The sequence below is a fragment of the Prenolepis imparis genome, unplaced genomic scaffold, assembly GCF_030444845.1.
Source record: "Prenolepis imparis isolate NDT839.2.m4 unplaced genomic scaffold, iyPreImpa1.0 SCAF_7, whole genome shotgun sequence".
Lineage (NCBI taxonomy): Eukaryota > Metazoa > Arthropoda > Insecta > Hymenoptera > Formicidae > Prenolepis > Prenolepis imparis.
Genome location: NW_028141165.1, coordinates 6,953,439 through 7,972,248, shown reverse-complemented (window position 1 = coordinate 7,972,248; position 1,018,810 = coordinate 6,953,439). Strand labels below are relative to the sequence as shown.

The 1,018,810-nt window shown below is 34.3% G+C and overlaps 28 protein-coding genes, 1 long non-coding RNA gene and 4 other non-coding genes across 82 annotated transcripts; 18 read left to right on the top strand and 15 right to left on the bottom strand.

The window, feature by feature from the left end:
- Nucleotides 1-45,837: 45,837 nt before the first annotated feature.
- Wb (wing blister) lies at nt 45,838-243,533 on the top strand. Of its 3 annotated transcripts, none has more exons than XM_083041632.1 (43): nt 45,838-46,849; nt 75,501-75,820; nt 97,012-97,248; nt 141,574-141,804; nt 147,585-147,821; nt 148,276-148,437; nt 148,831-149,127; nt 150,163-150,423; nt 150,517-150,770; nt 150,864-151,098; nt 152,126-152,352; nt 152,721-152,908; nt 153,107-153,391; nt 228,192-228,298; nt 228,865-229,048; nt 229,489-229,844; nt 230,259-230,456; nt 230,570-230,740; nt 230,902-231,065; nt 231,292-231,426; nt 231,582-231,837; nt 232,327-232,498; nt 232,666-232,887; nt 232,997-233,250; nt 233,335-233,446; nt 233,533-233,677; nt 233,804-234,116; nt 234,249-234,409; nt 234,531-234,669; nt 235,281-235,497; nt 235,613-235,786; nt 235,903-236,069; nt 236,312-236,470; nt 236,561-236,709; nt 236,785-237,072; nt 237,210-237,378; nt 237,476-237,895; nt 238,072-238,254; nt 238,358-238,692; nt 239,112-239,418; nt 239,589-240,027; nt 240,142-240,510; nt 240,610-243,533. In XM_083041632.1, exons 1-43 carry the CDS (start codon nt 46,723-46,725, stop codon nt 240,750-240,752), a joined length of 9,669 nt encoding a protein of 3,222 aa, XP_082897758.1. In that variant the 5' UTR covers nt 45,838-46,722; the 3' UTR covers nt 240,753-243,533. The 3 variants fall into 3 exon arrangements, with proteins under 3 accessions (XP_082897758.1, XP_082897757.1, XP_082897759.1); XM_083041631.1 differs by having other exon boundaries at nt 235,260-235,497; XM_083041633.1 differs by lacking the exons at nt 45,838-46,849; nt 75,501-75,820; nt 97,012-97,248; ... (8 more) ...; nt 152,721-152,908; nt 153,107-153,391 and adding an exon at nt 185,937-188,280 and having other exon boundaries at nt 235,260-235,497.
- Nucleotides 242,068-315,715, bottom strand: Patronin (calmodulin-regulated spectrin-associated protein patronin). 12 transcript variants are annotated; one of them, XM_083041636.1, is made up of 27 exons: nt 315,575-315,715; nt 311,807-312,504; nt 272,281-272,376; nt 263,714-263,929; nt 262,972-263,426; nt 262,771-262,886; nt 261,881-261,991; nt 260,159-260,240; nt 259,546-259,759; nt 258,886-259,417; nt 258,546-258,712; nt 256,708-256,884; nt 254,563-254,696; nt 254,261-254,417; nt 253,981-254,179; nt 253,481-253,713; nt 251,905-252,079; nt 251,469-251,743; nt 250,838-251,131; nt 250,421-250,657; nt 250,068-250,245; nt 249,347-249,466; nt 248,698-248,793; nt 248,042-248,140; nt 246,374-246,568; nt 245,908-246,190; nt 242,068-245,753 (listed from the first exon to the last, which is right to left on the bottom strand). In XM_083041636.1, exons 2-27 carry the CDS (start codon nt 312,176-312,178, stop codon nt 245,609-245,611), a joined length of 5,358 nt encoding a protein of 1,785 aa, XP_082897762.1. In that variant the 5' UTR covers nt 312,179-312,504; nt 315,575-315,715; the 3' UTR covers nt 242,068-245,608. The 12 variants fall into 12 exon arrangements, with proteins under 12 accessions (XP_082897762.1, XP_082897760.1, XP_082897763.1 ...); XM_083041634.1 differs by lacking the exon at nt 315,575-315,715 and adding an exon at nt 314,251-314,790; XM_083041637.1 differs by lacking the exon at nt 315,575-315,715 and adding an exon at nt 313,468-313,650.
- Nucleotides 315,716-315,753: 38 nt separating this feature from the next.
- Pka-r1 (protein kinase, cAMP-dependent, regulatory subunit type 1) lies at nt 315,754-330,592 on the top strand. Of its 2 annotated transcripts, none has more exons than XM_083041647.1 (5): nt 315,754-315,932; nt 327,915-328,224; nt 328,335-328,601; nt 328,876-329,079; nt 329,349-330,592. In XM_083041647.1, exons 1-5 carry the CDS (start codon nt 315,768-315,770, stop codon nt 329,519-329,521), a joined length of 1,119 nt encoding a protein of 372 aa, XP_082897773.1. In that variant the 5' UTR covers nt 315,754-315,767; the 3' UTR covers nt 329,522-330,592. The 2 variants fall into 2 exon arrangements, with proteins under 2 accessions (XP_082897773.1, XP_082897774.1); XM_083041648.1 differs by lacking the exon at nt 315,754-315,932 and adding an exon at nt 321,912-322,155.
- A 461-nt stretch (nt 330,593-331,053) lies between these two features.
- On the bottom strand, nt 331,054-338,182 carry LOC145938186 (leukocyte receptor cluster member 8 homolog). 2 transcript variants are annotated; one of them, XM_083041623.1, is made up of 7 exons: nt 338,026-338,182; nt 337,733-337,874; nt 336,629-337,089; nt 334,838-336,063; nt 333,938-334,271; nt 333,611-333,818; nt 331,054-332,820 (listed from the first exon to the last, which is right to left on the bottom strand). In XM_083041623.1, the coding sequence occupies exons 2-7, from the start codon at nt 337,792-337,794 to the stop codon at nt 332,658-332,660; spliced, it is 2,454 nt and encodes an 817-aa protein (XP_082897749.1). In that variant the 5' UTR covers nt 337,795-337,874; nt 338,026-338,182; the 3' UTR covers nt 331,054-332,657. The 2 variants fall into 2 exon arrangements, with proteins under 2 accessions (XP_082897749.1, XP_082897748.1); XM_083041622.1 differs by having other exon boundaries at nt 337,733-338,168.
- Nucleotides 338,183-338,568: 386 nt separating this feature from the next.
- On the bottom strand, nt 338,569-352,303 carry Syn2 (Syntrophin-like 2). Of its 5 annotated transcripts, none has more exons than XM_083041626.1 (12): nt 352,154-352,303; nt 351,754-352,060; nt 351,073-351,367; nt 346,315-346,419; nt 345,269-345,467; nt 344,337-344,462; nt 344,001-344,162; nt 343,526-343,710; nt 343,245-343,403; nt 342,665-342,889; nt 342,389-342,592; nt 338,569-342,302 (listed from the first exon to the last, which is right to left on the bottom strand). In XM_083041626.1, exons 3-12 carry the CDS (start codon nt 351,133-351,135, stop codon nt 342,195-342,197), a joined length of 1,536 nt encoding a protein of 511 aa, XP_082897752.1. In that variant the 5' UTR covers nt 351,136-351,367; nt 351,754-352,060; nt 352,154-352,303; the 3' UTR covers nt 338,569-342,194. The 5 variants fall into 5 exon arrangements, with proteins under 5 accessions (XP_082897752.1, XP_082897753.1, XP_082897754.1 ...); XM_083041627.1 differs by having other exon boundaries at nt 345,269-345,464; XM_083041628.1 differs by lacking the exons at nt 351,073-351,367; nt 351,754-352,060; nt 352,154-352,303 and adding an exon at nt 349,547-349,782 and having other exon boundaries at nt 338,569-342,088.
- A 134-nt stretch (nt 352,304-352,437) lies between these two features.
- Nucleotides 352,438-356,405, bottom strand: LOC145938188 (mitochondrial nicotinamide adenine dinucleotide transporter SLC25A51). 2 transcript variants are annotated; one of them, XM_083041629.1, is made up of 4 exons: nt 356,232-356,405; nt 355,708-355,978; nt 355,066-355,356; nt 352,438-354,391 (listed from the first exon to the last, which is right to left on the bottom strand). In XM_083041629.1, the coding sequence occupies exons 3-4, from the start codon at nt 355,210-355,212 to the stop codon at nt 353,672-353,674; spliced, it is 867 nt and encodes a 288-aa protein (XP_082897755.1). In that variant the 5' UTR covers nt 355,213-355,356; nt 355,708-355,978; nt 356,232-356,405; the 3' UTR covers nt 352,438-353,671. The 2 variants fall into 2 exon arrangements, with proteins under 2 accessions (XP_082897755.1, XP_082897756.1); XM_083041630.1 differs by lacking the exon at nt 355,708-355,978.
- A 214-nt stretch (nt 356,406-356,619) lies between these two features.
- Nucleotides 356,620-361,438, top strand: Acadvl (Acyl-CoA dehydrogenase very long chain). Its single transcript, XM_083041466.1, has 8 exons — nt 356,620-356,968; nt 357,787-357,994; nt 358,090-358,308; nt 358,491-358,919; nt 359,117-359,380; nt 359,812-360,168; nt 360,242-360,454; nt 360,761-361,438. The coding sequence occupies exons 1-8, from the start codon at nt 356,880-356,882 to the stop codon at nt 360,896-360,898; spliced, it is 1,917 nt and encodes a 638-aa protein (XP_082897592.1). The 5' UTR covers nt 356,620-356,879; the 3' UTR covers nt 360,899-361,438.
- LOC145938089 (leucine carboxyl methyltransferase 1) lies at nt 358,328-369,655 on the bottom strand. Its single transcript, XM_083041467.1, has 5 exons — nt 369,040-369,655; nt 367,125-367,308; nt 366,672-367,023; nt 366,323-366,578; nt 358,328-358,812 (listed from the first exon to the last, which is right to left on the bottom strand). The coding sequence occupies exons 1-4, from the start codon at nt 369,247-369,249 to the stop codon at nt 366,374-366,376; spliced, it is 951 nt and encodes a 316-aa protein (XP_082897593.1). The 5' UTR covers nt 369,250-369,655; the 3' UTR covers nt 358,328-358,812; nt 366,323-366,373.
- Nucleotides 369,656-370,737: 1,082 nt separating this feature from the next.
- On the bottom strand, nt 370,738-387,630 carry Gyg (glycogenin 1). Of its 4 annotated transcripts, XR_014425675.1 has the most exons (10): nt 387,432-387,630; nt 380,387-380,522; nt 379,965-380,139; nt 379,416-379,705; nt 379,141-379,321; nt 376,657-377,664; nt 375,720-375,926; nt 375,431-375,551; nt 374,846-374,921; nt 373,703-373,842 (listed from the first exon to the last, which is right to left on the bottom strand). XR_014425675.1 is itself a non-coding variant. In XM_083041463.1 (9 exons), exons 1-9 carry the CDS (start codon nt 387,436-387,438, stop codon nt 372,176-372,178), a joined length of 3,792 nt encoding a protein of 1,263 aa, XP_082897589.1. In that variant the 5' UTR covers nt 387,439-387,614; the 3' UTR covers nt 370,738-372,175. The 4 variants fall into 4 exon arrangements, 3 of the variants coding, with proteins under 3 accessions (XP_082897589.1, XP_082897590.1, XP_082897591.1); XM_083041463.1 differs by lacking the exon at nt 374,846-374,921 and having other exon boundaries at nt 370,738-373,842; nt 387,432-387,614; XM_083041464.1 differs by lacking the exons at nt 374,846-374,921; nt 376,657-377,664 and adding an exon at nt 378,816-378,857 and having other exon boundaries at nt 370,738-373,842; nt 387,432-387,612.
- A 1,385-nt stretch (nt 387,631-389,015) lies between these two features.
- Nucleotides 389,016-417,159, top strand: LOC145938085 (guanine nucleotide exchange factor DBS). Of its 5 annotated transcripts, none has more exons than XM_083041457.1 (17): nt 393,228-393,850; nt 398,608-398,831; nt 406,986-407,081; nt 407,171-407,285; nt 407,389-407,479; nt 407,594-407,824; nt 407,919-408,178; nt 408,351-408,585; nt 409,751-409,945; nt 410,040-410,216; nt 410,292-410,477; nt 410,718-411,053; nt 411,130-411,447; nt 411,541-411,738; nt 411,958-412,166; nt 412,256-412,454; nt 412,625-417,159. In XM_083041457.1, exons 2-17 carry the CDS (start codon nt 398,759-398,761, stop codon nt 412,850-412,852), a joined length of 3,147 nt encoding a protein of 1,048 aa, XP_082897583.1. In that variant the 5' UTR covers nt 393,228-393,850; nt 398,608-398,758; the 3' UTR covers nt 412,853-417,159. The 5 variants fall into 5 exon arrangements, with proteins under 5 accessions (XP_082897581.1, XP_082897583.1, XP_082897582.1 ...); XM_083041456.1 differs by having other exon boundaries at nt 398,543-398,831; XM_083041458.1 differs by lacking the exon at nt 393,228-393,850 and adding an exon at nt 402,488-402,802 and having other exon boundaries at nt 398,442-398,831.
- A 686-nt stretch (nt 417,160-417,845) lies between these two features.
- Nucleotides 417,846-420,722, top strand: Ak2 (Adenylate kinase 2). The gene is made up of 4 exons (XM_083041753.1): nt 417,846-418,118; nt 418,500-418,736; nt 418,816-418,983; nt 419,310-420,722. Exons 1-4 carry the CDS (start codon nt 418,020-418,022, stop codon nt 419,541-419,543), a joined length of 738 nt encoding a protein of 245 aa, XP_082897879.1. The 5' UTR covers nt 417,846-418,019; the 3' UTR covers nt 419,544-420,722.
- On the top strand, nt 420,488-428,626 carry Nab2 (Nuclear polyadenosine RNA-binding 2). Of its 2 annotated transcripts, XM_083041752.1 has the most exons (8): nt 420,488-420,612; nt 421,239-421,615; nt 422,040-423,872; nt 424,904-425,063; nt 425,370-425,530; nt 425,630-425,819; nt 426,045-426,171; nt 426,577-428,626. In XM_083041752.1, exons 2-8 carry the CDS (start codon nt 421,577-421,579, stop codon nt 426,806-426,808), a joined length of 2,742 nt encoding a protein of 913 aa, XP_082897878.1. In that variant the 5' UTR covers nt 420,488-420,612; nt 421,239-421,576; the 3' UTR covers nt 426,809-428,626. The 2 variants fall into 2 exon arrangements, with proteins under 2 accessions (XP_082897878.1, XP_082897877.1); XM_083041751.1 differs by lacking the exon at nt 420,488-420,612 and having other exon boundaries at nt 425,630-425,963; nt 426,577-428,625.
- A 1,040-nt stretch (nt 428,627-429,666) lies between these two features.
- On the bottom strand, nt 429,667-586,579 carry Dlp (glypican dally-like). 9 transcript variants are annotated; one of them, XM_083041888.1, is made up of 11 exons: nt 585,019-586,579; nt 584,440-584,499; nt 545,550-545,591; nt 507,100-507,202; nt 448,131-448,301; nt 440,834-440,976; nt 434,818-435,066; nt 434,211-434,379; nt 433,429-433,834; nt 433,071-433,240; nt 429,667-432,912 (listed from the first exon to the last, which is right to left on the bottom strand). In XM_083041888.1, exons 2-11 carry the CDS (start codon nt 584,491-584,493, stop codon nt 432,518-432,520), a joined length of 1,902 nt encoding a protein of 633 aa, XP_082898014.1. In that variant the 5' UTR covers nt 584,494-584,499; nt 585,019-586,579; the 3' UTR covers nt 429,667-432,517. The 9 variants fall into 9 exon arrangements, with proteins under 9 accessions (XP_082898014.1, XP_082898016.1, XP_082898012.1 ...); XM_083041890.1 differs by lacking the exon at nt 545,550-545,591 and having other exon boundaries at nt 585,019-586,577; XM_083041886.1 differs by lacking the exons at nt 584,440-584,499; nt 585,019-586,579 and adding an exon at nt 582,955-583,453.
- A 2,529-nt stretch (nt 586,580-589,108) lies between these two features.
- Nucleotides 589,109-593,772, bottom strand: Oseg4 (intraflagellar transport protein Oseg4). The gene is made up of 3 exons (XM_083041744.1): nt 593,744-593,772; nt 593,276-593,606; nt 589,109-593,123 (listed from the first exon to the last, which is right to left on the bottom strand). The coding sequence occupies exon 3, from the start codon at nt 593,062-593,064 to the stop codon at nt 589,513-589,515; it is 3,552 nt and encodes a 1,183-aa protein (XP_082897870.1). The 5' UTR covers nt 593,065-593,123; nt 593,276-593,606; nt 593,744-593,772; the 3' UTR covers nt 589,109-589,512.
- Nucleotides 593,593-598,398, top strand: Cos (kinesin-like protein costa). Its single transcript, XM_083041745.1, has 2 exons — nt 593,593-593,952; nt 594,132-598,398. Exon 2 carries the CDS (start codon nt 594,172-594,174, stop codon nt 596,716-596,718), a length of 2,547 nt encoding a protein of 848 aa, XP_082897871.1. The 5' UTR covers nt 593,593-593,952; nt 594,132-594,171; the 3' UTR covers nt 596,719-598,398.
- A 2,004-nt stretch (nt 598,399-600,402) lies between these two features.
- On the top strand, nt 600,403-600,475 carry Trnav-cac (transfer RNA valine (anticodon CAC)). The gene has a single exon. It is a non-coding gene; the product is annotated as a tRNA-Val (tRNA).
- A 196-nt stretch (nt 600,476-600,671) lies between these two features.
- On the top strand, nt 600,672-600,793 carry Trnal-caa (transfer RNA leucine (anticodon CAA)). The gene is made up of 2 exons: nt 600,672-600,709; nt 600,749-600,793. It is a non-coding gene; the product is annotated as a tRNA-Leu (tRNA).
- A 289-nt stretch (nt 600,794-601,082) lies between these two features.
- Trnal-caa (transfer RNA leucine (anticodon CAA)) lies at nt 601,083-601,198 on the top strand. The gene is made up of 2 exons: nt 601,083-601,120; nt 601,154-601,198. It is a non-coding gene; the product is annotated as a tRNA-Leu (tRNA).
- A 476-nt stretch (nt 601,199-601,674) lies between these two features.
- Trnae-cuc (transfer RNA glutamic acid (anticodon CUC)) lies at nt 601,675-601,746 on the top strand. Its single transcript has one exon. It is a non-coding gene; the product is annotated as a tRNA-Glu (tRNA).
- A 1,297-nt stretch (nt 601,747-603,043) lies between these two features.
- On the top strand, nt 603,044-656,340 carry LOC145938094 (4-vinylanisole receptor-like). The gene is made up of 5 exons (XM_083041476.1): nt 603,044-603,144; nt 653,377-653,996; nt 654,061-654,165; nt 654,616-654,774; nt 656,258-656,340. Exons 1-5 carry the CDS (start codon nt 603,060-603,062, stop codon nt 656,321-656,323), a joined length of 1,035 nt encoding a protein of 344 aa, XP_082897602.1. The 5' UTR covers nt 603,044-603,059; the 3' UTR covers nt 656,324-656,340.
- A 17,730-nt stretch (nt 656,341-674,070) lies between these two features.
- Sha (shavenoid) lies at nt 674,071-756,869 on the top strand. 2 transcript variants are annotated; one of them, XM_083041469.1, is made up of 10 exons: nt 674,071-675,265; nt 729,613-729,742; nt 730,690-730,860; nt 748,053-748,166; nt 748,545-748,678; nt 749,287-749,437; nt 750,242-750,570; nt 751,320-751,538; nt 751,715-751,817; nt 752,511-756,869. In XM_083041469.1, the coding sequence occupies exons 2-10, from the start codon at nt 729,628-729,630 to the stop codon at nt 755,456-755,458; spliced, it is 4,284 nt and encodes a 1,427-aa protein (XP_082897595.1). In that variant the 5' UTR covers nt 674,071-675,265; nt 729,613-729,627; the 3' UTR covers nt 755,459-756,869. The 2 variants fall into 2 exon arrangements, with proteins under 2 accessions (XP_082897595.1, XP_082897594.1); XM_083041468.1 differs by having other exon boundaries at nt 751,317-751,538.
- Nucleotides 756,870-758,968: 2,099 nt separating this feature from the next.
- Nucleotides 758,969-764,610, bottom strand: LOC145938092 (ATP-dependent RNA helicase DHX30). Of its 4 annotated transcripts, none has more exons than XM_083041474.1 (14): nt 764,461-764,561; nt 764,003-764,065; nt 763,732-763,843; nt 763,530-763,610; nt 763,374-763,449; nt 762,673-763,061; nt 762,394-762,581; nt 761,289-762,308; nt 760,646-760,987; nt 760,309-760,553; nt 759,965-760,190; nt 759,691-759,880; nt 759,469-759,542; nt 758,969-759,352 (listed from the first exon to the last, which is right to left on the bottom strand). In XM_083041474.1, exons 2-14 carry the CDS (start codon nt 764,050-764,052, stop codon nt 759,142-759,144), a joined length of 3,204 nt encoding a protein of 1,067 aa, XP_082897600.1. In that variant the 5' UTR covers nt 764,053-764,065; nt 764,461-764,561; the 3' UTR covers nt 758,969-759,141. The 4 variants fall into 4 exon arrangements, with proteins under 4 accessions (XP_082897600.1, XP_082897596.1, XP_082897597.1 ...); XM_083041470.1 differs by having other exon boundaries at nt 758,970-759,352; nt 764,441-764,603; XM_083041471.1 differs by lacking the exon at nt 764,461-764,561 and adding an exon at nt 764,130-764,391 and having other exon boundaries at nt 758,970-759,352.
- A 39-nt stretch (nt 764,611-764,649) lies between these two features.
- Nucleotides 764,650-765,907, top strand: Alr (Evr1_Alr domain-containing protein Alr). Of its 2 annotated transcripts, XM_083041478.1 has the most exons (3): nt 764,650-764,796; nt 764,896-765,108; nt 765,334-765,907. In XM_083041478.1, exons 2-3 carry the CDS (start codon nt 765,025-765,027, stop codon nt 765,727-765,729), a joined length of 480 nt encoding a protein of 159 aa, XP_082897604.1. In that variant the 5' UTR covers nt 764,650-764,796; nt 764,896-765,024; the 3' UTR covers nt 765,730-765,907. The 2 variants fall into 2 exon arrangements, with proteins under 2 accessions (XP_082897604.1, XP_082897603.1); XM_083041477.1 differs by having other exon boundaries at nt 764,734-765,108.
- A 167-nt stretch (nt 765,908-766,074) lies between these two features.
- Nucleotides 766,075-768,429, bottom strand: LOC145938093 (transmembrane protein 145). Its single transcript, XM_083041475.1, has 4 exons — nt 768,272-768,429; nt 767,416-767,839; nt 766,744-767,333; nt 766,075-766,586 (listed from the first exon to the last, which is right to left on the bottom strand). The coding sequence occupies exons 1-4, from the start codon at nt 768,419-768,421 to the stop codon at nt 766,314-766,316; spliced, it is 1,437 nt and encodes a 478-aa protein (XP_082897601.1). The 5' UTR covers nt 768,422-768,429; the 3' UTR covers nt 766,075-766,313.
- A 1,442-nt stretch (nt 768,430-769,871) lies between these two features.
- On the top strand, nt 769,872-771,425 carry LOC145938623 (ribosomal RNA-processing protein 7 homolog A). The gene is made up of 5 exons (XM_083042381.1): nt 769,872-770,040; nt 770,165-770,497; nt 770,583-770,879; nt 770,963-771,048; nt 771,410-771,425. Exons 1-4 carry the CDS (start codon nt 770,004-770,006, stop codon nt 771,046-771,048), a joined length of 753 nt encoding a protein of 250 aa, XP_082898507.1. The 5' UTR covers nt 769,872-770,003; the 3' UTR covers nt 771,410-771,425.
- On the bottom strand, nt 771,081-772,963 carry LOC145938622 (integrator complex subunit 15). The gene is made up of 4 exons (XM_083042380.1): nt 772,769-772,963; nt 771,768-772,389; nt 771,390-771,688; nt 771,081-771,303 (listed from the first exon to the last, which is right to left on the bottom strand). The coding sequence occupies exons 1-4, from the start codon at nt 772,845-772,847 to the stop codon at nt 771,215-771,217; spliced, it is 1,089 nt and encodes a 362-aa protein (XP_082898506.1). The 5' UTR covers nt 772,848-772,963; the 3' UTR covers nt 771,081-771,214.
- Nucleotides 772,964-775,053: 2,090 nt separating this feature from the next.
- Nucleotides 775,054-851,835, top strand: Usp (retinoid X receptor ultraspiracle). 5 transcript variants are annotated; one of them, XM_083042841.1, is made up of 7 exons: nt 801,521-801,681; nt 810,729-811,160; nt 835,386-835,512; nt 835,894-836,055; nt 846,489-846,795; nt 847,824-848,101; nt 848,947-851,835. In XM_083042841.1, exons 2-7 carry the CDS (start codon nt 811,073-811,075, stop codon nt 849,221-849,223), a joined length of 1,239 nt encoding a protein of 412 aa, XP_082898967.1. In that variant the 5' UTR covers nt 801,521-801,681; nt 810,729-811,072; the 3' UTR covers nt 849,224-851,835. The 5 variants fall into 5 exon arrangements, with proteins under 5 accessions (XP_082898968.1, XP_082898967.1, XP_082898963.1 ...); XM_083042837.1 differs by having other exon boundaries at nt 847,776-848,101; XM_083042838.1 differs by having other exon boundaries at nt 801,547-801,681; nt 810,734-811,160; nt 847,776-848,101.
- Nucleotides 792,072-797,330, bottom strand: LOC145938458 (uncharacterized). Its single transcript, XR_014425712.1, has 3 exons — nt 797,012-797,330; nt 793,292-794,616; nt 792,072-792,452 (listed from the first exon to the last, which is right to left on the bottom strand). It is a non-coding gene; the product is annotated as an uncharacterized LOC145938458 (long non-coding RNA).
- A 3,511-nt stretch (nt 851,836-855,346) lies between the features above and the next one.
- On the bottom strand, nt 855,347-857,962 carry Tctp (translationally controlled tumor protein). The gene is made up of 5 exons (XM_083042843.1): nt 857,808-857,962; nt 857,319-857,389; nt 857,048-857,235; nt 856,335-856,604; nt 855,347-855,815 (listed from the first exon to the last, which is right to left on the bottom strand). Exons 1-4 carry the CDS (start codon nt 857,833-857,835, stop codon nt 856,373-856,375), a joined length of 519 nt encoding a protein of 172 aa, XP_082898969.1. The 5' UTR covers nt 857,836-857,962; the 3' UTR covers nt 855,347-855,815; nt 856,335-856,372.
- A 734-nt stretch (nt 857,963-858,696) lies between these two features.
- On the bottom strand, nt 858,697-864,145 carry LOC145938507 (uncharacterized). 3 transcript variants are annotated; one of them, XM_083042198.1, is made up of 12 exons: nt 863,851-864,145; nt 863,005-863,627; nt 862,817-862,929; nt 860,729-862,706; nt 860,513-860,643; nt 860,341-860,430; nt 860,147-860,257; nt 859,955-860,028; nt 859,734-859,841; nt 859,468-859,653; nt 859,231-859,358; nt 858,697-859,140 (listed from the first exon to the last, which is right to left on the bottom strand). In XM_083042198.1, the coding sequence occupies exons 1-12, from the start codon at nt 863,869-863,871 to the stop codon at nt 859,041-859,043; spliced, it is 3,663 nt and encodes a 1,220-aa protein (XP_082898324.1). In that variant the 5' UTR covers nt 863,872-864,145; the 3' UTR covers nt 858,697-859,040. The 3 variants fall into 3 exon arrangements, with proteins under 3 accessions (XP_082898324.1, XP_082898326.1, XP_082898325.1); XM_083042200.1 differs by having other exon boundaries at nt 858,698-859,140; nt 863,759-864,145; XM_083042199.1 differs by having other exon boundaries at nt 859,111-859,358; nt 863,851-864,144.
- Nucleotides 864,146-864,427: 282 nt separating this feature from the next.
- Nucleotides 864,428-873,206, top strand: La (La autoantigen-like). Of its 2 annotated transcripts, XM_083041492.1 has the most exons (9): nt 864,428-864,716; nt 864,815-864,910; nt 865,027-865,380; nt 865,516-865,661; nt 865,757-865,841; nt 865,937-866,209; nt 866,289-866,421; nt 866,638-866,736; nt 873,188-873,206. In XM_083041492.1, exons 1-8 carry the CDS (start codon nt 864,573-864,575, stop codon nt 866,733-866,735), a joined length of 1,329 nt encoding a protein of 442 aa, XP_082897618.1. In that variant the 5' UTR covers nt 864,428-864,572; the 3' UTR covers nt 866,736; nt 873,188-873,206. The 2 variants fall into 2 exon arrangements, with proteins under 2 accessions (XP_082897618.1, XP_082897619.1); XM_083041493.1 differs by lacking the exon at nt 873,188-873,206 and having other exon boundaries at nt 866,638-868,314.
- Nucleotides 870,082-974,791, bottom strand: Nlg-5 (neuroligin 5). 2 transcript variants are annotated; one of them, XM_083041489.1, is made up of 12 exons: nt 974,646-974,791; nt 974,469-974,512; nt 960,314-960,363; nt 908,850-909,487; nt 893,596-893,893; nt 890,143-890,295; nt 888,351-888,551; nt 877,120-877,312; nt 875,852-876,296; nt 873,144-873,417; nt 871,558-871,704; nt 870,082-871,458 (listed from the first exon to the last, which is right to left on the bottom strand). In XM_083041489.1, exons 4-12 carry the CDS (start codon nt 909,069-909,071, stop codon nt 870,809-870,811), a joined length of 2,583 nt encoding a protein of 860 aa, XP_082897615.1. In that variant the 5' UTR covers nt 909,072-909,487; nt 960,314-960,363; nt 974,469-974,512; nt 974,646-974,791; the 3' UTR covers nt 870,082-870,808. The 2 variants fall into 2 exon arrangements, with proteins under 2 accessions (XP_082897615.1, XP_082897616.1); XM_083041490.1 differs by lacking the exon at nt 960,314-960,363.
- Ap-1mu (adaptor protein complex 1, mu subunit) lies at nt 920,581-923,093 on the top strand. The gene is made up of 2 exons (XM_083042353.1): nt 920,581-920,738; nt 921,101-923,093. The coding sequence occupies exon 2, from the start codon at nt 921,112-921,114 to the stop codon at nt 922,378-922,380; it is 1,269 nt and encodes a 422-aa protein (XP_082898479.1). The 5' UTR covers nt 920,581-920,738; nt 921,101-921,111; the 3' UTR covers nt 922,381-923,093.
- Nucleotides 974,792-1,018,810: the final 44,019 nt, after the last annotated feature.

Genomic DNA, 1,018,810 nt, shown 5'->3' with positions numbered 1-1,018,810 from the left:
AGTTATTGATAAAACAAGTAAAAACGTGGAAACCGCATGTCTCTATTTATTATAGTTTAAAAGATATCGATTTATTTCACTTTTAGCAAATTTTACGTCGGGCCAGAAATTTTTAGACCTGTCATACGAAAAGTGGCGATAACTTTTTATATAACAATCTCAGCGCTTCGAGCAATAATAGTTGTTAATAAAACTCGTCAGGTGCTACCCAAAATTGTTAAAAAAAATATAGAAACATTAAAAAAAATTTTATTTATTGAAATATTTCTATGTCCCGGTGAATAAATAATTTTTAACAGTTCTGCTAATGAGGCTTCGAGCATTAATAATTATTGATAAAACAAGTAAAAACGTGGAAACCGCCTGTCTCTATTTATTATTGTTTAAAAGATATCGATTTATTTCACTTTTACCACTTTTCCGTCGGGCCAGAAATTTTTAGACCTGTCATACGAAAAGTGGCGATAACATTTTATATAACAATCTAAGCGCTTCGAGCAATAATAGTTGTTAATAAAACTCGTCAGGTGCTACCCAAAATTGTTAAAAAAAATATAGAAACATTAAAAAAAATTTTATTTATTGAAATATTTCTGTCCCGGTGAATAAATAATTTTTAACAGTTCTGATAATGAGGCTTCGAGCATTAATAATTATTGATAAAACAAGTAAAAACGTGGAAACCGCATGTCTCTATTTATTATTGTTTAAAAGATATCGATTTATTTCACTTTTACCACTTTTCCGTCGGGCCAGAAATTTTTAGATCTGTCATACGAAAGTTTGCAATAACTTTTTATATAACAATCTCAGCGCTTCGAGCAATAATAGTTATTAATAAAACTCGTCAGGTGCTACCCAAAATTGTTAAAAAAAATATAGAAACATTAAAAAATTTTTATTTATTGAAATATTTCTATGTCCCGGTGAATAAATAATTTTTAACAGTTCTGATAATGAGGCTTGGAGAATTAATAGTTATTGATAAAACAAGTAAAAACGTGGAAACCGCATGTCTCTATTTATTATAGTTTAAAAGATATCGATTTATTTCACTTTTAGCAAATTTTACGTCGGGCCAGAAATTTTTAGACCTGTCATACGAAAAGTGGCGATAACTTTTTATATAACAATCTCAGCGCTTCGAGCAATAATAGTTGTTAATAAAACTCGTCAGGTGCTACCCAAAATTGTTAATAAAAATATAGAAACATTAAAAAAAATTTTATTTATTGAAATATTTCTATGTCCCGGTGAATAAATAATTTTTAACAGTTCTGATAATGAGGCTTCGAGCATTAATAATTATTGATAAAACAAGTAAAAACGTGGAAACCGCCTGTCTCTATTTATTATTGTTTAAAAGATATCGATTTATTTCACTTTTACCACTTTTCCGTCGGGCCAGAAATTTTTAGATCTGTCATACGAAAGTTTGCAATAACTTTTTATATAACAATCTCAGCGCTTCGAGCAATAATAGTTATTAATAAAACTCGTCAGGTGCTACCCAAAATTGTTAAAAAAAATATAGAAACATTAAAAAATTTTTATTTATTGAAATATTTCTGTCCCGGTGAATAAATAATTTTTAACAGTTCTGATAATGAGGCTTGGAGAATTAATAGTTATTGATAAAACAAGTAAAAACGTGGAAACCGCATGTCTCTATTTATTATAGTTTAAAAGATATCGATTTATTTCACTTTTAGCAAATTTTACGTCGGGCCAGAAATTTTTAGACCTGTCATACGAAAAGTGGCGATAACTTTTTATATAACAATCTCAGCGCTTCGAGCAATAATAGTTGTTAATAAAACTCGTCAGGTGCTACCCAAAATTGTTAATAAAAATATAGAAACATTAAAAAAAATTTTATTTATTGAAATATTTCTATGTCCCGGTGAATAAATAATTTTTAACAGTTCTGATAATGAGGCTTCGAGCATTAATAATTATTGATAAAACAAGTAAAAACGTGGAAACCGCCTGTCTCTATTTATTATTGTTTAAAAGATATCGATTTATTTCACTTTTACCACTTTTCCGTCGGGCCAGAAATTTTTAGATCTGTCATACGAAAGTTTGCAATAACTTTTTATATAACAATCTCAGCGCTTCGAGCAATAATAGTTATTAATAAAACTCGTCAGGTGCTACCCAAAATTGTTAAAAAAAATATAGAAACATTAAAAAATTTTTATTTATTGAAATATTTCTGTCCCGGTGAATAAATAATTTTTAACAGTTCTGATAATGAGGCTTGGAGAATTAATAGTTATTGATAAAACAAGTAAAAACGTGGAAACCGCATGTCTCTATTTATTATAGTTTAAAAGATATCGATTTATTTCACTTTTAGCAAATTTTACGTCGGGCCAGAAATTTTTAGACCTGTCATACGAAAAGTGGCGATAACTTTTTATATAACAATCTCAGCGCTTCGAGCAATAATAGTTGTTAATAAAACTCGTCAGGTGCTACCCAAAATTGTTAATAAAAATATAGAAACATTAAAAAAAATTTTATTTATTGAAATATTTCTATGTCCCGGTGAATAAATAATTTTTAACAGTTCTGATAATGAGGCTTCGAGCATTAATAATTATTGATAAAACAAGTAAAAACGTGGAAACCGCCTGTCTCTATTTATTATTGTTTAAAAGATATCGATTTATTTCACTTTTACCACTTTTCCGTCGGGCCAGAAATTTTTAGATCTGTCATACGAAAGTTTGCAATAACTTTTTATATAACAATCTCAGCGCTTCGAGCAATAATAGTTATTAATAAAACTCGTCAGGTGCTACCCAAAATTGTTAAAAAAAATATAGAAACATTAAAAAATTTTTATTTATTGAAATATTTCTGTCCCGGTGAATAAATAATTTTTAACAGTTCTGATAATGAGGCTTGGAGAATTAATAGTTATTGATAAAACAAGTAAAAACGTGGAAACCGCATGTCTCTATTTATTATAGTTTAAAAGATATCGATTTATTTCACTTTTAGCAAATTTTACGTCGGGCCAGAAATTTTTAGACCTGTCATACGAAAAGTGGCGATAACATTTTATATAACAATCTAAGCGCTTCGAGCAATAATAGTTGTTAATAAAACTCGTCAGGTGCTACCCAAAATTGTTAAAAAAAATATAGAAACATTAAAAAAAATTTTATTTATTGAAATATTTCTGTCCCGGTGAATAAATAATTTTTAACAGTTCTGATAATGAGGCTTCGAGCATTAATAATTATTGATAAAACAAGTAAAAACGTGGAAACCGCATGTCTCTATTTATTATTGTTTAAAAGATATCGATTTATTTCACTTTTACCACTTTTCCGTCGGGCCAGAAATTTTTAGATCTGTCATACGAAAGTTTGCAATAACTTTTTATATAACAATCTCAGCGCTTCGAGCAATAATAGTTATTAATAAAACTCGTCAGGTGCTACCCAAAATTGTTAAAAAAAATATAGAAACATTAAAAAATTTTTATTTATTGAAATATTTCTATGTCCCGGTGAATAAATAATTTTTAACAGTTCTGATAATGAGGCTTGGAGAATTAATAGTTATTGATAAAACAAGTAAAAACGTGGAAACCGCATGTCTCTATTTATTATAGTTTAAAAGATATCGATTTATTTCACTTTTAGCAAATTTTACGTCGGGCCAGAAATTTTTAGACCTGTCATACGAAAAGTGGCGATAACTTTTTATATAACAATCTCAGCGCTTCGAGCAATAATAGTTGTTAATAAAACTCGTCAGGTGCTACCCAAAATTGTTAATAAAAATATAGAAACATTAAAAAAAATTTTATTTATTGAAATATTTCTATGTCCCGGTGAATAAATAATTTTTAACAGTTCTGATAATGAGGCTTCGAGCATTAATAATTATTGATAAAACAAGTAAAAACGTGGAAACCGCCTGTCTCTATTTATTATTGTTTAAAAGATATCGATTTATTTCACTTTTACCACTTTTCCGTCGGGCCAGAAATTTTTAGATCTGTCATACGAAAGTTTGCAATAACTTTTTATATAACAATCTCAGCGCTTCGAGCAATAATAGTTATTAATAAAACTCGTCAGGTGCTACCCAAAATTGTTAAAAAAAATATAGAAACATTAAAAAATTTTTATTTATTGAAATATTTCTGTCCCGGTGAATAAATAATTTTTAACAGTTCTGATAATGAGGCTTGGAGAATTAATAGTTATTGATAAAACAAGTAAAAACGTGGAAACCGCATGTCTCTATTTATTATAGTTTAAAAGATATCGATTTATTTCACTTTTAGCAAATTTTACGTCGGGCCAGAAATTTTTAGACCTGTCATACGAAAAGTGGCGATAACTTTTTATATAACAATCTCAGCGCTTCGAGCAATAATAGTTGTTAATAAAACTCGTCAGGTGCTACCCAAAATTGTTAATAAAAATATAGAAACATTAAAAAAAATTTTATTTATTGAAATATTTCTATGTCCCGGTGAATAAATAATTTTTAACAGTTCTGATAATGAGGCTTCGAGCATTAATAATTATTGATAAAACAAGTAAAAACGTGGAAACCGCCTGTCTCTATTTATTATTGTTTAAAAGATATCGATTTATTTCACTTTTACCACTTTTCCGTCGGGCCAGAAATTTTTAGATCTGTCATACGAAAGTTTGCAATAACTTTTTATATAACAATCTCAGCGCTTCGAGCAATAATAGTTATTAATAAAACTCGTCAGGTGCTACCCAAAATTGTTAAAAAAAATATAGAAACATTAAAAAATTTTTATTTATTGAAATATTTCTGTCCCGGTGAATAAATAATTTTTAACAGTTCTGATAATGAGGCTTGGAGAATTAATAGTTATTGATAAAACAAGTAAAAACGTGGAAACCGCATGTCTCTATTTATTATAGTTTAAAAGATATCGATTTATTTCACTTTTAGCAAATTTTACGTCGGGCCAGAAATTTTTAGACCTGTCATACGAAAAGTGGCGATAACTTTTTATATAACAATCTCAGCGCTTCGAGCAATAATAGTTGTTAATAAAACTCGTCAGGTGCTACCCAAAATTGTTAATAAAAATATAGAAACATTAAAAAAAATTTTATTTATTGAAATATTTCTATGTCCCGGTGAATAAATAATTTTTAACAGTTCTGATAATGAGGCTTCGAGCATTAATAATTATTGATAAAACAAGTAAAAACGTGGAAACCGCCTGTCTCTATTTATTATTGTTTAAAAGATATCGATTTATTTCACTTTTACCACTTTTCCGTCGGGCCAGAAATTTTTAGATCTGTCATACGAAAGTTTGCAATAACTTTTTATATAACAATCTCAGCGCTTCGAGCAATAATAGTTATTAATAAAACTCGTCAGGTGCTACCCAAAATTGTTAAAAAAAATATAGAAACATTAAAAAATTTTTATTTATTGAAATATTTCTATGTCCCGGTGAATAAATAATTTTTAACAGTTCTGATAATGAGGCTTGGAGAATAAATAATTATTGATAAAACAAGTAAAAACGTGGAAACCGCATGTCTCTATTTATTATAGTTTAAAAGATATCGATTTATTTCACTTTTAGCAAATTTTACGTCGGGCCAGAAATTTTTAGACCTGTCATACGAAAAGTGGCGATAACTTTTTATATAACAATCTCAGCGCTTCGAGCAATAATAGTTGTTAATAAAACTCGTCAGGTGCTACCCAAAATTGTTAATAAAAATATAGAAACATTAAAAAAAATTTTATTTATTGAAATATTTCTATGTCCCGGTGAATAAATAATTTTTAACAGTTCTGATAATGAGGCTTCGAGCATTAATAATTATTGATAAAACAAGTAAAAACGTGGAAACCGCCTGTCTCTATTTATTATTGTTTAAAAGATATCGATTTATTTCACTTTTACCACTTTTCCGTCGGGCCAGAAATTTTTAGATCTGTCATACGAAAGTTTGCAATAACTTTTTATATAACAATCTCAGCGCTTCGAGCAATAATAGTTATTAATAAAACTCGTCAGGTGCTACCCAAAATTGTTAAAAAAAATATAGAAACATTAAAAAATTTTTATTTATTGAAATATTTCTGTCCCGGTGAATAAATAATTTTTAACAGTTCTGATAATGAGGCTTGGAGAATTAATAGTTATTGATAAAACAAGTAAAAACGTGGAAACCGCATGTCTCTATTTATTATAGTTTAAAAGATATCGATTTATTTCACTTTTAGCAAATTTTACGTCGGGCCAGAAATTTTTAGACCTGTCATACGAAAAGTGGCGATAACTTTTTATATAACAATCTCAGCGCTTCGAGCAATAATAGTTGTTAATAAAACTCGTCAGGTGCTACCCAAAATTGTTAATAAAAATATAGAAACATTAAAAAAAATTTTATTTATTGAAATATTTCTATGTCCCGGTGAATAAATAATTTTTAACAGTTCTGATAATGAGGCTTCGAGCATTAATAATTATTGATAAAACAAGTAAAAACGTGGAAACCGCCTGTCTCTATTTATTATTGTTTAAAAGATATCGATTTATTTCACTTTTACCACTTTTCCGTCGGGCCAGAAATTTTTAGATCTGTCATACGAAAGTTTGCAATAACTTTTTATATAACAATCTCAGCGCTTCGAGCAATAATAGTTATTAATAAAACTCGTCAGGTGCTACCCAAAATTGTTAAAAAAAATATAGAAACATTAAAAAATTTTTATTTATTGAAATATTTCTATGTCCCGGTGAATAAATAATTTTTAACAGTTCTGATAATGAGGCTTGGAGAATAAATAATTATTGATAAAACAAGTAAAAACGTGGAAACCGCATGTCTCTATTTATTATAGTTTAAAAGATATCGATTTATTTCACTTTTAGCAAATTTTACGTCGGGCCAGAAATTTTTAGACCTGTCATACGAAAAGTGGCGATAACTTTTTATATAACAATCTCAGCGCTTCGAGCAATAATAGTTGTTAATAAAACTCGTCAGGTGCTACCCAAAATTGTTAAAAAAAATATAGAAACATTAAAAAAAATTTTATTTATTGAAATATTTCTGTCTCGGTGAATAAATAATTTTTAACAGTTCTGATAATGAGGCTTCGAGCATTAATAATTATTGATAAAACAAGTAAAAACGTGGAAACCGCATGTCTCTATTTATTATAGTTGAAAAGATATAGATTTATTTCACTTTTAGCAAATTTTACGTCGGGCCAGAAATTTTTAGACCTGTCATACGAAAAGTGGCGATAACTTTTTATATAACAATCTGAGCGCTTCGAGCAATAATAGTTGTTAATAAAACTCGTCAGGTGCTACACAAAATTGTTAAAAAAAATATAGAAACATTAAAAAAAATTTTATTTATTGAAATATTTCTATGTCCCGGTGAATAAATAATTTTTAACAGTTCTGATAATGAGGCTTCGAGCATTAATAATTATTGATAAAACAAGTAAAAACGTGGAAACCGCCTGTCTCTATTTATTATTGTTTAAAAGATATCGATTTATTTCACTTTTACCACTTTTCCGTCGGGCCAGAAATTTTTAGATCTGTCATACGAAAGTTTGCAATAACTTTTTATATAACAATCTCAGCGCTTCGAGCAATAATAGTTATTAATAAAACTCGTCAGGTGCTACCCAAAATTGTTAAAAAAAATATAGAAACATTAAAAAATTTTTATTTATTGAAATATTTCTGTCCCGGTGAATAAATAATTTTTAACAGTTCTGATAATGAGGCTTGGAGAATTAATAGTTATTGATAAAACAAGTAAAAACGTGGAAACCGCATGTCTCTATTTATTATAGTTTAAAAGATATCGATTTATTTCACTTTTAGCAAATTTTACGTCGGGCCAGAAATTTTTAGACCTGTCATACGAAAAGTGGCGATAACTTTTTATATAACAATCTCAGCGCTTCGAGCAATAATAGTTGTTAATAAAACTCGTCAGGTGCTACCCAAAATTGTTAATAAAAATATAGAAACATTAAAAAAAATTTTATTTATTGAAATATTTCTATGTCCCGGTGAATAAATAATTTTTAACAGTTCTGATAATGAGGCTTCGAGCATTAATAATTATTGATAAAACAAGTAAAAACGTGGAAACCGCCTGTCTCTATTTATTATTGTTTAAAAGATATCGATTTATTTCACTTTTACCACTTTTCCGTCGGGCCAGAAATTTTTAGATCTGTCATACGAAAGTTTGCAATAACTTTTTATATAACAATCTCAGCGCTTCGAGCAATAATAGTTATTAATAAAACTCGTCAGGTGCTACCCAAAATTGTTAAAAAAAATATAGAAACATTAAAAAATTTTTATTTATTGAAATATTTCTATGTCCCGGTGAATAAATAATTTTTAACAGTTCTGATAATGAGGCTTGGAGAATAAATAATTATTGATAAAACAAGTAAAAACGTGGAAACCGCATGTCTCTATTTATTATAGTTTAAAAGATATCGATTTATTTCACTTTTAGCAAATTTTACGTCGGGCCAGAAATTTTTAGACCTGTCATACGAAAAGTGGCGATAACTTTTTATATAACAATCTCAGCGCTTCGAGCAATAATAGTTGTTAATAAAACTCGTCAGGTGCTACCCAAAATTGTTAATAAAAATATAGAAACATTAAAAAAAATTTTATTTATTGAAATATTTCTATGTCCCGGTGAATAAATAATTTTTAACAGTTCTGATAATGAGGCTTCGAGCATTAATAATTATTGATAAAACAAGTAAAAACGTGGAAACCGCCTGTCTCTATTTATTATTGTTTAAAAGATATCGATTTATTTCACTTTTACCACTTTTCCGTCGGGCCAGAAATTTTTAGATCTGTCATACGAAAGTTTGCAATAACTTTTTATATAACAATCTCAGCGCTTCGAGCAATAATAGTTATTAATAAAACTCGTCAGGTGCTACCCAAAATTGTTAAAAAAAATATAGAAACATTAAAAAATTTTTATTTATTGAAATATTTCTATGTCCCGGTGAATAAATAATTTTTAACAGTTCTGATAATGAGGCTTGGAGAATAAATAATTATTGATAAAACAAGTAAAAACGTGGAAACCGCATGTCTCTATTTATTATAGTTTAAAAGATATCGATTTATTTCACTTTTAGCAAATTTTACGTCGGGCCAGAAATTTTTAGACCTGTCATACGAAAAGTGGCGATAACTTTTTATATAACAATCTCAGCGCTTCGAGCAATAATAGTTGTTAATAAAACTCGTCAGGTGCTACCCAAAATTGTTAAAAAAAATATAGAAACATTAAAAAAAATTTTATTTATTGAAATATTTCTGTCTCGGTGAATAAATAATTTTTAACAGTTCTGATAATGAGGCTTCGAGCATTAATAATTATTGATAAAACAAGTAAAAACGTGGAAACCGCATGTCTCTATTTATTATAGTTGAAAAGATATAGATTTATTTCACTTTTAGCAAATTTTACGTCGGGCCAGAAATTTTTAGACCTGTCATACGAAAAGTGGCGATAACTTTTTATATAACAATCTGAGCGCTTCGAGCAATAATAGTTGTTAATAAAACTCGTCAGGTGCTACACAAAATTGTTAAAAAAAATATAGAAACATTAAAAAAAATTTTATTTATTGAAATATTTCTATGTCCCGGTGAATAAATAATTTTTAACAGTTCTGATAATGAGGCTTCGAGCATTAATAATTATTGATAAAACAAGTAAAAACGTGGAAACCGCCTGTCTCTATTTATTATTGTTTAAAAGATATCGATTTATTTCACTTTTACCACTTTTCCGTCGGGCCAGAAATTTTTAGATCTGTCATACGAAAGTTTGCAATAACTTTTTATATAACAATCTCAGCGCTTCGAGCAATAATAGTTATTAATAAAACTCGTCAGGTGCTACCCAAAATTGTTAAAAAAAATATAGAAACATTAAAAAATTTTTATTTATTGAAATATTTCTATGTCCCGGTGAATAAATAATTTTTAACAGTTCTGATAATGAGGCTTGGAGAATTAATAGTTATTGATAAAACAAGTAAAAACGTGGAAACCGCATGTCTCTATTTATTATAGTTTAAAAGATATCGATTTATTTCACTTTTAGCAAATTTTACGTCGGGCCAGAAATTTTTAGACCTGTCATACGAAAAGTGGCGATAACTTTTTATATAACAATCTCAGCGCTTCGAGCAATAATAGTTGTTAATAAAACTCGTCAGGTGCTACCCAAAATTGTTAAAAAAAATATAGAAACATTAAAAAAAATTTTATTTATTGAAATATTTCTGTCTCGGTGAATAAATAATTTTTAACAGTTCTGATAATGAGGCTTCGAGCATTAATAATTATTGATAAAACAAGTAAAAACGTGGAAACCGCATGTCTCTATTTATTATAGTTGAAAAGATATAGATTTATTTCACTTTTAGCAAATTTTACGTCGGGCCAGAAATTTTTAGACCTGTCATACGAAAAGTGGCGATAACTTTTTATATAACAATCTGAGCGCTTCGAGCAATAATAGTTGTTAATAAAACTCGTCAGGTGCTACACAAAATTGTTAAAAAAAATATAGAAACATTAAAAAAAATTTTATTTATTGAAATATTTCTATGTCCCGGTGAATAAATAATTTTTAACAGTTCTGATAATGAGGCTTCGAGCATTAATAATTATTGATAAAACAAGTAAAAACGTGGAAACCGCCTGTCTCTATTTATTATTGTTTAAAAGATATCGATTTATTTCACTTTTACCACTTTTCCGTCGGGCCAGAAATTTTTAGATCTGTCATACGAAAGTTTGCAATAACTTTTTATATAACAATCTCAGCGCTTCGAGCAATAATAGTTATTAATAAAACTCGTCAGGTGCTACCCAAAATTGTTAAAAAAAATATAGAAACATTAAAAAATTTTTATTTATTGAAATATTTCTATGTCCCGGTGAATAAATAATTTTTAACAGTTCTGATAATGAGGCTTGGAGAATTAATAGTTATTGATAAAACAAGTAAAAACGTGGAAACCGCATGTCTCTATTTATTATAGTTTAAAAGATATCGATTTATTTCACTTTTAGCAAATTTTACGTCGGGCCAGAAATTTTTAGACCTGTCATACGAAAAGTGGCGATAACTTTTTATATAACAATCTCAGCGCTTCGAGCAATAATAGTTGTTAATAAAACTCGTCAGGTGCTACCCAAAATTGTTAAAAAAAATATAGAAACATTAAAAAAAATTTTATTTATTGAAATATTTCTATGTCCCGGTGAATAAATAATTTTTAACAGTTCTGCTAATGAGGCTTCGAGCATTAATAATTATTGATAAAACAAGTAAAAACGTGGAAACCGCCTGTCTCTATTTATTATTGTTTAAAAGATATCGATTTATTTCACTTTTACCACTTTTCCGTCGGGCCAGAAATTTTTAGACCTGTCATACGAAAAGTGGCGATAACTTTTTATATAACAATCTCAGCGCTTCGAGCAATAATAGTTATTAATAAAACTCGTCAGGTGCTACCCAAAATTGTTAAAAAAAATATAGAAACATTAAAAAATTTTTATTTATTGAAATATTTCTATGTCCCGGTGAATAAATAATTTTTAACAGTTCTGATAATGAGGCTTGGAGAATAAATAATTATTGATAAAACAAGTAAAAACGTGGAAACCGCATGTCTCTATTTATTATAGTTTAAAAGATATCGATTTATTTCACTTTTAGCAAATTTTACGTCGGGCCAGAAATTTTTAGACCTGTCATACGAAAAGTGGCGATAACTTTTTATATAACAATCTCAGCGCTTCGAGCAATAATAGTTGTTAATAAAACTCGTCAGGTGCTACCCAAAATTGTTAAAAAAAATATAGAAACATTAAAAAAAATTTTATTTATTGAAATATTTCTGTCTCGGTGAATAAATAATTTTTAACAGTTCTGATAATGAGGCTTCGAGCATTAATAATTATTGATAAAACAAGTAAAAACGTGGAAACCGCATGTCTCTATTTATTATAGTTGAAAAGATATAGATTTATTTCACTTTTAGCAAATTTTACGTCGGGCCAGAAATTTTTAGACCTGTCATACGAAAAGTGGCGATAACTTTTTATATAACAATCTGAGCGCTTCGAGCAATAATAGTTGTTAATAAAACTCGTCAGGTGCTACACAAAATTGTTAAAAAAAATATAGAAACATTAAAAAAAATTTTATTTATTGAAATATTTCTATGTCCCGGTGAATAAATAATTTTTAACAGTTCTGATAATGAGGCTTCGAGCATTAATAATTATTGATAAAACAAGTAAAAACGTGGAAACCGCCTGTCTCTATTTATTATTGTTTAAAAGATATCGATTTATTTCACTTTTACCACTTTTCCGTCGGGCCAGAAATTTTTAGATCTGTCATACGAAAGTTTGCAATAACTTTTTATATAACAATCTCAGCGCTTCGAGCAATAATAGTTATTAATAAAACTCGTCAGGTGCTACCCAAAATTGTTAAAAAAAATATAGAAACATTAAAAAATTTTTATTTATTGAAATATTTCTATGTCCCGGTGAATAAATAATTTTTAACAGTTCTGATAATGAGGCTTGGAGAATTAATAGTTATTGATAAAACAAGTAAAAACGTGGAAACCGCATGTCTCTATTTATTATAGTTTAAAAGATATCGATTTATTTCACTTTTAGCAAATTTTACGTCGGGCCAGAAATTTTTAGACCTGTCATACGAAAAGTGGCGATAACTTTTTATATAACAATCTCAGCGCTTCGAGCAATAATAGTTGTTAATAAAACTCGTCAGGTGCTACCCAAAATTGTTAAAAAAAATATAGAAACATTAAAAAAAATTTTATTTATTGAAATATTTCTGTCCCGGTGAATAAATAATTTTTAACAGTTCTGATAATGAGGCTTCGAGCATTAATAATTATTGATAAAACAAGTAAAAACGTGGAAACCGCATGTCTCTATTTATTATTGTTTAAAAGATATCGATTTATTTCACTTTTACCACTTTTCCGTCGGGCCAGAAATTTTTAGATCTGTCATACGAAAGTTTGCAATAACTTTTTATATAACAATCTCAGCGCTTCGAGCAATAATAGTTATTAATAAAACTCGTCAGGTGCTACCCAAAATTGTTAAAAAAAATATAGAAACATTAAAAAATTTTTATTTATTGAAATATTTCTATGTCCCGGTGAATAAATAATTTTTAACAGTTCTGATAATGAGGCTTGGAGAATTAATAGTTATTGATAAAACAAGTAAAAACGTGGAAACCGCATGTCTCTATTTATTATAGTTTAAAAGATATCGATTTATTTCACTTTTAGCAAATTTTACGTCGGGCCAGAAATTTTTAGACCTGTCATACGAAAAGTGGCGATAACTTTTTATATAACAATCTCAGCGCTTCGAGCAATAATAGTTGTTAATAAAACTCGTCAGGTGCTACCCAAAATTGTTAAAAAAAATATAGAAACATTAAAAAAAATTTTATTTATTGAAATATTTCTGTCCCGGTGAATAAATAATTTTTAACAGTTCTGATAATGAGGCTTCGAGCATTAATAATTATTGATAAAACAAGTAAAAACGTGGAAACCGCATGTCTCTATTTATTATTGTTTAAAAGATATCGATTTATTTCACTTTTACCACTTTTCCGTCGGGCCAGAAATTTTTAGGTCTGTCATACGAAAGTTTGCAATAACTTTTTATATAACAATCTCAGCGCTTCGAGCAATAATAGTTATTAATAAAACTCGTCAGGTGCTACCCAAAATTGTTAAAAAAAATATAGAAACATTAAAAAATTTTTATTTATTGAAATATTTCTATGTCCCGGTGAATAAATAATTTTTAACAGTTCTGATAATGAGGCTTGGAGAATAAATAATTATTGATAAAACAAGTAAAAACGTGGAAACCGCATGTCTCTATTTATTATAGTTTAAAAGATATCGATTTATTTCACTTTTAGCAAATTTTACGTCGGGCCAGAAATTTTTAGACCTGTCATACGAAAAGTGGCGATAACTTTTTATATAACAATCTCAGCGCTTCGAGCAATAATAGTTGTTAATAAAACTCGTCAGGTGCTACCCAAAATTGTTAAAAAAAATATAGAAACATTAAAAAAAATTTTATTTATTGAAATATTTCTGTCTCGGTGAATAAATAATTTTTAACAGTTCTGATAATGAGGCTTCGAGCATTAATAATTATTGATAAAACAAGTAAAAACGTGGAAACCGCATGTCTCTATTTATTATAGTTGAAAAGATATAGATTTATTTCACTTTTAGCAAATTTTACGTCGGGCCAGAAATTTTTAGACCTGTCATACGAAAAGTGGCGATAACTTTTTATATAACAATCTGAGCGCTTCGAGCAATAATAGTTGTTAATAAAACTCGTCAGGTGCTACACAAAATTGTTAAAAAAAATATAGAAACATTAAAAAAAATTTTATTTATTGAAATATTTCTATGTCCCGGTGAATAAATAATTTTTAACAGTTCTGATAATGAGGCTTCGAGCATTAATAATTATTGATAAAACAAGTAAAAACGTGGAAACCGCCTGTCTCTATTTATTATTGTTTAAAAGATATCGATTTATTTCACTTTTACCACTTTTCCGTCGGGCCAGAAATTTTTAGATCTGTCATACGAAAGTTTGCAATAACTTTTTATATAACAATCTCAGCGCTTCGAGCAATAATAGTTATTAATAAAACTCGTCAGGTGCTACCCAAAATTGTTAAAAAAAATATAGAAACATTAAAAAATTTTTATTTATTGAAATATTTCTATGTCCCGGTGAATAAATAATTTTTAACAGTTCTGATAATGAGGCTTGGAGAATTAATAGTTATTGATAAAACAAGTAAAAACGTGGAAACCGCATGTCTCTATTTATTATAGTTTAAAAGATATCGATTTATTTCACTTTTAGCAAATTTTACGTCGGGCCAGAAATTTTTAGACCTGTCATACGAAAAGTGGCGATAACTTTTTATATAACAATCTCAGCGCTTCGAGCAATAATAGTTGTTAATAAAACTCGTCAGGTGCTACCCAAAATTGTTAAAAAAAATATAGAAACATTAAAAAAAATTTTATTTATTGAAATATTTCTATGTCCCGGTGAATAAATAATTTTTAACAGTTCTGCTAATGAGGCTTCGAGCATTAATAATTATTGATAAAACAAGTAAAAACGTGGAAACCGCCTGTCTCTATTTATTATTGTTTAAAAGATATCGATTTATTTCACTTTTACCACTTTTCCGTCGGGCCAGAAATTTTTAGACCTGTCATACGAAAAGTGGCGATAACTTTTTATATAACAATCTAAGCGCTTCGAGCAATAATAGTTGTTAATAAAACTCGTCAGGTGCTACCCAAAATTGTTAAAAAAAATATAGAAACATTAAAAAAAATTTTATTTATTGAAATATTTCTGTCCCGGTGAATAAATAATTTTTAACAGTTCTGATAATGAGGCTTCGAGCATTAATAATTATTGATAAAACAAGTAAAAACGTGGAAACCGCATGTCTCTATTTATTATTGTTTAAAAGATATCGATTTATTTCACTTTTACCACTTTTCCGTCGGGCCAGAAATTTTTAGATCTGTCATACGAAAGTTTGCAATAACTTTTTATATAACAATCTCAGCGCTTCGAGCAATAATAGTTATTAATAAAACTCGTCAGGTGCTACCCAAAATTGTTAAAAAAAATATAGAAACATTAAAAAATTTTTATTTATTGAAATATTTCTATGTCCCGGTGAATAAATAATTTTTAACAGTTCTGATAATGAGGCTTGGAGAATAAATAATTATTGATAAAACAAGTAAAAACGTGGAAACCGCATGTCTCTATTTATTATAGTTTAAAAGATATCGATTTATTTCACTTTTAGCAAATTTTACGTCGGGCCAGAAATTTTTAGACCTGTCATACGAAAAGTGGCGATAACTTTTTATATAACAATCTCAGCGCTTCGAGCAATAATAGTTGTTAATAAAACTCGTCAGGTGCTACCCAAAATTGTTAAAAAAAATATAGAAACATTAAAAAAAATTTTATTTATTGAAATATTTCTGTCTCGGTGAATAAATAATTTTTAACAGTTCTGATAATGAGGCTTCGAGCATTAATAATTATTGATAAAACAAGTAAAAACGTGGAAACCGCATGTCTCTATTTATTATAGTTGAAAAGATATAGATTTATTTCACTTTTAGCAAATTTTACGTCGGGCCAGAAATTTTTAGACCTGTCATACGAAAAGTGGCGATAACTTTTTATATAACAATCTGAGCGCTTCGAGCAATAATAGTTGTTAATAAAACTCGTCAGGTGCTACACAAAATTGTTAAAAAAAATATAGAAACATTAAAAAAAATTTTATTTATTGAAATATTTCTATGTCCCGGTGAATAAATAATTTTTAACAGTTCTGATAATGAGGCTTCGAGCATTAATAATTATTGATAAAACAAGTAAAAACGTGGAAACCGCCTGTCTCTATTTATTATTGTTTAAAAGATATCGATTTATTTCACTTTTACCACTTTTCCGTCGGGCCAGAAATTTTTAGATCTGTCATACGAAAGTTTGCAATAACTTTTTATATAACAATCTCAGCGCTTCGAGCAATAATAGTTATTAATAAAACTCGTCAGGTGCTACCCAAAATTGTTAAAAAAAATATAGAAACATTAAAAAATTTTTATTTATTGAAATATTTCTATGTCCCGGTGAATAAATAATTTTTAACAGTTCTGATAATGAGGCTTGGAGAATTAATAGTTATTGATAAAACAAGTAAAAACGTGGAAACCGCATGTCTCTATTTATTATAGTTTAAAAGATATCGATTTATTTCACTTTTAGCAAATTTTACGTCGGGCCAGAAATTTTTAGACCTGTCATACGAAAAGTGGCGATAACTTTTTATATAACAATCTCAGCGCTTCGAGCAATAATAGTTGTTAATAAAACTCGTCAGGTGCTACCCAAAATTGTTAAAAAAAATATAGAAACATTAAAAAAAATTTTATTTATTGAAATATTTCTGTCCCGGTGAATAAATAATTTTTAACAGTTCTGATAATGAGGCTTCGAGCATTAATAATTATTGATAAAACAAGTAAAAACGTGGAAACCGCATGTCTCTATTTATTATTGTTTAAAAGATATCGATTTATTTCACTTTTACCACTTTTCCGTCGGGCCAGAAATTTTTAGATCTGTCATACGAAAGTTTGCAATAACTTTTTATATAACAATCTCAGCGCTTCGAGCAATAATAGTTATTAATAAAACTCGTCAGGTGCTACCCAAAATTGTTAAAAAAAATATAGAAACATTAAAAAATTTTTATTTATTGAAATATTTCTATGTCCCGGTGAATAAATAATTTTTAACAGTTCTGATAATGAGGCTTGGAGAATTAATAGTTATTGATAAAACAAGTAAAAACGTGGAAAGCGCATGTCTCTATTTATTATAGTTTAAAAGATATCGATTTATTTCACTTTTAGCAAATTTTACGTCGGGCCAGAAATTTTTAGACCTGTCATACGAAAAGTGGCGATAACTTTTTATATAACAATCTCAGCGCTTCGAGCAATAATAGTTGTTAATAAAACTCGTCAGGTGCTACCCAAAATTGTTAATAAAAATATAGAAACATTAAAAAAAATTTTATTTATTGAAATATTTCTATGTCCCGGTGAATAAATAATTTTTAACAGTTCTGATAATGAGGCTTCGAGCATTAATAATTATTGATAAAACAAGTAAAAACGTGGAAACCGCCTGTCTCTATTTATTATTGTTTAAAAGATATCGATTTATTTCACTTTTACCACTTTTCCGTCGGGCCAGAAATTTTTAGATCTGTCATACGAAAGTTTGCAATAACTTTTTATATAACAATCTCAGCGCTTCGAGCAATAATAGTTATTAATAAAACTCGTCAGGTGCTACCCAAAATTGTTAAAAAAAATATAGAAACATTAAAAAATTTTTATTTATTGAAATATTTCTATGTCCCGGTGAATAAATAATTTTTAACAGTTCTGATAATGAGGCTTGGAGAATAAATAATTATTGATAAAACAAGTAAAAACGTGGAAACCGCATGTCTCTATTTATTATAGTTTAAAAGATATCGATTTATTTCACTTTTAGCAAATTTTACGTCGGGCCAGAAATTTTTAGACCTGTCATACGAAAAGTGGCGATAACTTTTTATATAACAATCTCAGCGCTTCGAGCAATAATAGTTATTAATAAAACTCGTCAGGTGCTACCCAAAATTGTTAAAAAAATATAGAAACATTAAAAAAATTTTTATTTATTGAAATATTTCTGTCCCGGTGAATAAATAATTTTTAACAGTTCTGATAATGAGGCTTCGAGCATTAATAATTATTGATAAAACAAGTAAAAACGTGGAAACCGCCTGTCTCTATTTATTATTGTTTAAAAGATATCGATTTATTTCACTTTTACCACTTTTCCGTCGGGCCAGAAATTTTTAGATCTGTCATACGAAAGTTTGCAATAACTTTTTATATAACAATCTCAGCGCTTCGAGCAATAATAGTTATTAATAAAACTCGTCAGGTGCTACCCAAAATTGTTAAAAAAAATATAGAAACATTAAAAAATTTTTATTTATTGAAATATTTCTATGTCCCGGTGAATAAATAATTTTTAACAGTTCTGATAATGAGGCTTGGAGAATTAATAGTTATTGATAAAACAAGTAAAAACGTGGAAACCGCATGTCTCTATTTATTATAGTTTAAAAGATATCGATTTATTTCACTTTTAGCAAATTTTACGTCGGGCCAGAAATTTTTAGACCTGTCATACGAAAAGTGGCGATAACTTTTTATATAACAATCTCAGCGCTTCGAGCAATAATAGTTGTTAATAAAACTCGTCAGGTGCTACCCAAAATTGTTAAAAAAAATATAGAAACATTAAAAAAAATTTTATTTATTGAAATATTTCTGTCCCGGTGAATAAATAATTTTTAACAGTTCTGATAATGAGGCTTCGAGCATTAATAATTATTGATAAAACAAGTAAAAACGTGGAAACCGCATGTCTCTATTTATTATTGTTTAAAAGATATCGATTTATTTCACTTTTACCACTTTTCCGTCGGGCCAGAAATTTTTAGATCTGTCATACGAAAGTTTGCAATAACTTTTTATATAACAATCTCAGCGCTTCGAGCAATAATAGTTATTAATAAAACTCGTCAGGTGCTACCCAAAATTGTTAAAAAAAATATAGAAACATTAAAAAATTTTTATTTATTGAAATATTTCTATGTCCCGGTGAATAAATAATTTTTAACAGTTCTGATAATGAGGCTTGGAGAATTAATAGTTATTGATAAAACAAGTAAAAACGTGGAAACCGCATGTCTCTATTTATTATAGTTTAAAAGATATCGATTTATTTCACTTTTAGCAAATTTTACGTCGGGCCAGAAATTTTTAGACCTGTCATACGAAAAGTGGCGATAACTTTTTATATAACAATCTCAGCGCTTCGAGCAATAATAGTTGTTAATAAAACTCGTCAGGTGCTACCCAAAATTGTTAATAAAAATATAGAAACATTAAAAAAAATTTTATTTATTGAAATATTTCTATGTCCCGGTGAATAAATAATTTTTAACAGTTCTGATAATGAGGCTTCGAGCATTAATAATTATTGATAAAACAAGTAAAAACGTGGAAACCGCCTGTCTCTATTTATTATTGTTTAAAAGATATCGATTTATTTCACTTTTACCACTTTTCCGTCGGGCCAGAAATTTTTAGATCTGTCATACGAAAGTTTGCAATAACTTTTTATATAACAATCTCAGCGCTTCGAGCAATAATAGTTATTAATAAAACTCGTCAGGTGCTACCCAAAATTGTTAAAAAAAATATAGAAACATTAAAAAATTTTTATTTATTGAAATATTTCTGTCCCGGTGAATAAATAATTTTTAACAGTTCTGATAATGAGGCTTGGAGAATTAATAGTTATTGATAAAACAAGTAAAAACGTGGAAACCGCATGTCTCTATTTATTATAGTTTAAAAGATATCGATTTATTTCACTTTTAGCAAATTTTACGTCGGGCCAGAAATTTTTAGACCTGTCATACGAAAAGTGGCGATAACTTTTTATATAACAATCTCAGCGCTTCGAGCAATAATAGTTGTTAATAAAACTCGTCAGGTGCTACCCAAAATTGTTAATAAAAATATAGAAACATTAAAAAAAATTTTATTTATTGAAATATTTCTATGTCCCGGTGAATAAATAATTTTTAACAGTTCTGATAATGAGGCTTCGAGCATTAATAATTATTGATAAAACAAGTAAAAACGTGGAAACCGCCTGTCTCTATTTATTATTGTTTAAAAGATATCGATTTATTTCACTTTTACCACTTTTCCGTCGGGCCAGAAATTTTTAGATCTGTCATACGAAAGTTTGCAATAACTTTTTATATAACAATCTCAGCGCTTCGAGCAATAATAGTTATTAATAAAACTCGTCAGGTGCTACCCAAAATTGTTAAAAAAAATATAGAAACATTAAAAAATTTTTATTTATTGAAATATTTCTGTCCCGGTGAATAAATAATTTTTAACAGTTCTGATAATGAGGCTTGGAGAATTAATAGTTATTGATAAAACAAGTAAAAACGTGGAAACCGCATGTCTCTATTTATTATAGTTTAAAAGATATCGATTTATTTCACTTTTAGCAAATTTTACGTCGGGCCAGAAATTTTTAGACCTGTCATACGAAAAGTGGCGATAACTTTTTATATAACAATCTCAGCGCTTCGAGCAATAATAGTTGTTAATAAAACTCGTCAGGTGCTACCCAAAATTGTTAATAAAAATATAGAAACATTAAAAAAAATTTTATTTATTGAAATATTTCTATGTCCCGGTGAATAAATAATTTTTAACAGTTCTGATAATGAGGCTTCGAGCATTAATAATTATTGATAAAACAAGTAAAAACGTGGAAACCGCCTGTCTCTATTTATTATTGTTTAAAAGATATCGATTTATTTCACTTTTACCACTTTTCCGTCGGGCCAGAAATTTTTAGATCTGTCATACGAAAGTTTGCAATAACTTTTTATATAACAATCTCAGCGCTTCGAGCAATAATAGTTATTAATAAAACTCGTCAGGTGCTACCCAAAATTGTTAAAAAAAATATAGAAACATTAAAAAATTTTTATTTATTGAAATATTTCTATGTCCCGGTGAATAAATAATTTTTAACAGTTCTGATAATGAGGCTTGGAGAATAAATAATTATTGATAAAACAAGTAAAAACGTGGAAACCGCATGTCTCTATTTATTATAGTTTAAAAGATATCGATTTATTTCACTTTTAGCAAATTTTACGTCGGGCCAGAAATTTTTAGACCTGTCATACGAAAAGTGGCGATAACTTTTTATATAACAATCTCAGCGCTTCGAGCAATAATAGTTGTTAATAAAACTCGTCAGGTGCTACCCAAAATTGTTAAAAAAAATATAGAAACATTAAAAAAAATTTTATTTATTGAAATATTTCTGTCTCGGTGAATAAATAATTTTTAACAGTTCTGATAATGAGGCTTCGAGCATTAATAATTATTGATAAAACAAGTAAAAACGTGGAAACCGCATGTCTCTATTTATTATAGTTGAAAAGATATAGATTTATTTCACTTTTAGCAAATTTTACGTCGGGCCAGAAATTTTTAGACCTGTCATACGAAAAGTGGCGATAACTTTTTATATAACAATCTGAGCGCTTCGAGCAATAATAGTTGTTAATAAAACTCGTCAGGTGCTACACAAAATTGTTAAAAAAAATATAGAAACATTAAAAAAAATTTTATTTATTGAAATATTTCTATGTCCCGGTGAATAAATAATTTTTAACAGTTCTGATAATGAGGCTTCGAGCATTAATAATTATTGATAAAACAAGTAAAAACGTGGAAACCGCCTGTCTCTATTTATTATTGTTTAAAAGATATCGATTTATTTCACTTTTACCACTTTTCCGTCGGGCCAGAAATTTTTAGATCTGTCATACGAAAGTTTGCAATAACTTTTTATATAACAATCTCAGCGCTTCGAGCAATAATAGTTATTAATAAAACTCGTCAGGTGCTACCCAAAATTGTTAAAAAAAATATAGAAACATTAAAAAATTTTTATTTATTGAAATATTTCTATGTCCCGGTGAATAAATAATTTTTAACAGTTCTGATAATGAGGCTTGGAGAATAAATAATTATTGATAAAACAAGTAAAAACGTGGAAACCGCATGTCTCTATTTATTATAGTTTAAAAGATATCGATTTATTTCACTTTTAGCAAATTTTACGTCGGGCCAGAAATTTTTAGACCTGTCATACGAAAAGTGGCGATAACTTTTTATATAACAATCTCAGCGCTTCGAGCAATAATAGTTGTTAATAAAACTCGTCAGGTGCTACCCAAAATTGTTAAAAAAAATATAGAAACATTAAAAAAAATTTTATTTATTGAAATATTTCTGTCTCGGTGAATAAATAATTTTTAACAGTTCTGATAATGAGGCTTCGAGCATTAATAATTATTGATAAAACAAGTAAAAACGTGGAAACCGCATGTCTCTATTTATTATAGTTGAAAAGATATAGATTTATTTCACTTTTAGCAAATTTTACGTCGGGCCAGAAATTTTTAGACCTGTCATACGAAAAGTGGCGATAACTTTTTATATAACAATCTGAGCGCTTCGAGCAATAATAGTTGTTAATAAAACTCGTCAGGTGCTACACAAAATTGTTAAAAAAAATATAGAAACATTAAAAAAAATTTTATTTATTGAAATATTTCTATGTCCCGGTGAATAAATAATTTTTAACAGTTCTGATAATGAGGCTTCGAGCATTAATAATTATTGATAAAACAAGTAAAAACGTGGAAACCGCCTGTCTCTATTTATTATTGTTTAAAAGATATCGATTTATTTCACTTTTACCACTTTTCCGTCGGGCCAGAAATTTTTAGATCTGTCATACGAAAGTTTGCAATAACTTTTTATATAACAATCTCAGCGCTTCGAGCAATAATAGTTATTAATAAAACTCGTCAGGTGCTACCCAAAATTGTTAAAAAAAATATAGAAACATTAAAAAATTTTTATTTATTGAAATATTTCTATGTCCCGGTGAATAAATAATTTTTAACAGTTCTGATAATGAGGCTTGGAGAATTAATAGTTATTGATAAAACAAGTAAAAACGTGGAAACCGCATGTCTCTATTTATTATAGTTTAAAAGATATCGATTTATTTCACTTTTAGCAAATTTTACGTCGGGCCAGAAATTTTTAGACCTGTCATACGAAAAGTGGCGATAACTTTTTATATAACAATCTCAGCGCTTCGAGCAATAATAGTTGTTAATAAAACTCGTCAGGTGCTACCCAAAATTGTTAAAAAAAATATAGAAACATTAAAAAAAATTTTATTTATTGAAATATTTCTGTCTCGGTGAATAAATAATTTTTAACAGTTCTGATAATGAGGCTTCGAGCATTAATAATTATTGATAAAACAAGTAAAAACGTGGAAACCGCATGTCTCTATTTATTATAGTTGAAAAGATATAGATTTATTTCACTTTTAGCAAATTTTACGTCGGGCCAGAAATTTTTAGACCTGTCATACGAAAAGTGGCGATAACTTTTTATATAACAATCTGAGCGCTTCGAGCAATAATAGTTGTTAATAAAACTCGTCAGGTGCTACACAAAATTGTTAAAAAAAATATAGAAACATTAAAAAAAATTTTATTTATTGAAATATTTCTATGTCCCGGTGAATAAATAATTTTTAACAGTTCTGATAATGAGGCTTCGAGCATTAATAATTATTGATAAAACAAGTAAAAACGTGGAAACCGCCTGTCTCTATTTATTATTGTTTAAAAGATATCGATTTATTTCACTTTTACCACTTTTCCGTCGGGCCAGAAATTTTTAGATCTGTCATACGAAAGTTTGCAATAACTTTTTATATAACAATCTCAGCGCTTCGAGCAATAATAGTTATTAATAAAACTCGTCAGGTGCTACCCAAAATTGTTAAAAAAAATATAGAAACATTAAAAAATTTTTATTTATTGAAATATTTCTATGTCCCGGTGAATAAATAATTTTTAACAGTTCTGATAATGAGGCTTGGAGAATTAATAGTTATTGATAAAACAAGTAAAAACGTGGAAACCGCATGTCTCTATTTATTATAGTTTAAAAGATATCGATTTATTTCACTTTTAGCAAATTTTACGTCGGGCCAGAAATTTTTAGACCTGTCATACGAAAAGTGGCGATAACTTTTTATATAACAATCTCAGCGCTTCGAGCAATAATAGTTGTTAATAAAACTCGTCAGGTGCTACCCAAAATTGTTAAAAAAAATATAGAAACATTAAAAAAAATTTTATTTATTGAAATATTTCTATGTCCCGGTGAATAAATAATTTTTAACAGTTCTGCTAATGAGGCTTCGAGCATTAATAATTATTGATAAAACAAGTAAAAACGTGGAAACCGCCTGTCTCTATTTATTATTGTTTAAAAGATATCGATTTATTTCACTTTTACCACTTTTCCGTCGGGCCAGAAATTTTTAGACCTGTCATACGAAAAGTGGCGATAACTTTTTATATAACAATCTCAGCGCTTCGAGCAATAATAGTTATTAATAAAACTCGTCAGGTGCTACCCAAAATTGTTAAAAAAAATATAGAAACATTAAAAAATTTTTATTTATTGAAATATTTCTATGTCCCGGTGAATAAATAATTTTTAACAGTTCTGATAATGAGGCTTGGAGAATAAATAATTATTGATAAAACAAGTAAAAACGTGGAAACCGCATGTCTCTATTTATTATAGTTTAAAAGATATCGATTTATTTCACTTTTAGCAAATTTTACGTCGGGCCAGAAATTTTTAGACCTGTCATACGAAAAGTGGCGATAACTTTTTATATAACAATCTCAGCGCTTCGAGCAATAATAGTTGTTAATAAAACTCGTCAGGTGCTACCCAAAATTGTTAAAAAAAATATAGAAACATTAAAAAAAATTTTATTTATTGAAATATTTCTATGTCCCGGTGAATAAATAATTTTTAACAGTTCTGCTAATGAGGCTTCGAGCATTAATAATTATTGATAAAACAAGTAAAAACGTGGAAACCGCCTGTCTCTATTTATTATTGTTTAAAAGATATCGATTTATTTCACTTTTACCACTTTTCCGTCGGGCCAGAAATTTTTAGACCTGTCATACGAAAAGTGGCGATAACTTTTTATATAACAATCTAAGCGCTTCGAGCAATAATAGTTGTTAATAAAACTCGTCAGGTGCTACCCAAAATTGTTAAAAAAAATATAGAAACATTAAAAAAAATTTTATTTATTGAAATATTTCTGTCCCGGTGAATAAATAATTTTTAACAGTTCTGATAATGAGGCTTCGAGCATTAATAATTATTGATAAAACAAGTAAAAACGTGGAAACCGCATGTCTCTATTTATTATTGTTTAAAAGATATCGATTTATTTCACTTTTACCACTTTTCCGTCGGGCCAGAAATTTTTAGATCTGTCATACGAAAGTTTGCAATAACTTTTTATATAACAATCTCAGCGCTTCGAGCAATAATAGTTATTAATAAAACTCGTCAGGTGCTACCCAAAATTGTTAAAAAAAATATAGAAACATTAAAAAATTTTTATTTATTGAAATATTTCTATGTCCCGGTGAATAAATAATTTTTAACAGTTCTGATAATGAGGCTTGGAGAATTAATAGTTATTGATAAAACAAGTAAAAACGTGGAAACCGCATGTCTCTATTTATTATAGTTTAAAAGATATCGATTTATTTCACTTTTAGCAAATTTTACGTCGGGCCAGAAATTTTTAGACCTGTCATACGAAAAGTGGCGATAACTTTTTATATAACAATCTCAGCGCTTCGAGCAATAATAGTTGTTAATAAAACTCGTCAGGTGCTACCCAAAATTGTTAATAAAAATATAGAAACATTAAAAAAAATTTTATTTATTGAAATATTTCTATGTCCCGGTGAATAAATAATTTTTAACAGTTCTGATAATGAGGCTTCGAGCATTAATAATTATTGATAAAACAAGTAAAAACGTGGAAACCGCCTGTCTCTATTTATTATTGTTTAAAAGATATCGATTTATTTCACTTTTACCACTTTTCCGTCGGGCCAGAAATTTTTAGATCTGTCATACGAAAGTTTGCAATAACTTTTTATATAACAATCTCAGCGCTTCGAGCAATAATAGTTATTAATAAAACTCGTCAGGTGCTACCCAAAATTGTTAAAAAAAATATAGAAACATTAAAAAATTTTTATTTATTGAAATATTTCTATGTCCCGGTGAATAAATAATTTTTAACAGTTCTGATAATGAGGCTTGGAGAATTAATAGTTATTGATAAAACAAGTAAAAACGTGGAAACCGCATGTCTCTATTTATTATAGTTTAAAAGATATCGATTTATTTCACTTTTAGCAAATTTTACGTCGGGCCAGAAATTTTTAGACCTGTCATACGAAAAGTGGCGATAACTTTTTATATAACAATCTCAGCGCTTCGAGCAATAATAGTTGTTAATAAAACTCGTCAGGTGCTACCCAAAATTGTTAAAAAAAATATAGAAACATTAAAAAAAATTTTATTTATTGAAATATTTCTGTCCCGGTGAATAAATAATTTTTAACAGTTCTGATAATGAGGCTTCGAGCATTAATAATTATTGATAAAACAAGTAAAAACGTGGAAACCGCATGTCTCTATTTATTATTGTTTAAAAGATATCGATTTATTTCACTTTTACCACTTTTCCGTCGGGCCAGAAATTTTTAGATCTGTCATACGAAAGTTTGCAATAACTTTTTATATAACAATCTCAGCGCTTCGAGCAATAATAGTTATTAATAAAACTCGTCAGGTGCTACCCAAAATTGTTAAAAAAAATATAGAAACATTAAAAAATTTTTATTTATTGAAATATTTCTATGTCCCGGTGAATAAATAATTTTTAACAGTTCTGATAATGAGGCTTGGAGAATAAATAATTATTGATAAAACAAGTAAAAACGTGGAAACCGCATGTCTCTATTTATTATAGTTTAAAAGATATCGATTTATTTCACTTTTAGCAAATTTTACGTCGGGCCAGAAATTTTTAGACCTGTCATACGAAAAGTGGCGATAACTTTTTATATAACAATCTCAGCGCTTCGAGCAATAATAGTTGTTAATAAAACTCGTCAGGTGCTACCCAAAATTGTTAAAAAAAATATAGAAACATTAAAAAAAATTTTATTTATTGAAATATTTCTGTCTCGGTGAATAAATAATTTTTAACAGTTCTGATAATGAGGCTTCGAGCATTAATAATTATTGATAAAACAAGTAAAAACGTGGAAACCGCATGTCTCTATTTATTATAGTTGAAAAGATATAGATTTATTTCACTTTTAGCAAATTTTACGTCGGGCCAGAAATTTTTAGACCTGTCATACGAAAAGTGGCGATAACTTTTTATATAACAATCTGAGCGCTTCGAGCAATAATAGTTGTTAATAAAACTCGTCAGGTGCTACACAAAATTGTTAAAAAAAATATAGAAACATTAAAAAAAATTTTATTTATTGAAATATTTCTATGTCCCGGTGAATAAATAATTTTTAACAGTTCTGATAATGAGGCTTCGAGCATTAATAATTATTGATAAAACAAGTAAAAACGTGGAAACCGCCTGTCTCTATTTATTATTGTTTAAAAGATATCGATTTATTTCACTTTTACCACTTTTCCGTCGGGCCAGAAATTTTTAGATCTGTCATACGAAAGTTTGCAATAACTTTTTATATAACAATCTCAGCGCTTCGAGCAATAATAGTTATTAATAAAACTCGTCAGGTGCTACCCAAAATTGTTAAAAAAAATATAGAAACATTAAAAAATTTTTATTTATTGAAATATTTCTATGTCCCGGTGAATAAATAATTTTTAACAGTTCTGATAATGAGGCTTGGAGAATTAATAGTTATTGATAAAACAAGTAAAAACGTGGAAACCGCATGTCTCTATTTATTATAGTTTAAAAGATATCGATTTATTTCACTTTTAGCAAATTTTACGTCGGGCCAGAAATTTTTAGACCTGTCATACGAAAAGTGGCGATAACTTTTTATATAACAATCTCAGCGCTTCGAGCAATAATAGTTGTTAATAAAACTCGTCAGGTGCTACCCAAAATTGTTAAAAAAAATATAGAAACATTAAAAAAAATTTTATTTATTGAAATATTTCTATGTCCCGGTGAATAAATAATTTTTAACAGTTCTGCTAATGAGGCTTCGAGCATTAATAATTATTGATAAAACAAGTAAAAACGTGGAAACCGCCTGTCTCTATTTATTATTGTTTAAAAGATATCGATTTATTTCACTTTTACCACTTTTCCGTCGGGCCAGAAATTTTTAGACCTGTCATACGAAAAGTGGCGATAACTTTTTATATAACAATCTAAGCGCTTCGAGCAATAATAGTTGTTAATAAAACTCGTCAGGTGCTACCCAAAATTGTTAAAAAAAATATAGAAACATTAAAAAAAATTTTATTTATTGAAATATTTCTGTCCCGGTGAATAAATAATTTTTAACAGTTCTGATAATGAGGCTTCGAGCATTAATAATTATTGATAAAACAAGTAAAAACGTGGAAACCGCATGTCTCTATTTATTATTGTTTAAAAGATATCGATTTATTTCACTTTTACCACTTTTCCGTCGGGCCAGAAATTTTTAGATCTGTCATACGAAAGTTTGCAATAACTTTTTATATAACAATCTCAGCGCTTCGAGCAATAATAGTTATTAATAAAACTCGTCAGGTGCTACCCAAAATTGTTAAAAAAAATATAGAAACATTAAAAAATTTTTATTTATTGAAATATTTCTATGTCCCGGTGAATAAATAATTTTTAACAGTTCTGATAATGAGGCTTGGAGAATAAATAATTATTGATAAAACAAGTAAAAACGTGGAAACCGCATGTCTCTATTTATTATAGTTTAAAAGATATCGATTTATTTCACTTTTAGCAAATTTTACGTCGGGCCAGAAATTTTTAGACCTGTCATACGAAAAGTGGCGATAACTTTTTATATAACAATCTCAGCGCTTCGAGCAATAATAGTTGTTAATAAAACTCGTCAGGTGCTACCCAAAATTGTTAAAAAAAATATAGAAACATTAAAAAAAATTTTATTTATTGAAATATTTCTGTCTCGGTGAATAAATAATTTTTAACAGTTCTGATAATGAGGCTTCGAGCATTAATAATTATTGATAAAACAAGTAAAAACGTGGAAACCGCATGTCTCTATTTATTATAGTTGAAAAGATATAGATTTATTTCACTTTTAGCAAATTTTACGTCGGGCCAGAAATTTTTAGACCTGTCATACGAAAAGTGGCGATAACTTTTTATATAACAATCTGAGCGCTTCGAGCAATAATAGTTGTTAATAAAACTCGTCAGGTGCTACACAAAATTGTTAAAAAAAATATAGAAACATTAAAAAAAATTTTATTTATTGAAATATTTCTATGTCCCGGTGAATAAATAATTTTTAACAGTTCTGATAATGAGGCTTCGAGCATTAATAATTATTGATAAAACAAGTAAAAACGTGGAAACCGCCTGTCTCTATTTATTATTGTTTAAAAGATATCGATTTATTTCACTTTTACCACTTTTCCGTCGGGCCAGAAATTTTTAGATCTGTCATACGAAAGTTTGCAATAACTTTTTATATAACAATCTCAGCGCTTCGAGCAATAATAGTTATTAATAAAACTCGTCAGGTGCTACCCAAAATTGTTAAAAAAAATATAGAAACATTAAAAAATTTTTATTTATTGAAATATTTCTATGTCCCGGTGAATAAATAATTTTTAACAGTTCTGATAATGAGGCTTGGAGAATTAATAGTTATTGATAAAACAAGTAAAAACGTGGAAACCGCATGTCTCTATTTATTATAGTTTAAAAGATATCGATTTATTTCACTTTTAGCAAATTTTACGTCGGGCCAGAAATTTTTAGACCTGTCATACGAAAAGTGGCGATAACTTTTTATATAACAATCTCAGCGCTTCGAGCAATAATAGTTGTTAATAAAACTCGTCAGGTGCTACCCAAAATTGTTAAAAAAAATATAGAAACATTAAAAAAAATTTTATTTATTGAAATATTTCTGTCCCGGTGAATAAATAATTTTTAACAGTTCTGATAATGAGGCTTCGAGCATTAATAATTATTGATAAAACAAGTAAAAACGTGGAAACCGCATGTCTCTATTTATTATTGTTTAAAAGATATCGATTTATTTCACTTTTACCACTTTTCCGTCGGGCCAGAAATTTTTAGATCTGTCATACGAAAGTTTGCAATAACTTTTTATATAACAATCTCAGCGCTTCGAGCAATAATAGTTATTAATAAAACTCGTCAGGTGCTACCCAAAATTGTTAAAAAAAATATAGAAACATTAAAAAATTTTTATTTATTGAAATATTTCTATGTCCCGGTGAATAAATAATTTTTAACAGTTCTGATAATGAGGCTTGGAGAATTAATAGTTATTGATAAAACAAGTAAAAACGTGGAAACCGCATGTCTCTATTTATTATAGTTTAAAAGATATCGATTTATTTCACTTTTAGCAAATTTTACGTCGGGCCAGAAATTTTTAGACCTGTCATACGAAAAGTGGCGATAACTTTTTATATAACAATCTCAGCGCTTCGAGCAATAATAGTTGTTAATAAAACTCGTCAGGTGCTACCCAAAATTGTTAATAAAAATATAGAAACATTAAAAAAAATTTTATTTATTGAAATATTTCTATGTCCCGGTGAATAAATAATTTTTAACAGTTCTGATAATGAGGCTTCGAGCATTAATAATTATTGATAAAACAAGTAAAAACGTGGAAACCGCCTGTCTCTATTTATTATTGTTTAAAAGATATCGATTTATTTCACTTTTACCACTTTTCCGTCGGGCCAGAAATTTTTAGATCTGTCATACGAAAGTTTGCAATAACTTTTTATATAACAATCTCAACGCTTCGAGCAATAATAGTTATTAATAAAACTCGTCAGGTGCTACCCAAAATTGTTAAAAAAAATATAGAAACATTAAAAAATTTTTATTTATTGAAATATTTCTATGTCCCGGTGAATAAATAATTTTTAACAGTTCTGATAATGAGGCTTGGAGAATTAATAGTTATTGATAAAACAAGTAAAAACGTGGAAACCGCATGTCTCTATTTATTATAGTTTAAAAGATATCGATTTATTTCACTTTTAGCAAATTTTACGTCGGGCCAGAAATTTTTAGACCTGTCATACGAAAAGTGGCGATAACTTTTTATATAACAATCTCAGCGCTTCGAGCAATAATAGTTGTTAATAAAACTCGTCAGGTGCTACCCAAAATTGTTAAAAAAAATATAGAAACATTAAAAAAAATTTTATTTATTGAAATATTTCTGTCCCGGTGAATAAATAATTTTTAACAGTTCTGATAATGAGGCTTCGAGCATTAATAATTATTGATAAAACAAGTAAAAACGTGGAAACCGCATGTCTCTATTTATTATTGTTTAAAAGATATCGATTTATTTCACTTTTACCACTTTTCCGTCGGGCCAGAAATTTTTAGATCTGTCATACGAAAGTTTGCAATAACTTTTTATATAACAATCTCAGCGCTTCGAGCAATAATAGTTATTAATAAAACTCGTCAGGTGCTACCCAAAATTGTTAAAAAAAATATAGAAACATTAAAAAATTTTTATTTATTGAAATATTTCTATGTCCCGGTGAATAAATAATTTTTAACAGTTCTGATAATGAGGCTTGGAGAATAAATAATTATTGATAAAACAAGTAAAAACGTGGAAACCGCATGTCTCTATTTATTATAGTTTAAAAGATATCGATTTATTTCACTTTTAGCAAATTTTACGTCGGGCCAGAAATTTTTAGACCTGTCATACGAAAAGTGGCGATAACTTTTTATATAACAATCTCAGCGCTTCGAGCAATAATAGTTGTTAATAAAACTCGTCAGGTGCTACCCAAAATTGTTAAAAAAAATATAGAAACATTAAAAAAAATTTTATTTATTGAAATATTTCTGTCCCGGTGAATAAATAATTTTTAACAGTTCTGCTAATGAGGCTTCGAGCATTAATAATTATTGATAAAACAAGTAAAAACGTGGAAACCGCCTGTCTCTATTTATTATTGTTTAAAAGATATCGATTTATTTCACTTTTACCACTTTTCCGTCGGGCCAGAAATTTTTAGACCTGTCATACGAAAAGTGGCGATAACTTTTTATATAACAATCTAAGCGCTTCGAGCAATAATAGTTGTTAATAAAACTCGTCAGGTGCTACCCAAAATTGTTAAAAAAAATATAGAAACATTAAAAAAAATTTTATTTATTGAAATATTTCTGTCCCGGTGAATAAATAATTTTTAACAGTTCTGATAATGAGGCTTCGAGCATTAATAATTATTGATAAAACAAGTAAAAACGTGGAAACCGCATGTCTCTATTTATTATTGTTTAAAAGATATCGATTTATTTCACTTTTACCACTTTTCCGTCGGGCCAGAAATTTTTAGATCTGTCATACGAAAGTTTGCAATAACTTTTTATATAACAATCTCAGCGCTTCGAGCAATAATAGTTATTAATAAAACTCGTCAGGTGCTACCCAAAATTGTTAAAAAAAATATAGAAACATTAAAAAATTTTTATTTATTGAAATATTTCTATGTCCCGGTGAATAAATAATTTTTAACAGTTCTGATAATGAGGCTTGGAGAATTAATAGTTATTGATAAAACAAGTAAAAACGTGGAAACCGCATGTCTCTATTTATTATAGTTTAAAAGATATCGATTTATTTCACTTTTAGCAAATTTTACGTCGGGCCAGAAATTTTTAGACCTGTCATACGAAAAGTGGCGATAACTTTTTATATAACAATCTCAGCGCTTCGAGCAATAATAGTTGTTAATAAAACTCGTCAGGTGCTACCCAAAATTGTTAAAAAAAATATAGAAACATTAAAAAAAATTTTATTTATTGAAATATTTCTGTCCCGGTGAATAAATAATTTTTAACAGTTCTGATAATGAGGCTTCGAGCATTAATAATTATTGATAAAACAAGTAAAAACGTGGAAACCGCATGTCTCTATTTATTATAGTTTAAAAGATATCGATTTATTTCACTTTTAGCAAATTTTACGTCGGGCCAGAAATTTTTAGACCTGTCATACGAAAAGTGGCGATAACTTTTTATATAACAATCTGAGCGCTTCGAGCAATAATAGTTGTTAATAAAACTCGTCAGGTGCTACACAAAATTGTTAAAAAAAATATAGAAACATTAAAAAAAATTTTATTTATTGAAATATTTCTATGTCCCGGTGAATAAATAATTTTTAACAGTTCTGATAATGAGGCTTCGAGCATTAATAATTATTGATAAAACAAGTAAAAACGTGGAAACCGCCTGTCTCTATTTATTATTGTTTAAAAGATATCGATTTATTTCACTTTTACCACTTTTCCGTCGGGCCAGAAATTTTTAGATCTGTCATACGAAAGTTTGCAATAACTTTTTATATAACAATCTCAGCGCTTCGAGCAATAATAGTTATTAATAAAACTCGTCAGGTGCTACCCAAAATTGTTAAAAAAAATATAGAAACATTAAAAAATTTTTATTTATTGAAATATTTCTATGTCCCGGTGAATAAATAATTTTTAACAGTTCTGATAATGAGGCTTGGAGAATTAATAGTTATTGATAAAACAAGTAAAAACGTGGAAACCGCATGTCTCTATTTATTATAGTTTAAAAGATATCGATTTATTTCACTTTTAGCAAATTTTACGTCGGGCCAGAAATTTTTAGACCTGTCATACGAAAAGTGGCGATAACTTTTTATATAACAATCTCAGCGCTTCGAGCAATAATAGTTGTTAATAAAACTCGTCAGGTGCTACCCAAAATTGTTAAAAAAAATATAGAAACATTAAAAAAAATTTTATTTATTGAAATATTTCTATGTCCCGGTGAATAAATAATTTTTAACAGTTCTGCTAATGAGGCTTCGAGCATTAATAATTATTGATAAAACAAGTAAAAACGTGGAAACCGCCTGTCTCTATTTATTATTGTTTAAAAGATATCGATTTATTTCACTTTTACCACTTTTCCGTCGGGCCAGAAATTTTTAGACCTGTCATACGAAAAGTGGCGATAACTTTTTATATAACAATCTAAGCGCTTCGAGCAATAATAGTTGTTAATAAAACTCGTCAGGTGCTACCCAAAATTGTTAAAAAAAATATAGAAACATTAAAAAAAATTTTATTTATTGAAATATTTCTGTCCCGGTGAATAAATAATTTTTAACAGTTCTGATAATGAGGCTTCGAGCATTAATAATTATTGATAAAACAAGTAAAAACGTGGAAACCGCATGTCTCTATTTATTATTGTTTAAAAGATATCGATTTATTTCACTTTTACCACTTTTCCGTCGGGCCAGAAATTTTTAGATCTGTCATACGAAAGTTTGCAATAACTTTTTATATAACAATCTCAGCGCTTCGAGCAATAATAGTTATTAATAAAACTCGTCAGGTGCTACCCAAAATTGTTAAAAAAAATATAGAAACATTAAAAAATTTTTATTTATTGAAATATTTCTATGTCCCGGTGAATAAATAATTTTTAACAGTTCTGATAATGAGGCTTGGAGAATTAATAGTTATTGATAAAACAAGTAAAAACGTGGAAACCGCATGTCTCTATTTATTATAGTTTAAAAGATATCGATTTATTTCACTTTTAGCAAATTTTACGTCGGGCCAGAAATTTTTAGACCTGTCATACGAAAAGTGGCGATAACTTTTTATATAACAATCTCAGCGCTTCGAGCAATAATAGTTGTTAATAAAACTCGTCAGGTGCTACCCAAAATTGTTAAAAAAAATATAGAAACATTAAAAAAAATTTTATTTATTGAAATATTTCTGTCCCGGTGAATAAATAATTTTTAACAGTTCTGATAATGAGGCTTCGAGCATTAATAATTATTGATAAAACAAGTAAAAACGTGGAAACCGCATGTCTCTATTTATTATTGTTTAAAAGATATCGATTTATTTCACTTTTACCACTTTTCCGTCGGGCCAGAAATTTTTAGATCTGTCATACGAAAGTTTGCAATAACTTTTTATATAACAATCTCAGCGCTTCGAGCAATAATAGTTATTAATAAAACTCGTCAGGTGCTACCCAAAATTGTTAAAAAAAATATAGAAACATTAAAAAATTTTTATTTATTGAAATATTTCTATGTCCCGGTGAATAAATAATTTTTAACAGTTCTGATAATGAGGCTTGGAGAATTAATAGTTATTGATAAAACAAGTAAAAACGTGGAAACCGCATGTCTCTATTTATTATAGTTTAAAAGATATCGATTTATTTCACTTTTAGCAAATTTTACGTCGGGCCAGAAATTTTTAGACCTGTCATACGAAAAGTGGCGATAACTTTTTATATAACAATCTCAGCGCTTCGAGCAATAATAGTTGTTAATAAAACTCGTCAGGTGCTACCCAAAATTGTTAAAAAAAATATAGAAACATTAAAAAAAATTTTATTTATTGAAATATTTCTGTCCCGGTGAATAAATAATTTTTAACAGTTCTGATAATGAGGCTTCGAGCATTAATAATTATTGATAAAACAAGTAAAAACGTGGAAACCGCATGTCTCTATTTATTATTGTTTAAAAGATATCGATTTATTTCACTTTTACCACTTTTCCGTCGGGCCAGAAATTTTTAGATCTGTCATACGAAAGTTTGCAATAACTTTTTATATAACAATCTCAGCGCTTCGAGCAATAATAGTTATTAATAAAACTCGTCAGGTGCTACCCAAAATTGTTAAAAAAAATATAGAAACATTAAAAAATTTTTATTTATTGAAATATTTCTATGTCCCGGTGAATAAATAATTTTTAACAGTTCTGATAATGAGGCTTCGAGCATTAATAATTATTGATAAAACAAGTAAAAACGTGGAAACCGCATGTCTCTATTTATTATAGTTTAAAAGATATCGATTTATTTCACTTTTAGCAAATTTTACGTCGGGCCAGAAATTTTTAGACCTGTCATACGAAAAGTGGCGATAACTTTTTATATAACAATCTCAGCGCTTCGAGCAATAATAGTTGTTAATAAAACTCGTCAGGTGCTACCCAAAATTGTTAAAAAAAATATAGAAACATTAAAAAAAATTTTATTTATTGAAATATTTCTGTCTCGGTGAATAAATAATTTTTAACAGTTCTGATAATGAGGCTTCGAGCATTAATAATTATTGATAAAACAAGTAAAAACGTGGAAACCGCATGTCTCTATTTATTATAGTTTAAAAGATATAGATTTATTTCACTTTTAGCAAATTTTACGTCGGGCCAGAAATTTTTAGACCTGTCATACGAAAAGTGGCGATAACTTTTTATATAACAATCTGAGCGCTTCGAGCAATAATAGTTGTTAATAAAACTCGTCAGGTGCTACACAAAATTGTTAAAAAAAATATAGAAACATTAAAAAAAATTTTATTTATTGAAATATTTCTATGTCCCGGTGAATAAATAATTTTTAACAGTTCTGATAATGAGGCTTCGAGCATTAATAATTATTGATAAAACAAGTAAAAACGTGGAAACCGCCTGTCTCTATTTATTATTGTTTAAAAGATATCGATTTATTTCACTTTTACCACTTTTCCGTCGGGCCAGAAATTTTTAGACCTGTCATACGAAAAGTGGCGATAACTTTTTATATAACAATCTAAGCGCTTCGAGCAATAATAGTTGTTAATAAAACTCGTCAGGTGCTACCCAAAATTGTTAAAAAAAATATAGAAACATTAAAAAAAATTTTATTTATTGAAATATTTCTGTCCCGGTGAATAAATAATTTTTAACAGTTCTGATAATGAGGCTTCGAGCATTAATAATTATTGATAAAACAAGTAAAAACGTGGAAACCGCATGTCTCTATTTATTATTGTTTAAAAGATATCGATTTATTTCACTTTTACCACTTTTCCGTCGGGCCAGAAATTTTTAGATCTGTCATACGAAAGTTTGCAATAACTTTTTATATAACAATCTCAGCGCTTCGAGCAATAATAGTTATTAATAAAACTCGTCAGGTGCTACCCAAAATTGTTAAAAAAAATATAGAAACATTAAAAAATTTTTATTTATTGAAATATTTCTATGTCCCGGTGAATAAATAATTTTTAACAGTTCTGATAATGAGGCTTGGAGAATTAATAGTTATTGATAAAACAAGTAAAAACGTGGAAACCGCATGTCTCTATTTATTATAGTTTAAAAGATATCGATTTATTTCACTTTTAGCAAATTTTACGTCGGGCCAGAAATTTTTAGACCTGTCATACGAAAAGTGGCGATAACTTTTTATATAACAATCTAAGCGCTTCGAGCAATAATAGTTGTTAATAAAACTCGTCAGGTGCTACCCAAAATTGTTAAAAAAAATATAGAAACATTAAAAAAAATTTTATTTATTGAAATATTTCTGTCCCGGTGAATAAATAATTTTTAACAGTTCTGATAATGAGGCTTCGAGCATTAATAATTATTGATAAAACAAGTAAAAACGTGGAAACCGCATGTCTCTATTTATTATTGTTTAAAAGATATCGATTTATTTCACTTTTACCACTTTTCCGTCGGGCCAGAAATTTTTAGATCTGTCATACGAAAGTTTGCAATAACTTTTTATATAACAATCTCAGCGCTTCGAGCAATAATAGTTATTAATAAAACTCGTCAGGTGCTATCCAAAATTGTTAAAAAAAATATAGAAACATTAAAAAATTTTTATTTATTGAAATATTTCTATGTCCCGGTGAATAAATAATTTTTAACAGTTCTGATAATGAGGCTTGGAGAATTAATAGTTATTGATAAAACAAGTAAAAACGTGGAAACCGCATGTCTCTATTTATTATAGTTTAAAAGATATCGATTTATTTCACTTTTAGCAAATTTTACGTCGGGCCAGAAATTTTTAGACCTGTCATACGAAAAGTGGCGATAACTTTTTATATAACAATCTCAGCGCTTCGAGCAATAATAGTTGTTAATAAAACTCGTCAGGTGCTACCCAAAATTGTTAATAAAAATATAGAAACATTAAAAAAAATTTTATTTATTGAAATATTTCTATGTCCCGGTGAATAAATAATTTTTAACAGTTCTGATAATGAGGCTTCGAGCATTAATAATTATTGATAAAACAAGTAAAAACGTGGAAACCGCCTGTCTCTATTTATTATTGTTTAAAAGATATCGATTTATTTCACTTTTACCACTTTTCCGTCGGGCCAGAAATTTTTAGATCTGTCATACGAAAGTTTGCAATAACTTTTTATATAACAATCTCAGCGCTTCGAGCAATAATAGTTATTAATAAAACTCGTCAGGTGCTACCCAAAATTGTTAAAAAAAATATAGAAACATTAAAAAATTTTTATTTATTGAAATATTTCTATGTCCCGGTGAATAAATAATTTTTAACAGTTCTGATAATGAGGCTTGGAGAATTAATAGTTATTGATAAAACAAGTAAAAACGTGGAAACCGCATGTCTCTATTTATTATAGTTTAAAAGATATCGATTTATTTCACTTTTAGCAAATTTTACGTCGGGCCAGAAATTTTTAGACCTGTCATACGAAAAGTGGCGATAACTTTTTATATAACAATCTCAGCGCTTCGAGCAATAATAGTTGTTAATAAAACTCGTCAGGTGCTACCCAAAATTGTTAAAAAAAATATAGAAACATTAAAAAAAATTTTATTTATTGAAATATTTCTGTCCCGGTGAATAAATAATTTTTAACAGTTCTGATAATGAGGCTTCGAGCATTAATAATTATTGATAAAACAAGTAAAAACGTGGAAACCGCATGTCTCTATTTATTATTGTTTAAAAGATATCGATTTATTTCACTTTTACCACTTTTCCGTCGGGCCAGAAATTTTTAGATCTGTCATACGAAAGTTTGCAATAACTTTTTATATAACAATCTCAGCGTTTCGAGCAATAATAGTTATTAATAAAACTCGTCAGGTGCTACCCAAAATTGTTAAAAAAAATATAGAAACATTAAAAAATTTTTATTTATTGAAATATTTCTATGTCCCGGTGAATAAATAATTTTTAACAGTTCTGATAATGAGGCTTGGAGAATTAATAGTTATTGATAAAACAAGTAAAAACGTGGAAACCGCATGTCTCTATTTATTATAGTTTAAAAGATATCGATTTATTTCACTTTTAGCAAATTTTACGTCGGGCCAGAAATTTTTAGACCTGTCATACGAAAAGTGGCGATAACTTTTTATATAACAATCTCAGCGCTTCGAGCAATAATAGTTGTTAATAAAACTCGTCAGGTGCTACCCAAAATTGTTAAAAAAAATATAGAAACATTAAAAAAAATTTTATTTATTGTAATATTTCTATGTCCCGGTGAATAAATAATTTTTAACAGTTCTGCTAATGAGGCTTCGAGCATTAATAATTATTGATAAAACAAGTAAAAACGTGGAAACCGCCTGTCTCTATTTATTATTGTTTAAAAGATATCGATTTATTTCACTTTTAGCAAATTTTACGTCGGGCCAGAAATTTTTAGACCTGTCATACGAAAAGTGGCGATAACTTTTTATATAACAATCTAAGCGCTTCGAGCAATAATAGTTGTTAATAAAACTCGTCAGGTGCTACCCAAAATTGTTAAAAAAAATATAGAAACATTAAAAAAAATTTTATTTATTGAAATATTTCTATGTCCCGGTGAATAAATAATTTTTAACAGTTCTGATAATGAGGCTTCGAGCATTAATAATTATTGATAAAACAAGTAAAAACGTGGAAACCGCCTGTCTCTATTTATTATTGTTTAAAAGATATCGATTTATTTCACTTTTAGCAAATTTTACGTCGGGCCAGAAATTTTTAGACCTGTCATACGAAAAGTGGCGATAACTTTTTATATAACAATCTAAGCGCTTCGAGCAATAATAGTTGTTAATAAAACTCGTCAGGTGCTACCCAAAATTGTTAAAAAAAATATAGAAACATTAAAAAAAATTTTATTTATTGTAATATTTCTATGTCCCGGTGAATAAATAATTTTTAACAGTTCTGATAATGAGGCTTCGAGCATTAATAATTATTGATAAAACAAGTAAAAACGTGGAAACCGCATGTCTCTATTTATTATTGTTTAAAAGATATCGATTTATTTCACTTTTACCACTTTTCCGTCGGGCCAGAAATTTTTAGATCTGTCATACGAAAGTTTGCAATAACTTTTTATATAACAATCTCAGCGCTTCGAGCAATAATAGTTATTAATAAAACTCGTCAGGTGCTACCCAAAATTGTTAAAAAAAATATAGAAACATTAAAAAATTTTTATTTATTGAAATATTTCTATGTCCCGGTGAATAAATAATTTTTAACAGTTCTGATAATGAGGCTTGGAGAATTAATAGTTATTGATAAAACAAGTAAAAACGTGGAAACCGCATGTCTCTATTTATTATAGTTTAAAAGATATCGATTTATTTCACTTTTAGCAAATTTTACGTCGGGCCAGAAATTTTTAGACCTGTCATACGAAAAGTGGTGATAACTTTTTATATAACAATCTCAGCGCTTCGAGCAATAATAGTTGTTAATAAAACTCGTCAGGTGCTACCCAAAATTGTTAAAAAAAATATAGAAACATTAAAAAAAATTTTATTTATTGAAATATTTCTATGTCCCGGTGAATAAATAATTTTTAACAGTTCTGATAATGAGGCTTGGAGAATTAATAGTTATTGATAAAACAAGTAAAAACGTGGAAACCGCATGTCTCTATTTATTATAGTTTAAAAGATATCGATTTATTTCACTTTTAGCAAATTTTACGTCGGGCCAGAAATTTTTAGACCTGTCATACGAAAAGTGGCGATAACATTTTATATTACAATCTCAGCGCTTCGAGCAATAATAGTTGTTAATAAAACTCGTCAGGTGCTACCCAAAATTGTTAAAAAAAATATAGAAACATTAAAAAAAATTTTATTTATTGAAATATTTCTATGTCCCGGTGAATAAATAATTTTTAACAGTTCTGATAATGAGGCTTGGAGAATTAATAGTTATTGATAGAACAAGTAAAAACGTGGAAACCGCATATCTCTAATTATTATAGTTTAAAAGATATCGATTTATTTCACTTTTACCACTTTTACTTCGGACCATACGAAAAATTTCTATGTCCCGACGCGACGTAAAAGTAGTAAAAGTGAAATAAATCGATATCTTTTAAACTATAATAATTAGAGACATGCGGTTTCCACGTTTTTACTTGTTCTATCATTAACTTTTAATTCTCCAAGCCTCATTATCAGAACTGTTAAAAAAATTTTATTCAGCGGGACAGAAATTTTTCGACGTAAGTCAACTTTAAAAAATTTTTTTTAAAGTTTTGATAATTTTCTTGACAATTTTGGGTAGCACCTCACGAGTTTTACCAAAAACTATTAATCCTCGAAGCGCTAAGATTGATAAAAAGTTATCGCAAATTTTCGTATGACAGGTCGACTTAAAATTTCTGGCCCGACGTAAAAGTGGGAAAAAGTGAAAAAAATCGATATTTCGGAAACTATAATAGATAGAGCCATGCGGATTTGACGTTTTTTCTAGTTCTATTAATAACTATTAATGCTCCAAGCCTGATTATCAGAACTTTTAAAAAATTTTTATTTATCGGAAAATTACTTTTTAAAAATAAAATTTTATTATATTTTGTATAAATTTATATCTAAAACATAATTAAAAATTTAATAATTTTTATACGTTATTTTCTTAAATATATTTTACGGTAAGAATAAAAGTTTCATTCCGCATTATGGACTATTTTAAATATGAATTATTTTGAAAACTATTTTATATATAATTTATATATTTTTTGTTTGTCATAGATCAACGCTTTGTACTATAGAGCTCCGCTGCTACACATCGTATCGGTGAGTGTGTTGCATGTATACATATACATATAAATTATCTGTATGTACATTATATGTATTAGATTAATCCAAAACCAGAAATTAACTAGAGCGCAACTCCGAAAAAAGAGTTAAGAAGTTATACGTCAACTTTATATTAAAAAAGATTTAAGAAATTATATGATAAAATGATGTATATATATTCTTGTTCTGAGTAACACTTTATTGCTATTTTTATTTTTTTTATTTTGTTACTGATTTTATCTTGAATATATGTATATGAGTATTGCTTTATGGTTGATAAGCCAAATCTTTTACTAAATCGTCCAAAAGTGCTGCTCTTTTTTATAATATCAAATTTATAAAGATAATTGCTCAATCTCGGAGTAACGAAAAAAGAGTAATGTCGATCTTTTATCAGTAAACTATTAAAACTATTGAACACACAATTCATTATTTTAATTCATACTTAAACGATAAATTTATATTACGAATATTTTATAATTTATAATATTTATTCGATCAATTTCTATGTCAATATGAAACTGTTATTGACAGGTTGATCGCACACAATTAGTTAACAAAAGGTTGATGTTAGAAACAAGATAAATAAAAAATAAAATTGAAACATGATATTATTAATTGAAAATTTAACTTGTATACAAATCTGAACTATTTCGCATTATAGAGCTAGTTTGCATTATATTATACTTGCGCATTAATTTTATTAATTATGCGGACAGAAAAAGTATTTAAGCAATTAAGCAACTATAGAAATAGCTCAATTTGTACAATCTCAAAATCCATCTATTACGAAACACAAACATTTTGTCTCTTTATGACAAAACTCCTGCAGATATTCTTCTCTTGATATATATATTCCGAAATTATATATTCCCAGAAAAGAAAAATAAATAGAAGCGAAGGAATTTACTATAATGCAGTAGACTTACAGCGCCGTATACATTGATGTTTTGTGGGAAATTTTACTCTTTTTTTGCATAAAATTTTAAACATTCTTACATAGCGATAATAAAACACTAATTCTTATTCTGCAGATATTGATACTGTGAAATAAATGAATAAATTATACTTAATGTTAACAGTTTTTTTATGTTGTTGCAAATTACGAAAAACAAACGAAATATGAAAGCATTTGAGACCTCAGTATTGTTCTTAATATTCTTACGTTACTGCATTCCATGTAGTAAACATCCTAAAAATATCGCTTTTATCAAGCTCATCTTGAAAGTTTTGCATCATAGTCTCGAACGAAATATTATCCTAAGAAACAATTAGCAGAGGCGGGCTTTTATTCCATAGGAAATTTAGATCTTGCTTTTATTGCCACTTATGTTTGATAGATTTGAACGACAGCGATAATCCCTGGGAAAAGCATTATTTTTGGAATCGTAAATGCTTTTATATACTCGAAAGGTACATTTCTATACTAACATTCATCACCTCTAATTTGCTTCAAAATTTATAGAAAGCTTCTTTTTGGTCTACAAAGATACACCTATATGATGTTTTAAGCTGGGCAAACAATATGTTGTTTTTAGGAAAAAACGCCATTTGACACGATTTTTTTCAAAGATAATATATTGTTTGCCCGGCTTGAAAATATCATAAATCTTAATTGTAAACTAAAAAGAAGCTTCATATAAATTTTAAAGCAAATCGAAAGTGATGACGTTAATATAGAAATTTACCATATTAATATATACTTATATGTATATATATTATTATATAAATTCATTATCTTGAAATGAATGAACTAAGATAAATTATTGTATATATGTGTTTACTTTTTGAATGTGTATCATTAAAGAGATTTCTTTCAACGTGCAGATGTTATAAACATAAATCAAAAATAAGAAATGCTTAATAGTTATTTTATAACACATTCCAATTAATTTAATAAAACGCGCGTTAATGATTGAATTATATCTATTTTTATAATGCGCTAATTTTACCTTTTCTCCAAATTTATTTATGCAAGTTTATCGATAACTTGACTTTAATAAAATTTATTAAAAATAAAATTTAGTTTAAATTAAAACCAAGTAAAGATTATTTAATCTATGATATTCATAAATATTAAAATACTTGATATTTCTTTGGAGAGATTCTTTCTCCCTTTGAGAGGAAGAGAAGGAGAGTGTATTTTTATCATTATTTTTTACTAGTGTATACATAGTATTACATAGGCCTTTTTACATATTTCTGGCTGCGTTTCTGCAAACCTGTATTATTCAGTGTATTATTAAATTTTAAATTTTTGCAACGAGAATGTTGCGAATAATAAGCTATATCGGCTTATAATGCGGTTAATATGATTATTGCATTTATATGATTGTTGCACTGAGAGTCGGGGTTTAAAGAAAGTTGCCGCCACCTCTGCTAATTGAAAGATACTCTATTATAATAATAAATGGCAGTTCATGGCGGGGAGCGCGGTGGTTTTATGAGAATATGATAGATTCAGGACGCATAACCGAAAAAATATTTAATAAAAATATACGCCCAAGTAATGACCGGATATCGTGTCGAGACTCATTGTCAATGTAGCACGTTTATAACATTGTGTATTTTTGTGCGCAAAACACAAATCTGTAAATTAAAATCCGGCTTTTCTCTTCGGAATCTACTGTAACTTTTTTCCTACTTAGGAGCGACAATTTTAATTTACAGATTCGTGTTTTACGCACAAAATATACAATATTGTAAAGTTTCGGCAAAATCGAAGAAGACGGAGCTCTCCTTCAGTATTATCATTTATGAAAACTGACAATGTAAAAAATCTATATATCGTGCATCATAAACAAATTTCTAAAAGAAAGAATGTATATAGTGTACGAGATAAAATAAATTATATTAAATCTAATAAATAAAACATACTAGATTAAATAAAAATATAAGATTAAATAAAAATGTAGGATTAAATAAAAATATATCATTAAAGAAAGCTTTAGAATGCAAATTTTCTTCACGTTTAAAATTGTAGAAAGAATCGACAGTAATATAAAATGCGGAGACAACACGCTCGAAATCTTACAAACAGATAGAAACACGATTATTTTGCGATCTGAAGTTTCTCCGTGCGATAAAGTTTCTTCGAAAAAAAAAAGAAGCTAGCTCTCGCACATTATATTGGGCTTATTCTCAGAAAAGCACCACCGAGACAGTCGCGCAGTAGTAGTATTGTTTTTTCACCTATATATCTATATCTACACAACACGTTGCGCGCTAGTCGAGGGAAGAGGAAGGGGAATCTCGCTCGCTCGGTGGTGACTTCGGCGCTTCCTTCGTTCAGTTCGCTCGCGACGTTCGTTTCGGTTAGGTCGCAGCGTCGTTTGTCCGCGAATTTCTCCCTCTCTCTCCCGCAATATTTCTCGTTTCGGAAGAAATCTCATTATCAGTTTCGTGTGTTTTTACCTTCGTAGCTGTAAAATCCAAGTGCCCGTCGCGGATTATAGTGCTTTAGTTCGTCATAAATACGTAAAACGCACGTGCCAACTTATTTTCTCGTCGAAGAAGCAACAAGTAAACACGTGCAAAATTCGCACCATAAAACCCCGCTCGATCTCGCGGATTTGAGACACGAGCGACAAGTTGGTTCGTTTCGACGCCAAGTTCACGCGAGTGAGAAAAGTTCGCGATTGAGATTTCGTGAGATTTTCGCCGGGTATATTTCGCGAAAAAAAATAGCGTGCGTCACAATAATCGTTGCTTCTCGAACCTCCTCGGAATCGGTTAACGTGCACACAAAGGAATCGCGCGTTTTTCGATGGGGAAAGTGGTGCAGTGATATATATATATGTGACATCGAAGATTCTCCGAAGGTCTGTTAATGGCGGCGAATGCAACGTTCGTCGTTTCGAAAAGTTCACCCCACGGAAAGAGGAGAAGCGCGAGTCGATTCGCCACGTGATGGTATAATTTTTCCAGTAATTAAATAGTGATTGACACATCGCGTTGTTTGAGACTCTCTCTCGATCGAGACGATAGAACGACGATGCGATAAAGTGCGTATCCGGAATTTCGCGTGCGTTTTTTCGATGAATGACGGAGAGAGGAGGCGAGATAACGAGCGATTCGCGGAATTTTGCTCTCTTTCGCCCATTGAGGGATCCGCGGACTATGTGAGTGTCTTTGTCAATGGTCGCCTTTGTTCGATCGTATCGAGGAACTGCGGGAATTTTCGTGGACCATGACCACCGCCATGAAGAAGGGCAACGTGACGTTACGGCGCCTCCTCGTTGTCGCTTTTTTCTTGGTCCTCTGCGACCTGAACATCGTCCAAGCGGCACGTGGATTTCGGCACAGCTTCAAACAAGGTTAGTTTCTACCTGCTTTCCACCACTACATATCATTCCATGTTGTCTTTACGTCCTTTACGATACTATTGTTTAGAAATTCCATTGAACATGGATTGAAAAGTTTATACGTCAATTCGAGTTTGACAGATTTGTTCGACAAATTTTTATGCAGCCACATTTTCTTAATTATTCTTTGGAGACAATTTAAATTTCAGTTTAATAATTGTCTAGTTTATATAACTCTATTTTATATATTATATTGATTTATTTTTTACCACATTAAAAACATTTTTTTATTTGGAAATATAATGCTGTTCCAAAATGTCTAGGTCTTATAATTAGATTATATAATTAAAAATAAAATGTATTATAATTAAATTATTACTTATCACTTATTTAATAATGTTTAGTATAATTCAAAATTATTTTGAAGTTTTTGTAAATTAAATAATCAGCCTCGAATTATATAAAATTAGATTTATATTGTTATTGAAGTGAGGATATATTTTCTCGGCGATGTTTTGTGTTTTTCTGAGAATAAGCCCAAAACAATGTGCGCAGTTTCTGCGCGAGCTTGCTTCTTTTTTTCCGGTCAAACCTTATCGCATGAAGAAATTTCAGATCGCAAAATAATCGTGTTTCTATCTGTTTGTAAGATTTCGAGCGTGTTGTGCGTATTTTATATACTGTCGATGCTCTCTAGAATTTAAATGTGAACAAAACTTGCGATACTGATGTTAAACATGATAATATCCCTTAAAATTTAGTATTTCATATTTACATAATATTGATATTGATATGATATGTAGAAAAATTGAATGGAATACTATATATTACAAATCACAAGTCAGTATCAACGTATAATTATCTCAAGTGTGTAAATTTCGAATTTTATGACATACTTTGCGCGATATTTTAGTTTTCTTTTTATTTAGATTACGATATCTTCGCCGACATTAACACTTGGATTTGTATAACACAGAAACTTTACGCATTTAAATTACAACCGTTTATCCATACATTGAACATTATGTAAATCGATATAATAGTTTCCTAAACATTTCATCATTTGAATTTTGTTACTGGAAGCAAGTCATTTTTCAGAAAATTGATTATACTTTACATAGAAATATTTATGTAAAGATATAAATTATTAGAAATTTTAAGCCGTAAAGAAAGCATGAAAAAATCTCCAATACAATTTATGATAATTTAAATATATAAGTAATTATCTTTTTTTTTTGAATGTCGACAATGTGTTTATATTTTATATTTATATATTTATATATTTATATATTTTCACATTTACTTATACATGGAGAGAATTTTCTCTTAGAATTTACCCTGAAAATCATGGTAATCGTGGGACAATATGATATGGAAAGAATTTTATGAGAATTTCTCTGATTAATATTTATCACAATAAAAATAATAATATTTATCACAATAAAATATAAAACATGTTTGAATAATTTTACTAAACTGCATAGTAAAATTAATCAAACATATTTTATATTTTATTGTGATAGATATTATTTTTTTGTGATAAATATTAATCAGAGATAAAATTCTTTCCATATCATATTGTCTCACGATTACCATGATTTTCAGGGTAAATTCTAAGAGAAAATTCTCTCTGTATATTTATATTATTTGTATATAATTTATTTATATATTTAGATAATTAAATTTTATTAGTAGTATCTGCAAAATATTTCCTTGCATTGACACGCAAGTTAATTATCGATACAATATTAAATATTGCTTCACATTACACTCTCAAGAGTATTCACGCAATTTTCGCGAGTCTAACGACTCCTCTGCGATGCCGCACACACTTTGACGATATTTTCCCGACGAGATTAAATCTCGCGCAACGCGATACTTCTCACGTTTCTCCTCGCGATATAAGTCGCGTAAGTTTCGTTTCCGTAAATCTCGGCTGTGATTTCCGGCGCAACGACGTCGTCGTGTCTCACACAGAGATGCGGTGTGCTTCTCGTGTGTGGTCTTTTAAAATATTGTCGAAAATTCCGACAAATCCCGCGTGTGACCTCGTAAAACGTACGTCTGCCACGAGAATATTAAATGTCAGGACATTCCGCAGTCTTCTTCTCCTTTTCCCTCCACTTCCTCCCGAAGATGAGGTGACTCTTTGCTTTATATTTAGCGACACGACGACGGCCGTGTTGAATCCACCGCACATAGGACGCATCGCGAGTGTTAACGCAACCCTTTTACTCGTTACTCGAGGACGATCAAAGGCATTCTCCCGGGGATATCGATTCTTTCATACGGCGATATCGCGCGTGGAACGTGCGCGCTCCAACGATGAGCAACAAAAATATTGGAGGGATAAGAGAAATGTGTGGAGAAAGAGAAAGAGAGAACGCGAAGAGGATACATTTAAAACGTTTCCGGCTGGTGTAATTTAATGTAATTTATTAGCTGACTTTTCGCGCGGAGAATTTATTCGTAAACGCGTATAAATAAATATCTGACACAATATATAGCGCTACTGAAGAATTTTGTTAAGTCTTTGATAGTTGAAAATTTTTTTAAGCTGTAACAATTTTTTTTAAGTATCTTTTTTTATTTTTCGATAATTTTCCTAATTTTTATAAAAATAATTTTGTAATTGTTTTTATATTCTTGCGTTAATAAAAAAGATACTTTATGTATATGGATGAAAAAAAATAATAAAATGAAAACATTTTAAGAGATAAGTTAATTCTAATCATTTTATCATTTTTTTCATCCATATATATAAAGTATCTTTTTTATTAACGCGTAAATTTAAAAATAATTGTAAAATTATTTTTATAAAAATTAAAAGATGAAATACGAAAAGATTTTATGTGCTTCTAAGAGCATTAATTAAATTTAGCTTTTTGCTGTTATTTTGATCGTATCATTAACGCGAAGATTTAGAAGAGACATGTCTGAGATTCCTTGATACGACAATGTATCATGTTGTTCTAAATTGTCCATTGAGTTTCAATGACGTTCCCTGGAAATACGTCCATTGAGTCGTTTACAAGTTAATTAACAGTCATTAACAATAATTAACTTTAGCAGACGCTTTCATCCTTTGTTTCATTCACGCTGTTGCTCTTCATTTTTATCTCTCTCCTCGCTTGTTGATCTTTGAATTTTTTCCTTTTTTCTTCCTCTTGAATTTTAAGTAAGTCCCTTTTCGGTCCTTCCAAGAGAAAAAATCGCGCGAGAAACACATTTTTAATGACGCTTACGCGATAATAACTTTACGGCGATCTCGCATGGATAAATAAAAATAATGCGCGATAATTAACGTTTGCCATCGGCTGTCCCCCGATACAAGACGGATCGATCGATTGAACGTGTAGTCGGGTGGACGAACGAGCCGCCTCCGATCGGATCTTTGAGATATCGAGATGGAGCGGCTCGTTCGCGCCAACCCGCTCGTTGTGTGTCGCTTCCTGTTTCTGCAATCCGGTCGATCGGCTCTTGCACACCGGCAAAAGAACGGTGAAATTCCATTCCGGAATATTGCGAAATGGTATTCTTCTCTCTCCTATTACACACACGCGCATGTAGCATACAATATATTGCATAATGCTTAAGCTATCGCGTTGCATCTTACAACTTGTTGCATATTTATAGTCGTATCGGGTTTGCCGGATGGAAATAGTCATTTTTGTTTTATTCATACACTGCTGTAGGAAAAAATGAAATTTCAGGCATACGAAATATATCTAAAAAAAATGTATATAAAGATTTCTTTATTTACATTACAGAAAATTGTAGAAATTATGATTTTAACATTTTATTTTATATTTTATAGAAGTTATATAATAAAATCGTAAACTTAACAATTTATTTAATTATTTGACAATTTAGTCATTGATAAATGAATTTATGATTTTATTATAATTTCTATAAAATATAAAATAAAATAGAAATGAAAAGCAAAAAAGCTCGTGTAATGTAAAACAAAATTAAAAGAATTAATAAAATCTTTGTCTCGTTAGTTGACCCATTAATTCCTTTAATAAAATAAAACGTTAAAATCTTGTAATTTCTACAATTATACATACAAATATATAACTGACAATAGATAATATCTGTCATAAAGATATAATTTTTATCGCGAAAATTAATGCTCACTATATCATGTCTTTCCTCATCGAGTCTCGTTTCCTGTTTGTGCATAATGATTAAACCACCTAAAGCGATATTGCACACGCAATCCTTACGAAACGCACTTTATTCTATGCGTCGCATTGCTATGCAACTTTGTTCACGTGTTTGGGTCTTTCAGAAACTCTATAGAATGTTATAACTATATTTTACGCACATAAAATGTTTGTTCCGTAAACTTTTATGCAGTTTATTTTGTAACTTTCTTAATAAAATATTCGTATACCTCTAATGAGACAAAATTTTTGTACATTTTAGAAAAATATTAATGAATATTTTGTATGCTTAAGTATAGGAAAAAACGATATTTTGTGCAACTTATCTCATCAATTTCACATATACAGTATATCTTAAAATTAGTATCCGGTAATTTCGCGATGTTGCTTAACATTTGGCGCCGTCAATATTGATGATAACTCGAATACACAGACATTATGCAATTACTTCACGTGCGATTTTCGAATAATGTCACGCGAGAGGAACGATAATGAAGCGACTGGCTGAATCGGATGAAGATAAAGGGATAAAGATCGTTTTGCGGTACCCTCGAGTTGTCGAGGCGATGGATGGCGGTAACCGGACTCTATCTAAACGGCGAAGATTCGCCCGAGGGGAGATCATTAATTTAATTAGTTTCGGAGAAAGGGGCGGGTTTAATCGTTCGCTCCGATGGATCGACGTGAATGCTCGTTGTTCGCGAGATCCGAAGAGGCGGGTGTTTCGGCTTTAACAGCCGCTACGATGCGATCAACGTTTATCTTAAAGAACATTTAACGGGGAAATTTAAAGGGAACCGATAATATATCGATGCGACGACATTGGAAATCTGTCTCGATCCATCCGTGATCTTATCCGTGATTGTCATAACATATTTTTTGCGATGAAAAATAATCTTTATTCAGTTTAAATTAACTTTTCGCGAGAAATATATAATACTTATTTCATAGTGCCTTTCGATGCATTTTTATTAAACATTATTAATTTTAAAAAATATTTAGAATATATCGAGTCATTAATTGATATAATTTATTAATTATAATATTACAAGCTATGAATTATATACAATATGTATACTAATTTTCATTTAAAGTAAAATATCTGAGACGAAATATGGATATATCACACATCCATGATATCTATTAAATATTCAGAAAAAATTCGATACTTGTAACAGTGTGACATTATTTAAATCAAAATTAGTGCATTTAATTAATCGACGAATATCGACGAATTTCTATTAATATTAAAATTCAAAATATTTAATTCTTTAAAATTAAAAGTCATATCTTTTTATTTAATATTTTGGCCAAAAACATTGATTTAGCTTTTTATTTCGTTCAGATTCAGTATCGATCTCGAGAATTGGTTCGCAACAGCAGACGTCAATCACTTTGATGTTCCGAAATACGTCAGTAACGACATAAACGGTGGGCTTTACGTAGCGCACCTGGCGCTTTTCGTAGCCAACGCGACGCCCGAAATCACACACTGCGCCGTTCTCGAAATAATCTCATTCTCGTTCCGCGCGCGGTTCTCGTTTTGTTCCTGTTTAAATGCCAGATTGGACAGGACACATGCAAAGTAACATTGCCGACGTGTGCGTGCCCGGAGTACCGAGGGTTCTGTCAGACCACGTGGCCGCGAACAGATCGGGGGCCCTTAAAGGAATGCAAGACCGTAACAAAGGCGATTCCCTTGAACTACGATTCATGACCTTCGAGGCTATCAAGAGCCCATCACTATTAATTGCTCGATCTACATTTCTCGATGAGAAAGAATTTCTTTGCTCTAAAAATCGAAAGTCTTCGAGATCAAGCGCGATCTATTTTGAACTCATGTTCCGTATTTATTTTATATTTATTATAGATTTTATTATAGATTTATTATATATTTATATAGATTGAAGAATTAATTTTGAATTTTGATATTAATATAGAAATTCGTCGATATTCGATTAATTAAATGTATCAATTTTGATTTAAATAGTGTCACATCTTTTGTTACAAAAGCATCGAATCTTTTCTGAATATTAATGACATATCCATATTTCACCTCGGATATTTTAAGGCGCTTCTGCTTTTTCATTGAATATGTCTGTATAAAGCATTCGGGAGAGACGTATCAATTATCGACGACGAGTCGTTGATGTTCGCCGCGAGTCTTAATTGGTGTGGACGAAATTAGTACAAACGTGTCCGCCGACAATCCTCTTTCGGTCGCTACTCGATCGAACGGCGATTATTTCCGTTTCAAGACGACGAAGCTCGTTCATTATCGCATCTCTTGTATTGATGTTGATTGCTTTACGAGAGAAATCGGATAACAAAATTACGTCGCGAGTTAATAAGAGGATATTCGTATTAATGACGATTATGTTACGCGATTATCGATTCTCGGAATTGGATAAATCGAACTAAATTTATTGGAAATCTTAATATACTTAATAATTTCACAAAGAGATATTTATTTATGACATAGAGTTTGATATTGTGATTTGATGGCAGTGTCGTATCTACAATTTATAAAAGGTATAAGGAATCTAGGAAAGTTATAGAGAAAAATTTTAATTATCCATTTGATTAAGTAAAATTCGTAATTTAATCTTAAATCTCAGTTTGTAAAAATTTGTTTGCAGTGATGCATATTCGGATAATGCAGCAAATTTACTCCTGTGAACTTGGCATCCAATTTGATTTTTTTGTATTTAATCATCGGAACTATTTAAAATACTTACGTAGAACTCTAGAACTATTCAAAAGAATGCCAGAACTCTAAAAAAAACTTTAAAATTTTTAAGTATGGTGTGCCAAGTTCACAGGAGTAGCAAATTTGTAATTAAAAGCCCGATTATTAATGAAACATGATCAGCGAAATTTGAATTAATTAAGTGTCAGCTTAATAAATAAATCATGAATGACGGTAGATATTTTTGCGGCCAAAATTGTAGGGCGGATACGAAATCACGATCATTACCGGTACAACATGATCTGCCCACGTGGGCATGATAAAATGAATGGACGTTCGCGTTGATATAGTACGACTTCATACGCTATAATGTGCAGTAATATATCTAAGGAAGCCGCGAACTCGTGAAAGATACCGTTCTATTTCTAACTTTGCATTCAACGAATCGATGATTCATGATATTTAGAAAATATCTAAGCTTGCGTATGCAAAATCGACAAAAGAAACGCCGCTTTTATACTATGACATTAATTTATTTTAATAACAATTTCGTAAGGATAATATTGCTTGTAAAAAATTCTGAATATAATTTCAATTATTATATTAATAAAATATATGATAATATATTTTATTAATATAATATGATAATATAATACGTAATATTAATAAATTTAATGTAATATTATTGACGGTATCTTTTGTTCTTAATTTCGGAATATTTAATCGGAGGATGGATGATGATAGAGGCATCGCTGTTCGCAACAGGTCTTCGCTCTCGAGAATATCGACATTTCCACCTACGTCAATCGCGCGCATGTATCCCCCCCGTTGTATTTCAATCGAGTTTTACGACGTGCATTACGTCGCTTAATCAAATCGCGGAGGCGACGCAGTCATGAATAAGCGTGATTAATGAAAAACATTAAAAGTGCCGAACACATTGTGATAGTGCTGGATCTAGAGAAAAAAAGAGAAAGAATGAGAGAGAGAGGAGGGAGGGAGCAGAGACACTAGGGTAGTTTGTGCATGCGTCACTGAATGAATGATTAAGTAACACAATACGTCATAAGGCCAAGCGCTACGTATGAATGAACATTAATGTTTACGTGTCGGCATGAATGGATATAAAAGTTTTTTCGAGAAGAGTTTACGACGCATTCTTCGCTCCCTCTTTTTTTCTCGCAACAGAAGCATCTTCCGGAAACAAAGGGCAGACGAAACTATCTTTGTGATACTCTTTTTCATTCATAGACATATAATGTGAATTGGACAACTGTTTGTCTTTCAAGGGTTTTTATGGTGTTTAATTTCCTTGTTGAAAACGTTATTTTTATTTTATTATTTTTGTTTTAATATTTCATATCTAGATTATCAAATTGATCGAATTATTGAAATTAAGTTTGTTTCGCCAAAATTTCAAAAAACTTTCACGATTATATCTCAACTCTTACTAACATATATATAAAATATATACATCCATATATCGCAGATGAAAGATAAAAACAGTTAATTTAATCGGTGGACGCACTTATATATAAAGAAGATTTAAGTAAAAAGCCTTTTACTGATACAGAGCATGAAGCAAGGAGATGTAAAAATGCACATATCGAGTCCAGCCGATTATGGTATATCTAGTCTTCATATCCTCGCAGCTCGGATAATATATGACATTTGTCACCTCCTGGCGAGTTTATGAGTCGTGTAATTCCTCTTTATGGTGGTGAGAGCGTAACATCTTATTCTTTTTCCCCGGTCCCATAACCAGTATCGTCGCCTAATGGATTTCATCTCGAGAACGAATTGACTTGAAATCTCGAGGATAATTTCGAGGATTGGTCTCGATTTTGTTGACATTTGCACGGTGCCCTATATCGTTTAAAGAGAAGAACGTGATCTTTGTTTATGAGGCTAACCATGAGATCTTCAGCTTGATCGTTTCTACCGCACGAATCTTTAATCAGAATCTTTATATTCCGAATGTAACTTTGAGAGTACTTAATATTTAAGATTATCCCGCAATAAAAATATTGATTTAAGCAATTAATTTATACAGTGCGTTAAATATAATTTTTTTAAATCTGTCTATAATAGCAGATCAATTTTCTAATAAAAATGTTTAATTTTTGAATTTTGAATTTTAACAGTTTGGTCAATTTTATGATTCACAAAAGGATAAGATACAAAAGAATCTAAGAGAAAAATAATGACAAGATTAATATATGTATTTATTAAATAAATTTAGCGACAAAGTAATTATTAAAGTAAATATTTCAAAGAACCGATATTTGAGTGACGAATTGTGTTACGGTTTTACAGAGGCTCTCAGATTTGCAAACGTGATCCAGAAATTCATAACTAGAAGTATCTTAAAGCCGGAATAGTAATAGGCATGATTCATAGCGGTGGAACTTGACAGCTTCGTCCGGTGACTGCCTCCGATTGCAATGTCGCATTAAGCTGGCAAAATTCGGGTCTGTAAAGAGAGGCTATTTATATCGCGATTCGCGACACAGTTGCCGTATACTTATTTACTTCCGAACGTCAAATCTTATCTAGTAGCATCTTTGAAGAATATTCCTAAAAAGATCAAAGAGGCACACATACACACACACATGCTCTCTCTCTCTCTCTTTTGAAGAATATTCTGATACGATCAGTATATATTAATTATCTAAGATCTCATCTAATATATAATATATAAATTAATTTTTCAGATAATATCTGAAAAAATAATTTATATTTTTAATATTATATATTATTAGTTTTATATTTTTTAAATATTATATTAGTGCTTATGCTATATTATTACTTTCTTTCAAAGTGTATTAAAATATTTTGATCCGTATCATAATAATTTATATCGGTATGTTACACAAAAAAGATATCAAAGAAATATCGCGTAGTAAAAGTAAATGCACTTTCAGATTCTGTGTGCATCCATTTTTGAAGCTTTTCACGTGTCAATTATAGAAAAGTATGCTGCAATAATTATTCGTCAAGTGTCACGTGTTTTATTCACCCGAGTCGGAAGTGAAAGATAGCGGAATAAAGGGATGGCGTGTAAAACTTGCTAGCTCGTTTCGTAAATAGGCCCAGTCGCACGACAGGAAGTCTTGCCAGATGCTGCGGATGCTGCGAGCTTCCTCGCGCGTCCGGAACTCTAGATATCCAAGATTATTTCATAACACAATTGACGAATTCTCAAGTGCGTTAATCGAGGCGAGAAATGCGATGATTCGCGCGGATTTCATAATAATGCGTCGCTCGTTATTTTTAAACTGCGGAATTTCAGAGCGGAGACGCCTCACGCAATTTTGCTGTAAATATACGCGAATGATGATAGCCGAACGATGAGGTGAGATGGGTTATCTGCTCGTATTCCCCGTAAAAAACGGCAGCCGAAGTTTTAACAGACTACAAATCGTCCCGAGGACACGCGGCGAGCTCATCGACGAAGCGTCGATAGCGATCGACAAGATGCAGATAACTGGTCGAGTAATCGTTCAAGAATCGCCTTAAAAGGATGCCCGCGCGTGATTGATGCAAATCGCCCGGAATATAAATTTAGCATTAACGATAATAGTCGCGGTCTTTTTTACGATAAGAATGTTAATTTGGAAAAAAAAAGATTCCTTATTTCTTTTTTTTCTGACAAAGAAATGGGGTATCAATATTATCGCGCGATATGAATCTCCGCTTACTTTTGAAATTTAAAGACTAATTTATTTTTAAAAAATGTTACTAGAAAATTCTTTTGATTATTATAACTTTTTAATATTCACTATCGAAAATTTTTTTTATGAAGAATATATTATTAAAAAAGATTTTTTAATTTTTTCTGCTAAGGGAATGAGATATCAATTTTATTGCATGATATGAATCTCTTTAGAAGACAAATTTATTGTTAAAGAAATTTATTTTTAAACTTATTTTATTGTTTAAATTTATTTAAAAAAAGATTTTTTTAGAAAACTCTTTCGTTTATTATAACTTTTTAATATTTATTATTGAAATATTTTTTTCGATAAAGAATTATTCCGTCTCTTCACTCGACATTGGTTTTTATTCTTCTTCACGCGTCAATAAATTTCTCGATCCGTTTTCGATATCAAAACAAGTGTTGGCGAATCAGGATTAAACACGCAAACAACACCGTTGGGGTTCACGTGCGAGAATGCGTAAAATCGATAACCCGAGAGATGCCAAATTGGATGTTACGACGGTAATGACCGTCGAATTACACGAAAACGATCGGCAGCATCGGCGATCGACGCTAACGTTCCTCCCGTTCTTTCGCTATATACGAAATTTCTTGCATCTGCAAGATGCGCTTTCGAGCGTGTTAAGATACTCGGTATTTCACACGCCTTAAGCGTTCCGTGCGTATAAATGTTAACTTCCGCGTGTGGCAAACGCGCGCGTAATCATTTCTCCCGAATTCGACGCGTGATCACAAAGCGCGCCCGGCAAAGAACATAATTGCATCGTCCTTTACGCAGAGAGATGTGTACGACTTTTGCGCCGTGTATTCTTACTCGTATTGAATACTTAAGTAGGAGATGTTGAAACATTTATCATACTGAGTAATCACGTATACCTCTCTAAGCTTCACTGGAATTATGTTTCGAGCAATGTCGTGACATAATGCGCGAATAAATTATCTATAATTAACAGGGAATAAATAATTTATGATTATCAGGGAATATTTCAATTTTCTCAATTTTACTGAAGCCAAGAAATTGAAGAGAAAGACGAACTTGGGGGATTATGATTTCTGAAAAAAATGATGAAAAAAGCTAGGATAATTTTCTTTATATTTTTTAAATAAAATAGAGCCGAAAATTTCAAGGATATTAATACACAACATAATTCTTTATTGATATATTTCAGATACTCTCGACAAAAACTTTGAAAACTATAGTATTTTCAGGGTATTTGATTAAGATTCAGGGAATTGTCCCTTTGATAATTTTATTCTTCCAAATTAATTTTATAATTAATAAATCAATATTAAATGCTAGAAAAACTGCTGCACTCTTGATAACGTGCAATCGTATAAATAGAAAATATTAGAAAGCGCATACAATAAAAATACTTATTTTAAAAAGCTATATCTAAAAAAACAAATTTTATTATTTTATCTGAAATATTTTAAACGAAAATACTTGGAAGATCAGAGAATTCTCAAGGAATTTTTTTACAAGATTTGAATAAACATCCTGTATTTGTAGCTTTTTTTAATTTAAACAAAAATTAATTTAATTTTTATTTAATTTTTGTTTAATTTAAAGAGCAAATATTTACATTCTATATTTATATTTTTTAAATTTCTTGATATTTTATATAATAACTAAAATAAGCAACCTAAATATTAAATAACTGAAATAAGCATGATGTTTTCTGTACCTGAAAATTTACATCTTGCTATTATTTTCGCGACCGAGAGTTCTTACAAAGAAACACGGTCGATTGTAAAATCGAACGCAGTCAACAAAGCATCTCTCATCGCGAAGCACCTTTTCGCGTGACTCATTCGCGCGAGCCTCGAACCGGAGGAGCCGAATGGCAGCGGAATAAAAATGTCCATTCGTTGCGCGTTTCGATCTCTCGTCTCTCGGTCGTTCAACTTGTTCCTCGATTTCGTGGTCTCGCGACCGCCCACTCGTCCGAAAATTGCACCTTTCAAATCGGGGGGGCGCCTACTCGCTCGCGCTCGCTCGCCTTTATCGCCCTTGTTTTTTTTCCGCTGCCTCAGGGCGCCACCAAGAACCGGAAACAGGCCGCCGAAAGATAACTATAATAAGAGCTTGCTTGCACAATACCTGAGAGAACATTGCGGTGGTTACAAAGTATCATGCGTGATCCGATGCTTTGTCATTTTATTTTCTCATTGAAATCAGCTTTCTCATCAAATAGCTAATATATTTGAGAAGCAGAAAAATCCAGAAACATATTTTTATTTTTTTATTTTATTATTTTTATTTTATTTCTATTATTTATAATTTTTATTTTATTTTTATTTTTTTAAACTTGCAAAACATTTCAAAATCATATTATACTATAGATAGGCATTTTCAAAATAAATTTTTTCGGATAAATTTCTTTCAGATAAAATTTTATTAAAAAAAAAACTGATAATCAAGATCCGAATATTCTTGATTTATGAATCCATATGTATAATATGATGTAATTCACGAAATATATAAATTGATGTCGGCACCGTTCCTGTCTGGAGAGGAATCTCGGGAAGCTCTCGCATGGATGCATTCTTGTGTACTGCGATTAATGCGGTACTCCCTTATTAGCGCCTCCACGTGCATTTCATCCCGCTTCGCTGCTTGCGAGTCGTTTTTTGTTGCTTCGCCAGAAACGCCGACGTATACTTGCGTGAAAGTCGACGGTTTGCGTTAAGTGCGATAGTAGCTGGTTCTAAGGCTAAGGCCAAGGTTGTTTAAGGCAGCCTCTCTGGACAGAGATAGTATCTACTTTTTTCCTTCATTCGTCCCGCATGTCGACTATATGACTATATGATCAGAGAGACCACAATATCCTCTGTTTTAATTCCTTTTTTCTTTCGCTTCGTGAAAAAATACACTCTGCCTTTTGAAAAAAATTAATGATAAATCGAGGGATATTATTTCTCTAAAATTGTGAGGACAAGAATATATACAAAAATAAAAAAAAAGAATATATGTATGACATAAAGAAGAATATATAGAAAAAAAAACTTAACAAAATTGCGAACAAAAATCTAGAACGTTAAAAAAATTAAATAAATTTTTCCTTGTCTTTTTAATTCGCTTATTTTTATTTTTTTAAACAAGATTATCGATGGTCAATTATTAAATGCTGATTGTATAATAAGTACGTGGCAATTATATATCCCGGATGCAGGATGCATAATTGTTAGTATTACAGCGATTGTTATTTAATCGGAAATAATCCATACGAATGCAATTTACATACATTGTATGCGATAGTTTGCGTTTATACAATAAATATACTTCAAATCAGCTTAGTCTAACAATAAGTTACTGCTCACAAGCGGAACTTTCTGCGTCGTCTCTTCTGCCTAACATAAGTTAAACGGAAAAAAATCGAAAAGGGACAGACAGGCTAAAATTCTATTCAGAAATCATTATATAGACACGTGTTCTTTGCACTGTGGTCAGTTCGTATCTTAGAATTCGGAGAATAACAGCGATAAAAAAAGGAATCTGAAAAAAATAAGGGATGGTTCGAACCTGGCATAGATCTGTCTAAAATTAAGATTCTTCTGATTTTTAGCATATCGATATATAAAATAATCGATATATTAATATGTAAAACAATATGACATATTATTTTATAAAATAATTGTATAATTACATAATTTGATCAATTCTACGAATATATCCTATATTTATTAAGAAAATTTATCTTCTAATTATTTTTAAAAAAGTATCCGAACCATTTTGATGACTAATTATGCATTATAATCATCTCTTTAATCATAAAAATACAACAAACAATTTTTTTTATTTAATTCCGCGCGACTAAACATTTTGTTATAGCACTTTTTCCAAATAATTGATTTGCTTTAGAAAGTAAAATTTTCATTGTGGATCTTTGTGTTTATTAGAAATTGATAATGGAAGTTATTTTATGCATGATATATTATATTCACATCAACATTGTTATACAATTCGATTCCTCTACCAAGATATTCTTGGAAATTCTGTTTCCGCTTGAAAGACTCGTTGTTTAGTAATATCCATGTTAATTATATATAATACTATCAACCTTGTCGGCTAAACTAGATTGTAGCAATTACATAAAAATAAAATCGGTGTGCAATGCGCGATATCTAGCTGGCTCATAAATTGGACATTATTCACTGCATTAAAATCTATGTCAAGAAATAAGTAAATCGAATAGGTGGCAATTTGAAGCCTGAAAGCATTATCTGAAACTTTAATTCTTGAATAAATTTATTTTAAATTTCTTATTATATTATTGTACATATAGGTGATTAACATTCAAAAAAAATAAATTTTTAATAACTTTTTAAATTAACATTTAAAAATTATTAGACATAACTGTCTTATGCAATTAAAAAGAAATTTTGCTGCTTGCACGAATTTTGTAGAGTTTCACTTCACAAAAATAGAAATAATTTACATTAATTCTGCATCAAATTTAATTTTCTCTAGTTAAATTTATTTATTTATTCAATATATATTTTGTAAAGCTTGTTCAATGGCTCGTAACATATCTCGTTGATAAATGGTGTTTTAAGTCGTATTTTCTCCATAATAACTGATATTCCGGGTGAAATTTATCTGGTTCTTTGACTCATAAATCTGTTAGTTCTTCGCTAACCATTATATTGAACATAAATATATCGACTTCGCGCTATAAATAATATTTCAAAAATAAATCTCTTAACTATTCGAACATAACATTTTCTTCGGTTTCGATATAATCAATTTTTTGAGGCAATAAATATAAGAATACATTTAAAAAGATCATATAAAAATGTCAAATATTATCTGGCATTTTTCCATTGTGCTTTATCTTGGTTATAAGTGCTGATATATTTGATTTTTATAATTATGTAGATTCGCAAAAATCTTGTTACGAATAAAAATTATTTTATTATTAGAAAAGAAATTTCGAATAAACCAATCGATATTAATTGATATTAATGGGATAGAATGGAGAAGGTATTCATCCTTTTGACCCTTTAAATCACCTAATTTCAATAATTGCATTTTGTACGAAATCGTAATAAATTATCGCGCGATGGAGATTTATGTTACTTAGAAAGTCAGCGGCGCACTTTTCGCAGAGAATCGGCTTTTTCACCGCCATACAAATCACTCTTATGAATATCTCGCTTTAGAAAGTGATGGTAATCACTTGACTCTTGATAGCGGATTAAAAAAAACTTTGTTTTTACTCGAGAACAAATCAAATTCGTATTACATAATTTTTACGTGCGAAAAATCAGCATTTTGCTGATGTAATATATTAATCAATAACATTTAATTCATAATTGTCAAACAAACAATGATTACTTTCTTTCTTGTGTCCAAGATATTTTTTGTGTAATCAAGAACTATTAATTTTACATTAATTATAAAAACACGTGCTTACGAGTTTTACTAACGTTTCATCGTCGTATTTCGTAAGGATTAGAGTATTATCTCAATTAATGCTCGTCCCTTCCGTCTCGGACCACTCGGACACGGTGTGGTATTAATTTACAGACGGTTATTTATTGATACAGTTAGCTCTGAGAGATGGGGGCTGCGTCCGTGACAAAAGTCGTCGACGCGGAAGCGGCCGGACAGGAAAATACGCGGTCGACGGTGAGTTTAATTCAACGATTTGCAACGTGTCTTCCCCGGGCGCGCTTTATATACTTTGTTGTAAAGACGTCAGCGAGCTGACAGTACACCAGACACTTGAAAGGGACGAGCCAGTCACGCTCGCAGATCAGATCCTTTGTCGGCCGTGCAATTAAGATAAGGACTCGCGCAGGAGGAGAGAACGTTTCCTGTCACGGGGCGGCGATGTCGCCTCGCTCCGCGAGAGCCGCGAAACACTTCGACAGAGGACGACACGCTTCCAAGAAAGGGGTTGATTGGCCGAAGCGTGCTGCGTTCAATTTGCATAGCTATCAATTCTAAATTGCAGCCTGGGAGGTCCGAGCACGGTTTATTCGACGTTTAAATCCCCGAGCGTAGTGATTCAGCGCAATAATGTAGAATTCATCTGAAAGAAACTTTTTCGGAACTAACGAAATCTTACAGAAATATATCTTGCATAAAACATTATTTTTCGAATTGATCCATGGAGAAAAAATATTAGGAACCATAGTTAAATTTCAGGCGTAATATAGAGACAGCTAAAATTTAGCTGTGGTGGCTAATATTTTTTTTCCGTGTCAAATTAAAATTTTAAACTAATAAGTGTTTATTAAAAAATATTTTGCATTTAGGATAAAAGAATTATTTTAAAATCATATAAAAATTATTAAAAGAATTATTTTTAAAAATATATAAAAATAATCTACGCTTTTATTGGGTAATTATCGATTTTTCTAAAAGTTCTAGTGTCGAGCGCACATGAATGAAATGACAGTAAACGTTTAAATTCTAACGACTACCACAACACGACTGCCCACAAGTGTCGACGATGAATAGTAAAAGTTAACAAGCACTTAACTTCACGCGGATTGTCATAAATCGAGTTAATCCTACTTTGCACGCGATGTATCTCGTTTAGACTACGCGTTATTCAGGTACCTTGCGGTAGTTATCAATAACCCATTAGCGTGTCATGATTGAATTAAAAGGCTTCTTGAATTTGAATGACAGGATGATTAATAATCAAAATGTGTATGAATGTCGTGTAGGCGCAACTGTCATTCGATTCGATCTTTTAAAGGAGAAACGCGATTGTAGAAGTATAGAGAACTGTAAGTCGGCCACTGTAAACCAGCCACCGTAGGCAGTACGTCCATTAATCCGTTGCTACATACGTTTTACGAACGAGAGATTGAATCCCAGTGCTGAATCTAATGATCTAATAGAGATCGAATTTAATGCTCGTGCGTTGCTTGTTGCTCACGCTAGTTACCTCCGTGATTAACAGATCGCGATCGAGGATAATCACACGATCGTGACTGCGCGTCCTTATCATTTTCTTTCGAATCACTGTGTTGAATCGGTTATTAATATTTATCGAAGTCATAAATAAATTTCCAGCAGTTATATTCTACTTGAGAAAAAAGTTTGCGATTTATCGAGGGAAAGCAATATTTTTAACGTTGCGTTTAACATCCGGTTTAGCTCTGTATCTTTTTTTTCACTACTAGATATAAATTAATAAGTATAATAATGGAAAGATTTTCTCGGTTCTCATAAATCTTTTTTTTTTTTTTTTTCGAATTCTAAGAGATTACGGAATATTTATCTCACTTTGTATGACCATTGGATATCTCGTTATCTTGCGTTACACCGAAAAGACCACAACTTACGAGCTTTAGGAAAACTACTCCAATAATGCGTCAAAAATATGCCTCTTTCTCTCTCTAAATTACGTGTAGCGTTTCGATAGAGAGAGTCACAGATTATCGCCTTCTTATAACTCTCGCGTGGAGAAGTCCTGGGTTCTCGGGCTACCTTATCGGCCTGAGAAACCACTTGTTATATATGTACACTAGGAGAACGGAACCCATAAGTTCTTTTTTAAGACTACTGATTGTAAGCTCTCACCCTTGAACGTGCACGCGCGCACACATAAGTATATGCATCGTGATTGTCGTACAATGCACGTACTCGATTATCTCCGGAATGCAATTATCGTGGATTACCTATTCGTCGCGCTCCTTTTCTCGCATCGCATTCTGTCTGTTTCTCTATATTTTTTTTCGCCGCGCTGCGTTTAGCACCGCAGTTATTGCGCAATTCTCCAAAAGTACACACACATGTAATTTCGACGTGAAACGTGTTAGTAATTAGTCAAATAGACGCTTTTGATACAGATAGTAGATACATTATTTTACGTGAGACAATGCTTTATAATTTTATGTGATCATGGAGAACTGTCATTTAATATAATTACGTCTTGACTCTATTTCATAAACCACATGTCGCTCAATTTTTATTGGAAATTAACATTTAATATTTAATTTAAGATTTTTTATTTATATAATATTTAATATATTATACAATAATACATAATTTATTTTATTTATTATTTTGTATTTAATTCAAATCATTTATTAATCAATCAAATTAAAAAAAAATAATTTAATACAATTATCTGATATATTACCTATTTATTCATTATTTAAATTAATACTTTAAATTTATATTTAAATTCATAATTTTATAATTTGAATTGGAGGATATCGCGTTCATTTAAGAGCGTATCAGATGGAGAAGAATAGGCGACAGAGCAGGAAGCGCGATTATCGTATAGAACAACTCACAATCACTATTGTTGTCATCGACGGTTTATTGTGGGGATACTTAACGCGAGACAGTCGCACTGTTTCGAGTTTATTAGCGGGCGTGGTGCGACCACGTGGTTGCACATTGCTCACTCAGACATTTAAATTGCACGCGCCGCGCAGGAGAGTAGCTCGCGCTTTACTGCATCCGCGAATGCAGATCGCTTTGACGTTTACCGCGCCAGGTGCGCCGGACGTGTAAACAAAGAATGGTTATCGCATGTGTGTGTGTGTGTGTGTGCGCGCGCGCGCGTATTACAGTAGTCGCCATTCGCGCCCTTTCATTGTACTATTTGCATTCTCTGTTGCATTCATAATTGCTCCTTCCGATGGAGAACGCATCTCGCGTGGGAGAATGCGTTCGCGAACAAATATTTTTATACGAACTCAACATTTTTTCCCATCATGTGATCTCGCATTATTTTCTTTAATAATATATGAATATTTGTAATGCTTTTTAATTGAACAATACACAGTTGAAAAATTTGTGTTAAATTTAACAAATATTACATGTCCCAAACGGTCCACAGAAATTTTTGTGTTAATTTAACATAATACGGATATGTTAAATGGTGACATGAATATTGTGTTAATATTTTAACATAAAATAAATGTAAACTTCAAATAAACTTCAAATAAATTTTGTGTAAAATTAACATAGTTTTAATGTAAAAATTAACTAAAAAAATTGTTAATTTTACATTTTATCATCCCCACTTATATTATAAAGTAAAATTAACATTTTTTTCTGTAAATATTAACAGATAAATCTTGTCACTAATAATGCGGAACATATTTATTGTGTAAAATTAAAAATAGATATACATTGTGTTATTTTTACACTTTTTTTTAGTTGTTTTAATAATTTAACATTTGAATTCAATTAACATAACAGCAGTATGTTAAATATTTAACACAAAAATTTTTACGGGGACCGTTTTTAACAAGAAAACACAAATTTTCCAACTGTGTATATAAATATTTGTAGATTTGTATATTTTTATATTTATTATTATAATATATGTATATTATTTTTATATTTATAATTTTTATTATTTATATATTTTTATTTTATTATTTTTATCATTTGTATATGTATATACATATAAGAATATATACAAATATACAAATAATAAAAGTAATAAGTATAAAGAAATAATAAAATATTAAAATAATTAAAATAAAAATATACAAATGTATGTATATTTTTGAAAGTTGTAAGTTTCGAAAGTACGAACCTCAAATTTTTAAAAGCCGACCATAAAATAAGGATTAAAAAATTCGTGCAATCGTAACATGATGCAGCAATTATAACGAACTCGATACGCGTCGAGGCAGATTGGATCGCGCTTAATTGCGGCGATTTCGGCGCGAGCGAGTGCCAATCGGCATTTTTATTAATCCCGCTCTTTATCCCGACGACGTATTATCGCGTCGAATTCTTTGACTGGCGCGTGACCATTAATATTACGCCTCGTTAATCCTACAGTGATGCGAGTCTGATTAATCGATTGAGCCGCGCCGGCGATCGGCTGACATCAATTACGGTCGCGTTGGACAGGTTTTCGGTTTTCGGCCCCGATATTCGCTCCGGGACGCCACTTGTACGAATCGTTGGAATCGATAATCGATTTCTCGCGGTGTGCAAACGTACCTGTGTAATCCTGGGCATTGTAAATCAGGCGAATAAAACGCCGCGATATACATGTGTATGTATAATAACTGCGATTTACGCGCGAGATTTTCTTTCACAATTTTATTAACGACGACGTTAACATTTTCAAAAGTCATTAAAAAAATTAAGAAAGAAAAAACTGCAAAACCTGCTTTCTAAATTAATTTCGCTGTCTTGAGATTTTAAAAGCAAACGGACGAGTGATTTTTTTCTACCATATTTTTTTAGCTTCTGCGAAATTTAAAAGATTGATTGTGATATTCTTTAATTTTTTTTTACAAATATTTACGATCATACAAGATCACATAAATCTTTAAAGCTGAAAATTTTAGATTAAGAGAGATTAAATTTAAAATTAATTAGAGTTTATTAAATTCAATTAAATAAAACAATTTTTAATTAAACTTTTGTTTCAATTAAAGTTTATTAATTTCGCAAGTACAGAAATTTCTAATAGTTTTAAAGCTTATAAGGGAAATGAATTATCCAGTCTTGCGACAGCCTTGAATTTATCACTGCGAGCATAAGTAGCCGAATGTATGAAGTAATTTATAAACGCACAGGGGCTCGTCATAATCGACATGAAGAAGAAAGTGCTGCAGTGTCGGGACGTGTTAATGCACTTCAACCTAATGACGATATACAGTCTCGGGATTGTACTCGAAATGAAGAAAATTGACTTTGACAGTTTGAAGTGCCGCGGTCGAACATTTCTTTTCGCTGTCTCAATAGGGTACAAATACACCAGCAGCCGTCTGAAAAGGGGCCACACGGTGTTTCTCCTCTGTCGATAGTCAAAGGTCGAAGAGTTCGAGAATAAAGTAAAATTCGCCCACTATCGCACGTTCCATGACCGTTCTTGACCAAATAAAGAGTAGGAATCCATTGAAAAAAATCTCCATTGTACTCGAAGCTTTTGGGAATTGATTTAACACCGGTTTCTTCGGACGAAATCTTTTTTTTTTTTTCTCGACATGCCTGAATACAGATGTCACTTTTGATCTATAGAAAGAACAGTTAAACTAGCAACCCGAAACTTCGACTCTTCTCAACAGATGTTTTCTCACTCCTCGCTTCGTATCCGACTATTTTATTCGCCAATATGTTAATAGAGATGTAAAGCAATCCGCGATCTCGGACGATATATACGTCGCGCTGGATAATTTATTATAATTATTGTCGGGTATCGGGTCTCCGCTACGTCAAGTGCTAACTTATTGCGTGTGTCGCCAACGTGATCTCCGTATGATTTCTATTCACGTCTCACGCACACGCACACATTTGAATAAACTTGGCGCCGATTCTCAAAAGCGAGTAGGTTTCGCGATAAATGACGCAATATCACAATAAAATGTGAGCCCATTAAATCCGAACTAATATTTCATTACATACTTGTTTTGCGATATCAGTATTTCGTTTTTGATTTGCAACCTAATCGACGACATAAATGTGTTTACTTCCTCGCACTATTTCATCGCAGATGATCCCAAAAAGCAATTTATTTAACGGCTGTGAAAATATAATTTTTTAGAGAGTATCAATGCATAACAAAAATTAAAATAATTAATGCATAAAAAAATACAATAATTTTAAATACAATAATTGAAGAATATAAGGAAGACTTAATTTAAAACTATATAAGAGTAAAAATAAAAAATACGTAGTTATATTTATGGTTGATTAGTCATCTAATTAAAAAGGGATATATTATGAGTGTTGACAATTTTATTTTCACTTGAAATCTTACTTTCGAATGATTAATTGATTTTTGAATCCGGTTCCGAAAAATTACATGGAACGGCCCACAATTAATTATCATAATCGTCAAAGAAAATTCTTGAAAGCCACTACGGGAGCTCAGGTTACCTCATTTTACATCGTCAAGCGAGCGAGAGTGGGACTTGAATCTGGTCAGTGGCTCGCTTTGTAGGCACGTACATATTTTTTTTCCTGATGCTGCTCACCGGAGGATATGATCCTTGAAACACGGATGAAACAAGCCGTGGCTGGCTGAACTATTAGTCATAAGGACCACCAAGCGCGGTAGTTCAGTTGCATGTGGGCCAAACCGCATCGGAATATTTTGTAAACACGTTATCGTGAACACGAGAAGAAACGGGGCTCTTAAGTGTGGTTCGTCGAATCCTCCTCCGAGAGGACACGCTGCACCTATTAGCGGACCAGAAAATTCCTTCTGAGAGGGAGACTCAAGTGAGTCTCTCCGTTCGATTCTCGAGAGGAAGGAGTCACTCCTTGCTAGACAATGAGCTTGTTACGCGTGTAACGAACCGAAACGAAGGAATGATTGTGTATCGTCATTGTTTTTCAATCTAATAATATAAATTTTTACTACATCTACATAGTTATCTTTCGATAAGATGTACGCGTATATCGTTCGAAATATTGACAATTTTACTACAAGAAAAATATTAATCGCGTACCTAATCATCGAAAATCAATGTTGGGCATTAATAAATTAAGAATTGAAATTAATTAATCATCATATATGTAATCGAGAATAATTTAATCGATTAATAAATTTTTAATTGATTAATTTAATCGATTTTTAAAATTAGTATATCTGATGAGTGAATACATTATAATATGGACATATTATATAATTTGTAGAGTTCTTTATTACAGAAAAATTTCTGTAATAACACATTACATTAATTTACATTATATTATATTATATATTAACGATTAATATAATTAATCGATTAAATTAGTTCCGATTACATATATGATGCTTGATTAATTTAATTTCGATTATTGATTAATAGATTACTTTAGTCAATTAAAATTTTAATCAATTAATGCTCAAAACAGTACCGAAAATAAATTTAATTTTTTCATAATCGAGCGTGGTAATATTGAGACGCGTCGTAAAAATAAATTCGAGAATAACACAATCTTATATCTCTTTTCCTCAACTTTCCACGCTTGTAAATTTTATCATGCTTTCTAATATTTTCCTTATGCCTTATCTAACATCTGGAAAGAATCGATATACGTACGGCGACAAATTGCAAATAGCGTCGAGCGCTTAGGATTATACGACTATGTAATTCTAATAATAACGGCAAACCTCTTTGGTGATAATTACCAGAAGTCTTTACTACCGCGACGGCGTAAACCTCATCTCGAGCGTAAAGCGCGATGGCGAGGTCGCGTCGTTATCCGTGCTCGGTCTCCTGGTGCATTCTGCCGCATGCAAATCACGCGGTGCGTCGTGCCTTATACCTAGCGTAGGCTTGCACACGCACGTGGACGCACGTGCGTCGCGACCGGCGGAAAGATGGGACAGGAGTTATTTCTGTCGTCATCAGTCACTCGTAGCGGGCTTAAACCTCCTCACGCCAGAAGAGGAAGCGAGGTGCAGGAAAAGGAGACTCTCCGATTTCGTGCGCGCGGACATGATACAACAATACCGCGGTCTCTGCTCCTTTTCTGGAATCGCCGACTATTATGGGAAGAGAGTGTACGTATGTACATTTAGGAGAGAGGGTCGAAGTATATGTGTGAGAATGAGAGAGAGAGAGAGATACAAAGAAGGGAAAGCGATGCACCAAACGCAGAGTTGTTCGTCGAGCGGGTAGTAAAAGGAGGGCTCTTTTAAATTGAAATGTTTTCTCAGCAAACACTTAAATGGATGGCTAATTATAGAATTACTTAAATTATGTAATTGATTCGAAGTAAATTCTAAAAATATACAAGGAATAATAAAACGTATTTTTCTAAAGAGTATTACAATTTTTCTAAAGTATCTAAATAATATATTTAAAGAGGTAGATACGGTGGATATATTTATTGAAATATTTTTCTATAATACTTTTACATAATTATTGCAATCTTTTCTCGCTTTGTTTCTGATTTTTAAAATTTGTTTTAAATATATGCAATGATTTCGACGAGGAAAGTTCTAAAAATATAAATAAGGAATAATGAAATATATAAGTTTTCAGTAAATAAATATTTGAAGATGCAGATATGGTGGATATATTACATTTATTGAAATAATTTTCTATAATATTTTTATAAAATTATCGCGATCTTTTCTCGCTTTGTATTTTGATTTTTCAATTTACTTTGACACTTGCGATTATCCCTGTAAAAAAATAATTTTATTCATGATGGCGTTTCGCTTGAGTTGCACAATCCTACCGTGGGACGCGTCTTGGACAGGTCAATTCGAGAGCGGAAGAATACATCACGCGCGTGCATACGCAACAAATCGCTCCGTAGTTAAGGTTCTTTCGAACCAAGCCTCGGTCAATTTCCTGACCACTCGTGTCTCTCCTCTTTCATGTCAACAGAAGACCCAGCCACGCCTGTGTTCAGCACCTCGCATGGTTGTTGTGCATTCACCGCGGCATTATAGCACATCGAATGCGCCTCCTTGATATTCGCAAAGAGCGATCGTTACAGTAGTTGCAAGGTGCATCGGGAGAAATTCACGTCGTGATTCACGATAATCGACGGCTGCTTCGAAGACAGGAAAAATCGTACGCGTTACCACGAACTCGATCGTTAGGATTTAAATCGTTCGTTGAATTTCCAGGGGAATGAGAGGAGCGAAGGTAAAATGTGTGGGATGTGCCGCGATGAAAGCTATTCTTGGCATAAGGAATGCAGCGGTGATTGTAATGTTTTTCGAGAAGACAACAAGAGTTACGCTAAAATTGCCTGGTTACAGAACCGATAATGACAATATTTTTTTCATAAACATTTTTATTAGCACATAGAGCACTCGTAAAAGCGCACAATTTATTTTACATATATGTTTGAATAACATATATAAATAATATATGTTATACATACTGTATATTATTATATATTTATATATGTATATTTCTGTTATAAGTATTTTTTATATAGATTTATGTTATAATGTATATTTAATATATAAATATATAAATACAAATATATATGTAAATTAAATATATAAAATAAATATATATAAATTAATACATTTAAATATAAATATAAATAATATAAGTACATCGAAGAATGTTTGGAAATATTTATATTTTAGAACATTGATTTTTTTGGCGATAGAAATATTTGCATATTATTAGACGCTCTTTCGGAACAAGCTGTCATTGTGTTTTCGCTTGTCCATTCAAACATCACAACATCCTAGTCACGAGAGGAATAGGAGCGGTTTGGAGCAGATTGCGTGCCCGACACGCACACAATGCGTGTCTGCTCGTTTTCCGACGAACGCGCGCGCCCAGTTGCTTTCTTTCTACGCGCGCATAATGCACGCAGTTTGGCGCAAGCAGGCACGTCCGGTGCAGATTTCTGCCACGTTGTTCTTGAAATAGGGAGGCTATACGTGAGCGCGCATGGGGACTTGTACAGATTCGTCATCACGGACCCAGAACGAATGGGCGAAGCGATGCTTCGCCATTTACGTAACTGACATTTGTTTTGTCAAAGATTTTCTAATGTGCGAGAGGGACGAGATGTGTGGGATGCTCATTATTTCGCACATCATTTGTGTGTGTCGCTTTTTACGTGCGAAAAGAGTGACTGATTAATCTCGATAATAATTTGAAACACGACGTGTGAAATATATAAAAAATTGCTTTAAATCAATAAATTGATTTTATTATTAATAAATTAATTTTAATGAATTTCTTGATAGAAATTTTAATTTAATTTATTAATATTAATTTATTAATTTAAATTTTTATTTTTTTTACTTGATAAGTAATAAATAAACATGTTAACAATAAATCTTTCTTATATCAGTAAAACATTGATTAATCAAAATGACAGAATTAATTAAAAACCATTGAATAATTACGATCAAATGACACTTTGATGGTTTATGTTTGCGTTAGCATCACAATACGTCTATAGAATAATTTGGACTAATACAGATTTATTAAGATTGACAGTTGCGCGCATTGAAGAAAGTAAGGCAAACGAAAAAATGGCATGAAGGCTCGTTGACATGAAATATTGCAGCGCGATTAACGTAGTCTGATTAGCGCGAGAATTCTGAATAAGTAATAAGAGTTCTGCTCAGTACATCGTTAACGGTCTTTTTTTCGCGATATATATTATAGTGCCTGTACGCAAGCGTTAACAGGGCTGTTATTAAATATTATTTAAGTGGACGATACCAAAGGATCATTATTTCCCGCTCACGTATGACGGCGTATAATTCGCGCGAGGCGCGAGCATTAATCAAGGAAGTGATGGATCACGAGATCGTCCACCTGCAGATAATACTGACTAATCGCAGCGATTTTTGACAGGACATAACGCATATATCCCATAACGCATATCTGAAATCTGAGATCAAAACCAAGGTGTTATAATACGAAAGAAATGAGCCGTTTACTCGGAAAATGGTTTAAGTCTGCCTTTTTTTATTTCTCGAGATATTAAGAGGTTTGCGTTTCAACGTTTTCAAAAATATTGATAAGCGTTGATACTACGGTTTCGTACTTTTTGCGATAATAAATAATTTAATTTATCAGGTATATACACTTTCATACAACATTAACTGACAAAAATAAGATTGCTGATTTGATTTTAGATAGATTTACATTACTTTCTAAATAAACGGCTCAAATCTCGGTATTTGTGTTTTATTTAAAAATTAAAAAAAAAACATGATATACCTATAAATAAAATCACGAAAAGTTATATATTAACAATAATATTTTTCAGATAATAATAAGTTGAAAATTAAGAATGTGATTTATAAATGCGACTTTAGTTTTCATCATTAATCTTAATCATTTAGACTTTAGACAAATGAAAAAAAAGTATGACACGAATAAATGAAGAAAAGTTTCGATCATTTTTACTTATTTTCGCTACACTTATACACAAGAAGAAAAAAACAGCTGTAGAAACTGGAAGCCATCCAAAGCCGTAAGGCATGGATTAAGAAATAAATAAAAATAATAAATTATAGGTACTTCTTTCCGCTACAATTTCCGCGATGATCGATTCATTATCGCCGGCGCGGCAAAGTGTCCTTTATCTCTCGCGGATAATTCGTCACGTTTCTTATATCGCCGTGCATTCGTGTAAGTCGTCTCTCCGGAGGAGAAGCCGACGGAACCTGTTGGCTGCATCTCGTCGCTGCATCTCGCTGCACGACTGGTTTCGCGTCGCGCTCTGTCAAAACCTGTTGATGGATGCGTCGCCTAACAGAAAATGACGGGATCGGTCGCTTCGATTACATATAGTCTCTCTTTTTTTCTCTCTCCATGGTTCTCTCGAACGCGAGATATCACGCTTGATTCGACGCGAAAAATCGCAACTTTTTGATGTATCGTAATTATAACTGACGATTGGTCGATCAATCCAAGTTTATTTTCCGGTATCTCGACCTGCAGCAAAATATACGATATACATCTCTCGTAAAACTGTCAATTGTTCCGAAGTTTGACATATACGTAAAATATGAAAATTAATAATTGATTAAAAAGCAAGTACACACAAATCCATCACACGCTCTCTCTTTCTCCTTCGCGAATCGAAGAAAACACGGTTCGCATTCATTACTTATCACGAATTATTTAATTCTTTCTATTTGAAAATGGAATTATCAATTTATAAATCCGTCTAATATAAAAATGTCAGGAGGAGAAACGGTCGGAAGACTAATGTAAAATTAGCTTTTCCTGTGCATGAATTTTCCACATCAAATAAATTTATGAGACGCTAATACACACCTTCGACCTCACAGCAGATGTTTATCGAATAAACATAGAAAACGGGCTGGGGACTGACTCGCGATGATTTATCGGCGCCATGATACGATATATACAGATTCGTCAATAAAAGGCACCAGTAAAATCTCGTAAAACGAAACTAAAAAGAGAATTAGAACAAAGTTTTAATGACGCGCGGCTCTATTTCTGAAATCTGACGAAAGTCTCGATGGTAACAGAGCCTTTAAAAATGCACGTTGCCTCAATTTTATATCGACAAATCATATAGCACTAGTAAAAAGTCTCATCACTAATAATAATATAATTATTTGAAAATATAGAAATTTTAAAAACAAACTGTCTCATGCATTATTATTATGCGACTTATTTTCTTTAATTATTAATTTCGATTCGATAAAAATTTCTCTTTTTTTTTTGTTTTAGCTCCAAGAGGACCGTACAGTCTTCGTCCAGGCCTCAATAAGAGCTTGAAAAATGGAGGTCTCTTTCCGTCCACATTCAACGTAGCCGCGAAGGCGGACATTTTCGTAAACGCGACATGCGGCGAGGAGGGCCCGGAGACTTTTTGCAAGCCCTCAGAATTGTCGAGATGCGCCGTATGCGATTCTAGAAGTCCTGATCCTGGCAAGAGGCACAACATCAGCAACGTCCTCGACCCGAATCCTAGTAGATGGTGGCAGAGCCCTACGTTGGCCAGAGGCGATCACTACGAATACGTGACGATACTCCTGGACCTGAAACAGGTAAGTGTTGGGTTACAATTTTATTTTTTAACGAATGCTGGAATTTTTTTTTAATGTATTATGTTCTAACATTAACTTGCGAGTGAATATGACAAGAGACACGTGGTCACACTTCTTGTCTTTTTTTTCTCGTATATATTAAAATATTTAATAAAATTAGAATTTTTTAAAACGCGTATCACACATCCTGTCATTTAATTCCTTATGCTATATATTATTAAATAAATCTCAATTTAAAAGACTTTAATTTAAAAGACTTTTTTTATATAATTATTTGATATAAAATTTATATTAAATGAATAACATTACATCATGAATAAATTACTCATTGCAAAGCCATTAAACATTTGAGTTAACAAAATATGCAATTTTTGCAATAACGGCCATTCAACACGATGTAAATTTAAAAAGAGTGTAATTTAAAAAGAGTGTAAGAAGCTCTTTATACAAGATAATGCATAGTTCGTTCATATAATTTTTTAATATATTTTTTTTAATTTTATCGCCTTGTAAATTATAAATTGTAATCAACATAATGTTCTAGCCGATATTGCTATTCGTAAACATAAGAAAATACTACTAAGTTGATATATGTGACTGTTCGATAATGTCTTTGTTTGTGATTATTCGAGAAGTTCTCCAGAGAGAGAGAGAGAGAGAGAGAGAAATTATAACAATTCTCTAACATTATTCTCTTATACTTAAATAATTTACATTTCACTTTTGTTACTTATTCCATTTTCTGAATACCTATCTATTCTCGAAACTTCTACGGGTTTACATTACATCGCGTTAAAGCGCCTTTGTCCCTGAAAAATCATGAAACCTTTTTCCTCTCGTTTAGACTCGTTTCTTGCATTATGCCCTTTGGTTCCAATTTATGTCATTCGTTTGATGCCGACAAGGCCGAAACAAGCTGAGAAAGGGAAAGATGCGAGAAACGAGAGAGAATAGAATAAAAAAACCGACAGACTCGCGTAAAATGAAACAGAGAAAGAGACAAGACGGAGTGGATAGGGAAGCTGGATCCCTTTGGAGGATCCCTTTCCGGAAATTTACGTGGCGTAGGTATGCTCCATGTGGCCCTTCGTCCTTTAACAAATTGCGAACGGTCGTATAGAGAAACACATTTTAACGAGCATGGCGGCCCTTTTTTTTAAGGATCTTCAGTAATGAGGACGTAGCTCGAGAGTACCGCGAAATGGATCTAGAGAATGTGTGGAAGTGTCGATGAGACAGACAAGGGTGGGCTAAATTTTGAGAGAGTATTTAATTCTCGTAAAAATGTTTCTAAAGAAGTGTCGAAATCAAGGTCGAAATAAACAATCGTCGATTCTGTTCTGAAAATTTATACATTATTTTTTTTTAACCAGACATCCGCGAATATTACACGAAATTTTGGAAGAGAATAAGAATAAAAAAATTTTCGATACAAATAAAATTTTTTTTTGTTAAAAAACCCCATTTAATTAATGAAAAATTAATATTTACTAAAATTTCGCAACTTTTCATATTTTTGTGACGAAATTATATATGTATACAGTCTACAAAAATTAATAAAATATGTTTGCATATATTTATGTAAATTGTTAATTAAACGTCGATTGTTCCATGAGCGCGCACGCTCATAATTTGCTAATTGACCCTCCCATGCAATATGATAGGCGGGGGGATCCTAAGCATAATTGATACGTTAATACGCTCGTAAAATCGGCATCGTATCGCAATAATGAACACGTTAGGATAGGCGAAATATCTGTGTGTAATTAGGAGGACCGCAACCTCCTCGTGGCCCTTAATTGGACTCTGATTGCGAATCTAATTCTTCCTCAGGATATCTTACGCGTTCGATCGCGTCGTTGTGGGTGTGTCGTTTCACAAAAGTCGATTCTCCTCTTTAACGATCCGTAATTAAGAGACCCGATTGAACGAATTAATATCACGCGCGCAATAAAATTTTCTCGTCTTTTAAGAAAATAAACTTACTTCTGGCGTAACAGAAACGATGATGGTTTCTTTTTTTTTCGATCATTGACGATGGCTTCGTAATTATAATTTTTATATCGCGAGTGTATAATTATACTGTGTATAGGCTTATGCTACGAGAGAATTAATATCGTACGGTCGCAATAAACCGTGTTATTAAATACGTAGTTCAATGTTGATGATAATATGTTATCAGTAACTTTAATTAACTAGAGGAGTATCATCAGTGAGAAAATTGAAAATGTTAATGTTGAACATAATGAAATTGATTTTTTTATTTTATTATCTCGTAATCGGTTTTACAACTTTGTAATACATAACAATAAAATTAATTACGATATGTCATATGAAGGGAGTCATAATTACGAGCTATTTTGAATGAGGACAAGATATAATATACGGTGCTTCTTCTAAAACGTTAGAACATAAAATCCATATCTCTGAGATATTTCTCTTCGGATAATATAATCTTGCGAATTTCTCGTTGCGCTCTTCATAAAGAAAAAATTGTCGACAATTTATCGCGATATTTTTAAATTACGACCCGTTTGAATATCGGGAATGATTATGCTAATCGACGAATAAGCAATACGACATATTTATGATCCTCGTTAACGTTCATTGCATTTATTAATTTTACGGTCGTCCAGCGTTGCTCGTGATTGTTTCTTTAATCTTGCGAATCAGCATTAAATCGATATAATACATCAATATTGTTGTTGTTATTATCGTGTTAGTGTCTTCCTATATGTTGCGAACTACGACCACCTAGGTCGAAAAAAGAAAATAATAATCTCCAACATCTACTACTAAAATTGTGACAAATTAAGATTAACGTTAGTGTTACATTAATTTGTAACAGCATACTTTTAATAGTTTTTCTTAAAATTGAAAGAAATAGAAGTAATTTTATTTATTAAGAAAAGAATAATTTTACTAAAAATAATTTTGAAAAGATTTAATAAAAATTTGATAACATTATTTGACACTGTTATTTATTCTGCTATTATAAAATAACGAAACTATTATATAAAATCAGCAGTTACTAGTTTAATCTTTTTTTTTATAGAAACACACGAATGTGACGATAATAAGAATAATACTTGTTGCATGATATATATAGTTATAGAAAATATCATAGAGAATGAATAAAAAATATATTATAAAAAAAATTTATTATAAAAAATTAAAACTTATTTCCTGCGGTTGTCCAAGAAAAAGATTCCCACGCGTTGATCGGTGCCGTTAAATTTGTCTCGTGTATAACTTTTGTTTACGCTACTGATTGGCATGACTGGGTGGTAAGATCGATCCCGCCTCCCACGCGTTTGGTGAAATGAATTAATTTGTTGCTAAAAGGGATTGCTTGATGGACAACTTATCACACTCTATCTCGGTATATAACGAAGGGGCCGAGACCGCGTTGCGCAATAATTAGCAGACGACTACAAATGATTGGCAAACATTGAGAAAGGCGCTATCGCCACCGTAATCCTCGCGTGAGACTCTTGACTTACCGTCTTTTGATATAATGGAAGAACAAGAGGAGTGACTATCGTTGCAGGAAATTTATTAGTGCTCTTAAGTCTTGAAATTGCATTTCATATACATATTTTGCATATAAAAATAAAGAATTGATTATATATCGTTAATTAAGTATATCTTTTGAACACGAATATGAAATAATTTTTAACAGTTGAATAGAAAAGGAAAGCGGAGTTACATGATTAATCTTATATTCTAATATTCTCAGCAAATTGTCAAAAGACAAAGAAGAATATATGTATTTCATATATTTTGCAAAAAGCAATGGGGAGAAAGAGAGAAAAAGAGAGGAAGAATAAATTGCTATCTATGATCGTTAATTAAGTATCTTTTATTTCTAATTTAGATAATTACAAAAATTTATTATACATATATAATATCATGTATAATATTAAATATTTTTTTAAATTCTTCTCAAAATATAATATGACATTTACACAATATATTTAGAAAATTATATCAAGAATATCATCTCTATACATTTGTGATGTCGCGTATGGTATCATTCGCGAGGATCGCCAAAAAGAGAAGCGATCCTGTCGAAGGATCATGGAAGGTTCGCGTCAAGGATTCTCGAACAGCGTTGAAACGAAACGGGTGAGTTTATCAGCTGTTGCGAATCATTGCACCTCTAACCCCTCGGCGAGCGATCGAACGTGAAAAGGAGCAGCGAATAGGTACTCGAGACGAACGATTGAAGCCATCCGAATCCTTCATTGTTCACGGATTAGCGAGTCGAGTCGCCGTCGTCCCTCGAACCTGCTTCTTCGAGGTCCTCGAACCTGCCTGCGCGCGCGTGCGTTGTCTTCTTCGTCGGTCGGGTGAATGAATCATCTTCTCTGGGCGGGCTGGACTGTAGAACCCTGACGGGAAAGGGGGAAGGGACGAGGCAGACGAAGTCACGAAAATAATACCTCGTGGGGTAGAAGATCGTTTCACGTCCGAAGTGGGGATTTGTTCCTTTTTTCTTATTCATGAACCCCGGGCCACGCGGGAACGCGTGGATGATGTATACATATGTTACACGACGAGGCAACCGTGGCATTTTATCCGGATTTTATGGCAGCCTAATATTGTGCGTTATTGGATTGTTATGAATCGTAAGGCGCTTTCAGACACAACTCGATCCTCTGCGTGACGTATCCTGTCAAGTTCTTCCATGAAAATTTGGGGCAATATAGAGGCGTAAATTTGGTATTTTTTTGTATTTCGAGAAAAATTTTTTAAATATTTAATTGTATACATATTTAATTATACAAATTTGTGTAATTATCTAATTGTTATGAAAGATGCTTAATTAGTGACCACAAGGAATTTATTTTCAACTATATAAAATTTATTATAATTAATTCATAACATAAATTTCTCGCAGATATATAATTTCTGATCCAGATTCTGACAGCTCCCTTCCTCCCCCTTCTCTCTTTCTCATCTGCACTAACAATAAAATTCGTGAGGAAAAAGGAAGATAAATAATTAGGGTATTTTTTATACAATATATATTATATCTATGATAAAGAAATATAAAAATCATCGTGAATCATGATAGACTCGATCGAAATAGTTTCGATTGAATCTACTTTAGATGATTGTTGGGCGGCTTCATGGCTTTTGTCGGAACAGCCACCGTTGTGGCACGTCACGAATTTACCTCGTAATTCAATTCCCACGGCCAGTGGCGATAATTACAGACCGCGGCGCGAGGCCCTTAGATATAACCAAGCCGCGACCGGCCATCTTTTTGCCTTCTGCTCACCGTTGATCGTCGCTATGCAGGGCGCGAGGCGATTAAACAAGGTTCCCCCCGTCCTCCGATGTGATGGGACTCTAAGCGATAATCGAAGTATGAATTCACGGTCGTCGATTAAAAGAAATGAATCAAAGTTATAAATAGATCGTAATCGAAATTATTAATAATTGTTAACGTGATGTTACGCAATTTAGATTAAAATCACATTGAGAAAACTATTCGTACCATCTCAAGATAATTTTCCCAATATACAAATATGTCATTTTGCTTATTATATTATTCTAGTCGAAAAATTTTGCTCTTTCCTTCAATTTTAATTTCCTCATGTTTATAAATTCTAAAGGATTTTAATAGATTTATTTTATAAAAATTGAACTTCTCTCTACTTTGTATCTTTACGGGAAAAAATATTAGTTATCATAGCTAAATTTTAGGTATTCCTAAATTACATCTGAAATTCAGTTATCATGCTTAAATTTATTTACATATTTATTTAACTTAGTTATAGTAACTAAATTTTAGGTGTAATATAGGGAGACCTAAAATTTAGTTATGGTAGCTTATTTTTTTTCTGTTTTAAATATAGCCAGTAAATGAGTTTTTCACTTAAAGTTTCATAAGGATATTTTTCGACAAAATTATAAATTAAATAATTGTAAAAGAAGATGAACTATATTTAAATTGTGATATCAACGTGTGTCAAATTAAAAATTTTTTAAATAGGAAAAATTTGACTCAGGTGAAATTATTTATTTAAAACAATTTTTTTATAATTTAATTTTAATATATCGGCACACAGTTTGATCGCGATGAAGTGCCGTATGTGAGATCGTTCTTTTCTTGCACCCATACTTTTTTCTTGCTTTCCTCTCCATGCGGAAACCTGTCGAGTGAATGGCGTGAATTATTATCTGGGTCCTCGTACGAAGTCCGACAGGGACTTGATTATTAAGATATTTCGGGGCCCAACGATATTACCGCCGGCCTCATTGAAGCTTCCTTAGCAGCGGGAACCGCGTCTTGGCACACGACAGCAGCATTTGCGGCGCTTCACGCGCGTAAATTGGTTTTCTTTGATTCGCGGAACCGGCCGATAATTAAAACGTCGTTTTATTTATGACGGGGACGAAAGTTTTACAGGACGTTATCTTCCGCACGCAATAAGAGGCGAGAAGACGCATATGCGATTCGCGCTCGCGTATCGGAGATAGGTTTTCGTTAAGAAACGATTTACGAAATTTAAAGCTACATTTTATTTATCGCGCTGAGAATCTCTTACTTTACTGCGACGTTATCGCCAGGTGAAAAGACGTGCGAAAGCGAGCTAATTGAGAGAACATAATTTAATTAAATATTGATTTGTTTATTGTTGAAAGTATTACTTATAGCGCTAGAACGCGTTTGTATATAGTTTCTTTGAAATACTATCAGCAACGGAATGAATTTATTATATGTAGCGTAGTTTAAAACGTATGCGGAAAATTTACATCCCAGTTTATATTTATTCGAAGAAGATTAACGATTGCTCTGTCAAAAATGCTCGAGTCAAAGTGAGCGGAAAATTCACTTATTACATTCTTACAAATGTGTAAAATATTTTAAGACTCTCGGCTAGTCATCTCTGATGAAAATTTATGAGCCAATATTCAAACGCGATGATGGACCCGTCGTTGGCCGGTCATGCCGGAACGAAATGTGAGAAAATCGAGATGCAAAGAGGTGTCAATAAATCGAACCCTATCCCTCTTCTGTTGACTGAAAGTTGGCTGAATGCGAGAGGTTGCAAAATTTTTGCACAAAAAAGCACACGATTTTTCAAAATATTATTAAATATTTTTAAAAATTAATATTAAAAACAAATATTTTTAAAATAAAATAAAATAAAGATACATTGATACTTCAAAAAGAATATATATATATATTATATAATTTTTACTCATTCTGTGTTAATTATCATATCCAAAATTTTAATGCAGGATGAGTAAAAATTATATTAAATTATATATACAATATATATAATATATATAAAATTATACATATTATATATATAATCGTATTCTTTGGAAGCATCGATGTATCTTTAACAAATTGATTGTTGTTACTTTTAAATTATTTTGTGCAATACTGTGCTGGCGAAGTAGCACCATATTTGAAGAAATGAGTACATCGCGCCTATAAAGATTACCGCAATGATCGTAATTCGCCATCGCGAATACTCGATGACTTTGTAAATGGAGAGCGAGAATATATCGTCGATGATAAATCGGAATGCATTTCTTATCTTCTGCACATCGTATCGAAAGCGTGTCAATTATGCGGTGAAATTTAATTACGGTGAATTATATTGAAACGACAACGTATCACGTCCGAGCGAAATATATGCGAATCATTTGCATTCGCGCTTTACTCTCATCCATTCTGCTCGTGCGACACGTTCTCTTAATTAACGATTGCGGAATTTCATCTCGACAATCGATCGAGCGTATCGAGGAAGAAAGAGAGAAAGGAGGAGGAGAGGAATGTTAACGACTGTAAACAATTATTATCACGACACGCCGAGATGTATGACGCGTAACAAGATGACGATATCAATTTCGATCCGAGCAAAATAAACAATCAATTTCCCTCACGCATCGTCAATAATAATAATAATTCTACATTTAGAAATAACGATCCATCTTTAAAGCGATCCGCCACGTCATTACAGTCTGACAACTTTACGGCAATTAAGCTTGTACCACGCGATGCGCGCTTTCGGGTTATTTTTAAGCCCGGACAGAGAGAGAGAGAGAGATTCCGCGAGGGAGAGAAAGAGGGAAAACGGATATAGACGGATGCGCTTGAATCGCGGCGATGTGCACACGAGAGTAGTGAAGGGTTAACGATCGGAAGCTCGGAGGGATGGAGAGAGGAGAGGCGATTTTTCGTTCGTCTGTTCCTTCTGTTTCGTCGGAGGCTTCCCTTCGAAGGGAGGAGACTCTCGCTGCCGAGCGGAAATAAATAGTGACCGGACAGGTATTTACCCGTGCGTAGGTTATACACGGTGCCTGCATACTTTTGGCTTTACCAGCACGTATTCGGATGAGTATTCGCGATACGGTTCCTTAACCGAGGGAGGAACACGGTAAGAGAGAGAGGAGAAGAGAAAGAAAGAAGATCCCAATCGAGGAGGGCCTTCACTTCGTATCGCTGATCCGAAATCGAATTATTCGGTCCGATTAACCGACGGTGTTTGTGAAGCGAAGAGGGATATTGGCACGATATTTATTAATCCCGATCAATTATCTCTGTTGTTGCGCCTCAAAATTTCTTCCTTGTCCGTTTAAATATTTCTTAAGTATTCTTGCTAAAGTTTAAATATATGTATTTAATATAATATAATAATATATATATTTAAATATATTATTATTAATATATTAAATATATATAATTTAACATATATTTAAATAAATGTATATAAGTTACTTATAATACATGTAATATTTTAATATTGACAAAATATTTAAAAATATTAAAATTATCCTATTACATATCCGAGGCGAATTTCTTGTTTCTTAATAAATATTCTTGTCAAATTAATATATCACGATATTTGTATAACTTCACAATTTTTTGAATTATTTTAGATTTAAAATTATTTTTTTTATATTTCCATAAAAAAATATTAATAAATTTATAATATACATAGTGGAATATGATTTTACATAGTTTTCAGACAAAGGTTTGGAATTCAGGAACTATTTTTAGACAAAAAATAAATATAATAAATTGCGTTTGTCACGAATTTTTTTCGAAAATTGTGAATGAATTTAGATTTGTTAGGTCCAGAGAGAATAAAGATTATTCAGAGAAACAATTGTAGATCTCTTTAGCGATCTCTAACCTGCTCTCGCACACACTGATAATCGAGGGACATTCAAGTAGGTTTGTCGATAAAGAATTTATGTAACGCGTTACGAAGGGTCTTTCTCATCACTCTGACTCTGACCCTTTTTTAAAAGAGTCCGGGCAATTCCCTTTGAGAAACCGAATCGAGTCGTAAAATCGATGGCCTTGGACCACCCAGGGCCTGCGATAATACGTTTCCCCGAACTTTCTCGAGTAATGAAGGCGATTCTGCTCGTAACAAACCGCTTCGAAAGATGTTATGTCCGCACATCGCGGTGTAAGTTTAAAAACGGCGGTCCCTCTCTCTCACGTCACTCTCACACAATCACGCTTTTCCCTTTAACGACGACCCACTTTGCAATTCAACCGCTGCTGAAGTATGACGTATCTCATTTTTTGGCCGCATCTTTTATACCTGCATCCTCGTTAATTCTCGTGACGGACAGATTAAATTTGATATGCTTGCATATAAATATCGCGTAAAAATTATATTTCGGGAAAGAGAGAGAGAAAAAGAGGAAGAGAAGAATTTATACTAAATTCCAATTATATATTTAATATTTTATATTAAATATAATAATTATTGTAGAATGACATAATCTTTTTTTTATCAATTTTGCATTTATGTATGTAATTGGCGAAAAGATAATCGAAAGAAAACTGATTATGCAATTTTCCAACTTAAATTATCTTCACGTACATAAAAGTACTATCAAAGTCTCATATTAAATTCTGAGACAAAAACTCACATATTTTTAATTTTTTTGCATTTTATTTTATATCAAATATAATTAGAATGATACGATCTCTTTTTCATGAAGTTTGCATTTCATTAATTACGCAATATTTTTAAAAATAATTAAAAAAATTATTTAATGTAAAATATTATATATAAATATAAAATATTAATATAATATACATATATATTAATAGAAAATATTAACAACCGAGACTATAAAATTAATATTTTATATTTACGTATTATACGTAATATTGTATATTAAATATAATTTATATTAACTAATTTTTAAATTATTTTAAAAAAATATCGCGTAATTAATGAAATGTAAAATTGATGAAAGAAAGAGATAATGTCTTCCGAGAAATTTCGCTACATCAGATCGCATTCGCACTTCCTGGTTGCTTCGCTCTTTTCGGATTAATTTCATCGGCGCGCCGATCATGATTTCTAGTTAACGCGCGACGAAAACGGTCCCCGATGCAACACGCGGTTGCCCGCTCGAATGACTTTTGGCAACCGTCAGCGGGAACACGGGCCAAACCGGGAGATCGGATTGGCAAGAGACCAGGACGTGGGATCCTTCGTGGCAGACCGCGCGGAGACTCCGAAGATGCGCGAGAATTCTCACCTCGGAAATCGCGAGACGGAAGAGCAGTGAGTGGAGTCGTGATGGTCGTATAACCCGCTACGCAAATAATTCGCCGCATAAATAATACGGCGAGTGTGTGCTCTCCGTTTGCTTTGAGAAGTAAATATGCTGTTATGATATGTTATATCTCGGACCGAGTAAAATATCCAATTAAAATTAATGAGACAAAGATATAGCGGTCCATTAAAAATATATGTGAGTTTTCGTCTCAGAATTTAATATGAGACTTTGATAGTACTTTTATGTACGTGAAAATAATTTGTCAGGTTGGAAAATTGCATAATCAGTTTTCTTTCGATTAGGTACCTTTTCACCAATTACACACACAATCTAGATATTATAATTATATATTATCTTACTGTTAGATAACGAATGTGAAGTTGTGCAACTATATTTTTTTCTGATTGTTATCCAACGTCGAGGTAAATACACGATGAGGCAAAATAGTACATCGTCAAATTGCTGCTTCGGTAACGATATAAATTGCTCCGATGTAATGTCGCGCGGGGTCGTTGCACCAGCTTACACTTACATACGTATATGCCTAAATCCAATTTTGCCGAGCTTCTTCCCTCTTAACTAAACTCCGACATACGTGCAATCGAATTTCGCTCTTCATCAAATAATCATTTCCCTCGGCGACGTTCCCCATAATTCGATTCCGCTCGCGTCGACCGACGTAAGAATTCGATTTCCAGACATAGTCGTCCATGAAAATCGTATATTCCCTTACCACGCCAATCTTCATTTTCATGATTATTAGCGATAACGAATTAATGAAGGAATATGAGGAAAAGTAGAGGATTTTTCGTAATTTTTCATACTATACATTTCTTACAAAATAAATATTCTTTGTGTGTGTGGTTATATTTTATATTAATATATTTTATATTAATTTTATTTTACATTAATTTTATATTAATATTTTATATTTATAATATATATTTAATATAATTATAATATTAAATATAATTTACATTAAATAATTATTAAAATTATTTTTTTTAAATATAATGACAAAAGTAAAATTATGTTACTACTAAAGCATACAAACTATATAAGTCATTTTTAATTTTTTTATTTGTCTTCGTTAATAATTTTTTTTATTTGATCACACGGTTGCGCAAACGATAATCCATTATCCATGTTGGACCGCACTTATGATGAACCGTTTTCGGTCGAATAATAATATCAGTTTACGCGAGAGCGTCAAGAGAAAAGAGACTCGGAATCCCTCGCGGCCTAAAAGCTTTTAGTAATCTTATATATTCAGCAGAGGAATTTCGGATCGCCGACGAATCTCGCGCGTCTCGTTGACACGAGTCCCAGTAATCGGATTATGTCGTCTCGCGTTACCTTAAATCCATCCGCAATTAATACGTTCGCGTTCTATAATGATGGTAACGCGATACTTCTCCGATAAATCTCACCGTTTCATGCATATATTGTCGGTGCATTAGACCGAGACGTAGTAGCCAGCGACATGACGTGTCATCAAAATACGTCATGAATAAGCTGCTAGGTGGAGAGAAGAAAGAGAGAGAGCATTAATGCGAAAACACGTTCTTGTTTGATTAACTTTGACAATTTTGCGCATGTACTCGGTTTAAATAAATTGTCGCGGAATATTATCACTCGATATTAACAGGAAATTCTAAAACGAAATCGTTACAACTAACCAGATCGCTTTTTTATGTTGTTTGAATTAAATTTTCTTTCATCATATATCTTGTGACTTTTTTTTTTAAATACTTTGCATTATCATATAATTATATTTTTAGCCATGAAATTATAGGGTAAAGGTGCCTATTATGAGATACCATTTACATTTTCTTAATTATTTCCAAAATATATGCAATTAGGAAAGTATTTATATACTGTTTTTAATCGTCATTTCATGTAGTTTTAGGAATCCTACTTCAATAAGTTATATCTCGTTCGAATTTTAATATACATAGGTTTGTTTAAAGTAAGTCAGTTTTTGTATCAAAACCAAAATGTCTCCTAATAAGAGATACTAGCTGATCCTAAATCCTAATATGAGATACTGTCTCATATTAGGTAACTTAGTTTCATTTTTATTAACACCAAAAATAAAAGACATATAGATAAAAATAAATGTTTTTATTATTATCTTATTAAGAGCTTACCATTTGACCGAGATTCAACAAAAAACATTTTGTTTCACTTATAAAACACTATAATGTACACTAGTATCATAAAATAGACTACATTAGCGACGAATTTATTAATATTTTACAACATTCAAAACAAATTTTATAAAATTTAACGTACCTTGAATCTAGTGCGGAAAAATTTGTGATTTTGCTTCCGCGACAAATCAGCGTGTCCTCGCCTGTTCGCTGTCGCTGACCGGCGCACATTGATACACGATTGGACCTGTTTATCCGAGGAAGTAAGCGACGCAAGCACCACACATTTCAAATGCACGGTGTCGTTACTAAGATGCTATCTCATATTGGGAACCTATCTCATAATAGGCACCTTTACCCTACTATTATAAAATTATGAAATTTGCATGTTATCTTTCAAGGAGAAGTTTGACAGGTTACACTTTTCAAACGTTTCATTAGTCATCGTGTAAGACTATGTAGGAGATAATGTAATAATAACACTGTCTAGAGTCTAGAGCGTGAATGTCCCGAAGCTAGAATTCATTAGGCTCCATTCATGTCAGCGGTTCCCTGTTAAGTCAATCGCGCACGAGAACATACATATCTAATTAATATTTTTAGAAAAGTTTACATTCGCGACTTTCCATGTATTAGTGATTCGATTTAAGGAAAGCGTGTTTGACGTCATGATCGAGTATATTTAAATAGCAAAAGAATCTTACCTGTGTGTGTTGGACACTCCCCGAACATTTTTATGAACGCACCGTCCTAAGAAAGGTAGCAATAAGCGGTTAGGTTTAATAATATGTCTCGCGCGTGTAAACGCAACATTTTCCGGTGCAATCGATAATAACACGTTACGTCGACTTTTCGCAGTGACATTTAATTGATTCGTTTATCTAATTACTTTACCTTGAACGAATAATACCGGGCGCTAGTCGTTTAATTGCATATCGGTTTTCTAAGATCCCTTATCGTTGCGGTAGTTTGTAATAATTAATCATGCATGTTTATAAATGCGCAAAATAGAAAAGTATTATATATTCATTCATCAATATGTAAGCTTATTAAAAGCATTGAAGACATAGAAACACACTTACATATTTTATTTCAAGTCGTATAAAACAGTTTGCTATATTAATTTTTAATCAACAGATATATAACACTTTTATAAATTAACTAATATAAATATAAATATTATCTTCATGATTACGAAATAAAATGACAATATTTTATCTATTTATTATTTAAATTAATAATTTTAATTTGTTGCATTTTATATATCTTTTGTGTATAAACATATATGGTTCTTCGACTCACGGAAATTATATCGATTTAATTACACAGAGATTTAATGGTTCAATTAATCACGACAATTCGATACACGCGAATTTTCAAGACTACTTACGTGGGAGTGGAAAGGCGGCAGTCTTGCAAAGAATCGCTTTTGTTTCACATCTATATTTTACCCCGCTGGTTCACCCTTTGATCGATGGTGGGTTTTTCCGTGGGTCGACAATGAAGAGAAAACGTTAATGATACATGGCATGTCGACGTGAAAAAATCGCCTAATAATATAGCTCCCGCAGCCAATCTCTCTAGCCATTCTCTCTATCGAGAGGAAAGAAATTTTTATGAATACGTTCGATTTAAAAGAAATAAAATCGCAAGAATATAATTTTATCTCTATCTGTGTGCGATATATAAACATTTATGAAAGAGTAATTATGTATATTATATAAAATTATTATTATAAAATAATTTTATATAATTTTATATAATTATATATATATTTTATATAATTATAATATATTTTATATAATATTATATTATTATACATATATAAAATTCGTATTTTTATAAATTTCTTCTGTTTATGTTTCGCACGTTATTTGATTGTAAACGTCATGTTTAACACGCCCCATCCATTATACTTGTGCTAAACGCGCGACAAGCACTTTGGTTCCTTCATTATCTCATTTAACTCGCTGAACGAGGCGAGGTGCGGATGACAATCGCGTGCGTAAATCATTATTACTGTGGCGCGTGGTGCTTCCACGCACAGGAAAATATTATAAAGAGAGGAGAAATTACGAAGTCGGGATTATATTTCTCCAACGACAACGAGCACTTCTCCGGTCCTGAAGAACAACGAAGGTCCGGAGACGATGCGAGGTCGTACTTCGAGCCATAACGGCTTCGGGAACCGGCCCGACTCCGGTAAACTTTCTTGCCGATGCCACCCCATTTACGGAGCATCCAGCGAGATAGCATGCGATGCCAATTTATTAGCGGTGCCCCTTAGCCTCGGTCGAGAAAAGAATCCGGCGTTGGTCCCGTAAAGGGGTGGCCGAGGCTCTCCTTATTTCGTGAGAATCTTCGTGACGACGGCGATTTTTCTTCGCCACACTTTGTGGCAGCTCTTTGTTAAAGAAATATAGTCAGATAATATTATATAATATTAATACATAAAATATTAATATATACATATAAATCATAATAACATTATTATAGTACAATATATATAATATAAATATATGTATACCTATTATATTATATATTATATATTTATATTATTTATTTATATTATTAATATAAATTATATTAATATTAAATATAATTTAAAATATATTATAATATTATAATATTATTCTTTGCTCAATACATTATATTTTATTTTATACCTACATAATAACAAAATTTAAATCTGACTATTTTATCTCTATACTGTATCGAAGGCGATATCGAAGCGGGACATCGATTAGCCGATTTTAGATAAAACCATCGATAAATCGGGATCGCGGACTTTCACATCTCATTGTCCCGTTCCATTAGGTCGTTCGATCGATCGTGATATCTCGAGTCGTCTCTTACGGAGATCGCACGTTCATCGCTGTCATTATCGCGCGGATCGCGCACAAATGACGTTTGGCGTACGTCGTTCATTGTTGCCGGCGAGCGTGAAACTGTAAAACGCGGGCTATAAAACGCGCCGTTACACGCGAATATTACTGACAAAGGTGTCGCTCCTTCTTCGAGATCCCGTCGCGGATAAAAGCTACGAGAGACGCGACAGATCTGTTTACGATATACCGCGACTCTCCTTAATTTCTTCCCTGCCGCCGTTTCTTTCACATCTCAGCGAGTTACTCACAGCCTCTCGCCCGATGATATCTGCTCTGTCTCGTTCGGGTTAACTAGATCGGTTAGTAATTCTGGTTAAAGACTTTCCTTGGGAAATAGTTGAAATTAAGATGCTATTAAAATTGATGCTTTTTATTTTGTTTTTTTGACCATCAAGGCAAAACTTGTCTAACGGAAGATGCGAATAATCCGGAATAATCCAATGGAAAGTGTAAAAACATTTTCTTTTTCTTACAATTAGTATCGGATTTGAACTTTAAAAATAAAGTTCACAGCAAAGCGCGTTGCCATTTATTCGAGTGATTTTTTAAATTAAATTTTTAAAAATAAAATTCAATTAAAATAAATTAAAAAATTAAAAGTAAATTATATTCATTTATAGAATCATTTACAAATACTATTTCTGACCGCATATCATAAAACTAATATCCGATTTGATCATCGCATCGTCCGAAGGAAAAAAAAAGGAGGAAAAAAAGGACTATCGATCCTTTAGGTCATTATCGACTTTCTTCATCTACGCGTCAGCTATAAAGCCATTTCTGTCATCCGATGCTAATACCAGACGCATCCTTACAAGGCTGCGGATGCGTTTAACCTCGGAAGGAGACGGTCAGAACTCGTCTCGTCGTTCGTGATCGTGGGAGCCATCCCCGTCCTCGTGTCACGTGGTCGCTCGCTTCGAGAATTCCCGCGACGTTACGGAGACAAAACACACAATCGTGTTTCTCGGATATACCGAGATCGAGTATGACTACTTTTCATTTTCGCGGAAGAAATGACGCCGCTGCGCCTAAAATGGCAATCTAGACACTGTCAGTCTCTACGAAGGGAAAGGATACAGGAATATTATACCGCGATTCGACTTATATTGAATAAAATACACAATATGCAATGAGAAATTGTAATTAATGTTGAGGTAACACATTCTACTGTTAATTATACATATACAATATCAAGTGTGAGATGTGTATATAATTGAAAATATTTTTATAATATGGAATATTTCTGTTGCAATCACTGTATTGAATTATGCCACTTGTGGATCCTGGGATTGAGTAAATCTTCCCTTCCAAATAAAAAAATTAAAAAATTTTAATTAAAAATGGGATTAGAAATTTTCCAGGTTCTTATTATTGATTCTAAATTAAAAGCTAAGATACCAAGAAAAATACCAAATAATTTTGACGAAATCCCCTCTGTTATCGACGTCAGGATTCACTAGTGAATTACACGAATGTGAAACTTTGCGATTTCGCGTTGGTATGCAGACACTTTCAATTGCCAGCTGCTAACGAAATTCCAGCCAATTATGATCGCAATCTTTTTACGCCACTGATATATCGAAGGTCGCGTCAAGTACGGCCCTTAACGTGCCTCTCGTGCAAGGCTATCCCGCCTAGTATTTATACGCGCTAACTCTACCGAATGTGCCCCTTGAACCAAGTCTGCTCTGAAACACCTTCTTAAGTTCTTAATACCATCCATGAAGTATCGACACGCGATAACGTAAGCCATCTCACAGCATGCAATATTGTTCCAGAAATAGAATTATGAGAAAATATGGGAGTGATTAAAAAAAAAGATCTTTTTTGATAAAAAATAATTTTAATTTGCAGAAAGAACATTAAAATTAACTTTAAAAAAAATATAAATTGTCTGCTTTTTTCTATTATTCTTGAATTTGTAAAGAGAAGAAATAGAAATTTAATTTTCATTAAACATAAAAATGTTCAAAGAGATAAGGGAATTGAGCCCAATATCGTATATCTTCCAAATATCATATACTATATTTTTCCACCAAGTATAACATTAGTCTAGTTGTAGAAATATACGAAGTAGTCAGTTTGTCGTGTAAATTATTTCAGTTTTGGTCATCTAAAAAAATGTTTGCATACGTTTATTTAGACAAGTGTTTTGAATGAAAAGGTACATAAAGATATTTTTTTTCTTTACATACATATATGCAGTCTATAGATTATAGTCTTTTAATTTCATTAATGAAAGTTAAGTAGATTTCTTTCATGATTACTTCCCTAATATCGTATACCTATATACTGCTATTGATATTTTTTTAAAAATATGTAACTTTAGTTTAAAAAGTAATCTGATGTCATTATGATATTTATCATTTAAAATTATAATTAAATTTTGTATTATATTTTGTAATTTATTTGTAATTTGTGTTTGAATTATAATTTACCAAATTATATTTGTGTGCTATTATTAGACTGCTATTATGAGACGTTTTTCTAATGATGTTTTTCTAATGATGTTTTACTTGGACTTTTTTCAATATTTATTGATAATTAAATAATTTTTAATTTATTAAAATCTATTACAATTTTAATTAATTTTTTTCAATAATCTAGCTTTTAAGAATAAAATGTATGATATTAGGAACAGAATGTGCCCAATCGGAAATTACCATTTTTTACATTTAAAAAAATTAGATGATATTATCGAGAAAGTTCTGTCTATTTATCACAATTGAAAGTCTGTATAAACCACGTGATTTATTTAATTTTAATTTTCTAGACAAAATCTTGTTCAAATATGAGGTTTTAAACATGGATCCGATATATTAGGCATTTTTTGTTTTTTTATTAAATTACTTTTCAATAATTTTTCACCTGTATCGGTTGTCATATTTGATGAGAAATGTGAGAAGGGTCAAGAAAATATATGAAAGCGAAGATATGAATAAATACACACAGAGAATAATATGACTACACTCGTACGTGTTTCAAGATCTAACTTCTGGTTCCCATTTATTCTCCTTTAATGGCAGTCCGACGACGTTTCGTACAAGTCAGACAGACAGGCAGTCGTCCGTTTAAACACGTTTCATCCTTCGTCGATAATTCTGTCAGACGCGCACGTCGACGATAAACTCTGAATTTCTCTCTTGTATATATACATACACCGTTCCGCGATGGATATCCAACACTCTCAGGGGCAACCTTGAGCCAGTAATGTGTTCGCGGTTTGCTTACGACCTACCCCATATGACGAGGCACGCGATAGAGCAAACTCGAAGGAAGGAAGGTCGGAGTTGCATGTGCGGCCAACGTAAATATTTAACTGGTAAAAGGCGAGCAGCCTCGGGTGAGAAAAGAGACAGAACCTCCAGAGTATAACGCGCGCTTTTCCTTTTTCCTTTTGCTTTTTCTCCTGTCATAGCAACGTTGATGCGCAAATATATGTTCCTCGGCGGCAGCCTGTCGCGCATATATGGTTCGCTAAACCAGTCGATCGAAATCCTCTCGGGTATCCCCTCGTTAACGCCGTGTCGATGTGTCATATGATTTATAGAGAGGCCATTGGTCGCGCGCGAATTGAGGATTACTTATCGACACGTCATCGTCGATTGTCCGAGATGCCGAAAGGGCGGTCTGGGATTCTCGCATTCGCGCATTCGTCTCCTCTCGTCTACATAGTAAAAGAGCCGGATAATTGAAGTCTTCGGCTCGAATCCGGTCGTTCCGGACGAAATCCTTAGAAGGAAACGGAGCCGGTATCGCGGACACGCGATCTGTCTTTATGATCCGAAAGTGGGCGTCGGTCTTCTCGGTCTCACAATGCCGGCGTAACGACGACACAACGAGCACAACGACAGCGACAACGACAAAGACACGGTTCGCTCACGAGAAGCTCAGGATGAAGGACTCCCGTCTTGTTAAATCGCGACTGTATTCGGAGATGCATGATGCGACTGCACAATCCTCGTCTGCGTGACTTGAGAAAGTTTTCGAGAGCTTGATATCTTGATTAGTGTGAACGAAAGAATATATATTATATATATTGTATATAGAAGCAATATATATATATATATATATATATCTATTTAATGAAAAATGAGAGAAGAAAGATATTGATCAGATATTGTCTAATTTTAATCAACGATTGATTTAGAGACTCGATATATTGATTAAGATATACACCTAAAGATATATCTAAAGTTATGCAAGACATTTATCTGAAGAAGTGCTTATCTAAAATATCATGTAATATCGTGTTATTTAGAAAATAATAATATACGATATACACATGCCGTATCGCTCACTGTCTAGCATTTGACGGAGAGTTCTATAATGCCATGCTCACCTACAAGATGAAATATTATAACTCGCCAACGTGCGTGCCGCGTTTACGATTTGTTATGCCGGATTGCATTTTAAAATTCGTATGTACGCCGTTTGCGACAGGCTTGTCAAGAGACTTTCAACGTTGAGATATTTACGAGTGCACTTCCTATACGCTTAAAATATTTAGACTATCAATACATACGCGATTTTAGCGAGAGCGAACGATGAGAAAGTAATAACAATTCGAGTCGAAATTTTTGAATATTCAATCTAACATATACTTTGATATTTTAAGTAATCGGATCATCCTGTTTTAAAATTATAGGATATATTTTATTTATCAAATAAATAATTTAATATATAATAAAGATTATATATATTATATGTATATAATTATTATATAATAGAATTTTATAAGATAATAAAGTATATATATTTTTTAATTTTACTTTAACTATAAAATTATCTATATGTTATATTTAATCTATAATTTTGCCGAAACTATAGATTTTACTCCTCAATCTTTAAGTTGGAAACTATTTGTTTTCTGCCTATTGAGGGTACAAAGTAAAAGCTCCATACAATACATTTTATATACAAATAAAATCTGTCAACATCCTCCAGAATTCATAAACGTTAAAAAACAAAGCTTGAAAGTAGAAACAAAAATTCGACTGGAGAAGACAGGTAAAAGAAAGTAGGAAGTAGCAACTGATTTTCATCGCTTGTCTACTCAGAATCGCGTATATAGAATCGCAATTCACGCGTTTTACATATATCCTTTTAGTTGTCTCGTCGACGCGAGTGATACTGGCATCAGGTAATAGTTCTGTGCGCAATCTGCGGCTGCTCGAAATTAATTATCCGTCGCGAGATCGGACGGACCTCGGCGGGGTTCCCGACGAGAAGACCACGGGAGACTCGCAAATCCGGACCCCGTCATTGACCTCACGATTTTTATCTCGGCGCAGCAGCAAAAAGTCGCGGATGTTGAGAGGATACGCGGATTTCGCTCATTTTCTCTCTCTCTCTCTCTCTCTCTCTCTCTCTCTCTCTCTCTCTCTCTCTCTCTCTCTCTAAACTTTAAAAAATCTGAACCATGCACGAATCACCAATTGCAATCAAATGAGAAACATTAATGTATTATGTTAAAAAAAATTATAATGACATCTGTTTCAAAATATCTTATTAATGACATACGAAGTTGTACCATAAGTACTTTATCTTGACGATTTTACAAATTTGACAAATTTTTTTTTTATAGGTCTACCAAGTGGAGTACGTGATAGTGAAAGCCGCGAATTCGCCGAGACCCGCGGCCTGGATCCTGGAGAGGTCCTTGGATGGTGAAAACTTTCAACCATGGCAGTATTATGCTCCCAGCGACGAAGAATGCTGGACGAGATATTCGGCACCGCCTGTCGCAGGCAAGCCCGCTTACGACGACGAAGTTATATGCGCCAGCCAGTATTCCAGAGCAACCCCCATGGAGAACGGCGAGGTAAGCTAAAAAAATTTTGTAAAGCTCGAAAAAAATGATCGATCGATATACCAGCGTCTTCCTTTATACTGCGCGCAATTTTTTACATTTTTCACAGCTAAAAAATATTATCATTTAACAAAATTATATTATTTAATATTATATTTTATTTTTATTTTATATTTATTTTATTTTTATTATTTTATTTTATTTTATTGGTTAATATTATTTTCTTTTAGTTAATATCATTTCTATTTCAATTTCTTTCTTTAATTTTGGGGGAGGGGGATATTTTATGATGTATTCTAATAATAAGAGACATGTGCAATTAAATCAATCGAATAGGCTTTCGCGCGCAAAATCAAGCTGTCAGACCACGCTTGCATCACGCTCGCTGGCTTGTTATAATTTTTCGTACAATGTCCATTAACGTCACGAAACCAGGAAACGCGAGAAAGATATTGCGCAATCGGTGACTAACGTAAAAGATTGCCATTACGATCCAATTACTACCGCGTACTACAAATAGCGCAACGCACGCATCGCCAACGTCGGAGTGTTGCAAACACGCTGATAATTAACTCGTAATAAAAACACCTTTGAAGCACATTTTTCGCGCGAGTCCTTTAACTGCCGACCATAAACCCGGCATAACGATCTATCTCCAATAATCTCTTGCGTACAAATGTCAGGCTACCGATCGGCGCACCTTCGTGCTATTTAATTAGCCTCGAAAAATCTTCACCTTCTCTTATTCATTACAATAATTCGATATTTAAATGTTATTTAACATTTATATATATATTTATAATAATAAAATATATATAAATAAAATATATATATATAAAATAAATTACATATAATATACATAACATAAAATATATATAAATATACATATACATATGATATTCGTATATATATATATATATATATATATATATATATATATATATATATATTCGTATATATACATATTCGTATATACAATACATATTCGTATATATAATATACATAATATAAAATATATATAAAATAAATATAGGTACATATATAAAAGAATTTTTGCAACGCGTGCTTTCTCGGTAAAATTAAGTGAAACAATTATTTTGTGGAGGCAAAAATATTGAAACGCCTTTTTTCATTTTATTTTGCATTCTTCGAAAAATTCTATCCGCTTAAACTATCAATTAAACAGATATGCTAATACACGCGTGATGCAACGAGAAGCTTGCGTTTATACTTGCCGACGTGATTTTTCGCAGCTCTCGTTCCACTTAGGAGCGCATCGTAACCGTGTCATTATCAATAATCCTTGCGAAAATCCTTGGAGTCGTTAATTATCGTCGGTTTTATGCGCGTGTGTAATTACGCCGCAATCGGATGATTAGCGTTCGCGGATTTTACAGGCAACGGGGTTGCCTGGCCGACCCGTTTACTTCCGGTAGATCCCGTTTTTCCGCTCCTTCCCTCTTTTGCTCCCACGTTTTCGTCTTTCTTTTTTTTTTTCGCGAAATGGAGGCGCCTTAAGATCATTAAGAAACGGAGACCGGGCTTTCTCGATATAAAACTATGTAATAGATGTCTCGAAATTATCTCTATATTCCAACTTTCCACTTCATAAGAAATTTTTATTTTTTTTTATTAATGAACTAAAATTTCTTTAAAACTTATTTCGAAATGAAATTATCCTTTTGTTGTACACTTTAAATTTAATTTCTCAATCTTTATTCAGATATATATATATATATTTTTTTTTTATGCTTATATATGAAAAATTTATTTCAAATATGACCTAATGAAAGACATCCTGTTTAATTATAGTGAGTCATATGTATACGTATACCGACCGTTACTTCTCAATTAATTTCTTTTGGCGAACCGTTACAGTAAATCGCGACATGCAACGATATCGGAAGCAATGTATTAAGAGAGAAAGAGAGAGAGAGAGACAAAAGTTTTTTGCTATCATCGTTATGCTGTTACAGCAACGTATCTCGCAGCAATGCGCGATTGGCGCCTGTTTTGCGACGATAACTTGGGATTCGCGTCACACATAATTGCCGCGACTGTAATTTAACATTCACCTCGTTATCGTCGGGGATATAAGTTTGCCGCTAGTAATGTGTTTCTTCACTATAGAAAATTTGTAAGTCACTTCCTTCATTTTCTCTCGATTTGTTGTTTCGTTCGCCGAGCCGCATTTAATCTCGCATTTTTAATTCTCTGTCATAAAGTTATCGAGGAAACGGGATATAATTATATCTTGCGGTATAATAATATGTAATTGTGTTAATGTTATATTTTATACCTGGCGCTGTGTACATGAGTTATTAAATAGCTGAACATTCTTTGATAAATAATAATCCATTTATTGATAAAAGTCGATTGAAGTTAAATTTTTTTTAATTGTTGAACAAATTTATTGAAAATTGAAGATTCTTTTTTATAAAAATTTAATTATATATAATATATTATAATATAATAATTAATTATAATAAATATCATAAATATTTATTAATATATTTTGTACTTTCCCTTAATACATTTTCATATTAATTTTGTTCATTGTAAGAAAACTGAACATTTTCTCTTATTTAACGGAAACTCGTCTCATCTTTGGTACTTCCATCATATATACACATAAACATGCGCAACTTTACTGCCAACAATATAAACATTATTTTACGAAATAACATTCGTACTTTAGGAGGCACAGAAAATTTCTGATATGATCTCTTCGTTATTTCAAAACCATTCACGTATCCGCGTGAATCTTTAAGAGATACTTGTACGACCAAGCCAGGGTGATTATCGCGTGGCGAGGATCGATCCTTAGTAAGGGGAACCTCCTTTCTCTCGTAGCGGAGACATCTCCCTTCTTGCGAAACTTGGTGCAACTTGTAGCAAGTTTGCTGCATTTCGAGGGATACAGCTCGCGTGCAAAAGCGTAAACCTGCCAAGCCTCTTCTTTCCTCTCCTTTCCCTACCCCCTAGTCACTATGGTAGGTGCGTACGCGATACTCCCTTATACGGCCAGGTAGCGCCGTACATGGCCGGAATGTAGGGATCACCGTTTTTGTATCATCGATTCTCTCTTTCTCATCTCTTCGTTTTTCCTCTTTTGTTTCTTCTCTTGTCCCCCTTCTCTCTCCCCCTTTATCGCGATTTGCTGCTCGCACGAAACGCCGATCGCGCGTGCTCTCGTGATCTTGGGGCACGAGCTTTAATTATCGGGAGAGCTACGGAGAATTCGGAGCTAAGAGCTTGTATGAATTTTAGTTACCTCTCTCTGCCCCTTCGTTTAAGTCCTTCGACCTGACAATCTTTGTCTCAGCGAATAAGTATTATATTTCTTGAGCTCACGTGACATTTCTCGAGAAATTCTTTTGTGTAATTAATTATTATATTAATAATTATATAAAAATGAAAGAAGAAAACGAGGGCGAAAAGAAACGACAGATTATTTATATCGAGAAAAAAAGCTCGACATATAAAAACGTAAGTTTGTTGAGTCGTCGGAAGCGACGAATATAAATAATTAAAAGCGAAATTCGACAATCAGCGGGAGATCGCATGGTATCCTAAATACACACAAGCGATTGTTCCTTATTAGGTACCGCGTGCCCTCCATTTATGGAACCTGCCGTTCCCTTCTCATGGCGCGCGGCGCCATTCATGGATGATTTACTTCTTTGCCCACGTCTCCGGAATTTAATAGCTTCGCCCGCCGACGCTAATTGACCGTCGCTGATTGTTCAACAGCCACAAAGTTATGGATATCACATCTGATTTTATCCGATTACCTAATATCCTTTTAGTCTCCTTTTATTATGATCGAGTTGGCATTTATTTTTAGATAGCAAAAATTATCTCTCCCTTTTTTTATTTTCTTTTTTTGTATTTAATATTTTTCTACAATAAAGTTACAGTCCTTTTTTTATATAACTAGAACAACACAAGCGCGCGCTACGCGCGCGCCATTCTTTGATTTCATATTTTAAAAAATAATTATTAAAATAATAATATTTTTTTGACAGAATCAACTGATAACTGTCAAAAAATATTAATCGAGTTTAAAATACCATAACATATTATTTTAAACAAATTATTATTTTAATTTTTAAAATATATTATTTAAAAACTTAATTAACAAATTGGCGCTTAAATCAGCTGATTTCTGTCAAAAAATATTACTAAAGCATTCATTTGCTAATTAAATTTCAGAGTAATAATACGTTATAAAAATTAAAGTAGTAATGTTGATAATACTTTATCCTCGATTAATACTTTTTGACAGAAATCAGCTGATAACTGTCAAAAATAATAACCGAGTTTAAAGTAGCTAATTTCTATAAAAAAATATTAATAAATCTTCTCGTCCATAAAATCGTAATTAGTCTCGACGTTGTGATTATCTCGATTATCAAAACAGTCTTACAGAAAATTCTATTTTTTTTGTTCGCACTTATTTTAGATTTAAATACTGAATTTTTATGCATTGCATAATTAATTAATATATACTTCTTTATGTATTGATTGCAATGCATGCATAAAAATATGTGAATTAATTATGCAATGCATAAATATTCATTACTTAAATCTTTAACAGAAAACCAAAAAAATAGAATTATATACAAGAATCTTTCGAACAAAATATCTATGCTTCTATCAGATTCATGCGTCTGTACACACACATCCAACACACTGCAGTCTCGCGCGAGACTGACCGCAAGACTCTGAGCAGCGGTATCGCCAAGCGCACCCGACACCCTACACATCCTCCACGCTGCGCATCTCGCGCGAGACTGATTCTCGAGACATTGTGATTGCGAGACTGATCATCAGTCTCGCGCGAGGCGCGCAGCGTGGTAGACGTATAGGCTGTGTTTGGCGATACCGCTGCACAGACTTGCGGTCAGTTTCGCGCGAAACGTGCAGCGCGATGGATGTGTGTGTATGTACAGACGCACGAATCTAATAGAAATGATATTTTGATCGAAAGATTCTTGTAGAAAATTCTATTTTTTTTAATTCTCTGTTAAAGATATAAATAATAAATATTTATGCATTGCATAATTAATTGACATATTCTCAGGCATGTATTGCAATCAAGGCATAGAAAAATATATATTAATTAATTATGCAATACATAAAAATTCAGTATTTAAATCTAAAACAGAAGTGCGAACAAAATAGAATTATCTATAAGAATCTTTTATGAATAGAGATAATCATAACGTCGAGATATGATTTTATAGACGAAAGTATTTATTAATATTTTTTCATAGAAATTAGCTACTTTCGCATGGGGTCAGCGGTAAAAAAGTATCGTTTTCTAATATTTAAAGACGAGCCAAAAATTCATCGATTATACATTTTAATAGTACATTGATTACAGAATCATTTGGTACCAAACAGACACCAGCGTACAAATTTTTTAATACGATAAACATAAAATAAGTATGCGTCGCACAGGGTACGCGTCAAAAAAGTATCGATATCTAATATTTTAAGACGAGCCAAAAATTCATCGATTATACATTTTAATAGTACATTGATTACAGAATTATTTGGTACCAAACAGACACCAGCGTACAAATTTTTTAATTTGATAAACATAAAATAAGGATGCGTCGCACAGGGTCCGCGTCAAAAAAAATCAAGTTCTAATATTTCAAGACGAGTCAAAATTCATCGATTATACATTTTAATAGTACATTGATTACAGAATCTTTTGGTACAAAGCAGACAACAGCGTACAAATTTTTTTTCTTGATATACATAAAATAAGTTTGCGTCGCATAGGGTCAGCGGTAAAAAGTATCGATTTCCAATATTTTAAGACGAGCCAAAAATTCATCGATTATACATTTTAATAGTACATTGATTACAGAATCTTTTCGTACCATGCAGACACCAGCGTACAAATTTTTTAATATGATAAACATAAAATAAGAATGCGTCGCACAGGGTCCGCGTCTAAAAAGTATCGATTTCCAATATATTAAGACGAGCCAAAAATTCATCGATTATACATTTTATTAGTACATTGATTACAGAATCATTTGGTACCAAACAGACACCAGCGTACAAATTTTTTAATATGATAAACATAAAATAAGGATGCGTCGCACAGGGTCCGCGTCAAAAAAGTATCGATTTCCAATATTTTAAGACGAGCCAAAAATTAATCGATTATACATTTTATTAGTACATTGATTACAGAATCATTCGGTACCAAACAGACACCAGCGTACAAATTTTTTATCTTGATATACATAAAATAAGGTTGCGTCGCATGGGGTCAGCGGTAAAAAAGTTTCGATTTCTAATATTTAGAGACGAGCCAAAAATTCATCGATTATACATTTTAATAGTACATTGATTACAGAATCTTTTCGTACCATGCAGACACCAGCGTACAAATTTTTTAATATGATAAACATAAAATAAGGATGCGTCGCACAGGGTCCGCGTCAAAAAACTATCGATTTCCAATATTTTTAGACGAGCCAAAAATTCATCGATTATACATTTTATTAGTACATTGATTACAGAATCATTTGGTACCAAACAGACACCAGCGTACAAATTTTTTAAATTGATATACATAAAATAATGTTGCGTCGCATAGGGTCAGCGGTAAAAGGTATCGATTTCCAATATTTTAAGACGAGCCAAAAATTCATCGAATATACATTTTAATAGTACATTGATTACAGAATCTTTTCGTACCATGCAGACACCAGCGTACAAATTTTTTAATATGATAAACATAAAATAAGGATGCGTCGCACAGGGTCCGCGTCAAAAAACTATCGATTTCCAATATTTTTAGACGAGCCAAAAATTCATCGATTATACATTTTATTAGTACATTGATTACAGAATCATTTGGTACCAAACAGACACCAGCGTACAAATTTTTTAAATTGATATACATAAAATAATGTTGCGTCGCATAGGGTCAGCGGTAAAAGGTATCGATTTCCAATATTTTAAGACGAGCCAAAAATTCATCGAATATACATTTTAATAGTACATTGATTACAGAATCTTTTCGTACCATGCAGACACCAGCGTACAAATTTTTTAATATGATAAACATAAAATAAGGATGCGTCGCACAGGGTCCGCGTCAAAAAAGTATCGATTTCCAATATTTGAAGACGAGCCAAAAATTCATCGATTATACATTTTATTTGTACATTGATTACAGAATCATTTGGTACCAAACAGACACCAGCGTACAAATTATTTAATATGATAAACATAAAATAAGGATGCGTCGCACAGGGTCCGCGTCAAAAAAGTATCGATTTCCAATATTTTGAGACGAGCCAAAAATTCATCGATTATACATTTTATTAGTACATTGATTACAGAATCATTTGGTACCAAACAGACACCAGCGTACAAATTTTTTAACTTGATATACTTAAAATATTGTTGCGTCGCATAGGGTCAGCGGTAAAAAGTATCGATTTCCAATATTTTAAGACGAGCCAAAAATTCATCGATTATTCATTTTATTTGTACATTGATTACAGAATCATTTGGTACCAAACAGACACCAGCGTACAAATTATTTAATATGATAAACATAAAATAAGGATGCGTCGCACAGGGTCCGCGTCAAAAAAGTATCGATTTCCAATATTTTGAGACGAGCCAAAAATTCATCGATTATACATTTTATTAGTACATTGATTACAGAATCATTTGGTATCAAACAGACACCAGCGTACAAATTTTTTAATTTGATATACATAAAATAGTGTTGCGTCGCATAGGGTCAGCGGTAAAAAGTATCGATTTCCAATATTTTAAGACGAGCCAAAAATTCATCGATTATACATTTTATTAGTACATTGATTACAGAATCATTTGGTACCAAACAGACACCAGCGTACAAATTTTTTAAATTGATATACATAAAATAATGTTGCGTCGCATAGGGTCAGCGGTAAAAAGTATCGATTTCCAATATTTTAAGTCGAGCCAAAAATTCAACGATTATACATTTTAATAGTACATTGATTACAGAATTTTTTGGTACAAAGCAGACAACAGCGTACAAATTTTTTAACTTGATATACATAAAATAATAACAATAAATTCTTTAAATATCGCTAGAAAATTAATCAAAGGATCAATATAGAAATAATCGACCAAACTAGCACAAATTTTTTACTTTATTAAAAGTTACGACGTTTCGACCATATGGTTGTGGTCCTTTTCAAGTACAGTTATAAATGTGAATAATAGATAAGCATGTTCAAAAGATTCGCTCACAAATGTTGTCAATATTAAAGGCGAGAACGTTAAGTCAGTAAGAAACCTTGTCAATAACATTTTATTGACAAGGTTTCTTACTGACTTAACGTTCTCGCCTTTAATATTGACAACATTTGTGAGCGAATCTTTTGAACATGCTTATCTATTATTCACATTTATAACTGTACTTGAAAAGGACCACAACCATATGGTCGAAACGTCGTAACTTTTAATAAAGTAAAAAATTTGTGCTAGTTTGGTCGATTATTTCTATATTGATACATAAAATAATGTTGCGTCGCATAGGGTCAGCGGTAAAAAGTATCGATTTCCAATATTTTAAGACGAGCCAAAAATTCATCGATTATACATTTTAATAGTACATTGATTACAGAATCATTTGGTACCAAACAGACATCAGCGTACAAATTTTTTAATATGATAAACATAAAATAAGGATGCGTCGCACAGGGTCCGCGTCAAAAAAGTATCGATTTCCAATATTTTAAGACGAGCCAAAAATTCAACGATTATACATTTTATTAGTACATTGATTACAGAATCATTTGGTATCAAAAAGACACCAGCGTACAAATTTTTTAACTTGATATACATAAAATAAGGTTGCGTCGCATAGGGTCAGCGGTAAAAAGTATCGATTTCCAATATTTTAAGACGAGCCAAAAATTCATCGATTATTCATTTTAATAGTACATTGCTTACAGAATCTTTTCGTACCATGCAGACACCAGCGTACAAATTTTTTACCTTGATATACATAAAATAAGGATGCGTCGCACAGGGTCCGCGTCAAAAAAGTATCGATTTCCAATATTTAAGACGAGCCAAAAATTCATCGATTATACATTTTATTAGTACATTGATTACAGAATCATTAGGTACCAAGCAGACAACAGCGTACAAACTTTTTCATTTGCTATACATAAATTAAGGATGCGTCGCATGGGATCAGCGGTAAAAAAGTATCGATTTCTAATATTTAAAGACGAGCCAAAAATTCATCGATTATACATTTTAATAGTACATTGATTACAGAATCATTTGGTACCAAACAAACACCAGCGTACAAATTTTTTAATACGATAAACATAAAATAATGTTGCGTCGCATAGGGTCAGCGGTAAAAAAGTATGAATTTCTAATATTTCAAGACGAGCCAAAAATTCATCGATTATACATTTTAATAGTACATTGATTACAGAATCTTTTGGTACCAAACAGACACCAGCGTACAAATTTTTTAATACGATAAACATAAAATAATGTTGCGTCGCATAGGGTCAGCGGTAAAAAAGTATCAATTTCTAATATTTTAAGACGAGCCAAAAATTCATCGATTATACATTTTAATAGTACATTTATTACAGAATCATTTGGTACCAAGCAGACACCAGCGTACAAATTTTTTAATACGATAAACATAAAATAAGTATGCGTCGCACAGGGTCCGCGTCAAAAAAGTATCGATTTCCAATATTTTAAGACGAGAAAAAAATTAATCGATTATACATTTTATTATTACATTGATTACAGAATCATTCGGTACCAAACAGACACCAGCGTACAAATTTTTTAATTTGATATACATAAAATAGTGTTGCGTCGCATAGGGTCAGCGGTAAAAAGTATCGATTTCCAATATTTTAAGACGAGCCAAAAATTCATCGATTATTCATTTTTATAATACATTGATTACAGAATCATTTGGTACCAAACAGACAGCAGCGTACAAATTTTTTAATATGATAAACATAAAATAAGAATGCGTCGCACAGGGTCCGCGTCTAAAAAGTATCGATTTCCAATATTTTAAGACGAGCCAAAAATTAATCGATTATACATTTTATTAGTACATTGATTACAGAATCATTCGGTACCAAACAGACACCAGCGTACAAATTTTTTAATTTGATATACATAGAATAAGGTTGCGTCGCATAGGATCAGCGGTAAAAAGTATCGATTTCCAATATTTTAAGTCGAGCCAAAAATTCAACGATTATACATTTTAATAGTACATTGATTACAGAATCTTTTCGTACCATGCAGACACCAGCGTACAAATTTTTTAATATGATAAACATAAAATAAGGATGCGTCGCACAGGGTCCGCGTCAAAAAAGTATCGATTTCCAATATTTTAAGACGAGCCAAAAATTAATCGATTATACATTTTATTAGTACATTGATTACAGAATCATTCGGTACCAAACAGACACCAGCGTACAAATTTTTTAATTTGATTAACATAAAATAAGGATGCGTCGCACAGGGTCCGCGTCAAAAAAGTATCGATATCTAATATTTTAAGACGAGCCAAAAATTCATCGATTATACATTTTAATAGTACATTGATTACAGAATTATTTGGTACCAAACAGACACCAGCGTACAAATTTTTTAATTTGATAAACATAAAATAAGGATGCGTCGCACAGGGTCCGCGTCAAAAAAAATCAAGTTCTAATATTTCAAGACGAGCCAAAAATTCATCGATTATACATTTTAATAGTACATTGATTACAGAATCTTTTGGTACAAAGCAGACAACAGCGTACAATTTTTTTTTCTTGATATACATAAAATAAGTTTGCGTCGCATAGGGTCAGCGGTAAAAAGTATCGATTTCCAATATTTTAAGACGAGCCAAATATTCATCGATTATACATTTTAATAGTACATTGATTACAGAATCTTTTCGTACCATGCAGACACCAGCGTACAAATTTTTTAATATGATAAACATAAAATAAGAATGCGTCGCACAGAGTCCGCGTCAAAAAAATATCGATTTCCAATATTTTGAGACGAGCCAAAAATTCATCGATTATACATTTTAATAGTACATTGATTACAGAATCATTTGGTACCAAACAGACACCAGCGTACAAATTTTTTAATTTGATATACATAAAATAAGGTTGCGTCGCATAGGATCAGCGGTAAGAAGTATCGATTTTCAATATTTTAAGTCGAGCCAAAAATTCATCGATTATACATTTTAATAGTACATTGATTACAGAATTATTTGATACCAAACAGACACCAGCGTACAAATTTTTTAATTTGATAAACATAAAATAAGGATGCGTCGCACAGGGTCCGCGTCAAAAAAAATCAAGTTCTATTATTTCAAGACGAGCCAAAAATTCATCGATTATACATTTTAATAGTACATTGATTACAGAATTATTTGATACCAAACAGACACCAGCGTACAAATTTTTTAATTTGATAAACATAAAATAAGGATGCGTCGCACAGGGTCCGCGTCAAAAAAATCAAGTTCTAATATTTCAAGACGAGCCAAAAATTCATCGATTATACATTTTAATAGTACATTGATTACAGAATCATTTGGTACCAAACAGACACCAGCGTACAAATTATTTAATATGATAAACATAAAATAAGGATGCGTCGCACAGGGTCCGCGTCAAAAAAGTATCGATTTCCAATATTTTGAGACGAGCCAAAAATTCATCGATTATACATTTTATTAGTACATTGATTACAGAATCATTTGGTACCAAACAGACACCAGCGTACAAATTTTTTAACTTGATATACTTAAAATATTGTTGCGTCGCATAGGGTCAGCGGTAAAAAGTATCGATTTCCAATATTTTAAGACGAGCCAAAAATTCATCGATTATTCATTTTATTTGTACATTGATTACAGAATTATTTGGTACCAAACAGACACCAGCGTACAAATTATTTAATATGATAAACATAAAATAAGGATGCGTCGCACAGGGTCCGCGTCAAAAAAGTATCGATTTCCAATATTTTGAGACGAGCCAAAAATTCATCGATTTTACATTTTATTAGTACATTGATTACAGAATCATTTGGTACCAAACAGACACCAGCGTACAAATTTTTTAATTTGATATACATAAAATAGTGTTGCGTCGCATAGGGTCAGCGATAAAAAGTATCGATTTCCAATATTTTAAGACGAGCCAAAAATTCATCGATTATACATTTTATTAGTACATTGATTACAGAATCATTTGGTACCAAACAGACACCAGCGTACAAATTTTTTAATTTGATATACATAAAATAGTGTTGCGTCGCATAGGGTCAGCGGTAAAAAGTATCGATTTCCAATATTTTAAGACGAGCCAAAAATTCATCGATTATTCATTTTTATAATACATTGATTACAGAATCATTTGGTACCAAACAGACAGCAGCGTACAAATTTTTTAATATGATAAACATAAAATAAGAATGCGTCGCACAGGGTCCGCGTCTAAAAAATATCGATTTCCAATATTTTAAGACGAGCCAAAAATTCATCGATTATACATTTTATTAGTACATTGATTACAGAATCATTTGGTACCAAACAGACACCAGCGTACAAATTTTTTAATATGATAAACATAAAATAAGGATGCGTCGCACAGGGTCCGCGTCAAAAAAGTATCGATTTCCAATATTTTAAGACGAGCCAAAAATTAATCGATTATACATTTTATTAGTACATTGATTACAGAATCATTCGGTACCAAACAGACACCAGCGTACAAATTTTTTAATACGATAAACATAAAATAATGTTGCGTCGCATAGGGTCAGCGGTAAAAAAGTATCAATTTCTAATATTTTAAGACGAGCCAAAAATTCATCGATTATACATTTTAGTAGTACATTTATTACAGAATCATTTGGTACCAAGCAGACACCAGCGTACAAATTTTTTAATACGATAAACATAAAATAAGTATGCGTCGCACAGGGTCCGCGTCAAAAAAGTATCGATTTCCAATATTTTAAGACGAGCCAAAAATTAATCGATTATACATTTTATTAGTACATTGATTACAGAATCATTCGGTACCAAACAGACACCAGCGTACAAATTTTTTAATTTGATATACATAAAATAGTGTTGCGTCGCATAGGGTCAGCGGTAAAAAGTATCGATTTCCAATATTTTAAGACGAGCCAAAAATTCATCGATTATTCATTTTTATAATACATTGATTACAGAATCATTTGGTACCAAACAGACAGCAGCGTACAAATTTTTTAATATGATAAACATAAAATAAGAATGCGTCGCACAGGGTCCGCGTCTAAAAAGTATCGATTTCCAATATTTTAAGACGAGCCAAAAATTAATCGATTATACATTTTATTAGTACATTGATTACAGAATCATTCGGTACCAAACAGACACCAGCGTACAAATTTTTTAATTTGATATACATAGAATAAGGTTGCGTCGCATAGGATCAGCGGTAAAAAGTATCGATTTCCAATATTTTAAGTCGAGCCAAAAATTCAACGATTATACATTTTAATAGTACATTGATTACAGAATCTTTTCGTACCATGCAGACACCAGCGTACAAATTTTTTAATATGATAAACATAAAATAAGGATGCGTCGCACAGGGTCCGCGTCAAAAAAGTATCGATTTCCAATATTTTAAGACGAGCCAAAAATTAATCGATTATACATTTTATTAGTACATTGATTACAGAATCATTCGGTACCAAACAGACACCAGCGTACAAATTTTTTAACTTGATATACATAAAATAAGGTTGCGTCGCATGGGGTCAGCGGTAAAAAAGTTTCGATTTCTAATATTTAGAGACGAGCCAAAAATTCATCGATTATACATTTTAATAGTACATTGATTACAGAATCATTTGGTACCAAACAGACATCAGCGTACAAATTTTTTAATTTGATTAACATAAAATAAGGATGCGTCGCACAGGGTCCGCGTCAAAAAAGTATCGATATCTAATATTTTAAGACGAGCCAAAAATTCATCGATTATACATTTTAATAGTACATTGATTACAGAATTATTTGGTACCAAACAGACACCAGCGTACAAATTTTTTAATTTGATAAACATAAAATAAGGATGCGTCGCACAGGGTCCGCGTCAAAAAAAATCAAGTTCTAATATTTCAAGACGAGCCAAAAATTCATCGATTATACATTTTAATAGTACATTGATTACAGAATCTTTTGGTACGAAGCAGACAACAGCGTACAATTTTTTTTTCTTGATATACATAAAATAAGTTTGCGTCGCATAGGGTCAGCGGTAAAAAGTATCGATTTCCAATATTTTAAGACGAGCCAAATATTCATCGATTATACATTTTAATAGTACATTGATTACAGAATCTTTTCGTACCATGCAGACACCAGCGTACAAATTTTTTAATATGATAAACATAAAATAAGAATGCGTCGCACAGAGTCCGCGTCAAAAAAATATCGATTTCCAATATTTTGAGACGAGCCAAAAATTCATCGATTATACATTTTAATAGTACATTGCTTACAGAATCATTTGGTACCAAACAGACACCAGCGTACAAATTTTTTAACTTGATATACATAAAATAGTGTTGCGTCGCATAGGGTCAGCGGTAAAAAGTATCGATTTCCAATATTTTAAGACGAGCCAAAAATTCATCGATTATTCATTTTTATAATACATTGATTACAGAATCATTTGGTACCAAACAGACACCAGCGTACAAATTTTGTAATATGATAAACATAAAATAAGGATGCGTCGCTCAGGGTCCGCGTCAAAAAAGTATCGATTTCCAATATTTTAAGACGAGCCAAAAATTAATCGATTATACATTTTATTAGTACATTGACTACAGAATCATTCGGTACCAAACAGACACCAGCGTACAAATTTTTTAATTTGATATACATAAAATAAGGTTGCGTCGCATAGGATCAGCGGTAAAAAGTATCGATTTCCAATATTTTAAGTCGAGCCAAAAATTCAACGATTATACATTTTAATAGTACATTGATTACAGAATCTTTTCGTACCATGCAGACACCAGCGTACAAATTTTTTAATATGATAAACATAAAATAAGGATGCGTCGCACAGGGTCCGCGTCAAAAAAGTATCGATTTCCAATATTTTAAGATGAGCCAAAAATTAATCGATTATACATTTTATTAGTACATTGATTACAGAATCATTCGGTACCAAACAGACACCAGCGTACAAATTTTTTAACTTGATATACATAAAATAAGTTTGCGTCGCATGGGGTCAGCGGTAAAAAAGTTTCGATTTCTAATATTTAGAGACGAGCCAAAAATTCATCGATTATACATTTTAATAGTACATTGATTACAGAATCATTTGGTACCAAACAGACATCAGCGTACAAATTTTTTAATTTGATAAACATAAAATAAGGATGCGTCGCACAGGGTCCGCGTCAAAAAAAATCAAGTTCTAATATTTCAAGACGAGCCAAAAATTCATCGATTATACATTTTAATAGTACATTGATTACAGAATCTTTTGGTACAAAGCAGACAACAGCGTACAAATTTTTTTTCTTGATATACATAAAATAAGGATGCGTCGCACAGGGTCCGCGTCAAAAAAAATCAAGTTCTAATATTTCAAGACGAGCCAAAAATTCATCGATTATACATTTTAATAGTACATTGATTACAGAATCTTTTGGTACAAAGCAGACAACAGCGTACAAATTTTTTTTCTTGATATACATAAAATAAGTTTGCGTCGCATAGGGTCAGCGGTAAAAAGTATCGATTTCCAATATTTTAAGACGAGCCAAATATTCATCGATTATACATTTTAATAGTACATTGATTACAGAATCTTTTCGTACCATGCAGACACCAGCGTACAAATTTTTTAATATGATAAACATAAAATAAGAATGCGTCGCACAGAGTCCGCGTCAAAAAAATATCGATTTCCAATATTTTGAGACGAGCCAAAAATTCATCGATTATACATTTTAATAGTACATTGCTTACAGATTCTTTTCGTACCATGCAGACACCAGCGTACAAATTTTTTAATATGATAAACTTAAAATAAGGATGCGTCGCACAGGGTCCGCGTCTAAAAAGTATCGATTTCCAATATTTTAAGACGAGCCAAAAATTCATCGATTATACATTTTATTAGTACATTGATTACAGAATCATTTGGTACCAAACAGACACCAGCGTACAAATTTTTTAATATGATAAACATAAAATAAGAATGCGTCGCACAGGGTCCGCGTCTAAAAAGTATCGATTTCCAATATTTTAAGACGAGCCAAAAATTCATCGATTATTCATTTTTATAATACATTGATTACAGAATCATTTGGTACCAAACAGACAGCAGCGTACAAATTTTTTAATATGATAAACATAAAATAAGAATGCGTCGCACAGGGTCCGCGTCTAAAAAGTATCGATTTCCAATATTTTAAGACGAGCCAAAAATTCATCGATTATACATTTTATTAGTACATTGATTACAGAATCATTTGGTACCAAACAGACACCAGCGTACAAATTTTTTAATTTGATATACATAAAATAAGGTTGCGTCGCATAGGATCAGCGGTAAGAAGTATCGATTTCCAATATTTTAAGTCGAGCCAAAAATTCAACGATTATACATTTTAATAGTACATTGATTACAGAATCTTTTCGTACCATGCAGACACCAGCGTACAAATTTTTTAATATGATAAACATAAAATAAGGATGCGTCGCACAGGGTCCGCGTCAAAAAAGTATAGATTTCCAATATTTTAAGACGAGCCAAAAATTCATCGATTATACATTTTATTTGTACATTGATTACAGAATCATTTGGTACCAAACAGACACCAGCGTACAAATTTTTTAATATGATAAACATAAAATAAGGATGCGTCGCACAGGGTCCGCGTCAAAAAAGTATCGATTTCCAATATTTTGAGACGAGCCAAAAATTCATCGATTATACATTTTATTAGTACATTGATTACAGAATCATTTGGTACCAAACAGACACCAGCGTACAAATTTTTTAACTTGATATACTTAAAATATTGTTGCGTCGCATAGGTTCAGCGGTAAAAAGTATCGATTTCCAATATTTTAAGACGAGCCAAAAATTCATCGATTATTCATTTTTATAATACATTGATTACAGAATCATTTGGTACCAAACAGACAGCAGCGTACAAATTTTTTAATATGATAAACATAAAATAAGAATGCGGTGCACAGGGTCCGCGTCTAAAAAGTATCGATTTCCAATATTTTAAGACGAGCCAAAAATTCATCGATTATACATTTTATTAGTACATTGATTACAGAATCATTTGGTACCAAACAGACACCAGCGTACAAATTTTGTAATATGATAAACATAAAATAAGGATGCGTCGCTCAGGGTCCGCGTCAAAAAAGTATCGATTTCCAATATTTTAAGACGAGCCAAAAATTAATCGATTATACATTTTATTAGTACATTGATTACAGAATCATTCGGTACCAAACAGACACCAGCGTACAAATTTTTTAATTTGATATACATAAAATAAGGTTGCGTCGCATAGGATCAGCGGTAAAAAGTATCGATTTCCAATATTTTAAGTCGAGCCAAAAATTCAACGATTATACATTTTAATAGTACATTGATTACAGAATCTTTTCGTACCATGCAGACACCAGCGTACAAATTTTTTAATATGATAAACATAAAATAAGAATGCGTCGCACAGGGTCCGCGTCTAAAAAGTATCGATTTCCAATATTTTCAGACGAGCCAAAAATTCATCGATTATACATTTTATTAGTACATTGATTACAGAATCATTTGGTACCAAACAGACACCAGCGTACAAATTTTTTAATTTGATTTACATAAAATAAGGTTGCGTCGCATAGGATCAGCGGTAAAAAGTATTGATTTCCAATATTTTAAGTCGAGCCAAAAATTCAACGATTATACATTTTAATAGTACATTGATTACAGAATCTTTTCGTACCATGCAGACACCAGCGTACAAATTTTTTAATATGATAAACATAAAATAAGGATGCGTCGCACAGGGTCCGCGTCAAAAAAGTATCGATTTCCAATATTTTAAGACGAGCCAAAAATTCATCGATTATACATTTTATTAGTACATTGATTACAGAATCATTTGGTACCAAACAGACACCAGCGTACAAATTTTTTAATTTGATATACATAAAATAAGGTTGCGTCGCATAGGATCAGCGGTAAAAAGTATCGATTTCCAATATTTTAAGTCGAGCCAAAAATTCAACGATTATACATTTTAATAGTACATTGATTACAGAATCTTTTCGTACCATGCAGACACCAGCGTACAAATTTTTTAATATGATAAACATAAAATAAGGATGCGTCGCACAGGGTCCGCGTCAAAAAAGTATCGATTTCCAATATTTTAAGACGAGCCAAAAATTCATCGATTATACATTTTAATAGTACATTGATTACAGAATCTTTTGGTACCAAACAGACACCAGCGTACAAATTTTTTAAATTGATATACATAAAATAATGTTGCGTCGCATAGGGTCAGCGGTAAAAAGTATCGATTTCCAATATTTTAAGACGAGCCAAAAATTCATCGAATATACATTTTAATAGTACATTGATTACAGAATCTTTTCGTACCATGCAGACACCAGCGTACAAATTTTTTAATATGATAAACATAAAATAAGTATGCGTCGCACAGGGTCCGCGTCAAAAAAGTATAGATTTCCAATATTTTAAGACGAGCCAAAAATTCATCGATTATACATTTTATTTGTACATTGATTACAGAATCATTTGGTACCAAACAGACACCAGCGTACAAATTTTTTAATATGATAAACATAAAATAAGGATGCGTCGCACAGGGTCCGCGTCAAAAAAGTATCGATTTCCAATATTTTGAGACGAGCCAAAAATTCATCGATTATACATTTTATTAGTACATTGATTACAGAATCATTTGGTACCAAACAGACACCAGCGTACAAATTTTTTAACTTGATATACTTAAAATATTGTTGCGTCGCATAGGTTCAGCGGTAAAAAGTATCGATTTCCAATATTTTAAGACGAGCCAAAAATTCATCGATTATTCATTTTTATAATACATTGATTACAGAATCATTTGGTACCAAACAGACAGCAGCGTACAAATTTTTTAATATGATAAACATAAAATAAGAATGCGTCGCACAGGGTCCGCGTCTAAAAAGTATCGATTTCCAATATTTTAAGACGAGCCAAAAATTCATCGATTATACATTTTATTAGTACATTGATTACAGAATCATTTGGTACCAAACAGACACCAGCGTACAAATTTTTTAATTTGATATACATAAAATAAGGTTGCGTCGCATAGGATCAGCGGTAAGAAGTATCGATTTCCAATATTTTAAGTCGAGCCAAAAATTCAACGATTATACATTTTAATAGTACATTGATTACAGAATCTTTTCGTACCATGCAGACACCAGCGTACAAATTTTTTAATATGATAAACATAAAATAAGGATGCGTCGCACAGGGTCCGCGTCATAAAAGTATCGATTTCCAATATTTTAAGACGAGCCAAAAATTAATCGATTATACATTTTATTAGTACATTGATTACAGAATCATTCGGTACCAAACAGACACCAGCGTACAAATTTTTTAACTTGATATACATAAAATAAGGTTGCGTCGCATGGGGTCAGCGGTAAAAAAGTTTCGATTTCTAATATTTAGAGACGAGCCAAAAATTCATCGATTATACATTTTAATAGTACATTGATTACAGAATCTTTTCGTACCATGCAGACACCAGCGTACAAATTTTTTAATATGATAAACATAAAATAAGAATGCGTCGCACAGGGTCCGCGTCAAAAAACTATCGATTTCCAATATTTTTAGACGAGCCAAAAATTCATCGATTATACATTTTATTAGTACATTGATTACAGAATCATTTGGTACCAAACAGACACCAGCGTACAAATTTTTTAAATTGATATACATAAAATAATGTTGCGTCGCATAGGGTCAGCGGTAAAAAGTATCGATTTCCAATATTTTAAGACGAGCCAAAAATTCATCGAATATACATTTTATTTGTACATTGATTACAGAATCATTTGGTACCAAACAGATACCAGCGTACAAATTATTTAATATGATAAACATAAAATAAGGATGCGTCGCACAGGATCCGCGTCAAAAAAGTATCGATTTCCAATATTTTGAGACGAGCCAAAAATTCATTGATTATACATTTTATTAGTACATTGATTACAGAATCATTTGGTACCAAACAGACACCAGCGTACAAATTTTTTAATTTGATCTACATAAAATAGTGTTGCGTCGCATAGGGTCAGCGGTAAAAAGTATCGATTTCCAATATTTTAAGACGAGCCAAAAATTCATCGATTATTCATTTTTATAATACATTGATTACAGAATCATTTGGTACCAAACAGACAGCAGCGTACAAATTTTTTAATATGATAAACATAAAATAAGAATGCGTCGCACAGGGTCCGCGTCTAAAAAGTATCGATTTCCAATATTTTAAGACGAGCCAAAAATTCATCGATTATACATTTTATTAGTACATTGATTACAGAATCATTTGGTACCAAACAGACACCAGCGTACAAATTTTTTAATTTGATATACATAAAATAAGGTTGCGTCGCATAGGATCAGCGGTAAGAAGTATCGATTTCCAATATTTTAAGTCGAGCCAAAAATTCAACGATTATACATTTTAATAGTACATTGATTACAGAATCTTTTCGTACCATGCAGACACCAGCGTACAAATTTTTTAATATGATAAACATAAAATAAGGATGCGTCGCACAGGGTCCGCGTCAAAAAAGTATCGATTTCCAATATTTTAAGATGAGCCAAAAATTAATCGATTATACATTTTATTAGTACATTGATTACAGAATCATTCGGTACCAAACAGACACCAGCGTACAAATTTTTTAACTTGATATACATAAAATAAGGTTGCGTCGCATGGGGTCAGCGGTAAAAAAGTTTCGATTTCTAATATTTAGAGACGAGCCAAAAATTCATCGATTATACATTTTAATAGTACATTGATTACAGAATCATTTGGTACCAAACAGACATCAGCGTACAAATTTTTTAATTTGATAAACATAAAATAAGGATGCGTCGCACAGGGTCCGCGTCAAAAAAAATCAAGTTCTAATATTTCAAGACGAGCCAAAAATTCATCGATTATACATTTTAATAGTACATTGATTACAGAATCTTTTGGTACAAAGCAGACAACAGCGTACAAATTTTTTTTCTTGATATACATAAAATATGGATGCGTCGCACAGGGTCCGCGTCAAAAAAAATCAAGTTCTAATATTTCAAGACGAGCCAAAAATTCATCGATTATACATTTTAATAGTACATTGATTACAGAATCTTTTGGTACAAAGCAGACTACAGCGTACAAATTTTTTTTCTTGATATACATAAAATAAGTTTGCGTCGCATAGGGTCAGCGGTAAAAAGTATCGATTTCCAATATTTTAAGACGAGCCAAATATTCATCGATTATACATTTTAATAGTACATTGATTACAGAATCTTTTCGTACCATGCAGACACCAGCGTACAAATTTTTTAATATGATAAACATAAAATAAGAATGCGTCGCACAGAGTCCGCGTCAAAAAAATATCGATTTCCAATATTTTGAGACGAGCCAAAAATTCATCGATTATACATTTTAATAGTACATTGCTTACAGATTCTTTTCGTACCATGCAGACACCAGCGTACAAATTTTTTAATATGATAAACTTAAAATAAGGATGCGTCGCACAGGGTCCGCGTCAAAAAAGTATCGATTTCCAATATTTTAAGACGAGCCAAAAATTCATCGATTATACATTTTATTACTACATTGATTACAGAATCATTTGGTACCAAACAGACACCAGCGTACAAATTTTTTAACTTGATATACATAAAATAGTGTTGCGTCGCATAGGGTCAGCGGTAAAAAGTATCGATTTCCAATATTTTAAGACGAGCCAAAAATTCATCGATTATTCATTTTTATAATACATTGATTACAGAATCATTTGGTACCAAACAGACAGCAGCGTACAAATTTTTTAATATGATAAACATAAAATAAGAATGCGTCGCACAGGGTCCGCGTCTAAAAAGTATCGATTTCCAATATTTTAAGACGAGCCAAAAATTCATCGATTATACATTTTATTAGTACATTGATTACAGAATCATTTGGTACCAAACAGATACCAGCGTACAAATTTTTTAATTTGATATACATAAAATAAGGTTGCGTCGCATAGGATCAGCGGTAAGAAGTATCGATTTCCAATATTTTAAGTCGAGCCAAAAATTCAACGATTATACATTTTAATAGTACATTGATTACAGAATCTTTTCGTACCATGCAGACACCAGCGTACAAATTTTTTAATATGATAAACATAAAATAAGGATGCGTCGCACAGGGTCCGCGTCATAAAAGTATCGATTTCCAATATTTTAAGACGAGCCAAAAATTAATCGACTATACATTTTATTAGTACATTGATTACAGAATCATTCGGTACCAAACAGACACCAGCGTACAAATTATTTAAGATGATAAACATAAAATAAGGATGCGTCGCACAGGGTCCGCGTCAAAAAAGTATCGATTTCCAATATTTTCAGACGAGCCAAAAATTCATCGATTATACATTTTATTAGTACATTGATTACAGAATCATTTGGTACCAAACAGACACCAGCGTACAAATTTTTTAATTTGATTTACATAAAATAAGGTTGCGTCGCATAGGATCAGCGGTAAAAAGTATTGATTTCCAATATTTTAAGTCGAGCCAAAAATTCAACGATTATACATTTTAATAGTACATTGATTACAGAATCTTTTCGTACCATGCAGACACCAGCGTACAAATTTTTTAATATGATAAACATAAAATAAGGATGCGTCGCACAGGGTCCGCGTCAAAAAAGTATCGATTTCCAATATTTTAAGACGAGCCAAAAATTCATCGATTATACATTTTATTAGTACATTGATTACAGAATCATTTGGTACCAAACAGACACCAGCGTACAAATTTTTTAATACGATACACATAAAATAATGTTGCGTCGCATAGGGTCAGCGGTAAAAAAGTATCTATTTCTAATATTTTAAGACGAGCCAAAAATTCATCGATTATACATTTAAATAGTACATTTATTACAGAATCATTTGGTACCAAGCAGACACCAGCGTACAAATTTTTTAATACGATAAACATAAAATAAGTATGCGTCGCACTGGGTCCGCGGTAAAAAGTATCGATTTCCAATATTTTAAGACGAGCCAAAAATTCATCGATTATACATTTTAATAGTACATTGATTACAGAATCTTTTGGTACCAACCAGACAGAAGCGTACAAATTTTTTAACTTGGTATACATAAAATAAGATTGCGTCGCACAGGGTCCGCGTCAAAAAAGTATCGATTTCCAATATTTTAAGACGAGCCAAAAATTCATCGATTATACAGTTTATTAGTACATTGATTACAGAATCATTTGGTACCAAACAGACACCAGCGTACAAATTTTGTAATATGATAAACATAAAATAAGGATGCGTCGCTCAGGGTCCGCGTCAAAAAAGTATCGATTTCCAATATTTTAAGACGAGCCAAAAATTAATCGATTATACATTTTATTAGTACATTGATTACAGAATCATTCGGTACCAAACAGACACCAGCGTACAAATTTTTTAATTTGATATACATAAAATAAGGTTGCGTCGCATAGGATCAGCGGTAAAAAGTATCGATTTCCAATATTTTAAGTCGAGCCAAAAATTCAACGATTATACATTTTAATAGTACATTGATTACAGAATCTTTTCGTACCATGCAGACACCAGCGTACAAATTTTTTAATATGATAAACATAAAATAAGGATGCGTCGCACAGGGTCCGCGTCAAAAAAGTATCGATTTCCAATATTTTAAGATGAGCCAAAAATTAATCGATTATACATTTTATTAGTACATTGATTACAGAATCATTCGGTACCAAACAGACACCAGCGTACAAATTTTTTAACTTGATATACATAAAATAAGGTTGCGTCGCATGGGGTCAGCGGTAAAAAAGTTTCGATTTCTAATATTTAGAGACGAGCCAAAAATTCATCGATTATACATTTTAATATTACATTGATTACAGAATCATTTGGTACCAAACAGACATCAGCGTACAAATTTTTTAATTTGATAAACATAAAATAAGGATGCGTCGCACAGGGTCCGCGTCAAAAAAAATCAAGTTCTAATATTTCAAGACGAGCCAAAAATTCATCGATTATACATTTTAATAGTACATTGATTACAGAATCTTTTGGTACAAAGCAGACAACAGCGTACAAATTTTTTTTCTTGATATACATAAAATAAGGATGCGTCGCACAGGGTCCGCGTCAAAAAAAATCAAGTTCTAATATTTCAAGACGAGCCAAAAATTCATCGATTATACATTTTAATAGTACATTGATTACAGAATCTTTTGGTACAAAGCAGACAACAGCGTACAAATTTTTTTTCTTGATATACATAAAATAAGTTTGCGTCGCATAGGGTCAGCGGTAAAAAGTATCGATTTCCAATATTTTAAGACGAGCCAAATATTCATCGATTATACATTTTAATAGTACATTGATTACAGAATCTTTTCGTACCATGCAGACACCAGCGTACAAATTTTTTAATATGATAAACATAAAATAAGAATGCGTCGCACAGAGTCCGCGTCAAAAAAATATCGATTTCCAATATTTTGAGACGAGCCAAAAATTCATCGATTATACATTTTAATAGTACATTGCTTACAGATTCTTTTCGTACCATGCAGACACCAGCGTACAAATTTTTTAATATGATAAACTTAAAATAAGGATGCGTCGCACAGGGTCCGCGTCAAAAAAGTATCGATTTCCAATATTTTAAGACGAGCCAAAAATTCATCGATTATACATTTTATTAGTACATTGATTACAGAATCATTTGGTACCAAACAGACACCAGCGTACAAATTTTTTAACTTGATATACATAAAATAGTGTTGCGTCGCATAGGATCAGCGGTAAAAAGTATCGATTTCCAATATTTTAAGACGAGCCAAAAATTCATCGATTATTCATTTTTATAATACATTGATTACAGAATCATTTGGTACCAAACAGACAGCAGCGTACAAATTTTTTAATATGATAAACATAAAATAAGAATGCGTCCCACAGGGTCCGCGTCATAAAAGTATCGATTTCCAATATTTTAAGACGAGCCAAAAATTAATCGACTATACATTTTATTAGTACATTGATTACAGAATCATTCGGTACCAAACAGACACCAGCGTACAAATTTTTTAATATGATAAACATAAAATAAGGATGCGTCGCACAGGGTCCGCGTCATAAAAGTATCGATTTCCAATATTTTAAGACGAGCCAAAAATTAATCGACTATACATTTTATTAGTACATTGATTACAGAATCATTCGGTACCAAACAGACACCAGCGTACAAATTTTTTAATATGATAAACATAAAATAAGAATGCGTCCCACAGGGTCCGCGTCATAAAAGTATCGATTTCCAATATTTTAAGACGAGCCAAAAATTAATCGACTATACATTTTAATAGTACATTGATTACAGAATCTTTTCGTACCATGCAGACACCAGCGTACAAATTTTTTAATATGATAAACATAAAATAAGGATGCGTCGCACAGGGTCCGCGTCATAAAAGTATCGATTTCCAATATTTTAAGACGAGCCAAAAATTAATCGACTATACATTTTATTAGTACATTGATTACAGAATCATTCGGTACCAAACAGACACCAGCGTACAAATTTTTTAACTTGATATACATAAAATAAGGTTGCGTCGCATGGGGTCAGCGGTAAAAAAGTTTCGATTTCTAATATTTAGAGACGAGCCAAAAATTCATCGATTATACATTTTAATAGTACATTGATTACAGAATCTTTTCGTACCATGCAGACACCAGCGTACAAATTTTTTAATATGATAAACATAAAATAAGGATGCGTCGCACAGGGTCCGCGTCAAAAAACTATCGATTTCCAATATTTTTAGACGAGCCAAAAATTCATCGATTATACATTTTATTAGTACATTGATTACAGAATCATTTGGTACCAAACAGACACCAGCGTACAAATTTTTTAAATTGATATACATAAAATAATGTTGCGTCGCATAGGGTCAGCGGTAAAAAGTATCGATTTCCAATATTTTAAGACGAGCCAAAAATTCATCGAATATACATTTTAATAGTACATTGATTACAGAATCTTTTCGTACCATGCAGACACCAGCGTACAAATTTTTTAATATGATAAACATAAAATAAGGATGCGTCGCACAGGGTCCGCGTCAAAAAAGTATAGATTTCCAATATTTTAAGACGAGCCAAAAATTCATCGATTATACATTTTATTTGTACATTGATTACAGAATCATTTGGTACCAAACAGACACCAGCGTACAAATTATTTAATATGATAAACATAAAATAAGGATGCGTCGCACTGGGTCCGCGTCAAAAAAGTATCGATTTCCAATATTTTGAGACGAGCCAAAAATTCATCGATTATACATTTTATTAGTACATTGATTACAGAATCATTTGGTACCAAACAGACACCAGCGTACAAATTTTTTAATTTGATATACATAAAATAGTGTTGCGTCGCATAGGGTCAGCGGTAAAAAGTATCGATTTCCAATATTTTAAGACGAGCCAAAAATTCATCGATTATTCATTTTTATAATACATTGATTACAGAATCATTTGGTACCAAACAGACATCAGCGTACAAATTTTTTAATATGATAAACATAAAATAAGAATGCGTCGCACAGGGTCCGCGTCTAAAAAGTATCGATTTCCAATATTTTCAGACGAGCCAAAAATTCATCGATTATACATTTTATTAGTACATTGATTACAGAATCATTTGGTACCAAACAGACACCAGCGTACAAATTTTTTAATTTGATATACATAAAATAAGGTTGCGTCGCATAGGATCAGCGGTAAAAAGTATCGATTTCCAATATTTTAAGTCGAGCCAAAAATTCAACGATTATACATTTTAATAGTACATTGATTACAGAATCTTTTCGTACCATGCAGACACCAGCGTACAAATTTTTTAATATGATAAACATAAAATAAGGATGCGTCGCACAGGGTCCGCGTCAAAAAAGTATCGATTTCCAATATTTTAAGACGAGCCAAAAATTCATCGATTATACATTTTAATAGTACATTGATTACAGAATCTTTTGGTACCATGCAGACACCAGCGTACAAATTTTTTAATACGATAAACATAAAATAATGTTGCGTCGCATAGGGTCAGCGGTAAAAAAGTATGAATTTCTAATATTTTAAGACGAGCCAAAAATTCATCGATTATACATTTTAATAGTACATTGATTACAGAATCTTTTGGTACCAAACAGACACCAGCGTACAAAATTTTTAATACGATAAACATAAAATAATGTTGCGTCGCATAGGGTCAGCGGTAAAAAAGTATCTATTTCTAATATTTTAAGACGAGCCAAAAATTCATCGATTATACATTTAAATAGTACATTTATTACAGAATCGTTTGGTACCAAGCAGACACCACCGTACAAATTTTTTAATACGATAAACATAAAATAAGGATGCGTCGCACAGGGTCCGCGTCAAAAAAGTATCGATTTCCAATATTTTAAGACGTGCCAAAAATTAATCGATTATACATTTTATTAGTACATTGATTACAGAATCATTCGGTACCAAACAGACACCAGCGTACAAATTTTTTAACTTGATATACATAAAATAGTGTTGCGTCGCATAGGGTCAGCGGTAAAAAGTATCGATTTCCAATATTTTAAGACGAGCCAAAAATTCATCGATTATTCATTTTTATAATACATTGATTACAGAATCATTTGGTACCAAACAGACAGCAGCGTACAAATTTTTTAATATGATAAACATAAAATAAGAATGCGTCGCACAGGGTCCGCGTCTAAAAAGTATCGATTTCCAATATTTTAAGACGAGCCAAAAATTCATCGATTATACATTTTATTAGTACATTGATTACAGAATCATTTGGTACCAAACAGACACCAGCGTACAAATTTTTTAATTTGATATACATAAAATAAGGTTGCGTCGCATAGGATCAGCGGTAAGAAGTATCGATTTCCAATATTTTAAGTCGAGCCAAAAATTCAACGATTAATCATTTTAATAGTACATTGATTACAGAATCTTTTCGTACCATGCAGACACCAGCGTACAAATTTTTTAATATGATAAACATAAAATAAGGATGCGTCGCACAGGGTCCGCGTCATAAAAGTATCGATTTCCAATATTTTAAGACGAGCCAAAAATTAATCGACTATACATTTTATTAGTACATTGATTACAGAATCATTCGGTACCAAACAGACACCAGCGTACAAATTATTTAAGATGATAAACATAAAATAAGGATGCGTCGCACAGGGTCCGCGTCAAAAAAGTATCGATTTCCAATATTTTCAGACGAGCCAAAAATTCATCGATTATACATTTTATTAGTACATTGATTACAGAATCATTTGGTACCAAACAGACACCAGCGTACAAATTTTTTAATTTGATTTACATAAAATAAGGTTGCGTCGCATAGGATCAGCGGTAAAAAGTATTGATTTCCAATATTTTAAGTCGAGCCAAAAATTCAACGATTATACATTTTAATAGTACATTGATTACAGAATCTTTTCGTACCATGCAGACACCAGCGTACAAATTTTTTAATATGATAAACATAAAATAAGGATGCGTCGCACAGGGTCCGCGTCAAAAAAGTATCGATTTCCAATATTTTAAGACGAGCCAAAAATTCATCGATTATACATTTTATTAGTACATTGATTACAGAATCATTTGGTACCAAACAGACACCAGCGTACAAATTTTTTAATACGATACACATAAAATAATGTTGCGTCGCATAGGGTCAGCGGTAAAAAAGTATCTATTTCTAATATTTTAAGACGAGCCAAAAATTCATCGATTATACATTTAAATAGTACATTTATTACAGAATCATTTGGTACCAAGCAGACACCAGCGTACAAATTTTTTAATACGATAAACATAAAATAAGTATGCGTCGCACTGGGTCCGCGGTAAAAAGTATCGATTTCCAATATTTTAAGACGAGCCAAAAATTCATCGATTATACATTTTAATAGTACATTGATTACAGAATCTTTTGGTACCAACCAGACAGAAGCGTACAAATTTTTTAACTTGGTATACATAAAATAAGATTGCGTCGCACAGGGTCCGCGTCAAAAAAGTATCGATTTCCAATATTTTAAGACGAGCCAAAAATTCATCGATTATACAGTTTATTAGTACATTGATTACAGAATCATTTGGTACCAAACAGACACCAGCGTACAAATTTTGTAATATGATAAACATAAAATAAGGATGCGTCGCTCAGGGTCCGCGTCAAAAAAGTATCGATTTCCAATATTTTAAGACGAGCCAAAAATTAATCGATTATACATTTTATTAGTACATTGATTACAGAATCATTCGGTACCAAACAGACACCAGCGTACAAATTTTTTAATTTGATATACATAAAATAAGGTTGCGTCGCATAGGATCAGCGGTAAAAAGTATCGATTTCCAATATTTTAAGTCGAGCCAAAAATTCAACGATTATACATTTTAATAGTACATTGATTACAGAATCTTTTCGTACCATGCAGACACCAGCGTACAAATTTTTTAATATGATAAACATAAAATAAGGATGCGTCGCACAGGGTCCGCGTCAAAAAAGTATCGATTTCCAATATTTTAAGATGAGCCAAAAATTAATCGATTATACATTTTATTAGTACATTGATTACAGAATCATTCGGTACCAAACAGACACCAGCGTACAAATTTTTTAACTTGATATACATAAAATAAGGTTGCGTCGCATGGGGTCAGCGGTAAAAAAGTTTCGATTTCTAATATTTAGAGACGAGCCAAAAATTCATCGATTATACATTTTAATATTACATTGATTACAGAATCATTTGGTACCAAACAGACATCAGCGTACAAATTTTTTAATTTGATAAACATAAAATAAGGATGCGTCGCACAGGGTCCGCGTCAAAAAAAATCAAGTTCTAATATTTCAAGACGAGCCAAAAATTCATCGATTATACATTTTAATAGTACATTGATTACAGAATCTTTTGGTACAAAGCAGACAACAGCGTACAAATTTTTTTTCTTGATATACATAAAATAAGGATGCGTCGCACAGGGTCCGCGTCAAAAAAAATCAAGTTCTAATATTTCAAGACGAGCCAAAAATTCATCGATTATACATTTTAATAGTACATTGATTACAGAATCTTTTGGTACAAAGCAGACAACAGCGTACAAATTTTTTTTCTTGATATACATAAAATAAGTTTGCGTCGCATAGGGTCAGCGGTAAAAAGTATCGATTTCCAATATTTTAAGACGAGCCAAATATTCATCGATTATACATTTTAATAGTACATTGATTACAGAATCTTTTCGTACCATGCAGACACCAGCGTACAAATTTTTTAATATGATAAACATAAAATAAGAATGCGTCGCACAGAGTCCGCGTCAAAAAAATATCGATTTCCAATATTTTGAGACGAGCCAAAAATTCATCGATTATACATTTTAATAGTACATTGCTTACAGATTCTTTTCGTACCATGCAGACACCAGCGTACAAATTTTTTAATATGATAAACTTAAAATAAGGATGCGTCGCACAGGGTCCGCGTCAAAAAAGTATCGATTTCCAATATTTTAAGACGAGCCAAAAATTCATCGATTATACATTTTATTAGTACATTGATTACAGAATCATTTGGTACCAAACAGACACCAGCGTACAAATTTTTTAACTTGATATACATAAAATAGTGTTGCGTCGCATAGGATCAGCGGTAAAAAGTATCGATTTCCAATATTTTAAGACGAGCCAAAAATTCATCGATTATTCATTTTTATAATACATTGATTACAGAATCATTTGGTACCAAACAGACAGCAGCGTACAAATTTTTTAATATGATAAACATAAAATAAGAATGCGTCCCACAGGGTCCGCGTCTAAAAAGTATCGATTTCCAATATTTTAAGACGAGCCAAAAATTCATCGATTATACATTTTATTAGTACATTGATTACAGAATCATTTGGTACCAAACAGACATCAGCGTACAAATTTTTTAATTTGATATACATAAAATAAGGTTGCGTCGCATAGGATCAGCGGTAAGAAGTATCGATTTCCAATATTTTAAGTCGAGCCAAAAATTCAACGATTATACATTTTAATAGTACATTGATTACAGAATCTTTTCGTACCATGCAGACACCAGCGTACAAATTTTTTAATATGATAAACATAAAATAAGGATGCGTCGCACAGGGTCCGCGTCATAAAAGTATCGATTTCCAATATTTTAAGACGAGCCAAAAATTAATCGACTATACATTTTATTAGTACATTGATTACAGAATCATTCGGTACCAAACAGACACCAGCGTACAAATTTTTTAACTTGATATACATAAAATAAGGTTGCGTCGCATGGGGTCAGCGGTAAAAAAGTTTCGATTTCTAATATTTAGAGACGAGCCAAAAATTCATCGATTATACATTTTAATAGTACATTGATTACAGAATCTTTTCGTACCATGCAGACACCAGCGTACAAATTTTTTAATATGATAAACATAAAATAAGGATGCGTCGCACAGGGTCCGCGTCAAAAAACTATCGATTTCCAATATTTTTAGACGAGCCAAAAATTCATCGATTATACATTTTATTAGTACATTGATTACAGAATCATTTGGTACCAAACAGACACCAGCGTACAAATTTTTTAAATTGATATACATAAAATAATGTTGCGTCGCATAGGGTCAGCGGTAAAAAGTATCGATTTCCAATATTTTAAGACGAGCCAAAAATTCATCGAATATACATTTTAATAGTACATTGATTACAGAATCTTTTCGTACCATGCAGACACCAGCGTACAAATTTTTTAATATGATAAACATAAAATAAGGATGCGTCGCACAGGGTCCGCGTCAAAAAAGTATAGATTTCCAATATTTTAAGACGAGCCAAAAATTCATCGATTATACATTTTATTTGTACATTGATTACAGAATCATTTGGTACCAAACAGACACCAGCGTACAAATTATTTAATATGATAAACATAAAATAAGGATGCGTCGCACTGGGTCCGCGTCAAAAAAGTATCGATTTCCAATATTTTGAGACGAGCCAAAAATTCATCGATTATACATTTTATTAGTACATTGATTACAGAATCATTTGGTACCAAACAGACACCAGCGTACAAATTTTTTAATTTGATATACATAAAATAGTGTTGCGTCGCATAGGGTCAGCGGTAAAAAGTATCGATTTCCAATATTTTAAGACGAGCCAAAAATTCATCGATTATTCATTTTTATAATACATTGATTACAGAATCATTTGGTACCAAACAGACATCAGCGTACAAATTTTTTAATATGATAAACATAAAATAAGAATGCGTCGCACAGGGTCCGCGTCTAAAAAGTATCGATTTCCAATATTTTCAGACGAGCCAAAAATTCATCGATTATACATTTTATTAGTACATTGATTACAGAATCATTTGGTACCAAACAGACACCAGCGTACAAATTTTTTAATTTGATATACATAAAATAAGGTTGCGTCGCATAGGATCAGCGGTAAAAAGTATCGATTTCCAATATTTTAAGTCGAGCCAAAAATTCAACGATTATACATTTTAATAGTACATTGATTACAGAATCTTTTCGTACCATGCAGACACCAGCGTACAAATTTTTTAATATGATAAACATAAAATAAGGATGCGTCGCACAGGGTCCGCGTCAAAAAAGTATCGATTTCCAATATTTTAAGACGAGCCAAAAATTCATCGATTATACATTTTAATAGTACATTGATTACAGAATCTTTTGGTACCATGCAGACACCAGCGTACAAATTTTTTAATACGATAAACATAAAATAATGTTGCGTCGCATAGGGTCAGCGGTAAAAAAGTATGAATTTCTAATATTTTAAGACGAGCCAAAAATTCATCGATTATACATTTTAATAGTACATTGATTACAGAATCTTTTGGTACCAAACAGACACCAGCGTACAAAATTTTTAATACGATAAACATAAAATAATGTTGCGTCGCATAGGGTCAGCGGTAAAAAAGTATCTATTTCTAATATTTTAAGACGAGCCAAAAATTCATCGATTATACATTTAAATAGTACATTTATTACAGAATCGTTTGGTACCAAGCAGACACCACCGTACAAATTTTTTAATACGATAAACATAAAATAAGGATGCGTCGCACAGGGTCCGCGTCAAAAAAGTATCGATTTCCAATATTTTAAGACGTGCCAAAAATTAATCGATTATACATTTTATTAGTACATTGATTACAGAATCATTCGGTACCAAACAGACACCAGCGTACAAATTTTTTAACTTGATATACATAAAATAGTGTTGCGTCGCATAGGGTCAGCGGTAAAAAGTATCGATTTCCAATATTTTAAGACGAGCCAAAAATTCATCGATTATTCATTTTTATAATACATTGATTACAGAATCATTTGGTACCAAACAGACAGCAGCGTACAAATTTTTTAATATGATAAACATAAAATAAGAATGCGTCGCACAGGGTCCGCGTCTAAAAAGTATCGATTTCCAATATTTTAAGACGAGCCAAAAATTCATCGATTATACATTTTATTAGTACATTGATTACAGAATCATTTGGTACCAAACAGACACCAGCGTACAAATTTTTTAATTTGATATACATAAAATAAGGTTGCGTCGCATAGGATCAGCGGTAAGAAGTATCGATTTCCAATATTTTAAGTCGAGCCAAAAATTCAACGATTAATCATTTTAATAGTACATTGATTACAGAATCTTTTCGTACCATGCAGACACCAGCGTACAAATTTTTTAATATGATAAACATAAAATAAGGATGCGTCGCACAGGGTCCGCGTCATAAAAGTATCGATTTCCAATATTTTAAGACGAGCCAAAAATTAATCGACTATACATTTTATTAGTACATTGATTACAGAATCATTCGGTACCAAACAGACACCAGCGTACAAATTATTTAAGATGATAAACATAAAATAAGGATGCGTCGCACAGGGTCCGCGTCAAAAAAGTATCGATTTCCAATATTTTCAGACGAGCCAAAAATTCATCGATTATACATTTTATTAGTACATTGATTACAGAATCATTTGGTACCAAACAGACACCAGCGTACAAATTTTTTAATTTGATTTACATAAAATAAGGTTGCGTCGCATAGGATCAGCGGTAAAAAGTATTGATTTCCAATATTTTAAGTCGAGCCAAAAATTCAACGATTATACATTTTAATAGTACATTGATTACAGAATCTTTTCGTACCATGCAGACACCAGCGTACAAATTTTTTAATATGATAAACATAAAATAAGGATGCGTCGCACAGGGTCCGCGTCAAAAAAGTATCGATTTCCAATATTTTAAGACGAGCCAAAAATTCATCGATTATACATTTTATTAGTACATTGATTACAGAATCATTTGGTACCAAACAGACACCAGCGTACAAATTTTTTAATACGATACACATAAAATAATGTTGCGTCGCATAGGGTCAGCGGTAAAAAAGTATCTATTTCTAATATTTTAAGACGAGCCAAAAATTCATCGATTATACATTTAAATAGTACATTTATTACAGAATCATTTGGTACCAAGCAGACACCAGCGTACAAATTTTTTAATACGATAAACATAAAATAAGTATGCGTCGCACTGGGTCCGCGGTAAAAAGTATCGATTTCCAATATTTTAAGACGAGCCAAAAATTCATCGATTATACATTTTAATAGTACATTGATTACAGAATCTTTTGGTACCAACCAGACAGAAGCGTACAAATTTTTTAACTTGGTATACATAAAATAAGATTGCGTCGCACAGGGTCCGCGTCAAAAAAGTATCGATTTCCAATATTTTAAGACGAGCCAAAAATTCATCGATTATACAGTTTATTAGTACATTGATTACAGAATCATTTGGTACCAAACAGACACCAGCGTACAAATTTTGTAATATGATAAACATAAAATAAGGATGCGTCGCTCAGGGTCCGCGTCAAAAAAGTATCGATTTCCAATATTTTAAGACGAGCCAAAAATTAATCGATTATACATTTTATTAGTACATTGATTACAGAATCATTCGGTACCAAACAGACACCAGCGTACAAATTTTTTAATTTGATATACATAAAATAAGGTTGCGTCGCATAGGATCAGCGGTAAAAAGTATCGATTTCCAATATTTTAAGTCGAGCCAAAAATTCAACGATTATACATTTTAATAGTACATTGATTACAGAATCTTTTCGTACCATGCAGACACCAGCGTACAAATTTTTTAATATGATAAACATAAAATAAGGATGCGTCGCACAGGGTCCGCGTCAAAAAAGTATCGATTTCCAATATTTTAAGATGAGCCAAAAATTAATCGATTATACATTTTATTAGTACATTGATTACAGAATCATTCGGTACCAAACAGACACCAGCGTACAAATTTTTTAACTTGATATACATAAAATAAGGTTGCGTCGCATGGGGTCAGCGGTAAAAAAGTTTCGATTTCTAATATTTAGAGACGAGCCAAAAATTCATCGATTATACATTTTAATATTACATTGATTACAGAATCATTTGGTACCAAACAGACATCAGCGTACAAATTTTTTAATTTGATAAACATAAAATAAGGATGCGTCGCACAGGGTCCGCGTCAAAAAAAATCAAGTTCTAATATTTCAAGACGAGCCAAAAATTCATCGATTATACATTTTAATAGTACATTGATTACAGAATCTTTTGGTACAAAGCAGACAACAGCGTACAAATTTTTTTTCTTGATATACATAAAATAAGGATGCGTCGCACAGGGTCCGCGTCAAAAAAAATCAAGTTCTAATATTTCAAGACGAGCCAAAAATTCATCGATTATACATTTTAATAGTACATTGATTACAGAATCTTTTGGTACAAAGCAGACAACAGCGTACAAATTTTTTTTCTTGATATACATAAAATAAGTTTGCGTCGCATAGGGTCAGCGGTAAAAAGTATCGATTTCCAATATTTTAAGACGAGCCAAATATTCATCGATTATACATTTTAATAGTACATTGATTACAGAATCTTTTCGTACCATGCAGACACCAGCGTACAAATTTTTTAATATGATAAACATAAAATAAGAATGCGTCGCACAGAGTCCGCGTCAAAAAAATATCGATTTCCAATATTTTGAGACGAGCCAAAAATTCATCGATTATACATTTTAATAGTACATTGCTTACAGATTCTTTTCGTACCATGCAGACACCAGCGTACAAATTTTTTAATATGATAAACTTAAAATAAGGATGCGTCGCACAGGGTCCGCGTCAAAAAAGTATCGATTTCCAATATTTTAAGACGAGCCAAAAATTCATCGATTATACATTTTATTAGTACATTGATTACAGAATCATTTGGTACCAAACAGACACCAGCGTACAAATTTTTTAACTTGATATACATAAAATAGTGTTGCGTCGCATAGGATCAGCGGTAAAAAGTATCGATTTCCAATATTTTAAGACGAGCCAAAAATTCATCGATTATTCATTTTTATAATACATTGATTACAGAATCATTTGGTACCAAACAGACAGCAGCGTACAAATTTTTTAATATGATAAACATAAAATAAGAATGCGTCCCACAGGGTCCGCGTCTAAAAAGTATCGATTTCCAATATTTTAAGACGAGCCAAAAATTCATCGATTATACATTTTATTAGTACATTGATTACAGAATCATTTGGTACCAAACAGACACCAGCGTACAAATTTTTTAATTTGATATACATAAAATAAGGTTGCGTCGCATAGGATCAGCGGTAAGAAGTATCGATTTCCAATATTTTAAGTCGAGCCAAAAATTCAACGATTATACATTTTAATAGTGCATTGATTACAGAATCTTTTCGTACCATGCAGACACCAGCGTACAAATTTTTTAATATGATAAACATAAAATAAGGATGCGTCGCACAGGGTCCGCGTCATAAAAGTATCGATTTCCAATATTTTAAGACGAGCCAAAAATTAATCGACTATACATTTTATTAGTACATTGATTACAGAATCATTCGGTACCAAACAGACACCAGCGTACAAATTTTTTAACTTGATATACATAAAATAAGGTTGCGTCGCATGGGGTCAGCGGTAAAAAAGTTTCGATTTCTAATATTTAGAGACGAGCCAAAAATTCATCGATTATACATTTTAATAGTACATTGATTACAGAATCTTTTCGTACCATGCAGACACCAGCGTACAAATTTTTTAATATGATAAACATAAAATAAGGATGCGTCGCACAGGGTCCGCGTCAAAAAACTATCGATTTCCAATATTTTTAGACGAGCCAAAAATTCATCGATTATACATTTTATTAGTACATTGATTACAGAATCATTTGGTACCAAACAGACACCAGCGTACAAATTTTTTAAATTGATATACATAAAATAATGTTGCGTCGCATAGGGTCAGCGGTAAAAAGTATCGATTTCCAATATTTTAAGACGAGCCAAAAATTCATCGAATATACATTTTAATAGTACATTGATTACAGAATCTTTTCGTACCATGCAGACACCAGCGTACAAATTTTTTAATATGATAAACATAAAATAAGGATGCGTCGCACAGGGTCCGCGTCAAAAAAGTATAGATTTCCAATATTTTAAGACGAGCCAAAAATTCATCGATTATACATTTTATTTGTACATTGATTACAGAATCATTTGGTACCAAACAGACACCAGCGTACAAATTATTTAATATGATAAACATAAAATAAGGATGCGTCGCACTGGGTCCGCGTCAAAAAAGTATCGATTTCCAATATTTTGAGACGAGCCAAAAATTCATCGATTATACATTTTATTAGTACATTGATTACAGAATCATTTGGTACCAAACAGACACCAGCGTACAAATTTTTTAATTTGATACACATAAAATAGTGTTGCGTCGCATAGGGTCAGCGGTAAAAAGTATCGATTTCCAATATTTTAAGACGAGCCAAAAATTCATCGATTATTCATTTTTATAATACATTGATTACAGAATCATTTGGTACCAAACAGACATCAGCGTACAAATTTTTTAATATGATAAACATAAAATAAGAATGCGTCGCACAGGGTCCGCGTCTAAAAAGTATCGATTTCCAATATTTTCAGACGAGCCAAAAATTCATCGATTATACATTTTATTAGTACATTGATTACAGAATCATTTGGTACCAAACAGACACCAGCGTACAAATTTTTTAATTTGATTTACATAAAATAAGGTTGCGTCGCATAGGATCAGCGGTAAAAAGTATTGATTTCCAATATTTTAAGTCGAGCCAAAAATTCAACGATTATACATTTTAATAGTACATTGATTACAGAATCTTTTCGTACCATGCAGACACCAGCGTACAAATTTTTTAATATGATAAACATAAAATAAGGATGCGTCGCACAGGGTCCGCGTCAAAAAAGTATCGATTTCCAATATTTTAAGACGAGCCAAAAATTCATCGATTATACATTTTATTAGTACATTGATTACAGAATCATTTGGTACCAAACAGACACCAGCGTACAAATTTTTTAATTTGATATACATAAAATAAGGTTGCGTCGCATAGGATCAGCGGTAAAAAGTATCGATTTCCAATATTTTAAGTCGAGCCAAAAATTCAACGATTATACATTTTAATAGTACATTGATTACAGAATCTTTTCGTACCATGCAGACACCAGCGTACAAATTTTTTAATATGATAAACATAAAATAAGGATGCGTCGCACAGGGTCCGCGTCAAAAAAGTATCGATTTCCAATATTTTAAGACGAGCCAAAAATTCATCGATTATACATTTTAATAGTACATTGATTACAGAATCTTTTGGTACCATGCAGACACCAGCGTACAAATTTTTTAATACGATAAACATAAAATAATGTTGCGTCGCATAGGGTCAGCGGTAAAAAAGTATGAATTTCTAATATTTTAAGACGAGCCAAAAATTCATCGATTATACATTTTAATAGTACATTGATTACAGAATCTTTTGGTACCAAACAGACACCAGCGTACAAAATTTTTAATACGATAAACATAAAATAATGTTGCGTCGCATAGGGTCAGCGGTAAAAAAGTATCTATTTCTAATATTTTAAGACGAGCCAAAAATTCATCGATTATACATTTAAATAGTACATTTATTACAGAATCATTTGGTACCAAGCAGACACCACCGTACAAATTTTTTAATACGATAAACATAAAATAAGTATGCGTCGCACTGGGTCCGCGGTAAAAAGTATCGATTTCCAATATTTTAAGACGAGCCAAAAATTCATCGATTATACATTTTAATAGTACATTGATTACAGAATCTTTTGGTACCAACCAGACAGAAGCGTACAAATTTTTTAACTTGGTATACATAAAATAAGATTGCGTCGCACAGGGTCCGCGTCAAAAAAGTATCGATTTCCAATATTTTAAGACGAGCCAAAAATTCATCGATTATACATTTTATTAGTACATTGATTACAGAATCATTTGGTACCAAACAGACACCAGCGTACAAATTTTTTAATATGATAAACATAAAATAAGGATGCGTCGCACAGGGTCCGCGTCAAAAAAGTATCGATTTCCAATATTTTAAGACGTGCCAAAAATTAATCGATTATACATTTTATTAGTACATTGATTACAGAATCATTCGGTACCAAACAGACACCAGCGTACAAATTTTTTAACTTGATATACATAAAATAAGGTTGCGTCGCATGGGGTCAGCGGTAAAAAAGTTTCGATTTCTAATATTTAAAGACGAGCCAAAAATTCATCGATTATACATTTTAATAGTACATTGATTACAGAATCTTTTCGTACCATGCAGACACCAGCGTACAAATTTTTTAATATGATAAACATAAAATAAGGATGCGTCGCACAGGGTCCGCGTCAAAAAAGTATCGATTTCCAATATTTTGAGACGAGCCAAAAATTCATCGATTATACATTTTATTAGTACATTGATTACAGAATCATTTGGTACCAAACAGACACCAGCGTACAAATTTTTTAACTTGATATTCTTAAAATATTGTTGCGTCGCATAGGGTCAGCGGTAAAAAGTATCGATTTCCAATATTTTAAGACGAGCCAAAAATTCATCGATTATACATTTTAATAGTACATTGATTACAGAATCATTTGGTACCAAACAGTCACCAGCGTACAAATTTTTTAATTTGATAAACATAAAATAAGGATGCGTCGCACAGGGTCCGCGTCAAAAAAAATCAAGTTCTAATATTTCAAGACGAGCCAAAAATTCATCGATTATTCATTTTAATAGTACATTGATTACAGAATCTTTTGGTACCAAACAGACACCAGCGTACAAATTTTTTAACTTGATATACATAAAACAAGGTTGCGTCGCATAGGGTCCGCGTCAAAAAAGTATAGATTTCCAATATTTTAAGACGAGCCAAAAATTCATCGATTATACATTTTATTTGTACATTGATTACAGAATCATTTGGTACCAAACAGACACCAGCGTACAAATTATTTAATATGATAAACATAAAATAAGGATGCGTCGCACTGGGTCCGCGTCAAAAAAGTATCGATTTCCAATATTTTGAGACGAGCCAAAAATTCATCGATTATACATTTTATTAGTACATTGATTACAGAATCATTTGGTACCAAACAGACACCAGCGTACAAATTTTTTAATTTGATACACATAAAATAGTGTTGCGTCGCATAGGGTCAGCGGTAAAAAGTATCGATTTCCAATATTTTAAGACGAGCCAAAAATTCATCGATTATTCATTTTTATAATACATTGATTACAGAATCATTTGGTACCAAACAGACATCAGCGTACAAATTTTTTAATATGATAAACATAAAATAAGAATGCGTCGCACAGGGTCCGCGTCTAAAAAGTATCGATTTCCAATATTTTCAGACGAGCCAAAAATTCATCGATTATACATTTTATTAGTACATTGATTACAGAATCATTTGGTACCAAACAGACACCAGCGTACAAATTTTTTAATTTGATTTACATAAAATAAGGTTGCGTCGCATAGGATCAGCGGTAAAAAGTATTGATTTCCAATATTTTAAGTCGAGCCAAAAATTCAACGATTATACATTTTAATAGTACATTGATTACAGAATCTTTTCGTACCATGCAGACACCAGCGTACAAATTTTTTAATATGATAAACATAAAATAAGGATGCGTCGCACAGGGTCCGCGTCAAAAAAGTATCGATTTCCAATATTTTAAGACGAGCCAAAAATTCATCGATTATACATTTTATTAGTACATTGATTACAGAATCATTTGGTACCAAACAGACACCAGCGTACAAATTTTTTAATTTGATATACATAAAATAAGGTTGCGTCGCATAGGATCAGCGGTAAAAAGTATCGATTTCCAATATTTTAAGTCGAGCCAAAAATTCAACGATTATACATTTTAATAGTACATTGATTACAGAATCTTTTCGTACCATGCAGACACCAGCGTACAAATTTTTTAATATGATAAACATAAAATAAGGATGCGTCGCACAGGGTCCGCGTCAAAAAAGTATCGATTTCCAATATTTTAAGACGAGCCAAAAATTCATCGATTATACATTTTAATAGTACATTGATTACAGAATCTTTTGGTACCATGCAGACACCAGCGTACAAATTTTTTAATACGATAAACATAAAATAATGTTGCGTCGCATAGGGTCAGCGGTAAAAAAGTATGAATTTCTAATATTTTAAGACGAGCCAAAAATTCATCGATTATACATTTTAATAGTACATTGATTACAGAATCTTTTGGTACCAAACAGACACCAGCGTACAAAATTTTTAATACGATAAACATAAAATAATGTTGCGTCGCATAGGGTCAGCGGTAAAAAAGTATCTATTTCTAATATTTTAAGACGAGCCAAAAATTCATCGATTATACATTTAAATAGTACATTTATTACAGAATCATTTGGTACCAAGCAGACACCACCGTACAAATTTTTTAATACGATAAACATAAAATAAGTATGCGTCGCACTGGGTCCGCGGTAAAAAGTATCGATTTCCAATATTTTAAGACGAGCCAAAAATTCATCGATTATACATTTTAATAGTACATTGATTACAGAATCTTTTGGTACCAACCAGACAGAAGCGTACAAATTTTTTAACTTGGTATACATAAAATAAGATTGCGTCGCACAGGGTCCGCGTCAAAAAAGTATCGATTTCCAATATTTTAAGACGAGCCAAAAATTCATCGATTATACATTTTATTAGTACATTGATTACAGAATCATTTGGTACCAAACAGACACCAGCGTACAAATTTTTTAATATGATAAACATAAAATAAGGATGCGTCGCACAGGGTCCGCGTCAAAAAAGTATCGATTTCCAATATTTTAAGACGTGCCAAAAATTAATCGATTATACATTTTATTAGTACATTGATTACAGAATCATTCGGTACCAAACAGACACCAGCGTACAAATTTTTTAACTTGATATACATAAAATAAGGTTGCGTCGCATGGGGTCAGCGGTAAAAAAGTTTCGATTTCTAATATTTAAAGACGAGCCAAAAATTCATCGATTATACATTTTAATAGTACATTGATTACAGAATCTTTTCGTACCATGCAGACACCAGCGTACAAATTTTTTAATATGATAAACATAAAATAAGGATGCGTCGCACAGGGTCCGCGTCAAAAAAGTATCGATTTCCAATATTTTGAGACGAGCCAAAAATTCATCGATTATACATTTTATTAGTACATTGATTACAGAATCATTTGGTACCAAACAGACACCAGCGTACAAATTTTTTAACTTGATATTCTTAAAATATTGTTGCGTCGCATAGGGTCAGCGGTAAAAAGTATCGATTTCCAATATTTTAAGACGAGCCAAAAATTCATCGATTATACATTTTAATAGTACATTGATTACAGAATCATTTGGTACCAAACAGTCACCAGCGTACAAATTTTTTAATTTGATAAACATAAAATAAGGATGCGTCGCACAGGGTCCGCGTCAAAAAAAATCAAGTTCTAATATTTCAAGACGAGCCAAAAATTCATCGATTATTCATTTTAATAGTACATTGATTACAGAATCTTTTGGTACCAAACAGACACCAGCGTACAAATTTTTTAACTTGATATACATAAAACAAGGTTGCGTCGCATAGGGTCAGCGGTAAAAAAGTATCGATTTCTAATATTTTAAGACGAGCCAAAAATTCATCGATTATACATTTTAATAGTACATTGATTGCAAAATCTTTTGGTACCATGCAGACACCAGCGTACAAATTTTTTAATACGATAAACATAAAATAAGTATGCGTCGCACAGGGTCCGCGTCAAAAAAGTATGAATTTCTAGTATTTTAAGACGAGCCAAAAATGCATCGATTATACATCGAATATTTTCTATTTTTCTAGTATTTATAACATGTTTTACACAATATATACATAAAGTTACTGTTTTTTAAAAGGATATTTTTAAAAAGCAATCATATTTTTCGAGTACAGTGAGTAATTCACATTCTCTCGAATAATATTTCTTCATAAATGTATTTTGAAATGGATATATGTCTATATTACTCTATTATAATAAGCTATCTGGCGGGAGATTGTGTTGTGGCTCTAACAGGAATTTTAATTGTTTGTTTGAAAGATCCACACGTACCTGGTGAGCGGTCGGCCCGGAGCCGTGAACCACAGCGCGACTCTGCAGGAATTCACTCAGGCCAGATACGTGCGGCTGCGTTTTCAGGGTCTTCGACGTAGCGGCGAGGCTTTCGCCGACAAAAGACGTGCCTTCTACTCGATAAAGGAAATCAACATCGGAGGACAGTGTCTGTGCTCGGGACACGCGCCTCGTTGTCTATACAGCGTTCATCACGGGGTAAGTGCAAACGAATATTATTTCAAAGAATAGGATATATGTATAGTAGTACGCCAATAAATGCAAAACAATGCAAATTGACAACTGTATCAAATATGATTTGAACAAAAAAAAATTCTGCTCTTCTGGTAAAATTTATTATAATTCTTTTGGGTAGAGAGAACCGATTTGTTTCTCGCGAAAGATTCTCGAGAAAAAATTCAGAACTTAAGCTAGTCTTTCCGAGGTTGGTCTCGCGATCTCGGAAGCGAAATACGCGGCGAGATTCGGCTGCTCGGCAAATAAATCCGTCGAAAGTGCCATAAACTTGTCAGGCCTTTGTCCGCCGACACCGCTCTAATGGCGGGATCCCTTCTCTTCTCGAAGTCGTTACCCGTTGCAAAGCCGTATAGACATGCCGCCAGGAATTAAGGTCCCTTCGCGATCGCGCGGAATACGTGCTTTCAGAGATGCCATTAGTTTCTTTTTTTTTTGTCACTATCAATGTTGCGGTTTCTAGGATACGCGTTTGAAGTGCCTCGCGAGAATCTCGGGGTTTAAGGGGGCAGAGCGATGAATCACGATTAGAACCGTGAGAATTGCTCATTCACGTAACAAAGGCTGACCCGAATCGTATACGCTCGTCACCTGATTGTTACGGGCGCCGTTAAAGCTAGTATTCATGTGCCTCCTGTTGTTACGAAAAACAACTTTGTATTTGTAATAATAAACGTTATGTGTGTAAAGTGAGTGTGCAGCACATTTAATGCCAAACGCGCGATGCGAAATACGGGTCAATAGCGCGCAGACTAAATTTACGGCTACAACAAAAGGCGGAATGAAAATGCAGACGCGCTATGTTTTATCCCGAGCGATGATTCACGTTTAATTGCGGATACATACACGGGCTCTGCAATTTCTCAGACAGCGGCGTGCGGCGCAATACACGTGCGGGGGAAGACAATAGTCAACACGAGTGATTAATTACTCTCGTCAGCGGCATATTTCTTCAGCGAAGCTAGGAGGTACCTCTTCCTATCTCGCTTTTCTTCTCGCAGCTGCACAGGAACACGAACATCCTCGCTCGTTACAATCCGAGAATGGACATTCTCTCGCTGAGTCGCTCTATACATAGCTGGCTTTAACAGACAATAATAGTCCATCGTGTCCCCTAACAATTACACCGAGACGTTGACGCTTGGAATTGCGAAACCCCCTTCTCGAGCGGCATTCATCGCGATTATGATCGTCTTATTCTACAGACAAAATTAAAAAAATAATCTCCGCACAAAACTCTTAAAGCGGCGTCTCTTTTACAGTCGGTTAATTTTTGGCTCGTCTTAAAATATTAAAAGTCGACACTATGTCGCCGCGGACCCTTATACGGCGCATTTTTATATTATATATATTAAATAAAAGAATTTGTAGGCTGGTGTTTGCTTGGTACCAAAATTTTCTGCAAACAATGTACTATCGAAATATACAAGAGATGAATTCTTGGCTCGTCTTAAAATATTAAAAATCGACATTATGTTCCCGCGAACCCTATGGGGCGCATTTTTATATTACGTATATTACTATATTTAGAGAAGCCAAAAATTCATTGTTTGTATATTTGATAGTATATTGTAAATAGATTATTTTTATACCAAACAGATACGAGCCTACAAATTCTTTTATTTAGTATACATAATTTATGTATGCGCAGTATAGGGTCCGCGGCAACAAAGTATCGATTTTTAATATTTTAAGGCGAGCCAAACATTCATCGCTTATATATTTCGATAGTACATTCTTTGCAGAATATTTTGATACCAAGCAGACACCAGCGTACAAATTTTTTCATTTAATATACATAATATAAGAATGCGCCGCATAGTATTCGCGGCAACCCAGTGTCGATATTTAATATTTAAAAGCTAGCCAAAAATTCATCGCTCATATATTTTGATGGATTTTTGGCTCGTTTTAAAATATTAAATGTCGACACAATGGTCCATATTCTGGATCTTCTTTTATCGATAAAAGAAGATCCAGAATATGGACCTATGTCGCGGCGGACCTTATGCGGCGTATTCTTATATTATGTACATTAAATAAAAAAATTTGTAGGCTGGTGTCTACTTGGTACCAAAATATTCTGCACACAATGCACTATTGAAATATACAAGAGATGAATTTTTGGATATTTTAATATCGAGAAAAAGTTTATTTTATTAATAAAATTATGTATTGTAATATATAATTTAAAAGTGCACAGTAATATTGAATTCGAATAAATTAATATTACTTGAATAAATTAAAAATTTGAATAAATTAATTTTTTTCTAATTATAAAGAACTTATAATATATAATTTAATTGTATAATATATAATTTAAGAGAGTGCACAATAATATAAAATTTTTTTTATAATTACAAAACTTTATTCTTGTCAATTTTAAAAATAATATCTCGTGTAATAGAGAGACAAGATCTTTTCATTCGTAAGAAATTTTATTTATAGCTTTTGTAAAATGACAGGAAAATGTGTTGTCGAATTCTGCAGTTCTCATTTTTTGTTTCGTTGACAATGTGTTTTGACATTCTGTGAATCGGACAAGCTTTTTGCGAAATCGTGGACGTGATGCGATGGAATAGTTATCGTGTCAATCGTGATGCAACGCCACGGATTTCCGCTGCATCTCGTTATTACTGCATCGCATTAAAGGGGTTGGCTGTTGACCTCCGCGTAGTATTTTGCTGACAGAATTCACGACTCGTTCATCTGCGATACGAGTCACGAGTACAAGTTCATTCAGCTCGTTGTTATGAATCGAAGCGGGAATTATTGCGGGAAGTGCGATGGGAGACGCAGATACACCGAGACGCAAAAAAAAAAAAAGAAAAAGAAAAATGAAACGATCGAGAGAGTCTACGGGATGTTGATGAAGTTTTTTTTTTTCGTGTCTGCCTACAACTGCGGATGAGAACATTGCGGAGCATTGTATGCTGCTATCAATTCCGTATACAACTGTTACGGTCACTTTAGCATTGACGTCTCTTCGACTGTCTTATCATTCTCCGAGTGCGCGTTCCGGGTAATTAATTATTTAATTAATCAATCTTTTTGCGAATCTTTGTGAGAACGGAAAGTAAATCATGAAACTCCACATTAACATGGAAAAAAATATTAGTTACCATAGCTAAAATTTTAGCTGTCCCTACATTACACCTGAAAACAAATTTAGTTATCGTATCTAAATTTTAAATTTTATTTTTAAAAACTTTTTTAGGGACAGCTACAATTTAGCCATGGTGAATAATATTTTTTTTTCTGTGAACTTTATTTTAAAAAATTCTTTAAGTTAAATATTGAGAAACAAGACAAAGAAGAAACTGTGAGAGAGAAACAATTGACTCTAAATTTTATTTCTATGTTAAAGAAATATTAATTTCCTTCTCATTATATAAAAGATTATAATGGTTTTTCTTTGTAGAAGATTTAAACGCTTTACATTATCCCCTGCGGTTCATTTATGTGACATAAATTTCCTCTAGCTTCATTAAAGCTTTTGTCTGAAAACATTGGTCTCCCCACAAAAAACATATTATCCCAGACGTTTATACAGTCATTTATATTACTGCATCATCAATATCTCTCTTCGACTTATGATTTCTACTTTTAAATGTATTCCACTGCATGCAAAGTACAGGAGCAATTTCCATATGAGACTTAATCGGGCATGTTTGCGCAATTTTTTTTAAACAGCATTTTATAATTTAAGATTTATAATAAATTAAAGAATAATTTATTAAAAATAAAATTAATTTTTTGTAAAAAAAATAATTAAAAATATATATATATGTAATAAATAATATATATACATATATATATTATATATTTTATAATAATAATTTATTAAAGATATAAAAAATATGTTTTACAATTTATTAATGTTTAAACAGTCGATATTTCCTTTTTAATCATTTTACAATCCAAAAACTGTCGATCTTCTTTTAATAAAGAGAAAGAATTTTTCGGTCGAAGAATTTGTCATTGAAATTAAAAGACCGGATCACATTTGATCGGAGAACCGTATAAAATTCTTGGGGTTTTCATTTTTCGACCGCTGGTCCACATTTCGATTCGAGAAATAACGGTCCCGGAGCATTACAGAGAGAATTACATCCTGATGAAATGTAATTCGGGTTCGTTAAATGCCGCTGCGGCAAAGAGTAATCGCAGAAACCGGGACTTGGCGATCACCGATCGCGAACTGGGTGGCCATTATCGTTGACAGTAAATAATATCGAGCACGTGTTAACGGGGGTGATGGAAGGGGAGCAGAGGGGAGTGGAATATCGCGATTGACCGAAGTAATTTACTTGCTTCTCACATCAATGATAAGACCACACGCGTAGCGATTTAACGTTTTTTTTTTGTTTTTCCGCGCACGCGATAAATATACCGCATAAAATACAGTTAAATCGGGGGTTCATTAATCTCGCGATTTATTTTTGGCGTTAATTTTTCGCGCGATTTCTTCGACCCCGATTCAATGCATACGTCCCGATATAATTGCAGGGTCAATCGAGATAATTTTCCGGCAGAGAAAGCGAATCTATTTGATAATATTAATATAGCCGACATTTATCATTTTGCAATTATTAATTTTATGAATAATTATTAATTTGCTATAATTAGTAATTTTATCGAAAAGCTATTATGTCACAATTAATTAGAAAGTTCTTATTTATTTTATTATAGCATTCGGATATTCTGACAGATATGTGCCTGTATATTTTCAATTTATTATTACGAAAAAGGAATACACTTGTCCTCCTTTTGTCGAGGAGAGGCAAGATTTACGAACCAGTCAGATATTTGTAATTTTCGTACTTTATCTTTACCACTGTATGATTGTGAACGATTTGCTGGTCGCAAACGCTGTTTTCGCGATGTTATGACGATTGCTAGGATCCTTGAAACGACAAAGGGGGACATGCTCGTAAACCGAATGTATAACGTTCGGTGCAATGAAAACTTCGCTTTATGTCCGGCGATATAGTTATCCGCGATTATACGCATATCGTTTACATACACCCGAAGTGCAACCGCGGCCATGAAGTTTCCGTCTTTACGACTTCGTAATAATCGGTGGTAAGCATTCGGATAGCTTGTAATATTACCGAATGCATCGATTCATACGATTATATAATCAACAATTCAATCACTTTCAATCTTGCATTCTTGGTGCTTTATTATATTTTCTTCCACGTCGTATATCAAGCGGTAAAATACTGAAATTATTAATAAAATTAATTTAATTTTTCGTCATATTTTTTGACAACGATCTTTATTTACTCATTATGAATAAATTATTAGATTTTTATTATATGTGTAATTCGATTTTTATCATTAAAAAATATTAGCTATTATAGCTAAAATTTAGGCATCATGATAACTAAATTTCATGTGTAATATAGAGACAGCTAAAATTTAGCTATGGTAGCTAATTTTTTTTCCGTGCAGTAATTAAAGATCGTTGTCAAAATACGACAAATCGGATAAATAGAACGGATGAGATAAATTCTGAGAGTCGTTTCGTGATAAGCAAGGACGATTACAAAAGTTTCTTTGAGGCTGAAGGAAATTGCGGAAAAATTATGTAGCACGACCGATAAATGTCTTCTTACATTGTCTTATCAAGAGCAATAGATTGCATGCATTCGCGACTTGCTGGCGGAGATATGCACGGTAATCTAAGAACATGAACGTTTTGTGGCATCTGATAAACTGCATTTTGTGTTATCCCTCAGCATCAGGAATGCCAATGCGAGCGCCACACGTGCGGCGAAAGATGCGAAAAATGCTGCCCCATGTACAATCAGATTCCATGGAGGCCCGGCACAGCTGGCAAGGGCTTTCACTGCGAGATGTGCAACTGCAACGGCCACGCAACGTCCTGCATATACGACCAGGAAGTGGCCGACAGGAGAATGTCTATGGATATCCGTGGGAAATTTCGAGGCGGCGGCGTTTGTGTCAATTGCACGGTGAGTTGATAAAAAAAATAACACAGTACGCGATTTATCGCACGTACATTTCGCAAACGAATGATTTCTCATTCGCGAGAATAATTAATTTAATGTAGAAAGAGAAAGAGAGTTAATTTCTTCATTCCTTTAATTTGCTCGTTTTTGCTCATTTTTTAAATGGTTAAAGTATTTTTTCTTTGAAAGAGAAACTTTGGAAATTGCGTGCAAAGCGTGTCTTCAAAATTACTTAAAAGCAAAATATTTTATTAGGATAAAATATTTAATTATTTTTTTAAATTATATTTATAAATAATTTTTTTATAAATATGTACTGCAATATTTCTATAATATTATCAATGTTTAATATTATTTGTTAGATTTAAAAAATAGCGAGCTTTTTTAAGAATATTATATAAAAATATAATTTACAATTAATTATTTGCATGGAGATAATAATAATTATTTGTATTAGGATCATACAGCTGGTGTTAATTGCGAAAAGTGTGAAGTCGGCTACTACAGACCGAACGGCGTCGCACCTGATTTACTAGAACCATGTTTGCCCTGCGACTGCAACATTCACGGTAGTACAGGCTACTGCACTCCTGACGACTCCTACACGCGCATGGGAAAGGTAATTTCTATATCAATTCCCTATAAAGTCCCAGCAAAAAAAGTTTTTTTCAAATAAAGTAAAATAAAATGTAAATTTTCACGTTAAAAATTTCAAGCCTATTTAAATATAATCTATATAAAAAGAAAATATTATCTGAACATAACATAACCTTAACCTTTTTCTTTGCGTGTGAACTTTGATATCCATAATTTTAATAAATTTTTAAGTGAATTTTTTAATAAATCAAAAGCTTTTGCTAAATTATTATAATTTCTTCACTTTCGCTGAATCTCGGAAACATATGAGCCGCGCAACCAATCGCTTGCGATTAATCGATTTATGTCGATCATCTATTCCGAGATGTTCAGATCGATATAAGCAACGAACTATGGACTTTCTTGGTTTAAACAGGTAGCAGGTGCCTGTGAATGCAAGCCGGGATATTCGGGATACAAGTGCGATCAATGTGCGGCCGGTTATCGACAGTTTCCCGATTGCATGCCGTGTCCCTGCGATTCCCGCGGGATTCTGCCGTCTCACGATTGCGAGGGCGACTGCTTGTGCAAGGCGAACGTCGTCGGGGATTTCTGCGATCGCTGCAAATCCGGATACTTTGCGCTCACGAAGGATAACCTCGACGGTTGTTTACCCTGCTACTGTTTCGGCGCGACAGATCGTTGCACCACTGCCAGGTTATCATATAAAATGGTAAGTCTTTTTCCGGAGAAGAAACTTTGTTTGTATTGGAAAATTTTAATATTAAATGTTAAAAATTCTCTGACATTTTTTTATCATTTAAAATTTTCTAAATCTCTGTGTGGATTTCTTTCGCGTTGTTTAATAATATTACTGTTATTTATTTGCACTTTTTCTCATAAATTTAAATTTAAATTTAAATTATAAATAATTATTTAATTTCGAAAATAAAAAGTTAAAAAATGAATTAATTAAATATTTAAAATAATTGAATGACAATCATGAAGAAAGAGAAGGAAGATGCAATAAGATTACTTTATCAGTTGAAAGTTTAGACATATATAAATATATAATGAATCGTTGTTTATTGAGATCTTATGAAAGTAATAATTCTTGAATAATTTTATATATATCAAGCAGGATTTATTTATATTTATCGGGGAAACCTCGTTTGTCGAGTGTCGAGATTGACAGGTGTAAAATCCAGAACGATTAGTTGACATTCTCCTGCGGGCGCATGTCGTTCATTGTAAGACGTTTATCTTGGTCGACGTCCTCATCTCGCGCGATAAATTGGATAAAGGGACAGTTATAGTTTATCGGTCTCGCCAATAAATTGCAGACCCGCAATTACGTTGACGGTATAACGGAACTGGAAACGAGCAAAAACTCAAATTATACTGTAATAAGCAATACGCATAAAACTTCTCGACATACATAATTTGTCAAAGCAAGATTTATTATCAAAATATCTTTCATAGAATGAGAGAATCTGAATGATATTAATTATAATATATATAAAAAATTAATTAAAAATATATAATTAAAAATAACTATATATTTATTATTTTTATTTCTCTGATTAATTATATTTTTAAAAAACGAGATTGTAATCTTTATTTAATTCCGTATTAATATCTATTTGATTGATCTTTACTTATTATTTGTATTGCAAAAATCTATGACGCCCAGCAAAATAAAATAACAGTAACGTATGGATTATTGTGACATAATAAATTCTAACAGACGATTTCGTATTTTTTTTAGATTTCTACGTTAGAGAACTGGTTGGTGACGGACATGAACGCATCTCGGCCAGTCGTCCCAACCTTGGACACGGACAACGGATGGTTAACCGTGGCAGCGTTCGAGGTCGAATACGACAGTCCTTTCTGGCTGGCGCCACAGATCTACACGGGAAATCGTGTATCCTCGTACGGCAGCAATCTCACGTACTCGGTTACGTGGGTTGTCATGCGAGGCGACACCAGTGGTAAACCCACCACGGAGCCCAGCGTCATCCTAGTTGTAAATATCCAGCTCTTGCATATTCCCACGCCTTTTAATTCAAAGTTCTGGATGGAAAATAAATATATAATAACATGTAATCTTTTTCTTCAGGGTAACAACGGGATGCGCATTGCGTTCGGCGAGGAACAGTACAATGGTCAAGAGGCTGAAATCGTGGTGCCTCTGCGAGAACACGGCTGGTATCACGTGCGAAAGGAAGTTCAGGACATTTCGACGAAGCTGAGGTTGAGGAGAACCGAGTTTCGCGGCGATCCTGTGACGAGGACGCAAATGATGCGTGTCCTCGCTGATCTGAAGTATCTGATGATAAGAGCGCGGTATCATTCGGAGCAGATTGAGGGAAGGTGTGTGTGAAGCGACAAATTGTTAATTGTATTAACTTATACTTTGAATTTATTATTATTTGTATTATACTATTGTTATTACTTTTTTTCCAGTCTCCAATCTGCTATATTAGCAGTGGGCGAATTATCGCCGGATGGTGAAAGCGACAATTTAGTCGAAATGTGCGAATGTCCCGAGGGATACACGGGAATGTCCTGCGAAAGATGCGCTTGGGGATACGTGAACGTGCCGATCAACGGTTCCGATCATCAGGATCATCATATATGCATGAAATGCGACTGCAACGGCCACGCGGGCTTCTGCGATCTCGTAATGGGTGAATGTGGAGTAAGTTCTGAATGTACTTTAATATAAAATAATAAAATATAATAATATAAATAATAAAATAATATATAATGTTTATATAATATATATTATTTTATATATTTTATATATATATTTAATATATATAAAATAATAAAATATTTGGATATATAATATTGGAAATAATAAAATTAAAACAAAATATACGTAAGAAGAAATAAATATAAAAAGAGTATTTTTCATATTATTTTATTATCTTATATATGTTTTTAATTAAAATAAATGACGTAATTTCGTGAAGATGTGTGAACACCATGATGAAATTAATAATGCAATAAGTATAAACTATTTTCTAGCGTTAATTAATTAAAAAATATTAATTAATGTCAATTTATATTAAATTAAATCAAGCGTTAAATGAACTTTTTCTTAATGAAAATAAATGATTATATTATGTGATCGCATACATGATAGATAAGAGAAATTCTCCAGTGTGCAACTGACTTTAACGTAGACATGAACCCTGAAAGATCTGAACGTTTCACTATTATATTCTGATCTTTAATCGGCATAGCAGATCACTTTAGATACTTTGAACTTGCATTGATCTTGCGAACTGCAACTATAGATTACAAGATTCACTTCGATCCCGCCACCTAATTTATCGATTCAGCATTTAATCTTTAACTTACTAGTAAAATATTCGCATTATAGATAGCGATACTAATTGTTTTTCTCTTAGAAAGATTTTCTAATGAATTTAATAATATTTAATTTAGTTTTCTATATATATATATATATATATATATATCAGAGCGTTTTCGAATAAAGCGAGTTTAATCGATTCGAGATCGATTAATGACGTGATTGACCAATCACAGCCATTTATTTTCAGAGAATGGCTGTGATTGGTCAATGACGTCATTAATCGATCTCGAATCGATCAAACCTACTTTAGACGAAAACGGTAATAGAAAACTAAAGCTACGGAGCCTTCCTCATTTTCTTTCTTGCTTGTTTAAATATAATTATTTATATTATCTTTGCGAAGATGTGCGAACACCATACAGTGGGTCCAAAATGTGATCGTTGCGCTACAGGATATTACGGTATCGCAACGAGAGGCACCAACGAAGATTGTAAGAAATGCGCTTGTCCACTTGCCATCGAATCTAACAATTTCAGTCCGAGTTGTCAGCTCGATGATCCGACTGATATTAATAGTGGATACGTGTGCACGCAATGTCCCGAAGGCTACACCGGAGATCATTGCGAAAGGTAAAGAAAAGGAAATTCCCCGTTAAACTATAACTTATAAAGGTTAGGGTTAGGTTAGGTTAAATAACCATGCATTTAAACTTCAGGCATAATAAATTTTAGATTTTAGATGTAATATAACCTAAAATTTATGGTAGCTAATATTTTTTTTTCGTGTTATGAAAAGCTTTGAAGTATAAATCGAAGAATTAAGTTTCAATTAGATCATTCAAAGTAACTTAATTATTTACAATTTTTCATGAAATAAAATATTCGAATATATTTTTTTCAAAGCAAACAATTTATGATTAAAGTATTATTATTGAATTAAAAAAAAAAAAAAAAAAAAAAAAAAAAAAAACAACTTTAATTTCGATCTTGGTTAAAAGTTGTGATGTAGGATTCTACGGCAACCCTACGACACCCAGTGGCACTTGTCAGCAATGTCCTTGCAACGGTGGTGCCTGCGATCAGGAAACGGGTCGCTGCTTAGAGTGCCTCGGCAACACCGAAGGTTGGAAGTGCGACAAATGCAAGGAGGCGCATTTCGGAAATCCTTTGGACCAGAATTGCATGCGTGAGTATAAGCACATCTTTTATATCTTGCAGCAATGCAATTTAAATCATACGATGAAAATTTACACAATCGAGGGTTTCTGATAAATCCTTTGTTGAAAATGATAGTTAGATATTTGCCACTGCAAAGCAAATTTATATATTGATTAAAATACGTTAACGAGACATATGATAAACGTATAATCTGTTTGCATTTTAGCGTGCAACTGCTCTTCCTTCGGTAGCAATTCGGTCCAATGCGAACAGACGACCGGTCAGTGTCCCTGCGAGCTTTTGTTCACCGGTCGTGACTGTTCCTCCTGCATCGAGGGCTACGGGAACGTGACTGCAGGTTGCCGGGAATGCGACTGCGACGTGGGTGCCATGAGCGACGGGTTCTGCGATCCTGTAAGCGGCGTATGCAGGTGCGCTCCGAATGTTATCGGATTTCGGTGCGATCGTTGCGACGTGGACCACTACGACCTGTCAGCGGATGGCTGCAAGGGTGAGTCGCATGCTTTCTTTATATTGCATTATCGGACCTATTTGGCTTCTCTTTTTGGCTGCGATACAATGTAGGTCCGCCACACTTTGTCAAGTATTTCATATTTCATTTTGATTTCCAAATTTCATTTAATTTAATTTTACTGACTTAAATTATATTTATAATATTACCATATAAATATTTTATATATTTTATGTATATTTATAATACAAATATTTTATATTTTATTTTAATTTACATTCTCACGTGTATATACCATGAAAAAACCGAGAATAATTCCGAGAAGTTAATTTTTCCCGCGCTCGAAAAAAATTTAGAAATTAAAATGAAATATATTAAATACTTGCAAATATAATTTTAGTTGGTAAAATTGAAAAACAAATCACGCGCAAATATGTTTTGCAATATCTTGGAAAAATTTAGGAAGAAATAATTTTTTTTCTTCCTTACATATTAATTCGAACCATTATTGAAAAAAAAATTACGCGAAAACTTGATTGAGAGAACTAGCAATCTTCCGCATATTTTTCGATAAATAATAGCCGACAAGCCGATCCGCATATAACGATCATTAACAAGTCTAATTACTTTCGAGAGAAAATCGCATCGTTACGCGGCTTATGCGCTCGCTTGGTTTTGATAGCTGCAAAGTTTTTCGTAAATTACCAAGTACCTCGTTCTCAGGGCTGTATTTAGCGCAAAACTACAATATACGAGTTGTGCATAAATAAAATAATCCTACTTTCTCTTGTCTCGTAAAATAACGAAAGCGCCAATTTAAGAAAGTGCGCTTTAATATAATACATTGAAAAATAAAACAAAAGAAGAGATTCAACTATACTTTGTTACATCTCGCTTTAAGTCACTAAAATCGCTCTAGAATCTAGAATACTCTGGAGCGATTTAATCGATTTATAAATAATTTAAAATGGTTGACAACTTACACGTATACATTATGCGCGTCTAAAAAGATTGATTAGGATATTGATGATTTCACAAAGAAAAGGGCCCTATGAAGGCAGCCCTGTACCTGCCTGCGTTTAGCCGAGACGCGAACGTAAAGAGTAATGCGCGACCCTTCATCTTACTCTAACGCAAAACCCGAGATATTTTATCTTGGCTATATACTCTAAGTACGCTGCACTTATCTGACCTGGCAGTGGCCTGATTTCAGAATGCTGCCTAAGATTTACGAAGCTGAAATATTCTTTATACCGTTCGCGTAATCCGCTTAATTTTAATTTACGGTCATATTTACGAGCTCGCGTTATTTCGATCGTCAAACGCTGAGTCGATCTTCGCCCATCTTCTTTATCTTAAATAAATTAAGAATCAAGGAAAAAAATTAACATTTCGAAAAAATTAAAATTTTATTGCTTTTCTAAATATATTTATTTATAATATACACAAAGAGAATTTTCTCTTAGAATTTACCCTGAAAATCATGGTAATTGTGGGATAATATGATATAGAAAGAATTTTATGAGAATTCCTCTGATTAATATTTATCACAATAAAAATAATATCTATCACAATAAAATATAAAACATGTTTGATTAATTTTATTAAACTATATGGTAAAATTAATCAAACATATTTTATATTTTATCGTAACAGATATTATTATTTTTATTGTGATTAATATTTATCAGAGAAATTCTCATAAAATTCTTTCCATACCATATTGTCCCAGCATGATTACCATGATTTTCAGGATAAATTCTAACAGAAAATTCTTTCAGTGTGTATATTTGTTATAATTAAAAACATTTATAAAAGCAATAAAACTTTAATTTATATATATATATATATACAAAATTTTATTTACATTTATATTTGAAAAGGATATATACAAGAAAAAATGTAAATATCATAAAAAGCTTAAAAACTTAATAATTTTGATATTACTATCTATAAATTTATTTTTAACATTTCGAGCGAAATTGTATATAAACGATTTCGATTAAATCAACAATCAAATCGTAGCTTAAATAGATGGAGACGATTAAATGAAGTGTCAAACAACTTCAACTTCGTGTCGGTCGCAAAGGCGAGGCAAAAAATTAGACGCTACCGTGTAAATTAGAATCACCGAGATATACAGAGACAAGCATTAAAAACAAAGTTCACCGTGCAAGGGATAACTCGAGCGTGTCGCGGTGTAATAGTCCGGTCGCATTAAAACGTTATATGAAGACGTTTACAAGCAGTAGTACGAGGTGCCGAGAAAACTTCGATATACACGACGGTCGTCAGAATTTAACGTCTCTCGGACGAGCGAGACGAACGTGGAGAACGATCTTGTAAGGGCAGCGCGTAAAATCCTGATACGCCTCGTTGTGGCGGCACCTTTACGATCCGGTCAACAAGTTCCGCGAGATCGGACAGATTGTTACCAGGCTATAACAAAGAATCCCATAAATCGCAATCATTCAGCGCGTCGTCGACCAGATTTCCGGGGCTCGATTTTTTTCTCTCTCCTTTTCTCTTTCTCATGATAACCAAGGTTTCTATCATTCGTATTATAATCTTGTTGGGCCGCTCCTTATAGAAAAAATCCTTATAAGAACAATCTCAGTGGAATGTGATGTCGTTTCTGCTTAAAGTACGAGTTCACGTATCGTGATTTGTCTGCGATTTTTTTTAAATAAAACGATAAGTACAAATGCAGGTAGAAAACTGGCTCATAAGAATCAGGCACAGAAATGAGGCGCAACAAACTCGTTTTTAAATTTTTCTTCAATTAATTTGGTTTAATTAATTAATAAATTAATTAAAGAAAAATTTGAAAACAAGTTTGTCACGCCTAATTTCTGTGCTTGGTTTTTATTATCCCATTTCCTACCTGAATTAATTTTTTTATTTTCTAATTGCTTGATAGAAAAATGTATGGCATATTCGACAGAATTAAAATAATCGTTTCTTAATATTTACATATGTCTCTTTACACGCAAGCTAAAAAAACTACGACTTGAATAAATAATCGTAAATTCTGTTTAAAGTCATTAGTATATATTGGAGTAAATTCTAATTATTTTGGTTACATTCCAAATGGAATTTTGGAATTATTTGTGTAATGCCGCGAGTAAAATTAGAAGAGTCAAATTAAATTTATTTTCTCTTTCTCTGCAAGAGAAAGAACGCGGGAAGGAATGATGAATTTTGTCAGTAATGAGGATTGATTGAAGGATCGACTATTTGTAGGCAATGAACGTTCGTTTAAACATACGTCATAAGTGCCTCTTGAGATAAGTGCACAGGTAGATACTTTGCGCGATATGACGCGCCGTTTTACGTGAGATTTTCTGGTTTTATTTAGATCTGGCTTGTTTCTCGAATAAAGCTCGAGGCTCGACAGAGCTATCCGTGATGTTAATTAACTTCCTGTGGGATGCCACCTACTTCTTTCTCTCGTCCGCGAGTGATACGCTCCGTTTAACGTTGGACTGGCGGCGTAAACGACGGCTGATGCATCAGTCAGATTATTACTATCAATCGCGGAAACCCCAGCCATTTCGAACGCGCATGCCGCATTTACGCACGAGTTCGATCATGCGTGTCTTTTCTCAAATAAAACGCAAAAAATTTTAGTTTTGTATCGGAGACAGTTCCATTTACGTTCGCCTTTTGAGATTTAATTTATCTTAAAAGTACGAGAGTTTCTCGTATAATTTAGTAACACAAGGATTTATAATAAATTATTAATGATTAAATTAATGACATTGATTCTTTAATTTTCTTCTGTGCTTCTTTATTTTTTTATTAATCGCGAATCGCTTCCGAGATATTTGCATCGAAGAAAATTGCGTCAATCATGCGTGTCTTCTGAAATAAAATGCAAAGAATTTTACTTTTAAATTGGAGACAGTTCCATTGACATTTAATCACCTTTTGTGTGTGAGATTTAATTTATCTTAAAAGTACGAGATTTTCTCGTATAATTTAAATAAAACGCAATTATTTATAATAAATTATTAATGATTATGACATTTCGATTTTTTATGTTTCTTTTGCGTTTCTTCATTTTTTTTATTAATCGCAAATCGCTTCCGAGACATTTGCATCGAAGAAAATTGCATCGTACACATCTCAGAATCAGTGAGTAACATTAACGACGAGAGACAGCATTACGTATTCGCGATTTCGATATCGAGATATTGGCGAGGTAAACCGGGAGACCGGAGAGTGTGTTTTTCCTCGGAAAATTAATTCGATGCGCACGAGGGGCTATCGATAATGGACCGTAAAAGTCGCGGATGCTCGCTTGTGATTGACCGGCGAAAGTTTAGAGAGATGCAAATCGACGTCGAGCTGTCAGAGAGCGAGAGATTGTCAAGTCGACGAGATATATGTATATATGCGTCGCATTGAATGTGCTCGCGGGGATGACGGGGTTCGCGCACAAGTGAGCATTTCTCAATCATTGTTTTGCAAATCTACTTGCTTTAATTAAATATTGTTACGTTCTATGGAGAACACGTGTGTACGCAGTACGCATGTACATATACACTCTCCTTTTCCGATTTGTAGCGATATTAATTACAGTTACCAATCGAAACTTGGCTGTTAATAACCTCGGAATCTTGTTCTGCAAGCTAAATATATCTTCCATTGCCGCGATTTTTTTTTTTTTTGTTTGCTCTCTTATCCTTAGTTATGCGAAAGGGACTGCTCATGCGTGAATAACGTAGGCGGACCGCGATCGAGAATTGTAAATTTTAAATCGGTACCGTCGTTGCTTGTGCATCAAAGGTTCTCTGAGTAATATCTGTACAATTCTCTCTTTCCCTCTGCGATACTTGCAAAATCATCTCGATTGTATTGTTGAGCGAGAGAAGCGAGCGAATGTCAACTGACTGCGACTCGGAATAAATTACGATAGTGTCAAAGAATTTATTTGCGATTTTAATATGTGTGAAAATATATATATATATATATATATTATAAAATTTATTTTGTATATATTTATACAATTTATCTTAATTTATTTATAATTTAATTTATCTTAAAGACGCTTATACATATAATAATAAAAGTTGAAGTTTTACTATCGCGTAATTTATTTATATACATATATAGAAAATTGAGAGAAAGAGAGATATGTACATTACAATTGTTTACACACATCAATCTAAAAATTCTCTAAGTTTAGAGTCATGAAATTTTAATTTATAATAAAATTAGATTAAATTTAAAATTTAATTTTTATATTATCGGATAAAAAATATTTTCGTAAAGCTACTCGAAGAAGATAACAAATAATTGAATATAAAATTTAAGCTCACGAATTATCGCGAACGCGCGGAATATTTTGAGAAAATTTTATATAGAACATACATAAGAGAGAGAAATTAATTAAGCCATCACCATGGTTAATAATTAATGGCTGTATTATTTTTTTTATACAAGCGTGTTTTTCGATTTCTGGTTCTTCCAATATCGCAAATACACGCGATTCGCTGAGAATCCTTTCGGAATCGCTAGCTTGTTAGTAACTCCCGGCATCATTAATGTACATTAATACAGCTTACGCAATCAAACTCAACGCAAGCGTCCCGCGCGGAATTGAACGCGAATATTAAGCGGCGTAGTTAGGTAAATTTGCTTTTGCATATAACGAATCCGTTCGATCGGACGGCACACAGCTTTCCTGCTAACTATCCTAACTTAAGCGGCATAATTATTAACATGGTCGACGTGCTTAAAACGCAGCGCTCAATACTCTACGATGAAGCACCTTAATAAGATCGTATTTTCCGCGTCGCCGAAGACCGGAATTGCGGGTATACTAACATAAGTACGTGCCTTTCATCGGAATTCGCTCGGTCGTATCTCGCGATATGCAATGAAATCTCGCTCTTATCGGGATAAGCGCCAGAAGATAAGACTGTTTATAAACTAGAAGAATTTGTATTGAGAAGCGCCTTGATTACGAAAAAAACATTGTTTATCGTGTAACATTTTTTAATGAAAAATATATATACGCAAATAAAAAATAAATTAATAAAAAATAATCGCGATTGTATGGAGAAGCAATTAGAGAAAATAAATTGTTTTACGTAACATTTTTTAATAAAAATTATACACAAATAAAAAATAAATTAATAAAAATCCGCGAATCTTTGAAATATCATATCTTATACGCATACTACGGATGTATAGAATTGGAAATCTGCGGGATTCTATGGGGAATGGAAATGACGGGTCTGTGAAATGATTATAGATACACGGGACCGCAAATCTGTATAATTATAGATTCGAATGGAGAAAATTCTGTGGTTTCGGGCGAGAAACGATGAATCTGAAAGGTTAATCTAATCGGAGGTTCGTAGAATTAGGGAGATTGTATATATATTACACATAATTCGTAAAGGAATTCATATATAATACTAGAATTTTCATCTAAGTCGAGATCGAGGATTTATGAAAAATTTATGGGTATCTTAGAAGAAAAAAAATGATCGAGATTATAACTTGATCCAAAGTTTATTTCGTCGGTAGACTTTGCTTCGCGGAAGCATTATAAACACATGGTATTAGGTTCGGATAAATAGAGTTCTACCCAATACATTATCCGGATGTATAGACCAGAATAGTCGCTGCCACGCAGGCTGCTGATGCAGCCGGGACACAATTAGCGGCGCAATCTTAATCGGGACACACGCCAAAACGAGTTCCCGTCTTTATTCGAGCAAACGAGAGGATCGGGCAAAAAGGAAAGATCGGGGATACCGTTTGGACGAGTCATCGTTTGCGATAGAGAAGCCCGGGATGCGCTTTTTCAACGCCTGCGATGCTTTATCTTAGTCTCCAAAATGCATGCGTGTGAAAATATACTGCAGCATCTTTTTTTTCAAATTTTTCTCGATTTTAGAAAATTTAAGGTAATTGATAGAGATATAAAAAATGTAACGCGCGATCATCTCTTCGTGTTATGGACCATTTTGAGGGAGTTACACGCACCGCGGAACATCCGGCTGTTCGCAATAACAGATATTTTTCGTCGTTTTCATTGTTGCACGCATTTTACAATAGAATCCGTGCGTTTCGCCTCGTAAAACGCCCAAGAGTGCCCTTTTCGCTACCGGCGGTCCCTCTCGCGAGATGAGAGAAAGAGAGAGAGAAAGAGAGACTGCACCTCTCCACCTGCCCACAATGCGCAACAATGGCGATGTAACACACATACGCCGGCCAGATAATGTATACGCATTACGCGTGAATAATGATCGGTCGACGGAAGTCGACGGGCGTAATGCAACGTTAACTCGCGCCTGCACGACGCGTTTACGCCCGCGCAAATCGTAATTGTAATTGATATCTGGAGATCATCGCGTGCCCACATTTTTTCGACATCCGAGTTTGCAATTTTGCATTTTTTTTTCACCCCTCTTTTTTCCATTTTTGCCTCATCTCTCGAGGATAATTTGTTGGAATTTAGTCGATCAAACTTGATATTCTTAATGTGGAAATTTACACCGGTCTTTGCAATATGAAATCTGTGCAATTGTTAATTATTACGATTTAATTTATAGTTATATATTTATAGTAGATATAATTATTAATACATAAATAATTATTATTACGATGATTGAAATATATGCGCTCTTAATTATTTTTTTTAGATTTACTCAATTTTTATAGATTTTCCGCGAACTATTTATTTTTCTAGAAACCTGAAGCTAAATCGCGAGGCTTCAGTTACCACATACGTATAAAGCTGCGTAGTCTCGCGTTTCAGGTAAAACGTTTTGCCCGTTTAAGGCGGTTCTGATAAGTTTACAATGCTTCCTCGTGCGAATATTACGACGGCGTAACACAGCGTGACATTGTAAGGCACGTATAACTAAAAACGAATGAGAAAAAACTGCGTTCTTAACGCGCGCGCACATTAGTATTCGCGAATGACATGGAATTGGCATCAGTACTCCTGGCCTCGCTTACCGAAGGCTTACATTAGACGCAGATCGCATCGGGAAACGACGCCGCGTATACAAATGCGTACGTAGACACGCGGAGATATCGGACGAGCGTTTTCACAAAGCGCTATTACCTCGGGGGCATCTGGCATTTTTACAAACGGGAAACGAGTTTAGTGCAATCTCTTTCACACTTTGCATAGATGAATCACGTCCTCGGTCTCGCTATTGTCAACTCTTTCTTTTTTAGGTCGCGTAAATATTTTATCTCGCGATCGAATCGCGGTTCGAAGGAACGGCCTAGTTTAGGAGAAAGAGACATTGTTGAAACGAATGTCACATTTTCCTAGCTGATCGATCTTTCAAAAATGTATACGGTATAATTCTCTTCTTGATTGCTTCTTTGATTATCTCTTTAGAAATTTGCAATCAGATATCAATGAAGTTGATACGATGAAGAAAGAGTTAGTTACAAGAAAATACAGATATCCCTTGTATATATTTTTTTTTAAGAAATTGAATATCTTTTTCACTAAATTATTATTTTTTTTTTTAACACCAAGTCGCGAATGGCGAAGATTCTGTGGATTCCATCGTTCGAGGAGTAGAGTCATCAAACTTATCGCGATTAATGATAATTATTTTGCCGCCCTTTTTCAAGGGCTCCAATTCGGAATTCTTCTTCGACTGTCAGAAGCGATGTATTATATACGTCGCTCGCGGTTCTCGGGATTTCTGTCTGGATAAGTCGATCTCTCAGGACGAGAGAGAGAGAAAGAGACTCGCAAGTCCGCCCACGTGTCGAGCGATATCGCGGATCTGCATAAGCAGATGTAGATGCACGTTCGCGCGAACACAGGCGTTGGAAAGTAAAGAGCGCGCGATTTTGCAGTCAAAGCCGAAGAGCGAACTTGAGGAATCGAGAGCTCGTTAGAAACTTCTCCCGAAAGCTATCCCGCGTAAAACTTAATCGAGTAATATATTAAATAAAGTACTCTGGCTATTCGTCAGAGCTGTTCGAAAAGAAAACAAATTTTTTGACAAAATGATCAATTTTTTTATTGTATATTAATTATTTTTTGGTATTTTATTTCTGACAAAATAAAATACAAAAGAAAATTTACATACAATAGTAATTTATTAATACAATTATTTATATTTTAAAGAAATTGAATACCTCTTTCATTAAATTGCTGTGCTATAATAAGAGAAATATAATAATTAGAAAATTGAATATCTCTTTTATTAAATATTATTTTTTTATTGAAATTTTCTATAAAATATTTTTTTGGATACTTTATTTGGCAAAGAAATTTCTCTCTTAAACTCGACTTGTAAGATCAAGGAACTTTGGAGACCATATCGATTCGAGACAGACATGATTCAAGTCGATAAGAGACAAAAGCCCATCTCCACGTGAACGATCGCATCATAAAAATTTATATTTTACTTTGCGAGCTCTCATAAATTCAGACGTTATTCGCCGATTGAAGTTTTACGAACGTAGAATTTCGCGATACTTCGCTTGAGAAAATGCAAGTCTCATTTTATAACGCATTCCACAGCTTTGTTTTTTTTTTATCGAATACGTTTTGCGATTGTCCGTCTCAATGATCGATTTTTCGGCGAGTTTGATAAATCAAAGACGCATATAAATATTTTCAGAACGTAATTAAAAACCTCAGCTTCCTTTGCTTATCCGATTTTTCATCATGGATCAATGCTCAATTAAAATCACTCGAGCTCTTCGTATATGAAACGAGCGATATCTCGATCATGAGCCGAGCAAAGTGATTAAAACTCCGTCTTCTCTAAATCCGCTGGATGCAACTGCTTCGTTAATCAGGCGCCATCGCGACAGATCGCGATATAACGTATAGAGACGTTAAATCGTATACGACACGTATGTATGTATACTCGGATTACTTCTTGATAGCTGGACCATTCAGTATGAGTGACGCTTAATATCTCGTCGAGCTCCATTTCTCACGTGCCAAACCATGAAGAGCGGAGCCTCCGTTCCGGAATAATGTCTTATCGATCACGCGGCGCGATAAAGCATTATTTCCTTTTTAAATCGCCGCTTTGGATATATATATAAGGTCGATCCGTAGACCTGATAAGGTACGGGGACTAGCCATCGGGTGACGTGAACGGCATTTCACGGACTCTTTTCACGATATTCTTACAGCCTCCTCTCTCCTCCTTCTCCTCCTTCTTCTTGTGCAGTTTCTTTTCTCGCGGTTTCTCTCGTCGACGTAAGAACTCGACGAAACCGCGGAATGTCATTCCACGATGTCGTGGATTTTCGATAGAGAATTCAATTTTCTAATGAAATTAAATTATTTTCAATCGATGTTATAATTGTTTCACAAAACTGTAAAAAGCTTGCATAAAAAAATGTTTTATAAAAATAATAGTAAAAGATCTCGTATTTTGCATCCAATAAACATCCATTTTTAAGAAAGAGGAGAGAAGACAAAATTAGTATCACTGAAAAAATTGTATTCTCATTTTAAGAATTTTTCATTTATTTTTGGAATATCTTATTCTAAAATAAGCGCCAAAAGGATCTTCTTATCTCAAGAGGGAAATCCTCTAAAGATTAGTCACTTATTAACTTCATCTATTCTTCTAATAAATTAAAATTATTCAGTAACAAACGCTGCATTGCATTGTAAATTGCAACACTACGCATAAAAGAAAAACATTCGATTTATTATTAACAAAAATATATTCTTAATTTTAGAAGATATTCCAGAAACACTTAAGAATATCTAAGTCATAAGAGGGATTTTACAGTAAACAGTTCTTTTAAACCTTGCTTAAAGTGTAGCCAATAAATTTGCCACTTTTCCGTAAAAGCTACAAATTAATTGACTACACATTTCTCGGTGTGAGAACTTGGACCAAGTTCTTGTATCGTGGACACAAGGCTTTACTTGGAGAATACAATTTTTTCGAAGGCGGGAGAGGGGGATACAGAACTAATTTCTACTGTTCTTAGCATAAATAAATATTCGTCTTATGGAAACCTCCAACTGCTTGTCTTCAACAAGCAGTCTCCGCCTACGTGGCTCATTATCGAGACACCCCGTGGACTTCTGGGCACATTTTCTCCCCGTCAATTCCTCCCACGGAATCGAAGTTCTACATCATTTCCGTCGAAATGTCGAAAAGCCATCTCGCTATCAGATTTAATTGGTGCTCCGCCAGCTCTAGCTTCTCATCCCCGTCGGGTTCTCCCCAGCAAGCACGTACGCTCGCTAATGATGCAATCGGCCCATCAGATACTCCTGGCGGCCTGGCTTCTGTCTCTCCTCTTTCTCCTCTTTTTTTTTTTTTTTTTTATTTTTTTTATTTTATTTCCTTCGCGGCTCCTCATTCCGTCGTCTCCCTCGCGCGCGATTGGTCCTTAACTCCTTATATACCCACCTGACCGTACAACGAGTCTGCACGTCTCGTTCAGGAGCGCGTGGGTCGCTTCTCTAACGGGTGACCATTTGCTATATAGGTACTCCTGTGTACGCTTCTCGTTGATTTTAATTATCATGGGTTATCGCTGAATCAAAGTGCCTCTAATTAGCGAAACGATCGGCCGTTTGAAGCTCGGAATTCTCTCGTTTCTCACGCTAAATAGTGCGAATATCGTTAATACATTCATGATGCTATTCGTGATACTTTTAGATTGAGAAACAAAAGTCAAAAAGAGTTTGAAAAATATTAATAAATATTCTGAGTGTACGAATATGTAATTCACAAGTAAAAATATATTTTTTTTCGTATTGTAATTGAATAAAATTTCTTTTGTGCAACGCACATATCATGAAGAATTTATCAAATTTATGACATTTATTAAAGGGTACAATAATTAAATGACGACAACACAGGCACGCCTAATATGTAGAAGTAGAATAATGCGAACAGAATATTGAATTAAATTAAGAAATTATTAAATTATTAAAAAGTATTAAATTAAAAATTGTTAAATTATTACGACAATACGAAGTTGACGGATTTTACGTGAAAGAACGATGATGAACGGCGATCAGGTTCGATGTTGTATTTTGTTCACCCGTTAGAGGAGCAGTATCTCAACACCTGGCTGCAACATGTTCAGGATTCCTGGTAAAGAACTCTGGTCGGTATAACGTTAGTGTATCGCCTCACGTTGGACGATCTCGAGATTTCATTCATGAAACCTTCTCGAGGCTCCCGTTCGCATCACCGATGAAATATCCAGCGCGCGCTTTCTCGCGAATTTTCGTCCGCGAGTTCGGCGGGTGGTCTCTTAATTACTATTATGAGCTATAGGGAGCAATTAAGGATCCAGCTTGGACATCGAATAATTTATCTTATTTTGTACATTCGTAACGATGATTTTTATTTACGTGTAAATAACGCGTGTATAAATATTTAGCATTTAAATACATAATTTAAATTTGTGTCTTCATACATTATTTCTTATGTTTTTAATATAATTAGAATCAGAATTTTTTGTCACTCTCGGAATATCTTAAATAATTTTGTTATTATAGGTTTAGTTCGATAATTTTTTCTCTCATGGGATCAACTCAATTTTGCAACAAATTAAAATAATAAAATAAAAGAAATGCAAAATAAAATGAAATACAAAATTAAAAATGAAAAGAAATAAGCAGGATCTATAACTATGAAGGGAAACTAAAAATAAATAAATAAATATAGATAATTGAAAATAAAAATCAGAGATAATAAAAATTATCATAAAAATAAACTATAGAAAAGTGGATCCTGCTTATTGACTTAAGTCTAAGAAAATAAAATATTATGGAGAAAACAACAACTAAGTAAACACTTTTTACTATAATATTTACAGTGAATCTTGAAATTTGAAATAATATTTTCCATTTTTTAATACTACGATAAATTATATTAAATTATCTATATTACGAGAAATCCTTTATAAAGCGAGAAATTTTTAAAGTTGTATAGGAATAATGCTCGTGCAATGAATATTATTTATAACTATCAATTCATTAATTGATACGTTCATTAGTGTCGAATTTCGCAATTTTTTCATCGACGGGAAAAATTCATATATTCAATTTTTTCGAGCAAATTTTGAGGAGGATAAGGAAAGAATGCGTTGCGAGGAAGAATGCAAGAATCGAGGGTACCGGTCTCGATTGTATTCGATGATAGTCGGGCAATTGCGATTGCGCCAAGGGCTAAGATCACGAGAGAGAAAGAGAGCTTTTGCTGGGCAACTCCATATATCTCTTCTATCTCGATCGGGACAACGTGTACTCTGTAATCCCTCGTCTCTAGGGTTTCTATCCGCGCGAACCAGGCAACCGGTGCTTTTCATCCGTGAAACTTCGATTGAGGCCTTCGACGTGGAACGCTATGTTGTATCCCGACATCCGCAAACATACGTGCTTTTACTACGTGATTTTGTTTGCGCATCGCGATAAGTGGACCGTTTACCCAACAAATTCGCTCGACGGAGATGAATGACGATTCATCCTGTCAAAAATATGTATATCCTTCTGATAATCGTGCAAATATACATTTATTTCTCTCGGTTTAAATATGCGTTTAAATAATTAAAATATTAGTACATAAATTGATATATTTTGATTATTTGCTCAAGACTGGATTTACATATGACGCTACGTTAAATATAAATAAAAATAAAAATATTGAAAATATCGAGATATATTTCATAATTATATTTTACGATATCTTACAGAAAGAAACAATTAAATTTTTTTAATGATATTCTGAGAACGTAAGAATGACAGATTCTTAAACAATTTCAAAGACACGTTAAATCCTTCGAGATACCATACTAGAAACTGCAAGACTTAATGCGATCAAATAAACGTAATGTTATTACAGAGCATTCCGAGATGCATCGTGAGATGCAGGTGTACATTGAAAACGCCGCATGCGTCTCGTACATCCTGCAGTTAACCCTTCGAGACCTTGGGGAGGGAGTGGTTGAGATATCTCGACGAGCTCTTACAGAATATAATCAATTTCGTATCCCGGCGCGGGATGCGAAAATAAATCACGAAGAAATGCGATAATTAACTCCCTCGCTCGTTCATCTCCGACTTTCGCACACGCGGTTTGTTGATTTATTTCCCCCTCTCTTCTTTCTCTTGCTTGAGATTGATTTTATTCCCGCACGTAAAAAAATCACGAAAAATACGTCAAATCTCCTGCTTTTGAATATTAATTGGAGCGCAAAATTATAAAGAAAAGAATCTTTATAATTAACATAAAATATATAAAATAATATAACAAAATTATGTTCCAGATTCTTCTTAGAAATCTTATTTAATTTTATTAATTTACAATCTTATTAATTTTACATATTATTTTATTTTTATTACAATCAATTTTTATTACAATTATTATTACAATTAATTATTTATTATCTTATTATTTTACAATCTTATTAATTTTAAATTTCAAAAGCAACGAAATTTCAGAAAGTTGTATAATTCGAGAGAGATAAAGGGGTAGGGGAGAGAAATCGCGATAGAATCTTTAGATCTTCCTGTGCATTTATGCAACATTAGTCTCTCAATTACATTAGGACGTTCAAGGACGGACGCTTTTCTATCGGTCCTGTGGAAGATATTGCGGGGTCGACGATGCATCTCCGATATAATTTGTCTCTTTATGAAAATGCCGTCGCCCCATTAGCAATTACTTACCCACGGATTAAAACTCCATTAGCGTGTTATCTGTCAGGGATCATCCCGATGGCTCGCCACCCATGCATATGCGTGCATGCGTGCATACACGCATATCTATATACGTGCGGGTTCAATCGAGTTCGACCTCTCTTTAACCACATCTTCGCTTTTTCCGATTAAACCGCTATTATTGAGCATAAGCGCGTGCAGTCGACGGAATATTATTTAGTAATTATAAAAAAAAATAATCGTAATTATTACGATACGTAAATATTTTTATATATTAATATTAAACAAATTATGAAATTCTCGGATTTATCAGAGAAGAAGGAATATAACTTCTATATATATAATTTGAATATAACTTAACAGCGTAAAATTACGCAAAGCTCATGTATTGCGTTGCATACGATGATTATACTGATAACAGTGTAATATATCTATTTACTCTTACATTAGTCGTATCCCCATTTACGTTGTGGCTCGCGGGCAAGTTTACGCACACATGTTCGATTCCTTACACAAGCAGCCCTAAATCATTTGCATAATGTGAAGTCGGAAAATGCGTACTTTACGATATTCATCGACTCTATCTTTCTCTCTTTCTCTCTCATAACTAAGTAATTAAATTGTTAAAATTATATGAGAAATATCTCTCTTATAGCTCTAATATTAATCCTCTATTTTAATCTCGTTAAACGTTGATTTTTTAACCGGTTTATTCCTCGACGAAGAAACTTTACAGGTTCATTATTTCAGCTCTCCGAATTAAATTATGGATAAATTGTAGCTCGAGAAACGTGTGTCATCGCGAGAGAAACGCGCTGGACCACCATCGCACGCAATTTCTCTCCTCTCTCTCTTCCTCTCTGTATCGTCTCTGTGTAACTCGCTCTAATATCGCAATTTCTCGTGTCTCTCACGGGTAATTAAAATAGCCTCTCCCTCTCGGGGATAAATCATCCCCCCAATAAATAATTCGCGAACGCGTCGGTGCCCTTCGTTGTTTGCTTATATCAAGGCTAGGTTCTGACAGCCGCGGGAGGTCCTCTGCTTGTGTCGCGAACTTGTAGGCAATCAATTTCCACGTATCGGATTAATTTCCATATGATATCCGCGAGATTTAAACGGTCTCGTCAAGTCGCGCGCAATTCATATTAAACTACTTTTCCATTAAAAATGCGTGTAATGATTTAGAAAAGAATTAAATTTTGTGCTTCTTGATAATGAAGCTCCAACCAATTGTGTTGAGAATAATATTTCTGTTATTTATTCGAAGTAGAATACTGTGCTCTTAATAAATATGGACGCAATGATCAATGCGCAATTGAAATTGAAAACTGAAATTGAAATTGAAATTAAACTGAATTGAATTGAATTTGAATTTAAACTAGACTAATTAACAATAAGTAAATCGTTTTAACGTTAATAATTAGAGTCCATTGCGATATATAAATAAATAAAGATATAATTCTTAAATTAAATTTATTTAAATTTCTTATTAATTTTAATTAGTCCTATAAATTTCTTTATTATTAAAATTTTTATATTGAATTTTAGTTATTTCAGTTGAATATATTGGCGCAATTGTGACTAATATATGTACATGTATGCGCATATTTCCAATATTATTCTCGCAATTTTATTATATGCTAAATCGTAAATATACGCGGGCTTTTTCGCAAACGGAGTAAATCAATCGAGAATTTATACTCCACGCCTCGAGCAAATATCGCAAGGGTGCGGTAAATAAATACGAAATAAACCTTTTCCCGCGTCTTGTCTCCGATGCGAGAGAAGACGGGCGTAAAAGTCGACGAATCCCGAAGAAGTGAAACCTCCGCCGTGTATTTCGCGAAGTATATGTACGTACTACATCGAGTACTCGAGTAGTACGCGCCTTTAAGCCGCACCACGTCGCATTTATAATCGCGTAGAACGATTTAAGCCCCCGACGGCGATTTCTACCACACAGGCGGAGATTATAGAATAAAATACTATCTACCTGCCGCGCTTGAGAGAGTATCGATTTACCTGCCTATCTACCTACCTACGCTTAGCCCGATAATCTCCTTCGCATGCCGATTACCGACTTGACACCTGCATAAAACCGATCTTATGTTCCAGCAGATTTGTTTATACGCACCGTAGAATTGAACGATAATCGCGCGATAGAGACCTTTGAACGATGAAGCGAAATCTTACTCAATCTTACACACATACACTTGATGTGCAAAGAGAAGAAATGTGTGTTAGAAATTTAATCAATTTAATCAATAATTATTTTATCGACTCTTCTGTTAATGCATCATATTTCATCAATGTATGGGTAACCGGGTACCAACTGCATGTTTTCGACACATAATTTCTTTGTAGTATGGATGTCAAACATTTTTTTCCATTATAGTTTAGATTTCCGAATGCAAAAGCTTGTTAAAATATTTTGTTTCGGGCGGAGAAAAATTCCGACACACATTTTTAATCACATATAAAGTTTTTAACATATAATTTTAATAATTTTATTTCATAATTTTATAATAAAATTTATAATTTTAAGAAAATTATAAAGAAGAATAAAAAAACGAAGCATGATCGCGTAAATTCTATATCCGAGGATGCCTAGAATAGAAACCTCCCACTGTCAGCAAATCGACGATCAATTATAAATCGACACGGGATATCCGATTTATTGCGTATGTCAAGCATATCGTTCTCTCGTGTCTGTTAACGGGAAAACGGCCGATTCACTGATGAAATGAAACGACGACTCACTGTGCGTCGATACGAGGAGATATGGCGTATTGGCTTCTAAATCGATACCATCCTCCACGAAAGATACCAGTACGATCTGTTACTCTGATTGGCCAGTTTATCGTACAAGAGCCACACCGTGGTGTGGCTAATGAGAGATAAGTTTTTGATAGCGTGAGTAATAGGCGATCGGGTTAGTAGCGAGGTTAATAATTTAACCAGCAGCCACGTCGATCGCTTTTCGCTATATCGCTCGTATAATACTATACCGATCGACGACGAGATTATACGCGTTACGGTAATCCCGTCTTAGCAAGGTCGACCCGTTTCTTTTTAAGGACCAGCCTGTGCACCCACTACTAACTGACAGACGCGACAGTTTAACTTCGCGATAAACAGGATAATATGAATTATGAGTCAATACTGACTCGTCAATGAAATGATAAATAAGCATTGATTGAATTTTCTGATAATGTAACATTTATATTGGAAAAATGTAAATGTAATATATCAATCTATGATATCTCCTATAGTTCAAATCTTCTTGTTTTCAATTTTCTTTTGTAGGGCAGTTGATATTATATTAATTAATGTAATTAATATTAATTACTTAATATAAGTAATATTAATTATATTAATATTAATTATAAAAGCATTTTAATAATATTAATTGTATTAAGCATATTAATAAAATATTAATAATCACTTTATTTCGATTTTAAACATGTTTGTTTAACTGTCGAGATGGGCCATGAATTTTTTTTGTTTCGATATTATTACCTTATGAAAAATATTTAATTGTAAGACGAATTATCAAAATTGCGCGAGCTAAATTTAAATTTTTTTCAGTAGGTTTATGCGCAGGAAATAACTTTATCGAGCGACTATTGCTTTCGTGTTAAGATGATTTCAGTTCGCCTCATGATAGGCTCGACGGCATTAATGTAATTTCATCGGCACGCTCGTTATTCTTATTACGGTAATCTTCATGAATGCATTGCTTGCAATGATTTCTTAACAAGAAAATTACGCGAGTATAGTGATTGGGATTATTTCGGTTGAAATGATTCATTTCGATTATATGAAAGTTCAAAGGGAAAATTACTTCTCCGCGTTTCAGCGATCTTAGAGAGAGATTTAGAAAAGCGAATTTATTCATCTATCTATAAATAACTAACATTAAAAAATATATAAACGTAAGATAATCTATAGAAATTGTAAAAAATAAATTATGAATATTGAATTTTAAGAATTAGAAGAAACTTAATAAATCTTAAGAATTTTTTAAAATAAATTTTTAATAAATCTTGTTCGAACAATTTTTGCAATTGTTAAAAAATAGGCTATTAAATTAAATCTGGAAAAGCTCGCGAATATGAATAATAAATTAGTTCACAAAAACTTTAAGCGTTATATATTTATATGATTTAATTCGTCAGAACTTTTTTATACTCATGACCGATAAAAATTGTCAAGACTCTTAACTGTTTACATTTCTTGCATTATTATATAATTTTTTATGCATTTTATATCTACAGCAATTCTTGAATTATTCTAAGATTTTAAAGTGTTGACTTGATTTAATATTGAACATAATTTTTAAATTTAACGTAAATGTATGACAATATTCTTTGTAATTATATTCTCAAATAGTTTTAATTTACATTCACTTTGAATTTGTAGATGCGAAACGATTTTTATACATCGTTTCGAAACATATAATAATATCTTTTACATATTGCTTTGGCTACTTTACCGCTGCAAAGTATAATACTCTAACCAGATGTACAGTCTAAAAATGCAAATTATAAAATTTTGTGCTGCTCGTTCGATAATTAAATCGATCAATAATACGATAAAAGTGATAAATCAAATGGTACACGTATGTACGCCGGAGCGGAAAATAAGACCCACGGAAATATAGAACGCGTCGAGATCGAAACCAGTACCGCGAATCGAACAACGATGAATGTACCGGAACGCCAATCCGCCTGATTTAATGTCATTGGACTCATAAATTTCATATAGATCCGCATGTCATTATCCTATATATTGTATAATATTTCATTCCACGCCGGACATGATAAATGACTATTTTAACGCATGCTGTACGCAAAAGTTAGTCTTGTTAATAAAACAGATCATAATTAATATCTCGCATATATAAAAAATTAATTCGATTATGAAATATTAAATCATAGAGTCGTCGTCCGACGAGCGAGAAGCTCGATTTTCGGTTCAGTCATTCGGGTTATTTTTTTTTCAACAACGATAATTTAATGTTTTTAATTTAAATCGATTTTAAATTAATAATTTTTGTAATTTTTTAATTTAATTTATTTAAAATTAACTTTACGTGCTTTAGCGACGCGATTTTTTTTACTTTTTCCAAAAATGCGATTAGATAAAAAGCGTGACGCTTTTTGGCGAATCAAAAAAATTAGATCCATTAAATTGATCTGTATTTGAATTAAAAGCAATTTACTTAATTTTAGTCTCGACGCGGCTTCTACGAATTTTTTAAATGACCCTTACCTAATTAAATGTAATTGGTTTTATACGCCGCAAGTGTCGGCAATCTGTTGCAGCGCTCAATTAAGATAATAACAAGTATCATTATAAAACAGCGATCTGAAAGAGAATCTATAGGTATATAATATATATGACTTATAAAAAAATCTAGATATAATGAGTCCATTACTCGGTTTTTTATTTTATTAACAATACATGTTCTCATAGTCGCGTTGTGATAATTTCACACATCTATCTCAAAAAGATATACTATTATATCTATCTTTTACAGAAATTCACGAGTGAAGACTGTAAAATCGCATTATGAGTAATTAAAATTCCTTTGAAATTAAAATATCCATTGAATCATATAATAATGGTAACAATAATAATAATAAAAATTAATTATAACAATTGAAAAATTTATTAATTTATCTATTATTATTTATCAATAATCGCCAACTCTTCAACTATGATACATATTATTACCAACGAGGTCTCTCCCGGAATTCTTTCGGGATTGAACATGACGGGCGACGTGGAGAGCACCGGAAGTGACATCGCGAGGATCCGCACCGAGAGCAATGCGGATTCCAAGACAACGTTAACGGTACGCTGATTTACAGCCGCGGAATATAATAACGCGAGCGGTCAACGTTGCGCCCACACGGCTCGGGACACAGCAATAGCTAATTTACAGGGTGGTAACGTGCACTCTATCTCTCTCCCTTTTTCTCTCTAATGTTATGCTAGAAAATAATTTCGCCCACGCAAACCGCGGTATGACCGCGTAATGCGAAACTCCGGCTTCGGGCAAAGAAGGCGTATATCAAGTAGCCGCGGAACGTCGCCGATCTCTCTCTCTCCCTTTTTCTTTTATCCAGACCGGTAGCGTGAAAACGTGGATCGGGCAAATCGATATAATTTCAACTTGAAAAGTGAATTTTCGCGAGACAATCGGAAATTAATATTATCGACTTTGCTTCCGGAGCTTGTTCGATTCATCGAATTCACATTCTGATTTAATGCGATCGATAATTCAATATGCAAATTATATTCGTAAACCAAAAGAGTAGGAATCGATTACCTCCGCCATATTCGGCTTAATCAAACTGCACACAGAATCTAAAATTTATTATTGCTTACACGAAATATTTATTTATAAATTAAACGTAACAGAGATATATGAGTTGAGCAATTCGGTGAGATTGGATATATGTATATATATATATTAATTAAATTATATTTTAAATTATATTTCAAATTAAAAATGCGTTTTAAAATATAATTTAATTAAAAAATACAGCGAGGAGATTAAAAAAAAACAATATATATAATTGATAGCATAACTGTTTTCCAATCGAAAGTCCCAAGTTTGATTCCCTCGAGTCTGATAATCTTATAAATCCGATATAAACGCGGCTTAGGCATCCAAATTCGAAGCAGCGCGTTGCATGTACGATAGTGCAAAATCGAGGAATGCCGATTTTCTCGGCGAAGATTCTCATTAATCACACGCACGGGACCCTCACGTGGGAATGTTGATAAAACACTTGGTAGAAACCGGACTGATTTTTTTCATTTTTCTCTTCCGGTCGGTCGAACTCTTTGACTTCGATCGTCTCTTTTCTCTTTTTCTCCCTCCTTTTTCTTTGCTCTGTCGACACCTTAATGGGATGCGACACGAGATTTAGAGTAGCGCCAGAAATATGGCGATAATATGCAAATATCCACGTATCGTCTTTAATCATTGCCACCGTATGCGCAACCATCCGGCATCTTCGCCCTATTGTTGATGGGGCGTGCGTAATTTATTGACGATGATTTTCAGAAGCGAGGCGATTATAACACCATAGTGTTATCCAGCCATTATCCACCGGCTGAGATCGAAAAAATCTCAATGCAAAATAGGTAGTGAGATTATGACAGTTCAATAGAGTAGGAATTTTAATTGGTACCACAGTGCTTTGATTTTACAGTCATTCTTACTTTTTTGTAAAAGATGGATAATAACATGCACATCTTTTCGAGAGAACTCGAACAGAAATTATCAAATTTGCGAATAAATAACGTGGTTGTAAGAATATTAATATATATATATATAATTCTTAACATTTTATTTTATTAGTAATATATTAATATACATATATATTAATATATTATTAATAAAATAAGATATAAAAAAACGAAAGAGAAATACACTCATTTACACGCACTCAGTTTCCACGTTTTTGTTTAAAATATCGATAATAATAAATGCGAATAGCAAATAAATTATGAACTGATCCATAAGTTCCATTTTACTTAATAAACTGAATTTTTATATTTAAAATAAATTTTTATTTTATTATCAACCGAATACACGCTTTTATCAGATATTTTATATATTATAAATTATATTATTACTATTAAATATTAATTATTACAACTTGACAAAACAAAGCGCAGTCGCTTTATTGCGCATACAATACATTATTTAAAGACTCTCGATCGCGCTTATCTCGTGTATATCGGGAGTTCGATCGCGTTGGATCGATTCGCAAATCAATCGCCATTGTCCCTCGCGCCCTCGTCGGCGGTTTTACCGAGCTCGGCTTTCGATCTCGTGGTAGCATTCGGCAAGTGGGTGGTAACCGAAGTAATCTTGTTCTCATACATAAAACATGAAGAGCGGCATTATGTGTTGCCCTGCCCCTCTTTGACTTATCGGCGAGACGGCGAGTCGGCGATATTTCGCGACTGCGTCCGCAACACGACGATCGACGACGAAGGTGCTTGTCGTCGAGGGGGAGCTAATGAACGTACACCTCCTTCATAAATTTATGGAACGAAGTTTAATATATATGTATATGTATTACATACGGAGCATTTAAAACGTGCTATAGGCTTCGAAGTAGCGAATCAAGAACAAACGTATCGATATATTTCATGAGAAACGCAAGTGATAAATATTGCGATTGTCTGCAAAATTAGAATTTTTTAAAAGACTCTTTCGTGTACAATGATTAGTTTTCAGAATTGTGCTCGAATTCGCTGTGATTCTTTTTCAAAATTCAAAGACGTATTACAGAGTATCTTAAAAGAAGCATAATAGGAATTTATTTTTTAAAGTTGCATCTCTTCTCTAATATTGAAATTTTATTTATCTCATCTTCATATCACATTATTTTATTTGATACTTGAAATTTTATCAATTATCAACAACTTGAATATTTTTATAATTTTATAATTCTCAAACATATTCAAGATTAAAATTTTATTCATCTCATCTTTGTGTCACTTTATGGATATTATCAATCAATATTTAATTTTTTTATGATTTTGAACATTTTAAAACTTCTTGATTGAGGCGAGGTATTTAAACTTATCTCTACTTTTTTCAGTATCTAAACTTATATGATACTCTCTATTTTTTATCAATAAAAAATAATTCCATTAAATATTTAAAAAACTCTGTGAATAAGAATGATCGTTTATCGTTTATCGTCAGCGCGAAAACTTAGGGCGGGAACGAAACCTCAGTTAAGGAAAATCTTCATCATATTCCCATATCAATATCTGAAAGATCAGTGTTCTCAGTTTTTTGTAAGATTTGCTCAGAGATTCTGTCTTATATATTTTAATTAATATATTTATATTAATTAAATATGTTTATATTATTTAATTTTTTTATGATTTTAAATATTTTAAAACTTATAAAAAATTAAAATAATTTTATTGAAATAATTCAGAAACTCTCTGTAAATATTGTTTGTCGTTTATCGTCAGCGCGAAAACTTAGGGCGGGAACGAAACCTCCGTTAAAGGAAAAACCTTCATCACAAGCCCAGTTAACGATTCCGCGTTAGTCGCTAAATGAGAAATCCCGTTTATTTTCGACGTCGGTTTCCTCCTTCTCCTTCTCTCCTTTCCCGTCTCTGAAAGACAACTCCGTGACGCTCGGGGCGAGAGATCCAGCGAGAGTTTCCTGCCGGCGCAGGACGATCTAGGAATGCGAAGACGGCCGACACTATTAAAGCACGTACATAGCAAGGAAGAGAGCGCGCGGGCCTTTAGATAGAACCACTCCATGGCAATCACCTCCTGGGTGGTCCCGCGATCGCTACGGGCTATCGTTCGTATATAGCATCCTTGTAACTTCATATTAAGTCATTTCCCCGCGCGTTCCCCAACCCCTCGCGAGTAACCTTCCGCCGCGTCAATGAGTCCCCGAGGGTGGAGCCGGTCCTATAAACGGTATCCTGCCACCAGCGAGAGCACCAGGTTGTGTCGACACGCTCGCGCATTCTTTCAGCTCGTTCTTCCCTGAAGAAGGCGCGAACAAACACGAGCGACAGGTGACGAAGGGAGTCGAGTTAGCGGCACGAAGATAACTGCATGTCTTTCTGATAACTGGATAATAATGCGAGAGATAGGCATCGCAGGATCTCCGCGACTGTTGAGACGAAATAACGAGATATAGTTATTACGACGAACTAGAGGCAGCGAAACGGGCAATTTGATCGGCAGATTTCTAAATTCGTTCTTGTCTCATTAATAAGACCAGGATTGAAATTTTATTTACCTCATCTTTGTCTCACATTTATCTTATTTGATACTTGAAATTTTATTAATTATCAATAACTTTAATTTTTATGTAATTTTATGATTAATCCTCAAATATATTCAGAATTTATTAAAATTCTACTTATCTCATCGTTATCACTTTATCTTATTGATACTTAAAATTTTATTGATATCAATAATAATTTGATTTTTTAAATAATTTTATAATTAATCCCCAAATATATTCGATGCTCGCTCAGTATAATACATACGAGATTATTTTTAATAATCTTATTTTTTATAATTCTCTATATTAACATTTGTTACATGATAAAAAATGCCGATTCTCTGCAAGAAAATATTTGCATGTGAAGATTTCGCGCGAAAAAATATAGAAGCGTGAGCTCCCTAATAGAGTCATATGCACGCGCGTCAGCTTACGTATTCGCTAACAGGCTGTATTTTATCTCGAGCACGCTCGAGCGCAGATAAATCCGGGCGAGCGGCGTTTTTCGATATCGGATGGACAGTATTTACGAGATATTAGACTACGCCGAGTTATGATTTAGCCAACTACCGCGGGGCATATGTAGGGCTGTCAGGTTGGACTACGTAATGGAGTCAAATGCGTGCTTTCAGAGCCTACCTGATGAAAAAGCGGAACTGATTTAATATCAATGTCCGGTGTTCGGCGATCGTCGAATCGGCTTGTTAACGAGAGGGAAGCGTAACGTGGCGTGACGGACAGAAAAAGGAGGTAGCCCCGAAAAGTAGTAGTCTTAGAATCCACCATTATTTCACGATCATCTTCTCATATCGCGCCGCCGCGATGGCAGTGGTCAATTTTCGAGAAATAATCGCATCCCGCAAGCATTCGATCGCGCTTGATCTCTTGATAAATCCGGAGCGGTCCGGAGCAACCGGAATATATGTATCTTTCTTCTAAGTCAGACGCGTATCGAGAGATTGTCATAGCTTTTATATTGCAACGAAATATATCTAATAGATAAACATTTTAGCGAAGCATTCAACAACAAGTTATTGAAACTTAATAAAATTTCAAGTATCAAAAAGATGAAGCGACACAAGGATAAAATAAATAAAATTTTAATTAATCCTCAATATATTTGTGGATTAATTATAAAATAATTCCAGCTATTGATAATTAATAAAATTTCAAGTATATTCCGTAATCTTTGTCGAGGAGCATTTTTCTTATATCCGCCCACGCGAAAAATATAACAGCCGCGCGTAACATCTCAACGCCTCGAGATATACAAAAGACGCTGCCGAGACCGATCATCGATTTATGCAAACGTCGATCGTTAATAGCGGTGACATACGACCGGGCATAATTACTTGCGTTATCGCTCGGTTATACGCGGTGGGAATACAGATGCACGTGGGCGCGTGAATGAAGCGAGATGAACGAAGAGTATAAAGAGAGGATGAGGACGGGATACTGATAGTCCGTGACGTATTTATCAATAAGTTCTTATTAACGATAGCCGCGAGCGCGCGACGCGAATTTATCACTCGCACGAGCAAATTTCATGAAATCACCTGGGAATCCACATGCATCAAAATATTATTATTATTAGACTAAAATGTTTATTTTTAGCGCGACATAACGGTCCCTTTTGTTAAAAGAACGAGTTCGAAGGCGTGTAACGTTTCCTGTTTATTGTCAAACCGATACTCTTTTCTTCACGGTGAGTAATGTAAATGAATGGGAAATTATCATAACATAGAGAATGAATATTCTCGTTGTATTATAAATATGTAACGCGAAGATTTTATTACACTTCTAATAGTTTCGGTAAACAATAAATTTTTTTCCTAAGTTACATTGATTTTACGATCGTGTAATATCGCAGAAAAAAATTCTGGCATTCTGAAAAGAACTTACGACAATGATACAGCTTAATTTTGCACCTGATGATAGCATCTGATACGTGATAAAATCCGATGAAAAAATATGAGACATCGCAACATCCGCGCAAAGCACTATGCAACATCTTCGCATCTTATGCCCTCGGCTACCTGCGCTGATTAGGTCTTTCTCATCTGGCTAATCTCGCCTTGGTGTGTCTGTATCTTCGTTTGTCTGTCTCATACTCGTTCATGAATGGCTCTCTCAGAGTCCCGCGAGCCTTCAGCGTGTGAATCCCATGTATAGAAGGGGAAAGGAGGCACAATGAACAAATACTCGTATACGAGTCGCGGCCGACTTTCTACATTTGTAGCCTCGATCTTCGGATGCTCGTGGGTATCCGAGAGAAAGACGTCGCGGACGAAGAAGATCGATTGACGAGGATCGCGCACTCGGGAAAATCGTGGAAAAAGGCGGACGACGCGATCGCGGAAGTGAGGTATTGTACGACATCTCCGTATGCGGAACGAGTGGGCTTTATAAAAGCAGCCGTGCCCACGCAAACATGTGCTCGGTATCGTCGATCTTGCTTTTGCTTCGCTCCGGTATATCTATACCCATCGTCGTCACGTATACACATATTCCACCTGTGCCGTGAATACTCTATGGAATTGGTCGAGTCTCTCCTCTCTTGACAAACGCCGCTCTTTGACTTCGTCGGATGATCTTAATCCCATTGTCCCGATTTCTTAATTTACTTGTGAAATCTAGCAAAAATTTACCACAGATTGTTTTCTGAAATTGATATTTACGAGAAATTTTATTTTCCAATTTTAATATTTTAATAAATATTTTTTAAATAAAAAATTCGATGATACCGAAATAAATTCGCGGACGCGAAAGCGAGAGTTTCATCTTTCCGCTGTTTGTTTGCGTTCGCCATTTCGGCGATAATTTCGTCGCTAAATCTTCGACGGATGTCTGTCTTTCGATAATCGCGAGATAAAATTGATTGTTTCTTGTTTTGACGTTTTACAACGCGATTCTCGCATCCGCGAGATTGTCGCGGAATCGCGACATTAAATGCGGAAAGTGCAATCCGCGAATAATTGTGAACGAACCTTGATACTTCGACTTTAAAAATCATTTTTATTTTTACTTGGCGAGTTGACATATATGCATTTAGGAAAATTTAGAGTTATAAATTATACATTATTTAAAAGATTTTTGCATACGCACATAAAAAATTCTTATATAGAAAAAATTATATAATATAATATTAAATTATATATTATTTAAATTTATTATATATATTTAAAAATTATATAACATTAAATTAAATATTATATATTTTAAAAATTTTTACACGGCAAAAATATTCACGTAAACGAAAGATCACGGAGATAAAGATATATTATATTTGTCAAGATAAAATAAAAAAGTTTGCAAAGGTGAGGCAAAATTGTCAAGCGCGACTCGGAGATAGATAGATAAAAATATCTGAGAAACCAGATACGCGAGAAGACTAAGCAGAAATATTGCACAGCCTCGCATTACCATAACTTTGTTAGATCTGTCGCTCGAATTAGAAACCGCGCTCGAATAGTGCATTCGAATGCACTATGTCTCTCTTTTGCCGAAAGTGCATTCCGGAAGTCGCGTCGAGTGTCGACCCTCGTTGACGCGGCAGAACTCGTTGGAGGACCTTCGTTGATGCATTCGATCGTCAATCATCGAAGCCCCTCATTATATGTTTTGCGAGCCGGATTTATATTTATATCGTACTTTCGGTGGGCGCGTCCTATATGCCGCACCTGGCCATCGCCGATGAAGCGACACGATGCACGTGCATATATCACGAATGCCATTTATCGTGAATGATTCGCGGATCGTCGCCTGGTGAAGTCTGTATATCACGCGAGAACCTCGTAAAATCACGTCTACGAGACATTATGTCTTGTCTACGTGATCCTTACAAGATCCCTCCAACGCGTAAATCTAAAAAAAAATCTAAAAATGTAAACCATGTAGGAGATGAATTATTTCTCATAATTTATCATTTTATACGTGAGAAAACACATGCTAAATTAATAGGCTAGGTATCCTGAATAAAATGGAAGATAAAGGAAGATAAAATCGTCATCGACATCTAATTAATTTATAATACGCAATCTGAAAGAGTATTTAAAATAATTAATATATTATAAATCAATTAATATTATATATTAATTTTAATTAAATATATTTTAAAAATTAATAATTAAATACATATATTACAAATATAGTAGTTATTAATTAATTATTAATTATTTAAAATATGTATATTAATTATTAAGTTCTCTCTTTCTCTCTCTTATTACATAATTTTTAAAATAATATACAAATATCTATCGTTGCATAGTGAGAAACTCATAATATTGTTATTATTTGCTGCGAAATTAATAATTGGAAATTAAATTAAATTTTTTTATTTAAAAAAAAACAAGAAAAATATCTGCAGCAGTCCTTTCCTGAATATATATGCAGAAAGATTATACTTACACCCCTTGTGTGTCTCAACACATATATGAATATCCAAGACTAATTGCGAACATCGCTTCGCGGTAGTCGCTGCATCGCGTGAGTGCACGAAAAACACGATGTTTTACACGAGAATGAGCGCCACAAGTGGACGATTATTATTTTATTATTAATCGTTACACGTCGATTAAATGAAGTCACCGTATTCTGTGTTCTCTCTCTTTCTCTCGGATCTCGCTGATCTCTGGATCGCGTGAGATTAATCTTATCGCGAGTGAAAATGAAGAAGCGAAATATCAAGTGAGTTGTCTTTTTCGAATAGTCGACGCGCGATCGCTGAACTTGTCATTATGATTATGAAGAAGTGTACGCTCCCGTCTAGAGCTGATGGCGAAGATTATTAATCATGACGACGACGATGCGAGGTGAGTCGGGAACTTTTCCCGACGTCGGAAATTATTACGAAAGAATATGTGACACAGCGATATTTCATAGATAAATGCCGCTTTCAAAGTCGAATCTATAATGTATATATTACACAATCAATGCCGAACCATGTTTTCCTTTTCGTAAGAGAAGTGTATGCCTATAATATCGGACCTATTTTTAAAATCTCATATTTGGACAGAAGATATTCTTTAGAGAATAAAAATGGAATAAATTACGTGGATTTACACAGACTTCTGATTTCTAATAAATAAACAAAACTTTTTCGATAACATAATCTATTTTTGAGTGGAAATATAAAAAATGATAATATTTTCATCTTATTCTAAACTTCTTAAAAAAAAGATAAATAATTTTATTAACAAAATAAAAGACTATAACCGTCTCGATTATAAAAGCGTCTCGCTGCCGACTTATTTTATAGGATCGACGAATTCGCCTTTATACATCCGCATCCGAGGTTCGATCCCGATGATATAAATACGATTGACAGATCGCTCGCGCGATTTACACGTGTCGAAACACGGGGCTGGTTAACGCGTCGTGGTGCCCCGCGATGTCAGAGGAGAGCCGGAGTTTGTCGTGAGCAAACTGAGATCGATGACATCGTACTCTGAGGACCTCACGACACGCGGTAGAGAACTCACAAAAGAGTTCCGTCTCATAAAGACGGACGTGAATTCACGACTCACGATCTCGTGCGCAGGCTCCGTGTGCGATCGCATACCTTTCTCTCTTTAATCTATTATAAAAATCGCTTTCTCATAATAACGCGACACTATTGCTCAACGCTGAACATATGTATGATAGCGAGTATAAAACGAAGTTACGTTCGACATAGTAAGCCATAGGTGGTCTAAACGGTTTGTGTTTGTCCGAGTGGCAATGAGAAAAAAAAGAGAAAAAAACATATGAGGTGCGGTAGCACCTAGTGTTATTAATAGTTGTGCAAGAAACGATAGATATAATTTGGAAATGACGCGAGAAAGAGAAAGAAAGAAATGTTAGATACGTTGAAAAAATATCGAACCGGGAATTATTCGCGTTAACTTTTTCTTAATCTTAAATATAGACTATAAGATGTGAACGTATAACTTCCATTTACTTATTAGGGAACATTCCACACGTAGAAATGTACCAATTATTTTCACACCATTCCGATTTAGATTATATACACATTTTCTTGATTATCCAATCTTTCAAATTATCTAGTATCTAATTATATATTATAAATTCAGGAATTTGTTAATTTATATATTCGGGTCGCTCAATTTCCAGATTTTCAGATTTGTTTAAATTGTTACTTTATCCTATATTTAATGTGATTTTAATCAATCTTGGCAAGCTTGTTTTTCAAGGCATGCTTGGCTCGTATAAGTATTGATAAGTACACCTTAGTAAGTGCACTCACGGCGGACATGCGTGGCTGATGGGATCACGTGTGTGATATGTTCATAAAGTCCGCAATTAAACACCCACCGGAGATTTGTTGTATGCGACACACGCGGCTTTCCGTATTTAATTAACGAGAAGAGCGGTCGCTTTGTATCACCCACGGTGTGCGGGGAAATGACAGGTGTCTGACACGTGCGATCCCCGGAAAGACCTTATGCGTCGCGCGTACAGGGTGGTCTCTGTATAAACTGTTCTTCTACGTTACAATCAAGTTAAATATTATATCTTCGCTAGAATTAATCGCAGCCAACGCAAACGATCGTAAATCTTGCCTCTTTTATTATTAATGTTTTAAAATTTGCACAGAAATTTTATACAAAATGATTGACTCAAATCTCCCTAATTTGTATCAATTTACTTTTAATTAATTTGCTTTCCCATCATTTTAATTAATTTAATTTTTTTAATTTTTTATTTTATTCTATTTTATTTTATTTATTTTAATTATTTTATTTTTTTCACAATCTGAACTAATTTTTAATTAATTAATTTTTTTACTCTGCTTAAAAAAAAGGCATCCGCGAGTTATTCCAAGATTTGATTGCTTGATTTTTCGTAGAAGAGTTAAAGGATTCAGAGGACAACGCTCCTTAAGACGATGTCCTCGACTACTGTCTGCACGTATACTATCCGTTGCTGGTCGCTAAAAGGGTAACGCTAATAGACGTCACGTTTCTCAAGCCTACGAGCGTGGCTTGAAATTGCATAATGCGGAAAATGACGTGCGATTGAAACATATACCGCGATCTTTATGGGTCATCGAGCGCGAGTGTTTATTTCTCTCTCGCTCTCCCTCTCTCTCCCCGACACTTTGTTAACGTCTTTTTTCCTTATTAGCGTAAATAAGAGAACGCTTTGATCTTTAGAGTATCTTTTCTAAATCCCGCGAAAGAGAGTCAAATACGTGTCAAATGGATCGTAAATTTCCGGCATTCACATCATCCGGCGACAATGTCGGGAATTTGACATTTTATTTTTTTCTCTCGTCTCTAGGAGTCGTAAATCACGGCTGTCCTCAAAATCGCGTATTGTCACGTCAGGTGACAATGCGTACATTGTCGTCTCTCTCGTAACAATGAACGAGCTACGACTTCCGTCATTTAAATCATTCAACGCGATATGCCATATGGATATTTAAAAAAAATCGCTGACTTACAATTGTGTTCAATTTTTTAAAAAATAAAATTAATCTACGCGTTTTCTGTCATCGCGTTGCAGAATTATGCGAATAATAATCGAGCGGCAAAGAAAGCGAGAGATATACAGCGAGATACTCTTATCGATGTAGGTCTAGATAAGGTGTAACGACACTGACGTTAAAAAAGAAAAAAAAATCGTTATCGCTAGTCTGTGCAGTTTTGTGCAAAACTATCCGCGAGAACAATCACTCGGTATCGAATAATTTACATTAGAGATCCGTCGCAAAATTTCACTTACTTGACTAAAAAAAAAGATCGAGGAGGCCGCGAGAGATTTTCGCTATGCGTGTTCGTGATCGTGAAACTTTTACATCATCAAAGAGGCGAGATCGCAATTGACGTCACCGATATCTCTCAACCCGTTCGTATCTAAATAGTCGGGAATGCGATGAGAATTGCTCGTCCCGGTGTATCGATGCTCCGAACCGAATGTCCGCACACCCACGTGCGCGGCATAGTAAACAGAGAGAGAGATTCGGCTTCTTCCTCCCGAAGAGGAGGAGAAGATGGACATGAATGCCGGCATGGAAGAAGAAGAAGAAGAGGCAAAGCGGAGAGGTTCGCGGAGAGAGCGAAAGAGAGAGAGAACCACAGCCAGCTAATGGCAATGGTATCAAGTCAGTGTCTCGCGAGCCGCGCTCGAGGCCGGTACACGTCACCTCGTCGCGGTCCACGTGCTCCGCTCTTTTTTTTTTTAAGAATAAAACAAAACTAAAAGTACAAAGCAGCTTTAGATCTTTCACCTGAAAATCTAAAAAAATTCGCGAAAATTTCGCAAATGATTTCTTCGTGCTCCGAAATTTCGCCGTTTTCTCTCTCTATTGTATATTGTTGGGCAAATTGTTTAGTGGATTGTATAGCGTATAGGTTTTTCGTTAGATACGAAAAAATTATTTGCAAATTTTAGATAAAATTTTTGATTGAATGAAACGTTTGCTCTGCGAGTTCAAAGAGGAAGGAGTACGATGAAGGTGTATTGAGGGAGGAATCTGGGGAGATTTTTTTTTTTAAGGACACCAATGCGGAAGAATTATGTCGGCAAGAAACCTGAGTGCCTGTCGATAGTGTGAGTGATTCATCGAATGTTTCGCGAGGTTGTCGCCGACTTTCTCTAAAGTCGAACAGCAAACTCGGACGGTTTGCTGAAGAGTGTGATTGTTGCAATGTGAAAATAATTTATTATCTCCTATCGCAAAATCTCTAAGGTTGAAGTTGTGGATACAATTCTAAATCCTATCGTAAATTTATTTCCCGTCCAAGATACAATAATGCGCCTAAAACAACGAAAACTTTGAAAATTCTAATATTTTATGCGATTTAAAATTTAATTTAACATTTTTTAAAATAAAATCACAAGAATCTCCGTCATCACGTCAAAGTTACGTTCTTACTAGCCTGAAAGATATTCAAGAATCATCCTGGGCGGTTCCAACGTTTCGGTTCTTCTTTCCTGTATCTTTAGCTCTCAAAATTAAAGTTACGTAACGATCAACTTTGAAAACGTCATCAAAATTACACCGATAAATCTCGTAAATACTATATCAGCAATGTCGAAAATTGCCAATCTTTGATACTGTTCGAATCACAAATATTTCAAGAGAGTGATCCGTGATCAATCCTATAAAACAAAATCGATCGAAGAGCGAAGAAGATATTCTCTCAAGGGATCGCTCGAAAAGATATGCGATCGACCTGACAGGTGTCCTGTAGAGGACGAGACGATCTTCTTTCTGACTATGGGGTAGAGAAATGTACCCCGGAAGATCAATCTGGGCCGTGCTGGCCCTCGGAGCAGGGATCGTTTTGCTGTCGGGTCTGCAATGGTGGAGCGAGTCGATTCGAATCGACGGATCAGAAGGCGATGGTCCGCTCATTTTCGAGCGATCTTCGAGAAAAGTCTCGAAGGATATCGATGACATTTTCCTCGGGTTACGGCAGCTTGAACATGATAGGGGATCGAAGCGGAACGATCAAGATATTCCGCGAAACGCGGAAAACGAGGAGAAGGGAATTTTCACCGCGTTTTTCCGGCCGATTATCGAAGCTGATGCTTCCATTAAGAGACGACGCGATAAGATCGAGGAAGATTCGCGTTTCTCGCCCGGAGGACCAACGTCGATCCTAGAATCTTCAGAAGAAGATAAACGGCGATTTGCCGCAGGAATGCGGGAGGACCAGCTGCTTTTTTTTCGCGAGGATCGTCTGAAACGAGCTGAATCTGCTTCCGCGGAGGCGATTCAGGATCGTAAAGATTTGACGAGAGAACGGGATTCTGCGAGAAGAGGGCAAGATTTTCGCGAAGGGAATCTCAGAGAATCCGAGATCAAAAATAATAACAAGAAGGATGAACCTGATCTTTCGATTAATGAAGAAGGCAGATCTCCGGCAGATGCTCTCTCCGAGGATTTAAATAACAACATCGATAATGAATTTCGTGATGAAAGTGATGATGACAAGGAGGAATCTACAAGTGTCTTTCAAATTCTGGATTCCATCATTCCCCCGGATAACAAAAGGGGCAAAGTGACCCGCGGTGAGGACTCGAAGGACCTGATGGTCGCGAATAATTTCGCGTTGACGAATCAGGATCGAACGATCGACCCGAGTGCACTCATTTCGAAATTTCGGCCGATTTTTGTATCGCGAAAGAAACGCAAAACGAGGAAAACAATACAGCCGATGATCGTCCTTCGGAAGGACGTCGCTCCGGTGTACGGAGGTAGGAGCGATGACGCGATTCGGAAGACGGAAAATCGACGAAAGCGACACGCGAATTATTATTCCGCTCAATCGGCCACCCCAATGGCCTACGTGCACATTCAACCAGCATATCCGGCGGTGCCGCCCACGAGCCGGAAGTGCGTACGGTGTATGGTTGTCTACAAGCCGTGTCCTTCGAAACCGCGACTGCCGCCCAGGATCGTGCTTCCTAGTTATAGATATCACGAGCCGGCCAGCAAATGGCGAGGACTCAAGTACGGTGAGTAAATACCTCGCTAAGGATTCGCCGACTTCCCTGTTGAACGATCGTCGCGCTTGCTTCGTGTTTCAATTGTAATTAATTAATTTTTTCTTTATTGTAATTTGTCAGGTTGTTATTCTCATGCATCTTTTGCTGATATTAATAGTTATAATCATATGTATTTGTACTAAAGGGATCTCTTTTTTTATATATATAAATATATAAATAAATAAATTAATGTTTCTGCTGAAAGCAGAATCTCAACTCTTATTTACGAATCGTTTAAAATGCAGCATGTCTTGGTTGTCATAAAAAATTATTTTTCTGTTGCGCGATTTAATCGATATTTAAAAAGAAATGAATTAGCTGACTTTTTTGACACATGGAAGAAAAATCGCCTTCGTAATAATAATCGATCATAAATAATCGAATAGTATAAAATGCAATAGCATGAGCTGATTGCATATTAATTGTCATGAAAAAATTATCGATTTTTCGATTGCGCGATTTAATCGATATTTGAAAGAAAATGAATCAGCTGACTTTTTTTCGAAGACGTTTGGAAGAAAAATCGTTTTCGTAATAGTTGATCATAAATAACCGAGAACGCGGAGCATATGGAGATTCACCGACTAATTTCCCGGTAGAATGCATTAATCATTTACATCGTCGTAATGCAATATCGTTAAGCGTTTCCACGCCCCTGATTCGTCATCTAGCACTAGTATACTATCTCGCCGTCGAGATCGAAGTTAACAGGTTCGAGAGCTCGAGATCGATCGGATCGATCGGAGAGAAACGAGATGAGATGCGAAACGCAAGAAGAGGATACATAAAAGAAGACATTACAATTCTCTTTACAACATTACAATTCTCTTGAATTATTCAGCCGTACATGATTTACAGTGCGAGTGCCTGTTGGCAACCACATTAGTTAGCGGTTACAACTTCCGTCGCCGAGCGCGATTTCCTCCTTATAGCTGTTACCATCTCGCGTCGATCAGACGCTCGACCTTCGACCTTCGACGAGGGGAAAGGAACTCGAAGAGCACACGGATGTGGGCTCATTAACGGTGCATCGCTCCAAGTTTCGCGCGGTATAAACAGCGACGCGATAAATCGTAATCAATGTAGGTATTAGAGGAAGGATAGGCCGATGTGGAAGATAGGATAATACTTGTGCAAAGCACTCTGTTCCCCTATTTTGAGACGGATACAAAATTTGAATAAATTATCCTCGGAATCTGAAATCTGCTACTCTCATATGCATTTCGAGTGCGTTAAGACGATTTGTCTGGCTGTAGAAAAATGTGCGACGACGATACGAAGGTTCTCGAGCGCGAGAGAGCATCTCATATATTTGGGGACTTACCTAATCGAGGGTGGTATCTCATAAGAAAGGTATTTTAGAGACTACACTAACGTTTCGTGGTAATATTTACGCTGATAAATACCGCAAATATTTGATCACGTAGACAGACACTTTTATACTTCTATACTGTTGTTGAGATATATCTACTGACGTCTTGCGCGTCTTATATGTATATGCATATTTCTGTTCCACGTTTTAACATTCTTACAAGATAAAAAATTGCAATTATATTCAAATTAAAAAACTAATTTAAAAATAATTAATTTTTAATAATTCTCCCTATATATATAAGTTAATTATGTATATATATATATATATATATATATATATATATATATACATATAGTATATAAACTATAAAGGTTTCTCTCCCCAAATTAATTATTTTTTCTTTTTCTTTGATTGCAATTTTTAATTGTATCTTTCTTTAAACAAAATATTGAGGAAAATGATTAAAGCGAAACACGCTTTTTTTTCTATAAAATGTACAGACTTATTTACAATTAGTTGATTGTCAAATTGACACGATAAATTACTTCGTACGAAGTAATCACATATGAATAAACATTCGCGTGCGGTGACGTTCAATAATTCAGCACGATTATTATACGATCGCGATCGAGCTTAATCAATTTTAATATGGGGGGCGGAAGGAGGAGAGGGCACGAATCGTGCGTTTCACATCCGACGACACGGCATCCATCGTTTACAAAGTTACGAGCTACTCGGAGAGTTGGGAGTCGTCCCGACCCCGACGACGAGCGACGTCCGCAAAAACGATGGTGCTTAAACCGGCCCCGGTTTGCTCTCGCACCGCGAGATCCTGTAATCGCCCGTGGAAGTGCACGCTCGCTCGCTCGCAGGGTGGCCTGGGCGTAGATCTCCGCGTTGACGCGCGCCGGATCGCGCGGCGCGCGAGTTTTAATCACCGTCATCCTCTCGACGTCGTTCAATATCCATTAAATTTCCCGGCTCGGATTCCGCGGACGAACGCTCTCGCTCGCGCGAATAATTCACGGCGGCGCGCTGATTTTTTTTCTCGCGATCTTAGCGTGCGCAGAATCATTAAATCTATTTATTCACACATTTTTAATATAATTTTAATGAAATAATATTTAATATTTTTTCAATAAATTCCTGAGACGTTTAAAAAAATAGCATTTTATTCTTGTGAAAAAATTAGAGTTTTCTCTAACTTTAAAGATTAAAATTTAAAATAATAAATAATATGATCAATAGAAAAATAGGAGGGCGAGACATTTTATGCTTATTAAAAAAATTGATGTTAAAATTGTGCTTATTAAAAAATTGATTAATATTTATTTTGGATTAATAAATCGTAAGCCAACTCTGAGATAAAAGAAGACTGTCGTACTTTGTTATGCGTTCAAAGATAATTGCGAAATTTTCATCGCGGCATGAAATTTCAATTTTGTTCTGTCGTCCACCTTAGATTAGCGATTTTGCTCGCAGTCCGTCTGCGCAAATATGGGGTGTGTATGCGTGAAAATCGGTAATCGTGCGTGGAAAAGTGCGTCGGGGTGGGCGCAAAAGCGCAGTCGGCCATCGAGAGGCGTCATAAATGCACACTTCTATATCTTTATGTGCACTTTATCAACATTCTGAATCAGAAACTTTTTTCTGAGATAAATAAAAGAATTTAACTGTACTTTTTATATATATCTCTAGCATTTGTTTATTAAAATAATATTATACATAACAATATATTATCGATCAACGAGATGCAGATTTGCATCTTAATTCTTAAATAGTAATATATAATCTTATAATTATAATACTCGAAAATATTTCGTAATATGTCCCTTAATCCTTTTGATAGAAAAGAGAGAGAACTTTTTCTCGTACTATATATAAGAGTCCCGTAAGAATGATTGCGTAACATCGCAGGAATATTAAACTTGTGTAGTAACGTATCAGCGTAGCTCAAGCAGATTACTGTCACTCGCAATGTGCCAACGACTCTCGTTCGCCTTCGAACAAAAATAAGACTCTAATACGACAATCGCGAAGGCGTTTCCTCGGTTCTAATCTCCTTCGTCATGGGGATTATATTTAATTAACGGTAGTTACACTGCACCTTTCCAAATGTAAAACTAAGGCAATTATCATACATGCAAATTTAACGTAAAAAAATATTTTAACACACAAATAAATAAATATAAAAATAGATATATTTATTTTTAATCAAATTACTCAATTTTATTTTTAACATATATTTATTTATTTATATTTATATATTTCAAATATATATATATATATGTCAAAATATTTTTGCCTGACATGATATATTTTGAAAATGCGTCAAATTTATAAGGCAAAAGAATCGTAAAGATTTATATTTATTTGTAAAACCCCATCGCTCTCATCATTTCCTTTCTATCTAGAGATATAATCAGACATATCGACTGAAATTCACATATAGGCCGTCGTAAAGTCACGATAAAGAAAGCGCAAGAGACGTTTCAATCCACCTCCGGTTCTCCTACCTTCTCGTCTCGTTGGTCGGCCGACAGGACATCAACCGCGCGATAAGAGTAATTTACAACGGGGATATAAGCAACCCCTTTTGGCTCCTCTCGTCGGAAGAAGCTTGCCTGCCCTTCCTTCCGTTATATTTGCTCTTATTTTCGTTCCGCCGTAACTCACATCGCGCGGGTTTACTTAAACGCACGCGCGAGCTCGCAGGCAAGCACGCACGCGGATCAAAGGTCTGAAAAGACGCATCTTATTCCCGCGATGATCCCTCGCGATGCGATGTGATGCTTCGCCTAAGCGAGATTGCCTTTGTATCCTTTTAAACGAAACGACTCGCGCGCACGATATACCACCGAGGAAGCTTCCTTCCCGAGTCGAGATAAAATTTTTCGAGCGCGGGATAGAGAGTGTGTGCTCTTCTCGGGTTATATATACACGCGGAACGCACACTCTGGGGAAAAAAGCGTATAACAATGGCAACATTGTGTTCGTGAAGGGATTCGCATCGTCAAGTTAGCTTTACGAGTGAGATTTTACTTACCTGGGTCAAGATTTTCTTTCAGTCTCGCAACCTTAAATTTTTAATTCAATTTTTAATTTATATATTAATACTTGAAGCATTTAGCCTCTCTTGAAACTATTTATAGTTTTGCCGACACTACTTTTTTAATTTTTAAATGAGAAACTGTTTATAAATATATATGTATATTTAAGGTATAAAATAAGAGCTCTCTTAATTCCTACGAAGTTATTGAAATTTTTTTAAATTTTTGAAACATGAGAAAATTGAAGTTAAAAATAGAAATAAATTTTAGTGAAGAGAAAAAAATCATGCTCTAGAATTATAACACAGATTATTATAATTTTATTTGTGATAATTATTTAAATTATCGCTTGATAAATACTTTAATGTCTTTAACAAGGAGAGTTTCTTTTGCTCTGCGCCAAAAGGTGTAAATCATTTTCATTCTTTATCTTTGTGTGTCATTTATTCGAAACGTCATCGTCGCGCTTAAATTGTCTTCGTGCTGCAGTCGACGCTTTTTATCTTTGCGGTAATCTTGTTCAGTCACGTTGCTACATTGTATTGAATTTTAGCCATCGACTGCTCGTCGATCCTGTGAAATCTCGCGTGAAAAGGATTAACGAAGGAGTTTGCGATTAGTGTCAGATGCTCTTACATGAATGGTCCGATTCATTAATCGATAAAACGGAAGATTTACGATCTGAAATCTACAGCGAGTCGATAAAATTAAAGATGTATCGAGATTTAGCGACAGATCTGTAAAAGTAAAGTCTATAAATCAGATATTCGGAATAATTAAAATTTTGCAAATTGATAAATCGATAAAAATAGAACATTCATGAATATCGCGATTGCAATCGCATGATAAGTAAACAGTTCACGAAAAATTCACGCGAATTATCTAATATCTGTATGGCTTGTATAAAAAATCGGTAATGCGTTTTACGGCTAATTTATAAATTTGATTCAGCAAAATTAATTACGCCGAATTGACAGAATCCTGAAAGAAGTCAGAAACTGTATAGATCTCTTTAGCGAAAAGTCTCTCTATGAATTGTATCAAATTTTTAAAGAACGAGATGCAAAAACTCGATAAAGAGAGGTGGCATGATTTATATTTGGAAATTCTAAACACGATATTCCGGTAGTAGCGTGATAAATCGCATCTTCCTCGGGTTAATCGTTTATTAACGGTATCAAGATCTGCCCATCGCTGCTCGTAAATTCTCGATTCGTTTCTAACTCATTATAGCATCCTCTGGGCCCTTCGCGCCGAGCATGAGGTAGGCATAAACTGAATTAAGATCAGCGTCATTAAATTATTTTAAGTCGAGCACAGGCGCGACGTGTGTTGATAATCGCGATTACGATATGTCGATTAATATTTGATCGAATCTAATTAAACATTAACTACTTCAAGTACACTTCAAGTACTTTTATGATGCTGTGTGGAAAAAAATAATTCTTCTATCGAAATTAACATTAATGCGAGCAATGGAAATTTCGGAAAAAGGAGTAAAATTAGAAAAATGTTTACAGGGTGTATATACTCCCGAGAAAAATCTTGATATCTGGTATTGTGAAGGAATTGTTTTATCTTGAAAAATCAGGAGGGAATACTCATGGAATTTTCATATCTTTTAAAATGAGGACCCTAGGATATAATTAATAACATTAATTAGCCAATATTCGCGGATTAGACTCAGAATGCGCGGAAAGGAAGGACAATCGAATCGCATACATGCGATGAGATAATGAAGAGAGAAGACGAGATGCAGCCCTTCTCTCTCTCTCATTCTCGTTCTTTCTTTCTTTCTTTCTTTCTTTCTCTGCTCTTTCCTTGTCGGCACACGAGATACGGTGCATCGCGAGATGCAATATGCCCCGGGGATGCACAGCTCGCGCGCGAGCGGCGGCTTTGAGCTGCACCCCGTCGACTGAGGGGGTCAAGGAGGGAAGAGGGAGCGTGTAGGCATATATCTCGCGATATCTCGCCCCGGCAGTCGTGTCCGGCCGAGAAGGCGAACTTCCTTCCTGCCAGCCGGCCGGCGCATTTAATTCTGCAATCGCGCTCGTTTCGCGGCTGTTTACGCTACGTGATTTTTCGAACGATCTCGTAGATCGGCTTACGGGAGTCGCAGGTCTGCACAATTTGCATCGTATCTCCCTGGCGCTTTATCAGATCGCGGCGTCGCGACCGTAATCGTAAATAACGGTTTGCGTTAGTTATCGTTTGCTCGTACATACGCGGATTTTATATAATATAGGGTATAGAGATAAAGGAGCGATTTTTAATCGATATATCGTAGTGATATCTTCGACGATATTGCGATAAAATTTAGGCTACCATTACAGCTGCATAAATATTAACATCAAAAAGTAATATACGATATGCGCTATAAGAAAGGAAAATATTTTGCAATTATAGGTATATGTATATTATATATGAATAAAACTCTCTGTTTCTCATTTTACGCAGTAGAATTTATATCTTCATATAAATCTAATCTGCGTAGGAAATTACATCTCTCGCATGCAATAAATTAGATACTTTAAATATTCATATATTTTATAATTACGTACATTTCTGAAAAATTTCTAAAAATACTAAGAATCTAATATAACGGACATAACTATTATTGATAATTGCATATCTAGACCGAGTGTTTTTTGATCGTTTATATTAATTATATAGAATATTGAAGATCCTATAGTTAAAATGGATGCACGTAAAATTCTTTTTTTTACAAGGAAGATTATCGAACTCGAAAAATCGAAAAATTTTGAAACTTGCCTAAACTTACAATTAGAGCTATCCAAACTTAATACAAAACTATTTTTGTTGGTGATGAAAAGCGTTTTAAGAAGAGGATAAAACTACTCTTTGAAAAATTAAATTTTTTTTCCACAAAATAGTTTAAGAATCCTAAGAATAGCTCTAAGTTCAGGCAAAGTTTTCCGAGTTCGATAACCTTCCTTGTTAATTACTGACAAAGTAGAAACTTATTTATTTCTCGCGATAATAACAAAAAAATTAGCATTGTATACTCAGTGAATTATATCTAATCTATCTACATCTCTTCTGCTTGAAATTCCGCGATGAGAGTCTCTCGCGGATATCAGTAACGGTATTTATTCTCGTCATATCTTATTATGCTCGGTGATGCTGCAGTTGACAACTAAATTACTTGGTTCAACTTGGTGCTTGTAATAATTGATGAGGCAAGAACTGATAAATATGCTGTCACGCGTTTTTACTTTTTTTTCTTTCTTTTTTTCGATCATCGCGGAATGCAGCTGTATATAATGTGGGGTCGAGCGTGTAAAATTGCCGACAGTAGCGTGTCCCGGCGACGTTTCATGTCCGCGCCAAATTAAAAGATTCTATATATTTTTCGATTTATACTATATTTCCGGAATTCTCGATTTTGCAATTTTGCATTTTTTTCATTCATTTTTATTCCAATTTTTGCTCCAACTTTGACCAAAGTCGAGCCGAATTGCTCGCTGCAATTTTGTCTCGGCGGGAAAATTCTTTCGCTTCGCGCACTCCGCGATTTTCTGCGATGATGTATTGTACACATAACGAGCGATCGGTAGGTTCGATGCCTGGTCAGTCGGGTCTCTCGATCGAGGATCGTCCATATATATAGTGGTTATTATTCAATAACAGGTGTAGGAAGAGAAAGAGAGAGAAAGAGAGAAAGATGCGCGCGAGAACCCAGCATCACGGGATGTCTAATCCGTCTCTGCGTGCGAAGCAAACAAAACGGATAGATGCACCAGCGGGATACCGCGACCCAGGTATTACACCGGGTGAGGCATACATGAGTACATAACTACGTCTCGTTATGTATCGAGTAGTACTCGCTCCTTGGGAGAGGCACACAGCGTGGGCGAACGATCGCGATCGTATAGAGTGTGATAACAAAAGTACGGTCGAGGCGCGCGCGAACTCTTCCTACGTCATCGCGTATTCGCGATAAGACGAAATTGAGAATATGCTATCGTCGGGGAATAATTATTACGCTCATAAATTCGATAAATTGTTCTCTTATTTTCAATCTCAATTTTCTCACGTATGTGAGAAACAGAAATTTCTCACTGAGAGGCTTAAAAGAGGAGTTTTCGAAAAACTATAGTATCGAAATAGGCATTAGATGAAAAATTGAGATCGAAAATTCCGACTCGTTTTCGATAACTTATAAAAATTAGTAAAATGAATTAATTCGCGTATAAATAATATTTTATATCTTTAGTTAACTGATAAATTTGCGTTATTTTCCTAACTACTTCTTTCTAGTTACTTAAATTTGTCAAAATAATAAAGAATTATTACTTTTAATTTAAATAATATTTTAAAAATTATTTTTAATTAAAAATAATTATTATTTGTAATAAATTTAATATTTAATATATAAATAATAATTATTTTTTACTACAAATAATAAATATATATTTATTTTTTGACGAATTTCCGCATTCGTAATGAAATTTCTTTACTTTCGCCGAATAAATTGCAACTAAGCCGCGGACGGGCTAATTATATACTTAAAAAGCGCCGTTTCACGTACATTAATAATACCTGGGGAGTATCTTGTAGACGTAGAATCATTAATTCCTACGTGTTTCCTACCGCGTCGACGACCAAACCGCGGCGTTTATAGACGTAATTAAGCGTGAGCAATTAAATATACCATTGCGTAGCGCGAACGCGTTAAGGTAATTTCGAATTAACGCGGATGAGCAGCGAACCGTCGCTCGCCAATTAATTACCTTATCGGGATAGATTCGCGCATTGATGGAAAATCGAGTCAATATCTCGCGCGATATCTGATCGCGACAACTGTCGCTGCGCAAACGGCGTATCTCATTTATAAGAAAATCGCACCGGCTCCGTTTGCCATTTGAATTTTTTTTCTTGGCGCAATCGCGAGATGCACTCCGACGATATTTAATGAAGCGAAGTTAGCACGCTTAAATCGCAGGAAACTCTTTTTATATCGCCTGTCATCGAGTTTTTATATCGCCTGTCATCGAGTTTTTATATCGCCTGTCATCAAGTTTTTTTATATCGCCTGCTATGTAGTTGATTTCAAATCTGATATATTGCACTTTATTACAGGATTCAATAATTAACTTTTTTCCAAATAGAAATGAAAAAGAATAAATACTTTTTTTTTACGATTCTGATTTAGAAATTGCTTCATCACAATCATCAATTGTGAGATTAACGTTGCAAAAGATCTATTTTAATGTATTTTATCATATTATATGTGTAGATATGTGACATATTGTAGAAAAGTTTTATTGCAATCAAAGTTAAATATGTCGTTGGAATTTTAAGTCATCAAAAGAAAATTGTCGATTATAATTAATAAGATATTTAATATTTGGTTAAATATAATCTAAGCAAAAAAGATTTATCAAATACATTTTGATTGTTTATTATTTTTTAAGAATTTTTTAAGTCGCTTCAACATATTGCAGTAGCTGTTACGCAATAAAATTTATTAAAATAATCGTTTTTTATAATTTTAACATAAATTTCTTAAAATTGTGAAATGATTATTTCCTTTCTTTTTTTTCCCCCTATTATTGATGCAAGAAAGAGTCAGAAAGACGCCAACATTCAAAGACAAGTTAATTGCGATATTATCTTATCCAGTTACAATCAAAATAATAAAGTAATTATATAAAGATTCCGATAATGATAATAATTAATTATAGAGAGAAATTTCTCTCTAATTAATTATCTAGTTTCATTTTCACGGAATTGTAACACTAACTCAAGAGTAGTCTCTCGTTATTTTACAGACTCGTTTTATATATATTCTGATTTTATTTAAACCTTTCCCAGAAGGCTCTCGCCCTGTATCTACCTTCGTTCGTGCAATCGCGGCGCGGACAAACGAATCGCGCGATTGCCTTGCGGTATTTAATCGGCCGAGTCTTCTCGTGTGATTTAGCGAACCTTGACCCTTCACACAATGCCCAAGGGGAAGGGGAAGTGCCTCCGGAGAGAGAAAAGGCCACGCTTCTCTTCGTGATGGGAACGTGAGCGTTTCCGCGGGGTTCATTAGACTACCGAGAGACGATGTGTTGTTTTCCGGTAAATCGCAATTTAGGCAGCGCGGTGATGGTTTCTCTCTCGTGAAAACACCCAAGACTTTCCGGGGGGAGAGATAATGCGAACAGTGACTGTAATAATACTGCGCGGAGACAGGCGAGGCGCGTTTATGGGATTTACGAGAGATTACAAGATTACATCATATATATACAGGGTGTTACAAAAGCATCGAATTTGCTTAGCACCATGCGATAGAGAATGAAAATCTAAGAAGATTTTTCCTCAATGAAAATGTCGAGGCATCAATAATTTTCGAGTTATAAGTGATTGAAAATGAAGGGCTTTTCGCAACATAAACTTTGTGGAATTAAAAGATTAACAAAACTGCATTCTTCAGTTAATTTCAGGTCGAGTTTAATTTAATAGAATTTTAGTTTAAGGCTTAGTTACTAAGATATATGATGGCAAAAATTGGGAACTTGCAAAAAATGATGACCTCCCTCGACATTTTCGTTGAGGAAAAATCTTCTTAGATTTTCATTCTCTATCGCATGGTGCTAAGCAAATCCGATGCTTTTGTAACACCCTGTATATGAGGACGTAATATGCACTCTTGACCGTGTAATTATTCTAGGGAAAACACTATCGCGATAAATTCGCGCGGATACCTCTCCCTCTAATTGTATGTGACACTGTAATAAGCACATTCTCTATAATTGACATAATGATTTGCCTTAACTAAGTTCGTGTTTAATTTGAGCGGTGCAATTGTGTCTATGAAATTACCTTCGTGTATCCTTCGGTGGAATTCTGGACAAACTAACGTAGAAATGATTTTCGAGAAATGTATTAAGATCGTTTTCTTGTGTAATGTATTGTAATCAGTACTTTAATTCGATTCTTGATTTTAATTGATTTATTCGAAAGTATTCCAAGTTGCTTTTAAAGGTAATACTATTTATTTTGCATTTAACGATTAACGATTAGATCGCACGGAATATTCCCGTATTATTGCGAAGAAATATTAAATCCATACATTAAAGTCTCTTTAATTGTACTTAAAGTATATCCGCGTGCTGATCTTCTTAAACATACATCGATAAAAACGATAACCAGACATAATTTTCTCTGATTATGCATGAGAATGTGCGAGAATCCATTATCGATACTCGCGATTATTCCTCTTGATTATGCGAATTCTTATTCACGCTCTTAATTCTTTACACTTGCATTGCAACCGATGAATCGCGATATCCTGCAATTTTTTCTTTATAAATCATAATAATTTCCTTAGTTTATTTCTTTCCTGAACACATATTTCGAGAAGTATTTGCCGATATTTATACGATCTACAGGCGCGAGAGGAAGGGTGAAATCATCTTCCGTGAATACCTGAACGCAGTATAATACGTGAGAATGTCTTAACACACGGGAGGGTTATAGCAACGCGATTATCTCTCGTTTTCGCACATTACGAATATTTGTAACGTGTGTGCAACGTTTACGTACCGTCCGTTCTTTTTTTCCCCTTTTTTTTCAGACTCGCTTATCCGCGATCTTCGCGATGTATACACCTTACATCGATTGCCGTAATCCGAAATTACAGGCAACCTCGTTGCGGTTAAAATACCTACATGCGGCATGCGCATGCATAATCGCGGCCGACCGGTCGAGAGTCATCGGAAGAGAGAGAAAGAGCGGGCACCTTCTTCCTCCGCTGATGCGCACACATACCCCTTATTAAAGCTTTCTCGTTGCACGAATTTCGGAGATTTCCGTTTGCACGGGGCGGGCGGTTCCCTCGATTTACGGATTTTTGCGGTATACCGCGAATAATCATCGCCCGTCTTTCCGGAACGCGCGAGTCGAAATTATGTACGAATTATGCGGAGAAAATCGATCGAAAATTCGCTCTCTCGTTCTCCGAGAGATTTCGTCGATAATTTTGTCCGTCTGTCCGTTTGTTGTAAAATAATTAAATTTTTCAAATTTTTGCATCCCGAAATTAATATATGCACACTTTTACATAAAATATCTTATAAAATAGTCATTTTTCGATTATTTATTACCTCCGTATTTTTATGCACAAAATAATGAGTGGAATTAACTGATGTAAAACAAATATATAATTTGCAACTAACATAAGTTAACTAACATATTTTTTCTTAAAAACAACTATGTGTTTTGATTTTTCTCATTATTTTGTGCATAGGAGTATTAAGGTAAGATTATGAATATTTTCGGAAATTAACATTATAAGAAAATAAATATTTTACGAAATACATATATTTTATAGTTTATATAAAATTATGTCACATTAAAGTACAAAATATCCCTATAACTACACTAGCCTTTTAGCAATCCTTATAACTTATTAAGCTAAATATTAGAGGAATCGATTTAAATAAAAATATTAAGATGGTTCCATTTAAAAAAACCTTAGATTTACTTTCAAATGACCTTAGCTGAAATTCAAGATTATTAATCTTTTTCCTCTTCGAAGCCTATTTACTTTTGTACGAAATATTTTCTCGTTACAACAATATTCGACTATATTAATTAAAACGAAACACCCTGTATACACAGAGTTGTCGCGTGATTTCGATAGACTTTGCGCAATGTTAGGAGAATATATATCTCTCGATAAGAGGACAGAGGAGGGTAAAACGAAGAGGTAAACTGCTAATTCAAATTCCGAGAGAGCTGAGTCTCTTCGAGCTCCGATAGGAATATCCGGCGACATTCCTTCCCTCTTGCACGCGTATAAAATTTACGCTGACGCTGACCGGCAAGAGGCTTATCGGGTAGTTATACGTGACTTTTTCGCGAAACGTAGACGACACGCACGCATCGGGAGCCCGCAGCCACGAAGCCGATGACCGTCGTGCTTTAAATTAATTAAGAGGGGGAGGGTTAGACACGCGCCCGCACACGCGTGTGAGTCACGTCGTGGAGTTCAAACGACGCGAGGAGATATCCGATTCTCACTAATTAGGTCACCAGATGCAAATTGCGCGCGACAAAGAGCGGCGCATAAAGACAGGGGCTCATGCCAACGTCAGCTGTGAAAGATGTATCTCTCTTTTTCTCTCTCTCTATTTGAGATGTAATTATTCATGACGCGTCGTAATAAGCGCGAGCGCCGCGTTTTCTAACGAGTATATCGACGTCGACAGCTGACTACCATAAAACATCGTTGGTAGCAAATCCCGTCTCGACGTATAAACGTCGAGAGAGACTGGCAAACAGTAATATTTATTTGATATCTTTTTAATATTTAATTAAATATAATTATTATACAGTAAATAGATAAAATATTAATTTAATATTATAATTACTTTAATATAATATAAATTTTATAATAAATAAAATATTAATTTAATATTATAATATTAATTATAATATTTAATTAATAATTTATTTACATTTTCTTTTATTTTTTTTCTATCTATGTCCACGGATTAATCGTGGGTTTTTTAAATGTTTTTTCAAAACACTTTGGATTACGAAAATGTTTCCATCTGCAGTGAGACTATAGTAATTTATCGGTGCGCGAGGCGAAACAATTAATAAAATTCTGAATTCTCAGATAACATCTTCATCTGACAATGAGATGTACGAAATGTCTGAAATAAATCGTTGGGAGATTCGACTTTATTTTTACGTGTAACACAAGACAGATATTTATAAGAGGAGATGTTCTCTCTTCCAAGCTCAAAAATGTTTACTCGTAAAGAAGAAGATAATGGCAAATACTACGGTGAACTTTGCCTTCCACTACTGTTATTCTAATCTTTTTCGAGGATTACGTAATCGGGACGCTCAGTATTCAAACTTTCTTGCTTAATCGTCTCTTTCAAACTATCCGGATTATCCTTCGCATCGTCGGGTCATTGAATCAGGCTTTCTTCGAATTTATCGATGAACCGTAAAAAAGATTCGTAAAAAACTCCACGATTAATCTGTAGACCTTAATAGATGAAAGAAAAAAATAAATAAAAAAAATATTAATTAGATATTATAATTATAATTAATTATATATATACACTAAATATTATTTTATTAAATATTTAACATTATTATAATTATTATAATTATTTCGAAAGTAAATAAAAATTATGAATTAAATATTATAGGTAATTATATAATTAATTAAATATTAATAAAATATTATAAATAAAATAAATATTACTTTTGTATGCTTTTGTTATACTCTTTGCGTCAAGTGCAACGGAAGATACGCTACCGTTCAAGAAATCAGCGATGTTCGAAGTGCGCTTTAATTAGAACCATGCGCTGTCCTTGTGCGTGAACGCAGAATAGCGACCGCGATCTTTTTTTAATCGCACTCCGGCTGAATGGCTGATTCACGGCCGGCCATCCTTGGCGCTCGGTGATTATCCTGACGTAAGACGCTCCGGAGAGCGAGGTCGCGGCCTGCGGCTAATAAGCGGCTGAAATTAATTAAGATTATGGGAAGGGATATAAAAGTGCGCGACTCGCGCGCGCCAAGAGTTTCTATTGCGCACCAGAAACCGTATCTTACGTATCGCATGATGTAAGATGATGTAACGATACGAGGGATAGGATTCCCTCAGGACGAATACACGGGAATTGGCCAATTAAAAATGACGTATCGCGGCACGCTTCGTTAATTACAGCGCAACAACGATTATATGATTAATTCAAATGAATTTTATGATTAATTCAATCGTATCGAACGCGATTATGCTCAATATATTTAACGCGTCCACGAAACAACATCTATGGCTTCAAACTATTACTTCAAGGTCACAGAACATCCGAAGAATTGAGATATTCTGATTCGCATACATAGCTTTGGAATTACGTAATCGAAATTTTACTCCTATTTTCAATCTTAATTTTTTCAGATTTATGGATTTTGGTAGATTTAATTAAACCTTAAATAAGCAGTGAACAAACAATATCCTTACTTAGAGATTTAAAAAAAGAGCTTTTCGGCAAAAGTATGATAGAAGATCATAAAGTGATTTGATTACTTTAAGTATTAAAATAAATGTTACATTGAAAATTGGAGAAAAATTTTATCTCAGGTATATTCTTGGCAAATAATTGAAAAAATAGATAAATATTTAACTCTGAAATAACTCTTTGAAGTACAAAATATAATAATTATATATGAATGAAATTATAAAATAAACAATTATGATAAAAAAAAAATTGAAATTAATCGAAAGCTAATACACGAGACGCTAAGCTGAAGAGAAAGACATCCGAGTATTTTATAAAAGAGAGAGAAAGAGAGAGAGAAAAGAAAGAGATATGCATATAAAATATTATTTACATATTTAAAAATATATTTGAATAAATTATGGGAAAGATTAGCCTTGTTTCGTTCTCTCTTATTCCAAGATTGCTTCCGATTTATGTTTTCCGCGCGTATTTGCATTTTCCACTTTAATCCCATCTCTCGGAGAATTCAATCTGCATCCGGATATCGTCGACATACTTGCATCGAAATTACGTTACGTTCGGGAATCTTACTTCGAGGTACTCGAATCTCGATTCGGGCCGGAGAATATGTTATATACCTAAGATCAGACGGAAGCGATAGTGGCCAATCACACGTCTTTTGACGACAGTTGATGGGAATAATTGTCATCAATTCAAAGATTTCAGCTAAGTCGATCTGACATTTACGAGCACGAATGACATGGATTAAGTCGATCGTTCTTTCGGCTGATCGTTACAATTTATCGAACTCATGCCTTATCGAACTAGAGCCTAGAACTCCATGGATCTCACTCCATCGAGCTCTGCATCCTTATTCAATCTCTTTCAATCTCTTTTATATAGCGGTGCATCTAATTGTTCTAAGATCGATCGAGTCTTATTTTATTTTTTTTATTCAAATATGTCAAAAATTTTAGTTGTGTTGTATCATCATTGAGACCCAAGAAGACGCGTGAATTATTTCTTATTTGACAAATTTAATTATTTAGTTATTAATTAAATAATATATATTATTTAATTAATTATTTAATCTCTTTTATATAGCGGTGCATCTAATTGTTCTAAGATCGATCGAGTCTTATTTTATTTTTTTTATTCAAATATGTCAAAAATTTTAGTTGTGTTGTATCATCATTGAGACCCAAGAAGACGCGTGAATTATTTCTTATTTGACAAATTTAATTATTTAGTTATTAATTAAATAATATATATTATTTAATTAATTATTTAATCTCTTTTATATAGCGGTGCATCTAATTGTTCTAAGATCGATCGAGTCTTATTTTATTTTTTTTATTCAAATATGTCAAAAATTTAAATTGTGTTGTATTATCATTGAGATCCAGGAAGACGCGTGAATTATTTCTTATTTGACAAATTTAATTATTTAGTTATTAATTAAATAATATTTAATATATATTATTTAATTAATTAATTATTTATTATTTAATATTTACAAACATGAAGTAATCTTTTAATCAGCTGCAGTTACAGATTATAATTCTATTAAGAACTTCACGATACTTACAATCGATTCCTGTACAGCTTCCAGCTGACGAACGGAAATGGTCGATATCGCGTAACACGAGGGGTAAATATCGTTTCCAGGTATCGAATTATCAGGGATCTCGGGTAAAGGGTTCACTGCACTACGAAATGTCAGATGCTGGACCGCTGGATTGAACGCTGCGCGGCTCGCAATGTGCACGCGTAAATTGCACTACTCGTCGTGTAGGTATAGGATACGAAAGAGCTCGTCGGGAACGACCTATACATGTTTACGGCATTTTCCACGTTACGAGCTTGTAAAACGTGCACGCGGCATTATTGCGCCGACGACGGACGAATGACGCTTTTAAATCGCGCATAGAATAGTCGACTCGCATATAAGAGCGATTAGAAGTGATACATTGCATCGATATATTCGCCTCTGCACTTATACGGCTATATAATAACGCTGTAATTTGCTGAGATTCTTGGGTTCGATCGTAATTTATATCAGCAAATTTGTCTCGCAAAAACCATCTGCGATTATTATCCCAACACAACTCTTCCTTCTCGAAATAATTATTGTTAAACAGTTCATTTTTATTGATTAAAAATCGTAGAAGATTGGAAGTAAATTTATGCAATAAATGCCTATATAACAGGGAATTTTTTCAGCATTATATGATATTTATGTATGGCTTATACAATATATTATACAAATATCTCATGAAAATATCCCTTGACAGTTACCCTTTTTGGTTTATCGAGCAATCGAGGAACAGAATCAACAGTATTCGATCATTCGTCTTTCTCAATCGTCAGCTCTTTAGTTTGAAGGCGACTGCTTGTGTTCCCCGACCTGATTGTTAGCGAACCAAAATACACATAAACCGTGAGTGTCTGAAACAAAAGGTCGGGATTTAATGGCACGAGGCGTAAATACGAGCCAACGTGTTTGAAAGTGCGATATGCAATCCACCGGTGAAATCGCATCGGGTGTTAAGTTACCTGGGAATTGATGGGAAAAAAGGGTCGCGATTTACCGCAGTGCAAAAGTGTGTGTATTATAATATGTACATATACATACATACATACAGAGTATTATAATACAGATAAAATCTATTAAATACGAATTTTCGTTAATAAAATTATTTTTGTTCACATGGACATTTCTTAACATTTCTTAAAAATATTTCGATAATTCATATCCAACAAATACAATCACGATACCAACAATTTTATTTTAAATTTAAAATTTTATTTAAAATTTTATTTAAAATTTAAAAAAATTAAAAATACGATTTTGCCATCTATTTATAATTTATATCATTGATATTTAATTTGCTAATTTTCTTAAAATCGATTTTTCGTTGTCTATCAACTATCAGCTGGAATTTAATTGCGTGAAAAATATTTACATGCTTGTAATGATTTTCTAACATTAGTTTTTTATTATTATCGATTTGCACATTTTTGTCATTATTTTCATAATTGATAATTAAACATATTGTCGTCTATCTATCAATTTGTACTCGAGAGTAAGCATAATTTAAAAAATTCTTAAAGATTCTAATATCTAAAAATAGGATAGTTGAAAAGATTATAATTTCAAAGTATATGCATAATTTTATTTACGACAAGCACTCTCTCTTCTCAATTCTCTTAATCCTAGAGTGGATGAACATCTGTTATTCATTTTTAAAAGCCAAATTATAATGTAAAGACATATGATTATGAGCGCATATTATTTACTTAAACATGTGTATTAACCATGAAGCTTAAATTAATTTTAAAAGTAAAATTGTTGATACATAAGAAAAAAGAAAAAAAAATTGCAGATCTACGCACGTGAGTGACTAATGTCATCCATTCCAGGGTTAAAGGATCAGAAACTCTTGCTTCTCGTCGCGAGATAAACAAACTTGCTGCGCTCCTTGCAGCTTTATCTGCCGACGTAGTATTTCATAACAAAATTGCATTACTATCGCTTTACAATCATCATATGCAGTTATCGGAGCGCACACTCGCAATATAAGCGAGAGAAGCGGGTGAAGACCAAAAAAAAAAAGCAAATACTTGGCTTGCGTTCGTGATGCAGTAAACAGATCAGGCCGCGAAGATATCCGCGAGTGCATAGGAGATTGCACGCGCGCGCGGACTCATTAAGGTTGAGGGATCAACGCTCGCAGGAGAGAAAGAAAAAGAGAGACACAGTGATCCGTGATTAATCGCGCGCGTCAATTTACCGCCAACCGCAGACGGACGAGTTCTCTCAAACGAACGTGACTCCCGACGCGAGCGAACGCATATCTATATGAAATGCAGATTTTCAGATCGCATCCCCTCGCGCGAATCTACGGGGTGTCCCGTACCTCGTCGTAGGAAGAAATTCTTTCGCGAAAATTATTTATTTATCTCTTGTAGAAAAATTCGAGCGATGTTTTTCCCATTCTTAATTGTCGATGAATTTTTGGAGAATCTTTGGGAATATATTTCTTACTCTACGATTGACTATTTGTAAGAATTGATTTAGCAACGTCTTGGAATGCTAGTACACCTTGTATACTTTTCGGACTTCTTTTGGGCATCATAAATTTGCGATAATCTACGGGAACGCGTATTTAATTCAGCGTGATTTAGATAACGATGATACGGAGATGAGACGTGTACATGACGGTCGAACGGCATCTCGCATACCGGTATGATAATATTAGTAAGATCCCTTATCGCCGAGAGAAATTTTAATTGATATGTCAAAGTGACAAGTGGTTAATGTATATCAACGGATTGCGCTTGTTGCTGGCAGGAATAGCGATACTTTCTCAGGAATGGATTTTCTATTATCTGCGGCATTATCAAAGAATTGCGTCTAATCTCGAGATACATATCATGGAAAAAAAATCTGGAATTGATATATCGACTAATAAAACAAGAGAAATCTTTATTTTTGTTATATAAATTAATTAAAAGAATTTCTCAAATTTGATTTAGTTTAGTTTAGTCTAGATCAATTTAGTTTAATTTCAATCTCGCAGTATTCAATTTTCAGTTTTAATTTTAATTTCAATTTCTAACTTTTAATTTTAATATTAATGGCAACGTTAATTGCAATGTCACAATGATCAATTGTCAATTTTCAATTTCAAGTTAGTTTATATGATTTGTTTTATTTGATTTATTTAATATTTTATTTAATTATTTATATTTGATGTAATATTTATAACTCTAACTTTACATACAAAAAGAACAGTTATAAAAATTGGAAGCCATCCAAAATCATAAAGCATGGATTAAGAAATAAATTAAAAAAAATAACAAGGGAATTTCTCTTTTTTTCAAGAAGCTTCATTTTTCTTTTTTCTTCTTTTTTAAAAATAAAATCTCGGAAATGTACAGACAATAATAATATCGAGTAAATAAAAAAGGCAAAGCTTTGAGAGTCGGGGACTTTAAATTAAAATTCCTTTACGCTCGTAGAGAAAATATTCTATTACCTTCTACTCCTATATATCTTACTCTGAAACGTAAATCGTTCACGTTAATGCAATGTCCACCGTCCAATCTCATTCGCCCGCCGGTACTATACAATTATTACTGACTAATAAGATTGGAATAATAGCGACACAGAGCTGGTTCATTGGACTCGCGTCGTTGTGTTCCGCCAGGACATTCATTATCATCGGCGAAGTCGCGCGCGCGCCTAAGGCGAGTGCTCTCCAAGAGCTGCTCTCTCTCGCCGAACTCAAATTACGGGCGTATAATTCCTCGGCGTCGCCTCTTCCGTTCGCCGCGAGTTATTATTTTGCCCGCAATATACAGGAGACGCACAGTATGAGAGGGAAAAAAAAAGAATGCATGTATAGTCGCCGAAAACAAGGGGCTCGAAAAAATTGCGGTAGTCGTTGCAGCTTCAACGAGATGCTGAGATGAGGATCCGACGAAATTTTCGGCTCGATATTAAATATCGAAAGTTTCGAGCATTTATTTTTTCTTTTAAATGTATATTAGGTATGTCGAAATATATATATATATATATATATATATATATATATATATATATGTTGGACGATTTTGTGTGCGTGTGTGTATGAAAAATATAATAATGATTACGATCGAGCGGATAACATTCTTAATTATATCTACACGATACGGATATAAATCAGTTAATATTAATGACGTACTTTATATAATACGCGTAAATTAATCGTCGTGCATGTATAAACGAGAGTAATTATTGTGCTTAAACTATAAATCCTCGGACTTGAAAAATGATTGATTTTTATCCGCGGGTAGCAAATCGTTGTTAAATTTTCCGGGCTGGATGGAGGCTTTTTTTAGCGTATGACGATTACGTCATTAACATATCGGGAGGGAAAAATTAATTAAAATATAATTATGGAAGCGGTTTCGTAAGGTTCCGAGAGTGGACGGAAGATCGATGGATCGATCGTGACTTAATCGGAACATAGCCGGGCCACCTAGATGCGCTTCTCCTCAGATAAGAATCGATCATCAACGATGATATCATCTTAATCGATCTAGATCTTTACGCATCTCCTTCCCTCGCATAATTTTAATCCTCTCCTCTCGCGATTATATTTCTCTCTTACTCTTGCCACGCCTCTCGCCTTACTTCAGTTTTATAGTATTTTATGCATTCCTTGTTTCTAATTTATAATAACATTTTTTTATTTACGTAATTAAAGATTTTAAGCCTTTAATTATTAAATTGAGAATGAGCGTCTGCGCGTTTACTTTTCTGTATCAATTTAATAATTGAATAATTATATTTATTTTTGTATATATTATATTTTATATATATATATATATATATATATATATTAATATTTTATTTTTCTGTGATAATAATATGAAGGATTGAATTCATTTCGCGATACAAGCCTACAATTTAATTCGCTTTAAAAATAATATTTAGAATAGCGCTCGCTTCGAGAGGACGAGAAAAAAAATGAGAAAATGAGTTGTGACGGCGAGAGACGGATTGGTCTTTCGATAAGTCGATCGTATAACTGCTACACTGAGACATGCCTATCGTTATCGTATAATGAGCTGTCAGCAGAGATAAATTCGCAGAAGGCACAAGTGCTCACTTTGTTGCGTCGTGTAGGACACGCCTTAAGCACGCACGTCTCTATTTGTAATACACGAACGTGCCTGCAACCCGGTGCGAAAATGCAGCAGTGTATTTGCTAGAAATTCTGACAAATCGGTCCTGTAAACACGCGAAGAAGAGGTTGTTCTCGCGACAAGAAAGACCGTGTCAATTTCTCTTTATGATATTTTACATTTATTTTACATTATTTTATATTATAAAATATTTTATATTTTATATATTTATACTTTATATTGAAATATATTTTTACTCTGCCTCGCCGTTTTAAGAATCAGCGAATCGTCAGGTTTCATTGACAAAAGTCTTCTTCAACATAACATTCGATCTTCTTCCGAGTTTGTATACCTTCGACTGTCGATTAAAAAATTTCATCTCTCGCGGGGACTAATATAATTTGGCAGGCACGTTAATCACACGATGCAACAACAACGACAACCGATCCGATCGATAATGGTGATGAGGATAATCACGTACGAGCCGAGCGAGGCCAGCAATCCTGTCGATTATGACACGCCCTTATTAGCCGCGCTCTCTTCCTGGAAAAGATCGTGGTACTTCGTTTATTGCGTAATTGCCTTCCGCGATATATAGTGTTTCTTTGCTATTCGCATAAATGTTCCGAGAATAATCGTCTCTCGTAATTATTAACCGGGGCGATCTATAAAATCTTTATTTTAATTTTTATGTGACGTGCACTGGATATTAGAGAAAGATTTTGGAGTTAAAATCCCTCCCTTCCAAATAAAAAGAAATCAGTTATACTGATTTCATGATTTAATGCCGTCTAAAAGATGTTTATGTTAAACAAAATTCGAGGACAATTATAAATAATAAAACACAATTTTTTTTTAAGTATACAGGGTGTCCCAGAATGATGGGGACTAAATTCGTGCGCAGATTCCTGGGATAATTTGGAGATGATTTTTCCTCAGCGAAAATGTCGAGGGAGGTCATTATTTTTTGCATGTTTCCAATTTTTGCCATCATGTATCTTTGTAACTAAGCCTTAAATTAAAATTCTATTAAAGTAAACTCTATCTGAAATTAACTGAAGAATGTGAATGTATTATTATTTTATTTCCACAAGGGTTCGTTTGCGAAAAACCCTTTATTTTCAATCGCTTATAACTCGAAAATTATTGGTGTCTCGACATTTTTGCTGAGGAAAAATCGTCTCCAAATGATCCCAGGAATCTGCACACGAATTTAGTCCCCATCATTCTGGGACACCCTGTATAACAATTTTTTGTTATTAAAAACTTTTTTAAAATATACGAAAAAAGTAAAAGAAAATAAAAAATTTTTCTAAATGAGATCAGAAGTTTTATATTGAGCTTGGAGTAAAAGCTAAGCTTTGTGTGATACCAAAAGAAAAATATCAAACCAAATAATTTTGAAATCCTTTTCCCATTATCGACGTCTGGATCCGTTAGTGGTGATGTGTAGGATATGTATATGTGTATTCATTGAGTTAGTAACGTATGCTGAATTAATATTTAATATTCTATTACACACGCGCCTATTTTTATCTATCCCTCGAATTTATTCTCCTCTCGTCGCCCACGCATCTAATGAGAGAGAAACAGATTGGAAATTCCAGTATCCCGTATCGATTATTATTCAGCTCTCTTTCGCCATTGCCGGTCTCCCCAAATCGACCTCGGAATTTATTATCACGTCACGATGTAGTTCCCGACACTTCACAGACACACGCGATGACGCAATCGAAGCGTGCGATCGGACAAAGCGGTCTAATAAATTAGGAGCAGCCACGTGCGAAGGGATCTTGTATAACGACGTATTACAATTACGAAACATTCGGATCGAAGGACTAATGATCTTCCCCCGGGGAAAAGTTTCGACGACGCTTGTGCTCGAAGAAGGGACTCCCGGGGGTCTGTGCGAAAATGAAAGAAAAAAAAGAGCAGGAAAAAAGTCATATTAGTTAACGCCCGCTCGTAAATACGCTTGGATATGACTGCTAATTTTGCACGCGCGAATAAGATACAAAATAGAGAGAGAGAAAGAGAGACATTGCTAATTTAGTCGTAAACGCATGTTTGCAATTAACGCGTGTTTTGCCGGACGCAGTAAATCGCGCGAATAATCCATCGACATCCCTCTTATTTGCTATCTGAATATTAACGCGAATGAATCAGAAGGTGTTGAAACTGTTGCTTCTTTTTGTATTTATTTATTATCCCGTTTATTTTGCTTACAAATCTTCGATTTCTGACAGAGGAAGAGAAATTGTAAATTATAGTTTTTTGAAAATTGTTAGGAATTTTTTCTTTTTTTTTTTACCTTGAAAAATTGAGAAATTCTTATGAAATTTTATTGATTCAGAATTTTTTTTTCCAAAATTATGTCTGATCATTTCACTCTTATTTAGCACTTATTGTTAGAAAACATATGTCTAACATATCCTTGCAACATTTAAATTTTTATTAAAATCTCATGTGATTTTTTTATTGACAATCTCTTTTTAATATCAAAGTCTTATGTAAATAGATTCCTCTTTAATTATTTTAATTATTAGAAAAATTAAAAATAATTAAAGAGATAGTTTAAAAATAAATTTGTTGCGCCTGGCTCTTATTAATCTTTTTTGCATCTGATTTTGTATTTACATATCAGACCTTATTTCAATTTATTATAATAAAAAAGTATAATATATTTAATATATTTTATAGAATTATTATTTATTTACATAATTAAGCACGGGAGAAAAAGATCAATGTGATAAAAGATTATCAAAATTAATTATCAAAAAATCATGAACCAATGCATTCGCTGAAAGGATCAATATATCGATCCGCACTATTGCTATCACTTTCAATGTGTATGTGAGAATGAATCCGTATAAAGGAAGATTATATATTCTACTGAACCAAACACGTGTCTCTCTCTCAATCGTTGAAATGAATGAATCAACAGGCGCTTGAAATCGCCTTCGTCGTCGCGTCGACAGAACGGAGGGGGGCATTTACGTTCTCGTCGATGGTCGTATTTCCGCGGGGGGCACCTTGACGATCGAATGGAGAACGGCCGCGACGACGTGGTGGTTAAAACGGCAAGGTTCGACCACAGGCTTTAACGGCGCGGTTCTTCGCGGTATTCTCTGCTTCTCTGCGCGTAGGCGTACCGGAAGTCTTCCTCCGCGAGAACTCTCCTCGTGGTCGAAGATAAGAAGTACGTTCCTCGAGATACCTTGTCTCTGTATACCGGGGTTCTTAACTGAGAAATAATATAGTATTCTTCTTGTAAACTCTAGGTGTGTCTACATATAGATGTGCGTTATTAATAAAAATATATAATATATTTTATAGAATTAATATTTATTTTAAAGTATATTTTATATCATTGTAATATATTTAATAGAATATTTTATGTATAAAAATTATAGTATTATAATATCGAGTAACGAAAATTAATGAAATTGAATGATTAATAATGAATAACGAAAAATATTTTTCAACATGAAAACACCCTACTAAAATTGCAATTGCATGATTGTAATATTAGAAAAAGTTGTGCCTTTTTACTCGAGGATTTTATACTATCCAATATCCGACCTACTGCAATTTAATAGAGACGGTTCTAGACCGAAACCGCACGATAGAAGATAGAGTGGGGAAATTATTTTTTTCGGAGCCCACGGTGTGGATTGCTCAATTGAAAGTAACAAAACTTTTCCAAGCGATACCACGTGCGTGGGCGCACACATGGGCGTGCGAGGGGGAATCTGTCACCTCAGCTTGCTCCATTAAGATTCGCGCGCGATCAGAGAGATCACCTGAAAAAATATTGCCACATTTTTTGTCACCTTTTTTCACGCGCGACAATTAACATTTTGCTTATTTAATTATATAATATACTCGTAAAAATGGCCACGTTTCTCTTGCAATATGTGTTATTTACATTTCGCGTTTGGTGGAATTAAGTGTGTAAAATGTATTTTGCAGTAAATAGAATTATTATTTATTTATTAATATTAACTTGCAATAGAACAAAGAAAAGTAACAAAAATTGCACCTTTTTAAGTAACGGTAACAATAACTAACGCATAAGGAATAATGATATTATTATAAAGTAACTTTTGGATATTATGTATAGAGAATCGACTTTGATGTGAAATAATTGTCTGAGAATACATTCGCGCGCGCGTTATTTACCGCATTCTTCGTGTCAAGTTTTCAATTGAAAATGCGAGAAAGAGAGAGATGCGTATATATACATATATGTATATCTCTGCGCACAAATAGTTTCGCGCATTTTTACGCTATCCGACAGTTTATCATCATACCGAGAGAGAATTTGCCTCGTACGTGCCGGCAGGATCGATGGATCGAATTTACCACGCGATATCTCGCGTGTTGCACGCGTAGATCACGCGCAATAACTTATACAGCGTATGCCGTTGCTTCGGCTTCGGCTCGGAATCACCGAGGGATCCATATATCACCTTAATGCTGTCGCTACGATGGCTCGTAAATCACCTCGGTGATCCACCCACGCGGCGATCGGATCGATAAGACATCTCTTCGCGAGAGAAGAGTGGTAGACGATCCGAGACACGGCTTCCTAATCGTGTCGTGTCGAAAATAATAGCGGACCGCGATTTCTGACAATGGCTCCGATGCATTTGCCATGTCTCGTTTGAAATTTCAATGTCTGTCACCTTTAATCGACAAGGACATCGGAAAATAGCGATGTCTAGAAATGACATATTTTTTTCTACACATCTATATGATTTTTATTTTCGCGTGGGTTATAATGTTTTTTACTTTTATAATCATACAGTCTACAAAATCATGCATTTATCTATTTTATTAGCTATTAACTCCCGATTTATCGTCGCTATACCGGTCAAATGATACCGGGCGTTCCCGGTCTCCATCGCGTAACATTAAACACAAACATTTACGCAATCGCATTATGTAAACCGACTACTTGAAAGCTATTCGTGGTATATTTTTTCAAGAGAGACTCTCGGGCGAGCGCGAGTCTGGACCATCGAGAGATCACCGATGATCTGATGGTCCGTCGACCAGGCTGATTTTTTTTTCTCTTTCATTCGGGACGCGTGTTTGCGTCACGAACGTTTAGGATCTCTCTCGCATGTGTGTACGCGTCGAAAGACCGCCATTAAAAACAAATTTTCGGCACTTTTGCCCGCGCCGAGCTGAACCAAAATAGACGTATTCTCTGTTTGATCATCGAACACGCGCCAACATCTGCCAGTATAAATCGAAGTGAAGTCGATGCGATGGAACTCCCGCCAGACGATAGAAGGCGGGTATCATAAATTAATTCATCGACGCGATAAAAAGTCGCTCAACGTTTGCGGCGACTCGAGAACAGAGCTCTTGAATGACCAGTTAGTTAATTAAATACAATTCGAAAAAATGTGCATTTTATATAACAATAAAAAGTGAAGAAAAATTGTAATGCTTTCACTTAATTTTAATTTTTATGATTCATGATTGGAAATTATTTAAATTTTTCTCGAGAAGAGATTCTTCCAAATTAATCAAATATTTTATATACATTCCATACATTTATTATTATTATTAAAACAAATTGCACACTTTGTTCATCACCGGTTTTAATCCCTATATTCTTTATGTAAATGCATATCATTTCATTGGTCGTGCATTCTGTGAACATGTTTTTGCGAAGGAATCGTATTTGCTTACCCTATATAAATGAAGACCTGCGTGCGGCACGCATCTCATTGATTCTTATCTTAATATCTTCCGATCAATGAGTCGATTTGCGACAGATTGCGCTTGTCGATGATCAATAATTAATGCTTTTTAGCGATCGCGAGCATATATACCGGTAGCGCAAACGAGGAGAGAAGAGTCCTGCCGCGAGGAGATCGATTAGTGGGTGGCTGACTGGGCTAGGGAAGGCGGAGAATAAAGATAGGGGTGCATAAGCGTTGAAATTGCCATGAAATTATCTGTCAGTTAACCGCGGGCTCGTTTCATCGGATCGATATCTTCTCGATGAGAGGCTCGATACACGCTTTCCGAGGCTCTTTCAGGTTTCAGCACGTAATGCACGCGAGATCCATGTCGACGTTTCCTTTACGTAACTAGAAAATTGCGAGTCCATTCCAGGAATGCGATACATTTTTCTATTTATTCTTTTTTTTAAGGTCGACCGCGCGAGTCGACGACTCGAGAAAGCAAACACGAGGATAGAATCGCGATCGAAAGCTGTATATAAATCGATAATTATTTTCATTTGCTCTAAAAACACATGTATCTTTGATTAGGTCCCTTGCTTAGGTACAAAGAACGTCGAACAAGATATTCTGTGTATCTCGGAGAAAAAAATGTTTGACCATTTATACAAAATTTGAAAAAAATGTTCTTGGAACGTTTGTTAAGGGATGCGGCAGAAGTGTAAATAATTTGATTAAAGAGGTTCACGGGAAGAATCTTGAAAGGTAAATCACGAGAGACAGAGGGATCTCGCTTGGGTAAATAAATGGCACTCTAGAGCGGCACGAGGGATTTTATCGGCGGCGCCAAAAGGAGTTCAAGTGGATGGATTTGGGTCGAGAAGGTATCTTCTCCAACGTCGCGCCGAGGAATAAACATTGGTGCGGCACAAAGAATCACGCTTGTGATATCTCAAGATGAATATAATCTCGCGAATATATCCTGGCGCGTCATTTACATATCGAAATCTGCGTAATAGTATCACAAACTATTTTTATTTTATATATATGTGTATATATGTATTATTTTATATATAATATATTATAATAATATATATATAAAATATATATAATATATATAAAATTAGATTGATCTTTAAATGACCTTAAAAATGTTAATTAAAATTCAAGATTTTTTAACTTTTTTTCCCTTGAAATCTTTTAATTTTTATATGAAATATTTTATATTCATTTAGCCATAGTTTCATTATTCGACTATATTAATTAAAATGGGAGACACTCTGCATATATAATTATATTATATTTTGAAGATCAAATACGATGAAACTGGAATACTCGGTATACATCGTAGAGTATCTAATCGATGAATGAAGCGGGATGTTGAATGAAATAATTCCGATGATCAACTGATGTAATCGAGATACATCATTAATTATACGATACATAATTTTTTCGCGATGTATCGCGCTCATGCGTTAATAATCGATCAAATTGTAAAGCGCATAAATATACACAATCGTGTCAATGTGACACGAAAAACTGTGCCAATCATTGGCGTGCAACGCCTCATAAATCATTCAGCCACGTTGCTATGCTATCAGACTGATTATCCTGCTGTGTCTTCATCATGTCTCTCGACATGTCCTCTAAATAGCGTGCGATTAACACATTTATTACGAATGATTTCAAGACCGAGTCTTTCAATCATACGTTGCTTTCATAAGTGCATAAGTTTGATTTTGTTCTTTTATTTATTTTGATTACGTAATTGTCGATCTTGCATCAATCACATAAACCTTAGATCCTGATGATTCCTATCAGTTTCCGATTCCGTGTAACGTATGATTTCTATCCGTAATCTTAAAAGATTAATAATTAAATTTATTAAAATTTTAATAAATAAATAAATTAAATGTTATTGAATGATTGAAAGATTTATTAATCAATAAAATTATATTAAAATGATTAAACAAGTTTTAGTTTAAAGTTTTAATTCGATTAATTAAAAATGGTAAGGAGAATATTTAAAAAATTTTTAATTTTTAAAATAAATTAAAATTTAATAATTTATGATTTAGTAAATTTATTTACTCTGTATATTACTTTGTCCGTATGACTCTTCCGGCGGAGAATCTCGAGATCTCTTCGCATCTTCCAAGATCGCCATATACACGGCAGCCGGTTTTATATACGTCTATCTTAAATATGTCTCCCTACGGTGCGCGTTTACAGAGGTACATAATTTTTCTGCCAAATCGGGACGGTAATTTTGCACAGTGGGATATCTTTACGAGTCGACACGAGAGAGTCAACGTAACGACAGCCAGAAAAGAGGTCCTCGCGCGATTGAATGTCTCTTGGCGCGAGCGGACTCTCACGAGGATAGCAAGTGCCTGAAACGAGACGTTCGATGACTCTCTGACAGAAATATTCGCGACAAATATGACGTTCCTGTGTTTTTTTTATCTTTTTTTTCCCCTTTTAATACGCGCCCTCGACAATGGATGCGTTCATAAAGTGCGATGCGCTTAATAAAGGCTGGGTTCGCCTCCTTCGCGCGATGACGTTTCATTTGCTTTACGCACCGCGCCGGCCACATTTTGCAACATAATCAATTCGATTGTGTTACACGATTGTCCGAGAAATTATAAATGCCTGCCAAATGTATTCATGGGGGAAAAAATGCATATTATTTTCTTCTCAGAATGAAAATAAAATTTGCAAGAGATTTTTCTGAATTATTATGGAAGCAGAAATACTCCGATAAAATAGTATCTTAAGAATTTTGAATGAATTAATTATAAATAAAATGGAGGAAGCATTTTATAACGTATTGAGATTTTTCTTGATTTATCACAGCTCGAACAATATATAAAAGATTGCTATACATAAATCCATGAATAAAATTTGCATAGCATTGCATGAAATAGAATTCCGTATAAGTTTACCAGTGAGAGATAAAGTCGGCTGACTAACTTTAGAGAAAAAGTGTTTAAGCGTCGCTTTACGATGGATTAATATTTATCCAAGGAAAATTTCTTTTGCAACAGAATTTTTTTTGCACACTTGCTCATTATTGTCGCAGCTGAGATATAATGTCTGTAACTAGACTTACAACACGATGGATGGTGGTTTAATAATTAATATCACTGCGCCTGCGATGAAGACGCACGTCCGATGGAAGGAATTTAATGAATCGATCTCGGCAAAAAATGTCGCAGTCACGAGTAAAATCGTTTCAACAAAATAAAATTATCGTATAATACTAAATCATAAATTATTAAATTTTTTCAAAAATTTTTGTTTTTTAATATTCTTGTCATTTTTCATTTACTCCACAAACGAATTTTTTAAAACAGATTTATAGATTATTTCATAAATTTTTTAAGCGCGCAATTCGCGATATGCTGCAACGATAAACATCGTTTTTCAACAAATGCATAATTTTTCACCTTTCCATCAATGTATGGGTACCCAGGTACCAAACGCGTGTTTTCGACACATTACAATTTTTTTATAGCAGCTGCTGAATATTCTTTCCCGTTATATTTTAGGAGGTTTTCGAATATAAAATACATTTTTAACATTTAAAATTGCTCTGGGTATCCGTTCACCGACAGAAAGGTTGATTCACACAACGAAGCTGCTAAAGGAATATTTTTATCGCGCCGTATCCTTATTAAACACGACATTAAAATCGCGCAACGATTTATTTCAAAGAATGCTGATGAGACGCTGTGCGAAATATTTTGTATACGAAAATGTCAAATCGCGAAATACCTATTTTATACTTTGTCGCGCGAAGATCCTTCTGCACGATCCGAAGAGAAAATTGGTCAATTGGTCTCTTGTTTTTTCTTCGTTTGCTCGGCGTTTTCTCGCGTGTATCGGTTGGAAAAAAAGGCGGCTAAGCCTTCTTCTTCCGCAGTAAAAATCCCTTTTACAACGTCGTCGACGTCAGGACACTTTCAGCGAGCGCAGTAAAATCGCCTGTGAGCAACGCGCTGGAGTATGTACAAACAGCTACTTAAATTCTAAAGTAGATTTACCGTCGATCACCGTAAAGATTGCCCCGATTTGCATAAGAAGTAACGCGTTTAAAACGGACGCGTACTGTTGCCCGGCATTTCTGGCCGTACCATAATTGCGCCTGTCCACAATATACAAGTATAAAACATGATTCTTGATGCGCGTATGCTTTTAGACGCGCAATATCATTGCGATTCTTATCGTTCGCGGCTATAAAATCGCGTTTCACTTATATACGTAGCACACACTCTGATATGCGACTGTCTGGTAATTATATTAAATATATATTTCTAAAGATAAATGTAAATTTTAACTCTGTGACGTGTGAACCTATATTAATATGTGATAGTTTGAGTGTGAATAATATTTTACTTTGACGAACAGAAACTGTATAGAATAATTCGATATTTTTATTCTCTAAATTTAATCAATTCCTATATTCCCAATTCGTATTTTTGATCAATTAAAATTATTTTTATCATTATAGAAAAAAAAAACTGATGTGCTCGATAATTCTATTGTGTAATTTTCTCGGTTATCTACCACGTTTACAACGTGAGTAAAGATTACGCTCGTTCTTGAAAATTTTGCCATTTTAGACTTGCGAAAAAGAAAAACTCGCGCGAGATAAGTACAAACAGGTATACTAAAATGGCTCTTTACTATGGATCATCGCATAAGCTTCCTCGATTTGCATGACAAGTATCCCAATAAGGGCAACGCCGACACGCGAAGTTGACAAGCGAAGACTTGTCCGCTATGACATTATCGCATTTGTTCCCGGCAAAATTATAGCAGGCTGCGCCTTGCAAACGTCTTGCAAAGAGCATATAAAATAAGGATTGCTAAAGTTTTGTTTCGCGTCAAACGCGAGAACGTTTATATTCGTTGGATATCAAGAACAAGGTGCATTTAATTATTCAGATACGACGGCAATATTAAAGAAAGATGCTTATGTTAGTTGCGATCAAATAATTCTCCTTTATAAAAGGAGTGATGAAAGATATCATGTTTCGTTTTTCCCTGCGCGCTTTTAAAATTTATTCTATGTGACATATAGTCGATAATTTGTTTCAAAATTCTCTAATTTTAATTTGAATTAAAAAATATAAATTATTTTAATTTATATTAATTCTTTTTATATAAATATGAAATTTTTTATATAAACATAAAATATTATATAAATATTATATAATATATAAATATATAAAATATATTATATATGATATAAATATTATGTTATATAAAATGTTATAAATAATATAAAAAGATAAATATAAAATATTGATATACATAAATCCTTATTTTAATTAAATAAAAACTAAATTTTTATCGCTCAATTAAATTGAAGCGGACTCGACTCTTCCATAATCTCTTCTTGCTCGATGAGATATTGGCTTGAAATTTTGCGGAGTTTATCGTTAGAATTTACGATCAGCTACCCTGCCCACCAGTCTCGGGATTTCAATCAATTCGTCATTCGTATTCTATGCTGTGAGATTTTTCCGACGCGGTGGGATTCCACGATAATTGAAAAACACGTTTCTCTCGCATTCTCGAATCGGCAGGGCGATCTTTAACGAACGTCTTTCCCGAGACGGACGGTAATAGCGTGCAATTTATCGGCCAATAAATCGGCAACTTCGAGTCAAGTATCGCTTACTGGCTACCTTCGAAATGGCCTGACGAGACGCGATCGTAGCTCAGAGAAAGAGAACTCCGAACGATTTGTTTATAAATGACGAGATTACAGGCCCGATGCGTCGCTCATTATTAATTTCCGTGCGATCATACTCGTGTTTTCGACACTTGCTGCAAACATTTCGCGAAATACAAATCATAACGGGCGAATTGTCTTATTTTTTTCATTGTTTCCTTTCAAGAGCTGTAAACATTTTATAAAAATTGTGTTCTATAAAAAAAATTTAGCTTTCTTAGTATTAAAATTAATTAAGAAAAGTTTTATAAAGATTAGTGTTTTATATAAAAAGTTCTTTGCATTCTATCTTTAATTTATAAGAATTTATAAGAATTTAAAAAAGGATTAAACTATTTAAAAAATTTCATTAATAAAAATGTAAAATATTAAGTAAGATACAGGGGGGAAATATCACAGAAAATCTTATGGTCTCTTACATAAAGGGGAAGGAGGGATCGAAAATCATAAAAAAAGCCTCACGTAATTTAGGAATGGCCTCTTAATAAAAAAAAATTTATTCTATCGTTATATCGATAACGAATCATAAATCCGCATCAAGTTTGATTATACCGATGTCACATCGTTAATACGCTTAATTAACAACGTTATATATATCGCGAGACAGGCGCGTGTACTATATATAATTTTCTAATTGTGTGGACGTGTACCTTAATAATCGGATAAATCGCGGACACGGGATATCGAGCCGACATTAAGACTCGAGTCGGCTCGTTACAATTAATAAACCCTCTCTTCTTGTGTGACTCGACACGGTCGGCGTTTAAAGAACGACGCGTATTTGTCACGATTAGCGATCGCCCGCCGCTTTTGTGCGACGAGACGCGGACACTTATTCACTCGCGAATACGCGATTCTCTGAATGCCTGGCGGGATTAGAGACACGAGATCATTATTTATATGCGCGCGATAGCCGCCGCCTCGCGCTGCCTGAATTAATCATACGTCGCGCCGCTACTATATTTGCCCTAACGAGCCTTTAATCCGTCCCCTTCCTCCTCTCCCTGCTTTCTCCCCTTGTCCAGAGCGAATCTGTTTCCATTATAAGCGGAAACCTCACTTCCGGAGATCACATCTTTGAGAATGCCCTCTTACAAGGGTACACTTGGTTTGAACGGCGATTTGAATATTATTTAAGGTATTAAATTAAAGAGCATGATATTGATTTAATTTTGGGACCATCCTTAAATTACGTAAGGTTTTTTTTTTACGATTTTTTACCTCCCTCTCCTTTCCTTACGTAAGGGATCGTAAGATTTTCTGTAACCCTTCCATGTATCTTACATAATATTTTACAATTTTACTAATAAGGTTTTTTGTAAAAATTTTAATTATAAAAAAATTTCAATATATATTCAACACTAGTAATCGGTGTGAAAAAAAAAACAATTATAATTTAAGGACTTGACATCGATAATCCATCAAACCAAGTTTATAATGTGAGCAAGAGAACAAGATATAAAATTAATATATTAGCAAAAAAATGTATATGCCATACATTATTAAATATGACAGAATGTATAATTATCATAATACAAGAGGTATCTGCAAAAAAATATCACGCGTGAAATTTTTTATTTAATTCAAAAACATTGAACGACTTGTGCGGCGAAATGCGCGATCACGTCTGATTAAAGTGTCATATTATATCGATATTTTTCTAAACTCGCGGTCTTATGAAAGTTCCCGCGATGACACGTGCGTATATAATAATAATTCTGCGCGGAAAATTAATACGTGCCACGTTTATGTGACAGCTCCCGATTGCACGTTTCACGGAAAACACTTAACACATTATTAGATGACATAAATCTGCGCCGCACGATAATTAAATTCAAATTCCGCGTCTCGCGAATCTGCCATTCTCGAAATGAGAATCGCGGTATATATGTTGGCGGAGATAATTTTGCGGCGGATATAATAACGTCGCCGCTCGTTAAACTAACACGTTAAAAGCGAGAGATGAGACCGAGATGCATTATTTATAATTAGACGGCATATTAGTCGCGCTACGTTTTCGCATCCAGGAATGCTGAAAATCAGATAACCGAGGTATATATCGGATAATCAATATCATATAATATATATACAGGGTGTTCCAGATTTACTAGACGCGTTAATGAGAGATTCCTAAGATTTTTCCTCAACAAAAAAGTCGAGAGAGAGAAGTCATCATTTTTTGCAAGCTTTCAATTTTTGTTATTATGTATCTTTATAAGCCTTAAATTAAATTCGACTTAAAATTAACTGAAATGTAGTTTAATATTATATTTCGACTAAGCTTAGTTTGCGAAAAAAAATTCTTTATTTTTAATTGTTTATAACTCGAAAATTATTAGTGTCTCGACATTTTTATTCAGGAAAAATCATTTCCAAATGATTCCAATTTCCAAAAATCTTAAGAATCTGCCATTAATGGTAAGTTTGGGACACCTTATATAATATATCTAGCGAATTTAAATTTTTATATCGTACATTACGCGAAGAAATACGGAATGCTTCGACTCTTTCATCCTGTGTATATCACACGAGAATAATTATAGAAAGATTAAAAGAGTCAGCTATGTATATAATATATATATAAAATTTTAATCGGATATACATACATATATCGTTCGATTTTTTTAAGCTTTTACTGATGACATCGATGTTATCATATTATCGTATTATGAACATTCCTGTTTGCATCTCGACATCGTCAACAGAATCTTGGTGTCTCTTTTGTCGTAAAGATTAATTTATAAAATGGCTATATATAATTCGCAATTTATGATGTGTATAATATAGTATGCTGCGAAAGAATCGCCACGAATGTTTTCTGATTATATCGTTTCTTCGATCGAGTCGTTAATTGATTCTTAGAATCATTAAAATGCTAATTATTTATTTAACTCATTAGGAAATGCGAGTCAGTGAAGCATCGTACATTATTAATATTGTTACAACACATACATTACTATCTTGATTGATACATTTTCTCATAGATTTTGCATTTCTGTCATAAATCATTACGTCTGTCAAATGAAAAAAACTTATAAACTGAGCGTAAAAAGTTATAAGAATATAAGAATTTGTGTGAAATTTTAATGTTTTTTTTTTTTTTTTTTTCCCAAGCAAAAATTCTTCTTTTGTTTAATATTTAACGCCTACAAATGAATCTATCGATTTAATCGGATCTATGTAATAACGCAATATTAATTTGCGAAGCTACATCGTGGCTCTATACATTTTCCATATAATTCAATTATTATTCGATGACATAAGAGTTATTATGCGAATAATCTCTGGGAAATAATGATTGATCGGAATTGACAGAGAAACATCGTATGAGACAAAATTATTCATTTGTCTCGGATGTTTATGTCATACGTTGTGCAATTGGCTTACACAATATAAGATTGACATAATTCTTAGTTAAACCTATGAAGATTAATATAGCGTTTCTAATTTTTAAATGCAATTTTTTTTCAAGAAAGACGAGAGTGCACTCGAGAAGAGAAATATTTTTAAAAAATACACAAATAATTTCAATAATTTTTATACTTCATGTATACATGAATGAGACACGTTCGATCGATTATCTCCGATTTTATATTCTTCACGCATGAATGTCTCCGAGTTATCATTCAATCAAATCGCATAGCGGCGTGTAAACACGCGATTGCATCACCGAATCAATTCTCGCGCGTAATCCCCTTTGTAAGGGCCGTCATTAATCGGTAAATTGCAAAGTCAAAAGACGCGACGACGATCGTGATATTCCCTCTTTTTTCTCTCGACGTGCGACCATGCATAATTTATAATTTCCGCGGCATTACGCGGGATTGAACGACAGCCGACGTCGTCGTCGTCGTCTGCGGCATTTGAATACAATGCCCCGGCACTCGAGACGGCATCGCTAATTGCGAAATCCCGATGCTCGATGCCGCATAAATGTCGCGGCTGCTCGCACGTGACCGAGCTGAGACGAAACGTCAACGCGCGAGCGAAACGTCAAACGTCAAACGCGCGCACGTGGCCGCGAAAACATTTATCGCGCGAGAAAAAATTTCGCGCCGCGCAAAATCGATTAGATACGTTTGTTAGTGATGTGTAATTAGCGCGAGGGCGAGAATGATGCCCGTATGAATTATTAATGAAGACCGCTGTGTCGACGGCACTTGTCGACGCCGTTCGCTGCCCCGATGATCGTTTAATTATGGCTCTCGTCGCTTCGAAAATTGCATCTTCTTTAGCATCTTCCCATTCACGTTGAAAAATTCGCGACGTTAGAATGGAACAATGTAAATTATTTGTTACGCAGAAATTATTAGCATTGGGACAGTTGAATGGAAATAATATTTTGTAGATGATGTTAATCAGTTCCTATGGATGAAGATATCCCCGTGCGATGCTTTGATTTATTATGGCTAGATTTTTTAGTTATTAATAATAATATGTAGCCGTATTTATAAAATGAACGGATTACTCTCTAAAAATAGAAGAAAAAAAAGACAGAAGATGGATTATTATTTTTAATAGATATTTTTTTTTGTACGTACTTATTGTAGGATGTGGCTACAATAACTTGGAATATTGCAATCAATTGTTATAAAGAAAATTAATAAGAAATTATTAACATTAGAAAAGTTAAATGGAAATGATATTATTTTCTTGATAATTTTTAGAAATAGTTCCGGTCATTACGATAACGAAAATCTGTTTCAAAAAATAGGGGTGCCAACTTCACATTTTTTTACACATCGAGTTCCAATAGTTTTTTGAGCAGAGTTTTAAGGTTCTTTAAATATATAGTTCCTGATTATAGTTATATGTATAGTTCCTGATTAATTTTTTAAAGAGTTCTGCAATTTTTAGATAAAAAAACGTACCTTCAATATCGAAGATATTTCTAAAATATCTAAAAATCTTCGATATTTTAGAAATATCTTCGATATTGAAAGTATGTTTTTTTATCTCTATAAAAATTCAAGCAAAACTCTTTCAAAAAATAATCAGGAACTATGTAACTATTAAACAATTTAAATTTACTCACCTCACGGTTGCTCCTTTGTTGCCCGATGCCTCCACGGGCCTCCTCGTATAGAAGTTTCGAAACACTTGCACTCGCGTTACTTTTTTTCGTTCGCGACGCGCGCCACGTCCGGGTTTTAGCTATCACAATCTTCGACGCGTTTCGGTAAAACGCGAGACTCGCGAGAGCTTATTCGCGCGCGAATAAAACCGAAGCTCCATTTTCGCGTCGCCGCTTTTTCCAACACCCACTTTTCGCAGGGGCTTATCAAACGAAGATGATCAAGAGAGCGACTTCGCCGCGACGCACTCAAGTCGCCGAAGGATGCAGCGAGATTCACAATCGACGAGATCAATTTCACGTGTGCGATCGCGATTACGATGTCGGTACGTGCGACGCGATCGGATTTATACGATAATTAACCGCCAAAGACGCTAATTAATACACTCGTCCTTTCGCGGACCGGCAAAAAGCGCGCGACCATTGATCACGAAGAATCGAAGAAGAGCACTGGAGGTGGAGCTAGACTGGCACTGCCAGGTTCGGAACGCGCAGCGACACGCGCGCCACGTCGTAATGGTGGGGGTATATAGAGGTTGCGACGTGGGAGCTCGGCCAATCACGTCGCGACTACATACCCCCACCACTACGACCCTGGTAAGGGTATGTAGTCGCGACGTGATTGGCCGAGCTCCCACGTCGCGACCGCTACAATGCCCCACCACTACGACTCGGCGCGACGTATCGTTGCGCGTCCCGAACCTGGTAGTGCCAGTCTAGCTCCACCTCCAGTCTCCAGTCTCCAGTGCTCTTCTCCGATTGTTCGTGATCAATGGTCGCTCGCTTCTTGCCGGTCCGCGAAAGGACGAGTGTATTAATTAGCATCTTTGGCGGTTAATTGTCGTATAAATCCGATCGCGTCGCGCGTACCGACATCGTAATCGCGATCGCACACGTGAAATTGATCTCGTCGATCGTGAATCTCGCTCAATGTTCGTCTCGCTGCATCCTTCGGCGACTTCAGTGCGTCGCGGCGAAGTCGCTCTGTCGCTCTCTTGATCATCTTCGTTCGATAAGCCCCTGCGAAAAGTGGGCTATATAAGGTGACATTATATCAGTTTGCACAGAGGAATAATTTTTCACGGATGAGAAAATTCGTGATGCTTTGACTCATTATAAGATCAGATTTTTTTTATTAATTAATAATTATAATAATTAATTAATATATTATAATAATAACAAATTAATTAATAAAAAATAATATATTTTTTATTAATTAAGAATATGTAACTGTATTTTTATAAAATAAATGAATTACTCTTTAAGAAAAAACGAAAAGACAGAGAATCGATTATTATTTTTAACAGACAATATTTTTTTCGTATGATTGCAGGATGTGGCTGCAATAACTTGGGCTCCACGAGCTCAGCCTGTGACATCGTGACCGGGCAATGTCAGTGCAAATCGCAAATTATCGGCAGGCAGTGCAACGAATGCAAGGTAATTTTCAACTTCACATTGCATGTTTATAAATAAACTGTGTATGTATTATTATAAGATCCAGGTCAAAGAAAGAGAGAGAAAGAAAGAATCAAGTTAGTGATACAATATCGAACGTCGATTAAAATAAACTTGATGATCTGTAACGTAGTTGCATTATTTAGATAGGCATCTAGTAACGAGAAAATAAATGCATTGCTTTCCTAATGCAACTGTATCGAATATCGGAGAAAAATTCATTTGATCTATAATGTTGTATGGCCAGATATTAATCGGACATGATATGCAGATTGTATTGTTCTTTATCGGAATCGATAAACATGCAGGTCAAACGCGCGATCGATAGATCCTTCAATTGTGCGATAATATATAACATTGCCATTAAATTTTATAATTTAGTTCTAACTTCTAACGAAAGATAATTCTCTTTCCAAAATTATTACATTTTATAAAGAAAGAAAACGTAGTCTTTAAAATAATAATAAATTGACTATTTATATCGCGCCATCCTTGAACTCCGGGAGGATTATTTTTTTTAATCATCGAATTATAAATTTATTTATTAGATTGGTTATTGGGGGCTGGCAACGGGAGCGGGTTGCACGGCTTGCGGATGCGATTCTATGGGATCTTACAACACCTCCTGTCATAGCGATACAGGACAATGCTATTGTAAACCGGGTGTAACCGGCTTGCGATGTGACAGTTGTCTCTCCGGGTATTACGGATTTTCATCCAATGGTTGTCAATGTAAGTCTCAGATAATTTTCTCATAGTAACATTAGTAGTTTAATTAACGTGGTGTATTTTTATTCAAAATTTCTGATTATATGTACATATATCTTGCAATTTTTCTTCTAAATTATATAGATAAATGTTAATAACATTTTTTTAAATAAATTTTAATAATTTTTAGATTATAATTTAATAATATCTATATTTTTTTAAAGGAATTTTAATATTTTTTAATTGAATTTTTTAAAATGAATTTTAATAAATTTTTTTTCTTAAATTTGGTGAATAACTTGACTTATATATTATATTTAATAATAATCGCGCGCGTATTAGATAAACTACAAATTTGACAAACAATAACTCACACTTTCCGCCGATTGCAAGACACTCTGTATCCTATCTCCTATAAAATCTCGACGTACGAAAAGAGCGAACTTTGATTGCTTTATTTATAGTGTGTGACTCGTGTGTACGACCCGGTCACGTGTGTGACCCTGACACCGGTCGTTGCGTATGTCCTCGGTTGATCTACGGTGAGCACTGCGACCGATGCAGACCCGGTGCTTGGGATCTGGTGCCGCAAGTCGGCTGCAGACCCTGCGCGTGCACATTAGGCGCCACGCGATCCCAATGCGATCACCAGGGTCAGTGTCCTTGCAGGATCGGCTACGATGGGCTCAGGTGCGAGAGATGCGCCAGAGGTTACTACGGTTATCCGAGGTGTCGTCCTTGCGGATGTAACATCGCCGGCACGACGCAGTGTCAGGACGGTGTCTGCGAGTGCGACGACAAGGGACAGTGTCCCTGCAAGGTAAGACTGTGCAAAAAAGCAAAATTTATCAGTATATAAAACAAAGAATATAAAAGAAGTAGGATATAAAAAAAACTCGTGAAATTAAAGGCAAGTAAATAAAATAAAATAAAAGTGACAGAGAATTTCTGTTAAACTGCGAATCCTCGCGATCCAGCCGCTTTGGTTAATTGATAAAAATAGCTGAAATAATTTATATCTTTCATGAAATGTGATATATCAACTTTTTACATGAGTATATAAGCAGTGAAAAGATGCAAAATGAGAATCTTTATTTTTCCTTCGGCAAGATGTTGATTGCTGTACGATTTTTATTTTGAAATTAATATCGAATCTTGCGTACTTAAATATACATACTTGCTTTTCTCAAATAATACATTTGAAAAACGCATTAACCGAGATATAATTCTCAAGGAACTGGTCGTTGGGCGACAGTGCAATCAATGCAAAGAAGGCACATTCGGTCTCGCGGTGGATAACGTCAGAGGATGCACCGAGTGCTTCTGCTTCGGAAGAAGCACACTATGTCAACAGGCTGGACTCAGTTGGGGTCAACGAAGATTGACACGACCTCGCATCCTTCACATCAACGAATCGGCCAGCGATGTAACAGTAGGATTTATTTTAATTGTTAAAAATTTTGATTACAAAAATTGATAAATATTTTTAGATGATTAAGATTCGGTGTGCACACATTTATCTGATTATCGTGTGTGATCAAATAGATAATGAGCTTCGGCTTCACGACCGTACTGCCAACGGTGAACGGTGGCTTGAACGTGACGAATGGCCTCTCCGTAATCCCTGGATCCGATGGTGATGTTACGTTGTCCCCGAATCTTTACTACAATTATCCTTTATATTGGAAACTACCGGATTCCTTCCTAGGCGATAAGGTAATTTTTTTCACTTCTAAGTGTTGTATCTTCGTAAAAGCAATCGTGAAATGCGCTCCAAATTTATTCGCTACGTTTTAAATCAAATTATATATATATATATATATATATATATATATATATATTATATTATATTAGATGACGTATTCATGTGCTTTAAGGTCGTCTCTTACGGAGGATTCCTACGCTTTAAAACCTTAACGGAGGGTGGGATACCTTTGAGATCGAACCTTCGATATCCTATTGTGCAGTTGCAAGGCAATAACAAGATTGTCTTAGAATATTATCTACATCTACCAGTGAACGAAAATCATTATGAAGTCAGGTATTTAGCAGTTTTGGAATAATATATAGTACAATTAATTTTGAAGAGAAAAAGGAATACACTATTCAAAATTAATTTAATTAGATGAATATATCGCATATTATCATATTATAAAAAAAAAAAAAAGAAAAAATTCCTAACTAACTTCTATCTTCTGTCAAATTCTAAATTCCTAATCTCTTCCATTGCAAAACGTAATTTATATTTATATCTAATATTATTTCAGATTCCACGAGTCGCTGTGGCAATTACAAAACAGACCGGATTACAAAGTCTCCAGGGAGGTGCTAATGGTTGCGTTACAGAATCTTCAGTACATCCTTGTAAAAGCTTCGGACAACGCCGAATTTGCAAAGACCACGTACGTGTAATTAAATACATCATAGAGAATAAAATAAATAATTGCAATATGTTTATTTCGTCATTTAATAATTTTGCAAATAAATATTTTAGTATGCAATCAAGAGAAGATTTTTTGTAACAACATTTCGCTTACTTTACTCGTGTGTCCTTCAGACTCCTGGAGGCATCTCTCGACGCCGCCGTCCTGACGCCTACGCACTCGCCACCGTTGGCGATCGGAGTCGAGATCTGCCAGTGCCCGTCGGAGTACAACGGCACGTCCTGCCAGGATCCCAGCATCGGCTTCTACAGATGGTACAAGAACACCACTGCCACGTCCACCATCGTGATTGATCTTGTCGGACAAGCCAGGCGCTGCCAGTGCAACGGGAGATCCGACGTGTGCGACAGGGAGACGGGATATTGCTTGGTAAGCATTACGTTAACATTTTCCTATAAGTGTACGCTATTCAGGGAGATGATAGCGCGACACAGGAAGTGCGCCAAAAGACAAGTGTACAAGAAGATGAGCTGGAGTTGGTACAAGATAAATTTCTTATTTTGAATCTACAAACATCGTTTGCAGATTTATATTCTTTTTGGAGAAATTTTGCATACACGTTATTCACATAATTAATATAATTAAATTGTATTATAAATTATATTATTATAATTCATAATTATATAATTATATTATAATTATAAATCATATTTTTGTAAGCTCATATTACATTTTTTTGTAATGATAAATATCTTTTGATGCTCTTATAATAAAGTTTAAAAGAGATATTTTATTTAATGTTATAAATGATTATTTTTGCAGTTTTTGTAAAAATGCATAAGTAAATATTATTGATTTTACATACATAGATAAGTCAGTAATTTTTCATATAACATTGAAGACTCTGTTGCGTTGCAGAACTGCCAGGAAAACTCGATTGGCGCATATTGCAATGTTTGCGCTGACAGTTTCTACGGAATTCCGGAATTCGGAGGCTGCAAGCCGTGTCCGTGTCCGCAGGTCGACAAGAGATTCTCGAGTACTTGCGTCATTCGTGCGAACAATGAACCCATTTGTCACTGCAAGCCAGGTACATAAACAATAAAAAATTAATAACTTAATTTATCTGAATATTATCTTAAATCTCAAAAGAACGAATCTATCGAAAATGTTTGACGGATTCTTTTAAGATTTTAAATGTTAGTTTTCTGCGAGTCGATTGTTTTTCTATTTTCTTCATATTGTTCGTTGTTTCAGGATACATCGGTAGAAAATGCGAACGCTGCGCCTACGGCTACTACGGCTTTCCCGGTCTTCCGGACGGCAAGTGCGTTCCGTGCGATTGTCACTTAGCAGGAAGTTTGAGCGACGCCTGCGACGGCGAGACGGGACAGTGCAAGTGCAGACCTGGGTCTACGGGCAGGGATTGCTCCCAGTGCACAGCGTATCGTCACGTTTACATAAATGACGTTTGCACCTGTAAGTTTATTCGCTAATATATACATGAAATATACTTCATCACATTAAACCAGCCTTCATAAATCTGGAAAATGTATGCTTATCGTTTTATTACATTTTTTTTGTTTAGCGTGCGATGACAATTGCACGGGAATTTTGCTGGATACCATCGCAACTCTGTCCAACGAGTTGGCCGCGGGAACGAGTCATATAGCAGACGGATACATTCCACCCCCGTGGGAGGAATTGACGTATGTCGATTCCGTCGTCAGCGAGCATCTCAAAGAACTGGAGCTACGAACTCGTCTGCAGGAAAGAATGAAGACTGTACCCTGGCACGAGTACAAGAAACTTGCGGAAGACGTTGAAGTTATATTAAGAAACGTATGTAACATTGTAATGATATGATTCAAGAAAAACAAGTTATGCGATTTACCCTTACATATCTTTTTGCATTTCAATTTGCAGACGACCAAGTGTGCGAAATATGCCGATACCTTGAAGCTCAAAAGTGGTGATTTGAAAAATAATATTTTCACCGGAAAGATCATGCTTAATAATATAAAAAAAGACATAGAAGGTATTACAATTCGCTTTAATTACCATTGAAAAATTGCGTTACGATATAAATTACTCGTTTAACATAATTTCTTCCAATTTTTTCAGACACGACTTCGGAACTCAATCAATACAGCAACGACAATAGAAGAATAGAAATCAAGAAGGCCTTGAAAACGGGAAAGATGATCTTGAATCATCTGAAATCTGTCAATATAGCCCAGAGAACCATGGAGGTAGAAGCTTTCCTCGAGTGAGTGTATTATCTCGTTTAAATAAAAAATTTTTAAAAATATGGAGCGTAAATTTTATACTGATAGAAAGAAAGAAAAAATGTTTTTTTTTAATTGATAAGCAATGTTCTCTCTGTATTAATTAGCGACGTCACCAAGTACGTGGCGTGGTTGAATTCTCTTTACGACACGACCGAGCCCTTGTCGGCCGCTCAGGACGACGCTAAAGACTACGAGATAAAACTAGATGACATGAAAACAATCATAGAAAAGACTATGGAAACGCTATTCAGCTACGACGGTTTGTACAACCGTATCAACAAGACACATGTCGAGACTAGGAATCAGTGCGCTCGTATCGAGACGTTGCACGAGGGAACGAACGAATCACTATCTGATGGGAAGAAACTCATCGACGAGGCTCTCGGTTTGCTCGTCGACGCTGGAAACAACATTCAAGTACGCAGACATTTTCATGCTTGTAAAAATAATTCGTAACAATCTAACAATTATATAATTCGATGAAAAGAAGGATCTTCGGTAACAAGCACTTGCATCTTTTTTTAATCCATCGATATGTTTTGTTCCTAGGACCAGTCGGACTGGCGAGACAAATTGGCGAACTCGACGGAGGAACTCACTATGAAGGAGGAACATCAGTATCAATTGAATTATGAGTACTCCAAGAAATATGTAGCCCCGGCAGTGAAGCACGCGAAGAATCTGTCTAATTACGTCGATCAGTATGTCAGGTGAGATCAGATGATATATAGCATAATTAATTTGATCAGTAACTGTGTCGCATTTAATCTAAAATGTTCAATATCGTTATTGCGGCGACGTTTCGATAAAGTCTAACTCTCTGTCGAACAGCCTCTTCGCCGAGACGCGAGACATCGCGGCGAGTCCTCTGAAAGCCAGCCAGGCCTACAAGAACATCGTCGATGATCTGCGAACGGCAAAAGTTACAGCAATAGCAGCCAAGGAAATCCTCAACGAAGTGCATGAGAAGGTAAGAAAAGATAGTGTAATTTTTTTAATGAGTAATTTCTTGAAATCTAGAGTTTTATCAGCTATTTCATTTTTTTCCTCTATTAAATTAAATCTTCTCGATTGAAGCCAAAGTGCATTGAGAAAATATCTTTTTATTTTTTACAGAATTTGTTGTATAATAAAATAAAATGTGTTCTGATGATTTGAGAAATTAACGCTATTAATTATCGCACCATTCATTAATGAAATTCGAGGAAACACAATTGCTAGATTTGCATTTATTATTTATTTGCATATATTAAAATGTGTTCTGATGATTTGAGAAATTAACGCTATTAATTATCGCACCATTCATTAATGAAATTCGAGGAAACACAATTGCTAGATTTGCATTTATTATAAGTATATATTTCGACAAAAGATAAAAAACTAAAGTAAATTTTAGATATAATATTTTGAAATAGAGATTTACTGTTTAAATTATGTTTAGAAAATAATAATTATTCTCTATTTTTCTTTCTTCACACAAATTCTGGTCTCCTGTTTCTGATCATATAACAATGACATTTCGAGAGTTGGCTATAAATGTAATGTAGATGCTTTCTCAAGGCTTTTCCCCCTTCGGGACAGAAATCGCTACTGAACGATGCCAAGGAAGTATTAGCCAAGTCTTCGCAGCAATGGAAAATAGCGAAGGAGCATGGTAAACTCGTTAAGAACGCGAACACCGAATTGGAGGCTCAGAAACAAGCTGTGCTCGTGCTGAAGAATACATTGAACAGCACCGGCATAAACGACAATGAGATAAATGTGAAATTGCGAGAACTGCATGGCAATAGCAAGAAATGTAAGTGTATATGTATACAATCTGTTGAATAATGTTAAAAACTTCGAGAAAGCAAGGTTTATCTAATAAAGGAAATTTTAGATAACGTTGTTGTATTGATAAATACTATTTTCAGTGCATGAGGATCTACTGAATATCTTGGAGGAGAACGACGAAGTGACGGAGTCCGTAAGCGACACGCAACGACTGATCGACGATTACAAGCAAGGCATCGCCGACAGGCTGAAGCCGAAGTTGCAGGATTTAAAACGCGAAGGCGATACGAAGATCGGCTTGGCCAGCGAAAAATGTAATTCTTCCTTGGTCGACTTAATTCATACTTGGCTAATGAAATAATTCTAGATACATATATTTGTGTAAAATTTTTATAAAGATAGCATCACATGGAAATATATTCATTTTCAGTGTCAGAAGCGCTGAGCAATATTAAGATAGCCGATGCGAAGCTGATGAGCTTATCTAATGCTGCGATGAAGCGAAAAGCCGTCTTCGACAAGTGGAACGATACCTTAGCCACGAAACTGCAGAATCTTAAAGATAAAATCGTAGAGGCCCGAAACACCGCTGATGGGGTATAATTAATAAAATTCATTATTTCACTTAATAAATATTGAATAGCTTGATACACAAATTAAATTGATTATTCATTAATTATTCATATTGATTGCTGGATGATATGCTTGCGCTATACGCGAGTCTTGGATTTTTAATTGATTAATTTAATTAATAGTAATAATTATTATTAATTTATTAATTTAATTAATAGTAATAATTTTAATTTAATTAAGATATTAAGATGAGGTGTCGCTTTTAGATTCGCGTCTCTCTGAGATCCGTGGAGGGCAAGGAATGTATCCGTTCGTACAGACCGGCGATGTTGCAGTCTTCAGCAACGACATCGATCGTGATGACGTTCGCGCTTCCGACCGCGCGTAAGGAAGGTTCTCTGTTTTACTTGCCCAGCGGAATTAATGTACGTGCTCCTAATAAACATAAATATTGATCCATCAATTCAAATAGTAAGAGATACAAAAACTCCAAGACTTTTTTTTATTTTCCGCAGGACGATTTCGTTGCTCTGGAAATAGTTGACAGAAGAGTGCGATTCCTGTGGAACGTCGGCGGCGGTACAGGTGTCCTGACGCATCCTGAGATTCTCGAGAGCGGCGATTTGCAGAACGATAGATCTTGGTATAGGATCGAGGCCGAAAGGTGAGGATCGTCGAATGATACCATACCTCTTTCAACATTAATTTCTAATAATTAAATGTTTCTTGACAACCTCAGAACTCGACACACGGGCAAGCTGAGCGTGCTGAGGCAGACGTCGACGTCCGGAAAGTATCTCCCCGTCATTAATTCGACCAACTCCGAGTATGGACGTTTCGACGTTCTACCTACGGATCGAGTGTGGATAGGCGGTATTCCCAAGTCTCAGAGAAGGCCGACGGAACTGATGGCTGCCAACGGACTTCCGGCTTGTATTCATCAGGCGATCCTCGACGGGAGGCATATCGGTCTTTGGAATTTCATTACGACCGCGCCAGACAGGGCTTGCAAAGCTTGCGTGGAAGGGTAATTCGCTGCGAAAGCTATTAATTCAATTTCTCTATGATATTTACGTCTATCTCTGACTTGATAAATTTTATACTATCGACGCAAAGATGAATTATTTTCAGTAATTTAATCATATATCGTTCGTTTAATTTTAGAGTGGAAGACGGTAGGGATGATATAGCTTACAGTTTCAACGGCGAGGGATACGCCGTGAGAAACAGAGTCTCGTCTGGTCCCTACAACAAATATATGTTCGGGGTCTCCATCAGTTTTCGGACATACGATGAAAATGCATTGCTATTTCTGGCCATCAACAAAGATAATGTATGACTATATTTAAATTTAATCGTCAACTTATATGGCGCAATATATAATCCAATGTCTTAATTTTGACAACTTTTTATATTTGTTTTACAAGCAGAATCAGCACATCATGATCTTCCTGCGAGAAGGCAGGGTGATCCTCCACGTCGGCTACGGCGGGAACGTCAGTATGGAAATGTCCTCGACGCACAAGTACAACAACGGTAATTGGACGAAGGTGGACGCCTTCCGGCAATATCAGGTTCGCAAGAACATCGAAAAGTGCAGTCTGAGCATCGGCGGCGATAACGACAAGCGAATAGGTGCTCCCACGCCTCAACCCAAGAAGGAGGACATTCCGGACTTGGCCCAAGCCAAGTATTACATCGGCGGGCTACCGCCAAGCTTCCGCGCCGAGAAAATTATGCTACCTTCCCAGGTGTCGTTCCTTGGTTGCATGGCCAATATTATAGTGCAGGAGGGCTACGATCCGATGGCCGAACAATATTACGGGGTGGAACCCAGTTGTAGCAACAAGGTGAGCGTTGTCTTCTGTTCTGCAATCAAGCCAAAAGAAAGCAATAAATTGTGCACTATGATACATATAATAAAATTAATTCATTACTTTTTAGAAGATATTTTCTGAGTCATAATTAAATGCAAATTTTTATTTTGTTAATGTGACTTATGTTCATATATATTTCTTTAACACAGCCGTTGAGGATCGTTGGATTTTATGGAGACGGATACCTCGAGCATTCCGCATTCACTCTGCGAAAGATTCATTCTGTTCTGAGTTTCTCCTTCAGGACCATGCAAGAGGCAGCTATGCTGCTTCTCTCCACGTTCGAGGGTCGCGAAGGTAGATTGAGCGACAATACAAAAGAAGAAGCACAAGTAAGACCCCATTGTGTTGATACTATTTGACTTTTCTTGTCGAAAAAGAAATAAAATTGAAGAATAAAATTCTATCACAATTACGTTTCTTTGATTTTTTCAGAGAGACAGCTATTACTCCGTTTGCATACTCAATGGACAAGTGCAAGTTCGCTTGAACGCCGGCAAAGGCGAGCTGGTTCTCCAATCAAACAACACTTTCAACGACGGAAGGTATCACTCGATCACTGTCATCAAGAAGAGAAAAGAGGTGGAGTTGAGAATCGACGACGCGTATCAGACTACAGGAAGATTACCTACCAGCATCGCGATCAAGGCTCCCGATTCGGACGGAGGACTCTTCTTTGGTGGACTACCGGCTCTCATCAATAACACCAAGATGGTAGCTACGAATACACCGCTGTACGGTGCTATCAGGGATGCGATTTTCAACGACGAGTAAGTTAGAGAGTCAATTAAATTTTGTCTATAATTCTTTAGAAGATAATTATCATTGAGATTTCGATTCAGACAAAAATATTTTTATCAACTATTATTTGACTATGAAATTATCATTTTATTTCATCGCAGCATTTAAAAAATAATATATGTGTTATTATAAATTATATATATGTAATCGATTTGTTTTAAAATTCTATAATATATAGTATATATTATTTATAATATATATTATCTTATTATTTTTATTATAATATTTATATTATTAATACATATTACATTATAAATTAATATGTATTATTATTATAAATATTATTACTATAAATTATAATAATTATTATTAATATAACATAACTTATTATTATAAATAATGTGTATTATTATTAAATAATATATGTGATCGATTTAATTGTTTCCAGGATCATTCGATTCGATGATGCCGTGAATTTCGATCACGCTTTACTCGGTCGTCCTGGACCAAGTATGGGAAAAGAAACACCGAGCTACGTACCCTCGGCCTCGTTATCCCGAGGAATGTCCACGCAACCAGAAGGATGTCAAAAAGTGCCTTATTATTCGCTGGAACCGGGCGCTCTGAAATTTGGCGACAAGCCGCACAGTCACACGCAGCTCTATCTCAATTTCAAAAAATTTTGGGAGAAGAAGTACGCGATTGAATTCGACTTTAGGACGTACTATCCTAACGGACTGCTCTTTATCACTCCGGTAAGAAAGTTAGATCATCATTGATTAATAATTTTATTTAAAATTAAATTTATATATTTTTTAAATAAATAACTTTATCAAAATTATTTATAAAAGGTTCTCTGATTTTATTTTTGTTTAATCAAATCATTTCTTGTAGCCATCAGTTACTATTAATATATATCTTACAGGGTCTGAGATTGAAGCACTATCTGATGATGGTCATTCGAGACGGACAGCTTCTTCTGTTGGTGAAGAACAAGCAGAGAAAGGAGATGCTGCTCAAGACGCCATTCAATGATGGCAATTGGCATCACGTCGTCCTCAGTCACGACGAGAGAAAGCTCACTCTGCTGGTAGATACTCAGACACCGCGAATCCTCAAAATACCAAGGAGGATCGGTCTAGCATCCATGATGTATATCGGTGGCCTTCCGGAAAGCGGGACGCCGATCCCAGAGCAAGTAGTCGTCAAACTGGAGACTCTGAAGGGTTGTATCAGAGGTCTGAAAGTTAACGGAAACGTCTATGACATGGTAGGCTCCACCAGCAGAGCCTTCAATGTCGGCCAGTGCTTCCCGAGCGTCGAGAGCGGAGCCTATTTCCAGGACGAGGCCTACGCCGTTTATCGTGAGTGAAATTATTGATATAATAAACGTAGCAAGATATAACGAAGATGAAAATTATTAAAGAACAAATATATTATCTCTCTCTTGGATGCGAGCTGACTGTACGTTCTTTCAGAGAACAACTTCGAGCTGGGTGCCGTGCTGGAGCTCCAGCTAGAGTTCAGAACATCGGAACTGTCCGGGGTATTGCTGTCGATCAGCGCACCCGGTGGCTCGCCCTCCCTGTCACTGGAACTCAATAACGGCCGGGTGATCATGTCGGGCGATCTGGGCGACCACAATCCTTTGTACGTGGAGCAACGATTCGCCAGCCCGTACGCGATCTGCGATAATCGATGGCACCGAATCCAGGCCGTGTACAACGACGAGGAGCTAGCGCTCAAGGTCGATGAGCTGGATCAGAAATACGGTCTGCCTACGAATGTTAATTATCATTTCATGAGCTCCACCGCCTCCGGCCCGTTGTACATAGGTGGTATACCAGGTAAATAAATATTATTTCTGTGTGTTTATATAATCATACATTTAACATACCTATCCTGGTATGTATGATGATAAAATAATATGGATTCGTTGTTTCCAGCATCCGCTCAGAAAGGCTCGTTGATAACGAGAGACCACTTCAACGGGTGCATCAGGAATGTGATGATAGGAGGGGAGAGACGAGACTGGACGGACATGGCTGAGCTGCACAACATTCATCTGAGCTCCTGCCCGGTTCAGTGATAGCGGAAGAGAGACAATTGCCTCGATGATCAGCATTTTTTAAAAATAATAAATGGTTCCAAAGACTGCTCGAGGAGTTCGCGATCACACCGGGATTAACGTGCCATATATTCGCAGACGACGATTTCTTTAAGACGTAAGACTTTAACAAAGCCAAAAGATGCTAAATCGTTTTCGTTAGGCTAAAGATCATAACTTAAAGGGTAGAAAAAAGAAAGAGAAAGGGACGCGTCGGTTCTCGCGACAAATTGTAAATGATGGCACGAACGAGCAATTATATCGTCGAGCGAAAGACATTTTCGCGCAGATAGCGAGAAAAGAAGCCACTGCCATATATACATATATATATATATATATATATATATAGTTTAATTACTCTCGCCGCGAACAATATCTGTGTACATCAGTATTTAAAAGCCATTATTTATTATTGTTAACGTAGATCCAATCTAATCGTGATCTCGTGATCGTCGCGTCGACGATAGAGCGAATTAATACGCGAATTATACGATTTTGTACTTTTATAGCGAATAGTAAGACTATATGTACATTGTAGGAGATCGATCTTGAAAGATTTCGAAGAAAAAGAAAAAATCAAGTAACACAAATGCCCTGTAAAAAAGAGAAGTGTCCTTTAATCACGCACACGCAGAGGAGGAGATAATCTTCGAAGAATATGTTTAATATTTAATAATATTCTCTCTCGATATGCACACCCACACATTCTCTCGTTGAACTGTAATATATTATACAGACGCAAAAATGAAATTAACAAATGGCGCACATCTGCTGTTATGTATAAAATATATATATATATATATATATATATATATATACACAACAAGAGAATCACGGCCCTGTCATTTTTGACTTATCCCCTTACACTTTTGCTCTAAAATAGATTTCTTATAGACTTTCGGAAGTCATAAACGTAGTTTTATAGAAATTTTGGATTTAATTTCATCTCTTCAAAACAAAGATTAAATTAACCAGTCAAAAGAGAATAGAAGAATTAAAAGCTTCCGAAAGAGAAAGAAAGACGATAAAAAAACCTTATAATTTATGTTATAGTCGTTTTTACGAGTAATTTTCAGATATTTTATATGTATTAAAACTTGACAAGTTTTCGCCAAAACAAAAAAGTCGAAATATTTCAAAATATGTTATTTAAGTTTATATCAATGATCAAGATCTCCTTTGCGGAAGAGTAAAAAGTCTGTTACACATACATACACATGCATGCATACATACATACATACACACGAATGGGTTATTAAATTTTATTGATGACATTCGCTGCGAAGAGATGCTAACAGTAAATTATGACCCAAAAATCTTACATGATGTACTGAATAAATATACATATCGTCGAGTAGGTAGGTATACGTTTCGTTTTTTTTATATGCATATAAAAACATAATATATTTACAGACACGCGCGCAAAGCGCGGATATAGAGAACTGATTCGCCTTGACGTGTTGAAATTTTTGCGACAATAAAAATCGGCAATTATACATATCTATATATACATATAAAAATTTTTTTTATATTTTATACATATATGTAGATATATATTACGTAACGATAATTGTTTATTATTATTAGTAAGCGCGATTGAATTGCGGCGTATAAATTTCCGTCGTGCCGCAATTTTCGCAATTGTGTCCTTTGCCTTTCTTCCTGTCTTCCATGACCTGTCATCCCTTAATTTTTTTCGTCTTCGTTCAGTTATCACATCTGTCTCTAGCGCCACATTTTTTGTTTCCCATCAGCTCACTAATAATATCTATTTTTCGAAAAATATAAATATCAAGCATAAGTGATCATCATCGAGAAATCTCTCGTAACGTCGTAACTTTGTAATCAATCCCATCTCCGTAAGCCATTAATTCTCGTTGGCTCTTAAAGATTAGTGACTATATATATATATATATATATATATGTATATATATATATTTATCGGCAATCGTATATTTATCCCTTTCTCTCTCTATTTTCATTCCCTCATCATCATCATCATTATAGATTTACCACACAATTTACACTCCATCTTAAAAAGATATTCTTTTTTCTTCCTTTATGGCTTCCTTTATACTTTTATACCTCACATTCGATATTGTCAGGTCGGACTGTTTCTGAATCTAATACAAGATTCTCTATCTGATAACACTCTCTTTCTTTCTCTCTCGCTTCATAATATTCAGGTAGATTTACAATAGACAGGAATATATAAGAGCAAGTGAACTTCTCTCTCGGTTACTGTGTATAATCTCGACGGAGTTTTAATCTCACAAGTCCCTCTCTCGTTACGTGGTTAAAAGGCGGGACGACGAGTAGTAAAGCCAGAGATTGACCGGACATATCCCATATACGAATTGAAAATACATACTCTTCCGCGGTTGCTGGAGAACATTCGGAATTCGATATGTGTCGCGTATTTGTGTATCCTTAATAATCCTGTTACGTTTTTTTTTGTTACGCCGTCGCGGAATATGGAGGGTCTATCTGTACTCGGACATTACATTTCGGCCGAGTCGAAGACTCATCGTACAAAATGATCAGAGAGATATTTTTAGATATTCAGACTTCGTCCGTGATTAACGAAGAGATCCAGAGAGAAAATGATCGTACGAAAAAACGAGATAGACCCCCGATATTGTCGTATAAAATGTCTACTTTAAGTCTACCTATCTCTAGTCCCCTCTCTCATGTTTCTACAACGTCACGATGAAGGAAATATATATATATATATATATATATATATATATATATATATAGATATCCGTTCAACGAGAATAAGGAAGCCGATGCCAATTCCCACGCGAAAGGCGAACGTCGAAATTTATATGGCACAATAAATATATAGCATAGTTTTTCTGATAAATTAACATCATCATCATTAATCATCATTCACATACACACAGATCTGTTCGGGCTGACTGAATTAGTTTCGCTGAGAGATGGCAGGGGAGATACCCATGAGAAAATTCAATAGAGGGTTTGAGACTGTCAATTCGTTAAATCTGTCTTTACGCACTTATAGTCCAATGTTACAATGTTTCATAATATGAGGCTTCGCGAAGTGTTTCCTTCCCTTTTTATACTTCCGAGGAAAGCGGAACGTCTACTGACTCTCGAAATATAATCAACTTTCGTTAGCGATCGCTCGAAAAAAAATACAGTTTCATCGATAAAATACGTAAGTTTTTAGCGAGTCACTCTTTTCCGCCTTCCTCTTACAAAGACGATGAAGAACACGATCGCAAGCGCAAAAAAGTCCTTTCCCCCCTGTAGCAGCCCTTCCTCGCGAGGCAACAATATACTTATGCAAAAACATCCATCTTTTTTTTTGTACACAATGATATTAACTATCTAATCCCCTCCCGACGAAACGCATCGTTCGCTTTGGCGTAAAACTGTTATACGTACATATATGCCTTGCACAGCGTTTTGTCGCCCGCAAAAACGATAATGAGATGTCGCGAAGATATCGTAATATCCTTATACAAGGAAACGCGCGACAATACAATATACGTTCGCGTTGATCGATATAAGGCTGGTTTTTTACATCTTGCTCCCCGCTAATTAAGCAACAAACTTATTTACTTACAACGTGAACTATTATCCGCTCGTTCCATCCTCTTCCCCCCGGTCGCAAAAGTTTTTTCTCTCACAAAAAAAGGAGAGAGGAGGATGGAGGGACGTTTACAATCGTCAACAGTCGCGAGAAAATCGCATAGAAATACGCAGCATGAGAAATCATTAATTCAAAATCATCTCTTCCATTTGTTTCGAGAGCATCTCTGCCCTGAAAGACGCGTATCTCAACTAATAAAATATAACAAGTATAAAAAAAATGATACTTCCCGATTAAAAAAAGAAGACATTACATATATATATACATATAAAAAAAAGAAACGAATTGTTTTTCGATAGAATCGCGGCGGGCTGTTAAAAATAGAGAGAGAAAGAGAGAGAGGAAAAAGTAAAAACCACAAGTCAGCGATTTGCGTGTAAAATTAATGATCCCTCATATTTGCATTGTTTCTTTTTTTTATCTTATATTCTTTAAAAAGTTTCAAACGTTCTAAGAGAATAATCGTTCAATAATTTAGACCCCTTAACTTAGACAAAAAATTAAAAAAAAAAAAAAACTGCGAATCGCATTATGCACATGCACATTCACACATACACAGGCATGCATAAACACATACATACATGTACTCGCGCAAGAACAAATGCTAAATCTTTCTCTCGCTTTGCTTCGTACGATAAATTTAGGAAAAATTGCTTTAAAAAAGAAAAAAAAGACCTTTTGCGCAAATATTCAGTACAGTCGCATGCCCATGCAGTCGCAACACGGCGATTTACAAGATTACAAGACGGTTAAACATGTCGAAGTTAGTCCGCAAAATCGGAGGAAGGGTGTATTTAAAGGGGTATATTGTATACAACACAAAAATCATTCTTATATAAGTAGAGATACTGGTAAATCTTTATGACACAGTGATTGATGCTGACGCTCTCTCAACGAAGAATAAGAAAAAACACAAGAAAGAAAGTAAAAAACGAAACAGTTTTCCTAATATAATCAACGCTCTCCCCCCCCCCCCCCCATCTTGTCCTTCCTTCCCCTTTCTGGGAGAAGCGACGTGCAAATCGTTAATCGAGAGATTGTGTGATGATTTCTTTATTCAGGGGTCAGCATCGATCAATTGTCCTTATAAAATTGACTAAGAAACGCAATATATTCGCATTAATTTAATATGGGCCTGTATTAAAATAGTAACTATGAACAACAGAGGGCACGGTAGCGTTAATGTTAAGTTAAGTGTTGACCACTTGTGTACGTAAAACTATATGACGAGCGGTATGTCCTTCTTGTTCGGTAAGTTCACTTTTTTCCCTTGCCAGAGGCTGTTGTGTATCGTAAAGGCATCTATGGTCACCGTCAGATGCTTCGTGTGAACTTGCGAAAAACATTTTCCGCTGGAATTATATCTAAGAGGAAAGAGCAGAGAGGATCAACATTGAGATAACACACCAAGAAGAATTTATAGAATGTGTGGAACCAAAGAGTAGAATCGAGAAAAATTAGCCACTAGAGAGAGATTCGTAGGATCAATGGAAAAATTCTTGTATGTTAAAAGCTTACTTGAAAAACTTGTCGAACATATTATCGATGACTTGTTTGGGCCCAGTACCGTACAACTTGGTTATCTCCTCCCGTTCGGGACAGTACGAGTAGAGAGCGCGGAATTGACAGCCGGCGTCCCGAAACAGGATGAGAAAGTGTTTGCTCTCGGACCGGCTGATCTCCTCCAGGACCCTCGATTTGGCTTCCCTGTTCACCGTACCGGGAAAGACGCAGTACTCCACGGCGTTCAGCATTATGTTGCGATTTGACTTTGCTATCGGCAGCTTATACAGTCTCGGGCCTATAATGACACAGTCACATTCAGGAATCGAGTTATATAAAAAAATTAGGACGGTTCTTTTAAACAAAAAAAAAATTAGGTTGATCTTGAAATGACCTTGGTTAAAATTCAAGATTCAACTTCTTTCTCCCTCGAAACCAAACAACTTTTGTTCGTAACGTTGTTTTCTAAACGTTGATTTACCGTTGTAGTCCATCATAGAACTAGGCGTGCTGCTGATATCGCTACTGCCGTCGTCATAGATCCTCTTCTTCGAGGTCATTAGGGCAGGTGGCAGCGAACCAGGACCCGAGGGTGATGTCAGATGCCTCATGCTGCCTATACCTGGACTGGCAGCTCGTCTCGGCGGCGTCGATCTACCCAGGCCGCTGTCTGAATCTATATGCCGACACATCATACGATCTTGATCATTACTCGCACCTGCGAACGCAGCCTTCGTATTGTTAAGGATAGAGATCTCAACGAGGCGAGGCGAAACATGTAATACTTTTCACAGAGAGATGAATAGAGGATATTAATTTACAATCTTTTCGTGATTATAAATTTCTCTTTCTTTTGGCACAAGCAATCGGAAGAAAGGCTTTTTCGCTTTATTAATGATAATATGTATACAGTTAGCAACCGCGTCCCAAAGAATGTATTAGTCACTTGTTACGAGGCACCTCGCTTACCTTAAGAACGTCTATTTTTTCGCAACTATATCTCTTATGCAAAAAAATTATTTTTTTTCGAGCATTTAAATATATTGTTTAACAAGAGGATTGAAAACGTTATGTATCTATCAGCTGGTTAAACTGCTGACTGCACTAGAATGATTCTCTAATGTATAAAATTTTTAATATGTATTAATTATAGAGGAATTATATGAATTTTTCGGTAGATGCTAATAATGGTGATTTATCAGCCAAGAGTGCTAATGATTCGTCCTAATGATTTAATAATCCGTGAGCTATGCGAAAAAAACGTTCGATCGATTATTAATTGACTTTGATAAATAGACATATAGCAAATTCATCCATTTCTTTGCATACGAGAAATACGGAATGAATCTCAGATCAAACATCCCGGTGTTTGCGATGAATTTGCTATACCTCGTCACCACAATACCTGGAAATAAAAACAGCGAAGGGATACAAAGTGGAGTTGTCCAAGGTGAAGTGATGGGATAAACCAGGGACACCTAGATATATGATGAATCGGGAAAGTTATCGTATAAAGACGGATATACCACAGATCATGGATAGAATAAATCTGAAAGAAACATCGAGATCGAGACAAGATATACCCACAACCAGCTATACAACAAGCTCAAAACAAGCCTTCAATCGAACCTTCTCTACGCAGCAACAGCAGCGACAGCATCAGCGAAAATGAGTTCTTCCTAAGAAAATGACAAAGTTCCGCCTCGACGAAGCTGCCAGGAAGAAGCGTTTTGCGCAAATCAACAATAATAACAAGTCGCTCGCGAAAAGAAAAAAGGAAAGATTTCTCTCGTTGTGAAGCCAGGTGGGCGGAACTTTGCGTTAACTTTGTGCGCTAAAAAGGAAACGAAAAGAGACGAAAAATGTAACGTATGATCAACGTGCGTGTATGAGTCGGTTTTAGGTACCACTGTCACCTTGTGCTCTTCAAACCTGTCGCCATCATGCCACTACGTATAGGTGTGTGCGTGTGTGAGTGCGCGTGAATGCTACTCTGCCTACGAGAAACGGGGGGACGGTGATGATAATAACATATAGATATACATATTGTAATATATATATATATACATGGGACACATTGAGAGAGACTGTTGCACGATATAGAAGGGAGAGATCGAACGTATTTCCAAGTCACTGTGGTGCTTCTTACCGCACAAATTCATCAGGGAATTAGACTTTCTCCCCTTAAAGTTTTGGTAAGTCTGGTATTTAGGCCTGCCTCTAACCTGTTGTTGAGACTCCTGCGCATCTGCAATAACGCAATGTTTGCCTTGTTACACTCAAAACGCCATGTACGATCAGAAAGAAAGAGATTAAATAAGTTGGGAAAGAGAGAAATAAGGGAGAGGAAGGGAATCAACATTCAACTACGAGCCATGTATGTCATCCGCGAGGGGGTACATCAAGAGAACTGAGGTGGCCGGTGCAGTTTTTGGTGCAGAACAACAACTGCTTGCGTTCCAACTGAAAGAGATGTTCACTACTAAAGGCGCTACTTGTTAATTAACAAAAATAAAAATAAAAAAAGATGAAAAAAATTAAGAAAACACAGTCATGTGTTCGCGACCTCATTCGATCGCTCGTAGGGATTATTATGATTCAAACGCTAATCAAAATCTATTTCGAACACACATTCATCGTAAGATTCTCAGTTAGCTCTGCCCATACCTCAGTGTGTATGTGTGTGATACATCCTGCAATGAGTCTACTTTCATCAAGCAACGTATAATAAAAAACGAGAACAATCGTATACAGAGAGAGCCTGCGGCATTCCGCGCATTAAACTTCGTGTAACATCGAACCCACCTCTGGAAGTCTTGTAGGAGCCACGTCGACCGAGCTGATTCACGCTGCGACATGGCGAAGAGCCTCTACCATCATCAGGTGAATCTACGGAAGATACTAAAAAAACGGGGTATCTCTATTACAATTGGTTTTAACTCATTGTGGGTTTTTTATAACGCTACTTATATATATAAATATAGATATATATATCAAGTTTTTATATAAAGCCACTATCAATACATTATACATCGAGTTACAGATATCGAAATAAAAGATGTACGACCATGCCAAATAACAAAAACAAGTGCAGTAAAATAAATATCTTCTTTATTTAAAAAAAAAAAAAAAAAAAAAACTATGTAACTTTGTTTTTTAAAATTGACTACTTTTCTTCAGCAAAAAAATTATATATCGCCATTTTCATCATATTTCAATTTTTTTTGCACATAATTATATAATTAATGCGATATATTTTGTTCTATATATTTATATTAATTCATAGATGTAATATTATCCTTCTTTCTATCTGTTTTTATATAAAGCAGTTAATTTTAATTTTTCGCATCTAAAATTTTTGGAAAAAAAAAAGGAAAAAATTGCGAGTTGTGTATCTGTATCGGATATAAATGCTGTGAGAGAGACAGAGAGATAGAGTGTGTGTGGTGCATACCCCTGAGACTGCCGCCCCGATAAAGAGGGCCGGAACGTCGGTCATCGAGATGAGCAGCTGTGAGACTATCCTGCGAGCCCCGGTAGTAGTCTCGCCTCATCGTCGGGGAGGTCAGCGACGCTACAGTAAGTGTGTTAGTGCAAAACAAAAAATCGGCTCGGTATTTTCTGTCTACTATTCTAGTCTGGCGTTTTTATTGGATCGCGATCGGCGCTCGTTCTCGAATCTTAGCGAGCGATCGTTGAACTAGCAATAGACGAGAAAATTCGGAGCTCGTGAATATGTGATTGGGTGGCAAAAATTCGTAAAAGAAAAAAAAACAAATTGCAACAGGAAAAAAAAACAATTAATACAGCAAGAGTGACATATCGCTAAAGATTACGGAAGAAGAAAACGGCTCTGATCGATAAAAATCTTCGCCATGCAACGAATAAATGCAAAATTACGGTACAACATCGAGGAGACTGTTGCTATTAGAATATTATAACGAGGGAATGCATGTTTGTGACACAACCAACTTGTAAAGAGATGTCTTCTTGGCGATTAATTCGAAGAAGAAATACTTCTTTTCCTATTATTTTTTTTTTACATTTTAGTAGAATTCTATTAATACAACAAATCTGAATTTCTTGTTACTTTTGCTATCTAATCCCCAAGAAGCATCGATCGTTGCAACAGATTATTCATATTCTGCGAGTGTGATCTGTAACAGCAATCTCACCTGTACTCAAGTTAGAAGAGGAACCCTTCTTCCCGCGACTAGGTGTAAGAGCCCCGGAGTCCAACACCGTACCTGCGTCTCCGTGGATCGTTTTGGGCCGGGGTCGAGCAGTTGCAGTCTTGTTGCGTAATTTTGCTGGATTTATTGCGTTGAGGAGCTCCTTGTCGATTACTTTGCCCTAAGGGTCAACGATCAAAATAATTTACAACTGTATAAAACAATATATATATATTAAGTTTAACGTAATATTAATAATGTTAAGAGATAATATGTGATTTCTTGACGATAAAAACTTTCATTGTCAATTCTCTCTATGTTTGTCAAGTGTTCATACAATTTTCGCGCACACTCACTTCTCTCTCCGCTTCTTCTATCGCCTTCTTCACCTTATGATGCTCCAAGATAGCGGCTCGCCTCTGTCGTTCCTCCTCTTTTTTGCGAGCCCTTTCCTCTATCTTCATTTTCTCTTGTTCCCTACGCGCCTGGGTCTCGATTTCCTTTTTTTCCTTTATTTCCTCCTGCCTCTGCCTTCTTTGCAGCGACATTAGCATTATCTTCTCTTTCTTCTTCTCCATTTCGTCCATAGAGTTCTGTAGAGAGATTCGACTAAAGTATTTTATACACGAGAATTTTATCATTTTGTAAAAATTTGATAATTTTTTAAATTTATAAAAATGTTATAGTTGAGAAAACGAAGACTATATGTGCATCTACGTAGGGAATTTGTTACTATTGCTGGAATATAATCAATATCATTGTAATTCACATACTGGATCGGGATTTGTAAGTTGATTCCCAATCACCAGACCAACTCCGGAAACGTGTGGACCTTCCGCGCTGCCGTCGCGCTGTTTCTCCCTCTGTCGTTCTCTCTCTATTTCCCTTTTAAGCTCCCTGTCCCTCATTTCTTGCCTCTGCTGTTCCCTCTCTTCGACCTGTCGCAATCGCTCCCGTTCTAATTCTCGCTGAGCTTCCGCTTGCTTCTGCCTTTCGACTGCGTTAATAAGAGGCGATTCGGAACGCATAAAGTCCTCGTGCTCGATGTAAGACGATACACTTCGTTCCTGAAGAAACAATCAATTGTTTTTTAAAAATATTCATACATAACATGATAATTCACATTATCTTTGTCAAATTATTTTCTCCTAATATCGACAACTTAGTTTCAGAATTTGCAATTTATAGTTTTTGAAATACATATATCTTCTTGAAAAAAAACATGAAAATGAATCGGTATATATCTTTTTTCATCAAATACATTTTCAATCAAAATACATTTTCCTGTAGTTAATTTTGACGATGTTTCAAGGATGAATCACAAACAAACAATCATGTAATAAGAGAGCAACGTAAAAGAAGAGATAAATAAGAGAATAATAGCTAAGAATAAAGTGCGCTCACCTTTTTCGGAGACATTCTTTTCACCCTGAGAGTCGGTTTCGGCTTCTTGGGAGCATCATTGTCAAAAGAAATGTAGAATCCTTTCTCACCCGCGTCCGTGGAATCGAGAGGAGTAACGTCCGGAGTGACTGAACGCGACGTTTCCCTTAATGACGGATGAGGTTGGAAGGAATTCTGTGATATCGTGGGTCTGGTTGGCGATGGTATTCTATACGTACGACTGCCCGACGTGATGTTCAAGCCTCGAATACCTTGCGCGATGTCGTCATCGTTGCCTTCAAAAGAAAAAAGGAGATTTAAAAAGAGAGCTCTCTCTTTACAGAGTATTGTCTTATATCTTTTCCTAGATTAATATATGAAGGAAAAGATGATAAGGAAAATTAGATATTTAATTGCAAAATAATAAGATGCGCGTGAATGTGTAAAATTTAATTACCAATGAAAGATATATTCTGTGGCTTCATATCATCAGCAGGTGGAGCTGGTACTGGAGTATGCAAAGCGGTCACCTGCCTCTTCTCCGTCGGGCTTTCGCATGAGATCGGGATGTGATGTACAGTTGATCTCTTAGGCTCGGGACTTTCACTAATTAACTGACTTATTCGATGAACCTGAAGTAACAAAACCATATAGATATAAAAAAAGTAAAAGTAATATATATATAAAATCTTGTATATTACAGGATAAAATATATGGTTTATTAATTAATATGTCTCAATAAAAGTAATATTATTATATACTTTTCCGCGCATAAATTATATATAATCTTGAAAATGTATAGATAAATATAATATATAATATCCAGTTTGACATACAGAATGTCTTAAAATCATGTCCTTTCAATTCTTTGGAGATAATTTTTCCTTAGCAAAATGTCAAGATCTCAATATACATTATGATGTATCCCTTATGAGGAATTAAAACAAAAAGGCTTTTCGCAAATTAAATTTTGTTGAATTAAAAGATTAACAAAAAATTACATTCTTAATTTAGTGGGGTTTTATTTTATATGACAGAATTTTAATTTAAGCCTTTATTGTTAGTTACAGACATCTTATAATAAAAAAATGGAAATTAAAAAAAAATGTTAATCTCCTTCGATATGAAAAAGTCATTTCCAAATTGACCATAAAAGCTATTAAAAGAGTATATCCAGTGATTTTGAAACACTCTATATATTGATGTGTACACTATAGATTTTTAATTAAAATATACAAGACTTATACGTATAGTAAAAAGTTTTGTATTTAAGACACACAAAAGTGTAATAAAATGACATTGAGACGAAACACTGAAAACACTATCACAACACTATTTTCTCGTACATATAACTCAATAATTGCTTTTTTTTCGTCGACAAGTATCTATCAAGATGGAGACATAAACGAGTCGAGACAAACCTCGCGGAAGCATTCGCGTGAAGAAGTTGCAACGGCTGACGACGAGCGAAAGAAATACATGTCATTTAAATTTACAAATCACTTGGAGACAGAGAGAGAAGGTTGTAAAATCCTTGCCGCAGCGCGACCGCATATACCTGCCCGGTGTGGGTAGCATCTGCCATGTTGGGTGTCAAGAACAAGTGTCTATAAACGTGCATTACATCACCGACTGGTTCGCATGCGTGTAGAGTCTCGCACACGAGACTCGGGCCGAGCCTTCGTATTGAGGTGACCAAATCGAGTTGATGATCAGCATATACATACATACATCGCTCGGCAATAACTTTTCACTCACGCTGCGTAATCGCTGCTGGGTGCAGCGTTCAGAGTCTCTCGCCCCGTCGTCTTTCTATCTTTTGCAATAAAATGATGCGTGCATGCGTGCATTGCAGAAGTATGCAGAAAAGCTATTGGTACAAATATAAATAGAAGTGTACGTGTGTATATGTATGTGTGTGACGAGAGAGAGAGAGTGTGATAGCTTTAAAGATATAATAGAATTCTTACGTCTAAGCGCGCAAAAAGAACACGAAGAGAAGATAATTGCAAGAATTAAACGGGGATACTCACAGCGTTACGATGTTGCGGACTAGCAGTTGTGGCTTGCGTTTGATTGAAAAGCGACGAAGACCCCGGATACGTCGGGCCGGGATGGCTCATTTGATTATTACACAGACTATGATCCCCGCCGTTAAGATACCTCGCTTCCTGAGTATCGTGCAGAACGAATGCCTTTTGCGTCGGGTGCGGCGCGGCCCAGGTCCTCGTGGGATCCGCGTACATACGCATATCCTGCTGATAAGCTGAAGAAAAACGTTTAAAAATTATTTATTAGAACATATATATAGTACAAAAATAAATACACCATTTTTACAAGCTCTTTGGATGACAAGAAAATTAACATATATCCGAAAAATGTCATCTCAACAATATTATATATAAAATATTATTAATTTATGCATTAATTTATCTATTATAATTATATATTAATTAAATTTCTAAGCTATTTTATCAATTGATGAGTTTATTCGAGAGTTTCTTGGCTCTGTACAAAAATAAAGATGATGTACCGGCAGGTTGGGGGCTAAATCGAGAATCCATAGACTGCTGATAGCCCACTGCAGCCATTTCGTTGGCTAGACTTTGAGCGGGCGCCGGCTGACCCCACATTCTCCTCTGCGCTTGCGGTTGATCGTGCAAGTAGAACTGCGATTGCTGCGGATCCTGCAGTCTGGGCGTTAACGGATTCATCGGCGGCATCCCGTAAGTCTGCGAGAGAGACAAGAGCTTTTGAGAAAATCGCGGCCGACGGTGTAAACGAGATGTATCTTTGAACAAAAAACCACTCACTTGGTGTATATGCTGTTGACTGAGACTCTGCAGTTGCTGGAGCTGTTGCTGCATCTGCTTCTGATGCTGCGTCATCAGGTGTTGCTGCTGAATCTGATTCTGCTGGCTCGCCAAACGCTGTATGTCCGCTTGAATGTCGCTCAGGCTGCTATTCATACTACGACAAACATTTTTTTACATGTCTATTGTAATTTAGAAGACGCTGATGCATCTTGAAATGTGTAAAAACAATCACACTCATCGTACATCTTCTTCATTTTTATTCATGAAGTCTAAGTTCTAGAAAGAGCTAATATACTAACTGTGTTATAGATTGACGATATTGTTCGGGATCCATGTTCTCGATATCCGGAGTGCGTCTGGTTTCGATGAATGGCGCGTTCCCGTCGTGTTCCAACCACTTGTGCTCGACGTCTCGCACATCCTCACTAATTTCCTACATTCGTTATAAGAGAAATAAAATGTTTCAGAGGTGAATTACACAATATTACAAATGTACATACATATGAAGTGTTGCTGATATAAGAATGCTCGATTTAGTTTTACTGTTTTGTCTTTATAGAGAACCTAGGAATTTTCACATGACAAATAAAATAATTAAAAGTTTGGGATTCATATAATTTCATGTTTGTAAAATTAATATACACTTGTTGATTCATGGTATGTCTTGCACGAATTAGAAATAATTAAACATAATAGATAAAATCTATATATATGTGTGTATGTATGAATCATTTGTCATTGTCTGGTCTGCACTTGTGTGTCCTTTTACGTGACATCTCTCGTTAATCCTAAAGCTACGCGAATATTTACCCGAAGTAAGCACGAGTAAAACATGATTGAAGTTCGAGACTTAATTCCTCGCACGTTCAAAATAATTGACAATCCACACACAATACAACGGAATTGATCTAGTTACGGTCTGGTCCGGAAACTTGGTGACACGATCTATAGACGCGACATTTATCCGTTTGTTTGATCAATATCTTATGTAACTTGGAATAATGTCAAGGCTTGTTTCTCAAATTTCTCTATGCTTTCGGTGTAAATTTAATTTTCAGGGAGCCCGCATTAATTACTCCTGTTGAATTTAAATGACTCGCCACTGAAGTCGTAAATATAACAATGTAATTAGGAACGAAAACTTGAATGTTCGAAAAGAATAAAGCTAATTACAGAAATGCATTATAATATATACACATTAAAATTAAAATTTTGATTAGTAAAACAACTCTATTGATAGAAAAGAGAAATCATTATATATGATATTTGAAATCATGATACAAGCGAAATAAAGACGATTCCTCATATAAATGCAATCAAAAATGTGGAATAAAAAGTTTTCAACGTCATAACTCGGTATGAATAAAAAAATAACACAATGCATTAATTTCATGAAATTGCAAATTATTGAAATTTTACACTACATTTTCGATTTTTATTTCCATGAGGAATCACCTCTTTATTTTTCGTTGGTACCACAATTTCCAACATCCTGTATATATTAAGTCATTTGATTAACCCCATCACCCGACACAGATGTAAATGCAAGCAAGTACATCTACTCTTTTTCCAGGGAGTGTTTAGTATTTTATCATGCATGAGCATTATATTAGCAAATTAGAAAAATTAGCGAGTCATCTCGATAAGGTTTCATTCTCCTCTGTACAATACATAAAAAAAAAGAGAGAGAAAGCGTCGAGAAGTGTAATAATCGTCCATTATAAAAAGTATTTTACATTATGTCTATTAAAAGGATAAATATACAAAGCGGCAAAGTACACTTTATAACATTATTACGCTCGTTTTGGAAATCATCTAAACATCAAGAGGGAAAAATGATCGGTTCGACAAACAATTCTATACTGTATGTCCTTTCGCTACACCTGCGCATAGAGATGTAAAAAAAACAGATTTTTTTTCTGATAGAAAAACAATAGTTAAACAAATTTTTTTCATCAAAAAAAATATTTCATTATTTTTTAAAATATAATATTATTTTTCTTTATATTCTTTTTGTTAACATAAAAAACAAAAGTTCTTATATTTTTAATTTATTTTTTCGAAAGTAATTTTAATGGATTAATGAAACTTTTGCATCAAATTCAAGATAAGTCGGGTAATTTTCAAAAATTTTTATTATGCGTCTAATTGAAAATTATTCAAATTATCATCTATTATTTCATTTCATCTAAAAAGAAAAATGAAAAATCAATTTACAATAATCAAAATATAAAAATATTAAATATCTGAAAGAAAAAACAAGTTTGAAAACAAAATTTTTTTACATCTCTATCTGCGCATCAGAAATAAAAAAAAAAAGAATTTAATCGACGTTTGAAAGCCATTCGCATAATAAGCGCGTATAATAATGGTCTATTGGGAAATCAAAGGTAATTAACTTCTTCTGAATTAACTTCTTCCACTTGCACTTGCCGATATCGTACCTTGAGCGAGAAGGGTCTCTGTGGTTTTTCTTGAGGGAGTTGTTGGGGTACAGAGGCCTCGGAAACGCTCGTCGGAGTCGCCCCGGAAGACCCGGAGGTTACAGGAGTGGGGGGACCGACTGTCTCGGCCGGACTGTCCCCCCCGGACGTTGACGAAGAGGGAGATTTAACCTTACCCTGCAACCAGCCCAACCAGCGTGCCTTGTTAAGAGTACTCAGAGTCCGCCACCACCAAATCACCGCCACCCAAAACGCCATGGTGTCGAGCGCGTCTCACTCCCCCCATGGTCAAAGTTCAGATTCATTAACGCTCAAGCGCATCATCAGGTGTGCCAGAAAGCCCATCCAGAAAATGGCACGCAAATCATATCACTTAATTGAACAACGATTGACTTAGACTACAATAGCAATATATGTATTTGCGCTATCTATCTCTTAATTATAAATTATAAAGAAATTTCTCGTAGAAATAAAATTAAAATTAAATATCTGTATCTCGCGTTTCCAACTAATACTATAAAAAGACTATAAAATGTTATAATTATAATACGTTTGATTAGTTTTATATATATTATATTTAGAATCTTTCGACTTAAAACCTTTTTTTGTATTTCATAATGAGTAAACGTTTCGTAAGATATTAACTATATATATAAATTTTTTCTCTTTATACAACAGCATGCAGTGCTTTAAACAAGATGAACCCATCTACTTTTCTTCAATATTGTTTAACATTCAATGCATTCACGACTCTATCAACACTTTGGAACTAAAACGAACATTGAGGCGAGAAATGAAAAATAAAATTGCATACAATCCACTTATTGCAAGAATAAAGAAAAGACGAAAAAATATATATATAAAATGTATATCTCTTTTTTTTTGCAACTGAAATTGAACAACACTGATTACTCTCTAGTTCCAAGATGTTGATTGCTATATTTACAAAGAAAAAAGTCTGTCAAGTGCTAGAAAAACATTGAATTCGATAAACTGGCACACACAATTCCTGCCTGAACAGAAGTGTGATTTAAATAGAAATGTTCAATCTTGTTATAATACAGAGATTCAGTGCATTAGCATGCGCTTACCATCAAGTACAGCTGAAATGTCAGAAAGAGAATTGTGTTAGGACAACGTGGCTGGCAACCGAGATTATTTTATGGCGCAAACAAAGAAGAGATTATATATGTCCTACTATGTACAACGAAAGCGATATTACACGACGATGAACCAAAATCTACATGGAATCTCTACCCAGATAAAATCAGATAAACAGATAAGTTACGAATAAAATTCGATCCGTTATCTGAGATTGAGCAATATATGTTTACATCTACTACTTTACGAATTACATTACAATTTCAACTGATACATTTTATACATGTGTACAAGCAATACAGAACAATCGGGCTTATAATTTTGCAGTTAAAAAAAATATATATATGGGAAAAAAACAGCAAAAAAAAAAGAAAACTGTACTTTCTGAGTTCACATTGCTCTATACTAAACACCCGTGCCTAGATTCGAAAAGTAGCTGTTCCGCAGCATGGCAGACCTGGTGTTTTGATGAAACACTCAGAGCATTCAGAGTAATTTGTGTATCTCGATTCAATTTTAATTTTATTCATTATCAATCTGCACCTTTCTTTTCTTTCAAGAAAATAAAAAAAGAAAGGAAAAGAGAAACATCGAACCCCTAACTCTATATATAATACAGTGATATATGTAGAACTGATACGACAGAATTGATGGCGACGTTGAATGATGTTGTAGTAGATCAATGTGTAGCACAAGTCTTCCTAAATTACGTTTCAAGAGGTAATCGTATGTTTTACCTTGGTGACCGCCTGCAAGAACGCCGCCTTCCCTACTTTCTGCCGTTGCTTCGACATAACAACCTCCATCTTTCGCTTCTCATTCTCTATGTGTCGTCGCTTCTCTTCGAGCTTCAGCCGTATGTTGTTCAGCTGCGAGGCCATTATAGTATTACCGCCATTCTCATCTAGCATCACGGAATATTTTCAATTATTTCGAAGAGATGACATGAACACAATTAATAACATTTTCATGTAATTCCAAATTAGTTTGAGAAATCTGTATTTATTTTCCAAAGTATATCTCTCCAAGAGATATACATACGTCTAACTACTTTATACACGTATGTTTGAAGCTTACCGATAGAATGTTGCTCCAACTGTTGCGACTGCTGGTTGCTTTGTTGTTGCCACGTAGTCGTATTCGGCAGAGTAGCGAAGGTCGTTTTCTTCTCGCTGTTTCCGTTACTCTGTCTCTTGTTCGATTGCTTGACGTCGTCCTGCCGTTCCTGTTCCATGTACGTGAAATTGATCCCCTTTTCCGAGCTCTGCCTATTCAGGTTTGCGAAACTGGCGAACTTCGTGACGGCGTCCACGGCAGTATCGTTGTTATCTCCACCACCACCGCCGTCGTTCTCTGCGCCGGAATGTAAGATCTGCCGGAGAGCAACATTATCCAGACTGCTGTTGGACGCCTGTCGTCGCAGCCGCGGTGGCTCCTCGCCGCCGTTGCTGCTGTTGTAGCCGTTGTCCGCGATTATGTGCTGCACGTCGCTGCCGTAGACATCCTGGACGCTGGATCTCACAGGCAACGTCGGCTCGGTCGTGTTGCGCTTGCTGATGTGCGCGCCTACCTCTTTATCCGGATTTCTACCAAAATTGTGTAAATTATCCTGGATAAAAGAAATGACAGTGATCATACCGCTTGTCACAACCCTGAGGCAATCTTCTCTCTTTCTTTTTTTTTTTCGCCGCGACGAGATAAGACAACGAATGAGAGTCGCTGGCTCCTCCTACGTACCTGAGATCCGCCAAAGTTCTCGATGGTCAGCTGAGAATCGTCCGTGATGCTGTTCCGTCTGGACCGACGTCCGGCGTATGAGCTCCGTCGTTGATCCTCCCAGTTGCTCGGGCGTCCCGCGGCTTCGGTTCTGGACTTGTCATCCGACACGGAGCTCAAGGTGGGAATGCCCTTGCCACGGTGCACCACAAAGCTTTCTTCGCTGCCTGTGCGCCTATCAAGATAAAGAGACTGATAAGTCGAGATATATAATGATATTCCATGTAAGATACGAAAGAGAAGAGATTTTTAAATATTGCTTTAACCCTTCTGTCAATGGACGAGCACCTAGAGCAACTTTAAATATTAAAAATAAGTCGAAATTTTTCTGAAACAAATTACAAAAGGTCTTTGTATTCGAAAATCTTTTAAAATGTGACGAGAAAGAATATTTGATGTCCAGCAGCTGCTATAAAAAAATTGTAATGTGTCAAAAATATACTGTTAGTCACTGTTAGCTCATACATTGATGGAAAGATAAAAAATTATGCATTGACAGAAGGATTAAATTACATATTGGAATTAAATTAATTTCTACTAGTGATAAAATTTTTTATAGACATGATAAACATACCTATCGTCATATGGATGACTGTCGACAGTTTGTTGCAAAGATTGTGACTTCTTCACAGTAGTGTTCGAAGTTGATTTTGCAACTGGAAAAATCATTTAACGATGAATCAATCACATATATACATATATATATCTAATTAGATAAGAAGGTTCATTTGTCACTCAAACTATAGTCGAGAAAAAACGGTAAGATATTTAACAGATAATAAATGTATACCTCATGTTATACATTAAATAAAGCTTACAACAGATCACAACAGATCACTTGAGGGCGGTGTGAAATTCTCATAGATTTACTTTATACAGTAAAGCAAAGTTATTGATATAATATTCAATAATGAAAGCCGCAATAAAAAATCACACGAGAATTTCAACTCGCGCACATTTCAAGTATCGAAATATTAAAAGCCTAATGTAATAATAATATATTTTCAGAGAAAATATCGTATAAAAAAAGATACACATCGAGAGTCACATTACAAAAAATGTCTCTAGCATCTCTTGTCTCGGACTAAAATTTTGGAAAATAAAACGTAACACGAAACGAATAAAGCTCGAGATGTAACAATAAAACCATAAACCAAAAACGACCACCACATAAACGATAAGAATGAATACACGTCGCAACGTAATCGTACCAACTAAACATGGAGTGGAAACCTTAATGAACGACAAAGTTCTCATCTCTTTCTCTCCGTGACTGGTAGCAGCGCATGACTAAAATCGTTTCATGCAAAAAGAAAAAAAAGAAAGAAACGTGATGCGATAAAAGCCAATGTCCAATACATATTATATATGCAAGCGTTTCAGGCAGCCAATGACCAGATGTGTCGCAGATATACGCGACATTCGCATGCAGGCATCTCTGGTTCTCGGATGTGATTCTGTGCTCCCACGATAATAATCGGATGAAATGCAAGAACAATTATATGTGATTAGTAACAAGCAGTATTCCTCACACACGATTCACGAACTGTACTAAGAGATTAGTCCAACCGGATAGTCATTTCTATTTCTTTTTCGTGATCCAAAACGATAAATTATCGATAAAACACGTTGATCTTCTCTTTTGTTCCAGAAAAAAATTTTATAACATTAGAACACTTAAGTTACATATCTATTTGATATCTTAATTTTAAAGATAATTTTTGTTTTACAAAATAATAAGACAAAAGTACTTTTCTCTATGATATATATCTTTATATCTCACTGATAAAATAATATTGATCAATTTAAATTTAGAAACAATTAAGACGATTAATAAAATACTAAAAATACTAGACTTAAGCCTACAGCACACGGTACGATTTTTCGTACTGGATTTGATAAGATTTAGTAAGATATTAGAAATGCTGCATTCTGATTGGTGCATTTTTAGTATGTTACTAAATATTATCAGATCCAGTACGAAAAATCGTACCGTGTGCCGTAGGCTTTAGAATTTAATAAAGCTCTATAATAAGCGACGACGAAAAGCTGCGACATTGCATTTTATTCGATTACATCGACTATAATTGCGAGTATGCGTCGAATTTGAAATGTGGGTGACCTAGCGTATCTAGAGACGCAAGAGGATAAACGCGACAAGGCGACCGGAGACCTTCCTGATCCCTTCATCAAAACGTCAGTCTGCGAAAAACGCGCGACTCGCAAGGGAGGGCAGACGACCATCTAGTAGAGAGTTCATGAGACTTGATTTCTTTGTCTGGTAACGTATGGATACCTGTGAAACCTGGCGCGGATATGGAGAGGTTGCTTCTCAGATCGGGTATCGGAGCTATAGACTGTGGCAGGCATCTCTTATGAGCTACGCCATGACTATTGCGCGGGCAGGCTGCACCCGCCCCGTATCGCCGTATCATGTGGTTCGACCGTTCGGAAGTTGGCGAAAGAAGAAGGCGGAGGATAGCGTTGTCGTGTCAAGCATCAAGAAGAGGTTACGCCATAGAAATATATGGAAATATTACAGTTGTAATAGATTAAGTGCTGCGTGTGTTGGAAGTAGTGTTGGTTCGTAGTTTGGCTGGTAGTACAACGTATCTCTTAGCAGCAGCGTTTTCGTTTTCGATTCGCAGAAAGGCCAATTCGTATCAAATGGAAACAATGTAATTAATCGCTGCTCTTTCTCTTTTAGGAAAAGAGGACTGGATCCTGGATCGAAAGGCTGGGATATCTCGAGAGTATGTGTGTATTGACACTGATAAAAAGCGTGACACCATTACGATTGCAGGCAACTGTTATTAATTTAGTTATGTTATTAATTATTATACTATGTATTTATAATTAATTAAATTAATTAATTTAATTGACGCAATTAGTAAGATAAAGATGGCCCAATGTTCTCATTGCCTGCAATAATAGTGGAATTTTTCATGGAATATAATAAAATAATAGAACGGTTATATATAATATATATATATATATATATATAAATATGTAAGTCAAATACAGTGTAATACGGCAGCCTCCACCAATCACACATTTATCCACCACCAATTTTCACCACGAATCCTCTTTCTTTCTCTTCCTTCTTTTCGCAATATAACTCCGAGCCGACATCTCGTCGCATATAGATCTGCTTTTAATCGATAATCTCAAAAAATGTCTACGTACCATCTAAGTATTGCATCGCGCGCTCCTCTCCGGGATAACGAACGCATTTCGCCGGATGAATTTCCAGAACATTGTACATGTCCGCCAGAAAAACCACCAGGTTCTGCTTCATTGACCTGTGAAAAATATTAGAATAATAATTTTAAAAAATCAAGACGTTCTCAACGAAACTTTCGAACGATTTTAATAAGATCAACGCACCCTCTCATGTACGTAACGTCCTCGGGTTGCATGTGGAAAATTGAGTAGGGCAGGCATTTGACGCAGAACGCGTGCACCAGGGAAAGATTGTGCAACGCGTCCGCCACCGAGGGTCTCTTCGACACCCTGATCTCCATCCAGTTGAGTTCACCGGGACAGTAGAAGGCGACGACGGCTGCTAGGCCGACGCCGTCGCACAGAGACTGGAAGTCCTTGGCGGCGGGTAACTCGGGCAGCCGCGTCTTGTCGCCGGCGCCTTCCTCGCTCTGGATCTTGGCGATTAACGCGTGCGACGCGTGATTGATCCAGAGCAGGAGACCCTTCTCGTGATCCGACGGCACGTCCACCTCGGCCTGGGGGTCGAATCGTCGTATCGCCGAGACGACCCGGTCCCCCGTTACCACCTCCTTCGCGTACAAGACCATCAGGCCTTCTATCACAGCCATATGCGCAGACTGCAATGAAGCAAAGACATTTATTTTATCTTAATTTATCTCATTTTAATTTATCCTATTTTTGTTTATTTTTTTATTTCAATTTATTTTATTTTATTTTATTTTAATTGATTAAATTAATTTGAAGCTTGAAAACAGCTGTGTTTTAATGAAACTTTTAGAGCTTTCAAAGATATCTTATGATATAATCATTGTATTTGCAATAATGGTCATGTTGTCAGTTCTCGATATTGGAAGATAATCAGAAAACATGAGAGTGTTACATTGTCTGGCAAGCAAGGTCTTACCATCTTGAGTGGTGAATTTTGAATGAGAATCGTTTCGGTGAGCTGAGTATTGTTCTGTTCCGTGACGTAGACGCCTTTCCTGGCCAGGGCCTGCAAGATCCCGTAGTGATTCTGATTGTGATAGTTGGGATCCGAGTATATGTTGGCCAGAGCGAGACAGTACAGCTCCGCATTGGAAAGGGCGTGAACGATCTGCGGTTTCAGATGTTCCTGTTCCTGTAAACGAGAAAAAAATCTTCTAAAATCTTTAAAAAGCGAAGGCAGCGAGCCTTTATTACGATTCGAATCATTAGATTCATTATATTTTCGCACCTAAACAATTATACAAATTAATTAGGATAAATTGTTCCACTGAACGTCAACATAGATTTCGAAGTTTTTTTAAAATACTATTCAATAATAAATTATAAAGCTCTTACAATAATAATTAAATAGAGGGAAACATTTTTTCCCCCTCTATTTTTTAATATTACAATTTAATTACATTTTATTACATTTAATATTACATATTTACCCTGTATTTCTTTGGTGCAAATATTTCAGTATTTAGAAGTATTTGCATAATATGCAAAAGCGGAAAGAATTATTATACAAGTTTTTCATTTTTGCGCTCTAATAATTTTCTCTCTCAACGCTTCGAATGATTAATTATAAAAATGTTGGTCTCTAAAGAAAAAAACCGAGCAGTGAAAGTGCCACAGATGATCGAGTTTAGAGGAATGAACGATCTTGCCTTCACAATGATGTTTTGTTCGCTTTTTCACGACATTATGATTAATCGCGTGGAAAAAAAAAAAAAGACGAGAGTTTCATCTCAATATAATATCCGAAGTGTCGACAAAGTTGGACAGCTCAAATCACCGCAGAAACCATTCATGAATACCGTAATATCGCGGATATTATATGTAACACTTCCTGTAAGGGTTCTCGAGAAAAATGGATCGAAGAAAAGATAAGTTTCATTATCATCGATAGATTCGCAACTAATGAAATAAATCGATATTTGAGATGTGTTTTGTAAAAAATAATATTAAATATTCAAACATGGATTTATTTTCTATTTTACACATATCGAAGAAAAAAAGAATGATTCGAAAGATTCTATTATTTATTTTCTCTTCTGAAAATTATTTTATTAAAAAAATTGATTTTTTTAAACCAACCACATCAAAGTTAGAAATCTCCATTTAAATTGACTATATAGTTACGTAAACTGCTACTTCAGCAGTGATTCTACTGTTTGGATGCAGCATTCGGCATAATAGACGAACTATGCAGTAACTCTAAATTAAAGCAAGGAAGAAACATTCTCTTCTCAGTTTTACACTGCAATGTGGGCGAAGTAAGATCGCGCGTAGAATCTTTAAAAGTTTTTAAGTGGCGAGTTTCCCTGAGCAAATGATAGAGAATATGTGAAGCAGAGATAATTGAAAAATAACAAATGTCTGATACCAAACGATGATCTAATAAATATAATCACGTGAATATGTGCGATAAAAGAGAGAAATAATATGAATAATAACCTACTTATTGCAGAGTGCCTTCATCTCTCGTGAGATAATTTAAAAACTTCGTCATTTTAAGAATTTTAGTTTATATTTTCGCAAAAAGAAGTATATTTTCGGTTATGAAGAGAATTAGTTTATAATAGCCGTGAGACAGATTCCACATGAATTTCAAAGTGAAAATATTTTCATACCTTTGGTTTCTCATACAAGAAACAAAGGAAACTCTTCCTCAGACATTAAATCGTCGTGTTATAAGAATATCTTTTAAGTTTTCTCACGTGGCGAAAGTGCATCTTCCTTCTCTTGTTATCAGAATACAGAGAGGAGAAAGAAAGTATAAAATATGGCTCTAAATAAAAATATAACTCTTATATAATAACAGCGCAAACTAATGAAAAAACAGAATTTCCGGAGCATAATCCAAACTTTCGCATCTATCAAAAGAATATATTATCTATAGAAAGTATTCTGATGTAATTCTCATATATGTGTTTCGTGGAAAAGGAAAGTATTTTTTATACAAGTCGTCTCAACATTTAATCTAAGATCGAGCTCTTTCACTTCACGTCGATTCATATTTTCGAAGAACAGATTCTAATTCAGAATGATTGTCGAGATTTGTCGAGAAAACAATGATTCATTCGATGAGCGAATTTCGCAAATTTGTCCACTGATGAGAAAATCATATCAGGAGATAAGTAATATAATTATTTTAATTGGATCAATGGCGATGACGAAATGTAATCAATACGGGAATAAAATTGTTTACATCTAATATTTACATAAGCTATCTAAATGCATACAGTAAAGAATGTATGTCATGTTATCATTTGTGAGCCATATATTTAATGAAGCATAATTTAAAAAAGAATAAGTTTATAATAAATTATTAATATAAATATATATTGAATTTATATAATAAATTAAATTTATATAATAATAAATTCATAATATAAAAAATTTATAATATATTTTAAAAATTTATAATAAATTATACGATTACGAAACAAAGAAAAATTACATATTTCGTTATAAATGAAACTCTTTCGAATAAATTTCCGACATGTTTCTTATAAAGAGATTTTGCTAACAGACATTTTCCTCACAAGGGAAAAGTACAAAGTTCCAGTTCGCGTAAAGTTTCTTCTCGGTACTTCGTCAAAGTCTAGTCATTTTCTCATCGACTTTCGAAGTATCGTAAAGTCTATAAATAACATGATTTGTAACGCGTTCGTTCCCTTTCATCAGAGTTCGACTCAACGCATTGTGTTCGCAAAGCAATATTGGCATTTCTAGTTGCATAGATATTTCGGTGACTTTGCAGAGCGCGCCGTCTTTTACGACAAACCCATTTCCTTCGGAATAATAACGTGTGCCACAAAAGAAAGTTTTTCAAGACACTTACGAGGTCTGAGAAACCAACGACATTTCGCGAAAAAAAATTCATCAACATGAAAAAGAGTTATATGATCGCAATAATGTCAAAAATGTCAGTGAACATAAAAAAAGGATTGTAATAATAAATACTCTTTGAAAAAAGATTCTTTTCACACAGGCAATATTATTATAGAATAAAAAAATATTAAAGCAATTTCTAAAAAAAAGACTGTACATGAATGTACAAAACTGTAAAGTTTTTATATAATATATATTTTTATATAACTATATATTTTATATATATATATATACATGTAGAATCGGAGGATCTATATTTTAAGACCTTTTTTTTGACTTTTATTATTTCCAGATTTGTCGTTGTAGCTACATTTTGTTCTATTGTCTTTTAACATATGAACTCGTATCAAAAAAAAAGAAAAGAGAGAACGCCAACTACTAAGGGAAATTTACGACGTCCGCGTTTTTCATGCCTGGCCGTCATACAGAGGACTGACCGTCATATGGAGAACGCGAAGGGTTCGGTCTAGCCTGCGTAGACAATGACGGTCAGCAGTAAGGTCTTCCTCGTAAGGAAGAAATAGAGGCAGTCGAAAATTAGCTACGAGATGCGTAGGACGATCGACTCGAGTAGAGCTGTTCTCTCACATGTCATTTTTAAAGTCAATTTTTGTTATTTTACTTTCTAGTTGAATAAAGATTATCTTATACTATCATTCCACATCAATTTCATGTCCGCCGTAATTCCCATTCTACAAATTTTGGGGGCTCGTCCGGGATACGGTACAGAATACAGGAACAAACTGAAGTGAAGTGATAGTGAACGGGGTGCACCATGAGCAGCAACTCGCGAAGCAACTCGCCCTTGTCATCACCCCCGAGATCTCAAAAAAACGACGCAAAGTTGGCAGCAATGAAGACGGCTGAACTTAAAGAAGAATTGAGCTCGAGGAAATTAGAGACGACGGGCAAGAAAACCGAATTGCTGTTACGACTGAAAGAGGCGTTAGACTTAGAGCGCAAACGCGGTGCATCGACGAGCAATGATGGTGATCCTGCCAATGAAAATGAAAGCGACGAAGATAGCAACACTGCTGACGAGTATAGCGAGGACGACGAGACTGAGAATGAACACGAGGCAATCCGGAAAACTAAGAAGAAGAGCCGGAAAGAGTACAAGCGCATGTTTTCATTCAAGGATGTAGAAGAATCACTTGAAACGTTTAGCGGAGACGACAACGCGAGCGTAATAAAGTGGGTAGACGACTTTGAAGAATTCGCTGAGATGTGCAATTGGTCCGGCGTGTACAAAGTTGCATATGCAAGACGTCTACTTCGCGGTTCGGCAAAGATATTCGCCAATTTCGAGAAATGTACAAAGACGTGGGAAAAACTAAAGAGTGCATTGATAGAAGAATTCGGTGAAACAGTGGACAGCTATAAGATCCACCAGCAACTTTCACGACGAAAGAAGAAACCAGACGAATCGTTCCAGACATATGTATATAAAATGATGGAGTTAGCGACACAAGCTCAAGTTGAAACTCGTGCCACAATTAAATATATTATCACAGGGATTCAAGATGAACCAATCAATAAAACCGTGCTGTACGGAGCGAAAACTATTCGCGAGCTTAAGGAAAGATTCGTTCAATACGAATGCATGAAAGAGGAAACGAAAGGAAAGAACAAGCCGTCGAAGAATGAAGAGAAAAAAAAATATTTCAAACAAGAAGGAAACAAGACGACTGCCAAAGTCTGCTTCAACTGCGGAGAGAAGAACCACATCAGTAGAGATTGTCCAGATAAGGACAAAGGAGTAAAGTGTTTCAAATGCAATCAGCACGGCCATATCGCATCGAAATGTTTCGCCAAATCTACGGAGAAGCCTACTTCAGCATACGCAACATTTCAACAGCCGCGAGGGAAGCAGCTTAAAGAAGTAGAAATAGCGAACCAGAAGTATTCAGCGGTCATCGACACCGGTAGCGACTTAAGCTTAATGTGCAAAGGTATTTATACAAAGATAGGTGCGCCAAGGCTTTGCGGAAAGACGAAGTTCGATGGGTTAGGCGCGAGTAATAATTGTACCATGGGGTCCTTTGAGATAGATATGATTGTAGACGGCGGGATTTATAAAATAAAATTTCATGTAGTAGACGACTCGTTAATGAAACACTACGTATTAATTGGTGCAGATTTTCTAAATCAGGTAGAATTGCATTCTGTCGCGGGCCGAGTTACAATAGCCAAAATTGCGAGAACGATTCCGCGAGACGAGGTCGAAGTTCCTGAAATATTGAAAATTGATATTGACGATAGCGAGAGTTCGATAGATCTATCATACGTCACGGACGTTAGCGCGCGTGAAGAAATAAAAAAAATCGTGCATAACTATCGGCCAAGCAAAACGCGAGAAGTAGGGGTAAGCCTAAGACTCGTCTTATACGATGAAATTCCTATTTTTCAAAGACCTCGAAGATTATCCCAATCAGAAAGGCAGGAAGTTGAGCGACAGATAGAATCCTGGTTAACAGACGGAATAATTTGCCCGTCCAATTCCGAATACGCGAGTCCGATCGTGTTAGTACCGAAAAAAAACGGTGAAATTAGAATTTGTGTAGACTTTCGAAAATTAAATCAGAAAATTGTTAAAGATCGGTATCCGTTGCCATTAATTGAAGATCAATTGGATCGGTTGCAGGGAGCAAAAGTTTTTACAGCACTTGATTTAAAAAATGGGTTTTTCCATGTTAACGTCGCAGAAGAAAGCCGAAAGTATACCTCCTTTGTGACTCCTACGGGACAATACGAATTTAGGAAGATGCCGTTTGGATTGTGTAATTCGCCGTCTGTTTTTCAAAAATACATTAACGCTGTTTTTAAAGATCTAATTGCCAAGAACGTAGTGCTTACATATATGGACGATCTAATCGTTCCGTCACAGGATATTGAAGAAGGCTCAAAGAATCTAAAGCTCGTGCTCGAAGTCGCAGAGCAGGCCGGTCTTAACATTAATTGGGCCAAGTGTAAATTTTTACAGTCGCGAATAGGATACCTCGGGCATATTATTGAAAACGGTACTGTTAAGCCGTCGGAGAATAAAGTTAAAGCTGTCGTGAAGTTTGCGGAGCCGAAGTGCGTTCGGGACATTCAGAGTTTTCTCGGTTTAACGGGATATTTTAGAAAATTTATCCCGCAGTATGCCCAAATCGCGAAACCACTGTCAAATCTACTCAGGGCAAATGTACGATTCACATTTGATGACAGAGAGAAGAGCGCGTTTAATAAATTAAAAAACATTTTGAGTAGTGGCCCAGTCCTACGATTATACAAAATAGGAGCCGAGACGGAGTTACACACAGACGCGTCCAAGTATGGTTATGGAGCTATTATGTTGCAAAGAGATTCGGAAAGTAACGCGTTCCACCCGATTTATTATGCAAGCGGAAAGACGTCGCCCGCTGAAGAGAAATATTCTAGCTACGAGTTAGAAGTATTAGCGATAGTGAAAGCATTAAGAAGATTCCGCGTCTATCTGCTAGGTATCTCTTTTAAAATCGTAACCGATTGTCAAGCGTTTACGATGACTATGAACAAGAAAGATTTGTGCGTGCGTGTAGCTCGTTGGGCCTTGCAACTCGAGGAATACGATTATAAAATTCAGCATCGCCCAGGCAAGAGTATGTTGCATGTAGACGCATTAAGTAGAAACCCACTACCCGAAGCGTTATTGATTGAAGAAAATGATGACGGACTTCTCGCCAGACTTAAGAAGTGTCAAAACGACGATCAAGAAATTCGGAGTGTGATTGAGCGCGTGGAAAGGGGAGAGTGTACTGAGTATTTGATAAAAAATAAATTACTGTACAAGGATGTAAACGACGATATTTTGCTAGTAGTTCCAAAAGCGATGCAGACCCAAATTATTCGGCAGGCGCATGAGCGTGGTCATTTCGGTATCAATAAAACAGAGGCAATAATGCGTAGCGAATATTGGTTCTCTGGTATGCGTGAGAAAGTTGAAAGAATGGTAAGAAATTGTATAAACTGTATTGTAGCTGAGCGTAAGCAAGGGAAGCAGGAGGGATTTCTAAATGTAATAGACAAAGGGGATATCCCGCTAGATACCTACCATGTAGACCATCTAGGGCCGATGTCGCTCACTGGCAAAAAGTACAAATATATATTCATTGTAATAGACGCGTTTAGTAAGTTCGTATGGCTATATCCCACAAAATCGGTAGATGCGGCTGAAGTAGTTAATCGTTTGCGTAAGCAGTCCGCGACGTTCGGTAATCCGAAAAGAATTATTTCGGATCGCGGTACGGCGTTCACATCTAGCGCGTTTCAAGAGTATTGTAAAGAAGAAAGAATTCAACATTTGCTGATTTCTACGGGAGTACCAAGAGGAAATGGTCAGGTAGAGAGGGTAAATAGGACAGTTATACCTCTTCTAACAAAGCTGGCGGCGCCGAAGTCGCATGAATGGTATCGACACATGGATGTGGCTCAAAAATACCTCAATGCTACCCCGAGTCGGAGTACCGGAAGGACGCCATTCATTTTACTTTTCGGATCTAATATGCGAATTAAAGAGGATCTCAAGATTCGTGAATTGATTGAGAACGAATGGATCGAAATGTTTGAAGAAGAACGTGACGAAATCCGACAGCGCGCAAAAGAGAAAATACGTAAGGTACAGGCAGATAATTGTAGAAATTATAATAAGAGGCGTAAGAAGGCCACAGATTATCGTGTGGGAGACCTCGTGGCAATCAAAAGAACACAGCTAGGACCGGGACAAAAGCTTCTCCCAAAGTTTCTCGCTCCATATCGGGTCACCGTGGTCATGCGCCACGATCGATATATAGTAGAAAAGGTTGGTGATCACGAAGGTCCGCAAAAGACCTCAACGTCTGCGGATCATATGAAGTTGTGGTCGCCAAATGATCAAGAAGATTCTGAAGATGAATAAGAACATCTGAGGGCAGATGTTAGACCAGGATGGCCGAATGTAGAATCGGAGGATCTATATTTTAAGACCTTTTTTTTGACTTTTATTATTTCCAGATTTGTCGTTGTAGCTACATTTTGTTCTATTGTCTTTTAACATATGAACTCGTATCAAAAAAAAAGAAAAGAGAGAACGCCAACTACTAAGGGAAATTTACGACGTCCGCGTTTTTCATGCCTGGCCGTCATACAGAGGACTGACCGTCATATGGAGAACGCGAAGGGTTCGGTCTAGCCTGCGTAGACAATGACGGTCAGCAGTAAGGTCTTCCTCGTAAGGAAGAAATAGAGGCAGTCGAAAATTAGCTACGAGATGCGTAGGACGATCGACTCGAGTAGAGCTGTTCTCTCACATGTCATTTTTAAAGTCAATTTTTGTTATTTTACTTTCTAGTTGAATAAAGATTATCTTATACTATCATTCCACATCAATTTCATGTCCGCCGTAATTCCCATTCTACATACATATACGAGTATATATTATATAATATATTAGTTCGCGTAAGTTTATTAATTAAAAAGTTATTTTTAATTGATGGTAGCAGAAATTGTGCGAAAATTTGGCATTAGAATGGGGATATTTGTTTATAAAATTTTTGGAAGTTTTAAACGGAAAATTTAAAATCGTTAATAAAAGATCAACTTTACCTCATGATCACGATAATACGGCTCGCGGAGCTTTTCTGGTACTCGATTGTTGTATGCCTTCGATAGGAGCCATTTTACGGAGGCACGTTGTTTGGCCTGAAACACAAAAGGAGAGAAAACATTGTTAAAACATTTAATAATTATTTTTAAAAAATTATTAACATATTGATTTTGTTCCACCAAGCTTAAATGATTAAATTCTCAATTAATTTTTCTTAATTTATCTTTCTCAGAATTTGAAGATCAAAATATCATTCATGAATTATAAATTAAAATATATAAATGCAAGGTTAATCGTAAAACATAATTAAAAATTAACGAGTTTATTAATATTTCTCATCAAATATTTAGCGATAATTAAGGCTTAAATAAAGATTATAAAATTAGTCTTATTATATTATTATTGAAATTAGTTTTTAATCATCGGGAAAATTATATTTTACCTCTCCTATATATCATCATTTATTAAAACATATTAGAGAGAATGTATATATTTATTCCCAACACACAATTTTCAATCATAAATTTATTAAAGTATTAAATTGAAAGCGCGTATATATAAAATATATATATTTTAAAATTTCTTGTCGAATGTTATCTAATCGACGAATTCTATCTCTCGTCGTGCAATTTTCGATAAAAAGAGATACACATTCTACGTAAATCCGAGAGATCGCAAATATGGGGCAAAATCGTCACACTCGTGTTACGGGTCATAACTTTCGTTCCGCACGAGCTCCTAAGTTGCCGAAAATCTTCCGAGAAGATACGCGAAAAATTGCACTCCTAATCAATTTGTCGAACAGCTCCGAACGAGAACGAAGAGGAGGAAAGAAGAGAGGGCCCAGAGGGCCAGAGGGAAGATAGGAGTGGTCGTCGTATGAGATCACGTTCCGTGGTGTGGTGTATGAAGATTAAAGTGGCACGACGAAGTTTCCGACCAGCTCCTGTGTAAAAACGCTCCGGGTGCGATGCAGTTAAATGATTCACCAGATCGATAATATCGACGACGAGGATTATTTGAGTTTTATCGTTGAATAAAACGCTTTTTTTCCGAAACGGTTCTGTCCACCTTTCAATTAACTTATGAATGATAGTGTAATTTTTTTTCATATTGAAGAGAGAACGTATAAATGTGTTCCAATTAATTTTAGTGCTTAATAAAGTATAGTACAAATAAAAAAATTCTGGAATGTCGCTTTATAGCAAAGAAAGTATTCGTATAATTATTCATATAATAAAAAAATATTTGATATATTTATATTCTTATAACAATTATTATATGAATGCGATTTAACCTGCATGGATTAAAAATTCACGAAATGTATTTAAATTTCAAATAGATGGCTGTATGCACATTTGCACATGCAAATAAAAATGTAAGTTATTTGGAAATTAAGGAAAATCAATCGTACTAAAACATTTATATATTATATGTATATAAAAGATCAAATAAAATATTATTTGAAAATATTCTTTTTCAATTTTTTAGCCAACGCGTTAAAAAGGATATGACTTTGTATTTTTGACATTTCTAATTATACGTCATATTTTTGTTTTATATAAATTACTTTTCTTTCGTATACGATGTGAATTTAAAAATAAAATTATACATATATTATTTTACTCATCATAATAAAATAAAAATAACAGAATAAAAAAAATAAGCTTTGTTTATATTACCTTGTTACAAATAAAAAATGCACATATATATGAACTTTTATAATTAAAATTTCTTGTGAATAATTTCTTATTAATAATTTTGCCGAACTGTAATGTAAAATGTTACTTAACCCTTTAACAGTGTACAGAAAAAAATGTTTCTGTGCCGTAAGTGTGTTGACAAAAATTTTTTTCAATTTTTATAAAAAATATTCCTTGGGGGTTTTTGGGGTCGCTGAATCCAAATTTCATATCAAAATTATCGAATAATATATATATATATATATATATATATTATTATCTCAAATTTAATGATCATAAAAAAAATTAAGTTGAGCAAAACAGATGTAGCAGAAAATTTTCAATAAAATCGAAAATTTTCAAAATTCATGATAGCCATATTGGATCTGCCATTTTCAATTTGATGATTATAATATTGAATTTGAATTCAGTGGCCCCAAAAACCCAGAATGTGACGTAAAAACCAATTTTATTTTCAATCGGACGTTTTTTTATATTTCTGGCGGCCATATTGGATCAACTGTTCAAAATTTTGCAATTTTAACTTCAGATTTGGATTCAGCGACCCAAAAAATCCCTACACATCAAGTTTTATTGAAATCGCAATGTTTGAAATTGGTCTTTATCGAATTTTTTTATGATGACGCTTATAAGCGTCAGACACACTGGTGGTCACTAAAATTTTTGCGCATATAGGCGTCAGACACTGGTAAGGGGTTAATATGGTATCTTTCATTTTTTATTACATATTCTTTCTCGAATACTTCGGTCGATTGGAATAATGATTCACATAATTATTCCTTGTAGATCGACACCGCGAATAGATTATTCCGTTCTCCGTCTGTCTACGATTACTCGATCGATCAAAACACGAATCATAATTATACGTGCTATTAACACATGCCTTCCTCATAACATCATCAGCAAAAATTGTGAAGAACTAAAGAAATCGACTCGGAAATGGTGGCTTCTGATCCGACAAAACTCGTAACGCTTTGACATTTCTGTCACGTTTATTTGTGTTGTATTTTTTCAATAACAATAATACATGTGTGCAACTTGGTTGAATGTAAAATTGTAATGCAAATATACAGGGTACTCAAAAGCTACCATTGTTTGTTAGTTATGGGTTCTTCAATTTAAAAGAAATTTCGATACATGCCATATTTTCCTTCTTTATAATTTTCTAAATTAATTCTGTTCAAATATAATTAAATTTTTTTTTAAAGCAAAGATTAAAATTTTCTTATCTATGCACTTATATTTGAGAGAATTAATTTTCAAAAAAATTGATTTTAGAATTCTTTGTAATTCAAGAGCTATTGATATCTCGAAGTTCATTAAAAAAATCGACTTTGGATCATCGAAAAATTCCATAGCTGACGTACTGCCACTTCGGGCTACCTTATACGCTTCGCATATGTAAACTAACATGTGGGTCTAGCAGGAACCGACTCACCGAAGCAACACATACACGCATACACGCACGTGCACGTACATAACATTTACGTTCATCTATAAAAAGAAGCCATGTCATCGTTAACAACTGGCTGCGACAAGGAATGCTGCGCTACGAGTGATATACAGACAGACGGTTCAGATTCGATTTAATCGCGAGAGGACGGTTTCAGCTCGATGATCCACGACCATCAGTCGCGTCATCGAGCTTTATTAGCTCGAGATTCGTCGTTGAGAGCCTTTGTGTGATTCAGATTCATCTGTGTGTCTTGCTATGAAAATGGGAGAAGTATAATTTAGGCGAAAGAAAATTCAGCTTTTTCATTTATGCAACGAACATATTCCGAAATAATGTGTTGCATAGCTTCCCGTGACATTTAAGCTAATGTAAATCTCTGATGTTGAAGAGTATTATTTGGTGTGTCAAGTTTGGATTGCAAAATTAAATTTTTATTATACAATCTATTGTATGCGATCCAATATTTCAGCAAAAAACAAAAGTTATTATTTTTCGCGAAATTTTATTCCTGACGTAAATAAAGTTATATATTTATAGTAATTATTTTGTCAGAATATAATGCTTTACACTTTACATAGAAATTAAAAATAATATGCATCGCAAAATGAGTCTGATGAAAGATATATAAATAAAAAAATGCAGAGCAGAGAACTCCACTCTTCGAAAACGAACAAGAATTGTAAAAATAGAGACGCGCGCGATAACGTTAATCGAGAAAATAGAGATAATCCACAGTCTAATAATCAGGCCGCAGAAAGTTTAAGCTTTGTTGGTTAAGTATTTCAGTCATATGTATCCCCTCGTTAGCGACTCGGATTGCTCTTAATCATTTCACCGCGCTAGCCGCTATTCCTTTTTAGGATTAATTACTTGAACGTGGCACGCAAATTAAATGTTAATATAATATTTATAGACCACCCAGGTATATGTTTTGTAGAAAGAATTATTTCTACAATCTATGCAAATATCATGTTTTATCAACAATTGACAAACATTATATTAAATTTGGAACTAAAACAAATAATGTTGTTTCCTGTTTCATATCATGGAATGATGTGTTTTTTCTCATCAAGCATTGATTTCAATCCAGAAATCATATAATTATATAATTATTTTAAATAATTATATAAATTATATATAATTCTCATATCATTATCTCACTCCATCATATAATTATAAAATATCTTAAATATACAATATTAAACAATCTAGAATATTGAGAACAAATACGGTGAATAAATTAAATTGTATGCAGTATATGGACGAATACAAATTCTTTTTCAGATTCAGTAAATCCGCTACTTGAATTAATGCCAGAGAAATATAATCAAAAATTCCGTGTATGCTGGTAGCTCTTTAATATGGATTCCGGCCATGGGCATTGCCCACGCAATGCCGTACAATCGAGAAAGTGCGTATTTCGTTCAAGAAATGTAAAAAAGATGAATACAATCTGATAAATATCAGATAAAATAGAAAATAATAATATAGAATAAAATAAAAAATAATATACATCGCAAATCTGTATCACATAGATATATCACCTGGATTTACTTGCTCAGTAACATGTATAATATATGCTTCTTAATGATATCCCTGGTTTAATAAAAATATTTCGAAAAAATTGAAATTTATCAGATTATTAAGAAAATAAATAAAATGAATTGACCAATATAACGTGCTTTCTCTTTTATATATTTTTAAACTACTTTTTTTAAATATCAACAAATATTATACGGATTTTAATGATTTTTTTTACAACGAACATTCCAAGAGACCCATACAAAAATACAAAAATTGACAGAATTCAGAATCTCAAATGACGACATAAATTCTCTTTTTTCTCGTTATTTTTGGAGAGAAAAGGAGCTCGACAAACATTAAATTCCCGGTCGAATATGCTCAGTCATCGTGCAAGGCACCTGCATCAACGACCTTTCATTCAGTGTATTTTCTCGGCTATGTGTGCATCTCGTGGAATTTATCGGACTTACTTGCGTGGCACGTGAACGTGCGCTTATATAGGCGCGGTTTAAGTCGAGTAATGCGATATAAAGCCGCGGCATAATCCCATCCGCGATAAAAGACGACGGGGATTCCGGATTACCGGCTACGTCCTATTTCCCATTAAAACCAACTCGGCGTAACCCGACGTTTACGCTAAAGAAAATAAATAATATACTACAGATATATTACGAAACATCCGAGAAGAAAGATTGTATAATTTGCAGATTGCATTAAAGTGACAAATGCGCATTATTACACAGTTCAATGAAGAACTTTTTTTCAAACAAGAAAACACGCAAGCAAGAAAATGGTTGTTTAATTTTTTCAATGCAGAATATCATTCCAGCTTCCAAATTACTTCATCGCATCGCAATTTCAAGAGATTTGAAAAATTAGAGAGAGAGTTGCAAGAAACGGATTATTTTAATGTATTTTATTATGTTATAGCTATAAGGACATTGGAGAAGTTTTCTTGCGCGTGAAGTTATTATATTGTTAGAACTTTCTGTCTTTCCTCAAAAGAAATTTGTAACGTCGATTATGGTCAATGGAATATTCATTAATATTGATGATTAAGTCTATTATGAAAAATATTGCGAATTAAGACTTTTAATTACTTTTAATCAATTAAGAATCTATATTAAATAGGTTCCAATTATATTTATTTAAATTTCATTTCTTCATCGAATACGAATCTAATGTTAACAGCGATGAATTCAAAATGTACATAAACTTTTGAAAAAATTCGAATATTTCTTAACTTATTGTTAAATATCTGCATAATAATTCCATCAGCTTGAATTTAGGCATTAAATTCATATTCAACTACCTTTAAATTTGAATGAATATAATTATATTTATATTAAAAATTATATTTAATAGAGATCTTCAATGATATAATTCGCAACTTTTCCTCATGTTTAATCATGAATATTTTATTAATCATAATTAGTAACAAATTCCTTATTAAGCTTGAAAGTTATTAAGGTTAAAAGTTTTAATAATATATATTGAACTTTAATTGCAGCAAAACTTCTCCAACACACACCATAGCTATATGAAAATTTTGACAACTTTAATTTTTCTTATATTTTTAGCATCAAAAAAACTGAAAAATAATTATTTTCCTTTTAGTGTTTTTTTTTTTCTTAAATTGTGTTATTTTCACTTTTATATGATAAGTTTTGTAGATAAAGCGAAAAGTGTGTCGTCCAAAAAATATAACTGGCATATAATATCATCATCAAGTTTGTATTGACGTGTCATGACGTCAATGATTATTAATTATAGTAATTAGAGTATCAAAATTCAAACTCTCTCACCGAGATTAAATTAACATCAATCGTCAATCCGTTGGTTTATTTAATTAGAACGTGTGCTACCCAGCTTCACTGTGAAGAAAGTTCTCGCGGATATGTCACACTTTACAAAGGTGTGTAAATGAACACGCGCGTTAATAAATAAATATATGTACGTCATCGTAGTCCCATATAAACGAAATGCCGGTAGTCGCCGGTATTCATTAGGGTCATTTCGCGAAACGAGTTATTTCTTGACGATGAAATAACCTTCCTCTCCTCCATCTAAGACGGCATTCTCTGTTTATCAAATTCATAACCAGGCATTTCTCGTCAATTACCGTAAAATCGCTAAGAAACGGTACCTACTGATTTAACGCTCGTTATAAAGTCATTAGAAAAGTAACAAGATTTAATGTTATACAATTGCTTTAGCTGGCATAATCTTTCTTTTGAAAATATCTTTTCTATATTATATATTTCAAAAATTATAAATAATTATAAAAATAAAATTATAAATAATAATTATAAATAAAATAATAAATTATATTTTCTCGAATTTATCGAATTTATCGAAAATCCGGAAATTAAGAATTTAATTCAACGCATTCCGGGGAAAAAATTAATCGTATTGTAATATAAAATTATATCATAATTTATAATATGTAAGAATTTTTGTTTACACAAGCGAATATCGCACGCGCTTTCTCTAACCTAAGGGATTTTTTGTATTGTTAGTCTGCCTGCAGTTACGAGTAGGTAGGTTGATAGGTTCGCCAATAGAATAGTAGAATAAGGTAGTGCCTACGCAACCAGATGGTCACTCGTGAGAGCTATTATGAAAGCCTACGGATCTTTACTAGTCTCCATGTTTGGAGACTGCCTGTTCGAGACGAATATTTCTTCTATCATTTTATCAGATAATTCCCTGAAAATGCACTTCGAATTCCTCGCAAAATACAGAAGGAAGAAAATACTTCACCGCGAACAGTTTAATTAAATTACCTACTCCGTCTGTTAGAGACTTCTCGTCTATTTTTTTTCTTTTCTCGCGAATAAAAGATTGAGTTCGACGTTTACGGTTTTTTAAAAATAATTGCAAGTTCAAGAAGTTGAAATCTTTATCATAAAAATATATAGATCCAGACGTAGGTGGAAGTTGAAACATCGCAATTAAAAAGTACACTGAATGTTTCTCAATGATAATTTTTTTTTTAATGTTCAATTGCGAATAAGAAGGAAGAGAGTCAATTAGTAAAAAAAAGAAATCAATCCTATCTCGTTTGAGACCTCTCCTTTCTTTTTATTCAATTTGCGACTTATTTCCGGCTTACGTTGAAATCCTGTCGGAAATATATAGAGCGTTCGAGAGACAAAATATTTTTCGCTGACGCGTCAACTCTTTCAAGAAATGTCTGTCGAGCAAAACATTAAATAGATTGCGATTCGCATAAAATTGCATATTGTAAAAGGTGCTCTTATAAGATTCTGTAAAGTGAGATTTTATTGTGTTAGCCCTATGTCAATCGAAGAAAGAGAAGAGAAGACAAATTATTACAAAAGCAAAGAAATTGATTTTATTTTCACTTATGACGAATTTATGTACTTTAAAAATTTCCTTTGACATTAGAAAAATAAATCTCGTCAAATTAAATAGTTTTATTATATATAAGTTCATATATTTATAAATTAGATTATTTTGCGAAATTTCATAATACTTAAAATTGTGAAAAGATATTCTTTTAAGATTCCATAAAGTGAGATATTATTGTATTAGTCATCAATCAAAGAAAAGAACTAATTATTACAAAAACAATAAAATTAATTTTACTTTCATATAAGACAAATCTATGTTAAAAAATTTTCTTTCACATTAGAAAAATAAATATCGCCAAAATAAATAATCTTATCATAAGTTAATATTTATATCATAAATTAAATCATTTCGCGAAATTCTTTAATACTTAAAAAATCGTTAAAAATTTATCATTTAAAAAGTATGTGAAACAAGATTCGAAGAATATCAAAATGTAAATCGCTAAATCGTGCTTGAATTTGTAGTGATTTTAAATGCGTTTATCGGATCAAGTGAATGAACATCTTCTGTATGAAAACTGGCGTCGCCTGTCTGACATCAAGGATACAAAAAGGAATCTACGAATTGTTTGTAGACACGTTTTAGACTTTCAGAATTGCGAATTTACCGACAGAAGCGTCAGAAAGAAAGGCAAGGAAAGAGATAAGAGATTGAATCGCTGTCGGATATCGTACTCTAATGCGAAGTGCTCGCTGTGCAATCAAACAAACCGTTTCCGGCTTCCTGCCTTTGGCGACGTCTGCACTTTTTTCGCGCTAAACTTTGAACCAAAGCAAACGCGGCGAATCCTGCCTTTGGTCTTCACAAGAAACGTGCAAAAAATGAACAAACGTTTTATCTTCGTTGAACTTGAAGGAAGGTTTTTCTTTATAAAACAAAAATTGAAATTGCTACTTACAAAATATTATGCAATATCTAGAATTAAAAATTTATATCGGTGATTTTATCGAGTTTTAATAGATAATAATGTATTTTTTATATTATAATTTAAATTGGAATATTTTATATATATATATATATATATATTAAAAAATATATGTAAATATATATATTTATAAATTCGAATATTTTTATTTTTTTTATATACAATATATAAAACAGAAAATCTGTCTTAATTTTGTATTAAAATTGTCATATTGGTCTCCAAAAAACAAATACTTTTTTGCACTGTATTATAATATAATACAGTGTAGCAGTATTTTATTACATTATAGCACACAATTGTACCTCCTATAATTCCTTAATAAAACATGGTTTATTCGCATCGTTAACTTTTAAGATGAGCTTGTTTCTCACTTGTAATATCTCACACGAAATGGCTTGACGATAACAATAGTTCATCGCGTAAAATGATGCGTTTATTTTCTTGCTGAATGGTTTGAAATCATATTCTATGACAATACAATGACAGTTACTAAATTCATCCACATCTCGACACACATAAATATGAAATTGTGTCGATTTAGCCAAGTTTCTACGTGACATTGAATCGAAGAAGCGTTATCGATTTTTCAATAGTCGTCGAGGATTCGACGATATCGTTTGCTTCTCAACCGCGAATAATGGGGCAGATGCTCGAGATGAAACACGTCATTGTTGCTATAACGACTAGAAGGAAGAATAGCATGTTCTATATAATCATATGGAGAAATAAAATTATAGTTATATAATATTATTTTTGTGAAGAGTGCGCCACATCTTAAATATTATCTCGCATTATTTTCAATTAAATTTAATTTAGGGAGAGAATTATCTTTAATTATATAATTATATAATTATAGATTGTAAAAATTATTTTTTATTTTTAAAGAATTTGTGTTTAAAGAAGTAAACTTGTTTTTAATCTAATAAGATAAAAAAACCTATATACGTATCATAGAGATATTTCATAAAATTATGCTTTCTATTATATTATCTCGCATTATTTCCAATTAAAATAACTTTAATTGTAAAATTATATAATTATAAATTGTAAAAATTGTCTTTAAAGAATTAAAATTATCTTTAATCTAAAAAGATAAAAGCTATTATATCGTGGATGTTTAATAAAATTATGCTTAAAGGGAGATCTGCGTGAAGCTATCACTAGTATGTATCCGGATACTGGATACTCGCGCTGTTTCTGTCTATCGAAAGAGACAGCTGCTCTTTGTTTTCAGCGAGATTCGATTTCTCAGCTCTCCTCATCGCATGCTGGGATGAGTTATCGGCGGATCGAATGCCGTGAGGGTTCTCGGTGAGAAATCGAACGCGGCAAACAATCGTGCGAAAGCCGATAACGCTAACTCAACGGAACGGAATTTGATCGACACAGGGGGAAGAAATCTGAGAGTTTCTAAGATGAGAAAGATATAGCAATAGTAAGATATACAAAAATGATATAAACTCTTAAAAAAAAGTCACGATTGTATTTATTTTATAATTAGTGTATAATTTATTATTATTTTATTATAATTATTTTATATTATTTTATAATTTATAATAACAAACTTTCGGTTCGGTAAAACAAAAACAGCTGTTTTGCTTATTATTTGTTAAGGGCAGTCTACAATGGCAGTAAGCAGTATAGAGTAAGCAGTAAGCAGTAAGCAGTATGAAATGGGAATTGCCCATTTCGTTACTCCCGGTCTTTACATCCACTAAAAACAGTATACAATGGCAATAACAAGGCTGTAGGAATAGAGAGTATACTGTTTTTAGTGGATGTAAAGGATGTACTGGGAGTAACGAAATGGGCAATTCCCATTTCATACTGCTTACTGCTTACTGCCATTGTAGACTGCCCTTAACATGTCATTCTCTAAATCCGACGTCACATTTTTACGATAATTAAACGGCAAATTCGCCAAATTGGGAGAATGCGCTTTCACTTACTGCACCGTCATTAACAAGCCATCGACTAGTCAATGGCACGATAATGATTGTACCGTGCAGGTGCAATGATAAACTCACTCTTGTGGTGTGACCCATTTCCACCTGCATCTCTGTCTATTATGAAAACGTGATTTCATGCCAAGCCCTAGTAATCATGCCAATAAATTCCCCCCAGATATGCTGTCTAAACCATTCTGCGGTTTAATCAAGTCTAGTGAAATCACGTTCTATTTTTTGCGATCGAATAATTTTTAAAGAACATGTTCGAAATGTAAAATTATTTATATCTCGCAACTAAACGGAGATGCATCTTCTAAACGTGAAAATTTTATAAATAATGGAATAATTTAATCGTATAATTTTTAGTAATTTATAGAGAAAATTAAGATCACAAACATCGTATAATATGATATTCGCAATCTTAATGGCAGAATTATATTACAAAAAGAGGTGATTGCAATGCATTCTACGTACAAAAAAAATTAATAAAAGTACGAATATAAAATATTATGTCCTCGCTTTCACTTATCGTTTCGCGAAAAACTTCAGAAAGAAACTTGTATATATATGTATTTGGCGAGAAAATGCATTATAGATTTCCGACAAATAAGAAATAAACGATCGGAGCAGGAGATTCGAACTTAAAAGCAACAGCAGCAGCAAGTGTAGACGGATCGATGTCTAGAGAGCAAAGGCGAAGTATGTATATATATGCGAGGACAAATATAAAACAGTTGACGACAGAGGTCAACTGCAGCATCGATTTCTAAACTGCAGAAAATGTTCCACGATTCGGATAAGAGAAGAGAATTGTCGCCAAGCTGAAATTTCAATTTACTGCTAGATATATTAATTTTATCTGTTTATATATTATATATTCTGCTTAATTGAATTTTGACGAATAATATGGATTAAAGGGAGTTTAAAAATATTCAAGAATTAAAATACATTCTCGAATTTCTATTCTTCTGCTCCGATTTTTTAACTTGCATCGTAGAAATTCACCTTAAGCGCGGTACAAATCGCGCTGCAAAATTGTCTAGATGAGGTAGATTGATAGTCGGTGAAATTCTCTCTCAAAATCCTCTCGGGGCAATCTCTCAGGTGCCTAATTATTGTATCTATGTGATCTATTAATGTATCTGTGTATGTGTATAAATGTATATTAAAATATGCCTCTCTCGAATGTATATAATATATATCAAGTGTCTCGAATAATGTACAATATTAAGGAAAAAATCCATCTCGCAATAAATGATTGAATAAACAGTTTAAAAATCAATCATTTGTCAATCGTTCAAACGATGATGTTATTTGTGTCTACGTTGTTGCTGATCACGCCTAACTCCGCCGTTATAATATTAAGACAGGTCAGTAACGTATCTGTTCTCCGAATTGTCATGCGTCAGCTGATCAGCGACGCAGCATCGTGAACCGCGTATCGATCCATCCCGATATGACATGCATATTCCCTGCTCTCGTTGCATAATAAATGAGATCGAGATTAATTTCCATTCTCGATCTTATTACACGTTATTACGCGGAATAGCTTTCACATTCGCATTATGCGAAATGTGTAAAATACGCGATTAAATATATATTTTTTACGGCAATATTTTCCTATAAATAAATGTTCAAATAAATGATGGAAATAAATCACTCGCAGGGAAATATCTTCAATAATACCGTACATCGGTGATCAGTGATATTTCAATTCGAACGTTTATTACTCGTATGTGTTCGAAAATTAAAAGCGTAAGCTTGTAAACTCTGAATCACTCTGTATTTACACGAATGTAATTCTTCGATTTCGTTTTTACGACTGAGGAAATCGGTTTTATATAGCAACGCCGATAAGATTGTCCGTGACAAGGGCCGAATTTTAATCGCGAAACGCATAAAGACAGGTGGATTCGATAGAAATCGAGTGTTTCTTCGATTCAACGATACACGGATACATCGGTAAAATTGCCGTTCGCAATTTGCATAGTGGTCCGATATTGCTGCCAAAATCGATAGTTGGACGAGTTTGTTGAAAAATTGTTCTGCAAGTCACATTAGTGCTGCTTTTAGCGTAACATAGGCAAAAAAAGAGTAAGAGACAGAGAGAAAAAGAGAGAGAAAATAATGGTGAGCGAGGAAAAAAGTACAATTGTTGAATATTAATTATTCTTGAGGGAAACACTGCACCAAATACTTAATCGACGATAGTAGCGAGATAAACTGAAACATCGTCGACGTTATTGCGATCAATTGTACGGCGTACTCCGATTTAACGCTACATTGTCTCTTGAGGAACATGATTCACGAGTAATGTCGGAAATTGTTGGAAGTAGCTCTTTCATGCGAAGAAAAATCCTTATGAAGAAAGATTCAAACGACAAAAGTTTTAAAATAATAACTAAAAATTAATCTTCATAAAGTATGCTTTAGAGATGTAAATTTAGATTTAAAAAAGTCTCATTCTTATCTACAATAATCTTAAAATTAACAGAATTTTAATTCCTTAATTATAAATGCATTTAATATATTCAAAGAGAGAGAAAATAAAATTAAAATAATAAAGAAAATAATAAATAAAATATAATTAATAAATTAAAATAATAACGATTACCAGATAATATATCTGCTTGAGATTTTTCTTTCCATAATGATTTTTATGTTATTGTCCGATTTAAATAAATAAAAATAATAAAAATAAATAAGAAAAAACTGGGTCACATATGGCGAGAAAAAATAAGTTGCGAAAATATGCTGTTTTAATCTCTCCCAATTTGGAGTCACTAATCACCCAAAAAACTACACATATACACATACACAAAATGGACGCAACAACACGAGCTCTTACCAAAAACAGTCGCGGTACCCAGATCATTCAGACCGAGGGCTTTCTCGCGCACAAAAAATCCGTATCTCTCATCACTTCCGCGCTTTTTATGGCGATCAGTCTTTTTTTTTTCGTTTTCGTTATCGTTCGGAGCGAAACGCGCGACGGGAGACCGCCGGAAAGACTGTTCGTCGGCTTCGTCCAACGTTCTAGGGAAACCGAAGGAAAGAAATACACTTCGCACACTGTTTCGTATATAGATCGCCGCGGTCCACGCGTCGATGGCCACGTTAACCGTTTTGAGCTCGACCGACGCGGTCGTCGAGCGCCGACGATTGCACAAAAGCGTCAAAGGGAACGAAGGCCCGAAGAAGGCGAACGGCCGATCGCGATGTATGTACAAGATGCATCGATACTCCGATATGGAATGCGAGCCTTTTTGCGCTCTCGGTAACGATGCGAGCAGTCAATGACGGCACCGAGAGGATGGATCACGATATCATTAACTGGATGGAAGAGAAGTCGAGCAAAATTAAAAAAAAAAACCATTCAGTATACAGGATGTTTATAATGTAGCTGCTAGATGCAAATTATTATACATGTATTTTTTCTTAAAAACACAATCAATTAATCCTCTTCATAAGTAAGATCGTCAAAAAATGAATATTTTACGAGATATATTTTATAGTTTGTGTAAAATTGTCACATTAAGTAGAAAATATTTTATAAACTATATACATCTTTTAGCCATTTTATCCTTATAACTTTTTAATATTGCGAGAAATCGATTTATACAAAAAAATTAGGATAGTTCCATTAAAAGAACTAGTTTGACTTTTAAATGATTTTAAAAACAGACCCTAGTCAAAATTCTAGATTGTCAACTTTGTTCCCCTCGATCCTCTTAACTTGAAATATTTTCTTATTACGAATCAATTAATTAATAATTTTAGTAATATTCAACTATATTAATTAAAATGAAACATTCTGTATATGCAGAAGAAATTAGATAAAAATTATATATCCAAAAAATTTATGAAAATATAATTTTGCATGAATAATATAGAATATAGAATAAAGCAATTTACAAACTACTGAGAGAAAGAGGAAGAAATGCATTATTATTATTATTATTCAATAAACTTCTCAATATACATTGTGAATCAGAATGATGATATCATGATGATATCAATTTTAAAAAGTTAGACGAGATGTGGATGAATCATTTTTTCCTAATTCAACTATATATTACTGCATCGCGATATTCCGGCCGCGAGTAGAACCAGTTGCTATCCCGCTTAGGTTAACTGTACCGCGATGTACTTACATAATCATCATTTTCGTCCGTAATTAACGCAGCAAATTATGATGGACTTCGTTAAACGTGCGCACAAGCGCGTTTGTATTAAAAATTTCCAGCTGATGATTTCCGCGCATCGACAGTCCGTTTTTCTTTATTTTAGCCTCGCTCGCGGAAGAAGAAGAAGATCGAATGATCATCGACGAGTCGTCGTATACATCATAAATCAATCACTAATGATCGGTCTGAATTCTTGAATTCTTTTGGTCGATTTGACCGAACAAGATCGAGCAGTAGGGAAGTTTTACTTGCCATCATTCTTCGGCATAAAAAAAGAAGAGCGAATAAGTCGCCATGGTCATGATCATCCTATCAAGACTACGGTATTACAAGTTTTTACCTTGACTCGTACGCGGCCGTCGATTTCATGCGTGGAAATAATTAACGAGCAATATGTAATTAACGGTATTACATAACTATTCCGGGAAAACTTTTTTTATCATAAGCCTGATGATTTTCTTGTCAAAAAAAAGCGCGGTTTTGTATTTCTTTGTAAGTATATCGGAAATAAAATATGATGAGTGTCATTAATTTTAAAAATCCAATCGTTAAGAAAAACATTATTTGACACAATCTGAAGAAAATTATTTTGAAATTATCGCTGAAATTACTATTAATATAAAAGTAATTTAAGAACGCAATTAAAAGGTACAATTAATTTCAATAAAAATTAACAATTTTTAACTTAATACCTATTAATTTTATTTCTATTCATATTAATGTCTATTTAATTAAAAGAATTAATTTAAAAATATATGGAAATGTTGATTTATATCGTTTATAAATAGATTTTTATCCTTGTGTAGAAATTTCACTTTACGCATGATAACCACGAATCAATTAATCGAATAACAGCAGCAAAAAAGTAGCCGCAGTGTTTGATTCACGCGATTAATTATCCTCCTGAGAATGCCTAAGTATGCGTCGCAAAAGTCATTCCGTGCCGTCGTGAATATATCGTCTCGACAATAAATTCGTACAATAAAAATGCACCTGCGAGAGTCTTCTCATCTCATCCCACGGAACTCGTTATTAAGGTCTTCTCTCGCGAAAATGATCCTTCGCGCACGCATCGATATCGCTAAGTAAGTATGAAAGTGATTATTCACGCCCCTCGACGAGATGCACGAGAGAATTCTCACCTGACTTTTCTTTCGCATATATTCATTAGACGGATGAAGACGCGATCAATTATAATTGGACGTTCGTGCGAAAACGAATCCGTGACGGAATTTTAGAAAGACACGCCTTTACTTACGAAAGACACGCGAGTTCTAACATACTTGTATATATATATATATATATACTAACAACGAAATGAAAAAAGTTTTCATCTACTGAATGTAGCTCGTCAATCCATCATAACTTTTCACATAACGCTTAACAAGAAAGGTGGAGTTGGTCCTAAGGAGTGTTTTAATATCAGCAAGTCATAGTTTAATGGCAGATTCTTCGATTAACATGGAAATTGAAAAACATGTAGAAAAATTATATATTTTTCTAATTTCGTAAAAATTCATCGATATTCTGAATCCTGATTTTGTACAAAATTCTTCGAGCAGTCTATAATATATACATATAATCAATAATAATAAATTTATAATATATTAATAATTATAAAAAAAATATATGATATATTAATATAAATATATTAATAGTTATAAAAAATACATAATTTATTTTAAAAATTATGTTATATACATTTTATTTATTACCTATGTAATTAAATTTTATGCATTTAATCTAAATAACAGAATTTATTGACCCAAATATAAATCAAGAAAAGCGATTCTGTATAAAAGCGAATGAATTATATAATATGTAGAACGATGACGAGATATCGGGGACACGAAAATTACTCGAAAACTGTCATTCAGGATAGTAGATATGTGCTCTAACTTAGTAATGAAATCACTGAAATACAGCATCACCGTGAGACTGCGATATAATGAACAACAATCGAGCTACAAAGCGATGAGTGACAACTTAATCTAAGTTGCACATTGGTAGCAGAATGCAATATAAATGCATAGTATTTTCTTGCATATAAATTTTAATAGTTATTTTCCTATTTAAATATTTTCATAATTATCGTTAAATTAATAGTCGACATTTTTTTAATAATTATAAAATAAATAAATATAAATTAATAAAATAAAAATAAATATATATTAAAATAAATATAAATTGTAATTAATATATTAATAAATTGTTAATTTATATTCCAATTCTACATACAGATTAAATATACAGAATACACAGATATATTTTAAATGGATACTCTTTCGCGAACAATTTCAAAGACCGACTTGACCTAATCGCATGCACTTGCACGTCCATAAATTGTCGCGACCTGTAAGATCTCGGTCGTAAAGATATGTGTCAACAATCGCTGGAATAACTTTCTAAATCCCGGGACGAGATCGTGTAAAACACGCGCTATCTAATCACGACGATGCGTTTCCCGCGATCGATAAGACCCTTACAAAAGCGAATTCCATCTGACAAGCGACACTCGAAACCGGAAAGAAACGAGAGACACTGCATTGTGAATCGCGATAATTACAAAAAACTACCGTGAGTACATTCAGCGTATGTGCGGCGGAGGAATTATCTTACGAATAAATTGATAAGACCGCGGTTGCTACTCTGCAATCTCTCTCTCTCTCTCTCTCTCTAGGCGTATAATCTTCTTTGATAAGCGCGCAAAATGTGTTAATAGAAATTCCAATCGAAATTCGCGTTTCCGCGCGCACATCGGCTAAATTGAAGATGATGAAATTTCAACCAGGAAGCAATACTCTATAATTACTATGTATGTATTCTATTTAATTTGTTTACCTAAAAAAATCATCCATTTCAATCTCGAATTTCATATAATTTTTATGATATTTTTATAAAAAAAATTATTTCTTTATAGTTATAATCTTTCTAGCTCGTGAAAATTTAATTTTGTATTTCACATTAAGAGCCTCAAATTCTTAAAAGAAAATTATGTATGTTACCTATTCTTTATACGATGTGTATAAAAGAAAATTTTATTCGGAATTAAATAACTTTTAAAAATCCAAATGATATCTACAGATATGCTTTAATACTATCTACTAATACGCTTTAGTTACTTATTATTTTATTTGACTTTTTTAATTTAATCATGCGAATTCTATTATTTATAACTTTTTCTTTTTAACTTATTTTAAATTTACATTTAATTTTCATTTAATTTTATTTGTAACTTAAATTTTTACTCTATTTGCCTATTCCTCATATTTAATATTCTTTCGCAAGAATACCTTAAAAAAAGATTCAGGACAAAATTTCAGACTTCAATTACCAGATTTCGATTTCATACGAATCTATAGTGCTCTATAGTGCTTTTTGCATACCTGGAGTGAGGAATCATTAATAGGTGGCCCGCATTAACGAAAACCTTATTCGGGACGATCGACTTCTCGCGTGTGTGGTCATGCATGCGTTTCACATCCGATTAACGTGTAAAATCCGTAAACATGTGCGACTTTCTACTTTTCTCCGCCAGCAGGATTGTCGAACGAATCGACATACATCCCAGATTCCACGATGCATATACGTTGCAGCGAAACTTTCGATGCAACGATACGATACGATACGCCGATGAAGCGCACAAGAGTGATTAGTCGATATACTGTTGCGTCGATTAATCCTCTCAATCACGACGCCGATTATATGAAGACTTATACATACATCGGACTCGGTCGTATAATAAGAACAGTAAAATGAAAACGACTATTATGTAATAGCGATATGCAAAAATGCACTAAAAAACCGCTTGTCAAAAATTTCACGTCAAAATACGTTGTAAAGGGTAAAAATATAACAATAAAAATAATAAATATAATAATAAAAATGTAATTATATTTTTATTATATCATATAATTATATTTTTATTATTATTATAAAAATATAATAATTCATTGATTTAATAACTTTCAAGATTTCGCGAGAAATAAAAAAAAATCTTAATTACATCTTGATTACATTTTTCGTATCGTATCAAATGAAAAAATAAACACGAAAAAAATTAGGAGAAAAAATGTCGAAAAAAATTAGAAGATTGCTTTCAAGGAATATCCAATCGTCAAAGAAGAAGAGAATCGAAGATGTTATTCGCGAGAAACGGATGTGAGATTCCGGAAAGAATACCAGAAGAGGAAAGAAAGAACGGGGCAGGCGATCGCGAGGCCGGAAATTCCAGTCGATCTTATCTCTACGATATTCTCGTTTCTCTTCTTCTTCGTTGAACGCAATGATCGTTTAAAGACCAGGACCGTCTGAGCATGTCCACTTCTTGGTTAATTGCAGAGGGGGGTTAACGACCCGAAGACTATATGCACCCTCCCCATAAAAATCTCGAATGCAAAGTGTCGCCTTTTGTCATTTCTTTTCCTTTTTCCTACGCGAATTTTCGTGAATTATTGCCGCTTTATTCACTGTTTTTTACGCAAACGATGACTGATCGTCATCGATAAATGATCGATTAATTAATTGTAGAAATTTAAAGTTGTAACTTGAAAAAAATTGTAAACTATAGAACTATTTAATTATCCATTTATCTCCCTATAAAGCTTTATTCAATCCTCCTAATTCTCGGTACAACTTTTTAATTAACCCTCGACTTTAATTATCTATGTAATCTCTGGAATACTTGTGCTATCACATAACTTTCTGAAATACGGCCAAAATTGTTTCTCTCTCTATCTCAAGGGAATATCCCCTTATTATATAGATATTCCGACAAGTATACTACACTATATTATTTGTCGCACCCTCCCGAAATATACCCAATTTATTTCTCTGACTCAAAAGTAGCATAGGGATATTCTTGGACAACATTAATGTAAGTAGCACATCCTTGTGACCCATCTTTCCGAAATACAATGCAACATAAATCTATTTTTCTCCCTCTGTCTCTTCTTCGCACATCCATCCTCTCAACGACGTCCAACAAATATTCTCGTCGATGAGTCAATGACCTGATTTACCGCTCGGCGAAATGAAACTTGCAGTTCTTCTTCCCAGTGCATGCGTGCATATATATGCGTGCGTGCGTGCGCGCTTACGATAAACGGCATATACGCCTCGCGCATATCATTATGCACATACCGCACATTATATTTCTACTACATAGTGCACTTGTAAAGATTTTGTTACGCCCAGCGCACGACTTCCTTTCCTCGCAGGACCGTAATTACGGGCCGCTCGTTCGCTCGATGATGATAATACGCTGGACGCAAAAAGTTATTTGGACTCTCTCTGTCGCAGGGTATGCACACAACGGTATTATTCTCATGATAAATTCAAATGTCTTCTCGATTCAGTTTTTTTTTCAGTCACACGGTGTTTTTATTATAATTCTCTCTTTATTTTTTTAGTATATATTATACGTGAACATTATGTAAAATGTAGTCAAAGTTAATTTTCTGCTTTATTTCTCTTGGGAATATCTCCCTCGAGTATCTAGTGGTATATTATATATTAAGGATCCCAATTTGCTAACAAGCAATTCAACTTCCTCGACTATACATACTTGTATTTTCTTTAAAAAATTGCAGTTTATAAAGTCTTCATATAAACCATTTAAAATGGTGCCACTTAAAATAATAAAGAATTAATAATTTTTAAAATTAATTGAAAATAGAGAAAATTCAATTATGTTTCTGAATTCAATGTAAAAAAAAATATGTCGCGTGTGTTTAAAAAAATCCATACGATTGCAATCACGCGTCGATGACGATCGAGAAGCCGGAAAAGGAAAGAAAGAAGAAGAACCATTCACCATTCACTTCGCGGTGAAGTCGCGCTATATTTACGCTTCAAAGAGTAGTCGGTGGTCCTCGGAGGAGTTTACTCGCGTTTTCGCGCGAGTATATATTCGGGAAGGTTTGTTTAGACTACTTCCGCGATTTCTGCTCGTGCCGGGCATTCTGTCTATAAAGATACTGGGAAACACGACGATTACCTAGTTAACCTTCCGACTGCGAACACCATATTGCATATATACACAGTGTCTCGCAACGCGCGAATATTTTAACTGGTTTTGATATTTAATATATGATTAATGAATTTTTAAAGAGTTTTACGATTAAAATAGTAAAATATATATTTTAGCTTAAATTTCAAGCTATACGTCTCTAGATACTATGATATTTTAATATAATTAATATAAAACCTTTGATTTGGAATGTTAATTTCAAATTAACGAGATGTGTTATTAAATGATATTAAGGCTGGTCTTTTTTAATTGAAATAATTGTCACTCTCGATAAAGAAAAGTGTGAGAAATCGCGAGAAAAAATGAATCGATTGTTTTTCTTGTACCCTATGCACGCAACAAGTATATATCCCTATTATAATTGGCGAATTTCACAAACGAATTAGATACACACTTATGACTTCGTGAATTATTATTAAGGCCCAGGCTCTTCGTGATTTATGTGAGATCTCTACCACTTTCGCGCTCGCAACATTCATGGGTATTCTTCGCAAATTAATTACAGAGCGTATAGTGACCGAAATTTGCCAAGTCATTCAACGATCAATCTAAAATTCCGACTTTAATCAATCTGCGGCGGCGTACGGACTTTAATTAACTCTCATATATACAAAAATGTACAACAACGCCGCATTTGCAAATGTAAAATGCACACGCAATCATGACGGTATATACAAGATACAAGTGCGAGTCAACGGAGCAAATTAAATTAACATAATTATACGTCTCCTGTACATAGAATATACACATGTTTCTAAAAAAATTTTTTAAAAACCGAATAATAAATTTAATCGTTATAACACGCATACTTCTGAAATACATTTTGCGTGCGTATCTATACGATATTTAAATTAAAAACTAGCACATTTTATATATACTCGATCTTTTTCTCTTTAAATATCCCAATGTACATATTCTTAAACATTGTTTAAATATAGACACAACGCACAGGCGTGCCTGAAGACGTCTTGAAAATTTACTGAATGGTAGCGTTCAACGAACGACGTCACTCACGACACACCCTATATTTTCGTCGTCATAGCGGTGCACCTATTTACATTTGCATCACGTTTTCCGCAGAGTTTGAGTCTTCCCGTTGCAGCGCAGCTGCACTATTCTTTTGTTCGAGATTATCTTTAGCCAAAGTATAAGTAGGAAGTGTAAAAGAAAATTACAAAGTTATATAATTATATATATATACTATATACAATATATATATTAATATATATATAATTATATATATTGTATATAAAATATGATATTAATTTATATAATTATTAATTAAATTAAATTAATTATATTATTATTAATAATATATTGCACGGATAATATTTTGTGCTGTTTATATAAGATGAAATAAAATTATCTCGAAGGTTATTTATATTTGGGATGTCGTCACTTAAGTAAAGCGCGTGATAAAAAATATCGCGCAGATGCATTTGGCGCAATACAATGCTATTGTAATCGCGCCGCCCCTTGATTGGATATGCAAATACGGTGTGACGTGTGGTTCGCTTTGGACATTCGCTGCGGACGTTAGTGATAAATTCGTGCAAACGGTGGGGTAGATATAGGCGGTGGTTCTAAGGAGCAGATTACGCTCTTTCCAGATAAGACAAGGCTTTCCAGATAAGATTACCTCACAGACGTAACTTCCGAAACTACGCGCTTGATCATATATCAAAACATGTTCGCAGATAAAGCACATCCTTCCCTAAATCATGTGAATATTTCAGTTAAATATTAAAAATTTTTGTTATTATTTATTATATATATTACACATATTAATATATATATTATACAAAATCACGCGAGACGAAATAATTTCTCTGTATTTAAATTAAAAAATACGATGTTATGTGTGTGTTCAAAGTTAACGTTGCAATAATATTATTTAGACGCCCCCTCAGAAAACTTATCGTTCTCGCAAGCATACAAAAATGAAAAAAAATATGAGTCGATCACGAACCGGTGTTGCACCACCCACACGCACCCACGCAAATATGCACAAGCGTATGCAGGTAAAACTTGAAGTAAGAATTTAACATCCAGCTCCGTTTATCGTTGCGGATCAGACGATAAAACCATAGGGAAAACAGTCGTGCCGTTTTATAAGCTCATCGCAAAACTTACGTAACACACGCGCAACAGAATTGCGGAACAAAGTCCGCAAAATACAATTTGACATACATTTAAATTAATGCGTATAAATTCTAATACTTTTTGTATCTTTCTATATGTAGAGAGAAAAAGCGTGTATTCCTCTAGTGATCTAAAATAAGGCGAATTTATTTAAAATTGTGCGATTCATTGACGTACGAAGAATCAGCATATTTATTTTCCTGACACGGGGCGTTATTTTCTGATTCGATATCAGAGGAAAGTGCGCCCTATCGATCGATGGAACGATAAAAGCAGGGTGTAACCGACGACACGGATAATTCGAAAACGTTATCGATTGCAATTATTTCTCATTGCGTCGAATAAAATGTTGACGAGAGAAGAAATGTTAAATTAAAACAAAATTATATAGTGTCCCATTTTAAATAGTGCATTGCTATTTGTCAAAAACTAAGATTTTCATTAAAAAATTCATGCAAAAGTAGGATTTCGAGGGATATCTTATTGTAAACATAGTCTTATTCCAGGTGAAAGCATTATTGAGATTTCGAGGGCATTATTACTTTTTTAAACGGAATTTTATCCACTATCATTTTCTTAATTAAATCGATTCCTTCACAGTTTGAAAATTTGTGTTTTCTTGTTAAAAACGGTCTCCGTTAAAATTTTTATGTTAAATATTTAACACATTCATGTGTTAAATTAACATATTGCTGTTGTGTTAATTAAACTCAAATGTTAAATTATTAAAATAACTGAAAAAAAGTGTACAAATAACACAATGTGTATTTACTTTTAATTTTACACAATAAATATGTTTGGTATTATTAGTAACAAGATTTATCTGTTAAAATTTACAGAAAAAAAAAATGTTAATTTTACTTTATAATATAAGTGGGGATGATAAAATGTAAAATTAGCAATTTTTTTAGTTAATTTTTACATTCAAACTATGTTAATTTAACACAAAATTTATTTTAAGTTTACTTAAAGTTTGCATTTATTTTATGTTAAAATATTAACACAGTATTCGTGTCATCATTTAACATATCCGTATTATGTTAAATTAACACAAAAATTTCTGTGGACCGTTTGGGACATGTGATATTTGTTAAATTTAACACAAATTTTTCAACTGTGTTGTAATATTTGGCATAAAAAAATTGTTAGACTTGAATAGTCGAAAAATGAATGGTTTACGAAATATTTTATGCTTCATTCGAAGACATTTTGACTCGTAAATATCTCGTAATATATTCACTCTTTGATAATCTTACTTTAATAATTTTCTGTAATAATAAGATAAATCAATCGATGAGAAAAACATACTCTTGTGATTAAAAAATGTACAATTTGCAATGTGCAACTGCTATATAATATTTTTTTGATAACTATATGTTTTTTTACGCCAATTGATTTACCTCATTATGCTATGTAAAAAAATATTAATATGTAAGATTATTGAAAAATAAGTATATTACGAGATATTTCATATTTTTGTCAAAATGTGACAGAATGAAGCATAATAAATATCGCGTAAATCATTCATTTTTCGATTATTCCACTCTAACATTTTATTACGCTAAATATTATAAGGAATCGATTTATGTAAGAAAATTATAATAATTTCGTCTAAAAAAAATAATAATAATCTCGAAATCTCAAAAATGCTTCCACTTGGAATAAGACTATGCTTATACGTCAAAACGTCAAAACGTAAGTATAGTTTCCCTCGAAATCCTACAATTTTTGTATGACATTTTTCGATGGCAGCCTTGGTTTTCGAAAAATGGCAATGCATTATTTATAATAAAATGGGACACCATGTATAACTTGGCTTTCATCGATAATTTTAACATAACACAATTTTTGTAGCATAGATTTCGTAATATAAAGTTGCTGCAGTGGCAAGCCACACATGGTGCACTGCGTCAAATCATGACAGAAATTAAAGGACCCTCGATCTTATTCCAGCGTAAATAATAAAATACCAATAATATATCACTGCACCGACATATCTGTGGAGTATCTTAACGGTTTTCAGTACCTTAACGGTCTCTCTCTCAACTCTCTGTACTCGGGAAATGATTTAACGCGCTGCTGAATTACTAATTACTTTTCGAGTGCAAAGCGCCTACCTGCCTGCCTGCCTGCCTCTCGTTCGCCGTCGTGCAAAAGCGATTCCGTGATTCGAAGGGGAACGCGAGAATGTATGTGACTCGAGAGAACTTGAATGAGAGCTGTCGGAGGAAATAAAAAGAGACCGTCGTGTCGCAAAAATCGTACTTGATTCATCTTTTTTTTTCTACTTCGCCGCGATTTTCAACCGCGCAACTCTTTGATCTGTCAGACGTTCGAAACGCTACGAATTGTACACGTCGTTGTTTTTTGCTACTCTCTCGACAGCAGCACCAAATACGGAATCGTTTGCTTTTCACGTTTCAGTCCGCCCACGAACGTCATAAAAGCCGGCAGAGAGAATAAGAGGAGGGAAGAAAAACACTTCTCTTGTACGATACATTTTTTTTTTATGTGTGTGTCTTTAATCCCACATTTGATCCGATAATAAAGATTATTTTCTAATTCTTTTACTATTTTATTATATATTATTATTATTATTATATATTATTATATTAAAATAATATATAATTATTATTATTTTTAATGTATTGATTATTATCGTATAGAATGCATTGAAAGATATGAAATATGTATATGCAATTTGTCGAGAGAGCGAGTTTGAATGATTTTTCCCGTGATAATTTTTGCGCCAAATTCTTCTAACAATGAGTGAAAATCTTTTAAACTACGGTAAAACGTCGAAACTTGGAAATGGAATTAATAGCTGTTTTCTTAATACAGCGCGAAACGCGGGAAAGGCTGTGAAAACTAGCTAGGAACTTGGAAATATATTTTGAACTCGACGAGCTATATCTTATGATATTCATTTCAACGATCGTAATCTAATTTCGAGCGACATATGTATGTAATCGACAGATGCACTCGAAAGAATTGCCTCGCTTATATAGATTACATTGCGACCCGTATGTGACATCATCTCGGTTTATCATGTGTCCACATCGCATACAAATTTTATATATAAGTATGAAATTAAAAGTCCAGTGAAATATAAAATTGTTTCGAAATTTTTTAAAATTAATATAGAGAAACAAAGTGTTTCTTGGTTCCAGATTAATAGAAAAATTCACGAAGCGAATAAAATACTGGGACATATACGATGCGCGTTATAATTTACGTAAAGAATTTACTACGAGATAATTTCATGTTCCAGAGACCGATTTATCGCGATTGCAAAAGCGAATTATACATCGAGTGGGTCGTCGAGTGTCATTCCGTGGCAGCCTACACGACTTTGACAATCCACGCACGACACGCTAATCGAAAGTGTGAAACCGAAAGGAAGGACAAAAATATGTCCAACTTGCCTCAAAAATTCTTAATCAAGGATATAGCAAAATTCAAATTAAACTCAAAAAAGGAAACAAAAATTGTTCAATATTATATCCTATGGTACGAATTACTTAAATTTCCCCCAAATGTTATAAGAATATCATAAGGCAGATTATTAAGCATAAGCATGCCTATTATAATTATATTATTTTATATTATTATATATAATATTAAATATGTAAAAAATATATTTCTTCTCAAATTAATTATTTATATTTATATATTCTTTCTTTCCTTGATTACATTATATTATTACATGTATATAATAATGTTTTTAATAATTAATTTTATTAAATTAAATATTTTTATAATTATATAATATATAAAAAATATAATATATTATAAATTATAAAATATATAAAAAAATTTAAAGTTTCTTCTAAAATTAATTACTTATATTTATATATCCCTTTCCCTTGATTAAATTATTATTACACTGAGGGCCAGTTTCACAAACGTCGGTTAACTTTAACCTCCGGTTAAACTATATTTTTATCTCTTTTCAGATACGTTTTTAAAAGGAGACAAAGATATAATAATTAAACCGAAGATTAAAGTTAACCGACGTTTGTGAAACTGGCTTTAGGCCCGTTTCTATCAACGTCAGTTAACTTAAACCTCCGGTTAAACTATATTTTTATCTCTTTTCAGATACGTTCTTAAAAGGAGACAAAGATATAATTTAACCGGAGATTAAAGTTAACCGACGTTTGTGAAACTGGCTTGAGAGAATTTTCTTTTAAAATTTACCTTGAAAATTATGGTAATCGTGGGATAATATGGTATGGAAAGAATTTTATGAAAATTTCTCTGATTAATATTTATCATAATAAAAATAATAATATCTACCACAATAAAATATAAAATATGTTTGATTAATTTTACTATGCAGTTTAGTAAAATTAATCAAACATGTTTTATATTTTATTGTGATAGATATTATTATTTTTATTGTGATAAATATTAATCAGAGAAATTTTCATAAAATTCTTTCCATACCATATTGTCCCACGATTACTATGATTTTCAGAGGGTAAATTCTATATAAGAGAAAATTCTCTCTGTGTACATTTGTATAATATAATTTGAAATTTAATAAATATTTTTATAATTATATTAATAATATTAAATATATAAAAATCTCGATGTACCCCCCTAATTTTGAGATATTTGGCATATCGTAAATCATTGATTAATTCGCGACTGTGGACGCTAATAAAAAGCCACGCACGAGCGAATGGCTCCGCATACGCGATCGACCTATTAATTAGTTGTGCAACGAGTCGACAGCATTTCCAGCGTGGCGGGAAGTCAGCAGAGCGTGTCGCAAAATCCGCGGAAGCCGCATTATAAACCCGTTCTCGTTCTTCCGTGATTCAATCAAAAAGATATCGGTAGGCAATTAATAAAGGAGAAGCGCGCGGCGTTCTAGTCACGATACTCGCGATTCCGCGTGTTTTTTCTTTGTTTTTTTTATAATAAAAATTTAATTGACACGCAGAGGAAGAAAAAGAGAGATGAAAATGATGTGACGTCTCGCGTTCTTAGGACTGCAAAAACAAACGCTTCGCGGATTTCTTTCCGAGCGACACGCGATTTTTCCCTCCGTCGCTGTTCATCGACCGTGACGATCATTTGATGGTCCGAGAGTGAAATCTCGTGTCCTTGACATTATTGTGTCCTCTGTTATGCCGAGAGCTTGTGTAATAAATGCCGAATCGTGAATTATCACCGTTTCCTCCAAGACCGCAGGTCATCTTCGAGAAGATTTCGAACCGCAATTTAAACCACATACTCGGAAATGAAAAAACACGATATACTACTCTGATAATATTGCGAACAAAAATAAGAGAATTTTTCATTAAAAATGCAGATAATACGCATATATACACAGAGAGAATTGTCTCTTAGAATTTACTCTGAAAATCGTGATATTAATCGTAGGACAATATGGTATAGAAAGAATTTTATGAGAATTTCTCTGATTAATATATTTATCACAATAAAAATAATAATATCTATCACAATAAAATATGTTTGATTAATTTTACCATGCAGTTTAGTAAAATTAATCAAACATGTTTTATATTTTATTGTGATAGATATTATTATTTTTATTGTGATAAATATTAATCAGAAAAATTCTCATAAAATTCTTTCCATATCATATATTGTCCCACGATTACCATGATTTTCAGGGTAAATTCTAAGAGAAAATTCTCTCACAATCAGTGTATGTATATGTGTATACATATTCTATTAGTCGGATCTATTAGTCGGATTTTGCGTAATAAAAATTGAGACAAATCGAAGAACATTGTTCCAGATCTCGCGCGACGCAATATACAACAATGCGGTTGCAAATAGAGAAAAAAAAAGAGAGAAGAAAAGAGGGAGAACGACTTACGTAAATCGTGGTGACGGCCGCGCTTCTAACCATATCCCTGACATCGTCCATCTCCCATATGGACGTCGCGGATGCCGGCGTGGGTGCCAGCATCACTTCGCTCGCCATTCTCGCCTTATCGAATATAACGGCGTGTTTTCACCGTGAAACTCTTCGAGGACGCACGTATTTTTTTTTTTTTTTTATTTAAATTTAAATTAACGCCGAGAATTTTAATTAAAGATTTTTTTTTTTAAATTATTTATATTCATATATTTTTTCCCTCTTGATATTTTTCTAAATTTTTTAAATTATCATGACATTTATATAATAAGTTTTTAATTATGAATTTTATTAAATAAAATATTTGTATAATTATATAATATTAAATATAGAAAAATTATAAAAATTATAGAAAAAAATTTTTTTTTTTTTTTCAATTAATCGCGATATTCAAACGTCGCGTATAAACGACAGGACACTTTGCATCACCACTTAGTTTCTCGGCATCATCTCGCCCGCTTTAATTGTCGCAACTTCGTGATATACAGTTTCACGTATACTTGTCCCTTTTTGAAGTGAAACTTTGGTATGCGCGGCATCCGCTTCCGGGAGAGAGGCCGGCGAATGAGTTTAATTTCGGGCGACCGACTTCGCGGGGCGAGCAGTTATTATAGCATGATACTCTCTCGTTGTCGGGTCTCGTTATGCGTTTTACGCGCTCCGTTCCTCGATATTCTCCTTCGTGGATTATCTAGAACGCACGAGGAGAAGTAACGATCGACGACTGCACGGCAGCAGCTGCATCGGCGATGCATCGCGTTCCCTTCTTCCCGATAACCGGAGGAGCGATTCTCTCTCATGTGGCGCAGGGCCAACATCTGTCTTCGATCGGTACCGGCGATAGAATTCTGACGCTTTCGTGGGAAGCTGGAATGTCCTTTTGTTTTTGCGTGATCCAGCGAGATTTCTTTTTTCTACAACGTCATAGAGAGATAATGGCGGAATCATGAAACGTTCCGCGACTTATTGCATTATACCGCGCGACTATATAGATCCCTGAAATAGAGACAATCGCGATCGATACGCACTTCCGAGACGATGAATCACTTCCCGCAAAACGCGCACGATTTGCTATTTTCTCTTATCGGAAAAAATGTATATTTTATTAATTTATATTATAAATATATTATATTATACAGGGTGTTTCCTCAAAAAAATTCCCTGAGAATTCTCTTATCTTTCAGATATTTTTGTTTAAAATTCCAGGCAAAAGAAAATTTGTAGATGCAGCTTTTAAAATAAGTTTCTTTATTGCGCTTCTAATGTTTTCTATTCATACGATTGCAAAGTTATCAAGAGTGCAGTTTTTCTAAATATTAATTTATGAATTATAAAATTAATTTGAATAATAATAAAATATGATATATCATTATATCAAAACACTAAAAATATATGCAAAATATAATATAAAAAATAATTTATTATAAACGTCTTAAGGAATACTAGTTTATTTAAATTATTTATTAAATTATTATTTATTCGTTTATTAAATTATTATTTACTAAATAAATAATAAATATTAATTTATTTAAATATTATCTATTAAAAAATTGAACAATTTCCTATGAATCTTACATAAGATCTTGATATTAAAAATAGTCAATAAGAAAATCACATGAAAAAAAAATTTTAATAAAAACTTAAATATTACAAAGTATGTTTAACATGTTTTTTTTAAATGCTACATAAGAATAAAATTATCAAAAGGGCAATTTTTTAAAAAATTCCCTAAATCCCAATCAAATTCTACGAGAATTCCCTGATTTTTCAAGATAGAATTTCAAAATTCCCTGAAAATATTAGATTTTCAAGGTTTTTCCCGGGAATATACATCCTGTATTGTATAAAATATTTATATTATATTTCGATGCCACTCTCGATCGCGTTGTAAAATTATCATCCAACAAACCATTTTATCCGCACACAAAATGCTTCATTAATATATTATCGTATTCACATATATAATTCACTTTCCATAAGAAAATCTATCTTTTCTAGAAAAATAATTAACTTCCACTATACTCCACTATATACAATAATTCATAAATATCTCCATTCAATCCATTTTCCGTGTCATCCTTCACGGTTTATACTTGGATAAAGTCCGCTTTCGAACTTCCCTCGGATAAATCATGATCGCCGATTTTTCTCCCTTCACACAACGACGTCCCCCCGTCAATCACACCCGCCACGCGTCTCGGAAATTCGCTGGGGGATGGTACAGATCACGGGAACGTCAAGTGTAATAGCGGTAATCGATGGACGATTGTCCCATCGTCCTCGGGGAACACGCGGAAAACAACACTCGGTCAGTTCCGAGCGCGAAACCGCACTAGCGAGCGAATCGCGCGCGGACGGAGAGACGGCATTCTATACACAACTGACAGTGAGTCAGCTGCTGCGTTTCGTATCCATGAACGCCCACACAAACGCGCGCGCACGCACATACACGCAGTGGCGAATCGAGATATAGCGAGGCCCTAAGCGCAACGAACTTAATTAATTAATCCTCACCCTGCCGAATGCCACGTCACTCGTGACCCGCACGTGCGTGAGAATAATAATAAATAAATAGAAATTTATCTTTCAAATAAATAGAAATATATTCTTCCCCCTTTTTTAATAACTATATGTTAATATTTTTAAATAAACACGTAAGAAATATGATAAAATGATATGAATTATCCTTTTCTATTTTTGTATTTTAATTTAAAATTATTTAAAATTAATTATTTTTAATTTTTATCAATTATATCAATTATATTTAATTAATAGATCACGAAAAAAATATCTGTATCAACAAGAATATGAATAAAATTGACACAATGATATGAATTATCCTTTTCTAATTTTGTATTTTAATTTAAAATTATTTAAAATTAATTATTTTTAATTTTTATCAATTATATCAATTATATTTAATTAATAGATCACGAAAAAAATATCTGTATCAACAAGAATATGAACAAAATTGACACAAATAGGTATTATTTATAATTATAATATAAAATTGTAAAATTTATTAATTTTATAATATATTCGGCCTTTTGTATAATAAATCAAATGAATGTCGCGAAGGTAAAAATTGTTTGTCCCAATTTTATTCCACATTCCTCTGTTGATGCAAATATTTTTTTCGTGATCTCTATTAATTCTCGCTAAGTATAATGGTAATGAATTTTGACTTACCATTACTTTTATCATTAAATATTTTTAATAGAAGTGGGGCAACAGATGCGTGATGTTACAGTGAATAATTCTCTGTGCCCTGAGAATTGTGACCTCGACGAGACAATAATTACGGTAATTCGCAGCTTCAACGGCATGAATATAACGAAAGAATATAAATACCTCGCATATATATACAAAACACAAAATATACTTTTCTTTCCTTGAAAGAATAAACAAAGCAGTTTAATATAATAAGATAATTCTTCCGACGAGATACCCTAACAAGTACTACTTTTTAACGGAATCATGAGAATGTTCATAAATGGATAAACGTTTCAATGAATCGCGAAAGTTTCCAAGCTTTCCAGAAACTTTTCCCAAAAACTACAAGAACAACAAGAAAACGCTACAGAAGCTAAGAATGAGGAATTTGATCGTGGAAAGCGTTTCGAGAGCGCTTCCTTTCGTGGAAAGCATCTGACAATGAGCGCGAAACAATGCATGGCTGTCGCATAACGCGGATTCATTTTCTCACCAACTATACTATTGGATTACTCGCTCTCTAGTGAAGGACATGGTTATAAGTGTTGTATAAAGGCAGAGACGTGTATACGCAACCTATCTCATGCTCCCGAGACGCCTTCGTCTTTCACGGGCGACAAAGTTGACATTCTTTAAGCATTTTACGAAGGTATGCCTAGGATTCCTTTTCGGAGCAATATTTAGAAAATTGAAATATTTGAAAAAATAGAAAATATTTCGCGTAACAAAACTGATACATTAATAAATATTTAAATATATGTCCATGTGTTGTGTGTGTAATAATTAAATGATATAAATACGTCTAAAAACGACGTCGTTTACACAATATTTAGAGAATTGAAATATTTGAAAATATTGAAAAAATAGAGAATATTTCACGCAGTAAAACTTAAATTGATAAATTAATAAATATTTAAATAAGTGTAATAATTAAATGACACAACTAAGTCTAATTATAAATACGTTTAAAAACACCTGCTTACACAATATTTAGAAAATTGAAAAATTTGAAAATATTGAAAAAAAAAAAATAGGAAATATTCCGCGCAGCGAAACTGAAATTGATAAATTAATAAATATTTAAATATATATACTCATGTGTTATGTATGTATAATAATTAAATGACACAAATACGTCTAAAAATGGCCCTGTTCACACGAGGTCAGATGTCTCGCTTTCGACTCGCCGCCCACAGCGACACATTTCCCTATTTGCACGTGGTTTCGAAACTTAAACGGTTTCGATTATCTGTCTCGTCAAGTCGGATACACACACGCGTCACTTTCACCCCGATAATTTTTAAATATTTTTTAAAGATACGAGTCCGAGAGAGAGTACGAAATACATGGCACTTTTCCCTTCGAGAGAAACAACTATATTGAGAATTGAACTGAAAATGTGTACGGAGAGATATAAATAGTTTTCGAGTCAATATAAAATATCTAACACGCAAAACGACATATTATCTAATAACAACCGTAATATATGCGCATAGTAAATCATTCTGGTTATTTTTTTAAGCGCGATACAAGTGAGACTCTATAATACATACTTGGTTCGCGACATTAATCGTTTTCCGAGTATGTGTCATGGTCGCTGTTGTAATTACTCTAAAAGGAGCCCGTCGAGGCGCGCAGCCGAGAACCGAGTCCTCGTCTCACACAAGACGTCTCTTTCTCCGTCATTCATAATATTATTATGGTTAAATATCGCGGAAAATCCTCGAACCAAGTCATCGTGATCAAACACGATCTAAATCGATTGCACGATCGATCGACATTTCAAGATCACCGGATGTTTCACCACGTCAAGTGTACCGACATCGATAATAATCATTTTAAATTAAAATATAAAATGCAGGAATACTACACTATTTCAACATCGTTAAGTATTATTTCTAAATACTATTTCGCGTATTTTATACGTAATTATTTTCACTTTTACATTCTCTGAAGGTAAAAATTTGTTTTCTTCTTTCTTTCATTCTAATTAAAACCGTTTCGTGATCGTAAAATCCATATGCAAAAACCAATTATTATGTTTTCAATATAAGTTTCAAATATTCGTTCCACTTTCTAAAAATAATTAAATCCAATGAAATATATCGTATGCAGAAATGCTATATACAGGGTGTATCATTTTAATGCATTGTTATTTTTCGAAAATCAAGCACTAAAAAAAATGATTTTGCAACTATAGCAAAAATTTTGTAGGTGCGAAAAATTAACTGAGGTAGATAAATAATTAGCCAATATTGTAATATCGTATATATTTTGCACGTAATCAATCTAAATGACAGAGACAGAACTAAAAAATTCTATCTGTGACAAACGATAATTCTATCTGTGACAAACGATATTCTATCAGATACAAAAAATAGCGATAATTTTTGTTGCGACATCTAGAAATTTTTTTGCGTGAGGCTTTCATCGAAAAATATTTCATACAAAAGTTGTAAAATTTCGAGGGGGATGTCTTGTCGTAACTATAGTCTTATTTAAAAAAAAAGGCATTTTTGAGCTTTTAAGGTTATTATTGTTTTAAACGGAACCATAATGTTCTTAGAGATCTTCAACATCATAATGTTCTTAGAGAAATTGATTCATCGTAATATTTGGCGTAAAAAATTAGGATGGGAAACGAATGATTTACGAGATATCTTCTGATACATTTTGACAAAAAATATGAAATATCTCGTAATATATTCATTTTTCAATAATCTTACTTTAATAATTTTCTGCATAGAATGAGATAAATCAATTGGTGTAAGAAAAACATACTTTTGTGATTGAAAAAAAAAATTGCAATTTGCAATGTGCAACTGCATACTTTTTTAAAAATAATTGTATGTTTTTTACACTAATTGATTAATTTCATTATTCTATGCAGAAAATTAAGGCAAGATTATCGAAAAATGAGTACATTACGAGATATTTCATATTTTTTGTCAAAATGTGTCAACATGAAGCATAAATCATCTCGTAAATTCATTCATTTTTTCGACTATTCCATTCTAACAATGTTTTACGCCAAATTTTACGAGGAATCGATTATGTAAGAAAATTATAGTGATTTCGTTTAAAAAAATAATAATGACCTCGAAATCTCAAAAGTGTCTCCACTTGAAATAAGATTGTTTACAACAAAACGTCTTACAACTTTTATATGAAACATTTTTTGATGGAAGCCTTGGTTTTCGTAAAATAACAATGCATTATTTAAAATAAAAAGAGACACTCTGTATATACATGCGGAGTTACTTTACGAGAAAAAGAGAATCGTAAGAATTTTTAAACGAGAAATTTAACGTGCTCGGTCCATATTTTCGTGAACATTTCAGAGATGGTGCGGAGGAGAGACGGTAGTAGAAATCGGAACATGTAAAACGCCCGAGAAATTCACGGCGGCTAATTGCACAGCGTTGCACGCGCGCGTTGCATAGCTCGTCTTAATGCACGTTTGATAATTGCACAGCTTGTTACGTGAAGAGCACACGCTCCCGCTCTGCGTTGAGAAAAGGAGGAGAGTTCTCCAACGACACGCCTTAAATTAGGCGCTTAGTTTCCAGTACATTAATCGACGGAAACGATCGAGACGAGATCGAGCATGCGCGGACGCGAGATAAGATCGCTTTTCTTACCCCGGTGCAAGAACTGGGCTATAACATCGATGCATTTACTTTCGGAACGATCGTTAGCGGGATTCTTCGAGAGATTTTTTTTTACTGTGACTTTGTGAAAAGAAGTACGCGTAATGACGGCATAAATGAAGAAGCACAAACACGCAATAAGAGTGGCCTTGCTTACGAGAAACGAGAAATTGAAACTACGCATCAGCGACGATTATTAATGTCTCCACGAGTTAGTTTTATAGGCTAATATTTTTATTTAATTTTATTTTTACACAATATTTTTATTTAATTATTTTTATAAAAATCTTTATACGAAATAATATAAATATATCAATATTGTAGCTTTGCTTCGGCAATATCTCTTTTTGCGATATACTCTATCGCCGACACATTTTTCTCTAACAAGTCGAACTAACGAGACCTTTTTGGACATGGGCCAAAACGTGATCGTCCATAAGGAGGTTGCTGGCGTACTCACATATCAATTGTTCATTAGCACGGATTTGTGCAGGTTGCCAAGATTAACGGTATAAAAAAAAATTACCTTAAAATCGTATATATGGAAATCAAATATATGCAAATCAAGCAAGAATTTGCAAACCAAAAGAAAGCATAAATTTGTGAATACCTCTTATGTAATACTGATCGAGAAATTTTAAACGCACCATAGAATTAAATCCGTAAAGATATATATAAAAGAAAAAAATTTATTTAGAATATATGTATATATTCTATTCCATTCTATTCCATTATATTCTTATATATAATTCTATTATTTTTCTATTCTATATAATTATATATCTTTAATATTATATATAAATTCTTTTTATTATTTTATGCTTTAAAAATGCTAAATATATATATACAGAGTGTCCGGTAATAAGTAATAATCCCACCCATCGCGTGTAGATAAAGCAAGTTAAACCAAGTAGGGAAATCCTCTATCGTTTTGCGATAATCTTTACAATAATTAATGAGAAGATTTAATTTAAAAACATCGGCCACTTGTATTTGCACGGATTGGCTGAGAGATCTTCTTTTTAATTAACATTAATTATTTCAAAGATCGCAAAATGATAGAGGACTTCCTTACTCGGTTTAACCCGCTCTATCTTCATATACATATATATATATATATATATATATATATATATATATATATAAAGATAATTTCTTTGTGTTAAATAAAAATAAAGCATCTTCGTCGTTTATAAAAAATAATAAAATGATTAAAAGAAAATTCTTAAGAGAAAAGCACAATGGCATATAAATAATTCACATTCGATTAATCCAGACTTAAAAATCGAGTGATAAATAAAATTATAGATTGCGAGACACACACAAGGAAACATCTTTTGTACGAAACACGGGTCAATAAACGAAGCCATATTAATAGATGGATCGATAAAATTCCCTGAAAGTTGAAGCGATCGCGTAAAATCTCTGCGTAAACGAAAGTAAGGTAATAAGTACTTAAGCTCTCAAGACTTCGCACAAGATTAGCGATATGATTAAAGGGACGATTAAGGTGTGCGTTTTCGCGATTCTATCACGGGATAGTTCACCGAGAAGGGAACGAAGGGGGCAGAAGGGGAAAGGGGGAAGTCAACCGCGTTCGATGGTCCGCATCCGTAGCCGCGACGTTTTATCGTGCAATAAATAAGCTTCGTGGCACAGGAAACGAACGCCATATTCGTCGCAGCGTCACAGCTCGGGAATAGCTTTACTGCTGCCAAGCGGACAAGCCCTCTACAATAATACATCTCTCGCAAATACACGCAACGAATAATTCCTTTGACGTTCGCCCACAAACGACGAACGTTGAATAAAAATATCTCACTTTCTACAGAACCTTTTTTCTATTATAGATTTTAAATTCCCTCCTTGTATGACAATTAATTTTAAGATATATCAGAATATAGGATGTCTTTTATACATAAAATAACTAGATTGATATATTAGATCATATTTTTTATGTCAAACAATAAGCAGTCTTTATCTTTAATAAAAGTTTGTATTATTTTCGAGATATATCATCTTTTTTAATGTGTCAATACAGTGCTATTTGCTGCCTTTTGATTTTTCGTATATAAAAATTGTAGTAAAAAATAATAAATAAATAAATTCTCTTCTTATATGACAGTTAATTTAATAATAAGAGTATAGAGTGTTCTATATTATATAAATAGAGTATAAAATATATCGTATTCCTTGTATCAAAAAATAAGCATACATTTTCTTTGGCAAAAGTTTGTATTATTTGTGAGATACTATATCATTTTTTAAATATGCCAATACAGCGCATTTGCTGTGTCTTAATTTTTCGTAAAAATTTTTTATTCTGTTATAATTAAGTTTAATATTTACATTACATATAGAACATTAATATTAATCTTATTTAGAGCTGAAAAGCTCTACCATAAGGAAAACGAGATCATAAATAAAATATATGAGATTTTAATAAAAATTTAAAACGTATGTTTCTTAAATAAAATTATCAGACACAATTTTTTGGAAAAATTCCCTGAGTCTCAATAAAACTCCATGAGACTTCCCAGAAGGTAAAAAAATCTCTGGTTTTCCCAGGATTTTCCAGGGAGTAGGCACCCTGTTGAGTCAACGACAAATGAAGGGTGGACAAAAAGAGAAGGACTCACGAGAGTCTTAACGAGAGTCGTAGGAGTCGGAGAATCACATCATCTCATCACATGAGAGATTTCAATCAAAATAATATAAATATAATAATAGATAATAATTTAAATATTGCAAAGAGAAATATATTAAACATGTTTCTTAAATAAGTATAATTATCAAGGACACAATTTTTTTGGAAAAATTCCCTGAGTGTCTCAGTAAAATTCCCGGACTTTTAGTGTGAGTAAAAAAATTCCTAACACAATCTCCGGTTTTCTCAAGATTTTCCAGAAAGTAGACACTCTGGACAAAAAAAGGACTCACCTCACCTGACAGGAGTCGTACACAGAGAGAATATTCTCTTGTAGAATTTACCCTGAAAATCATAGAACATCGTGGGACAATAAGGTATGGAAAGATTTTTATGAGAATTTCTCTGATTAATATTTATTACAATAAAAATAATATCTATTACAATAAAATATAAAACATGATTGATTAATTTTACTATGCAGTTTAGTAAAATTAATCAAACATGTTTTATATTTTATTGTAATAGATATTATTTTTATTGTGATAAATATTAACCAGAGAAATTCTCATAAAATTCTTTCCATACCATATTGTCTCACAATTACCATGATTTTCAGGGTAAATTCTAAGAGAAAATTCTCTCAGTATAGGAGAAGTGCTCGGAGTCAATTGCCTGAGTGTCTCACTAAAATTCCCGGAGAGTTCCTAGATTTTTAATAGGTAAAAAAAATCCCTGACACAATTCACGATTTTCTCAAGCTTTTCCAGGGAGTAGACACTCTGGACAAATAAGAGGTGGACAAAAAGAGAAGGACTCACCTGGCGGGAGTCGTAGGAGTCGGAGAAGTGCTCGTGATCACCCCCGCTGGACTGCTGGTCGGCTGTTGCCGCCGCCGCCGTGGCACCGGTCGTTGTTCCAGCGGCGGAGGCTGCGGCAGGAGGCCTGCGTCGATCGTCTGCACTCGCGCCGCGATCCATCGTCGCGCCGTAGAACACATGGACGGCGTTCGTACCGTCGACGGACGCGTCGTCGTCGGCGACGCCGTTGCACGCGGGCTCGTGTTGTTGTTGTTGTCCCTCGTCGTCTTTTGCCGCCGTCGTCGGTGATAGTGACAGCGGCGACGCAGCTGTTTCCTGGACCACCGCGGTCTTGCTGCCCTTAGCGAAGAACCGTGAGATCGTGTTCCACATTCAACAGGATGATGGGGATGATGGGGCTGGCATCCGCGGCTTCAATCAACGACTGATCGAGACGACTCCCTGTCCTCGTCATAGCCGAGACGATCTCACGGAAGGATTTCTTCTCTACTTCGCTCTGTTGTTTTTTTTTTCTTCTTTTTCCTTTCTTTCTTTCTTCTTCTTCTGTCGGTCTCTTCCTCCGCACTTTTTTCCGTACCTTTCTCGTGTTTTTCACTCGTTATAATTCCTTAGAATGTTTCACTTCTCTCTCTTCGGTTTATCCTCGCGAGCACACACGCACGTACACATTGTATCAACTAAATTCTTGCCGTCGTCTTCTGTAATGATACAAACGAGACACGATATAGAAAGGATACACTGAGGAGCTCGTGTTCGCGAATTTTTCTTTATTCCCCACGTGGGCGGTATCTGTCACACGAATCTCTTAACCCTTTTAAAATCAGAAGTTATTAATTGTTCTCTTCTTCTTTTTAATCTCTTTACATTTTACATGATTAAAATTATTATTGAATTTGAGTTTAAGAGACGAAGACGCACAAGCAACTTTGTGTTGTCTTTTCGACGAGTAACTATGACGCACGGAATACAAATGGTAAAGTCAGATTTATTTTAATAGCAGGTTCTGGAGGAGAACCAGAGTTGGTATTCCTTTGAAGATATTCGTCTGATGTCGTCTGGCAAATGTAAATATTATGAATTTCAATAATGATGACTCATTAATAAATTTGCAATTATACTGATAGAATAGAAGACTAGACACGTCATATAATGTGTCATTTATTAACTATTATCTTTAAATAACAAAATTTTGCATGAGATGGTTTCTTCGTATAAATTCTTCGCTCGATTAATAATAAGCTCAATTATCACAGCTCGAGGAAAATTATGTAATATCATTGAATATATATTGATTATATTTAATATGATTGAATATTGACATGATCGAAATATCAAAGTGATCACTATCGGTAAATATACAAATCTATTTCCTAGAAAACTGATATGTATATATAATGTACATATATAAATCGATCGTAAATAAAATAAAATCTAACCAAATTTGCAATGTCCAGAATACGTAAAATTTTAAATAGATTCAAATGACATTTTACGACATTAATATTAAATTACATCGATTCTCCCCAGAGAACGTGTAGATAATTTTATCTCGCCACTTAAAATTTGTGACACTTTTACGTAGTTAAATGTACTAGATAACCTCAAAAAGTAACGCGTTTAAATTAGATAACCTCAAAAGAGAACCACGAAGGAAAACTCACAGGATATCGACGTCCAGGCCAATCAAAAACCCAATAGAATATGATGTCAAGAAAATTTTGCACTCCAAAATTACAGTCTCGCACACTCGATCCTAAACGCACTTGCTCGATCTCTCGTAAACGACGGGAATACGTTGGAGGAAAGCCCGCTGAAGCTGCCGGCGACGCGAAACGTTCTCGATCGAACGTGCCCTCTCCCCCCTCCCTCCCCCCTCTTCATCAACCCAGCCGTTCCGTCTCGCGACTTGTCAGCGCGAAATAATGCCGGACAAAACGCGGCCAAAGGACACCGCCGTGAAAGAGAGTGAGAGAGGGATAGAGAAAAAGAGACACAGCGAGAGAGAAAGAGAGAGAGAGGAGAGGACTCGCTATTTTGGTCGGTAAGCTTGTCCTCTCTCTCTCTCTCTCTCTCTCTTTCTCGCTCTCTCTCTCACGCATTCGCTCTCTCCCTTCCTCGAGAGAGCCACGACGAGTATCGATCTTCTCGCGAGGAACAACCGGAGGACGACGACGGGAGCGGCAGGAAACGAAGTTGACCGCCGATTGACCGTCGTCGTCCTTATATAGGTGATTCGCACGATTGGTCCTTGCGGGGAACAAGGATCTCTCGCTCGCTCTCTCCCTCTCTCTCTCTCTCTCTCTCTCTCTCTCCCTACATGTGCACGTAAACGAAAATTCTACATCATCTAAATACGTGTTCGCGAATAAGAGATCGAAGTAGGAATCCAAGGAACGCGTGTAGTAAGTTAATACCCCCAGAGTACCATCGTCGAAGAGCCATACCTATCTTTCTCTCTCTTTCTCTCGCGTCTTCTCTCGAGATTGACTCGGTCCTCTCTTTCTCTCTCTCGCGCTCGAGAGACCTTCCGAGGTCTCGCGACGACCAAGCTCCTCGAGTGTATCCTCGCTCGTCCGTTGACAAGCTCCAGGCCTTCAGGGTCCTGACGCGAACACTAGGACGAGATATCACACGCACGCGAGATATATCCGTTAAGGGTTTCACGTTTCGCCCGAAGCACACGCGATACCCGATTAACTCTCGGCACCTTTCTCCTTCTCTCTCACTCGTACGTATTCCGAAGCAATCGCGCCCGACTTCGCTCCGCTCTTCCGTCAACGGTCTGTCGCGAGGCGAGCCGAGGCCGAGGCTCGCCGACAGGATCTCCGCGAGTTCCGCCGAGTAAACACACCACGCAACAGACAACCTCTCTCCCTCTCAACGCGGAGATACGTCCATTCGCAGGCAGCAATACGCCGCACGCAGCACTTCGCCGTCCATCGCGATACGCGAGAACGAGAGGGTCGGTTGGTCGGTTGCCGCGAGACGACTAATCGAGAGTCGCGACGACTCGCGAGAGACCGTGCGAGAGCGAGATATCGAATCGAGGCGCGCGCATCGCCTTGACGACGCGCGAATTTTGAACACGATTACTACTTATATAGAGGGCCCTTTCATTTTGATTGAATATTTCGATTCGTTTGTTTCTTCGGACTTAATGATTTCTTTCATTCATATATTTTATTTCGCGTATTTATATATGTGCACACTTTTATTTATGTGTATATATATTTTTGTATTTATATATTTTTATATTTATATATATTAAATTCTTTTTAAAAAAGTTATATATTTATATAATAATTGTATAATATATTTAATATATATAATATATTATATTAAATATATATATATATATATATATATATAACTATAAAAATATTCCTTTGTATTTACAAATTAGGAGTTAAAATTGAATAAGTTTTGAAGTGAGGTTAAATGTCATTTAGAGAGCAAATAATTTTAATAAATCAAATAAAATATATCAATCTCTACGAGAACGATTTGCCATGTCATTTTTTAATTTTGACATGCGATAAAATTCGCGCTTTTACATGATACGTCGCGTATAGATGAGATAATAAGATTAGAATTGAAATTGTCAAAAAATTATATATCAGAAAAAGAAATCTCTCTCTCTCTCTCTCTCTCTCTCTCTCTCTCTCTCTCTCTCTCTAGTTCGTTTTCCTTCAAACATCAAGTGCAATTTCGCGATGGTTGCGACACGCGAGAAGAAACTCTAACGTCGCGAATAAATATAAAGAATACCTTTTCGTTGGATACATCATCTTCTCGGAGCTTCTGTCACCGGTCCTGCCTGTCGTCTCGTGTCCTCCGCTCTCTATACATCTGCCATCGTCATCGTCGAAGGGAAGACGACGACACACGCACGTACGTACTACGTACGTACCTACGTACGTGAAGGTGTCGCCGATAAAACGGCGCGGCGTGCATCATCAATATGGCGGCGAATCTCGAGGAGGAGCAGAGTTTACGTGAGTGCGAGGAATACGTTCAGCGACACAATATCCAACAAGTCCTGAAAGACTGTATAGTGCAACTGTGCGTGGGCCGGCCCGAGAACCCAATCTCCTTCCTGCGGGAATACTTCCAGAAGCTGGAAAGGGTACGTAATACGTCATTGTTCTCCTCGGCGAGAGCCCGCGCGACCACCCGACCTCGTCGACGTGCGTCCTCGCGAATTAACCTGACTTTGTCCAAAGAGAGAGCTTCTCGTCTCTCGATTCTCCTCGTCCGGGAGACGTCGCGATCCTGCGCCCTGCTTTCTGCGATCCTCGCGAGACGGATAAATTATTTGTCGACGACAGTGACAGTATGACGTGACAGTGACGTGATACGCGGACCAGGAGCAGAGCGATCCCGGGTGATCACCTGGTGCTTCGAGAACGCGTATCTCTTCTGCTAGGACATATCCTCGCGAATCTCTTTGAATTTCGATTAATTTTATTATGTTCTCTTATCAATTAATTGTGATTTCTGAGTAATATTTTCTGAGGATAAAATAACATTTGTGAGAAAATAGTGACAAGTTGTGTTTGTGTCATAAAGATACAAACGGCAAGTATTTTTAATTTGTTATAATTCTCTTGTCCATTATTCAATGAATTGGTTACGTCTCGTAAAAATTCATTTAACGTAGCATTCACGATAAATATGTGTCGCGGAGAAACATCATTTTTATTGCATCTCTCTTACATGTGTAAACATTGTGATGGAAGTCTACATAGAAAACAATGTCGTGTTATCTCAATGTTGTATAGATAACAATCATTAGTATAATCAGAGTTTGGAATTCTTGAACGCGAATCATTTATATATACGTTCTGTAAACAAATAATATAATAATATCTCTATAATATTATAGCTTACGACATGTATAATAACAAGTGCTGCCATCTCTTTAAATTGCTCGTGTAATTGTTATTGAAAAATGTAGGTTGCCTGTTATATCGACGTACGATCATTATGCAAAATAACAAGTGCCTAACATTTCAATATAATTATATAATCAGTATATACTAAACATATATATATATATATTGGATATTGTGTCATTGGACTTTCAATTTATAGTTTTTCTCTCTCTCTCTCTCTTTTCCAAAGTATATTTTAAGTACAATTTTTAATACAAAAACAACTCTAACTAAATGAAACATTAACATATAAATGTTGCTTCTGAAAACATTATTGTTAGACGAAAAATAGAATAAGATCATAACATACTTGTTTATTATCTCGGCACCCACGGCACTATCAAAAACAAGTGAACACAGTACTAGGAAATTCTGGACTTTGAAAAATTATACATATAAAATTGTATCTACTAGAACAACACAAATTAAATTTTAAAATAATAATTTGTTGTAAAAGTTAAGATATTAGTATGATTTAAAATTTAAATAACACGCTATAATACTTTAAACTCGATTAATATTTTTGACAGTTATCAGCTGATTTCTGTCAAAAAGTATTAATCGAGTATAAGGTATTTTATAATACCTAATATGTTATCATATTATTTACAACATATCATTATTTTAATTTTTTTAACATATTATTTTAAAATTTAATTATCGAATTAACGTTTTATTAATATTTTTTTATAGAAATCAGCTGATTAAAGCGTTAATTTGATAATTAAATTTTAAAATAATATTATATTATAAAAATTTAAATAATAGTATGTTTTAAATAAAATGTTACAATACTTTAAAACTCGATTAAGATTTCTGACAGTTATCAGCTGATTATGTGCCAATCTGCTAATTAAATTTTGAAATAATAATTTGTTGTAAAAGTTAAGATATTAGTATGATTTAAATAGCATGCTAGAATACTTTAAACTCGATTAATATTTTTGACAGTTATCAGCTGATTTCTGTCAAGAAATATTAATGGAGCATAAGGTATTATAACATTATTTACAACATATCGCTATTTTAATTTTTTTAACATTATTTTAAAATTTAAATATCAAATTAACATTTTATTAATTTTTTGACAGAAATCAGCTGATTAAAACTTTAATTTGTTAATTAAATTTTAAAGTAATAGTATGTAATAAAAATTATAAAATATTAATATGCTTTAAATAATATGTTATAGTACTCTAAACTCTCGATTAATTTTTTAACAGTTATCAACTGATTAATATTTGAAAGAAAGTTTTTATCCGTGACTAATTATTACACGTGTCTTTCGCGAAACATATCGACCTCATCCGTGATGAAATAGATGCAATTAAAAGTTTGCGGAAGTTGACGACGAACGGACGTTCCTATATCAATCAACGTCCCCGGCAAAACACATTTCTCAAATTATATCTGTGTGTTTTAGCATGCCGTGATTCTTGATTCGTATAGGTTTCCCCGAGACCTTTTGCTACCCCGTTACCTTTCCCATTTAACGTTACATGGCGACGGCAATTACCCTTGGCTGTTCGTGCCACTCACGCGACGTGTATATCCACAGAAATTCCAAGGCTCGCCCAAAATCGACTCTCGGAAGAAACGACGGCCAAAAATAAGCGATAGCCTCTGACGTAAAAACTATCGTCGACGCGACTCGAACATAAAGAAACGCGCGAATCCGACCTCACGAATTATATATATAAAATTATATATAAAGATATATATAAAGATTATCTATAATAAAAGATATATATTATATAAATAAAGATATATATACTATATATAAATTTTACATATATATTTGTAGATTGAAAATCCGTAATCGAATTCGCGCTTGAAGATAATCTAACAATAAGATCTCTTTATCCTCTCTTTGCGAGAAGGGAAAGTCTTCAAAAGAAAATTATATCCAAACTTATGAAAATTATAAGTCTCAGAATTTTGATATTATTCTCGCGTAAGTATTTAATTGTTACTTTATTTTTAAACATATATATGAACGGGTTCATCAAATATACAATGCAGTATTTCGCATTTGTTCTTTGCAAAGTTATGTTTACCAGGCCGCACATGACTGTGCGTAGGCAGTGAAGGCCATTTCGGAGGCAGGAAGAAAAATAGCACGTGAAATATCGTTATTGCGAAAAGAATCAATAAAAACGAACAGTTTCGTCACACGAGCTATCACATTTTTTTTTAAATCTCCTTTAAAATATTAGCTTTATCATTAAACATATCCGCGCTGCGAGAAGATTTATGTGTATTTTGCATATCAATATTTATTTTATTTTTTTTTTTTTCACCAAGGCGATATATATCTTCATTTATCTCTCCCTCGCGATTTATAAGAAATCAAAATATATTAGCGCGCGTTTAAATAAATGGTATGTGTAATTTTTTCCCATAAAAATAAAATATCTGGTCACTTTGTCTCTCTCTCGTTCAAATATTTGGCTAGAAATCCTAAGACAGGTCTCTGTTCGTATAATACCGGATTTAAGATCATATAAGGATATATCTTCGATCGAGTGTCTCCCTTATCGCACATGTCAATCAGTGTCAATGTAACAGCATCGCAACCACTGGTGGTGCAACGTCAATGCAGCTGTCAAACGGAAAGCGAAGCTGCGGATCTTCGTCGTCGCGTGTTTGCTTTCCGTGCTTATGCTATATATGCGACAAATATATTGCGCGTGGGAGAAAGGGGGAAAGGACGCATTAGACGGATAAAATGAAAAAAGCGAAATTTATTTCCGGAATAGATCCCTCCGGCATACAAACAGCGAAAAAGAGTACGATATCTATAGACGAAGAGAATAATAACCGCGAGAAATAAAAGGACACCGAGGAGCACATAAATTTGACGTATGGAAGCGAAATAGAAAAGATGAGAGACGTAAAAAGGATATAGCGAAAGGATATAAACAGAAGCGCACAAATGACTTCCGAAATGAGAGATAGATATTGTAAAAACCAATCTCCGTGAGATGCCTTTTAGTAAAGTAAAATTAAATAAAATTAATTGAAGAATCAGATTTTTTGCTGTCCGCGCGTAAAAGTCGTACTTTTTCAATTATTCGTAATTAGAAAATTGTTTCAGTAAAAAAAAAGATTTTAATTTCATACAAATTTCTTACATTTTTATCGTTAAATAAAATCTCTTCCTTCTTATATAAAAGGTTATTTACTTTAAATAATTTTACAACATTTTTTACCAAAGTTTGCATGCTCGTGAAGCATAAGAAATAAGGGCGGTTCGCTCTAACAAAAAATTCTATAATATGAATTATATTAATGAATAAATTAATAAAATTAATAAATAAATATTAACTATACAATAAAATTAATATTATTAAAATATTAATAAAATTAGAAAAAGATAAAAAAGAATATTAATAAAATTATTAATAAATATGAATAAGTAATAAAAATTCTTTATACATTCAACCCTAGGAAAGGCATCTTACTAAGAAAAAAAGAAGGAGCAAGATGTTGAGAAGGGATGAGAGGTATGTGTACAAAGGAAGACAGAGAGAGAGAGCGCAATATAAGGGCATCTGATCTAAACATAGAACACGCTCGAAATATAACGAGGAGCAACCTTATAGCCAAGAGAAAAAGAGAGAGAGAAAGAAATAGATCACACAAGAATGATGCGCGTTAAAAACGCAGCAGTCCACAAAAATGTATGGAAGACCAAGTGAATCTAATCGCCGTCATTCTTTTTCCATCCCTTTCGCGTCTCGACGCCAGTTTTCTTCTCGATGTCATCGCCAGGAACGGCGGGTGGCTCATCTGAAATTATGATAATATTATACTAGACGCGTGATATTATATGTCTGGTCGTTCTTGCGATGACTAGGGATAAGGAATATAAATTCATGTTCCGCTAGTTGATAAGAATAAAGTTATAGCAAATAAAAAATAAGGAGAAAAACAAAATTCTAATAAAATTCTATAGGATAAATTATATTAATGATTAAATTAAGAAATAAGTATTAACTATTAATAAAATTATTAATAACTACACTGAGAGAATTTTCTCTTAGAATTTACCCTAAAAATCATGGTAATCGTGGGACAATATGGTATGGAAAGAATTTTATGAGAATTCTGAATAATATCTATCACAATAAAATATAAAACATGTTTGATTAATTTTATTAAACTGCATAGTAAAATTAATCAAACATTTTATATTTTATTGTAATAGATATTTTTATTGTGATAAATATTAATTAAAGAAATTCTCATAAAATTTCTATGCCATATTTTCTCACGATTACCATAAATTTCAGGGTAATTCTAAGAGAAAATTCTCTCTGTGTATGAATAATAAAATTGATACAAAATATTAATTCATATAAGCAATCAAAAAGAAAAAATAAAAGAAATTATTCTGAAAAAAATTCATATATAATTATATGTATATCTGATTATACATATTTATATGCAATTTTTTTCCTGAGTAATTATACTTGATTCAGTTCTTAATTAAATAAAGAATCTACGTTCTAATAAAATTTTATAATATAAATTATATTAATGAATAAATGAATAAAATAAATAAATATTAACTTTGAATATTAATAAAATTAATAAGTCAATATGAAATTATAAGAAATAAATATTAATTCATATGAATTATATTAGCAATGCAAAATAATATAAAAGATAAAATATTAAAGAAGTACTCGGGGAAAAAAATTTATATATAATGATATATGTATATTTAAATCTGATTATATACGAAATTTTTTGCCTGGATAAATACATTTCTTAACTGAATCAAGAAAATCTTCTCGTTAACTGCAGTTGTGTAAACTCCGGAAGCTCCGATATAAAATTGCGTGTGAAACACAAGTCTTCGCAGTTTGTATTACATATAAAATCGCAACTTTACGAGCCCCAAGGTCTTGGAAAGATGCCGGGAAGTCGTCGCGTAGAGGATCGATTCGCTGTAAAATACGAAGAGAGGAGGACCTTACTTACCGACCATCAGACACGAGACATCACAGCACAGCACACAGCATCTCGGCGACACCATCCGTCTCATCCTCGCGGGCTGGCGCCGAGTACGACGAGTGAAACAGCTGGAGCAGCAGTAAGCGTACCAACGCTGTCGCGCCGGAGTCGCGCGCGCGTGCTAGATCGCCTCCGACCTCTAATTGGATTCCGTCCGAGGCCTTATAAGATCGCGGAGCTGGAGGACGTGGAGGACGCGAGATCGCGAGTGTGACGTGACGACGACGACGACGACGACGCGACTTTTGCGTTCGCGAGGAGCAGTTTCGCGCGAAAGACGTTTCCTAAGTGTTGTCATCACATTTTCGGCAAGTGGAGAACGAGGAAAAAAAGACCAGGAAGAATACAGAAGATAAAAGAGGAAGAGGAGGATCGAGAGGAATAATGAACGAGGTACGCGAGAGAAAGAACAAGCATCGGCCATAATCGTTCCAGTTACGAGCGCGTATGATTTTATTGATCTCGCGGACGATGGATCATGTTGATGTCGGAGAAGTCTTCCAAGTTCTCTTGATAGCTTTCTTAAAAATCTTTCTTCACATCAACAATGCGTTCTCATTCCGTCTCGTCTAAAAAAAAAAAAAAATTACATTATTATTACCATCTTTTCCACACAAAAAAATTCGTGATTTTGATATGTGAAATAAAAAAAATTCTAATAAGTGAAATTTTTATTAAAGTGAAATTTTCCAGGTTCTCTTGACAACTCTTTTAAAAATCTCTTTTAACATCGACAATGCAATCTCATTTCATTTTGTCTCAAAAATAATTATACTATTATCATCTTTTTTTAAAAAAAATCATGATTTTGATGTGTGAAATAAAATAAATTCTCACAAGTGAAATTTTTGCTGAAGTGAAGGTTTCTAAGTTTCTTCGACTATTCTCTTTAAAACTTTTCTTAACACCGACAATGGGATATCATTTCATTTTATCTCGAAAAAAATACACTATTATTATCTTGTCTACAAAATAAAAAGTGATTTTGATGTGTAAAATAAAACAAAATTCTCATAAGTGAAATTTTTGTTAAAGTAAAGATTTCCAGGTTCTCTTGAAAGCTCTTTTAAAAATCTCTCTTAACATCGACAATGCAATCTCATTTCATTTTGTCTCGAAAATAATTATATTATTATCTTTTCTACAAAAAAATCGTGATTTTTATGTGTGAAATAAAAAAAATTCTCACAAGTGAAATTTTTACTGAAGTTTTCCAAGTTTTCTCGACTGCACTCTTAAAAACCTTTCTTAACATTGACATGGGATATAATTTTATCTCGAAAAAATTACACTATTATCATCTTTTCCACAAAAGAATTGTTTTTGATGCATGAAATAAAAGAAGAAAAAATTTTCTCACAAGTGTTGAGTTTATGAAATTTTTGCGGAATGTACTATTTCGAAAAATCACTTTTTTCAATCTGAGAAGATCATATATTATTGTTGGTTTCTTACTTTTCATTTTTTCAATTCTTGACGTGCATTTTATATAGAGATGTCTTAACGTTTTTGTACCAAGAAGTTTCATGCAGGACTATATTCTTTTTTGCCAAACTCTTATAAAAATCGTTGAACTTCGTAAACGTCCTCTACAGTCTTTTACTGCGCTGTTTACAGCAGCTAGCCTTTTTTCGAAACGAGAAGAATAAAAATGCGATGCTTTTACGTAATCTTTTCACGTTCGTCTTGAAATGGAGAACTGGGAATAAAAAGAAAGAGGCAAAAATTGCAGAACACTTTTAAGAGAAAAGAAAATCGATACGAAAAACACGCTCGTCGACACTCTGGTCACGCGTATAATTTAAGAATTATATTTTCTCGATACAGTTATCTCGGAGAATAGTATATAAATCTTCATATTTATTTTATATTCCAAATTTTATAAATTTTCGAAAATTTTTTTTTTTTTATTTATATTCTTATTTAGTATTCAGAATGCATTTTAAGGGACGTATTTTGATGCACTTTCGACTCATGCATAACGTGTTCTGTGTACGAAAAAGATCCAAGACTGAAAAACACTTGTACCATGAAAAGAGAAGGATAATAAGATTCTCTCTTTGTGTCACGAGTGTGTTCAAGGATATATGTGTATGTGTATGTAGCACACTTGCGAGAGTGCAGCTATATATCATCATTGACTGGAGAGATTGTATAAGAGCATACGTCTTTGTTGATTCCGTCGAGTTTCAGTTGGAATTTAATGTACGACGCGTTATATATAATTGAGTCGCACATAGAGAGCTATAACATGGTTATTTACAGTTATATATATATATATATATATATCACATGCATATGTATATCTTACTATATTCGATTGCTTGGTATTCTAAAGTCCATTTTCGACATCCGATAATTTGCGATAGTTTTAGAAACAAGATTCCAGTGTATAATATCTCGTTTAACACACGAAATACATATATACGTTTGCAGAATTATGTCTGCAAAATTGGAATCCGTATTCTATTTTCGTGTATGAACCCAAAGCGCGCGCCAGGTATGCGTAGTAAACTGACAGATTTAATAAGATCGCGATCCACAATTCTAAACTTTAGTTATATATGTATGTACGCTATTTGTGATAGCAATGACATAATGCACATTTATTAAATTACTGCATACATTACATGTAATCTGTGATAATAATAAGTCACGATGTTGACATCTCGAAGATAACAAGAAGGGAAATCGATTTAATTTGTATATATATATATATATATATATATATATATATAATAATTTTAATAATTAATTATATATAGAGTTTTTTATGTTATATAATTGTAAGTTGAATTTATAATCGACGTAACGTAATATTTCTTCTCAATTTACAATTATATTAACAATTTGACATATAACATTGTAAAGAGTGAGAGAGAAATTCTGTATTGATTTATAGATTGTCTAAAATTTCATTAGATATAATACATATAAATGAGCGGTAACAATTCGAAAGGGAAGGATAATTTGTCAATTATGTTGGTAATTTTGATAAATTAAATTCCGGTCTTCTATTTTTAATATACGTAACAGACGCATGTCTTCGGAGGCGGAAAGGAGCGATGAAGATTTATCGGATCGTTAAGTTTTATGGACTCATTAGAAGCCGTGTTCGCATTACGTTGGACGATAATTAGCGAATTGCGATCGATTTCTTGTATCAATAATTCCTAATTCATAAATCGAGCGATAGTAGTAATAATTTACCTATGACGACTCTGAAGTTCGATCGGATTTTTTTTTCTTCTCAAGAAAAGAAATATAACTTAATTACTGACAAAAAGTATTATTACTGATTCAAGTAATAATACTTTAACGAAGCTCTTTTTGCAAAGAATAGATGGATTAAACGAAGAGAATTTAACGTGAAATCGATATCTTTTAATTCTTACAATCATTTTGTGTCTTCTTCTATTAACTTAAGATTCAACATTATTCTCTAATATCTTTTACAATCTGTATATGTTTCATATTTAATTTTTATATTTAATTTAATTTAATTTAATATTCAAATAATTTACATTTATATTTAATTTTCAAAAAAATTAAAAATTACACATATATATATAATTTAATAATCTCATTCGAAAGAAATTAAATAAATTATACCCTCAAAACTTAGTTTTGCAGGATAAAGTCTTGTCAATTTTTTTTCTATATAATCCATCTATATTATTATTATTATGTATACCATTCTATATTATTACTATTATTACTATTATTAAATGTCTTTATTACAAATGCAAAGTATATGACAGGGAATGCGTGTGAAAGTCGCGCTCAGGTCCCGAAAGTCATCCGTCGACCCCGAAGACGAGGTCGCAGGGTCGCGAGAGCTCCTTAACTCCTTGCGTTAGCAGTGCACCATTACGATAATTGAAAGGAGAAAATGCCCTGATTTGAATATTTCCGTTAACGTCGTCGCCAGGAAGAAAGAAAGAGAGAGAGATGACGCATTCGTGCGTGAAAACGACACAACTGACCTATGACATTATTCGCTCACATCCCTCTCACCCCCAGTAATGTGCATCGCTCGTATAAAACGCGGCGGTATATAATGTCTAAAGACCTATATAATTTATAATTTTACGGTAATTTTGTGCGGGATAAACATATACACACGCGAGAGTCTCGAATGTCGACCGCATGGAGCCGCACGTTCGTGGCTAATGAATTATTAATTTGCGCTTCGCTTTTCTTTTTTTAACTATTACACCCCAACATATCACGACGAAACTCGAGTGTGCATTTATCCGCGGTGACCTTAACACCTCGTTGCTCCGATTCTCACGACGGATTGACGACGACAATTTGCAATTGCAAATCTTTTGCAATTAATTTTTTTATCATTTTTCGTAATTTAATAATACTATATATACATATATATATTTTATATAATTGTATATATTTTTTTGTTTATATTCAATATATCTATAGAATTAATTAATTTTTGTAAATGTTTGTAATTTAATAATAATAATATATTTTATATAAAAATATTATATGTATATTTATGTATAAAATGCATATATTTTTATTAAATTACAAAGAATTACAAAAAATTAATTATGTATATGTTTGGTTGATTCATAAATAAGTTTCACTATAGATATAATTACTAAATCACTTTTTCTGAGAAACTATGAGTTTTTAAAGTGAAACGAAACAACCACAGCAGATGTATACGTGCAGCAACTACAGCGTACAAAACAAAATGCAAAAAAAGCATTCATCAATCGCAAAAATGTAATTTTGCTACAACGTTCGATCACATACGACTAAAATAACAGGAAAAAATGTTGGAGCTTTTGTGGTCAGTTCTATCTCATCCTCCCTATTTTATGAACCTTGTCTTATTAGATTTTCATCTGTTTAGATCACTCTAAAATTCATTAAATGGAAGAATATTTCATAATGATACTGAGATCGATGAATTTGTAAAGTTTTTTTTTGCATCAAAACTTTCAAAATTCTTCGAGGAAGAAAGTAACAAATTATCATCTATAAATGGCGGCAACAAGTTGTATTTAATAATGGAGAATATATGTATAACAGATTAAAATTTATTGTAAAACAATTTTAAATATAAAAATTCAGTTTGTTAAGTAAAACGGAACTTATTTATGAATCAACTCAATAAAATAAAAATAGAATTAAAAATAAAATAAAATATGGAAATACTTGAAATGCAGCGTAAACGATTTTACGAATGCATTAGTAGCGAAGCATGATTTATTGTATGCTCGACATTGCCAAGATGAATTTTTATATTATTTATCATGCCGATCGACCAATTCTCGTAAGAGTATACAACACGTACATCGCGGTTTGGTGAATTAATTAGTTCTATTTTAATTAAGACTCAGAAACTTTCGTACGTTTTCGTACGTAGTTAATGTTTCGGGACCAAGAAACCGCTTAAGCTAATTAGACTAGAGCGAATGGAATTCATTATATTAATATATGCCAAATGTAATGACCGCAATCTCTTATACTATATCTGTTATATGATAATATCTCGTGGTTTCCATAATATGGGCATGATACTGAATTTAAATTAGAAGTAATAATGGTGCGCACACACGCACACATTGACGTAAATTATAATGAATTTGAACATGCTAACGTTAAAAAAAACATTGCCCTAGTACACGTAAAAATTATCATATAAACATAAATATTGACATTTTATCACGAACAAACTACGCTTTATAATTTAATTATTTCAGCAATGATTTTCACTCTTAATCATTTATTGATGATGGACTGCAATCATCAACCCTACATCATAATTATATTTATAATTTTTTAAATTTAAATTTAATTAATTTAATTTTTTATAATTTATTTATAACTTTTTATAATTTTTTACACTGAGAGAATTTTCTCTTATAGAATTTACCCTGAAAATCATGATAATCGTAGGACAATATGGTACGAAAAGAAATTTATGAGAATTTCTCTGTGATTAATATTTGTCACAATAAAAATAATATCTACCATAATAAAATATAAAACATTTGATTAATTTTACTAAACTGCATAGTAGTACGATTACCATTTTTTTTATTAAAAAATCCCGCTAACAATTATAGTTAAGAGACTTACACTCTTGGCTGAAGCTTTATCTCTTTTTCTCTTCTGTACAGGAACAAGCTCACGATGCCAAGCAACAGATTGCAACGAGTCCGGAGGACACGGAGGACATGCCCGCGGGGCAACAGGGTCCGCAGGTGCCGCGACGACGGGGCGGAATCTCGGCGGAGCCGGTCTCCGAGGAAGACGCCACCAGTTACGTCAAGAAGGTCGTACCTAAGGATTACAAAACTATGGCTGCCCTGAGTAAGGCTATTGCAAAGAACGTCCTGTTCGCGCATCTGGACGAGAACGAGCGTTCCGATATCTTCGACGCGATGTTTCCCGTGACCTTTCTGCCCGGCGAGGCGATCATTCGTCAAGGTACATACATACATACATGTGGCTGGTGCTCGAGAACCTGCTTTTATTTCGCGTTGGCTTATCGTTGACGTGCTCAGAATGAATGAATGAGCGGTAATGTCCTTTTCAAGGCGACGAAGGCGATAACTTCTACGTGATCGATCAAGGGGAGGTCGAGATATTCGTCAACGGCGAGCTGGCAACGACGATCGGCGAGGGTGGTAGCTTCGGCGAGCTCGCGTTAATTTACGGAACTCCACGCGCCGCCACCGTCAGAGCGAAGACCGACGTGAAGCTCTGGGGCATCGACAGAGACTCTTACCGCAGAATTCTCATGGGTTCCACCATAAGGAAACGGAAAATGTACGAGGAGTTTCTCTCCAGGGTCTCGATTTTAGGTGAGTTCGCTACTCCGCAGCTTCGGCACCGACGTCCCCTAAATTATTATCTACTATTACAACGAAATATTGAAAGTGATTAGAATAGATTTCTATCAGAATTCTAAAGATAATTTAATTCTCTGATTTTCTATGCAAAATTCTTCATTTAAAATAACAAAGATAATTTTTTATGTCATTTGTAAGAGATAAAATTTATATAAAATGGAAATAAGATTTGCTTATGAAAGAAATAAAATTATTATTGATATTTCCGACGTGTTTCTCTCCATAGAGTCCTTGGATAAGTGGGAAAGGCTCACGGTAGCGGACGCTCTGGAGCCGGTAGCATTCGATGACGGCGAAACGATAGTCCGACAGGGTGAACCGGGAGAAGACTTTTATATAATCGTCGAGGGAACTGCGGTGGTTCTTCAGCAACGCTCGGAAGGGGACGAACCTGCGGAGGTCGGCCGTTTAGGACCTTCCGATTATTTCGGTAAGAATAAAGATCGGAGAGCAGACATCTCAGATAATAAACACGACCGAGAAAATCTAGCATACATTTACAGTCATTTCATTTAGTAATAACTTGATACGTAAATATCTCTGAGAGAAAAATATTAACTGTCAATATTAATTAATCTCATACGTGAAGCTGTACATCTGTGTAATCAATTTTATGCAAATTTATAAAAATTACAATTATACAAAAAAAAAAGCGAAATTCGACTCGTTCAATGACGGGGAACTTTTCTTCCTGTACAGGTGAAATAGCGCTGCTGCTGGACAGGCCACGAGCGGCGACCGTAGTGGCCAGGGGTCCGTTGAAATGCGTGAAACTGGATCGGGCACGGTTCGAGCGGGTCTTAGGCCCGTGCGCCGACATTCTAAAACGCAACATCACCCAGTATAACAGCTTCGTGTCCCTTTCCGTGTAAACGGAATCCTCCGTCTCTCCCCCTCGCATTCTTTTCCACCTCCTCTCCCCTTCACCGATCCCATCATCGCAGTCAACGCGCTATTCGCGATCATTGATCAATCTCTCATTTCTCTCCGAGAGCTGCGTTATTTCGCCGTACCGTTAATAGTTGACACTTTTTTTTATTTGATTAATATTTAAGTAAATTTAAAAAAATGTGTTATACGATCAGCTATCAATCAGATGTGTATACAAAGACGGTATCGTTATATATTATAGAAAAGAGACGCTATTAATATATTTACACCGTAAGGCTATTTACGCACTGTGTAGCTCGCGACTCGAAATTATTCATATTGACGTTGATCTCTTCCGCGCGATCTGTTCCTAATTGTTACGTGCACGAGGCAATTATTAATCCGTTAACGTCCGGAATTTTTTTATATTTTTTGTGACGTTGAATACATTTGATTTTTGAAAGAAAATTCACGATATGTATTTAATCTTGATCCGCGCGATAAAACAATGGAGCCTTACATTATCCAAAATCTTACCAGTGGTAATATAATTAATTAAATTGTTCGAATTGGAAAAAAGAAACAGACCCGAACTTATCAGAGCACTGAACGTTAACGGATTAATTCACGATTAATGACACGTTTTGAGTGTTTTGTAGAAGTCGTTGAGCAAAATTGAGATAAAATGTATCGAGACGTAGTTGATAAGATTATCTTCTTTCAATACGAGGCTACAATTTGCGTTAAAGATGCAAACGCGGTTTACGTTCGTATCAATATTATACGAATAGAAAAATATCATGTATCAAACTATGTTAAATTATTCGAAAGCTATTTACGATTTCTATTATGTCAGAAGCGAACAATTGTACAAATTGTCCCAGTTTACATGTAATCGATAGAATGGACTGGTAAAAATACATTGGAGTTTCTTCTTTCTTAAAAATTTACTCACGAGTAACATTTATGTTTCTCTCTGCGAATTCTGAATTTTGAGCGAAAGCGAGTTTTTTTTAAAAGTCCTCAATCAATTTTACAAGTCCACTCTATCGAATATAAATAATATCGAATAATATATTTAAAATAAGGTTGTGTCGCATATATTCCTTCGATATATCATATGTACGAGTCTCTCACGCATCAAGTTCGCTTCCAGTTGTAATGTAATGATATAGTGAGGAGCCTTAAATATTATCTAATGAAGATTAGAAGATAAGAAATTAAAAAAAAAGTTTTCTCGTTTACTGTTTTCTATACACTTTAAATGTTCCGTGTCGTCTCTCTCTCTCTTTCTGTTTTCATGTGTGAATTGTTAAATAATTTAATATTTAAATTATTTTATTGACCGATAGCGGTTATAATTAGCAACGACAGAGTGTGAATGTCGGTCGCGGCATGCAATTGCTTTGACGCAACACGGAGGAACAAGATTATTTATTATTGGCGAAGCGAAAAAAAAAACGAGTCGCAATTTATGTCTCCTCTAAAAGTGTGCTAAGTTCATATAGTACGACGCGACAAAAAAAATGAGGAATACGTCAGAAAATTAAATAATTTATTATGCACAACATAGTATAACCAGAGTAAATATTGTACAATGAAATCATCCCCCTTTCCGGATCTGTATAATTAATGCGATAATTGATGCAACTTCCATGCGCGCACGCAAAAACGACGAAACGTCTCGATCATGTAGTAGAGTCCAACAATGGGAAAGATGATTCTAACGTGGAAAGGAGTCCGTCGTCGTCTCGCGCGCGACACATGGACACTAGTTTAAAATGAATTACGCGAATGAGAAATTAATTACAAAATTACTACCCACACTCTCGATTGGAGAATCAACAATGCCGCTTATCACATGAGGCGTCTGTCATCAGGGACGATGCTCTTCCTCCAGGTTCTCTATCTTCTGCCTTCATCCCCCAACTCGGTCGTCGTCTTCTCTCGATTTACTGACATGCACAAGTAATTATGTTTCGAAGAATTGAGCCCGCGGAAACGATCCTGCCATTTCTTTTTTTATTTCCTTCTCTCCTCTGTCTTCAATGTCCTCTTCTTGTTAAAAAAAATCGGCACTTCAGGAATGCTTCATCATTGACCGAAAAGAACGTCTCTCGCGTAACACAAGTGGCACGAATAGAGGGTCTTCTTCTCGGATTCGCGAGTCGAGTCTCCGGACTTGTGTATGAAACAGAATCCATTCTCTTCGAAACCTCTTCTCTTCAAAGAAAAAGATGCTTGGTTTTGCGAGACTCGGCTTGCCATGCTCAGCTACGGCTTTTGTTTCGTGCGACAATACTTAAAGGAATACTTGAAAAATCGATCGCGAGTACTGTGTAACAGTTAACGAACGATTGGAAAGGAGAGAGCGATTCGTTTTTCCCATCAACGAATCGTTCCAAGCCGAGAACAAACGAGACGAAAATAGCCTTTTTTGTTTTCTTTCTGTCTTTTGCGAATCCTATTACGTTGCGAATATGATACTCCCGACGATGCGATTATAAAGAGGTGGTTTTTTTTCAGTGAGGTAGCGCCGGATTGAATGGAAACGTGCGATCCATCCGGATTTTGTACAATTTCCACGGGTCCCCGGCACAAAGCAATCCACATATATATATTTTATATGTCCTCTTGTGATTATGTACACGTACGCGTAGAGGGGAAAACCGCGAACGAAGGAGCGTATACATATGTACAAATGTTCACAGTCGGAGCTGTAGTCGAAGTTCCAAGCTTTCGCGATTTTGTGCCCGATAATGAAATTGCGATGTGGGACGATGATTTTTTTTGAAGATAGTTTGTGCGAAAGATAGAGCCAGCACACGTATAGGGCTTCCAGGAGGAATATTTACAAATTGAGACACGGATATATCACCGAAATGGAAGATATCTATGTAACTATATATAATGTATACCTATATACCTATATATATATGCATATGCGTCATATACAAATGCATGTCCGAACATATGCATTTACACATGATGCGACGCACACGTGAGATATTTATTTTACGCATGTACGCGCACGTGTGTTGTGTGTGTATGTGTGTATTATGTGTGTGGCTCTTTTCTTTCGCGCATTTTGCTAAGTTATCTTCCGCCATGAGAGATAAAGGTAGGAAAGTTTCGTCTCTACCAACCACCTAGACTACCACTGCTTGCCTTGCAGTCGATTTGCTGTCGAACGAGATCAGCGTAAACCAAGCCGAACTCGCTGACAAATTCATAAAACTTGTCCAAAGACTCAAAGGCCAATTCCGCTACGACGAAATGAACCGCCAAATTTTGCCGGTAGCTAAACAGCAGAAGAAATGCAAACGTTAGAGAATGGAGATGCAGATGTGGATGTGGCAGTGAATACATAGAACACAATTAAATATAATTATTAACTTTGGGCTACGGCGTCCTGTAACAGAAATCTACAATTATAATTCATGAATCATATTTCTCGATAGGTATCATCGGTCAAAGCGTGGCACTAGAATTGCATTTAATGAAACATTTCAAGAGAAATCAATATTAATTTAAAAACATTAATAGTATATCGATTGAGTTTCGATATACTTTTTCAATTATATCTTTCGATAAATTATAAAATTAAAAAAAGAATTTTTTTGGAAAGCAAATGCAAAAATACACCAAATAATCGTGTATTTGCATTCGCTGAAAAAAACAAACTATATTTTTCAAAAATGTGTGTAGAAAACCAAGTTTTCATCCTGAAAATTGTTTAAAAAATAGTAAACTTTTTACAAAATTATTTTATGTTATGATAAAATCATATATTATAATTCTATTCTTCTAATTTTTTGTTATATGAATAAGTGAAATACCATTGTTATTCTGCGAATTAAACTTAAAAAAAAAAATATTTAAAAAATCTCGAAGTTTGAAAAAAAAAATTAAATTAAATTAAAAATTGAATTAAATAAAATTTGATAGTAAAATTAAATTTAATAATTAAAATTTAAATTATTTTGATAAATTGAAAGAATACTCCCTTAAAAAAAGACAATTTTATAAAAATAATAATTGCATTTAAACACATATTCAGAGAATTGTAATAATAAATGTGTAATACGTACGACTTTATCATATATTTCAATGCTTTCTTTCGTTCTCTCGAGACAAACCAATCCATCAAAAAGGCAGACATTCGCGGTGCCGTCCTATATAGCTTGAAGAAAGCATGAAAATTACCCAACCACCATGCCGAGCGTATTTTCAAAGCATGCTTTATACACTCGTCGTTTTTATCTTCTGCCGAAAGAGATGCTAAAATTGTCGTTAAATCTAAAATCAAAAATATTACCACGTAATATTATTATAACGAAAAGTTTAATACGTATATCGTGCGATTTAACTTTAGAAAATACTGAGATTTTCCGTATTATTAACTTCGCGTTACTAACCTTGAGTATTCTTCGTAAAGATGTAATACAATATCCGATAAGCGATAAATTCGCATCGGTTTTCCCCATCGAGATCCTGATACAGCATTTTCAGTTGCGTCTGACACTGATTAAATTCTTCGTGGTCGCCACGTTCTAAAGCTACACGGGCGTGAGTTTCGTATACATGAACTGTAAACGAGTCCCTGATACCTTGCACGGTAAGATCTTGTCGGATGGATTTCAGTTGGTCGCAAGCGTATCTGTAGTCCTGCTCAGCTAGCCAACGTTTCTTGACATGAGCCAAAGAATTTTGAAGTACACTTACCGGTCGAACTGCAGACGGAGCAGGAGCCTGTAATGATATTATAATTTTGTCATATATGTAACTGTAAACATTAAAATTCACAATGTGTACATATAGAACACAATTAAAATGATAGATCGAAAAGGCTCCGATTGTATAAATACAAGATACAGTATAAAAAAGCTAGTAAGAACCAGGTACAGATATTAGATGCAATATAAAATTATTTTTAAATTTCCAATTAAATTAATATCAAAGGGGGGAGGAAAACTGGGGCAAATGTTCTGACCTCCGCAATAAACAAATAGTACTATTTGTTTGATATATTAAAGATGATTTAAAGAAAGAACCAAAACGTTCAAAATAAGTACAGAGGAATTTAAAAATAATTTTATTGCATCATTAGATATCTCTCATTAATTTTTATTATCTTTATAATGAACAGAACATAAAGCATCTTGTGTTTTGACAATTTAAATGTAATTAGTTATGTTATTAAAATTTATGTTATTAAATTTTAATAATTTAACTAATTACATTTAAATTGTCAAAACACAAGATGCTTTATGTTCTATTCATTATAAAGATAATAAAAATTAAAGAAATATCCATACCGATGTGAGACGCAAGTAAGGCTTTTCTAGATCCTTGCATGTGCCAACGATATGAAGTCCGGTAAAGTCAAAGTCCGCATTTGGATCGTCTCTAATAACACTGCTGTTGACCACCGTCCTGGAAATGCCATCACTGAATCTGGCAGCACGCTGCTGCAGCTTCTCCTTGGTACCCAACTCGTCCACATTGCCTGTAGCTAAACCAAATTCGGAATAGAAATGTGACTTAGCCTGCTTAGTCTTCTTGGCCTTCTTATTGCCGTGATTCGCCTTGTTGTTGCTGCGCGCGGACTTTTTCATTTTAAGCGCCTTGTAATCGTGCTCCCGATCGCTAATATTCGACGACGACGACGTGCTACGCCTGTTGTATCTGCGTGACGGAGGACTACGTGTGCGCGAACGCGTTGACCTTGACCTTGATTTCGAGCGCGACCGCGAACGCGAATGGGACCGCGACCTTGACTTTGATCTTGATCTTGACCTCGATCTAGATCTCGACTTCGATCTAGTCCTCGACCGCCTGCTGTGTGTCACAGAGAGACGCGCGCCAAGCCGAGCCCCGAGCGAGCTGGAAAGGCCGGGCTTGCGCAGGCCTCCCTGTTGACCATTGACCAGTGGGCTCGCCAGAGGATTCGCCAGCTTTAACGCCGGCTTCTGAGGTTTGATCGTCATAGTCATGCGTTCGCTGTGGATGCTGGGCAGAGGCTCCTTATCCCAGTCCTTTACCCAGAGCGAGCCGTCGTTCGCGGCGCGCGTGATTTTTCCCTTCAATATAATTTCAACCTGATCCTTGTCAACCGCCGTCTTACATTTTTCGTAGCATCGGTTCACGTAATTCTTCAGACTGTCGGGCCAATCTCCAACCGGACTGGAATTGACCGCGATAGAAGTGGCAGCGCCGGCGCTGGAAACCGCGTTAGTAGCCGTCGTCGTAACAGGTGCAACAGGACCAGGTGGTGGCTCTTCGCTAGGCGGCGGAGGAGCCGCCACTTCGCACTGCGCAGGAGGCAGTGGTGGCAGTTCCATCGGCTTTGCATTAGGTCCGTTCGATACGAAATTAGAATTGTTCGTCGATGCGTTTCCCTGAAAGCTATTGTTGAATTGAGCTGCTAAATTTTTGTTCCGCTTACGTTTTTTCTTCGCCGCGCCACTATTGCCGGATGGCGTGTATCCGAGACCCGTTTTCTTGTTTGGCAAATTAAAACGAATTTGCCCGCTTGTGTATTCTGCCAACACATTCATATATAACACACAGCTGTATATTTAGAGAGATCTGTTACAGAGATGGACAAATTTAGAGTTCGACAAAAAATTTCCGAAACTGTTTCCCGATAGCAACAGTAAACTTTGATGAGTCATGTTATATGAGTCGTACAAACAAATCTTGAAAGTCATTCTTCCATAGGTTTCCGCCGCATTATTTGTTTGTGCGCGCGCGCTTTGTCCACACACACACACACACACACACACACACACACACACACACACACACACACACACACACACACACAAACAAACATTTTTTGAAAGTTATTTTCTCTTGTGATCCTCTATAATCTAAATTATACATATATAAACTATTTAAATTATATATAAATATAAATATATGTATATATGTATATATTTTATATTATATTATCTATATAATTTAAATTATTTATATTATGTTAAACTAAAAGATAATTAATAATTTTGAATTATTTAATATAATCGATTTTTTGTCACATAAATAAGATGTTAACTCTTTTGCCCATCTCTGATTATTGTCAAAAAGATATGAATGGTACTAACGAGAAGTGTCATTGTGCATTCCATTCCAGTTACCATAGGGAAATGAATACATCAATCCTGATGGATAAGTCATTGATTGTTGTTGTATATGATTGTTATGCTGCTGAGTTGGCTGAACCGCTGGTGGTGGACCTGGCGGCAACGGAGGAAGATCAGAATCATCATCTAAAGCCATGGGAGTACCGGGTATAGGAGGTTGTTGATGTATCTGCTGCTTCGTCTGATTATTTCCCTGCTGCTGCTGATGTTGCTGCTGCTGCTGTTGTTGATGCTGCTGCTGCTGCTGTTGTTGTTGGTGTTGCTGCTGCTGTTGTTGGTGATGATGTTGCTGCTGCTGGTGCTGTTGCTGCTGTAGCTGCTGTGGATTAAAAGTCTGTCCATATCCTGGCATCATCGAATGATAATAATTGAACATCTGTCCTTGATGCTGTACGCCTTGATACCCTGGATTGTACATTTGCCTGCAAAGAGATTACATTTTGGAACATTAATTATTTGCAAATAGATATTTATATTCCATAGCATTTGCGGCTTAATAATATTAAATATCAAATACAAGATTTTCAAATTTGTCAAAAATAATACCGTCAATACAATAGTTAATGATTAAAACAAAAAACTTTGCTCGACAAGAATGAGGTCATTCATAATTGATGCATGTATAGAATGATTCATCTCAAGTTACGAGCACACGATTCTTTTGTGTCAATTTATATTATTGTATTATATTGTATTATATTGAAAGATTATATTATATATATATATATATATATATATATATATATATATATATATCATAAAGGGGCATATTTATTTTCTAAAATCTTATTTCGAAAACAACTTGGCATTATGACACATACGTGACCTTCATGCTCGACATAAATACAGGTCTAGATAGATCTCGTATATCATATTTTCGTCGTGAATATAAATAAATATTCTCAACAGAGAGAAGCATCTGGAATTTAATATAAAATGAAAAAAAAAGCTCGCGATACATCTTATGCGTGCAACTTCGAAATATGGCCGACTTCGATGACGAAATCCTCGACGTCTACGACGCTCTCTCTGGACGAATCGTTCTGGCACTAATTAATCACTCACCCTGGATACGGAAACATGTTGTGCATGTTATTCGCCGAATACTGCCATGCCATATTCGCCATCGGGCCTGCTCCGATGTGATGCTGCTGCTGGTGAAACGATTGATGCTGCGCTTGCTTCTTCTGCGACAACGCCTCGCCCTCTGACATATCGTGGAAGAAAAAATATCAGAATCGCTTAGAAATGGCCGTCTCTCCCTCTTTCATCCCCCTCCCGCCCCCCTATTCGCGATTTCGCGCCGTTTCCGATAAAAAAAAAAGGGGGGAAGAAAAGAAACGAGATGAATTATTCACTTAGGATAAAATTCGTCGATTTCTCTAGCCTTTCCCTCTAATTCGACGTAGCTTGATGATGTTCTCTCTTCGATCTACCACGTTCTACGACGCGCGACTTCCATGTCACGTAGACCAAAACGCGACAGTGAATGATTCAAGATTCAAGATGGCCTGGACCTGGATGGTCATCATAAAGTATACAGTATCTAGACTGGTAGATTATTATATGTTTATGGTCGAAAAATGGCGACTCGTATCAGCGCCACTTCGCGTGTTTCGTAAACTAAACTTAAATTCAAATTTAAAAAATTACAGTATTTTATTCTAATGATTCGCAAACAAGAAACGAAAAAGAGAGTAATTTTCTATACACATATATCGATATTTTCTACATCAGTTTCTAAATACAAAAACCAACGCAATAGCTTGTTCATAAAAAATAATTGAGAATTAATATAAATTGAATAAAATTCATGTTTTCATTTTTTAAATTATATAAGTATGTCTTAATAATATACGCGGAATACAATAAAGGGGAGAGAAATAGAAAGAAAACCGATAGGCAATTAAGAATGCATCTAATTTGTAACTTCTAACAATGATATATTTTGGAACATATTGTCAATGGGGGGGGGGGGTGGATAGACATAATAGATAAACTATATATTTCGAAATGTAAGATTAATATTAAGCCGGCGTCGCGAGTTTACTGTTCCATTCTGTTCCTATCCGGTATAAGTATATGCATGAAAAAAGGTAAAAGAAAAAGGAAGATGAATCTAATGAACGAAATATACAAAACAATAGGGTCTGAATTCACAAGTCCTCGCTAATCAGTTGAATATTCAGAGTCTGTAGCCAAAGTACGCTTTGTATACAGCTATGCTATTGTTATAACTTATGGAATGAGCTGAATTACAAAACTCATACATATAAATAAGTAAAAATTCGAGGAAAAATTATACTGTCCAACTTGTGGATATAAAAAAAAAACTCATAAATTAATTACATCATCAGGATTGTACTTTTACACTCTACAAATTCAAATTTAAAAAAATTCTTGATTTAATTTTAAATATAATTTTTGTCGTTTCTCTTTCTAACAAATATAAAAGGAATTTAATTAATTCATTAAAAGTATAATAGAGTATACAATATATTATGTTGGAGATTTTTCAACAATTCGCTATGTATAGAACAACCTGCAGTTTCTCGATAAATGACTATAAGTAATTTAGATCTAATTGCTTCAGATTTTTTTTTCCAGCTTCATTCCATTATTTCTTAATTAACTTACTTATATATAGTATAATTGTGCAGTTTTCGGTAATTCTCTTGACTTTAAGCGCAGAGAATACATGATGAGCATAATACATCAGTTAAAGAAAGGAAATAATTATCTAACGTATCACATTTTAAAATTTTAGCAAATTAAACATCAAGATATAAATATTATATAAATTAAATACTATTTTAATCAAATATTATCTTAATAAAATAAAAGATAAAAGATGTAAAAAGAACATTTTGATCAATTTTCTTAAAGAAATCTAACTGATGACGTTAAAGCCATTTGGCACAAATGTTTGCTACAATAGAATACAATAAAATATACTTTCCGCAATATTATCTAAGTCTAGATTGTTCTGGTATTAGTTTCAACTTTTACTTGTATCAATTTTTAATTTTTAAATTTTTACTCCAGTTCTATTCAACCAAAAATTGGTAAAGTAATATAATGAAATTTTAGATCTTATGTGGTGCGTAATATAATCTTCAATAATCATTATTTAAATATTAATCGAATTTTAAGTTTAACTTACATAAATGGATATAAAAATAGGTACTATCGAAAAATACAAATTTATAACAAACAAATATAAATTTTCAAGTTAAATTATCGTTATTATAATCATCGCCACATCGCTCTGCGCTTAAATTCAAGATATCATTTAATTCCTATAATACTATATGATATATACCCATTATATCGTGAATAATGTTCGAAAAAATGGGCAGGAGAATACTTTGTTTTTCTTACATGTGATAAACATCCGTGTAACGAATTTTATAAAAAAAATGGCCATTTTCTTTTTTCGAAAATCTTTCAGATCCTCGCGTCAACCGAGAGAAAGTGAAGAATGATATTAAATGTGTCTAGATAAAGGATTCCGATGCTTTGATAGACTAGAAAAGTACAATCGGCATTCGATATTTTATGACATAATAAACAGAAAGGAGCGGACTTTTTTTTACATTTTCTCTATGTTACTTTGTAGGCACTGTCTACGAGTAACCGGAAACTCCCGAAACACGCAATGGAAATAAAAAAACACGTGACGGTCCCCTCGACATTAAAATTAATTGATACAATAAATTTTACATCTTCTGTCTATACGACACAGCGTACATGATCATTCGTCTTACGTATAAGAAACTAAAGAACGATTAGGCGTACATTGGAAAAACGTGCAACATTCTCGCAAATTCTATCGATAATGATACTATTTCTTTTCTCGTCGTGTAACTATTGCTGTATACAGAGTTTTCTTATCGTACATATATGTTTATATCTTACTCGCTTATCATTTTTCTCTTGTTGTTCGTTCATTATAGATTTATTGCTTTAAATATAATTGCAAACTGATAAGATACTCACATAATATACAGTGTTAATTAACTCTATGTCGCGCTATAGCTAGTGATTGGAAAGAGATAATTGATATATTTAAAGATATTATAGATCTTTCGAGTTGCGTTAAAGCATGACATTCGTATATTCATTACGTATCAAATAAGCTTTCAGTATATTATATATATATATATATACGACGTTCTCTCGCTTATTAGAATTATTCATACAGATGAGTTTTCACAAATCGTGTAAGTTAAACCATCAATAGAACATAGCTATAGTAGCCTAATATAGAGAAGTCAACAATTACAAGTTTCAATGACTGTTATATTAACTCGATATTAATGATATTTACGCTTAATTTGCAGAACTTTGTTGCCCCCATCGATAATACTGCATCAAAAAAGAAACTATTTCAATATCCATTATGTTTGAGTGTGAGCCACATCTAATTGTAGATTGTAATTTATTGCTATATAGGGCTGTAATATTGTTATACTTTAACGTTTTATCATATGGACGAATCAATACTGTTTTATTTTCAATTCAATCACACTCTTTAATCAATACTGTTTTATTTTCAGTTCAATCACACTCAAAGTATATCTCTTTAAAATTGCAAATTACAATTTTTCTTTTCTTTTTTTTACTGAAATGCAACTTGTTCTTGCTTTATCATAAGTCTAAATACATGAATGTGTAATGATTCTCTTCATTGACGAGAAACAGAAATTTGATGCCTCCTTTAATTTAGCTACTTCTTGTTCATGGTTTTTTTAAGGCACCTGATATATGTATGGTACGCAATGCAATATAAGTATACAAATAAAATTTTGTATAACTAAAAACACTATTCGTCATTATTATATAACCTAAAAACCGTGAACCTTCTCGCGGTATATAGATTTCTATAAATTCAAATTCAATATTATTATTTTACTTAATACTGAACGATAATTTTTTTGAAAGCACAATCTTAAAATGTCCGAAACAGGGAAGAACGAGAATAAATTACTAAAATATAATAAAAATATATTCGTAAGCGTATACTATATACTAAATATATAGTTATATGTATACACACACATTATGTTCTCAAAAATTTCAAAAAAGAAAAAATACGTACAGCAAAAGCAGATAACGTAAGCGGGCAATCGTCCATAAATTGCCGCTCCTAGAAATTTGGGAATCCTTAAACTTAGATGCGTTTAATACTATAATAGCCGTTAGGTTCATATGTATACTATAGTGAAATTGGCTTGGTAGGATGAATATAGTAGTACCGCTTTGTGATCCGTATATGTAAACGATAAAAATATTTTTTGGATATATTGACTAGTTTCTGTCGCTTCCTTTTTTTCTACTGCTGCTCTTACTTCTCCTCTTCCTCTCCTTTCAGCAAATTTTCAGCGCACACACTTCAAGCTCTCGTATCTCTCAAGCTATCTATAGTCCGTATAACGACAACAGAACACAAAAGTGATCCACTTGGTGACTTCGTCGGCAATATAACGTTTATATCATATTACATATATATATATTACACAGCTCTTTACGGAGTGGTCGATGTTAAAAATGTAGGATCTACCGCGGCTACCTTCGCGGTAAGAAACGCATGCATACAGAATAACAAGTTTTGCAACTGGGAACACTCCAATTCCTGTTGAAATGTATGCAAAACGTAATAAATGCACATTCCACTATATTGAATTTTTTTAATTAACCACAGAGGACGTTCAATTTTACCTTCGTTTCGATAGCGATACTATCCGGTTCTTGGAAGTGTAATTTGAGCCTGCTTTTACCGTCGTCGCTGGACCCTCTCAATTGAGAGAACTTGTAACGCCACGCGATCTCGCCGATCCCTTCGTACGACAACGTGAATCCTTGCGTCCATTCGAGCGTTAGACCCGCGCTTCTGCTATTGAAGGTCACTGGGAAGGTTTTGCTCTGAAAGAGTAAAAAAAAAGAACGTAAGAAAAGAGATGTCGAATTCTTTTGCACGCGGATCACGACGCATACCTTTAAATACGTAACAGCCGAACATATGGCGGTGTGCCACGCCGCCTCGACCCGCAGGAGTTCTTGCCTGGTCTCGACGCTCAAGTAACGTGGCGGTTTTCCTGGACTTTGCGCCAGGAAGCAGTGCTGCCGCTCGTCCACGTTCTCGGATTCGCGCATCACGCGAAACATCGTCTGGTACACCTTGAAGGTCAACGCGCAGCGTGACCAATCGCCGATGTTGCACTGAAAACGACGAGTCTTCGATTAAATACATGTAATTTTTGCGATATATACAATATTTCTCATTATTTCGTATTTTAATTGTACATTAATACAGATTTAAAAAAAAAACAGTACTACTTTTGACGTGCGGTATTCTGTGTTTAGGCTTTCATTTTATTTGTCTATATTACAATTGTGCACTCCATAAAATTATTAATTTATTTATTAAATTATTACTAATTGTAAGTATTAATATATTAATATATAATTATAAATATTAAATATTATAATTATATAAAATTGATATAAAATTATTATTAAATTAATGAGTTTGAATGAACTCGAAATAAACGAAATAAAGTATTAATATACGTACAGGGGGTGTCTCAAATAGCAATAGATCCGGTCCCTTTAGAGCCAAAAATCGCGGTCTATAACTTTGCCACGGTTGATTACTATTGCTCACTGCCTCATTCACCCAACCCATGTATTCTATGCGTTCGCCGACTCCGAAATTGCGATTGTACAGTTTCATCTAAAATCAAAATTCAAGTTCAATTCACTTAATATGATACATATATGATTAATTATCGGTTATTGATTATTTATTTGGAAAATTTGGAATACGATATATGGAAGATACGATCAATTTGTCACCTGCAAATGCGTTAATCCTGTAATGTTATCAGTTATGTATTTTAACCATTGGCTGAGAATAGCACTATCGTCGCAGTGTATCACTCCTGTACGCGCGCCGTTAAGACCCCTCACTTCGAACGCGTTTCTTCTTAATTTGTCGGTGCCAAATATGTATCTCGTAACGTACGCCATCATCAACGGGACTGAAAATGTCATTATTAATTATTATGCATTTAAATTGCGGCTGCTCGATATTTTTACAGCCCGGAGAAATAAAGATACATGTCATATTTATATAAAACATTCTTAACAAGGCAATAACAATCGCTTTTTACCGAGATACTAATAATATAACGTGAGATAAATAAAGCTCAGATAATATTAGAATCGGCGCGTAAATATAGTGATAGCAAATATGACGAGGGAATAAAAAGGTGATCCGAGAGTGTCTTAAATTGATCTATTTATACTTGAATGAAAAAAATATAGTCACCCGTAATGACGTCCACCCATCTTTTATACTGCATCGAACTGGAAGATGCATTCGAACTTTGTCGACTGTGGCTGCATCTGGGACTTCCCCCTTGCCTGTTGGGCGATATCCATCCGTCCTCCGCCGTACCATTGGCAACGTTATCCAGTTTCTCTTCCTTCTCTGTTAATCAAACATTATTTAAGATATCAGCGTACAGATAGGTGAAACATAATTCATTAGCCAATTATTTTTACAATAGTTTAATTAATTATGTATTATTTTTGCAATATTTTTGCAATAATTAAATAATTAACAATTATTTTTGCAATAATTCACAACTAATTTATACGGTACCGTTCTTTTGTAGAAATGGCTTGGCCGCTCGATAATGTTTGACGGTCAGAACTACTATGTCACCGGCGTTCCTCAAAATATTAACAGCGTCGTCGTGATTGCACGCCGTAATGTATTCTCCGTTCACTGTAAAATCATAGAGCATGAATTATGCAATTTAATAAATTCTCGACATTGTCACACACAAAGAGTAGCATACATAGTAAATAGAGGCAGAAAGAGAAAGATCCTGATTGTCTCGAGTATAATACGAAATAGCGTAAATGTCAACTTTTCTTTCAATAGGCGCGAGTGTATACTGGCACAAGTAAGAAGATTGAAATCGATACTCATTAACTGTACAGGGTGCCCGTACACAACTATCGCTAAACTGTCAATGTCGCGTCACAGTACGTGTCGATGTGAATAATACGGAGCAAATATTAATAGAAGATATCATAGCTTTCATACAGACTAAAATAATCTAAGTAGAATTAAATTAGCGCGAATGAAGCAAGGATGAACGCATAATATACATAGAATTTTCGACTCATCTTATTATTAAACATTTATCAATCTAAAGTAGAGAAAGAGGACGGATATATATATAAAATATTAGTTACCATGGCTAAATTTTAGATGTTTCTATATTTATATACATCTTTAATTTAATTACCATGCTTAAATTTTAACTGCGGTAACTAACTTTTTTTGAAGCTATTTAGTGTAGAAAATTCCCCATTAAATTATAATTAAACATATTAAAACTAAATTTCAAGTGTAATATAAAGACACCTAAAATTTACCTAATGGTAGCTAATATTTTTCTTTCCTATACATATAAAATACGCGTTATATGAAATATCATGACGATAACAAGGGGGAAAACTTGTATTACATAATATAATTATGTAAGACAAACACGTGCGTGTAGTACGTAGTTTTATCGATACCTTTAATAATTGCGTCTCCTACAAAGAGTTGACCGCACTGATCGGCGGCCTGACCTTTATAGATCCTCGATATCAGCACTGGAAGTTTATGTTCCGCTCCACCCTTTATGCTCAACCCGAGACCACCGATCTTCTGCCTGGTAATTTGCACCATTCGCTCCTTGGCGTCCAGAGGTGGCTTATTGTGATTCGCTGCCTGCTAAAATGTATTCTCGTCTTTGACACATTTCATACAGCGCGGTCCGTAATCGATAAGGTATTCACGTTTATATCGACGCGATTATTAAACATTAATTCATTATGATAAATCGAAAAGGTTCTGATATGTGTATATAAATACAAATTCAGGTATAAAAAGGGCTATTATAAGGGCACAGATATTAGGTGTGACAAAATTATTTTTAAATTAAATAGAGAGAATTTCTCTGATTAATATTTATCACTGTAAAAATAATAATATCTATCACAATAAAATATAACGTATGTTTGATTAATTTTACTATACAGTTTAGTAAATTCTAAGAGAAAATTCTCTCTGTGAGAAGTAAAACAAGGCAGCACAGTAATTATCATGCAAATAAATTTATTAAAATACTGTAAATTAAAGTTAGAAATTAACAAGACATACGTTTCGGTCCCTTTGTTTGGACCTCGGTTTGGACCATCTTCTGCGCAAATAAAATTGATTTAAACATTGACACAATAGAAATTAACATTAAAATTATATAAAAATTAATTAATTTTATTAGTTTTATTTCTATTTAATAATCATTTTAAGAACCTTAGATAATTAATTTATTATTTTAATTTTATTTTTAAATTCCTCTATACTTATTTTGAACACATTATTTTTTTTTACTAATTGATATGCTGAGGATGATCCAAAGGAAAATCAAAACGTTCGAAATAAGTGTAGAGGAATTTAAATAATTTTGTTGCATCTAATATCCGTGCCTGGTTCTTACCAGCTCTTTTTATACCTAAATTAATTAAATATCTCGATAAATAATTAATAATGAGACACACACTATCGAAAGGCACTTTACCTCCAAATCCTCCCGTTGAAGCTTCAATACCTCCATCGACAGGTGCAAACGCATCGGGATAGGTTTGCTCTTCCCATCGCTAACCGTCACCATTCCCATCCGTACCTATCGATAATAAATTTAAATTGACAAAAAAACTCCATTTCCCCGCCGAAGTCTATCGAGAACTGTCATTTTATTCGCTCGAAAAATATGAGAAAACACGCGGCCGTATCCAAATGGAGAATTTCGAGCGAAGAGATACGGAGTGGCTTTTTTTGGTAAATCATATAAATTGATCGTCTTTAAACTGATGGTAACAAATCGAATTTATCTCTTCGCAATTGATTAAAAAATACTCCATATTTTTGTGAGTTACGGCTTTAGATTTAAAAATAAACGGCGTGCAATGTATGCATGTATGTGCAGTTCTCTCTATTATTTTCTCTGCTTTTATATTCGGCGTATAAAGTAGTTTGCATTCGCAACACTGAGCCGAGGCAGGAAAAGCAAGATAAAGACTCGCTGAATTAAAGAGAGGAAATAAAAGCTATTTTAGAGAGAGAATAAAAGAGAGAGAGAGAGAGAGAGAAGAGGGTGGAGAACATTCATGCGGAAGTAGATTCGAAGATTTAAAAAGTAGAGGCACCGAATATACCGATATTAATGAATTTCTCTGCATATTGATTGATCGAGGGAAGTCATTGCACGCGGCCAAACATACATTTATGCATGAGAAACTTGAGAGAAAGGTTTCGATAAATTCTTAATTGGACGTCAGTTCGTTTTATTAGGTTACAGCTCGGATCGTTTTCAATTATTCGAAACGGAATTAACGTTATTACGTTATTTCCTATTCGTTTGGAACGAACCGTGTGATCCGGCTGTTACATTTGACCCGCAAGCTGAGACCGCAATATCGGCTTAAATTAATTCAAATTTGTTAATTTGCCGCACGCGGGTTCGCCGAAAGAACCGCGTTACGGTTTCACAAATGTTTATTATTTTCTTTCCTATATAACGACGACTTTGTTCAATCAATCGATCCTTTTCGGAAATGAAGGCTCTTCTAAATTATGTATTAGCTCGCGATTCGATTTTGATTCTCTTTCCTTTTTTTCTCCTCGTCGATCAAAACCGTAAATAGAAGGTAGAGGGAAAAACAGTTAAATGATTGAGAGAACCAGTCAACATTTATATAGATAGTATAAGTGTGTAACATATATAGCGGATCCAGGATATAACTCGACGCGTTGCTATCTTTCATTAATGAGTTTCTTCGGCTAATGTTGATTTTCCATTTTTCTCAAGATGTCGATAGGGAATAAATCGTTCGCGATAAGAGAGCTGTCAATATTCTTCAATATTAAACTTCTGCATAAATTGTGCATTTTATTTAAAAAATTTAAAAAAATAAAAAAAACGCCGAATAGGGAAAACAAAATATATAAAGATTGAAAAATCGGAGTGGTTTATCGAATCGAACGTGAATTTATAAAAAATATATCCGCATCTGCTTTTTTACATAACGGCGAACGAATCGATCTCGTCGAAGAAAATTGCACTCGATTGGTCGCGAAAGTTCCGAAGAGCCGCTAAATTGATCGATTTTCGTACATATATATATTATGTATTGAGTGACAATTGAAAACTTGGCTGATAAATGAAATTTTTTGGGGTCGTTAAAATCAGATAAGCAGGGCGACATTTTATATTTTAACAGATTTTCCTGAATGTCCTCCTTACACATTTATACATTATATTTTTAGTAAACGCGAACACACACATACATCATACAGGCAGCATCTATTCGTTATTTGTCCTCGTTAACAATTCGTCCGTTCCAATTAATCCGACATCAATTAATTATTATCAGGACGCTAAACTATCTCCTCGAAATATGTTTCAGCGGAACGTGAAGAACCAATTGTCAAAGTATAACATTAGTTTGCGTGAGATTCAAGTACGTGAATTCTTTTTTTATAAAGTTTTCTAAAATTACGATTATGTGTCTCATATTTTTAAAGTATCAAAAATAAAATGAGGGAGAAAAAATTCGACTTTACAATTTCGGAATAGATTATGCCCTCCTTTCCCATTTTATGCATTATTATCATATATATAGTTCTCTATAAATTCAACGTGTGGAATATTTAACGGAGTTTTGAGAATTTTCTCGCTGTCGCGACCTTTTTCGTAATAATCTTCAATATCCGAAGAGCGAAAATGATGGATGTCGTTGATATAAGCTCTCTACTCTCTCTCTTTCCATTCCTTTTGACTCGGAAAAAAACCAACGCGAAACACTCGTTACGCGATTGCAGGATCGAGAACTTTATTACGACGCAACAAACTATCGTTAAAAAAAAATCGCAATTTCTCCGAAGGAAATAAAAATGAACTCTGCAACGCGCGATGTATCGTCATGTAATGAGATTATTGAATGTAGCAAATTCTTATATAATCCAGCAAAATGTGATATTATATATACACATTATTAACGTAGCAAAATATTATCGGCATAGTAAAACATTATTAACAACATAGTCAAAGTAATTAAATTAATTGGTATCCGCGGCACGAATATTGATCTTCTCCATAGAGTTGCTTAATGGCAGATACTAAACTGCCAATTTGGGGTACATATACGCAGGAGCATCTATCAAAGCGAATGATAAGGTTCGTTTATGCAAAGGCATCAATTAAGTGCTGTTTGAGATTTCTTGGACTATAAAGCCTAGAATTCTAGCGATACAAACCAGAGATAAAAACCAGCAATACAACCTAGCGATATAAATCAGCGATAAAAACCAGCGATAAAAACTAGCGATACAATCCAGCGATAAAAACCAGCGATACAATAAATTAGCAATTTAAAAAAATTGAAATAACCAATTTCAACGGTAGGTTATTTCTACAAGAGCGCATTCGTTAAAATTAAGTAAGATTCAACTGTCATCCTCTGGATCCTCCTTCTACATTTAAAAAGGAGGACATAGAATCGCGTTTAAACTAGCTTCTTCAGTCATCTTTAATTAACTAACGCTTATGGAAACGGTCGATTCTATGTCCAATATCGATCAGCGTTGAGATCCTATAGTCCATCGTTACATATGCATCTATAGCTAATATGTAGCTACTACGATTTGGAAGGAAGCGAAAAAAATCGCGATTAACCAACTCGAATCGATTCTAAACAAGATTTCCGCAAAAAAAAAATGACAAAACGCGCGGTCGATGAAATTTCTCTCACCATTTTCCGACAATTCGGGGGCCAAATTGCTGCTCGTTTACGGGAGATTAACGATGTTTCGATCGCGAGAAACATTTCATGCACCTGTCGCGGCGTGAATTTCACATCGGGGATGATAAAACGTGCCGACGAGAATCTGAGAGCGTAAAGAGAATAATTGACGCGAGGAGATGCGCTGAAGATGCGCGAGCGATGGTCCAGAAAATTCCAAGTCCAAAACCGTAACTCTCATCCGCATCACATCTTCGACTTCTAAAAACGTAAAAAAAAATTATTTAGACTTTGCACTAAGGAGAGACATTCTTTTTCTCGAAGCAAGATACAATGCAAGAAAATTATTTATATCTTTGATATAATTAAATTAAATATAAATTATTAATTATATTAAATATTAATAATAATAATATATATTTAATATTTTTATTTTAATATTAAATATATATAATATTAAATATGAAATAATTAAATTAAAATGACTATTGAGATTTTATTTAGGAAAGACATGTGTATCTTGAAGGGATTTTCGAAGTTTTTGCGCGAATGATAAATCCCGAGGAGGAGAGGACACACACTCCATGAATGCTTCTTCTAATTATGGCACATCCGGATGATATTGCTTCATCAGTATGTACGCGTGTATCTGCCTGAAGCGGACGAAGTGTAACGAGTAGAATTACGTGTGCAACGCGACCCGACTAAAATGCAGTTGCAGTCGCATACACACGGCTCTTTTGACCTTTCATTCGCTCTTATCGTATGCAAAAAAACAAGAGGCCGAGCTCGCATACCATATCCAGTGGTAAATGATGCCGTGACTGCAATCTGTGATTAACGTTTAACATCAAATATTCATTACTGGAGGAACCAACTCGAAATGAGAGAAAGAGAGAGAGAGAGAGAAAGAGACGGACTGTACTTAAGATTAATGAAATAAGATGGTATTATTTGCTCCCTTGTATCAGAGAAATGATAATATCTCGTGTTGTATCTTTTATCGAAGAAATATAAAACTCCCTTAAATATTAAATATAATTGGAAAATGTATAATTGTATAATTATATATTAAAATGTCAAATAAATATAACTGGATTTGCATGTTAAAATATCCGGGATCGTTACATAAGTGTCTATCTGTCAAATCACGTTAACGACACGCTTATCCTAACGAAATTACGGAGTAAAATCTCGCCGTCAATCGCATTAAACGTCAGATACAAGGAATATCTTTAATTAATCTTCGAATTAACTACAATTCCGTTCGGGCTCTCTAATCGTGACTTTAATACGCCGAAAACGCAACAATATATACAGATAAGATCCAGGATAACATTCGCCGCACATCTCAAGCGAGACCCTACGAGACGCGACCAGAGAGGATTACTTGACCGAGTAGGAGCCCGCGGATGCGCTTTATTGATCATTGAAGATCGACGGTCAGCGTGCGAGATCGCCTTGGCCCTTTTTTCCCCTCCGAAAGAGAGAGAGAGAAAGAGAGAGACAAGCTATGCACATACATACAGACGTACCTTGAGCTTCTGATCAATCTTCTCCTCGATCGGAGTGCTCATCTTCGTCGCGTTGATTCTCATTATTCTCGGGCGCGATCGGTGAGGTGACGGCACCCTGGGGCGACCGAGTACCGTCCGCGACTCGTCGCGCTGCCGCTGCTGCTGTCAGCCTCCTCGGCGACGAGGCCCGCCGTGCTGCTGGTTACCGCTGGCGACATCGGCGACTACCGCACTATCGCGACTCCCACCGTCCCGGCTGTTCCGGGCCGTTCCTCGCGACGCCAGCGACGGCCCTTCATCATAGCGGCTCTCCCTGCGCGAGAAACCAGCGTAAATCGGAGGGGTGGGCGAAGGGGGGCTAGGGGAGAGGAGAGGAACTGCCTTCACGCGCAAGGCTGGAGGGGATTCATGTACCGGTTTGCGTTTTCAATTTCCGAGGCGCGCGAAAATCACCCTCCTGCCTTGCGCGAAACGTCAAAAAAACTCAACTCCCCGAAATTAAAATAGGTTATGAAATTTAAATATATCAAATATAAACATAGTAGAAAAATATACAATAAATATGTAATATATAATAAATATAAATATATAATATATTATAAAAAAATAATATAATACAAATATATTATATAATATAATATATATTGATATATTGTATACTTACATATGTGGATTATGAAGTATAATAGTATAACGTACCTATATGTAACGTTTATGCTGGAACGTCGAGTAGGAAAATTTCGGTTAGGCGAGACCGGAAGAGACGCGACACGCTTCCAGACGACGAAGGTAAGGTAGCCTGATGGCAGGCGCCGATGTAGCGTGACACATGTATATATCGCCCGGGCTGAGAGAAAGAGAAAGAAAGCAACGGCGCATCGATTTATGCAGGGCGCCGCGCATAAGCGCCGGTTCGTTCAGGGGCGTATCGAGGCGACCTGGTGCCCCTGGTTCCTATATCCATCCTATTCTCGGATATCGACCTCCTTCCGTCTGCAACTCGCGTCTGCGAAAATTAAGGATATTTCAGAATTAATTTCACAGAAATTGAATTCATATCTTGATTAAATTTTAATTATAGAAATAAATTTATATATACCTTTCTTATGTATTCTCTATATATAATGCGACGCTCGAATTCGTACAATTATATCCGAAAATATTCCATTCTCTGTATAAAATGATGCTCCAAATTTTAATATAGAAATAGATTTGTAGAATAAGGAGAGAGATGACTATTTTCTTGTCAATTCGACACACACAATTGCCAAAACGAACTTCTTTTTAGGCGATCCTGTATTAGCTTCATTTTCATTCGGCGGGAATTTTGAGAGGATACGAAATATGAATATATCTATTATAGTTACAATAGAATAAAACCGCTTCCGAAATTATGTTATATTTTGCGTTACTTTTACATCTCCATGTGTCTCAGCGTCAGTACATAATATAAATATCCAGAGCGTAATATTTAATACTTATATCAAATTTTTGACATAATTTTTTCGACTATTTTATGTATATTAAATCATACAATTATAACATTGTATCAGATCACATCTCGTTGATCAAATTGTTGACTATGTTTCGTAAATTTATATCACACGTAAATTATATCACAAAATAAAAATACCATCATCATATATGCATGGTATAAAATTAATACCATATGAAAGAATATTGTTTCCCTTTTATTATTTTAAATAAGAAAATTCTTCGATATTTTTACATTATATAATATCACATATGTATTATTGCAATAATAAATATCGAATATTTCTCTTTTCCTTACTTTTTTGGATTATTCAAATATTTTGACACACAATGTCATATTACACATTACAAATCGTACCACTGAATTTTAGTGATATCTCAAATTTTAGACATCTCAAAATTCAGAGACTTTCCACAGAGTATTCCTGTATTCCTGTAACTATAATCAGAGAATTTTTATAAAGTATTTCAGTATAATTATGTACAATTTATGGAATAAACATAAAACATGGAATAATTATGTTTATATCATTTTATCAACCATGAAAAATATCATTTTTCTCAAGATTTAGAGCAATTGTTTAAATTTTATTAATTTAATTTTAATTTTTTCCACCTACTTATAAATTACGCACATTTAAAATATTTGAGTTAAAAAATTCACATCGTGAAAATTTATATTCAGTGTCATCAAAGATTAAATTATCAAAGATTTTTGTTTATCAAATTATTAGTTACACCTATCTATGATTTGTGTGTGTATATACAAATCATTCAATTTTTTTTGTAAATAAAAAAATGTTTTTTTAAATCCATCTAGCGTGAATTATTCTTATTCATTAAAAAGAAACTAGATCAGTCTGATTATCTCCAAACACCTATTAAAATTAGATAGATAAATTTTTTACATAAATATAATTAAATTTATAAATACATATTTATAAATTTCTTTCCTATGTGCAATCCTGTATATTTATAGCAGGAAGCGAATGTGCGACCGCGATATTTACATCTTTCTACAAAGAGTACAATTTCCTACTGTTGTCTAAAATATCAGTATATAGCGAGACGTGAAATAAATTTGCTAAATAAAAATAGGAAATAAAGATACTTTTCTTCTCCATTAAACGATTTCAAAGAAAATACTCTTCAAGAAATCGTACGATGCGTTTATCACACCCCAACTAATGAAAGACCTCATGTAGTTCAAGTGTACGCCCTTGTAAAAAGAAGCTAAACTTCGATCTCTGGCGATATATGTATCGCGGATCACAACCTGAAATTTCTCAAAGCTGCCACCAATTTTTGTCTGCATGTGTATCTTTATTACATTCATCGGATAGAACACTGTACTGGTGAAGCCACCGATGAGCGCACCGCTGACAAAGTTCGTCAGCAGTGAATCCTGTTCGCCCATCAACGCCTTCGACTGATCTCGCAGAGTGAAGAACATTAGATTGGACAAGCCGTTTCTGTATATGATAGGAACCATGCCGCGATAACACTCGGACACGCCGTAATTCGTCAATAGATACCTGAACGCGTGGGACGTGTTCTTAAATTTGTTGTGATATCGCCAATCCTGCAGCAGCGTTTGTACTCTCTCGAGCGGCATCAGCACAGCTTCCACCGTGCCGGCTATATTCGCCGCCAGTACCTTAGCCAGCACGTCGTTTTTCGTGAGTAAGCAGAATCTCTGTTTGCATCCTTCGTATGTGCTGAACATTAGACTAAGGGATAAGGTCTTTTGGCACAGAGGTGGTAAGATTCCACGATACAGCAATCGTATTCCCTCTTGCGATATCTGCCCAACCGCAGCACTCACTGGTACTCCTTCCAAAATCTGTGTCGTAACAGAAATAATTTTTATACCGATGATCAAATGTGTTTCAAGGTATCGACTTAAATTTTATACAATTTTACAATTATAGAAATCTTATATCTTGATTTTTTAGATATTTTTATTCAAAATTCTAGGTAAAATTAGAGAATTTTTACATGCAATTTTGTAAAATAAGGTTTTTATTGTGTACATTTTTTTAATGCACAAATCACTTTCACTCGTAAGAAAAATTAAGAGCCACTTCAGAATTTCAAATGTTAAATTTAAAAATATACTTAAAACCACTGAGTGGCTTTCATAAGATAAATACTTTTTATTTGCCAAACATTTGTATTTTTTATCGCTTAAAAATAACAATGAAAAATGTATACAGCATATTCAATATTTTGCTAAAATATTGAATATAATATAAACAAAAAGTATACATATATATATATTTATAATATATTTTAAACATATAATTTACAACTTGACCAATCTACAAATGTATATTGTTAAATGCATGTAAGAATAAAATTATCAGAGAGAATTTTCTTAAAAATTGAGTCTCAATAAAATTCTATAAGAATTTCCTAATAAAAATAAATTTCTAAGAAAGATTTTGCAGAGTATAAACACCTTGTGTTATCATAATGTGCAGAGAAATGTTTATTAGAGTTATTTGAGTTACATACCTGTCTGAATATGACTTTATTAAGTGGGAAAGTGACACTGACGTTGATGACAGCAGCTCCCCAGCCGCAAATAAATTCCTTGAGATCATCATTTTTGATTTTCAAAATTGAATACAACGAAAGCTTCTGCGACGTAACGTTACTCATATTAGTATAATTTTTAGAAACACCAGAAACATCCAGGAGAGAGAGAATATTCAATTGTCCTAATTTTAAATGTATTCTCCCTTTTTACATACTTGTCCAAAGATATTCGTGGCAAATTGCATACTGAATTAGGCATATTTTTATCTGAAAGAATAAAAAACAAAGATTAGCTAATTATCAGTATTCAAGTCTCTCGCTTTTTAGATTTCACACTTGTATCAGCGAATTATCATGAATTATCTGAGAATTAATCTGAAGTAATTATATTTTTATATTCAATTATTACATTATTGATATTTTCTTACAAAGAAATGTAGTAATTTCAATGTACATAAATCTACGATATATTAGACCATATGTATCTTCGCCATCATTTAATTAGCAATTAAAAAGTAATCATTTTGTATTCGAAGAGAGTGAAAAAAATCTTAGCGCGAATTAAATAACCTAATCGTACCGCGTGCCGGATTTCTGACACATCAATTTCCGACTTACGTATTTAAATTTTCGTTTCGCCCCATTCAACCCATAGCTTCAAGTATTTACATATTTACTTCAGGTATTAACGATGCTGAAACTACACTTTAGCACTCGTTATATCGCACACTCATCATCATTGTGGGGATATGTGTGTGTCGCCGCCATATTGTCTATCAGCTGATCAACCTTCGATCACAGCTGATAAGCGGCTACGTTTATATGAATTAGCAACCAATTCCACTATTTAAATGCATAATATTCATAACATTAAAATACTTCCTGATAGCTGGAAAAAAATACAAAGAGTCAGAAAACTCTTTACTCTTTGTCTCTTTTTTTTATATTTACTACCTGAAGTAAAAACATGCTCAACTTGCACTTGTACACACAGGAAATGTTTTTTAATAATTTATTTATAAATTTATAATAATTTTTAAAATAATTGTATTTATCAATTTAAACAGTGAAATTAATTGTGAATTATTATTTATTTTCATTACAATTCATAAAGTACGAAGTTATTTTATAATTGTACCAACCAATCGACGAATTCCTGACAAAGTAGCGATCCATCCAATATGTGTGTGTCCTTTTCTATATGAATTATGACTTCAGTATTACATCACTAGGTTTGTTACAAAGTTCAGGTTGAGCTAGTGTTGCCAATTTCAAATCGTGCAACACGGGACGGGAGACGGGAGACGGAAGAGAGAGAGAGCGCGTGTCGATGTGCGCGGTGCGTTCGACTTTTAACCTTCAAGTGGCGCAGCGTCACGCGGTCGGAATTTGGTGCGCGGAGTGGGGAGTAGGGAGTGGGGGGTGCATGGTGGGGGATGCGCCAGGGCGCCGCGCGCACCCCCCCACTACGCACCCCCCACTCCCTACTCCCACTCCGCGCACCAAATTCAGACCGCGTTACGCTGCGCCACTTGAAGGTTAACAGTCGAACGCACCGCGCACATCGACACGTGCTCTAATCATTTGTATTTTATATATTCTATGATTGCGCGACATGAAATTGGCAACACTGGGTTGAGCCAGTTCCACGTTCCACGCCAACTGAGCAGTCGTTCGTGTCATTTGCGCACAAATATCGCGATTGTTGCCTCCTGCGAGTGAAGTGAAAGCAATTATCATCGATAATAATCACACATTATTATCAGTGAATAAATACAAGTATCCAAATAATGTTTCGAGTTACCAAGACGCTCTCGTCAGCGCCTAGAAACCTTAATAAAGTTCTGGAAACGTCTTTAGGAACTTGGATTACACCAAGGTAAAGCATCAAATCGTTTCTTCAATTCGAACAACCTGTTGCTTAAACAAACTTCGAACTGTCAAATTACGTGAATTATTTTTCAACTCAATTAATACGACTTCATATTTCGTCCATATGGTCCTTTTAATCGAGTTTAAATTATAAAAATTACTCCAATATATGCGGGTTGACATTGACATTACACGTTTGTTTATTATTACGTAGGGTAAATATTTGTGTTTTTTTAAACGAATCGCGATAAGAGATTCGCACAGCTTGCAAAATTCAAAAATTTATATCCAACATATTTTTGTATCGATGGTATTTTTAGTTACAAGTTACATATGCGTTCAATATATATATGTGGACTTTGGACTTCGACCTCTCACTGTGCTTATATATACATGTGCGCGGATTGTCAAGCATGTTATGCATATGTCATGCGTACGTCATATATTGATATGTTAAAATATGTTTATCAATTGTTTATCTACAGCAATTGAGAATTACTTGATCTATGATCGTTACATTATAAATAAGATGAAAGATAAATAGAAAGCTCATTGCATATGTGTTCTAAGATAGAATAATCCTTGAACACATTTATTATCAAGTTGTTGTATATTTAAGAAAATTAATTTATTTATTAGCAAATTGGTTTATATTATATTTAAAAAATAGAAATATTAAATATATAAACATATATTAAATATAAAATATTAATTTATATTTAAGGAAATATAATGGCTAAAAAAATAATTCTCAATAAATGATAATTAGGAATAATAATTGCATATAATGATATTAACACTTACATGCAACACATATATGTTTAGATGTTTGGCTACGCAAGCTGCAGTGAAACCGCTCAAGCAGGAAAGACCGCAGGAAAGTGCCGCCACAAAGGAGTCTCAATCTTTCACCATGAATATGTTCCGTGGTCAATTGCAGTTGAGTCAGGTGTCTCCATTTCCGGAAGCCATGAACAAGGAGCAAACCGATATGCTAAGACAGCTCATTGATCCTGTGCAGAAGTTCTATGAGGTAAATATCTCTTTAAGCAGTATAATACAGCAGCAAAATATAAGAGTACGTAAAGATGTTTATTACTAAAGATGTTTATTTGCCTCTTCTATTAGAATGTAAATGATCCGGTTAAGAACGATCAGAACGCATGCGTGGACGAAAAAACAGCAGCTGCTCTTTGGAAAATGGGCGGATTCGCTTTGCAAGTGCCCGAGGAATTTGGCGGACTAGGACTGACAAATACTCAGTACAGTCGAATCGTTGAAATATGCGGCTATTACGATTTGGGTTTGGGTATCATGCTCGGCGCGCATCAGAGTATAGGATTCAAGGTAAAATTCTCTTCACATCTTCTTCTTTGGTTGTTTTACTTTATTTTCCTCTGACACATATTTCTATTATTTTTTTTTCTGATAAGCTGAATATAATATACGTTCTCTCATTTCTTCCTCTGTCTTTCTGACATCTTCTGTTCAATCAACTTTGTATGTACACACTTTGTCTATTATTTTAGGGTATACTCCTGTACGGCACTCCGGAACAAAAGGCCGAATATCTTCCCAGGGTCAGCAACGGCGAGTACGCCGCTTTTTGTCTGACAGAACCGAGTTCCGGTTCTGACGCCGGCTCGATACGTTCACGCGCGATCAAGTCCGCGGACGGGTCGCACTACGTTCTCAATGGCAGCAAGATCTGGATATCAAATGGCGGTATCGCCAACATCATGACCGTCTTCGCGCAAGTGCCCCTCAAGGATCCGAAAACGGGCGAAATGAAGGAGAAGGTGACGGCTTTCATCGTCGAAAGAGGATTCGGTGGTGTCACCAGCGGACCGCCTGAGAAAAAAATGGGCATTAAATGTAGCAACACGGCGGAGATTTACTTCGAGGACGTCAAAATTCCGGCCGAGAATCTCCTCGGCAAGGAGGGCGAAGGTTTTAAGGTAACAATAAAAATTGTCATTTCTGTAACATTATGAATTGTTAAGAAAAAAAAAGAGTTAAGCAGTATGTTTTTTAATATACTATCTACTTATATTATACTTTTATAACATGTATATAGAAAATAAGTATAATATAACATATATATATTTTTTTTTCTTATTTGTAAACTTAAATGTTGCATCAATCATAATTTCAGGTTGCGATGAATATTCTGAATAATGGTAGATTTGGTATGGCCGCGTGTCTCTCCGGTACCATGCGTTACTGTCTCAACAAGGCCCTGAATCACGCGACGCAACGCGTGCAATTTGGTCGTACATTAGACAATTACGGCACCATACAGGAAAAGTTGGCGCGTATGGCTATACTACATTACATCACCGAGTCTCTCGCATACGCAATTTCTGGTAACATGGACTTAGGAAGCCAAGATTATCACCTAGAAGCAGCAATTTCGAAGGTAATTCTCCTGTCACTTGGTTAATTTGATTTATCTAAACAAGATAATAATTATAAAGATTTACAAAATTACAATAAATCTCTTCAATAGAAAGATACAATACATAAACACTTTGCATTCGAAAATATATTATTAGAAAAATATTAAAAAACCATTAAGATTTCCAAGTTACCAGGATTCTGTAAAATAACTTTGGCATGATTCATTTGATAGAGGAAAAAAAACTCGCTAGAGAATAAAAAGATTGTCTCTTCATTATCTTATCTAGCCAGTTTTTCCCTCATACAATAAATATTTATTTTATAATACAAAAACTATGTAGAAACGATATACGCAGACGATAGAAACGAAATCTAATATAATTCTATTATTGACAAATAAATTTATTCGTCGCCTATATTATGCATTCATAAATCTTTCTTGTGTTGCAGTGTTTCGCATCCGAATCCGCGTGGACGGCCTGCGACGAAGCTATTCAGATCTTAGGCGGTATGGGTTTCATGGCTGAAGCCGGTTTGGAGCGTGTGTTGCGCGATCTGCGGATATTCAGAATCTTCGAAGGTACAAACGACATTTTGCGTCTGTTCGTGGCGCTCACCGGGATCCAGTACGCTGGCAGTCACTTGAAAGAACTGCAGAAAGCCTTTAAGAATCCCACGGCGAATCTAGGGCTGATCTTCGAGGAAGCTACCAAGCGAGCGACCAGAGCGATCGGTTTAAGATCGCCGCCTACCTTTGGAGATTCAGTTCATCCGAGATTGGCGGAGAGCGCCGCGCTTTGCTCGAAGGTAAAATAATAAACGATGAGCTAAAATCTTGTATAATGTAGGTTTGTATTTAAAAAAAAAAATGCAATTGCAGAGCGTGGAGACCTTTGGTCAAGTGATAGAGAGCGTTCTTATTAAGTACGGACGAGGTATTGTAGAGGAACAGTTTATCCTCAACAGGATCGCGCAGGCTGCTTTCGATACGTATACGATGGCGATTGTGCTGAGCAGGGCGACCAAATCGTTGAATAAGAATCTTCCTAGTGCGGAACATGAATTGTTAATGGCGGAAACTTGGTGCGCGGAGGTATGTGAATATATTTATATATCATTCTTTATTCTAACAGGATCAAAAACTGCCATCTGAATTTGTTTACAATCTTTCATTATAATCTTTTAATCTAGCGAATAAATTTTTAATGTACAAGAAGCATATTTAGAGAGTCCAATGTTAAACAATATTTCTTTGACAGGTGAATAGTAACCAAAAATTGATCATTTTTTTTATTCTGTCATGTTTTGAATGTTATTTGATTCTGCTAGAGAATGCGAGTAGTAATTTATTTTACAAGCATATTAAACGCTATATTTAATATTGCATTATTTTGTATAGGCGTCCAACCGGGTTGCACACAATCTGAATCAAGTTAATTCTGGCAAGCACTTGGACATCTTTAGTAAATTGAGTAAAATTTCGAGGAACGTATGCGACGTCGGCGGGTGCGTGCAATTGAATCCTCTGGGCTTTTAAGGATATTGTACATTTATCTTGTAAGAAACGACTTATTTATTTTTTAGTTATAATAATCTATGTTGAATATAAAGAATAGGAATTGCTCTTTGCAGGGATGAGAAAAAAGATGTTTTTATTTCATATTCTTTCTCATAATTCAATTATATATGTATAAGTTGATATGAATTTAGTTGATTAAGTAAAATAAGTAAATCTATAGATTTCAAAAACTTGTATTTTATAAATATGCATCATATATTGTAAGTGGAACGTGTGCGCAAAGTAAAAATAGCGAAACTTCAAAATTAATAAAATATAAATATAAAAGAGTCAAGAAATGTAAAACGGTTAAGAATATTGTATACAAAAACTTGTGATCAATTATATTTTCCATAAAAATTCTTTATGCACATATAATTTCAAGCAATGAACAATGCAACTAGTAAACTCGTTAAGGTGTAAAGCATAAAGTGTATCATGTAAATATAAAATTATGTATTTTTAATAGTCTCTTTATACGAAACGACGATTCCAAATAAATAATCATACAAACATCTACTTGAAGTTTCCTTTTTTTGGATGTTGTTTATTTATATATATATATATATATATATATATCCATCATTTTTGTTAAAATAATAAAAATAATTATTTAATATATAGATCACACGATGTATTAAGTCGTCTTTTACATAATAAATTAAATGAAAGACTTTAAATGGGAGAAGTGTATCGTGTTACAGCATATATATATATATCTTATATCTTATACATTTAAAAATATTTATATATAATTTAATATTATATCGTAGCTGCTCTCTTTTCCCACTTAAAGAAACTCTTTATAGCATGAGACATATGAAAGAAATGTATCAAACAGGAAGCTACAATCATTAATAATAATATAATCAATCGCTCGTTTTTCTCTCTAATCGTTAAATGCATAATTTAACAATATCACAATTATGCGAATATTAAGATGCACAATTTTTCCATCGTACTTATCCATAATAAGTGGAAGCACACTGTGTGTATATGTGTGTGTGTGTATCTATATACATGTATATATAGTTATAGATATTTATTTAGATTATAGATATCTATACATATATATAGATTTTTTGTATCTTATTCTTTTTCAAAGTGTGTAACATCCGTGTACATGAGATTAATACTTTATATAAAACGAAATTGAGGCGAAGAAACATGAAGCTGCACGCACAATCCGCACAACACGATTGCGTTACTTTAAGTTTGAGAATCAAATTATCTTGCCAATTTCCGATTTCTCGCACTTTATGAAAATATGTTAAGTAAAACAAATTTTTCGAATATGCGACCCTTTTTTTTAACAGTAAAGTTCTAGCAAAGTGAAATTCGTTGTTTATACAGACAAAATTAAATTAGAATTTCTAATTGAATAATATAATAAAAAATGTATAATTAATTGAACGAATGTTATTGCTAGACATTTAAAATAAACGTTATAGATTTCTTATGTAAAAAATGATATAAATGAGTTGTAATTTTTAAGAGTCAACAAGTGCACGTGAAAATTGCGAATTCGCCGAGTTTCAATGAGCTTTGAAATCTCGCTCAATTTTCATAGTGGCAGTGCTTTGCTCGAATTCTCGCGACGACATCCGCTAAATGCGAGATTCGAAGAGAGCTTTCGATTCTCAAACTTGAAGCCGACTTGAACACATGACGAGCGTTCGAATAAAATTAGTCAATTTTACCTCAAAAACTTACTGACTTATACATGACACTAATGAAACTAATGCGAAAGGTGGGGATTGTTTTTCTACGTGCAAAGAAGGCAACATGTTGGGCGAGGGAGGCGGGGATTTTATACCTACGAACGTTGATAGACATCGTAACAATGTGGCTGCAATTTTTTTTTGTTAACTTCTGAGAAAAATAGAACATCTGAGAGAGTATTCTCTTTATACGTGTTCGTTACTCCAGGTATGTTATTTTACTCGTTGATGGGATGAGAGATCGAAAAATCACCTATACAGTCTCTACGTAACTATTCGGCAAAATGCGTATTTTGCTTTTAAATCTAATAAATTACCGTTGTTCACATAATGCTAGAAATATAGGGATAAAAAGATCAAAATAGAATAAAAGATGTTGATTATAGAAATATGGGTCTGTTATAGTAATCTAGTGAATCGAAAAATAGGACACTTTTTAATGTAAAATTTTTATTTAAACAAATAATAGACAAATAGTAATCATTTTTTAAAAGAATATATTTTTAATGATATTTAATAATGATAATGATTTAATAAAGTAAAATTTTTAAAAATGCAAAAGATATTGAAAGATATTGAAATAGAATAATAGTATTCGAAATTAGATATATGCATCTGACTAAGATTAAGTCTCGATAAATTATATAAAATAAAAAGTAGTATTTTTTCATATTTATATAATTTGTACTTTTCAATTCACAGGGGAGTTTTGTAAAATTTATGCAAATTATTTTGCAAGATTAGATACCTCTAAACTCTAAACTTAAGAATTGAGTTTACACAAAATAAAATGTTCTTTATTCTTTTTTTTTCTTTTTATAAGAAAAAGATATAAATTTGAAAATTATGTTCTTCTCTGTTTCAATATCTTTTGCAATTTTTCTTCTTCATTTTATCATTTAAAAAATATATTTTTTTAACAAAAACGTTTGTATCTATTTATAAATAAAAATTTTAATGTTAAACAGTATCCTATTTTTCGATTCTATAGACTAGTATAATTCCTTAATACACAGGACTGGGAAGTCACCGTCGTTTATATCTGAGGCGTGATCGCCAAAATCACATGTACATACTATTACACACACAATACTGTACAATATCATTATAACGCAATCATTCCAATCCGGTAGGCCGTCAAACTTGAGGAAAACAATCGGTGTCCCTTTATTAATACTTGACAGACGATCTCAGCAATCACGCTTCACTTTACCTATCGTGTAAACGACGATAAAGTCCGAGTTTTGCTTGTTGGAGCACTTTGTATCTATATATTATATATATAAAAAAATGATTTCAATATGTTTATAATATCTCCTCCTTATTATCCTTAGATTGAATACACATGCGTAACCCTGATATTCCTCAATATATGAAAATAAATCTTTGTGACCTTTGATCCTTCACACTACCGTTCTATGACCTGCTTAAGTATAGTAACGTACATACACTCACTTTGTATTGGTGTTGAGAAAAGAAGCGGAGCAACTATTATATTATATGCAACAGCGTATGTCATTAAAAAAAGAAAAAACAATTCAACCGATCGTATTTTTATCGAAGAACATCGGCACGCAGTTCTTTTTTACATTCGCAATTAATGCAAGCGAAGATAATAAGTTCGACATCTACGAGCGAATAAGTGAAATTAATCGAGAAGATATATGTATATACATCGCCGATTTTTTCTTTCCAGGCTGATGTGCTGTCCACAAAGAGTATTTAAGTACTTGCTCGATTGCTTAAAGTCTTACTTTCGTTGTGCTTCATGCTTTTATGCTTTTATTATCTTAAATAATCGATCACACGCATCTGATACGAGACTGATAATCGCTTATAATCGCAATTTATATAATCGTAATACTAATCTCGTTTTTTCTCACGACTCAATATGTGATTTGTAATCTCTAATACTTAATATACATTCAAAGATCGGATCTCGCGGAATAATTTTACACCATCTCCGTCACAGATTTTCGTGTATTAATTCAAAGAAGTTGAAATTCTATGTGAATGTCAGAAAAATATAGTTTTATGTTCGTAATGAATGGTAAAATACAGAATCTAGATAAAAAATATAAAATCGTTTCTCTTTAGCTGTACTTTCTACATATTTTTCTTTACATTTTTGTTTCTTTTCGCACAGCAAAAACAGATTTAGCGTCTATAATTACAAAAATTATTTCCTGCAACTATAATACAAAATGTTAAACTTTATATATTAAAATGAGATTGCAGGTGGATAATAAACGAAATGGTGAAAAAAAATGCGTAACGAGCGTGTTGGACTGATCTTCGATGATATCTCGTAATATAATAAATTACTCTGCGCATTACTATCGCGCTATTTGGCCGCACATACACAATTATATAACTATAGCGATCTATAATAATTATAATATCGATCGTGAACTTTATACATGAAAAATCTGCAATAAGAAGCGAGACTTAATCGATCTTTTGCAGAGATAGAATTTGTTATACATTATACACAAAATTCAAAGATACGTAAATGTAAAATTAAGGTGACTGGAAACCTCTGCGAAAGGACATCAAGATTATCCGATCATTATTATTAACTAGCGCCACATCTTCAACATGGAGAATTTTACAATGTCTCGTTTTACAGCAGTCATTAAAAAATAGTATTCATGATGCGCTTAATGGAGGACGAAGAATATACTCGAAGCATATACAAAAATTATTACGGCAAACTGTTTGAAAGGTGAAAAAGTTAAAAGTATCCGAATCCTATCGATTAAGCGCAATTTAAAAATTATTAATTTTCTGCTGTCGATTGGTATATATTGCAAGTAGAGATGTAAAAAAACCTTTTCTTAAAAAAAAGAGTTGAAAAAAATCGTTTTTTCATTAAAAAATACAAATTGTTTTTTAAATTATTTTTTTTTAATATAATTTTTTTTTTCTTTGTTTTTTGTTAACATAATAAAAAAAGCTAAAGTTCTTATATAGGTTCTTATATTGAGAGGAAAAAAGAGAGAAAAAGTTTAAGCGAACCAGCAAGTGTGTTTGAGGAACAGTATCTATTTCAAGTAACAGTTTCAATCTGTTTAAATCCGAATCGAAGATAATTACCGAAAGAACGAAAAAATTAACTATACACAAAAAATAGAAGAATGCGGACTGCGGTATCAATCTCGATTTCGATGTCGCGTTAAAGGCCTAAAGGAGGCTGGATATAGCATCGATACACGCGCGAACATGTATAATATCTCCTTTTAGGCATAAATTTTAAACGCACTTTCTGTTTTATAAGTTTTATATGACATTTGGAAAAGAACAATCCTCTCATAGCCGGCAGGTTTTATCACTTGTCACATGTAAGATGTAAGAAACTTTTAACAGGAAGGATACATTTCTATTTAAGAAAACGCATCGTTATAAAAAAAAAATCATCTTTACTTAGAACATACTAAGTTAAACTTTATATATCAAACTCGAATTTTCATCTGTTATTCAAATCTATATCTAAAAAGTTAAAAATAATGAAAAATTAATTTGTACTAATAAAAATATAAAGATATCTGAAAAAGATGAAAAAAAACTTTGTCACGAAAACTGTTTCTTTATAAAAAAAACAATTTGTATTTTTCTATTTACATCTCTAATTGCAAGTAATTAACAAGACTTCGTCGAGTTAGGAATTATATGATGTCATTACCTGGAGTAACTCGCAAGAGAGGACACAGAGAGGAAGAGTTGTTAGGTTCATCTAACCCTGTGCTATAGACAGATTTTTGAATGTTTGTCCGTTCCAAGCGATGGCGATACAATAGTGCTGAAGTAGCTGGGTGAGGAGTTCTCGTTCGTCCAGCATCTCTATGTGCTCGATTCGACTATGATCCATTACAGGCAGTGAATCATAAACCTCCACCATCGTCCACGCGCTCGTGCCCTCCCAATTGTTTATGGTAAAGCTGCGAGTAAATTGAAATAAAAACAAATTATCGGTCTGGTCGATCATTGTTGTACCGAGATAAAGGAATGCGTAAAGGTATGTAAATATTTACCGCCTTTGTTGAGTTTCCAACGACTCGCAGTCCTCCACGCCTGCCAATAAGCACCCGCGGCTACGAAGATTCGACAGCATGACTTGGCCGAATTTATCCTTCATGTTCACCTGCTCGTAGCTCACGAAGAGGCTGTTTGGAAACTTGCCCGCTAGCCATTTCAACAGCGACGAGGTCGCGCTAGCATCTACATACACTAGAACACATTCTGCGAGGAACATGGTGGGTAGATTAAAATTGACTTCGGCCTGAGTCAGCTTGTTATTCAACTCCGCTATGTGCCGAAGATCTGTACCGACTAGATGGTAATTCGCGGCGTGCAGCTCCGTGGTCGAAAATCGGATCTCTCCGTCTGAAAAAAACAATTTACGTGGAGAAGATGTATATATAGAGAGCGTATAGATAACTTTTTTTAGATAACGAGATAATAATATCGTGTGCGTCCCGAGATACCTTCGGTGTTTAACATATCGATTAATTGTTTGTGCTTCTTGATGTGATAACATTTCTTCGCAGTTATGCTGGGAAAGTCGAGTTCTACGAAGTTCGCCGGACTGTTCCCCGCCTCCCTTAGCCTCCAGTAGAGTGTGTCAAAACCAGAACCCAAGTTTATGATCTGACCCTTACCGCCAGACAACTGCACAAATGTGAAAAAAATATTCTGTTAAAGACTAATAATATTAAAATAAGAACAATACATAAATATTAATTTTTTCAATTTTTTAATATATGTTGTAAACATATATTTTCTCTCTCTTTCAATCTTTCACGCTTTATAATAATTATGTAGACATAAACAAGATATATATATCTATATTTTAATATTAATCACTAATATTTATAGAATCGGTTTTATAAATTATAGTGCAATATTATAATATTTTCTGAAATTAATTTCTTATTCGTATTTTAATTATTTTATTGAATAATCATTATGTATCAATATATATTGAAATAAAAAAATCATACTACGTTAAAACTAATAATATTAGTAACAGCAAAATACATATTTTCTATTTTTTATAATATATGTCATAAATACATATTTTCTGTCTTACATTTTATAATTTTATGTACATGAGCATATTTATATTTTAAAAATATTAATCAATAATTATAATTTATAAAATCTGTTTTATAAATTATAATAGTACAACACACACATTATATATAATATTTCCTGAAATAATAAAATTGATTTATTATTCGTTTTTTAATTATTTTATTTATTATAATCAATATATTGAAATTCTTGCTTTCATCGGACTTGTGAAAATCAACTTTAAAAGAGAGTTCTAATTCGTGGCAACATTTTCATCAAAGAGAAATTAATATAAATTAAAAACTTCTCAAGAAAATTAAATTTACTTAATATTAAACTGCCATTATACTGTCTCAGAGAACAGATTAAAAGGCCATTTTATCGCATTATAGGAAATGATTGATTTTTCGTTTTTATGCTCACGATTAGCTATATAAATAAATGTATATATATATACATATATATATGTATACACGCGCGCACACATCTCTTCCCTCTTTTACTCTCTTCGTGTTTGGATCGCGGATTAACGGGCAAATTCGAGGCAAAATAACTTCAAAGCCGGGGACAAATATTTGTTTATGTACATATACATACTTTTATCCCGCTATATTTTTTTACGCCGTCAAATATTTCGCCGGCTCTCGCCGGTGCCAAATCTCTGGAAATCCGCGAGACACGAGGAGAAGCCGCACGCAGCGCGTTTTTCATTGACCTATATATTGGCGCACTGGCGGTCGCGATAAAAGCGGGGAACCTCACGGGAATTAGGACAGGGCCTCGGCCGTCGTCGGGTCGGGTCAAGGTTTCCCGCCGCTGCACGTCCCTGCTCTGCCCGGATCAGCTGTATCCCGCCCCCTTCCGAGTCCCGCGTCCCCCTCTCTCCCTCCGCAACGCGATTGTTTCCTATTCGCGTTCTAGGTTATACACGCGCTCCTTCTGCACCCTCTGTACGTTAGCGATAAAAAAATCCTCCCCGCTTATCAAATATACGTTTTTGATACGCACTTTTGCACGCGCGAGAGCGAGATGGATGTATATCGCGGAAAGCGCGGATGTAAAGTAAGCTCTAGAGGAGGGAAGGAAAACGCGAAAGGTGCAGAAGGTGCAGAAAGTTCAGAAAGTGCAGGAGGAAGAAACGAACGTTGCCCAGTGTTTGAGAGAGAAACCGTTCTCTTTTCAAATGCATTATGTACGTCTTCTCTCGATCGGATAAATAAACGAGTCTGATAAATGGATGCGAGAGAGAAAGAGAAAAAAGTGTAGGAGACACGAAGACGATGACGGACGCGCGATGTATATATTAACGCGTCGATGCTGTCTCACCTTGAGGAACTTGTCGACGAAGAGCTCGATGCCCTTGACTCTGGCGTAGTAACCGCGATTGATCTCGGGCGCCTTCCGGGCGGTCTGCTTGACGAAGAGGCTGATGAACGGGTCGCACCAGTAGCCGAGCTGCACCGCGTAACGCTTGCACTCGCTGGCGTCGTCGTTGGTGGCCTGTATGGCCTCATCGTCCGCCATATCCTTGATCATCACACCGGCGCCGGGAATAGAGTCTCTAGATAGAGACGGGACTCGCTCTCTCACTATTTCTGTCTTTCTCTCTTTTTTTCGCACACTCACTCTCTCTCTCTTATATTCTCTTTTTTTTCTTCCTTTCTTTCCCTCTTTCTCTCGCTCAGATGGAAACGATCATTCTATCACTCGGAGTTTCGCGCGCGGACATCCCGGAGAGATCGAGCGGACGATGATCATGTATCTGTCACTCGCGGCGCACTACTACGCCACCGCCGGCCATACTGCACCGTCTGTTCCCGCAGTGCTGCACCACGCGACTACACCTGCGCGCGCAGGAGCGGCGCTGCGACGTTGGGCGCCCTCTTCAATTTTTTTCTTTTTGAATTTTGAAACTCTTGAATTTTTCCGTCTGAAAGAAATTTGTATTTTAATTCGACATATCTTTTAGTTTTATAGTAGAAATATATATAGATCTTTATAATAGATATTATATAAGTATACAACATATATCATATAAATATATTATATAAATATAATAAATATTAAATGTTTACAATAGATTTTTTTAGATATTCATGTAGAAAAGTGATATTTTAATAAAATATTTGGCACAATTTTTTAGGTTTAGTCAAAATATATATAGATATTCACAATAAATATTATATGGATATAATATATATTATATAGATGCAATAAATATTTTTTGCATTCGTGTGGAAAAGCGATATTTTAATTAAATATTTGAGACTATCTTTTAGTTTTAGTAGAAATGTATATAGATCTTTACAATAAATGTCATGTAGATATTTATTATATAGATACAATAATATATATATTATATATAGATATAATCGATATATATTATATAGATGTTTTTAATAATAGATATTTTTTTTGTGTGGAAAAGCGCGACTATATCCAGACAGCCGAGTCTGTCGAAGAACAGATCTTGCGGAAAGTGTGAATTTTATCAACAAAATTGCCAGCGAAAATCTAAACAGGATCTGCTTTGCTGCTAATCTGTATCTCTATTAATAGATCTTAATAAATTTCTGTCTGACAAATTTGCAAAATTTCCTCTCATGCGCGAACTGATTCGACTGTCTGAGACAATATAATAAATTTCTCACATTTTATTAATGATATAAGTCTTGTTACAAATTTTGCACTGTAAGTGCATCTTTGGAGTATCTCCTATCACTTTTTCTTCTTTCAAACATTTAGATCGATAACAAAATTACATTATTATATATATGTAGAAGTCTTCTCTTTGTTTAATTATTATATTAAAAAGCCTTCAATTGTATTACATACTATATTGTAGTGAATTACGCGGTTTTCTTGAAAGAATAAAGAGCTGTGCACATTTAAAAAAAATGATTTGGTTTGCTTATAAATCTAAATCAGAGTAAGAAATTTGTACATACATTTCTATGTGTATATTTATATATATGAGAAAATATGAATATTTCCTGGAAATATCAACACAAAACAGAGTAAAAATACACACTGAAAAATATAATTTAATGTATATATAAGTATACAAAGAAAAAAATGAACGAGTTAAGATTCTTCGCGTAATATCTCAGTTGCTGTTTGCGCAACGCGTTTGCATTAATTTCGTATATATAATGTATAAATTAGCAAGCTTGATGGATTTTTTAAAAATTTTCCGTTTCGCTCGATCGATGTAAATAAGCGACGATAAAATTCTATGCGTGATATTACAATGCAGGAGCAAGTGTTCCGGAGCGAAAACCAAATTTCATTACCGTATTCGAGAAATTTATGGTGTATTATGGGAACTTTTTTGCTTATCATGATTATCATTTCTCGAGCACGTCGATAAAGTTTGTTCCGGTTTCGTTCCAGACATCTCGTATAAAACATTGCATAATATTATATATAATATATATAAAACATCAACTCTTCGTGATAATTTCACAAACATGATAATTGACAGCGAACAGCTGATTGTTAGGTTAAACAATGTTGGCTAGCATCGTTTGACTCGCGTAAATTTGAAACGTGATTCAACAGAACTGATCAATCACAGCTATAGTTTCCTTTTCTTCTTGCGATCTATCAAATATACTAAAGCAAATAGACGGATATATATATATATAAAAATGCTCGCTCATGATAAGACATTCAAGCTCGCGTTTCTCAGGCAAGGTATACAGCAGGTTGCATAAACCCGTACATATCTTATGCGGAGTATGCGAGACCCTGCCCGAGTAACATTTTGATTTGAGAAAATAGGTAGTTACACAAGTACGATATATAAAAAGATAAATAAAAACAAGCTACATAAAAGGGAAGCTATATAAAGTAGTATATCATCAATAAAAAAAAAGAAAAAAAATATATTGTATATAAAGATAAGTGTGTTGAGTAACGCAATTAATATAAATACGAATTATTTATTGCGGCATTAAACTCTTGGGTATTGTTCGATACTTCCGGCGAATATCTCGGCGGTATTAAGCTCAACGGCGATATAGAGACTCTCTCTTGCGAAATTGTATTAAAAGTATCAAAAAACTGTGTAACAGACTAGCAAGTATATAATCTTCTATTGCCAAGTGTCCTTTAACCCTTCCGAGACGGCCGTGTCACGACAGTTTTTATCACTGCCTTTCTTTCTTTCTTTTTTTTTAAATAAGCTATTGAATAGCTAATCAGGCGGTTCAAGCGAAATTTCTCATCTTTTGGTTCTCAATGAAATTTCACATCTTAAGAAAACTATAGAAAAACTGTAAAAAACAATAAAAAACAAAAAAATTTACGCACGAAAGTATTTAATCTTCAGGAACGCAAAGTCTCGAAAGGGTTAAAGAACTCTGGACTTCGATTTTGCATCCCCGTCCATCGGATACGTTTAAAAGACCTCTCTTCCAGTCTCTCGGACTTATTAGGTATCGTCATCGTCGATTCGGATTCACTCTTCTGCCTCGGGCTTCTTGTCCGAAGTCGTTCCCTTCGCGCTGGTGCTCTTCGTCTTCCGTTTAGGCGGAACAGGCACATCGGAGGAGGCTGCGCTGGCTGGCGACGACGGCGGCGGCGGTGTTTCCGGAACAGTGGTGTCGGTTTCTAGAGTCTGTCCGGTCTTTGCGATCTTCTTCGTGACCTTGACGGTCTTCTTCGTGACCTTGCTCTGCGAAGCATCCGCAGCCGTTGCGCTTTCCGTAGAGGCCGGAGAAGTCATCTCCTCGGATTTCGTTTTCGGCTTCTTCGGTACCTTCTTCACCGTCTTCTTTGCCTTTTTATCCGCACCCTCCCCCTCCGTACCGTCCGGTGGTGAATCGGACTTCTTCAGGCTCTTCTTCCTGGCTTCTTGCCTCTCCTCCACTTCCTGCGTGCTCTCTACAGACGGACTGGTCGGCGGTGTAGCTTCGATCACCGTCGGCGTCGACGGAATATCGAGCGCTTTTTTCGCTTCAGATTCTTCCGCCAAACTTGACTCGGCGACCTCCGACGTCTCTTCCGTTATCTCGGCTCGCTCAGTTTGCTCGGCAGGCTCTGACGTTTCCGTCTTCGCGATCTGCTCCGCAGATTTCGCTTCCGGTGCTTCTACTGGTCTCTCGATCTGTTCTTCAACGGGTTCCACCGATTTCTCCGCCTCTACGGATGACGTTTCCGGAAGCATCACGCTACTGACGGACTCTATCTTTTCTACAGTAGCCGAGGATGCTTCTGATGGTGCGTCTTTCGTTATAACTAAGTCGCTCACTGCTTCTTTCGCCTGCTGAAGAGCAGAAGTATCAGCTCTTTCCGATAGATCGGAAACTAGGTCGTCACGTTTCTCGCAAACCGATCCGTTCAATTGAATTGGTTCCACTGTGATCGTTGCCGGAGCGACATTCGTAGACTCGTGCACGGCCGTGACAGTCGTGGCGATTGCTTGATCGCTGATGGCCGTTCCTGATAAGGATTCTTTGGGTTCCGCCTGGAGAACCGATTCTGCTACCTGGATAGGCACGGGACTCACGGTGGAAACTTCGGAAGCCGCCAGCAACACCTCCGCATGCTGCTCACTCGGATCTATCGTGAGAGGTTGCATTACATCGGGTTCGGTAATACGTTTCATGGTTTCTATCAGCGAAGCAGCGATGCTCTGTGGACTGTCTACGCTAATTAAAGTGCTTGGAAGTGGCTGCGTTGCGTCTTGAGTAGCGGAAGCTGGAGTTTCTAATTCGGCAGGCGTTGACGCGTTGTCAATTTGCGTTACGGGCGTGATTACTTCTCTCTTGGAGGCGGCATCCGCCAAGAGACACGTGGATGTTTGCGAATCAGCTTGCTGCGTCTCGACGGGAAGACTTTCGCTCTTGCCTTCAGACGTCAATTCTTGAGTAGAAGACAAGTCAGTACTGGTTTCGCTTAATTTTACTTCTGTCGGTGTCGTGGCCGGTTGTATCAGCTCGCTGGATACCTTTGCTGCAGCAGCTTCCACTGTGATATCTTCTTCGGAAGATAATGCGGATGCTTTCTGCTCTGCGGATGATTGCGTGATGATGACGCTTTCACTGATCCCGTACGTAGTTTGCGCCGCCGAAAGCTTCTCCTCGGGAGCTTCTAAAGATTGCGTTGAATCCTTGGCCGCCTCAACTGGATGACGGGAGAAGAGAACATGAGATATATAAATATGACAAATATTTATGTACCGATGTATACAGAGATAAAACTATTCTAATAGAAAAGGAATCGTGCAAAAAATTTTATAATAAATACTGTTTTTTTTTTTTATTAAATTAATTCAAATGAGAAATATCGATTAATGCGAGAAACAACGACATATTTACGGATGTTACATCTTGTAATTTTTTAGACAGAATATGGACAATGACGATCGTGATTCTGTTTTCACATATTAAAATGCGTCACGAATTTTGGCAGTGCAATGTGCTCAAGTGAGAGCATGAATAAATGGATGAATGAATTAGCAATAATATAATATACATATTTGGCAATATATATGATTTTGACATACATAACGTGAAACATATAAATAATGCTGATGTGCTCGTTATTAATGCAAAGCGTATAAAGCGTAATCGATATAGCTTAATATCTTGCATACGTAATGCATAACACTTTTAAGGCGTGAATGAAAATTATATTTTGCAGCGAGTTAAAGATGCAATATATATTCCACAAAATATTTAATTAGTAAATAACTGAAATAGATAATATATTTAAAAAAGGCATGCTATTATGCTTTTCAATTGCGTGTTCGTATACAAAAGCATAAAGTATTTTCCAAGTATTCGTATTCAATTGTATCTCACACGTTTTGTTCATATATATACATTTAATTTTACGCATGTCTATAAAAAAAATTAAAATTTGCAGATGCAAACAGTTTGTTAAATAAAAAATATGACATTTATAAAGTATCGTAAAAGTTAATAGTAATAAAAATTGCATTTATGCGTTTTGTGAGCTAGTTTAGTAAAAATAGAACTAAATTAAGAAAAATATTCGACCTAAAATTTGTAATAAACAATAATATAATTTTGGAAAATATCACGATTTTACATAATTTTGTCATCTGAAGTAAGAATAAAAAAAAGAAGTAATGATGTTTTGTGTGAGCGCATAAAATATTTACCCCATTAAAGCAAAACGACAATACAAGACGCAGCAATGCTATGGCGCCAGGATCTGTTAGTTGCTGTCCTCTGTTCCTGTTTCAAACACTCAAACTAGATCAATTGTATTAACAAAAAGAGATGTTTTTTTTCTGTATCTTTGAAATATCGCAACAAATTCGCGTAATACCAATATAAGCATCTCGATTTTCAAATCGTTTCCTCGCTCTTGATACTTGATGTCTTCAATTCGAAACTAAATGAAAATGAATACCGCATGCTGTATTATGTATAAGTGAAACGAAAAAAACAAACAAAAACGCAAAGCATACTCGAGGAAACAGTTAATAGCTTTTTGCATTGTGAGAGAGAGATAGAGCACATCGAATTATCTTAAATACCTCGCAGGTTTCTTATTATTTCAACAACTCGTGAATATATAGTGCTCGAGCTAAGTATCATATCTTGTTATCTCGGTTTCTGGTGTTTGCATTTTTTAAAGTACATTGAGACTTTATCTGTAGTATAGATGCACTTGAAATATTTGTTACGATTTTATTTACGATTGTTTTCGTCGATTACTTATATATAAGAGGGAGACGTACCAACTGGTTCATTCACTTCGACGTCTACAGATGCAACAGTCTTTAGTTCAGCAAGCTCAGCAGACTCAGTAGATTCAGCAGATTCAGCAGTAGCGTCGCTCTTCTTTGGTTCAGCCGTTTCCTATAAGTATTCATTATGATATGAATTATTCATTATCAGAACTCGATCTTTACGCAACATTTACGGAATCCAACTACTATTTGCTTATTGGTTTTAACAATTAACGACTCTCAGTCATGATAAGTTCCAAGCAATTGAATTAAATACAATCGTTTGACACTAAGCTACCTCTTTAGGTGGGGTTGGTTGACGCTGCGACGAAAGGGAAAGTGTCTCGCAGATCTTCTTCCATATATTGTCGAAGCTGTCGCGACCCATGTAGTCGATCTGTCCCTGCTCCCAGCTCTGCTTCCTCATGTGCTCCTCCAAGACTATTTGCTCGACGCTCCTCGCTTCGCCCAACGTCAGCTGAGCCAAGGCACCGGCGATACCCGTCTGTGCAATTAACATAAATATTCCTTCGTCTTAACTATTTGCGACATCAAGGAGAGTCGGCTGATGTAAAAATGACAGCGTGCGAGCTACTATAAACACACGAGCATTGCAACACGATTTCTGTATCTTCCGTGTGTATATATTCCTCAGGACAAACCACGTTTATAATATAAAATTGGTCCTACTTACACTCTAAAGCACGATGACGAGTACAATGTGGAAGTAATACGGGTTAGTTTAAAAAAATATATATTATTTTTTTAAATGGAACATCCTAAATAAAGACAAATTGAAAGATCGTTTTTGTAGAGGATGAACGTAATCATCTATGATCTCTGATGAAAATTAATAGTAATAAATAAGTGACAAATAAAATGATATTTCAGGCACTTGATATAAACTCTATACTACTACATCTACATATATTTAAATTAAATTAATATTCCCAATAAAAGTGCAAGTAATGTCCCAAGCATTATCAAAAAGAATAAATGAATATATATATATGAATATAATATGAATGATACAATACACCATGTAATCGCAAAAAAATTTCTTATACAATAGTAAAATTACAATTGTATTAATGTATTTGTAAATTTCGCTTTTTAGTAAAGCGAATATATATATATATATGTATATTTTCGAAAATGTGTACATAAGCGTATAATAACAAAAATGTATTTAGACGCGAATTTAGAAAAAAAAAGATGCGGGAACAATTACTTACATTTGCATTGTCTAGATGTTCCGTTATATTCGGGTCAGTTCGCATGGCTACATTGTGGAGATCTGTACAGGGTGCAGGAGGGGAAGGATGGAGGTGGTCGATTCTCCGCGTGTCTGTCTGCTTATTCGTAGTTTCCGATTGTTCGCTACTTTTCTCGTTACTTTGACGACAGTGAGATGCAAAATTGTCTTGAGCACTATTTTGGATATGATGCTGCGGATGGAAATCGTTATGAGAAACAGTATGATTGCGATGGTCCGCACGAGCAGTTTGGTCACTGGCCTGTTGCGCGTGATTCTCATGCCACGTTTCGTTAGAATGCGGTTGTTGGTGAACCGGCTGATGCTGGATATGATGATCATCCGTTTTATAATAATCATGTTGTTGAGATTCTCCAGAATGCTGATGATGCTCGCTATGCTGCCTCTGTTCGCTATAATGGCGTGACTCATTATGGTGTCTTTGCTCATGATGATATTGCTGATGTTGCTCGTCGTGCCGATGCTGCTCCGGATGGTGTCTCTGTTCACTTGGCTGATGTCTTTGGTTACTGCTATATTGTTGCCAGTGATGTTCAGTAGGTTGTACGAATTGTTTTTGACTATAGTTCTCTCCAGAATGAGAAGTCGCATGTTCTAGGTGTTGATTATGTTCATTATTAGAATGCAAACTATGTTGCGTTTGTGCGGGCGTATAAGAAGAATGTTGCTCGTAATGAAATTGCTGATTGTGTTGAGATATATTGCCATCATTGTGACGATCAACATCCGCAACCTCTCTCTCATATCCTGCTCCATAATAATAATTTTCATTCTTGTCGCTATTATCGGTTGGAAACGAATCATTCTGCGGAGGGTACTCTTCCCAGGGATCTTTAAATTCCGAAAAATCCGGCGTTCGAGAATAAACGTCGTTTGTTGGATCAGAGTAAACGGGAATGTCGGGAACAGGACGTACGTAAAACGAGGATGCAAATGCGTGCCAAATTGGAGCCAATGTGCTGGTGGCCTATGCAAGCATCATGCCAAAACAGAAAAATGCACACTTGATGGGTTAGTAGTGGACTAAGTATTGGCAGTGTCCATTTTTCTTATATACAGCGCCATGTTTTTTCCATATACATGTTTGATATTACACGATTTTCGATTATGTAAAATATCGTTATTTTACGAGTAAAACGTTGCGTGGTATTGTATCAATAGCTTTTTTCAAAGTGCCATACGCATAAACATTCATGCTCGATCCATTTATTACAAACATTACGGATAATGCAGTTAAGCATTAATAATAATACATAGTGACCGACTTAAATTTTTATACAAATTACAAATTAATGAGCTAGAAAGAACAGGTAGATCAAAGAAAAAAATAGACACTGATAGAATCATAGAAAAATCCGTTATATTAATAGCCGCATCAATCATTTAAAAAATTTCTATTAAATGAAATAATATATCCATAAATTCACCAATTATTGTATGTTAAATGTAGCTTTTTAAATTACATTATTTTTATTAAAAGAATATATTTGATATAAAATTATATTTAAAAAATGTAGCTATTAATATACACTATTTACAAAATATATACAAAGAAAAGGCAAATATATTTTGAATCCCATTAGCTATAAAATACAATAATTAAGTAATTTTTTGAAAATGATTTTTTTTATTCTACAAGGAATATAGGATTCAAAATATATTCAAAGTCCAAAAAAAAAAGTTATGCACTTTTATATCATATAAAGACACAGCAAAAAAGACCTAACTATGACCATATTCTCAAATGCTACCACTCATTATGCAAGCTTTCATATCAGCATTAAAAACAATTATTAAGAAAACTAAACATTAAGAATTTATTATTATTAAGAAATGCAAGCATTTAAAAAATTTTAGATTTGCCTGGCTGTATTTATAAATAAAACCCGCGAATGCAACTCGATGCAACTCTGATACTCGCCAGCAAAAATTTTGAAAAACTCAAATAATAAAATCAATCAATCGATAAAAACAATTTCAGAATTACATCGTGATGCTATATTTTCATATAAAAAATGCGACACATTTAAATAAGTCATATTTGTTTAAAATGTAAAATAAAATTTAGAAAATAATGTATTACAAACTAACTACGAGGCGCGTATAGTAGAGTCTTACCCTCATCGTATTTATAATTGGACATAATTGCTCACTGTTTTGCTTGTAAAATAAATGCACAAATGTAAGAAAAAAATTGCAATATTTTTTACTTCTTATTGTCAAAAGAGAACGCACAAATATAATAAAATAATTAAAAACGCGTTATTCGTATCATTAACGTGTGCGAGAGAAATCTTTCTATTAGAAATATAAAATGTGTATTCAATATGTAAATTCAGTAAATATAAAAATAATTGTGCGTTTAAAGTCTCACTTAGAAATATCACTCGTCATTTTAGCGTCTTAAATGCATACTATTCTCAAATGAATTAATAGAGCTTACCATGGAAGGCGATAATTGTGGATGCACTTGCTCGCAGAATATGTTCCACCACAGTTGCAACAGCGGTTGCAAATGCGTAGATCCTGACGGTGGCTGAACGACACCGGATAGAGTATCGAAATATTGTAACCAGGGTTTTGTTATACCAATAAAGTGTATTATTCTCACATCCTCGCCGAATCTAAAAAAGAAATATACACAGATATATAGACAAAAAAATTAGTAAATAGAAAAAATTTAATTATAGCGAGTCGAAGAAACGCGATGTGACTTACTGCTTAAATGCAGGCAGATACGAGTACGTCGCGGTAGAACACATGTTGTAAATAAATGGTAAATGTTTAGAGATGTCCTTAGTGGCCCAGTCGCTGAAGTACATGTTTAATAGGCCTTGATCGCCACCATCGAACGAACCCTTGGCCGCGGCGAACGCGGTGATTGACGCGAACGTTTGTTGAGACGGTCTGAACACAAATACTCCAGAATTGAAACAATCAGGCCAGCCGACATCGGGTGCGGCCGATAATTCTTCGCGCTCGAACAGCTCATCGCAATTCTGTACGACCTAGAAATAATTTAATTTCTATTATCAGATGATTCCATGCTCAATAATTTATAAATATTAAAGATTTAATTTATTTTTTATTGTAAGATTAATTTTTATAAATTATTAATTAATGTAATGATGATGATAATATATATGTAATTCGCTTTTTACACATAGCTTTAATTTTAGAGAGAGATATGAGAGAATGATATATAAAATATATAATAAATAAAATATAATATATATAATGAATTAAAGAGAATTATGCGTTACTCACAAGCGCATCTGCGTCAATGAACACACATTTCTCATACTGAATTAGCCTCCAGCAATGTAATTTGGTAAAAGTGATGCCCAACTCTGGTCTAGCTAGTAAGGCCAGGTTTGCCTCGTCCTTCGAATCGAGAACATTGACTTCCTGTACCAAGGAGAATACTGCCGCCAATTTTTCTCTAAAATAAGAAGAATGCTGGTTGTATAACTCATGATAACATATCGTTCACGAAAGAAACATAAATTTTTAATAAATTTGATTAATTTTGATAAGAGAAGAATGTATGAATCTAGCATTTCAATCACAATGCAAATAAATACAAGAAATGAAATTTGTTATTTGTCTCGACACGACTTGACATGCCGTTAAAATTGCATCTTAATTTTTTTTTTTTTTTTAAATATTGACTTGGACAAGAACGATACCTCATCGGCGCCGTAACTCCGGGAGTGACCAGACAAGCCAGTTCATATTTGGTGCCGACCCGACGTAGGGAGTGCGCCAGGACCAATGCTCCCAAAGAATAGGCATCATTTGTAGCCAGTGTAACCCATGCATATCCTAAAAAAGACGAGGGAAGACGCGCAATAGAGCGCGCATTAGCTTCTAATAGACGCACCCGAGTCGAGTCTATTTTGGATCACTGGCGAAAGCCGTGCATATTATTACATCCAGTGGATGTAGTGTCCAGAACACGCGCATGAGATAGAATTGATGACAGTGTCATTTTCTCACAAGGCCATTTCAATTTATACGCCCAAGAGTATTCGTATAGACATTTAAATGTGATTTAAAAATCGGTATCCAATTTTTTTTCATATTCTAAAAATAATAAGAGAGTTATATACTAAAAAATATATAAATTATTTATTTATTTTGAAAATTGTATTGAAACAAAATTAAGTTTTGGAGCAATTACATTTTAATGAAACGTAAAGATGCTGATTTCATTGGAGTACAAAGATGCCCGAGACTTTACATAGACATTTAAATGTAATTTAAAAATCTGTCCCAAATTTTTTTCATATTCTAAGAAAAATATGAAAATTTTTATTTATCTTGAAAATTGTATTAAAACAAAATTAAGTTTTGGGGTAATTAAGTTAAAAAAAAATATTAAAATTTTGTTTCAATTTTTAAGACAAATAAATAACTTACACATTTAATTAAAATTAAAATTTATTGTATTTAATTTAAATTGAATTAACTGAATGTATTTAATTAATTAAAATTTACTGTATTAAATACATTAAATGCATTAAATAGTTTTTATGTATTAAAATTTAATGCTGTAAAGATGTTAACTTCAATGGAAAGCTAATAGCTCTCCATTTTCAAATAAGTTTCGCAAAAGTCGATTTAAAACGCTTTCGAAATGACATATAATAACATTAGTATGCAAATACTTTGTTCTTACTATGGACGTCCTTCGCAGCTTAACTCCATAATACGTAAAGACAATTGTAATTTCGCGCGCTGATAAGCGCGCAGTGTTAAACTGATTTTTGTTCACTGCAATTCTTGAATTAACCGAGATCTTACGTAAGCGTAATAAAGATAGGCTGTTGAATTATGCCAACGAACTCCATGAAGTTCAAATGTTATCGAGTATTTCGAACGCAAATGTGCACTTCTCTCTATACCAGCATCGCTATCTCAGACTTGTCGCAAAAAAAATTCCGTTTACCGCTGTGCAAGAATCCTAAGTATTTGAGAAATGTCCGAAATCGTTTTGTTTTACAAGCAACAAATAAAAAAAAATGGATCGTGTTCTCGCATACGAAGAGCAATAGATTTGTAAATTATAGTTACTGGACCGAATGTTCATAAAAATCGAATGCATCCGATTTGCATTCTATCGCAAGAACGCAAGGCAAATGCAAATAGAGTGGCGCTAAACGAAAAGAAAAGCTGCAAAGCGAAAGTGGCAATCTTCCAACTCCGGATGTATAATTAGATCTCGCTCGTATTGACCTCACTTCCTCTCGACTCGGTACTAGAAGGCTTCAATTGTACGTAATTATCTTTCGCGACGCGTTTATGTTCACTGTGTTATACAACACATTATAGATCAACCGAGCATATGTCTCTCTTTAAAGAGAGAAAATCTTCAATGATTGCTAGCAGATTATGTTTCTTTATAAAGAAATTTTATAAAATAAAAAAAATTATATATATAATCGTTATCATTTACGTCATCATTAGATTTGTGCCAGAAGAAAGAAACTTGAAAAGTTTAGAATTTATTTTAAGACATCTATGAAAATCTATATTATATATATAGTTAATGTAATATGTAGTAAATATAATATTATATGTATAATATTATTATATAAATAATAATATATGGTATAATATAATAATACAATAATAATATTATAATATAGAATTAGTATATAGTATAAAATGTACATATAGTTAACTATATATAATTTTTTATAGGCGTTTCAAAATAATTTATTACAAATCTGTGCCAAGAATCTAATGATGATTTAAATAATGATGATTTAAATAATGATGATTTAAATATATTTTCATGTATATATACGACGCATTATGCAAATTCTTGTTTGACGTGCGACAACCAGGTGTTAAGGTGTGGAAAATCTAACACGTGCAAAAATTTTTACCCACGCAAGAAAACTTGGCAGATAGAGATGCAAATTGCGAATATTGCGCGTTACTTTCTTACAAATGCAAAATTCACCGCATATTTATAACATATATATAGGTACCATTTCTATTTCACGTGATATCACACGTAGGTATCCCGAATTTTGGCTGCGTATCTATTTTTCCCCTGGACAAAACGCGTTATCTATTCTTAGCCTAATTCTACGACTCGAACGCACACGCTGCATAATCTCGTATTTTATAGAGATTGAGAGAGAAGAAGAGTTTTTCATAAAATTGCACAAGATGCAGCTTAGAATTTTTGCCGCGTAATCTTTAAATTCACTTATTATCGCGTTTCTGTACGATCGACGAAAATGAAATATTTTGCTGAATTATACATATTATACATATATAGTAATTACATTATGTAATACATGATTATGCTTTCTAAGCATAACATATTTGCATTCGATTTTGCTATGATACGATAAAGTATGTAATAAACAAAAAGACAGCAAGTAATGCATAACGCATGTTGTCGGTGCAAAGTTCAATTATCGGAAAAAGGATCACTGGATTTACACATACTATTTATCATTAAATGGGGACAATATTTACTAGTAAAGATATCAGAACTGATGATAGTTACAAGACATGATGGTTATGACACAAAATATATTGAGAAATAGCGGCATATATGTATATAAAATATTTCCAATTAATTTTTAGACAATATTTTCGGCAAAGATTTTGCAACAAACATAAGAGAGAAGACATGGATTATTTTTATCTTAATTAAAATGTCGTTGTTACGATGATATTTAACCGCGTAATTTCGTCCGAAGTAATTTTTTTACGCCAAAATCTACGCTTGTGCAAACTGTTACATGTATGATGCGAATTAGGGACTTGCCAAAATAACGTGAAGCGCACAAGATAACCTTGTGGACGAGGAAGAATGTCATCATGTGTACACGTGATTGAAAGCATCGATCGCACCATACATTGTACATGATATGACAAACTGCACGATTCTTTAATTCTCTCTCTTTAGTTCCCCAATATACCCTATCGTTCTCGATTCGTAATGAGATCGCTTGACGTCTGTCATCATGTCGTTATGCTAGCACGAAACAGGCGTGGTTGGGGAAAATATAGTTAGAACCTAGAACGGATAAATGTCGGAAATGAATAATAATGAGTCACGATAAAGAGAGAAAGAGCACCGGGAGAAAGAGCGAAGAGAAAGAGAGAGAAAGAGGATGAAAGGCAGGGCAGACTCAAGAATGAAGAGGATCGGATTTCTGGCCCTGCCGGTGTTCTCAATAACATTTCGTAGCACACGACGTTTATCTTCCATCATAACTTTTGTTGCTCAACCACTGTTGCACTGTTTCTACCGTTTATATTTAATTTTGCGCGTTTTGTGCAAGGTTTGTGTCATGTCTAATTGAATTTATCGAATAAGGTATACTTTGCTTGCCCACCCACCTCTCCCATTTGTCAGACATTTAATTTTCTTGCAGATCTCAAAATAATATAAAATAATACAAAACGTATAAAATTATAAAAACAATTAGTTTTTGTAACTTTATTGATCTAGAAAGAGAGAAACATTTTTAATTAAAGAATATATTAATTAATAAAATATTTAAAATTAAAAATAAATATTTTTGTAAAAATAATTTAAAATTTTAAAATCTTTTATAAGAATAATTTCGCACATAAAAAATCCTATACATATATATATATATGTATAGGATTCTTCGATCTAATTTTGAAGAAGAATAGTCTTCTATTCGAAAGTGGGAGGGATATCTTTCGTGCCTAAATTACGACGGGAGATGTGAGACGTTTTAGGACCCCCGCTATATTTAATGTCGCGCACTGGCGAGGGTTAATCTTCTCTTTGAGAGACGCGGAGGTGAGATCTTCTATATACGTATAAGATTATGGCGCGAGAGTATCCGAAACCCGAGGAGGCAGAATGCCGGCATAGGTTTATATTTATACAAACCGCTCACCAAGCTCTTATAATAGCGAGACGGCCTCGCATTCGCGGCGAAATGCATTCATATACCTTGTCTTAGGTCAAGCGCTTATGTCTTGGAACTGAACCGGCTACTTCCTTATAAGATTCGTGCGAGTAGACAGAAAATCGTTGCTCAAGAATAGCGGATATCCGATTTTCTCAACACGAAAACATCGATTGCAGTCAAAGTCAAACAATCGAACATTCTAAAAAAATTAATTAATTATATTTATACTTTTATTATTATTTCTATTTCTAAGTTAAAATTTCTCCATCCGAGAACTAAGAGAAGAGTTGCGAAAAATCTTAGCAATAATAAAATTCGTATAATATAATTGCATTTGACGCAATCTTTTTTTTTTCCTAATTTAGATACTGATCGTGTATTTTCATTTTTTTTTAAATTTAGAACGATTGTTCTTACAATGAGAATATATTATGACGCATTCAGACTTCTAATACAGAAAGTCAGAATTCCTGATCGAAAACAGGTCAAGATTGAGATCGTATAAAAATAGTATAGCTTTCGATAAAGGTCCAATGAACCTGACTAGGTTACTCGTGCCAAATTTTTCACACATTGATTTTTTAAATATATGATTATTGAGCAATTTATATTTATAGTACGCGATTCTATTCGTTTTCTTGAAGACAATCGTTCACACGCAATAATTTTCAAAGAAGAATATTCGTTTAAAATGGTCAGCTTTAATTATTTAAGATAACTATTTGATAAATGAATAGAATCCTTTTTACAAAATTTATTTTTAATTGAAATTTATTCATGTATATTTTGAAGAATATATTAATATAACTATGTAAATATTGTAATATATATTATAAGAAAAATATTTAAATTGTTTTAAAATCACGAGATATTGCTTATGTTGAATATATTTCTGTAAAGATGTTCTAATTAATTAAAATTTTTTTTTTTAAACTAGAAAAATTATAAATAATACATTTTCTTCATATTAATAGTTTCTTACTATTAATTTCATCACGTCAAAATAAATATTGGTTTTATCATCAAGGTAGTTCATAGCAATCGATAAGCATAGTACTCTTATCGCAAACTCTTAATTACATATGTCATAATCGGTATGCCATCTCGAGACACTTGAGACTAATAATGCCAACAATCATACAATAAGAATAACTTACATTTCTTATGTATAACAAAAAATATTTCAGATAATTTAATTTTCGATACATCCAGATATTTCATGACAAATACAAGAATGCAACAGTAAAGTTAAAAATTAATTGGATATTATTTTATTCGTGATAGAAATCCAAATTCTCAATTGCTCTCGTAATTAATATTTGCGAACAATTATATTTAAAATTTATTTTTAATACAATTAAATAGCTTATTTTTTTTCTCACGTGAATATATTAATAGATTTATAGTATGAATAAAGCTGTCAATAAAATGATAAAAAAAAACGTGTGTGTGTATATGTGAGTAGTTTGAGCGACATTCTAAATATATATCAACGATACGTCATATGTCGGTCTGATGAATTCTTTCTGGCGAGTATTCAAACTAATCGCCACCTGCGACGAATAATCGGAGAGATACTCGCGATATTTGTTACGTGCAACAGTAACAAAATCTTTTTTCCGCCGTCTCAGAGAGAATATACAGAGTGTACGATGCTGTCAAAGAATAAAAATAAGCGCCCGCGCTCTCTCCAAACGTTTGGCAAGGAGCCGCCAAATTTCTCTTCCCCTCAGCGACAGCCAGGAATAAACTTTAAGAGATACCGCCGACGACGGGTGACTTATCTTATTTTGTGGTGCGCGAGGAATTTAACTAGACAGTCTCTAGGAAAAAGAAAAAAAGAAAAGCGCGGAACGCAGTTAGATTTTCCTCGCATGCCGATCTTGACGATCTTTTACGTCTCGAGAGACCTTCTTTCTCTCTTTCTCTCTTTCTCTCTTTTTTGCCAATTATACGATTAATTAGCGTGATGGCTTACGAGAAGGTGACAATTCTACAAGGATTCGGTCTACGATTTCTCTTTAAATTGAATGATAATATTTATTTTAAAATATAATTTTAAAATGTTATTAAAATGATATATAATGAAATATTAATAAAATAGAAATATTATTAAAAAGATGATTGAAAGTAATATACAATACTGATTTAATATTTAAAATATTATTTCAGTAACATATTATTTTTTAGGATAACCATGGCATATTTTTACACAGCATAAATATATATATATATATATATATATATATATATATATATATATATGTATGTATGAACAATTCTGCAAATCTATTCCTTTCAAGTATGCTATCAAGTAATTTGTCGTAGTTGTTACTTTCCTTTCTCTCTCTCTCTCTTTTTCTCTAAATTTCGATATATTATTATTTTTTTCCAAATGCATCTAATGTCTTTATATCTTCTGTCTCTTTTTTCGGAACGATTAATATTTAAATTGCCGCCATCCGATTCTCCTTCGACGCAGGCGTGTCGACTCCGGGCGCGAATCTCGTGGACGAAAAAAAATAAAAACAGAGTAGCGTGTAAAAAAAGCGCAATATTCTCGTTTGCACGCAAATAAATAGAGAAAGTCCTCGCATTCGGTCCTCTCCGAAAAATTGATTCGCGCCCCCGGTACACCCAGAAAACCGGTCTCGCGCGAGAAGAAGAAGAAGAACAAGAGGTTAATGCACGTCGACACGATGCAAATCCGCACGGCACGAAGGTCATTGGGTCAAGACCGGCGAGCGACGTTATTGGCCGGCGAACCGGAGTTAACTGAACTGCGCGGGCCTTAGCAAAGATAAGCGAAACTTACCTCCCATGACTGGTGTTTACTAATGAGAGAGGTGCTCCTGCGTCTGTTTTGCGCCGAGAGATCGGGAGAGAACGCGATCCGTACACACCCACCACTTGCCGGCACTGATCGAAGGGAACCAGAAACGACCTGCACTCTGTCAGCGCCACAACACGAGTGACGACTCGGCCGCGAGCTGCAGCTGCTCCGCGCGCGAGATGTTCTTCCCCCTCCCTCCGCCTCTTTCCTCCTCCTCCCGCTCTCCCCCTCATCGCACCTGATCACCGCCCAATTCGCGACTATACTTCGATCAACCTCTAATTAACTTTAATCGACAATTAAACTATATCTTTGTCTCTTTTCAGATACGTTCTTAAAAAGAGACAAAGATATAGTTTAATCCTCGATTATTAAAGTTAATCAGAGTTAGTCAAAATGGCTCTTCATGGAAGGAACAAGACGATGCTCCACTTTATGGACGACAGCAGCAGCTCTTCCGACAATTGTCCCTGTACGCGATTAAATGCCGATCTTATGTCTACTTTAGATACTTGTCAACTATAACAATTAATTTCTTTTGTCGAAAAAAAATGAAATTGTACCTCCGCGGACCGACGATGAGCGCGCGAACGTTGATCACGAACAAGAAAGTGCACCAGAGGGGCAACAGTATTCTAGATTGTGTTCAGAAATATATTCACCTAGGACCTAGAGTGTAGCGCTCGATTGACCAATCAAGAAAAGGATTCTCGGTCTCTGATTGGTGGAGCGAAATTTGATCGACCAATCGGAGACCGAGAATCTCTTTGCCCTGATTGGTCAATCGGCGCTTCACCCTAGGTGAATATATTTCCGAACACACAATCTAGAGTGCTGCTGCCCTTCTAGTGCACTTTCTATTCTACTTGTTCACGATCAACGTTCACGCGCTCATCATCGCTGGTCCGCGAAAATACGTGAGTATATTAATTATAATGTATTTAAGCCATTAATTATCGAATAAATATTGTAAATAAGTGCTTGTCAATAAGCATACAGTATCGATATTGCCGAAAAAAGCAAGTGGCCATCATATTATGCACAAATATAGTTCATCACATATGCAGCGTCGATCCAGTCGGTTGGTCAAACATTTAAATAATTATTCTAAGAATAATATTTCTTCTTATATTTCTTCTTTAATTCTTTTTATACATCTGAAAGCGCGAAAATCTACTCAAAATACATAAAATATATAAGTATATAAATTCAGAAAAAAATTGAATCTCGCTTTTACGTTAAATTATTTTTCTATTAAATTTTATTTATCCTTTATCCGTTACATATATATTTTTGAAATTTTTTTCAATCTTCCTACATTCTTTTTTCAGCCCCGACACGCGATAACGATAAAGATTATTACCCGGACGATCAACGCCCTTGCCTGACCCTTTCCTCCCTTCCACCCTTTGCGATTTTCCTCACTCGTACCGAGAAACGTAGAGTATTTCGTTGGCGCGGGGGACGGGGGAGGGTGGGGGGGGGGGAGGAGAGGTTCAGGTAAAACGTGAAACCGCGCCGGTCGAGCGGCGCAGCTTATGCGACACCTGCCGCGAAAACGCTGCGGCAGCGCGCGCGCGGTATGTCATTTCAGTTTTGGCGTTTTCTCGAGACGTCGCGCGTCTCTCTCTATACCGCGGCGATAGCGGAACCGGAACCGGAACGTTGCGGCGGCAACGGGGAAAACAGCAGACATGCAGCATCGTACGGCGGGGCGAGGTGGTGCTGCGTCAAGGGCCGGGTCGCAGCCGCGGTCGCGTCGTTAACCCGCGTCTCCCCTCGATCCCGCCCCCTTCGTCCCCCCGGGGGGAAACATTGACGTGCGTCCGGGGACCGATCGCGGGCACAAGTGCAAGTGATTCTACGATGTAGTCTTTGTGATCGTAAACCGCGCGGTTCCATCCGTTCGTTCTATCTATTCATCTATCTCTATCCTTATCTCTCTCTCTCTCTCCCTGTTTCTCTCTTTCTCTCTTTCCGCCTCTCTCGTCGAGGACGTCGTCGTCCGGGCCGGTGTCGCATATACGGTATCGTAAAATCGATCTCGCACGTGTCGAACGTCGTACGCCGGATTGTTCCAACGATGGCCAGCTCGCCCACCAGCATCGAGAACCAGATCGACAGCTTCCTGGAGCAGTTCAAGCGTAGCGCCTCCCGGGCGATGGAGGAGACGGCCGCTCTTCGCTCCAGCGGCTACAACGCCTGCAGCAGCAGCATCAGCCGCAGTCGTAGCGGCAACCTGGACCTGGAGCTGCTCGAGGCGGGTAAGTTTGATCGCCCTTCTTTCCTTCTCTTTCTCTAGCTTTGAGAATTTTATCTATGATATTTATGAAATGGAGAAAGAATTTATTTTTCGACTTATTTTTTTAAAAATAAGTCGTCTTTAGAAGCGAAAAAGTTACTGCAACCCAAGTTTCTAGATGAGGTATATTTTTGATCGAATTTAGAGATAAAAGGGGTGTACTTTTGATTAGAAATGCATCGCCAGGTGCGAAAGAGATTCCAAATGTTTCCAGATCTGCACATCTAAATGCGCAGTTTGAATTTACGTAATTTCCTGCGCGGGGAGTGTAAGTCGTGCATTCTCTTCTGTCATTGACGTGTGTATGGGAGGGGGGAGGGGTTTCAATTTTAATTTCGTTTTAAACCCATCGGTACATTGCCCAGCTGACAATATGTGTAAGGTCCGTGCTTTATTATTTATTTACTGGAGCGGAGATGTTTTCGATTGATTGAAAGAGCTCGAGATGTATCTAGGGATGCGAGAGTATATATGATCGCTCGACCAAGTCTTCGTATTTTATTCTTCAAATCGTGTGTGACGTTTATCGATTTTTTCCTGTATTATTGCTCGAGAATTTTCACGGCCGAGAGAGAACGTAGAAGATGCTGTTGCTGTAGAAAGAACAGAATAATTTTGAAAGAATTGATACTTCTCGATGTAAAGTCATATGTTAGAAAAATTTTAATTTAATAAAAAAAAGAAAAACGCTATCTAAATATGTTTAATAATAATTATATATTATTAATTTTATTTATATATTATTATTTAATTATATATTTATTATTCATTTATATATTATTAATTATATATCTGAATCAATTTTTCTCTCTTCTCACATATATATATATCTATATACACATACATGTGCATACTATTTACTTTTTTATTTTATTTGCAAGTTTTTCTGGCATTTTATATAAATAATTATGACATACGCGAGAAAAATAACGCGCGTTATTCGCTTTTTATTAAGTTAATGAATTAATTTTCGTTTATTTGTCAATCTCTCCGCTGACTCGAGTTATTCCCACATTTTTTTTTCTCTTTTTTATCTTCAATCAAGATACGATTGACGTACAATGGATTGGCGGCTTTATTAGCGGAAGTCATATGCATATACTCATTATTGATTCGCAAAACAATCGAACTCACGGTTCTTTTATTCTTCGCATATCATCGGGATTAAATCGAGAGTATATTCTATTCATTAAATGATCCGTCTTAATGATTCGATCGACACCTCACTAACAAGTTTTCTTTCACGAATTGATGAAATTCTCGTGAGGCTAATTTTCGCGTTCGTTATCGCGAATGATAGCGATCAGTGGCAAGTCTTAATTAAGTTATAAAGTGTCGTTTGTAAATTTTTCCCCTCACGTGCGAATTACAGTAGCCGTTTGACGATGACGATAAATCAATTTCCCGCCTGATGGAGTGAATGATTGAGTTATCTCGTGAAATACTACCTTCTACCGTAAACGCTTCCACATATTCTGCATTTGCTTTGTAACTACTTACAGGATAGCGTCTTATTTGATGACATCAATCGACGCTTGTATTGTTTGATTTGCATTTGTCTATTTGTCTTTCGTGCAAATTTGTCTCTAGCTCCTTCTTTAGCTCTTTAATTATTTATTTAAATGTATCCAATGTAGTTTCACAAATTTTTAATTTCTAGAGCGCGCTTATTATTCTTTATTTTCCATTAAGGGCCAATTTCACCAACGTTGGTTAACTTTAATCTTCGGTTAAACTATATCTTTGTCTCTTTTCAGATACGTTCTTAAAAAGAGACAAAGATATAATTTAACTGGAGGTTAAAGTTAATCGACGTTGGTGAAATTGGCCCTTAGAGATATATTTTCTAAATAATTTTCTACATATACACAGAGAGAATTTTCTCTAAGAATTTACCCTGAAAATCATGATAATCGTGGGACAATATGGTATGGAAAGAATTTTATGAGAATTTCTCTGATTAATATTTATCATAATAAAAAATAATACCTTTCACAATAAAATATAAAATATGTTTGATTAATTTTATTATGCAGTTTAGTAAAATTAATCAAACATGTTTTATATTCTATTGTGATAGATATTATTTTTATAGTGATAAATATTAATCAGAGAAATTCTCATAAAATTCTTTCCATACCATACTGTCCCACGATTATAATGATTTTCAGGGTAAATTCTATAAGAGAAAGTTCTCTCTTGTCAGTGTATATTTTAATTCATAATCTGTAAAAAATAAATAAATTTTTAGGACATATAAATGCTAATATTAATTTGAGAGTACTAATAATAAAGTATTACATATATATGAAATTTTGAACAGTCAAACTAATTAGCTCCACTTTTTGTAAATTTCTTAATTTTAATCACGTGCTATTAAAATCGAGAAATGTACAAAAAATGGAAATGATCAGTTTGGCTTTCGAGAGGCTCGATACATAACTAAGTTTCCAGTTTAATATATGTTTCGTGACATAACTAGTTTATGCTTTTACCACGCAAAGTTTTATTCCCTTTTATACTCGCCGCCTGTTATTCATATTTCAATTATAATCCATAAAATAATTTTCAATATTTCCATATACGTAAAGAAATAATTTATTCATTTATATTCCAATACACTTTGATGGAAAGAAAAAAAAAAAAAGAATCTCGAGATTATCGGGAGAAAGAGATCTGAAATTCGTGCGGATAAGGCCCTGCGCATAATAGAAAAAATATTAGGAATAGGAATAAATATTAGGCTTACTGCACAATACAAAAGTACAAGCAATAAGAACAAGAAATAAAAAATATTCATCAATAGAAGCGAGGGAATATATATTGTTATCCCCTAATATCTATCTGCTTCTGCTGATGCATGGGTATTTTTATTTTCTATTTTTATTGCCTATACTTTTGTATTGTGCAATAGGCCTAATGCTTAATATTTATCCCTATTCCTAATATTTTCTCTATTGTGGGCAAGGTCTGAGATCGCGCCCTATTTTGACAGCGCGACACGCTGCGAGTCACGTGCGCTCGCCCCCCTATTCGTCGACCCGACTCGTTCGCCATTGGTAGATCTCCCTCATCCTGCCCCTCCGACGCCTCTCAGGACCGTATCAGGTATCAGGAATGGTTGTCGACTCTCGTCAGGTAGAATTACACCTGTCAATATCGAAAATTCAACGCAGCGTAAAGCACAATGATATAATATATCAACGATTAATTAATAAGGATCAATTTTTCTCGCTACCTTTTCTTTTACACTTTGCGAGCTTGATATTATTCCCCCGGGTTCCTAGGAAAATCCCATTCGTCCCTGCGGCGACGTCACCCGCGGCTCCGTCGCGACGACGACGTAGCGTCACGGAGTTCCTCTCATAGCGTCTCGCATTTCCTGGATTTCGCCTCGTGATCGGTCTCGAGGCTCGCGAAGCACGACTGCAACTCCGACTCCTCGCGTACGCAACTGCGCAAAGTACATGCACAAGTGCGTGACGACGTGACGCGGGTGTATCGCGGGTCTATGTAATAGTGGAGAAGGGGGAGAGGGGCGGAGTCGCCGGCGACGGCGTGCGATTCTATCGATCACACGCGGAGTGTCTGTCAACGGGTGTGTGCGTGCGCGAGAAGCCGCTCGCGTCTCCATTCTTTTCTCTCGGTCGCCGAAAAGTCGTCCGAGATGCGAAAAACGCCGGTTAAAAAACGCCGATACTTCCGCTCTTTTTTAATATATACATTATTCGCGAACGAACGGTGCATATAATCTTGCACGTACGCCGGCGCGTATATGTATGCATTTGTGTGTATATATATCGTGCGGGTGCATAATATTCGCGCGGTGATGGAGTTATTGGCTTAGGAGCTAGGGGTTATACTTGGACGAAAATAGACCTGCGAGTCAAGTGGACTGCATTGTTGCGATATCTTGCTATATATGTAGTATTTTCGCGGTCGGCGAGAATTTTTTACACGCGAAAAAAATACTCTAGCGGGAGGCTCACCGTGTGTGTTGGTGATTTAACGGGAGCATGATATGTGATCTGGCAGCACGCGGGATTTCGTGGGAAAAGTGTCGCGGAAGCAAGCTTATGAAGTGTATAATGGTACCCAGGTATATAAGAAAAGATTATAATCAATGGAAATCACGTACGAAAGAGAATGATTCCCACGTCATATGCGTTCGTCATATTATTTGCAAACTTTTATGTATCATATAGCGGGTATAGCATATATTGTAGAATCATAACAGTTTTTGTGGATGTTAACTCTGCGATGCTGGTTTTAGAAAGAATAGGTATCACGTTTCAAAGGTTTTTATTTTATATTATATTATATATAAAATATAATATATAAATATTTATTTTATATTATATATAAAATAAGCTATTAACAAATTTATTACAAAAATTATATGCATATAATTATATTCAAATTATATAAATATAATTTTATGTATAACGATATTGGATTTCGATTTTTATATTATATAGCATGTAGTCGGTATCAAAGAGGAATACATTTGTTTTTTTAGTTAATATAATATATGATTTAAAAGATATTTATTATAATTTAATAGATTAAGATTTATTAATTATATTTGGACTTATAAAAATTTTGACTATATAAAATCGTTGATAATATCTGATTTAAAAGTTATTAATCATAATTTAATAAATTAAGATTTAGTATTAATTATAATTTGAGAAAAAAAATATTTTAAATTAGACTTATAAAAATTTCCTTTGTATAAAATTTCAAGGTGATAATTTTTTATCCATGATATACATATATCTATTTCTTACAGAAATTTTTATATATATAACATAAATACTGATATGATCCATATTTACGTGGTAACTTTATATATCCATATCCATTATGAAACGAACTGTATAGTATTGTCGGCAAACTCGTTTTTAGGTATTGACCACCAAACATCGTTTTGTGGCTGATAACACGACGGCTTATCAAGTATATAGGACACGAGATTAGTTCCAGTATAAATATATATACTATATACAATAGGAGCGAAATGTCCGCGTGATGTGAGTGGTATATCGTGCAAATGAACGGACGGTTGAGCTAAATTTGCGTGATACATAATTGCAGGCCGTGGCGAATTATTCAGCAAAGTAATAATTCTCGCGAAGCAAATCGACCGTCAAATCTTCCAAGCGTGATAAAAGTTAAATCTCCCATAGTGTGATAAGAATTCTCCGGAAAATATCGCGGGCGCGATAAAGGGATGGCCGGAAATATCGCGGTAAATGCGATGTATGTTTTCAATATTCCTTTAAGAATTTCATCGATCGTCCTTCCCTTATAATAAACCCCTATAATAAACTATTTACAGAGAGAATTTTCTTTTAAAAATTACTCTGAAAATCATGGGACAATATAGTATGGAAAGAATTTTATTGTGATAAATATCTATCACAATAAAATATAAAATATGTTTGATTAATTTTACTAAAAGTATAGTAAAATTTACTAAAAGTATGGTAAAATTAATCAAACACATTTTAAAAATTCTTTCCATACCATATTGTCTCACGATTACCACATGATTTTCAGGGTAAATTCGAAAATTCTCTCTGTGATACCGATCAAAAAATTATACAATTAGAGATATTAAATAATAATTTTCAAATAGTAATATCTTGAGTCTAACTCAAGTTCATAAAATTGATGTGTCGTAAATTAATTTAACATTGATTGTTCCTTCTTTCTATTAAAAAATCATCGATCAAAAAAAAATAACGCAATTAAGAATATTAAATAATTTTCAAATAGTAATATCTTGATTCTTACTCAACTAACGTTCATACAATTAATTTAATATTGTATTTAATGTATTTAATATTGAGTATTTAATATTGATTGTTTCTTCTATAATAAAAACCGATCAAAAAATTATAACACAATTAGGGATATTGGATAGTAATTTTTAAATGATAATATCTTGATTCTTACTGAAGTGTAATGTTCATAAAATTAATTTGTCGTAAATTAATTTAATATTGATTGTTCCTTCTATAAATAAAAATCACCGATTAAAAAATTTTGGTACATTAGGGATATTAAATAATAACTTTGGAGTAATAATATCTTGATTATCACTTAAGTTCATTAATCACATATACAAAATTGATTTGTCATGAATTAATTTAACACCGATTGTTCCTGTTTTCTGTTAAAGAAACCATCGATCAAAAAATTATAACACAATTAGGAATATTAAATAATAATTTTCAAATAGAGTAATATCTTGATTCTTATTCAACTAACGTTCATACCATTAATTTAATATTGATTGTTTCTTTTATAATAAAAACCGATCAAAAAATTATAACACAATTAGGAATATTAGTAATTTTCAAATGGTAATACCTTGATACTTACTCAAGTAACATTCATAAAATTAATTTGTAAATTAATTTAATATTGATTGTGTTCTTTCTATAAATAAAAATCACCGATCAAAAAATTATGGCACAATTAGGGATATTAAATAATAACTTTGGAGTAGTAATATCTTGATTATCGCTTAAGTTCATACCAAATTGATTTGTCGTGAATTAAGTTAATATCGATTGTTAATTTAAAGCTATTTGTTGTGCGACTATTCTCTGAACAACAAAGGATTTATTAACGCGTAGGCGTCCCTTCGCGAAAGGGTTGCCGGACGCGAGTACATTGGTATCGATCAAAAAGAACCCTCATGCAACTTTGATGAAGCTCTCCTGCATAGCTCATATAGCATGCAATCGTGTGCAACGTGACTGATACATCCCCGTGAGCGTGAAACACGTGAGACAACGTTCGCCGTCTTGTGTGTATGCACCGGGACATATAGAGAGACGTAATTGACCGTAAATAGAGAACGGCGATAACGTGCCCTATTGTCTTATCGGAGAAGCCAGAAATTTCGAATATGTGCTACGAGACATTAATATCGCCGAATAATGACACATAATAAGATGTATAATTAGAAGAATTTGAAAATAGCGACTCCATGAATACAGTTGTAATATATTTTGCATCTATTGCGTTAACGTTTCAAAGAAGTTTTTTAACTGTATATTATTATTAAAATAGAACAGAATATAGTTAAATTTTCTCTGCATTTTTTAAATGAATTATTATATTCTATTAAGTAATCGCACACAAATATCTTTATTCTAATGGTATTTATTCTACAAATATTTATTTAAAAGAAAAGAGAAAAATATTATTTTATAATATAATAGTTTATAATATTTTATCGTTTTATATAAAATATTAAATATTAAACGCATTCTTTGTACGCTATTTTATACAAAATATTTTTTATAAAATATAATATTTTATATTAATCAATATATTAATGAAAATATTTTCTATATAATATTTTATATTATATAACAAATATTTTATATAAAATATAAAATATTGCATTTTTTGTACGTTCGAATAAAACATTTCAAGAACGTTGTTGACAATGAGTTGTCGTAATGGTACGTTTAAGTTGAAGATAAAAAAACGTGTGTCGCAATTGACAATATAGGAAACTAATCATCAGCTGTTGTTGACTCGCCAATATACAAGGTGGGTCGAGAAAATCGAGACTTTATGTCTAACAATAAGACAAAGAATGCGTTTAATCCGAGAATGCGTTTGCACTTCCAAGAAGAACTTTTGCCTCCCGTCAGAGAGTTGAAACTGCCTCTAGAGAAGTTCTCATTTCGCTTGCGATAGCATCGGTTCAAATAACCGATATTATCGCGCAACGTTTAATTACGACGTGGCAATAATTCTGCGAACGAACTTTTGCTACCAGCGAATTTTGTTCGTCGCATCGATCGAGTCAGAGTTACTTGCAGTATCGTGTACCAATTTTGCATTGCATAACGTTGATGCGATGATGTACAGAGTAGTTCCACTTTTCGAGAACTTAAAAATGCAAAGTTTTCACAATAAATTAAAATAAAGTGTAAATTCTGATTAAATAATTTTTTATATTAAAATTCTTTATATATATTATATTTTAATAACTTCTTTTTTTATATAATATAATAGTGTATTTCTCTCGAATCATAGTGAAATTTGAATTAAAATACGATTGTAAAGTTATTATTAATTCATGACTCTTGTCAAATTGCTTGAAAACAGTGGCAGAAAATATTTAATTAACTATTGAAACTTGTATTGAAAATACAAAGTTTTTACAATAAATTAAAATAAAGTGTAAATTTAATTAAATAATTTTTTATATTTCAATATTCTTTATATTATATTTCTATTACTTCTTTCTATATAATATAATAGTATTTCTATCGAATATATAATAGTGAAATTTAAATTTAAGTACACTGAAAGAATTTTCTCTTACAATTAGAATTTACTCTGAAAATCATGGTAATCGGAGACATGGAATACTAAACTGCATAGCAAAATTAATCAAACATATTTTATATTTTATTATACTAGATTTTTTTTATACTAGATATTATTATTTTTATTGTGATAAATATTAATCAAAGAAATTCTCATAAAATTCTTTCCATACCATATTGTCCCACGATTACCATGATTTTCAGGGTAAATTCTAAGAGAAAAAATCTCTCTGTGTATGATAAAGTTATTATTAATTTGTGGCCCTTCTTAAATTGTTTGAAATCCACGGCAAGAAATATTTAATTAACTATTCATTTACGTTAAAGAAAAATTGGATATTATATATCAGATAATTTCTTGAAAATAAAGCAAATATTGGGCAAGCGAAATGCTCTGTACATTGCAATTCAACTTTTCGTTACAATAGTGACGTGCGTTAAATACACAAGGAGGGGAAAAGTTGAAACCGAATGAAATGAACAATGATTTAAGTCAACTTGTGGAGTGAGCTGTAGCCTGATCGATGAGCCTCTCTTCGTCGTGGCGGTGTGTTGATTGTACAGCGTTCCATTGTTAACAAGTTTGCAACGTTCCGCAACAATACGATAAGTATCGGACCAACCGGAGCGACAGGCAAACCAAGATGATTCTCCGCCGAAAGTCGCTGCATAGCTGCAATTGTCCCTGCCATCAACACTGCTCCACCAAATGCAAAGGTTTGAATCGCATTGATCATACATACAATTTTCACATTGTTGTCAGTCTTTTAGCGTAGAAACTCTATGCGCGTTATCGCAACGGAATATTATTTGCATATTCTTAAACCTGTTATCGAGAGAGAGATATCGGCCTAATTTACATCGAGCACTTGATACGCGTATCAAATAGTGAATTTGAGTTGATCAGCCAATAACTGAATCAACTTACTAGTTATTTACTATTTAATTGATACGCGTATCAAACGATCGGTGTAAACTAGGCCACTGTCTTCAGTACATTTATCGCATCTATTTTACAGCTTATATTATTTTTCATAGTGTTAGTAGAATGTGTGATAATATACATATACAATATATATATTATAAAATTAAATATAATTATATATATAGTATACATATATATCTTATATATATAGTATACATATATATCTTATTAAAAAAATATATACCAAGTGTCCCATTTTAAAGGACCCACTCAAATATCTCATTGTCAGAAACACTGCGTTAAATCGAAGAATGTTTCCTACAAAAGTTGTAGGGTTTCGAGGGGGACATAACATAGTAATATTCATATGACCTTGGGCGGCGTCTCCAAGGTCAAATGAAGGTGAGAATGAATTTTGAAAAGAAGAAAAAATATTAGGAAAATAAAAAAATGCTTCAGATAAAAGTTGTTCAAATTAATTAGTAGAAAAAGATGTTATAATAAAAAATATGGGTTTCCATTTAAAAAATTCATTCTCACCTTCACTTGGAGGCGCCGCCCAAGGTCATATGAATATTACTATTTTATGTCCCCCTCGAAACCCTACAACTTTTGTAGGAAACATTTTTTGATTTAACGCAGTGTTTCTGAGATATTTAAGTGGGTCCTTTAAAATGGGACACCCGGTATATGTATATGTATATATCACTACACACACATTCTATTAACATTAATTATTATAAAATATCTAATACATAAAATATATAAGATAATATTATACACTGAGAGAATTTTCTCTTAGAATTTACCCTGAAAATCATGGTAATCGTGAGACAATATGATATGGAAAGAATTTTATGAGAATTTCTCTGATTAATATTTATCACAATAAAAATAATAATATCTATCACAATAGAATATAAAACATGTTTGATTAATTTTACTAAACTGCATGGTAAAATTAATCAAATATATTTTATATTATATTTTATATTTTATTGTAATTAGATATTATTATTTTTATTGTGATAAATATTAATCAAAGAAATTCTCATAAAATTCTTTCCTTACCATATATATTGTCTCACGATTACCATGATTTTCAGGGCAAATTTTAAGAGAAAATTCTCTCTGTATATATATATAAGATATAAAAAAAATATATATATTTTTTATATATTTTACTACTGTATATTTTCTACTGTTAAGTAAATGCAAATATTTTTTATGTTAAACGCAATGACTGCGTCGTTTAAAAAAATATCTATTCTCGTGCAAAAGTATACAAATATACGAAAGTAAAAAGCGTCTACATATTTGCCATTTTAATTTAAAGCGAACTATATATTTCGTGACGTGAAAAACAATCGTATAGGTGCGGAACAGCGAACATTACGCGTTTTATAGGACGTTTGCGATAAGTTACGGTATTACGGTAGCCGCGCCAATTCGTTCCCGCTACATTTTTACGACCTTAAAACTTATAAGGAGATTTATGTACGATAAAGTCGTTTGTATAGAACGGCCTTATAAGATTTGCTTTCCTTCGTCCTTAGTCTTAATTACGCTTTTATGTATTTCGAAGCTTTAAATAATTTACGCAAAAAAATTCTCCTAATTTAATATATTTATCGATGTTATTTGTGTATTTTTTATACATAACATTATATCTTCTATTTTCTATTTTATTATAAAAATTTTCACGTGTATTATCTTTCTAGAAAATTTAATTTTAATTATTAATGAGAGACTGCATATTTTCTTTCCTTCGTGTTTTTTGAGTAAATAAAATATACATAAATTTTTTATTCATATTTAATTTTCTTATTGTTAGATTATATACAGATGAACTCTATCAATAAGATAGACAAATTTAATCAATATATGAGTGAATCATTTATCATATTGATTATTTATATTTTCTGTGTTGAAAAATTAATTGTAAGATAATTTAATTATAATTAATGACTAAAAAATAGTTTTTCTTTCTCGTATTTCTCGAGTAAGTAAAATATTCCTGAATTTTTTATTTATTTATATTTATATTAAATTTTTTTATTGTTAGATTAGACACAGAACTCTCTATCAATAAGATAGAAAAATTTAATCAATATATAATCTATTTTGATAAATTAATTGTAAGAAAATTTAATTAACTGCGCATTAGTTAATTCAATCTAACACGCGCGAAACTTTATCGTAGATGGGAAATTCTGTAGGTCATCTCTAATTTGCACAAATTAAGGGATTCTAATCTCTCTTCGCTCGACTTAAACGCGTCCGCTATCGGCCCTTTTCACGTGCGCGACGTTATGCTATTTGGAGCGTGCTCCTGGTGTTGTGTATTGTGCTTGTTTGAGGTCTCGGGTGCTCTTCCCCTCGCTCGCTCCTTGCTCGTCGTCGGGGAGAGCACCCCAGGGCTGTATCCGCGCCCTTCCATCAATCAATAATCCGCATACCTACTTCCGTCTCCGCTCGGACACGAGCGCAGAGAGGGAGAATCCGGAAGTTCTTTTTTTTCCGCTATATCGAAGTTGTTGAATTTTTTTTCCGACCTAACATTCTCGCTAGTAAATCGTTGGTACATATTTTGTACATTTTACGCATAACGATTCTTATTGAACAAATACATTTATCGATGTTATATGTATTATTTTTTATACATAACATTATATCTTTTATTTTCTATTTTATTAATAATTTTCTCGTGTATTTTATCTCTCTAGAAAATTTAATTGTAATAATTATAAGGACTGCATATTTTTTTCCCTCGTGTTTTTTTGAGTAAATAAAATATACATACATTTTTTATTCATTTATATTAAATTTTCTTATTGTTAGATTATAAACACAGAACTATCAATAAGATAGAAAAATATTTAATCAATATGTGAATGAATTATTTATCATATTGATTATTTATATTTTCTGTGTTAAAAAATTAATTGTAAGATAATTTAATTATTATAATTAATGACTTAAACAGTTTTTCTCTCTCATGTTTCTTTAGAAAAGTAAAATATGCATGAATTTTTTATTCATTTATATTTATATTAAATTTTCTTAGATTAGACAGAACTATCAATAGAAAAATTTAATCAATATATGAATGAATCATTTTTATTATATTAATCTATTTTGAAAAATCAATTGTAAGAAAATTTAATTAACTGCGCATAATATTTCCTCTAGTGTTTATAAATAAATAAAATACGCGTGAATTTGATTCATTTATATTAAAATTTCTTAGATTAGATGAAGAACTATCAATAAGATAAACAAATTTAATTCATATACGATCGAATTATTAATTAAATTTTTTTATTTTTTTTTTTTATTTTGACGTAGAGCATGAATAAAATTCTTCGGCGCATTTTTTTTGCTACTATAAAAACGAAAGATTTTATTACAATTTATAAAATTTCTAAATGCAAGTACACATAATTAGACATTTTTCGAGACAAATCTGAAGAGAACAGCCCTTCCCCTGCCCCTCTCGAGTGCTTTTTTTGTGGCGCGACAAAAGCTGGGTGCCTTTTTGCGTTTTACGGTCCTGAGAGAGTCGCCGTCGCCTCTATACACAATAACACGAACTAGTCGTTCGCCATATCGTCGGGAGTGTTGGCTGGTGAATACAGCACGATTTATCGCGATCAGCTGCGAGATCGGGCTTGCGAGGGTGTCGTCCCGTCGACGTGACGTTCGTTGAACCGTGAGAGAACTCGCTCCAGCTGGGGGGCTCGTGACAGACGATCAAACTACGGTGAGTAGGAATGTTGACAAGGCTGGCCTTAGAGATGAGAGTTGGTGACCGAGGGGCGCGATCAGCGATTCTCGACCTTAGGTCCCCTACTTCTCTCTTCTCTCTTGTCAGCTGCACTTTCTGTGAACGATGTTTCTCCCTCTTCCTTCTCTTCTGCTTTGAATCCTGAGGATTGCGCTTATTTCTCGTCTTATATAAATGCGAAAAAAGCGTATATAAATAGAAAGGAATAAATATATTTTTTCTCAACGTCAACTGTGTATATTTATTGCTCTTTTCTTCATTCAAAATGAAACATGAAATATTCATGTATATTCTTGGCTTTTTGGGAAGAGAAAGAAAGCAAAGTGCAGAAAGTGCGATTAAAAACGCGGTGCGATTGAAAGAGAAGTCACCTTTAAACAAGCATGTAAAAAATGATCTCTTTAAAAAAATAAGTTTAAATCTTATAACACATTCACATATCTTTTGAATCCACTTAATCTCTAGAATTTATTGCTATTGAAAGTTGTAATTGTTTTGAATAATTATTGGAAAGTTATAATTATTTTGAGATATAAAATCTTGTTACAACAGGATGACAGAAAAGCTGTGTGTTGTACAAATTGAGACGCAACATGGAGCCAACGATAGAAGAAAAATGTGAAGTGAAAGTATTAGCAATATCTAATGCGCAAACTATTATTGCTGATAAAAATAAAGTAAAAAAGGAGTCGGAGGCAACAAATATAGAGAAGGTAATATTCTATATTTATCATATATTTAAAAAATTCTATATTATATATATTGCATTTACATTTTTATATATATTATTTTTATTTTTTTAAATAAAAATCTTATATATATATATATATATATATATATATGCATTGATATTTTGTTACAATTTATTAAATATACGGATGTATACTTTAGATTTAATTGCATTAAATAATTTTCTACCATTTTTTTTAATATGCACTGAACATTAATTCTTTTTTCTATTACAGAAACATGAAGATTGCAAGAACGTGTCTAATGTTAAGCCAAAAAGATCCATTGCAAGAGTCAAGTCGAAAAAAGCTCGAAGTGTTGGTCAGCCAAGTTATGTTCCCACAAAATTGGAGGATAGTCCAGCGCAGGTATTGGAACGTTTCAAAAGAGGCTGCGAGTGTGTCGACGATCAATGCTTCAAGAATCTAAATCCCGAGGTGGTTTATCGACACAGACTGAACATTGCAGAGTTGACCAAGGCCGAGCACGACATGTATTTAATGGGGGTGACAATGGCATGCCTGACGGATCCTTATCAAACCGCTCGGCACACAGAACGACGTAGATTACGCGCGCATTACGTCTATCAGGGTCGAAGAGTGTGCTTGGATGCGTTCCTGTACCTGGAGAATTGCACGCATTATCAGATCAAGCGAATCCGGAAGCATCTGATGACGCACGGCGTAACGCCACGTGTACACGGGAATCACGGGAAGATCCCGCACAACACGTTCTCCCTGGACATATATAAGATCGCGACGGAATTTCTGAAGAACTTTATCGAGGTGCAGGAGGCCAAGCAGAAGACCAAGCTCGCTAAGAACGCGCCGCTACATCTGTCGCCGGACATCACGCGGAAAACTGTGCACGATCTGTACACAAAGTATTGCAAGAAATTATCACCCGACGTCAAGAGCATGGGCTACTCGACGTTTCGGCGATTCATGAAGGTGCAGTTTCCGCAAGTGAAGTTCGCCAAGCTGGAATTCATCGTGAGAAATCAGACGACGCAGAGTCATTGTCAGACGGAACCCGATGCGAGGGATGACACGGGTCAACAGAAGTCATCAAAGTCGGAACTGCAGATGAAAGGTTGCACAATATTGCCATTGGTGATAACTCACGGTTTAGGACAGAACGAGACCTATGTGCTAACGCCTATCAGTAAATTACAGGACGGCGTGAGTTATCAAGTTACTACGCGCGGGCTGGTAGTTAACAGACCCGCTATCACATTATCGAGAACGAACATAAACTAGACGATTGCATGAGAGAGAAAAAAATAGCTACATATTATATCATAGCAAATTGTACGTATATTGTATGTATGTATATGTGAATGTGATATATGCGCCTATGTTGTAAGGCTCTAATTTCTCAGTAATTTTTTTCTCATATCTCGGTCCTAAATCGAGAGTACAGTAATATATTGCACGCGTTAGATATTTGTTATTGTTCGAAAAAGTCACAATAAGAATATTTTATAAATGTATATAAAAAATATATATACATGGTAATCTTCTAAAAGACACAGACAAAACGTAATTATTACATATATATATAATCGTATGTTATTTGATATAGTAAAAGTATATATCTTTTGTTATTCAGTTATATAGTAAATTGAGTAAGTTATAATGCCTTTAAAGTTTGGATATAATAACAAATCGCACAAAGTATTCCTATATTGATCAATAAAAAGCATTTAGTTGAATGGTCATAGATTCTTGTTAATAACGAGAGAATATTAATATTATATCTGTTAAACAAATATTTTTTTAATATAAATCTCTGAAAATTCCATTTCTTTTCTTTACATTTTTATTTTCTTACTCTGTTATTAAAAGTCGCAAAAGATTCAAAATAAAAATATATCGTTATAATCCATGAAAATACAGTAACATAAAAAAAATGTATTAAAATATATTTTAAAAGTATATAAATTTGCGAAATACTTATGAAAAGAAAAACTTACAACTTATATTATAAAATACTTTGTTATAATCTGCCAAATTAATTCTAAAAATTTAGGAAATATTGAAATTTCTTAGCTGTTTGGGCAGCTGTTTTTATAATCAAATATTATTTTTTATATAATAAGGTATATATTTAAAAAAACTATAGTTATAGAATCTGCGTTTTCATACAGACTTTTTATACAGAGTTCAATAACCTGATATCCAAAAGCAAAGAATCTCAATATTTCTTATCTTCCTTGAATTCCAGACATGGAAATCATAAGTAACTATGGTAGCAGCAACAGTGCTTCTCAATACAAACGCTTTCTATATGATTGCTTTTAACGCATAAATATTATGTATAATTTATATCTTTTATTTGTAGCATGTACATGTAAATAAGAGAGAGAGAATGTTTAATTTTTATTCTTAAAAAAAAAACACTTCAAGTCAGACAAATCAATTATTAGACAAATTGTAAGATCGAGTATTGAATAACTTGTACAAAAGTTTACTAATTATAAATATATATAAATCCAATATTTGCTTCAAAGTACGTAATGCTGAAAAATAATTTATGATAAATTTCTCTCTCTCTTCATATTTTCTTCTCTAATAACGTCTATATAAAAAAATTTTGTTTCTAATACGAATAAGCATGAGAGAGGTATATATTATATATTAAATTGTTGTAAGAGATTGGAAGCTTTTTAGGACATATCAACACAGAAATTAACAATCTTGTCTTTCAAGATTCTTTGTATTAATTAAGTTTATGTTCTCCCGTTTGAGAGCCTCTTGATTTACAGTTATATCAGCAATATTGTGGGTACTGTAGGGAACTGTTTCAGTTGGTGGCATCAGCAAGGTCATGTGAGTGCAACCTCTGATCAGGTACTTGCATTCAGTACACCAGTGAGATCTGACCGTGAACCGTACGTTCACAGTAAACATTGCGTAAGAGGTTGTCAAACAAAATCTTTAGATCACTAAAGTTTTCTAATTAAATAATACTGTGATATCTCCTAAAATGTATTATTTTTCTCAATAATGAGGCAGTGCGGCCTTTAGTATTTTAATTTTCAAAAATTAAATATATGGTAAATAAAATTGTACTTATTATATTATATAAAAGTATGCCAAAGAACTTTTTTAAACATATAATTGTATGTATATAATGTGCATATAATGTCTGTGTAATGTGTTGTGTGTTGTGTAAACATATTTAAATATATAATTATAACAGAATAAATAGAGATACTTATTTAATTTCTAATTGTGCAAGTGTCTATATATATATAAATAATTTTAATATTAAGATATATATATATTTATTTAATTTTAATATTAAATAAGATGTGTCGTAACTATTTTGGGCAATATGCTTCATAAATAATATATTGTAACAAAAAATATATTTAAAAAAATGGAAATATATATAATAATAAAAGACAATATTTTGAATTTTACAGAAGATGTAGAGAGTATGACAGGCGAGATAGAAAATGGAGACTTGGCAGTTCGAGACGTTGCAGACCTTCTCCAGGCACAATATGCTATTATTGCGGGTAAATATTTAGTCTTACAAGTTACATTTGGAAATCCATTTTTAAGATTTAAATTTTGTTAAATGGTCTCTTTTATACATCTTTTGCAGGAGGAAAAACGCGAGAGGGATGTCCTATAATTACATTTCCAGACAATGGCAATTTTCATAATTCGACTGACTTGGACTATCAACGTCTCATGTTATATCTTACTTCTGTGCCAACGTAAGCCTATAACATTTTAATTATTAATTAATATACGTATTTCTTTTATGCAATAAAAAAACAAATATTAATTTTCTTATTAAATTATATTATTAATGTTTAGGTTGCAAGAAGCTGATCTTGGATTTCATTTGATAATTGATCGAAGGAATGATAAGTGGAACTCTGTGAAAACGGTGCTTCTGAAAATTTCTGTAAGTGAATTCAACACATATAATTACAATCACTAATTATCACTTTATAAAACTGCGTTACTTAACAATAATATATAAATAATTGTTACTATAAATTCTGTATCTTTATTTCAGGCATTTTTCCCTGGTCTAGTGCACGTAGTATATGTGTTGCGACCTGCCGGATTTTTACAGAAAGCCATTTCGGAGGTGTCGAATAAACTGTTTCGAGAGGATTTCAAGTTTAGAGTTATATTCTTGGCTAACATCATCGAGCTTTACGAGTTTATAGAGAAAGATCAGCTCACTGAGCCGCTCGGCGGCAATTTACCATATTGTCATCACACTTGGATACAAAATAGAATTGTAAATACAAGTTTAGCGATATTAATATATATGAAATTAGCTTTTCCATTCTGTCTGTATTAATAAATATCTTTTTTTATCTTTCTTTATGCAGAGTCTGGAGAAGTTTTCATCAATGACGCAGGACGTATCCCTCGCGTTAGACTCTTTCACGCGACGTTTGGCTGAAGTGGAGTTTCCTAACAATACTATCGCTACGACCACGCTATTGTCTCAGCAACAGGCTGAGTATAATGAGTTAAAAGAAGAGATACTTAGCGCTGCCAGGCATGGAGAAGCTCTTCTGGATAGTGTGCGGCAGCTAACTGGAAAAGGAACGGCCGATAGATTGGGAAATGTTGCAGCAGTAGAAAGGTAGCGCGAGAAGAATTCTATAATTGATATAATATAAACGTAATAAAATGATTAATCTTGTTACGTTTGTTAGAAGTCATTTGTTTCGTTAATATAAAAATATTGAAATAAGAAATTTATCACGTGTCTGCCGCGTATATAATTTTCTAACGCTTTAATTCTTCAACTTTAGGCTACTTGTCCAGTTGGAGGAAACCGAGAGAACCTTCGACTTGTTTTGGTCACATCATAGCTCACGTTTGAGACATTGTTTGGCACTGAGACAATTTGAGCAAGATTTCCGGGAATTACAAGCGACGTTAGATCAGCATCTAAAGACAGTGGAAGAAATGACGGAGGTCGGCGAGACTCAAGTGCGAGTGGAGCAGTTACTGCACGACACATCGGCATTTCAACGAATATGCAGAGTATGTGGCACTTTTAATTAGTAAATTTGTGACAAAATACGACAATTTATCATCATATTTAACGTGCTGGATTATTTTTCTGATAAGATATCTAACAAAAGTCAATAGTATTTTAAAATAACATAAAAAAGTTACAAAGATAAAAATTACATGATAAATTCTATGCAGAGAATAGTCGCTTATATCACTGAAATGTAAAGTTTATAGACCCATTGTACGAAAATGATCAATTAGTGAAAGCAACTTGACAATATTGCATAATTTTATGTTTGAGAATGTATACAGATTGCACTCAAAGCACCAGAATATTCAAACCAGTATAATTTTATCAGGAGACTATTTTTCATCTTATTACATAAACTTTAACTAACAAAGTAAACATGCTATCATTGATCATGTCGGAAATATACCTATATATAATTGTCATTTAAATATCTTCCATCATATGTTTATACATATATAAATTCTGGTTTGAACGTGATCATAAGCAGTAACATATATAATGCACATTATGCACAAATGTTACTTTGCACCGCTTTCCTCATTTTGTCGATAGTCCTATTTGTTGCATACCATGTGGATTTGGGTCTTGGTAAGCAGTCCACTTAACAAAATACATATATATATTCTGTGATAGAGTTAACATTTTTTAAGACACAGTATAATTTTGAAATATTATATATCTTAGCATTTACACGTACATATCTCACAATCAGTCTTATATTTACCGTGTCTTGGAGACAAATAGAAAACGTTACTTTTCGACAAGTTTTTCGTAGGCACTATATACATTGAATTAAAATTCTCTATTATACGTTGTTTATACTATTCAAGCTAATACGCTATTTTCCTTTTTTTCTTATCTCTTTTAGTTGAAATGCACGCATATGTCATCGAAAGAACGATGGAGGTTTGATTCATGTCCGATAATGGCATGGTGAATTTTTACGAATTTTTGCGAATGATTATCATTATGATTTTTCGCTCTCTCTCTCTGCACTGCACGCAATAATAGTGTATTTTCTTTACGAGGTTTCCTTTCTAGACGATTTAATGAGACTATGAAAACACAAATGCCATGATTGTTCGTAGCATCTTCATTCATTTATATACCGATACGTCTAATCGCGTTATCGTGCATAAGTATAATTGCGTATGTTTATAGGGAGACATAGATCGCGCGGAAGAGGTGATATCCGCTGGTCAACAGCTATTGTCCGGCAGGCATCAGTGTCCGACTGACGTCGTGGAGCCCAAATGCGTGGAGCTGCAGAGAGTCTGCACCATCCTCAGTCAGAGACTGGAAAGACGATTGCACATGTTGACGAAATGCCGGGAGCTTATGGAACGTATAGATAAGGTACGTCCGAACTGGAGCTTTCAACTTTACCTTTGTTCGTCTTTCGCCAATTAGAAAATTAATTTTTTATTTTATTTTATTATTAATCAACCAGGCCAACACTTGGTGCACGCGAGGGATAGAATTGCTGGCGTCGCAGAACAGCACCACGCCGCCGGATCAAGCGCTTCAAGAGCTGCAGCAGTTGATCGAAGCCGCGGAGGAGTTTCATCATCCCCGATGTATCTTCCAAGATTCCGTGATGCCGGAGACTAAAGCGCTCATCACGCAAGTGCGTATTTATGAAACATATTTTGATCTCAATGTCAACGAAAACGTCTCGATTCGAAATTATGACTCATCGTAGGTTCTGCAAAGGATAGAAGATGTATCCTTGATGTGCGACAAGAGGATAATGGCACTAAAACAGCAATTGATCAAACCAGCCAAACCAGTACAAACCGTCACTCCAGAACCAGTCAAACCTTTGCAATCACTGCCCCAAACTGTAAAGCCAAGCAGAGTTCTCAAAAAGGCCAATACCATGCCAAAGGTAATCTTATATAATAAGTGAAATCTTATATAATATTTGAAAAAATTTCAAATTATATGATATTTTTATACTTGAATAAAATATAATTAATTTAATTAATTTTAATATAATATTAAAATATAAAATATTAAAATATTAAATATTAAAATATTAAAATATTAAATATTAAAATTATAAAATATTTAAAAAAGTATAAAGTATAAATGAATAAATTTTCTATGCAAAATGACTTTATTTAAGATGGAGATGAGCCCTATAGAGGGAGAGTCCTCGTCACCGGAAAGCGAGCCTCGAGACGTCGAGGCTTTGCGTTTAAAACGCGGTCACGTCTTGGCGGAACTTGTGGAAACCGAACGAATCTACGTCACCGAACTTGGTTCGATCATTAAAGGTTACAAGATGGAAATAACAAACGAAACAATGGCTCATTTGATACCAGCTGCACTAGTGGGCAAGGCGGACGTATTGTTTGGCAATTTAGAGGATATACATATTTTTCATGGTGAAACGTTTCTAAGAGACTTGGAGAACTGCATTTCGAATACTGAGCTCGTCGCTTTGTGCTTTGTTCAGAGAGTAAGCATTTATATTTTTAAATATACGTTATTATACATTTGCTCGAGAATGCTAATTGATATACATTTTTTTTTAGCGCGAGATATTCTTTAGATTGTACAGTTATTATTGTCAGAATATTCCGCGATCCGAGAGATTGCGCGAACAGATACAGAGCGAACCGCAGTTTCTCGCAGCTTGTCAGCAGAAACTTGGTCACAAACTGCCGCTTGCTGCCTACCTTCTCAAGCCCGTTCAACGGATCACCAAGTACCAGTTGTTGTTAAAGGATTTATTAAAGTACAATGACGAACCTTCATGCTGCACCGAATTGCAAGAGGCGCTTGATTGCATGCTAGTCGTGTTAAAATGCGTCAATGACAGCATGCATCAAACTGCAATAACAGGTTTCGGAGTAAGTACATGTTTCCATCATGATTTTCTTTCTACCGTAAATCATATCTTATCTCTTACTATATTACTTATGTCTTTCTCTTTCTACTTACAGGGCGATCTGAGCGTACAGGGTGAATTGTTGTTGCAAGGCTCGTTTAGCGTTTGGAGCAGCAGTAAGCGGGAGCGACTGTTGCGACTGAAACCATCTCAACGGCATATCTTTTTATACGAGAAGGCTTTGATATTTTGTAAGCATAGCAAGCCTCAAGCCCACAACAAAGCCACGTACCATTTTAAAAGATATTTGAAGGTATATTTCGATATTTTTGCAGATTCTCAAATTTACGCGATCTTACGTAATACATTATTAATATATTATTAATTAATTAATATATTATTATAATATAATATATATTAATATATATTAATATGTATTATAATATAAAATATATATTTATATATTATTAATTAATATGTATTATAATATAAAATATATATTTATATATTATTAATTAATATGTTATTGCAGATGTCGCAGATTGGTTTGACGGAGTCGGTGAAAGGCGACGCTAGACGGTTCGAGATATGGTTGCAGGGCAGAGCTGAGGTACATACGATACAAGCGCCCAGCATCGATGTTAAACAGTCCTGGGTGCGCCAGATCAAGGGCGTTCTGATGTCACAGTTAGCCGAACTCAAAGGAAAACAGAATTCGGCTCTTGGAAAATCCAATCATAAGTACGTAATCGCTATTAAAACTTAACGACAGTGCGCATTTCAATCTTTTCTCGATGTATATTTCATCTTCGCTTCTTCTCTCTCGAAAGGCCGTTGCGACAAACAATCTCGTGGGAAGCTCAAAGCAGTCTCTCGGGATCTTTGCGAACGCTATCCGTTGACGGTAACAGCGTTATCTCGCACATGACCGACGTCTCGCAATCCACGGAGGAGGACGTGGCATGGAGTTCGGAGAATAGCAATACGGATGAGGAAGACGCTTTTGGCGACAATCCAGGACCGGCACCAGTGAGTCTTCTTTCACGTTCTTTAATTCAAGCGCTTAGAACAACTTTTTAGACTTTCTAAAACAGCATTCATTTTTCCTTCCCTCTGACAATAACGCTATCTTTATTGAATGTCTTGCGTCTTTTTAGCCTCTGAATCAGTCTTGCAATAAAGATATATTTATTTTTTAGGGTGGAAGATACGTGGCGTTGGCGGATTATTGCGCGGTGGGACAGTCGGAGGTCACGATGCGCGAGGGTGATACTTTGGAGCTTCTCAAGGTCGGCTGTGCCGGCTGGTGGTTCATAAAACTGATCGGCACCGGCATGGAAGGCTGGGCGCCCGCGGCGTACCTGGAACCGATCAGTCGCAAAACCTCACGCAGTTCGCAGTCGGTCAATAGTCAAGAGGCTATATGAAACAGGCGACTAACACACTAGAGAATCTGCTAGTGTGTTAGATCCTTTGCTTATCTCAACTTTAAGATCGCCAGTTGTATTGAGAAACATTTACTGTTGACAACGGTAAGTATGTTCTAAATGTGGCGGGTGCAAAGTCGGTTTTTTGGAAATCTTTTACAGCATTCAAACACACGATGATGAGTTGCATCATTTTGCATCTTTCTTGTATAATACAAGTATGCAATACTTGAATGACGCTTTTGTAAACGTTAAGTTAAACGAGTGATAAGATTTTTACGTTTACGGGAATTTTATACTAAGAAGAAGATGGAATGAAATAGCAGATGAAAAGCTTTATCGTCCTACGACGATTGCGAACAGTCGAGAATTTTATTCGCGAGCGCAGAATAGCGTTTACTGAATTGTACAAAACGTAGCGTTGAATTAAGCCGGGATATATACGTGCACGGACGCACAAAATGGAGGCACAGACATGATCGTGTATCGACAATTTCTATAACAATAATTGCACATAATTGTAATCAAGAGAGAGAAAGAGATAGAGAGAACGCTGCTGATGTTAAACGTATCCTCGTTCGGTTACTTCGTTAAGGATCTCCATGAAGGAGTACCTAATGAATGAGATGTAGGTTTTACTTACGACCCGGGTAATCAAATATCGGCTATGTGTACGCGATTATTCCAAAGTTATTATGATAAGAGTCGTTGTAGGAGACACATTTTCGTCCATAATGTTCCACAGATGATCCGAAAGAAACAATCTTATCCTTGCTTGGTGTATATAATACCTTGCTTGGTGTCGCGAGTAAGTCAGACACACGTTGTCGATCGCGTCAGTTATGTATCATCATACGTTGGCTTAGAGTAGGGTAGAGTCCTAGATGCATCGTCATCACAATCGAAAATAGTACAATTTAGCGCAGTTTCGCGGGCTTTTAAGAGTATTTTAGATGTTTTGTTCACGACGGTTGAGGTGTGTTTTCGCTTCCCGGGGTTGAATTTGAAAATATTTGCAAAGATTATCGAAAAATATATAGATCCCCCTCGAGCCTTCAAAGACAAGAGAAATGTGTGATACAAAAACGTTAGAGATCGATGCTTCTGCGGATTGATAACTGTAAAAATTGCAGAAAAAAACAAATGTTTAATTAATATATCGCCATTCTTAGGACGTTAGATATATATTGTTAACGAGTCATTGCGACCAAATAGGCTTGAGATATTATTATGAATTTGATGACTATGATGTAAACTATTTGTTTCGAAAGAATAACACTGGAAGGAAGAGAAGGAAGAGGAGGAGAGAAGTTAAGAGAATCGTATACAACGTATATACAAATTTTCTAGGAGGCTAAACGGTTAACACCAACAATAACACGCAATATCCGATATACCGATATAAATCTTAACACACCTAAAATAAACTTTAGAACTAATAATAAGCTATCTCTCAGTTCTCTCTAGCGGATTTCGTAACCCACCAATTTCACATAAGTCTTTACTATAATATATAATAATATGTATGATAGCATCATTTGTACCGAACATTTGTATGGATAACATATTTTTAAGGGATTATCTCGATCGTTATGATTTTTTTTTTCGCCAACGTATACGCGTATTATAATTAATGTCCGCTCCTATACGATATACATATATAAGGACATGCATAATTTCGTCGCAACTTTTGATATAGCCTATGAGTCTTGCTTTTGGTATAGCCTAATGAGTCTTGCTTTTGGTATTTATAATTCGAGTATTATTATTTATTATATATTATTATAGAGAGAGCACAATTTTACATGATATTTATTAGATATTTATTAGATAGATATATTTATCAAAAATAGAGAATTATTTATTATTGCGAAATATATATATAAATTGCAACAATCGATATATTATATTAGGCTGGTCCAGGCTGATACAGACTAATAATTTACAGCGTATCGTAAATACAACACAATGCATTGCAAGCTGTTTAATCCCGGCAATTTTATAATTATAAACGAAAAAGAAGTGTATACGAGTTAATTTTTTAATGGGATGCTGCGTTTATACAATTATGTACAAGTCTTAATATTTCTATATTGCGTCGCAACTTTTATTTTCAACATCTTTGTAAGATTTATGCACATTATACGTAACGTCCAAGTTTTCGAAACATTGCAATTTTTATTCCTTTTATGACTTATTAATCAATCTTTTATGTTTCTTTTCGTCCAGGATCGCTGCAATTATTGCGAATTCATTTAAATTCTATCTCCGAAAATATTTTTATTATTTTAAACGTGCAATTACACACTAAGATTAGAACTAATTGAAAAAGCAAATATAATCTAATTTTAAGTTTATTCTTAATTATCAATTAATAATTATAGAGTAACAGTTGGACCTTAACATGACGTTTCGTACAATCAATGTGCATAGATCTTTTAGTCGCACTTGGAGTTACATTATAATATATCCTCGTGTATTAATCCATTTGTATGCCTTGTATTAATCGTAAGATTTCAATCAAACGCATGCAAATTAAATAAGCAATATTAAGTTTAAAGGATCGTTTTCTCGGTGCGTCTCTTTATGTTGCGATTATAATAATATTAAAGATGTGCAAACTCACATCCACAAATGTGAAATGCGAAAATGTTGACCTTTATTTTATTTTACAATAGAGAGAGAGAGAGAGAAAAAAAATATTTGTAACTCTCTCTCGAAACGCTGCTCATACACTCATACATTCATTCACTCTCTTTACGAACACTTTCGCAAATAATAGTTACATTTACATGATCACTTCGTCGTTCGTTTTCTCGATCGAGCGATCCCTCAATCCGTATGTAAAATCGCGATTAAGCGACCAAGCTAAGTGATACTTATAAACATGCAGGGCGCGTTTTTTGTAGAAACTATAAATATATATATATATACATATACATAGACAATAATTATACCCGCTGTTGAAGGATACATATGATAATGCGTTCATTCGGAGATAAAAAAAAATATATAATTTCCGAAGCGATACTTCCCTCCGCGATTAACGGAGCAAATAGAAGCAGGTTTCTGCGAGTGTGAATCTCTCACCCCGTAGATGTGGAATTATAATAATATTAATAGAGCTTTCGAGTATAAACGCACTCATTGCGTGTGTGCAATCTTAAAAAAAAACTCATGAGAGAGGAATCCGACGTTCAACCGCAATCTTCTTCATGGACGGTTCCTTTTGTCGTTCCTCGTCGGCAAGAGAGTGATAGTAAAGTCTATTTTTGCATATAACACGTGATAAAGAGGCTGCCGAAATCTCTTCTATTTGCATTACATATATATGTACATGTATTAGCGCGATCATTTCTCATCATAATAAGGATCGTTGGCTTTTTCTCTCTAATTAACACGTTAATGAGCTTCGTTACACCCGGAGAACGAAATTGTTCTTTGAGCTTCTCTTTCAGTACAATTTTTGTAATTATAAATTGTAAATTTTTTCAAGGCTTTATGTAAGAAAGAAATTCTACTCGAATCTCGAAAATAATATTTTTATATAGGATGCAAAAAAATTGCTCAAGCTTAAGTTAATCATGTTGTTGAACGATTTTGCTTTAAACAAAAAATATGTATGTTATAATAATTCTTTAATTACGTTAGATGAAGCGAACAAGTGCGAATATTTTTTAGAATATATGCATTTCGATTGTTAATTATTTTTTTGTGATTGTGTGTATGTATATACATTTGCACACGAAGAGACAGGCGTGAATAGCGAGAAATGATCATTTACAATTGTTACGTCATCTCATCGTCTTCATAAAGGGAATGGACTGCAATTTGTATATGCAATTGTATATTCGAGCGCGTGCAAGAATTTTGTTAACTCATCCGAAACATCTTGCGTACAATCATCAGTTGTCAAATCTTGTATGAGAGATCTGCAATATTAAACGGGAACATTAAACGCGAGAATTTCAACGGAGCAGGAAAAAAAGTTCTCGTTCTTGTCGCGATTAACAAACCCGCTTTTTTGTTTGAAAAAATTAATATTAATTTGAGAAATAATATTAATTAATATTAATTTATTAATATTAATTTGAGATATAAGCACATACAATTTTAGCGGTACTTTATATGTGATTGTATTTTAATAATTATTCACATATATAATTCACATATACATGTTCTTATTAAATTTCTCATTAAATTTTTCAGCTGATTTTATTATTAATCTTGTTATAGATTTCCTTCGCCAAATATTGGAATTGATTTTCCTCGCGGAAAATTTTGCGAAGGAATATTGAAAGTTTTTTGTATTTTTTTATAGAGTATGAGTATGTAAAGTAATATATATATATATATATATATATATATATATATATATATATAGAAAAGAAAGTGTTTAAGAACATGTATCGTTTAAATATGTATTTCATATTGCTGTTATCACAGTTGATTTGACATAATATTATTATTCATAATTCTATATTATATATTCTATATATTATTTTCATTTCTTTTAGTATGTATTTTAATTATAATTTGAAGTTTATGTATATATGTAAATTACAATAATATAATGATTATATCATTTAGGATAACAATATAAAAATTAAAATTAAATTAGTAAATAATAAGATAAATTTTATGTGATTTATATATATATATATATATATATATATATATTATATATCGTTTTATTGTAAAAGTTTTGGAAAAGATTAAGATACATTATTATTTTGCATTTTATATTTATCTTATTGCAAGATATAATAATTTATTAACTTTATGTTGAAATTTATTGTTTAATTTGTTATAAGCATTCTCATTAATGCAATTTTATTATATTTTGAATATATATGTGTGTGTATAAAATTATAGCACAATAATATGTGCATCTATAATACATATATAACATTTCCCGCCGCGAATTAAATTGCTTCTCGAGTCGGTCGACAGATGAGAGGCGAATCGCTCGGTCAAAGATCACAAACACACGCATATACACGCGGCACCCAACACACATTCACGTGCCTTCGCGAGGATGTGGATGTTCCAGTGGCACGTCGCGCGCGATTATTATTCGTGGTGACACGGTGTTCTGCGACCTTGGTAGCAGCCGAGGAACGGGTCATTTTCCACAAATTTACCTTTTTTGACTACTTAATAAAACATGCCGCCGCAAACGGAAGCTGTCCCGAAGCTGGAGACACCGTCCAGCGGAATTAATACCGTTCTACTGGGACCACCTGGTAGCGGCAAGGGCACTCAGGTATTTTTTTATTAGCCCTCCTCTTTGACCTATTATGTCTTTCTGAGGTAATTTAATTTTGATTAAATTAGGTAATTTATCTCTGATAAAGTCAAATTTAATTATTAAATTATTCTAGCACGGTTTAAATCTGTTCTAAATATATCACTATTATATAAATTCCCTTTTCTCGCATTTCTAATATGTAATTAAACTGTATAAATGATGGGCAAAAGATATAGATTAATCTTTTTTCACTTTATATGAAAGTGTTTTGACAATTATAAAATCGAAATATCTTAATTGCAGATTATATTTTTTATATTAATCACACACATGCTAGAATACTTAATTATATGCAAATAAGCTGTAAGAATTTTCAGTTGAACGCATCTGTTTCAGGCGGTGTTATTCAAAGAGAGATATTGCGTATGTCACCTGTCTACAGGTGATATGTTAAGGGCTGAAGTCAATTCCGGTTCGACTCTGGGAACTCAAATCAAAAAAGTAATGGACGAAGGTAAATTGGTTAGCGATGACTTGGTAGTTAGCATGATTGAGAACAATCTGGAGAAACCCGAGTGCAAGCATGGTTTCTTGTTGGATGGATTCCCCAGAAGTGTGCCTCAAGCAGAAAAGGTAAGTTAAAAAGAAAAAGTTTATACTTCTTAAAACAAAAGACTTGAATCTTCGTATCTCACGAATCTTTTTTATATAGCTCGATGAAATGCTGACTAAAAGGAAAACAAAGCTTGACTCTGTGATTGAGTTTGGAATCGATGACAAGTTACTGATCAGTAGAATTACAGGCAGATTGATACATCCAGCTAGTGGTAGATCTTATCACGAGACACTTGCTCCCCCCAAAGTTCCGATGAAAGATGATGTAAGTAATAAAAATAATTGTCATAAAAAATGTCAAACTTTCTATGTGTTATAATTTGAACAAAAAGAGAATTTTATACAATTGTCTACAATACAGTAGATTGTAAAGATTTGTGAAGTGCAGATAAAAGATAAACTTAGCAATATATTAACTTCTATATGACTTATGTAATATGTATGTCTTCACAGAAAATAACATAATATAGCATTTATCTTTACTGACAAATGTATACATAAAAATGTTACATAATGTTATATAGTTACATAAGTTCAATTGAAACCTGGGGCCAAAAGTACAAGATGTTTATTCTTTTTTGTTTTTAACAGATTACTGGAGAACCTTTGATCAAGAGATCTGACGATAATGAGGAGGCTTTGAAAAAACGATTGGCAACATATCACACGCAAACTTTACCACTTGTCGATTATTATGCTCTGCAAGGAGTTCATTATTACATTAATGCTGCCCAATCTGCCGAAAAAGTCTTCAAAGATATTGATCAAATCTTCCTGAGATCCTCTAACATTAAGAAGAAGGGATTCTTCAGTAAATTCTTTTAGAACACCGCCAAACGAAATAGTTTCTAGAACTGATAAATTTTTTTTCTTTTTTTATAGGATTCTATTTTTAGAATTTTATTCTTCTTGAAAGTAAGTTACAGAGATAATCGTAAATGCATTAATGCAAGATAGTGATGCTGCAAAGATGATGATTTATGTGTCTAACGCTTGTTTTCACTGAGAGAGCAATCTGTATCGCAAAATAATCTTAGTAACATGTAACAGTTTAGCATTTACAAGGATCACTGTGAACAATATATTTCGTAGCAATATCAGAGACATGTAATAGTGTTATAAGGCACTATAATTTTCTAGAAAGGTATAAGAAGTTATGACTGCAGATAAAATGCACACAGTTTATCAATGCTCTAAAAGATGTAAAATATACATGTAACGCCAATGACTTTGGTAGAGAAAAAGATATATTTCTATAGCTGCTAAAAAATACTTTTGCTTTATTGTTACAACATTATATTTTTGTGTGGTTTACATCATACTAAAGCACATTTATCGAGAAAATTTTTTACATACTACTATTTCGTTTTTTCTACCGTAGGATTTTATCAGTTTAAAACAAGCGAAATATCAGTAAAAAACAAGTACAGAGATTGTTTCTAATTCCATGTACGCACAGTTTTAATTCTGCAATTATCATTTTTAACTTTTAAATACGACCATCTGAGTTTGATTTATTTAAATTGAAATTGAATCATATAAATATTGAAAAATGTAAAGCATTTTTAAAATTTTATATATTCAATAATGAATGAATTATAATTATCTCGAGGTGAGAATTATTGCAATTTTAGATTAATTATATAAATTCTGAGAAGTTTGACATTTGACATTAAATACAGAATACTTACGATTATATAACGCTTTATTGATTGTAACAGGAACTATCGAGAGAAAACAATAATAATTGTATAAATGCACAAAACACACTGCATTGCTATACATTATTTTTGAAGACATAATTTTACGAAAGTACGAAAGATGCAAATCAGAAACTATTTTACATAAAAGAAGCAAAAAGATACATATATTCTGATATAATACTATATACCATGTATGTACGCAACTCTTGAAATCCTAATATTTTCCAAAGAAAAACGAATGTGAATTTAGATAAAAATAAACCATTTGTGAAATCCTTATTTTCACAATATATTCTAATAATTTCTTGCAAATGTTGGAATTCTTGCATGATTAACTTGTAAACATAAGCGAAACATTTTCTCGTCAAATATTCTCAACAAAATTTATTCTCTTCTCGAGAGTTTTCTTTTACATTTAAAATATGTATAAAAATTTCTCAAGAGTGAAAAAAAAGAAATGTTTAATTTTTAAAATTTTTAAGTAATTATTCAGTTTAGCTACCTCACGAGATATATCAATAAATTTGCACTCATTCGACGCGTTTTTGCTTAAAATGAAAGAATCTGGCAGAAAAAAGCGTCGCTCTGCCCCGCAAAGCGAAATATTCTATAAGCTAAACTGAATAATTACCTTTTTAAGTAAATTAAGTATATACCTAAAATATTCTATTTTACGCATATGTACAAATTAATTAATTTAATTTATATATAATTAACACATGAATTTATGCATATATGAATTAGATTAATTAATTATTGATATTAATTTTATTTAATTATATACATATATGAATTAGAAGTCTGGACAAATTTTTAGGCTTCATTCATCTTATCTAGGATATGATTAAACCCACGAATCATTTTTCGCGCGCTAAATTCATGGAGGGGGAACCATGAAGATCGAACTGACGAAACATCCCTTCCAATATACACCGATGTTCGCGCACCTAGGTTAGATCTATTTTATGCCGTGAAAGTGAGAATTCTGGCGAGGACGACGTTTCGTTCAGTTATGGCGGAAAATGTTTTCGTTCTGTAATGAATACTGAGTCAATGATTGCGTCGGTTTTATCGACTTGGCCGATCGCGCTGACCTAAGAACGCTGAGTCCCGATTTGGTTTGACAATTCAGCACTTTATAAATATCGTATAATCATGGATACGCGTGGCATCGAGGTCACAAATCAACTTCGAGTGAGTATTCGGGAACTGGCGTGTAAAAATTTGCATGATTTCACAAATCGACAAGAAATATCTTCTCTCTGTTGCACAGAGATTCAAGCATGATATTTGATTCGAAAATTCTCGTTATATAATTATCACTGAATGATACCGAATTCTTTAGGAGAGTTCAAAGTGATATAAACCGATTCTTGCATCTAGATCTACAATCCAACTTTGAAATTTATTTATTTATTAATGTAGCATCGATCTGTGAATGCAAAAATAATGAAGCAAAGAAAAATATTTTTCCAAGAATTGTGTTTTCTGACTGCATGTATCTAAGGAATTTTTCAGCGAAATATCAAATTATATTTCAATAATAAATAACTAGAAATGCACAAATGTATTTTATAAGTTTTATTTTTGTTAATTGAATTTATTTTAATTTTTTCAGAGCGCCATTCGCGCCAAACTCAATGAATTAGGTGTGCGCTACGATGAGGAGCTGCCAGATTACATATTGGTGATGGTGGTCAACAAGAAATCCCGTCAACAGATGCACGATGATCTGAATCTGTTCCTAGAAGACTGCACAACTGTATTTGTAGACTGGCTGCACGATCAGGTGCTGAAGAAGCTGCAAAAGGTCACTGTGGCGAAGAAGAAGTCATCCCGTGAGTTTGTACCTACAGTGGTGGTGAAGCAGGAGGAGGAGAGAAAGAAACGAAAGTTATCTGCGACCTCGTTTTTGGAGGATCAGACTGTGGAACAGTCAACTGCGGACAAGTCTTCGGATAAAAACGCAAAGAATGATAAACCATCACAATCTGTGCAAAAGCAACAAACTGTAAAACCTTCCGTATCTTCCAATCAAAACTCGGAACAGAGTTGCAACAAGGGGACGGAGAAAAACGCGAAGAACATTGTACAAAGCAACAAAAACAGAACGGACGAAGTGTCGACGCACAGCGGATCCCATCAAGAGTCTGCCTCTTCGAATAGACTGCAACAGGGTTTCGAGCGCGACGAAAACGCGATTTCTGAAGAAAATTCTGCCCTGAAGACCGCAGATCAGAGATCCAACGAGACATCGAATAGTAAAAGCTTGAAGAGATCTCTGGAGACCTCTAGTAGTCGTCAGGACAGCGTCGAGAAGAGGGACAACGAGGTGAAGCGATCAAAACCTTCCGAAGAAGAGGAAAAGGAGGAGACGTCGTCATCATCAGACACAGTTTCGAAGAAATTGAAGTCCTGCGTGAACAAACCAAAGATTACATCGGTCGTCTCGGTGAAGAACCGGCTCGGCATAGTTTCCCCACGGAAGAAGTTCGAGGTCTACAGGGAGAAAGAAGGCAACAGTCGCTCTCGTCCGCTGGAGAAGCGATTCGACAAGCATCGTTACGACAACGAGCGCAGCAAGAGCGGCAGAAACTTCGAAGCGGACGATCGAAACTCGCGACGAAATCGCGACGGCGAATCCTCGCGTCATCACGAACAGCTGACGACCAGATCGAATGACGTGAGGAGCCGAATAGAGAGCAACAAGAACGAGAGACTGAACAAAAACGCGGCAGAATCCAGGGAGAGAATCCCGAATATCGGTTCTTCCAAAACTGATGCGTCTGCCACGAGAAAGACTACGTGTACCGTGAAGGATCGTCTGGGTATCGCGGGTATCATTAATAGTAAAACGCAGAAGCAGTCCGTAAAGTCGCAAGAAACGACGGATTACCGGAACTCGAGGAATCCAGAGCAGATCGGCAACAACAATAAGAATATCAAGGACAGACTGGGTCCGGTGAGGACCAATTTTAGGTCGGTGCATAAGGCTATTAGACAGTCTCGCGACAGCGAGGACGACGCGTCCATGAATCTTGGCGCCGAAGTGGATGATGAAGAGGGAGAAGAGGATGACGACGAGCTAGACAATGACGACCAGTCGCTGATGGGTCCCGTGAAGTCGCACATAGTCGCCGTGAACAGGTCTGCATCATCAGCCAGGATCGAGAGAAAACGCTCGAAACCCACGAACGAGGTTCCAATTCAACATTTCGGTTACGGGGCTGCGAAATCGCAGCCGGATAAGATGGACAGAGGGGCGTCCAGCGATGCGGATGACGCAAACGTCGAGGATACGAGGTTGCCGAGCAAAGTGATCGTCACCCCTAGACCCTTGAAGCCGCTGCAACCAACGCAGAAACGCGCCACGCAGTCGCTTCTATTAAGAGCGGTCGCGGAGGCGAATCAATCCGTCGTCACGCAAAAAAATCCGGAACCGTCCCTGTTGGTGAGTTTTGTTAAGAAATTGTAAAATATATATGCCTGTGTGTAAATCATTTGAATCTCGAACAATAAATCTTTGCAACTGAATAAATATATTGTTCTCGTTACCATTGATACAAATATATTTTAAATAAAATAGTATATACAAATATGATATATACAAATACAATTAATATACAAATGATACATACAAATTATATAATGATATAAACAAATTGATAATAAAATAGTAAATAATAGTAGATAATAAAATAGTAAAAATATAAATTGAAAATAAAATAATTGATAAAATCATTTATTTTATAGAAATCATCTATTCATTCATTATTGAAATTAAGTTGAATAATCTAAAGGAATTAATAATTAGTCAAGCATTAATTGATATTAAATGAAAAGGATTTTTGGTGAATTTTAGTCATAAAGTTTAAGAAATTAAACTTTCTCTATACTATAAACTTCTATACTATAAACTCTACTATAAAGGGAAGATAAAATTGAATAATTAAAACTAAAATTTCTAAAATTAGTAAAAATAATTGTGAAATAATTATAATAATAATGTAAACTAAAAAATTATTAATTAATTGTCCTAAAGATTCTAAAAAAGATAAAAATAAATGGCTTGCAATTATATTAGTAGTTAAGCGGATAGAAAGGACGAATAATTAAACTAATTGATTTAATAAGTGCTATAAATGATTTAAGAATAAAAGAAAGTTAGGTAGGAGTAAGAAATTAATATTATATAATTAAAAATTCGAAATAAAATTGAAATTCGTATAGTTTATCTTAAGGATAAGCGAAATTTTAAATGTCCCCATGCTGTAAAGATATAAGGAAATAAACTTAAAAAATCATCGATAATAATAATTAATATAAATAGATGAATAAAAATAATTATATTTGAAAAAAAATAATTAGGTAGAAAATGTCTCTTAATATGCTTGCATTTTCATTATTAAAGTTCTTAATATCTACGATGCGTTTCTCGAAAAAAAGTTTTGTTCTTATCAGAGATTTCAATTATTTCTTCAGGACAAGAAGCCGGTCTTAAAGCGTCTTAAGCCTACTCCAGCTCGCGATGTAAGTCAAAACTTGTCGGTACATTTTAATTCTAATAAGAGACTGGTCATGGAAAAGATTCAAGTCGAATTAAACACGGTAGATAATCTGGAGACGGAAGACGTCGAACCTTGTAAGTTTTACTTCTGCGTAAATAATGTTTTTTTTGTATTAAAATTTGAAAGAGTTACAGAACCTTTCCGTGTCCAATTACCATCCAGTTTCATTGGAATCTTTATTTTTTATTAATTTTCCATTAATTTAAATATACGAGTCGTACTCCATAAATATTTCAGAGAGTAACAGGTAATCAAAACCGCTCAAAATAAAGATTCCAAAAAAATAAGACTCTTTTCGTGATACAAAGATTAACTCTTTCATCTGACTACTTCCTAACTACTACTTTTATTATTATATTATTATGATTTATATTTTTTAGACGTGCCTCAGGCGATGACGGACGAGCATATGGGAGTCGTGATGTCGTTGTTCCAAAGGAGCGACGACAATCAGAAGTTTCTGGTCACTCTGAATGGATACAACAACAATCTGAAGGAGAAGATCAACTCCGAGGATGACGAAGAGCGACTGGAGATGGAGGTAAATTTTCTTCCGCCTGTAAAATGTCCTTCCCTTCCCCCCGGAAGTTTAATCCTCGCGCGCATTCTAGACGCCCGATGTTCCTCCTCATGCTCGTAGGTGAACGAGGACGACGAGCTCGCGCTGTTGACGACGCATAGCGAGACATACGCGGCGACGACGACGACATCGGCATCGGCACCTGCACCGACGACGATCGACCTGGAAGCAGGCGCGTTCAGAATAACCGAGGACGATGCGGAAGACGTCAGTCCGAAGGAGGCGAGCGGAGAAGAGAACAATGAGAACTGTAATACGGAGAATATGGATAACACTGACGAAATGCCGCGAAGACGCAGAAAATTGAGTCCTATAATATATAACAGATCTCATTCACCGAGTCCCACGCGATTGAAATCTACCGCTTCGTTATTGCCAACGCTAGTCGCCAAACGTATAAATCGAAATCTCTTGTAAAACTTGTCTTAAGCGTAATATGTATCATTATGTTGATATATTTTATTTGTTTTTTCAGTTGCGGATAAGAGACCGGAAAGCATAGGCATGACTGTACCAGATAAATCTAGGGAGAACTGTAGATACTGGCCAAATTGTACACTAGGAAACAAATGCGCATACTTTCATCCTCCTCTTATATGCAGGTAACGTATTTTTTTCACATACAAACTTTCATTATTTATATATTTATTATATATTTATTTATTATTTAGTATATATGTATTAATATACAATATATTTATATATACTTATTAGCTCGTTAAAATTTGAATATGATTTTCACATTGAGAGCCCTAATAAAGTCTTTGTTATATATTTATTACATATTTGACACTAATGCCATTTTGATAGTGCAAGTTTAGATACATTCGTAGAGGTCTTTTTAATTTTAATTTTGATTTAGATATATTTAAATATATCCATATTTGTACTTGCTTTTTATTAAAATATTTGATCTAGTTTGTTTCAAATTATATATTTTATTTTTACAAATATAGCCTAGAAGCTATGCAATATTAAAATTTTGATGACTGATTTTTCTTCCGCAGTGCCTTCCCAGCATGCAAGTTCGGGGACAAGTGCGCCTACAAGCATCCCAAGTGCAAATTTGGTCTATCTTGCACGAAGTTGGGCTGCGTGTTTTCTCATCCCGCCCAGCAGTGCAAGTACCATCCGTTTTGCACGAAACCAGCGTGTCCATACTCTCATCCGGTTACTTCTACTCCGACAACGGAAGGGACGAATCAGCGGGCAAAGTTTACTTGGCGACGGCGAGATTGAGCGAATTTTGTCGCGAATGTACAAACTTGTTGTACATTGTTCTACTGGAAAACAATCGAGTTTTAAATCGTGAGATTACCGAGATTACAGAATTGACTTCGTTATTGAAGAATGTATTTGGAAAAAAAGTATGAAACTTTAGTCATGATTTATTACATCGGATCACAGTTTTCAGCTTTCCTCTGATGATTGTATTTAATGTGAAATAGAGAGATACAGAGAGAGAAGAATCATAAAACTTTTAAAACGTTTAATTTTAATTAAAGCGAATTAAAATTAATTGTTACAGCTTTAATTTGTAATTTAAGGTACATTAAATCGTTGATTTACTTTCCTCTTGTTTATCTATTTTCATAGATTCTAAGCTCGCACGTGTGCGTCGTCAGTCCGTATTGGATGATCTGCTGCCATTTATAGTTCTATGTATGAAAGAGGAAAGATGTAGCTTAGGTTTAAACAAGGCTAACCGACGTTGATTCTGTCAGCCTTAGGATGATTCTAAGATTCCTTCTTTCATAACGCAAGAAGCACCTTGCCGCAACAATCTGATTTATTACGTGTATTATATAGCGAACACCACGTGAATATGCTCGAGAATGTGTCGCCAATTATGCGCTTCTAACATATATTGTCAATATGTATACATACACACTACAATAAAATTTGAAGATAGGAGATGTGAGAAGGAAAGATACACACTGTTTCAAAAATAAAACTGTAATTTACAGAAATAATTGTGCATTTGCTTTTGATGATGGTACGTCTCAATAATATTATAAATCTGATGCGCAGCAGCTTCCTAGCATTATGTTATGAATAATGCAGAACCTCTCTTTTGCTTTCTGAATGATTTTATACAATTTATGTAAATTAAATAAACGTGGTCGAATATCAAAGCATTCGGCTTCTATGATATACATATGTCAGTTTTATTCTTGAAATTTTCTATCTTTTTCTCACACATCTCCTCTTCAAATTGTATTTTCTACACGTACATATGCATATTTATAGATATATATTTATAGATCAAGCCCTATCAATACTTATCAATTACTAAAATGATGCTAATTGCTCGATAGAAAAATTGTTATAGTTATTTCTGATTATTCTCTTCTTTTTTCTCTCTCTAAGACATCAATCATTAATTTAAAAGTATAATCAGCATTGACTGAAACAAGAGAATGATACATAGATACCTCTTGTCACGGTTTCTCAATATGTTAATTTCACAGTTCCTGTAAAGAAATTATATGAATGCTTGGTCTAGGTATATATATTATGTGATATACACACACAAATACCTTTACTTTATAGATAAGTAATATAATATATTAATATTACTTATGTCTATAATATTATTTCCTATCGAGAGTATCATAACGACACATTGTAAAACAAGAACACTTATATTAGTGTTACAACAATTTACTTTATCTCATTTTGGGCTATGGCAAATTTCTTTTTCTTCGAAAATATTTATAATTACAAGTATAAATCAGTCATCCTCACCAGCGACTTAATCGAGGATGAAAGGCATGTTATTATACTTTCTGCGTATTAATTTCTCAGTGAAAGAAAAATAAATGGTAAAAGCCGGATACTTTGATATTAGACCACGTTTATGTAATTGATACGAATTGTGTAGAATCGTAAGAGTGATTCTGTGTTATTATTTACTTAGTGCTAGTAAATTATTACGCATCAGGTGTATAATATTATTGAGACGTGTTATTATTAGAAGCAACAATACATAATGATTTCTGTAAATTGTAATTCTCTTTTTAAAATATTCTATCTTTCTGTCCCATACCTTCTATCTTGAGTTTTTAATAAAAAAAAACTTTGAAATATACTTTTATACAAGTATATTTATCAATGTATGCGAATTTCTATGGTCTTGTCTTTTAGTAATTCTATAATATGACAAGAAACTATGCATTCTATATTAAATTTCTTTTCATTGTTGCTTGCATTTTATATTCATATAATATATAATATATAGAATGATCTATTATGTATGTATATAATGCATAGAATGATCTGTTATATAATGCGATGCTTAGGAATGCTTTTGTAATTCTGCATTTAATGTTGTACAATACTGTTTATTTTATATATTGTTTATTGTATATATTTGATTAATACATACTGCATTTTTTGTCTTATTAATCTAATGATTTACGTTAATCATTTTGATAGAAGTAATCTTTGCTAAATTAAAAGATAAACACGACGTGCTTCGCGAATGAATATTTTTTATTAGGATTTTGGCGTACTGCATCGAGGCAAAACGTGTCTTTGTTTAGTATAAACTTTTTAAAAGAACACAAATCACGAAATATTAGAAATGAGAAACATCTTTTTACTTACCATTCTCCTATTTTCTATATTTCTTAATACCCTTATATCGGCATATTCGGCGATGCACTATTGTCTCGGAACAAGGACATAGGAAAGAAAATAAAAAAAAAGGGAAAAAGAATAATACGCTATATGTATACGGTTACGTACATACATGTACAACATATATATATGTGTATAAAAATGTGCGCAACATTCTTCGCGAAATGATTTGGCAAGAATTAAAAGTATCATAATTACGTATAAATGGTCCGTGTGTATATATGTGTATGTATCTGTGTATGCATTTGTGTACAAATTGTTGAGAAATCAACGAATTTGCGCGATTAAAAAATCGGCGTTTCGCACAAAGCGCGTCTTTAAAAAAAACACGCATACGCACAAAATATTTTTCGAAACGCAGAGTGTTATAATTTTATATTAATTTCATTTCATATATATATAATATATATAATAAAAATAATATAATAATATTACAATAATATAATTACAAATAATTAATTTTATCCATAATAATCTATTTTATTTCACTAGATTTTTTTTTAATAAATGTCCCTCGCGCGTTCTCCGCTCTTCAAATAGCGAGTAGCCGTAGAAGAACGTGCGGAGAGGCGGTCTTAATGCTCAATCTATTTGATTTTATCACAGGAGCCCGCCTCCGACCGCCGATCTCTCGCATCACTCTCCCTCTCTCTTTGACACTTTGTTGCGAATTATAATTATATATAATTGTGTGTGCTACGCGAACGATACAACAAAATGGCAAATAACGAACGAGGAAAGCACAATGATATAAGTCATATTTTTATAAAAGAATGATTTAAGAATATTTTTGACGTAAAGTTATGATATAAAATTATTACAAAATTTCTATATACGTAAAAAAAGAAAGAAATCACGCATTTTACATTTTATTTTATATAAAAGTAATTGTAAATTTTATTTAATTCGTCATAATATTTTATATTTATTTATTAAATTAGAAAATAATTCAACAAATAAATTAAAATTTTTATATGTCTAATGAAAATATTTATAAATAATGATCACATTCTGTGTTTTACTATCCTCTGTGTGTGTTTTTTGTGACTTGTATCATTATTTTTCTTTCGACGATCCATGCAATGTTCGACAAAATCGCAGAATCTCGATTGTCCACACATAATGTGATTGAAAAGTTTTTCTTTTTTCTTTACAACTACTTACACTTTCTACATCTCCTGTCTACATAATTTTCTTCCTTCCTCTCGTCCTATAAAGTTCGACGCATGTACATATGTTTTATTTTGAACGCAGAAAGTGTAAACGTCACATTCTTATCACACACACACACTCCTCTCTTATCACCGCTTTATTTATTTACATCTTACCGCAACGAACATCTCTTATTTTGTTTTTCTCCCACGCTATTAATTATAACGCAAATTAACGTCACAGTGTTACGGCTCGGTTTCGCGAAAATTTCGGACGTATTCCCTTCGGAATTCTCTTCTCAGGCCGTTATTATTCGTTATTTCCATATTTGATTGTGTGATCATGTTACTTCATAACAAAGGGATCGTATTCATCGTCGACGAAACCGAGTGCCGAGAACACTGTTAACAAATCTCCCATATAACGTGAGCCAAGTTATAGAATCCTCGTTTGGATTTAAATTTGAAATCGCCGCGATATCTAATTCACATTTTTACCTTTTAAAGTCAATAATATAATATATTGAATAATTGTAAGCCAATAATAAAATATATCGACATATTTCGTTTCGATGCTAACATAAAATTAAAGTTAAACGCAAAATATCGGTTCAAATTTTCTCGATCTCGAGATGACATCTGGAGAATCGCAGCTTTTCCTAAAAAATCCATTCGACAGCATCACAAGGATTCTATTTTTTTTCTTGCGCTTCCTGTCATATATTCAGGAATGGATCGATATAACGAACACTTAATAAATACTCAGTCCCGCTCGTATACATACTTCGTTAGGATCGTCTTACGTATATCTGGGTGTATGTAATCAAACACATCTCTGTCGCATACAGCGAAATGTCGTCGCGATTGTCGGTGCACGAGTTCATATACTTCTGACAGACGATCTCATCAATCTTTGACCTTATTTTGGTGGCTTATCAAAACGTCTCGCAAGTCCGAAACGGTTAAAACGGGAATAACATCACGGTATTTATGAGATATTCGGATAAAAGGTGATGAGAAAAGTGGAAAATTTTCTAAAATTGGCAGTAATATTTTTGTAAGATCAAGAGATTAATATAATATATCTAAGAACCTTTGAAAGATTTGATACAATCGAGAGATATGAGCTATCTCTGTTTATCGATAATTTTTTTTTGTATTTATACTTGCATTTTTCCAGTTGGCAGTAGAATATTCTGATAAGATCAATGGATATAAGATTTGGAAAGACTCGATCTCAGACTGGGATCGTTACTACCTATCCCATTATATATATATTATAATTATCTAATACCGATGATAATTTACTCAAGAAGCTCGAAATTTTGGGGCAATTGTGGCAGTAAAAGTAGGATGATACAATGTTAACGGTACATCTGTAAAATTCGGAAAAATATTTAAACGGCGCAACGTGATTGCTTTTAAAATAAGCATATTATACGATATATTGTATATCGTCACTTGTAATATATTCAACGCTCGCATAAATAAAATTCCTTTCCTGAAAGACATCCCGCACGGAAATAGAAATTCTCTCGCATAGAAATATTTTCATTCAAGTGCAAGTGTGTCAGAAGGTGTCATATATGTCTATATTTCGAGAGTTTCCCCGCAACAGAAGAGCATATGTTCAGTCAAAAAGCAGAGATTGGTGAAGGGAGACAAAATTGTTAGGTGTGCTGCTGCCTTGAATCGTTCAGCTCGCTGGTCGTAAAATCCATTATCGCAGCTCTAAATATCTCGCTAAATGCCTACACAATGTCTCTCATCCGAAAGGCAGATAGCTGATGGATCCTTTCTCATGTCTGCCCGTTTTGTTTAAAAAAACGACCGGGCGAAAAGCTATGGCCACGAAAATTCGTATACTCCGTGCGCTAGGTCGATTGACTAACGATTTCGATACTCGCTGAATCGACTTCGAATACGTATATATTCGGTTGAGCGAATATTGAAATTGAGGGTCCGGAAATGGACCGAATGAATGATGCTCTTGCTCGCGACGAATGTCCTCAACAACTTCTAGGAGCGAGGAGATATTCGCGGGATTCCAAGTCTTCTCTATATCGAGAGTTCCTTTATTCCTTTCGATCTCGCGAATCGAGATCGGGCAATATATTTACACCGGGCTAGGCTCAGAGTTGCAAGGTCCACACGATCACAGGTAATCGTTGAGGTTGAGGCAACCGCCGAACCACATCACTACTATGGGCACCAGATACGTCGTCAGTGCCCTGGACAGCGACATCTTCTGCCTGCTGGCACCGCTGCTGTCCACAGTGGTGGTCTGATTGTTACCCGAGCCCGTTGTGCTGCTCGTACCCGTACCCGTACCCTTGTGCGGCTCGATATCCACTCGCGGCGGCGTCTCAACCTCATGAACGACCGGCGGGGACGGCTGTTTCGGCGGCTGTTCTGGCTCCGACTCCACGTTCGGCTCGTAACCGGAGCCCTCCTTGAAGCCGTCCTCGTCGTCGGTGAACGCACCGTCGCCGGAACCGCTGCCGGAACCGTACCACGTTTCCTCTGTCAAGTTATAAAGGTCTATATTATCTAATAGATAATATAATGAAAAGAAAAAAAAAAATTATTAAAACGCATTAAAAAAATTATAATAGATATATTATTATTAAGATAATAATATTAAAATATAAGGATTAATTAAGATAAAAAGATTATAATAGATAATAGAATATAAAATAATCAATCACCTGTATCGATCCAATCAACGTCCTGTCCGTTGAACGCCGATCTCAACCTATTTGTGATGGTAGTAAGCGCGAAAACCTGATCCCTCACGATGGTCGGTCTTGGCCCCATGCTGCGCACTTCCGGGTTCATCATCTGTGTTTCACCGTCCGAGGATACTGGATATATGTATCTGGAAGAATATAATAGTCTTGTAAAAGTCTGGAAAATATATCTGTGCAATCATTTATCATATATGTGTAATTTTGATTCTTCATACATTTTAGGTTGAAACTCATGGTTTCTTATTGTTAGAAAAAATAATTATCTATAGCGAAAGTTATTTAATAAATCAATCCAATATATGCAATACAAGCATACTTGTCTACGTGTGTGCCGTTCCAACATTCTTTCGTGTTGCTGGGTGGGACAACCAGACCATCGTTGCACAACCTGTAGGGTAGATAGACCCAAAATTGTCTGAGATCGCGCACTCGCTGGCGTATCTCCTTCACCAATTTGTCTAGAATCGCGGCGGTGGAGCTGCGATCCTCCGTCAGTGTTTCCTGTTCGAAATTCAATGATTCCAGCTCCAGCTCGCGATTGTCCCTGCGTCTACGTCTACCTAGCATCGGCCGACCGCAACCGGTGAATACGCGTTGAGACACGTCGTGACTGCTCTCCTGGAAGTTCATGATCGCCTCGGAGATCTTCAGATTGATCGGACGCACCAGCACCTCGATGTTAAACGGACCGAGCAGCCGATCAGCGACCTTGTCTACAGCCTCTGCGTTTTGAAATGACAAATAGACAAATTAGAGGTTGCTTCATTTGATTAAGAAATATGAAGAAAAAGGATATTTCTTTCGAGAAAAGTTTTAATTTTCACAAAATATTTTAAAATGTAAATTGCTACTAATATTCACTAGCGGATCCTAGGAGGATTTTTAAATCCCTCCCTTTCTACAAAAATTTGTGCATCACATTTAAAAAAAAAAATACTTTTTTAATAAAAGACTCAACGAGGTACGCAATGCACTCGTCCTCCGCAGAAAAAGGCCACGAAGATACGCAAACACGTTGCGATAATTTGTGTCCTCTCGAGATATAATAGCCGATAGCAGCTTGAGGGAGGAAAGAGAGAAAGAGGTTGAATCGCTCACCGACGAAGTGATTCCATTCAGTGTCGAGTGCCGCGTGTTGCGCCAAGCAACCCTTCATCACGTTCGCGCACATGTCGCCGCACGCCAGCACGTTGTCCGATATACCGCTACAGGAAGGACAGGCTGTCATCCTGGTCAGGGCAGCTGCGCAATCAGCCGATGGTTTCAACTACAGACAACAAAGAATTCGTTTTAGAATCTGCGCACGGTTGCGGTTGCGGAGGTAATGGCGTAAGAGCCGCAAGAAGCATTCGAAGAAACTTAAAGTAGGACATAGCGAAAAAGGGGGAATAAAGCAGAGAGCCTTACACCTATATAGATTAATATTTATATTAATATTAAATATATAAATATTCTAACTTTTTTATATGGTTTTTAAACACATCAGATATATGTATGTAAAATCAATGAAACATTGTATCAAATAAATCTGTGTATCAATATTCTTTCAAGGTTTCTAAAAATTTGGGATCCAAGCTTTCTCCTACATCAGATTGTGGATCTAAATTTCGACTAGATAATAAACGTTTATTTGAAAATTACTTAGATACCGCGAATTCTAGTTAATGTTAAATCGAATTATCATTATGATATGTAGATTTCTCACCGTTTGCATATTTTTCAGCACATTCGCGGCGACCGTCAGAGCTTGGCTGAAGGCTCTCGTGGCAACGAAGGACCGTTTGATCTGGACACCCAATTTCTGTGGCACGTCACCGAACGGTCGCATCTCTTTCATGTGTTCGCCTACACACTCCAGATATTTATTATCAAAGTTGTACTGGCTGTTGAGCACGGTGAACATTTTCTGATAAAGAGTGTTGAAGAAATTGTCCATGGCTTCGTCGAGATCCACCTAAAAAGAGAAAAAATGCACAAATAATAATTTTAATTTTACATACATATATTATAGTACCATACATTTATCTTAAAGAGAGAAACATTTTTAAAAACTATATTAAATCGTAATCCGCGTTTAACATAAATCGCAATATATGTATATAGTTACGCATTATTTATAAAAATGTCGTTTTCTACACGCAATCGCGATCGATATAAAAAAAACTAATGAAATTATTAATAAGTTTTTACAATTAATTTGTGAGAGCGATTTGAAGGTCTTTTCAAAGCCTACAAAACTTAATTTTCGCGAAAAACGTTTAAACTTTGAATTCAAAAATTAAGGCCTGTGTAAGTCGTACAACATTCGTCTTGGGCGCGATAAAGTTTATTTAAACTCGATTAATATTTTTTTACAGAAATCAGTTGATTAAAGCGTTAATTTACTAATTAAATTTTTAAATATAAATGTTATAAAAAATTAAAATAGTAATATGTTGTAAATAATATGTTATAATACCTTATTTTCGATTAATATTTTTTGACAGAAATCAGCTGATAACTGTCAAAAATATTAATCGAAAATAAGGTATTATAACATATTATTTAAAATATATTATATTATTTTAATTTTTATAACGTATTATTATTTTAAAAATTAATTAGCAAATTAATGCTTTAATCAGCTGATTTCTGTAAAAAATATTAATAAAGCAAAAATTTGTTAATTAAATATAGCTTACATATTTATATTTATATTGTGTATGTTATAATTTGCTAATTAAATTTTTTAAAAATAATATAGTAAAAGTTATAAAATAGTAATATGTTGTAAATAATATATTATAATACCTTATTCTCGATTAATATTTTTCTAAAGCTACATCTTTTCGAACGAATCTCCTTCGAGTTTTAATTAATTATTAATATTAAGTTATGTATATCGTATCGCGCGCGCGCTATTAGAGTGAAGTTGCCGATGTTTGTAGAACAGCGGCCATTATCAAACCGCCGCGAGTATCAGGCAGTTGGAGCTGCGTCCCGCTGTGATTAATTAGTAAGCATAATCGTTAGAAACGATTTTTAATCTTTGTAATATTTATCAATCGCATATCATAATTTCAACGTTAATATGTAGTCGTAATTGTTCGAAACGCATATTTCATGAAAACTTCGATGCAAAATCTCTTGCCAACATAACCCAATTTAATCTGTTTTCGCGCGCGCGAATGTGTTGCGATCCGTGGATATATCTTTCGTTAATTCTAGCTTACGTATTTATATTGTGTATGTTATAATGCGAAATAATAAGATTATTCTAATATATATGTATTTTATTTGTTACAGGTAGCATTGCGATACACAGTGCGATTCACGCGTCGTGTCGGGAGTGCCGTATAAAGTTTCGCGTGTCGGGAGTGCCGTGTAAAGTGTCGGGCGATCGTAATTATTCGTATTTTCGCGAGTGTCGTGAGTGCTACCATGGACCAAGAGAGGAGGAGGAGGCCCGGGGAGGCATCGGGCGACGTCGGGGCAACTATGAGGTATGTAAAATAAAACATTTTTTCTAAACTGTTTATGAAATATTCGACACACACATATGTATATACAACATAATTTGAATATTTTGTTTTCAGATCAATGTGCTGTGTACTACAACTCCGCTATTGCACGTATCGGTGAGTGAGAAATTGTTTATTTTATAATATTTCTATAGCGGTAATGGGGATATATAATATATTGAAAATATTAAAATAATAACATATGTTTTAAATAATATGTTATAATATCTTATCTGCGATTAATATTTTTTGACAAAAATCAGCTCTGATAATTGTCAAAAATATTAATCAAATTGAAAATATTATAACATTTCTTTCTAAAAAGGCACGTTAAGTCGATTCTTGTAAGTATTGCTGCATCTTTTCCGATGCTGATTAACTGTTTCGATTCGCATTGTGCGTTATATTCGTAGCATCGAGAAACTGTCATCGCGAGGATTAGTAGTTGAACAGTTTGTTCAAAATAAAATTAAATAAAATAATGTTTTAAATAATATGTTATAATACTTTTAACTCGATTAATATTTTTGATAGTTATCAGCTGATTTCTGTCAAAAAATATTAATCGCGGATAAGTTATATTATAATATATTATTTAAAACTAATATTATTTTATTTAATTTTATTTTGAACAAACTGTTAAACTGTTAACCCTCGCGACGACAGCCTCTCGATGCTACGAATATAAAACACAACGCGAATCTTGACAGCCAATGAGTATCGAGGAAAAGCGACAACAATAAACTTCGATATATGCGAGTATCGACTTTACATATCTTTTTTAGGAAAGGATTATATAACATATATTTACAACAATATTAATTTTGATATGTTTATTTTAAAATTTATAGCAAATTAACACTTTAATAAACTGATTTTTTTAAATATATTATTCGAGTTTAAATAAACTTTATATTATCTTGTTGAAAATATTCTTTTTAATATAGAATTGAAGAATGTGTGTGTAGTTCTAGTTTAATTATAAAAATAACGTTGATAAATTTATTAAAACGTTGTAAAATAAAAGTATATAACTTTTTAATGAAGAACATATACACACACAGGCATGTGCACTCTGAGGCACTAAATACATAAAATAATTGTTGTGCAAATAGAATTGTAAATTATTTTCTCACAATTTACATACATAAATTTGATCCCGATACATATAACCGCTATCAAGCTGTATTAATCTCGCAAGTCAGATAATTCGATTGAATGATTATTCAGAGAGCGAGTCACGCCTTTTCCGTTTACTTTGGTATTCAGTCCTCGTAGCCTCAAACAAATTGGGCTGGACCCGATCATAACTCGGATTAATCGAAAGTCGACAACCGAGATGCCAAGCCCGACGACTCAATGGAATATTAATGACTTCCAGCAATTACTCGCGCAATTAGAATACAAGAGCACCTGTTAAAAACTCGATTTCGCTGCCTGTGATCCTGTATATATCACGAATAAGAGGAGAAAAAGAGAGGCACAGTAAAGGATAAATCGATTCAATATATATTTAATCCACGGGTGTTCTCGTCCCGAAACATGCTTTTAACATTAGTACGGCACTTGATCTGATTATACGTTTTTTAGTCTTGAAATGAATTATGAGTTACATTCGTTCGGAATATTTAATATCGGAAAAGTCTTAACAATTTCTTTTTCGTATAATATACTTTTCAACTATATGCAGTTCAACGAAAAAATTAATTCTTTTCAATAATTTTTTTTTTATGCTGAATGCGATTCCAGTCTTGCTTTGTTACAATAAGTTACAATTTTACGCGAAATTTGCGCTTAGAAAAGGCCATTTTAATTTATTTCATCGTATTATATTTACGATGATATCGATGATAAGATATTATTATGATGATATTTATATATAAAGTATATTTTATGAAGTTAAAAAACTCTGATTTTTAATTGAGTCATCATTTCGAATTTGTCAATTTTGACATCAGATTTTAGCGATTTGGAATATCTTTAAATTGGAATAATATCGAAAAATATCGAAAATAATAATATGATAAAATATTGAAAAATATTTGATGCATTCTCAATAATCTAATTTACAATTTTTTCTCGCAATAGACCCTATATTTAATTATAAATATTTTATTAATCATAATTTGATACACAATAAATATTCCTTTTGAAAATTGAAAATTCTGACAATATACTTAATTTTGATTACAACAAAACTTTTCTAATATATCATATATCATAGCAAAAATATGGTAAAAATATATTAAAACAATTCTTTTTTACAATTTTATTGCATCAAATTTCTGATAAATTATTATTTCAGAGTCGCGTTCGCAAAAAAAATATCTCTCGCTTACGAGCTTGACATTCGTGAATTGAGGATGACGCGATCCGCGACAGATTTAATATTCGCGATAAATTTATTAGCAATACGTGTCGTGCTGTGACAATAATGCAATCTATCCACACGATCGACACTTTGGCTCCATCGTGCAACAAGAAGGTACGAGCGGCGCCAGTAGATAATTTGAATAACAATCGATACAAGCCAATTCGTCTCGATCGTCATCTTCCTTCAGTCTCTCTTCTCCCTTTCAATATCGCGCATTGATGAATAATAAATACAAACGTGTATCACTTACAAATTAGAAAGAGAGTGCAATGTGTTTTAAGGATATATTCTCTTTAACCTTTTAACCTTTAACAGTGTCTCTCTTACCTCTACTTGTACATACATACGTTTGAAAAAGAAGAAGACACTCATCAAGGCTTTCTTTTATCTTTCAAAGTTCAGCGCAATTTACCCTAAATATAAATGTCCACGACCCTGTCACGTACAAACCATCAGGTAACAACAACTCGATCAGCGAGAAACTTGGTTTCTTTTGTATCCTTTATTTTTTCTTCATCTCTTAAACCAGTGATAATTCAAGAGAGAATAGCTCGTAAAAATCAATGGATTACAGTGTAATCCATTAAATTTTAAGAAAGACCTTCGACAGGTAGTAAATAGATATAAATATAACAAAATACCTATTGTATATCTATACCTATATGAAAAGGATGCGTAACGGGATTTTCTTCAAAGGTCCGACACAGTAGAATATTTTCATCCTGGGCCCTAAGAGACAATAGCCGAACGATGGTCAAAGGCTTTGATTAAACCCGCCTTCGTATACCCTCCACCTCAATTTTCGGCAACGCGAGCCAAACGTTGTAGACAAGGGGTTGCTTGCGTAGCAAATTCTAATAGAAACTTCCGAAAGGATGGAATAAAGGTCTGTGCATGTTCAACGCGAGAAATTGTCACGTTTGTTCCCGATTCGTTCGAAACGCGAAGAATTTAATTCTATAACATAAAAAAAAATTGTCAATTAAAAAAGTTGACCTTCAAATCTCCTTCATGCCTACATTCATAACGAAATTATTACTATCATGTGACGCGCATCTTAAAACTTTGTCATTTGCAACCAGCAGTTACATATAAAATAGATGAGCTACGTAACACGTAAAATATTTTGTTTTATATATAAATGCTACATAATTTTATAATACACATATACTTTTGAGAAATATATATCGAGTCCCTATACACTACTCATTTCCTAACATCTTGTGTTATCTAATATCCCGAGAAGGTGTCGTCGAGCGTAATTGCGCGGAACGGCTTGTAATAAACTTTAGATCCCGAGACGCGCCTTGGTAGCTCTAGAAATTTTCTTCATGGCCCGGCGTCTTATTTATTCGCGCTTAATACACCAGACGAAGGCGAGGAGTAAAGGAAGGGCGGAAGATGGCGGGGAAATTAACGCGCGATTGCAATTTTCACCGGTACTACAGCGCGACATCAAACGAGAAGTAAATGAATTCCTTAACGTTAGAAAGACGTGTAACTCCGCGAAACCAAATTTTCGGAAAATAGAAGAGAATTTCCGTTCCGTTCTCAGAAATGCGAAACTTGTTTTGAACGGCAGAGCAGATTAAATATACTGTGTGAATAATATATTGATTGTAAATGTATCGTTTTAATATAAATTGAGAAAAATCTTCAAAAAAATAAAATTTTAATTTAATTTAAATAAAATTTAAAATTATATATAATTTAAATAAAATTAAATCAAATTTTAATTAAATTTAAATAAAATTTTCAGCAAGAAGGAAAATAAAATTTTGTGCTTGTTTAACATTGTAAAATTCACATTCTTTTAAAAGACAGGAAAAAGAAAGAGAGATGCTCACCGTTCCCTTTGCGTAGTAATTCTCCAGCTCGTTGAAGAAGTCCGTGAAGACATACGCGTTCTGTTCGTAGAGAATGCCGTAGGTCTTCTTGAACATTTCATGAAAGCCTCGTTTGCTGGCTGCCAATAGATCCTTGAAAAAACCTGCAAAAAACGTGATAATGTAATTCTGCTTTTATATATATATATATATATATATATATATATATATATTTGTTGCTAATGTTCTTTTAACATCATTAACATCATTTATTTAATGATTAAATTTAATGACAAAATAATTATATGCATTTCTGAAATCCCAAATTAATAATCATTTTTTATATTTTTAATAAATCGTACTATGTAAGTTTTATCGGCAATAAAATTCATATTAAGTAAAAGTCTACGTGGAAATCTCGACATGGTTTATCAAGACAAGTTTTCGCGACGCTTTGACAGCTTTCTCGGCGGAAAATCACGACCGGAGGCAAAATGGGAAATTAGTCGAGATTTCAGGGTGCGAATCGTCGTGCAACGGGGGTAGGTAGGTGGTCGTATCGCGAATTAAAAGCTTGACGAACGGCAAGTACCCATTTCCCCTCTTCCCCCTTTCTCTCTCTCTCCCTCAACATTCTTTTCGCTGTCGATTGCGTCTGTGCTTTTTACAACACTCTTCCGACGCGTCGTCGGGCATCGCGGACTCGTGACAGAGAGAGAGCCGGAGGGGGTTCGTCGCTAAAAGGAATTTTAATCACATTCCCCCGCGGCTGAAGTGACGATAAGGAGATTTGACGGTGGGCGAAGGAGGAGACGGGTGGCGGTGGATCGAGGGGTGGAAAAACGCCGCTCGTTCTCCATGTATTACATGCACTTTGTTCCTGAAGAGTTTACGGTTTTTTACAGCCGCGAGATCAAGTCAATACCACCTCATTGACGTGACATTTCGACATCGGTATGTAAATGCGACATTTAGATATGTCGAAGGGATATTTTATTAGATCGTTAACACACGTTATAGTCCCTTCCGAAAATAATTTTTCGGCATGATAGTTTAGAGGCAGATGAGGCGTTAAATCAAATTAAATTAAATTAGTATGAAATTAAATTAAATCTCGATGAGTAAGTGTAAGCTTAAAAAAGGAACATTTTGGATTAAAATATAATTTAAACGAAAGCGTAAATATTCAACAATGAAAACAATTTAAGAAATTCTATATACGATTTCAAGAATAAATATACATATATATATGATAGTATATCTAATTCCAGGATCAAGATAAGTTATTTGTGGACAAGAGCTTATTCTGAAAAATTAATATTTTTTGGTGAAAAATCTTTACCATTTAAAAAATTTTTCTAAATAAATTTTTGTCACACGGAGACGATCTTTGATCGAAGAACCTACCCGCGAGACCATATTGCCAGCAATTATAACGTGAAAATTAGGATACGTCCTGGCTTTCAAGCATCTACGGCTGTTTAATGATCCCATTTAACGAAATTATTCGAAAGCTTCTCATCGGTCTTTCATCTTTTCCGTTTAACATCGCTTTCAAGGCCGAAGGGTCTTTGAGGTGCCATCACCTAAACCTAAGTACCTGAGTACATATTCACTTTAGAGTAAACCTTCACTTTACTACTATGTCATAATGCAACAAGATACTTCATACGTATATTTGCGAAATTTTTAGATCGAAATAATTCTTACTTCTTTTGAACTTAAATTGAGAAAAAACAGCGTGTCTACTTAAATCTTGTTAAATTCCCTGAGAATTTTCTGATATTCCAGATATTTTTGTTTGAAATTGCAGGTAAAATAAGAAAATATGTAAATGTAGCTTTTTAAAATAAATCTATTGTGCGCTTTCTAATGTTTTCTATTCATACGATTACAAAGAAAATTACCAAAAGAATGCAGTTTTTCTAACATTTAATATTGATTTATTAAGCGTAAAATTATTTAGACAATAACAAAGTGCAATATATCACTATAACAAATACGAAGGATACATACAAAAATATAAAGTACAAATATGAAACAAAAAGTAATTTATTATAAATTCCTTTTTAAAGATTACTAATTTATTTAAATATTATTAAAAAATTGAACATATTTCTTAAAATTTAAGACTTTGATACTAAAAAAATCACATAAGATTTTAATAAAAATTTAAATATTGCAAAGATATGTTAGGCATGTTGTTTTTCCAAGGAGTAGACATACAAAGAAACTATATTTTATACATATAATAATTCATTTTGTATATCAGAGAATATTGTATCATTTTTTATTTTTTCATTAATTTTATGTAGGTATCCGAGTTATCTCAGAATATTATATCATTTAGTATGTAAAGAAATTTTTAAAAAAGTTTTTAAAAATATTTTAACATTTTTCAAAAAGAACATTAACACTCTGAAGTATTAATGCTCTTTTATAGATTTACAATTTGTGAATCTGAGACACACATGCAATTTTCCACTTTCATATATTACTTTTAATATATGAATTTTTTCAATTTTACAAATCATCTCGTGACAAGTAATTTTTTGACGGGCATTTCTAGATATTCTATTGAGCGGGACATCTTGCATGTCTGTAGGGAAGAAAACGGTACGCTGGAGACAATGCGATTTTCTCCGTTCGTCGATATTCTATACTCTGAAATGATAATAGGGAGAACTTCGGGGAACTCTGTTAACTTATGCATCTAAGTTTCTACACACTGTCGCGATATGCCATTCGTGACCGAAGCTAACAGCTCCGCCAATTGTCTCCCTCGGTCTTCCTTACTTATTGTATAGTCGGCGCCAGATATTTCGTCGAGACACTTCTTTTTTTCGCGCAATAATCTTATTTTCGAATACTTTCATCCAAAGATTTCTCTAAGAATTTTATTATCCTTATGCAAAAGATACAGCATTATCAAAATTTACTCAAACAAAGATTTGCGCTTAATAAAATACAACGCACATAAAAAATATATCACAAGAAAGATTTTAATTATTTAAACACACGAAAGAATTACGCTATACACGCGTTAATATCTCCGAAGAAGTTCTCCCTGTATCTCGAAGTTGTTTCGTTCGCAGCTGCCGTTTATGGCAATGGATAGTGTTCGAAATGGCTTCAGAAACAAGGGAGGAAGGGTAAGAGGGGAAAGGGAGAAAAGGGAAGGTTCGAATAATTACCGTTCTCGACACACAGGCACTCGAGAGGGCATTCAACTATTGTGCGAATTGTTAAAGCTACCTGTCGCACCGATGCTAATTACGGCGCATTCGCGCGTTCAACAGCTGACTATTAATTGCAGCGAAGCAGACGGTGGATTAGATACAATATGTGTGTTTGTTCGCGGCGCACAAAGTTGCAGATGCATACGTACATAGTTGCAGAATATAATTACTGTTATCGTTATCGTGATGAGTTTGACAGTCACGTGTTGACACGACAGAAGAGAAACGCGCGCAAAAGTCTCTCGATATGAATAAAAACACACAGTCAATATGTAAAAAATGTTATCTTAAACAGGAAAAACTAAAAACGCGCTGCACACGGAATCAAACTGCGCAGATGAAATTAAAACAAAAAATAAATAATGATTATAGATATTAAATATAAATTAAAATTTGAAGGCTTTAGATTATATATATAGATACATAGATGACCCAAGAAAAAGTCAGGACGGTGAAATATCCCGAAAAATATAAATTAAGTGTGATAAATTGAGTATTTATCAGTAGTGAAATATAAATGTGTGATATGGGGCTCAGGTTTCCTTATTCGTTCTATTATCGAGTTATGTACACTCGTAAACGTCGTGCAAACTCGAGCGAAATGAAATTTGAGGCGTCTCGATTCCGAGATTCCGAGATGCAAATGCGAATATGCGGAAATACTTTGGAGATACTGTCAGATGCGTACAAACACAGAGAAAACGAGTGGAAATGGCGGATATCCTGATGATCCCTCGCGCTATTTTGCGTGACAGATTCTGCCTATAAATCGTCAAATAACAAATCAATAAGGACTTATCAAGAAGGCTTTTATTTGCACACGAGCTTTTATCCCCGGCGATAAAAGATATGCACTCGAGAGATATTTCTCGCTTTTTCTTTTCATCCGTGTGCTTCCATATTTTTTGACTTTGTAATCGATATATCTTTGCAGTAAGAGAGTTGTTTTCAATTTTCTATAATTGTTTCACAATTTTTCATTAAATTTCTTTTAAAGTAAGTAATTTTTCTTATATATAAAGAGAATTTTTCTCTTTAAAATAAATTTTGTACTAAATATTGGGTTGATTCATAAATAAATTTCGCTACAGATAATTACTGAATAACTTTTTTTGAGAAACTATGAGTTTTTAAATCGAAACAAAATAATCACGGCAGATGTATACGTGCAGCTATAAGTCTGAGTTTTAATGGGTCCGCGGCTATAAAGTATCGATTTTTAATATTTTAAACAAAGCCAAAAATTAATCGTTTGTTTTTTTTAATAGTACATTATATGCAGATTATTTCTATACCAAATAGATTCAAGCCTACAATTTTTTTCATTTAATATACACAATATAATTCTGAGTTTTAATGGGTCCGCGGCTATAAAGTATCGATTTTTAATATTTTAAACAGAGCCAAAAATTAATCGCTTGTTTTTTTTAATAGTATATTGTATGCAGATTTCATTTATACAAAATAGATTCAAGCCTACAAATTTTTTCATTTAATACACATAATAATATTAGTCTGAGTTTTAATGGGTTCGCGGCTATAAAGTATCGATTTTTAATATTCTAATAAGAGCCAAAAATGTATCGCACGTTTTTTTAAATAGTACATTATATGCAGATTTCATTTATACCAAATGGATTTAAGCTTACAAATTTTTTCATTTAATATACATAATATAATTCTGAGTTTTAATGGGTCCGCGGCTATAAAGTATCGATTTTTAATATTTTAAACAGAGCCAAAAATTAATCGCTTGTTTTTTCTAATAGTATATTGTATGCAAAATACTTTTATACCAAACAGATTCGAGCGTACAAATTATTTCATTTAATACACGTAGTATAAGACTGCGGTATATAGGACTCGCGGCTATGAAGTATCGATTTTTAATATTTTAAACAAAGCCAAAAATTAATCGCTTGTTTTTTTTTAATAGTATATTGTATGCAGATTTCATTTATACAAAATAGATTCAAGCCTACAAATTTTTTCATTTAATATACATAATAATATTAGTCTGAGTTTTAATGGGTTCGCGGCTATAAAGTATCGATTTTTAATATTCTAATAAGAGCCAAAAATGTATCGCACGTTTTTTTAAATAGTACATTATATGCAGATTTCATTTATACCAAATGGATTTAAGCTTACAAATTTTTTCATTTAATATACATAATATAATTCTGAGTTTTGATGAGTTCGCGGCTATCAAGTTTTTAATAATACATTGTATGCAGATTACTTTTATACCAAATAGATTCAAGCCTACAAATTTTTTCATTTAATACACATATTATAAATCTGAGTTTTAATAGGTCCGCGGCTATAAAGTATCGATTTTTAATATTCTTATAAGGGCCAAAAATTCATCGCTTATCTATTTCGATAAACTATTATTGTGTTTTATGTTATTAATTTATATCTTTATCGATTTATATTTTTATGTCTATCATTCTATAATTTTTTTCTTGAATCTCTCATTCGAAAAATGTTTTTCTTCGCATCATTTTGCATGGGCCATTATTTTCTCTCTTATTGTTAGTACGTTGACACAATCGAGCCGATAGGGCAACGTAGCCTGCATGCAGATGCCTTCTCGAGCGCGCGCAAGACAGCATCTGCATTAAGAGAGTTCGTAGTATGTCCTCGTGAGCCCCTCGTCGATGCGGCCTGCGGTTCCTCTTTAATTAGAAAAAAACCTCGCGAGCTCTCTTGGAGGAGCCGCACCGCACCGGCGAGAGGTCGTCAACATCCACTTCCGAGTTGCCGAGTCGTGCCGCCGTTAGTCCTGAAATCTTCTTCTATATCCCTCTGTTCCATTCCTCCCGTTCGACCCGACAAGTCCATTTCGAGAGACGCGAAAGACGGACGAGAGCTCGATCGAGCATTGTGTTTCGAGCACGTGGGTTAAAAAGTTGTACGAGGGTAAACCTTAACCGAGGGACGTCCTACTCGACGATTGACCCTTCTGTCAATTATCATAATTTTTTTACTTTTCCATCAATGTGTGGGTACCCGACTACCAACTGTTTTTAACACTTTCTTTTTTTATAGACACTGCTGATCGAACATTCTTTCTCGTTATATTTTAGGAGGTTTTCGAATCGAAAAGGTTCTTTGAGAAAAGTTTCGACACATTTTTATCACTTAAAGTAGCTTTGCGGGCACCTGGATACCCAAGAGTTCATTGACGAAGGGTTAAACCTCGCGAGGTTAAAGTAGAAAAAAAAAAGAAATCTTACTTATTAAAATACAAAAAATTAGAATCGTGTAGATCTATACATTTCTTTAAATTTACATGTTTTAAATACAACAACGTTTGTGCTCTTCTTCTACGAAAGTTTCTCTCGTGATTTTGAATTCATTCTTTTTCCTCTGTATTTGAATCCATTTTTGCGATCTTACATTGTTCTCGCGAGAGAAAGATTTCTCCGAATATACAAAACTAAGAGTTTCTCCTTCCTTCCCCCTGTTCTTCCGACTGGTGGAAAAGCGAATCTTTTACTACGAAATATTGACTTTACTTCTCGATGTACGAGCACAACGCGTTACCTTCGAATAAGTGGATTAAAGGGATTTGAATAAGGCGATTAAAAAGTTTCGTCCGTGTAACGCGAATAAAACGCTATGACGAGAGACGAGGAAAGCGGGGAAGAGCAGTTTATATACGTTGAAGTTTCCATCTCGGGGACACGAGGAACTTGTTAATCGCGAATATTAAATACAAAATTTAATTCAACATCTCTCCATTATCCTAAAGATTTCTCAAGTAAAGGCAGTGCATCTCTCACATATCTCTCGCTTCGAAAAAAAATATATATATTACTATTTCAACTATAATAAATATTTCCCCGAGATATTTCCCAGTAATAAATTTTAATGTCCAGCTCTCTGAATATTTTACGGTTCCTTGCATTCCTTTGACGATAACGCTTTGTTCTCCGTTTTTTCTTTGCTCATTCATCCGATTCTTTGGAACGAAAGAGGGAGAGAGAAAGAGAAAGAAGGGAAAAAGAGGGACACATAAAACTATGCATTTTCCTTTATCGGCGAAATCGGAAAAAGGCGGTGTTACTTACTGTGGAACCTGTTTCCCCGCACTGCCAGCACCTGATGCATTCTCTGGAGAGTCTCTTTGGTGGCCTGCTCGTGCTTGTCACGTGCTCGTGCCTGCAGTCTCAATTCCATGTCGGCTGAGCAGCACACTTCGCCACCACTTCTGGCGCTGCCGCATACCTTCAGCTCTTTCGCTGTAAGAAGAAGAAGAAGGAAACTTAGAGATTAGTTCAAAATATTTCTCCTGGCGAGACAGCATGTCGAGACGACTCGACATATTCGGCGCGATACTATGATGATATACAAGATGATACATTTTAATCTTAACAGACAAATATTTGAACATCACGAGATGATAGGAAAAAAGGTATCAGACAAAAGTTGCAAGGAGTTTCCTGACTTAGAATTTTCCTTGAGTGGCGTTTTTTTCAACGTCATTTAAAGGTCAACCTAGTTTTTTAAAATAAAACTTTTTTTTATAATATAAATCATGATTCCTTGTAATATTCGACATAACAAGTTATAAGAATAGGATGACCCAAAATTGAATAGCTTATGAGATATTTTATACTTTAATTTTACATAAATTATAAAATATTTCGTAAATTATTCATTATTCGATCTGAATATTTTTATGCATAAAATGAGAGAACTCAATTCGTGTAAAGAATTACGTATTTTCGTTCTTAAGAAAAAATATATAGTTGCTAATTATAAATTATACAGAAATATTTGCCTGTTAAGATTAAAATAAATATATGATAAAAAACGTTATAAATTATATTATTTCCTAAAGATATGTAAACTATCCATTTTCTTTATTAATACGGAATTAAAATGACATTGTTAATATTAAAAGAAGCATTTTGCGTGTGTGAAACTTGTTTTTGCATCCATCAATCATGGGTTTCTCTTAGTTTCACAATCATTAGTTGAAACGTTTTCAAATTAATATACATATACTTGAATGAGAGAGGTTGAAGAAAGAATGCTTGTATCTGTGCAAGCGCTGATCGACAAATTCAGCTAAAAGCGATTCAGTTCTGAGTATATAAGAAATAAGGTACAATATTCCAGTTTGGGGGGGAAAAAAAAACGGAAGATTCCGTTTCTCTTTTCGTATGAAGAAGAGAAACTCTTTTGAAGACTCGTTTTTTCTTTCCTACTTAATAGCCCTAATATCTACCTGCCATAAACACATGTGCGTAGTAGATGCCATAAAAAGCAACAAAATTAATAATTTCAGTTCTTACATTTTACAAATACCGAGAAAATAACTAAAACAATACTATGATCTTTAAATAATCTTTATATATAGAATGTATATAAAAAAAATTGTGATGTCATCTCGATTTAATTTATCGATATTTGAGATAAATTGCATGAATAAATCACCAGAGAGAGAGAGAGAGAGAAGGCAACGAGAAAAGGATTAATGGAGCGTACGGAAACATTTATAAAAATTGTGTCATTGTTCAAATTTGCGGATGGATGAGAATCGTCCCTTGAAATCTATATACTGTGAGAAAAAATTTCCACGAAATATAGAAAACATCTAACGAGTTTGGCCTTCTCTATCTCTTTTTTCTCTCCTTTTTTTCAATTGTGGTAATTACAGTTTTCGGAACAGTCGACACGGATAACGCGCGTTTTTGCAGCGAAATGATCCGCTCCGATGAAAGAGAGGGTATTACTCCTCGAGGGCACTCGAAAACGCCCTCGGGAAGGTAAATTCGGAGGCGTCGCTGTTTATTAAAGCGCGTGAATGCAGGTCTTCACGCGCCTCGCAGCTCCGGTAAAATCCCTCGTAATATCTCACAAGAATTCCGAATTCATCGTCGCTTTATAATCCTCTTAGATGAAGGATTGATGACTCGAAAAAATCTGGAATTATACGCGCGCGCGAGAATAATTGAATAATAATGAATATAATGATATTAAAAATCGCGTTATACTATTATAATCTCCATACAAAGTAATTATCAATGCATTATAAAAATATTACGGCAATAAAATATTAATAATTACAATGTATAAATAATTAAGATATAAATAATTAACGACGAGCACAATATCGACGTAATTTTATAGAACACCTTGGTTCGCAGCCCTTAATGAACGACAACAATCGGCGGTCTAGTCATCGTCGTTGCAACTGATCGGATCACTGGAAATCGTGTTTCGAGACGCGCGTAATTGACTTAAAGCTCCGTAGAGTGAAACTGAACTCTCAGATACGATGTTGCACACACGCCATACAGATTATTCGTCGTCGTCTGCGATTTTCCCATGAGTGTCGCGGATAAACCGGTAAGATGCAAGAGAACCGGGGGGATTCCTTATGGGAATTTGACTCGACTTTCCGCGAAAATGCTTTGCCTTGATAAAATTCACAATTCATTATAGAATAGCATATGATAAATGTTTGTGCACGACAGGAAAAAATATTATATTCACAAAGAGCGTGCTATGCATTTTACGCGAAAAATTTAATTATATAATTACATTTTTATAAATATATTTTTTAAATATATAATTATATTTTTATAAATATATTTTTTAAATATAATTATAACTTGAGAAATTAAAAATTAATTTTTTAAGAATTTATTTTTTAATAAATAGATGTAATATGGATGGATTATTTTTACACGATTTAAACTCTTATACATGTATTCTGAATGGAATAAATATTATTTAATTAATTAAATGTATAATTTAAAACATAATTGACTGTAATATTTTTCGTGCGAGATTTTATCTTCAACGACAGAAAAGCAATACGAGACACAACCGCGGGAATCCCGATCGAGTTACTCCGTTGCTGGATCAAAATTGGATTACTTTTCTCGTTAACTCTTCGCATAGATGGAAAGACGGCGAGTCGGGGAGAGGGAAAAGGGAAGAGAGAAAAGAACGACACGAGCAATCCCGCGGAAATGAATCGGGATTACTTTTACGTGTCTCAAAGTTCCCAATGAGCGTGGGTTTGTGTTGGGGACACGGAGAGAGACAGAGAGGAAGGAAGGGAGAGAGACCGCGGGTATAAAATTAGCTTAGACCGTGCGGTATTGGCGGATAAGCGATGTAGCTATAAAGACTGATAAAGGCGATCGAGGGTAACGGCCGACGTTGAATTCCGGCGAAATCGTCTAGCGGATCGGTAGGGTACGCGGTTTGTGTTCGGAACGATATACTGAAAAGACGATACTGAGAGGGGTAGATGGAGGAGAGAGCGATTTACGACGTTACTCAACTCTTCTCTTTTTTTTTTATTATTGCAGCGAGATGCTGCGTGCGTGATTTCATCAATATTCTCTGAATAAACATCAAATTTATTTAAAAAAATTGCAAGTGTAAATTTATTTAAAAAAATGGAAAGTGATCTAACAATATAAGATTGTCATATCTGGCTATCATTTGTAAAAAATAATAAATCATTTTTAAAAAAAGTAAAGTTTTTTAAAGGTAAAGAAATTGAGCTCAATTATATACCTTCCTACTAAACTTCAGTTTAAAATGTAATCTGTCATCATAATTTTAAATTTTGTATTATTGTGAAATTCATTGTATTTTGTGTTCGAATTGCAATTTATAAAATTTTTGTACTATTTTTATGGGACTGACATTTTTTTAAAAGAATTTTTATTTGGATTTTTTTTTATGTATTTGATAATAAAATTAACAATTTTAATGAAATAAAATTAATATTTTTTCCCAATAATCTAGCCTTTAAATACAAAGTGAAGAATGAGGTGTATATTAGGAACATATGCTTAATATCGGAAATTACCATTTTCTACAATTAAAAAAAATAATATAAGTAAAAAATGTGATAAGTATATTATCAAAGAAATATTGCATATATATTTATTACAGTTAGAAATCCGTGTAAATCTCATAATTTATTCAATTTTTCCCTTTCTAAAAAAGACATATTATTGACATTGTTGTCGCTTTTATATTTTTTGACAGAAATCAGCTGATAACTGTCAAAACTATTATTCGAGTTTAAAGCATTATAACATTATTTATAACATTATTATTTTGTGATTTTTACAACATATTTTTATTTTAAAATTTAATAAGCAAATTAACGCTTTAATCAGCTGATTTCTGTAAAAAAATATTAATCAAGTTTAAACAAACTTTATATAAAAATATCATTCTTTTTTATATAAAATCGAGGAATGACGCGTACTTGTGTTGTTCTAATATTTTCCAAAAAAATCTTATCCAAATATGAAGCTTTAAAAATGAGACTCGATATTAATTAGGCACACTTCCCTTATATGCAACGTCCTATACGTTTCATATAAGGGAAGTGTCCTTAACGTTTCTGCGAGTATTCCGAATCTTGGAAACGCGTCTTCTATTCCGGCCGCGAATATCCTGGCACTAGGAGGAATCCAATATCTTTAATATCCCTCAATATCCTTAATTTCGGGGATCATACCGGCGAATAAAGAAACTACAAGGGTCAAAGGGGGGTTTCGCGAGAGTTGACGCGCCGCGGCTTTTATACGTGTGCGATTAAGAGGCCTCGCAATATACAGACGCGATAAATCTCTCGACGCGTCGCTGCGTCGTCCGTCGTTGTTGTGTCGCGAAGGAGAGAAGAGAGGACGGGGACGTTAAAAGGGCTCTAAAGGACAGGGTAGCGGAAAGGGGGCGACGGCTGGAGTTCGAAGGCTGTTAAAAGCGACCCCCGAGAGAAGCTCGCGTAAAAGCTCCAAGGCAAAGCGTAACGGGGCGCCGTTTGTTAGCGGCGTCGAGACGCCGGGATTATCGTCGCGACGTCGCCTTCGAGACGAGCAATTCGCAAATCGGTGCGAATCGCGTTCTTTCGGTTAGAAATATTTCCAAATGTCATTTTATATTGGTGTCTCTATTATTCCCACATATCTGATTAGATAACTGTATTTTATTTATTATTTTAATTTTAAGAGATGATTCTTTGTCGAAAATTACGGGGAATCTTTCATATAAACATACTCATCCATATCTCTCCCTGAGGAATTAAATTTTTCCAAAGAGGGAGGTGAAAATTAGATTTTTATTTTTTTCTCAAATTTTATTTTTGTTCCAACATTTATTATAATTTTTGTTTTACTTGCTTTTTTTATTATTCTAAAATTCAACTTCTCGTAACTCGAAAGCTACGGCATTTAGCAGCGTATTGTGCATGATGTATTTTAATAATTTTAATGTATTTTAATTTTTTTCTTGCAACTATTGATTTTATAAAAAAAGTGAAAGAAATACAAAAGTTTCTAAAATTAAGCTTTCTAACGCACATTTTAACGCGTTAAAAAGTTCTAATAAAAAATTGAATAGGAATTGCTAGTTTTATATAATAATGCAAGAGAATTTAAAAAATATTAATAAGTATCCTTTTTACTAATAAAAAATGTTGACCTTTTGACCCTTTTTCAGCATTTGTTCTTTGAGAAAAAAATAAAAACCCAATTTTCACCTCCCTCTTTGAAGGAGTGTAACTCTTTAAGGAGAAATATAGAAGTGTATATATTTATATGAAAAACCTTCCTTAATTATTGACAAAGAATCATCTCCTAAAGTTTTTCGCACTTATAAATAGAATTATATTATATAAAAATTATATTATAATTAGATAAAGTAGAGCAATGTAGATTTAAAATACTCTTTTTGTCACTTCTCGTTTAAAAGCCAGTCGGTCAATAAACATTTAAGTTCATAGAGAAAAAAATCATCGAAATTTCGACGTCCTGGCCGAGATTTTCAGCCCAAATCCCGTTACTTTCACATCCCGGATCGACAGCTGTTCCGTCCCGCTCAACCGACGCGATCGACTATGGTCCCTTTTTACCTTCGACGAGCCAGAAGGATCGCTAAACTTAGGTCAGTTTCAGGATCGATTCGTGTTCCAACGTGTGCGCACACGTGCCGATGCATCGCCATCGTTCATCGGCTTAACGGCCGATTAACTAACTGGGGTTAATTCGAGCGAGCGACCTGGCCGTTTTTTCTCTCCTGCTTTATTTATTCAATTTTTATAAACGAAAGGTCAGCCTTTACGCTCATCTTCGTTCCCGTTATCGATTTGTGCTTGCAATCTACGCGATCATGTCTGATAGAGAAAGAATATAAACACGTGGCGATAGAAGGTCGAGAAAAGCAACAAATATTGGTTGAAGAAAAATTTTAAATTTCTATTAGGAAACAATCTGAGAATTCGTTGAATAAAGTCGATGAGAAATCTTGCTTGTTCATAAAGACTACGGGGAGAGAATTGAAATCAATAGAAGAAAAGAAAAAAGAGAGAGAAAGAACAGTTTTTAATTAATGTTACGGCGTATTAAAGATAAAAGATGAAAATAAATGCGATAAAAGTAATTAAAAGTAGAGCTTAATAATTAGTAATGTGTATATACCTATTCTATCTTTCGATCTTATAAACTCGACAGCTGCAATCGCGGGATGACTCAAACAAACCGGTATACTATCGTAATAAGCAACTTTTACCTTTGATAAAATTATCGGAAATGAATTTTTCGCGAGATATCTCATTTTTTAATATACTAATATAATAAATTTGTTTCTTAATACTTCATATAAAAAATTTTTTTTAAATATAAAATATTCCCCTGCCTGCATTCAACATACAGAAGATATTCTATATACGATCGATAATATATGCTGTAAAAATCCGTAAAAATCCCATGCAATTGGCTGCGTATCAAATTTAGCCCGTCTCGCAATTTCCTTCCGGAAAATTGGCGTATCTGCATGTCACATCTTTCTGTCGAAGGGTTGATTTCCCAATCGAATCGCAATCCTTTCAACTTCGGAATAGCGAATTACCTTTTTTTTTTTGCACAATACTTATCGAGAAATACGCGCTTTTTACACGTCACGCTCTCTATTAGGAGAAATATGAAAAGCAATCATATAATATTTTGAAGTCTACTACAACTTTTCACGTTTATTAAATTTTTTTTAAAACTTTTAATTAATATCTGATAAATTTCGTACGCAAAATTAATTGAAAAACTTTTTCTATTAAAAAAACTATTATAGATTATAATTTCGTTTCTAACGATACTAATTATTTCTCTAATTATTCGTTTTCTCTATATACGTGTGTGCAGTTTTTCCTCATTTTTAACTGATTTTTAAATATATTTTTTTAAGCTTTTAATTTTATTTTTGCAGCATTCGCAGTATGAATTATCGTTGGTGTAAAAATTTCGCATGGCAACGCGAAATCAATCCGCATATCTCTATATGTATATATATTCGAAATAATTACTCTCGTCCCGTTTGAAGAGCGCCGTCGACAAATCGTTTCGACAAATTCGTTCGCTTTTTCGTTAAATACCTCATTCGATGTTTTATGCTCGAGAGCCGATTGCGCTCGTAAAACGCCCTCGCGAAAGACCCGTTCTCGAGCCTGTTGTCATTTTCAATATCGCGATTGCCACCTCGTTAAAAATATTTACTCGTTGAAACAAAAAAAAATTTTCAGAAATTCCTGCGCACAGCGGAATCTCACGATTCGCGAGTACAAATTACTTTTATAAAGATATACATTCACGGGAATGTCGAAACGACAAACACAATGTATATATTTGTTTTACGATCGGCTGAATACGTGCTAACTCAAGGTAACTCCGCTAATGGAACCGGAATATTGACGTGCTAATAAATATTTATAGGAGAGAGAGAGAGGAGAGGAGAGAAGCGGCTGCGTGTTTGCCAGACGATAATTGTCAATATCGAAATATCGAAGGGGGAGAGAGGGGGCTCGCATCCTTTCCCGGGGCATACAAAACGTCACGTCGGGAAATGGAGAAATTTCCATTGTAAGTGGATTCGCCCAAATGCGCACCCGCGAAATCCGATCCTGCGATCTCTATCCATTGGTATATATACATATGTATAACTCGCACTATTATCGTATACACGGCATATTCGCACACGATCAGGAAAAGCGAAACAAACGATATCGTTGATAAGAGAAGGGTATATCCGATCCAAAATATAATATTAAGAGTAAAATTAATAAGAAGAAACACTCTGTGACATTTGATTAAAAAGCAGAGGCTTGAATAATCTCGCTTAATAATGGAAAATGAAAACGTAGATCTCTCTTGTATAAGAAGTAAAAATAAAAGGTAAAGCTCGGTTTTTCATGTTTTTATTTTATTTAAAAAATTTTTTAAATTTTTTATAGATTAATGTAAAATTTTTCATCTTTTTATCGATTTTGCTTCGTTAATAAATAGTTATATAATTTAATCCCCAAATATCTTTTATGTTTAAAAAAAAATGGATTTCGTGACGCACTTTAAATTGATTAAATTTTACAGCTGTTTATTAATTCGCGATATCTCTGAAAGAAATGAGAGTGTATTAAGAGTAAAATTGATAAAAAAAAAACTCTGTAAAATTTGATTAAAAAACAAAGGATCGAATCTCGCTAAATAATGGAAAATGAAAAACGTAGATCTCTCGTATGAGAGAAGTAAAAATTGTAAGGTTCGATTTCTCGCGTATATATACAAATTTTTTTTAGATTCCTAGAATTTTTCATGGGTTTTTTAAAGGTTTTCTCTTTGTTAATAAACAATTATATAATTTAATCCACAAACATTTCTTTTATTTCCGAGGAAAATGGATTTCGTGAGATTCATTTTAAATCAATTCAATTTTACAGCTGTTTATTAATTCGCGATCTCCGGAAAAAGTGAGAGTGAAGGGAAGGCATTAATTTATCTCTCATATATCACAAAGGAAGATTACGTGATTTCTCGCTTTTAACGTCATAATTTCAATCTATAACTACAGTAACTGGTTGTCTGTGTCATTTATTTCGAATATCTCCCCGAGATAAAGTGAACGAAAAAAATGTAGACGCTAAGTGCATCGATAAGGACGACGAACGATAAGGATGACTAATTACGAACAAATTCTGCGGTGCATAAGTAAATTATACCGCATGCACGAGAGTCTCGAGACATGTTTAATGTCCCGTCTAATAAAAAAAAAAACTTACGTATATACACAAAAAGAAAGAGAGAGAGAGAGAGAGAAAGGGAGAGAATCACGCAAATGCAAATTAATTGCGCCAACCGAAACAATATACGTATCCTGAGATTAATTTCGCGACGTCGGATATGTATGTGGAAGATTGAGGATTAATGTTGAATTCTCTCGCACACATACGTATGTCTGAGCAGAGGGACACAATATGCCTGTTGTGGAACGAAAAATGCGACGATAAGGATGACGAATCGGGAGGAAAGATGGTGTATCTCGTGAATTTACACCGCGCGTTCCCATGTATATCTAATGACGCGGATATGTAGTGAATTTTTTCCCCACTAATTTTCTTACTCATTTAATTAACTCTGCGCTAATGAATACCTATATTGAAATTATTATCGAGGCAACGATAAAGTTTGTTCGAAATTTAATAAGTAGAGAAAATAAATTTTTTAAACGTATTATTGTTTCTTCATTCAAAACGATCGTAAATGGTCATAAATGGTAAAAAGAGAGGTATGTTCTTTCTCGCGAGCCTGAAAAAAGTATTCGTGTGCGAATATTTCTGTTTCAATTATTTTCCCCACAAGTTTAATGGAATTTACAGTTTTAATTGAGAAAAGTAACGATCGCAAAAAAGTATTATATTACTTGCAATGTTTCTTTCATAAATATTTCTCTCGTTGATAGTTGTTGAGGGTCAACACATGCAGTCGCACATTCACAGTTACGAGTCTCTCGCAATATTTTAACTAAATAACGCCACGAAATTTTTTTTCGCATACTATGTAATGTATTCATATATCAGCGACAATTGCATTTTAAATTTAAATTATGCACGTGGTATTTTCACCGATACAATGTACAGTGGTATTTATAATAAATACATACATAATAAATAAATACCGTTAACTATAGTGTAACGTGACGACTTTTGTCGTCCATCGCAGAAGCCTGATCGGGGAAGTACCAGCTGTCAAGAGACGTTTCTTAACGGTTTAATTTTTTTTTGTAAAGAAACATGCAATGCTTAAGCCAAGAGAATGACAAAAATAATTGAGAGTAAAGAAATTTTTATAATAAATTTGTAATAATATACATTATTTATAATAATTATAAATAATTTATAATAATGTATATTATTTATAATAATAAATAAAGTCACTGATTTCACTGTCAATAATTAAATCGATCGCATCATTAACCATTTGCTCTTTTTCGCTCTTCCAGCACTCTTCCAATACTCTTTTTTTTTAATTTATCGAGACTCTTTTATAACCCCGAAACCATCGATGTCTCGACTTTTTTGTGAGAAACCCACTCGAAATCGTACAAAGAATCTCGTACTCGACAAAAAGATACCCCGTATACAAGCGTCGCCGCGGAATACAAATGGCAACAACATCGAGTGAGTGGCGTCGCGAGTGGCTGTCAACGTGGAAAACTCCCCCGAGAAGTTTGCAACCCCCTAAATATTTGCGGATCCCCAAAGAGCGAGGGAGACGCGAGGGGGGCGCGGGACCGACGAGATTGCCGACGACGGCTGTTTCACATGGCAAAGTAAAGCGTCTTGGTTGAAATTGAAAATAGGGCGGAAATTAATGGAGGTTTCTCTCTCTTCCTCTCTTTCTCGCGGATGCCAAATATTTGCGTGGCAACCGACACGACAGGAATTTCCATGGATCCCGCAAAAGTCCCTCCCTTGTAACCGTCACTCATCTATTCTCGATATCGAGAAGGGAATAAGAAGAAGAGGGGACAGGAACTCTCAAATCACTTCCTTCGGCAAAACTGGAATTTCCGACAGGAAGTCGGGGGATGCGATTGGGCAGCAATCGATGTCAAGCGATCACGTTTGAAAAGCCTGCGGGCTTTTTGTTCTTTCTTTGGGATTCGTATGAGGGCATTTGTTTGCTCGCTGATAAAAATGAGAGATATCGATTAAACAGTTACAAAGATACCGAAGGTAATCGAAAGGAATAGAAAAGAGGAAGCGCACTTCAATAAAAAATTTGTGCTCTATTTTACAAATCAAATATTTTTCTTGCACATAAAATAATAAAATAAATAAAATAATAAATAATTACACAATTATATATAATATTATCCATAATATTATATATTATAGTATTATTATATGATATAATATAATATAATAAATTATATAATACATAATACAATAAATAATAAATATGATGATTAAGAGATTATGTAATATATTTTCGTGTATTATGTCCTGCGAGATTGACTGTCAGCGACAAACGTGTATCGAGCTCATTCACCGAATAACAAAACGAAACAATGTATCCCCGGGGAATCTCTCCGCGTTTGCTATTATGAGAGGAACTATAATCGCATTCGGTGGGGCGTATGACGCTTCTGAGTGAGCATCCGCCTTTCTCCCCGTGTGCCCGCGAATTTCCGTTAAATATTTCCTTCAGCAGCCGTCAAATCCACCCCGACACCCCCGCGGTTCTTCCGCTCTCTACAATACATCTATACAAAGCGAAGAAAACATCCTTCCCCCATTGGTTAATATATGACCCAGCGTATTTGCATAAACGATGCGTTTTGCGATTCACAAACGGAAGCGTGGCCGACAAACGCGACTAACGATCTCTCTCTCCCTTTCTCGCAATAATTGCGAGAGTACGTGGATAAACGTAGGAAGAAAGAGAGAGAGAGCCTTCTGCCTAAGCTCCCTTAATAGCGACACTGTATGTACACTACATACACGGCCGTGCGAAAGAAAGAGGCGCGTCTGCAAAGTTTCACGTGGCGCACGAGGCACCCTACGCTGAAAATCGAAACTCGTTTGCGCTCGATAATCGAAGGCGAGCCGACGCCCGGCGCGTGCGAACCGAACAAACGCACGGACAACACAACGCGTACTATAACGCACACGCACGTACGCAAACACACGGCGCAACACGCACGCAGGCCCTTCAGGGTCGATGCCATCAACGGGGTGGTTCATGCGTGAGGGTCACTTCGATTCGGTCGACGGGAAAATGTTTCCGAGAGTCGACTCCACACTACTTCACGAAGAGAAGTTGCCGTTTTATAAATCTAATGCGATGGGAGAAGGATTTTTTTTTAACATTATTTAAGATGAGGCTTCAAAAATATATATGCTAAATAATAATCCGGAAGATGGTAGTTATTTTAGCGTAAAAATTATAACAAAATTTGTTTTATATCTAACAACTTACATTTTTTTCAATTTTCATTTTTTTCTAAATTTTTATCTTTTTCGTCCTTATTTTTCATTAGAGAGAAACTAATCAATTTATAATTTATAATTAGAAATAAAAGATAAATGCAATTTTTTAAATTACTTTATCAATTATTATCTTAAAAAGAGAGTGTGTCAATTTATTTTTGTACATCTCTGTGAATCAACTCAAATTAAAAATTAAATATTTAGAAAAATATTAAACATTTAAATATCTTTCTATATATATTTCTCATTATATATATATATATACATATATATTCTGACCTATAAAGTTTTATAAAATATCAATATATATATTTTACACAGTCTTATCTTTTCTTTATTCCTATTTTATCATATATGTTTATTTATGTATAAGATATTTCATATCTGTATATTTATGTGATATAAGATATTTTAATGTTTCAACAATCGTTTCTCATCGTAGATTATGAATTATCATTATCGATTTGGAATAATCTTTTTTTTACACAGAGCAACTATATATAATCCCATCTTGGAGACGCCAGAAAACTTCATCTTTATTGCATTCGTAAGTGCAACTGCACGCGAATTGAAATATTCAAACCGTCCGGATAGTCATCGATCCACAGTATACATATCCGGTTGGTAACTACCGGGTGTACTAATACAAATTGATGTCCAGGTTCTTACGCATCTATCTATATTCGTCTATACGAGTGATAAAAGTTACACATATGTGTGCATTAAAGAATCGGCTTACGTTGATAAATTATTGTTCATAATTTAATTTGCATCCTTTCATTCAAAGAAAAGGTGCATCGGCAAAAAAAATATACAGATAAGTATTGATCATAATAATCAATTACGAGATTTTCTTTCTGTAATTCGATTTAAATTACAGACTTTCGATTCAAGTCCTTCTACTTTAATATTCAATGTGATGAATTATGACTTAAAAATTAAAGTCGAATACACACGCGAATGTTCACTTAAGAGTGTTTTTATCGAGAATCAATCTTGAAAGATAAGAGCCACCTTGAATAAAGTTGCACGTCTACAGAAAAACATTATTTAAAATAGAATTGACAATAAATTTCTCGATTAATTTCCATTCAATTATTTCGCTTTCTATTAGATGATTTAAATAATATATAAATATAATAGTATCAATATTATATAATTTTATTTTTATTTTTATGTATATATTTATTGTATATAAAGATTTAAATTTTATAAAATCAATTATAATATCTCTGTAATCAAGATTTTGATAGGAGAGAAAGAAAGGTAAAGGGAAGTTTAGAAAATAAGTGATTCTTGTAACAATACTATCCTTTGTCAACGCATACTTTCCGATGCTTAAGTCCCGAAACTGCGAAAGTCTGATGAAATCGGATCGTAGATAAATACGCACCTGCGACAACACGACAAACGAAACTTTTCTGCGCGCGTCCTGTCGCGGCGTGCACAGGATTTAGGGTGTTTTAGGACGAACCTTAGAGAACGGGGGCGAGTAGCCTGTCTCGGATATATAGAGCAAGGGAGAGAGTGAGAGAAAGAGACACGCAGAAACGTGCGGGGGTGAGAAGACACAGGGTTGCTAGGAGACACCCTCTTCCACGTGTTATATTGCATTACCCTATGCGACTTGTAGGGGAACACGTCGAATTGGTTGCACGAGCAGGAGATCGTCGCCGGTTGTCGTCTAGACGGAGGAAAATGACGCGGTGGTCAGGACGCGTGTACAGAACGCCGCTTCCTGACCTTTTCCACCTGGAAAATAACCAGCGGGCCTGGCATGTATGAGTCGCTCGATGTCCACTCGTACGCGGACGTCGTTAATCTTCGCTGCCGGAAGACGTTCGTGACCTCTCCAAGAGAGAGAGAGAGAGAGAGAGAGAAAGAGACCTCGTGACGCGTAGACCGCGACGGTAAAGGATCTTAAAGGATCATCGTTTGTCTACCGGGTGTCTTGAAACTATTAGTCTGGCTCTTCTTGTTTTCTTAATTGTAAGATTGTTCGGGCAATTCGGAGAGATGTTTTCTTGCGAAAAATTTTGCATTTTATCTCTTTGTAACTAAAACTGTACGTTTTGTAGAAATCTCTAATAGTTAAATCCAATTAATTATAGAATGTAATTTATTTTCAATCGTCGATTAGCAAGTAGATACAATTATGTTGAGAATATAACTCTTTCTTGAAAAGCAGTTAATTCCAAATCGATTGAACAGTCTGTAGTGAAAAAACATCCGATGATCTTGAGATACTTTATATTTTCTTAAGTAAGGTTCTTCTTAAGAACAGGATACAATGTTACAGCAGATAACGCACGATCTGATATCTCTCTAAATTTCGTGTACAAGTGTCTCGAAAGTTTTTAAGCCTTCGACTGAACGATTCTCGAAGCAAGGATCGTCAAGAAACGGCGAATGGTAAAGAACGCTCGTTCTAACAGGTGGCCCATAAAATAACCAAACCGTCGAATAAGTTTCGCGTGAGCGCAACCCATTCGCGGCAGCAAGGTGGAAATTTTCGGGCTAATTAATCGATCGAATTCCTTTTTTCATTGAGTGAACTCGCTCTCTCGAGATACTCTTCTTCAGTTAAACACTTTGAGTATTTTCACTTTACGCTCACTGTTCAGTAGTCTTTTCCCGATAAAACTTTATATTTATGCGTGTAACTGACAATGAAATACTGCGAAGCAATTTGTACGAGATTATAATTACTTAAAAAACAACGTTAACAATAATTAAATATATTCGATATTTGATGTATTCTCTCTAGATATTTCATTATATGTCGATGCGTTATCATCTGCTTGTTAAGTGGACTAAAATACGACAAATTCATAAATTCAGCTAACCTTCTAAAAGGATGACAAAGAAATGTATATCGTTCATTCGTATTCGTCACGCGTAGATTTACTAGAAACTTGGCCATCTAGACTCTTCGTGTTCGAGATTTAAATCGGTTTAGTTAGACCGACAAACACTATAATTTAGTTAGATGCACACGAACATGTAGGTACATTTTCAGATCATATATTTCCTTGACGGACGTTAGGAGGTCTGTTCATGAATTTACCATAAACTCATGTGCTCGCAAGTCAGATATACAGACTTTATTTCATATAGATGATAATATCCAGGTTTATATATCTCGACTTCTTTCAAGGCTGGATAATCAAGAGTTAAATAAAAGATAAACACAATCTTGATCCGATGTTAAGTCATCAGTGGTAAATGTCATGTACAGATTTTTGTTTATAATGGTTTAAGTTTAATAGCTTTCGTGAAGCTACAAATCTTTATTGAAGCACAATTTTTTGTGCCAATCAAAAGCGTTTTTGTTTCTAATTAAAATTCTAAAAATTCTTGACAAATAAAACCTAATACACACACATATAAAAAATATAAATATATTTAAATATATAATAATTATAATAATAATAATAAATAATAAAATATAATTAATAATAAATTATAGTTAATAATATAATTAATAATAATTAACGATAAATATTTTATAATTATTTTGTATTGTAATTATATATAAATAAAGCAAATAAACTCGATAAATTCCATTTTGTGCAAAAATCATGATTAGATTTTATTCTGTTTGAATTCGAGTAACATAAGGGTTTGATCATCCTAAGAAGCTCCAATTTTAGAAAAAGAACTAAGAGTTATTATATAAGGATGAAATCGCAGTTAGAATAATGATTTATATAAATTGAGATTTATATGAATTCATCCCTATTTTCCGTCGGATCGGCAGATATGGAGGCAATTGATATCGAATGAAAAATTGTCAACCCCATTCTCGTCGTCGCCTCTATCGGGAATCCCATTTTACCGCCCTTAATTCCCTTACAACCGAACCTTGTATCTCCTCACCTGCCGCGTCGCATACGAATGCCCTTCGTCGACGGGTTTCGAAGACCGACGACGCTTAAGCGAAGAAGGGAAGCGGAAATAAAGAGGGAAACCGAGTCGGATTATGTCCTATCTATGTAAATTCACATGGTTACCTCGCAGTGACGTAGCTAAAAAATCATTACTTTTTGTAAAATATACAATATTTACAAATAAATATATATATATATGTTTATAAGTATATTTATACTGTAAAATATGTCCTAATTGTCTTAAATTTATATTTTCGATAAATTAAAAAAAATATTCAATTTTAACAATATATAAGAAATATTAACAATTTTGTGCACAATCGAGTTTGTACATTTATATGAAAAATATTTATTTATAAATTTATTGATAATCAATTATTTATTTATAAATATTTTTTGTATAGATGTACAAATTCTCGATTGTGCACAAAATTTTTAATATTTCTTACATATTAATAAATGGAATATCTTTTTCAATTTATCGAAAAAATAAATTTAAAAGAATTAGAACACTTTATAATTCGTATAGTAATACGTGTTTGCATATCGTAAAAATAAATATATTATTTCGTAACAAAATAAAGAAAAAAGAGAAACTATGTAAGAATATATTCTCACTTTATGTATTTCTCTAAAGATGAAAAACTTTTATAGAAAAATTTTCAGAAAAATTTAGGCATTTAATAGCAGCAATTCTTATCTCCTTCCTCCTTCGTGACACGTCACTGGAATCTTACAAGATGGGCGATGCACACAATCGTCAGGGAATCGGAATGCTAATACGAAACGAGAGAGGTTGCCGCGCGATTTTAAGAGCGATTTTCACGCGGTACATCACGAGATGCACCGATACGCTCATTCGCATTTTGTGCACGCACTCGATGCCGCCGAGCCGCATCGGCTTCTCTGTGTCTCTCTCTCTATTTCTCTCTCATTATCACAGATAAACGGTGCTCTTTTGGATAATTGATTGCACGCCGGTGTAACGAGATGGGCTGCAATACCCGAATTATTTTGCAGTGGTTTCGCATACGCGACGCGACCAATGTTTGTACATTATTCATACATCGCGCGCGGGATTTTATCATTTCACCGATTATTATTATTGTTCGGCATGATTACGCGCGAAATGAGATTTCGATCGTCATCATCACGGGGAAATGCTCGCGTGACGATGACAATGACACGTGTGGGATTTTACGTACAATTTTCATACGCGTATCTGCGCATCCGTATCGCGAAGATAAATTGAATTTAAATTATATATATACATATATATGTATGTATGTATGTATAAATATATAATACAGGGTGTCCTAGACTTTACCTGTATTTTACTTTAATGGCAGATTCTTGGGATTATTTGGAAACGATTTTCCTCAGTAAAAATGCCGAGACACCAATAATTTTCGAGTTATATATTATTGAAAATAAAGAGTTTTTCGTAAATTATACTTTATGGAAATAAAATACAACTATACTTTATGGAAATATAATACAACTACATTTTCCAGTTAATTTCAGGTCGAATTTAATTTAACAAAATTTTAATTTAAGGCTTAGTCACAAAGATATTTAATTACCAAAATTGGAAAAAATAATGATCTCCTTCGATATTTTCGTGGTTTTGAGGAAAAATCGTCTCCAAATAATTTTAGGACCCTTTCCTATCCTTAACGGGTAGTCTAGGACATCCTGTATATCACATTTATCTGTTTATAATTTTATTCTTGTGATTGATTTCTCATTGTACCAAATATTTTATATGTAATTCCGATTCAATTTATCTTCGCGATACAGATATATGTATATATACAAGCGACATTTTTCGATCATCTGGGCGCTAGTAATTTTTTTCATTCATAATCTTCAGATAAACGAGAATGTGAAGCGCGTTATTCCTTCAATTCATTCCATAAATTAATTTGACGAATAATTGATGTAATTTGAAGATGGGATGCACAAATATAAATCGCGCAAGATCTAACGATATTAGAGTATTTCGTACAATTATAGTAATAAATGAGATTTTATGATTAAATTAGGACAAATATATATGGAAATGAATAAAAGATCACTTCTGATCCAAAATACGAATCATTCGGTGTTACCAGTTCGCATTCTATTCCTGCGATTACATTACGCGAAGGCGATGCAATTAGGGAGAACAAATCCGGCATCACCGTTGAGACGGCTGGCGTGAACCTTCGCGACCTCTCGAAACAATGGTCCAGCCTCTAGGCTCGCGATCAGCATCTCCGCTCACGCTGAAATAAAGCCTTTCTTTCTTTCTCTTTCTCTCTCCCTCATGGCGTGGGCCGCGGCGAGTTTATAAAGCGGAAGGTACACGAGGTTCGCGTTGTTTATCGTTCCGAGTTTAGATCGGCGCCTGCCTGTTCGACGTGGGTGCACTGGCCAAGGGACAACAACGTCCGGCACGTTTTCTAAACATAGGCGAAACACGCACGTGGCCTGAAATCTCGCGCGAACGCGAAACTTCGACAAACTGTACATCTCTCGAGAGACGTGGAGATTTCGATATATAAACGGCATCCCTCCTGTTTCTTTGTCCTGTCAAGTACAGAGATAGCAGCCCTTCCTCGCCATCGCTCGATACAATCGAGCGATTATTTCAGTCCCGAGTTTTTCAACTAAACAAGTTTGCAAGACCTCTATAAGATGCTTCTATACAAATAACAATGTTGATGAGACATTTTGACAGCTCGTGAAAAACGACTAATTCAATGTATATTTTGTAAAATATACAAATATAAAATACTAATATAAAAATGTCTCTGCTAATTCATAATTGAACATGATGGATTATTTAGAAACTGTCGATTTTGAAACTGGATTTAGACAGTCCTTTATTGTGATTTGTGGATTTAATTGATCGTCGACCACAATAGGTGGAAACTACACCTCCATTATGTATTTTCGCGTTCGGTGCGTGTTCAAACAATCGTGTATCATGCCAGTCTAATGACAACTCTCGGCAAAGGGTTGATCCAGAGGTCGTAACCACGTGGCCCGTCAGTTCGTTTATGCGCAGAGCTCTGTCATTGATATAGTAGCCTCTAATTATAGTACGCGAGTCGATTCGCTTAATTTAACGCGTTTAATTGAACCCTTCTGTCGGTGTATAATTTTTCATTCTTCATCAATGGGTACCCGGGAATCTGATGTATTTTCGACACATAACAATTGCTTTATAGCAGCTGCTGGGCATCGAATATTCTTTCCTGTTTAAAAGATTTCCAAATACAAAAAGGCCTTTCCATTTTTGTTTCGAACGGAAAAAAGAACCTTCATATTTTTGACACATTTAAAGTTGCTCCATTTTATTTTTTATTCACAAGGAAACTTCGTAAACCCGAAAATTCTGATTTTTATAAAACTTTATAAAACACATATTAGGGAAGATAAATAGATTAATTTAGAAACTTGTATTTGCGATTCTAAGGGGTAAAATCACCCTCTCATATATATGGGCGACTTTTGCTTTTCTGAATATATTTTGAAAAGTATTCGAGATATCAAAAAATATTTTAAACAAATGTTTTATGGTATGAATACTCCTATTTAACCATATTAATAAAAAAATAATTTTTTCAAAAATAATATTTTTTTTTTCAAAAATTATGTCCTTACTTTTTCTATTGGATAAGGCAATGATTGACCCGTCAAGATCGTGATTTCCGATCAAACGATTTCGGACGGATAAAGACGGTTGTGACTTTTCGTTACGTCGATCACGTCCAGCCATGAAGAGAGAAAGATTCAGCGAGAGAGAGAGAGAGAGAGAGCCTCCGCGAACATTGTACGAGATTGTGGACAGAAATGCGGTTAAATCGCGTGTGAAATGGTCCTGGAAACGGCTTCTGCCACCCAGGAGATCGTATCTATTCCGCTCGTTGGGTTCGCGAGTCATAACACACACACATGCACATATGGGATTTGGCCGACAGCACTTGTGGAGCACGTAGGATGTCGCGAACACACGTATCAGATCGCATAATGCGACATTTTCTTTCGGGTTGCATGCCGATAATGATACACCGGATGTTTCAAAAGCCGGATATCCTTTTGCCACAAATACGAATAATTTTCAGTGTCTCGATTTTTGTCTCATATATTATTTCTTTTTCGGGAATCGCGCCATTTTTCAATTTTACAATATTTTGCTAAGTCCAGCCTCAGACTGTAAATAAAATATGTGTGTTTCTGGAATATAATTATAATACAGCGGGGAATCATATGAATACTCAATATTTAATATTCATGTACGTATTAATATTAATAATTGTTAATAAAACTACTCGCAGAGTATAATGTTACATATTTCAGCAACGTTAAATATAAGCGCAGAAAATGAGAGAGAAAATTATTAATAATTTTTAACAAAAGATACTTATATTGCCTCTCATATAAAAACAAAGTATTACATTTAAAGAGAGGTTGCTAAATTAGACTGTGAGTTTTGAAATTATCTCGCATTAGCGATTTTATCTCATTGTTATTACGTTTGCAATAAGCGAAATGTTCGATCACTGAAATTCGATCACTACAAAATCATGATTATTTTCATCGATATTGGAGTGCATTCGTCGAGTCCATTTCAAAAATGAGGGCTCATGAAATATATTTACGGTAAAAGGGTTTTCATTTTAAATCAGAAATCTATCCCGCGTATTTTCTCTCCTTGATATTTAACTTCTCGCGAAAAGGAATTTTCTGCCACGGTTACTTCGGCACTCTCGGAGTTTAATTAAAAGTTAATATCCTTGCCAACGGAACTAATTATTGTACTCAGATAAGATGAAGGTTAATTACATAAAAGTGTTCACGCTGCCGGAAATGTAACACGTCTCACAATCAGTCGTTTTCTCTAAATCAGATAATAATATATCTTTTTGTGAAAGAAAAGTAACATAAAAACAGAGAGCAAAACATGATGTAAAGAAACATATAATTATGTGATATATCAATTACATATATAATTTTATACGCTTCGCATAAAAAAATTATGAAAATTAATCTCTAGTAAAAATTTCTATTAAAAAAATTAATTTTAACTAAAAAAATTAAGTTTAATTTTAATAAATAATATTCAAAATTATTTAGAAGTTTTTTACTTGCACAGTTGGCTCTTATTAGTCCATTTTACAAAGTGTTCTTCAAGTGCTTCTATTCGTATCAGAAACTCGCGATTTATTAGGTTGAACGCATAAATCAGTGTCTCGTTTCACGTAACATGCGTGTGTCTGCGCGCAAAGTTCGGGAATGAGTTTTAGCAGACCAATAGGGTCGCTTGAAGCGTTAATATTTCATCCCCTACCTCGGACCCGGCAATTCGAGACTCTAGTTGAACACACATATATAGAGATCGTACTTATTTTATTCCATCAAACCACACGAATACATGAGCGAACAAATATATAGATACGAATTTCCGAAAGACATTTAGCGTCTCCCATGGTGTCGCGTTAAGGTCGTATTCTCCCAGATAAGGAAAACGCGGCCATCGATATTAAGATCGCGTTTTTCACGTTTCACACGCTATGCTTATCCTTATCGTTTCCGAAAAAGTGTACGAAGAGACGAGGAGAGAGAGAGATAGATGGAAATGTCGATTTTAAAGTGCCATTTAGAAATAATGGTCGTATAGAGTCGTATATTTTACAACGCTTTTTGAAATAGACTTTTAAAATGACATATACCTACATGTCTCATATTTTTTACCACGTAATAAAATATTTACAGCTATTCTATAACTTTCTATAAATTTAGCCTTCAATGCTATTTCAATGACCAACCAGCTTGGGAAAATAAAACGAGAAGTTCTTTTAAAGAAGAGATGTTGAAGATGTGAAGAGATGTTTTCGGTAAAAAAATAAAAATACATTTACTTATGTATATTATATATTATATATATATTATATATATATTAATATATATTTATATTTTAATTATATGTATAGGTATATGTATATTAATTATATATAATATTATATATATATAGAGAGAAAAAACATATACAATATATATTAATATATGTATATATGTATATAGACTATATAAAATATATATTAATGTATATAGTTATAATAATAATAATATAATTGATACGTTTCGCATAAATAGGCGCAGATGAAATAGGATGACGCCATCTCGTTATTATCTTGACTGACTGTGTCAATCAAGCAGAACGAGACGAGCCGTTCGATATATTTTTTTTCGCGTTATCAGCTTCGGAAACGATCATAAATTCGCCGGATAAACAGGAGGACGCACTTTATCATTTGGAACGCGAGCGGGCGAGTGCATATCGAGAGACGTCGAGATCTCGTTGGTATATGCGAGATGCTGCGGCGACGCGATGATCGATTAAGTGGAATAAACTGCGGAAGTGCGCTGCGCGACGAGATTAGATTCGTTCGAATTAAAGTACAGACGTTTCCGTCTGAGGTCCGAGGTCATTAATCAGACGATAACTCGCGTAACGGACCCCTATCGTCTTCCTCGGAGAGAAATAACACCCGGGCGTTTAATAAAAATGGCGATCGAGTTCGCCGGGCGCCGATAATCGCGGATCGCCGTTAATTAAGGAACGAATGGTTATCGAGTCGTAATAAATAAAAATGATACGTAATGGAAGTTGTTAATGAGAGCCAGCCACTCGCATCTGCGGGTATACTTTAGCGTTTTAACGCAATTGATTTCGTCAGTAATTGATGCGGGTATAGCTGATCTCCTCGTGTGTGTGAGTAGCTTTGATTAAAAAATCGCAGAATATAATTAACATTATCTACAGTAAAACATTATATATATCTTTCTCTAAAAAAATTTAATAGATTCTACAATAAAAATACTTTTATTAATTATTATATTTTTATTAATTATTAATTATTAATTTGATTAATAAAATTATATTTTCGATAAAATGAGAATGCTGCAAAATTGCGATTTTTTTCCGTCTCATTAAGAAGAACATTTGTATTTCAACTGCATGCATTATGCAAGAATTATAATTTTAATTTTCTCTCTCTCTCTCTCTCTCTCTCTCTCTCTCTCTCTCTCTCTCTCTCTCTCTCTCTTCTTTCTCGAATTAACTCGAAGTTTTTTTTTGTACCTCGCTATCGCGAATTAACGAGTCGTGTGGAATTTTCGTAGCGTTTTGTACCGCGGAATTTGATACACAATTATATGCGGTCGAGAGAGGATACATGGCCGAAATTGATGTTGACAGAAACGTTTACGGAGCGTCAGATGATATCGTACGCGCATATTATTCGGCGAATTCTCGGCCGAATAAGAAATTCCGAGTGTACTCGACGCGAGGTTGATTGCTCGACGACTCGTATTATGCAAATGACGCGTCGCTCGACCGCGCGTTAATTAGCTAAATGCAATTCCAGCTATTCCGCGAATGCGACGACTTCGCTTCGTCATATACGTGTCGCTCTTCGAACGTGAATATCTCCTATCGTGGGAGAGAAAGGCTCGTTTACGAGAGCCATATATTTTCCGAGTCTCTCTCTCTTTCTCACTTTGCTGTAAACGTGTGTCATATATCTTACCCTATCGCTTTTCGTCCTTCGATAAGAAAATTTCTTTTAGAATATCCGATATAAAAAGGTACCTTTTACGATTTGCCGTTCTCGTTTCATCTAATAGCTGAAGCGTCGCTTACTTAACATATGGCGAAATTTTCGACGTTATCACGGAAAGTTCGTCGACTGGACCAAGATAAAGCGATTTTGCGTTCCATATTATTGAGCAATTCGTTCATACAGTATTCCGCCGAAGAATTCATTCGCGTCCCCACCGCATGACGACCTTTATTTTCTTATAATAAGGTCCATAAATTTGTCGCGCGTCGCGTCGTTGAAAGTAAAAATGCGTGTACGTACAAATGTATAAATACGGGAGGCTTCTGACAAATAAATTCGGATATCTCGCCTATGATGAATTTCAATGGACCGAGAGAGAAATTCATGAGGATCGAGACCAAGGAATTTTTTTCCGTATTAAAGAGCATTTTGCGATAAGTGTCGATATGTGAGCCAGATTGCGCGGAATAAAATAAAAAATTATCAAATGTTGAAGAACATGGATTTACTTCGATTAAAATTAATTAAATTCAAAAATGATAAGTCGATAATGCTGCACCGAAGAAAATTGTATTCTCGAAGTAAGAGAACTGTATACCATAAAATGTCTTAATCCTGAAGTGATCGTATGACATTTAGTTATCCACGTGCACAAAGTAATTTTTTCATTTTTTTTATGTACCGACAATCTTTTTAAAATTTAAGTTTAATGATTATTACATGTAATAAATAATATGCTCATAATATGTGTCTTTATATTTAAATTCGTTCTTTTAATAATAGATGACAGATGTCATCCCCACGTGACTTCCAATCTTTGCTTGCGTGTAAAATAATGCACTTTTTTCTTAATGTAAAAATAAATTCCCCCCTTCGTTTACATTTTCATAAATTAGGAATATTTGATACAAATCTTTAAAGAATTTTTTCATAAGATATAAGAGGATTCTTTCGATGCCTAGAACAGGGTGTTCTATACAAATAAAAAATGGGCAATTCTTAAAATGAGAATTTTTTCAGCGCATTCTCATTTACGATGATCGATTTCTCATTGGAACGACACACTTAGGGGCAAAGATATACAAAGAAAGTTACACTTTTGCGTCTCGTTTCTCTTGAAAGAAAGAAATGACAAAAAGGACGGAATCGCTGGAAAGTTGAGCAAACTCTCGCTGGAGAAGCGAAATGTTTGAGCTCGCATTCGATCGAGGGAGGAGGAGGAGCAGGAGGATTCGTATCTCGCTCTCTTATTCTCCGATGATTCAGTCAAGCGACTCGAGATAAATACAGTTATACTTTCGGACAAAGAAGGGGGCTGCTAGGAGTTACTTTCGCCTCGTCGTTGTACGGGTAACCAGAGTTCAATTCCCGGGGGCGATGGTCTCTCGTATCGCCTCAATGTCTTTCTTCGCTCTTTCTTTCACTTCCACCCCGCGCAAGTCTTGTATTTGCGGTATTTTCAAGGATGTTACAAGAAAGCAGAGAAAGAAAGAGGAAGGAAAGAGGAAGAGATCCTCAAACGGATAAAATCGTAAAGAGAAGTTTTGCGTTAATGCTGTGCGATACAGTCGTTTTCTAGTAACAAATATTTGTCTTATCTCGAAGTTCCAACTTCTGTTGTTGCAAGAGAAAGAGAGAGAGAGTGAAATGAATGAATGAATGAATGAATGAATGAAAATGATAATAATCTATTATAAATGAGTACCTTATGAATAATTTCTTTATGTAGTCAACAATTTAAATATAATGATGTGCGAGGATATACCAATGTATGTTTTTAATGGACGATTTAGAATTTGCTTTTTTTGACTGTATTTTAAAAATTCAAAAAAATGAAAAAAGTTAATTATTATGTTGAACAGTTAACTCTCGATTTTTACGATTTGAGAATCTAAAGAACAGACCCAAGTCTATCTCAGAGTAGGTTAAAAAAAAATACATATTCATATTTGCATAAATTTTCTCGTATTCAGATGAATTAATCGAAATAGTCAGTAGCCAAACCCACTAGTAGATCCTGGGGGGGGGGGGGGTTAAAACACCCCCCCTTGCAAATTAAAAGAAACAGTTTTGCTGAATTTGTTTAAAAAATATATAATAAAAATATAAAATAAATAAGTAAAGAAAAACAAACGTTAAAGAGCTATCGATGTCGTTGATCCTGAAATAAAAGCTAATCATGAAACCAAAAATATTAAATAAAATAATTTTGCAAACCTCTCCCCCCCCCATTATCGACGTCAGGATCCGCTAGTGGCCAAACCTAATCTAACATCAACTTTTTGAATAGCAAAAAGCATGCAGAATCTATTTGCACAAAAAGGGAAACTTTCAAGGAATGCTTTTTCTCAAAAGTTATAGCAAAAGCGTGATATACAAAGTATAATATTTCTGAAGGATTTGCACAAAACTCTATCGCGTGACGTAAACCTTTTAAATTAAGGCACGCTATCAAAATAAAGATTCTCGTGTTTTTACGAATCTCCTTTTTCGATATATATATATATATATATATATATATATGTGTGTGTGTGTGTATATAGATAAGCTCTGGAAGTTTGTCCAAATATTTCATAGGGCATCCCTGGTGCAAAGTCCCTTCCTTCCTAGGGGAGCGAAAAAGAATTCGATCTACAGCTACTCCCTACCTACTCTCTTTTCCGTATCCTTCTTATCCCGGGGCCACAAAATGAAGGCCGAATCAAAGTCCAATTTATATTTATGAATACTTTGGAGAGCGTTCTCGCCGGCTCGCTCGCCCGGAAGTCGGAGTTTACTCTAGTATCCGGCACACATATCGCGCATTGTTGATCGCACCTTCGTCTCTCTCTCTCTTTTTCTCTCTCTGCGGTATGAAAACGGTGAGATCACTAGCGTTTACTTTCGTGAATCATCCTGATCCTCCTCTCGTGACCTTAGCTCTGCCGCGCCCGCCTGTCCGTCTGCGTGTTCGTTACAGTAATCACGGATGAAAGAAGGATTGAGACCCCAGGGATAGGAAATCAAGGGGTCCCGAAGTTCGAACGTGCACGTTGGAGATCGTTACGCTAAATTATTACATTTATTACATTTCGATTGTAATATTACACCTTCGAAGATATATTTAAAAAAAAGGATCCATTTTTTACTGTCATTTTTTTCCAGTACCATAAATTTACGCATGATTATATATAATAAGGGTATCTACTCTTGTAGGAAAGTTTCTTAAGCGCTATTAAAAATATTTAATATAAGGCCTTAAAAAAACTAGTCTTAAGTCCTTTATAAACAGCCTGGTCAATATAAGAGTAAAATTATCAAAAATACAAGTTTTGAAAAAAATTCCCTGAGAATTCCTGAATGTTTCAAGACATAAAAAAATCCCTGACAATCTTCGGTTTTCTCAATTGTTTCAATAAAAGTGAACACCCTGATTACGTTAAAATAATAAATAAAATAAACTAGCATAATCTGATGATTTTCCGATCAAATTTGTTCATTCATCCGAGAGTCGACATTATCAACATAAATGATAATCCACGTAAATGATAATTTTGTCATTGCTACAAGCAATTTTCCTTGATAAGCAAGGTGCTCGAAAAGTACCGTAGTAACCCTTAGCGAGAAATCTCTTGTGCTAAAGTGGATCGTAAATGCAAATACGAAAGCGCCGTTGGCGCAGCGATTCTTGCGCAATATGCGTCGTCAGAGGAAGTTCGCTTGGAGGGACGAACTGCATCGCCGAGATATCGGTTATTTTTCCACGGTACACTGATAATCGTTTGGCCGCTAACGCGCTTGCCTAGCAAACCAGTTTTGCGCTCGACTCGATTCTAATAGATTGCACTTGCAATCTCTGTGTGCGCCGCAAACGTTTCTATTTTTACGCATGATCAATTATATACATCATACAGAATATCTATTGAAATCTTCTCTGAAAAAATTCCTCCTAAAAATTTCTTGACCTTTCAAGTTTTTTTAAAATTTTAAATTGCAAGTAAAATTATAGAGATTTTTGTAGATGCAATTTTTTTAAAATAATTTTTTTTTTTTTCTATTAATACAATCAATTCTATTCTTATCGTTTTCTATTCATACAATCAATAAGAAGGAAAAATAAACAGCCATTTAAGTTTCAAATTTCAGACACTGAATATATGTATATAAAGTATGAAGATGTGACAATTTTAGAATATATTTTAAATATAAAATTCATGATCTTTATAAATATATTTTAAAATAAATATTTATTTATTGAATAAAATATAGAACACGTTTTTTCTAGCATTTATAATATATCTCGATTAATTTAACCGTAAAATGAATTTCCAGCATTTAATATCGATTTATTAATTTAATCGAATTTATTTATTAATTTAATTTAATAATTAAAATTTTATATCACAACCTAAACGTTATGAAAGAAAAATTATCTATCAATCACACACTCTGAATAGACACTGTATATTTCGTATATATTAAAATTTTGCTATCAATCGTAACTAACGGCACGAATGTAGAATAACACGAAATAGATAACTTTTCTAACGCACTGATGTGTAAAATCGATACATTGTCTACCAATTCTTCGTTTTCGGTACATGATTAATAGTTATCGTACTTTGTAGCGTCGTTTTCCTCCATAATTCTATGTTATTTCGACACTCGGAGAATGAGAGAGAATCCGCCTTGGGCCACGCGAGTCTCTGTCTCTCTCGCGTTTAATTTAAATGTAGCACCGTGGGCGTTCGCCACGCACGTTCGTAGTGCGTGCGTATGATTGGCCTCGTCTCTCGTCGGCGAGAGACCCGGACTCATTGGGAAATTCCGGATATACGATTTCGTGGATTGAGTATAATAAGGCGAGATAATGAGATGGCCGGAGCGCGCGGTGGGCAGGCGAGGCAATCTTTCAATTTTGCCGGGAAACGCAATTGACAATAAGATATCTCGTCTCGTTCCATTCGTTTCGTCTAATATCGCCGTTGATTACGAGCCCGCGAGGGCGGTCAATTATTTATTTATTAACGAGTCCTTAGCGCAAGATCCTTACTTATCTCGTGCGAGATTTCATGAGAATAAGTGTCGTGACATCAGCTGAGCTGCGTAGATCGAATTGACATTGAATCAAAGAGATAAATCGGGATAAATAGTTTAAAGATGAATTGCATTTTCGAATCATCGTTATTAGATAATGCTATTGTTAAAAAAGTAATATAAACCATTAGCGGATTCTGAAATTGATTTTTAATTTATCTGGGAGAAGAGAGAATTTAAAATAGAGAGAATTTAAAATTATCTGAGAGAACAATAAATTATATTTAGATAGAAAATCATAAATTAGGTTTTAATTAGCGATAGGATTAAGTGATTAAGGGATCTTAGGAGTGGATTCGAATTTATTTGCATGGTTGAGAAATTCTCTAAATTACTTCGAGAAAAAAAATCAATACTTTTAAATAGACACAACCTATATAGACAAGATAGGTTTGAATCTTTTATGAGTCTTATAAGAAATTTTACGTTGTGTATATATATTCAATTGCTTTGGCTGGGATAGCTGCCAGAATGTGCACAAAAAAGTTTATGATTTTCTCATTTTCCAAGATTCTATAGGAGAAATACTCCGCTTTTACTTTACTCAAGATTTATTTCTCTCTTTATTATATCCATATAAATTCCGTCTTTAGAAAAAAAATATGTAAGTAATTTTATTTTCTTCAGACATTTTTGAGATTTTAGACTTAAATCGTATTTAGACAAAATCATATACCTACGTCGTGATATTAAAATTATTCTAATCATTAAAGTCACACATTGGTAATCTATAGTTAAAACGCCATAAATAAGGGTAGAAAAATAATACAGAAAAATACGTAGAAAAATAATATAATGCGAGAGAGGCCCGACAATATCGCTCGGAAATAACTTGCAGCTTACATACGTACATACATACTGTATATACTCGGATACGCATTATGCGACTATATCGATTATTATACTGCCCTATCGGACAACGAGGGAGTAATGTCGGCCCTAAGCAGAAGGAGACGGAAGGGATGGGAGAGAACGAGTAGCATAATTCGAAGTCTCTCGGAATTCCATGCGGTTGGCACCGAGGGTTAAATGAAAAGGTCGACGAAGGGGAGGGGGAGAACAAAAAGGGACGGATAAGCTATCAGAGGGTTCGGCGGAGACATATACCGTGAGGGAGTGAGATGCACGAGTAGAGAAAACAACCGCCTCGTCGCGTTCCTATACTTTCTCGCGACCGCGATTATTGAACGCGGTATCTCGAAGTTGGAGAATAAAAATAAAAATAAAAATGCAATGCCGCGAGCGCGGCTAAAACGATAATGGCGGACGTTAATAAAGCCTGGAGGTTCCCGCGTAGCCGATGGAGCAAGGGAAGCAGGGGGAAGAAAGGGAGAAAGGGAGAGGCATGTATGCATTTATGCTGCGATAGAAAAAGAGAGAGAAGAGGGTGAAGGGGGAAAGAAACGAATTGTAAAACTTCTCTTCGCGGTACTTATCTCGCTAATGAGGCCTGACCATCTGACCGGTGACTTCTTTTTTTTTCTCTCTTTTTTCTTCCTCGAGCATATGCATTCACACGTATGCAATTGCGCGTATGCGCCTGCATCGAGTGTTTTCTCTTCTACTGTACCGATGTGATTATTATTCTTCTTCGAAAATACGTAAAAGATATAAACATTGGATACGAAGATTCATATCAATGGAATTTGTGCATTTAAGAAGAGCTCTACGTGCGTCATATTTGCTTTTTCGATATTATTCAATTTGAGACAATAAATTACCCCGTAATTGAATTATTTTTCAAGACTGTAGAAATTTTAATTGGAAATTAAAATTATAATTAGATTTAATTAAAATGAGTAACTCTTTATATTAATTCAATCCGATTTAAATTTAATTTCTATTTAATTTAAAAATTACAATTAGCAAAATTTGTGATAATAAAATTTAAGCTCGTTATATAAAGCCCATATTATTCAAATGAGTAACATCGGAATCGGAAGGAAATAGGAGAAAGAGAGAGAATAATCGCATACAAAATACATGCGCACAATAGACTATTTTATCAAGGCCCGATCAGCTAAAAGGGAAAGGGAGAACCTGTTGCAGGATATTCAGGATCGGAAGCAGCGGTTAACCTCTGAATCCCGATGCGTTACTTGTAATTTACACAGTGAATAAAAATTTTCGCGGAAACGCCAGATCTCATCTATTAACTATGTGAGTAAAAAAATTGATTTAAAGTAAATTACATCCACACATATTAGAGAATACACAAGGATGTATCCTATAATAAAATAATAATCTAGTATCGATTAGAGCTTCCTCTTCTCTAAGGAAAAACATTTAGAAGCTTTTTACCGCTGTACATAAACCTTGTTGCTAGGTGATCATTTTTTAAAGAACTTAGTAAAGTTTTCTTTTGCCGTAAAATGCACGGTTTCTCTATCATGTGCGCTAGATACCGGATAATTTCGTCTTAAACCTTTCTACGGCTTCCTTCACCGCTACTTATCCACCGCATAAGAACTCAGATTGATCCCCGCAGTTACTGTGTCCGTTGTGTGCACTACTCTACATGATAGCCAAGATTAATGGACGATCAAAAGGTACTTATCCCGTATCGCACCGTACCGCTATATGCGATAGTAACCAGAGATTATCGCGAGATTACGTGGCATTAAGGAAACGCATTCATTAAGAAATGACTCTATGTTAATTTCGCGTTTCCGTATCCAAGGAGAAATGGGTCACATCATTAAATATCTCCGGTTAGGATCACTTCTGAGGCATTTAATAGAAATTATTCGTTCTTTTTTCACACAATATTAAATTATTATAAACGGCATCATTAAAATTCTGTGCTAAAATTGTTTCTTGTTTATTTTGTTCCATTTTGAACACGTTGCAAATTTGGAGAAGCACTTCTCATTGACTACATTTTCAAAGAAGGGTTAAGTCTTTCAATATGTAAGAGGCGCACTATTGCTCGCGAGTTGTAAAGATTTGTGCTTGGTCAAGCGAGCGTCTTCATCGAGGTGAGCTTCGCTCGCCTCTGTCAAGTAAGAGGAATGCGCTGCCCAGCGTGGTCCATGCAGCATGTGTTTCTATCACCTGCCGGCTACGTTGCAGCTGCGCAAATGTACGAAGCACAAAGAAGCGAGAGAAATCGAGGAAGAATATTTTCGTCGGAATTTACGGGAGAGGAAGAGAGAGAGAGAGAGAGAAGAAAAGGTAGAGATCGAGAAAAGCATATACATATAAGTACATATAGAAGAGAAGATCAAGAAAGACGAAAAAGATTCTATATTTTATATTCTATATAAAATATATAATTTTAATTTTAATTTTAATTTTATATTTAATTTTTTTAAATTTTACTTTTTATATTCCATATTTTCTATACTTTTTTTATAGTTCTCGTCAATCTTTTTTTTTTTTTTAAGAGAGCGTAAGATATTTTATTTAAATTTTATATATAATGCAAATAAATGCAAAAAAACGCAGAATTAATTTATCGACAATTGGAATTGAAAAATCTGAAAAATGTGTTTGCGATTTTATTCTTGCTTTTCACTCTATATCTTCGATCTTACGATGTCGATTTAACGCGTCATTGTTTGAGCCTTTGAACAACAAACTTTGCTTCGGGATGACGGGTGAACAAATACGCTTCGATTTGCCTCGAATAAAAGCGAACTTCCCCGCGAATTCTCAACTTTCTCGACGCGAGATGTGAATCCGTCGATGAAAAAAAAAACCGAAGAAAAGTATGCGATATTATTCGTTCGCCGGACGAATGTCGGCGAACCAAATTGCACGAGATTGCCATCCCAGCCGATGGCACTTTGTTAGGGCCAAGAAGAACGTCACGAAGAGACGCTGCTCTCGACCAGTGGACGTTCGACGCAAGCGGAAGCCAATTTTCGTCCGCGTTTTACCGTCGCCGAGGATGGACGGCGCGAGATTTCCGGAGAGAAAGAGAGTGAGTGAGTGAGAGAGAGAGAGAGATGGCTTTCTGCCGACGACGACGTCGCGGCGCCTTGAAAGATGCCGGCCCCGGGAAGGCTACCTCCCGGTGAGGTGCATTCTTCGTCAATGTCACTTTTTCCATTGTCTGAAACCGGCGGTGCGCGCAATACGCGGTTCGGAACATTCGCAAATTGAATTACGCCGAAAAGCGGAAACGTGTTTTCGAATACAAAGAAAGCACGACGGCAGATTGTACGTTTCTTAAACGTTATAATAATAACACTAGTTTATTTAAAAAAAAAATTTTTTTATTAACTCCTAGAGAATTGATTTAGTGATAACGCACGTGGACAAATCGAGGTCTTAAAAACGCCTTAAAAATTTTCCTTCGAGAAATATGAACTCTATATAAATTTTAATTTTTTTATCAATGCTTTTAATCTTGCGTGCAGCAACAGCCCAAAGTCGGCGGGGCATCGAAGGAAAATTTAATCGTGAGATAGAAGGGGAGTTTCTCTTTGGAGAAAAGCAGAATGCACCCATGCGGAGGAACACATCCGGCAAAAATACAAAGGGTGAAATTAGTCCAAGAACTAGCAAGACAAAATATTCTCCATGCAGCTATTATACAGAGTTTATTTTATTATTACATATCGATTTTTTTAATATAAAAGGGAAAATTTTAATTTAATTAATATTTTCTCAAAAATTTCTACAAGCCCTCGCGAGAACGTATAAAAATAATTCGTATTAAATGTTTTAAATTAATAATCAAACAATTATATTCTTTTCTCTTTCTCTTCTGTGATTAAGCGATTATTCTTCCCGCGCGTTGAAGTTTCCTGCCGTTTTTAGAGAGGAAACTGCGGAATATCTCTATACAACAAGCAGGTAAAAGCATTTTCGTCCGCCTCTCGATCGGACGGATTTCACACTGCGGAACCTTCAAAAGGGCTCATCCGCAGGAAAGGAGGAAGAGGAGAGAAGAAGATTCTACCTACTATCACACGCACATACATACATGCATGCATGCATACATACACTACCGGAAAGGAGGGAAGAGAACGCAAGGTGCATTCTTCTCTCGGCAGCGCCACTTTTCTCTCTCTCTCTCTCTCTCTCCGCTGCCGGGCGACGCGCCGCGTGCAGCCGCATCAAAGGCGCCGACGGTACACAGAGAGACGAGGTATACCCACGTGAGGAGACGAGCCGCACCGTGTCGCATCTCCGACGAGCACCGACCGGCACACACAGGAACGCGTGTCGTTTCGGGTATCTATCTCGCCGGTGGCATCCATCTACGCGCGTGTCGTCTGGCCGCAGCCGCAACCGCAAGAGCCGTTGTTTGACTTTGAGAGAATCGCGAGATCATAGAGAATTTAGAATAGATACTGCGTGTTGACTGTTGACAATTCCTGGAATTGCTACAGGGCGAGACAATTAACAGAGCTTACATCCAGATGTTGATAGAACGGATGTACTTGACGGAATCCGTATGTTTTATGTAAAATGATAATTAGGGAAATTGACATTTCATGAATGTATTTAATAAATGTGCAGATTATTGTTGGGGATGAAATCGAGACAGGACAAAGGAGCCAATTAAAATATCATTTTTGGACGTATGTTTAAATTTTTTGCTCATTTCGATGAGAGTAGAAATTGTTCCTGAAGTAACAGCTTACATTTTTTGTTACCCTGAATATTGTACTTTCAAAGTAATCGAATCTAAAATAGTGTTACATTCAAATTTTAGTTGAGTACCTCTGCAAAGTTTGAAATAATACTTATGAGTACTCTTCTCATTGTAAAGAATCGAATATTTTACAAATAGTAATCGAATTCTCTAATAAAAAATCTTATGATACTTGTTACACTTCCACGTACTTGATTCAAGTTCGAATGTATTCGAAAATATTGTATCTGTTTTTTTTTGTTTTCTTTTCAAAGTAATCATTGAGAGTTCGAAACCATGCAAACAAATTCGAACCTATTTATAAGACACTCAATTCCATCGCTACCGTGATATCATTTTAGAACATTTCGGCGGAACTTTTTAATTTCGTATGGCAGATGGCCGAAATGCACCTAGTTCTAAAGAGTATAGAGGTGATCGTTTAAGTTTGGGCTTATAGAGGCTCGAGGCGAAGAAAACAGATGGGAAATGGAGGGAAGGATCGGTGGTGCATCGTAACAGCTGGTCCAACAATTCGAAGCGGTTCGCGCAAGAAACTGTGTCTTTTGTGACTTTTAAGGCTTTCAAAGTTTGTGGCCCAATGGCTTCTCTTCTCGTGCAGGATGATCGACCGTAGAACGGTCCCTTTAATGAAATCCACAGGTGTATATAGCCTTGCTATGCATGAACCGTCATGGAAACTCCGCTTGGAATCATTTCCAGCTCCAGAAATTATTTTTTACGCTAATAACACGTTAATGTTAATATTCCATATTTCATATATTATTGAACGATTTGTGTGCATGAAAAATTACATAAATTTCCAATTATAATTGCGACGAGGGATTGATAAGGGAGTTTCATGAAGACGAGATTACTACTGGCGTGTCAACTTCATAATTGAATAAATAAGCGAGCCGTCAAAAAAAAAAAAAAAAAGAAAAAAAGAAAAAAAAGAACCGTCGCGAGACTTGTAATGCTATTTAAATGCTGTTTAAATTCTGACAGCTCGATTAAGATTCAGATCGCTTAATCGGTATTTAATCTCTTTAGCAACGAGACGTTTTATTCCAGTCACTCGTTTGCATTAAATACATATACACTATTTACTGCATCACAATTCACCGACAGCTGGCCGAAATTATTGTATATTTGTACAGCTGCGAATAACATCAACCATTATGCTCGATAAAAATAAAATAAAAAAACATCGATTTTGGACAAATATAGTATGTGGCAGTTATTTCACAATCAGATAAAATTTTTTAAATCGCTATTTTCTCTCTTCAAAAAAATCACGAATATACTCTAGCATATTAAATTTGATTAAAATATAAACACATAACTATAATTAACAAATAAATAAATTTTTAATAAATATTTGCATGGGAGGATTATTTTTCTCCCTGTTTTAATCTCATAAATATATTTTCCTAAATAACAGATATCTCTTAAATCATTAAAAAAGAGCTCATTTTATGTTCTCTCAAATACTCTGAATTTATATACTCTCTTAAAGAGAAAAAAACGTCGGGTTAATTAATTTTGATGCATCAAAGTGACTGTGTCGTCATCTTTTTCTCCGATGTAAGGAATACGGGCGCAATGTAAATTAACTGACGCGTGTGTCATCAATCATTCTCCCAAGCGTGAATATTCACAAAACAGAGTCGTCCTTGCTCAATTATGAGTCAATCGCAGACGAAGGAACCCCGATAACTTTTGGATAATCGAGAATTATCTCTCTGCGAAGAACTCGGCTGTGTTCCCCCTTTCCCCTCCGCTCTCTCTCTCTGTTTCTTCCTCGCTCTCTCCTTAAGATGCAATTAGCTTTTAACCCGTCGTAATTACCCCGGTCGTTAGCGTGTCGGATATCGGACGTATGTGCGTGCACGCACCGCCATGGCTGGAAATTACCTTACATCGGTTTAACGCACGCCTCTCGATTATTATAAAGCGAGGACTTTCCAGTTCCTCGGAAAGAGGAAATACGAAGAATGTACACAGGGCGAGGACGGAAGGGTGATGTTCACTAATAATAATTATCTCGATACAATCGCATGTGCCTTTACCGTAGAATTAATTTATATGTCTACAAAATTGCTTGCATTCAGAGACAACTCGAGAAAAGAAATGTCAATTGTCCGATAGAAAAAAATAAAAGAAAAGATCTTTTTGTTCCTGCGATATAATTTTACAAAATTAATACGTAACTTAAAGAATCTTTTACATCATATTTCTTTTATCTTTTATTATAATTTTCAATCTTGAAATTATTTACATTCCTCTTAGATCATAGACTGTATATTAAATTATATTATATTATTATTTCTATTATTTATAATACTATTCTATATTATTATTATATTATTATGTTATTAATTTTATGAATTATATTATTATTTATGAATTGTTATACTAATATATTATATTATAATTATAATTATTATATTATTTTGTCACATTATATTCCAGTAATTTGTTTTATTTTGATTGAGAGATGTATCATTAATGTTTGTTCGCTTTAAACATTCCTATGTTATTCGAGAGTCATAATATTCACGATGTTGATGGAGCTGCGATATTACATTTATCATTCTAGTTTATTAAACGGTGCCATGGAATTTTCATAGTTATTGGAATAAACAAGATATTTGTACATGCACATACATGTCATCATACGATCATAACTTTTATGTCTTGCATGATGTTGCCTCATCTTGGAAAGGAGGTTAATTATTTATCATGACCGCAAATATTGCTTTACTCCGACCATCTTTCATCGTTTATGGCCTCTCAAAGCAATCTAACAAGTGAAACGAGAATTACACAAATCTTCAAAGAGATCTTGCATTATTTTTCGCGCTCGATTGTTTGGAAAAAATGAAACAACATTGTATTATGCTCCGAGCATTTTCAATAATAACGACGCAAATCAATTCTATGCGGAACTGCGTTGCAAATGCTTTTCATTTTTCATTTTTCACAATATCACGCGCGATTGTTCATTGCGGATGCGAAGACAAAAATAAACACGTGAACGTAAACGTGTGAATAAATATAAATAAATTACGATAAATTACCATTCATCGAGAACAATTTACGCATGATCGTTGTAATAATTCAACAGATCGTTATCGAAGGTATAATAAAAAAAATCACGGTTGTATTTCGCTTCGGAATCTGCAATCGAATCAATCAGTTTAAAACTATTTTCCCAAGATCGTAAAATATATAGTTTTGACATTCATGCATAATTTATATCTTTTACAGTAAGAAATATCTCAATATCGTTATACATAAATTTTACAGTAAATGTAAAAGGGAATGTGTTTTTCATGTAATTTGGACTGTAAAATTTTCTCCGTGCATGCAGAGACGATTAGTATGCATTACCCCCGATACTTTGTAGCGCGCGAATTATAATGCCACCCGGAATGCGATGATGATCGCGTTCCACCGTTTGGGTGAGGGGGGCTTCACGCGGGCTCATTAATATTGATTAGATCAATTTCCATCGATCAAAGTGCTACGGCGTATCGCGTCGCGCTACTACGTCTCCATCGTGTGATCAAAGAGTTCCGCGATCGAGCAACTATGTATATAATTTCTTCTTTCCCGCGAAAAAGAGGGGCTCCCTCCTCCACCTTTCTCATCTCTTGTCGCATACGTTGTGCATACATCGCATGTAGATCATCCGAGTTTTAACTCTTTCATTTTCGTTTTCTCGATTCGGTTCCCGAAATAACCCCGGCACCGTCAGGGTTGTGTGATTTATCCGAGAGATTTATGAAAATTCACCAGCAATTTCTCGGAAGAGACTAAATATTACACCGAATTTAGCCACAATTTATTAACTCAACGTATCGTATGTTTATTACATTGTATATATGTATATTCTATTTTTTTTTGTTGCGTTATACGAGTTTATAAGTGTATATAAGTGATTTGACACTTCTTTTTTTTTTGTGTATGTAATATTTTACGGGTGTGTGAAGTTGGCACCCCTATTATGTTATGCTATCATAGTTCTGTTAAGAGTTCTGAGTTATTTAGAACCATAGGAAGAGTTCTTGATAATTTTTAGAAATAGTTCCGGTCATTACGAAAATCAGTTTCAAAAAATAGGGGTGCCAACTTCACATTTTTTTACACATTGAGTTCTATTAGTTTTGAGCAGAGTCTTAAGGTTCTTTTAAATAGTTATATAGTTCCTGATTATTTTTTTAAAAAGTTCTCCAATTTTTAGATAAAAAAATGTACCTTCAATATCGAAGATATTTCTAAAATATCAAGTTCTCGTGAAAAACGTTAGATTTCGTGATTTTCTAAATGTTTCGTAAAAGTGTATTAATTTTAAAAAATCAATCTCTTCGAAACTATAATAGATAGAGCCATGCGGTTTTCACGTTTTTTCTTGTCTTATCGAGTACGATTCAGAACTCTAACATCTTTCCCCAGAACTTGATATTTTAAAAATATCTTCGATATTGAAAGTATATTTTTTTATCTCTATAAAAATTGCAAAACTCTTTCAAAAAATAATCAGGAACTATGTAACTATTAAACAATTTAAATTTACTCACCTCACGGTTGCTCCTTTGTTGCCCGATGCCTCCCCGGGCCTCCTTGTCGTACAAGTTTCGAAACACTTGCACTCGCGTTATTTTTTTTCGTTCGCAACGTGCGGCGACGTCCGGGTTTTAGCTATCACAATCTTCGACGCGTTTCGGTAAAACGCGAGACTCGCGAGAGCTTATTCGCGCGCGAATAAAACCGAAGCTCCATTTTCGCGTCGCCGCTTTTTCCAAGACCCACTTTTCGCAGGGGCTTATCGAACGAAGATGATCAAGAGAGCGACTTCGCCACGACGCACTGAAGTCGCCGAAGGATGCAGCAAGATTCACGATCGACGAGATCAATTTCACGTGTGCGATCGCGATTACGCGATGTCGGTACGCGCGACGCGATCGGATTTATACGACAATTAACCGCCAAAGACGCTAATTAATACACTCGTCCTTTCGCGGACCGGCAAGAAGCGCGCGACCGAAGAAGAGCACTGGAGGTGGAGCTAGACTGGCACTGCCAGGTTCGGGACGCGCAACGATACGTCGCACCGAGTCGTAGTGGTGGGGCATTGTAGGGGGTCGCGACGTGGGAGCTCGGCGAATCACGTCGCGACTACATATCGCCACCACTACGACCTGGTAGGGGCATGTAGTCACGACGTGATTCGCTGAACCTCGCACGTTGCGTCGCGATCCTGGCACACAATGCCCCACCACTACGACTTGTCGCGACGTGTCGTTGGTCGTTGCGCGTCCCGAACCTGGCAGTGCCAGTCTAGCTCCACCTCCAGTGCTCTTCTTCGTGATCAACGCTTCTTGCCGGTCCGCGAAAGAACGAGTGTATTAATTAGCGTCTTTGGCGGTTAATTGTCGTATAAATCCGATCGCGTCGCGCGTACCGACATCGTAATCGCGATCGCACACGTGAAATTGATCTCGTCGATCGTGAATCTCGCTGCATCCTTCGGCGACTTCAGTGCGTCGCAGCGAAGCGCTCTCTTGATCATCTTCGTTCGATAAGCCCCTGCGAAAAGTGGGTCTTGGAAAAAGCGGCGACGCGAAAATGGAGCTTCGGTTTTATTCGCGCGCGAATAAGCTCTCGCGAGTCTCGCGTTTTACCGAAACGCGTCGAAGATTGTGATAGCTAAACCCGGACGTCGCCGCACGTTGCGAACGAAAAAAAATAACGCGAGTGCAAGTGTTTCGAAACTTCTACGACAAGGAGGCCCGGGGAGGCATCGGGCAACAAAGGAGCAACCGTGAGGTGAGTAAATTTAAATTGTTTAATAGTTACATAGTTCCTGATTATTTTTTGAAAGAGTTTTGCAATTTTTATAGAGATAAAAAAACATACTTTCAATATCGAAGATACGTTTTTTTATCTAAAAATTGCAGAACTCTTTCAAAAAATAATCAGGAACTATATAACTATTTAAAAGAACCTTAAAACTCTGCTCAAAACTATTGGAACTCGATGTGTAAAAAAATGTAAAGTTGGCACCCTTATTTTTTGAAACTGATTTTCGTTATCGTAATGACCGGAACTATTTCTAAAAATTATCAAGAACTCTTCCTATGGTTCTAAATAACTCAGAACTCTTAACGGAGCTATGATAGCATAACATAATAGGGGTGCCAACTTCACACACTCATATTTTATATATTTTTATATTTTTTATATATTATATATTTTTGACAGAGAAAGATAGCAACAACTGGAGTAATCAAATACTCTCGACCGTATCACGTGTCAAGGAAACAGCTTTGCGAATCGATTTACCTTCCTCCTGTGTGAAGTATAGTCCGGAAACAGAGTAGAGAAGAAGGGAAAAAACGCACGCAAGCACGCGTTATCTATGTAGATTATGCACTCTGTCAACGTGAATTACGTGGAAAGAGAGAGAGAAAGAGTCTACGTAAATTACTCGTAGTAGACACAGACCGTTTGCTATTTGCAGTGGCACGTCTAGGACCGCATTGTACTCGCTCGACGACGAGTTTCGGATAGGAAAAGAGGAAGGAAGGGGAGAGAAAGGTGTAATCGCGTGTCAGCCGCAGGCGGCGGTTTGGATTTGGATGTCGCTTCTTTCTCTCTCACTCGATTTGATACTCGTCCGCAACAATGGCAGAAATAAATTATGTATCATTTCGCTGCACTTTCGCTCTCTTTCTCGCGGTAGATTTAATCGATTTTGCGGTCCACTGGTGAATTTTGCCGCAAGCGAATGAATTAAGAGAACGCGCAAATACAAATATAATGTTGTAACTCGATTATCGAGAATTTTTCTTTTTTTTTTAATTAATCGGGATTACAAAAATCGGCTTTGTGTCGGAAATCTCGTACGTAAAATTTTTCCGCGGAGAGAAAATAAAGGAGTAACACACGAATTTAAATTAATAAATATTTTGTGCAGAGAGAAAATGGCCTCTTTCGAAAAGTATATATGTTTGTAATAAAATAATGCATAATGCAACTGTATACCTGAAGAGGAAATTAAACTTTCGGCAATAAACAGACCGTCCCTTTTATTTCTTGCAATTTTTTTTTGCATGGAAAAACAACGACATTTTACGCGTAGCTATATAATATCGTTATCATGAAAGTTATATAAACCGCTGTGCGCATTGTTCCTTTATTCCATTATGCTAATCAAATAGCATGCCGGAGTTACGTAATTTACGCGAACGTAATTCCCTACAATTAATTGTTTATATCATATATATACATTACAAGCACGATACCTCCCCGCTTCTGCATCTGGATATACATTAACATATCGCATCACACACGTGTAGCATAATAATCGGCTGTTTGCTATTGATAATTGCCAATTAATTCATAATCCTGCCGTAAATTGACGAAAGTAAACGATACTTAATTGAAATACACGATTGAGCATCGCGACATTTGATTCGTAATCGAAGACTACTTTTGTTCTACTAGAAACACAAAATATAAAATTATAGCATAAAATTAAAAATATATTGCAATATTGTATCGATAAGTTTTATCTATTTTTCATGACTTTTTCGAAAATATATGTTATATCCGCACTTTTAATAAGGTTGTATATATATGTCGTGTTTTAATTCACAAAATATAAAATTATCGGGTAAAATTAAAAATGTATATTGTCGATAAAAGTCCTGTGAATTTTTCATGATTTTTTTGAAAGCTGTATGTTATGTCCGTCATTTTTAATAAGTATTATATATATGCCTTGTTTTAATTCACAAAATATAAAATTATCGCGTAAAATTAAAAATATACTGCAATATTGTCGATAAAAGTCCTATCAAAATGTTTCACAATTTTTTTTGAAAGATACATATGTTATATCCGCGAATCCTTGATGTAAAATCAATTAATCGGGAATTAAAGTCAGCCTCCTTCAGGGATCACTAAAATAAATTTTCCCCGCTCGTCTCTCTCAAATTACCCGTTCTAGGAGCGTTTTGATGAAATTACACATATGTCGTTGGATCATTCCTCAAATCCAGGCTAACGGCTTTAAAATTACCGGTTGTCGACGAAGAAACCACGGTTGAGAAACCCTGAAGCGCGCGCGACCGCCAAACCTGTTCCAACTTCTGGATCTCGAATCCGCCGTGTTAGTGTCTTACGTATTTCGTTCTAACGTCTTCACTAATGAGCAATTGAAACCCGAACCTGATCGGACCTTGTATGTGTGCGTGTATGTGTGTGTGATGCGTGGGACGATATCGATGCGAGTGAAACGACGATGACATAAATTAGTTGCATAAATTTATACGACTACCAGATTGAGTTAATCTCGTTGAGAAAGTAAGAGAAAATCATGAAAGAGAGAAAAAGAGCAAAATATATTTTCACATACATATAGAATAAATACACGATAAATTCTGACTATTCGTTCGAGACTTTATATTGCTCCATTAAAAGATTCAATAGGGTGTCTACTCAAATCTTGTATAAAGAAATTCCCTGAAAAATCCTTGATCTTCTAAGTATTTTCGTTTAAAATTCCAGATAAAATAAAAAAATTTGTATAGATGCAACTTTTTAAAATAAGTTTCTTTATTGTAAGCGCTTTCTAATGTTTTCTATTCATACGATTGCAAAGTTATTAAAAGTGCAATTTTTCTAATATTTAATATTTATTTATTAATTGTAAAATTAACTTAGACAAAAATATAGTACGATATATCACTATATATAAATGGTAAAAATATATGCAAAAATATAACATAAAAATATAAAAAAGAAAAAATAATTTATTATAAACATCTTAAGGAATACTAAATTTATTTTAATTAATTATTTATTAAATAAATAAGGAGACTAATTTATTTAAATATGGCCTATTAAAAAATTGAACAATTTTTTATAAAACTTATACATAAGAGATCTTGATATTAAAAATAGACCGTCAATAAAAAAATCACATCAAATTTTAATAAAAACTTAAATATTGCAAAGATAGATAGTAGACACATGTTTTTAAGTACTAAATAAGAGTAAAATTATCAAAGTAGCAAATTTAAAAAAAAATTCTCTGACTTTCAATCAAATTTCATGAGAATTCCCTGATTTTTCAAGGTAGAACAAAAAATTTAAATATACCAAGTTTTCAAGGTTTTTTCCGAGAGTATACACTCTATTCAAATGTACGTGGCTTGTTTTTAGCTGATTTAATTTTGGATGAGAATCTGTAAGAGCGAGAGAGAGAGAAGAAAAACTGATTAAATGTGTGCACGTATTAATATTATATAAATTTAAAAAGAAAATTTAAAATAAATAGTAAAAATGAAAAAAAAAATGTTTTGTGTATCTTCGAAGTAAAAAGACAAATGTTCTTAAAATGTCTGAAATTTATAAATTTTTTAAATATTTTTAGTATACAAGAGAGAGGATGCAATGATAAGAATCGAGAATAATGCGAAATAAGATTGTACGGAGAGAAGATTCTTTCGTAATTTTCGCACCTCGGCTTTACAATCTTTTCTATATCCGGTACATCGTAATCACTGGTTGCAAGAAAAACCTGACTCGCAATCGCGCGCTTTCGCTTCTCTATTTATTTTTGTTTATTAATAAAATCTCGCGTCTTTCTCGCGATCATTTTGCAAAGCAAATAAGTTAAATAACATGTTTGTCGACCGGTTGGGCGCTATCAACATTGATACATCGGACGAGTCGTTACAATTTTATTATTTTCCTTCAATCATTACAATTTTATTATATATATAGGTATTCTGGATTTATACGCATCTCTCTGATATGATATTTATATTTCATTATTGATTTTTATAACAAGTGAAAGTATAGACATTTTTTTTCTGGCTTTATATACAGAAAATCACTTAAATGTAAAAGTCCTCAGAAAATACTCGGAAGAAAATAACAAGAAATCGTGATGTTTTGTTTTTACAAATTGCAGATCTAAAATTGATAAATTAGAAAATAGTTGAGCATATTTTAAAATGATATGGAATATAAAATATAAATTTGAAGAAAGCTTCTATTATAATAAATATAAGATATAGATATCGTGTGTGCAACCTTTTCTCTCTCTTCCTTGAGAAATAATCTCTCATTTCTCGAATATTTCACAATCTGCGAAATTTCTCAAGGTTCGTGCTGGTATCAAAGAATAAAATTCAATGAGCCAAGGCGAGAAACATAGCCGAGAGAGAAGACGACACGCGAGTAAGTCGAGCATGATCCAAGGGAAGAAAAGAAATCCACAGAGAGGGGGCAAGAAAGGGAGAAGAAAGAGAAAGGGAGGAAGAAATCAGTGTTGCGAAACGTAAAAAAAAAGGTTGTGTTGGTTGGCGCCGTTTGGCCAGCGATTCACGCCACATATTCCTTTTTGCTCTTCTTCCTCCCCCTTCTCTCTTCATCATCCCTTTCATCCTTCTGCTTCTTCCTTGCTGGTCGGTGCCAGCACTCGGTCGACGTTTTCGCATCTAAAGTTCGCTCTTTTTTCGCTTTCCGACACACGCGATAAATTTCCTCACGATATTTTTTTATCTTCGTCTCTGTGACTACTACATCGGTGAAGATTCAGCGCGATTGTTATAGTCGGGCTTGTAAAATATATTTGATCGTAGAATATACAGAGAAGAAAAGATTCCGATGCGATCTTATAATGGCAAAAAAAAATTATTATAATCGATTATCAACAACTTCACAACTCTCGTATCAACGACTGAAGAATTAATCAAATTTAATTGAATAGAGCTTTAATTAATGGAATTGCTAGAGAGTTCAATTTAATAGAATTGTAATAGAATGAAGAATCATATTTTAATATTAAAGAAATAATAAAAGAGAGTAACAAAATTATTTTATAACCGATTATCAACAATTTTATAACTCTTCAATTGTCGTGTCAATGAAGAATTAATAGAATTCCAATTAATATAATTTAATTGAACTTTAATTAATCGACTTGCTAGAAAATTCAATTTAATAGAATTGTAATATTAGAGTAAAATAATAAGAAAGAGAGAAAGGGGAAAAAGGAGAGAGCAAGACAGAGTCCCTCAGCGAATTCATATATTAGCATTCATTTGCGTTACGCATAATTCTGTTTACGCTTTCAATCGGCATCCGGTGACTCGCTGGTTCGTTCTCGTTTTTTGACATTTCGAGAAGAATCTCGTGCGTTCTACTTATTGTTAGTTAGCTCAAACGCTAATCGCTGAAACGTGACCGCGTTCGACAGTTCATTGATTAAGCTGTCATCGGTATAATATCCTCTCGGGTTAACTCGTACTACTTTCGTAATTCTATGCCTCGTATCTCACCGACATATTTTCTCCTCTCGGATTATTATTTATGCAAGCTCTCTGGACAGCGCAAACAGAATGAACATATAACGCGTGCTGCTATGTAACCGCGGGCATTGCACATTTTGCGTTTCCATGATAACGAACGATTCAAATGGAAATTGATACAGGGAATAGTTGAAATCTCTCTCTCCGTTCAGAAAATCGAGGTTTTTAAAAGTGAAGACGAAATCATAATTTGCATCATAAGATAAAAATAACGTTAAACATAAAAATAAAAAATACAATTAATGTCGATCATAAAAATTATTGCTGTAAAGCAATGCACTCTTGTCATATAATATTTAAACATTATTAAGATAAATATATGGATAAGAAAACTCGAATGGTCGTGATCTTGACATATGACCCTGAATAATCTTTAAAAGATTTTAGTCGTCGTTAATTTATAAATATGGAAAATTACTCTTTACAATTCTTTTCATAAATTTATCTCTTAACTGCAATGTATTTGTATCTGTACTTGTATAATTTTATCATATCATATTTAATATATTGTGCTCATATCAAAATCCCGAAGAATTTAAAATAAAACATACAAATTTAATGAGAATTTCAAAATAAATAATATATATTAACATATATACTATTCATCTTAAAGTAGATTATTAGTATTATTAAGTATAATTAATTATTATATATTTTTTTATTAAGTATTAATTATTATACATTATTAAGTATTATTAATTATTAATATTATTATATATATGTATTATAACATATTATATATTATATAATAATTAATAATATATATAATAATATTCTTATATATCTTTGTGCAAACATTTTTTTTGTCCAATTAGCACAAGAGCATCGAAGGATGTCGTATTCATAGATAATTAACGCAGCGTGCAATAATTCGCGATAACCTTCGGGACGTCGGTCGCATCGGCGTGACGTCGTAAATTACACGACAAAAAGGAAGGCTGTCTCCTAATTGATTCAATTTCGACGGCGGACAGTCTCGAGACTCATGGCAGCCTTTTTAAATGGCGAAACGAGAGCTCGCGCAGTAATTTTTGCCCGGGGTCGAAAGTCGCCGCCCGCGTGTTTCGTCCGAAACGCACCGCGAAATTTCGGCGGAAATTAGAGAAAGGAAAGGAACGCGAGAGGGAATATAGAAGCTCAGTACTCCACACGAAAGTACTTTTGAAATAATAAAACCCTCAGAATTTCAAAACTTTGCTCTCCAAAGGTGCGCAAGCGTGGAATTATTTTTTTTACTACTTCTCTTGAATAAGATAAACTTTTGCAATCTTAATTTTAAACGCTAATTTTTTATAAGTATATATAAAATGTATATTTAAATATTACACATATTAAATATAAAATATTTAAAAATATTTGCAAAATAAAATTTTATAATTATATACGTCTCGATCTTCATAGAAGCTGATTTAAAATATTTCAAAGAATACGTTCCTGGTTTGTTTGCCGCAAAAATTTAATTTATGTGATTTAGAAATAAAATATTCAACAGATACGCGACGCGTTATTTAAAAATTCCATTTGACTATTCAGTCGATTTATTACGTGTCCATTTACGCGCCATTTATATTCTATACGGGCCGGATATTTTTTTCCACAGTCGTCGTCCACAAACACTACGCAGCCTCTCGCTACATTATACATTAATTATCATATTATCGTCGCGTATCGCATTAATAGATTGACGTGTACGATCGATTCGAGTGTCCACAATCTACCGAGTCATCCGACTGTCACATATGTATATATCTCACCGAACGAACTTTATATCCTACACATCGATCAAGCCGACGATCCTCCTTCATCAATGCGCGAGGCCACTCGAAATCGTTCTGTTCTTGATTCGACGTCGAGAAGAGCGCGCGTACTATATCATTAAAAGAGAAAAAAATCTAAGGAACCTCTATTGAGAGAGAAGCAGCGTTCCAGAATCAACATCGGCCACCGCATCGCAAGCATCGCTTGAAGGAGATCGAATTTCCCACGAGCTAATGGAGCTCTCTCGGAACTCGAGGATAGGTCTCCGAGAGGATAGAGAGCCTAGGCTCTCGACTTCCGTTCACCTGTGTGCGCCAGCCAGGTTGAGCACCACCCTGGACAGAACTGAACTCTCCCACGCGTCTGCTCTCTCCTTTTGTGACCTTCTTTCTCTCTCCTTCTCGTTTCCGACTTGCATCTCTGCCCTTTCTCTCTCGGGTCCGTTCTCTCTCTTTCTCCCGCCCTGCCCTCGCACGTTCTTTCTGTCGCTCTCTACGGTATGCTTTGAAATTCGCCGCCCGAGGTGGTGCGCCTTCTTCCCCGCCTACCCTCCCTTCGCTCTTTCCGCTCTCCCTGCCCGTCCCATCCTGCCCCTTCGCGTCGGCCCCGATATAAGGACGGCTCGAACAGCTGATTCGCGAAGGGGGTCAGCCACCCTTGACTCCGTTGCGTTCGGGAATCTTCGCTGCGACTCGCCGATAAGAGGGCAGTTTAGGGATAATTCGCGCTTGAATTCGAAGAGTATCGCTCGTCTATGACGTGTAAAGTCTACGCTGATTAACTCTCAATTGCTGATTAATTTCCGTTCGAGATGAGAAAAAGCAGGAGTCCGCCGTTTTTGAAGTAAGGAAAGCGTGCCTAATATCGGAGCCATACTTTTAAAATCATATTTGGAAAGATTTTTTTTAGAAAATAATTTTTTAAAAATAATTTTTTAATTAAAAAAATTAAATAATGCAAGTAGAAAAAAATGCAAGTGTATTTTGGGCTCGGTTTCCTTACACGAATAAAAATATATTAACTGTTATTAATCATAAAATATTCATACAAAACTTGCGTATTCATGTTATCGATGCGCTACCATCGTGTCCATGCATCACGCGTGATGCACAACGCGATCCCGCGTGACGTTTATGTACGAAGGGGACGTTTGTAAATGTTCTCTCTCGGTGCCGCGGCTGGGTCAACTGAGTATCTGACGCATTATGCTAATCGCACGCGCGCACACTTCACTTTCTCGCCCTCGCGCGTACGTACATATGGATCAGAGGACCGGCGACGATCTTATCTTCTCTCGGGAGCGCGCGGGGAGAGAACGAAGGACTTCCTGATTTCCAGCACTCTCTCTCTCTCTTTCTATGTATACGAGGGTTACGCTGCTGGAAACAAACTCGTGTCGTGTTCGCCGACAACGTCGGTCGGCGAACGAATCATGGCACGTAACGCCTCCAATTAAATGAGTTCAACGAGTCGCGGCGAAACGAAGTTGATACTTCGCCTCCGGGAGGATGTGTTTGCTTGAATGTCTGATGATGCATTAAGAAGATTAGTGTGTACTTTAAAGGTTTAAAGTGCCGCGACGACGTCCAATAACGTCGCTGAAACTTTCGAACCCCGAATTCTATACATACGGAAAAAACATTAATTTTAATTCATAAAAATTTATGAAATAAAATTAATGTTTTTTTTTTGTTCGTGTGTACAGAATTTATTCGACCAATAAAATGTAAAGGATTTAAGACACTCTTTTTGAAAAATTAATTCATTTTCAAAATTTTTATTTCGATATAACTACTTTTGCGACACATTTAATATTTCAAGTGTCATTAACTCTTAAATTGACGTGCTAGGTTTTGGTACACGTGAAACATCACTGTATCCTTGTTGAAAAAATTTGTAGCGTTTTTAAAAAAAATTAAATAAAAAACTCCGCTTTTATTAATTTAAAAAACTCATCCATATTTCAAATTAAATTTTTATTTTTTTAACTATTTTGAAAAATAGTAGAGAAGATAGAATTCATATAAGCTGTCGCTACATTTTATCAAAACTATTTATTAAATTGTTATTTTGATAAATACTCTTTTTTACTATGATTTTTTATTCCGTTTGTTCAGTAAAGAAATTATTGCAAGGTACATAACTCACAAAATTAATAATCATTCATAAAAATTTACTTTAATCACATGCCAATCTAAAGATTAATGTCAAACACTTAAAAAATAACCATTCATATATATATAATTAATCTCTAATAATAATATATATATATATACAACATATACAATTAAAATCTAGTTTAATTTAACGCGAAATTTGCTAAAGATCAATGAAAAAGATATTACTAAAGAGAGATTAGTTATTTTATTAAAATTTAAATATATCTTCAAGTATCCTCATTATATACTTCATTTACTCTATTCAATGTGGAATGAGTATATAATAAAATCACTATATTCAATCATCGTCAGATTATTTCGTGTAATTTCAGCAAACAAAATGATAATTTTCGTCGACACGTACACAAAGCCGAGAGATTCTTTTTTAATTCGTCTCTCCTTCCCTTCTCACGCGGACCATCTATCATAATCTACGCCATGAATCACGTCGCTTTAATAAAACATCCTTGTACGTCGCGAAGAGCGTCAACGACACGACGGGGACAAAACAAACCTTTCGTGATCGAGCCGCGATTTCCAATCGAGAGTAGTCGAGCCATCAGCCATCGGATATAGGGAGGCTTCCCACCCCCCCGTCTGTGTTTTAACCCCCTTCCTCCCTTTCCCTTCCCCCGCGAACTACTCACCCTACAACTCGCGAGTGCATCGATGCACCGGACACGATTTCACGAATCGACAGAACTATCGGCGGGGCTCGTCGAGCCGCGATAATCGGTCGCTTCGTCGGCGTTTTTTCCCCGCCTTATTTAAGGGACCTCCCGCATGTTTTGTTTGTCGACCAGTCTGACGAGCGATAATTTCCCGCGCGAAAAATAAAAGAGAACGCATTCCACGCAATAGACAGAAATTCGCAAATTAAAAGAAAAAACAAAACCGTGAGATTTAGCCTGTTTTAAATAGGGTAAATAAGAGAAACATTAAGAACTTAATGAAAGAAATATAATCTTTTTAGAAACAAGCTGGAAAATATTAACCTCATGCGAGAGTTATATTTTTAATATCAAAATTTATTACACGAATTTTATTTAAGATTTTTTTTTTAAAGGTTTTATAAGATTTATAATATAATTGCTTTCAAAAAATTATTGTTCTTAATATGTGAAGCAAAATCATTACATCTCTCTGTTACATTTTGGAAAATAAGCATTTATTTACGCTAAAAAATTCACTGAGTCGTTATACGAAAACAGCGTATACATGAAGTTCGTACATAATGCTCGTAAAATGAATTTTTCATAGAACGAAACCTAAAGAAAATAAAATGTCATCACGATGAAAAATTCATATTTTGGACATCGGAAACTTTATGTGCACAATTGCATGCAGAAATCCTTGCGTTTTTACAAGGCATCAGCGAATAGTGAAGAGCAAAGTGGCACAGAGAGAGATCTTCTCTATTTAATAGAAACTTCTACTCTTCAAAAACTTGTGTTACAAAGTTGCATAAAACTGGAATCGATATTACTGTATATTGTACATAATCCATATACTGTACCATATATATGTATGTGTATATATATGCACATATAAAGCCTCTACTTTTATCTAAAATTTTAAATAAAAAGATCTAAAAGATCAGAGAATTCTTATGGAATTTTTTTGCCAAGATTTGAGATAGACAACGAATATAATAATACCATTAATATGTAGACTATTAATATAATAATATATAATTAATTAAAAAGTAATAAATATTAGGCCTTTTCTCGAGCAGGAAATAAATAAATAAAGTGACGATGTTAATATCTAGTATTGAAACTTAATTTATTTAATGCGGAACGTTTCGTGCATCTACTTATGACTTCTTCAGCCGCAATTCAAAAAACGTTCCGCATTAAATAAATTAAGTTTCAATACTAGATATTAACATCGTCACTTTATTTATTTATTTCCTGCTCGAGAAAAGGCCTAATATTTATTACTTTTTAATTTCTAATTATCGAGCCAATACGTACTAATTAACCATAAGTAGATGCACGAAACGTTCCGCATTAAATAAATTAAGTTTCAATACTAGATATTAACATCGTCACTTTATTTATTTATTTCCTGCTCGAGAAAAAGCCTAATATTTATTACTTTTTAATTTCTAATTATCGAGCCAATTAATAATTGTATTAATATATAATTAATAAAAATATATATACGTTTTTATACATTAGTTATAAATACAAGTATAGAATAGTAACAAATTTAATTAATTTAATACGTACTAATTAACCATAATATTAGCTATATATGTATATATTATATTTTGAATATATTTAATTCACAATTTGGCCAATACTGTATATTTTTGATTCGGTATAATTTCGTGAATTGTTCGCTTAAAACTTTGATCGCAAAGTTACGAATTCACAGTTACGAATGTCAAGTTTCTCCAATGCTCCAGTTTCTTCGCGCGTGTGTAATCGCGGTGGAAAACATCGCACATCGCGGTGCATCATCGCGTGTATTCTACTAATTGTGAGCCTTCGGATGTGTAGCATTTGGATTTACAAGCTGCGTAAATATCGGCGGTGGTAGTTTAATTTGAGGCTAAACGCGGCGGGCGGCCGCACGGGACCGTGCTGCGGGTCCGAACTCGCTGGAAAACCACAGGTTTCGTCCTGTGAACAATCGGAATCCTGCGAATGCGAATGGTACCGTATAGCGAAAACGCGGCTTTTCCGAGCACATCGTGTGGATATTTACCGCACGTATACGCAAATAAATTATTGCGTGTCAATAAATTAATAGCTAATTAAATTTGTTACTATTTTGTTTGTATCTTTAAATAATATATAAAAATGTATAGATATATATACTTTCTTTTACTAATATATAAAAAAATATACTTTTTATTAATATATATCTTATTATATTCATAGTATCTACTCAAATCTTCTTAAAAAATTTCTTGAGAATTTCCTGATCTTCTGGAAAAATTTGTTTTTGTCTTATTTAATATAAATATTTTAATATTATTAAAATCTTATCATTTTTTTTTTACATTTTATAATCTTCTCGTAACGCATTCTGACTCTTTTAATTTTACGCATTTAAAACGATTGAATTTTTTTCTTTGAGAACGTTTTTCGAAAGCGTTTTCGCCTCGCAATATGAAATCACAGCGTTAAATGCAACGACGCTCTGGATATATGGCGGATATAATGAAAGCGCGAGAGAGTTCGGAGTAATATGATTACATAGGAGATTCAATTTTTACTTGCGATAAAGCCGTTCTGCAAAATGTTAAATGTATGTGGAAGCGTAGCTAAAAGGATTTTGCGATTAAAAGTGGGAAGTATAACGCGCTCGTAAAAGGGTCAGCTGAATAATCACTACTTTGAAATCAAATACAATACGATTTCATTATCCCAATGCAGTTGTACCTCTTCGTCGTTGCACATAATTTTAGGCAATTAAATAAAATTCTTATCTCGAATATACAATATTTGTATTACGCGAGAAATTTTCTCTCATTTCTATTAAATAAAATTTAAAATTAATAATTATTAATAAATAACTATTTTGCTTCTAACAGTCTCGTATAACTGAGGTATAACAATTTTTATGTTTTAACGATATCTCAACTTTATAATTGCTTGTATTGAGAAATGTTTTAAATTAATAATCGACTTCTCTCTGCGAGACAAATCGTGGCAAAATCCGTGGGAGAATATTAATTGAGCTCACAAGTTATATCATCGCTATTACGAGTGGGGTTTATTTATTCCGGAACGAGACACTTTACAACGGCTAATGCCTTTCACACCCGCGCGTGTACTAATATCATGTCGAGAGTTTGTCGATAATCCTACGGTTTTAATTGGGAAGCGATACACCGTTCTCCCTGGCACGTAATGCAAATTAAATTCAAGACTCAGGGGGGCTTAGTCCGCGAGTCTGTCTCCGCTCTCTCCTGACTATTTATTTAGCAATTAGAACATCTATATAAGATTCGTTTTCTAATAATGACAGAACAATATGTTGCAGTGAAAACTATCATCATAAATACAGACAGTCTTATCTTTATAGTATTCTCGATTTTATTTATTTCTTTATCATTTTTTTATATTTATTTAGCAAAGTGATTTTTTGATTACTTTTACAGATAACAGAGGAAAATATTCTTATATAAATTATAAGAAATATATGTTAGATTTATTTCCTAATAATGATAAAATAATATATTGCTGTGAAACCTATTATTATAAATATAGACAGTCTAATCTTCAATATTCGCGATTTTCTTAATTTATTATTTTTTTTTTAGTATTACGATCTGTTCAACAAAATATGGTTTTTTAATTATTCCCGTAGATAGGAAGGAAAAATTATTTTATTTTTTAAAATTATTATATAAAAGAAATATATGTGTAATAGGAGAAATAAATCTTTTTCTTACTCAAGTATTATATCATGTTACTTTGTTTTACAACAACGATCGGTAAAGTTTTCTCGAACTTTACAGAATTTAGCACTTTGCGGTGTCTGAAGGAAAGCGATATCGCGATAATCCGATAATCCGCTTGTACCGAACAAAGGTGGAAACGCTATATTAAAGATTAATCAAGCGTTGAATACACTTGGAATTTTACGCCTATCTCTCCCTTTCCCTTTATCAACCTTTATCACCACTCGATGTCTTTCCGGGGGAGTTTTTCACAGTTGGACGCCCTGGCGAATTAATCTCGTTAGTGGAATTCCATTTATTATAGCCGTGTGTATATATATATATTTTTTTTTTTTTTTTCATTGCGTTATCGCATCGCGTCATCCGTTTGGATTTTATGAAGGGAGCTCCTCTCAGTCAGCCTGCATCCGGATGTAAAAACGTGTTCACGGGAGCTGATGATATTTCGAAGACCGATCGGCTCGATTGTTTAGAGACCGGGTCGTTCAGGTCAGGCTACCCTCGTCCCCCGATTCTGTCCCTCTCGTTCTTGTGACTCGTTTTGTTTCTCTCCCTCTCTATCTCTCTTACTTTTTCTCTCTTTCTCTCTCTTCTTCTTCGACTGCAACTTGCATTCGTTGCATCTCTCGCTCCTTCTGCATTTTTCTTTCTTCTTCCTCCCAACCCCCTTCCCTCTCAATGTCCTCCCGTTCTTTTTGTCTTTCTATATTTCTTCTGCGTTTATTTTTTTCGTCTGCAAGCTTGGCATACCTGACCGCCGTGAGTGCAGCCGGTCCTCTGCAAGGGAGAACGAATGCTGAGGGAGAGAGAAAGAGAGAAAAGGGAGAATGCATCCGAACATCGAAGGCTTGTATGTATGAGAACTTGATGCAGTCGCGCGAATTTAAATGTTGCTGCTGATTACGCGTCGCTGGCGGACGAAAATCGTATCTTTCTAGGATTAAATAGAATTCGCACCACTCGTTCTAGGAGTTGTACTAGGAATTGATGGACGAGTGTTGTTATATGCAGGGTATCTCATTTTAAATAATGCATTGTTGTTTTTCAAAAACCAAGGTTTCCATCAAAAAATATTTTGTATGAAACATTTTCATTATATAAAATAGGACACCCTGTATCGATTAAAATAGTTTATTCTAAATGTATATTTAAAATGACCGACAATAGTGGCTTCTCTAATCATTCTTTCTGTTAATAGATTCAATAGATTTTAGATTTTTTTTCCTTATAATGACATACTTAAGAAGATGAGAAAAAGAAATATATAAAAATATTTAAAAATATATATAGGTATAAAATATATTATATTTAATATAAAATACGAGAATTTTGTAATTAATATTATTATTTTATAACGAAAATTTTATGTATAATCAATATAGAAACGTACAAACTGGCTTCGACATAAAATAATATCCTTTAAACATAATAACTTTATTTGCGCAAAGCAATTAATTCATTTCATATTCATTTATTTAAACATCCCCAAGCATTGAATAAACGTGCATTAATAAAATTATATTTCGCTACTGTATTTACTACTGTAATTAAAAGCGCAAGAGAGCTTTGAGAATTGGAATATTCATAATCCAGAACCTTTTCGCGAATATTATGTCGCGCGTTACTATTTTTTTTACTAACATTTCCTAAATGTAGAACTTTATTTTTTAGAATAAAAACCAAAAAAGTAAAGTTTAATCCGATTAATTTTCTTATTCCACATTTTTATCAAAGAAAAATAGAAATATCTCTTTTCTAATTATAACAACGACTTTAATTTTATCTTATTTAAAGAGCATCTCATAATTTTTAGCAACATTTCTCAAATGTAGAATTTTATTTTTAGAATAAAAGCCACCGTGTAAAGTTTAATCCGAGTTATTCTCTTATTCAACATTTTTTTATCAGAAAAAAATAGAAATATCTCTTCCCTAATTAATAATAACGATTTTATTATAATTTATTTTTCATAAAAAGCTAAATCTCATAATAACGAGAAAAGTATGGATAAAAATTGTACTATGTTGTAATATGATATCACAAGATATAGTTTAAGATAAAATTCAAGACACACCAAGAGAGCAAAGGCCGAATCTCTGACATTTAACACCTTCACTATTTCCTAATATGCAATAATAGATAAGGGCAAGCAATACCAGACAGTGCTATCGCAACAACTAATCACGATTTATAGGCTCTCTCGACTGGTCTATCGGGAAAAGAAATTTCCATTGTGATGGTGAATCAAACGGAGACGAGAGAAGAGATAAGGTGACATACATGTCGAGTATAGGAATAAGAAAGAAGTTTTAATAGAATTTTATGTGTTTTTGGGCTACGCGGCTTCCGGGCGCAAAGAGGTCTCAAGGGGTTATCGACAGGGGAGTTTCGAGAGTATGGATTAACAGTATAAAATACACGAAAAAGTTTGGACACACGTCGGGATACGTATGATCGACGGCCGGGAAAGACCCGGGACGATGAAAACTTGTAACTCGAGGAAAGCCGGCGATCGTTTCTCGGTTTGATTTACACGCCTGCGAGGGGACGATAAATCCCCGATAACTCTATACAGGATGTTAAAATTCAATCAGGCCGCGACGACAGCGACTCTTGGACAACGTCCTCGATCTCTCTTTTTCTTTTCTTTTTCCTCGATATGCGTCTGCGCTAAATCAAAACGCGACAAACCAATGAATCAAATTTCTGCAGGAAACGAGAGGTCTAGTAAATACATACATACATTACGTATATATATGTATCGAAAATTTTATTATTCGATATTTTGGATATATATAATTTATATATATTATATATTTCCTCTTCACTTGTCATGTAAATTCGAGTAAAATAAAATTTCGTGAAATTCTGAACATGAATAATTTCGATCTAAAATTGACATTAACCGATTTCTCGTTAAGATTTTTATTGACATGAATAAAATATATACTCTGAAAAAATTGTATTCTCGAAATAAGAGGATTATATATTATAAAATCCCTCTTAACCTTGAAATGGACATTAGTCATTCACGTGCACAAATCCGTAATTTTTTCATTTTTCTCGTGTATCAATAATCTTTAAAAATTTAAATATTATTTAAGTAATTAAAGTAAGAGGATTCTTTTTTGAGTACCTATTTTAGAACAGAATATTCTAAAAATAAGTGGGAAATTCTTAAAATGAGAATACAATTTTTTTCCAGTGATACATCATTACTCACACGAACAACTAGACTAAACTTAATTAACTCTGTTCGTTAAGTATTCTCGAATTTATCGCAAATTTATCAGCTTCGAGATTCGAATTTGCCGATCTCTTCAGAGAAAGAGAGAGAGAACCAAACTTCAAGTTCTAACTTCTACATAGAACGCGCTACACTAAATTATAATCTAAATCTGAGATACGATTTTTAACTATCCTCATATTTTCGTTATAAATTTGCATAAGCAAATGTAATTTTATAAAGCGCATATATTTAAATAGATTTCTCACAGAGATGTGTCATAAAAATTCGCGAGGCGCGAATTGGATTGGAAATGCAACGACGTTAGATAGCATCTCGTGGTCGACCACCCCAATCTGTGTATCAAAGGTAAAAATAATAACCGGCCGACGCGACAAAGGCGTACATACAACGATGTGGCACCGTTTCTCCCGTGAGACAATGGCGGCTGAAATAGCGGCGAGCCGCAAAAAGAATTGCCATCTCTCCTCTCCTCTCTTTTTCACCCTTTGTTTTTTTTCCTCCGTACGCCATAATGCGCCCGCCAAGCGAAGATATCCGTCAGACAAATCGCATTAAAGCGAAATTTCTAAATAAATAAAATGTTACTTTTAAAAAGGCAGATTTTTTCTTTTAATGTTATTTTTGTCATTTTTAATTTTTTTTTTTTAAAGTCGAGTCTAACAAGTCGAATTTGGATTTATTTTACTTATCCTATATTAAAAGTTTCCCGTAGCATCTGTTTCTAATTTTCGAGAAATTTAAATAGATAGCGTGAGAATTATATTTAAGGACAATAATTATGTAATAAATATTAATAAAAATAAATTATTAATATATTTATTATTAAATAATAATTAAATATATTAATAACTATTAATAATACTTAATTTTTATTAATTATTGTCCTTAAACATAATTTTTAATAAAGATAAAACGTTAAACATTAATAAGAAATAAAACGTGCATTCTCAGCAGCATCGCATTATTTTAGGCTTCTTCAAACGATTCGTCATTAATTATCGCGGTCGAGTCAATATTTTCTGGGCTGCATTCCCGATTCTCCCGATCTTATCAATAGCTGCGCGTCTCGATAAAATGCCTGAATTACTGATCCCTCCGTTGATTCCTATAGCGTCACAATTAAAAGCCGGATATAAAGTCATATCTCCTGTTTTATTTTTTACATTTTTTTCGACAAGGGGTACGCGGCCCGAGGCCCGAATTGCTCGAAAGAGAAAGGCCATTTTATCTCGAGCGCTGACATCGTGTTACGAGGCATCGGGGAGTCATCCCAATTTCGTGGCGCAATCTGTTCATTTGCATTTTTGCAGCGGAATGTCCGACATTCCGCTGTACATCTCGCTCGTTCTTGCTCGCAGCAAGTATGTATATATACGGTGGGTCACTCCTCAGCGTCACGTATATGTACGTACATAAATGCTCACATTGAAGAACGAAATCGAAACGAAGAAATTCAAATTCCCTACTCGCAACCCACTCACAACTAAATTACCTCTCCTCGAGTAAGAGTTCGAGCGAATATGCGATAAAACGCGTTTCAAAATTGCCCGGTGTGATTTGCAGTAACAATCTTATTTGAAATTTTTGTCTTCCTACCTTGTGGTTGTAACACGCGCACCGATATAGACTTCGAAAGCGCCTTATCGAGGTAAATAGAGAATGGAGATATGTTCGGGGTCAATGAACTCTTGGTACTCACCTGAAACAGAAATACATAAAACGAGTTAGAGTATGTCGTCCTCGGAGAAACTGCGTAACATTTTACATAAATAGTCATATAAAAATTATATAATACCTAATATAATAAAATATAATTTAGAAATAAATTATAAATAAATAAATATATTATTAAATAATTACACAAAAATTATATAATTATACATATAATAATATTCACATAAAAAATATTCGTAGAAATAAGTAAACGTATTGCAAATATTTTCTATAAAAAAATCAGAAATTTAATCTATGGCGCTATCTGCCATTATTAAATAATTACAAAAATTTCATAATTAAATTTTCAACAGAATTAACGCACTTTACACCTGTGTCAAAATATACGAGTTTATTTAAGCGTCATTTTTTTTATCGGTTATCCTCCTTTCGATCAGACTCTCCCAGAAACCATTATCAGTCAACAGACATTATCAGCAAGTTTCGGCATCGATGCTTCATATCATAATTTATCGAGGAGAATAAGAATCGATATTATATATATATATATACGGCGTTAAAATTTCGTCTTTGAATTGAATTGCAGGAACGTAAATAAATTTGTCAAATAAATGTCCACGTATATGTGTACGTCATTAGTCAAGAGACGTGGTTCATCCGAGCAAGCATCGGTCTCGGCCTTTGCACATCAGAAAGCCGGGAGGGAAAACGAGAATATTAAACGCGCGCATGCAGGGGCCGGATTATAATTCTGAACGCAATGTTTGCATATTTGACATTTACGACTTAAGTAATCCAACCTCGCAGTTCTCTCTCCGTTATGTTTCTTCGTTCATTTCTTTCATATAGTTCTCTATTTCTTTCTCTATCCCTCCCCTTTTCTTTTCTTCTTCGTCCATCGCGAATCGATTACTTTTTTTTTCATTTTTAAACGTTTTCAAATTACACAATCATGATTTTGCATATTTTCTTATTAATTGAGTAATTTTGTTGTAAAATATATTTTTGTTAGCATTTTCCATTAGACACATAATTAATAAGCACATTGTTTTAAAAATCGCCCTTTTTTTTCAAGTAACGCTTATGAGAATCTTATATTGCCTCAGACAACTCTGCATTACATTATTAAACAATTAAAAAAAATTATTTTTCTTTTCCCTTTTTTAGAATAAATCATTTTATATTTTTTATTCTTTTCAAATATATAATACATATATATGTATATATAATATTATGTAATATATTCGAAAAAAAAGTATAAAAATATAATTCTTTAAATAAAGTATTTATTCTAAAAAGTGTGGGAAGGGAAAATTATTTTTTTAAATTATATATTATTCAATGCGTTGCAATATATTTTCCAAAATTGTTTCCAATAATAAGTCTTCATTTTATGTTCCAAAAATATTTAAGAAATATTTCTTTTTTACCGAAAAATGAGCAATGTTCTTAAAAGTATACTTTATGAAATCATCTCACACACAAAAAAAGAGAGAAAGAGAGACACGCTGGAAAAAAATCGTAAAAGAAAAATAAGAGAGTGAGTCGTAAAATCGGCATGCAAATGATAGAACGAATTAAGATATCCCCTTTTGGACCGCGTTATGCGACTCCGCTCGGTGGTTTTTGCGATTAGCTACCGAAAAAAATTATACCCAAGTAGTTGAACGATAAACGGCAACGAAAAAAAGCACTCGAAAACCACAGACGTCGATCGCGGAATTTCGCCTCATCCAATCAATATCTTATCAATTGCGCAATGCAAATAATTTGCATACCGTTTCAATTTATATATAAAATTTTTTGGTAATATATACGACTTTTTCTGTAGATATAAAATATCTCGCGGTCTCAGTATTAAAACTGAGATTTCTGCGAATTTGCATACTGCATCAATTTATACGAAATTTGCTTATAATATATAATATTTGCATTGCAATTTCAATTTATATGAAATTTTCTTATATGATGCATAACTTTTTTGTAAATAAAATGACGGGTTTCAGGTTCTCAGAAGTCAATTTTAATTCCGAAACTATGTATGTGCAAATATGCAAATACGCAAGTGTGCGGATCATTTGCATTATACGACCGAGAGGATATTATAAATCAATAGGGAGCCATTGATATGAAAAACTACGAGGTGCAAAGTGTTTGTTAACGTGCAATCTCGCAATACCTGTCGTTAGACAACACATTCCTATATTGATTGCAATGAGAACGCACTTGCGAAGCGAGAGAAGTTTTCGAGCTTGAGAAAAAAAATAGCGACGGCTTTTGTTAATGACACTTGACTGGAAACGCGACGTCCAATTGGACGACGCCCGCCAATAAAGCGGAAAAGCAGGTTAATGGTAAGGAATCGTAAAGTCATGTCGGTTCCGGCGAACAATCCGTCTTCTCGTGCGAGAGCTTGTTTCCTTTTTTTTTTTTCTTTACGTCAGCTTCTCGCCTCGCGCGCACAACTAACGAATAGCCCTCGTCCCCTATATCCATCTTTTTCCGCCGTCTGCCGCCGGCTAAAGAGCGTCTCTCTCTTTGACAGAAGCGCCTTGGCCGCGAAATCAGTTAAGCACAGTTCGTGTATAAACGCTCTTTCGTGCACTCACGTGTTCCCCTCGAAAAAAAGGCGTGTTGTTCCCGGCCGCCGCCGCCGGCGCCGGGGAACACGTTGCCCGAAAGGGATTTCGGGGCGAAATTGAAAAGGAACGTGTATCGATGTGAGATTAAAACGAAAGGTTCGGGATATATTAATAAAAAAAATTTTTTTGCAATAAAAAAGAAAGGTTTTTTTCAAAACGAAATGAGACGACCGGATAAAAGGAAAGTATGTCTATATCTATAATATCGGATTTATTTTTAAAGCCTCATATTTGGAAACATTTTTTTTTAAATAAAAATTGAATAAATCACGCATGGTTTTACACGGACTTCTAAATGTAATAAATAAACAAAAACTTTTTCGATAATATAATCGATTTTTTAAATAAAAGTGTAAAAAATGGTAATTTTCGATATAGGCACACTATATTCCTAATATCGTAAATCTCATTCTTAACTTTTTAAAGACTAGATTATTGGGGAAAAAATGTATGCTATTATAAGACTGACATTTTTTCTAAATGATTTTTTATTTGAATTTTTCTATATATATTGACAATTAGATAAATGATTTTAATTCATTAAAAGATGTTTTACTTAGATTTCGTCTTAATTTTACTTGGATTCTACTTCTTGGATTTTATTTCTTAATTTTACTTGGATTTTTTAATAAATTAAAATTGTTTAATTATCAATAAAATAGAAAAAATCCAAGTAAATAACCTGTTAGAAAAACGTCAATCTCATAGTTACATATTTTTTTAAATATCGATATCAATGAGTGTATGATATTAAGCAAGTATTCATAAAAGAAATATGTTCGAACGAGAATATAAAAATCTACAACTTAACGTTTATTAATAAAATTAAAAGGCTATAATCTACAATTGTATATTTATATATGTTAAAAAGAAAAATATATCTTCACATATCTTTTCATTCAAAACCTGCATATATATCTTTTTATATCTTATAAAAAAAACCAGAATAAAGTTCTTGAAATCAATTGTGTCAAACGTAAAGATAAATATAAATTGATTCATTAAATTTGGAATAACCAATATCATTCCGTAGGTTCTCAAGTGAGAAAAACCGCAAAAGCTCTTTATGTAACTTCGTAACGTAACCGCACTAGTGCTCTTTTCTCCCACATGGAAATGCAACGCCGCAAATTTGCATTAGCGCATGTGACTTTCACATTTTCAGATATATGTATGCATTATGGGGAGAAAAGCATAAATCTCTTTACCCTTTATAAAGCCGCTTCCGACTGATGCATCTAAAATGTCGGATCGTCGCGGCTCTGGGCGGCGATCATCAGCGCTTTTCGGTCGAACGCTCGAACATACTCGACCCAGAAAGCTGGGTGGCGCAGATAGAATCGCATAAAGAAGAGAATATAAGCGAAGCCAGGATGAGGAGGAAGAGAGAGAAAGAGAGAGGGAATGCTGCAAGAGAAGAAGAAAGAGAAGAAAGAAAAGGAGGAGAGAGAGAGAGAGACGAAACTGAAAGGTCGTAAAAGGGGCTCTACATTGAATCGTTTGGCACTCGAGAGAAACCCGCCGGGGCACTCGTAACCACCCTCTTGACCTTATGTACTCTCTCTTCCTTTACTACATTTTTAAGGCCCGAGCCACCTGTACATCCTTGCGTATGCGATACTTCTGGAAAATATATATGTATATATACGCTCTCGCGTGTACCAACAGGGGACAGGAAGGTGACTTCGAGAGAACGGGCCCGAGGGACGGCTCCCGGGCAAAGAGCTCCCTATTCGAAAGGGGACCGTATTTGCAATCGTCCTGTATATATGTGCGCATGCGACCGCTTTCTCGTGTGTTCTCTGTTTTATTTATCTTTTGTGAGGACACGCCGTTGTACCGGTGTGTATCAGAGCTGACATTCTATTCGAAAACCATGTAAACGGAATAGCAAGAGAAAGAGACAGAAAGAGAGCACTTCCCGGGGAAAGAAAGAATTCCACTTCAGATCTATATATGCGAACTTATTCCCGAAACTTGGAGTCCCTTCTTTAATAGAAGTTTCGAAATATCGATTGATCGAGTCAGGAAAAATTGATATAACAAAATTATTCTTTAATTAATTTCAAATTCATAATTTAAATATAAAGAGAGAAATTTTTCCATTATTACAATTAAGGAGAAACACATGGCATCGAATAAAATCATCAATACAAAATGCTCGATATGCTCGAAATGCTCCCATAAAAAAATAGTTGTATATAGAGATTTAGAAAAAAAATTTAATTTGCAACGTAGAAAGTAAAATCTAATTAAAAAATGACGCAATAAAACGGAGCGATACAATTAAACAGTTAATTAACTTCGCGAATATATTATAAATGAATTAATTCACTTCATTCACTTATCGCTGAATAAATTACACAAATCCATAAAATGTCAATACCTCAATATTGCAGTTGTTTATTATTTAATTAGTTGATCGAGTAATAGCCCGAGTAAATCGCGTTAATTTCTCTCTCTCGTACCGTTCAATGAGATTCATATATGAAATTGTAAAATGTATTTGGCAACAGATTCGGGCGATCCACTCAATGATCGCATTGATAATAGGATTATCTTCGTAACCCATATTCTCTCGCAAATATTCTTTAATTAATAAATTATCAAACTTTAATTAATAAATTATCAAACAATTATCAACAAAAAATGCCAATTATATATTTAATACAAATTTATTCTATCAAAATAAATATTATAATAGAGAGAGATTTATATTTCCATGTCATTATTACAATCGTCCGTTTATCTTGTGTATTAACAAGAGAAAATAAATATAGCGCTTAATTTTCCAATCGCAAATAAAATTTACTCTTAAGTTGTCAACAAAATATGCGATTTAAAAAAAAATCCTTTTGTCCAATTGTTATTATTAATTGCCTAATTTCCTCCTTATAATATTCACTGATACCATCATCACACAATTAGCCTTCGCAATTAAGTAACCACGCCACGAAAAATTAATCAGTCACGGAAGAGAAACAGGAGAGAGAGTGTCAAACTCGCTCATTCATAAATTCACAACAGTTGACACTTTTAATAAAATATCTCCGAAAGCCGTTTTCATATTTCGCCGCGCGCTTTAACCGAAGCGGAACGCAATAAAATCCATTTCGCGTCCATCGTAACGGAACGATGCGCGATCCTTTCGTATAAGGTATACACGAAATGGCACACGCAGGGCGCGATAAGCGTGCAATTCAAAGACGGTAATCACAGAGAGTGGCGCAAAAATCAGCTACAAAGCTGAATCAGTAAATCTCGCGCGCGATTTGTATTTTTCGCAATAAAAGAGAACAGCGCGGAAGCAAGATGATTTAATGCAAATTTAATGTCCGCACTCCAAAAAGTCTGCACTCGATCCGAATGCGCGAATATAATAATTATAATTTGTAGCGCAGATACAATCGAAAAGAATTATACAGGATGGGCCATCCTATATCTTTTTTCCTACGCCTTTTATGAAAATAAGTTTCGCACAAAAATTGTTTGACTTTAAAGAGGACACAAGACAGTGATATCAAGTTGTTTAGCGCCACTTTTGGGAAAAATTCACTACTAGTCATTTCTCTTAAATAAAAACTGATTTTTTAAAACAAAAATTATAAATCTCGTTGAGACAAATCCAACTTAATCTAACCGAATGTTATTATATTAGTTAAGGGTTTTCTTCTTAATTTTTCCATGAGTTATACAATTTTTTTTTTGTATAACACTGTCACATTTTTGACAGATATCAGCTGATATCTCGTATATTAGAAAACTTTGACAGATAGCTGATGCGCGCGAACTAAGCTCGGCGAGAGAGAGAGAGAGAGGGGGATTAAATTGAATACGCTTTGAATAAATTCACGGATCTTTAGACTTATTCGAGAAATAACGAGTACCCACAAACACACAAACTGCATAAAAAAACAAAAAAAAAAATGCAAATCGCAACGGGTGGAATTACCGTCTTCCGTTCGATGATATTCAAAGAAACAAACGCGCGCGCGACGGGGGTTTTTCTCCACCGGTTTTATCCACATCATCGAACGTCCCATTCGAATCCCGCAATTCAGCACCGCGGTGAGAAAATCGTGCGAGCAATGAGATATTTCGCGTCGCGCAATCTGCGTCCGTGAGTCGCATTAACCCCGCGGGAGAGAAAGAGAGAGAGAGACAGAGCAGAAAGAGAAGAGGAAGAGAGGACCGCGCAGACAGCCTCGATGAAGGTCTTCCTTTCGACAATCGTTCGCGCCCGCGGCGAAACCGCTCTCGTATTTTGCAATTTGCGCTCGTATACATATACGTGCGATGCACAAAGGCAAATATCTCCGCGTCGCCCGGTATAAGAGCTGTTAACGCACTCTAATTATTCCTCCCTTTGACATTCGTGTCACTCACCAGTTCTTGACATCAATGTAATTAAAGGAGAGGACCGATACGTCGGAAAATACGCGCTCTAAACACCGCGATGTGATATCGCTTGCTCGCGAACATGACAATCTGTTATTTCGAATATATTAGTTAAATTACCTCATGCACACAAAGGTGTTACTTTGTATAGTATTATATGTAATTGTTAGAATTAAATTAATGAAAATTTTTGACACAGATTGTAAAAATGTTAAATCTTCGCAAAAATTGAAAGTTTATAATAAAAACTGATGATAAGAGAAATATATTTATTAATCAATAGATTAATTATCTTTAGACAGCAACTCAATTATTAAATTATAGATAACAAGGCACAAATACAATGTGATAAATTTGAAATCAAATTAAAAATACATAATAAATGACATAACTAGTGATAGGATTAAATATTTTACAAGATTTGAATTTGTTGCATGATTTCAAACTCTCTATATTTATTTCGAGAAAAAAAATATATAATCTTTTATAAATAATATTTATGAGAAACAAGTGACATGTATCATAAATATATTTTTTTTATTTTCTTTATATTTTGTTTTTATATTTCTTAGAGTTCGAGTACTACTATTTGTGCGTAAAAGATTTGATTCTCTATAACAGAAAGTATTTATAAGTACTTAATCTAAAATTCGAATATAATTGTTCTAGATTAAATTACTTTGAAAGTATACAATAATATATGAAATATTATTTATGAGTATTATTCGAATCCTAAAAAAATAAAACTTGACTATTGGATCCAACTCTTTTGTATACATATTGGACTTGGTCTCATCCGTAGACATAATGTATATTTTCATGAAATCTTTTAATTCCTTCTGTTCAAATATAACTATATATATAAAAATGTAAAATACGTCGAATTCTCCTATTTATCGGGATTAAATCGATTCCTCCGTTAGTAACCAGATTATTAAAAATATTGAAATGATGTAGTTCGAATTCAAATTAATTACGACAGGGGGATCGATAGAGTTTAAATCGAATATACTTCTGGTCTCTCTTCTCGCTTCTACAACTTTCAATATATATGTATATAGATATACAGTTCCTTCCGTTTACAAGCGACGACGTCGTGTTTCGCATCGCCGGGATATTTTCCTGTAGGCAGCCGCCAACGTTCGCCGATACACACAAAAGCCTACTCGGCATAGAGAGGAAACGCAAAACTCCTCTCGTGAAAAGTTCGCCGATAAGAGAGCGGCGGGGCAAGCAAAACCCGCGGTTTGCCTCCTCCTTCGTCGGTGGGCACCCGACATTGTTACATAAATAAACGCGGCTCGTCTAGACATCGCGGGTTTATCGGTTTTCAGTTTGCTCCAAACCGCACTATGCCGTTTCTCCTCCCTTCTCTCTCTTTTTCTTCAACCCGTTTCACATCCCCCTCCCATAGAGTTTTCGTTTCCTCCCAACCACCCTCGAACCCGTTATCCCGATTGCCAAATAGGCATCGTAACAAGTATTGAACTAAATCGATTTATATAAATAAATAAATTAAAAAAATAAACATTTAAAAAGTCGTAAACTATGCCTCTTTTATCATTAACCTCTGTTACTCATTTAATTTTATATTAAAAAGACCAATTGGAAAGTTGATTTTTATCAAATAAAAAAGATCATCGTTTTTCATCTGCGTTAAAATTTGGAAAATATTTTCAAGCTCTGACACGATCGTCCGCCAAACCCATTTATAATTTCAATTTCTGAGGAGCAAAGAATCTAAGAAGATCGGCAGAGATCGAGGAAGGATAACGGGGAGGTGTCGTAGGAAATAAATTCGGCGGAAGTGAACTCTTCGTTTCTATCTTCGGACGTTTAGGTGCTGGGGGAGATAATAGGATGCAAGAAAAAAAATTCTCTCTTCGTGAACGCATGTAAAATGCGAATTCAGGTGGGCGTGGAGATTGCGAAAGGATAGCGAGAGAAGATAAACGGAGGAGGGGATCCTTGGATGGAGAGATTTGACGCGATCGTTTCTTAATGATTAGGATCATAAGCGGCGCGATGATTTTAATTCGGGCTAGATCAAATGTTTCATTTTCGAGAGAGATGAGTCAATTATTATCCAATCATCGGAAAACATTTCGGCTTAATTAGAGAATGATTAGAAGAAGCGAATAATATTTATTTCTTGATGATGATACAAAATGACTAAATGAAATATGAATAAAATTAGAGAATTATATAATAAAATTTCGGATGAAATATGTTGTCGCATGGATTGATTGCAATATCGCAAATGATCGATTTCTCGGATTAAAATATTAGAGCGACAATTATATACATAGGTATATATAATCTTTCGTAAATAAATCAGAGTAATTTAGGGTGACATAATGTTGCATAACTTTCGTAGATATAAATTTGGATCTGGGATAAAATGATCATAAGTCATGACGCGAATAGAATGACATCTCGGCTAACCGAAAATTCTAATTTTCTTTATAATTCGTTCTCGACTATCGTTTAATGGATCCAAAATTATACACATGTAAGAGAAATCTACTTAAATAAATCTATATGCATATTACAATGTTTTTGAAATATAATGTTCTAAGTATAGAAAATATGTGTTAACAGTGCCAAATATATATCTGTCTGAGATAGCCATATACAATTTCAATATTTTTGAACAAGACCTTTCAATTACAGAAATAAAAGATTAGCGTTATTTTCGAGATAAAGACCTTTCAATTACAGAAATAAAAGATTAGCGTTATTTTCGAGATAAAATATTTTTAAAATACATTGAGAGACATTTTTCTTATTATTCTTCTAATTTCAAATACATCACTTTTAAATTATCTATCTTTTAAACTTAAAAGAAAAAAAAACATCTTAAGATTAATAATAATCCTGCATCATCATTTTAATCCTGCACTGTCATTCCAAAAAAAGTCTAATCTAACTCAAACTTAATTTTTATTTAAAAAAATTTATTAATATTTTTCTTGATATTCTTCTGACTTCTCAGATATATCACTTTACAATTTTCTATTTTTTAAACTTAAAAAAAAAACATGTTAAAGTAACTTGTTAAGTTTAAGTGAATAGTAATCCTGAAGAAATTTTATAAAACAATATTTTAGAAAAATCCGCAACGTGATTCAAAGTGTATATGAATTTAGGATTGCAAGTTTTACTATATTTTTAATCTTTGTGACATTCCGTTAAACGAATGACGTTATCAAAATGTTCGGCGCATGAATTATTATCTAAATTTGCGGCGTATAATAAATCAAACGTCGATAGTGCACTACTCGAACGTTCTCGAAATGGATCCGATGACATAATTAAATTAAAATACTGTTAATGCGCAGATAGTATTTCCGAGCTAGCGCGCGGTTTCAAATATAACCATATAAAATATTCCGACAGTCAAATGTGCACGCTACATGTATATTTAATATTGCAATAGCCTCTTTTTGTTATTACATCAAATTCTATTCATATCTACCATTTTCGATACTTTATAAAATGTTAATTTTATTTTAACATATTTACTTATACTATTGTATAATTATCTTATCTGCTTTAAAATGCAAATCTGTATTCAACATTTCCATAAAAAAGTTTTTTAAACTCTATCCATCGATGGGACAGCTAATGTTTGCATATTTTAAGAGCTAAAGAGGCCGCAAATCCTGATTTTTCAAATATCTTCCAATGCACATCCTTTAAAAAATATATATATTTAATATTATATTTTTACATACATTTTATATATTTATTTAATAGATCTTTCGTAATTTTTCAAATTGCATCTTCCTTTTTTATATCATTTTATATACATTATATATAATGTCCTTCTATCTTTGTTTTTTACCGTATCTATTATTCATTGTTATTCTAAATTTGTACTTAAAGTAAATAATCGCAATAGAAATTCTCTCATTGTACAAAGGGGTTAGAGACCTTCGGATATTCTCATGAAAAAATTAACTTTGAGAGCGGTGGTGTTTCGTATTCCCAGGAGAACGTGACCGATGCTATAAACATCATTTCAACGATTAATATGTAATCACGCTCTCGCTGGTGGTATCAAAGTGCAGTAAAAAGCAAACAATCAGCAAGAGCTCGCGGTGCAAATATCACGACGGGAACGAGAAATAAAATAAATAAAATAAAGATTCGCGTAGTGAAAGGCTGTTCGAGTCGCACACACACACATTGAACACATGTACCAGTCATTAATTCTCATCCTCGCGAGAAAAATGCGCCATTCGTGTCACCTCGGATCCACCCTCTCGTTTAACAGCCTCTCGCATCTCCGCGTTTTTTTTTCTCTTCCTATGCTCTTTCGTCCTCCTCATCCGCGGATAATCTTGTTAACTCCATTAATATCTCCGTCCTCGATTGAAAAATGTTACACGCCAGTCCATAGAAGTGAGCGGAATATGTAAGTTAATTTTTAAGAATCAATATCGATATTAAATATTCCGCTTTCATCTCAAATTTATTCTGATTTTATCATTTTGAAATTTCACCCTATCATATATTATCTAAAATACTATACATTATTAATCTCATTTATGCTTTATATAAAAAAAATTTGAGTCTAATTTATGAATTTTAGAATTATTTATCGCTTGACAACATCTCGTAAATCACCAATAAATTTATTTCAACGATGAGACTAAAACTAGTCACTCATAAAAAATGTATAGAAGAGATTCCAGAAATAACCCGCAAGTTGAAAAAAATCTCGATTTATCATCAACTCGTTCCATAAATGTCACTTGCACAAATTTCTACAAAAAAGATATTTCATAAAATTTTCTCTCGATTTACATTTCCAAAACACTCGACATTCTTGTCCCGCGGCAGCAAAAAGCTTCGCGTACAATTCGATAAAATTTGATGCGCGCGGAATTGATTTCGACGAGAGCGCAGAGAGTGAGAGAAAAAAAGAGAGAGAAAAGAGAGTTTTTCAATGCGATATTCGTTATTAGGTTATCGGCGGGGCAGAAAATGTTTTATCCAGATGCGTTAAGTGCCATTCACTTTCGCAGTCCGTTCTTTAAACGTTTTGATAGTTATGTAATGGTTATGAGTTGCCAGATGTGGCGTTCACATGGTTGCAAACGCACGATCACGTTATTCCATCGGAAATATAATAATCGAATATTGGAGAGGGATAACGCTTTTTTTTAAAATCCATTTCTACTTTATTCGCGCAATTTTTTTCTTCGATAATCAAATCCGTCGAGAAAATTTTCTATTACGTAATATAAACGGCAAAGTATAATCGCGCTCATCCGCAACGTGCAGTTATGAGAAAAAATCGCCCCGTCAACTCTATCGACATGATCGATCGAGGTCAACGGCGCTGACAAATAGACGTCTAGGGTGTCGTCGTCGGATTCCTGACGAAGGAGGAGACGGTAATAAAATGACGTGGATCGCGGCGGGGAAACCACGCAGAAAACCACGGGGAATCGCTTGACCAAGAGCCAAAGGGGCAGCAGCAGCGAGGGCCACCACGGTCTGCTGGCGATCAGTCAAAACAAAAGGACACATGGGTTCTCGGTTAGATGGTGGCGCGGTCAACCATCAGTCCGTGACTAAAGCCGGAATACGTGTGCAATCGCGTGTACACACGCGTGCACAGTGCGTCGCCCTTTAAGAACGCTAAAGTGAGGCGTCTCTTTCTATTAACGTAATAATTTTAAAATCCCAAGTCTAGCGCAAAAATATGATACTCGAGTTTCAACACTCTCGAAGTAGCAATCTTGAACTCTTCAACTGCCAAGCTCTAGATTGTCGACTCATAATTCCTAGAACTCTTGGCAATTAATTGTAATTACAAAGTAACAAATGGTTTCAGTCCTCAATAGCGATGGGATTAAAGAATTATAATTATTTCACAAGTAGATTGAATTTGACTACTTTGATTTTGAAATCTCTATGATTATTTCGGAAAAAACAGTACTTTAAAGTTGACTTGAATTTGGATAAAATAGATAACTTTATATAAGTATCTTGAAAAATAAAGAGCAGTACTTCCAAGTATAACGAACCTGGATTAAATATGTTCGAATCTTTTATAAATATTATTATATATATAATAAAATCCCGAATCGAATGCAATAATATCAAGTTTCATTTTCTCTAGGATTCAAATAATATTCATAAGAAATAATATTTCATTACATATACCCCACTTTTAAAAAATAAAAAAACAAATAGCGCATAATTATGAGCCATTGATGAGCTTTCATATCCCGCAAATTAAAAATTTTGACTCGTATTAAACAAGAATTTAATACTTTTTGTGGGGGATTGGTCGATGTCGACCACCACTTAAAAATAAAAATCAATATTGAATCTTTGCGGCAGAATTAGAATGCTATTTATAAGCTTTTAAGCTAATATAATTTGTTTTTTGAGTTTATTCCCTTAATCCTGAAAAAAAGTAAAAATATAATTCGTGAATTTAATAACTATTTTCAATTAGTAATTTATATTTGTATATCTATCACATGTGCCAAGGATTTTCTAAAAATTGAAATCAATCAAGAAGAATTTGTTACCGCCGTATGCGAACTTAATATGAACCTTTGAAACTACCAGAAATGTAACTGTATCGTGATTAAAATTATCTGAAAATTGCTGCGGCTAAAGATTAGCATATTTAATAGAATAACCGGTCCATGAATTTTGCCAGGCCACACAAGAGACGCGAATGTAATTTCCCCTTTGTCCCGCGTTCCTTTTGTTCCACGTTACATCTCCGTCTTTGTCTCAAGTTTGGTCAAGCGAGAGCCGGCCAAAGAGAGAAGAGTGTATGTATATAGGAGTCCAGCCCCGTTAATCTCGTTGAATCATATTTATTCTGCGCGCTTACGTTACCACGAAGCGCCACTTCAGCGTCTGTTAAAATCGACGCTTATGCACGCACGTATAATCATAACTGCCGCACATCATCCATGCATATATGAACATACACAAGATCTAATTACACACACAGAAACGAACCGCTGATCCGCGACCGACGGAGTTTGACAAAGAAGTTTACACATAGGAATCTCATAAATTTCATCCAAATGTAAATTTAACATATCGTTCATATTTAAGGCGAGCAAATAAAAAAGCAAAAATTAAAAATGCTATTAATGTCAAGAGTGAAAGAGCTTAATAATAAAAACAGATATTTTTATAGAAATTTTTGAATTTCTATGTATATTTAATTCTAATAGATATTTTTCTGCAATTAATATTATTATTCTCTTAATTTGATTTTGTGTAGCTTTCATTTTTCAATCGTCGACAACTAATCAACATCAGGAACGACACGACACGACGCGACGCGATGATCGATACAGATGTAATCATCCCCTCGTTGGTATACTCCGATGACTGTTAATTAGCGACCATGTACGACATGCCTCGAATCAATATGTGCCAAAGTGAAGGTGTGCATGCATAACGCATGGATGCATCACGACAGTTAACGAGTGTGATACTTGCAATTAATTTTCGTTAGAAGTCCCGTTACATAAAGGATCAATGCATCGGGATGCCCAATTAAATCAAATATTTCGATTGACATTCTTTCAAAAAGCAAAGAGAAATTTTTAACCATTCCCTCTTTTAAATTTTCAGTTTTATTTTATCTTACTCTCGCGTGTGTAAGAAATGCATTTTGTTCATTCATTTCGAATTGAGTTTCAAGATTATTTGAAGGTCAACCTATTTTTTTTTAATTATACCACCATAATTTTTTTATATAAATCAAATATATTCCTCGCAGTATATGTATACAATATAAGTTTATACACAAACGCCCCCCTCCTCAAAGAATAAAATGCATAAAAAATCTAACGTTGATGAAAGTCATGTATGTATAATAAAGTCAGTCGCCGATCTTAATTGAGGCGTGAAAATTTACGATTTTTTTTTACGCGACGCTCAAATTTTTATAACGCAATCGACGTGTGAAATTTCTCCGGGTGAGAATTTAATGTTAAGTGCGATTACGAAGTCGCGCGCGAATTACGAACCCGAGCGCGAGCTAACTTTTGCCAAGAGTTTTTCGAGAGTCGCGCAGCAGTCGGGGTTGTAAAAAAGAAATGCAAGCGACGTACAACACGACGACAACGACGACGACGACGAGATGAAGATAGTCGAGACCAGTTTACTGTTACCGCGAACACCATTTTCTCGTTTCACGACACTTGGGGAAACGATCCGGCGAGGATAAAAGATCTCAAAAAGTCTTCGAATTGTGGAAAAGATTACGCATTGAAAAATAGAATATTTCACTATTAATGCTATTAATGCTGTGGAAAATTTTTTATTATATCATACATAAAAGCTCAAAAATGAGAATACAATTATAGTTATTCAAGCATTAATTTTCGACTGAGCTCTGATGCGAATATAATTAGAGGTATGATTACTTTACATTTTCTTCTAATAAACAAATTATCTTCAAACATTTAATAAATATATATTGTCATTATTTTCACTAAACATCTTAATTTTATTTATTCTACTCTACAAATTTAATCTTTGTTCTATTTAGAAATCTATAATTTTGATGAAACTAAAATAATTACAAAATTAAAACCAATACTTTTTCAAACTATTTTAAATCTTTATAAATACTCTTAAACAATTTTACACAATTAGATCAATACTATATTTACTTGTTTCTTTATTTACTATTATTAAAATTTGTTCAATAAAATCTATATACGTTTACGAAAAATTAATTAATAATATATGTTTTTAAATTAATTATGAATAAAAATTTAATTTTAGTTAATTAATAATTCTCTTTTAAATTTATCTTCACAAAAAAATCAATATTTCTCACTGATATATATTGCAAGAAATATATAGGTATTCGATTTATATAAAAAAATTAGGTTGGTTCTATTTTTAAAAAAACTAGATTATCTTCCAATAATCTTGAAAAATAATAATTAAAATTTAATATTATCAACTTTCCTCTTCCCCCTCAAAATTATATAAATTTTGTTTGACCCATGTTTTTCTACAATGTCTGAAGTTTGATGTGTGCAATCAAAATGGAAAACCGTGTATATATATATATACATATTATATATTATATATATTATATCAGTATATATATACTGCTTATCATATCTCTGTTAGTTTAAGGCTACTATAATAGCTGATTAAAGAAAAATGGAATTTACATAAGAACAATATTTATGAACGACTAGGCATTAGGAACGAAAAGGTTAAAAAATTATCATTAAAATTCTGAACATACAGGTAAAAAATTATGACACTTGCACGGTCTCTCTCTTTTTCTCTCTCTTGTAGCTTCTCTTAAATTCGATACTCGTGAGATGCCCTGCGAAAAACTTGAACGACTGTCCGTGTACGAAATGATAGAGAACCGATGCTTGGGAATTACTTCGAAAGGGAGTCTTCGGAAAGGACGATTCGCCAGTGCGAGCGAGATAGCCCGCGGCTACCCTCTTTCCCTCCCCTTTTCCCTCTCATCCCATATAGTTCGCAGTTACAATCGGAAGGCCGCCGTTAATCTTGAGAGTCGCGAGAGAGGAAGAAGATTCGAGGAGAGAGAGTAATTAAAGCGCGCAGACGAGTCTAATACCGGGTTCGTGTGCGAAAGGACGACGACGTGCGGGGGAGGAACGAGCGCGAGAGCAAGAGAGAGAAAAAAGATGAAAGATCCTCTCGTCTTCGTCTCCGGTGGAGGCTGGGGCCTTCTTGAACGAGGATCTCTCTCCTCGAATCTCGTGCAGTCGTTAATCGTTCGAGGGGGGTTAAAAGTACGAGAATATCTCGAATATCGTGGAACCACGTGATGGAGTAGCCCTCCCACCCCTCTTCTTGTCCGTTTTAGAAAAAAAAGGGCGACGATCATCTCTCGAAACTTTGTCCGTCGACGTCGAGTTACTTTCGCGAGCTATCGAAGTTTTTCATACGAGAAACTTTCGCGCACTCGATACGTCGGTTAATTAGGATCTCGCAGTAGGGTTTAGGATCGATTAGGTCTCTCGACAGGACTTTGTGGAGGATAGTTGCAATGTGTTATATGAATCGGCCTTAATTTGAGATTTAAGATTTTTTTAAATTCCTTAATTAAAGATTACGGATTGAATCGAATGAAATATGTATGTTATTAGATATATGTATATTTATTGTATACATATATTCGCTCTATATTTGAAAAATTATATCAATAGCAGTATTTTTATTTTGAGAAAAATGTGTGATAGATTTTTCTTCTTTTTAAATCTATTCTTAATAAATTAATGACGCATTTAATGCACAAATATGTTGCAGAATAGTTATATTTATGCCAATTATTTTAAATGCAAATGATATTTCTGACATGCAGATGCTAATTTTGTTAAATTCTTATAATATCGTTCTACTAGAATAAATCGCTATAAACAGAGCCTAGAAATAACAATTTTATATATAAGACAATTTTATATATAAATATATGTATATATATTTAATATACCTATGTATCAAATTAAATCTTCCAATCAAATTGCAATTCTGCGATACCTAAAGTATCATATATATGACCCATTTTATTTTTAATGTTCAATAATTTAATAGATCAAAAACCTAGATTTTTCGACCAGAGGCCCTAAAAACGTTCTCATTAACGCTACATCCCGGATGTCGGTCGGTCCATCGTGTTTGCTCAGTGTCGGGCCAATAAACGCGAGCGTGTTACGGAGAGAACCGCAAGTCACACAAAAGGCGATCGCCATTAAAAAGCCCACGTCGCGTCGGGACGCACATGCGTGTGCGAGAAAATTGCCGAGTAATTCGAGCCGTTCGAGCGTCGATCCCGCCAATATAAAACAGCACACACCGTCGAAGTTTCGTATATATATTTTCGTATATATTCAATTATCCGTCCCCCCTTCCCTCCTCTCTCTTTCACTCTCACTCACTCGCTCGCTCTCATCCTGCATTATTTATTATCGACAATGGCGAGTCGCGAAAACGCACCGTGTGTAAACGATTCACGCGCGACGATGTGCGCGTATACAACATCGACGTTTAATTGCACCGATGATGAATGAAAAGAATGTCGATTGTGATCGAATCTTTAACGCCATTCTGGAACCTCGCTCCCTCAGGAATTGCTTTTGTCTCGGCTTTTGTATATAGGAAAAATTCGAATATAATAAAGATGAGAATTATATACCATCTTTACGCTCGAGGTATTTAATCTTCTCTCGCTTTAATTTTCTTTGAAAAAAAATTACCTCAAAGAATATTGCCTCATTTGCAAAAAAGAAAAATCTTCTAAATAGGAGAAGTATTTTGAAGCATGATATAAAAATTTTTCATCTCTTGGAAAATTAGAATTTAATCCTATAGAGTGATCACGCTGTTAAGTGGACATTAAAGGTCGCATCTGTCATTTATTTTTAAAAGACGAATTCAAATATAAAGACATATGTTATGAGCATATTATTTACTTAAACACGTAACTATTGCTATAAACTTAAATTTATATTAATTAAAATTGCAGAAAATAAAAATTGTGCACGTGGGTGACTAATGTCATCCACTCCAGGCTAATTTTATAAGAGTGAAATCTTGCGTAATTTATGAAAATATATAAGGTACGACAAAATTCGTACATTACATCGTGTCGTTTTAAAAATCGAAGATCGATATTTTCTTTATCGTATCGCTTTTCTTAAGTATGCCAGCGTACGCGGATATCCCATGCACGAGAGATGCTAGGGAAAGATTTTTTGCGAGCGAGCGAGCCAGAGCCTGCGAGAGCAAAGCGAGGCTAATTGATTCCTCGCATTAATGGTCGGCGAAACGCACGTGAGAATACGCGCGTCTGTGCAAACGCACGTATACACACACACATACACACTCGTGCAATGGCGTATGACGAATGCGGTCGCCGTTATTGCATGTGCAGTTATAAACGCGTATTTTGCAAATATCGCTTGTTTGCTATTTTTGAAATAGCGACTCAAGCGATATATGCTCTGAAAAAAAAATATAGAAAATTATTTAAAAAAGGAATCTTCTCCCCGAAAATATTTCTATCTTATAATCGACATTTTGACTAATTATTTTATTTAAAAAAAAACTAAAATGTATATTTTTTTATTCGTTGTATAAGAAAAAGACCTTGGCAGTTAGCTGGCCGTTAGAAATTTTATTCTTAGCGCAAAATTTATGGCGACGTGCAAATGTCTCGCTATTCGTCTTTTGTCAAAACAGGAAAACTTCTCTCTCATATTTTCCACAAGTATTACAATGATGATTCGTTTCACCGTAGGTACCTATATTTTCAATGACAGCGATAAGCAACGATGACGGACCGTCGAAAAATCGCGTCACGGTCCTGCGCTCACGTACAGCCGATGCCGCGAACAGGTATTCCGAGGTTGCCTCGGGTATGTATGTACAATACAACGCATGTGCACGCACGCACGCACGCATCTTACCGTACGTACACGTTACACGAGTTTAGTGCACACACGACGAGGCGATTCGCGAACTATAGGCACCCTTGGGACCGAAGGAATGCCCAGCCGCCAACCGGTGGTATAGTTTATGCATTGACCACATTCCTCTCTCCCGTGTGCTCTCCTCTCTCGAACGCTCCTCTTCCTTCATCCCTTTCATTTAACGCACACCTACGTCCGGTCCCCGCTGACCCGTGTACACACGCGGGGGCCCGCCTGTTCCTATAGTTTCGATTTAGACACGGCTCTCTTTCTCTCTCTATCTTCTTATTACACGGACAAAGATGTATATATACGTCTCCTTGCACCACCACGTTGAACTTAATTGCTCTTTCTCTTGCTCTATCATTCTATCTCTCTTTCTCTTTGGGAGAACTCGAACCCGAGATGGTTAGCAAACCTGAGCTCAGTTCGCTGCTAATCGCACCGCATGGTCACGCTGCGCGTGCAGATTATGCAATTAGCAGCTATTCAGGATAACGATTACGCGCCTAAGCAACGTTACACGTGCATAGCGTGGACCCTGTCGACGATACGATTAGATTAAGCTCCATGACACTCTCTGTCTAATAATTAATCGATTGATTGTCGAAGAAATACATTTTCGCAATATACATGTTTGTATTTCATTAAAATTGGTGCAAATATAATTAAATAATTAAATTATTATTATTAAAACTTTGTGTATGAATATTACATTCATATTAAAATTAGCAGATTCGAATTATAGATCTAAATAAATCTGTTTGCGTTACAATTGAACGTGAATAATAATAAGCTTTAAATACGTGCGTATATATGCATTCCTTCAATGTATCGCATCAGCCTGTTGCTGCAACTGCACTTGTAAACTTAAGGACACTCGAGCAGACGAACCGAACAAAGTTAAAGGGAAAGGTTCGATCGCGAGTAAAGAGTGCGTACCTACCCGAAAATCCTGACTTGTTGGAATGCTTTCTATTTTATGTTCTGTTGGAGATCAACGAGTTCAACTATTCAATGAAAAATAAAACCCTTCAAGATGCATATAATTTTACATTACGTAAATAAAATACAAAATTTAAAATTTCGAATAATAATCAAAAGCAACATATATATTTATAATATATGTATATGTATATATAATGTTATATAATATATACATATATATTATATATGTAATAATATATATACAATTGTATTTAATCCTTCTCGATAAAAATTATGACAAGTCTTTTTCTGATATTGATGTGATAAGCAACTAACGATTTGCGCGAGGTTTGCAGCATTTAATGTAATTCACGTTTTATACAGAAGCAAATGTAACAATTTACGCTGCAGAAGCACCGAATCGATTGACAAAAAATATCAAAAGAAAATCCTGCCTTCCTTGAGGTTCCGGTGACGACAAGAGTAAGTGAAGGAGCCAAGAAGAAAGACGGAAAGAGCACACACAGAGAGACGAAACCGAGCAAAGACGGCGGGCCCATTGACTCTCGGAGTCATTGTCGGCAGCAGCAACATCGGTCGATCGCGCGCGCACACACACACACGACATCGGGCCGAGAGCGTATATAGTTAAATGTGGGAGCGCCTTAGGTCAGACATAATAGTGTGTTGGACTGCAGGTTAAACTGGCGGCGAGCAGGCAGGTTGGAACAAGCAAAGGAATGCCGCGGGATTAAAAGAGAGCAAAAGGGCCTCGGCCACTCTATCTCTCTCTTTCTCGTTCCTACACGACCCTCTCCCTACCCTTCGTCTTCGCGTGCGCGAAACGTGAGGCCGAGATACTCGTCCTCTCTCAGCTGTTCACATCCCCACTGTTCTCATCATGTATCTCTATCTTTTTCTCTCCCCTTTGGCAAAAGCTCCGGATTTTGGTCATACGCGGCGTATCCTGGGTTTCTCCTTGTCCTTAAATCGTGCATCGCCAAGCATTCGGCCGCTACTCTTTCGCTCTCACGCTCTCACGAAGAGATAGTGAGAGAAAGAGACAGACGGTGAATGAAAGAGAAAGAGAGAAAGAGAGGGGAGAGGCGCAAACATTTTCGGAATGCGACCCACCTCGAGGATCCGTTTCAATCATTCGTTATTCTCCTGTGTTTTATTACTTTTAATTAAACAGACACTTTTAGGACATTTATTGTTAGACATTTATGGATAGTGTAATCTAGTTATATCTCTCTCATGATAGGTTTTTTGTCGGTTTTTTTTCTTTTTAAGAAAACTTTCTTTTCCTGAAAAATCCCTGATAATCCTTAAAATATGCATCTCAATGTTAAACGTACCGTGTCAATCAGAAATCCGGAACTAAGAAGTAAATATTCATGGAAACCCCCTAGGTAACCCTTTCTCTCTTTTTCTATAGAATTTTCCGCATTCTTTTTTAATAGCATTATGGCTCTCTTTCTCTCGCTCTCTCGTTCTTCGTCACACATTGCATCGGTCGTTTTTTCTTTCTTTTGGCATCCCCGGTCATTGCACTCTTACTCTCACATTTGAGTGGCGAAGGGAGAACGGAAGGGAGAAAAGAAACCAAACGAACAGGGGGAACGAAAAGTTTCTCGGGGTATTAGTCATCCGAGCCGTTTCGAATTACATTGTGATTCAAATGCACCGCAAAGGACGCATTTCTACAACTTTAGATATGCATTTCGGAAAAATATATTCCAAATACGCGAGTAGCAAAGGAGTTAATGTCGGTACGAAAGAGAAAGCTCTGGAGGTCTTTATAAATCTGTCCGAATTCCTTCACGAAAGAATAAGAGATCTTTACATTTTCAAACTCTTTTCAGTCGTTCCTGAAAATTCTGACGGTTCTTTCGTCAGCCGACGATTCCTTGTGCATTAAACAAAGAAAGGAAGTGTAGAACGAGAAAGAGGGATGACGAAACGAATGCGAGAGAAGAGACCGAAAGATTTTTCGGAGCATTAATCATCCGAGACACATCACATATATCCTCCCCTCCCCCTTTTACCCTCCATTCGACTTTCTTTCTCATATTATTTACATTGGAATCTTGATTAATTCCTAGCTCTAGCGAGTGTTTCCCCTCTCAGGAAACTGCCCCCGCGCCTGCGGCTCTCTATCAAGATTCTGACGAATCCTCCGATTATGTAATCTCGCAAGGATCTCGAGGGGACTTTCGGTGACAGATGTCCGACGACTCGTTATACATATTCATACGTGTAATTGAGTATGTATGTATGTATGCGTGATACACATGATGAAAGCATGATATGACATATTTCTTTCATTTTTTTCTAAGTTACTATTTTTATCCTAACAAATGATACGATATATTTTGATTTTTTGGAAAAAATGTTAACATATTCTTAACTACTATTCTAAAATCTGCAATTCGTACTTTTAAATTTCATTGAAAAAATACGGCTTTTTAAATCGATCTTTTCGTTTTAGCATGCTTTCTATCCCTATATAATCTATATATATTTCGTTTAATATATATTAAATTTTAATATATATAAAATTAAATTATTTAATTTACTATTGATTTTTTTCAATTTATTTCATTGCGCAAATATTAAATTTGTATTCGATGTGTGCATTATTTTTATATATACAATTTTGTTATCTTTATCTTTATAATATATATGTATTGTATATATAAATTAAACAAATTCGCAATACTACGATGGTGCAACACGGAACTCGAGAGATGTGTCATACGTGACGTTATGAGACGGCCGAGATATCCTTTACGAGCAAGCCGACATATCCCGACGAAGATACGATGGACGTTGGCGGCCGATATGCTTACGCGCGTTATCAACGCGATGTCGAACAATGAACCATTGATCTTGTATAATTAGTTCAAGATGCATTCACATCTGATTTGAATGCAAAATGATAACCATTGAGAGAAGAGCGTCGAGTTGAGTCATATCGTAGCATGAAAATGATAATGTAATCTTCTGCTTTATGTTAAAAAATATTCGATGCGAATGCATTTTGTTATATTATACTCTTCCTCTATCTCTCTTGTTCATTATAGATTCATCTCGTTCATTATAGATTTCCAGCAGCGGGGTAATAATAATAAATGAATCTCCAATAGAGATCATAGATTCATAAACCTTGTGTTTTATATCTAATATTATTAATCTTCGCGTTTCTGAATTATTCCACGAATTATATGGATCCTCGGATTTGCATTAATTAAAACTCCTACATACGTAATGTAAACCATTATCGTAAAATTATTCGAAAGTAAAGTTTGTAATACTATTAATTATTCCGCACCGATCTGATACCTCTGAATTTATCGTGAGATGAGCCACGTGACTAATTAAGAGAGGTACTCCAACTATTCTATCTGGAACTATTCTATCGTTTAAGAACGATGTCACGGATTTGACGCGGTTAATTTTCCACTTTTGCCGATCCAGGCGGGATAATTTATAATACAGACGGAGAGCAAGAACTCTCCTCTTCTTTTCTCTCTTCCTCCTCGTACAAAAAGCATATTTAACGTTGTTACGCTGAAGAGAAGAGCGGCCGGGCCGATCTATCTCGCGCAGAGAGAGCTTTCCGGCATGAGCGGACTCGCAAGAAGCAAGAAGAAGACTATGGAGCAAAGACTAGTTTGCGAACTTGGACGCAGGACTTGTTACGCGATTGTTAAAGCGTGCAAAACGGCGCCTCTCCGACTTATTCGCCCCGACACGGTCTATATACCACATACTTAAGCCAAGTCCCTCGCTTCCCTTCGTGAGTTCTTTCGCGAATACCGAGGGAAGCCCCTTTTTTGTTGCATCGCCGAATGCGTTTGAACGCATTGTTTTCACGGATTTAGCCAACGAATCGAGTATGACTACAAAGAATTTATATGTGAAATGTACAGAAGATTCGCCAGTCGCGTGACTCGTCATTCATATACAGGGTATCCCATTTTAATTAATATAGTCGAATATAATTAAAACATACGAGAAAATATTTCACATTAAAATTAAAAGGGAAAAAATAGTTGATAATCTTGAATTTTAATTAAGGTCATTTTTCAAGATTATTTCAAGATCAACCTAATTTTTTTATATAAATCGCAATATTTGGCATAAAAAGTTAAAAATAATGAATTAATGTAAGAAAATCACAGTTGTCTTTAAGGAAAAGTATGTAGCTATACATATTTTTTCTTAAAAACAATGTGTTTTCTTAAAGCTTGTAAATAAGTTTGCTCTAAAATTTCCTTTCGTAATACCCGATTTGTGATAACCGAATAACGGTGTAGGATGTGTGCATGCCGTAACTTTAAAACTTGTTTCAACATTAAAATATCAACTGTTCTCGTAAAATAAAAGAATGTAAACTCGTGTGTGATCACGAGGAAGAGTTCACATCCCATATTTCACTCCGACTAAACTTGGCTTACGGCGAGCATCGAAGGTAATAAACACGCGGATTTTCCTGGTCACAGTTGAACGAGCACTCTCTCGCAATCGTATGAAATTAAAGCCTCCCGATGAGCGGACGATAAACACTCGCACAATCGCCACGAGCGATTGGCATGAATTATATGGGCGAACGTGCACATCTCGCGCATGCGTGCATTTGGTTCCCCATCTCGTCTTGTATATATCCGACATACCGAGCTGTCAGAGCTGCTTCCGCTCTCGCGTGCCTGTATAGTTCTCTCTCGTGGTGAATACCAAAGGGACTTTACATATCCAGTCGTGTAGACCGTAAACTGCATTACAGTCGATGCGTGCGCTAAGGGACGCTTGATCTCGATGCGATTCCCTATTCAAATTCCCTTATGTTCTCCCCCCATTCGCGTGGCCATTTTTCGCGACGAGTCGCAAAGTTCGCTTCGTTTGCGAGAACACATACACGGACATGCGCGCGTTTAATCTGCGCGAAAATTTCTATTAACGTGAAGACACGATTTCATTTCCGCGAAAAGCATCGAACGCGTAAGCGTCGAATTAATTCTCGCGCGGCGACGCTAATTAGTTTTCCGCGCGCGTGTACGGAATATATGAACTGGTAAGTAACATTTCCGCAGGGATGATAATCATGAGAACGAGATCACAGAAAGAGAGAAAGAGAGAGGAGGGGGTGCTTTCCTCTTAATTTGACATAAATTCGTTCGCTAAATTGTGCAACTGATTACACCAGTTTACAGCTAAAAATTATTTTAAACCGGATACAAAATTTCTTATAGATTTATGGGGTGCGCTAAAAACGATACTGCAAAACAAATTTCATCAGCACGTCAGATTTCCAAAATAATTAAGATTTAATTTAAAAAAGGTTAACGTTATCTGAAGATTCTGATCAGAATATCATGATGAATGTAGTGTTCCATCTCCTATAAAATGCATTTTTTTTTTATTTTGATATCTTACTTTTTAGCAATGTTATGAAAAATTAAAGCTGGAAATTACTTTTCATATGGGAACACCTGTCCCTATGGCTAAAAAGTAAGATATCGAAATAAAAAAAGTGCATTTTATAGGGGCTAAACTAAACAATACATTCATGATATTTGATCAGAATTTCCAGATAACGTTAATTTTGTTTACAAAAAAAATCTCAAATATCGCTAAAAAAAAGCTTTTATTTGCATATTAAAACCTCAATTATTTCGAAAACCTAACGTGCTGGTAAAAATTGGCTTGCGACATCGTTTTCAATCTATAACATCTTGTTTGGTTTAAAACTCGGTTTAAAATAATAAAAAAAATGTTTTTGTAAATTAGTATCATGAACCAAAATAATGGAAAAAATTAAATAAATAAAAAATAAATAAAAAAAAAATAATTAAAAAATTCTCTCTTTTTTATCTTTGTCCGATGTACCGAAGAATCGCCGCGTTTCCGTTATTATTTAAAAAAAAAAAAGGTTCATCCAGTTCGACCGTGCCGGCAGACACACTTCCGGCGGCGGAACACTTGAAGTTCCTTATCGCGGGCGCGTTAAGACCCCCGCGGCCGCTTATAAACGCGGCGTGACCTTAATTACCTAGCCACGTGGCGGTACTTCCTCTTTCTCGGGCGCAGGTGGAGCAACGGCACTTTAATACCAGTGAATTTCGGGAGGTCCTGTAATTAGAGCTTCCAGCGTTGCGCGCGGCGAGTTAAAAGCGGAGCAGCCGCGGCGCGTAAATTCGCTCTTTCTCTCTCTCTCTCTCAAATATTTGAGCCCTGTCCCGCGAAAAGGCTGCAGGCATCCTCTCTCTCTTTCTCTCTTTATCTCTTCCACTATCTTTCCTCTTCGTCGTCGCGCGGTTGCTTCAGGCCGCCATAAACGTACCGCGGAATGAAGTGCTCCTGGCGTTAACGAACGCACGTAAATTACGCACCTACGCCTCTCTCTCGCGTTTCGTCTCTCCTTATTTCGCGCACGTCCACCTACACTCCTGTCGTGATGTCTCTTTCTTTTTCCTTCTCTCTCCTTTTCTCTGTCTCTATCTCTTTTTGTCTGAGAGTTAAATGCTGCAGAAGCGAAATCGTGGTAGTAAAATGATCAAGTCGCGATTAACATCTTAATAGCCGCTACAGCTGATATGACGAGCGACTAGACCGATAGAAGAAAGAAGAGATCTTGAGAGAACTTCGTGGAAAAAAAATAAATCTCGAGAGAGAGATTAACTCTTTCTGAAGTAGAATAATTTCGAGATGAAACTATATTCATATACATATATTATGTGCAATTCAATTTTCAAACATTAAATATAGATAATTATATATGTAAAAATAAATTATAATATAATATATAATAAATTAAATAATATATAATTATATATTTATTACAAAGAAAGATAAGCTTGGAAAAGATCGACAGAAATTTTTCTCGTGTGTTGTATCTAATCATATACAATTTTAGTTTTTAATTTCATTCGGAAGCCGACAGAATCTCACGCGAGAATCTCCGTCGGAGAATATACAGAGATTCTTCGTAAAACTGTTAAACAAAAGCCACGATTATAGATGGTTGCAGTTTTCACACGGCAAGATAAGGAGATATCTCTATGATAAGCAAGTATCTATAAGTTATATACGTGCGAAGAACAAACATCTTCTGTCGGTGCGACGTTTGATTAAATAGAGAGGGCCATAGACACTTGTAGAAACAACGAGATTTATGGCAGTTAAGAGAGACGGCTGCAATAAAGGATACAGCAAAGCGCTCTTCCGTCGTTAAATGTTAGGACCATGTCGCTATCGATCATCATAAACTTTATATAGAGGAAGAAAGAATTTCCTTTGCGTTATATATTGAAAAAGTGTTCCAAGTTCAACTATATTTAATTTTAATAAAAAAAATTCATAAAATGATAATTATAATCCAAATTAAATGTTATTTTTATTGGCTTGCATATACTTATATATATTTATATATATAATACACATATAATTATTTTATATATATTATATTATATATTTTGTATATTTTATTATACAAAAATTTATATATGTATATTATATATTTTATTGGGTCTAATATACTTATTTTTCGCGTTAGCAATTCTTTTACGTTTACAAAGCTCGAACATAAGCGTTTTTTTATCGCTTAAAAAAATTTCTATTAAGGGTTTTATCTTTACCATCAGTGATAAGAGTTCGCTGCCTCATTCGTCGCGAATATATATTATATTTAGCGGGCTCGGTGTGCTTCTTGTTACGCAAGTTCTGAAGTACCAAGACAAGGTTTTACGCCGTGCTTCGTCCCAACAAGATTTTTGCTCCCGGTGCATTGTTTTTATAGCTTCCATTCAGCGGCAAGATTAACGCGGGAATTTGCATTCCGCGTTCAAATAAATCACGGTGTTAGCGCCGAGAGAAGAGAAGCCAAGAGCGAGAAAGCGAGAGAAAACCACTCGACGCGATTTGTGCAGAAATTACGTTTATATCAGATTTCTTTTTCACGCGGCGCGTTCGCTATTAACGATCGTTATCTTCATGCACGCGATACACACACTATATATATACAAAATAGCCAGATTACACGCGCAAGTAATAATAAGCGCGCGAGAGCGATACTAATGGCGTATCTAATCGGCGTGAAAAGTGCCGGAACGATGAAAATTACGTTATAGGATATATTAAATTAAAGTTATTTTTCGCAACGGATGCAATTAAAAGTGCATACGAATTTTCGCAAATTGCACTCCCTATATTTACGGACCACGCGAAACAGGTTCTCGCGGGATTTTCAATTAAAGATCGCCTCGCGGCGAACGTGTTTTCACACTGTGCGCTTCGATAATATGGAAATCGATGCCGATTATCGACAGATACGACACGCGAGAATTTTTCTAACGCTACTTGTAAACGTCGCGAGTTGATTGACGGTTTTGCTATCGCGTATGCTTAACGTATAATCATCCGACAGCGTGCGACGACTTCGAAAGAGAAAAGTTTCAATATTATAAATAATAAAACGATGACGCAATATATACAGGATGTTTCATTTTAAGTGATACAGTCGATTATCTTAAAAATAAAACGTTTTTGGAAAAAATCAATTCATGTAAAAAATAGGGTGGTTCCATTTTTTGGGAGAAATCAATTTATGTAAAAAAAAATAGGGTGCTTTCGTTTAAGAAAACTATTTTGACGTTTAAATGACTGAAAAATTTCATCCGGAGGCAATTCTGTAGGTCATTATGTTATGTTCCCCTTGAAACCCTACAACTTTTATATGGAACATTTTTCCCACAAGTTTTATTTTTAAGATAATCGACTGTATCACTTGAAATAAAACAGTGTATAATTTTTAGAATTTTCTAAAGCAATGTATAAAAATTTTTATAATTAATACTTTATGAAATCGCGTAAATAGTGGGTAATAATTTTTTTCTAAATCTCCCTCTTTCAGTTTTTTATTTATATATTATAACTGATACTTCGATAAAGATACACTGAATAATCACCGTTGAAAATAGACTTAGTAATCTTTTATCGATCTCGCATATGCTCCAGGAACAAAAAAAAGCGACCATAAGCATACTCGAGCAATTGCGAAAAGCTCGGTGATAAGAGGAAAAATTAACTGCCACTATTATATTACCTGTTAATTAAGATGCCACGCGTGATACGCACGTACATTCTGATGTGCGAACTGTTCTCTTTATTCTACGTTTATTCTACCACATTAATGTGTAAGAATGCAGAAAAATCAACATTTCGCGAGAACGAATGAGAATAAATCGAATTTATATTTCACAGAAAAATATTATACGTGAGATATATATGTGAGATTAAACGTGATCAATTAGTGACACTCAATATCTTCCGCAATGTGATGAATTAAAATCTTGTGTCAATTTTATTTCATCGTGATTACTTTTTCATTTTTTTCCGCTTTTTCGTAATTATATTTTTAATTTATTGACAGTGACTCATAACATAAATTGCTAAAAAAAAAGATTAAAGTTAAAAGAATTTTGGGAAAATAAACCTGTAGTAGAAAACTTTTTAGAGGGATAATAAAATTGTAGTAAAAAATATTTCGATATGTCGTTCGTATCTGCCACAACATACATACGTGACAGATCGTTTTCAAAACTGGCAAAAAAAAAACCCCCCGCCTCTCAAACGGAATGCAAGTAACGCAGAAGTTTGTTAGAGACATGATTCGGCGGACACGACACGCCAACCTCGTAATAAACGAATTACAGTGCTGTGACGTACGCAAACATGCAAGCGAATCTCGACATCTTTTTTTTTTCTTTTAAATGAATATTACACAAACTCTCTTTTTCTCTCTCTCCAATTTCCACGCGACATATACAGGGTTTTTCGGTAAAGGTCGGTAAATCTTTCGTGGACATATAAAATAGATAAGAATAATTTCATAAGTTCTTATAAAATTTTTTTTCTATAACGCATCTTTATCGAGATACTTGTTCTTTAAAGTTAAAATTTGAGAAGTTAAAATTTTTAATAATTTTGGCTAAATCTTTATTTTGTTTCAATAAGTTTTAACACGATCAATGCAATTTCGTATCTTTTCATTTAAAATCATTGTTCTATTATTTGAATAAAAATTTACGTTGTATTTAAATTTTTAAATGTATTTTTCTCGAAAACAGGTAACTTTTACGAAAAAAAAACACGAGCATTTTTTTTAGAAAAAGATATAAAGAATCTAAAAAAATATTTAAAAATAAAAAACTTTTTGTTAAAAGTTTTGTAGGTTTAGAAGGCTTAAAGCTAAAAGGTGATTCTGCCTTTCCGACAAGATATTAAGAAATTTATTTCAAATAACGCTATTTTAAAGATCTTTACTTAATATAAAAATAATTATTATAGATTATTAGAATCTACAGAGTGAAAAAGATAAAAGTTATTTAAGAAAAATACTTCTCAAATTTTAACTTTAAAAACAAGTATCTCAATAAAGATTTCTTATAGAACAAAAATTTATAGGAACTTGGAATTATTTTTACCTATTTTATGTGTCCACGAGACATTGCCTACCTTTACCGAAACACCCTGTATATAGATTCACGGTTGGGCGCGACACACACACAGGAGAAGAGATGCACGTACGTGAGCGAGAGAAGTGCACATATACGGGCTAATTGAGAACGATTCGAGCGCTAAACGAATGCGCGTTCAGCAGCCCGGGGAAAATGCGTCGTGTGCGTCGGCCGGAAGAAATTCGCGAATCGGATCAGACTGTCGGATTTTCCGACTCTCTCTCTATGTCTCGTTTTTTTAACGACGCGAACGCGCGCACGCCTATCGCCGATACAGTAGATGACTTCTGGCGCGGAAAATAATGACGCGATGCGGCGTGACGTGAAATTTTCAGTCACTTCTGTCATTTGGGAATAGCGCGTCGATTCGATATCCGATCGTCGGAAATTACGCTGATTGTACGTAATTATGTAATTGAAAGAAGTTCAAGAGAGACGTAGGAAAAGAGCGCAATTATGACAGAACAATATTTCGATGAAAAAAATTAAGATTATATAATTTAAAAACTATATTTTATGTAATAAAATTTAAATATAATTTAAAAATATTAACTATACTTTATACATATAATATGATTAAAAAATTATAACATATATAAGAATATAATTTAAATATAATTTAAAAACTATAAAAATATAATTTAAACAATTTTCAATAAAAATTAAAATAATATAATTCAAATATTTCAAAACTATAACATAAAAAAATTTCTTTATAATTTCTTTTTAGTCTTTAGAATTTAGTTATATAAGAATAATTTTTCAAGTTGACTGAGCCATAATTTTAAGCAGAAAAGAGAAACTGACGCGACCTGTCGAGATGTCTGCAAATTTAAAAAGGAAGCAAGAAACAGAGAAAAAAAAAGAATTTTCATGGAAAGGGATAAGCTCACCGCTTACCGCGACATGAATAAGTCTCAATCATAATAAAAGCACGGAATAAATTGCTAAGCGACAGAAAATCTGTTTCAAGAAGAAATTACAGACGAGAGAATATAGCTTTAATACTTGCAGTATTTAATACTACTGGTATTTAAATGAGGTATCTCGCGAAATAAATTGAATTCCGCGCGAAATCGTCAGTGAAACCATATTACTCGTCATCTTTCCAGCTGATTAACAAATGAAAATGACGATGTAAGGACTGCCTCGAAATAAATGAAGAGAAAAATTAATACAAAAGAGAGAGAGAGAGAGAGAGAGAGCGATACGATATAAAATAAATTTTTATATAGAGCACATAATATTAATATTTTAGTAGAAATATTTTTGTATAATATACATATACAAGGTGATTCTAAATAAATGCAAAAAATTTTAGAAGATGATTCTTTGTCAAAAATTAAAGAGAGGATCTTTCATATAAACATATACTCCTATATTTCTCCCTGAGAAATTACACTCCTTTAAAGAGGGAGGTAAAAAGGTGTTTATTTTCCTTCTCAAATTTATTTTTGTTCCAACATTTATTATAATTTTGTTTTATTTGCTTTTTTTTAATTCTAAACTTCTCGTAACTGAAACCTGTGCCATTTTTGCACCGTCTTGTGTATGATAATGTATTTTAATCAAGTTTTCTATAATGCAAATTTTTAGATAATTACATTCCGACCCATTAAAAAATTCTAATAAAACATTGAATAGTGGTTGCTAGTTTTATTCCTATATAACAATACGGAAGGATTAAAAAATATTAATATTCTTTTTACTAATAGAAAATCAAACTTCATTTTTTTAACTTGTCCAAAATTTGAGAAAAAAAATAAAAACCTAATTTTCACCTTATCTTTTAAAAAATATAACTTCTCAAGGAGAGATATAAAAGCATATATTTATATGAAAGACCCTCCTTAATTTTTTTTTTACAAAGAAACATCCTAAAATTTTTCGCATTTATTCAGAATCATCCTGTATATGTATACGATATATTTCCTTGTCTCGCACAACATACGCGTGCATCTTTTTCATCTAATTAACGCGGTTTATTAGCTTAAAAAAAAGGCAAATGCATCGGGCAAAGAGAGAGAACGCGGCGCTTGTCGGACGATGCAACACGCCTTACCGATCCAATTAGCGATTATTATAGCACGTATACATTGGACCTGCAGTCGCTGTTTCCCTTCCACATACAAATATATCGCCGCGCGAATTAATTTTACTGACACTCCCTCTTCTCTCTTTCTCTTTCTCTTTCCCTCCTTCACCTCCTGGGCCAATTTAAATAGCCATTCAGTACGGTAGAATTACATTAATTGCGGGCGTCAGAGGAAGTCCATTCATTAGTTGCATTGTCATTTTAGGTCGCGGGCCGTTCAATGGAAAAACAACAGCACTTCCGTCACGGGACCGCTGGGAAGGGAAAGAGAGAGAGAGAGAGAGAGAGAGAGAGAGAGATGAGCCCTCGGGCTTTGAATTCCTCAATTTCACAAAAGCCTCCTCCCATGTCGCGTCGCGCGCGATAATGCGACTGCATTCTTCGGCCGCTGCATGTAATTACACGCGAGTGGCAGGCAAGCAAGCAAGCAAGCTGAGAAGGCCCGCATTCTAGGCGCCTGCGTTTAACGCCACGTTTAGGGCTAACAATAAGTGTTCGGCCATCTGAATCTGACGTGTATTCGATCCTAAAGTGTGGACAACCGTATTCACGCCGCATACGTAAATTTTAGACAAAGTCATAGCGAATGTATTTGTAAAATGCACATTTATAATTTAATAAATCTTTCTCTCTCTGTTCTCCCTTCCCCTTTCTTTCTTTCTTCTCTGATATAACTTTTTCTCTTATTAAACTAGTTTTTTTAGAAATCATACTCTTCCATACATTAAAAATTAATAATATTATTTACAGATAATTTATTGTGCAATAATAAAAAACTGCGGATATTTTTTTCATACAATAAGTTAAGTAACGAGCGTTAAGAATGATCGAAGATTGGGAAATCTTCCTAACCAAGGGAAGAATGATGCAAACGTTACGTTCTTATAAGTGAAGACTAGGTGAACTTATATATCTATCTAGATGAAGACTATCTTATAAAAACGATGAGAAATCATTGACAGAAACAGCTGGAGATGAGAACAGGGAGAGGAGAGGGAGAAGGTGAATGTGACAAGAAGGACGAAGAGGACGAAAAGGGAAAGGAGCAAGAAACGGAAGAGCACGAAAAAACGTTCGCGGATGGAACAATGGCCGAAAATTGTTGGGCAAAATCAACGAGGGATAAAAAGGAGAAGAAGGAGGAGGAGGAAGAGTAGGCTAAGATAGCGGATTTACATAATATTCAGAGGTATCCTCGGCCATTGTTCTCTTCGCCTCGCACGAATGGAATCCTTCGGAGAGATGCCGCGAGGCACTGAAGGAAAAGGTACGAGAGATGCGATAATATAATTGGTCAAAACATATGCTCGTACACAAAAGTGCAAATAGCCGCGATAATTTAATGACAGAACTATTCGAGATTCGGGCAAACTATAATATGCATTTTAACACCTTAAATATTTTCGATATTTCTGTAATTTACTTTATCTTTTTTACTTTATCTTATTTGAAAAAAAATTTACTTTATAAACTGTGAAGATATTTTTACGAGTTATTTTGTTGAACACAAATTAAATCATCAGTGAAATGAGATTAAAAATTGCTATTTACGAAATATTATACTATATGTTTTCTGTGATATGTTATATATATCCCTACCACTAAAAAAATCCTTAATAAGACATATTATATATGACATTGATAGAAATTTATATTCTAAATTATATTCTAATTTATCTTCTAGATCTTATTTTTCGCGTGCGCGCATGTCAGTTTTCATTACTTTATTTTCATTTCAATTCATAAATAATATTTTAAGAATATATGTGTGTATACACATACACATATCTGTAGTTACAATTATATAAAATAAAACAAATATAATATTTTATTACAGGGGGGGGGGGTCACAGATAAAAATCAACTTTACAAGAAATCTAGATATTTTATAAAAGCCGTTCTATATAGATGCTTTATTAAAAAACTAAGTCTGTTTGTAAAAACTAAGTCTGTTTGTAAAAAAGTTAATTTTAAAAAACCTGCTATATATGTATATATATAATTATAATTATATATAATTCTTACATATATTTTATAATATATATTATACATATGTACATAGTATATTTATACATATATAATATATATATATATATTATAATATATTACAATTATATGTATATATGTATATATTAAAGAATTATACGCATCAATGAAGAATTTCCAAGGAAACAGATACTTCCTGATCTACTGGTAATTTTGCCAATTACAGCTGTTCTCGCGATAACATAACGCGATGCAAAGTCTCCCATCTTTATCTCGGTTCGGTGTCAGATTAAGCTTTAATTACACGTGGAATTCGACGCGCTTTAATTAGGTCGTGGGGTGTACATACGCACCGACCTAAACTCTCGCGAACGCAACGCGTCGGCACCGCCGCGAAACGAGACACATTTTGTCACCTACGAAACAGCATCATCGTTCCCCACACTAATTATCACTCCAGTGTATCGGCCTGTCTTCCCTAAGTTCATCAAAACAAATTACGCAGCATTAATGGCGATCGTGTACGTTGTGATTAAAATACAACAGCTTGTTATCGCATCGGCTCTTTTATTTTTATCGATGTCACTGTCTCAATAAAAATTTAAATTTTTATTTATATTTGGAAATATAGGACATTCCCTCCTCTCCATATTATTGCAAAATTATTATGAGAAAAAATATAATATATGATTTTTTATAGTACAATTTTTATCGAGCAATATAACTTTAATTAGTTTAAGAGAAAAGAGAATGCGTTAATTTTTTAAATTCCAAATCTCATAAGCCATGAAGTTTGTATGATTTATTTTATCATTATATTTGTTACACAAAATATATATTTTATTATATATATTATTATATGTGTAAAAGATGTATAAATAATAATAAATAATTTTATTCTTAAGCATATTACAAAAGTACTCAACAACTATAAGTAATCGTTTTTTCATTTTGAGAAATTTAATGAAAGACCAATAAATTTCATAAAAATATGCTTTTTTCGCATATCGCGTATTGATGTTATAATTTAGAGAGAAAAAAAAAACATTACAGAGAGTTTCAAACAGCATTATAAGATAAACGTATATTGAAGAACTAGAACAAAATAATCTCTGCTCGTATCTGTTTACACAAGTTTGAATTGCAGAAAGAAAGACCATTTAAAAGCTTCACCTCTAGCAAGGATCACTTGGCAAACTCGTATCGGATTACTCGCAAACATTTCGACGCGACGGTGTTTTCTCGAAGGATATCCCGTATCCGTCATGAACCTCTGTCTCCCGGGGCTATCGGACATCGGCTCGCGTAGTTTAAACAAGTCCTCGCCGGTCTCAATAAACATTGACGACGAATACGATCCTCGCATTCGTTGCCTCTTATCAGATTTACCACTCGTCGCACATAAAGGTCGATGAATTGAAAGGAAACGACGCTCGTTTGGGCGCGGTTTAACATTTAATGCTCCGAACACACAGTGTAAAATCTGCACCCCCCACCCCCCAAGACGATGATTAAAATATTTCATCTCAGATTACATTTAAATATTTAATAGATGTGTTATATTCAATCTAAGCTATACTTCATGTCGCAGAAAATAATTTAGAGAATATCTAAATGAGCAGAGAAAATACGATATAATATATAGAGCGATGAACTCACTGACAAGAAAATCTCGCAAACCCAAAAGTTCTGATTTTGATAAAATTTCACACATATAGAATAGGAGATAAGAATATATGTATTTAGAAATTTTTAGTTGCGGCCCAAAAACAATTCTACTCCTCATATGGCTTTTTGTTTTTCTCGAAAAGTATTCTAGATAGCAAAAAATGTTTTATACAAAAGTTTCATGGTAAAAATACCTCTATTTTACTATATATATTTTACTATATATATTAATATTTAAAAAAAATCTCTTGAAAAAAAATTTTTGTTTAATCTAAAAGAAATTATTTTTTTCAAAATTTTTATTAATGTGATTAAATATAGATTTCTTATCATGAAATTTTTGTATACGATATTTTTTTATATCTCCAATACTTATTTTTCAAGATATCAAAAATTTTAAATATGGGATGGTTCCATCCCTTAGAAATAATCTATTATTTCTAATAAGAATTCATCTATTTATTCCTCCTGCGTAAAGTTTTATCAAAATCAGAATTTTCGGGATTGAGAGGTTCTTTTGTGAGAAGGTTTTAAAATCAAGCCTGGTATGAGAAATCAGAACTCTGAATTTTTTCTCTGCTTGAGAAAGACCCACGATAATTTAGTTTTATTTCTTTACGTTTGATATTTTCTTGATATAACTACTTTATTCTCTGTCTACTCGTTCTTTTCTTTCATATTTTTGGGTCGCAAATATTTCTAAATTCATCTATTTATTCCTCCTGCGTAAAGTTTTATCAAAATCAGAATTTTCGGGATTGAGAGGTTCTTTTGTGAGAAGGTTTTAAAATCAAGCCTGGTATGAGAAATCAGAACTCTGAATTTTTTCTCTGCTTGAGAAAGACCCACGATAATTTAGTTTTATTTCTTTACGTTTGATATTTTCTTGATATAACTACTTTATTCTCTGTCTACTCGTTCTTTTCTTTCATATTTTTTTTATTTTAAACGTAAGACGTACTCTTAAACTAGCAATAAATTTTAAACATATAGATTGAATTAGCAAATATCATATTGTGGAATAGTTCGTTCACTTGCATCTCTTATTTCCGATGTCGCAAATAACGCGAATAAATAATGCAAAACGCGGGGAATAAGATAATGAATATGTTAATCATTGATAGAGTAGCGTTAGAATAGTATCGAGCAAAAAATATGACTGAGAAACTATTAAAATATTCGATAAAAAGGGAAAATGCAAAATACTTTTCAAATATTCATTTACCATTGTATAAATTATAAAATGCTATAATAAAATTCTTTCATCCGAGACACTCTCGACATGTTTTGAAACGCCCAGTAAAATATCGAAATATGTCCTCTAGCAGTATTTAGAATAGACATTCAATTAAATACAGCAAGCAAACGCAAGGCTAGAAAATAGGGTGCGTCAAGGAAACCAACAGAGTACGTCTATTTGTGCAGCATATTCATTCGAATTATCGCAAAGTGCAACTGCGACTATCGTCATTGTTATCTCAGTGTGCAATGAGACAAATGTGATATTTCTTTCCTGATAAGTCAGCGACAATCGTTACTGTGTCGCGTAGAAAAAAAAATACAAAAAATATGTCCTGTGTTTATATACTTTGTTCTCCCCTCCATATTTTTAAAATTTATTATTATAGTAAATTCTTATTGGTTTAAAATTATGCATCGCACTCACCACCATGACGTTAAATCTCAGAGATCGAAACATGGCACTTACCTAAAACAGAAAAAATAAAATACATTAAATAATGTTTAATGCTTTCTCTTAATAATGTCAAATTTCATATACTCTTGTTAAAAAATTGTCTTATTTAAGAATTACATTAATAATTTTTATTAAAACATTTGACAGAGTAAAATGTAGAGAATAAAATCAATTTTAATAGAATAATTTAATCGAATTAATTTCATTAATCATAATTTTAGTCTCTATACGCTTATTGTAACTGCGTATTTTTTAAATGGAAAATAATTGAATAACACATGTTTCAAGTTTAGCGCATTACGAACTATTCCAAGTACAGTTTTGATCGATTCGATTCCTCAGCGGCAAGTATATTCGATCTTCCGGTAAACGCGATCTTAAAAGTCATATTAAGTACTCTCTCTCTTTTCTCTTCTCTATGCCTTATAAAATATTTAGTGGGAGGCTAATGTAACTTCGCTGTAAGGCGCGTAGATGTGTAATGAAACACACGAGGATGATGGATGGCGTCTTCAGCCTACATGAATTCACCGGTAACACATGCAGAGAGGAAAAGAGGGGCGAAGATGTGCGCGGTTCTTTTATTGAAACTTCCGACGTAATCTTTGGATTATCTATCGATCATTCATGTTTTACGCCTGTTACACTAAACTGCCCATCTTATATACCTATCTATTCAGCGAAAGATGCAGAAACGTTCATTAAGATTCTGTTTTTCTGCCAGTCGCTATGCAAGAATAATGCGCACTGAATGAAAATAATATTTGCACGTTCTATATCTATTTTGATACAATTTTGCATGAAGAGAAAACACACGTTTGGTACTCACAATACAAACATAAATGATAAAGTGATAGAAATTTTTCGTATAAAATTTTTTTATTCTGAATAAGTTTTTTTTATTTAAAATCCATTTTATAATAATTAAATAATAGAAACTTTTCCTATATTTACTTATAAAATTTTTTCTAAACAAAATAATCAATGCAAGTATTTTTTTAATGGCCTTTCGAAAAATTGCCATTATTCGTTTCATTTACAAATTTTTCACTAATAAAATCAATTTTTCTTTAAATTTGATAATATAAGATATATTTTAAATTAATTAAAGAATATAATTATACTTCATATATTTACTTTATACTTTATAGGTATATTTACGTTCTTAATTAATCTTGTCGATTTTGCGACATTTTCTCTGGCAGAAAAATTTACAACTTAAAGACCTGTACCTGCAAGTTCAGACAGGACCTCGAACGGCCAATTAACAGTTAATTACGTCTATAAGTAATCTTGCTTGGTCAGGGCAGTTCCGGCTGGAAGACGTCCGACGAGTGACGAAGGGGGATCAAGAGGGAAGAGAAGGAGGGAGGGAGGACGAATGCAGGTTCGACCCTAAGGTTTTCGAATCAAAGGCATCGACATCGTCATCGCCACGAAGGAGCATTCGCCACGGCCGCCATTCTTCAATCGAGGCCTGCAGAGAGGAGGAAGATCTCTCGCGAGGCGAGAGCCCGCACCTTCGAGAAGAAGGTCCCTGAGACGGCTATAAATTACCGACTAATATCTCATAATTATCGGTCGAGCCAGACTTCAGGAATGCCTGAACGATTCAGCATGCAGGTATGCGAAGAAGTTTCTCTCTCAGGACTTGCTGGGCATGAGAGATCCTGGGCCGCGCCGATGAAAAATCGTCTCCTCTCTCAATTATGATTCTCCTGACAGTATTTTCAGCGATAGTTTTCACTTTGTGTTTCTGGTTCTTTCAGCCAGATGCTTTTATTTCTTCTCCTTTTTCTTCTTCAATATTTTTTATTTCTTCTTCTTTCATTTCTTCTTTCACTTCTCTCTCTTCTGTCCGCTCAATCGATTCTTTCGTTTGCATTTATAATTCGCGAGAGATAAAAATAATTATTATACATAATATTTTTTAATTCGGACTATCTTCAAAGCTAATCACCTCTATTAAACTAGCATTGCTATATAGATCGAGATATTCGTCTTAAGCGTAAACGAGCATTTAATAACTTGTCGCGTAATTTGACGGCAGATTGCGAGGAAACTTTGCCCCCGCAACGCTCATTACTACGTGTAACAAGATCTTGAGACATCAGTTTGATCGTTCGAGCACATGCGGGATATACTTTACCCCGACATGGAGAGAAGTTCCCCTTAAAACGAACGCTCTTGAGAGAAACGCTCAACTCTCTCTAGCCTAGCAGACAGATATTAAGTGCGCTACCGTGCAATGTGTCGAACTAAAGTTTACTATCGTCGGAGATTATAAGCGCTAAGTATCGTCGATGCTTCACTTGTTCATGTGAAACGTTGGTTCAGAGTGAGAATGAATTCTCTCTGCGATTTTACGAAGGAATAATGACGGACGTGATCGATCATTTAACGTCATTGATCATTTTAAAAGCGTTCGAAAAGTGCCGTTTACATCATCGTAATGATGTTATTCACGATAATAACACGCTAACAATAACGTACTATTAAGTCTCATCAGTCATATATTGTATTATAGCTTTTATGCAGTTGATTTATTTCGAAATCGAATTCGCGAGAAACTCTAAATTTATCCAGCATGAGGAAAAATTCGAAAAATCCAGTATTTTATTACTTTCTCGCACATAGAAAAGAATTTTCTTTTTTTTTAAATATCAAATAATTGAAGGAAAAATGAGTATACACGGATTGTTCCATTTAAATTAATATAATCGAATATTGCTGAAACGAGAAAATATTTCATACAAAAGTTAAAAGGATTTGAAGGGAAAAAAGTTGATAATCTTGAATTCTGTCATTATATTAAAGAGAGAATATTATATAAAAATAAATTCTCTTCAGAGAATAGATCGAAATATCTAATGAATGCTTGAAAGTCGTACGCGATTGTTGATTTTCTCCGCGTGCAATGTCACGAGATTCGGATCGCAGGGAATATTCAAGGGGTCCGGCTTTTTACAAATCCGCGCATTGACGTGTCCGGAATGCGTGATGCTGAAAGAACGAAATCGAAGAGGTGAGCGCACCGATTTCACGCTCTCGCGAACGAGAGACGAGACTCTTGCGCGTCTTGTTCCCACACCCGGGTTCCGTGTCGATGATCGATCTCGGGGATTTCGTTCGTCCGGCGCTCATTTCGCCGCGGAAAGGGAACAAAAAGGTCTCAGCAGCGGAGCCTGTCGAGACCGGATCCCTGGATCGCGTTTTAAAACACATTCGTTTTTTTTCTCTCTCTTTCTCTTTCTCTCGATCGCTCTTTCCTCGGTACGCGTATATATATACGGATCAGCATCCGTGAACATCCCGGACTCTCTAACACGATGAGTTTCCTAAAATTTTATATCAAACATCGCGCACGTAAAAAATCAATCCGTTGAAATATAAACTTTCATCACACTGCGAATCTTTAAGAAACGTAATGTCAGAGGTAATTGTAGAATTTGTAAGTATAATAACGATGAATTAATTAAAAATACACTGTTTTTTTTTTAAATTTAATTACCTTTTTATATAAATATTTTATATTCATATTATTTATATTTTATATTTATATTATTTATATTTTATTGACTTTTTTTCATATATTATAATTCTATAACTATTATTTATCTTATGCGCCGAAAATTACAATTAAAATGAATTTCAAAATCAATCATTAACTTTTTAACTTATTAAAATTATGCCACCGTTTAACTCGATTAAACCGGACTTCCCCTTATTCCACGACTTTCGATTCTCGCAATTCGCTTCCACGGGACACTCGGTCTCTCCTCATTATCATAAACGCAACGCCAGCTATCGCGACGAACACGAAGGGCAGCACTATTAATGCACACTATTCCTAGGAAATCGATGTAATTGCGAGCTCGCAAAGGGGGAGAGAGCCGTGCATTGTGTATAGCGTCCTAAGTTATGCCCGTCCTGAGAAGGGCGAAGGAAGAGGGAAAAAGGAGCCACAAAACCATACGAGTTATATCGTTCGTTTCAAGTGTAAGCACGAAGATGCGGTAAGTGCGACACGGATGGACGCGGAAGATCGACGATAAGAGGTCAAAGCTCGGCCGCACATATAGTCGATATTCGTCAGCGATCTAAGAAAGGAAGGGAAGAGGGAGACACTATTTTCGTAAAATGTAAATTTTATTTTTCTGTCTCGTAGTCAGATGCAAATGAACGGTTGTTGTATATAAGTGACTCGACATCTCTTTCGAGACATTTTTAAAAATCTTTTTGCCTTCTTTTATCTCCTACAAAGAGCACATCACGCATATACCTATGTATACAACGTGTCAGAAAAATAATTCTTCAGATATAGAACGATTGTTCCCCTGGCAATTTTTCTTTGAAGCGTAGTCTAAATTTACCACACTGTGAAAAATAATCGGTATACATATTTTTCATGTATACATTGTGTATATATGTATAGTTGTCATTAATCAGTTTCATCTATCTGTTTGTCTATGACCGAGTTTCTTTTTTCTAAAATTCTACCTTATTGTTAGATGATCTACGCCGTAGATTCTGATCAAAAGTTTATTAATTCTATGTGCCTTATTCTTGATTCTGATATTTGTCAAGCTAGAATATTTATTCCATATTTTATATATGTATATATAAGACATAATTGGATCATATAATTGGAACATACTTATAATTTTATGGAACATATAAAATAACAATTATAGCAAAGATGGTTCTATCCTAAATTCTGTCGCAAATTATAAATGAGTTTTAATCAATTAATGTTATAAAAAGAAAATTTTTTGGAATATATATGTATACATAATTCAGAATTGACGATTTACGGACTCGGTGAGTGCATAATATAAATTTCTAACGTCGCTAATTATCACATTATAAAATGTAAATTCCTTCCCTTTTACTTTTTTTTTACAACCTCGTGCCTGGTGGAAGAGACTATGGACCTGTTTAAATAATTTTATGCATATTCAAGGCGTAATCTATTAAGTCTCGTGCTCCATGGATTATCCCGCAACAAAGACAGATTATTAAGGGTGGGATTAATGTATATATCCCGCAGGATAACAGCCTCATGGTGGCAGAAGAGATTTCGCGAAGACGGAAAATCAACCAACGTTGTGTATATCGACGTAGTCGCCACAAATGGCGGACGCGTGTGGGGAGGAGGGGAATTTCATAAATAAAGAACCGAAACACCCTTCTGTTTACCCAAAGAGCGGGCAAGTCATCCCGAACGATGCCCCAAAGTGTTTCCATTCCCCGAGATCCGAGACTGCGGAGAGAAACACGCGCGAGAGAGGCGAAGCGGAGCTTTTCCGTAGAAAAGTTTACTTGTGCATCAGGAAAGAGAGAGAAAGAGAAAAAGAATTCTGCAGTCAATTGCCCTGTGTATTTTGTGTCTTCAAGTACTTCGATAAATAAACAGACTGTTGTGTGTATAGTTTGTCGGAACTCTGTAAAAATATCGTTTTTCTTGTGTCACTTTCTGAAGAGTGAGAAAAAAGTTTTAAAAAATATTGTAAGATAAATTTGTACGCGTTAATATTATCACAAATATATATGTATATTTTATAATTCAGTGGGTAAAATACTTAATAAAATTAAAAATTTAATGGGTAAGATAATCAATAAAATTAATATATGTATATATAAATAATTTATAAATAAACAGAATGTTGTATAGTTTGTCGAAATTATAAAAATATAATTTTCCTTACGTCACTTTCATGAGAGTAAGAAAAATTTTTTTAAAAATATTTTATAATATTTTGTGCGATTTTGCGCGCGTTAATATTATTAAATATATTAATTTTATTAAATTATATTGCGCGCAAATTTATAGCAAAATATTTAAAAAATTTATGTATTTTTATTCTCCCGACAGGGATGTAAGAGCGATATTTTTTTTACAAACTAGACAATAAAATTCTGTTTATTTATCGGTTTTGCTGGAGATATTAAATTGATCTGTAATTAAAAAAAAACATTGAATATTCCGATGTTCCAATAAAACTCATGCATTGCATTTACGATGATCTAACAGCTGTCTCTGCGGCGACGTTTCAGGAATATTGCCAGACACCTGTGTGCACAGCGATTTTTCCGCGTTGGCGCACGCCTCGGAAGACAGTCGGTGCGGTGTCGTATCGCAAAGCCAAAGAGAGAGAGAAAGAGAAAGAGAGGGTGCGCGAATCCGCGGAAAGTAAATTCCCGACGAAATGTTTACCCACGTAGAGAGACCGACATCAAACGGAATCGCGACGGTTTTCCCGTCGCGCAGATAATGAACCGCGACAGACGTTTACGCGCTCCTCTCTCCATTCGCGTGGTCGCTTTGTCGGAGGGACTTACTACCTTCTGGACGACCATTCTCCTCGTGCAGAAAAGGCACGCGAAGGGAGCAGCCCTCGGAGAAAGGGCCGAAGCGACGAAGGGAATAATAAGCGTGCATGCGTCGGCCAGGATTAAAGTGATTCCGTAATCATATAGAAAATTGCTATTTCGATTGCGGTTTTTTTTTTGTTCATATAAAAAAATTCCTGATTTTGAATAAGAATGAAAATGGCCTGCAAAGGATGCAGATATATTCAGCGTTTCGCAAATATAATTTATACCTAACTTTTAAATTGAAAGATTGCATGAATAAGATATAGTACTCTATTTTTAAATGTTTGCGCACGTTACTTTTATTTTTCGAAACAGAATAAAATAGAGAAAATTGCCGCTTTGGTAACTTTATTTTACGCGAAAAAATTCCGGATTTTAAATAAGATTAAAAATGCAAAGGATGCAGATATTCAGCGTTTCGCATATTTATAACAAACTTTCAAATTGAAAGATTAAATGAATAAGATATAGTAATTTATTTTTAAATGCTTGCATGTTCTACTTTTTCGAAAACAGAATAACGTAGAGAGAATTGCCGGTTTTATAGCGTTTTTTTCTACGCCAAAAAATTCCGAATTTTGAATTAGATTAAAAATGCAAAAGATGCAGATATTCAGAGCGTTTCGCATATATTTAAAACTATAACTTTCAAATTGAAAGATTAAATGACTAAGATATCGTATAAATTTATTTAAATCTTTGTATGTTAATTCTATTTTTCGAAACAGAATAAAATGGAGAATATAAAGTAGAAAAACACTGAATACTCTTGCATTGACGTTTTGTGACGTCAGTGCATAAATAGCCTGGGTCCTTTCGTTGCCAATATTTTCGCGAAACCTCGTTTTATCCCTCTATTGAATACCCGCATGTCCAAACCCTATATATATCTCCCGTCTCTCTTCATCGTGTGCGCAGATGTTATATTTTCGAAAACGTTTGCAGATGTGTCAAAGCTTCCGTGTAATGACCTTTCGTTTGGTTTGCAAATGAGTCGAACGGCGAGGAGACGGGGGGTCCGCCAACCCAAGAAGAGAGAGAGAGAAGGAGGATGTTTGACGGGCGTCATATGTACATATGTTACCCTAGGCACATCATTCATCCCTCCCCTTCACCCCTTTTCTTCCAACTGTCAGCGCACCCCATCGACGAGCTTTCTGTCAAGTTCGTTGCACTCTGTCATCGATTTCTTTCTCTGGCTCGATATGATTACACGTTAATAGAATTTATCCGTAAAATCCGTGCGACTCTCCCCCCGTGCGATAGCGTATCTTTTTTTTTTCTCTTTCATTTTCAACCGGAATGTTTGAATCGATTCTCTCGCGAATAGCTTTTTGTCTTGCAACGACTCGGGACGACATTTGTCACATCGGTGATTTTTTCATTTGTATTGTAGCGTCGACACGTTTGACAATTTCGAAAGATCGTGATCGATGTTTCTGCCATAGAAATTTCGCATTGTTTACTTTACAGCTGCTTGTAAACAATTTATCCGAAAATGTGTTGCGATTCGTTCCTAAAATTAATTTGTAAAACGAAAAACTTTTGTAAATTATGTCTGTCAAGGGGAATTATTAGAAATTATCACTAACTGTGTATTATTCGACCAGATTTCAAGATATAACGTTTCTTTATTTCGTAATGGAATCGAGAGAAAAATAGATAATTGTGAGTTTATGCTATAAATGTTCTTGTTACGAAAGAATAAGTAGACACAAAAAAGGTATGTGCGTATCGAAATAAACATTGAACGGTGGGAGGAGGAAACCCGGCCCTCATCTCGAGGTCTGCATCCGAGATAAGGAAGCAACCCTTAAGAAAAACACACGATGCGTCATGTATTTAACAAGCGCCAGAACACCAGAGCCTGTACGAAATGTCGAAAGACTCTTGTTATCGTTATATTGACGTAACGTTAACCGCGAGATTTTAACGAGCGCTCGAATACACGAACGAGTTATGTAACTCTAATTCTTTAAATTAATCTCTATATTAACCAACTTACTTTTTTTTTGGAGAAAATAATGAATAATAAATCGAAATATACTATGATTGTTATTTCCATTTGATGGACAAAATAAAATCAAAACATTATTCAGCTATTTAACGCTCGAACACGAACACGTTATATAATTTTTAATTTTTTACATTAATCTTTGTGTTAATAAAAAAATTACTTTTTTTTTTTTTTTCCGAAAATAAAAGATCAAAATAAACATTACACTACGATTGTTATTTCAACTTGGTAGATATAATAAAATAAAAATGGCGCTCAAACATGAACACGTTATGTATCACTAATTCTTTGTATTAATAAATTTTATTTTTATTACGAAAAGAATAAATAAAAAATCAAAATGGACCTCACACACTACGATTGTTATTTCAATTTAGTGGAATAATAAAATATAAACGTTATTCGGCTATTTCTTTCTAATTGTTTTCATGTATATGCTTTTTCGATGTTTTCTGTGGCCTTTTTGCAATTTCGGTTTTGCATCTCACGGCTATTTTTAGACAAACAGCTGCGTACGAAAAAAAAAAAAAAAAAAAAAACATGAAAAAGAGAACGAGCTACACGCGGGCCACGTGCACTTCCTGTATACTGTATACGCTGCTTCCTGTATCTATATACGTGCAGGTTGATATCGAGAAACGAAAACGGCACGCGGTAGGGCGTAAAACTGGTTATGGGAACAGAAACCATGAAAGTTCTTCGTGGCTGTAACGTATTGGTTCGCACAGGGTCTGTGTGATGTGCTATAGAAAGGCAATACTTCGATGCTATATATATCGTCCTTTGATCCACCAATATCTATGAATTGCAAATGAAACACACGTTGTCTTCGGTTGTCGCATTTCTATCGTGAATTGAACGTTAATAATTAATGAATGTTAAAATGCTCTTTCACATTAGCTGTAGAGTCGGAATTCTAGTACGTTTCTTATGTAAATGTAAGAGTTTTGATATAAATGCAATAGAAAATTCGTTTTTACATTTTAATTTAATTTGTATTAATATTGTTCTATATTGATAATAAATGTTATCTTTTTTATACGATACATAATTTTCCGATATTATAATTTAAATTATATCTAACCGAGTGTCAAATATAAACTTTTTCACTCATCATAAAACAATTTAAAAATTATTTAAACCTGCCCCGTTCGTTCCTCACGACTCACTCTGTATACTACGACGTGCACGCAGAAGCATGCAGTATGAATGCTTTTTTGCAGAATGCATCCCCTGTGTCTCGCACGAAACCGGATATTCTTGCCACTCCGCTGTTCGTACTCTTCGGAGCGTGCATTGTCCTTCAGAAATTTTCTCTCTATCGCGTAGCTCCTTTGCGACATCAATGAAAGTGCGCGCGCACGCCTATGCGTATATTACGTTGAATCGCTTCGCGAGCATAAGCGCACGCGCGCACGAAATCCTGAGTCACGCGTGCCTGAGGTTACGATGCGAAAGCGACGATTATTCACGGTCAAGGGAGATCGCGATCCCTCGATATAAAGAGAGATGAACGCGATGAGGGGTAAGAGGGACGATATACCGTCGGGCTTTCGGTCCGCATTTTTAGCGATAAACGTGGCCGATCACGTGTCAGCATATATTAATGCGTTATTTTTAGACAAATAAAATTCGTAATTCAATCGTCACATTGAGCGCTAAAAATATACACATTAAACTTCGAGTAAACTATCTCATTAAATTTTGCTTTCAAAAGCGACGTTTAAACAATTGAGAAAAATCAATATCGAAATAATTTAATAAAGTCATATACATATTTTTATTTGCGATTTATTCGAATTATTTTTAGACTGGATTTTATATTACGATTTTTCAAATTTTTCAAATAAAAAATATTTGATGTATATCTGTGATGTAAAATAATATATTTACGGAAAACAGTAAAAACACGACGTTCATCTATCCCATGCATTTTTTCCGACCATTCTCACACACGCAGCAATTCTGTATTCATTTCCACGTATACAGCTATTGTTATGGATGCGAGCGGATCGTTAGCTGGCAGATGTTCTAACAACTATGGAGACGTTCGACCCAATGTCTCCAACTAAGAGGCTTCTTTCGACACTAATCCGGTAATTGTAATGCCATAGCTTACAAACCATCGAACATCGAAACGCTCGAACGTCCAATCTCCAAGAGAGCTCGCGCTGCAAATGCGATCTCGAGTATCTTAATCCAGGATTTAACCGTAGGTGTGCTCTCTAGTCGTTCGAGTTTAAATTCCAAATAAAGGCATTTAATCCTCCCAGGTCTGTGAAATAATTTTTATTCCCAAGACACATGCTTTTCAACCAAGAAGTGTTAAACTAAAATATATTATATATAATATATTATACAATGTCCTATTTAAAACAAAATATGCTTAAATATATAAGTAATTGCTAGTTGCAAACACTTACATACTTTTTCTAAAAACAACTACGTGTTTTCTTTATATCAATTGATTCCTTGCATTGTTTTATGCATAAAAATATTGAGGTAAGATCATCGAAAAATTAATATTTCACGAGATATTTCATTTATGTAAAATTATGTCGGATTAAAATATCTCGTAAACTATTTATTTCTTGATTATCCTACCTTTACAACATTTTATGCCAACATTATATCGCGAGGAATCGATTTATATAAAAAAATTAAAGTAGTTCCATTTAAAAAAATTAGATTACTCTTCAAATAATCTTGAAAAATGATCTTATTGTTAGTTAAAATGCAAGGATTATCAACTTATTTTCTTCTCAAAATCAAGCAACTTTTGTTCGAAATATTGTTTTTTAAAATGCGATGTTTTTTTATATATTTAAGCATTTTTTTTTTTAAATGGGACATCTTATATATTATATAATACATATTATATAATTCTATAATGTAAAGAAATAACTTTTCCATCTGATACATTTGATAATCAGTATTATATTTTAAACGCGATATATCCGGTTTTATATTAATTTGAAAACACTTCCAGTATTAAATTAATTTAAAATTATATTTAACGTGAATCAAAATATAGAAAAGCAACACAGCGAACAGATAATCTGCTTAAAAGATATGAACGAAGCACAAAGGTTAAAGACATTGGGGAGCGCAGAGACGATACTTATTGTTAGAAAGTTTCTCTCGCGCAGGATAATAGACGCATCAATGTCGTCGGTGATAGCGTTCGAAGGTTGCTACGATATGAAGGGCAGACAAGAGTACATCTCTCCTCTCGTGTCTGAAGACGCTTGTTCTCACGCGTCAATATACTGCGACGTCATTTTCTAAGGAATGAATATCCTAAGAGCACTAAACGCGTTATATAAAGGATCCCCCATGAAAGACGCGCGAACATATATCCTTCATCTCGAACGAAAGGGATGAAATATCAGAGTCACATCCTGGCTCGCGTTCTATCTTCGCGTTTCTTTACGTCGTGATTTCGTCGAATATAAAGCTAGAGAATAGTAACCTATAATAAAATTTAACTCTAAATTTATTTTCCCTCGCAAGACAGATCTATCTTCGTCGCAAAAGGAGAGCATCTAAAAAAATTATCAGGGAGAGATCGATCGTAAAATTATACAGATATCATTTTTATATACGCGAACGGAAAATAAAATTTAAATGTAAAATGCAATTGCAGGTTCCAATGAAATATTTTTTCCTATCTAAGAAAAAAAAAATCTCGCAAATCCCTGTCTCGCTATTCGAATTCTTAGTTTATCACATCCGAGCTTAATTATAAAACTTCCAAAATAATGCAATCCGCGATGAGTTGTAAGATATCATATATTTTCTGAATTCTACTTCCCCGCTAATGGTTAATTTCAACTCCTCGGGAGAATCGAGTTAATCTCGTCGACGGGTTAGATTATTTCTCGCTCTCGCTCTCTCTTTCTCTCTTCGCGTGAAAATCCGTGACCGGCAATTTACAATTTAAACCAGTCGCATTAAACGAACGCTCATTGCAATTTACGGCGGGCAATTCTTGTCGTGCACGAGACTATAGTTTTTTTTTTTTTTTTTTTCGACAAACACAACGGTAGTTTGTAACCACTCTCTTTCGTGTTTTGGTTTATTATTAACAGAGTGCAAAAGAAAAAAAAAGTATCGGTTTTACACAAGACGGACTCTCTCACCGGAGCAGCGTAAACGAAAAGTAATGCGGTCCTAAGAACGGATCAGCTCTTTGCAGGGTTTTAACCGACAATCATTTTCCGCGCGAAAAAATCTGCACAATTCTGTCTGTATATAGCTTGAGAAATTCCGCAAGGATTTTTCAGAATAGCTCTTCCTGTGCGCTCTTGACGAAGGGGATTACTGCGACGGATTTAAAATTCTGTAAATCTTTTTCCTCTCAAATAATCCATACAATTGTTCGAATATTTATAGGAAATCATTAAAAAATATAGAGAGGGAATTTCTACATTCGTGCTTCTTTTTTACGTTAGAAATATTTTTTTATGTCTTTTGCACGTAAACGCAAATATAATTTATAAAAAATATATTAAAAGGATCACACAAATATAAAATAGATCGATGAGTATAAGAGACATAGACATTTTGCAGCCCCTCTCGCTCGAATAAATTCCAGAAATTCCGAAAATGTATATACGCAATGTTTCGTTTCGCTTATAAATACGTCGATGTTGAAAATATCACGCTACTATGCCGTTTTATTGACTGACACGTAACAGTTAATTAGGAGATTGCTACAGGTCCATAAAGGAAAGCAAATAGAAAGCATTCCGATGGGATAACGCGTGCTCGTTGAAGTTAAACAAACAGCGAAAACCGTAAGAATATCTCAAGGTTTTCTTATTTCAATAAGCGTATACGGAACAAGAAATAGAACTGAAACTGTTACATCCTGAGGTGCGCCGAAAAAAAGTTAATTTTAGAAAAATGTAATTTTAATAGTTACACTGGAAAAGAGTCCGATAGAGCTTCTGAAATAATCTATACAATTTTTGAAGTATTTTCACGAATTCATTAAAAAATATACAGAAATTTAGAGAAATATAAAGAATTTTACATTCGTGTTTTTTTATGATAGAAATATTTTTGTCACACGCGTAAACACAAAATATAATAATTTATAAAAAATTTATAAAAAATAAAAAAAATTATAAAAAATATATATGAAAAGAATCACACAAACGCAAACAAAGATCGATGAATAAAGACTTGATACTTTTCAGCCCCTCTCTTTTTCCTGCGCTCTTGAAGGCGATTTATCCCTGTGTATTGTTTATAAATAATTTAATATCCAGACAGTCTCGCTATAAAATGAACGCCGTGGAATTTCAGGTAGAGCAATTTTTATTTCATTAAAAGGCGGGGTATACGAGATCACAGAGAGGCATCGTGACTTGAACGATCCAAGTCGCGCGAGCATATTGCAAAACGCGGATGGACAGACGGTCGGGTGGACCATATACTAACCTGGCCTAACCTAACCCGCTTTCACGTACACGGTCACATAATCACGAAGTGCACGGGACGATGCACAGAGAGAGCGAGAGAGAAAAAGAGACAGGAGATAGAAGGAGAAAGATTTCGCTGTGTGAGCGTTGATTAAAAGCTTCGCGAAGCGTGTGCATGCGCCCCCGGAGGGCGACTGACATTTGCCCGGTTTCCTTTGCAGCTCGAGAGATCCCTTGCACAGGTTGGCGCGCGATTGTCGACCTGCTGGTCGAGAGCAGAAAGAGAGAGAGAACAGGAAAACCACAAGTAAAATGAGAGAGAAAAAAAGAAGCCATGCGCAAAGTCGGCTTTGCCCCTTCGCGGATTTCCATTTCCTCACGAAATGTTCGCGCAATTCCATTCAATCTACATTTTTTCTTTCTTTCTATTAATATGTCTCGGCTCGAAAAATTCGAGGACTTTACGAACGATAATTGATTCACGATCGACTTAAAGCGATCGCTTGAGATCAAAGTTAGGCGAGCGAGAAAATCTGTTTCAAATTGAAAGGAATTTATTTTTCAGGAAATAAAATAAAATCTGCGAGAATAATAATAAATATCATAAAAAAAGGAATTTTTTCTGATGATTTTATCGTACAGCTTAGACATATATACTAGCGATGCGTTTAATTGTAAATATCTTACAGTAAGTTCGAAATTGTTTGAATGACTTCGAACTCTCTATAATTATGTAAAAACACCTAGATTAGATTATTTCGCAAATAAAATATATTAAATATATATTATTCCTTATGAATATATTATTCGAATCCTAGAATATGTGAAACTTGATTATTGAATTTGACTCGGATTTTTAAGTACATAATTGAACTTGATTCTTGCTATATTAAATATAATCGTCTCGGACTCTAAATCTAATTGTAAGTTATGAAGATCATAATTTAAAGATCATAATATGAAGGACACTTTCGAAAGATCGCTAATTTATATGAATTAAAAACAGCTAACGAGAGATTATATATTAATTTTATATCTCCTCTTTGCACCGGCCATTGCTTTGCAATGTCGATGACTAATAAATGAAATCTCATTAGTCGATAAACAATAACCGACAATAATGTGCATTCTCATTTTTTTAACGAACATAATCGTATACGAGCGTGTACGAGACGCGCTTTATACGTGCATGCATCGCCGCCGATAGTATCGCGTAGCTTTACAACCTTATTTCCTGCTCGTAAAAGCGAATGTACCTACGTCGAGTTTAACGATCTGTTTATTCGATGCTACAAGATTTTGGAGAAGACCGGCATCTGAGTTGTGTCGCACGTGACCGTTGTGACGTAACGCTAATTTCGATGATCGAGGACACGCCGCAAAAAATGATTTTATTTAATGAAAAATTTAATTTTTATTTATGGTGAAATAACAAATTTACAAAAAAAATTTAATTCGCATATTTTGTAAAATAAAAAAAATGTGTATATCGCGAAGCAAAAGAAAAAAAATGTATATTTTTTATATATATTTAAAAACTAAATTTTTTAAAATTAATTTTGAGGGAGTATAGATCGTTTTTTTTCTTTTTATGTGCATATTTTAATTTTTTTATTTTGAAGGAATATTTCGTGTTTTTTCTTTTTATATATATATATATACATATCTTCGGTTTATATACACATCTTCGTCGACGAAAATGGCATGGATTTTATCATTTTGCAAGACCGATATCGTGCGAGATATTTGTATTTTTATACGAGTTTGTATGTGTACATGTGTTTATTTTGCTATGTATGCTTTATAGATAATCATTTGCACACGTCTCTTCTTTGGATCAATCGATACAGTGTCTGTTTCTTGATTCGCATTCTTATCAAAATGTATCGTTTGCTATCGTTGGCAACACTTCGAGTATTTCTCGTAGGAATAAAGATTTCTTCGAAAATCTCGGGAATTTACTATTTTTTCGTATCTTAATTAAAAATAAAGAATTTTTATTTTTACTTTTTATTTTAGAGAATTTTTACATTTATTTTTAGAAAATTGTTATTTTTGTATTTCTATTTTCTTGTTTGATTCTTATTAGCCCTTTTTATCATATCTATATTAAAAATAGATAATTTTTTCTATTCAATTGCCATATCAATTCCAAAAAATTTATATAATAATTTATATGATAATTTAATAAAAATATTTCACGAAAAAAATTACGATTTTTTTTAGAAAAGATATTACACGAAATGAAAAATATAATTTTCTTACATATTTCGCATACGATTAAAAATATGATGCGTGCGAGAAAATGATGCGTGAAAACACGCGAGATCTATTGTTTTTGTCTTTACCAACTTCAATGTTCTGCGATCAGATCTAGAAAATTTAAGTCGGAAACGGTCTGGAAACGATTTTCTCGCAGGCGAACATTTTTCTTGTTTGATCGCGTGTACCTCGAGTGCTCGCGCGAATGTAACAAGACTCTCTCGGGTCGCTATCAAATTGGTGGAGCAATTTTCCAGGGAAAGTACCCATACCCGTTCGTGATAAAACTCTCTGTTTACCAACGCCGTCGACTTGAGCCCTCCCGTGTAATCCCGGACACGTTTTTTTTTTCGATACCGTTTATACGTGCGCGGTGTGTAAAGCAAGTTCTGTCGGGCGTCATTTCAAGGTAGGTATAGGTTCAACGATACGCGCGAACGCAAAAGGGATGCGAGTTGTTACGTGCGAAAGGGATGAAGGTCAATAAACTTTGAGACGCGTTTTCTCACCCTTCTCGGCGCGTTCGTTTCGCGTGTCATAAAGCACGTGTGCCACGCACTTCATCGTAAAGATTCGACTGTGCTCAGGCTTAGATTAATGTCGCGAAACTTACGACTTATCGTTTTAAGAGCGATCGTCTGTAATTGAGAGAAATTTCGTCGAAACAAAATTATATTTTTAAAGTAAGAGAGAGAACTGTATACTCTATAAAATTCCTCTTAATCCTGGAGCAGTCGCGCAAATGACATTAGTCGTCCACGTGCACAAATCAGCAATTTTTTTCTTATTGGACAATCTTTTTAAAGTTTCATGATTAATACATATATTAAAATAAATAATATGCTCGTAACATATGTCTTTATATTTTAATTTGTTTTTTAAAAATGACAAATGTCATCCATGTGACCTCTAACGTCCCATTTAACAGTGCGACTACTCTACGACTTAAAATATTCTTAAGTGTTTCTAGAACATCTTCTAAAACTAAGAATATATTCTATGTCAATAACAAACAGTTGTACTTTTTTTTATACGGACTCATTTGATTTTGATGCTATTTTTAAGTGTTTTAAAAATAAGTCTAAAAATAATAATTTTTTCAATGTACGCATGTTAAGTTTTTTTTTATCTTTTTTCCAATTTCAAATAAAATTTTTGAGAGAAGGTGTAAGAAGAAAAAAATAGACCATTCTTCCTCTTCTCTTAAATCGATTATTCCCTGATTCTAAAATGACAAGAGATAGTTGAAGTTGAAAAAATCAGAGCACCTCAAAATGTAACTTGGAATGTGTTTCTAAGGGGTCTTTACGGGTCCGCATCTGTCCTTTTTTCCAAAAGTATCGATACGACACCAACTTCAAGTTTTACATTCCTTATTTTACCTCCCTACGTGAGATTCTTTTGCGAATTTTTCGAGTCTCGGTGGACTCTATATAGGGCACACGACCCATCGTGTCGATTATTTACATGCGCCTGAGGTGTCATCTCTCTTCGTTTACATACGCACGGCACCCGGCATAATTTTAACTTTTATGACATTCTCCTCATATTTCCTCCTTTGAACAACTCCGTACAGAACAAGATATTTCTTTGAGATAAGCATTTTTCTTTAGTTGGATCTCTATATGAGAGAATCTCTATACTTCTATATTCTTTCTATAATTGTAGCTAATTATCTTGTATTATTTTATACATATTCTCTCTCTCATTATATTTATACGAAATATGCGGTAAAATAATTTTAAAATATTATATATTGAAATAAAATTAATGCTCTGTAAATAATATTTGGGGGGGGGGGTATAATACATATATATAATAAACATTTCGTGCAATATATGCATTCGTATAATCATCTCGTTAAATAAGACAGCCGACTGTCAAGCTAGAAGACACTAATTCGCTAAGAAAGGGGGGAGGGGGATCACGAAGAGCTAGCTAATCCCCGACCCGGATCGGGCATCGTTTTCGTATTATGTGAATATACCTACTTTGTGTAAGAGAACCTGGGCATTCATCCTTTGCCTGCCTTTCTACCGGAGGCTTAGAGAAGGCTTAGAATCGTATAGCATCTATATGCTCAATTTCCACAGGAGCACTCTAGATGTGCGATCTCTAATACTGAGGGAAACCGTGCGATGTCATGCATGCAAACTCGTTTCGGCCCGACTTAATTGAGATGTTTACTAGAATAAGTTGTGGATTCAAAATCCTGTCACAATGGAGCATTAAGTATTATTTTGTAAATCCTATTATCAAGAAATATTCCATATATATCTTTTAACGAGAAATATTGAAATCTCGCCGTACAGTCAGTTTTACTTCGAGAAGCATCATAAAATTATTTCAAGAGAGAGTAATTAAGATTTTAAGCTAACAAGAGAGAACTTCGCAAATCCGAGAATTCTAATTTTGATGAAATTTTACACACGAAATTTTTTACACGCAGAGAGGATAAATAAAATTAGAAATTTTTAGTTGCGGTCTAAAAACGATTCTAAGGAACCTACTCCTCAGAGCAGCCTTTTGCTTTTCTCGATATATCTCGAAAAGAATTCGAGATATCAAAAAAGTTTCATACAAAAATTTCATGATAAAAACATCTCTATTTAACCACAAATAAAATTTTGAAAAAATAATTTTAAAAATATTTTTTTTAATCTTTGAAAGAAATTATTTTTTCAAACTTTTATTTGTAATTAAATAGAGATATTTTTGATCATAAAATTTTTGTATGAAACTTTTTCGATATCTCGAATTCTTTTCGAGATATATCGAGAAAAGCAAAAAACTAAAAATTTCTAATTAATTTATTAACCCCCCCCTTCCCTACATGTGTAGTTTCATCAAAATAAAAATTTTTGGGTTCGTCAGATTCCCTTATAAGTACCAAGCACTTAAAAAAAATAGTCGAAAATTCGCGCTCACATACATTTGTTAATTTTTGATCAAACGAACGCGAGCCGGTTTTTGCACGCATGACGTCAGAAAGTCAGCGAAATCTCATTCCCAGGTATTCTCTTCGCGACAATGAGCCCTCATTTCGCGGTAGCTTTTAGCAAGTTTCTATGGCAGAAAACAGGGCGAGACGCGTTATCCTTACATCTCTGACGAACATATACTGCGTACTGGATTCGCATAGCGAGACATTATAAAAGAGAGAGAGAGAAGAGACTGACGAGACGAGAGAAGTCGTCAACGAGTGCAGATGCCGCTGTCAGAAAGACCGCGATAACGGCGTAATGTTAACGTAACGGAAGAGAGAAAGGAAGAGAAGTTCCCCAGTTTCTCCCCTTTCGGTCGCCCGGGCGACTCCCTTACACGGTAGTGTCAGGTAACGGAAGACGGGTGGCTCTGTACGTGACGAGGTACAAACCGTCTCAAAATCCTCGCCGTAAAGTGGCGAGGATATAGTGTAACTTGAAGAGCAACTTCAACGACGCACAGACAAAATGAGATCTCGACGTATGGCTACACGCGGGGAAAAAGAGCTCTTCTCTTTCTCTCTCGGTTGTGACACAAAGATTTACAGAACCGTGAAATGTGAAATATCCGTTCACGCACTCGTCTCGTATTGTCTATTTAGGTAGGCGATTGTCCGACGTCTACGCCCCGTTAAAAATTAACAGAGATCGTATTTTGCGACAATTTTCTATTATTCAAAACTCGAACTTTTGGAAAAAAATGTATATACATATAGAAGATATATTTACACTTTTAATATGGAATAAATTTATCTATATATTCATATATTTATATTAATATATATAATATTATATATAATATATATAATATTACATATATTATGTGTTATTATTATTATTATTAATCATTTATATTATTTATATATTTATTATATATTTTATATATTTATTTATTTATCCATCATAATTAATATTTTATTACAAGCATTACACTAATAATTGATTCGATGTTTCTAATTAGTTGATACTCTAATAGTTGATTACATTAATAGTTGATTCGACGTGAGCATTTTTGCGATTTACAAAGGTATTTACATCTATATGTATACACAGGATGTATACAATATTTATTTTTTGCAAATGAAAAATTATATATTTTTACGCATAAAGTTCCGTAAAGTTTTGTAACTTAATATTAAAAACGAAACCAAGAAAATTAGTATCGGGTGATGCAAAAATTTGTCTTTGTTAATACATTAATATAAGTTAACAGATGTGTTTTCTTCATTTATTAATTATACAGTTTCATTTTAATTAATATAGTCAAATATTTCTGAAATTGGCTGTAACGAGAAAATATTTCATACAAAAGTTTTACAAATGTGTTTTTTCACGCGACAACATATTATTAGAATTATTGTTGAAATACAGAGTGTAAATCATAAATGTCGGTCGCTATTTCGTGTTTTACTCATCAAAATGAGAAAAAGTTTATATAAATATACATTCATATAAAAATGCGTCCTTTTCACAGTTACAGTCATGTTCGGATTGAAACTTAAGATAATTATAAAGCATATTATTTTATTTCCAATAATAAAAAAAACAGTAGAAAATAATTCTCATATCTCAAAACAATTCATTCTCCAGCAAAATGGGCAAGTCGTTTTCCCAAAATAGTATGTAAAAGCCAGCACTTATCAAACGTCCTAGCAGGACGAAGGGACCAATTAAAAAATTATTTTTGGACATACGTTTGTATGAACTTTTTTGCTCATTTCGATGAGTAAGATACGTTCACATTTATGATACACTCTGTATTTCAATAATAATTTTTAACAATGTGTCATCGCGTGAAAAAGCACATTTATAAAATATACGAAACTTTGTGCGTAAAAATATAAAATTTTTTATTTGCGAAGAAATTAAATATTTCGCAGGCGGAGAGAGGAGAAGGGGAGTAGAAATGGGTATATAAAAGAACTCCGAGCATTGAAGTAAATATGAAGCCGGAAGGGAGCATGGAGCTCTCTGCATTGTGAGTGCAACAGCTTGCCGGCAGTCTTTTTCAGCTTCCTGTTTCTATAATTTATCTCTACTCTCTGCGGACATTTACTTATGTATTCTAACCGAGCGTTACTAAAAACCTTTTTTTGCTAATATTATGACAGTGAGTCGAGAGAGTCGTTATCACATTGTAATTTAATATTAAAAGTGTAATCACAGGAAAATTAGTATCGGATGATGCAAAGATTTTTCCTCGTTAATATAATATATTAAGTTAACATATGTTTTCTCCTTATTCATTATTAATATACATATTATTAATGTACACAGGATGTTTCATTTTAATTAATATAGTTGAGTATATCTGAAATTATGGCTTTAACGAGAGAAAATATTTTATACAAAAGTTAAAAGATTTCGAGAGAGAAGAAAAAATTAATAATTTTGAATTTTAACTCAGATCATTTTTCAAAGTCATTTAAAGATTTAGTTATTTTTGGAATGGAACAACTATTTTTTTTATAATTCGATTTCTCGCAATATTCATGCAAAGTTATAAAAGTAAAATGCATAAAATAATGAAAGGAATCAATTGGCTGTATAGAAAACATATAATTGTTTTAAGAAAAAGTATGCAATTTATAACTAGCAGCTACAATTATGTATTTTCTTTACATTAATTGATTTCTGTCATTATTTTGTACATAAAAGAATTGAAATAAAATCATCGAAGAATTAATATTTTATGAGATATTTTGGAGTTTATGTAAAATTAAAATACGAAATATCTCAAACTATTAATTTTTTTAAGCCATCCTACCCTTCTAACTTGTTATGCTAAATATTGCGAGGAATCGATTTATTTATAAAAAAGGGTAACTCCATTAAAAAAAAAATAGGTTGACCTTCAAATGACTGAAAAATGACTTTGGTTAAAATTCAAGATTATTAAATTTTTTCCTTCTCTTTTAATTTTTGTATAAAATATTTTTTCGTTACAGTCATAGTTTCATACAGATATTCGACTATATTAATTAAAATAAAATACCCTGTATATAACGATAAGATTTTACAAACACAATAATGTTTTTTCTTCGCTGTTTTTAATAATATCATAAACACGAAAAGCTTATTTGCATTTAATATATATCAATTTATTTTCCCGGCAAGCTTCGAAGATACACTCGAATAATACACTTTGTTAAAATATATCCAATCAAAAGTTCATTGAATAATCGACAAGCTTAAAAAACTTGTCGTTTACCGCAAATTATTCAGACTCGCCATCACTGTTCGAAACACGAATAATCCAGCAAAATCTACTCCGAATAACGAAATATAAGGGAGCAGTTGCGCGGGTTTTACATGCTATTGGCATAGAAAAAGTATCATCGTGTGACGAATTGAATTCGCGGGATAATTGTTTCGACATGTTTTCGTGCGAAAAAAAAGCTCGGCAGTTCGGGAGAGATCAAAAATTGGAATGCGCGCAAATTGGAACGTGCTCAAATTGACAAAGCGCTGGCTTGTCGATGAAAAATTCAATTAAGTCGTTGACGTTTATCAATCGTCGAGGATTACCGATACTATTATCCACTTGAACTCTTTTTTTCGAATCCGCGAATTTTTATGCCTTCCGTCCTCAGTAAAACATATGCACATATGCGAATGGATCGGATTAAATTTGATTTCGTTACAGTTCCGAAGTGAATCTGTCGGGTTCAACTGTTAAAAAGTCAACAGTGTATTGTCATCAAGCTTCTCCCTGATCGTATAGACCCCGCAAAAACTAGAATAAACGCAATCTGTTATATCAAACCCGGCATCACGAGGACGCCTCGAAGAAAAATCGATAAATTGTCACCTTCGCGTGGCTGGACAGAATAAAAATCGAGATAAATAACTTGGAAAGTCTCCTCCCCTTCCTCTCCTCTCTATCGCATTGCTGAAACTGTGGGCGTTTTGCGGCCAGCTGAACCGAGAACTGTTTTCTCTCCGTTTCTTACCCCTAGCTTTTTTCTCTCCTTCTTTTCACGATACGTGGCACATACATACACACACACACACACCGAGTAAAAATAGCGTGTTCCATCAATCACAGGGTCGACAAACCCTGCCCGGACCCGCCATATTTATGTACGTCCGGATAAATAGATAAATAAAGACGAGAGAGTAGACTGGATATAATTCCCCCTGAATTTTATTTATGTGCGTTCTTCTACGAGCACGCGATGAAAAACCCGCGCGTGTTTGTATATTTTGATTCTAGCGAGTGTTGTTGAAGGATTGACACATGTATATGTATATGTATTATATTTGTCTCGGAAATAAATAAATGTCAAATATTCAAATCAAATTGTATTTTTTGAAACACATGTTAATATTTGTCAGTTATTTGACTAACTATACAAGTCACTTTAAAAAAAAATGCGAGCAATATTTGTCTCTAAATCAGATACCTCCCTCTTCCCCGTCTCATGAATAGTAATTATTATTCATTGGTTCGAAGAAATACTCTTGTTAATTCTATGTATTCGTAAAAATTTTATATTATAATATTTTTAATATGGAATTTATTTTTAAAGATTTCTTTTTTACGAAATCAGTAAGTGGAATGGATAAGAGATTACGAATCTATAAATAATTGTATAAATATATAAATAATCACTAAAATAATTATTATTAAACGTTCTGTCATTATCAGTCATATGATTTATTTTAAAATGTAAAATATATTATATATTTAAAATATAAATTATTTGATTTGTGTAAGATTAAAATATAATCAATTGCAAAATATTTACTCGACAAGATATGCAGAATTTATTTCAGCGGAATAATGTTGCTGCAGGTTAGTTAAAAAATCTGATTCTTGTTATAAACTTTACTTGCATTCTGTATAAACACGTCGCACGAAATTACGAATTTTAGTATACATGACGCAGTGATTGTGATTATTTAGCGCAATACAACCTGTCGTCAAACTGTTGCCAGGTTCTAGAGATGAATCTTATTAAAAGATCCTATCTCCCTCTTTTTCTCGCAATCAGGTTTTATGTGCACATATCGCGGACCGAATTTTTTCAGAAAATGCCGGCTATAAATCAAGTGTATAACTACGAGATTACCGTATCGAGATGTTCAAGAAACATCCCAATCTACGTATACCGCGTATGAGAATTATACTAATTAAGCATCTCATTATATTGGGAACAGTATCGTATCTCGATCGGTATTTCTAAATTGCGCATATCAGAAAAGAAACAGAGTATAATTGACTTCTCGGATATTATATAGCTACTACACATAGCTTGTTGCGAATAACCTTGTTTATAATATGCATGTGAATCTATAGTCCGTGTGGATAATATAAAAATTATATCTAAATTTTATTTTTTACGCAACTCTAATTTTGTTAAAAAGGATCTGTTACTAAAATTTCCGATATAAAATAGTACTATAAACTTTAAAAATCAATAGCTCTGGCAAAAAAATAATCTTATTTTTCTCTTTTTATTTTTTTTTTTTAAAAAGAACTGGTGTATCTTAACATTTAATTCTTTATAATATTTACAAAAAGAATTATATAGGAAGTATATAACTCTTCACGAAACAATTCTGTACAGTACATAAATTATATCCAAATGTCATTATTTACGCTAATCGATCAGGGTAAGCTAATTATCTCTGAGGTTTTGTAGATTCATATAAGATTGTAGAGAGAGTTTCGAGCACATAACTTAATTAGTCCTTAGAGAGAGAGAGAGAGAACCATTCTTGGCTTTGCATTCGCAACATCACGACAATTTCAACGGCGGCTATAATGTAACTCCGTCACCCAAGCACGATGATTAATCCGGCAGCAGAAATTACATGCTCGGAAAGGGACAGGCTAGCAAGCAACCAGAGGTCCAAGAGTACACCGAGTTTGCGAAATCTCACAAATGTTACACCGTCGTTACGCATCGAGACACGGATATCATGTATGTAAAGATACATACGTATATATGTATGAAACGGACATTCATTCGCGTATATAGGACTGCCACGGAGGCGAAACTCATCGCACAGGGTGAAGCAAGGTGAGCTGGTTTCCAGCGAGCCGACCCAGCAGCAGCAAGGAGAGAGAATCCCTCCTCGCGCGCCGGGTGCTGGTTATTTAAAAGTTATAACTTATAACAGCGAGCATTAAGTCTCTCTTCTCTTGGCCGACTGCATTCTGCCACGGCCTAGATAATTGTCGTGAAAAGGTATTCTGCATTCCTCACCGCATCGCCGTCGTCGGCATTTCAGAAAATGTATCCTGACCGCCCATAACTTCCTGTCCGCGCAGGCAATCGCGCTTAAATCTTTCTTTCATTCGGAAACCGATCTCCCTTCGCTTCTTCGTTCCCTCTCGGATTCACGCGAATTTTTTTCGGACACAAAAATTGCAAGGAATGACGACATCAGTTGTAACTGCGTGTAATAAAGATTTTCTTTACGAATTCGTGTTATTGATTTACTAAAACGAACGAGATTACCTCAACTTTTCGTCTAAAATAAACGACATTTAAAACACGATTGTGTGGCAAATCAAATTTAAAAAAAATTTATATATATAGAATATTATTTAAGAAAATGTTATATAGAAATTACAACTTTTTTATAGAGACAAAGTTTTATAAAGACAAATTTTTATATAGAACATTATTTTAAAAAATAATTGTGATAATAAAAATTTAAATAATATATAAAAATTTTTATATATTATAAAAATTTAAATTTGTATATAAAAATTTTCAATATTCTATATATTGGATGATTGCAAAAGTTCGTGCCCGATTTGCATAGATGGTGGTAATAACTTCAAATCGGGCACGAACTTTTGCAATCATCCAATATATAATTTTTTTTTTATTTGATTTGTCACACAACCGTGCATCAAATGTCGGCCGTATAAATATCTTGGACGAAAAGTTAACATGATCTCCTTTGTTCTTGATAAATCGATAACATGAATTTTTATGTAAAATATTAATTTTAAAAAATTTAAATAAAAAAATATTTCACAAATAAAAATTTAATTATTTAATTTTTATACATAGAACATTATTTACACCGTTCGTGTATAATTATTGCATTCCAATGTGTATTCACACTTTCGAATTCTACATTCTCCACGAACTTGAAAGCGCCTCACCGCGAAGGCACCTATTAATGCAGACACCTATAAACGTCACTAAGAATACCTGAGTCCTTCGTCAGATTGTCAACACTTGACAGCTTTTTTGCTCACGAATATAAACGCGTGCCACAGCATGAATAACATTATTATAAGAGCAATCTGTCAAATTTTTAACGTTGCGCGAACAGCGATATTAATTATATTAATAATTAATTATGTCTCATTTGCAGAAAATCAGACTGTATAACATTCCGCAAAATATATTTTAAAAATGTACATATATGATATCTCCTTTAGAACAGGCAAACTGTTATCTGATATAAACTTTATTTTGATTGTATAATTTAGAAGTTATTTCATAATCAATAAAAAATATATATATAAATATATAAAAATGTTAATATATAAATAAATATAATTCATATAATATATATATATTTATATATTTAATTTTATTAATTTATAATTTATATATACATATTTACATATATATATGTATATAAATTTGTATATATAAATATATATAATGCCTCGACAGCGAGAGTAAGCCATTTAAAATCAATTCAAGCGTTCAAGCGATTAATCGACGCATACTACTTTCTAAGTCTCAAGACTATTTATCGACTCTGTTATCGATAACGCTATTCATAAATCAATTCCCAGAACACCGGTTTGTTAACGTGTTAGTATATCACGTTTTTCTTTTGAAAGAGATAGCGTGTTTTTTGCGAAATAGATAAAACCGGTTTTTATTATGACTTCATTGCAAGAATCTATACACTGTACACACGGTATATATGCGTTATCATATATTATAATAATTATAAAAGTTCTTGTCGTAATTTAATTATTTTCAACAACTCGTTTCGTAATTAATTTGTTTTACAAGTAAGTTTTTAATTTACATAAAAAATCTAGATAAAATCTAGATCTGGATGTAAGTTTGATCTATCTCGGAAAAAAAAAGAAAAAAAAATACTCATTGTCAATCGCGCAGCTATCAATTAATTGACATTAATCGACAAAGTGTACAATATAATTTCAGAAGAATAACTACTTCAATGTCATTCCCATAATTATTTCCTACAATGTGCTCAAAACGATCATCCTAATGTACAATGTGGGTCATCTTCAGGATAACAATGCGATTCGCACGCGAGAGAGGAAGCGTAAACTATTCGTATATTTTGCACTTCCTTTATTTCGAATGAAATAGATGCATATTCAAAGATTATTTTGCAAAAAAAGTGCAAAAAGAGCAAAGAAATCTATTTATAAAAAGAAAAGATTTATAAAATGTGACAGCAATTTTTGTTGACAGACAATGTAAAAGGAATGACTGTAACCGATCCGATTTCATGAAATTCAAACAGCAGCGTCGTCAGTCGATGAATATTTTAATCCGAGAGCATCCGCTCTCATCCTCGAGAAAAGCGTAAAGAAAATCCGGGGGGTGATTAAGGGTGAAAAGACTCAAACCTAGCAACCTTAACGCTCCCACAGATAAGAGAGTGAGAGAGAGAAAAAGAGGTATAATAAGTAAAAGCCTGTTTCATCATACCATCGTTCGAGCAACACGAAAGAAGTCGCAAAGAAAGAGAAGAAGGAGGAGAACAGATGGTCTCGGGGGTGGTCGAGGGTAGAAATATCGTAGATCTTCCACGACCGGAAAGGTGATGTACCTGATCAAGACACGGAGGAAAAAAAGAGGACGGAGAAAAGAACACCACAATAGCCGTGATCTTATTTGCCATCTTGAAAAGCGTCTCGAACGAACGAACGAAAAAGCGATACGAGAAAGATAGAAGGCAGAAAATCGAGTCTGACATTCACACTCATTTTGCGAGTAAATTTATCTCTCTCCTCTCCCTCCCTCTCTCTCTCTCTCTCTCTCTTTTCTTTCTCTTTTTCGCATTCTCGCGCATCTAACTGCTCTCTATTGTCGATTAATTTTCTTTCAGCTAGTAAGACGAAAGTGAGGAAAACGACAGAATTGTGAACACGTTCGAACACGCAAATGGAAAATGAATGAATGAATAATGAATATTCCGGAGACTCGCGGAAGGTCCTGCCTTTTTTGAATAACGTTCGTAGAAAACAGAAAATTGGACGGTATCCTTTTAGATTCGGCTGCGTGTCGAATGCATATGGTACCTATTGTCGGGAAAGCATTTTAAAAATACAGGTGAAGATAAAATAGAAAACAAGCAAAACTAAATTTTTAACTATAGCTCAGTCCGTTACAAATATAAGTGAGTAAGAGTCTAACATGTATTACATTTGTAAGCAGTATCTGCAATATAAGCAATTAAAAATGCGTTCGTGAAAAAGTAATAACATTTATAATTTTTGAATGTACACACAAATAATTATATATATATATTAAAATATAATAATATATATTATATATATTATATAAAATAATATATAATATTTAATGTATTTAATGTAATAATATATAAAATAATAAACGACGGCTTTCGATTTTATCGTCAGTGGTCGATTAATTATCGTATAGAAGGCCTTACGAAATATAATTAATCAGGGCTTTATTTCCTCACAATATATTCTTCGTTAATCTTCCTCGACCATCTTTCACGTTTATTATGCCAATTAAACTCGTTAAATAACGTTTCTTTGTGCAAAAAAAAATTGTATTTTACATCCTCCCGGAAGCGAGGAAGAATCTTGAGAAGGAATCTATCGGGTAAAACCGTTGTGTATAAAGGCTTTACGACACGCTTGCTCGCTTCTGTGGACCACCGGACGTTCGACGTATTAACTGCATGTCAAACATGGTTTTTACGATCGCGTTAATGCGTCTCCTTGCATTTAACACGGGAATACGAATACTATTGGACTGAAGTTTCAAGAAGTTCCAAAAAAAAATATATTGATTATTAGTCCGGATTAGTTTCGATAGTTATACGAGATACGCTCAACATGTCGGAAAACTGTTACCTAGAGTTCTTTCAAGTTGCTAAGACCCGGAAGTTTCATTATCCCCGATTATAAAATCAAGAATATGATCAATAACTGTACAGTTAGTAGCAGCAGTAAAAAAAAGTAATGAAAAATAAAATATGCTAAATAAATAAATATATATATTAAATATGTGCTAAATAAATAAATATATATATTAAATATATGCTAAATAAATAAACATGTTAAATAAATAATTGATTTAAGTACACAAGTATCATTGTATGTATAATGCAAATAATAAATTATAAAATATCAATTAGAATTTATGACATAAAGTCATATCTGATGGTAATTATAATAAGTTTTAAATAAACTATTGCATTTTCTTCAAAATATATGTAGATGCCTTTGTCATTGATAGACCGATTGGGAGAAATAAAATTCGAGAATATTATGCGATTTTGTTGAAGGAAAGAAAAGAAAGAAAAAAAAACTGTTCGTTACTTCAGTACATTCGAAGCTCTTTCGATCTATCTTTTTATGCAGACTTTCTAGTAATAATTTATGTCGAACGCGACAAGGATAAACTTGAACGTGTCGATGAAAAAAAAATAAAATAAAATAAAATAAAAAAATAAAATAAAATACAACGTTAACAGAATACTAATTGCCAAGCGAGCTTGCTACTAACTGAAGTATTAATTGCCAACAACTCGCGGGTAGTTTGCGAATAATAAGCCACAGAACGAGAGAAAAAGAAGTAAAAAACGAGACGGAGAGAGGGAAACAAGCGCATTAATTATCCTGCATCGCATGGTTCGGCATTCTAAAATATAGCTACGCGAATATATTTTAGCATGCCGAACCATGCGAATATATAATATGCATAAATAGTCGTCGTAACTGAAATTTTTACAATATGAACACTTTATATGTGCAACATATATCTGCATATATGTATAAAATGTCTGCTATATACATACATTATAAAATAAATTAATTTAATTATTATAAATATTATATTCTCATAAGTAAATACTTTTAATGGTTTATTTATTAAGCAATCGGTTAAATTTAAATTTATTTATTTAATCTAATTATTTTTGAATTATTTAAATTGGAAATCTAAGATTTATTATGGAATCTGCTTATTGCATTATGTTGCCGCTACATAATATACATTTTGATTATTATTTATTTTATTATTACATAATGCAGATTATGATTTATTATTACATTTGGACGAGATTACGATCCTGAAAATAGCAACGCGACATAAGGACATTTTGCACCCGCACGTGTGGTGCAGTTGTCGCGATAAAACGGACGCTTCGGCGCTTTTTTCTTTCAGCCAGATTGTCTCTGCGTCTCTCGTTCGCGCTGTTTTTTTTTTAACTCGTGAATCCGACAGGACCCACGCAGCTCTCGCTTTCATCTCGCCGATAAATGCGCCCGTATCTGTGTAACGCAGTCACCGATGATAACGAAGATAAATCACACTCGGAATCGCGCGCGGGTCCTCACGACAGTAGCGAATTTGAGAAGGCGCGGCGGACGCGGTAGATAATAAATTCGCCGCGTATACATTTACAAGTATATTAATAACGTAGATTAAGTGAGCTCTCTCTCTTTGGGCACATTTAATCGTATCATAAATGATCTTAATATTCATAGATATGAGACACACATTTCGTATCGCGACGTATCATGTTCACGCTAATGTATATCATGACTGATTATACAAAAAAAGAAAAAAAAAATATATATATATATACAAGGATGTCCAATTTTAATCGACCACCCTCAAAAAACTTTTATTTTTTATTGTATACAACAGAATGTTTCAGACAAAAGTTATTTGATTTTTTGGGAGTGGTCGATTAAAATTGAACACCTTGTATATTATATAATCATTACATAATATCGAATTGTGTTAAAAAAAGTAATAAATATGTATATAATTTTGTTACACATGTTGACAAATTTTTTTTATGCATGTATATGTATATGTATGTATATGTGTTAATAAAAAAGTATATAATTGTGTTTAAAAAAATTATATATATATAATTGTATATTTAAAAAATAATTAAACACAATTTGATATTATGTATAATGACTACATAATAACCATTAACTTAATATTCTCAGAACACGCGATGGCTGCATTTACGCGCGCAAGCATGTAAAATATTTTAAAAATATTTTTGCCTTCCTTCTGCATCGAACTAATTTTGCGCTATGCAACGATGCTGGCAAGGCGTAAAATGCCGCTTATCTACCGCTCACGCGAGCAGATACCGTGCTCTCTCGAGCTGACAAGCGTATATTTGATTGCGGGGCAGATAGCGAGTCGCGGATTTCGCGAGTGGCGAAATACATATATGCGCGCCTTTGCAAATACGGAGATTTTCCACCGTGCACCATCGTCGTCGTCGTCGTTGTCGTCGTCGTCATCGTCGGTGGACGAGTGTACACAAAAGCCGAGCGAGCTTTTGCCATTGGCCGCGCAATTAACACCTATCCGCGAGTTCCGAAGGATCCATAAATTAAAACGTATTCGCGGTACACAAAACGTGCTAACGAAGCCGCGAGAGGGATGAATGGTGTTAACACTCTTACTTTTATTACCAGCCGCAGTCGATCAACGCGTTAAACACACCGGAAAACGATCTAACGATTCACGCTGATGTTGAATATGTGTCGCGAAAAAGGTTTGATTTCAAGCATCAACCCGCGGTCCGCGGTCTAACAAGATTCGTGTTCAAGTTTCAAAAGTTAATTCTTTTACATATGTTGAAATATGTATTTATATGTCAACAATTTAATCGCGACGTATATAATTAATTTATTACTTCTTTATTATATAACCGAGTTATTTTGATTTTTTTTAAATGAAGTAGTTTATCGTTATCAAAGAGATGACAAAAATATACATCAGTAATGTAGATAAGCAACGAGAACTTCTTCAGAAGTTCATGGTTGCGCGCGTAAATATAGTCATGTTCTGAGAATATTAAATTGATGGTTATTATATTATGTAGTTACCATATAATATCAAACTGTATTTTTAAAAAAATACATATATATATTTATAATTTTTTTAACACAAAAAAATTAATTTATTTTAACACAATTATATAATTATTAAAAAAAAATTTTTTTAATTAAGATTCTACCAAAGTAAAGTCCATTTGAAATTAGAAAAATATATATATATACTTTTATTAAACAATTATATTTTTTAAACATAATATATATATATTTTTTTAAACATACTATATATATTAAATAAATAAATATATTGTGTTTAAAAAATACAATTGTGTTGAAAATATTTATATATAGTATATAAAATATAATTTTCTAATTTTAAATGGACTTTACTTTGGCAGAATCTTAATTTGCAATTTTTAATAATCGCGAATTAATAAGCAATTTACGTGCCATCATCGTAGATGAAAGATTCCAAGATATATTAAAAAAAGAAATTATACATCAACGAGCACACATAGGGAAACGCAATCACGACTGCTGCGCGTCGTCGATTTTTCGAGCACAAGAATGTCCTCTGGAATTTTATTCATTTCTCCTGCCCGTTTCGACTCCATTGGAGGACTTCTCCATCCCTAAACGAACAAAGCGCATAATGCATCGGCTATAAATTCACCGGCGGTCACGTCGCGTCGCGGTCCTCGCAAATCAGCTCGCTGAAGTTTCGCGAAATAAATTGCGATTCCACGCGGAATTTAAATTTATGATTATGACGCTCTATACATGGCATTGCATCTTTTAGCTTTCAATTCATCCTTGCTTCGTTATGACTTTTTGGATAGAAAAAAAATGTGTGAATAAAAGTAACATTTCGTTTTAATTCTTCATAATAAATAGTGAATCATGATAAAGAAGACAATTAAATTTTCTTGAGAAAATATTCTCAATAAAATTTTTTATTAAAAAATTTCGCAAAATATATTTAATATAAAAAAAGAAATAAAATTCTACGATATAACAAATAATATAATTTTTTCTCTGTTGCACAAAAAGATATGGATTCCAATGATAAGGGCGATTCCAAAAATAGCATTCAAAAAATTTACATAGATCAGAAAAGAGAGAGAAAGATCGTGATTTGTGAGCGTAGAAATTGCAGATAATTTAGAAAAGGCCGGTCTCATTACGCGGTAAAATGTAAATTGAAAGCGGTAACCTTTGAGGTGGTTATCGAAAGTAACCTCGAAAATGTAGACGAGAGTGAGAAGCAAAAGTTGTGGCAAAAGAAAAAGCTTCGTGTTAATGGTGCACCCCGGGAGTCTCTCGCGGTCGTCTTCTACTGGGGTTCCGCTTGATTTTGCCGCAGCTTTTATGTTCGACCCGACTACGACCGCTACAATACATTTTCTTCCCTTTAAAGTAATTTGTTCTTTTCTCTCTCTTTTTCTGTCTCTTTAAAAGCGGTGCATTTTAAATCGTGCCGAGAATTCGTCAGGATTTCCGAATATCGATGAAACGGGATTACGCAAAAGTTTAAAATTGTGTGAGCAGATTCCGCCAAAATTATCGTAACATTTCGCGATTAATCGATACAATTTTTTTAATGATCTCATAATACAGTCTCATTTATTCTTGAATTATTTCTTAATGAAATTTGATAATATTCCACAGCTTAATGCTTTATTTTTTTCTTTATTTCACATAATTCAATATTGCGCTACAATACATTTTCTTCCCTTTAAAGTAATTTGTTCTTCTTTCTCTCTCTCTCTCTCTCTCTCTCTCTCTCTCTCTCTCTCTCTCTCTCTCTCTCTCTCTCTCTCTCTCTCTCTCTCTCTCTCTCTCTCTCTCTCTTTTTCTATCTCTTTAAAAGCATTTTAAATTCGTATCGGAAACTTGTCAGGATTTCCGAATATCGATGAAACGAGCAAAGAGATTACACAAATGGCGAAAGTTTAAAATTGAGCAGATTCCTCCAAAATTATCGTAATATTTCGCAATTATTAAAAAATTGATAACATTTTTTTAAATGATCTCATATATTTCATAAAAAGTTCCATTTATTCTTGAATTATTGTTGAATTTCTTTATGAAATTCAACAATGCCTAATGCTTTATTTTTTCTTCATTTCACATAATTCAATATTGTAAATATTGTTTTTATTATCTTGTTATTACTCGAATTAAATATATGAATTAACTTTTTAAGAGACGTGCATTTTTTTACGCGATTTTGTTCTAAAATAAAAAAAAAAAAATAATTTTAAAAAAACGACATCGCAATGGAACAATTACAACAATATTCTCGGATCTTTCTCCAGTTTATATGGTTTTATAATTTAATATTAACCATCACTGATGTGTTTTTTATATATAAATTCTTTTCTATTTTCGTCTCTTATATATGTATTTTAAAATATTTTATATATAACTTACATTTAAAGTTCTTTATACTAAAAAAACTTACTATTGATTCAATAACTCCGATAATTGTCTCGACTGCGAAAAAAAAAACAAGAATACAGTATCAATACGATAATGTTCAATGGTATTAGGTGCGCCATAATTACCAATCAGCCGGTATTAATCTGTTATTATCTCTATCTGGCGTCTATCCTACTGTCTATTCGATAACGCACGATACGCGGTCGATCGTAAATATCTTTCGATTAAATCGCATTTGTAACCGCAATCGATCGCTTGGCCTGACGTACAATCAAAATGAATGGAATAAAATTTTTTCAAGTGTTAAAACTTTTTCAATGCTTGTAATTCAATTTTTCCAGATGAAGTGATTAAAATAATTATAAAGTTTTGATATATCCCAGTGTATATCAAAATTCGATAATTATTTTAATCACTTCAGTCATATATTAGAAGGTGCGAAATTTTAGATGTTATATCTTTTTATATACTTAAACAATTTTGAAATAATTTTAAAATATTTTAAATAATAATTTGTCTGCTCTCGTAGATTTTTTTTATTGCGAGAAAAAATGCGCAATTAATTCTCTCAGATATTTGTATGGATTCTCTCCAAAAATTAAGTGCAACGAGTCGGGCTCAGAAAGAAAAATCGCTAAAGCGATTTGACATTTGCCTAGTGATCCGCCAAACAAATTTGAGAGAAGATTTCACAGCCGGCGCTAAAATGCCCCAAGCCCATTTGATTCGAACAGCCGACCGTTCGAAAAGCTCTCGCGTGCTCCAATGAATAAATTCAACTTTGATGTCGCAATCAATACGCACCCGACTTTGTAATTAAAATCGAATTTTCAGGACAAATTGAGGAGGATCGATCGACCTCGTCAGTCACCGAGTGTGTTTCACGAGATCCTGTTCAATTATCGTCGCGTACAAACCGGATTCTGCGAAGTTTTAAAAGTAGCTACCGACTCTTTTACTCTCATGCACGATGCATGCCTATACTTGTACCTACCACCATGGTTATTTTTGCACGAACGATGACGAATCGCAAGGGCAGGGTCGTATATATTGCACACACATTTTGAGTAGTTCTCGACTCTAAGAGATTAAGGCCCTGCGCACAATAGAAAAAATATTAGAAATAGGAATAAATATTAAGTATTAGGTCTACTGCACAATACAAAAGTATAGACAATAAGAACAGAGAATAAAAATATCCATACATCAACAGAAGCAGATATATATTATGGGATAACAATAGATATCCTTTGCTTCTATTGATGAATATTTTCTATTTTCTGTTCTTATTGCTTGTACTTTTATATTGTGCAGGAAGCTTAATGCTTAATATTTATTCCTAATCCTAATATATTTTTCTATTGTGCGCAGAGCCTAATCCTATATTGGTGAACGCGCCGAGTCATGACCTAGACCTTAAGAATGTTTTAAAAAACTCATAATGTTTTGTAAAATTCATATACGATAATGAAAACAAATATTTCATATTCTGCGCGCACGTTGTACAAAAATATCAATAATTTTTGTTTAAACAATTTTTTCCCTTTAATTATCAATTATAATTACACAAATAGTATTATATCATTATAATTATATTATAATTATATTATATTATATTATAATATAATTATATGATTACAAATAGCATTCTTTAAAAGAGAAAAATATTTTTAAGGACAATATTAAAATTGTAAAATTTTATTCTATGATAAATATTTTTAAAAAAATTGCTATGAGTCAAATTTAACTGACAATCAGCGAAAGCAATTGCCGAAATAACTTTTTTCGTATGGATTAATTCGACTTTTCAAAGAAAGTATTTTCAGAAAAAAAATTTTCTAATATCGCAGGAACATTAAATCTTTTCAATGTGATTTAATGAATTCAATTTTTAAAGTTGATTTACACGAATGTGGGACGGTACGTCAACATGGGGCAAACTATTTCTTTTATATATAATATTTAAACGTATAAATTCATATTAAATTCATATTAAATTTGCATGTCATGATACATCAAATCAAAAACAGGAAACGACACGACATTTCGGAGATTTGGACATAATAGGAGAAAATATTTTGTTCACGTTACGTGAATCTGTTATTTTGTCTACATGACCCTACAATATATGAAATATATATATTATATTAGAGAATGTCAATTTTTTTCCAGCAATTTATGTTTTCAAAAAAAAAATTTAACACAGAATTCAGTCTTAACACACAAGAAGAGATAATACAGTATCTCTAATAAAAAAAAGAACATTTGTTGCAAATTATAAAAACACAGTCTATTATCCCCATATTAATATTAACTATTGTAAACTAAAGTGCTATTCATATTATCAGACAATGACAGGAAGTGGCACATAACAGCCGACTAAATGCATTTTGTTTCTCATTTATATCTTGCATATTTGGCGCTAAATAATGGTCGTATAATTCCCAGACAATAATTGTAGTAGAAATAACGATCTTTATAAATCAGCCGCAAAATTCTGCTTTTTTTATCTATATCGCATTTTATCTGTCTTTTTCTTCGAAATGTGAACACATATTTATTTAAATATATATATATATATATATATATATATAAATATATGTATATATTAATATATATTAAATATATATAAAGATATATAATAAAAAATATATAAAAATATATACATATATTAAATATACATATATTTAAATATACACATATAATAAAATAGTTAAACGAGAGATATCCAATGTCTCACGCGAATTGCAGAATATGAATAAGATGGTCGTTTTGTGCCGAGCATGATATATGATAAGTGTATCAGATATCAGAGTATCTAACTCACATGAAATTGCCTCCTTCGGAATATCGCTGAGCGGAAAGCCTTGCGCCTCGAACACCGGCCTGACACTGTCGCATTTGAGACCGGCGGCATTTACCGTCGTTGCGACAGCGATAATCGCCGTAACAATCCACAGAATCATGGCACTCATTTTCCGTATAGTCGTCTTTCTCGTACGGGAACAATATATAAAGGAGGAAAGGGGCGAGGGGGAAAGAGAAAAACGGAATACTCCGTACGGTTGAAAGACAAAACACACGCGTGGCGTCAGATTTCGACACAAATTCACAGAGTACTTTTTGCGTTAATGGCAAAAACGAAACAGAAACACGTACAGAGACGTTCGTACATTCGCGATTTCCCGTATTATCGACGCGACGATTAGCCGAGCTGTTGCTCGCGAATAACGACGATTGACGAGGGAACGATATCGCGGACGCCTCTTTTCGTCGAATCGAACTCGAAATAGAACCACCTTCTCCGCCGGCGCGGCACGCACTGACTAAAGCGAGCGACGAAATGTGCCGGGAGCCGCCGACCGCCGACAACGGCGCGCCTGTGCAGGATGGTAACAAGTTTAAAATCAGTGCTGCCAACTGCACAATACATTTTTACATTAACTTTCGCGCGCGTTTACGTTTACACTTCTTTAATTGCAACGTGCTTATGATAAGATCATTGCACATAATATGCATTTACAAATATATATCATATAATATATAATATAAATAATGTATAATATAATGTATAAATATATATAATAAAGACAATAAATAAATTATAAAAAAATATATTAATATAATATAATAAATATAATAATAGATTGTATCATTTTTATTTAACCTCTTCAGAGTACGAATTTATTAAAGTCGAGAAAAATTATTTTATCTCTTTCATTTCAATTAAATTTATTCGAAATATATACGTTTATATAATTATTTAATAAAATGGAAAAGATTGAAAAATGTGAAATTTCTGAAAAAAATAATATACGTATATATGGCCATTGCTGTGCGTTACAATTAATTAATATTAATATATTCATATTGGTGAAAGAATTTTATATATTACATATATTTTCATATATTAAAATTAAACATACACATGTATATATATATATATCAATATGTCCTTGCAGAAATTAAAAATCTAGGATATGACGAAGCTATTTGTAAACAGATTACAATTTGCAATTTTTTAAAAATTGTTATTGCCATATATGTATGTATAATATTCACAATACAAAGCGTAAACGTAAACAAAAGATTTTATTTTACATTATACTCAAATGTCTCTTCAATAATCAAATACTAATCTCAATAATACAAATTATTAATATATTATAAAAAATATTTCAATTTTCTGTTATATTCATAATAAAAACTGAGTGCCATGATTCTGTGGATTGTTACGCCGATTATCGTTTTATTACTGCTCTCTGATATTACACATTATTTTGAAATAAAAATAAAAAATAGTTTAACTCACAGGTGCACAGATGCACAGGTACGATGCGCAACAGCAGAATTGTTGATACAGCATACTGCTCTGTAAAATAAATATATATTTAATTTAAAACAGTGTATAAATAAATAATTAAAATAACTCGAAAAACAATTATTATGTTCATAAATGATAATAATTTTTCACTCGTTTTTTTCTTAAATCAAGTAATTAATAGAAAAATTACATAACATCCGCCAAAATTTTTTCTGAATTTTCTTTAAATATTTTTTTATAAAACGTGATAAATAAATGTATAATTATTACATAATTTTAATAATTATAAATTTTAAGCAATGCTACAATACTTTATATATGTGTGTAGATATATGTATATCTGTGTGTATGTAAACATATTAATTATTGTAAATATTTTATTAAACATTTTAAATATATTTCGACATAAAATTTAGAATGTTTTTTACTCGTAATTATATAGAATATATAATTATATTATATAACAATATACAATAAAATTTATATTATATCCAGGAGATAAACAAACAATTAACTTCATAAATAACAAATAACAAATAATAAATAAATTATATACGGATTGCTCACCTCATCCTTGTTCCGTCGTCGCCTGATGCCTCCCCGGGCCTCCTCCTCCTCTCGCGTTGCTCCTTCGTGGCACTAACTCGCGAAAACACGTTAATTACGATCGCGCGACATTTTGTACAGCACAACACTCGCGTTAATTTTTTTCGTTCGCGACGCGCGGCGACGCTCGGGTTTTAGATATTATATACATTTTCGACGCGTTTCGGTAAAACGCGAGAATCGCGAGAGCTTATTCGCGCACGCACAACCGATGCTCCGTTTTCGCGTCGCCGCTTTTTTCCAGGTCATTATCGGAGGGCCTCATCGAACGACAATGTGGCGAGTGGCGACTTCTACGCGGCGCACTAAGGAATCGCCGATGCTCCCAAAATGACCGACCATTGTCGTAGTCGCGATGCGATTTTTACGATGCAAATTACGAACTTTATTCGTCGCGTAATGATGAACCGGAACCGGAAACGCGCAATCGCCCGCTTAGAATATCGACAACGCCCAAAAACTCTGGCAATTCACGTCGAAAGCGACCGATAATTTTCTCGTAAACTGCGCATCGAACGTTCGGCGGTTCGAATCGGTGCCGTGAAGTTACGTATTTTCGGAGGAGCGAATGTTGAGCGAGATTCGCGTCCGACGAGGTCAATTTTGCGTGTGCGATAGCGATCGCGATCGGTATACGCGACGCGATCAGATTTATACTAATTAACGGCGTAAATACACGAATTAATTATTCAACTCACGTTCTTTTGCGGACCAGCGATGAGCGCGCGAACGTCGATTTGATCACGAAGAATGAGAAAGTGTACCAGAGGGCAGCTGCACTCTAGATTATGTGTTCCGAAATGTACTCACCTAGGGCGAAGCGCACGATTGACCAATCAGATCAAAGAGATTCTCGGTCTCTGATTGGTCGGTCAAATTCTGCACTTTGACGGGCGAATTTCCGAATGCAATTTTGCAGATTCTTCCGACATAATTTATGGCGCCGTTACGAGTCGTTCACGAAAAACTCCGCTACTCTCATCGTGTCGACGATTCGTGTAATTGTTAATTAATTGTTTTTTTCGTTCGCATAGATTTTTCGCGACACATGTTCCCAAAATGACTGACCATTGTCGTAGTCGCGATGCGATTTTTACCATGCAAATTACGAACTTTATTCGTCGCGTAATGATGAACCGGAACCGGAAACGCGCATTCGCCCGTTTAGAATATCGACAACGCCCAAAAACTCTGGCAATTCACGTCGAAAGCGACCGATAATTTCCTCGTAAACTGCGCATCGAACGTTCGGCGGCTCGAATCGGTGCCGTGAAGTTACGTACTTTCGGAGGAGCGAATGTTGAGCGAGATTCGCGTCCGACGAGGTCTATTTCGCGTGTGCGATAGCGATCGCGATCGGTATACGCGACGCGATCAGATTTATACTAATTAACGGCGTAAATACACGAATTAATTATTCAACTCACGTTCTTTTGCGGACCAGCGATGAGCGCGCGAACGTCGATTTGATCACGAAGAATGAGAAAGTGTACCAGAGGGCAGCTGCACTCTAGATTATGTGTTCCGAAATGTACTCACCTAGGGCGAAGCGCACGATTGACCAATCAGAACAAAGAGATTCTCGGTCTCTGATTGGTCGGTCAAATTCTGCACTTTGACGGGCGAATTTCCGAATGCAATTTTGCAGATTCTTCCGACATAATTTATGGCGCCGTTACGAGTCGTTCACGAATCGCTTTTGAATTATCCATCCGTGAGTAAATTACTTTATTTATTAATTGGCGTTGCGTGTGTGTGTGATATTTGTACTGTATTTATACTAATGCATTTATACTAATTGAGATACTCTATTTGATAAAACGAGAGAGCATTATTACATCAAACGTACCGTCTATTATACGAAAAACTCCGCTACTCTCATCGTGTCGACGATTCGTGTAATTGTTAATTCATTGTTTTTTTCGTTCGCATAGATTTTGTAGCAAAATCTATTCTTTCAAGCTGTATTTTCTACCTTTCTAAGCATAAATTCCCCCTTATTCCTTCTCTTATATCATTTTAACTTCAAATATATAAAAAGTATATATTACGATGCAATTAATAGAAAGAAATATAAGGAATGTCAAAGATAAAAAGTGCAAAAGAGTGCGATAGATATAGCGCTGCCCTATTTTTTTTAAAGGGCGCGATCACATTATCATATATGTATATGTGTTAATTAATTTTATATATATATATATAAAATCAGTAATATAAATCACTAGACTATGCAAAACAATATGTATATATATATACATATATTGTTTTGCATAGTCTAGTGATTTATATTACTGATTTTATAGAAAAAGAAAGATATTACACAAATCTTAGATTTTAATATAAATTACACTAATTAAATTAAATATTTAAATGATATACTATTACATCGAAATTATGCTATATGAATATACAGATTTAGTAATACACAAGACACACAATAAATACATATATAAATTTTATATCTTTATTTTATAATAAAAAATAACAATATTCTAAGAATAATTATTAATCAATAACAAAGATTGGACGGAATTGACGCACATAGCGTGATATTGTGTAGATTTTGATTAATTATACTTTATCCTAGTCATTATTTCGTTTACCCTGGCACTCTATTAAAGAAACTTAATTTATAACTTAATATTATTGAGATCTATCTTAGAATAAAATCTATAAATACAGATTATAAAACTTAATTTGTGATTTAATATATAAAAGTTCTAGCACAAGCATGATTTTTAAGTGAGAATTCTATTACATGTTAAGAGATATCATCTATCGATCTATCTTATTGTAAGAAACTGCTGTATCTAATCACATAAACGATTGCATATTTATTATCGTTATGATATACTTTGTGTAAAAACAAATCCAAAGATTGAAATTTCTTTCTGTTTCATAATAGAATATCTCTTACATTATATAATTATTTAACCAGCACTTTTAATCTTACAATTATTGAAAACAAAACATAATAGCAAAATTGAATACCTTTACATAATTAACAATAATGATAAAATCAAAATTATATAATACAAATTATAAATATATAATCTAGAGCTAAAAAATATTTGTTATTGTAACTTTTAAAGACCTTTTAATATTACAAAACAATAGTAATATTTCATCGAGAGATCAATTATCAGAGATTATTAAGCTCAAAGTAAAAATAGCTGCATAACTATAATATCAAAACGTGATAATAGTAATGTATTTGCTTGCATAACTTTGCAAGTATAACAAGACTAAAAAGATCCATTCCTTAAACACTCATTATGTTCGTAACAGTAGGTACACATGGCTACATAATATCAGTAATGCGCATATAATGGCAAAGCTCTTAAAATTATATTCTCGTTAGATCAAATTTCATCGCAGTCAAAAGATATCATTTTATTATATCGAATTTTCTATCAATCGATATGTTATTTTCTTTCAATGCAAATAAGAACTTATTCTTATTTAACATTAATATAAAATATGCATATATATGTTTTCACGATATCATCAATCCAAGTACAATAAAATGTATAAATATTCTTCATTAAAAATTAATATACATTTATACATTTTATTGTATTTAGATTGATGATATCGTGAAAACATATATGTATATGTATATTTTACATTAATGTTAAATAACAATAGGTTCATATTTGCATATTGAAAGAAAATAACATATAGACTGATAGAAAATTTGATATAATAAAATAGATATCTTTTGACTGCGATGAAATTTGATCTTCATTAAAAATAATATAAGTTTTGATTACAATATATATTGTACATATGATATAACTGTAAAAAATATATCAGTGCAAGATTGAGAAAAAAAATGACACGCCTTTAAAAATGCATTTTGCTCGATAAATTTTAATAGCTTATTTCCTATTAGTCAGATAATTAATGTCAGCATTTATTAATTATAATTAATGAAAATTAATGAATGCTGACATTAATTATCTGACTAATAGGAAATAAGCTATTAAAATTTATCCAGCAAAATGCATTTTTAAAGGCTTGTCATTTTTTTTCTCAATCTTACACTGATGTATTTTTTACAGTTATATATGTACAATATATATTGTAAACAAAACTTATGTATATTAATTTTTAATGAAGAATATTAATACGTTTTATAGTATAATTATACTATTAAGGTATGAAATTTAAAAAAAGGCATTTTATCCTTTCTTTCTCTTTCTCAATGCACTTTTTTATTTTTAATTAATTTTTATAGTTAATTTATATCAGTTAATGCATTTTAATTATAGAAAAACTTCAATCATCAAATTATATAAGTGAACTATTTCTCGATATTGAACTTTCAAAAGAAAATAAAACTGAATATTTTCTTATTGCACAATTATTAAAATATGTCAAGAGAGAGTTTTGCATTTTGAAAAATCTGTTTTGATGAATAAAAATGTATCGCTCAAAATTATTTTGCACCCCTTACATATATGTGATAGTGTTGTGACATAAGGGGCAAGCATTTATATTAACTACGTCGCGTTCCGTTGCAACGTGATGTCTGCAAACAGTGCAGATCCATGCGATGCTGAGGTCCATCAGTGGTTTGCCCGAGACAATGCAAGCCGGGAACCTAGTCGAGCAATTAGGACATACGATGCACCAATCGGGTACCAGGGTCTCGCAGTTGACGCATTCTGCTTTGTTGTTGCGGGAGTCCTTCGGGGTGTGCTTCGTGAAGATGTTCACCGCCAATTCTTCGTACTCTTCTTTCTTCGCTTCCGAGATGGTCTCAAGTCCCTCTAATTTTATAAATGCCTTCGAACAGGTGGCAAACGCGTGATTAACGGCACTCGATAGCGCCAACAGACAGTAAATGTCTTCTACCTCTAGAATGTCCTCGTAATCTCTCAGTCGTAGAGCCGTTTTCATCGCGGCGTCGAAACTGCCGTCGTACAACTGTCTGTGAGCGAGCAAAAGAAAATGATACGCCTCGGCACCTCGCCAGGCGTTTTCTATGATCTTGGTGTCCTCGTTGCTTTCAGTGAGACCCATAACGATGTTGCTGCGACCACCTTTTATCGCCGGAACGCTGTTGATATGATCCTCGATCAGCAACGCTGCGAGAACGTATATCTTCTTCACGCGTAGAGGATGTGACTTGGATCTGGCTTGCTCTTCGGCAAGACGAAACAATAACTTAGCCGCCTCCAAATTGTAGTTGGCTTTCTTGTACAGCTCGATTGCCTGCAGACGTTTACCATTCGATAATAAATGATTAGCGTATTTATTTAACAACTCACCGATCTGTGCCATCTTATAAGTTTTCGCCAGGTCGACAGCTTGATCCCAGTGATTTAAACGCACGCATGTATCCACGGCGAGTTTCACATCGCCATACTTCATGTAGGCTGCCACCGCTTGCGAACTCATCCCCACTGAAGCCAGCATTCTCGCCACGGTTTTCAGGATCGGACTCTTGTCCGGTAATTGGTCCACTGTCGCTGCCAGTTGATGGAAGTCCTCCAATTTATAATAGCACTGAATAAGCTTCTCCAGGTTTCTGCCCTTCTCGTAGTATTCCTTCGCGCTCTCCCAATTCTGCCTTTCGGCAAAGTGATCGGCTATCTTGTTGTACGCGTGCTCCATCTGCTTGTCCGAACCGCCGATGCCCATCTTCATCAGCTGCACCACTCGAAAGTAGTCGCCTAATTTTTGGCGCAATGCAATTGCCAAGTCTCTTCTGTCTATGTCCAAATACAGCTTCTCGGCCTCGTCGTAATTGCCGAGAAACGCCGCTACTTCGGCCTTCTTCAGCTGATCGTTGTGCACGTTCTGCAGACGCTTGATAAACTGTATGCCCAGGTAATCCGTGCATCGTACCATGGCATTTTCCGCTGTTTCCAAATCGAGCTTCGTCAACGCGGACTCGGCCAGTAAACGCCACAGACGCGGATGCGGGTTGTCTTGGATAAAATTGTTGGCCTCCTTCAGACCCACTTTGGCCAGCAACTCTCTCGTGTCTCTTAAGGATTTCACTTCCAAGTCGACGATCAATTCTTTTCGCGTCTCGTCCGGTTTCAGCATCAGATCGTCCAGTAAAACGCAGCGTATCTCCAAATCTTGGAACGCACAAATGTATCCGGAACAGGCTATAGGTTCTTCAGGATCCAGCCCTCTCAGAACGTACATCCTGGTCTTCTCCATAATCGCCAAGAGCGCCGGATTATCCTGAGCCCAACACATGGCCCATACGTCCTTCCTCTCGAACTTGACTATATCCTCGCTCGCGTCTCCGTCTCGCGAATTGGGCGTTTTTTGCGGGTCCAGATCCAACATTGTAAGAATACCATTGGCATCCATGATGGAGACACGCGTGGAATCGCAATTAATGGCGATTCTGTGCAATCTACGCGCCGTGTTATATCTGTTCATGAGCGTTACTTGCGGCAGAGAGTATCGTTGGATCATTCCCGATTCCCTGCCAACCAGAAGAATCTTTTCCGTAGCGTAGATACAACAGATTGGGTCCATGCTTGCCTTCGTGCTGATAGGGGTTTCGAATGTGCCGTCCTTGTCCAAATCCTGAATAACTTCTGTTACGCCGGTCGGCGTTTCGTCCACGTGATAGATCTTGTATTTGCGCATCCTGCTGGGATGTAGAGTCGAATTACGCGGTGTACGAAAATGCCATATCAGGAAATTATTCTTCGACGCGGCCATGACCATGTTGGCAGTCATGGTGAGGTATAGCGGCTCCAGATCCATGAATTTGGAGTCTATTGGAGTGGCGATGGTGTTACAAACGAGCAGAGCGAATTGTTCGGTGGCTTGGGCAGGGTCATTTCTCACGGAGAGCACGCAGTGTTCCCCGTGCGAGGCTATCGATATCAGGGATCTCACGTACTTGGTGCAACACGTGTTATTCCTCGTATTCCAGAAGGTCACGCAGATGCCGTCCTTGCTGATCTTCTCGTTTGTAAAGACAACCGTGTTGCTGAAGTAAGTCCATTTGTAATCCAGACGAATATTTGCGAAGTATATGTGTGAGTCGACAGATAAGGCGACTCTAAGAGAAGCTTTCTCCCATGTGCAACACGTTACTTCTCTGCCTGGTATCTTCAGGGTCCTCACGTGTTCGCCGAACGGTGTATAAAACTGTACAACGTTCATGTCCTTTGTCTCTCCATTACTGAGTAACGGCATCATTCCCGTTACCGCCAAGAGGGATCCGCTACTGTTCCAACTGCACCATGAAGCAGTCACTCCGGTTTCCATCATAATTGGATTATCGTCACTGGTGTCTCGCATCAATTGTATCATACCATTACGATAGCAGATAGCAAGAGTTGGGCAATCTATGGCGACGTAACCATTTCTTCCGTCGTACCATTGTAGTGCCACTATGACCTGAAACTGAGAGGTATTCAACGAAGGTACATTCAGTTTTGTTAGGAATACACCTTGATTATTGTAAAGATGAAGTTCTCCATTTTTCAAACCAAATAGAAGTAACTTCCCATCAGGAGACCATTGAACGGCAGAGAGGGATACATTCTTAAGTTCTTTGCCCCAGATTCTGTTACCGTCAACAGAACCGACAATCACAGCTCCATCTTCATAGACTATACATATCTTTTGACCATCACAGCTCCATGCCATTCCTTTTACTACAGATTTGTTGCGATTGTTTATCATTTCTTCGTACCATGACCCTTTATACAGCATCCAAACAATTATAACTCCATTTTGATCGCTTGAAGTCAGCTTTTGATGAGCTTCGTTCCACGTGACCACTTGAACATGACCATTGTGACCTTCTAGAGGTTGATTCATACTCAAATTACTTGCTGCAGCCAAGCCTCGAGATTTCCCTCCACTGTGTGATCCACTGACATTGGAATCTACTCGTAACACCTTCAAAAGACCATCTTCTCCTCCGACAGCAATGTATCCATCTCTTTGATTCCATGCTATACAGTTTAATCGAAAGTTGTTTGGTATGGAGATTTTTTTACTCAGATATACAAACATTGCTGTTTTATTAATCAATCTCTCTTGACAATTTTTCACAGAATTTGATGCATTGAGCTCTGAAATTAATATATTTAACTTATAATAAATTGTAAATTTTATTTTTCTCGTAATAATTGTGCTAATTTTCTAATTTCGTAATAAAATACGACCTGTAAGCGAAAGTTAATAAAAATTAAAAGATTAGATTTCAAAATAATTTTTATATTACCTTTGTTACGAAAAACGTTTCGTACTAACTTGATTATGGAAAAAGTAACATTCGAAATAACTTGTAAAAGTTATATGTTTGACATAATACTTGTCAAGTTTTCCTTAGCAACGAAGCCAACGTAAATAGAAACATACAAACAGCATATCGAAGAAAATAATTAGAGAGGAAAGAAAACTATATGCTTTCATAACCTATATTTTCTATTTATTATCGACACTGCAAGAAATCTATTTTACCAGCAACTTCCCTTCAATCACGCTACTTCCATAAAGTAAAGCCGTCCATAGTACCTAACCTGACCTCGTCAGCGTAGCATCTAATATAAATACTGCAGTTTTATAATATATAAATTGCGTTTTATTAATTTTTATAGTCTATTATCATTCCGATATTTCTCGCAAATGAATATTTTATTGTCATTTTTATGAAAAATGACTCATTTTACGACGTAGTAAATATACATACGCAATTCCATTCTTAGCGTTGTTGGCGACGTTGTTCGATATAACTTGACCTCGACTTTATCCAGCTGAGAAAAAGCGAAACGAATTTCGTTAAACGTTGAACCTTTTATTTGTGAAGTTGTGAAATCATAGTATGCGTTGCCCTTCCGTGCAATAAGAAATTTTGGAACATGATTCTGAGACATGGCAGATAGATTAGGAATTTTATCAGTAAGTATGCTAAATATTAATTATTATCAAAATAATTACATTTTACAATTTTATTATAATCTTGTTTTTATATAATATTATGCATAGATGTAATATAAGTTTTTGGAACATGATAGTTTCTATATACCACAATATAATTTTGCTTAAACATGACAATAAAATAAATGAAACTCTTGCAGGTTCCAATTAACTTATTCAAGCAGACAAGCGCTTTGTTAGATGAGATTATATGAGGTGGATAAAATGATGCATTACGGACCATGGGGTCAATATCATACAATATTGAATAATCATCAGTGTTATACAACATATATCGATACAATGCCATCCTATCAACATCGTGATCAATTAACTGAAGAGGAAAACGAACAGGCCGGTGAAGAGACGCATGATACAATGACGCCTGCTACTTCCGGAGAACGTAGTTCCAGTGCAGATTTGTTTAGATTAGAATTTGCAGCTGCTCAGTGGTCTAAGTTGGTCTCTAATGCGGAAGGCCTATTTACAAAACTCATGACGAATAATATCTTGCCGCACACCGAACAGGATCAAATTGAGCAGTGGCTGTGCATGAAACAAGAGTACGAAGAATGTATAACCAGCGATGAGACCACTAGTTTGCAAGGATATGCAGAGAATACAAGGAGATCATTGGAACGTATTGAGGAAGTAACCGAAACTGACGAAAAAACGGACGAATCCGCGAATCAAGTAAAACTTAAGCTTAATTCCAATTGCACCTCCAGTTCGGAGAGCGAATTATCCGATGCCGAGGAGGACGAAGATGAAGATGACGAAGAGGATCAAAGCGATGTGAGCTCGGAAAGTCCGGATTTTCTGGAGAAGCTGGATGAGTTTATGAACAAGTTTAAAATAGAAACAGATATAATTGTCGGCTCTAAAAAGGACGATTTCAAAGAAACAAATATTGGGCTTATATCTCCATCAGTGACAAGATCTGTAAATAATAATTATGTACCGGTAGCTCGTCCTGTACCAATAAGGAATCCAAATTCTAGGAGAAATTCTATGCTTCCTGGTTCCGACATGTGCAATGAAGTATTAGTCTTCAATGACAGTTTGAAACCTTATCCTAATCAAAACCTTGGAAACCATATGTCAGAATATACTAAACCATGTATGTTAGATAATCGTGAATCGGAAATTAACATTAATGATAATGCCGTTAATGATAATTTCCTTGCAATACAAAATGACAACTCGCCAGATTTGTTACTGGATGCTCTCAAAAACACAGAGATACCTGAACCTATCAAGGAATTGAAGGCCCTAACATTAAATAACGAAGCAAAGCAAACACAAGTGAAGAAGATTCAATCAAATTTGGATGGAGCTCATAAACGTATCGAAGAACTGCAGACGACAATTAAAATTAAGCAACGTTTTATAGCGGATATGATTAAGAATTCTGATACGCGCACCAATGCAAAACAAAGATTTCAACGTAAACGTAATAAATTGGAAGAAGAGTATTACAATACGAGAACACAATTAGCGCAGGCGGAAAATGCATTTATGTACAAGGAACCTGAGGGTAAGTCGTTACACAAGAAAGACATTGAAGTGATGAAAAGTAACGCTTTACATTACGAAAAACGATTGATAGATATAGACACGATAAAGCAAATTGCGGGTGATTCGACGAAAAAGATTCTAGAGCTCGAAGCCTCGCTGAATACTTCTAAGAAGCAGATGGATAAGTTGAAGCGACAACTAAAACGAGAAGAAGAGCGTAAGAAGCAATTGGAGGAGGAGCTCGCAAAGGATCAACAGAAGATTCGCGAACTCGAGGAGAAGTACAACTTAACTGCTTCCAAGTTGAAGGAAATGCAATCGGAGAGCGAGGATGAGAAACATAATGCAAAATCGAAGATCGATTGCTTGGATAAGAAGAAGAACTTGTTGGATGTAAGTGCGAGAATATCTCATCTGGATCACGTTTTGAAGGAAAAGTCCATGGATTTGGAGAGAACCGCGGATACGGACGAGAAGGAGGCTCTACGGCACGAGATTAGAAATTTGAGACACACCCGAGATTGTTTGGTGGACGAGAAATGCGACTTGGACGAGAAATTTCAAAAGGAGAGAACTCTGACTACGATCGAGGAACGTAAATTACTGGAATGCGGCGAAACCATCGAGGCTATCGACGCGATGATCGAGCATAAGAACGAAATGATATGTGGAAGAAAGGACTTCGATGAGAATCAGTCTCAGCGCGAGAAGGGCGAGAGGATGCTGATGGAACGTTTGAAGAAGCTCTCTCACGGTGAGATAATAACGTTATTCATGAAGTACTTTCGCAAGGTGATCGACTTGAAGGAGAGCTCGAAGAGTCTGGAAGTTCAGGTAACGGAGCTGGAGACGCACATCGCGAATCAGGATTGGCGGCTGATGGAGGCCGAGAGACGAATGGTTCTGATGCAGAGGCAGTATGAGGACAAGTTGCATGCCGTCTTTAGACACTTTGCGGAGGAGACGAGCAGCTCCGGCCACGAAAGGCTGGACAAGGATTCCGAACTCGCGAGATACAAGAAGGAGAACAGGGCGCTGAAGAAGCGATTGGCGGACGTCGAGGCTCTTCTGAAAGGTACAACACCCCCGCGTGCAGCCAGTCCCTGTAGAGCTCTACAGCAGGGATTGAAACAGATCGCCCCTAACACTCGCTCGACGACTAAGGTAACCAGACAGCGGAATAAGCTGATCATTCAAAAGACGACTGATTGCGATAAGAGGAAAAAGTGAGTTCGTCAATAAACGAGTAAGTTTCTTTTTTCTTTTTTTGCATATTGGCAGCGATTTTTGTTTAAATTTTTTATAATGTACACTTGTTTTTTTATACAGGGTGAGTTTGATTGTTCGATAAAAAGTTCACCCTATATTATCCTATATTTCTACACAATATTTCTTCATAAGTATTAAAAATGCGATAGATTATATTATATAATAGAATTAAGTTCCGTTTTTTTAATACAAAAGGATAGTAATCTTTTATAATTTATATAGATTATAATGTGTGATAAGTTTTTTTAGGTGTGAAGAGTAATTAATACTTATTCTGTATTTTTGTAGGATATGTATATCACTAAAAATATATTAATCTTAACATCTTGTGAAATGTACCAGTGTGTGTCAATATTGGCACGGTTGTGTTAATATATTAGATAGGTGTTAAAATTAGATACTTGTTTATATAGACAATTAATTAATTTGATAATTACTAATTACACTCGTTGAGAGATGAACTTCATGTTCACGAATAAGGACGAATTTACAATGTATATTTAATTACAGTTAATTGCATGCATTTTATCCCCCGTTGTATTTATTCCAGGATATAAGTAGTCGTAAATATTCCAGGCTTATAACTATATATATTAATATTTAGAAAAATAATAACCAGGAATCTCTCTTGTTCGCGGAAGCGTATTTGCATGCTGCTCGTAATATTGCATTATTATTTTTAGCAAATAATTAATTTCTCTATTGTGCGCAGGACTTTATGGCACTGATTAGATGTTTACACACGAATAGCGATGCTCAATTATATACATTAAATAGTAGCATTTGGCATTCGAATCAATTTTAGCCATAATTTTTGAAGATGCAATATAGTCCAGGCAATTATTATTTTACATCATTTTACTTGAGATTAGGCAAAAAATCTAGCTATTGACTAGGCAGTTAGTCTGACTATAGAGTCCTTCGACAACATCGCGTATTCTGTCCAATGATTGTATTTCCTGAATGCAATCGTTAATATATATAACATGCATAATAATCTCACTACTACATCCCAAAATTACACGTCCGATTATGTTAGTATTGTGTTCACGTATAAGATACATTCGAAATATGAATACTGATCTCCGTATTAGCTCTCGCACCACCGAATTATTTTTCAAACGCATGGAAAATTATATCACTTGTGAGACGAGTCACAAATTTTTCTTTTCTTTTACATATTTGAAACTAATCACCTTTATTTTTTGTTATTTTACGTTTTATTATATTATGTTTACTTTTGCAGAAATTTTAGACATCTTCTGTCGAAAATATTTTATTTCTATTTTATAAACGAAGGGGAAGAGAAAGAAAAGAAAAATGCACATGTATAATTATATTATGTAAAATATATATAATAAAATATATATAAAATTATGTATACTTTACGATGCTAGAGAAACTTGTAAAAATGAAAGATTGACGAAATGATTTTCGGTTGGGCGAGAATTAATATCGTTTAGTCAAATGTATAGAATAATCTCGATCGTTTAGTATGACACACACATTAGTCACATATGATTCTGACAATGAGTTGATTAAAATCGAGCCACTTCCAATATAATTTATTGTAATTTTGTAAATAAATCTATGCTATATATAAAAACTTTCTCGTTTCTTCCAGCTGGTTATTTTCTCGAACTCATTAATAATCTATTATAAAACAAAAATTTGATTTTCTAATAAACTTGTATTCTTTTTTTATATATATGTATATACATATGTATTTGTACAAATTTGTTTGATGAAATTTATAATTGAATTAATATCTAGATTTCAGATTATGTGTTTACCAGTAATTGTAATATAATAAAGTGTTTCACTCTTCAAGTATTACCAGAATCGATGCAGTAAAGTGAGGTAAAAGAAGGAACGTAAATGGACCCTTGCAGCATCAATATCTACCGAGGGTGACGAATCATGCGATCATTACGTTTATGATTAAGATATATTGATATCAATATGCGAATTGTCCCAAATTTGCGCCCGCTAAGTGGCCGAGAAGCATTTCATGGTACAATGCACACGAATTGGCACAATCGCATCTTGAAGACGTACATAATTTTCCGACGTGAAATTTGAAGAGCGGAGATCTCTCGATCCGAGATCAATTCTAGTGTTCAGTACCGTTATCATGCTCGGCACGCGTGAAAATGAGATGATCTAGATTTCGAAAGAATTACGAGACATTGCATTGTGTGTTGGACCGCATCGTCCGCACAATAGCGGAAATTTTAATTCTTTTTATATTATTTATACGATGAAAACGCTTTTCTCTCTCTCGCATTCGTACCGCTTTTATTCGAGGATATAAAGATGCAAACCACCTGAATTTTTTCCGTATTCAATAAATAAAAGTCTTTATGTAATCCCTCTATTATGATAAGATTAAACCGTTCAATGGCTTTTTACGCTTGTCATTTTTTTTCCTTTTATTGCAGCTCCCGCGATTGCGAAGTTCCGACCCTTCGATAAATTTCAGATTTAATGACTGTGCGATTTGAAGTGTATTTCTCTTATTTTCGCTCGTTCTTATTTTTTCTGTAAACACTTCTTATGTGGTCCTTAAGTATATAAATAATAAGTATGTTTCTCTCTTTGATTAAAACAGGTCGTGGGAAAAATTCCACGGAAGAGATGCGTTAATTGAGTTTCGAAAAAAGTGGATGAGAGCAGGGCAGACGTTGTACTTAGGGCGAAATTCGAAATGAGAGAGAGAATTAACGTTCACAATTTTTACGCACGCACGAATCGTCAAGGGACATCACGAGATTCTCGGATTTGCTTTAATTTATGACTGTCGATGCCGTACATTTTTGCTCAACATTTTTGTTCAACATTTTTGCTCAAACGTGATGTTTATCGTTCATTCGAACAGGTCACATTGTAATCATCTCTGCGTAAGAAATGCAATCGTCAATGATATGGACAGAGCAAATCGCACATATTTGAGTACTATAATTTATAAGTAATTACAATCGTAATACACAATATTATTGTCTGGATTCGGGAATGTAAATCTCTTTGGACCATGACAAATATCTCGAAACGCTAGAGTTCCGCAGCATTCCCTAAAGCAAAGATCCAATTTAATGCCATACGCCATGCAATTTATAATTTTAAAAATACTATAATATTTACCATACCAGCATTATATGTTTTTTGCAATGAATGGTGCAAATTCCTTGAATTTATGTGTGAACATAACGGCGCAGCATTTCTTTGCATTAAAATCTTCTATTATTACATTTCTTTCAATTCATTACAGGGAAGTTGTTTTGTAAAGTTAAATATAAATAATTATTTATAAATTATATAACTAAATATAGAAAAAAACGAATAATAGGGAGAACTAATAATAGAAGAGAAATAAGGTAAAATAAGGTGTATGCAATTCATAATGTATTTGAATTTCTTTAAATTCTTGCGAAGTATTAATTTACAAATTATTGATTAATGCATATTAATTAATTATTTATTTCTTATTTTTTATTAATTATTTTAATTTTATTAATTATTTTGATTATTTTATTTTTCTTGATATAGACAAAATATTGCATTTTAATCAATTAGATTATGAAGTTTGGTTATTAAAATTCTTATAAGCCATTTATGTATCCAGCTAGAACAGGTACCTAGCAACTAGTTTCCGTAGTGTAGTGGTTATCACGTGTGCTTCACACGCACAAGGTCCCCGGTTCGATCCCGGGCGGAAACATCTTTTGTTGTCACTTGATTTTTTTTATAACTTACAATTTTATATATTTTTTGATAATTTATTGCTGTACAAGTTGCGTACTTTACAATAGTAATGAAAAATCTTTATTTTTTTTTAGTGCAATATACGTATATATACATATACATGTTCAAGCACTCATTCTAATGAGATAATTTTAACGAAGATGAGTTCAACTGTCAGGATGGCCGAGCGGTCTAAGGCGCCAGACTCAAGGTTCACACCTTCTCGGTTCAAGACTGAGTTTTTCGGGCTTTCTGGTCCTCTCTGAGGGCGTGGGTTCGAATCCCACTTCTGACAAATTTTTTGCACATAATAATATTATAGAATATAAAGAATCTAAGAAGAAACAAATATATATGATTTTGTGTAAAATTTTGCATAATTTTTTATTTTATTTCTACAGAAGAAAACATTTTCTGATAAATTTTGAATATTATAGATTATGTCTGCACATAATGTATATTATTTGTTGAATTTGTGTGATATTTACTTATATGCAAATTATTTATATATTACATAAACTCAAACCATATTTTATTATATGTATGTACATGATATAGATTATTAAAAGAAGCAGAAGCAAATTGTCAGGATGGCCGAGCGGTCTAAGGCGCCAGACTCAAGGTTAACCTTCTCGGTTCAGACCGAGCACGGGCGTTCTGGTCCTCTCTGAGGGCGTGGGTTCGAATCCCACTTCTGACAAATCTTTTTGCTTATAATATATTTTGCAATTTATTATTTTTATATCAATAATCAGTAAATATGCAACCAGAAACAATGAATTTATCAAAATATGCATTAGTTAATTTTTTATTCCCTTCATGATCAATATTTCTTGTTATACTCTTCCGAGGATCTTTTTTAATAATCTTTAATTATATAATATATAAATATTTATGTTACACACAGATATGGCAGCAATTATTATAATTATCCATGGCAGCAGTAATTATATTACTGAATATAAAAGTCTATAATAATAAGTTATTTATTATTAAGTAAATAATAAGTTTATTTGTTATTAAGTCTCTTATAATAAATTTCTGCAGAAAATAGCTTGTTAAAAGCTAACAATATTATATATTAGATATAAAAATATTTGCAATATATAAATATATTACAATTTTAATGTGCAGTAGTTCACTATTTCTTCGATTGTCAAGAACTACCTCACATAATCCGGTATGGTCTAGTGGCTAGGATACCTGGCTCTCACCCAGGAGGCTCGGGTTCGATTCCCGGTACCGGAATTTATTTTTTTTATTTAAAACAAATTTTAATTTTATTTAAGTATATATTATAATTTTACAATTAACAAGTATAAAATATATATTTTATAAGATTGATTATATGCAATTAAATATACGTTTATTGGGTTCAATCATTTACAACTAACAATAAAATAAAGGATTTAATAAATCTGTAAAATGCAAAATTATTTTCCATTCTTACTGGGGGATCGTGAATCACAAGCGTTGTTACATAAACCCAACACGATTGACAATACTGCTTATAGAGTAATGTATGTGAATCGTCCTACAGTAAAACACACATCATTAAATTTGCAAGCAAGTTGCTTATTTCTTTAAGTGGAAAATGATATGTCGTTTTAGACGCTCGTCATTTGCGACTCGGTAAATTATTCCTCTATATTCCTCTTATCATAGCAAAACATCCTGTCAAGCAAATGAAACGAATCGTGCGAGGAGATTTTACGGAGAAATGTATTGCGGCAAATTACTCGCAGAAATGCAATTACCGGTACTTTCGTAAATTATATCGGCAAGGAGGAATAAGCGAGGGAAACGAGACACATGTGTCACGATGAACGAGAGGGTCTATAATTTGAAGAACCGACAATAAAATCGCCTGTCTTTATCAGGAGTGATTTTTCGCGAGGAAAACGGAAGTACAATATGAATTCTCAAACGACCCTCGATGCAACACTTAAATATATATACCGCTCGAGGAATTGTACCCACGCAGCATAGGTGACCTCTTATGCCCTAGCACGAGTCCTTTATCCGTCATAGTCACGAAGTGGCATCGTATAGGAATGTCACGAAGAAGAACGACCGACAGTCTTTTGGAGCAATTTCGAAAATTGAGTGCTCTGCGTATCACTTATTTAAAGTGAGAAATAAATATAGTAATATTATATTTATATACATATTATAAATATTATTAATATCCGCTATAAATATATTATTGCACATAGTCTCGTTTACCTCTTATAAATGCATCTCAAAATTCGTGTCAATTAATGCAATTTGTGAATTTTATTGATAGACTTCACACACACACAAAATTAATCTCTCTCGTCTTCTCTCTTGACATTTCTGTGTTTTATGTTTACAGGTACATTGGCTTATGGGCTCTTGACTCCGATTCGTCCTTCTTGTTAAAATGTTTGTACTTCGCGTATAACAAGTTTATTTTGGTAGTTATGATCGTCTTCATGGTGACACTGTTAGCTGATATTTGTTCGAATTTCGACGATCTTTCGATCGTTACGGACGATGGATGCATCTTCGCCGGGATCCTTGTTGTGTTTTTCAAAGTGATGATCTTTCAAATTCGTCGTGAACAGATCGTGCGATTGTTCCACGAGACAATCGACGTCTGCGATCAACTTTGCAAGTTTCCCGGTGAGTGAAAAATTGTTGATGTATGCATATAATCGATATTAATGCGATGGAAAACTCCAGGAACCACCACGTAAAAAATACGTCATGTAAATATGTTCAAAATTTTATTCGATATCTTTATATGTATTGCTAACAACATTGATATTGCTAAACTGTTCTTAAATTAATATTAATCCTCTATAACGCCATATAACTTTGAAGTCACACACTCATATATCTGTATTTTTTTTAAATCTTATATTTCACCATTATGTGACGTAGCATCTCATTATTATATTACTCCTTCATAATTAAAAAAGTTTTATGATTTTTTGTTTCTCATATGAGAGTGCGTATTTGGTTTAAATTTGTTTCAAAATCATAGAAAGCGATTTCTTTCTGTGAATATTATCGTTTCTTTCCTTTTTCATTATTTCAATAAACAAGAAAAGGATTATATAATCCCTTTCTAAAAAGAGGCATGTTATTGTTGTCGCTTATCCGCGATGATTGGCTGTTTCGATTCTCGATTCGCGTTGTGCGTTATATTCATAGCATCGAGCAACTGTCATCGCGAGAATTAGAAGTTTGACAGTTTGTCAAAAAAAAATAAAATAAAATAATATATTATGTTTTAAATAATATGTTACAATACTTTAAACTCAAATCAGTTATCAACTGATTCCTGTCAAAAAATATTAATCGCGAATAAAGTATTATAATATATTATATTACTTACAAAATATTATTTTAATTATAATAATATGTTATAAATAATATAATATGTTATAGTTATAATATATACTTATAATATATACTTTGTCCGCGATTAACATATTTTGACAGAAATCAGCTGATAACTATCAAACAAACTAACTATCAAACTAATCAAAAATATTAACCGAAAATCGAAATTATAGTATTAAAACATATTATTTAAAACATATTATTTTATTTTATTTTATTTTGGACAAACTGTCAAACTGCTAATCCTCGCAATGACAGCCTCTCGATGCTATAAATATAACGCAAATCGAAACAGCTAATCAACATCGCGAAAAAGAGGCAACAATACTTGTAAAAATCGACTTAACATGCCTTTTTTTAGAAAGGAACTAAAATGACACAAGCGCATGCTACAAGCGCGCCATTCTTCAATTTTATATTAAAAAGAATCCCTATCTAAAAAAGGCATGTTAAGTCGATTCTCGAATGTATCGAAGTCATCTCGAAAGTCTCGAAGTGTATGGTTGCCTCTTTTCCGCAATGCTGATTGGCTTTCTGTCGATTTGCGTTGTGTGTTATATTCGTAGCATCGAAAGGCTGTCATCACGAGGGTTAGCAGTTAGCAGTTTGACAGTTAGTCCAAAATAAAATAAAATAAAATAATAATATGTTTTAAATAATATGTTATAATACTTTAAACTTGATTAATATTTTTGACATTCGCCTTATGTGTTATATTTGTAGCATGAAGAGGCTGTCATCGCGAGGGTTAGCAGCTAGCAGTTTGACAGTTAGTCCAAAATAAAATAAAATAAAATAATAATATGTTATAATACTTTAAACTTGATTAATATTTTCGCGGAAAAAAGGCAACAATACTTACGAGAATCGACTTAATATGTCTTTTTTAGAAAAGAATTAGAACAACACAAGCGCGCGCTACGCCATTCCTCGATTTTATATAAAAAAGAATGATGTTTTTATATAAAGTTTGTTTAAACTTGATTAATATTTTTTGACAGAAATCAGATGATTAAAGCATTACATTGTTAATTAAATTTTAAAATAAAAATATTTTATAAAAATTAAAATAATAATTTTATAAATAATATGTTATAATGCTTTATCTACGATTAATATTTTTTGACAGAAATCAGCTGATAGCTGTCATAAATATTAATCGAGTTTAAGGAATTATAATATACATTATTTAAAACATATTATTATTTTAAATATTATAACATATATTCTTATTTTAAAAATTAATTAGCAAATTAACGTTTTAATCAGCTGATTTCTGTAACAAAAATATTAATCGAGGATAAGGTATTACAACATATTATTCACAACATATTGCTATTTTAATTTTATAGTTTGCTGAATTTTCCCGATAAACGTTTAAACTTGAAAAGATTAAGGCCTCTATAAAGCCTAAAACATTTTCTGTTCTAGGCTTTATAGAAGAGATTTTTAAAAGATTTCTTCAAAACCTACAAAACGAGCCGACAGAAAATGTTTTAGGCTTTATAGAGGCCTTAACCTTTCCCAGTTTAAACGTTATTTTAAAGATCTCTTCAAGACGAACTTTTAAAGATCTTTTAAAGATCTCTTTAAGACGAACAAAATGAGTCCTCAGCAAATGTTCTACGACTTACACAGACCTTAATTTTTGAATTCACAAAGTTTAAACGTTTTTTGCGAAAATTAAGGCCAGTGTAAGTAGTAGAACATTTTCTTTGGGCGCGTTTTAAAGGTCTCTTCCAGATCTACAAAATAAGACCTCAGAAAATGTTGGACGACTTACCCAGGCCTTAATTTTCGCAAAAAACGTTTAAGCTTTCAATTCAAAAATTAAGGCCTGTGTAAGTCGTAGAACATTTAACATCATAATGTGCACACAATGTAATGTTGAAATATATAAAAGAATAATTTTTGGCTCGTTTCAAAATATTGGAAATTAAAATTTTTAAACCGCGGACTACATACGGCGCGCATTTATTTTACGTATATTAGATCAAAAAGTTTGTAGGCTGGTATGCTGATGGTACCATCATATTGTGCAGATAATGTACTGTTGAAATATATAATAGAATAATTTTTGGCTCGTTTTGAAATATTGAAAATTAAAATTTTTAATCCGATGATCTCATACGGCGCACAATTATATTTCGTATATTATACCAAAAAGTTTGTAGGCTGGTATGCTGATGGTACCATCATATTGTGCAGATAATGTACTGTTGAAATATATAATAGAATAATTTTTGGCTCGTTTTGAAATATTGAAAATTAAAATTTTTAATCCGATGATCTCATACGGCGCACAATTATATTTCGTATATTATACCAAAAAGTTTGTAGGCTGGTATGCTGATGGTACCATCATATTGTGCAGATAATGTACTGTTGAAATATATAGTAGAATAATTTTTGGCTCGTTTTAAAATATTGGAAATTAAAATTTTTATACCGCGGACTACATACGGCGCGCATTTATTTTACGTATATTAGATCAAAAAGTTTGTACGTTGGTATGCTTATGGTACCAAAATAATCTGTAAACAATACACTATTGAAAAATATATACAATTAATTTTTGGCTTGTTTTAAAATATTAAAAATTAAAATTTTTAAGCCGCTGAACCCATACAGCGAACAATTATATTACGTATATTATACCAAAAAGTTTGAACGCTGGTATGCTGATGGTACCATCATATTGTGCAGATAATGTACTGTTGAAATATATCAAAGAATAATTTTTGGCTCGGTTTAAAATATTGGAAATGAAATTTTTAAACCGCGGACCACATACGGCGCGGATTCATTTTACGTATATTAGATCAAAAAGTTTGTAGGCTGGTATGCTGATGGTACCATCATATTGTGCAGATAATGTACTGTTGAAATATATAAAATACGGCGCAAATTCCATAACGAAGAATTATACTATGTGTATTAAACGAAAAAATTTGTACGCTCGAATCTGTTTGATATAAAAATAATCTGCATAAAATGTACTATTAAAAAAACAAGCGATAAATTCTATACTTTTTGTAGAATAGTTAAAGATGAAACTTTGTAGCCGCGAACCCTACATTGCGCGGACTTATATTATGTATATTATATAAAATAATTTGCATGCTCGTATTTATTAAATACAAAGAGCCAATAATTTATCGATTGTTTTTTTCAATAGTACGTTGTTTGCAGATTATTTTTATTCCAAATAGATACGAGCGTGCAAATTCTTTTATTTGATATACATAATAAAAGTTTGCGCCATATAGGATCCGCTGCTACAAAGTATCGATTTTTAATATTCAAAATTTATTGCTTGTATATTTCGATAGTACATTGTATTATACACTAAGAATATAAAGGCTCGATATATATCAAATATAAATCGGATGATTACAGAATCTTTTGGTACCAAGCAGACACCAGCGTACAAATTTTTTAATACGATAAACATAAAATAAGGATGCGTCGCACAGGGTCCGCGTCAAAATAGATTTCTAATATTTTAAGACGAGCCAAAAATTCATCGATTATACATTTTAATAGTTCAATGATTACAGAATCTTTTGATACAAAGCAGACAACAGCGTACAAACTTTTTCATTTGCTATACACAAATAAGGATGCGTCGCATAGGGTCAGCGGCATAAATGTATCAATTTCTAATATTTTAAGACGAGCCAAAAATTCATCGATTATACATTTTAATAGTACATTGATTACAGAAACTTTTGGTACCAAACAGGCACCAGCGTACAAATTTTTTAACTTGATATACATAAAATAAGATTGCGTTGCATAGGGTCAGCGGTAAATAAGTATTGATTTCTAATATTTTAAGACGAGCCAAAAATTCATCGATTATACATTTTAATACTACATTGATTACAGAATCTTTCGGTACCATGCAGACACCAGCGTACACATTTTTTAATACGATAAACATAAAATAAGGATGCGTCGCACAGGGTCCGCGTCAAAAAAGTACGAATTTCTAATATTTTAAGACGAGCCAAAAATTCATCGATTATACATTTTAATAGTACATTTATTATAGAATCATTTGGTACCAAACAGACACCAGCGTACAAATTTTTTAACTTGAAATACATAAAGTAATGTTGCGTCGCATAGGGTCAGCGGTAAAAAAGTATCGATTTCTAATATTTTAAGACGAGCCAAAAATTCATCGATTATGCATTTTAATAGTACATTTATTACAGAATCTTTTGGTACCATGCAGACACCAGCGTACAAATTTTTTAATACGATAAACATAAAATAAATATGCGTCGCACAGGGTCCGCGTCAAAAAAGTATGGATTTCTAATATTTTAAGACGAGCCAAAAATTCATCGATTATACATTTTAATAGTACATTGATTACAGAATCTTCTGGTACCATGCAGACACCAGCGTACAAATTTTTTAATACGATAAACATAAAATTAGGATGCGTCGCACAGGTTCCGCGTCAAAAAAGTATCGATTTATAATATTTTAAGACGAGCCAAAAATTCATCGATTATACATTTTAATACTACATTGATTACAGAATCTTTTGGTACCAAGCAGACAACAGCGTACAAACTTTTTCATTTGCTATACATAAATTATGTATGCGTCGCATAGGGTCCGCGTCAAAAAAGTATGAATTTCTAATATTTTAAGACGAGCCAAAAATTCATCGATTATACATTTTAATAGTACATTTATTACAGAATCTTTTGGTACCATGCAGACACCAGCGTACAAATTTTTTAATACGATAAACATAAAATAAGTATGCGTCGCTCAGGGTCTGCGTCAAAAAAGTATGGATTTCTAATATTTTAAGACGAGCCCAAAATTCATCGATTATACATTTTAATAGTACATTGATTACAGAATCTTTTGGTTCCATGCAGACACCAGCGTACAAATTTTTTAATACGATAAACATAAAATAAATATGCGTCGCGCAGGGTCCGCGTCAAAAAAGTATGAATTTCTAATATTTTAAGACGAGCCAAAAATTCATCGATTATACATTTTAATAGTACATTTATTACAGAATCTTTTGGTACCATGCAGACACCAGCGTACAAATTTTTTAATACGATAAACATAAAATAAGTATGCGTCGCACAGGGTCTGCGTCAAAAAAGTATGGATTTCTAATATTTTAAGACGAGCCAAAAATTCATCGATTATACATTTTAATAGTACATTGATTACAGAATCTTTTGGTTCCATGCAGACACCAGCGTACAAATTTTTTAATACGATAAACATAAAATAAATATGCGTCGCGCAGGGTCCGCGTCAAAAAAGTATGGATTTCTAATATTTTAAGACGAGCCAAAAATTCATCGATTATACATTTTAATAGTACATTTATTACAGAATCTTTTGGTACCATGCAGACACCAGCGTACAAATTTTTTAATACGATAAACATAAAATAAATATGCGTCGCACAGGTTCCGCGTCAAAAAAGTATGGATTTCTAATATTTTAAGACGAGCCAAAAATTCATCGATTATACATTTTAATAGTACATTGATTATAGAATCTTTTGGTACCAAGCAGACAACAGCGTACAAACTTTTTCATTTGCTATACATAAATTAAGGATGCGTCGCGCAGGGTCCGCGTCAAAAAAGTATCGATTTATAATATTTTAAGACGAGCCAAAAATTCATCGATTATACATTTTAATACTACATTGATTACAGAATCTTTTGGTTCCATGCAGACACCAGCGTACAAATTTTTTAATACGATAAACATAAAATAAATATGCGTCGCGCAGGGTCCGCGTCAAAAAAGTATGAATTTCTAATATTTTAAGACGAGCCAAAAATTCATCGATTATACATTTTAATAGTACATTTATTACAGAATCTTTTGGTACCATGCAGACACCAGCGTACAAATTTTTTAATACGATAAACATAAAATAAGTATGCGTCGCACAGGGTCTGCGTCAAAAAAGTATGGATTTCTAATATTTTAAGACGAGCCAAAAATTCATCGATTATACATTTTAATAGTACATTGATTACAGAATCTTTTGGTTCCATGCAGACACCAGCGTACAAATTTTTTAATACGATAAACATAAAATAAATATGCGTCGCGCAGGGTCCGCGTCAAAAAAGTATGGATTTCTAATATTTTAAGACGAGCCAAAAATTCATCGATTATACATTTTAATAGTACATTTATTACAGAATCTTTTGGTACCATGCAGACACCAGCGTACAAATTTTTTAATACGATAAACATAAAATAAATATGCGTCGCACAGGTTCCGCGTCAAAAAAGTATGGATTTCTAATATTTTAAGACGAGCCAAAAATTCATCGATTATACATTTTAATAGTACATTGATTATAGAATCTTTTGGTACCAAGCAGACAACAGCGTACAAACTTTTTCATTTGCTATACATAAATTAAGGATGCGTCGCGCAGGGTCCGCGTCAAAAAAGTATCGATTTATAATATTTTAAGACGAGCCAAAAATTCATCGATTATACATTTTAATACTACATTGATTACAGAATCTTTTGGTACCAAGCAGACAACAGCGTACAAACTTTTTCATTTGCTATACATAAATTATGTATGCGTCGCATAGGGTCCGCGTCAAAAAAGTATGAATTTCTAATATTTTAAGACGAGCCAAAAATTCATCGATTATACATTTTAATAGTACATTGATTGCAGAATCTTTTGGTACCAAGCAGACAACAGCGTACAAACTTTTTCATTTGCTATACATAAATTAAGGATGCGTCGCGCAGGGTCCGCGTCAAAAAAGTATCGATTTATAATATTTTAAGACGAGCCAAAAATTCATCGATTATACATTTTAATAGTACATTGATTACAGAATCTTTTGGTACCAAGCAGACAACAGCGTACAAACTTTTTCATTTGCTACAAATAAATTAAGGATGCGTCGCATAGGGTCGGCAGCATAAATGTATTAATTTCTAATATTTTAAGACGAGCCAAAAATTCATCGGTTATACATTTTAATAGTACATTGATTACAGAATCTTTTGGTACCAAGCAGACAACAGCGTACAAACTTTTTCATTTGCTATACATAAATTAAGGATGCGTCGCGCAGGGTCCGCGTCAAAAAAGTATCGATTTATAATATTTTAAGACGAGCCAAAAATTCATCGATTATACATTTTAATACTACATTGATTACAGAATCTTTTGTTTCCATGCAGACACCAGCGTACAAATTTTTTAATACGATAAACATAAAATAAATATGCGTCGCGCAGGGTCCGCGTCAAAAAAGTATGAATTTCTAATATTTTAAGACGAGCCAAAAATTCATCGATTATACATTTTAATAGTACATTTATTACAGAATCTTTTGGTACCATGCAGACACCAGCGTACAAATTTTTTAACTTGATATACATAAAATAAGATTGCGTTGCATAGGGTCAGCGGTAAATAAGTATTGATTTCTAATATTTTAAGACGAGCCAAAAATTCATCGATTATACATTTTAATACTACATTGATTACAGAATCTTTCGGTACCATGCAGACACCAGCGTACACATTTTTTAATACGATAAACATAAAATAAGGATGCGTCGCACAGGGTCCGCGTCAAAAAAGTATGAATTTCTAATATTTTAAGACGAGCCAAAAATTCATCGATTATACATTTTAATAGTACATTTATTATAGAATCATTTGGTACCAAACAGACACCAGCGTACAAATTTTTTAACTTGAAATACATAAAGTAATGTTGCGTCGCATAGGGTCAGCGGTAAAAAAGTATCGATTTCTAATATTTTAAGACGAGCCAAAAATTCATCGATTATACATTTTAATACTACATTGATTACAGAATCATTTGGTACCAAACAGGCACCAGCGTACAAATTTTTTAACTTGATATACATAAAATAAGATTGCGTTGCATAGGGTCAGCGGTAAATAAGTATTGATTTCTAATATTTTAAGACGAGCCAAAAATTCATCGATTATACATTTTAATACTACATTGATTACAGAATCATTTGGTACCAAACAGACACCAGCGTACAAATTTTTTAACTTGATATAAATAAAATAAGATTGCGTTGCATAGGGTCCGCGTCAAAAAAGTATCGATTTCTAATATTTTAAGACGAGCCAAAAATTCATCGATTATACATTTTAATAGTACATTTATTACAGAATCTTTTGGTACCATGCAGACACCAGCGTACAAATTTTTTAATACGATAAACATAAAATAAGGATGCGTCGCACAGGTTCCGCGTCAAAAAAGTATCAATTTCTACTATTTTAAGACGAGCCAAAAATTCATCGATTATACATTTTATTAGTACATTGATTACAGAATTATTTGGTACCAAGCAGACAACAGCGTACAAACTTTTTCATTTGCTATAAATAAATTAAGGATGCGTCGCATAGAGTCGGCGGCATAAATGTATTAATTTCTAATATTTTAAGACGAGCCAAAAATTCATCGATTATACATTTTAATAGTACATTGATTACAGAATCTTTTGGTACCATGCAGACACCAGCGTACAAATTTTTTAATACGATAAACATAAAATAAGGATGCGTCGCACAAGGTTCGCGCCAAAAAAGTATCGATTTCTAATATTTTAAGACGAGCCAAAAATTCATCGATTATACATTTTAATAGTACAATGATTACAGAATCCTTTGGTACCAAGCAGACAACAGCGTACAAACTTTTTAATACGATAAAAATAAAATAAAGATGCGTCGCACAGGGTCCGCGTCAAAAAAGTATCGATTTCTAATATTTTAAGACGAGCCAAAAATTCATCGAATATACATTTTAATAGTACATTGATTATAGAATCATTTGGTACCAAACAGACACCAGCGTACAAATTTTTTAACTTGATATACATAAAATAATGTTGCGTCGCATAGGGTCAGCGGCGTAAATGTATTAATTTCTAATATTTTAAGACGAGCCAAAAATTCATCGATTATACATTTTAATAGTACATTGATTACAGAATCTTTTGGTACCATGCAGACACCAGCGTACAAATTTTTTAATACGATAAACATAAAATAAGTATGCGTCGCACAGGGTCCGCGTCAAAAAAGTATGGATTTCTAATATTTTAAGACGAGCCAAAAATTCATCGATTATACATTTTAATAGTACATTGATTACAGAATCTTTTGGTTCCATGCAGACACCAGCGTACAAATTTTTTAATACGATAAACATAAAATAAATATGCGTCGCGCAGGGTCCGCGTCAAAAAAGTATGAATTTCTAATATTTTAAGACGAGCCAAAAATTCATCGATTATACATTTTAATAGTACATTGATTATAGAATCTTTTGGTACCAAGCAGACAACAGCGTACAAACTTTTTCATTTGCTATACATAAATTAAGGATGCGTCGCGCAGGGTCCGCGTCAAAAAAGTATCGATTTATAATATTTTAAGACGAGCCAAAAATTCATCGATTATACATTTTAATACTACATTGATTACAGAATCTTTTGGTACCAAGCAGACAACAGCGTACAAACTTTTTCATTTGCTATACATAAATTATGTATGCGTCGCATAGGGTCCGCGTCAAAAAAGTATGAATTTCTAATATTTTAAGACGAGCCAAAAATTCATCGATTATACATTTTAATAGTACATTGATTACAGAATCTTTTGGTACCAAGCAGACAACAGCGTACAAACTTTTTCATTTGCTATACATAAATTAAGGATGCGTCGCGCAGGGTCCGCGTCAAAAAAGTATCGATTTATAATATTTTAAGACGAGCCAAAAATTCATCGATTATACATTTTAATACTACATTGATTACAGAATCTTTTGGTACCAAGCAGACAACAGCGTACAAACTTTTTCATTTGCTATACATAAATTATGTATGCGTCGCATAGGGTCCGCGTCAAAAAAGTATGAATTTCTAATATTTTAAGACGAGCCAAAAATTCATCGATTATACATTTTAATTGTACATTTATTACAGAATCTTTTGGTACCAAGCAGACAACAGCGTACAAACTTTTTCATTTGCTATACATAAATTATGTATGCGTCGCATAGGGTCCGCGTCAAAAAAGTATGGATTTCTAATATTTTAAGACGAGCCCAAAATTCATCGATTATACATTTTAATAGTACATTGATTACAGAATCTTTTGGTTCCATGCAGACACCAGCGTACAAATTTTTTAATACGATAAACATAAAATAAATATGCGTCGCACAGGGTCCGCGTCAAAAAAGTATGGATTTCTAATATTTTAAGACGAGCCAAAAATTCATCGATTATACATTTTAATACTACATTGATTACAGAATCTTTTGGTACCAAGCAGACAACAGCGTACAAACTTTTTCATTTGCTATACATAAATTATGTATGCGTCGCATAGGGTCCGCGTCAAAAAAGTATGAATTTCTAATATTTTAAGACGAGCCAAAAATTCATCGATTATACATTTTAATAGTACATTTATTACAGAATCTTTTGGTACCATGCAGACACCAGCGTACAAATTTTTTAATACGATAAACATAAAATAAGTATGCGTCGCACAGGGTCCGCGTCAAAAAAGTATGGATTTCTAATATTTTAAGACGAGCCAAAAATTCATCGATTATACATTTTAATAGTACATTGATTACAGAATCTTTTGGTTCCATGCAGACACCAGCGTACAAATTTTTTAAAACGATAAACATAAAATAAATATGCGTCGCGCAGGGTCCGCGTCAAAAAAGTATGAATTTCTAATATTTTAAGACGAGCCAAAAATTCATCGATTATACATTTTAATAGTACATTGATTACAGAATCTTCTGGTACCATGCAGACACCAGCGTACAAATTTTTTAATACGATAAACATAAAATTAGGATGCGTCGCACAGGTTCCGCGTCAAAAAAGTATCGATTTATAATATTTTAAGACGAGCCAAAAATTCATCGATTATACATTTTAATACTACATTGATTACAGAATCTTTTGGTACCAAGCAGACAACAGCGTACAAACTTTTTCATTTGCTATACATAAATTATGTATGCGTCGCATAGGGTCCGCGTCAAAAAAGTATGAATTTCTAATATTTTAAGACGAGCCAAAAATTCATCGATTATACATTTTAATAGTACATTTATTACAGAATCTTTTGGTACCATGCAGACACCAGCGTACAAATTTTTTAATACGATAAACATAAAATAAGTATGCGTCGCACAGGGTCTGCGTCAAAAAAGTATGGATTTCTAATATTTTAAGACGAGCCCAAAATTCATCGATTATACATTTTAATAGTACATTGATTACAGAATCTTTTGGTTCCATGCAGACACCAGCGTACAAATTTTTTAATACGATAAACATAAAATAAATATGCGTCGCGCAGGGTCCGCGTCAAATAAGTATGAATTTCTAATATTTTAAGACGAGCCAAAAATTCATCGATTATACATTTTAATAGTACATTTATTACAGAATCTTTTGGTACCATGCAGACACCAGCGTACAAATTTTTTAATACGATAAACATAAAATAAGTATGCGTCGCACAGGGTCTGCGTCAAATAAGTATGGATTTCTAATATTTTAAGACGAGCCAAAAATTCATCGATTATACATTTTAATAGTACATTGATTACAGAATCTTTTGGTTCCATGCAGACACCAGCGTACAAATTTTTTAATACGATAAACATAAAATAAATATGCGTCGCGCAGGGTCCGCGTCAAAAAAGTATGAATTTCTAATATTTTAAGACGAGCCAAAAATTCATCGATTATACATTTTAATAGTACATTGATTACAGAATCTTTTGGTACCAAGCAGACAACAGCGTACAAACTTTTTCATTTGCTATACATAAATTAAGGATGCGTCGCGCAGGGTCCGCGTCAAAAAAGTATCGATTTATAATATTTTAAGACGAGCCAAAAATTCATCGATTATACATTTTAATACTACATTGATTACAGAATCTTTTGGTACCAAGCAGACAACAGCGTACAAACTTTTTCATTTGCTATACATAAATTATGTATGCGTCGCATAGGGTCCGCGTCAAAAAAGTATGAATTTCTAATATTTTAAGACGAGCCAAAAATTCATCGATTATACATTTTAATAGTACATTTATTACAGAATCTTTTGGTACCATGCAGACACCAGCGTACAAATTTTTTAATACGATAAACATAAAATAAGTATGCGTCGCACAGGGTCCGCGTCAAAAAAGTATGGATTTCTAATATTTTAAGACGAGCCAAAAATTCATCGATTATACATTTTAATAGTACATTGATTACAGAATCTTTTGGTTCCATGCAGACACCAGCGTACAAATTTTTTAATACGATAAACATAAAATAAATATGCGTCGCGCAGGGTCCGCGTCAAAAAAGTATGAATTTCTAATATTTTAAGACGAGCCAAAAATTCATCGATTATACATTTTAATAGTACATTTATTACAGAATCTTTTGGTACCAAGCAGACAACAGCGTACAAACTTTTTCATTTGCTATACATAAATTAAGGCTGCGTCGCGCAGGGTCCGCGTCAAAAAAGTATCGATTTATAATATTTCAAGACGAGCCAAAAATTCATCGATTATACATTTTAATACTACATTGATTACAGAATCTTTTGGTACCAAGCAGACAACAGCGTACAAACTTTTTCATTCGCTATACATAAATTAAGGATGCGTCGCGCAGGGTCCGCGTCAAAAAAGTATCGATTTATAATATTTTAAGACGAGCCAAAAATTCATCGATTATACATTTTAATACTACATTGATTACAGAATCTTTTGGTACCAAGCAGACAACAGCGTACAAACTTTTTCATTTGCTATACATAAATTATGTATGCGTCGCATAGGGTCCGCGTCAAAAAAGTATGAATTTCTAATATTTTAAGACGAGCCAAAAATTCATCGATTATACATTTCAATAGTACATTTATTACAGAATCTTTTGGTACCATGCAGACACCAGCGTACAAATTTTTTAATACGATAAACATAAAATAAGTATGCTTCGCACAGGATCCGCGTCAAAAAAGTATGGATTTCTAATATTCTAAGACGAGCCAAAAATTCATCGATTATACATTTTAATAGTACATTGATTACAGAATCTTTTGGTACCATGCAGACACCAGCGTACAAATTTTTTAATACGATAAACATAAAATAAGGATGCGTCGCACAGGGTCCGCGTCAAAAAAGTATGAATTTCTAATATTTTAAGACGAGCCAAAAATACATCGATTATACATTTTAATACTACATTGATTACAGAATCTTTTGGTACCAAGCAGACAACAGCATACAAACTTTTTCATTTGCTACAAATAAATTAAGGATGCGTCGCATAGGGTCGGCGGCATAAATGTATTAATTTCTAATATTTTAAGACGAGCCAAAAATTCATCGATTATACATTTTAATAGTACATTGATTACAGAATCTTTTGGTACCATGCAGACACCAGCGTACAAATTTTTTAATACGATAAACATAAAATAAATATGCGTCGCGCAGGGTCCGCGTCAAAAAAGTATGAATTTCTAATATTTCAAGACGAGCCAAAAATTCATCGATTATACATTTTAATAGTACATTTATTACAGAATCTTTTGGTACCATGCAGACACCAGCGTACAAATTTTTTAATACGATAAACATAAAATAAGTATGCGTCGCACAGGGTTCGCGTCAAAAAAGTATGGATTTCTAATATTTTAAGACGAGCCAAAAATTCATCGATTATACATTTTAATAGTACATTGATTACAGAATCTTTTGGTACCAAGCAGACAACAGCGTACAAACTTTTTCATTTGCTATACATAAATTAAGGATGCGTCGCGCAGGGTCCGCGTCAAAAAAGTATCGATTTATAATTTTTTAAGACGAGCCAAAAATTCATCGATTATACATTTTATTAGTACATTGATTACAGAATTATTTGGTACCAAGCAGACAACAGCGTACAAACTTTTTCATTTGCTATAAATAAATTAATGATGCGTCGCATAGAGTCGGCGGCATAAATGTATTAATTTCTAATATTTTAAGACGAGCCAAAAATTCATCGATTATACATTTTAATAGTACATTGATTACAGAATCTTTTGGTACCATGCAGACACCAGCGTACAAATTTTTTAATACGATAAACATAAAATAAGGATGCGTCGCACAAGGTTCGCGTCAAAAAAGTATCGATTTCTAATATTTTAAGACGAGCCAAAAATTCATCGATTATACATTTTAATAGTACAATGATTACAGAATCCTTTGGTACCAAGCAGACAACAGCGTACAAACTTTTTAATACGATAAACATAAAATTAGGATGCGTCGCACAGGTTCCGCGTCAAAAAAGTATCGATTTATAATATTTTAAGACGAGCCAAAAATTCATCGATTATACATTTTAATACTACATTGATTACAGAATCTTTTGGTACCAAGCAGACAACAGCGTACAAACTTTTTCATTTGCTATACATAAATTATGTATGCGTCGCATAGGGTCCGCGTCAAAAAAGTATGAATTTCTAATATTTTAAGACGAGCCAAAAATTCATCGATTATACATTTTAATAGTACATTTATTACAGAATCTTTTGGTACCATGCAGACACCAGCGTACAAATTTTTTAATACGATAAACATAAAATAAGTATGCGTCGCACAGGGTCTGCGTCAAAAAAGTATGGATTTCTAATATTTTAAGACGAGCCCAAAATTCATCGATTATACATTTTAATAGTACATTGATTACAGAATCTTTTGGTACCAAGCAGACAACAGCGTACAAACTTTTTCATTTGCTATACATAAATTATGTATGCGTCGCATAGGGTCCGCGTCAAAAAAGTATGAATTTCTAATATTTTAAGACGAGCCAAAAATTCATCGATTATACATTTTAATAGTACATTTATTACAGAATCTTTTGGTACCATGCAGACACCAGCGTACAAATTTTTTAATACGATAAACATAAAATAAGTATGCGTCGCACAGGGTCTGCGTCAAAAAAGTATGGATTTCTAATATTTTAAGACGAGCCAAAAATTCATCGATTATACATTTTAATAGTACATTGATTACAGAATCTTTTGGTTCCATGCAGACACCAGCGTACAAATTTTTTAATACGATAAACATAAAATAAATATGCGTCGCGCAGGGTCCGCGTCAAAAAAGTATGGATTTCTAATATTTTAAGACGAGCCAAAAATTCATCGATTATACATTTTAATAGTACATTTATTACAGAATCTTTTGGTACCATGCAGACACCAGCGTACAAATTTTTTAATACGATAAACATAAAATAAATATGCGTCGCACAGGGTCCGCGTCAAAAAAGTATGGATTTCTAATATTTTAAGACGAGCCAAAAATTCATCGATTATACATTTTAATAGTACATTGATTATAGAATCTTTTGGTACCAAGCAGACAACAGCGTACAAACTTTTTCATTTGCTATACATAAATTAAGGATGCGTCGCGCAGGGTCCGCGTCAAAAAAGTATCGATTTATAATATTTTAAGACGAGCCAAAAATTCATCGATTATACATTTTAATACTACATTGATTACAGAATCTTTTGGTACCAAGCAGACAACAGCGTACAAACTTTTTCATTTGCTATACATAAATTATGTATGCGTCGCATAGGGTCCGCGTCAAAAAAGTATGAATTTCTAATATTTTAAGACGAGCCAAAAATTCATCGATTATACATTTTAATAGTACATTGATTACAGAATCTTTTGGTACCAAGCAGACAACAGCGTACAAACTTTTTCATTTGCTATACATAAATTAAGGATGCGTCGCGCAGGGTCCGCGTCAAAAAAGTATCGATTTATAATATTTTAAGACGAGCCAAAAATTCATCGATTATACATTTTAATACTACATTGATTACAGAATCTTTTGTTACCAAGCAGACAACAGCGTACAAACTTTTTCATTTGCTATACATAAATTATGTATGCGTCGCATAGGGTCCGCGTCAAAAAAGTATGAATTTCTAATATTTTAAGACGAGCCAAAAATTCATCGATTATACATTTTAATAGTACATTTATTACAGAATCTTTTGGTACCATGCAGACACCAGCGTACAAATTTTTTAATACGATAAACATAAAATAAGTATGCGTCGCACAGGGTCCGCGTCAAAAAAGTATGGATTTCTAATATTTTAAGACGAGCCAAAAATTCATCGATTATACATTTTAATAGTACATTGATTACAGAATCTTTTGGTTCCATGCAGACACCAGCGTACAAATTTTTTAGTACGATAAACATAAAATAAATATGCGTCGCGCAGGGTCCGCGTCAAAAAAGTATGAATTTCTAATATTTTAAGACGAGCCAAAAATTCATCGATTATACATTTTAATAGTACATTTATTACAGAATCTTTTGGTACCATGCAGACACCAGCGTACAAATTTTTTATTACGATAAACATATAATAAATATGCGTCGCACAGGGTCCGCGTCAAAAAAGTATGGATTTCTAATATTTTAAGACAAGCCAAAAATTCATCGATTATACATTTTAATAGTACATTGATTACAGAATCTTTTGGTACCAAGCAGACAACAGCGTACAAACTTTTTCATTTGCTACAAATAAATTAAGGATGCGTCGCTCAGGGTCCGCGTCAAAAAAGTATCGATTTATAATATTTTAAGACGAGCCAAAAATTCATCGATTATACATTTTAATAGTACATTGATTACAGAATCTTTTGGTACCATGCAGACACCAGCGTACAAATTTTTTAATACGATAAACATAAAATAAATATGCGTCGCGCAGGGTCCGCGTCAAAAAAGTATGAATTTCTAATATTTCAAGACGAGCCAAAAATTCATCGATTATACATTTTAATAGTACATTTATTACAGAATCTTTTGGTACCATGCAGACACCAGCGTACAAATTTTTTAATACGATAAACATAAAATAAGTATGCGTCGCACAGGGTTCGCGTCAAAAAAGTATGGATTTCTAATATTTTAAGACGAGCCAAAAATTCATCGGTTATACATTTTAATAGTACATTGATTACAGAATCTTTTGGTTCAATGCAGACACCAGCGTACAAATTTTTTAGTACGATAAACATAAAATAAATATGCGTCGCGCAGGGTCCGCGTCAAAAAAAGTATGAATTTCTAATATTTTAAGACGAGCCAAAAATTCATCGATTATACATTTTAATAGTACATTGATTACAGAATCTTTTGGTACCATGCAGACACCAGCGTACAAATTTTTTATTACGATAAACATATAATAAATATGCGTCGCACAGGGTCCGCGTCAAAAAAGTATGGATTTCTAATATTTTAAGACAAGCCAAAAATTCATCGATTATACATTTTAATAGTACATTGATTACAGAATCTTTTGGTACCAAGCAGACAACAGCGTACAAACTTTTTCATTTGCTACAAATAAATTAAGGATGCGTCGCATAGGGTCGGCAGCATAAATGTATTAATTTCTAATATTTTAAGACGAGCCAAAAATTCATCGATTATACATTTTAATAGTACATTGATTACAGAATCTTTTGGTACCAAGCAGACAACAGCGTACAAACTTTTTCATCTGCTATACATAAATTAAGGATGCGTCGCTCAGGGTCCGCGTCAAAAAAGTATCGATTTATAATATTTTAAGACGAGCCAAAAATTCATCGATTATACATTTTAATAGTACATTGATTACAGAATCTTTTGGTACCATGCAGACACCAGCGTACAAATTTTTTAATACGATAAACATAAAATAAATATGCGTCGCGCAGGGTCCGCGTCAAAAAAGTATGAATTTCTAATATTTCAAGACGAGCCAAAAATTCATCGATTATACATTTTAATAGTACATTTATTACAGAATCTTTTGGTACCATGCAGACACCAGCGTACAAATTTTTTAATACGATAAACATAAAATAAGTATGCGTCGCACAGGGTTCGCGTCAAAAAAGTATGGATTTCTAATATTTTAAGACGAGCCAAAAATTCATCGGTTATACATTTTAATAGTACATTGATTACAGAATCTTTTGGTACCAAGCAGACAACAGCGTACAAACTTTTTCATTTGCTATACATAAATTAAGGATGCGTCGCGCAGGGTCCGCGTCAAAAAAGTATCGATTTATAATATTTTAAGACGAGCCAAAAATTCATCGATTATACATTTTAATAGTACATTGATTACAGAATCTTTTGGTACCATGCAGACACCAGCGTACAAATTTTTTAATACGATAAACATAAAATAAATATGCGTCGCGCAGGGTCCGCGTCAAAAAAGTATGAATTTCTAATATTTCAAGACGAGCAAAAAATTCATCGATTATACATTTTAATAGTACATTTATTACAGAATCTTTTGGTACCATGCAGACACCAGCGTACAAATTTTTTAATACGATAAACATAAAATAAGTATGCGTCGCACAGGGTTCGCGTCAAAAAAGTATGGATTTCTAATATTTTAAGACGAGCCAAAAATTCATCGGTTATACATTTTAATAGTACATTGATTACAGAATCTTTTGGTTCCATGCAGACACCAGCGTACAAATTTTTTAGTACGATAAACATAAAATAAATATGCGTCGCGCAGGGTCCGCGTCAAAAAAGTATGAATTTCTAATATTTTAAGACGAGCCAAAAATTCATCGATTATACATTTTAATAGTACATTTATTACAGAATCTTTTGGTACCATGCAGACACCAGCGTACAAATTTTTTATTACGATAAACATATAATAAATATGCGTCGCACAGGGTCCGCGTCAAAAAAGTATGGATTTCTAATATTTTAAGACAAGCCAAAAATTCATCGATTATACATTTTAATAGTACATTGATTACAGAATCTTTTGGTACCAAGCAGACAACAGCGTACAAACTTTTTCATTTGCTACAAATAAATTAAGGATGCGTCGCATAGGGTCGGCAGCATAAATGTATTAATTTCTAATATTTTAAGACGAGCCAAAAATTCATCGATTATACATTTTAATAGTACATTGATTACAGAATCTTTTGGTACCAAGCAGACAACAGCGTACAAACTTTTTCATCTGCTATACATAAATTAAGGATGCGTCGCTCAGGGTCCGCGTCAAAAAAGTATCGATTTATAATATTTTAAGACGAGCCAAAAATTCATCGATTATACATTTTAATAGTACATTGATTACAGAATCTTTTGGTACCATGCAGACACCAGCGTACAAATTTTTTAATACGATAAACATAAAATAAATATGCGTCGCGCAGGGTCCGCGTCAAAAAAGTATGAATTTCTAATATTTCAAGACGAGCCAAAAATTCATCGATTATACATTTTAATAGTACATTTATTACAGAATCTTTTGGTACCATGCAGACACCAGCGTACAAATTTTTTAATACGATAAACATAAAATAAATATGCGTCGCGCAGGGTCCGCGTCAAAAAAGTATGAATTTCTAATATTTTAAGACGAGCCAAAAATTCATCGATTATACATTTTAATAGTACATTTATTACAGAATCTTTTGGTACCATGCAGACACCATCGTACAAATTTTTTATTACGATAAACATAAAATAAATATGCGTCGCACAGGGTCCGCGTCAAAAAAGTATGGATTTCTAATATTTTAAGACGAGCCAAAAATTCATCGATTATACATTTTAATAGTACATTGATTACAGAATCTTTTGGTACCAAGCAGACAACAGCGTACAAACTTTTTCATTTGCTATACATAAATTAAGGATGCGTCGCGCAGGGTCCGCGTCAAAAAAGTATCGATTTATAATATTTTAAGACGAGCCAAAAATTCATCGATTATACATTTTAATACTACATTGATTACAGAATCTTTTGGTACCAAGCAGACAACAGCGTACAAACTTTTTCATTTGCTTTACATAAATTATGTATGCGTCGCATAGGGTCCGTGTCAAAAAAGTATGAATTTCTAATATTTTAAGACGAGCCAAAAATTCATCGATTATACATTTTAATAGTACATTTATTACAGAATCTTTTGGTACCATGCAGACACCAGCGTACAAATTTTTTATTACGATAAACATAAAATAAATATGCGTCGCACAGGGTCCGCGTCAAAAAAGTATGGATTTCTAATATTTTAAGACAAGCCAAAAATTCATCGATTATACATTTTAATAGTACATTGATTACAGAATCTTTTGGTACCAAGCAGACAACAGCGTACAAACTTTTTCATTTGCTACAAATAAATTAAGGATGAGTCGTATAGGGTCGGCGGCATAAATGTATTAATTTCTAATATTTTCAGACGAGCCAAAAATTCATCGATTATACATTTTAATAGTACATTGATTACAGAATCTTTTGGTACCAAGCAGACAACAGCGTACAAACTTTTTCATTTGCTATACATAAATTAAGGATGCGTCGCACAGGTTCCGCGTCAAAAAAGTATCGATTTATAATATTTTAAGACGAGCCAAAAATTCATCGATTATACATTTTAATACTACATTGATTACAGAATCTTTTGGTACCAAGCAGACAACAGCGTACAAACTTTTTCATTTGCTATACATAAATTATGTATGCGTCGCATAGGGTCCGCGTCAAAAAAGTATGAATTTCTAATATTTTAAGACGAGCCAAAAATTCATCGATTATACATTTTAATAGTACATTTATTACAGAATCTTTTGGTACCTTGCAGACACCAGCGTACAAATTTTTTAATACGATAAACATAAAATAAGTATGCGTCGCACAGGGTCTGCGTCAAAAAAGTATGGATTTCTAATATTTTAAGACGAGCCCAAAATTCATCGATTATACATTTTAATAGTACATTGATTACAGAATCTTTTGGTTCCATGCAGACACCAGCGTACAAATTTTTTAATACGATAAACATAAAATAAATATGCGTCGCGCAGGGTCCGCGTCAAAAAAGTATGAATTTCTAATATTTTAAGACGAGCCAAAAATTCATCGATTATACATTTTAATAGTACATTTATTACAGAATCTTTTGGTACCATGCAGACACCATCGTACAAATTTTTTATTACGATAAACATAAAATAAATATGCGTCGCACAGGGTCCGCGTCAAAAAAGTATGGATTTCTAATATTTTAAGACGAGCCAAAAATTCATCGATTATACATTTTAATAGTACATTGATTACAGAATCTTTTGGTACCAAGCAGACAACAGCGTACAAACTTTTTCATTTGCTATACATAAATTAAGGATGCGTCGCGCAGGGTCCGCGTCAAAAAAGTATCGATTTATAATATTTTAAGACGAGCCAAAAATTCATCGATTATACATTTTAATACTACATTGATTACAGAATCTTTTGGTACCAAGCAGACAACAGCGTACAAACTTTTTCATTTGCTTTACATAAATTATGTATGCGTCGCATAGGGTCCGTGTCAAAAAAGTATGAATTTCTAATATTTTAAGACGAGCCAAAAATTCATCGATTATACATTTTAATAGTACATTTATTACAGAATCTTTTGGTACCATGCAGACACCAGCGTACAAATTTTTTAATACGATAAACATAAAATAAATATGCGTCACACAGGGTCCGCGTCAAAAAAGTATCGATTTCTAATATTTTAAGACGAGCCAAAAATTCATCGATTATACATTTTAATAGTACATTGATTACAGAATCTTTTGGTTCCATGCAGACACCAGCGTACAAATTTTTTAATACGATAAACATAAAATAAGGATGCGTCGCACAAGGTTCGCGTCAAAAAAGTATCGATTTCTAATATTTTAAGACGAGCCAAAAATTCATCGATTATACATTTTAATAGTACAATGATTACAGAATCCTTTGGTACCAAGCAGACAACAGCGTACAAACTTTTTAATACGATAAAAATAAAATAAAGATGCGTCGCACAGGGTCCGCGTCAAAAAAGTATCGATTTCTAATATTTTAAGACGAGCCAAAAATTCATCGAATATACATTTTAATAGTACATTGATTATAGAATCATTTGGTACCAAACAGACACCAGCGTACAAATTTTTTAACTTGATATACATAAAATAATGTTGCGTCGCATAGGGTCAGCGGCGTAAATGTATTAATTTCTAATATTTTAAGACGAGCCAAAAATTCATCGATTATACATTTTAATAGTACATTGATTACAGAATCTTTTGGTACCATGCAGACACCAGCGTACAAATTTTTTAATACGATAAACATAAAATAAGGATGCGTCGCATAGGGTCCGCGTCAAAAAAGTATGAATTTCTAATATTTTAAGACGAGCCAAAAATTCATCGATTATACATTTTAATAGTACATTTATTATAGAATCATTTGGTACCAAACAGACACCAGCGTACAAATTTTTTAACTTGAAATACATAAAGTAATGTTGCGTCGCATAGGGTCAGCGGTAAAAAAGTATCGATTTCTAATATTTTAAGACGAGCCAAAAATTCATCGATTATACATTTTAATAGTACATTTATTACAGAATCTTTTGGTACCATGCAGACACCAGCGTACAAATTTTTTAATACGATAAACATAAAATTAGGATGCGTCGCACAGGTTCCGCGTCAAAAAAGTATCGATTTATAATATTTTAAGACGAGCCAAAAATTCATCGATTATACATTTTAATACTACATTGATTACAGAATCTTTTGGTACCAAGCAGACAACAGCGTACAAATTTTTCATTTGCTATACATAAATTATGTATGCGTCGCATAGGGTCCGCGTCAAAAAAGTATGAATTTCTAATATTTTAAGACGAGCCAAAAATTCATCGATTATACATTTTAATAGTACATTTATTACAGAATCTTTTGGTACCATGCAGACACCAGCGTACAAATTTTTTAATACGATAAACATAAAATAAGTATGCATCGCACAGGGTCTGCGTCAAAAAAGTATGGATTTCTAATATTTTAAGACGAGCCCAAAATTCAACGATTATACATTTTAATAGTACATTGATTACAGAATCTTTTGGTTCCATGCAGACACCAGCGTACAAATTTTTTAATACGATAAACATAAAATAAATATGCGTCGCGCAGGGTCCGCGTCAAAAAAGTATGAATTTCTAATATTTTAAGACGAGCCAAAAATTCATCGATTATACATTTTAATAGTACATTTATTACAGAATCTTTTGGTACCATGCAGACACCAGCGTACAAATTTTTTAATACGATAAACATAAAATAAGTATGCGTCGCACAGGGTCTGCGTCAAAAAAGTATGGATTTCTAATATTTTAAGACGAGCCAAAAATTCATCGATTATACATTTTAATAGTACATTGATTACAGAATCTTTTGGTTCCATGCAGACACCAGCGTACAAATTTTTTAATACGATAAACATAAAATAAATATGCGTCGCGCAGGGTCCGCGTCAAATAAGTATGGATTTCTAATATTTTAAGACGAGCCAAAAATTCATCGATTATACATTTTAATAGTACATTTATTACAGAATCTTTTGGTACCATGCAGACACCAGCGTACAAATTTTTTAATACGATAAACATAAAATAAATATGCGTCGCACAGGGTCCGCGTCAAAAAAGTATGGATTTCTAATATTTTAAGACGAGCCAAAAATTCATCGATTATACATTTTAATAGTACATTGATTATAGAATCTTTTGGTACCAAGCAGACAACAGCGTACAAACTTTTTCATTTGCTATACATAAATTAAGGATTCGTCGCGCAGGGTCCGCGTCAAAAAAGTATCGATTTATAATATTTTAAGACGAGCCAAAAATTCATCGATTATACATTTTAATACTACATTGATTACAGAATCTTTTGGTACCAAGCAGACAACAGCGTACAAACTTTTTCATTTGCTATACATAAATTATGTATGCGTCGCATAGGGTCCGCGTCAAAAAAGTATGAATTTCTAATATTTTAAGACGAGCCAAAAATTCATCGATTATACATTTTAATAGTACATTGATTACAGAATCTTTTGGTACCAAGCAGACAACAGCGTACAAACTTTTTCATTTGCTATACATAAATTAAGGATGCGTCGCGCAGGGTCCGCGTCAAAAAAGTATCGATTTATAATATTTTAAGACGAGCCAAAAATTCATCGATTATACATTTTAATACTACATTGATTACAGAATCTTTTGGTACCAAGCAGACAACAGCGTACAAACTTTTTCATTTGCTATACATAAATTATGTATGCGTCGCATAGGGTCCGCGTCAAAAAAGTATGAATTTCTAATATTTTAAGACGAGCCAAAAATTCATCGATTATACATTTTAATAGTACATTTATTACAGAATCTTTTGGTACCATGCAGACACCAGCGTACAAATTTTTTAATACGATAAACATAAAATAAGTATGCGTCGCACAGGGTCCGCGTCAAAAAAGTATGGATTTCTAATATTTTAAGACGAGCCAAAATTTCATCGATTATACATTTTAATAGTACATTGATTACAGAATCTTTTGGTTCCATGCAGACACCAGCGTACAAATTTTTTAATACGATAAACATAAAATAAATATGCGTCGCGCAGGGTCCGTGTCAAAAAAGTATGAATTTCTAATATTTTAAGACGAGCCAAAAATTCATCGATTATACATTTTAATAGTACATTGATTATAGAATCTTTTGGTACCAAGCAGACAACAGCGTACAAACTTTTTCATTTGCTACAAATAAATTAAGGATGCGTCGCATAGGGTCGGCGGCATAAATGTATTAATTTCTAATATTTTAAGACGAGCCAAAAATTCATCGATTATACATTTTAATAGTACATTGATTACAGAATCTTTTGGTACCAAGCAGACAACAGCGTACAAACTTTTTCATTTGCTATACATAAATTAAGGATGCGTCGCTCAGGGTCCGCGTCAAAAAAGTATCGATTTATAATATTTTAAGACGAGCCAAAAATTCATCGATTATACATTTTAATAGTACATTGATTACAGAATCTTTTGGTACCATGCAGACACCAGCGTACAAATTTTTTAATACGATAAACATAAAATAAGGATGCGTCGCACAAGGTTCGCGTCAAAAAAGTATCGATTTCTAATATTTTAAGACGAGCCAAAAATTCATCGATTATACATTTTAATAGTACAATGATTACAGAATCCTTTGGTACCAAGCAGACAACAGCGTACAAACTTTTTAATACGATAAAAATAAAATAAAGATGCGTCGCACAGGGTCCGCGTCAAAAAAGTATCGATTTCTAATATTTTAAGACGAGCCAAAAATTCATCGAATATACATTTTAATAGTACATTGATTATAGAATCATTTGGTACCAAACAGACACCAGCGTACAAATTTTTTAACTTGATATACATAAAATAATGTTGCGTCGCATAGGGTCAGCGGCGTAAATGTATTAATTTCTAATATTTTAAGACGAGCCAAAAATTCATCGATTATACATTTTAATAGTACATTGATTACAGAATCTTTTGGTACCATGCAGACACCAGCGTACAAATTTTTTAATACGATAAACATAAAATAAGGATGCGTCGCATAGGGTCCGCGTCAAAAAAGTATGAATTTCTAATATTTTAAGACGAGCCAAAAATTCATCGATTATACATTTTAATAGTACATTTATTATAGAATCATTTGGTACCAAACAGACACCAGCGTACAAATTTTTTAACTTGAAATACATAAAGTAATGTTGCGTCGCATAGGGTCAGCGGTAAAAAAGTATCGATTTCTAATATTTTAAGACGAGCCAAAAATTCATCGATTATACATTTTAATAGTACATTTATTACAGAATCTTTTGGTACCATGCAGACACCAGCGTACAAATTTTTTAATACGATAAACATAAAATAAATATGCGTCGCACAGGGTCCGCGTCAAAAAAGTATGGATTTCTAATATTTTAAGACGAGCCAAAAATTCATCGATTATACATTTTAATAGTACATTGATTACAGAATCTTTTGGTACCATGCAGACACCAGCGTACAAATTTTTTAATACGATAAACATAAAATAAATATGCGTCGCGCAGGGTCCGCGTCAAAAAAGTATGAATTTCTAATATTTCAAGACGAGCCAAAAATTCATCGATTATACATTTTAATAGTACATTTATTACAGAATCTTTTGGTACCATGCAGACACCAGCGTACAAATTTTTTAATACGATAAACATAAAATAAGTATGCGTCGCACAGGGTTCGCGTCAAAAAAGTATGGATTTCTAATATTTTAAGACGAGCCAAAAATTCATCGGTTATACATTTTAATAGTACATTGATTACAGAATCTTTTGGTACCAAGCAGACAACAGCGTACAAACTTTTTCATTTGCTATACATAAATTAAGGATGCGTCGCGCAGGGTCCGCGTCAAAAAAGTATCGATTTATAATATTTTAAGACGAGCCAAAAATTCATCGATTATACATTTTAATACTACATTGATTACAGAATCTTTTGTTTCCATGCAGACACCAGCGTACAAATTTTTTAATACGATAAACATAAAATAAATATGCGTCGCGCAGGGTCCGCGTCAAAAAAGTATGAATTTCTAATATTTTAAGACGAGCCAAAAATTCATCGATTATACATTTTAATAGTACATTTATTACAGAATCTTTTGGTACCATGCAGACACCATCGTACAAATTTTTTATTACGATAAACATAAAATAAATATGCGTCGCACAGGGTCCGCGTCAAAAAAGTATGGATTTCTAATATTTTAAGACGAGCCAAAAATTCATCGATTATACATTTTAATAGTACATTGATTACAGAATCTTTTGGTACCAAGCAGACAACAGCGTACAAACTTTTTCATTTGCTATACATAAATTAAGGATGCGTCGCGCAGGGTCCGCGTCAAAAAAGTATCGATTTATAATATTTTAAGACGAGCCAAAAATTCATCGATTATACATTTTAATACTACATTGATTACAGAATCTTTTGGTACCAAGCAGACAACAGCGTACAAACTTTTTCATTTGCTTTACATAAATTATGTATGCGTCGCATAGGGTCCGTGTCAAAAAAGTATGAATTTCTAATATTTTAAGACGAGCCAAAAATTCATCGATTATACATTTTAATAGTACATTTATTACAGAATCTTTTGGTACCATGCAGACACCAGCGTACAAATTTTTTAATACGATAAACATAAAATAAGTATGCGTCACACAGGGTCCGCGTCAAAAAAGTATCGATTTCTAATATTTTAAGACGAGCCAAAAATTCATCGATTATACATTTTAATAGTACATTGATTACAGAATCTTTTGGTTCCATGCAGACACCAGCGTACAAATTTTTTAATACGATAAACATTAAATAAATATGCGTCGCACAGGGTCCGCGTCAAAAAAGTATGGATTTCTAATATTTTAAGACGAGCCAAAAATTCATCGATTATACATTTTAATAGTACATTTATTACAGAATCTTTTGGTACCATGCAGACACCAGCGTACAAATTTTTTAATACGATAAACATAAAATAAGTATGCGTCACACAGGGTCCGCGTCAAAAAAGTATCGATTTCTAATATTTTAAGACGAGCCAAAAATTCATCGATTATACATTTTAATAGTACATTGATTACAGAATCTTTTGGTACCAAGCAGACAACAGCGTACAAACTTTTTCATTTGCTATACATAAATTAAGGATGCGTCGCGCAGGGTCCGCGTCAAATAAGTATCGATTTATAATATTTTAAGACGAGCCAAAAATTCATCGATTATACATTTTAATACTACATTGATTACAGAATCTTTTGGTACCAAGCAGACAACAGCGTACAAACTTTTTCATTTGCTATACATAAATTATGTATGCGTTGCATAGGGTCCGCGTCAAAAAAGTATGAATTTCTAATATTTTAAGACGAGCCAAAAATTCATCGATTATACATTTTAATAGTACATTGATTACAGAATCTTTTGGTACCATGCAGACACCAGCGTACAAATTTTTTAATACGATAAACATAAAATAAATATGCGTCGCGCAGGGTCCGCGTCAAAAAAGTATGAATTTCTAATATTTCAAGACGAGCCAAAAATTCATCGATTATACATTTTAATAGTACATTTATTACAGAATCTTTTGGTACCATGCAGACACCAGCGTACAAATTTTTTAATACGATAAACATAAAATAAGTATGCGTCGCACAGGGTTCGCGTCAAAAAAGTATGGATTTCTAATATTTTAAGACGAGCCAAAAATTCATCTGTTATACATTTTAATAGTACATTGATTACAGAATCTTTTGGTACCAAGCAGACAACAGCGTACAAACTTTTTCATTTGCTATACATAAATTAAGAATGCTTCGCGCAGGGTCCGCGTCAAAAAAGTATCGATTTATAATATTTTAAGACGAGCCAAAAATTCATCGATTATACATTTTAATACTACATTGATTACAGAATCTTTTGTTTCCATGCAGACACCAGCGTACAAATTTTTTAATACGATAAACATAAAATAAATATGCGTCGCGCAGGGTCCGCGTCAAAAAAGTATGAATTTCTAATATTTTAAGACGAGCCAAAAATTCATCGATTATACATTTTAATAGTACATTTATTACAGAATCTTTTGGTACCATGCAGACACCATCGTACAAATTTTTTATTACGATAAACATAAAATAAATATGCGTCGCACAGGGTCCGCGTCAAAAAAGTATGGATTTCTAATATTTTAAGACGAGCCAAAAATTCATCGATTATACATTTTAATAGTACATTGATTACAGAATCTTTTGGTACCAAGCAGACAACAGCGTACAAACTTTTTCATTTGCTATACATAAATTAAGGATGCGTCGCGCAGGGTCCGCGTCAAAAAAGTATCGATTTATAATATTTTAAGACGAGCCAAAAATTCATCGATTATACATTTTAATACTACATTGATTACAGAATCTTTTTGTACCAAGCAGACAACAGCGTACAAACTTTTTCATTTGCTTTACATAAATTATGTATGCGTCGCATAGGGTCCGTGTCAAAAAAGTATGAATTTCTAATATTTTAAGACGAGCCAAAAATTCATCGATTATACATTTTAATAGTACATTTATTACAGAATCTTTTGGTACCATGCAGACACCAGCGTACAAATTTTTTAATACGATAAACATAAAATAAGTATGCGTCACACAGGGTCCGCGTCAAAAAAGTATCGATTTCTAATATTTTAAGACGAGCCAAAAATTCATCGATTATACATTTTAATAGTACATTGATTACAGAATCTTTTGGTTCCATGCAGACACCAGCGTACAAATTTTTTAATACGATAAACATTAAATAAATATGCGTCGCACAGGGTCCGCGTCAAAAAAGTATGGATTTCTAATATTTTAAGACGAGCCAAAAATTCATCGATTATACATTTTAATAGTACATTTATTACAGAATCTTTTGGTACCATGCAGACACCAGCGTACAAATTTTTTAATACGATAAACATAAAATAAGTATGCGTCACACAGGGTCCGCGTCAAAAAAGTATCGATTTCTAATATTTTAAGACGAGCCAAAAATTCATCGATTATACATTTTAATAGTACATTGATTACAGAATCTTTTGGTACCAAGCAGACAACAGCGTACAAACTTTTTCATTTGCTATACATAAATTAAGGATGCGTCGCGCAGGGTCCGCGTCAAAAAAGTATCGATTTATAATATTTTAAGGCGAGCCAAAAATTCATCGATTATACATTTTAATACTACATTGATTACAGAATCTTTTGGTACCAAGCAGACAACAGCGTACAAACTTTTTCATTTGCTATACATAAATTATGTATGCGTTGCATAGGGTCCGCGTCAAAAAAGTATGAATTTCTAATATTTTAAGACGAGCCAAAAATTCATCGATTATACATTTTAATAGTACATTTATTACAGAATCTTTTGGTACCATGCAGACATCAGCGTACAAATTTTTTATTACGATAAACATAAAATAAATATGCGTCGCACAGGGTCCGCGTCAAAAAAGTATGGATTTCTAATATTTTAAGACAAGCCAAAAATTCATCGATTATACATTTTAATACATTGATTACAGAATCTTTTGGTACCAAGCAGACAACAGCGTACAAACTTTTTCATTTGCTACAAATAAATTAAGGATGAGTCGTATGGGGTCGGCGGCATAAATGTATTAATTTCTAATATTTTCAGACGAGCCAAAAATTCATCGATTATACATTTTAATAGTACATTGATTACAGAATCTTTTGGTACCAAGCAGACAACAGCGTACAAACTTTTTCATTTGCTATACATAAATTAAGGATGCGTCGCACAGGTTCCGCGTCAAAAAAGTATCGATTTATAATATTTTAAGACGAGCCAAAAATTCATCGATTATACATTTTAATACTACATTGATTACAGAATATTTTGGTACCAAGCAGACAACAGCGTACAAACTTTTTCATTTGCTATACATAAATTATGTATGCGTCGCATAGGGTCCGCGTCAAAAAAGTATGAATTTCTAATATTTTAAGACGAGCCAAAAATTCATCGATTATACATTTTAATAGTACATTTATTACAGAATCTTTTGGTACCTTGCAGACACCAGCGTACAAATTTTTTAATACGATAAACATAAAATAAGTATGCGTCGCACAGGGTCTGCGTCAAAAAAGTATGGATTTCTAATATTTTAAGACGAGCCCAAAATTCATCGATTATACATTTTAATAGTACATTGATTACAGAATCTTTTGGTTCCATGCAGACACCAGCGTACAAATTTTTTAATACGATAAACATAAAATAAGTATGCGTCGCACAGGGTCTGCGTCAAAAAAGTATGGATTTCTAATATTTTAAGACGAGCCAAAAATTCATCGATTATACATTTTAATAGTACATTGATTACAGAATCTTTTGGTTCCATGCAGACACCAGCGTACAAATTTTTTAATACGATAAACATAATATAAATATGCGTCGCGCAGGGTCCGCGTCAAAAAAGTATGGATTTCTAATATTTTAAGACGAGCCAAAAATTCATCGATTATACATTTTAATAGTACATTTATTACAGAATCTTTTGGTACCATGCAGACACCAGCGTACAAATTTTTTAATACGATAAACATAAAATAAGTATGCGTCACACAGGGTCCGCGTCAAAAAAGTATCGATTTCTAATATTTTAAGACGAGCCAAAAATTCATCGATTATACATTTTAATAGTACATTGATTACAGAATCTTTTGGTACCAAGCAGACAACAGCGTACAAACTTTTTCATTTGCTATACATAAATTAAGGATGCGTCGCGCAGGGTCCGCGTCAATAAAGTATCGATTTATAATATTTTAAGACGAGCCAAAAATTCATCGATTATACATTTTAATACTACATTGATTACAGAATCTTTTGGTACCAAGCAGACAACAGCTTACAAACTTTTTCATTTGCTATACATAAATTATGTATGCGTCGCATAGGGTCCGCGTCAAAAAAGTATGAATTTCTAATATTTTAAGACGAGCCAAAAATTCATCGATTATACATTTTAATAGTACATTGATTACAGAATCTTTTGGTACCAAGCAGACAACAGCGTACAAACTTTTTCATTTGCTATACATAAATTAAGGATGCGTCGCGCAGGGTCCGCGTCAAAAAAGTATCGATTTATAATATTTTAAGACGAGCCAAAAATTCATCGATTATACATTTTAATACTACATTGATTACAGAATCTTTTGGTACCAAGCAGACAACAGCGTACAAACTTTTTCATTTGCTATACATAAATTATGTATGCGTTGCATAGGGTCCGCGTCAAAAAAGTATGAATTTCTAATATTTTAAGACGAGCCAAAAATTCATCGATTATACATTTTAATAGTACATTTATTACAGAATCTTTTGGTACCATGCAGACACCAGCGTACAAATTTTTTATTACGATAAACATAAAATAAATATGCGTCGCACAGGGTCCGCGTCAAAAAAGTATGGATTTCTAATATTTTAAGACAAGCCAAAAATTCATCGATTATACATTTTAATAGTACATTGATTACAGAATCTTTTGGTACCAAGCAGACAACAGCGTACAAACTTTTTCATTTGCTACAAATAAATTAAGGATGAGTCGTATAGGGTCGGCGGCATAAATGTATTAATTTCTAATATTTTCAGACGAGCCAAAAATTCATCGATTATACATTTTAATAGTACATTGATTACAGAATCTTTTGGTACCAAGCAGACAACAGCGTACAAACTTTTTCATTTGCTATACATAAATTAAGGATGCGTCGCACAGGTTCCGCGTCAAAAAAGTATCGATTTATAATATTTTAAGACGAGCCAAAAATTCATCGATTATACATTTTAATACTACATTGATTACAGAATCTTTTGGTACCAAGCAGACAACAGCGTACAAACTTTTTCATTTGCTATACATAAATTATGTATGCGTCGCATAGGGTCCGCGTCAAAAAAGTATGAATTTCTAATATTTTAAGACGAGCCAAAAATTCATCGATTATACATTTTAATAGTACATTTATTACAGAATCTTTTGGTACCTTGCAGACACCAGCGTACAAATTTTTTAATACGATAAACATAAAATAAGTATGCGTCGCACAGGGTCTGCGTCAAAAAAGTATGGATTTCTAATATTTTAAGACGAGCCCAAAATTCATCGATTATACATTTTAATAGTACATTGATTACAGAATCTTTTGGTTCCATGCAGACACCAGCGTACAAATTTTTTAATACGATAAACATAAAATAAGTATGCGTCGCACAGGGTCTGCGTCAAAAAAGTATGGATTTCTAATATTTTAAGACGAGCCAAAAATTCATCGATTATACATTTTAATAGTACATTGATTACAGAATCTTTTGGTTCCATGCAGACACCAGCGTACAAATTTTTTAATACGATAAACATAATATAAATATGCGTCGCGCAGGGTCCGCGTCAAAAAAGTATGAATTTCTAATATTTTAAGACGAGCCAAAAATTCATCGATTATACATTTTAATACTACATTGATTACAGAATCTTTTGGTACCAAGCAGACAACAGCGTACAAACTTTTTCATTTGCTATACATAAATTAAGGATGCGTCGCGCAGGGTCCGCGTCAAAAAAGTATCGATTTATAATATTTTAAGACGAGCCAAAAATTCATCGATTATACATTTTAATACTACATTGATTACAGAATCTTTTGGTACCAAGCAGACAACAGCGTACAAACTTTTTCATTTGCTATACATAAATTATGTATGCGTCGCATAGGGTCCGCGTCAAAAAAGTATGAATTTCTAATATTTTAAGACGAGCCAAAAATTCATCGATTATACATTTTAATAGTACATTTATTACAGAATCTTTTGGTACCATGCAGACACCAGCGTACAAATTTTTTAATACGATAAACATAAAATAAGTATGCGTCGCACAGGGTCCGCGTCAAAAAAGTATGGATTTCTAATATTTTAAGACGAGCCAAAAATTCATCGATTATACATTTTAATAGTACATTGATTACAGAATCTTTTGGTTCCATGCAGACACCAGCGTACAAATTTTTTAATACGATAAACATAAAATAAATATGCGTCGCGCAGGGTCCGCGTCAAAAAAGTATGAATTTCTAATATTTTAAGACGAGCCAAAAATTCATCGATTATACATTTTAATAGTACATTTATTACAGAATCTTTTGGTACCATGCAGACACCAGCGTACAAATTTTTTATTACGATAAACATAAAATAAATATGCGTCGCACAGGGTCCGCGTCAAAAAAGTATGGATTTCTAATATTTTAAGACGAGCCAAAAATTCATCGATTATACATTTTAATAGTACATTGATTACAGAATCTTTTGGTACCATGCAGACACCAGCGTACAAATTTTTTAATACGATAAACATAAAATAAGGATGCGTCGCACAGGGTCCGCGTCAAAAAAGTATGAATTTCTAATATTTTAAGACGAGCCAAAAATTCATCGATTATACATTTTAATAGTACATTGATTACAGAATCTTTTGGTACCAAGCAGACAACAGCGTACAAACTTTTTCATTTGCTATACATAAATTATGTATGCGTCGCATAGGGTCCGCGTCAAAAAAGTATGAATTTCTAATATTTTAAGACGAGCCAAAAATTCATCGATTATACATTTTAATAGTACATTTATTACAGAATCTTTTGGTACCATGCAGACACCAGCGTACAAATTTTTTAATACGATAAACATAAAATAAGTATGCGTCGCACAGGGTCCGCGTCAAAAAAGTATGGATTTCTAATATTTTAAGACGAGCCAAAAATTCATCGATTATACATTTTAATAGTACATTGATTACAGAATCTTTTGGTTCCATGCAGACACCAGCGTACAAATTTTTTAATACGATAAACATAAAATAAATATGCTTCGCACAGGGTCCGCGTCAAAAAAGTATGGATTTCTAATATTTTAAGACGAGCCAAAAATTCATCGATTATACATTTTAATAGTACATTTATTACAGAATCTTTTGGTACCTTGCAGACACCAGCGTACAAATTTTTTAATACGATAAACATAAAATAAGTATGCGTCGCACAGGGTCTGCGTCAAAAAAGTATGGATTTCTAATATTTTAAGACGAGCCCAAAATTCATCGATTATACATTTTAATAGTACATTGATTACAGAATCTTTTGGTTCCATGCAGACACCAGCGTACAAATTTTTTAATACGATAAACATAAAATAAGTATGCGTCGCACAGGGTCTGCGTCAAAAAAGTATGGATTTCTAATATTTTAAGACGAGCCAAAAATTCATCGATTATACATTTTAATAGTACATTGATTACAGAATCTTTTGGTTCCATGCAGACACCAGCGTACAAATTTTTTAATACGATAAACATAATATAAATATGCGTCGCGCAGGGTCCGCGTCAAAAAAGTATGAATTTCTAATATTTTAAGACGAGCCAAAAATTCATCGATTATACATTTTAATACTACATTGATTACAGAATCTTTTGGTACCAAGCAGACAACAGCGTACAAACTTTTTCATTTGCTATACATAAATTAAGGATGCGTCGCGCAGGGTCCGCGTCAAAAAAGTATCGATTTATAATATTTTAAGACGAGCCAAAAATTCATCGATTATACATTTTAATACTACATTGATTACAGAATCTTTTGGTACCAAGCAGACAACAGCGTACAAACTTTTTCATTTGCTATACATAAATTATGTATGCGTCGCATAGGGTCCGCGTCAAAAAAGTATGAATTTCTAATATTTTAAGACGAGCCAAAAATTCATCGATTATACATTTTAATAGTACATTTATTATAGAATCATTTGGTACCAAACAGACACCAGCGTACAAATTTTTTAACTTGAAATACATAAAGTAATGTTGCGTCGCATAGGGTCAGCGGTAAAAAAGTATCGATTTCTAATATTTTAAGACGAGCCAAAAATTCATCGATTATACATTTTAATAGTACATTTATTACAGAATCTTTTGGTACCATGCAGACACCAGCGTACAAATTTTTTAATACGATAAACATAAAATAAATATGCGTCGCACAGGGTCCGCGTCAAAAAAGTATGGATTTCTAATATTTTAAGACGAGCCAAAAATTCATCGATTATACATTTTAATAGTACATTGATTACAGAATCTTTTGGTACCATGCAGACACCAGCGTACAAATTTTTTAATACGATAAACATAAAATAAATATGCGTCGCGCAGGGTCCGCGTCAAAAAAGTATGAATTTCTAATATTTCAAGACGAGCCAAAAATTCATCGATTATACATTTTAATAGTACATTTATTACAGAATCTTTTGGTACCATGCAGACACCAGCGTACAAATTTTTTAATACGATAAACATAAAATAAGTATGCGTCGCACAGGGTTCGCGTCAAAAAAGTATGGATTTCTAATATTTTAAGACGAGCCAAAAATTCATCGGTTATACATTTTAATAGTACATTGATTACAGAATCTTTTGGTACCAAGCAGACAACAGCGTACAAACTTTTTCATTTGCTATACATAAATTAAGGATGCGTCGCGCAGGGTCCGCGTCAAAAAAGTATCGATTTATAATATTTTAAGACGAGCCAAAAATTCATCGATTATACATTTTAATACTACATTGATTACAGAATCTTTTGTTTCCATGCAGACACCAGCGTACAAATTTTTTAATACGATAAACATAAAATAAATATGCGTCGCGCAGGGTCCGCGTCAAAAAAGTATGAATTTCTAATTTTTTAAGACGAGCCAAAAATTCATCGATTATACATTTTAATAGTACATTTATTACAGAATCTTTTGGTACCATGCAGACACCATCGTACAAATTTTTTATTACGATAAACATAAAATAAATATGCGTCGCACAGGGTCCGCGTCAAAAAAGTATGGATTTCTAATATTTTAAGACGAGCCAAAAATTCATCGATTATACATTTTAATAGTACATTGATTACAGAATCTTTTGGTACCAAGCAGACAACAGCGTACAAACTTTTTCATTTGCTATACATAAATTAAGGATGCGTCGCGCAGGGTCCGCGTCAAAAAAGTATCGATTTATAATATTTTAAGACGAGCCAAAAATTCATCGATTATACATTTTAATACTACATTGATTACAGAATCTTTTGGTACCAAGCAGACAACAGCGTACAAACTTTTTCATTTGCTTTACATAAATTATGTATGCGTCGCATAGGGTCCGTGTCAAAAAAGTATGAATTTCTAATATTTTAAGACGAGCCAAAAATTCATCGATTATACATTTTAATAGTACATTTATTACAGAATCTTTTGGTACCATGCAGACACCAGCGTACAAATTTTTTAATACGATAAACATAAAATAAGTATGCGTCACACAGGGTCCGCGTCAAAAAAGTATCGATTTCTAATATTTTAAGACGAGCCAAAAATTCATCGATTATACATTTTAATAGTACATTGATTACAGAATCTTTTGGTTCCATGCAGACACCAGCGTACAAATTTTTTAATACGATAAACATTAAATAAATATGCGTCGCACAGGGTCCGCGTCAAAAAAGTATGGATTTCTAATATTTTAAGACGAGCCAAAAATTCATCGATTATACATTTTAATAGTACATTTATTACAGAATCTTTTGGTACCATGCAGACACCAGCGTACAAATTTTTTAATACGATAAACATAAAATAAGTATGCGTCACACAGGGTCCGCGTCAAAAAAGTATCGATTTCTAATATTTTAAGACGAGCCAAAAATTCATCGATTATACATTTTAATAGTACATTGATTACAGAATCTTTTGGTACCAAGCAGACAACAGCGTACAAACTTTTTCATTTGCTATACATAAATTAAGGATGCGTCGCGCAGGGTCCGCGTCAAATAAGTATCGATTTATAATATTTTAAGACGAGCCAAAAATTCATCGATTATACATTTTAATACTACATTGATTACAGAATCTTTTGGTACCAAGCAGACAACAGCGTACAAACTTTTTCATTTGCTATACATAAATTATGTATGCGTTGCATAGGGTCCGCGTCAAAAAAGTATGAATTTCTAATATTTTAAGACGAGCCAAAAATTCATCGATTATACATTTTAATAGTACATTGATTACAGAATCTTTTGGTACCATGCAGACACCAGCGTACAAATTTTTTAATACGATAAACATAAAATAAATATGCGTCGCGCAGGGTCCGCGTCAAAAAAGTATGAATTTCTAATATTTCAAGACGAGCCAAAAATTCATCGATTATACATTTTAATAGTACATTTATTACAGAATCTTTTGGTACCATGCAGACACCAGCGTACAAATTTTTTAATACGATAAACATAAAATAAGTATGCGTCGCACAGGGTTCGCGTCAAAAAAGTATGGATTTCTAATATTTTAAGACGAGCCAAAAATTCATCTGTTATACATTTTAATAGTACATTGATTACAGAATCTTTTGGTACCAAGCAGACAACAGCGTACAAACTTTTTCATTTGCTATACATAAATTAAGGATGCTTCGCGCAGGGTCCGCGTCAAAAAAGTATCGATTTATAATATTTTAAGACGAGCCAAAAATTCATCGATTATACATTTTAATACTACATTGATTACAGAATCTTTTGTTTCCATGCAGACACCAGCGTACAAATTTTTTAATACGATAAACATAAAATAAATATGCGTCGCGCAGGGTCCGCGTCAAAAAAGTATGAATTTCTAATATTTTAAGACGAGCCAAAAATTCATCGATTATACATTTTAATAGTACATTTATTACAGAATCTTTTGGTACCATGCAGACACCATCGTACAAATTTTTTATTACGATAAACATAAAATAAATATGCGTCGCACAGGGTCCGCGTCAAAAAAGTATGGATTTCTAATATTTTAAGACGAGCCAAAAATTCATCGATTATACATTTTAATAGTACATTGATTACAGAATCTTTTGGTACCAAGCAGACAACAGCGTACAAACTTTTTCATTTGCTATACATAAATTAAGGATGCGTCGCGCAGGGTCCGCGTCAAAAAAGTATCGATTTATAATATTTTAAGACGAGCCAAAAATTCATCGATTATACATTTTAATACTACATTGATTACAGAATCTTTTTGTACCAAGCAGACAACAGCGTACAAACTTTTTCATTTGCTTTACATAAATTATGTATGCGTCGCATAGGGTCCGTGTCAAAAAAGTATGAATTTCTAATATTTTAAGACGAGCCAAAAATTCATCGATTATACATTTTAATAGTACATTTATTACAGAATCTTTTGGTACCATGCAGACACCAGCGTACAAATTTTTTAATACGATAAACATAAAATAAGTATGCGTCACACAGGGTCCGCGTCAAAAAAGTATCGATTTCTAATATTTTAAGACGAGCCAAAAATTCATCGATTATACATTTTAATAGTACATTGATTACAGAATCTTTTGGTTCCATGCAGACACCAGCGTACAAATTTTTTAATACGATAAACATTAAATAAATATGCGTCGCACAGGGTCCGCGTCAAAAAAGTATGGATTTCTAATATTTTAAGACGAGCCAAAAATTCATCGATTATACATTTTAATAGTACATTTATTACAGAATCTTTTGGTACCATGCAGACACCAGCGTACAAATTTTTTAATACGATAAACATAAAATAAGTATGCGTCACACAGGGTCCGCGTCAAAAAAGTATCGATTTCTAATATTTTAAGACGAGCCAAAAATTCATCGATTATACATTTTAATAGTACATTGATTACAGAATCTTTTGGTACCAAGCAGACAACAGCGTACAAACTTTTTCATTTGCTATACATAAATTAAGGATGCGTCGCGCAGGGTCCGCGTCAAAAAAGTATCGATTTATAATATTTTAAGACGAGCCAAAAATTCATCGATTATACATTTTAATACTACATTGATTACAGAATCTTTTGGTACCAAGCAGACAACAGCGTACAAACTTTTTCATTTGCTATACATAAATTATGTATGCGTTGCATAGGGTCCGCGTCAAAAAAGTATGAATTTCTAATATTTTAAGACGAGCCAAAAATTCATCGATTATACATTTTAATAGTACATTTATTACAGAATCTTTTGGTACCATGCAGACATCAGCGTACAAATTTTTTATTACGATAAACATAAAATAAATATGCGTCGCACAGGGTCCGCGTCAAAAAAGTATGGATTTCTAATATTTTAAGACAAGCCAAAAATTCATCGATTATACATTTTAATACATTGATTACAGAATCTTTTGGTACCAAGCAGACAACAGCGTACAAACTTTTTCATTTGCTACAAATAAATTAAGGATGAGTCGTATGGGGTCGGCGGCATAAATGTATTAATTTCTAATATTTTCAGACGAGCCAAAAATTCATCGATTATACATTTTAATAGTACATTGATTACAGAATCTTTTGGTACCAAGCAGACAACAGCGTACAAACTTTTTCATTTGCTATACATAAATTAAGGATGCGTCGCACAGGTTCCGCGTCAAAAAAGTATCGATTTATAATATTTTAAGACGAGCCAAAAATTCATCGATTATACATTTTAATACTACATTGATTACAGAATATTTTGGTACCAAGCAGACAACAGCGTACAAACTTTTTCATTTGCTATACATAAATTATGTATGCGTCGCATAGGGTCCGCGTCAAAAAAGTATGAATTTCTAATATTTTAAGACGAGCCAAAAATTCATCGATTATACATTTTAATAGTACATTTATTACAGAATCTTTTGGTACCTTGCAGACACCAGCGTACAAATTTTTTAATACGATAAACATAAAATAAGTATGCGTCGCACAGGGTCTGCGTCAAAAAAGTATGGATTTCTAATATTTTAAGACGAGCCCAAAATTCATCGATTATACATTTTAATAGTACATTGATTACAGAATCTTTTGGTTCCATGCAGACACCAGCGTACAAATTTTTTAATACGATAAACATAAAATAAGTATGCGTCGCACAGGGTCTGCGTCAAAAAAGTATGGATTTCTAATATTTTAAGACGAGCCAAAAATTCATCGATTATACATTTTAATAGTACATTGATTACAGAATCTTTTGGTTCCATGCAGACACCAGCGTACAAATTTTTTAATACGATAAACATAATATAAATATGCGTCGCGCAGGGTCCGCGTCAAAAAAGTATGGATTTCTAATATTTTAAGACGAGCCAAAAATTCATCGATTATACATTTTAATAGTACATTTATTACAGAATCTTTTGGTACCATGCAGACACCAGCGTACAAATTTTTTAATACGATAAACATAAAATAAGTATGCGTCACACAGGGTCCGCGTCAAAAAAGTATCGATTTCTAATATTTTAAGACGAGCCAAAAATTCATCGATTATACATTTTAATAGTACATTGATTACAGAATCTTTTGGTACCAAGCAGACAACAGCGTACAAACTTTTTCATTTGCTATACATAAATTAAGGATGCGTCGCGCAGGGTCCGCGTCAATAAAGTATCGATTTATAATATTTTAAGACGAGCCAAAAATTCATCGATTATACATTTTAATACTACATTGATTACAGAATCTTTTGGTACCAAGCAGACAACAGCTTACAAACTTTTTCATTTGCTATACATAAATTATGTATGCGTCGCATAGGGTCCGCGTCAAAAAAGTATGAATTTCTAATATTTTAAGACGAGCCAAAAATTCATCGATTATACATTTTAATAGTACATTGATTACAGAATCTTTTGGTACCAAGCAGACAACAGCGTACAAACTTTTTCATTTGCTATACATAAATTAAGGATGCGTCGCGCAGGGTCCGCGTCAAAAAAGTATCGATTTATAATATTTTAAGACGAGCCAAAAATTCATCGATTATACATTTTAATACTACATTGATTACAGAATCTTTTGGTACCAAGCAGACAACAGCGTACAAACTTTTTCATTTGCTATACATAAATTATGTATGCGTTGCATAGGGTCCGCGTCAAAAAAGTATGAATTTCTAATATTTTAAGACGAGCCAAAAATTCATCGATTATACATTTTAATAGTACATTTATTACAGAATCTTTTGGTACCATGCAGACACCAGCGTACAAATTTTTTATTACGATAAACATAAAATAAATATGCGTCGCACAGGGTCCGCGTCAAAAAAGTATGGATTTCTAATATTTTAAGACAAGCCAAAAATTCATCGATTATACATTTTAATAGTACATTGATTACAGAATCTTTTGGTACCAAGCAGACAACAGCGTACAAACTTTTTCATTTGCTACAAATAAATTAAGGATGAGTCGTATAGGGTCGGCGGCATAAATGTATTAATTTCTAATATTTTCAGACGAGCCAAAAATTCATCGATTATACATTTTAATAGTACATTGATTACAGAATCTTTTGGTACCAAGCAGACAACAGCGTACAAACTTTTTCATTTGCTATACATAAATTAAGGATGCGTCGCACAGGTTCCGCGTCAAAAAAGTATCGATTTATAATATTTTAAGACGAGCCAAAAATTCATCGATTATACATTTTAATACTACATTGATTACAGAATCTTTTGGTACCAAGCAGACAACAGCGTACAAACTTTTTCATTTGCTATACATAAATTATGTATGCGTCGCATAGGGTCCGCGTCAAAAAAGTATGAATTTCTAATATTTTAAGACGAGCCAAAAATTCATCGATTATACATTTTAATAGTACATTTATTACAGAATCTTTTGGTACCTTGCAGACACCAGCGTACAAATTTTTTAATACGATAAACATAAAATAAGTATGCGTCGCACAGGGTCTGCGTCAAAAAAGTATGGATTTCTAATATTTTAAGACGAGCCCAAAATTCATCGATTATACATTTTAATAGTACATTGATTACAGAATCTTTTGGTTCCATGCAGACACCAGCGTACAAATTTTTTAATACGATAAACATAAAATAAGTATGCGTCGCACAGGGTCTGCGTCAAAAAAGTATGGATTTCTAATATTTTAAGACGAGCCAAAAATTCATCGATTATACATTTTAATAGTACATTGATTACAGAATCTTTTGGTTCCATGCAGACACCAGCGTACAAATTTTTTAATACGATAAACATAATATAAATATGCGTCGCGCAGGGTCCGCGTCAAAAAAGTATGAATTTCTAATATTTTAAGACGAGCCAAAAATTCATCGATTATACATTTTAATACTACATTGATTACAGAATCTTTTGGTACCAAGCAGACAACAGCGTACAAACTTTTTCATTTGCTATACATAAATTAAGGATGCGTCGCGCAGGGTCCGCGTCAAAAAAGTATCGATTTATAATATTTTAAGACGAGCCAAAAATTCATCGATTATACATTTTAATACTACATTGATTACAGAATCTTTTGGTACCAAGCAGACAACAGCGTACAAACTTTTTCATTTGCTATACATAAATTATGTATGCGTCGCATAGGGTCCGCGTCAAAAAAGTATGAATTTCTAATATTTTAAGACGAGCCAAAAATTCATCGATTATACATTTTAATAGTACATTTATTACAGAATCTTTTGGTACAATGCAGACACCAGCGTACAAATTTTTTAATACGATAAACATAAAATAAGTATGCGTCGCACAGGGTCCGCGTCAAAAAAGTATGGATTTCTAATATTTTAAGACGAGCCAAAAATTCATCGATTATACATTTTAATAGTACATTGATTACAGAATCTTTTGGTTCCATGCAGACACCAGCGTACAAATTTTTTAATACGATAAACATAAAATAAATATGCGTCGCGCAGGGTCCGCGTCAAAAAAGTATGAATTTCTAATATTTTAAGACGAGCCAAAAATTCATCGATTATACATTTTAATAGTACATTTATTACAGAATCTTTTGGTACCATGCAGACACCAGCGTACAAATTTTTTATTACGATAAACATAAAATAAATATGCGTCGCACAGGGTCCGCGTCAAAAAAGTATGGATTTCTAATATTTTAAGACGAGCCAAAAATTCATCGATTATACATTTTAATAGTACATTGATTACAGAATCTTTTGGTACCATGCAGACACCAGCGTACAAATTTTTTAATACGATAAACATAAAATAAGGATGCGTCGCACAGGGTCCGCGTCAAAAAAGTATGAATTTCTAATATTTTAAGACGAGCCAAAAATTCATCGATTATACATTTTAATAGTACATTGATTACAGAATCTTTTGGTACCAAGCAGACAACAGCGTACAAACTTTTTCATTTGCTATACATAAATTATGTATGCGTCGCATAGGGTCCGCGTCAAAAAAGTATGAATTTCTAATATTTTAAGACGAGCCAAAAATTCATCGATTATACATTTTAATAGTACATTTATTACAGAATCTTTTGGTACCATGCAGACACCAGCGTACAAATTTTTTAATACGATAAACATAAAATAAGTATGCGTCGCACAGGGTCCGCGTCAAAAAAGTATGGATTTCTAATATTTTAAGACGAGCCAAAAATTCATCGATTATACATTTTAATAGTACATTGATTACAGAATCTTTTGGTTCCATGCAGACACCAGCGTACAAATTTTTTAATACGATAAACATAAAATAAATATGCGTCGCGCAGGGTCCGCGTCAAAAAAGTATGAATTTCTAATATTTTAAGACGAGCCAAAAATTCATCGATTATACATTTTAATAGTACATTTATTACAGAATCTTTTGGTACCATGCAGACACCAGCGTACAAATTTTTTATTACGATAAACATAAAATAAATATGCGTCGCACAGGGTCCGCGTCAAAAAAGTATGGATTTCTAATATTTTAAGACGAGCCAAAAATTCATCGATTATACATTTTAATAGTACATTGATTACAGAATCTTTTGGTACCATGCAGACACCAGCGTACAAATTTTTTAATACGATAAACATAAAATAAGGATGCGTCGCACAGGGTCCGCGTCAAAAAAGTATGAATTTCTAATATTTTAAGACGAGCCAAAAATTCATCGATTATACATTTTAATAGTACATTGATTACAGAATCTTTTGGTACCAAGCAGACAACAGCGTACAAACTTTTTCATTTGCTATACATAAATTATGTATGCGTCGCATAGGGTCCGCGTCAAAAAAGTATGAATTTCTAATATTTTAAGACGAGCCAAAAATTCATCGATTATACATTTTAATAGTACATTTATTACAGAATCTTTTGGTACCATGCAGACACCAGCGTACAAATTTTTTAATACGATAAACATAAAATAAGTATGCGTCGCACAGGGTCCGCGTCAAAAAAGTATGGATTTCTAATATTTTAAGACGAGCCAAAAATTCATCGATTATACATTTTAATAGTACATTGATTACAGAATCTTTTGGTTCCATGCAGACACCAGCGTACAAATTTTTTAATACGATAAACATAAAATAAATATGCGTCGCACAGGGTCCGCGTCAAAAAAGTATGGATTTCTAATATTTTAAGACGAGCCAAAAATTCATCGATTATACATTTTAATAGTACATTGATTACAGAATCTTTTGGTACCAAGCAGACAACAGCGTACAAACTTTTTCATTTGCTATACATAAATTAAGGCTGCGTCGCGCAGGGTCCGCGTCAAAAAAGTATCGATTTATAATATTTCAAGACGAGCCAAAAATTCATCGATTATACATTTTAATACTACATTGATTACAGAATCTTTTGGTACCAAGCAGACAACAGCGTACAAACTTTTTCATTCGCTATACATAAATTAAGGATGCGTCGCGCAGGGTCCGCGTCAAAAAAGTATCGATTTATAATATTTTAAGACGAGCCAAAAATTCATCGATTATACATTTTAATACTACATTGATTACAGAATCTTTTGGTACCAAGCAGACAACAGCGTACAAACTTTTTCATTTGCTATACATAAATTATGTATGCGTCGCATAGGGTCCGCGTCAAAAAAGTATGAATTTCTAATATTTTAAGACGAGCCAAAAATTCATCGATTATACATTTCAATAGTACATTTATTACAGAATCTTTTGGTACCATGCAGACACCAGCGTACAAATTTTTTAATACGATAAACATAAAATAAGTATGCTTCGCACAGGGTCCGCGTCAAAAAAGTATGGATTTCTAATATTCTAAGACGAGCCAAAAATTCATCGATTATACATTTTAATAGTACATTGATTACAGAATCTTTTGGTACCATGCAGACACCAGCGTACAAATTTTTTAATACGATAAACATAAAATAAGGATGCGTCGCACAGGGTCCGCGTCAAAAAAGTATGAATTTCTAATATTTTAAGACGAGCCAAAAATACATCGATTATACATTTTAATACTACATTGATTACAGAATCATTTGGTACCAAACAGGCACCAGCGTACAAATTTTTTAACTTGATATACATAAAATAACATTGCGTCGCATAGGGTCAGCGGCATAAATGTATTAATTTCTAATATTTTAAGATAAGCCAAAAATTCATCGATTATACATTTTAATAGTACATTGATTACAGTATCTTTTGGTACCAAGCAGACAACAGCGTATAAACTTTTTCATTTGCTATACATAAATTAAAGATGCGTCGCATAGGGTCAGCGGCATAAATGTATCAATTTCTAATATTTTAAGACGAGCCAAAAATTCATCGATTATACATTTTAATAGTACATTGATTACAAAATCTTTTGGTACCATGCAGACACCAGCGTACAAATTTTTTAATACGATAAACATAAAATAAAAATGGGTCGTACTGGGTCCAGGTCAAAAAAGTATCGATTTCTAATATTTTAAGAAGAGCCAAAATTTCATCGATTATACATTTTAATAGTACATTGATTACAGAATCATTTGGTGCCAAACAGACACCAGCGTACAAATGTTTTAACTTTATATACATAGAATAAGATTGCGTCGCATATGGCCAACTGTAAAAAAGTATCGATTTCTAATATTTTAAGGCGAACCAAAAATTCATCGTATATATATTTCAATAGTGTATTGTTTGCAGATTATCTTTGTACCATAAGCATACCAGCGTACTACCTTTTTGGTTTAATATACGTTATATAAATCTGCGCCGTATGGGATTTGCGGCTTAAAAATTTTAATTTTCTATATTTCAAAACGTGCAAAAAATTAATCTTATATACATTTTAACAGTACATTGTCTGCACATTATTACGAATTATGAGTGACTGCATGCATATATCGCGGTAATATATGTCGAAACTCATTTCTACTGCGTATTCGGAATTCGAATTATATCAAGATTATCGAAAAGTGTCGGACGAAATATATTTGTGACTCTAATTAAGAAAATAATTTTTGTTTTAAAAATTATATCTACGAAACCTTAATTGTAAATTTGTATTCATGTCTCACTTCTATTCTTAACTTAATAAATATACTACTTCTTAATTAAATAAATATATTAGAAAATATTAATATAGTAAGGTAATTAAATTTTAAAATAGTAATATGTTATTAAAATTAAAATAGCAATATATTGTAAATAATATGTTGTAATATCTTATCCTCGATTAATATTTTTGTTACAGTAATCAGCTAATTAAAACGTTTATTTGCTAATTAATTTTTAAAATAAGAATATGTTATAACATTTAAAATAATATGTTTTAAATAATGTAATATATAATTCCTTAAACTCGATTAATATTTATAACAGCTATCAGTTGATTTCTGTCAAAAAATATTAATCGAGTTTAAGGAATTATATATTATTTTAATTTTTATAACATATTTTTATTTTAAAATTTAATTGGCAATGTAATGCTTTAATCATCTGATTTCTGTAAAAAAATATTAATGAAGTTTAAACAAACTTTATATAAATACATCATACTTTTTTTAATAAAATCGAGGAATGGCATAACGCGCGCGTGTGTTATTCTAGTCTTTTTCTAAAAAAGACATATTAAGTCGATTCTCGCAAGTATTGTTGCCTCTTTTCCGCAAAAATATTAATCAAAATTTAAAGTATTATAACATATTATTTAAAACATGTCATTATTTTATTTAATTTTATTTTGGACTAACTGTCAAACTGCTAACTGCTAACCCTCACGATGACAGCCTCTTCATGCTACAAATATAACACATAAGGCGAATGTCAAAAATATTAATCAAGTTTAAAGTATTATAACATATTATTTAAAACATATTATTATTTTATTTTATTTTATTTTGGACTAACTGTCAAACTGCTAACTGCTAACCCTCGTGATGACAGCCTTTCGATGCTACGAATATAACACACAACGCGAATCGACAGAGAGCCAATCAGCATCGCGGAAAAGCGACAACAATGTCAATAACATGCCTTTTTTAGAAAGGGGATTATATATAGGCTTGAAATATGGAAACTAAACAAAAACTTTGGAGCAAAAAAATAAGAAATATTAGTGGTTAAATCGAAATAATTTTATGTTAAAATCTGACTTGGACGAAGAGCAATTAATATTATTCATTCGGCGTCACATAAATATCAATAATGAATCTATTGAATCCCTATCAGAAAAAGAAAACTACACTATATTTAAAAAAAAAATTCCTGGAAAACTGTCTTTTATCGTACAAAAACGTCTTTTGATTGTTTCATGAAAAGGTATTCTTCCTCAAGAATAAAATGCCAAAAAAACAGTATTCTTAAAATAAAATGTTCCAAATAAAATGTTCATCTTTATTTAACTTTAAATGCAAATTGTTTTACAGATTTCTATATGTAAAATTATATTATATGTATATACAAATATTATATATCATTGTGACTGCAAAGTTACAGTAATTTTTTTTTATAACATGTTTGAAAATTATATAATAAATTAATTATTAGTTTATATTCGAAAGTTAATATTTGTTAGTTTTACATTATATAATTGTTCTTTAAATACGAAAAAAATTGGATTATATAGAGGGTTAAATTATTGTCTAAAAAAGATGCGAAATGGCGTATAAATGGCTTTGAATGACGTGTCATAAATGTATATTCTATGTTAAGTAAACACGGTGTGACAGGACAGCGCGTAATTTCGTGCTTTAATGAGATCCGCGCGTCGAAAGGAACAGTGTGAAAGGGCCATCTTTCAAAGCTCGTCTCCGTTCTCCGTTAATTCAGAACCACTTGAATAATTTTTCCTCTGTCAGTCCTTGTCGCGACGTATCCCCTTGACACGCGATTAAAGATCTACACGCAGAAAATTACTTGACGGTTTGCATAATCACTTGATATATACATCGCTTGATATATACATCTGTAGTGACACGTGACATTTCTTTGAAACTGTATATCATGTTTCGCTAATTCTAATATCGCATCGCAGAAAATACACACTAGCAATATTGACGATGACTAAGATTGTACTTTTCCCTCTTCAATCCCCATCTTCTCGTCCGGTTGTTGTACTCGGTCTAAAATGTCAGTATTTTCGAGAAATGCATTTAATTAAAATTAATTAATAATTTTAAAAATTAATAATTTAAAAATGAGTAATAATAAATATACTACACAAATATATAACATAAATATAATAATTTATTTTTTATATATTTGTTGTTAATTACGCGATTAACTGATATTTATTTTTTTGTTTAAAAAAATTTTTTGACTTATTTAAGTTGGCGGCGAGGACGAAATTCTTAACAAGTACCTGCTGCTCTGCCGCGTAACATTTTACGGGTTCAGCATGTTGGCTTTTTTCCTCGCTATCGCCTTGCTCTTTTTCGTGCCTGTGGAGAACGGCGAACTTCCGATCAGGGCACGGTACCCTTTCGACACGACCAAGTACCCGTGGCACGCAATCGGCTTCTTCGTCGAGGCCTGCACAATCTCCGTCGGTCTGACGGCCATCATCGGGATAGACAGTCTACTCACTAATCTTTGCAATCTGTTTCTCGTGCAACTCGGGATCTTGAGCGAGCATTTCAAGAGTTGTAGCAGCAATTGTCGACTAGACGCACCGTCAAATGGAGACGATTTGAACACCATTGGTGGGAACGCTCGTTACAAGATGTTCTCTTCCACTGCTGAAAAAAGGAACTGCGAAAAAGATAATTATGAGCCAAACGAGATTCGCCGCAGTGGCAGCTTCGTCAAGCAATTCAGGAGATCTGTCCGCAATCATCAACGTCTGCTCGCTATAATAGACGACTTCAACAAGGTCTTCAGCGCCAGCATGTTCGTTCAGATGCTCTCGAGCACTTCGATGATTTGCCTAACCGGCTTCCAAGCCGCTTTGGTAAGTTGTGATAAGTCGTGACGCGGTCAGATCGTGATCAGAGATCTCGCTTTGTTTCGACCAGGTCACAGGCCAGAGTTCCAACATCTATAAGTTTTTGATATACTTGGCGGCTGCCGTCTCGCAGCTCTTCTACATCTGTTGGATAGGAAACGAAGTGATGTACCAGGTGCGATTATATATATATATATATATATATATATATATATATATATTTCTCCCATAATATGTAAAAGCTTTTTTTATTAATATACTGTACTTTTTCATTAATTATATTTATGCTACTTTGAATTATAAAATTTATAAATTTACTTATAACACGATGTATTTTAATGTCGTTAATTTAAGTGGTCGGAATATTTTACTTAAATTAACGATCAAAATGTTTTACATGTAACATTTACTTTCATGTTTATATCCAATATGTATAATGTGATTAAGGAGAAGTTAGAAAGTTAATTTGATATAAATTACATTTTAATATATGTATGCATCTATATATATATATGCGATTTCTTCGAGAAATTGCAACGTGTAATTAACATAATACGTTATTAATTTCGGAATTATAATATATATAATTAACTTTCTCATCGCACTGAATTAATGACCTTTGCAGAGTGCGTCGCTGACACAAAGTCAGTGGCTCTCGGGATGGACTGATGAACTCTCTACCAAGACCGGACGTCTGATAAATTTATCCATGATATTCTCGAAAAGGACATTAAATCTGAAAGCAGGTTTCTGTTACGTCTTATCTATGGAAACATTTATCACAGTGAGTTTATGTTAAGAAGATGCAATGATGACCTTTAGACCGGTATATCATGTGATACGATGAAGAAGTATAAGATCATGATAATTAAACGAGATTAAAATTATCTTATCATAAATGTTCAACGAGTAAAACTTAATTTAGAGATTAAAATAGATTTTTCTTTTATACGATCGCGTAGACTTTCAAATTGCGAGTGAAACTTACAAGGAAACCTCGTGAACTCGAAAATTCTAATTTTGATAAAACTTTATGCATGCACGTATGGGAAGGATAAATAAATGGATTACAAATTTTTTTGCAACAAAAAAAATGATTTCTAAAAGATGAAACTGGGCTTTAAATGTAGAGCGGTTTTTTGCTTTTCTCGATAATCTCAAATAATATCGAAAAATATTAGAGATATCAAAAAATATTTTATGTAAAAGTTTCATGGTAAAAATTTTCTATTTAACCACATTAAAAAATTTGTGAAAAAATAATTATTGAACATTTTTTTTAATCGTTAAAAAAATTTTTTTTTAATTTTATTAATGTGGTCAAATAGAAATGTTTTTACCATGAAACTTTTGTATACTTTTTTATACATTTTTTGATATCTCAAATACTTTTTGAGATATATCGAAAAAAGTAAAAACTCTACATATGAAGGGTGGTTTTCACCTCTTAGAATCGTTTTTGGGCCGCAATTAAAAATTTCTAAATTCCTCTATTTATCCCTTCTATACATATATGTAAAGTTTTATCAAAATTAGATTTTTTGAATTCGCGAAGTTTCCTTGTTAACTTCGAACTTACTTAGAGATATTAGTTAGAGATATTGATGAAAATAAAATGTGATTTAGGAGTTCGAGATAACTTACATACTCCACCGAGACATTAATGATTCTGAATTATTATATCGATGTATTATCGTGCAAGCGCGATATTCTTTTCTCTTTGAGAGTTGATTTCGCTTTTCCTCACCCGCGGCGAATCGATGCCAATATTTATAAGAACATCGGGACGAAAAAGCTGAAACGCCTCACGAGCGATCGCTATGAATAGTATTCCATAAAAATCTAGGAAGAACAAAAAGAACATAACGTACATCTATCTCGCTTAAAGAGAAACGAGCCATGTCTCCGCCCATCCATCGTGAACAACCATGTATTAAATCGATGGTGGTGCGATTGTCTGATGCAATAAAGTGCCTATAGACTATAGACAACGTCAGTATAAAGTATTATATAAAGTTTTAATGCTCGAGCACTATGGGGGTTCGTGTACAACGTAATCATCTATACATATTATATATAAGGATTATCCGCAATAATTTATCATCGATTATATAATAATAATCGGTCAATTTGAAGAATGAAGTAATCATGAAGGCTACATAAACACCTCATTAGACTTCTTATATCGCGTTTCTTTCGCCGATCGTGCGATTTTGTCGATATTTGCACGAAAGATCAATCAATAATTCATCGAAAATTGTTTACAGATTCTACGGGGCTCGTATTCCTTCTTCGCTCTGCTGAGCACCATGCAGTCGGAAGGCGATCAGTGAATCCGACAACCTCTCGGCTCTAGTTATCGCGTAGCTCAACGTCTGAGGTCTAACGTAAGTGCATTGGAGCGACACGTGCATTAACATGTGCATCGCCGATCCGGAACAAAGTGAGTTTACCATTATTGTTATGAAGCTATATAAGTACAAAGTATATTGCATATTTTGTTCGAGCTTCGTCAAACGAAGTTGTTGGAATATGGAAGAAAAAATTGATGTAACTACAAGTTGTAAATATTTAGGATTAGAAATTTTATATATAATTATTTAGAAACCGTTACATTAATATACGTAGTCTCACGATAAATTATGTGGAAAATTATTTTAATTATTAATATTAATATTATTTTGTGATTGATATATTTTCAATTTTAGATATTAAAATAATATCAGTATCGACACTCATTGTCAGAGACAAAATAATATTCCTCTTTGTATAATGAAAAAAGAATATATAGTATATATTATGGGTACAAGAAGAAAAATGATTGAATTTTTCGGAACTTATTATTTTTTTCGTGACTTATCAGTTAGAGCAAATCGATGAATGTTGGTTGCACAAAATTCACGGAGCATATCTTGATCCGTCGACTGCTCAGTGTTAGAATCATTATAAGACCAAGTCCATGGAACAGGTTGGCGACAGTTTTTATGATTATGAATCAGCCGAAAACAGGATCCTATTCTCTTTTTCTTTTTCTCTCGAGTCGCGGCAGTAAAGTTGCAACAGCGACGAATTACAATCATAGTTGTCGGATCTGACTGCTACAATCTTAGCATGAAAGATCAGATTGATAGTGAGATCAAGATCTATACAGCTCGATTTGTATATGGAGAACGGTCGTCAAGCACATCTTGTGCACGTGCATAGGTGAATGTACAGGAAGTGATCGCTTTCATATTTTTATAATTATCTTGCAAACTTACAAGTATGTATTATTGAGATTTTCAAACGATTCAAAGTCTTTATCTATTATTTTCCGTAAAACTCGCACTTTAGACAATCTATTCACGATTAAATCTAAGATAAAATTCTATAATATATAATTTAAAATTTTATAACTTTACAATTTTATGCTTTATAATTTTATAGTCTTATAATTTTATAATTTATAATTTTATAAATCACATGTTTTAATGTATATATGTATTATGATAGATATTTTGTATATCTGTATAAAAAATTTAGTTTTTCAAATATATATTTTCTATATTATATGATATATGTAAAATTACAAGTAGAATTTTGTTTTAAATTTTGTCGCAAATTATAAATTATCTAAAGTAGACTTTAAAGGAAAGGAAAACGCTTCGAATCGAATGAATCGCATATTGAGATATTTTGTGTTAATTATATTAATAATCATTGAAAAGATAATTTGTATAATTATACAATTTTAATCGATAATTTTAATTCGATTTAATCGATAGAGTAAACTCTGTTAGAGTAAACTCTGTTCTTTATTTAATTCTCTTTTCTATTTTTATCAGACACTTTCCAATCACTGATTGCGACAAAGTTAGAATTTCAAAAGTCCTTATAATCGAACACACAATTTCGTATAATTCATGTCATGACACGCGATCACGGGTAAAAAAAAATTGGCTTTTCTATCGCGATTCCGTTAGCCAATTTATTGCACAGCGTTTTTTCTAAAATGGACCACGCATCTTCTCAATCGTTCATCAATACTTCGCAAGTGTGTCGCTGAATATTAATAAACAGCGAAAGGGATAGTTCGTCGAACGAAATTCCGCGATAATCTCACGTTCGATATTATCGCGTGATGTACGCTTTGCCGATTAGATTCTTAATTAACTTCATTAAACCCACTTCGTGCGCGCGCAATTAATCGTCGATTTTGACGCGCTTAATTAAGTATTCGTAGTATGGTAGTATCGGCGTCGCAGCGTCGAGATTCATCGATAAACACGGAAATCGTGCAGATCCCCGTAGATAGGACCGCCTTATTCTCGGCTTGCAAATAAGGTATATGCAGACACTATCGAACGGAAGGATCGACACGACGATCGCAAAGCATGAGGCTGGCGAAATCCCGAAAATCCAGTTGCGATCTCTACGACCTCGACTTGCGATTCACGGTCATAATTTAATCCTTCCAGTATTAAATATTTATTGAAGAAATCTACCGCGTGCATGTGTGTAAATAAACGTACAAGAAGCGATCTCTCTCATTTTTCGCATGATTATCTTGCAGATTATCTGCACGAATATTATTCTGATTTTCTTTCAAGTATTTATTTTCTGTAAGAGAAATGAAAATGTTGAATGAGAATTGGAGCTCTTCCTAAATTCCACGTGATTAGTGTAATTAAAAGTGTACGATTCTTTTCAAAAATTTTAAATAGACTAGAATTATTTTTGCAAGATATTATAGTAATAGAATGAAGAGGCCAATGAACGAACGATTCAGACATTTTTAATAGATTTTTATTTTGAGCTCGAATTATTCAAATTCGATCAGTAATCAACTTATTGGATTTTGTACTATTTATTTAAGATATAGAAGATTGAAATATAGATCTATAAAATTTTATATGAGATAAATTAATGATAAAATTTTCAAAATGGTCAATAAACATTTTTCTCTCTAATAAATAAGAATATATATGACAGCTTCGCCAGAAACGCTTCGCAATTAAAAATAATTTATACTTTCACAAATAACACTATTTATTTAAAGTATTGAAAATTCATCTTTTAATATTAAAGTATCGTTTTTGCCAAGGCAGCGTGTACTGACGATTTGTAAATTTCACGAACTGTGTATGCTCCGATTGAGAAATAGCTTACCATCATCTCTGAATATCATCTCTGAATATCAATATGATAATGTTCATTCATTTAATGTCCAATTATTGGCGTACTGATCCTTTACAGAAAAAAAAACCTGTAGTATTTTAATTGCATGTAACACATGCAATTTTCCGACTCCGATTGTCGTCATTATATGTTTGCAGTAATTTTACTTTCGTTTCGAGAATTCGTCTCGAGGCGTCGCGCTACCGTTGCATTTATCCAGAAGCAAGAGTATTGGTAAAAATTGAGACACGAGAGATCAACCATCGTTTATCACGCTCATCAGTATCGCCATACGGTAGTAAACAGGGAATTAAGTGCGGTAGCCAGCGGCGAGCAATCGATGACAATTAACGAAAGACCGCTTGATTCTTGATTATCACCTGTTTCTGATCGAGCGGAATTCCACCTTCCAGCTCTGGTGAGAGCTCTCGCGGCTCCAACGAGGAAGAGGCTGGAGGAGGCTGGCGATAATAATATGTACCATGAGATGTGGATGATTATTATCGCGCAGCGAAAAGAGAAAGAGTCCTGGAGCACTGCAAGTGCCACGATGCATTTTTTTTTCGACGCGGCGAAAAAGCCATGATTATATATAACTTGGTGATTTTACCAGATCAGTAATACAAATGCCTCTAGGTTCGTTACACATACAACAATGACACACTACAATAATGACGAATGCGCGTATGGCCCTTCTGAAAAATATAAACGAGGTACTTATAAAGTATTGATCCAATCGCCTCACTCTTATTGACTATCGCACAAGGCTGTTTATCTCTAACACTCTTAAGTTATCATATATTTTTTCGATAGAAATTCTGGCATTATGTTAAAATTTTCTATTTTGTCGTCATTTGCAGATTCCCCTTCAAATCAAATAATTTTTATCTGAAACATTTTATTGTAAAATCAAAAATTAAAAAGTTTTTGGGAGTGGTCGATTAAAATTGGACACTTTTATATGCGAGATACATATGTATATATGTCTTTTATTTGAATACATATTTTATATATTTTTGCAATACACATCGAGATTCGGTAGTATCATATATACGTTGTTAGAATTTACATATAGATGCAGAAAGATGTGGGATTTAATTGCAACCGAAGTTTATTCCGCGAAAACATGAGAGATGCAAATTGTACATACAACATCGGCCAATTAACTCGTACATACAACGACGTTGATGTATTAACGTGAGCGCCAGCTAAGTTGTTTGACACATTGCTTCATTCAGTACGTTCAATATAAATATTCTGGTTAATATTTTCGTGCCATTGAATATAATTTATAATTAAAATGTAAATCGACGGCGCGCGAAAATGTGCAACTCATTCCCTTCATTATTTATTCGCGAGTCAATATCATAATGTTGTAAAATGTATACATGCTAATTAAGTAATTAGTTAACGTCGATAAATGATGTCGGTAAGAATTCAGATTGAAGAGCGAAGAAAAGCTATTTTACATCTACAAAGTGTGTCAACTTTGATATAGCACGGAGCCTACAATTAATTTTAAACGTTGAGAAATATTGATTCTAATAAATGTTTCTATTGCTGTGCATTATTATTAATTAATAATTTAAAAATCGACTAATTTAATTAAATTAATAATTGAATACGAGATTATAAAATAATATATAGAATGTTCGGGATATTTCAAAACGATATGACAAATTTGAAGCCATTTTTTCTTTTAATATTTGATCAACTAATCCTTTAATATCTGAGAGATTGCTTTTTCTCGCGACACACTATTTCATTTTATATTTTCGAAATGAAATATTTTATTAACACGGTTTTCTTTTTTAAATTAAAATTTATTCAAGTGTGGTTGAAATTGTGCTCTTTTGTACATTTCATATGTATTTCCAGTTCAAAATCGTAACCTTCGATGAATCGCTCACTTGAGCATTAAGTCTGACGTTCGTCTCTCCGTCTAGTCAATGAACTTCAACTACATTTCAGGTTTCGTGTAAAGTGGTAAACGTAACACCGGTGGTTCTGTCAATCACCGCGAGATTCTTGGCATTATGCACGAGACAGCAAAGTGGGCATACGCCTTCAAAGTCGAGTCAGTCACGCATAATGGCACTATCTCGTCTTCTCAGAGAAAGAGAGGAAGATGCGAGAAAGATGTTGTTCCTCCTCGCGCATTTCTCGGCCCTCGCAAATCTCGCCGGAGTTCGCTTCCTAGACAGATGGTCGCTTCGCCACATGTTACCTAACTGTAGACTGCCTTTAAGTACCATTCCTGCTGGTGGTATCGAATACTTCTTGCCGGTGATCATTGTATAGCATCTTACGGCTAATGCTGCATTTAGCGTTCTCCGTTCGCGTCGAATTGAACACCAGCACCGTAGAAAATGCGACCGTTTAAGAGTGGTTTCCGGTATACCCTTATATTTAAATATATATATTATATAATTTTTTTTCTTATATGTATATACATATATATTTTTTTATACATAAATCTAATATATTTTCCTTTTTTAAAGCTGGATAGTTTGAAACTGAATATTTGGCGTACAGTTATTTTGTGATACGTTAAATATTTCTGGAACGAAATGCAATTACATGTAACAGTAATCTTGTGTAGCGGAGCATAACGACAAGTGTATCAGCTGATTGTTGTCATCCCCGAAACATTACTTTATGAGAAGTACTCAATACTTCATTTCACACTAAATATTCTATTTCTCGTATTTTTAATTTATTATTAAATGGATTCATACATTATGGTTTTCCATTATCTAATCTAAATTATTCAATTCTCGTATATTATTCCACGCTTTATACATATGTCATTCATTTTCCATTACTTTCGTAACTATTTGATCCGACAATTTGTGTGTTATTCAACAAATTATTCAATACAATTAATTAATATTCGCAGAGAAATTTCCTATTTTCTTTTATCGCTTCGATTCCTTCTTGAATGCCTGTTCCTGGTGTTGTTGTTTATGGTGTTATTGTCATTCGTGCAGTGAGGTGCTGTTCGAACGGACAGGTAGCGAGATACATTCCATGTGTCATCCCATTACTCTTCGGGGAGAACGCGAGAACCGAGAGACGCCAAACGATCGTTCTTTACGACTGCTACAATTAGCGATCATTACTTTGCACGATTAATTAACTCTCGCGATTAACGACTCATAAGCGTATCGAGATAACGGTTTTTTATATAATATATTTGTGTATTTCGCACGATATATTCATTCGAAGTAATAATCAAAGTAATATAGTGAGAATTATACGATCGTTATTTTACTATATTTGTAGATAATAATTATTTAGATGAATCTCATTAATATATCCTTTTCAATGATCTTAACTTTGACATATGTTGTTAATCATAACGCTGAATAAAAGGTTTTAGTGGTCGCTCGTTGTTTATGAAAAAATGATTAATAATAAATATTTATACAATTTAGAATCTAGATTAATAATGAAAAATTTGATATTGAACAAAATTTATATGATTATTAATTATTTATATACTACATACGCACACTTATCATTGGACAAACAAATTATTACAAAAAAATGTTCAAGATATGTTATAACTCGAGCAGCTCTATAATTTAATAAAAATTTGTTGGTAATTTATTAATAATTAATTTAAAATTATTTAAATACAATAATAAAAGATTTTGTGCATACTTTTGTTTTAAAGTGAGTCAAAAAAATATAATCTCGAGAAGCATTGTTTATGCACGGTTATTTTATTGTCATTTATGTGACAGGTAACGATACGAGACACTCTGCGTCGTCGTATTATTATTTATCGAATCGCGACCGTGATCACTTCCTATGATGATGAATGATTATTACCCTATGTGATTATTAGTATTCTCCTGCGATAAACGACGTAAGAAAATTGCGGCCAAAAGATTCATTAAGTAACAAAAAATGTAATATAACAACTGCTGAAGTATAACATTGTATTATCACGTATAAATCATTTAGTGTCAGTAATGGTACCAAATAGCACATAACAAGCGCATTCGATGTGCTGAATATAATGTATCTATTTTTGCCTTATCGCATTTTAATTAATTTTTGAGAGTGCATTTTTGAGAGTTGCATTTAATTAGACTTTCAAGATTTATGAGGCTTATTTAATTGATATCTTTTTTTGCACTTTTAATTGTCATCGAGAATTAAATATCTCTATTGAGATATGTTGCTGAATGATTTGATTCGACAAATTACTTGGTCTAAATCGATCAGAGTTTGATCGATTGTCTGATGAAGACAATTGGGATCGTTATTATTTGAATCTCTTCTCTCCTATTTACCACTCATATGATATCACTAATGATGTGGTTGATTATATCCTGGCATACATATATATGTATATCGCATTGATGAGTTGATAAATATAACTTACAATTAGCTCGATTTTCGCGCGTGTGACAAAAGAGATTGGTTCCCCCATTTCTTAGAATGTCTACATTGTTAGCATTGAAAATTAATACCTTTCTCTCTTATAGCGTGTACCTGCCGTTATGATATCGTCTGTGGTTCCAGGTGTCTCATAACGAATCGTGGCTAAGCCACAAGGTGAATTTCATTCGCGTCGATCCTATCGATCGATTCCGTCTTCTTCCACTCTTCGAGTTTATCTTTTATTCGAAGTTATTCCGATTAATTGACTTAAAATGCGATTCTGCGCGAAAAAATATTGATTTATTTATTCTTGATCGCGGAATATATTTGTATAAAATCACATTAAAAAATTGAATATTAGTTTCTGAAAATGAATGAGTCTTAATTAATTTAAGTGTCGTGCAAAGTGTTATGCGTTTCACGTGTGATTGTAATAAACTATATTTACGCGAAAGAGTGCAACGGATTTTATCAAGAATTTGAGAAAAAAGAAGGCAACTGAGAAATATCTGGCAATAGTAGAATAAGGTAAATAAAATGTATTATTTATTTATTTACTGCTTGCAAATTATTCCAATAATTATTGCATGACGATTTTTCTTACTCTTTGTTATGTGTATTATATATTATATTATATATACGTATATATACAATATTTTTACATATTTAAAATCTATAATTATTTAAATTATTTATACATAAAAATTTAATTTTTATTTATCATGTAATATCATAAAACTTTATATATATATATATATATATATATATATATAAACTTGTTTTCCTAGAAATTATTAGTCAATATATAATTCAATATAAGTATAAATTCAATTCTGTGCGTGCAATAATTATTTTTTGCAATACTAATAATTTTATATTTATATTATTATATTATTTTATTTTAATATTTAGGATATTATTTTAAAATATTTAGATATATTTGTATATTATCATAAATACATAATATGCGTAATTCCGCTTTCAATTGGTGAGTTAAATATGAGCAAATTTTAAATTAATCTTTTACAGTCATATTGTGATTTTTTTTTAAATAATTGAAAATAATTCAATAGTTCAGACAAAGATAAAGCTATCTACAAGTAAATATGAAAAATGTGTTTTGGAATGGAATTTTTCAGAGATACAAATCTGTCATTTCAAGCTGCTATCTAGCATCGTTTCGATGCACGATAAACTCTCATTGCATATTTACTGTATTACTTTCACCGCTCTCGTCACGGTAATTATAACTAAATAAGTATGCGCATTTTATGATTCTTTAAGAATTTAAGATTACTTTAATATCAGAAAGAGACATGTGTATGCTTTCAACACATATTATTACACACGAAATGCCATAAAAAGTGCTTTTGGGCGCGATAAAACACGTTCGACGTTATTTCGGATAATTCACAACCCACTTTTACGCGATAATCTTCAATAATTAGCGCACGCTATGCTATAAATATATCCTCCGACGAATTGCATTAACGGGACACCATAAAACGCAGCAGGGGAGGCATCATAGTCGAAATTTTAATAACGGTTAATAGCGATTATATCCCGGAGAGGTAATGTGCGTCTTGGGACGAACTTATGGATTAAAACGCCTCCTCAATCGCGGATGAAAAAGAGAGAGAGTGCACGAGCGGACAATTTTTCACTTATCTCGTACATTCTAACGGAGACATAAATCCGACGTTGAGACCCGGTGTCGTTTGTACTGCCGCGTTCTTTTCACAAGTGGTGTGTGTTCACTCGCGAAATACGATCATATCATTTTTTATAATACATGCTCCGTGGACCGGTTGCATCTTCTTCATTCGTCTCTGCACTTCCGTCGTATATTCTTTTACTCGAGCGCGTTTCGCGCACGCGATTCTGGAAGTGAATGCCCGAAAATATGATCGCCGACAAAAATTGTATCCTCAAAGTAAGAGGACCCTTATACTACAAAATCTTTCTTGACAAATATTTTTAAATGTTTCTCGAACATCTTTTGAAATTAAGAATATACTCTTTGTTAATAACAATCGATTGTATAGATTTTTTATGTAGATCGTTAATTTAACGTTACATATAGTAATATCATCGCAACAATGTATATGATTATATAGTGATGATATGTATAGAATTGAACACATGTTTATATAAACTATTTTTTTTTTTAATAATCGAGATCCTCTTAAATCGACAATCTCTTAAAATATTTATTATTCGTCCTGAAATATTCCTGTATAGTGTTACAATTTACAGTGTAGTACATTGTTTGTTACTGAATTTTATTTTATTAGAAGAATAGATGATATTAAGTAGATCAAAAAAGAAGATTTGAGCGACTTAAAAGAAGTATTCGTGAATACTTCTTAATAATGTCATCTATTCTTCTAATAAAATAAAATTCAGTAACAAACAATGTACTACACTGTAAATTGTAACACTATACAGGAATATTTCAGGACGGATAATAAATATTTTAAGAGATTGTAAAATCTCGATTATTAAGAAAAAAATAGTTCATATAATAGTTCATGTGTTCAATTCTATACATATTATCACTATATAATCATATACATTGTTGCGATAACATAACTATATATATATAATGTCAAATTAACGATCTACATCAAAAATCCATATAATCGATTGTTATTAACAAAGAGTATATTAATTTCAAAAGATGTTCGAGAAACATTTAAGAATATCTGAATATACTTATTCATGATATACTTATTTAAGGTGTAACATCTTTAACACAAATTTAAGATAGATACAAGCTAATAAAGAGTCAAGTGTGCAACAATCTTGTTATAAAATACTTCTTTAAATCAAACGTTTCGGTCCTTTTTTTGGACCATCTTCAGCAGATTGATTAAGAAAAATTCAGGTGAGACAAAACAGTTTGTATGCTATTAAAGTCAGGACAGCGTATAAATTTTTCTTAATTAATCTGCTGAAGATGGTTCAAAGAAAGGACCGAAAGAATCGTTCAATTTAAATATAAAGAAATATATTTTATAAAAAGTAATATTGAAGGAGAGCTCCTTTTCGATTTTGTTGAAACTCCATAATATTGTATTTTTGTGCGTAAAACACAAATCTGTAAATTAAAATTGTCGCTCTCAAGTAGGAAAAAGTTACATATGTAATACTTTGAATACATATATAATATTTTTAATTTTAATTATAAACAACATAACAAAAGAAGAGCGACAATTTTAATTTACAGATTCGTGTTTTACACATAAAAATACACAATATTATGGTTTTGAAAAGGAGAAAATGGAGAGCTCTCCTTCAGCATTACTCCGAAAACAATATAGCGATATCTTTACGCAGCGACACGAAATATAAAATAATTCGACATCTCGACAAATATTCTCATCATGTCGATGATTCATGTAATTGTTAATTGTTTTTTCATTCGCATAGATTTTTCGTGATACATGTTGTAGCAAAATCTATTCTTCCGAGCTGTATTTTCTACCTTTCTAAGCATAATTTCCCCTTTACCCTTCTCTTATATTGTTTTAACTTCAAGTATAAAAAGTATATAATACGGTGCAATTAATAATAAATAATAACAAATACCTGCGCGCTTCTATTAAACTCGCGCGTCTCTATACATCCGCTACGCTGCACATCTCGCACATCTCTATACATATATCATACGTTACCCTGCGCATCTCGCGCGAGACTGATCGCCACCGACGGTCCGACGTTCATTCCTGGCTGTGAAGTTAGATTTCGTCGTTAGTTGGCGACACCTGCGCAGAGTCTTGCGGTCGGTGGTGGGGATCAGTCTTTTTCGAGACGTGCAGCGTAGTGGACGCATAGGACTCGCGTATCTAGTGGGAAGGGTAGAAAGAGAGAGATATTGGGTCAGGCGAGGTACTTGGGCGTCTCGTTCGCTCTTGGCTGTGAAGTTAGGTTTCGCCACCAGATGGCGACAGGCGACAGTCTTGAAGTGATCAGTATCATCGTGCGAAACGTGCAGCGTAATGGCCGACATAGTCGTACGACGTACAGAAACGTGTGTGAGTCTAATAGAAACGCAGATATTTTTTGTTATATTTCTCCTACATTGATAATAATCTGTACATCCGTTCGATAAGGCCCTCCGATAAGCGGACCTTGAGAAAAGCGGCGACGCGAAAACAGAGCATCGGTTTTATTCGTGCGCGAAAAGCTCTCGCGATTCTCGCGTTTTGTCTCTCTTTCTCTCTCACTCTCTCTCTCGAAATGCGTGTCGAAAATGTGATAATTAAAACCCGGGCGTCGCCGCACGTCGTGAACGAAAAAATATAACGCGAGTGCAAAGTGTTTCGAAACTTCTACGAGGACAGTTCCTGACGCCGAGAATCCAGAGTACGTCGAGACCAGATTCGAGAAGAAGAATCGTCGAAATGTGAGTTGAATTATTTATTTCATTATTTATTGATAAAGCGATAGAAAAATATACGCCTAATTGAGCTGATTTCGTGTCAGGATAACCTCAAAATAGCACGTTGCAGTCTTTTCAGATATTGAAATTTCAATATCTTTGTCTCTTTCCCTCTCTCGTGCCCCGTTTATATCCCGCTTTTTGTAGGTATTTGCAAAAAAAATTAGGTAATACTGAAGGAGAGCTTCATCCTCTCCGATTTTGCCAAAACTTTATAATATTGTGTATTTTTGTGCGTAAAACAAATCTGTAAATTAAAATCCTAGAGGGGGGCGGAACTCACTGTAACTTTTTCTTATTTTAGAGCGACGATTTTAATTTACAGGTTTGTGTTTTATGCACAAAAATATACAATATTATAAAGTTTCGGCAAAATCGGAGAAGACGGAGTTCTCCTTCAGTATTATCTTTTATAACAAGACTATTGCGCCAAATTTCTGCACTTTTATTAGCTTGTATTTATCTTGAATTTTTATTTGTATACCAAAGCCTTTTCGATTTATTATAACTATTAATCATTCAGAATCCAGGTGTCTCATGTTCAGTCTATATGTATTATATCCTACACTGAGAGAATTTTCTCTTAGAATTTACCCTGAAAATCATGGTAATCGTGGGACAATATGGTATGGAAAGAATTTCTCTGATTAATATTTATCACAATAAAAATATTAATATCTATCACGATAAAATATCAAACATATTTGATTAATTTTACTAAACTGCATAGTAAAATTAATCAAACATATTTTATATTTTATTGTAATAAATATATTGTAATAAATTATTATGTTTATTGTGATAAATATTAATCAGAGAAATTCTCATAAAATTCTTTCCATATACCATATTGTCCCACGATTATCATGATTTTCAGGATAAATTCTAAGAGAAAATTCTGTGTATATTTTTGCTTTCTTTATGGTCTTTCTTTATTCTTGTTTGTTAATGTAAAAATAAGTCCAATTTCGTCTACATTTTTATAAATTAGTAATATTTTATACTAATCTTTAGAGGATTTCCTTTTTAAGATAAGACGATCCTTTTGACGCGTATTTTCGAACAGGCTATTCTAAAAATAAATTTTTTAAATAAAAATACAATATTTTCAGTGTATATATTACTGTATACGAGGGAGATTCATAAATAAAGATGTAAAAATAATTTGACGTTTATTTAAAATTTTTAAGAGCAATATATTTAAAAAAAAGAAGGCATTATCATCAATTCTACAAACCTGTTTCATTTTCATGTATCTTTAATCCTTGCGCTCTTATAACTTATCACATCTAAGTGACCCACGTAAGTGGGTATTAGCACTTGACATATGCTTTATGAATTAAACGACTCGGTTTGTCATTTAAAGACGCTTCTGCCGCGAGAAGATTTACGTTCACGCGGATGAAAAGAAGCCAAGTCCAGAGGTCAAAAGATGATAGGGAAAGAGCGCGTAAGAAGCGGTTGAACGTAAGACAACCCGGATGGATGCCACGTACCGTATACGGCATACGTATATACGAAAAAGCCATAAATTCCGAGTAATCTGAGAGATTTATGCACAATAACGAGTCCTCCACCGCTCGCAAGTGCGCGCCCGTTTGTCGCTTTTTTATTTTCCTTCCGCGTGTCGAGAAAGTGCAAATTCGTGTCCCACATCGAAACGTAGCAGCTATGGAGAATTTCGTCTTTTTTTTTTGTTCGTCGCTTTCAAGCATCTCGCGCTTCGCAATGCAAAAGATGCAAGATGCGACAATTTGTCACTGTTGCGCGCGGGATGCTGCTTTCGTTTCTCTTTTTTTTTTTTTTTTTTTTCTTTCATCTCCTTTTCGTTTCCGCTCTTGGTTTGTCCGCGCCCACCGTACGCGGACTGTTAATTCTCGGGATAAGATTGAGGAGAGCGGACAGGAGAACGGAAGGAGAGGATCGTCGCCAAAAGTTCATTACGCGCCGTCGGTTAATCTTGTTCGCCTGTCCGCCTACCTTGTATCTTCATTAAATCTGCGCATCGTAGCGAGATGATATTATCACGCCACTTGTTCGACTTATTATATTATATTACGTGTTGACTACCGTGTTTACGTGACCGCTCTGCTAATCTTTGCATTTCCTATTATTATCGAGATCATCCTGCATTGTCAATTTTTTTTTTCTAACAGATCCTCTTAAGAGAGGAATACTTAAGGATACCTTAAGAGAGGAATCTCCTAAAAATTAATGTCAGATATTCTTAATTTATAAAAATATATGTAGACAAAATAAGATTTATTTTTGCATTAACAAAAAAGTATATTATTTTACAGCATACAAGCAAAGAAAGACCATATAAAGAAAGACATATAGATGAAATATGAAACCCGAGACCCTAAGTTCTGCACAATTAAATTAGATTATGTTATACGTTCCGTACTCATGAATATTTCTTTTAAATTGCTTATATATAAGTCTTCTTTATTAATATTTTATCTATTCTTCTAATAAACTAAAACCATTCAGTGATAAACATTACACTGCATTGTAAATTGCAACACTATATAGCTATATATTTTACTGCAACAATTATAATACCAAATAAACAAAAGTCTGCATAAACAAAAGAAACATAAGACCATTTGTTATTAAACAAAGAATCTTAGTTTTAGAGAATGTTTAGAAATGCTTAAGAATATCTATTAAAAGGAATTATATAGTATACAACTCTCTTATTTCAAGAATACAATTTTTTCGATATAATAAAAAAGATCTATATTATTTTTTGTTTTGTTTTCATGCGAGACACATCATACGATACAGATATATATATATATATATATCCATATATTTAATCTTTTCCGATCTTTTTGAAATGATGAATTCTTTCAAAAATGATAAATCGTATCTTTCTCACCCCTACAAGTTATAAGTCACCTCTTATTCATGTTACCGGAGAATCTCTGAATTTTGTGCAGTGCAGCTTGTTTCAGGCGTCGAAATTTTGATTATTCGATCAGAGATCAAAGATACCGGTGCAATAATCATGACTAAACGCTCGCCACTACGAGATGTGCAAGACGTTTGACCCGAATCTAATATTTTACGTGCGAAATCTCGCGAATTAAGATATGCGCGCTCTCGACGATTTCTGCACCGTTAACTCGCTTTCGAGATGAGTCCGCCTTCTCTCTTCAAAGAGACGCACCGGCAATGAGCATAAATCAACCAATATCGTCGGCTCTTTTTTTATATACATATATTCGAGTGACCCTTGTCCCCACGACATGACGCCTCTCCTTATGCGACACACGCGAGCATCAGCATTTATTGCATTTTCGGTTTAAAATCCGGCTGACATTATCAACGCAGCGTTAAATTCGCATAAGTTTGTTTCATTCGCAACACGCATCTCGTTAACTATGCGGAATCAATTTTATTGAAGGAGAGAGCAGAAGGGGCGGGGAAATAAGCAACGGAAAGTCGTCGCACGGTTTATCGGGGTTACAACATCGGGAGTGCACTCGCGAAGAAGAGGTTCGCCGATTATCCATTAATTACCTTCCGGGTGGCCGTGGCGATTTTTGTGTGTCAATATCCTCTCCTTCTCTCTGACTAACGAAAGCCAGCCATCTGCATAGCCGGTTAAACGAATGAAAATTGTACCTCTAATTGCATGGCGGGTGGGCCCCCCCCGATCGTATATATATACCCCCCGGTCAAATATTGACGCTTCTCCTTCGCCCCCGCTCTCATCTTCCCGGCCTGCCATAATGATTCGCTGCCGTGGAATTTGATTTTACGTCAATATTCATAAGCTGCGATCGGGATAGGGTGATGTCATTAAAACGCCCATGAAATTATTAGGGGGTACACATTGTAATTACTTTAAGATCTTATTGCAATCTTGTAAACGACGTGTAGCGATGACACGTCTTCACAGGTGAACTTTCGACAGATTTTTCGCGGAGATACAGCATATCCAGTAATATAGACGGACATAAAATCTTTTTTCTTTTTTAAGGTGAATAATTATGGCAATTGCCCTAATTTGTGTGTTATACTTAGTAAAAGCAGTAATATGCATGCGTTTATTTGACGGCTTGGGTAAAAAGAATTATATAAAAAAATTATATAAAATTATATAAACATTAAGATATTACAATGCAACATACAGGTAAGCGGAAAATTGTGTAGAAAGCATAAATTACATATTAAAATAATTAGGTGGCAAAGAAAGAGAAAGTACAAAAAGAAAATAGGATATAATATTGATGAATGTATTTTATTATTTTCTGAAAGTACGTCTTGTTATGCTTATGTTATGTACTACTGCAATTAACATGAGATGACGGTATATAGTCGCATTTTATGAACAGGCCTCTTTTTGCGAATATCGCGAGAAGCGCGACATTTTGGCAGATGACATTGCTATTTTCCGAATATTATATTATAGTAATTTCGTTTTTATATACGCATCGAGATTTTACGTTTACGATTTCCAAAGGAACTTGTTTTTATTTATTCAGACTATTACGCGAAACAGCGAGAGGTTGATAATAATTTAGATGCACTTATATAGTTACGATCTGTCTTAAAGCGAGCGAAACGTAAGAGATATACTGCATTTCATAAAAAAGCAATTTTTTTTATGTATACCTTTACATCGAAAAAAATTTACTCCCGAAGTAAGAAGACTATGTACATATATTATAAAATCCTTCTTAACAGGTATTCTTAAGGATTTCTCAAGGGATTTCTCTAAAACATCCTCTAAAATTAAAAAGATATACTTTGTTAATAACAGTCTGTTTTTTTTTCGTTTTTTTATGCAGGCCGTTTATTTTGTATTATACTGGCCACATTTAACGGAGAAGATTGCTATAAGTAGCAATAAATAATATATCGCCACAATGTAAAAATAAATCTCATTTTATCTAAACATTTTTATAAATTAAGAAGATCTGATACTATCATTAGAGGATTCCCCTCTTAAAAGGATCCTTATTCTGGCATCTATTTTAGACCAGGATAAAATGTTCTAAAAATAAATAGGAAATTCTTAAAATGAGAATACAATTGGAAAATAGATAAATAAAATACTATTTTGCAGCTTTTTCTTGCAGATTTCTTGCAGACTTTTTTCGATATGATATATATCTCTTAGGTCGTATAAAAATCTTAGAGGATGATAGCTAGCTAACTAGCACTAACCTGTTAAATGTTCAGTCAATTTTTTCAGTCAATTATACGATAATAATATTGGACGATTAGATTCTGCAATTAAGGTAGAAATTTCAGAGAAAGATTAGTCTAGATTGATAGGGATTAACAATTATATCGAGGATACTCCGTTACATTCTATCGCGCTGGATGAATCGTTCATTAGAACTATATTTCGCGCAATTGATTCGTTATTCGATCCGATTTACGACGATATTTAATGAACTGTGATGGAAATCTGATTGCGTGACTATGATCACGTGCCGGTCCGTGAACGACGATGAAGCCGGCGATCGTGAAAAGCGTCACGACAAGATAGTCGCGTTTATTTTCCCTAGGACAGTCAACAAGGTGGCACGAATCATGCGAAAGTCGACCTCCTTTCGACTATTCTCGCGGCATAATTTGCATATTCCACTTTGACAAGTTTGTCCAATCGATCAGCTGTTTCCCTGAAAAAAAAGGAACATATTTTCAATTAATTTATAAAAAAATACTTGAATTAAAAATTATTGTTGAGCAATTCAAGTCTGTTCCTCACTCCGGGTACCTTCGGACGCGATATGCGTAACGCGCACCGGAATAAGGAAGTGCTTCCTCTCGCTCGCAGATGACGAGGAGGGAATGAGTCGCTGCTAGTCTCGGAGAGAGAAAACGAAAGAGAGAGATAGTTGCATGCAATAGCGCGGTTAGAAGGAGCACTGGGGAATACAAGAGTAGCGCGAGAAGCCGAGGAAGAGCGAAGGGAAAGAGCGGCGCGTGCGAGCGAGAGATGTCGGAAGAGCGACAAGGAAACCCTGTCCTCTCCGCAAGGACGAAGACGGCGCGGCGGCGCTTCGTGTCGTAGGCATGGTTCTTGTATGGTACCTCTCGCAGCCACAAACTACCCGACCACCACGCGGCACGGATCCACCACGAAACTCATCTCTCACTCTTGGTCTCTCTCTTGTACTGTTCTCACCCTGCCACGCGACACCATCCGTCAAAATACTCGTTCGCCTTCTCTTACGCGGGATCGCCGGGAACTCGGGGATCAATCACGGAGACGGATCTTCGGATGGATCACACGCACATTGATTGAGAGGGAAAAAAGGCGAGAATTTCGACGAGACCATCATAATTTTCTAAATTCCGTCTCATGCGTGCCACCGCTAATGGGGTATTGTTGAAGTGTGAAGATAAGATCTTTAAGAAGAGCACGTGATGGATTCGGTAAAATAGAAAAAGAGTCAAGTCTACTGCGCGATGTATTTTGAATTTTATTGGAATTTTATCGTCGCATCGTTGATATCGTTGCTTTCTTTAGCGAGAGAAGGAATAAAATCAGATGTGCAATTGCCAGATTTATATACAAAAAATTCTAACAAGGAATAAAAATTGGAGGAATAATTCGTCTCACGAAATAATTTACGAATGAGAACCAATATAAATTTTATTACAATTGAACAAATTTATATATATCTTGGATTTATTTAAATTTATAACAGATAAAAATAGAAGAAAAGAGAAGAGAAGTATTGTATCTTCAGAAATAATTTACTTTTTGTCATCACATCAACACGTCTTCTGGAGAAATTTCAACCATAAATTCGTGTTCGCCTCTTCGATTATGTCAACGAAACGCGGCTCTTTCGTTTTTCGTGAAAAATATATAAATTTTGCTATCGTAATTGAATATTTTCCCACCGAAAAGTGCAACGTATGATTCATTTTTCATGCTACTTTCGAAGACTCACTTCAAGATGACTTACTTCAACATTAGAACGAGTATTTGAAGATTCGTAAAATTCACGATGTGAAGTAGTTTCTACAGAATCACGTCCGCGTTAAGATACCGTTAATTGACTGGTGTGCTGGACTGTTTAACAATTAATGGAAAAATTGTGACATGTGAATCAAATCCGAAAATTAGCCGCAAATGCAGCTGTTGAAATGCTGAATCCGAAGGAAACCGCAACCAGCGTGCATTATCGTTCCTGACAAACGTCGTCCACGTGCTGTGAAGATCATCGATCATCTGGCTCTAGTGTCTACAACTGGCCGATGAAACTTACCGCATGGCCTGCCGCATCCAGCTGACATTTAACAGGTTAGTGCTAGCTAGCTAGCTATCATCCTCCAAGATTTTTACGACATAAGGGATATATATCATATCGAAAAAAGTCTGCAAGAAATCTGCAAAAAAAAGCTGCAAAATAGTATTTTATTTATCTATTTTACACTTACTGCGCTGGTTCTTCATTACTTAATTTTTTATTGTATAATTTATTCATAGGAGTCCTTTAATTTAAATGTGATTTTATTTATAGTCAATTTTTTATATTTATTAAAAACAGATTGGAAAATGATACATAAATAACAGATTTCCAAAAATCTATCGAAATATTAGACGTCGTAGACTGATACTCAATTTATCTAGTGTATTGATTGTCTGCGCTATAATAATAATTTTTTTACATACACAGACACATACAGAATTGAAATTTTGAAGCCTTCTTGCATATATGACAAGCTATCGGCAATAATTAAAACGTGCCATCGCAATTCGCTCTTTCAAATTGACGTGCGATTGATCGTCTCCAATTACGATATACCGTTTCGAAATATTGTGAACTCATTATTCCGTATCAGTTGGCGAAATTTCGAGTGATTACTATGTGATCAAATATGAAAAGACCATTTTGATTCCGGTTGATGTCCCCGTTCAAGGCTAATACTAACACGAGAACTTTCTTTTGCTATCATGCAATATTTCTCCATCGAGATATATATAAATTTTTACTGGAAACGTTTAAAATTAACATTAAAAAAATGTACAAAAATTTCTATTGAGTTGGAAAATAATTAAATTGTTGTATTAAATCAGCTGCTTTGTTTCTTAAGCAGCAATTCTTAATCTTCTCTATGTATAAATACTTTATTTCAAAGATTTCATAAAATCTTATGGAGATATAGATTTATTTGAATGTAATTTTAATTTTAATTTCATGCAGCGCCTTTCTCTTTGATAAAGATGAAAGAAGAGAATGATTTTATATTATTATAATAATATCACTCTTATATATCAAGATGCGCAAATTAATTAACGTATTGCGTTAATCTTTAGTTTAAATATCATACATATCGGGATGGATAATTATCTCTCTCATCAGATATGAACGTACATAAATCTCTTCTACAAATGTTCGACCGATTTGCTCTTTGTGATTGATTTCGACTTCTTCCTTGAGACATTTAGAAAATTGTATAGCATTACATATGATGGATGATTGTGAAACTCTTGAACTGCGGTCTCGAAATTCTGATTGTCTTCAAATTTATCTCACTGTAATAGTGTAAAACAACATTAAGGCCGTAACTATAATGCTAATCTTTGACGAATTATGCATCGAATTTTTAATGCATAATTTTAACTTTTGAAAATTTGTACGATACAACGACAGTATAGTTCTATTTCGTTTATTTATTATAATTTGGAAGTATATATATTTTTTTAATTATATATATATATATATAATATTATTATATATTATATTAAAATTATATATATATATATCTATATAATTTTTACTAGTGGATTTTAATTTTAAAAATACATGTCTGCATGGACTGTGCTTAAAAAAGCATTTCAATTATTTGTATACTGTATACTTTTGTATATGCTATATATTTCTTTACGGTACACGATTTCTTTTATACATTCGGACTCCTATATGTTTCATTGTGATACCGATTATCAAATGAAGTAGGTCTTTAGGCTATTATTCTGATAGTGACTAGTGAGGAAGAAAAGAATGGATCGCGAAAGAATCTCCGATCAATTATTTCGAAATCACACCGGAACCGTTAAAATCTCGACCGATCGATGATGATGATGACGATTATATCGATACCGAGTATTCCATCAATCGTTCAACATCGGTTCAATCTTTGAGTATATAGCACGTCTTAAATCTGTTATAAAATAAATTTATAATAACTAAAATTAATAAAAATAAAATTTGTAATAACTAAAAAAATATTTCGTGAAAGGTTTATGATGAGATGTCGCATCTTTCCCGGTTCCCAAGTTTTTTCGTTCCTTCGATAATTTCTGACACGCGATTCCCGATACGTAGAAATGGCCTTGCAAGGCCATGTAGACTCGAGAAACTCGCCTATATTTACACACCCACTTTAGTTCCGTCTTGTAGAACGAGACGAGCGAGATTACGGGGCCAGAGATCGAGATCTCACGATCAGCTGAGGAGCAAGTATCTCGCTTCCTTAAGTCTAATAGGCTAAGTTAGAACAGATGACTGTCTCGGCACCACGCCTGGATGCTCTAGTTCCCTCGATCACGGTCACTTTTTGCTCCTTTCGTTTATTTTCCGTCTGTTCTTTCGACGTTTTCTTCGATATCTCTTTGCAGATAGACAATGCAATTATCGAAAGCGAAAATTATCAAATTGTTAGGTGCATTGTTTTGTGCATTTTTACTTCTATTGACTTATTTGTAGCATTTTGTTATAGCAAACGTGAAGTTTAATAAAATCAGCAAATCTATAATTAATAATATGAATCTATTAGTACATTTTATTTATATTTTGTATTACTCTTGTTTTTTTTTTCAAAGTTCTTATATGGTATCATTAGTTTATTGCAACTTAAACTCTTTATAAGTCTTTTACCATTACGAGCATTCGCAATAATCTCTTTGAGAAAGATCTGGCAAGCTGATAAAAAAAGAATTCATATAATTTAAGGAAAGGGCTATAATTCTTCCCCCCTCTTTTCGTTTTGCAAGAAATCGGTAATCCATCATATTGTAATTCGATAATTTCACGTCATCCTGTGCATCTCATCTCAAAATTATCCTCGTTTTACTTCATCAAGTATAAGTACACAGACACACACGTCATCCGTTACGCCCTTCACGTATTTGTGACCAAATAAAGTATACTTAAACGTCAGCGCGCTGATCATCGAATAGCGGCTATATTTTTACCGAAAAATGTTCATCGTCCAAGAAAGGAGGCAGGCAGAGAGAAAACAGTTAAAGACGTGGTTGGTCGCACGGCTATCGCTTCCTCTTGAACCCGCAATCAAATTTCTGGCAGCGAATCGCTCCGCGAAGGACCTCGTTAAAATCGCCAACTGTCAAAGTTCCGTTGGTCCTGAGCTTTTTTCCTCCGTTTCTTCCAGCCCGGCGTGTCTCCGTGTTTTCGCGGAGCGCGCTCTTTTCTTTAATTTTAATGCGACTGCGTTCGCGTCACGTAACGAGTATCTCCGACATAAATACCAGTCGCCCATCAATCGGCGCCGCTGTTCGAATCGTATTAATTCATCGCGAGGCACGCAATTAACGAATTTAAAAGATGTACGCTCATTATGGATGTTTCGCGTGTTCTCTCTGCTACTCCTTTTTGAGGAGAAATCTTTTTTACGTCAGTAAATATAGGAAGATGCTACAGAACGCATATCGAGATTGCATATTTCTTTTATTCACTGAAAATATATATTCTCATTTTAAGAATTTCTCACTTAATTTAGAACACCCTTCTAAAATAGACGTCAAAAGGATCGTCTTGCTTTAAGAGAGGAATCCTCTAAAGATTAGTATCAGTTATTCCTAATTTATAAAAATGTAGACAAAATGGGATTTACTTTTATATTAATAAAAAAGTACATTACATTTTTTACAGCATATAGGCAAAAAAAGATTATGAAGATAGCATAGATATAGTATGTATAGTCTGAACATGACACGTTACTTACTCGTGAACACTTCTCTTAAGTTGCTCGAGTCTTCTTTTCCATGTCAATTATTAACTTCATCCATTCTTCTAAAAAAACTAAAGTCATTAGTGACAAACAATATGACCATATAACGCCAAATAAACGTTCCATATAAAAAGAACATATGACTGTTATTAACAAAAAATATATTCTTTATTTCATAAGATGTTCTACACTTAAGAATATCTTAAGAGGGATTTTATAGTATTTTACAGTCCTCTTATTTCGAAAAAACAATTTTTTCGGTGTTGAGGCACACAAGAAAAAATGCAGCGAACAATTGGTTAAAGTTTCCGTATCATCTTGCGATTCTGAACACATCGAGCGCGCACTCTTGAATAGATTTCACGGTCTTTCGTGGGAATTTGCGAGAACATAAAAAAGCGACATAGAAAAGCACATCTCAAACTCTCTCGTTTTCGCCGACGCAATGGAGTACGACGTGCATTCTATGGCTTTGATTTTCTTATTTTGCGCTCGATTGCCTACGGCAAAACCAGACCTGAGATTGTCTCGCGTTATAGTCGCTACGAGAGGAACGAGTTTTGCGAACCAATACTTTACTGTAGTAGATTGATTACTTTGCTTTTTTTCCAAAATTATATAAATTTAATTTTAAAACATTACGAGTATCAATAAGCGTAAATAATGAAGGAATAAAAGCAAGTTTAATTTTGGAAGACAATGAATTGAATTTTATTTAAAATGCTAGGACAATTTTTTGTATCAATGAAAGGAAACATAAAACATTATACATATATACATACATATTGTATTAATATAAATTATATTACAGCATAAGAATAATAATTATATAAAGATATTCTATATATCATTATTGATATATTAAATCTTGTGTCTATCTTTTACTTTTACTTCCAAAATTATACATAATCTTTTACTTACAAAAAGTATATATATATAAAATATACAATTAACTTACACTATACAATTTGGATATAATTTTGATAATAAAGACTTTTATCTAAAATAAGCCAATTTATTGTTAATTAACAGTATAAATTTAATTAATATACGATAATTAAGTTCTTTTGAAGTATTCTGTATTCGTCATTTACGAAATTTTATAGTAACCCTTATGGGGACTTGGTAAGTTCCTAATTAGAATCATAATTCACTCTCGTAGTTTTATCGTGAAATCGTAGAACCGTCACTTCTTTTACAAGGACTAAACCGGACCTACACATTCTTGCGTGAAAACATACATTAATATACATTAACAAACATACATTATATTTTTCGGTGCGTAAATTCGTACGAGAGAAGTTATTCTCTGTTTCTGTTGATTTTTACAAAAATTATAACTGCTTTTAACTATAACTGCCGATTCTGAAGAAAATCGACACTGCAACAAAAAGTCGACTTGATTATTGCATATCGATTTAAAATTTTCTGACAAACATGTACTACGATAAGAAATCAAAAGCTTGAACATTTGAATTTATCGTTTATCAGATCAAAAAAAAAGATGATATATGAATATTATTTTTGAGAACCACTTTTTAAGAGAATAAAAATACATGCAATTAGCTTGATTTAAATAATCACCAAATTGCAATATGGTCTGTTTATCTTGAAGAATGATATTACTTGTCGTTCTTACATAAAATTAAATATCTCTTACATGTATAATTCATAAAAATATTTGATTTTTATATTAATTAATTGCAATCTGATTTGAAAATTTATAGAAGTATTTAATTGCAATTATATCTGAGTAGAGATAATTGCAATCTTATTCCAAAATTTTTATTTGCATATATTGCATTTTTATCTAATTTATTTAAATAAAAAATAAATAATTTTTGCAAATTTTTTTGTTTCTAAATAATTAAAACATTTCTTAAAATACATTTAAAATAGATGCTTAATTTTGCTTGACAAATTTTATCTTGGTAAAGAATTTAAATGTCAATTACATATGTATAAGAGTGACATAAGATTTTCTCAATCATTAAAAAATCATAACTCTATCGTTAACTTAATTATTTTATTCTCTCTGGCGTTAGCATATATATTATTCTTAAACATAACTTTGTGCGCTGCATAAATCTTATATTTTACACCCATCAGAGAAATATGTGAAGTAGCTACTTCTTCTATAGTTTCTATTGCATTCACGATCCTTCGAATACTATAAAATCACTGCGATATTTATCCTCATAATTAACGGTTTGCCAACGTCTTCCCTGTTTTTTGTACATCAAAGAGCCTCGCTAAGTGAGAGATCATTATCCCTGCTGGATTCTAAATGACACCTGCTACGTCGCGGTACCATTATCGCCGTGCGTGTATATGTTTCACATCATAATATATATTCGACGATATTATTGCGCGTGACAATATGAATGTCTTCTTTAAGGTACGTCAGATTTCGTATGAGATATTGCAGACCCCGAGTTATGCTCGGAGAATTATAAGATTCGCAAAAAAGTCGAGAGTCCGGTATAATTTTTAACGGTTATTATTCATCGGATACTGACTCTTCTGGTAGTCGATTCCTGCTTCGCAATAAACGCTCATTGCCGCAATTCGTCACTCTATGGATACGAGTTAATAAGCGCCTGATGACATACTGAAAAAAAATTGTATTCTCATTTTAATAATTTTCCATTTATTTTTAAAATATTCTGTTTTAAAATAGGCACCAGAAAGGTGCTCTTACCTCTTAAGAAGCCAAATAAATTTTCCATATAAAAATAATATACACCATTTGTTATGAACGAAATTTGTTATTAAAGAATATATTTCTCATTTTAGAAAATATTCTTAAACACTTAAGAATCTATTAAGGGGGGTTAGATTATATAGTATACAATCCTCTTCTAAAATATAATTTTTTTAGTGTACGACTTTGGAATGGGATGGAAGTTTGAATAAATTAAATTCTAAACAATCCAGATCAACTTTAATTGGATTAGGAGGACAGTATAAGAAATATATTGAATAATTGGTGATTGGAAAAATTTCCTTGCTAGATTCGCATTTATCATCGTAAGAAGTAACGGAAATGCTTTCACTCGAACTGGAGAGTGTATACAATATTCTTCACCTCGTTAGACCAGCGACTTAATTGCGTGCTCGATATAATTGACGAAGGTTTAATGGCATCTTACTTACCTTGAAAGTTTAATGACTTAATATTAATAGATTGTAAGATGAGTGCGAGAATAACTCTATATAGATTTTGTCGTCGGTATCTTTAGTAGAATTATACGTATAATAAACCATCGGTGTGATTATAAAATCTGATATTAATGGATCAAGATAGATAAGGTCAAAGTCAGTCAAGATAATTATGAGGGATAAATAACTATATTAGTGGAATGTTTTACGATTTTAAGATCCTAATTCTAAAATAAAACAATTATACTTTATTGTTTAACAAAAGTTGTTACAAAAAATTACCCTCTTTATGTAACAATTATTGTGAAATACAATATATATATTATAATTTTATAATTATATTTTATAATAGCTGTTATTTTTTTTATCATGATAAAATATTGCAATGTAGTATTTATTCCCTGCTATCACCAGTGTATCGCGCTATTTTACATCTAACAAAATATGTATCGTTAATGTCTATGATCAAAAAATTTTACTAATTAATCATTATATGACCGCGTTGCTTTCAGTCAGCTTAAACTCTGTAATCTCTCATGGTTGTGTTTTAATTATCCTACAAATAACTCATTTAGCATAAAATTTCTCACGATTTCTATTTTTCATGCTTTGGAGAATGAGTTATGAGACGGAAAGCCTTATTTTCGTAGCTTTAACGGGTTCGGCTCGTATACAGATATATCGTACAAGGATAAAATTGCCATTAGGTAATAACAATGACGCAAATTTATTCTTTGGCGCACCGAAATTCTTTCTTGAATATTTCAATGAGCCATTTCTTATAACACCGCGATTTTATACGTGGTTAAGTATGAATTATAATTGCACGATAAAGAGGTCGTAAAAAAAAGTGCTCATCCGCCCTCGTGTAATTACATGTTGATTATTACCGCGTCGCATAGGAAAAATCTATCGCAACGGGAGAGAGGAGGGAAGAATTAAAGATCGCATCGACGCCTCTCTCTCTTCGAAAACTCAATGATTGATTTCGTTTATGTGCGCGATATCGGGCCTCCGGGTGCGCATGCGACGATCAAGCCAAGTAATTAGGAAATTGCAATTAACAGTGAGTAATTACAAAGTCGCTACCATGGTGATGGATTAATTACCAGGGTCATTAAGCACGCGTGCGCGCGCGTTTGCGAGAAGGAAAGCACGCGGTTTGTCGTGACATGCTATTAACCCCGACAACCCACTGTAAATCTGAATTTTGTTCTTATTGTTTTACGGAATTTCACTGACGCACGGCGCGCGCATTACTTTACATACGAGACAGCTAACGAGACGCTTTAATCGCGGCGGGGACAAAGCTCGCATAAAGATGTCGAAGAGTCGACGCAAAATTGTATGAAAAAAAGAATTTAAAACAAAATTTGATTTTTTAATAAATTCTTAAGCGAAATCTTATAGTTCGGAATTGAGAATATTTTCAAGCCGAAAAAGTTGATAAAACTTAATTCTCTATAACCCAATTTTTTTGTGTCTAAAAAAATTATATATCGTGAAACTAGTCAAAGATTAACTTTCAGATATAAATTTACAATTTTTTAATATATTATTAAGTATAAAAAAAACGGTTTGTAACTTTAAAGTCACAATGGCGTATTTGCATATGCATGTAATATAATTTTACATATGGAAAGCTGTGAAGTTAAACAGAGCTGGACATTGCATTTTACTTTTGATCCAAATTTTTTTAGAGAATTTTCTCCGCGACTTCCTAGAATGTTTCCAATCCACAAAAAATAATTAAAGTAAAAATATATATATATATAAATATTTTATAAGATGCTACGTCACATTGTGGCGAAAAAATGAAATAAGACTTAAAAAATATAGATATATATATATGGTTGTAATGAATTCAAAGTTGCTTATAGAGAGTTATAGAGAATTAACACGAATCACAATCACTTGATGATCTTGTAAGGAAAATATTCACAGCGAAAATTGAATGCGTTTTTGTATTTATGACAGACGAGTTGGATTAAATAAAAATATTGCAGCTATAAACATCATCATATATTTACTATAAGAATCAATTTACGCGGAATAATTTGTTGAACACACAACCACATTCTATATAAATCTATCTATCGAGATTGCATCTACCTTTTCTTGCGCAAACTTTTTCTCGTGCCCGTCGTTAGCTAGGCGAAGTACCGGCGTGAATTGATTAACTGACGGCGATTAATTAATCACGCGTCACGGCGTAAGAACACCGTCGATCGCGAGCTAGATTTCGTTGCTGCTGAGTCTTCTGCGGGTGCACGCGTTCGCTCTTCTGGTAGCTTCGATGAATCAACGAGATTTCACGTGCCGGCTATTAAAACGTAGCTTAATCGTGAAACGCGTAAAGTCTCGAGACGTGAGTTGCTCACTTAACTGCGTGCTCGCCATATGGGGTATTAAGTCGCGGTTAGGACCGCGAAGAAAATTACACCCATCGGTGGGACTCTAACTTCCCTCCCTCCCTCTCTCCCTCGATTTAGCTCTTCAGATCAGACGAGAATAAAGGGAAAGCGAGTTTTCAATTGGCACGATCGAAGAATGACGCTCGTTAAGTCGCTCGTAATTGCGGCTCTCTGTCGCGGCTGCAACATGTGCAGGAGACAGTGAGGGATGCATAATCTATTATACTTATGGTACTCTTGGTGGTTTTACCGAAGGACGCGAAAAAGACGGGCGCATGATTAACGATCGAGAATGATGAGTCCAACGCGAGATATCATATCAACGTGTTCGTAAACGTGCTGATTGGTGGAAATATCTAATGCGGGAACACGATGCATGAGATCAGTAAAACGCCCGTCCGTTTATATTGTATTGCAAACGTATTACATTGAGAAGATATTTTTAGAGAAGATATCGTTCTCGGTGTTTGTAAGAGCATATAGCATGACGATAACACGCTGTTTTTATAAATTATTCCATGCTATACGAGAAAGTAACAAGTGCCGCATTATGAAAAAAAGAAGAACTAATATAGAAGAATGTAAGATCAATTAAAGGAATAAAATAATTCTATTGATATGTAATTCGCGTATATACATGCATTATTTTGAGAATTTAATTTATATACAAGAATTTCTTAATCGTAACTATTTTTATAAACAAAATCGTTGTAAAGTAGATAACATAAACGCCTGAGAGATGTAACATAATAATTGCGCTCTAATAACTTTGTTAATTATCATCTTGCTCGATTCACATTTCTTTCCTGGACAATGGTTATTTCTCCACCTGAGCGTGAATCTTCTATCTTCAAGTTTTGTTTTCCCAGCTGATTCGCTATTATTCTCGACGGAACTCCTTTCATTTTCTAGTCAGTGTATACTACACCTTCGTATATGTATATCCTTCCCCTAATAAAGCATGCATTTATACATTGAGACTAGACTAATTGAAACGGAAAGTATGTACCGCCCATTAACAGATTGTGCATAAGCATATGTGTAGAATGAACCACATTTTACAATCTTATCTCAAAATTAATCTTTTACGGATATTCCAGAGGAACTGAAATTCTAATCCTTTAACTTTAAGTATATCCGTTCAGTGTATAATGAAAATTCTAAATATAAGTTTCTTCATCTGTTTGATCAAAAATAATTAAAGTAGAATTTATTTTATCTTTATCTTTAGATATTTATAAATTAGAAATATCTGATAATAATCCTTAAAATTCCCCTCTTAAGGTAAGAATATCCTTTTGGTGCCTAGTTTAGAATAGGTTCTAAAAGTGGGGAAATTCTTAAAATGAGAATACAATTTTTTCGGTGTTTTATTATCAAGTTCCAACATACATTTATCTAAAATATATTTAGATCCGAAGAAGAGATTCTTTACATTCATTTTGTCGTTATGTTCACGGCGCGAAAATTTATATTTCCTCAAATGGTCTATATATCCGTTTTCACGAGCAAGCAGGAGCTCGTAAAAAGAGGAATCGGCGCGCGTCACGGCGCGATGATCAATCGAACACGCACATGTACGCTTTTTTATATCAGCACATACACACAAACACACACATACACACACACATTACAGCGAGCACATAATTGCGGCATAGCAACATGCGCGCGTTAGATTCGCTGTTGTTTATTATGTAACTTGGGACGCGTTCATTATCTCGATCAACTGTTACAAATGAGTCTCCGTAATTAAACTGCTTATAAAACTATCCGTGCTTAAATGTTACGAAAAAAATATTCAATCTTTTTTCATTACGCCGAATATTCTTAAAAGTGGACACTTTGTTCGGATTACAGAAAGCGAATTGTCGAAAGTCGAAGAAGAATAGTTTAGATAAGATACGAATTAGTAAACTTCGCCATCTCACTTTTCCAAAAAAAAAAAGAGCGTTAATATATGTTTAATTTTATTTTATATTCTATATCTTCAATATATATAAAAAAAAATCTTATCAAGACGTTTCGTTCAAAGTTTCAAAGAGGCTTTCATCGAGGAGTAGATCGATAATTACGATCGAAGGGAGTGAGAAAAGTGGGGACCGCGGAATGAAGTTATTTCGGCCGGAGATCCGCATCTCGACAAAACGAAGGTTATTAAATCCACGACGAAATGAGAAGGGGGGGGAGGGAAGAAGAAGTAGCTACTCCAATAAAAACGAAACCGTGTCTCTCTTTTCCTCCCATATGAAGAGCGCCGCGACCGCGGCCTTAATAAGGCGCGGAGCGTGAATAATGCGGATGCAACCGCGTTAGAATTAATGTATACGCAAAGGAAGCGTCATGGCCACGTGGGCAGGGGTATAAATATTAATTAATGAACCATTATTACGCCGGCGTAGTGAGTTTTACTATGGTTGGATGAGTCCGCGCGTGCTACCGTTGCTGCCTGGTCGTCAATCGCCGATATATAATAAAGTGTTAATATCGAGAAGGAAATTTAATCGCGCCCGATGTTTGTCAGCGACATCGATTCGTTTGCACCGTAATCTGATAAATATCCTATGTTACGTTACGGTTCCGTGAAAATCGTACGCGAAGGGATACCACGTTGAATTATTCAATGTTGGATGAATATCAACTGATTATTTATTCAAGATTAAATGTCGGCTGGATTGCTGAATAAAGTCTCAATCTCTCCGACATTTTCTAATTTATACTAAAGTACCGTAACGAAAAAAGGATAACAAGAATTCAGTGAATATATTTTCAAAGATCTGTTGATATTATTTTTCGTGATACAACACGCGACAATAGTTATAAATTATATTGTTAGAAACCATATTTTTCGGCAGCGAAAATACGCAAAGAGAAGGTTTGGCTAGAAATATTAGCTCTTTACTGTATGTAAATGCTATTGTGTCTTTCCACGGTTCAAAACAATACGTTTAACTGACATTTCTTGCTTAACAATGATGTCCACTCGGTATCCGTTACGTCCATTCCGCAACTTCATCGGCCGAGAATTGTTCCGTTGATTGAATGAAGGAGTAGGACATTTCTATGGCATCGGTTCCGCGTTAGCAATAACACTTCCTAGACATAGCTTCCAAGGCCGCATTACCGATGTCAAATAAATTATTGTACACAGAGTCGGAATAATCGAGAGGATACACGCCTAAGATCGTATACCCGTGGGCCAACTAATTTGTGACGTGTCACGTAGCCGTTCCAGTGATGCACAATTTGCTTCTTGCGACCAATCGCTAAATTGCGCATCATTATCCGGCCGTGAGTTGGAAGTTGATCGAGTCATTAAATCGCGTTCAATCGTCTTCAATCATTCTACAATATCGTGAATAAACATGATTTATAATGCGTTCCAAGCAATATTATATATCTGTTTGAAATTAAATAGGAAATAAGGTCTTTTCCATAATTTTATTTTACAAGAATTTTTTATTTATCGCAATGTTTCACAGAAATTATCGAGAAAAGATCGCATGGAATTATTAGAATGCGAGTTGTGCGTCACTGTGTCAGAAAAGCTTTTCTTCTTAGAAACCACCATCGTGTTCTTCACGTAAGAAATTAACGAAACAAGCGTACTGTATGCGTAACGCCCCTGTAAGGATATAGATGACTGCTTGAGGAGTGTATGCACTTTTCACGCGTGCACAAGACACCTGAATGAATTCTGCCTTTATCACGATTCATACAGTTTACCGTTGCCTCAAATACAGTAATGTTACAAGCGAACATCGTTCGTACATCGAAAATAAAATAACGCGATTATCTTTAAAAAAAAGCGTAGGCTAATTTAATCAAATCTTTACTGCGACATCATCTATTGATAACGATAATCATACACTGAAAAATTCTATTCTCATTTGAAGTATTTTTCATTTATCTTTAGAATAAGTTCTAAAATAGGCACCAAAGGAGAATCCTCTTACCTTAAAAGGGGAATCCCCTAATGTTTAATATTGGATATATTGTAAATGTAAACAAAATGCAATTTATTTTTACATTAACGAAAAAAGTATATTATTTTACAGCACACATGCAAAAAAAGATTATAAAGAAAGTATAGACATAATATATATATAGACTGACAATGAGCACGAAACAGGAGACCTAGGTCCTAAACGATGAAATTAGATTATGTTACTCATTGCTTGTCCGTGAACACTTCTCTTAAATGACTCGAGTCATTTTTTTTTTAATCACTTATTAACTTTATCCATTCTTTTAATAAATGAAATCATTCAATGACAAACATTGCACTGCATTGTAAATTGCAGCACTATATATACGTTGCTGCAACAACATGATCATATAACATTAAATAAATGATCCGCATAAAAAACATACGACTGTTTATTAGATTAGGTTATTATTAATTAGGCTTGTTATTAACAAAGAATATTCTCCATTAGAAGATGTTCTAGAAACACTTGAGAATGTCTGTTAAGAGGATTTTATGATACATAGTCTTCTTACTTCGAGAATACAATTTTTTCACTGTATTCGTTAAAATGAAAACGTATATAACTACCCATATATAATGAACATCAAGAATTCACCATTATCTTTACTTATAAAATTGTATGAAAAAAAATTCACGAAGATTTATTTTTTATTTATATGAAGACCCTTCACGTTCTGTTTAAAGCCGAGTTAAGTCAAGTTTAAATACGCGTCTCTAACACAAATGTTGCAGTGTTAAATGAAATAAAACTTGCAACAGCCAAGGAAGAAGAAATATTATAAGGGGCTTCATGAAGCGTAAACGGCGAATTCCTTGCCTCTAGATGCGCCGCCAGCATAATTTCCGTGCTGTTGTAGACGATGGATCCGATTGGTAGATTGCAGACTTCCGCGGCGTCCATAAGTTAGATTTAACCATTTCTTGCCTTTGCGGAATGTCATGCGTGCTACCGGTAGCTACAATCATTCGGGATATCGCGATGCGCCGTCGCGATTGCGGCACCTGTTACCTGGAGAATTCTAATAAATATTTGCAAAAAAATTTCACTCGCATAGACGACGCCGCCGTCGTATTTCTAGAATGATCTGAAAAGAGAGGATTCATTAATTATTGCGTGTCGCCCAGTTGTTGAGATGTTCCTCTTAAAACTCCAGTGTCCTTTCAATTAACGGTGCGCGGTTTGTGTATTTGTCGGTTTAACTAATGAATTATCTCTTATATATTTGTTTACCTCGTTTACTAATTTATAAATTACTGTATTAAAACCAGAAACGCGCAAAAACTTTTGTAAAAGACGCGGTGGATTCATAGAAGAGTAATAATTAAACCGGCTCCACGAGAGTCAGGAAACCGTAAATGAAAATACGCTACGACACTTTGAATTTTTTTCACGTGACAAGGTATTAACAGGGACAAATCATTAAAATCATATATATCCGACGTAATGAGCGAGACGGGGATTCTATAAACATCCTTGATAGCCGTATAAATTCCGAATAAAAAGTAAAACAGTTATCCGGGACGGCGCAGCATAACGACCATATGGTGGCCAAGCGGCTGGAAAAAAAATGGCACGTTCTAACCGCGATTTTTTTCACCCGCGGGCGGCCCTATAATCCGGAGGTTGAAAAAAAAGAAATTAAACTAGAGCAGAGCAAGTTTAAAAGTGAATAATGATCGAGCGTATTTATTCCTCGATTAGTACCGGTCATTAGTACGGAATGACATTATCTCAAAATATTATCCTCCTCCCTCTCTTCCTCCCCCGTCTTTTTTTTAGTATTCTTCAGTGCTTGACATATGCCGTTGATCAGAATACGGCCTTGTAAATCGTCACTGGCCTTCGTATATCACTTTTTCGTGATTATATTTCGCTGACGTATTTCCTCATTTCGGTAACATCACCAGATGTTCTATTAATTATTTTTATTAATTCTACCAATTAACATATACGTATATAATAATGATTGTATATTAAAAATCGAGATGGCAGATGGGGGACTTGTTATTTGTTATAAGTTCGCCATTCAATTCGCTTTCCGCATCAATTAACATCGCATTCATAATTGATATTATTATAATTAAACGTCGCGATAAAATTAATCATATTTCACGTTAACGGGTTCCGCTTCACCATTATCCAAGCTTATTTGAAGTATTCTGATTACAGTTATTTTTATTTGGTTTTGCACGTCGATAATTTAGTGGATACGAAATAGCGCGAAATTATCTTTTTTAAACAAATATGTTTCGAAGTGACAATGTTATCACGTTTCTGTGTGAGAATGATTGAAAAATGTCCAATTTATTCCGAGAATAAGATTTATACGCATACTTTTTAAAGATTTATAGAGATCTTTTATTTTGACACGAATTGTTTACCGCGTAAAGAGCATAAAAATAAAAATTTACGCAAAATTAAAAAAATAATTTGCATAAGCCGATTTTTCAAAAATTACCATCGAGAATAATTGGCTATAATATTTAAGTATCGAAATTATATAAATTTTTTTATAACGAAACTTCTCGTGTAAAGCTTTAAAAATTAATGGCCGATACCGTACGCTTGTTCGGCTCTTTTCTTGTTCAATGTAATAGAGCTGCTTAATAGCTCATTTGGGCTCCAAAAGAGTTCTCTTTTCATCATCTGCAAAAAATCGATGCGGGCGATCGACTCGGGTGTTCTATATCGGCACGTGATGTGTGTTTCGACTATTTTTTTTTTCTGTCCACACCATAAGCGAAGAGAAGCACGTTCCCTTAATTTCATGAGGAATAACACCGTAGTATAAATCGTGCGATTCTCGATGTTTTAATGACCGTTAAAATCTACCGGATCCCGGGCGAATTCCTGAATGAATTCCATAGGGACATCGTTAAAGAGTCGTCTCTTTCGATTATTGCTTAATAAAAAGTACCGACCAACAACGCCCGTGATAAAATTCGCGTGAGAACCAGGGCCGTCTATTAATCGAGGATCTTCTTCTTTTGGTACACAATAGACTACCGGTTTCGACGGAAGAAAAAATGGCCTAGTGATCTTAAAAACGTGGAAGTGGAGCACTCGATAATTCAATTCCTTTGTGTTTAAGATTCATTGCCGGTATTAATTTCAAGCGAACAATTCACATCTTTGATAGCTTTGCATCTTAAGTGGATTTTTAAATATTTCAAGGAAGAGAAAAATATATATGCATAACATTAATTGGCTCCATCAAATGTTGGACAATTGTGCAATGCCTTTAATATAAATAAATATCATTTTCACGATCTTGGAACTCTTCCATTTTAACGAAATTTCCATGCAACAAAAAACACGTGTGCGAGAGAGCGAAACCAGCCCTGCTGGAAATGAAAAAAGAAAAAGAAAAAACACGAGCGATCAGTTATAAACCTGAGAAGCATGTCACTGTCGTGATTACAAGACGTGTAACGCCGCTTTAATTAATGCATTGACATGAACGTGGAAATTGCAGGCAGTAAACGGTGGACTGGCTCGGGTCCGCCTTGTTTCTCGAGAATTTACGTCGACACGTGGGCACAAAGAGCTTTTAAAATTTTAAATTCCTCTGCGCTTGTCATCCGGGTCATCATTTTCCAATATTGTAGTCATAAAATTGTCTATCGACGACGCAGATAAAATTGTAATATTTCACGAAAAATCCCAAAATTTAGTATTACATGATCATCCCGATCGTCGGGATTTACGAAGAGAAATCGACGAAGAAATCGGTGTGTTAATATGTTTATCCTAACGAAAACGAATTTCTAATAATACAAAATTAAATACCATAATAATCTTATTTCAGGAATCTAATTTTAGGAATTATATCTTATTCTACTTAGAAATGAATAATCCGTTTGGATATTCGGAATATTGCATAGCATTATTCGAATACAAATCAATTTATTTATATCTACAACGTTATTTTTATTCCAGTCTCCTTATTAAGAGAACGAAGTAAAGAAAAAAATATTCTTCTTTATCCCGAAAATTTGTTGGAAATCTTTATCTTTTCTATTTTTACTAAATTTTGGGATTTTAAGCGTCTCATGAATATGCTAATAATTTCTAAGACACTTATTGGCTCTCATCACGCCTGATACAAACTGTCTCCGTAATAAGCGGCGAGATCGCTTAATTCGGCCGCTCGGAAATTGCGCCTCGTACGCAGGTGTATTAGCTATTCGGCGAATGTGACCCGGGACTATTACGCAAATCGTCGCACGATACGAAGGGAAGATGGTGAGGAGGTAATCGCTCACTCAATTAGCCTCGTGATAAACTTCTCACGCTCGCGCAGGCGCGGCGCGGCTCATTAACGATCGATACGAAATTCATCGGGGCCATCGTTTATGCTCTTGCCTGGCGGTTAAGAATCCTTAATATCCCTGGGTATACTTATAGGTCTTTTACACCACACTTTGTAACCGTATCAGGGCGTCGTAGCCCGGGGCATTTTTTGATGCTCTCTTATACCCAGTAAACGAGACAGGGGGGCCGAGCTGTAAGGAGGCACGGATTATCCGTGAACTAAAAGAATATCTTCTTTAAAGTCTACTGCCTCGTTACGCGCCCATCGCTACAGCGGATCTATATATATATATATATATATATCAGGTGTATAATCTTATTGCAGGTCACGCGCCGCGAGAATTACACTCAATCTTTCCCCTCTTGAGATGATCCGATAAATTCGTACGCCTCGTTCGAACAACGAAGCAATTTCGACATGTGGTAGCTTAATAAAGGCCTTCTCTTGGGAACAACTGATAAATAAACTTATCGTTCTCTTCGTCTACGTGACTAATAAAAAATCTCGCGGATGCCGTTTGCATAATTGCACAATTGTTTTTGTTATTCCTCTTATTAATACTGTACCGAAAAAAATTGTATTCTCTAACACAAAGTAAGAGGACAGTATACTATAAAATCCCTCTTAACAGATATTATTAAATGTTTCTAGAACATTGTCTAAAACTAAGAAAATATTCTTTATTAACAAATGTTTTTTGATGCGGACCGTTTATTTGGCGTCATATTGTTGCAGCAATAAATATGATTATATAGTGTTGCAATTTATAATGCAACAGTGTTTGTCACTTTATTTAGTAATGGTTTTAGTTTATTAGAAGTGAATGATTAGTTAGATATGAATGAAGTTAATAAATGACCCGAAAAAGAAGACTCAAGACAAGTGTTCATAAGTAAATAACGTGTAACATAACTTTTAATCGTTCAGGACCAAAGTTTCGTGCCTCATATCTATATGTACTACGTCTATGCTTTCTTCATGATCTTTCTGTGCATATTATAAAATAATATATTTTTTTGTTAATGTAAAAATAAATGTAATTTCGGTTACATTTTCATAAATTAGAAATATCTAATCTTTAGGGGATTCTCTTTTTAAAATAAAGAGATCTTTTAGTGCCTCTTTTAGAACAGGATATTCTCTCTAAAAATAAATGAAAAATTATCTTTCTTAAAATGAGAATAGTGTTTTCAGTGTGCATTGTGTTTGATACAATATTGCTAGAAATTCAAGGCGCAAAATACTAGATTTGAAAATTAGTTGCTTTTGTTCTAAATGTACGACTCTCTTATATGATAAAACATTTTTCATACTCAATATGGAAGGATTTAAAGTTGCAAATGAGGTTGCTTCCATTTCACCCTTCGATATTACTCGCGTCGAAATAACCAATAGAAGATTAAAAAAGAAACGTGCTCGGATAATAACACTCGGAGCGCAAACAACACGCTTGCGAAAGTCGGACTGGAATTCGGGCGTACGCGATTCCCTGTAATCCGCGACTCATCTCTATGAATTTACGACCAGGTGTTTTGATTGGTAGCCATCAAACATCATCGATCGAATTCGCGTGCATTGAAAATACGAAAAATAAAAAAAAGGAACACACACGATGCGTGCGCTTTCGATCGTGAACGATAGTTCGATTCGTGATTCTTCGATGAGTTATGTTCGATGGTATGCATCCGTTGCCCTACGGAGCCTGGATCTTGCCCTCTCCTCCTCTTTGCCCTTTTCCCTCCCCTTATATGTCCTGCCGGTTCTCATCGTGGATGCATCTTATGTAATGACACCAAACGATCGCGAATGCGTTAACCCCGGACGCGGAACGGTCACCTCTCGATTGGTCGATCGGTCGATCGGAGAGTAACTCAGCGTCGAGCTCGGACCAATCAGGAAATTACCCCGACGTTCGTGATCGGCGATGCGGGAAGACCATTGATATCTCGAAATCGGCAACGCGCGATCGGTACACGGAGAGGACACGGAACAGATCAACGGTTTGCGACAGCTTGTGCGAACGTGATCTTGAAGGATTTGTCTTTACTTTAGCGGTAGAAAGAAATTGATGATTTTTTTAAGGATATTAAAAACCGATCTTTTTAACTTTTCACAGATATTTTTAACAGTCAGTATTTATTAATATTGGATAATTAATTTTTTTTATAAATATTGACCTTTGCATATAACGTGTTTAAAAATGCATGATTCTACGGTGTAACATTGCTTCTCGTGCAATTGTTTGAAATGTAAAAATTTGATTTTCTTTTATTCGATAAAATATTTATTTTTGTAATGCTGAATATAATTTTATTAGAAAAAATTGAAAAATATTACAGTAGTATCAGATAACATATAATGATAGATACATTACAGTAAACTTAAATTAAAAAATATTAATATGTGTATATAATTAAGATGTAATGTTATATGCAATACATAAAGCTAATATATTGATAACATTTTGATATTTATAAATTTGAAAATAATAGTATAAGAAAAAAATTAAGCATTTAAAAGATTTTATCTTTCGAAATCAAGGAAATAGTAGCAGGAAGGCTGTTACGGCTTCTGCTGAAAAGAAGCAAAAATATCAGAAGTTACAGATCTCAAATAAGTGTTTAATGTCAGCTTAATAAAAACGACTTCTTATTTATATATTCGTGTACCTATTTTTATAGAGATGATTTTTCATAAAAGCGCAAATGAGAGATATCTCGATATCGCGGAAACGATCTCTATCCATGGCTTTAAACGGCTGAACGACACTTTTATTACATTACTCGCACGCTCCACTTTACACGTTCGCGCGTATAAGCGCAAGTAAACTGTTACTTTCATCCTTCTACTCGCCCGAGTCGCTTTCATGAGCTATGATTTACGGTTAATATAGACAGAGATCGCGTGCGCTAGCTCGCGTACGGCGCGGCGTGGAAAAACAAACGATCAGACCAGCTGGCGCGCCGTCAGATGCAAATCGCGCGGGTCCTCGACTAGAGGAAGGATAAACGTATGTCGGATCTCCCTCGGCGCTTCCTCGACCCCAAGGGGAAACATCTGACCGAGAGTTATGCAAACCGAGTCATTTTCCAGTTACGCATGCCTGCATGGCACGCATGATAATTCGAGCGGATGTCTGCTTAGCGCAATAACAGGTGTACTTTGCGTACCTCGAGAGAGGTCGAAAGAGAAATAGAGATCTATTAGACATAGAGAGCACGTAACTCATAAGACTGTCTATTATGAGTTTTTTCAGGCTTTGAGCAGATTTACATCGATGAGCGAAAAAACATCTCGACAAAAATAATTTGCTTTGTCTTTGAAATTGAGTTTCATCTAAATATAATTTGAATTAATTAATTAGATCAGCGGCAGGCTATTAAATGATCCTTTTTTTAGATCAAAATTTTTTTTAGAGCTATACATGAGAAATATGGGAAAAAGATTTGTCTATCGCAGATTAAAGTTAATCCATGTCTACAATTGTCTTAAAGAAATGACATATACAATTTGACAATTCATTTTTAATTTTATTTGCTTTTATATATTTTTATAAATATATGAATAGTTAAAAATAGCTGAGAAAAAGAAAAATTTAAAATATATATTTTCCTTCTATTTAATAAAAAGAGTAAATAAGTTTGAATCATATAATTTTACGTATTGGTGGAAGATTACAGACTGAAATATGTGGATACTTTATATGCCGTGTCCAAAGCAGGTGCTAAAACGAAAAGTCTTTAGAAAACTTTGCATAAAATGTGAAAATCGATAAGATTAATAATTCTTCCATGTAGCGGTATAGTTAAAGGACCTCTAGTTAAAGGTCTTCGTGAGAACCGAAGGCGCGCGCCCCCGAGGGGTTGACGTGAATTTCCATAACGCGTCCGTTAGTAATCGTCGTCGATTGCGGATAATTGGTCGCGGATACGTCAGGAGAGAGACCTCCACTTTGCATTTCCGTAAGGTGCCCGCGGATTTTTGCGGCGGCGGGATTACGGATAATAATCGGCAACGTGGTTGACCGCAACGTCGGTTGTCCGCCACGCGTCGTATCCATATACCTATATATACCTTCCGCAGGTGCTTTTGCGGTTTTTTGCATCAGCTGAATTATGGATAATCAACTTGTCCCCCCGCTGTTACATAAACGTTCTAGTCTTTTGCCGGCCGTGCTAATTTGGCGCACTCGGGGGTGAAGGATGATCGGCGATGCGGAAAACCCGACTTTTCCCTCGATTTGCTTGAACGCATTGCGTAATTCGGTGGTACGGTGCGTTACGGAAAATATTCGCCAACATATATCGCGCGGATGGCCAGGACGCAATCAGTAACACGCAACACGTTTATAAACCGATATAACGGCAAATAGCTGTATCTCACGACTCGAGTATGTAACCGTGACCTTTCGATAATTTCTTGTTCATCAAGTTTTTTTTTATTAAATTTTATATAATAATCCTCTTAATTTTTTAACTATTAAAAAAAATCGATTTTTTTCTTTTTAACAATTATTATTAAAATGTTCTACATTTGGCAATTTGAAACTTGCACATTGTGCATATTTCGCTCATTAAGCTTCCTCTATGAGAAAGCCAAAATTGAAAAACCAGCTTGTTCATAGAGGAAGCTTAATAAGCGAAGTAAAATAGTAAGAAAGCAGTGTGCAAGTTTCCAATTTTTTATATAATTAAAAAATGTATAATAAATATGCAAAAAATGATATTTAACGACGTGACGTTCAAGTTTCAAATCTCTCCGCCAATTAATATCTCTATCAAAGCCTTATATGCATCTTCTTCACAATTATAATTATAGAAGAAAAATCTCTTCTCGCTTCCTCAATCGACATAGTTATGTATACATCGACACAGTTAGATCCAGCCTGCGGGCGAACGTATCGTTCGCTCGCATAGCCGGGATCGAAAATAATAATTGACGGTTGAGATTCTCGTTACTCACTTTCATCGGCGCTTCGAGCTATGCCGCGTGCCGCGCGCGATGCGCGATCGTTTTACACAGCGCGAGACGGATATTGCCGCTCGCGGCATCGCGACGGTATCGTGAACAGCCGTGCAAATATTTTCTCCACTCGAGTGTGCCTCATGTACGAGGTCCAGTGGTGGTCTTCGTTGCCCTTCCCGATTTTTCTCTCGCTCTCATCTTCACCCTGTCACACCGGGTGGTTATTTCTGCTCCCCGCAATGCTTGCCGATCCTTCTGTCCTCTCTCGAGAGCTTAGAAGGTAGACGAGAAGACAAGTCTTTTTTTTTTATTTTTTTATGGACCGTTATACAGGATAGTCGAAATCGACAATGGTCGAACTTCAACCGCGATTTCTTTTATGAGAATATTATTTTAGAGATTATTTTAACCAATCGTGGCACATATTAAATTCTCAAAATGTCAGAATAATTATAACTCTTCATTCTTCTTAACCTGAATTGCAGCTGGAACGCATGATTGGAAAGTAGTTTGAGACACTCCGTATATAACGCTCGGACGTTCAGGCATCCCTGAGATCCTCATCTTTGACTCATTAAAATACCTTCGTTAATACGAGCGGTGACTCAACGAGAATTCGAGCGGACATTACAATAATTCGTCAAAAAACCATATTAATGTGATCGGGATGCTTTTCATTGAACGAATAAATATAGAATTGTATATCCTTCAATCACACACGCGCTTTCTATTCAGATTTCACGGTCGAGAAAGTTCCAGATTATTCATTTTTACGTTTATCCTGTCTTATATCTCTATTCGAAATCTGTGAAGCGTAAATATAAATCTCCATCCCGATTATAAATTATAACCATCGTTAAACAGTTCAACTGAACTTTGCATTTAATTATGCTTATTGTCGCTATCTCTAACTGCATCCGTAATCATATGAAAAACGTGACGCAACTCCGAAGGATTACTCGTTAGCAATGTTACGATGATCATTATATTACTATGAACGAACGGACTGTTGATGTCCATAATGACGTTTCTACTTGTCAAATGTCTTCACTCAAATGTTTCACTCTTTCTACGATAGTGTGTCGTATAGACAATTTATTGGCCGTAACGATATTTGGACGACTCTATTGAATTAATGACGACCTTTCGAGCCTGATTCTTATGCGCGATGTTGACTGTACTTATCATCGATTCGAGATACACGACTATCGCGTCGGGTCGAAGTGTGAGGAGCGAAGCAAATACATGGAAGTCGAAGGTTCCTTGGCCGACTCGTAAATCTCCTGGCTCATAAAAGTCCGGGTCATGACGGTCAGGTATGTCTTAATCGAAGAATCCCTCCCGAGAGTCGAATTACGAGCGAGGCAATTTCACGGAAAAGTGAAATGTCTGTTGAGCGAGAGTCGCAAGGCGACTCCCACTTTATGTCTAATTGGAGATAATTTTTGACGCTTACTTTTAGCGTGTTTGCTTCGCAAAGAAAATCGAAATTATATCGATGAGTTTATATCTCAAATGATAATTTAAAGAGACATTTATTGAATGAAACAACGAACGTTTTTTTTAAATGAAGGAGAACGCGATCCTTCATCGAAAAAATTTTATTCTCCCGAAGAGAACTGTATATTATAAGGTTCCTCTTAACAGATATTTTGAAGTGTTTATAAAATATCCTTTAAAATTAAAAATATATTCTTAAAATACCTAATATAGTTAATAACGAATAGTTAATAGCAAATGTTATATTTTTTTGCGGACGGTTCATTTGACGTTATATGGTCATATTGTTGCAGCAATGTAATTATATAGTGTAATTTACAGTGTAGAGCAGTATTTATCACTGAATGGTTTTAGTTTATAGAAGAATGGATGAAATGTTAATAAGTGGCTCGAAAAAGAAGAGCGACTTAAAAAAGGTTCACGAGTCAGTAACGTGTAACATAACTTAATTTCATCGTTCAGGACCCAATGCTTCAAGCACAGTTTCTCGTGCCTCATACTCAATCTATACGTATTATGTCCATGCTTTTTTTATAATCTTTTTTTACCTATGTGCTGTAAAATAATATCCTGTTTTATTAATGTAACAATAAATCCTATTTCGTCTGCATTTTTATATATTAGGACAATCTGACACTAATCTTTAGAGGATTCCCCTCTTAAAGTAAGAGCATCCTTTTGCCATTTATTTTAAAACAGGATAAAAATAAGTAAAAAAATAAAAAATTCTTAAAATGAGAATACATTTTTTTGAGTGTTCTTAATCGAATTCTGATTTTACACTTCTTCGCGGTCGGACGTCATCGAGATATAACGGTCGAGTGGTCGCAGCATCCAAACCGCCGGTGTCGTCGCAACGCGAAAAATCCCGACTCGGTACGATTTCCGCGCCGGGGCCCTATTAATGAACGACAGGAGAAATGTTAATAACGTTTCCAGGAAAGGTCCCGTACGCATGTTCGTGACGGACTCGTTCCTCATCATCATCATCATCATCATCATTTGCATCTCCTTTGCAACGCTTTCGGGTAACAGCCGTCCGCGCGAAAACGTTCCTTTTTATCCGACGAAGCGGTCCTCATTTACACGCGACCGCTGGCCATATTAAATTGCCGGTCGGGATGTGACAATCGTGTCCATCCCTCCACTCTTCGCGCCCGAGGGGTCCGAGTGCGAGTTTTGGCACCTTTTTCGAAAAATAAAAACGCGGCAAACGATTACCTCGATACGAGATAAGTGATTTCAACTGGGCAATTTGAGAAACGATAAATGTATAGAAGTTGAGAGAGAAATGGCAGTGCCAATGAAAGGAAATGAGAGTTCTTGCCGTCCGAATATTCTTTGCAGCCTGAGAATCATGTAATTTGATTGTAGGTAATGCTAAGGGTGAATTACGTACAAGGCTCGTCGTGCAACCGCAAACGAGTTTTGGTGTAAATATTCTGGTGGAATCACGGAGAGATGTATGTACTTAAGTATCACGAGCAGCTGCATTCAAATTGTAGCTGCAAGACGGCTCGTTCATTTTTTAATTTTTTTGTCACTCCGATGTAATATAACTTTGAGAAAAGTTGGTTTTTCTCCTAATGCGATTATTTTATTCCCTCTTAATTTGGACGTAATGACGAATGATTAGACTGTCGGACGATCTTTACATTTCTATCATTTTTCATAGCACGTGTGAGAAATTAAGAGATAACATATAGCATGCGCGAAAGTTTAGAGATGTTTGATTCTGAAGTATTAATTTTCAGTGGGAACATCTATTCCTAGCCGCTCATCGAAAGTCAATGATCTTACGTGAGATTTATCCCTCCTCTATTCTTGTTATCTCGCTTGGCTACATTCGCATGCGAGATTCAAAAATTTTTCATATAAATTATTACGTAATACACACGCATACATATCGAATGTACTTATCGTACGGTACTTCGTACGATGTATTAAATGTCGATTCTTACGCTTACAAACGTTCCGGCGATGATCCTTCGAATGTATTCATCTTCGCGTCGTTGCTGCGATTTGTCACGAGTCTTCGCGTAGAATTCAAAAGACATTTACATTCCTCGCATTAATTTCGACGCTTCCCACTCGAACATTTGTACAATTAATGCTTCTATCTTGTCTCGCATTAATTATTCAACATAATCTGTCGACAGAAATTTTCCTTCAATTTTATATACAGCTTAATCAATTTTTGATAATATCGCTATTGATCTTGATTTTTATGATTATTATCATTCCAATCTAACAAATTGAATCTTGCTCGGAAAAAATTGATTCAAAAAGTTAATTAAAGATTTCTGGAGATAACAGTAGGTGCGATATATACTCCATTCTTCGAAATTTAATTATGAAAATAATTATGAAATTAATTTGTTAATTCCAAAGTAATCATGACAAGCTCGCGGATCACGCTTTATGGATGCAATGTAACACAAGTCTTATTTTTTCATGTCGACAATTATGGCATTTTCTTCCATGCTTTTTTCCGCGTTGTTAAGGGTGCTTCCATGATCACATATATGCGTCAAGTCTCATTTCACACGTATATATCTCTCAGTAATAGCACGATATATATCGATCTCGCGGAATTCTCATGAACGTATGTTCATGCTGAAAAAATTATATATTTTTATTTTAAAAATTTCTCATTTATTTTTAGAATATCCTGTTCTAAAATAGACATCAAGAGGACCATCTTACCTTAAGAAGGGAATCCTCTAAAGATTAATATTAGATATTCTTATAATTAATAAAAATATAGATGAAATGGGATTTATTTTCACAAACATACGACCGTTTGTTATTAACAAAAGGATTATATTCTTAATTTTAAAAAGAGGATATTATAGAAATATTTAAGAATATTTGTTAAGAGAGATTTTATAATATACAGTCTTCTTACTTCGAGAATATAATTTTTTCGATGTCGCCCTGCTAGATTTACTCGACAAAAATGATGCAAGGCGTTCACAGATTTACACGTTCACCTAGACAGCCATTATCATCTGTCAGGACATCATCATTTATCACACGTATCGCGCTAAATTAAACCCACCCAGCCTGATAGATCACGTGAGAGAGAAATTATAAGTCATGTAATCATGATACTGATTACATTTGTAATTTGTCTGGCAGTCCGAAACCACTTTCGCGTGAATCTCGCGATTTAACTAGACCGCATAGTGAAATCGTTCGAAATCGTTACGCGATTGATAGACATAACGCGTGACTCGATAAATCGATATATTGATACTTGAAGGGGAGATTGAAAATTATCTAGGATCTAATCTACGTTGACGATAAGTTAATTAAAGTAATTAAACTTATACTTTCAGTCGATGATCTATAGCAGAATGTAAAACGTCCGATTTCGGACACGTGTTATTATCTCGCGTGATGCGAGAAATTCGTTGATTAATTGGATCTGATTTAACGAGGCTTGATGATCTTAATGAGACATCAATTTAAATATAATTCTAACGCAAGCGATGCGATGGTTTTTTTTTCGGTGAATAAATTATTAGTGAGTTAGAGAGAAGTGTAATATATCTTTACTAATTTTACGCGGTGCAAATTATAATTAAAACATTTTATTTTATTTTATCTTTTGTTTTATAAACTAGGCACATATCTACGTAAATTAAAAATCAAGAGTTTTCTCTCACAACATTAAATAGCATTAATATATTGCAAGAAAAAGCCAAAATATTATTTAACTATATTCCGATTTAAAGATTCTTTGAACGACATGAAGGCTTTGTCTTTTACAATCAAAATAATTTGTTTATATAACATACTCTATGTTCAATTATAATAGTGAAAAGTTAGTGTAATACATGTTTAATTGAAAGGATGAATTATTACTCACAGAGATATATTAAAAAATGTTTGTTATTTTTAGTCTCAAACTTTTTTTTATGACAATGTTAAATTGATAATTTTAACTTTGCAATTAACCTATGTAATTATTAGCAATTGCATCTATGGCTGTTATTAGAATTATTGAATAAGAGATATTGTGGTTTTCTAATTTACGGTAAATTTAGCAAATGACTATTGTGGTGGTGTAGTTGTTGAGAAAATTTGACAATAAGCTTAAATTGCCGCGATCGCGGCAATGAAACCGCAGAGTCCTCACCAACAACTATAGTAACTCGTAGCCACTAACCATGCTATGGTGAGGACTGATAAGCTAACTAGAACTGTAAATTTTTCAGAAACATACAGTACAATTATTAAGTTTATAAATTTTCATTTTTTTAATACTCCATCACCTTGTGAAATAAACAATGTAAAGTATATAATCACAAATAAATAATTCTGTTTTGTTAAAATAACAATGTAGCTGAATTTAAAAATAGTATTGTATTTTGTGTAATAAATTTCAATAGCTTTCACAGTTCTACAGTCGGTTTAAATCTTGCCTCTGCGAGTTCTCGGTTTGGAAGAAATAAATCGTTTTGTTTTCGTGACTAATAATATATTACATGGAGCGTGGGCTCTCGCCAATACGTCCGACGATTAGAGCTATGACTGAAGGTGATAAATCTGAATCTTTCCTTCCTTTCTCGTTGCACATACAGAATATGCGTACACGGGGACTTGCTATACCTCACGCATAGCTTACCGCTATGGCAATGTCAGGCTCGTTCATGCGTGTCGTTGTGTGTAAAAGCAAGAGCCCATGATCTTCGGTTGCAGTTTCTACCCAGCGGACTGTTGTATGAAGAACTTAGAACATATATCACCAGAAGAGGAATTGAGTATCGAATCTGTGTCCTTTGTACGGAAGAAAAAGGTGATGATTAACAATCGTCCGTAATACGCCGATATTGTTGTTACTATTTTTTTTATAAGTGGAAGAGGGATTGTATGCTTCGCTTGAGTTTGATCACGTTGATACTTCGGTGTCATCGGTGGTAGGTGATCATGACAACGACAATATCTGTATATACGCATTGCGAACGATTGTTAGTTACTACTTTTCTCTCTCGCACTGATCTTGGATACAGACTCGGTGGAAATATAGATAACTCCCTTTTTATATTAATATATATGTCCTAATAGAGAAAAAAAATCACGATCGATTTATGCGGTTATCGGACACTTCAATATACTTTAAAATCTCAAATTGCGAAATTATCAACTTAAAGCAGAAAAATTATAAATTTTTAATTTGAAAAAAAATTATAGCTCTCCTCTCTCTCTTTCTCCCTTTCTTTTTTCTCTCTTTAAATAGTTTACAAGTTTCGTTTTTGCTGAAAAATGTTTTTGCTATTATGAAACGTGCTATATAGATTAGTCACTTGTTTTTCCACCTGCTTGTATTCATCGTCAAATAGCAATAGCCGCGGTACGAACAGGTACGTGTAAGGGCCGCGTGTTTGTAGCGAGGTATATGATGATGATGCCGCAAAATGCTCGCGGACGATGAGCGACGAGTGTGCATAGGGGGTCCATGTCGGTATGCCGAGGATAATGACCGAGTAGGGTAATTCCTAATCCTTGAGGCACGAATATTCCTCATGGCGGGAGCTTGATCGGTGTGCATGAGAACGATTTAACGTTCATCGGAAAATCAATTTATTGACGGAACACTATGGAAAGATGCGACGATTTCCATTTTCAAATTATTAAGTTTATGACATGAAAAAATTTCCGCATCTTAGATATATTATAGCAGAGTTCAATCAGAGCCGAGCATGTGATTATGAAAAAAGTAGAGCGTTACGGAATATTATAATATATAATATCTAAAATAAAAGAAAAATTACTCAGAGATATTAAAAAATTTTTGTATTTTTAGGCAACAATTTTTTGTGGCGATATTTTAACTTTACGATAAATCCATAATTAATAATTGGGACTATGATTGTCACATTAGGATTATTGAATAAATGATATTGTTTTCTATGGTTTCCTAATTTACGATAAATTTTTTTAGTAAATAACTATTAAAAATAGCTTTAATACAAGTAGACCGTATAAAATATATATAATTCAAAATTGTTTGACTAAGTTTGAATAAAATTATTCAAAGGAGAAAATTTCTTCGCAAGATAACAGTATATATAAAATAAGATTGGAACTGTACGAAGGTTCCGCTGATGTATTTTGAGATTGATAGCTAAGACAGAAACGAAGCCAAACACTCGTCTTTCTTGAAGAGCAGGTCTCGCACATGTGCAAGTAGGAACGATAATAGCGTAGAACGTTAGGTGGCGACAATCGAGTGTATCGCAGAGAACTCGGAATGTACCATCAAGCTAAATAATACCGCTTTGGTACTTCTGATCCTTGCGGTGTATGCGAGCTCACGCAAACATATCCATCGGTTGCATCGACACACGCGCGCACAGATGGAATAATCGCCTGCATTTGTAATCGTCTCGCTTCCGCCATTAGTGCCGAGTACTTTGCAGCGCAGACGGACTTTACTTTTAAAATCCGCATGAACAAGTCGAGCACTGTCATCCGCCGGCGTTTACACTCCAAGTCACTAAAAGACCTCCCTCTCCCTCCGTGGCGAGCTTTTATCCCGTTCTTCCTGGTGGGGACAATTTTTTTCATTCTTCCTTATGCTCACAATCACAAAAACGAGGACAATTGTCTTCTTTCAAGCACGTTTTTAAATAATAGATCAGTCTCTTTAAAGTTCTGATTTTAATTTATATATTTTATTTTCAAATTTGAGAATATATCTGAATAGCAGCACACTACTTAACTCCAATGCAAATATTTGATCATTTTATTACGCCTTTTCGTCGACTTATCTCTCCTTGTATGGACGTAACATATTTACAATGCATTTTTGATTTTCGAATTGGAGTTGTTATTTTTACCGGATGATCTCTCTGGGGTTTATTTTATCTCGGAGATCAACATGCTATATACAATCATAAAATTCGGCGAGCATTAATTAATTATATTATCCCAATAATTTCGCACCTGAGATGAGTCCGTGACTCTCGGTCAGAGATATTTGTATCGAGTTCCGATAATTGTGCGACATACTTTCGCGCCTGTCTTTTATCGAGATGCACGACCCGCCGCGGCGATCGATTATTTCGATTATTAACCCGGGTTATCGTCGCGCCGGTTATCACCGAGGCATCGAGTATTCGTCGCGAGTATCGATACTTATGCAGGAGGATCAAAGATGCCCGACAAGTAATTGATGCTCACGATGTCCCACAATTGCCCCTATAGTCAATTATATCCGGCGCGCGTTGACGAGCTTTCGACGATATTTTACTCAATGGGATTTTTGGACGATCAAAATTCGCCTCGGTCGAGGAATCCGCCTCTCAAACGAGCTTCCTTCTGGATCCTCTCTCGCGACAACTTTCCCTCCGGCCGATATATGAATATTATTAAATTCCGCCTTTTATCTGCAGCGTCATCTCTTGCCTTTCCCCTTCTCTCTTCATCGTGCGCCTAATTATGTATCTCGAGACCAAATTTGTGCTGAATTTGACGATCTTCAGCCGTGATGTCTCTCCGCGTTCTGAGATACATAATATTTACATAAAAGTCGCGCCGACTTTCTCGATCAAATCGTTTATCCACGACAAATATTATTGAAATTCCAACGTAGGCTCCACGCTGGCACCGAAAAAAATTGTATTCTTGAAAAGTAAGGGAGGACTTTGTATTATAAAATCCCTAATAACAACTATCTTTAAATGTTTAAAGAACATTTTCTAAAACTAAAAATATATTCTTTATTAATGACAAACATGACAAACAGTCATATGTTTTTTATTTCATTATGTTCATTAAGCGTTCATTAATTATATGGTCATATTGTTGCAACGTATATAGTGTTGCAATTTACAATGCAATGCAGTGTTTGTCACTGAATGGTTTTAATTTATTAGAAGAATAGATGGAGTTAATAAGTAACTAAAAAAAAAAAAAGACTTGAACGAATAAAAGTAACATATAACATAATATAATTTAATCATTTAGGACTTAAATCTCATGCTTCACGTTCGGTCTATATGTGTTATGTCTATGCTTTATTTAGATGGTCTTTCTTTGTCAGTGTGTTGTAAAATAATGTATTTTTGTTAATATAAAAATAAATATTTAGTCTACATTTTTATAAATTAGAAATATCTCATACTAAATTTGCAAAGGATTCCCCTCAGATAAGATCTTTTTATTAAAATGTTTATTTTAAAACAGGATATTCTAAAGTATATATGGGAAATTCTCTTAAAATGAGAACATAATTTTTTTCAGTGATGTTTATCACCGCATTTGCGACGACATTACTTTATCACCGATGTCGAATATTCATCGGTGAAAATTTCACAACCAAGGCTATTGAAATACGATTCGAATCATCAGAATGAAAAACGGAAAAAGTTGAAGATGAAAGAAAAATGAGTATTTTCGCATCTCTTCTTTTACTTCTCAAATATAACAAATGATATTATTCAAAACGAAGTACGTGTTGTCCATAAAGGCGTCCACAGGATTTTTTCCAGGGTGGGGGGACATGATTCAAAATATTATTTCTAGAATTAGAATATTTATAATTTGAAATCAGAAAAAAAATATTTTTCTATGGATTCGGCTAGAGATCGACGAGATTAACATAACTTTACTCTTCCTTTATTCAGAGGCAAAACAAATGCTTAATTTTTTGCTAATTGCAAATATATCTCCCCCCCCCCCCCTATACCCCTTTGTGAACCTATGGTTGTCGGGACTCTCTGCAATAAACAATAGACTAATTCGCGATGAGAGATCAGCGTGATTTAAACGCTACGTCAGCCTCGAAGGTATCCCAGCTGATATTCGAGACAAGTCAAATATGGTCAATGATGCATCGCGGCGGCTTATGCACGCTGCGCGTATCTCCGCAGCTTGATGCATCTCCATTACAAATTAGTCGGACTCGGCACAAAGGCGCCGTGTTGCCTTTCGAGAAGGATTCTCGAGTGCGCACACATACACTCACACATATACACATACACATGTAGCGCGCGTGTACGATGTATTCGTACAAATGCTGGACGTTTAAGCCGGCGGTTATGGGAAATTGATGATCGGCATGGATTTACACGGGACACGATCGAGGAATGAAAGCTCGAGTCAAGATTGATGTATGTGGACGCGCGCGCTTTTGGATCTATACAGCTCTGGGATGAACTCGGTACACGCGATCTGTGTGCGAAGGCGATGCTATGGGAATACCCAAACTCTTCGCGCCATCCATCGATGTTTGAATGGTTTGAATAAATTAAATAGAAATTAAGTCTAGATCCCCAAATTTCTCTGAGCCATTAAAAATCCATTAATTTTCTTATCAATTGTTAAATTCTGTCTCGAGAGATCTTTCAGTACTCTGAATACACAAATATTAAGATAATTTATTGCGAGAAACGATACTCTCTATATAGACCTCGAAGCCACATCGAGATATAATTAAACTGTCAGAAATGCGTTTTACAGATGTTCTTGACTTCTCAAACTTTCTCCAAACGTACGTTATAGTTATTAGCTTAGCGCTGGCTACGCAATCATCCTTTGAAAGTTAGATTCGATAGACGCGAAGGTTGAACTGAAGCTTCGAGTAGCAGCCAGTAATAACTGGCGGAAGGCTGTTTTGCGATTAAAAGCGATCCGGCGTTACTTCTAATGAACAACGATCTACCGTAATTACTCTCGAAGCGCACTTCGTCGAATGTATCCGCGGTTAGACGATTAGAGGATGATCCTCAGCCGCGAATACACCTTCAACCTCCATATGATTATCCCCGGTTAGCTGCTTTTTTCTCTTTCTTTCCGAGCAATGTAAGTAACTACTTGACAAGCGTAAAAATTTAAGCAAATATGCACTTGAAGATCTTCTGGCGGATCATATTGGGAAGCATTAAGGCGATCTGTCATAGTCACTCTTGACCGCTCGAGCCTCCCTCATTAGTGTCAATGTTATTGAAGATTATACCGACATGATATTATCTCATATATGATAGAGAGTTTAGAAGAGTCATTTAGGATCAATTGAACTAACTTCGATCAGTGTAGGTAAATATAATTATAATTTGAAGATAAATAATAAATTGCTCTAAATTAGAATTAATTGATTCAAATCTATAAACAAATACAACACACGAAAAAGAATTGTGCGAAAATTTTATATTTTTTATTATAGTAATCATGCAATCTCTATATGATATTTTATCATAAATTAAAATTTTATAATTTTAAACTTTACCAAAAAAAATATGTTCGACAGAATATGTAAATTTAAACGAAAAATGTAGAACTTTTTTATAACTCGAAGAAAGTAATTTGCCAGTTTCTATGTTTTACATAGATTATGTATATATGTACGTATTAGATGAAAAAGATTAATGACGCAATTTCACAATCAATTAATTATCATATTTTCACTTTAAATGATGATAATAATTGCTTTTGTTCGGTAGGCAAGATATTCATGAAAGTCAAAGTTTAATATGTAGTCCTCTCTTTGTGCACATCTTTGCTCGCAACACGCATTATCATTCAATGCGTAATGATAATGCACAATGTATACCGGTTTATGTCATCGTCGAAGAGGAACATTATCGTGCCCATATAGCGAAATGAGAATGTGGCGGCTGCCAAAAAAATAATGATAACGCAAGAAAGTAACACGCGATTTGCGATAATATCTTAATTCTCCTCGCAAGCACCCTGTACACGAGAGTCATTTCCCATCAGTGCTGTCGTGCACGCAGTCGTGTACCCAATACCCGAACAGTTAAACGGAATGACGCGTGCTTTATCGACGCTCCCGAAATCTCTTCGGGAGCGTCGAAGCGAGATGATGTCGAGGAACCGAGGGTGTCGAGTCAGCGTGTTTGGTCATTATAGTTGCACCCCGATCGATCAAAATAAATCGCTCGCAAGGCCCAGACCGACGGACCACCGTATCACCGAACTTCATCGTGTTAACTTCATAAGCGAGGATCGCATAAGTGGTTCCCGGAATAATTTACGAGCATGCCCTTTCCGACCGTATCTCGTTGTCGACGCATAATGATGAATAAGTACTATACGGCGCTTATTGAACTGTTAACTCTGCAAATATGTCATACAAAAAAAGAATCTCGATAGGTCAATCAATATTGTCAACGAGAAAAATAATAAAAAAATTTGATATATTTATAAAATTATTATGTGTACATATTTATATAATTATTATACACTGATAAAATTAGTGTCTTTAATACTAGATCATAGATCTCATCATAGATATCATTAATATTATTTATGCCGCGTGATTGCGATGATTTACGTCCTACATTGTATAACGACTAATAATTTTTCTTATAAATATTACATATATATTAAATATTAAATATTAAATTTTTATTAATATTAAATGTTATATAAATTTTATAATATTTAAAAGATTACAAAAATTATTATTATTATTAAAGAAGTATAATGTTTAAAATCTAAAACATGCAAATCTGTAATTGATTTCCTTAAAATGAAAAAAAGAGTTATGTCTATAATAATTGAATAGACATGAGCGTATTTGTTTTAGATACTAGCACATATCTTCCATTTTTTGGTTTATAAGTATATATTTATTTTTTATATCTTACACTTGATGAATAAATATTATTACACAATTCTCTCAATGACTATAATCAAATGGACTTATGTAACAATGAATAACAATTTTAATATATCTTGAAGCTTGATGTATGATACTAAAAAGCTTCTGAGACAGATCGACAGGAATGTTAACTATTGACATTAATTATAATACCAATCAAATTATATACGAGGACTTTTTTGATTGCGTATACGTACTGTAGTACAAGGGCAAGCATTTTCAAATAACTCATTAAAAAGATTCTCCGTTTTATTTTTTCTTTTCGCATATATATATATATATATATATTCATTTTATTCACACGATACTTCTGTCTACCTGTTTGTGTCGACACGATCTCGTAGCAACGAGAGAGAAGACGGCACTTTCAGATCTTAAACGTCCACACAGATATACTCAATACAGATTTAACGTAATGAAAACGCGAATGAGAAATCGCGACCATTTATAACACTGCATTTACGACGCGTACACACACGTAATAGTGTTTACCAATATAAAGTGTACGTATATAAAAAAAAGCAGCAATATTTTGTATCTTCTCAATCAAGCAGCATTTATCTTATTATAATTATCTTTCATACATTTTTATACAAACTAAAAAACACACACGGTTGATTGATGAGAATAAAAATATATTTTATTATTTTTCAATCTTAAGAATAATAAATCCGAAGAATATTCTTATATACCGCGTTTAATTGAAACAAGCGAAGAACTGTGAAATATTGCATAGAAAAAATAGAAAAGAACATATACATATATTAGAATCTCTGTTTGTCAACAAACACGTGTGATATTGATGTAACTATGCATCGCTTTTTTTGTTGATTTAAATGACGTCAAAAGTAAATTTCTGTGCAATAACTTATCTTCTGAAAAAACATTTACTTCTTGTAAAATTTAATAATTGAGACTAATGAATGAAAATTAAGTTAAATTTTCTTAGATTTAATTATTCAAAAAATATTTGATTTTAAAAATCAGGAAGAAATGTATTTTTTCTGTCAAAATGTTTAAGTGTCTCTCGAGAAAATTTCATTTTATATTTTTGAAATTGCCAATTTTAGGACACTCTTTACCTTTTTTCTGAATTTATAAAATACTTTATACTGTTTATCACTTGAAAAAAAAAAAACCCGAAATGAAATAAAAAAGAAGTTACGGCAGAGAAGTTCAGTTTTCGAAATTTGTTGCCTCGTTTTACGGAAACTGACCGGCCATTTGCCGTTCATCGACGAGAAAATGTGTGATCGCTTCGACCGACGATGACGACGTTCTGTTAGATCTTCGCGCCCGATATCGGTACATTGTAGTAATCGATGGATGGATCGCGCAAAGATCGGCTTATCAGACATACCGAAACGATCGTGAAAAGGGAGATAGGGTGGTAGGAACGAGCAGGGGCCCCCGATCTCGGGGTTCATTGCCACCGATTCGGCCCGATCGGCCCCAGGTACGCGACCGTTAAAAATATTACGTTCCCGTTCATTTACATACATTTACGCGTGTGCGTGCATGCGTTAAGGGTGCAGTCGCCGGCATTATAATTTAGCGCGCGCGCATAAGCGGCGATGATGATCGGTCGGCCATCGATAATAAGGGATGGGGAAAGAAGGGTCCTGCGCGCGTGATTGAATAAACAGTGTTTAACCCTTCGCACGTCAAGGGAACGATTGTTGCCACGGAGGCGGTGAAGAGATGCGATTCTCGGTAACTCGGTATCGGTCGCACGAATCTGCGCTCCGATCGACGAAGTGATGGAATCGGGAAGATGCGTGACTAGAAGAGGAGCACGCGATAGTAGAGGCAAAGATGCATTACTTTCGAATTTTTATTATTGCACAATAAATAATTGTTTCATCTTGCGTGTTGAAACACAGCGAGAGTCTTTTAATGACACGGAGATAGTGAATAAGTAATTGAGTATACAAACAAGATTCGTCTAAAGTGAAAGAAGAGAAATACGTACTTTCTTTACCCTCTCCACGAGTCTGTGAAATCATCAAAAGGGGCCAATAAATATTATTCTTGTCTCGTGTCACCTCCTTCACCGCGGCCCTTCCATACGCAGGTGTATTTAAACAGTTCTCGCGTATTCTCAGGTATATTTAAACAGAGTCTTGTATATCGCGTACGGGTTTACACAGCGCGCCTCGAGACGCGCTGCGAACAATTTTGTGCGGCTTCTAAAGAAGTAGGCAGGTAGATAGGTGGTAGGTAGGGATTTTGTTCGAGCATGGAAACGATTTCTTTGCACCTATCGGACTGTCGCGAGAGGAGGAAGCCGGAGCTGGCTCGAATCAAAACCGTGAAACAAGCCAGTTCGAGAACTGGTCCCCGAACAGGCGAGAGATTCCGAATAGAGGCCGCACTGAAGGGTCTTCTCTTTAACGGCAATCCAAGTGTTGCAGCGACACTCTCGAGCCCGCCGCATACGATTAATAGCGAATAACTAACTAGACACATATTAGAATAGAAGACTATCTTGGTCTCATTGACATTTTTCTCGGCGCCTCTCTTCAAGCCATACTTTCATTCAGACATGACTGCCAATTATATGATATCTTGATTGGCCGTAACTTGGACGGGACTTGGAAAGTCTCAGACATATAAAGTCTGAGACATACGATGTGGGCGCGATTAAATTTTTTTTTTTTCAAAAAGAGTTGTTACCAGACTTTATAGCTGTCGAAAAACTAATTCCCACTGGATACGTTTACGTGCATTTTTTTCTGATTTTTTTTTACTGAAGAACGAAGAACACATTTAATGCGTACTTTGGATCCTGATTCGTCGTTCCGAAAACACGCTTTCGTTTCTCGTGTGACAGGTCCGACGTTGGAAGGTTGAATAATGTATACGTTGGACGGCAGCTATGCGCAATTTCGCTGGATGGATCTCTCGGATCGAACGAGAAACGCCCGTTTAATTTATGTATACGTTTAATGGTTCGATGGGAGGGGATTCGCGCGCGGGTTCTTTTTCGAGTTCCGCCTGAAACTTTGTATGATTGGATCATAAATATTGCGATCGCGAAACGCGCAACATTGCCCTAGTGCTCGCGCAGGGGCTCTGCGCGTCTCGGACCCCCGTAATTCGATCGGTTTAAATTCGCCATTACGATCTGTTTATCGCCACCCCGGTGTATCGAGCACCGATCGCGTTAAATCATGAAAGCGAACCGCACGTTCGTGTTCGAATTACGGTCGTACGTTCACATTAAATTAATTAACCCCGACATATTTATCGTGTTCGCTTCCATCGCTCGAGTTGCCAAAAGAAGATCTCGAAAGGATCGTAATCGTTAAACGTTGCAAAGAAAAAATATTAACATATCTTTCGTGTATGTGAATATGTAACAAAATTGCTACACAAAAGAAATTGTATTCTTATTTTAAAAATTTCTCATTTATTTTTAAAATATCCTAGTTCAGCGATTGATCCTCTTATCTTAAAAAGGGAACTCTTTAGAGATGAATATCAGATATTCCTAATTTATAAAAATGGGATTTATTTTTACATTAACAAAAAAATATGTTATTTTACAATACATAGGCAAAGAAAGGCCATAAAGAAAGCATAGACATAGTATAGATCGAATATGAGACATGAGACCTAAATTATGAATGATTAAATTAGATTATATTATACATATATTACTTTTCTTAAGTTGCGCTTAAGTCTTCTTTTTCGAGCCATTAACTTCATCCATTCTTCTAATATAAACTAAAACCATTCATATTATTTTAAAACACCATTTAGTGACAAACATTGTATTGCATTGTAAATTGCAAAACACTATATATAACTATATACATTACTGCAACAATATGCCAAATGACGATACGCCAAATAAACGATTCACATAAAAAAAAAGATACGATCGTTTTTCATTAACAAAGAATATCTTCCTAGTTTTAGAGGATGTTCTATAAATCCACCTTAAGAATATTTATTAAGAAGGATTTTATAGTATAACTACAGGCTTCGAGATATAATTTTTTTGATGATATATTATTTAAGTATCAATGTTTAATTCAGTATCGGTCTCTTGGCCGTTTGTGCTCGTCAACGTTGCGTGGATCCCGTTCTTTCGTATTAAATCAATGAAGCACGCACGATGCCATCTCCTTTTGGAATAATATGGTACGTTTCTTTGGAGTATTCGATACAATGTATCGAAACGTGTCTGGCGTTGCTCTTAATTTACTTTCGGGATGACGACGAGACACGTGGGACGGAAGTGCGTGATCCGAGACGGACGCACGTAGCTGGTTGCAGGCGGTGCAGCAAAACCTTGACTTGATTTGCGATACGGCCGGCCCGTAAATGGTATTATTATGGATTGTAAAGCATTCGCCAAGCTCGAAAAATCGACGTGCACTACGAGCGAGACAATATTTCCAAGATATTTGCGACTTGCAAAAGTATTTATCAAAGCCCATTTAGATTCGACGGACACTATAGGCAGGTAAATGCCAAAGCGAAGGGGAGGGCTAATAAATTTGACAGTATCGTATCTAGGCCAAGATTAACTTGGCCGCAGGTATCGAAAAAAAATCTTACTCTGTCCGCACATCTCGCATATCTATAGTATCGATATCTGAGAATATCGGTATAAATAAAATTTATCTTAAAAAAGTTATTTTAATGTCTTTCTTGCTGTCATGCAACATATATGTATAATTAATTAAAGCATTTTTTTCTCGTATTCTTTAAATAATGTATCTCTTTGTATTTCTTTATATTTATATTATTTATATTATTATATATTATATACTGTATGTATATATTATAGTTGTTTTTATATATTATTTTATTATTTTTATATTACAGTAATTATAGTTATAATAATCAGTAAATTTAATATTAAGGAATGTAATGTTGTATCTGCAATTATATTTTTGAGTAGTATTATTTTACATACATAATACATACATATTTTAAATCAGAAAATTAGCAAATTTTTTTTGAAATTGTCATTCTTCAGAAAAAATGCCGATGGAATTTCTCTTTTTTCGATTAAAGTGTCAGAGAAATTCGAAGGTAATAGACCTGTTACGATCGTGATAGAGATGGCAATACCGATATTCGCATTCGTGACGTTAAAGTAGCAGGTGCAATCGTGAATTGGCAGTATTCACGCGGCAATATTGGCCGATCGTATCTCGATACTAAACAAATCAGCTCGGCATCGAAATCGTATTGCAGGGGTTGTAAGGAAGTCGGCCAGAGCGAGGAAGTCAACGGCGGCTTTGCGTCCTTATTAAAGGGATCGCGAAAGAAGCGAGATCGGAACTCTTTCGCTTTCTTCGTGTGTGTGTGAATGAAATTCGATGTTCGGTGAGAAAGCAGGCGGAACTTAGCCGGCATTAATCTCACGTTGAGCAGAACCACTATCGTTGTAATTATCGATTTTGATATATTTATGCAGTCAGGAAAATAAGTTTTACAAGCCGCAAAAAAGATATTTCGCAGATCGCAAATTTACAAAACTGTAAAAGAGTGTCCCAGGGTGTGTAACTGCTATATAGTTGTGCCATAGTGTGTAAATTACTTAAATACTTTTTCTTAAAAATGACTATGTTTTCGTTACATCAATTGATTTTTTCTTTTCATTATTTTTTTCAAATTCTACTTTTATAACTTTTTATGCCAAATATTGTGAGAAATTAATTTTTATAAAAAAAAATTAGGTCGACCTTCAAATCATTCTCCTTGAAAAATAATCTTATTGTTAGTTAAAATTCAAGATTATTAATCTTTTTTCTTCCCTGGAACCTTTTAATTTTTGTATGAAATATTTTACAGCTATAGTTTTACAGATATTCGACTATATTAATTAAAATAGAATATAACTATATCTTTAGCTTAGAGAATTTTTGTTATTCAAATGCAGCGATCTGCAATCTTTTTTATGCGAATTTGCGAGTAATTATTCATGTTGCAATTGCTTGATCTATTTGTCCGCTATTGGCGAAGCGTATCAAATGTACGTACAAGCGATTTATTCTTCAATATCATTTTGTTTTAACGGTACAGGATGTAAAATCGCTTCAACTAGTATCTAATTTCTTATATGTTTATTCATCTGCATATTCATTAATCATATGACGTGTATTCATCAATTACACAATACTTATTTTGTTTTTACTAATTTGGTTTTACTAAGAAATTCGCTACAAATTATAGATACAAATTAGATAGATAAAATAGATACAAATTAGCATCCTCTCAGATTTCGGATTGAATATTAATGAATAATGAAATTATTGCACACACATATACAAAGCGGAGAAATTTGGTGAGTAATGTATAGTTTCTCTGCGCGCGATTGAGACACTTTTCGATAATGTTTTTAGCATCACTGATGCGGAATAATTTCCATCCGTTTGAAAATAATTCTAGACGTTTATAAATAGCTGCTGAAAAATGACACTTCTATTCGATATACGTGGCTCTTCTGCCACTGACGTTCGTAACTTAAATACACCGTTAGCTAATACGATCGGAGAGAATCGCCTCCGCAATGGGACATAATTTATTTCGCCAGTCAATCTTCGATAATCAGCGAGCATATAAAATCAGCGGGAACCACCGAATTTATGCGAGAAAAAAGATGAAAGAGAAAGAGAGAGAAAAAACAAACCTATATTTATTTAAATATAAATATCAAACATAATAAATATGTCCGTACAAGGCGACAATTTACCGAACCGGTGGGTGAGTCGCTCGATAAAGCAATTTGCCGCAAAATTTACACACGTGAATGCAAGAAATAACGATACTATCATTCTTAATTTTTTTTTTTTTTTTTTTGCGACTGTCAGTCGTTTGATTTTAACATCAGCGTCATTCTCCCCGCAGATGTATTTAATAAGGATTTATAAATAACGGTACAGGAGCGTATATATACAACGTGCGCGAATTGCACAACGTCTCGCATGAAAGTATATATTGCCACAGATGGTTGAGGAGTCTTTGTATCGGAATTTTTAAATTCTTCGCTTGGAGGGTATAGTAACACCGCACATTGCACCTCATCGGCACTTACTTAATCTCTGTCTCGAGTAATCATCCACAGTATAGTCAATTTTGGATCGTCCCACCTGCTGACGCGTGCTGTTTTATTTCGTGACATGTCAATAGTCTACATGTCATTTGTTGAATCGCTTTGCGATTTTATGTTTAGCTCAACTTCCATCTGTCTTGATTTCGTTTGATAATTACGCCAGAACAGACAGAAAAGCTTTCATCTTTTGTCTCATTTACAAGAATGAAAAGTTGTCTGATCTATTTGGTCGCAACATAAAATAAATAATTACAGATTTAAATTAAAGTACATATTCTACGAAAAAAATTTGGTTCCTTTTTTCAACTTATGAAGCGTTAAACTTTTTTTTATAAATGCGGATAATTATTGCACGCGATTATTATTCAACTAAAAAAATATATTCTTGAAATAAGAGTAAGAGAACTCTCTTACTGTCACTAAATGGTTTTAATTTACAAGAATAGATTAAGTTATTAAATAACTCAAAAAAGAAAACTCGAACAATTTAAGAGAAATGTTCACAAGTAAGTAACGTGTAACATAATCTAATTTCATCGTCCAATGCTCCATGCTAAGTTTCTCGTGGCTCATACTCAGTCTATATGTACTATGCTTTTTTATAATCTTTCTTTATTTATGTGCTGTAAAATAATATACTGTTTTATGTAACAATAAATTTCATTTCGTCTACATTTTCATATATCATTATCTAATACTATAATCTTTAGGAAGAAGTGGAAAATTCTTAAAATAGGAATACAATTTTTTCAGTATGGTTTCTTCAAACTAACGCTTGTTTTTCAATTCGATAACATTGATATATAAAAAAACACTGACTACTGCACACAAATTTCAATTAACTTTGCAAGAATAGAAATAATAAGTTGAATAATATGGTAAATAAATTTTGGACACATTTTTTATCCTTAAATACAGATAGTCGCAGTTTCTATATAAATCAACGTGATATGTCATCAGTACAACCGTGTTAAGAAAAAATTGCGCGGAGAGAAATCCCGGCACACAGGACTCGTAAAATCCGACACATTAAAGCGCAAGCGATGAGGGAAGGGCAGGAAGGGGGTTAAAACAAATTTTTATAGCATCCCATCTCGACGCGATACGACTCACTCGATCCCTGGATCGTCGCGCGGCCTTTATCGTCGTTAAAAGCCTTGTCCTTCCTTTCTTCTTTCTCTTTTTTCCCCTCTTATAACCGACCAATATAGCGCGCGAAAAAGAGCGAAAAACGATGAGACGACAAGGGGGCTGCCGTGACGACGAAACGACATCGACGCCCCTCATGGGGCCCTGAAATTACGTAGGAAGTTTCGCTGGCCCAAGACGAGTCACGGGTGGACCCGTCTCGAGGGGACTATAAGGCCCCACCGTGATTAATCAAAACTGTCCTCAGATATCTCTAACGTAGGGATGACATGCTGAAGATGACGAGAAAAAGACTCTGCGCTGCCGGAAATCACATAGTTTCGCTAAATATTCTCCTCTCGGAGCAAAGTAGCATCGATTCCACTTTTATTATTTTATATAACGCGGGTGGTTGGTAATAAACAACGGTTTTTTTTTTTAAGAAGCGTAACTTGTAGCCGCGGGCTGACTATCCAGAATTCGAGGTCGAAAGAACGCGCGTGATTCTTTGAAGGACTTTATTTCGCAAATTCATCGTACTTATGCGGGGATGTAGTCTCGCTTGGAAATTACGCACGTGCGTATATAGATTCGTCTAACTGTGTGTGACGGATTCTGCGATATTGATAATAATCCCGATAATGAACCTGCGGTTGTAAGGACCTTTTGACAGATCCTCTTACGTAAACAGGTGGCTACATTCGATATTTCTCTCTTTTTCTATCTCTCGCACTCTTTCTTCTTTCTTCTCTGCTGCTGCCATCACAAATGATTAAAGTATTTTATTGGATAGCAATTTTTTGCTATTTATCGTACAATCATACTTATCAAATATCATCAACAGATGTCTAAACGAAAAGTCACGGTAAACAAGAGTTCATGTCATGTCAAATTTAAGTTTCTCTCATTCATTGCGATTTAGTTAAAGTTTGTTCGCCGCAACAGATATCCTCAAAATTTTAAGTAATAATAAATCATTTTATTATTATATGCAGCCAATCTCTTATCCTTTCCTGAAAGTTGGCTACATGTACAATAATGATGTCATTTCGGCATTCATTCCATAAACTACATATATACACATATATTTATATGCGCATATAATTATACAACACATAAATATAATTAATTGTATAATTAATTATACAACTAGTAATTTTTTTCTTGACATATTTCATTTATTCTTAAAAGAGACATATCAAGTTATTCGAAAATGATAAAATCTTATTAATAATTTTAACACTCAATAAAATAGCTGAAATATGCGAATAGCGCATACTATATGCTAGTCTTCGCTACATAAATTAGCCGACCGTAGCATTTGTTACGCGCGGCATTTGTTGCGAATGGTTATATTCAAGATCCATTATCACTGTTGATCGACGCGGTCGGCTGGACGAAGCTGAAAGGGCCTCTTAAAACACGCGATCAACTCTCGCAAGATTGATGCGGTAGCCAGCAATATTGCCGTTACACGCCCACAATTTGTCGGTCGGGGTATTTATCGTAAACGCGCCGCCGCGTCTCTTTAACAGTGTAATGCGCTATCCGATCTCCGCTTCGGATCTCCAGGGAACGCGGAGGATAAAGCATCCTCCGACCGGCAGATATTCAGAATATGAAACACGAAATTCATCGAAATTTCGAGACGACGAGACGCGACGACACGGGATGAAACGATTATTCGTATTGGCCTGACGCTGCACTTATCACGTGCATTATGCAAATCCGGAATCGCCGTGCATATAATATGCAAATCGTAATCGACGAAGTCCCCGAGTCCCGAAAAATCTGACTTGAAATACGCGCGTGCATCCGTAATGCACCGTTTGCATCAGTATTATATCGCACCCGCCTACGCATCTTCTCTCTCGTCGCTCCAGCTGATTTCCTCTGGGAATTGACATCGCGTTTTTCTATTTTATGCGACGATCTTTAAACATCGTGCCTTCGTCGCAGTGACATTATGATTTTAAGCGAGGATGTCCGAGATCTAATTTCGATATTAGTCAAAAATCGCGCGAATATCGATCCCGAATGTCAATGATAAATCGACAGGAGAGTGGATTATGTCCGATATCTTTGTTAGACAATTTCAAAAATATTTAAACTCATTGATATTTATGTAATCGAAGAGTTTTAAACAGTTTATATTAAAAAGAAAAAAATAGTATATACAAATTTTATTATATAAATCAATTTATACACTCCAATGTTCTTCAATGAAATAAAAATTGTCAATGGAATAGATATTAAAGTGAATAATAAATGGAATGTGCCTTACGGTGAAACGTTTGAAGCTTATAGAGATATTATCCATGAAGAGAAAGAAAGGTCAAGTGTGCGCCTCGATGAGAGGCTGTATTTACGCGACGAAAGTTCAAACGTACATTTCGAACGCATTTGTCATTATAGGCATGAGATGACCGAGAAATTGATTCTGTCGGAATAAGAAATTAATATCTCCATCATCGTGTCGAGATGGAATTTAATCATCTTCCATCATGTAAGTGCCATTAGTCATTTAAATTCCTAGGAATCCGTATGATTTAAAAGACAATTCGAAATGTCTGCGCTGTTTTTTTTTTTGACTGTTTATAATTTGTTAGAATGAAAATATCACCCAAAAATATTTTGAAGATTTTCAAAAGACTTTAAATATTCCGAGAGCCACGCATGTATCTTTTCGCTTCAATTTCTATCTCTTTTTTTACAATAAATTAAAATTGCCGACATTATCACTGGCGCGGATTAAGTTTTTAGAGATTACTTGGACCACTAACGTGCGATAAACACCGAACGCGAAGGAATTTACAGCCGAGCCTCTGCTCATTTCGTCGCGCTTTCTTAATTAAGGAGAGATCCGTAATGTAACGATATTTTATTTAAAAGCAAGGCAGAGCGGCGCGACATGATTTATCGTTATTATCCCTAATTGACCAGCGTTTATGTTTTATTAAAACATTCTTGTACCGCCGTGACTTGTGATTGAAATTATGCGTAAGTAAGTGCGTTCAATGAGACGCGCGACGCATCCGTCATGTAACAGCGAGACATCTCTCTTTCGCGGTCTCCTGTCTGAGAAACAGGTTGCGCCTTGGAGGGACAACGACTCGAAGAAACACGGGATTACGAGCCGAAAAGAGAGAAAAAAAAAAGACTGATGCAGCGGCAGAGTGATAAAGGAAGGGGGACGCGGAAAGCATATTATGCATAGTAACGATCTATTTAAAAGCGGACCGGCAAAGTCGCCGGGCAATTAATTAGACACTTTTGGACAATTTAATTATCAATTTTTACGAGCCGTGCGCGAAAGGGCAACGCCTTCCGCGATCGAAGCCCCGAAAGGAATGCCGGAATAATCGTCAATATCGAGAGGAATTTAGGACGTGAACAACAAGTGCGATCGAAATAAAAGACCTGTGCCGAAATAAAAATTGCAATTTTTTTAATCGTTCAGCGACTTTTCTTATTTGGTCAAGGAAGAAAGGTCCGTTGAAAATAAATAAGTTACGATAACTTGATGAAATAAAAAAATTGCTAAGCAATCAATTTTATAATATATTTCAGGAATATATGTGATGATAGAAAAACATATCTTATGATATACCTCGTATATCCTTATATATACGATGATAGCTTGCTAAATTTCACATTTTTATCGTTGTATAATAAAAAAAGTGAAATAAAATAAATTCGTATATATAAATTGCCATTTAAGTGCAAACAGACGAAGTGTCTATCAAAGTGTCAAGTGCCTAGCAAATCGCATCAATTTTTTAAACAGTAATTCAATTGATATTTGTACTTGATTTAGGCATCGAAATTTGATAGCGTAACGCTGAATAAAATTGCATACATTACGTTTCCGTGTATTGATGTGTATGCAAATCTTCGGAGCTGACGCGCAGTCATCAAATCTCATATCAATGTCATCTCATCGAGACATAAATTCTTATTCGATTCGGGACATAAATTCTATTTTGTTAACAGGAAAGATGCAAATTTTTAAGTTGCTTATAAAAACGCTCGCGCCATATGGAGGCAGTCTTAATATCCCTGCAATAAACATTGAAATATAATATCGTAATTAATAATATCGTATAATAGTATCGTAACGATAATAGATATATGACAGATCAACATTTCAATCAATTATTTGGCCATTTCATCGCGAGAATTCTTGTTTTTAAAGACGGTAATCTTTTTATAAAAATATTTTTACATTTGTGTTTCTAAATAACTTAGCGGGATTTATTTTTTTCAGCAAATTAAAAACTTGACATAGTTTGTTTTTTATCGTTATTTTTCTTTCATTACAGATACATTAATTTTATTAGTATCTACACTGAAAAATTTGTGTTATTATTTTAAGAATTTTCCGCTTAGAATTCCTTGTTCTAAAATAAATGCCAAGAGAATCCTCTTACCTTAAGAAGGAAATCCTTTAAAGATTAATATCTGATATTTCTAATTTATAAAAATGTAGATGAAATTTATGGGATTTATCTTTACATAGACAAAAAATACATTGTTTTACAGCACAAAGGCAAAAAAAGGTTATAAAGAAAGACATATAGACCAAACATGAGACCTGATCTTGAACAATTAAATTAGCTTATATTACAATGTTACTTATTCGTGAACACTTCTGTTAAATAACACTTCGCACAAGTCTTCGTTTTTTTTTTGTTACTTATTACGTTCATTCGTATTCTTCTACTAAACTAAAACTATTCAATGACAAACACTGCATTGTACTGTAAAGCTTAACACTATATAATCATATACGATGCTGTAACATTATGATCATATAATGAAAGGTCAGCATAAAAAAATATACGATTGTTTATTATGAACAAAGAGTATATTTTTAGTTTTAAAGGATGTTTTACAAATGCTTAAGAATATTTGTTAAGAGGGATTTTTTATAGTATACAGTTCTTTTACTTTGAGAATACAATTTTTTCGGTGATATATAAACGGAATGAATTACTTCAAATTAATCATTTTTAAGTTTCAATTTTCTGCCAATTTTCCATCTTTTTGCAATCGCAAAAATTATAATAACTCGCCTCGAAGTGCTAAATTCGCGAAAGGAACGAAAATGGCAAGTCTTGCCTTAACGAAGGCAATAATTAGCGGCGTATCGAGCGCCAAGGAGCTTTAAAAAGTGCCGGTTTATATTTTCGATGCAATGAGAAGAATCGAAGAAATCGCGCGGAATACTAATGCACCGCTCTTTTCGTGGCGACTGTAATTGCGAGGGCACGTGAAAACGCTGCTATTAACATTGGGTTCGCGTGTATTTATGCGATAACGGGGTTTCGTTTATACCCAGTTTTACATCGATCGGATGGGCGAGGTTTCGGACCTAACTTGGCCCCGAATTTGCACCAGGGCACGTTAGTAATTTAGGCATAATAATTTTTTATATATTAAAACACATGGACACTTAATCTAACCGTTAGTTTTAAGCTGAAACTGATTTCTGGTCACATCTCTTGTGATATATTAATTCTACTGCACAAAATACGAGTATAGTCTCGCTCATATATTTGTGCGAGTAGAGCCTACCTTAATTTCTTGTTCTCAGTAGCAATCAGGAAAGTGCCTTCACTCGCCTCGAGAATCACTTTTAACATTCTTTGAAAGTAAAGTATGTGGTTGAATTTCGTTACCTAGTTAGATTTCCGAATAAATTAACTGTTTACGAGGCAACACCTCGTATATGTTTATTGGAAATTTCATTTTTACCAAGGTGATTTCTTCATGGCAAATTACCATTATGGATATCAGTTTATAATTCGAGCTTTATTTCAGATAACATTCAGTCCGAATTGGCTTTTAATCGCAGATTTATAAGACAGTCTCTTACGCATAGTAAACTCCAAAAAGAATCTCTTCGTTCCGAAACCTTTCTATATATAAATTTCACGTCGATGAAATACTAGTTTCTTCGACATCGATGTCACCACGTCTAGAAATTACTGCTTTCTATTACCATTATTCCGCGATCATTTTGTTTATTGACCGTGACTGTTGGCACTATTACGAAATAACTCGCGCATATGACATATGAACATGTACCTGGGCAGTTCGCACCATCTAAATCACTATAATTTGTCGATTGAAAATAGGTACGTGCACACAAATTGGTCAAATTGCATGGCACATCGAGCGGAACGCACATCTAAATTTTAGACGCAATTCGAGTCGAATAAAATTGTAGAAATCACTTGGATAAAAAATGAAACGCATGCTCTTGACACTTTCGTCGATCTTTATTATTTTATACCGATAAGCGAAATACTCGAAAACGCACAAATAATCTGTCATTAAATTCGGTCGCCTCATTAAAAGCTAAATAATAAAATCTTTATCAGCAAAAAATCGTTTTAGCCGAGAGTTGTGATAACATTTTACATCGTTATTGATTAACGTTAGAGTTTCTGTCAAATTACAATTGAATAAATTATATGAACGTTGATAATTATGATATTCCATAACATTATTAACGTGTCGTTTTGTCTTTGTTAGGAAACAAAATTATAAAATTATCACATCATTATTACATCTTTTTTTTTTAAACGAATTACTCTTTTACGCCAAGACTGTGATTCCGGGACGGATCGTCTTGCTAGATTAATGCCACTAGACGTGATGATGATGCACCGGGATGCTGAGTGAAAAAGCGCGTACCGATATCACGCAACGGGGATGTTAGCGCGCGAAAGAAGTTCATAGGATAGCTCACACGTGTCCGGTACAGAACCGTCCGCGACCGCAGGTATATTATAATATCTATCGTACGTTGAATCTTCTTGGCGCGCGTGCATAATGCGCGCTTCAGAGGACGTCTTGCGCGAGTATCGATATAAATTGCACGCGCGCGATCGGACCAATAGAGCAAGAAACACCGGCGGGCAAAAGGAGCTTAACGTTATGCGCAATCGAGCTGATGGCACGCGTAAGATAACACGCGGAACGCAACGTGCGGAACGCAACGTACGGGACGCAAATCGCGAACCTGTGCATCTGGTGCAGGTGCGGACAGCCCGTAAAAAGGTACATACTAGAAGAAATTTATACTTCCTGCAACGTCAAGTCACGCTTATCGTTGTTTAGCGTAGTTCCTCGTAAGCGCTCTTACATTGAAAAAGTTATAGTCTCATTTTATTAAAATTTCTCACTTATTTTTTGAAAGGATGAGAGGCCCAAATGCAATTGGACACAACCACTCATATTGACCAGTGTTTAGGGTGACTAGCATGATTAACCAATCAGAAAGTCTTGTGTCCAATTAAACGTCATTTTTTTTAGAATACTCTGTTTAATAGATGCCAAAAGGATTCTTTTGTCTTAAAAGTGAAATCATCTAATGATTGGTATCAGATATTTCTAATTTATGTAAAAATGTAGACGATAGGATTTATTTTTGCATTAAAAAAGTACATTATTTTAGAGGATGTTCTAGAAACACTTAAGAACATATCTGTTGAGTGAGATTTTACAATATACAGTTGTCTTATTTCGAGAATACAATTTTTCGGTGATATAAATATAAATATAATTAAGACGTTTGCGCGCGAGACGATAATTAAGTTATACATTTTTCGACTAAATTGAGAAATTGACCTTGGATTGGCACTTCCTATTTTATCTGGATTTACACGTATTATACGGTATCTCAGCAAGAATTTCGGCAGGCAACGAAGTAACATATTAGCATCTCATTAATGCGTATGAATTTTCGAAACAGTATTGCTATTGACACGTTCATATCTAATATATTTAAGAGGCGCATTGGCATTTACGATTTAGAGAGATTTATAATCATTGCGGCTAATAGCCGACTTTTGATTAGCGACTACATAAAATTCATCGAATTCTCCTCTTCCAAGTGTCTCATATATTTGTTTAACCATCTTGAAGTCGAGAGAAATTGATAGTTTGTTCGCCTCACACGAATTTCCAAGAAACGCTAATATAAAACGCTGTTTTCCTCCTAGTAATTAAATTCCACAAATTCTACGTAAACGAAATCCATCTTTATAGATAATCCATTTTTATAGACATGGTGAATTCATAATTCATTTAACAGACGCACTTATTTCGGACTCTCTTGAAATGTTTTTTTATTGGCTTATCTTGTTTTAATGCCTGATCGATCTTTTCGCGATCATCAAAATGTCGCTCAAGTATCTATCTGAAGAGAAAAAAATTTTTTACTGGAGCGACACTCTCCCGACACTATCTTCATCGTCTTTTTCCCAACAGCTGAGAGGCATTTAAACGTCAAAGTAATTTCAAGATGAGCGAAGATGAATAAATAAGGAGAGGAGAAGAAGAGAAAATTTAATCACACAACAAAATGCACACAATTCGGTTACAAGTGCAACGCGAAAGATGCGTCTCACCGTTAATACATTATTAACATAATTTCGCGAAGAGCTTACGCTGTAATTACGCTGTGCACTCGTTAGCATTTACGCAGCCTACGCGGGCTGAGATTCAATAGTTTTCTCGGACTTTAGATTAATATAAAATCGCGATGGCATTAATAATTTCCGACATCTGCCGTTGGAGATCCCTTAAGCGAGAAGATTATTATTACGAAAGAATGATTACACGCGTTGTAGGCGAGCAACTAGTCATTTACAACGCTTATTAAATTTCTCAAGCGGATCGATGTGTAAACCATTATTAAGTGAAAAATTCACAGGCTCTTTAATTGAATTCTAATAACACGCTGTATAAAATTCGATAAATAATAGAATTTTATAGAGTTACTTTGTTTCTTTTTAATGCTGATTTGCATGAAAAATTTACATTTAAGGGCACGAGACCTTAATGATAAACGACGAGAGATTAAACGGGACCAAATATCTCATTATTTTTAAGGAAGTGCTTAGATGGTACGTCCTTATCCAATAACGGGCCTTTGATTTATAATGCTTTATCGCGTTTTCTTTTTTTTTTCGGTAGACAGAAATATACGTCATTCATCTCTTTCTCGCGACAGAGGACTTCCGAAATTGCGGTTGCTCCTGTCGTCGGAGACTAATGAAATTATTCAGATGACGAGGCATAATCATATATATATATATATATATATACATATTCTATAATCACCGGTATAGAATGTATATATAGAATATATTCTATACCGGTGATTTATCATTCAAAAAAGGAGTTAGATTACACAATCAAGCCCGATATGTGTAGTTGTGAATCATTTTTGCAACCAATATAATTTAACAAAAATTAACAGGACTCTCGACGATCGTTGTCTTCGAATCTTTCGCGATAAAAACTAGCGTAATTTTGCAATTTATTGCACGACTGGACGACTATCGATTCGGGAGAGGGAAAGATGGATTTCGTGCTTCATGAATTTCTCGCAAAACACGTAGCATCAATTACGAGGTATAAAAAATGCGGGAAAACATCGAAGGTTCGATTTTGTGTACCGAGGCCCTGAGGTTAATTGCAATTTTACTTAACGACCGTAATCATAACACTTCCTAACCGGTTGTATATCAATAAGGAAAATCAAATTATTACTTTAATGGCTAAATGATTCTAATGGCTAAATTAGTATCCTTTCAATTTTCGCGTGTATTCATGTTTCATGAGCGATCCTAAGCAAACATATAAGTAAGTCCATTATATTGCTATCGTATAGGTAATTAATTTATTAACATAAAGAAAAATATAGATTTTTTTATACACTGAAAAGTGTATTCTTATTTTAAGAGAGAGACTCCCACTTATTTTTAGAATACTCTATTCTACAGATGCCAAAGGGATTCTCTTAAAAGAGAAATCTTCTAAAGATTAGTATCAGATATTCTTAATTTATAAAAATGTAGACGAAATGAGATTTATTTTTACATTAACAAAAAAGTACATTATTTTACAGCACACAGGTCTTCTTTTTCAAGCTATTTATTAATTTCATCAATTCTTCTAATAAATTAAAATCATTCAATGACAAATATTGTACTGCATTGTTTTCAATACTGTATATCATCATATACGTTACTGTACAACAATATGCCCATATAACGCCAAATGTTCGCATAAAAAAATATACGTTTGTTTGTTATTAACAAAAAATATATTTTAAAGATTCTAGAAACATTTAAGAATATCTGTTAAGAGGGATTGCATAGTATACAATATTTTTATTTGTCAAGAGTACAATTTTTTCTATGTGTATCTCATTTGCTTCACATATCTCTAAATATTTTTTTGGTAATGATGTATTTTTGATGTGTTTGTGAAATTTCGTTGACAGATGCATGTTTATAGCGAAGCGATGGATGAGGCGTCATGGAAATAAATAAATATCTCTTGCGGAATTTAACGATCAATTTAATGATCATACTCTCGGGGTTTTCCATGACGCACTTGTTTAACACTCGTAAAACTTCCACTCTTGTCTATTCTATTTACGATTTACATTTATTTATTTATCTTTGCAGAATGCTGTGGAGAAGATGCGTTCCCTAGCTCTCGTTTTCGCAAGCTGTCTCAATCTCCTGCAAATTGTCGTTCACTGTCAGGAATTGTCCGTCATCAGACACTCCGATGGCGATATCTTTACTATCGAAGGTAAAATAGGTGTATATTCTATTAGTAATTTTGTTGTATTATAATTATATATCATTATCGTGATTTTGATCTGCGAAAAAGAACGAACGTTTGACAAATTGCGGCAATCCGAAACGATGACTGAACAAATATATTGGGAATGCGATAATAGCGGCAAGTGTAAAAAGAGGGAAAGATATTTCTTTTTGCTCCTGCATGTCTTCTTTCTCGCTCCTCAGTCGCCGCCTCAATTTATTTATTTGCTTTCTCGCGATGCGATGTAGAAATGATGACATTATGACGTGTCGCGTATCGTTGGTCCCCGCGTGATTTTCCGGTACGCGGAAGCGAAGTGTGATTCGAGAGCGTGCAATTCCAGCGACAATTTTGTGCCACAAATTGTGACACAACCGCGTGTTACGTGAAATAAAAAGACGCTCGTAACGGATTAACCGTGAAATTACGATGTAACGGTTTGACAGCTGTCCGACCTGTCCTTGCTCGGTTGGATTATACAGCACGTCCTGACGGAACACATGATGGCTCCTTCGTACGTCATCTTTTTCGACAATTTTGCATTATCAAGAGATTCACGTGAACCACGTGTTCGGTAAACGAGCAGCTTATTGATTCTCAAGAGATTGGCTAATTAAATTAACGATTTATCTTAATGCGCGACGTGGACAACGTGATAATTGAAAACAGAAAAATAAAAAAAATTACAATTGAATAAAATTAAATAAAAGAGGATATTTTTAAATCCAATGAATGAATGATAAAATATTGCAGATAATTAGTAAATTACTTACTAATCTTCGATGAAATCTGCTTTAATCAATGACACATTCAGTTTAAGAAAGTAGATTAAAACATCGGATGCTGAATTTTAAATTAAAAATTGCAATTTATATAAAATAATCGTGTAAGATACATGTCTCGATAAAAAACATTTTTTAAACTTATTACAGGTTCCTGTACAGAAGCCTGTACAGTGCTCAGCAGCGGCACCGCCAGTCCTTACTCCCGTAGTTCCTCGAGTTCGAGCCTGCTTGTGCCAAACAGTTCCTGCACGTGCCAGTGTAACTTTGACCTGCCGATATTTCGGGAGGATCTTCACATATGCGTCAACGATATCCACGGTAAAGTATAAAAATTCTTACGATTCTTACGAAGGCTCTATTCGTTGATGAATTTATTTGCTACAAAGTGACAAGATGCGTTGTGGCAAGTCATTGCGACGAATGTGTTACCGGACATTAATGATTTCCTATTGCACCTTCCGTTACTTCCTCTTGCCAGCTGTGGTCTAAATCAAGCAGCAAAAGCATCCGCGCACAAATTTATCCAGCTGATTTTCGTAAATTGATATCGGAGTATAGCGAAACATGATAAACGCGACGCGGATCATGTAATATGCAGCTAATTATTATTTCTTCGCACATACAGGTAAAATGAAATATTTTATCGTAATCGCAGGATTCAATAGTCCATTCAATTCCTTCGCACTGTCGAACATATAATTATCTCATGCCATAAAAACGGGGGAATGTATGATTACGCGTATCCCCGATATAGTGTAGTACCCCCTTTTTTCCCGGCGTGATATTAATAATAATAATAATAATAAAACTGCGATATTTATTACACCGTCATTAATTTTCACGCAACCAGACCAGGTAATCGAAATATCGTTCGTGTTAGGTGGTCGCCATACACGGCGTAGCCAGGTGTAGCCTCCCCGGAAGTGTGTCGTCTCTTTCCCTTCCCCTCCTTCCAGGTTTACTGACAATATCTCCGGAGTACCGTTTTTAAGCTGACGATCGCGATTGGTTGCCGTAGGCAGAGGTGAGGCTACGTAAAAATGACGCGTCTCGCTCAACCAATGCAATTTCGGGCGGCATTAATGTTTATCCTACATGCGTGTTGTGGTAGCGAACGTCGTGCGATAAAATCGTCGAAACCGGGGCGGACGAATTTGGATAATTCTCCTTCCTCTGTACTTTGCTCCTCGTCGTCGGCCGATCGATTTTTCCCTCGTTTAAAGGGTCCTCTCACTCGAACAATTTTTTGTGGGAATTGGCCTAAGTGAATACCGAGAGGGGAACCGCCTTTTACGTCGTTAAAAACTGCGCGAAGGAACGTAATTGTACGATGAAGGACAGGGGCGAGACGAGAGGAGCGAAAAAGTATGTGTATGTGTATATGTGTACACAGCAGGGTACCATCGCGTGCATGTACTGTCGGGGTAGCTGATGAATTACCGGGTGTGCGTTAGGACTCCTTATAATTTACAAGGGAAACCTACATTCTCTCCGGCGGCTCGATCTTTTTGCCCGATAAATTCATGAGAGACCGCCGATTTATTTCGGTAATGAAATCGCCGATGCTGCGATAATGTTTTTTCTCTCCGAGTATGAATGAAAAACGCTCCAGGATATCGTCTCATCATCCACTGTCAAAATACACTTGTTGATATATATCTCGAAAAAATGCTAATTATACACCGAACTATAATATTCACACGGTTTTATATTATCTTTAATCATAAATGGAGAGAGAAAAAATGATCATGTTTGTTAATATACTTGATACATCTCTCTTCTCGTATCAAATAATATATACATTCTTATCTGAAACACTTATTGTAAGTTTAAACTGTTATTGAAAAATCGAACCCTTAATCCCATCGCCAAATATCATCGATCTAAGGACCTATAGGAAAAGTCTAAACCGATTGCATCATTTAACCCTAGAGTGGTCACGCTGTTAAATGGAACGTTAAAGATCGCATGGATAACATCTGTCATTCATTTTTAAAAGACGAATTAAAATACAAGTACACAAGTTATGAGCATATTATTTATTTAAATACAGGTTTTATATAATAATTATAAATTTAAATTTATATCAATTAAAATTACAGATTTGTGCACGTGGATGACTAATGTCATCCGCGCGACCGCTTCAGGGTTAATATGTCGGTCTTTCTCCAGACATACACAAATAATTTGTGCGCGAGAAACATAAACACGTGAGAAAAAAATTTCGCATCGCGTACCGCAAGTTTCTACCCCCTTCATCTGTCGAGCGGATTTCTCGGCACGTATAGCATACCGTTCTCAATCGAACCGCGTCATCGGAAATGATTACTCCAGCTGTTCGAGCTCCGTCTGTCCGGTACTCTACGTTTCTAAATCGACCGCTATATGTATGTACGCGCGGCATTAAAGCACCCGGTGCGCACTCGATGCGCAAGATGTGTCAGAAAGAAGTGCGAGTCGAATGATTTGCGATTCGCCGTTTTAAACCGTTGAAATGAAATTATTAATTAAAGTAATTCATTTTGATTATATTGACGTATACCTTATGCTCTCAACATTTCGATCGTGTGATTAAGGATAATTGTACCACAAATATTATAAATACAGTTATATCATGTACAATACTATGTTATAAAAAATAATAGAGCTATGAATATATGATTCGGTGAAGTCTATAATCAGCTTTCGTTCGGCGGTTGATTTTAATACAGGCTGTAAAATTCGAAGGATCAAATCTGATTACATTAATCAGGATTACGAAGGAATCTTGACTTTTCAAAAGTGTCGGAAGACTATCTTGTGTGATTATTTATTGAAACAGTAGCGGATACGCTTGCCACTTTCAATAGGCTCTCCTTCGTACGAATAGAGACCATATGTTATTAATTCTGATTTATAACTTTCACGATTCTCGAATTAGATAGATCTTACTTCTCTCTGTTCCTCTTTTTTTCTTTAATTAATATCATATCATATTACTTTTAAAATATGTATTAAAATCTCGTTGTTATTAATTTCGGCAAGCAAGGTCTAAAGTGCACTGATAAATTGCACTATGTGCTACAATATTTATTGCATATAATTATTCATCACTTCTTTGATATATCTTCGATATACTTATTAAACGCTTTGGACGCGCGCAAAGAACTATTCGGATTATAAATAACGAGTTCCTCGTTATATCGATTATTTATCGTCGACAATCCATTACCGTCCATTATTGTCATCCGCGGCTCTCTCAGACCCACTAAAACACCCCAAATTATGCACCCATCACGAGCACGCAAGCAACGCCGGCTTTTTAACCACTTACCGCCTCAATTTTTTCCTTTTTCCAACGCTCTGTTACACTCCTCTACGATATAACTTATGTCGCACATCATTAAAGCCCGCGTAAAATATGTATAACGGCAGCGGCGACGAGAAAGAGAGAGACAGCAGAGGCGTATCTAAATTAATGTTACCAAACTCGCGCCGCGCCGGTGGTAATCAGTTTCGCTCCAAAGCGGCGAATGGTCGATTCCTCCTTTACTTATTAATCGTAATTCATCGATTACGGAATGATTTACGAGCACCGACAAGCGCGATCCGAAACCCAAAAGAAGAGTCTAGAATGTACATATAGATGCATATTATATATATAAAATTATATATTTATATAATATAAAAATTATATTGACCTTTAAATGACTTTTAAAATTGACAATTAAAATGACAGCATTAATAATTAAAATTCCAAATTATCAACTTTTTCCTCCTTGAAATATTTTACTTAACTTTTGAATGAAATATATTTTCTTATTACAAGCCGCAGTTTTATTAATATTCGACTACATTAATTAAAATGAAACACTGTAGATATATTTCGAAAATTACTATCGCCTGTGACGCGCACAAATATATAATATACGTCTAGAAGTCACGGAAGAATCGAAATTTTTATTCTTGTAAAAGCCTTCTTTCTTCCGCGCCTCTAAATTCTCTATTCATTTGATAGAACTGAGATTGCAATGATGGCGTCTCTCGTTTTTTGAATCACATGAAGAAGCAACGCCACCCTGTTATTTTGCGTCGTCCCGCTATTTTATTAATATTAATCTGTTTATCGCGCGTCGCGCGCGAACGGAGTTATTCATGATCATCTTTTGGCGGAAGACTCCGAGCGAATTTACGAGCGACCGCGAAGATTAAAAACGTTTCGTGGAAGTGAACGAGTTTTTGAGAAAGCGCGGAGATGTTTTTTCTGCGTTGGGTTATTATTAACTCCGTAATTTCTGGCGTGCAACAACGGGCAATTCAATACTCGTATCCTCTACACGTTATATTCTATGATGGATGATAAAGCAGCAGATAGAGCTTTTTATCATGCGCGTGTTGAACAGAAAAATAGCCAATATAATTTTAATTTATAATTATATGAAATTAAATTTGTTTGTATAACTAAATTAAATTCGTTTGCATTGTAATTGTATGAAATTACGAGAATTAAATTTTTTAAATTCTTTAAAGATTCGCAACACTTTGCACGCAACACTTGCACACACAGATTATAAAGAGTATCTTCAAGTAACTTTCATTATGTAGTTACACTTCAGCGCATTTTGAGATCGAAAAGCACGCGAATTGGAAATATAGCTGACGATATATACAGCTATTATACGCTATCTATTAATCATTAATTAATTAGATTTGTCTATGCCTCGAAGAGTCTTAAATTGCATATTAATCAAAGTCGGATCGGTATTACTCTCTTTAATTATTCAGAGTTAATTGTATTAGGATTTTTCTCAACCGTGCATTAATATCGTTAAATTAATATTGAGTCTCGTTCGATAATCAATTTCATAATCAGTGTGATCCTTCAAAGATAATCCGATATCCGATTTTTGTAGGATATTCAATATATGTCTTCGAAAATCTAATAAAAATATTCGTCCGCTTCGCGTTTTTGCTGCGAGATTTATCTTCCCCCTTTTTATTCTAATTGTAAGTACATTAAAATATTTTTCATATTTAAATATTCAAGATTTCCGTGTGCGTATATAAAATTAATTATGATTCGAATTGCGCGATTATATTTAATTGAGATTACAAATCCGATAGAACGATCATTAGAGAATTCAAATACAATTAATTTTTATACAGTAGTTTTAATAAAACATTTTTTATACATTTTTTATTAATGCGCTGTAGCATGTATCGTGGTTGAGATTTTACGGTACGATGAGCTCATCAAGCAATAATGAATATACGTAGAGATTTATTTGCATCATTAATGCGACAAATCACCTTTATCCCGGTACCCGCCAGGTAAACGTCATGTTTTCGTACGAAAGATGAAATTATGATGATCGAAACGTATGAGAATCATCTCTCTCGGGGGTTTGTTGCTGCCGGGAGGAAGACTAACCCGTACGACCTTTACGGGTAACCTTGAATCGGCGCTCGTCATTAATCTCTAATTTCCGCACCTGCAACAGGTAACCGTCGCGCGTGTAAGTTAGGCTTTGTATATGTATGCCTACATAGGTACAGGCAGGAAAATTGTGTCCGTGTGTGAGTAAAGATACTGGAGATCCTGACCCAGGCAAGAAACGGATCCTTGCCTACTAATAACATACTTGGGAGAAATCAGTGAAAAAAAATCTGTATATTTGGCACCTTAAACTTCTCATGATCGCAAGCTTCGAGAATATATCGCATCGAGTATATTTGAGTATCACACATTGTTAACACATTTTTCTCTCCCTCTAAATCGTTGCATTATATGTCCGTGAATAGAAAAATATCGAATACTTTGATAGCGTGAAGGAAGGTCATCAAAGAGGAGAAGTCAAGTATTTAAACATTTATAAATCTTTGTGTTCAGATACTTGAGAAAGGTATAAATCGATGTCGAAATAATATCTACATTTAACACGCGCGCGCATTTAGATTTTGTCTAACAATATACCTTAACAACTTGACAGCTTAATTTGTCTACGATGAAACGTATAAGCGCTATGTGAGTAGAGAAAGAGCCTGCGCGATTGAATGGTAGTGTCTATCGCGGTCTTTATCCATTGAATCGAATCGATGAAATTGTAAATAGGTATCGTGCGTTGCAATCATCGAGCAACGGCAGACTGGTTGGTTATTCTTTTGCTCGGAGAATGATAATAGAACTCAAGACCGGTAATTTCTGGGATGAGAGAGAGCCCGCGCGCTGTGTTTATTAAAGCGAGCTCTATCTCATTCGATCGTACATTATGACATTCGCTCAATACTCCTCGACTGACGTTCCCTTGCGATCACCTACTACTAGTATTTACCTATCTCGATGCTAGTAATTATCGTGTTCCCTCCAATAGAAATTAATTCTTGTTTTCCACTGTTAACTTTTGTGATGTAAATAAGCTCGCCTAATTGCTATTTTGAGTTTTATTATATTTCTTTGTTATATGTATTGTACGTATTAACGTACGTATTAATATATTTCTTTGTTATATGTATTGTACGTATTAACATAATTTTAGACGTTTTTACGTATTTATTAACGAAACAAAATTTTAGCACAAAACATTGCATTATACCAATAGAATTGTCCTTGGCGTTTTTCTAATTACAAATTGCATACTTTTTTTTAAAGAAACAACCATGTGTTTTCTTTAATTCTAGATTCGATATCCTCCACGAAATCTTACAACTTTTGCCTGATATATTTTTTCTAAAATCCCGTGATTTTCAAAGATTTTCCTGTTAAAATGAATCCCTTTCTAATAAGTAAATCGTGAAAATTTAGCGGTACAGCTTCACCATGCATCTGCATTTTCCTAATGTCTGATCGAGGATACATAAACACGAGATGTGAGTAATGAAACAAAAAATAATTATAGCTTCGTAGAAGCGACCGATGCTGAAACTCATTCACGAAGTGCATCGCGGCCCTAATTTATCCGACCTCTTCTCACAGTTATCCTCGATTCGCGGAGGAGTCACGAAAGAGATTCTCAAAGCCAAACCGAGCTCATGTTCAAGATGAAAGGTTACGTTTACTTCGCTGGTTCGGGGGTCTCCTAATTACGTGGTAACGCGCTCGCTGACACGTTACGTTCCGCAAAGTGATGCTGCGATCATCGTTTTGCATCGCGAGTCGATCGCCAGCGGGCTGAAAACTGCAACGCGCGTAAAAAGAAAACAGTCTCGCAGCATTTCCTTATTACGGGAATTTTCTCGCCCACTGTCCGTCGTGTCCCGACTCTTATTTACTGATAATTATAATTACGTCGACGCGGTGCGTGAGAATTTGTGTGAAGGGTGAACGACAAATTTACCGTTTAAACGTATTTTCGCAATTTTTTTTCTTTACGGTTAAGAATGCCTTTTTTGCACAGCTTACAACATTCGCCAAAACCACCTTCGCAAACCTAATCTTAAATGTATAGGTAGGTATTGTAAAAATGCAGAGTTCGCGACTTGTCTTATTATTTCACTGTATATTTTGCGATATTTTTTGCTGGACAATCACAGCAGAGAATTAATGTTTGTATCGATATTTGTGCTTTGCAATTAATTGATTAAAATTGCAATGCTAATTATATTATATTGGGTTGTTCGGAAAGTCATTTCGTTTTTTTCACATACAATTTTCATTCAAAATAACGAAATGACTTTCCGAACAACCATAGATAATTTTTTTCGCCAGATTTTTAATTGCGTGATTTTTTTTGTAAAGCGATTGTGTCTCTCTGCTGACTAATATAAGCATGCGATCTTAACCATCTTCGGCTTCTACCTTCAGGAATACTCTGCGATTCACCGCTACCTCTCCTCGTAAATCTCGGGTTCACTCTGAAACTCTGAAAGGTCACGCGGAGATTTCACCTTGCGACTCTTTTGAATGTTCTTGCTTGTCCGGAATCGCTCCAGTAATGATGCAATCGTGCGAGAGTACGTGTTTCTGTGTTACATAGCGAAATCTAATCCTGAACAATCTGTAAGCATCACTTATGCATGTCTCCTCGCACTTGGTGAAGTCTTCACTATCGCTATACGTAATATGGAAAGTAATATCGCGTCGTACAATAATGATGATATTACGTCTAAATAATAAATTAAATTACTATCTAATGTTCAGCTGCAATATTGAATTAGGCAAATATATATTAGAGATTGATATTTTCAAGCGAACAATTAATTATTTAAATTATCGATGATTATGTAAACATTTATATGAGATTTTAGCCGACATTAGTCTGGAAATTAGTTTGGATTTTCTGCTTAGAATTGCGTTCTCAAATTTTACATTAATGATCTGAATCTTTATAGATTTCTCAAAATCCATGACTCTTTTGAAGAATCTGAATTGTAATTAAATTCTAGAAATTTTTCTTTGAAAAGATTAGTTTCAAGTTCGAGTACTCTAGCGGACTCCAACGTTGCGAGTTGCACAAAAAAAAAATAAAAGAACAGACGTAATATATAGGGTGGACATTTTATTCCATCCTAAATATCTTTTTTTTGTACTACTTTGAAAGAAATTCACTAATCACTTTTTTAAATGGAAACCGATTTTTTTTCTTTTTTAACAAAAGTAGGCCTCGTCGAAATAAATCCAACAATATCTATTAGAGATTAAGAGATATTATAAAATAACATTATAAAAGATAATTAATAGAGAAATGATACTTAAAGAGATGTAAGATCTTCCTAGATACACGAGCATATTTCTTTTCAGCAGCTCTAAAATTATTTCTACACAATTCCACCACTTTGATCATGTCTATTATCTCTCGCGGTGGGTAATTCATTTTGATTTCATTAAAATGATTTAATACTGTTGTGTAATAACTAGTAAATGTTACTACCCAAAAATACAAAATAAAATTTAATTTGAGAAAATACTTCTTAATATATTTGCGGAACATTAATATTTCAAAATTTAAAAATTGTGAAACTCATTTAAAAATCAAGAAAATTTTTAACTTATATATAATTGGATTTGTCTCAAGAGATCTACAACTTTTGTTTAAAAGAATCAGTTTTCATTTTAAAAAAGTGATGATTAATACAATTTTTCGAAAGTAACACCATCTCTAAAAAAATTGATATCGCTGTTTTGTGTCCCCTTTAAAGTCAAACAACTTTTATGCGAAGCATTTAACTTTTTTTTTTAAAGGCGTAGAAAAAAAATATTTAGGGTAGGACATTAAAATGACCCATCCTATATAATCGAGATAAAGGAAATCGAATCGCGCACGTCTTCGTTGATTTCTTACCGCTCATAAATTATCCTTCATTTCGAAGATGGGGATCTATCTCGGCAGATAATCAGTATATTCACGCCGGAGCACGGCTACGATTGTGCAGATCAAAAAGAGGCGAGTGCATTCGCCCGATGAATATTAATCGCACAATAATAGCGTGTCACCATTGCATTGCAATTAGCAGCGATAATGACACAACGAATGCCTACGAAAAGAGGTCTGAATAGTATGCTCATTGTGCCTTAAATCATCCAGATGCTAATATGCGAGATGAAAATCGCGATCTGAGAGACAGAGCGGTGATGTATTATGCGACGTCGTATATTGATTTCGAAGATAAATATCAGTGTCCAAATGAAAATCATAGACGAATTAAATTTTTTTCTCATCCACTGGTGTAGAATTATTTTTTAAAAATACACATATTGTCGTATGTTAATTCTTATATTCGCTTTATCATTTATACGTATAGCATTAGCTACTCCGTTGAATAATAAATTTTTACATTTGAGATAAGAAATTAAATGTGCGCGAATAATTGCGTGACGATTTATGATCTTTCATGTGAAACGATGCGCAAATTATTTGAATGTCGCAAATGGAAAATAAATAGCGCGGACATATAGGTGCGTCGAGAAGTAATCACGATAAATAGAGAGGAAGATGAGAAAACAGAAATCTCTCAACTTTAGTGAGGGATGTGATGATTTCTGGAATTTTCGTTCTCAGGCTGTACTAATATAACTAATGTGTGGAACAAACATTTTGCGATGAAGCATCTGTCGTATTTATTTATGCTGACATAAAAATACATGGTGATACACAATTGGCTTTTAGATCTACGAGACTGAAGAATGAATGATTTCAAGCGTTTCAGAGCGATCGCTGTTTCCGACTCGGTCTGATTCACCATAAAATAAATGGCACTTATAATTATCCTTATCTTTTTACATCCTTTTAATGATATTAACATTATTTAAGTCGGACGAAGAGAGAGAGAGAGAGAGGAGAGAGAAGTGCAAAGTTTTCAAACCTGTTTTCCTTGTTTCTCCGATCAACGATTTGTACTCTAATGAAACAGGTATATAAATTTGATATCATCGATTAATGCGTAAGATTGATAATGCAAGGACTTGCGCGCGAATAGTACCGTAAATTCCGTACGGCCAATATTCATGGGAACACAGGAAAATATCGTTTTACCTAATGACTCAATGTCACCGCGTACGCATTAGAATCCATTTTCGTACCTTGAGGAACGCGCTGCGAATTTTGCGACCGGTAACGCAAGTAACATTCTTCGGCGAAAAAAGAAGTTGCGAGAATTGATGGAGGGTCGTTATATAGGAAAATCAAGGTTTACGGAGAGGCCGCAAACCTTCGATGAGCCTTTCCCAAGCTCTTGACTTGACTAATGCCCGTGAACACCTGAATGCGACGAGGGGTACACACAAAGATACAATTACTTAACGCCACGATCAATGAGCCGAGACACTATTAGCACACTTGCTGTCACGTCGTGGCTCCCAATCGTCATCGGCGATGAATATTACTCACGATGACTATTATTTCAGTGCGTCGCTTCGAATAACAAATAGGTCTGTATGGAAAAGGAACGGTCGGAAGAGTTTTTCCAATGTTTTTTTAGTTGAAGGAATCATTCGTTACACTTTGTCGACGAATTTCTTCAAATCGAGCAAAGATTCAGAAAATTAGTTGTGTTTCTCCTTTTATTCGTAAATTAAATATTTCTCTCAGGCTACTGTATTTTAGTGATTACTCTAGTGTTTTGAAATCAAGTGAAACCTTCATTGGCTTCCTCAGGACTCTAAGCGGTCGTGTCAAGTGTGCGACTCTCATACGGTTCTTTCCAAGGTTACGCGTGCCTGTTTTACAATCAATAAATAAGCGATTCGTGAAGATAACTTGCCGCTACCGATGGCAACGGAACCGAGAAAGCAAGCGTGCTTAGCATTTAGTTGGCATCGGCACGTCGTGGCGCCGGTAGAAGAAATGCCGCAAGAAACAATGAACAACGGTGCCGATTTCTCCTCGGAGAGAGAAAGGCAGACGATCTCGTAATGAACGATTCGACTTCTGCTTCGGATCAGTGATTGATTATACATATCCGTGAAAGGAAATCTTCTGGGCGCTTTTAACTTTGACAACTTTAATTTTGCTTAATCTTTTCTGTCGCAGAACGCAAACTTGAGGTCCGTTTCTATTTTTTATATTTGCGAAACATTAATGAAGGGAAAATAATGTATTACAAGAAAGACAAGTAGTATAGAAAAAGTTTTGTTCAAAACATAATATATTTAAATTTTGAATATTTTTTAAATATAATTATTTTAAACTTTTTAATGTGTTCGAGAAAATATATATTATTTATATTGCATTTTGTGGAGTGTAGTATTTTTTTCAACTATAATAATGAGGGAGATTTTCTTCTCCTTCCAGTAGAAGTATCATTATTTCATATCAAACGATACTTCGATATTAATTTCGCGACTAATCAAACGAATGACACCGCAATCTCTTCGTGTGTCAATCCTAGCAACAGGTGTCAAGGCCATTCACGCAATACACCATCGGTAGCCGGAAGCTAGTAGCTCGCCAGCTTGAATGATAATGATTTGCCGTAGTTAGGTAGTTAGGATTCTTTCATGATGCGTAATGCGTCAGAAATCGAGATACATCATGGGATGTTCGTAGATTGAAAACGCAATGCTGGAATCTCTCTTATATGGAACTTTTTACTCGGTGAATTATTAAATCGACTCTCCGTATAGATCGTAAAGATAATTGATGGCTATACTCGGTGAAATTACACGATCGCGATGAAAATTGGTCAAGTTCAAGGTACCTTCCAATAGAATGCTCCGATGTTAAGGTTTTGACGGATCGTTAAGACTTTAAGAAAACGTTCGTTTACATTTCTTCGATGTTTTCTCGTTTCACGCTGCTGTCAGTCTCATGCATCAGTATATAATCGATGATCTTACGCAGATGTGTAATACACGCACAGCGTTCAGGTTCGCAATTATCATCAACAGCGGGAAGCGCAACAGCATCTCGCTGAATGCTAAACAAGTATGTGTTAAACTAATTTTCTGATCATCGCAAGATTATCGTCGCGTGTCATCGAGTAGCGATAAAATCTGCTTAGCGATATATAACTGGTATATAATTTCCTATACACATTATATTTCCATAATTTCAGAGGACTTTAATCGCATTAGACGTAAAATCATTCATATATGTTACATGATTCTCATTTTCCAAGAATTGAAATGATAACTCTGAGATACGCATAAGTACGCTGTGTTTCAATATTAATTAGTAATGACACTATAATTATATGTATATGATACTGATGAGACCGATATTTAACAACGTGATATTTCTTGTAAATATTTTTATGTTTTAAATACAGAATTATAGATTTTTTTGACAATAGGTCGTTTCATTTAAGTAATATAGTCGACTATTGTTGAAATTATTGCTATAATGAGAAAATAATTCATACAAAAGTTAAATGATTTTGAGGGAAAAAAAAGAATTGATGATCTTGAATTTTAATTAAAGTAATTGTTTAAAGTCATTTGAAGATCAACTTAATTTTATTAAATAAAATTACTCAACTTTTTTTATATAACTCGATTCCTACAATAATATTTGGCATAAGCAATATTTGGCATAAAAAGTTATAAGAATTTATATATATATTTGTATATTATAACCGTATGTAAATTCGCATAATTCCATTAAGCATAATTCAAGAATCGCATATACAATCATTAGAATGTTGCTAAACTGAATAATTATTATTTTATAATGAGTGGACAAAATAAAATAAATTTTTTAAACACTATTTTATAAAAGCATTCTCTTTTATTATCGCATAATGCAAAAGAAATATATATTTGTGAATTTATGAGCATGATGAAAAAGAATCGAAAATTCGGCCGGGTGACTATTATTCAGGAAGTTGCTGAAACTAAATTATATCTTTCTTTTCATTCGTTTCACGGGGGTTCCATCAAGCAGGTTCATGTACCTAGCTCATCAGTTTTAATTTAATTTTCGATTGCTTTGCAAATTAATGATTGTCATTTCGGAAATAAATCACTAAACCGTGCAGTCTGTTGAATTTGCGACCCTTTTTCATCATTTCAGATTTATCTTTACAAATGTATAAATATATGTATATGCATTTTACACTATGCGGTAATAAAAATAATGGTTTTCTCCTACAAGTGTGTATTTAATTAATTTCATTCTGTCAACTCGTTATAAAATAACAACTATTTAATTTAGCAACTTCCTAATGGTCACCTACATATACGACCTATAATTAATTATTTCAATACCGGTAGAGAGAGAAACATGCGAGAAACATTGCAAAAAATACAGAAAATATACGGGACCCGTGTGTACGGCTAACTGCAAATATCGAGGTTCAAGCACGACCATGGGTCAGCGATAGCTTTCGCGCGAGATGACATTATCTATCACTCGGTCCATAGAGAAAACCGGACGCCGCTTCTAGTTTCGTGGATTCATCGTCTTAAGGCGGAAGGGTCAGAGTTCAATCGCGACCGAGACTTTCAGTCGCTAAACTCTTGCTCGCGCGGAGTGAACTCAACGATCGTTAATCAACCGGTCGTTTATCCGACGTTGGATCGCGCGTGGATATCCCATACCCCGTAGTCGGGAATACCAATACGGGAGTGTAAATAGCCGTAAATCGAGAATCGAGCCGCGACTGTTAATTAGACTTAACCGGCCATAAACGTAAATCGGCCCGGACATTGTTTCCTGCAATCTGAGATCGATTATATTTTTCGATCGTGACCGGTTCTCGCGAAGGTCTGCAATGGATGTCTTCGGATTATTAGTCCGAGAAGCAGCGTGAAAATTTAATAAATGCAGGTTGTCATATAGATTATTATCAACAATTTCATTATTTATGCAGATTCTTTTTTATCGATTTGATGCAAAATTATTCGATATTAACTCAAGAAACTTGTATAAATATATTATAAGTTTATGGACGTTGTCGATTTTTGTGTACTGTCATCAGGCTTGTTTTCTATATCGATTTTAATTAATTTGAAACCGACTATTTTTAGATAGAAATGTCAAGATTATCGTCGGAATTTATATGAATAATAAATGAAAAACGCGTATGAAGAATGTCATGAGTACTTTTTAGCGATATAAACAGATATCAAAATCTTATGTATTTCTGCATTTCTTTTAACTTCATTAACTAGCTTCAGTTTATAATAATTGAGAAAAAATGTATCATCCGCAATTCATTTATTTGAATTCTTTATCATAACTCTTTAATAATGCAGAATAAAAAAAATTTCAAGTAAATTTATTAATTTTAATGAGAGTTATCCGAATTAAAACAAATAATATCCCGTTTTATTTAAAAAAAATGAAGGGGTCTCTATTTGTATCCCTCACAAAAATTTATACGCCAAATAATAGCCCCCTGTCCCATTTAATTTAAAAGAAATTTAAGTATCATCTCCATCGGTTTCGGAGAAAACAGCTTGTACCACTCTATTTAGCCCATCCTTTATATATGTATCATGTATAAAACATTTGCATTTGCAAACTGACAAAAATGACAATTTACGATGACACGAGTATTTCACGGAATTAAGATATCGAGGAACGAGTAGAGAAAATTTAAATGACACGGGGCGCGACATCTTCGTAAAATAAGCGCGCGTTATCGCGACGTCGACTGCAATTGCGCGAAAAGTTATTGTACGATATCGAGTTCCGAGCATCATCACCCGCGCCAGAGACCCGATATATAATTTACAAATGATCGGAGGCCGGTTACGGGGCTTTAATACAGGGAATATAAATTCGCAACGCGATGTCCAAACGGACTCCCTCGACGATGATCGAACAGGTTCTGCGAGTGTCCGCGCTTCGCCACGCTGTGTAATTAAATCCGATAGACTCGCCGATTTATCGCGCTCTTTATCCAATAATGTACAATAATGTAAATTAGAAATTGCAAAAACATACAACTTCTCGAGTATGTGAAGTTAGTCCCCCATTTTCTAAATTTTGAAAAAATTATTAGAGTTCTGGCTGCCCCCTCAAGAGTTCTAAAGTTCTCTATCGATTTTAGAAATAGTTCCGTCGTTTAAAGCATCGAAAATATCACTTGAAGTTATGGGGGGCTAACTTCACATACTCCAACTTCTCGCTGAACATTACGTGCCCCGCGCGAAATTGAAGGGTATTGAATTTTATGCTCGTCCCGACGACCCCTCTTTCCCTCCCCCTTGCATCAATACCGAAGATTAATTCGAGGAAGATATTTGCATAAGCAAATATGCGGTTAACCAAATTTGTGAACTCGGACTTTTTCGAAACTGGATAATAAATATCCCACGATTAAGATCTCCCTTTTCCGCGAAATCGAACTTAATACAAAGTCTCAGAAGCGACTACTGCATAAGGCTGTATTTTTTTTAATGAATAAATATCACATAAAAATGTTTCTTACTTTATATTACAAAATTACCATAATTATTTATTGATAGTATCAATAAATGTTCAAAAGTGTTATCATTGCAATTTTACAGATGCTAACAATTACCTACGTAGGTATTGATTGTGTCTTTAAACACAATCTCCCGAGCTTTTTATATTTTTCATTGCAAAAAATACGAAGAATAATAAATTTGTTAACTTAACATAAGAGATACGTGTTACGGAAAAATGCCAAATATTTCTTTTCTATCTCAACGCGAAGATTGATTGCGTTTTGTCTTACAGTCGACGAGTTACACGCATCTCGTGCATCTCTTTAACTGCCGTTACGGAAATTCGATATAATAAGCCCGACGTGATTATAGTGCATCTTCTCAAAGACACCTCGTTATGCTATATTATTCTTTCTCTTTCTCTTGCGAAAAGAAAAAAAGAAATATTCAATACGTTTTGCGCGATCTTTCCTCGCGTTTGCGTTCGTGCAGGCTCGCCGCGTTTCCCCGAGGTCCGCGAAATTTTCGGTATAAACCGGGATGCTCTCGCAATTTATTCAAATGAGAAAAAGAGCGGGGCTGGCTGGGGGCGATATATTTTGCCTTAAATTATAAGCTGTCTCGCCGAAATTATTGGGTAAAATGAACATGCACGATTGCACGAAAAAAAATATCGTCAGGAACATCGTCAGAGACACCTTAATTCTGTATTTTTAAGAAAAACACTTGTTTCGAAAGTTTATGGATTTTTTTTACATTTGATTCGTATAATCTATTTCACTGCCGTGTTCTGCCTTTGCGACTGTGTCAGTACAGAAATTACACATCAGCTCATTTGACTTTTATCAATAAGAAATTGTCCAATTTCACAATATAAGATGTCAAATAAACTCTTCCAACATGCTTATGTCTTCTTTCAAAAATAAAGGCTCAATAAATTGATTCATACTACTGTTTATTGAAAAAAAATTGTATTTTTATTTTAAGAATTTCTCACTTATTTTTAGAATATTCTATTCTAAATAAGTATTTTTAGAATATTCTATTCTAAAATAAGTTCCAAAAGGATCCTCTTACTTTAAGAGGGGAATCCTCTAAAAATTAGTATCAAATATTCCTAATTTATAAAAACATATACAAAATGAAATTTATTTTTACATTAACAAAAAATATATTATTTTACAGCACATTATTTTATAGACAGAGAAAGATCATAAAGACATAAAGAATGTATAGAGCATGAGACCTGGATTCCGAACGATTAAATTATGTTACTTGCATATACTCGTAAACATTTCTCTTAAGAAGTCTTCTTTTTGGTGCGCTTATTAACTTTATCCATTCTTCTAATAAACTAAACCATTCAGTGACAAACACTGCACTGCACTATAAATTGCAACCATATATGTTGCTGCAACAATAGTACCATATAATGCCAAATGAATCGTCTGCATAAAAAACATACGACCTTTTGTTGTTAACAAAAAAAATGTATTCTTAATTAGAAAATGTTCAAGAAACACTTAAGAATATGAGTCTTAAGAGGGATTTTATACTATAAAGAAAAATAGAAGCTGAATAAATTGACTCATATACTAATGTTAACATATAATTCACAGATGTCATCTAACAATCAACTTTATTAATCGATGCAATAATTATGTCATAAATTTTTATATCAATTATAATTTGTACCAGTATTTTTTTTTTTTATTCTCTGAATAGAATCATATGTTTTTAGAGTGCAACGTTGCGGGATTTGTCAGCAACAACGGCTACGTGGAGAGAGTACCGTATGTCTTTCTACCACAACGGGGACAGATAATATATCCACACGCAGAGATTCGCTTTGAAGGTAAATTCTCACGATTTTACAGTTCAAGCAACGGATTAGTTCGACGGCGCAAATATTTTTTTGCTCCACAAGGATAGATTAATAGAATTAATAGAATTATACTTAACATAGCGAACGTGTGCAAAATGATTGGCATTACAAAAAAGAGAAGTAGAGCGAGAATCGATCGCAGTTGCATATTTTTTTTCTCTCTCTTCAAGACAAGAAACGAAAGATACGAAAGTTTAGAGTAACAGAGCCTTCATAAAAATTCTCCTGACGCGCTGCTTCTCTCTGAGAAAAGCCCCGTCGGCGTTCATTTCGCTCATTATCTCTCGCCTCGTTTCGCTCGCTGACGATCGCTCTTTAACACGGGCATAAATTACTTTCCGAAACTAGGTGTGACCACTCCTGTATGCGGGATCGCCGGTGCCCAGCAATTGGGAAGGGTGGGATGGTCCGAGCTGAGGAATCTTTCCGACACCGAACCGCCCTTCAGATTGTTCCGGGACGAGGGCAGGACATTCCTCCAGGTTGGTGGGAACTTGCGTGTGGAATAACTTATTACTTTGTCATTACGCGAGTGTGTAAGATCGCAATTAGTCGCGTAAGTAGCAGCGGATGGTAGCAAGTCCGGGAGAAATATGGTATTTTCATGAACGCCACGAACGGCATAACCAAGATTCAATCGAATCACTTGTATTATGATACCGAACGGTATCATAATAAAAACGGGAAGCTTAAACGGCGCCAGCGGTGCCTTCAATTAGCGTAATTAGCTTGCCCTCGAGGGAAACCGAGAGAATTCTCTTAGGCAGCGCGACGAACATTAATTCGATCTAATTTTCATTTTATACACTTTACTGGTTTTACTACTTTCTTCTGTATTTTATACATATATTGGCACGCGAACATCTCATGATAAATGTAAGAAAGTACAGGGTGTCTTAGAAGGAATAATAAATATTTGGGAGATTGTAGTATCGATTATTCTGATAAAAAGGTTTATATAAATAAGCGTTCAATTCTCAATGGATGGACAGAGATACAGCTATTTAAAATATAAATATCCTGTATATATGAAGTTTGTTCTGACCTGATAATCTTTGCTGATTCTCAATTCTACGCGATACCATCGTAGTGGATTGGCGAGACCGGACTGAGAGATGCTGCTGAAGGGCGAGTCGTGACAGCTAAGCTAGTCTGTAGAGACGCATCACCCAAGTCGACGTTCAGCGGTGTTTTTACACCGTGCGTAGCCTTCAGAGTAGCCGGTTCACCGTCAAAAAATAGTACGTAGTATTTATTAATATACACTACGAATATATTGGATTGATTCATAAATAAGTTCCGCTACAGATAATTACTGAAACATTTTTTCTGAAAACTCATATGAATTTTTAAATCGAAACGAAACAATTACAGCAGATGTATAACAACTACAAGAAAAAGTGGAAAAAGATCCTCATTAATAACAAAAATATGATTTTGCTATACGACCACATAGCTAAAATAATCCAGGAAAAAATTCTGGAACTTTAGTGACCAGTTTTATCTCATCCTCCTTATTTTTTGAACTTTGCCCCGTTAGATTTTCATCTGTTTGTCACTCGAAAATTCATTAAATGAAAAAAAATTTGCATAACGATGCTGAGATCTATGAATTTGTAAAAAAAATTGTTTACAAATTAAAATATCGAAAATTCTTCAAAGAAGGAATTAAAAGATTACTGTCTAAATGGAAACAAAAATATATGTTATATTAAAATTTATTATAAATAATTTTAAATATAAAAATTCAGTTTGTTAAATAAATCGAAACTTATTTATGAATTCAATATATGCAATCTTTTTTCGTCTTACATACATTTGAATGAAACAATTACATCTTTTATATTATATAAATTACATTGCTAAAATATACACTCGAGATTCATAGAATAAAAATCGATTCACATTTGATTTAATTTTATATTCCGGATAAATGCTGTGATTATCTATTAATGAACATATTTGAAATGACAGATATCAGATTGTGTTAAAGAAATGACTCATACTAAACATATTTTTTTCTCTCTCTTTTTCTCTCTTGGCAGACGTACGCGAAGTGATGTTTGCATCGACATCCCAAGTGTCTCAAGGTCTATCAGCTACGGAATACATTGCCATCGGTCTCTCTTCCGTTATCTTGGCTCTCATATACGTAGCCAGCGTATCGTTATATTTGCACAGCAGAAGGGCGAAGAGAAAATCCATCGAGGAGGCGAACATCACTCTCGACGGTCGAGACGGTGGTGGACTGGTCAAGAATAATCCGTTGCTGGCCGCCACGAGACACTTTGAGAGCGACACAAATAGCGGACTCACCGAGAGCGATTTGGGGGACGATCTGCCTCCGAGCGATAATGAGCAGGGTTTCGAGAACGTAAGTAAGCTGTTAATTGCTCAATCTCGAGTAATTTATGTTTCCAATCTAAATGAATAACATTATTTCATCTGAAAGAGAAGAGTTGCTTTGCACAAAAGTATATACAATGTATTTGTACATAAATTTATCTGTTTTTACACAATCAGAAATTTTAATTAATGTGTCAGAGAGAGATTGTAGATACATTTGTTCTATCGCGTAATTGGGCAAGCTTATACGTCTTGTACATCTCGAGAAGATATTACGTACTTATTGAAATGCAAAACATCACGAAATTATTCGATTATCTTTCTTTGGGATTCGCTTGTATCCCGGGTACAGAACCATTCATCTTCTGTCGGATCACCGCGCGCGTTTAATAATGCATCCAATTAGCGCATTATAGTTTTGCGCTCCGTTAGTCCGTACCATCCCAACTAGGCGAAGTGCATCCCACTTTTACAACGTGCCGCTTGTCGGAATATCACGCACTACGATTTCAGTGCGTTCTACGAACCGCTTCCACGTAGCAGGATTCTTTCTTCGCTAAAATAGTGCGAATATAAGTCGTGTTGCGACTTGAAAAAGTCAGTTTTTCATCTCGAGTTTGCGTCAAAAACATTCAGTGGTAAAAGGTGATAAATTTTGATTAATCGCGCGAAATTGAAGAATTCCGGTGCCAAGAAGAAGTTAGATTTCGTAATTTGTAAAGTCCATATCAAGTATAATGTAATGAATTATAGACAATTGCGTACTTCTATCAGCAGATAACATCCGCGATCGTTCATCCACATTGTGTGTATCTGGAGCAATCGGAAGGGCTCTTCTCCGTGGGTTCCATTCTGGGCGAGAGACTACCGGAAGAGGATGTACGCGTCGTGGAGACGGCTGACAACCCGCATCAGCAGGATGTACCGGTTCTTCCAGGTGCTCAACGGAGGAAACTGTACTTCAATCCGGCGTACTTCGATCGACAGCTATTGCTGGTAAGTTGCTTAATGGGACAGGGACGCTGAAGAAAAGTTGCTTATTTTCCATTCGCGCGAGTTTAACGTTTTTGAACTCCGGAATGTTTTAATGGCTTCTCTGAAGTCTATTTGATTCGTTCACGTACACTTGATCAGCGACAAGATAATTTGAAAACAGCCTGGCATTTTTTTAGGCCCCACCTCCGGCTGCTATCGAGTTCCTACTCAAAATCCGAGAAGTCATTTCCATCGCCAAGCACAAGATGGCTGCGAAAAGATTCGTTCCTACTCTCAATGGTAATTGTCTTTTTTTTTCTTTCTTCAAAAATGGATATATCATATTCTATGAAATAAATGAAACGATGGAGCTATTTTTATCATATAGATATATGAAATATATTTAAAATATTATTAATATTTTTCTTTATGTGTGAGATAGATTTCTATGACACTGAAAAAATTATATTCTCATTTTAAAAATATCTTACTTATTTTTAGAATATCTCGTTCTAAAATAGATGCCAAAGATCCTTTTCATAAAAAAAAGATACGTCCATTTGTCATTAATAAAGAACATATTTAATACGTCTTCGTTAATCTATAATTTTAAAAGATATTCTAAAAATACTTGAGAATATCTGTTAAGAGATTTTATAGTATGCAGTTCTTTTACTTCAAGAACAATTTTTTTCGATGAAGGAATGAGAAATTGATGAAGAAGAAAATACTCAACTTTAAACCTGCATTTTTAGCTTCGCGCTTTTACATCCGCAAACTATTACTCTTATTCCTCGAATTCTATGATCTTGCGTTTCTTAAATCTTTTGCGTGCTCGCAATAGCATGAAACAGTGAAAAAACGAAGTAAAGCACTTCGTAATAATACGTGCAGCGCAAATGTTACGTACCTTTCACTTACGATAATTAAGAATAATTAATCTCTTCCTTTTTCGTTTCATCATCATTATCACTGGTAATATCTGACGCACAGGTATCCCGGAGGAAGAGAACAGTTCCGAACGATGCGAAAGCTCGGCGAAGTCGAGCAAGCATCAGCAAAGAACAACGCCGAGCTCCGTCCAGGGTGGTTCAGTCGCGAAATCGCGCAGATCCCAACGATGTACCGGATGTCCCGGCTGTAGCAGCGATTCCCCTCGACAGCTGCTCGCGCTTCCGGTGCCCGAGCTGCCCAGCCACGGTGAGAGTAAAGTGCGGGCCTGGTTGGAGGACGTGCAGCCGCCGCGACGTCGCTGGCGAGACGCCGAGGACACGCGCAGAAATTTTCAGGAAAACGCACGGACGTTCGCCAAGAACCTGGAGTACCTGAAGCAGTTGGCGAGACGCGACTTTGCGACCGATTTGGATGATCACGCGAGTCTCGCCGGCAAATCGATCTCGTCGTGGAAGGACAATCCGCCGATGCTGAGGACCTTTCAAAATATCACTGTTAAAAGCGAGATTCTTGGGAACGATGATCGTCACAGCGTGTCCAGGCGATCGACCAGGTCCATGTACGACGAGTCCGAGTACGATCGTTACGGTCGCGGCAAGCGGATGAACGGGACAACGTTCCAATTCACTGCTGGCGACGACACGATAAACGCCAAAGTCCGCAAGGCCATCGAGAATTCCTTTATCAAACAGATGGAGGAGAACGCGGTCCTGGAGAACGGGATGAAGGATAATGCGAAGGACGACAAGAACAGCAAGAGCGAGGACGAATCGGCGAAGACGGAAAGATCGTCGTCCAGTAACACTGAAAAATCGGAGAAACTAAAGACATCGCAGAACAGTTCCGCCCCGAAGAGATCGAAGAAGCCGAAAGCACCGAGTGCGCCGCCGTCGAGGAAGAAGGAACTTCCAGACATGATCAATGAATTACCTGGCACGAAAAACACGGCGAAACGTATCATGGATGCTGTGATACGCGAAATGGTGGATGTAAAAGCGTTGGATCATCATCATAACACAAGGTTGTCCGATTGCGCAACAATCGGCAGTTACGAAGTGGACAGTCTCGAGCGTTCCAAGTGCAGCCGGAAATTGTCCACGTCGCCGGATCAATCATCAACGGACAATCAATCGAGTCCGGCTCTATCGACGGCGTTGCCGATGGACGAGGAGCTGACGATGCAGAACGCCGTGATTAACACCCGCACCGGCGAGATGACGATGTCGAAGCTCAGCAATCAGATCCTTATCCAAAGAAATTGCTATAACAGCTTACCGGAATTGATTAGCAGCCAGCGACCGGAAGCGTACGCGCTGGTAAGTGAGGTCTACGTGAACGACGGTTACGCCAGCCCGGCCTGTAGCGATGACAGCGGCCCGGAGATCCAATACGAGCCGGAAAATCCGGGACACTTGACCATTAGAGTCCAAGATTCGCCCGAAAATTACATCAAGCTCGACGAATCCGAGTACGAGCCTGATACTCTCGATCGAAAACCGATGAAGCTGCGAATCAACGACGACATGCGATACGAAGGAGCAGAGATGGTTAACGAGGTTTACGTGGACTCGTTGGAGCGGCCAGCGCAGATCTTGCTCAGGAGCAAGGGCAGCTTCCGGGACGAGAATTCCTCCGCGACGCGACAACACTGCAGTCACGGAAGTCTGCGAGAAATCTACGAGGCGAAGATCAAGTCAAATTTGAAAGAACCGCACTCGATAACACTGGATCACATCAGTCACGATACCAAATGCCGAATGAACGGCGAATCGAGTGACGGTACTCTGTCGTGGAAGAAGTGCAGGTATCTGACACCGGATAATAGGCAAGCCAAAAGACAGAGGCAACCGCATAATCAGCCGGACGTGGTGCCGTTGCCACCCAAGGAGGAGATCTATCAACGACCAAAGCCACCTCGACGCGTCGAGGACGCGAAACTACTGTTGCCACCTCCGCCACCGCCGTCGTCGTCGTTTCCGTCAAAAAACGTCTGGGACAGGAGATCTGTCGAAGCGGGTGACCCTACGGCCAGCAACGGCGCTCCTGTCCCGAAAGTCAACGGATACCATGTAGGGAACCAGACGTGTCTCTGCGCGTCGCAGATTCAACTTGTAGGCGATATCGCGAGCGAATACGAGGCTTACAACGAGATGAAGCATCAATGTGAGGACGTCACCTTGATGGGACTGACGTTCCTCGACGAGAGGATAGACAACCGTACCGTGACGAATGGTTGCAGGGATTGTCCGTGCGAGACACGAATCGAGATCGAGGATTCCGAAGACAGGTACAGGTTTTACGGAAACCAGGTTGACACCGAAGAAGAGGTCAAGTCGCGTGAAGCGAGGACAGCGCGAGAGAAACGACCTGCCACGAGTTTTTCCTATCATAGGAGCTTCGCGAAGACCAGGACACGATCTCGGAGCATCGACGATCATTGCCTGGAGGATCAGAACAGACTTATCAACGGCAGCAGAGCACAGAGTGGTTCCAGAACGAGACAACTGATGAAGGGTCTCTCGAGAAGTTGCGATTCCAGTGCCGGCAACGTGATGCTACCGCTGGTAACCAACAATCGGCGAGGTCATGTTAAGGTCGAGGACAGCGGCTACCTCAGCAGCACCGACAGCAACGGTTCCCGCAAACGATTATTGCGACACGACGTGAGCAGCGTGTCCGAGGAGACCGACGAGACCGAGTCGGTATGCGATGGCGCCGAGAGCGAGAGCGGCGCCGAGAGCGTCGGCACCGACAGCGTCTTCTTCGGTAACTTTCGCAAATTGTCAGAGATGTCCAAGAGCGCCGACTCCGGCGTCGATCTAGATGCGAAGAGTCCTCCATTGTATTATCAACCACTGTTCGGTATGAAAAGCGACAGCGCGATAGTCCTGGAGAGAGCCAACTTTAGCGCCAGCGATAGCGAGACTGAGAGCCTAGTCACTGTTTTGCCACCTTGTAGCAGTCAGTGCAACAGTTTGGTATCGTAATCGAAGTGTTCACTTTCACCAGGTGATAGCTCTTCAAAGATCCTCCAGAAAGATCTATAATAATAGAGATATCTATATTTATAATATTATTTATAATATTAGAATTATTGTCAAGAGTTCAATATAAATGTATATTAATCATATATATTCAAAAGCTACAGGGTGGACTATTTTAATGTTCCACATTAAACATCTTTTTTATCTTGAAAAGAAAATACAAATTTATATGCAATTTTATTTATATAAAACATTGTTAAATTCATGTGACATTTGCAAAAATATCAAAGTTTATTCATATTTTATCTAATATGTAATTGAGAAGGAAATACAACAGAGAAATTTATCAAATTACAATATATCATTAAAAATAAAGTTTCTTACTATCTAGAAATCGACTACTTCCGCGTTAAAACTATTTTCAGTAAACAAGTAAATAATTCAGATTTTTATTGTCCAAACTGATTTTTTTATATGACAAAATAATATATTTTCTCTAGTATTTTTCTCACAATTTACGATAAATATTTGAATCATAAAATATTTGCTTAATGTATCATTAATTTACATATACGCACATTCATATGAATTTTTCCATGAGTTATATAATTTTGTTATTTTAGAATATGAGTATTCCACAAACATATCGAAAATTACTCATAAAACAGAATGGGACATTAAAATAGCCTACCTGTATATTAATTAATATACATGATATAATCATCGCAATATATTGCAGTAAAAAATATCAAATTGTGAAAATTAGAACAATTTTTTCAATGTTATCTTTGCGTTTTTAGTCTATTTTTTATCAGTACTGTGTATTTACGTTGTGGATGTAACACGTTACTTTTAGAGTGTAAGTAGAAATCAAAAACTTTTGCCATTATACAGGTAGATAGAATACTCAATTAATATTGAATTTAGTAGGATAACATGCATAAAAAAATAAAATGCATAATAATGCATTTGCGCTATTAAACTTTTGAGTTTTTAAATCAAAATGTCACATCAACTTTGAATTTTTTTTGCAGGATAGTTCTAAGGCCAGTATAGAGAAATTAGCTTAACTAACTTAAAGCTTAACTAACTTAAAGCTTAACTAACTTAAACTAATTATCAAATAGATAGTTTTTATAATAGTTTTTTATAAGAGTATTACGATACAATATAGAAAGCGCTATGCGCTTAAAAGTTCATCAAGCGGGTAATTTTGATATGTATGTTCTTCTTACTCATTTCACAGAATTAAGAATTGAGATTCTTCTAAACTTCTACTATTTTTTATATTAATATATCAAGTAAATAATACGCGAAAGCCCAAATTGTCTTTATCAAGCAACACATATGCGTACAATATTTAGTTGTTATATTATATTGTTAATATTTATTGCAGGAAAATTTAATGTGAAACACATCGTATAATATAAGACTTCAAAAATTTACAATATATGTATAACAATAATTAATTATATTTGTAAAATAATTTTAAATGATACATATATATTATATATTTATTTATATTTATTATCTTTTACTAGTTATATATTATAATGTATTAGACAAGATATGTGAAATGAATTCTCAAGGTGATAGTGTTTTTATCATAGCTAATGATAAGAACATGTATTTATACATTCTTTTTTAAAGCGAACTGCAATTCTTACTATCGCAGTTTAATAACCGAAAATCGATATGCGAGACGCATTATCGGCCGGAAGTGCAATATTAGTCCGTAATGAAGAAAAAACTGCACAAATCATAAATTAAGTAAGTAAGTAGTTCGCACGGATACATTAATACGATAAAATAGAATTATATTGCGGAGCAATAAATATTTACAAAATATGCAAAGATATCTTCTAAGAGTAATGACAGCATAAAAATTAAATAATTAATTAATAAGACATATTTTTTATTATGAACATTTTAAATGAATATGAGATGTTTTAAGAAAAAGATTTGTTCTTTCGAAGATGGAAGAGTAAGGAATGTAAATAAGCAAAAAATAATGATATCTTGCCAAAAAGGTATTAATATCCTATATTTATACTATTTTCGAGATAATACATTATTATATTGCTATGACAATTATTGTTATTGTTTCCGCTCTCTCTTTCTCTCTAAAACTGTTATGATTAGTTTTTAAGAAATACTTTAGAATATGACTGATATCTCGCTGTCTAACAGTCAATTAATACACAAAAATAAGAACAAAACAATGTATTAATTATATTAATACAGGGACTATATTTTACACAACATAATCTATTAACTTAAGATATTTTCGTACTTTTATTTTGTTGATAAAATGCTTGTACTTAAAATCATACGTCTGTATAATTAATACCTAAAATAATGTTGCATAAATTAAAAAAATTATTTTTTTGCAAAGTAATATATATTATGTTTATAATTATCTTTCTTAAAGCTTTATATTATATATTTAATATATTTAATTGTATATATATTAAATTTAATATATAATAAATATTATATTAAATTAATATATTAAATTAATAAATTAAATTAATATATATTTCTGTGTATTTTAATAAAATTGTTGTAATATCAGAAGCGCACGCTTCCATGTACCTGCCAAATGTAAATATTCGAGATAGATTTTAATATGTTAAATATATTTATATGTGCTATTTTAATATATTTTTGCAGGCGCAATTTGCAATATACTGTTTAATTTAATATAAAAAATATATTTTATAGAATGTTTATAGAAAAATTATATGTATATATATACAAATATGCCGTTACGATCGTAAATATTTTGGAGAGTTCCAGAATATTCAACAAAAAATATTATTTAATTTTTTTACTGAATCTTAATGCATTAATTAATTTCTTGTATATTATTTAAATCTAATGAAAATAATATAAGGTATACATATATCTATGCATACACATATTATAGTAAAATGTGCATATATTCTGAGTTATGAATAAACACACAATTTATGTTCTTAACTTTATTAGTATAATTATAATTTTTATAAGATAAAAATTTATATAGATATTTTAACCGAGTTCTGAACATTATCCAAACACACACATGATCGTAACGTAGCATAGTCGAGATTTCATGGCAATTTTGATAATTATTCGAGCATTTTGGCGCGGATAAGTTGGTGTTGGTAGGTTTCGGGTGCGTCGATAAAAAGCGCTTTGCACAAAATAAAATATGTTATCAAAGAGATATTCGAGAAAGCATTCATTATCGAACAATGTAGTCTCGAATGTTTATCACGTGATATGATTTTATTGTTGAATATATCTCATAGTATTTAATCGAAACCACGTTGTTATCCTAGTTACAAGAAGCAGCACGTTGTGATTTTGTTACATACAGTTATATGTAACAAATTCTAAATATTTTATAATAAAAATTATGAATGGGAAAGAGATGCAGAATATCTAATTAATACATGTTATATCTGTTAAAATGTCTAAAAATAAAAAGATGTAAAAATATGTATACTCCACATTCTTCTTATCCCTTATGAATTTCTATATAGTATTCTATATACATATATATATGTATGTATGTATGTATGTATATGTATAACAAGTACATAATAATAAGTTACAAATAACTGTATACAATAATAAAAATAGCATTACTTAAAACTTCAGAATTATTATTATCATTATATACAATATATTATATACATTTAATCTACAGATATTTTATTATCTGCATCTTCTATGAGTTTAGATGACACGTGTAGAATCTCTGAAAGAGTTTCGAGTAATTGATCTTTATATTCAAATATCTGTTTTGAATTAAGATCTCCACCGTGTTCGCTAACTCCTTGCTTCTCCAATGAGTACTGTACTAATGACCACATAATATTCCTAAATTTTAGGAGCACATCAGCAGTCCTAAAAGAAAATAAATACAAGACTTAATAAGAGTTCTAGAAAAGAATAATATATTTAAATAAATTGAAATACACATACTAAAGAAAAAATATAAAGACATACATATAAATACTTACTCTTTATTACAAGAAAATCTTAAAGTGTGTCGTTGATTAATCTTAATTACAATTTCTATTTTGCCATTAGTTTGCTGAAATCCAAAACAAATTATAAATTGTGTAATTATTATTATCTATTACTTACATACACATACATATGTATATGTATGTATATGTGTACGTATATATATATATATATATATATATATATATAATTTAATTGTATAATTATTTAATTACCTCATAACATTGAGTTTCTCCTTGACTAAAAAGTAATACTGTAAGAGGTGATACCATGCTTGTTTCACGAACTACTACGCTGCGTCTCATCTCACAATATGCACCATTGAAATATGTCAAATAAGAAGTCGGCCAAACTTTTCGTTTATAATTAACACTTTCTCCTGAAATAACAGCTATGGCACGACCTCTATAAAAATGAAGTTGCAAGTAAGATTACTATACTCAAATTGCGTTTCAATTTAAATTTCTGTGTTACATAGAATTTACTTACTGAGTTTGGAGTTTGTTGACACCTTTTCTAAGGATTCCTTTTTTAAATCCTATGTCTTTATGTTCTATCAGTTGCTGTGTAGCAGAATATAACAGAGCTCGTACTAGTTCGTCATTATTCTCATATTTATTCATTACATCATCAAAAGTATCACAATTAGAATATGTTGAATTTTTGATCAATAAACGGCACTGGGTCAGATATTGAATAAACGTATTCCGTATCTCTGCAAAATTGTGATTTCATGCAGTTAAAATCATCATTGATGTATACATTTGTATTAAATAGACTCAGTAAATAGTAATCATTAAACAAAAGTTGTAATTTATAATGATATTACTTACGACTTAGGGTTTCCAGTCTATTATGCCGAAGCTTCATTTGTTTACAGAACCTTGGTATTAAATGTGAACTCGTTGTATTGTGTTTGAACCATTGCTTAAATATCCATGCCATTGCGATATGATCACTGGATGGATGATATAATTTTTTATTTTCTCTGATTTCGGACTTATGATCCAGTACACCATAAAAGAGATTGTTTTCACCAGAGAAAATACCAGCTATCGTTATAATAGGATGTACGCAGCTATGTAAAACAAAAAAATACTTATGTAATATTCAATATGAAAAATTAACAGTAGATAATATATTGATAATATATTATTATTTAAAACTTACTTGAAAATGGAGGAATATACCAACGCTTTACTAAATTTAGGATGCATCGGCATTAAAGCCATTCGTTTACCCAAGGCAGTAAGATTTTCCTTATCATCCAAAACTCCGAGATCTATTAAATTCCCTACCGCCTTCTGTATTGCAACTGGATTAGGCGGTTCCAACAAGCCACTCAGAAATTTTTTTGCCTTTTCGTTTGTGTACGATTTTGTATCGAGAACTACTTTTTCTAAAGGATTGCACAACACTTGCGGCAGTGGATGTGGCTCCAATTTTGCATATTGTGCTTTTGTAATTATATGATAACTTTCACCAGGTTTAACTCGCCCAGCTCTTCCTTTTCTGCATTGAAAAAAAAAGTTATTATCTCAATATCAAATTATATTTTTGACTTATAGATTAGAGAATTGGAGAAAAATTTAAAAACAAATTTGTTACGTCTAATATCTACGCTTGAACTCTTATTAACCCTTTTCATACTTAATTTTGTATTTATATATCAGAGTATTTATATATTTTTTCAATTTATTATTATCTTTTTCATTCAAATATGCGAATAATATAGTTTCATTATACAATATAATATATTTATATATTTAATATATATTTATACGTAATGTATTAACTTATTCTCTAGAATTACCTCTGATGAATGTTTGCTTGAGAAACGAAGCGATTGCTTATACACAGTAAATCTTTATTATCATCCCATCGCGATTCTTTTCGTATGGCAGAATCTATAACGTAAACCACGTCACTGACGGTGATGCCAGTTTCAGCTATGTCTGTAGCCAAAATAATTTTCCGCGTGCCTGCTGATGTATGTTCAAAAATCTTGCGCTGTTCGCCGTGCGATACTTTGGAATGGATCGGCAAAATTAATTGATTTTCCGTTTCAAGGGGTAAATACTCGAGCATACTCTGCACCTTTGTAATTTCATTCCATCCAGGTAAGAAGCATAAAATAGCACCGGGCGGTTTATTCTGAGAGATCCATTTTATAATCTGTACTACTTTATCGTAATCAACTAAAAGCCTTTCGTCTTCGTATTGGTTGCGATGCTGATAGTCATACGATCGATATCTCTTGATATTTGGTAGCTTTTCGATATCATTCCAGAAATGCATTTTTACGGGATATAGTCTACCGGGTACTTTAACAGCGGGACAATCGAAGTATTGTTGAAACATGTGCGCGTTTATAGTTGCCGACATAATCAGAACTTTTAAATCGGGGTTCTGCTCAAGAGCTCTCTTGAGCAGAATCATTAGCATGTCGGTATCGATGTGACGTTCATGAGCCTCGTCCAAAATGACATGCGAACATCCTTCTAATCTGGGATTGCTCTGCAATTTTCTCAGTAGTATACCTGTAGTGCAAAAAAGTATCCCACCAAGTTCCTTTGGTAGTACTTGTTCCAGTCTCACTTGAAAACCCACAACGTCTCCTACTTTTTCTCCTCTCTCGTGTGCGATACGATCCGCCAGGGAAATCGCCGAGATTCTACGTGGTTGTGATATCAGTATATTGCAATCGGTAGCATTTCCACTCGAAGCAAAACTATCCATTATAAATTGAGGGACTTGAGTGGTCTTGCCGCAACCAGTATCACCTTCTATCAATAAAACCTGATTGTTTTTTAACTTAGAGAGAATTTCATCCCTATAAAATATAAATAATCTTAGAAATTATATAAATTAAATATTATGTGCACAAAAATGTAAAATAAATTGTACATTTGTTATACCTAAATTCGATGATTGGTAGATTGACGGCTTTATAGGTTTGTCTTTCAAGTAATCTCTGTCTCAATGTTTTATTGCGATCATGAGTATCCGTATAAATTGTTTCTCCAACAATTGGATGATGATCAGACATAGTGTGATGTAGATTGTACGTTGCAGTATTTTCCCGTGTTGTCATGTTCCGTATTTTCTGGATATTACCATTGTACATATTAAAATTCTCAAATATTATACAAATTATAGTAATTATATATATTAAAAATTATAATGCAGAATATTACCGTTTCATAAATCTCGATCAACTCTGTCATTTTGTACAAAAGTTCAGAAGCAACACTTAAATCAACGGGTTTTAATTTTATGTTCCTCATATCTTGCTTATCATAGATGATTGGTTTACCGTTTCTTAATTTGTCATTCATTTCTAGCCACTGTAAGCACTTCATAGCTGCATTCTTCGAAGCTGCTCTTTTGGTTTTACCAATACCTTTAAAAGACATAGCTTCTGGCCATTTGACATTCAAAGTATGTTGCCAAAGTCCTTTTGTCTCTTTTAAAGCTATATCCTCAAATTTTGAAGTTAGAACTGTTTGGTCTTTCAATTCGTGACTGATTATTGTGTAAATAGATGTTAAAGAAGAGTTTGGATCTGAATAGAACTGTTCCAATTCTAAAATTTTTAATTATTTTGTTAACCAAAATAAGTTGACAAATATATAGCTATAAATAAAGTATATAAAGTATATATTTTTGTAAATTAGTTTTGAAATTATATTCCCATATATTCTACAAAAACGTTATATAATTTGAAATAATATACGTATATTAGCAAAATATAATTTTGTATTGTTTCATTTAAACTACAAATGCTTTATAATTCAACTTTTATTATATATATATATATATATATATATATATATATATATTAGAATAATTTTATTTTATAATTATTTTATAAATATAAAAAATTCTTTGTACATACTTTTTTGACTTAAGGGTCCCTTATTATTTCTTTGTCTAATATTATCATAACTTTCTTCCAGTTCATCAGAAATTTGCTGTAAATTTAAATTTTTGCTGTTATTTTTAATAATCAAAATTTTACTATTAATTATAATTAATTATATATATTGCTTACCTTTCCTAATTTAAGATTTGAATGTAAATTGTTTGTATTTGCTACATTTTCATATTTAAAATCCTTTAGTTCTTTATCCTCCTATAATATTAAAACAAAATATTTTAAAAATATTATTTTTAAAATATTTTGTTTTAATATTATAGGAGGATAAAGAATTATTTTTAAACCACTTGTATAAAGTTATGTCTTCAAATGTTACCTTAGATAAATGTCTAGCTTCTGTATCCTTCACAGATCTACAGTACTGTACTGTATGATGAACATGCGAGTTTTTAATTACATCCTTATATGATACATGACATTGTTTCAGCCTATATAACAAAATAATCATTGTTAAACATATATACATAAAGTTTATTAACCCAATTTAGTAATTACTAATTAAAATTGCTAATAAATTAGTAATGTGATGAGTAAAGTCGAACAATGTAGTCAAAAATAACTATCTATTTTTATGTTGTATTACGTACCATTTGTATGCTGATCTTTGTCCAGTAAGTATTAAAAATGCTCCTGACATCTTGTTTGATAACCTGTACACGATTTATATAATTTTATTTTTTTATAATATTTATTACATCTTATTTAAATATATACCCAACTCGCGTCTTCTGAAAAATCTATTTCTAATTTGTATTTGATATTCGGGACAAATTGTGTTTAATTTAAGAAAAATAACGAAAAGTTACGAATTCATCATTTATTCATTTCGAATAAATTCGATCAATTCACGTGGACGCAGTTTGCTTTTGTTAGGTTAAACACAGACACGCTTGTCTCCAGTGACAATAGAAATTAATGGAACGATTTCAAATGTTTATGACATTTATGGGTTACAAAAAAATATCGCAAAAGTATTTTCATTCACATAAAGTGATTGACATGCGTTATTTTGAAAAAAAAATTACCGGTTTCACAATATTCTAACCTCAAACAACGATTGAATGATGATGTTCTCGTAACAGAAGTTGCATCAAATATACCACGTACCACGTGACACGCGAAAAAATTATCTGATTTTAGGACCAATAAAAGAAAAATGTATTAGTCGTAAAAATACCAGAGTTATATTCACTGTTCGTAAAAACGACTCGTAAATAAAATTTTATATATATCTATATATATTATTTATTATATTCTTCTATTATTATATACAATTTTTATTGATGTAATATTTTTTTGCATCACCCTGTATGGAATGTTGAGTCAGGTTAGATTAGGTCAGATTACATCATGGAGTGGTTCGGCCGCTGCAAGGATGGAGGTTGTATGAAATTTTCAGTATTATAAAGACATGCCTTTAATTGTCATAAATCCGCTTTATTACGACTACGTGATGAATAATTTTATGAAAATGTGCAAGGATTAAAGATACCTTCGACGTCAATTTTATAACCGTAAGAAAGAAAAGAGAGGTTATGCTGCACGTGAGAGTTACGTTAACCTGCCAACGGTGACACCTAAAGATCTTTACATATAAAAGTGCTAGAAAATGTCAAATGAAAAGCCGTGTCGTGCTTGTACGGACTTTAGGACTTGGGCGAAACGTCAGAAAGAGGTCTATGACTCAAAAAAGGTAAACCAGCAATTCGTAAAATTTTTAATAATCATTCACGCTAGTTCTATTCTGAGTCATCAGATTCGACGAATATTTCTACTCTTGGTTTTTAATATATTTTATTATTTGAGATATATATTTTATATATTTTATTATTTTAGTAAGAATTGCGTTATAATTATTTTATGATGTCATATATCATAATCATATCATGTTATTATAACTTTACATTTTGTTTTTTAGGAAGTACAGAAAAAACAGGATCAAACTCCAATTACCAGTAACAAAAATACTCGAGACAATTGCCCCTTAGACAAGGATGAATTAGGTTCAAAATCTTGGGCCTTTTTACATACCATGGCTGCATATTATCCCGATAAACCGAATGAAAAACAGAAGGTTGACATGAAAAATTTCTTCCACATATTTTCCAAATTTTATCCTTGTAACATATGTGCGGAAGATTTGCAAGAACAGTTCAAACACTCACCACCAGAGACCGAGTCGCAGGAGAAATTGAGTCAGTGGCTATGCAGAATTCATAACGAGGTGAACAAGAAGTTGGGCAAAACAGAATTTAATTGTAAATTAGTGAATCAAAGATGGAGAGATGGCTGGCTGGATGGCTCTTGTGATTGATGATAGGTAACAATAGTAATTTTAAAATGTACAATGGGACCTGAATACAAAACCAATTATTGTATAGATAATTATTAGTATCTTTTCATTGAATGCAATCTGGTGATTGGAAATCTATTGGAGATTCATTTGCATAATATGTACATATAAAAATATAAAAAATGAAAATTGACAACAATATATGTTCTTAAAAACTTTTTGAAATTATCTTTTTTTTCGTGAAAAAATAGGATATACCATTTTTCACAGTATTAAAATCAGGAACAGTTTGAAATTGTATTTATTATAAATTTCTTTGTGACTAGATAAGATAAAAGTCATAAATTTGAGTCGTTTACATAGAAATCTTTTCCAATGTAATGGCAAAAATTTAGTATTATTATTAACATTGTTATTCGATTATCTAAATTAGAATATTCATTCCGATAGGATTTTTAATGCAAAAATGCATATATTGCCACGCATTATTGCACTGTGTAAGGTAAAAAAATATACTTATATTACAAAAATTGCTTTTCTTCAGCCACTTCAATAAGAGTGCGTTCCATAAATAGTGGCACTTTCCTATCTACTATTTTTTTTTTCTATCGTGATTGATTAAAGTAGGCCGGTGTCCGTGTGATAGTAAATGCCGTGACTGCGGTTCGAGAACCGGGCTCGTAGCTGTGATCCTGTCCCTGACCACCTATAGGCATAACTTGGCATGTTCTAATGTGGAATGGAAAACGCTTATTATTCACAGATGGTCGAGTTACATATAAAAATGTTATGTGACCCAAGAAGACAATGCAAAGGGAACTTCCTTTAGCGACACTTTCTCTCACCCATTGGTCCACAAATAGAGTGATAGTCAATATCTGTAGAAATCAAAAAAAGACACATTTTTAGAAAATATTTTTTAGTAAATTATATTTTATAATAAATATTTTTATATAGAATGTTTTGTGTTCAGATAGGTACACAAGTGATCAGAAATGATTTCAAATAAAATAAAACTTGATGCGTGAAACATACCGTTAGCGGGTGACAGAGAAACCACGTTGATCCCAGGATAATCAGCGAGAAGTAGAAATGGAGTTTTGTGTGAAGTTTTCTGATAGTCTTGAAGCAACGAGTGACAAACACGAACCATGCGATCAATTTTAAAGCTATTAATCCGTAGCCCGGCGGCGATTCGTAAATGTACAGCACCAGTCCTGGGTCGAATATCTCAGACTGATATATATACAGCGTCATTTGACAAATGGCAGTAATACTGGTAAACATTGCAAGCCATCGGACCTGCAATGGCGTAAGGACACTTTTAGTGATCGTGTAGCCCAATGCGAGCAGCAGCATCAGCACCGTGTACAGAGTTTCAGAGGACGCTGCCGAGAGCTGGCCCAATAAATGAGCGTTTTCGGCTGGTGCTCCTCTCAGACCGAGATTAACATAACTGTAAATCTCGCACAACAGGCCTAATAATTGACACAACACGGAGATCATGAAGAGCTTGTAGGATACGTGCAGCAGCCTCCTAGAGCGAAGTTGCAGCGCTACATAGAAACTGAGCGTGGTGACTATCACGTAGATACAGGCGGCCGCTATCAACAGCGGCAGTATATCTGCAAAACACAAGAAGAAGAAGCCCAATTAAAGAACGATGTTCCGCATCCTACCGATTGTCGTGAAGGTCAAATTACTTGCAGAATTCGTCCGCGGAGAAGTGCTCCTTCCAGAATGTATTGGTCGGCGCGTTGGTCAACGATATCCAGTACGTGACGTTCAAGCCTGTCTTGGAAGAGCAATCGGCTAAAACTATGAACCACCATCTCGGTCGTGCTGAGATGAATCTTCTCTGACTGTCGCATTCGACTATACCGTCGTCGCCTTCCACACATCCCGACAAGCGAAACGACGTGTTCAAGGGTATTATTTGACCGTAATCGATATCAAGGATACTCTCCTTTTCTCGACAAGTTTTGTTGGAGGGATAGACGGTGGGCCACTGATGAGGTCCATCATAGTAGAGCAATAGATTCAAGTCACGCTCTTCACTTCCTAATCGAAAATGGTATTGGAAAGTACCCCGCTCCGTTAAAAAACAGAATCTCGCGACGAATGCCCAGTTCTGAAAAAAAATTATTTTAATTATTTATCGTAATTATTGCGGAAAAAATTTACTTTATATTTTTTAAATCATGCAAATGAAAATTTATTCAGTCATTTTATTTAACAACAGATGATTTTGTTAGCACATAATATTATTGATTATAAAAAGAAACTGCCTCTTACTTTTATTATTATTTAGAGACATTATTTCTTATTTATTTATTTATTATTTATCACTTAGAGATTTTTCTGTAATACATATATAAATTTAATTTTTTTTATTCAGTCATTCATTTACAACAGATGATTTTGTTGTATGCATACAACGCAATAATATTGACTGTGTAAAAACTGCTATCCTAGAGGGATAGATTGAAGCTTCGCTAAAACCGCGAAAAAGCGGCTCGCGCGATTCCGTTTATAAATCAATCCAGGTTGATATGCAGTTTACCTCGCGTGTTACTAAATCGCCACGGAGTATCTTGGCATCGGCCTCTCGTAGTAAAGGTAGATGTGCGATCGAAAAGAGCAACAATAAAAATGCCAGTTTCGAATTTCGAGTGCGCGATGATGACGCTCGTGCGACAATTCCTCCGCACATAACTACTAGTGATCGTTACGGACGCACACTGTCAGCGGTCGGGCAAGCACTTTAATCAATATTTCTCGGTGCCATGACTTGTATAACAAGCATCGATTTGATGATATTGTTTGCGTGAAAACAGGCCGGACGTTCGCGAAATTGCTGTAGGAAGAGAGCGTTTGAAATTTATTTTTATGATACACCTTTTTGCAGTTGTACCTTTCTTATTTTCTATCGCAATTTTCCTCCATTTTCCTCTAATATATTTAAATATATATGTATTCTACTTTGACCAGCAAAATGCAATTGAATAGAGTCTACCTCTAAAAAAATTAATATCTTAGGCTTGCTTATTGTTAAATCATCTTCCTCGCAATTTCTATACATGTAAAATGAAATATTGATTCGAGCTTCGGTGAGAAAGAGGAAGCAAGAAGTAAAGGGTAAAAACAAGATAAATATGTAGCAAATGCAATTGAAAAACAATATAAGAGGGCGGCAAATTTTTGGATTGAAAGATATTTCTGCTCTTATTTAAATCGACTACGCGCGCTAAATGATTCGAATGTCCTTGACATTTGTGTATGTACATACATCGCTTGCGCGACATATACTATGCATGTGCAATGCGTCGTTTTCTCGCCAGTTTGAATTGATTATTTGCAATGCGGCGAGGAAAAATAACACTTTATTTGTCGCAATAATATATGCCATACATACATAATATATACATATTGATCTTTCTAGAGAGCAAAAAATATATTTTTTAAATAAGCGCCACACACACACACACACACGACTTTTAATATATTTTTAGATAATTAATTTAAAAAATTTTTCTTTATATATATATACACATACATAAAGATATGAAAAAATATATAAAATACATAAAATAAAAGAGATTAATTTGAAATAGTTTTGACTGTTATAATTATAAAAAATATATATATATTTTTTGATAAGTAAAATAAATTGATAACAAAAGATATGCGCGTGCTAAATCAAATTTTTAAGAGTTAATTTTTAAATATCGAGATTCCCGAAAAATATTAAAAAATTCTCTATATTCTCAATTTTCCTTTATTTCTCATTCTTTATCCATATTTCAATGTTTTACTTGAGGAAAATAGGATAACTGATAACTTTATCTTTATTTTAATTATTCATTATTATTTGTTAATTGCTTGTCACATATAGCTATTCAGTTAGAATTAGACGCATTTATATATAGTTATTATCAAAATTTGAGATCTTTCGTTCATAATTAATTACTGTCATCCATTTTAAGGTAACTGATGACATCATCCAATCAGAAAACACTATCTAGCAACGCACCAATCAAATACTGTCTTGAGATTCTAGAATATATATACTCTCTAGTAATTTCTCTAGTAATATTTCAGTGATCCCATGCGTCTTTATAACCTTATTTGTAATTTTCATTATAAACGCTAAAGGATAAAGTTATGCATAAATTTATTGCCAAAATCGATAGAATAATATAAAAAAAATAATAATAAATAGACTCTCGGTAAATGTTTAGGTTGATGCGCTCACTTTGAAATTTTTGATAAAAATAAATTGTAAAAATTCAAACATGGTAACCAATAAACAAAATACAAAAGGTTTTCAAAGTAAGTTATCATTATTCTACATATACACTTTAAAAAATATGTACAAAGAAAAAGTTTCTTTCTGATATATATACATATATACTGAATTATGTTTACAACAAACTTTTGTTTTGAATTATTACAGCGTTATGGATTCGCTTTGATGCAGACAGTTCGGATAAGCATCAATTATTTTTTAAGGAACACTCTGTAAGAAATCAAGAACCTGAATATCCCAGAAACAAAACTCTTTTTGTATTAAATGTACCATCATATGCAACCACTGATTGTTTGAAACATGCATTTATCAAGCTTTGTGGAGATGTACATTTGATTTCATTTTCGAAAGCAAAAGGATTCAAGACTGCATATATTGTTTTTAAAAAAGAGTCTTCCTTGGACAAGGCACTAGAACTGTCAGAAAATTGTGTCATTACATTGAACAGTGATGAAAATATATGCCTCACAGGGTTAAGAAGTAAGTTGTATTTTTTTTATATTTTAAAAGCAATTTATATTTCTTATATTACTCTTTCTAATTATTTTTTTAATTTTTCAAACAGAATGGTGTAAAGAGTATAATGATTCTTTGTGCGATGAGCAAAAAACAAAAAAAGAGATTGAAGAATATATGACTTTATATGACAAGCAGATAGAAGATCGTATTGCAAAAGAACAGAATGTAGAAGAGGAAGATGATGGCTGGGTAACCATAGCAGGTGGAAAGAAAAGAGGGCAATTTGCACCATCTAGAAAAGAATCTACCATTGGCAAGGTGCAACAAAAGGAAGAACAACGCAAGAAAAAGAAGCAATTACTTAATTTCTATACTTTCCAAATTCGTGAGACGAAGAAGCAGAGTAAGTGTAATTTTAAATTATAAGATTTTTGTAATATAAAATTTCTTTTAAAGACACGTTTAAATTTTATGATTTTTTTTTAGATTTAGTAGAATTACGAAAAAAATTTGAATTGGATAAAAAGAGACTGCAGGAATTGAAATTAAAACGGACATTCAAACCGTTTTAAGTAAGTGAAATATTTTTGTACAGTAGTTAAAAATATTAGTGTAATTAAATTCAATAAGATTGTATTTTTTTACAACAAATAATACTTATTGTAATTATACAATTAAACAAGAATTATGTACAAATAATAATTACTAAATCATTGCTGAAATATTCATCGTGGTGTCTCAAGCTGCTTTAGTTGAGTAAGTTTGTAATGTCCATTCGATTAAGAAATGCTGATACGACAATGGTTGCAGAAGTGCTAATAGTTCCTCTGTAACAGATGTTAGATATATATATAAAAGCTAACATTTTTTATATGTAAAATATATATTTTATATATATATATGAGATACATACGTTTATTTCCATAAATACAGTTTGCAGACATGGCCGCGCTGACGGCTTGCGCGAGTCGCTCCATGGCTAAGTCACGCGAAGCCGTATCTATATTGGCGCGATTTTGTAAGTTCGCCATTAATGAACGAGTAGTGGATGCCAAATGCTGCGCCGATATCGCGTGCTTGTTGCTACCGCTATTATTTAGACGCAATACCGAATCCATGAGTAACTGTTGAACCTTGGAATAAAATTTTCGCGTTTCTTCTTGACTTTCTGTATTTTCCGCGACATGACGCAGAGGGCTCAATATGCACCACCTGCGAAAAAATAAATGATTTGACATTAGACGCTTTTATTTATTATTTTTTATATTAAGAGTTACAGTACACGAAATACCTGAAGAGGCCTGCTATAGGTGTTATCGGTGTCATTGGAATTCCACCAGTGGGCAATGCTGGATTGTCTATTAAGGGAGTCAACAATAAACTTGGATTCTCATCGATCCATTCGCCTACCAATCTCAGCAGCTCCGCAGGAGGATCTTTATCTTCATAAACTTCACCTATCGCCGTTAATAAATTTGCAGTAAAATGTGGCGCGAGTACAGGGAGCTGCTTCAGCTTATCGATGGATTTTGGAGTAAGTACGAAATAGTCATTGAGTATATGCCTTGCCAATCCCACACTTTGCAACGAGGTGGAGCCTAATTGCTGCATCCAAATGCCAGCTGCATTCAGGATGATTTTGTTTTGCGTAGCAATTGCCAAGGATACCAGGTTACCCAAAGTTTTATACCTGGAACTGTCTGCTGGGAAAAGTGATAGAAAGAGAGCATTGCGTACTGCGGGAGTACCACCTGGACTTTGGAAGAAGTCGCTCATAATCTCTATTAACTGCAATTCTTGTATCGCCATAGTCATGTTACGTTTCTTTCGCTTCTCTAGCTCCCCAAACACAAACTCCGATATCAAGTCCATTTGCAGGTCAACTTGTTTACCGGGTCTGCAGCAGAGTATTTCTTGAATAAAAAATAAACTAATGCAGATATATAACAATTATTTGTAATATTAGATACTAGAACATAATATTATATATATATATATATATATAATTAGTTTATTAGAATATATAATATTACATAATATATTCTATTATATTAATAATATATTTGGATATATGTACAGTTATTTGTAATATTAGAATATTACATAATATAGAATATTAACATTAGAGTTAATATATATTGTAGTTATATTGAATATTAATTTTATTATATATATAATAAAATAATATATATAATATTATTAGATATTATTGGAATATAATATTATATATCTGTATAATTAAATTCGTTTGTACGCTTGTTATTGACGAGATAACCTTTATGCTACTCGTACCGATTCTGCATAGAGCTTCCCTGGCGCAATAAGGGAATTCCAGCTTTTTAAGAGCCTGTTTGACATCATTCCCGCTCATTATAAAATAAATAAAATTATAAAAATTTCTATAACAAATTATATTCAACTTTCAACGTTTGCTCTCTGACAGAAGAGAGCGGTTATGTGGTTATGTGGTTATGTGTGTAAATATACTACGCCATGACCAGTGCTGAAAATCTATAGTGTACGTGACTAAACTACAGAATTTCAGTATAATGCACCCGCGAAATATTCAATATAAGATTACCTAAGCATACAACATAAACATGGAATTATATAATGATTAATTTATAATAAAATTAATATTTAGATGTAAAAAAAATTTAATGATTACAAACTGAGAAATCTTAATAGAAATCTTTTGAAGTAATAAATCTAAGAACATATGAAAATTATGTATACAAAATTTTAATGAAATTGGTGTAGTTTTATTAATAATTTTGATATATTCATTGACAAAATATTATAAATACATTGCAAAATTTAGGCTTGATTAATTTAGGCTTGTTCAAATATTTAGGCACGACGATCGGCCAATGACAGCTGAGCGCTGCTTACGATTACGTCAAACGATCGGCCAATCATCGCTGAGCGCCGTTTACGATTACGGCGCAACGGTCGGCCAATCACAGCGCGAGTTTAACAATCTTGAGATATTTCAAACGCGAAGTTTAGTTAGTAACGTACTTCATCAACTGGTCAACCGTCTTCGGGTCCGCGATCGTGTCGGTGGTTCGAGTTTAAGTGAATTTCGCGAGTGTTTCACGATCCTGCTTGGATCAGATAGTATTATTTGCAATACAGATCGAGAGGAAATAATCGAACGTAAGCGGAGTGTGGCCCGAACGACGATAATGCGATCGATCCGTGCTCGTTCCAAGTGCATCGGATGCACTTGCCGGACGCGAGTGCCGGGAGTGCCGTATTAAAAGCGATTTGTGTGTTTTTTTCGGTCGGCTTAAAGTGGAGTAAATCCACAAGTGTCTGTGAATTGAAAAGAAATGAGCAAAGTGAGTGTTACTGGTGCTTCGCCAGCTCAAGGTCATTGTGGATTACGAGAAGAAAGTAGCGGCCATCCCCCCTCGCCTCACCCCCCGCCCCCCCGGTCCTCAGGATTCATCGACCGGTGAGTGCATTCGTTTAAGTACATTTGGTTTATTAATTGTTTCATTGTTGCGCTCCCGATGATTATTGAATCACGCTTTTGTTATTCTCACGATATTTCATCGTGAAACATTGTGATCTCCGTATTTCGTTAAAAGGTAGGACGACATATATATCGAGGATATAAGGGTGAACAAAATGGCGGAGTATAGATTATAGATCGCGAGTACAGTCGATAATTGAATTTATCCTGCGAGGCATCGTCACTTCGAATAGCGTTTGACAGATGTCGGCATGCGGTCACACATATGATAAGAGAGATTATATGTTTTGGGTATAGTACTCTTTCGGAGAAGTCGTTGTCCTCAAATAAGATGATGCGTGCGCGAAAAGCGTGGACTCTGACAAAGCATTCGCTTCTCCCCGAATTTGACCTCCATCGATGACCTGGGTACATACATACATACATACATATGTATATGTATCTATTCACGAAAAACGCGTCGTTGCGGAGACATGATATATGAGTCAGAATCGCGTTACGTGTAATCGATATGAAATGAGATGAGTCTTTCTAGAAACATTGAAATTAATATATCACTAAAAAAAGTATATATATATATATATATATATATATATAATTATTGTAATTAATCTAATTATATAAATTCTATTGAGATTAAATATAAGCAAAAGATTAATCAGCTGACTGTCAAAAAATATTAATAAAGCGTTTGCTAATTAAATTTTAAAATAATATGTTAAAAATATTAAAATAATAATATGTTATAAATAATATTATATAATACCTACTTTATCCTTGATTATTATTTTTTGATAGAAATCAGCTGATAATTGTCAGAAAATATTAATCGAGTATAAAGTATTATACGATATTATTAAATATATATTTCTGTCAAGAAATATTATTATTTTTGAGTTTAAATAAACTTTATATTAAATTTTTTTAAAATATATCATTTTTTTAAACAAAATTGAAGAATGGCGCGTGCTTGTATATTTATATATTGCATGTGACAGCTAGCTCGAGCGCGTATGTAACAGCAGCGCCGCCGATGAGCCTCGCCACGAAGTGGCGCCACCAGCGAGTAGGTTGCGAAGCGCATTATTAGTCAAAACAATCCGCCGAATTGGCGATCTATTTTTAGGTCGCGCCCACCGGAGCTACGGTGCGACGCCGTTTTTCCCCGCAGACCCCCGAGAAAAAGGTTCGTACGGCCGGTACCCTTTCGCGACGCCGTCTCGTATCCGCGGTAAAGGTTCAACGACCCCTCCGACGCGATCGTGACAGGCCAGGGAGCCGTGCGGCCGAGCACGGCCGGCCATGTTTATATCGTAGTGAGAATTTTCGTGCTGATCGACCAGCCGTCGTGAGCCAAGAGAGGGACTCTCTCCACGTGCGCCCGCCAGCGCGAAGATCCTCGAGATCCCGAATCCCCCCGGGAGATCCGCAGGCTAACGTCCGCATAGCGAGCATGGAGTCCTCCGAGAGAGGTAAGTTCTCCCGTGGATGCTAACCCGCGTGAGAAAACAGCGACAATATTGTATGTGACTATGACACAAATCGCGCGACGCCCCCGGGGGCAATGGCAGGCAGTGTCAGGGTCGAAACGGAACTGGTTCAGTGACCGCGTTCGCTCGGCGACGACGGCGCGTTTTCGCGCCCCGTCTCCATCGGGACGGGCATCCGCGGTCGACGATCGCACCCGGACATGGACGGCGTAAGATCCTCTCGGCCGTCTGGGGTCTCGTGAAAATCGCCGCGATCGAATCTATGTCACGCGGCGTGCTTTTGGCCGCGACTGTACCAGACCGCGTATGTATGTGCATCCTCCTCTACCTCGATCCCCTCGCGCGTCCATTCACACATTTCGCTCGCTCACGAGCGCGTCTTGCGCGCGTTCGACGAGGATGGAGCGCGGGCGACGTCTCCGGGGTACCGTCCTGGGGATCGCACGTGATGGAGAAATCCGAGCCATTGCGTCTTCTCCACGGCATTTCCCCGGTGAAGATACTACTATTCGGGAATTCCGCAACATCGCAGGATCGTAACTGCGTGTCTTTAACCTACATAGAGGGGAAAGGGGAGGGACAAACAAATCGGAGTCACGATGTCGTTTGACAAACGGCGCGCACACGTGAGAATTATTATCGCCTGACCGAGTACGGCTGCTGGTGGCTGACCTGCCATGCTGTGCCACGTCGCGACGTGGCGACACCTGCCGACCGCTGGTGCGCGCCCTACCTCAAGCCGCCGCGAATTAACCCTTCCGTTCAGTCCTCGTCCTCGTCCTCGTCGTCGTCGTCGTCGTCGTCGTCGTCGTTGTCGTACAACCCTCTGGCGCGCATTCGCCCCGATCCAGCCCTTCGACCGTGACTCCAAGCGGGGAGACTTCCTTTTTATTTTTGCCGGAATAACGTGAACCCTCGCGTGAAAAAACGACAAAAAGGTTGAAAGTAAGGCCCTGCTCGTAATAGAAAAAATATTAGGAATGAGGATTATTTGAAAATAATAAGATCGAAAAGACTTTAATATAAAAATACAAATTCGGAAATAAAGGAATAGTAAGAGCTCTTTATACCCGAATTTGTATTTTTATATTAGAGCCTTTTCGAAAATATTTAATATTTATTTCTAATATTTTTTATATTGTGCGCAGGGCTTAAATATTTTCTTATCATCTCATCTTTGCTCACTGTGAAGACTTATCAGGGATGTAGAACGGGGATCCGGATTTATATAGGTTTTTTTAAAATTAATTTATATACTGAGGAAGGACCGAAACACATTCGAAATAAATATAGAGGAATTTAAAAATAAATTTGTTGCATCTAATATTTATATCTGCTTCTTAGCCCTTTTTATATCTGAATTTATATTTATATTTAAAGCGCTAGTTTCATTTATCCAGTTTTATTTTTAATGATAAATTTAAATCCTATACTTTGCAAAAGCTTCCGGTGAAAAATACCCGATAATTATAAGTTTTTGACGATACACTTTTTTGATAAGTTTTTAAAATATTATATATAATTCGAGTCGTAATAATACGTAGTTTATTCAACAGAAAATAAATAAAAGAATTTATTATAATCTCAAATATAAAAGAGATATCTATAAGAAATATTTTATCATTACACAATGTACACTATGAAATCTTTCTGTAGGATTAGATGTGTCAAGAGATAGGTACATCTCTTTTATATTTAAGATTATAATAAATTCTTTTATTTATTTTCTGTTGAATGAACTACTTAATATTATTACGACTCGAATTATTTGTAATATATAAAAAACTTATCAAAAAAATTGTTCGTAAAAAACTTATATAATTATCGGGTATTTTTCACCGGAAGCTTTTGCAAAGTATAGGATTTAAGGTATATTTATCATTAAAAAATAAAACTGGATGACTGGATGAAACTAGCGCTTTAATCAACCAATTAAAAAAATAAATATGGATCAACTGATCAAACTACATAATTAATATTTTTATGATTTAATTATTATTTAATTATTCACACATTTTTTGCGATCGATTGTTGACTCAACATAATTTATTCGATGAATTTGATATTTTTATTTGCATGAAAACGATTACCGCCAATTATCGAGCATTTCTCCGCGGTTTGCGAATCCATATCGTACTCGACTCATTTGTCATTGGTCGCATTCAGCAGAGAAAATCATTAGGTAGCAATCGATTGGTTCCTATCAGATCCAACAAATTGGCGTCGAATGTTATAAGAATATAACGGAATCAATGCGGCCACTATCCGATTATTCGCGGCTTCGTATCACTCGAATGATTCGTTTATTGACTCCGCGATTTTAATTGACCATTTTAGCGCAGCAAATAAAATTGCGCGCTGATAAATATTATGATTCTCGCACACACAAGGGAAAGCGTGATAAATAAGACTTGTCAGACCCCGCGCATATGTAAAATTGCGTTTGCGGGAGCGCATTTCTAAGTTTGGCGCGATGGTTGTGTGTTGTGCGACCCAACCGCGCCGACCTTTCTGCATTCATTCTGGTCTCTGTGAGATCACGGCCGCGACTCCTCGCCTCGTTCCTTTTTCTCGCTGCTCTTTTTTTTCCATACCCCGTCGCGTCGTCTCTTATATAGCTTTTCTCTCGCTTTTCAAGACTGCGTTCGCGCGAGCGTGACAGTTCATCTTTTAAGATCATCTTCGTTTATCTTGGAAGATGAATTAATACTCGACTTAGGCCCGTTTCTACCAACGTCGGTTAACTTTAACCTCCGGTTAAACTATATCTTTGTCTCTTTTCAGATACATTCTTAATGTACCTGGTTAACTTGATCGCGTATCAATTTATTATGCGACTAAGGCCTGTTTCTACCAACATCGGTTAACTTTAAAACCTCCGGTTAAACTATCTTTGTTTCTTTTTAAAAACGTAGCTGAAAAAAGACAAAGGTGTAGTTTAACTGTAGGTCATCTATATTTTTGTCTTTTTTCAGATACGTTTTTAAAAAGAGACAAAGATATAGTTTAACTTTAATCTCCAGTTAAACTATATCTTTGTCTCTTTTTAAAAACGTATCTGAAAAAAGACAAAGATATAGTTTAACCGTAGGTTAAAGTTAATCGACGTTGGTAGAAACAGGCCTTAGTCGCATAATAAATTGATACGCGTTCAAGTTAACCAGGTATAAGATGTATATAGAAGGGAAAATATCGTTCTTTATTTTTCGTTCGTGAAAGAATACTTTAGAATACTAGCGGATCCTAGGAGAAGTTTTGAGATTAAAACCTTCCTTCCAAATTAAAAGAATACAAAATTTTAAACACCGAAAAAATATAAAAAATTTTTGTAAAAATGTAAAAATAAGATCAGAAGTCGTTGATCTTGGAATAAAAGTTAAGCGCGTGATACCAAGAAAAATATTAAATCAAATAATTTTGCTGAAACCTCTCTTCCCCCATTATCGACGTCAAGATCCGCTAGTGCTTTAGAATGTTGTAGAAAAAAAACTTAAAAATACTTAAAAATACTAGAAGTTTCTAAAATAATCTTTGATATTTATCCAAGACATCCTATATACACATGTTTCTATCGGTCAGGAAATAACGATGGGAGGAAAAAATTAAAAAAATGCAGAGATGGATCCTATTTAAGTACTCACGCGGCGGAAAAGGTAGTGTTCCGGAGTTAAAACGAGACGATGTGGTCGGTGGTCGGTATTTCAGAAAAGAAAAAGGGACAAAAAGGGAGCGGAAAAAGCGCAGGCCATTGCAGGTCGGGTCGCTGCATTTGCGAGTTTTCTGACCTGCTGCACAAGGACCCATAAAATTCCCCGAAATGCTTTGTCCTGGAATTTGCAGACTGCAGGCTCGGCGGGGCTAACGTCGCCCTTTATCCTTCCATTTTTAATCCGTGTACTCTATCCGCCTAGCGTTTTGTTCTCTTTCGCACGAACCTTCTCTTTCTCTCTCTCTCTTTCTTTCTCTTCTCTCCCTCTTGGTTTCTTCCTCGTTATATAAGTCCAAGGACAAGCTCCTCTACTATGTATGCTTCTCCATCCTTCTCTTCACCTTCTCTTTCGCTCTTTTTGTCCTTCTTCGTGATCTCCCTCTTTCCTTGTCTTTTTCTCTCTCTTTCTTTTTCGCTCGCTTCTTCTCATTTGCAACGCTGTCCTCCTGCACCATGCACTGCAGGTATCAGACGATGCCTTATACGTTCTGCTTCTGTTATATTCTTCTAGCTTCTACCTTGTATTCTTCTGCTTTAATATTCAGGATTTCTTAAAACGAGCATCGCACTTTTTGAAAAGAAAGAGAAAGAGCAGGCAAGATACAAATCGCAAAAATTTTAAAGGTTTCTGCAAAGATTTCTTTTTATCATTTCATCTCAAAGATTATCTTAGATTCTCATGTATTATTAGTGCAAAGATTTCTTTGCCGTTTCACCACAAAGATTATCCTAGACTTTTCAACTGTATATAGGGTGTCTAAAAAAAATTGAGACATCTTTTTAAAATGCTTGCATATACCTTTATTAGAGGTCAAGCAAAGAATAATTCATCATTATTTTTAAAATGTTGCCTTTTTAGACTAATTTATAAGAAAGAAATTTGAATGATTCTCTGTGTATGCACTGAGTGACTGTGCCTTGCCTGTTGCATCGTTTTTTTTTCTTTTTTTTTAAATTAGAGTTTGGACTTCTAACGAACGAGTCAGTTAGCAAGCTGGTCGAACATCTGCCAGCGTCATCTCGGTTGCGTTAAAACTGTAGATTTTGTTATATATCCGTATGGTGCTTTCTTAGAAGAAACACTTATCGATAAGATCGGAAGGACTGTAAAAAAACTTTGTGAAAAATGCGATGGTATATCATGAAATGCGATATTTTCGATTCGTTAATCGCTTTTCACGCGCGTTATCTATGAAATCGTAAAGATAGAGACCCGCCACCGTCACATTAAAATGGAAATTCTTAAATATGCGGTATACCTTGATTCGTAGAAGCCGGTATCTGTAATTGCAAATACATTGTTGTCTTTAGTATCCAATCGTCGAACGGCCTCTCTCGCTCAGATTTCGCGCCAATTAACGAGATAGAGTTTCGCGAAGCGTAGGCGCAGGACATGCACATTCACTATTTAGATATTCGGCTTGTCGTATCGGCCAGGACGTCCTGCAGTTACAAATGTAACCAATTTTACTCACAGACGCAAAACAGTCTCGTGGCGTGGGCGAGAAATTTCGACGCGATTTATTCGTTTCGCAACAACTAGCGATGGGATTAAGTTTATCTTACAAATAGTTTCAAATATTCATATTTGCATAGTTTCGAACTTTGAAAAAAGAAAAAAAACAGTAGTAGACATAAACCTGGATGAGAAGTTCGAACTCTCTATAAGTATCCTGAAAAATAAGTGTACTTTCAAGTATACATTCAAACCTGGATCAAGTATATGTTTGAATCTTTTATGAATACTTGTGAGAAATTTCACGTTAATTTTTTGTTATACCAGTATCATAAATCTGCTTCCGAATGAGATAATATATAATTTGATTATTCTATTCGCGTGATAATAATTATTTAACAAACGATCAGCGAATTACATCGCGTAATTACGACCGACGCGATTGTATCTTTTGTCAACGGAGGATCGCTCGATCTCGCGCGATTGAATGGACGATCATCAACGCGATGAATCGGCGCGAAAATGTATTGACACACAATATACTCGACGCATATACGCGCGACACGCAAGCGAGTTTATTGATCGACCATTGCAAGCACGCGATCCGAGAGAAGCGCAGCGCTGCAATGATTCCGTTTAAGCAGATCGGTAATTGCGCAATCGTGTTACGCAATTGTTGCATCGCACGCGCATTGTTGCCAGTTTTTCATGGCGAATGCAGAGAATGCGTCGACCCAGTGACATTGGTTGCTCACCGCGGAACAGGACACACCTATCATATATAACATAGCGTTTATGCACCCGAAGGCCAAAGGCAGCGCGAATTATTCACGCATCGCTAGCCTTTTACAGTTTTCTTATACAGCGCGTGCGAATATCGCGTTTGTGTTGTTGCGGAGCTTCCGCGCGATTACCCGGCGATAACATGCATAGAACTGCGTTTTTTTGCAGCTTTGTTCCATTCGCTATCGTGGGAAAAAATTCATCACTGAAAAAATTGTAGATCATTTTAAGAATTTTTAATTTATTTTTAGAATATCTTGTTCTAAAATAAGCGCCAAAATAATCCTCTTACCTTATATAAGAAGGGAAAAAGATTAATATCATTCCTAATTTATAAAAAATGTAGACGAAATGTGATTTATTATTACATTAAATTATTTTATAGCGTACATGCAAAGAAAGACATGAAGAAAGCATAGACAAATATAGAGCATGAGGCACGAGATCTAATTAAGTCCTGAATAATAAAATAAAATTATATTACATGCGTTAACTCGTGAACGTTTCCCTTAAGTCGTTCGAGTCTTCTTTTTTGAACCGCTTATTAACTTTATTCATTCTTTTAATAAATTTATTCTTTTAATAAACTCAAACCACATTCAATGACAAACACTGCACTGCACTGTATTGCAACACCATTGTATATCCAATGTTGCTGCAACACTATGACCATATAACGTCAAATTAACTGTCCGCGTAAAAAAACACGACCGTTTGTTATTAACAAAGAATATACATTCTTAGTTTTAGAGGATGTTCCAGAAATATTTAAGAATATATCTGTTAAGAGATTTTGTAAGGAATTTTATAGTATACAGAAACACTTAAGAATATCTGTCGAGAGGGATTTTTATAGTGTATATAGTATACAGTCCTCTTACTTCGAGAATACAATTTTTTCGATGATGCTCATTTTTAATATGAAAATAAGTTTAATTGATTCACGACAGAGAGTTTTTTTTTTTAAATCTGCCACGTCGCCGTGAGAAAGTGCAGTTTTAGACACTGGCGCGTTTGTTGTGAAATTATCGCAACGACCGTGAAATTATTATCCCTGACACGGTAACACGGAATAGTTGACAATAAATAACCGTAGGTAAATGACAAAAGGAAATTAATTTCTTATTGTCGGGGAGCGCAACAAAAATTGATTGCGTTTTGTTCAGAGCACCCTGTAGAATTGATGCAACCACCATTTGAAATTGCATATCGCGCGATTCTGTATGTTACAATGGGAAATAATTCACGGGAATGGAACGCGACATATTTCTTTCAATGTTTAAGCGACACGTGTTGCATTATGAATATGCGGCGATCGGCGATCACATTAATGCACACTAATGCACACTAACTCGTAATATTTTTCGCTCCAAAATAGAATTGGATTAAAAGAGATATTTTCAATGATTAATATGAAATTTGCATGAACTAATGTTCTATGCATGAACGTTATTTAAAAAATAGATTATTGGTTTTTGTTCCCTCTTCACGCTGTTTATCGATGCTAGTCATTAACGACACTCTGTAGCAGAGAATGATACAGTATCGCATGTACAAAGTGTAACTATCTGAATAATTTAAGCGAAATATTAATTATTCACCGCCCATTGTAAATTACTCGAACGTTACTTGAATAATCCAATGTGCGTCATTAGCGGATTTAATCGTTCGAAAGCAGAATGCATTTTTTAAATCAGAGAATAATGACGTCTATAACGAGTTATTTGTTCGTGTGCCATTGCTAAGGAGAAGTGCAATTACGCGTCTTTCTTGCTGTGCGCGTTCACTTCTCTTTTTCCTCGCGGGATTATAATTATTATTGGGAGGGGGAGTGGAGGGGCTCTCTTAAACGCGCCGATACGCATCTGTGCTTGTGTGTATGTTGTCCACTTTTTCCCCGACTTTAGAGTCTCGCCACGAACAACGCCGAGACTCTCGGCGATTATATCCGACGATACACGCGTCGTCGTCGTTTTCGAGACCCGGTTCGCCAATTATTTCGCCAGACCTGCGACGACCTTGGCCGTAAGGAATATTGCAGCGCAACGCTGCCCCCAGCTTAATTAAACACGTACTGATAATTTAGTCACACACAGTGCGGACTCGTACGGATTGCGCGACGGCTATTATGCACGATGGCCGTCGTCGTCGTCGTATGCGTGTATGCGGGTAGTAATTAAGATATCCCGCAGTTGCGCGATCGCACGCGCGTTTTAATTCTACACATTCTCAAGGTTTGTCTCGCGCGAATTTCATCCCTGTAAAGTTAGGGCTTCATTTTTTTTTTTTTTTAATTTCGATATATCGGGTTGGTTCTCGTAAATAATGTTTCTATAAAGAATTAGTAGAATCACTTCTTCTGAGAAACCAAGTGACCCCTCATCAATCGCAAATGTACTTTTGCTACACGACAACGTCCGACCCCCTACGGCTAAAATAATCCAGGGAAAAATTCTGGACTTTTCGTGGTCAGTTCTATCTTATTCTCCGGATCTTTTGTCCCATCAGATTTCCCATCTGTTCAGGTTGCTCCAAAATGAAAAAAAATTTATTAAATGGAAAAAGTTTTCATAATGATGCTAAAAATAAATTTAAAAAAATAATGTCAACTCCACGCGCTTTATTATCGTTATATCAAAGTTGGTTGTAAGTTATAATATTTTAATTAGAATCAATTTGAATATCTGAATCAATTTGAATATCTGATACTTTTCGATAGAATTCTTAAGATACTATTTCTCCAGAATTCTGAAAACAAAGAAAGATAAAAAATTTGACCGATAAAAATTTAAACAAATTTTAATTCGAAGGAACTCTCTAGAACCTCAACTTTTTTTTTTAATTTATCGGTTCGAATCATTGTTTTGGAATTCTTTCTCATGAGGATCTACTTAGAATTTTAAAGAAATCACGAGATTGAAACTCTCAAAATGGAGTATTCACGAAGATGTAAATTTCTCCGATATATCTCTAACACAGAATGCACATGCGGCGCGATTTCAACACGAGTTTCAACCGCCGATCGATGCGGAATTGATAGAATTGTAGCAGGAATTGCGGCACGACCGGGCAATTTTAGCCAATTGCGGACACGCGCAGGCAAACCGACGATATATTATTACTTGTCGATCGTGAAACGACAAAAGGATGCTAGCAATTCGCGCATGACATCAAAGAAAAAAAATTCTAGACCTTTGGCCAATATAACTTATTAAATGTTATTATAGATTTTACATATACTTCTCATTTTTCATCCATTAATATTCTATTAAATATGAACAGAATATGTACACTGAAAAAAAAATTAATTTGACTAAATCTTTCAACTAAATTATTATTTTGTTAATTGAACATATATTATACGTTTTGGTAGATTTAATTATGTTATGTTATGTTATGTTTAATTTAAATATTTTTATTGAAAGGTTTAGTCAAGTTAACAAATTTTTTTTCAGTGTATATAATATTTAATAGAATTTTTATTTTGTATATGTATATTCTATTTTAAAGATCTATATATTATATAATTATATATATTAAATATAATTATATAATTATATATTCTATAAAGATATATATATTTTTTTATATTAAATATTTTTTATTTTTATATATACATATATTTATAGAGAAAAAAATTAAAATATTTTTTATTATTTCTGAATTTTCTCTCTCTCTTTCTCTCGTAGAAATTTTTAAAAAAGTGATAATTAAAGTCTTGCGTTATATAGAATCGTGTTTCTAGGCGACCGATTCTTGCTTCCTTGCGGCTTATCGCAGAACGTGACGTATTTGATTTACTTCGCGACATTAATCGCACCACGGCGACATTTCGCGAGCTTAGGAAAAAAAAAATTGAAAGAGTCGTAGGCCGCGTGCATGACCAGCGCAACGCAGAGAAGTAGATATGTGTATGATATATAAAAAGTTTTAAATACGCGACGCGATAAAGGCATGCGTTTTGTCGCGTTTGCGACGATAATAGAATCGCGTCCGATCCTCTGCTCTATATGTATATAGACGGAACGAAGACTCGCGACAAAATAATCGATCGTTAAAAAGTATTATCTGTAATGTCTGAAAATATTGTCTTCATCTTTGATCTTTGCCTTTATATATTCAGAGAGGGAGAGAGAGAGAGGGTTCATACGTGAAGATATACAGCTTGTTTTCAATGAACATTTTTTTATCTGCATGCGTTTTTCTGTGCGTCCAGAATCAAAAACGGCAAAATTGCGATTCTTAGCCTCGTCTGAGATTTTCTTTTCTGTCCTCCAAACTATTTTGTGTCATCATAAATTGAAGAATTATTACAAGATAATGCAATATTTTCTCATAATGTATGAAATTATAATGTATATTTGTGATATTATTTACGGAAGAATTTATATTATGCTATAATATTAATTTAAGAAAAAGTAAGATTGCGTGTGCATCATGAAATCACATTTTGTATACACTAAAATGTCTATTTCTTGGAAAAACCAAGAGAATTGGGGATTATTAAAGATTTTTTTTACTTTGAAAAATTCGGGAACTCATGGAATTTTGAGATTCAGAGAATTTTTTTTTTAAATTGTATTCTTTAAAATATTTAATATAAATGTTATATTTAGCTTTTATTTTGTTTTTTAGAATAGAAAAAGAATTCATTATTAAACTATAAACATGTGTTTAGTTTTTGAAGGATTTTATTGATGATTTCTTTTTAGAATCAAAGTCTTATGTAAGCTTCATAGAAAATACGATTGATAAATTAATATTAAATGCTAAAAAATTTGCATTCTTGATAACTTTCTTTGTAATAGTATGAATATAGAAGACACATTAGTAATCAAATAAAATAAAGGAACTTATTTAAAAAAATTGTATATCTACAAATATTCTTATTTAATCTAGAATTTTAAACGAAAATACCTGGAAGATTAAGGAATTTTTTGACAAGGTTTGAGTAGACACCCTCTGCAATATTTTCTCACAATGTAAAATTATCCTAAAAAAATAAGCTGTATATTTTTTATGTCACAAGACTATATTTACACAAGAATATATTTTTCGCTATTATAATATTAATTACAGAAAAAGTAATGTCGTATATGTGTGTGCAATGTGGAAATCATGTTTCGCGTATACATATATGCACTCGCGCGTTTACTCTTATAGTAGCCGCTACGTTGTTTGTCCCTGTGTGGTCGTTACCGCGCCCACGACTGTCATCTCCATAATGTAATTACCGTCGCGATATTGTTCCCGCGCGGAGTCACCATCACGACCAAATTACTATGTATACTACACGATTATTCATCATAGTCATAGCGATACCGTAATATTCCGCAAGGTGGAAACAAAACGCGCGCGGCTTCCCACACGGACGGCGTGTGTTATGTAACGCGTGCGAGGGAGGATGGAGGAAAGAGCACGGATTGCGCGTGCCCCTTTTCTCGAGGGCACGCACACGGCTCCTTGCATGATGAGATGAGGTGCGGGAAAGGGAAAGTGCGCTAGGCGTGAGAAAAGCGCGTCGAGTGTGACTGACTTGCGACTTTAACTTCTTTTTTTCTATTTTTTTCTTTTTTTTTTTTTTTGTTTTTACTCTATTCTTTCCTCTCCGCCGAGTGTACTATTTATATTTCCGCAAGGTTATATGCCTCTTCGTGCTACGCCATACTACTGACTGCGTACGCAGATTACGTTACGAAACGATTTATTATCGCCTTGTCCTCGTCAAGGTCGACAACAACGATGACGATGAACGCACCTCACGACAGGTGAGATCGCGATGGCGGTGATTCTCGGCTTAGCAGCTGTTTTGTAAGAGATCGCTGGAGGGATCACGTCCAAATAGGGTCTCTCCACGAAATCAAAGTCTGATTCTGGTAATCGGTAACGAAAATATGACGCATTTAAAGTCAAGACACTAGCGATGGGATTGAGTATCTTATAGATAGATTCGAATTTGTTTATCTTAGAATTCGAGTACTAATAATATTTATAAAAGAGATTTGATTCTTCTTTACAATAGAAAATATTTATAAGAATATTTGAACCTTGCAGATACTTAATTTAAAATTTGAATATAACTGTTCTAAATGCAATTATTTCGCAAGTACAATATATAAAATATTATTTCTTGTATTATTTGAATCATAAAAAATAAAACTTGATTACTAGATTCGATTTGGATTTTTAAATAGGTACATATTGCGATTCCATCCCTACAAGACACAGTGCAAGTTTATGATTTGTAAAATTCACTGTAAATACGAGTTTGATATTTAAAATTGATTTTACAAATTATGGATAGAGCTGCCAGCTCTCTTCTTCTGAACATCTATTTCGAGCTATACATACTGAAGATATTCAGATTGCAATTCTGATAAGCATCTAGATAAAAAGAAATGATACTCTATGATTTTTTATTTCACGTGTTTTACTCGCGCGTTTTTAGTATGATTATTGATAAAAATTTGATTCTCTGATAGATATATTTGTCTCTGTACTGACAAAGAACGATGACTCCACTGATCTTTCATAATTGCAAACTTTAATAGAGATAGATGGACTTTTTATTATTATAAGAGATTGATTTTCTCGAATAATGATGATGGCAACAAACTCACTATTTTTTTTTCATGTCTACAATATTACGTCTATCGTATCTTTGAAAAGTCAGTCGCTATGCACACACACAGAGTAGAAGAAAGAGAAAGAAAGAGCCTACGACATATATGAGGATGTTAAGAAGTTTGGGAGGGCACTTTAGAGTCTTGTATGCCTGGGTCGAGTTTCGTCACCCGCTGTAGGGCATCGATCGCACCATCATTCGCTGGTAGTCCGACAGGGGGGAAGGGCGGAAACGGCGGGGGCGGCGGCGATTCGGCGCCAGGGTGTCGGCGGGTAGAGTGGGGCAATGCACACTGCAAGCGGACCCTATATGCAATTGGCTGGAAAGTGCATCGCTGGAGGGGATGCTGGAAGAGAGGCAGCGAGAGAGAGAGATAGAGAAACAGAGAAAGAAAGAAAGAGTGAGAAGGATGGGTCACAGGAGGGGGTGGGGGCGAGTGCACGCATAAAGTAGACATATAGGTCAATGTCGGGACACTCCTGTGCACTGTTTAGCACGAGTCACCTACTAACCCACTTGCCTTCTCCTTTTGCGTACCCTGACCAGCGTTACTTTACGTATCCTCGGCTTTCCGGTCGCACGATCGCATCGCGTTGCATTCCCGGTGTCATTTCGAGAGGCCGAGAGGATCCGCGAATACATATGAATCTTTCTTCGATGGAAATTCGTTATCCGCATTTGCACAAGCAAAGCTCCGCGACTATATATGCGTACTAAAAACGATGACCCGCACTGATAACGCGCTCATGATAACGATATAATCAAGCATAACATTACGTCGCGTTGCGATATCTCATCGTAGAAAATTATATTTACAATGACCGTTATTGCGATCGTCCTATTATTTTTATGATATGAGTAATACATATATATGATTGTTATTAATAATTTATCAATTTACATATTTTTACCATGTATAATATAATACATTTTTCTGCAGCCAATTAGATAAATTTGAGAAGTCTCTCTGCTTTATTATTATTGAAGTTACACATATCTTTTATTATTATTTACTATTATTAAAATAAATCGCTTTTATTGGAATATATTTTTACGTCAAAATTATGTTGACCGATAAATAGCGTATATAAGCCTTATTTTTATTTAAAAAAAAAGTGTCGGGCTTCACGAAGCGCAGTACCGCCGCTTTGTAAATCCATTGGTAGAGCCTCCGCGTTCTATTTATGACACTATTTGTCTTCCGTCCGATGAGATGCAACGCGGCTGCTGCCCCACTGGATGCACGCAGGTGCATTTCGTCATCCGGGCATTTCCGGAGCGGAAAAATTTCAGTGACGCGAGACGCATAAGTAAAAAAGAGAGCGCGTCGTCTCCATAATCCCGGTCGCGACCCATATTCCATTGCATTTCCGTCCAACAGGTCCCCTTGACTGCGGCAGTACTGGCCTGGTTCACCTCCCCTTCGTGCCTTCTCTTTCTCTTTCTCTCTCTCTCTCTCTCTCTCTCTCTCTCTCTCTCTCTCTCTCTCTCTCTCTCTCTCTCTCTCTCTCTCTTTCTCTCTTTCTCTCTCTCTCTCTCTCTTTTTCTATCCCTCTCTTTCCCGCCGTGATTTATATCTCATTTGCAAAATTTTCCGCGTCAAAATATATTAGCGTGTTTTTATTGCAATCGCGCGAGTGATTAAATAATACATAGTAGCAGTTTAGTAATAGCAAGTAGAAGATATTTATTATGTGTGTTATTCAATAATAAATTTAAAAACTAGAAAAAATATATATGATTATAAATTTATACTGAAAAAGATTATATAGAGAAAAGATATTCATAAAAAGGGAGTTCGAATTTATCCCATCTTGATTCGAGTCTATTTAAAAATACTGTTTTTTTTTAAGTAATAAAGATACAAAATTAGGTATGAAAAGAATTAATAAGAGCCAGGCACATATATTAGGTGCAACAAACTTGTTTTAAAATTCCTTTTTAATTATTTTAAACATTTCCGTTCTTTCTTCAGCAGGTATTTAATTTATTATCATACACTCATAGAGTGTTCGAAATCATGCAAACAAATTTAAATCTACTTGTAAGATACTTAATCCCATTGCTAGATCAAGCAGTTTACTTTTGAAGACTGAGAATCGAGTGAATTCCAAAACGATGCTGCTCTGTAATAAATAGAGCGGAAACGAAAGATGAACGTGTATGCAGAGTATCCTAGATACATTGAATATCTTTCGTTTAATTAAGAATAATATTTATCGACGATGTTCGACAAAAACCCTCTCTTGTCGAGATAAAACTCAGTTTTATCTATATAGCAGTCTCATAGGAAAGCATAATGACGGATATAAGCGATCAATGTTCGATCTCAAGTGTGGCAATTTTTACATACATATACATATATGTATAATTTAGAGACGTCGATCGCCGATTTAATCAAATATCCTTCCGCTTGACTTTTATCGCCTCGAGGAGGTCTCGTTTTACGTATCTATCCGCTAATTGGGGGGAGTGCCCGAGACGAATCAAAGGTAAAATTGATCATTTGTGTGGTAATTCAGCGCGGCCGCACGTTTTATTTAGCAATAAAACATTGCATAGGTTCGACAGAACGACAAACTTTATGAGAAGTTGAGTATCGTCATTTCTCACATGTTTACGCCAGTCGCGGTTTTACGTGACGAGGCTTCATTTGCCGATCATGCAGCGCGGGAATGTCAAGGCCGATGTGGTCGATCGCGCGATGCAATTTTCAACTGAAATGCATCTCGCTGCAAGGGGAAACGGGAGTAGAAGGGAGGGTAAGGGGTGAAGGAGCGAGCTTTTCCGCCCGGGAGAGGCGGCGGAAAGGGAATCGCGCGCGTGCCCGAAATCGGGTCAAGTGCGGAGTTCCTCCGGTAAGCGTGACGCAAGATACGGTGCAAGGACTGCTCCTTGGATTCTCTGGGATCAGGGTCATGCCATTCCCACACAATTAATCTGTTTTAAAATAAATTATATAAAAAGATTGTACCATTTTTTGTTGTCACATAAAATTAAAATTAAAGAGATCAATTATGAAAATTAATATAGATAGAAATTAATATGGATTCGCAACATATATTGTGGTCATTATATGTATATTACATGTTATATATATACTTATATGTATATGAATATTTTTAAAATTATCCTTGTAGCACATAATTATATTATATTGTAACCACGCTTTTACTTATCACAAAGTTTGATAAATAACATTTGTTTTCTTTTTTGCTCTTGTTGCAGGTAAGTGGCACGATATCTGTATTGGTTATCATGTACCAGTTTTGCCTCGTTTCTTGGCGTTATACTCCTTCGTCACGTGAGTAGCTACTTTCAAATGATTTACATATTTCGTAATTTTTTTAAGACTTTATAATCGTACCAACTCCCAGTTACGTGCAACGATTAATCGGTAGGGTTAAGAAGATTTACTGCGCGCAGGTTTATATAGAAAAAGTGCGCTTGATTCGTTTCTTTATAAGACTAATATAAAGTACCTTGTCACGCCAATTCTTTTCCTACGCATAATTCATATTTTTGTTCCAATTCTTGCGCGATGAAAGAGAGAGAGAAAATTTAATGTTCAGATTTATTTTTAAACTTAAGATCATGTTTGAAGATTTTTCTTAAGTTATGTAATTACACAACGTAACGCTCAGAATGATATGATACATTACTTCCGTTGTTAGAAATCAGGACATGGAATGGTAGAAATTTTTTCGAGCTCGCGCATACAGGATGTATCATAAATGTGAGCTGCTTCTTCAAGGGTGTATTCTACGGAATGAGGAAAAAATTTTATATAAACATATATGTTCAAAAATGATTTTTTAATTGCCACTTTTATCCCGCCCGGATGCTTGATAAATACTGCTTACAGATCATTTTTGGAAAACGATTTACTCATTTTGCCTTGAGAATGAATTATTTTGCGAGAATTATTTTCTAATTTATATATTTTGTATTGTTGGAAAATAAAATATTGGATGATTGCAAAAGTTCGTGCCCGATTTGAAGTTATTAACACCATCTATGCAAATCGGGCACGAACTTTTGCAATCATCCAATAATACACTTTTTGTAATTATCTTAAGCTTCAATCCAAACATGACTATAATGTGAAAACGATTTATCTTTTGATATATATTTATATGAACTTTTTTGCTCATTTCGATGAGTAGAATCTGAAGAAGCGATCCACATTTATGATATATTGACAATCCGACTAGGAACGCCACCCACTATCTTGAACTCGGTCAAGGTTTGAATCATGGTCGGGAACCAACCAGAAGATAAGATAAGAAAGAAAGCGCGTATTATTATTGAATAGCAATTAAGAAATTGGTGTCCATGAAGTATCTCGGCGTAGAAATTCTGATGAGTGTTATCAGAGTTTATCGTCGTCATTGCTGTCCGAAGGGTTTTACCCGGGATAAATTGGTTCTTGCTGCGAACAATACATTATCGATATAAAAATATCGTCCCCTTTATAGACGATAATTTTGGGCTATAGCTCGTAAAAGGAAGCATTTACGATCTTAGTAAGTGCACTTTTTTCATGTATCTCGTATCAGAAAAAGAAGGATATAAATAAATACATATAGGAATGACTTTTTTACCTCGGTTTCGTTATGCCATCGTTTTACATTTCGATTAATTTATGCGCATCTATGACACCTTTGGCGTCTCAAGATAATATTCATTATGTAATATAATATAGTAACATACACACGTACACAAATAAACTAGGAAAACATATGTTTGCACGGAAATAATCGCGCTAATAGCATTATTAAAAATAGAACACAATGAATAATACTTTTTGTATTTAATATACAACCGTGCGTGTCTTCGTAATTAGGCGCGTGTCAGTCGCGCGATGAGATCAATTTTGGATACTATTTTAATAACATCAAATGTTACCCAACTCATGCTAAAATTTATATAAATATTTATTCTCTTTATTTTTCATTGTTTAATATTATATAAAAGATATATGAAATATATAAAGATATTAATAAATAATATGTCAAGAACTGCATGAAATTGTCATGCGGAAACATTGTTTATACAATTGACGCATTATTCGAATTATTTTTTAAAATTAAAATAATATGCATTCTAAGAAGAAGAAAAAGAGAGAGAAAAAAACGATCCATATGTGCGCGATATTATTCGTCGTATCTTACAAAGTCGCGAGAAAACCGTCCCTCTCAGCAAAATAAACGCGTTCTGGATCAGTCGCGAGGGGAGCCGATTCGGGTGAACGTACTATTTATACATCACCTATAAACACGACATCGCGCGTTTCTCGGCCGAGGAATTTCAGGATCCTCAACAGAATCCGTCGTCGCAATGCAGTGGTCACGTACGTCGTCCTTGACTGCTCTCTCCCCTCTTTATCTTTCTCTGTCGCTTTCTCTTTTCCACTCACGCTCTCATCATCTCTCTCTCTCTCTCTCTCTCTCTCGTTGCGGCTTGTTCCTTTCCACACCTACATCCGATTGATCAGCCGTCCTGTCGCTTCTCGTGGACGAGTATTATTTATAGCGTGCCAACTACATACATACGTGGTCGCGTTAACACGATCAGCATTGTACATATGAAGCGCGTACGTAGATTTTCGAGGCCGCCGACCGTTCGTTGGTACAAGACGACTGTTTCTGACAATCATGCGTCTGATAAACGCGCAGCCATTGCGGCGCACACGATCGTATATATACGTCTTTCCTTTCTGGGAGATTAATCATTCCCGATTCTTCGCTTAATCCCGAGCTAGCTCGTCTAGCGCGCTAATTCTGCCTCCTTTATCCTTCCCCTCGTTTTAATCGGGACTCTGCCATTCGCGATAATATAACAAAATAAATTACTCATTTTTCTAATTATGCTTCCCTTCCCCTCTCTTGCTCTTTCTCCCCTTTCTCTCTCTCCTTTCCTCCCTCCTTTGCTCTCTTTCTGCTCTCTCTTATTCTCGAGACTCTGTGATACTTTTGGTATTCAAGAGTCCGCTGTTCGAACCCAGTTGAATATCCCTTTCGGTGTTCCCTCTCTGCGAATTCTTTTCTTGTTTTCTCTCTTTTTCTTACCCGAAGTCGCTCATTAGGATTCAGAAAACGATTAGCCCTCCTCCCCTCTCCTAAAAAATCGCGAGCTTTCACGGGCGAACAATGACGCGGCTGATTGGCGAACCGCTTTAGAATTAGAGGCTGAATTTTGCATTGTACCAGGCGAGACCAGACGAAACAGCTGCTTCGTCCGTGCCTCTTTTCCATCTCCTTCGTCCAAACTCGGTTTTATCTCTCTTTCTCTCTTTTTTTCGAAGGCCTCGTCACTATCGTCGTCTTCGTCGCCTCGAGTAATGTTTCGGTTTCAGCGATTCAGGCTGCTTTTGTGTGTTAGGTCTAGCATACAGTCGGACGACCGACGAGACATGGTATACATAAATGCAAGAAGTTGAAATCCACGGAATAAAAAAGTGGAACGATCCTCGCTTGTGCGATCTGACGATCCCAAGACGGTCGGCCGATTCTCTCTGGTGACCCGCTATCAGTAACATCTGTCGCGGTTCATTACGCGATAGTGCGGGTGTCCGCGAAGCAGGATGACCTTCCCTGAAAATTACGTTTTTTAAGTTTTTTTCTTATAGAACGTCATTGAATTATCGTATCTTTTTTTTTATTTTGTTTTTTTCGACCTGAAAAAAACGTATTATTACTTAATTTAAATAATTGCTTTTTTGAAGTTTTAAAATACAAATATAATTGCCGCGCTATAATCTCTCAAGTATCATCCTTGGCGGTACCCGATCTTTTTTTACAATGAATTTCCAAGAACGCATCGGAGCATGAAAACTCGTTTATGCATCTTGCAGTAGCGAGACACGCGATACTCAATACGTATGATAATGCATAAGCTATCTCGTGACGCCGGAAGAAACGTTCCAGCGGAATGACTAGAGGATCGATTCTGTAACTTAAATTATATCACTGATTTTTCGCACTTTTATCTCACGCGAATTTGCGTGATTCTGTAATGTCGAAGTGAAAATATAATATCATTAGATTTATCAGTGTAGGGAAAAACATTTTATCAAAATAATGAGGTGGAATCATTTACACCCCACGTAATAACGTGACTCCGATTAGGCGCGACTAATTAAGGCTTAAAAGAAGTAAAATATAAATAATAAATTTTTTGAAAATTTCAAAACTTATATTTCTGCGAATAGATAACAATATTACAATTCCTATCTTTCCACTTGTACTTTAACTCAACAAAAGCTCAATTCCCTGCATATATATTATTATTTGAAGTCATTACGTCTGATCTGTATCTAGATATCGATGTAGTAAAAAAGCGCGAGTTTCAAAAGGCTGATTTACAAATAAATGATTATATACAGATACTTATTTATTTTACCGGTACGTTATGATATACAAATATTTCGATATACATATTTCACTCGATATTTTATTTTATTCAAGGAAATTAATATTAATCATAATATTGTTGAACTAACTTCTTCAAAAACTGATAAGAAAATAAAGAAGCAAAATGATGAAAGTTACGGATCACATCAACTGCTCACTTTTAACATTACTACATTTTAGATATAGAATTGATATCCTGTTTTAACAACCACCTTCGTCATTCATTATGCGACGTTTCGGTCGGCGAAAGAGCGCACATGAATTGAATTTTCGGTGATTCCCTAAGGAGAGTCGTATAATGCACGGATGCATTCAAAGCATCGGTTCGTGCCGTGAGATTGTTGGAATTTCCAAATTTCGCTTTTGTTGGCGCATTTTTGTGCGCCCGCTTCCAAATGGGCCGTTCTCCTCCGCTCTTCTAGGGATCGCATAGAATCGATGACTGGCGAAAACCAGTTCCGAAGAATGTAAACGGAATATCGGCGAGTCCAGTTAACCTTTCCTCGTCCTACTGCTGTGCTTGCAAAAAAAAAAATGCGTTTCTCGTGCATGCAGTCCGCTGATGCGCGCATCAATCGCGGTGACACGAGCGACACTCCCGAAAATCAGACGTTTGATGACTCTAAATAATAATATATATACGCAGGGAATTGAGCTTTTGTTGCATTAAAGTGTCGAAAAATAAAAATTGTAATATTGCTGTCTATTCGCATAGGAATATAAGTTTTGAAAATTTTCAATAAATTTTACATTTATTTCACTTCTTTTAAGCCTTAATTAATCGCGCCCAATCAGAATCATGTTATTAGTTGCTTAGGATGTAAATGATTCCATCTCATTATTTCCATTAAAAAATAAACCATTCGAGTTATTGAGTATAGTAGTCATCTTTCATTTATTTTAAGTTATATTTTTCAAAATAATACTCCTAAAAATATTTGAGAAATATAAATTCGACGTGAATCTAACTAACGTAACTTAAACATATAAAATTTAAAATACCACCTGTATTTTGCGCGACTAAGGGTTAATATTATCAATTGTAATTGACGCAAAATCGATTCTTCAAAAAATCGTTAAGAAAGATTCTTGCATATCATGAAGAAACGAAATTTAAATAGCAAAATAGCTAACCTTTAGTTAAAAAAAACAATGTTTAACGATGATAAATCGAAGATCAGTTTGACTTTCGCTTGAGCGTTAACATATTTTTCCTTGCGATAACGAGTATGCGTAACGCCCAGATAAGGGAGAGAGGGTACCCGTGCAGGGGGGCCACTTCCCCGAGTGGCCTCGGCGTCCCAGAGTTTCCTAAAAACAAGGTCGACGTACGCAGAACAACAACTGTTCTGATGTATGTATACACGCGTAAATATAATCTCGCACGCGCGCGTAGTATACGACATTTACAGTGTGACTTTATAAAGTCATACGTCATCGAGACTTTAAGGCGTCAGAATAGCCTTCGATGTTCCTCGCGCGAACACGTAATAAAGTTTAAAGCTGGAAAGACGACTCTTTCGCGCAACATGCACCGGAGACTGCAGAGGCTTACAGCGGCGAGTAGGTGGCTAACCTTGACAACCCTAGCAGAGCGAGTTGTACACGTACACGCGCGTGCACAAACCGTGATGGTGGTGGTGGCGGCGGTTGAATGCTGGGGTGTGCGTTTCCTCGCGTGATGGCCGTCGTATAGTATAGATGTGTCGTGATGTGGTTGGTCGACTGGTTTGCCGGCATATGGGCCAAAGGCACACTGGCCTGCCATCGACCATGCAAAAACCGACGGAACTTCCTCAACCCTCCACGGTCCTAAGATGCCTTCAGAGTATCATAACACAATACATACGCGCGCGCACATACACACACACACACACACACACACACTTTTTTGTATTAATTCTACCATCGTAGACGCTAAGAGCGTATCTCAGAAAACCTATGCGTGACCTATCTATGAATATTATTACTTGATTGTTAAAAAGTTATTTATTTTGAGGAGATAGTATCTTTCGATAATAAATTGATTTTTGCGAATTATATCGATATACATATAATATTGATAATTAGTCCAATATCTTTTATTATCGCATATTATATTAGATATTTATTTACATAAGTCAATATGGTTTATTTTATCAAAAAAATTATATTTTAGAAGTAAGAGAGCTACAAAGTCCCTCTTAACAAATATTCTTAAGTGTTTCTAGAATATCCTCTAAAACTATGAATATATTCTTTGTTAATAACAAACGGTTGGGTATATGATAGTCATATTGTTGCAGCAATGTATATGTTTATATAGTGTTGCAATTTACAATGTAGTATTTGTCACTACATGTTTTAATTTATTAGAAGAATGGATGAAATTAATAAGTAACTTGAAAAAGAAGATTCGAACAATTTAAGAAAAGTGCTCACGAATAAGTAACGTATAACATGTTCTAATAATTTAATCATTCAAAATCCAGGTTTCGTGCTTCATATTGAGTCTATATATGTATTATGTCTATACTTTCTTTATACTAGTCTTTCTTTGCCTATGCTGTAAAATAATGTACTTTTTTGTTAATGTAGAAATAAATTGTCTACATTTTTATAAATTATAGGAATATCTGATACTAATCTTTAGAGGATCTCTTAAAGTAAGAGGACTCTTCTGGTACTTATTTTAGAATAGGGTATTCTAGAAATGAGGGAAATTTTTTAAATGAGAATACATTTTTTTAGTGTTTACTTTTGAATTTTGAGAATATTTAATTAATGAACTCTGCCCGCGATTATCCATCAAGCTCGTTTTGAGCTTCTTGAAGTTTAATCACAGATTATCTCTCGATTTCCTATTCGTACATAGATATAGTGACTATTTATTCGTCGAACTATTTTTTATGTAAATACTTGCGTCAGCCGGCGTGCGAATACACAGGTTTCTGTCGGCCACGTTGCAGTGGCTTCGAAGCTTTTTTAAAACCGAGAGCTCGCGTCTAGGATGTTGCCATGGCGAATCTATCGATGGTATCGAAACAGGTGCGACGCAGGTTGCTCGCCGCGCGCGAGATGCGGGGTCCATCTGCGGCGTAACTCTTCTTTTTCTTTTCTTTTCGACAACGCAATTTTCTCGCACGCAATTGCGAGACAGAAATAATGCGAACTACTTATCAAAATGTTTACTCGGGTTCTCGTAAACGGCCGGACATATCGGAATTGTAAAGGAAACGACGAATTGAGGGGGATAAAACACAGCTGAAAAAATATATACAAGAGTGTACATGCCTTTTAAATCATTGTTAGAAAAATTATTTGCTTTGTAAAAAAAATTTTTAATTATTAAATATTCCTAAATGATTTTAAAAGAAAACATGAATGATCTGGCAAAGATAGTACAGAATTTACATGTTAAAGAATAGTTCGCTCGTTATCTTTTCTTGCGAAAGCAAGTGCGCACTTTTCTATTTTTTTTTTTTTTTTTTTTTCCATTAAACTATTATTTATTCTCAGTTTGGCTACACGCTAGTGTGAATGGTCATATTTCTGGAACGGTGTCTGTGTGTTATATATTAAAAAAGAAATGGTTATTTATAAATTTCTCCTTTGTAATATAAGTGGGAGTATCTAAGAAAAAATAGTATATAATAGTAAGAGAGAATTATTACGTATTCGGCTCGCTATAGATTTATTTGCACAACAAGAAGCAATATATAGAATTCTATTACATGAAATGGCACAATTATTTCAAGTCATTCCGAGTCAATCCACATAAAATACGCAATACCGAACGTCTCGTTCGAGCGAACCCGCATCCTACGTCAGAATATGATCCACTAATGGAATAGCATTTCGCAACTGTGGCCGACGCGCAATGATCTTGAAACTTTTTTTTTTGTCTGCAGTCGTAATTTTCACGTCTGCCGTACGAATGGTACCCGTATACGCGTTTATCGCGCCTATAACAAGTTACATATTGCATATCTAAATACCATGCACGAACGGCGAACAGGACTCGAGCACGTTTATGTGATTAGACTTTGAATAACAAATTAGTATAGAATACTTAATTAGCTTAAGATTTAGTTTAACCCAATCTAATCTAATTCAACATTTTAGATACAATACAATATTAATTCTACAATATTTAATTTATAATTAGATTTAACAGATTCGTCGATTAATAAAAAATTAAAAGGGGGTTCATCGTATCCGCGATGTTTACTGAATATCGACCGATTTTTATACGCAAACTATTTTAATCAATCGTCTAGCTATTTGCAATCATATTTAAAATTATCCCGATACAATTTACTAGATGTTGGCGATAATCCGATCTGTTTGTAAACGATCGCCAAATTTAAAATTTCGCGATATCTCTAATCGCGCTTTCGCAGAACCGTCTATATGAACAAAGGGAAAAAAAACAGTCTCCCGCCTCCCCTTTCCCTCCCTTCTCTCCCCCTACTCCTCCATTAAATCGAACATTCTTCCACACATATTACCCATATACACGTGATGCGTACACCCGCTTGCGCGTACATTTCTTCGCCCGCGCGTCTCTGGGTTCCCTGTTTACCCGCACGTTCGTTCTCCGGCGGCACAAATTTCGGTCACACCTGGTAGAATCTCCATGCACAGGAGAAAGAGGATGAGAACGAGAATGAGAGGAGGGCATGGGACGCTCTCGGAGCGCACGCTCGACATTGCACAGCGCGCTGTGCAAGGCTCCCGCGGCCATCCGCCCCCTTCTTCACCCCTCGCGTCTGTCATTTTTCCCCACCACCTCCAGGCATTTCCACCACTCCGGATCTACGACGTGGCGGCTCCTTGATGTTCGGGCGGAGTAGCGGGGAACAAAGGGGAAATACGAGATCGAGGAAGGGGAGACGGTCGACTCTCCCGTTTCGGCCGTGCACTAGAACTTGACTCCTAAGTTCTCCACAGTGGCGGCGCAAGCTCTATCGGCGGCTTCTTTCCGCTCGCTGTTTCGTCTGTCCCTCTCTCTCTTTCTAGCACATCGTCCGGTAATCTTTCTCTTTATTTCACTCTCTGTCTTTCGTCCTTTCCATCCACCGACGCGGCGCAACGAGACGCTTGGCGAAACCTCGAGCAGTGAGATTGTTTCCATCATCATCATCGTCGTCGTCGTCGTCGTCGTCATGCATGTTTTCATCGATTCGCGATAATCGTGCGAATTACGTCGAACAAATAATTTCGCTCATAAATCCATCGCGAATTTCTTGATGAGAAGCTTAGATTTCGCCAGATTACTTTTTTGTTTTATTATCAGCTAGAATCTTTGCACAGAATCGTGTTCAATAAATTATTTGGACCTTCTGTTGTCGCTCGGAATAATAATCGTTGCGGTTTCGTACCAATGAGTTGCATACATACGCGGCAGTAAAAGAAACTCGAATAAGCTTTGCCTCTAATATCGACGCTTTCAAAATTGCTTTGAAGAATTAGAGAGAGAATGAGGGATATCCGTTTTACATAATAGAAATTATTCTCTTTACGCATGAAAATTTATTCTGCAAACTTCTCGCATACATCTTCATCTTAAATCGAACTCTATATATACGTTCTATATCATCAAAATTTTCCTTATTCCATTAAATCGCCCGTAAATAAAGACTCGTCTTCCCTCTTTCCTCTCTCTGTTCACCAGCCAGAATCACGTCTCGCGCCGCGCGAAATCAGCTTCCGCGATAATCTCGAGCCGCGATGATTCTCGACATTATAATTATCGATAAAAATCCCGCAGCTGCCGAGGCTGCCCGAGAGATGATCGACCGGCCCTCTCTCTTTCTCTCTCGTCCTCTCATCAAGCGCAACAAAAGTGCAAGTGGAAGCGGAGCGTTAGCCGCCGGGCGGGACTTTGTTGCACTCCTTCCCTCCTGACCTCCTCTCCCCTTTTTCGCTCCCCTTCTCGTCCGGTCTCTCACTCGCCGACTCCTCCTCGCCATCACCCCGTTGTCGTCTCACCACTCTCGCACGTCCCCTCTATTCCTCTGACTGTCCTCCGCCCCGACCTCCCCCTCTCCTTCCCCTCTCTCCCCCCCCTCTCGCTCCGAAGACTGCACGCTCACATGCAACGAGAGCCAGACCGGCCGGCTGGCACTCAGTCGCTTTTAGCGCCGTGCATCTCCGAGTCAGTCAGTCAGTCAGTCAGTCATTGAGTCAGTCAGTCGGTGAATCGAGTCGCTCGAGTACACATGAGAGATATCGCCACTCGCTCTCTCTCTCTCTCCGTATACCGTGTGTACACTTTACTACACTTTACTTTCTCGCTTCTCTTTCTCTTTATCTCCTTTCTCCCGTTTATCTGTGTTCCTCCTATTGTTTCTCTCTCTTTTCTATCCTCTTTTTCACCCAGCCTTCACTCGCGTTGGTGACCGGGTCGCGCGTCTGCTCTGTGTGTGTGCATCATGGATTCTCCGCTTCTTTCTCTTCTCTTTTCTCTTTCCACGAGTGCATCATTCAAGTATTTCGCTTAGGATGCTTTACTTTCCATGTTCGCGCGGGTGCGAGAGAACGCGATTATCAGCGAAACGATGAGGAGGTTCGCGTGAGAGAGAATGTCTGTTTCGCCGGGGCTTCGTCAGGTGTTGTTGGCACGAGAGATTAGAAAGAGACAAAAGTTTAAGCGTGCGTGTACGTATGGCTGCTGTGCGTAACACAGATCGAAAAGAAGCGTAAACGTGGTGTGGAAGGCGTTTGCTCGCTCGCCCGTTCTCGAAATTCGAGAAGGCCGCCGCTCTCTCGGTGCAGTGAACGCGGATTTGTTGTTGCGTGCCTCTCCTCCGCTGGTGGACTCCGCGCTGGCTCTCCTCCTTACGCTGCCAAATCTCGTGCTGGCTGCGACCGAGCTCCTTCGGACGTTGCACGTTTCGTATTGTTTATTTTCGTCGCTGACGACGTATGGCAAGGCGAAGGCTTCTTGTTAAGTTTGGTTAACCCTTTTACTCTGTTAATTTGCACGCTAAAAAACTTAGTGGCAAATAAATCCTATAATTTTAAACTTGACATATATTTTTTAAGAAATACGTACATTCTTTTCTTTCTTTGTAGTTTTCTAATTAATAATTTTGTTCGTGGTTGTAATAGCGATGTGTCCTTATTAATTTTTAGATGTTGCGGTAAATTATTTTTGCACATTATTCTTAATTTGTTATGATATTATAATATATATTTTTTTATCTATTTTATATAATTTCACAGAAAAATTACATTAAATGAATTTATTAACTTCTTATCTTGTTTACAAAGTTTTGTCACACTTTATATTATTTCAAATTTTTTATCACAATTTTCAAGCTTGCTCTTTTAATTTTATCAAGTGTTTAGAATTAAGAAACAATTGCTTTCTAAATCACAATTAGAATTTCTTTTTAAATTGCGATGAATTGTCCAAGATCACGTGTGGTAGAAACAGAAATTCGCTGGAACGAAAATACACCATCGGTTTCCCATTTTAATTGGATTTATTAAAGAAAGAAGTGTGCGCCATTATTTTTCATCTCTTCATCATTTCTCTAAATCAGGCTTACCGCATTCTCCCTCGAGTCCACTATAAGGCTAAAAAAACCCACATAAATTCGCGTTTAAAGAATTAAATCCTGTCTATGCGACGTGCACGATTATCGTGGCACGAGGCGGTGTCTCGTCGACGATCGATACGAACGCGCCAAGTGGCCACAGTGTGCCAATGGGTTTCCCTCGGTTGCCTGCCCGCCTGGTTGGCTAGCTGGCTCGTATGTTTACACACCAATGATCGCAGCAGCCGAAAGAGCGCGAGAGTGCATCCCGGTCGCGTCGTCCTTCGGCAGCGTTTTCGCGACCTTCACGCGGCTACGATCTCGCGAAGGCTATGCGTTCCGGCGACGGTGGTGGTGGTGGCGGCGGCGGCGGTGGCGGCGGCGGCGGCGACCGCCCGATGATACCCTCACGACACGGCGTCGAGAGAGAGAGATCGATAAACGGCGGCTTCAGCTGTGCAGCGGCGGCCTTGCCTGGGTCGTCGCGGGACGAGTTGCGGGCGCGAGTCGCCCCGGCTTTTAACCGGAGACGGTGAACTCTCAACTCTCACCAACGAACGATCGCGCGGCGGTGGAACGTCGGGCACGCGGAAGTAATCGCTCTCTCTCTCTCTCGAAATAATCCCGCGACTAAATTTAAGCGGCGGAACGGATCGGCGGACGCGGCCGCGAAAATAGCGACGACCCGGGAAACACAATGGGCGAGGGAGGGGAGGAAGGTACCGCAGGAGTGTCAAGAATGCATATATGTATATCTCATGATTATTATTCATTTCTCTCAACGCAACGTAAGTCTATTGTCTCTAAAAAGAGACGCAGCTCCGGATAAACGGATACTATTATTGCTTGGAGCCTTCGTGTGGCTCGACACGTTTGATAATCCGCTACAGATAATCGTTGTGAACGCTTCGCGCGTCGGACATTGTCGTCATTGTCTCGCGATATCTCGTCGTGCCAAGAAACCGCCGTCGTCAACGGTCGTAGAAACGCACGAGTCACGTCGCGTTTCTCGATGATGATCTTGGCGGGTGTCGTCACGTGCTATACTTGAACCCGTATACGAGCTCCAATGATCTCTCTCTAGCTGTGTCTATCGCGCGGCTGAATGCACACACGTGCTTCGTGAAATTTTATTTTGCGAGCGTGTGCGCAACATCTCGCTCCTCGACAAGGGCTCTCTTTATTTTGCGCGCGTTAAACTCGATTCCAAATGATAAACTTTATTATTTTAACGAGATATCTGTGATGAACAAGAATTTAATCTTTTAAGATAATTACAGACGTGTTCAGATTATTAAACTCACAGTTTTTGCTGTTTTAATAATTTTTTTGAAGAAGAGTAATCTTAATTATAACTTAGAGAATACTTAAAATTATATTTTAATATTTAGTAAACAAGTCACTTTCTTCCCCTAATCTCAAAATTTTGACGATTGTTCAAAAACACTGGGTTGTCAAACAATTGTAATTCAATTAACATAAGATAAATTATTGTTCATAGTGTGTATACACGATTATTTAAATTTGTACAAAAATAATACCATAAAACCAATCAATATCAGCAATAATATATGACAAACATAAGGCATAAACATGGGCCACTTGCAATAAATGGGTTTCCACTAAAAAAGATGTTAACGAATAATATCCATGTCAAAAAATTATAAAGAAATCTTCAATCTTTTATAAAAGAATAAAACTTGAGTAAATATGACTATTGAAAAACGCAAAATGCATGACTAAAAAAATTTCAATATAAAAGTGATTGAGTTTGAACACGTCTGTAATAGTGTTTGAAAAATAATTATCTTTTTCAACGCGTTTCTTGTACATTCTAATTTTTAAAGAAAAGAGACTGCCTACATTGTAAAACCTTGTTTAGATTTGAAAACATCAATTGGAATTCAACCTCAATAGATAAGAAAATCACACGTTGCTCAAGAACGAATTGTTGAGAGATAAGGAGTCTCGGTATTATTCCAAAAATTATTAAAGACCGTGCAGTATAGAGAGAGAGAGTTACAAAATGCCATGTCAATACGTACAACAATACCGTTTGTGCTTCTCGATTATGTAGCGAATGTATGAATGTGTATGAATATGTGTGCGTTTTTTGTGTCATACTTGAACCTGCATAACGACACCAGCCCACCAGGCTCGATGACTTCTCTCGCTGCGCGCCTATCTCCGCCTGTCGCACGTGTCTTCTCCGAACGCTATATATATCGCAATTGTTGAAAATTCAATAAGCTGTCCCGCGCGCGCGAGCAGCACATAGGGTTCTCTTATTGTGGAAAATCAATGGCTCCCGAGATGTGACATTCAGCGCGCGCGTTGCACACACAAAGCCGAGGACCGCCGCACGAATCGTGAGCCTTTGCCCGTTCCTCGATCGTTTGTTAAGCCTCGTTTTCACATGACATCGGTGCGACCTCAAATGTCACGACATTTACCATGTTTATAATAATATGCGTCACTGCATCAGAGTATCTGTAAGACTCTGCGCGTTCGTGTGTTTTAAACGAGAATTAAAGAAGATTATGAATAAAATAATTTTTTTTAAATCTAAAATAATAAATCGCAGATCGATGAATATCTTAAGTATGAATCCCAACATCTTTTTTGCCATAAAAAGAACACCAGCTTAGTTGTGTCACTTCTTTATTGTGTCACTGAAATCCAACTCGTTTGACGTAATTGATTACTATCCCGTTTTTCGGAGAAAAAGATCTGTAACAGTGTTCCTTTTTGCCAGGAAAAATTGAACTCTTACTGTAATTGGTAATTATGTCATCGTCCTATTTTGGAGAGAAAAAAAAACTATCGTGATAAATATATTTTCGTTGCGACTAAATTGAATTTAGATGTAATCGAAAATTGTATCGTTTTGTTTTCAAAAGGAAAAGTTATTGAGCGGATACCATTCCATCCATTTTATATCACGAAAATCAAATTCCGATCCCTGAACAATGAATATCGTTCTATCCAATATTATAACACGATACTTGGTTTTTATGATGATTTACATACATCATCAATCGTTCAACAACACAAATGTCAAGTGGAAACGAGGCATTATTATCGCTGTTTGATTTCACGAAATCGTGCTGAAGTATGAAAGCTTGTTTAGAATTCGAATTACGCCGACACAAATATAAAGATATTTTTTCAAATTTTGAAACTAATTTAATATTTGGCATTGTGCAGAACAGCAAATTTGGTTTAAAAGTTCAATAATATTCAAAATATTTCAAAGAGGAGATTAAATAATGGATAAAATATTTGACTTTAAATTTATATATAGGTACATAATTTATAATTTATATATAAATTTATTTATATATATAATTATTCTAAAAAATTCTCTCGTTTGTTAGAAGCACGATTCAATCGAGCAGTCAAAATCTGCATCTTACTGGCAGCGGCACGTGAAAGGGATTGTGTCTATCGCGCGTCATGCATAAAATATAGTCTCCTCCTCTATAACGACGGCATATTTTTGTCGTTGACCCGTGCAGGATACCAGAATTAACGTGCCAATCGATCGTTTCGCAGGACGATATACCGTCCCTCGCGCTCGTTCGCTCGCTCTATAATAACGTTATCGATCATCCCCGCCTTTTAATTACGTCAGCCTATCGCCCGCTTTGAGAATATATATCGCTTCTATTGATAACGCATATAATATACGTCACTCTTAGAATTATGACGTAAAAAAGCATATCGATTATTTTTATTTTATTTTATCATTTGACGCTCGAACACGTGGAAATGAAATCGCAACACGCGAGAGGCTTTTGCACCTTCAAAATTCTAAAATGATTCTCTTTTTTTCATCTCTCATCATAGCCTTTCTGACTGCTATTATCTTTAACAATCACATTTCACGTTTGAATGTTAGGTTATTGTTGTTCGAAATTATATAAAAAGTATAAGATATACTTTTGCGACCTTGAATCTTAGACTGAAAAAATTGTATTTTTATTTCTTACTTATTTTTAGAAAAAAAAATATATTCTAAAAGAAACGCCAAAAGAATCTTCTTACCTTAAGAGGAAAATCCTTAAAAAATTAGTAATCAAATATTCCTAATTTATAAATATATTCTTAATTTTTTTTAAAAGGATGTTTTACAATATCTATTAAGAGGGATTAGTATTTTAGTTCTCTTAGTTCGAGAATACAATTTTTTCTGTGTAGGCGTAACATTTAATTAAGAACTTTATTGTAATCATCATTAACGCGTAACGCACTTTGGGTCACTTTGTGATCAGACAAAGATTCATAATAACAACATAATTCCAAATCTGACATTTGCGTCATATGACGGAAATGTTCAATTTATGTTGTCTAATTTACGAACACGCGATCTCACACGGCCAGGAATTCGTATAACACCCGGTATTTATCGATCTGTCTTTCCACTATAGAGTGTGGGCCAGACGCAGTCTTGGCGTTAACCTTGAACTTTAACCTCGACATTTAGCGATTAGTCGCGAGAGTCGCGTTCGTCATTTCGCCATCCACCACCCACGATCAACACGAATGATTGATTCACGATTGAAAACAATCAAACGACCGAACGGTAAAACGCGGAAAAAATTATGTCTGAAATATACATAAGGTCCGAAAAAGGATTAATTTGGATAAAAAGAAATGGATATACATATAAATATCGGTTCGGTTCAGAAAAAAATCTCGTGGAGTTAAAAAATACACGTTAAAATAATTTCTGCGCATCAAAATATATTAAATCTCTAGCTAACTTGGATAGATTGTGTAATAAAATTGTCAGTTGAATGGTCGAGAAGGAAAACTCGTATAATCGGTGAAAATTATTTTGAAGGATAAATACACAAATTATTGGACTCGCTCCAATTTTATCTTTCGATTGACCGTCTATCTAACTAACGCTAGAAGTAGCCAATTGACACGTCCGACAACCCCGCTCCGACGACAAGTGCAACAACAGCGGAGCGCACACACGTGACATTCGTGCATGTGCATTTCGTGTAATTGCCGGTGCATTATGTAAGTGATCGCGCCTCTTTATCCCCCTCGAGAGAGTGAGTCGACATCGATGGCGAGACAAGGCAATCGCATTTCCTGCGTGCATGTATGGTCAAGGTCGCGAGCGCATGCGTGCGAATCGGCACGAGAGAAATAATAGAGAGTACGCTGCCGCGGTTGTTATTTCGAGATCGCGACGCGGTGCGCGAGAGAAACTGCACAAAAGTCGGCGATAAATATTTCTAGAGCCTCTCGTCGTATGTATCGAGAAGAAGTTCGCTTTTAGCCGTCTCGAGTAAACCAGATCACCGACGCTTTTTATAATAATCTTGTAACGCGACCTCAAAGGAATGCTAACGTTGCTCGATTACTTAATATATTGTCTATTACGCGTAGCTATAATTTTATTTTATAATATTATTCTCGTTTCCTTCTCCCTGCAAAATCGGACCTTTAAGATCAGGTGCCATTTATCTCCGTTCTTTTTTTTTTTACAATTGCGGCAGAAAGGCAAAATAAATTTATCGGAAAAAAAAGAGATTTATATGCCGAGTTCCAAATCAGCATTATCTCTCTGTCGCGAACGAATAAAAGCGAGGTTCTTCTTCTTCTGACGACAAGAGTCAGCGACACGACGCGTACGGTTTTTGCGAATTTCTTGGACGACCGCTTTTTTCCCGCGCCCGGGATCAACGGACATTCGTCTTCGCGTCTGTTCCCGATATCTCGCGCCGGGGATTCCCGAGGGACGCGCCCGCGCATTCACTCCGTTTCTCGCCCACTACTCGCGTACTTTTCTGGTCGGTTCTCCGACCGGCGGCGACCTCGCGAGACGTCTCTCCCTTCGGGGGATCCCTGGTTCTCCCCTTGGGTTTCCTAAACGGCGCAAAAAGCGTAAGATACATGTCTGTCTGCGCCGAGACAGACTTTCGATACGATCGGTTAATGTCGACGTTCGCGCTTCTCTCTCAGTCATCATCTCACACGCGTTGAATAATAATCAAATATCTCAGTATTGCTCGCGAATTTAACTCGATTCGCGGAGCAGGTTTTAGCCGATTCGAGATACAAGCATATCTTCGAACATGTTTCGAGCAATCAGACAGCTGTGTACTGTGCAAATCATCCAATCCAATCCGATTCAATTGATCGCGAGTAACGCGCGGCGCGTTTCCATCTCTCTTCTTCATTCAGTTCTCTCCCAATTCGGTTCTCCGATCTATTCTTCGGTGACAAGATAATTTGACGAACGACGGAGAAAGGACAACGACTCCCCTCGAGAGTCGAGACGGCCACGCTCGGTTGTTTCGCAATCCGGGCCACGATAAAAATTATTAAAGCGCTGTGCTTACACCCGTGACTAATTGCACGCGTCATGCCTTGGCACACTTAAAACGATGTTTCTCAAATCCTCGTTTCATTTAGGGATGGGATCAAGTTCAATGTATACCTACTTAAAAATCTGAGTCGAATCTAATAATCATATTTTCATTTTTTAGGATTCGAGTACTTATAAGTATACTTTCTATCGTAAAGAATCGAACTTTTTACGAGTAGAGTACTCGAACTTTCGAAGATAAAAAAATTTATACATATATACACATAAAATAAAATTTCTCATAAGTACTCACAAAAGATTCGAATATACTTGATCTAGGTTTGAATGTACTTATTGTTAGAAATACTGTTCTTGTTTTTCGAAGTACTTAGTACTTACAGAAAATTCTAACTTATCTCATCCAAGTTCGAGTCTACTTAAGTACTGCTTTTTTCGAAATAATGAGTAGAAGAGAGAATAGAGAGTTTGAAACCATGCAAACATTCAAATCTACTTGTAAGATACTTAATCCCATCCTTAGATTTTATTGTATCCGAAATTGCAGCCTATCGTAATTATATTGTAGATTACGCGTCTTAACCTTCTTGGTTATATATTCGATTCAGACACCGGGAAAAAACTGGATTAATTTTATTTTTAAAAATTTCCGATAAGAGATATAAAAGAGGAACAACATGTTTACGGAAGATACACGTCTGCCACGATTTTACGTTTCGCAATTGAATTTCACGATTAATCTGTAAAACTGCACGGTAATAATGGTCGAACTGTTTGATCGATGATAAAATGGAAGAGATAACGCTGCGCGTTCAAAATCGGAATTATGAATAAATCAGTCAATGTAAAAGATCGCGATGTATTGTCATAATGCCATGCATATTCATCATCGGTGTACGTAAAATTGTTATGCGCATTCATAATAATAATTAGGCCTTTTGCAAATAAGCCGTATAAATATATTTTCTGTTTCTAGATGGTTTTCTGGTTCTAGAAATTTAATGTTTCTAGATTATAATGACTTTGTTAAGATGTAATTTTTCTTTCCGGGCGATTTTTATCTTTCTCATCTTTTATTTATTTATTTATTTTTTTTCATTATCCATTTGCTTAGACAATTAAACATTTATATATATAATTTGCATTAAATAGATTCTTATATAATAATATAAGAGATATAGAAATAATGTTGATTTGCATCAAAAGCAATGTGAGAAAGTTCGGAACCATAATAATCGCGAACATGACTTAGCTCTCTTCGCTAGAAGAGAATATAAGCTACTCATCAGTAAGAATGCCGTGGGATTCAAGGTCGCTGTACGATTCGGTGAAGGATTTTTATCGGTTTACGTCCGTCCGGCCGTCAGTCGATATATCCCTTTCTGCTCTCCTCCAAACCTCCACTCTTCTTTCTGCTGTAGAATAGTTAAGTAACCGGTCGCGCGATCGATCACGAACGAACCAAAGAAGTGCAGTGAGCAACCATACCAAATCGATACCAAAAGAAGGAATTTAGCTCGAGTGAGGGAAGGAAGGACAAGGTGGAAGGTAGGACTTTCGCGAGATGACGCGGCGAGGACGGGACGAGGGTTGAAAAGAAACGAAAAGTAAGAAAAGAAAGAAAAAAGAACACGTGGAAAATAAAAAACGCGGGGTGGTGGTGGCGTGCCTCGGGGTGGTGTGCGTGTGTGAAAGATAAAAAGCCGACGAGATAAATCGTTCCACGGTGACGAGTGAAAGTAGAGCGGGCAAACAGCCGGGCAAGATGATGAAGAAGGAGAAACCGATGATGTCGGTGACGGCCATCATCCAGGGGACTCAGGCCCAACATTGGGCACGTGGTGGCAACAATTGTACGTATATATAACGTCAACATTTCCCTCGTAATTGTTGCATGACTGATTGCAGTGCGTTAACTTTAATACGAGAGATGTAGCAAGAAAATAATATCTATATAATTTAATAAACGCATAATTTATCGTCATTCGTTTGCAGACACATTTTTTATGATTTTACGTATTTATAATATATGTATTAAGTCTTGAAGTCATCACTTACATTTTCTCATTCAGCAATTAAAGAATATGTCAGTGATAATATGTCACTGCTATAGTCACTATTTCGTCACTATTTCTCTTAATGGATTATTTATTAAGTAATACCTTGTGAATAAACTTATAATTAAAGTTCTAAATATATTATAATTATATAATTGTGATATAATGTATAATTATAATATATAATAAATTTTTTAAATATAATATATAATTTTTTTAAATATTTTATAATTATAAAATTAATTATTAAAGAGAAAGAGAGAGGGAGAGATCTTTATTTTTAATTGACAATGAGATTAGCAAATGAGTCATATCGAATGAAATCAGGACAGGAAAGTTGAAGCGTAAATTTTTTTTAACTTTGTGTTTTAAATAAAGAAAACTCGATCATATGAAACTAATTAGTTAATTTTACGTGGAATGCGATACATTCCTAAATGACGACGCGCGCTCATTAAAAATAATCCAATATTGATGAGATTATCGACAATGAGTTCGCTGACGTTGATGACTCAAAATAACCGCGCTTTATTAGCGACTTATGAATTGCGAATGCGATTGAATAAGTCGCGCGATTATTCGCGCGCTGAATAAAAATATTTTTATGACGAAAAAAGTGTGAGGGATATATAATGTTATTTCGACTGTGTATAATTTTATATAATGATCTTTATAATAAGGACATTAAATATATTAAAGAAAGATCAAAATGCGGTGTGCAGTCTCTCTGCGGGCGATCGTGGCTGCGCTAATGAACACCCGTGCATGTTATTTATATCTTTAAGTATCGCGTTGCGAATTGGAATTTAAAAATGTGTAAACGAGATGGACTATCTGACGATGATAATTAGCGTGGCAGTGCTAGACTGTCGATTAACAGGATTCTCAAGGTTCAGTTTTACTCCGCCATCACAACAACGCTACTCATAAAGTTAAAATATTATTTTTTTCATCGCGACGGCCGTGAAACGATATTCGCGTAACAATTCTACGTACCACTTCCTGTTTTGCGACTTGCGAGTCGTAAAAAAAAGAACGTAAAAATCCAAATTAAATGTCCATCTTCCGGGAAAATTCACAAACCACTACCAGAAAAATAAAATTTAACGCTTGACGGATTTGAAAAAATACGACATACGTTTGAAAAAAAAAATATAGGAAAAACCAGCCAATTGAAATTTTAAAGATTTTTATTATTTTATTAATATATTTATAATTTTATTATACTTTTTTTTAAATATTCGTGAAACTTTTGTGTCAAAGAGCAAAAAGATATTTTTTATAGATTCTGTTTTTATGAATATCGTACATATAAAAAATGCGGACCGCTACTTCAAAAGCGTATTCTACTCATCAAAATGAAATTCATATTAAACATATTCAAAAATGCATCGTTTTCATGTTACAGTCAACAGTGTTTGAGTTGAAACTTACGATAATTACAAAAAATAATTACAAATTAATTATTATTTTATTTCGAACAACACAAAACAGTAGAAAATAATTATTTTTAAATAATTTATTTTCAAAATAAAATGGGCAAATCGTTTTTCAAAATTGTCTATAAGCAGCTTGTCAAGCGTTCTGGGAGAACAGAAAGGGACCAATTAGAAAATAATTTTTGGACATATTTGTATGAACTTTTCAGCTTATTTCGATGAGAATATGCTTCTGAAGTAGCGACCCACATTTTTTGTTACACTTTATATACATATGCGAGTATAGACGATCTGTCTCAAAAGTTTCTGAACTTTTTTTGTACACCATCTGTTTAATCAAGGTCACTGTCTTCGTAGAAGTTTCGTCAAAAATTCCGATAAGTTTGATCAAGATCTCATTAACAGCTAATTTACTATAGGGACAGAAGTAACGACAATTACTCTTCGATATTCGTCGAGCAGTCATCATAAAGCAAAAAGTCTCGTTTTAAAATCAATTTAAGTCTTTGATCACCCTCCGTATTTACCAGATTTGGTATCGTATGACTATTTTCTGTTCCCTAAACTAAAAATGAAGTTGAAAGGAAAGTGATTTTTAACATGATTTTGGCTTCGATCGATTTTATTGCGACCTCTCGAAAAAGAACTATCGCACTTATAAGGATGGTTTCTCCTCGGAAGGAATGTATTTTGAATAATAATAAAAATTTGATTATTATAATACACTATATAGCGAATTTAATAAAAATTCGGAAACTTTTGGGACAGAGACCATACATAGTATGCTGTTCTGAAATCATAGCGCGTCGCGTATTCGTTGCGACGCGCTCGAGTAAAGTGAGTCACACCCGGTTCGTCGCGATAGTCCGACGTCCTGCAGCGAGAAGCGACCGATACGCGGCCGCACGACTCGACGCATATACATATCGTACGTAGATGCTAAATGCACGAGGTGAAGGTCGGCTATTGAGACGAGAATGGTGCAATTTGCGGCGGCGAGCGAGCGAGCGAGCGAACGAACGAACGGGAGCGTTCGCGCGCGCGCTCGTTATCAGTCACCGGCTCTAAAAACGACCTTAGAGCGGGCTTTTAAAGCGCGAGCGCGGAGGAAGGTCATGCGAATGCGCCACGTTATCAAGGCCCATGGACGCGATTTACGAGCGACGTTTTCGTGCCTTATCGTACGTGTGTCCCGATTTTCGCCGCCAACATGTACATGGGTGCCTCCTTTGCGCAAACGAATTGCGAATCTTTCTGCGAGAATGTAAACACAATGATGGAGCGCGTGGGATCAAGCAACGAGACCGATGATGATCGATGCGCGTTTCCGAGAAAAATACAATTTAAATTGATACTGGTCCAGAACACTGACCAAGTCAATACAGCGCGGCGATGAATTTCATACGCAATACGCTCCCTGAAAGCAGTTCTGGACCCTCTGCTTCAAAAGCAGATCTAGCTTTACATATACGTCGTATATAAAAAAAATCTCGCGGAGATATCGTATACTGTTATTATTTTCATCTCTAGCATATTATTATATTATTCAATTAATTCTCTTTACTCGATTGTATTAACTCGGTCAGGTTAAGTAGAGTGGTAAGATAACTTGTCTCTCAGGCGACGAAACTCTCGTATAGTCAAACGTGATCACGATCGATCATACTGTGATAGCCAGGCGTCTTTGCTAAATGGATACACGGTTGCATAAAATTGTTTTGCAAAGCTGAGTTATCGCAATAAGACGCGTGGCGCGTTCCTTCATTATCGTGCTATGCACCAGGTAAGTTTTCGCGTATAGATAAAAAAAATCGCGATACGCGGAATGAAGAGATATCGCGTGCATTATCGTTCTGCAAAACGCGCATTGCACACACTCGCCCTTCCGTTTGCTATATCATTGTCGATCGAAATGTCAATCATGTAATATATCGACACGTCGCGTTAAATTACGAATGTAAAAGTTATACTTAATAATTTCCTTAATTTCCAACGCAATTTTCATTTTCTTAATCGTCCCAAGATTCAAAAAATTTAATTCTTTGCAAAATTTATCCAAAGGAGAAAGAAGCAACTTAAATAACGTCACAATCTCTCGTTCGTTTCGTTGATGATGATTTACGAGAGATCATACACTAAAAAATTGTATTATTTAAAAAATTGTTCTCACTTATTTTTAAAATAAATTTGTTCTAAAAGAATAGGTTTCTAATAAAATAAAATTCTTGTTCGAAATTATGCGCTAAAAAGATCCTCTTACATTAAGAGGGAAATCCTTTAAAGATTAGTATCAGATATTCCTAATTTATAAACATGTAGACGGAATGGGATTTGTTTTTATATTAACCGAAAAATAAAATAAAATAATTTAAAATCATGAAGAAAACATAGGCATAGTACATATAGAACATGAGGCACGAGATCTGGGTTTGGAAGGATTAAATTAGATTATTATTTTCTCGTTTTCATTTATTTTAAGTTGCTCGTTTTCTTTTTTGAACTACTTATTAACACACTCTTCATCCATTCTTCTATAAACTAAAACCATTCAGTGACTGACATTACCTTGGACATTGCACTGTACTGTAAATTGCAACACATGTTTTTACAATAATAACCATATAATGTCAAATGAACGGTCTGCATAAGAAAACATACGATTGTTTGTTTAAAGAATATATTTCTAATTTTAGAGGATGTTGCAAAAACACTTAAAAATATCTGTTAAGGTTAAGAGAAATTTTACAGTATACAATCCTCGAGACAATCCTCTTATTTCGAGAATACAATTTTTCTGTTATACGTGTGTTTTTCGGAAATATCGTTACTTTGTCAACGTTTTGAATTAGTCAATGATCTGCTGCGAGTTGTATTGTTCAAAGGACCGACAGTGCTAATTACTAATATTTATTGATGATACGCGATTGAGTATCTCGTAAAGATCGTATAATACGCACTATTTATCGCGATGCAAACAGCGTGACCATGTCGCCCACGTGTGGCATAGTTTTAAATATGGTTGTCGCACAAAGATGATCGCATCGCTGTCAATCCAGTGCAGAATATTGTCCTAGAATCGACGTGTAGTTTGGTACAATTGCATTTATCGCACAGTGCGTTTATCTCTCCCATATCATTTATTTCGATATTCTGAAAAGATAATCGAATATATATCACTTTAAGGATAAATGCACGTGATTGGCTGTTAAACAAAAATATATTATTCCGTGACTCTTTGGACTTGCAAATATTCAAACGAGAGTCGTAATATATGATGAATTTGATTCATAATTAGATATTTAAATAATAACGATATAGTTCCGTTCTCGCGCTCTCGTTACGCGGCAAATATGCATATATTAATTTGTACGAACACATTTGTATATGAACATTTGTATGAACATTTTAATATATGCATGTACATATAATGATGAATAATATATGTTAATGAATGCGTCCGGTATGCTAAAGATATCATCCATTACTGATATAGCTGCATTATATGCCATTTAAAATTAATATTTTATAATTAAAAAAATTATTAAATATATCAAAAAATATTCCAAGAGAAATAAATAAGAAGCTAATACAAATTGAATTGTTTTCTAACTTCTCGACAATTGTATTGAATTTCATCGGTTTCCACATAAATCCACCGCTAATCTCGCGCACGAGACTCCAAGCAACGGCTTGCGCAATGCTTATACTGTCAGATGATACATATAGATAGGCGCGATTCATAGGGAATTGCACTTGCTTCTCTATCTTTCTTCTCTGTAAATCCTGCACTTGCTTAGTCGCCGTCGTCATCGTCGTCCCCGACATCTCTACATATACGCACAAGCAATGTGCATACGTACACATAAGTGTACGCAAACACAGACACCTGTATTTGCAATGTGTGCGTAGCACGCGATAAGCTCCGAGCGTAAGCATCACGCGAGTTCCACACGCAGGCCTCTCGAGGCCTCTCTCGCTACTCCAGTGCAGCTAATGCTGTACACGGGTACGATGCAACCTTGGCACCGATGGGAACGAGCCGTGAAGTGCAGGTCTTGCTATCGCGCATCTTTCGTGTAGACGCGCCTGTACACGGCGGCGTTCTATTGAAGCAGACTTATATGCGCGCGCCAACATTTTTTTTTACAGCGCGTCGTTTGTGTATAGAGATCTATTTTTTTAACGACTCCTCTAATCGTAATTTTTAATCGCGTTTTCAAATAAAATCTTGTAAAATTGGCACAAATCTGACATATTTCCTCGAATTTCTTACGCGTTTAAATGTACAGACCCGCAGCCATAGACATAAGATGACATAGTATTAGATTTGCCTATGAAGACAAGGAAGATGGTGACATTAGATGTAAAAGAATCAAGATATATATATAAGAATATATTCTGTACGAATCAAGACACTGAAAGATCTTTTTGACACAGCATTTGACTTACATTGATAGCATTTGCTCATGTTTGTGTAGAGTTTCAGTGTGTTATTCCCTTTTCCGCTATTATCACCTTCCCTTCGTAGAAGACTCCGCAGGCACAGCCGCAAATCGTTCCGTTGAATCGGTCGAGAAAAAAAAATCTAGCGTCGAGAATTCTAAAATTATTTTTCACTCTCTGTATATATAAACGTGTCGCGTGACGATTGCGATCAACGGAAGTCCCTGGTCGCTTCGCGCGAGCACGAAACGACGCGACGGCATCGTGCAGAAGGAAGCGATCGTTTATTATAGTCACGTTGGCAGGTTTCTCGCGGTGGCTACTGACCGAATGAATAGATGTTTCTATCGCGTATACAGGAACAGACACGCGCGTTTGTATTCCATGTTTGTAACCAGCATTATACGCATACGTATTCAATTAATGGGGAAATATTATTAGTCGATGCTCTTGCGAATTTATTGGACATCCATGCATTTTATATAGAAGAGAAAAGGAGAGACAAATATTTTTTCTCACTTTCAGTATAATATTTATTTCTACATGCACGAAATTGAAAAACTTTTGATCGCTATTTTTTTAAAATAAAAGATACGCAGAGAAGGAGAAATAAAATAATATATACGCGACGCGAATAACAAGTAAAGATGAAAGAGTGCATCGAATATGCTCATCCCGTGACCCTTCGTATGGGAATTTTCTGCACGTGGCTAAAGATACGCCCTTCTACGATGATAACCGACGACGATGATGACGTTCGATTGATGATAGGCGTGCGGATACACGTGCGACTGTGATCTAAGATACACGATGATACGTACCTGCATTATAGAATGCACATTAGCATTCCTAGTTAGGAGATTAGTCTCAATGGCTGAGCTCAGTCGGTCGTTCGAGTCACACACAATTCGAATTTGCGTTCTTCGTCTCAGTCATGCGAAACGAAACGTGCTTTCGAATTGTAGTCCTCGCGCACACACGAGATGTGTCATCGTCATCGTTATGCCGAGCGTACGACGTGAATAAAGATTAAATCTAGAACGGCAAAAGTACACGAGTCGTAAACGCGAGATAATTGCAGCACTGACTGACAATAATAAGTAAATAAGCTAGAGATTTATTATTGTACGTTTCTTTTTTCCCAATGCCTTTTTCTATTTTTAAGCTTCTCAGAAATAATATTTATTTGCAAAATTAAATTTCTTTCGACTTATTTGCGACTATTTCCTTTAATTTTTTAGTGACATTTTACTGTTTGCTATATACTTATATATAATTGAAACCACTGTTATCAGAATACACTGATCCTGTTGAAGAGAATAGATATTTCTTCTAATTAATTTTACAAAGCAGAACATTCGATATTTTCTTTTCTCTTACGGCAATATAATCCCTTTATTTGCTTTCGATTCTCATTGCTATTTTGCTAGAGGCACACACAGTGTCGTTTGAAAGTGATCTTGCGAGTTTGAAACTTTTAACAAACGCATCGACCGACAGCCGGAAGGGAGAAAAATAGCGAAAACGCGAAATCGATAGAGGGACAAACGTTGATTGCACTGTCAGCCGCGTGTTAGGCGCGCGTTGCAACTGCAAACAAAACACTGCTGGCTGCCGTTTGACCAATCGAAACCAGCGAGCTCGTCGCTGTCGATACCGTCGACAAGTTCCGTTTTGCACGTGACTATCAAATGAAACATTCGCAACACGCGAATGATCGATCCTCTTTTGACAGTATTAATAATTTCAGATAGAAAAAAGTAGATACGAATTAACATTTCTAATAAAAAAAAATTGAATTGCTAAAACGAGATGAGAAACGTGCGCATCTTTTTACATATTTAATGTGATATTTTTTGACACATAAACATACATTTTCTATAGGAGAATAGTAGTAGCATATTTACGTCATAAATATTATAATCATGGTGCAAAATAAATTTTTATACGATAAAAGAGCAAAATTATTAAAGAGAGAATTTTTGGGATTTTTTTTGTATCCGGAAAAATCAAGAAATTTTTATGGAATTTTATTGAAACTCGGAGATTTTTTTTTTAAATTTGATTTTGCTCTTGTAAACAGTCAGTAATTCATCAATAAGCCAGTTGAGAATTATATATAATATGATATATTTAAAAAAATATAATATAATATATATATTTTTGTTTGTATATATATTCAATGTGTTAACAAAATATTGAATATACAGTACATATGCTTTATTGTAATTTTTAGTGATAAAATAATGAAAATGTTATGCAAGTAAAAAATGTTTTACGAAAGTTGTTTAGTTTTTTATATATTGCAAATCTAGTATTTGAAACTTAAGTGATTCTGTGTCTTTCCTTTGTATAAATGAAAAACATTAGAAAATGCATACAATAAAAAAAATATTTTAGAAAGTTGCATCCAAAAATCTTTAAAATATTTTCTGAAATTTTGAACAAAAATATCTGAAAGAGATTAGGAAATTTTCAAGAAATTTTTTTATACGATTTGAGTAGACATCCCAACATATTCTATATAAATTAATTTTCTACCATGATTATAATATGTCAAGTATATTATTCATATGTTACATAACTGCTACTATTTTCTCAGATAAACAGTAATTCTCTCGGTAATTTCTAAAACAATTAGCGGGCTTTTATTAACATGTCGCCGCGAGCGTACATTCCGAAGACAATGGGTTTCTGCGAAGGATAACGCCGGGGACGAAAATTTCGCCTTGTGACTGATGACCTTCTTTCTTACCTTCTTATCTTCTTTCTTACCTTCTTCGAACGAGCATCGTTCATGTTGATTACGTAAGTTTGCCGACTAACATGGTTAGCGCGCGGAACCATCGACAAAGACGAGGAAAGTACTGTCCTAAGGAGAAGGGCAGAGAGAGAGAAAAGCATGAGGACCTGCAGTGTCAGCGAAAGAGAGAACGTAACCAACGCGGACCTTGAAACTGACATTTGTTCCGGTGTATTTTTGCGCGGTTTCATCTTTAATCGTCTCTAAAAATCGCTTGCGACTCGCGTCGCTGCCATTACGAACTTTAATTTCACGAGGGCTGCCAAAATTCGGGATACAAGCGTCATGTGCTGTCTACCTCGATTTTATTTTTACTTTCATACATGCCATATTTTCTTTTCCATATTTATTATGTTTTGCGAAACGTGTGTATATTTTTTTTGTAATAATGTTTTTGTAATGATATTTCGACACATACATTATATATATATAAAATTAGATTGTTTTAAGCGTGACTGTCACTTGAAATGTACTCATTGACAGTGCATTTACTCGATAATTTCTTGTTTACGATCATCCTTGCTTTCGCAGAGCGTAACGATACGTTGTCTTGCTATTTAAAGCCTCAATGGTACACGCTGAAGCGAGTTATATTTTTATTACCCGTCGAGAGAAAATATTTTCCACTGCGAGGGATTAATTGTCGCGCGTCGTCGAGCTTGCTCTAGATATCACGCTGATCGAGAACGAACGATCTCGTCTTAATCGATTCGATAGGATATAGGATATAGGATATATCAAAATAAACACAATTAATAAAAACCTTAATGGGACGTTCCAAACAAGTTTCTTGCGCACATTTTTCGTATGTTGTATTTTTCGTATTATACGTTTTCTAAGAGAAAAATTATTTTATCGCGCGCGTTCTTTATTTCTGATTACTTTTAACTCTCAAGAGTATATCGACTGGAGGCAGAAATTATTTATTCTAAATCCAAATTCTAAATAATTTAAAGTATGATAAATAATATGAAAATTGGGCCGCTTAAGTCAACTGCAAACATCTCGTTAAAAATAAAATACATTAATTGCGATTAATTTATATAGGTGGATATATATATATATATATATATATAAAGAGAGAGACTTTTTGTATATCCTGTACATCGCATAGCAGCGCGATACGCCTCGTTGCACCTGCGACAACGTGTACGCGTTCTCCATACATACATGCGCGCTCGTTTACCTGGTTGAAATTGCGACCCCGTGACCTTCGCCGTGATATTCACGTACAAGGCCACCTCGTTGCATTCTACACGTTCTTATTCATATGTCGCGGTTTGCACGCACGTACGCTAGAATCGAAAGATTTCAGTACCTCACGCTGCAGAATAACAACAAGTGTTGCGCAAATATATTTAGTTGCGATGAGAAAAATTGAAAGCGACAAAAATTGTCACGCTTTCGTATTTATGAAGAGAATCGAAAATTCTATTCTTTCTCTTCCCACGCGAGGGAAAAATTACTCGTGAGAGATCTAATTAAATTACAAGGGAGGTCGGTCGTTAATTGAATCGATAATCAATCACTGGATGATATCCATTTTTATACTATTACGTTGTTTACGCTAAAAAGGTATATAGTAATTTGAAAATTGTGTAATGAAGATGCGATCCGTAAGGCTCTCTTATGTGATATCATATGTACTGACACTATGAAATTTAATTAAAAAGGTCACTCGTCGGATGTATTACGTTCTGATAATATCGGAGGCGCGATTAAATAATAAGTGATTAAAATAACGAAGATCGTATTTTATAATAATACCTCTCTGCGAGCGAAACGACGACGCAACGATCACAGATTTTTTCCGCAGCGTCATTATTAACTACGACACTCTCATTCATGTAGGTTTATAAAAAAAAAAAAAAAAAAAAAAAAACCGATCGTGATCATATTTAATCCAGTGACGTTTTTTCCGCAATTCTCGTAACAAAATCGCGCTTACAAAATTAATTCTTTGTATCGTACAACACATTATAAGCTTTCAATTTTAATTATGTATATATTCTTTTTTATATATTTTAAAAAATAATATTCTAACTTTTGTGTATCTAGATTTGTATTTTTGTTTCTTCGTATTGTACAATATTATAAGCTTTTAATTTTATTTATTTAATTATTTAGTATATAATATAAAATATATATGCTTTTTCCTTTATATATATATTTTTTTTGTTTTTAAATAATAGTTTGTTTTTTTTATTCTTTTAGTTTTTATATCTAGATTTGTATTTTTATTCTTTTTAATTTTTCTGTATTTTTAAGAGAGATTTTAAAAATTCTGAAATTGAAATCCCAGAAAAAGGATAAAAGGAGAAATTTGATAATTTACTAGGATATATAGAACGACGTTTTAATCGTCTAATGACATGGATCCCGGTGATTTATCCTACGTGACGCATTCCAGAGCGTTCATAGGGTACAGCTTGTTGCACCTGTAGGGAGATATGAGTTCGCAGCTGCAGCACGCCCACTCGAGAGCGCTGCACCTAGGTTGAAATCGCGACCCCGTGACCTTCTCCCGGTGACCCAGGTACCGAGTTGCCCTGCACGTGGCACGTCGCGCTATATAAAGTGCGGCTGCATATAGATCTCTCTTGCCCTCTCTCTCTCTCCTGCACTTTCAGGGCCGTACGCAGCGACGCGGTCGCCACTGTGCACTCGCTTCATCGATCGCTTCTCCTTCTCTCTATACCGCGGCAATGAGTTTTGCGGCGACCAATGGCGCGTATTTACCATGGTGAACTTTAAACTTGTTTAAACTTATTTTGACATTACATTAAAGGCCGCGCGTTTTTTTTTTTTTTTTTTTCGCACAACGAAGTCTGAAGGGAAAGTCCTGCGCTTTTCATTTTAACGACGCGCAGAGTGTGTGTCATTTATCAGAAAGGTCACTTTGAACCATGCTATAGCAATGGATCAACACTTTATGTGATGTGATTCAGGGATGGAAAATTTCTAAATATAAAAAATCTAAAGATACAAAAGCATCTGATGGATAGTCGAAAATTTAAAGGGAATCGAGCTTCCGAAAAATGTCCAGCTTCGAGTGAACATTTGTATACATTTCGCATTTACGAGATTGAAGCTTGTTCCAGTTTTTTTATTCTATCGTTAATATCTCGAAATGATATCACAGTTGCAAGACGATTTGACACAAAATGCATTTATGCGCCAGTGTTGCGGACGATGCGGCAGTTTGCCTGTCTTCAGACTCATTCCAGATGCATGATATTATTTTGACTTTGCGCGAGTGGCGTACACGTGCGAGGTACACGTAACAATACATCTTGACTTGATATGCGTGACGAGATTTACGTAGCGGCGCCTATCTAACGCTCGATCTTATTTCCGCGAGTGCATTACGTGGCGATCTTCGTGCGAAATGAGAAATGGAACGTTACATGTAATATCTTATGAATCTTATTACAGGAGCGCGAATTATGAGAATCGCACTAAACTATCTTCATTTAGGGCAATCATAGAAAAAAATTGTATTTTTATTTTAAAAATTTCTCATTTATTTTTAGAATACCCTGTTCTCCAAAATAGATGCCAAAAGGATCCTCTTACTTTAAGAGGGGAATCCTCTAAAGATTAGTATCAGATATCCCTAATTTATAAGAAAGTAAACGAAGTAGAATTTATTTTTACATTAACAAAAAAAAAATAATTATTTTACAGCACACAGAGGTACAAAAGTATGGATCTTGACCGATTAAATTAAGTTTATTATTAAATTTATTATTATTTTTATGTTATGTTATGTTATTAACTTGATCCATTCTTGTAATAAATTAAAAAATCATTCAGTGACAAACACTATATATAACTATATATGTTGCTGTAACAATATGACTATATAACGCTAAATGAACGATTTGCATAAGAAAACCATACGACCGTTTGTTATTAACAAAGAATATATTCTTAATCTTAGAGGAGTTCGAGAAACACTTACAATTAGAATATCTGTTATTAAGAAAGAGGAATTTTATAGTATACAGTTCTCTTACTTTTAAATAATACAATTTTTTTCGGTATAGAAATCATTGCATTTCTATCGCGAACATTCTTTATTCGATTATTATTGTATGCATATATGTGTGTATCAAAGTTTTCTTTGATATTTTTGGTACTCCATCGACCTCTTCGAGATGCGAAGCGTTGACGAAGTATTTTTCAGAAAATGCATTTCTTCGGCAAAACGAAACGGAGCTTTCGCAAATAATTCTGGAAATGTTCTGTTTTATGTTCGCGTCCTCGTCCAGATTTACGACGCGCTAAAAACCTGCGGCGGCGATCGTAAAAGAAAGAATATGAAATCATACGCGTCTTATCTCTTGTCGGACTTGTACGCACGCTGTCCAAATATTTATTGCGATACAACACGGGAAAGTGTCGAGGTTGTATAGAATGTGCTCTGTTCCACATTTATAATGGAGTTTCTGTGTACGTGTCGTATCTAGTTCTCATGCTGATTGCTAGAACTCTACGTAAATTTAGATACTGTAAGGTGTTGTATGTTAACACGTGCGTTGCTATGCGCCATGTGAAATCGTCTCATGAAATTTACTTTATACAACGCCATGTATATTAATACGATGCAGTGAAGAGAGCGGAATTTATTCTTGAAAATAAAAGAATTGTGAGAGAAAGAAAAAAAAAAATAAAATAACTTTCCGACAGCGCTAATGGCGCTTTAATTCTTTAGAAAAGTTTTATGGATATAATTACAAAAATATGTATAATTAAAAATATTAATTTTAATTTTTTATAATATTTTAATAAAATATCAATTTTAATATTTAAAATTAAAATATAACAATTTAATTTAATTTTAATTAATATTTAATAGAATATTTATTTTATTTAGAAATTATAATAATAAGGAAACGTGAATATATAAAGTAATAATATATAAACATTTTTATATTAGAGCAATTATGAATATTTGTTTATTACATCTTTTTATTTATTTTTATTTTGTAAGCAGAAGCTCGTAAAAAGATGAACGCGTACAATCGATTTAATTGATTGTATCGGACGTTTAAATACATAGCTATTGAAGCGCAGAACTGACTCGCATTGAGACTTGCAACGTCTGCGACAGTGTAAAGCTGTAAAGTAAATCATGCCCGCGGAGATGTGTCATTAATCCGATGACTTTTTTCGCGAGTTCAAGGACTAACGTCAGGGACGCGGCACTATTTTCGTACAGTCGTGCACATGTATAATTGCGTGGGTTGCATGTGCAACGTTATAACGTGTTGGTCTCTGGTGTGGGAGCGGCATCCGGTCGCAGCTGCGTGCAGGAAACTGTTAAAAAAACTTTCTCTATCTCCCTCGCTCTCTTTCTCTAGCCATCTTTCGTGCACGTCGTCGAAAACTTATTTCCTTTTCGCTTTTCTTTTTTCTTTCGCGGGCTTTTCGCGACGACGAATTCTGAAGTCGCGTGCAAGGAAATCGTTAATCGCGCGTCCAACCCGTGTGTGTCCGATATACGTGGCCGCAATGCCCGAGATATCTGCGATTTTTTAATTTACTTTACAGCACCATGCCAGAGAGAGAACGATAATTTTCGTCGATAACGGCGCACCTCTTTGCGAATATAGTACGACGAAATATTTTACCTTTAACTGATAAAAGGCGGCGGCCTAAAAAAAAAGACTGGAAAAAGAAAGAAAGAACCTGCTCTATGTGCGAGAAAAAGATAATTCGAGCTTATATTATATTTATTTAAAATTATAATTTGTAAATTGCGCAAATATCTACCGGAGAACTGTTACCCTAACTTTTTCCGCGTGTTCTCTTCAAAGTTACGGGTGTATCGTTGCAACTTCCCCTTTCCTGCAAATTGGGCGCGATTTATCATAAACTTTGCGGAAGATATATGTTTATACATATGTAGCGCGCGAACGTTCGACAATTTATGCTCGAGTCGGCCAACGGAGAGCAAAATTTATAGTAAATTTACGATCTCGTTCTGGCGCGTTAAGAGAGAGGCGACCCGACTGATGATCCAGTGCAGCGCGCGATGCAGCGAGCTTAGCCTAAAGGCAAAGCGCATACACGGAGGTCGCGCGGCGGGAAACTGGTTTTCAGTTTTGGAAGAGCGCTCAAATTGTCAGACGGTGACGTCATCGTCGTAAAGACCTCCGTCAGGCCCCCGTATAATGATGATAATGACTGAAAAATCGCTCTCCCGCGGAGGAGGAGGAGGGCAGCGGCTCTTCTCGCGAGACCGATCGTTATCTCGCGCTTATTCGACGGCAAAAAGAGTTAGGTCGCCAGATTCGTCCCGCCGTCTGCGACGGATCGATTTGTCACAACGCTCGCGCGGAATATTATCGTCGTCGCGACGTGATCGCGAAGGATGGCTCGAGCAAGCGCAACTTTCATATAATCGGTTAATTAACTATTATAGCCACTTAAGTGCAGTTTACTATTTCGAGATCTTTGAGACACTTGCAGGCTTTTTCCGAACAGATATCGAGATCCTATCGGGACCCTTCCTAACTTATTTTGTCAGTAGACAGTCAACCTCTACCCTATATTACCGTATTCTCTTCATACTGAAGGTATTGTGTAGCTAGATTGATAGAGAAAGGTACAAAGTGATTATATTTTAGAGAAGTGCAATAAAAAATATCGGGACTTGATCTAGAATTTCTCTCTCTCTCATTATCAGGCAACCACTCATCCACCCCCTATCATCTTAATCTGCAATACTATGAAAAGAGTGTAATGTTCGCCGAAGAAAAATTGTTAAATTTCATAATTTATTCAAAATTGCGCGATTATATTCGTTACAGCACTTTGAACGTGAGAAATGTCTCTAAGAATCAGGTTCCGAAATTATCTCGCGAGCCAGAAGGACCGAGCGGACACGCATCGGCATTGTTTATCAGACATCCGCCGTCGAAATTTGCTGAATTGCATATCCGCGCGATGAGTAACTGACACGACGCGACGCCGGATCGCGTCTCGTTGCGACGAGTCGAGAAGATCCGCATCCGCCGCGGATTCAGCATAATAGAAAAAGGAGAACAAACTCGTCGTTGCCACGATTTGAAATGCATATATGCACATATACAAAACATTCCGAGATTATATCATATTACTTCAGTCTCTTAAATTGACATTCGGAGACGATGATTCTTTCCTAACGTAAATGTTGAAAAGAAAAAAACATTTGGTAAAAAAGAAGTTGACTTGAAATGAAGAATAATTGCGTGCCAGAAGCCAGTGAGAAGCTTGTTTTATTTTCCGCTATTGATTGCTTGAAAAATTGCAGCAGGTGCCTCGATATTCTCTCTCTCTCTCTCTCTCTCTTCGCGGAAAAATCGATTCCAAATTGGCCGTAGAATATATGTCATAACAAAATAATGAGATAAAAGTGGGACGCATATGTGTATATATAAACGTAATGTAAACCGCACGCGTCCAAATATTCGTTCAATTCAGCGCTTCTACACACCGGCGGCTTTTACACCGGGTCTAAAGTTAGCGCTGAATGACGAACTGTGGCGCGCGTTTGGTGCATTTTCGTATTACTCATTTGAGGCTGCTGTACGAACTCAATGTCATCGTCGGGAGTCGCGCGGTCGTACAAACGCATATGCGGAGAAATTCCGCAAATAGATTAAATGCGACTATGTGAGCTATTTCGCAGTCACGTTGAAGTCGAATATAAGAAATTCAAAATTGACGACTTAATTGTCAATTACATTAATTCTATATGTTAATTATCAATTATATATTAAATATTAATTATATAAAATTTGTTATTATGATGATGATTATTAAAATTATTATTCTAATAGATTTCTCATACGATTATTTGTGTTTGCGAAAAGTATTAATAAAAAAAAAATTCTAATACAATATATACTATATTCCTTTTTATAAATAAAATTTTGTGCAAAAAATATGTAACTTTGCTCTTATTTTTCGAGATACTTAGAGAGTTCAAACCTATCTCGTCCAAGTTGGAGTCTACTTGAAAGCACTGCTTTCTTTCGAAGTAATTATAGAGTTTGAAACTATAATGCAAATAAATTCGAATCTACTTATAAGATACTTAATCCCATCGCTAAACTTCACATGCAATTTAAAAAACCGACTTGACCATTGAATGACGGGTGATTTTCACTTAGAGAATACTAACGATACGCACAGTTTTAAGTACAAATTAGTACCTCGAGCACATCTGCGCGTCGCACTATCCGTTTAATTATCAAAGGTTATTAATCCTTGGCAGATAAGGTGTATAGGTACGTGCGTCGCACAGTTTGTTCATTGAACCGTTGAAACGGTTTGCAACCGTCGTTACACAATGCCTCGCATAATCTTAACGAGTACCGAAATGTTCTCCTTTTTTTATGCTTCACTTTCCGTGCGGCTCTTATCGGCACATCTGCTCTTAACGAATGAAAGAACGAACGAAACGGGGGCGGAGCTGGTACTCGCGAGAAACAAAACAACGGGGGCGGCTAGGCATAAAAAAAAAGAGGGGAAAAAAGAAATTCGCGCTTTTAATGTCCGATCCGTTAATGGACTGGTTCCGCGACGACGAGCTCTGCCCACGAATTGACGCTAATTTATCATGCGAGAGTTTTAGCGAGCATTACATGTGCATGTCGCGCTATATATTGCACTAAGCTTTATTAAACGGGACTCTCTAAGCTCGAATTTTAATTGCGTATCGCGTTTCAATTCCTTAATGGAACCCGTCGCATTTTACTTTTTCTTTTCCTCTTACGCGAATCCTATCCAACCTAAGCTATACGTTTATTAATTCACTGGGTTAACGCTCTGCGTTGAGATATATCATCTATTTTTTATTAGCGCGAATAGAGAGAACATTACATTTGTAACTAACTCACTTTACCTCAACTCCGCGCTTCGTTATCATCGTTGAATTTATTGCTTCGAGAATTATTGCTTCTCGCCTCTCCGTGTTCCAGCGACGCGGAATGCAATGAAACGGTGCAGTCAAACGGTTTATCGTCATTTTCAAGGTTGTCGGCGTTTCTTCTCTCGCGACCATAAATATTCATCCTCCTCCTACATTCGCAAATAGTTTCGCAATGTACACATGTCGCCGGGCGTTGATAATAATGACGAGCTGCATCCCGAGGTATCGCGTTACGCGCGATGGGACTCGAAATATCCTGTGATAATATAATCGAGTACACACAATAAGAGCTTAAACAACATAGTGGAAATTGGCGTTTCTGCGCTGCACAAATTTGCTGTTTAATTTCAATTAATTTTAAAAAGAGAGAAAGAGGGGAATTATTGATAATTTTATTTTATATATTCTCTGCACGTTCGGTCGCGAAGCTACGATATCAGGAAAAAAAAAAAATGGATCCAAAGCCGGCGAACTGACATGAGCTAATTGTAAGTCTCGAGTTTCCATCCATTGCACCCACACGCGCGTTGCGCAAAATGCATCGAGAGCCAATAATTTCGAACGAGAGCGTGTCACGAGCCACGTACACGATTTTCCGAAAATATGTGCCCCCCTCCCCCATCTAAGAAAATCTGTACAGATTCCAAGATTTATCGCGTCGATGTTTACAGACGAGTTTTTAAAAAATTCATAAACGCAAACACATTTGAATCGATTAAGCCTGTTTGACCGCTCCTTTTTTTCTCTCCCACTATAAATATTTAAAAATTGTCAAAAGACCTCTGTGTGTGTTATTGTATGCAGTAATCGCATTCCATGCGCTCCTTCAGTAGCAGTAAAAAAAAAAAGATCACAACTCGAGTTTCCCTTGCCCTTTCTCGCAGCTCGCCTATCTCGATGAGGATGAGCGCGAAGTTTATGCGATACAGATACGTCATGTTGTTACCTCTTGCGAGGGTGTGTGTGCGCGTGTATATGCTCGAGCGTTGCACCGTCGTCGCGTTTGCGTCTGGTCAAGGTGCCCGACACAGCCGACACATGTATATAAACATATAAAAGTATTTGTATCCGCGCGCGCAGTTCACATACACACCTAACACAGCCATCACCGACAGCGTTGGCCTTGTGGCCACTCTCGTGTCCTCGTCCCACCCTCTATATACGTCGATACGCTTAAAGCCGCGTTTACGACCAACAACGTTCGTCGTGTGAAATTGCTTAATGCGCGGTCTCGGCCACGTTCGCCGAGAATGGATATCGCGTCGTCGCGGGTTCACCGAGGAGATTTAATTGGCAACTCCAGCCACGTACTAAATTATTGTGCCGCCGTGACCGAGTCGCCCGCCATTATTTCCAGCATAGATATTTATTTCCACGCTGGTACTGTTTTTCCCGCCAAAAAGGAAGGAAGATTTTGGAATTTTTTTTCAAATTATATATATATGTATAAAGAATGATCAAAAATTTTTCCAGACATTTTCGTGCGTAATATCTTGATGAAGTTTTTATTCGAAAAATAAAAATTCTCAAAATTAAAACAATTTAATTAAAAATTTTTTTAAATTAAAAAAAAATTTTTATTATTGACCGAGAGATATACGTACATTTATTTGATTATATGCTCGCGTTTCATTTGGGTGAGTGCACCGCATCGCGATGCACTCTATCTGACAAGCAATGCTCCTTGCGCGTCGCCAAGTCTCTCGCGGACTGTCGACGACCTTCGATCCGTTCGCTTTGCCGGCCGGTTGCGTAATTAAACCAGCGGCGCAATGCTTAATAAACGAGAGTGATGAGTGGCACGCAAGCGACGACGACGACGACGACGACCCGACACTCGAAATAGAAGTCAGCCGCGAGAAGAGCGAGAGAGCTACGACCTCAATGTATAACTCATCTCTGTGCACGCGACGAATCGTTGACACAAACCGAGAGCGAATGCACCGAGATCAACGCTTATCCACGATGTTTACGAAACATTGCGCGCACAATTTTTTTTCGCACAGACAACGATCTCTCTCTCTTTCGAAAACAGTTTTAAATCCTTTCGTTTCCGTTGTAATAATTAGAGCGGCAAGAAAGCGAGCGCGTAAGTGCGAAATACGAGGGCAAAATCTGTGCCAAACTTCGAATATCGGTCGTCGATGCCGTAAATATGAAAAATCGTAACCCCCTTTGCGCGAATCGCTAATCAATCGCTATAGTCGTCTAAAAAAAACAGAAGATAAAGACAATCTATCTCTTGTGAAAACGGAGGATGCTGAATTCGATATATATATCCAGAGTGTTGTTTCGATTTTCGGATCGTTATCGAATCGTCAACCCCGCGCACGCAGGCACATCGAAGATATAATTCCAGCGAGAACTCTCCACGGTCTCTCGGATCGACTGCATAAATCATTTTGTGGGTCACCGGAGCGACCACGTGGTGGCCCCGTTCCACCGGCTCGATTCAGCTCCTCCTGATCGAACGCTTGCTTCTTCTCTCGGTCCATAAATTCCCCGATTGCGTTGGCCTAAAAATAATCACCATATTTGCTGGCCCATTGACCATATTTTCGAAAATATATTCATGTTTTTTATTCATATATATAGTTAAATTATTAACGTAGTTAATATGGTTTATAAAATAGTTAATAATATAGAGTTAATATAGTTGATATATTTAATTAATATATTTAACATCGTTAATTATAGTTAATTCTATAAAGCAGGATTTTTTATTTTTTTAAAAATAATTATATAAAAATACAAATAATATTTATAATATATATATATTGTTTTTTTTCTTTTTTTTAAATAAATTATAAGAACCTATACAACTGTGTGTTAACCACATACCAATGTTAAATTTTAGATTTTCTTGATTCTCATTATAAAATTGACTCCCGTTGATTAGTGATTGAGTATATCTTCTTGGCGGTCATCCCTGATGCAGGGGCATCATCGCCATAAATCCCAATCTGTCTGTCTGCTGCGCATTTGTCGGTTAGTGATGCGCTTCCGAGCGAGCAGATCGGTCGGAGTGGGCCGGAGAGAAACCGAGAAAGAGGAAGAGAGAGAGTGACAGAATGACGTCAGGCGTGCAATTACCGATGCACTTGACGCGTCCTCAACAACAGATCGTCTGAACGAACACACTCCGGCCACCTTCGCTGATATAAAACCTATTTTAGACGATCTAGATTTCGCGATGAAATTGGGGACTATTTTTTTTAATTATCCATATTTTTCTTCAAGAAAAATTATACAGCTACGAAAAGCTTCATAAATAAACCCATAATATTTATTTAAAGAAAAGAAATTTGAGATAATCGATCTGGAAATATATACAGGATATCCCATCAAAAGTGACCGCCATCCCTTTTATCTTTTAAATAAAAAGAGACCATGTATATGTATATCAAATTAATGTCAATTGAACGTGTGATATGGGTAGAATTTTGTTGTAAATTATAGATTGTTCAAACAAGACCTTTCTTTGTTGTCTCGCAAACATTTGTCAACATCGCGTCCCTCGACGCGTCTGGAATCGATTAAAATGTCGTTTATCTTCTCGGACGTTCCACCCTAACTGCCACGGAGTTAACGGGAGAAAACGCGAGTCGAGGTGCGAGTGAGGGCTCGTCATCGTCGAGCAATAATGGACCGACCACTGAATGTAGAAAGTGAAAAATGTCCTGCGAGAAGTGGCCAGACGAGGAGAAATAACCCTCTCCGGTTGACGTTAGACGACGATTATTGCTGATCGAGGTTTTCGCTTCGTTGTAATAGACGCAGAGCTCGTTGCTCCGATAAAGCGACGATTTCAGATACAGTCTGCGATTAATCTTTCCGTCAACGATTTTTATTCGATAAAAAACGATAACGCGATATGATTAATAATTTATGCGATTGATAACGCGCTAAAGATTAGCAACGGTTGTTCAACTTCAAACGTTTGTTGTTATAGTTAACAGAAAACACACTCTTTTCTACATAATCAATTTTCACTTATCACGTTAGATATCTATGCCACGTTAAAATAAATTTTTAGGATCGTTTATTATAAAAGAAGAATCGTAATAATCGTAATTAACGAGAATTTTTTTCATGACTGTAGCGCGATATGTAAACCTTCATTAATCATTTCGCTGCCGAATAAACATCGAGCGCAAAGATGGATTGGTTTTTTTTTATGAGAGAGGAATCTTTTCCTCCGGATCGAGGATGAATCTATGTTGTGAAGGGTAAAGAGGGAGAAAACGACGGCCGATAATCGTTCGGGAGGGCCGCACGAAGAAACAGATCAATAGCATGTAATTCAAGGATTCAGGATCAATACCATGTAATTCCGCGAGACAGTTTTATGCAGAAACCGACGAATACAAAGGACGAAGAAATTAACGCGCCAGTGGAAGAGAAGAGATTCTTTTTTATTTTCTTTTGCTCTTTTTCACTCTCATTTACTTCCTCTCTCCTTCCCTCCTCCCTTCTTTCTTTTTCTAACTCCTCTCCTATATTTTATATATATAATTCGTCCCGAGTTACGATTTGTATTACTGATGCGGAAGGCCATTTGTTATAGTCTCGTTTATCTGAGCAATCTCTCTCCGGATCTCGCGCCGATGTCGACGAAATGAGCTTCCAATACGAACTGCTCGTTCTCTTGGTTACGTGAAACTTGGGGAGCGACCTTTTGTAGAATTCAGGCACTTTCACGGATCTCCCTCGCTCCTCGTCGTGGGTTTTTGCCCTCTCGGGTATTTGTTTCCATGGACTCTCGCTTTCAATGGTCCCTGCGGTGCTACAAACGCGAATCCTTCCAGACATATAAAGTCATAAATGCCACAGGCTTTAAAGAAATTTAGGGGAGTATTAAATTTATGTACTTTATGATTTCTTAGATCTCGAAGTTTCTCTATTTTTGCTTTTCATAAATTGCACACGTATTCTTCTAACATCTAACAATTAATGCATACTTTGTTTCACAATATCAAAGATTTAATTAACACTTTCCTGAACGGTAGAAATTCTTATCGTAGATATCTATGGCTAGTTTTACGCTTCAATTGCATATTAAGTGTTCTTTATTCCGTAGAAATTGCTTATCGTAAATCTACAAATAGCAAGGTCACCATCTGAAGAGAGTCACATAAATCTTGAAAATTTCCCTCTATTAAATAGATAATAAATACTCAATTTACGAATCCCTAGTATTACTCTATACGCTTAATACCAAAGATATTATCGGCATGTAAAGCGGAATGATGGTCTCCGCAGAAACAGAAAGAACTTCACATTCACGCGATGCCGAAGAGAGAAATCCCTGCGACGATAGAGGGATTTCTCGGATAATGACAGAGTCTTCGCTCTTCGTGAGAGGCGAATAAAACTCGATGTTACACGGTTCCGTTCCCGCTCTCCGAGAGCATCTTCGTCCGCACCTGCAACTCTCGCGGTCGCATCTCGTCTCGTTTTACCGCATAATCACGCGTTCCGATCGCTCGACCTTCGCCGAGCAGAGCTCGTTCCTCTCTTTTTCTCGCGGCGAGCGCGCGGACTTTCCTCCGTCTCGAGGGAAGCGTCGATCCGATCGATCGATCGACAGCACGTGGTTACACTCAGGTTTCCTGTAACTGTAAATTACTGGCGCGATTGCGAGAAGCGTCGTTGTCCTCCTCGCGGCGAAAGGAATGTGCGAAGGACGCGGAAGATTTTTTTTATCAGGGTATTTAATGTGTTGTCAAGCGATTAATTATTTTTCGATTTTTTCGACACCTTCTTTTCGATAAAACTCGGTGAGGTGTAATTTTTTATGCAATTTTACCCTTTTGTTTTAACTTAGGTCTATAAGTGATTTCGTGTATCATTATACGAATTCTGTTTTTTTATATTATTATGCCAATTTCTCTTAAGAAGGTCTAGACAGCTTTTAGAGGTTTTGTACGGGAATACGATGTATAGAACCTTTACAACTCATAATAATCAACTCCTAGCTTTATCAAACCAAACATATAATCATTATGATATATCATCATAACTTTGTTATGATGTTTTGGATTATGATAACCAAAATGTTTCTTTTTCGATCATGGTTTCTTTTCTCTACGCCCTTTCATCATTTTAAAAAGGATATCGTGAGGAGTATCGATCGTCATAGTATAAGTATCGGATAATATAATAGATGCACTTTTCACGCAACTTCTTAGAAATTGCAATTTGCATCGAACGCATTTATCATGCGCTGTTTTTATCATCGCGTGCTATGAGCGTGCTATAATATTTGATCTTTCGAGAAAATTGCAAGAAAGAGAAACGATATTTACGCAACATTAAAAATATGCAAATATGTGACATTAATAAGAGATAGAGGAATGAGATGCAAAATAAAATCCAGATAAAATAAATTCGAAAAACGTCTTGTGTTTCAGGGTTAAGTTTGGACAGCAGCAACATGTCGATGTCGTCAGTAGGTCCGCAGAGTCCTCTCGACATGAAGCCCGACACGGCTCTTATCAATCCGGGGAACTTTAGTCCATCGGGTCCCAACAGCCCGGGGTAAGTATTCTCTCTCTTTTTATAATATTATAATTTTTAGTGAATATTAATATTACATTATAATATTATAATCAATATACAATATATTAATATATTAATATTTATAATATTATAATTGATACATACAAGTATTATATATAAATTTGACGGCAAATTTGCTCGAGCTAGTTTCGATAAAAAAATTCCTTTATCTATTGATACTTTTTTATATTTTTTAAAATTATTTTTTACAAAGCTACAGTGTAATTATACGTTGTGATTCTAAAGATTTCGACAATATAGCAATCCGTTAGTTAACACGTTAAATTGTTCGAAACGTGCACGTTACGGGATTGTAGTGACGTAGATTCACAGATGATTTCTCTGCTTTGCATGTTAAAGATCCTTCAATGCTGGTTGTCACAGCAACCTCCTGAGTACATCGCCCAGTGGTCAAAGCAAGACGATTACCCCTTATCCGCCTAATCATCCTTTGTCGGGCAGCAAACATCTGTGTTCAATCTGCGGCGACCGTGCAAGCGGCAAACATTATGGCGTTTATAGGTAAGTTGACAATTCTATAATAAACTATGTTGTAGTTTAGATACTAACAAGAATCTCGCGAATTTAAAAATTTTGATTGTGATAAAATTCTATACACATGTGTGGGGGGGGGGGGATAAATAAATGAATTTAGAAATTTTCAGTTGCCAAAAGCGATTCTAAGGGGTGAAACCATCCCTCATATATAGAGCTCTTTGCTTTTTTCGATATATCTTAAAAAGCATTCGAGATATCAAAAACATGTTTTATACAAAAGTTTCATGGTAAAAATGCTTCTATTTAATCACATTAATAAAATTTTTTAAATATATTTATTTCAAAATCAGAATTTTTGGGTTCGCGAGATTCCCTTGTAAATCTTTCAAGATTTAAAACAACTTAAATCTTCTAACAACTTTAGAGATTGTGCATGTTATTGTTTATTATTTTCTGTATTATTATCTTTTTATATTTTGTAATAAAAGAGTTTTCTGTATCTCTCTCGAAATCCACAGAAAATGTATTTGAAAAGTTGCGATTGTACATTCAGTAGTGCAAGTATATGTATCCGGCAAGAGAGAAGTCTAAAGATTATAAAAAACCATTTTACCTCTTCTTGCGCATATTTATCATGTAAATTTGATCCTTGACGCGCGGAGGATTTTATTCAAGAAATGTACGTGCGCGAGTATATAATCTTTCGATCGCGACGGTATAATATTGAATCTCTTAAGCGGCGCGACTTCAATAATAAAAGCGAACAAACTCGTTTGAATATTCTCTCTTGTGCGCCTCCTCGCGCTCTCTTACGCGTCTTAGTCAATTGCAAAAATAATTACCGTTCTTTCGTAGCATTTTCCGAAGAGAGCGAACTCGTAAAAGACCCGACGCGAGATTTAATCCGAGAAAAAGCGGAGAGACCGGCCGCGCCTATGAATATGAATTCGTCGTGCTTGTCAGATGAGATGATTTTCCGCTGTTGCATCGTTGCAGAACAAGGAAAAGAGAGAGAGAGAGAGAGCGCGGTTCAAGGTTCTTCGGATTTGCTTGATAATCCTGACCCTCGTTAACGGAAGACGCGATGAATAATCCCGACCCGTTCCACGAGAATGTAATAATAATTTATTATGCAGTCCGGCCGCATTACCTATATAGCAAAACGATATGATAAATCGACATGATAGTTGCTTCGTTTTTTTCCAATTATCCTTAACCTCCGACTCGCGCAAAGAGTTATTGCAAAAGTAAATATATGTACGGAGATCCCCGAATAATTAAATCGAATAGCACTCGGACGATCTCGAGGAGGGAGGGAGGGGAGAAATTTTTATACTGACGTTTTCCCCAACTTGAACAACCTCTCGTCGACCTTTCCTCAATTATTTAACGTTCGATAAGTCAGTCTCGAGGCTGTCTCGTGTCTTTACTCTAAGGATTAATGGGAGGGGGGATCAACTTCTTTGGGAAAAGAGGGAGAATTTATCAGAGATGTACGCTCTCTCGTGCTTTCGTGTACCGTCTGCGAAGTTGCGAGACACGCTTATGAAAGTCGTGATTCTACTTGAATATTAAACATGCTCCGATTTTTCTTTTTTTTTTTCTTAATTTATTATTTTTCTGTTTCAACCGCGTTCGTAGTTATTTTAACTAGATTACACTTGCCAATAATTATTTTAGAAGTCATTTTACATATTATTACATTTTGCATATCATTTACATTTCATATTACACATTTACACTTTATTGCATAATTACTTTAGAAGTCGTTTTGCATATATAATATTATGTATGATTGAGAGATTTCTTAGACCTCGCGTTACAAATAGAATTCTTCAACAATCCGAGCGTCGACACTGAACTTTGACTCGCGCACACGTATGTATATCCTCGGTTATTAACGGAGTCTCCTCGCATTCGTTCCTCGCGTGCATACGTAAGAAAAAAGCTGCATATACGGCGTCGCGTTTGCATAATCGCCGCGGTGCGTCGAACCGTCGTCCGGCGGAATAATAAAAATGTCGACGAACTAAACGGGCTGGCTGCGGCGCAGACAGAGCCGAAGCGCGAGAGGAAACGCGAGTAGTAGGTGAAAGAGTTTCCATCGCATGTGTGCCCCGGGGGAAAAAGGGGCCGTGTCTGTGCGTATATCGTCTTTCGTGTTGCGGCCGCAACAGGTCGCGGCGAACCACCGCGAAAACGCACGCTGTGAAAAGAAACATCTGCGCGAACTGACTTTTATGCGAACACGCGAACACCTCCCGAGTCTGCGAAGAGATGCACACGATACTCCACAACACACCCATTGCGCGTACATCTGGATACGGCGTATAATAGCTGTTATTAGGCGTCCTGTCAGCGCGACAGTTTGTCGGTCTCCGATAATAATTGTTGAGAAACGTCAAACGCGGGCTGAAATATTTGAAGAAGTTTATATACCTCTTAATTCTCTCGCGACACACCTAAAATTACTTTCTGCAATCCGCCGCGTCTCACGTAACTTTTATCTTCATAAAAGCATATCTTACAGATTTTTTTCAGATATAATATATTTCGCGAAATATTTATATTATTATGATTTGTTTTATGATTGACAACTATAGAAATATTTGAATCACGAGAATAAATAAAAATTAAGAAATTATGTTAGGAAAATTATGACAATCACATATGATATTAAAATTAATCAGAGTGTCTACTTTCTGACAAAATGTGGTATATCTGAAATTTTTAGAAATTTTTTTATAAAAAAAATTAGAAAATTCTTATGGAATTTTATTAAGATGTACTCAGGAAATCTTTAAAAAAATATTCTCTTTAATAATTTTTCTCTTATATTGCAAGCAGTAAGCATTCTATATTATAAATATATATTTTTCTTTCTCTCTGTTTATATATTAATAGCCTTAGCATATATTAATAGACTTAGCAAAATACTGAATGCATGTAATACGTATTCTTTATTGCAATTTTTAATGATAAAAAATAAAAAATATTTATGCAAATGAAAAATATGTATTTTATGAAAGCTATTCTTTTTTCAATGAATTTTCAAACTTAACATCTGAAATAGCTCTTTATTTTTTCTTTATGAGTGAAGAGAAAGAGAGAAAATGCATACAATAAAAAATTATTTTAACAAGTTGCATATAAAAATTCTCTAAATTTTATCTAAAATTTTAAACAAAAATATATAAAAGATCAAGAAATTTTCAAACAATTTTCTTCACAAAATTGGAGTAGGCATTCTGTTAATTCTTACACGCTTGTAATTTTGCTCATCGGTAGAAGTTCATGCAATCTAAGCATCATCGTTGTGTATACAGTATTTGGGCGTGTTTGCGAATTTCATTACACAACGATAGGTCTTGTTAACATTTTTCTCTCGGTTTTACGAAACAGCTCAAATACGAAAGTTAGATTCTCAAAGTAACTTATCCAATTAAAACTTGTACCAACTTTCTAATTCAGATGCGAGAGTTACCGCGGCGTAACGATGAAAGTAACGTTAGCGAAAAGGAAGTTCCTTATGGATCCTCTCTATCGAGAAATACCTATATATTCCAAGTTATTTACTCCACGTATTTCGGTCCCTTAACACACTTGCCCGATAAAAGCGCGGTTGATCCACTCAGTAACGACTTGGGATTGACGTGAAAAAGGCATCATCGCCAATGTACGAATTTATTGTCCCTCGGGGAAACCCTTCTTACACGATCGAATAAATTTCTTAAACGCAACTCTCAGATAAATAAAAATATATTGCGTATGGCTTGAATACAATTAATGAGAATGCATATGAAAAATTTATGTCTTAATGTGCTAATTTTACGTTTTATTCTATATTATTTGACAATGATGGTCCGAAATCAGGAAACGTACAAAATAAATAATTTTTAACAAGAAAAAAGAAATTATGCGCCGCTTACATCGCTCTTAATTAACTCGGTTCTTAATTATCTCGCTTCTTTTGTTTATTGTAATTTTTTTATATTAGAGCTTATTACTTCAAGTTTTTATTTTCACTTTCTCTTTCTTTTTCTCAGCTTCTATTCGTTTTATCTATTTAATTTTATTTCTCTCTTTTTTATTTCTTTTTGTCTATTTTTTTCATCTATTCATCTATTGCCTGATAAGCGTCTCACTGTAAATGTAATGTATTACGGTTTCTCGTTTTACTACAATATCCGCGTATTATTCTCATATTGCTAAGAACAATTCGAAAAGCCGCGATAAACTATGTACGGAATTGTGCCAATTGCGTAATCGAGTCCCGGCGTTACGTAAAAACATTCGATATCGCGAATTCCGTTCCAATTTCCGCGAATCACCATGCGACCTCGAGCCATTTTCGCTGGAGCGCCAGTGCGTTCGCGCGGATGTTTAGCTGTTTCTATGGTGCAGGGAATCTCGTGATGTATATATGTACATACATACGCACATATACAGAGACAGGCCGATTCCCCTCCTATATACATTCCCTGTCCTTCGTCTCTTCCCGTCGCGATGGCGCGGAATTGCATGGAGCTGCAGGCCAGCTCGTCGCGATGTTCGCGTTGCATCAGAGGCCCCATCAACCTTGGACTTGCTGCTGTTGGCTCACGAGGTTAGAACGACTACCCACCCGTAGTTCCTACGGAGGGGGCCCCCCCCTCATTGTATATAGGCACTTTGCTCCAGTGGCGACTAATTAACCCTTTAACCCAGTACTGTTCATTCTTCTTTGACCAATGGAATGCCTTTGAGATTGGCAGAAATAATTACTATATACATTTTTCCTTCCTCTCTCTCTTTCTCTTCCAGAAATATTATTATTAATTCATTTAAAATAAAATTATAAGGTTTTTATTTTTTTATTCAATTTAAAATTGTACAAATTTTTTTTTCTATCTCTCACAGTTATTTTATTTCAATTTCATGGTAATTCGCCATCGAAGCGGCTCGAAGGCTTTTGTCCTGTTTTGGTAAGGAAATAAATTTCGGTATCAAATGATTCTACGAATGAGGATATCAATGAAAAAGTTAGCGTGCGCAATTGTTTATTTAACAACCTTTAGAATTTAATTATTAAAAATGTTCCGATTATAATTGGAAAACGTGTGTCTTTTGCGCGTTAAAAATATTACTCTCGCAATTGCCTCTTTATTTTCCGCATTAAACGAAATATTGGCTCTTCGCCGTATAGCTCTATTTTTTCCAACGGAATTTCTCGCGATCGGGTGAAAAACTGTGAAACATACGTAGCATCGTACAGCTTCTGCGCCGATGTTATTCATGCACATGGCACTGAAGGTCTTCTACGATAAAGAAGGAGAAACAGAGAGGAAAAAGAGAGAAAGAGAGAGAGAGAGAACTAGCGCAGTCGAGTGGTTCCACACGTGTCCCGTGTCATGAATATTTGTCTTTTGCATAAACTCTGCGAGATCAAACGGCTGTCACGGTGGTCCAGAAATTGCATCACGTGCGCCGCACCGCCCACGTCTAGAGATGCAATTTCTGATGCCGCTCGACTATTGGATTGAAGCTATATTGTACCATCCAATAGTATCTTTAGCATCTCGTGTCATCTCGTTGCTAATGTTGGAAAAGCGCTACGGGCATAAGAATCATTATTATTGTATGTTCAATGCGTGGAATTTCCTCTTCTCTTGCCGCACTTACATGACGATTAAGGACACGATGTTGTAATCGAGCCTTCGCTCATCGCAGTCGAGTCGCAAATTAGCGATCATTGTGAAAAAGGAAAGGCCCTACTCGATTAGAGAGATTACGATGACAAAGAGCGAGAAGAAGAAATTGCGATGGCATGTTGATAGATATATAATTATGTGCGTTTAAGTTTTTGAAATAAGGAAGATCATAGTCTCTTTTACACCTCATACTCATTTAAGGTTACGGCATTTTAATTGCAAATTGTTAACTTACAATAGCGCAGATATCCGAGTCTCTTGATGTTATTTAACATTACGAGTATTTCATATTGAAAAAACTGTATTTCTCATTTTATAAAAATTTCCAACTTATTTTCAGAATACCCTGTTCTAAAATAAATGCCAAAAGGATCTTTAATCTTAAAAGAGGAATATTCTAAAGATTATTCAAATATTTTTAATTTATAAAAATGTAGACGAAATGGATTTACTTTTACAGTAACAAAAGAATACATTTGATAACACACAGCAAAGCAAAGAAAAAAAAGCGTAGGCATAGTATACATAGAGCATGAAGCATGAAACGTGGATCTTGAAGTCACTCAGCTTTTTTTTCAAGCTACTTTTTATCTTCGCTAGAACAATGCAAGCGCGCGCGTAGCGCTTTAATCTTAAAAAAGGAATATCCTAATTAATGAAACTTTATACAAAAATATCATTCTCTTTTATATAAAATTATTTATATTATATAAAAGAGAATGATATTTTTGTATAAAGTTTCATTAATATTTTTTGACAGAAATCAGCTGATTAAAGTTAATTTGCTAATTAATTTTTAAAATAATAATATGTTTTAAATATGTTATAATTCCTTAAACTTGATTATTATTTTTGACAGTTATCAGCTGATTTCTGTCAAAAAATATTAATCGCAAATAAGGCATTATAACATATTATTTACGACATATTACTATTTTAATATTTTTAACATATTATTATTTTAAAATTTAATTGGCAAATTAACGCTTTATTAATAATTTTTGACACACATTAGTTGATTAAACCGTTAATTTGCTAATTAAAAAAATAATATGCTATAAAAATTAAAATAATATGTTTTAAATAAAATATTATAATACTTTAAACTCGATTAATATTTTTTGACAGTTATCAGCTGATTTCTGTATCATTCTTTTTAACATAAAATCAAGGAATGGCAGTGCGCTTGTGTTTTTCTAGTCCCTTTCTAAAAAAAGGCATGTTAAGTCGATTCTAGCAAATATTTTTGCCTCTTTTTCGCGATGTTGATCAGCTGCCTCAATTAGCGTTATACGTTATATTCATAGCATTGAGAGACTGTTATCGCGAGGATTAACAGTTTGACAGTTTATGCAAAATAAAATTATATAAAATAATAATATGTTTTAAATAATATATTTTAATACTTTAAATTTAATTAATATTTTTGACAGTTATCAGCTGATTTCTGTCAAAAAATATTAATCGCGGACAAAGTATATATTATAAGTGTATATTATAACATATTATATTATTTACAACATATTATAATTAAATAATAATATTTTGTAAGTAATATAATATGTTACAGTACTTTATCCGCGATTAATATTTTTTGACAGAAATCAGCTGATAACTGTCAAAAATATGAACCGAGTTTAAAGTATTATAACATATTATTTAAAACAATATTATTTTATTTAATTTTATTTTGGACAAACTGTGAAACTGCCAACCCTCGCGATGACAGCTGCTCAATGCTATTATAACGCACAACGCGAATCGAGACAGCCAATCAGCATCGCGAAAAAGCGACAATAATGTCAATAATATGCCTTTTTTAAAAAGGAATCTATTTTTTTAATAAGACCATTCAATGACTACACTGTAAATTGCAACACTACATAATAATCATTACGTTGCTGCAAGCTGCAATAGTATATGCTTATATAACACAAATGAACAGTCTGCACAAACGTGCACAAAAAAATCCATACGATCGTTTGTTATTAACAAAGAATATATTCTTAGAGAATGTTCTAAAAATACCTAGAAATATTAAAAGGGATTTTATAGTACTCTACAGTCCTCTTACTTTGAGAATACAATTTTTTCGGTGTATTAACGCAGCATTGTGATGCGAACGACGGCGTAATTTTAAAGAATGCGATGCGTTACAGTTGCACAATAACACGGTCGTCTCGTAAATTCCTGGGCATCGCTTCGATAGGCGTTGTCTTCTCAGATGGAAACGGGATATTTTGATGTTTCGCAAAATCCACGAGATTAGCACGCCGTATCGTTTGTCTTAGTGTCAGACGGCTCGTCTGTATATAGATATATTCTCGAAACACAAGGGGAAATTCTCCGCCGCGAATCAGACAATGAATACACCCGCTTGATTTATCCTGTCTTCGCGAATACGCTTTACGAGCGCGAATGACATTCGTCTCGACGTGCAAATAATTGCATCGCACTCGGCTGTGATAGGGGCTTTTAGCACATTAGCTACCGCGCGAATTAATTTCGCAAGAGGTTCAATTCATCAAAGATGTCACATCACGTTGCGACGCTTATTTTCCGAAAACACGAAGACAAGTTAAATACAATAGGGACAAAAATAATCCGAGAAAAATTTAATTAATTTCACTCAATTTACATCGTTGAAGTTAATCGCGAGCTTTGTAAATTTGTTGACAAAGACGTATGTATATATCTATCTGTTACACGCGCGGCTTTAGCTCCAGGTTTTAGCAGATGACAGCGGAATTTAATGCCACTGTTTGTTCTGCTGGGTAGGATATAGCGTTTTTAGAATATGTGGCATCGTTCCGTTGTCAACCACGAAGAAGGAGAGCTTCCCGCTTCGAAATCATTCGGAGATGCCGTCGCGAGAGAAAATACGCACACACGTTGCAGATATACGTACGAATATCTGCAGCGAAAATAAATTCTCTGCCGCGGAATTCGCCGCCGCTTTTCTGGCTCCAATGGGAGATGTGTTCTGGAAACGTTCCAAAAACTTTAAAAACGACGACCCTGAAAGCGGGCCATGACTCACGGAACCGTTGATGATGATCGCGAACTCTCTCTCGGCGACAACAACCGCGACTGAGTTGACGCGAGAGATTGTTATTATTCGCGATTTCTGAAAATATGACGTAGAAAAGAGGGGAGTGACGTCTATTTTCTTTGAGTACGAAAATTACTATGCTACCATAAATAATTTATGCGCTATATATGCATGTTATACGATATAATGTCGCTATACAGGGTGATCTATAACGAGTGTAAAAAAAAACTTAAATAGAGATGTCTTTCTGAATAAGTAATATAAAGAGCCAGCGCAGTAAGTGGAGCACAAAATTATTGTTATTAATCAAACAAGTCAAACATTATTTACGCGAAAGCGCAATAATAAAGATGTACGTTTCAGTATGCGGGGCATCATTTTAAGTAAAAAAAATTTTATATGAACATAGGTCCTATTTCTATTTTTAATAGATTGTCACACAGCGAGTTTATTTAGCATCATCATCGATTGTTGCTAAAAATTATTTGATTATCGATTTATTAATAAAACTTTGAGCGGGATTCGATAGCCCACATTACTAATTGGCCAGTTGAGCACTAGGACTCTCTGATTATATATGATAAATCGTTTTATCCTATACACCGGTCGATGTAGATGTGTGCTAACTGGGGATTTTCTTAAAACTTTGACTTCTTCTAATTTTATAACTAATTGAAATTTTTTTATACTTGTAGATCACCTATATAGTATGCAATATCGCTACTGTTTAGATTAACAATTCAATCATTAATCGTTATGTGATAAAAAAATGTTCTGAAATTATTAAATGATTATTTTTCGTAAAATTAAATATTATGTTAGCACACACAAACTCACAAACACACATACATACAATGAGTCTTTGACAATGGACCGTAACGATGAATCTCTTATTTACGCGCGCGTGGTATTGTACCCGACAGCTGTAAGAATTACACGCGCGAAGTCATAAACCTGCGGTACTTTATCCAATGCATCCCCGATGCAGGTCGGAGAGACTGGTGTGAGAACCACAAGAGGAAAAATGCCAATAAATCGTTTGGCAGACTCGAGTCGTCGCGTTATTGCGAAATACGAGATGCTCGACCGTGATTCACCTTTTTCCGCGCGCGCATTCTGATAACGTAATAATTATCGTGCATGACATGGTATTAATTTCCTTCAATCCAAATAATCTTCTTTATTTGTAAAATTTTTACATCTTTTCTCAACTTGGCTCTATAAAGCACAAAAATTAATTATATCCATCCAATTTTGTGATCCATTTTAGAATGGACGCGGAATACTCTCCTTATTTTTATAATTTCTTTTTCTTATAAATATTTTATAAATATTATAATTTGTATAATCATTTTATAATTATCGCACTATATGTCCATTTAGGACATCAACCTCTCTCAACTCGGGGTGTGTGAAGTTGGCATCCCTATGTTATGCTATCATAGTTCTGTTAAGAGTTCTGAGTTATTTAGAACCATAGGAAGAGATCTTGATAATTTTTAGAAATAGTTCCGGTCATTACGATAACGAAAATCAGTTTCAAAAAATAGGGGTGCCAGCTTCACACCCCTCAACTCGCTATTCAAGGAATAAATTCCGAAGCGAAAAATTTAATTATATATTTGGTTTTAGAGTCTTGCTTGTTGTGATCGTAATTGAATTACATTTTGAAATAAAGTAATTGCAATATAATTTGAAACAAACTCGTTTTTCAGTTGCGAGGGTTGCAAGGGTTTCTTCAAAAGGACTGTGCGTAAGGATCTGTCATATGCCTGTCGCGAGGAAAGATCCTGCATCATCGATAAACGGCAGAGAAACCGCTGTCAATACTGCCGATATCAGAAGTGCCTGGCGATGGGGATGAAAAGAGAGGCAGTGCAGGAGGAACGTCAACGCACCAAGGAGCGGGATCAAAGCGAGGTGGAGAGTACGAGCAGTCTGCACATGGACATGCCGATCGACCGCATCCTCGAGGCGGAGAAACGGGTAGAGTGTAAGACGGAGAATCTAGGAAATTATGAGGTGATTATTTTCGCGCCCTAATGGAGAGATATCGCGTGGACCCCTTTGCATGGAAAATAAAAAAGTGAAAGTTTAGAAAATGTAGTAATAATAAAATCTAAGAGAGAGTAAAGCTCTCTAAATATATATTTAAATTTCAACTCGATTCGTGCATAGAGCCACTAATTTTCCCTAGTACAATAGCAAGAAATTAAACAAAGCTCAATTTCAGATTTTATTTTTAATCAACCCTTCTGTAATAAATTTCCCTAATAATAGAATGTTCGCGTGCGTCTAAATGTGTATGTGTGTGTGTATGTGTGATTAGCTATATTATGCCTAGATTTCATATTGAATTGATTTATAAATTAGTTTTGCTACAGATAATTGAATCACTTCTAAGAAACCATGAATTTTTAAATCAAAACGAAACAATTACAGCAGATGTATAGCAACTACGAGTACAAGAAAAAGTGAAAAAAAACTCTTATCAATAGCAAAAGTGTGATTTTGCTACATGAAAATGTCCGACCACCCAGGAAAAAATTCTAAAGCTTTCACGATCAGTTCTACCTCTCTGGATCTTGCATCATCAGATTTTCATCTATTTAGGTCCACTTCAAAATTCATTAAATGGAAAAAATGATGCTGAGCTCGATGAATTTGTAAGAAAACTTGCATCAAAATCTCCAAAATTCTTTGAAAAAGGAATTAACAAATTATGGTCTAAATAGGTATAAATTGTACTTAATGGAGAATATATAACAGATTAATATTTATTGTAAATAATTTTTAAATAAGTTTTTTTATATAAATATGAAATTTTTACGGCAATATTTTACTTGAACGTATCTAATAATTATCGAAATTTTTATTAAAAAACGAAGAGAACAGCTTTTTTATACTATTACTATTACTGGTTTACCCTGAAATGCGCTCTGCTCTTTCTTTACCACAAACCTGCTCGTTCCACTAATCCCGGCATCTTTTATAATGCGCAGAATGCAGTCTCGCACATTTGCAACGGCACGTACAAACAACTGTTCCAGCTGGTGACATGGGCAAAGCACATCCCGAACTTTACATCGTTGCAGCTGGTGGATCAAATGCTTCTACTCAAGGCTGGTTGGAACGAATTGCTAATAGCCGCCTTTTCCTATCGTTCCATCGAGGTGAAGGACAGTATCATTCTGGCAACCGGTACAACGGTGGGTCGAAATTCGGCGGTACAGGCGGGCGTGCACCCGATATTCGATCGCGTGCTCTCGGAACTGGTGGCGAAAATGCGCGAGATGAAAATGGACAGGACTGAACTCGGATGCCTTAGGTAAGTGGCAAAAGTTAAACTTCGATGGATTTTTAGACAGGATGTCTACTTCTTCGAAAAACTAAAGATTGTCAGAGATTCTTTTTTTTTATCTTGAAAGATCCGGTAATTCTCATGAAATTTTATTAAGACTCAGAAAATTAAAAAAAATATTTAATTTTATATATGTTATTTAGCTATTATATTTTGTTTTTTAGAATAGAAAAAAGTGCATTTATACATACATATATTATTAAACTATAAACAGGCTGTATTTAGTTTTTAAAGGACTTAAGACTAGCTTTTTTTAAAGTCTTGTATTAAATATTTTTAATAGCACTTAAGAAACATATGTCTAACATATCTTTGCAAATTTAACTTTTTATTAAAATCTTATGTGATTTTATTGATGGTCTCTTTTTAATATCAAGGTCTTATATAAATGTAATAGAAAATTGTTCAATTCTTTAATAATATTTAAATAAATTAGTACTCCTTAAGACGTTTATAATAAATTATTTTTTGTTTTATACTTTTATTTTATATTGTCCAAATTAATTTTATGATTAATAAATCAATGTTAAATGCTAGAAAAAACTGCATTCTTGGTGACTTTCTTTGTAATCATATGAATAGAAAACATTAGAAAGCACATACTGTAAATTTTGAACGATATTATTTTTCACGCGAAAATTGAATACTTAATATTCGTATAATTCGCTCTTTCGTCATTTCTTTTCCCTTAATTATAAGTCATAATCTTTACGTGATCCTTTCTGTAATCTTTGCCATCTTTTTGACTAGAATACTAGTTAATTGAGTCAAATCGTATTTACTTTTCGCTAAGATTTTGCCGGTGTGTACAGGTCCATCATTCTCTTCAATCCCGATGTACGAGGTCTCCAGAAACCTGAGAAGGTCAGCTTGATGCGCGAGAAGATCTACGCCGCTTTGGAGGAATACACCCGCATATCTTGGCCGGATGACCCCGGCAGGTTCGCCAAACTGCTGCTCCGCCTGCCATCCATCCGTTCGATCGGTCTCAAGTGCCTGGAGCACCTGTTCTTTTTCAAGCTTCTCGGCGAGGAGCGGGCGGTCGAAGACTTCCTCAAGGAGATGCTGGAGTCACCATCGGATCCTTAGGAGCAGAAGGTGTGCCGCGTCTTGGGGCACACCGATCTATAAGAAAAAAAAAAAAAAAAAAGGAAAATCAGAGGAGGAAGAAGACGAGGAAAGAGAATAGGAGTTCGCATTCGTGTCGAATTTCTCATTCTGAGAATACTGGACAATTTCTGTATTGTGACGCCTCACCTGACGACGGGTCACAATATAGATTATTCGCGCGTCGAGCGAGATGGAATTTACTTACTTCTCTTCACCGCTATCTTTTTACCTTCTCCGTTTCCCCCTTCCTCCCCCGTCCTGTTATTTATGTTTTTGTTAAAGCTTAGCGACTCTCGTGTCCAGCGCAAGGAGGCGGTCTTTATTGGCCGATTCGTACTGGAAGTACTGTCGATATCACGCACGTTCGTGCGGAAAAAAAAATATGTACATGCGTGTACATGTCTCATAAAATGTAGCTTTCGAAGTCGTTAATCGATTATTAATTAATTTATCGAATTACCAATTAAATTTAATAACGTGTGAGAAGATCGACTTACACACGCAAGTGCGATCGATAGAAAATTTAGTCTGATTCTATATTTGATGAATAAATCAATAGTTTTGATTGGCGTTAATTTAGATAGTTAAATAGAATTTCATCTGTATACACACAAATAACGTTAACAACAATCGCTGCCTCTTTAGTCTGTGACATGTGTCGTGCCATTATCCGAGTGAAAATCGTGTTTCCACGCGATATTTCGTATTGACGATCGATCCTTGTTTCGGATAGACATCATCGCGTCTTCGTCGGATCCCACTTTACATAATCACAGAAGTTCCTAGAATAATTGTTTCTTTTTTTCTATGTTTGCACTTTGTTACATTTTGGTTTCTCTCTTCCCCCCCTCTCTTTCTCCCTTCACTCCTCTCTCTCTCTCTCTCTCTCTCTCTCTTTCTCTTTTGATAAAGTCACGAATTATGGATATCGTTTTAACGATTTTTGAGGGACTTGACGAAGACGCGATCTGTGCTTGCGAGTTCTCGGACACCTTTACATTCCAACTCTGCCTCGATTCGGATCGTTACTTTAAAAGAGCCACTATTATGCATATAGAGATATATACATACACTTGTGCATCAGTTTGCGCGAGTTTAACGATAATTTATTGTTTTGTATTTTAGCATATAGGAAAAAAACGAACTTACTAATTCATTATTAATTATATTAAATACGCATATTATGTAGTCCCCTTCCTCCTTTTTTATATATAGCATGTGTCCGTGACGAAATATTGGAAATATTTGCAATAACTGCTAATATCGGAGCGTGCGAATGAAGTATTTTCTTTCAAGGTGGTAGGGTTTCCGTTCATCTCTGTTTCTTTCGATAAAATGCACGCTCGATATATACATATATATATATACATATTCGGATCTTTTTCGTTAACTTTCTCTTAAGCAGATTTTTAACTATATATGTGACAAATTCATATTACTGTATACTTTGCAGTGCTGGAATGCTGTCTTCTGTGTCTCGTACAAATTCGACATGGCAGCAATAGTAGAATTAGAATGTTTTCTTTTTTTTCCATAGTTTATATACTGGCAGTAAGATTTGTTTTCCCTGAAGAATGTTCAATGCACGAAAAAGCAGATAAAAACGAAGATGCAAGAGCTTTCGAACTTTCAAAGAAAAAGTTCTTGCGAAATGTATAATTATATAACTATAAATCTTAGCGTACGCAGTAAGAGAATTAACTGATCGTGGACAGAATTAAGATAGAACCCTACTCTCGTTGTTAGTAATTTACAGAATCACGTATCACATGATGCGAGCTGATGGATACGGAAATTGTAAATTATACAAAACAAGACAAGTATTTGCTCAGTCGTTTATTTTCTAAATTTACATGTTATATTAGATATGTATAAAAATGTATATATATATAAAACGTATATATATATTTTTTCTCGAGACTGTTAACTATTTATTATACACTATTTGTTAACTACTTCTACTTGAAAAATCAGATTCGACGACATAATTTACGTGATAGTCGGATTTTGATAGTTTTATGTCGACATTATGTTGACTCGGTTCTTTGTTTGGAAACATTTTTAGATGTGTTACATTGTATAATAATGTTTTATTCATTTAATAAATACGTAAAAGTGTTTATAATATAAAAACTTTATATATGTATCCATGTATTTTTAACGAATTTATGAAGTTTTTGATATTTACAATTAAATATGACGTAACGCAATTATGTTGTAAAATATTCAAAGAGATATGTAATGTTATTTTTTCTTTTATTTTAATTAAAAATGTGGAATATATATTGTTTAATTTCGCGAATATTGTACAAATACTTGATGACTTTCCGGACTCCTTCAGCTCAAATCATTGATACGATTTACTCTACTATTCTAGAAAATATATAGTAAGGGAATCAAGATCATACTTACTTCAATAATATAAATTATGATAATATTATTGTATATTATTAAACATATTTCTATTTTTGCGTGAATGCCTACGATTGTTAGTTGTTGGTTATTGTTATCTACTTGATGAGAGTTTTTAATGTTATGCGTACCGTGGAAAAACAAACACAATTATTAAACTCATAATTTTTTTTATAACATACTGGAGTTACTATTCATTTCAGATGCCTGTTTTTTTTCTTCTGTTTAATATCTTTGAGCATTCAGGGAAGGCGAAAAGTTACGTATTAATGCGGACGCAGGAGCAATATCGAATATATGTATAAATCGATTTAATTTCTCAATATATACGCGTAATTCGAGTCATTTCCATTTATTAAGTAGGAGCGCACACATATTAAAGTGAGATTCTACACACACATACATATACACATGTACATATACATATATATATATATATATATTATCAATTTATTATTTGATTGTACAATTGTTATTTCAACACGTTACTTTTATTGACACAAAGCACTTGACCAAAATTACCTCTGAATAATCGCGCGACTAGCGATCACCTCTTCAAATTCCTCACAAAATATAAAACGACGCTGTAATAAGTAACCATTAGGATTGGTGGGCGCGAATGCTACCTGTGAATGAAGTTTCATATGAAATATATAAATGTTAAAAGAACGGAAATATCTCTATACATATATATAAATAATATATGAATGAATATATATATAAACACCGAATTCTTTCACAAATACAAATATACGACAACCTCAGTAATGATCAGGAAAAAGAAAAAAAAAAGAGTTAACAAAGATAGAGCGAAACCGATTAAATAAACTATGTCCTGCGATCAGATACATTTATATAAGGTAAGAGGATTTAAAAAGAGTGATCTTTGGAATGCCGTGTGTGATTACGTCTACTACTAAAAAGCATAAATAACACATTGAGCTTCTTGCGCGTGAAGCATCGTATTCGGGGATATTGGATCATGTATGTATGTGTGTGTGTGTGTGTGTGCGTGTGTGCGTGTACTGGAAATATATTTTATAATATATAAACTTAAATGCTTTTGCCATACTTCTTTGAAGTATCATTTGAAATGGTACGATGCTCAAATTGTGTGTAGCGTAACACAGTCTTATCTTATATATAATAACACATTGTGTCCTAGAACGGAAGAATCGGGTGCACTGTATAAACTTTTTTTTTCTGTACAGCAATCTATACGTTTTACTTTGGTATATATATCTGTATATTGTACCTTTCTTGGTTTTGTCTCTTTTTTTGTACTTATGCGGACCCTTGTATGTTGGGGTGTTATAATTATATATTATTTCTCTGTGTTGCATGTCGGTTTTTTTTCTCTTCTAACTAACATATTACTTGTACGCAAAATTCTTCTTTCTAGAATACGATAAAGTATCATTTATCATTTCAGTATTTGAAACAAATGTGTGTGTGTGTGTGTGTGTATGTGTGTGTGTGTGTGTGAGAGAGAGAGAGAGAAAGATGGTGCATCTTAGCGTACCAAAACCCTTTTACGCACCCATTCTACATAGATCAGTACAAATAAGTTTAATAATAATAATAATAATAATAATGATAATAGTAATAACTAACGATAATAATGATAATAGTAATAATATAATACCGATAACATTATTAATAATATAATACTTTATTCTTATCGAGCGCGTATTAAGGTGTACCCAACTTAACAAATAGTAGCAGGTGTGTGTCCTACTAAATACCGTACCTTTAAAAAAAAGAGCTAAAGTGTAAGCTATTATAGTATGTTACATCTACATGTATAAACGTCGTACAATATTTACGTATATGGGCAATCTCTAATTAAGAAAGTTAATAAGTTTAACACTTGTATGACTGCCATTTATTGATCAAATATTATTTCGGGATATTATCGTATTATAAGTCGAATATATACTTCGAAGTTTTATTTCTTCTGATTCGCGCGCAGGGAGGAAGAAAAAAAATCACATTTATATACGGCATTATACACATTATTCGTTCATAAGTTTCAATGATTAGAATATTATAAAAATTTGCGAGTGAAAAAAGTATTAAAATATTTAAATGACATTGTATTAGAATTTTCCGATTATAAAGCTAATTGGATATATTCGTGAATTAATAATTGTATATGTCGATAAATGTTGAATGTAAACATTCCATTTTAAAGGATAATCATATTAATCGGCGAACATATGCACACATACACATACATACATAAATGCCTATCGACATTGCTTCATTTTTCTTCATACGACGAAGTATGTACAATTGCTCTATTTTTCAGAAATTTTCAAAGTACCGCGATTTTCAATGTCTCGATAATTTTGTTTTATTGTTAGTGGAATGAAAACGAGAGAGGGAGAGGGAGAGGGAGAGGGAGAGAGAGAGAGAGACACACATGTTGTATGATATACTCTGTCGCAAATCGATATTAATTTATTTCACTGGCTTTAATAACCAACGACACGATATATGGTTGTGCTCCGTAGATAGCAAAGCAATATAATTAATTATACAAATATGTGTATATATATATATATATATATATATATATATATATATATATATACACATATATATGTACATCTCCCTCAAGAGTTTATCTTTTTAAGCTTAAGTTATGATTTCGTTTATAGTGAGACATTTTTGTTTCGCGCATTCATTGTAATTATAAAAAGAAAAAAATCTGTCTCTACATACTTATGCTATTTACTACTAAACTACTAAGATACGCTTTTGTAAATGTAAACATACACCTTTTTTCAAATAACGGTACGGAACATGTGCAAAGTATCATGTACGGAGGCGTCGAGTTCTCAGGTGAAGAGAGCAAATGTTTTTTTTTTTTTTTTTTTTAGTGAGAATAAGAGTAATATATTCACAGAAAGCGAGATGAGGGTATATAAAATAATACAATGTAGAAACGCGAGAGAACCAGATGTAGAAGAGGCAAGCGAGAGAGAGAGAAAGAGAGAGAAATTGAGAATAAGAGAAATTGTTGACGGCAAGAATGTGCAAAACAAGGGAAATAATGTGTTATGAATATACTTGTACAACAGTATGTGGCTAGTAACAATCCCTGAGTAAAGAAATATAATGTACGGTTTCGCGCCAAGAGATAGATCGTCTATTCTGACTTATCTAAATATAATATTTTTATGAAGTGAAGACGTGTAAAAATATTTTTTCTATTCATTTACCAATTTTCCTTGTAAATCTTTCCTCATTACGTGCTTAATAAAAATTAATATGTCAAAGATATGATCAAAAATTTTCTTTTCTTACAGTAATATTTATTACTGTATTATTAGAAGCAGACACATATAAGAGTTTCATGCATCATATTTTCGTTCTTATAAGGATAAGGTAATAAAAAATTCATATCTTTCACATAAGTATTGTCAGATGTACAATTACATAAATCTTTAAAAAATTGAATTAAATGTATGATTAAAATATAACAATAGTTTCAAGAATATACACAAATCACATTCACAGTTCATAAAAATTTACATATAAATGTGTTCAGATGCATTTCAGAGATATATAATAGTTTACATAAATTACATATATTACATGAATTACGAGGGATAATTAAGGAACGAAGGGAAAGATATAAATAAATAAAATCATTATGGAAAAAAGTAATAAAAGAAATAAAAATTATTGAAAATTTTTTTTATTTATGATGGACATTATGTGTCGAATATGTGTTCCAGAAATTGTTAATCATTATTGGCATTAACACAATAATTGTAAATATTATATCATTGATGTAAATCCATCACACTGCAAATTCTTTCCCCATCTTCCATTTTTTTATATATAATTTTATATAGATTTTTTATATATAAATTAAATCACCTAATATAAATTTTGAACACAGAAACGAAAACAATATACTTTCTGCGACAGATATTTTTACGAACATTCTTGTTGTTGCCATCCTTTCTCTTATTACAGAGTATTTACAACTATTTATTGAAAAATTGTCATTATTTAATGGAAATTTTATTTACGCAGTGTTTAATTAATTGCATTATTAACTAAGATTGGAAGTATTGAACAGTTTTATATTTTTAACTAAATTTCACAGCTTTGCAGCATGTGTACAGTCTTGATTCCAGTTTATCTGAAAGTAGATATGAAAATAGATTAGATTTTATTCTCTACAATAAAAAATATATACTAAAATTCAAAATTGCATTATCAAACATGTATGGTTCATATTAGACACTGTGCTAAAAAAGGTATCACAGTGAGAATCTGTTCACCAATTTCATCTAACATGTTCGTGCAGTGGCAAACACAAAAAAAGTGTTGGTCACGAAAATTTACATGTATATCGTATCTCACAATTCCTTCTAAATTTTTCCATGTTAATTTTTAACAGATGATATAAATAGCTTAAAAAACAAAGTCTAAGATTCCAATATTAAATATCTAACTTACAGGAAATGAGCTATTAAGAGCCAGGTGTGAAATGCTGATTGTTTTTTTCTAATGAGAATTTATTGATTAACTCTATAAATATACTTTTCCTATAATTGGACTGCATATGACTCTTAATAACCCATTTCCTGTTAGATAAATAGCATACATATGAATCTAACATTAATGCATAAATACAGTAAATGAAGGTATAACTCACAAAATTTGTCCATATTTTATTGAATATCTAAAAATAACTCAGAATTTCTCTTCTTCAAGACCGTGCTTGAAAAACATGAGTACAGGCACAGATTCATCGTCGATCTCGCGGTATTCCATGAGGCCCACGATGCCATCAATGTCCATTGAACTACCAGTGAAAAATTGCAACTCTTTAAAACGGCTCAGAATATCCTTCATTACTTTGTTCATATTGGTTTTAAAAACCTCTACTTGATCAGGTGACTTTTCTTCTAGCCTTGCAACTAATCTGTAAAAAAAAAAAAAAAATTATGCAGTAATGTTACAACACACATACACACATAATGTTTCATATATAGAACTTATATGTGACAAAGGTAAAAAAATTTCTTTTTCTATTACTCTTTTTATTTTATCTTATTTTTTTCTTTAAAAAGTTGTTATAACTATTAAACATCTAAAAATTTCATTATCTGTAAAAGAATTTTAATATATCATTTTTATTGTACGAGTCATTCATCATTAAGTGGCTAAAGAAATTTCATAGCTTTTTAATCTTTATAATAATTAATATAAGTATTTTTTAAGTATTTTATTTTTAATTTATATAATATATAAAAAAGGTATTTATTTCTACTCTACACATTTTAAGATATACAATGATAGCACTTTTTATCAAAATAAAATAATCGATGTTAGCAGCAAAAAAAATTATTTAAAAAAGGTACTTACTTTTTCATGTAATCTTTAAGGTACAAGGTGTAAGATTTTTTATCCCCAAAAGCAAAAGTTTCCTGAAGCCGGTGATTCAATACTACATCAACACCAGATTCCACGATCTCATCGGTACCATCATCAGCCTCCTCTGCAGAGGGATTAAAACCGGCAATACTAAGTTCGCCAGATTTACGAGAGATTAACTGAAAAATAATACATACAATATTCAGTATACAAATTTTCTGTACACAAAAAAGTATATATATAAATGTATATAAATATATACCTTGCCATATACTTCGTACAGCACATCATCCACTAACTTCATTTTATATGTATCGGAGAACATTTCATCTCCTAAAAACATATATACAAAATATTACAATCCTTATTTATGATATATATTATTTTAAGTGTATGATTTTATTCCAGAATTTAAGATCCTTCAGAGAGAGTCCTACAACAATAAATGGCACACTGCTCTTGCAACCATAATCAGAATCATTAAGAACATATGGAAAGGTTAGGAATTTCAAAGTTATATATCTATCAAAGAATCTAAATCTTATAATAATCGTGTTAATGCATTGTAAAGTACGAAAATCTCTCCTGTGCAATTTTGCTTGGAAAAAGTACAGAAATATTTCTGAAAACTCGTCGAGAACATTCGAGATACTCGCTCGAGCTTTGTTCGTATTATCACATTTCTACTTTATGAGAAAAACCAAACATATTCAGTTCATATAATTGCGAGAACCCTTTGTCGTTTACTCACCGGTGAAAAGATCCTTGTAAATCCTCATTTTGGAAGATGGAGAAAGATATAATTACAGCTAAAACTAAATAAGACACGGTCACCCAATGGAGAGTACCGGAAAAGAAGGAGTCAGTGAACGTGAACGTCTCTTGAACCTGACCGTGAGTGCCAATGCCAACTTGAGCACGTTAAGATTTCCTAAGAAACGTCAAAGCTTTAGGGCGCAAGACAGGAAGACAGGACGCGACAACCAATCGATTTACAGCTTGTCTAAAAGCGAAAGGTTGATTGGCTGACGCGTCGCTTTTGTACCTTATAGAAAATCGGGATCAGATTTATAAAAAAGGATACAATTGAGTTGGAATGGAAAATATGAACATAGAAAATATGAAAGAATATATTAAAATTTTACACTTTCTCTCTGACGAGAATCAGAAAGTTATCTATATTCATTGAAATAAATAGCCACCCTCCTCCATTTGCATTTGTTATGAAATTAATTATTAAACAATTTTTTTATTAGTTATTTCATCATTTACCTATTCTAATACATTTCAAGATTTTTTTATTTGATCTTGAGAACAATTTTTTATTTATCATAATATTTGCCTCTTCCAAACAAATATTGGTTTTTTAAAACATTTTTGTAGCATCAAAAACAAATAAGATATTTAAATAAGGTGTTTAGATGGACACCTTGTACATTATATGCACAAAACGGAAATAGAAATTAATATTTTGTATTTGTCTCAATTATCTAATGTAATATCTTTTATTTAAATATGCAAATTAATTTTAGAACTGTTTTATATAAATAAATGTATAAATAAATAATTTATACATTTGTTAAATGAGAATGATAAATACCAGTAAATATAAAAACATATAATCTTTTCCCTTGTTTATTCCTTTTAAATTACAAAAATATTTGCGACATTTCCGTGCAAGAATACTTCATCACATTTTTTATTAATAAATAGTGACTTTTTTTGTAATATTGTAAACGTATAAAACTCGCAAGGACAGTCTTAAGACTTTTATATATTCCATTTTTGAAAATGAATAAAAAAAGTTACAAATTTCCTCTCCCCTCTTTACAAGATATGAATACTATGTAAAAAGAACATTAAAAAAAAATAATACATATACATATAGAAATATACATGGATAAAATATCTTAAAATTTTTGCGCATATTTTTATACGTTTAATATTATATTTGTAATTTTGTAACGAATATTCAAGAAAATTATTACATAGATGTTACTTCTGATAAGAAGTCTTCTGCCAATGAAATATCTTTATAATAAGTATATGTCATGTTGCGTTTTAGATTCTTTATTGATGAATGCCTAAAGTAACGTAAATTAATAATATAAATGAAACAATGTAACATTGTATTGTTTAAGTAAAAAAATGCATTGGAAAAAAACAAAAATTACTGAGGTTTAGTTGTACTCCTATATGAGACTTCATTCGGAGTTGTCTCTACCTTATGGCGTTTCCTTAATGTCATTGTATATTGTGACGGTGCTTCTGTATTTGTATTTAGCCGAGTAGTACGCATACGCTGCATAAAAAAAAATCGTAAATAATCTCTCTTAAAAATATATAACAAAAAGAAAAAATATATGACAAGAGAACTCAATTTTAAGAACTCAAATCAACTTTAACATTACTTTTGACGGAGGTATGTTATGCTCTTCTTCGCTAGACTCAGTTGATGAAAATGTCAAACTTTGTTTTACATGTTGTTTAATTTGGGATTTCCGACGTTTATTCGACTTATATACTCTTTTTGTGCTGTTTGTAACTGTAGTCTTAGGTGACTTGTTGGAAGATTGAGTTTTTCGAATAACGATTGTCTAAATTGAAAGTGATCATACATTTGTTAATAATATTTAGTGGAAATATTATATATATAATCGAGAGAGAGAAAATTTACCTGACTTTTGTTTGCACCAGGAGTCTCATTCGATGTGGATAACAGTTTTTCATCTTTTGATGTATTCTTGTAATTTATGTTCTGTTTCCTTTCTGTTTCTTCAGTATTCTATATTTCACAAAATGAAAAAAATGTGTAAATTTGTAGTAAATGCTATGAGAAATTATTGACACATTTCTGTGATTATAATTTATCAATATTTCTTTTGAAGTTATATTTACTGAAATTAATGATGATTCCTGTGAACTACCCGGGTTATAAACTAGATTGTTATCTTTCAAACTTATGCGTTCACCTGTATAGAAAATAATATTATAAATGTGTATGCTTTTAGATAGAGAGAGTTACCTATTTTCAATTCAGTACAAAAATATCTATTCTATTCTCTCTTTCTCTATCTCTCTCTCTTTTACCTGTCCAGTACGATAATACAGGTACAATTCTACGGCCTCTCGAACTAATAGATGTATTCAGCGAGTCCATTGATCCATTATTATTAAGTTTCTCTTTCATTTTCTGTTCACCTAAAAATTTCGTAGAAAACATGTAATCTTAATAAATCTATTAAAAATTAAAAAAATAGATATATATTAAGAAAATAACATACTGCTTTCCAACATTTTCCAAGTCAAACAAAATTGTTCAATGTTTGTAGGACATCCGTTACGACACTGTTTTGCAATTTCCTTAGGAATAACTAAAATAAAATAAAAATTATTAAAATTGCCAAATATTTGTATAACGCATTATTGTTATCAGATTTTGATTAGATATTCTACCGTGCTTATTGTCGTTCAAGCATCCAAGAAGTTTGTAGACTTCGTGATTCACCGTTTCGATCAGTGTGGCCGACAATCGCTTCAGCACAATGTCTGTCGTGAACTTCCTATGCACAATATGATCAAATTCGCTGTAAACAGAAGAAATACAATTTTTTTATATGCTCACATAATTATTAATTAATAAAAATTATCTGAATTTAAGAGTACTCTTACTTGAGCAATTTTCCTTCAAAAGTCAAGCCTAATTCAGATTTCGACTTCGCATGATATATTACTTTCGGCATCCACGCGCTCAGCACTTTGATATTATTTACAATTTCAAGCTCATTGCTTTCAGACTGTTCAATTGTTGGATTCGCCATCGGTTTCGTCAAATTTGTATTCGATTTATTTTTCTTATTCGTTGTCGGATAGATTTCTTTTTTATTATCGGTTTTCGATACGAATTTCTTCTTGTGAACTTCTTCCAGTGGCTGAATATTGGAGTATTGCTTGGCCTCTTCGTTCTCCACAATATTCACATCTGAACTTTGTAACTGCTCCGGTTTGGAATCTGCTTTTTTTATCTTTAACTTCAGGTTTACCGGCATCGAACTGATTATGTTAGGTTTGGCTTTCTTTGTCGCAATCTCGTTCTTTGGTTGTTCGATAAATTCTCTATGTTTTCTTCGAATGACAAAAGGCTTTTCAAAGTTATTATTATTCTCGCTACTGATCACAACAATGCCTTGATGCGGATTAGAGTGCAATGCTATCATATTTCCGTCTGTTTTCCGCGTATTTGTGCTTACAGTTGTAACATCAATATCAGAATCGTCAATATAATCGATATCCGCAACAAATTGCGAATGTGCATTTTCTTGAAGTCCACGCTGAACTTTCTGGTCCTTTGTAAAGACACTCGAGTAATCTCTTTGTGCCTCGAAAGCATTCAACAGTTGTTTATCTTGGATCGCAGGCTTATTTGCGCCATACACATCGCAATTATTCCTCTGGATTTCCGGATTGCTGCAAAAAATGTCCTTTTGTGATCTTTGCGCAATATGTACCGTCTCATGACATTTCTTCGTATTTATCGCTTTTACTTCGTCTGTACCAAGACAAGGTTTGTCGGAAGGTAAATTTTTCTTATTAGTGATTGGAGTTGCTACGTGAGGAGATTCAAACTCATCATCATACTCGATCCCTTTGGCGTTGCATTGTGAATTTGTCGGTTTCTTCTTCATTTTATGCTTGAATATTTTTCTGGACGCTTTTCTGGCATGCAAGACTCGTTCAATCGAGATTTTGGGTACGCCAGCGTAAATCTCGCTCTCTGACGATTCATCCGAATCATAGTTTTTATTCTGTTCTGGCCTAATATTTATTGGATTCGAATTAAAGTCACTTTTTATACTTTCACGTCTCAGGTCGGTGGAATACGTGTAATTTTTCTCTTGTTCTGTACTTGTTACTTCATTTCTAGACTTATTAGTATTCATACGATTGTCAGCGCACATAAGACTCGGCTGCAGAATCGTCTCCGACTTGGATGATGTTGTAGGATTCGCGGAAACCACCGAGTCATTACACTCCGATTTTGTTCTATAAGACACTACGTAGTCCATGCAATCAAACATCTCGATAATTTTCTTGACATAATTTGGAGAACAATTTTTGTCCATCAAATTGTTGATAATTATATTCAGTTTATCCTCACAGATGACATCTTTTAATTTATTTATTCCCCTGGAACTGTATACTGAATTTGTATCCAATTCAGTATTTTGTTTGTTATGCTCATCATATGCTAATTTTATATTTCTTGTTTGTACCATTGGAGTTGTATCTTTTTCAAAGTCAGAAATAAGAGGTTTTACAAATGAAGTATTTTCATTATTTTGGAAACTGCGAGTAGGACAATTATAATATTTTTCTTCCTTTTTTGAAGATTTGTCACTTGGAATTTCAGATTCAGTATGTCCAATCGATTTATAAGTTTTCGTAAGAATAGTATTACTATTTTTCGTATGTATGTAAGCCAATTCTGTTACTTCACTTTTTAAGTCATCATCACTATCAGTAATAGGGGTAGGCCAACGAAATGTAACTGGACATCCTCGGCTGACATATGTCCTCCATATCTGATAAACATTCTCCCAATCATCAGGAAAGCCATTATAAAATTTTCCGCGAATATAATCTGGTAATGCTGTATAAAAAATATAAGTTTTAAAATAAAAAAATAATATTTAATAAGTTAATATATTTTTTATTATTAATAAGTTATATATATTAAAATAACTTTATACAAATAATTACCATTTCTTTCATCAAAAATATTTCCCTGAAGATTATATTTATGCTTATATTTTGACTCAATACATGTCGCAGTATATCTTCTTATGATTGGTTTGCTATGTGCAACTTTTCCACTGTTACAAAAAATGTATATTAATTTTAAAAAAATGTTAATGTTTAAATTAACAACGTCTATAGTATATATTTACCATTCTAATGTTCCTTTAATTATTAATTCACAGTTATCATTCAACATAACTCTCCATCTTGAAAATATTCTGTTAATCTTTTGAGAATCGTTGGTAGGTGTTATTGGTGCAACAAAACAATCTTCTTTGTTAGTATTTGAATTAGTGGATATATAGCTAGCAGCATTCAAATTAAAAGTATTCACTATGGAAGACTGGATAGACCTATTAAGTGAACTTGATATTTCATAATTCTGCAATGTAGGACTTTTGTTTTGCGTTTCTTTAAAAGTGCGATAAACTGAATTTCTCATTGGAGGTGGCATAACATGTCGATCATCCTGTTTGATGCTGGATGTGGCTATTATTTCTTGATTGGTCTTATAATTTCTCTTTGTCAGGCACAAGTTTTTCAGATTATTACTGGAAGCTAAGACTTCGCTCTTAATCATAGAAGCTTGCATCGACGAAGGCACGCAACTGAAATTTGCAGTATCCATATTGATGGTAGAAATACTGGGCCAGTTTGGCAACATCTCTCTATTATGTACAATCTTGTTGTGTGCCTTTCTCAGTACAGCCAGTTTCAAGGAGCGTTCTTTCTTCTTGAAGTGCTCATTTATTTCAAAATCCTCGAATGTAATCTGTAATATAAAGTTCAAGATGTGACTTATAAACTTACTTATAAAGATGCAATGATACATTGAGATTAGAATAATATCTTCTGTACTTTACATTATTTTTATATACGTTACACTATAATGTATAAACTTACTTAGTTTGGTTACAATTATAAAGATGCAATGATATATTGAGATTAGGATATCTTCTGTAACTTTTTTTTTTACATTACACTCGTATACATACCTCAGCAGTATTATTAGCCATAAGATTTGAAATAACTGCGTTCTACGTTTGATTGACCAATTAGGATCAAATCTGCTCCGATTGATCAATCAAACGCTTTCAGTATTTACAGCACAATATAAATATCACGGAATGTGACGGAATAATATACACAGAATAATGTACACAGTAGGACACTGAATTTGTGAATTGTAAACACTTTTGACATTGCGGAGAAAAGAAGATTTGGAGGGAACAATAATAGTTTTTGTTTAATTACGGTTACGATTGATGGTTGAGGATTGTCCAATCCAAGCAAAACAACTTGTCAGCTGATTAATAAGATTTTTGAACTCACGCTGACAGTACGTCGTATTTTCGAACACGTCCTATAAAGGTGCCTTTTCATGCTGACGCTCGACGCTCATTTCTAGCGTCAAAAGACGTCACGTGACCAAAATTGACGAATTGGTATCTTTATTTTTGCTCACGTGACGTCTTTTGACGCTAAAAATGAGCGTCGAGCGTCAGCATGAAAAGGCACCTTAATGGCGCCCTAATATGAGATCCGGAATCCGGACTTGCATCATTTCCGGTTTCGTAGTCGAGCGAATCGCACGTGTTTAAGACGAAGGCATTTTTTTTCCTCCGATACCGGATTAAAAAAATATAAAGCAGGTGCTACCGTTTGTGAGATTGCATTTTTTTTCTACAGATAGATCCGTAGATCGATTATTATTAATATGGAGAACGGTAAACAAAAAACGAATGATTCTCCTCTGAACGGTGACGCCGCTGACGAGGTTAAAAACGTGGACGCTCATGATACAATTAATGCGGAGGAACAGACCGCGGAAGTTTCGCAGGCGATTAAGGCCGATGTAGAGGTATATATCATATTTTATAAGAAAATAATTCTTTTCCCACGAGGGAAGTAACTAAAAGCAAGTACCAACGTTTTTACACTTATATTTTTTTATATTAGACTACTGAAACCGTTGAGGGCAACGCAAGCCAGGAAGCTGAAGGAGAATCATCTACATCTGCAGAACTTCTAGAAAAGATCAAGAATCAAGTAGAGGTATATACACATATATATTTTTTTGTAAAAAAAAGATTATGCAAGTAACATCTATAAAAAAAATACAAACAAGGATTAATGTTTTATATTTCTACTTTTTTTCTTTTCTTTTACAGTATTACTTTGGTAATGTAAATATGCACCGGGATAAATTTCTCATCGAGCAAACAAAACTAGACGAAGGCTGGATTCCGATGACTGTTATGTTAAACTTTAAGCAGTTAGCCAGCCTTAGCAAAAACATAGATGTAATTCTGAAGGCTCTAGAAAAGAGTACTCTCATAGAAATATCTGAAGATAAAAAAAAGATACGCCGATCGCCAAATTGTCCTTTACCAGAATATAATGAGGAATATAGAAAGGCTCAAGAAGCCAGAACAGTTTATGTTAAGGGATTTCCATTAACTGATACAAATATTGATAAGCTAAAAGTATTTTTTGAACCATACAAGCCATTTGAAACAATTATTGTAAGTATATCTTTTTTTGCATTAGATTATTTGAAAATTTGAGAATCAAGAAGTGTATAGATATGGATATAAGAGCAAATATTAGAAATTATTATAAATATGTATAGATTTTTAAACTGGATTATCTTCTTACAGATGAGGAAATATCAAGATAATAAAGATAAACTTTATAAGTTTAAAGGATCTGTTTTTGTACAATTTGAAACTTTGGATGCTGCAAAAGCTTTCATGAATATAGAGTCTATAAAATATGAAAATACTGAATTAATACGAAAATGGGTGTAAGTAAAACTATATGTGTAGAGTTATTTATATATATTCTTTTAATTGTGTGATACATTTTTTCTTATATATGATTTGAATATAATTTTTACAGTACAGATTACAATATAGGAAAAGCTCAAGAGAAGGAGGAACGTAGAAAAAAGAAAGCTGACTCTAAATCGAAGAAATCAGCTATTGTAAGTGAAGAAAACAAATAGAAAATATATATGATCTTTAATATAAATTAAATTAAATTAAATTTTTTAAATTGTGGTATGTTTAACATGCTTAGGCGGAAGGAAAGGAAGATGAGACTGATACAACGGATCAAAAATCAACGGAAACAGATACTACTAATACAGATATTACATTGCCAAAAGGTTCAATTATTTTCTTTTCTGGTGTTTCTAAGATATGTACGAGGGAAGATATAAAAGAATGTTTAGACAAATATGATGCTGATATTGCATACATTGACTTTCGAAGAGGGAATACGGAAGGATGGATACGTCTGCAAGGAGAAAATGCTGCTAAATCTTTGGTAGAAAAGATAAATGAAGACAAGGTGAGAAATTACTACAATTTTTTGGATTGTGCGTTTAGAATTGCAATAATTGAGCATAACAAATGAATTGTATTTCAAGATGAAAATCCGCGATGCTGAAGTTACGTGGAAAGTTCTTGAAGGTGAGGAGGAAGACAAATACCTAACAAAAACGATGGAAGATATGTTAGCTTCGAAAAAGAAATATAGCAGAGGGAAACGCGGTAAGAAAGGTAAAAATCGTTCAACTTTGAAAATTTTATAATTATCGATTATATATATAAATATATACATATACATATAATGATGCTATTGCCATGCTAATACCGAGAAATCATATATTTGGATTTCGCTGAGTTAAACTCTTTAAATTACTGAATTCTCTATATGATAATAAAAGGTCTCACAATTTAAAGAAATAGATACTAACTTTTTTTGTGTGTTTAAAGGACGTAACGCGCGAGGAGGAGGAAAGAAAAGAAATCATAGTCCCTCTCCTAACGTTCCAGCTAAGAAGAATAAGATCGATTCATCGCAGGACTCTTAAGGTATACTATGTATATTACACTGTATTTTCAATATATTGACAAGTTGTAGAAAAAGAATACTGAATTATGTTTAGTATAAGTTATTATATAATTAGAAGTCGATCTATTTTAAATATATGTAAATTTGTTTTTTTTTTTTATTACATTTCGTCCGTTGATGTATATTATGCATATATGTTGAAAATATAGTTTTGTCTATATTTGTCACATAATATTCGTTTAGTTAATATTTCATGTTAATTAGAAGTTCAACGAACGATATGACTGATAAATAAAAATCACGAATATCTTTTATAAATTTGCATTTATTGTTGTACAGTGAAATTTACAAATCGATTTTCTAGACTATAACACGCATTTAAATTTCACTGCCGTCTTTTACGTGCGCGATACTACCTTCACGCGAGTATCACAACATGTCATCAAATATCAGATCATTCGCGAATAATTACTTTGAAAAATTACACGCAATAACGTACACACGTATTTAAAATTATTGTAATCGACAATATGATTTTACGCGACACCGAGTCTGTGCGCATATTACGCTACATGGTATTCTTAATTACAGGTTTATTAATTCTTAATCGTATCGATACATATGTATAACTTCATGCCGAGGAAGTCGTATATGCGATTGATCAAACGAATTACTTTTTACCTTATTACTTTAAACAGTCTCTTGATTTTTAATGATCTTGAAACTCGCTTACGCGGCGCATTCTAAGTGGAAAAGATTGCGTGGTTCTTTTTTATTTTTCATACAGGATAATTTGTGAATTGCGTTAGAAAATTCAGTTCTCATAAAGCGTTATCATTATATATATACTGAATGAATTTCAGGCTTGTGATTTTATCATAAGTTTAAAAATTAAGATATAAATAAAATACAAACTCTTATGTCTTTCAGCAATTTTTATGCGAGTAAAAATCTATATCAATGATCGCGTCCGTAATATTCTTCGCTTTTTTATTTTGGCTGAATTTTTTTTTATATTTGATACTATTTATAATATCGTATTACATCCATTATACATCTTGAAAAGTGCATTTTATTTTCTCGCGCAGATTTAACTGATGTACACGAAAATGACGAAGATGACTTAAAACTTAATATCTTTGTAAAGTCAGACGGGTACACAAGAATAAGGTCATGAATATTAATTCGAGATTAAAGACTTTCTACAAAGATAAAATGTATCTCTGCAAACACGAGCGCGATCACGTCTTAGGATACTTGGTCGTGAAAGAGAGAGAAAGAGAGAGGAAGTTCTATACAAATCTTCGATAATTTTAACTTTACTTTAAGAGAAATAACTTTTTTTGTTTCATTAATTACATTTTTGAGCACATCCTATCTCAGTGATAATATCGGTTCGGAAAGGCCGCCATATACAAAGGATTTATTAATATTGTTTATAAAGTTTACATTTAAAAAATGTCTGTCTCATCAACAGAAAGCTCGTATCAACGCATTTGTATATCTCTCCACCTTTATAAACAATTTCAACTTAAAATTAAAAATTTTCAACAATTTTAACTCTCGCTTAAAATTAAAAATTTTGCAAGCAACTCGTGAAGATAAAAAGACTTATAATTAAGACATAAGAACCGTAGAACAGTTATAAAACTGTATTGTTTAATTATAAATCAACAATTTTAAAGTTTAAAGAAAAATAACAATTTAAAATTTTTAATTTAGACAATATGAATATATTAATATCTCAATATAATTCCTTTTTAATTATATTTCAACAATATTTGTATTATATAAACTCTTGTATATAATTTTCTATAATTCGCAAGATGGAGAATATGCAAAAAAAAAAAAAAAAAAAAAACAAGAGAAGAAATTGTGTTTTATGAGCGTCTCTATATTTTGTGGACATTATCAAGAATTCTAGTCGTGATTCCGATACTCGCGATTGTCAGACTATCTCTATCAGAAGAACACTCGACGGAAAATCCAGTTCACTCGAAGGTCACTCAAAAGTCATATAGCCGTTCTACGGCTTGCACTCGCGACTGCGCACTCGGAAAATTGCGTCTTTCGCTCGAGTAAATTTCGCGAGATTTATTAAACTGTCTCTCTTTGGCAGAATCGAAATTATACGCGCGATCAAAAGGTGCAACTGGAGAGAGCGCTGTCGCAGTCTTAAGCAAAGGCGGAGTACAGATGAAGACTCGCAGTTAAGGGCAAAACTTTCACCTCGTATCCGTCTCTTGCTTGCGAATATCGGACGCGATTAAGCGTCCGATCCGTTTGATCCATTTCGAATCGAGTGTCTCCTCCTTTCAATTGATGCTTCACAAAGCAGTCGACGATGGTATGCGATGGTATGCGAATCGTGTACGTGACTTTGGTATTTCGATCGTTTCGAGAGAGAGAGAGAGAGAGAGAGAGAGCAATCTCAAACCGAAGTCACGGAAATTACTGTGCACCGATCCGCGCACGTATGATTGCTTTTTAGTTACAGATATCTCCCCGAATTTTCGCGCACTATAAAGTTAAATTAAACGTTTTTCGCCCGTGATAATTCTGCGGAAAGCGATCTTTGTGATATCGAAGATATTGATACGTTTCCTGTATTGTAATGATGTATATATAAGGCCACACCTATTTTCTAATCTTTAAAAGAGAATCAGAATTTTATATTCCGATGTGAATTGAGAGAGAATGGCTAGGAAACGTTTATCGACATCTTCAGTTGTAACAAAAAAATCATTGAATAGGAAATTCTTTGAGCGTCTCAAGTATATATATTTAAATATAGCTACGCGAATTATGATGTGTATTTTAGAAGTCGCTGAATATTTTCCTAAGACAGGAACCCGGGAAAAAAGTCCATATAAAATACAAATATACATAATTATATCTAAATGTCTAGATATTTTCTTGCTCTTGTATATAATCTTTGTTCGTATAGACGGGAAAAATGATAAGAACAATAATTGAAAAATAATTAGAATAAGTTTTGTTTTTTTTTTTAGAAAAAATGAACTAAAGAAATGAGAAAAACTTGCTCTTATATATAATTATACAGGATGGGCCAAATAAAGTGTTATAAGCTGTTTTTTTTTCCGAAATCATTATTAAATGTTGAAACTAATAATTTCGGTAAAAACAGCTTGTCAAAACACTTTATTTAGCTGATCTTGTATATGTGAGCAATTTTTTTATATAATTATATATAATATATATTATATAATATAATTATATAATTTAATTAATATATAATATAATTCATTTCTTTTTTATTTCTTCAATTTTTTTTCTCTAAAAAATGTGCGAAAATTATTCTTCCAATTATATTTTTTAATTATTCTTATTATTTTTTTCCTATGTATACGGACAGAGATTGCAAAGAGATAAAAGAAAGAAAAACATATATGGACATATTTTATATACAAATAAATTGTATAATTATATATATAATTATATATTGTATAATATATATAATTATATTGTATAATTATATATATATTTATATTTAATTAAAAATTGATTTTTTCGAGAAAAGAACGCTGTCTGTGTGCTTATAAGTAACAACTACTTCGTACAATCCATGTTTTATATCAGTCGTAATGAGCACGTGCAATCTTATGTTTCCACCAATATAACGAACATCAGCAGTAATGTCTTCTAAGTAGCAACAGTGTCAGACGCAGTTTAATAATAATAATTCAGTGGTGCGATCACATTATAATCAGCCATGTCGCGGCACTGCACTGCAAGTAGTAACGGTCGACAACAATGTCGAAGACATTTCCAGTAGTAATATCCCATTGCAATCGGACATATAATTCCAATTGCACGAGTATTTGAAATCACAATCCGCAAAAGGTTCCATAGCAAGGTTTTTCGCCGATTTTTTTTTTTTTTTTGTTACACACGTAATCGCGATAAACAAGACCTTTCCTTTTACTAAGTCAGGCCAATTCTGTTCATCTTCGCTAATGAAAAATGAGAGAACGTCATTCAAAATCTAGACTCTGCCGCGGTGACCTTCTCCGTGTCTACAAATGTCACTCGTTTCATTTTTGAGTTGCCCTCTAGGGGCAACCCCTAATGCTATACGGATATCTCTTGTATCTGCACACGTTTCTTGATGGTATTAGTATTACCGGCAGTGGTGCTGAGTGAGCTGGTGGTTCTGGCGGGCGGTCTCGGCGGATATGAGTCCTTGCTGGTCCCATGACCGGATCCTCTCGGCTCCTTTCTATTTGATTGATCGCTATCAGGACTGCCCTGGGACTGCACGAGCTGTTGCTGATGCTGTTCCTGGATGGAGGGACTTCTCGCGAGTGTAGTGTACGAAGGTGGCGGCTCCTGAGCGGATCGTGTATTCTCGGAAGGCTTCATGGACGTCCTGGTGGTCATCGGCAGGGATTCCTGTCCGTTCGGTCTGCAGTCCATGGCGGCGCGTTTCTTGTCGCGATCACGTTGATAGTAGATTCCAGCAAAGATCAGCATGTTTAACACCAGGAGGATGCAGCCGACACCCACGGTGATCGCCAGAGCAGTAGTGGTGCTGTAGTAGTGACGAGATGCCAGTCTCTGCAGCAACTCGGCGTCGTCCTCGGAATCGTCCAGGATCGGCGTGATGTCCTCGTTGAGGCTGTCATCATTGGTAGACGTGCTGCAGGCAGTGGTCGAGGAAGCGCTCGTTCGCGTTGTGCCTGTCAGCGGCAGTGGCGTGTACCATTCATCTCGAACCGATCCTGAATATATAATGGAAGAGATTCATCAAGTATATTAATAACTGAGAGAATAAAGAATTTTTTTTTTTATTTTATTTCAAAAAAGATCTATGATCATACCTGCGTAATAATGATCGCCTCGTTCCCTGAAATGATGATGCCGCATGGAAACGTCATCGTCACCAGGACGATGAAGCTGCGGTATCAAGTTAAGCCACACTGCCATTTTATGACCACGATAATGGCTCTTCATTTTTGGCTTTAATGCTGAAATAAATATTTGACGATTAAGGATATATTTTCTTGCTTTTTCAATAGGTATCCGTAGAAAAATTTATAGATATAAAGATATTTATATATATATAATTATATTAACTATTTTATATTACTAGAACAGCACAAGCGCTTCTCGATTTTGTATAAAAAAGAATGATATTTTTATATAAAGTTTGTTTAAACTTAATTAATATTTTTTAACAGAAATCAGCTGATTAAAGCGTTAATTTGATAATTAAATTTTAAAATAAAAATATGTTATAAAAATTTAAATATGTTTTAAATAAAATGTTATATAGTACTTTAAACTCGATTAATATTTTTTGACAGTTATCAGCTGATTTCTGTCACAAAAATATATTATATTTTATATTATTATATTTATATTTTATTATATAACATTATATTTTGACAGGGTATATACCTATATATATATGCTGTTTATACTTGTTATTTATCTGTTATTAATACGTATTACACTTTTATTAACGATTTATGGAATTGTTTTCTCCAATTGCTTTCATTATTTTTTTATCTACTTTTATTTTTAAAATTTTACATCGTCAAATTATATATAATTATAATATTTTTATTTCATTATATTATTTTATTATACAGAAATGTATTCTTCGTATTCGTATATTAGAATAAGATGAGAAAACTTTTTTTATAAAACAAAGCAGCTCGCTAATTTATAATTGATAAAAAACATTCTAATAATTTAAAGAAACATATAAACTTTATTATATTACTTTCTTTTCTTTTCCTTCTTTTTTGTTTATTATATTTATTTCTCTGTGTATTCCACACTTTTTCTTATTCTCCTCTATTTTCTCCTTTTTCTCATTTTTATAATATAGACCACTTTTTATTAAACATTAAATTTATAAAAGAATGATGTAACAAAGAGTTACTTTCGTTGATTATTATGTTTCTTTGAATTATCGGAATGTTTTATGTTAATTGTTTTAAAAAATTATATAACTAATAATTATAGTTATAATGCATATATGTACAATAATATATTTCGATTAAAATGATAGAAGGGTGTGCCTATTAATATTAATTAATTTAACGCTCCCGAGTTGAATGAACATTAAAGCATCCGTTTATATAATTATTCTCAGGGAATAAAACTCTTCATCCGCATTTCACCAAAGAGAAGATTGTACATTACACGTAATTAAACTCTTAGAGAAACTTTTAAAGAGCGCTAAGGTACACGGGCAGACAGAGTGTCCCCGGACTATACACAATCAAACTTCCGAAGAAAGAACTTTTTTTTTAGAGGGAAGGGTAAAGGGAAATTTAAAAAAAAGTCGCGACATTCCGGAAACGCGGGGGCTCTGCAACTGCGGAAAATTAAATTTATCGAAAAATAACCGAGAGAGAAAGAAACACTCAAACACTCGTGTTTCTCGAAAGCTTACCTATCGTGAGATACTGCTGAGAGCCTGTCTCATATTGTTCCCAGGTGAGGCCGCGGAATCGCGTTTTCTCTTTCGGCGTGCCATAGTCAACCGACTCGATCTTGTGCGGCTCGTTCGGGTTACCGGTCTTGGCGAAATTGGTGAAGAAAGTGAGGACGGCCTCCGCAACGCCCTGGTCTTGTCGGGAATAATTCCGTGGGAAGAAAGCCCCGCCTGACACCAGCGGTAGCCCGAAAATGTATGGTATGTCTTCCCCACGAACGCTCCCCAGCCGCTGCAAGAAAGATTAATCCCGCTTACGAGAATCAGCGGTACAACTGATAATAATAATAATCGTACGAGCATGATTTCTGGAAAGAATATTATTTCCGGGACCTCCAATTTGATCGGTTTGTTTGATAGATTTTTTTACCGAGAAAAAGAATTTACGACATTCTTCTTCTGATAAAAAATCCTATGAAAATGATCTATCAAATTGAGGGATCCCGGAAATAATTAATTGTTGCTTGATTTCTCTTCACGCATATTTCCAGAAGTGCGAACTTCTGTAATTTACGACACTCGCGTGTAATTTACGTAATTTCTAATTCATGACAATTGTTACAATATTATCGGTTATTTATGAATGTTGTATTTATTGATGATATATTAATAGAGCATTAATTAATTATCAGAGTCTGTAATTAGTAGAATTTATAGATAATTAATAGAATCGACAATGAGCAGAGATCGGTCGAGAATTGTTATTCGGAGTATGTTTTTCGTTGTATAATTTCCAACAGCGAAATTCACCGTCATGTGTTTGTGCGCCCCTAGTTTGTATTTTATTCCCAATTCTCATTAACACGCGCGAAACGCGAGAGGGAAAGAATGTCAGACGAAGTGGCAGGCGATTAACAATTCAAATAAATTCGTCGCATTAGCATTCAGTGTTCTTGATATCGCCTTCTTATCTCTCGTCGGAGTGGCTTTTTCTGCCTTTATGTGTCTCGGCTAATTCGCTCTTCTTCTTTACGTCTATGGCAAAGTAAACCCGATGCGAATAACGCGACGACGCGTTTGTGACGTGGACACTACCGCGAATGTGAACTTATTAAAGAAGGAATCTTTCACTCGGCACTTAATTAAATTTCATTTTGCACACACGTACGCATAACGTTGATGCTCTGAATCGCTCTGTTAACTATGCTTTCTCCGCTTCGCCGGATCGAGATTAAATAACTTTTGGTGCAATTTTCGTGTCTCTACATCGTGTTCCTAAATGTCGTGTCGGAAGGATATCATGAGAAATTTTTGCGTTCTCACCCCGTCATAGAGATTTTATTCTCCTCAAATATATGTCGTATAATATCGCGCAATATATTCCATACTACTTTTTCCTCTAAAATTGAAAACGTCAATCTGTTTTTTTCCGTCGCGAATGCTTAATGCAGGTCGCTTGGCAGCGATCTTAAAAATTAGCCGACAACAATTTCATTTTCGTCCTCCCCAATATTATTACGTCAAGGGTGACAAATCTCTGTCATTTTCGAGATAAAATGCGAACACGGTGCGTCCAGATCGCCCGTGGCATTTTATTAAATCAGTGTCTTCATCGTGAAGTCATGGCCAGCGGTTACCAGCCGAATATAGATCCAGCTCCGAACAGAGTGAGACGGATGAGCGCGCCACAAGGACGTAGGAAGATCGAGAGAGCGTGTCAGGAAAGGGGTTGAACGGGTTGCTTCCTTAACTGAGAGTGCCGGCGGGCTACTAGGTGTCGAGGACGAACACGTTAGTCTCTCTTCGGGACGTCAAGTTAATGGAGTTAACTCAGACTTAAGCAGGGCCTCTGTCTCTCTCTTCGTTGCTTACTCGTTCAACCCGTTTCGCTGATAGTGGCCACCTCCGAGCTATATCGTTTTAGTATAGAGAAAAATCGTTGTCTCGAAATGCATTGTGTATCGATAACGTTAAATCGCACAATTTCCCGCTATATATCTCGCTGCAATTTTTTGTTCCTTTAGAAATCATTTACATGTCTCTACCCTTTTCGTTGTTACGCCGAAAAAAAAATTCTCGAAGAGGATTGCATATTATAAAATTCATCTTAAGATATTCTTAAGTGTTTCTAGAACAACTGTCTAAAACTAAGAATATATTCTTTATTAATAACAGTCACACATATATTTTTTTATGCGGACCGTTCTTTTGGCGTATTCACTGTTGTATATTGTTTTAGTTTATTAGAAGAATGGATGAAGTTAAGTGATTCGAAAAAGAAGCTTTGAGCGATTTAAGAGAAGTGTTCACGAGTAATGTGTAACATAATTTAATTCAATCGTTCAGGATTTAGGAGTCAGATCTCGCCTTATGCTCGATCTATATATACTATGCCTGTTTTTTTATGATTTTTCTTTGTTGTAAAATAATATAAAAATAAATTCCATTTCTCGTTTTTTTATAAATTAAAAATATCTGATTCTAATCTGATGCCGATTTTAGAACAGGAATTTTACTTTTTGAGAATATTTTTTTTTAGAACAGGAACTTATTTTAAAAATAAGTGGGAAATTTTTAAAATGAGAATATAATTTTTTCAATGTAATCTATTGTACTTGAAAAAACTGTGTCGAAAAAAATGCGCTATTTAAAATAAATATAGAATAAAAAATATAAAACTTTAAGACTTCCTTAGCTAAATAATATCGAGTCATCAATTACTTTACCTGCACATAGCCGTTGTCCTTGGACTGATGATTAAAGTGATAAAAATATGTTTTAGCGCCCCGTCTGGCATGATAGAAGGCGATCCTCATGAGCGGCGCGACCGTATGACCGTCGCTCAACGCCTCCATAGTCGAGTCCCGTATTATGATGGGATGGAGCACCGGCTTATCCCAGTCTGTGTACTCGTTCCTCACCGCCGAAAAGATCTCGTTCAAATGGTAGACGTAGGCGTTGCGGATGAAGGTGCGCAGAATGCGATTACGGTGATCCTCCTCGAAGCCATACTGAATGTCGTTGGCGTTGAAGTCGAGGTTGGACTCGGTCGTGGAGACCCCTAAGATCACCGGCACCTTGATAAAAGCGTCGCTCGCGCGTTCCATGTCCAGACCTGGATCGGGATTGTTTTGGTCCACCGGCAGACTGGGCCCGATGCGAGGCACAAATCTGTAAAAGTATGCATCACATGGGATTTATCGCATTACGTTGCGATGATAAATCGATACAACAAGCAGGTATCAGGTCGATGAAGCGAGAGCTATTAACCGCACTGCGACGCAATGGTAATCCGATAATAATTTACCGCCCGCTGTGATTATCCTTCAATTAGTAGTATCGCGTTTATTTGGTGGGCTCGCGATAAATATATTCTCAAACGCGATGTGAGAAATTTAATCCCATAAACGCAAATAATACGAATAACGATCAAGTGTCTAATTTTTGGTTTCAATTTTTTTTCGCGACTTTTTGAACGTAACTCGATTAATTGCATTTCTTTTTACAGACGCATAAATGTGGCAATTCATTAACTTTAGAATATTTTTGAATATTGCTTTGACAGTCTATTACATAATTCATTAAAGGGAGAAAAGAAATCGCAGCTGTATAAAATTATTATAAATTTGTAGCCTAGTAGATAATTACAGCTGCGCATTGACTAAATGTCACTTTTTCAACGTATCAATCATATTTCTTGAATTTTTTACAATTCAGCATTTTCCACTTTTCATCGAAACACATAACTCCAATATTCAGGCGATGAATACGAATCCCGCAATATATATGGCAAACGCGATTCCACGAGGCAATATTTATTACATCGGCATGTGCTATCATAAATAAAAAGATGAAAAAGAGATATCAATTCGTTCCATCTGTACCAATTTTGAAATACATATTTTATTACTTTAATTTCCTCTTGATCGAATAAAAAACTATTCATCCGAGGTAAATGCTCTCTGCTCGGCTTCTCGCGACGTATTCGACTCACCTGATTTCAGGAAGTTGCACATCTAGAAGAGTCTTCAACGGTACTCCTCGCAAGCAATCGGCTATGTCATCGTCGCCTTCGGTCGAGCAACCCATTTGCTCACCGATCTTCGTCCTAAGATCATTCGGATCGTGCACCGAGGCCCAGGGACTTAGTGCCGAGCCACTGGACAACACCACACGGTGAAATAATCCTGCGCAGAGAGACAGACGGTTTCCTTTGCAACGTTAAACCCGCAATACATTTTGGACACGGCAGGATATCATCAGTTTCCGGCCGATCAAGCGGAAGCGACGAGTCCGACGGGATTGTTCCGACCGATTATTATTCTCGCATGGATAGTTAGAGGTAGATTTAAATATGATTGGGACTCTCGTCCGAGATTGTTAATCGTGCGCGATTGACGAACGATTAAAAAATGAACAGAAGGATCCGGAAACTTTTTCGAACAACTATCGAGGCTCTCTCGCTAAACCGATTCGGAAGACAATACTCTAGATTTGTGCTTTCTTTGACAGGATGGAGCTACAACCTGACTTAAACTGAATCTAGGTTGCACACAATAAACAATAAACTTTATATTTAGACATCAATGTTTTGACAATCGTCATAGCATTAAAACGAACGAGTGGAGAATCATCGCTTCTCTATGAAAAATTCATGCTAATTAAAAAGGATATTGCAGAACTTAATTAATCTCGTTTTAACAAGCTGCATTTCATGACGTAAAACGACGCAAAAACGAAACGCCGTTTCTATGCGACGCAAATATATACGCGTTCGATGCTACGCTCCGGTTTCCGAACCGGAAAATCATATTCGCCGGCAAACATTTATGCTGACGCTAAAGTCGTTTATCGAACGTCACCGGTTTCTTTATGAAAATCGCTGTTTCGAATGCAAACATCGCGCGCGCGCGCGCGCGTAGATACAACGTGCTCATCCTGCGGCGAAGAGAAATATTAGGCAATATGTGTCCAACATAAACACATTCACGTATCGTTGATACGTGGTACAAATATTTTATGACTTTACGTACACTCCCTCGACATTCCCACTATATATATATATATATATATATACTCGCACGTTTAATTTCTCGAAAGTAATATTCCCACTCGTCCGATATAAATCGGACGCATCGTCCGACCGACCAGCTAGCGCTGGTATCTATTTTTTCGGCCGGCACGTTTTATTATCCACAGTTATGGCGGGGAAAAAAATTCCCCGTCAAACGAACGAAGATTATTAAGCCGTCAGACATATATTTTTCTATCTAGAACGCCATCGCACATATTGAGCCCCGTAGCTCCAATTTTGTAAAATGAAAAATTCTTTCTCTCTGATTGTGAAAAATCCTCTCCCTCTCTTCGAAATTCTATTTACTGTACGTACAAACGGAATATTATTATTTCTCCACATATTGGTATTCATAGAGCGCACGAGAGGAGTTTCCTCTGCCAACTACATACTTAGGAAACATCTCATTATATTAAGTCGACGGCTGGCGCGACGTTATTTCGAAACGGCGAGTCCGCGGATGCGTTTAACGCGACGATTTCGCTGCCAAACGAGCCGTAAAACCGGGAAAGAAGTCGCGAAAGAAGAGAGCGGTGACGAGAAGAAGAGAAAAAGAGGAGCGGATTTAACATCGTCGTGTCATATGGCTACAGTTTCATTTCCTGCGTGGCATGCGATGCATTCGCATTGGGCGGTGACCCGAAGGTGCCCCTTTTGGCTGCTTTATTGCCGTTATTATTAAGAAGAGCCCGATGCCGCCTGATGCGCGACCCATCCTTTCTCTGGAAGATTGCCAATTGTGGCGCGATATGTAACGCTATTCCGTATATACGGGACAGACCAGAAGAAGATACAGATATCTCGTCAGTAGATCTCATCAGTAGATCCAATAGATAATTTTAAGTTAAAAAAAATCGTATTAACACAGACAGATAGATGGATTCTCGATAGTTATTGATATTGTAATCTACTGACAAAATGTTTGCGTCTCCAATCCTTTTTTTTATAATTCATAGCAGATGATGCTGGGCCAATTACCCCGACTCCATTGGTTCCCTTTCTGATCCCTCTCGTACCAGATACAATATGGAACGTTCATTTCGCCGTCAATCGCGGGTATATCGTGCCGCTGATGATAGACATCGACTGACTGCGTTTCCCTTCCTTTATTTCAGGCGAGACACGTTCGTGCGGGAAATCATGGCAACGAAGGACTCGATTTATTCGCTTCGATAGAATCCGTCGCGTTGCTTCCAGTATTACATGTCGCGAGACGACCATTACACGCTGATTCGATAAACGATGCGTTACCGATATTCGTGACAGAGGAGGGATTTTGATTTCTTTTCTGTCAGCGCAATTTAGTAGCTTTCAATTGATGTAAAAAAAATTTTTTTTTAAGTATGTAGCTGCTAGTACATACATATTTTGTCTTATTTGAGTACACACACATGTACACATAAATTTTATTAGATATTTTATATTTAAATCGAATAAATTCCCCTTCTCTCTTCATCGCCTATACGAAATAAAAGGCAATATCTCCCTCATGGTTTTCGTCTTCTTCTCGTCTTATAATTTACGTGATTTTTCATCAGATCCGGCGTGACTGTCGCACAGCTTGTACTTTGAAAACGCGTACTAATAAATGTTGCGGGAGAAAAAAAAATACGAATTGTCATTTTTACGAGTGTCCGCGGACGGTCAGTGGTCAGTGTGCCTATTCCAGGTGACATTAGCGTCGCCAGGGTTAACGCCCTTAAACTGTCACGTTAAACCGCGATATTTCACCCAGGATGCCCCGGTCTACCCTTCTCTTCCCTCTTCACTCTCCCAGTTCTGTCGTTTTGCAACTAGCCTCGTTCCGCCAGCTAGCTGCCATAATTTCTCCGCAATGTCATGTCCACGATACGTGGGATGTCGCGTCGCGTCTATGAAATTTTGGCAACGATATTGAGGGAAGAGAATTCAATTCATTTGATGTTTATCTTTATAATTTCTTATCATGACGCAATCATTTTATCTCGTTTATCTCGTTTTATCTTATTTTATCAGCGATGGAAATGTCCGGCTGCGGATAAGATGATGATTCGGCAAATTGGCAAAGTTCTCGACGCACTCCTCCGATAAGGAGAATAACGAGCGAAGCTCCTCTCAGCGAGCGCGATGAACAACATGGGCAGAAAACAAGAAGGGCGGAAATTGTATACTTTTCGTTAGCGAAGCGGCGAAAGATTAAAGGCAAACAAGAAACAACGGCGCGTGACAGTGGTAATCAGGCCGGCTTACGTCCGGGAATGGATTTTCCCGGGGCGAAAACGAAATTCGCTGGGCATCGAGCGATCGTCTGGCGGGCTAGCTTGATCGTCGTTTCAGGAACGTGGTATACCACACCGGTGACCAATCGAGACCTTTCAATGGCCTGTAATGTGCACGCTCGGTCCCACGCTAGGGTATCAACTTACGACTTTAACTCGGATTTTTCTCGGTTTTATCCGTCCAGATTCCAAATCTCTCGCCGGGATTTTAGGGAAATTCTATAGCGATCCAGGAGGAGACTAAAATCCAGTTGGACGTAAAATATGTTCGCGAAAGACAGTATCCCTCCAAAATATGAACGAGTACGTTTTGCTCATTTTTATGAAAAAATGAATTTGATTCATATGTATACATATGAGCATTTCTTTCGATTGCAGACGAGAGAAAGGGAGAGAGTTTTGTGCGAAATACCGCCACAAAACAAAATAGAACTCGAAGATTTGAGCGCGAGTAATATTTATTTATTCTTTTTTTAAAGGTTTGATTTTCCGGCGTTCGTTAAATGGAATAAAAAATATCGAACTAAAAGACATATTTGTTCGTGACCGGTGTTTTTTTTTTTTTCTGATATTTTATCGGGGTTGAAAATGTTGCTCGTTCATCACATACACAAGTCACGCAATATTCGTGCGTATAGTTATCGACAAAATATTGCCCTTTATAGAAAAAAATAATACGCTATCATAGACAATACGTTCATCTACAGAATATTCAATAAGCATTACAATTTTGCCGTAAAAGATTACAGAATTATTATTTAGAAGAAAAATAAAAATGTTTAAGCCGTAAAAGATTACAGAATTATTATTTAGAAGAAAAATAAAAATGTTTAATTTATTCTAAGAAAAAAAAAATATTTTTAATTATATCAGAAAGAGAGAAATTTTTGCAGATGTGACGTAAGTTTTCATCCGATCCGAATAAGAATTTTATTTTAAACGGCACGCAAATTATACTTTGAAAGGAAACGGCGCAATATATGACAATTTTAATTTATTTTCCTCGTTCACGTTTTCACGAACAGGTGCCTGCGAAACGGAATATCCGTCTACTTCCTTTGCGACCTCCTCCAGGATGGTCGTCGTATCCAGAACATATTCTCACGTCTTGCCGTGACGCTTCAACTGGCATTCCGCATGTAAATTACTCTGTGCCGTCTCGTGAAAATTCTATAAACACGTACGAACCTTAGGGAGCGCTATACTGATTGAATCAGGTTTAAACACATAAGTGCGGAAACTCTCATCATATTGGAGAATAGATTGCGCGATAATTTTAATTATGAATTAATCTTATTTCTTATTACAAGTTTTTTTCTTTCCCTTCTTTAATCTTTTTCTGGCAAACGATTATTTCCATTAAAATCTTCCAGGAAAAAACCCGATAAAAATTTAAAGACTACGAAATTAAATCTTAGTTCGTATTAAACAGAGTACTTTATTGTGTTGTTGATATATGTTGATATATGTTAACGCAGCATACCTGAAAGCGTCATGGAAAACTATTGTGTCAATATTGTATGTCGATTAATAATTTAATAACTCACGGGCAAAAATCGTTTAATCGTATTACAGCGAAATTTCATGGGTTAGCAGCCTATCAAAAAACGATTTTGTCGCTCGTAGAGATGATAAAGTAACACGCCGAAATCAATTCCGCATCCGGCGATTGTACGTGGACCAATAACGACGCGGTTCTCGAAAATCCGGGAAATGGTCTCTCTCTCTCTCTTTTTTTTATAACGACATGGCGTTTCTCTCCCCGGTTATTTCGTTCAGTAACGAACTGCAAAATAGAGCGAAGGGGGTGTGCCACGTGAAACGGAAGACACGGAGGTGGAAACGCGCTGTTTGGAACCTACTTTTATGACTTATTGTTATGCGTCATATTGCATGGCGGCGCTTGGTTCTTCGCACACTATTCCTTCGGGAAAATATGTGAAAGCCCTCGCTCTACACATTTCTAATCGTAATAAATTTTCATAAAACATTTCATGATTAATTCTCGAAACGTTGACGTACGCATTTAATAAGAAAAAAATAATGATTATTTTGCACAAAAGGATTGAAAAAAAAAATGTGTCGAGGCAATAATAATTTATTTATTTAAAAATTAGATGCGTAATATTTTAATTAAATATTTCTCTCTCTTTTTTAAATATTTATAAAAATATTTATAAATTTATAAAATACTGGGACAAACTTCTAGGGCGTATTCCTCACGTCAAAATAAAGAAAAACATTTATATATACCTATACTCAAATATGAGGTGTTGCGAAGTTATAGTAAAATAAAAACAGATTAATGTTCTTATTAAATAATCCTATAAAATGTTATTCCGGGTCCACGACAACAGAGTATCGATTTTTAATATTCTAAGACTAGCCAAAAATTTATCGCTTTTATATTTCGACTAGAACAACACAAGCGCGCGCTACGCGTGCGCCATTGTTCGATTTTATATAAAAAAGAATGATATTTTTATATAAAATTTGTTTAAACTTCATTAATATTTTTTGATAGAAATCAGCTGATTAAAGCGTTAATTTGTTAATTAAATTTTAAAATAATAGTATGTAATAAAAATTATAAAACAATATGTTTTTGCGTATAAAATAATACCCAAAAAACGTTTAAACTTTGAATTAAAAAATTAAGGTCTGTGAAAGTCGTAGAACATTCGCTCTGGGCGCGTTTTGTAAGTCTTGAAAAGACCTTTAAAACGCGCCCAAAGCGAATGTTCTACGATTTTCACAGGCCTTAATTTTCGCGAAAAACGTTTAAACTTTGAATTTATAACATTATTATCTTAATTTTTATAACATATTTTTATTTTAAAAGTTAATTAGCAAATTAACGCTTTAAAGCAGCTGACTTCTGTCAAAAAGTATTAGTCAAAAATTTGAATAAACTTTATATAAAAATATCATTCTTTTTTGTATAAAATCGGGGAATGGTGCTCACGTATCGCGCTTGTGTTGTTCTAGTGAGTATATATAAACATTTTCTTTATTTTTTGACATGAAAAATACGCTCTAGATGTTTGTCCAAGTATTTCGTAAACACCCTGTATATTCTATCTATCGATTCACTGAAACTTGATTCATTCGTTTTCGTGTGCGATATTTTCGGAAAATAAAATATTTTATCAGGGGGATTCGCGCGCATTCCCCTTTCACAAATATAATCCAAAACGTTGGCGACGCTCGAGTTGCCGTAAAATAGCCGTCTCGAGGCAGGTCTTATATGTCTCGAGGTGCAGCGAATCAGACAATTGCCAGGAATCACACTCGGCTGCCTCCCTGATTACTCACGAAGCCAATCGCTCGTATCTCTGGTTCGTGAAAGTTGTGAAATTGCTGGAGGAACGGATGTTAGATAGATAGATAGATAGATAGATAGAGAGAGAGAGAGAGAGAGAGAGAGAGAGAGAGAGAGAGAGAGAGAGAGAGAGAGAGAGAATTGGCGAATCCGTATATACACACAAATACACATGACACAAGAGAGAAAAGGAGACATTTCGAAGCGTGTGTTGCACACCCAGGTCTTCGCTCATAAAAAATTACAGCGGGGGGAAACGATAAATCGAGACTCTCTCCCCGCGCCATGAGAAGCTTATTTCTCTTGTCCCGGGCGATGATACGTAACGTCGACAGTCTTCTCGGGATTGAGAAAGAGAGGCGAGGAAACCGCGCCCCGATCACCCATGGGAGAGGTAGAAAAAGTGACTTTCTGAATTACACGAGAGATCGATGTAATACGAAACGTTTATGTCTTTGGCGGGAGGATGGGGGTAGAAAGAGGAGGCAAAGGGGGTGTTTCATTTATCATCGGACATCCCGCCGCCGCCGCCGGAGGCAGACAGCAGCGGAAAAGCAATCGTTTCATCGACGGCTAGTTATCGACGAAAACCAAACCGATCGTTTTGCAACTTTTTACGCAACGTCAGACAAAGTCATTAGCGTTCGCCGCGTAATCGCATCGCGAGTATAAAACGAAACAATGCGCTGACAAAAAGCGGATTGCGCGGCAGCGCTATACGATAAATCGATGGAGAGATCGGCGATATATCGATACTCAAATCTCCCGATTTCGCACTGTATTCGCGTTGCGACTTAATCCCGAAATTTTATTATAGAAATCGTATTACGTGTTCGTACGATGTACAATGTATATTATATTTTCACGATTTATGCCCCGTATAACCGCGTATCACATTATATAAAAGTTATTGAAATTTTTATAGAACATCGCGAACCAACCGGCAATTTTCATCGACATTTCTCCATTTATTCCACTCAGTCTCCCGTTAACATTGCATAGACTTACATTACGAATGACTAATTGTAAGTTGCATTCCGTTGCAATATTAAGCGACTCTACAAACGACACTGGTTGCTTTGACATCTGTCAAAGAAATCAGTGTCGTTTATTGCGGACTAAAGTAAGACAATAAATCTTTCTTTAAGAAGTCTTTCCAACGAGATCAGTTTTCAATCAGATCTCAATCATTCATCCTTTAAAAATTCCGAGAAACTTTTTGGAATAATTAAAATAATATCAAAAAAGCTTGCAGAAAATAGATACATGAGAATTCATTATATATTTCTCTTTTATAAATTAAAACTCGATACATTTTCGTTGTCCCCTCGCACGTAATTTTATCTGTTTCCTGCGCATTTCCTGTACCGAATAAACGGATATATTCTCGAAAAATAAACGAGGACTGTATAGTATAAAATCTTTTTTTAATTTATTAGAAGAATGGATGAAGTAAATAAGTAGTTAATATGTAAGCCTTCTCGAGAAAGAAGATTTGAGCGACTTAAGAAAGATTCTTTTCGCCTCTACTTTAGAACAGGATATTCTAAAAATAAGAGAAATTCTCAAAGTGAAAATAAATTTATCTAGTGTGCTTTGCGTGCGCGCGCATATAAGAGAAAGAAAGAGAGAAGAGGAACATCAAGCCACCTACTGCAATCTCTGACCAGCGGCAAGAAACACAGAACCGCACCTGGTCTCAGAAACACCGGCGGCGCCGATGTCGGAATCGAAGGAGCGGAAAGTGCGGTAAAGGAAAAACCGACCGACCTCGTCCGGGATGAACACTGAAGAAAAGCGATTTCCCCGAGGGCTTTATCGCCTCTCCCTTGTCGAAGCCGGGCCTCCAGTGCTAGAAGCCGTATGCGTGGAAGGAATGCACAAACGAGCAGAGCATCGCTCTCCTCGAGATGTAAACTGTTTGCGTTGTTTCCGGTACAACCGGAGGTCCGGGAAATGGCCAGACGCTAGAGTAGATCCGGTTGACCATTACCGAAAGGAACCCCCTCCCTTTTCCTCTCTCTCTCTGTCTTCCTATTGCTATTTGTCCTTGATGTTTTCTTCTTAGCGTTCGTTCCGCCTGTCTGAGTGGCTATTTACGCTTTCGGGGCTTTTCCTACTAATACGAATGTACGATTGACATGATACTTTCTGAAACTCGACATTGAAAAGTTTCTCACGAAAGAAACGCCGAGCTGTTATGCTTTCCGTAAAAAGTTAATTTTTTACTTGTGTGTTATAATTTTATTTATGATGAGCCAACATGCGCTCTTTTAATGGAATCAATGTATTATCACTCAAAAGTAGTGAATAGTCACTATTATTTCATTTATAATATAGCAAATCAATGAAATCTCACTGAAAAATCAATTAGTGGTAATGGCTGTTTCAATCAGTGATATTTTAAAATACGTATAATATTATATATGAGATTTTATAGAGCAATATCTATTTTGTATAAAAAGAATTTCTAAGTTTTTAAACCAAGAGCCTTGTTTATTTTTTGTGAGTCTATCACATTTTAAGAGTAAAAAAAAATATAATATGTATGTATATAATTCTGAATTTGAATACTAGATATATGTATGTGTTTCATTCCATATGCATAAGGGTTTCAAGGAGTTATAATGGGTTTCTCCCTTCTATACAAGTAGCAATTCAAAATATATCGCGATAGATCAAAAAATTGCTGCGCGGATGATATTTCTCTAAAATATACAATTTCTATATTCTTTAAAATACCCCATGAGATTACAAAATATACGATTCAGGCGTGCCAAAATTCTCAAATAAATTTCAATTTGGACCGATCATGCAAAGCGTATGGATATCAGAACACGCGCGGGTTTTCGGCACGTTAGTCGTAATTTTCCTGATTGGCGCGGAATTAGCGTCCAACTATATCACACCGTAATCGCATTTGCGTGGATTTATCGTGCGACGATGTATTTACGACGCTTTTAGCGTCCTGCTTTTGTTCCCCGCCGCAAACGACGCGCGTCCCAACGAGGACCATGCATTTTTATTATTGCGCAATTGCTTCGAATCCCCCGCTTGAGTGAGTAGCTTCTGCGGGGAGAGTCGCACTACCTGAAGGACAAAAGCCGGCGAGAATGTTCAATTCCAGTCGGTGTTATCCGACGACAAAAAGGGAAAAAAAGGGGGTTTGTCTCCTCCTCTACTTCTCTCTCTCTTTCGTTTCCTCCCCTTATCGAATAAAATAAAGTTCTGCAATTTGTCACCCCAAGCATGGATCAATTGGTGATGTTTTTTTGAGAGGGCGAACCCTTCACACGAGGGATCCTTGCCAACTAATCCCCGGACGATTAATCTATCGAAGGTTTTTCGTCTACGCGTCTTCTACCTGATTATTTCGCCGGACGAAATAAGTTTTTGGCGAAATCATTGATGGATAAATAAAATCGTTTCCTCGCTCGATTACATGTATATATTGTATATATTTTTCGTCGGTATCACTTTTCACTGCGTGCTCTCCCTCTTTTGTTGTAAACAACAACATTATTAATACGTTGACGGTGTTACGTAACTATTGGATCAACTTATTCGACAAGCAAATATTTTCCCTGCCTTCAACACCCGGCGTTCATATCACGATCGAATTGATTTATTTTATATTACAACAGTCCATCGCGGGGACGAGAATGACCGATAAACTGTTGTGCCTGGCACAATGACGGCATTAAGCTGTCAATGGAGGTTTGATAGCGCATTGAAAGGAACGAGCGCAATATACCCTCGCAAAGATACGCATCGATCGGTCGAGATTGAACGAGAGAGACGCAAAAGATACAAATGCTCTTATTAGAAATGCGTAAAACGTTTTTAAACACAAAAAGTGTCATTACTTTTTGCGTTTTCTGTCCTTCTCATTATCGAAAGATTTTTTTCTTATAAGAGCATGCCACAATTAAATTCTAAAATTGAAATTTTTGAAATTCCTTTTATACACTGAAAAAATTGTATTCTCGAAGTAAAAGGACTGTATATTATACATACTTGAACGACTTAGGAGAAGTGTTCACAAGTAAATATAATGTGTAACATATAGTCCAATTTAATAATTTAAGACCCAAGTCTATATCTCATGCTCGTTTTATATGTACTATGTTTTCGTATTTTGTCTATATTTTTATAAATTAGGAATATCTGGTACTAATCTTTAGAGAATTTCCCTCTTAACCCTGGAGTAGTCGCGCAAATGACATTAGTCATCCACGTGTACAAATCTGTAATTTTTTCATTTTTCTTATGCATCAACAACTTTTTTAAAATTTAAGTTTAATCGTTAATATATGTATGTATTTAAATAAATAATATGTTTATAATATATATATATATATATATTTATATTTTAATTCGTCTTTTAAAAATGAATGATAGATATCATGTATATGAATGTCCCATTTAACAGCGCGACCACTTTAAAGTTAAAGTAAGAGCCTTTGGCGCTTATTTTAAAACAGATTATTCTAAAAATAAGTGAGAAATTCTTAAAATGAGAATACAATTTTTTTAATGTACTAATCGCGTTGTAAATGTTTTTCTCCTACCTTTGCTGTAAGGCGCGAGCAATAACAGATTCACCAACGCCGCTCCAGTGTCATGGCCCATTAGAGTTATTCGCGTTGGATCGCCGCCGAAGGCGCCGATGTTCTCACGCACCCAGCGAAGTCCCATCGTGATGTCCTTTAAAGCCAAATTCCCGCCGGATCCGCTCGTTCTGTCGGCGAACGGACGAGTCCTCAAGAATCCTGGAAGAACGCCAAACCGTTTGCGATTCAACACTCTCGCGGAATTGCCATTGGATAATATCTTTCCTCTCCTCCTCTTCCCTCGTCTTGTTTTATTTTACTTTTTTTTTTTTTTTTGTTCTCTCGCAACATTTATGGTATAACAGCGTTTATTTGATTAAATCTCATTCGCAAGTTCGAAAGCGCTATCAATTAACGAGATGAAGAAGATTTCAAATATACGATAATTTTAAAAAAATATCGTTAATTTTATAAAAAAAAAAAAATGTGTAAGAGATAAAGTTGTATTGTGCATATCAGACGCAAAGATTTAACGTTTCTCCGACTACAGCGATAGTTAAGCGAGGCATGCAAATATTCGTTACACTATTAAGTCATAATCCGAGGCAGTTCTACAAGCAAATAGATGAAATTGACATTTACGGACTTTGCTATACTCGTAGCGCGATGACAGAGATGCACTCGTAGGTCTTCGAAATATCAATATTGACTTAAGTATGTAAATGGTTTCCCCGTGGACTATATATATATATATATACATCTCTCTATATTTCCGCGTGTAGCTAGTTAATGATACAAACTTACTTCCCGGGATAAGTGCGAGTCGTAATAAGCAGGCGAGACTGTTTTACAGAGACACGACGTGGAATCTTTGTGGAGAAATGTAATTAGATATTTAAATATTATTATATACAAGACGTGTTTCTAGAATTAAACGTTCTAACTTAAAATATGAATTTAGAACTTTAAGTAAGAAAGTTCCTCTAGAGGTATATTCGCTAATGCTTTGTTCAACAAATATTAATTTCTAAAATTACGGCTAGAAGTGGGATAAGTAAAGTTATTCTACTTGAATATATAATTATAAATAGTTATAGAACAATTATAGTATATATTTATATAGTTATTCTATTTACGAATTTATCTCCGTTCTATTTCTTAATACAAACTTATCTCCGTACTATCAATATTACAAAAGCTGTACATAAGCCCATCTCAAAATCGGTAAATTATTGACAAATATTTATATTTGATTTTAAAAATCATCATTAAAGAATATGTTAGAATTTTCATATTTTTTAGCAATAAAATAGTTGAAATACATTTATATTATAACCTGACATTATTTCATAATTTCATAAAATCTAATATTCAAAATAATTAAATATTAATATTTCTTGAACCACACACACACAAAAGCATTTGCTAGCGTATCTCTGGAGAAATTTTTTTATTTATTTTAGGATTCTAAATTCATATTTTAAGTTAAAACGTTTAATCCTGAAACACCTTACATTATATACACGAAAGCTTTCCTGAATTATAAAATATCATATAAAGCTCTCTTGAAAAGTAGCATTTGAAGTTCTATAAATAAATAATTAAAAATAAGAAAAGTATAAATTCGAGAAAAATTACAACTACATAAAAATGTTTAATTGCGTTGAAATATTTTAACAACAATAAAAACGATATAATCTCTATTTGAAATTTCCTTGTTCATTCCGCGATCGTGGAATGTTGCGTCCGCTTAATGAAAATGCTTTCGAGAGCGAGCAAGGGTATAGGTTGATTATAGGATGGCACGTACCTAAGATGCCGAGACGATAGTTGAGTGTGATCACTATGACGTGGCCGGCGCTCGCCAAGACCGATCCATCGTACAGGTTACCCGATCCCCATTCGAAACTCTCACCGTGTACGTAGACCATCACCGCATACGGTGCCTCCAGTCCTCGAGATCCTGAAAGCACGAAAGCAGCACACTGCTGCACGGCACTGTCGCTCTTCTATTTTCTTCTCCGCGAATAAACCTCTTATCCTCCCATTGACAGATCCAGCTTTCTCGTAATACCGTGCGACATTATCGCTTACGTAGCATTATGTTTTTCCGCTTTATCCCCCGAGAGAGTCGCGAAACATGAAACAGCCGGGATTTCATTTAGTGAATCTTTATCGTTTTGTATATGTACAAATTATATTCCTATGTATATATTTTTCTACATTTATTAATATTTGTATTATAATATTTTTTGCGTCTTTAAAATTTTTTTTAAATCTCAAATATTTTTATAAGTTAGATTAAATATTATATAAATGCAAAATAACATCGCCCAATTAATGCAGCCAATTGATCGTCTCCTTCTATTTGCCGATTCCGCAATTAGAGCGACTAATTGCGAGTAATCCGCACTATAAGGATCCGATCTCCAAGATCTCTCGGATCACAGTCTAGAAATCGTCTCAGGATCACGTAATGCGCAATTTATAATGCGCATCTGATATGCTACATCGAGATTTGTCGCACGTAGAGGGTGGTTTTAGAACGAAAAACCATATTGCGTGTCAAAGGCATTAATCCTTTGATTCTCGACGGACATGGATGCGACGAGGCGTTTTTATTAAGTGGACTTTGTTCGGTCACGATCGATTCGCGCTAATTTCGTATTCACGCGCGAAATCGCGCGAAATCTCTGTCCTAAGAGGAATAACGTATCTCATCACGCGGCTTACACGATCACGGATTCGTTCGAGATGCATGGTGGATGCGTGCGAGAGAATTCGTGTGCGTCGTAAACGCTCAATACGTTTGGAAATCGCTCGAGATAAAACGGGGTTCCCCTCTTTCAAACGCTCACTTTTTACGGGGGATGTAAAATTTTACGCCCCGAGAGCGTCGCGTATATAAGCCGGAATAAAGATAAAAATTAAAGCGAAAAATTTTAATAAGGCTGAAGTTCGTATTTTAGCGACTCTTTTCGGCACATCTTCTCTTTTCATTAGAATAGACTTTATATACATTTTATTTATGCTGAATTTTCTGATAAGTTCTATTTAATTAATAATTGTCTCTGTGACTAACAAATTATTCGCAGATTCGCGTTTATCGCTCCATTGTAACTAATTAATTGCCCGTCTGTTACACGATTTGTGCTACATCGGATTACCTTCCGGGAGACATCATCCTAAACCGTTACGAGAGATAGCGCAATCAAGTTACGTATTACGCTCGCAATCATCGTAGTTAGCGATTCAATCGTCTCTCACGAGGTCTTACTTTGATCCTACTTTGATTATCCGTTAACTTGTAAAACTCGTCTAATTAGAAACGATCATTTTGATCTTAAGTAGACAAAGTCGACACGACGCTGCGCAATAGATCTTTAATTACGCCGCTTTATCTGTGCATTTATGCGATCGCATCAAACGATTCTTAAGACCATCGTTAATTGTCGCAAAATATAAATCTAATTGCATTGGTGACACACGTAGATTTTATTTTAATCGATGAAAAACTGAAAACTAAATCTTTACTTAATATACCGAGATTTATTTTAATCTTATATACTGCAATTTAACGAAAAGACTTGCCGAATAAAACTTGTATGTTATAAAGGAGAACATACAATGACTCTGATTTGACTTTGTGATGTCTACCCAAAATCATTTAACGCTCAATCTAATTTTTTTTTAATAGAACCATCAACAAAAACAACAAATTGTTTTTAAGAAAAAAATATATAGCTGCTAGTTGCAAATTACATATTTTTTTTTTAAACTATGTGTTTTCTTTACATCAGTTCTTCATTATTTTGTGCATGAAATATTGAAATAAAATCATCGAAAAATGGATATTTTACAAGACATTTTATTTTATGTAAAATTATGTTAAATTAAAGTATACATAACATTTTTATGTTGAATATTGCCAGGAATCGAAAAAATTAAGGTAGTTCCATTAAAAAAAAAAAAAAATAGGTTGATTTTTAAATCACCTTAGGTAGACGTTACAAGATCAAATTAAAGTCACTATTATATGTCCTCCTCTACAACATACAACTTTTATTCGAAAATTCTTTTTATAAAATTACATTCCTTAGTTTGATTTGTTTACAAGGAATCGCTCTATTTTGTAATAGAAATTTAATCGAGGATCACCTTTATTTGCAAAACTTTGCATTGCGTTTCCATATTATTCGTATAACTCGCATAATTCTGAATGCTTTTCTTTTGAGATTACGCGTTGCATATGATGCTTACATTGCAAATTCACGTTTATCTTTCATCACGGGCCGGGAAACGTGTGACGTAACGCATGCGGCTGCTCCCGAGGGTTGATACTACCCAGCATAAAGGTACTAATTACTTTAGGACTAATTACTTTAGGAAGCAACTTGCGCCACGTAATACTATACGGACGCATAAATTGTCGGCACCGATAGATAATGTAGTCGAGAATTTCGGGGGCCGAAATTATACCGCCGTCACCGTCACCAACCACGAAACTTTACGTCGGCTCCGAACAGTAATACGTTATTTTCCGCCACGTAATTTTTTTTTTCAGTCACCTGGCATTAATCTCGATCGATCGCATCCCACCGATGTGTAATTTTGAGCGAAAAATTGGTTTGATCCTTTTTCTTGCTCGCGTGCTTTTTCAATGCCCGAACGCTTTCGTTTCACCATTCAACGCTATCCAGTTTTTATAACAATGTTTTTCAAAACTTTATTCGAGGCGCAAAGGACGCATATTAATGTACGTTTCTCCCGAGGTGAAAATTAAGTCGGGAATTGATAATCAAGTGGCAATCTTCGTGACCTATGTCGCTAAAATGAGTGATAATAAGATGCGAAAAATAAATTATTTATGCAGGTAGCAAAGGTTGAACTTTCATTAACTCAATGTGGAGAGTAGCTTCACTATCTTCCCGAAGAATAAAGACCTTCATTAAAACTTATTATCCCCTTTTACTCTGTCAGAACTGAGGAACTTTATGTTACCGGCGAGGTACTTTAGGCGACAATAGAAACGTAATTTTGCATAGCCCCTTTTAAGACGTAATTTATCGTGCGACCTTGCCCTTCTCTGACAAAAAAAAAATCTACACACCCGAGATATTATGCCAAGTGTAATTTTTAATAAAGGGAAATAACAATGAGAAGGTGAGTCTGAATAAAGTCTCGTTCAAAATGACCTTCAATAATAATGCTATTTAACGCTAAATATTATAATTAACTAAATACGTGATACATATGGACTTACCGCTTCCGGGTATATACAGGTTGAGGAAGAGGCAGTCCTCGCTCTGATTGGTCAAAAATATGATCATTTTTTTGAGCTGTTGATATCTGCCGTGCGGCATTTGCAGAAGCGCAGCAGTGTCATTGGATAAATCCGGATAGTTTTGCGGGCATACAGCACCGAAGGTATCCGCCAGTTTGACGCCGTTCCAAGGTATCGGCGAGATCGGAGCTCGGAATCTTAACTCTCCTATCGGAGGCGCGGCATAAGGTATACCGCGAAACACTTCCACGGGATCCAAGTGCCGGCTGTTCAACTCCTGCAACAAGAGAATGATAGACTGAATTTAATATCCCTAGAAAAGAGGAGGAGAAGAATGAGCTTTTGAGACCGAAAAAATTGTTCTTGAGGTAAAGGGATCATATATTATAAAACCCTTCTTAATAGATATTCTTAAATATTTAACAACATCCTCTAAAATTAAAAATATACTATTTGTTAATAACAAATGGTCGTATGTTTTTTTATGCAAATCGTTGATTTGGCGTTATATGGTCATATTGTTGCAGCAATGTACAGACTGTTCAGATTATTAGACTCAACATTTTTACTGTTTTAATCATTTATTTGAGAAAGTAATTTTAATTATAATATACAGAATATTCAAAATTATATTTTAATATTTAATAAATAAATCACTTTCATTCTCTAAATCTCAAAATTTTGACAATTGTTTAGAAACACTCTGTGTTGTCGAACAACAATTGAAATTCAATTAAAATAAGATAAATTATTGTCCATAGTGTATATAATTATTCAGGTTTGTACAAAAATAACATCATAAAATCAATCAATATTAGCGATAATATGACACAAACATCATTAGTACAGTGATCACTGATGTAATATGAATTTCCATAATTAAAATAGATGTTTGCGAATAATCTGCACAAATCAACAAATTATAAAAAAATCTTCTTTTATATATAAAAAAAAAAAAAAAAAAAAAAAAAAAAAAAAAAAAAAAAAAACTTAAGTAAATGTGACTTAAAAATGCGGAAAGCATAACTGTAAAGTAACATTTTAATATAAAAATATGTTTGAGTCAAACAGTCTGTATATGATTATAGTGTTGCAATTTATTATGCAATGCAGTGCAGTATTTGTTATTGAATAGTTTTAATTTATTAGATTGGATAAAGTTAAAGTGACTTGAAAAAGAAAACTTAAGCGACTTAAGAAAAGTATTCGCGAGTAAGTAACGTATAACATGACAAATTTAATCGTTTAAGATTCAGATCTCATGTTCAATCTATATGTAATATATGTTTTTCTTTTATGATCTTTCTTTGCCTATGTGCTGTAAAATAATCTATTTTTTTGTTAATGTACACATAAATCTTATTTCCTTTACATTTTTATAAACAAGAAATGTCTAATACTAATCTTTAAAAGATTCCCCTCTTAAAGTAAGAGGATCCTTTTGACGCCTATTTTAAAATAGGGTATCTTAAAAATAAGTGAGAAATTCTTAAAATAAGAATACAATTTTTTCATCTGTGTAACCTTCTTTCGGCCCATCAATATCGATTTCAAAACTATTCTTAGCCACTGATGTTCATCAAGTCTTATCGACTTTTCAGCTATCGAATGTGTTTACATGTAGACACATATCTTTTATCAATTTTATCGCATCTCAGACTGGGTCAGGCCGCAGTTTATCGATTTTATGTCTAAGAATAGCTTTAAAATTGATAAAAATATGCTCATCTCTTTCTTTCTCCGTTGTTTCTCGATATCCGCGCAAGTTTTTCTAAAATATGCGCAACGCGTAATGTCTGTCCGCGATATATCACTCTCAGTTTTTCGCACACGGATCTCCGAATGCAATGGTAACAGACAGAGCTGAGCTCTCGAAAGCGCCTGCACCCAATATCCATCTCATCTCCTACACGCGTCTGAGATGCGATGCGCAAGTGATTCGAAGGATGCTCAGGGTTTGAGGTGAGGAAAAAGATTCCGCCGGCAAGACACGACCGTCCTTAAACAGCCAGGCGATTAAAAAATGCTGCATTAAAAAAGGGCGAGCTCCGATTCTCGCGTTTAATGAAAACATCGCGACGATTGAAATATAAAGACAGATAGAATATAAAAAAAAAAAATGGCAGAAGAAAAAAAAATAAGAGGTGTAAAGGTGAGATGTAAAGGGGATCTTTACATATTTGGATAATGTTTAATCCAATTGCATAAAAGTAAATTATAATAATTCGCTTGTTTAGTTGCGCATATTTATTATATTTTAAACGAAGCTTGCGGAGAAACGGATTTTCCCATTTCTTGTACATCCACGACTATATATACATCTCGCGACATAAAGGAGCGAGAAAAATTGCTATTTGGTCGCATCTTGAAAGCAATTATGTCAGAAGGATCGATAAATCTCGTTTGTCGACTTCCTAATTGCACCTTTGAGCGCGATTGGGAAAAGTTCGTTCAATGAAATAACCGTTCTACGACTCATGTTGGAAATTACAAATTTCTATTAACGATCCGAGGCATTGCGTCTTTGTTGGAAGAAAAAATGTATCCGCATTAAGAGGCACGAGAGAGAATTAGAGAGGAGGAAGAGAGAGAGGGAGGAAGGGGCGAAAATGAGAGCTATTCGACTGGGCACTTCCAATTGCATTAAAAATTAAATGCGCGTCATGCGACTGCCGATAACAATCGGCGCTTATCGAAGTTCCCATAAAATCCCGAGGGATGACAGCGATGACGTGGAATGAAATATTAATTTAGCTTCATGAGTCTGCGAATTTTGTTCCGATCGACGATATTACAAAAAATTGATTTTTTCGAATAAAAATATTAATAAAGACGAAGGTATCGACCGCGTCGAGTCGATATAGTGAAAAAATGAAATGTATAAAATAAAATATGTGAATTTAAATGAGAGAGAACGCGTGTAGAGAGAGAGAGTTGTAAAAATTTCGTATGTACGAGCACGTCCGTCCCAGTTCATGGCGCAACTTGTTATTTTACGATTGCGGCGTTCATTTTCGTATTCCCCGGGCGAGAGCTATCACGTAGTTGGAAATAAATTCCCATTACGGGTACGCGTGGCTGGAGAAGAGTTTAGCGAGATCGCAAGAAAATGGAAACACATGCACGGGGGCGCATGTTTCGACGAAAAGATTCGCGTGGATGGCGGGTACAACAAGTATACCAGAGTCATTTCTCTCTTCGAGACCTCGGTCTTTTTACCGTTCCTCTTCATCATTCCACAAACGAAATCAGTTCCGTCCGCGGTGGATTTACGGAAAATTTCTCTCTCACTTGTCGACACACGTTATACAGGGTGATCACGAGCGTAAAAAATTTCGACACCTTGTTCGGAAGGTCATTCTATGTAAAAAATGTTGCGTGAACATATTAGGTCCTATTTCAATTAGTTATACTAGTTATAGAACTAGAAGAGATAAAGTCTATTGGTGTAGTAGCAAATCGATAATTGATAAACGATCAATCGAAAATCAAGTACATTTTTAGCAACAATCGATGATGATGCTAAATAAACTCGTGTAATAATCTGTTAAAAAAATTCTAATAAGATAATTATAATATAATATATCAAAGTTTTTCACACTCCGTAAATACCACCCTGTATACACATATTATACAGCATTATAGCCGCGATATTTTCCGCGATGCATAATGCATTGGCATAGCTGTTTATGAATGAAAGCGTGGACGCGAAAATAATCGTGATAAATATATGAGAAAATTCAAGATATAAACCTCTCGGTTCTTTCAACTTCCATTTACTCCGCCAACAATTCGCTCTGTTAAATCTTTCGACGACCGTCGAAATTCACACACAGGACGTTTTAACCGCATTGGAATTGATGCAATTTGGAGTGTGATCAAAATTGGTAAAATTTAAATATTAAATTGGATCGATTTAAACGCGCATTGATTTCGGAGCTTTTAAATTTTACGTAGTAAGTCTGTCTCTACGAGAATAATTTATATTTCTTTATGAATATTTTAACGTGAGCGCATTAATTTTTGAAACGAGTTGCATTTCGTTACTTCAATGATGCTAGCATGTTTCGCACTAATTTGGGATAATGAAACATCATACAGCCGTATAAGAGCCGTATAAGAGGCCCAACATTTTAGAAAATTACATGCAGCTATTGTTTGGCATGTTGTGTACTTTAATGTATGAAAATAACCAGAGAACTCGAATTGTAAATTTACCTTGTTATATTATATTTTCCGTTCGTATATCTAATATGTTTTTTATTTAACATACTATGATAAAAAATAAAATTGTAAATTTACTCTCTTAATTAATAAGAAATCAACGTTGACAATCAATATATGTCACGTTTCCATCGAATCTCTTTCCCAGTTTCAATCAAGTGTGCTATTCGGTTCGAGTAATAGTCGCGCAATAATCTTATCTAGCACGATGGGGATGAGACTTATGGCTGGATTATTGCCTCTGTCTGGTCCTTTCGGACGCGCTGGGTGAGACGCGACGAGGGAGGAAAGGGTAGGAACGTGGAACGATTCGTGGGCGGACTGTGTAACGGTGCCCGGTGAATTATTATAATCTCCCGGCGAATGGAACGAATTTTATTTCGAAATCAGTCGCCCGCAGACGTGATCGTAATTCTCATTATTTGCGAGACGCGGAAAAAACTTTTCGTACCGAACTTTGCGAGCGCATAGTCGGAAATTTACTCGACGCGAGAACTGGATCTGCCAAAATAGACCTTAGGTATGCTCGCTAAAGTTTTTGAAAAAAAAAAAAAATTTATTCTAAATTGTTGGAAAAATTCGGTGTTAAAATTAAGATCCAATACACTTTGTATATGTAATTCGTTTTAATGAAGAAACATGAAATGTTATTATTGGGTTAATTCATAAATAAGTTTCGTTATAGATAATTACTGAATCACATTTTTCGAGAAAGAAGTATCGTGAGTTTTTAAATCGAAACGAAACAAAATCGCAACAGATGTTATATATTACATGCAGCAACTACAGCGAGGTACAAGAAAAATTGCAAAAAAGCGACCAGCTCTCATCAATCGCAAAAATATGATTTTTCTACACGCTAACAGTTGATTAAAATACCAAGGAAAAAATTTTGGACCTTTTGTGTGATCAGTTCTATCATCTTCCTTATTTTCTTTACCTGCTTCATCAGATTTCCATCTATTTAGATCACTTCAAAATTCATTAAATGGAAAAAATTTTTCATAATGATCGATGAATTTGTAAAAAACTTTTTTGCACCGAGAGAGAAACCTCGAAAATTCGAGGAAGAATTTAACAAAAAAAATTACCGTCTAAATGAGAACAAGTTGTACTTTATTAATAGAAGAATATATAAAATTTATTGTAAATAATTTTAAATATAAAAATTCAGTTTGTTAAGTAAAACGGAATTTATTTATGAATCAACCCAATAAGTCTCTCTCTTTCTTTCTTGTTCCTTTGAAATATCCTGCTCTCTTTTAAGAGTAACAAGAACGATGAGCCGGGATTTCGCGAAAGATCTCCGGGACAAGCTGGGGAGTTTCCGAGGGCAAGGGTGAAATCGTCCGTTTTCTTTTTTGCCCCTTCAATAGGACGGAGGGAAGCGAGCGACGGAATAACGAGACGGGAAGCTATTCCGAAATCTCTCTCCCAGATACAAAGTGAAATTGATGGCCCGCATTTACCGGCGCACGTGTAGATGGGAACACTATCTAGGGGGGGGGTATGTTACCGGATATAGCGCGATGCGCCGTCGACCTCATCTGCGATGCACCCTAAACGAAACGGCGCTAATAAAAAAGATTTATTAGAGATATACATGTTCGACATATCTCTGTAAAACACGCGTTTTTAACGAACGTAACAAACATATATAGAAGCGAGCGTCACGTGGCATTATAGGCATTATATGTGCTTGTTTAAAGACGATAGTAAACACAATATTGCACACACACACACACACACACACACACACATTGATTTATTATTTCCGTTATACATTTGCGCCCGATTGTACCGCCGCTCGACAATTTGCATACGTTCATTTGTTTCCGCGACAATTGCTATACCCTAAAGGGATTGTTTACATTTCTCACGAGCGCGATATTCATTAGGTATCATCTCGTGCATGGAGATGATAACAAGCGAAATAAATTTGATTACGTCATAAATTACGGATGCAACAATGTGAGTGAAAGACAGACGTGCATGCACTAAAGCGAAGCGAATTAATATCACGATTCCGCATATTCGCACGTATATACGCGTTTAATTGTGATATCAGCAGATAGAAGTTTCTCATTAATTAGCGGTGGAAATTACGATGCGAATTTTTCATCAGGATAATATCGCCAGAGTAAAACGTGAAGAATGCTCAATGAACTAATATATTCTCGAAATTGGTCAGGTACCTGATACGCTTCAGAATTTTTACCGAATCACACGCGAGAGAGAGCTTGAATGAAGCTGCGCGCGAGCGTTAGGAAAATAATTATATACAGTGTCCTTATCACACGACACTAGTTGAATATCGGAGACTGTAAAGACGAGAGACGGGCAAAAATTATACTGTTTGTTGCAAAAATTTCAGAGATGATTTAAACAGGACGATAAATTACGTAAATTTAGAGGCATCATAAATTATGTGCGCGCGCGACAAAGGAAGTCGAGCGGAAAAATGGCGAAGATACGGGGAGGATTTACGTTAGCGTGCACACACACACGCGGTCCGAGCGACCAATAACGGTTACGGAAGCTTTTGCTGGCGACAGTGTGTCCCTCAATGAGTTATGGGGCACATAAATGTAAAAAAAAAAAAAAAATTATTAAGCTTCAAAGTCTCGCGAAACGGCTGTTTCGCCGGCGAATCTCTCTGAAAGCGGCTGGAAACAGACAAGAAGATTTGTCGCATTCATGTAGATATAAAGACGGTTAGCTGAACGTAAGGGCGCGACCGCAAACGACCATGAAGTTGCATTTAGTCAAGCGAATTGCGATTAGAATCTAAAGAGAGAGAGAAAGAGATTTATTATAAAGAATGGGGCAGTAAAGAGCGACGTTTTCCGGGCGTTTATAACAGAGCGTCGCGATAAAAAAAGGGAAAAAAAAAAGCATGGATCGGCACTTCTCGGCCGGGGAAATATTACCAAGATTGAAATTCCGGCGAGATGACGAAGAAAGGTTTTTGGGTACAAAGGCAAATTGCATGACGAACGCAAGCGAGAGCACATATACATTAATGCATTTGCAATGCCAATCGGGCCGATGACGAACGCGAAAAGAAAATTTCCCGGCGATGGGATATCATGTAGATGTAGTTTCGCGGTGAATTATTATGCGCCGTGAGGGAAAATTTGTAAAGCGCTTCAAACGTATGCGCTTCAGCTTCAAAATATGGGAAAATTCGTAACCGCCGCGCGGTAACTGTATTAAAATGTGCACCTATAAATAATTTTTTTCTCTCTCTCTCGCTCTCGCTCTCTATTCGACGAAATAAAAGTGCAATTAACGCGATGTTTCTCATCGACGAGAAACTTGCATAATAAATAAATGAGAAACATTTCCATTTGCCGCTATCATATATCCGAGCGCGCATTTAACACACAAATTACGCTTTGCCAAAAAAGAGAAGACGGTATAATTTTTATAAGAAATATATACGATTCAGATTGACTGACAGAGGAATCTCGCAAACCTTGAGATTCTGATTTTTATGAAACTTGTAGCACACATGTAGGGGAGATAAATAGATGAACTTGGAAATTTTTTTACTTGCGGCCCAAAAACGATTCTAAGGAGTGACACAACCCCTCATTTGTAGAGCTTTTGCTTTTCTTAATATTTTCTCGAAAAATATTCTATGCAAAAGTTTTATGATAAGAACATCTCTATTCAATCACATTAATAAAATTTAAAAAAAAATTATTTTTCTCTCGCTTTCTCTTCGACGAAATAAGTTATTCTTCCTACAAGTATGCAAAGTTTCATCAAAATAAAAAACTTTTTGGGTTCACGAGATTTTCTTGTGAGATTTCCACAAATTTGGCATGCAATTTGGCGTAGAAAATTCAATATCCCGTAAACTTTGTTTTGTAAGGGGGATTAATAAATATACATCCTGTAAATGCGGTCCATATATCCTCGTTAATATATTCCGTGTGCGATAATAAATGAACGTGTATCTCGGGCACGCGACGTGGACGTAGCGATCTTCGTAACGATAATCGATCGCACGTCGTGCAAGATATTGAACGGAGATCGGTATCCGGTATTGCCTGCGAGACGCTGGCAACAATATGCAAAACGATTCTGCTTATACATCACGGGAGAAGAACGAGGAGTGGCCTGTTGTGTAGTCGTGGCGCGCGTTTGACAGAGCAATGTTTTTCCTCCGGCGAAACGTATTGCGCTCGATCGCGCGAAATGGACCGGCGAGCGCGAACAAAAAACGACAAGCGTGAGTTGTGCGGCACGTTACGACGTAATGTAAAGGCCACGAGGCGTTCTGAGCGAAAAAGTTTTCTCGTTATCCATCCATCCGCCCGGGGACTGCGCCCGGGACGAAAAAAAGGGCCGGTAAATTGTGGATCCGCAATTTCCGCCAAAGCGACTCCTTCTCTCTCTCTACCTGCGTCTGATCCGCGCGGATGTTTCAATTCGCGGGACGAATGCGTGACGGATTATACGGGCGTTCTTTCGCGACGTGCGTACGTACATACCGGCAAAATAAGACATTGAGAGCAAAGGATGGATCTCAAGAGTCTGTGAGAGATTCGCTTTAGATTCGAGTACGCGTTTAAAAGCGGATCTTACGAATCATAAACTCGCTTTGCACCCTCTACACTCTACACTGTAAGCGCAGTAATTATTTCGTCCTTTAGTAGGAGTTAAAACGCTTTGACATTGTTGCAAAGTATCAAAGTCTCACGCGATGTTAAAGTATAAAGTATATATATACTTCAACACACTGGCGGATCCGGGGGGGGGGGGAGGTTAAACCCCCCCCCTTCCAAATTAAAAGAAACAATTTTGCTGAATTTGTTTAAAAAATATAAAAAAAAAAAACAAACATTAAAGAGCTATATCGACGTCTGGATCCGCTAATGTATATATATAAGATACACTGTAAATTATACTCATTACGCATTCAAGGAGTTAAGCTTAGATTAAGTCAGACATAGGACGAAATGATGAGATAATTTCATTGCACGAAAATAATTAGGTAAAATTCTTTATATCTATATAATATATATTATATCTATATAATATATATATTATATAGATACAAAGAATTTCGCCTAATTATTTTCGTACAACAAAATTATCTCATCATTTCGTCCTATGTCTGACTTAATCTATACTTCATTCCTTGAATGCGTAATGAGTATAATTTACAGTGTATCTTATACATACATATTGTATATATTATATAGATATAAAGAATTTCGTCTAATTATTTTCGTGCAACGAAATTATCTCATCATTTCATCCTATGTCTGACTTAATCTAAACTTAACTCCTTGAATGCGTAATGAGTATAATTTACAGTGTATCTTATACATACATATTGTATATATTATATATATATATATATATATATATATATAAAGAATTTCGCCTAATTATTTTCGTGCATGAAATTATCTCATCATTTCATCCTATGTCTGACTTAATCTAAACTTAACTCCTTGAATGCGTAATAAGTATTATTTACAGTATATCTTATACTTATATATATATGTATATATATATATATAAAAGTATAAGATACACTGTAAATTATACTCATCACGCATTCAAGGAGTTAGGTTTAGATTAAGTCAGACATAGGACGAAATGATGAGATAATTTCGTTGCATGAAAATAATTAGGCGAGAAATTCTTTATATCTATATAATATATATATATATATATATATATACACTGGCGGATCCTGGGGGGGAGGGGGGTTAAACCCCCCCTTGCAAATTAAAAGAAACAGTTTTGCTGAATTTGTTTAAAAAATATAAATAAAAAAAACAAACATTAAAGAGCTATATCGACGTCTGGATTCGCTAATGTATATATATAAGATACACTGTAAACTATACTCATTACGCATTCAAGGAGTTAAGCATAGATTAAGTCAGACATAGGACGAAATGATGAGATAATTTCATTGCACGAAAATAATTAGGTAAAATTCTTTATATCTATATAATATATATTATATCTATATAATATATATATTATATAGATACAAAGAATTTCGCCTAATTATTTTCGTACAACAAAATTATCTCATCATTTCGTCCTATGTCTGACTTAATCTATATTTCATTCCTTGAATGCGTAATGAGTATAATTTACAGTGTATCTTATACATACATATTGTATATATTATATAGATATAAAGAATTTCGTCTAATTATTTTCGTGCAACGAAATTATCTCATCATTTCATCCTATGTCTGACTTAATCTAAACTTAACTCCTTGAATGCGTAATGAGTATAATTTACAGTGTATCTTATACATACATATTGTATATATTATATATATATATATATATATATATATATATAAAGAATTTCGCCTAATTATTTTCGTGCATGAAATTATCTCATCATTTCATCCTATGTCTGACTTAATCTAAACTTAACTCCTTGAATGCGTAATAAGTATTATTTACAGTATATCTTATACTTATATATATATATATATGTATATATATATATATATAAAAGTATAAGATACACTGTAAATTATACTCATCACGCATTCAAGGAGTTAGGTTTAGATTAAGTCAGACATAGGATGAAATGATGAGATAATTTCGTTGCATGAAAATAATTAGGCGAGAAATTCTTTATATCTATATAATATATATATATATATATATACACTGGCGGATCCTGGGGGGGAGGGGGGTTAAACCCCCCTTGCAAATTAAAAGAAACAGTTTTGCTGAATTTGTTTAAAAAATATAAATAAAAAAAACAAATATTAAAGAGCTATATCGATGTCTGGATCCACTAATGTATATATATAAGATACACTGTAAATTATACTCATTACGCATTCAAGGAGTTAAGCATAGATTAAGTCAGACATAGGACGAAATGATGAGATAATTTCATTGCACGAAAATAATTAGGTAAAATTCTTTATATCTATATAATATATATTATATCTATATAATATATATATTATATAGATACAAAGAATTTCGCCTAATTATTTTCGTACATCAAAATTATCTCATCATTTCGTCCTATGTCTGACTTAATCTAAACTTAACTCCTTGAATGCGTAATGAGTATAATTTACAGTGTATCTTATACATACATATTGTATATATTATATATATATATATATATATATATATAAAAGTATAAGATACACTGTAAATTATACTCATCACGCATTCAAGGAGTTAGGTTTAGATTAAGTCAGACATAGGACGAAATGATGAGATAATTTCATTGCACGAAAATAATTAGGTAAAATTCTTTATATCTATATAATATATATATTATATAGATACAAAGAATTTCGCCTAATTATTTTCGTGCATGAAATTATCTCATCATTTCATCCTATGTCTGACTTAATCTAAACTTAACTCCTTGAATGCGTAATAAGTATTATTTACAGTATATCTTATACTTATATATATATATATATATGTATATATATATATATATAAAAGTATAAGATACACTGTAAATTATACTCATCACGCATTCAAGGAGTTAGGTTTAGATTAAGTCAGACATAGGACGAAATGATGAGATAATTTCGTTGCATGAAAATAATTAGGCGAGAAATTCTTTATATCTATATAATATATATATATATACTAGCGGATCCTGGGGGGAGGGGGGTTAAACCCCCCCTTGCAAATTAAAAGAAACAGTTTTGCTGAATTTGTTTAAAAAATATAAATAAAGAAAAACAAACATTAAAGAGATTTTCTATCGACGTGGTTGATCCTGGAATAAAAGCTAATCATGAAACCAAAAATATTAAATAAAATAATTTTGCAAACCCCCCCCCCCCCCCCCATTATCGACGTCAGGATCCGCTAGTGCTTCAATATAATTTGTATATACATCTCTAATATTGTTATACATAGACACGCGACAAGAGCGCGGGGATGCACCGAAAAAATTGTATTCTCGAAGTAAAAGTACTATATATACTATAAAATCTCTCTCGACAGATATTCTTAAGTGTTTCTAGAAATACTATCTTAAATTAAAAAGATATTCTTTATTGATAATAAATGTGTAGACCGTTTATTTAGCGTTTTATAGTTATATTATTGCAGCAATGTAAAATAAGTATTCTCGAAAAAGAATTTTTGAATGATAGAAATTCACGAATAATATATAACATAACTTAATTTAATCGTTCAGAAGTCTAAGTCCTGTGTCTCATTTGATTTATATAAACTGTGTTTATGCTTTCTTTATGGCCTTTCTTTGTATGCGTGTTGTAAAATAATGTACATTTTACAATTTGTTAATGTAAAAATAAATCTCATTTCGTTTATATATATTTTTATATCTGATACTAATCTTTAGAGGATATACATTCCTCTTTTAAGGTAAGAGAATTTTTTGGATGCCTCTTTTAGAACAGAATATTGCAAAACTAACTGGGGAATTCTTAAAATAAAAATCCAACTTTTCTAGTGTGAAATTTCGCGATCGAAGCAATTGGATTTAATCAATGTTGGCAGTCCTTTTTCATGACATGCGCATTTTCAAACAAGCGCGATTCGTATAATTTTGAGCGCAACGATTAATACAGCGTTAAACATTTAAAATTTGCAGCGTCAGAAAGTTAAATACAACACATGCGGAGATAAAAGCTTATATTTTCACGTCGCGTTATTGTCGGACAGCCAAGCATGATTCCAAATTAATATCAAAGCGTCAATTTGGCCGATTTCTGACCCGCGGCTGTAAATTTATTTTGGATGATGTCCAAAAACTACGCGGGATGGTATCGGATGATATCCTGTCCGCGAATACTTTAAATTCGCGAGCAAAAGCAACGACATCGCGACGCCTACGGGGGAGAGAATCATCGGACGTCCATCGATCCGCCCCTTGTCGATATGAATATCTATTAGACGTAATTGATGTCTACCATCCGGCGTAGCGAATGCCGCAGTAAATGTCAAAACGGTCTTGTCCGTTCTGACTGATCGGCATTGTGAAAACGCTTTGGTCGCGATAGACGAGCTGCCAGCAGATTGTCTCCTGGAAAAATTTCGTTGTCGTTTCGGAGCCATTGGGACATATATCGGACCGCTTTTAGTTTTCGCCGCTGGTGCTGTTGCAGCTACGCGCATATAGTTGTGTATTGAAAAGAAATAGCCGGAAAATAAAACGCTTATATTTCGTCATTTCAAATCCGATTGCTTTAATCGCGAAATTTCGAGTCGCGGAGTAAGAGTCTATTTCCATTTGTTTGTAATTTATTTATTTGTATACCCCGTACCACTTGTGACGAGAAATACGTTCTCACTGCGTTTGTTTGAAAAAATATGTAGTTAACTGTGTAGCGAACGTTCACTGGAAAGGCTAACGAGCTTTCTCTCTAAACGCACACATATTTGTAGTTAATTAGAATACTATAGTACGGCAAAAAAAACCGCAAAAGAGATATAAAAGCTATCGGTAAAGATACTTAACAAGCAAAAGCAAGTTTCAACGTCGAGTCGACAGCAAGATTTAGGTGCGGTAATAAGTTAAAGGGATGGTGAGAGAAAGAGAGTAGAGAGAAACTGATGCCAGGGAGAGGAAGGCCGGAAGAAGGTCTGCAAAGTTTGCGGGAGTGATAGGAGGACAGTAACGCATTTAATGAAAGAGTACGTCGCTAAGCAATGAAAAAAAAAAAAAAAAGGTATTGGACACACCGAGAACGACGAGTTAGATTGGACGGAAAAGTAATGAGAAAGAGAGAAAAGGAGAGAAAGTACAATACAAGAAGAGAGTACAAGAATATATGGCGACGCGATCAAATTTAAGAGACGGTAGGAAGACAGTACAGCGTAGAAATAATTGGGCAGTAAGATTTAATGCGTCGGTGCGCACTAATGTTCCTCGGGATGTTAATGAGAGAACATTAAGCATGGTTCCTGTCTTTGTGCAAATGCGTTTCGCGAATTCTATGTGCGAAAAATTTCAAAGCGTAAAAGCGCAAAAGTTACTCGTACACATTAAACGTTTTAATTTTGAAAAAGAATCATTGATATATAATTAAATGATATTATGATATTAAATCATATATATAATTGAATCACAATTTTCATGTATACATACATATTAATATTATTGTGTTAATATTACAAGATCAGCAAATTATTAAAATAAAAATTTAATATTAATATAATTACTATAGGAATATTGCCAATAAAGAATCATGTATCGTTATTATCATAATTACTATTTCAATATTAGCTAACAAGATATTAAACTGAATGCATACAACTCTTGACCAAAATTGATTCACATTTCGCACATGAATCGCAACGAGGGATTAATTCATGTCCAAGATATTATCCCATGCTGTATACATAGTATCCAAATATTCGTGTTATCATTTCCACTACCATATAACTACCGCTCTCGTTCCCTTTGTAAACAGCGAGAATTGACCTATGCGAGGAATTGCGATCAATTCCCGTGAGATACTGCCGTTTAACTCTATTTTATACCAATTTATCAAATCTCAACGCAAGAGAAAGATGAAAAAGTTTTTTTTTCTGCATGTGAAAGATACGTCTTCACTTTATATGAAAAATTCGAATTTAGAATAATAAAAAAATGACACGTTGTCACGAATAATCGATGGTTTCCAACGATGCTTCTCTCTGCGAGCGAACAGAAAAATTCCGCTTCCCCGCAGGGTCAATCCGGCAATAAATCTCTCCTTTCGCCGTGCGCGCCGCGGAAACAGCAACGTACCGCGTAATACCGCCCGTGGACGGGCCGATCCGCGAATCACGATTCACCATTTACAACGAACCGAATCCGTGTCCGAGCAGGCTCTACTACGTGTCCGTTTTACCTGCAGGATACCCAAATCCTGCCGGGGGTGGTTCATCGCTCGATATATCCCATACCCCATCATTCTCCTCCCTTTCCTATTCCTCCTCCTCTTTCTCTTCCTCTTCCCCATCCCCTCCCGAATCTAGTCCCTCTCTAGCAAGAAGAATCGATATACACATACCTGAAGTATTCCACGTATCTGTCCGCTTTTGGTCTCGACGATGCGCGAGGCGTAGCGGGTCACAGGTTGAGATGAGGCCGCTCGACCGCGACCGGCCAGGATTAACAGGACGAGCAGCAGCGCGAGTCCTACGCGAGGGTAGTAGCGGCTCAGCAGCCTGATCTGAGTCCTCGTTGCGACCAGCGACCAGCTCCGGGCCGCCGGCTGGCATGGCAGCGGCATGACAGCATTTGCTGGCGGCCACCTGCAGCGACGCCACTAGCATAACCGTACGGCGACCTTGGTCGTCGGTATATTTGGACAGGACAGCCGGGCAACCGGTCGAGTCAGCCCGGATGTATCTGGCCGGGAATCAGCGCGATTTCCCACGATTCCACGAGAAAATTGTCTAATTCGTTCGCGACAAATGGTAGGTGAACTTTGCCTCGCGAACAGCACGACCGAGTTCCCGCATCACGGTAGTCACTTTTCTTCCGCGCGTTTTATCCCGACGTTCATTCCTCCCCGCTTCTTCCTCGCGCACTGGAACTGGCACCCTTCGAGTCCGGAGAGTTCAAGTTAAATTACTCTCAAAACATCTTGAATAAGAAAGTTGGGAGACGGCCGGGCCTCCATTACTGCAGCAAGGTTGAACGTCTCTGCAAACAAGCGAGAATTCAATATAATAAAACATCTGCGCGAGATCTGCCAGTTTATTTTCGGTAATAAGAAATTTTTGCGCGTTCGCGTTGCGAAGAGACGCGAGAGATAAATTAGAATTAGACTTATTGCGATATTGTCGCGGATATCGCGAGCACAAGGGAGAGAGTTTCGTTATCGCAATTATTCAAACCCGGGGAAATGCGATAAAGTCTACCTCTTCAGCCAAAGCCATCGTCCGCGCGAAAGCGGGCTTTTGTTCACGCTTATAATTACAACAATAGGCCTATCAATGCGAACGAATCGCATGCCATAACGCCGATGGGATTGCGCCATTCGTCAATTTTTTTTTGTAAATCGTTGATCCATTTGATACCGCGTCCGGTTTTGCGGTGAATCCGCTCGGCACGAACGCGCTGATGAACGGACGCGATCCGATCGATCGGCAGTTTTCGAATTTATGGAACTCCGCCGATGCCGATGTCGCGCGCAAATGTGCGGCGCGCGATGCGATTAATGCGTTTAACCGAATCAATCACTTTATTAATTAATCCCACCGCACGATCGACGCAACGCTCGGTGATCAAATAAATCGAATTTGCCGTTGTCGAAATCGCGGCAATAATTAAATCCGAATATATCCTTACATCTCAAACTCTAAATACAATATTTGTATTTAGAAAATTATTAAATGTATATAATGTTTTATTTGTATATATATAATAATATGCGACTATATTATAATTAATATTATAAAATATTTTATACATTTAAAAGGATTCTTAGGGGGAAAAAGTTATAAGAAAAAAATTATTATTGTTACATTAATCAGTAAATTTCCGAATTGAAAAATTTAATTCACTCAGAATTATATCGGTTTTCGCAAACACTTTGCTTTGCAGCGTTAATCTTCGTCGTTGAATCTCGAACGTGAATAAACCGTACGGCATTACACGAGCGCCGTATTATCTTAAGTCCCGCATTGTCGGAGGCGTAAAGAAGAGAAGCGAGAGAGCTGCGGCAGAACTGCAGATACACGAAAAGGTTGTTGAACGCTGAAGAAGAGGTAGAACGAAGAGCGAGAACGAGATGCGAAGGATTGCGGTAGGATAGAGATAGCGAGGCACTGATTGCACCGAGAAACTTATCTCCCCGCAGGACAACCTCGCTGATCAACCATCTCCTTCTGGTTTCAACCCCTCGCTTTTCCTCTCTCGCACCACGTTTCCGCTTTAGGGTTTAACGGCGGAGGCGCCGCTGGATCTCCGCTAAACTTTCTCGTCCGTTAACGATATCGCCGCCAATGGCTGATTTAAATTTTTAATCACGACTGCATTATCCACGATGGTGATTGGCGCCGTCCGCTCGAATCTCGTCAGTCGACAGTTTTCTTTCCGTTCTTCGCTGCCGTTGCAAAATTCAAAGTTGACGGGAAACAAATTAATTAGAAAGCGAATTGTGCGTGGGATTACTTGAGTACAAACATCTACATTTTTTTTCTTTAACTTTCTCGATCGCAAACGCGAAGATAGGTCTCTTGCTCCAAAATGAATTTTATTCCCTCTCTGCTTTTCTTCGTTAAATTCGAATATTCTCAAGTTATTTTTGCCAGAGACAAACATAGAGATCATTGTTCTTTTAATTATTTTGTTCAATTACATCATTGGTACGGTTTAATGGATTTCCGCTGTAATTTCCTACACAGTGCACACACATATATTATAGCTTATATTATTAAACTTTTAAGTAAATCCATTTGCTCGGCGCGGATGCGTTTCCGTGTCGCCGTGCGTTATATATAACTCGGCACGTTATTACGTAATATGATTTATTTAACATAAATGGATGACAACGAGTGGGACGAGACATATACGGTGTCTTTTCACAATTGCGTCAGATCTCGCATTATCCGCGGTGGACATCGACAACGTATTTTCGTCGGAATGAAAAATTGGCGACGATAATAGATACGGTATGGCCGCCGGGAATAAGTTTTTGTGATAAATTACAACTTTGATATTCAGAAGTTTCCAATTTGGGAAGAGGTACGAGATAAGATTCCTTGTTCCGATTTTTTTCGCAAATCGAAATGCACATCGCACATGCTAATTTCTCTGCTTCATTATCATAGCGCAATTTAGACCGAAAAAATTGTATTCTCAAAATAAAAGGACTGTATACTGTGAAATCTCTCTTAATATATATTCCTAGTGTTTAAAACATCCTCTACAACTAACAATAAAAATATATACTTTGTTAATAACATGAGGTGATGTTTTTCTTTTATATGGATCGTTCATTTGATGTTATATAGTCATATTGTTGCAACAATGTAAACGCTTACATGTAATTTACAGTGCAGTACAGTGTTTGTCACTGAATAGATTTAATTTATTAGAAAAATGGATAAAGTTAATAAATGGCTTGAAAAAAATTTGAGCGATTTAAGAGAAGTGTAGTAAGTAACGTGTAACATATAATCTAATTTAATCGTTCAGGACTCAGGTGCTTTATGCTCGGTCTATATGTATTATGCGTTCTTTATGGTCTTTCTTTGCCAATGTACTGTAAAATAATATATCTTTTTGTTAATGTAAAAATAAATTCTATTTTATCTACATTTTTACAAATTAGGAATATCTGATGCTAATCTTTAGAGAATTTTTCTGTTAACGTAAGAGAATCTCTTTGGCATCTATTTTAGAACAACGTTTTGAAAATAAGTGATAAGTTTTTAAAATAACAATACATTTTTTCAATATACGTTTGTTCTCTCGTGCCAAATCGTTCGGATTCATCTTGCGTAAGAATGATATATTACCGTAACTATACGAGAAGTCCTCGCACCCGCAATGGGAGAAGCAAGTTCAAAGGGGAATTCAACCGTTATCGGACTCACGTGCGTTTGCTGAATCCATTATGCATCTTGCCTAACCGATTTAATCGATAGAGCGATATCGATCCTAATGAAATCTCGGCGTAAGAGCGGTGATCGATAATCGCGATTAGATCGACCAACGTGGGGTCAATTCGGTTATCGTGCGAGCAGCGCGCGAGACTTTCAGTCATTCGATAGAACGGAGAACCGGGACTAATTTAATTCAAGCTTCAATTATCGGTCGTACCGATCCCCCCAGGCGGCTCTAACTTTCGCCTCCCGATATATAGCGTTCACCGTTTCCCGGAGGATTCCGACGCGGTTCCCGGGAACAGGCGTGTAACCCGGGAATATACATATAACTGCGCGAGCGTAAGGCAGCCTTGTACTGCACCACTTTATCTTCGGTTTGACGTTTCATCCGCGAAAATCAAGCGAAAGAAATTGATATCGACGAAGCTTCGCTCGGTATTGCCGCGGTTTTCCGCACACCTATACCTCTCCGTCATTTTTCAAGTCAGTCAATCTGGCCGTTTTAAAATCCTACAAACTATTATTCGTCATTTACGCGCGTCATAACGCCTCGATATATTAAAAATAATTAATATCCATTAATATCCATTAAATGTTTAAATCGCTATGATAGAATATAATTTATTTTACGCTTATATGCGTAGATATTATCTTCAGATTTTTTATATAACACCTGTCATATTATAAAACGTTCTTGAAAAAAATTAATAAAAAAAAAAATATATATTAATTTCTTTTTAAATATATGTATAAATTATATATACATATAAAATTTTTGCAAAAATGTTTTATAATGCATAGAGTGTTATATAAAAAGTACATATATGTATACATATATTTCGAAGTTAAATTTTTCCAATAACGTTTCGTAATATGAAACACGGGGTGTTACATAAAAAGTCTGAGAACAATATTTACATAAGCGAAATAATATATCTCAAAAGATGAAAGTTTTTATCCTTTTATTATTAAATTACAACCTTGAATTACGTAGGTTTGTTATTGCATACCATTTGTGGCGGCGTATTATTACAGCCATTACGCTAAATTAAAGCCGACAGCGTTTACCATTCCGGAGACAATTTCATTTTTCAAGATTCCTGTCGAGTTTTCTGCTCTTTAACAGCACACCAATAATTTGCGCGAACTCGGGGACCTTCTAAATTTCTCGAAATTCTCTTTGAAACGTTTCGCGGATTGCACGTGAGAGGAGTCCCAAGACACCATCATTCTTTGTACTTCGATTCGAACGCCAGGCGTTTGAGAGAGGCGAACGAAAAAGAGGGAAGAAGAGTCGGGGTGAGACTTACTAGAAGGCGGCGGAGGAAACGCATTCCCTCGCGAAGGAAGAATCCCCATCCATCTGCCGATGATTTGACTTTATAATCGAGTCAGCCTCGTTCAATTACAATGGAATCTCTCGTGGAATTTGCCGCAAACAGTACGCGATTCAGTGCGGCCCGCGATCGTCCACTCCGGTAAATATTCTCCCGGTCTACGCCGGATGCATAAGCCATGCGCGACGAATGATTTTCAAGCTCATGATTAATTCACGGTCGGAAAGTGCTGTTAGTTTCTCGAGAGAGAAAATGTTGTTTAGACGTTGGTATCGAAAGAATAAAAAATGGTCACCACATTTTTAAGTAATATTTAAGTAATATATATTACTTAGATATACAAATGGTATATTAATAAGAGAGGATTACTGATATAATATAATATTGATACTATTACATGTAAAGATCTTCTGGATAGAGATGGATCAACAATTAGGTTGTTTTTAATTGACTGCCGCCATTAGTATGAAGACCGGAAATGAGAGAGACAAAGAGAAGGAAGAGAGAGTGTTAGAGATAGAGAGATCCTTTCAAACATTTAAAACATTTTATTTATAAAATCATTGTAAGGTAAGTTTGAACTAAAAAGATATAAAGTATATTATCTTCTTCTTGCATTCTTCTTGCATTAAAATTAAAAAGATTTTTAATTTTAATGCAAGAAGAATGCAAGAAGAAGATAATATACTTCACATCTCTAATTAATCTAATTTTTATTAATCCATACTATATATATATAATATATAAATTTTTTTAAAATCTAAAATAGTATTTAATTTTTTTAATCACATTTTATTATTTTAATATTTAAAATAATAATTTTTTTATTTTAAATATATTTTAATTTTCGCCGCGTTCTCCTGTTTTCAGTTTTTATACTAATAGTGACAAATTGATCCATCTCTTCCTAGAAGATCTCTAACTACATGTCGAGCTATTCAAGATCATTAATTTTCATTGACACAAGATATTATTCTTACAAAAATCCTCATAGAAATCATACACACATGCATTCTATATTCGTGTATAATAATATTCACTGATGCAATGCATGTGTGCGGTTAAAAATTGATATAAAATATTTATCAGAGTGTAGTGCTTCGCGGCTCAATTAAAAATAGGAAATCGGGATTCGACGAGAATATTCGGGACCAAGTCTTTTTCTAAATACTAGAGACTGTTTATCGAGCAAGCACATCTAGATGAATCGGCGACACCCCTTCGATTCGTATCTGTTCAATATTTTATGCTAAAACCATCGGGAGAACTTGATCACACGCGCGAACGCGTATAGATTGCCATCATTCATCGCTCATTAATGTATTCATTAGATGGGTTCACAATTTCGCTAGTCAACCAGTCACGTTTAATCCGAAAATATAATCGCAATTTTTCGCAGCATAAATTTTGACGAGCCGATTAAAATTAGTTTACGATAAAAAAATTGTTTTGAAATAATAATTTTCCTCTCTACCAAAGGTCCAAATTTTTAGTGAAAGAAATCATTGTGTTAGCTATCATGTAAATCGCGTTTATTGCGTCAATCTAAATTTATATAAAGATAGAATATATTAAATTAAAGCAATAAAATATATTAAATTAAAGCAAAAAGATGATATATTGTTACTAATAAAATTGCCATATCGTAGGTACATATATAAATTATATGCCTATTTTCTCGAGTATTATAATATATTATATGTTATCATATTGTATATTATATATTTGCGTAAAATATAAGTGAATTAATTATTGAGATGATTCTCGAAAAAGCAAGTATGCTATGTATATAATTGATGCGATAATCAAAGCATTAAAAACCGCTCGTATCCGTCACGATATATACATGTGCACATGACCTTTTCGCTTATTATATATATATAGTTTAGCTACAAAACCGCGGAGGGTGCTTTCCCGGTCGTATCTCTGCGAACGAAAATAAGCACGATCGAAGTACTTAATGGGAGTACGTCACGCTGACCGCAGATAACATGGTTGGACCGACCGCTGGTGAATAGTTGAACTACAGCGATAATTTTCGGATAGCGACCGGAAGCATGCCTTTCGATGCCTGTTATAAACGTTAAATCGATTAGGCGAGAGACCGAGCTTTTACGCGCCGGGCACAAATCGTGTTTTTAATGCTATAGCAAACGCGCAAAACAGCATCGCAAATCGCGCGGTATTCGATCAGAATTGACTCTGGTGAACGTCGATTACGCGCACGAATAATGTTTAATTTTCTTCTTCGTTTGCTTTTTCTGTTTATTTATTCTTTTATAGAGAGCGTATATAATATCGTGTTATATTGATTATGTAACAGAGCGGGAACAGAGAGGAAAGAACAATAAGTACCAAAAGTTTATATATGAAACTGCAGTGGCTTATACTCTTTGTCAATGCGCTTTTATATTGCGCAACGCAATGCAACACGTCACGCATGTCGGAGCTTTTCGTAGAAAACGCGCGAGAGTATTTTATTCGGCAGAATCTGTAAGCCGGCAATCACTATCGACGTGTATTTACAGTCGGTTTAATGCAGCCGATACCATCGCGTCTATCGGCATATTCGACAACGCTAGAAAATCGATAGCACTATGTTGGCCAAGTAAACGCATAAGTTGTTTACGACTTGAGAGATATTTGTGAAATTTCAGAATTCTCTCGCATTGCGAATTAAAATTTTAATTCGCGAAAAGCTCGAAGACTTTGCGTTATTTCTCCTGAAAAAATGAATGAATTAAATATCGTCCTGCGATATTTAATTCATTCATTTTTTCATCGAATCTGTATTATTTATCTGATTTAAAGCAAAAAATTAGATTAGCTTCTATTATATATTATATAAAGCTGTATGTTGCAAATTAAATATTTTTTCTTAAAATGTATTTTCTTTACACCAATTAATTTTTTTTAATCATTTTGTATAAAAGTATTGAAGTAAGATAACTTTTGCCTAATATATTTTTTTCTAAAATCCCGTTCGAAACATTCCGTTCATAGTTTGATACATTAGACTATCATTTTTAAAATGAGACATCATGTATATATGTATATGAAAAGCGAAAAATGCGATTAAATGTACAATCTACTTTAGATACATTTACTGATTTATTTATTTATAAATCTCGAGCAGTTTATATAATATAAATCTCTGAAAATCTTGCTTCTGAAAAGCTTAGTTCGAAGAGAAAAGCTAGCAATTCTTGTTTGTCGAATTTGCCTTGCAACAGTCTCGCCTTTATTTTCTGTTTTCAAACTGTGCACGGAATATCCTACAATACGCTATCGTTCCTTCTTCGTGGAGTAGCCGGCGCGCTGAAATCTTCCGCCGAGATTAAATGACTTCCAGTTGTATAGAATCTTAATGTCGGAAGGCGCTACTTTACCGGAGATACAGCGCGCTTTCTACGAAACGGCTTCAAGTAGGATTTAATGTTTCGTGAAACACGAAGTACAGATTAAAATGCCTTAGATAGGATTTACATTCGTTGCTGTATTAAGAGTGATTTTAGAAATATTTGTATCCGCTCGAATAAGTTGAGATTAACGAGTAACGAATGCAGTTTCGATTTCTCTTCCGAGAAATAAAGTCCATATATAATCAAATAAATAAATATATATATATTATAATAAATTATATTATATATAATTAAATATGAAATATATTAATATTTTCGTTTTCTTGTATATAGTTTCTGTTCGTACGTACAGAAACAAAATATATAAGAAAAATAATTGAAGAAAGTTTAAGTAAATAAATAATTTATAAAATTATAATAAAAACCTAAATAGTCACATGTATCATTTTCTAAAAAAGGTTATTGACATTGTCGCTTTTTCGCGACGCTGATTGGCAGTCTCGATTCGCGTTGTGTATTATATTCATAGCATCGAACAGCTGTCATCGCGAGGGTTAGCAGTTTGACAGTTTGTCCAAAATAAAATTAAATAAAATAATATTATATTTTAAATAATATGTTATAATGCTTCAAACTCGATTAATATTTTTGACAGTTATCAGCTGATTTCTGTCAAAAAATATTAATCGCGGATAAAATATTATAACATATTATATTACATACAAAATATTATTATTTTAATTATAATAATATATTGTAAATAATATAATATGTTATAATATATACTTATAATATATACTTTGTCCGCGATTAATATTTTTTGACAGAAATCAGCTATAACTGATAACTGTCAAAAATATTAATCGAATTAAAAATATTAAAACATTATTTAAAACATTATTTTATTTTATTTTAGACAAACTGTCCAACTGCTAACCCTTGCGATGAGTCTCTCGATGCAATAAAATATAACGCACAACGCAAATTGAGGCAATACTTGCGAGAATCGACTTAACATGTTTATTTAGAAAAAGACTAGAACAATACAAGACACAAGCATGCGTTGCCATTCCTCAATTTTATGTTAAAAAGAATGATACAGAAATCAGCTGATAACTGTCAAAAAATATTAATCTAGTTTAAAGTATTATAACATTTTATTTAAAACAAATTATTATTTTAATTTTTATAACATAATATTATTTTAAAATTTAATTACCAAATTAACGCTTTAATCAGCTGATTTCTGTCAAAAAAATATTAATAAAGCGTTAATTTGCTAATTATATTTTAAAATAATAATATATTATAAAATGTAAAATAGTAATATGTTGTAAATAATACGTTATAATGCTTTATCTGCGATTAATATTTTTTGGCAGAAATCAGCTGATAACTGTCGAAAATATTAATCGAGTTTAAGGAATTATAACATATTATTTACAACATATGACTACTTTAATTTTTATAACATATTATTTTAAAATTTAATTATCAAATTAACGCTTTAATCAGCTGATTTCTGTTAAAAAAACATTATAAAGCGTTAATTTGCTAATTAAATTTTAAAATAATAATAGAGTTATAAGATTTAAAATAGTAATATGTTGTAAATAATATGTTATAGTGCTTTATCTGCGATTAATATTTTTTGATAGAAATCAGCTGACAAAATATATTAAGCGAGTTTAAAGAATTATGACATATTATTTAGAACATATTATTTTAATTTTTATAACATATTCTTATTTTAAAAATTAATTAGCAAATTAACTCTTTAATGAGCTGATTTCTGTCAAGAAATGTTAATAATTTTAAAATAAAGATATGTTATAAAAATTAAAATAATATGTTTTAAATAATATGTTATAATTTCTTAAACTAGATTAATATTTTTGACAATTATCAGCTGATTTCTGTCAAAAAAATATTAATAAAGCGTTAATTTGCTAATTATATTTTAAAATAATAATATATTATAAAATGTAAAATAGTAATATGTTGTCAAAAAATATTAATCGCAGATAAGGCATTATAACATATTATTTACGACATATTACTACAATATTTTAATATTTTAAACATATTATTTTAAAAGTTAATTAGCAAATTAACGTTTTATTAATATTTTTTAACAGAAATTAGCTGATTAAAGTGTTAATTTGCTAATTAATTTTTAAAATAAGAATATGTTATAAAAATTAAAATAATATGTTTTAAATAAAATGTTATAGTACTTTAAACTCGATTAATATTTTTTTGACAGTTATCAGTTGATTTCTGTCAAAAAATATTCAAGTTTAAAGTATTATAAACCTATTATTTATAACATTATTATTTTAATTTTTATAACATATTTTTATTTTAAAATTTAATTGCAAATTAACGCTTTAATCAGTTGATTTCTGTCAAAAAATATTAATCAAGTTATTTAAACAAACTTTATATAAAAATATAATTTCTTTTTTATCTTAAAATCGGGGAATGGCGCGCGTTTGTGTTGTTCTAGTGTACAATAATTATCATACTAAAGTATCCATCTTCTCTGTTCAAATATTTTAAGACAATATATTTTTATTTTGTATTTTTTAAATTTACATCTTTATCTAATTCTTGGGAAAACAAAGAATTCAAAGAAAAATTTGAGAAAAGCCTGGGAAAAAATCACATATAAAATCAAATATAAATATATATAATATATATAAGCCATTTTTTCTCACTTCTTTAAATTTACTTAAAAAAAAAAAATGCGAAAATTTTCACTTTATCTTATTATTTTTCCTGTATATATTGACGCAGATTTATGCAAGACAAAAAATTATATATAGATATACATATTTTATATATATTTATATTTGATTTTTTTATATGATTTTTTTCTCGGGCTTCTCTCATATCTTCCTTTGAATTCTTTGTCTTCTCAAGAGTTCTATAAAGATGTAAATTAAAAAGAGATATAAATTAAAATGATACAAAATAAAAATATATTGTTTTACATTATTTATGTAAAATATTTGGACAGAAGACACGGATTACATACTTCAGTATGATAAATAATTATTGTTGTACATATATGTGACATATTTCAGGCTTTCATTATAATTCTACGGTGACGTTACGATTGTCTTACGCTGGGATTTGTTCAATGTAATGCAAAAATAATTAAAAAATAGGTTATCAAAACTGCGCTCTACGCTGGAGTGTACATTTCGTGCTGCCCAGTAACGGCGCATCGTGTTTCTATAAACTATTTACATAAAACGTTAAACTTTCATTGTTATTTTCCTGTACGCGTGTGACACACATTAATATTGAATAAAACACGCTAGTAAAAAGTCTTCTAATGAATTAATCATACCTTAATAATAAAATTTCGACGGATATCTCTATTCTACGAAGTTCCAACGTCTCGTGGCGTCGCGGTCAATATATCGAGTGAAGTTAGTCGTACACGCATGCGCGCTGCGCGCATATCGCGCACTCGTAGCAACCTCGCCACGGCCACGGTCCACAGTGGCAGTCCGAGAGCGCAAGGTGGTGAACTTGATGTTTTTCGTTGTTCCAATTTTAATAGCAAATTGTCATTCCTAGATGTAAAACGATACACAGGATACTCTCAGGAAGGATATCGTATGCCAAGGTGAGTGTCGATGGTTTTTAAGGATGCTTCTTCTCAGATTAAAATTTCGATGTAAAATTAAACTTTATAAATTATGCGATTTTTTAATACCATCTTGATTTCCATAAAGTACACGCAATTTACTTTTGACAAAATACCAATTATTTCCGCAAGTAATCTCGCAAATCTCAGCTCAAAACTCTTATTTTGGTAATCATAACCTAAATGCTCAAGTGATGTCAACTGCATTTAACTGTATCGATTATTGCAATGATTATGCATTTGTTATAAATGTAAAAGGAAAATATTATTTGGGCATTGATATTAAAAAATGTGAAGATACGAATATAATATTATTAATCTTTTTCTTTTCTTGTTTGCAGTTTGAGACAAGATGTCGACGTCAGCAATATATATTTTGGATGTAAAAGGCAAAGTGTTGATCTCGCGAAATTATCGTGGCGACATCGAAACTGGTGTCATAGAAAAGTTTATGCCACTTGTGATGGAACGCGAGGAGGAAGGCAATCTTACTCCCATTATTCAGACACCGGAGTGTACATACGCATATATAAAATATAACAATCTGTACATCGTGTCCACTACAAAGAAAAATGCAAACATATCCTTGGTATTTGTATTCTTGCACAAGGTGGTGCATGTCATGCAAGAGTATTTCAAAGAGTTAGAGGAAGAAAGTATACGAGACAACTTTGTTGTTATTTACGAGCTCCTAGATGAATTGCTGGACTTTGGCTATCCTCAAACCACCGATAGCAAGATTCTGCAGGAATATATTACTCAAGAGGGTCACAAACTGGAGATTCAACCCAGGATTCCTATGGCTGTGACCAATGCTGTCTCTTGGCGATCAGAGGGTATCAAATATCGCAAGAATGAAGTCTTTCTTGACGTAATAGAGTCTGTGAATCTTCTGGCGAATGCCAACGGAAATGTTTTAAGCTCAGAGATCGTTGGTGCCATAAAGATGAGAGTCTATCTGTCAGGAATGCCGGAATTAAGGCTAGGTCTCAATGATAAGGTCCTGTTTGAGTCGACAGGACGTGGTAAGTCCAAATCTGTGGAACTGGAAGATGTCAAATTTCATCAGTGCGTCAGGCTGTCACGTTTCGAGAACGATCGGACGATCTCGTTCATCCCGCCGGATGGTGAGTTCGAGCTGATGTCGTACAGATTGAACACGCATGTGAAACCTCTGATATGGATCGAGTCCGTGATTGAGCGACACGCTCACAGTCGAGTGGAATATATGATAAAGGCGCGATCGCAATTCAAGCGTCGTTCGACGGCGAACAACGTGGAGATCGTGATTCCTGTGCCGAACGACGCCGACTCGCCCAAATTCAAGACCACAATTGGCAGCGTCAAGTATTCGCCCGAGCAAAGCGCCATCACTTGGATCATCAAGTCTTTCCCGGGCGGTAAGGAATATCTCATGAGGGCGCACTTTGGGCTGCCCTCGGTAGTCAGCGAAGATGTCGAGGGCAAACCACCTATACAAGTGAAGTTTGAGATACCGTATTTCACTACGTCTGGTATTCAAGTGCGATACTTGAAGATCATTGAGAAGAGCGGGTATCAGGCTCTACCATGGGTACGTTACATCACGCAGAACGGGGATTACCAGCTGCGGACGAATTAGCTAGGCGACAACGGAGTGGAAGACATCAGGATTTCGGGCGTTATGCCCGAGTACGAGGACTAGTCGAACGCATAGTATGCTTCAGAACGGATTAGAATCGACGGTAATTATTTACCATTCCAATACAATGTGGTGGGAAGATGATGCGGAATATGATGCAAGAAGAAATTGGATTTTCGAGCACCGGTCTCTTCGTTTCAAGAAATTCCACATTTTGCAGCTTCGGTTTGAACAGTTTTAATATTTTTTTTAAATCAGATTAATATGCATATATGATGAAAAAGATTCTCTTTATGAACATTTTACATTTGAGATTGATCCGTGTCTTTAAAGTACTTAAATAGGTTTTTCCGTTTGATATCGATAGAATAAATATTTCTCCCAATTAATTTTTTAAACACGATGACGATATAACATCTAATAAAAAAAATATATTGCAATTTCATGTCGGAATCATGTAAAAATATCGACAATTTATTTTATATTTTTTTCTTATAAGGCGAATTTACGAACAGGCAGAACCACTCAATAACTAATTAAAAACTCTAAATAGTATTATATAAATGAGAAGATTAAATATATCAATAGTACATGTTTAATAATCGTAATATTACTAGGTTTATGTCGGTTCGACACATATTAATGTAAGATAACGTAAAGATATATTAAATTTTTAAAAGAAATGAAATATATATATATATATATAGAAATTATTTTTTTTTATAATATAATTCCTATCACATCTTCATTTCTTTTCTTTGTAATATAATATCAGCTACCTGTTCCCTTAAGAATTCTCCGTTCCTCGGAAAATCGAAGATTGCTTGGCTATGCTACATCGAGACTGGCATGAGCGTTCCTCGCGCGGTGCGAGAAAAAAACGATAAATATTTCAACGAGAGAAAGCGTTCGTGTCCCAATTTTGCGTACGTAGAGAAGGGGGACACGAAAACGCGATTAGAGCGAAATGGTGGAAGCCGAAAACTTTTTTTTATTTCGGCCTCTTTCCCTCCGAGTGCTCGCGGTATGCAAATTTTTTTGGTATGAAGGCGCACGAGCGTGTAATAATTTTATGGAAATCAGTAGTCTCGCCAAGTATAGTATTCGCTCGCACAGAATTTCATACGCGTGCATGCGTGCGAGACGTGAATCGGGAAAAGAGTATGGACCACGAGAGGAAAAAATCTCTCTCTCTCACACTATCGCGATAAGTGACGCCTTCGTGGTCCAGGTACGTCGTATCGAGAAAGGAATGACGTCCGCATGCTTATCCCGTATTCATCGGCTGTACCGAACGCGAATTTTTTTCCCCTTTTTTTTCTACTTCTTTTTTTTTATCTCGGTCGGCCCACCCTGTTACGAGCTGCATTACGGCGCGGTGGAATGCAACGGGCGCAGATAGCGATGGTAATGTTCGGTTGCTGCATAGATAGTAATCGGCCTGGAAATGGGTAAAGGAGGTTGTTACGAGTGAATTAGCGGGTCCGTGTGCGCGTGCAATGTGTTCAAAGTAGATGCAGGGAATCCCCAAGAATCAGTTTAATGAGAGAAATTTTTAGCAACTAATTGTATGACAATAACAAGATGTATCGCACGTAATTTGTATACGTCATTTATACGTAAGAAATTAATTATTATTAGTTATTATTTTTTTGGGGGCCCGATCTAAATATACATTTTTTTACATTCATGTTATTTCTTTATCTGGTTTTAAGATTTCTTTTTGATATTTTTATTACTACACATACAATACACATGCAGTTTTATTTTTATACTTTCTTTTTATAATTAATTTTTATAATTAATTTATAATTGCTTCGCGACAAGAATCTATTGTAAAAAGAATTGATAAAAGACGACGTACACTGTGAATGATAAAGCGTTCTACTTCTAAAAGTAAGCAAGACAAATGACACGGTAAATGATGATAACGATAACGGGAGAGTTAAGATATAGAAGTTAAAATCCTTAAGACGTAAGGGGATTCAATCACGGTCTTGCTTAGGAAGATACACATAATTAATATAAAGGGACACATGGCTAATATCAAACCTCGTTTTATATTTGAATGCATTAGCGTTTTTCAGTAATAATTAGTGATATTTTATTCTTCCAATAATAACCAATCAAATAAGTGTTCTAAACCAAGATAGCGACAAATGATTTCTTTTACGTCCTTAGAACCGTATCCTTAACTTATGGTGCTCACATATACTCCCTTCATTTCTTCTTAGCTCCATGATAACAGGCGAACAGCCAACGCAAATATTATCAGAATCGATTGTACCGATGTTATTAATTACCACGTTTATATTCGTTCAATTAAATACGAGGAAACGAGAGAATTTTTAATCGCGGTGCGTTTTAAACCGGAAAGAATCTTTCGAAGGAAGAAAAAAAGAGAAAAAGAAGAACCATTTCAATTCGAGACTCACGAGTACAACCGCTGGTGGAATTCGAGTCGAGTAATTCCGAGGGATTCATCTTCCCTCTCTCTTTTTCTCTCTTTCGGTATATGTTGTAGAGTCGTTAATAAAAAAGGCAAATTTACGCCGGTCGAGCCGGTAGCGTTGAGGAAATCCGACCCGATCGCGAGATGCCTGGCGGGCGTAATGGGATGCGCGGAAGGAGAAGAGCTCCTGAGAATTTTCCTGCCTCCGTCGCGCACCTGCAACATCCGTCTCATCCGTTCTCGTCGGGCGCGTAGGAAATTCAGGCAGAGAGAGAGACGATTTAAAGTTGCACCAGCGTTTCTCTCGCGGGAAACTCTCGTCCGTCATCCCGCGAGCCGATTTTCTCCCTCTCTCCCTCCGCTTCCGGCGTTTTCCGCGATATTAAAACTTATCTGGAAAATATATGTATATGTGGGCGTGCGTACGTAGTCTAAGATATATACGTATACACCAAGGATCCGGACGAAAACACGTACGGTGAAAGAAAGTTTGGCGAGTTTGCGACTTGCATTAACGAGCCGCGGAAATATCGCGAATCGATATCGATTGTACGTCGGTGCTAACGCAAGAACCCCGAGTAATTTGGTCTTCGTTTATATATATATATATATATATATATATATATATATATATATATATATATATAAGCACGGAGAGTATGCACTTATCCTTAGAACGGAAATTCGCGAACTTCGGAGACTCCACGGGAACCGAAATCCGCGCATTTAGCGCTAAATGCTGAGTATCCATCCGAAACTCGAGTAGTAGTCGAGTAGTCGAGTAATATGTCAGTCGAGTGTTTTTCAACTGCAAATTTAGCGTACAACTTGAGCCCTATACAAGATGTAACAAAAATGTAGGTCGCTATTTCAGAAGCGCATTCTACTCATCGAAATGAACAAAAAAGTTTATATAAATATATCTTCAAAAATAATTTTTTAATTGGTCCTTCAGGATACCTGACAGTTGCTGCTTTTAGACAGTAAGTAACGCGGCCCACATTTTTGTTATACCCTGTATATGCACGGAATAAAGATCAAATGTGAGATATTAAACGCGATGAAGATTCGACAACGTTACCTGCAAATCTACGCGGGATATTTCGATATTTCAAATTGAGGAGATTCTAGCACATTTCGTATTTCCATGTTTCGTTGAAAACTAACAGAAAACGCGACTCGAAACGCGGCTTTTTACCGCGCATTGTAATTTACATCGTGTATTATGGCTCGCATATCCCCCATTAAATACACATGCGCGTGTATTAAACACGACTGGGATATATTCTATGCGCGAGAGAGAAAATGATGTTAAAATAATTTCGTTGCAGATATATTCCTCGGCTAATTATGCACGGGACGCTTCTCTCCCATCTACATAATGACATGCAGAAAATGGAAATATCGAGCTGCTACGAAATCAATTATTGTTGATAATATTAATCATCAATTGTGCTTATTGAAACTCCCCTACCTTTCCTCTCTTCCCTTTTTGGCATAATTATTCATGCGTACGCGGTACACAATGTAACACGCGGAAGGGAAAGAGCGGGGGGATTTTCTTGAAGAGAATGTTATAATGAAACTCCTATGTTTAAGTAAATAGCTTTAAAGCAACGAAATATTACATAGTTGTCTGTTTCTCTCACGGCATTCGAAGCTACTTTAAATAGTTATACTCTCGTCGTGTAGCTCGTATCCCGCCCTATTAAATTACAAGATCTTTCGACATTATTAGGAAGTGACTTTCGAAATTTGAAAATTTATTTCCGCCGAGTAAAATACATATTTCCCTCTTTCTCTCTCTTCCTTCTTTTGCTCAGAATGAATAAAATATATTCTTCATTTTTTTACGTGCGTTATGTATTCATTGTATATATGAAATATATATATTGGTCAACAACAATAATTTTTTAACTATTCGCATGTATGTACACACGCATTTGTGTGCGCACACACGCATTTGTGTGCGCACACACGCACATTCTTACAGATTCATACATATACATATAGAATCACGTAACAGATATGCATTCGCTAGCGCGTTAAAATACAGATTGTGAGATCGCGGCTTTCACAAATTCGGCGCGATCGACGAATCGAATTATTCGAGACGGTGAATTCCGATGTCAATTCCGTTTACAATCATCCTGATGAAACTCCGCGTCAAATAGCCACGTTTGTGACTAATTGCGCGCTTTGAATATACGAAGCGTACCGTTGAATTTCCGCACTCATCTATGTCCGTGCGTCATTAACTTCGAAACTATGTTGAAAATCATTGTGCACTGACGCTCACATGTGGACTCGATTAAATCGAGAGAGAATTTTTAATCTAAAAAATATTTTATAAATTTTTCTAGGCAGTTAATTATTTGTTAAAAAAAATGAGGGAGAATTATTTCGATGTAATTGATAGATTTTTTTACCGAGAAAAAATGTAAACTACGATTAATAATTTTCGAGAGAGATACCGATGTTTCAAAACTTTTATTTTTTTTTGTTTGAAGAAATATATTGAGATTTCAAAATTTTTGGCGTCATTTTCATAAAAATTTTTCATCAAATTTTTTAATATAACAAAGCTAATTTTAATTTAATCAGAAATAGGTTTGGATTAAGATAGAATTTGTTTATGGGATGGTGCGAAAAAAGAGTCGAAGCCCCTCCCCGGAGCTTTCTCACTTTATTATACACATAACACTAAATTATTCCACTAAATATATTTTTTCTTATATACAATAGTATCATCAATTATTGTAGCGAAAGTATTGTGACTTTTAAAAGTCAATATCTCGATATATAGATCGTAGTGGCGATTTATGGCATTTTTCTATAATAAAAAAATCCTATGAAAATTATCAATCAAATTGAGGGGTCCAAGTAATAACATTCTTGTCAAAAAATGGTACGGCAGATTCTTTTGCGGTGAAATATTAACAAGAAATTGTATAAATTTTATTTTACTTTTTTTACCCTCCCTTTCCTCCCGTGCTCGGCACTGTGTGAATTTTTTCTCCTCGATAAAATAAGGCCGTAAAAACGTCATATTTTTCTCGCGTTCGGACACATAAGGCCATATATTTACTTGCATATGTATTCAAAAGCAGACGCTTTGCGACGTGGGCGGATATAATACTAACCGCCGGTGTTTACCACAATTCCGTTATATGTATTATAAGTCCCGTAAAAGCCCGCGCGAACTTCCGCGAGACGCGTGCGGTGAGGTGTGTTTTTAGGGGAGTTTGGCATTGGCAAACTCAATTCGAGTTTATGTTCCTTGTGTACAAAGTGCTCGTGCGAAAGTTACGATGCGCGAAAATACGCCATTATGAGTCCTAAAGTTATACTTCTCTTCAGCTAAAATATACATAAGTTCTCCGCGAGCGATATCGCGGTTTCTTCTTTCCAGCACGTATTTTATACGATACCGAACGTGTCTCGAAACTTTGTCCCGCGGCTCTTTGAAGACGTCGCTTTATTTATATAATTAACGCCTTACTGTCTTGAAGTTTTTCTTGTTAATATCTTGTTTGTATCTTCTAAGTATATTAAATTTGTTCACAGATAAAAATTGTTTTCTCAAAATAAGAGGACTGTATACTATGAAATCTCCTATAACAGATATTTTTAAATGTTTCTAAAATATCCACTAAAATTGAGAATATATTCTTTGTTAATAACAAATGGTCATATGATTTTTTATGCAGACCATTCATTTGGATCATATTGTTGCAGTAACGTATATAGTATTACAGTTTACAGTGCAGTGCAGTATTTGTCACTGAATGATTTTAGTTTATTAGAAAAAAGAATAAGTAGTTATAAGTATTCTTGAAAAAGAATTTAAGTGACTTCAAAGAAGTGTTCACGGGTAACGTGTAAGACAATCTAATTTAATTGTTTAGGATCTAAATTTCGTGCCTTATGCTCGATCTATGTCCATGCTTTCTTTGTAATCTTTCTTTACCTGTATGCTGTAAAATAATGTACTTTTTTTTTGTTAACATAAAAATCAATTCCATTTTGTCTATATGTCTACATTATAAATTAAGAATATTTGATATTAATCTTTAGAAGATTCCCTTCTTTTAAGAAAACCCTAATGGGGACTATTTTAAAATAGAGTATTCTAAAGAAGATTAATTAACTTCAAAATAAATAAGAAATTCTTAAAATGAGAATACAATTTTTTCAGTCGTTTTTCTTGCATCGAAAGATACGTGATTTTAATATCAATCAAGAACTCTTATGCTTTGTAATTATAAAAATTTAGTACGTATATTTTTGTGCACCGATATATGATATTATGTAAAATTATAAAGAATGAGTCATTATTTAAAAAAGTTTCAAAGCGATATATTGAAATGGTTTTAATGCAACGCGCTTCGTCGTTTTATATAATCTTAGCCGAAGACTAAGGCTTGATATCAAGCCCCCTTCGTCCTGAAGAAGCAAACAACTTCGGCGAGCGCGTGTACGCAGAACCAGGAAGCCCGGCCGACAGTTTCGAGAGCGAAATTGTGAGTTATGGGGTTGTGCTCGAAAAAGCAGCATTTACCGCAGTCGTTTAGGAAAAGGTAAAGCCATCGGCCGCTCTCTCGCAAATAGTGCTCCGCATTGATTTATCACCGACCGAAAAAGACGAGTTTGAGGTCACGCGGGGGACGAGAAGGGAGAGAACACGGAGGTTTACCAAGGGAGAGAGCGGAGAAGGTGAGTGTCAAGCTCACGAGAGAGGAGCCGTGAAGGGTTGCAAGAGTGACAAAACGCCACCCCTACAGCAAGACCACGGCGATCCGTCAGTTGGCTGCGAGCCAATCGGGTCGCGTGAGGGACTTCCCCTGTTTTCGTCCCGCGACTTCGACGTCTGATTGCAAATTACATTCCCCGACCGAGAACTATTCTCGTCTCGCCACCCCGTGGCGATCTTCCGGGATCCGCGGTGATTCTCAGAGGGCTCAAACTTGATCCGTCGCATCCTCCCTCTCGACACGGGCCGTTTGTCACGGTGCATTAAACTGTCACGACTTAATCCTGGTAATTCTAAAAGCGTCGATTGGAGCTAGTTAACCCTGTCCCTTCAAGCCCCGGGCTTCTTTGGGCCGAAATTTCTATAAGACTGATTAGATTGTGATGAGAAAACTTTGATAAATGTTATTTATTTATACATTAAAGTTATTTGATTTGATTCAGCGATGCGTTGGTCAGATAGACACGTGTAACTGTGTGATTCGCGTAATGTATCTTTCTTCTTCCGACAATAGCAGTTGTTCAGCTTTAAATTTATCGAACGCCCGTTGAACATTTAGCAGCAAACTCGCAGTTGCATGATCCCGGGGTCCTTGTTTACATTAAATGCATACAACGTGTTACGTCCGCAAAACTTAGAACTATGCAACTATGTTTAGCGTTAGAATCCACGCATTGTCTCACCTACGTTCCCTGTAACATATCGATAACAATTTCCCTCAAGTCTCCAAGAGTCTTAATTCATGTTCACTCTCGGCGGTTTTCAATAATCAAACATTTTATTCGCCAAAAAATCTAATATTTCACGCGTAGGTAATTTTTCGACAAAAACTATCGAGCCCACCGTCATTCGTGACGTTGTAACTGCGCTCATACAAGATGAAAAAGGGGAAAAAGAAATAAGAAAAAAAAAATCGCGTATATACGTAGAGAGAGAAAAATTGCGCTCTACACAGAAGAGTGTCTCGTTATTCGCTCTGTTTGAAATTATTCGCGCCCTCCGGCCGCCACAAATTGGTCGGTGCGTCATTTGCAAGGCGGGCGTTTATTTACATAACGCACACGCCGTCGAAATGTCGACAATCGAGAGATCGACATTACTGGTCCCATCGCGCGTGCGATGTAGCGCTATGTCCCCTTTACCGCGCATTTGCATACAAGCATACGCCGACAAACAGCGCTGCACTCGAATGCATTAACCCCCGGAGGGCTGAAACCAAAGGGATGCGCCCGATGTCTCCAGACTACTGCACCGTATTTGCATTTACCGATGCCTGTTGTTTGTTCCCTCTCTCCCTCTACACACCCGTTAGAAAAGCCGGGAACACGCGTCCATGCCTCCTTCTGCGTCAGGAGAGTGCACAGAGACGTTCCCGGGGATCTTTCTTATCTCGGCCTCTCTCTTGAAAACTTTCGTCGCGTTTATATTTATATTTATGCGCTTTTGTTTGTCGCGCGAGTTCTCGAGGTAATATCGAACGATTTTTATCGTCAAAAGTCGACGTAAAATAAACGACTCTCGACTCTGCTAGGTAAAGGTATACGTGAGAGGAAATTTTTATGGGGATTTGCGTTGCGCTTCTAGCTTGGCGCTTCTAAACTATACGTAGAGAGATTATCCGAGATTAACGATCTTTTTAAATGTTCTTGAAATATGCATTTACACAACGCGCGTTACATTTTATCCCGTAGTTTACATTCGGTGTCGTGTATCGTTTAATTCCGTCATGTTGTTTGCTTTTACGCTGCTTCGCGGAGATGTTGAAAATATAAATAAACTACGTTCCATTTTACTTTTTTTTTACATTATCCTGCATTGTCGAGATGCAATAATCATCCGATTCATAGCACATTTAAATTATCATTATAGTTTGCTCATTATGCGAAATTGCTATAAAGAATCGTGCATTTCCTTTCTTTCTCTCTCTCTCTGAGGTAAATCATAAATTTTTTATGAATACTTTTATTTTATATAGCTATCGTGAAAAGTTTCATCTGTGTTTTAAAAAGGTTTTAACGTTTTCTTATAAATTAGTTTTATTTGTGAAAAAAATGTTTCTTCTATTTAACGAGTATAATATCTATAATCAATAATGTACATCTAAAATTCCGAATCAATTTAATTTAATCACTGTACCGATCGGATGAGATCAAAGTTAAGGCGATTATTTGTTCATCTAACAACCGATTGGGGCTAATTGGAGTTTACAGGATGAAATTAACCCAATAGTTAGTCAATTAACTGTACTCCATCTAAACTCCGTTCGATACTTCACAACGAAGTTCGTGCAAATCAGCCTTTATTATTTCAATCTATGAAACTTTAATACTGCGCATATATGGAATATCGATCGTATATTTTGCCGGAGTATCTCCATTTAAATTTACGAAACTACCATCTTATGAGAGCTTATGGAGCATGAATAAATATAGTTACGCAATATTAGAAATTTTATGCTACGGAAGGATCGTGCGATATTTATCGTAAACACTAACCGTGTGCAACGAAAAGATTTCATCAAAAATGCTTGAGGAAAATTTGAGGTAGAATTAAGAGGAACAATATATTTAAAAAAATCCTTACGATCTGAATTTTAAGTTTACTTATACGCCAAGTAAATAATAACGAGACTGCATTGAAAAAATTGTATTTTTATTTAAAAAATTCCCCATTTATTTTTAGAACACCGTATTCTGAAATAGGTACCAAAAGAATTCTTTTACCTTAAGAGAGTAATTCTATAAAAATAAGTATCAGATATAATTAAAAAAATAAATTATAAAAATGTTGGCCAAATGGCCAAATTTATTTTTATATATTAACAAAAAAAGTACTTTATTTTTAGCACACAGGTAAAGAAAAATCATAAAAAAGCATAGACATATAGATCGAGCATGAGGCATAAGACTTGAGTTCTGAACGATTAAATTAAGTTATGTTACACATTACTTATTCGTGAACACTTCTCTTATTAAGTCGCTTAAGGATTCTTTTTCGAGAATACTTATTAACTTCATTTATTCTTCTAATAAATTAAAACCATTCAGTGACAAACACTGCGCTGCATTGTAAATTGCAACACTCTATACATATACAATGTAATCATATAAGATCAAATGGACGGTATTAACATACATCCGTTTGTTATTAACAAAGATATATTTTTAATTTTAGAGGATGTTCTAAAAACATTTAAAAATATCTGTTAAGAGAGACTTTATACAGTAATTTTATTGCGAGAATACAATCTTCTCGGTGTAAAAAAATTGTGGCAAAATTACATGTTGCCTCAAGTTTAAAGAATGATGAGATATAAATTGCGGTCATTTAATGCAAATTATTATTTGATTCAGTCATGATTATTACGATCGATTTGAGAGAGATTTAACTGGGAATTAGATATTGCGCTGTCAGATAGATTGTAACGCTTTCCATAAATGGAGCGATTTACGCTGGTATCTACAATATGCATGCGTGCCGCATACATTTGCGGTAACGCATCTACGTATTATTGTAAATTGTAAAGCATCAGATAAATTACCTGCGAGCGAATAATGGGTCGATCCGGTTTGTATCCACGCGATGTGAGCCGACCGCGAAAAATCTCTCCAGCGTACTTTACATTCGTTAATGAGCGCGGTTTGCATTATTGCCACGCAGGGAATGCTTTAGCTGGGAATTTATCAGATTGTCTTTGACAGAAGCCTTATTCGATTACAGAGCATTGTACGGATTGATTCACAGGCCTCATCAATTCGCGTCTCGTACGCCATCGTTGTTCGGCGGGTACCGTAATTATTCTCGCACGACATTCACAACTATGCGCATGCATGTTTACGTCTATGTATTTTTAATGCATTATTACGCCGCATTATGTGGAGCACATTGGCAACTATACGTATCGCGGGGTTGACAATTATCATTTATATTTTAGCATGCCTCTCCTCCCTTTAGTCGGTGGAGCACAATGGAACCGTTCGAGAACAAAAGAACCTTAGTACAATAGTTGATGTTTATTTGGGCTTTCGGAAGTTAACAATGCGAGCTTGCATTATTATTATTTCCGATGCGCATGCGCGCTCGCACACATTTGTATTATTACACGCGTTATGTAATCGCTCGAACGTGGGTGGTTGTAACGCATTGCCATATAGACAAATTGGCCATCTGCGCCGGCTTGTCCGCTTCGACATTTACTTTGTTCGTCTGCTATCCTAATCGCGAGCGACGCCGCGAGCCATTATCGTTAAATCGCGCTCGCGCAATAATGAAGTCAAACGATGTTGTTGCAATTTTGCATAAGGAGGTCGGTGACGCCAGCAGCAGCTTATATGCGGAGAGTTCGTCAAACTTGGTTGTGCTTTCGTCGCGCTTGAATGCATTAGGCGGGCTTAAAGTCGAGACGACGACGACGACGACGACGACGACGTCTCTTTGCATTTGCATTTACTGCAGTCCACACGCACATTTGCATTTAGTTAGTTATGGATCATTGCTGCACACGGGTGGAAAAAACTATCCGTTGTGTTACAGCGCGCACGTGCAATGGAAAAAGATCGCATCGCGATCGATGATCTCGCGTTCGATCAATAACGAAAGAAATTTTCTCTCGTGTTACGAACAATACTCCATTGTTCTTGCAATGGTAAGTATAAAAAGAATGTTAGTGCATACTGCCATTGTTTTACTTACACGAACAACTTTTATTATAAGGAGTTACATTTACGTGAAGGCATCGCGATTATACTTATTGAAGATTTTAAAGAACGCGGAGATTCTGTAATTTCAATAAATTTTTGTCGCATGTAAAAAGCATTTTATCGCGAATATTTCTTTCTATTTGAGCCATCAAACACAAACGGATTCGAGATGAAATAATTTACGCGAACTATGCGAATAAGATCCAGTCTTCCTCCTTCCGACCCTCCCATTTCGTGCTCGCACAGGCAAAAGAAAGTAAAAGAACGGGAAAGTTGCGTTGTATCAAAAGATTAATTCCTCAGTTAATTAACTCATTGGCTTTAGAATATTTCCTCGCGTATATTTTCCAATAAAAAATGCGGCTTTCTGCGTATCTCGGAATCATAACGATTTCAAACGGCTTAAAAGCCGCATTCCCCAGGAGCTTTCTGTAATTCCCTCATTTCGTTACTTTAATGCAGTTGGGTTACATCAGAAAATCTCTCTCTCCCTCGCGCGCATCTATTTTCCTCGCACGGGGCGCATAATTACGACGACGACGACGTCGCCGTCACGGCGCAACTTCCGGGAAAGAGGGTCGCACTTTTTCGAAAGTACGTCGTCGCACGCGGGGAGAAATTACTATAGAGTCGGCTTTGATGCTGGCGAAACGAAATGAATCTCATTAAAATTACGCCGCTCTCTGTGCGCGCGTGCGCGCGAGGGCGTTTTACGACCTTCCGGGGTACGACGACCACCGAGTCACGATGAGTGAAAAGACATGTTTTAAGGCAAAGGGAAAGGTAAGAGACGGAAAGGAATAAGGGAGGAAGAGAAAGGGAGAAAAGGCGAGGGAGCGTGGAAGGAATCGTTAATTAACTCTGTCACGCTAAAAAGAAATCTCGCGCCGGTTAGCCGCCGCGTCAAGGCGAATCCGGAACATTCGCCGCCATCCCGTTCGGCAAATGTCACTGGAAGAGTTTAAATGTCGTATAAATAGAGTTACTTTAGTCACGTGCGCGCGAAGAAGAAAGAGAGAGCGAGAGAGTTCTTTCTCTCTCTCTCATTCGTATGGGTTAAAGTAGATTTGTCAAGTTAGATTGGTTAATTCCAGATTATCCGCTTCCCCTCGATTAATTAAACTCGTTTATTATCGCCGCGAGAACAAGTTTATCCGAAACGGGATGTTTCTCGAGTCTTTCGTGTAGTTTAAAGTAATACACATTTTGCGCAAATTTTGTCTTTATGAGATCCAATTATATTTAATAATATTTAATGTTATTTATAATTTGTAAGTAATAACGATACTCTGAGAGAAGTAAAACGAAGCGATGAGCAGCTCAATGGCAGAGTGGCTGCCTATTGAGAAGAAATCTCCTTAGGATCGAGTCCTGATATTTTTTCTTAGCTCGGAAAAGGCAACAGAAGTGAAATGAATCAACGTGCTCTCAAGGTTCTGAGTGAACCAAGAGAAGGAGGGTGATAGTTCTAAGGGAACTGAAGCGTTGTGACATTTGAGGAGAAAATGTTCAGTCAGGAGTCCAGGAAGGTCGAGCTGTAGAGAATATGTAAACAGAAAGAACATGGTGATATAAGGCGATGAGTGGGTCAATAGCAGAGTAGCTGCCTACTGAGAGGGATAGTCCTAAGATTGAATCTTGGTAATGCTCCGATATTTTTTCTCTGCTCAAAAACAAACAAGAAATAATTCTATTTCATACAAATTAAACTGATAGATAAAGCCTCCTCCCTTAATTTTGCTTTATAATTTTTTAAGAATTATATAGATGTGAACTTTCTTCATAATTATTATCCATAAATTAATTCATGATGATGGAAATTTGAAATTCTGTCTGTGAAAATAAGAATCGCAGGCAAAAAAGTGTTAATTGCAAAAGCGACAACACGGCGTTCGGCGCGATGCTAATGTTTCGAAACTCTCCTTCTCTTTATTCAGGCCGGTAAACATTGGCTTATTTGACGGACCGACGGAAAAGTTGCCAAACAGCAAGAAGACTCATCTCGCCGCACTCACACCGTGTTACAGAAAAAAAAGAGCACGGTTCCTTTCTTTATTTTTCACCCATTCCTTTTCCGATTGCATCGTCTAATCTCTGTCATATTTCTCCCGTTATATTTATTCCTTTTTACTTTCGCATTTACTTTCGTCTCGTTTCATCGACTGATATTCAATGTACGATCGCAATTTTTTCGAGCTTTCGTGCGTTGGCTTGGAGAGAAAGTGAGAGAAAGAGAGAATGATAGGAAGATTGATTGTGAGGATTCCGAGAACGCGGAGACATTGCTTTTTGCCAAAATACTTGTATTCGATGAATGTACAACAATATTTGCGATCGCTGACAATTGCCGATTGTGAACGAAGTATTTACAAGGTAAACATTGAATATCGAGTAAGGATGGGATGAACTAAAATCGTGGAAACTAATTTTTTCATTGTTTTCGAAATAGCCGTATAAAAAGTCAATCACTTTGCTTTGGTTTTCGCGTTTTGATCCTTTCACAGGCGCGAATTTTCGATGAAACAAAATTCATTACGTCGAAATCTCGGTGAAAAATATTCAGCGCTTTCACGCACGATATTTTATATTCCATCAGAGGAAACGGAAAGCTTGTTTTCAATCATTTAAAGACGGATCGAATGTTTCCCGACGCGGAAATAATTTCGCGCGCGAGAGTCCTACATTTAATGCTGTGTAATGCATTATCACATGCGCGGTTACACCCGATCGCATTTGTTAAGATGAATCGCGCGTGGCCGATCCCTTTTCCTCTTTCGATGCATGACGTGAAGGACCTCGCGATTTTCGTTCTGATATGAATTATTCTCGCCTTATTCAATTCCAACGTAATACATATTTAACGCCCCTCTCGCACCCATCCCCTATTTCGCCATCTCGTAGGACACGCCGTATAAATTATTCACGTGTGGAATCGTTTTTGAGTCCGTTCCCGTCGTCCTGGTTGCCGTAAGAAGAAAGAATGCATATGCATGTGCACGCACCGCTATACTATGTTATTATTTCTCGGCACTTTCTCGCCATATTTATTTATTTCGTATAGATATAGGTATTAAAGCCTCGTTTTTATGTGCAATAAATGTAAGTGAAGAGTGAGCGAATATACATGCTGACGCGAAATATAGTGCTAGCTTCAAAATCATAATGGATAGCAAATTCGGAATATCGGAAAATGTTTCGTTGATAACTCTGATGACGTAGATTTTTTAAAATTTGATCTTCGTTTGGTTTCTAGAAGTAATATAAATTCTTAAATTCTCTAATATACATATTCTTGAAGTAATATAAATAACTTACATTTTATCCTATTCAACTGTGATTCACTTCAATCGGAAAAAATCTATATATACACGATTATTTTTCAGACGGAGCTTTTCTTTCGGTAACGGGCTTTATTCGCGACTTATTATTGGGTATAATATTTAAAAATTATGTAAAAACAATTGTTTCAATTAGATTTTTCTCTCTATTCATTTAACAGTTTAACATTTCCTACATTATTTTATATTGAGAACATGTTATAAAATATATTTTTCGACTCGAAATTTTTAGGATACCGGAACACTTTAAAAGCAGCATTGTACAAACGTGTATTATGTATCAGTGCACATAGGTTCAACATGTACGTATTCAATGTACGCTGAGTATCAAACTTCCTCTCTTACTATTCTCTAGCTCGGTAATCCCCATCTTCTTTTAGCCTCTTAAGATCCCGCTTTCTTTTACGCGTGAGTTATTATTATAGAGTTTTATTCCGAGCTAAATGTTTTGCGGAAGAGACTGCTCGATGCGTTCCTGATTCCGACGGAGATATGGATATTGTGATATATACATACATAGAGAGAGAGAGAGAGCTATTAGCAATTTTGCGAGATCTCAAGATGTGAACGTTCTTCCTATAAATGCTGAGCTGCTCTTCTCCTTTTTCTATCAGTCCGATTATCCGTGAAATCTGATGTGGCTTATCTTTTAGTATTCTGGATCCATCAGCAAGCAGAAAAACACGTTTACAATCATGCTAGCCGGATAAAGCTGGACTTGTAGGAGCGTAATCTCGAGTCTACATTTTCTATACGTTCAATTTGCGAACGGTTACGATTCCACTCTTTTCCGGACTCTTTAAAAATTCATACCGAGATTATGAATTTTCTTTTATTGTGTTCGTAAAAAAAAAGAAGCGATGGGAAATTCAGTATTAATACAAAAAAAAAAAAAAAAAAGAAATACCATCCAACATCTCTCGCTTATTATTCGGAATCTACCCTTCATATGAAATCGATTCTCGGTCTTCGAAAGAATTGACCAAAATCTCATTTCCGAAACTTATTTTTTTTCCTCCTCGCATCCTATCCGATTTGCCCTTCTTGTTTCGAGCTAATAAATATTCCATCTCGGGCCGTGGCCCAGTTGGCAGCTGCCTATGGAAGCCGCAGCATCCATTGTTCGTGAGCATTTATTTGTTTTAATCCGAGTAGGATGTCTACAGGCGCAAATGATCTTCATCTGGTACTTCGTATCGCGATCAATGAATGCACGAGATTAAAAGGGCATTCAAATTTCGAAGAAATTTTTTGTACGATTTTGAACATGCCGAATCTCCCATACACGATTGCTTAAAAGCACGAATTTAAAAATCATTACTGCATCGATGAATAGTGGTGACAATTGGATTGTTATATCTAGACTCGAAGGAATGATCAAAAAGACCACTATAAGTTTCCCGAAAACAACGCTTTACGTCATGTATGTCGGATCGAACAAACTGTCAAGTTCGAAAAATAGGTCAACAATCGGAGAAGTCGATTTTCCACTGTTTATTTCACTTAACATATCTTCAAATTTACTCCTATCCAATTGTTTTTTTCTTTTACTATTCATCCATCCTTTTTACTGTTTTATATTTTATTATCTATAAAATCAGACAAATAAATTTATGATGAGTAATCGTCATTCACGGATTTATTTGATTTCTTTCTCTTCTAAAGAAAAAAGAGTAAATTTGAAAGTATGTTAACTGAAACAAACAATGAAAGATCGACTCTTTTGACCTATTTTTGAGCCTGACAGTTTGTTCGATCCGACGTGATAAGTGATATAGCTGGAAGCAAATAAAAGTTTGACTTATTACTTGTTAGTAATCAGCAAAAATTCAATGTGGCCATCTCTGATGGATGATGGCTGAACTGATTCTGCAGAGATATTTGTGGATATTCGTCAAAGAATTTGAATAAATTTCCACTCATAATTTACAATTAAGTTTTTGAATCATTTTCATTTGCGATACAAATTGCAGAAATTCAATAATTATATTTATGTGACATAAGAATCCTCTATGTATATTGCTCTTCGAAAATATATATATTCTTAGTTTTTGTTTTCTCTGCTATTGAATATTTTAGAAAATCTAACAAAAGTTTAGCGGAAAGTTTAGAGAGCGTCTTTTAGGAATGAAAGATCCTAAAAAATTTAATATCGTGCACGCGCGCAGTGAGAACATTTGTTTAATAAAAAATTTTAGTTTTGCGCGTGCGAGTGACGTGAGGTGATATTTTATGATTCACTTGATTTTATTGTAGATATCAAGAATGATCTATCGGGCGAATGTGTGTATGTACGTGCGGCGTAAAATTAATGTTTATTTTTATTGAGATGCATAGTTTGCCCTTTCAATTTATTACCATTTGGTCTCTATAATAATTTTACCTGAAAAAATATCTGTTTCTATTTAGGTCTTACAAGTCCACTAATCAAGCGATTGAATTTTGAGTTATTTGAAATTGGAAATCCGAGTGTTTGTAGATTTGTCGTGACATTATTGTATTGAATTTTATCTGCTCATTTTCATTTCAGATTTATGCAACATTTTTATTTCTAAAGAAACCATTATTCTTACTCTATCATTTTATAACTTCAAAAGAGTGATTATTTATTAGTTAAAACTGACAACGAGTTAAAACTATCATTTATTTAAATTATTGTTTTGAAATGGCTGCAGACTCGCCTGTCAGATCTCACTTTATTTCTTAATTTTATAGCTTCAAAAATATCGAGATTATAGCGTTGCAAAAAAAAAATCGTTAAATATAACAATTCTATACAGAAAATATAACAATATTGACAATTCATCATTTCACTTGTTGTTACTTCTACGTTATGCTCCACGATATTCATTCAAATAGATTTCTAAAACAAAACAAAAGAGATAAAATTGTTTACTTAGAAATATCCTTATATTGGTCATCCCATGTGACTGAAAAATCGCGAATCGAAGTATTCGTCGATTATCTCATGGGAATAATACGAGAAGTCGCGTTTAATATCCGAGTCGATCGGCGACGTGAGATCTGGATCTTCGGCCGATTGTGCCTTCACTTGCCGTTTTATTTCCGTGCGCGGCGGAGTCGATCAATTTTATCTCCGGTGTGTGCGAATATCGCGTCGTTGGTTAGCCGGCGAATTTAGTTCCCAACCGCGCTTTTGTGCCGCGCGCCTCTGAGAATAAAGGAGAGATCTTATCTCTCTTACACCCTCGCCGCAGCTCCATCGTCCGATCAATGAATTCGTGATGAAACGGCTCGAGATCGAACACCGTGGGTCGGGGAGTTTCGAGAAATCTTATAGCGAGATATCCTAGACAATCGATATTGTGTCAGCGCGCGCTTCCAACGATAGATCGAGCTCCTTCGAGAGAACTCCCCTTTCCTTCCTTTCCGACCCTTCTTTTTTTCCGAGATCGAATAGGGAAGCGCTCCTTCGCAATTTCCTTGTAACATCGTTAATATAGCGACCACAATATCGTCTCGCTGTGAGCTTTCTCTGTGTAATCCACCGAGATTATAGACACTGTGTTGACGTCACTCTGTTCAATCTCCTATTGGTAATTGTTTTTTGCTTTAACACACTCAATCAACGATACTTTTCTTTTTCGCGAGAGAGAAACTGTATATATGAAGTTCTTAAATCTATGTATACTTCTTCAATATATGTATACTTTAAGGTGGAGTATTTAATTTTATAATTTTTTATAGAAATAAAGAATATTTAAGAGAGAATTCTCTTTGTGCGCTCTAGACTCAAGTGGCCCGCTTTCTAAGTATTTATCAAAGTTCACTCTCAAACTATTTTTATCTGAACGCGGTTATCGGATCGCCCGAACAGAAACTTTGGGAAGAAAGAGAGGAATTTCGGGATAAAACTACATTTTAGAGAACAGTCCCCGAAGGATTAAAGTAAAACTACGCGGAATGAGCGCTAAAGAGCCGTGCTTGCGCTTTCGCAAGCTTGTAGTAAGCGTGCTCGTAAAAATATTTCAGCAGTCTTGCGCCGCGTATGAGAGAAACCAATCTATGCCGGAGGGGTTACGCAAGAGCGAAATGGCAATTTTAACGATCCATCCATGCGCCTTTTCCTTTTTCCACGTGGGTACGATACCGAATTGCCCGAACGCTCGTCGATTTATCCGCGTGGATCATAACGTCGAGATTGTGCGGTCTTATCGTTTCCGCGGAATCCATCGGTCCGCCGAGTTGTCGTGCTGAGTTTACGTTTTTCGCGTTTTATATACATATACGAAGAGCCGATCCGATGAGCGTTTCACCTCCCTTCGACTTTCGTATACAACATTGTCGATTGCCTCCGTCCGCTCTCTTTCATGGCTTCGAGATCCCGGCGGTTATTCCTGCGCGAAATTTTACATTCTAGTTGATAAATATGCCTTCTTGGTCGTCTTGAACCGTCTCTCCTTGATAAAATTTACTCTCGGCGATTTTACGTCCGCGTCTAGAAAGACGGACCTCTTCGATCGATTCGCTTATAATATTGTGAGGTGCACAAAGCCGCATCGCGCTTTTGCTGATATAATCAATGCAGACTGCGGTTTCAATAATATTAAGCCCCTTCTGTGCATTATGCGGAGATGGCAGGAATATCTATTGCATCACGAATAAGCGATTCAAAGCAGAATCGATTTATTACGTGAAACAATAACTGCAATATAATATAACGTTCGTTCTGCGAGCGTCGAGTAGCTTCTAAAAAGTTATTTTTACACGCAAAATGTTGGATATTGTAGAGAGTATGTAAGCGAGCAGAGAAAATATGAGTGATATAGGGCGATGAGTGGCTTGTCAGTGGCAGAGTGGCTACTTATTGACAAGGAAAACTCGCGAACCAGAAAATTCAGATTCTGATAAAACTTTACAGACATATAGGAGGAATAAATAGATGAATTTAAAAACTTTTAGTTGCGACCCAAAAATGATTTTAAGGAGTGAAACTATCTCTCATATGTAAAACAGCTTTTTACTTTTTTTGATATATCTTGAAAAGTATTCGAAATATCAAAAATTATTTTATACAAAAGTTTTATAGTAAGAATCTTTCTATTTAAGCATATTAATAAAAATATAACAAATTTATTTTCAAATATTTAATAAAATTGATATTATTAATGTAATTAAATGTGTTTCATCATAAAATTTTTGTAAAAATTTTTTGATATCTCATATACTTTTCGAAATATATCAAGACAAATAAAAGCTGCTACATATAAGAGGTGATTTCACTTCTTAGAATTGTTTTTGGATCGCAACTAAAAAGTTCACAATTTATTTATTTATTTTTTCTACATATGTGTTCCATCAAAATCAAAATTTTCAGGTTTGCGAGGTTCCCTTGTGAGAAGAGATCTTAAGGTCGAATCCCGGTAGGGTCTCAATTTTTTATTGCTTAGAAAAGGCCAATATATTGAATATCAATGAGATCTCTCACTTCGAATCACTCGTGGGAGATCGGTATTGGTGAGTCTCGTTTGTCGTTTGACATAAAACGACCGTTCGCTGACGGAGAGATCGCGTATTTGCATTCTCTTACTAGGTTTTCGACGTAACGATACGAATGCAATCTCGCGCGACAGCGTTTCCGTGTCGAGCGCATCCTTATTTAGAATAAGCGTTGACGGTAACGCGCGATCACCGTCGTTGCCAACACGATCCCCTTCGAAAGCATCGTTGCCGTAACTGGAAATCGGTCGAGACTGCGGAACGATCGTCGCAAAGGCATACTTCCTTACCCAGAAGAATCCACTTCGATAAACTCGAGCTATTTCGTAACTATTAATCAATCTTGTGAAACGGCTTCTTTCATTCTTTTCTTAGTAGTCTGTCTCTTATCTGTAAGCGGATCGATTGTTGCACAAAAGAACGCGTCACGAGAATGACTCTTCTTCAGTTAGGAAATAATTAATATAGAGAGATCATTTTTTACGATAAGGAAGAAAAAACTATAATAATTTCTAATAAGAGAGGAAAAATCCAATATTCTCTTGTAACGCGAGCGATGTAATATTCCACAATAGGTATTATTGCACGCGTAATATCGATCATGCGCGCATGAGGACCTCTTAAGGAGAAACACGCTTTAAGAGCTGACACCGCGAACGTAATTTCCTTTCGCTCGTCCTCCGCGAAATTCTCGCTTGTCGACCATCTCCACGTTGTCGGGCAGATGAAAGGAAGATACCTTCTGCGTGATGAAGAGAGAGAGGGGGGGGGGAGAGTGAGAGAGATTTACTGCGCGACTACCACACTCGCTCTTGGGCCCTTTCGGAGTAAATGGACACTTGTCCAAGACTGACGTAAACTCGCTCACCGAGGATGGAAAGGAGCACTTGCTTGCTGCGAGGACGACGGTTTATCGCAAGGGAGAAAGGAAGGAAGAAAGGAAGGAAGGGTAGGAAAGAACAGGGAAAAAGGGGAAAGGAGGAGGGATAAAAGGAGGACGATTAAAATAGAAATAAGTGCTCCAGTTTGCGGACGTTAAGATTTATAAAGCTTGCTGCAGTTACGTTCTCCCTTTTTCTCGACGCAAAACCGCTTCAAACCTTCTTCGGTGTGTGTGTGCCCGGCGAATTTAATCTAATGAGAAAATTGTTCAAGTTTGCGTTACGATAGAGTGTATTTTCCTAATACCTTTCGCCACGAAATTGTGTCTTGCTCGCCATATCAAACTGTCCACTTGACGCACATTGCATCGGATAAATGTTTTACTGAATTTAGCGAAATGTATATATGCGATTGTGAACAATAGACTGAATTATTTGTTAGTTTATAAATATTTTTCTTGTTATTATCACACATCATCACGGATATATTATATATATATGTCCTATCTTTTTTGTTTTGCAATAAGTGTACGTTAATTAAAATTTAATTTACGCGTTACATAATTTAATAATTATTGCGCATTTATACTAGCCTGATAACATTTTATAATTAATAATTATTTAATAATGCTCATTTATACTGATCTGATGGCATCTATTTTGTTACATTTATGTTCTCGAATTGATGCGAATTATATATCGAGAAGATCCGATCGAATTTGATATATCTGATGTCATGTTTATCAGCGTTGCGTCAAACCGGAGAGGACAGGCTATGAGCATTCATTATTGCAAATAATTAAATTTGCGTTACATTATATAACGCATGTCGCTTATTTCATACGCATTACGAGCCTATGTAGGTCGTCCATTTTCGTTCTAGCTGCGGGAACAAAGCCTGATAATTGAATCAATGAAGGGAGCAATGTTTTATTGAAGATGGCCTGTATATTTTCGAGATAGTCTGTGTACTGAAATAACATTTTGCAACGGCATAAAATAAGTCATTACAAAAAAATATATTTGAAAAAATATATTGTTCGTTTTTCTTTCATCAAATTCCTCCATTGCGTGTTTATCAGTTTTGACCAATAATGAGAATGTAAGTTTTTTTCGAGCAGAGGAAAAATATCGCGGCCCTACCCGGATTTAATCTTAGAACTTCCCTCTCAGCTACTCTGATTGTCCCACATACATATTCTTTCTGCTTGCTTGCATATTCTCTAGTTCGATCCTCCTGAAATTCCGCGAATGTCACAACGCTTCAGTTCCCTTAGAACTATCACATCTTCCTTCTCCTGGTTTAACCAGAACCCTGAGAACACTTTGATTAATCCCACTTCTGAAATCTGTAGGCTTTTTTCAAGTAGAGAAAAAATATCGGGGTCCTATCTAAATTCGATCCTAGACCTTCTTTTCAGTAGGTAGCCACTTTCTGCAAACTGAACCACTCATCGTCCTATATTATCGTATTTTCTCTGCTCGCTCACGTATTCTCTACAGAGGTGCATCGTGATATCCGATTCTTCTTGAAAAATCGTTTTGATGCCACTCATCGCTTTATATATACATATATATATGTTTTTTTTAGCTATATATATATATATATATATATATATAGCTGTAGAAAATATATAAGCGAGTAGAAAGAATATAGTGGTATATATATATACCACTATATTCTTTCTACTCGCTTATATATTTTCTACAGCTTGGCCGAATCTCCGAACATTCGTCACAACGCTTCAGTTCCCTTAGAAACTATCACTCTCCTTTTCTTATTGTTAGTTCATCCAAAACTCTGAAAGTACGTTAAGTCATCTCACTTTTGAAATTTGTAGGCCTTTTCTGAATAGAGAAAAAAATATTGAGGCCTTATCGGAGCCAGACTAGGACTTTCCCTTTCAGTAGACAGCCACTCTGCCACTGAGCCACTCATCGCTTCATATCACCTCTCTACAGAGGTAACTGTGCACGATGATATCTGATTCTTCTTGAAAAATCGTTTCGATGATGGGAAAAAGTATTTTATTCAGGCCGGATAATTCGATCCGGCGCATTACGCAATGAAAAAAGGGAAGAAAAGAAGACGTTCTCGTCGCGCTTGTTATAAGTCCGGTGACATCGTTGCGAAGTGGCCGTATCACGTTTATCGCTAGAATGAGAAGCGAGAAACGGCTGCGAAAGGAGAAAAAAGGATAGCTGTCGTATAATGCTGTATACTCAATCAATATTGTTGATGTTAAACGGAGGTAAAATTCATCCGCCATACACTTTCCAGCAGCGACCGGCATTGTCTTATATCGAGCAAGTGACACGTTAAGCCGCGTCGCGCGCGTAAAAGAATAAAGCGAGAAATCGATGCGATGACGGCTGACTGACTGGCTGGCTGGCTGGTAACGATGAAAATGGGAGCGATAATCGAGGACGAGGTCATCATCGTTGTCGTCGTCATCGTCGTTGTGAAACGGATCGCTTCTCGCTGAACAGACCGCCGCTGCTGGAAGATATCGTTTACCAACAACGTGCGGTCGGCTATATTAAGCGAATTAACGTCAGATCGAAACACCCATCGTAAATATTTGTCGAACATACACGCGCATATATACGTGAACGATTCGATATTCAACTTACGTACGCGAACGTTCTGATGTTTGCGAATGTATTGATGTTAATATTTTTGGTTAATAAAGTATCGCACAATGAGTAACTCGATCTACGATTCGAATAAATAGAATTGATTTTAAAATGATATTTATTTAATTCGTTTAACGATCGGAGCGAGTAATATTACGAATAATGAAAAAATAACTGACAAACGTAAAATGGTAACCTTTACAGTTGTTACATATGTATGCTAATTGAACACGCAGTTTGTATAACATGTTTTATAAATAATATCGAATTTCGATGAGCTCCATTCTCTCTAACAAGTTTCGTTCATAATAAAGAAATCATGTAGACATGATGTTGCAGTTAAAATATGACCGAATAAAAGAACATTATTTCGAATAATGTTTCTATCCCTGTAGAATTATAAACACAATCGTGCAATTTTATCGCGCGTTTTAGCAGCGATGCCTCATTCAATTACGATACCAGAAATAGGTAGCTTGCGGCAGCAAGTAACATCTCGAGGTAACGTAAATTCACTCGTCGAAAAAGGAAAGATAAAGCCAGAAAGTCAAACGCTAGCAGGTGAATAATAAAAATAATGGTAACTATCTATCGAAATTATTCTATTGAAATAAAATGATCTGAAATGCAATGAGTGATCGTTATAAAAATAATTAAATCGAGGATCGCTTGTAAACTTTCCCTTTTTTTAAACAATCTGCGGATCAGATGACTAATGAACTGTGTCGTGATGATGACAGTATCGGATCGAATCTTGGAAATGTGCTGAATAATGCCTTACAATCTCTCATGTCAAGTTACTTGTGAAACTTTCTTATTTAGATACGAAGAATTGCCGCTTGAAAAAACCAAGAATGACTTTACGCGGTACTTCCGGAAATTTCGTTGCGGAGGCGCGTCTTGTTTTTCTTAATTAATTCATATCATCAGACCTTGTCGTTTTTAATTTGCTGTTCCGATGTAAAATGTCGGAGAATTGCACCGGGTGCTCTTAATGCGAGGCGAAGAATGACGGCGAGAACGAATCTCGGACACAACAGCCAATTTCATTTTCATTTGAGAGAGAAAGAGACCGAGAGAGGGGGGGGGGAGAATGGAGGAGGAAGACGAAGAGAGAGTGGATAGGAAGAAACGAAACCTTTTCGTCGCTTTCATGCGCCGTTTACGCGTCCGTCGTGCGGAAAGTTTCGTAAGGAAACTCTCGCGAGCGCCGTATTAATGAAGGGTCGGCGACTCGTTCGCTTTTCCGGAGATAAAATAAAACGCGACGTGGAAGCGTAATTAGCTAGGCCGAGTTCCCTCGAGCCAGGGATTCTCTCGTGACGGCCGACCGAGAGGACAGCGATAGGAAAGCCGATATTCAAGAGAGAAGCCAATAATTCACGGGCCATACCTTATTTTTAAAAAACAAAAGAAAGAAAAAAAAAAGAAAATTCGCGTGGAAGTTTCAGTCTATATAAATTTTTCAGTGCCTCGCAAAATGTCGTGCGCTACGAATCCATCTTGGTCCAATTTCTCGCGTTAGAAAGTCCCGGAGACTTGTGTCCTATAATATTCAATGTTGAATTTACAATGACGCACTATGTCTTTCAGTAACATTTAATGCTAAATTTCGGAGAGATGAATAATCCTCTATATGCATCTAAAGTTAGCCAAATTAAAATTTATATTTACAAAATGTATTAGCCTTTTTTTATCTCGAACTGTTCGACGGTGAAATGTAATTTCGGTCAGCGCCGCCTCATTGTTGTTTCGCAAAAACATCACGTGCAAAGAAAAACGGGATTAATCAGAAAAATATCAAAACGTGGTCCGATTAAATTAATATGTTAGCAATGCCCGCAACGCCGTACGCGTTTTCCGTACGCGTATATATCGCGGTTAAGGTATATCGCGTTTAATGTAGACTGCGAACCGATAACCGCCAGGACCATTTTTCATACTGTCATATTTTTCATATTTTCATTGTAATATGCAAATGCGCTTTCTTGCGTTCCGACATTGTTGTCTATTTCTTTCCCAGAGCCCTTATAATACGCCCGTTTAAAGGTAACATCTTTTTTTATTACTCGTGGGATATTTTTTTCATAGTTTGCACTTACGCGCGCATCTCCATATTTTATTAATATCGATCCACAGATATCGGAAACGATCTGTCCATACGATACCAAACTTCTAAAAAAAAATTTTTTTTTAACGACGACGACGGAACTAAATCCTCGGATCGACCATGCGAGATTTTGTTCTACTCGCCCCTTCATTAATCCATTCAGGCCTGTCGATTCAACAGATAAAGTGCCGCGTTAGCGACATCGTGGAGAAAAAAAACTTCGCGTTGCATCCATGATTCACACATTTATTACGCTTTTTGTACCCCTACGAACCCTACGTTGATAAACCTAGCAACGATGGCGCGGACGCAATTTTGTTTGCATTCGCACTCGCGAGATTAATAAGTCACGTTACTCGATTATCGGTCGTCGGAAAAAACACTCGACGGCTTTTAAACACACAAAAAAAGAAGAGGAAAAAAAGAGAAAGATTGAAAAACCGCTGACGCTCGCCGACGGCGATTTTGCCACAATTCGGTCACGTTCTGCAACCTTGTGCCGCTCTTTCCCACCATCCACCTACACCAGCCAGCCAGCCAGCCAGCCAGCCAACCAGCCAGCCAGCTAGCTAGGCCCTTCTATTTCTTTTTGCGCCGACCAATTTACCAAGCGGGACAGATTCGTCGCTGCAATTGCAACTTGCAACCGTCCTGCCGCTGACCTGCCGTTCTCCACCGACATCACATCGACTCGGGAAAAGGCAAGGGAGAAAATGTACTTCTCCGCAAATGGGAGACTTAAATATTTAGCCATCAAGATCCATGCGCGCGTGATATATATATATATATATATATATATATATATATACCGCAAATTTTGAAGATAAAATTTTATAAAATCTCATGAAAGAGAAAAATTATTCTCACGTGAAAATATTAAAAGCATGTATCTTCAAATATCGAATCTAATAAGCTTGGTGATAAGTTCTAGATTGGATCCAAACACCTAACTAATTACAAAAATAAGGAGATAGTAAGGAGATGTACAATACTATCACTACTATTATTATACTATCCAAATATAGTCTTTTTCATAATTTTTCATTCTAAGCATTATTGTAGATAAATAAATTACAGAAAGTCTTTCCTCGTATCTCTCTTAATCCTAGAGTGATTGCGCTGTTAAATGGGACGTTAAAAGTCGCATAGATGACATCTGTCACCCATTTTTAAAAAACGAATTCAAATATAAAGATATATACTATAAGCTCATATATATTATGAGCATATTATTTATTTAAATATATGTATTAATCATAAATTTAAATTTATATTAATTAAAAATGCAGATTGGGCACGCAGATGACTAATGACATCCATACGATCACTCGAGAGTTAAACGTTCTTTAATGCTTTCTTAAACTCTTGCGCGTCACGACTTTTTTCTCACTCTCTTTCTTATCTTTAAATGCCATTGGATCTTAAATGAGAATATTAACGTGATAACTCGTTTGACCTTTTCGGCCTTGTTCACGGCTCGTAAAATAAGTCTGTGTATTCATTTCGAGACACACGGAATTCATCTCGTTTCATCCGTTTGCTTTCTATTCCTCAAAACGTGCTGGTGTTTCCGCCCGAATAATTTCACATTGGAATAAATTATAGGAATAAAGCACGAATAATTTCGTTCAATGCGGACGATGAATCAGAGAACGAAGACGCAAACGGGATATCGTTTGCAATGAAAATGGCTCGTTAATCGTATCGATGATATAACGCATTGTGCGCTCGGTTCTTTGTAAAGAATATTTTCCGCTTCAAAAATAATGAAATAGATCTGTGGGATATCGGGAATTTTTTAAAGGAATATATTCAAAATATATATTAATACATATATATTGATAAAATATATGCATACAATATATATGTTACTTTTTTAAATTAAATCAGTGAAAATATATCATTGATCAAAGCAGTGACAAGATTTCACTCACAATCTATAAATATTTCAGTAAAAATTCACACTTTACTCTTTTGTCTTATTATGTTTCAATAATTATAATAATAAGATTTTATTAAAAAATCAATAATAATCATATATATTTGCAAAATGTAATTTAAAAAAATGTTTCTACTTATTTTAGATTATTTTTTAACGACAGAAGCTCATATCGGAATGAAACAATAATTGTCAATATATCAAGAATGAAATATATAACTAATATTTAAATTCAAAATTATACTTATTATTCATATACTTTTTAATTGCTATAGATTTATATCTCACAATTAATATATAATAATAATAATTAATAATAATGTAAAATATATTTTAAAATATCATACTGATTGAAATAGTTATAAATAGAGAAAACAACCACTAATTCATTCTTTCAGTAAGATTTTACCGATTTATAGTGCTATACTTATAACTGAGACTATCAATAACTATTCACTGCTTTTCAGTTATCATTCACAAACAGAAAAAAAGAGGGGTCAAGAAGGAAGAAAGAGAAGAAAAAGGGAATACTTCGCCAATCTTGAATTACGTACAAATTACACTTGAACTTTGCCCAACAAATAATTAATCTGTTTGATCGATTTTAATTCACAGAGGTGATATCGGATGCAGCTTATTAATGCGCGTCAGGTAACCTAAGCATAATTATGGTGTTATGATTGCGTAAGTGCGCTCATTAAGGGGACCATTAAGGGGATCACGTACGTAAATTCGGTGTTGCGTATACCGGTATACTGACAATGAAATCGCCACCATTACACGCCAATCCTATTACACGCGAGAGTGCCAATTATTATCGTATTTACTCGAAATCTGACCATGTTCGAATGTCCGCTCTCTCTTTCTCTCTCCCTTTCACCCTCCGCCGCTCTCTTTTGTCGAGAGAGAAGAGAGAACCGGTGGAATGTAATTTTTGCGAAGAGCAATGTAATTATACTCACCATATCGACGATTAACGAATCGCTAATTGCTATTTCAACAGTCGCAATTTCGTGCACCACGAATTTGCTCGATTGCGGCGGCAAATACGTTTCCTCGCGATAGAAAGTAGCAAGACGGCCTGCTGTTCGCATAAACGTCGAAAATGTCTATCTTTCTTTCTCTTTCTCTTTCTCTCTCTCTTTCCCCTCCTGTGTCATTCCGGCTTTCTTCTAACCTTTTCAAACTTTTTCCCTTTACACGCGAGAAGAGATTACGTCGCGTCGAGGAAGTACGAGATCTGTCAGAGGACGTGGGATAAGATGTATAGTCGCAGTTCACACCTCAAGTACCTCCTTGAACGTTTCCTTTATCACTATTTTATCTTCAATTTTAGTCTCCTCATAATAAATTGTCCATTTTCTCGCGTAACATCGATTACAACAAAATCGTTTTGCAACGGATAAATTAATTGTTATAACAACAACTAAGAAAAGCAGGAAAAGTATACTTAGCTGAGAGAGCTGGTGGTAAACGACTACTACGCTATATGATCGATTTTCGGATTAACGCGGCGCTCCCTCTGGGAATTCCACGAGTGCATATAATTTCTACGCGTTCTAATTTGATAGTTATACAAATGGCCGTGCGCGGCGCAATTTAATAATACACAAGTCTATCGGTTTATCGATTTAATCAGGCGACATAACGAAGGGCGAGAGGTAACGGCAGAACAATCTGAAATGTAATCAGCAGCAGTTTTGTTGCTGGAACTTTCGTCGAGGTTCATTAAGTACCGAAGCCATTTATTTCTTAGAACTTTCTCTCGCGATTATTATTACGCGAATGATGAATACTTTTTCCACGATAAACCGGCGGTGTAAAACAGCATGAGTTTTAATAGGATTACGCGTTTTTCACGAATGAATAAACAAGCGGCTTCACTTTTATCGAGGGAGATTTAACGATATCCTCGTTATCGCCAAAAATTATTTTATGTCATGAACACGTCAAAACAGAACTAATCCTTTCTCTTGCACGAAAATATATCACAAATGTGAAAGATTTATATTGTGTGGCTTTATAAAACATTTATGTAAAATGACGTTATGTATCCTCGATTTTGCTGTGGGTTTTTAATATTTAACGTTTCAAATGATACTATTAATAGACAATTCATTTTTATTCACAACGGTTCTCCATTCCATCACTATATGCGTATTTCACGATTCATGAGCGACTCCCGCTCGATGATCTATTTTGTTATTTCGACTGTTCAATATTATATAAACGTATATTAACAATGCAGAATCTCACCGAAATCCGTCTGGCAAAAATGCATTTGCCGTTTTTTTTTTTTTTTCGTTCAAACCGTATTTTTTCTTTCGACCTTCACGTCGCATTCATTGCAACGAGCCGGCTTAAAAATTGTCACACGAGCGACACGTTTTCGATGGTCGAAATCCGTCTCCGCAGAGACCAGACGTTTCAGTTATTGTTTAACTAAAAAAAAAGAGGAGAGAGAGAAAGACAGAAAAAAGAAGGAAATTGATGTGACGGTGGTTCCTCACGCGTCGATTAAAATTTAACAAACTCTCTGGGAAAAAGGGGAATCTCAGTCCGAATGAAATAACTTCTATATAGCGGTTCATGCACCATTGCCGCGTGTCTCTTCTCTGTATAATACCGTGTTTTTCGAGATGCCAAGGTTTACGCTCACGCGCATTCTCACTCCTCTTTTCTCGCAAGATAAAACATTAAATTCTAAATGAAGAAAAAAAAAATCGGCCGCGCGATGGTCGAATAATTTTAGGATTTCAAACCGAGCGAATCAAGCGTTAGAACGAGAAAAAAATAAACCGAAAGAAGAAAGAGGAGGAGGATGTTATGTGTGCGGGAGCAGCAGCGCACAAAAAGGAAGATGTAAAAACGCCGGAGCAGTAAAATGCGAGAGGAATCTCTCCGAGAGAAGGTAGATGGCTTGATCGTCTGCCACCACGTTACACGAACTGCAATGGGGAACTGGAGGAGTGAAACCGGAGGATAGGGAAAAAATGTTTGAAAATATCTTTCGAAATCGCGAACGCGTTATTCGACCCGGCAGAGCAACAAAGTTATAGCCGTGCCACTTCTGAGAACTTGTTAAAAGACCTTCTCTAACCCCGTAGAAAGGGTCGTAAAAGAAAATAACTCGACACACGCGCGCGCGCGCGCGAAACCGTCTGCGGACGGAAGAAGAGGAGAAGTAAACGCAATCGTGTATAAAGGAAACGGGTTAAACGCACGAGGGTGGATCCGCGGAAGCGGTGCCTTAGCGCGATGCACTATTTGTACTTCTTTGTGCGATTGTACCCCGTATTTCGTTGTCAATGCGAACGCGCACCGGCAAAGGAAATCGCATGGCGTACGCGTTATATATCCTTTACGATTTTTATTTGCCGCGCGTGTTTTCGTCTTTTTCGTCCGATATCACCGATTCTTCCCTGTCTTCGCGTATCGGTTTTCTCGGTAACGCCACGAAGGGATATCGGAATACCGTATATATATCTGTGTGCGTGTGTGTGAACAAGAAAGATAAAATATTTATTTAAGTTTCTTATATATCGATTTCTCATAATTCTTAGAATTATATTTGCAAATTTTTTACCCCGGTACTTATCATAAATAATAATAAAAAATTAAAAATACAAAATGAAATTACTATATGTGTGTATCTCTTTGGAGTATCACGAATTATCACAGAGGGTAACGGGAAAAATGTATCTTTTTGGAATAATACTAATAGCTGCATTAAAAGATAGCCAAAATTAAGAATAATCACAAAGAGTATAAATTATTTTTTTCTATTATATTTGTGAGAACATCTAAGAGCTAAGACTTTAGGCTCTCGATGAAAATTATTAAAATATTTTAAAATATTATACAATTATTGTAAAATATGATTTTCACATCTACAATAAGCTTTCTAATACGCAAACGTATATGCTAGCGTTGTGTCATCTAGAAGATAAATATTTAACGAACAAGCTAAACAAGTGCGATTTTAGTAAAATCGTCTTTCAATCGTGTCTACATATAATTATTCGATTGGATTTGCGTTTTGAATACCGACATAGATGCAAGCATGGATTTGAATTCCAATACGAGTGCATATCAAAGAGAGTCGCGGAGAAGAGAACTCGTACGTGTTTCTTTATCCTCGCGATTTTTATACATCCCCTTTTCGTACCGTCATGATTCTCGCAGCGCGGCATAAAAAGACAGGGAATACGTTTCCGGCGTATATCTTGAAGATAAAGACACGCGAGAGAGGGAGATCGGAGTTAACCGTTAAACCACAGAAACCGCCGACGACGTGAGCTATCATGTGCTATGTATCATACTACATTGTGCGAATGAGCTATTCCGAAGCGAAATTAGATTTCTATCTCACGTCTTCTTCTTCTTTGACGCAAATTTTTATTTCTCTGGATATATTCATTCATATTTGGTTTCTATTAGAGAAAACAATGAATTAATATTGCATTCTTAATGTGCATTCATATTTAGTTCCTTTATATTACAGAAAACAATGAATATACTTAATGATTACTGCGAAGAAAATAGCTCTCTTATCTCTTTGTACTTCAAAAACTATTAATGATACATGTCTGAAAACAAAAACCTTCTGTCGCTTTTGTCCTCTTTCAGCATCCGTGGACTGATGATATTCTAGGCCACTCGTTTGTGAACAAAGAACGAAACTTGATAAACTTAATTAATTTTCCAATACTACATTGAAAAAATTGTATTCTTATTTTAAAAATCTCTCATTTATTTTTAGAATATCCTGTTCTAAAAATATCCTGTTTCAGGCGCCAAAATAATCCTCTAACTTTGAGGAAAAATATTTAAAAATTAATATCAGATATTCCTAATTTATAAAAATATAGACAAAATAAGATTTATTTTTACATTACATTGACAAAAAAGTACATTACTTTACAGTACAGGCAAAGAAAAAAAGTATAGATAATATGTATAGATCGAACATGAGGCATGAAACTTGAATTATTAAGTTATTTTACATTTTCTTATTTGTGAACACTTCTCTTAAGTCTTTTCTTTCCAGCCACTTATGAATTCATCCATTTTTCTAATAAACTAAAACTATTCAGTGACAAACACTGCACTGCACTACAAAATGCAACACTATATAATCATAATAAATCGAAAAGATTTTGGTATACAAATCCAGAGAAATTAGAAACAATCTTGTTATAAAATACTTTTCTATTTAAATTGAATGTTTTGATTCTTTGAACTATTTTCAGCAGATTGATTAAGAAAAATTCAGGTGGCTTGTCTGTTCTGACTTTAGTGACCTCATATATGTCACTGAGGTCAGGACATACAAGCCACCCGAATTTTTCTCAATCTGTTGAAGATTCAAAATAAAGACCGAAACGTTCAATTTAAATTTTAAATAAAAAAGTATTTTATAACAAGATTGTTACGTCTAATTTCTACATTTAGATCTTATTAGCATCTTGAATTTGTAACTATATATATAATCGAATAAGTTACTGCAACGATTCGTATGAAAAAACATACCCTACGACCATTTGTTATTAACAAAAAACATATTCTTAGTTTGAGAGAATGAGAAACACTTAAGAATATCTGTTAAAAAGAATTTTACAGTATACAATCATCTTTCTTCAGAGAATAGTTTTCTTAATGCAGTATTCAAGCGTGCCGACAGGTTTATCATACGTTAACGCGGATGATGTGACTTTGTTGGACTCGCAAAGTGTCTTCGTTCTTTCTCATCACAGGATGAGAACAAAATTTTTATTTTACGATTCTCTGCGCGCTCGCATGTTTGATCGCATCTCTCTATCTACCTGCCCATCCCCGATATCGTAAAGAAAAATGCGCGTCAGTTTTAAATCAGCCGGGGGGTTTCCATCGAAACTGCGGCAGTTCTCGCAAAAAAAAGGGCGGAAAACACGATGAGAGCGGAAAGAGAGAAAGAGGAAGAGGAGGAGGAGAAGGAACGTGTAAAGGTCGAACGATTGGAAGAAAACGATGAACGCGGAAAAGAGGGAACCCGTTGGGTCACATACAACGATAAATCACGCGATTATAGCGTACTTACACGTACATTCGCGAATATCGCATGAACTTGAACCACCAAGGCGATTTACTGTCTCCCTCGCGCGTATGAGAATCAGCAGTTAAAAAAAGATACACATACACACATATACAGCTATTCACCCTACGACGAGATTCCCGCTGTCCCGGCTGTTCTCGAAAACTCCCCCGTCGTTAGCAAAATTGATATCGTTCTCCGACCAAAAGTTCGACGGTGCGAGGAGCGTCTGCGAGAGGCGCGCTGTTCAAATCTTGTATGTGGGTATTTATGTCTGTGTGTATGTGTGTGTAGAATAATGCGGCGAAACGTGCCGACGAAGTCTTCGCAGAACACTGCGTGTCCGATGCATTAAGCCCGCCGCCAGCTACCACCGATCTATTTCACTTTCTCTCTCTCTTTTTCTTTCTCTATTCAATTTTCTCATAGTCTTCTCTTAGATAATCAGCGAACAAGTTCTTATGCACGAATGCAAAGACCTGGTCGAAGGGGGAACGAAATTCGTCTTGTTAAAATCACTCCTCCTTGCTCGAAATGTTATTGATATTAATGCGATCGTTGTTACGCCCTAAATATATAATGTATATATACCCCCCATATGTGTGCGATTAAATATCCCCTTCATAAATCTTTTTTATAAATTATATATAGTCATATGCATCATGTGTTGCTCTTTTCTTAATCGTATTATTCATATTTTATTTTGTAAGACAAAAATTATGCTGAACAAATTCATCATTTTTTTCAGAAAATATCTTAATAATTTTTTATTTCGCTTAGATATACGTATGCGATTAAATATCTTTCATAAATCTATTTTTTTTTTCTAATTATGTGAGGTAGATATAATTGTTACTATTTGAGTCTCGAAAACCTTTGTTGTTGATATAAATTTCAGATTGGCATTATACCCCCGATCATTTTCGTTGGATCATGTTTCGTCTATTTTTCTGCCAATTTACGTCTTTTAGAACTGTTACATTTTTTCGACGGCTCGAGTTTGACAGCAACGCGTACTCTCCAGCGACTAAAATGTTGCTTCAAAGAATTTTATGCCGCGGTGATGCTATTCCCACGTCGATCAAGGTCAAACTCATGTTATGCCACTTTTATGATAGTAACTTTCTAGATCAAATTTTGCTTCGCTACGAGCGTATCGCTAAGTTCTTCCACGAAAAAGTTATGATAAATTATTATTCGATTCTTTTATATTAGATTTCTATCAACTGCACATAATCATTATAAAATAAATTAAATATGTCACGGCCAGCTTAATTTTAATTTACATTAAATGTGGTCTATTTAATATTATCTAGACGAAAATGTAATAAATAATGTTACACATCTAAATAATATTATATTTTGAATGGCCAGCGTGGAGTTACAAGTTTGTTGTTACATGTTGCGAGCTAGACACATTGTAAATAATTATTTTCTACAGAAATAATGTTCCTCTGGTTTTACCAAATAAATTTCCGAAACACACTGGCCGCGATTTTCCTGTCATTTAATTATCATAAACAAAGTTCATATTTTCAAGGAAAAAACCAACGCCGTATTTCTGCAAGCGGACGTTTCCTATAGACCGAGAAGAATATGATGCCCTTTAATTATCGTGATGCATAGAATAATAATGTAACAAATTACCAGCGAGGATCCTTGTCATTATAGCGATGCTCTTAACTTTAATTAGAGAGTATGCGTACGCGTTCTTTACAAATAAGTAACTTTCTCGAACGCATATGCGCTCAACATTCGCCCTTTGAGAATATTTCTAATCTTTAAATAGTATAAACTCAGATTTATGTCTAGATCAAATAAATTAAATTGTTCCCGATTAAATTGCATAATTTCGATGGTTATTGACTGACAAGCAATCATTCGTCGATTCATTGAATTTATTATATTACATAAACGTCATTGAATTAAAAAAATGCATCGATATCGATGGAAGAAATTGGAAGAGACACAATTTTTCTGATACGCGAAATCTTCAATACGAGAACTGCAAGTCCCGTCATTGTCCCGGAGATTCAGCATCCAGCTGCTAGATCAAAACACTGACAAAGGCTTAACCCTATCGAAGTGCAACCGCAACCTCCTCCTGCTACATTTTCAGCGGCTTCGGGTATACGTCGGAGCATCGAGGCAGACGGTTCGATACCGGACAGCATTGTTTCCGGAGTCCCATTATAAGCGCACCTCAATTCCGGCGGTTCGCGCCGCAGGTTCACCCCCTTCCCTTTCCCGTCTCTCTCTCTTCCTTTTCTCCTCTCTCTCTAAAACCTCTTTGTCGACACCGACGCCCGGAGCTTCCGAGAGCGCGCTCTCTTCGTGTCATTGAGCGAAACGGCACGGGGAGAGAACGAATCAAGGCGGAGAGTGCTCGCGACGATATGGCATTACGGAGCGCTATAAACGCACGATGCTTCCAGAAGGAGTTAGGCTGTCTTGGCGGAAATTGAAGGGACAGCTTGCAAAGATGGCGTCACAATTGCTTTCGCGAGTACACGTCGTGATCCGTTACGGCGCATTGTCGAGAGGACTATTGCGCGAAATGTCGGAACAGAACTTTCGCGGACTTAGTCCTTGCAACTTCATTTTCTGCGTAATATTATTTTGCAAGGATTTTCTTTCAGTGTTCTCTATGAAGTCTATATCGTGGGGCAAATTTTAAATAATGAACATACAGGATTATTCAAAATAATTTATTCAATTTTAAATGAATATATTTTTTTAGTTTATAAATGCATAGTGATTAGTGATATAGACGTTGCTCGTGAAACTAAGGGAAGTCACATCGAGTACTTAGGGTGAGAGACAAAATTTGGATAGTTTTCTCTTGATTGATGTATTTTGAATAACCCTATATTCATCTTCTTTCGAAATATTTTCTTCGGTTAAAAATGAAATCCTTTTCCAAAAAAGATATATAAAGTCGATCCTCGCATATATCGAAGTTTATTGTTATCGCTTTTCCTCAATACTCATTGGCTGTCAAGATTCACGTTGTGCGTTATATTCGTAGCATCGAGAGGCTGTCATCGCGAGGGTTAACAGTTTGACAGTTTGTTCAAAATAAAATTATATAAAATAATAATATTGGTTTTAAATAATATATTATAATATGCCTTATCCGTGATTAATATATTTTGACAGAAATCAGCTGATAACTATCAAAAATATAAATCGAGTTTAAAGTATTATAACATATTATTTTATTTAATTTTATTTTGATTAAACTGTTAAACTACTAATCCTCGCGATGACAGCTTCTCGATGCTACGAATATAACGCACAATGCAAATCGAAACAATCAATCAGCATCGCGGAAAAGATGCAATAATACTTGCGAGAATCGACTTACAATTAACATGCCTTTTTTTAGAAAGGGATGTTATAATATTTTAAATTCGATTAATATTTTGACAATTATCAGCTGATTTTTATAAAAAAATATTAATCGCGAAAAAAATATTATAACATATTATTTAAAACTTATTATTTTAATATTTTCAACATATTATATACACCCGCTAATATACATTATCGCTATAGAAATATTATAAAATAAACAATCTCTCACTCACCGATACGTGCAATAGACGACGCGTGAATCGACTGTGTATCGCAATGCTACCTGTAACAAATAAAATAAATACATATATATTAGAATAATCTTATTATTTCACATTATAACATATACAATATAAATATGAATATGTAAGCTAGAATATTTAATTAGCAAATTTTCGCTTTAATATTTTTTGACAGAAATCAGCTGATTAAAACGTTAATTTGCTAATTAATTTTTAAAATAATAATATGTTTTAAATAAAATATGTTATAATACTTTAAACTCGATTAATATTTTTGACAGTTATCAGCTGATTTCTGTCAAATAATATTAATCGAGAATAAGATATGATAACATATTATTTACAACATATTATTATTTTAATTTTTTAACATATTATTTTAAAATTTAATTAGCAAATTAATGCTTTAATCACCTAATTTCTGTGAAACAATATTAATCGAGTTTGAACAAACTTTATATTATTTTTAAAAAATATCATTTTTTAACATAAAACCGAATGGCGCGCGCGTAGCGCGCGCTTGTGTTCTAGTATTGTACAACATATATTGAGACAATGTACTATTGAAACAGAGCGATATGTTTTTGTTAAATGTAACGCATAGTCGCGATAGTAAAGCAGTCTCGCGAAATAATCCATTGCCGATAGAATAGCGAAACGGAAATCCGGCGACATAATCCAGGAGGATCGGTAACATTTCTCTAAGCGATGGGACGATGTCGTATCCGTATCCGGTCACCGTGAAGCTTGTGTTTCACGACTTATATAGATAGCTGCTAAGCTAAGATCGTGGGATGCACGATTTCCGAGAATGCTGAAGAAAAGGACAGAGAAAGAGAGAGAGAGAGAGAGAGGGAGAGAATGGCAAAAGGGAGAGAGAGACATAGGAATTGATAGTCACCATCCTCGTGATCCGACTACCAAGATGAGCGGTCATGATATCCGTTGTCTCCTCGCACCAACAATCTCATGCTTTGTAAGCATTACCTCCCCTCGAAGCCTCAGGGTCACCTAAATGATCCTGGACCAGTGCATATGCTGTTCTCCTCTGAGAATGCTTCCCTATGATATTTGCTGGTCGCAAACCGAATCTCCATTGTGAGACCGTATTGTCTATGATGATGATCGCTATAATTCATGTCCGTACGGTTACGGTGGACTGTTTAATCCTTGCAGGTTGTATATAGCGAATTACTCCGCTTTCTGCTTCTCTCTCTCCCTCTATCTCTTTGTTCATATATTTTTATTTCTCTTTTTACACTTTTTAAAAATAGAATGTATGAAAAATGTTACAAAAGTTTGATGAAAAGAAATAGAAATGAAATAGAAATATATAAATAAAAAATTTCAAATTTTTTGAAACACAAGTCCATCTCAAATCATTAAAGCCCATGGTAGCTAAATTCACTATCGACATTACGGGAAAACACTTTTTTGTATTTTATATAGCATAGGATATATCGATATTATGGGGATGCAGTAGATAAGAAGATGTTTCTAATTCAAAACCGCCGATAGACAGTCGTACACGATTTTTATCGCCTCGTTGAAGAACTATCGTGGTTATATATTCTGACTGGCACACAGAGACATATATTGTTTTCGCATATCCGTTTTTATAACTATTGTAACGTGTCTCTCTTGCGCGCGCCTAGCCGGAGGCGACAGAAGATACGATATATGTAGCATACAGCTTCGCCACCGTGGCTAGGACAGAGAGGACGGATTGAATATGTACGGCAGAAAATAATGGTACGTTACTGTTTCTTTATGGACGGTTGGTTTATTACGGCCGCGAATCTCTCTCTCGCCTGCCAGAAAATTGGCGCGGCGCGCCTCTACGAGACACGAAACGTATCTGCGAATCCGCGCAGAGTCGTGTGCAACGGTGCTGTAACAATAATATCGTCGCTTTTATTATTCGCTGCTTTTTCGTCGAGTTTCGCCATTGAATAGCAGCTGCTAGATTTATACATACTGTAAATCACGTTTGATACTGCCGTCGTCAGTAGATAGACCCGGCCACCGTTGGCACGTTAAAAGCTAGTGATTGAGTATCTTATAAGTACATTCGAATTTATTTATGGTTTCGAACTTTCGAAAAGAAGTATAACATTTTCAAATTTATATTTAAACCCGAACGAGATAGGTTCGAGCTCTCTATAAGTACTTCGAAAAACAAGAGCAGTATTTCGAAGTACATTCGAATCAAGTATGTTCGAGTCTTTTATGAGTGAAAGAAAATAGAGGTAGATGAATGAATGAGATGAGGAATTTGCGTGTCGCGTGTGTAGCAAATATTATAAATAGATTTTTTTATCTTAGAGTTCGAGTACTACTTGTAAAAGATTTTGTTCTTTATAAGTACTATTTCGAACCTTGCATGTACTCAATCTAAAATTCAAATATGATTGTTCCAGATTCGATTCGATACTTTGCAAATACGATATATGAAATATTATTTCTTATGAGTATTATTCAAATCCTAGAAAATTAAGTTTGATTATTTATTTGATTCGACTCGAATTTTTAAGTATATATTAAACTTGATCCCATCCCTAGTTAAAGCACTGTCTCTGCTTCGTATTCGCGCTGCCAGTATAAGAAAAGTATCAAAGCGCAACTTCATGTTCGGTATAATAAAAATTATTCATTCGTATATCTACTAATTTTTTTATTTAATTGAGCCACGACCTGAAAACGGAAAAGAGAAGTTTGAAAGAGGTCGCAACACAGTCGGAGAAAACTTTTCGATATTCAAACACGTTGTCATCTTAGAATTTATACAGTAGTTTTCTTGCGGCTCGCGTGGTACGTGATAAATCGATGGCCGTTCGAAAATTTTAAATAAATTCTCGACGAGTATAAATGTTTGACTTCCGTTGAAAAATAAAACGTCGCTTCGGGATGTAAAGAACAGCCGCGTAACCGCGTGGCAAGCATAGCCGGGCCAATATATCGATTTGACGTGGCTCGGGGACTGAAGGGACGGAGGGGGTAGGAAATGCCGGGCTGAAATTTTCGCGCGACATCGAGAATCACGGGGGAAAAGCTGCTCGGGTGGGTGCCTCGAGACGGGTGCACCGAGAAAAACGAAGAGTATATATATATAGAGAGTCGATATATTCCCGCGAGAGAGGAGAAATCCGGTCTTTCAGAAATTCAGGAGCGCGGGTCACCGCCGTCGCCGCCTTCGTCGACTTTGCCGCGGACTTTGTTCCCTCGCGAAGGAGGACCTGGGCCGGCTTTATTATTAGCGGGCGACATATTGCAGGCGACGAATGCAAATACGCGAAGAACCCGTAACGGATGCGCGACGGAACGGGTCTGCATATGCAGTGTGCAATTGTAACGCGATACAATCTCTTGTAACTGCCAGACAGTAGTTGTTTGGCTGCACAATCCTATTTGCCAAGCAATCGGCCTCCATCGCCCGCGGCGGTTCGTGTAATCCCTGCGGGCTGCTGCTACTGCCGCTGCCGCTGTTTCTCGCAGTTGCGGTAATGCCGAGAGAGTCGGAAGCCGCAGCTCGAAACTCGCCGATTTTCAGGGTCGTGGCTCCGCCCTACTGATCCCAACGACGAGGGTATATACGCTCGACTTGCGAGGTCGCGAACAACATCTACAGTGTGTCGCTCGAGTGGCGAAACCGAGTCCCGTTATTAGCGTTTGGATCCTGCACAGAGGGGTAATATCCTCTATCTTGGATATATTGATAAGAGCGGGAGCGCACAGCAGCGTACTGCGGCTGCTGCGGATCCTAGATTACGCGTCCTAGTTAGCTCCTAATGTCGGAGTCTGTGACGGAGTATCGGGTCGTCGCTTGCCATGAATGTGCGACGCGCTAAATTGTCTGGAAGGTAATTATCGGCTCTCAGAGATGCGGACGCTTTGTCGCGCGCGTTGCGCCAGACACTTATTTGTACGCTGATCGTCCGAAGCAGCCAAAGCGCGGGAAGAGCGGGCTGGCAAGTGGAGTTACTGTCACGAACAGTATTCCTCGATGACTGATAAAGTTGGATAATTAATGGTAAGACGACCGTGCTACGAGAAGGTACGTAATATTGCGGAGTTTACGACGTAATATTGCGGATTAGCATCAGAGTATGTATAGAGAGTGTGTAACAGGGTAATTTAGGTCCGCCGAACAAGCTAATTCTTTTTTGTCCTATATGCAGAAGATGTATAATTTATACAATTTATCTAAGATAAAATTTTAATTCTATTTCTCCGCGCCATTTTTTGTTCTCAGAAATTTTTCAATGGCAGAAAGATAAGGGTCGCTATGCAGTTGATAATGAGCCGCGATTCCCCGTGCGGTCGATTTTTTCGCCGTTACAATAAATTACGGAGTAAATCGCGCGTGGACCTGTTTATCGATCGTATGCACGGAGAGGCAATGACCGGATATAATTTAAACGTGAGATATTTTCGACGAACGAGGATGGGAAAGCCAAACTCAAAGCTGTGATAGGTCTCCACGCGTGCGATAATTGTCACAATTAGATCGCGCCGATTGGATCGCGGATTGCAATTAAAATCCTACCGATGCAATTTGTTCTCGATATGCGAGCCGACTTGATGGTCGAACTATATGCAAAGAGAAGAAACGAAATCCCTTCATCCTGAACTCTCGTATCGCACGTATATTGTTTTTCTAAATCTCGAATATCTCGCGTGCTTTGTTTGTCCGATTGATGTTTTCGTTTGTTGCCACGATGATGAGAACGATAGAAATCACGGTTTCGAGAACGGTTTAGAAAAATTGCGCGATCATGGGAAAATTTTTTTTTATTTATCAAAAGATACTTTACTCATCATCGTCGAATGCCAAACAAAACATCAGATAACGACTCTCATTATTCGCGACATATTTACATGTAATTAAATTTATTTATTTACATAAATTTGTGTAATTGCACACATTTGTAAAATTATAAATTTACATAAATTATACATAAATTCGTGATTGCATAAGTAGTATCAGATGTTTTATGCATAATGTGGTTCACTATTGGTATTGGGATTTTAATGATAATACTTCGACAAATTTGGAGTCTCTCTTCCTTTCTCCCTCTCTTTGTATCCTGAGAGGATTCTTCCTAAGGCAGATGTAAATAAAGTTCCAGCTCACAGACAGTCTTTCTCTCTAGCGAAAACACCGAGGAAGTCTTTGATGTATCCGATGTTCATTAATATTTCTTTTGAATCAAAAACGGTTAAGTGAATTTACGGAGCGTTGAACGCGAGTCAGTCAAACAAGAGGAATTTTAATAAAGTCCTGAAAAATTTCATAATTACTGTTGCAATCGTAAACGTTACGTTGTGTATCTAACTCTGTCATTGCAGCTCGCAAATGAGATTTGATTAAATATACCACGCAACTTGACGTAATTAATTCCCGCGGGTCACGAAGTCACATTATAAATGTTCCAACATTCGTTCTTAAAATTTATGTAAGTACGACCGTACTCGTACACGTAACATTCAGGTTGTAAGAAACTGTAAAGTTACCTTAATTCTGCCTATAAGATATTAAATAAGATTGCACAAGATTGTTACTCCTTATTTAGTTGGAGAAATTGCATTATTGTTAATAAGATTCTCTCGTGTTTACAACATTGTACAAGAGTTTACATGGCGTAGTGCAACGAAAATTACACCAGTATATCATAATATGAGGGGTATACCAACTTCTATTACGTTATTACACACAAAAGCGCGTTGATTTGTCGCATGTTTATCAACGACCTTCGTGGTGTAAAATAAATTTTATTGCCAGTACACCGTTAGAAGGAAAATTACGCGAAAAATTTCGTATACCCTACCGTGTCGCGACAGCGGGCTAACAAGCGCTTGTTAAGCGAATGTGTAATTATAATCTAATGTAATTCGCCCCCGCGACCGACGTGCCGCGCCGCGCGGTCTTTGAAAGTGGAGCGTGAGTGGCGCTTAATAACGGTAACGAGCGCAATTTAATGTAATGGACGAAAAAGAAAGATCCGGAGGTTAACGCCGCGCCATGTCGCAAACGGTCCCGGCCGACCGTGTCCAAGTGTTTTGAAAAGCTCCGTCGAGATTAATTGCAATTATGTTGGAACGGCCGATTGGTTTAACGATCACTTCAAGTTCATTGAACGAGAGAGCTGAAGAAGGAGACTGTGTGATTAAACGTCCTCTCGCCGTGAACGCTTTAATTTGCCGAAATAAGTCGCTTGAAGGGATGCCGGCGAAAAGCCTCTCGAGAATACCTAATCGCGAAGTTCTTTTCGATAGCAATTTAAAAATTAGGGTATTTGAACGCGTCGCTTAATAAAACGTTAAAAAAAAAAGAGAGAACATCGGGCGCGAGCACTCACGGTACTCGTAATTTCGGCGACTCGAAGGTAAAATCTATCGGACGCGACACGACTGTTTTCTATTTACAGAGAAAATCGGTCGGACGCCCCGCAGTTTCGATAAAACGCGCCCTTTGACTCCGACTTGCCTACGTATGTTTGTATGTGTATAAGCATCGTATTGTATCGCATTTTCCGCAAGTAACACTCGAGCTATTTCGCAAACATGCCCGAACGAGTAACGGTGCACAAGGGGCTTTCTTCTTGTTCGCGATTTACAGTCCCCTCGCCTCCCCACGCCTCCCCCGCCGGGTACGTGGTCGGCCAATTTTGTGAGACACAATATACCGGGAGGACTTTGCACGTGTCTCGACATCACGCGGTGCTTTGCAGCAAAAAAGAAGGTAAAACGAGTATGTGGGAGTATGTGTGTACGCGCGCGTATGCGAGAACGGATAAGCGGCCAAGTGACCAGTGTACAGCGAGAAAACACGCCAACGTTTCGTCGTCTATTCCAGAGGGGACTCGGGGACTCCTTTATGTGAGCCATTATTTCTATCCAATGGAGGTTGAGTAATGCTGCGCGCGTTCTTTTTTCTTTCATCCGGATTCTATACGCCGCCCCTGTAGAGGTCTCCCGACACGCGCTAGTCTTTTTTTATTCTTCTTTTCTTTCTCGTCGACGTCTATCCCCCTTCTACTTACTTTGCGCCACCCGCCGCAGCAGTTTTCAAGCCTGTCGTCCGTCTGCCCCATCCGCCTTCATCCCCCTCTGGTTCGCGAAGAAACTTTGATTATAACCCGGCATAGCTACTTTCCCGCGGTAAAAGTCTGGTCTGGGTACCTTAATTAATTTACGTTAAGAGACTTCGCGGAAAGGCAGGTGTACCGTACGATTAAATGGCTTAGAGCGTCGCTAATGGGTAGTAAGCCAGTGCACGAGCGATACCCGGAGAAGTAATAACGTGGGCGGAGAGGATGTTCTCTCTCCATCCCTCTCTCTCTCTCTCTCTCTCTCTCTCTCTCTCTCTCTCTCTCTCTCTCTCTCTCTCTCATGTTTATTTCATACACGGCCAATCGCTCGTGCTTTAACGGAGGTCTTCCGGAACCGATTCGCCTGACATCTTGTAAATCACGATTTCTATCGCGTCGCTTCATCACACACGCGAAAGTGGAAAAATGTTCTCCAATACAAATGCATGTTCATTGATCCTGCTACAAATGTAAAAAAAATTTGATTTTTCAAATAAAAATCAACACCATAAAAATTGTGTACAAGTGATAAAAAATATTTTTTAATATTCGCAATTAAGTGTAATTTTTCAGTATTCGTGAAAATTTATAGAATTTATTAATTATAAATAATTACGGAAGCATCTTTTTAAAAGTGCGACATGTTCGATGATCCCGAACAAGCAATTGGAAATTTTGGAATGCTCGGATTTAGCTACTAAAGGATAGCTTAAAGCACTCGGAAGTCCAAAGCACTGAAAATCAATAATTGATAAGAGGAGCGATTCTTCTTGTCTAGCGAGTATGGACGGCAATTCTCGCTCTACGAGGGTGGATTTACTGTTCCTTAAACCTCGAACAAGGCGAAAATCGAGAACACGAGTGGATTCCATTAAATCAGAGAATGCTGTACCAGTCGGACACCCTACGCGTATATGTACGATTTAGTGTTACTTTTACCGCGAGGATTGTCTGGAAATGACGCGACACTTGATTCTTGTGTATTACGATATTTTAAAAAATATTGGGTTGATCCATAAATAAATTCCGTTTTACTTAACAAACTGAATTTTTACATTTAAAATTTTATTTATATAAATATTAATCTATTATATATTCTTATTTCATTTAAATTTTCGAGTGACAAACAGATGGAAATCTGATTGGGCAAGATCCAGAAAATAAGGAAAATGAAGTAGAACCAGATAGTTCCAGAATTTTTTCCTGAGTTATTTTAACCGTATAAAGTTGGACATTGTCATATAGCAAAATCATATTTTTGCGATTTTGCGATGATGGCTAGTCGCTTCTTTTTTTGCAATTTTTCTTGTACTCGTAGTTTTTTTGTTTTAATTAAAAAATTCATGGTTTTTCAGAAGTGATTTACAATCAATAATTATCTACGGCGAAACTTATTTACGAATCAACCCAACAATTGTGCAGCGCGCGGGTTACTCGTTATTATGATATCGTAATGCTAATGCGCGAATAAAATTAAGATAATTAAAATCCCCGAGATTTAACGAGATTTCGAATTTGCCCAATTAATGAACTGGTGTTAGCGCACCGATATAAATTTCCGAGATACATCCATCGGTTCCATAAAACGTTCTGCTAAACTGACAGCACCGGCCACGCGTTTTATCGGCCGGATTCGCAAATGGGTTATTCTCCGCGGGTGCATTTATGAAACAACCAATTATTTTCCTCGATGCTCTCCCGAGACAATTGAGTTTACACGACCGATCATATTTTCGTTCCCCATTCGCGGGAATGATAAGCTTTTTAACAGATTTGTCAACTGGACTCATGTAAAATCATTCGACGATAATTCCACTATTGTGAGAGCTCATCAGTGGAATGCATCTCGTCTATATTAACCGGTGAACGCGGTTTCCGAATATACTATATTGTTTCTGCTTCTGCTTTTAATTAGCTGCTCGCGAGCACTCAATGGTTTCAGCCAACTTTTGTGCTGTTGTGAAATCCGAATAAATCCCTCTGTTATATGTGCATAATACATTAGCGCGATGCATAGTCCGATTCAGTAAAATGACTCATTCTTCACTAATATTAGTTAATATTAAATGTCAACGAATAAAACAGAACTTCTCAACTCTTTTGAAAAAAATTTATCCCTCGAGATATATGTTTCTTTTATATCTTTTTTTTTTAATAACATTGTTTGATTTTATTTCTTTTTACGACGGCTTGCTTTCCAATTTATTATCCTCGCATTTTTTATGTATGCAAATATATAAAAGAAACACTTAAACAAAATATCTTTAAACAAAAATTCAAGTTAAACACACCGGCTGCAGCATTAAAAGAACACAGCAGGAAGTACATCTATTATGTATCACTTTAAATCTTACTTCGATGATATAAATTTGAGTTCTCCGCGGCACAATTGGAAGCACCCGGCGAAAAGAAATTTCAAACTGGTAACAATTTTACTTTTCGGGAGGGTGTACAAAGGGAATGAATAAAAGTCTCGACGGGGTGAATCGCGAAATCTCACTTGCGGCTCGATTTACACTAAGATTGAGACGAGACTTTAATCCACAAAGACTCCACCTTCTAACTCACAAAGACTTTACTTCCTAACCCACAATTTCATTCTCTGTGTATAAAAATGATAACGGATAATACAAAGAATAATAAACGGAAAAAAATTATTTGTAAAATTAAAATTAAAATTTTCATTGCTTTGTCCCACTTATTTGCACGGCTAAGGGAGACGATTCAACGTCCGGCGTTAATCGTGTCGCGAGGATATCAACTTGTCAATCATCAGCTGGGTGATGAGCCAGTGACAAAAAATGCTGATGGAACTTTTGGTCGTAACTTTAATCGATCGTAATGAATGCTCGTCGTTCGCCGGTTCTCGTAGCCGGAGGCACGCCGCCCGCATTCTGAAACTTCAGAAGCTCCTCAGTCGTTAACGGAGTTTCGCCTTAACGACTGGCCGCTCCGATAAATTTCAATCCGTTCCTCCTAAAACCTCCTAACACACCCCTCATCGCCCGACGATTCCTTCCACCATTGGCGAACAAGCGCGCGCGCCTTCCAAGAGTCTGGGATGCGCTGTGCAAATATGACCCAAGTTGACCCCGGGACGAAGAACTCCGGCAGAAAGCACTCGCGCGGACCCTCCTAAGCACCCCCGGACGCAAGCACAGCCACCGCCGAGTTTGTCTTTGGTATTAACGGGTTTTGGTATATAGAGGCTCAAGGGTTGCAAGCGCGCGCGCGCGTTCAGCACGCAGAGCTTTAGTGCCATAAATTCCCGAAACTCCCCGCCCGTTAATATCGCCCGCGGGAAAGCGGTTTACGGAAACCATCTAAACCTGCCCACCCCTTTGTTGTATTTACTCCGTATTTACTCCTTTTTCCGGTACCAGGAGGGTACGTGTGTGTGAGTGTGTGTATATGGTGTGGGATCGGCTCGAAAGATATCGCGCGCTGCTGGGTAGATAGGTAGGTGGATCCCGTGCACGAACCAGGCAAATAGTATTAAATCTCGACGGCGACGTGTGCACCCTCTCCCACCCCTTTCCCCACACCCTTAACTCTCTATACTTTGTTTTATCGCACTTTCGGACGCTATGACGGAGGCCTGACGAACAGCCCACAATGGACACCGGTGATCGATCTATCGACGACATGGCTGAATTAGTGTGTGGGTGTGTCTATGTGTCTTTTCGGATTTAAATCTTGTGTAAACAAAATGTTACGATTTATCTTAATGTGCAAAGATTTTTGCTAAATCCATTTAGCTTTAAATAAATTAAAAGAATTTTCAGAATAATGTTTTATTATAATCGCAATATTTAAAAAATCGAGATAATTATATATTATGCTATTAATAAAAAAAAAAAAGATTCTACTATCAGGATCTTGCATGTTTTTGCAGCGAAACTTTTGTAAAAGCTTTACACTTTTTTCAGTGTCACGAACGTTAGTTATGTTGCTCACAGTGGTTAAGTCCAGCTTTGGTCAGACCATTCCAGCGTCTTTAAGACGCGAGCCGCGTGTATTATCTCGAGGCAAGGTCGTAAACTGAAAGGAAAATCGCCATTTGAGAGCAAGGTTTTCACGACGTTCGGTGAGAAGAATAAACTTTGCTAAGAATGCGTTAAGGTACCGACGATATAATGTCGCAGCTGCTCTCTCGTAATTGCCGTGTGTAAATTCGCGCCCGTACAACCCAAAATACAATTTTACCGATTTTGTATTTACTTGCAGCCTTAATTAACAGCCGCTACTCGTCGTTGTATCGAGCAAAGCTCTTTGGGAATCGGGAAATAGCAGTGCAAGCGCAAATACGGCTTATAAATACATTTTAAACCGGAAATTGAAAGGAAAAGCGATACGCTATATCACGCAACGGCTGTGATATTGTAGTGTAGAAAATTTCTTGATGCTATCGAAAGGCCAAAATAGAAAATAATCGTCGTTTGATATACATAATAATGAAAATAATAATTAAAATAGCGTAAATAACGTAAGAATAAAATAAGATAAATTTTCTCTGTACCGAGAAATCGAATTAAATTCTCTCCGACTTTTAAATGCAATTTCCTAACATCACTGTAGCAACATATAAAGTATCACGCGATATAGCAATATCAAGAATGTTATTATAATATGCACAAACATTTGCTAAAGCATGTAAGTTGCAAAAATAGTACAGTTCAAACCGGATAACGGAGGGAAAATTGCCACTTGCTGACGACTGAAGAACACTTGTTGAACTATCGGAAACTCTCGTGACCTTCCACTCGACGAAAACCAGAAAAGGGCTGACCATCCTTTACGGTTGCGAGCGTTCGAGTATCAAAACCCTTCAAAAATAGGTCGCTCTTAAATGCGAAAATAACCCCTCCTCGATGGAATCGATGTACTCCCGACATTGCAAGTTTACGTCAGAGTGTTTATCCATCCGTGGCCGAGTGAGAGAAAGAGAGGCAGAAAGAGAGCGAGAGAGACGAGAAGATTCAATTACCTCCACGCAACAAATTGCAAAATGGTATAGCGTAAATTGAGGTAGGAGCAACGTGCCGGGCATTAAAGTCGGTCTCTCGATTATTTCGAAAAGCCTGCAAAACCGTATTTCAGTGAGCTGACGAACGGTAAAAAAGTAATTTTTTTTGCAACGATATTCAATTATGAAAATTTGATAACCATCGATTGGGAAAAGCAAGGCGATTGTAGCGGCTGGAATAAAAAGCTGCAAAATGTAGAAAATTTGATTGGTCGTAAAAATGGTTCTTCTACCTTGTTCTAATTTGCTTTGCACGACCTTTTCACATAATTTTATTATATTCGGTGTGAAAAAAATTTCGCTAGTTAATAATTACTTCATCAATTATTTACTTTACAGCGTGCGACGAACTCTTGCAAAATTATTACAACGTCGACGAAAAGTATGGATATATATTTTTATAAGAAACCGTGACAATTTTTCATTAAATCGCAGACTCTTTGAATTTTTTTTTTACAAAATAAAGATTTAGCTGTACCGAAAGGGTTAATATTTTTCAACACAATAGTTCGGAGTATGTATATTATACATACAGAGAGAGAGAGAGAGAGAGCGGAATTGCGTTTTCGACGTTCGTGCTATTCGTCGCCTCCGGGCCGACGAAGAGCTGCGGAATAATAAAGATTTCGCGAATTTGATGTTTCAATTTGTCTCGGGGGGACTTGCGAGCGATCTTATCTTCGTTATTAAGCGATGACGACGACGCGTCAAGCACGCGGGCATAAATTGCGCGAAATGGGGGAGGCCGCTTAATATTGCTTGCGCGAGGAAGCCGTTTACGGAAGCAAACCGAGCCATTCTCTATTACTCTTGCTCTCGTATCCGCGCTTCTCCATATCGTCGCCATAGGCTTTCTGTATTCGTGTTCGCGTGATACTCTGTTTAGAGTGTCGCGTATAAGGCGTGTTTTCCCGATGTGGTAGTGGCTCTGAAACGCAACGCTGTGAAAATCGAGGGACAAATGTATATAACGAACGGGCGTCACGATCGTCAAAGCGTAAAGAAACTTTACTGTTACTCGTTGACGGCATTATTTGAACCTCCGTGTTATTAATCGTTAACTGGAAAACGTTATTGTGTGTTGGGAGCGCTTTCGGTTACGTCTCAAGTATGCGATGTTGAGTACAATACAAGTAAGAGAATTGCATATTACAGAATTTTTCTTAAGTATTTGAGATATTCTTAAGCGTTTCTAGAATATTTTCTAAAACTAAAAATATATTCTTAATAACAAACGGTTTTATTAATAAAAAAAAACATGTTTTTTATGCGAATCATTTCCTTCATTTGATGTTATACGATCATATTATTGCAGTAATGTATATTATATTTATAGTCTTGCAATTTATACAATGCAGTGTTTGTCACTGAATGGTTTTAGTTTTATTAAAAGAATGGATAAAGTTAATAAGCGGTTGGAAAGAAAAAACTTAAGAGAAGTGTTCACAAGTAACGTAGCCTAATAATGTAATCTAATTTGTATAACAAAATTTAATCGTTTAGGATCCAGGTATTGTGCCTCATGTTCTATCCCTTTCTAAAAAAGGCATGTTAAGTCGATTTTCGCAAGTAATGTTGCCTCTGTCTCGATTCGCGTTGTGCGTTATATTCATAGTATCAAGAGGCTGTCATCGCGAGGTTAACAGTTTGACAATTTGTTCAAAATAAAATTAAATAAAATAGTAATATGTTGTAAATAATATATTATAATACCTTATCCGCGATTAATATTTTTTGACAGAAATTAGCTGATAACTATCAAAAATATTAATCGAGAAAAAATTTAAAGTATTATAATAACATATTATTTAAAACATATTATTTTATTTTATTTTATTTTGAACAAACTGTCAAACTACTAACTTTCGCGAAAGCCTCTCGATGCTACGAATATAACGCACAATGCAAATCGAAACAGTCAATAAACGGAAAAGATGCAACAATATTGCGAGAATAGACTTAATATGTATTTTTAAGAAATGGATGTTATAATATTTTCTTAACTCGAAATGAACAATTTCTCACTCACCGGTCCGTGCAATAGCGGAATTGTAGTACACAGCATACATTGATCTGAAAAAAAAATATTCAAATTATGTATATATATGTGTGGGGGGGGGGGGGTGTATGTGTGTATACAGGTGTTTTGAAAATGTAGAAACGGTCGAATATCTCAATGTTTAGAAAAAATGTTTTTAGGTTTTACCTCACAGTTGCCCCGTTGTTGCCCGATGCCTCCCCGGGCCTCCTCCTCCTCTCTTAGTTCATGGGAGCACTTACGACACTCGCGAAAATACGAATAATTACGATCGCCCGATACTTTACACGGCACTCCCGACACGCGAAACTTTACACGGCACTCCCGACACGACGCGTGAATCGCACTGTGTATCGCAATGCTACCTGTAACAAATAAAATACATACATATATTAGAATAATCTTATTATTTCGCATTATAACATACACAATATAAATATGTAAGCTAGAATTAACGATATATCCACGGATCGCAACATATTCGCGCGCGCGACAACAGATTAAGTTGGGTTATGTTGGCAAGAGATTTTGCATCGAATTTTTCACGAAATATGCGTTTCGAACAATTACGACTACATATTAACGTTGAAATTATGATATGCGATTGATAAATATTACAATACAAAGGTTAGAAATGGTTTCTAACGATTATGCTTACTAATTAATCACAGCGGGACGCAGCTCCAACTGCCTGATACTCGCGGCGTTTCGGTAATGGCCGAGGCTACAAACATCGGCAACTTCACTCTAATAACGCGCGCGCGATACTATATACATGACTTAATATTAATAATTAATTAAAACTCGAAGGAGATTCGTTCGAAAAGATATAGCTTTAGAAAAATATTAATCGAGAATAAGGTATTGTAACATATTATTTACAACATATTACTATTTTATAACTTTTACCATATTATTATTTTAAAATTTAATTAGCAAATTATAACATACACAATATAAATATAAATATGTAAGCTATATTTAATTAGCAAAGCTTAATATTTTTTGACAGAAATCAGCTGATTAAAGCGTTAATTTACTAATTAATTTTTAAAATCATATGTTATAAAAATTAAAATAATATAATATATTTAAAATAATATGTTATAATACTTTAAACTCGATTAATATTTTTGACAGTTATCAGCTGATTTCTGTCAAAAAATATTAATCGAAAAAAGGTATTATAACATATTATATATTTACAACATATTATTTTAATTTTTTATAACATTTATATTTAAAAATTTAATTAGTAAATTAACGCTTTAATCAACTGATTTCTGTAAAAAAATATTAATCGAGTTTAAATAAACTTTATATTATTTTTTTTTTAAATATCATTTTTTTTAATACAAAACCGAAGAATGGCGCACGCGTAACGCTGGGTTGTTCTAGTATATCAAAATCTACATGTTTAATACTATATCTATGCTTTCTTTATGGTCTTTCTTTGCCTTGTAAAATAATATACTTTTTTGTTAATGTAAAAATAAATTCTATTTCATCTACATTTTTATAAATTAGAAATATCTGATACTAATCTTTAAAGGATTCCTCTCTTAAGACAAGAGGATCCTTTTAGACGCCTATTTTGAAACAAAATATTCTCAAAATAAGTAGAACATTTTTAAAATAAGAATACAATTTTTTCAGTAGTATGGCATAAGTTAAGATAAGAGAATGCATGAAATATTATATCTCATGTCTATATATAACGATACATGTGTGTCTTTAATGTAATAATATCAACACTCGTTCTGCTTTTACAACATTTTTGATGAAAATCATTCTGTAACTTTTACTTGATGACTTAATCATGTCGTTTGTAATTCTTGAAACATATATTTATAGCAGATACTACATTATTATACCTATATATCGACCGATTTGTCAGCGCGCGTAGAACGAAATCGTCAAATCACTGATATCGAGTGCGTTTAAAGATTAAACTTGGTCGTTTCTAACGAAGTAGACTGAAAATTATATAGGGTTTAAAAATAATTTATATCTGCGTAGGTTTCTGCAAATGTTATTCGCGCGCCCAATATCCATGTATTACCGTTATACGACGCAATGTCGTATGCACATGCCGGGACGCATGCATTTGCCGGAAGTTTCAGCTTAATTTCATCTGCGGGATAGCAATTGAAAGCTCTCGCCGAATCGCCCGTCGGCCATAAACCTCCATTTCCACGTTTTATTCGGCCTCGTTTACAAGTGAAAGTACGCAACGTGTATCCCTGGCGGGATATAGAAATTCGGCGTGCAATCGTGCGGAAGAAAGGAAAGCCGAAATTTCGTGAACAATTTTTTCGTTGCCCGTTCGATAAACGAGAAAAAAAAAATTGTTAACATCATTTGCCACCCCGTGAGAAATTGCTGAAAATACGATTTTTATGACTCAGTCATACATATATATCTGTATAACCAACGTTATTTCATTATTTCATTAATATAGTTTCGGCAGAATTTCCATACACCGAGCAATCTCTTTTTATAATCATAACAAAGAACCAATGTAATGCAATTGTTAAAACTTCAAGATTCAGTGGAAAGTTACGGAAAAACTTTGGTCGTCGTAAAAAAAAATAAACAAAAGAAAAGCGTATATATAAAATAAACTTGATAATGAATGCAATTTTCTGTTTGTGAGGAAACGTACTTTGAAAAGTAATAACACGATTACGTCAACGCAATCAGAGTGAAATTTTTAGCGATTTTTCTTTTTTTCTCTTTTACCAAACTTTTTCGTCGGCCCAGTTTTTCGTCACGAGATAACGCTCGTTGGGTATGTTGTAACACACATACACATACATATAACGCAACAGTGAACACGTCGCTCGTTAAGAGAAAAATATTTTTTGCAGATTTCATCGATTTTCCTGTATGTGCAGTCGCAGAAATAGTACACTGTGAGTTATTGTTATATATGTATATGTACGCGCGACTTATCGAGATGACGTCTATGTAATGTCCAGCTTCCGAGGGCGAGGAGAGAGATAATCCGGCTATCAAATTTCGTTTTGCACGGGAATTACCGAAAATGCATACGGGCGTAATAGGTTCGCATCAGCGTGTTGAGATAGTTCCTATGATCTGGTCGTTGTTGTTGTACTGTGATATAATGATGTCATCAACTACGCGGACACGCAGTGTCCGCTTAATCTCGGCCACAGTGAAAACAGTTTATGCTATTAGGGATATGAGATGTACACAGATGTATATACGCACTTAATCGCGGTATATTCCATTTTCGCTCGTTGGAATTAGCCGAAAAGGAGATTCAAATGCGTTAACGGAAGACCCAAATACGTTCGGATTACTTGAAGCGATTAAAACTGAAGCTGCGACTGTTCTCGAGAGTGGTATGTACATATTACAGAGAGAGAGAGAGAGAGAGAAGTTGACTGCGTCTCTCTCTCTCTCTCTCTCTCTGTTTTCTGCATGGTTTACGCACCGTTACGAATATGTTGCGTACACCGGGCATACGGAATATATAATACGAAATCATATACAATTATATCGCCTAATGTATATAGCCAACCGCGTCCACGCGGCTAAAACGTATACTCCTCCATTACGTGTGATGCGGGATTACAAAGTTTTAACTAGCGAAACTAGTCTAAAGCTCTTCGACCCAAAACGCAGCTTTAATTTTCTAGTACGTTAAAGAGGATTAGCCATGCGATATATACTCTCTGATTGTATTTCATAAATTCTTTTTAATTATCAACACGTGCGTAAGAGATATTTCACATGAAAGTTTTATGTTTCACTTTATTATTATACATATATATAAAAGAGAATATATAAAAGAGATTATATGTGTATAAAAGAGAAATACACATTTATGTAATTTGATAATTTATAGAGAAATGTTATATATAATGTGAAAAATTATTTTTCATATCATTTCTCAAGAATTGTGTAATACAAAATGTCGCAATACGGAACACTTGGCGTTACATTTTCATGTTTCTATAGAATAAGTGCTGGCACAACGAGATTATTTCATCCTCGAAAATTCTTGGAGTCTCGCGAAAACGAGATAACAAGTTTAACGAGTGAAATACTCGAAAGAGTGGCGTAGCAGAAAACAACATACAGAGCGCGACTTTTATCCTATGCGGGTATTCTTATGGGAGAAAGCGCACTCGAGAGTTCTCTGCTGGAATATTGGAATGTTTGCGTCTCTCTGTGTGTCTCTCACAGTGCGAATTATCTTTAGCAAACGTATGATAGTAGGCTATTAATTTACTAAATTGCTAATTTACCTTTAAAAAAGTTTTCGTCATTTAAATTTTCTTATCTCTTTAAATGTTTAGCAATATTTTCTCTATATTCTTAATTCTTTTAATCTGTATGATATAAAATTGATTTAGCTATGTATGGAATATACGTCAGTATTCTTTAAAAATATATGTCACGCAATTTTATCGAAGTTCTATCGTGATTCGGTCCTAAAACTTCGCTTTCATTGTCAGTAGACAGCCACTCTATACCACTGAACTATTCATCGCCAAGAGAATACACACGTATTCTCTCGCTTACATATTCTCTACAAAATTATATATTTAATGTTTCGAAAAAATATACAGAGTTATTCAATAATTTATTCGATTTCAAATAACTATTTTTGAAGCATACAAATACATAGTGATTAGTGATACATCAACCAAAAGAGAAACTGTCCAAGTTTTATCTTTCATCTTATAAGTGTTCGATATGATTTCCCTTACAATTAGTTACACGAATGGTAAGAATATTATTTGCTAAGACACTTCAATTTACTAAGTTATTTTTATAGGATTTTTTATCAAAAGAAGAATGCCGCAAATCACAACGCGTTACAATTCATAGTTTTCGAGATATCGATTTTCGCAATAACAGCAATATTTTCTTTCGCTACAACAATTGATAGTACTATATGTATTTAAGAAAGAATATATTTAGTGGAATAATTTAATATTGTGTGTGTATGTGTGTGTATTATAAAATGAAAGCGTGGGCGAGAGAAAAGCTCCGTCTGTATTCCACCCTCTGTACCCCTCTGCGAAAAGATTCTAATCTAATCCAAGTATCCCCTATTTTTGATTAAATTAAAATTAGATTTGTTATATTAAAAAATTTGCTGAAAAACTTCTATGAAAATGACTTCTTACCAAAAATTTTAAAATCTCAATATATTTAAAAACAATTTTTTTTTAAACATCGATATCTCGAAAATTGATTGTAACGCATCGTAAGTTTGCATCGTTTGCTACATTCTTTTTCTCGATAAAAACCTATCAAACACATCTATCAAACTGAGAGATCTCAGAAATAACATTCTCTCTCCATATGAGCAATGTCGAGATTATTATCTGTAAATTCTGCGTTACTGAAAATATTTATGTGCTAATAATGCAACTTATCGTTGCAACTAATCAAATTTTTATAACACGTTAAAAAAAATTATTCGAAAAATTACAAAGTACTAACGTATTTTCAAAAGAATGACACGATTGTTACTGTATCTGTCCGGTAATGAGTAAACGCTATCGTATCGCCAGCTCTGTAATAGGGATATGTAATTTGTCAAGACTGTTTCTATGACCTCGTCCTCGCTGTCGCGCCATGACGTAATGACGCCATCAAATCCTGCGCGGGCGTAAATTCATCGGTAAAGTTCGCGCTTAATTTCGCACTATGGGATGGCAGTTTGTCGAAACGTACGACTGTACCGGCACCCTGTAGATTTCCATTTCTGTCCCGTCGCGCGTTCTCGTGTTCAATTCGTTTTAGATTTGTCCACAGCACGAATTTTCCGGAGAATCAACAAACGCAGAAATGAATACAGATAGGTAGATAAATGATTTATTTAGTTCTGTGATAAACCCCTTTGTAATATAAATAATAAAAATGATAAATATTAAATAAAATAAAGAAAAAAGTCAAAAACAAAATGCTAGTACATAGAGATGCTGAGCAAAGAAAGACATTTTTTAGAATACACTACAGTAAATTCAGATAACATTAACGCGATAAATTAATTAAAAATAAACTTAAATACACACACACATATATTCGGAATCAATATCTCGCATTGTTCAGTGTGATAAATGTGGTCGTTTGATTATAAAAAATTAAGTAAATGTTGATACTAACGCGCTATCAATGGTAAATCGTTAAAATCAATGTTGCTCTCCATATCTCTGTGCTGTAAATAACTTTGGTCACTCATTGTGTAATGTTACGCGCGAACGCTTTTGCCGAACGTGTGAGTATGTATATATGCGTTCGGGAAAGGGGATGTGATCGCGCATCATTAACGTTAAAGCCGGACGGCGCGCAACTTTGTCGCCGGGCAGACGGCAGTTCACTGATGATGTAAAGGCGCCATCAAGTATGCGAGCGTAAATTCGCCAGCGAAGTTCTCGGTCGATATCGCCCGTGGGCGTCGAGACTTACGTCGCCTGTTCATTTTTGATTCATCACTGGTCGTAACACACAGTGGGGAACAAAGTTTTGCGAAGCCAGGGTTGGAAACGCCACGGTGTAATCGGGACCGAAAATCCCGGCGTAACGACCGCGAGGGGAATTCCGGTAGAGGGATTGAATCGCGCCCTTCTCACATCTCTCTCTCTCTCTGTTCCTCTTTACTTCTCACAGTGAGAGTCGTAATTTCCAAATCATTTGTAGCCGATGTTCCAATCCGTCTGTGCTCTAACCTTCTCCCTTTCTCACTCTATCTCTCTCCGCCATATTACCAATAGGAGCCGTTCAACTGTGAAACGCGCAAGGACGACAGATCCGTTGCGTTTCCGACGATGTAATCGCCAATGCAGTTTACGGTGTTTCCGACACCCCGTCCGCTGTCACGCTCGATGCCATATAATGAGACCATCAAGCACGCGCGCCGGGATAAATTCGGCTCGAGTTCGCGCTTAATACCGCCCATGGATGAGCAGTGGTAACAGTTCGCTGTGGCGAGAGCAGCACACCCGCTCTTCCGGACTATACCCGACATGGAGTTTGGTCCGTCCGTTCTCTCGTTCTCGTACTCGTATTCCTACTCCGTTTCGTTTCATCTCGTTCCGCAGGATTCGTGCCTGGAGCGACGACGAGTCCGCAACTAACCACCTACTGGAGAATAGTCTGGGGAGCGAGGGAGGGCAGTGAACGAGAACGACGGAAATGCCAAATACCGGCTTTGGCCACGTAGCCGGGACGAAAGGAGCTCCTGGGCTTTGTTGAGGAAAGTCCAGGAGTACGAGCAAACGTACGCCCGGATATATCCGGGACATACGCAACGGATATATATTGAGATACCTGCAGTCTTGCGGTCTCGTGGGGCCTTTCGTCGTTTGTTCGGCGACCGATATCTGATGGCACGCTGGCTGCTGGCTGTTGGAACCGTGGTGGATTTGTCACTGATTCGACGAGACAGAGCCGGGAATAAGGGAAGAGAATTGGCCTGTCGTAGGGGAGCCTGGAGACTTTGATCACGAGTGAGACTGAGATTGTCCTTCGCGAATGGGAAAACTGACGTCGTATGAAACCGATGGAAAGATACCGAAATAAAGGAAGCAAAGTCGAGAAAAAGAATACAACTGTCTCGATAAGTTGATAAATGAAAAGTTTACAAGTTTTTATACCATGAAAATACGCGGATTTATTAAAGGTTCGATAAATGTGAAAGAAACCATGATATCGGTGATCTTCGAGATCTCTTGCGTGAATCTTTAAAGATCAGTAATGTCGCCGAAGCAGATATTGCGTCACTCAGGCTTTGTCTGCGCCCAATAGCTCCAATATCGGATTTGTGTCACGTTAAAACTCCGTCGAAAATTCATAGCACGTATACTCGTCAATTAATAGTTACTTGACGGCGCGACACAGAACTGCACTTTCTAGATGTTTATATTGAAGCCATAACTTCAACAGATTCCCGAAGAGAGTATCAAAGCTTTAATCAAGTAAATATCTCGCTAGCTCGTAATATTATTCATGCGCGACAAATTTAATACTGTTGCCTGAGTCCCTTGAATAATGAAACTGAATAATCTACTTATAACTACAAACAGAAAATTATGTTTTCTAAGCAAATAAAATAAATAATTTAAGATTAAATATAATAAAAATTAGATATAAAATATATAAATATTATTTAAAAAATGTAAAATTAGTTCTATTTATTGTATATTGAGATATACTTTGGAGAAAATGAGGCGCAGAGAAATGAACTATACATGTACTTTTTACGATAATGCGCGAAGAAAGAATAAAAGCTCTAGTATGATTCTTAAATTCATACGCAGTTAAAAAGCTCTTGGGCATCTTTCTCTGAGAAGAATAAAACAGTTGAAAACTTTAGCCATCTTACGTCACCTTAGTCGTTACACAACCGTACAGTTCGGGCAATTTTAAGTCCACAAGTGTGCTTCAAAGAGACAGCGCATCAACTGGAAATTTCCACGATAGATAACGTAAATTTCTCAGATAGATGCGCTATCACTTGCGTAAATGTCTACAGCGACTGTCGTGTACACAGGAGGTACGTGATAGATAGTGGATACAGGATACGATATATGAGAGAATTACGTCTGGAGAATTACAATATTGTTGGGCAAGTATCGCGCATAAAATCTATGGCTTGTGTTTGCTCGGTTGGAGACTCTTGATTATATTCTGAGCTTAAGCAAAGTAATTCTATCGAGCGATGAACGCTTTTATCATAAGACTATCGCTCTATTAGTTTCACTCAACAATATACTTCGATTGAAAAGTTTTACTAATTTCTTTAGAACGTACACTGAAAAAATTGTATTCTTATTTTAAAAATTCCTCGCTTATTTTTAGAATACTCTGTTCCAGACATCAAAAGGATCCTCTTACCTTAAGAGGGAAATTCTTTAAAGATTAGTATTAGATTTTTCTAATTTACAATATTTTATTAGATTACAGATATTTCTAATTTACAAAAATGTAGACTAAATGGGATTTATTTTTATATTAATTTTCTTAGTTTTAAAGGATGTTCTCAGTTTTAGAGGAGAAACACTTAAGAATATCTGCTAAGAAGAATTTTATAGTTATAGTCTTCTTACTTCGAGAGTACAATTTTTTCGGTGATATTAATCTTTCAAATTATAAGAGATAATAGAGAACATTTTTTTTGAACACTCTTAATTTTACCCTTGGCTGACGATGAATTCGTGGAAATATTATCCCAAAAATCTAAGCTTCAAATCCCCTAAAAATTATCATTCGCCCCAGGATACGTATCCATTCAGACGAGACGCCGGAGTCTTTTATTGCTACGGTGAAGGATGCGGACTTAGCTTAACGGAGTGTTCCCTTCCGCCGTTGGGGGATCTACCGCTTCTCCTCTGGCGTTTTCCTTCTCACTTTCCCCTTTTCATTTTCCGCCGGCGAGTTGCCTCTTTTCTCACGGTTGTGCCAACAAAGAAAACGCGGTAATCTGCAAACGACTCCTCCGGCTTATATCTAACGAGGCGGCGCATTAGTCGGTGGTCGGTGATCTGTATACGCGGATATTGCGAGCGATGCGGCTTTATTTACGGCGCCGGGAAACCGCACCGCCCTGTCCGGGGGGTGCGCATGATGTTCGCTGTGCGCGGGGAGTGCCGTTGCCACTTAAACGCCCCGTGGACGTATTTCTTCTCGAGTAGCTCGTAATTTCGCGCGCCGCTGCGACGAGAGCTCGGGAGGATATCTCTCGAGGTATATCGCGACATTATTCTATATTTGTTTTATGAGCGTCGAGGGACAGCGCGTCTACCTCACGTCGTAGTTATTCGAAGGAAATCATCTCGAGACATGTCGATCTCGAGACGCGTGTCATGTTATATATTGCCATTTCATCAATATATATAGTTTGAGTCAATCTCTTTTTAAGAAAAATCTCTTCGAGAACCAATGCTTTTCGAAGTACAAGCGATTGAAAATGTATTTTTAAAATTAATTTTTATATGTATCACTTTTTTCCGTAGATACATATATGTATATATATTTAAAAAATAAGTATAAAAAGTTGTCCTTTTAAAATTAAACTATTGTATAATACTCAAAACTCTCCAAAGAAAGTATTTTTCTTCGTGCATTAAAGCAGATTGATATGGCCAGCGGTATGGAATTAGACGAAACCTTATTTTAATGTATATCAAGTTAAAAAATTTGTACGCTGGTGTCTGTTTGGTACCAAATGATTCTGTAATCAATGTACTATTAAAATGTATAATCGATGAATTTTTGGCTCGTCTTAAAATATTGGAAATCGATCATTTTTACCGCTGACCATATGCGACGAAACCTTATTTTATGTATATCAAGTTAAAAAATTTGTACGCTGGTGTCTGTTTGGTACCAAATGATTCTGTAATCAATGTACTATTAAAATGTATAATCGATGAATTTTTGGCTCGTCTTAAAATATTAGAAATCGATACTTTTTTACCGCTGACCCTATGCGACGCAACATTATTTTATGTATATCAAGTTAAAAAATTTGTACGCTGGTGTCTGTTTGGTACCAAATGATTCTATAATCAATGTACTATTATAATGTATAAACGATGAATTTTTGGCTCGTCTTAAAATATTAGAAATTGATACTTTTTTGACGCGGACCCTGTGCGACGCATCCTTATTTTATGTTTATCTTATTAAAAAATTTGTACGCTGGTGTCTGTTTGGTACCAAATGATTCTGTAATCAATGTACTATTAAAATGTATAATCGATGAATTTTTGGCTCGTCTTAAAATATTGGAAATCGATACTTTTTACCGCTGACCCTATGCGACGCAACCTTATTTTATGTATATCAAGTTAAAAAATTTGTACGCTGGTGTCTGTTTGGTACCAAATGATTCTGTAATCAATGTACTATTATAATGTATAATCGATCAATTTTTGGCTCGTCTTAAAATATTGGAAATCGATAATTTTTAACGCTGACCCTATGCGACGCAACCTTATTTCATGTATATCAAGTTAAAAAATTTGTACGCTGGTGTCTGTTTGGTACCAAATGATGCTGCAATCAATGTACTATTAAAATGTATAATCGATGAATTTTTGGCTCGTTTTAAAATATTAGAATTTCATCCTTTTTTAACGCGGACCCTGTGCGACGCATCCTTATTTTATGTTTATCTTATTAAAAAATTTGTACGCTGGTGTCTGCATGGTACGAAAAGATTCTGTAATTAATGTACTATTATAATGTATAATCGATGAATTTTTGGCTCGTCTTAAAATATTGGAAATCGATACTTTTTACCGCTGACCCTATGCGACGCAACCTTATTTAATTTATATCAAGTTAAAAAATTTGTACGCTGATGTCTGTTTGGTACCAAATGATTCTGTAATCAATGTACTATTATAATGTATAATCGATGAATTTTTGGCTCGTCTTAAAATATTGGAAATCGATACTTTTTACCGCTGACCCTATGCGACGCAACCTTATTTTATGTATATCTAGTTAAAAAATTTGTACGCTGGTGTCTGTTTGGTACCAAATGATTCTGTAATCAATGTACTATTAAAATGTATAATCGATGAATTTTTGGCTCGTCTTAAAATATTAGAAATCGATACTTTTTTACCGCTGAACCTATGCGACGCAACATTATTTTATGTATATCAAGTTAAAAAATTTGTACGCTGGTGTCTGTTTGGTACCAAATGATTCTATAATCAATGTACTATTATAATGTATAAACGATGAATTTTTGGCTCGTCTTAAAATATTAGAAATTGATACTTTTTTGACGCGGACCCTGTGCGACGCATCCTTATTTTATGTTTATCTTATTAAAAAATTTGTACGCTGGTGTCTGTTTGGTACCAAATGATTCTGTAATCAATGTACTATTAAAATGTATAATCGATGAATTTTTGGCTCGTCTTAAAATATTGGATATCGATACTTTTTACCGCTGACCCTATGCGACGCAACCTTATTTTATGTATATCAAGTTAAAAAATTTGTACGCTGGTGTCTGTTTGGTACCAAATGATTCTGTAATCAATGTACTATTAAAATGTATAATCGATCAATTTTTGGCTCGTCTTAAAATATTAGAAATCGATACTTTTTTACCGCTGACCCTATGCGACGCAACTTTATTTTATGTTTATCATATTAAAAAATTTGTACGCTGGTGTCTGCATGGTACCAAAAGATTCTGTAATAAATGTACTATTAAAATGTATAATCGATGAATTTTTGGCTCGTCTTAAAATATTAGAATTTGATCCTTTTTTGACGCGGACCCTGTGCGACGCATCCTTATTTTATGTTTATCTTATTAAAAAATTTGTACGCTGGTGTCTGCATGGTACGAAAAGATTCTGTAATTAATGTACTATTATAATGTATAATCGATGAATTTTTGGCTCGTCTTAAAATATTGGAACTCGATACTTTTTACCGCTGACCCTATGCGACGCAACCTTATTTAATGTATATCAAGTTAAAAAATTTGTACGCTGATGTCTGTTTGGTACCAAATGATTCTGTAATCAATGTACTATTATAATGTATAATCGATGAATTTTTGGCTCGCCTTAAAATATTAGAAATTGATACTTTTTTGACGCGGACCCTGTGCGACGCATCCTTATTTTGTTTATCGTATTAAAAAATTTGTACGCTGGTGTCTGCATGGTACGAAAAGATTCTGTAATTAATGTACTATTATAATGTATAATCGATGAATTTTTGGCTCGTCTTAAAATATTAGAAATTGATACTTTTTTGAGGCGGACCCTGTGCGACTCATCCTTATTTTGCGTTTATCATATTAAAAAATTTGTACGCTGGTGTCTGCATGGTACGAAAAGATTCTGTAATTAATGTACTATTATAATGTGTAATCGATGAATTTTTGGCTCGTCTTACAATATTGGAAATCGATACTTTTTACCGCTGACCCTATGCGACGCAACCTTATTTTATGTATATCAAGTTAAAAAATTTGTACGCTGGTGTCTGTTTGGTACCAAATGATTCTATAATCAATGTACTAATAAAATGTATAATCGATGAATTTTTGGCTCGTCTTAAAATATTGGAAATCGATACTTTTTTACCGCTGACCCTATGCGACGCATCCTTAATTTATGTATAGCAAATGAAAAAGTCTGTACGCTGGTGTCTGTTTGGTACCAAATGATTCTGTAATCAATGTACTATTATAATGTATAATCGATGAATTTTTGGCTCGTCTTAAAATATTGGAAATTGATACTTTTTACCGCTGACCCTATGCGACGCAACCTTATTTTATGTATATCAAGTTAAAAAATTTGTACGCTGGTGTCTGTTTGGTACCAAATGATTCTGTAATCAATGTACTATTATAATGTATAATCGATGAATTTTTGGCTCGTCTTAAAATATTGGAAATCGATACTTTTTACCGCTGACCCTATGCGACGCAACCTTATTTAATGTATATCAAGTTAAAAAATTTGTACGCTGATGTCTGTTTGGTACCAAATGATTCTGTAATCAATGTACTATTATAATGTATAATCGATGAATTTTTGGCTCGCCTTAAAATATTAGAAATTGATACTTTTTTGACGCGGACCCTGTGCGACGCATCCTTATTTTGTTTATCGTATTAAAAAATTTGTACGCTGGTGTCTGCATGGTACGAAAAGATTCTGTAATTAATGTACTATTATAATGTATAATCGATGAATTTTTGGCTCGTCTTAAAATATTAGAAATTGATACTTTTTTGAGGCGGACCCTGTGCGACTCATCCTTATTTTGCGTTTATCATATTAAAAAATTTGTACGCTGGTGTCTGCATGGTACGAAAAGATTCTGTAATTAATGTACTATTATAATGTGTAATCGATGAATTTTTGGCTCGTCTTACAATATTGGAAATCGATACTTTTTACCGCTGACCCTATGCGACGCAACCTTATTTTATGTATATCAAGTTAAAAAATTTGTACGCTGGTGTCTGTTTGGTACCAAATGATTCTATAATCAATGTACTAATAAAATGTATAATCGATGAATTTTTGGCTCGTCTTAAAATATTGGAAATCGATACTTTTTTACCGCTGACCCTATGCGACGCATCCTTAATTTATGTATAGCAAATGAAAAAGTCTGTACGCTGGTGTCTGTTTGGTACCAAATGATTCTGTAATCAATGTACTATTATAATGTATAATCGATGAATTTTTGGCTCGTCTTAAAATATTGGAAATTGATACTTTTTACCGCTGACCCTATGCGACGCAACCTTATTTAATGTATATCAAGTTAAAAAATTTGTACGCTGATGTCTGTTTGGTACCAAATGATTCTGTAATCAATGTACTATTATAATGTATAATCGATGAATTTTTGGCTCGTCTCAAAATATTAGAAATTGATACTTTTTTGACGCGGACCCTGTGCGACGCATCCTTATTTTGTTTATCATATTAAAAAATTTGTACGCTGGTGTCTGCATGGTACGAAAAGATTCTGTAATCAATGTACTATTAAAATGTATAATCGATGAATTTTTGGCTCGTCTTAAAATATTGGAAATCGATACTTTTTACCGCTGACCCTATGCGACGCAACCTTATTTTATGTATATCAAGTTAAAAAATTTGTACGCTGATGTCTGTTTGGTACCAAATGATTCTGTAATCAATGTACTATTAAAATGTATAATCGATGAATTTTTGGCTCGTCTTAAAATATTGGAAATCGATAATTTTTACCGCTGACCCAATGCGACGAAAACTTATTTTATGTATATCAAGTTAAAAAATTTGTACGCTGGTGTCTGTTTGGTACCAAATGATTCTGTAATCAATGTACTATTAAAATGTATAATCGATCAATTTTTGGCTCGTCTTAAAATATTGGAAATCGATACTTTTTACCGCTGACCCTATGCGACGCAACCTTATTTAATGTATATCAAGTTAAAAAATTTGTACGCTGGTGTCTGTTTGGTACCAAATGATTCTATAATCAATGTACTATTATAATGTATAAACGATGAATTTTTGGCTCGTCTTAAAATATTAGAAATCGATACTTTTTACCGCTGACCCTATGCGACGCAACCTTATTTTATGTATATCAAGTTAAAAAATTTGTACGCTGGTGTCTGTTTGGTACCAAATGATTCTATAATCAATGTACTAATAAAATGTATAATCGATGAATTTTTGGCTCGTCTTAAAATATTGGAAATCGATACTTTTTTACCGCTGACCCTATGCGACGCATCCTTAATTTATGTATAGCAAATGAAAAAGTTTGTACGCTGGTGTCTGTTTGGTACCAAATGATTCTGTAATCAATGTACTATTATAATGTATAATCGATGAATTTTTGGCTCGTCTTAAAATATTGGAAATCGATACTTTTTACCGCTGACCCTATGCGACGCAACCTTATTTTATGTATATCAAGTTAAAAAATTTGTACGCTGGTGTCTGTTTGGTACCAAATGATTCTGTAATCAATGTACTATTATAATGTATAATCGATCAATTTTTGGCTCGTCTTAAAATATTGGAAATCGATAATTTTTAACGCTGACCCTATGCGACGCAACCTTATTTCATGTATATCAAGTTAAAAAATTTGTACGCTGGTGTCTGTTTGGTACCAAATGATGCTGCAATCAATGTACTATTAAAATGTATAATCGATGAATTTTTGGCTCGTTTTAAAATATTAGAATTTCATCCTTTTTTAACGCGGACCCTGTGCGACGCATCCTTATTTTATGTTTATCTTATTAAAAAATTTGTACGCTGGTGTCTGCATGGTACGAAAAGATTCTGTAATTAATGTACTATTATAATGTATAATCGATGAATTTTTGGCTCGTCTTAAAATATTGGAAATCGATACTTTTTACCGCTGACCCTATGCGACGCAACCTTATTTAATTTATATCAAGTTAAAAAATTTGTACGCTGATGTCTGTTTGGTACCAAATGATTCTGTAATCAATGTACTATTATAATGTATAATCGATGAATTTTTGGCTCGTCTTAAAATATTGGAAATCGATACTTTTTACCGCTGACCCTATGCGACGCAACCTTATTTTATGTATATCTAGTTAAAAAATTTGTACGCTGGTGTCTGTTTGGTACCAAATGATTCTGTAATCAATGTACTATTAAAATGTATAATCGATGAATTTTTGGCTCGTCTTAAAATATTAGAAATCGATACTTTTTTACCGCTGAACCTATGCGACGCAACATTATTTTATGTATATCAAGTTAAAAAATTTGTACGCTGGTGTCTGTTTGGTACCAAATGATTCTATAATCAATGTACTATTATAATGTATAAACGATGAATTTTTGGCTCGTCTTAAAATATTAGAAATTGATACTTTTTTGACGCGGACCCTGTGCGACGCATCCTTATTTTATGTTTATCTTATTAAAAAATTTGTACGCTGGTGTCTGTTTGGTACCAAATGATTCTGTAATCAATGTACTATTAAAATGTATAATCGATGAATTTTTGGCTCGTCTTAAAATATTGGATATCGATACTTTTTACCGCTGACCCTATGCGACGCAACCTTATTTTATGTATATCAAGTTAAAAAATTTGTACGCTGGTGTCTGTTTGGTACCAAATGATTCTATAATCAATGTACTAATAAAATGTATAATCGATGAATTTTTGGCTCGTCTTAAAATATTGGAAATCGATACTTTTTTACCGCTGACCCTATGCGACGCATCCTTAATTTATGTATAGCAAATGAAAAAGTCTGTACGCTGGTGTCTGTTTGGTACCAAATGATTCTGTAATCAATGTACTATTATAATGTATAATCGATGAATTTTTGGCTCGTCTTAAAATATTGGAAATTGATACTTTTTACCGCTGACCCTATGCGACGCAACCTTATTTTATGTATATCATGTTAAAAAATTTGTACGCTGGTGTCTGTTTGGTACCAAATGATTCTGTAATCAATGTACTATTAAAATATATAATCGATGAATTTTTGGCTCGTCTTAAAATATTGGAAATCGATACTTTTTACCGCTGACCCTATGCGACGCAACCTTATTTTATGTATATCTAGTTAAAAAATTTGTACGCTGGTGTCTGTTTGGTACCAAATGATTCTGTAATCAATGTACTATTAAAATGTATAATCGATGAATTTTTGGCTCGTCTTAAAATATTAGAAATCGATACTTTTTTACCGCTGACCCTATGCGACGCAACATTATTTTATGTATATCAAGTTAAAAAATTTGTACGCTGGTGTCTGTTTGGTACCAAATGATTCTGTAATCAATGTACTATTAAAATGTATAATCGATCAATTTTTGGCTCGTCTTAAAATATTAGAAATCGATACTTTTTTACCGCTGACCCTATGCGACGCAACTTTATTTTATGTTTATCATATTAAAAAATTTGTACGCTGGTGTCTGCATGGTACCAAAAGATTCTGTAATAAATGTACTATTAAAATGTATAATCGATCAATTTTTGGCTCGTCTTAAAATATTGGAAATCGATACTTTTTACCGCTGACCCTATGCGACGCAACCTTATTTAATGTATATCAAGTTAAAAAATTTGTACGCTGATGTCTGTTTGGTACCAAATGATTCTGTAATCAATGTACTATTATAATGTATAATCGATGAATTTTTGGCTCGTCTTAAAATATTGGAAATCGATACTTTTTACCGCTGACCCTATGCGACGCAACCTTATTTAATGTATATCAAGTTAAAAAATTTGTACGCTGATGTCTGTTTGGTACCAAATGATTCTGTAATCAATGTACTATTATAATGTATAATCGATGAATTTTTGGCTCGCCTTAAAATATTAGAAATTGATACTTTTTTGACGCGGACCCTGTGCGACGCATCCTTATTTTGTTTATCGTATTAAAAAATTTGTACGCTGGTGTCTGCATGGTACGAAAAGATTCTGTAATTAATGTACTATTATAATGTATAATCGATGAATTTTTGGCTCGTCTTAAAATATTAGAAATTGATACTTTTTTGAGGCGGACCCTGTGCGACTCATCCTTATTTTGCGTTTATCATATTAAAAAATTTGTACGCTGGTGTCTGCATGGTACGAAAAGATTCTGTAATTAATGTACTATTATAATGTGTAATCGATGAATTTTTGGCTCGTCTTACAATATTGGAAATCGATACTTTTTACCGCTGACCCTATGCGACGCAACCTTATTTTATGTATATCAAGTTAAAAAATTTGTACGCTGGTGTCTGTTTGGTACCAAATGATTCTATAATCAATGTACTAATAAAATGTATAATCGATGAATTTTTGGCTCGTCTTAAAATATTGGAAATCGATACTTTTTTACCGCTGACCCTATGCGACGCATCCTTAATTTATGTATAGCAAATGAAAAAGTCTGTACGCTGGTGTCTGTTTGGTACCAAATGATTCTGTAATCAATGTACTATTATAATGTATAATCGATGAATTTTTGGCTCGTCTTAAAATATTGGAAATTGATACTTTTTACCGCTGACCCTATGCGACGCAACCTTATTTAATGTATATCAAGTTAAAAAATTTGTACGCTGATGTCTGTTTGGTACCAAATGATTCTGTAATCAATGTACTATTATAATGTATAATCGATGAATTTTTGGCTCGTCTCAAAATATTAGAAATTGATACTTTTTTGACGCGGACCCTGTGCGACGCATCCTTATTTTGTTTATCATATTAAAAAATTTGTACGCTGGTGTCTGCATGGTACGAAAAGATTCTGTAATCAATGTACTATTAAAATGTATAATCGATGAATTTTTGGCTCGTCTTAAAATATTGGAAATCGATACTTTTTACCGCTGACCCTATGCGACGCAACCTTATTTTATGTATATCAAGTTAAAAAATTTGTACGCTGATGTCTGTTTGGTACCAAATGATTCTGTAATCAATGTACTATTAAAATGTATAATCGATGAATTTTTGGCTCGTCTTAAAATATTGGAAATCGATAATTTTTACCGCTGACCCAATGCGACGAAAACTTATTTTATGTATATCAAGTTAAAAAATTTGTACGCTGGTGTCTGTTTGGTACCAAATGATTCTGTAATCAATGTACTATTAAAATGTATAATCGATCAATTTTTGGCTCGTCTTAAAATATTGGAAATCGATACTTTTTACCGCTGACCCTATGCGACGCAACCTTATTTAATGTATATCAAGTTAAAAAATTTGTACGCTGGTGTCTGTTTGGTACCAAATGATTCTATAATCAATGTACTATTATAATGTATAAACGATGAATTTTTGGCTCGTCTTAAAATATTAGAAATTGATACTTTTTTGACGCGGACCCTGTGCGACGCATCCTTATTTTATGTTTATCTTATTAAAAAATTTGTACGCTGGTGTCTGTTTGGTACCAAATGATTCTGTAATCAATGTACTATTAAAATGTATAATCGATGAATTTTTGGCTCGTCTTAAAATATTGGATATCGATACTTTTTACCGCTGACCCTATGCGACGCAACCTTATTTTATGTATATCAAGTTAAAAAATTTGTACGCTGGTGTCTGTTTGGTACCAAATGATTCTGTAATCAATGTACTATTAAAATGTATAATCGATCAATTTTTGACTCGTCTTAAAATATTAGAAATCGATACTTTTTTACCGCTGACCCTATGCGACGCAACTTTATTTTATGTTTATCATATTAAAAAATTTGTACGCTGGTGTCTGCATGGTACCAAAAGATTCTGTAATAAATGTACTATTAAAATGTATAATCGATGAATTTTTGGCTCGTCTTAAAATATTAGAATTTGATCCTTTTTTGACGCGGACCCTGTGCGACGCATCCTTATTTTATGTTTATCTTATTAAAAAATTTGTACGCTGGTGTCTGCATGGTACGAAAAGATTCTGTAATTAATGTACTATTATAATGTATAATCGATGAATTTTTGGCTCGTCTTAAAATATTGGAAATCGATACTTTTTACCGCTGACCCTATGCGACGCAACCTTATTTAATGTATATCAAGTTAAAAAATTTGTACGCTGATGTCTGTTTGGTACCAAATGATTCTGTAATCAATGTACTATTATAATGTATAATCGATGAATTTTTGGCTCGCCTTAAAATATTAGAAATTGATACTTTTTTGACGCGGACCCTGTGCGACGCATCCTTATTTTGTTTATCGTATTAAAAAATTTGTACGCTGGTGTCTGCATGGTACGAAAAGATTCTGTAATTAATGTACTATTATAATGTATAATCGATGAATTTTTGGCTCGTCTTAAAATATTAGAAATTGATACTTTTTTGAGGCGGACCCTGTGCGACTCATCCTTATTTTGCGTTTATCATATTAAAAAATTTGTACGCTGGTGTCTGCATGGTACGAAAAGATTCTGTAATTAATGTACTATTATAATGTGTAATCGATGAATTTTTGGCTCGTCTTACAATATTGGAAATCGATACTTTTTACCGCTGACCCTATGCGACGCAACCTTATTTTATGTATATCAAGTTAAAAAATTTGTACGCTGGTGTCTGTTTGGTACCAAATGATTCTATAATCAATGTACTAATAAAATGTATAATCGATGAATTTTTGGCTCGTCTTAAAATATTGGAAATCGATACTTTTTTACCGCTGACCCTATGCGACGCATCCTTAATTTATGTATAGCAAATGAAAAAGTCTGTACGCTGGTGTCTGTTTGGTACCAAATGATTCTGTAATCAATGTACTATTATAATGTATAATCGATGAATTTTTGGCTCGTCTTAAAATATTGGAAATCGATACTTTTTACCGCTGACCCTATGCGACGCAACCTTATTTAATGTATATCAAGTTAAAAAATTTGTACGCTGATGTCTGTTTGGTACCAAATGATTCTGTAATCAATGTACTATTATAATGTATAATCGATGAATTTTTGGCTCGTCTTAAAATATTAGAAATTGATACTTTTTTGACGCGGACCCTGTGCGACGCATCCTTATTTTGTTTATCGTATTAAAAAATTTGTACGCTGGTGTCTGCATGGTACGAAAAGATTCTGTAATTAATGTACTATTATAATGTATAATCGATGAATTTTTGGCTCGTCTTAAAATATTAGAAATTGATACTTTTTTGACGCGGACTCTGTGCGACTCATCCTTATTTTGCGTTTATCATATTAAAAAATTTGTACGCTGGTGTCTGCATGGTACGAAAAGATTCTGTAATTAATGTACTATTATAATGTGTAATCGATGAATTTTTGGCTCGTCTTAAAATATTGGAAATCGATACTTTTTACCGCTGACCCTATGCGACGCAACCTTATTTTATGTATATCAAGTTAAAAAATTTGTACGCTGGTGTCTGTTTGGTACCAAATGATTCTATAATCAATGTACTAATAAAATGTATAATCGATGAATTTTTGGCTCGTCTTAAAATATTGGAAATCGATACTTTTTTACCGCTGACCCTATGCGACGCATCCTTAATTTATGTATAGCAAATGAAAAAGTTTGTACGCTGGTGTCTGTTTGGTACCAAATGATTCTGTAATCAATGTACTATTATAATGTATAATCGATGAATTTTTGGCTCGTCTTAAAATATTGGAAATCGATACTTTTTACCGCTGACCCTATGCGACGCAACCTTATTTAATGTATATCAAGTTAAAAAATTTGTACGCTGATGTCTGTTTGGTACCAAATGATTCTGTAATCAATGTACTATTATAATGTATAATCGATGAATTTTTGGCTCGTCTTAAAATATTAGAAATTGATACTTTTTTGACGCGGACCCTGTGCGACGCATCCTTATTTTGTTTATCGTATTAAAAAATTTGTACGCTGGTGTCTGCATGGTACGAAAAGATTCTGTAATTAATGTACTATTATAATGTATAATCGATGAATTTTTGGCTCGTCTTAAAATATTAGAAATTGATACTTTTTTGACGCGGACCCTGTGCGACTCATCCTTATTTTGCGTTTATCATATTAAAAAATTTGTACGCTGGTGTCTGTTTGGTACCAAATGATTCTGTAATCAATGTACTATTAAAATGTATAATCGATGAATTTTTGGCTCGTCTTAAAATATTGGAAATCGATACTTTTTACCGCTGACCCTATGCGACGCAACCTTATTTTATGTATATCAAGTTAAAAAATTTGTACGCTGGTGTCTGTTTGGTACCAAATGATTCTGTAATCAATGTACTATTATAATGTATAATCGATCAATTTTTGGCTCGTCTTAAAATATTGGAAATCGATAATTTTTAACGCTGACCCTATGCGACGCAACCTTATTTCATGTATATCAAGTTAAAAAATTTGTACGCTGGTGTCTGTTTGGTACCAAATGATGCTGCAATCAATGTACTATTAAAATGTATAATCGATGAATTTTTGGCTCGTTTTAAAATATTAGAATTTCATCCTTTTTTAACGCGGACCCTGTGCGACGCATCCTTATTTTATGTTTATCTTATTAAAAAATTTGTACGCTGGTGTCTGCATGGTACGAAAAGATTCTGTAATTAATGTACTATTATAATGTATAATCGATGAATTTTTGGCTCGTCTTAAAATATTGGAAATCGATACTTTTTACCGCTGACCCTATGCGACGCAACCTTATTTAATTTATATCAAGTTAAAAAATTTGTACGCTGATGTCTGTTTGGTACCAAATGATTCTGTAATCAATGTACTATTATAATGTATAATCGATGAATTTTTGGCTCGTCTTAAAATATTGGAAATCGATACTTTTTACCGCTGACCCTATGCGACGCAACCTTATTTTATGTATATCTAGTTAAAAAATTTGTACGCTGGTGTCTGTTTGGTACCAAATGATTCTGTAATCAATGTACTATTAAAATGTATAATCGATGAATTTTTGGCTCGTCTTAAAATATTAGAAATCGATACTTTTTTACCGCTGAACCTATGCGACGCAACATTATTTTATGTATATCAAGTTAAAAAATTTGTACGCTGGTGTCTGTTTGGTACCAAATGATTCTATAATCAATGTACTATTATAATGTATAAACGATGAATTTTTGGCTCGTCTTAAAATATTAGAAATTGATACTTTTTTGACGCGGACCCTGTGCGACGCATCCTTATTTTATGTTTATCTTATTAAAAAATTTGTACGCTGGTGTCTGTTTGGTACCAAATGATTCTGTAATCAATGTACTATTAAAATGTATAATCGATGAATTTTTGGCTCGTCTTAAAATATTGGATATCGATACTTTTTACCGCTGACCCTATGCGACGCAACCTTATTTTATGTATATCAAGTTAAAAAATTTGTACGCTGGTGTCTGTTTGGTACCAAATGATTCTGTAATCAATGTACTATTAAAATGTATAATCGATCAATTTTTGGCTCGTCTTAAAATATTAGAAATCGATACTTTTTTACCGCTGACCCTATGCGACGCAACTTTATTTTATGTTTATCATATTAAAAAATTTGTACGCTGGTGTCTGCATGGTACCAAAAGATTCTGTAATAAATGTACTATTAAAATGTATAATCGATGAATTTTTGGCTCGTCTTAAAATATTAGAATTTGATCCTTTTTTGACGCGGACCCTGTGCGACGCATCCTTATTTTATGTTTATCTTATTAAAAAATTTGTACGCTGGTGTCTGCATGGTACGAAAAGATTCTGTAATTAATGTACTATTATAATGTATAATCGATGAATTTTTGGCTCGTCTTAAAATATTGGAAATCGATACTTTTTACCGCTGACCCTATGCGACGCAACCTTATTTTATGTATATCAAGTTAAAAAATTTGTACGCTGGTGTCTGTTTGGTACCAAATGATTCTATAATCAATGTACTAATAAAATGTATAATCGATGAATTTTTGGCTCGTCTTAAAATATTGGAAATCGATACTTTTTTACCGCTGACCCTATGCGACGCATCCTTAATTTATGTATAGCAAATGAAAAAGTCTGTACGCTGGTGTCTGTTTGGTACCAAATGATTCTGTAATCAATGTACTATTATAATGTATAATCGATGAATTTTTGGCTCGTCTTAAAATATTGGAAATTGATACTTTTTACCGCTGACCCTATGCGACGCAACCTTATTTTATGTATATCATGTTAAAAAATTTGTACGCTGGTGTCTGTTTGGTACCAAATGATTCTGTAATCAATGTACTATTAAAATATATAATCGATGAATTTTTGGCTCGTCTTAAAATATTGGAAATCGATACTTTTTACCGCTGACCCTATGCGACGCAACCTTATTTTATGTATATCTAGTTAAAAAATTTGTACGCTGGTGTCTGTTTGGTACCAAATGATTCTGTAATCAATGTACTATTAAAATGTATAATCGATGAATTTTTGGCTCGTCTTAAAATATTAGAAATCGATACTTTTTTACCGCTGACCCTATGCGACGCAACATTATTTTATGTATATCAAGTTAAAAAATTTGTACGCTGGTGTCTGTTTGGTACCAAATGATTCTGTAATCAATGTACTATTAAAATGTATAATCGATCAATTTTTGGCTCGTCTTAAAATATTAGAAATCGATACTTTTTTACCGCTGACCCTATGCGACGCAACTTTATTTTATGTTTATCATATTAAAAAATTTGTACGCTGGTGTCTGCATGGTACCAAAAGATTCTGTAATAAATGTACTATTAAAATGTATAATCGATCAATTTTTGGCTCGTCTTAAAATATTGGAAATCGATACTTTTTACCGCTGACCCTATGCGACGCAACCTTATTTAATGTATATCAAGTTAAAAAATTTGTACGCTGATGTCTGTTTGGTACCAAATGATTCTGTAATCAATGTACTATTATAATGTATAATCGATGAATTTTTGGCTCGTCTTAAAATATTGGAAATAGATAATTTTTACCGCTGACCATATGCGACGAAACCTTATTTTATGCATATCAAGTTAAAAAATTTGTACGCTGGTGTCTGTTTGGTACCAAATGATTCTACAATCAATGTACTAATAAAATGTATAATCGATGAATTTTTGGCTCGTCTTAAAATATTGGAAATCGATACTTTTTTACCGCTGACCCTATGCGACGCATCCTTAATTTATGTATAGCAAATGAAAAAGTTTGTACGCTGGTGTCTGTTTGGTACCAAATGATTCTGTAATCAATGTACTATTATAATGTATAATCGATGAATTTTTGGCTCGTCTTAAAATATTGGAAATCGATACTTTTTACCGCTGACCCTATGCGACGCAACCTTATTTAATGTATATCAAGTTAAAAAATTTGTACGCTGATGTCTGTTTGGTACCAAATGATTCTGTAATCAATGTACTATTATAATGTATAATCGATGAATTTTTGGCTCGCCTTAAAATATTAGAAATTGATACTTTTTTGACGCGGACCCTGTGCGACGCATCCTTATTTTGTTTATCGTATTAAAAAATTTGTACGCTGGTGTCTGCATGGTACGAAAAGATTCTGTAATTAATGTACTATTATAATGTATAATCGATGAATTTTTGGCTCGTCTTAAAATATTAGAAATTGATACTTTTTTGAGGCGGACCCTGTGCGACTCATCCTTATTTTGCGTTTATCATATTAAAAAATTTGTACGCTGGTGTCTGCATGGTACGAAAAGATTCTGTAATTAATGTACTATTATAATGTGTAATCGATGAATTTTTGGCTCGTCTTACAATATTGGAAATCGATACTTTTTACCGCTGACCCTATGCGACGCAACCTTATTTTATGTATATCAAGTTAAAAAATTTGTACGCTGGTGTCTGTTTGGTACCAAATGATTCTATAATCAATGTACTAATAAAATGTATAATCGATGAATTTTTGGCTCGTCTTAAAATATTGGAAATCGATACTTTTTTACCGCTGACCCTATGCGACGCATCCTTAATTTATGTATAGCAAATGAAAAAGTCTGTACGCTGGTGTCTGTTTGGTACCAAATGATTCTGTAATCAATGTACTATTATAATGTATAATCGATGAATTTTTGGCTCGTCTTAAAATATTGGAAATTGATACTTTTTACCGCTGACCCTATGCGACGCAACCTTATTTAATGTATATCAAGTTAAAAAATTTGTACGCTGATGTCTGTTTGGTACCAAATGATTCTGTAATCAATGTACTATTATAATGTATAATCGATGAATTTTTGGCTCGTCTCAAAATATTAGAAATTGATACTTTTTTGACGCGGACCCTGTGCGACGCATCCTTATTTTGTTTATCATATTAAAAAATTTGTACGCTGGTGTCTGCATGGTACGAAAAGATTCTGTAATCAATGTACTATTAAAATGTATAATCGATGAATTTTTGGCTCGTCTTAAAATATTGGAAATCGATACTTTTTACCGCTGACCCTATGCGACGCAACCTTATTTTATGTATATCAAGTTAAAAAATTTGTACGCTGATGTCTGTTTGGTACCAAATGATTCTGTAATCAATGTACTATTAAAATGTATAATCGATGAATTTTTGGCTCGTCTTAAAATATTGGAAATCGATAATTTTTACCGCTGACCCAATGCGACGAAAACTTATTTTATGTATATCAAGTTAAAAAATTTGTACGCTGGTGTCTGTTTGGTACCAAATGATTCTGTAATCAATGTACTATTAAAATGTATAATCGATGAATTTTTGGCTCGTCTTAAAATATTGGAAATCGATACTTTTTTACCGCTGAACCTATGCGACGCAACATTATTTTATGTATATCAAGTTAAAAAATTTGTACGCTGGTGTCTGTTTGGTACCAAATGATTCTATAATCAATGTACTATTATAATGTATAAACGATGAATTTTTGGCTCGTCTTAAAATATTAGAAATTGATACTTTTTTGACGCGGACCCTGTGCGACGCATCATTATTTTATGTTTATCTTATTAAAAAATTTGTACGCTGGTGTCTGTTTGGTACCAAATGATTCTGTAATTAATGTACTATTATAATGTATAATCGATGAATTTTTGGCTCGTCTTAAAATATTAAAAATTGATACTTTTTTGACGCGGACCCTGTGCGACTCATCCTTATTTTGCGTTTATCATATTAAAAAATTTGTACGCTGGTGTCTGTTTGGTACCAAATGATTCTGTAATCAATGTACTATTAAAATGTATAATCGATGAATTTTTGGCTCGTCTTAAAATATTAGAAATCGATACTTTTTTACCGCTGACCCTATGCGACGCAACATTATTTTATGTATATCAAGTTAAAAAATTTGTACGCCGGTGTCTGTTTGGTACCAAATGATTCTATAATCAATGTACTAATAAAATGTATAATCGATGAATTTTTGGCTCGTCTTAAAATATTGGAAATCGATACTTTTTTACCGCTGACCCTATGCGACGCATCCTTAATTTATGTATAGCAAATGAAAAAGTTTGTACGCTGGTGTCTGTTTGGTACCAAATGATTCTGTAATCAATGTACTATTATAATGTATAATCGATGAATTTTTGGCTCGTCTTAAAATATTGGAAATCGATACTTTTTACCGCTGACCCTATGCGACGCAACCTTATTTAATGTATATCAAGTTAAAAAATTTGTACGCTGATGTCTGTTTGGTACCAAATGATTCTGTAATCAATGTACTATTATAATGTATAATCGATGAATTTTTGGCTCGTCTTAAAATATTAGAAATTGATACTTTTTTGACGCGGACCCTATGCGACGCATCCTTATTTTGTTTATCGTATTAAAAAATTTGTACGCTGGTGTCTGCATGGTACGAAAAGATTCTGTAATTAATGTACTATTATAATGTATAATCGATGAATTTTTGGCTCGTCTTAAAATATTAAAAATTGATACTTTTTTGACGCGGACCCTGTGCGACTCATCCTTATTTTGCGTTTATCATATTAAAAAATTTGTACGCTGGTGTCTGTTTGGTACCAAATGATTCTGTAATCAATGTACTATTAAAATGTATAATCGATGAATTTTTGGCTCGTCTTAAAATATTGGAAATCGATACTTTTTACCGCTGACCCTATGCGACGCAACCTTATTTTATGTATATCAAGTTAAAAAATTTGTACGCTGGTGTCTGTTTGGTACCAAATGATTCTGTAATCAATGTACTATTAAAATGTATAATCGATGAATTTTTGGCTCGTCTTAAAATATTGGAAATCGATAATTTTTACCGCTGACCCAATGCGACGAAACCTTATTTTATGTATATCAAGTTAAAAAATTTGTACGCTGGTGTCTGTTTGGTACCAAATGATTCTGTAATCAATGTACTATTATAATGTATAATCGATGAATTTTTGGCTCGTCTTAAAATATTGGAAATCGATACTTTTTACCGCTGACCCTATGCGACGCAACCTTATTTAATGTATATCAAGTTAAAAAATTTGTACGCTGATGTCTGTTTGGTACCAAATGATTCTGTAATCAATGTACTATTATAATGTATAATCGATGAATTTTTGGCTCGTCTTAAAATATTAGAAATTGATACTTTTTTGACGCGGACCCTGTGCGACGCATCCTTATTTTGTTTATCGTATTAAAAAATTTGTACGCTGGTGTCTGCATGGTACGAAAAGATTCTGTAATTAATGTACTATTATAATGTATAATCGATGAATTTTTGGCTCGTCTTAAAATATTAAAAATTGATACTTTTTTGACGCGGACCCTGTGCGACTCATCCTTATTTTGCGTTTATCATATTAAAAAATTTGTACGCTGGTGTCTGTTTGGTACCAAATGATTCTGTAATCAATGTACTATTAAAATGTATAATCGATGAATTTTTGGCTCGTCTTAAAATATTGGAAATCGATACTTTTTACCGCTGACCCTATGCGACGCAACCTTATTTTATGTATATCAAGTTAAAAAATTTGTACGCTGGTGTCTGTTTGGTACCAAATGATTCTGTAATCAATGTACTATTAAAATGTATAATCGATGAATTTTTGGCTCGTCTTAAAATATTGGAAATCGATAATTTTTACCGCTGACCCAATGCGACGAAACCTTATTTTATGTATATCAAGTTAAAAAATTTGTACGCTGGTGTCTGTTTGGTACCAAATGATTCTGTAATCAATGTACTATTAAAATGTATAATCGATGAATTTTTGGCTCGTCTTAAAATATTGGAAATCGATAATTTTTACCGCTGACCATATGCGACGAAACCTTATTTTATGCATATCAAGTTAAAAAATTTGTACGCTGGTGTCTGTTTGGTACCAAATGATTCTGTAATCAATGTACTATTAAAATGTATAATCGATGAATTTTTGGCTCGTCTTAAAATATTAGAAATCGATACTTTTTTACCGCTGACCCTATGCGACGCAACATTATTTTATGTATATCAAGTTAAAAAATTTGTACGCTGGTGTCTGTTTGGTACCAAATGATTCTGTAATCAATGTACTATTAAAATGTATAATCGATCAATTTTTGGCTCGTCTTAAAATATTAGAAATCGATACTTTTTTACCGCTGACCCTATGCGACGCAACTTTATTTTATGTTTATCATATTAAAAAATTTGTACGCTGGTGTCTGCATGGTACCAAAAGATTCTGTAATAAATGTACTATTAAAATGTATAATCGATCAATTTTTGGCTCGTCTTAAAATATTGGAAATCGATACTTTTTACCGCTGACCCTATGCGACGCAACCTTATTTAATGTATATCAAGTTAAAAAATTTGTACGCTGATGTCTGTTTGGTACCAAATGATTCTGTAATCAATGTACTATTATAATGTATAATCGATGAATTTTTGGCTCGTCTCAAAATATTAGAAATTGATACTTTTTTGACGCGGACCCTGTGCGACGCATCCTTATTTTGTTTATCGTATTAAAAAATTTGTACGCTGGTGTCTGCATGGTACGAAAAGATTCTGTAATCAATGTACTATTAAAATGTATAATCGATGAATTTTTGGCTCGTCTTAAAATATTGGAAATCGATACTTTTTACCGCTGACCCTATGCGACGCAACCTTATTTTATGTATATCAAGTTAAAAAATTTGTACGCTGATGTCTGTTTGGTACCAAATGATTCTGTAATCATTGTACTATTAAAATGTATAATCGATGAATTTTTGGCTCGTCTTAAAATATTGGAAATCGATAATTTTTACCGCTGACCCAATGCGACGAAACCTTATTTTATGTATATCAAGTTAAAAAATTTGTACGCTGGTGTCTGTTTGGTACCAAATGATTCTATAATCAATGTACTAATAAAATGTATAATCGATGAATTTTTGGCTCGTCTTAAAATATTGGAAATCGATACTTTTTTACCGCTGACCCTATGCGACGCATCCTTAATTTATGTATAGCAAATGAAAAAGTTTGTACGCTGGTGTCTGTTTGGTACCAAATGATTCTGTAATCAATGTACTATTATAATGTATAATCGATGAATTTTTGGCTCGTCTTAAAATATTGGAAATCGATACTTTTTACCGCTGACCCTATGCGACGCAACCTTATTTAATGTATATCAAGTTAAAAAATTTGTACGCTGATGTCTGTTTGGTACCAAATGATTCTGTAATCAATGTACTATTATAATGTATAATCGATGAATTTTTGGCTCGTCTTAAAATATTAGAAATTGATACTTTTTTGACGCGGACCCTGTGCGACGCATCCTTATTTTGTTTATCGTATTAAAAAATTTGTACGCTGGTGTCTGCATGGTACGAAAAGATTCTGTAATTAATGTACTATTATAATGTATAATCGATGAATTTTTGGCTCGTCTTAAAATATTAGAAATTGATACTTTTTTGACGCGGACCCTGTGCGACTCATCCTTATTTTGCGTTTATCATATTAAAAAATTTGTACGCTGGTGTCTGTTTGGTACCAAATGATTCTGTAATCAATGTACTATTAAAATGTATAATCGATGAATTTTTGGCTCGTCTTAAAATATTGGAAATCGATACTTTTTACCGCTGACCCTATGCGACGCAACCTTATTTTATGTATATCAAGTTAAAAAATTTGTACGCTGGTGTCTGTTTGGTACCAAATGATTCTGTAATCAATGTACTATTAAAATGTATAATCGATGAATTTTTGGCTCGTCTTAAAATATTGGAAATCGATAATTTTTACCGCTGACCCAATGCGACGAAACCTTATTTTATGTATATCAAGTTAAAAAATTTGTACGCTGGTGTCTGTTTGGTACCAAATGATTCTGTAATCAATGTACTATTAAAATGTATAATCGATGAATTTTTGGCTCGTCTTAAAATATTGGAAATCGATAATTTTTACCGCTGACCATATGCGACGAAACCTTATTTTATGCATATCAAGTTAAAAAATTTGTACGCTGGTGTCTGTTTGGTACCAAATGATTCTGTAATCAATGTACTATTAAAATGTATAATCGATGAATTTTTGGCTCGTCTTAAAATATTAGAAATCGATACTTTTTTACCGCTGACCCTATGCGACGCAACATTATTTTATGTATATCAAGTTAAAAAATTTGTACGCCGGTGTCTGTTTGGTACCAAATGATTCTATAATCAATGTACTAATAAAATGTATAATCGATGAATTTTTGGCTCGTCTTAAAATATTGGAAATCGATACTTTTTTACCGCTGACCCTATGCGACGCATCCTTAATTTATGTATAGCAAATGAAAAAGTTTGTACGCTGGTGTCTGTTTGGTACCAAATGATTCTGTAATCAATGTACTATTATAATGTATAATCGATGAATTTTTGGCTCGTCTTAAAATATTGGAAATCGATACTTTTTACCGCTGACCCTATGCGACGCAACCTTATTTAATGTATATCAAGTTAAAAAATTTGTACGCTGATGTCTGTTTGGTACCAAATGATTCTGTAATCAATGTACTATTATAATGTATAATCGATGAATTTTTGGCTCGTCTTAAAATATTAGAAATTGATACTTTTTTGACGCGGACCCTATGCGACGCATCCTTATTTTGTTTATCGTATTAAAAAATTTGTACGCTGGTGTCTGCATGGTACGAAAAGATTCTGTAATTAATGTACTATTATAATGTATAATCGATGAATTTTTGGCTCGTCTTAAAATATTAAAAATTGATACTTTTTTGACGCGGACCCTGTGCGACTCATCCTTATTTTGCGTTTATCATATTAAAAAATTTGTACGCTGGTGTCTGTTTGGTACCAAATGATTCTGTAATCAATGTACTATTAAAATGTATAATCGATGAATTTTTGGCTCGTCTTAAAATATTGGAAATCGATACTTTTTACCGCTGACCCTATGCGACGCAACCTTATTTTATGTATATCAAGTTAAAAAATTTGTACGCTGGTGTCTGTTTGGTACCAAATGATTCTGTAATCAATGTACTATTAAAATGTATAATCGATGAATTTTTGGCTCGTCTTAAAATATTGGAAATCGATAATTTTTACCGCTGACCCAATGCGACGAAACCTTATTTTATGTATATCAAGTTAAAAAATTTGTACGCTGGTGTCTGTTTGGTACCAAATGATTCTGTAATCAATGTACTATTATAATGTATAATCGATGAATTTTTGGCTCGTCTTAAAATATTGGAAATCGATACTTTTTACCGCTGACCCTATGCGACGCAACCTTATTTAATGTATATCAAGTTAAAAAATTTGTACGCTGATGTCTGTTTGGTACCAAATGATTCTGTAATCAATGTACTATTATAATGTATAATCGATGAATTTTTGGCTCGTCTTAAAATATTAGAAATTGATACTTTTTTGACGCGGACCCTGTGCGACGCATCCTTATTTTGTTTATCGTATTAAAAAATTTGTACGCTGGTGTCTGCATGGTACGAAAAGATTCTGTAATTAATGTACTATTATAATGTATAATCGATGAATTTTTGGCTCGTCTTAAAATATTAAAAATTGATACTTTTTTGACGCGGACCCTGTGCGACTCATCCTTATTTTGCGTTTATCATATTAAAAAATTTGTACGCTGGTGTCTGTTTGGTACCAAATGATTCTGTAATCAATGTACTATTAAAATGTATAATCGATGAATTTTTGGCTCGTCTTAAAATATTGGAAATCGATACTTTTTACCGCTGACCCTATGCGACGCAACCTTATTTTATGTATATCAAGTTAAAAAATTTGTACGCTGGTGTCTGTTTGGTACCAAATGATTCTGTAATCAATGTACTATTAAAATGTATAATCGATGAATTTTTGGCTCGTCTTAAAATATTGGAAATCGATAATTTTTACCGCTGACCCAATGCGACGAAACCTTATTTTATGTATATCAAGTTAAAAAATTTGTACGCTGGTGTCTGTTTGGTACCAAATGATTCTGTAATCAATGTACTATTAAAATGTATAATCGATGAATTTTTGGCTCGTCTTAAAATATTGGAAATCGATAATTTTTACCGCTGACCATATGCGACGAAACCTTATTTTATGCATATCAAGTTAAAAAATTTGTACGCTGGTGTCTGTTTGGTACCAAATGATTCTGTAATCAATGTACTATTAAAATGTATAATCGATGAATTTTTGGCTCGTCTTAAAATATTAGAAATCGATACTTTTTTACCGCTGACCCTATGCGACGCAACATTATTTTATGTATATCAAGTTAAAAAATTTGTACGCTGGTGTCTGTTTGGTACCAAATGATTCTATAATCAATGTACTATTATAATGTATAATCGATGAATTTTTGGCTCGTCTTAAAATATTAGAAATTGATACTTTTTTGACGCGGACCCTGTGCGACGCATCCTTATTTTATGTTTATCTTATTAAAAAATTTGTACGCTGGTGTCTGCATGGTACGAAAAGATTCTGTAATTAATGTACTATTATAATGTATAATCGATGAATTTTTGGCTCGTCTTAAAATATTGGAAATCGATACTTTTTACCGCTGACCCTATGCGACGCAACCTTATTTAATGTATATCAAGTTAAAAAATTTGTACGCTGATGTCTGTTTGGTACCAAATGATTCTGTAATCAATGTACTATTAAAATGTATAATCGATGAATTTTTGGCTCGTCTTAAAATATTGGAAATCGATAATTTTTACCGCTGACCCTATGCGACGCAACCTTATTTTAATTTTATCATATTAAAAAATTTGTACGCTGGTGTCTGCATGGTACCAAAACATTCTGTAATTAATGTACTATTAAAATGTATAATCGATGAATTTTTGGCTCGTCTCAAAATATTAGAAATTGATACTTTTTTGACGCGGACCCTGTGCGACGCATCCTTATTTTGTTTATCGTATTAAAAAATTTGTACGCTGGTGTCTGCATGGTACGAAAAGATTCTGTAATTAATGTACTATTATAATGTATAATCGATGAATTTTTGGCTCGTCTTAAAATATTAGAAATTGATACTTTTTTGACGCGGACCCTGTGCGACTCATCCTTATTTTACGTTTATCATATTAAGCGCCAAATGAAATTAATGCCAATTTTGTATATAAATTTGTACACATATACATGATAATAAAAATTCTATTTTTGGCGTATGTACACGGTAAGATATACTAAATTTGCGGGGCAAAAAATCATATTTATTTAATACACGTAATGTTTGAAATTACATTTTAAATATAAATTTTAAATATAATTTTAAATATTACGTGCATTAAACGAATATAATTTTTACACATATTTCATATAAATTTATATAAAAAAAATACACATTAAATAATCACTTTAATTTATATTTCATATAATAAAATTTCTTTTTTTTAAATATTAAAAAATTGTAAAATTATGTTAAATATAAAATATATTTATATTTAAAACATTATAACACATTTTATATATAAAATTTTCAAGATAACTACGGATCAATATTATGCAGTAGTATTGATCAATATTGCTGCATAATATCGATCCGCAGATAGACCTTTATCTCTTCTCTCTCTCTCTCTCTCTCTCTCTCTCTCTCTCTCTCTCTCTCTCTCTCTCTCTCTCTCTCTCTCTCGCTCGCCAAAATTCTCATTTATCGATTCCACCGAAATTTCGTCGGTGTAGATGACGCACAGTTATCGCATAAAAAGGTAGAGAAGCGGAAGCGCTTTTCCTGCGTCCGCAATTTTTTCATTTTGTATGGTTCGCCGATCGACGCGTTGATGATATTCGCGTATACCTTGTCCATTCCCACTTTTGTCGGTCATATCCACGAATATTCGAAAATCCGATTTGACGGCCCAATTACTCGGTCCAAAATCAATCCTGAATCCTGCAGTCGCGCCATTCTAATTGTGTGATTTGTGTACTCGAGAATCGAAGTGTTAACGCGATCAGTCGAAAAACTAATAATCGGTTATCAGGGGTGGACTTCCTCGCCTAGAAAGTAGTTACGGAACGGAATGAGACGCGACAGCGAGCTTAACTTTTTCAGGTTTTATCGCGTATAAACGGGAACGCTTAGCAGAGCTTTGGGGAACTGTTCTGTTGCTGTACTGTCGGAATTTATCCGACGAGGTAAACTAAATCGCGTAGGTGCCGTCTAATAGTTCGTAGGTACTCGCCGGCACGTACACCCTCGTTGGGATTCTCCCTCCCTTCCGCTTCGCTTACCGAATCGTTTAAAGTAATTGTACTACGTTATGCAACGGCGAATCGACTGACACCGTTTTAGACATGCTCCTGAGAAAAATTGGATTGTCACCTCAAAAATATATTTATAATCGCGAAAATAAAGTTGGTTCAAATCTTTTAAATTTATCACAACCTATTCACGTTAAATATCACAAAAATACTTTTGTCCTAGATTTCTAAAATTTCTTCATATCTGCGCATTAAATCTAATTTTGAAAAAGTATTATGTACTTAAATTAAAATTTAAAACTTGAAAATCTGAAAGATAGAGAGAGTGAGAGAGAGAGGAGAGGAAGAGAGGAAGGGAGAGATATGCTTATTCAGATTTTTTAAATTTGTCTTTAAAATGTAGAATTTTTCGAAATTAGAAATTTAATAGGAACGTTACGCCGTAGATTATTTCCCAAAATTAATTTGAAACCGTCGACCGTGATATCGAGTCGAGAGTTAACACAAGCAAAACATACATTTTCCGTAGAATCCGCAAAAGCGTTTTATCAGCCGCGCTGCATTATTCTGCGCTCTCGTACAAGATTTGTCGACCGCAACTTCAACTGCGAAGATTCGTGCACTGCATACACGTCAGATATATGCGGAAACCGTGTGTCGTCATCATTACGCGTATTGAGTCGCGATGTATGCATCCCGAAGGCGAGAGGAAGCCTCGGGATTCCGGTCCATTAATATTGACGTAACCGATTGATGCGTCTGACAATCTGACGAGGTTGCAGAGAATGTTACATACATGAAAATGGAACGTTTTGCTTAGAGCTAGGGAGAGCCTTCGCTCTTAGGCGTCATGTTGGCGCCAGAAATTTACGATGAAAAGAACTCTTTCCTACGCGGGAGCTCAATGGAGTTGTAAGGAGGTTACGACAGTAGTAAACTTCGATCAATTCCCGTTTCGTTGTTCGTGTGACGATGCAAAGAGCGTATATAGGAGCTACGAGGATATACGGGAGTTACACAACTTCGATCCCTTTGGGCCGCTAAATCGAACGGAACAGCGAGTATAAGCGAGTTTTGCGCCAGAGGTAATAAGCGATTGGTAAATGAGCCATCTCTCATACTGCAAGACACGATATAAGATATGGAATAGTTTATATAATAATTTATAATATCGCAAGCACATCTCTCATTTAAAACTAATGTTTAACTGATCAATTAGCAATGTCGGATCCCGTTTTAGCTAATAGTAGTTGATTCACTTCTCCGAATGACACATTTTTTTCATGTCAAAATCGCTCGCAATCGTACTACCGTTAAAGCGCGACGTTATCCAAAGTACTTGATGGTATTTCTGACACAAATTCTCCAAAGTACTTGTGAAAATTTGTCGTAAACCATAAATCCCACCGAATGCCGCTCGTCGTCCCGACGCGTTCTGCAAACAGGAACTTGGAATTTCTAGTAAATCGACGGTTGAATCTAAAGTTTCTTTACATTCGGGCGCGCGAAAGCTATTTTAAGACACATACGTGCCACAGAAAATGCCCCGCCACTTTCAGATCTCACGAAGACCGCCGGCAGGCTCTCTCAGCTCGTTGACTACATCGTCGTCGTAAAAACGAATAAAGGCGCCTTTCGTTAAATGTTCCTTTCCGCTTAGAAACGGATTTTCTCGCGATAGGCAGCTCCGATAAACAGATCGATTGCAACCTTAAGTATGGAATCCCGAGAATCTCATCTTCGAAAGTTCGATTCAAATGCGCAAGGAAAAATAAGGAGAAGCATTTTATCTATCTAAGCCATGTTGTCGATCTATAGGCATCGCGACGTGATGATTTATTCGTGTTTACCTGCCCGCGCACGCTCGAAACTTTACGCGATATGTACAACGACGAAAAGGGCCAAGTGTGTGCAGATGGGAGATGTATACGTCGATTCGACATGATGCATCGCGGTTTTATGCGTGACGATAAACGACCGCGTCGCGTCTGGTTCTTGTCGCGAGTAGAGATTATCTGTAACGCTTGAACACGGTGGTTTTATCAGTACTACTATTGTCTCTCGTGACCGAGAAGCGCGCGCGCTTTCTTCACGCTGTAGTACAGCATTATTGCGATAAGTTTAACGTCAGAAATTTAAATACAACTTTTTATACATTTGTGTAAAACACCTAAAAAATTGTATTCTTGAAGTAAAAGAACTATTTACTATAAAATGCCTCTTAGATATTCTTAAATGTTTCTAGAACGTCCTCTAAAATCAAGAATATATTATTTGTTAATAACAAACGGTCATATGTTTTTTATACAGACCGTTATATAGTTATAGTGTTGCAATTTATAATGCAGTGCAATGTTTGTCACTGAATGATTTTAGTTTATTAGAAGAATGGATAAAGTTAATATGCAGCTTAAAAAAAGAGAAAGATTTAAAAGAAGTGTTGAGACGCGAGTAAGTTATATGTAATATAATCTAATAATTTAATCAGTTCAAGACCTAAATTTTGTGCCTCATGCTCGATATTATGTTTATGAATTCTTTAAGATCTTTCTTTGTCTGTGTGTTGTAAACTAATTGACACTAACTATGAAATGAGATTCCATGTAGAGTACTAAAATCTTGTTTCATTTTATCCAACTTTTCGGAGAACAAAAGCAGAAGGTATATGTATCTTTCAGTTATGCTCTATGAAATTAAAATTATTATTGTAATAAAAAATTTTGATTTAAAAAATTTTAGTTTAATTTATAATGAAAAATGTACAATTAATGTAAAAAATTAAAAAATAAAAATGTACAATAAAAGGTACACTTAATGAAAAAAATCCTATTGTTCGTTTATATTTTTCTAAATTAGAAATGTCTGATACTAATCTTTAGAAGATTCCCTTCTTCTTAAAGTAAGAGGATCCTTTTGGCACCGATTTTAGAACAAAATATTCTAAAAAATCGAAAATTCTTACAATGAAAATACAATTTTTTCAATGTAGTATATTTTATTTAAGAGATTACCAGTCGCTCTTTTACCGATGTTGTAGTATTTAACAGTTTTATGCGAACACCGCGTTACGCTGTCGGAGTTTTTAAACGGATTACATTGCGCTTGTTTTCACGATCGTATCACCGTTCGCCAAAGTTTTTACGAATTTACGGGTCGATGAGTGCGATGTTAATGACATTCCCATTAGCAGTTCCCAGCCCTTGAAATGGCTCAAGTTAATACAACGACTTAAGTTTGTTCGATAATTACGTTCGTACGTGACAACATATCGAGTTGGCTAAAGGAGTTTCGCCAGGAGATCAAGCGCTTGATATCAGAGAACTTCTTAAAAGACTGAGGCAACAACTCTCAAAAAAGACGGTATCACCTCGTTGTAAATTTCATTTTTCACGGAATATCCGCAGACAATCGATACGGAGTGTCGCTCTGCGAAAATCGATAATGTGCCACAGACGAGGCAGTTTGTCTTCTTTCGAGAGGAACTCGACGAGCGGAAACTCACGTCAACCGTGAACGAAGGAGGTGTTCCGGCAGTTGTGTCATCAACATTCGCATCAGCTTCGCGAAACTGCATGCTCTAATGTATCCTACCTACCAATGCCTTCTTCGCACAGAGCATGGCGTAAGTTTATTTGATAATTATATTCGTATATCTTTGACGAGAAACGGAAAGAGAGAAAGAGAAAGAGATACATTGTGCTAGGCAAGCTTTGTACGATAAAGACAAGTAAATACCGCGCTCGTTATAATATTGTTTTCATAATTCTCAAGTACGTTGATCAATTTTTATAAAAAAAATTTTTTTTAAATCAATAAATGTATAAGTATAAATATTTTAAGATTTTGTATTTATGAAATTTTTAATTATGTATAGTTGGGCGTTTAAATTATATATACAGGGTATTTTGTAATATATATGCAATCAATTTCAGGAATAATTTAGCACAATAAGAGATAATAAAAAAAATTATTAGCGATAATAAAAAAAGCTTATATAAATATGAATCTGATTTGTGTTATTTTATTTCAAAGTTGTTTAAGTAATTTGTATTTGTTTATCTTTTCACAAGAGGCGTTCTAAATGACTATTATTTGAATGCACATCTGCTAATATTTTTAATATTGATTTTCTTATTCTCTCTTTTCTCTTCTAGCTATTTGCTAGTACATATTATATATATATATATATATATATATATATATATATATATATATGATGTTTACTTGACGCAGATTCGGAAAATTGGATGTTTCCTTCTTAGGAAAAATTTATTTTTATATATCTTATATATACGATATATGTATATTGTACAAAAATATATATAAATAGAAAACTCTGCCTCTTTTTGCGATTAAAACAACTTAATAAGAGTGACAGTAGAAAAATCTAGTATTGGTCAGAAATTAGGTTTTCCTGGAGATCTTTAATTTTGACAGCAATGTATGTTATTTCTTATTTTTTTCCGCAGAAAACTCTGCCTCTTTTTGCGATTAAAACAACTTAATAAGAGTGACAGTAGAAAAATCTAGTATTGGTCAGACATTATGTTTTCCTGGAGATCTTTAATTTTGATAACAATGTATGTTATTCTTAATTGTTTTCCGCAGAAAACTCTGCATCTTTTTGCGATTAAAACAATTTAATAAGAGTGACAGTAGACAAATCTAGTATTGGTCAGGCATTAGGTTTTCCTGGAGATCTTTAATTTTGACAGCAATGTATGTTATTTTTAATTTTTTCTGGAGAAAACTGCATCTTTGTGCGATTAAAACGATTTAGTAAGAGTGACAGTAGAAAAATCTAGTATTGGTCAGACATTAGGTTTTCTTGGAGATCATTAATTTTGACAACAATGTATGTTATTTTTAATTTTTTTCTGGAGAAAACTGCATTTTTTTGCGATTAAAACAATTTAATAAGAGTGACAGTAGAAAAATCTAGTATTGGTCAGACATTAGGTTTTCCTGGAGATATTTAATTTTGACAACAACGTATGTTATTCTTAATTTTTTTCCGCAGAAAACTCTGCATCTTTTTGCGATTAGAACAACTTAATAAGAGTGACAGTAGAAAAATCTAGCATTGGTCAGACATTAGGTTTTCCTGGAGATCTTTAATTTTGACAGCAATGTATGTTATTTCTTATTTTTTTCCGCAGAAAACTCTGCATCTTTTTGCGATTAAAACAACTTAATAAGAGTGACAGTAGAAAAATCTAGTATTGGTCAGACATTAAATTTTCCTGGAGATCTTTAATTTTGACAACAATGTATGTTATTCTTAATTTTTTTCCGCAGAAAACTCTGCATCTTTTTGCGATTAAAACAACTTAATAAGAGTGACAGTAGAAAAATCTAGTATTGGTCAGAAATTAGGTTTTCCTGGAGATCTTTAATTTTGACAGCAATGTATGTTATTTCTTATTTTTTTCCGCAGAAAACTCTGCATCTTTTTGCGATTAAAACAACTTAATAAGAGTGACAGTAGAAAAATCTAGCATTGGTCAGACATTAGATTTTCCTGGAGATCTTTAATTTTGACAGCAATGTATGTTATTTCTTATTTTTTTCCGCAGAAAACTCTGCATCTTTTTGCGATTAAAACAACTTAATAAGAGTGACAGTAGACAAATCTAGTATTGGTCAGACATTAAATTTTCCTGGAGATCTTTAATTTTGACAACAACGTATGTTATTCTTAATTTTTTTCCGCAGAAAACTCTGCATCTTTTAGCGATTAAAACAACTTAATAAGAGTGACAGTAGAAAAATATAGTATTGGTCAGACATTAGGTTTTCCTGGAGATCTTTAATTTTGACAGCAATGTATGTTATTTCTTATTTTTTTCCGCAGAAAACTCTGCATCTTTTTGCGATTAAAACAACTTAATAAGAGTGACAGTAGAAAAATCTAGTATTGGTCAGACATTAAATTTTCCTGGAGATCTTTAATTTTGACAACAATGTATGTTATTCTTAATTTTTTCCGCAGAAAACTCTGCATCTTTTTGCGATTAAAACAATTTAATAAGAGTGACAGTAGAAAAATCCAGTATTGGTCAGACATTAGGTTTTCCTGGAGATCTTTAATTTTGACAACAACGTATGTTATTCTTAATTTTTTTCCGCAGAAAACTCTGCATCTTTTGGCGATTAGAACAACTTAATAAGAGTGACAGTAGAAAAATCTAGCATTGGTCAGACATTAGATTTTCCTGGAGATCTTTAATTTTGACAGCAATGTATGTTATTTCTTATTTTTTTCCGCAGAAAACTCTGCATCTTTTTGCGATTAAAACAACTTAATAAGAGTGACAGTAGACAAATCTAGTATTGGTCAGACATTAAATTTTCCTGGAGATCTTTAATTTTGACAACAACGTATGTTATTCTTAATTTTTTTCCGCAGAAAACTCTGCATCTTTTAGCGATTAAAACAACTTAATAAGAGTGACAGTAGAAAAATCTAGTATTGGTCAGACATTAGGTTTTCCTGGAGATCTTTAATTTTGACAGCAATGTATGTTATTTCTTATTTTTTTCCGCAGAAAACTCTGCATCTTTTTGCGATTAAAACAACTTAATAAGAGTGACAGTAGAAAAATCTAGTATTGGTCAGACATTAAATTTTCCTGGAGATCTTTAATTTTGACAACAATGTATGTTATTCTTAATTTTTTCCGCAGAAAACTCTGTACCTTTTTGCGATTAAAACAACTTAATAAGAGTGACAGTAGAAAAATCTAGTATTGGTCAGGCATTAGGTTTTCCTGGAGATCTTTAATTTTGACAACAACGTATGTTATTCTTAATTTTTTTCCGCAGAAAACTCTGCATCTTTTTGCGATTAGAACAACTTAATAAGAGTGACAGTAGAAAAATCTAGCATTGGTCAGACATTAGATTTTCCTGGAGATCTTTAATTTTGACAGCAATGTATGTTATTTCTTATTTTGTTCCGCAGAAAACTCTGCATCTTTTTGCGATTAAAACAACTTAATAAGAGTGACAGTAGAAAAATCTAGTATTGGTCAGACATTAAATTTTCCTGGAGATCTTTAATTTTGACAACAATGTATGTTATTCTTAATTGTTTTCCGCAGAAAACTCTGCATCTTTTTGCGATTAAAACAACTTAATAAGAGTGACAGTAGACAAATCTAGTATTGGTCAGACATTAAATTTTCCTGGAGATCTTTAATTTTGACAACAACGTATGTTATTCTTAATTTTTTTCCGCAGAAAACTCTGCATCTTTTTGCGATTAAAACAACTTAATAAGAGTGACAGTAGAAAAATCTAGTATTGGTCAGACATTAGCTTTTCCTGGAGATCTTTAATTTTGACAGCAATGTATGTTATTTCTCATTTTTTTCCGCAAAAAACTTTGCATCTTTTTGCGATTAAAACAACTTAATAAGAGTGACAGTAGAAAAATATAGTATTGGTCAGACATTAAATTTTCCTGGAGATCTTTAATTTTGACAACAATGTATGTTATTCTTAATTTTTTCCGCAGAAAACTCTGTACCTTTTTGCGATTAAAACAACTTAATAAGAGTGACAGTAGAAAAATCTAGTATTGGTCAGGCATTAGGTTTTCCTGGAGATCTTTAATTTTGACAACAATGTATGTTATTTTTAATTTTTTTCTGGAGAAAACTCTGTACCTTTTTGCGATTAAAACAACTTAATAAGAGTGACAGTAGAAAAATCTAGTATTGGTCAGGCATTAGGTTTTCCTGGAGATCTTTAATTTTGACAACAATGTATGTTATTTTTAATTTTTTTCTGGAGAAAACTGCATCTTTTTGCGATTAAAACAACTTAATAAGAGTGACAATAGTAAAATCTAGTATTGGTCAGATATTAGGTTTTCCTGGAGATCTTTAATTTTGACAACAATGTATGTTATTCTTAATTTTTTCCGCAGAAAACTCTGTATCTTTTGGCGATTAAAACAACTTAATAAGAGTGACAGTAGAAAAATATAGTATTGGTCAGACATTAGGTTTTCTTAAAAATTTTCCTTTAATTTTGACAGCAATGTATGTTATTCTTAATTTGTTTTCCGGAGAAAACTCTGCATCTTTTTGCGAATGATTAAAACAACTAAATAAGAGTGTGACAGTAGAATTTTATACAATTTATAGATATATATACAGGATGTCCCCGAACTCGCGGATCAACTCTCGTGGGTAGATTCCTGGAATCATTTGGAGACGATTTTTCCTCAGCGAAAATGTTCGGGGACACCCTGTATAAATTGTATAAAAATAAATTTTTCCTAAGAAAGAAACGCATCCAATTTTCCGAATTTTTGTGTCGAGAAAAGATCGATTCATTGGTAGAGAAATCAAATATCGATACGTAGACGGTCATTTAAAATTCTTTATCGTATAACACAAAACAGCAGAATGATTTCTCACAGGAATCATGTCTGAATTAGTCACTTAGCAATTACTCAATGCGAAAAGGGGATCGAAAACTGAGCTGCAGGGGCAAAGTCAATGCGTGGTTCGCAGCCAAGCAGGCATTGCCGACGTGGAACTGACGGGCGACGAAAGCGAATTACAGGAACCA

Excerpts from the sequence above, each read along its gene's own strand:
- Ak2 (XM_083041753.1), top strand. The coding sequence starts at position 418,020 with ATGCCGCCGCAAACGGAAGCTGTCCCGAAGCTGGAGACACCGTCCAGC. Across the intron at positions 418,119-418,499 it reads GTAGCGGCAAGGGCACTCAG|GCGGTGTTATTCAAAGAGAG; the intron begins GTATTTTTTTAT and ends CATCTGTTTCAG. Across the intron at positions 418,984-419,309 it reads AAGTTCCGATGAAAGATGAT|ATTACTGGAGAACCTTTGAT; the intron begins GTAAGTAATAAA and ends TGTTTTTAACAG.
- LOC145938622 (XM_083042380.1), bottom strand. The coding sequence starts at position 772,847 with ATGAGCGGGAATGATGTCAAACAGGCTCTTAAAAAGCTGGAATTCCCT. Across the intron at positions 771,689-771,767 it reads CCTATAGCAGGCCTCTTCAG|GTGGTGCATATTGAGCCCTC; the intron begins GTATTTCGTGTA and ends ATTTTTTCGCAG. Across the intron at positions 771,304-771,389 it reads CTGTATTTATGGAAATAAAC|AGGAACTATTAGCACTTCTG; the intron begins GTATGTATCTCA and ends CATCTGTTACAG.
- Usp (XM_083042837.1), top strand. The coding sequence starts at position 811,073 with ATGATGAAGAAGGAGAAACCGATGATGTCGGTGACGGCCATCATCCAG. Across the intron at positions 835,513-835,893 it reads TCGGGTCCCAACAGCCCGGG|ATCCTTCAATGCTGGTTGTC; the intron begins GTAAGTATTCTC and ends TGCATGTTAAAG. Across the intron at positions 836,056-846,488 it reads AAACATTATGGCGTTTATAG|TTGCGAGGGTTGCAAGGGTT; the intron begins GTAAGTTGACAA and ends CTCGTTTTTCAG.
- Wb (XM_083041631.1), top strand. The coding sequence starts at position 46,723 with ATGACCACCGCCATGAAGAAGGGCAACGTGACGTTACGGCGCCTCCTC. Across the intron at positions 232,499-232,665 it reads CATTTGTCACTGCAAGCCAG|GATACATCGGTAGAAAATGC; the intron begins GTACATAAACAA and ends TCGTTGTTTCAG. Across the intron at positions 237,073-237,209 it reads TGCAAAGCTTGCGTGGAAGG|AGTGGAAGACGGTAGGGATG; the intron begins GTAATTCGCTGC and ends GTTTAATTTTAG.
- LOC145938507 (XM_083042198.1), bottom strand. The coding sequence starts at position 863,871 with ATGGCTAATAATACTGCTGAG. Across the intron at positions 859,654-859,733 it reads CTGGTGCAAACAAAAGTCAG|ACAATCGTTATTCGAAAAAC; the intron begins GTAAATTTTCTC and ends CTTTCAATTTAG. Across the intron at positions 859,141-859,230 it reads AGGAGTACAACTAAACCTCA|GCATTCATCAATAAAGAATC; the intron begins GTAATTTTTGTT and ends ACGTTACTTTAG.
- LOC145938094 (XM_083041476.1), top strand. The coding sequence starts at position 603,060 with ATGATCTTTCAAATTCGTCGTGAACAGATCGTGCGATTGTTCCACGAG. Across the intron at positions 653,997-654,060 it reads CCGGCTTCCAAGCCGCTTTG|GTCACAGGCCAGAGTTCCAA; the intron begins GTAAGTTGTGAT and ends TGTTTCGACCAG. Across the intron at positions 654,166-654,615 it reads GAAACGAAGTGATGTACCAG|AGTGCGTCGCTGACACAAAG; the intron begins GTGCGATTATAT and ends TGACCTTTGCAG.
- Syn2 (XM_083041624.1), bottom strand. The coding sequence starts at position 349,621 with ATGTTTCTCGCGATCGAAACATCGTTAATCTCCCGTAAACGAGCAGCA. Across the intron at positions 344,163-344,336 it reads GCCATTTCTACAAAAGAACG|AGAAGGAAGAGAAACTGGAT; the intron begins GTACCGTATAAA and ends TTTGATTAACAG. Across the intron at positions 343,404-343,525 it reads CAGGATTAACGCATTTGCAG|ATGAAACTGTACAATCGCAA; the intron begins GTGACAAATTGA and ends TTTTGATTTTAG.
- Dlp (XM_083041886.1), bottom strand. The coding sequence starts at position 583,044 with ATGCCGCCGGTCTCAAATGCGACAGTGTCAGGCCGGTGTTCGAGGCGC. Across the intron at positions 507,203-545,549 it reads TGAGATTTAACGTCATGGTG|GTGAGTACCAAGAGTTCATT; the intron begins GTGAGTGCGATG and ends TTTCTGTTTCAG. Across the intron at positions 434,380-434,817 it reads TGCTGAAAAATATGCAAACG|TTGAAACCATCGGCTGATTG; the intron begins GTGAGAAATCTA and ends TGTTGTCTGTAG.
- LOC145938092 (XM_083041470.1), bottom strand. The coding sequence starts at position 764,052 with ATGTCAGGAGCATTTTTAATACTTACTGGACAAAGATCAGCATACAAA. Across the intron at positions 762,582-762,672 it reads TGATCGAGATTTATGAAACG|AAAATACGGAACATGACAAC; the intron begins GTAATATTCTGC and ends GGTAATATCCAG. Across the intron at positions 760,554-760,645 it reads GTATATTCCTCCATTTTCAA|CTGCGTACATCCTATTATAA; the intron begins GTAAGTTTTAAA and ends TGTTTTACATAG.
- Cos (XM_083041745.1), top strand. The coding sequence starts at position 594,172 with ATGAGATTATATGAGGTGGATAAAATGATGCATTACGGACCATGGGGT.
- Oseg4 (XM_083041744.1), bottom strand. The coding sequence starts at position 593,064 with ATGTTTGTATATCTGAGTAAAAAAATCTCCATACCAAACAACTTTCGA.
- LOC145938186 (XM_083041622.1), bottom strand. The coding sequence starts at position 337,881 with ATGTCAGAGGGCGAGGCGTTGTCGCAGAAGAAGCAAGCGCAGCATCAA. Across the intron at positions 334,272-334,837 it reads CTTACTTGCGTCTCACATCG|GCTCCTGCTCCGTCTGCAGT; the intron begins GTATGGATATTT and ends ATATCATTACAG. Across the intron at positions 332,821-333,610 it reads TTGAAATATATGATAAAGTC|CTACCGGCAAAATTTGGCGG; the intron begins GTACGTATTACA and ends TCTGCTGTTTAG.
- Nab2 (XM_083041751.1), top strand. The coding sequence starts at position 421,577 with ATGGATACGCGTGGCATCGAGGTCACAAATCAACTTCGA. Across the intron at positions 421,616-422,039 it reads AGGTCACAAATCAACTTCGA|AGCGCCATTCGCGCCAAACT; the intron begins GTGAGTATTCGG and ends TAATTTTTTCAG. Across the intron at positions 425,064-425,369 it reads GACGGAAGACGTCGAACCTT|ACGTGCCTCAGGCGATGACG; the intron begins GTAAGTTTTACT and ends TATATTTTTTAG.
- LOC145938085 (XM_083041455.1), top strand. The coding sequence starts at position 389,533 with ATGGCCAGCTCGCCCACCAGCATCGAGAACCAGATCGACAGCTTCCTG. Across the intron at positions 411,054-411,129 it reads CTTTGTGCTTTGTTCAGAGA|CGCGAGATATTCTTTAGATT; the intron begins GTAAGCATTTAT and ends ATTTTTTTTTAG. Across the intron at positions 412,167-412,255 it reads CTTGGAAAATCCAATCATAA|GCCGTTGCGACAAACAATCT; the intron begins GTACGTAATCGC and ends CTCTCTCGAAAG.
- Nlg-5 (XM_083041489.1), bottom strand. The coding sequence starts at position 909,071 with ATGCCGCTGCCATGCCAGCCGGCGGCCCGGAGCTGGTCGCTGGTCGCA. Across the intron at positions 893,894-908,849 it reads AGATACGTGGAATACTTCAG|GAGTTGAACAGCCGGCACTT; the intron begins GTATGTGTATAT and ends CTCTTGTTGCAG. Across the intron at positions 888,552-890,142 it reads CTATCGTCTCGGCATCTTAG|GATTCTTGAGGACTCGTCCG; the intron begins GTACGTGCCATC and ends GCGTTCTTCCAG.
- La (XM_083041492.1), top strand. The coding sequence starts at position 864,573 with ATGGAGAACGGTAAACAAAAAACGAATGATTCTCCTCTGAACGGTGAC. Across the intron at positions 864,911-865,026 it reads AGATCAAGAATCAAGTAGAG|TATTACTTTGGTAATGTAAA; the intron begins GTATATACACAT and ends TTTCTTTTACAG. Across the intron at positions 865,662-865,756 it reads GAATTAATACGAAAATGGGT|TACAGATTACAATATAGGAA; the intron begins GTAAGTAAAACT and ends TAATTTTTACAG.
- Gyg (XM_083041463.1), bottom strand. Across the intron at positions 377,665-379,140 it reads CACAATTATCGCCTTCCATG|GCCACCAGCACATTGGCTCC; the intron begins GTAAGCTCTATT and ends ATGCTTGCATAG. Across the intron at positions 375,552-375,719 it reads AACCAACCCCACCTAAAGAG|GAAACGGCTGAACCAAAGAA; the intron begins GTAGCTTAGTGT and ends GAATACTTATAG.
- LOC145938093 (XM_083041475.1), bottom strand. The coding sequence starts at position 768,421 with ATGTGCGGAGGAATTGTCGCACGAGCGTCATCATCGCGCACTCGAAAT. Across the intron at positions 767,334-767,415 it reads CTTCTCCGCGGACGAATTCT|ATATACTGCCGCTGTTGATA; the intron begins GCAAGTAATTTG and ends TGTGTTTTGCAG. Across the intron at positions 766,587-766,743 it reads TTCTCTGTCACCCGCTAACG|ATATTGACTATCACTCTATT; the intron begins GTATGTTTCACG and ends TGATTTCTACAG.
- LOC145938188 (XM_083041629.1), bottom strand. The coding sequence starts at position 355,212 with ATGAGTAACGTTACGTCGCAGAAGCTTTCGTTGTATTCAATTTTGAAA. Across the intron at positions 354,392-355,065 it reads ATAAAGTCATATTCAGACAG|ATTTTGGAAGGAGTACCAGT; the intron begins GTATGTAACTCA and ends GTTACGACACAG.
- Ap-1mu (XM_083042353.1), top strand. The coding sequence starts at position 921,112 with ATGTCGACGTCAGCAATATATATTTTGGATGTAAAAGGCAAAGTGTTG.
- LOC145938089 (XM_083041467.1), bottom strand. The coding sequence starts at position 369,249 with ATGATCAAGGATATGGCGGACGATGAGGCCATACAGGCCACCAACGAC. Across the intron at positions 367,024-367,124 it reads CGATATGTTAAACACCGAAG|ACGGAGAGATCCGATTTTCG; the intron begins GTATCTCGGGAC and ends TGTTTTTTTCAG. Across the intron at positions 366,579-366,671 it reads TTGGAAACTCAACAAAGGCG|CTTTACCATAAACAATTGGG; the intron begins GTAAATATTTAC and ends ATTTACTCGCAG.
- Tctp (XM_083042843.1), bottom strand. The coding sequence starts at position 857,835 with ATGAGGATTTACAAGGATCTTTTCACCG. Across the intron at positions 857,390-857,807 it reads TTACAAGGATCTTTTCACCG|GAGATGAAATGTTCTCCGAT; the intron begins GTGAGTAAACGA and ends ATATGTTTTTAG. Across the intron at positions 857,236-857,318 it reads TGTACGAAGTATATGGCAAG|TTAATCTCTCGTAAATCTGG; the intron begins GTATATATTTAT and ends ATTATTTTTCAG.
- Alr (XM_083041478.1), top strand. The coding sequence starts at position 765,025 with ATGTCAAATGAAAAGCCGTGTCGTGCTTGTACGGACTTTAGGACTTGG. Across the intron at positions 765,109-765,333 it reads AGGTCTATGACTCAAAAAAG|GAAGTACAGAAAAAACAGGA; the intron begins GTAAACCAGCAA and ends TTTGTTTTTTAG.
- Sha (XM_083041468.1), top strand. The coding sequence starts at position 729,628 with ATGCGTTCCCTAGCTCTCGTTTTCGCAAGCTGTCTCAATCTCCTGCAA. Across the intron at positions 730,861-748,052 it reads ATGCGTCAACGATATCCACG|AGTGCAACGTTGCGGGATTT; the intron begins GTAAAGTATAAA and ends ATATGTTTTTAG. Across the intron at positions 749,438-750,241 it reads CGGTTCACCGTCAAAAAATA|ACGTACGCGAAGTGATGTTT; the intron begins GTACGTAGTATT and ends CTCTCTTGGCAG.
- Acadvl (XM_083041466.1), top strand. The coding sequence starts at position 356,880 with ATGTTTCGAGTTACCAAGACGCTCTCGTCAGCGCCTAGAAACCTTAAT. Across the intron at positions 357,995-358,089 it reads CTGTGCAGAAGTTCTATGAG|AATGTAAATGATCCGGTTAA; the intron begins GTAAATATCTCT and ends CTCTTCTATTAG. Across the intron at positions 358,309-358,490 it reads ATCAGAGTATAGGATTCAAG|GGTATACTCCTGTACGGCAC; the intron begins GTAAAATTCTCT and ends CTATTATTTTAG.
- Pka-r1 (XM_083041647.1), top strand. The coding sequence starts at position 315,768 with ATGGCGGCGAATCTCGAGGAGGAGCAGAGTTTACGTGAGTGCGAGGAA. Across the intron at positions 328,602-328,875 it reads CTCCAGGGTCTCGATTTTAG|AGTCCTTGGATAAGTGGGAA; the intron begins GTGAGTTCGCTA and ends TTCTCTCCATAG. Across the intron at positions 329,080-329,348 it reads AGGACCTTCCGATTATTTCG|GTGAAATAGCGCTGCTGCTG; the intron begins GTAAGAATAAAG and ends CTTCCTGTACAG.
- Patronin (XM_083041636.1), bottom strand. The coding sequence starts at position 312,178 with ATGTGGAACACGATCTCACGGTTCTTCGCTAAGGGCAGCAAGACCGCG. Across the intron at positions 251,744-251,904 it reads ACAGAATATATCTTTCATTG|GCAACGATGACGACATCGCG; the intron begins GTAATTAAATTT and ends TTTCTTTTGAAG. Across the intron at positions 250,246-250,420 it reads TAGAAGAAGCGGAGAGAGAA|GGCAAAGTAATCGACAAGGA; the intron begins GTGAGTGTGCGC and ends GTTGACCCTTAG.
- LOC145938623 (XM_083042381.1), top strand. The coding sequence starts at position 770,004 with ATGGTAACCAATAAACAAAATACAAAAGGTTTTCAAA. Across the intron at positions 770,041-770,164 it reads AAATACAAAAGGTTTTCAAA|CGTTATGGATTCGCTTTGAT; the intron begins GTAAGTTATCAT and ends GAATTATTACAG. Across the intron at positions 770,880-770,962 it reads TCGTGAGACGAAGAAGCAGA|ATTTAGTAGAATTACGAAAA; the intron begins GTAAGTGTAATT and ends ATTTTTTTTTAG.